The following is a 1,153,433-nucleotide window of genomic DNA, read 5'->3' on the forward strand; positions in this document are numbered from 1 at the left end:
TTGAATGGCTGCCTCATGTCTGATGGAAGTATATAGTGCTTGGACATCCCAGGTGGCAAGTCTATATGTGTCCTTCCAATCAATGAGTTGAAGTTTCTTAATTACATCGGTAGAGTCTTTACAAAAAGCTCGGATTGCCGACTTGTATGTTGACTTAGTATGTTGTCGATAAACTCGCTGATTTTCTCTGTGGCCCAACCCATACCGCTCACAATCGGTCTTCCTTCTGGTATCTTGTCAAATGTTTTGTGCACTTTGAGTAAAAAATAAATAGTCGGGACCACAGGGTGCGGGACAAATAAGTAGGCTTTTTCTTCAGCAGTTATTAGACCTTTCCTTTCTCAAGATTGTAACTGTTCAATTATCCGATTTTTAATTTCCATAACAGGGTTCGACCAAAGTTTTTCATAGCAAAGGGGGGTGGTTAAGTGGTTTGAGGCCATCTGTATGTAGTCTGTGCGGTCCATAATTATTATTTTACCCCCTTTGTCTGCTTCTTTAATAACTATGGACTGGTCCATTTGTAAGTTGTTCAAAGCTTTGATCTCCTGCCACTTCGGAACCATCTTTCTTTAATGCATACACGCTTTAAGCAATGTACATGCATGAGCATTATTCTGTATAACAGTAACCATAGGGCCGTACTTGCAACTGTTAACGTGAACAGCACGATGATTATTATTATTGACTCGATGGTGATTGCATTAACAGGACCCCTAAAAATATGAACCACTCTTTTACTCGCATTCACACTACGGCACTCTATGCATTTAATCACTCAAGCCCATCTACTGCAAGCAAATTTGAAGTGCCGCTCACTGCTGGGATACCAGCTTAGATTACTTCTAGCACAAGCGACTGAGCATTTCTCTTTAGAGTGCCCAGTTATGTAGAAATGTGTGATATCTTTGTATCACGATATTTAGGAGTTTACGTACATGGAATTTAAATTATGATTTCTAATGCAGGGCTTTTGTGACACCATTGTCTACAGGGGGATTAGCCCATGACTGTTTTTGCTACAACCAATTGACAAATTTGATTTGGAATATAGGTAAGGCCCACCCTGGTGGGAACATTTTTTTTTTTACCCAGGTCAAATGATATGTTGGTTATATGCTTCTCATTCATAATCCCTTATTTTTTGAATACCTATTAATGTGGTTTCTTTGTTCTCTTTTTACTTACCTTCAACCTCCTCCCTTTTCCCCCTCCTAACTTTCTGTGATATCCTTACACCGTGTTTATTTTACCTCACGTGTATATAATTATGTCTTCTATTTTTATTTGTCCTATTTTAACATTATCATTTGTCAAAACATGTCTATTTTGTGCACTTATCCACATGAATGATATATCTACTTCTTATTGTTAACGTAGTTACGCTACTAGCCCTGATTTGAAAAAGACACTTGTGTGTCGAAACACGTGTTATCCACAAAGGGCAATACAATAAAGATACTTACCTCACTAACAGTATTCAAGTGTGGCGCAGTCTTCTAAAGTGTGGAGCAATATTGTAACATATTTTTTCAGGGTTGTTTCTCCTAAGGCAATTCTAATGGATCAAGGATCCAATCTTATGAGCAAACCCATGGGTGAAGTCACGGAATTGCTCCGTATCGCCACCTTAAGAGCCTCAGTTTACCATCCCCAAACAGACGCTAGGTAGAAAGATTCAATAAAACCCTTAAAATGATCCTAAGAAAGTTGGTAGATAAGGATGTGAAGGACTGGGACAGCATGATCCCCTGGGCCCTAGTTGCAGTAAGGAAAACCCCTGACGTGTCCACTGGATTCTCTTCTTTTGAACTACTTTATGATAGAGAACCTTGAGATGTCTTGGACATGCTCCAGGAGACCTGGGAAGAAATAGAAGAGGCCCCCATTCCCCCTTCACAAACAGCCACCAGATTGCGAGAGCATATGAAACTTGTTTGAAATCTGTTCTATACTCCTATGGAAAAAACACAGACACAACAAAAGTCCACCTATGACAAAAAGGTAAACTTAAGATACTTTTCAATAGGACAAAAGGTACTAGTCCTCTTACCTGCCTCAGAAAACAAGCTTGTCTCAAAGTGGTATGGGCAATATGAAATATTAGAACAAACAGGAACCTGCACCTATAAGGTAGCCCAACCTGACAGGAAACAAAAGACCCATCTCTACTATATAAATCTCTTAAAAGAGTGGAAAAAAAATCCTTCCGCCGCCAATGCAACAACATTATCTTGTTTCTTACCCGAAGAAATAGATATCTTCAAATTAATTCCCCAAGAGCTGTCTAGTCAATAACAAGATTGAAAAAATGTAGTTACAACATTCTCCGATGTATTCTGTGAGAAATCAGGAAGTGTGCAAGGCACTTACCACACTATTAGAACTCCCAAGGGAAAAGTGGTCCATCTAAAACAATATAGCCTCCAGGAAGCGGTTCAGCAAGTGAACAAAATGCTAAGGGTGAATATCATCAAGCCCTCCCGAAGCCCATGGTCCTCCCCTATAGTATTGCTCACAAAACCTGACCATTCCTGGAGGTTTTGCATAGACTTCCACCAAGTCAAAGCCATCTCCGACTTCGATGCCTATCCCATGCCGCGCATCGATAATTTGATTGATAAACCTGGAAATGACACCTTCCTTTCCACCCTAGACTTAACCAAGGGGTACGGGCAGGTACCAGTGCATGGACCTGATAAGGAAAAGACAGCTTTCTCGATGCCCATGGGACTATTCCAGTTCAAAGTCCTCCCTTGTGGCTTACATGGGGCCTCGCCACTTTCCACCAATTTAGGAACAAAATATTACAGCCCTACTCTGATTTCTGTGGGGCTTATATCGACGATATAGTCATTTATAGTAAAACCTGGGAAGACTATCTTTTCATTTCATAACTGTTATGTGATCCCTCAGAGAAGCCAGCCTAACTGCCAATCCATCCAAATGCAAGCTGGCTCAATCAGCTGGAAAATACCTTGGTTTCTTTGTAGGGAATGGTAGTCACACGAAAAAGTCGAAGCTGTCCTCGATACCCCCCGCCTAAAACTAAGAGAGATCTCAGAGCATTCGTAGGATTAATCAGTTATTATTGTAGGTTTATCCCTAACTTGTAGGACAGGACAGCTAGGCTGACAGACAAATTAAAGAAGGCCGAATACTAGAAAATACATTGCACTGACGAGGATGATGTATGTTACAACAATCTAAAACAGCCCCTGTGCCAGAACCCAATCCTAAAGGTAGTAGATTTATCGCAGTAATTTGTGCTGCAAACAGATGCCTCCCTTACATGGAGAGGAGCAGTCTTGTCACAAATGTTCGATGGATTAGCACACCCTATCTTATTCACTAGTCGCAAACTCTTCCCACGTGAAATAAAGTACTCTGTGCTGGTATTAGAGGCCCTTGCCATCAAGTGGGCCATCACCCACATTAGATACTAGCTCCTAGGAAGGAAGTTCACACTCGTCACAGATCATTCTCCATTAGTATGGGTTAGCCAGTGAAAGGATTTTAACCTTCGAGTCATGCAGTGGTTCTTAGACCTGCAAACCTACTGTTTCACTGTGGAGCACCGAAAAGGCAAGAAAACATAGATTTCCTTTCTCGGTTTTCTTGTGAGATAGATGCGGCTACATCGCATAGGGGAAGGGTAAACTGACAGCTTGCTACGAGAGAAAACGGACTAACACCTGAGCCGTATACCTGACATATCCCAATACAATGGTCAGGCAGGATCATGCAATGCCAGACGATCATGCACACCTGAGTTCCATTACACTTCCCCACATGGATAAAAGGTGGAGCACAAAAGCACACTCTGAGCAAGGCAAGACAGACGAGTAACCAGCAGTACCAAGATAGTAGTTTAACACAAGGAGAAAGATGGCAAAGCAGAAGGGGATCGCAAGATGGGAAGTGCCCTTGACCCTTCCTGGGCCCTCCCCGCGTCGATAATCAAGGCAGGGAGAAGGGTCTGCCACCGTGGTACTGTCCTTGGCTCCTACAACAGAGCAGTACCAGTGACATCAACACACCCCGTGAGTTGTGGAGACTTATACCAGAATGGTCTTTGCTGAAGCCAAGTTTGCAAGAAGCAACATTGTATGGTGAGGGCTGAACCGGACAGAGTGTTGAAACGCATGTGATAACCAACGCGAGTGAAATTCAACAACTGATGAGTGACTGAACTTTGAAACTGAGATACAATACCACTGTGTTCGTGCTGGTAGAGAGATTACCAGACCCCCCTTTGTTTTGCATAAATTAACTTTGGGTCTCACCCTAAGTTACCAGGGCGATCCAGACGTGGACCCATTGCTCACTGTTCGTAGAGAGGCACAGCTTCACCTCACTGATGATGCCCAGCAAGGCTGAAACACATGCATGGGGTTGCTTTTGGTGCTCTTGTTCAGAGGACAATTGCCTAGCATTTCGGTGCTGGACTGCCCCTGGGCAGGACAAAGACTGATATGCAGGGAACTTCTTCTCTGTGAAAGGGACAGTGAGCTAAAGACTTGGTAGAGTCTCTCCCAGGGGTTATTCACCCAAGAACAGGTCATTGGGCTGTGTTCATGCTGGTAGAGAGATTCCCAGATCCCCTTCTGTTTTGCATAAATTAACTTTGGGTCTCACCCTAAGTTACCAGGGCGATCCAGACGTGGACCCCTTGCTCACTGTTTTTAGAGAGACGCAGCTTCACCTAACTGGTGATGCCCAACAAGGCTGAAACACGTGTATGGTGTTGCCGTTGTTACTCTTGTTCAGAGGAGAATTGCCTAGCATGTTGGTGCTGGACTGCCCCTGGGCAGGACAAAGACTGATATGCGTGGAAATTTCTTCTCTGTGAAAGGGACAATGAGCTAAAGACTTGGTAGAGTCTCTCTGAGGGGTTATTCACCCAATAACAGGTCATTGGGCTGTGTTTGTGCTGCTAGAGAGATTCCCAGACCCCCCTTTGTTTTGTTTAAGATACAATACCTTTGACAGAGTGGTCCAGCACCTCATGCATGCTCATTCGAAGGTCTCTGTAAGGTATCCAACTAAGAGTGGAGAAAGGTGAAAGAGTGGCAAAGAACTGTGCATCGAAGTGGTCAAGCAAAATCCCATGCACAATCAAAAGTATTCAATGTTGACATTGCCTAACGAATTGATGACAAGTGAATTAAGTTGGTCCGAGCCCGAACGAGGGAGATCAATTGAACAAATGGATGACGGTCGAATTAAGTTGGTTTGAGCCCGAACAAGAGAGATCAATTGAAAGCTTCTGGGATAAAATATGGTTTGTGTTAAAGAGATTTAAATTGGTCCAAGCCCGGCAGAGGGAGACTGATTAAACATTGTGTAAAACTGGATCTGCGCCTGGCTGAAGGGGATCCGAAGTGAATAGAGAATCACCTGAGAAATTTGACACATGAAAATTCTATGAAGTTTGTCTTAAAGGGGATCTGAGCCCGGCTGAGGGGATTCAAGGTGAATAGTGAGTCACCTGAAAAGTTGAATACGTGTGAACTTCAGAGAGGGAAAATAACGTATTGTTTATTTGTCACATCAGGCCCTCTGAAAGAAGAGACTTTGAAAGGCAAAGAGACTTGGGCACATAAGGCCCTGATGCTAAGGTTTGAACTGCACCCTCGTGCCAGATAAGCTAGAGACTGTACTAATCTTGAGTGTACCGCCTTATCCCGCGCTGAAATGGTGTCGAAAGTGACCAAAGCCCTGAACATCTGGATATATGATTTCTTGAACACTTTTCTTTAACATAACATTGTTTCCCACACTATTTGTATTCAATGATAAGGATTGGCAATAGGTTTATTAGTATAGGCCTTTTTATTTTGACAGGACATCACTAGAACAGCGTTATTATTTGATGGTCGTAGCTTGCTCCGATCTTTAGATTTAGGATTAGATAGGCATTTTTCAAACCCTTTTTTGAAGTTTAATGAACACCCTTGAACTATGGTCACTTGTGTCTGTATTACTGTTGATACCATGCCTTGCTTACAGTGGTTAGAGTGAGGGAGAGGGTAGGAGAGACTGACAGCCCACAGACTAGGCATTCGAAGGAAGAGTAGGATTGAGTGGGAATGATGGTGGCAGGAACCCACCCAGGAAAAATCAGAGCCACTCCGCCACCAGACCGGGAGGGCCTGGGATTGGACAGGATATTCTAGCCCTCGGGGAGAAGAGTGTCAAAAGCAGTGACAGAGCTGGCCTTGAACCATGTCTCAGTGAGTGCAAGAACTGCAAGGTCTTGGAAGAGGCGACAGATGTCAGAGGAGTGTTTGACAGCGGAGTGAGAATTGAGGGTAGCTATGTGAACGAGGGCACAGGGGCATGGGAAAAGGGGGCGATGGGAGAAGGTGGGATAGCAGAAGAGGGGGAGGGGAGTTGAAAAGAGATGGAAAATGTCAAGAAGGAGGAGGTTAGGCTGGGAGCCCTGGGCCATGATAGTGTCATTTCGATAGACATCGAAGATGCCCCTCTTAGATGTAAAGTGAGCCAAGAGCACTTCCCATCTGGTACCACCATTAATGGGAAAGGAAGAAAAAAGGGAGAAGACAGAAATCATGTGGGGAATCCATAAGTCAGATGGAGGAACAGCAAAGAGAATGTCAGTGATAGTCTGTCTGGAGGAAGCATTTAAGTAGGTGTCGGCAATGGGCAGACCAGGGTTGGAGATCAGAAGTGCAATCTTATATTTCTTCCTTCCATACTTTAAAGGAGAGGGAGGATATGTGATGGAGAAGCAGTTACAATAAATGGGAGAGACTGAGAGCATCATGGCAGCAAAGAGGGGAGGGCGAGGGAAGGAGAAACACAGTGCATGATAGAATTCACCAGGTGACTAAGCTGGAATGAGGTGTAAAACAAGCAGTAGTGAAGTTAAAGGCTGACTAGATTAGAGAGTCATAAATACATGTAAAGCGCACCTAGATTTGAGAGTCAATAATGCATGTGAAAATACACCTAGATTCGAGAGTCAAAAATATGTGTAAACACACATAGATTCGAGAATCAAAATACATGTAGGCACACCTAGATTCAAGAGTCAAAAATACGTGTGAGGCACACCTAGATTCGAGAGTCAAAAATACATGTGAAAATACAACTAGACTCAAGAGTCAAAATACATGTAAGTCACACCTAGATTTGAGAGTCAAAAATACATGTGAAAATACACCTACATTCGAGAGATAAAAAATACATGTAAGGCACACCTAGTTTCGAGAGTCAAAAATACATGTGAATATATGTGATTTGACTGTGACAGAATTGTTTGGAGCGGAATTTACCATTGTCAATTTTACTGCGAATACAATTTTCCCATGTCCAAATCCGGCAAAACTTTGACCCCTCCAAAACATACCTGCACTCTCCCCACCACTTACCCTTTTGCTTCTCTGCTTGCCTCTGACCCTGTGGCGTCAGTTCTGTCCCTCTTACGCAGGTCAGATCTGACCAGCAGGGTACACTTTTCTTTTCTTTATTTTTTCTCCATCCCCCGCCTCCGCACTCAGGAAGTGGGGGACACCCCTGTTACCCCCCAGGCAATAACTACCGGACATGGGGAGTGGGGGCCCCCCCCGCAACCTCTGCTCCCCATGTTCGGTATTGATTGCCAAATTTGTTCGAATTAAATCGATCCAATGGTACTGGCCGAATTCGGACAATTTACCATGTGATCAATTTAATTCACACGAATTGGGCAATACTGAATATACAGCTAGATTTGAGTGAACAGTGTAAGTAAAGCCCTCCAAGAGTCAAGAGTAGAAGTGGAGAAAAACTCAAATGAGAAAAGAAAATGAAATAGTACAGTACAGTCATGAGTGAGGCCATCATCCTCAAGTGGAGCCAGTAACAGATTAGTGTTGCCAGTGAGTAATGAACTTGGGCATCTGGTGTGGACGCAGCTTACGCTCAACATGCCACAGAGAGCTGTACGCAGGCTTGTTGGATCCCAGGAAAGTAGTGGAGGTGGAGGCCCAGAGGGATGGAGCAGAAATCTGGTGCAGGGAAAAGTAGAGTCCAAGAGAGCTGAGTAAACAGCTGTAAATAAGTAGCTCAGGAAGCACAGAAGGTGGGGTGGTGAGCACTCCATGGAGAAACAGTATAAGTGCAGACAAAAGGCTCATGCGTAGGAAGTAAACGTCACTTTAAGGGGTGGCTCATGTGGGAAATGGCGAGTAGAGGACTTACCAGCTGAGAGGCGCTGGGAATTCCTGCGAGGTAGCAATGATGAGGACCCCTCTGGGGCCTGCCAGGCACAAACAGGGCCAGACAAGGAGAGAACCTTGCCCTTAGAAAAGGCCATTTGAGGAGGCCGGTGCTCACCTGCCGGTTCTGGCAGCTGGTGGACAAAAAAGGATGCAGCCAGCCAATCAGGCGGGTGGTGTAGGGGAAGATCTTCTGATGCACCAATCAGGACAAGCACTGTTATTTTATAGTTTTACAGTATCAAAGTACAGTACAGCCTCTGTATATCTAGGTTTATTAAATTGCTGATCCAGGTAAATAATATAAATGCAGAAAACATGTAATTGATTTAGTATAATAAAGTAGTTATAGCAAAGACATTAACCCAACCTTGGCTCACCCGAAACATAAACACTGATACACAGGAACAACAATTTAATCAACCAAACACCAAGAAACCCTTCAAAAATACATTCCCAACATTGTATTATTTGTTTAGACTAAACAATTATTAGTGATAGAATAAGTCAGGACAACAGCCCAAGATGAGAGAAACAGAACATTATAGCGTACATCCAAAAGAACACAATTTAGATTCAGTATGCAGTAATAAAGATTACAGGTAAATCATGCAAAATTACTTTCACGTCACTATTCCTCGTCCCAGTACGAGGAATTTCAAAGCAAGTGGAATGTATGTCTATTACTAAAAAAAACTGCTCACATTTTCTTGCTGGTTTTTCTTCTCACATTGTTTACTACAGAATGTGGTGATGACCTCCTGTTTCCTGGCCAAACCTCTCCTGACCTCAACCCCACCAATATTGTCTGACCCCAACCTACCATCTACATTTGGTGGTAAAATTCATGGGGGAAAATGAGCAACATAAATGTGAGCAGTTTTTGGACGAGCAATAGACCCACTATCGTGATGAATGGGCCTAAGAAAAAGACCCAGACATGTAAGAACACTGTGAGCATACCCCATCACTGATTTCTTTTTCTCTTTTTTACTGCAGATTCTAAGGCAGCTCAATGTATGCTTGCCATTGATATAGTCATTTTACATGCACCTGACCCCTCAGGTTTAGGTGATAATACCTGGTATAGGTATTAGAGCCTATCCAATTTGTCACCCTACAAATGTCCTGGATTGAAAAGCCATCTGCTTCCACCCAGGATGGAGACATCACCCTAGTTGATATCTTCTGTACAAACAGATATAGAGGAGTGCCTGAGGAATCATATGTGGTTGTTTTCTGTATCCATCTGCTTATAGTGAGGACTAATGCCTTTTGCCTGAATGTGGGCCGGCACAAGTTAGAGCGAAAGAGCAATTTCCTGTGACCGATGGAACTTTTACCTGCTTTTTATTTTAGCAAAAGCTAGGTCACATCTGAGAAACAAGGTTCCATATTTAATTATTAGAAAAATAAATGTACCTGGAAGAGTGAAAGCACTCTCCTGAACACTCACACCAGAGAAAAATACAACATGCTGGGGAAAAAAGGCCCAAGTCGATCTTTGGACAATTTGGACAATTTGCTTTTGAGTAGCCTGTTGATCCTCTCCACAACACTGTCGGTCGGTGGGTGGTAAATTGAACACATCCAGTGCCTAACAGTGCATTGAAAAATGGGTGCCATTGTCGGATCTTAAAACCTCACACACACCCCATCCAGTGAAAACCTTGCATACCAAGAATCTAGCAGCACATTTGGCACACGGATGTGCGCAAGGCCCTGCTTCCACCCACATTGAGAAAGGGCAAACCACTATTATGAGGTACCTGGAGCCATTGCAACACTTACCCATGTCAGCATAGTCTATGTGTAATTCATGAAAAGGCGGAGTAGGGTGGGGCAATGTGTCCCGTACCATCTGTATTGTCATCCTTGTACTGAAACCTTGACATGTGGTGCAATGTACGACCATTTGTGTGATGTTCTCCTGAATATTTGGTATGAACCAGTCCTCCTATAGACCTGCTGCGATGCGCTGCTTCGAACTGTGGAATGGGTAATGTAACTGTTCAAATGTTACTGCTAGCTGCTCCTGGGGCATTACCGTCTCCCTGGAGCTCACTTGTCTGCACAATAGATCTGTTGGGGATTGCTTGCATCCCCATCATAGCCACAATTATTTCTCGATTTCTAGTGCCCTTCCTTGCAACTCAACTATCTGGAAGATTGGCAATGCCGTGTAAGGTACTGGATGTTAGCTCGCTGGTAGGTTTGTCAAGATGTACTCAGCAGGCATTTTATTTGGCAGATATGACGCCATTTTGGCCTCCACAGCGGTGGCTGCATTCCCCATTGCTATTTCATCTGTCCCATCACTGTTGTCGGTGCACTTGACGACTGCCACAACAGATGGCTGCGATAATGCTTTTATCAGTGTTTCAAGCTGTGCTGCATGCTTCCCTGGAGACCCATCCACCCTCTGAAACCCTCTCCTCTTCTAGCAGGATACACGGGCATGTACAGTTGTTGTGACATATGCTGAGTCTGAATATATTGTGACATGGCACCCTTGGGGATGTCATCCTCCTCCCCCTAGTACATGGCACCCTTGAGACACTCTCAGTGCTTCGATGAGTGCTATGACTTCTGCTGCCTGTGCAGAATAATGCATGGGCAATCTTTTCATAACCACCGTCTTGTAATCCCTTCTTCAAGTTGTACCACCCTGCCCCTGTATGTCTCTGTCCACTCTATTGGTCATTTGTGGATGACCCATCAATGAACAGTACCTCACCCTCCGTCAATGCACACTCTTTTGCTTTGGGGATGTCATCCTCCTCCCCCTAGTATGTGGTGCAGTTGGACACCGCTAGATCTTCAGCAGTGGGCATATCTGTAAGGAAGGTGGCAGGATTCACTGTTTTGCACCTAACCACATGAATGTGGGGTTTTGAAATCATAATCTCATACGCAGAAGATCTCTGTGTAGCCAGAGTGGATTTCTACCTCTCTAGGATGGCAAATAGAGAGTGTTCCACATACATTGTAACCGAGCACCGCATTACAATAGTAGAAATGCAGCAGCTGCTAATGCTTGTTTGCACACAAACTGTCCTTGCATCACTAAATCCAGTGTGCCGATGTAATAAGCCAATGGTTTATGGCCAATAGTGCTCTTCTGTGTCAACACAGCAGTCATGAGCTGGCCATCTGAATGTGAGAACAAGTACAATTCCTATTTGTAGTCTGGGGTGGCCAGTACGGGTTCTTTCAGATCCTCAAACGGTTTGATCATATCTGCAGTCCACTCTAGCTTATGTGCTTCCTTAAGGGCCTGCAGAAATGGTCTTGTGTATGCCGCGTTATCTAAGATCCATGCCCTACAGTAGTTGCGCAGAACCCAAAACCTCTGCATTTCTATAAGTAAGGCATGTCTGGAGGTGGCGCGTACTGACGCTGCATACTGACGCTGCCCAATCCGGTAGTATTCCTTTACGATTCATTGATATGAACTGTCCCAGATAGAGCACCTCCTTTTGGCAGTATTGAAACTTAGCCTTGTTGACCATGCACCCCTCATGGGCTAGCAATTGTTGGAGTACAATGGAATCCCTTCGGCTCTGCTGCTCACTGTCACTACACACTAGCAGATCATCCAGAGACTGGATAATCGTGCTAGGTACCGGAATGTTCCCTAAATCAGCGTGCAGTATCCTGTTAAAGATGCAGAGGCTCACACAGTACCCCTTAGGTAACCTAGTGTGTTTGAAAGGCATTTGGCCCTGTGTAAATGCTGTGAGGTACCGTCAGGTACCTCAAGATGAAGTAGAATCAAGAAGAATGCATTATTCAAGTCCACCACAGTGAAGTATGTGGGTTCTTTGGGGATACTGCATAGAATTGTTGCAGGATTAAGAATAACCGGAAATTCTTTGTATACCACATCATGGAGGGGGCGTGAATCCTGAATCATTCTCCAATTGCCCCCTGTTGATTTATTGACAGGGTATATATCCATGTGGCACAGAGACGTGGATGGCACAATGATGCCCTGATCAGTAGGGCCTGTGTTGTATGTATGATACCCTTCTCTACCTCCCTTGACAACCGATATTGTTTTACCCTGGGTAGCACTGCACCTGACTTCAGTTTACGCACAATGTTCATGTCTTTCAGTAGTCCCACATCGTGTGAATTTGTAGTCCACAAATGTGTAGGCACATGTTGTAAGTCTTTATCAAGAAATAGAGGTGGAGTTAGTACTGCCATCAGGGGGCACTGCACCCTTCGGTACTGTACCATTTTGTTGCAGGGGATACAAATCTCTAATATTATCTCCCCATTTTTGGCATTGTTCTCAAACGGCTTGTCATCAGTCACTTCCTTTAATTGTACTGTTGGATCTATACAGAGCACTGTGCGCCACTCACACCCGCTCTTGTCTATTCCTAGCACGACAACTCTCTTGTCAGAGACCAACAATCCCTGCAAATCCAGCGACAATATTGTTCCCACCATCACCTCAGATGACACAACTGGACGTAAGATGAAAACTGCGGGCACTCATCTACATTGATTAGCAATCTGAGGCACCACCTCCACGTGCACAGTAATACCATAAATGAACATGTCCGGGTCCATGGGGGTCCCGTGTACCACCACCTCTCTTGTCATTGTGTGTATTATCAGCATTGCACTTATTGCGCACACACTATACCACGATCTGTGAATTATATTGTCATGTTTAATTTGATGAGCAGGTCCCTGGCCAGAAAATTAGAGGAACTTTCAGAATATAGTAAGGGAGCTCACACCACCTTCCCTCCCACTTTTACGTCCAGCTCCTCAGTGTATGAAACCGTGGAAGTAGCCCCAGAGAATCCCTGCATGTCGAGATAGTTGCCTGACAATGTTAAATTCCCCTCCATGATACATGATTTTGTTGCACCTGAGTCCACCATAAATATGAACTGCTTGTTTCCTATACCCAAGGGTTCCTCTTCAGGGTCGATGGTCATTGACAAGACCGGACACGCAAGTTCTCTCTGTGAGCTGTCCTATTCGGGATATGTGTCCGTTCCAGGGTACCGAAAAGGGGATACCCCCATCACTGTTGTTCCTCCAAAGGGGGCGGTGGTCTGGCTCAATACCCTACTGACCGGGGTAACACCGCCCTGCTGTTGCTGTGGCCGGTGCCACACTTGCATGTCAGATGCTTGAGGCTGCTGGTTATATGTTTAGTGTTGCCCCTGTAGATACTCTTGATTCTGATACCCTTGGCTCTGTTGCAGATACGCTAGCCCTTGGGGCCCTTGGCCCTGCTGCTGTGGCCTGTAATTATACCCCGTTGCAGACCTGCTCCTGCATTCCCTTGCAAAATGCCCCCACCTCAAACAATTCCAACATTGTGATGGTCCAAACACACCCCCTCTGGGTCCAAATCCCCCCCCTCTTGCTCATTGGAAGCCCCCTCTTCCTCACTGCCGTCCTCCTTGCCACTGTGGGCTAGGATACTGTTGCCCCGCACCACTGTCCTTGTCCTCCTTCAGCCCAGAGTGCAGCAATGGTGGCACTCAAGGCTTGTTGGGTGCTCTCTCCCCTCCACCTGTACTGGCGTTGACACAGGTCTCTGGATAACACCTTTTGCCATTTTCTTTCCTACCTGTTTTGCTTCCTCTGTTTCACACCTTTGGGATTTTTCCCTGTCCTGCTCCTTGATTCTTTTGACATGGTGTACTATTATACCCTGTATCTCTGGCCACCCCTTTGCTTCGATACCCACAATCTTATCTAACATCTTCTGCACTTCCTTTGGCAAGCCCCTCTTTAAAATAAAATAGAAAAAAGGTATTGAACGATCCCACAGTCCCCTGTTTCAGTTCTCCACATCTCTTATAATTTAAGAATGAATTTAGCTGGGTCCTCATCATCGCCCACTGTGCACTGCATCAGGGACTGTAAATCGGGGTAACTGGGAAAACCCTTTGTAGCGCATCCCACACCAGTGCTCTAATTCCATTGAATGAAGCTCCAACCTGTGCATCGTCCCCCAGGGTTATTCCCAGATACCCAGAATTCACCCAAACATCCCCGGCCTGATCCCCAATTTTAGCTCTTGATATCACCCATGGCCAGGGGCACCTCTGCTGTTTGCTTTTCAAACTCATTTATCCACTTATTTGCCCCTGCTATGAGCTTTGGGAGAGCCTTAATCAAGTTGTTTTTATCCATCTGTGGCCAGGGCACATACTGTGCCGTCCCTGCTCCCTTATGTATGAGGGACATCTGCATCTTCACCCCACTTCCCACACCCCTCTTCATAATTCTCCTTTTCCTTGCTAACATCATCCGGCCGACCCTATTCCTCAGCCTGCCCCTTCCTTCTTCACCATATCACTCATCAAATGTGCCATTGTCCTCCTCCCTCTCATCGTTTCCCAACACCATATTCTCCTGTCCCAAGAGTATCCACTCACCTTTTCTTCCCTCCTTCTCAACACATACTTTTCCTATTCCTTCATTATCCATCCTGAGAAAGAAGTCTCCTGATTTCCATTCTTCTGAACCTTTTTCCAACACCCGTACATCTCTCACTTCTTTAGAAGATCCCTGCACCTTGTTCAGTTCTGCTGACACCTGTGTGTGCCGATACTTTGGTCTACATATGGGGGAGCGGTAGCCTGTGGTGTTACTGATGCTGAACAGGTCCCTATCATGGTGGGCACATAGGTTGGATTTGTGAATCCTTCTTCTGTCAAGGAATATAATCCACTGCACTCCGCTGGCACCACACCCTCTCCTTCTCTCCTCCTGCACTTTCCATCTTTCTGTATCTGTGCTCCCGCTCCGTCCCTTTGGTTCCAAGGTCTAAAATGTATTTTCTCTTCTGCAGCTGTTTCCCCTTATACTTAGCTACTGAAAATATGGACATATGTTCCAAGATGCTCTTATTGTGGGAACCCTGCTCTGGCCACAGGCATGGCATCGCCCCTCCTCCCGTCTCCGCCATCTACGGCTTATGGTATTTTTCCACCCTGTCACGATAAAGTGGCAGGGCCTTTTACATATACTCTATTGGTGTTTCTCCCCTATGCTGGTGATGTCTATGTCTTACTGACCCCGCAAAGCCCTGCTAATGCTCCGCACACGCTGCCGCTGCTTATAAAAAGGAAAATCAACCCCCACCCGTTTCTTTCCCCCTCCCCCATGCACACACACTTCTTCACACAACCATCCAATGACACACCACACGGCAACATACTGGGCCTGTTATTCATCTAGTAAAAAACAAATACAGTAAAACTAAAATAACAAGCTAAAATAACAACCACTACTCATTTCAGGTCTACTACCTATACAAGACCACTACTTTTATTTCCATGGTTTTCCTTTAAATTAAATATTTCATTGTGGTACCACCTTCCCTCACCTTCCGAGGAGGGGCTCCCTGCCTTACCTTTGGCTTGTCCTTGCCTTACCTTATAATGCCTTACCGAAATAATCTCTTTACAATACAAACACTAATAAGAAATAACACAAACCACACCCATATCACATCAACAACCTTGCTTTCCACGTGTTTACACCTCTCACACTTCCCCATACATCTGTCCCCTACTTGTTATCGCTAAGAGTCTAATCACATGTGTGTGCTCACCCAAACTCCTCTGCCACGGGGTTCCAACACCGGCCTGCACTCTCCTCGGAGCGACGTCTCACTTCAAAGAGTAAAGAGGATTTCTGTTAAAATGGCTCCTGCTAAACCACTCGAAACACATGTCTTTTCCGAAACGGTCACTGTAGTGGGTACGGCTCCTTCTGCAGAAGCGGCCTGAAAGCCTACGCAAACACGGGGGGGCGCTGGGATCACGTGGGGGCCACTAATTGAAGGCACACCCCTAAACGCTCACACCAGAGAAAAATACAACCTGCTAGGGGAAAAAGGCCAAAGTCGATCTTGTAAGGATAACAAGTTTTAGTCTCACAAAAAAATTAGAGCAACAACAAAGAACTCTGCTGCCAAGAACGTTCTACCGAAAAAGGGTACAAGCAGAGGTTTAAGAGGAGACACATCTTCATCATGACGCAATACTATACAGTGAAAACACGTGCAGCTGGTTGGTGTGCACCTATACAGGATCCACCTACTCCATAAGGGATGCCAGGTCATTGGTTCTAGCTCAGTCTGTCCTTCTTCCATCACGTAGGTGCTGCGGAGATCATCTTCTTCTCACTGACAAAGGTCAAAGAACAAATTAACTACACTCCTAACACAATGCTACTTCATCATTATACTGTGCACCTGGCAGGCTTTAAGACCGGCACATAGGAGGTTCTGGGGCACTCTGACCTCCACACACACATTTCACTCACTCCCCTTCGCGCCAACCGGCTCCAAGGTCTCCACCCTTGTATTGAACTATAATTTATCCCTCTCATCATCTCGCTATACAAATCATATGATTGTATCTCACATACAGGCAATGTCCATTCTCTTTGAACCTTCAAGACTTGTTACATTAGCGGGGATGGTCGAGGTTCACCTGGTGCCACAGAATTCAAAGATCTTGGGGCTTAGTCAGTTATATGGGCCATAACTCATGGTCGCCTGGTGGTGTGACGGGTCATGCTTTAGCCAGTCTGAGATAATATGCACACCAGGCGCCGGTCTATGATTGCAGCCTTGTAGGGCACATTCTTTTCGGGTAGAAAAACATCTTTGCAACACTGTTGGAACAATGAATGAGCTTTATGGTGGTTGGGGTGTGGGTTGTACTCATGGGAGCTTGGGCATGGCTGGAAGTTTCCCTCGTCTCTCAATTAGGGCCTAGAGCATGAAATGCTGCATTTGGCACGCAGGTCTCGTCTCCTAACTACGGTTACCACCACTGACGCAAAATGGCAGTCTTGGCTTGCTGCCTGTGCTACACTTTGTGGGTTGATTATATTGGGGTGGGGTCCTACCACCGTCCCCCCTATGCCCTGGCCTATCATAGTGCTTTGAATGCCGCTTGCCTTACTCTGGAGCGCTTAGGGGGTGTGTCGGGGTCGCCCCCTTCCCAAGAAGAGCCTCAGTCTCCCCCAACCTATGGGCCAAAGTGATTGCTGCCATGGGATCTCCCAGTGGTTCAGTGACGGTGAAGTCTGTAAGGCTCTCAGAATTAGAGGGAGATCCTTTATTACACAGGTCTTGAATATGACATAGGTCGTGATATGGAAAAACTTTTTAACAGACGAGATACCAGCTTATCACTCTTCATGTACAGGCCGCAATGTTCCCTAAACGATTGTTGGCTATTGCGCTCTGGGCCCCAATCAAAACCCTCTTTGAGAAATTACAAGATTGATGGAATTGGACACTGCAGGGGTTGCACTGAGTACATCTCACACCGTGCACCAAATGTATTCCAGTGTCTGTAATTAAGCTTCAAAGTAGCAGGCCTCCTGGCATTTGAACTTCCAGGACGGGTGTCTGCAACTTGTGCCTCTACTTGTGCCTCTCCAGATGTTTTGAACCTGAGCTCCCATGATCACTCACTAGGAACAATTCTGTCTGGGGCTGATGGGGCTTGTCCAAAACATCTGACGAGTCAAAGGTTGAAAAGCCCTGTTCTAGGATGAGTTTAGGGGTATGGCTGTGTCTCTGCGGCCCTAGGTTTCAATTTCCAAGCCTTCCCATTTAAAAAAGCTTGAGACCTGCATCCACAGAGTCTTGCAGAATGGACATGGAGCATATTGAATCCGGAACAATGGAGCCGCTGCTAAATCCATAAGAAGAGGAAACCATGATCTTCTGGCGACAATGGAACTAGCATGATACTCTTGGCAGAGGAGTCCCTGATTTTGACTAGCAATTTGAAGATGAATGGAAAAGTAAGCCCTGAGGAGAAAGGGCTGGGAGCTGCTGTTTAGCTGTGGCGAGTGGTGGATTCACTATTGTGTTCTCTGAAGCTACTGGAGGTGCGTGTGCCTTTAAGGAAAGATTGCTGGTCAGCTGGTCATCTGGTCATCTCACTATATAAGGCCGCCTCATCTGCCCTTGCGGCGTAAGCCCTGAGGAGAAAGGGCTGGGAGCTGCTGTTTAGCTGTGGCGAGTGGTGGATTCACTATTGTGTTCTCTGAAGCTACTGGAGGTGCGTGTGCCTTTAAGGAAAGACTGCTGGTCAGCTGGTCATCTGACTATATAAGGCCGCCTCATCTGCCCTTGCGGCGTAAGCCCTGAGGAGAAAGGGCTGGGAGCTGCTGTTAAGCTGTTTGGCGAGTGGTGGATTCACTATTGTGTTCTCTGAAGCTACTGGAGGTGCGTGTGCCTTTAAGGAAAGACTGCTGGTCAGCTGGTCATCTGGTCATCTGACTATATAAGGCCGCCTCATCTGCTAAATTCCCTAGCTAATTACGACCTGGACTTGCCGCTATTAGCGGAACCGGTAAGTACGGTGCCACTAATAGCGACAAGTCCGTGGGAGCGCGCGCCCCAGACTGGAAATAGCGGCATGGCACTAATTGCACGGCATCACAAGCCATGCTGACATGGCAATAACGGCATGGTAAAGACCCAAAAACCCCTTACCGGCATGGCGCTAATACCGGCATCGCGAACCACCCGTTAAGAGACCTGAGCAGTGTTCACACCTGCCACAGGTGGACACATCCAGCACAGGTGGAGGCAATGGAGACTTGCAGCACAAAAGAGCACACCACACCCCTTCCCACACACCTTCCCACACCAAAATGGTTCCAATACTGGCAGCATTACATGGGCTGGAGGACACGATTGCAGTGCGGCAGCACCAACAACAGGCAGCACAGAGGAGACGCAGGAGGAGGAGGAGGAGGATGAGGAGAAGGAGGAGGAGGATGAGGGCAAGACAGGCACAGCAAGCACCACCAGGGCACCCAGAAATACCACAGAGCCAGCCACCAATACCCAGGATCCAAGCCAGTCCATTTAACCAAACACCTGAGCACATACATACCCCGTACCATCTGCACCGGGATACCATCACCAACAACGTTGATAAGATACATGATGACAGCATGAGCCTCAAAGACATCAGAACTGCAATACCCCATATACTGAAGGTGGGGACTGTGCACCACTTCCTGGCCACAGGCTCCTAGCAGCATACTGTGTGGCAGATGCATGGAATCTCACAACCAGTATTCCCATGCACGCCGAACCAGGAACACAATGCCCTCCTGAAGCTTGCACATGAACACATATTCCTGCCTTGGACTGTCCAGGAGATCGCAAACACCAAAGTTGCCTTCTATTCACTTGCAACCATCCCAAGTAGCATCGGGGCCATCGACTGTACCCATGTGGAATTGGTGGTCCCACATCACAATGAAGTAGTCCAATGAAACAGAAAACAATTCCAATCCATCTTTGTCTGAATGGCATATGGCGCAAACAAGATAATCACACATTGTTGCTCCAGACATCCCGGCTCAACCCATGATTCAATGGTCCTGTAGAACTCAACCATACCACGCAACATGGAGCGACAAGCCGGCCAACGATCGTGGCAACTTGGTGATTAGCAGGGCATGTACATTGCGGTGTGATTGGGGGGGGAGAGAAACATACACCAACTGGAAGTTGACTGTCGTGCGTGGGACAAATGGTCATACAGATGTAAGCCAAAGTCCATCGGGGAACGCCACAATGTACTTGAGAAGACCCCACATGAAATGCAACACCACATAATACACAAATCAGAAACATGCCGTCAAGACGGTCATACAGAATTTGACCAGCACAACATCAATACAGCAATGTGCCCTAGAATGCATGCAAAGGGATCACCCCTAGCCATAGCATCTGACCACAAACCCATAGCACCACTGAAGTGATGCTTCACAGCATAGCAACATGGATGTTGGAATGGCAGTACACTGGCATTGCGGTACTAAATTTGCCTGGGCCCAAGGACACCTGAGACCTGGCCTCACCCAGGACATATCTATTACTGTTGGAGGCATGATTCGGGCATGTCGACTTGCATGGTCGAGCTCAGCTTTGCACATTGCAGTCACGCAGATCGTCTGCATGCATGCTGTCAGTTGTGATTTCCAATCACAATGCAAACACGATTTGTGTGTCATGTACATGCCGCACCAGAGGTGGCCGGTAACAGGTACCCATTCTTCGCCCCATACAGGCAAAGCCGGCTATACCCTGAAGAGGTGGCTCCTAACCCCTGTATGGAACCCACAGAACCAGCAGGAAGAGGACAACAATATTGCACATACCTGTACCCGCGTCGTGATGGAGCAGACATTTGGCCTTTCAAACACACAGCTCTGGTGCCTAAGCGTGCCGGGTGAGGCTCTCCTGTACAGCCATGACAAAGTGGCGAAGGTAACCATGGCATGTGTGACGCAGCACAAAATGTGCATCAGAAGGAATGTGCCTATGCCACCTGACATGCAACCACCAGATGATGATGATGCGGATGTTGATGAGGATGGTTGAAATGGCTCGCCAGGACATGCAAGAGGCGATGACCAAGAGGGACACGAGGTGTGTCAGCATCTGATGTATCAGATTCCATGAGATACAAGGGAAAACTATTATGGATGGAGATGGGTATTGTTGCCCTGATGCATGTGGTGAGTCCCACGAAGAACCATCTCCCCAATACAGTACACATACACAATGATGAAGACCAAGCCTGTGTTACAAATTCTCAACAGTGTATTGTGAACAAAATTCAATCAAAAAGTGCATGGCCCAACTGTGCAAACGACCTTCCCCCCTCCCCCCACAACACTCCCAAGAACACCCTTAACCCCCTCCCCCCACAACACTCCCAAGAACACCCTTACCCCCTCCCCCAACAACACTCCCAAGAACACCCTTACCCCCTCCCCCCACAACACTCCCAAGAACACCCTTACCCCCCATCCCCCACAACACTCCCAAGAACACTCTTACCCCCTCCCCCCACAACATTCCCATGTGAGCATCATAGTGTGAACGTGTCCTTCTCCACATGTGCAACCTAGTCCTTGCTGGCCCTAATTCTCAATGCCTCCTCCGCCATTGGGTGGTTTGAATGTGGTGCGCCTCAGGTCTCGCAGAGAGCGGCACAGGGGGCTTGTTTGCCGGGAACTCCCAGAGGAGGAGGTGCCTGGTTGATCCGGTGTTGTGGGTGGGCATTGGCACTCAATCGCGTCCGCTATACGGATCACGGCCTGCCTGAGTTGGGCCATTTCATTGGAAATCCTGTTCGTGCAGGCCTCCATGCCCTCCCTTGTCTGCCTTGCATACATACAGAGGTCCTCCGTCAGACGGGCTGCCTCGGCCACATGCTGCCCTACCAGCCCAGTGATCTCTGCCTGCCTCTGGCTGATGGATGCAAGGTCATGTTGCGTGCTACGAGCAGGAGGGATGACTGCTGCGCCTTGGTCCATGCCTCTGGCATCAGGTGAGGACACCTGGGGGCTCCATGCCCCTTCCACGGTGTGGGTGGCTGATCCTCCATGGCTACCTGACCCTGATTACAACCTTGAGCTTGCCTCAATGGAGCATGTTGGGCTGGGGGTCTGGCTTCGCTCCACAATGTCAAGTGCTTCCTCCTCGTCCGAAAGTGGAGCAGTGGCTGCTGCCTCACCAGTTGAACTGGTGGCAGCAGAGTGCGTGGCCTCTGTGCTGATTTCACATGCAATGGGACACACTGCCGTGGGTGCAACAATGGCAGCAGCCATGGCCTCAGGCTGCGTGGAACTTGTGCTCCTGCTACCTTTGTCCCTCTGCTGCTGGACACTCCTCCCGGTTACCCTTGAGGTGGTGGCGGTGTCCCCTGTCGCATCTCTCCTGGCTTTTTTGTAGATGGGGGAGCAGGTGTCGCAGTGCGTGGGTCCTCAGTTTCTGTCTGTGATCCTATAGGGGTGAGAAATGGGGAATATCATTATTTATGGCTCTACCTGCCTTATGCTGAATGTTTACGTCATGCCGCTCTATGCATTGGGGCCTCTTTATTGTGGATTCTGGTAATGGGGATGTCGGGTGGGTCATGCATGAATGGGTCTGTGTTGCACGTGTATGTGGTGATGCATGCATGTATGTTTGTGGCTGGATCCATGGCCTGAATATCGGCACATATTTGGGGGGCCCCTCACACTTCACTGTGCATTTTTTGATGTATACACTCACCTCCATCGGATGAAGTGGCCACACCATGCTCCATTTCTCCAACACCCTCTATCGATTCCACTCCAATTGTGGATGCACAGGTCTCCTCCCACTCACAGAGTTTCAGAGATGAATCGCCGCCACCTCCTGTGCCTATTGCCAGCTTGCGGTTCACTGACAGTATATTTCTGACAAGGAGCCGGAGGTCGTCCCACCTCTTACGGCAGTTCTTGACTGTGCGGGTGGTGGTGCCCACCGCACTGACTTTGTGGGCAACCTGTGCCCAGATGCCCTTCTTCTTGAGGATTGTCGCCCGCCGCATGTCATTGCTGAAGACTACATTTGCATTTGCCGATAGTGTCTCTGTGAGCATGATCATATCCTCATCGCTGAATTTTTCCTTACGTTGGCGATCAGCAGCTTTTTTTAAGGCCTTGGGCATCTTTGGGCTATCCTGGATGGATTTGTGTCCGTGTTTCCTTGAAAGGAGTCCTGGATGCAGAGGATGGCAATGGATTGTGTTTTTAAAGATGGCTGCTGTGCTCTTTACCGTTCCTGTGCGATGACGCTATTTCCGGTTCCGCTTTTTAACGGTGACCGCTAATAGCGGTGACCACTAATGTCGGTGACCGCTAATAGCGGTGACCGCAACTTGCATGCAGCGTGAAGGCGGAGGTGCTATTAGCACTTTAGTCGAAGCCGGTAAAGGAATTTTTTTGGGGACTTTTACGGCATGTCGGTAGGGCCATTACCGGCATGGCGCTATGCTCGTGTCTGCGTACTCGTAATAGTACGCAATTAGGCGAGGGCGGAGACGCAAATACCACCATGCCGGTAAATGGCGTCCCTTACCGCACAACGTGTAATGAGGCCCAATATGTGGAGTCAAATCGTAGGACATTAGCCTTTCAGTTGATCTGCTGGTTGTGGCGACGCAGCCAAGGAATTCCCAGTATGACAGGGAAATCCGCTGCTCTAATAACATCAAAAACAAGGGTCTCCATATGTTCCCTCATAGACACCTGCACCGGCCGGGTTTCCATCACTACTGGTCCAGAAGACAGAGGTGTGCCGTCTACTGCTTCAACTGGTATGGGTCTCTTATTTTCTTGTAGAGGGATGCGGTTCTCTTCAGCCCAAGAGACATCAATACAATTCCCGGCTGCCCCACAGTCCAACATGGCTAAAACTTCCAGGGAAGAACTGGAGAAAGTAATCTGGAAAACCACAAGCCGGCTGTCCTCTTCCTCCTCTATTCATTGGGTGTTGTTGCAGCGATTTGGACGGACGTCCCCGTTAGCTCCCCTGGTAGGAACAGGGTGGTTCGTTTCCCTGGTGTCTAAGAGGTACTTCTGGACAGTTGCATAATACATGCTTAGATGATCCGCAGGACATGCAGAGACCCTTCTCACGGTACCTCTTTCGTTCTTCATGGGTCAGTGGTCCTCTGGAGTGCCAATCTGCATAAGTTCATCCGTGGAACCTCAATCCTTAGGTACTGAAGGTAGGGTAGGCAATTGAGGGTAACTGTGACCTCTTCTCCTTTCTTGACGCCTTTCAGTCAGACGGAATTCTATTTGTAGTGCTAGTGTAACTAGCTCTTGGAACGTTGCAGTTCTAGCAATGCGGGCAAGCTCATCTTTTATTTCTTCATACAGCCCTTGTCTGAATAAAGTCTGTTGAGCTGAATCAGGCCAACCCGCATTGACTGACAGCCTCTGGAACTGTGATAAATAGGACTGTACATCTTGGGATCCTTGTCTGACCTCCAACATAGCCTGATGCATATTAAACCTCTGGTCGGTCAAACCTGGCTTTAAAGTGATGGATGAACTGTGCAAAGTCGTTGAGTAAAGGGTCTGCATTTGTGACCAAGGGTGTAGCCCATGCTAAGGCATTTCCAACCAGGTTGGAGATTAGAAAGCCCACCTTGGATCGGTCAGTCTCATAGGCTCAGGGTCAAAAGGTATAGTATACGGAACAGGCATCCAGAAACTCCTTCAACTGTTTAGGGTTCCCATCATACGTCCCAAATGGAAGAGGCAGTGGAGGGAGGTCACCTCTATTGTCGTCTCAAGCTGCCACTTGTTGACTTAGAGATATGTTTTCAGAGTGAAGAGTCTGTACCTCTACCCCCAGCCCTTGGATGGCATTGACTAGTTCCTGGTACTGCTCCAAGGAAGCCATTGGTCTGGGTTGGCGTTGTAAACTGTCAGAATCAGATAATCCCTCCTGTGCCTCCTCCTTACCTAAGTCTTCCACAGAGCTGTCCTGGGCTTCTGATTCTTTTTTACGTGCTTTCCTGGGTTCATTTGGCTTCTTCTCCTTCTTTTGATGAAGGTAGGGGTAAGCTCCCTCCGAGGCCAACGTTGCCTGTGACCTCACCCAAGCCCATGGGAACTCTGAGGAGCAAGCCCCCAATTTCAGGGAAAAAGCCTCCTGTGGCACAAAAAAACATGGGTCTTGAAAAGTTCCGGAATATGTAGAAAAGTCTTTAGTTGAGTGATTTAGTCTGATAATGACTGCTTCTCCTTTCCTGATGAGAGAATTCGCGGGAGGAACAGAGGCTCCTTCAATCTTAATGGACAGGTAGCACAAAGAAGGAGCAAAGAATGTGATTCCTTCCAAAGTAGGTGATTGATAGGGTATGTAGAAAGCTGTTGACTGCTGCCAGGAATAACCCCTTGCATGGGATGAACAAGGAAGGAGGGAGTCTCCTGGGTAAATGATAGAACAGAGAAAAAAGGGGGCAAAGCTGGACAGGCAGAGGAAGAAAAGGAATACAGGTAAGGAGAATTGGCTGAAGGAAGCCAAACGGTAGAGAAAAGTGCAACGCCAGCGGATGTGTTAGAGACGGGATAGAAAACGGCAAGTTCGCCATCACAAGCTACAACAGAGTGAAAAACAGAACAGATTGTGGCCGTGAATACATACCAAAGAATCCCAAGAGCGGGAAAGAGACAGACTTCCGGATAGTTAGAAACGTAAGGAAAGTTCTGGTTGAATACTCACATGTTGGAATTAAGAGCCGCTCAGAAGGGTAAACAAAAAGCTGCTGCGGAGCCGCGGATAAGAAAGTCTGGAAATGAAAGTAAAACAAGGCAGATAGAAAGGACAGACAAAGGATAGCCTCCAGCAGAGAACCGGAGCTAACAGTGTATCTGTATAGATACGGTGCCCATGTTGGAAGAAGGCTAGACCGCACTGGGTAGTTGAAACAGAAGTAATGTTACTGAAGCTTCCACTCCTGCCAGCACTCCCATTGCCGGCGCATGACACCATGAAATCCTGGGACTCCAGTACCCTATTTCTGTCTAGATATGTAGATGTATTAACAGTGGTCTCACATGAAGTCTTTCCCATAATACCAAAGAGACTCAAGACTCCATGTTGTAAAACATGTGCGGTATACTGGCAGTTATCGTCTGTGTGTTCAGCCACCTGATTGAATGAGCGCCCTTGCCCTGGTGCTAATTGTGATTAATTGTGTATGCTTGTATTTCTAGCAGTGTAATTGACCTAGGCTAGGTATTATTCATTTTATCTAGTTGTATCTGTATCCTGATATTTGGTGGTCTTGGGTTCTAAAGTACTAACCACTTTTTCTCTATCTAGGTTGTAGAGGAGCAGATAAACATGTCATCCCTAACTCCTGCCCCCTCACCTCCATCATATTGGAACAGCAGGACAAGAGCCCTATCTGGGACACCAGGTATTGTCCCAATACCGCATGGAGTGTATGAAAGACGATATGGATTTAGACAACCATATTGAATGCACTGAAAGGGTGGAAGGATGTCTGCATGCACCATTGGACATTGAAGAACTATAAGTGATATCGGACGAGAGCAGAGTGACGTCATGAAGGAAAGACATGAAGATGCACTGAAACGATACGCAAATACTTCAAGGATGAAGATGTAACTGAAGTTACAAGGGAAACATGTAATCAAATACGAAGAAATCATACGCACCAAAGAAATAAGTGAGAAGAGATGAAGTGAATGTACATACTGTAAGGGAGGCATGATATCACAAGTATGACACTGACATAAAAGGTACAATTTGTAAAACGTTTATTGAAGTTTCAATGGGGTTGGAGAAACTCCTACTTTGCCCTATAGCTAAGATAGGAGTAGTCTCCACCATCAAATAATAAATAAAACAGTCCTAGAGGTGTCCGTCAAATCAAAATGGCCTATAGTAACAAAAACGAAATGCCTGCACTATATCTTGTTCAAAAAGTGTGAATAGGAGACTATGTATGCAAAGAAAAGTCAAGGTTCAAATTTAAAGAATACATGCGGTTCAGGCAGCTCTCCTCCCAACGTTGAACAGCACAGAGTAAGGTGGTCACTGTTGGCAAGATAAGGCTCTTTACACAATTGGCAGTTCAAAACGTGGATCGAGGCACGCCAGGCCTTTCACGTTAAACTCTTAAACTTTCCAATTTCCAAAACACAGTTCACCAAAACGTTCACGTCAGTCTCCCTCTGTCGGGCTCAGACCTCTTAAAGCAAAAGTTCACATCGGTTTCCCTCAATCGGACTCAGACCTATCACAGCAAATGTTCACGATGGTCCCCCTCAGTCGGGCTCAGACCTTCCACAGCAAAACAAAACACTTGCTGGAGTTCCTTTCCCCAAGCTTAATTGACTTCCTTTAGGGGTTCCCTTACCCTAACTTATTACACCTTTGGTCTTCCTCAGTAGGGCTCAGACCTTTTCATGGTGTTGAAGATTTTCGACTGCGCGTGGCTTTTTTTTCTACAGACAGCGACAGGACCACTTCAACTTTCCAGCTTTCAACTCACACTCCTATATTATTTGCCCCAATGCTTCCAGGTCTGGGTAGTTTGCTGCATTATGCACCAAAGTTCAACGTTCACCTTTTTACTTTCCCCTTTTCTCAGGGTTAATTTCAATCAACTCACTTTTACAGTTCATTTAAAAGTGACAATTGCTACAAACATTTCACCTTTTACGGAGACTTTCGAATGGGCTACTTCCTTTCGTAAGACCTCTCTGTTACTCAGCTATCGTTACTTCAAGATTCATTTGCAGTTCTGCCTTTCTTCGCGTATCATCTACATGCATGCAACTTTCAATTGTGCAATTTAATGTTGCCACTACAATCTTTCTTTAGCACACACCAGTCTCTCATGTCGCTTGCCAGCTCACCGGCTGTGTGCGTTTCTTTGTTGTCTTTATTGTCTTCCAGTTTACCAGTCAAGGTTAGTACCACAGGCTTGGCCTTGCATCCCAAACTCTGCCGGTCACTGGATTGTTGCTGGCATCCTTGAAATACAATGCAGCCTTCTTGTTTGGGATTTAGCCTTCTCCACGTGTCTTTTGCGGTCTTTTGGAGGCAACGACCTCCTGCAGAGAGCTCCTGGTGTTCTCCACCTGTGGCTCTCCTCCCTTGGTCCGTTGCTCTGCTCCAGTAGGTTCGCCTTTGCCCCGGAAGTTCTGCTCTTACTCGTGTTCCACCGTGCTCAGTTTTTCTCACCAAAATTGTGTTTGGTCCTAAAGTCCCAGAATGCACCCTGAATTTTCCTCCCACTTCGCTAGCTCCCCTGTTAGCACTGTGGCGGTTTTGGGAGCAGCAAGAGCACGAGGGGATGTTTTGTTGAGGTCCTACCACCTGCCCCTCAAAGGACTGGGTTCCCCTGCTTTACCCAGGGGAGGAGCTCTGTTTTTGGCATGGCCAGGAAACACCCAGCTGCCCCTGGTTTAGGCTCCCTGGAGTTGGCACTCCCTTCGCCACACTGCAGCCTCCCCCATACTCACATGCCCAGCTATTAGGCAGTCTTTGGTCCTGCAGGCCTTCCAGGGCCTCTCCAGCTTGAAGTTTCCTCCTGGCCTCTGTTCTCCATCCAGCATCCCCAGCTCGCTCAAAGTGTGCTTGTGTGTTCTACTTTTTATAGTTACTGGGAGTCTTAATAGGTTTCAGGTGGGAATGGTTGTAACGGGAGGCCTGACCATGCCTGGCCTCATTATTGGAACAAAATGGTGACTGCCCATAGTAAGCCCTGGTGCATTGGTTTCTATGGGTAAAATCTTTGCAGCTCTCTTTTCCCTCTTCTTTGTCCCAGTAGTTTTGTGAAAGAACAGTGGGGAGGGATTATGGGTGTTGTAGTGTTCTCTGGTGGTTGCAGAAAAATGAGGTTAAATGTTGTCAGGACGGGGAAGGTAGCTGTATGGTTGCAATCGCAGTAACCTATTACACGTTAGGGAGGGAAGTCTGATGGATAATAACTTTTAGGGAAGTATCGTGTCTCGCCCTGAGGCATTTCTCCCTCCATTCTGTGAAACAATGGGAGGATACCCTCAGGATTCTCACAATACGCAGAAACGCAAGGTAGCTGTGATATATAGAAGCTTGCTGCAGAAGAAAATTTAGCGTGACTGAAGCGGTCATGAGAAAAAGACGGACGGCAGACTCATGTGGAAACCAATCAAGATACCTCAGAGATAGACCAGGGCTGCAGATTCAAGAGATGCTGGGAAACTATCTTTGAGTGAGGAATAACGAGGAGTCTATTGGCCTGTGATCAAGGATGCCACATCAAGGAATAATTGCAAAGCACAAAGGGAGTCAAGAAGATACGCCATGTAAGTAAGACTCTCTTAGATTAATCAAAGAAGAAAACATCTGCAAGTACCAAGCACTGGACAGTCAAGGATGCAGAAAGTTTCAGTGAGGTAGAGCAACCAAGTCTCCAGAGGCCAAGAGGAGTAATGACACGCAGTTTAATTGAATTAATTGGTATTAATAAAAGGTCGAAATGGACAAAATGGTGGTCTCCTCACACGTGATTCAGAAATCGAAAATAAGGGCTATATTAAGCTCTAGATGAAGATAACGGTGTACCTACACTCCCTTGAAAGTCCCAGAATAGAGAACAGACTGCATTTTCAACTACAGAGGAGAAGCCTTGGCTTGGGGCCTGACTGAAGAGAGAAGATGGACTAATTGGGCAAGCGGGTAATGTGACGTTGCTCTCTGCACCTGAGTTTCGTTTTGCTTACGTGCTGCTAACGAGCCGAAAGTCCAAGGTTGGGAGAGAATGCCAAGCAATCATAGGGTCTATGTAGAAACATGCTATACAGTGTTGCACAGGCCAATCCGCTGTTGTTATTCTGCAGTAATCTATATTATACGTATTTAGAGGTGGTTCAAGGTGTGCCTACCAGATAAGGGGCCTCCAGCAAAATTACTAATACTTATATGATATAAAGGAATATATGTCCCCTTAACCAATCCCTCCGCAGGTTTTTAAGTGTGCCACGTAGGATGGCATCATAGCCGACATACATTGAGGTATAAAACCTTTGTGTAATCAAAATTGAAGTGTGAGTATGTGGACTGCATTTAATTGTTCGCCAGATTGCCCTACTGTATTTGAGTTGATAATAAAGTAGTACTTTGTCATATTCTTTGAGGTTATTTAGGTTTGAGATCATTAGTGGTAATTTCATCAAGCACATGAGATGCTGATATTATGTACTAAGGGTTTAGAAATCACCATGAGTGTGTTTTGTGTGTTATTTGTTGGTATTTTGGGTCACGATTGTAATTGCATTACTGTATATTTTTATTGTTTAAGCCCCCCTTTTTCTTCCCACCTTGACCTCACCCTTTTCATCATTGATATGCAAGTTCTTACATTCCGAGGTTCAGGTGTGTGATGCATTTTTTGATTGGTAAATAGAAAGCCTAGAAAAATAAAGGCATCAACCTGAGATACCTTTATGTTAGAAATGGTCCACGAATATCTCTTGATCTTCCTTTTATTGGTGAATATGATGGTCTTAGATTTTGGTGGATTTAAAATGAGACCATTGTTTTTTAAGAAGGTTGAGACACCATTCAGAACTCGCTGCAGGCCTGCGGGCGTAACGTCTAGTAAAATTACATCATCTGCATAGCAAATGCAGATTGGAAAATTGCACATGCAAGACAATACCTGACAGGATAGTGAACCAAGCTTAGGTAAAAGAACTTAAACACCAGAGAAAGGGGTCTGGGATCCGCATAAAAGTCAAGAGAAGACCAGGGGAATAGAGAAGTACCATTTGGCAAAAGTTGAAAGAAGACCAGAGGAGGAAAGATATATCCTTGCGACTTCTGAAAGAGAGACTGAGAAAGGCTTGGGGAAGGGAGACATTTCTCCCATCTTTGTGGAACTGTAACAAGTTGCCTGAGAAGGCCTGGGGAGGGTAGACTGCCCCTCCCCATTTGTGTGAATCTATACCGAAAAGCCTAGTGATGGGTAGATGAAGAAGGATATTTCCTATCATTCATAAACTGCCTAAAACCATCCAGAAGGAAGGAACCACCCTTCTGGAGTCAGGGTGGAACCTGTTATATTGTTTTTCTTTTAAAGTGTATGGAACGGAAATAGGTTTTGGACACAGGACAGTGGATTATTTGTTTTTGACAGACGTTCTGGCACCATCCTTAGTTTTGTTTGAGGCAGGGAAACCCCTCTTAGTTATAGGGACAGCTAGGGTTCTTCCTTATTTTCTGTTAAATACAAGTTTATGTCAACAAGCATGCCACCTTTCTACCTTGTGTCTACATCTGCACCCTTAGACCCCTCCAACATCAAAGCACTTTGCGTTTGGACAAAACAATTACGGCTGGATGTTTGTGTCCAACTTTCCTGAGATCATTAGACTCCTTACTGACTTGACCAAGGGTTAATCAACTAGAAATAAGGGGATGAGGACTGCCCTGCCAATGGAAGGCCTCTCTCTAAAGATCTGACACTGCCAACTAGCATTTGAGACACTGATACAAACCCTCACAGAATACCCTGTCCTTATCTAGACCCACCCTCAACTGCCATACATCCTGCGTGTAGATACTAGTCTGGATGTGTTGGGAGCTCTGCTCTACCAGGAACATGACAGTGAAGTAAGACCTATTGCCTTTGATAGTTGAGAATGGACTGCATAAGAACTGTCTTGTACACAAGTAGGAGATTTGGGGGATGAAGTGGGATGCACCCACAAATTGATTGAAGTCTCTTATGGTTCTCCATTCAATGTACACCCAAACAATAATCTACTAACCCTTTCTCTTCATTCACCCAAACTAGATGCCTCTGAACGCCTACAGCTTGTTGCCTGATCAGTCTCTGCTTTCCAATTGCAGTATGTGCAATACTGGATTAACATTGCTGCCAAAACACTGTCCTGAAGGCCTGTGCAACCATTACTGAGGACAAGACTTAGTGGACAGAAGTGCCTGCATGAAAGTCATATGCATGTTAGCACTAAGAGGAAGACAAAATGGCTGAAGTTAGTACACCACACAAGACCATTTTACATTACAATATATCCACAGTCCAAAGGGTGTTAGATCAAGTGAGAACAATAAACTGCCTGGGACGAACCTCAAAAGCTGTGTACCACCTTGTCACCAGTCTTTATTATTAAGAGCCAATGTGAATAGTGATGCCTGGTTTCTGCTGAAGGTGTGGAAGACTGGTGATGAAAGGTTGAATTTTACAAGCACCATCCGGAAAGTTCATGACACCTAGATTTATTCTGTATTAATTTCCATTGCCTGGAAATGGACAGTTACAGTATCCAAAAAATCCTGATATTCAAAGTTATTCCCCACAAAGTTCCCAAAAAATGCCACAGTTTCCCGGCTGTTATGCGAGAAGTACTTCTTCCATTATAGGTGGCTGTCTCACATCCTTTCTGACCAAAGCACAGATTTTGACTTGAAGCTTATCAAACACAGGTAAGTACTAGTGGGGATCAAGAAGACCAGAACAACCACATATAATCATAAGGATACACTCAAGTTTAAATATTTAAATGAACTCTATTAGATAAGCGTGTTGAACTGAGAATAGAAGAGAAGATTGATGGAGCCAGCATGTTGCCATAATAATTCAGGCCATGAAATCGACCCAACATGATGCCACTGGGCACATACCATACCATTATATGTTTAGAAGAGATTCCAGACAACTGTATACCTGGATCTCATGGTACCTCTGGACGGGGAAGGTACAGAACATTGAACACCCGCTGCACAATTTGCTGGATTGGGGAAGAAAGGAGATCCGAAACTTACCCAAACCTGCATCATGGGCTATGGGGTAGATGTTCCAAAAACCTCTTACATACCAAATGAAGCTGATACTCAAAGACAGCTTCCAACTAAAAGACAGCAGTATCAACAAAACACTGTTGCTTAGGAACACCCGGATGAGCAACCTAAACACAGTATACAGAAAAAACATAAAAAAAGAAAAACATGTACATTGAAAACATGATGAATTGAAAATATGAGGAAAAAGACATCACAGCATAAAATCATTCCAAATCCATTCAGTAATATATTAAATGAAAACTATATTCATGCTGTAGTTTACCTAGAGATTAATTAGCCCTCATCGAAAACTATAGGGTTACTGTAGTTTGGCTGAAGAATAGTGAGTCCAAACTTTGTAGTAATGAGTCCAAACTGTATTAGGTTGATGGAGAAATGTAGGCTGTAGACCTGTTCAGCAACTACTTTTCAGCATTGCAACAACCAATGATCTGCCTCCCTCAGGAGCGTAACACATTTCCAATATTTTTTCATGTTATGATTCCCTCCCTCAACTGGATTGGCCTCTATGTGCTATCTACAGATGTGTATTCTGTATTTGCATCTATGTTTATTGATTTATGAAGCACTTTCACCATATCACTTAAAAGTAAACAGCTACAAAGTTATCCAAACTGGCAATAAGAAGATTAATTACTAATGCAGCCAAAGCAGGTAAGCATTAAGAGTGGAGCAGAATGTGGACAGAGTAGACAAAGGTCTACTAGGAAGAGGTAAAGATTTCAAATGTTTAGGTGGAAGTAATGAGAAAAAAAGAAAACGAGATTGTGCACTGGGATGCGTGGGAACCTACAAAAGAAAAAGTGTTTGAGAGCTGTGACGAATCGCAGGGATTTGTCCCTTCTCTCCAAGGGGAAATCCCCCTGTGAGGCTAGAGAGGTGACCCTTCTCTGCACAACCCTCAATAGGGGGGTTGAGGCAAGGGGGCCTCACCAGGAGAGACTCCCCCTTTGGGGACAAGGACACCCCTTCCTATAAGGACCTCCCGAGGCTAACTGCCATAGCCGCATGCATGGGACTGCCCGTAAAAGTAAATAAAGTGTCATCTTTGTCTTTGTCTTTGGCTGATGGAAATGCTCAAAAAGATCCAACTATGCAAGAAAAGGAAGCTGCCTGTTTAACAAGAGACAGATATTTAACTGTAACAAGTATGAGAGGAAGAGGAGAGCTTTATTCGCAGGGCAAGCCCCCTGACATCATTATGTCTTGTGCAAGTGGGGCAAAAGCAAGTTGATGCAAAGAATGCCAGTATGAGACGCCAGAGGCCTGGCATATGCAGATGTGAGGAGAGCATTGTGAGGAAAGAAAGAGGAACAAACTGTGTGGTGGTGGCGTGTCATCGGAGTAGCATGGTGGGTAGGATGCCAAAAGAACGGCACTGAGATCACCGGTATGGAGGAACCGGATGAGAACCCGAAAAGCGAGAGGAGTGAGAAAGCAAATATTGAACGAGTGCTGAGCCCCGCGCCATTGCTAGCAGAGAGACAGAGGTACCGGGGAAACCGGGAGAAGCTGGAGGCCACCGGGAAGAAAGTCGTCTCAGTCCTAAGGACGAGAAAATAGAACTAAAATAGAACTAAAATTGTGTAATTGGAGTTGTGAAAGAATAACGAATAACCCAGGCAAGGAAGGGGATTATTGTGGAAAAGTTATTTTATATGCTCATTAGTTCTTACAATGTAACCTAGAAAAGCTACGTGTGGTTTAAAAGTTTAACTTTCGCACAGAAGCACGTATATGTCAGCACATGCTATTTTTCGAACAAGCTGCTGTCATGAACTTGTAATATGTCTGCTGACATCCAAATGCACATTACCATATATAATGTCTTGACACATACAATAATTGTGCAGATTTAGCATGATGATGTGACCATGCGATGTCTGCTTTGCGCGCGTAATGTCTGGAATTTAGGTATATATACATGACCATTTTGCATTGTCATTTGTGAGAGACTGCGATGGCTTTCTGCTATCGTGGCTTTTCTTTCCCACTTAAGTAGAATAAATGTGTTTTTGCTGTAAATCTCTGTGTTGTAATCTCAAATATCTGTTGTGTCTTATTATTTCCAGACGGGGTGAACCCAAACTGCAGCATTTGTAATATTGTTTACAAATTTGGCGACTCTTGGTGTTGGGACTACTTTGTCACAGATGGTTCCAGATGGTCTTTGAACCACGGTTGAAAAGGAGCGGCCGACGGCTGACGTTCGTGGAGGCCACTACAAAAATAGGAGTTCGGGTAAGAAGCCCAGGGTTTTTCAGCAGCCACAAAACCTTAGACCACATCCGCCATACTTCTCAACGCGTTGACTCGCTGTGACCGAAGATTCCCCATCTAAGATCAGCACAACGTTCGATGACTGAGAGGCTCCAAAACAGATAGACTGCGCCTGTGCTGATGAGAGACGTCTGAAAAATCCAGTGAGACTGTTTCTGATTATTGATTAATTGGTTAATTGATTAACTGGTTGAAAATGCATTTATTATTATAAGACAATGGGAAAGGTATTGCTTTTAAGTATGTCCTAAGCAGTTATAATCTTGTGATCACAAGGTAACACAAGGCTAGACAAGCCAAGACAGGTAATTGAGAGTAATTATGGGAAGTGCATGTACCAAGGTGAACTGTTGTAATTTTAAATGTTGTTTGAGAAAGCATTTGAATACCTTAGAACATCATGTGCCTACACCCCAGAAGTTACCCTAGGTTGGGAATTAATGATTAAGAAGGGACTATGTGTAGTCCTGTTTTTGTGTGAATGGCATAAGTATACATCCAGAGCCAGTGACCCTACCCTTTGCTTTCCTATTCATGGTACTTGCGATTTAGACAAAATAGCGTATCTTAGAGAAACGTTGTCAGCCAAAGGAGACAAAGAGGTAAGGCAACTGCAATGGGAACCTATAAAATATGGGAAGATGATGTCAGACAGAAATCAATGAGAGAAGCACGGCTGAAGAATAAAAAGCAGCAGTCAGAAAAAGATTAAGCTAGAGCCTATGAGCTCCAGAAACTGAGAGAAGATGGGAAAAGGATAATAGAGAGTGTGTGATACAAACAGTAGGGGCATATGTATCTAAATCATGTAAAGAGGCTACAGCACCCATGATACACACTGATGAAGAAACTGACCCCTTATTAGAATGCCTTCTCTCCACTAAGAGACACCCCCGCCTCCTTACCATCGCCCAGAAGTGTGTTATAGGTCAATGGAGCTCCCTCCTCCACCAGGTACTCCTACATATCAGACTAGGAGTGCATAACTGCACCCCAAAGGGATGAAGCTAAGTGCTTAGCAAATGCTTGGATAGCTAAAGGGCAAGAAGTGATTAAAATAGCCATGAATACTGCGCCTCAAGTAGCACAGCCTGTGGCAAATGAAATTGTAAAACACTTATGTAGCAAAGTGTGGTTAGCCTATAAAGAGTTTAATGGTAAACTAGAAGTGAGAGAGGAAGAATATGATCTTCCATACCACTACAATGAAATGGATAAGGATAGTCAAGAAGGGACTATTTCTATAGATGACTGTTCATATATCATAATGACACTACTAAGGTGGCTTGTTAAAATTCCCTTATCCACTCCAGCATCACACCAAAACCCTATGAGAGAAGGGCCATGCTTTGATAGTAGCAACCCCACACATTATGTACATGTACCTTGGAACCGTATGGAACAATTATCCTTTACCAAGGACTTTCCAGATATTAGGCAGAATCCAGAGCAATGGTATAGCCAAACTAACCGTGTGCTAAAGACTGGACCTCTAACACTGAGTGATATTGACCAGCTATTTTCATGTATATTACCTCCAGACATTTGGAGACAGTGCAGGAAACAGTATAGGGAAGAACCACCCATTAAATGGACTGCCTTAGAAAATGAGACAGTGACCAAATTCAGAAATGAGCAGGGTTGTTTAGACAAAACTATTCTTGCCTTGCCCGAGCACATAATGAGAAGAATAAAACAGATAGTACCCAGAAAGCAGATGAACTGGGATAAGCTAACTACCTGAACGCAGGATGAAAGAGATTCAGTTGAGAAATATTTCGCCAGGAAAGAGCAGGCTTTTAGCTCTTTTAGTGGAATGGACCTAAGTACTACAGAAGGGCAAAAAGCTTTCTGTTCACATTTTGTAGAAGGATTGCTTCCTTACCTTAAACATGACATTCAAACATATGAGTCCACATGGCCAATCCAAAATGCTGCTCAGATGTTAACTATGGCCAGGTATTAAGTGGATAGATACAGTAAGGAATGACTGAGAAGGAAAAAAAGCTAAATAGTTTTAAAACTAGAGCTTTGATGCAACAAGCATTTACAGAGAGAGGACGTGGAACAAGTATGCAGAGGGGAAGATGTATGTTTAGAGGAAGAGGACGAGGAGTAAGTGCACCACCTTTCAATGGAAGGAGTGGTTTAGATGAAGTATGCCATTATTGCAAAGGTCAGGACCATTGGATCCGTGACTGCCCATTGAGGCCTAGAGGAAGAGGACGGTGTTATGTAGTTTCACCAATAACGATGTGACACTACTGATGATTTTCATAGGTTTATTGTAAGGAAGTCTGTCACAGCATATCTTAGTCAAACTGCATCTTCATCTTGTGTGGTTCTCAATATAGATTCTAGAACCACACAAGATGAACACTCTAATAGAATATGGAACATGCTTAGTGTCACTTCTACATTATAACATCTCCTCCTCCACATTGTTTCTGAAGATTATAACTATGAACTATATACACTATAACTATGTACACGTTTACACTCAACACATGGCTTCCAACTTTACACTCAGATTGTTTACATGTAAAGGATACACATGATGTTCCTGTGGTGATTCTCAGATGGCATATGTGGATAATGTACCATTATTGTACATTTAGCGAACTCAATAATAATAAAAATCCTTCTTGAAATTGTGTACAATTCTTCTAGGTCTCATAGAGTTTGTAATGTTACTCTGATGAATGGTCTTCCTCGCTTGGTCAACTTCACTTGTATTTGCCGAACACACAGCTTTATCACTAGGCATCATGTATCCATCCTTCCATATTCCTTGCGGGGAGTGTCTATTGTCACTGTTCTCAGGTCGGCCTTTTATCTTGGTTAATATGACATTGTCACATGACCACCTGTTGCCATCCTCTAGAGTCACTGACTTCTTTGAGCATTTGACCACTCTCTGTGGGGAACAATACTTGGATTCTCCTTTGCGGACCTTCTTGGGTTCCCTTACTCTGACCCAATCCCCACTCTCAATTTCGCTCTCCTTTAAATGTTTGTGATTGTCATAATATATTTTGTATTCTTTTTGTTTCTCCTTTATTTTCTTAACAATCTCCTCCATATCAATGTTTTTACTTCTCTTAGGAGTTATCCATGCAGGTGTCAGTCTGTTTGTGGCTATTCTTCCTCTCATCAGTGTAAAAGGTTCTATTTCTGTCACTGAATGTGGAGTGACCTTGTATGTATTCAATGCCTCTTTAAGCGTTTCTTTCCATGGGAGATTATTTGCAATGGCCAATTGTATTGAATCTTTTATAAAGCGATTCATTCTTTCTACTAATCCATTTCCTATGGGGTGATATAAGGCTGACGTGCTGTGCTTGATTGCTCTCTTTTCTAGGAACTCTTTTATTTCTTGTGACATAAATTGGGCACCATTATCTGATATTAATTCTTGTGGTTCACCCTATCTGCTGAACATTTATTCTAGAAATGCTTTTACTTTCCTGGCTGAAACAGACTCTTCAATGATCCCACACTCCACCCACTTGGATGTATAATCAACTAGTACAATAAAATACATCTTTTGTGGTTCTAGTATCTCATACGGGCCTGCTATATCAATAGCCAATTTTGTCCAAACTGCATCGGGCACTGGTACCGGTTGTGATGGTGTTGTCCTGGTAATCTTTCCTTTATCACTCACTGCACACGCAGAACAATCTTTGACCATGGCTTCCAAATCTCCCCACATGTTGGGCCACCAGTATGCCTCTCTCACTCTTCTCTTCATTGGACTTATCCCTACATGTCCTTCATGTGCAATCTCCATTATTCTCTCCCTCAAGGCTACAGGCGGAATAATGCGATCTCCCGTGTAGATGCATGTCTCATCACATGAAATTTCGTCTTTAATCTTCTCCCAGGTTCCTGTGTTTCTATTGACTTCTTTCCAGTCACTCACCACTGCTCCCCTCAACTGTCCTTGTTCTGAATCTTTTTTCATAGCTTCAATCCATTCTTCTCTACTGAAACTAGAATGTACTTGTGCAATGACACTCTCAGTGCTTTGTTCCTCCATTGTCTCATCATCTCCACTGGGACCTTCTCCTTCACAAATACAAGGAAAGTGGGAAAAACAATCTGCCACTTCATTTGTTCTCCCTGGAATGTACTTTATGATCACGTTGTACTGCATAATGATCAGAATCCACCTTCTAATAAGTGGGGATGTCAAATGTGGGTTCTTTGGATTCATGACATTTATTAGTGGTTTGTGATCTGTTTTGAGTTCAATGGGAATTCCCCAAATAAGTCCTTTGAAATGTTCAAGAATCCATTTCACGGCTAGGGCCTCTTTTTCAATAGTAGAATAGTTCCTTTCCGCTCCTTTCAAGGTTCTAGAAGCAAAAGCTATCGGAACCACTGATCCATTTTGCACTTGTTCTAAAACACCTCCTAATCCCATGTTACTTGCATCCACGGATATCATGGTCTTGGCACTACAATCAAACATCTTTAGAACAGGTGCTTTATTAATTAGTATTTTGATTGTCTCCAGTTCTTTTTTGCACTCATCGGACCATTCAAATTTGGTACCTTTATTCATCAAATTCCTCATTTGACTTGTCCTTTCGGCAAATTGATCCACAAATTTCGAATAATATTCTGGCAGGCCTAATAAGCTCTGAAGTTGATCTTTGTTCACAGGATCTGGTAATTTGAGAATGGTGTTCACCAAAGTTTCCTTAGGTTTTATTCCTTCCGCATTTATGCAGTGTCCAAGGTATGTCACCTCCTTTTTATTTATTTTACATTTTTCAATCTTAAGGGTAAGACCCTTTTGCTGTATGACCTGCAACACTCCTAATAGTTTGGCATCGTGATCCTCTTCAGTCATGGCAGACACCAATATGTCGTCCTGAAAATAATACACACCTCGTAGACCTTTAAATAGATATTGCATTAGTCTCTGGAATACAGCAGCTGCCGACGCTAAACCAAACGGCATCCTTTTATATCTAAATGCACCCAGGGGTGTTATGAACAATGTGAGGTGCCTAGACTCTTGTTCCAGGACCACCTGATGGTATGCAGAGGATAAGTCCAACGTAGTAAAAAATTTTGCAGGCTCCATGGTAGTGAGCATTTCTCCTATATTAGGTAGGGGATGACGATCTACACATATGCTGTTATTGAGGTCCCTCAAATCAACGCACATCCTGATTGACCCCTCCGGTTTCCTTACAATCACTATAGGAGAAAGCCACTCAGAACTCTCAATTGGTTCAATGATGTCCTGTGAACATAATTTCTCTAATTCCTTTTGTAGTGCTTCTCGGGTGCCAATGGGAATATTCCTTACTTTGTGAACCATTGGTTTTGTTCCTCTCTTGAGAATTATGCAATGTTTAAAACCTTTGAGAACTCCAATATTATCATTAAATACTTTCGGAAAACTCTTGGCCAAATTCACAGCATTTTCACAGCTCTTGTCTGTCACACACAAAATAGGTATGTCCTCACTTGGGTGTATTTTGATTTTCAACGATGCCTGTTCCCACCAACCTACGATTGAAAAACCGTCTTGGGCTACATATAATCTGCAATATGTCTTTCTCCCTTCAAAGTCCAAATGTACCCAATTATAGCCTACAATGCTGACAGGTGTCTTACCATAGCCACTCGCTCTAACTTTGGTCATATGTAAATCTTCCATATTTTTCTTCAACACATTGAGATACGTCTCCATGTCCACCATAGTATAGGGAGACCCTGTATCAACCATAACCTGTAAGGTGATGCCATTTATAGCCATCGGTACCCAGGGGCCAACAGATCTTCCCATTGACGTGAGTGCCAATATCTGTACCTCTTCCTCAAATCCACTTGTGATGGCCACTACATCATCCGAACCACTTTCTTCCTCTAGTGCTCTCACGCTATTCGAAGCACTTCTTCCATATTGAGTGTTATTTCTTGTTGTGTTATAATGTGAATTGAATCTGCCCCTTCCTCTGGACGTGCAGCAAACTTTGCCAAAGTGTCCTATTTGTCCACATTTATAACACTCACCCCTGTTAGCCGGGCAATCCTTCTCCGGATTGGCATGCTTAAACCATCCAAATCTGCCGCAATTGTTTTGTGACCTATACATTGTTTCCCTGTTTTGTCTGGAGTTCATGCCAAAATCTGACTTTACTATTCTCTTCACAATTGCTACTAAGGCGTCTTCATCTCTGTTGGATCCCTCCATATCTTGGACTGACTTGACGTCAGCATACTCTGGCTTATTCTGAACTTCCTTCATGCACCTTTCACCAAGTTCAATTGAACTGGCTATATCTAGTGCTTGCTCTAGTGTCGGATTCTTTGCTTCCCATAGTCTCTGCTGAATCCTGGGATCAACTACATGCAGGACAATCTGGTCCCTCAAATATTCTTCCGCAACTCCTGTAAATTCGCATGTAGATATTAGACCCCTCAATGCTGCAACATATGTATCCACCAATTCATTCTTGCTTTGCTTTCTGGAAAAGAATCTGTACCTCTCAAGTACAATGTTCGTTTTGTTCCCAAAATGTATGTTCAACTTAGATAAGGCTGCTTCATATTTCCTAGTACTGCAAGCGTAATCACTTGTCCCTTCCTCCGCATCATTAGGATTTGGCAAAGTTCTGAATATCCTCATAGCTTCTGCCCCCACACATTTGAGTAAAGTAGCCTCCTTTAAATCATCATTAAATTTAGCTCCTCCAATAGCCCTTAGATAGACTTGAAAGTTATCCAGCCACTGTTCCCATTTGCATACAGGACTCCCTGGCTGAGCCAGAAACTTCACAGGGGCTACAACGTTCTGCATGGCCATAGTAGCCTTTTTGTTGCTGTGACGGGATGTGTGTCTATTGATGTAGTAATCAGTCTTTATTAATTGACATGCATGTATGACTTCAGTTGTTCGTTCACTCTAACCAATGCATAACTCCTGCCAACGTCTTTTTTTTTTTTATAGTCCCAACACGCCCCTCACGTGTTCACAGTGCAGCATGTCAATTTCCGTCGTGACCGCTAGCTTTTTGTAGTGTTTTCAGTGCCTGTACTGCCGGATGTGCCGATTTGTAACGCGACACTCATATAGCGTGCCGTTGCTATGGCACCACAGTCACACAAAATGGCGGCATACAGTGCACGTACCTAGGTCCTTTCTTCTGCCAGAAGCAGCCTGTGTACGCGATGACGTGCTGATTCACCGCACGTCCCCTGCGGCTCACGTAGCTGATGACGCGTCAATTTGTTGCGCGTGCAGCTCCTGCAGGCATCAGCTCGCGCACCTTTTCAAACAACGCCGATCTCCTCACAGTGACAGCTCGCGCACAGCTTAAACTATGCCGTTTCTCTCCCTGCACCTTCCGGTGAGCTTTACTCATTCAACACAGTTTTCAATAAAGTCTGACCTCTTTCTCCACGAAGTGCCGTCCGCATGGGCTCAGCTGTCTCGACTGGTACTGTACTCTTGAACTTCACCTTATCTTCTCCAGTGGCATACGTTGCAGCTCACATTAACGCCCACCAACCACATCCAGGGACTTCCTTAGGTAGAAGCTCCTCGTCGCCAATTGTTATGTAGTTTCACCAATAACGATGTGACACTACTGATGATTTTCATAGGTTTATTGTAAGGAAGTCCCTCACAGCATATCTTAGTCAAACTGCATCTTCTTCTTGTGTGGTTCTCAATATAGATTCTAGAACCACACAAGATGAACACTCTAATAGAATATAGAACATGCTTAGTGTCACTTCTACATTATAACAGAAGGTCAGTACAGCGAGTTTTTGTCAGAGGACAGATGAGACAAAGTAATGATGAAGAAGTTAAAACTATCTAAGGGAAGCAGAATTATTTTGACCCCAGACAAGGCCAACAATATTCAGCAAGGGGTTACTATGAGGATGATACATATTCAGATGATTTAGTAGAATAGGGATGCCTAGGAGAGGATAAAGGGAGAGTGGAGATTCCAGTAGACCTCGAAGGACCATATGTCGAGTTATCACTTAAAGATGCAAAACTAGGAAAAATTAAGTTCTTACTTGATACTGGGGCTACCCATCCATCTATCTCCTATAAATAGGTACCTACTGTGCCCTTCTCTGGGAAGGTAAACACATCAGTAAGTTTTCCTAATACGCCTGTTCATAGCCCTATTTCAGAGCCTATCCAATTTTCTATAGGACCTATTTCATGTCTTGCTCCTGTGGTGCTTACTGAAAAATGTGCTTAGAATTTATTGGGAATGGATTTGCTTAAGAAAGTGCATGCTACTATTTATTGTACACCTGATGGTGCCTACCTCACTTGCATGTCTGATTACTTACAAAAAGGCTGAGCATACGCTGCTACTAACACGGGTGTACTTTCAAATGAATTACTAACTGTTGATGAAACAGTGTGGGCCAAAGGTAAAATTATGTAGGGTGTCTCCAGGTAGGACCTGTTCGTATTACATTAAGTACTGAATACTCCAGTACAAAATGACACACTAAGCACTAGAAGGAATCCGCCCAGTAATACAGGATTTCTTAACTAAGGGCATTATCAAACAGGTAGCAGGCAGCTCCTGTAAAAGTCCTATGCTTTCTATCCGGAAGAAGGTTAGAGAGAATGCACCACCTGAATGGAGACTACTAATTGATCTGCATGCTATTAACAAGATAGTGCTGCCCCAATTTTCAGTAGTGCCAGATATAGTTTCTCCTTTCACCATGCTCCCACCTACTGCGCAGTATTTTACTGTTATTGACCGTAAGAACGTGCTTTTTAGTGTTTCAATCCATGAGGATAGTCAGTATCTGTTTGCTTTTAACATGGAAGGACGATCCTATTCTGTAGAGCTCCACAAGGTTACACAGCGAGCCTGAGTATTTACAGTCAAGCTTTAAAAGCACACCTAGATTGCTTTTCACCTCCTAGTGGTACAGCCCTTTTACAATATGTAGATAATTTACTAATGGCTTCTGACACCAAAGAGCAATGCATAAACTGTACAGTCCAACTATTGAATTTCTTAGCACCCTTGGGTCACAAGACTTCACAGAATAAGATACAGTCTTGCCAACAGCAAGTTACCTATTTAGGCCATCTCCTTTCAAAGGGAGAAAGGAGATTACATCCACAGAGAATACAAGCTGTACTTAGTACAGTAGCTCCAACCACTTAGCAAGAAGTGAGAGGTTTCCTGGGTATGACGTCTTTTGCCGGCAAGGGATCCCCAATCCTCCTCTCTTAGCAAAACCTTTACTTAAACATGCCACTAAAGAGACACCAACCCCTATTCCATGGTTACCAGAACATCAAGCAAGCTTTGATATGCTGACACAAGCTTTGTGTAATTCGCCTGATTTAGGCACCCACAATTAAGTGTTTTTCCTTGTTTGTGCATGAACAATCGGGATGTGCTTTATCTTTGTTAACACAAGTGCAAGGAGATAAAACCGGCCCTTGTGCCTATTTTTCCTCCACCTTATATACAGTGGCTAAAGGGTTACCTCGATGTCTAAGGGCAATTGCAGCAGCTGCAAACAATCTGAAAGTATAGTGCAAGGACATCCACTGTTTGTGATAGTACCGCATGCTATTGATATTCTGATGAATAAGACCCAAACACAGCATATGACAAATGCCAGATTGATTAGATATGAATTAATTTTACTTGCACCACACATAACAATAAAAGATGTCATTCACTGAACCCCGCCATGGTGCTACCCCTCCCTTTCGATTACCTCACTGTATTGCATGACTGTATCCTAAAAACAGATGAGGAAACAAAGGGACCGATAGAATTGACTGATATACCTTTCATTGATCCTGATGGCACTTTGTATGTGGATGGATCATGTTTTAAACAGCCATGCAGCAGCTCCACAGCTGCATATGCTATGACCACATTGAAAACTGTTGTTGAAAGTTGCAAAATGCCACAACACTCTGCCCAGACCTCAGAGATCATTGCATTAACTTGAGCATTTGAGCTCAGCCTTGATTTGAGAGTGAATATTAATACTGATAGCCAGTACGCATTTGGTGTGGCGCCCAAGTTTGGAAAACTATGGGCTGAGAGAGGTTTCCTTACTTCTCAAGGTACTAAAATCCAGCATGGAATGCTTATCACAAGGTTATTGATTTTGCTAGTAGCGCCTAGACAGCTATCTATCATAAAATGTAGCGCCCACAAGAAATTGACAAATGAAGTGTGAATAGGTAATGCTTTTGCTGATAAAACAGCTAAATTAACTGCCCAAGCTCCTGCCACTTTAACCTATGTATCAGTAAGTCCTCCAGTGACTACTGAATTTTATAATACTCTCAAATGCGTCAGACAGATACAAGCAGATGCATCCAAAGAGGAAATTGAGAAATGGAATAGCAGTGCTACCCTTGATGATGGTTGTTATGTATACAAGTCTGATGAAAGGTTATGGATGTTACCTAACAAGTATGTGCCTATGATGGTCACAATGGCACATGGACCCTCCCATATAGGTGCAGATGCAATTGTAGCCTTATTGGGTGAAGCATGGTATAATATAAACATTTGAAAGACAGCTACAGCTACATGTCAAAATTGTATTACTTGCTTTACACACAACATAGAAAAGGGTGCACCTACCATAGAGGTCATTTCAGACCACCAGAACTACCTTTCAAATTCCTTCAAATGGATTACATAGAAATGCCACAATGTCAGAGATTCAGATATGTTTTAGTTGTAGTATGTATGTTTAGCAAATGGACAGAAGCATTCCCTATGGTGGATAATACAGCTTTGAGTACTGCCAAGACTTTGGTGAAAGAATATTTTCCAAGCTACAGACAGCCCCATACAATATGGAGTGACAATGGTGTTCACTTTGTTAATAAAACAATGGAACTAGTATGTCATGCATTTGGAATATGCCAAAGATTCCATTCAATTTATTATGCACAAACAGCAGTGCTTGTGGAACATTTCAATTCTACCCTCAAGGGCAAATTTGCAAAGATCTGTGCTAGTAGCCCTCTCAACTGGGTAGATGCTTTGCCCCTAGCCCTAATGTCCGTATGTACTGTCCTGCACTCAGGAGTAGGTGTATCACCTTATGAGATAGTAATGGGACGACCTGCAAAGATATGGGGAATCCCTAGTCCAAGAAAACTGTCTAATGTCTATTATCCTTTGTTAAGAGATTACTGTTTGGAGCTTACTAAGGGGTTGTCTATTATCCATAAACAGGTCAAAGCCTCTTTGCCTAAACCTCTGGAAGGACTAGGCCATTCTATCCAGCCTGGCGACTGGTTCATCACCAGGAATTTCCAGCGTTCATCCAGCCTACAGCCAAGGTGGAAAGGCCCTGTGAAAGTTCTATTGGCCACCCAGACTGCTGTAACATGTGACGGACATCGTAACTGGATACATGTGAGCCACGTGAAGCAAGCTGCTCTATTTCTGGCGGGGAATACATCTACAGAGTTACCATGGGAAGAATCGGTGCCGAAAGGGACTGATAACTCGCAAAGACTATCTCTGTGCAATGTTTCACCAGGTATCGTGCCTCCCAAAGACATCACAGGAGTGACAGAGGGTCTGCGGTATAACCTCAGGCCACGAAAGCTGAAGTGACTGTGCTGATTGACATTGCTTCTTTTCCTGATTGACATTGCTTCCTTCTCTACAACGGATTGTCCACGGCGATGAATACCGGCATCTTTAAAGAAATGTCTTTGGGTTGAGGCATATGAACACTCCTGATACTCCCATAACCCTTGATTCACCTAATTCTGTTAGAACATTCTGTTAGAACATTTCCTGTAAGGAACTCTCTCATAATGCCAAACAGTATCTATGACTCACTTGCTACTGAAACCAGACCCTGATATCGCTCCAAACCCAAACTCCTGTTGCTTCTCCTACTCCTGAGTGCATTCCTATTGGGTTTATTTTATTTCCTAGAAAGATTGCTCAAACCTTCATATTCTGCCAATCCTATACCTGCTCCATCATCTGAAGAGTTATCGTATAAGGAATAAATGAGAATTATTATATTTCCTTGCTTCATCACACTCATAATATTGTGTCTAATTCTGATTGTTGTCCAATACTTTGGGTCTTGCAAATGTGTTCTTCTTTAATGTAAGAGAAATATGCTTCACGTCCATGGCTTATCCATCTGCCTAACTTTGTGCTTTGCAGCTATTCCTTGAAATAGCATCCTTGATCCCAGGTCAACATAAACTCCCCTTCGTTTTGCACACAAGGTTAATTCTCCAACGTCTCCTGACTCTGCAGCCCTAATCTGTTTCTGAGGTATCTGAATTGAATCTTTGCAAGAGCTGGCATCCATTTTCCTATCATGGCCATCCTTCCCATGTTATATTTTCATATCTAGCAAGCTTCTATGTGTCTCATCTACCTTGCGTTCCTGAGTATTTACACTTATTGATCAACAAGTTAGTTTATTCTTCCTTGTATATATGATTATTTTATCGTTTCGCACAGGTTTCTCTTATCACTTCATTTACATTGTTACTCTTCAGTATTATCATATTGTTTAAGTATGTCCTCGTATAGCTTCTTTATGACATCATTCTGCCCACGTCAGATTTCACTCAGCACTACATGATATCAAGTGGTGCGTGCGGACATCCCTCCGTACAACATCCTTCTACTCCTTAGGTGTGTAAGGAAGGCATGGTATCAAACAGTGAAGACAGACACAAGAGACCATAGTTCAAGGGTGTTTATTGAACTTCAAATGTGTTGGTTGAACACCTATCTAAACCTAAAGCTAAGGATGGGAGCATGCTACGACCATCAAATAATAATAACACAGTCCTAGTCAACTCTCTGTCAAATAAAAGGGCCTATACTAATAAACCTATCACCAATACTTACTTCTAAATTCAAAGGAATGTGGGACAATGATGTATGCAAAAGAAAAGTGTTCAAGAAATAATATGTCATGACGGTTGTGCAGTTGGCTTTTGTAAGAAAGGCATGGTATCAAAGCAAGACAGACACAAGTGATCACAGTTCAAGGGTGTTCATTAAACTGTAAAAATGGATGAGATAAATGCCTAATCTAAACCTAAATCTAGAATGGGAGCAAGCTACGACCATCACATAATAATAATACAGTCCTGGTAGAGTCTTATAAAATAAAAAGTGCCTATACTTTGAAAAACCTATTGCCAAACCTTACTGCTATGCTACAAAATAGTGTGGGATAATGTTCACAAAGAAAGAAAGACATGTTCTCAAAATGATAAGTCAGGATGTTTTGGCCGGGGTTTCCCTTCCCCAGGTTTGAAGCATGGGACAAGGCGGGAATCTTGAGTACAGCATGCTTCTGGGCTTCTCCGGCCCGAGTTTACAGTTCCTTTTTACAATATCAGGACCTTCTGTGCCGAAGTCTCTTTTATCCAAAGGCCCTCATTACGACCCAGGCGGTAAGCGGAAAACGATGCCGGTAAATGAATACCGGCATCGTTTTCTGCTAGGTCCGATTATGACCCGCGAAAGTGCAATTAGCGACATCGTAGTTTACGGTGCCGCTAACAGCAGCAAGGTCGCGCGCGCGCGACCCACCATGCCGTAAATACCGGCATTTTGCAAAGCTACACAGATCACAAACCAAGCGGACATGCCCCTAACGCCATCGCCAAGGCCGTTAAGTACCTTACCGCCATGGCGCTAATTCCGCCATCGCGACCCAACCGTAAATGGCCATGTGCAGTGTTCCCAGCTGCCACAGGTGCACAGAATCAGCACAGGTGGAGGCAATACAGACTCTCCCAGTGCAAAAAGAGCACACCCCACCCCTACCAGCCCCAGTCACACTCCACAATGATACCAATAGGACTAGCAATGTTGGGGCTGGAGGACCTAATAGCAATGCGAGTGCTACAACTGCAACAACAACAACAACAACAACAACAGGCTGCACGGAGGAGACGCAGGAGGAGAAGGAGGGCAAGGCAGGGCCAGCAAGCCCCACCAGCACAGCCAGTGGCACCACGCAGGCAGCCCCCAATCCCACGCATCAGAGCCAGTCCATTCAACCTCACCGCAGAGCAGATCCACACCCTGTACCGACTGGACCGGGACACCATCACCAACATTGTGCACATGATACACAACAACATTGTCAGCATGATAGAAACACCCACCAGCATCCCGCCCCTACTGAAGGTCGTGTCCATGCTCCGCTTCCTGGCCACAGGCACCTACCAGCACACAGTGGGCTACTTGCATGGCATATCCCAACCATTATTCTCACGTACACTGATCCAAGTGCTCGATGCCCTCCTCAAGCACACAGACGACCACATCTCATTGCCACGGTCTGCCCAGGAGATTGCCAACACCAAAGTGGGTTTCCATGCACTAGCCGGCATATTTTATTTATTTATTTACATTTATAAAGCGCTCACACAGCCCGCAGGCATCGAGGCGCTGTTACAGCAATTGTTTGTTTTTCTTAGTTGCGTAATTGTGTTTTTTTTTGTTTTTGTTTTAGTTACGTATTTATAACGCGCTTAAACACCCAGAGGTTTCTAAGCGCGGACCCGGGGATCGAACCTGTTGCTGCTTTGTGTCGTCTTGCTTCCAAGACGCGCACGCTGCCGCTGAGCTATCCTCCCGGGACCACCAATTCAACATGGGTGCAGTCGATGGCACCAATGCACTGTGGTTGCATTGGTGCCATCGACTGCACCCATGTTGAATTGGTGGTCCCACATGCCATGGAGGTACCATACCGCAACCGTAAACTATTTCACTCAATCAACGTGCAAATGGTCTGCGACTCCAACAGGATCTTCACACATTGTTGTGCCCGATTCCCCGGATCAACCCATGATTCAATGGTCCTTCGGAACTCCACAATACCACGCTACATGGAGCGACATGCAGGCCCAAGATCCTGCCTACTCGGTGAGTCTAATGTCATGAGAATGGAAATGCAAAGTGTGTATGTGATCGACGTACCAATGCATATTTCACCTGGCAGAAGGGGGGGGAATGATGCATACGTCACATGGCTGCGACTAGCAGTAGCCAGATCATACCCTGAGGCAGCACTCACGTCATCTGACAACTGTATACATGATGCCTGATCTAATCAGCCCTAACATGTGAATGAAAGTGTACCCCAACCATGACACAACCATCTGCAAGTGCATTGTACGAAATGTGACCACATTGACTCCAAAGGAACGCACCTACATGCAAGTCACCAAACACCATCAACTGAAAGGCCTGTCCCCCATAACTGCGCACAAAGGAGGCACATGTTGGACAGGAACATCAATGCACCACTACACAGACAGCAAGACCCACAAACTCCCCCCATTGACACCAGTATTGTTCCCTGGGGTCATAATGAGCCAGACAGCAATGTTGCAATCATGTGAGCTTTGACCTCACAGGACACGTGCCAGGTCACATAAAGTAACGGCCTGAACGGACACAGTGGATGGGCACTCACAAGGCAATTGTCACCCCTGCATTTTGTCTTGGCATGCAAAACAGTACATGAGAGCCATGCACATATACCGGTTGCATAGTGTGAATCCATTAGCACAACTAAATTTGGTGCAAAGTAACAGTTGAATGCAAGGCATGGTGGCGCGTCATGTTCAGAAAGCAATCTCATTCCTGACACATACATTGTTGCCCATTTACAGGTGATGCAGGCTATCCCCTGAAGAGGTGGCTCCTTACACCAGTCCGGCAGTCCGGAACCTACAGAACCAGCATGAGGAGGACTTCAACCGTGCCCATGCACGTACCCGTGTGGTGATAGAGCAGGCCTTTGGCCTACTGAAGGCACGTTTCCGCTGCCTCAGCAGGTCTGGCGGGGCACTCCTGTACCGCCATGAGAAGGTTGCGAAGATCGTCATGGCATGTGTCATGCTACACAATATGTGCGTCAGACGTAACGTGCCTCTGCCCCCTGACGCAGAACTGCAACCACCTGATGATGAGGATGATGAGGGTGGGGATGGGGCAGCACCTCAAGGAGGCAGCGATGCACAGGAGGGGCGTGAAATGCATCAGAATCTCATTGACCAATACTTCTAGCACACACAGCGTGTGCGTGTAACATGTGGACGGCACTTGGGGCACTGTGTGTGTCTGGTATATGCACACTGTAGACTGTACAACAATAAAGCACACATACACAACGAGCAATGTCCACACATTTAGTTTGTGATAAATGAAAAAGTGTATTGTGCTTCTGAAAAGTTATGACACACCCAATCCCCCCTCCCCCCTGAACACCCCAACACACCCAATCCCCCCTCCCCCCTGTACACCCCAACACACCCAATCCCCCCTCCCCCCTGAACACCCCAACACACCCTATCCCCCCTCCCCCCTGAACACCCCAACACACCCAATCCCCCCTCCCCCCTGAACACCCCAACACACCCAATCCCCCCTTCCCTCCCCCCAGAAATCCCTGCAAAGGAGTGCCAGTGCCCGTGGTGAAGTGGGTAATGTTTCAGTGGTCCACTGGGCGGCCACTATTGCCAGCCCCCTGTCCCGGAACCTGGGGCCCCCCTGCCTGTACTCCTCCGGGTCCTGGATGACCTGCAGACGGGGCTGGATGGGGCCAAACTTGCAGCTGAGGAGGTACCGGCCTGCTCGGTACGCCGTGTGTCCATGATTGTCCGTATCAGTTCACTAATCATATTCCGCACTGCGGCTAGTTCTGTGCATATGTTCGTGCTTGCTGATTGGATGGCTGCCTTGATGCTGTCAGCACACCTCTCCATGCCTGAACTGGCACCTCCACAATCAGCAATATGCTGCGTTAGGATTGACGCCAGTTGTTCTTGCCTCGCTGATATTTGGTCCAGCACCTGGCTGAAATCAGGCACAATGGAGGTTGCAATTGCAGGCCCAATAGGACTACTCCCCTCTTCCCCTACTCCCACTGGGCTTGGAGTGGCTGGCCATGAACCTCCAGGGGATTGCCCCTGTGTGTCCTGTCCATGCAGGCTACATGGAGACAGGTGTGGGGAGGTAAGTTGGGTGTTGGGGGGACCTTCCATGTCATCATCCCCATTTGCCACATCGCTGTCAGAACAGGCTGCGATGGCTGCAGTCTCCCCGACTGTACTGCTCCCCGCAGACACGATCCCCTCAGTGGGCAGCAGTGGTTGTGGGTCTGCCATGGGTGCCATCATGTCCCTTTCCTCGGGGGGAATTGCTGCCCTGGGCTGTTCGGCAACAGGAATTTTGGCCTGCTGTGGGTTGGCCATGGGTCCAGCAGAGGTGGATGGTTGGTGGCCTCTTCCCTCTGTCCTGGTCTTCTTGGCTGGGGTGGTGCCACTCTCGTCCCTGCCGGTGTCCGAGTGTGAGCCTGTGGTGGAGCAGAGGAGGGAAAGTGTTATTGATGGTTCAGCGGACATTGAGCAGGCATTGTGATGAGTGCCATGGTTTAGATGGATAGATGGTGGACTTCGTAGGCCGTGACATACAGGTTGTCTCCCTTTTGGGTGGGTTGAGCATGCAGGAATGTCTTCTGCTGATGTGTTGCGTTTGCCATATGGGGCGACATTGTGATTCCCATGTAAGTGTGATTCAGGTGTTTTGCAAGGCTGAATTGGGGGCACCTACCTGTGTCTCCTGATGTCGGGGCTCCTCTCTCCATTCCGCCAACGCCCTCAATGCACTCTATGCCGATCAATGAGACACATGTCTCCTCCCATGGCTGCATCTTCAGTGGGGAGTCTGCTCCACCACCAGTTGCCAGTCCCAGGTTGCGGTTTGCTTACAGTATGCCCCTTACTCGGAGCCGGAGGTCATCCCACCTTTTGCGGCACTGTCTGGCGGTGCGTGGGGTGGTACCTACGGCACTGACGCATTGTGCCACGAGTTCCCATACTGCTTTTTTCCGGGCTATGGCTGGTCTCATCATCGCTGATGAGAAGACGATGTCTGCCTTCTCCTGCAGCGTGTCTGCCAGCATAGTTAGTTCTTTGCGACTGAAGCTGTCCTGCCGCTGCCTGTCGCAGGCTTTTTTAACAACTTTTGGCATGGTTAGGTGAGGTAATGGGTGGGTAATGGGATTCACATGGTTTCAGGGTCGAATGTAGTGTGGTTGGGTAGGATGGCAATGGATTGTGTTTTTGAAGATGGCCGCTGTGCTCTTTCCCTTTCCGCCGCGATGACGCTACTTCCGGTTCCGCTTATTTGCGGTGCCCGCTAATTACGGTGCCCGCTAATTACGGGGCCCGCTGATTACGGGGCCCGCTGATTACGGGGCCCGCTGATTACGGTCAGCGCAATGATGGGTGGTGGTGGGTCACCCAGCGCGGCGTTCAATGCCGGTAAGGGCTGTTTACGCCACGGCGTAGTTTACATTACCGCCATGGCGTAATGCTCGTGCGCGATGGGTCGGAATATGGCGCTCTTTACGCCATCGGTCCATGGCGTAAACGATGATTACGCCATGGCGGTAATGTAGCATACTTACCACCAGGGTCGTAATGAGGGCCAAAGTCTCTTTCTTCAGAGGGCCTGATGTATCACAAACATCAAACAAAAGTTCCTTCTATTAATCTTCACCTTCGGCAATTAGCTTCACCTGAGGATCCCCTTCAGCCGGGCTCCAATCCCCTTTACAACGTCAGCCTCCCTCAATCGGGCTCAGACCAACAACTCACTGTGGACATCCCTTGGGTTCACGTTTGCACTCACAATTCAGTTCACTTAGCTTTTCAATTCACAGTATCATCATCTTGTAATATTCAAGAATCTTAATGTCTTTTTAAACAATTCTCTGTGTTACCTTCTCCACTTTACTTAGGTCCCCCTTGTTCGGGCTCAGACCTTTCTTCACCGGACTCACAAAGCATTTTCTAATTCACCCAGAGTCTTCTGAAGGGCCTTTACGTCTCGCTGGGTCACTCTGTGATTCTTTGGCAAGTGCATGTTTCGCTACCACAATTATCATGGCGTTCCCCTCAGTAACACAGTTCATTTAATTCTCACAACGTGTCAAAGACCCTCGACCGTACAAGGGGTTTAGTTTCACCCTTGTATGACCATTTTGACTTCTCACACCGGCCTTCCCTGGGGACTTAGATTTTGTAGTTTTCCTTACATCAGCATATCCTCCTTGTTCAGGAGCGAGGTATTTGTTAGAGTCTTTCGAATGAGTACCCACACAGCGCCAGACCACTGTAACCTTAATACCTCGGTTGTTCACAAAAGACCTTTGTCTATTATCTTCTTTTCTTTTACAGAAATGTTGCCACTGCAACTTTGAGTTTAACACAATCCAGGCTGCTATCAATTTCCGATTCACTGGCTGTGCTGAACTCGTTGGCTTTTCTTCCGCTGGAGTCAAAGACGGTACCACAGCAGCAAGCTCCTTTCCCTGCCCTGGCTATCAGTGTGGGTGGGCCCTGTGTACTATTGACACCTGTCACACCAATCGCGAGCCAGCTGCAATTCCCGGTCTTACAGTTGTTTTATCGAAGGCTCTGGGTTGAAAAGGGCAGGGGCAAATCCCTCTTTGTCATCCTTTTGGTTTCCACCGCCTTTCTCCTTCATTTCAACTGCCATCCCAGAATAGCTGCTTCCTCTTGTATTGAGCCTTGCTCGTGCTCTGCCTTTTATCCCTGTGGGGAAGGGAAAGGGCCACCAGGAGTATGCAGTTATCAGCAATTGCCTGACTCTGCCTGACCCTTGTGTTGGGACATATCAGGTAAACGGCTCTGGTGTTAGTCCGTTGTCTTCCGAGGTGTGAGAAAGTGTTCATGTATGAAAGGGGGGAGGGTAGAGTTTTTAAATATCCTATGGGGTAGGATGGGGAAAAGGTGTCATAAGAAAGGGGGTACGGTGTCTCACCTGTCGGCGTAACACTTCCACTCCCCGAAGATCCCCCATTCAGGTGATCCTCCCGCACTGGTCCACCCCCAGGACATTGGGCCTTCTGCCAAAGCTTCTTTTCAATTACTGCAGAGGGTCAGTCGTAACAAACAAAGTCTCAAAATTCCATTCCTATCAGGATTTTTACATGCATAAGTTCTCGCTTTCAATGTTCATCATGGATCACCCTCAGTCTGATATCCCTTTTTATCACAATATTCACACTTGGGGCCTCATTACGACCCGGGCGGTAACGGATTACCGGTACCAGTAAGGGTACTGGTACGGTAATCCCTTACAGCCCAATTACGAGGTCCCTTTGCGGGTCCCTACCATAACGGCTGGTTTCACCAGCCATTCAGGAAGGGACCCGCAAAGGGACCTTGGAGGTAATTACGGTACCACAATTTGCGGTACTGTAATTACCGCCTTCCCCATTCCCATTGAGCCCTATGGGGCAAAAATGGGAATGTGGAAGGGCCAATGGTGAATGGGGAATTACCGCCCCGCCAACCTTGGAATGGGGCGGTAATTCCACCATTCACCATGGCGGATTTCGGCGTCAACCATGGCGCTAATGGCTCCATGGTTAACGCCTAGGTCTTAATGACCCCCTTGGTCTCCCTTATTTGGGCGCGGACCATAGATCTCCCTCATTCGGGCTCAGATCCCCTTGATATGGATCTCTCTCATTCGGGCTCGGATCCTCGTGTTATGGATCTCTCTTGTTCCGGCTCAGATCCTCTTGATATCAAAATCAAAGACTTTCAAATGTGCAATGGGTTTTACGTAAACAGTTACAGGACCAATTCAGTTAACTTCACACAATTATTATCTTCAATCTTCTAATTTTGTTTCTCTTTGCAGGATACCTTACAGAGATTTTGTAATGAGCACATCCATGGTGCTGGACCACTCTGTCAATGGTATCGTATCTTTCCTTCTCAAGTTCAAACATTCATCAGCAGTTTAGCCTTACTCTTGTCTTTCATCACACGCGTTTAACAATGTTTGTTCCAACGCTCGTTATACAATGTTGCTGCTTGCAACCTTGAGTTCAACAGAGACTGGTCTTGCATCATACTGTCGTCTCTTTCAGACCCATATCTTTGTCACCCCACCCCTTAGGCGACCTGCATTATTTATATGTTCATCCACACTCCAGGTCATGTGACAGCAGTCTCCTGATGGTGGACAAAATATCCAACGTCCTACATATATTTTATAATCCATGGGATAGTAGAAGTTCATTCCTGGGGGTGCAAGGGTACTTTTCTTTATATTCTCATGTGTACTTTCCTCATTTTGCATTTGCTCACCCGTTCCAGCGTCTAAAGCAGTCATGATTTTCATCCCAATAGCTTTCTTGGCTGTCTTCTGGGACTGTCCCAAGATGATCCTTTTAAGACAGAATCCCAGCAATACCAACACATTTATTGCTCTGAGTATTTTGAATGCATTGGCCAGGCATGTTTGAATCCATGACAATAGGAATGGGAACCAGTCATCTCCTGCTGTCTCATCAGCTTCATCTTCCATCTTTGTAGGCAGAGTTGTCAGCATAGTTATTGCTTCTGTCAGGGTTCCATTTTCTCCATCATGGGATAGTGTTAATGTACAGCAAGAAAGCCCAGCCTTGGTGCACATGCCTCCTTCCATTACTGTAATTAAGTCCAGGACATACCTGTTCTGGAGAGTCATCAACCTGATGGCTCTCGATTCTTCTCTGATTGCATTGAATCATTTGTTGCATTAATTGTCTGCAGCAGCTCTCATCTTGTGATTTACACCCACTTGGCATTCAATCCAGTTTGGAGTCCTGGCATAAATATAAAAATTATTATCATTGCTGTCTTGCTGAACAGTTTGTGTTCCTCTGGAATGTCTTCATACGCCTTTATTAATTTTGATGAAAAGTAGTTCTTCCTTTTCTGCCGGCGAAGAATAAGCGATCCCTTCCTTCTCTGGTGTTCATTCATCTTTTGAAATTCTCTGATATTGAGATCATTTTGCGACATCATTAATGCTGGTACATGTATTAATACATTGGAACATATTCCTCCCCAATTTCTAGGCAACTGCATGTAATCTCTTGAGCCACAGGCCCAATATCGGTACATCAGTACAGCAGTTCCTCCATTCATCCCTGAGATCTCAAGTGTCTGTCTACATCTTTTGTTCTCTCCGACTAGAACCGAGCCTCCATTCCTGAAGCATGTTGTTGCATTCTTCAATGGTATTATAGATACTGGTCCTGCTTCACTGTCAACCCATGTTAGTAACTTGGAATACTTGGCCCATGCTTATAGGCATCTGTCATGCACTATGGCTACTGGTTCTTTCTTCAATAAATGTGTAGGGCAACACACCCATATACCAATAGCCAAAGTCTCTTTGAGCATCCTGGCTCTCCTGAGCTTTCAGTCATGTCTGAGCAATCCATCCTCTTCATTTTGACAATTTATATATGTTCTCCAATCTGGGATGGATACATACATTTTTTGCTAATCCACTCCATCCTACCTTCTATCCACTTTGTCTTTACATAGGTATCTTCATCTGTAAATATTCCTCTTGATTGCCATCGTAAAGTTGGCCATTTTACTCTGGTTGTACATGTTACTAGATGACTGAGACATATTGCATTATGTGCAGGCATCTGTTTGGCAATACATGTCCTGGCTGCATTCATGGCATATGGTATTAAGGAACAGACATAGCAGCTTCCATCTAATGTTCTCTCTCCCACCTGCTCCAAATGCTCTTTAAATGAGCCAAATTATAAGATATGTGTTTACATCTTCATGCTCTCCCCCAATATCCAGTTTAAATCTAAAAAGATGCCTTGTAAGATTATAAAGAGGGGAATAGTAACTGTTTCACTTTTTCCCCCATGTCTGTATCATTTCTTATAACATGTCTAGATGACATAAAGATCAGGAAGAAAATACAAATCATAACACAGAATGATATCACAATTATTACTCAATGAAAGCTCATTGACCTTCTTGATGGCAATGAGCCTCTTACATTCTGAAACCGTCCCATTTTTACTTAGAGCTTTACTATATTAATCTGTAAGCCTCTATGGATCACACCTTTATATCAAGAACTGCAAGATGATTGCTATGATCATTCTGAAAATAATATAATTGTTGATAGGATTACCAAAAGAAAATCACTATATTTACATATCTTCTTACTAAAGCAGGATAAGGCAGTAATATGTATGTAAAAACAGCGTACTAGAATGTGTGTATTGTTATTATAATGGTTAACATAACAATGAAATGTGCTTCTCTTCTTTCAGCTCCGCTAATTCAATGCATTGTTCCTTTAGTTCTAAAAAAGTTCCAGGATAACTGCAAGTCTCTTTATTCCTTGTCAAATGTTAAAAGATATTGGCCTTTAGTGCTACTGTGTTCTCCATTTTCCTTGTATTTACTCTTGGCTATAGAACGAGTCTGCATGCTCAGAACTTCTTCTCTTGCTTCACTGTCAGTAGTTGCATGATGAGTTCTGGGTTTCTCCTTTATAAGGTTTGATGTCATGCAAATGAAACCAAGCTCTTCTTCCTTTTAACTTGGCAGCATTAGGGGTAACTTTTTCCATCTCATATGGACCTTCAAAGTGGGGCGTACAATCATTTGTACCAACACCTGATCCCCTGGGCATAGGCTGGGTTGCTTTAACAAATCTTCTGCTTCAATAGGTTGATCATCTTTGTTGCTTCTCTTTGACCCCTCCTGTCGGTTTTTGACCTGTTGAGACATGAAAGAAACACTTTCAGTCATTGTTGTTAGGTAATCATGCATCTCGTCACCTAATGTCTTTGCTACACTGTGGGCATTAGCTTTTAGCCTAGTTGGAGGAGCAAGCAGGGGTTCTCATGTGCCGTCCAGTCACCAATTCATGCAGAGTTAGATGGTGATCTGTGCCAGGCTGGTTTCATAGGGCATATAAGGCAAGGGGTAGACAATATGGCCATCCCTTCTTTAAAATAAGTCATCTGTACTTTTGCAAACTGTTCCTACAGTAATCCATTTAATTGTTCACAGAAGCAATTTTCCTGTGAGTGAAATGCGGAGGAAAACGTATGCTTAATGACTAATAGAATAAAAATAGTTTGAACAGCTCATTTACAAAATACGGTCCATTGTCAGACCGCAAAACCTTCCACACACCCCATCTTGGGAACACTTCATGCACAAGGAACTTGGCAACGGACTTTGCAACAGGGTGTATGCATGGACCTGCTTCGATCCATCTATAAAAAGTACATACCACCAAGCATATACATGTAGCAATTGCATGACTGCAGCATCTCCACATAATCTATATGTAGATGCTGAAATGGGTTGTTGGGTCAAGGAACTGCTCCCCTCACTGTTTGCCAAGTATGCATTGCAGTACATTTCTGGCACATGATGCAATTTACAATAAACTGTGCCACATGTTCTAATAGATCTGGTGAGAACCATCCTTCTACTATTGTAGCAGCTAGACTCTCTCGAGTCAAATACGCGGGATAGTGGAGCTCCAACGCTACTCTCAATAATGCTAGAGGTATAACTGGCTTTCCAGTGCTATCCTGTTTCCAAATTGCCTCAGTGGGGGATAAAGATCACCCCTGCTGTTTCCATAAATCCTTCTCCTCTTGTGGTGCTTGACCTTGTAGCTCAATTAACTGTGCAATAGACATCTAATTGACGCATTCTATTTAATTTGGCATCTAGGTCTGCTGCTTCATTTCTGCTAGCAATTACGTCTTCTCTTTTAGTATGCGCTGTGCATTTTATGACTGATAGAGTCAATGGGAGTGCTAGTACTTCAATAGGTTTATCCAATAGGGCTGCATGTTGCACTGGGGGTCTGCATGGAGGAAGCCCCCCTTGTTCAGCGTGACAAACTTGCATGTGCGGTTGAGATCACATAGGCAGAATCAGATTACGCTGTCACTTCCTCATCTTCGATTCTTCGAAGCGCGGCGAAGAGCGCCACTAATTCTGCAGCCTTTTTTGAGCAATGCGTAGGCAATCTCGCTCTTGTTACTACTTCAAAATCACCCTCTCAGTTCAGCTTTACTACCACTGATCCAGTATGCCTTTCGCCAGTCCATTGGTCAATTTATGGAGATCCATCAATAAAAACAACTTTTCCCCTCCCGAGGGCATTTTATCTAAAATCCGCTATAATAGGCCAATGGTTTGTGTCCATATCTTAATGTCATTTTCTGTGTAAGGACTGCTGTCAAGACTTCTCCATTTGAATGGGGAAATAAGTAAAATTCTTCATGATAATACGGAATTCCCAACACAGGGCTGTACTGATCGCCTTTTTTAATTCTTCAAATCCTTCAGTCCTTTTATCTGTCCATATTATTTTGCTCTTGCCCACTGGTGTTTCATTAAGCCCTTTCAAAAGTGGTCAAATATATGTACTGTAATCGGAAACCCAGGCACTGCAATAGTTAGAGAGGCCTGAAAATACTTGCATTTCCCTCACTGTTTTAGGTTCTGAGGTCTGCTCTCTCAGGTGTCACTTTACTCCCCTCATAAGAAATCAACTGTCCTATATTCAAGACCTCTTCCTGATAGTATTGTAGCTTCTCTTTGTCCAGTTTATATCCTTTTTCTGAAAGTATAGTCAAGAGTTTAACTGAATCTTCTCTACATCTTTCTTCTGTCTCTTTACATAACAAAATGTCATCCAAATATTGGACGATTGCACTTTCGAACTGAACATTACCTAGGCACATCTGAAGCACTCTATATAAGATCGAAGGGGACTCACTGTATCCCTGGGTCAAACAAGTATTTTTCAGGTGAATATTTGTATTTGAAAAGGAAGTCAGATCTGTGATGCCTTCATGAAGGGGAATTGAAAAGAACGTGTTATTTAAATCTATGACTGTGAAATACTTGGCCTTAGATGGGATGTTGCACAATATTGTCGCAGGATTTGGAACTAAAGGAAACTGTATATATCTCCTCGACCCCCGTTGATTTTCTCACTCGGTACACAGCCGCGTTACATGGAGAATCGGGTGATACTAATATTCCTTGCTTCATTAGAGCAGAGATGGTCTCAAATATACCTTAATTTGCCTCTCTGGACATGGGCATTGCTTTGCATGTGGAAAAAGGGCTCCTGCTTTAAGTTTGATCTTAACTGCTCCTACTCCTTAGACACAGTTCATATGGACTTGGGCTCAATAAAATGTTTGGCACTTTCTCTAAATGTTCCTGAAAAAATAATAGTTTCTTTTTTACCAACGCCATTCTCGGCAGTATTTCTCTATTCTCTACTTTAATCCAATAAGTGAGACTTATTTTATTTATTTATTTAATATGCATACAGCCATAAGGCTTTGTATATACACCATAAAAACAGAAACTTTATACAATACAATAAAACTTGACATGCATCACCAATTAAAAACACAATATAATCACCTAACGCCAGAATAAGAACAATAATTCATAATATATCAATGATCTCTACACACTTCCAGTAAATTTTTTACCATAAAATACATAACATTTAGATCGTTTCCATCCATAAATGTTTGCAAACGCGTTGATATGTCAGTGTAGTCCATTTGATTGTTATATAATTTCATACATTTAGATCTGATAAATTTGAGACTCCAATTTTACCATGATATGTTCGAGAGATTCAATTACGATCACACTGCATAATCTACAGTTACGTTCAGAGCGGGGAATGCCTATTTTATCGCCTTTAATGTAGAGTACTTCACAATGATTACATTTTAATAATAGGTATTGTTTTATGATCCCGCTCTCACGAAAAGCATCCATATAGCGTGGATTACAACTGTAGTGATTTCTGTAATGAATAATCATGCCACTGTTGACCTTAATTGATAGTTGGACTATATGATTATTGCAAATGAAACTGCTTATCTTCTGCTTTAGCCAACGTTTAATCCTATGACCATTGATTGATACAGAGGAAAGGTCACATCCAGTCAGCCATTTTTTCAAAAGAGTTAATATTTTACCCAGGGTACCCATCCGATTACAATTATCAAGACACAGAAAAGCCTTTACGTAATCAACCATTGATGTACCATTACTTAGTGATTGTAGATTTACAAAGCACATAAATGTTCTTGATATAAATGTTGATGCAATCCCAATCAAGTTTAGTTCAAGATATAGGTATTCAATGGGTAATGCTGGCGGCATATGGAACAATTTACGCAGCAGTTTCGTCTCGAATTTGATAAGGTTCGATATATAAACGCATTACCCCAGATCTCAATCCCATAGGTCAGCACAGGAACAATTTTCGCAGCATATAAAAGCATGATTCTCTTAACAGAATATCCACCATTCCTTCCAATAAAGGCACTAATAGTGCCTACCACTTCAAACATTTAATTTTAGTTTCTTCCCAGTGTAATTTCAAATTAAGCGCATCATCCACACAAAGGCCTAAATATTTATACGATTTGACACATTTAAACCTAGTACCATAAAGGAGCCAACTTCATTTCATTGTCAGTTTTGGTGTACCTGCGAACACCATAACTTTACTTTTAGCAAAATTCCTCTTTAAACCATTTTTATTCTCAAAAACACTAAGACCATTGATCAGTGAGACGTTGGGAGCCAACTTTAACAGAGCAGATATCTGTGTTGTCGAATGACTATTGCAAATCAGCTAGATATAAATTAAATGCGGTAGCAGCTATTATACAGCCCTGCTTTACCTCCCTGCCAGTGGAAATAGATACTGACAATTGGCCCACTCCATGAAGGCGCACTCTAACACTGATATCAGAGTATAAAAGCATAACCATCCTAAGCAGCCCTGGAGGAACATTCCAGGCCACAAGTTTCCACCATAAGTTATTCCATAGGACAGTGTCAAAAGCAGCACTGAAATCTATATATGCAAAGTATACTACAGTCTGGCTTCGCAGCCAGGCATATTCCACTGAGGACACCAACATGAGAATATTGTGCGATGTCGAAGATTTATCCATAAGTTCAGTTCAGCATGTAACACCCTTGCAAAGGTTTTTGATGAAATGTCCAGCATTGCAAGTATGTGATAATTTCTCAGATCATCGAACTGACTTTTCCTATATATGGGTCGGATGTGACTCTGATGCCATGTAACAGGTAGTATGCCAGACCTTCTGATCTCAGAAAATAATAAGTATAAAGCGCCAGCCAACAAAACAGGGGACATATTTAGCAGGCCATTACATATACCATCAGGTCCTGCCGCACGTGACCTATTTAGCTGCTCGATTATCAAAGTAATGTCAGATATGGTTGCTTTGCTGATCCAGGACGCACAGGCGATGGGCATTGCTTCATCAGGTGGACCAGAGGAGCACAAGGTGGAGTTAATATGGGTAACCCACACTGCCTCCGGAACACAGTTTATAGGCAGGTCGCATTTAGACGCAGCATTTATTTCTCTCCAGATCTTTGTAGTATTATCTGATGTTGCTAAATGAGCAATACGTAACCAATGTTCTTTTTCGCTTTTTGATTTATGGTCTTTAAGCCATTGGTGATAATTCTTTTTAACAGCTTTAATTTGAATATTAGTTTCAACAGCACTATAGAGACTCAAGGAGCATTAATCCTTGGATCATAGTTATTTTGGTTAGTATACTTTTTAGTGGAATACTCGTATGGGCTTTTGTTACATCTTTACTTATTAATCATATTCTTTAGACAGCCAATTAAGGATGAAAAAGCTGCACCTATGCCTAAAGGTGAAGTGGACGCACCAGCTTGATAAGAACAGGTATGAGTTGTTCAGAAGCTAATTTACCCTTAGCCAAGTTGTGAGGGTGCCATTGAATGCAGTTACCCCCACTATTCACAAATATATTGCCATTCAGGTCATATGACTTTGGAGTTTTCGATGTATTAAGAGGCTTAAAAAGAACACATACAGGTAGATGATCGCCTTCTTCACGTGGCGTTATTGCTATGTCCTCTACCAATACAACGGCAAGTTGGTTCACAAAAACATAATGACGAGTCAAAGCGCTCTTGCCACCGACCAGAGTAAATGCCCTCTGTGCATCACCTGCACTGTGACCATTTAGGCAGAGGAAGCCGCAGGCGTCAAGGACAGATATCCAAGCACTATGTTGTCTGTGAGAACCATTCCGTCTAGTGGCGGCTGATATGGATGACATGATGAGATGTGTTTTAATGCTACAACATTAATTTTAGTTGCGATACAGTTAGGTTTGTCGTAAACATTAACAATTATGACAGTTCGACCAACATTAGTAATCTTAGAAGCTAGAACCATAGAGGACGAGCCTGCCACCTCCTGAAGCGGCCAAGGGTGCCTAACCATGATCAGCAGCCCACCCTTTGGATGTCTGAGGCAACCTTTAGTGGCTACTTTTGGAACTGTCATACGACCATCCATGAGCAGTCTGTCAACGAGCCATGTTTGCTGCAAAACTAATGGCGAAAATATATCCATTATTGACCATAATCCATCTTCCTCAAACAAATGAGAATAATCATGCGTGTTCCATGAACATAAGATGTCAATGCCATCGACTCATCGAGGAGAAGTGAGATTTAAAAACTGAAGGCAGCCATTGCCAGTAGCCATCTTTCGGGCTCAGGCACCCAGAATCCATAGGTCCATCAGATCTTACAGGTCTACTACTGCTGGGGAGGCTACCTCACCGATAGGCCATGATGTTCGAGATGAAACTGGAAGAACTATCGCCAGACGATGGGGCAACACTGCAACCATCATTCACAATCAGAGTCACTACTCTATTTGACTGAGAGATGACTTGTTTGCTTTTTTCATTAATAGTGACTGCTTTGTACGGACTAAATTTTGAAGGGATCATATTCACAACACTGCAATTATAACCAAGATGATATAACCTCATCTCATATTTGAGAATATAATCAGGAGTTGCTTCAGAGTTAAACAATATATTTGAAATACTCATTGAAATATGGTCAATCTGGTCAACTATTTAATGTCGTCTGAGCAGATTACTCTTAAAGCAGCAACTGAATGAAAGATGCTGAGAACTGCAGCTCTATTTAAGGAGGAAGGTAATCCTCTGTAGATATAGGCTTTAAGTTGCATGGCTTTCATGGTAACTCCAGAGGTCAGGGTGGGCGGTCAACACTCAACAAGTGCAAAGCTAAAGGAGCCCAAAGGTCAGTTGGCTTTGTTTGGCGAAGCTGGTTCTTCACCATACTAGAATTAGTGGTGGACACAGTATTTCTTATCTGGGATGCCACAGCTGAAGCTATACCAGTGGATGCAGCCGTATCTGCAATCACACCCGCCGGTAATGAATACCCGACTTGGGCCACATTCATGGCCGACATAGCCGCAGGAACAGATACAACAGGCCCAGTACTCCCTGAAGGGGCATGTGATCGTGCAGCCATCAGCATCAGAGGGAAGAATAATGTTCTGGGTGCATTTTCTGCGGCAACACTGCAAGCGTTTTGTGTGTTTTTGCACGTTTAGCATACATACATGCTGTGAGGTGACTTTGCCTTTCCTTTTAGCAGTGCCTCTTTTAAAAGGTAAATACACTTTTGGCGCAGCTGTACTGATAGTAGCAGGAGCTGCAACATTGGTATTGGTATTCGGGGCATTAGAGGTGAAATTTGTACTGATCACACTTCCTGATAGTTCAGTGTTTGAGCCTTGATAGCGTATGGTTTTTCGTCCATGATTACCCTGTGTGTATTAATTTGCTTAGACAATTGATCTTCCAAATTCAGTTCGACCAGTATTGATGTTGACGAGTACAGTTCCATTTTTGGTATGATAAATCCATAGGACAGTTCGATTCTTCAAATTTCCACCACAATTTAGTCCTGTTTACACTTTCAAAAGCCTGTTTTAAGTCGATGAATGCCAGAAAAAATGTTGTTCTCTTTTTCAATACCTGCAACTTTAGTAGATTTAGGAGGAAAAGGTTAAAGCAGGTTCCTACCCCCTTAATCAGCCCTGCCTGTCTGGGGTCCAGCATTACAACACCACTCGCCCACACATTCAGTCGACGAAGATTCATAGTGGCAAATAGCTTCCCCAAAATATCCAAGAGGGCGGCTGGTCGTAGTTTAACAAATCTTCTTGATTGCCCTTCTTGAATATTGTTATTGTTATGGCCGATTTCCACAAGATCGGAATCTCTCCAATGCTCAGGATGTGATTGAACAATATGAGAATCAACTCTGCCCATAATTCTGGGGATTCCCTGAGCATTATGTTGGTCAATCTGTGTGGCCTGGCCGCCCGTGACTGATTTGAATTCCTGATTTGGGTCTCAATTTCATCTTTATCGACATCAATATATAATTTATTCTTTTTTACCTGATCTTTCTTCAAATTTGAACCTTGAGGAATAGAAAAAAGGGTTGTGAAATGTTTAACCCAATTTTTTACCATTTATATTGATATGATATGGCATTTATAACGCACCTATACACAAGTGTTTCAAGGTTCAACATGGCAAGGGAGGGGGAACAGAAGGAAGACAGAGAACGATCCTACTAGGCCAGGTGTCATTCAGATCGCGCAAGTGCATGGGAAGGGGGAAGTGGGAAAGTAGGAAAGTGCAGGGGGGAAAGGGGAGACAGTGCAGTACATGGGATAATAGAATAATAAACAATAAGTAAAGGTACGGCCAGAAAGTGGCAAGTGCAAGGGTAAGTGCAGACATCAGGTGTCAAGTGCTGGTAGTGGGACTTAGGGATACAGAAACAGTCCCCAAGGCTATGCAGGTGTGCGACTGGTGGGGAAGTGTACCTGGGCCCGAGATCAGAAGGTGGCCAGGTAACCAGTGCAGTTTCAGTTTCAGCCAGGAAGTCAGCAGGGGAGAGGAGGAGAAAAAGCAGAATCAAAGGGAAAGGTTTTGAGGTGCTTCCGGAACCGGAGATGATTCTCCTCAAGTTTCAGGGACAGCGCTGCTTGGGGCGCGACGTTATTATTAATCAGTTCCCAAAAAGAATGAGGATTTCTTTTACACACTACCTCCAGCAAAGGCTAAGCCTACTGTTGCACTGTTAAACAATCTCAACCTATTTTCGTATTTTTGATTCCTTTTTTTAACCAAAGATTCATATATATTACTAAGTGAGTGCCACAGCACCTTAAGATGTTTACATAGGAGCTTCCTGCTCTCAACTAGTTCCTGATTATAAATGTGTTTGTGGTGTAACTCCGGTCTATTAAGGAATTTAGGTATTTGTTCGAATTCTATTAAGAATGGACCATAATCCAGCACTACAGGATCACGATTTATGTGATCCTTCAGCTTGGTGGTAATATGCATCACATTATGGGGCTTAATGTATAGCCTGGTCCTTCCCTGTGTAAGGTTGATATTTCCAAAGTAGGTTTGCCATAGTCAACGCACAAACCATGTTAACTACAATGAACACAGACAGGATTATGGGATGAATTGATGAGAGTACTATGTACCTGTCAACAACAGACAGGTAGTAGGTTTAGAGCCTCAGCAATAGGCCATAAAATATACAGACAGGAACTGACTTCTTTAGCTCAGCCAGTCTTGTGGGGCCCGCCCTTCAAGGCGGGGCCCCGGGACAAGTGCCCCTTTTGCCCTCCCATAAAGACATCTTTGAGGTAGTGTCGATTTCATCTTTACAGACATTACATCCAAAGCCACTGATATTTGCCCAACCGAAGGACTTTTTCAACACTAACAAACAAGTACAGGTCAAGTCAACATAACCCAAAATTCTGGGTGTCGGGTGTGGGCGAGGGGGTTGGTGACATTAGGGTGTTGGAGACAGGCTAAAGCCTAATTTGCCTAATTGGCCACTGCTTCGGTGTCATCCAGCAGGCTTTAGGTCTTGTGACACTCTCCTCATACTTTTCATAATTATTTGCCATTCATCATCTGATAGTTTACTCTGCAGGCCCATGTGCAATTTGCCTTTTACTTCACCATTCTCTGCATGTGCTCTTCCATCTAAGCAGGGTTAGAAATTGCTAGGAGCTGTTTAGTTCCTTGTTATAGACAAGTGAAGCCTGTTTGGGTTGAAACCAACAGCTACTAGGAGCTACTTTTGACTCCCGAAGCAAGTGGTAGCATACACATACAGCTTTGTGATATTAACTGCAGATTTGGGAATGCGTTTAAAGGAGAATAAATGATACATCTAAGGGACATTTAAAGCATATTGTATAATATATGATAGACAACAAGGTAGATTTGGCATCTTGCCCACATGTTAGACTTGCTGGGCGCTATGGACTGGCTCCTTGTCCGCCAGAGGTATCTCCTGCATAATCTGTGATTCCAGCAACCCAGGAGATGCTTTTTGCTCCTGGTCAACAGATCCATGTATAAGGACTCTAATGCATCCGCTTATTTGTCATATGCCATTCTCTGCATGCATTCTTCCATGTAAGTACTTATATGCATCCTCTTATTCGGCATACGCCATTCTCTGCATGAATTCTGCCTATAAGGACTCGGATGCGTCATCTAATTCTGCATATGTTATTCTCTGCATGCATTCTTTCATGTAAGGACAGATGCACCCTCCTCCTCTGAATATGCCATTCTCTGCATGGACTCTTCCGTGTAAGGACTCGGATACATCAGCTTTTTTTGCCTGCATCATTCTCTGCAAGCATTCTTCACTGCAACGACTCAGATGCATCAGCTATTTCAGCATAGGCTATTCTTTGCACATATTCTTCCTGGAAAGGCTCAGATGAATCAACGTATTCCGCATATGCCATTCTCTGCATGAATTTTTCCATGTAGAGAATCAGATGTACCATCTTAGTTTGCGTACACCATTCTCTGCATGCATTGTTCCATGTAAGGACTCGGATGCATCATCTAATTCTGCATACACCATTATTTGCATGCATTCTTCCATGTAATGAAACAAATACAGGAGTAGGAAAAAATAATGGACGCCTGATTACTGTCTATGGCCCTTCAGGCAATTCTATAATATGGAAAAGGGGATTGGGCCAACTAGACCAAAGATGACAGCTAACTATTGTTTAAATCATAGTAGCTTTCTATTTATTGTACAAATACACACCAAGTTATACAAAAAGATATACAATATTTGTGTTCATGTAAAATTTAACTCCATATACCAAACACAAGACATCCCTCCATACACAACTCATTCACAACTTTTTCATGCATTCGTCATATTCACAAAAGATAGAAACACAGAGGTGATGTCTTGTTTATATCACAGTGGCAGGTCAAACAATTGTCAATTACACACTCAATTATTTTACAATGTGCCCCTCTGCCTGTATTCAGGGGGTTGGAAAACTGTTGTCAACATGTTTCAGTTGAGTTCTCATGGCGAGGGTAAACGATCCCCTCGTATAATGACTTTAATTCAACCTCTTCAGGACAGGAGAGCAACCGCCAATTCCACGTTGCCTCTTTGTAGAAAACAAGAATGGGGGTGTGTGGCAAGGGAGCCTTGAATCTAGAAAATAGTAAAAAATAATAAATAAAATTGTCATCTCTGTTTATTAACGGACCCTTTACTGAGTAAGACTTACAGCTGTCTGATTCAACTGTATAACACCTGCTCACCTCCTCTGAATCTTTCAGGGGCTGGAGAGCCGGAAAAGTGGAATGGATCCCCTCGTGAATGCTCCCAATAATGGCGCTTCACGTCATGTTCAGTGTCCTGTAATATGAAAGGACATGCATACTCAAACATCTAACAAGTGGAGTATACCAAACTATAGTAGTTTTGATTAGTGGGTTGGTACTCACTCTTGTTTTAGGTATCTCGAGGCCCAGTGTGGTGCCAAAACAGGGCTGTCAATTCGAGCAATAGCGTGGATGAGACGCCTGTAGAGGGGGAAACAAATCAAGCGGAACACACATCAGCCTATGTGGTTCCATCTACATGCACGGGTGACTGCCAGCATTCACACGACACATTATGAATAGAAAATGTTTTACTCACGGCGGCCGCTTGCTAGATATAAGTTGCAGTCCGCGGGAAGCTGGGTGCCAGTGATTTATTTCTCTCGGGCCGTGGGATACAGTGCCCTCATCAGAGCCCTAGGGCTGCCAAAGTAAACACAATGTGGAGCGTTAAGTATCCGCTCTAGCGAAGCTAAACGCCTCGGTGCCAGTCCCTGTAACTACACTGATTTACTTACCTTGTTATTGAAGGAATGATTCATGTAATGATTCCCGATGCGAGCAAGTCACTGGTGTCTGCTCCGTCGGATTCCGTTTACCAGCGTTGCCTGGAAAACGTTCAGTCATGTACTGTAGCAGTGTCACGTAGCCACATGGAATAGTGGGCTTAGGAGTCTGCGTAATGCAGGACTCAGTTTGTTAATGGGTTTACAAGTCCCCAAAGTGGCTACACGGTAGTGTATCTATCATCCAGTAAACGTGGGTCATTATTGCTAAATTGTTTTCAAGAATGAGGCTATACAGGTAAGAATATACTTGCCTCATGTTTGTGAGATGCGCCTGGGATTATGGGAAATGTAGTGTCCCTGATTTTAGAGTGGACAAGAAACTCCACCTCCCCTGTGCAGACCCGGTAACTTACTTACCCCTTAAAAGTATATCGAGTGCTGTATACTATCACTGATATAGTGCCGGGGGGGACCTCCGTCCAAAGGGAGGGGAACTCACATCTGATGTGTATAATGGGTAGTGTTCTTTAGTGGAACCGGTTTAATTGCTGGACATAGTGGGGTTTACTTGCTGTTAAATGCATTCCATTCTACCAAAATGTTTAACCAATGCTGTACCCTGTCTAAGGAGTAAATCCATTTCTGTTCGAGATAATGTAGGGCACTTGCCATATCTCCACCGGTTGTCTTTGTGCTTAGGGTTTGTAATACAAACCATTTCCTCTCTGTGTCTTTATGGTTGTACCAATTAAAATGGTCAACCAAGGGTTTGTCAGGAGTATGGTTCCTGATACATGAGCGATGTTCTACGATTCGCACCTTGACCTCTCTGGTGGTTTTCCCTCGTAGAGTAGGTGACATGGGCATGATATGACATAAATGGCATTTTTGGTGCAACAATTGGTATGGCTTTTCATCAACCATGTCTTAGCCCCATACTGGAAGCTATGTTTGGTCTCAGTTAGGGGGCAGACACTGCAGTTGCCACATTTATGGTGTCCAATGATTGGGGGAAGTCCCCATTGATTCATGATGGTAGTCTCTTTAGGTTTCTCACGGTAGGTGTGGACCAGCTTTTGTTGGAGGTTGCAGTTACATTTGAATGCAAACATTGGTTTGTACCAGGATTTTTGACTAGATCACAGTTTTGGTTAATGATTTTTCTGATTGAGTTACTGATGGGGTTAAATGTTGTAACACAAACCAATCTCTCATTGGATTTTTTGTCCTTATCTTGTAAGGTGAGTTCTCTATTAGTGTTAGCGACTCTCTTTAGATTGTTTCTAACCAAGCGTTTTGGGTACCCCCGAGAGTCCAGCCTCTCTTTGAGTTGTGTAGCATGTGTGTTGTAATCCTCCCTGTCGGTGCAATTTCGTCGAATCCTCAGAAATTGGCCGTAAGGTAAGTTAAATTTAAGGCTCTCTGGATGGAAACTAGAGTAGTGAAGTAGGGTGTTCTTATCTGTGGTTTTTCTGTAGAGTGCGGTGGCTAAATGGTTTCCTTGTTTTCTAATCATCAGATCCAGAAAGCTTACCTGGTCTCTGCTCCACTCGTTGGTAAATTTAATATTGAGATCAAACGTGTTTAGCCACTTGTGGAAGGTAAGTAAGGATGTGTTGTCACCCTGCCAAATGATGAACACGTCGTCAATGTAGCAATGCCACATCTTCAGCTGTCCATGTGTCTGATCTTTCAGGATTTCGGCAATATACCTTGATTAGAACTTGGCCATGTACAGATTGGCTACATGTGGGGCAAAAGTAGCCCCCATGCTCACCCCTTTCTGTTGTTTGTAGATCTGATTTTTAAAAAGGAAGACGTTTTCTGTCATAGCAAGTCTAGATAAATCTTGTTGGTGGTTTGTGTGGTCTATTGCGTGTGTCTAATACTTTGGCTAATGCTTCCAGACATGCCATTTGGGGGATCGACGTATATAACGCCTCCACATCCATGGTCACTGTTAAGACGGATTTCTGAACTCTGTCCTGGTGGCGCAGAAGTTCAGAAGGCCGACCTAATTACTTGGAACAGGGTAACCTCTGGACGAGCCAGACCAATCAAGGTAGCGATCGCGGCGGTCAAGACTAGGTCTCAAGAGGGGTGAGGGTGACTGAAAGCCCGCAATGAGCACACAAAGCAAGAGCGCTTACAAACTACTCCAAACAGTTGTTATATCAAAAATATATACACATTTATTTTAAGGCCTTTAAAATAATGACCGTAGCGAGAAAATCACAATATCACAATATTAAGCCAACACATACCATATCAACACAATATATATACAAATACGACATTTGCAAGCGTTATATGCACGAAATGTGTAGTCCACCTGAAAGGGAAAGAAAACAGGCAGTGCGATAATGCTTTAGACTCAGTTCGCCTTCAGAGGCACCTAACTAGATGGAAGTCCGAGCCCTGCGAAGAATGGAGCCTTGTGCTCAAAGTACCTGCACACGCTGGTGCCAACGGGCAAAAGGAGAAGCTCTTCGGAGGAAGTCAGGCAGTTCGGGTTAGTGCACAACAGAAGAAGAACAGGTTCCGCGACTCAAGCGCAGCCTCCACAGTGAGCAGAAGCAGAGCGCGAGTACGCATAAAAGGGTGCTGTTTTTACACAGCGGGGAAAAGCAATGGGCTACTGCAGGAGGGCGACCAGATCCTAGCTATACTACTCACCGGTCCCCGATGCAAGCAGACTCAGGCTTCTCCACGTTAGTTTCAGCAGCTGGCAGGTTCAGAAGAGCAGGGAACGCCTCGTCGTCGTGTTGAGTAAAAAGACGTCCCAATCGAAGAAACCTGCACAGTTTTGTCACCACAGCAGGGCAACGGAGCGGCCGTGTGTATCTGAGCCAAATGTACACTACTCACTTCAGACTTGGGAACGCCAAGTGTACGAAGCCTGTGAGAGTGACAAGGACTCAAAATACTACACAACCTGGCGGCGGTTACAGAGCAGGACTCCCGTGTAAGCTGGTCAGTCAACTGGATGGCCCAGAGACGCTTCCGAAGGCTTACTGGCAGGAGATGATGAAGTCGCCGAGAATAGCTGTTCCTGCTATTCCAAAGGTCGAAGCACCAGTACAGGCCTTCTGGTTCGATCAAAGGAGGAAGGGGTTTCACAGGACGACAGCAGTGCAAAGGAGGAGTCCTTCAGCGGGTCACCAGCGATTCCTCGGTCCAGCCTCTTGGTTGCAGGATACTTGGCTCCTGTATTCCTTCGTTCGTGAGAACTCAGGGGATCGAAATGGTAGTGGTGTTTCCAGCCCCCTCTTATCCACGGTTCCCTTCGCGCCAAAACGGAGGGGACCCAATGGGAGATCCGCTCATCAACACTCACACCATACGTGGACCAATCACGGACCACGGTGGTCCCAGGCATTTACACCACCCTAGACTCTCTGGCACCCAGGATGTGTATTGGGACCAGACATCCCAGCCCACACCCTGGAGGCACACAAAAGACGTGTAGAAGCCCGCAAAAGCATCCGTGTTTCGCGGGAAAGTACATGCCCAAATAAGGAAGGCCCCGGGTCGGCTCGACCTGGGGAAGGTGAAGGGAGCAAGACGGTCAGCGGACAGGACAAAGGAGCCTCGTGGTCTGGCCATTTTGGGAGCCAGGCCACCATTTTGGGTTAAGCGCAGAAAACGCGCTTAGAACGCCAAAAGGAGCTCAAAATACACAAAACGATCGCTGCCACCATTCCAGTCCCTGAATGACCTGTACCGATCAAATACAATCCTAAACAAGTATCTAGGGCCTGTAGAAGGCTAGAGACCCAAGAGAGCTGTAACTTAGCTTACAGTGCCCTCTTGTGTCATGTTGCACTAAAGCCGCAACATGATAAAAGAAACTACGGGAAACAGCGTTCCCCGGTACTGACTGTCTTAAGGGCATGTCAGTTTCCCCATAAGAAAGGAGCGAAAGCCCAGAGGAGTGCGGCTGAAGGCTGCACTTCTCTGGCAAAGACAAGAACAAGGTGAAAAACAACAGCAAAAAGTTTAGGGGTTGCCACATGGAAGGAAAATTACCTATAATTACGAAATCTTTCCTAACAGTCACTTAAAGATCTCCTGTTTCTATCGTGACGCCTTGGAGGATTTTAATCATATCTGTGGTGTCTTTGATATAAGAAGGCATAGCCAGGACAAAAGGTTTGATAAAAAACTCACTATAGATGGATAAAGGTTCCAATATGGAGTCTATTGCTGACACAATTGTTCTGCCCGGTGGGTTAACAAGGCTCTTGTGTACCTTTGGTAGTATATAAAAGGCTGCTATTTTAGGATGTTTTTGTTAAGAAATGTCACCTCATCAGGGCAGATCCATTCTTCTTGTAGGGCATATGCTTTAAGGCTTTTGATCTCGTCCTGTAGTCTTACAGTGGGATCTTGATCCAATTTTCTATATGATCTAGTGTCATTTAGCAGCCTAATACATTCTTTGTCATAATTTACAGTATCCATCAGGACTATCCCGCCGCCCTTGTCAACTGATCTTATAGTTAAGTTCTCCTGATTGCTTACATTTTTGGGACTATCTCTTTCGTTTTTGGTCAAGCTGTCCGTTCAGGCTGGTCAGGACTTGCTTAGTCACCCGGTTCTCAAAGGTGATGATTTCTGGTGGGCAAGTATGTGGTGGCGGAATGAAATTAGATTTCATTTTTAGACCTGTAATTTTGATGTCTGCCGGGTCCAGCACTTTCTCACCCATATGGTTTTGATTAGGTATATACACTTCAAAGACGTGTTTAAGCCTGATGTTTCAATAAAATCTCTGTAATTCCAGCTCTACTTTGAATGGGTCTGCCTTCGTGACGGTTACATACGAAAGGCCCTTGGCCAAAAGGCTTTTTTCTGTAGAGCTTAGAATGTGGGAGGATAGATTAAAAATAGGAAGGGTGTCTTGATTTATTGGTTCAAATACCACTGCCTGGTTCGGACCCCCTGTTGTTGCGGTGCTCGTTGCCGTGACCGTCCTCTGGGGCCTCCTCTGAAAAAAAAACCTTGTTGGGGGTATGTACCCCGCCCTCTCTGTGATGTCCCTGATGGACCAGCTAAGGATGAAACAGATACATCCACTTATTCTGTATACACCATTCTCTGCATGCATTCCTCCATGGATGGACTCAGATGCATCATCTTGTTCTGAATATGCCTTTCTCTGCATTCACTCTTCCATGTAAGGACTCAGGTGCATCATCTATTTCAGCATATATTCTAACTGGTTAGCACTCAGATGCATCATTCTATTCTGCATGTACATTCTCTGCATGCATTCTTCCATGTAAGGACACAGATGCATCATCCTATTCTGCATAACCCATTCTCCTCATACATTCTTCCATGTAAGGACTCAGATGCATCATCTTATTCTGCATAGACCATTCTTTGCATGCATTCTTCCATGTAATAAAACAGATGAATCCACGTATTCTGTATACACCATTCTCTGCATGGATTCTTCCATATAAGCACTCAGATGCATCATCTTATTCTGCATATGGCATTCTCTGTGTGCACTCTTACATGTCAGGACTCAGATGCATCATCTTATTCGGCATACACCATTCTCAGCATGCATTCTTCCATATAAGGACTCAGATGCATCATCTTATTCTGCATATGACATTCTCTGCATGCACACTTCTATGTAAGGACTCTGATGCATCAGCTATTTCAGCATATGCTATTCCCTGCATATATTTTTCCTGGTATGGGCACCGATGCAACATCTTATTCTGCATACACCATTCTCTGCATGCCTTCTACAATATAAGGACTCAGACGCAACATCTTATTCTGCATACGCCATTCTATGCGTGCCTTCTTCAATATAAGGACTCAAATGCATAATCTTGTTTTGAATATGCCTTTCTTTACATTCACTCTTCCATGTAAGGACACATATGCATCAGCTATTTCAGCATCTGCTATTCTATGCATATATTCTTCCTGGTAAGGACTCAGATGCATCATCTTATTCTGCATGTACATTCTCTGCATTCATTCTTCCATGTAAGGACACAGATGCATCATCTTATTATGCATAAACCATTCTTTGCATTCATTCTTACATGTAATGAAACAGATGCATCCAGGTATTCTGTATACGCCATTCTCTGCAAGCATTCTTCCATATAAGGACTCAGATGTATCATCCTATTCTGCATATGACATTCTCTGTATGCATTCTTCCATGTATGGACTCAGATGCATCATCTTATTCTGCATGTACATTCTCTGCATTCATTCTTCCATGTAAGGACACAGATGCATCATCTTATTATGCATAAACCATTCTTTGCATTCATTCTTACATGTAATGAAACAGATGCATCCAGGTATTCTGTATACGCCATTCTCTGCAAGCATTCTTCCATATAAGGACTCAGATGCATCATCTTATTCTGCATATGACATTCTCTGTATGCATTCTTCCATGTATGGACTCATATGCATCATCTTGTTCTGAATATGCCTTTCTCTGCATTCACTCTTCCATGTAAGAACTCAGATGCATCATCTTATTCTGCATACTCCATTCTTTGCATTCATTCTTCCATGTGATGAAACAGATGCATCCAGGTATTCTGTATACGCCATTCTCTGCAAACATTCTTCCATATAAGGACTCAGATGTATCATCCTATTCTGCATATGACATTCTCTGTATGCATTCTTCCATGTATGGACTCAGATGCATCATCTTGTTCTGAATATGCCTTTCTCTGCATTCACTCTTCCATGTAAGGACTCAGATGCATCAGCTATTTCAGCATATGCTATCCTCTGCATATATTTTTCCTGGTATGGGCACCGATGCAACATCTTATTCTGCATACAGCATTCTCTGCATGCCTTCTTCAATATAAGCACTCAGATGCATCATCTTATTCTGAATATGGCATTCTCTGTGTGCACTCTTACATGTCAGGACTCAGATGCATCATCTTATTTGGCATACACCATTATCTGCATGCATTCTTCCATATAAGGACTCAGATGCATCATCTTATTCTGCATATGACATTCTCTGCATGCACCCTTCCATGTAAGGACTCAGATGCATCAGCTATTTCAGCATATGCTATTCTCTGCATATATTCTTCCTGTTATGAGCACAGATGCAACATCTTATTCTGCATACACCATTCTCTGCATGCCTTCTTCAATATAAGGACTCAGATGTATCATAGTATTCTGCATATGACATTCTCTGTATGCATTCTTCCATGCATGGACTCAGATGCATCATCTTGTTCTGAATATGCTATCCTCAGCATATATTGTTCGTGGTAAGGACTCAGGTGCATCATCCTATTCTGCATAGGCCATTCTTTTCATGGATTATTTCATGTAATAAAACAGATGAATCCACATATTCTGTATACACCATTCTCTGCATGTATTCTTCCATATAAGCACTCAGATGCATCATCTTATTCTGCATATGGCATTCTCTGTGTGCACTCTTACATGTCACGACTCAGATGCATCATCTTATTCGGCATACACCATTCTCTGCATGCATTCTTCCATATAAGGACTCAGATGCATCATCTTAGTCTGCATATGACATTCTCTGCATGCACCCTTCCATGTAAGGACTCAGATGCATCAGCTATTTCAGCATATGCTATTCTCTGCATATATTCTTCCTGGTATGGGCACCGATGCAACATCTAATTCTGCATACGGCATTCTCTGCATGCCTTCTTCAATAAAGGACTCAGATGCATCATCTTATTCTGCATATGGCATTCTCTGTATGCAGTCATCCATGTAAGGACTCAATGCATCAGCTATTTCAGCATATGCTAGTCTCTGTATATATTCTTCCTAGTAAGGACACAGATGCATCATCTTGTACTGAATATGCCTTTCTCTGCATTCATTCTTCCATTTAAGGATTCAGATGCATCAGCTATTTCAGCATATGCTATTCTCAGCATATATTCTTCCTGGTAAGTACTCAGATGCATCATCTTATTCTGCATCGACCATTCTTTGCATGCATTCTTCCATGTAATGAAACATGCATCCACGTATTCTTTATACGCCATTCTCTGCAAGCATTTTTCCATATAAGGACTCAGATGGCTCATCCTATTCTGCATATGGGGCATTCTCTGTATGCAGTCATCCATGTAAGGAATCAATGCATCAGCTATTTCAGCATACACTATTCTCTGCATGTATTCTTCCTACTAAGGACTCAGATGCATCATCTTATTCTGCATATGGCATTCTCTGTATGCACCCTTCCATGTAAGGACTCAGATGCATCAGCTATTTCAGCATATGCTATTCTCTGCATATATTCTTCCTAGTATGGGCACCGATGCAACATCTTATTCTGCATACGCCATTCTATGATTGCCTTCTTCAATATAAGGACTCAGATGCATAATCCTGTTTTGAATATGCCTTTCTTTACATTCACTCTTCCATGTAAGGACTCAGATGCATCATCTTATTCTGCGTACACCATTCTTTGCATTCATTCTTCCATGTAACGAAACAGATGCATCCACGTATTCTGTATACGTCGTTCTCTGCAAGCATTCTTCCATAAAAGGACTCAGATGCATCATCTTATTCTGCATATGGCATTCTCTGTATGCAGTCATCCATGTAAGGACTCAATGCATCAGCTATTTCAGCATATGCTATTCTCTGCATATATTCTTCCTGGTATGGGAAAGATGCAACATCTTATTCTGCAAACACCATTCTCTACATGCCTTCTTCCATATAAGGACTCAGATGCATCATCTTATTCTGCATATGACATTCTCTGCATGCATTCTTCCATTTTTGGACTCAGATGCATCATCTTGTTCTGCATCCACCATTCGTTGCATGCATTCTTCCATGTAATGAAACAGATGCATTCACGCATTCTGTAGACACCATTCTCTGCATGCATTCTTCCATATAAGCACTCAGATGCATCATCTTATTCTGCATATGGTATTCTCTGTATGCACTCTTACATGTTAGGACTCAGATGCATAATCTTATTCTGCATAAACCACTCTCCTCATGCATTCTTCCATGTAAGGACTCAGATGCATCATCTTATTCTGAATACACCGTTCTTTGCATGCATTCTTCCATGTAAGGACTCAGATGCATCAGCTATTTCAGCATATGCTATTCTCTGCATATATTCGTCCTGGTATGGGCACACATACAACATCTTATTCTGCATACGCCATTATCTGCATGCCTTCTTCCATATAAGAACTCAGATGCATCATCTTATTCTGCATGTACATTCTCTGCACACACTCTTCCATGTACGGACACAGATGCATCATCTCATTCTGCATAAACCACTCTCCTCATACATTCTCCCATGTAAGGACTCAGATGCATCATCTTATTCTGCATACAGCATTCTTTGCCTGCATTCTTCCATGTAATGAAACAGATGCATCCTCGTATTCTGTATACACCATTCTCTGCAAGCATTTTTCCATAGAAGGACTCAGATGCATCGTCTTATTCTGCATATGGCATTCTCTGTATGCAGTCATCCATGTAAGGAATCAATGCATCAGCTATTTCAGCATATGCTGTTCTCTGCATATATTCTTCCTACTAAGGACTCAGATGCATCATCTTATTCTGCATATGGCATTCTCTGTATGCACACTTCCATGTAAGGACTCAGATGCATCAGCTATTTCAGCATATGCTATTCTCAGCATATATTCCTCCTGGTTAAGTACTCAGATGCATCATCTTATTCTGCATCGACCATTCTTTGCATGCATTCTTCAATGTAATGAAACATGCATCCACGTATTCTGTATTCGCCATTATCTGCAAGCATTTTTCCATATAAGGACTCAGGTGGCTCATTTTATTCTGCATATGGCATTCTCCGTATGCAGTCATCCATGTAAGGAATCAATGCATCAGCTATTTCAGCATATGCTATTCTCTGCATATATTCTTCCTGGTATGGGCACTGATGCAACATCTCATTCTGCATACGCCATTCTCTGCATGCCTTCTTCAATATAAGGACTCAGACATAACATCTTATTCTGCAAACGCCATTCTATGAATGCCTTCTTCAATATAAGGACTCAGATGCATAATCCTGTTTTGAATATGCCTTTCTTTACATTCACTCTTCCATGTAAGGACTCAGATGAATCAGCTATTTCAGCATCTGCTATTCTTTGCATATATTCTTCCTGGTAAGGACTCAGAGGCATCATCTTATTCTGCATGTACATTCTCTGCATGCATTCTTCCATGTAAGGACTCAGATGCATCATCTTATTCTGCATACACCATTCTTTGCATTCATTCTTCCATGTAACGAAACAGATGCATCCACGTATTCTGTATACGCCGTTCTCTGCAAGCATTCTTCCATAAAAGGACTCAGATGCATCATCTTATTCTGCATATGGCATTCTCTGTATGCAGTCATCCATGTAAGGACTCAATGCATCAGCTATTTCAGCATATGCTATTCTCTGCATATATTCTTCCTGGTATGGGAAAGATGCAACATCTTATTCTGCAAACACCATTCTCTGCATGCCTTCTTCCATATAAGGACTCAGATGCATCATCTTATTCTGCATATGACATTTTCTGCATGCATTCTTCCATGTATGGACTCAGATGCATCATCTTGTTCTGCATCCACCATTCGTTGCATGCATTCTTCCATGTAATGAAACAGATGCATTCACGCATTCTGTATACACCATTCTCTGCATGCATTCTTCCATATAAGCACTCAGATGCATGATCTTATTCTGCATATGGCATTCTCTGTATGCACTCTTACATGTTAGGATTCAGATGCATCATCTTATTTGGCATACACCATTCTCTGCGTGCATTTTTCCATATAAGGACTCAGATGCATCAGCTACTTCAGCATATGCTATTCTCTGCATATATTCTTCCTGTTATGGGCACAGGTGCAACATTTTATTCTGCATACACCATTCTCTGCATGCCTTCTTCCATATAAGGACTCAGATGCATCATCCTATTCTGCATATGACATTCCCTGCATGCATTCTTCCATGTATGGACTCAGATGCATAATCCTATTCTGTATAAACCACTCTCCTCATACATTCTTCCATGTACGGACTCAGATGAATCATCTTATTCTGCATACACCATTCTTTGCATGCACCCTTCCATGTAAGGACTCAGATGCATCAGCTATTTCAGCATATGCTATTCTCTGCATATATTCTTCCTGGTATGGGCACACATGCAACATCTTATTCTGCATACGCCATTATCTGCATGCCTTCTTCCATATAAGAACTCAGATGCATCATCTTATTCTGCATGTACATTCTCTGCACACACTCTTCCATGTACGGACACAGATGCATCATCTTATTCTGCATAAACCACTCTCCTCATACATTCTCCCATGTAAGGACTCAGATGCATCATCTTATTCTGCATACATCATTCTTTGCCTGCATTCTTCCATGTAATGAAACAGATGCATCCTCGTATTCTGTATACACCATTCTCTGCAAGCATTCTTCCACATAAGGACTCAAATGCATCATCTTATTCTGCATCTCGCATTCTCTGTATGCACTCTTCCACTTAAGGACTCAATGCATCAGCTATTTCAGCATACGCTATTCTCTGCATGTATTCTTCTAGTAATGACACAGATGCATCATCTTGTTCTGAATATGCCTTTCTCTGCATTCACTCTTCCATGTAAGGACTCAGATGCATCGGCTATTTCAGCATAGGCTATTCTCAGCATATATTCTTCCTGGTAAGGACTCAGATGCATCATCTTATTCTGCATGTACATTCTCTGCATGCATTCTTCCATGAAATAAAAGAGATGCATCCACGTATTCTGTATACACCATTCTCTGCATGCATTCTTCCATATAAGCACTCAGATGCATCATTTTATTTGGCATATGACATTCTCTGTATGCACCCTTCTATGTAAGGACTCCGATGCATCAGCTATTTCAGCATATGCTATTCCCTGCATATATTTTTCCTGGTATGGGCACCGATGCAACATCTTATTCTGCATGTACATTCTGTGCATGCATTCTTCCATGTAAGGACACAGATGAATCATCTTATTATGCATAAACCATTCTCCTCATACATTCTTCCATATAAGGACTCAGATGCATCATCGTATTCTGCATACACCATTCTTTGCCTTCATTCTTCCATGTAATGAAACAGATGCATCCACGTATTCTGTATACGCCGTTCTCTGCAAGCATTCGTCCATAAAAGGACTCAGATGCATCATCTTATTCTGCATATGGCATTCTCTGTATGCAGTCATCCATGTAAGGACTCAATGCATCCGCTATTTCAGCATATGCTATTCTCTGCATATATTCTTCCTGGTATGGGGAAAGATGCAACATCTTTTTCTGCAAACACCATTCTCTGCATGCCTTCTTCCATATAAGGACTCAGATGCATCATCTTATTCTGCATATGACATTCTGTGCATGCATTCTTCCATGTATGGACTCAGATGCATCATCTTGTTCTGCATCCACCATTCGTTGCATGCATTCTTCCATGTAATGAAACAGATGCATTCACGCATTCTGTAGACACCATTCTCTGCATGCATTCTTCCTTTTAAGCACTCAGATGCATCTTCCTTTTCTGCATATGGCATTCTCTGTATGCACTCTTACATGTTAGGACTCAGATGCATAATGTTATTCTGCATAAACCACTCTCCTCATACAATTTTCCATGTAAGGACTCAGATGCATCATCTTATTCTGAATACACCGTTCTTTGCATGCATTCTTCCATGTAATAAAACAGATGCATCCACGTATTCTGTATACACCATTCTCTGCATGCATTCTTCCATATAAGCACTCAGATGCATCATTTTATTCTGCATATGGCATTCTCTGTATGCACTCTTACATGTAAGGATTACGATGCATCAGCTATTTCACCATATGCTATTCTCTACATATATTCTTCCTGGTATGGGCACAGATGCAACATCTTATTCTGCATACGCCATTCTCAGCATGCATTCTTCCATATAAGCACTCAGATGCATCATTTTATTCTGCATATGGCATTCTCTGTATGCACCCTTCTATGTAAGGACTCCGATGCATCAGCTATTTCAGCATATGCTATTCTCTACATATATTCTTCCTGGTAAGGACTCAGATGCATCATCTTATTCGGAATATGACATTCTCTGTATGCACCCTTCTATGTAAGGACTCCGATGCATCAGCTATTTCAGCATATGCTATTCTCTACATATATTCTTCCTGGTAAGGACTCAGATGCATCATCTTATTCTGAATACACCGTTCTTGGCATGCATTCTTCCATGTAATAAAACAGATGCATCCACGTATTCTGTATACACCATTCTCTGCAAGCATTCTTCCATAAAAGGACTCAGATGAATCATCTTGTTCTGCATCCACCATTCGTTGCATGCATTCTTCCATGTAATGAAACAGATGCATTCACGCATTCTGTAGACACCATTCTCTGCATGCATTCTTCCATATAAGCACTCAGATGCATCATCTTATTCTGCATATGGCATTCTCTGTATGCACTCTTACATGTTAGGATTCAGATGCATCATCTTATTCGGCATACACCATTCTCTGCGTGCATTTTTCCATATAACGACTCAGATGCATCAGCTACTTCAGCATATGCTATTCTCTGCATATATTCTTCCTGTTATGGGCACAGATGCAACATCTTATTCTGCATACGCCATTCTCAGCATGCATTCTTTCATATAAGCACTCAGATGCATCATTTTATTCTGCATATGGCATTCTCTGTATGCACTCTTACATGTTAGGACTCAGATGCATCATCTTATTCGGCATATGACATTCTCTGTATGCACCCTTCTATGTAAGGACTACGATGCATCAGCTATTTCAGCATATGCTATTCTCTACATATATTCTTCCTGGTATGGGCACAGATGCAACATCTTATTCTGCATACGTCATTCTCAGCATGCATTCTTCCATATAAGCACTCAGATGCATCATTTTATTCTGCATATGACATTCTCTGTATGCACTCTTACATGTTACGACTCAGATGCATCATCTTATTCGGCATATGACATTCTCTGTATGCACCCTTCTATGTAAGGACTCCGATGCATCAGCTATTTCAGCATATGCTATTCTCTACATATATTCTTCCTGGTAAGGACTCAGATGCATCATCTTATTCTGAATACACCGTTCTTGACATGCATTCTTCCATGTAATAAAACAGATGCATCCACGTATTCTGTATACACTATTCTCTGCATGCATTCTTCCATATAAGCACTCAGATGCATCATCTTATTCTGCATATGGCATTCTCTGCATGCATTCTTCCATGAAATAAAAGAGATGCATCCACGTATTCTGTATACACCATTCTCTGCATGCATTCTTCCATATAAGCACTCAGATGCATCATTTTATTCGGCATATGACATTCTCTGTATGAACCCTTCTATGTAAGGACTCCGATGCATCAGCTATTTCAGCATATGCTATTCTCTACATATATTCTTCCTGGTAAGGACTCAGATGCATCATCTTATTCTGCATGTACATTCTCTGCATGCATTCTTCCATGTAAGGACACAGATGACTCATCCTATTATGCATAAACCATTCTCCTCATACATTCTTCCATGTAAGGACTCAGATGCATCATCGTATTCTGCATACACCATTCTTTGCCTTCATTCTTCCATGTAATGAAACAGATGCATCCACGTATTCTGTATATGCCGTTCTCTGCAAGCATTCGTCCATAAAAGGGCTCAGATGCATCATCTTATTCTGCATATGGCATTCTCTGTATGCAGTCATCCATGTAAGGACTCAATGCATCCGCTATTTCATCATATGCTATTCTCTGCATATGTTCTTCCTGGTATGGGGAAAGATGCAACATCTTATTCTGCAAACACCATTCTCTGCATGCCTTCTTCCATATAAGGACTCATTGCATCATCTTATTCTGCATATGAATTTCTCTGCATGCATTCTTCCATGTATGGACTCAGATGCATCATCTTGTTCTGCATCCACCATTCTTTGCATGCATTCTTCCATGTAATGAAACAGATGCATTCACGCATTCTGTAGACACCATACTCTGCATGCATTCTTCCATTTAAGCACTCAGATGCATCTTCCTTTTCTGCATATGGCATTCTCTGTATGCACTCTTACATGTTGGGACTCAGATGCATAATCTTATTCTGCATAAACCACTCTCCTCATACATTCTTGCATGTAAGGACTCAGATGCATCATCTTATTCTGAATACACCGTTCTTTGCATGTATTCTTCCATGTAATAAAACAGATGCATCCACGTATTCTGTATACACCATTCTCTGCATGCATTCTTCCATATAAGCACTCAGATGCATCATCTTATTCTGCATATGGCATTCTCTGTATGCACTCTTACATGTTAGGATTCAGATGCATCATCTTATTCGGCATACACCATTCTCTGCGTGCATTTTTCCATATAAGGACTCAGATGCATCAGCTACTTCAGCATATGCTATTCTCTGCATATATTCTTCCTGTTATGGGCACAGATGCAACATCTTATTCTGCATACGCCATTCTCAGCATGCATTCTTCCATATAAGCACTCAGATGCATCATTTTATTCTGCATATGGCATTCTCTGTATGCACTCTTACATGTTAGGACTCAGATGCATCATCTTATTCGGCATATGACATTCTCTGTATGCACCCTTCTATGTAAGGACTCCGATGCATCAGCTATTTCAGCATATGCTATTCTCTACATATATTCTTCCTGGTAAGGACTCAGATGCATCATTTTATTCTGAATACACCGTTCTTGGCATGCATTCTTCCATGTAATAAAACAGATGCATCCACGTATTCTGTATACACCATTCTCTGCATGCATTCTTCCATATAAGCACTCAGATGCATCATCTTATTCTGCATATGGCATTCTCTGTATGCACTCTTACATGTTAGGATTCAGATGCATCCACGTATTCTGTATACACCATTCTCTGCATGCATTCTTCCATATAAGCACTCAGATGGATCATTTTATTCGGCATATGACATTCTCTGTATGCACCCTTCTATGTAAGGACTCCGATGCATCAGCTATTTCAGCATATGCTATTCTCTACATATATTCTTCCTGGTAAGGACTCAAATGAATCATCTTATTCTGCATGTACATTCTCTGCATGCATTCTTCCATGTAAGGACACAGATGAATCATCTTATTACGCATAAACCACTCTCCTCATACATTTTTCCATGTAAGGACTCAGATGCATCATCGTATTCTGCATACACCATTCTTTGCCTTCATTCTTCCATATAATGAAACAGATGCATCCACGTATTCTGTATACGCCGTTCTCTGCAAGCATTCGTCCATAAAAGGACTCAGATGCATCATCTTATTCTGCATATGGCATTCTCTGTATGCAGTCATCCATTTAAGGACTCAATGCATCCGCTATTTCAGCATATGCTATTCTCTGCATATATTCTTCCTGGTATGGGGAAAGATGAAACATCTTATTCTGCAAACACCATTCTCTGCATGCCTTCTTCCATATAAGGACTCAGATGCATCATCTTATTCTGCATATGACATTCTCTGCATGCATTCTTCCATGTATGGACTCAGATGCATCATCTTGTTCTGCATCCACCATTCGTTGCATGCATTCTTCCATGTAATAAAACAGATGCATCCACATATTCTGTATACACCATTCTCTGCATGCATTCTTCCATATAAGCACTCAGATGCATCATTTAATTCTGCATATGGCATTCTCTGTATGCACCCTTCTATGTAAGGATTACGATGCATCAGCTATTTCAGCATATGCTATTCTCTACATATATTCTTCCTGGTATGGGCACAGATGCAACATCTCATTCTGCATACGCCATTCTCGGCATGCATTCTTCCATATAAGCACTGAGATGCATCATTTTATTCTGCATATGGCATTCTCTGTATGCACTCTTACATGTTAGGACTCAGATGCATCATCTTGTTCGGCATATGACATTCTCTGTATGCACCCTTCTATGTAAGGATTCCGATGCATCAGCTATTTCAGCATATGCTATTCTCTACATATATTCTTCCTGGTAAGGACTCAGATGCATCATCTTATTCTGAATACACCGTTCTTGGCATGCATTCTTCCATGTAATAAAACAGATGCATCCACGTATTCTGTATACGCCATTCTCTGCATGCATTCTTCCATATAAGCACTCAGATGCATCATCTTATTCTGCATATGGCATTCTCTGTATGCAGTCATCCATGTAAGGACTCAATGCATCCGCTATTTCAGCATATGCTATTCTCTGCATATATTCTTCCTGGTATGGGGAAAGATGCAACATCTTATTCTGCAAACACCATTTTCTGCATGCCTTCTTCCATATAAGGACTCAGATGCATCATCTTATTCTGCATATGACATTCTCTGCATGCATTCTTCCATGTATGGACTCAGATGCATCATCTTGTTCTGCATCCACCATTCATTGCATGCATTCTTCCATGTAATGAAACAGATGCATTCACGCATTCTGTAGACACCATTTTCTGCATGCATTCTTCCATATAAGCACTCAGATGCATCTTCTTTTTCTGCATATGGCATTCTCTGTATGCACTCTTACATGTTAGGACTCAGATGCATAATGTTACTCTGCATAAACCACTCTCCTCATACATTCTTCCATGTAAGGACTCAGATGCATCATCTTTTTCTGAATACACCGTTCTTTGCATGCATTCTTCCATGTAATAAAACAGATGCATCCACATATTCTGTATACACCATTCTCTGCATGCATTCTTCCATATAAGCACTCAGATGCATCATCTTATTCTGCATATGGCATTCTCTGTATGCACTCTTACATGTTAGGATTCAGATGCATCATCTTATTCGGCATATACCATTCTCTGCGTGCATTTTTCCATATAAGGACTCAGATGCATCAGCTACTTCAGCATATGCTATTCTCTGCATATATTCTTCCTGTTATGGGCACAGATGCAACATCTTATTCTGCATACACCATTCTCAGCATGCATTCTTCCATATAAGCACTCAGATGCATCATTTTATTCTGCATATGGCATTCTCTGTATGCACTCTTACATGTTACGTCTCAGATGCATCATCTTATTCGGCATATGACATTCTCTGTATGCACCCTTCTATGTAAGGACTCCGATGCATCAGCTATTTCAGCATATGCTATTCTCTACATATATTCTTCCTGGTAAGGACTCAGATTCATCATCTTATTCTGCATATGGCATTCTCTGTATGCACTCTTACATGTTAGGATTCAGATGCATCATCTTATTCGGCATACATCATTCTCTGCGTGCATTTTTCCATATAAGGACTCAGATGCATCAGCTACTTCAGCATATTCTGTTCTCTGCATATATTCTTCCTGTTATGGGCACAGGTGCAACATTTTATTCTGCATAAACCATTCTCTGCATGCCTACTTCCATGTAAGGACTCAGATGCATCATCCTATTCTGCATATGACATTCCCTGCATGCATTCTTCCATGTATGGACTCAGATGCATAATCCTATTCTGTATAAACCACTCTCCTCATACACTCTTCCATGTACGAACTCCGATGAATCATCTTATTCTGCATACACCATTCTTTGCATGCACCCTTCCATGTAAGGACTCAGATGCATCAGCTATTTCAGCATATGCTATTCTCTGCATATATTCTTCCTGGTATGGGCACACATACAACATCTTATTCTGCATACGCCATTATCTGCATGCCTTCTTCCATATAAGAACTCAGATGCATCATCTTATTCTGCATGTACATTCTCTGCACACACTCTTCCATGTACGGACACAGATGCATCATCTTATTCTGCATAAGCCACTCTACTCATACATTCTCCCATGTAAGGACTCAGATGCATCATCTTATTCTGCATACAGCATTCTTTGCCTGCATTCTTCCATGTAATGAAACAGATGCATCCTCGTATTCTGTATACACCATTCTCTGCAAGTATTCTTCCACATAAGGACGCAAATGCATCATCTTATTCTGCATCTTGCATTCTCTGTATGCACTCTTCCACGTAAGGACTCAATGCATCAGCTATTTCAGCATACGCTATTCTCTGCATGTATTGTTCCTAGTAAGGACACAGATGCATCATCTTGTTCTGAATGTGCCTTTCTCTGCATACACTCTTCCATGTAAGGACTCAGATGCATCAGCTATTTCAGCATAGGCTATTCTCAGCATATATTCTTCCTGGTAAGGACTCAGATGCATCATCTTATTCTGCATGTACATTCTCTGCATGCATTCTTCCATGAAATAAAAGAGATGCATCCACGTATTCTGTATACACCATTCTCTGCATGCATTCTTCCATATAAGCACTCAGATGCATCATTTTATTCGGCATATGCCATTCTCTGTATGCACCCTTCTAAGTAAGGACTCCGATGCATCAGCTATTTCAGCATATGCTATTCTCTACATATATTCTTCCTGGTAAGGTCTCAGATGCATCATCTTATTCTGCATGTACATTCTCTGCATGCATTCTTCCATGTAAGGACACAGATGAATCATCCTATTATGCATAAACCATTCTCCTCATACATTCTTCCATGTAAGGACTCAGATGCATCCACGTATTCTGTATACACCGTTCTCTGCAAGCATTCGTCCATAAAAGGACTCAGATGCATCATCTTATTCTGCATATGGCATTCTCTGTATGCAGCCATCCATGTAAGGACTCAATGCATCCGCTATTTCAGCATATGCTATTCTCTGCATATATTCTTCCTGGTATGGGGAAAGATGCAACATCTTATTCTGCAAACACCATTCTCCTCATGCCTTCTTCCATATAAGGACTCAGATGCATCATCTTATTCTGCATATGACATTTTCTGCATGCATTCTTCCATGTATGGACTCAGATGCATCATCTTGTTCTGCATCCACCATTCGTTGCATGCATTCATCCATGTAATGAAACAGATGCATTCACGCATTCTGTAGACACCATTCTCTGCATGCATTCTTCCATATAAGCACTCAGATGCATCTTCTTTTTCTGCATATGGCATTCTCTGTATGCACTCTTACATGTTAGGACTCAGATGCATAATCTTTTTCTGCATAAACCACCCTCCTCACACATTCTTCTATGTAAGGACTCAGATGCATCATCTTATTCTGAATACACCGTTCTTTGCATGCATTCTTCTATGTAATAAAACAGATGCATCCACGTATTCTGTATACACCATTCCTGCATGCATTCTTCCATATAAGCACTCAGATGCATCATCTTATTCTGCATATGGCATTCTCTGTATGCACTCTTACATGTTAGGATTCAGATGCATCATCTTATTTGGCATACACCATTCTCTGCGTGCATTTTTCCATATAAGGACTCAGATGCATCAGCTACTTCAGCATATGCTATTCTCTGCATATATTCTTCCTGTTATGGGCACAGGTGCAACTTTTTATTCTGCATACACCATTCTCTACATGCCTTCTTCCATATAAGGACTCAGATGCATCATTCTATTCTGCATATGACATTCTCTGCATGCATTCTTCCATATATGGACTCAGGTGCATAATCCTATTTTGTATTAACCATTCTCCTCATACATTCTTCCATGTAAGACTCAGATGAATCATCTTATTCTGCATACACCATCCTTTACATGCACCCTTCCATGTAAGGACTCAGATGCATCAGCTATTTCAGCATATGCTATTCTCTGCATATATTCTTCCTGGTATGGGCACACATGCAACATCTTATTCTGCATACGCCATTATCTGCATGCCTTCTTCCATATAAGAACTCAGAGGCATCATCTTATTCTGCATATGGCATTCCCTGTATGCACTCTTACATGTTAGGACACAGATGCATAATCTTATTCTGCATAAAGCACTCTCCTCATACATTCTTCCATGCAAGGACTCAGATGCATCACCTTATTCTGAATACACTGTTCTTTGCATGCATTCTTCCATGTAATAAAACAGATGCATCCACGTATTCTGTATACACCATTCTCTGCATGCATTCTTCCATATAAGCACTCAGATGCATCATTTTATTCTGCATATGGCATTCTCTGTATGCACTCTTACTTGTTACGACTCAGTTGCATCATCTTATTCGGCATATGACATTCTCTATATGCACCCTTCTATGTAAGGACTCCGATGCATCAGCTATTTCAGCATATGCTATTCTCTGCATATATTCTTCCTGGTATGAGCACAGATGCAACATCTTATTCTGCATACGCCATTCTCAGAATGCCTTCTTCCATGTAATAAAACAGATGCATCCACGTATTCTGTATACACCATTCTCTGCATGCATTCTTCCATATAAGAACTCAGATGCATCATTTTATTCTGCATATGGCATTCTCTGTATGCACTCTTACATGTTACGACTCAGTTGCATCATCTTATTCGGCATATGACATTCTCTGTATGCACCCTTCTATGTAAGGACTCCAATGCATCAGCTATTTCAGCATATGCTATTCTCTACATATATTCTTCCTGGTAAGGACTCAGATGCATCATCTTATTCTGAATACACCGTTCTTTGCATGCATTCTTCCATGTAATAAAACAGATGCATCCACGTATTCTGTATACACCATTCTCTGCATGCATTCTTCCATATAAGCACTCAGATGCATCATCTCATTCTGCATATGGCATTCTCTGTATGCACTCTTACATGTTAGGATTCAGATGCATCATCTTATTCGGCATACACCATTCTCTGCGTGCATTTTTCCATATAAGGACTCAGATGCATCATCTTATTCTGCATATGACATTCTCTGTATGCACCCTTCCATGTAAGGACTCAGATGCATCAGCTACTTCAGCATATGGTACTCTCTGCATATATTCTTCCTGTTATGGGCACAGGTGCAACTTTTTATTCTGCATACACCATTCTCTGCATGCCTTCTTCCATATAAGGACTCATATGCATCATTCTATTCTGCATATGACATTCTCTGCATGCATTCTTCCATGTATGGACTCAGATGCATAATCCTATTTTGTATTAACCACTCTCCTCATACATTCTTCCATGTAAGGACTCAGATGCATCATCTTATTCTGAATACACCGTTCTTTGCATGCATTCTTCCATGTAATAAAACAGATGCATCCACGTATTCTGTATACACCATTCTCTGCATGCATTCTTCCATATAAGCACTCAGATGCATCATTTTATTATGCATATGGCATTCTCTGTATGCACTCTTACATGTTAGGACTCAGATGCATCATCTTATTCGGCATATGACATTCTCTGTATGCACCCTTCTATGTAAGGACTACGATGCATCAGCTATTTCAGCATATGCTATTCTCTACATATATTCTTCCTGGTATGGGCACACATGCAACATCTTATTCTGCATACGCCATTCTCAGCATGCATTCTTCCATATAAGCACTCAGATGCATCATTTTATTCTTCATATGGCATTCTCTGTATGCACTCTTACATGTTACGTCTCAGATGCATCATCTTATTCGGCATATGACATTCTCTGTATGCACCCTTCTATGTAAGGACTCCGATGCATCAGCTATTTCAGCATATGCTATTCTCTACATATATTCTTCCTGGTAAGGACTCAGATTCATCATCTTATTCTGCATATGGCATTCTCTGTATGCACTCTTACATGTTAGGATTCAGATGCATCATCTTATTCGGCATACATCATTCTCTGCGTGCATTTTTCCATATAAGGACTCAGATGCATAATCCTATTCTGTATAAACCACTCTCCCCATACATTCTTCCATGTAAGGACTCAGATGAATCATCTTATTCTGCATACACCATCCTTTGCATGCACCCTTCCATGTAAGGACTCAGATGCATCAGCTATTTCAGCATATGCTATTCTCTGCATATATTCTTCCTGGTATGGGCACACATGCAACATCTTATTCTGCATACGCCATTATCTGCATGCCTTCTTCCATATAAGAACTCAGATGCATCATCTTATTCTGCATGTACATTCTCTGCATGCACTCTTCCATGTAAGGACACAGATGAATCATCTTATTATGCATAAACCATTCTCCTCATACATTCTTCCATATAAGGACTCAGATGCATCATCGTATTCTGCATACACCATTCTTTGCCTTCATTCTTCCATGTAATGAAACAGATGCATCCACGTATTCTGTATACGCCGTTCTCTGCAAGCATTCGTCCATAAAAGGACTCAGATGCATCATCTTATTCTGCATATGGCATTCTCTGTATGCAGTCATCCATGTAAGGACTCAATGCATCCGCTATTTCAGCATATGCTATTCTCTGCATATATTCTTCCTGGTATGGGGAAAGATGCAACATCTTTTTCTGCAAACACCATTCTCTGCATGCCTTCTTCCATATAAGGACTCAGATGCATCATCTTATTCTGCATATGACATTCTGTGCATGCATTCTTCCATGTATGGACTCAGATGCATCATCTTGTTCTGCATCCACCATTCGTTGCATGCATTCTTCCATGTAATGAAACAGATGCATTCACGCATTCTGTAGACACCATTCTCTGCATGCATTCTTCCTTTTAAGCACTCAGATGCATCTTCCTTTTCTGCATATGGCATTCTCTGTATGCACTCTTACATGTTAGGACTCAGATGCATAATGTTATTCTGCATAAACCACTCTCCTCATACAATTTTCCATGTAAGGACTCAGATGCATCATCTTATTCTGAATACACCGTTCTTTGCATGCATTCTTCCATGTAATAAAACAGATGCATCCACGTATTCTGTATACACCATTCTCTGCATGCATTCTTCCATATAAGCACTCAGATGCATCATTTTATTCTGCATATGGCATTCTCTGTATGCACTCTTACATGTAAGGATTACGATGCATCAGCTATTTCACCATATGCTATTCTCTACATATATTCTTCCTGGTATGGGCACAGATGCAACATCTTATTCTGCATACGCCATTCTCAGCATGCATTCTTCCATATAAGCACTCAGATGCATCATTTTATTCTGCATATGGCATTCTCTGTATGCACCCTTCTATGTAAGGACTCCGATGCATCAGCTATTTCAGCATATGCTATTCTCTACATATATTCTTCCTGGTAAGGACTCAGATGCATCATCTTATTCGGAATATGACATTCTCTGTATGCACCCTTCTATGTAAGGACTCCGATGCATCAGCTATTTCAGCATATGCTATTCTCTACATATATTCTTCCTGGTAAGGACTCAGATGCATCATCTTATTCTGAATACACCGTTCTTGGCATGCATTCTTCCATGTAATAAAACAGATGCATCCACGTATTCTGTATACACCATTCTCTGCAAGCATTCTTCCATAAAAGGACTCAGATGAATCATCTTGTTCTGCATCCACCATTCGTTGCATGCATTCTTCCATGTAATGAAACAGATGCATTCACGCATTCTGTAGACACCATTCTCTGCATGCATTCTTCCATATAAGCACTCAGATGCATCATCTTATTCTGCATATGGCATTCTCTGTATGCACTCTTACATGTTAGGATTCAGATGCATCATCTTATTCGGCATACACCATTCTCTGCGTGCATTTTTCCATATAACGACTCAGATGCATCAGCTACTTCAGCATATGCTATTCTCTGCATATATTCTTCCTGTTATGGGCACAGATGCAACATCTTATTCTGCATACGCCATTCTCAGCATGCATTCTTTCATATAAGCACTCAGATGCATCATTTTATTCTGCATATGGCATTCTCTGTATGCACTCTTACATGTTAGGACTCAGATGCATCATCTTATTCGGCATATGACATTCTCTGTATGCACCCTTCTATGTAAGGACTACGATGCATCAGCTATTTCAGCATATGCTATTCTCTACATATATTCTTCCTGGTATGGGCACAGATGCAACATCTTATTCTGCATACGCCATTCTCAGCATGCATTCTTCCATATAAGCACTCAGATGCATCATTTTATTCTGCATATGACATTCTCTGTATGCACTCTTACATGTTACGACTCAGATGCATCATCTTATTCGGCATATGACATTCTCTGTATGCACCCTTCTATGTAAGGACTCCGATGCATCAGCTATTTCAGCATATGCTATTCTCTACATATATTCTTCCTGGTAAGGACTCAGATGCATCATCTTATTCTGAATACACCGTTCTTGACATGCATTCTTCCATGTAATAAAACAGATGCATCCACGTATTCTGTATACACTATTCTCTGCATGCATTCTTCCATATAAGCACTCAGATGCATCATCTTATTCTGCATATGGCATTCTCTGCATGCATTCTTCCATGAAATAAAAGAGATGCATCCACGTATTCTGTATACACCATTCTCTGCATGCATTCTTCCATATAAGCACTCAGATGCATCATTTTATTCGGCATATGACATTCTCTGTATGAACCCTTCTATGTAAGGACTCCGATGCATCAGCTATTTCAGCATATGCTATTCTCTACATATATTCTTCCTGGTAAGGACTCAGATGCATCATCTTATTCTGCATGTACATTCTCTGCATGCATTCTTCCATGTAAGGACACAGATGACTCATCCTATTATGCATAAACCATTCTCCTCATACATTCTTCCATGTAAGGACTCAGATGCATCATCGTATTCTGCATACACCATTCTTTGCCTTCATTCTTCCATGTAATGAAACAGATGCATCCACGTATTCTGTATATGCCGTTCTCTGCAAGCATTCGTCCATAAAAGGGCTCAGATGCATCATCTTATTCTGCATATGGCATTCTCTGTATGCAGTCATCCATGTAAGGACTCAATGCATCCGCTATTTCATCATATGCTATTCTCTGCATATGTTCTTCCTGGTATGGGGAAAGATGCAACATCTTATTCTGCAAACACCATTCTCTGCATGCCTTCTTCCATATAAGGACTCATTGCATCATCTTATTCTGCATATGACATTCTCTGCATGCATTCTTCCATGTATGGACTCAGATGCATCATCTTGTTCTGCATCCACCATTCTTTGCATGCATTCTTCCATGTAATGAAACAGATGCATTCACGCATTCTGTAGACACCATACTCTGCATGCATTCTTCCATTTAAGCACTCAGATGCATCTTCCTTTTCTGCATATGGCATTCTCTGTATGCACTCTTACATGTTGGGACTCAGATGCATAATCTTATTCTGCATAAACCACTCTCCTCATACATTCTTGCATGTAAGGACTCAGATGCATCATCTTATTCTGAATACACCGTTCTTTGCATGTATTCTTCCATGTAATAAAACAGATGCATCCACGTATTCTGTATACACCATTCTCTGCATGCATTCTTCCATATAAGCACTCAGATGCATCATCTTATTCTGCATATGGCATTCTCTGTATGCACTCTTACATGTTAGGATTCAGATGCATCATCTTATTCGGCATACACCATTCTCTGCGTGCATTTTTCCATATAAGGACTCAGATGCATCAGCTACTTCAGCATATGCTATTCTCTGCATATATTCTTCCTGTTATGGGCACAGATGCAACATCTTATTCTGCATACGCCATTCTCAGCATGCATTCTTCCATATAAGCACTCAGATGCATCATTTTATTCTGCATATGGCATTCTCTGTATGCACTCTTACATGTTAGGACTCAGATGCATCATCTTATTCGGCATATGACATTCTCTGTATGCACCCTTCTATGTAAGGACTCCGATGCATCAGCTATTTCAGCATATGCTATTCTCTACATATATTCTTCCTGGTAAGGACTCAGATGCATCATTTTATTCTGAATACACCGTTCTTGGCATGCATTCTTCCATGTAATAAAACAGATGCATCCACGTATTCTGTATACACCATTCTCTGCATGCATTCTTCCATATAAGCACTCAGATGCATCATCTTATTCTGCATATGGCATTCTCTGTATGCACTCTTACATGTTAGGATTCAGATGCATCCACGTATTCTGTATACACCATTCTCTGCATGCATTCTTCCATATAAGCACTCAGATGGATCATTTTATTCGGCATATGACATTCTCTGTATGCACCCTTCTATGTAAGGACTCCGATGCATCAGCTATTTCAGCATATGCTATTCTCTACATATATTCTTCCTGGTAAGGACTCAAATGAATCATCTTATTCTGCATGTACATTCTCTGCATGCATTCTTCCATGTAAGGACACAGATGAATCATCTTATTACGCATAAACCACTCTCCTCATACATTTTTCCATGTAAGGACTCAGATGCATCATCGTATTCTGCATACACCATTCTTTGCCTTCATTCTTCCATATAATGAAACAGATGCATCCACGTATTCTGTATACGCCGTTCTCTGCAAGCATTCGTCCATAAAAGGACTCAGATGCATCATCTTATTCTGCATATGGCATTCTCTGTATGCAGTCATCCATTTAAGGACTCAATGCATCCGCTATTTCAGCATATGCTATTCTCTGCATATATTCTTCCTGGTATGGGGAAAGATGAAACATCTTATTCTGCAAACACCATTCTCTGCATGCCTTCTTCCATATAAGGACTCAGATGCATCATCTTATTCTGCATATGACATTCTCTGCATGCATTCTTCCATGTATGGACTCAGATGCATCATCTTGTTCTGCATCCACCATTCGTTGCATGCATTCTTCCATGTAATAAAACAGATGCATCCACATATTCTGTATACACCATTCTCTGCATGCATTCTTCCATATAAGCACTCAGATGCATCATTTAATTCTGCATATGGCATTCTCTGTATGCACCCTTCTATGTAAGGATTACGATGCATCAGCTATTTCAGCATATGCTATTCTCTACATATATTCTTCCTGGTATGGGCACAGATGCAACATCTCATTCTGCATACGCCATTCTCGGCATGCATTCTTCCATATAAGCACTGAGATGCATCATTTTATTCTGCATATGGCATTCTCTGTATGCACTCTTACATGTTAGGACTCAGATGCATCATCTTGTTCGGCATATGACATTCTCTGTATGCACCCTTCTATGTAAGGATTCCGATGCATCAGCTATTTCAGCATATGCTATTCTCTACATATATTCTTCCTGGTAAGGACTCAGATGCATCATCTTATTCTGAATACACCGTTCTTGGCATGCATTCTTCCATGTAATAAAACAGATGCATCCACGTATTCTGTATACGCCATTCTCTGCATGCATTCTTCCATATAAGCACTCAGATGCATCATCTTATTCTGCATATGGCATTCTCTGTATGCAGTCATCCATGTAAGGACTCAATGCATCCGCTATTTCAGCATATGCTATTCTCTGCATATATTCTTCCTGGTATGGGGAAAGATGCAACATCTTATTCTGCAAACACCATTTTCTGCATGCCTTCTTCCATATAAGGACTCAGATGCATCATCTTATTCTGCATATGACATTCTCTGCATGCATTCTTCCATGTATGGACTCAGATGCATCATCTTGTTCTGCATCCACCATTCATTGCATGCATTCTTCCATGTAATGAAACAGATGCATTCACGCATTCTGTAGACACCATTCTCTGCATGCATTCTTCCATATAAGCACTCAGATGCATCTTCTTTTTCTGCATATGGCATTCTCTGTATGCACTCTTACATGTTAGGACTCAGATGCATAATGTTACTCTGCATAAACCACTCTCCTCATACATTCTTCCATGTAAGGACTCAGATGCATCATCTTATTCTGAATACACCGTTCTTTGCATGCATTCTTCCATGTAATAAAACAGATGCATCCACATATTCTGTATACACCATTCTCTGCATGCATTCTTCCATATAAGCACTCAGATGCATCATCTTATTCTGCATATGGCATTCTCTGTATGCACTCTTACATGTTAGGATTCAGATGCATCATCTTATTCGGCATATACCATTCTCTGCGTGCATTTTTCCATATAAGGACTCAGATGCATCAGCTACTTCAGCATATGCTATTCTCTGCATATATTCTTCCTGTTATGGGCACAGATGCAACATCTTATTCTGCATACACCATTCTCAGCATGCATTCTTCCATATAAGCACTCAGATGCATCATTTTATTCTGCATATGGCATTCTCTGTATGCACTCTTACATGTTACGTCTCAGATGCATCATCTTATTCGGCATATGACATTCTCTGTATGCACCCTTCTATGTAAGGACTCCGATGCATCAGCTATTTCAGCATATGCTATTCTCTACATATATTCTTCCTGGTAAGGACTCAGATTCATCATCTTATTCTGCATATGGCATTCTCTGTATGCACTCTTACATGTTAGGATTCAGATGCATCATCTTATTCGGCATACATCATTCTCTGCGTGCATTTTTCCATATAAGGACTCAGATGCATCAGCTACTTCAGCATATTCTGTTCTCTGCATATATTCTTCCTGTTATGGGCACAGGTGCAACATTTTATTCTGCATAAACCATTCTCTGCATGCCTACTTCCATGTAAGGACTCAGATGCATCATCCTATTCTGCATATGACATTCCCTGCATGCATTCTTCCATGTATGGACTCAGATGCATAATCCTATTCTGTATAAACCACTCTCCTCATACACTCTTCCATGTACGGACTCCGATGAATCATCTTATTCTGCATACACCATTCTTTGCATGCACCCTTCCATGTAAGGACTCAGATGCATCAGCTATTTCAGCATATGCTATTCTCTGCATATATTCTTCCTGGTATGGGCACACATACAACATCTTATTCTGCATACGCCATTATCTGCATGCCTTCTTCCATATAAGAACTCAGATGCATCATCTTATTCTGCATGTACATTCTCTGCACACACTCTTCCATGTACGGACACAGATGCATCATCTTATTCTGCATAAGCCACTCTACTCATACATTCTCCCATGTAAGGACTCAGATGCATCATCTTATTCTGCATACAGCATTCTTTGCCTGCATTCTTCCATGTAATGAAACAGATGCATCCTCGTATTCTGTATACACCATTCTCTGCAAGTATTCTTCCACATAAGGACGCAAATGCATCATCTTATTCTGCATCTTGCATTCTCTGTATGCACTCTTCCACGTAAGGACTCAATGCATCAGCTATTTCAGCATACGCTATTCTCTGCATGTATTGTTCCTAGTAAGGACACAGATGCATCATCTTGTTCTGAATGTGCCTTTCTCTGCATACACTCTTCCATGTAAGGACTCAGATGCATCAGCTATTTCAGCATAGGCTATTCTCAGCATATATTCTTCCTGGTAAGGACTCAGATGCATCATCTTATTCTGCATGTACATTCTCTGCATGCATTCTTCCATGAAATAAAAGAGATGCATCCACGTATTCTGTATACACCATTCTCTGCATGCATTCTTCCATATAAGCACTCAGATGCATCATTTTATTCGGCATATGCCATTCTCTGTATGCACCCTTCTAAGTAAGGACTCCGATGCATCAGCTATTTCAGCATATGCTATTCTCTACATATATTCTTCCTGGTAAGGTCTCAGATGCATCATCTTATTCTGCATGTACATTCTCTGCATGCATTCTTCCATGTAAGGACACAGATGAATCATCCTATTATGCATAAACCATTCTCCTCATACATTCTTCCATGTAAGGACTCAGATGCATCCACGTATTCTGTATACACCGTTCTCTGCAAGCATTCGTCCATAAAAGGACTCAGATGCATCATCTTATTCTGCATATGGCATTCTCTGTATGCAGCCATCCATGTAAGGACTCAATGCATCCGCTATTTCAGCATATGCTATTCTCTGCATATATTCTTCCTGGTATGGGGAAAGATGCAACATCTTATTCTGCAAACACCATTCTCCTCATGCCTTCTTCCATATAAGGACTCAGATGCATCATCTTATTCTGCATATGACATTTTCTGCATGCATTCTTCCATGTATGGACTCAGATGCATCATCTTGTTCTGCATCCACCATTCGTTGCATGCATTCATCCATGTAATGAAACAGATGCATTCACGCATTCTGTAGACACCATTCTCTGCATGCATTCTTCCATATAAGCACTCAGATGCATCTTCTTTTTCTGCATATGGCATTCTCTGTATGCACTCTTACATGTTAGGACTCAGATGCATAATCTTTTTCTGCATAAACCACCCTCCTCACACATTCTTCTATGTAAGGACTCAGATGCATCATCTTATTCTGAATACACCGTTCTTTGCATGCATTCTTCTATGTAATAAAACAGATGCATCCACGTATTCTGTATACACCATTCCTGCATGCATTCTTCCATATAAGCACTCAGATGCATCATCTTATTCTGCATATGGCATTCTCTGTATGCACTCTTACATGTTAGGATTCAGATGCATCATCTTATTTGGCATACACCATTCTCTGCGTGCATTTTTCCATATAAGGACTCAGATGCATCAGCTACTTCAGCATATGCTATTCTCTGCATATATTCTTCCTGTTATGGGCACAGGTGCAACTTTTTATTCTGCATACACCATTCTCTACATGCCTTCTTCCATATAAGGACTCAGATGCATCATTCTATTCTGCATATGACATTCTCTGCATGCATTCTTCCATATATGGACTCAGGTGCATAATCCTATTTTGTATTAACCATTCTCCTCATACATTCTTCCATGTAAGACTCAGATGAATCATCTTATTCTGCATACACCATCCTTTACATGCACCCTTCCATGTAAGGACTCAGATGCATCAGCTATTTCAGCATATGCTATTCTCTGCATATATTCTTCCTGGTATGGGCACACATGCAACATCTTATTCTGCATACGCCATTATCTGCATGCCTTCTTCCATATAAGAACTCAGAGGCATCATCTTATTCTGCATATGGCATTCCCTGTATGCACTCTTACATGTTAGGACACAGATGCATAATCTTATTCTGCATAAAGCACTCTCCTCATACATTCTTCCATGCAAGGACTCAGATGCATCACCTTATTCTGAATACACTGTTCTTTGCATGCATTCTTCCATGTAATAAAACAGATGCATCCACGTATTCTGTATACACCATTCTCTGCATGCATTCTTCCATATAAGCACTCAGATGCATCATTTTATTCTGCATATGGCATTCTCTGTATGCACTCTTACTTGTTACGACTCAGTTGCATCATCTTATTCGGCATATGACATTCTCTATATGCACCCTTCTATGTAAGGACTCCGATGCATCAGCTATTTCAGCATATGCTATTCTCTGCATATATTCTTCCTGGTATGAGCACAGATGCAACATCTTATTCTGCATACGCCATTCTCAGAATGCCTTCTTCCATGTAATAAAACAGATGCATCCACGTATTCTGTATACACCATTCTCTGCATGCATTCTTCCATATAAGCACTCAGATGCATCATCTCATTCTGCATATGGCATTCTCTGTATGCACTCTTACATGTTAGGATTCAGATGCATCATCTTATTCGGCATACACCATTCTCTGCGTGCATTTTTCCATATAAGGACTCAGATGCATCATCTTATTCTGCATATTACATTCTCTGTATGCACCCTTCCATGTAAGGACTCAGATGCATCAGCTACTTCAGCATATGGTACTCTCTGCATATATTCTTCCTGTTATGGGCACAGGTGCAACTTTTTATTCTGCATACACCATTCTCTGCATGCCTTCTTCCATATAAGGACTCATATGCATCATTCTATTCTGCATATGACATTCTCTGCATGCATTCTTCCATGTATGGACTCAGATGCATAATCCTATTTTGTATTAACCACTCTCCTCATACATTCTTCCATGTAAGGACTCAGATGCATCATCTTATTCTGAATACACCGTTCTTTGCATGCATTCTTCCATGTAATAAAACAGATGCATCCACGTATTCTGTATACACCATTCTCTGCATGCATTCTTCCATATAAGCACTCAGATGCATCATTTTATTATGCATATGGCATTCTCTGTATGCACTCTTACATGTTAGGACTCAGATGCATCATCTTATTCGGCATATGACATTCTCTGTATGCACCCTTCTATGTAAGGACTACGATGCATCAGCTATTTCAGCATATGCTATTCTCTACATATATTCTTCCTGGTATGGGCACACATGCAACATCTTATTCTGCATACGCCATTCTCAGCATGCATTCTTCCATATAAGCACTCAGATGCATCATTTTATTCTTCATATGGCATTCTCTGTATGCACTCTTACATGTTACGTCTCAGATGCATCATCTTATTCGGCATATGACATTCTCTGTATGCACCCTTCTATGTAAGGACTCCGATGCATCAGCTATTTCAGCATATGCTATTCTCTACATATATTCTTCCTGGTAAGGACTCAGATTCATCATCTTATTCTGCATATGGCATTCTCTGTATGCACTCTTACATGTTAGGATTCAGATGCATCATCTTATTCGGCATACATCATTCTCTGCGTGCATTTTTCCATATAAGGACTCAGATGCATAATCCTATTCTGTATAAACCACTCTCCCCATACATTCTTCCATGTAAGGACTCAGATGAATCATCTTATTCTGCATACACCATCCTTTGCATGCACCCTTCCATGTAAGGACTCAGATGCATCAGCTATTTCAGCATATGCTATTCTCTGCATATATTCTTCCTGGTATGGGCACACATGCAACATCTTATTCTGCATACGCCATTATCTGCATGCCTTCTTCCATATAAGAACTCAGATGCATCATCTTATTCTGCATGTACATTCTCTGCATGCACTCTTCCATGTAAGGACACAGATGCATCATCTTATTCTGCATACACCATTCTTTGCCTGCATTCTTCCATGTAATGAAACAGATGCATCCACATATTCTGTATACACCATTCTCTGCAAGCATTCTTCCACATAAGGACTCAAATGCATCATCTTATTCTGCATCTCCCATTCTCTGTATGCACTCTTCCCTGTAAGGACTCAATGCATCAGCTATTTCAGCATCGGCTATTCTCAGCATATATTCTTCATAGTAAGCACACAGATGCATCATCTTGTTCTGAATATGCCTTTCTCTGTATTCACTCTTCCATGTAAGGACTCAGATGCATCAGCTATTTCAGCATCGGCTATTCTCAGCATATATTCTTCCTGGTAAGGACTCAGATGCATCATCTTATTCTGCATGTACATTCTCTGCATGCATTCTTCCATATAAGCACTCAGATGCATCATTTTATTCTGCATATTGCATTCTCTGTATGCACTCTTACATGTTAGAACTCAGATGCATCATCTTATTCGGCATATGACATTCTCTGTATGCACCCTTCTATGTAAGGACTCCGATGCATCAGCTATTTCAGCATATGCTATTCTCTACATATATTCTTCCTGGTAAGGACTCAGATGCATCATCTTATTCTGCATGTACATTCTCTGCATGCATTCTTCCATTTAAGGACACAGATGAATCATCTTATTATGCATAAACCATTCTCCTCATACATTCTTCCATGTAAGGACTCAGATGCATCATCTTATTCTGCATACACCATTCTTTGCATTCATTCTTCCATGTAATGAAACAGATGCATCCACGTATTCTGTATACTCCGTTCTCTGCAAGCATTCTTCCATAAAAGTACTCAGATGCATCATCTTATTCTACATATGGCATTCTCTGTATGCAGTCATCCATGTAAGGACTCAATGCATCCGCTATTTCAGCATATGCTATTCTCTGCATATATTCTTCCTGGTATGGGGAAAGATGAAACATCTAATTCTGCAAACACCATTCTCTGCATGCCTTCTTCCATATAAGGACTCAGATGCATCATCTTATTCTGCATATGACATTCTCTGCATGCATTCTTCCATGTATGGACTCAGATGCATCATCTTGTTCTGCATCCACCATTCGTTGCATGCATTCTTCCATGTATTGAAACAGATGCATTCACGCATTCTGTACACACCATTCTCTGCATGCATTCTTCCATATAAGCACTCAGATGCATCATATTTTTCTGCATATGGCATTCTCTGTATGCACTCTTACATGTTAGGACTCAGATGCATAATCTTATTCTGCATAAACCACTCTCCTCATACATTCTTCCATGTAAGGACTCAGATGCGTCATCTTATTCTGAATACACCGTTCTTTGCATGCATTCTTCCATGTAATAAAACAGATGCATCCACGTATTCTGTATACACCATTCTCTGCATGCATTCTTCCATATAAGCAATCCGATGCATCATCTTATTCTGCATATGGCATTCTCTGTATGCACTCTTACATGTTAGGATTCAGATGCATCAGCTACTTCAGCATATGCTATTCTCTGCATACATTCTTCCTGTTATGGGCACAGGTGCAACATTTTATTCTGCATACACCATTCTCTGCATGCCTTTTCCATATAAGGACTCAGATGCATCATTCTATTCTGCATATGGCATTCTCTGCATGCATTCTTCATTGTATGGACTCAGATGCATAATCCTATTCTGTATAAACCACTCCCCTTATACATTCTTCCATGTAAGGACTCAGATGAATCATCTTACTCTGCATACACCATTCTTTGCATGCACCCTTCCATGTAACGACTCAGATGCATCAGCTATTTCAGCATATGCTATTCTCTGCATATATTCTTCATGGTATGGGCACACATGCAACATCTTATTCTGCATACGCCATTATCTGCATGCCTTCTTCCATGTAATGAATCAGATGCATCCACGTATTCTGTATACACCATTCTCTGCAAGCATTCTTCCACATAAGGACTCAGATGCATCATCTTATTCTGCATCTCACATTCTCTGTATGCACTCTTCCCTGTAAGGACTCAATGCATCAGCTATATCAGCATACACTATTCTCTGCATGTATTCTTCCTAGTAAGGACACAGATGCATCATCTTGTTCTGAATATACCTTTCTCTTCATTCACTCTTCCATGTAAGGACTCAGATGCATCAGCTATTTCAGCATAAGCTATTCTCAGCATATATTCTTCCTGGTAAGGACTCAGATGCATCATCTTATTCGGCATATGACATACTCTGTATGCACCCTTCTATGTAAGGACTCTGATGCATCAGCTATTTCAACATATGCTATTCTCTATATAAGTTCTTCCTGGTATGGGCACACATGCAACATCTTATTCTGCATACGCCATTATCTGCATGCCTTCTTCCATATAAGAACTCAGATGCATCATCTTATTCTGCATGTACATTCTCTGCATACACTCTTCCATGTAAGGACACAGATGCATCATCTTATTCTGCATAAACCACTCTCCTCATACATTCTCCCATGTACGGACTCAGTGTAACGCTCACCTGATTCCCGCAGAGGCGCCGGTCTTGACTGGGTGAATGCCGTATCTTCAAAGGTGATGTGTAACACACGGTTGGCTCTTTGGGCTGGACCTCTGTGCACTGTATGTCTGACTCGAAGAGTAAGATGTCTGCAGATAGAAAATATGGGATTAATGAACTGGGGTTATTGGGTGCCTCTCTCCTCTTCCCTTTCTCTTCTCCTGTAGAACCCCAAAGGTTAACACCCTCACCTTAGGTAAGTGAACGCCGAGCTCTCCATCTGCCTCGGGGCAGGGTGCCGTAACCAGTTTCTTCATTGGATAAGGGTGCAGGACTCTTGACCTCAGAGGACTGCTGTCCGTCGGTAACTGCACGAACGGTAAGTTCTGGGCACTTCAAATGTCTTAAAAGTCTTTTGTAATGATATCTCTTGTTTGCAGGGTTCCGGCGATGGCGGATGGCGGGCTGATGAGAGTTGAGGATCGAACCTGCGTGAGGAATAGAAGCGCCTGGAAGCACGTAAGTAAGCGCTTGTAGCCTGCTTCACGATGCGCACTAACTGTCCCTTTTATCTTGCAGGTACAAGTTCGGAGCTTTAGAGAAGCTGAAGGGTGCTGGATTACCCACTGGATTCGGCGTGGGAAGGAGTAATGGCACGTGAGTAATAAAGTTGCCCAATGTCTTTAAACGCACCTTCTTTTGTCTTTCAGATGCGGGATGCAGCGCCGAAGGCCTCCGGAGCGTGCGAAGAGCTGGTAAGCTTTTGTCTTTCAGATGCCGGAATGCAGTGCGAAGACCTCCGGAGCATGCGAAGAGTAGGTAAGCCTTTGTCTTTCAGATGCCGGAATGCAGCGCGAGGCGTTGGTGACAGCCGATGGACCAGGTAAGAGATGCGCTGCCACTGAAGACCGTAGTGCTAACCTGTTCTTTCTTTGTCTTTACAGGTGCTGCTGAAGACTGGATTCCAGGATGGTAAGCCTTTGTTCCCTTAGGCCCAGGATCAGAAGCAGAAGACACAATGAGCGTTCTGCTGCAGAGAATGCAGAATAACGCAAAGCAAGATTCATCCATCGGGTGTGGTTTAAATAGCCTCCTGTAGTGCTTAGGTGTCTCCTTCCACAGCCACGCCTAAGAAAAGAGTTCCTGCTTTCCAGAAGAGTTCCAGTGTTCTGAACCTAGGGAGTGGCTCCTGCCCCACCCAACAGGAAAAGTAGTCCCAAACAGAAGAGGATCAGGGGTTCAACTGGCAGGTAAGTAAGCAGCATGGTCTGCTGCTGGTAAATCCACCCAAGCATTATGAGCCCAGCGCTTCCAGCGCTGGGACTGGGCATCTTTATGAGCCTGGTGCCACTGGCGCCAGGACAGGGTCCAAAAGGTCCCAATTGGGACTGGCTGGCACTCGGAACCGGGGTTATGGGTCTGCTTCCAAGGGAGTCGGGCAAGTCCTGATCTTTTGGAAGCAGAGATCATGACAGCACCCCCCCTCAAGGCCCCTTCCAAACCGGGCTTCTCCGGGGGTTTGGGCTTGTTAGGAAATGTTCGATGAAATCTTTTGATTAGACGAGGCGCGTGGACATATTCTGCTGGTTCCCAGGATCTTTCTTGGGGACCGTAGCCTTTCCAGTCAATCAGGTAAAATAGTTTAGATTTGGAGATCTTGGAATCCAGGATGCTTTTGACTTCAAACTCGAGTTCTCCATCAACTAGAATAGGTTTTGGAGATGTAGTTAGTCGGGTTTTAGGTTGCACGGGTTTTAATAGAGAGACGTGGAAGACCGGATGTATCTTCATGTGAGGGGGCAAGTCCAACTTGACCGCTACTGGATTTACTATGGTAGTGATGGAATAGGGACCAAGGTATCTTGGGTTGAATGTGCGTGGTCCTTTTAGAGGTAGATGTTTGGTGGATAACCAGACTTGATCTCCTACTTGATATTGGGGGGCTTCCTTCCGATGTTGGTCTGCTCCTTTCTTGTATTGTTCTTTAGCCCTTTGAAGATGAGAAACGGCTTCCTTAAAGGCTTGGGTGATTGTAGAATGCAGGTGGTCTACTGCTGGTGTTCCAAGATCTTGGAGTGGATCCAACTCCGAGGTTCGAGGGTGACTACCGTATAAAAGAAAAAACGGGGTCTTCCCAGTTCCCGAGTGGACAGAGTTATTGTAGGCATATTCGGCTATCCAAAGGATATCTTACCAAGTTTTTTCAGTTTGTTGTAGCATGCAGCGCAAATACTGTTCCAGAGTTTGATTGGTCCTCTCGGTTTGTCCGTCGGTTTGAGGGTGGTGGCTGGTCGAAAGTCTCACATCAATTTGAGCTGACCGACAGCAACTTCGCCAAAAATGAGAAATAAATTGACTACCTCGATCCGAAATTAGAACTGAAGGAAAACCGTGCAGTCGGACGATGTTTTCGAGAAATTCTCGGGCCAGAGGAGTTGCTGCTGTTGGTAAGCCTTTGAGTGGAATGAAATGCGCCATCTTGGAGAATAGGTCCACGATTACTAGGATCGTATTGTATCCGGAGCATGGAGGTAGATCGGTGATGAAGTCCATAGAAAGCGTATGCCAAAGCGAGGCGGGATGTCAATAGGGCATAAGAGGCCGGCTGGTTTTTCCTTTTGACTCTTGTTTTGGGCGCATACTCCACAGGACATTATAAAGTCTCTGATATCTTTTTTCCAAGACGGCCACCAGAAGTAGCGCTTGATCTTTTCCGAGGTCTTGGTCATACCGGGATGTCCTTCCATTAAAGAATCGTGATAACAAGAGATTACCTTTTTCTGTAAATCTGTGCTGGGCAGGTATAACCGTTCTTGGAAATATAATAGGTTGTCCTTCACCGTAAAGTCCTTTCCCTGCAGATGCCAATTCTGTATGTCTGCTGGAGTTACCAGTAGCTTAGCTTTATCCTTAACTTCCTCTATGGATTGTGTGGCGATTACACCTAGAATTCTTTGTTCGGGAATGATAGGTACAGGTTTAGGATTGATCAAATGTTCTTCCACTCCCATCCGAGAAAGGGCATCAGCTTTACCGTTTTTTGTACCAAGTCGATAGGTAATTATGAAGTCAAACTCGGCAAAGAATAGTGCCCAACGGAGTTGCCTAGAGGATTGAGCTTTTGCGGTTTTCAAATATTGCAGGTTTCGGTGATCTGTAATCACATTAACGGTGTGTCGGGCCCCCAGAAGATAATGCCGCCAAGCCTTAAAGGCGGACTTGATAGCTAGAAGTTCCTTATCAGTAATAGTGTAATTGATTTCAGGAGGCGAGAATTTGCGGGACCAAAATGCCACGGGATGCAACTGATTGGTTACTGGGTCCTTTTGTGATAGAACTGCCCCCATGGCAAGGCTCGAAGCATCAGTTTCAACGATGTAGGGGAGTTCTGGGCGAGGATGTTTTAAGATCGGTGCAGAGATAAATCTAGTCTTCAAATTCTGGAAAGCTTGTTCCGCCTCGGTAGACCATTCAAAACGTTTGTCTTTCTTTAACAAGGCGGTGATGGGCTGGACTATTCGAGAGAATTCGGGGATAAACCTGCGGTAAAAGTTAGCGAAGCCTAACATGCTTTGAACACCTTTTACGGAGGATGGCGATGGCCATTTGAGAATTGCATCGACCTTCTTTGAATCCATACGCACTCCGCTAGGTGATAATATGAATCCCAAGAATTCAACTTCAGTCACGTTGAAAACACATTTTTCCAACTTAGCGAAAAGTTTGTGTTGACGCAATCTCTCGAGGACCATTTTCACGTGTTTCCGATGTTCAGTTTCCGATGAAGAATAAACGAGGATGTCGTCAATGTAAACAACAACACACACATCTATGAGCTCTCTGAGGACATCGTTCATAAAATATTGAAAGGCGGCCGGGGCATTGCAAAGTCCGAAGGGCATGACCTGATATTCAAATAGCCCATACTTGGTGCGGAAGGCCGTCTTCCATTCATCGCCCTCTTTTACTCGTACCAAGTGGTAGGCTCCTCTAAGATCCAGCTTTGTATATATGCATGCTTTTCTGACTTGGTCCAGGAGTTCAGGGATCAAAGGTAACGGATATCTATTCTTAACGGTGATCTGGTTCACGGCGTGATAATCTATACAAGTTCTAAGGTCCCCTTCTTTTTTTGGAACGAAGAACAAAGCTGTGGAAGCAGTGGACTTGGAAGGACGAATAAACCCATTCGCTAGGTATTGATCCAGGTATTGTCGGAGGTGAAGATTCTCAGGCTCGGTGAGGGCATAAATTCTACTACAAGGAGGAGTAGATCCAGGTATCAGGTCTATCTGGCAGTCATAAGACCTATGAGGAGGTAGAGAGTTAGCCTGATCCTTCCAGAAAACATCTTGGAATTCTAGGTATTCAGGAGGTAACTGAGGAGCCTCCGAGGAAATTGCTGCCAGTGCCACACCAGGTCGAGGGTGACAAGTGGAGACACATTCTGGAAACTGAACTGTTCTTGCTCGCCAATCGATCTGAGGATTGTGCTTCTCTAACCAAGGAATTCCTAGAATAATCTGGAACTGGGGGGCCTTGATCACATCGAACACAATCTTCTCATGGTGTCCATCTTGACTTACTAGCGTCACTTCTTGGGTGGTATGCGTTACTGGTCCGGAGGCTATCTCCGTACCATCCACCGTAGTAATGACGTCCTTTACAGCCTTTGGACAAAGAGTCAGATTCATCCTCAAAACCATTTCATGATCCACATAATTGCCGATGGCACCGCTGTCGACGTAAGCTTCAATCGCATGTAATCGATCCGGATGTTCAGGGCTAATGAGGTATCACGAAATGCGAGGTCACGTAACTGGTTTTAACGCTCGGCAAGAGGACCTCTATTCTTGTCGGGCGAGGTCGTTTCCCTGCTCAGAGTTTGTGACCCTGGTAACTGCAGCTCCTACTGCCTTCTTGGCTGGTTTCACCAGACAGTCTCAAAGAAAGTGCCCCGAGTTTCCGCAATAGAGGCATAATTGCAGCTGTTTTCTCCTTTCCCGCTCCTTTTGTGTTAGTGGTCCTTTCAGGCCCCCTATTTGCATGGGTTCCCCGGAGTCTACTCCTTTGGTAGGAGTTGGTGGTTTGGAAAATACTCGAGCATCAAACTTGGAACAATCGGCCTTTCTGTTCTGCAGTCTGTGGTCAATTTGAACGACTAAGTCAATATAGTCCGAACAGTCTTGCGGGGGATTCACTACTTGGGCTAGCACATCTTTGAGCTCTCCACGTAGACCTCTATAAAACAGCGTAATCCTTTTGTCCTCAGGCCATCGAGTTTCCACTATCAGTCTGTTGAAAGACGCAATATAAGCCAAAAGGTCTTGATTACCCTGTTGCAATGAAAGGAGCTCATTGTCCAAGGCCTGCCCCTGTGAATGTCTTGCAAACAGTTTTTCCATACTGAGCTGAAAAGCTCGAAAATCATGGAGAACCGGATCATCTTGATTAACTAGAGGGATCGACCAGTCTGCCGCATTGCCACTAAGGTACGAAAGCACGAAAGCTACCTTAGCTTTATCAGTTGGAAAGGCTGCTGGCCGGCATAAGAAGTGCAACCGGCACTGATTAATAAATACTGCAAACCTCTTTGGGTCACCAGAAAATCGTTCGGGCGGAGCCAGAGGTACATTCCCAGGTAGGTTGATCTGCACTGGGTTCGTAGAGGATGTTGAAGGAAGATTTGCTCCTGATGCGGGTAACGGAGTTTGTCCGGCTTGTGACTGTAGCAATTGTCTAGCGAGATCGTCTGTTCGCTCCTTGGAAATAATCAGTTCCCTTCTTAGAGCATTCATTTCTTGACGGGCTGCATGCACTTCTGCTCTTAGTTCCCCAAGTAACTGGGCCAGCTGGTCGGTATCCGAGGTTTCCATAGCGCCTGGGTGGGAGTTTTGCGATAGGCTTTGCGTTCTGTAACGCTCACCTGATTCCCGCAGAGGCGCCGGTCTTGACTGGGTGAATGCCGTATCTTCAAAGGTGATGTGTAACACACGGTTGGCTCTTTGGGCTGGACCTCTGTGCACTGTATGTCTGACTCGAAGAGTAAGATGTCTGCAGATAGAAAATATGGGATTAATGAACTGGGGTTATTGGGTGCCTCTCTCCTCTTCCCTTTCTCTTCTCCTGTAGAACCCCAAAGGTTAACACCCTCACCTTAGGTAAGTGAACGCCGAGCTCTCCATCTGCCTCGGGGCAGGGTGCCGTAACCAGTTTCTTCACTGGATAAGGGTGCAGGCCTCTTGACCTCAGAGGACTGCTGTCTGTCGTTAACTGCACGAACGGTAAGTTCTGGGCACTTCAAATGTCTTAAAAGTCTTTTGTAATGATATCTCTTGTTTTGCAGGGTTCGGGCGATGGCGGATGGCGGGCTGATGAGAGTTGAGGATCGAACCCGCGTGAGGAATAGAAGCGCCTGGAAGCACGTAAGTAAGCGCTTGTAGCCTGCTTCACGATGCGCACTAACTGTCCCTTTTATCTTGCAGGTACAAGTTCGGAGCTTTAGAGAAGTTGAAGGGTGCTGGAATACCCACTGGATTCAGCGTGGGAAGGAGTAATGGCACGTGAGTAATAAAGTTGCCCAATGTCTTTAAACGCACCTTCTTTTGTCTTTCAGATGCGGGATGCAGCGCCGAAGGCCTCCGGATCGTGCGAAGAGCTGGTAAGCTTTTGTCTTTCAGATGCCGGAATGCAGTGCGAAGACCTCCGGAGCATGCGAAGAGTAGGTAAGCCTTTGTCTTTCAGATGCCGGAATGCAGCGCGAGGCGTTGGTGACAGCCGATGGACCAGGTAAGAGATTCGCTGCCACTGAAGACCGTAGTGCTAACCTGTTCTTTCTTTGTCTTTACAGGTGCTGCTGAAGACTGGATTCCAGGATGGTAAGCCTTTGTTCCCTTAGGCCCAGGATCAGAAGCAGAAGACACGATGAGTGTTCTGCTGCAGAGAATGCAGAATAACGCTAAGCAAGATTCATCCATCGGGTGTGGTTTAAATAGCCTCCTGTAGTGCTTAGGTGTCTCCTTCCACAGCCACGCCTAAGAAAAGAGTTCCTGCTTTCCAGAAGAGTTCCAGTGTTCTGAACCTAGGGAGTGGCTCCTGCCCCACCCAACAGGAAAAGTAGTCCCAAACAGAAGAGGATCAGGGGTTCAACTGGCAGGTAAGTAAGCAGCATGGTCTGCTGCAGGTAAATCCACCCAAGCATTATGAGCCCGGCGCTTCCAGCGCTGGGACTGGGCATCTTTATGAGCCTGGTGCCACTGGCGCCAGGACAGGGTCCAAAAGGTCCCAATTGGGACTGGCTGGCACTCGGAACCGGGGTTATGGGTCTGCTTCCAAGGGAGTCGGGCAAGTCCTGATCTTTTGGAAGCAGAGATCATGACACTCAGATGCATCATCTTATTCTGCATACACCATTCTTTGCCTGCATTCTTCCATGTAATGAATCAGATGCATCCACGTATTCTGTATACACCATTCTCTGCAAGCATTCTTCCACATAAGGACTCAGATGCATCATCTTATTCTGCATCCCGCATTCTCTATATGCACTCTTCCCTGTAAGGACTCAATGCATCAGCTATTTCAGCATACACTATTCTCTGCATGTATTCTTCCTAGTAAGTACACAGATGCATCATCTTGTTCTGAATATGCCTTTCTCTGCATTCACTCATCCATGTAAGGACTCAGATGCATCAGCTATTTCAGCATAGGCTATTCTCAGCATATATTCTTCCTGGTAAGGACTCAGATGCATCAACTTATTCTGCATGTACATTCTCTGCATGCATTCTTCCATGAAATAAAAGAGATGCATTCACGTATTCTGTATACACCATTCTCTGCATGCACTCTTACATGTTAGGACTCAGATGCATCATCTTATTCGGCATATGACATTCTCTGTATGCACCCTTCTATGTAAGGACTCCGATGCATCAGCTATTTCAGCATATGCTATTCTCTACATATATTCTTCCTGGTATGGGCACAGATGCAACATCTTATTCTGCATACGCCATTCTCAGAATGCCTTCTTCCATATGAGGACTCAGATGCATCATCTTATTCTGCATATGACATTCTCTGCATGCATTGTTCCATGTATGAACTCAGATGCATCAGCTATTTCAGCATATGCTATTCTCTGCATATATTCTTCTTGGTAAGGACTCAGATGCATCATCTTATTCTGCATGTACATTCTCTGCATGCATTCTTCCATGTAAGGACACAGATGCATCCTCTTATTCTGCAAACACCATTCTTTTCATGCATTCTTCCATGTAATGAAACAGATGCATCCACGTATTCTGTATACACCATTCTCTGCAAGCATTCTTCCATATAAGGACTCAGATGGCTCATCTTATTCTGCATATGGCATTCTCTGTATGCACTTTTCCATGTAAGGACTCACTGCATCAGCTATTTCAGCATATGCTATTCTCTGCACATATTGTTCCTAGTAAGGATACATATGCATCATCTTATTCTGCATACGCCATTCTCATACATTCTTCCATGTAAGGAATCAGATGCATCATCTTATTCTGAATACACCGTTCTTTGCATGCATTCTTCCATGTAATAAAACAGATGTATCCACGTATTCTGTATACACCATTCTCTGCATGCATTCTTCCATATAAGGACTCAGATGCATCATCTTATTCTGCATATGACATTCTCTGTATGCACCGTTCCATGTAAGGACTCAGATGCATCAGCTACTTCAGCATATGCTATTCTCTGCATATATTCTTCCTGTTATGGGCACAGGTGCAACATTTTATTCTGCATACACCATTCTCTGCATGCCTTCTTCCATATAAGGACTCAGATGCATCATTCTATTCTGCATATGACATTCCCTGCATGCATTCTTCCATGTATGGACTCAGATCCATAATCCTATTCTGTATAAACCACTCTCCTCATACATTATTCCATGTAAGGACTCCGAGGAATCATCCTATTCTGCATACACCATTCTTTGCATGCACCCTTCCATGCAAGGACTCAGATGCATCAGCTATTTCAGCATATGCTATTCTCTGCATATATTCTTCCTGGTATGGGCACACATGCAACATCTTATTCTGCATACGCCATTATCTGCATGCCTTCTTCCATATAAGGACTCAGATGCATCATCTTATTCTGCATGTACATTCTCTGCATGCACTCTTCCATGTAAGGACACAGATGCATCATCTTATTTTGCATACACCATTCTTTGCCTGCATTCTTCCATGTAATGAAACCGATGCATCCACGTATTCTTTATACACCATTCTCTACAAGCATTCTTCCACATAAGGACTCAGATGCATCATCTTATTCTGCATCTCGCATTTTCATGCACTCTTCCCTGTAAGGACTCAATGCATCAGCTATTTCAGCATACACTATTCTCTGCATGTATTCTTCCTAGTAAGGACACAGATGCATCATCTTGTTCTGAATATGCCTTTCTCTGCATTCACTCTTCCATGTAAGGACTCAGATGCATCAGCTATTTCAACATAGGCTATTCTCAGCATATATTCTTCCTGGTAAGGACTCGGATGCATCATCTTATTCTGCATGTACATTCTCTGCATGCATTCTTCCGTGAAATAAAAGAGATGCATCCACATATTCTGTATACACCATTCTCTGCATGCATTCTTCCATGTAAGCACTCAGATGCATCATCTTATTCTGCATGTACATTCTCTGCATGCACTCTTCCATGTAAGGACACAGATGCATCATCTTATTCTGCATAAACCACTCTCCTCATACATTCTTCCATGTAAGGACTCAGATGCATCATCTTATTCTGCATACACCATTCTTTGCATGCATTCTTGCATGTAATGAAACAGATGCATCCACTTATTCTGTATACACCATTATCTGCAATCATTCTTCCATATAAGGACTCAGATGCATCATCTTATTCTGCATATGGCATTCTCTGTATGCACTCTTCCATATAAGGACTCAATGCATCAGCTATTTCAGCATATGCTATTCTCTGCATATATTCTTCCTAGTAAGGACACAGATGCATCCTCTTATTCTGAATACACAATTCTCTTCACACATTGTTCCATGTGAGTACTCAGATGCAGAATATTCCGTATGCATTCTTCCATGTAAGGACTCAAGTGAATCATCTTATTCTGTACACGCACACTTTCTTCTGCATACGCCGTTCTCTGCATGCATTGTTCCATGTAAGGACACAGGTGCATCATCTTATTCTGCATAAGCCATTCTCCTTATATATTCTTCCATGCAAGGACTCAGATGCATCCTCTTATTCTGCATGCACTATTCTTTGCATGCATTCTTCCATGTAAAGACTCAGATGTATTAATTTATTCTGCATATGACATGCTCTGCATGCAGATGCATCATCTTATTCTGCATGTACATTCTCTGCATGCATTCTTCCATGTAAGGACACAGATGCATCCTCTTATTCTGCAAACACCATTCTTTTCATGCATTCTTCCATGTAATGAAACAGATGCATCCACATATTCTGTATACACCATTCTCTGCAAGCATTCTTCTATATAAGGACTCAGATGGCTCATCTTATTCTGCATATGGCATTCTCTGTATGCACTCTTCCATGTAAGGACTCACTGCATCAGCTATTTCAGCATATGCTAGTCTCTGCATATATTCTTCCTAGTAAGGACACAGATGCATCATCTTGTTCTGAATATGCCTTTCTCCTCATACATTCTTCCATGTAAGGACTCAGGTGCATACTCTTGTTCTGCATAGACCATTCTTTTCATGCATTCTTCCGTGTAATAAAACCGATGCATCCACGTATTCTGTATACACCATTCTCTGCATGCATTCTTCCATATAAGCACTCAGATTCATCATCTTATTCTGCATATGACATTCTCTGTGTGCACCCTTCCATGTAAGGACTCAGATGCATCATCTTATTCTGCATATGACGACATCCTCTGCATGCATTCTTCCGTGTAAGGACTAAGATGCATAATCTTGTTTTGAATATGCCTTTCTCTACATTTACTCTTCCATGTAAAGACACAGATGCATCATCTTATTCTGCATAAACCACTCTCCTCATACATTCTTCCATGTAAGGACTCAGATGCATCATCTTATTCTGCATACACCATTATCTGCAATCATTCTTCCATATAAGGACTCAGATGCATCATCTTATTCTGCATATGGCATTCTCTGTATGCACTCTTCTATATAAGGACTCAATGCATCAGCTATTTCAGCATATGCTATTCTCTGCATATATTCTTCCTGGTAAGGACACAGATGCATCATCTTATTCTGGATACACAATTCTCTTCACACATTCTTCCATGTGAGTACTCAGATGCAGAATATTCCGTATGCATTCTTCCATGTAAGGACTCAAGTGAATCATCTTATTCTGTACACACACACTTTCTTCTGCAACTGCCGTTCTCCGCATGCATTCTTCCATGTAAGGACACAGGTGCATTTTATTCTGTGTTCACATTCTCTGCATGTGTTCTCCCATGTAAGGACTCAGCTGCATCCTCTTATTCTGCATACCCGATTCTCTGCATGCATTCTACCCTGTAATATGGACTCATATGCATCAGCTTACAATGCAAAAGCCATTCTCGGCTCGTGCTGACTCGATCATTTCCACGAATGGGGCTCTACCGCAGACCTTCTGAAACATAAAAGGTCCCCGTAGCTCACTCCATTCAGCGGCTCTCTTTCCAGTGCATTCTCCGTCTCTGCCTCTCAGACTCCCACCTGCTGCAGGGTTTCACAGTGGTGATACCGCCGTAGGTTCAGAGGTTTGAAACCCCCCTCCTCCACATGACTCTGCATTTGTGGTAGAAACAGCGGAAGACGCGTGTTCTGTCCCCACGTAGTGTTTTGGCAGCTGCTAACCTCTTCCAAGAGTGACCAAGGAGGAGCATGGGCGGCCGAGGTCAGGGCCGTCCCACCGGCCCGCGTTCTGAGGGTATGGGGGAGGGCAGTCACCAGCTGAAGAGTATGAACTAATGCTTATTGCTTTGAACGGGGGTTGCTCGTATACATCCAGTCACAGGGCTCCCCCGGTTTAGCGAGGCTGTGCTTTCAGCTACCACAGCCCTGTGACTATCTTCTAGAGACAAATGTCCACTCCGCCCACCTCCCCAGCAGCCCATCAGACCCCGTGGGGCCTCATATTAAGAATATTCATTTTGTTTTGCACATTGTACATATGCTGCCATTGTTCTTATTGTACACCATCACTGTTTTTAACTACATATGTTTCTCTATATTATTGATGTCTTCTTAAAATGTATCTGTTAATGGATAGACTTCCAAAACAGTTTGTGATGCTGATGACCTTCCTTCCCAGCCATTTCTTTCTTTATTGACAATCTTCCTCACCTATTCCTCCCTGCATCTCTCCTCTCTGCCTTTCCCTCCTTCTCTTATTTTCTCCACTTTATTTCTCACTGTATCATTCTTTTTTTGCCCCTCATTTTTTTACTTTCTTGTTTTCTTTTCTTTCTTCTTCAGTTGGGCTCTTTTCGTGTTCTCTCTTCATCGCGCTACTCCTTTTTCTCTCTCTGTTCCTCTAGTTTGGATGCCACCATCTAACATTCTGGCTGCATGAGCAGATCATTATGACGATTGAATGGTCTGTGATGCTTTGGTCTGTGCTGATGAGACCACGAGGAACAAGCATTCGTCAAAATAGAGCTGTTAAATTCTGGGGGTGCTTGAATTAATTTAAATTTGATTTCATAACTCTAATGCTCCCCCACAGTTGTGTCACTGTAGGCAAATGTCTCACTGTACCTGGCAAAGAGGTCATTCCTTCCTTCTTACTAGATCAGACCAACCCCAAAGCATTTCCATTGATATGATATGATATGACTGGTTGTTTATAACGCGCTTGATGCCTAGAGGTTTTTAAGCGCAGACCCGGGGAGCAAACCTGTGTTGCTCCGTGTCATCTTGCTTCCAAGGCGAGCATGTTGCCGCTGAGCTATCCTCCTGCGACCACTTGGGCACCCCAGCCTCAACCTGCCCAAAAGGTTTGCAACCTTGGAGTGCTCTTTGACCCAGCCCCCAGCCCTTCTCTTTACTCCACACGTGATTATGGAAGCCCGGTCTGCTTCAGTGCCACCCGCCCCCCACATCAAGCTTCAACCAAAATCCATTAACAAACTTCAAAGCGCAAATATGTATGCATTGCTTGGATCGTCCACGGACTGCGACCCTTCGACTACACCTCCCTGGACTAAAAGCCCTCGCATTGGCTCCCTGTCGGAGCCACACCTCTATTCAGAGCTCTCTGCTAATTCCAGAAGACACTTACTATGAGAGGATGCCTAGACTTCTCCACGGTCATCATCTGACCATAAATGACGAAATCCCTAAAATCAGCAGAACGGAATGAAGTGGGAGAATGGAACAAAAGGCTCCCACCAATCCCCTCACACCCCTGGCCTAGAGGATCGCGGCCCAGACACCCGCCACGAGAGGAGTTTTCCCATCCACCAGATGACCATATACCCTGGTACAGGAACATACGGATGTGCCCACCAGCCTGCCCACCAGCCTGCCCTGCCCATGCCGACACCTGCGGCATGGATGAACTCGACTGAACCATTCAACAGTAAATGAACACATCGTTAGAGATGCCATGACGACCTAGCCAACGGTCAGCACACCCGTGCAAATATGCACACTGGACACTCCCACACCAATCCACACGAAGAACATATTCAGTGCTATGACGTAGGTGATGGACACACCCACCGAGGCGCATCTTTATTATTTTTCACATAGGTTTTTCAAAATGCAGAAACGCAAGACGCACAATGAACTCATCTAAAATGCTTGCTCACGCTTCTTCTAAACCCATGCATTGCAATGAGAAATATAACAAAGACATGATACTGGGGATAAAGCAATATGATACCATAACCTAAAGCGCCGTGCATCAAACGTCTCTACCTATGCACCAGGCCCAAGTAGGCCGCAAGCAAGAGCTTCCATGAACATTGAATGAGCAAGAGTACAGTTGCTGACCCTGCAGAATGAGCCTGGCGAGAGAAGACAGTCAAGGGCACAATGTTGCAAACTCGAATGCCGCAAGCCGACGCCAAGGTCACAACTGCAAATTAAGCCAGGCACAGAGTGGAAAATGCAATATTAAATGTGCAGAATTCTGCCTCAACCACGGTCTCACCTCACGTGACCAAGCCGAACCTGACAGGGTGCCAGGCCCAGGAGGAGGGAGGCGCCTGGATCCCACGTTTTAAGACACAGGCAGATACAATTAAGCGACTCAATGGACATCTGCGGCAGTGGGAGTAGTCTGCCTTCCAGAATATGAATAAATCCTCACATTGGCTACACATACCCGTAGTGATACATTGTTGCAAATGACAGGTGCACCGCGAGCTGGGAACAGCGATGGTCCCAGACTGGGGGGGCTCGCGAGTGGACCAATCAGAACATGGGGCTCTTATCACTGACGCCATTAACATTAGCCAATCCTCAGGGGTCTTCATGTAACAATTTTCATGTATCAAATTGAAGGGACAACCCAAGTATACCACCTGACTGACCCTCAACCACTAACAACATTCTCTATACGTATGCTATACTAACCCTTCCACTCGAGGAACCAATCCAGAGTGGCGATAGGTTTTTTGCTAACTTTCCCAGGTGACGCAAGTAGCGCGTCATACTAAGGTAAAAAGGGCCTGCGAGCCCCACGATGGAGAAGAGAGTGTCAGGACGGACGCGCACGATCCTTGACCCATCCCTGCCGTTTTGTTTAATAAACAGCAGAATCACCTTGCTTCTTGCGTGTGCCTCATACTCATTTTTTTGGGATATACGGGAGGAGTTGGGGCCTCCCGGCCCGGAGGTCCGCGGACGGCCCAGCCGACCCCGGGAGAATTTCCCCCCCCGACAAGTTGGACGCACTGCTGAGATCTGTTTAAGATCTGCTTTTATTTTATTTTTCCGAGTACTCCAGTTGCGAGGAGGCCCGGCGGCGCGGCCCCCTCTGCCGCTGCCCCCTTTTGAGGACTACAGGACCATCGCGGAACTGCGAGAAGACCGGACAGCGCAATATGGATATTGGCCTTCGGGAGCCGATTGAGAAGTATCCCGCCCGCGGTTGGCGAGTGTCCAGACGTGGTTGAGACGAGGGGAGGTGGCGAGCCGCTTGGACGGGTGCCCCCAGTCGAGCGACCCCGCATCAAGAGAACTTGGTGTGTGTGCCACGCACAACAAGCAATGTGAAATTGTGAGGGAGAGGGGAGGAATTGAATACGGGAGGCGGGAGGTGTTACACAGGTGCGCGGCGAAGGTTTGATAAATTAGTGTTGACGGTGAAGTGAATGATAGCTGGACAAGTGCGAGAGCAGTCCGCTACGTTACGAAAGAAGAGGGGGCGGGGCACGAAAACATCACGTGCGGCTGCTCGTAGACACTGATTGGCCTAGGTCGCGACCACGTGTAAAGGTGTGTGTGTGTGTGCGGTTTCCTACGATTTGGTGATTATTGATCAATGAGTAGATGAGGATCCCTATTGATCGAGCAGGAAACTCGATAGATAGATGACGTTTCCCTGTTGGCGGTAGCTAGCTGGTTGCCTAATACGGAAGATAATTGGCTGGTTAAGCCCTCCTGTCGAGGGGCGTATCACACGCGAGGCGCCGCAGCGTGCGCAGTTCGATTATATTGTTGATTACCTTGTTCCAGGCGTGACAGGAAGACAGTTGTGGGGTTAACGGGGGTAGATTGCAAGCGTATTTTGAACTTTTAAAAACATGTGAAGAACTTACCAGTAGTTTTGAAGAGATCGGTGACGTCACCAGTAGGGCTTTCATAGGATATCTCGAACACAAGGCATTTTTCTTTCGGAGAGTGGTGGGGAAGAGAATTATGGTAAGGGAGTGGAGACGGAGATAAACGGTAACGAGTTGATCGGGGGGAAGGTGAAAAGGGGGACGTGGCTGCGCACGGGGAACGCCGGCCACGGCAAGTGAAGAAAGAGGAGGAGGGGTAAGAGAAAGTGGGACGGCTGTATAAGAACGTCACACGGGGCACGCAGCCACAGGGGGCTACGTGCGCCTCGGTCGCAGGGGGCCGTAAAGGTGTTCGGTAAAGGAAGAAAAGAAAGAAAAGAATATACAAATGCAAATGCTATATTTTACTATTTTTCCTTAGCGGACAATCGCAAGTCCCCAAAATTACGGGGCCAGGTAAAGATCTAAGACTGTATAGTGTACACTGTTAGCAAGATAACCGCTACCAAATAGGGGAAGGATAACAAGTGAAGCGCTACTATGTCATACGTGACAGGATCGGGAGGGTGGGGGAACACCCTCACTACCCCGCTACAGCACATATGCAAAACACTGTCACCTCATAGGGAGAAACTGATCAAGTATAGCATAGAATGGACATAGGGGACGGACAACAAAATGACGACACCATGGCCGCCTAATGGCAGTTTCGATCCATATACCCAACATTCACTATTAACCCATCTGCATAACACATACAAGGGGAAGAAGTTGATACACCACGTGGAGGTGTTTAACTTATGGAGGATGTTCCAAGGGTCCCGACCAGGACCAAACGGAATGTTCATTATGGGGGAAAAAACGGAAGAGGAGAAGATTAAGGAGGAAGGAGAGAATGGGAAAAAAAGAGAGTGAAGGCACACAGAACACGGGGAATGGACAAGAGGGAGGAGAGAACAACATAAACGAAAAGGAAATAAAAAAGGAACAGAGCGACGATATACCCCTAGCGAAGGTAGTGAAAAAGGAGGAAGAGGGGTTATATCCTTTAACAGAGCTACGAGACATGGTTCAATTAAGGGCAGCTGAGGGGTACTCGAACCCGGCATACAGCCCGCCACCATATACAGCCACAGGTAGCCACACGGGAAGGGAGCAGACTAGTACGACGGGATCAGCTTGTACGAAAATGCCCGCAGGGGAAGGGGGGATTGGCGAAGAGCAGATCGTAGGAATAGGACAGGATGAGTGGGTAGCTGCGCAGGTATTATTAAAATTACGAGGTTCATTAACAGAAGAAGAGGAGGAGGTAGTAAGGAAAATGGACGAGGATAACACCAGGAAGAGTGAAAGGCAAGGGGAAGAGGAGAAAAGAAAGGGGGAAGAGCTGTTACGACAAAATGAAGAGATTTGGGAGGAACAATTAGCAGAATTAAGGGATGAGCAGAATGCACTGATCAAGCAGCTCGAGAGAGAGGGAAGAGAGAGAGCACGGGAAAGGAAAGAAAGCAAGAATGAGTTGGAAAAAATGAGGGAACGAACTGAGGAGCAAAAGAGGGAAGCAGAAAGGGTGAAGGCAGTAGCAGAAAGGGTATCCAGAGCAGCACTGCGTGACAAGAAAAGAGAGGAAGAAGAGAAAGAAAAGGAAATGGAAATATGGAAGAGGAGATTACTATCAGAAACGACAAGGAAATACGAAGAAGGGAGGATGATAGAGGGTATATTAGAGCGGGAAAGAGCGAGATGGGAAAGGAAGAAAGAAGAAGAAAGGATAATGGAAAAGATGAATAGTGAAGTAATGGAGGAATTGAAAAAGAAAAGAGGAAATTGGTAGAGAAATAGCGGAGAAAAATGAAGGGGAAAGAGAAGATAGGAGAGGGGAGAGTGAAGTGAGGAGGTATGTATACAGAGACACAGAAGTAGCAACAACATCAGCACAAAGGGGAGCAATTGGCAAAGAAGACAAGGGAGGAACGGATCTAATAGATTTAAAAACAGTAACGATTAGGGGGAAAAAGACAGATTGGGGGTTGCCATTAATGGAGGACTTTTGCAGTGAGGAAGGAGAAGGAATGGAGAAGGAAGGAAGAAACAGTGAAAGGGAAAGCTTAGATAAATTATACATCACCCGGACAATTAGAGAATCACCATGGATCTGCAGGAGAAAGGAAGAACTGGAGGGAAGTGAGGAGGAAGAGCAAGAAATGGTGAAAAGGCAGACACGTGCAGCTACACCCTCACCATCCCGTCCAACTTGCTCCACTACCTCACACTCATTACGTGCAACATGCCCACCTAAACTCGCACCCTTCCCCCACAAACTGACACCCTATGCAGGCAGGCTTAGAGACCTCCCTGGACGCAGACAGGGAGAACGAATACACACGCCCACATTAAATAAAGGAAATGATAAAAGAAGGGGAAGAGATGGAGGAGAAACAGTTACGAGCAGGGGAAATATGGACCCCATTGACGATGTAGAAGACAGGGAAGAAGAGGAGGGATGTACGGATTCGATTCTGTGGAACCCAGGGGGCAAACCAGGACACAACTTAATGCCACTTCTGCAGAGGGGAGGGGTTAGACCACAATACATCCCCTGGAAGCATGCAGACAAGGAAAATATAAAGTGCAGGCTCCCATCATTAAGTGGAGGTGCGGGAAAGTGGATATATGAAATGAAAAAACACACCGCAGGACAGAAACTGGCAGTGGGGGATGTAAAGGGCCTTTTAATATCAATATTGGGGGATGCAGCAGATGACATCTGGAAGAGAGCAGACTTCCCCGGGGTAACAATAACAAACACATCACACGATGGGGCACCATTCGCAAACTGCAGACATGCATTATGGCAAGCGCTGAGGGTACAGTACCCAGACACATCAGACATAGGAGCAATAACCTCGCGCAAGATGCGTGAGAACGAAGATCCTGTTGATTATATCCAGGAAATTCAAGAGAAGGGGCGTATGGAAACTAGAGAACAATGGGCCAAAACACCTGCAATATTCTATCATATACTAGTACAAGGGCTCCCAGAAGCGGTTCAGAAACAACTGAAGAAAGTAGTGGGGATGGAAGCAAAAGCATGGCCAGAAATACAACTGACGATAGTGCATCATTGTAGGACATGGCAAGAAAAGATGAAACAAAAGGAAGAGGATAGAAAAACGGAAGAGGCTAAATTGGTACAGAAAAAACTTACTAAATACACGATGGAAGGTGCACTAATAACTACACCTGCAACAATGACTCAAAACCCCACACAAGTAGTGGCTGCACAAGATCCCTCCCAAATAAAATCATCACAGATTGTAACACAACAGCTGCCGCCACTCCAACCATACACGACTAACATGGGAGGAGGATACTCAACGCCAGGAGCTGGATATTATAATTACAACAGGGGAAGGGGAGGAATGATGAGGGGGAGGGGATACGGATATAACACACAACAGCAAGGGGGAGGATTTAGAAATTTCTACCCCACCGGGCAACCAGTATACCAGGACAACTCAGGAAGCTTTCCATGGCAGAACAGGGAACCACCGGTGTGTTGGATTTGTGTATTAGTAGGGCACATGTCACGCACGTGCATAGTGAGACCAGGCACACCATCATGGGGAGAACAGGGACAACAAGGGCTTACACAGGAACAGCAGGGCATCCAGCAACAGCAGGCATTGCAACAGGGCAATGGGCAGCAACAACTAGTAACACAACAACAGCCACAGACATATTCACTGCCACAACAACAGGTAGCGATAACACAACAACCCCAAGTACAGCAAGTACAGCAACCTGCCCAAATTCAAGACCATAACATAACCTCTACCAATACACAACTACAGCAAACACAACTGGGAAGGGTGACGGTCCTGGGACACAACCCTTACACAGGAAGTGGTCAATCATTATACCCACAATAGGACAGCCCACAGACGACCTTGGTGTGTCCCATCCTGTCGGTAACACCTAATAGTGCGGAGGAACCACGCATAGAGGTAACGATAGGTGACAAAAAATTATCATTCCTTGTTGACACCGGGGCGACCCGGTCTTGCATAAGGGAAGGTAAATTTAAGATGTCAGGTGAAGCCATGAACACCCAAGGATTCTCTGGGGCTAGGGGGTTGGTTCCCTTTACTGATAACATTCCCTTATCAATAGGGGACTATGACATGTCAGTCCCGCTTTTATATTCTAGGGCCTCACCAGTAAACATACTGGGGAGAGACATAATGAGCAGGTTGAATATGACGATCTCCTTTACGGAGGACGGCATAATTTGCTCCACTCCAGGAATAAACATGCTCACTGCACGACAAATTATGCAAGCATACTGTGGACAGACAGTGATTAGGGCTGAGCCAGTAGATGGTGAACTGTTGCAGTACGGGACAGACATGGCATTTGCATGGATGCCAGGGATAGAAGGAAAGATCTGGAGGAGGCCAGCAGCCTATTTGTTTAGACCAGAAACACCAGCCAATGAACCAGAAGGAAAGGTGATTTCAGTGAACATAGAGAGCATTATAGCAACTGCTGATTACATTGCAGTACATGCCCAAGACAGAGAAGGAAGAGCATGGAGGGCAGTGTTAGCCCTAGCAGAGGGATGTAGGCTCACCCAGGTGTCAGACGAGGAGCTCTTCTCAGAAGAAAAGGAAGAAGGTGAAATGGTATTTATGATGAGTGTAGAAATATGGCTAAGATTGACATACAAACAAGTGGCACAGAAAATCGCAATGGCTCTTGAAGCACCCCCATCCACCCCAGTTCCCTTCTTTGAGGAGGATATGGCAAAGGTACCAACATCATTATGGACTACTAGTCCCTATGACGTGGGATGCATAAAAGTATAGGGGGAGTAATAATAAAATTGAAAAAAGGTACAATACTCCCCAGAGTGAAGCAGTACCCACTATCAAAAGAGGCAGATGAGGGCATATATGAAACAATACCGTCCTTATAAATAATGGCATATTGGTACCATCAGAATCACCATGTAACAAAGCTGTATACCCAGTGCGCAAAGCTAAAGGGGGGTCTTGGCGCTTCATCCAGGACCTCAGGCCCTTGAACAACATAGTGGAAGCAGAATACCCCATAGCAGCAAACCCGGCCACAATATTGTGTGGCATTCCAGCAGAGGCATCACGATTTACAGTGATAGACCTCAAAAATGCCTTTTTCTCAATACCCCTGGACCCAGACTCACAAGATCTGATGAGCTTCACGTACAGAAACACAAAATGGAAACACACCAGATTGCCACAAGGGTACTGCGAGTCACCCTCAATTTTCAACAGAGTAATACAGATGGACTTGGGTAACATTGAAGTGGAAAGCACAGTGTTGCAGTATGTTGATGACATAATAATTTGCAGCACAAGCGAAAAAAGATGCAGAGAGGACTCATTGAAGATGCTGACAATATTGGCTGAAAAGGGTTACAAGGTAGACAAGGAAAAGTTACAGTACTGTCAGGAACAGGTACTTTACATTGGTCAGCTCATATCACAATACGGAAGAAAGATTGCACCACAAAGAGCACAGGCCATTTAAAAAACGCTGCTGCCCCAAACAGTGAGGGAACTGCAGCAGTCTCTGGGACTGTGCAACTACTGTAGAGCCTGGGTATTTGATTACATCTCATACATAGGACCCCTACTTGAGGCATTAAAAGAAGCTAACAAAGGGGAGAAAAAATTGGGGTGGACAATGGAAATGAAAGAAGCCTTTGATGAACTGAAAGATGCAATGTCAACTGCTCCGGTACTGGCCACCCCAGATTATGAACGACAATTCTTTATATTTTCACATTGCGACTCAGCAGTAATGAAAGCAGTGTTGGCTCAAAAAACAAGCATGGGTTACAAACCAGTAGCGTTTTACAGTGGCCACTTGGATCCTGTGATGTTAGGACATTTCCCATGCTAACAAGGTCTCGCCACAGCTGCCTTTGCGGTAGAGAAAGCATCATCAATAACAATGGGGTGCCCAACCACACTGTTTGTGGAACATGCACTATTTGCAATATTGAACAAGCGTAAGTCCACACTAACCACGCAGAGGGCGTCGGGTTATGTGATCATCTTATCTAGACCAGAATTATCAATTGTTAGATGCAGCACAGTTAATCCTGCAAGGTTTATAGCAGAAGTAATTGAGGAAGGAGACTATGCACATGATTGTACACAGACTACCGAAATGTACTCATGTACTAGAAAAGTTGAAGAGGACGCACTAGATGGAGGAGAGCTCTTGTTCATTGATGGGTCATCAACAATAGACCAAAGTGATGGGATAAGGAGAACTGGGGCAGCAGTGGTAAAAATGACAGAGGAACCGGTGTGTGTGGCGGTGAAATGCGTACAATTACCACAGCATTACTCCGCTCAAGCAGCTGAATTGGTTCCACTGATCTTGGCATTGAAGGAAAGTTTTGACAAAAGTGTGACTATATATTCTGACAGCGCATATGTCACGTCTACTGTCCACTCAGGATTGTCCAAATGGAGGAGAAGAGGGTTTAGGAGAGCAGACGGCACCCCAGTGCAACATGCTCTCTTATTAGCTGAACTAATTGAAGTAATAAATGACCCCCAAGAATTAGCTTTGGTCAAATGTACCGCACACACTAATGAAGAAGATCATATCTCAAAAGGAAATGCAGCAGCAGACGCACATGCGAAGTATGCTGCATATTTTGGTGAGATATGGAACCCCCCAGAGTTAGAGAGAGGGAGAGGGAGGGGGATAGCTAAGGAGATGTTGATAAGAGAGGGGTACACCCATCTCCCAGCCACACAGATAATGGAGCTACAAGCGGCTGCACCAATGGCAGAAAAAGAAATATGGGTAAAAAGAGGATGTACAATGTCACCAACTGGCGCACTATGACGCCAGGGTAACACTGGAAAGATGACAATGCCATTGGCACTATTGAACACCGCCCTGAGCCAACTCCACCACCCAGCCCACACAGGCAAGGAAGTTATTGCAGCACGAATTAGGGAAGATTGGTTCTGTCCCGAGTTAAATTCCCATGTGACAAATTTTATCAGCAATTGTCTCACATGTCAACAGTTCACGGCCGGTCACACGCTGAAAGTGATAAAAGGTACTATACCCCGGCCAGAGGGACCCTTCCTACACATCCATATTGATTATGTTGATATGATCAACATATGTCAAGGAAATAGGTATATGATTGTAGTAGTATGCCCATTCTCCAGGTGGATTGAGGCAGGACCCTGCTCACACCCAGATGCATTCAGAGCAGCTAAATTTCTAGTGAGGGAGGTTTTCCCCAGCTGGGGAGTGTGCGAGGTACTGCGGTCGGATAATGGTCCGCATTTCGCTAATGAAATGTTCCAGCACATCACATCCTTACTGAACATCAAGCATAAATTTGCATGTGCATATCACCCGCAGGCCAACGGTATATGCGAACGCCTGAATGGCCTACTGAAGGAGGCAATTGCAAAGATACAGCAAACTACAAAGAAGAGTTGGTTGCATTGCCTTCCGCTAGCTCTATTTGAGCTGAGGAATAGACCAGGCTCCGACCACCACCTCACTCCTCACGAGGTGGTGACCCAACGTCAAATGCGCCTTCCTCTAACGCCAACATCAAGAGCATTAACAGATTATGAAAACACTGCAACTGTTCTTGGTGATGAAATGTACCAATATGTGTCTTCTTTGATTACTAGTGTAGTGTTTGTGTCTCAACAGCTCGAGCGCACGCGGGGAGGGTCTAAGAGTGATCGACAAGAAGACGCGGATAAGGAATTGGAAAAGGAAAAACTGTGCAAAATTGCTAAAGGTGATCACGTGCTACTCCGCAATTTTAACAGAAAGTGGAACAGCCCACGCTTCACTGGCCCCCACCTGGTAGAGGAGGTATCTACGAGAGCAGTAAAGTTGCAGGACAAACGTGCTTGGAATCACCTACACGACGTAAAGATCTGCAAACTCCAGACCCGCCCTAGCGTCACCGACAGGGCCATTGGAAGAACAGCAACAGCGTCACCCACGGAGGAAGAGACTCCTACCACAGCTGACGACCTAAGTGTCTCCATACCCTACCACTCCCCAGATTCCCCAGAGACAACTACTGACATAGAAAGGGGTAATTCCCATACCGCCTACCCCATGGTCACACGATCAAAGAGTAAACAGACTTCCGCCAGTTGAGCCCGAAACCCTCTGCCCTTCAACCCCCTACCCACTGCAGTAATCACCCAACTGAAGGATATTGTTTTGCACATATACACATGTAAACACTTGAATGTTCTCTTTTTTCTTTCTCGCACATGCAGGTACCGCGTATTATTGTATTGCTAAAGAAAACAGATAACTAACAAAGTCATTGCCCAGGAGTAGATGCTACCCCCAGACGATAACTACCCTGAAGAGATATCACACCAATTTGTCTATCACATAAAAAGGCCAAAGTACCTGAAAAGAAGGAGGGTGCGTGTCTACTACACAGCATTTCTCTTGGCCATAGAACAATCAATGCCCCATCTTCACCAACACTTGCCTGCCCTAAGAGATAGATCGCTTAGATTGGCGTGGGAACAGCTCTTCGCCTGGGCACTGAACGACTACTTGATAGGGAGAGCTTGAAAACAACAACTAACACTAATAACAAGCATATTGAGAATTTTCAGGCGGGCAACTTTAACGTCGCAAGAATAAGCTGCCGGACTGCAGCAAGGTAAGAGCAAAATGCCGTTGAGACTAGCCTCTGTAATAAAGATGATAGGGATTTTGATGATCACCGGGTTTTTGGCTGCCTCTGTATGGCAGAAAAGTTATGCTATCAATATTTTGGCTGCACCCAAACCTAATATACCCCCACCCACGGCTGCAACAGGTGTTACGTCAGGTAGTACTAGCAAAATTCCACACAAGGGAAATAGAGTTAAACACAGCACATACTCAGACAATAAAGGTATTGACAACTACATACAAGATTCAGCACACGTCTCGAACAACATGTGGTACCAACACATGACCCAAATAGGTAAGCAGACAACAGAAGACAGCTGCTACGTCTGCTCATTGATCCCATACGCCATGAGCGCTTCTCGAACTTTCGTTGCCACGGAAATAGATGAAAAGACAGCACGATGTATAGTGTACTTGGCACTGTTCCAAACAAGAGGGAGATTTCAAGGGACGGTGGTGCACCTGGTATGGAAAACGCGAGACACATATCCATACGAAAACAACTTCCTCAAGACTTATTTGAGTTACCACAAGACGAGTTTGCATGCTGAAGCATTCAGATACATGACAAGTGGCCCTGAAAAAGGAGAAACAAAGAAAGTAACACTACAATACCTACCATGTGATTGGTACGCCACTGAAGTTCCTGGTAAACATGGATGTTGGGAAATACCACTGATAACAATAACAGGGAAGGTGTACCTGGACAACAAATGGGACACAGGAGTGGTTGCCAGCAACATGGTAACGAGAGTAAATATTACAACTATTGCTGAACACAATGACAGATGTTGGATGACTTGGGACAAGTACGTACCCATGCTAACATGGATAGAGAAGGATGAAGACCCAATAACAATACTGCCGTTGTCTGCACCTAAAGTATGCTACCAACATAGAGGAGAAGTGGACGTGGGATACAACACCAACTGTGCAAGCGCGATGGAGTTACCTGAGGGGGGAGCAGGAACAGCAGTATTAATGGACCATTACTGGGCCTGCGGAGACAAGGCATACCACACACTGCCCCCTCTGTGGAATGGTGTTTGCACAATGATACACGTTAATGTACCATCACTAGTGGTGCCCCAGAAACATGTGAACGTGGCGAACTTCCCTAAAATGGATGAAGGAAACAAGAGGAAGAAGATTTGTACAACCTCAGAAGGGGCCAGAGAACCAAAACAACAGCAACAACACTGTCCTGAATAGAAAGAAAAGACAAGGAGAACCTCTGACAGGAAACTACCTATGGGGAAGGTCGGAAACAGCACTCACTTCAATCCCACCAGAACACAGACTATTCAGCAGAGCAGCAATGTTCTTCTCCTCAATAATACATCCGGGACTACAAGCTTACGCAAACGCAAAATGGCTCCAGATAACTCGATGGGAACTAATGATGACAATTAATTCTACAGTAAATGGATTCAACGCAATAAAAGAGGAACTGCGAGCAGTGAGGATGGTAGCACTACAGAACAGATATGTACTGGACCTCCTCACAGCAATGGAAGGAGGAGTTTGCGCAAAGATAGGACAATCATGCTGCACATTCATTCCTGCTAACGATGCTGACAATGGTACACTGACAGAAGCAGTATCACAACTGGCCCAGATGCACTCCAAAATGATGGATGAAAGTAAAGGAGTGAAGAAGGATGACAGCTGGTTTTCACTATTATGGTCATGGATGCCATCTTGGCTGTCGGATGGACTGAAGATTATAGTTGGATGCATAATACTGGCTGGAGCTGCACTGATCATAATTAGATTTTGAAGGCCCGGAAGGCACGCACCACAGATGAAATGATCGAAATGGTTGGTATGCACCCCTTGATGCCGGCAGATGATGGCCAGCACACAGGCACAATAATAAAAGAGAGAGAAAAACTGCACAAACAGATCATCACCAACCACCTGGACCCACCATCTGTGAAGCTCGAAAACCCAAGAAACCCAAGGAGCTACATAGGGAAATGGGTATACTGCACACCTGGAGGAACCGGTGTATATATGTATTGGTCATTTGAAGACCATGTCAACCACTATGGACATTTGGGAGGAGTAACTAAAATATGGAGAGTGAGAGGAGATAAGGAAAAGGATATGTTTGTGGTCGACAAGTCGACCAGAGGGGGGACTGAAGTGGGAGAATGGAACAAAAGGCTCCCACCAATCCCCTCACACCCCTGGCCTAGAGGATCGCGGCCCAGACACCCGCCACGAGAGGAGTTTGCCCATCTACCAGATGACCAGATACCCTGGTACAGGAACATACGGATGTGCCCACCAGCCTGCCCACCAGCCTGCCCTGCCCATGCCGACACCTGCGGCATGGATGAACTCGACTGAACCATTCAACAGTAAATGAACACATCGTTAGAGATCCCATGACGACCTAGCCAACGGTCAGCACACCCATGCAAACATGCACACTGGACACTCCCACACCAATCCACACGAAGAACATATTCAGTGCTATGACGTAGGTGACGGACACACCCACCGACGCGCATCTTTATTATTTTTCACATAGGTTTTTCAAAATGCAGAAACGCAAGACGCACAATGAACTCATCTAAAATGCTTGCTCACGCTTCTTCTAAACCCATGCATTGCAATGAGAAATATAAAGAAGACATGATACTGGGGATAAAGCAATATGATACCATAACCTAAAGCGCCGTGCATCAAACGTCTCTACCTATGCACCAGGCCCAAGTAGGCCGCAAGCAAGAGCTTCCATGAACATTGAATGAACAAGAGTACAGTTGCTGACCCTGCAGAATGAGCCCGGCGAGAGCAGACAGTCAAGGGCACAATGTTGAAAACTCGCATGCCGCAAGCCGACGCCACGGTCACACCTGCAAATTAAGCCAGGCACACAGTGGAAAATGCAATATTAAATGTGCAGAATTCTGCCTCAACCACGGTCTCACCTAACGTGACCAAGCCGAACTTGACAGGGTGCCAGGCCCAGGAGGAGGGAGGCGCCTGGAACCCACGTTTTAAGACACAGGCAGATACAATTAAGCGACTCAATGGACATCTGCGGCAGTGGGAGTAGTCTGCCTTCCAGCATATGAATAAATCATCACATTGTCTACACATACCCATAGTGATACATTGTTGCAAATGACAGGTGCACCGCGAGCTGGGAACAGCGATGGTCCCAGACTGGGGGGCTCGCAAGTGGACCAATCAGAACATGGGGCTCTTATCACTGATGCCATTAACATTAGCCAATCCTCAGGGGTCTTCATGTAACAATTTTCATGTATCAAATTGAAGGGACAACCCAAGTATACCACCTGACTGACCCTCAACCACTAACAACATTCTCTATACGTATGCTATACTAACCCTACCACTCGAGGAACCAATCCAGAGTGGCGATAGGTTTTTTGCTAACTTTCCCAGGTGACGCAAGTAGCGCGTCATACTAAGGTAAAAAGGGCCTGCGAGCCCCACGATGGAGAAGAGAGTGTCAGGACGGACACGTACGATCCTTGACCCATCCCTGCCGTTTTGTTTAATAAACAGCAGAATCACCTTGCTTCTTGCGTGTGCCTCATACTCATTTTTTGGGATATACGGGAGGAGTTGGGGCCTCCCTGCCCGGAGGTCCGCGGACGGCCCAGCTGACCCCGGGAGAATTTCCCCCCTGACAGGAACCTACCAACCAGAGGCGTAGAGAGGGTAGGGCCTGAGGGGCAAGGCCCACCCGAAATCTGTAAATGCCCACTCAGCAGTGCTGTCTGGGCATTTACAGATGTTAATGTCACTGCGATGGGCCCATCTACATTAGCTTCAGGCCCACTTGTTAGACAATCCTGGCTACGCATCTGCTTACCAACAGGGCTAGTCTTGCCTGTTTGTCTCCATCCTGATAGTGCCCTTAATCTTCTTACATAAGGCGGGGATACATCCCCTGCACTTCACGATCGTGCTTGTGGTTGCCCAGTGTATGGTGTCGATTCTGGTGTTCTTTTTTTTGGGTGCTCTAGATCTGACAATTTTACTCCTTTCTCTACACTCGATTCTTTTGAAAATCTGCATGCGCTCTCCCTTCTCTCTCTCTTGTTTTCTTCCCTTTCTTCGTCTGACATAATTGTGCCCCAGCTTGCATGACTATTATCTTTCCCCGCATCATCAAGATCTAATCTGCTTAATGACAGCGTTCTGTGCTCATTTGTTATGGCGTCATCTGAGCTACCTCCCGTTTCCCGCAAAAGAGATACTTCTATATTCTCTTGGGTTTTATACCCTTATTTATCCTTAATTTGCCTCTCTTCTTCCTTTTCTTTCGTTTCCAGCTCTTCTCTTTTTCCTCTTTCTCAAACCCCACCAATGTCCTAATAGTCCAGCGTAAGTAATATCTGTCCTCCCATCCATTAATTCTGTACTAATGTTATTCCCTAAGCTTTGTCTTTTATTTATTTTGGTTTCTTTGCCTCTTCCTCTATCTCCATCTGTCTATCTTGCCTATCCTTCCTTTCATCACACTGTTTGTTTTCATTGTGTATCAATATATATTTGTGTACTCTGCTTTTGCTCTCTTCCGCACTGTCCTCACTGTTATACGTGGGGGGCTCATATGTCGGATTAACATACCCTGCCACTGCTTTCAATTCCTTTAAGGGATAAAATCTCTTTTCCTCTGTATCTATGCTCTTATTTTCAGGAGGGCAAAGGGGAGCCAAAGGCAAAGGGTTACATCCTCACCTTTATGCTGATTAAGCATCCACTCCTTCTCAGCTGGATCTTCTTTCTCACTAGCCAACCCTTTCTTTGACTTCTTTCCCTCATATGTAGCGTGCAAATATGTCATGATAAGTCGCTATACGGTTTTTGAAAATGAACCCTCTTGAGGCCACGGCATGAGTATCTTATTGGTCGTGCCTCGGACCCACTCAGAATGATACTTCCTTATCTTGGCTGTATATTTTGGAAATGTTCTGCATAAGTGTAGGAGAGGAGTGTACCCCATGATGACATGTCGATCTCGACTGTCTATACTTACCCGACTTTATATTTTTCTTTATCTCATCAAATATACTGCACAGATCAATTTGAGGAGGCACCATCAATCGCCGCTTGATATCCGAAAATCAAAATATTTTAGCCACTTTTAAAATCTATGCAACAACGTTTAGTTTAGTTTCTTTATTTGTAGAGCGCACCAAGCTTGCACGGTACAACAAAATTACATTATAATACATAAGGTAAGTTGCATAAATACATTGACTATTGACGATATATATTACATATATACAAAGCATGTGATAAAGTTGCTAGGGCAAATGTAGCAGTAATACGAAGAACAAAAGAGTGCAGGATAATCTACAAGCAAAGCCACAGAATCAGCAAAAGGTCAAAGTGCAGGACATTAGTATAGTGGTTAGCCTTACTAGTGATACCCTAGGCAGGCGGCGTGCAGGCGGCGTGGTTATACGATGGGGTTGAGGTCTTACTCAAGTAGCCATGCCTTAACGTTTTTCCTGAAGAGGAGATAGGAAGGTTCAGCTCTAATAGAGATAGGGAGGACATTCCAATTTGTTGCTGCCAGGACCGGCAGCTGATTCCACCTGCTCTTTGTTGTTTGAAATGTGGAATTTTGACGAAGTGGGACTGGGCTGTTCTAGTTGGACGTGTTGAGGGGGTGGCGGATGATGCTGTTAGAACGGATATAATATTGGTTCGTCCTTATTGTATATATTGACCTATGCCCAGTCGCTTTACGAGGAAATCCGTATTACAAGGTCGTGACCTCAACTGAATCAAGCCTCCATTTTAGGTTAAAGCCGCCATTTTAGTTTATTGTATAAAGTCAGCCTGTAGTCTAAAATGGCCGTCTCGTGTGCTCTTGTTCTTGCCTTAACCTCTTCAATCTCTGTAGGAGAGTTAATGGGCCTCATTACAACCCAGGCGTTAAGGGTTTAACGGCGCCGTCGGCGCTGTTAATCCTTAACGCCTGATTACCATTTTAACGCCTGATTTTAGCAGGCGTTAAAATGAAAGGCGCTAACCGGCCTTGGTGCTAATTACGGCACCGTAATTTACAGTGCCGTAATTAGCGCCTTCCCCACTCCAATTATGCCCAAATGGGGCAAAAATGGGAATGGGGAAGGGTAAATGGGGAATGGGGATTTACCGCCCCACTCACCTTGGTGGTAAAGTAGGGAACTTACCGCCTGGGTTGTAATGAGGCCCAATGTCCAACCTGCCTTCAGGCTATATGTTAGGGTCATGTAGACCTTGTCCTTTGTTGACCTCGGGATAAGGGGATTACTTGAATCAGCATTGTTAACCTACAAGTATACAAGAACAATAACGCTATCCAAATATGACATGCAAAACATTTGTTTGATCTGTATTAAAGCAATGTGTAAAGAGTGTAACGTTAAACTAGAGAATAATAATGTTTGTTAGTGAAATATTAAAAAGTAAACCGCATGCACGAGATATGTAAATTAGGAACAAACCTGGCACGACCCTAGACCAGTACATGATTAACTTGCAGGAGGCTTGACATCATTATAATAAACTGTATAAATATGCTGATGTCCAGCTAGCAAATCCTGCTCACTGCTCACATTGAACCCTGCTGGTGGTCTCTGTGATGTATTGACGGCCAAATAGCTATTTGTGTACTTTGTTGTATAACTGTTCAGTTTTGTAATAAAGATTCTGGGAATCTTTACAAGCCTTTGTCAGTGTATTTTCCTTTGCATGGTGTAAAAGCCTTAATATTGTATTTTTCTGATTCCACAGATGGCGCCCGAATAGGGACCCTCAAGATCGACTTCGTCTCGTTGAAGGTTGGCTCGCTATCGGACCGGGATCGGACGGTGCCAACAGAAACGGCCACTCTGGACGAGAAGCGAATTCCTCGACAAAACTGCACGATCCGATCCCTGAACGGTGAGCTGTAGCCCGAGACAACGTCTTGACGAGGGTCCATGTATCGAGATGGGTAAATTTGCCGAAAATCACCAGACAAGTGGGTCCTTAGCATTGTCCTTAGTAACCCAATCGGGCCTCCCAGTCCTTTGGTCAGGTGAATCGTGACCCGATTCTTAATTTAACCCTGACAATTTGAATTTGGCGCATTGTACTCGCGAGCACAATTACTTGACCAGGTAACACCAGAACATTGATATGCCTGGGAAATTGTCTGCCTGCTTTAGGGCATTATTCCGCAGCGACAGACAATCTTTGGAAGATAGCCGTCCCGCACCACAGGAGGGGTCGCTGGCATGTACTATGTACTGTAAGAAAGGCTTTGGTAGTATAGCATTTAATGACATTTGGCACAGACAGACCAGACATAATTCTAATCTTCGGTGGCCAACCAATGGTAGTTTTGAAATCCCTCATATAGAATATCTAGAATCTGTACTAGTAAAGAAAAAGGCTAGACCTGCAGCATTTGACGCATTGCATAGTTGGAAAACAGAAGCTTTGCAGCAACAAAAGAGTAGAGAGAAACATATGCGTAGACATATGACAAGTGTCGAAAAGGCACGGTTATCTGATCAAAATAAACAATTGGAGTCAGTTAGGAACACGGACAGGGCGTTTTAATTAAGCATTCAGAAAATTTACCCTTCAAAAGATTTTCATACGTCAGATGAATTGATTAATAAACGTTTGCATGAACGAAGGCCTGATGCCTCTGCGCCACCCCCGCACGTCCCTCCTCCTGGTGCTTTGCCCCTTCCCGTGTTTATTCCCCCTCCTATAGTTCCTCCGGTCCCCCCTGTTGTTTTCCCTGTTGATCTTCCAGCCGTCACTCCTTTGCCTGCCCCCTTGCCTCCACCTGTTGATATTCAGAATGTGCCTACTCTTCCTCTTCCAAGTGATTCTGCATCGCTTGTAGTAGACCAGGGAGTGAGACCAAGGGTTGTGACTCGTAATACTCTGGCCCCAGAAAAAAAGAATGAATTGATCGCTTGGGCTAAACATTGTATGGAGAAGGGTGAACAAGCTGATGTTTTTTCAACACTCTAAAATTTAAAAGGTATTCCTGAGAAAAATGTTTTTATTGAAGGATTAGGGACTCATATAATGTGGAATAGATTAAACAATGTAGATTTCCCACAAGGGTTATGGGATTTGAACGCCTTAGCGTTGTCCAGAGATACTGCGGAGAAGGTATATGAGCATGTTGAGAGGGTTTTTGAGTATAGGAAGGAGTTGGAAGGGTTACAGAATGAGGAAGCAGATGGTGGTAGTTTAGGTATTTTGTACTGACAGAAACGGTTTTCTCCTCGCCGTGAATTAAAAGGTGAGGAAGCGCAAATTTGTACAAAGGACGCAATAAGATGGATTTCGGATATGTCGATAACTCCAGATGAAGTATATGACACATATAGTCAGTATACGTTAGAAATGCAAAAGAAAGTGATACAGGTTATGGTAGAATACCTGCAGAATGAGTGTGCAAAAAGAACGATTTGTTGACCCGCAGAATTGTTGAGTTTTTATAAGACAGCCTTTTCGATTGATCCTTCTTCAACTGCCTTAGCACTTGATTTGGCTCTGTTGCTTAGTAAGCGTTCGGAGGTGCCTACTTCTCAGTTGCCTATGAGAGAGGTCCCTCCGACATTTGTCCCAAAAGTTGAGATTGCGGCCTATGCTGCGCGAGGAATACTCGCGGGGGAAATTCCTGCACATTACGTATCACAGTTTGTTCACATCCCGTTTTCAAGACAGGAAGTGGACACCATAAAGCAATCTATTCCCGATGTAAGAAAGAATCTGACCGGGTCCTATAAAGAAATAGAGTCGGTCTTACAGTCGTCGGTATTCACCTTAAGTGATATTGATTTATTATTTCCCGTACTCCTGCCAGTTGATTTATGGAAACAGATTAGGACTGTGGATGATGTACCTGGGTTAGGAGATACATGGGATAACATGGCTAGGCTCGACAGAGAAAGACCAGCTGGCGAGCGACCGCCTCAAGTGATATTAACTTTGCCTGATAGGATTATTGTAAAATTGAAAACCATAGTTCCTGAAAAAGAATCATTTGGGAGAAGCTTACTGCCTGTGTCCAAGGAAAGTCTGAGGGTGCTACCAATTTCTTCAATTGGTTCAAACAGGTATTTTCGGATTTCAGTGGACAAGATTTAGGCACAGAGTCAGGGAAAAGGCTGTTTGTCGACAAATTTGTATGTGGATTGTTGCCCGACATCCAGTTACAGATTATGTCTTCCGAAAGCGCTTGGCAGGCAAAGTCTCAATCAGAAGTACTGCACATGGGTCAGTAATATGAAAATCGCGTGAATAATGAAAAGGAAAAACTTGAGAAAAAAAAGGGTGACCTGAAAACAAAGGTCCTATTACAACAGATTGTTAGAAACCCTAGAGGGGGTAATCAATTTAGAGGTCAGTACTTTCCACAGGGAAGTACACCCCTGGCTCTGGTTACCATTAACCAGTGTGCCTATTGTCGATAGGAAGGCCACTGGCGCGCTCAATGTTCGACCTTGCAGCAGAGGTCATTTGGGAACATGGGTAGACGATCCAGAGGTCGCCCAGGTGCAGGGGGCCCTGGCAGAGGTCAGTTTGCACCAGAATCACAGCAACCTCCTTCACAAGATAAGTAAGTTTCGAATGTGGATAATAGAAACATTTTTGTTCACCCTTCTGCCGCGTACCTCTCTGAAGAGCTTCCTCTTGATAATATTCTGTTTCGCTAGGATTGCCCGAAGCAGGATTTGGAACCGACGCCTATTCCCGTTCATCAGAAAGGCCCCTACGTTGAGATGGCAGTGGGAAATAGGAAGCATCTATTTTTAGTAGATACGGGAGCACAGAAATGTTACATTGACCATTCACGGGTTCCAAATATTTCCCTGTCAGGGAAGTCCAACGTTTCCGTAGGGTTTTCAGGCAGACCTGTAGTTTGTCCGGTCTCTTTGCCGGTACCGATAACACTGGGTCCCTTCACGGAACAGTGTCCATTTCTACTTACCACAAACTGTGGGGAGAACTTGCTCTGGTTAAAGTTGTTGAAGGTATTGCATGCAGTAATACATTGTTCTCCGGACGGAGTTCGGTTAACAATTTCACCTCAGCAATCACTCGCCTCTCAGTTTTTGACTCGACCTTTACCGCCAGAATTCAGTAATGTTCCAGAAAGCTTATGGGCAATTGATGATAATGATGTGGGCATTCTTCAAATTGAACCAGTTAAAATTATTCTGAAACATGGAGTAAAATTGCCTTGCATCCCGCAATATAAGATCTCAGTTGAAGGCGAGCAGGCTTTGAAATGTATAGTTTCTGATTGTGAACATTGTGGAGTAATTGAGGAAATTACGGGTAGCCTATGTAACTGCCCCATTTTGCCAGTACACAAAAAAGGTGATAATGCGATTCCCTTTCGGTTTATAATTGATTTACGCGCTATTAACAAAATTGTGGCCCCTCAATTTCCTATTGTACCTGATGTTACAACGATACTAACCATGATTCCGGCTTCTGCCACTCATTTTAGCGTTACCTCGTTCACATTCACTCGTGCACCACAAGGGTATACTGAGAGTCCAAGTATTTATAGTAGGGCATTAAAAGAGCAGCTCTATACTCTCGAGTTGCCTACTACTTGCACGTTACTACAGTAGGTAGATGATCTCCTCTTGGCTGCTGATTCTGAGAGTGCCTGCAAAAAAGTATCGTGTTGTTGCTTTGTCATCTAGCGAAACATGGCCACAAAGCTTCACTCAATTCCAATATTGTTGTCAGGAGGTCGCCTATTTAGGCTATCTCCTGACAAAGGAGGGAAGATGGTTGACACCTGAACGAATAAAGACTATTTCTGGCATGTCTGTCCCAAATACGCAGAAGGAAGTTAGAACCCTGATAGGTATGGCTTCTTACTGTAGATTGTGGATCCCTAACTTTTCGTTAACGATTAAACCAATGCTGGCTTTGACAAAGAAGGGCATTTCTTTGCCATTGCCATGGACTTTGGAACACCAGACAGCATTTGATTTGCTCAAATCAACGCTGTGTTCAGCGCCGGTTTTAGGAACTCCGAATCATGACAAGGCCTTTGTGTTGTATGTGCATGAACGTGATGGATGTGCTTTGGCTGTGTTAACGCAGGAACATGGAGGGAAGAATAGGCCATGCGGCTATTTCTCATCCGCCCTTGATCCTGTTGCATGCGCTTTGCCGAGATGTTTGAGAGCTGTTGCTGCTGCTGCTGCGTCTGTAAAACAGAGTGAGGGAATGGTCCTGGGTCATGCGTTAACCCTAATGGTACCTCACTCTGTAGATATTTTATTGAATAGAACTCAAACGCAACACTTCACTTCCGCACGATTGACAAGATATGAACTAATCTTGTTTGCTCCCCACATTCAAATTCAGAGGTGTTGTGTATTAATTCCGGCTGAACTTTTACCTGTCCCGCAAGATACTGTTGATGGTGACGAAACGTCACACGATTGCCTTTATGTGACAGAACAAGAGACTAAAGGCAGAATCGATCTGAAAGACACGCCTTTGAATAGCCCACAAGGAGAGCTATTTTGTGATGGCTCTTGTTTTAAACTTCCGAACGGTACATCCACGGCTGCTTATGCCGTCACTACTTTAAGCACGATTGTGGAAACCAAAAGAATTATGCATAATTCCGCGCAGGCCGCAGAAATTATAGCGTTAACTCGAGCTCGTTAACTTTCTGAAGGGCTTACAGTAAATATATATACCGATAGTCAGTATGCTTTTGGGGTGGTTCACAACTTCGGTAGACTTTGGAAAGAACGGGGGTTCTTGACCTCGCATGGCACAAAAATCCAGCTTGGCACTAGTGCGATTACTTTCGGCACTCGCACTCCCTGTTCAGCTAGCTATCATAAAATGTGCAGCACATCAAAAGGTTACAGATGATGTAGGAAAAGGGAATGCTTTCGCTGATCAGATAGCTAAATAAACTGCCACTGATTTTAGTTCAGAAATGTATGCTGTAAGAGAAACTGTAAATATTTGCACTTTGGGTGAAAGTATCTATTCTGTAAAAGACATTCAAGCAGATGCTACCATAGAGGAAACTAAGAGATGGATCGAGGGTGCAGGGAGACTGGATGATGATGGGTGTTGGGTGGACAATGTTGAAGGAAAATGGTTACTCCCTGACGCCTACATTACAATGATGGTTATTATGGCTCATGGTCCGACACATGTTTGTGCGCGTAAATTGACTAAAATGCTACACATTGTATGGGCCAATGGTAAGATTTTCAAAACTGTGGAGCGCTTTGCCCAAGGGTGCATGGTCTGCTTGCAGCACAATGTAGGAAAAGGTACCTCGACTCCTAGAGGAAGTTTTGCTCCACCTTCTGTTCCGTTTGAGGTTCTTCACTTTGATTTTATTGAAATGGAACGTTGCAAGAATCTTAAATATGTGTTGGTTGTCATTTGTGCCTTTAGTAAGTGGGTTGAGGCCTTCCCGGTTAGAGATGCAACGGCCATAACCACGGCAAAAACTCTGTTGAAAGAGTTTTTTCCTAGGTTCGGGCTGCCGAGAGTCATCTGGTCGGATAATGGGCCACACTTTATCGATGATATAATCCTACAAATATGCAAAGGATTACAGATTGATAAACGGTTCCATTCGGCCAGACATGCCCAAAGTGCCGGATTAGTGGAAAGGCATAACGCCATTATAAAGAACAAGCTCGCTAAGACGTGTGCTGGCACCAAGTTAAAATGGCCGGACGCCTTACCGATCGTGTTGCTGTCGATGAGAACAACCCCTCAAACAAAGACTGGGCTCTCTCCCTTTGAGGTGGTAATGGGGAGACCTGATAATATTTGGGGTTTGCCAAAAAGTAGTTTGTTGCGGGACATAGAAAATGTGCTTCTTTCAGATTACTGTAACCAGTTGACTAAAAATCTGTTTTTAATTTATCACCATGTGCAAGAGGCATTACCTGTACGGTACGAGGGTCCTGGTCACAGTCTACGACCGGGTGACTGGATCCTCACAAAGGTTTTTGAGAGGTTGTCTTGCCTTGCACCTCAGTGGAGGGGTCCCTACCAAGTCCTGCTAGTCACTCAGACTGCTGTGCGGGTAGCGGGTCGTAAGAATTGGATCCATGCGACGCACACCAAACGGATCCCGCAGCCCGTGCCATACGATACAGAAGACACAGAATCCCTTCCCACTGCTGTAACTAACGTGCCTGAAACAGCAGAAACCGACAAGAGAGTATTGGAGACCGTTCCAGAATTCGCAAGGCCAGACAAAATGGCCATCTTGTCTCCGCACTCTCCAACAGTGGAACTTCCGGATCAATCCTTTTCTGATCCCATTTCCGTTCACTCGCCACCTCCAGGAGGAAGTGACGACACTTTGTTCTCGCCAGAAACTATGAAATATAATTTACGTCCAAGGAAATAGACGTACAGCACGGTCTGACTGTGCGATTGAGAAAATCATTTCAGGGCTTGTCTTTTGGCCTGACTGTACGGAAGGATTCTGTTGGCTAAGGGTTGTGGGAAAGACATTAAGAAGACGCGCGACTGGAGTCGCCAGCAAACAAACAATTGGTGTTTTTCGATTGAAGACTACAATGCCTGCACCCGCTACCACTCGTACCGAACTTTTAGATAAATATGTGACTAGCAGAGACAATGATCAAGCATGTAAGGGGACCCCCAAAGTGTATTGTTGCCTTTTTGTAATAATAACTGGATTTTTAGTAACTGTTGGTTTTGGGTTATGGTATCTGGAGGAAGCATATCCATTAGAGGATTTTTTACCTATTGAAAATGTATCTGTTATCCCCACTCCTTCCGTGCAATTGCAAACTTTATCGCCTAGAGATTCTTCGCATAGACGGAACTATCAGAATAATACCCTTTTGTTAATTATGAATGCCACTCATGCAATTTTAAATAGAACCAATTGCTGGATCTGTTCACATCTACCGCAACATGGGGATAAGGGACTAGGTTGGTATATCCATCCCCTACCTTTGACAACTGCCTGTTACGCTTCTCTTAGAGCACTATTCTTCGGACGATGGAATGACAGCATCTCAGGGAACTTTGATGGTACAAATTTGAATAGTTTTGAAAAACATGTTTTGATGCCCCTGGGATGCTCGCTTTTTGCAAATAGAAGTAAGCCAAACATTGTTTCTGTTAGGCCCTCTGATAGATTGTCTCGTCCTTTTCAGTCTTTAATCTCTTTCAAAATGGCTCCTATAGGCAATAAGGATGCCACACCTCCATCTTATTCTGTTAATCATAGCCCCGATTCAGTATCCTTCTGCATACAGAGGAATGGAACACGGTCAATGGGTAATTTTAGGAAGTGCGCCAACGTTGCGAATTTGACTAGTGAGAACAGACCTCTGTACGTAGGCGAACCTGTCTATTTTGTTTGCAGTAATGTGGCATTTCCATGGTTGCCCAGGGATTGGCAAGGAACCTGTTATTTAGGGATTCTATTAGCTGGGGTATTTATTGCCAGTACTGCAGAAATTTCGAAAACTCGTCCACAACGAGGTGTAAAAGGGGATACTCCAGCGCAAACTCTAGGGGACATTATGAAATCCTTTGTGCCATTTTTTGGGCAAATTACGAATTCAGAAGATATCAGGGGACTAGCGAGAGTATTATAGAGAACCATCAACCGGACCACTGACATACTCTATAATATGATGTTAGAACAGAAAGCGATAAGATTAGTGGCTCTTCAGAACCGGATGGCATTAGATGTCATTCTGGCTGAGCGTGGAAGAGTATGTAAATTAGTGGGGTCCGTTTGCTGCGTTTACGTACCAGACTCCTTTCCAACGATCTTTAGGGCTATCCAAAATCTACATGTTCTTAGTTCAGAAGTGCATGTTCCTGAGGGAAACTGGGAATTTAGTGCATGGTTTTGGGACCTCCTACGATCGTGGGGATGGAAGTTGTTTTCGGCCCTGCTGATTATCTTGGGAAGTTTTCTTTTGTTGTTGTATACAGTGTCTCCCTGGTGTATGTTCAGTATTAGGAGGGTGTTGTGCGCAAGCAACAAGTGTATTAGGGCATAAAATATACGCCCCAGATAAGGTTTCCAAAGAGTATGTGTTGAAAGAAACTCTAGTGTCTGATCTAATGGCAATTGATATGTCCGATTCGGGATGTATAGACATTGAAATGTGGAGTTAATCGCAAAACGATTGTAGGTAGTTTAGCGCTTGGCATAGGCCAAAAGGAGGGTTTGTTAGAACTGATATAATATTGTTTCGTCCTCATTGTAAATGTTGGCCTATGCCCAGTCGCTTTGCGAGGAAATCCGTATTACAAGGTCGTGACCTCAAGTGAATCAAGCCTCCATTTTAGGTTAAAGCCGCCATTTTAGTTTATTGTATAAAGTCACCCTGTAGTCTAAAATGGCTGTCTCGGGTGCTCTTGTTCTTGCCTTAACCTCTTCAACCTCTGTAGGAGAGTTAATGTCCAACCTGCCTTCAGGCTATATCTTAGGGTCATGTAGACCTTGTCCTTTGTTGACCTCGGGATCAGGAGATTACTTGAATGAGCATTGTTAACCTACAAGTATACAAGAACAATAACGCTATCCAAATATGACATACAAAACATTTGTTTGATCTGTATTAAAGCAATGTGTAAAGAGTGTAACGTTAAACTAGAGCAGGGGTCTCCAACCTTTACCTTAGGTAGAGCTACTTGTAGTGGAGGCCAACAGTGGAGAGCTACTACTGGGCGATATCGGGGTGGGGATATTTATAAACCTCCGAATTTTTACCAATATTTTTTTGGCTCGATTATTTCCCCTCTATAAACAGATGGAATAACATATGCCCTCACGAATATATTAAGAACTTCAAAAACCTCTTTGTTGCATTAATATTTATTAGTAGCTGTCTCAAAAAGACAGATATTTGTTGGGCTACCACACAAATATCCTGTCATTTTTTTGCCCCTTCCATTGCGTTTTATGCAGGCTTTCTACATGCTAGGCTCACTATTGGTTTCCAAATGTGCATTTCACACTTCCATAAAAAAACAAAAGTAATTTCCAAATTGAAAAATGCTGCTTGCATTCTTTCATTTCTTTGAAATGTTTTTTTTTTGTCAGACACCAGACATACTCCATTATTTGCTGGTAAGATAGCTCAGCGGGTTGAGTGTTCACTGCTGCTATCTGAGTGTGATCTGTAGGTCGCAGGTTTGAATCCTGGCAAGGCCAACTCAGCCTTTCATCCTTCTGAGGTCGATAAATGAATACCAATTTCAGTTGGGTCATATTGCATGTAAATATGTGCTCTGTACGCTTTGGATTAAGGCGCTATATAAATAACACATCATTATCATTATTTGTGTGCCCCTCTGTGTTTTATTTATAAAGATGTTATATGCTTGTCAAACTGGTTAATCACAAATAAATGCTTCTGTTATGCTGACAGCAGTTTTTAGGAAATTAAACTGTGGGTTCATGGGTGCCAACTTTTGATTTTCTCTACAGGGGCCGAAATATCCCCAGCTCAGCCCTGAATATAAGCAAGCAACCAGCCCAACCCATACCCTGGCCAAACACATTTTATAGCACTTTTTTTATAAGGCATTGCAAAAAGTCATGATTAACAACCTGCAGTTTTGAATATATAACATCTCAGCATCGGTCTGTCAACCTGCTGAGCTACCCTGGTAGGCTTCTACTGTACAGTGTGTCTATGGATCGCTTAATGTACTAAAAGTGGGTGTACCTGTGTCATGGAAGTGATTTAAAGTGGAAATGTACAGTATGGAATTTGGAAAGAAGCCACATGAAAGAAATTGCACCATTTTTTAAATATTATTTTGAACATTTCCAGGCGAGCAGCAGTGCTACTGTGATATTTTCATTGCGTGGTCACAATGATCCTGCCCCAGCCCCTCCAACATCTCTGGAAAACAAGAGCAGCATGTCGTGGGGGTGCACAAGGCCAACTGTGGTACTACAGGCGTCCTGCAGAAGCAGAACGTGATACTGACATCTGTCAGCGGATTTAAAAGCAGCGCCAAGTGGCACAGCAGCCAAGCTCTCCGCCTGCAATTGGGACGTCCAGGGTTCGGATCCTGAACACGGAAAATGCACCGTTAAATAATATAACTTAGGAAAATGTTAATCTTTCGGTATTTTCAGCGCGGGCAACTGAAAAGGCTCAGGCGAGCTACTAGTCGCCCGCGATCGACTGTTTGGCGACCTCTGAACTGGAGAAAAATAATGTTTGTTAGTGAATGTATTAAAAAGTAAACCGCATGCACGAGATATGTAAATTAGGAACGAACCTGGTGCGACCTTAGCCCAGTACATGATTAACTTGCAGGAGGCTGGACATCATTATAATAAACTGTATAAATATGCTGATGTCCAGCTAGCAAATCCTGCTCACTGCTCATATTGAACCCTGCTGGTGGTCTCTGTGATGTATTGACGGCCAAATAGCTATACGTGTACTTTGTTTTATAACTGTTCAGTTTTGTAATGAAGATTCTGGGAATCTTTACAAGCCCGTCTCGGTGTATTTTCCTTTGCATGGTGTAAAAGCCTTAATATTGTATTTTTCTGATTCCACAATGCTATCAGCGAAGTATTTGGGAGCCTGGTTAGATAGGCACTTGTGGGTGTTAGACAGTGATTTAAATGCAATTCTATGCTTGATGTTTGGCCAATTTAGGGTCTGTCTGGTTCCAGAGATGTGTTCTTTCCTTGAGATATTCAGAGCTGCCCTGATGGCGTTATCTTGGATGATTTGCATCTTATTAATATTCCGTTGTGTAGTTCCTAAGTAAAGGGCATTACAGTAGTGGATAGTGATGGTGCGTGAAGGCGAGGTGGATAATTTCACAGATAATAATTCTGCTGTGCCATGGTTTGATTATTAAAGTTTCTTAGGCCAATGGAGGTTTTATGGATGACTGTGACGCCCCACCTTTAGAAAGGTTGGCGTCACAGTGAAGTCGGATAATGGAATTGTTGTCAGGGATAGCAAGGGCAAGAGCTGGACCTGATACAGCATGGAGACAGGTTTTTGTGATGGCTATAAAGTCGAGGTCATGTGATGATATATAATCTGCAATGTCTAACGCGTGGGCAGGAAATGATCTAGTACTGATCAAAGCCCCTTTAATTTGGGATTGGACATTATCCTGTTTGCTCTTGGTTTGATGGTGGCTGTGCTTGGAAGCATAGGTAGTAGTGGCTTGTGTAACTGAAGAATTAGTTATTAAAGTGGTTCCTTTAGAGGTGGCGGCAGAGTGCAGCAGAGGGAATCTGCAGCCTAGTCTAAGATTCCTCAGATTGGTTGGGCAAGGCGTAGTGAACGATGGTGATTGTGAAGTTAGGTGGCATGGCAAGATCTGTGTACTATAGCTAGAATTGTCTAAGTGAGGTGGTGTTGTGTTACAATCAGGGAGTACTATGGGCATCTGTGGCACTTTGAGGACAAGGTGCTTACCCCGGGGTAGAGAACTTAATGTCATGGACGATTGTGGGAAGGTGTTTTCGGTGAGTAAGAACGGTGGCAGGAACTTTGAAGGTGGTATGGAGTCTGATGGCGGAAGACTACGTGCCATAGACATATGAGTGTATGACATTCTAGAGTTGGTGTATAGGTACATGATAGGTGTCAGACGAGGCACAGAGGCTATGGTGAAAACTAATGTAGCCAGGTACAATCTGATGATACAATTCGAAATACAAACTGTAGCTAAGTGTGAGCAACACAGGTCTATGCTCTAACAGACAAATGATTGATATGGAGCAGTTCAGATCAGTTCAATACTAAAAATAGTAATTGGTACATAACACAATTATATACTACTGTAGATGTTCTAATGTTTCAGACAGCTGGTTGATATAAGGAAGTTCAGGGGTTCTACACAATCCACATATGGCTAATCAGGTATGGCCACCCTATTGAGGGCGAGGATACTGGCGTGGGTTAGTATACAATTGTTTACAAGTTGTTGGCAGAGGTCATCAAGCGGGCTGACCTACTAGAGTAGTATTACAAAAACGTTATTTTTGTTCCTTTGTTTACACTTTCGATCAATGTTTAGTATTTTGCTGTTTTATCAATGATATTTTAAGAATCTCTTCTTTATTTATTTATTAGTTTCCTTTGATTGTTACCCTCTTAATTCATGTTAATCTTTTGATTAAAAAATCTAATAATCACTTACATTTTTTACTATGTTTTTATATAAATTAATCCAAACACAACAAAGGTTTCATACTGACATATTATAACCCCATACATGTGTGCACTTGAATACATTTTCCCTGCGTATGCCTTCCTTTACTACCTTTAGTAAATGTGTCTCATCTCATTATTTAATCCATCTTGGAGTTTGATACACACTCTTCTTTTTGGCCTTGCCTCAGGAATCCTTACCACCTCTATTTGTAGGTTGTTTTTTGCATACCCTTCTGCCCTTCTTAGAACCAGGAATTGAGGTATCTACTTCTCTTCTTTATAATCCCAAACAATCCAGTTACTTTTTAACTTTTTATTTACAACAAAATCCCTCCTCCTATTTTTGTCACCTTTAATGTTTTACTTACATCAGCTCGAGTCCCTCAGCATCGACTCTTCCTCAACCGACTAGTTCGTCTTCAGTCCGCGGGGCTCCTGTGGGGACCTTCAGCAATTTTGTCAAGGAAGGACCTGTCAAATGTATCTTATTACACATGTTTTGTTACTCGCCGTTCTCTGTAGGAAGCTCTGCGGTCTTCTGGCTAATGGCGGAAGCAGCCAAAAGTCTGAAGGTCTGCATCTACGCCTAGGTCGATTAGACCTGAAGCATCTGCACCGCTACCAAAATGTGCTTTAGCACCTTGAAGTATCTCTCGTGCTAGATAGAATTACCAATAAAGATCTCAGACCAAATAACCAGCAGAGGGCCTCATCACGACTTGGGCGGTAACGGTAACGCTATTAGCGCGGGCGGTATTAGCCCTACCGCCGAACTCCCCGATGCTAATAACGCCGGATCACGAGTTTGGCAGTAATGTAAGTCCCCATTCCCTACTGAGCCCATTCGGGAATGCCTCATTCCCCACTGGGCTCAATGAGGAATCTTCGCGCTAATACTGCCGGCGGATTTCCCGCCGGCGGTAATAGCGTGAATTTTCAGCGGATTTCCCCCCAGCTCAGAGCTGGGGCGAAATCCGCCGAAGCCCTGATTTGGCGGACCCTTAAATCCGGAGGGAATAGCGCTACTGCCGGATTTAAGGGTTACCGCCGGAGTCGTGATGAGGCCCAGAATCAGAAAATATGGCAAAATACTACTTTATTCCCAGTTCAATAAAGCAGGGTAAACTGTCGAACAATGGACTGATGCTCGCACATGCACAGACAAACTTGATTATACCGAGGTTATATACCCCAATATGATTAATCTTTGATGTCATTCTACGTGGCAAAGTGCAAAACCTTATGAAGTGAAGGATTGGTTAAGGGAACATATGTACCTAAGGTATACATAGGGATTAGTACTTCATGGCTGCCCGTTATCTGTAGGGCATGCCTTGAACTACCTTTAAATACGTATGATACTGATTATAGCAGAGAAAATAGCAGCAGATTGGTCTATGCAACATTATATAGCACTTTGCCCCATAGACCCTCTGATTGGTTGGCATGCTCACCCACCTTGGACTTTTGGTTCGTTAGCAGTACGTAAGCAAAACAAAACCCAGGTGCTGGAGTCACGTCAGATTAACTCCTCACTTTCCCAATTAATCCATCATCTCTCATCAGTCCAACAATACGCCAAAGTGTTACGCTCACCTGGTATCCACGGGGATGCCACCCAGCCCTGGTTGGATGATTTTCACTCTCGAACCCTCTCCCGGTCCCTTGGTAATGCCTCTGGTTAAAGATGGGTCTGCAATATAGGAGATCTGGATTCAATACCAGATTGTCTTTACGTTTTCCCACCTTCCTTGGCCTCAGCTCCTTCCTCCCCCTTGGGCCTTCTCCTCACCTTAATATTGTAAAGGGTGGATTCTCTGTCCTGCTCCTCACGGCAGGGGCACGTAGATGTGGGGGCGAGCAGCGACCAAGTTACTTCACTGGTGCAAGCCACATTATCGGAATCCAGGCCTGCTGTGACTCCGTTGGTTTGCTGCTTTACAGTCTTTATATGCAGTTCTTATGTTCCGTTTAGTTCGAATAATAATGTCTTGCTTCTTTTGTTTTAGGTATGGAAAGGTATTTTGGTGTTGTCATGCAGTTTGAAGATGAGCATGGGCCGGTAGGCGAAAGCGCGGTGTGCAAGATGCTGTCCGTTGAGTAATGCGCGATGCGTGGCGTGGTTTCGCCTTTTATATTGCTAATCTGTGTCTTCTCTCTCCTTGCAGGTTGCAATGTTCCTCGCCGAGCGCCGTAATGTTCCAGCAATGATACGGACCAGGAGATGACTACCCAGGTAAGAATTGTGTGGCTTTCTTCATTCGGGAGGAAACGTGAGTAAACCCTTACTAATGCTGTTTTTCTTTCTCCTCTTTCCAGGTTATGGTATTCCAGGATGCATGCAGTGCCGGATGATGGAGTTCGTACCTTCGGGTGAGTGGAACTGAAGTCAGTGATGGATTGAAGACAGGATACTGCTCCAGATAAGTTTCATAGTTTTCTTTCTCTCTCTGCAGGTCCTTGGTTTCAGGTAAGCTGGCATCAAAGAACTGGACACGGTGAGCGTTACACTGCCCACAGCAGAATAACCCAAAGCATGTTCTGCTGTTTGGGTGTAGTGTAAATAGTCTCAGGTAAAGTAGTCCAGGTAAAATAGTCCCAGGCCTGCCACACCCAAAGTAGTCCAGGTAAAGTAGTCCCGGGCCTGCCACACTCAAAAGACTAGACTGCATAGCTCAGTTACTTGTAACTGAGCTATGTGTGTGCCTTCATGTTGGCTGAAACCCCCCCCCCAAGTTAAATAGTCCCAAGTAAATAGTCCCATTCTAATGTTGGTCTTCATGATGGTTATGAGCCTGGCGCCAATGGTGCCAGAACTGACTCCAACAGAGTCTTGGATGAGGTTTTAAGGCCTTTGCCCTGGCCCCAACTGGATGGCTGACTTGCCAGTGAGGGCCAGGGGCAAGGGAAATGACACAAAGTTTCTCGTCGGTGGTTGAACTTGTAGCCTGCTCTCTGTTCTGAGACATTTTAGGGAATGTAAGCACATTACTATCTTCATCCGAAGCTTAATGAACAGCCCTTGTTTTCGATTTCTGAATCACGTGTAAGGAGACCGCAAATTTGTCAATTTTGACCTTTCATTTACTGCAGTTTGATTTACTACTGGGTGTTTTTGCTCTTCTTGTTCTCTAGAGACTTGCTCACCCCATCTTGTATAGACCTTATCCACTGTTAATTGTCCAATACTTGCAAATGTTTTCTTCTTCTTTAATCTAAGAGAAATATATCTTACGTACAAGGCTTATCCGTCTGCCTCCCTTTGTGCCTTCCAATTATTCCTTAAAATAGCACCCTTGATCCCAGGCCAACACAGATTTCTCTTTATTCTGCACACAAATCTATTGCTCCAACGTCTCCTGAATCTGCATCCCTGGTCTGTCTCTGAGGTAGCTGGATTGAGTCTTAACACGAACCGACATCCATCTTCCTATCATGGCCGTCCTAGCCACATTATATTTTCCTCTATAGCAAGCTTCTAAATGTCTCATCTACCTTGCGTTACTGTGCATTTACATGTATTGGCCAGCAAGTTACTTTATCTTCTTTGTATATATGATTACTTTATCATTTCATACATGTTTCTCTTGTCACTGAAGTTACATCGTCATTCTTAATTATTTGCATATTGTTTCTGTATGTCCTCGTATATCTTCTTCATAACATCACTCTGCCCTCGTTAGATTTCTCTCAGCACTCCATGATGTCCAATGATGCATGCTGACATCCTTCCACTCTTTCAGTACGAGGGTACATTCGGTATCGTTGCCTTAGTGCATATCGTCTCTCATACACTCAATGCAGTATTGAGACAACACATGGGGTCCCACATAGAGCTCTTCTCCTGCTGTTCCAATATGGCGGGAGTCAGTCTGGATGTGCTGTGCAGTAACTGCTGAGTGGAAAGCCGCTCGCCCCTTTTTTTCACACACACATGACCACAGCCGTCTAAGCACACAGCGTTGTGTGGTCACAGACCGGCAACTTGTGACTGCCCCACGATGGGTTGCAGCCATAACATCCCATGCCAAGGGCATAAACATAGACATGAATATCAACTTCAAACAGCATAAACCCACATAAAGTATCATAAACCAGCCCTTGAGTTCATTGGCCCCCCCTAGACCTGGCCACTCGCGCTCATGCCCTGGATGGCGCGGGCCCTCTGGACCTTCTTCTTTCATCCCTTCCATTCAGCCGCTCCTGAGCCTCTTGCCTGGGACCCCAGCTCCTGCATTGTGCCACCTGGTGGTGTCCTCAGCTCCTGCCGAGGGTCACTTGCTGGTATCCCCGGTTCCTGCACTGACAGGAAGAGCACCTCCTCTGTGTCGTAGTCCCAATCCAGCGAGGCTATCGTTTCCTCCTTGTCTCCGCACTCCCCAGCATCCTCCTCCTGCCTGTTGGCCTCTTCTACCAGGAGTGCCATGGCTGCCTCGGTCCTCCAGTCTTTTCTCCATGGTTGCGGTTGACACCAAGGAGGATCAGCAGCATTTTGAATAGTGTCCTACCTTGTGGCGCTGACCACACTGCTGCCCGACCGCTGGGCATGTCCCTGCATGTGGCAGCCCTCTTCCACAGAACTTGCACAGTCTTGGTACCTCCTCCTTCTTCCTTCTTGGTGTGTGACCCCCCTGCCCCCACCCAGGCCACTGACATGATTTTCTTATTCTAAGCCCTGATGGCATGCACCTCCTCTAACTGCACCCCTTTCATTGCTACCTCCATTTGGGTTGACTGAGATTCAGCCAGTTCGTGGGCCCTCGCTTGCTCGAGGATGCGCATCAGAGGAATCCCGGGTTATTTTAGGATCTGGGTTTGCAATTTGTTTTAGCAGCACTTTTGAATGGTTTTGCTCCTCAGCAATCCCTCCTCATTCACAAACGCACACATTGCTGCCAACTGTTGCAGCCGGGTATAAAATGCGTGGATAGGTTCAGTGTGCCCTTGTGCAGCCTGCTGGAGTTGAAACCTTTATTTATTTATTTATTTATTTATTGTATTTGTAATGCTCATCGACAAAGCCTATAGGCATAAGAGCGCAGGGACAGACAGATAAGACAAAACAAATCAGGAAGAAAGGCAGGGCAAGTGTGGGAAAATAATTTAGCAGAAAAGGAGTGTCTAAAGTGCCTGCTTGAATTTCACATAGCTGCTACAAGCCCTCAGGCCAGGCAGAAGATCATTCCATGGCTTGGGGGCTGTGTGGGCGAAGGAGTTCTGTGCAACCATGGCCAGACTTGCCTTGGGGATGAGCAGAAAATTAGAGTTGTTTGATCTCAGGACTCTTCTCTCTGGCAACCGGACCACTTTCTGAGCAAGATATCTAGGGGCATTTCTGTGGAGGCATTGGTGTGTAATACAGAGTGTCCGAAAGATCACTCTCTTTTCCACTGAAAGCCAGTGGAGACCTTGTCTGGCAGTGGAGACGTGGTCCCTTCGTTTGAGACCCTCCACCACTCTCACTGCATTAGTTTGAATGACCTGGTGTCTTGCCAGTTCCCCTTTTCTAATGCCCTGAAGATGGCTGGAGCAGTAGTGAATGCGGGCCCCAATAATTGCTCTTGCAATTGCTGCAGAGTTGGATCTGCTAAGGAAAGGCCTCATCTGGGCCAACAATTTCAGCCTGTACTGGATACCAGGCCACTGATATGCACTTTCATGGAAAGCTCCTGATCCAATACCACCCCCAGGGTCTTCACTTTATGAACTGTCTTCATTTCACAGCCTGCGATATCAAAGGCTTGATATTCATCCCCAAGTTTCCTTGTCTGGACAGCAGTGCCAGCAATCATCAGCTCAGTCTTCTTGCCGTTTAACGGTAACCCATTATCCTTCATCCAAGATTCAATGAGACGAACACATGGTTAACAGAGATGGTATCTTTGGTCTAGTGTCCAGTAAGGCAGATCAGACACTGAGTATTGTCAGCATAGTTGGCATACAGGGTGCCCTACCTATCAGGCATGTTAAAGAGGGGAGTGGTAAAGATGTTAAGCAAAGGGGGGGAGAAACATGCTCCCTGTGGCACCCTGCATGTCACCCAATAACTCTCGCCCATGGCCTCGTTACAGAAAACTTTGGCCATACGGCCTGAGAGGAATGATTTTACCAATGTTTCTGCATTAGGGGAAAAAACGCAGTGCCACTGAGTCTCTGAATCAGTATGTCATGGTCTACTACATCAAAAGCAGAGGACAAATCTAGTAGCATGGGCATAACTGTAATGCGTTCCTCAAGGTGCTACAAGATGTTAGATTTATGATCCAATAGGGCGGACTCAGTGCCATGCGATTTACGGAAACCTGACTGTTTATGACCAAGAAGATTGTGCGTTTCCAGAAAGCCCCGAATCTGAATATAAGCCACCCTATCCAGAATTTTGAGTAGAAAAAGGATTTTTATAATGGGGCGATAGCTCTCCGGCAGAGCTGGGTCAATGGATGACTTCTTCCGAAGGGGGGAGACCAATGCCTGTTTAATAGACCCCGGTACTTTGTATTCTTGAAAGGAGCAGTTGACAAACTTGGTTATTATAGGCAATAACTGAGCTGCACATGCTTTAACCGTTACTGCTGGGCAGATATCTCCCTTGCATGTAGTAGGCTTGAGACTCGTCAGAGCAGCCGCCATATCCATTTCTGTTACCTCCTTAAATCAGAAAGGAGCAGCAATATAGTCAATGTTGACCATGGGGTTGAAGTAGTCAGACAGGGCTCTCCCTGCAGCTAGATGGTGGCAAGGAAGAGGGTGGGATACGTGGGAGCGGCTGGCGGGCACTGACCCAGGCTTGGGTCCTCCTTTATTTCTGAGCTGCCGCTGATGGTATGGACTTGGGTTTCCCTTCTGCCCACACAAGCACTCTCACCCAGGTAGCCGCAGCCAGGACCGTGTTCTTGGGCGTCTCCTCCCTTGTGTCAGGCAGGTTGGTGGTTATTGGTGCTGGGCCCTTGTTTTGGGTGTGGGCCTTTTCCTCCCTGGGGCTGTGGAGTGAGCTGACACACAGGGCACCCCTCTCACTGACTCCCATGGCTCTTCTCCCTGGAGCCTCCCTTCCCTGCTGCACGAGCACTCTCACTGAGAGCTGCGGCTGGGGATGTTGGCTCTCTTGGGGTCCCTGTTGGCCATGCCTCGATGTTTTGTAGGTGTGGGGCTGCCTCTCCCTGAAACGGCACGAGCATCCTCTCACCGAGAGCCGCAGCCTGGACTGGCAGGACTGCTGGAGCCCCCACCCCCGCTGGTTGCACCTTGACAGGAGCAGTGCCCAACTCACGGCACGCTCCGGGGCCTCCTTCTACTGTCCTCCTCTGGGGGTGTTGGGCATTGTTGCTGCTGCTTCTCTAAATGGGCCAGCCCAGGCAAGTTTTTCTGTTTTGTTTTCTTTACCCTGTGCTCCACTGCTACGTTTTTTGCAGAGGCGGGAGTGCAGGGGGCAGACCTCCTACTCTGCCTGCGCTCGCACTCAACTGCCCGGGGGATCCTCCAGGTAGGACCACACACGACAGACCGCAGTCACTGATTGGCAGCTCACGGGCTTTCTATTTTGTTTTTGTATGAACCAACGCCGCCCCCGGGGAGACACGGGACCTCTGCATTTGCAGAAACATTTAGTACCTCCTGCTTGTGATCATGGTCAGGCAGTGCTGGAATGGAAAACATTTATTGGGGGAACCGTCACTTCTTAGGGGGGTGGGGCTTTGGGAAGGAGGGGGCCAGGTTGCGCAACACATTATCTCTACATAGAACCCAATCCTGGCAATTTGCATACAAGCAGAGAGCATTATGGGAACAACAATGTCCACAATTTGAAATGTCAAACATGCCTTATAGTGTTTCATTAAGAAAACCTTTGAAGCGAATAATGGACTTTTGTTTTGATTGCAGGACATATATACCAGTTTGAACAGCTACAAAGCTGCTCAATGTGATACTTTGGTAGTTTCTGTATGCAGGCTGCAGTGCTGCGTGTTCTGAACCTCCTTGAAAAATGGGTTGTGCACCAGGGAACAGACTGCTTTCAGAAGATTACGAGTACGGAGGTTGGCTGCCTCCATACTGGGTTCCTGCAATGGGGAGTTACTGGGGTACTCCGACATAGGAAGACCCGGTAAGTCCTCCTTGCAGGAACCCATCCCCATTCCCATTGAGCCCCCATAGGGCTCAATGGGAATGGGGAGGGAGGTAACAACGGGCACATTACGAGTGTCCTGTTGTTGCCTCCCTCTTCCCCTCGCGGGACCCGGAAAAGGCATCTGGTTTTACCAGACGTCTGATCCGGGTCCCGCGATGGGAAGCTCATAATCGGCGCCCCCTTCATTACGGGAGCGCCAGCCTTATAATGAGGCCCAGAGTCTTCTGAAAGTGGTCTGCTGAAAGAGGTGCAGGATCTGCAAGAGTGGTCTGTGAGGACGGGAGGGGGCTCTGGGTCTTGCCCGGTCCATTTCCTGCACTGTGATCAGGGATGTTACTGGAACCTTCCTGCTCCAGGTTCTGGGATTTTGAAAAGCGTGCACCCTTAGAACCAATCACATTGAATGTACTAAGGATTTACTTGAGTTCAAGAAAAACTCCACCTTAAGGATTTGCAATAACCAATAAAGTCAAATAGGATGCCTGCAATTGATACCATTATATCCTGAGACACAGCAGGCTGAATCTACTGAAATATAGGTCTATACATTGGGAAGTGGGAAGCGATCCCTTGTTTGCAATGGCATTCTCGTCACTCCAGCACCGCTGGTCCCCTGGACTTCCCAACAGGACTGGAATTGCCTGCCGAATTAGTGGGGTTTTGGTGATCCTTGTTAATCATGTGACTTCACTTGCATACTCCTTTGGTTTCAGCCTCCAAACAGAGGGGTTCCTTTAAATATTGGGTTGTTTTGCTGCCACAAATCTTGTTTCCTTTATTAATTACATTTTGTGTATTGTACCTTTGATAGCTAATGCCCCCGTTTTGACCTTGCTTGGTGGTTTTTTCATAGGCCTTTGACCCACTGAACGCTGGTGCTTTGATTATGGACTTGTTTGGAAGTTGCCATAGCTGATTTTGAGTGTTGCTGCACTTGATATGGAATTGGTTTAGTACTGACCCCAATGGGAGTTGTTGCTGTCGAAAAGGTCCCCTTTAGTTATTTTGATCTGGCTCTCCTTTCTAGTTGATATAGGTACTTATAGAGTGTTTTATGTGTATCTGACCCCCTTTGGGAGTGGGCGCGTAGGGCTGGCTCTCTTTGATAGTTGACTTTGGGAATACTTCATGTTGGAAGCAGCAAGTTGATACTTGTCACTGACTCCTGTGAGAAAGTGCTTTGGTTCTGGGCTCTTTTGACACTGGTGCTTTACATATGAATCCTTTGGAAGCAGGTGCTTTTACCAGGATTGTATTGGAAGCGGGCGACCTCATTGGGAATGGGTGATTTTGGTCTGACACAGTTTGAAAGTTGGTACTTTGCTTTCCCCACATACCACAGCCCTTTGGATAGCTTCCGATGCATGGTTTTTGCTTCCACCTCCACTAGGGGTGATGCTGTAGGCCTGGCTCCAATTTGTACTTTCAATGTGCACCCTCTGTCTGTGCCTTGGGACTCTTGCCTACTTACAGAGGTTACTTTGCTGGGAAAAAGGGGAGTATTTGGTGCTTTGGATGTAAAACACTTTAAGAATCCGTCCTTTGCATTGGTTTTCTCTGGAGGTTGCTGCTTTGAATGTGCTCTATTTTTGTACACTGTCATGTGGATGGAGACTTGACAAGGAGTGCCTGTTATCCCTTTTTGCGAATTAATGCTTTTGATGAGTTTCTCTTTGAGGATCTGTCAAACATGACCATTTGAAATGAAGTCTGTTGTTTGACCACAATTTGAGGGTCAACACTGTACATAGGATACTCTTTTAGAATCAGTGCTTTGCAGCAGGCTCATTTCTGGGTATCGTAGCTCTGGATCTGACCATCTGTGGACATGTTGGTTTGTAAGTAGAATTTTTGAATGTGCCCTGCTTGTGAGGATCAACACTTCAGGCCATTATTACCTCTTTTTTAAATCCCAGTGCTTTGGACATGTTTCCTATTGAGAATTTTAGGAGGTTTACAGAAATAGAGAGAAGAGCTTGGTGGAGACTGTGCTTAGTTAGACACATTTTACTTGCCCGGTAATCAGTCTTTCTGATAATTTTATCTTCTTAGAATACATGCTATGCATAGTCCGCCATCTAGTGGTTACTCTGGTGTATTACAGTTTTATTTTCCCAAAGTAAAACTAGATGTCAACAGGGTGTTCGCATGTTTCTATGCTTTTACTATGCCCTACACAATGCCCCTCGGTGCCCATGCCCAATTTGTTTTCCATGCATATGTTTATCCGAGATCAGGTACAACCGTTGGAGCTTAATCTTTTATGATATCCTATTTCATGTAATTATGCTTATGCCAGTGCCTTCTTTAACTTTTTGTCCCAAATCAGGGAGGTTAGGTGGGCACACGTGACTCTACACAGATATAAGTCGCAGAAAGACTATTACTGGGAAAATAACATTTATCTTTTGGGACTTGGTGAATCTGTTTAAAGTCACATGCTATACGTCAATTAGTGAATGGCGTGACACCTCAGTGGTGGGTGTGTAGATGGCACTCCAGAAAACAAATTGTACTGTACCACCTGGCCCGTTTGCAAATCTTCTCTGGTTTGCATATTTATACAGTAATGTTTTGCGAAAGTATGAACAGACCTCCACATATCTGCTTTGCAAGTTGTGTCGAGTGGAACATTGTTTATGAATGCAAGAGTAGCCCCATTTCCTTATGTTAAGTGTACTCGTGGTTTAGAAAGCAGTTGTTTCAGCATTAGTGTGTAGCGCGCCTGTGTGCAATGCACAATTCATCTAGCCATGATAGATTTAGTTATGGGATAGCATTCTTATCCTTGGGCAATAGATATTCTCGTTTTCCATAATTATTTAGCACAGCACGTGTTGCCAAGTCCACTGTAGAGAAGGAGCCAAGTACCTCCACCGAAAGCTCAGCTCCCTTCTTGCCTATATGGTGGGAGCCAGCATGTGAGACACGTGCAGTACCAGTGAAAATACCTGTACCAAAAAGAATCATGGAAATAAGGTACCCATTGAGGAAACCATATATGCACTCACGACAATATGATGGCCATCTGAGTTAAATCCCGGAGGAAGTATGAAAATTAGCAGGAAAGAAGATTGGTGATGTCATGCAAAGCAGAGCTGACACATCAATAAAAGAGGCAAGAGGCTGAATAACATAGGAGGTGTTAAAGGCGAGCAACATTTCGGGCTCGAGATGAAGATGCTCAAGCTACAGAAACGATTAAGAAAATACAAGGTCATTTTACAATTGTAAAGATGCAGTAATGCAAGCAGACAAAGTATTAAGGCTGGCTGCGTAGTAAATACATTTAGGCGATGTGCCAATGTATATGGATAGGAATGCATAGAATATGGATGTTCCACAATGCACTTTAGCAGAGTCTGGACCCGTGAACAGAAAGGATTTTTCAGTGTGGTGCAGTTGGAAAACGACTTAATGACGGAGGTAAATAAATGAAATGCTTGGCTGGCCCAGCACCAAGAAGTCAAGGCCACTGTGAGCCTGAATGTTCATGCAGAAGCTACAAAACGTGTGAAAAGAACAAACTCCTGTCTGAGGTGAGGTGCAAGAACATTAAAGATGTCAGAGGTTCATCATTTAATAGTATTTTAAATACAGAAAAGCTCTGAAACATGGTCTTCAGTCACATGGTCGGATGAAAATAGATACTGAGTTGAGCTAAGTCGAAACCAAGAGACAAAGTATGCCTATACTCCCTTTTATGCTCAGGCACAGAGAGCATTTCCAAGGCCAATGTTCAAAGGCTAATTGACTGGCGGACGGCAAGAGTGATGATAGATGACAGGCTAATTAGGTGGCAAGCTATGGTCATGACCAGCCCACCAGCACCTGGGTGCCGGCCTGCATGCTGCTAGCGTGTGTGGAATATTACAGAGGGGTACAAGGGTGCCAACCAATTATAGATGGCCACGTAATAGAGAGCCCTATAGTTTATATAACCAATAGGACGTCGTGCATTTGATGACATTCATAGTGACTTGCACTAGAGGAGGGCTTAGTTGCCCATGTGATGTTAGAGACCCAATCACTTTCCCTGACAAGTATGGAACGTACACCTAGAGGTTCCCTCTAAGCCTATCACTCTCCCAAGTAGGTTTTAGTAGTTTGCCACGTAGATTGACGTCAGTGATGACGAGTTTTTACTATAAAAGCTGTATTTTTTATGAAACTCGCTGAGTGAGAACATTGAACGTATGTTCGTTATAATCCCTGTTTTTGAAAATTGCAAATAAAACAGACTTACTTTGTTCACGTGGTAGCAGAGAGATGATGGTTAAAGACTCATCGACCAATTAGGCTTTTAAGGGTCTTGAAATATAAAATGTCCTCTGTCATTTAGTTGGAAGAACATGAAGCTCCCCTTAGGTAGCGGCCAGTAGTAAAAACGTGCAAGTCACTAAAGAGATGGGTGGGACGGGTCCCTCTTTCACAGAATCTCCTCCACGGATCTACAGGCAGCTGAGCAGACCAAAGGCTGAATTGGCTGGTTAAGGAGAAGACAATCTTGAGGACTAGAAGCTGAAAACACGAATGATGAGTATATAGAGAGGGGGCAAATGATGAATAAATACTGAGTGGGGAAAGTGATAACGGGGAAAGAGTAACGAAGGGTTGGTTGGGGTATTTTGGTTTAAGGATGAAGAACATCATAGTTTAAGGTATGCGGACGAGGAGTGACCCATATGGTAAGCCCAGTAGCCTACGTCAAGGACATTTAGAAAGAGTTGCTTTAAAGTCCAAGTGGACATACCTAGGCTACGAACGATCAAGGATCGATAAAGAGAACAACTCATACTCCGATCGGAGTCATTATTAGGGGCGAGAGTAGTCACAAGGTGCGTTGACGGAAGTATATGTGGGCCGTCCAGTCTGTCAATTTGTTTGTCTGTCTGCATATTTTATGTGTTGTATGTGGTAAAGAAATTATGAAATATTGAAGAACGAAAAGTAATAGGTGGTAAAAGGCTGAAATCTGATTATTTATTTAGTAGACTGATGGTGTTCATTGAATAGGTAGATCGAAGTAAAGTGAAACATAGAGGTTTGGAGCTGCAACGATTGGTGCACGCTCATATTGTATTATTTTTCTGAAAAGTATTTATCTGTGTAAAATAACAGTAAGTATTGACAGTCGATTGTGACTAGTCATAATGGAGGATGTTACTCTGCTTATACACTTGTGCAAACAGCTGCCAAACCATGCACCTAAGATTAAACAGTACAGTGCAGAATGGGTTAACGGCACAGCAGATAAAATGTTCATGCCATGGCCACAAGGGGGCTCACTGTCCAAAGCAGGTTTGCAACATATGGCGACATACTTGCAAGCAGCATACATGGGGAAAAAAGTTAGAAAAGTGGTTAGCTAGCTTGGAGCTTTGGAAGATGTACCCGCAGGAAAGGGAAGACCCGCCTCCTGACAACTGGATGCTTAACCAGTGTAAAGAGGGGGTGTTGAGCCTTTTGCTCCCCCTACCGCACCTGAACTGAATGGCGATAGTACGAAAGATGAAGGATTATATCCTTTAAGAGAATGTAGGGCAGCAACAGGGTACAGTAATCCGAAAAATGAGCCGCCTGGATGTAGCGACGAGAATCCAGAAAAGACTCCAAAAAGTGATGTGATCTCTAAAGTCCCATGGGACAAAGAGAGAAGTGAACGAGCAGGTAAGTCTCTAGACATAGAAAGAGAAATAAAGAGATGGAAAGGAGAGAAAGACAAAGCTGGCGAGTTAGCGCTCATACAGAACAAATGGATGGGCAGTCAGATATTGCTCAGACTTGATGGAAAGAGTATTGAGGAAGTAAGGCAAAGGGAAGATCAGGACGAACAAGATAAAAAAGACAGGGAACGAGAGGAACGATTAAAAGAAGACATGCCTAAAAGAAAGAATAGACAAAGAAGGGAACAACTGTATCAAGATGAACAGTTGAGAAAACAGGAGAGAGCAGAGGAGCAGAGAAAGTATGACAATGGACAGAAAGCAATTGAAGAACAAGAAAGGTTAGAAAAGAGAAGAGAAAAAGAAGAACAGAAATGAAGAGATAAATGAATGCAAAGACGCAGAGATGAAGAAGTGCGTAGAGAGAAGAGAGGTGAAAAGACAGGAAGAGGAGAGGGTTAGGGAGGAAGCAAAGCAATGAAGAGAGTTTGACGAGCAACTGGGACCAAAAAGAAAGCAAAGGGCACACGACATTGATTGCATGGAGAAAGAGTTAATGGAACCTAATTCAGTAGTGGCATGGGAGGACATAGAGGAGTTCTTCCTGACTCAAGAACCAATGCCAGGATCCTCTAGAATAGACTTGGGAGATAATTTTGATATAGGAGCTATTGGAAACAGAATCAAGAAGGCTTATCAAGAGATGAGGACAAAAAGTGAAGTCGAGAAATCAAGGCCCTCGAGCAAAGAGCTTTGTCTTTGGACAAACTAGCGTTAAACAGAGACAATAAAGAGAGAAGTCACACTAGTTGGGGACAAGATATGTCAGACGAAGACAGATACACTTTCTGTAGGGAGGAGTGCGCTAGTGCATTTGGTCCCGAGGGGTGTTCTCCAACAGATAAGGAAGTAAGATGGTCTGATCTGGACCTATCTAAATCTCTGATGCCAGAGCCCCTGGCACGGCCAGATCGACCTAAAAGGTGACCTCTTAGTGAGAGGGGGGACTCACCACCCTACGTGAGCAGGCTAAGGTCATTACCAGGAAGAAGACAGTGTGGAACCATTGACCCTGCTATGGACAGGCAGACAAAGGGAGACAAGTGTGAGTGTTAGAAAAAGGAGGGGCCAGACCACAGTTTATACCAAGGCCCCAGATGGATAAGGATAATTTAAGGTGTAAACTCCCGAGTCTGACGTCGGGTGCTGGTAAATGGATCGATGAATTAGAGAAAATGACAGGAGGAAATATGCTATCCATAGGGGACAATAAGTGTCTTCTAGCAGCTATCCTTGGGGAGAGGGCTGATGACATTTGGTTGAGAGCAGGATACGCGAGTGTCACTGCACAGAACACAGTGCACGATGGAGCGCCGTTTAATAACTGTAGAGTGGCAGTCTGGAAAGCGCTTCGAGTACAATGTCCTGATACGTGAGACATGGGCACTATAATGGCACGTAAGATGCAAGACGGGGAGGGTCTGCTTATTTACATTCAGAATTTTCAAGAGCAGTGGTCTTTGGAAACGCATGAGCCGCGAGGAAAATGTATACCTGTATTTTATCATGTATTATGTCAGGCACTACCAGGAAAGGTACAGAGACAGCTCAAGAAGATGGTGGGCATGGAGGTGAAAACATGGCCAGAAATACAACTGACCATTGCGCATCATTGCCGATTGTTGTAGGAGAAAAACCAAAAGAGAGACGGTGTTAGGAAGCTCGAGGAAGCTAAGCTAGTACAGAAGAAGCTATCAAAGTATGCTATAGAAGGGATGATGTTAACTAGTGGAGAAAGGCCAGGATCACAGCAAGCAGCAGGCATGCCACAGACGAATAACCAATGGCAGTTTGATCAAGGAGGGAACAGATTCATACCAAGAGGTAGGGGAAGCTTGCACGGAAGAGGAGGCTTTCAGAATAATCAAGGACATTTTCAGAGTAACCAAGGTGGGTTTCAGACTATGCAGAATGATAATCAAAGCATGCAAGGAGGACAAATCAGAAGACTTCTTCCTGTATGTTGGACATGTGGAATGACAGGGCACATAGCGCGAACATGTGGGCCAAGGGTATGTACTGAATGGGCAGTTCCCAAGAGGGTGGACCGCTTATCCGCCTGCATATAAATCAAAAAGTAAGGACGGGTTTGCCCAAGAACAGGCAGTGTATCAAGCACAGGCACTGAGAATGTAACAGGCTTTGCAGCCACACCAAGCACCATTGAATCCACCACAAGGGCAGTCACAGCACACACCCATGGACAAACAGCAGAGCACAAACACAGGACAATTATTGACTCTTAGGATAGGGGGTGTCACTGTGAAGGGTGGGAATCCATTCACAGGCACAGGAATAAGTATATACCCACAATATGACAGCTCAATGGGTGACTTTAAAAAAAAATGATTTCAAGTTTGCACAGTTCCATCATCTTATCTTCCATCATACATTGTCCGTATTGTCATTATTCAACATCATGCATTTTGGGTACACTTTTCATACATAATTACAGTATTTCCGAGTCCTCTTCCTGTATGCTTTTATCAGAGAGGTATTGCCTGTATCTGCCCCATATATATCTATGGCGACTGAGGAGGTAATAGACCAGTATACGCTTCTTCACAATGATTCGCCAATGTCATGCCTCTTTCCCAGTCGTTCTTCGTAGGTGGTTCTTTACATTTTCACTGCATCAATATCACTTGTTTGGCCAGCAGTAGACTCAGGTTAAGCAGTTTATGCCATGCAGTGTTCATTTTATCTACAGTACCCAGCAGACATACAGTTGGACATGGTATCTAATATGGCGCATACCTCTGTCCAGTATAAAGATAGACAAGTGCATGCCCACAACATTTGGACTATGTCTACGTCCTCGCTTCCACATCTGGGGCACTTTCCGTCAACCATAGGATATATACTTTTAAGCCTAGATGGAGTATAATGGGTTCTATGCATTATCTTGTAGTGAATAAGCCGGTATCGCGAGTTACATGATATGCTTCTCATCAACCCACACCAATGCGTCCATTGTTTATCTGTAAAATCATGGCCTAAGTCCCGTTTCCATTTCCCTCTGGCCTCCTGAGTTGGTGGTGCCTGAGTTGCCGATACAATCTTGTAGAGAGCAGAAGCAGATGTTTTGGTTACCCCAGCTCACTGGGTGATTTGATGTGTTCAGTATTATCTGTGACTCCCAATCCTCAAGAGGAACCGAGGGTTGACGTCACTATAGGAGACATCTCGAGAGGGAAAATGTGTCATTATCAGGTAATGCAATGAATACTCAAGGGTTCTTGGGAGCTACACGTAGAGTTCTGTTTACTGAGAAATTGACAGTCTCCATAAGAGAATGTGATAGGTCTGTCCCATTGTTGTATTCAAGGCAGACACCAGTTAATATACTGGGCCAAGCTTTAATGACAAAACTAAACATGACGATTTCTTTCACTGATGAAGGCATAGTATGTTCAATGGCAGGAATACATTATTTAAACGTGGGCGAATTTATTATGGCATTTACATGACAAATAGCCATACGAGGAGCACCGTTAGAGCCAGAAGTGTTTCACTATGGGGTATGCATTTTGTTAACATGGCTTCCTGGTATAGTGCGAAAGACTATGAGAATACCTGAGGAATTTCTCTTTAGGCCAGAGATTCCCATGGACGAAGAGGGGGGACAGTGTTTCCCTTAGACTTAAAAGCAGCTGTAGTGCGAGTAGAATTGGCAATGCTCATAGGATTTAACGATGAAGGCAGATCATGGAGCACAGTGATTGTTATTGCAGAGGGTTACAGATTGACTGACGTTACTGATGAGGACATATTTAGAGATGACCCATCTGATGACGAAGTAGTATTTAAGATGAGCATTACATATTGGGTTAAGGCAGAAAGACACGAGGTTCCACAGAAAATGATGGTAGTATGACAGCGTCCTGCATTTTTTGATGAAGATGTGGTGAAAGTGCCAGTTTCATTATGGACTACGGGCCCCTAAGATGTAGGCCTGTTAAAGGGGTTTGGAGAATTTAAGATCAAACTGAAGCCAGGAGCAATTTTACCTTGAACAAGGCAGTATCCCAAGTGTATAGAGGCAGTTGAGGGTATTTTTAAGACAATATCCGCCATGATGGATCAGGGCATTTTAATGACGTCAGAGTCACCATGCAATACCGCAGTGTCCCCGATCAAAAAATCTAAGGGGGGGGTCATGGTGTTTAATTCAAGATATGAGGCCGATTAACCAGATTGTAGAGGGCAAGTTTCTTCTAGTTCCTAACACAATGACGATCTTATGCAGTATCCCTGTTGAGGTACGATATTTCACTGTGATTGATTTGAAAAATGCATGTTTTTCAATCCCGTTGCATAAAGATTCTCAGGATCTGACATAATTTACGTTTTGTCAGACTAAGTTGAAAAGCACAAGATTGCCCCAAGGGTATTGTGAGTCTCCATAGATTTTGAATAGATACCTGCAGATGGGCTTAAGCAATGTTGATTTGCCAAGTGTGGTGCTGCAATACGTAGACGATATTTTGGTCTGCAGCACATCAGAAGAAAAGTGCAGACGTGACTCAGTTCAGCTAATGATCATCCTAGTAGAGAAGGGATATAAAGTAGACAAAGAGAAATTGCAGTTTTGTCAAGAAGAAGTGTTGTACATAGGTCAGTTAATCTTGCATGAAGGAAAGAGAGTTACACCTGAAAGGGCTGAGGAAATTTTGAAAACCTCAAAACCGCACACGATCAAGCAAATGCACAATTTTTGGGATTGTGCAATTATGTCAGAGCATGGGTATTTGATTATAGTTCATACACAAGACCCTTGTTGCATGCCCTGAAAAAGGCACAGGTGAATCAGGAACAGATTGTATGGACTGAGGAAATGGAGGAAGGGTTTGATGTGTTAAAAAAGGCAATTTGCACAGCTCCAGTTTTGGGATTCACAATTATTCTGAGGAATTCTTTTTATTTTCGCACACGAATGGAACAGTCATGACAGCAGTGCTCACGCAGAGAACTACTTTGGGGTACAGGCCTCTAGCATATTACAGTGGGATTTTGGACCCAGTAATGAAGGGTCACTTCCCTTGCGAACAATCATTGGCAGCCACCGCGTTCACTATTGAGAAGTCTGCAAGCATAGTAATGTGGTGTTCCATGATGTTATTTGTTGAACATGCTTTTTTTGCTGTTTTGTAGAAACCTAAAGGCACACTGACATCTCAAAGAGCTTCTGCTTTTGAAGTGGTTATATCAAATCCAGTGATTAAAATAGTCAGATGTAAGACGGTGAACCCTGCCACATTTGTAGCAGAACCACTGGCAGAGGACGAGCAAATCCACGACTGCTCGAATTATGAGGAATTTTACGATGAGATCCCAAGGGTGAAGGAAAATGCTCTAGCAGCTGGGGAGATTCCCTTTATTGATGGTTCTTCGAAGATCGATCAAACTGATGGACAAAGGTATTAAGGTGCTGCTGTGGTAAAACACAGGGCTAACAGGGAATTTGAAGTAATGACAAGTGTACGACTACCGTCTCACTTTTCAGCACAGGCTGCAGAATAAGTGCCGCTGATTGTGGCACTCAACAAACATGCACACCAGGAAGCAATGGTGTACAGTGACTTGGCCTAAATGACGTCAACAGTACATGCAGGGCTAGCATGCTGGAAAAGGAGGGGTTACCTCCGAGCGCATGGCACTCCAGTGCAGCACACTGCCTTACTGGACAGACTTATTAAATCACTACAACTGGCAGTAGCCATTGCAGTAGTTAAATGCGCAGTGCACACTAAGAGAGCAGACTTTATTTCACACGGAAACCATGCCGCAGACAAAGATGCAAAAAGAGATGCATATTCACCTGATATAATGAGCTTTGATACGTCTGATGTGAAAGAGAGAATGGTGGTGATGATGATTGTGAATGAAAGATTTAATCATTTGTTGAAAATACAATTGATGGAAGTTCAAGAGGAAGCCCCACAGGATGAGAAAGGTCTGTGGAGACAGAGGGGGTGGTCTTTATCCCCTTCTGAGGCACTGTGGTAACAGGACAGCACTGGTAAACCAATGATGCCTGTAGCCTTATTAAGGGTGGCGTTGGAACAGCTACACTACCCTGCGCATGCCACTAGGGAGAGCCTTGCAGCAACCATTGCGGAGGACTGGTTTGTACCGAACCTGTTAGAGCACGTTGCTTTTTATGTAGAAATACCATCGTATGTCAAAGATTTACTGCTGGGCACATGCTGCAAACAGTCAGAGGAGTTATTCCTTGACCAAATAGTCCTTTTCAGCATTTACATATCGACTATGTTGATATGCTGCAGGTCTGTAATGGATATAGGTATTGGATAAAGGTGGTGTGTCCCTTCTCTAGGTGGATCGAGGCGGGTCTATGCACACACCCTGACGCCACTTGCGCTGCAAAGTTCTTAGTCTGAGAAGTATTTCCTAGATGGGGAATATGTGCAGTGTTGAGATCACATGTAGCCCCCATTTTGTGAATGAGGTTTTTGAACAAATACGTTTATTATTGAGTATTAAGCATACGTTTTCTTCTGCTTATCACCTGCAAGTGAATGGAATATGTGAGAGACTCAACAGTCTTCTCAAAGAGAGGATAGCCAAATTAAAGCTAAAGGTGAAAAAGGGATGGCTGCATTGCATGCCCCTTGCATTATATGCATTGAGGAATCAACCTGGCTCTGACCCTCACCTCACATCCCATGAACTAGTCACTTGGAGGCGAATGAGAACGCCTCTAACTCCTTCATCGAAGACTAGAAGTGATGCCCAGACAACAGCAGAATTGTTAGGAAATTAGCTACATGCTTACTTAACATGTACGACCACAAGTATCTCTGTCATTTCAGACAAAGTCAAAAGGACGGGGTGTCGGCATTAGAACACAGATGAAGACCATACAGCAACCGGACCTGAAGAACTACGTCTTCCAAGACTTTTCCCAGGCGATAAAATCTTAATCAGAAATTTCACACGAAAGTGGCACGACCCCATATTTAACGACCCTTTCGTAATGGAGGATGTTACCCCATCGGCAGTGAAGGTCCTAGGGAGCCACAGGAGTTTGCTAACATTGGACTATGAGGCATTGAGATCCTGAAGAAGAAAAATGCCAAATCTCAAGTTCCTTTTCGATGACTGGAAGAGGGAGCAGTTTCCTGACTCCTTTCTTACCGAGTTCCTCTTTGGAGGTACCCATGGTGGTGTCTGATCGCAACACTTATCGGATCATTCTTGCTGTTTTCCTCATCATTCTTTGTGCATATCCTGTGCTGGTTGGGAGAACTTGGGACATTTATTTGTTCTTGCAAGATCCTAAAAATGGTCCCATCGTGAGGAAGCTGCTCGCAGCCATCATTGAGCAGGTCCTTCAGCTACCTGATTATTGTACGGAAAGTACAGATGGTCCTATATGATGAGGACGCTCACAAACTGCTTGGAATTATCCTTTATTTTCTGCTTCAAGAGCATCCTTATCTTGTTGGACGACAGACCAATACACGTGTATTTCTGAGAGATCCCAGGAATCGACCTGCAATAAATTGGCTGATACATGAGATAATCAAGCAGATTTGTCTACTACCTGAGCACCTGATTGATAAACTTGCCTGATTAAAGTAATTTTTTCCTTACTGAAAAGTAATCACAGGCAAGATGGAAAATATTGATAGCAATAATAATGTGGCAAACAGTGACGTGCGAGAAGCCATTGTTGCTCGTGCTGGATGTATTGTTATGTAATATATACTTGTATTACATTTATCATCATTCTTCTGTTTCTCACGATACTCACTGTTTATTATGTTGGTCCAAAGAAAGCAGTGGTTCCTGTGTATCTTCCTTTGCAGCAGAAAGGTACAAATATAGCAATCATACGAAAGCCAAGGCCCTATGTGATTGTCCCTACACCAGTATCACATGTAAAGACACCAATTTCACTGAAGAATGTCCCTATGATTCCCCCAGCAAGAAGGAACTATGCTGATATACTTCATGAGATGATCATAAGAGCTCATGGCGCAAGAAAGAGACCTAAGGGAAGTGCAAGGGAGGATGATTATGAATTAAACTATTACCTGGACAGTACAGCACATTTGGGGAATAGCATGTGGTAGTGGCACATTAAAGAAGTGGGAAAGAGAACCTAAAAGGAGGAATGCTATGTGTGTGCACTCCTGCCTTACACTATGGGAAAGTCTCAAATATGTATAGTCATTGAAATAGATGTTCAGACAGCATATTGCCTATCTCACGTAGCACTCTGCCAGGCAAGAGGTCGGTTCATGGGCTGAACAGCATCTTTGGTACGGGCAACAGGATGGTCAGCTACAGACGAAGATGATTATGTTCTGGACTCAAAGACAAGGGCAAGGACATTCACCAGAAATCATGTGATAAAATATGACCAGCCTGGAGTGAAAGGATACAGAATCAGATGGGAAGTAAACAGAAGACTTGAAAGTCCAGGAAAAACTGCATAAGAAATTCAAAGATGGAAGGAAGAGGCCAGATGCAGATCTGGGGATCAGTACTTTCTCCAGATGGCTGGGAGGAAGGCGTGGTTATCTGCAGAGCGTGGGTAGTAATTGGTTCCCACAAACCTACCATTGACATTGTGGAAAAAGGATGCAAACCTTTATGGCCAAGACTTGTGAAACAACTGACATGGGTTGAAGACAAAGGAGGGCCTTTACAGATAGTGCCTCTGGACAATGCAAAGCTATGTTTCAGAAATAATGGTACGACAAAAGTTGGAGAAAATCTAAATTGTGGTCGAGTCTTTGATGTACCAGGAATGAACTTTGGAACAGCAGTGATAATGGGCCACTACTGGGCATGTGGATCCAGAGATTATATGAAGCTGCCCAAAGATTGGGGACGGCGTTCTATAGTGATGGTCCATTTTCCAGTGTTGGTGATTCCTAAAAGTGACTTGAACATTGGCGAATTTCCAAAGGCAGATGCTCACCTGAAAAAGAAGAGATCTGCTGAGCTACTGAATCGAGTGAAGAGGGAGAACTATTTCTCAGCCAAGTCAATAGAAGCTTTTGATTCCATCGCCTATGAACACAGACTGTTCAATCAGACTCATCGATATTCACAATAATCTTAATGCGCAGGATCCAGACAGCAGCAAATAGCAAATGGTTACAGATAACCAGATGGGAGCTTTTGCAGACGATTAACACTACCATAGAGGGATTTAATGCTATCAAGGAAGGGCTGAGGGCCATACGACTGATGATTCTTCAGAATAGATATGTCCTGGATATGATCACAGCTATGGATGGAGGTGTTTGTGCCAAAATCGGAGTATCATGTTGCACATTTATACCTTCTCATGACGACGAGAATGGACAGAGGCCATAAAGTTGCTGATGAAATTACACACCAAGATGGAAGATGAAGTAGAAGACATTGCTGATGACAGTTAGTTTGGATCAATCTTTTCATGGGTTCAACATTGAATGCCAAACTTCTTCAAGTTTTTGGGAGCCCTGTTGGTGATGATCATGCTTGTATTTTGTGTGATCAGGATAATAATCGCACACACAGAAGACTGCAAAGAAGGCAGTAGGAATGGAGATTGTGATTGATGTTGAATCAGGATGCAAAGCTAAAGAGCTGACAGATGAAGAGATCAGAGACTACGTGAAGGTCAGCATCCATGTACATGAAGGAGCGAAGTTCCTGTACCCAAAGAACCAAAAGAAGTATGTGGGGAAGTGGATTTACTGCAGTGCCAATGGACAATTCATGCTTGTGAGCATGTGAAATCAGCAGGATGCATGAAAGGAGTCATAAAGATATGGGTCCCGAAGAAGCATTTCTTCAGATGAGGATGTCTAGATGTGAAGATTGATGAGAGAGTGGTCATTGAATCACCCAGAGGGGGGAGTGTAGAGAAGGAGCCAAATACCCCCACCGAAAGCTCTGCTCCTTTTTTGCCTATATGTTGGGAGCCAGAGTGAGGCAAGTGCAGTACCAGTGAAAATACCTGTACCGAAAAGAATCATAGAAGTAAGGTACCCATTGAGGAAACTATATATGCACTCACAACAATATAATGGCCATCTGGATGAAATCCTGGGGGAAGTGTGAAAATGAGCAGGAAAGAAGACTGGTGACGTCGTGCAAAGCAGAGCTGACGCATCCAGAAAAGAGGCAAGAGGCTGAAGAACATAGACAGTCTATAGGATCTAAGGAGGAGGTGTTAAAGATGAGCAACATTTTGGGCTCAAGATGAAGATGCTCATGCTACAGAAACGATGCAGAAAATACAGTCATTTTACAAATGTACAGATGCAGTAATACAAGCATACAAAGTATTCATAAGGTTGGCTACGTAGTAATAGATTGCGGCCATGTGCCAACATATATTCCCGTGAACAGAAAGGGTTTTTCAGTGTGGCGCTGCTGGAAAATGACTTAATGACGGAGGTAAATAAATGAAATGCTTGGCTGGCCCAGTACCAAGAAGTCAAGGCCACCGTGAGCCTGAATGTTCATGCAGAAGCTACAAAACGTGTGAAAAGAACAAACTCCTGTCTGAGGTGAGGTGCAAGAACATTAAAGACGTCAGAGGTTTATCATTTAATAGTATTTTAAATACAGAAAAGCTCTGAAACATGGTCCCCAGTCACATTGTCAGAATGAAAATAGATACTGAGTTGAGCTACATCTAAACCAAGAGACACAGTATGCCTATACTCCCTTTTATTCTCAGGCACAAAGAACATTTCCAAGGCAAATGTTCAAAGGCTAATTGACTGGCAGACAGCAAGAGTGATGATAGATGACAGGTTGATTAGGTGGGAAGCTATGGTCATGACCAGACCACCAGCACCTGGGTGTCAGCCTGGATGCGGCTAGCGTGTGTGGAATATTACAGAGGGGCACGAGGGTGCTTAGTTGTCCACCTGATGGTAGAGACCCAATCACTTTGCCGGATAAGTATTGAACGTATACCTAGATGTTCCCTCTAAGCCTATCACTTTCCCAAGTAGGTTTTTGTAGTTTGCCACATAGATTGATGTCAGCGATGATGAGATTTTACTATATAAGCTTTATTTTTTATGAAACTTGCTGAGTGAGAAGATGGAGCGTATGTTCGTTGATGCTCGTTATACTCCCCATTATAGACAATTGCAAATAAAACAGACTTACTTTGCCAAATTCCTGAGTCAGTCTGATTATTGATGTTTGAGTATATTCTGCATCCCCATCTATCTCAAAGTGTTGCTACCTCATCTTCAAGGGCCTTTTCTTGGGTACACAGGCCCACCATGACTGCCCTTGGTACATAGAGTATATAGAAAGTTGAACTGACATTATTTCTTCATGCATGAGAAATCTTTTATTCTTCCTCCTTCTGAAGTGGCATGGGAGGCTATCGCATGGGCAAAGCTATTGTTTTGGTGCAGACCTGACATTCATGGGGGCACCTCCAGAATTACCTCTTCCTCTTCTGTGCTACTTGTAAAGGCCTTGTTGAAAATGTCCTGTGCATAATGTGACAATGCCAGTAAGGGACCCATTTTATCCTAGAGTGTTAGGCCTACCAGGGTGGAAGCCAGAACCATTCCTAACCCAGAGGGGGAAGGTGCAAGCAGGGTCTATCCCAGTTCTTGTCCCCCTTCTGAATGCATGTTTGGGCAGTACAGCTGTGAATCACTTCATACCCCTGCATAAAGATGCTGGCGAGTTTCTTCCTTTTTATTGCAGACCATAACATCCATCAACAGCCTGGGCAGACTGCCTGAAACATGGCAGCCCAGCAGAGCCTTCAGACAGAAAGTTCTAGTCACCAGCTCATTTAAGAAATTTTAGAAGGAACCGGTATGTGGAGCAGCGGATACCATATGAAACACAAAAAACACTGCATGTTGCCATCTGACACCAGCAAATGCCCCAAAACAGCAGCAGAGCCTACTAACATTGAATGTTTCAAACCTGCAGCCCGGCCTAACTTGGACTTAGCCATGGCGTGGCTCACTAGTACGATCAGCAACATTTTCCAATGCCGGCCACCAGTAGCCCGGCACTGCGGACATGCATGGCTAAAAGGGGTAGGGCTTAACCCCCTTTTCATGTATTCTGCCATCTGCAACACCACCCATGCGAAAGACAGCAAGATTGGCCCAGGGAAGGAGATTAATGGGAGATGGAGGGGAGAACAAAGCTGGGTACAGGAAAGAGGAACATATGGGTTGTTTGGGTGAAGACAAAGGAGGATGTGGCAGGCCAAGAGATCAGAAGGAGGAAGAATGGTTGATAGGAGTGTGGAGGTGATTTTCAGAGAAGGCGAGGTATTGGTTGCTGAGAGAAAGTGGTACTGTGTTGTGTGTATGTGTGTAAGGGGGATGAGTGAGAGAGTTACAGAAAGAGTAGAGGGTAAGTGAAAGGTGACAGAGACTGAAAGCAGGGTGACTGGGTAGAAGGTGGGGTGGAGTAGTAGTGGAGTGGCTAGGGGAGAGTAGCAGTGGAGAGGGGAGAGTAGTAGAGGACCCTTATCTATGTCTCCAAATAGGTCACTAGTGTGGAGGAGCATGTGGAAGCTATCCTGCCAGTTTTCGCCCCCTCGCCACCGTCATATTGGAACAGTCCGAGAAAAGCCATAGATACCTATACCGCATTGTGTATGAGACGTTATGCACTCAGTCAGCCATACAGAATGTACCCTTGCATTGAATGTGTGGAAGGATGTCGCATGGAAGGATGCTACATGAAAGGAGGTCGCTTGCCAAGATGTCAGAATGCACCTGTGGACATCATGGACGTTTGTTAAAGTGAAATCTGACGAGGCTAAAGTGATGTTATGAAGAAGATATATGAACCTATGTTGAAACGATATGAAAATACTAAGTAACGATTTAACTGAAGCACTAAGATTAACATGTATCTAAAGCTAAATTAATAATGGATCTAAAGAAGATAAAGTAACTTACTGACCAATAACTGTAAATACGCAGTAATGCAAGGTAGAAAGACAATGTATAAAATCTTGCTATAGAGGAATACATAGCATGGCAAGGAGGGCCATATTAGGAAAACAGACGCTGGCTCACGTTGAATTTAACCAAGCTACCTCAGAGAGAGACCGAGGCTGTAAGAATCAGGAGATGCATTAAAACGGCTCTGTGTGCAGAGCCGCCGATGAGTTAAGGATGGCCCAGAGTTCACACTGCTATTTTCAAAGTATAAGCCCAGAGCAGAAAGGGAGAACATGGACATGCTCTGAATTTGGGACATTATTCATAGATGGAAGAAGACAAAAACATCTGTGAGAGCCAAACTGTTGGTGAATTTAAAGCATACAAATTCCATGTGAGATAGAGTGAGCACGTCTCTAGAGGCCAAGAGAAACAACAGCACCCTGCATAATTAAATCAAATAGCAGTAAATGGAAGGATGACAATAGCTCAAGGTTGGGAAAGTATGCCAACCAATCAGTGGGGTTCAGGGACAACCTAACATACAATGTTGCATAAGCCAATCCACTGTTGTTTTCTAATCAGTTCTATACATATTCAGAGGTACTTCAAGATGTGCCCTACAGATAGGGGTAGCCAATGATGCACTAATCCTTATATGTCCTAAAAAAATAGATATGTTCCCTTCACCAATCCTTCCCCTTCAAGGTGCTAGAGCACACTAGTGCAACCTATATGGAGACATCCTATAAAACCATGCAGCAGACCAAATTATAAACCACATGACAACACAGATGTACACACACACTGTCCCACAAGCAAATTAATACTTTGATGAGCATAAAAGATTAGGCAGACAGAGAAAACTTTCACAGAACGAGTAGACACACTGCTTTCCATGCCCATTAAGCAAACTCTCTGCATGCCTGTTTCAGTGCTTTCCAGTGCAGTTCTGGCAAGATGAGAAGTTCCTTTCTGTGGCTGCTGCTTTAACGGTGAAGTATTTTTAAACATTCATGTATTCTTTTAATTGCATTTGTTCTTTTATGTATGCTGATTTGTGAATACACGGTCACAAAGAGCCATTTTACATTTTAGCTAAGTATGTTATGTGAATTATTGCCTTTCAGCGTGAAACGTTTATCTTTTCATTGTGCATTCCGGCTGTGAAAAAAGATTACCGTATACTAATGAGAAGCAAAACAGTGGGTCTTGATCGTAGCAGGGTCCTCAAATGCAAGGAGCATTATGGCGTTGGCATCATGTAGGGCTTCCAAATGAAAAGTAACTCATCTCCTTCCTCTTGCATCTACATTCTAAACCACACAGTTGCCCTGTTGACCAGTGTGAGGTGGGTGGAATGGTCATCAGTCGGAGAGTTTGAGACTGGGGAGTCTGTAGGATACTCCTCAGGATCTACTACTTCTTGCCCCCTCTCTTTTGCACACTTCTTTAGAGGGTAATCATAACTCTACTCTGTGCATTTTGAGGGGAGGTTTGGATAGGCCTTACGTGAATGGATTTGTTTCTTTTTTGAATTTTTCACGCTCTTTCATGGGGATGTTTCCCTCTGAGATGGCCTGCTCATCTGCCTGTGTATGCCATGGTGGCAAATGGGTTGTAGGGGTAAAGCTTTCTCTGTCTTATTCCTCTTCCTCCTCAAACGCCTCTTCTGGGTATTGGCTGATTCCTCATCAGGCCTATTTGAGACCACTTGAGTGGTTTTGTCTGGTTTTAATATGCATTTGAAAACATGCACAAAAGAAGTTATTTTTTGTTTCGTTGGGATCAATGTGTCTTGGGCCTCAAATCAGAGTGTACTGATTCTTTTAGGTGCAGTGTCCAGTGCCACGTTTGTGCTTCTCCTTATATGCATGGCCAGTGCTTTGAATGGAAAAAAATGAGAGTTGTTACCGTCTGTAATCCCTCCATTAAACCAACAGCTGACGACTGTAATAGAGTGCGGAAGGCTTTTGCTGAGAAGCTCCTGAAGGCTCAAAATAAAATCAAACAGGAGACACAAACACTCCCACTGTTAGATCTCCCACCTAAACCTAATCCGTCTAAAACAGCCACCTGTACTAACTTGTTAGCCGGTTTCCATTTTAAAGAATCCACTCTAACTGAAATGTTGGGTTTACTTAAAAATATGCACCCGACAAACTGCCCGGGGGAAATGTTCCCTTGCAAATACATACTGGAGCATCGGGATTTGTTTGCACCCTTTCTTTGTCGGTTTGTCAACTCCTCTTTTCATACCTGCATTATTCCTCACTCCATTAAAAATGTGACGGTCACCCCCCTGCTAAAAAAGCCAGGCCCGGACACGCTGGATGCAGCAAATTTAAGACCCATCAGCAATATCCTATTTTTCCTCAAACTTATTGACAAGGCAGCTACAGTACAATCGCAATCTTATGTACTGGACACCGGTGAACTGCACGTGAAACAATCTGGCTTCAGGAGTTTTCATGGCACCGAGACTGCATTGTAAGATCTGCAAATGTATATGCTTTCTAAATTGGGGCTGTTATATCTATCAGCAGCCTTTGACTTGCTGGACCATAAAATCCTGCTTGACCGGATGTCCACTGTCGGCGGACTCTCCAAAAATGCCGTCATCTGGCTCAGATCCTTCTTGGAGGGCCGCCAGTCACGTGTCTATTGGGGCGATTGTACCTCCGAGTCACAGACCACGACATGTGGAGTCCCGCAGGGGGCATGTCTTTCCCCCTTGCTGTTCAACATTTACATCTTTCCTTTGTGTGTTGAACTAGAATCCTTGGGGATTTTCTTTTGTAACTACGCTGATGATTTCCAGTTGGTATTGAACATTACTGGCAATCACAACGTAGACCAACAACCATAGCAGCAGCCTACCATGCTATAAAGCAACAGATGTCCCTGAATTGGCTTTGTTTAAATACTGCTAAAACTGAATTAATGCTCTTCAGCCCCCAACATGCCCAATCTAAACTAGGCCATAGATATGCCTATTTTACCATCGAGGGTATTCAAATTAAAATTGTGCAGAAAGTCAAGACTTTAGGTACATACATGGAGGAAAGTATGGACTGCGAGGCACAAGTCATAGCAATTTCCACCAACACTAACTATCACCTCAGGTACCTAGACAAGTGGCCCCATTAATCTCGGTGGAAAACTGCATAAAGCTTGTAAGGGCAGGGATTTTGCCACACGTGGACTATTGTAATGCCTTATTGGGAGGTGCCAATAAGGCCGACATCCAACAGTTACAGAAGATACAAAATGCTGCTGTACGGATCATCTTTCAGATGAAACATTCAGAACCCACTAGTGCTGCCAGGAAAAAACTCTACTGGCTCCCGGTGGCAGCTCGCATCCCATTTAAACTGCTCACGACTTGTTACAAATGTATCTTTGGAAACGCCTCCCTATACTTGAAGGAGAAGATCAGCATTTACCAACCTCAGAGATTCTTAAGATCCACTGAAGGCTCCCTGCTGGTTCTGCCGCAGATAAAACCATCTTGTGGTTTAGGTCGTGCCTTCCATTTTCAGGGTGCTCGAGCATGGAATGCTCTCCCATCTCAGCTACGAAAGACCGAGGACCATCTCGCCTTTCGTAAACAGCTGAAGACAGCTGTTCTATTAGAATGATTCGCTCAGCTTCCTGCCCTATACCTGTCTCTCGGCGCCTGGATGCCTGCGGGCTCTGGCGCGCTACAAATCTTATTAACATAACATAACATAACATTTTTGCCCGCTTTCATTGCCTAATAAGAAATTCGGAAGGAAACTGGAGCTGCGTGCGAGTTTTCAGTCAAAAACATTCCATCCCAAATCCAATTACTTAAACATTTACATATTAGAATAGGCACTGCTAATAACAAAAAAAATATCTTAAAAAAGGAATTTCCCAGGCTTTCCAAATGCATCCCTGCTCCATCAAAGAACACCCATGGTAACAGGTGAAGCCAACTTAGCGAAACAGTGTTCCGCGCCTGGTGTGCTGAGAGCACAATAGCTGCATGTTTGTCTCTCCTTTTGTTCTGCAGGGAGAGCTCGGAAGGAGACATTATGGGCACTACAGATGGTGGAGAGAGGTGGAAGGAAAGGGCGCTGATTTACCCAGCAAAGGCTGCAGAGGCCTAGTCCTTTAAGTTGCGATAAAGTGAAATGAAAAGCTTTCATTTTCACCTCGCAACATAGTTGAGTACCGGTACTCTCTTTCAGGCGTTGAGAAGTGCAGGAACTCAAATCCTCAAAAATAAGAAGTGCAGTTACTGAGCGCCAGGTAGGACCGGCCCATTTAAAGCACTGTGCGCGGCATTCCAAAATGACCTCAAACATTTTGGCGCTGTGTTTTTTTCTTCCGGCCCTGAAGCCTTTGTTGCCATGTTTTGCAGAGGCATGTGTGTTGGGTCCACGTTTGGGAGATTTCATTGTTTTGGGAGTACCGCTGGCTTGTGTGTGCTGCAACGCAGGGGCAATGCCCCATTTCTTATGGACCTTAGAATCATGTTAACTTTCAGAGTTGGTCCTGTGGCAACCTTTTTTCGGTGTGCGATTTTTTTTAGGTGTACTAGCCCCCACTCCTTAGGCAACTGCCCAGTCCATTGCCTGCCATGGTGTGGCTCCTGAGATGCCTTTGTGGGTGATTTGTAGAGATGGGGAGTGAGTTGGCTGGCTTGAAACCTGTGTGCTTCCCTTTGGTGTCTGAGTCTGGGGTGACTGTCTTTTTGGGGTCCGATGCATCCCTCTCCCCCTGTGACTCAACCAAGTAAGCCCGAGGTGGGGCCGCCTTGGCGAGTCTGCTTTGGTCACTTGCACAGCATTTGCTGGCCAGCACGGCCTTGTATGACAATGTATCTTTACTTCCATTCCAAAGCAGACCGAACAAGCTGCCTCCTTATGGTCCTGCGGAAGGAAGTGGTTACACACACTATGTCCCCAACCAAGGGAATTTGGAGTTACACTCAATAGGGAGTGTTCTCCTTTAAGATCGGTGCAATGGGGCTATATCGAACAAGAAGTTGCAATTATATGTAAAGCCTCAGTTGTTCTTGTGTATGACCTGTCCCTAAAATGCCTTTCCCATGTTTCAGGAATAGCTGGGCATCAAGTAAGTCATTGGTTCAGCGCCGGCTTCAAATCTAATGCCTCAGTTTTGGATCTTTGTGTGCGTTTGTCTTCCAAATACGTTTTCCCTCACTAACTCAAGTGACCTTCCAATGGTGGAAATAAAATATGAGAGCGAAGGTACTGAGGGATATTGTGTGGCCCGGCACCGCTAGTATAGGCATAGTGTGACTGGAACGGCCTTGTCAATGCTTACTAGTTTGGCGAAAACAACTTTTAATGCATTGGATCAACGACTAGACGGCAGGATATGCAACTCTAAACCAATTCACAAACCCAAAATGGGCTTGTGCATGTTGATGCTGGTGAGAGACCCGAGAGAAAAACAGACCTTTGTTGCAACCATTAACCCTGGGCAACAATATTCTACCAAGCTTCAATCACCCCAAATCCCCAAAACTAAGCAGTGATTTGCCTGAATACATTGGACGGGGGGTGCATTGGGAAAGAGGATGGGTAGCCATCACTGCAGGGTCTTAACACCTGTATGTGGGGGCCCAGAAAGCCCACTAATACTAGATAGGGCCTCATTACAACTCTGGCGGTAGCTGTGCCGACAGAACCGGCACGGCTGCCGCTGGAGTTGCATTTTTACCGGCACCCGTGAATGGGCAAGAACCGGGTCATGCCGAGTTCGGCGGACCCGGTAATTGCACATTTGCGGGTGCCGGCAATAAGGAACACCCCATCCCCATTCGGCCCCATAGGAATGGGACGTCGGATGCACCGGCACCATTCAGAATGTGCTCGTGGGTGCCTCTCTACACGCCAGGTCTGACCTGGTGGGCTGACAGGCACCTGCGAGCACAGCTCTTAGTATGGCAGTACCGTAGTTCCCGGACCGCCATGCTTGTAATGAGGCCCTATAGTATTTTTCCTATTTCTGGATTTCCAGGTGCTTTTCTTTGAGTCAGATGGTAGAATCCAAGTGGGCAAAGGAGTTTCATTATGCTCTTCTTTGCTTACTTCGAGGTAGCAAGGGTTGAGCAGTCATTGCCAAGCACTTCTGAGGGAAGAGGAGTGAGCAAGAATAACCTACATTTACCCATCCCGTTCTTTCTATGTACCCCATGCAGTAAATATCAAATGCAATCCCAACTCAAACTTTAGAAGGTATTTTATCAAAGTGGAATTTAAAATACTACGTTGTTGACATCACCAGCAGACACGTAATGAAGTCCATCATGTTTAGTAGCAAATAAGTAAATTCAAAGGGAAAAAAAAGCTCATCGTTTTAAGGACTTTTAGAATCTTAATTGGCAATGTTCGTGGCGACCATCGATTTAAAGCTCATTGGGGCTTGTTGAAGTCGGTGTTCTCAATCAGTTCCCTTAGGGAACAAGCAGGCTTATTTCTACTTATCCAGGGAACTGGTTTCCTTTAGAATAAACAGTTTAAGACACACCAAGTTCTGATTGTTCAAGTAGGATGTGGTCCTATGGTTCACATGTAGAACTGGAGGAGGGTGACGTGTGCTCTGGACTGCTTGGGTTCCTTTGGAAGAACTGTCACATGCTTGGCTGCTGAGCACGTCAGAAGATACTCGGGGTTTCTCCAGGAAGGGAAGACTGTCATGCACGATGGTGCTTTCTGGTCAGAGAGGTTTGGTTGTTGCTGAAAGGAGCGATTGGATATTCTGTCTCAGTAAAGACCAGGAGCATTGTCCATAGTAACCCAATGAAGCAGCGCCATCAGGACAGCTGAGGATCGAGCTTCACAAAGAAGGAGCAGTACGGGAGTGCTGGCTGACAACGGGGTAGAGACTAAAGCATTTCAATAGGAAGCACAGCTCTGGTGGTCTAAGGTTGCAGGGGAGTTCAAGCAACACTACTCAGATACGAAAACACTGCTGTGTGTGCACTTTTCTTTTTAACTTACCGTAGTAAGTTCAGTCATCAACTTTAGTAGCTGCAGACCTCAAACTCTTGTTATCTACTGGGTCTCAGTTCCGCTGCTCAGGCCTCTACTTTATTAGGGTACAGGTATGCTTAATTGGGATTGGGGTTTGCAACATGACTGATAATGCCAAGTCCTGGGAAGTGACACTAATAATGGTCTGCGTCTGGTTCGAAGGAAGTCTGGTTCTGTATTCCCCGGGGTCAGAGGTTTGCCACCAGGATGGATCTTGGAATGTTGTAGGTTCCAGCAGGGCCGAATCTCATCTGGTCTTCCAGTCACCATCTTCTTCCTTGTTCAGGGACTCACCCAAAAGGATCTACAAAAGAAGCAGCCCCTCCCCACGTCTGGGCAATCAGGCCTGCAGTGCTGAACATAGGCCACAAGCAGAGGGAGCATCCATTCAAACATTTTGACAATCATCCACTCAGTGGGGCCACCACATGGAATGAACTCAGGCCGGAATCCAGGCACCTTTCACAAACTAGGCTTTTCTGGATGTGTTTGTATACATTTTTGTTTATTGAGTGCTTTTGTCAAAGCGCTTTAACAAAATGCTTACAGCAGTACAATAAAAATTACAATGATGAACAGATCAAAAATCTGCAACTAAAGAGAAAGAAGAAGATGGGCTTTCGAAATATGATAAGAAGAGGAAGCACAAATAGTTAATGGAAGAGTGTTCCAATGTATAGGTGCAATGATGGAGAAAGACCACAATCGAGAAGAAGCACAAGGTGGCTGAGGAGCCGAAAGAAGGAAAAGAGATTGAGAGTAAAGGGAATGAAAAGGGACATAGAAGGAGACTGGAGCACAAAGATAAGGAGCGAGGCCATAGAGGATTTTGTAGGCAAAGCAAATGAAAAAGATAAAGATCAAAAGAGAGAAGAGAGGCAGCACAAAGTGTGTGAGTAACAGAAACATGAAAGGGCAGCTGAAAAAGAAGACCACTGGCAGAATTAAATACAAAACAGTAAAGGGGTAAGATGAGACTTGGAAAGACCTAACAATAGAACCGAATGATAGTTCAGACAAGAAAAAACAAGCAAGTAAACCAGAAGTTTAATGGCCTGAAATGGGAGAAAAGGATGATCATGATGGAGATTATAAAGATGGAAATGAGCAGAACGGGCAGTGTTGGAAATATGCAGTGTAAAGGAAAGAGAGGGGTCAAAGACAACTCCGGGATTACAGGAAGTGGAAGAAACAGGAAGGAAGGATGGAGGGAGGGAAAAGGAGACCAGATGGGGAGGGGCAGGAGAAGGAGAAGAAGAAGGTAAGAAAAGAAGCTCTGTTTTAGACGGATTGAGGTGAAGAAAATGAGAAGCTATCTAGGATTTGACAGCTTACAGACAAGCAGAAACAGTATTGTGAAGAAAAGAGAAGCATGTAGAAAAAGAAAAGAAGATGTGTGAATCAGCAGCAGAGAAGTGACAGGAAAGATTAAATAAGATGATCAAAGCAGAAAACGGAATAGCATTAAAAGAGAAGAGAAGAGAGAACAGAACCTGGTGGTACATCATAAAGAAGAGGAGAAGATGAGGAATGCTGGCCAGCCCAGGAAACAGAGTTAGAGCAGTCAGTAAACTAAGAGTTAAACCATCTGAGCACAGAACCTGCTAGGCCAAGAGTAGAAAGAGAAGAGTGTAGAATAGTGTGATCAACCCGATCAAAGGCAGCAGAGAGGTCAAGAAGAATAAGAATGGAAGATTGTTTACTGTGCCTAGCAGAAGGTAGAGCATTAGAAACATGTAAAAGAGAATTAGAAACATGTAACAGAGCAGATTCTGTAGAGTGAGCGCGACGAAATGCAGACTGCAGAGGAGGAAGAAGAGATTGAAGAAGAAAAGATGAGACTTGTGTATATACAACTCTCTAAAGAAGTAGCAAAGATATAGGTGGAACATTAGACGGAAGGGAAACATCCAACAAAGGTTTCTTGAGAATAGGAATAATAACTGCATGTTTAAAGGAAGAGGGAAAAGAAGCAGAAACAAGCAAACAATTCATTAGAGAAGTAAGGTACAGCATCAAAAGAGGAGAGACAGAAGAGATTAAAGAGGAAGGAATCGGGTCAGCTGGGGATGCTGTGAGAGAGAGAGAGAGAAGGGGAAGAAAAGGATGAATGAAGAGTAGCCACTTTAGAAGTGAAAAAGTCAGCAAAATCAGTAGCAGAGAGAGGAGAAGAAAGAAGGGTCTGTATGTCAAGAACAGGACTAAACTATTGAAAATGAAATTGAGGATGGTGAGAGAGAACAAGTAAGAGAAGAGAAATACTGCTTCTCAGCAGATAAAAGAGCATAAGAAGAATGAAGGAAAGATAAAGTAACTAAATCTTCAGGCGCTGGACTTCTTCCAATGGCGCTCAGCCTTACGTAAAGAGGAATGGTGGGACAAAGAGCAAGAGACAGCCATAGTTGAGAAGGTTTTTTAGAGGGGCAGAATTGAAGGCTGGGGTGAAAATCATCAAGTATAGAAAACAAAGCTGAATCAAGATAAGTAGGAGCAGAAACAGAAACAGAAGAACATTGACTACTAAGAGAGGCAATTGTAGGAAACACAGAAAAAGATGTAGCTCCTTTGGCATAGGATCTCTGAAGCCAGCAGAGCTAGGCCCGTATATGGCTACATCCGTTTTACATCATCTCTTCCACAGGGACACTGTCCTGCTGCAGGACTCTTCACTTGAATTAATATGAGGCTTCCCAGAAGGCTCAGAGCTGGTGCAACATAAGTGCTCATCTAGTATTTGGCAGGCCTGCCACCAACCAGTGGAGCCACTAGACCTGGGTATGTTGGTTCGATAGAGACAAAAAATTAACGTGATGTACCTTTTATTTATTTTTTTCACATTTTTAAAGCGCTCACACAGCCCGCAGGCATCGAGGCGCCGTTACAGAAATAGTTTGTTATAGTTGCATAATTGTTTGTCTTAGTTGCGTATTTATAACACGCTTGCATACCCAGAGGTTTCTAAGCGCGGACCCAGGGATCGAACCTGTGTTGCTTCGTGTTGTCTTGCTTCCAAGGCAAGCACGTTGCCATTGAGCTATCCACCTTGGCTCTTAGAAACATATGGTCCCTCAAAAGGCACATACAGAATGTAAGTTCCTCATGAGTCCTTAGTTTGGGAAAATACCCTTGCACCATGCCTCAGTAATGGACTAGAACTTTCCATATCACAAGTAAGTGTGTGCCCAATAAAAACTCCAGGTCCACAGTAGGAACAAAAGAAAATACCATTTTAGAAATGGCCGCCAGAAGTAGTATTTTTCTATTTCTTCTACAGCCCACTGCACACTAGAAACAGAAAATACCTTTGCTACTGCAGGCCCAAGTCCAGTAGAACTGTAGAAATATTATTCATTAAAATGAGTGGGCGAAACCCACCAGCCCTATACATCAATTAAATACAATCTATAGTAAGAGACCAACCAGTATTAGAAACCGAAAAATACAATTCTAGAGTGGGTGCCAAACTACTGCACAAAACCAAAGCAGGCATGGCTTCCCTGTCACATCATCCCTCCTTGTGCTCCTTGATCTCTCAACTGCATTCAACACGATCGACCACTGTATCCTATCCTTTTCTCCCTCCTTGCTGACAGGATGGGATTCTCTGGCACTGTCCCAAATCGGTTTACCTCCTACTTCTCAGGCAGACACCAGGCTATTCAAATTAACTTGTTGCATTTGAATGGACACCAGGTCTTCTGCAGAGTCACCCAAGGCTCCATACTCTCACCAATCCTTTTTAACCTTTACATGGAGTCTTTGGGCACTCTCCTCAAAGATCCCAATATAGCCATCCACCAATTCGCGGATGATACTCAGTTGTAGATGAGTGTATATAACGCACATGATATCATTTTCCTCTGTGATTACCTAGCCATAATCCAGTCCTTTATGTCGACTGCTTACCTCAAATGAAACCCATCCAAGACTGAATTTGTCCTCATTGGTCCACCCACTAAAAAACAACTTGGCCAACAATGGCTTGATGGTATGCGCCTAGGAGGATTTTATCCACAACTCTCAAACTCCGCAAAATCTGTAGGCTTCACCATTGACAGCAGCCTGTCCTTCCAAACACATAGCCAAGAAGGCCTAAATGGCCTTGCTCAGAATCTCTACCCATTGAAAAATCAAACCCTTCATCCCGCCACAGGACTTCTGGATCGTAATGCAGGCCCTTGTGGTCTCACATCGATTGAGGGAAATGCTCTCCTGAAAGGGCTCACAACTGTTCACTTGGCTCCCCTAAAAGCAGTCCACCACGCTGCAGCTTGTCTTATTACAGGACCACAGGAATGTGACCGAATTACCCCCATCCTACGCAAACTGCATTGGCTTTCACTCCAAGCCAGGATAGACTGCATGTATCATCTACAAAGCAGTCACGAGTAGCCCACATATCTGGTGGCACATGTTCCTCGCTTAGCAATTCGACCAACCGGCGTGAATCACAACTTGCCGCAAAGAGAGGACCTGCAAACAATTCTTCTCTTTTCATGCACCAACCTTCTGGAACTCGATCCCAGTGTCAGCTCGGAATGCCTGCACAATTCTCCAATTTTGCAAATCTCTCAAAATATAGCTCTTTCAACAACACCTGACCAAGGACTAATTACAATGAATGCAAATACCGATGCACAGTCCTCACAGTTCTGCGCTGCTGTTAAAAGATTGCAGCCCAAATGATGGCTACCCACACTCTGTACAGCTAGGCTCGCACTTTAAACAATAAAAGTAAAATTAAAATAAATCATAAACACCTTAATACTGTCCACTCGAAGCAGCTACATATGGTAGTGAGACAAAAGGGGGGAGACATATTGACTGGCATAACTTGGTGAGGAGCATAAGATGGAGGGAACATGGGGGCGAAAAAGGATAGTAAAAAAACACATCATGGAATCTGAGGTACATTGAAGCATCTGCAGGGAGAAGAAGCGAAACACGTGGGGAACAGGCAATAAAAGTTATAGAGGCAGGCAGGGTGCAGTCCAGAGGCAGTCCAAGGCAATGACACATAAGCACATAGTTGGATTGCGGGTAAGAGATTAACATTGGCATCCATGATGCTGTGTGTGCTCCTATGATTTTAGAATCTTCAATGGGTTGTGGGATTTGTGTTCCACAAGTGACTTGCCTATATCTGTAGAATGCCTGAATTTTATGGTAATTACGCAAGTGACAATATGCCCACTGTGATTTCTAAACACAGTGCCTGAAGACTAATGCTTATTGGCACGTGGGTGTTTCGGTGAAGGTACTGGTTTACCTGGGATGGAACGCCTCCCTTGAGAAGGGGTAGGGCAGTGCATGTGTAGTTATGGGAGCAGTGCCATGATAAAATGGGTGACAGATGCCCACAGAGTGTGCAGCTGACAGTGGATTTTGTGGTAATGGCTTTCTTTTGCTGAACATTTTTATTAATGTGTTCACATTAATTGTAAACATGCATATGTATAGGATTTGCCAACCCCTCCCACTCAACAGATAACATGATAGGCAGATCAAATGCTTCTATTATTGCTTGCAGAAATCAGGATTATAGTGCCTTTATTTAAGGTAAAAAGTGCACATGGCACTGCGCATATTTGGGTTGCAATGACCCAGGAAGTGAAGGGTGCTTTAAATATCACACACATACCATAAGTGTATAAAGATATATTATGAATAAGGGATACAAAGTGAGAGATGTTTACATAAATAACTCTCTGAAGAATGAATACAGTGTCAGACAAAGATGTATTTCAAAATGGATAACTCAAGTACAAAATGGTGCCCAGTTCTAAGCCAGGTGTGAAGAAGCTATGACTCATGCCAAGAGTTTTCTGACATGCAACAGAGGCTGATACATTAGAGATAGTATTTGGCAGCATCTCCCAATGAGATAATTGGGTTTGTTAAAAATGGAACTTGGCAGGAAAAGCAGACATGATTAATGATGAAGTTAGATAAAGCAAGGGAAACTGGATACATGTATCTATGTTCGTAATGAGAAGGGCTCAATGTGCTTCATGCAGACCATTTTGAGAGACCAGCTGTATTATTTGGCACCATATAAGAGTTGATCTATTTCTCCACACTATAAGGCACTAACTTACTTGACAGGAACTCGAAAATCAGATAAAGAGTAGACATTGATGTGATGGAAGTGTTTTTGGCAGAAGTTGAGAACTGTCATAAATGTGCCCAGCCAGGTCTAAAATAAGCTTATCAGTTTTGTGCGTCTGAGAAAATTGTGAATGCCAGATATGCTAATGTAGGCTTGGTGCACACCAGATTAGCCATCCAATGATGCTGAATGGATGTTTTTTCACTGGCTAAGAGGACCCATCAGAAGCATACTCTGACCAAGGTAGTCATTTGCATCAGGATGTTGCATCATCTAAATTACCTATATAAGCAGATCGAAGGCAAAATGTTTTTGAGTGTTTCCCAGAGCGTGTCTTGTAACTACAACTAATAAAGACTGCTGAGAAACTCCCAGGTGCCCAATTTTCTCTTGTCTCTCTCTTTCTCTGAGGAATGTTCATGAATGCCTGGTGTTTGATGGAGGATGGGGACCGGGCCGTCAGTTCACATCAATGAGTAATGTCAGTGCAACTAGTAAAGTATGCCAGAATGTCAGACACCTCCTAGTGACATCTATATACTCTGAAGTTTAAAAAAATAAGCTACATTTACAAACATTTGTTTGTGAGTCTCTAATAGCACAGTATCTTGCAATGCAGAACCTGTGTGTCCTCTGCAGATACTGGTAAAGGGATGATGTTGTTTAAGGACATCATAAAGACTGGAGGGACCTGGGAACATTGGCAAAGCATACTTAAGAGATACCTTTTATTGTCAGGGACAGTTAAGGGTCTTTATTGGCTGCAACTGCCAGACAAAAGCATCCTTTTGCAATATTGATCTTCTCTTAGTGTCAAATCATAAATATGAGTGCTTAGAGAGGTACAGCTTCCCCTCAATACTGATACCTCACAAGGCCGAAACACGTGTCTGGAGTAGTTGTTGGTACTCTTGTTCAGAGGAGAATTGCCTAGCATTTCAGCGCGGGGCTGTCCTTGTTGTGGGCCCACAGTGATATGCCATTGGATATTTCTCCTCCTGTAAGGCACAGCGGACTACAATGTGTGTGGGCACTTTCCCATGGAACAGTTATGCGATGTATGTCCTCATAACAGGGTCTCTCCCATTTTTGGCTAATTTTGATACCGTTGAGGGTTTCACCCTAAGTTCAGAAGGGCGATCCAGATGTGTTCCCCTTGCTCTCTGTGCCTAAAGAGGCACATATTCAGCCCACCGCTGACACACAACAGGGCAAGTATCTGGGCATTGCTGGTGGTACTTTTGTTCAAGGGAGGATTGCCTAGCATTTTTGTGCTGGATTGTCCTTGTGGGTGAGATCAGACTGATGTGCAAATGGATAGTTCTCACTTGTTAAGATACAGTGAACTAAAGTGTGAATGTAGACATTCCTGAGTGCACACCTTGCCACAGAGAATGCTATTTATGCTGTGTTCATTGTCAAAAGGGGGGCTCCCACATTTTTGTTCAATACATGATTTGTGGTTATATGTATGTGGGTTAAGGACAACATACATAATTGCCTGCTTTGTGTATTTGCTGGAAGGGCCCAAACAAATGATCTGAGCTTCAGCAAATGTTTAGCGCCCCAGATGGTTATACATTCCCAATGAGGGATGCTGCTTTTCTTGTACGGCGGCTCATTCACGTTTGTCTGTGTCCCGGCCTTGGTGGAACATTAGGGTTTTGGATCTGTCTCGCATTGGGAGCTTGTCCTTTGGATCTGATCCATTGATGGTAGTTGTTTTTGATCCTCTATTTTGGTGAACAGTGGTTTGGATCATATCCTCTTTGTGATGTGGTGCTTTGGATCTGCAATGGCAGTTGATATTTTGCATCTGGCCTTCTTTGGGAGTTGCTTTTTGCACACGGTTCATTAGGGAATTGCCTGCCCTTGTGGAATTTTAGATTGTACCCTTTTTCGGAGTTCTTCATTTGCATCTGGCTCTCTCTGGTAGTTGGCTCTGGATGGCTGCTGATGTTTTACATACTAGAGTTATGTTTCAGAGTTGGTTTCCCTGGGTGGTGGGTAATGGATCTATCTCCCGCCATATTTGGTACTGGGGCTGCAAGCCCGTCCCTGTTGGGTATCAGAGTTTTTGATGAGTCTTCAATGGAAGTCGGCCCCTTGGATCAGTCTTAATACGCAGCCGGTGCGTAGGCCCAAACACCATTAAATACATTTTCTATAAGAAATAAACAACTCAACAGTAAAATCAACTGCATTTATTATGTTAACTTAATACAATTTATCTCTTGTGGCTATTTTTACATATTAATACTCACATTATTTTCCCACAAACATCCGTACCACTGTAAATAATTTGAACGTTGACCTTATTTGCACTGATACCACATTCTGTGTCCAGGATCCAACTCTTTGGCCTAACCTTTTTCACTTCCAGCCTCTCTCTCCCCCGTCCAAAGCTATATATACACACAAAATTAAACAAAAATATTCTACATTTACAAACATTAGTCTGTGAGTATCTAATGGCAAGTGTCTTCTGGTTTGTGCTCTGTTCATTAAATACATTGTTTCTGTGGTTTACTTTTCTGTGGAGGTGCCACATTCAGAGGCAAAGATGCAATGCTCTTTTGCATGACGACTCAACAAGTGGCTCTGTAAAGGCATCATGCATCTCTGGAATGTTAGCCGCCCGTCAGACCTATGAGGGTTCCTCCATTAGATGATATCTAACCCGAATGGAGCAAGAGATTGATTGCACAACACGAACACTCTCCATAAGTCCCACGTGCTCTCCTGCTGGGTTTGGACCTTTTGGAGCTACGGGTGTAGATCTAAGAAGGACCAGTCTTTGCATTTGTAATCCTTGAGATGTTTTTAAGAATGTTATATTTAGTACATATTGCCAATCATCAAAGAAGAGCACCAGCATGGACCTCAGGTTTGACCTCAGTGTGTGTGAAAACGCACTAATGAGAGCCAAGACAATATTGGGGTACAAACTGTGAGGACATGTTATAGTAGCATAGAAAATATAGCTGTCTTACCAGTGTGCCCAACATTGATGAGGCTCCACATGGGGTACTTTATTACCTCACTGAAGGGATAAGGATAGTGATGAGGGTGACTATTAAGGCAATAGTGTCGTTTTGGCGCTGCTTGAACCAGCGACTATGCAGTTAGCACACAACACTTGCCACTACGTTGAGCGAGGAACAGAGCGACACAATGCAAATGCCTTCTTTGTATATAACTCTGTGTAGAGGGAAAGCCAGACAACATGCCTTCGTGAACTCCACCTCAACGCGATCCCCCGGTCCAGCAGGAGAATGACCTGCTCTGGACACTAACCCTGAATGCACCTGAAAAGGACGAAGTTAACCAAAGTGCTCTGAACATATATATATAAAAATATATCAAATGTACCTGAAGGTCATACAAGTAACCCACGTCATGATGAACAGGGATACACAGAAAGCAGGGCAACTTCAAATGGATTGAAAGTCCAAGATTTTCCCCCAAATGGACAATTGTTACACTGGGGGACGCACGCTCGGTTGAAAATAAATGGTGCAGATTAGGTACCCACATTTCTTTACCATCGTCTCACGGACATATATTGGTCAAACAAGGGCTCTCTGGTAAAATTGTGCCAAGGATTCCATTAAGCAGATGGCAGACAGCTTTCTTTAAAACAAGACACTGTTTCTTTTAGGATCATTTGACATTGTGGCAGTTTTTATAAAATGATCATTAAATCAGGCTACAATCTCCCAATGCCCACCTCCCCCGCCCTCTGAAAATATCACGTGGCTCACAGCACCTCTTCGCTCCACCACCCAGTCCATTCCCAGTGATGTCCATCAGTGGTCCCCTTCCCAGTTCTCCTGCATTGGCCATGGCTCTATTCTCCATTGATCTTCTCACTTTTGCCTGGATCTCCTGTCCGTTTTAAACAGTTTCCTTTTGTGTTTGTCTTGTCCTCTTGTTTGCTTCTTAGCTATATGGCCTCCTCTGTTGCTTTTATTTCTCACACTCCTGCCATTTCTGGACTTTTTGTCTGCCTCAAGTGCTCCGATGCCCCACTCTCTTGCTGTTAATTACCACATTCCCCCCCCCCCCTTTGTGGACCTTATCCCTGGTTCCCACCTCTGTGTGCCATATCCTACCCTCTTTTCAGTGGAGTAACTTTGATGAAAATGTTGGGGGGGGATGGAAGACATCTGAAAGAAAGGTGCCCCAGCCAAATGAATGGGGACAAATTGGTGTGCCATGAAAGTTGGGGGGGAAAAAAACACCCCCGTCCCCACCTAAAATTACGCCCATGCCTCTTTTAGTATCCTGGCTTCGGTTTTCCCTCTTGTGGTGCTACTGGTGCAGGAATATTTGCCACACTGAAGGTGACATTTTCCCATTCAGCTTACAGTCACAGCTTGGTAAAAAGAAAATTCCCGTTTGTTGGGGTGGTGCCCCCTGCTGACTGGTAAAAACACTATTGCCTGCGTTGAACAACGGGTTGGTTCTCCAGACATTTCTTGACCATATTTCTCCATATATTTCACTTTCTTCCACTCCTTTCTGGGGCAGGGATTATTGGCCATCCTCTTTCGGCCCATTTCCTGTTCCTGCAAAAGTAGTAAAAACCCTTGGGGTCAAGATTTCATCTACACTTTCTTTGGATTCCCAGGTTGGCGCTAATTGCTGGTTTTCTTAGACTGAAGCAATTGAAGAAAGTTCTTCTTTTTATTCCCGACTCCTTCATGCTCTGGTTATTGCTGCTTTGTTTAACGGTACACTGGATTATTGTAATGCCATCTTCTTAGCTGAGCTGCACTACCTCTTGAATCGACTATAGGTTCTACCGCATGCGGCCGTTCGTCTAGCCACATTTCTCATAGATTCCCTGTCCTTGCAGCCCATTCCCAACTCCATTGGCTGCCTGTTGCAGCGCGCATTAAATTCAAATCCCTATACATTGGCCATTGCATGGTACGGGCTGCCTATCTATTGTGCTCTACCTCCCTAGGCGTTTTTATGTTCAGCCACTTCTGCTTTGCTGGCGGTGCCTCGATATCGCTATGAGTGATTGGGTGCCGTGCTTTCGCCATCGCCCACCTCAAACTTTGGAATCAGCTTCCATGCTGGTTTAGGACTTTTGCTGATTTCACGCTTTTTAAAACTCATCTGAAAACGCATGTTTTCCTAGTCTCTTTTACGACCGTGTAGGATGTTCTGTGCTGGATCTAGCGCCTTGATGCCCTTGGGTAAAAGCTACACTATATGAGTAATGGATGGATATATTTGTCTTGTTCATGGACCCCAAGTCATTTTTTCCCTACGCTGATCTTCCTTCTTAGCCGCCTTTGTTTTATTGCCCCTTTGCTTTTTTTGTCTGGCCTTCCTTCTGGCGTTTGTTTCTAACCCTTCTCCTGTCATTATTGCATATAGCCCAGTTGGTCCTGTCTGTGCTTCTCTCCGATTAAATATTACCCACACTGTCCAGCCAGTTTCCTATTCTTACACAATAATCCGATTGGCAATTTACATATCACACACCTCATATTAAATTCTTTTTAGGTGCTTAAATAACCGTTTCTTTATTATTACCCAACTCATTCACTCTCGTATTCTCAACCTCAGAAGTATGAATGGATCATTTGAATCGGCGGTAGTTACACACAAGTTAGTGCAACACATACTCAACCCATTGAACTATCTTTACAACATAACTTACTTGGTTCTCCTGACAACTGTTCAGGTGGATAGGTCACAAGAAAAGCACTGGTCTCCAACATGAGAGTGGCCTGTGCTTCACAAGTTCGTATCCCACCGCAGGGCCGTCTTAACCTTTCATTCTTCCAAGGTCGATAAATCAAGTATCATATAAAAATTGGGCATCGATAACTCCTTTTATTACAACACTTATGAGTGAGCGGAAGCCGGAATTAAGTGCTATATAAGAACACGAATTATTATTACATCCTGGTTCTCCTTTCTGTTTCTCAGGGGTGTTGCTAGGTCTGGAAAAGATCTGGGGCTATGCAAATGTTGGTAGTGTCGGGACTCGGGGCTCGCTAGCCTTTTTGATGTATCTCCTGAGCACCTATCCGGAGCTACAACCAAAACACCCGGGGCTATAACCCCCTCTCTTCCCCAGCAACACCTCTGCTCTTTCTTACGCTGCTTTTGGTCTGATTTCAGGATATCTTGACTGTTCTTTGCTCTAACCCCTCCCTTCCACTGTAACTAATAATTCAAATGGTTCTCCATTTTGTTTTCCTCCGGCTGTTGATGTTCTTTTGGCTTCTTCTGTCAGTTTCCTGTTCTTCTCTGGAGGGCACTAGAGCATTTTGCCTGCACCCAGCCTATACAACTTTGTGCGTTGATCCTGATCTGGGATCCTCCGCCTTTCCCTCGTTTCCATGGCTTCATGTCGTGGTTATTTCGCTGGTTTTAACCCCTCTAAACTGAATCCAATCCAGTCTATAGAATCCTGTTTTTTGTTAGGGTATTAACACGCATGCTTGATCTCGGATGCTATATTTGTGAGGTTGTGTGTCAACGATTCTTGGATTTTCATTGCATTGGTCATCGTTTCAGGTGAGATCTTGCGGGAATATCAGGGAGATTAATAATTTCCCCATTAATAGGCAGTGGGACTCTTTTACCAAGGAAATAGTGAGAAAACACAAGGAATAAGGAAAGAAGCACTAGTTGCTGTGATAATATTCTGATCCAATGTATTGGCATCAGAAGCATGAAGGGCTGAGTTGGCTGTGCCAGGAGGCAAGCCTGTGACAACGGGATGTTCAGAAATCTCTGAAGCCAGTGCCACACTCACTGAGCTATTTTATCACAGCATATGTGACAGAAAAGAGTATTTGCCCACAGAGCTGGTGGGTTGTGAACATATGGCTTATCCCACTTGCCCAAAAACATTTCTAATCAATAACGTGGAGTCTTTAGGTGTCACATGGGAGCACTGATTCCCTAAATGGGGAACACGTTTGAATTTGACTCTCTAACCTGCCTTAAGGTTCCAGGTAGACTGAGGACTCTGTTACGAGCAACAAAGAGAATGCAGTTGTTCTGTGTTGATACTAACCCTGTGGTCAAAACCAAAGTCCATTGAATGCGCTTACCAAGTCTCCGCACTTTGACTTGCATTATTAAAAATAAGTTGTGCTACAGCCCTAAATTACGGTCTGATAAAATATATTGTTCCCCTCAGGTTGGGGTGCTGCCTTCCTGTGACATCACCCAGGAATGGCACGCCTGCTCCGTGTCTGTATGGCACCCAGAGAGACCCAAAGCCAGAGCTGAACAATAAAGGCCTGCTGGCAAAACAGGAGTCAAATAAATTCTAACATGACAATCGGGTTGTAAAATTTCAATATCTCTCTGGAACGTGGAGATAGAAATGGAAAAAGCTGGCCACCACCGACTACTTGATGTCAAATATTTGGACTTCCAACAACACCACACAGCGGCTCTCCCAACAGTATGTTCTACTCATGCACAAGTTGGGAGTGTAGTCTGGGGGGTCCCTGCAGCATCCTTGCTTTTCCAGTTAGCGTGGCAGTCCTGCATGTGTCCCACATGTTGCCTCAATCTTTGGTAGCTTTGTGGAGAACGAGTCTCTGTGTGGGACTGGGCGCCAGACCGTCCTCAACAAGACCTTATGAAAACACTCTGTATCCGTCTGTCTCAATTTCACTGTTTTGAGTTCTGGTCAGAGGAGTGTTTTGCTTCCCCTAGGGTGACTGTCCCCTACAAACTACACATGTAAACTTTATTATTAAATAGCTGTTAGTGTTTTACAGGGCGAACACTCGAGTGGTATCTGTTTCCTCTGGGCAGTCAGGTTTTGGGATTTGCTTGTGTTCTATGTTGTGCCATCACAAGGTGTTTACCCTTATGGAAATATGACTGAGAAGGTCCCATGGGCAAAAAAAATCTCAGTGGCCTGTCACCAGATGACTGCACTACGAGGACCCCGGTCTGCTCGCGATGTCTCATGCGTCCTTCGGTTCCTCGCTTTCCGCTTCTCCTCCAGGTGCTTCCACTTGTGAGCTTTGGCCCGGACGCTGAGGGGTGGCAGGGCTGGTGGGGGCAAAGGCTTCTTTTTGGGTGGGTGGTTCTTACGACTCCACAGCTGTTCGCACACTTGGTCCACAGTGTTGAGGGTTGGATGGTCAACCAGCTGGAGGAAATCTTGGTACCACACCTTGCGAGCACTGGGGGAAGAATGCGCCACAGTTGGACCCTCTTCTTGGGAGAGGGAGTCAGCCTGCTGGGCCCCAATCACCTCCAGAGTAATGCGCATAAGGCTTTGAGTAAAGCCATGCTCAGTAGTGTGGCACTGGTAGATGCCCCCATCTTTGCGCAGGATGCTGCGGAGAAGGATTCCCCGGTCAGTCTTCACAACTCGGTCATCAAGATGAATCTAAGAAACAAACAAGAATGACTGGTTAATTAGTTGCCCAACATCTTGGGTGTATGGGATCGTTATCATCCCAGCAATTCCTGCACTCTGTATGGATCTTACATGTAGCAGATGGAAAAAGACATCTCAAAATATGGGAACAAATTGTGTGTTCTTAGTGGATAAATCATTACGTTCAGCTGAATTCCTCTAAAGATCGACGACATATCGACAAATATTCTGCAATTTTTTTTATTTTAATACATTTTGACATTATTTTTAAATGTAAACCTATTGAATTTGAGATAGTCCATCCTTTCATCTAACCAAAATCCGATATGTCCTTCTACTCATTCACCTTCATATAGACTTATTCAAACACAATACGTACCCAGTCTATCCATGCATCCGTTATACACACATCTGTGACAAGGTCAGCAAGCTGATCCTGTCAAGGGGCCTGGGGACTACCGGGGTTTTAGCCAGAGCCAGTCCTGCCATAAAAGCGGGGTGAGGGAATTGGGAGGGCCCAGTCTCTCCCCCCTCTCCTCTTATGTACCTGTTTCATGTGAGAAGTACCACTTTTAATCATCCCATGCCTGCTGTACAACATGCTGCCCAGTATTCTCTCTGTTTTCTTTCAGACCGTTCTGTGGTGAGCCAGATGCTATCTGACCCACGAGAGCAAGAGAGTCAGAGAGAGAAAGAGATAGAGAGAGATAAAGAGAGAGCGAGAGAGAGAGAGAGAGACATTCCAAGGACTCCAGTTACTGGCAATCCCAGTGACAAACGAGAAACTGTGTAACCTATGAGAAAGAGACACCAAAGAACCAACGCTATGAAGCACACAGATTACCTTGCACCTGCAATGACTCGCTGCGGCGAACCAGGGACGCTGAGACCAGTGGTTCCACATAGAAATACGGGGATGGTGCTAAATGGACCTTTTATGCATGTTTCCCTGTTCAGCCCAGCTCCCAGGGGGAAAGTCATTTAGAGAGTGGCCCACTGGAGCAGATGAGCACTTCAGTCAATGGAAGGGGGAGGAGTGGACTACAATCTAGACCGGGCATTATAAAAAGAGGAAGGTGAAAGGGCTGGGTGTGGGTTGTTTGTGTGGTGTCAAGGGGCGAGAAGTCAGAACCAAGCGGTAGAAGGATGGAGGAGTGGAGCATAAGGAGACTTGCAGAGAGAGTTGTGAAGGTGAGGTATTGTTTGGTGAGAGAAAGTTGTACTTGTTGTGTATTGTAGGTAAGGTGAGGTTAGTGAGTGTGACTGTGTGAGTTTAGGCGAGTAAGCGAGACTGAGTTGGAAAGGGGGCTGGGAGAGTGAACAGAGTCTAAGAGAGAGAAGGATGGAGTGTAGAGTAGTGGTAGTGGAGAATAGTGGAGTGGAGAGAAGCTAATAGTCGAGTGGAGTAAGGAGTAGGCGTGAGATGGAATAACATCAGAGGGACAGATGAGATAGAGGGAGAGAAAACAGAGATTGGGGAGGTGAAGGGGAGAGCATAAGGAAGCAACAGGTAGAAGGATCATCAGGGTGAGGAATAAGAGAGCATGAGAGGGTTAAGAGTGAGTGAAACATGGGAAGTTGGAGTGGACCATTTACTGTTTTGAAAACCACCATACCTTTTTGCGGGGCACCAGGCTAGGATTCACCTAAAAGACGCTGGAGGGAGTAAGTTAGATAAAGCTGTTGCCTTTAGGCCCTCAACTCCAGCCAGTAAAACTTTAGAAAGCAGAGGTTACCGATCTCTAGTGACCATCTTGGGGATTAGGGATGTCTGGGCTAGAGTGCAGAAGGTTCACTGAGTGATGTGAGAGATGGATGGCACTTAGTTGGACTCACAGGAAAATTATAATAAAAACCCTTCAACTGCCCTGGAGAGTTGGTGTGTTCTTGAAGTCATAGGTGGCACATTCCATTACTTCATTCATGCCCACACACTGGCTCAACTACTAGTCCATGCGCAATCTATTGTCCCATACATGTTTCCTGGCTATTTACCTGCATTTGGCAGCTTCTTCCAGCGCCCAACCACCCACATGCCCATTATTTCATCTTCACAAGTACAACCAGTCCCCAGTCACACCCAGCGCGCCACACATACAACAGATGTACACTGATAAGGAGATGTTCTTTCTCATACTTGCATGTGTTTAGGAAAAGATGTTTATATTATGCACACTGTGTTTTGTATACACAGTGTGTGATTTGCCAGCAGTGTTTGTGGTGAGAACACATGTCTTTGCAATACTCATTGTATTTGGTAGGAGTGATATGCACTGCCCTTGGCAGGGGATTCTCCGCCATAGCACAGTATTTTGTAAGAGCTTGTGATGCCCATGGTCTTTGGTAGGCTGTTCTTTGTGACAGCCATTGTGTTTGGTAGGAATTCATGTGTGACATCCACTGCTGTGCTTGGTAGCAGCTTGTTAGGCGTTTCTTTATAGCACCAGTTGTGCTTGGCAGGAGTATCTTAATAACACTCACTATATTTGGTAGGATTTTCTTTGATACCCACTGCGTTTGGTAGGTTATGTTTGGGATACTGACTGTCTTTGGTAGCTGTTATTTTAAGGTACTCGTTGTGCTTCATATGAGTTCCCTACTGCGTTTGGTAGAAATGACTTGTGAGATCCACTGTGTTTGTGTGACACATCTATTCGTGTGAAGACACAAATACACAGGTCAGTTTTTCCTTCTTTGCACAGTTAACATGTATTGGGATTGCTGCCACACAGCACACTGATTTTGAGCAGACTTTGGCAAACCTATCTGATCAGCTAGTACAGGTGCCCATCTTCACATTTTTAGAAAGGGGCATGCTGCAAAACCAGAAGCGCTTACCTCTTTCCTAACGCTGTCTCGTGACTTCTGGTAGGTCCACATCACCTGGGCTTGCAGGGACTTTGGCAGACACTCCAGAAAGGCACTGCTCCCTTCCACGCCGTACAGCTTCTTTTCCTGCGCACTGATGCGGTGGTGATCTGCGAGGAAGGAGAACGCTTGTGGGTCAGTGCAGACAGTAGGATTAACTAATAGAAGCCACTGAGGAGCTGCAGACACAAAAAAGGGACTAAGAATGAAGGTTGAGTTCCTTCATAAGGTCACAGAGCACTGAGGTGACTTGCAGTATAGTTTTTTATCAACATTCGAGGGTAAGGCTTTCCTTATAATACATGGTAACAAGAAACATCCTTAAATACCTAGTCTGTTACTCTAATGCAAGAGATCTTCACAACAGACCTATATGCAGCTTATACTTTGCTGCATACCAATATTTTAAGCAGAGCAAAGTACCTGTTTACAGCAGAGAGTAGATAGAGTCCTCATATAGGTACACACCTCCAGCATTGCATTACATAAACATTCTCCTATTAAAACCTCACATATGTCCCTATCAAGTAAGAACAATGCATTTTCAGAGGCAATTAGTTCAGAACATAGGGATTCGAAATGCTACTCGGCCCTTTAGTTATCTCTTCAAGGGATGACATTCACACTATGTTCATGCACTCTGATATCCCTGAACAGCTGTAATAGTTCATTACATGTGCTTAGTATGTAATTTTATTTGTGTAGGTCAATAGTGAGGCCACATGTAGACTGGAATGAGGAAACTCATGAAATGCTTTTATACAGATATTGCAGACATTCATAAACTTTATGGGAAATACTGACTGGACTTTTGGTTTAGATAGGATGTTAGTACCCACGAGGGAAGTCAATATTCCTAGCAAACAGGCGCAGAATGTGTTTTATAATCTCATGCTTTGAATAGTATGCCATAGAGGTTCGCCTGGAGCGCTGCAAGTGTCTTTTAGGTATTGATGGAGCAGTCCCCATCAGGATCAATAATTTTACTTCCTGTTATGTATTTCTTCTATACTGTATTCACCTATTCATCTACACAGAGTTTGAATGGGTCGCATATGACTATTATAATTGTTATAATGGATTAATTATAAAGTGCTAATACCGAATAGGTTTCTAAGCGCGGCCCGGGTTTCAAACCTGTGTTGCTCTGCGTCGTCTTGCTTCCAAGACGAGCGTTGCCTCTGAGCTACAGGCTCGTTTTTCTCAGTTTTTGCAGCTGACTAAAACAGGTATACGTGCAAAAATACTGTTACAAGTAACCTTTTCCTTTTCATTTTTGTGTAGGTTTTTTAGAGTCACATGTTTAGATTAGTAAATATTATTTCCTCCTGGTGGAGGGTGTATTTATATTTGCCCTGGTGCCGGAGGACGAGGATTTGGTGGTTGCAACTTGGCATAAGAGCTCCTGGAGGTGCAGGCAGCTGGGGCCCGCTTTGGAAGAGCCGAGCCGCATTCCTGTGCGGAGTATCAGAGGCAGCGGCTGTCGAGGCCGACACGCTGCTGAGGCTGTGCCCGCCCCCGGCCTGGGAAGCGGCCCTCGTTAACGAGAATCGGAGTGAGCCGGGAGGAGGCCCCCAACTGTGGTGTGAAGTGGGCTGGGCAGCAGGCCGATGTTGCGGAGGGAGGAAGAGGAGGAGGACTTCGGTGGCCCCGGTGGAGTCAGATGAGTGCCCGGCAATGGAGAGGTCGGCCATAAGCACAGTGAAGCCAGAGGGCCCAGAGTGTCTGGGGAAGACTCTGCAGGGCCTGTGGCTGGAGCCTCCAGCCCGGAGGAATCGAACCCCTTTGTGAATAGGTGAGGCTGGCAGGAGCCCGGTGACCCCAACCTGACCTGCAGAGAGGAGTCCTAAGCCTGGGAAGCATGGTGCTGGAGCTGCATCCTGTGTCACAACATGACCCAGGGGAGGACTTGTAGGGTTGAGCAGTACAAAGTACTAGAAGGGCAGGCTGCCCGGGCCATAGCTTTGCAAGGCACAGGGAGAGAGCAGCCAGGAGAGTGTGCTGCAAAATTGAGATTGTGGTGGTGGCTATTTGGGAGTATGTGAGGACTTGTAACCCTCAGAATGGAAGCACTGCTGACCACCACGGAACAAGGAAAGGGTGAACAGAGGGCCTCGTTTGTCCATGAGCCACAGAAAGTTCTGGAGGGAGAGGTGGAGCGCAGTGCCATGGGCAGCCCCATTGGATTAGAGGTAACACAATACCCCTCCAGGCAGAGACGAGCGGGAGTGACTTGGATGGTGGCTGACGTCCCAAGGCAGACGGTGGTTTAGCAAGCCCTTGGGGAGAGTCAGCCCAATGGTGGGGAGGACTCAGCAGGGTGGCACCCCCTGTGGCAATAGAAGAAGCTGAGGTTGGAGGAGGACACAAATAAGTCTGAGGGTGGTGCAGTACACCAAATCGAAGGAGGGGGCGCAGGTGAATGAGTTGGAGAGACACTCTCAAGCAATATCACGTCTTCGAAAAAGATGGCAACTGCTTGCGTGGGAGGGATTGGAATGATAAAGAGTGACATTCAGACCAAGGAGATACAGGGAATGAGGATGGAGATAGGCAGTGCTTAAAGTGGGCCGGGGCCTGCCGGGGCTGGGCCCCGGCAGTCTCCAAAAAGTGGGACTAACCCGGGGCCCTGCCGGGGCCCCCGTCCTACCGCAACATTGGCGGGATGCATTATCCAGTCGCGGCTGCAGCCGCGACGGGAAATGCTCTTGCCATGAAGTCAGGCGAGCTGACAGAAGTGGCAGCCAGGCACAGCGACGCTGTGACTGGCTGCCACTTCCGTCAGTCATAGTAACTGCCTTTGTTGACCCATCGCGCGAGAGGTCACCAGAGGCAGTTACTGTCCCTTTGTTTCCCCAGGTCGCCGAGTCGTCTTTAACCCTCGGCGAACCTGGGGATTCCTCGACATATTTCGAGGTTTATAAAAGATGGCTTGAAAAGTACACATTTCAAGCCATCTTTTATAAAGCTTTGCCGACGGACAATTTTGTCCGTAGTCAAAGCTTAATAAAAGATGGCTTGAAATGTGTACTTTCAGGGCCATCTTTTATAAACCCGAAATGTTTAAAAAAGATGGCCTGAAAACTAGGCAAACCGTAGGGTATGCACACAAATATATATAAATGTTATACATTTGTGGGCGTATCTTACTATGGTTTGTGTACTTTGCAAGCCATCTTTTATAAACGTAGAACTATGTTACATATTTCTATGTTTAGAAAAGATGGCTTGCACAGTACACAAACCATAGTAAGGTACGCACACAAATATATAACATTTATATATATTTGTGTGTATACCCTACGATTTGCGTACTTTAGGCCACGCCCCTCCCACAAGCCACGCCCCCAAACGAGGGCCCCCCCTCGATTTCTTACCCCATTTAAAGCCCTGGACATAGGGGCTAAGGTGGCAGACTTCGCAGTGAAGATGAGCACCTTGGAGGAGAGGGTGGAAGGGGTGGAAGCCAACCAGGCCTCAACGGGGATCCTCGAGGTGCAGACTGAGGCGTGTTCATACGCAGCACTCAACCTGGAGGCTGGATTGGGGAAACCATCTAAAGGTTCTGGGGGACAGGTTTGAGAAAAGTTACTGAAGAGCTATGGCTGGGATAAAGGTGGCCACACTGAATGTGAAGGAGCTCAACTCGCAGAATAAGAGATTGCTCACCAGCAATAGGTTTCACAAACAACATTTAGTGCTCCTCTTTTTGCAAGAGGTTCACTACAAGCAGGGGGCCGAATAAGGAAAAAAGGGGAGAGACATTGGCAAGACTTACTGGTCATCCCACAAGGATCGTAAAAAAGAGGGGGTGGACATTATTGTTGGAAAGGCATTCGAGATGACAGGGTTCCAGAACAAGAGGGGACATGGGGAGCGGTTTCTTGGGATCAAAAGCTGCTTTGAGGGCACGCGGGTCACACTGGCCACGTTATATGAGCACAATAAGGGACAGGTGAAATGTTTGGCCACATTTTCAGGATGTAGGAGGGCTGGGCGGAAGGGACCACGATCCTGGTGTGTGACTTAAATCTAGTGGTCGACTTGGAATTAGTTTGGTGGTCAGCAAAGGGAGGGGCAATGAGGGCACTGGCGAAGGAGAACACAGATTTTCGCAATCTCCTACAAGATTATGACTGGGCGGATGTTTGGCGCAGTCAGTTCTCGTGCCGGGGGCTATACATTTTTCTCTCCCCCTGCACCGGTCATATACCAGAATAGACCTGCTTCTGGTCCAACAGGAGTGGTCGGGAGAGGTGAGACACCCCAAGGTTGAGGCGATAAACTGGTCGGACCATGAAGTAGTGGTGGCAGAGTGCCGGGTGGCAAGCTCGGGGCAGCGGCAGGTGTAACGATACACTGACAAGAGGTCAGGTGATCCTGGAATTTTTGGAGAAAGAGCTAGGGGAGTACTTTGAGGCCAACAATACCAGCAAGGTGCGCATGGCTATGGCGTCGGAGGCAGCCAAGGCCACATTCAGGAGACTGCTCATTGTGGAAGGGGCTCGGAGGAAAAGGGAGAAGGGTTTAGTAGAGGCCAGATTCTGTGATGAGGTGAAGGCATTAAGGGCCCAGCTGGGGCAGGACGGTGGGGATAGGGAGGGCCGTCTGCAGGAGATGAGGGTTAAAAGGCAGGAGTTCCAGTCAGTGTCTGTAGGCAATGTGGTAAAGAGAATGCAGCAAAAGTATGACTAGAGGGGGGATGTGGCTGAAGTATTCCTGGCAAGCAGGGTGAAATGGTGTAGGGCAGAGAGGAGGATGGAGAGGGTGCGAGGGGCCAATGGGGAAATGGTGGAAAGGGGCAAAGACATCCAAGCTTAGTTCACTGCTTTCTATGAGCAGCTCTATACCAGGCCAGAGGAGCCAACGGGTGAGCAGATGCGTGCATACCTCAGCGGTTTGCCTCTGGCTAAACTGACTGCGGAGGAGGGGGAGGCGCTTGAGGCAGAGGTAACAAGGGAAGAGGCGCTATCAGCAATTTGGAAGATAAAAGCGGGAAAGACCCCTGGTGACGACAGTTTCACCACAGACCTTTATGAACAGTAGCAACTGTCGTTAGCGCCGCCCATGGCCAAACTATTTAACTCCATTGTGGGGGAGGGATCCATACCGCCGATGTTTCTGCAGGCTTTAATAGCGGTAATTCCAAAACCAGGTAAGGATTGTGCTAACTGTGCCTCGTATAGGCCCAGTTCCCTGTTAAATGTAGATGCAAAATTATACGCTAGGGTACTGGCATCGCTCCTGGAGTCCTGTCTCGCCCGGTTGATTCATGGAGATCAGATAGGTTGTATCATGCAAAGACAGGGGGCTGACAATATGCGGAAGATTCTCCACATCATGAACACACCGGCGGGGCATGAGACAGGGGTGCCCACTTTTCCTGTTGCTCTATGCTTTGGTTATGGAGCCTTGGTGGACCGTGGGGGTTAGGGTATAGGAGGGTATAAGAGGGGTCCCGATAGGGGGAATAATGTGCAGGGTTAGCCTCTCCGCAGATGATGCCCTGCTATACCTCACTAGGCCGGCGCAATCAGTATCTTATCTTCTGAACAATCTGGAGCGATACAGGGTGTTTTCCGGCTTCAAGGTTAATTTGGAGAAGTCGGTAGCATATGCGGTGGGGGAAATGTCAGAGCCAGATAAGGCGTACATTAAGGGGTTGCCGTTCAGAGCAGGAGAATTCTTTTCGATACTTGGGGATACAGGTGCCTCGCAATTATGGGGACCTCTTTGTGAAGAACTACCTGCCGCTATTGTCAGAGGTGCGGGGGAACCTGGAGAGGTGGGCGAGGTTGCGGCTCTCATAGATGGCCTGCCTAAATTGCATCAAATGGTAGTGCTTCCTAAATGATTGTTCTTGTTCCAAAGGCTCCCTCTGGTCCCGAGAATGTTCCTGGAGGAAGTCAAGGCGGTACTGTAGAAGATTCTCTGGGCGGGGGCCAAGCATAGGATGGCCTACAAGGTCTTAATCCTACCCAAGGTGGATGGGGGAGTGAGGCTTTCTGATCTTTGGACATACTATAGAGCAGCCCAGTTTAGGGTTGTGGTAGATAATCTTGACCCACTCACTGAAAAGCAGTGGGTGTCTGTGGACATTGTCGTCCTGGCCCCTGTTTCACTGGGAGAATGGCTGTGGGTTCCTAAGGCACGCATGCAAAGGGGGTGCTAGAAAACCAAATCCTGATGGTCCTGTGTTCTCTCTGGAAGGAATGGGGGGGGGGGAAAGCAGGTGGCTCACTACGTGGCCATCGCCCCTAAGCTGCATTTGGGCTCCACCTTTGCGGGTCGGGGTTGAGCAACCCTTGGCTTTTCAATTGTGGTACAAAAGGGGGTTAAGCAGGGTGAGGAAGATGTGGGAAGGGGGGCTTTCATGCCACTTGTGAGATTAGAGGAATGCTTGCAGGTGGGGAGGCTATCAGTGTTCCACTACCTACAGTTAAAGGGAGCTTTACTGGATGACCGGAGGGGTGAGAACCTACAAAGAGTTCTGACAGATTTTCAGCATATCCTGATTGCAAGGACGGGTTCACGGGGGCTCATTGACAGGTTGTACAAAGCTATGGTATTGGCGGAGCCAAGAGATCCACTCCCAGCCAGGATCAAGTGGGGGCAAGACCTTGGGAAGGACATCGAGGATGCCCAGTATGCACTGATGTGCAGGAGAGTATTGCGCTCAAATGTGTCTGCAATACAGCCACCAGGCTCTGAAATTGGTGCATAGGTGGCACTATCCGGCCACGGTATTAGCCAAAATGTGCAGGGGTACGACCCCCAATGTTGGAAGTGTCATCGGGAGCAGGGGGACTACTGTCATATGTGATTGGGTTGCCCTATGGTGTGAACTAACTGGAAGGAGGTCTTAGAATGGATCAAGGGGGTTGATGGGATCGATAGAAGGCTATCACGTGGTTCCTCCTTTTTGGAGTGGGGTTAGAGGAGGAGGGGAATGAGATGGAGGAGGGGCACATTGTATAAGTTATGTTAGTGGCTGCTAGGTGTTGTCTGGCCCAGAAGTGGATGAACTCACACCTCCCAAAAGATAAAGAGTGGGTGGCGAAGGTCAGGGCTATCTATGACACAAAGCTCCTAACGCAACTTCTAGATGAATCCCGGTCAAACATCAAAGGCCTGTGGTTCCTCTTTTTCGAGAAGTATAACCGATGATCAGCACTGAAAATGGAGGGGGGAGGCGATGGGCCTATGGGGGCGCGTTGTGAGGGGTTCTTGAGGGGGTGCCTCGCAATGGTCAATATCATCCAGAGATGGAGCAACAGTGGGGTTTAGCTGTGTAACCAGCCTTGAAATTGTGAGGGAGGGGGTTACTAATTCTCCAAGACATGTTACTACCAAAGTAAGCTAAGGAATGCTGCATGGCCTGAAGGAGGCAGGCAGGAGAGGGCACTTTGGGGGGAGGAGGGTGGTGTTTGGGGGAGAGCGGAGGGGAGATGTCCTGTATTATTGAAAATGCTAATAAAGTTCCATTTTGAGAAAAATCGACTTCATTGCCTCACACTATATAACTAAAAGCTAAGCTAAAAAAAAATCTCCTTTAAGAAGAATGGCTCCCTTCTTCTTCTTGGGTAAGGTTCAAAAGAGTGTTCTCTCAAACCTAAATTACCAGGGGGAATGACTCCCTTGCACTGGCTTGCAGGTTTCACCCACCCAGAATGTTATCTCCGGGAGAATGGCTTTCTTCTCCTGGTGTGGCTCCTTCTACTCTTCAATAAAACCAAGGTGAATGACCACCTTCCCCTAGTATGATTTGGTACACTTCCCAACAATGCCAGGGGGAATGACTCCCTTCCCCTGGCTTCTTTATCTCTACTCTCAGTCAGGACCAGAATATCACTATTGACATCTTACGATTCAAGCTCATTTGTCTCTGTTATGTTTTCTTGTTGCTTATGCGCCGTTTGAAAGCGTCTTTTAAAGGGAATGCATGAACCTCCCCACATTCCCATGCGCCTGTGGCCAGCATCAGCATGATTCACAAGAGAGCGCTGCCCAGGTGAGCTGGGAAATCTTTTCACTTGAGACCCTGGAAGGGAGGACATTATATGATGTGACTGATTTTGGGAGAAAATGACTGGCTGGAATCTTCATAGATGAGTGTTGACAGCTGCTGCTGCTGCCGTGGAGGTCATAAATCCCACTTCTGGATATCCAGAGCCCTTATTCTGCACTATTCAGATGTGCACGCCCTCAGGCAAGGTGCTGAAGTCCATGTTTTGCTTCTGCCAGGGCTTGGTGCTTCTCAGACTGATCTAAGCGGGGCATGATGGCAGGCTTTCCCCTCAGCTTGACACAAGTCGCAACATCTGTAGAGTGTCAACCATTTCCAACATTCCCAGAACCCACACTTTTTTCTTGAGGTGGGTCTTTGTTTGGACAGTCCATCTGTGTACTGCACGAGCCTCCCTAGTGACCAATAGCTTCTGTTGCGTGGCGCACTGGTCGAGCAGAGTGGCCAAGGCAGTGTCAATGCACTGTTTGTGCTGGTCCATTAAATCTTTCTAGCATCCTTCCTGCAGGACCACCTTGAGAATAATCCACCAGACATCCTTTCTCATTACTTCTAGTATCTCCTTCATTGATGTGGCCTTTGGAATAGACTGTTGGGCAACATAGCATGCATGCTCTTCCACTTCCCGGTATTACCTTCCTTTTCGATAAAGGTGGACATTGTAATCGCGGTCTCCCACCCCATTCCAAATTCTAGTGGCGACTGGTGGTTTTCAAGACCTGGAAGTCATTTTTCAATTTGCACTGGGGGCGTGGTGCACTACCTTCCATTATCGGGAAAAGTGTTTTCTGGCCAGTGACCGCCGTAGAAGGTTCGCTATACAAATATACATTAACGTGATGGCAGCCTCACAGCACGGTGATAGCCTCTGTCTCAATCTATGAATAGCGCTGTTCAGTAGCTGTGAAAGCCCTGCAGGCATAGGCTTCTGGCTGGCACTAAAGCATCAGGTCCCGTTTGCTGGAGCTGAAGAGCCCCAAGGCAAGATGGGCAGGCATCCACCTGCAACTCGGGGTCAAAGTACACCATGGTGGTGTCTGCAATGAGGGCATCCTTCGTGGGCTGGAAATCAGCCCCATGCATGTTCGTCCATAAGAATGGTACAGATGATTTCCTGAGTTGATGCAGTGCATTTATAAATGTGTCCAGGTTTATCGGGGAAACAGCCACAGTAATTGACTATGCATTTTAGATACATTATTTATTTCTAACGTGCCATAGCCCGAAGACAATAGTGCGCGGAGGGGCGCAGTAGCTGCCTAGATGCTGTGTACTTTCACCAGGTCAGCGGACGCCACCCACAGTGAGAATGTACATATAATTAGGGTTTCCTGTTTTAGGGGTTTATTTTTTTTTACTTCCAGGTTTTTTTTCCCAGAGTTTAAAAAAAAAATGAAAGAATCTATGTTTATCAGTGTTTTCCCATTTGCCCCTTTCAAAAAATCACGGACAACTGTTTTTCCAGGTGTAAACACAAAAATGTTATTTTATTGCTTCATTGCGTGCATATGTAGGGTAATCTCTCAATGCGAGATGTTCTAAACAATTTCATGTTAATCCAGTAATCTGTTGCATTCCTACAAGTCAAAATTATTGTAATAAATCATGCAATACTTCAAGGACTCTTTGCCCATCCGTGCCCTTTCTTTTCTTCCCATAAAGACTTTTATTTGGGAAAAATACCTTTCCACATTAGCACTGGACACGGGCTTCGGCGCAGGAGACAATTGGGCGCACCCAGTTCGGCGCTGCGACGTTTGGACGCAGGGATCTTTTGGCACGGGATAGTCTCATTACTGTTTTTTTGCAGAGGTTTCTCCAGAGGTGTCATTACTGGTTTTTGCCCGAGGAGAGAGGTGGCATTATTTATCTTTTATTCTTTTTTTCAAAGTCTCATTTGGGAAGGTTCAGTCTTTCTTATTGTGAAATGCTCTAATGCTCTTTTTTTTTAATTAGACTGTTGTATCATGGTGGTTAAATATGTAATTTTGCTGCTTCATGCACAAGGGCACTTTGTTCTTGTGGTTAAGTTCCAAGCCTCACAATCTTGCAGGCCATTGTTCGTGGCTGAGCTCAAGCTTTTTATTTTATTGTATTTGCAGATTATCCCATGGCCTGCAAGACTGTGGGGTAGAGATAGAGATACGACACTCATATAAGAATGCGAGTGCCTGGAGGGTGTAAGCCCTGGGATGGGGAAAGAGGTGGTAGTGGGCAGGTGGTGGGAGGAGAGAGGTGGTAGTGGGCAGGGGGTTAGAGATGGTAGTGGGCAGGTGGTGGGAGGAGAGAGGTAGTAGTGGGCAGAGGGTTGAGGAGAGGATGGCATTTTGCAGGGGGTGGAGGAGAGAGGTGGTAGCTTGCAGGGGGTGAAGGAGAGAAGTGGTAGCTGGGAGGGGAGGGAGGAGAGGTGGTAGCTGGCAGGGGATGGAGCAGAGAAGTGGTAGCTGGGGGATGGATCAGAGAAGTGGTAGCTGGGAGGGGGTTAGAGGTGGTAGTGGGCAGGTGGTGGTAGGAGCGAGGTGGTAGTGGGCAAGGGGTGGAGGAGAGAGGTGGCATCTTGCAGGGGGTGGAGGAGAGAAGTGGTAGCTGGGAGGGGGTTAGAGGTGGTAGTGGGCAGGGGGTGGAGGAGAGAAGTGGTAGCAGGCAGGGGGTGGAGGAGAGAGTTGGCATCTTGCAGGGGGTGGAGGAGAGAGGTGGTAGCTGGCAGGGGGTTAGAGGTGGTAGTGGGCAGGGGGTGGAGGAGAGAAGTGGTAGCAGGCAGGGGGTGGAGGAGAGAGGTGTCATCTTGCAGGGGCTGGGAGGAGAGAGGTGGTAGCTGGGAGGGGTGGGAGGAGAGGTGGAGCAGAGAAGTGGTAACTGGCGAGAGCTTCGACCGCTTTGGCACGGTGGCCAGTTTGGTGCACCCATTTTCTCCTATTTATTTTTTTCGGTGCACCCATTTTCTCTTATTTCATTTTTTTATCAGACTGTTGCATCAAGACAGTTAAATGTGTAATTTTGCTGCCCCAGGCACAAGGGCACTTTGGTCTTGTGGTTAGGTTCCAAGCCTCACAATCTTGCAGGCCATGGTTCGTGGCTGAGATAAATCTTTCTTTATTTTCTATGTAAAATAAAAATAATGGGATATTTTGAAACTAAAATAAAATAAAAAGCTTTAGCTCAGCCACAAACCATGGCCTGTAAGATTGTGAGGCTTGGAACTTAACCACAAGAACAAAGTGCCCTTGTGCCTGAGCCAGCAAAATTACATATTTAACCATCATGATACAACAGCCTGGTTAAAAAAAATATATATAGGACAGAAATATAAGCAGAAAGAGTGGTACACCCTCTTTTGGCGTTGCTATTTACATCAACCGAAAGCCACAATTCTTCTTAAATGCAACACAATAACATTTCCTGCCACCGTGCTGCATTTGAAAACAATTATTCTATGGAATATGGCGTGAGGGAATTTAGACGTGGCTGCAATGTCAGCCACGTCCAAACGTCCCTCGCGCCAAATCGGCGGTGCCAGAAAGGCTCCCACGCCAAAATGGGCCCGCGGCGAAACGGCAGCGCCAAAAGGGGGTGTACCACTCTGGTGCCCCCTTGCAGGGCACACCAGAGGCAATAACAGTCCTGTCCCCATCCTGCTCCTCTGCCACAGCCTTGTTTATTTATTTATTTAGACAATGTTTTTCGGGTACGTGGACCCGATTTATGTATTTATTTCTGCGATGTTGGTCGGGACCAACATTGCAGAAATAAATAAATTAATCGGATCCACGGACCTGACAAACATTGTCCAAATAAATAAATAAACAGGGCTGTGGCTGCGGCCTGTCACTGCCTCTGGTGCCCCCTTACATGGGGCCCCAGAGGCTGTAACAGGCCTGCCCACGTCCTGCTCCTCTGCCATGGCCTTGTTTATTTATTTACTGGGACAATGTTTTTCGGGTCCGTGGACCCGATTAATTTATTTATTTCCGCGATGTTGGTCGGGACCAACATTGCAGAAATAAATTAATTAATCGGATCCACGGACCCGACAAATATTGTCCAAATAAATAAATAAACAAGGCCGTGGTTGAGGCATGTAACTGCCTCTGGCCATGGCATGCCACTAACACACCTGCAGAGAGGCAAAGCTGCCTACAATGCACGCCCACTCCCCACACCCCATTGCACCTCCTCTCCCATTACAACGCTGGCACAAAACCATTCAGTGACTAATGGCCCATCATTAGCAGTTTCCTGCCAGCATTGTGATGGGAGGGGCTGGTATTAGCTGCAGGTGGAACTGAAGTGCCCTTATTGTTGTGCTTATGAAGAAATAAGCGCAACAATAAGGGACTAATTGACAGAGGGAAAAAAAAACTTTTTGCAAAAATGCACTCAATTCACCATTCGGACACAAGGTAGCAATGGTGCATAATCACTTAAGGCATTAAATACACCTGTTTCATAGAGCTGCTAGGGTAGCTCACTGGCAATGCTTGTGTCTTGAATACAAGACATCACAGCTTCAAATCCTGCTCCGGGGTTTATCAGAGTCCCCCGAGTAATCAATAGTCCCCCGAGTAATCAATAAATATTAACGGGGTCTAGATATTGGGGAAAATCGGTAATCACCAGGCTCCCTACATATAATTTGAGTTTTGGCTGCATGAACACATATTTCTTGCAGTAGAGGGTACAATTATTGATCTTTAAGCCATTGGAGGACAGCCTGCAGATGGTGATTCTGTTCTTCCTCATTCATGGTGTGAACAAAAATGTCATCGCTCACGCTCAGCACACCATTACCCTGGTGCTTGTATCTATGAAGCCCCCCAAAATGCTTTAATTTAGCTCAGGTCCGGTTGAAGCGGAGGCCAGTGATGGGCAAATTTCAGGTGGAGCTTGGTGGATGCCCAAGCTTCTTGCAGGTCATCATTGATGACATCAATAGTGGGCCCATGGTCTTCTTACCTTTTAAAGGTCGTATTGGGAAGCTGCATCTCGATGCATATTAACACTGTGTGGCTGCTTTCATTAGTGTGCTAGCATGACTAATGTGACCCATGGCATGGTTCCTCCCGCATGCTTTATGATGTCTGCATCATTCAGTTCCTTGACCTCCGCCTCCACTTTGGTGCAAAGATGGAACACAACGCAATAGTGTTTTAGCGCCGCTGACTGACCTTATTGTCAATGCACAATCACACCTTGGTTCCCTTTAAACATCCCACATCTGGAAACAGAGTCAAATTGAGCCTTAATGTAGTCAAGGCCATCCACATACACATTGTAAGCAAAGTGTATCAGCTTAAGGGTCTCACCTGCAGCACAACTGGGCAGTGTGTCCATGTCAGAAGGAGCAACACAAATAGTGAAATGTATTGCCTTGTTCCTGTGGCAAACCCTGTCTGGATACCACCTGCCAGAGCAAACAACACAGCACCCCATATGCGTAGATGTGAACCCTAGTTTGTGCATGGGTGGGTGAGGGCAGAAAGGATGGTATTACACCATGCTCACTGCATTGAGTGAGGATTTTTGAGAGGAATGGGGGCACCCAGACCATGAATGTTCACTGTGCATCATAGGTGCCTACCATTTCCATGGGATTTAATGCCAAGATTAAACAATCCCATATGGTTGTATTCACAGCTCGATGCGTCCTCAGTGGCAAGTTCCACATGAGACGTGTGCCTCCCGCAGTGCACTGTATCTTCTGTGGACACGCTTTCTTGGGCACTCGCACATTTTCGGAAAGTCATTTTAATCCCGATAATAATCAGACTGGGCTGGTGGCAGTCTGATTTTGGGCAGCAGGTTTGTCATAGCGATAACCTTTGACCACTGCTGCCAAGAGCTAACCCGATGCGGTCAGCACTGGGTTTAGTTTGTTTGTGTGACCTGCCGAGCTTCAGAATGCGCACCAGTGAGAGCTGCGTCGCTCTCTAAATTAATATTGAGTCTGCTGATGGTCATCCAGCTCATCGACAGGTGAAGCTGAAGTCATTTTCTGATCAACATTACATCCTGACAGTGTAAGGGTACAGAAGGAGGAGACTGACACACAGGCGGCATGATTCATGGACTTTTATTATACTCGAAAATAAAGAGAAAACCTAGTTTTCCCTCACTCAGAGAGGGGTTGCCCTGCTTCAACTTTAAAAAGGTAGTGGATCTTCTTGGTCGAGAAGAAGGACTCCTTTCTTCTGGACAGTGGTCCACGGTTCCAACTGTTCTGGGGTATTCATTACCCGGAGGAGTGACTCTCTTGCCCAGATCTCAATTCCTTTTCAAAGCACAACACAAAGTTCCCAGTTGCAGTGCTAAAAAGCAGCAAAGTTCTCAATTCAAGTTCACAATGAAAAGTTCTAGCTCAAAACATTCCTTATTGCCCATAGTTTCCTTCACTTCCGGGTTTCTGGAGAATGCCCCCCTTCTCCGGGGGTCTCATTCTCAGAGCTTTCGCAATACCGGGGAATGGCTTCCTTCCACCTGGGAATAATACACAAAATGCAATGTTGAAAACAGTTCTGCTTGTCAAATAAAGGGAATGGCGTCCTTTCCCAGGTTGCAAAAACAAAGAGGTAAAGTTCCACACAACCAGGGGGAATGACCCCCTTTCCCTGGTCTTGATTACAAGGAGAATGACTCCTTTCTCCTGGTATCTTGACAGTCCAGCACAACCAGGGGGAATGACTCATTCTCCAGGTTACTGTAACCAGGGGAATGCACTCCCTTCTCCTGGTCTCTCTCTCACTTTGATGATTTTAAACGCACAGTTTTTAACTTCTCTTCTTTGATTGGGCTCACTTGGTATCTTCTCTTTACCAAGCACTGCGACACCAAGCACTGCGACAAGGAAGATGATTTATGTGATAGGCCGATTTTGGGTCCCTGACCCTGGCTTCTCTCGTTGTTTGGTTTGGTCCACTTGGTTCACTCCTCTGCCAAGTGGGACCATTAGGAAGACACCTCACTTCCTGGTTTGGGTCTCAGACCCCTGCTTCTCTCACTCCCTGATCTAGTACTGTTGGCTCACTCTCCCGCCAACTACTGATGCAAGGGAGAGGTCTTGTTTCTCGGTGGGGGTTTGAGAACCTCCCTTTTATGTTCAGCCCCCTTGGCTGGCTCTCCCACCGAGTACTGATCCGAGGGGGATGCCTTGCATCTCGCTGTAGGTTCCAGACCCCTCTCTGCTGGCCAGTGGTTGTGGTGACTTCACTGGGCTGTGGAAGCGCTCCTCTGCTGCAGAGCCTGCTTGGCGCAAGCCCTGTGTGCCTACCGGGCCTCCGGATTGCCCATGTGCCTGTTACTGAAGTCTGGTATCTCTCTGGTCCATCCTAGGATCTGGCATCCTCATGACAGCACCAGCGTTCTTTCTCGTTGGCTGCTTGGGTCTGCGGTTCGCTTCTCTGCTTCCAGCTTCCTCTCATTGTGCCACCACATGATTCCTCAGGACTGGTGGGGAGGTTACCTCTTGTGTGACCTCCTTGGGACCTCCACATCTCCTTGCCTCTGTCCACTCTCCACCTGATTCTTCTTTCCTGCACACGGTTTGAAACTCCAAGGATTGTAGCGGGCTGGGAGAAGACGCCAAGTCCTTCTTCCATTTCCATTTTACTTTGTAGGGTCCACCCTGGCGCAATGTCCACACCAGCAGTGAGAGCTGTCAAGTCAATCCTTACTCCTCCTAGGAGTCACCTCCTACCAGTACTAGGGTCAGGCAAATTCCTTAAGGATCTTCTTTACCCCAGTACCTTCAAATTCACAGATATTACAAAAGTCCATGGACCAATCCTAACCATGTAAGTCTGTGTTAACAGAGGGGTCTAATGACTGAGGGAGTGTTTATGGTGTAGGGTATGGGTGGAGGGTCCACAGAGGGGAGGTCTCCTCCCATGAGATCCTCCTGCTGAGTACCACACCCAGGGGAACTATCGGGTAACGGCCTCACCACCCTGGACTCATGGAAAGAGGCTTCCCCTTGGGGAGAAATGACGACATCTTGGGATTTGTCACAACAGACACCACAAATTGGTAGCCATATCGGGGCAGATTCTCAAAAAATGGCTTTCAAAGCTGCACAAAGCTCACTCCTGTGCCGATTATCTTCCACATCTACATGCAAACACAGTGGGACAGGGGGAACTCCTCTCCAACATTGACATCAAGATACCCGAATACACAGATGATACACAGCTTTACCTAAAGACTGATCACTTAATGACATTCATTCACTCAAACACTGTGTCCCCCCTCATCCCAGCCTGAATAACAAGTGCCCACGTTAACAACAAACTCATCCTCCTAGTTAATTACACCAAGCATGCTGAAGCTCTGTGGATTCAGGACTCAACTCTCACCCACTGCTGAATCTCTTGGCTTGACTTCCCATTCCAAACACACATCACCAAAAAGACCCTAGCAGCATAGTGCCAACCTGTCCTCCATCCTACTCTTGAGGAAGGACCTGAAGACCCCACTCTTCAAAGAACATTTCACCAATCGCTGATTGCTCCACTCAACACTACTTCTCTCCCTCTGGAGCTAACCCCCGTCCTAGATCCACCTACCCAACCTCCTCTGATATATAATCTGCCTATTTTATTCTACTGTGTTTAAAGCAGACTCATTTTGAGATCAGCGCTCAAATGCAGGGCTTTCTATCAGAGCCAGCTGAGCGACACAATGTTTAACCTATGTGTGTGTACCCTTTCTCAAAGTGGTGGTCTTGGTGCTGGTCTTTTGGATCTTGGCTGCAGGGCGTTTGGTGACTTGTGTTTTAGTGCTAATGAGCTGTGCCTCGTGCATGGACTGTCCTTATTGTTTACATGTTGCTCTGGCCTTTGTTATTCGTGCAAGGACTGGTTTTTTGATGGGTCTCAGTACCATCTTTTTGGGTATATCAGAAGCCTTCCCCCTTCCGGGTGTAGTTCCTCTCTTGAACTCTTTGGCCCCTTCGTCGTTTTGCACATACTGAGCAGGAGGCTCCGAAGCCAACATGTCAGGGTGCTTTATGCAGATGGGGGGAAAGGGGAGTCTGGTTTGGGGTTACCTTTGTTTTTGGAGCTAGTACTGAAATTGACCAGTGCATCTTATGACTGAACATCTGCTATTTCTACTTCACGGATCTAGCATTTTCAGCCTCCACTGCGTACCCTGCCCAGTGCACCTGCTTGCAAATCTGAAGAGTATCTGGCTTAATTATCTTGTTTATCCCTATCCCCACACTAGGTATAGGTCAAAACAAAATAATGTCTTAAGCACAGGTTTCTATAATTGGGCGTCCTAACACCCAAAGCCCTTCGAACCTCGATGGAGAAATTGTGAAGTTCCCTTAGGTGGACACAGTGTGTAACCACAGCATTTCATGGATGGTAACACAAATGACTGCTTGTGACACCATAAAGCACCAAAACGTGGACCTCCCAGAGGGGAAGCCTGCCCCTTGCCTGCTGGTCACTCACCTCCAGAGCACAGGGTGTTTGGGTCTCCGTTCCTCACGTCCTGTCGCCGAAACCTCCTGCCAAAACAAACAAGCAATGCCTTTCAGTCTCATTCGCGCATTTTTCTGGTGCAATCAAGGAATTAGCATACTTTCAGGATGTCTGGCATGTGAAATGCGTGTTTGCCAGTCTAAGCTATAATACCAGACGGCTATCATTTAGGCAGCAAATATAATGTAACAGAACCCAGGCATCCCACAATTTAGTGATTAAAAGCCTAAAAAAACACCAACTGCAAAATGTCAAAGTTGGTAAATGCAACTTTTGGGAAAGTTGTACTTTAAAAAGGCATTCATTTCCAGCCACCCACATCATCCTTTGCATTGCATTTCATTAGGCAAATGGTGGCACCTGTGAGTAGACTGCAACACCACCACAGACCACTTTTAGTGTCAAAACAATGATTTGCAGAATTCTCAAAGGCCAGGGGCCCACGGGAATGGGATCCTATGTCTTCGGAGCAAAAGGGAAAGTTTTAAGGTAAAAAGGACTGAATGTAAGAGTTGCTAGTAAGATCACATAGAAATTAGGATTTTGGAGCGGCAGACTCCCTTTACCTTCAGTGGGGCCACTAAGACGAGACAAGTAGGAGACTGTGACCTAAGATGTGGAACTTACACTGAAGAGAGCACTCCCTCCTCCCCCTGGATTGGGCAGGCATTTTATCTGAAGCTTGCCTGGAACAAGTGGAGAAAGACAGGTTGGTCTTTCCTCTCGCTCATCTTAGCATTCTCTTGGAGTGGCCTTTTTTGGCTTGGGAGCATGATACTGGCTTCTTTGTAGTCCTGTATAGATTCTCCCTGCTAGTGTAGGAACCCACTACACATTGGTCTGGATTGTGCATGGTGCAAAGTATCCTATCTGGCAGCACCAACTCGGGAGCTGCCCATTTTCATCGTGGGAAATTGACACAGGCACCTTACACACATGCCTGCCGGAGGCACAGGAAGGAAGCTGGTGCAGCCGGTAAGGAGCGGGATGGGGTTGGAGGGCGGAAGGCTTTCTTATTGGGGAGAGCATGGGACAGGGAGGAGGGGGACAGGTTGAGTGGAGGTTTGGATGGGGACGAAGCAGGGCCTATGGGGAGGTTAGAAGTTGTGAGAGTGCCCTGCAGAACAGATGGGAGTGGGCAAGGGCTCCAAGGGTGTCTTCCGCACAAGATAAGAGTTAGGGGGATAAAGCAGTAGACGAACGAAAACATTTCCCGCAGGAAGTTGTAATGCAACCAGTCACGTTCTCGGAATACTAGAGACACGTTATGGAGGAGGCGTAGCTGCCGTGGCCTTAGCCTTCAGAAGTAGCTGTTTTCTAACCACTGCCATGCAGGATGAACTGCACAGAAATCATAATTTTATAATGAAAAATTAAATTTTATCTTTGCGGCCAGATTTTCTAGAACATTATAAACGCAACAAACGGGAATGTAAAATAAATGCAAACGAATAATGTGAAATGTTGAACTAATATTTATTAGAACATAACCGAGGAGAAATCAGCCAATAATGACTAGCACAATATGGCCGCTCTGCCTAACCATAATATATGGCACTAAGAAAGTCACATGACTGGTTGCAGTACAACTTCCTGTTTGAATGCTAAATGACTGCAGAGCTTTTAACTGCACACAGAACAGTGGCTATGGAGCCCTGCTACAAGTTTGTAAATCCATTCTGACTTGTATTATTTTAAATGTTGTTTAATACTGAATAACAGTTACATTTTAGCACTATTGTGTGGGGCTGAGTGCTTGTGTTTAAAGCTGTATGGTGTTAGAGTTTCTAACACAAGGCAGTTTTTCACAACATTACAGCAGTGTGTATATATAGACTAATTTGGATGCCAGGGTGCCTAACGCATTGGAGAAAGGCTTGCTGGCGTGTGGTGGCTTAGAGGTCACAGGAGATAGGAGAGCTGGGTGGGTACAGATTCTTGACAGTATGAGAAGTCAAGAAATTACTTTTTTCTTTAAATTAAAGTGTGCCTTAGTTAATATCAACTTGTCACACTATGCATGCATATATATTAAAAAACAACATTACATTACATTAAAACAACAGTAAAATACATAGAGAGATACCATTCTAAAATACACAAATTCAATAATAAGACCAAGTTATCAAAACAATACAGGCAGGCCACTTCCGACTGTCGTCTTGGGACTCTTTCTTCAGTAGTTCAATGCTTTAACAATGTAATCCTTTATCACCAATATGCTCAAAGATATTTATGACACTACTCTTAATATACACTACTCTTAATATGAAGCCATAGATGAGATAAGGCTAACATTAGTGCAAGGCATGAACAATCTAAACACTTTGATCAAAAGGCATCCTCAGCCAAGCGATCATAGCCCTCCACAATTCTTACAAGGAACATTTCCTGCACATAGGCATATTTTAACACAGTGCTCTAGCTTGCCTGTTTGTCTAATGGACTTTTCTCAAGAGAACTGTTAGGAAGCGTCAAGTACATCAAAGGGTTCCTGCGTGATGGGTGAGGGAGGAGTCAAAAGTGGCCCATGGTTTTCATACACTTACACTGGGTAAACAGCATGTGCCAACATGCTGCTAAGGCACTGTACGTCTTGCCACTAGTGATTCAAACTGGTTGCAAGAAGTGAAATGTGCCGATCATGACGGTAGACCCATAAGCGGTTTCCAAGCGGTGCCCTCAACTTGCTAAAGCCATTTTCTTACTGCATGATGGCCAAGACAGTTAGCTCAGTAACTCTTAAAATATACCAACAGGAAATGCACTTTTCCTAATCCAAGGGCTACATTTACAAGGCACAGGCCTTACTACTCCTGGTGCTACAGCACCCCTGGTCCAAGTATCCCTCTGTAGCCACACAAACAGGAAGGCAGATGGCCAGCATTGGAGACATTTTTGGTGCTCCCCCCTTCAACAGCTACAGTAATGTATCCTCGAAACTTAACCTTTTCTCTTTGCCCTTGGTGGGTTTGAGAAGCTTCTCAAGAAGTGCGTCCTACTTTTCACTTTTAAATATTAGGGTTTTACCACCGGCCAAACCCGCTGAGCAGGAAGATACATGCGTATAATCCAGCCCAGTCTGCACATTCCCGGTTGACGCCCCTTCATGATTACCACAAAGCTTCCTTGGTATTTTGCGAGGTCGGCTGAATGGTGACACAACCTTCGCCCAACCAGTGCAACCATCCCTGTAAGGCATCAAGCTGGACCCTATAGTAGACAGACAGACAGCCAGGGTCAAGGTCCGACCTCATACGGTGGTGTTACTATTCCCACCCATCTGACCTGTAGGGGGGCTTTCTGTATCCACTCCTTGTCATGGACAAAGCCACAGCGTAGCTTCCTGTCACTCTAGCAGGAGCAAGATTCATGGAGAGTAACTAGAGTCACAGCGTAGCTTCCTGTCCCCCGAGCAGGAGCGAGACTTATGGAGAGTAACTAGAGTCACAGCGTAGCTTCCTGTCCCCCGAGCAGGAGTGAGACCCATGGAGAGGCATGGTGAGGTATCTAGAGCTACGGCACCGATCCCTGTGCCCAGAGCATGAGCGACACCAATGGAGGGTCATGTGACGGATCTATCAGTTAGGAATTTGGCATTTAGGACTCGAGAACTGTCCACTGCACAGATCTGAATGGCCGTGCTTCTAGAGGCGTCACCTCATAGTAATAGCTATATGATAAGCATGGCCACATGCATGTTGTGGTCTTTCCCCTCTTGCAGGTCTGCCCACTGACAAGATATTATAGTAATAGGAATATATATAATCTATCCGCAAAGCAACCTAACCAGTTGTCGGTACCAACCCGGAACTTGACTTTCCACGCACCCTAAATGCACGTTTGATGAAATCCCAACATAACAAAACAATTTGCTCTTTCCTTCCGGCACAATACATGTTTAAAATGTAACCATCAGTGCCATAAAGTGGCCTTTGGATCACATAAATCAAGTGCCACACAAATAACACACCAAGCAGCTTAACATATTAGGGTGGCAAAATATGGGCCATTTTCTAGTGGCGGTCTGGTGGTAGAGTGGCTTGCTGATATTCGGGCATGTAGGAGGGTAGCCTTCTGGCAAGGAAGTGGTCCCTAGGTCAGCAGGCAGTGGATGCATGCGGAGGGTTAACTTAAAAAGGGGAAGGGTCTGTTTATATGAAGTTCATCTGCTCCATATTCCTAGAACACGATATATGGGATTGCCTGCTTTATAGACACACATACTCCAACAAATATGTTATGTTAACCAAATGTGTACCGCACATGTTCACACAAGGTAATCTTGGCGCTAGGACCCATACAGCCAGGCTAAGGCCCAGCTACAACTTAAAACAAGGTCTTCCGAGAGTGTCTGAATTCAAGGTGATTCGCAGTACGCCTCAGGGCGTGTGGTAGGTCATTCAACAATTTACCAGCAGAAATTGAGACAGCGTCCCCCTACCCTAGTTAGGTGGAATTTAGGGATGACAACTAGGCAGGTGTTACCAGAGCAAAGAGGCCGCCTGGGAATATAGAGGAGAAATGTGTCTTGAAGATAATCGTCTCTCTGGCGATAATACGCTCGGTGGACAAGGCAAAGAGATTTAAATGCAATCTTCTTAGCCCCGCGAGCCAGTGGAGTGAAGAGAGCACAGGAGTGATGTGAGAACTGTAGGGGGTATTGGTAGCCACCCGGGCAGCAAGATTTTGCAAAAGCTTTAACCGGTGTATAAGGCCAATAGGCTGAGCAAAACACAGTGCATCGAAATAGTCAATACGATTTATGACTAACGAGGCAACTACCAGAGGTCGTAGATGAGTAGGCAAGAATTGCAATACCTTTTTATCATAAACAAGTTCTCTATCTTAAAGATAGATTTAATAGAGAGCTTGAAATGTCTATCCACTTGTTTTGGAGTCGCTGTATGTGGGGTGTAAATATTTCTCTAATTCTTGCATTGAATTTGCTGTTGCAAAATATTATGGAAGAATTGGAGGATAAAAACAAGGAATGTAATATGTAATGCTTCTATAATGGAATACGTTAACTGTAATATTATGGCTAAGGACGGAACATCTTTAAATTAGAAGATAGGCTGGATGTGATTTCTTTTTGCTGCGATTTGTAATTTGATGAAATTTTTTTTTTATCTGTATGGCATTTTAATATTGTAGGGCTTTGAAATAGAGTATTTGTGTTTATATAAATGAATTGTTGTTTTTGTATATGTTAAATGTTGTATAAGGTTTTCTGTAAACTATTAATACAACAATAAAAAACATTTTTTTTTTTAAATACCTTGCGAAGCACTTTAAGAAGAAAGTGGCCCATTTTGCAGACCGCACTCGCCTGAGAAGCCATTGAGAGTGACGAGGAGCGATGAACACCCACATTCTTAACCACATTCACTGGCATATGGAGCTCACCCTGTGCAAAAGGCCAAAAAGAAGGAGTCCATACGGCAGGATTCGGGGGAGAAACAACCACCAGAATCTCCGTCTTGTCCCCATTAAACTTGAGCCAGTGGCTGTTCATCTACCATCTCATGGCCACCAAGCATTCACACAAGCGCAACAACACCTCAGCTTGGTTCAGATCTAAGCGAACCAGAATCTGGGTTTCGTCGACATAGGAATAACACTGGAAGCCACGGAAGTGGATGAGACAGACCAGAGGCTGCGCATGGATGTTAAATAGCATAGGGGACAAGGCAGAGCCTTGGGGAACACCACAGGAAAACACATGGGAGGGAGAAGAGAAAGGGGAAAGAGATAGTGATTGCCCCCATGTCAGTCAGGAAAGATGTAAACCAAGCCAGAACGGGCCCAGAGAGACCCGCTGAGGCCAGGCGGGACAGCAGGATGGAGTCGTCGACAGTGTTGAATGACGCCGAAAGATCGAACAATATCAAGGTTCCCACTTGACCCTGATAAGCCAGCCTGGCCAGATCATCAACTACGGACACCAGGACTCTCTGTGCCACGACCTCAGCCAAAAACCCTGACTGAAAGGGGTCAGAAAAGCAGTCCATGTGCATCATCCACCACCCTGGTGTTTTGTGTGGCAGCAAAAAGGGTGTGGGAGTATGCCTGTTCTCTTCTGATGTATTCTAGGGCTGTGTGTCTTTTTTAGACCTTTATGTAGGTTTCGTTTTCTCCAGTGCTGTAAACATGGAGATGAAATTACTAGATTGAACCATGTGTGTGCACCTCCACTGTTGCAGCTCGGGACATAAACTGTCTGAACAATGCCTTTGTCTCGTGACGGTTTGACCTGCGCATGAATCTTCATTGGCGCCAAAGAAGAAAATGCATATGTGGGCCTCGGGGAGCTGAAGGCAGCATCATAACATTGGAGCCACTCAAGGCACCTTCTCATCGGTGTTTAGCCCTCCCCCACAATCCCTTCCTGTTACTGGAACGTGGTCTGAGATGAAGCTGACAATGCAGGTGATCAGTTTCTACCCCCATGTCTGCTCTGCACAACTTACCTCGTTGCCAGTTCCAGCTGCACAACTGCGACGCTGTGCTAGTATTTTAGGGCAGGATTTTTATTTAAGATAAAGAACATGATGGTCGTCTACTTAAGCCGGTTGAGTTCATATAGAAAGTAGCAAGATAGATTACGAATATGTGGATTGCGATGCCTTAAAATATAGAATGGTTTCTGAAATGGGTCAAAGGATGCTGGGGTCCAGGCTATGGAATTCAGCCTTTGAGCAGGAGCCAGTCTGGTTAAAAGAGCATCTAGATTCTAGTGATGCAGATTGTCATAGAGGCAGACAAGCACTGAAATCTGTGAATTTCTGCAAAGCCAGTAGCATAACTCTAGTTTTTGGACTTTGATTTCGTCAATCTCTACCTGAGGGCTGAAGCTAGCTTCTTGAATGGCAATAACACATTTTCAAAGATCCCTGTCTCTACTGGGGTGCCATGGTATGTGTACTTATGTACTCGAAGGCCCTCATTCCGAGGTTGGTGCTAGTCATGGCGCTATTAGCTCCATTACTAGCACCAATACCGGTACCGCCAATGATTTAGTGGCATGGGGACTTACCGGTCCAGTCCGACCTTGGCGGGACCGGTAAGTCCCCATTTGTAAAGCCATTGCCCATTCCCATTTGAGCCCCCATAGGGCTCAATGGGAAGGGGGAAGGGGTCAATAACGGTACCGCAAATTGCGGTACTGTTATTGACCCCGGTAACCCTTTGCGGGTCCCGTCCTTAAAGGGAAGGATCCGTAAAGGGACCTCAGAATAGAGCGCAAAGGGATTACCGGCACCGGTGTCATTACCAGTGCCCGGTATCCCTTTGCGCCCGGGTCGTAATGAGCCCCTCAGTAATTGTAATTGGTAATTTCTAACATGCTTAATACCTAGAGGTTTCTAAGCGCGGACCCGGGAATCGAACCTGTGTTGCTCCATGTCGTCTTGTTTCCAAGATGTTGCCCCTGAGCTCTCCCCCCGAGACAAATAAACCCATCACTAGATTATAATAGTCTGCTACTGCATATTTTGAAAAGTCCATTTAATAACGTTTGGAAGTAGAGGGCTATGTTTTGGGAAGTTAGTCTTCTTGGCAGAGAAGGCAGGAGACCTTAAAAAAAAACAAACATTGATGAGGTCTCCGTCTGCGGTAACAACATATCTGGCCTTGCTTAGCTGAAGCACATTTAATGGATAAGTATTGGAGTGTCAACTCTCCTAAATAACACAGACCATTGCAGACCCTCAAGCTGCCAGCGTGCCTCCTGCTTTAGATTACAAGGCGCTCCAAAACGTGTTGCTACTACTCAATGGCCCCAAATCAAAACATTTCTTCTGCACCTTTCTTCTCCCACGAATACAAGCACTACGATACCCGATGATGGATTAATGCTCCACTGATCCTCCCTCGGTCTTCATCTGGAGTCCTGAGCTATAAGAAGCCAGTCCATCTTTGTTTTAGTATTTGCATGTCTTTTCCCAACTTTCCACCTCTTTCCACCTCTTGCTGTGTGCTCACTTCAACATCCCAGGATTTTCCATCTTTACGCAGCCCGCAGAGTCTCTTGAGAACAATCACAATTCTACCATGACATGTTCATAAAGCACTTCATAATGGAATCCGGTCATTTTTTCGAATGCAATTATGGCTAACAAATTTAGACGATGTTTTATTATGTTTTTTGGGGTTTCGAAAGTTAAAAAAAAAAAGACATTCGAAATATTTTTTGGGGCGAAATATTTTCAACATAATGCATTCGAAAAAATGCCATTCGAAAAAGTTACTATAAACCCTTCATAATGGAGTCCTTCTCGTTCTAAGAGTTGCAATAACAGGTGTTATTTTTGGTCCTTTGTGGTACGCAGGAAGTTCCTTCGATGTGTGTAGCCCTTCATCATCTTATATGGTTGTCTAAATAAGCTTCTAGTTTACAACAGCTTTACACAACCAAGATCTGCCGCATCATTTTGAAGGGTGTGCTGAAGAAAAATGTTTTGGCTTTGTGGCCAGGAATTCCGCTACGTCTGTTCCGACTGCCCCTTTTCTGGTTCATCTCCCAGGAAGTCCGTTTTCAAAGGTCTGCCCACATAATAACCTCCTCCCTGGGCTGCACAGGCCTTCAAGGCAGTAGTACCAATCCTATGTCTGGACTCAATTCACCTTCTCCACTCTGTCCTAAAGTAACTTGTTCTCCTTGAGAAGTTCGGTTGCCTCTGCTTTCTTCGTGAACCCATTAAAGCAGGCTCCGGGGAGATCTATGTTCCCAGCTTGGGCTCTGGCAATTGTCAGAGCTTCGCAGAATTCATTCTCTGTCCAATCAATTGGCAGATAGCAGGGAATGGCATTATTCGGTCTCCTGCTTGGCTGTCAACTGATAGTTGGCAGTGCCTGGTCGTCAGAAACTGGTCGACAGACAAGACTGGTTGATGGATAAATCAGGTAATAAATGTCCCCCTAATTGACCAATATATGGTGGGGAAAGAGGGAAGTCTAACATAGAGGTAAGGTGGGGCAGGGAGCGGGCTGCGAGGGGTTGGTGGAATACTGAGGTCATGGATGAGAGGAGATCAGGGTGAGGGGAAGGGGAGTAGCGGGGTGCGCTGAGAGGGGACTCAGAGGGCATGCCCCTGACAAGAAGAGAGAACATAAGATGGGGCAGTGGTTGTGGGGAGTTGGGGGTGGTGAATACGTGGGTTTAGGGAGAAGGGGAATATAGGTTAAGGGAACGCGGTTTGAGAATGGAATAAGTAGTGGAGGGCATTATTTAAGTAATAGCATTGGACGGCCATCAGGGGTCAAATATTTTGCACTGTCACGTTTGGAAGGTCTCACACCTTGTGTGGGAGAACAGCTGTGATCCAGCAATATACCAGACGACCAAAAAGGATTTATAATTATCCTTAGAACCAGATAACAGTTGACCTGTGGCGGGGTGATCTCATCAAAGGTAATTAACCTTCTCCATGGCACTACCGTTGGTAGCACAGGGACGTCATTTGGGGGTCGCCAGGGGTCGCAACTGCGACCTCTGTGGTGTCCCTTGCGACCTCTACTAAAAAAAAAAAAAAAGATTTTTTTTTTTTTTTTTAAAGTTATGCAAGCTCCTGGGCTGTGGCTCTTTACTTCTGGGGTGGTTGGCTTTCTTGTTCAGGCCCCTTAAAAAAAAGACTTGAGGCACTTGTTCTTATTTTTCTTCTAACACTTTCAGCACTGACCCTAAATAAGAAAGAATAGGAATACCAAATAATGTGTCTTTCTGGAATTCTATACAGTAATTGCTGGCCTCATTAAATGTTTATTTCAGGCACACTTCAGGGGGTGAGTCACTGATTTAGTCTGTTCTTAAACGCCTCACTAAGCCTAAGCCGTTCATCCTTCTGAGGTCGATAAATGAGTACCAACACAGGTTGGGTGATATTGGGTGTATATTTTTTCTATATAAAGCGCTTAATGATGTGTTATTATATAGCACTTACGCTTATCATTTGGTCATGGACGTCTGCTTGCATACACAGTCATTTGGTAATACGGGCCAATAAACACTGAACTTAATGATACATATGGCGATCCATTCTTGTCTGAATGTACATCATATAGTGATATCATAACTATATTTTTCATAGTGTACAATGCTATGTGATGCCATTTCCTGTTTCGTCAACGGGTGAAATGTCGTGTTCCATCGCTACCCGCTATATCACTTTGGGGCGGGGTCTAATGACATCACTTCCTGTGATGTCATCAGAGGGTCAAGGGTCGGGTGATGTCACTTCCGCTACCCCTGGCATTTTGGTGAAATGACGTCCCTGTGGTAGCACTCCCCGTTTCATTGCACTCTACAACTTTCACAGGCTTGTGTTGAACGGATCTGCATGATTTTTCCATCGCGGAAAAGTCAGCGACGGAAAAGTTTGCATGAGAAATGTACGCACCACAAAAGGCTCGCACATTTTTCATGCGAACACGCATTCAAAACCCCTACATACCTACACCCACACCCACAACATGCCCACAACACTCCCCCACCCTCAACACACCCACACCCCCAACATAAACAAACCCTACTTACCTTTTTTACACGCTGAGTCCCTGTGACGCCAGTTCCCTTTCACTTCCGTAATCGCAAACCGGCGCAGGGGGGTCTCACGCAACCCCCGCTCACTATACCAGACAGTATAGTGAGCGGGGTGTTGTGGGGGACACACACACAACCAGAGTCTTTTAAAAAAATATATACTTACCTACAATGCTACCACCAAACGTTCGAACATTTGGTGTCAAACCTTTGGTGGTAGCATTTTTCGGACTTTTTGTGCGGTCGGATCTTTTTTTTCGGTCCGATCATACAATTCCGTGTTGAAATGTGTATGAGAGTTTTAAATCCCGCAACTCAGACTCCAATTCTTAGACACAGATTTCCCGACAGGCATGAGACCAGCACTTCAATACATGACTTCCTCGGACACAAACCTTTTGGTGTTTGGTAAGTACCGGGTGCAGGTGGTGCCATCCCAGGCACAGTATGGGTCTCGGGCCAGACAGCACTCCGCACAGGCCTTGCCGTAGATATTGCACCGGTGCAGAGGCACCTGCGAAATGGATGTTTTGGACCCAACATAGAGCTGTTGCTGTGGAGACAAAGAAAAGGACCGAATTAGCATGAGCAGCCATACACATTACATCAACTTGTACACACATTCCTTCTGATGCCCGGGTGTACATTTAGAGCCCTCCTGAGCATTCTGCTTGGTGTTGAGGATGCATTGAAACAAGCATACGGTGCTACTGAGGCAACTGGTAAGCAACGCGGACACATCCCAGTAAAGTAGGTGCTTTAAACTACTGACCCTGGAAAGGATGATGGTTGTGCTTGACCATTTATTTATTTATTTGTACACCATGTTGGGTGTCTGTGCTAGGTCTGCTTCTGGTTCTGTAAATCGTGTATGAAAAGGCAGGAAATACCACCCCACCCCCCCCCAAACCCCCAACCCTTCTTGAATATGCTGTCTAGGCTATGGACTCTCATCTGCTCATTAGTAATGCAGGACATTTCCACACATGCAGAGAAGGCTAGATGTCTAATGGCGGGTATGTGTAGCTCATTCAGTGCTCATTTATTCTTTACATTCCAACACTTGTAGTCACACAGTTGAAATATGAAAAACAAACACAGAAGGATATACTGCAAATAGGCATGTTCAAAGCCATTAAGATTGGGTTGTTTGAGTATTTTTTTTGTGAAACCTGCTTGTCACAATGGGACAAACCCATTTTTGCTCTTACATTTATACAGCCAGACCCATTGCCTTTGCCAATGCTTGTTTTGGGGTGGAGTAGAATTAGCTTAGCAAAGAAGGGGATGGATACAGCGGAAAGCAAGATGCAATGGGTCAATGAGAGGCACTTTCTGCATCAGAGCATGCATGCTTGGCACCAGGATCCATCTGACAAAACTCCTAACAGCTCAGGACTGGGCGAACTACATATCACTGCCATGGGATATCACAGATATGGGACACGTCTTGCCAAAAAGAGGAGGTATCTCCCATAAAAAGCACTGTGATACAGGTGAGTATGATCACCTCTCCACCCGCCCCCCCACCCACTGCCCATCACACCTATCACCCATTTACCTACAAATACAGATATCTTGGTGAAAGAAAATAGAGACCAACCAGCTATGTCTGCGAAGAGTACTGATAAAAAGAACATACGACTGCTAAGTGGGTTGACCAATAGGATGTCACCATTCCAGGCGGCCCAATAAAATGTCAGTGCTAAGACTTGTTACTAAGATGCATTTTAGCAAACGAGTATACAATAGGGGCCTGCAATCTGTGCCCTTTCAAGTTTTTATATCTATGGCTCCCATGATACTCCACCATTGGCTCTGCTGGCTAGAACTGATGGGAGTTGTAATACAAAAAACATCTGGGAAGCAAAGGTTGCAGACTACTGGTTTAGTCGATAAGGTTATAGAGTTCAGGGCCTGAAAAACAAGTGCTTTGGGTGCAGCTATCCACTGACAGCCTGGCTGGACTTGGCCAGGTCACTTTACTTTTCTGTTCCTTAGATGTAATCATTTGACATTGGTGTGGACGTATACAATGAGCCAGATGGTTGTAAGCATGCTTCACATAGATATGGAAGCCGTCCTTTCAAATTGTCAAAGCAGGCCCCCTTGTGGAGACTTCCCCTCCCTGGACCAATGAGAAAGCTACTTACGCGCTTGGAGGACAGCTGCATATTGGTGATGGGTGACGAGTCCTGAAGAAAGCAGGAGAGACAATGTCAAGTTGTTGGAGAGCAGCTATTTCATGTCAAGTGCTTGCTGGACACCTTCATGCAGGACACACGCTACACAGTTTACCCAAAGCCTAACATTAGATACACAGAAAAAGCAACACACGGAAAAGCTCTCTTTCAACCAAAGCTCAACAGGGCATAAGCTATCTATGACACAGTCGGTGGACGACATGTGATTCTACAAAGAAATCCATTGGCCCATGCCAAAATGGAGGCTCACACATGGACATATCCTGGAGCAGGCTAGTTGCTATGCGTTAGCTCGGGCATGTGTCTCTGCTGAAAGACTGGATCATAACTGGTCTCTAATGCAAATATAAACCATTGGGGACTGGAAAACCCAGACATTACAGGACAGTGTGAGACCTTTCATTTACAGGCACAGTAACTGTTTAGACAACCAACCATGCTGGTAGAGCCCAGAGGCCATTGCCATGCAGCGGGTATTGTTTGAGTTCTGTGGACTCGTTTTGTTTGCCTAGGTCCAGACCTGGGCGAGCAGATTCCCACCACCACAAACAGAGCCATCTCAAAAATGAAGCAATATTCAGCCCCACTGGGCAGATTCGGGTAATCCATCATGATCTCAGTGGTCAGCAGAGTAATGAGCCTTGGCCCATTGAGTGCTTGTCTTTTGTGACCTGCCCAGATTGGACACTTGGAACCCAATGGTATATCACTTTAGGCAGCAAACTGCAGTTCCCTGCCCTCCTCTGTGGATGCTTTACTTTTTCTTATATAAGGAGACCTTATCTACATTCCCTTTTCTGGTCCCCTCTTAAACTTTCTCTGAATCCTTTTCTCTCTGCCTTATTTTCTGCATGTTTAATTGCCTCAATGTTTCTGTCCACCCTAAAATATTCACCAAAGAGACAAACAGACACACACGCACACACACATCACAGGTCTTCAATGTAAAGTATACATTCCCAGCTCAAAACAGATTTGTGGATTACAGAAGGTTATTAGTGACCCACGCCACATTGGTTACGGATAGGAGGGAATGTGTAAATTATCACACAATCAGAATCGTTGTAGGTTACTTTTACTTATTGATGATTAATACACCAATTTATACTGGACTCCTCGAGCGTCGAAGTGCTCGATCGCAGATGGAACCCATGTTCCACAGAATTGCTCTGGTTTCCATGTCCGTGTGCTATCCTCCCTTCTAGGGAGGATAGCAGCCATCTTGGAAATGTTGAGCGCCTGACTAGGTTTGACCCTCAAAGGTGGTGCATAGGCTTCCCAGGAAAGTCGCTGTAGACAAGTTTGCCCCAACCTCAGTGTTGTAATGAAACAAGAGCAATATGCTTCACAAGCTTAGAGAGAAGTTGTAATCTCACCAGACTGGCTGTGTCCCACCTAACCCTGGACTAGACTCACAATTAAGGCCTACTTCAAATTCACGCGCGACGGGACAACCCAAAGCGTGTCGTATCATCAGCCACACAGTGCTTGCGTCAACTCACCCTTAAGACCTGCAGTTCCTCCAGCAGAACCTCCTCCATGTTCTGCCAGCTTTCTTTGGGCACTGAGATCACCTTAAGCACGGTCCCAATGTCTGTGGGAAATACAACATAGAATAATGAGTCTCCAGTGATGTTTATGAGGCTAGTCATTTAATAATGAGTAGATGTAAATGTCTTTAAGGACTGAGACGCTTGATTGTTCTTTTATATAGTAATACTCTCATATATGCGGGGATGTGGCAAGTGCTGCGTGGAATAAGAGAACCCATACTGTGATGCACGAGGGCAGTGAATTGGGACGTGTGATAAAGGCCTCTGGCTAACTAGGTGCATCCTACCAGTCTTGTGAGTGTTTTTATTGTTTTGTAGAGTGCCAATGGAGGAAGTCGTTTTTAAGAGGTGAATACAGACTGCCTATGTCAGCTTAACCCTTTAATATGGAAAAACATTTCTTGCCTGTGCTTGAGAAACAAGTTGACTGCTCTTGCTCTTAATGTCTCTCGGATGCAAGTCCAAAGACAGAACATCCAATCGGGTTGTGCTTATCAAACCAGATCTTAGCAGTCAGGTAACTCTAATGATGATCCCCATGTCCACAAAGTATGATCTTACATTGAATCCTGGTTGGCAAAGCAGACCTCTTAGAGCCCTTCCAGGGGGGCTGCCTTGCTTAATTCTCCGACAGCCAAAGGGAAGAGCGAAGGAGGATTCATGTGGGCCTGAAAGTGCTCAGTAGATTTGTTTGACTATGGTCCCATGTCGTGTTCCCCTGTAACCATGGACCACGAAAACAGTTGTTGTCTCATTACATCTGTATCACTCCTCGAGAGCTGTATATATGCATCATGTACCCAAGTGAATATTCTGTAACACAGCCATGATACCTGAGGGCAGTTGTGCGCTTTATAAATGGAAATAAATAAATACAAGCTTGCAGGTTGGGGACATTTTTGTCAGTAACCACATGAAGCAGAGGAGGAATGAAAGCAAAATGCGCTGGAATTGAAATGGGCATCAAGTACATCATCCTGCCTGTGCCTCGTACCTGATGTTGCGTCGCGCTGTTTCAGTATGAGTCCGGCTGATGATGCCAGTACCGGGCAGGAATTGATGATGGTGCTGGTGAATGTTAGGAATGACCCTCGGGATCCCCGTATGATAAAACAGAGAGTAGTCAAAGACCCACTCCCCGCACCACGTTATGGCGTTCCCTGATTTCTGTGATGTGGGGACAGTTCAAGCACTAACAGGGATGCCAAATGTTACTGGTTTCTCTCGTGCGTAGAGTATTGCTGATAGGCCAGACTGGGTGGAGCAGGATCCAGGGTAAGGAGGTCGACTCCAGGGCAGTAGAACAGGAGACCCCAAGGCAGGTGAGGAGACCCTAAAGGCAGCAGGAAGCAGGCAGAGAAGGGCAGGAAACAAGAGTAGCCTGCCAGGAGGCAGAGACCCAGGAGGGAGGACAGTAACTACAGAGGGGCCAGAGGGCGGAAGATCAGAGGGGAAAAGGCAGGCAACACCTCAGGAGGCAGGGACTGGGCAAAGCCAGTGACCACAGAGGGCATTGAACCCTGGGGGAGCGTTAAGATGCCCCGACTGCTTCCAGCTGGCATGTTAAATAACCTGCTGCCTCTGCAGCCTCTGGCACGTCTTCAAGGCAACAGGGTTCACGGCCAACACTGTGCATGTGCAGATATGAGATGCTGGTCCCCCGTGCCTGTGCCATGCCTCTGACATGGAAGGGGCCATGGGGATCACCAGTGCCGCCGGATCCCGCTGTTTGTTTATGCCGGGGCCTGCCGCTAGAGCCCCAGGCTCTATTGGCGAACCGCCGCGACAGCCCCCAGCGCGGGTACCCTCCCAACAAGGTTAGTGCCAGAGCGCACGCACGTCAGCACACATGACATTGGACCATGGAATGTGTTGCCCACAATAGGGGTCTTCTATTCATGCTTGATGTGATGGATAATGCCAGGATTTGGGACTTGGGAGCTGACTAGCGTGTGGTAGGATGGATCGTCATGATGGTGCAAAATACTACGTTATCCGACTGACCGACCCAGGGAAATTATGATATTACTCCACACAGTGTCAACTGATGCAGTTTTTCCCCATCTTAATTTTTTTTTCGGAGACATCTGTATCCCCTTTCAGCTGGTCGATTGCAGCACACATTCCCTGGTTATCATCAATACAGGAAGAGATGCCAAGCTAGTGGATCCTAACATATCTGTTAATGGTTTGAGATGGACTTAAAATATTACATTGAAGCATGGGATGCCCCAAAGCACTCTTCATTAGATTGTGAGAACAAGAGTACAATTTTGAATGGTGGTATAGCTTGTTACTCCTTTGGAAGACAGGCCAGTGGTTAGCTGAATGTATTAATGACCTTACCAAGGGTGAAAGTATTCATACATGGTATCTTCAGCATGGAGTGGCCAGAGGCTATTCTGCAGGTACAAGGTGGATGCCTACCCTGATCAAGAAATTAACCAGGTTGGTGGACACAGAGGCAAGTTCTCCTGTGCTATTTCTAGTTGCCCAGATGGGGCACAACATCTGTCCAAGGTTGATGGGGATCCTTCTTTCTGCAATCTTCGCACTTGTCTGTGGAAACATTGCTGGGTCATAAGGGATTAGGGAATTTCAACATTATTCCCAAAGTCTGTTTCTGGGAGTACAGAGGTAAGTCATCGAAGTGGGAGAATGAGTGAGGCACTGTTCAAGTGTGCCAGGATATTGATGCTGGGTGTTACTGAGCTGCCAATGAAATCTATGTTTTAGAGAATGAACCAGACCCAGTTTGTCCAATTATATGAAGAACAAACTAGGCCCCATTGGATGAGAATGCCGCTTTGGGATGGAGTGAGGAATCATTCAAGTGTATAGGATCACAGATATGCGGCAAGAGTGAGATTTCAGTGAAGTGCAGGAGATCCATATTGGGAACAAAAGATCCTTATATTGAAATGGAGGATATCAGTGATGACGATACGAGTGAGACACCACTCTAATGCACGAGGCAGTGATGTGTAAACAATCAAAACACTGCTAGATAGTGTATTTGGAAATGTATATGTTCGTGGTTCCAGTTGATGTTCGGGTATACATTGTATGAAGCTGCCTGCAATAAACAAGCACAGCAACACATCCTACAATGAGATTACTTGAAAATAATTAGCAAACGGTGCATGCGAGTTGGTGAGTGTTGTGGATTGCTTAGAAGGAGTGTCTGAAATGGTAAAATTGGGCTGATCTGTTGTAATGGCGTATCAATGCCCTTTTTATCAATATCATATCCCCATGAATTACTTTTTAGGCTAGTTAAATAACATGCAAGTCTGACTGATTTTATAAATGGGTCAATCCGGTAGACATTAGTTATAGAGCAATGGTCATTCTGTGGCTTGTATCTGTTTGGAGTCACATGTGCTGCATAAGCTGCCATATAACGGTTAGTCCAATGTCCTACTCATAATGCTCCACACGTTGATGAGTCCAACTCTATTGTTTTCGTGCTAGGTCTTTTGTCTCCTTTCTTAAAGCTCCCACTTCACATGTTCAAAATTCACTGGTATTTTATCCCCCGACTTCATACATACACACGAGCGCACACAGGGGATAACAGGCACGGCCAGGAGAGAGAAGTTGCAGTGTTATTTCACGTGTGTCTGTCTGTATGTGTGGCAAAGGAGGGTGACTGTTAAAGGGTGAGGGGACGTTTGTTGGGCTGGAAAGGGGGGTGGCAATGATGAAAGGGGGGGCTTTGAAACCCCCCATTTTCATAGAAATTCCGCTAGTGCAGGAGAGCATGGGGGTGGGATCGCCCTCCCAGGAGATGGGGGTGAGTTAAGAGAGTGATATTTCAGCATTTGAGGCCATACAAAATGGCCTTGAAAATGCAGAAATATCACATAGAACCAGGCACGATTGGGCCAGGCACACAATGAATGTTGAGAGCACCGATGTGAACTATGAAAGAACTGGTGATATGGGGACTTTTGGAATGTGTAATGTGAGGAATGATTGGACCAGCCACATGGTAAATGATGAGATTAGTGATGTGGAGTATGGTTAGATCGTTGAGGAGGGAAACAATAGGACCGGTGGTGTGGGGAATTAGGATTCAATAAGGTAAGGAATGATGAGCCCAGCAATGTGTAGGGGATCAGACTTGTGATGCGAGGAATATTGGGACCAGCCATATGAGATATGTGATGGAACCATTAATATCAGTAATGTAGAGATCAGTAATGTGGGGAATGATGTAGCTGCTGATATGGGCAATTATGCAATGTATCGTGAGGAAGTGTAAATGTCAGGACTGATGTAGGGGAATGATTAGACCAGTCATATAGTAAATGATGAGACACGAAGTGTGGAGAATGTGTAGACCATTGATGAGGACAATGACAGGACTAGTGCTGTGGGGAGTTAGGGGATAAACAAAGATGACAAAAGATGAGACCAGTGATGTGGGGAATGATGAAATCAGTAATGAGGGGAATGTTGAAACTAATAATGCATGAAATGAGACCATTTATTCTTTATTTATTGGTCACTTGTTAGGCGCTTATACAAATAGCAAAACTGTTTCAAGGCGCCCACAGTGCTAACAGGGAGGGGACAGGGGAAGGTAGAATTAATTACAGCAAGGATAAATAATTGAATTAATACAAACAAATAATGAGAGTAAAGGTAAGGGAGACAAACCTGCTATGCCTTGTGAGTATTCAGAACGGGCAAGTTCCGAGGGGGAGAGGGGGAGGGATATGTGCTTTGATGATCATGGATAAGTGCTCAGGGTAAGTGCTAAGAGGAAAGTGCAACCACCCGTGGTTAGGGTGAGCCCAAGTAAGTTCAGTAGAAACACAGCGGCTGAGAGATGTGGGCGGTCAAGGCCCAGAGGAAACATAAGGGCCCTGCACATAAGTCACGCTGCTGTATAATTAGCTGGGAAGAGAGGAGGAAAAGGAAGAGGTAAAGAGAAAGGTCTTGAGGCTTTTCCAGAATTTCAGGAGGTCATGCTCAAGACTCAGAGGGGGAAGGAGGCTGTTCCACATGAGGGAGCCAGCAGAGGAAAGTGATCGCCCACCAGCTCTCTGTTTAGCAAAGTGCTTAACACGCAGGGAGTTGGTGCCAGAGGAACGGGGGAGTCTAGAAGGGGAGTATTTGGTCAGAAAGCATTGAAGATAGAGTGGTCCCTGGCCCCAGTTAGCCTTGTGGATGATACAGAGGGATATGAATTTAATCCGTACTAAGCACCGGGAGCCAGCAGAGGCTTTGTAGGGCAGGAGAGATGCGGTCCCTGGGCTTGAGGTCAAGGATACGTCTTGCTGCCCTATTCTGGGTTAGCTGAAGGGGTCGCAAGGTGGAGGAAGGAAGATTAAGGAGGGGGTTATTGCAGTAGTCTAGTTTGGAGAGAACTAGAGCACGGGTAACATTGAGCCTCAGGGGGAAGGTGAGGAAGGGTAAAGTCCCTTTAAGAAGGAAGAGCTGAAAGTGGGACTTCTTGACAATGTCCTGAATATGAGGGATGAAGGAAAGGGAGGAGTCGAAGATGACTCTGAGATTCCTAGCTTCAGTGGAGGGTGGAGGGGGAGGGCCCATGGAAGAAGGCCAGAGTTCAGGGAAGCAGTATGGAGCAGAGGACCCAATAGCAAATCTCTGTTTTGCTGGTATTGAGGCAGAGGTCATCAGCAGTGCAGCAGGCCTGGATAGCAGAGAGACAGTCAGGGATGAAGGAGGGTGCAGAGGCATCAGTGGGACGTTTGAAGATAAGTTGTGTATCATCAGCGTAGCACTGGAAGTTGGGGGAGAAGGAGGATACGAGTCGTGCCAACAGAGAAAGGTATATGTTAAAGAGCCAGGGCAAAAGAATGGTGTCCTGGGGTATGCCACAGGTGGTGGCGTAAGGAGAGGAGAAGGGCCCAGAATGGTTTTGGAGGAACAGTCAGTTAGGAAGGAGGTAAACCAGTCCAGTGCCCGCTCCGAGATGCCAAGCATGTCATGGAGTGTTTTTCAGAGGATGGAATGGTTCACTGTGCCAAATGCAGAAGAGATATCCAGAAGGATGAAGACAGCAGGTGAGTTGCAGTCCAGAGACGCAAGCAGTTCTTCACAGGTGTTCAGAAGAGCAGTTTCCGTGCCTCTGGATGCTCGGAATCCAGACTGGTGGTCATAAAGGCCGCCTACACGCTTGGTATGGGAGTTGAGTTGTGGGAGGGCCAGCTTCTCAAGCAGTTTTCCCAGGAAGGGGGTGATTGAGTTGGGGTGCTAGTTGGCTGGGCAGGAAGGGCCTGCAGAGGTTTTTTTTAAGGAGGGGGCACACAAGGGAGTGCTTGAGGGAAGATGGAAAAGAACCAGTAGCAAAGGAGTGGTTGCAGATATCAGCCAGAGCAGGGTCGAGAGAGGCAATATTTTCCTTGATGGTTCTGGAGGAGCAAGGGGCTACCTGTTTGGACAAGACCTTCATGTAGTTGACATCTCAGGTGAGGCAGGGGTGAGGGAGGGGAAGGAGCAGGGTGAATGGTAGGCGAGGGCAGTAGGGGGAGGGTTGGGCTGGTCATGTGTGTGACAAGGCTGTTCAATATGTCATGGGTTTTGGAAGTGAAGTGGGAGGCGAGTGCATTGCAGAGGGCCTGGGAAGGAGTAGCGGCAGAGGATGCTGTGGATGGGTTGGGAAGTTCCTTACAGATTTTGAAGAGTTCAGCCATGTTTGTTGGATGCATTGGACCCTCGTGCCTGAATGTGGGATTTTTTTTGGCATGGATATAGAGTCTGTAATGTCTCTGGATTAGGCAGCAGGCCAGTTTGTCAGAGGGTGACCCGGAAGTGAGCAACTTCCTTTCAGAAGTCCTGCACTTATATTTTTGGTCTGCAAGATTGGAGTCGTACCAAGTGTTACGCTTGGAGGCAGGTTTCAGGCGGATCCTCATGACTGGGGCAAGGATGCCAAGGGCGTTGGTGATGGACAGCTAGAGGTTGCGGAGGACAGAATCCGCGGAAACGTCTGTGTTGGATGGGCAAGGGGAAATGAAGGTGGAAGAGAAGGCGGCAGCTGACACTCATTTCATTGGACCGATGTTCATCGGACGGATGTTCATGACCATGTTTGCAGGGAAAGGTTAGACTAGCAATACCAAGAATGATGTGTCGTATGTGATGAATGAGACCAGAAATGTGAAGAAAGATGAGAGCAAAGTGAAGAATCATGAGACTTCTTTCAAGATTGTAGTGAGACCAGGGATAAGGGGAATAATCAGACTTGCTCACAGAAGTACAGAATGATGAAATCAATGACATGCGGAATCGTGAGAATCACAATTTTGTGAATGAGACCAGTGATGTGGGAAATAATGAGAGAAATCATTTTGGGAAAGGATGAGAGAATGGTAGGAGGAATGAAACCTGAAATGGGAGGGAATGATTGACACTCCACTGATGTGCCTGTGCCCAGCACCCATCTTACCTGTGCCTATGAAGAGGACATCATACTGCCCATCTGCGGCGGTCACCCTATCCACGACGATCTGCGTGAACGTGTAGTTGACATTGGTCTTCAGGAAGATAGGCCGGTGGTTAGAGGATGTCACAGGGTTGTACATGAGTGGGTGGTTGCGAGCAAACTGGATGACCTCATCCGGGAAGCTCTTGGTGGATTCAAAGCTGCCAAAGGTTTTACTGGGGCACTGTGCAGAAGACAGAGCATTGCAGGTTATGAACGTTATGAAAGGGACATCCAAATATCAAACAAGCAACACTTTTGAGAACTCTGACTGCATTTCCACAAAGACAAAGAAATCATACAAATCAAGAGAAAACAAAGAGATGGCAAGATATCTCCCCTATAAAACCTGTGAGGTAGAAGAAACTGATTTAAAGGACGGGTTATATGACTCTGCTAGCTCATACTTCTAACACCTGAGCCTGAAAATGTGACATGTAGCTGAACCGTCCAGCCTCCTAGCAAGCAGCGCATGTTTATCTGAGGGGTAGTATAGAGGAGCAGGTGGACACATTATCCTTAACTTCCACCCCCTCACCTGCGTCATACTGGAACAGCAGGAGAAGGGCTCTATATGGGACTCCATGTGTTATGCCTATACCGCATCGAGTGTACGAGAGATGATATGCACTCAGACAACTGTATCGAATGTATCCTCGCACTGAAAGAGTGACATCATGTAGTGCTGAGTGAAATCTGACGTGGGCAGAGTGATGTCATGGGGAAGCTATACGAGGACATAATGAAACGTTATGAAAATACTGAAGAGTAAGGATGTAACTGAAGTGATGAGAGAAACATGTACTAAACGATAACGTAATCATATATACAAATAAGAATGAAGTAGCTAATTGACAAATAAGTGTAAAAACACAGCAACACAAGGTAGATGAGACATATTGAAGCTTGCTATACAGGAAAATATAACATAGCAAGGATGGCCATGGTAGGAAAATAGACTCCTGTTTGTGCAAAGATTCATTTCAGCTACCTCAGAAACAGATCAGACCTGCAGAGTCAGGAGACGTTGGAGAATTAGCTTTGTGTGCAAAATGAAGAGGAGTCTTTGTTGGCCGGGGATCAAGGATGCTATTCAAGGAATAGCTGAAAAGCCCAAAGTGAGGCAAATGGATAAGCCATGGACATAAGACATATTTCTCTTAGATGGAAGAAGAAGAAATCTGCAAGAGATGAAGTATTGGAGAATTAAGAATAAATAAGGCTCCTACAAGATGGAGTGAGCAAGTCTCTACAGGCCAAGAGGAGCAATGACACCCAGCATAATTAAATCAAATAGCAGTAAATAGGAGGTCGAAATGGACAAATTTGCGGTCTCCTCATATGTGACCCACAAGGGCTATTCATTAAGCTGTGGATGAAGATGGTGATGGGCTTACACTCCCTTGAATATCCCAGAATAGAGAGCAGGTTACAAGGTTAGCTACAAACGGCAAACCTTGGCTAATGGCTGGACTGATGAGAGATGATAGACTAATTATGAAAGTGGGGAGTAATCTGAAGCGAGTCAAGCACCTGGGTTTCGGTTTGCTTACGTGCTGCTAGCTGAGTCAAAAGTCCAAGGTTAGGTGGGAATGCCAACCAATCAGTGGGTCAATAGGGCAACCTGCGATACAATGTTGCATAGACCAATCCGCTGCCATTTTGTCCGTGATATTCAGTATTATACGTATTTAGAGGTAGTTCAAAGTGTGTCTCACAGATAAGAGACAGCCAATGAAGTACTAACCCATATGTATTCTAAAAGTCGACATGTGTCCCTAACCAATCCCTCACGTCAATAGGTTTTTACAGTTTTCTAAGTAGCATGATGTCATAGATGATGCATATTGGGGTAGAAAACCTCTTTGTAATCAAGTGTGTGTGTGAGTGTGCATGCATCATTCCGATGTCTGCTAGTTGACCATGCTTTATTATATTGAGACTAAAGTAGTACTTTGCCATATTCTTTGAGTCTGTCTGGTTATTTGGTCTGAGATCTTTATTGGTAATGCCATTTAGCACAAGAGGTGGCTTCAAGGTGCTAGAGCATCTCCGGGATGGCTCGTTTATCTGGCCGTGTACAATCTGCCTACCTGAAGGATAGTTCTGCTGTCTGAAACTGAGTCTATATTAGTTATCTGTAAACCTGAGGGGCTACAGGAAAAGCTTGTGGGGAACATTTAAAAACACATCTGTGGGCATTTGTGGTGTCTGCTTCTGCCACCTTTCTTTTCACAAATTGCAGTAAAATAAAAACAGTTATCAAACCAAGCAGCACTTACCATCCCTGGGCGGGGGTACGGTACTCTGCCAGGGTAGGATACCCATTGGTAGTTAGGACCCTCTTTGTGTGCAAAGGGGCCCAAGAAGGCTCTTCTGATGTCATTCATGGTGTAGAGGCAGACAGCTGAGCCCTTCAAGACTGAGCTGTAAGAGGAGCATAGAAACAGGCTTAGAAGGAACTCGAATCCCACATATAAAGCAGACAAGGCATGCAGCAAACCAGCGCTTGAGGAGACTCGGGCAGAATGCAGAAGGCATGAACATCAATAGACCTCTCAGCATTCTATTTAGTGACACACTCTATGATGATCAAGCTTCCTGAAGCATGAGTAAAATGCAGAAAGTGTCTAAATGAAAAAGGTACTGATGCCACATATCATGCAGCACTGTAGCAAGATGCCACCGTAGGTGGCTGGGGTGGCGGGGAGGGGGTGCACATAATACTATGTGAAGTGGAAGACTTTTGCAGGTGGTCTCTGCATGTTCCAGCATACCACATGAGGTGACCGGAGCCAGGCCTCACATCATGACACGGAAGGATTGCGTGCAGTAGAGGGTGGATCTGATTGTGCATGATATCCATAGTAGATTCCTGCATGCTACACATCACAATGCGGGTGGTTCCTTTATTATCACAGGATATCTCAAAATGACACAGGAGGCCGAATCACTACACATTATGGAACGCCTGGTTGCTGTAATGTTACGGTATGCTACATGCCATGCCATGTGAGGTTTCTGCACATCACTGAAAGTCTATGAATCTTTCCGTAGCAGGTGTCTTGGTGATACCGGATCCGCTGAATGACAGTGCAGGCGAGCCCCTCATGCTACACATCATGCCCAGGGACGCCTGGATCATATAGGTCGTCTCAGGATGATACATTCCTGTCATCCTATCATGTTGCAGGAGCACTGCACAGTGCAGAATGTCCCAGAATGATGTGGGATGTTATTGCATGGCACATATAACACCACATGAGGTCAAAAATATGACTGAACACCGTATGTGACAGGAAGTCTCAAAGAAAAGCTGAAGGCGGCGGCTAATGGATACATATTTAGCTATGGAAGATCTGAATAATATAGGACTTTTCTGAATGCTATGGAAGACTACAGAGTGCTATGGGGATCTAAACATAGTGCGGCAAAACTAAGTGTGCTGCGGCTGTTAGTGTACATTAGATGGCATGTACTAGGAACTATGGTACACATCATACTATGCAAAGTCTGAGAATTGTCCTGTAGGTCTTAGAATGCTATAAAAGGTTAATACGGTTTAAAGGTCATACCGTACAAGGTCTGAGGCTGTTGTTACACATTAATGGATAGTGCTATCTATTTTAGCGGGAATAGTGGATGTGAACTACAGCAAGGTATCACTCCAAAGTGCACATGCAACCACAGTAATACTTTGCAAATAGGAGGTTTGCTCAGACGGATACATCCCCCATGGGGACCAGGTGACAATGTCAGTTTACAGGTGAGGAAAGGGTATGGTTCCTTTTATGGAGTTTCTAAAAGTTACAGGAAATGTGTCCATTGGGTTTAATAGGACAAAGACACTAGTTATTTTGGGGTTGTGTTAAATATGCAAGGAGGTGGCAACCAATAGGGTCGGGAGTATGAAGGACCCAATCAGAAGAATTTCAGTCCCTATTTCCAGTGCCAGAAGTTCACAGAAGGCCACTGGTGTAGCAGGCGCCACAATGCGGTTGGCCCCGCTACACCATGTCCTGGGGAGGAGGCCCAAAAGGTTCATAAAGGAATCCATCCTTTGTGAAAGAAAGGATTTCTTTCTGAAGTCAAATCATTTCTTTGTGAAGTTGGAGTGCATGCATTTTTCTTGTGAGGCTGGACATTTCTTGGTGAAGTCTGAGCGTGTGCACTCCGACTTCACAAACAAATTAAACTAGTCAAAAAGAAAAGTTCCAGTTGTGGCTCCCAGCGCTCCGGTTCCTCTGCACGTGAAAGGAACCACAAAGCTCTCCCTGCTTCCTGGTTCTTGTCTGCATGGTGGAGGCTGGAGAGCAGGAACCGCCTGCCGCACCAGTGTGGAGGCCTTCCTCTGGGAAGACCATCTCCGGTCCTGAGCAGGTAAGAAAAAGAATTGTAAGTGGTGTGCGCGTGCATGCTTGCTAAATGCTTGATGTATGCATGTGTGTTTGTATGCAAGTATGCATGCGAGGATGTGTTATGTATTATGTAATGTGGGAGTGAGTTAATGATGTATGGTGTATGGGTGACTGAGTGTGCATGTGAATGAGCGAGTGAATGGTGTGTGAACGGATGTGGGCATGTGTTTGTGCCAGGCCAGCGGCGAGGAGCTGATTTTGGTGGACAAGGAGTAAGGGGCAAGCGCTACAAGATTTTTTAATTGGCATCCATCCATGATAAAGCAAGCATGTTATGTGCTATGTGGCTAGACTGTTAGTTTGGTAATGCTAGTCTAGCCATTTGCTACTGAGGCATGACATCTTTTAATGGGGGTTTATAATAAAGTAAGCTTTATAAGCGATATTCTATTACTAGTCTGGCATTTTGGTGCAGCCAGCTTGGAAATGTTTTCTTATTGTGGCTTGGCTTTTTTAATGGCAAAGCCAAGAGGAGTATGTCCTTGCGTGGGGATACTGCCATATACTGGCAGAGCCAGACTGGAAATGTTTTCATATAGTATTATTACAGGCATTATGCCAAAAGAAAACAGAAGTATATTCTTATAGGGGAATACTGGTATATAATGGTGCCACCAATATGGACATGTATGGCCACAGCCAGCGTGAAAATGTTGTTATAGTGGCATATAATGTGGGTAAAGGCATCAAGAAAATGCATTGGCAAATGCTCAGGTGTACTGTTGGCGAGTTGCATTTATTGTATTTTTGGATTGGAGTTACCCTACAAAACCAATTAAAACAGTCTAGCCTTTTACACAATGTTTAACAGAAAGTGTGCAGTATAATGCACAATTGTAACCCATTATTCAACATATGTTTTGCGGGGATTAGGGGATGAGGTGAGAAAGAAAGGGAGTGGGTGGGTAAGCCCCTCAAACTCTTTGGTTGGTTCGGGCTTCCTCGCAATGCTGGTCACTCTGGCATATTTGTGGAAAATGTTTACACCCCTCCAATTAAATAATTCACCAGCCACCACTGGATGAGTGGTTGGTGGGTGAATGGGTATGAATGTGTGCATGCATGGCTCAGGCCAAGGCAAGGGGCATTGGAGCTGGAAGCTTTCTTACAGGCTTACTGCTATTCTGGGCAAAGCCAACACGATGAATGTTAATACTTGTAGGAGGGTTTGGGGTGGGGTTTTTCATAGCTCAATGGGTCAGGCAGATCAGACATGTTCTTTCTGTGACAAGGCATTTCTTACTTACATAAGAGGCTAGGCCAATATAATGTGTGTTCTTACATTGGAAGGGTGGGGACACTTATGCAGTCAGCAAGTAAATGTTTTCTTACTGTGGCATTGCATGTTTTGCTGCTGTTAGGGTAAAGTAAACATGATGAGTGTTCTTACATGTTGGGTGGGGGCATTTGTGCAGCCAAACAAGGAAATGGCTCCTTACTGCAGCATTGCATGCCTTACTGCCACTGAGGATAAACTCAACATGAAGAGTATTCTTACATGGCGGTGCAGAAGTTGGGCAAGCATTTGTGAAGCAGCAATAACATATTTTCTTCCTGTGGCAGGATATTTGTACTGGCATTAAGGGCAAATCCAACAAGAGAATGTTTGTACATGGGGATACTGGCATATACTGACAGAGTCAGCAGGAACATATTTCCTTATGGTATCACTGTGTGTAATTGTATTGTACATGCACTGAGTTCGCTAGTACATTTGGGTGTCAGACACAGCCCCCTTGTTTCCACAATACAAGACATAAATTAGTTTTCAAAAATTGATTAGCAGAGATTGCGAATTAAAGTTTTCTTGATCAGCAAACACACCCATTTTATTAGCAATGTTGTACTAATATGTTTAATTTCACCAGACGTTATTTGTAACCAAGACATAAAATGAGCAACAATACAGCAGTTTTGTGTGCCATTGAAGTAAGACATTAGTGAGAGGAGTCAGGCTGTGCAGTAAAAATTCCACTAGACCTGCAGGTTGAGTAACTCAGTTTACCAACTCAACCAAAGAGAAATACACTCGACCCATGGTAACGGATGACAACACATTTCAATGCGCTTTATGTTAAATGGTGCATGGTACCACAAACCCACTTTTTTGACACACTGCTGCCACCCAGAGGCCAGTCATGCAAAGTGAAACTTTTTTTGACATTTTCTGCAAATTAAATGTTAAATAAAGTTTCAAACATACCCTGCAAATGGTACACACCCTTCATAAAACTGACTCGACTATGTGAATGGCCAAAAAGACTTTGTGAGCCCTGCATGATTGTCTGTAAAATGTAAAAGGTTAGCTGCACGAAGGGGCACACATGGATATGATAAAAAGGCTCTGAAAACAGTCTGGCCAGCTCTTTCCCCGTGCTAATATATAATGCAATCTTAATCATATTAAAGCGAGGTATGGAGGCTAACTCCAGTGTATGGTAGTGCAGTAGATCTGTAGATGTACAGTCTGGATTGAAGCATTGATCACTACTTTGTTTAGAGAGCTGCTTAGCTTTGTGTATTCATTATGTAAGAGGAAAGAAAGATACTGAACAGAGTGGATGGCATAGCAGGCAGAGAACTGGGAAAACTAGGTGGAATGTTGTAGTTTGAGGCCATCCCACTTTCACGATAGCTGGTATAAAGTAAGAGGGTGATAAGATAGAATGTCAAGGAGTATGTGATCAGCTCATGGGTTGAGCCCCAGTGCAATATGTACGCAACCAGCAGGTTACAGGGTTAGGTTTGCCATGTAATCATGTACATTTTAAAAAGTGTTCACTCGTCAATATGATGCATCTTCCCCAACAAAATGAGATATAGCTGACACTAGGAGATTTAGATACTTTAGCCTAAATCTTATTGTAAAGCATGGAGACAATACTGTGCTTTACAGTAGCAATACTATAATTAGGCATTATGTACCAACTTACATGTTCAGAATAGAATTGCATAGCTTTCTTTAAAAATAAATAAAGTTAACACATACTGGTCTTTGCCAGACAGGATATACTTCACTTTAAAAAAGAAAAGTATCACCCTGATTACTTAAACACGTTTTGCCTAGCACTCCCATATATGGCTTTGGCACTTAAGAGTGAAGAAGAGGATTACTGCTGCACTCTCTCTCCCTTAGGCCCTTTGGACTTGCTGTGATCAGAGAAAAGGAGGGTGGAGAGAGCCATGAAGTCAAGAGAGGAATGCTGGGCAAGCTGTGCTTTCATTGAACAGGGTAAATTAAATAGCTAGCTTTACTACGCAAGTGCCAATTTAATGAGCAAACCAACAGAATTGCATATCAAATTGCTATCAGACACTGCTTTTTTATGTCTTGCACTAGGTGAAAGATTTAAAGTTTGATTAAAACACATGCTTGCACCTAGTGCAGAGTGCGGCATGCACCTGCAACAGCATGGTCATCATGTCCACTGTGCATGCATTGTGGTTCAGGTATGCACAGACTGAGATGCGACCCACTCTTTTGTTGCCGAGCTTGGGGAGGAGGGCCTGAGCATGGCTCGCAGGAGGGCACCCACATTTTGTGTTAGCCACTGGAGAATGGTGACTGATTTATGGTTGCAGACAGAAAATGCTCCATACCTGGAGCCAGGAGACCGTGTAGACCCTGTATAACAGGAACAGGGTGCTAGTTACGGCAGAAATTGCCCAGAAAGCGTAGGTGCAGTGAAAAGTGTCATGTTTGTGATGAGGTATGTCAAGCCATCTCGTTTCATAGTTGACTATGAGTAAAGACCCATAAATTGGCAGAACCATAACAACAGTACCAAAACAAAGAACAACCCTCTGTGGTTGACCAACGGGTCATAGGTGAGCACAACAGTAATGACTGCTTCAAGAAGGACCCAGCAAGTAGGTGAGAGACCACTCTGGGAACACAGGTCAGTCAGGCAGCAGTTCTTTCAAGCAGAACAGTTTTAGGGTGTGATATAAAGCATCCCAAAACAAACTGAGCAAAGACATAGCAGAGAGACAGCAAACTACTAAGGGTTTGAGCAAGGTAGCAGAGGAGCTCCGACCTTAGGCCCAATGCATTCCAAGGTGACAGTAAGTAAGTCTTCAGGACAGCATTAGAGGCTACAGGCTTAGAATTTCAGAATGGAAAAGAGCAGGAAAGCAGACTAGTGGCCAGCAAGGGTCTCTTCTGGCACAGAGAAACAGAGAGGCATCCACAAAAGGACAGGGCCCAGCCAGGACAGCAGGGTTCAGGATCCTCAGGAGCAGCACACCTCTCTAGCAGTCTTCCAAGTAGGTCCTAAAATGGATCCCTACAAGGGCACATGTCTCCCTATATATGCAAACTCACACAGTGGAAGGGGTGACCCTTTGCAACAGTCCACAACCAAGCAGCATTGAAACCTTTGGTAGCCATCCTATCGGGGCTCGCCAGCAAAACCGTCATGCAGCCAGGCGCATCGACACAGATGCTGCCAGGCAAATTACCCAACATGTCAGAGGTAGAAGAAGTGACATTACACTCATGATGACATCACCGGAAGCATCACAACATAACCTTTGAACCTGTTGATATCACATGAAGTGAGGTCATATAACCTTTGACATTAATGTAATCATGGGAATCAACATCACACATGAAAAAAACCTACAGTAAGTCTAACAATAAGATTATAACAGAGTACTAAAGAAAACAAAATGCTATCTTAGCTGCCAAGCATGCAATAACTTCAGTACTACCTCAATATGCCATGGGTGCAGTCATGAGGCGCCAGGGGCACAACCACACAGAGCCATCATAGGTCTTCATATTCCAGTGTAGCCTTTAAGGCTGGTTACTGACATTGCAGGCAAGTTAGAGAATCACAAGCAAGGAGCATCTATAATATGTTAAGTGCAGCCCCACCTACCCAAGTAGTGCCACCTTATACCGGGTAAAGCCTCTTATGCCATGTATAGTCATCATATGCAAGGCACAGCCTCACAAACCCAAGATCACTTATAGTGCGCCCAGTGCAGCGTCAATCGCCCAAATACTGCCATCTCATGTCAGGTAAAGCCTGATATGCCAGGAACAGTCATGATCTGCAAGTTGCTTTGCCCAGGTTTTGCAGTAGGATTCTATGATTTCACCTCTGTTTTCTTTCATGAGCAGAACCAGATGTTTGTTTTAAATTAAGCCGATTTGCAAAGCACCAATTTACTTTCTGAATCAATCTGAAAACACAAAATAAGTCTTCAATGAAACAGGTACATTAAGTCGAGTAGGATTTATTCTCTTGTTTTCTGAACAGCATTTGCTAAAGTTATTTTTCCATTTCGTAGTACTGGTAATAGATCTTAATGTTGTCTAACTTAATTGTACTCAGTTTCTCATTGGAAGGAAGAAGGACCTGAATGACCGTGACTGTGAAAGGCAGCAAGGGGAACAGTTGCTAGCCGCAGACATGTAACTGACTGAGCTATCCATCCCTTGCTACAAACTGTCCTAAAATGCACAAAAGTAAACACAAAGTCTCACTTAACCAAAGGTGCAAATATCCCACACGCTGAAAGTATAAAAAGATAGCTCTCTATGCAATAGCAGTCCTGACGATGCAGAGCAAGTGCTGCTGTGGACAATAATGTTTTTTCTGCCAATGAATGACGGCTGCACTCTATGGCCGCTCCCAGAAACACAAGCCATTTCGAAAAGATGATTGGTAGGGTGGTACGTGGTGGGAGCAGTAAATACATTTTTGACATCTGACTGCAAAGACCGCTGTGCTAGGGGTCTCAGAGGGCGTGCCAGGGGTACCGAAGGGAGTGCCAGGGGTAGTAACAGCAGCCCCTGGGTATCCCTAAATGACGCCCCTGCCCAGATGGCTATGGAGGCGTTTGAGAAACCCTCATCTAGCTGAAACCCAGCTGGCAGTCACACAAAGGGTGCATGGGCTGGCTCTGCCCAGAGTCTTTGTAGGCAGAACACGCATTTGGGGCATTCTTTTTGATCCAGAAAATGGACCACAAAATTAAATGACTAGGATGTAGGGCTTTGAAAATGTAGTGGTATCCATTTTGCACATTTTGAGGGGAAACGGTCTACCAACACAGTAAACAAGCTACAGCATATTGTGGCCAGAAGCAGAATGTGTAGCTGCCAGCAGCATACTCTGCAACACACCTTAGGCATGAGAAAGCTCACTCAGGGTCAAACTGAGGTGTTCAGTAAGCTCCCCTGTCCAAATGGCAATATGCGCTACTAAGGGCAGCACACCCGGAGTTACATGTGCAGTGGGGCTTTAATAGAAGTCCAGGTGACTGAAAAAATAAGTTTAAAAACCAAGAAAGTTAGCACAAAAGTTTTAGGGGGACACAGTGTTAGATAAAGGAACCCGAGCAATTGATTTCTGTCCTAACATTTCTAAATTCTACATATGATTCTGTACACGGTCTAAGAATGTTACACGTTTCTGAATGTTACAGGGGGTTACCATGATATGATAGGTTATTTATAACACGCTTAATACCCAAATACCCAGAGGTTTTTAAGCGCGGACCCAGGGATTGAACCTGTGTTGCACCATGTCGTCTTGCTTTCAAGGCGAAGCACGTTGCCGCTGAGCTATCCTCCCGAGACTATGTGCCACACAACATTTCTAGAGTAGATCCGAGAATGGCACAAGATTTCTTGGCATGCTAAATGGAATTACTGCATGCTACATATGACCTACATAGCATCTCTTCTAGCCACATACAACATCCACCAATATGCCGACATCACACAGCTATACCTCAAGATCGATTCCATCCATGGACGTCATTCCACCAAAATGCCAGGGGTAGTGGAAGTGACATCACACGACCCTTGACTCCTGATGACATCACAGGAAGTGATGTCATTTGACCCCACCCCAAAGTGAAATCGCGGGAAGCGATGGAACACGACCCTTCACCAGTTGACAAAACAGGAAGTGGCATCACATAGCATTGTACACTACGAAAAATATGGTTACGATATCACTAATGTGATGTACATTTCATACAAGAATGGATCGCCATATGTATCGTTAAGATCAGTGTGTAAAGGCCCATATTACCAAATGAATGTGAATGCAAGCAGATGTCCATGACCAAATGATAATGATGTGTTATTATATAGCACTTACGCTTAAGCGCTTTATATAGAAAAGATATACACCCAATATCACCCAACCTGTGTTGGTACTCATTTATCGACCTCAGAAGGATGAAAGGCTGAGTTGAGGTGTTAAAGAACAGACTAAATCAGTGAAGTGTGCCTGAAATAAACCTTTAATGAGTCTAGCAATTATTGTATAGAATTCCAGAAAGACATATTATTTGGTATTCCTATTCTTTCTTATTTGGGGTCAGTGCTGAATGTGTCATAGACTTGTGGCACTCCTGTTCTTATTTTTCTTCTTTTTTTTTTAAGGGGTCTGACCAAGAAAGCCAGCCACTCCAGAAGTAAAAGGCCACATGGTGCTGGCTCTTTACTCCTGGAGTGGCTGGCTTTTTTGTACTACAAAGCTTGCATTCCCAAAATAAAAATAAAAAAAGCGTTTCATTTCTTTTTGTTTTTAGAGGTCACAAGTGAGACCACAGAGGTCGCAAGGGAGACCTCAGAGGTCGCAGTTGCAACCTCTGTTGACCCCTAAATGACTTCCATGATTCCATCAAGGACATCCACAGGCTCATAACCTGCATCTCACTAATCCAGTCTTGGATGTCCAGTGCATACTTGAAGCTCAACCCCTCCAAGACTGAATTCCTACTCCTCACTAACAACACTGCACACCAAGACATACAGACCTGGCTATCAACCATGAGCCCTGAGGGCTTCACACCCAAGGTGACCTCCTGTGTTAAGCCCCTTGAGCTCCACATCGACAAACACCGCTCTTTCAATACCCACACAGCCAAGAAAATCAGACAGCTTGGTATCACCTCTCCCTCCTGCGGAAAAGTCAAGCCATTCCTACCTCCAGACAGCTTTAGATCCACTGTTCAAGCACTGGTCCTACCCCAACTGGATGGGAGGAAGGCCCTCCTCGAAGGCCTCCCGTCGTCCTCCCTTGTGCTCCTGAGACGTGTACTACACACAGCTGCACCCGGCCTCAATGGTCACCACAGATTCAACACATCACACTGGCCCTCATCGACCTTCACTGGCTCCCACTGCACACACACATCACCTTCAAGTATTGCTACAACATCTACAAGTCAGTCTCCCTCAAGTGACCCAGCTACCTCATGGAGAAACTCAGCATCTCCGATGGACAGAGCACCACCAGAAGCCAGGACACATGCAGACTTGAAATCTGCTGCTGCAAAAAGGAAAGGACCAGAAAACAAGCCTTTTCTGCCTACACCCCAAGACTATGGCACCTCCTCCCAGTCAGCAGCAGATTTGACCCCGCACTCCTACAATTCAGAAAATAACTCAAGACTCAGCTCTTCAAGGAGTCTGTCCTCCTCCATACCAAAGCCATCATGACGCCCCCGCGCCAACTCACTCGCTCGACACATCCACCCCTCTCTTCCCCACCACCGTGTACATCTGTACACCCTCCTCTGTGCTACCCTGCATCTTACCCCATCTGTATATTTCTTCTGCTCATACCTCTGTAAAGTGCTGTTTTATGCATCTGTACTATTGTATACTTCTGTAAAGCACTCCGCATTGTATCTGTATTGGTGTATACCTCTGTAAAGCGCTCCGTTGTTTCTCGAAGCTAAGTCTGCGCTCAATAAATACAATAATAATAAGAATGCCACACGAGGTGTAAGAATATAGCAGAAGTATTGGAGGGGCTATAAAAAAGGCACAGCATTCAATGCAGGGTGCCGGTGCCAGTGGTTCAGGTGGGGATACAATCCTGCATCATCCAGTGGAATCTCCACTCACAGATCAGTCTCAAACTGAACTCTCCTTTCTGGGGACCCAGTAATTATAGGCGGAAAGAAAGGTCATCGGCTTGACTAGAAGGGGAGCGCCTGATGGGCATCTGTGCTACAGCTGTCAGGCAGGGAAACTGCAGTCCCCGGACAAATCTGACTACTTCTCCTGTGGGCTCTACATAGTTCATACTCTGAGTTTGTAACAAATGACGTTATAAGTATGTTCAATGTTATACCTTTCATTTAGGGCGTTTAATGACACATTGAAGTAAGCGCTGCCTCAAACTTTTGTAAATATTAACTATCCCACTAAATGGTACATGTATTAGATACACAACTCCTTGCAAAGTATTGTGTACTGGCAAGCAAAGAAAGGTTAAAAATTGATGGGGAAGGTATCTTCACATCATTACCACATCAGAGTAGTATCGCGGTCTGAAAACCTTTGTCCAAAGAGAGGGATAAAAACCGTTTGAGTGGAAAGCAAGATTGTGACAGTGCAGTGTGGGATCAAAGGAATCGACTTAGACTTAACTTGCGGTCTCGCTTCACTGTTGAGCATATCCCCTCCCCCAGGATGCTGTGCCCATCCTTTATGTCCACTAGGGATTGCACTCCCATACGGAAGGAGAAGCAGTATGCAGAGGAGTGGGATCCCCGGGAGGTGGTGACGAAGGCCTTTATTTCAGAGTTGTGGTCCGGGATCCATTACGCTTATCCAGGATTCCCAGGCTGCTACTAAACGTTAAACGTCCCAGGGGAAAGGTGGTTCTGGTGGCCCTGCTCTGACAACCCCAGGGGTGGTATCCAATCCTCTGAGAGATGACCTATGCAACTTTGAAGTCAGAGGTTGGATCCGCAGTCTGTGGTGGTTTGCGAGGCCGTGGTCCTCATGGCCTGCAGGTTTTGAGGGACAAATGTTTACCCTGAGGAAATTTGCAAGCAGATGCCTGTTTTAGCAAATGGTCCTGGGCTCCAAGTATTGTCTGCTCCTATTCTGCTGCTTAGAAGGGCTGGATTAGCTGGTGTCTGTAAAGAGGTAGGATCCCATTCAGGCAGATGTAGTCCGTGCGGTTAGTGTTTTGGCAGACTTGGCTCCTCGGACATCGCACTGCACAGTTAACATTTCCACATCAGGCATCTTGACACACCATAACTTGGAGGCAGGACTACCAGTAGATGAGCATCCCTTGGTTTCCTTCTCCGCCTCATCATAGACATCTTTTCATATGGAATGTTGATGTGGTTCAATCGCTAGTTCAGGAGTAGCCTTCTAACACCATGCCGACATTGAAAGCATTGTCGGCCAAGTTGGTGACTCGTGTATGCGGTTGCATTCTGAAGGGCCTCGCACGTATATGCTTTAAATCTTAGAGTTCGAGTATTTACTCCCTTAGTTTTTTTCTAAACATAATAAAAAGGCTTTTCAGGTAATGGCATAAAATCTATGTGTTATCAGTTGTCTGTGGCAATATGAGTTGGTAATGGCTGAACACACAGGGGTGATGTGTTCATTTCTTTCCATAAAACCTTTAAACCTATGCCCCCATGGCCCTTCTTTAGCTAGATGAGTTAACTGGGTCATTAAAGAAGCAGGAGGTGATATGCCCATTTTGGCCTCTCCATGTAAAGTTTTATGGTCTTCAGTCAGACTGGTGGATCTTCTCTGATCTGCAGACTGGTCCAATGCGTCTGTATTGTATACGTTTTATTAGAAACCTATCATGCATCCTTCATCTGTGGGGGCAGGTGCATAATGGGAGCCTCTGTGCCCTGCCATAGAATGCCAGTTAGACCTGGTACATTTAAGACAAACAGGCGAGATTCCATTAATCATATGGAGGCAAGCATTCTCCGGCACTGTTGTTTTGAGTATTTCTGGATGAAGAAGGACATACTTTTTTGTGGGGGCTCCTGCCTATGCGGTCAGTTCTTAAATAAGCAGTGGCTTTCATTCCATTTCCAGGAGGGATGCTAGTGGGGAGCAGTGAGGGTTGCAGAACGAAAGGGGACTTGTTCCAAAAGATGGATGCTGCACTCGACACTACTGACCTGATTGGTGGACTATCGGGGAATTGGCTGGGAAATACAGGGGGTTGTGGGGGCTGTAGTTTGTGGTATCTTTGTTGTTTTCTGCTATAAAATAAACGAAAAACGTAAAGTGCATAATACTTACTGTCTGTCGCAAAATGACTAGGACTAAACAGCGTTCTATGAAGCGTGTACTGCAGACCTGACCCCTATTGGCCCTTCCCTATAGTGTCACTGAAAGCTGTTTGAGGTATTGGTACTATCCAAAGTGGCAGAGAAGAGGTGAGAAGCATTATATGGTGAAATACTGAATCAAATCACATCTGTCTGCTTCCAGGTGGACCTAACTGCTTGGTGTCTATATGCTCCCATAGCGGCAGGCACAGGAACATGCACACAGGGGTAAAGTGGCTCGCCCAGAATCCCACAAGTGAGTAACTGCTGCAATGGAATGAAGTGCATTCGTATCCCATCGGTTCCATGTCATTTCAACCAATTAAATTACTTTGTTGAAATGTACTTCGTGTGTGTTTTTTCGACATTTTACTTCGAAACTTTTTTGGGAGCGGCGGGAAGTGGTGGGGTGGTCTTCCCAAACCCTCCCTTCCTCTTCACTACTACCCCCGCCCTACCCTCTTTTACCTGCTACCCCACACAAATGCAGATACATATTCGAAGTATTTCGAAGAAACACCCACAAAGTAACATTACAGCGAAGTAATTTACTTGGTTGAAGCCACGGGATACCTGCTCATCAACTGAAGCTCCCCTAGGCCCCTGTGATATGAGAAGTCAGAGGCTGCCCTCTAATGTGTGGCCCTGTGGAGGTAAACGCATGTGCTTGGATATCATGCAAAGCTTTTCAAAGATGGAGTACTGGAGTAGATGATGAGTGCAATGCAAAGGCATGGAAATGAAGTAGGCCACATACTGCAGTGTGCCTTGGCACCATAACAGGTTGCAGAACAGTAGGAGGTACCCTTGTGTTATAGAGGCTGACAGAATGATACAAAAGGTGTTGGCACTTTGGAGGATCAAGGAAAAGTAGCAGAGGTCACTGAGTGGGAATGGGAGCCTTGCTATTGTGCCCCTGAATACTTCAGAAAGTGTTGGCACAACAGAGTGCAAACGAATGTTGTCATTGTCGCCGCTACAGGAGACCTCTGCACCAAAGCAGGACGCAGAAGGTTGTCGGAGGTCACAGAATGCCACCAGAAGCTCTGCTCCTGTAGAAGTGAGATGTTGATGTTAAATGTGCAGCACATCTGGCTTTGGCAAACTGATGCTGCACCATGATATTTTCATCAGCAAGATTTTTTAAGACACTTTCTATTTATTTGATTAATTACCATATATCATGTCTCACCCAAGCTATTTAGGTCTTTCCTATGTATGGACATGGGATCTACATTAAAACATTAAAAAAAAGCACTGCGAATCACTAAACCTCGCTTTTTTTCACAGATTTTGACACAGGTCATTGTAAATAAATGTGGAGTAGTCCCCCTGCAGCCTCCCCCACATACCCCGACCGTAATTAGTACCCCAACCCCCATCTATATTTTCGATGAGCTGTGTTGAAATCTGTTATAAAAAAAAAACAATGTTTTGTGATTCGCAGCAATGGTATTCAATGTTTTTGCTATGATATGAGTTCTTGCAGCAACAAATAAGCATTGCTGTCTCTCACATTGTATCTGGCACTTCTCAGGAAACCCTGACATTTCCACAGAAATAGAGGTTATGGTCACACCACTCGGTCTAGCAATGTCTAGTGTCATTTTGGTTTATAGTACTAGGCTAAAATAATGAAGCTGATCTGTGCTGCATGAACATTTCCTAAACCTACAAGGAACTTACAAAATGTTACAGAACAGACACTACTCCCCTTTATACAATCGATCATTAACGACCCTATCGCTAGGAATGACCCGTCCTCTTTAGTTGATCTTTATAATGACATTCTACGTGACGCCATTAACACAATGGCCCCATTAACAATGCAGAAGACCAAACCTTACGCTCACTTAAATACCTGGTTCACCCCGCAACTCAGAATGCTGCGAAAAAATAACATATTAGTAGAAACTCTCTGGAAGCAACAACCTATACTTAACAAAGACAACTTCTTAACAGCATCTTCAATTTATAAAAGTTCCATCCTCAACAGTTAAAGTGATATATACAATGACAGAATCATTAAAGCCAAGTCAAATACTAAAGAGGTATTCAGTATCCTAAGAGAGCTAGAATCACCTATACCCCCACCTGAGGCAGACACCAAAGACTCAACCTGGTGTACCAATATCCAGAAAGCCTTACAAGATAAGATTGAGCACCTTCAAACTAAAATAGAAGCAAGTAAACAGAGTATTACGACCAACTTATCTCAAATCTGGCATCCACCGGCACCCTCTCCCAACCCCCATAATATCTTCAAATTCTCTCCTCTCTCTACCAATGACATTGAGGACATAATAATCAGATTAAAACCTTCAAGATGCCAGGGGGACACCTGCCCTGCAACCATTTTTAAAGAGCTACCTAGGGAGATTGCTCCTTTTATAACCTCAATTATCAATGCCTCATTCGAAACGAGCACTGTTCCTACTAAATTGAAAGACGCCTGGGTCCTCCCCCTCCTAAACAAACCACCCCTTGACCCAAACATCCCCACAAACTATAGACCAATCACCACAGTCCAGTTTCTCTTGAAAATCATCGACAGGGCTGCATACTTGCAGATTCAGGCACACTTGGAAAACAACAACCTTTTAGGACTACGACAATCTGGCTTCAGACTGAGACATGGGACAGAAACTGCTATGATAGACCTTAAAACACAAATGGACAACATTAAAGACAAAGGTAACCTAGCCCTCCTTCTGTTACTCAATCTTTCAGCTCCCTTTGACTTAGTTGATCACAAAGTCTTATGCAACCACCTCACGACTGCAGCACACTTCTCTGACCAAGCTATCGCTTGGATCCAGTCATTCGTGGATAACAGAACCACAAGAGTGTTCTCACCTACAGCAGTGGCAGAACCTCCACCAGTCACATGTAGTGTCCCCCAAGGCTCTTGCGTCTCCCCTACGCTCTACAACATTTTCACTAAGCCTCTCTTTGACTATCTAGACCATTTGGGTGCCTCCTATACCAACTACGTGGATAACACCCGAATACTCATTCTTATTACTGGCGACTATAACACAGACTCTAAACTCCTGAACGACATTTACCTGATCATACAAGCCTGCATGGCAAAACATGGACTGTGCCTCAACGACAATAAGACAGAGTTCCTTCTTATATGATCTCAAACTAAACTCAATAGGTTGGACAAACGATTTGACTTCTTCAACATTGATGGCAATAATGTAAGAGTGTCTAAAGAGGTAAAAACCCTAGGCATGTACATCGACTCTTCCTTAACACGGACAAGACAAGTTAACGCGACAGCCTCATCTACAGCTTACAACTGTAAATTAATGCATGTAGGACCTTCCTATCCACATCCAATTGCATTACTATCGCTAAGGCTCTTGTCCTATCCAAATTAGATTATTGTAATGTCCTCTACAAAGGTAGTAACCATCGTAACCTAGACAAAATGCAAACATTACAAAACAATGCACTCAGATCGGTGCTTAATGTTCCGAGATACCACCACATCTCAGAGCTGAGACGTAGTGCACATTGTCTTACAATTAACGAAATAATTGTTCAAAATACTCTTGTTTATGCATAAATGTCTTGCCAACCAGGCACCCGAATACTTGAGCGACAAAATCGTACGAAGCCTCTCTGACCGTACTACTAGATCAGCCCAACAACACTGCCTTATAATACCAAGATTTAAGCTTCAGAAAGCCGGGAGCAACAGCTTCCCGGTTTTTGCAGCTAAAAAATTGAATTCACTGCCCACACCTTTAAGAATAGAACCATCCTACACCAACTTCAGAAGACATTTTAAAACTTGGCTCAACTCCCAAGACCTGTAAGCCGAGGCTCCGCCTATTACAGTATCTGCCCCGCCTTGTATTTGTCCTGATGTAACTTATGTATCCTCCTTGTATTCCTCTGTAATGTATTTTGCACCATATGTAACCTTATTAAACTACTATTTCTGATAATCTTAATCATATGTAATCTGTAAGCCTGTATTGAATTTTGTACCATATGCAGCTACTGTAACGTAACTTCTTTATGTAATTTTTTATTGTATGTAATATGTAACTTATGTAACTAAAACCAAAGCGCACAGATACCTAAGGTTTGGGTGTGCTATATAAATGCAATAAATAGAAATACAATTAGCTTATAAATGCATATCTCAGCTGATGCTAATGTCTCGCTGAGATACGTTCTTCTTCTTACAATATACCACAACATGTTTTCCAAGAACCGTGCCCAATTAGTATTTCTTACAGGACATTGGATATTTCATGTATGACAGGAGATGGCAAGGCAAAAAGACCCCAGACACACTGGGTGGCCTGATTGATCAGTTTCCAGAAGTACATATGTTCCTGGCTGCAACTTTGTCTCTGAGCGGGCACCATCCATACCCATGAGTCTTTATTACATGTCGTCTCTCACCTGGATGTTGAGAAAACTGCATAGACAAGCGGATTACGTCGGTCTCTGGTCTGCAGAAGAAAAACGTCACCTGAAAACACAAAGCCATAAAATGGGAGAGAGTTGTGACAACAAAATCAGTGAGGCAGGAGAGCGAAACACAGCAAAAACACAGTTTAGCACGGAGCACAGCCAGGGCTGTCAGAAGATGTGGTGAGGCCCGGGGCAAAACATTTGGTGAGGCCCCCTTACAATTTTTTGCACTCGGCCAGCGGCGGCACATCCGCAAACAGGAGACTTGAGAAATCTACCCTTGAGTTTGTGTGCAGGATCCCAAACATGGTTTATTACTACAACTCCATATCAACTACAGCAAAGTTAGATTTCTCTACTGAAGAAAGGTTCATGCCAGGCTAACTTTTTTATCATATGAATAAATATATATAAGATGGCATGAGCTCTCCACTGCGCCACCTCCAATTCTCTGAGGATTAGTCACTTTTCCAAGCAAAGAGTTGGGGGCAGATCTCTTTCCTCCGCTGGGGCCTTCCTCTGGAAACAGCCTCCCTGCCTCGCTGAAACTTGAGGAGATCTCCGGTTCCGGAAGCACCTCAAGACCTGTCTCTTTGCTTCTGCCTTCTCTCTTCCTCTCCCTTGCTGATCACCTGCCTGATCCATGCACTGGTCACCTGGTCAAGCTCTGAATTCGGGCCCAGGTCCCTTCCTGTCTTGTTGCAATCCCGCACTGCCTCTTGGCTCCCCTGCACTTGTGGTCTGTATCTGTAACCCTACAGTCCCCGCTCTTGCTCTTATTCTCCACCCGTTGGCTGCACATATGAGTACCCACACTTGCCATCCATTGGCTGCACTCTTGTTTCTCCTTTGTTACTGCACTTCTGCATCCTACCCCACCCTCGGCACTTCTCCCCTCCCCCCTCCCCTGCTCTTGCACAATCTGAATGGCACAAGGCCTAGTAAGATCTGTGTTTTGTCATACTCTTTTGTTTCTCCCTCCTTCCCTTGTCATGCCAAGAAACACTTGTGTACAGACACGTTATAAATGCCATATCATATCATTAAGGAGCACCCTGCCCCCGTGTGCGCATTAAAACACACATCATAAACAGTGACAAATGATGTACAGTGGAGGCTGGTACATTTCTGAACTTAAGAGGCTTAAATGCTTGTGGCAATTAGGCAGGATCAACAGAGCACAGTGAGGGAGCCCAAACCAAACAAGGGTTGCTTGAGGGGGGTTCTCACTCCCAAGAAAATGTTTGAAACATTGGGTTAAAAGTATGCATTTTACAGCACTTTCTTTGCAAAATTGGGTAGAAATCTATACAGTTTGCAATTGGTTTTGTATGGAAGCACATGGAAATTTCCAATAGTTGCAAATCACAAATTGTGCATAGGAACATTTTCCAGTACATTTCATGCCGCCTTTCCACGCGCGATATGCAAGTATAAAAATATATTCATGCTGGTTGTTCTAATTATGTCGATGCAGGCTGCATCAATATATGCCATTATTACCATGTACGGACTCCCAGCCAATAAAAATGCCATGCCACAGAAAGTATATCCAGGCTGACTGTGTACCTTAAGTGTTATTACTGGCTAGACTGGCCTACATTCAAAGTGGGCCAATTTAGCCAAGTAGTATGTTTGCTTTAACCTTGATGCTTAGCCCTGTGCATCAAGGGTAAATCAAAAAGAGCACTGGCAATGCTAACAGTTTGGGCATTCGTGTAGGCATGGGAAAGGCACGTCTGTATTGGTATTAGCTGGCCATTGTTAGTGCCAGTACAAAATGGTTTAAATACCTGAGCAGCTAACAGCAGTGCCTGGTAAATGCCTAATACTTATCCACAAGCCAAAATGGTTGGCTTTGCCAATGCTTATTTTTAAAAGAACTTCAGTGAAAGACACGCAGGGTGTTTTTAAATTGAGTGGCCAAAGGCAGACCTGATTAAGACATTTTTATTACACCAGTTATGTGTTTACAACTCCAATGATGTCATGAATTCTCAGAAGACTCCTTTGAGGAAACACTTGCAGGCACAATGAGGGCAACTTTTGATGGCAAGGCATGTTTAAAGCTAGCTCAAAGAGTTCCAGTGAGGAGGTGTTTTGGGTGGGGAGGGCAGGAACTGGGTAAGAATTGCCATAGGGATTAGCATGGCCATGAGAAGTCATTTCACTGTTAGCACCTGCATTCATATCCATACATTTTTAGGTAATTGAAATCGTGATGTGGGGTTAGCACTTGCATGCTAGGGGAGTGATTAGAAGGGAAGTGGTGACATGAGATATCTCATTCTAACAGCAGTCCTTAAGTGTGACGTTTCAGAAATGAAGGCAAGAGGTAGCTGCTTGTAACATTGAAGCTTCACCAGAATAGTCTCATTCGAAATGTGGAAAGATGTTAGGTGCCCCCACACAAGGAAGTTTGCGCCTTCCTCACAGCCTTTGACATTAGCGCCTCTCCCAACATTTGAAGTGTTAGTCCCCTTTCCCCCCTGACATTTTAGCCTAGGTGCACCTCTGATGCCATGAACCCACCCCTTAATGAAGTTAAGGGCGGCTACATTTAGGGGTGGTGCTCTCCTATCAGTCAGCGTGGTCATGCTGAGCAACGTGAGCACACTGACTGACAAGAGAGAACTCCTCTCCCATCAGTCACTGACTGACAAGAGAGAGCTCCTCTCCCATCAGTCAGCGTGATCACGCTGACAACGTGAACACATTGACTGACAAGAGAGAACTCCTCTCCCATCAGTCAGCGTGGTCACGCTGAGCAACGTGAACACATTGACTGACAGGAGAGGATTCCTCTCTCGTCAGTCAGAGTGGTCATGCTGAGCAACGTGAACACACTGACTGACAAGAGAGAACTCCTCTCCCATCAGTCAGCGTGGTCACGCTGAGCAACGTGAACACACTGACTGACAAGAGAGAACTCCTCTCCTGTCAGTCAGCATGGTCCTGCTGAGCAACGTGAACACACTGACTGACAAGAGAGAACTCCTCTCCCATCAGTCAACATGGTCACGCTGAGCAACGTGAACACACTGACAAGAGAGAACTCCTCTCCCATCAGTCAGCGTGATCATGCTGACAACATGAACACACGGACAGACGAGGAGTCCTCTCCTGTCTGTCAGCGTGGTCGTGCTGAGCAATGTGAACACACTGACTGACAAGAGAGAACTCCTCTCCCTGTCAAACTAGAAATTATATCGTGCCTCCTATTGCTATGAATATATGTATATTGGCCTACGCCAAGCTGCTAACAAACTGCTTATAAACTACATGTGAATAAACTCGCATTGCAAGGTCCTGACCTTAGAAACCATGTAAACTGTCATTTTGGGTCAAACCGCCATTTTAGGTTTTCTTGCTCTATAAAGTCACCATGTGAGCTAAAATGGTAGCCTATGTTATTCAGAACAGAACTCGATTGTCATGACCTCTGTACAGCTAATGTATAACTTGCCTGCAGGCCACTTGTTAGGGTCATGAGCTGAGACCTTGTCCTTCTGCTGACCTGTGTGCAATGGATTACCTGTATCACCGAAAATGATCTATAATTGAATGAGAACACCTGCTTAACTATGTTGTATAAATTAAGTCCCGCATTGTAATGTTAGGCCTAGAGCATACACTAACATACGTATAGATGAGCAGATGAACTAAATTTGACCTGGCAAGGGACCCTAGAGCAGTAACTTATTTATGGAATGGTTAACCCAAAGGAGGGCTGAACAGCAGGCTTAAAATGTATAAAAGCCTGACTGTTTCAATGAATATTTGCACTCACTGAGCACACCGAACCACGCCGGAGTTCGCTGTGTTGTACTGAGGGTCGATAGCTATCTGAATTTTGTTCTGTTCTTTTGTAACTGGATTCAGTATAAAATAAAGTACTTTGTATGTTCCTTTGTAACCTGTGTTTGGTGTGTTTCCTTTTTGGTTACCCTGCCTCATATTATTTCCTTGTTTTCACAGTTGGCGCCCGGAATAGGGACCCTCAAGATTGATGCCGGATTATTGAAGGTTGACGCACGCTATCGGACCGGGATCGGACGGTGTGACATAACGGGCCCGACTGAACGAGACGCGACACCTCAACAGCGCTGCACGATCCGTTCCCTGGACGATAGCCGTGTGGTCTGAGACGGCATCTTGACGAGGGTCAATTTTTTGAGGCGGGCAGATTTGCCGAAATCCCCATACACAAGGTAAAATTCGTTAGGTAAGTCCTTTGTAAACCGATCGGTCCTCCTTAGGTTTGGTCAGGTGAGTCGTTACCCGACTCTTAATTCAACCCTGACAATTTGAATTTGGCGCATTGTATCTGCAGACACAATTATTGACTAGGTAACACCGAGTATTTGAGAAATGCCTGGGAAATTGTCTAGCTGGTTTAGGGCATTATTCTGCAGCGATAGACAATCTTTGGAATTTAGCCGTCCGGCACCACAGGAGGGGTCGCCGGCATGTACTATGTACTGTAAGCATGGCATTGGAAGTGTAGTATTTAATAAAATTTGGCACAGACAAACCAGACATGCCTCCGAACTTCAGTGGGCAGTCAATGGTAGTTTTGAGATCCCTCGTATTGAAATTTTAATGTCAGTCTTGTTAAAAAAGAAGGCTAGAGCTGCAGCATTTGATGTTTTGCAAAATTGGAAAAGAGAAGCGTTGCAGCAGCTTAAAAGTAGTGAAAAACATGTGCGCCATCATAAAACAAATGCTGAAAAGGCGTTGTTATATGATCAGGACAAACAGTCTGAGTCGGTTAGGAATATGGACAGGGCTTTCTCACTCGGTATGCAGAAAATCTATCCTTCTAAAGATCTTCATGTTTCTGATGAGTTTATCGACAAATTGTTAAATGAACGAAGGCCTGGTGCCTCTGTACCACCTCCGTATGTTCCTCTTCCTCCTGCTGTACCTCTTCCTGCTGTTATTCCTGCTCTTCCTATTCCTCCGGTTGTTGTTCCTCCACCTGCTCCTCTGCCTCTTCCCATTGCACCAGTAATAGTACCTCCATTGAATTTGCCTGCACCCTCACTCCCAAGTAGTTCTGTACCGCTTGTAGTTGATCAGGGTGCGGGGTCGAGGATTGTTACTCGTAATACTGTTCCTACAGAAAAGAAACAGGATTTGTTTGCATGGGCTAAGCATTGTATGGAGAGAGATGAGCGAGCTAATGTTCTTGCCACACTTTCTAATATGGATAATTTTCCTGAGAAAAATGTTTTCATTGAAGGTTTAGGGATTCATTTATGTGTAATGTGGGGTAAATTAAATAATGCAGACCTCCCACAAGGGTTGAGGGACCTGAATACTTTAGCGTTTTCAAGAGACACTGGGAGAAGGTACATGAGCATGTTGAGAGGATATTTGAGTATAGAAAGGAGTTGGAAAGGTTACGGAATGAGGATGACGAAGAAGAAAGTATGTATGTACAGAAACAATTTCTTCCGTGTCGTAAATCGACATCTGAGGCGCGAATTTGTACAAAAGATGCGATTAGATGGATTTCAGACATATCGATAACTCCAGTTGAGGTATATGACACATACAGTCAATATACGCTAGAAATGCAGAGGAAACTGATACAGGTAATGGTAGAGTACCTGCAGGATGAATGTTTAAAGAGAAAGGTTAGTTGTCCCACAGAGTTGAGCATTTATAAGAGAGCTTTTTCACTTGACACTTCAACTGCTTTAGCGCTCGACTTAGCTCTGTTGCTTAGTAAGCGTTCGGAGTTGCCTACATCTCAGTTGCCTATGAGAGAGGTTCCTCCGACATTTGTCCCAAAGGTTGAGATTCCTGCTAATGCTGCAGCAGGTACACCTGCTGTGGACATTCCTGCACATTATGTATCGCAGTTTGTTCACGTCCCGTTTTCACGACAGGAAGTGAATACTATTAGACAAACTATTCCTGACATTAGGAAAAATCCGACAGGGTTCTATAAAGAGATAGAGTCTGTTTTGCAGTCCTCAGTGTTTACCCTAGGTGACATTGATTTGCTATTCCCTGTACTCCTGCCTGTAGATTTGTGGAAACAAGTTAGAACTATAGACGATGTACCAGGGTTGGGAGATACATGGGCTAACATAGTTAGGCTTGATGGGGAAAGGCCAGCTGGTGAGAGACCACCTCAGGTGACACTAACTTTGCCTGACAGAATCATTGCAAAACTGAAAACTATAATCCCCGAAAAGAGAATTATTTGGGACAAGCTTACGGCCTGTGTCCAAGGAAAATCTGAGGGTGCTACTGGGTTCTTTAATCGGTTCGAACAGGTATTCTCGGATTTCAGTGGACAAGACTTAGGCACAGAGTCTGGGAAAAGATTATTTGTGGACAAATTTGCACGTGGATTGCTGCCTGACATCCAGTCACAAATTATGTCTTCTGAGAGCGCTTGGCAGGCGAAATCCCAATCAGAAGTACTGCACATGGCTCAGTACTACGAGAACCGTGTCAATAATGAAAAAGATAGAGTCGAGAAGAGAAAAGGTGATTTGAAGACTAAAGTATTGTTACAGCAAATTGTTAGAGGCCCCAGAGGGGGTAGTTCGCAGATTATAGGTCAGTATGTTCCACAAGGGAATGTGCCCTTGGGTCCTGTGAATATTAACCAGTGTGCCTATTGTTGCCAGGAGGGTCATTGGCGTGCACAATGCCCCGTCCTTCGACAGAGGTCGAATAACACATTTGGAAATATGGGTAGACGATCCAGAGGTCACCCGGGTGTAGGGGGCCCTGGTAGAGGCCAGTTTTCGCAGGATCCCCAACAACCTTTTTCACAGGATAATCAGACTTCGAGTGTGGATACTAGAAACATATTTGATCATCCTTCTGCTGCATATCTATCTGAAGAGCTTCCTTTTGATGATATTTTGTTTCGTTAGGTTTGCCCGAAGCAGTGTTTGGAGCCTACACCTATTCCCGTTAATCAGAAAGGTCCCTACGTTGAAATGGTAGTGGGAAATAGGAAATTTCAATTTTTGATAGTCACTGGAGCACAGAAGTGCTCCATTGATCATTCTCGGGTTCCAAACATTCCACTGTCAGGGCAAACCAATGTTTCTGTAGGGTTTTCTGGCACACCAGTTGTTTGTCCGGTTTCTTCACCGGTACCTATTTCTTTGGGTCCCTTTACGGACCACTGTCCATTTCTCTTGACTTCGAATTGTGGAGAGAATTTGCTGGGGTTGAATCTGTTGAAGGAATTAAATGCGGTAATTCATTGTTCTTCTGATGGAGTGCGTATAACGATTTCACCACAGCAATGTTCTGTTTCGCAATTCTTGACTAGACCTTTGCCGCCAGAATTCAGTAATGTACCAGAGTGTTTGTGGGCAGTTGATGACAATGATGTTGGTGTTTTGCAGATTGAGCCTGTTAAAATAGTTTTGAAACATGGAATTAAGCTGCCCCGTATTCCACAGTATAAGATCTCAGTTGAAGGCGAGCAAGCTTTGAAGAGCATTGTTTCCGATTTTGTGCATCGTGGGGTGATTGAGGAGATTGCAGGAAGTTTGTGCAATAGTCTGATTTTACCCGTGTACAAAAAAGGTGATAATGCAATTCCATTTTGTTTTATAGTTGATTTACGTGCCATTAATAAAGTCGTCGCTCCGCAATTTCCAATTGTGCCTGATGTGACGACAATATTAACCATGATTCCAGCTACGGCTACTCACTTCAGTGTTGTGGACCTAAAGAATGCCTATACATGAGGATAGTAGATACTTGTTCGCGTTCACCTTAGGGGGACGCTCATTCACATTTACTCGTGCACCTCAATGTTATACTGAGAGTCCTAGTATTTATAGTAGGGCTTTGAAAGAGCAGCTTGATACCCTTGGATTGCCCCCTACTTGTACGTTGCTTCAATATGTTGATGATTTGCTTTTAGCCGCTGACTCTGAGAGCTCTTGTAAAGAGGGCACTGTGTTGTTGCTCATCCATCTAGCTAAGCATGGTCACAAAGCTTCGATTAAAAAGTTTCAATATTGTTGCCAGGAGGTCGCCTATTTAGGCTATCTCCTGTCAAAGGAGGGAAGAAGATTGACACCTGAAAGAATAAAACACATTTCTGGCATGTCTGTCCCAAATACACAAAAGGAAGTTAGAGCCTTGATAGGTATGGCTTCTTACTGTAGGTTATGGATCCCAAACTTCTCACTAGTGATAAAACCAATGTTGGCCTTGACGAAGAAGGGTATTTCTTCGCCATTGCCATGGAATACGGAGCATCAACATTCATTCGAGTTGCTGAAGACTGCATTATGTTCGGCGCCAGTTTTGGGCACACCGAACTATGAGAAGGCCTTTGTGTTGTTTGTGCATGAATGTGATGGATGTGCTTTGGCTGTATTAACGCAGGAACATGGAGGGAAGAATAGGCCATGCGGTGCCAAGATGTTTGTGCGCTGTTGCTGCTGCTGCTGCTGCGTCTGTAAAACAGAGTGAGGGAATGGTCCTAGGCCATGATTTAACCCTGATGGTGCCTCACTCTGTAGATATTCTATTGAACAAAACCCAAACGCAACACCTCACTTCCGCACGACTGACAAGATATGAATTAATCTTGTTTGCTCTCCACATTCAAATTAGGAGGTGCTGCATTCTTAATCCGGCTGAACTCCTACCTTTCCCGCAAAATACTGTTTGCAGTGACGAAGAGTCACATGACTGCCTGTATACTACTGAACAAGATACAAAAGGCAGAGTTGATTTGAGGGACACTCCTTTGGATAACCCACAAGGGGAGCGGTTTTGTGATGGCTCCTGCTTCAAACTACTGGATGGTACATCCACAGCTACTTATGCAGTCACTACATTGAGTACGGTTGTGGAGACCAAGAGAATTACGCATAACTCTGCGCAGGCCGCAGAGATTATAGCATTGACTCGAGCTTGTGAGCTTTCCGAAGGGCTAACAGTAAACATATATACTGATAGCCAGTATGCCTTTGGGGTGGCTCACAACTTTGGGAGACTTTGGTCAGAGAGGGTTTTTAACTTCGCATGGCACCAAGATCCAACATGGCTCCCTGATAGTACAATTGCTTTCAGCGCTTGCGCTCCCTAGTCAGTTAGCAATCATTAAGTGCGCAGCACATCGCAAGATTATAGATGATGTAGGGAAAGGGAATGCTTTCGCTGATCAAATAGCTAGACAAACTGCCTCTGATCTCTTCACGGAGATGTATGTTTCAAGGGAGACTGTAGATGCCTATGCAATGGATGAGGGTGTTGGGTCTGTACGGGATATCCAAGCCAATGCCACATTAGAAGAATCCAAGAGGTGGGCTAAGGGCTTGGGGAAACTCGATGATGATGGGTGTTGGGTGGATATGGTTGAAGGGAAATGGTTGCTTCCTAATGCCTATATAGTAATGATGGTTACCATGGCACACGGTCCCACACATGTGTGCACTCAACAGATCACGAGAATGTTAGAGAAAGTCTGGGTAAATGATAAGATTTCAAAAATTGCCCAGCATTATGTCCAAAATTGCATGATTTGCCTACAACACAATGTGGGAAAGGGGACAGCAACTCCAAGGAGGTAGCTTTGGGCCTCCTTCTGTCCCGTTTGAAGTGATTCACTTTGACTTTATTGAAATGGAGCGATGTAACAATCTAAAATATGTGCTTGTGGTCATTTGCGCCTTTAGTAAGTGGGTCGAGGCTTTCCCTGTTAAAGACGCTACAGCCATGACCACTGCAAAGACCATGTTAAAGGAATTCTTCCCACGGTTCGGTTTGCCGAGAGTTATCTGGTCGGATAATGGTCCGCATTTTATCGCTGCTGTAATTCTACAGATATGTACGGCATTGCAAATTGACAAACGATTGCATTCGGCCAGACATGCTCAGAGCGCCGGATTAGTGGAAAGACACAATGGTATCATAAAAAACAAGCTTGCTAAGACGTGTGCCGGCACCAAACTAAAATGCCCAGACGCCTTACCGATCGTGTTACTTTCAATGCGGACAACCCCTCAAACTAAGACTGGGCTCTCTCCCTTTGAGATGGTAATGGGGAGACCTGCTAATATTTGGGGTTTGCCTAAAAGCTGCGCATTGCGCGATGTAGAAAATGTACTTCTCTCCGACTATTGTAACCAATTGACTAAAAACCTGTTTTCAATTTATCACCAGGTGCGAGAGGCATTGCCGGTGAGGTACGAGGGCCCCGGTCACAGTCTACGACCAGGGGATTGGATCCTCGTTAAATCCTTCGATAGAGCGTCTTGCCTCGCACCACGTTGGAGGGGCCCCTACCAGGTGCTCCTGGTCACTCAGACTGCGGTGCGGGTAGGAGGACATCGCCACTGGATCCACGGCAGCCACACCAAACGGATCCCACACCCAGTGCCATACGATACAGAAGACGCAGAACCCCTTTCCGACATTGAAACCAACATACCCGAAACAGAAGACGGTGGAGAGAGAGTATCGGAGGCCGTTCCGGAAGTTGTAAGGCCCGACAAAATGGCCATCTTGCCTCCTTGCTCTCCCACTGCATCGTTTGTGGATCATCCATCTTCTGATCCAACTTCCGTTCACTCGCCACCTCCTGTGGGAAGTGACGACATCCTGTCTGCTGATTCTTTTGCACCGGAAACTATGAAGTATAATCTCCGCCCAAGGAGATAGGTTTGCAATACGGCTCTTGGTGTACAATTGAAAGAATTTGAGGGCTTGCCTTTTTTGGCCCAATTGCATAAAGGGTTCTGCTGGCTAAGGGTTGTGGGAAAAGACATTAAGAAGACGCGCGACCGGAGTCGCCAGCAAACGAACAATTGGTGTTTCTCGATTGAAGACGACAATGCCCGCATCCGCTACCGTTCGTACTGAACTTTTGGACAAAAATGTGACTAGGAGAGACAATGAGCAGATATGTATGGGGGCCCCGAAAACGTTGTGTTGCCTACTGGTGATAATCACGGGACTTTTAGTAACTGTTGGTTGTGGGTTTTGGTATTTGGAGAGAATGTACCCTTTGAATGATTTCCTACCTGTTGAAAATATAACTGTTGTTCCCACTCCTTCTGTGCAACTACATACCTTGTCACCTAGAGATCTTTTGCATAGACGGAATTATCAAAATAACACTCTACTTCTAATTATGAATGCTACCCATGCAATCTTTAACAGAACCAATTGTTGGATCTGCTCGCATTTACCGCAACATGGGGATAAGGGGCTAGGTTGGTATATTCACCCTTTACCTTTGACAACTGCTTGTTATGCTTCACTTAGAGCACTGTCCTTTGGCCGATGGAACGATAGCATCTCGGGGAACTTTGATGGCACTAATTTGAATAGTTTTGAGAAACGTGTTCTGACTCCCCTGGGATGCTCGCTTTTCGCAAATAGGAGTAAGCTCAATATTGCTTCTATTAGGCCTTCTGATAGACTGTCTCATCCTTTCCAATCTTTGATTTCCTTTAAAATGGCTCCGATAGGCAATAAGGATGCCGCGCCTCCTTCTTATATTGTTAACCATAGCCCTGATTCAGTTTCTTTCTGCATACAGAGGAATGGCACCCGGTCAATGGGAGATTTTAAAGGTTGTGCCAACGTTGCAAATTTGACTGGGGAAGACAGACCTTTGTATGTAGGCGAACCTATCTATTTTGTTTGCGTTAATGTAGCATTTCCATGGTTGCCCAGGGATTGGCAGGGAACTTGTTATCTAGGAATCCTGTTACCTGGGGTGTTTATAGCAAGTACTGTAGAGGTTTCGAAGGCTCGTCCACGGCGGGACGAGAATGGCGACACTCCAGCACAGGTTTTAGGAGATGTAGCGAAATCATTCCTTCCATTCTTTGGGCAGATAGCGAATCCGTGGATATCAGGAAACTAGCGAGAGTACTGGAGAGAACCATCAACCGGACCACAGATATAATATGACTTTAGAGCAGAAAGCGATCAGATTGGTAGCGCTTCAGAACCGGATGGCATTAGATGTCATTCTGGCTGAACGTGGTGGAGTATGTAAACTAGTGGGGTCCGCTTGCTGTGTTTTCGTACCGGATTCCTCCCCAACTATTTTTAAGGCAATACAGAATCTGCACATTCTTAGTTCAGAAGTGCATGTTCCCGAGGGAAATTGGGATCTTAGCGCTTGGTTCTGGGACTTCTTGCGGTTGGAAAGTGCTTTCAGTCTTGCTGATTATTTTGGGAATTCTGCTATTTCTTTGTTGTTGTATCCAATGTCTACCAAGTATATGTTCAATGCTAAGGGGATGTTGCGCTCAGGCGATAGGTACAATAGGACATAAAGTGTATGCCCCGGATAAAACCTCTAAGGAGTATGTACTGAAAGAGATCTTAGTAAAAGATCTAATGGCGATAGATATTTCTGACAGCTATTCAGGGTGTATGGACGATGACACATGGAGTTATTTACAGGGAGATCAGAAGTAGTTTAGCACTTGGCATAGGCCAAAAGGAGGGTTTGTCAAACTAGAAATTATATCGTGCCTCCTATTGCTATGAATATATGTATATTGGCCTACGCCAAGCTCCTAACAAGCTGCTTATAAACTACATGTGAATAAACTCGCATTGCAAGGTCCTGACCTTAGAAACCATGTAAACTGTCATTTTGGGTCACACCGCCATTTTAGGTTTTCTTGCTCTATAAAGTCACCATGTGAGCTAAAATGGTAGCCTATGTTATTCAGAACAGAACTCGATTGTCATGACCTCTGTACAGCTAATGTATAACTTGCCTGCAGGCCACTTGCTAGGGTCATGAGCTGAGACCTTGTCCTTCTGCTGACCTGTGGGCAATGGATTACCTGTATCACCGAAACTGATCTATAATTGAATGAGAACACCTGCTTAACTATATTGTATAAATTAAGTCCCGCATTGTAATGTTAGGCCGAGAGCATACACTAATATACATATAGATGAGCAGATGAACTAGATTTGACCTGGCAAGGGACCCTAGAGCAGTAACTTATTTATGGAATGTTTAACCCAAAGGAGGGCTGAACAGCAGGCTTGAAATGTATAAAAGCCTGACTGTTTCAATGAATATTTGCACTCACTGAGCACACCGAACCACGCCGGAGTTCGCTGTGTTGTACTGAGGGTCGATAGCTATCTGAATTTTGTTCTGTTCTTTTGTAACTGGATTCAGTATAAAATAAAGTACTTTGTATGTTCCTTTGTAACCTGTGTTTGGTGTGTTTCCTTTTTGGTTACCCTGCCTCATATTATTTCCTTGTTTTCACATCCCATCAGTCAGTGTGGTCACGCTGAGCAACGTGAACACACTGACTGACAGGAGAGGAGTCCCCTCTTGTTATTCAGCATGTCCACGTTTTCAGCTGAATGACGGGAGGCAGCAGAGCCCACTTCTGAGCCCTGCTGTCTCCCATTATTTTGCTGTTTGTTGCGGAGCCAAACGGCTTCACAAGAAACAGCAAAATCATTTCAGGGGCAGAGAGGAGACAGCACAGTCCCCCGTGTGAATAAAGGACACGGGAGACTGTGCTGCCTTCCACTTAGGAGAGGGGGCCGCGAGGCCCCCAGCAAGTGCGAGGCCCAGGGCAGTTTGCCCCCCCTGCACCCTCCTTGTGACGGCCATGCTGCACGGCATCAACAGTGTGGCGTTCACTGAGCCATGAACAACGCAGATTGTAGCGAGTGGTGCTGCTTACACTGAACACTGATCAGCAAGCCTTGTACTGCACACTGAACACGAAAGCGCTGTACTGGGAAAAGGACAGCATGCCGTGCACTGAGAGCAGAAGAAAACAGCAATGCAGTGGACACTAAACAGCATGTATTTATTTGTATTTATTTATAACGTGCCAAAAGCCCTCAGGCATCAGGGCACACACAGACAGGTGAGACAGAAACATTAAAAACGAGACAAAGGGGAGAGGAAGTCTATTCTGTGGGTGACGGAAAGCAGGGATTAGTTGAACAATGCCTGCAGCATGATGTATGATGAACATTGCATCCTTCCACTGAGCACTTGTCAGCAGCTGTGTACCAAGAACCATCAACACAGCTTTATAATGAATTGAACACTGATCAAATCAGTTGTGTACAGGGGAGGAATTGGGCCGAGCTGTGCGCCTGCAAAAACTGTCTTGCCGAAGCGCTGTTCCGTGTATACAAGAGTCTCCCAAACAGTGCACGTCTTCACAGACTGCATTTGAAAGTTCTCCTTTGCTCAACAGCCCAAACAGTACCATACCAAGTGTGCATTGCACGCTCAGAAGGAATGCACTTTTGAATTACTGGCACACACGTTTGATAAATTGGTAGTCATTCTTATGTTCCCAAAATGCACTTTGTTTTTATGCAAAGAAGCCAGCATCCTATATCCAGTGCATGAACATAATTCGACACTTAGCTCCGGCCCTCAGTCACACCCACACCACTGACAATCCAGCGGCAGTCCTGTCTACACCACTGACAATCCATTCCCCCCCACCATGCGTCAAGAGCAAGGGGGGAGGATTCCCCATTTCCCCAGCACATTTTGTCAAGTTCTGGGCCGGTTGTGTAGTCCATTTTGAGCAGGAACACTTTAAACTGAATAAAACTGTGTGCACTGATCCCTTGGTTTACCTGAACTGCACAGAAGTCTACTGGCAGTCGAGCAATTGTACTTTTATGGGAACCGCCCGAGCAACAGAAACCTTAACAGAGCACTGAGAAACCTCATTAAAACCAAACATTATCCCTTTCAGAGCCCTCAAGTATTATGTATATTTCCTATGCTCCATAGGAAAGCATTGAAGTGCCATCAGTCAACAGAACAGCTTTGAATGGTGTAACGGTTTCCAGTCAATTGGTCGAAAACATTTGGTCGACAGGACAATTGGTCGACACCATTTGGTCGAATGCCAAATGGTCGAATTTTTTTTAAATTTTTTTTTACCCCTTTTTTGGTTTTTTTTGGGGGGGTCCCCCCCCCCCAACCCCCTTTTTTTCTTTTTTTTTTTTTCCCCCACACGAAAACCCACAAAACACACATAAAAAAAAAAATAAATAAAAAAAAAAAAAAAATCGACCATTTGGCATTCGACCAAATGGTGTCGACCAAATTGAGGTCGACCAGTTTGTTGTCGACCAATTGACCGGACACCTTCTATTGCATAGAACATGCCAGAGCCTTCTCATTGATAGCAACCAACAGTTTTAAAATAAGCCCCATCACATTTTCTCCAAACTGAACACGGACAGACATGGAAGTCCAGCAACACTCCTTCAGGCTGAGCACCCTTTCCTCTCTTCACTGTCCTCCCCAACCAATGTCTGTCTGCCCGTCTCTCTCGTTACAGGAAGGGATCCACACAGGGAGTTGGATGGCTGCAGAATTGTGGGAGATGACTGACCTTGGTGGGATTCCTGATGCTTGACCGCACGCCTCCTTACTCCACTGGAACTGAGGCAATTGCCTTTTTCTAGATCAGACATTCTCTTTGTTTTGCTCCCTGTCCCATTCCAATACCAAGGTTGCGGCATTGGGAATTTGCCCCCACACACATTGATGGGGGATGCTTTCCTCTAGAGCAGTGTTACTAACGAAGGACTATGTGAAGCTCTCAGCAATAGGGCTTCAACAGGAGCACAGCTGTGGATGCTGTAACAAATGAATCAGGAAAGCTTCAGGCGTTCCCTTCCTAACCTCTAGCCCCTTCCTACTGTAACACCCCCCATTCCCGCATTCTCCATGTTCCATGTCCCCACCCTCAATCCTGTTTGGAAGAAATGAACCCATGTTTTTGTCAAGGCCCCTCCCAAGCAGGTAAGTGTATTCTCCATTGTGGGACATGCCTGCTCTCTAGCTTGTAGTTTTTCTGCTCAGGCATGCCTTCAGGTGCTCCTCCAAATATCAGCCTGCTTGGCTAAGGGGAAACGTCCAAACTGACCAAGCTTAAAAGCCTGAAGTGATTTGGCCGTTTGAAAATTCCGAGCAGCCAAAAAGTTCGACCAAACCATGCATTTGGTGCTGGGGGATGCGGGGGTGTCCCACGCACCCTTGCTCGCTATATTGTGAGCGGAGGTTTTGGGAGTGTCCCCCGCAGTCATTCCAAAAAGCCCCTCCCAAAAAAAGAAAGGGCTGCGGGGGGTGTCCCCTGCACCCTTGCTCACTACATTGTGGGTGGAGGTTGCAGGGATGTCCCCCGCAGCCATTCCAAAAAGCAAAAATAAAAAAAGAAAAGAAAAAAGGAAAGGACCCTGCGGTGCCGGTTCCCAATGACGGAAGTGAAAGGGAACAGGCGTTGCGGGGACACTGCGAGTCGGCGGCCGCAAGGTAAGTAGGGGTATGGGGGCGTGGGTGTGGGGCGGGGGCCAAGACTGAAGGTTATTTCTGAAAAATAATCTTCAGTCTTTTCTCCCTCAAATATTTGGATCTCAGGCTTTCAACCCCGATCCAGGCTAAGGATTGTCTGATGGCCCGGTCAGAGGCAGCTGTTTGCATTATATGTGTGGTTGGCAGCTTTGTGAGCTACTTGCATGGGAGCTTTGCCCTCAGCGGTCTGTATCATTACATGCCTACCTACCTACCTACCTGTAGAGAGGAGTTGTTGCGTGCAGTGTGCCAGACTACATTCTCTTTCTTCTTTGGGAAGAAAATAATCGCTCGGTATTAGGTAACCCACCTTTTGTTATAGTTCTGTACTACACATGTTGGTAGTGTGACTGAGCAGCCAGGCCTATCTCAACAGGGGTAAATGTGAGCTGTAGAGCTGTACAGATGAAATCAGTCAATACAAGTAATCAAGTAACACACGCAAAGTTTCAGTTATAAATAATTATTTATGTATACATACGCTTTGGTTAGGCATTCTTTAAAAAGGCAAATGTTTGTAACAGTCAAGCTAAACTTTGGAATCACTTTTCATCAGTCAAGAAAGTTGGTGAATACTCTTGGGATATGCTTATACATTTCTCTTATACCTTGAAGTGACTTTAATAACAAGGATAGTATTGCTTTCATATACAACAGCAATATAATTTTAGACTCCGAGTTTCAGAAAGGAACGGTTAAGGAGAAATAGAAAGGTTACAACATACTTTCTTATAAAGTGAAGACAGTTTGAATCCTCCAATGAAATCTAGGTAAGCTTTTCCCAGTAGTAAAAGTGCTCAAGAAATTACAACCTATGGAGGGACAAGCAATGCCAAAGTTAATGGATTCAGAAGAGTGCCTTTAGGGAGCCAGGACAGCCAAAGTCCTTTGGATAAAGTCTAAAGTTCTGATGCACTTCTTGGATAAAAGTCTTTCACACAGTTAGATAGTTTAGAGAAATAACTGTAGGAACACAAGCTGTTAAGCCTCTGCGAGGGGAGTTGGAATCAACTCACAAAGTTAAGCAAGTGCAATTCTCAAGTGAGAAAGCACGATTTAAGGCAAGAAGGTAAGTACCCCCAAGCCCAAAAAGTACCTCTCGTTAGAAGAAAGTGGTCCAGCTGGATTCTGTCTTGCTACAGCCAAGCAGACCCTGGTTCCTGAGCCTCAGTCGTGGGGACAAGAGGGAGGACATCTGGAGGGCTCCTGCGGCAGTACTCAGAAAGGCTTTGGCAGCTATGGGTTTTCTTCGATTCAGCAGCACTTCGTGGTTTCAGTGCCTCGCAAACAGCACTGATGCAAAAAGAATATCTTGGTTTGGACTTTCCTTGCTCCCTCAGTCCTGGACTCTGTTGAGGGGACTCTGGATCAGGATTTCCTGCTCCTGGAATGTCCGTAGTAGGCTCCTGGAGCTTTTGGCCGGATTCGTTCCACGGCAGATGTTGCACTCGGTTATGGACACTCGATCGCTGGCATTAGACTTCTGCAGCAATAGAAAGGCAAAGCAAGTCAGGGATTGTGCCAAAGTGGAGTTCGTCTCATGGTTAGTTGGTCCCACTAACTCAAGGGGAGTTGTTCCGTCCGGAGCTTCTCTGTCGATTGAAAAAGGAGGTCAGCACATCAGCAGGGCTTCATTGGGCACTTTGAAGTCCTGAAGGTTGCAGCTGGCTTCTCTTCACAGTTTCTTCTTCGGATGTTTCTTCCAGTGGTTGACTCTGCCTCTAGTCCCAAAATCCTTGCCTTTTAAGCAAGTTTCCCATTCATTCACAGCCTAGGCTGTCAATCATACAGCAGGATGGCTGTCCTTTCAGGACATTCAGCCGGCCAATCAGGACTGGCTTCATGCAGGCACACCTAGAGACAAAGGACAGGGATGTTTTGGGATCCTCCCTCACTTCCTGCCCTTCCAGACACACTGGAGCCAGGGGCGGGCTTCAGGGCTCAATCCTGCCAAAGGCAAAAACACACAAAGGGCTCAAATCTATCTCAACACACAGAGTAAAAGGCAAGAAAGACCTCACAAACAGAAAATGGTGAAAAAAGAAGACAGGGGACATTTTGACAAAATGAACACCCATGGGTGTTGTACTGCAGCTGAGGGTTCAGCCTATGGTAGAAAAGAACACTGGTAGTGAAAAGTAAACCACTGCCACCAGCCATTTAAAGTAGTGAGGGTAACAAAAAATGTTACATGAGAAAGTAGGATAAGGGGCTACTTGGTATCCCCCAGCACTCCATATAAGATGGTGTGTGCTGGACTTTAAGTAAGATCAATTTCACTTTACTATTCTTGGGAACAGTAGTTCACCCAAGAAAAGGTATTTAAACCTTAAGAGAAACCCAAAGGATTCCCCAGTGACACCCCACTGGCAGTGCTTTGTGTCATTAGACAAAAAGCAGATGCCTATGGAGTTTGTCAGACTCCAAAAACAGTGAAAACATAAAACCATAAGCAGGGAAAAACACATGAGAGTAAGAAAAAGGTCCGACTCACTCAGGAGTTAAAATTAAAAAAAGTCCTAAGTCCAGCAAAAGCGTGCAGTCCTATGTCCAGCAAAAGAGTGTAGTCTCCACCTCTCTCCTTCCCTCCCAGGCACTCTGCACTGCCTTGGCCTCCCATTTTACATCTAAAACTCAGGACATCCTGTCCTCACTCTCACCACCCATCTCCACTCCTGCTCTATTGCCTCCTTTTGCTCCCCTCCCTCAACCCCCCGCACTCCCCTCCCACCTGCCGATAGCACCCGATCAGGTCCCCAGAGTTGTGTGCTCTATGAAGGTCTCTTCCAAACAGGTGATCCCCCTGCTCTTCTAGAACCATTAAGGACAACATCTCTCTCGCCCCGGCTCTTGCCGACTTCTGTAACCATTCCTTCACCACTGGCTCTGTCCATCTATCCCTTGTGCCCCCCCCTCTTACAAAAGCCATTTGCTAACCCCTCCTGCCCGGCTATCACCCTATGTCCACCACCAGCTTCCTTGGTAAACTCTTGGAGAAGTTGGCCCTCCCCAAATGACCCTTCATACTGAACTTGTTGGTTGCCTACATGACCATCAATCTGGATTTGGGTATTCAGAAGCACGGAAACTGCTCTCCTGAACACCCGTGAAAACATGCTCACAAATCATGACTAACTCTCCTGCTGTTCTCATTCTCCTTGATCTCTCCTCTGCCTTTGACACGGTCAACCATTCTATCCTCATAACAGGGCTCCGTGATACTCTTGGCATCACGGACCAGGCACTGGCTGACCTTTTTCCTCACTAACTGCCCTACCCAGCTGCAACTAGGCCCTTTCTCCTACACCACCTCACTATCTACCTGCAGCATCCCCCAGAGATCAATCCTATCGCCGTGGCTCTTCAATATATACCTTGCCTCTCTGGCTCACCTGATCTCCTCCTTCTCTCTCTCCCCATTTCCAGTGTTATAATGATGACACACAGCTCTCCTTCAAACTTCCCTCTACTACCTCCTGTTCCTCCTCTCTCATCCCTGATTTCCTGATCGCCATCCAGGCATGGTGTGCAGCTAACGAACACTGTCTTAATGCCAGTTAAGACTGAGATCCTTCTTATTGGGACACCTATGTCCTCTTTCCCTCCTGCCCTCTGGCCGCCCTCCTTGGACCCTCTACTCTTGGGGTCATCTTCTACACCTCTCTCTCCTTCACCCCTAACATCTTGGACCTTGCCAATAAGGCCCACTTCCAGTTTCACCTCCTTAGAGGCATTCTCCCTTTCCTCACCTTTCACCAGAAGCTCAATCTCCCCAGAGCTCTGGTCCTCTCTAGGCTGGACTATTGCAACAGCCTCTTCCTCAACCTCCCCATTTCCATTCTAAACCCCCTTTAGCTAATCCAGAATGGGGCTTCAAGACTTATCCTTGGCCTGAAGCCCAGGGCTGTATGTCTCCAGCCCTAAAATCTCCCCACTGGATCCCGGTAGCGCGAGGATCAAAATCAAGACCCTCTGCATCATCCACAAGGCCTTCTGGGGCCTGGGTCCACACAATCTTCAACTTTCTCTCCCTTAATACGCCCCTGCTAGAGGCCTCCACTCCTCTAACTCCAACTCTCTGCTTGTCAAACGCTTTTCCAAGCAGAGAGTGGGGGTGGAGGGGCAGGTCTCTCTCCTCGCCTGGTGCCTCTCTTTGGAACAGCCTCCCTGCCCCTCTCTGACTTGAGCTGGACCTCCTTACGTTCCAGAAACTCCTAAAAACTCTGCTTTTCACTCCCTCTTTCACTCTCCCCCTTCCCTGTTAATCACTGCAAAGCAGCTGAAACTGGCGGCCTGGTCCTTCATGAATCTCACAGGTCACCAGGCCCTCTATCCAGTCGACACAAGCACCTCCCCCTCAGCACTGCTGTGTGGGCCCCCTGCCTGGTGGCTGTGCATCCGACCCTTGGGATTCCTCAGCCATAGCACTTACCCAGTGGCCTCCTCCCTTGGCACCCCTTGCACTTCCCTCCTGTCCCCCCACCAGCACTTGCCCATACCTTTGTCCTCCCCTCCCTTTCCTATCTCCTGCACTTTTCTTCACTGCACTTGCACGTCCAAATGTCACAAGGCCTGGTAGGATCACAATTGTATATTTACTGTTTTTGCCATTGTTAATTACTCCCCTTGTCCCCCCACCCCCACCACCCACTTTGCCTTTTGGAGCCTGGAAAAACCATTTTGTTGTATAGGTGCCTAACACATGCTCAATAAATAAATAAATAAGCAAATAAATAAATGAAGCCAGTACTGCTATGGTGACACATGGCACACTCCGCTGATCTTCTGGGGTAATACTTATGGAGCCACAGCGGGGTGGTGCACATTTGGTGTAGGAACTTGTATGTACCTGTTTATGGAAATCCTTTGAGTTTGAATGCATGCCACTTTCCCTTGTTGATCTGTAATCACAACTTCTGGAGCCCCGTCCCACTTCTCCCTGGCTAGGTCTCCCCTGTCATCCTTCATTGTTTTTATCATTCTGTATACCGAGGAAACCAGTTTCGTAAATCTGGGAGGTTCAACCACAAAATGTGCTATAGTGGCTAGCCTGCGCCCCATTTAAACTGATAGGTTTGAAAGGCACTGATGCAGTCCTTGCGGGGGGAGATATCAAATACAATAAAAACCTTCCAAAAGGCTGCTCTGGTCAGGGACACATTACAACAGGGGAACGCTTCATGCAATCCCACCACCCATAGGAAGTCCCTCAGCACCAGCTGCACAACTTACGTAGTTCATCAAAGTGGGTCTCCCCGCCCCCATCACTTGCAGGCACGGAGCACACCAGTCGAGCCTTGAGAAACGTTGTCCACTTGTTGACCAGGCTTCGCTGCCCACCTAGATCATTCTGCAGAGGGAAGGGACAGAGTGAAAGCACAATCTGTTTTACGTGTCTCCTGCCCACCAGAAAACAGTCCGCTAATAATGACATCCGCCTAAGAACACTTACAATAGGTGCCCAAGCCCACCCTGGTGACAGGATTGGTGCATGTGCGTAAAGTGCAAAGTACTTCTCAGAAATATGTGCACTAGAATGGTGGGTGTGTATTGGTACTGCAACCGCGTGTGTGAGGGGAAATCTGGAGGTCAGGCATAAAGTGCTTTGCAGAACTATGTTTGGGGCCCAATGTTTTACTAGCACTAGGTGCCACACTTAGACCCAAGGTACCTTGCCTGATCCATTATTCTGAGACTTTCAAATACAAAGGATCCCTGGCAGGACTGTATACCAGGTAAATACACAGCAGGTGGTGGGGCAGGTCTGGATTGAGGTGCTATTGTGAAGGCCTGATAATGGAATAGCGAGGCTGTACACTGGTATGCAAGACACATGTGCTCTGCAATAAAACCTCCCATAAAGAGGACTGCCAGGTACACTGCTGTCAAAGCTGTTGGTGATGGAGTTCATTACATTGAAGAGAGGGTGAGTGCAAGCCAGTCATACTGGATAGCTAGTAGTGTTCAATGTCAGGAAGATTTGTGGGTATGGCCATATCTGGTAGTGCTGAAGGACCTGATTGAGCAACACTATCAGATGTGGTTAGATGCTCAGTAATCGCCGCATTGTAGAGGAGCAAGTGGACGCATTCTCCCCAGTCAGCTCCCCCTCACCCCTACCCTATTGGAGCGATAAACAAGGAGCCACAATTGGGAACCCATGCACAAGTTTATGCAACATATGCATACCACGTCGACTATTTGAAAAACGATATGCACTCAGGCAGCCATTCAGAAGATAACCTCACGTTGAAACAAAGGAGGAAGCCTATCAAGAAGGATGTCCCTTGCCAAGTTGCCGGAAAGCAGCCATGAATAAAATGGTGCATAACATGATGTATGTTAAATGAAGTTTAATAACAACAAAAGAATGTCCGAAAGAAGACAAATGAACCTATGTTGAAACGATATGGATATACTTAAGAATGACAATGTAATTGGAATACTAAGAAAATACATGTACTCCATGATACAGTATGTACGAATACAAAGAAGAAGGAAATGTTCACTGGTCAACAACTGTAAAAACGATGAAAAGCAAGGTAGAAGGAATACACAAAAGCTTGCTTGTGAGAGGTATATATTCAACGTTTAGGACTACCACCAGAACAAGATGGACGACAGCTTATGGCAACCAACCCAACTACCTCAAAACACGAGCCCAGGATCTTCACATGGAAAAACAATGAAGAAGCTGTTTTACCCTTGCAGAATAAAGGAGTACATTGGCTTTGAACCAAGGATGCTATTTTGAGAGATGTAGGAAAAGCACAAAGGGAGTCTATGAGCAGACCATGCGCAAGGACATATTTCACAAAGATAAGGAGGAACAAGAACATTCACTGAGGCCAAATATAGGAAAATTAAAGAGGCATGAAGCTAATATGGGATAGAGAGAGCAAGTCTCAAAAGGCCAAGAGGAGCAACTGCAACGTGCATAATTGAATCAAATGAAGTTAAATGCACTGTTGAAATGAACAAATGCATGGTCTTTCAACACGTGATGAAGAGGTTGGAAACAAGGGCTATTCAATAGGACTGGAGCTAAGATAACAGTATATACCTAAACTCCCTTGAAAGTCCGGAGACAGTGCAGACTGTCAAGGTTATTCTTCAAACAGAAGACACTGGCATGAGGCCTATCGTTGAGAGAGGGTGGCCTAATTGGGGAAACAAGGCAAGAGCTGACATATCTCCAAGCACATGGGTTTCGTTTCTATGTACATGCTGCTAACTAGCCGAATGTCCAAGGTTGGAGTAGGGTTGCCAACCAATTAGAATAGCCTTCCATGCACTTTTACATATAATGTTGCAAAATATTATTCTGTTTGCACATTTTCTGCTATGATGAGGGCCTTGCATTGCACCACATGTTTAGAAGTAGCTCAGGGTGTGTTTTACAGAAAAGAGACTGCCAATTGAGACTAGCATGCATATATTCTAGAAATGATTCCTTAATCGAATCCCACCCCTCAATAGGATTTTGAGGTTTGCCACGTAAGATGATGTCATATATGGTGCATCTAGCATTTTATAAACTAAAAACAAATGATAAAACAGTGGGATCTTGCATGAGTCGAATTTATGTGTGTTTACTCGCCCTGATTTACTTCTTGACATTAAAGCAGTATTTTACCATCTCCTTTGAGTCCGTCTGGTTATTGGGTCCGATGATTTGGCTTGTAATTCCATCTAGCAAAACAGATGCTTAAAAGTGCTACACTCGAGTATGCATGTGTTGAGAGTCAGCATTGGTGTGCTTTTGCAGAGATGTAGAGGGCTCCAGATGGGACACACAACACCCGACCTACCAACCACAGGGTGACCTCAAGTAAATGGTGGGGCTGCAGAAAATGAGCCGACGGCAAAACGGGAGTGCATGGGAGTCACAGAAATCATCCCAAACCCAACTATAAGCAAAACTCGCCAGCTCATAGAGAAGGTCACATGGACAACAAGCAGCCTCAAAATATGGCTGCTACCCTGCACATGGAGATTAAAAAGGGACAAGGCTAAAACCATTCTAAAAGCCTTTCAGGGGGAATTTCCAACCCACAAAGGGATAACATTGCCAGAGATTGGCCAAGGGGAGCATGCAACCAGGGGAACCACTGGGAGCTGGGGGAGCGTAGGTAGGGAGAAGGTTGTGCTGTAAAAGCCCCGCCCGCCCAGTGGAGGTTGAAATGCTTTCGGGAGAGATCAGGTAGAGCAGTGGGGGAATCAATAGACCAGGCCAAGAATGGATGGTGAAGTGGAGGGCTGAGGAGACTGTGGCCGTGTTTTGTGAGTGCAGGTAAAGTATTATGTGTGTGAGAGAGCGCTGCCAGTTTTGTGCAGTGCAGTGAGGAGGCTGTGTGAAAGGAAAGTGCAGATAGGAGGAAAGAACACATAGGGAGATTTAATGAAGAGTGAGACTTATAGAGTTTATGGTAGGAGGCTGTGAAGTGAGTGCAAGGTGGCGTTATGGAGGAGTGGTGAGGGCGGAGTGAAGTCGGAGGGTAGGTGTAGTTGAAAGAGTTAGGCAGACAGAGAACGATGAGATGGACACAGAAGCGTCGATAGGGGATTCAGAGGGGAGAGGAAAAAGAAAGTGATGAGCGTGGAGACTGAGGAGAATGCGATTGGGAGAGGAGCAAAGGCAGATAGAGAAGAGGCGAGGAGAGGAAAAAGAGACATGGGAAGAGTAGGAAGATCTCAGTGGGCGGAGTGAGGAGCTAGAGACTGAGACGGAAATACAGAGCAAGGCAGACAGAGAGAGGGAGAGAGACTGAGACTGGGGTAAGACTAGGGAGAGACTCCAGTGAAACCAGTCTACTGACAAGAGGAGAGGAGCATTTAGAATATTCCCGGATATCGCCATGGCCTTTAGGTTTCTCCATTAAGACTAGAAAGATTTAGATAGGGTGACCCTGCATTAGAGTATTAGAATACATTGGGAATATTCTGGTGGTTAAGGACATCTGGGCTATGGTGGGAGCCCAAGGGCAGATTGAGTAAGCCCTAGGGACCCCCTTACTTTCAACCATCCCAGGCTTTTTTTTAAACGATTTGTTTAAAATAATGACGTGCGTTAAATCTATTATCTTTGTCTGTGGATTTCTGATGCCATCTGTGACAGTGCACATTTGCAGAGCCATGTAGGGGCTGTGGAAAGGTGCATGGGTAAAGTACATTATTAGAGGGTGTGCGGCAGGAAGCATCACAGCTGGTAGTGTTGAAGAGCATGGCTGAGGTACACAGGAACACACGCGGGACCGCCCACCAGGGCCAAGGTATAGCAGCTTACCCTGCAGATCTGCCCGATGCGGGAGTAGGAGGGCTTGCCCATGCCCTGCCCTTCCACCGCTGTCTCCCGGAAGAAAAAGTATATTTTGTCATCGTCCGGGTTCTCGCTCTCAGGGATCCAGAACACATTCACGAACCTTGGCTCTTTGGAAAAGAAAACGAAAATAAAGGGACTTAGTGCAAGACCTTTGCAAATATCGGATATTTGCTTTGCCTACAAATGCTCCAATGCCATATTACATTTTGCAGAGAAATGATTCACAAACATGGGCTATTGCAACATAAAAAGTCAGCAGAATGCGTGTGTGTGGTGAAATGCAAATGTCAATATTCCTGTGCAATACCTGTGCACCTTCTTTGCACAACAATGTTGCAGAGTAAGTGTTCCCAATAAGCTGTGCTTGCAGTTTTTTCCCTGTGTAATTGTTGCACATCTTGGGCTTCTTCTCAGTTAATCAGCATGATGAAGTTGCAATGAAATTCTTATCAAAATCTGTTTTTAGACATTTGTAAATGTTGGATCTAGATTTGGCTGCTTGCGCTTTACAAAAATATGGAATACATTATAAAATACCCACAATAACTTACCAGGATAACACGAATAGCATAGCAAGAGAAAGAAGAATGTGAGGTTTGTGAAATGATCCTTTTTGATACTCCCATTGCGTTTAAACCTTCATACAATGAGGTTGAGAAAGGGAGCTCCTTTCACTCCCTGCCTCCCCACCCCATCCGCCTTTCTTGCTCTGCTGACTCTCCAGGGGACACCCCAAAGCCCCTCCCCCTGCGGACTCTCCATGGGACAACCACCCTTGGAGCCCAGCCTCTCTCCTTCTCCCTCCACTCCCTAAATCCCCACTAACTTACTGCTGAGCTTCCATCTTTAGACCAGCCGGTCCGGTCCGCTTTTTCTGCCTGGCATCCCGCAATGGATGTTTTGCACTTGCTACGTGTGTAACATCCATGGCAAAATTCAAGTGGCACACCACAAAAAACAAATGTCCATACTAATAATCTTTGACAACTATTTTGTTTAGAATCCCCTGTATAGTGTTATTTGTCTCATCAGCAATAACACCAACATCTTTGAGCCAAATTTCCTCCATATTTTATAGAAGAATCCATTTTCAAAATAGGGCAACGCCAATCAAACAACTGAATTCATGTGGTGGCAGAAACCTATCCACAGCAGTCACACACTTAAATGAATGTGATGGCATACGTATATGCACAGCAGTCGCACACTTTAATGAATGTGATGGCATACGTATATGCACAGCAGTCGCACTTGTCTCCAAAGGCGATAAAAGTACCCAGCAGGGGGGCCATTTGATTACATGCAATGGCCAGGATTCTGCACAGCTCTGCTCAGGGGATTATCTTTCTGCATCTCTCCACCCAGAATACGCACGATAGGGTGATGAAACAGTAGGGGTGTAACATAGGTGGCCGAATACCGAATAGTTGGCCTAATTATTTGGCCGAGCCAAGCAGTCAGCCGAATAGTAGTTTACTTCTAGAAATGAGTCAATATATGTATGGAAATCTTCCTTTTGAAATACAAACACAGGAAACTTGCATTAATTGGTCCTGCAAAATAAAACAGATGGAAGGAACTCAATATAGCTGTGCTGGAAGGAACTCGATACAACTGTACTGTATATAAAGAAAAAGAATTTAGAGTGCCACCAATCAATGAGCTGTGCAGCAGTGATTTTCAACATACATAAATAGCATTGCACAAGTGTGTAGGAAGATGCACACTGCAGCTAGAAGCAACAAACAACACGCTTGGGCAATGCCAACAGTTTTGTCTCATGTGTAGGCATTGGAAAAGCACTTGCAAGGCACTGCCATAGTGGTATTAATTGGCTATTAATGGTTGCAGGTGCAAAATGGTGCCGGTAGCTAGGCTTATAATAGAAGTGCATAACAAGCCAAAACTGTTGTCTTTGCCAATACTTATTTTTAACAGGATCTCATGCTCTCTGGGCACACACTTACCCACAAGACCACATGGACATGTCTTCAAAGCACATGCCTTGTATTGGTATTTTGTTTTCCATAGAATATTTCAATTTAGATGTTTGCGATTAAAAGATGCACACCTTTTATTCTTTGCAAAACAACATTACAGGAAAATCTCCTCTATCCGGTTCTTTTTCAGGTATTGATGGTTCATTTTTTGAAAGACAATGTTCATTTGTATTGCACATTTTCTTCTATTAGGACAGGGCACTTGAGCTAAAGTTGCATATTTCAAAGTAAGCTGTGTTCAGTCCCTGTGTGTATGTTAATGAGCCCCCCACACTTTTTTGGACTTGAACCCTATTGATAACATTTGAAGACCTTCAGAATTGCTTACTATACCTTCTCGATAAATGTGCTTTGCTTCGATTGCACCATAAGGCAATCCTGCAGCAATGTCACTTTGCCCTGTCTGACCCAGAGCCAATCCTCACCTGTACATGCTTGGAAACTGCAGGAAACCGCACACCATAGCTAATGCCCATATCTTTTTACTTGCATGTTGGGCGGGTGGTACAGGAGCAAAGTACTGTGACGAGAAATAGCAGGACAAGGAGCAATGAAGATTACACACAAGTAAACTGAGAATTAAGTCCATGTTCATCTTCCTAGTCCAACTGTTTACCAATACAAAACTCCTATCCTCATGGAAGGTCCCCCAAGGCCCAGCCACGAAGCTCCGGACTTTCAGTTCCACTCCAAGCCCGGCACGGAAAGGACAGTAGCTGCAAGAGATAGCCAAGCTGCCTTCCTGGGACCCTGCCAAAGGCTGGAACAATTTGGCCTACAACATGTTCAGACACTAGGGTGTTATACATCCAGTGGGTGGGGTGGGATATGAAAATAAGAGAATGGAATTAAAAGAAGGGCTCCCAACAATTGAGCTGGGTACCAAGTACTGGGACGAGGAAGAGGGAGGTGGAGGCAGTGTAGCTCACTGTGCGTTTTAAAAATAAAGCATTGTTTGGAGATTAATTTCTTTGACAGTCAAACTAATGATCTAAATTAAAGTTACATTGCTAGTTTGGACTATATGGCCAAATATATACACCATAAAAATGAAATCAATCATGACACTGCTGCAAAAACATCAGTCAACTTTAGTTAGCAAAACACAAATGCCATTTTTATGGCCCGAATGCTATATATTGTGTTTTCAAACTATAGGTGCAAAAAGACCAGTCACAAGAAAATATGTGTACTATCTACAGCTTTGAAGATATGTGCTCAAGTGCTGGAGTTGCAGATTGGTCTCAAATTCTGGCTTATCCATTGAAGAAAATGTGTGCTCCTGGGCAAATCAATTTATCCCACTGAGGCTTACCTGCCAAAATTAGACGTGCCTGCAAATAATTGTGCTCACTCTGTCGACTACTCCAAAATAAGCCTCCCTCCTGATATTGCCAAACACGTAATATTAACAGCTCAAATTAATACACTGAAACAGTTAATTAGATTCCCATGGATATTAAATATTTTTTCAGACGTGGACCCCTTGCACAGCTCCACCTCACTGATGAGGCCCAACAAGGCTGAAACACGTGTTTGGGGTTGCTGGTACTCTTGTTCAAAGGAGGTTTGCCTGGCATTTCTGTGCTGGACTGCCCTTGTGGGCAGGACAAAGACTGATATGCAAATGGTTGTTCCTCCTTTGTGAAAAGTACAGTGAGCTAAAAGCGATGGCTGTGGATTCTCACAGTGGGTAAAACCACAGAACAGGTCATCATGCCATGTTCTTTCGAGAGTGGGGCGCCTGCTACCTTTTTTTCCATGGATATTAAAGACTCATTTTGTGACATAATTTCCTGTGATGCAAATAAGGTGGGCGCACACGTCTTTTGCCACACAGGGCCCTGCAAAACCTAGGGCCGGGCTGGCCCGGTTTACACGATGTTAATAATAATATTTCTTGGTAACCGAGTCTCCTGGTTGCCAACCTAGAACGGTTGTTTGACAGAAGTTCCACAAGATGGTAGCAGAAACCAAACAAGAAACTACTGCCTAATTAGCTAACGTATGTACAGGCCAACCGAATTAAAATCCTGAATGGTTGGTGACAAGAAACACGAGTCTGGGAGCGGTTACATCTTCCCTGGCGTGGTTACATCTTCCCTGGCGCGGTTACATCTTCCCTGGCTTGCTTGTGCTTGGCTATCAGGCACACTTTTCTTAGATGTGTATGCCTGCTAGGAGGGTAACATGTCCGTCTGGACTGGTCTATTACGTGCTGTCGATATTCTTTCGCAACAACCCTCTGAGTGAGAAGAGGGACAAGTGGAGAAAAAGCTCCCCAACCCAGTCTATAAAAACATATTTCTTTGCATATATTTAATTTTGTTTTGTAGCTTCATAATGTACCATATTGCAGAAATCTGCTTCCAAGTGGCACGAGAGAGGGGGGAACAGATGGGTGAGGACCAGGAAGAGGGAGCCTTGTAGGGTGGGCAGGCGGAAGTGTTTTAACCTTTGAAAATACAAATTGTACATCATTAGTTAGGAGGAGTTGGATTAAATGGCAAAAGCCCGTATTCTTCGTTCATTTTAAGACGTGATAAGATCAGTGCCTTGGATGGCACTGATGACTGTGGCGTGACAACAGTCAGCGATGCAGCCGGTTGCCGTTCAAGGACTCGACTGTCTCAAAAAATGTCCTTAAAAGATGGACACTTGTTGTAGCTTGTGTGGCACTCCTCGCTTCTTCATAGGGCTTGTGTCGTCCTTTCAAGGAGGACGGCCCAAAGCCTAGGAGAGTGTTTGCAGGAAACTGCCTTGTCCTTAGTTCTGATACTCTCCGGGACTTCCCACCTCAGAAGCTTGCTGTCAGAACCTCACAGCGCATGCTGTGTGCTGGCTTGGTACCGGTTCTGGAGCTGCTGGATGGGTTCTCTGAGTCCGGTATCTCCCTCTGTTCCCTGGGAGATGTTTAAAGGAGGGATCTTGCTTCCCTCTTGGAACTCCTGGCCTTCCTCCACTGGCAGAAGATGTAGACGGTTCCTTCAGCCCGGGTCCAAATGAGTCCTTCTTACTCCTTTCAAAGTCATCGGATGATCTGCTAAGTGGGGGGGGGGGTCAGTCGTCTTTTAAAGCCAAATGGTCCCCAGTAATTGTTGCAGGCTAAGCCTGCCCTTAATGACCCAGCCCTGGGTCCCCACCAACAATCTTCTGTTATGCATGAGGTCAGGACCAGAGTGCTCTGTAACAGGAAAAGTAAGGGGTGACAACATATACCTACGTCCCACCCATCTTCCTTGTGTGTTGTAGATCAAAGTGTCTCTCAGGTTAACTGAGCCCTCTGTGACTCTTTATTAAAGTGCAGGTCTCCCTTGAAGTCTGTGATGAGAGCAGACTTCCTCTCTCCCTCAAATCACATACTTCTCCCTCTGAAAGGGGTCCGGTCTGCAGGGGTTTGCCTATGGTAAATAGTGGACCCAGACGTGCCTTTCATACAGAGGGGTGGGAACTAGCTTCAAGTTGACACATTGCATGTTAGCCCCACCTTCCTGTCATCTGTTCGGCGACCAAGCCCCTTCACAAGGCTTGCCTCAATTATCTATCATTAGTATGCAATGCCACCAGCCAAACAAAACAATAGGAAAGCAGATCCATGGAGCCTTTGATATTTTAACTAGGCTGTCTATGGCCGGAGGAAGTTCTGCCTTCCCCCTTCTTGAGATGCTTTGATGTACCCATGGCTGGCACATTCCAGCTGAACATGACAGAGGAAGACGGCGCCTGTAGGCTCTGTCCTCTCGTAGTACAAGTGACTATGCGTTTCGTTCAGTGAGCAGAGAAAATGCAAGCAGAATGGCCTCACACATTTTCAGAGGTTGATCTCCCATCATTCATTTTCATTATCAAAAAATTAAAAAAGCCCAGGTGAGCGCACACCCCCCCTGCGGATGGTCGAATTCCTCACAAAAGATGCCTCAAAACTCTCAACATTCTGAAAAATAACGCCATATGTATCATAAAAGGGATCTCTCAGAGAGACCACATCTCCTCTAGTAGGCAAGCTATGCACTGGCTCCCAGCCTACATTCAATTTAAAACTTCCATGCGGGTTCACAAGTGCCTTTATGTTAAAGCTCCAAACTACTTGAAAACCAGACTGGCCATCTACAAACCCAAGAGAACCTGACACTCAGGTAAATTGGCTCTTATTTGCTGTCCCAGATTTAGGTGGGCTTATGAATTAGGCAGGTCCTTTCCAGTCATGGTGGTTCATACATGGTACTCCCTACTATTGGAGCTATGACAGGAAGCTAACCTAGCCTTCTTCCGTAGATCCCAGAAAACCCTTTTGTTCAGCTAAGATGTCTTAAAATAGGATTCCTGTAGTTCTCCCTTCTGTCCAGTCTTTTGTGTCCGTTCTTATGTGTTCTTTTGTGCCCTGATGCCTGAGTTTTTGATGCAATATAAATAAGTAAAAAATACAAATAAATAACATCACACCAAGAGAAATGGTTGTGACCGGAAGAGGAAAGTGGCCTAGCATAAACCAAGATGGTGGAACTCTTCTCTTTCTGGCTACTCTAACTCTTCCCTTTACCCAAATTTGCAAATATGTCAGTGTTCTCTTTGAAGCACTGGTTTTCATGAGATTACCTTGGGGAGTTTTCTGTACACTGGGAGGAAGGTGTTGGCCTTCCTCTGGGGGATGAAAGAGGCAGCATCCTGACCATTGTTACACATGGCAGTTGTGGACACAATCACCAGACACCAATAAGCATAATTCCTGTCATAGCTGGGCCCTGCCGTGTGATATCAAATTGCTGTGGATGTAGAATTGTGTGCTCTTAGTACTCACCAGGGCCCAACCAGGAATGGCATACATTAAAAGATGCATGTGTCACCAGGATGACTAAAGCATACAATTAATATGTCTGGGAAAAGAGGTGCAGGAGATTAAAAAATCCACCTCAGCCTGTGGGAACTTTGTGTTCTAACAGTTGTCAAGAATGCTCGAATTACCTTTGAACTTGCCATATGTAACTGCAGGGTTGGTGCCGAAGGAGCCAGATGGCTGTATTGACAAAGGCACATGAAGGCACTATCATTCTAGCATTGAGCTTTAATAAAACAGAGGGGTCTGATTAGCAGACTCCCCTTTCAGAAACAGAATTGCATGTATCATTGTATATAACAAAAGGAAAATGACAGGCTTTCAACCCTCGTAGATGGCAATCCATCACCTACAGACGCAAGTTATTATGAATATGAGCTGTTAGCAGTGGAAGGCAGTTGCGTTTCTTGGTAGATTGGACTATCAGGTGGCTGTTACACTTCACCTGCAAGCTGACACGATTGCATTAGGGTGCCGCTAGGAAAGAGATGATGCGAGTAGAAACACACAGCTTGTGGGGTTTTCAAAATGTACTCATCCATTGACAGCCTACCGTCATGCGAACCTCTATGGCTATTCCCACCCACTACTATTCCCACCCACTACCTGCCACTTCTTGTCGAAAGCACATCCCCCTAGGATGTATTTGAGCTAGCTCTATTAAGTAGTAACATCAAGCTTTGGCATGCTAGTGATTTTTCTAAGCAGTCTGCTGAGAGTTGATGGCTTAGTTGCAGTTGGTGTAGTAAAAATGTCATAATGAAGTTTGCCTTCAGGCACTGGATTTATATATGTTACTTGCGTTGAAGGCAGGTTAAAATCAAGCATTGACAGAGTTAACACGTTTGCCTTGGGCCTAGGTATTAGATGCATTTGCCAGACATTGCTATCGAGTGCTGAGGTTATCACACCATTTTCCAGCTGTTCCCATCTTAAAGACGTGTACAATTGCAGCAGTGCCTAGCACATGCCTATGCTGTGCCTACACAAAAGCCAATCTGTTGGCTTTGCCACAATGGTGTAAGAGCGCTTCCAGATTGCATAACATCCAGAACTGTTGTTTTAGTAGAATTCCACAAGGTGGCAGGAGAACGCCAGGAACAGACTAGGCGGCACTCGGTTCGGCGTATCAGCCGCATTCCACTGATAAGGACGCCCCTGCGTTCTCTGGCGCAGTGGGCCTAGCATTCCCCTGATAACATAATCTCGCTGCAGCCTTTAGGGGTCCGCTCCGTGTATTAAGTGGCAGCTTCTGAAAGAACGAGCACGCGCCAGTCGTGCTGCTGCTGTCGCCGCCAGTGTCTCTGCACGGTGGAGTGGGAACCTTGCACCGTTTCCGTGCACGTTCTGGACACTTGCGCTCGAGGCCTCACTTGACTGTTACCGTTTATGAAACCGTGCAATGTTGCTAACGGTTCCTAAGAATGCTGACGGTGCTGCACATGTTCTGTGTGCGGGAATCTTGCAAGGCTGTTACCACAGCCACCCCTGCGCAATAGAGGTACCAGTGCCGCAGGCATTAGACCCGGAGACACCGAATACAATAGAGTGTTTGAAGGTCTTGGCATTAGGTGTGCGGTGCAGATATTAGCCGCAGTTGCTGGTGCTGCAGAAGGATATTGGTGGTATTCCCTCGATATTGGTGGCAGACCCAGGCACTGCAGGTAATGCCGTTAGAGCCTGGCAATATGGATAGACATTGGAGGCACTCCTGCAGGTATTGGCGGTAGGTGCTAGTATTGCTAAGGGGCACCGGTGGTACTCCTGCAGGTACTGATGGTAGATGCTAGTACTGCAGATGGGGATCGGCGGTACTCCTGCAGATATTGGTGGTAGATGCTAGCATTGCAGATGTGGATTGGTGGTACTCCTGCAGATATTGGTGGTAGATGGTAGTACTGCAGATGGGAGTTTGGTGGCACTCCTGCAGATATTGATGATAGATGCTAGTATTGCAGATGGGGATTGGTGGTACTCTTGCAGATAATGGTGGTAGATGTCAGTACTTCGGATGACCATTGGTGGTACTCCTGCAGGTATTGGTGGTAAATGCCATTACTGCATACAGGCATTGGTGGTGCACCTGCAGATAATAGTGATAGACCCAGGCAAAGCAGACCTTGGTAATATGCCTGCAGGCAATGCTGTTCAGAGCCTGGTCCTGTGGACAGACATTAGTGGCACTCCTGTATATATTGACAGTAGAACCTAATATTTCGTGCAGACGTTAATGGTGCTCCTGCATGTATTCATGTTAGACTCTTGCACTGCAAACATTGGTGGTACTCCTGCAGACATGTGTTGTAGTGCCTGGTACTATAGACATTGGTGGCACTTGTGGATATTGGAGGTAGAGCTTGGTACTTTAGGGGAATATTGAAAGTACTCCTGCAGATATTGGCAGTAGAGCATGATGTTGGGAAAAGAGATTGGTGTTACTCCTGCAGACGTTGTTGTTCGACCTTGGTACTGCAGAAACACATTGGTGGTGCCCTAGTAGGTAGTGTTGGTAGGGCCTAGCACTGTGGAAAGACAGTGGCACTCCTGACAATATTAGTATTACAACCTGGCACTGCAGACATTGGTGGTACTCCTGCAGATATTGGTGTTAGGCCCTGGCACTGCAGACATTGGTGTTACTCCTGCAGATATTGGTGTTAGGCCCTGGCACTGCAGACATTGGTGTTACTCCTGCAGATATTGGTGGTAGTCCCTGGCACAGCAGACATTGGTGTTACTCCTGCAGATATTGGTGTTAGGCCCTGGCACTGCAGACATTGGTGTTACTCCTGCAGATATTGGTGTTAGGCCCTGGCACTGCAGACATTGGTGGTACTCCTGCAGATATTGGTGTTAGGCCCTGGCACTGCAGACATTGGTGTTACTCCTGCAGATATTGGTGGTAGTCCCTGGCACAGCAGACATTGGTGTTACTCCTGCAGATATTGGTGTTAGGCCCTGGCACTGCAGACATTGGTGTTACTCCTGCAGATATTGGTGTTAGGCCCTGGCACTGCAGACATTGGTGTTACTCCTGCAGATATTGGTGTTAGGCCCTGGCACTGCAGACATTGGTGGTACTCCTGTAGATATTGGTGGTAGACCCTCGCACAGCAGACATTGGTGTTACTCCTGCAGCTATTGGTGGTAGACCCTGGCACCGCAGACATTGGTGGTACTTCTGCAGATATTGGTGTTAGGCCCTGGCACTGCAGACATTGGTGTTACTCCTGCAGATATCGGTGTTAGGCCCTGGCACTGCAGACATTGGTGGTACTCCTGCAGATATTGGTGGAAGACTCTGGCATAGCAGACATTGGTGGTACTCCTGCAGATATCGGTGTTAGGCCCTGGCACTGCAGACATTGGTGGTACTCCTGCAGATATTGGTGGTAGACCCTGGCTCTTCAGACACAAGGAGAATAATAAAAAATGTCCAAGCAATAGATTCGAGCAGTGCTGGAAGTATAAGAAGAAAAGCAAAGAGACAAGACACATGTGACACAGATTATGAGCAGATAAGGAGAAGGAGGAAAGCAACGAGCAAGGGGAGGCAAAGATGTTGTAAGGGAAATGGAAAAAAAGAAGAGCACTTTGTTTTTTTTCCGTTGGATTGAGGCAGAGGAAATGGGAATTCATCCAGGATTGGATAGCAGAAAGACTGTTTTGGAGACAACAGAATAAATAGTATCAGAAGAAGAAAAGAGACGGTCGGCAATCCGTCTACATAGAAGTGACAAGGAAGATTAAATGAATTAATAAGAGCAGAAAGGGGGGTGGTATACAGAGCATAAAAAAGAAGAGGACCTAGAACAGAACCTTGGGGACGCTGAATTTGAAATGCAGTGAAGGCGAGATGTGGCTCGAGCAAGACCAGAATACGTTCTTTCTAAGAGAAAAGAACGAAACACCTGGAGAACAGAATCGAACATTCTAAGAAAAGTAAGTGTGGAAAGGAAAGTAGGGTGTTGGACAGTATCAACAACTGCAGATAGATCAAAGAGAACACGAATCGAAGAAGGTTTCGCATGACGAGCAGAGAGGAGTGAGTTAGAGGCGTGGAGAAGAGCAACAATGACCAGAAATGTAATGTCAATGTCTTGTAATGTAAACTATGCAATGTGCCCAGATACCCTTGGGTTAGGTGCGCTATACAAAGTAATAAATACAATAAAATAATAAACTTCTTTGGAATGAGAGGGACCTAGATCAGACTGGCAAGAGGAAGGAGGGAATGATGGTTCATAAAAGAGCAAACATGCATGTACACAACACACTCCAGCAATGTAGAAAGGAAAGGAAGAAGTGTGATCGGGTTGAAATTCACAGGTAGTGTTGGAGGCCAGGGGGTAGAGTAAGGAAAATAACTCTGCATACTTAAATGAAGAAGGGATGGAAGAGGTGGCGAGGGAGAGTTTGTGAAAATAAGTAAGATAGCGAAAGAGTTAAGGATAAATGCAAGGAATCAACAACAAAGGAATAGGATCAAGGGGAGAGGCCTTTGGGTGAGCATGTGCTAGGAAAGATGCAGTATCCGAGGCAGGAAGAAGAGACAAGTTGGCAATAAGGGAGGAATAAGGGGATGGATAGGAGTTGACATGGGTTGAAGAAGGATTAAGGGAAGAACGCAAACAAGAATCGTTAGAGAGGAAGTAATTAGCCAAGTCAGAAGAAGAAGATAGAGAGGGACTGGGGGACAAGAAGAAATAATTCTATTCAGGAACTGGAATAGTGACGTGGATGGGAGCAAAATGAGAGAGTGAGGGCAAAGAAATAGTATTTTTTTGGCCAAAAATAAGGACGAGACCTAGGACAGTGAGGAGTGGGAAATGAGATTAGCAGCAAAGTGAGTTTTTTTCCCAAGGTCTTCCTGTAGTATCCAGCGATAAGGTCTCCAGGAGGGCGACATTTCCCAAATTTGCACTCCCACGAAAATCAAACACTCTCTCCAAATATTCTAGGATTGGAGTTAGAATAGAAAATGTTACCCATCCTACAATATTTAGTGGAAGGCTTTTAGGGGTGCAGCGAAAAATGTCACCTACCTGGCGACTTTCTCCCAGGGGACATTTTTACATGGAACCCTTTCTGTTTGATGGAGGGTGGGCAGGCGGACAAAAAATGAACGACCTAAGAAGGGTTGGGGAGTATTACAAGAAGGGGAGAAAGGATGGGATGTAATAAGTGAGTCAAGAGTGTAAAGAAGAGCTCAGTTAACTTGTTCAAATAATAGCCGGCCCGATAGCACAGTGAGTTGAGCGCTCGTTTTGACATGTGTGCAGAGCTTGCCAGCGCAGTTTAAAATCCCGGCAGGGCCAAACTCAGTCTTTCATCCTTCAGAGGTCGATAAATGAGCACTGCACACCATAGGTAATAATAAGCAGTGCTCAGATACCCGAGGGTTCGTAGCGCTATATAAATGCTAAATTATTATTATTATTATTATTATTATTATTATAAAAAGTTGAAATCCTCAAGATAGGGGAGAGAGTGGAGATGAGAGGCGGGAAAAGAAGAAGAATCAAAGGAGTGGAAGTCAGGATGAGAGAAAATAGGACAAAGATGTGACAGAAGCAGAAGCAGGAGATGGAAAGGAGAAAATGTTCAGAGGAATACAATGGGGAGGCACAGACAGTGTTAGAGGAGATAGAAGGGGGGATAACATCAAGAGATGAACCTGAGACATGTGAGGGAGGAGAAGGGATCTGGATAAGATGCTGTGAATGTAGAAGATGGAGAAAAGGAGAGGTAGAATGAATAGTGTTCAAATTAGTTTGAAAACAAGGAGACATTATAAGGGGCAATTGGCTCATAAATGTAATGCTTTAAAATGTTGGCCATATTAAAAAAGATATATTTGTGGAATATTTTTATCCATGCCAGTGCGCACCCCACTACACCCCTTTGCCAATGGGAGAAAGGAAGCTGCCAAAAATTGAGGTGCTAAAGCCTGTGCGCGCCAAATCTGCAAAACTGTGCATGGTTCACAAATCATAAAAGGCTGCACACCCTGCCACACAAAGTCAACTTTGGTGTAAAAACAGGACTCACTGAATGTCAATGAGTGCCGTCACCTGTCACATGAAGCAAGGCCACAGAAGTGGGCTAAAATCCAAAAATGTGCTTAAAATCCAGTTTTCTCCATCCATTGCAACCTTCAAAGTGCCGTTTCGGCACTAGTTTCAGTCATTTTCCCAGTGAGCTATTGAAAGGAAAAGTGGGCTGAAATCACAGATTTTCCAGGTGGCTCAGAGAAAGCTGGGCCTCATTGACTGACAGCTGCATAAGAAAATTAGATGTCAAACCCAGTTTAAAGCGTTTCTTTATCATGAAGAAATTGCAAAATTTGCCTATTTAAAGCATGTTTGTGAAGGGCTTAATTCTTTGAAATGGTCAAATCCCTTGTAAACTGTGCTTATTTTTATATGTGTAAAATGAAAAAGACTTTAATTTAAAGCAGCCCAGCATTGGAGTTAAGTAAATACTTAATTCTGACATGACAATGCTAGCCTGGGAAAGATTGACACTTCAAAATTGACACTCCCTTGCTACTGGAAGCCTTAATCGTTCCTGCATATTGACAACAAGTAGCACAATGGACTCAGACTTTCATCTGTGGCTGAGCCAAGAACAATGACAAGCTGCCTACTGATCTCTACAGGGGGGCTACCCTCACCAGGAAGAGGACACACCTCCCTGATCAAAGGACTATGACAGCTGTTGCCTGTGAAGGGGAGTTACAAAGGAAAAATAAACTGCTGCTGGAAATGTTTATGTTTAAATCTTTATTTGTGATTAAATTTGAAACTCTTTAACTGCAACCTGAAGGAGGACCAATCTAAAAATTGGTAGATGTTAACCTAATTTTAGGCTTTTGCTTTGAAGACATTAATGGACGCTGTACCACCTAAGGATCCAAAGTTACAGAAAAAACATAATTGTAGCAAAACTATTAATGTTGCCAGTCTAAGATTGTATATACATGATCCAGTGATAATCCCCCAGATATGTACTGAATTCGAATTTAGTAGTCTAAACGGTTATGGTTAAAATTGATAAAATTCGATAGAATGACAAAGACAGCTCTCACATAGATGAGGATTTAATGTGAACATAACACATCAAATATACAACGTATGTGTCCGATTTTATTAGGGGACATAGTTTTAGAAATTTACATTTGTGCAAAAGTTAGGTTTTGGTTTAAATCAATGTGGGAGTTCCTAAATTCCATCATAAAGATGACCTCTCTGTTAGGACTGCCAACCAGTACAAGGCAAGTGCCTGTGGCAACTCACAGCCGTGGGGGTGTCTTTTGAAATTCTGCCCACACCATAAACTTTGTGATGTCACTTGGTAAGATAAATATAGGAACTTCACCACGCATAGCACTCTGCTTCCTGAACACACTGCTTCCTGAACACATCCAGATTTCCGTGCAGCACCTTGTTCCAGAACTCTTCACCTTGCAGCTGACTCCAGACGTCCTTGCAGAATCCAGACTTTAGCATTGTTGAACTCTTTCTAGCTAGATCCAAATTCAAACATCCCAAACTGGGGAGGATTTAATTCTGATTCAGTTTGGCTTGCTACCATTAAGGCTTGCCCGCTGAAACTTGCATCCTGCTATCTACCGTGTCCAGTGACCAGAAGGGCCCATCCAAATCCAGTCTGAGGTGCAGTCCAAAATTGACCAGAACTGCACTGCTGATCCAATCCCGACCAGAGGTGCCCTGCTGCCGGTAAACCACACCCGATCCAATGACCAGAACCCTGACGGTCCAATTTTAATCAAAAGGGACTGTAAGTATTAATAGGAAGACCAGTGACCCATAATATATTTGCATTGTCTTATCCCAATCTCAGCCCATCCAATGTTTAACTTCAGAACCTTAGTATTGTCAGAACCATTCGTGTGCTGATTTTCTCTCATCTGTGTTACAAAACCATAAGTCATTAGTGATTTTGAGTAACTAAAGTAAATCCCAGAAAGAAATAGAGTATCCACCACATGAAAGGTTACGCTGGCCACGTAACTGTGGAGATTCCCGGCTGGCATTCTCTTTTTCATAGTCGTTAATATAGTGTAATCAAACCAATCTGTCATTTTTAAAACCGAATTTCTGTTTTCATTTTCGCGCCTATTTTTCAAAAACGCCTCTCACTATAACTTCTTCAATTTTTTAGATAGAAAAGAAATTTCAACTCTCACTGATACCCAAGACCCTTATCTACATCCACAAACCACAGAACAGTGTATTTGACCCGTTTTCATCAAAAATCACATAGTGAAATTTTGACACGAATTTGCAGTTTTCAAAAGTTTACACGTGTCTTTTTCCCATTCAAAGTGTTACTTCAATCCCATCCTGATCTAAAGGGTGTACTGTTGTTTGTATTGTAGCTCCTGTGTGTTAGGACCTGTGTAGTGTTGCTTTCCTAAGAATTTTTCTCCATTCACCATTTTTGCATCATTTTGCATTATTTTACAAAGCCACTTTCACCTGTCATTTTAAAAGTATAAATTTCCAAAAACGTTTTTCTCTTGTTTGGGGAGGGAAGATTACATTTAAACTCTAGACATTGTCTTTCCTTCCTGAATACCTGCTGATTACTGACATCTGCGTAGGATTGCTCATTTGTACCTTAAAGTACTTTGCAGGGGGAAATATTAACCTAAATGCTATCTGTTCACAAACCAAAATTGTTCTTTTTCCTGTGTTTTACATTCTGCATTATCATAAGTGAATTTGATTGCTTTACTTATTTTGAATTGTATTGTCACCGCTTGGTGATTGCTGCCCCATATATATATATATGTATTAAAATGTATGTGTGATTTGAATATTAAGTAAGTAAGTAAATATTTACCTTTAAAACTAGCCTGATTCCTGGTTCAGTGTGATCTGGCGGGTATTATGAGACATGTGTGATATGAGTGGTGTATCATTCAGAATATTGAACTAATAGACACAAATAAATAAATATTTCATTGCGCACAACATGCCAGGCGAGACCTGGGTGTGTGCCCGATTGAAATCCTTAACAGATTGGCATTGTTTAAAAAAAAAGTTAGCCATTTTGTAAGCTGACTCAGTTTCATGTGTGAAAGTTAATGCTGTGCTCTCGTGGCAGCAATACAGCAAACGCCCCCTAACTGGGAGCTTTTGCTTATTGCTGCTAGAGAGAACAGTATTTTCAACATGAAAATGTAAACATGCTTGGCCTTGTGAAACGATTTAGCATATTTTTACAGTCTGCGTTTCTGTGGGGTTTTTTTTGCACCTTGCCTAGACCAGCAAATGGAACTATTTGCACAGGTCGTGTGTGGAATCTCACGTATAACTGCGATTTTTCACGCAGATTTCTTTTCTTCAGACGCCATGTCCCCCCCCCAACATTTTCAGCAAAGTTACTCCACTGCTTCTCACCCTCCCCCTGCACTGCTCAGCATCGGACTCAAAAGGGAAAACACTTTCTGAAAGCATGCCTGGAATTAGTTGCCTGTGACTTTCCTTCCAGAGGAGCGGAGGAGGCAGAGCAGGAGCTGGGAAGAATGGAGGAATGGAGGCACTGCCGCTTGTGGTGGGGGCCAGAAGTCCAGGTCGGCCTCAGAGACCCCCCTTCAAGTCCTAGAACATCCACCATACCGGAGCCTCTGCTGAAGAAGACCTTCTCCAGGCTGCAGGGCACGGACTGTCTGAAGCGCAAGAAATCAGATGGAAAAGAGCAGGGTAAGCCACCAATAAGTACTGAGGAGTATGGGAATGCGCCTAGAAACCCAGAAGGGGTTGGGTAGGGCTGCGCAAGGCCACCAGCAGTGCAGTAAGCTACATGGAAACTTTTGTGGAATGGGGGTAAGCTTTTTTGAGGATATCAGCAATGGGGTATGCCTAATACTGTACCAAGTGCACTTGGAGGTGGGGTATTCCAGGTTATGATATGGTGATGTGAGGATCGCAAGTGTAGCTAAGGCATTATGTGGACACCAGCAGTAAGTAAGGAGTTGCTTGAAGGATGTAGGCAGCTGGTGATATTGCTCTGATCACATTACAAACGTGTTGAGTTTTTCTGCAGTGGGTAAAGTGCTGAAGGGACACAAATAATTAGAAAGGTGCTGTGTGGACATCAGCTGTTGGTAAAACGCTGTGAAGATTTCTGCGGGAGAGTGAAGCACTCCGGAAACCTCTAGGTAGCAGAGTAAGGAGCTGCAAGAATATCCAGAGGGAGGATGTACGTGGGTTCCAGTGTAGTTACTAGCAGTGAGTAGGAGGGTGTACGTGGGTTCCAGTGGAGTTACTTGCAGTGAGTTAGGAGAGTGTTTGTGGAGCCTTTTCCACAAGTGCCAATTCATCTCATACAGTGTTGCTGTTTAATTACTTGGGGATGCGGGTGTGAGTGGGAGAGACAGGAGTGTCGAGTTCTTCAAAGTTGGTCTAGCACTGCTGTTGTGCTATTATGACCCTCTCTGCTTGCCCCTACCAAGTGAGAATCTGCAAGCACAGTAACTCTGCGAGGCCCTACCTTACACCTGTGTGCCCGCACATAGAGCGGGGAGAGGTGAGGTATCCTGTGGAGTGGGAACCCCATGCTATCTTCAGACCGAAGCTTGGAATAGACTCTGCAGCGAAGAGAGCTGGCACTAACATTCCGCAAACTGCGTGAAAAAATGCAGTTACATATGAGATTCCACACATGACCCTGTGCAAATATTTCCATTTGTCAGTCTAGGCAAGGTGGAAAAAAACCCACAGAAACGCAGACTGTAAAAATATGCTAAATCGTTTCACAAGGCCAAGCATGTTCACGCTTTCATGTTGAAATATAATTTGCTATTCAGCAGCAATAAGCAAAAGCTCCAGAAGGGGTCTTTTGCTTGATTGCTGCCGCTAGAGCACAGCATTAAGTTTCACACACAGTACTGAGTCAGCTTACAAAATGGCTCCCACCAAGTGCTTGAAAATCGAGGCTTTGAAAGTAATTTAAAGAAATCTTTTCCATATGAACTTTTTTTTAAAACAATGCCAATATATCTTTTTTATTATGGCCAACATTTTTAAAGCATAACATTTTTGAGGTTAGAAGAAATTAGAAGAGAGTCAAAAATCTACACAAAAAGTAAGAAGAGGTATAAATGACAAGAAATGTAAGAGGTCGAGGTTTAGAGAAAGAGGAAACGTGATTCTTAAAAGGAGAGTACTGCAGGAGATTATGAGGAGATGGAGAAAGAGACCAGCCAGAATGATAGACAATACCTACTTCCCCACCTTTACTTATAAGACGGGAATGTGAGAGAAGTGAGTAAAAGAGGAAGCCAGAGAGTAGGAAATAGCAGCATTAGAAGAAATAATCCTGGTCTCAGTAAAACACAGGAAAAGCATTTAAGCGGAAAAAAGAAGTCTAGGGTTGAATTAGATTTATTACAGATAGAGTGAGAATTCCATAGCCCAATAGAGATGAAGGATGAGGGTGAAGAGGAGAGGGAGAGGTAGCGAAGATGGCGGGTCTCCTGCAAATATTGGTGGTAGGGCCTGATAGAGAAGAGAGATATTGGTGGTACTCTTTCAGATTTTGGTGTTTGAGCCTGGTACTGCAGTGCAACATTGATGGTGCTCGTGCAGATATTGGTATTGACATGGATATTGGGAGGGGGGCTTTGGTGGTAATCCTGTAGACATTGGTGTTCGACCCTGGTACTTTAAACATTAGTGGTACTCCTCCAGATATTGGTGGCGTGGTACTGTGGACAGGTGTTGGTACTCCTGCAGATATTCCTATTGACACTGGCCATGCAGACATTAGTGGTACTCCTACAGATACTAGAGGTAGATCTTGATACTGGGGGCGACATTGGAGGTACTCCTACAGATATTGGTGGTCGTTCCTGACACTGAAGGCATCAGTGGTGCCCCTGCAGATATTGGTGGTTGCACCCGATACTGGGGAGATACATTGGAGGTACTCCTGTAGATATTGGCGGTCACTCCTCCTGGCACTGCAGACATCGCAGGTAGACCCAGGGACTGTACAGAGACATGTGTGGCAATAGGGAGACATTGGCAGTAGACCTTGGTACACATCAGGCCCTGCTACTATGTCGTGAGACTGTGGACAGTGGTGAGAGACACTGATACTACACAGATCGCTGATGGTTTCACACTCATTTTGGTGGAGGTAGGATGTGCTACCGTAAGGAGCAGCAGAGGCTCTGGGGGCGAGGTGTGGACCCTTGCCCCAAGGATTTGCATAGTGTTGCAATCAACCCAGCTACATCCAGTAAGTGCTGTGGAAGGCATCTAGTAGAATGCCTTTTATTATCCCTCGAATCCACTGATGCTGCAATGGGATTTGGCTGGAGCCTTCCTGGCACTACAATCTGTAGGAAATAGCGTCCCTTAGACAGGCTGCAGAACGGTACCTGAAGTGAGCAAGCCCCAGCGTGCCCAGTAATGTCTTCCACTTGGCAACAGGTGGCCTCTGAGAGTTAATGGGGAACACCAGGAATTCGCTTTCTTTTTCAAAGGTTATCTTTATAGCTTCATGATTGTGACTCACCCACTTTCTTTGTCAAACTGTATTTTCTTCTGCCAAATTCTGTCATCAGAAATATAATTCATGCCACTGGGAAGGATCCCATTAATGTCTGATCTAGAGACCCTGTAGTCTGATCTAGAGACCCTGTAGTCTGATCTAGAGACCCTGTAGTCTGATCTAGAGACCCTGTAGTCTGATCTAGAGACCCTTCATGTAGACAGGCTGCTCACCTGTGTACAGAGACAATTCACATAAGCTCAAGAATTTATGAGGGTAAGGTAAGAGAATGCTGAGGCGGGGTCCACTGTGGGAGCCCTGGAATTTAGTGCGAGTGCATTGGGGTGCATTGCGTTACCATTGGGAGTAGAGGCTAGTGGAATGGGAGTGCAGTGGTGTGCATAGTCTCTTCTTAAAGATCAGCATTACCCATGTCCTACATTAGCTTTAACCCAATCTCGTTGGCCAAGCGGGCACACCTGCACAGAGCAGCATCCAAGAGACAACAGCGGCAACCGTGTGATGGAATCCGGCATCCAAGATAGAGCACAGCTCACTTTAGTGGGAGTTGTAAGAAGGTCTGTTGACCTCTGTTTTACCGGTTCCTGAAGAACACCCAGTTACAGGGTTGGCTAAAGCCTGATGAGTTTCCTGGGTGTTTGCCAGAAACCTGATGCATCCAAGGGTGAAGCAACACTGGGTTGACTTTACCACATCTGCATGGCTATGGGTCTTGAAAATTAAGCATGGCATGAAAAGATCGCCCAGAGTCTAGGTAATGCCCTTGTGGACTGGTATTACTATTGGGGGCACCATTTCCTTCAATGTGGATTTTTGGGAATTCCTTGAATACCAAGAAAGACGGGCCCAAAATTTAAGAAACACTATACACCACGAACGCTAACCTGTGACCACCACACTTTGCCCATCACTAGATTCATCTAACCCCAGTGATCCCCAACAATTGTAAAGGAAAAGGCTATAGTGTCTCATCCTGTAGGGAAGGTCTCAGCGCAACTGCTCAGAGCCAGCAGGAGCTGAACAGGTGAAAGTTCCACAAACGGTAGTGAGAGTAGTGTCAAGTTCAGCAACTGGAAACTGCGTCTCAAAACTCCCTCTCCCCAGATCCATGCACACATGGCATTGGACACACCACATTGGTACCAGTCACTGTGCAGAGATCAACAGTCGCATCTAACAATATGATAAAAGGCCAGATGGTTGTTTGTCCTTGTATGTTTGTCCATTGCATTAGCTTCACCTGTTGTCACCGCTAGAGGGTGCTGCTGCCTTAGGATATATAGAGACAATGCCAATTTGCATAGCTTCACCTGTTGTCACAGCTAGAGGAAGCTGTTGGCTTTGGATATTTAGTGGTCCTAATGTGTCAATGAAAACCTCCACTTTGGCCAGTGTACCCGGGCCTGTACACTAGCCTGAATATAAAAGAAACTTGGGGAGAAAAGCTTGGTAATATTTGGGATTCTGGCTGGCAGAAAACTGAACTGAGGGTTGGGAGTAGTGGGTCCACCAGTGAGGCAGACAGAATAACCTGGTCTGCGTTCAGCACATGGCCTCATGTTTTGAAACTGCATGCCCTGCACCTGGTCCTTTTGCACTGGCTCTAAGAGTAACATTTAAAGTCTATGTGAGAGACATTTCAATTTCATACCTGTGAATCCTCTGCAAACAAATGCTGCAAAGGAAGGAATGCAGTTGTGGGCCCTCACCGCCATCGCCCCGCCCTGGCTTCATCCTGGAGACACCTGCAGCGATGGTGGCTGCTAGGACATGCCTTCTTAGCCAGGTTGGGAGTAAATGTTTCCATGCTAAGTAAGACATCAGTCTTGCAGTGCTGGACCGCCCGCGGCTTTTCCTTGTACTGTGTGGGAGACGGTTAGAGGCGGCGCACAGATAGACTTGAGGAGGGAGAGAATATTGCACACAGCTGCAACACAGTTGTTTTGTGTTAAAATAGCCAGTATGATGCAATTCAGGATTGAGGTTTGCCAGCAGTCCAGACAGAAGTCTCATCCTCGCGTTGTGGACACCATGGTCTCCCTGAATGCTCCCACACTTGCCCGTGCTGTGTATTTGCAATAGCGCTGCAGGAGGGTAAGCGCTCATAAAAGCCCACCCTGCTCTCCATCCTGAAAGTGCAGTAGGATGTGGGCTCCTTCGGATGCGCTCTGCTCCAGTGGTCGAAGTGTGCGAAAAGAAGTAGTGGAACTATGCTCCCTACTGGCCTGCCCCGCTCCCCACAGACCCATCGCCGAGCCCCCTCCAATGCACAATAAAATCCCCAAAACACATGTGCCTGCTCTTTAAGGAAACGTCCTGTGCAGTGCAGTGAAAGTGCAAGTTCCAAACTCTTCCTACACTTATTTTCAAAAGAAACCGTTCATGAATGGTTTCTTTTTAAAATAAAAGTATAGGAATGGTAAAACTTAATTAAAAGAAGTAGAGGAGCACCACTCCCGACCGCTCCAGTTCACTTCGACCACTGCTCTGCTCCCTCTGGGAGGTCCCATAGTATGGACGCTCTTTCGGACCTGTTTGGAAGGTGCAGTGCTTTGGAACTGCACCGCTGTCGTGCTATTAAAGTGTAGCAAGTAGGCTGTGGGCCCTTTGTATGCACTCCTGTAATGCTGTTTGGTAGGTGGGGTATGCTGTGCGTCCTTTGGTGTGCATTCCTTCTGTCTTATCTTTGAGCTGCAGTAGGCCAGGGGGTCCCAGGAGGCGCTCCTTTGGCCTGTTGTGGGAGTACAGAGACATGCTGGGTTGTGGGGGTACAGGAACATGCTGGCTCCTTCTGACGCCCTTCTTATCTATGTTCCCCAGGAGCAGTAGATGAGCTCCTTTGGCCGCACTCCTCCCGTCGTGTTTTTGAGGTGGAGTAGGATGCAGGTTCTTTTTGGGGACGCTCCTATCATCCTTTGGAGCTGCAGCAGGATGCAGACTCTTTTGGATGCACTCCAGTTGTGTTTTTGAGGTGTACTAGGAAGTGGATCCTTTAGGGTGCACTGCTTCCATAGTGATTTGGAGGTGCTGCGAGAGGGAGACTCCTTCAGACATACTAATCAGCCCTGTCTTGGACGGTCATTGGCCTACGGGTCCTTTGTTTTTCACACCTTCCATCCTCTTGTGGAAGTGCAGTAGCTGTGGTTCCTTTGGTTGCCACCCCTTCCACCCTCTTGTAGATGTGCAGTAGGCTGTGGATCCTATGGGTGTCACCCCTTCCATCCTCTGTGGAAGTGCTGTGGGTCCTTTGGGTTTCCTCCTTCCATGATCTTCTTTTGGAAGTGCAGTGGGCTGTGGGTTTTCTGGTTTTCACTCATGCCATCACCTTATTTTGGAAGTACAGTAGGCTGTGGGTGCTTTGGTTTTCACTCCTCCATCCTCTTGTGCAAGTGCAGTAGGCTGCAAGTCCTTTGGTTTTCCTCCTTCCATCATCTTGTGGTAGTACATTGGGCTGTGGTTCCTTTGGCTTTCCTGCTTCCATCCACTTGTGGAAGTGCATTGTGCTGTGGGTCCTTTGGTTTTCCTCCTTTCATCCTCTTGTGGAAGTGCATTGGGCTGTGGGTCCTTTGGTTTTCCTCCTTTCATCCACTTGTGGAAGTGCATTGTGCTGTGGGTCCTTTGGCTTTCCTGCTTCCATCCACTTGTGGAAGTGCATTGGGCTGTGGGTCCTTTGGTTTTCCTCCTTCCATCCTCTTGTGGAAGTGCATTGGGCTGTGGGTCATTTGGTTTGCAGCCTTCCATCCTCTTGTGGAAGTGCATTGGGCTGCGGGTCCTTTGGTTTTCCACCTTCCATCCTCTTGTGGCCGTGCATTGGGCTGTGGGTCCTTTGGTTTTCCTCCTTCCATCCTCTTGTGGAAGTGCATTGGGCTGTGGGTCATTTGGTTTGCAGCCTTCCATCCTCTTGTGGAAGTGCATTGGGCTGCGGGTCCTTTGGCTTTCCTGCTTCCATCCACTTGTGGAAATGCATTGTGCTGTGGGTCCTTTGGTTTTCCTCCTTTCATCCTCTTGTGGAAGTGCATTGGGCTGTGGGTCCTTTGGTTTTCCTCCTTTCATCGTCTTGTGGAAGTGCATTGGACTGTGGGTCCTTTGGTTTTCATGCTTACATCAACTTGTGGAAGTGCTGTAGGCAGTGGATCCGTTGGTTTTCCTGCTTCCACCCTCTTGTAGAAGTGCATTGGGCTGTGGGTCCTTTGGCTTTCCTGCTTCCATCCTCTTGTGGAAGTGCATTGGGCTGTGGGTCCTTTGGTTTTCCTCCTTCCATCCTCTTGTGGAAGTGCAGTAGGCTGTGGATCCTTTGGTTTTCCTGCTTCCACCCTCTTGTGGAAGTGCACTGGGCTGTGGGTCCTTTGGTTTTCCTGCTTCCATCCTCTTGTGGAGGTACAGTAGGCTGTGGGTGCTTTGGTCTTCCCCCTTCGATCCTCTTGTGGAAGTGCATTGGGCTGTGGGTCCTTTGGTTTTACCGCTTCCACGCTCTTGTGGTAGTGCATTAGGCTGCGGGTCCTTTGGTTGCGCTGCTTCCATCCTCTTGTGGAGGTGCAGTAGGCTGTGCGTGCTTTGGTCTTCCCCCTTCCATGCTCTTGTGGAAGTGCATTGGGCTGTGGGTCCTTTGGTTTTACTGCTTCCACGCTCTTGTGGAAGTGCATTACGCTGCGGGTCCTTTGGTTTTCCTGCTTCCAGCCTCTTGTGTAAGTGCATTAGGCTGTGGGTCCATTGGCTTTCCTGCTTCCATCCACTTGTGGAAGTGCATTCTGCTGTGGGTCCTTTGGTGTTCCTCCTTCCATCCTCTTGTGGAAGTGCATTGGGCTGTGGGTCTTTGTTTTCCTCCTTTCATCCTCTTTTGGAAGTGCATTAGGCTGCGGGTCCTTTGGCTGTCCTGCTTCCATCCTCTTGTGGAGGTGCAGTAGGCTGTGGGTGCTTTGGTCTTCCCCCTTCGATCCTCTTGTGGAAGTGCATTGGGCTGTTGGTCCTTTGGTTTTACTGCTTCCACGCTCTTGTGGAAGTGCATTAGGCTGCGGGTCCTTTGGTTGCGCTGCTTCCATCCTCTTGTGGAGGTGCAGTAGGCTGTGCGTGCTTTGGTCTTCCCCCTTCCATCCTCTTGTGGAAGTGCATTGTGCTGTGGGTCCTTTGGTCTTCCCCTTCCATCCTCTTGTGGAAGTGCATTGTGCTGTGGGTCCTTTGGTCTTCCCCTTCCATCCTCTTGTGGAAGTGCATTGTGCTGTGGGTCCTTTGGTCTTCCCCTTCCATCCTCTTGTGGAAGTGCATTGTGCTGTGGGTCCTTTGGTCTTCCCCCTTCCATCCTCTTGTGGAAGTGCATTGTGCTGTGGGTCCTTTGGTCTTCCCCTTCCATCCTCTTGTGGAAGTACATTGGGCTGTGGGTCCTTTGGTTCTCATCCTTCCATCTTCTTCTGTAAGTGCATTAGGCTGTGGACCCTTTGGTTTTCCTTCTCCCATCCTCTTGTGTAAGTGCATTAGGCAGCGGGTCCTTTGGTTTTCATCCTTCCATCTCCTTCTGTAAGTGCATTAGGCTGGGGTGCTTTGGACGCTCTCCTTTGTTCTGTGCTGCAGGTGCAGTCGGATGCGGTCTACTTTTAACCTACTTTTCCCTCCCCTTGGAAGCGCTGCAGTGGAATGTACTCTCCACGAGTGGTCACCATTCTCTAAATCAGTTTTTTTCTGGTGGTTTATTAGGACATGAATTCATCTGGCTTTAGTTCTTCCTTCCTTTTTAGGAGCTGCTGTAATGTGCCCTTATTTTTGTGCCCTTTTCTTGGAATTGCAGTGTTGTGTATATGCCTTGAAGGCATAGTGGGGCATGGCATTCTTTGGCCCGCCTCTATGTTCTGCATTCTTGCCCAAGCACTGCACTGTGGGTGTATGTGTGTATGTGAGTGTTTATAGGTAATTGTGCAGATGTGGTGTAGACCCTTGGATTACGCTGTCAATGATTCATTGTGGATAAATGTAGGCCTCTAACTGTAATGATTCCTGGGTTCGAGAAAGCCTAGATTTTGGGTGCAGTAAAAAATAGTAAGCTGTGCCCTAGCTTTTGGAGAAAACCTGGTACAAAATCCAAAATATTTAAATAGTTAATCATCCAGCACCCCAAGAATCCTATGTGTGTGAGCAGTGTGTCACTCAAGTTCGTGGGGGTGACTACAGTGCGGGCGGTAACTTATGGAGCTAGAGAACGGGTAAGCTCCAAATGGGGCTAGGCCTCCTCCAGTGCAGCAGAGATTACAGCATAGCTCCCTCCTGCAAGCTTGAGGTAGGTAGTAGGCCTAGGACACTGGCTAGCTAATGCAGGTCATGACCCAAGACACTCTTCTCTTTCATGGACTCCTGCCCGTCCTAGTTTCTTCTCACACAGGAGGGACCCCTCATGGGCGTGAGTAACCTTCCTCTTGGCCCAATTACTGCCAAGCTCCCAGGGCATGGCATCGGACACGGGCAGCATCTCGCTCCTAATGAAGCCGCAAAACTTGTGTCATTGTCTTTTGTCCCAGTGGACAGGAAAGTTTGCAGTGTGCGTGGAAGACGCGGACCCTGTGCCCATTCATTTTTGCACCAGAACGGATGTTCCCTTACCGTTCAACCACCGCGAATCATGCTGTTCGGTCCGGATGGAAGGGCGCCGGCCAAGACTGCGGAAGATGGTGAAGTCTCGTCCCATCAGATCCGTGGCTACCCCAGAGTACAACTCCTCGCCTGCTGGACGAAAGTAAGAGTGAACGGGAGAGAGTTTAGTGAAGGAAAGAAACCGCCTGCACCATTGGTAGATCCCACTCCACCAAATGATGGTCCTGGCCTTACCTACGAGGACCGATGCCGCTGTATGCTTGGGATCATATGGACTCTTGCCTTTCCCGTCCTCCATTTTGCTGAGGTCCAGCCTGAAGACGGGCTCCTGAGAAAGGGCATACGGACAAAAGGGCAGCTGTGAGATGTACAGTGTGCCACTACAACAGGGCATCAGCCACAGGGGCGAAGGAAGCCAGTGTGGCCTGAGAAGCACCCTGAGTGCATGCAATGTGGTGTTTAGAAATTCAGGTCGATGTAACACAAGAAAAAGGGAGCAGTATGCATGCCTTTTACATACATTTCATTGCATATTACATGCCATGATATGACATACTGGCCGGTCAAAAACTAGGGTTCTCAACATAACTACTCACAGCTTTTTGACACATTTACCCATGTAGCTAATTGCATAAGAAGGTTGATCGCATAAGAAGGTTGATTTGCGCAATACACAAGAAATCTGATTACTTAGAAAGGAAGAAAGTGTATGCGATTACTTTTAGTTACTTTTTATATTTTACATTGTATTTTTTATTTCTAAATATAAAGGTTGCGCCAACAAGAATGGGACATAACAGCAAACGTTTGCTCCAAAATTCCAAGAAACCATCCATTCGGTTTGCAAAAATATTCAAAAGATATTCAATGACTTTGGTCATTCATTAGGTATGGCCAGCATGGCGATGTAGTCATATTCCTTTTGAGACGTGACTCTAAGAAGGTGGGCAATGGCCTAGATCAGGACATGCTAACCTGTGATCTGACCCAGAGGGCCAGGTCGGGTTGGCAGGCATTAGAGGGTGCATGCAGAGGCACGCCCATCAGTAAATCTTCGCCTTGTGCCCTCGCAGGTTTGTTTATGTATTTGGGTGTGTTGTACAGTGCTTCTTGTCACCTTGTGAAGGCTTGTCTGACATCTAGATGGGCTCATTCTGGAAGCTCGGCCTCATGTTGATTAGACAGTGTGGCAGCCTGATCAGCCAATTAGAGGTTAAGGTATTGGGATCAGTGGAGAGTTCTCCAATTGTTGGGGCTCAGCCTTTCACCAGAGGGTCAGGTGAACCCGGGCTGGTGCGCTTTGCTATGAAAGCTATGGTTCCATCTCCAGTGGGGACGTTTAGACACTGCATGGCTGATAGTTCGAGTAGAAGGGGGGGATGTGAGACCCATCTCGGTACCACGCCACGCGTTGCCATAATCCTCACGCTAGTCCCAGTGGTCGAAGTGTACGAAAAGTAGTGGAGCTATATTCCCTGCCGGTCTGCCCCACTCTCCACAAACCCCATCGCTGTGCCCCCTCCCACACACAGCCCAAACCCCCAAACAAACACAACTCTTATTTAAAGGGAATGTTCAGTGCAGTGCACCGAAGTGCAAGCTTCAACTGAAAAATAAAAGCTATAGGAGCACCGCTCCCGACCACTTCGACCTCTGGCTAGTCCAGGTGCAGGACAGGGGCCATGATAGGTTCCGGCAATGCACCCGAGAGAATAGAGAAACACTTGTGTACGAGCGCGATAGAAATAAAATATCAATATCGATATCAATAATATAAAAAATACAGCCATGATGAGAAAGGTTGCTTGGGTGGAGCGAGCACACAATAGTCAACAAGTTGCAGACGGGATCTGTGTCACTAATGAGTCACTAATGAGGCAGGTGGCCTAGAGCAGGCTATGTGGAGGTTTTTGACACCCACAAGGAGCCGCAGGGACAAAGCGTTGCACCGCGCGGGGTCCCTTTTGGATGAGGATGGTCTCTTCAGAGAGTTATGTGTAAAGCCCAGCCTTTTCCACTGGGCTGAGGTTACCCTTTCCTGTGAAGGGGTGGGGGAGGGGGAATGGCGGGGAAGTAGCGTTCCTTAGGGCTGCATATTATGATGAACATTTTTATGCAAAGTTGTTGGTTAAACAGACATTGTTGGGGAGGGGGCAATTGTCACTACGTGAACACCTACAACTTTTCACATGCAGATGGTGAGGGCAACTCCTCTAGTCCTCAACATCTGAAGGGAGCTTAACAATTGGTTTGACATGGAGTGTGAACACCCACTCCTACTGCCCTCCTCACTTCATTGCAATACTGGCTCATGCGCCTTTTTCTCTCATGCCAAATCACCACCACTGATATTCCTAATGCATGCTCGTGATCCCACAGTGACTGCAGATACACTCGTCACTCGTAGATTTTTCATGCGACTAGACCAGGTCATGCGCAAGAGATAGCCAGGGCACCTTTCAACAGAACAGCAGCGACATATACTCCTTATTTGCTGCCTGCGATTGGCTGGGGCGTTCCTCTTTGGATCATTGCCACGCCACTGATCACACGGGGGTCTACACACCAAATAAGGTTCCAAGCCCTCTGCATGTATTCAGTCATCGGTATATACTCAAGCGCACATGGATGTATAGCACATCTTTGGAAGTAGATCCTTAGAGTTGCTGTGACTCGCCTGTGATCCTCTCTTCTACCAGCCATGAGAGCCTCTAACACCTGCCAGCATTTAGGAAAATGCTGAAAACCTACCTCTTCCACAAACCTGTCAGCCAACACCTCTCTAGACCAATTCAAACAAATCTCCCTGAGTCTACAACACCAAAATAGCACCCACACTGCCAGGGCCGGTATTATACCAAAATGTTGAATACCATCCCTGCTAGGCTGAATCAATTGGATTTATTTAATCGAATGTGTACACTTGTTCTCGCAAATATAGATGGGTTGTGGGGTAGGTGTATTAATTAGGAATGGGTTTGGGGCAGCGGCGGTGGGTCTCGAAATCGAAAGAAAAGAAAACACAATGTTTTGGGCATTCGCAGTGATTTTTGCACAGTAATCACGTAGATCCCTGGTGCCAACCTGCAACACTTAAAGCAAGGTGCTCAACATTCTGGCCACTGTTATTACTGGTGCAAAGTTCATGCTGTTTCTGAAAGTGTTGATGGGATCGCATGCTGTGTGTTATGTCAATAGCCTTTTATTCTGCGCCAAAACACCACCGTAGTAGTTTTATAGCACCAAAGACTGGTGTACTGTGCCCGGGCCGCATTGCTGCAACACCACCATTTGGAACGAATACTTTGCAAAAAATAAAGAACTATGCATATTTCCCCGTGGACCAGCCAGGAATACTCCATATAATGGACTCTGGAATGAGTCAGGCACTATAAATACCAGCCTTGCCACCTACCTCTGACCTCTGCCCCACCTCCACGAAGGCACATGTGGGGTGGAAGGCACCTGTTCCACAGGCGTACAGGTGGGTTCGGTTGTAGGAGTGCAGAATTTTCACAAAGTTCATGCAGTCACTCTGAAAGAAAAAGACAATGGAGAGCTCAACACAGCCGCTTCAAAGCTAACATGGCCGACAGCACGTGGCGGTTGGCAAGCAGGAATGCGAGTGGGCCTTGTGGGTAGGAGACTGGGTAAGAAACGGAGTCAACAAGCTGGTGATTTCATGAGTTGGCTGTGAGTAGGGGGATGCGTGCATAGATCAGTGAGTAGCTCACGAGTGAGCAAAAAGGCCAGCGAATGAGCCAAAGAGAGGGAAAGTGGATTGGGCAGCAATTAAGTAGGAGAATGAGTGCTATGTGTGATTGTGATTAGAGAACACATGAATTACTGATGGTCAATCAGATTATATTTGCCTGTCGGATGCACCAGCATCATTCTGAACGGTGCCGGTGCATCCGACCTCCCCATTCCAATTGAGCCAGATGAGGCTCAAATGGGAATGGGGAGTAAATGTTTCTGGCCCCTGGCAATGGGGAAATACAGGGTCCACCAGGGTTGTAATGGGTATGTATTTCCCCATTGTCAGGGGCCAGAAGAATTTGCAAGTTTGGCGGCAGCCTGACGGTTTTACCAGCAAGGCTACCGCTAAACATGTAATGAGGCCCATGGACTGAAATTTATTGGCATTACAAACCACCATGCTTTGGAGGTCTGCTCGAGCACATCTCAAGTGCAGCGCGCAGACCCGCACTCCTTTTTGTGACATCTCTCTGAAACTCCCGGTACGTAAATATGCCCTTGCCCTTCAGCCATTTTAAAATTAACAATCATAATTTCTGCAATCCAGATCTGTGATCCGCTTTGTCGGCATCACAATGCACCACTACGGTTCTCCCCTGCGCCACCTCCATGTGAACACACTGTTTGTTTGGTCTGTACCCACTTTTTCCCAAAGCACTTCATCCTTTCCTTTTTTCTTTCATCCCCAGACTGCAGTCGGGCGTAATGTTTTCTCCCCTTGTGCCCTATCCCTGTAACTAAGCGTCCTACAAGTAACAGCGCCTCAATGCCCAAGGGCTGCTGTGCGTTATACAAATTAAATAAATAAATAAGCAACTTCCAGCCAAGCTACAGTGCTTTCATAAAACTCCTGCAGGAATTTTGTACAGTATAAAATATTTGTAATATAACATAACATAACATAACATGCTGTCTCCACCATTGCGGGTCATTGTTTATACTATATTTCACACTACCCTTTTGTACGGATTGTGCTCCATTTAATGGCAGGTGTATTTTGTGATGGATGGCTTGTTTGCAGCTGTTGGGCCACACCTTTAGTTACCAGCCACACCTCTCAAGGGATATTACTGCTGCTCAACAGTCCTTGTTTTGTGACTCTTTAGCCCCCTCTGCCCTCACACCGCTCCATTTTTCACTCCACTAGAAGCCCTGCAGTACATTTTCAGATACTGTAGTGCTGATGTAAGCTCTAGAGCACAGGTGTTACTCCCTGAGGCTGAGGATGGGCTCGGGCGTCAGAGATGAATCGATGCTTGCAGAATGGGATGACGAGTGCCCACCCTTTGAACATGAGGTGCGGGTTCAACACTCAGCACTAGCTCTCTGCAGCTAGAGATGACCTGGCGCAGGTTCTCGGACCTCCCTCATGTACCGGGCTGAGGTCAGGAGTGGTTTTGCATTTCCCACTGCCCTCTCACACGTATATTCTCCTCTTCTCGTCGTTCTCCATTTCTCCTCTCCTGCGTGCTCTGCACTTCAGACCCCCCTGTGCAGGCCCTAGTCCTCAGCCCTGGACGTTGCCTGCTCAGAGCTATCTCATGAACTTGGCCATCCTGATAGTTCCCAAGTGCAGTGCCCTCCTGGCCCCTCCCCTCTACATTTCTCCTTTTCTCTGAATCATTTGCCTAGTTACACTACATTCTGTGAACCCACTCCCTGATATGCTGGTTGGGTTGGACTGATCTCTGCTACTCTTTGTCATTGTCATTGTATGTTACAGCGCTTTGATACCCACGGGCTTTAGTGCTATGTAAATAAATCAAATAAAACATATTCACCTCCCAATCTGTCCTTAGTGCATTGCTCTCCCCTTCAACTACACATTTCTCGACCTCCATTACCGTGCACTGCTCCGCCATATCTTGTACAGTCCCCTCTTGCTCTGACACCAGAACAATACCCGCCTGATACCCTTGTACATGACTTGTTTCTCTGCCCTGCTCTGAGCCATATCCTGTACTGTGCCCTCTTGATATGTCCCAGTAGATCCCACTCCCAATCACACTTCCCCTGTACATTTCTCTGTCCAGGCAGTCGGCCCGCTATTAACGATCTCCTGCACAGGTGTCTGGACCCTCTGGCACATGCCTGTGTTTTCCTCCTGTACATCTCGCCTATTCTAGATTAACTGTTTTCCCCTGAAATTAGAGGGAGGGTATGTTCGCTGGCTGTCCTACGCTTACGCCAGAGTACTATTCGATCACTCTTTTGTGGGTTTGCGTAGGGCCGTCAGCAAGCTTCACAAATATGCTGCAGCAAACAAATTGGTTATTAATACCTGCCTGACCCTGTCCACGAGAGGTGCCTGACTCGCCCATGCCGGGCGCATCGCGGCACGATATCGAGGCTGAACCTCGATTTGAAACGAAAGAACCGCCGGCAGGCGGAATCGCCGGCGGCCAGTCCTAAGGCCATACAAAGGCCTGTTCTGCGCCCAGGTCCCCCACTTCTTTCCATCCACCCAGAGGGGTGAGGGCAGGAGCCCCCCCAGCCCCCCAGCCCAGCAGAGGACCCACAACAATACCCAGGCACGGAGCGCGCTAACTGAGCAGGGCCTGCCTGACCCTGTCCACGAGAGGTGCCTGACTCGCCCATGCCGGGCGCATCGCGGCACGATATCGAGGCTGAACCTCGATTTGAAACGAAAGAACCGCCGGCAGGCGGAATCGCCGGCGGCCAGTCCTAAGGCCATACAAAGGCCTGTTCTGCGCCAGTTACGCGCATGAGAGCGCGGAGTGGCCTTCAACACGGAGCAACTTGCAACCTACCCACTACCAGAACCCTCCCGCATAAAGAGAACGCATTGTAAGTACTTGCAAGTACCGGGACATGACTGTACGCATGGAGTCTTAGCCACCCCCACTCGGTTGGGTCTATGGTCTCTAGTACTACTCACATACCCTATGGTCGTATTTAAACCACGCTACTGTGTTATGCCCTATGGTCGCATTTAGACCACGCTACTGTGTTGTGCCCCATGGTCGCATTTAGTCCACGCTACTGTGTGGTGCCCTATGGTCGCATCTAGACCACGCTATTGTGTTATGCCCTATGGTCGCATTTAGACCTCGCTATTGTGTTGTGCCATATGGTCGTATTTAGACCACGCTATTGTGTTGTGCCCCATGGTCGCATTTAGTCCACGCTACTGTGTTGTGCCCCATGGTCGCATTTAGTCCACGCTACTGTGTGGTGCCCTATGGTCGCATCTAGACCACGCTATTGTGTTATGCCCTATGGTCGCATTTAGACCTCGCTACTGTGTTGTGCCTTATGGTCGCATTTAGACCACACTACTGTGTTGTGCCCTATGATCGCACAGTGACCACGCTATTGTGCTGTGCCCTATGGTCGTATTTTAACCATACTATTGTGTTGTGCCCTATGGTCGCATTTAGACCACGCTATTGTGTTGTGCCCTATGGTCATACTTAGACCTCGCTACTGTGTTGTGCCTTATGGTCGTATTTAGACCACACTACTGTGTTGTGCCCTATGATCGCACAGTGACCACGCTATTGTGCTGTGCCCTATGGTCGTATTTTAACCATACTATTGTGTTGTGCCTTATGGCCGCACCGATGTCCCTCATCTGCCTATCCTCTGCATGGCGCACTGCCCCTAGCACACACTTTATGCTACCTTGCCTTACCGTGATCATGTTCCCCTTCTGTGTCATGCAAAGCAATATACTCTGCAATGGTAACAGCTACTTAACCCATAAATATGGACTAGCTAGACCCGCCTGCCCAAGACACTACCCTATCGTCTGCCCCACACCATTCCTGCCCACTACTCCAGCCTTCCTCCCGGTCCCACAATCTGCCTATCCTACCCATGACCATGTACAATTTTACGATGCCCTAAACAACAAGAGTGCAGATAGATCCAAGCAGAACCCAACAGACACTAGAGCACCCTGCCCCACCCATCATCACAGCCCCTCCACGATGACTGACCTTACTGTCTCTCAAACAACCACCCTTATCCCTACCGATCGCAACAATAGACTTGGTGCCAGAATCCACCACAAAACGAGCAAACGCCCACCTAAACCACCCAACAAAACCAACAAGTACACTATAACCCCCATCATCTCGACCCTCCATACACTAAAAGGAGCTCTTCTAAATGTTAGATCCCTGGTCGCCCATTCTACAGAAGTCGCCGACATCATTCTAACTAACAACCTAGACTTCCTTGCTATGACAGAAACTTGGCTACATGAGGCTGCGGGACCATCCCTTACCCTAGCCATCCCTGACAACTATACTATCCTCAGAGTAGACAGACCTAACGCTCGAGGAGGTGGTGTAGCCCTCATCTTCAAATCCTCACTCGATATCAGACTAGGCTCCTCTCCTCCACTCAAATCATGCGAACACCTCACAGTTAAACTACAAACCTCCCCAAAGAGTACGATCACTATGCACATAATCTACAGACCCCCGGGCCCACCGGGCTCTTTTGAGGAAGACATTACCTCCCTAGTAGCCGAAAGTTCCAAACCTTCAGCTCAAATAATTATACTGGGAGACTTCAATCTTGGGTTTAATGACCCTCACGACTCCCCCGCCACTGCCCTGGCCACGGCATTAGAGGAGCATGGCCTCCTTCAACTCTGCTCTAAACCCACCCATTCGAAAGGGAGAATCCTTGACTGGGTTACCGCCCTCAATTGCAACATTACCCTAAAGGACCCTGTACAACTCATCTGGACGGATCACCACTTCCTCCCCCTTGACATTAATATAAACAACCCAGTGCACAAAAAGCCTATTATTGCTCCGGCCTGCCAAACTAGGAAAAAGAGCAACATTACAGCTGAAGCCTTAATGCCTCTGGTGACCCCCATTCTGAACGCCCTACCAAATACAACTGACTTAAACTCGATGGTCAACACCTATAATGACTCCATGGCTAAAGCAATCGACACCATTGCCCCACTAAAAATGCGTAAAGGGAAACCTAAAGCGCACCTGAATACATGGTACACCCCAGAGCTCAAACTACTCCGACTACAAAAAAGCAAACTGGAATCACTTTGGAAATCGGTGCCTTCAGCAGACAATAGAACCAACCTCACCAACTTCTCCACCCACTACAAAAATGAGATCACGCGTGCCAAGAAAGAATCTCTTAATTCCAGGATCTCACAGGCAGGCTCCAGCACAAAAGAGCTCTTTAACATCTTAAAGGAATTAGAAAACCCCACTCCTCCTGAACATACCTGCACAAAGGATAAACCTTGGTGCACAGGGATCCAGAACGCCCTTGCCAACAAAATCTCAGGGCTCCAAACTAAAATTGAAAACAAACGGCTACAGCTCACTCACGACCCCTCCTCCAGACCCACCCATCCCCCACTCACCGCCTCTAGCTCAGGCTTCACCTTCAAAAAGGTGACCACACTTGAAGTACAAAAAATTATAGCATCCTTGAAACCCTCGAACTGCAAGGGGGATAGCTGCCCCGCACAGATAATCAAGGATGCTGCCAGGGATCTCTCCCCCTTCATCACCAAATTAATAAACTTGTCTTTTTCTAACAATATGGTCCCAAGTAATCTGAAACAATCCTGGGTCCTACCCTTGCTAAAAAAACAGACCCTCGACCCAGACATACCCACAAATTATAGACCCATTACCACTGTCCCATTCTTACTAAAGATCCTTGACAGAGTGGCCTACTTACAAATTCAGGATTACCTTGAAACTAACCGATTACTAGGTACTCGCCAATCTGGCTTTCGTCCCCAACATGGGACGGAAACGGCCCTTGTTGATCTCAAGAGCCAGATAGACGAAATCAAAGATAAAGGGAGAGCTGCTATCCTGCTTCTCCTCGACCTTTCCGCTGCCTTTGACCTGGTTGACCACAAAATCATGTGCAACCACCTATCATCGGCAGCACACTTCTCCCACTCGGCGGTCACATGGATCCAATCCTTCCTGGACAATAGGACCATGCGAGTCTTCTCACCCATTGCAGCAGCCGACCCTATTCCCATTACCTGCGGTGTCCCACAAGGATCGTGTGTTTCACCCACCTTGTATAATATATTCACAAAGCCCCTATTCGATAAACTGGACCATCTGGGTGTCACCTACACTAACTACGCAGATGACACCCAGATACTCCTCACTTTATCAGGCAACCACAACACGGATGCCAACAGGATCGGTGAAGTCTTCTCCATCGTTCAGGCATGGATGGCCACACATGGCCTCTGCCTGAACGATGACAAGACCGAACTGCTCCTTGTCGGCTCACCCAACACTATCCGGAATCTCAGCCCGAGCTACTCTAGCTTCATCATTGACGGCAACACCATTCCCACTGCCAAAAGTGTAAAAACTCTTGGCTTCTATCTCGACACTAACACCAACCTCGCCAAACAAATTAATATGACCGCCTCAGCCACTGCTTACACTGGGAAACTAATCAGAGCCTGCAGACCTTTGATATCCCCCAACAATTGCCTTACTCTAGCCAGAGCACTTATACAATCCAAACTGGATTATTGCAACAGCCTGTATGTAGGTGCCAATAAAATGGTTGTTAACAAACTACAAGTTCTACAAAATAATGCACTCCGCGCCGCCCTTAATATTCCCAGAAGAGAACACATCTCAGCCACAAGAATCACATGCAAATGGCTCTCCATCCAACAAAAAATAGACCTAAAAACTATCTGCCTCACCTACAAAGCTCTTAACCACCTGGCCCCACCTTATTTAACCGATAAATTCATCTTAAGACAGAATATTAGAACCACCAGATCCTCTAACACATTACAACTGACAGTGCCCAAATACTCCCTCAAAAGAGCCGGCGGATCCAGTTTCCCAGTTCTAGCTTCACAATTATGGAACACTATCCCATTGGACATCAAATCCACCTCTACATTTCAACCTTTCAGAACTAAGATCATCACCTGGTTACTTAACAATTAACTAGCACCGTATGTATATATGTCACTCAGTCTACTATAACTGCTGTCATAACCGATGTTGTAACTATACTTACTCTGCACAATTGTACAAATGTTCCTACCTATGCCTGTAACTTGATGCTCAAGCGCCCATATACCTCTGGGTCAGGCGCGCTATACAAATAAATAAACAAACAAACAAACAAACAATACCGACAAAACCAAGATAATGTGCTATGGCAGCGGTTGCAAGAGTGCATCCCCGACTCTCACAGAGGGCATGATTGAAAAGGTAGTCTCCTACAGATACTCGGGCCTGGAATTTGGTAGGGGCAAATATTTGGAGTTAAAGGCAGAGAGGAGTAGGAACGCTACTGTAGAGACTGCACTTACTAAAACAAATGGAAATTATGCAGGGGGATACAGTAATGCAGGTATTGTATTGCTTTATAAGCAGAGTTTTTGTCGGGCCATGCTAGATGGACTGGAAGCTCTTAACATGAAGAATTTTGGTTGGGTAAAATCAATCGAGGGCAGGTTTTGGAGATCATTATTATACTTGCCGAGGTGCGCGCCGATTGAATTGGTAAGATTGGAATTTGGGCTGCCTTGGCTCTCCTCCCAAGCCCTAAGGAAAAGAGGTATGTTACCTATTAAGGCTTGGGAAGACCCCAGGTGCACACTGTTGAGTCTAATGAGCAATGCCACGAGGAAGAACATGAATGGTAACGGCCTGCATGCATGGGCAAAACTATCTACAGACTTATTTGAAATCCTGATTGGTCCTTGGATTTTTATTAGTTAAAGGAGGAATTTATGAATAAGAGGACTACATGGGACTGCGTCTCTAGCGTCACACGAATGGAGTCACTCAGGCCATATCCAGAACACAGCTCCTTGCGATGATCCAAATTCCTCGCTGCTCAGCAGTACTAACTGTAATGTCCTGCAGTATCTGTTGGCAGGGTCGATCTGCCACTGAGGCTGGAGCAACTCCCAACGCTGCCCACATTGGGCCCGAGATTGGGCACGACTCGGGAACTCCGCACTTGCCGACTCTGCCTAGATCTTACCATGATGGAGAGTGCAAAGCACGTACTAACAACGTGCGTAAAACCTAAAACATGTGCACCTAAAAATGGAGGTGTTTATACGCCTGGTTATCATCCTATGGCGCTTAAGGAGGGCGCATTTTGGAAATATCGTCTTAATTCATGTAATGCAAGCCTAATGATTGCGCGATAAAACGCATGGAAGATGGCGTCGATTCATTTTGATGAGGTACAAAATGTAATGAAGGATTCGAAACGATCTGTCTTAACTTTTGAAGTTTGTGTATTTTAGTCATATGGAATATGAATTTTATCTATAGTTGGATGAATGCAGATTTTTAATAATCTTATGGAATATGTGAAATACTTCTTTCAACTAAACTTCATTATATTAAATTAATAAAACTTCTCGCCTATTTTAGGTTCACTCCTGCACATGCCCTGCTCAGTCGCTCTGGGCCCCCGCCTGCCTTAGCTGCAGGCTCGGATGCCCGGGCACGTGGGGGGGAGCCGGGGTCCAATCACTCGGCTTTCTCTCCCACCGCGAGTCTGTCCTTGCTGGGCTGGCCGCGTGGGCGCTTGGGGGAGGTCCGGGAGAGACGGCAGTGACGGCGGCGCAACACGTGAGGGCAGAACTCCTCCCACTCGAGGGAGTTACATTGGGAATTACCGGTTACAGGATCTGGCGATTTCATAAACCGCCCCGCATCTCGCCTCTGCGTCATACCAGTCTCCACACTGCGTATGTCATTAGCAGTGGTCTCGTTGCCTTCGCTTTCTTTCTTCTATTTGTGTACCACGAACCTAGCTAGGAAACAGCAGGGCGAGCGCTGGGCACGTCATTTGGGGTTACCATTAGTGGGTGGAATGGGAGGTTATAGGCAGAGGCTAAGTCCTAAAAAGAAAGCGGGGGGGACTCCACGTACGGAATGGGGTGCGACGTCATCGGAAATTAGCATATCAAGGTGAAATATGCAAATTTCATTTATTTGGCTTTGCATAACCATCAATACAAATTACAGAGTCCGAATGGCATTTGCCTTTCACAAAATCAAGACGCACAAAAAACCAAGAGAAGATGTGATATGATAGTTTATATAGCGCCTATACTTTCTTCTAACAGTGTTTTAGAAACAATGAAAGGTGTGCATGTTTTAAACTCCAGGAATCAATACCAATGCTTTTCCTGGAACATGCAACTTTAGTTGTCTGCTATTTCTCATTAGGAAACATGGTGCAGTGGTGAAGTGCCCGGCCTGAGAACCTGGCGTCTCCCGAGGTCGGCATCAATTCAGAAGAGACAATAGCCCTGATTCATGGAATTATTTGCGTGTAAAACGGGCATTTGCCTGCCATTCTGCTGCAAACCCCTGTTTGACGAATGGGGATTTGCGGGCAGAATAGCACCCAAATCCCCGTTTTACACGTAAAAGATTCCATGAATCAGGGCCAATGTCTTATTTTACACGTGGCCTCAGTGTTACACCTCGCAATTGTCTGCCTTGTAGAGGACCTTGTCCCACCGAAGACCACGAGTTCTGTGGCTGGTGGTTTGAGGCTCGTGTTCGGGCAGTAGTTGCCTCACATATGTGATGCAGGCAGTTTTGTAGCAGATCCTGGCTGGGATGGGAAGCCAGTGCAATTCTCGTAGGATGCGGGAGATGTGGTCAAATATGCTAGTTTCCATTATGAGGCATGCAGTGGTGTATTGAACGGGGTTGTGGGGGAAGCGGTGCAACCCCCTTTTCTTATTCCCCGTTCCTTTCATTCACCTCCCTCCGGTCCTTTTCCTTTGGACGACAGAGGCAGCAAGGCCTAGCAGAAAGATACGATACATGCTTCTTTTTTAAAGGTATTCGGCCGCATTGCAAAAATTAATAAAATAATGATATCATACCTTTGGCTGGTAGTATTATTACCCTCATCATAACTTGAGCGTGGAGGTATGGTTGGGCCATGTCCCCAACGCCTCGGCAGTGACCCGGGAGGAATAAGGTGACCTGACGAGACCTTCAGTCCCGTTCCCCCACACGGTGCATCCTATCATGCTGGCACCCTTCGGTGAGTGCCCGGCCTGACAACGTCAACATTCCACACTGAGCCTTGGCCCACAGCTAGGAAGAAAATCTCTGCACAAGTGTTCCCAATCGTTTGAGCCCGGTATGAAATTCTACGTAGGGCTTACCCCTGAGCAAACATTTATACCCCTCCCAACTACAAACTTAAGGGGAGGGAGAGCGGCCAATTACCGAAAGCAACAGGGCTATCTTTGCAGGTTCTGGTTCCTCGGGCACATAGGATAAAAGATGAGGTGCATGAACTTGCACCACCTCTTGTAGGCCCCGGCTCTCCTCGCCCGAGTCCCTGATCCTTGGACTTCCGGAGTTGAGCGGCTGCGCACCATAGCGGCATCAGCACGCCACTCAGCACCAGAATGTCCCCACCAACGATGCCCCGGCATGTTGCCAGGACTGAAGATGGGCAATGCATGCGTCAAGGCCAAGGAGAGAGAGACCTGACCCATGTTTCTTTTTGGAAGGCATTCGGCTGTACTTTTGCGTAAATTGCAACAAGGAATAATACATTTGGGGGTGGCAGTTACCGAAATGAAAGTGCTGCCTTAGCAGGTACTGGGTTCTCAGGCACATAGGGCAAAAGACAGAGCCAGGGACGTCATTTGGGGGTCACCAGGGGTCGCACCTTCTACCCCTATGGTCTCCATTGCTAACCCTAAAAGAAATAATTCTATACAGTTATTATTATTCTTTTCTTAAATTAGACTGAGGCTTCTGGGCTGTGGCCAGCAGCCTGTGGTCCTTTGCTTCTGGATTGTCTGGTTTTCTGATAGCTATAGCCGTTACAATAGCTCAGTGGGTTGAGCGCTCACTGCTGCAATGTGTGTGTGATCTTCAGGTTGCAGGTCCGACTCCCGCAAGGTCAACTCAGCCTTTCATCCTGCTTAGGTTGATAAATGTGTACCAGCAGAGATTGATTAATATTGTATGTATATTTGTTCTATATGAAGCGCTTAAGAGTAAGTGCTATATAATAACACATCATTATCGTTTGGCCTTGGACGACTGCTTGCATTCACAGCAATTTGGTAATTTGGGCCTATACGCACTGATATTAATGATACATATGGTGATCAATTCTTATATAAATGTATATCACTTTACAATGATATTGTAGCCATATTTTTCGTAGTGTACTTAGAAACAATGCTGTGTGATGCCACTTCCTGTTTTGTCAAGGGGTGAAAGGTCGTGTTCCATCGCTTCCCATGATGTCACTTTTGGGGTGGGGTCAAATGACATCACTTCGTGTGATGTCATCAGAGGTTAAGGGTTGTGCAATGTCGCTTCTGCCACGCCTGAAATTTTGGTGAAATGACGTCCCTTCAGGGAGCGTGTACTTGCACCCCTTCTTATAGGCTGTCGCCCTCCTCCTGCACCGTAGTATCGTCATTGCACCACTCGGCACCGGAACGTCTCCCTGCCCTCTCCCATTGCCCAGCACCACACTTCCCAACTATGCCGCCTCAGTATTCTGCCAGGGATCCCCAAGATTCTCTTTTTTCGAGTAAGCCTTCTTAGTGCATAGGAGTGATGATCTCCAATCCATCCTTCATTCTTTAGCCCCTTACCTTCCTGCTGCCGTTACCCGTTTATCCCTGGTTTCTTGGTGTCATACCTTCTTTGCTTTAGTTAATAGTTATGTTATGGAAATGTGTAAGGCGCGAACATACACCATCAAGGGCATCAAGGCGCTATGGAAGATTGTGAGATGAAGATGTAAGGAGAAGCAAAGAAGGGAGACAGATTATGCAGCAAACAAAAAGGTTTCCAGTGTAAGTCTGAAGGTAAGCTGATCTTGAACTGAACGCAAGGAGAGAGGAAGAGAATTCCACAGACGAGCTGCGCAAACCAAAAAAAGAGCAGACATATTTGCCATATTGATTTGGTTATTTGACATATTAAGTATTTTCTTTTTGTGAATTCTCCATATTAAGCATTTTCTTTTGGTTGTTAACCATATTAAGCACTTCCTCTTTGCTAGCTCGCCCTATTAAGCATTTCATTTTGGTTATTGGCCATATTAAGCGTTTACTTTTTGTTAATTTGCAATATTATGCATTTCCTTTTGGTTATTCACCAAGTGAAGCGTTTCCTCTTTGCTAATTCACCATATGAAGCATTTCCTTTTGGTTATTCGCCAAGTGAAGCGTTTCCTCTTTGCTAATTCACCATATGAAGCATTTCCTTTTGGTTATTCGCCAAGTGAAGCGTTTCCTCTTTGCTAATTTGCCCTATTAAGCATTTCCTATTGGTTATTCACCATTTGAAGCGTTTGCTCTTTGCTAATTCACTATATTAAGCATTTCCTTTTGGTTATTCGCCCTGTGAAGCGTTTCCTCTTTGCTAATTCACCATATTAAGCATTTCCTATTGGTTATTCACCATTTGAAGCGTTTCCTCTTTGCTAATTCACCATATGAAGCATTTCCTTTTGGTTATTTGCCATATTAAGAGTTTCCTTTTCGTAAATTTGACATATTAAATGTTGCCCTTGGTTTATTCCCATATGGTTTCCTTTTTGCTAATTCCCCATGTTAAGCGTTTCCTTTTTGTCACTATTTATTTCGTTCTGTTTTTTTCGGTGTGTGCTTCCATCCTCGTTATGTTCTTTCTTTATAATGTTTTATATAAAGCTACCGTCGTTTCTATGCTTGCTAACTCCGCTCTTCTTACATACTCATGTATTTCTTCATGGCTTTTTCTCTTTTGCCCTTTTTAGTTTGACCCATTATGTGTGCATTTGCGCCACGTAAAAGCCCAAATAACTGCGTTAGAGCACAGCTAGAGACAGCGCTTGCCAATGGGCCGGCTCTTGCCGGGTCCCAGATTTCGCCCTCCTAGACCTAAAAAACCAAATGACCAAAATAATGGACAAGGGAAAACCTGCCCTCCCGCTTCTCCCAGATCTCTCCACTGCGTTTGATCTGGTTGACCACGACATCCTAACCTCGCATCTTTCCAACGCAGCCCATTTCTCCAATAAAGCCACATCATGGATTACCTCCTTCTTAGAAGGAAGGGTTATGAAAGTCTTCTCCTATCAGGCCAATGCATCTCCCTCCACCATCCACTGTGGTGTGCCACAGAGCTCTTGCTCTGCGCCTACCCTCTACAATTTATTCACTAGACCCCTCTTTGACATGCTAAATTTGCTTGGCATATCCTACACGAACTATGACGACGACACGCAAGTCCTATTCCCTCTCACTGACTCTTACGACCAAGACGCAGCTGCCCTCCTTCAAATCTATACCACCATCCAGACTTGGATGGCTGCCAATGGCCTTTGCTTAAACGAGGGACAAAACTGAGATCATTCTCCTTGGTCCCAAGGAAATATTGCCCAAACTCAACTCGAAATTCAACCACTTCCCCATTGATAATACAATCATACCTGTCTCAACCTCAGTAAAGACTCTTGGAGTCCACATAGACTCAACCATTTCAATGGCATGCCAGGTTAGCGCCATTTCCTCTGCTTCTGCACACACCACCAAACTAATAAATGCCATAAAACCCTTTCTCACCACCCAAAACAGACTCTCCATCGCCCGCGCCACAATAGGAGCTAAACTTGACCATCGCAATACCCTCTTGGCAGGTACCTCTGCAAAAAACCCCAAGCGACTCTAAATAATCAGCGGTCGAAGTGTATGAAAAGAAGTAGTGGAACTATGTTCCCTACTGGTCTGCACCCCACCCCACAATCCCCATTGCCACACCCACTATAATGCACAATACAAACCTCAAATCGCATGTGCCTGCTGTTTAAGGGACTGTCCAGTGTAGTGCACTGAAAGTGCAAGTTTCAACTTCTTCCTACACTTTTATTTTAAAACTAAACCGTTCCGGAACGGTTTCTTTTAAAAGTGAAAGTATAGGAACTGTAAAACTTAATTAAAAGAAGTAGAAGAGCATCGCTTCCGCTCCAACCAACTTCGACCACTGCAAATAGTTCAAAACAGCACGCTCTGCGTAGCTCTCTCCATCCCCAAAAGAGACCACATCTCCCAGATCAGGCGAGACGCCCACTGGCTCCCAGTAAAGGAAAGGATCAACTTCAAGATCCTCACCCTAAGACACAAATGCATCAACCTCTCTGCCCCTTCCTACCTATCAGAAACCATACTTAGGAACAGGGGCGTTGCTAGGGGGGGGGCTAAGGGGGCTATAGCCCCTGATCTTTTGGCTCTAGCCCCGGATAGAATCTCAGGAGTTACAGCCAAAAGATTAGCTAGCCCCCAGTCCCAACAGTTCCGACATCAGTGTAGCCCCGGGTCTTTTCCAGACCTAGCAACTCCCCTGCTTAGGAACACCTCAACACCCCCCAAAAGAAGTCACCATGCCAACCAACTCCAAGTTCCTCTGTCAAAAGAGCAAATGCCGAAGGCATTGGCTTTCCACATATTGTTCTCAAACGATGGAACGCCCTTGCCAAGGCTCTTAGAGCTGAACCCCCCTTATCCACCTTTCGCAAATCCCTCAAGACCACCCTGTTCAACTAGCCCTCGCTCCCACTGCTGCATATTGTCTCCATGTAGTATGCCCTCCCTGCATCCACCTACCCGTAATGTTTCCAAGGACGATCATGTTACCACCCTCCCATGTAAACTTTACTGTGTAACCTTTGCTTGCTATGTAACTACGAAGCTCTACTATGTCTGCAAATCAATGCCTGCCATGTAACCTTGAAGATCTCTTATCCTATGTACCCAGCATGACTTACTGTCACAGAGCCACGATGCCTAAGGGCTGCTGAGCGCTTTAAAAATGTGAATAAATAAAAAATAAGTAAAATAAATCCGGCATCAGATATCTGGCCGGATCTCGGGACCTGCCCTGCCTCATCCCCGTCCAGGCGGATCAGTGATCAAGTCTGTTCCGTGCGAGCCCACGCAGAGCAGATTACATTACTGAGCCCCCAGCTTCACAGAGGGAACACACGCGAAGCAGGGGGGGGGGGGCTTGGTGAAATATGCCAGCAAGGATTCTGGTATTCGTAGTCTCTCAGTCAAAATGGGGGGAATGTCACAATTGTACACGTTTTGCCTACCATATTTCTCATTAGGTTTATAAAAGATGGCTTGAAAAGTACACAAACCATGGTAAAATACACACACACACACACACAAATATATGCATCCTTAAATATATTTGTGTGCCTATCTTACAATGGTTTGTGTACTTTTAAAGGCCATCTTTCATAAATCAGAGCATTGTTGGAAGCCAAACAGGCGGGTGAGGTGGGGAGATGAGTCCTGAATATTTGCCCACGATGTCATGTCACAAGAGAATTTACAATCCTGGAGACTGGAGCTGTTATTTTCCGTGATTGTGGCCCTGTGCAGCATTTCAAGGCACAAGGAAAGGGTACATCTGGGTGGACAGTGTCACTTTTTTGCAGTGGGCAGACACAGCATCCATTGGGTGTTTTTGGGGCCGACAATCTTGCTTAAGTGTTTGGCTACCAGGAGTTCACCCAGGTTGCACATTCTCAGTGTTGACGCTTACCCACAAGACCACGCTTACCCACAAGACCACACAAATTGGCATGAAAGCATGTGTGTCATATTTGGATATTTTGTTTTCTAGGGAAAAGTGCAGTATAGATTGCTGGATTTAAAAGGTGAGCACCTTTTTATATTTTGACAGCGTACTTATTGGAAGTAAGCAGCATGAAAGAAATTGCACCATTTTAAAACTTATTTTGAACATTTCCTTTGAGCAGAGTTCAACTGCCACCTCCGCCCCTTCTGAACTCTGCCTCCTTGGAACCCCTCCCTGCCTCCTCCAAACTCTGCGCCCAACCCAGCCCTTGTGGGATCCCCCCTTTACATTTTTCCACCCCTGGCTAGAGGGAAATAGCATATAAGGGAGGACGTCAATCTTGTAGGTGTTTGGTTATTTACCCAACCCTTGACTGTCCATGGCCATGATAATCCCTATGGCAAGTCCCACCCACTTCCTACCTCTCCCCACTCAAAACACATACAACTGGGATCTCTTTAGTCTAACTTTATCAAGCCTTAACATCAAACTCTATGCTTGAAGTGCCTGCTAGTGTTTTTTCGAGGCAGTCTTCTCCGAGTTAATGACTTAATTGGAGCTGTAAATGTTCTATGGGTGTGGTACACATGTCTCACCCAGGTCTGCTTTCAGCAAATCTATGTATAACTACTATGCATGTCCTTCACTTAAGTCATGTTATACATAGGCCAAAACGGTTGGATTTGCCAATGCGTGTTCCTTTTTACTTCCACTGGTATTGAAGTAATGCCCCGCCTGTTACTCGCTTCGCACCCACACTTACACAGCAGCAGAAGCGCGCACGGCATCTTGGGAATCGGCTGGGCTTCCAGACACCTCCTGCAAGCCAGCCCAGCAGAATCACTGCCAGACCGTCTCGTCCCACTCGCGGCAGCCCTCCCCATCCCCCGTCCCTCCGGCAGCCCGATATCTGACATTTCTGGAATACCTCGCCTTAAAGAAGCCTTCCTGCGCCAGCTGTATGTAATTAATGGCCAGTAAATATTACCCCAGGGCTGTCAACGGCAAGTGACAGCAACACACCAGCGGACAGGAATGCGCTGCTACGTCCTTAACTGCCCCCCACGCGCGCGACCTTTTGCTGAAACAAAGCTTTCACTTGATCCTCTAAATGACACGTTTTATTACCCGCAGCATCCGACATCCGCGCCAGGCTCATCCCATTCAGATAACGAGAACCATGTTACATTTATATGGAATTCCAGGCCCCATGGCACTTTGCAGATATGCCACACGCTATAACTCTCTATGCTCTCGCCTCACAGCGCTACAGACAGGCTCCTCGTTTTACAGCATCCTCGATACTCAGAGCGTGTTACAGAAAAATTACACATTAAATTATGCAGCACCGTCCACCCTCAGACCTCGTCTCATACCCCCCAAGCACTATAAACAGGTTGGTCAGACAGCAACCTCACTCCTCAGAGCGTGTTACAGATGGCGCCTACCCTCTGGCCTCACAGGGCTATAGCCAGGTTCCACACCATAGAACACCCTCAATCCTCAGAGCGCGTTGCAGACAGACTGGTCTAAGTCTCACAGCGCCATAGACAGGTCAACATCATACAGGACCCGCAAACATCATAGCACTTTGCAGACAATCCCGTCTCTTCTCAGCCCTCACAGCACAGTAGAGAGGTTCCACATTGTGACAATCACCTTTCAGGGCACCAGTGGTCCAGGGATGAATATCGGTTTATAAACCACCAACCAACCTCACACCTCTAGAACACCAGAAGGGATCCGAACAGATTGGAAACACAAGCAAATTATAAACCTCCTTGTCCAATTTTGGTAACGTGGACGGAACGGCAGACTTATCTCTGCAAGGTCGTGGATCATTGGTTAGTTGCAACACAGAAAAGATACAATTATTACCCAATGATAAAAAGGGACTGTCCAGTCAAGGATGTATACAAATAACTACTTTATTATTATCCAACAGACAGTTCTAGCAACACTACAAAATACAACCCACCCTGTAAAGGAATGCAGAGGACAGACAGTTTCATGGAAGGAAAAGGGAGGCACTCTGGCTACTGACAGGAGGGTAGTCAGTAAAGTAATGAACCGCAATACTCCAAGAATACTTGGTTTCAACACAAGGGGAGCAAGCAGTGGTCGAAGTGTACAAAAAGAAGTAGTGGAACTATGTTCCCTGCCTGGCCTGCACCCACTCCGCACAAACACCATCATCACAACCCTTCGCACACACAATACACCACCCCCCCAAACACATACACCTGGTGTTTAAGGGAACGTTCAGTTTAGTGCACTGAAAGTGCAAGTTTCAACTACTTCCTACACTTTTATTTTAAAATGAAACAATTCCGGAACAATTTCTTTTTAAAATAAAAGTATAGGAACAGTAAAACATAATTTTAAAAAGTAGAGGAGCACCGCTCCCAAACACTCCCGCTCACTTCGACCACTGCGAACAAGGTATCATAAAATGTCACTAGGGGCCTTCGGAGAGACAATGTGCCTTGTGCTTGTAGAAGTTCTTGGTGCTCAAAAGTGTAGAGTCAGTTCCAGGGCACTTTGCAGCTTCTGCATCAGAGTTTAAGACGCTGCCTTACATGGCAGCTTGGGGTCAGGTATCGCTGTCCCAGTGCTAGTTGGCCGGTCTGAAGCACTGGTCCAGGCGTCTTGGTTGACATTAGCGACTGCAGCATGACAACAGTCAGCAGTGCAGTCGGTTGCAGCTTGAGGGACTCGACTGGCTCAAAAATGTTCTTTGACATGCTGTTTGATGCTTGTCAATGCACTCCTCCTAGCTTCTTCACTGGGCTTGTGTCGTCCTTTGAGGCTGACAGCCCAAAGCTGAGGAGAGTGTTGCAGGCATTGGCCTTGTCGTAGGTTTGGTTAAGAGACTCTCTGGTACATCCCACCTAGAAAGCTTGCTTGCATAGCCTAGCAGGGCATGCTGTGTGCTGGCTGGGTACGGGTTCTGGCCCTGCTGGAAGGGTTCTCTGGGTTCAGTATCTCCCTTTGTTCCCTGGGAGATGTTTAGGGGAGGGATCTTGCTTCCCTATTTGGAAATCCGGGCCTTCCTTCACTAGCAGAAGCTGCAAGGCAGACTATACCTTCAGCCAGGGTCAAAATTAGTTATTCTTGTTACTTCTTGCAAAGTCTTCAGATGATCTGCCAAAAGAGGGGATTGGCCCCCTTTTAAAGCCAAATGGGCCATAGTGGTTGGTCTAGGCTACGCCTACCTTAATGAACCAATCCTGGGTCCCCACCAGCAATCTCCTGTATGCATGAGGTCATAAACAGAGTGCTTTGCAACAGAAAAGGTAAAGGGTGAAAACATGTAATACCAACTCCCACCCATCTTCCTGTCTGTTGTGGATCAAAGGGTTGCTCTGGTTGATTGAGCACTCTATGGTTCCTGAATAAAGCGGCAGGTCTCCCTCAAAACTATGGGGAGACCAGACATTTGGTCGGGGTTCCACCTGCGGGGATGACTACTGTAAATACATAATTTCAGACATGACAGGTCACAGCCCTTGATACTGAGAGGCAGTAGTTGAGTTCAGGTTGACACAGTGCTTATCAAAGGTTGTTGGAGTTTTTCTGTCTTTTGTTAACCTCTGCAGCCAGGCCCCATGTGGGCCTGTTTGAAGTTTACTCTATTAGTATGATAATTATGTTAATTGTTGCCACCATCTGCAGTGCTTACACAAAAGGACATGGAGGACCCATGGAGCCTTTGATAGTTAATTAGGGTGGCCATGGCAGGAGGAAGGTTTTGGATCCCCCCCTTTCTGAGATGCATCGTGTACTCCACCTCTCAGATCCCAACTAAATGTGACAATTGTAGCCTGTAGCCTGTGTTTACCCAGAGTGCACAGGTTTATGTGTATGTTGTGCGGTGAGTATAGGAAAATGTGTGCAGATTAGCCCCACACATTTTTCAACGGTTGATCTACCATCATTCAATTTCATATACACGTTCAAAAAAGCCCAGGTGAGTGCACACCTACTGTGCAGATGGTCCAATTCCTCATACGCATCATACAGCACCTTCAATCCTCAGAGTGCTTTGCAGACAGGCCTGTCTATTCTCAGGTCTCACGGCACTATAGACCGAATCCACATATGAAATTATACGATATGGCATTTATAACGCGCTTCTACACAAGTGTTTCTAGGCGCGACAAGACAAGGAGGGGGGAACACAGAGGGAGGACAAAACAACAATCTTACTAGGCCTTGTGTCTTTTATATCACGCAAGTGCAGGGAAGACGAAGGGGAGAAGCACCAAGCGGGGAGGGAGTAGAAGTGCAGGAAACTCAAGTGGAGCCAACAGGTGGCTAAGTGCAGGTAACTCAATAAGGGCAGCCAACGGGTGGCTAATAAGTGCAGAGAGGTGGGACTGTAGGGTTGCAGATACAGGCCACTAGTGCTGGGGGAGCCAGGAGGCAGTGCAAAGGGCAACTGGATATCAGGGGCCTAGGCCCAAATTCAGAGGGTAGCCAGGTTACCAGTGAGTGGGCAGTCGGGGCCTGAGCAGAGGAGAGGAAGAGAGAAAGCGGAAGCAAAAGGTAAGGTCTGGAGTTGCTTCTGGAAACAGAGTTGGTTCTGCTCAAGTTTGAGAGGCAGGGAGGCTGTTCCAGAAGGAGGGCCCTCAATCCTCAGAGCGCATTGCAGATGGACTTGTCTATTTTCAGTTCTCACAGCACCATAGACAGGTCAGCGTGATTCAGGACCCCCCAATGGATGGGACCCGCACTGCATGCAGACCCATCCATTCTCAGGCTTCACAGCACCACAGTCAGTTCCATATCATACAGCACCCTCAATACTCGGAGAGCTTTGCAGCCAGGCCCATCTATTCTCAGATCTCACAGGACCATAGATTGGTCAACATCATACAGTACCCTCAATCCTCACAGCACTTTGAAGACAGACCCGTCTATTTACAGTTCTCACTGCACAATATACAAGTTCCAAATCAAACAGCACCCTCAATCCTCAGCAAGCATTGCAGACAGACCCGTCTATTCTCAGGTCTCACAGCATCATAGACAGGTCCACATTTTACAGCACCTTCAATCCTCAGAGTGCATTACAGATTACACTGTCTATCCTTAGGCCTTGCAGCGCTATAGACTAGTTCCATATCATACAGCACCCTAAATTCTCAGAGCGTGTTATAGTTTGGACATTCTAACCTTCGGCCTCACAGCACTGTAGACAGGTTCCATATCATACAGCACCCCCAATCCTCATAGCGTATTGGGGGGGACCGAGCCCTCAATTTTCTGGCCTCACAGCTCCATTGACAGGGCCACATCATAAAGCAACCTCAATCCTTAGAGAGCATTGGAGACAGGTCAGTCAGTGCTCAGGCCTCATAGCACCATAGACAGGTCCAGATCTTACAGCACCCTCAATCCTCAGAGTGCTTTGCAGACAGACCCGTCCATTCCCAGGGCTCACAGCACCACAGACAGGTCCAAATCATAAGGCACACTCAATCCTCAGAGCACATTAGGACAGATCCATCATTTTCAGGCCTCACAGCACCATAGACAGGTTCCACATTATTTAGCACCCTCAATCCTCGGAGTGCATTGCAGACAGAGCCATCGATTCCCAGGTCTCACAATACCATAGACCGGTCCACACCATACAGCACCCTCAATTCTCATAGCATGTTCAGACAGACCAGTCTCTCCCCATGCCTCACAGCACCATATGCCGGTCCACATCATACAGCACCCTCAATCCTCAGAGCGCATTACAGACAGACCCACCCATTCTCAGGTCTCGCAGCACAATAGGCTGGTCCACATCATTCAGTACCCTTAATCCTCAGAGCGCATTGCAGACAGACCCACCCATTCTCAGGTCTCGCAGCACAATAGGCTGGTCCACATCATACAGCACCCTTAATCCTCAGAGCGCATTGCAGACAGACCCACCCATTCTCAGGTCTTGCAGCACCATTGGCCAGTCCACATCATACAGGACCCTCAATCCTCAGTATTCCCCAGTAAGGATCAGCATTCTGAAGTCTGCAGAAGATGGGTTCATACAAATTGTACCCGCTTTCTTTCTACAAATGCTAAAAAGCAGGTGCAGTCCGTAGGATTATATAATAAAGATGGCCGCCAGGTTTTTCGTCGTGGCCTCATTTACTGGTCACCGCTGTGCGAGAGCCACCCAGTTCGACCTGGTGAAGTGCCCGTGGGGACAGGCGCTGGAACCTGGGGTCTACACATGCTGTATTTCCAGCAACAAGGTCAGGTTTTTTTGTCCAATTGTGTTAATCTTTATTACAATTCAATGTCCGTTCCATTAGCAGCTTTGGCAAAAACGAACGGCTGCACAGAGCAGTAACCAATCAAAGGGCCCCACACAACCTTACTGGGCCGTCCCTCTGGGAAATAGGCCAGTCCGGACCTGCCTCAGTGCTTACACCTCACTGCTCTTTATTGTACACACTACACAACACGCCAAATGGTCAGCCACCCTTCACAGCCGCCGCAGACCCCCAGCCCTCCGCTTACTAGCCAACGAGCATTCATCACGCCCCACCCCCCTTCACACCGCCCCACCCGCAGACAGCGAATCTCATGTGTTTCCTTAATATGCCCGCGACCCCATCCCCTGCTCCCATCTGGACTCGCCATCAGCACAGCACCCCGCAGGGCCATGAAACTCGACTCTTAGTGTTTGGCTTGGTGAAAAGTGAAATCCAACCTTAGCACGGTGGCAGTCAGGGGCACCGAGAGCCAGCGTGGGCCCCGGGGCTAACAACCTCACAGCACTTGACACCCTTCTCCCCAAAAGGACCAAGGACGTATGAGGGAAGCTGCTGGCATGCGTCACTGGCATTGCCCGCTGCTCACCCACGAAGGACTCGGGGCAGAGCGGCTATTGGGCGCTACACTGGCCCTATACTCGGTGTCCAAGATTCACCCACATGCATGGACCTTGGGTTGGGGACACACACAACTAAAGAAGATTTATTTAGTTCACCTGGGGGAGAGGGTGGAGGAGTTGTGGTGGAGGGGGGGATCTTTATTATGCTCACGTAGACAAGGCCGATCATTTAACCATTAGAAATTATTGTATACAGTTAACCAGAGAGCTGAAATACACAATTCAATGAACTGCCCATTCCATTGACCCAGAAGCCAATGTGATGTGTCTTGAAAAATAATTCAGCTTTACTTTTGTACCTTTCAGCCATAAACAAAATAAACTGTGTGATAAATGTCCCTGCTTATAGCCATTGCTTGCCAGGGGCTTGCAGCTTGTTGTGTAAAATGCAATACGAGATATGAAGCGCTACAAAAAAGTAATGTTTTTGCATGCCTAACAGGCAGATATTCTGCAAATAAACTAAGCAGTTTGAAAAAGAAAAGGAATTTGCTTTGTGATTCTATGTGCCTTGAAAGGTTAGATTGCTAAAAGAAAGGGTCTTTGAGGCACAATGCACCTATTGCAGTACAACTCACTTGAACATTCATACTTACCATGAGAAATTGTCACAGGCAAAGATGTAAATATCACTATATCAAAGCGAGTACCTACATATTTACAACACAGTACATTGTTATATTACTCAACTAAATGCTAATCAATGTATTGACTGCATAAGATGAAAAAGATGGCCCTGACAGAATTCGAACATATGTATATTTTCTCTTCTGCCAGAGAACAGTAAAATCTAAGCAAAGTAACTGTGGAATATGAACATTCTAAAGCCTCTTATAGCTCGCGATGTAGGAAAACACTAACCACATGTAAACACACTCCTCTTCCTGAAAACATATGCAGTGTTCTCCTCAAAGCGTGTTTTCCAAGTCCCGGCTTTTGCAGTGCATGTTATCTTGCATTCTTTATATATTATAAATGCTGGACTCCACAAGCCATAATGCAATATAATGTGAGCACAAAAGCCAGGATTTGTTTATTATTTCAAGCCCGACATTGCTCAGCTTGAGATCTCAGCAAGCAACTGTATAGTTCTACTACTTTAAAATTTCAAAAACTCGAAGATCCTGTGTGATAGTTACGGTTATATGCGATCTTACCGACCACAATTACAGAGTGGTAAATTTCATCACAGACAAAACAGCGAAAACACCAGAAAAACACACAAAAACACCGGGAAACACGGAATTCATGTTTGTTTTTTTAATCTGGGAGGGTCCAAAAGCCCCCTTTTTTGCACCCTTTTGAAGCCACCCCAACCCCATCCCAACCCATTTTAACACCTTACCCCACTACCCTTTATATATTTATTTAATATTTTTGGTGTTTTTCGGTGCTATTGTCCACTCCGTTATGTACCACTTTGCAATAAAAGTAGTTACCTGCTTATTGACCTTGTTTGACACATGCACGTACTGTGTTACTCTCTATAATGTGCAAACTATTCATATTAAAAGCCCTTTCAACACATAGCCATTGAAAGCCCCTGCACCAGTCAGAGGAGGCAATGTTCACAGTTATTATTACTGAGCATTACTTATTTTTTATCAGCAGGGTCTTTCTGCAGAGGCCTTCATTGCTTTCCTTTACATCCGAGAGTTCCATGTCTGAAAGATCTCTTAATTTGGCTGTGCAGCTCCTTTGCACCCTTCTACATTACAGAACGGTCAGGTAACGACATCCTGCAGTCAGAAGGAGATGAGAACATAGTGTGCTGTCTAATGGAGAAATGCAGCCTGTGGACAGAGCCCTGGTGCTGACGGGGCTCTCTGGGTTTATTCATTTCCTGTTCTACCTGCTGTTGCCTGTGTGATTGTGCTTGACCCTCTAAGTATGCTAGTTTGTATACACAACGTGAAGACTATTCCCTTAACGTATGAACAGCAGCTGCTCCATTCACACTCATCCCCTCCATTGGGTGTAATGGGGCAGGTTGGACCCTGGGTAAATGACTCCCTGCCCGGGTGGGCCCTTCTCCTCAGGTCACAGCTGGTTTATGCCCAAGAGAGGGCACAGGTGCCCTCTCCACGCCACTGCACGTAATAGCCATGACCATGGAACCCCAGCCAGGAAACGGGTTGATTCTCAACGGGATCATGCATGACTATTTGAAGGAGAATGGATTTCATGGAGGGGTTAATTCGCGTGTAGTGTGGGGGATAATTATCAGCAGTGTGAGGAGTGGATGTGGTCACATTTACCTCAAGGGTTGAGTAGGAGCTCTGAGAAAGTTTGGGAGAGGATGATGAGCACTGCAAGGGTTGAATGTGGCAATGTGCAGTGGAGGTGAATTGGAAACAGTGAGGTGTGCCTTTGTCTACATGAAGTCATGTGCTAGTTGCTTTCTAGCTAGATGTGTGCTATATAAATCCCATAGAGAATAGCTACATAAATAGTGTGAGGGTTGATTGTGCAGAGGAGAAGCGCTGGGATCCGTGCAAGTGTAGTGTGGGAGTTGACTATACAGAGTGTGAGGGTTGGACGAGGCTGTGCAGCCATGAGGGTATGAGGCTTGGTCATGAGCAGTTTGAGGATTTGCATGGGGTCATAACAGTTTGACTGTGTATTATATGTAGTGCAAGAGTGTGGAGGTTGTGACATGAAATGAGTATGTGGAGGCAGGGCCGATTATGTATAGCAAGATTGTTTTTTTATGTTTGGACATAATTCGTTTTGATGTATTTATATGAGGTGAGAGAGCCTTCACAAAAAGGTCTGTACACAAGCACAACTGACTGGGCAATGCAACCGTGGCTGCCTTACATTAGTAATACAACTAGAGTGTTTATTATCCCCCAGTGACTTATTTCCTTTAAGCTATATTTGGTAAAGATCAATGAACTGTATTGAACTGACATCACTAAATATCCCCTCTTGCCAGAAAGAAACTCAGCTGAGACCTCTGCTTGCTGTCCCGGCTAGCAGCCTGTTCATAATGCCTCTCTTCAACTAGCAATGTAGGCTCCATTTCTGAGGAAAAGGATCTGTGCTCATGGGCTTGGGAGCAGTCCCATTTAATGTCAGAAGGCTGCATACCATGCTTCAATTTAACAAACGTTCCTGCCTGAGAGGGGAATGTGCTGCTGACCACTCCTTGTTTACGTGTGCCCCACTTCAAAATCGACCAGGTCGCCATTAGCCCCCGCCACGCCAGCTCGGGGGAGTCTTTCAAGGGCTCCCCCAAGCTGGCATTGCGGGAGAAGGCGTAGCAGGTGGGCGCATTCAATGTCAATCGGGTGCTCAGCACCCGATTGTCACCAAATGCACCCCTCCGCCGCAGGTGCTTTCACCAACAAAATGCACCATTCACCCCCACCACGCCAGCTTCGGGGGAGGGGGGGGAACTTTCAAGGGCTCCCCCGAGCTGGCGTAGTGGCGGCAAGCGCCTCATTGTTTGTCAATGCGCCCGCGACAATTCATATAATTACCTTCTCACCTGTGCGAGGAGGTTTATATAAAAAAAAAAAAAGTTAAACTCCGTGGCCATGGGCGCGAGGGGAAGGAGAGGCGCAAAATCGCCCAGGGCGCTGGTGCTCCTAAGGCCGGCCCTGAGTGAAGTAACTCATCAAACTTGCCGACCATGGCCAAAACAGTGACCCACTTTGACCCAATACAATGGCCCACACCATCATTTTGTGTTTTTGATTCGGCCATGGGCCTATTGCCGAACCTGGAGATAAATCAGGCTGTTCCCAAGGGTCTACCCTTTCATTCCTGAGTGGAGACCAGCAGTGGAGTAACTTTGCTGAAAATGACATCTGAAGAAAAGGTTCCCCAGCCAAATGAATGGGGACACAATGGTCTGACATGAAAGTTGGGGGGGGGACAAACACCCGTCTGCCCCTAAAATTAAGCCCATGGAGACCAGGCCGCCTAAGCTTCCCAATTTATGCGGTCCTGCATCAACAGCAGAGAATCAACAGGGAATCCCAGTGACCTTGCACATGGGGTCAGAGCAGGGGAAGCCATTCCAAAGCCATGCCATGGAGGCAGCGCTGAATTCCCTCACCACCTCTGCCGCTGCTTAATTGCAACGACTCTTTTTCCAAGTTTCTGTAACAACGAGGAGCGTCCTAGCCAGTGAACACTGTTAGCTAAAGACTTTCTAAGATATAACTGTGTCACATCAGTAGAAGGTGGATACAGACACCGCTGCTGATAGCTGACCCCTCTCGCGGCTCCAAAATACAAGACAGACCATTTGGCCAGTTGGGCTCTCCACAGGGGATGGGGATGCCAGTCTTGGAGAATTGTAAGTGCCATGTTTCCATTGGTGCAAGAATCTGCGACTGCTTGCTGTTGGGAAGCTCGTCCATTCTCTAGCGCTCCCTCAAGCTGGCAGAACCAACCCTTCAAAGCAAGAACTGTTGCCCTTTCTGCGCCATTGCGACCCGTAGCGGTCATGTGAGTCAAGGCAAATGAAGCTGCCAGATGTGAGCAGACCCACGTGCACCTGGAGTTTGGGAGCTCTTGGCCAAGCAATTGTGAGCACTCTTTCAACTGCAGAAAGCAGAGCTGCCTTCTCCCCTGCAGGCACCTGCTTGAGTGCCATTGTATTTCTCCCTCTTTGTTATTGTGAGGAAGTCCTGCACGGAGTCTTGTGTGGGGATCGACTGCCCTACGAGAGCCCTGTTGTATGCGTGGCCCGCACTCGGTTCTGGAACCTCGGGTGCCGTTTGCTTTACATTACAGCTCTGGCAGCAGCCCCAGATCGTCCGAGTTGAAGCCCAAAGAGCTGGCTCATTGAACTGGACAGCTGGCTGCATTAACAGGGCACACAACTTTCCTGCATTCACCCCTCGAAACACCCTTTGGAGCCATACAAGGAGGCCAGAGATCCTGCATCTGTACTGAATGTCTCCTGATCCCTCTCCCTGTCCCTGGGGCCTCTACTGGCCAAAGCCATCTGGTGGATGTCGGTGTGACCACCCCATCGATGACCCTGGGAACCAGGGCCCCTCCTCTCGGGGCAAATTTCCTACCAGTTCACACCCAACTGTACACTCCACCACCAACCACGGTGACCCTCCAAGGGTGGGCAGGGCAAATCCTCTGGCGTGTGAGGTGAGGCCTTATATCTACCCATTCCCACCACCCACACGCTGATGCCTGCCAAACATCATCCCCTCCATCAATTCCCTCCCCTGCCCACACAGCGCCACCCCCTACTGGTGGCAGGGAGGGGACAGGGGGAGCTGCAGCCCAGTTCCTTGGCTGCAGACCGGCCCCGCACCCCCAATCTGGCCGCCCAGGCAAATTCACCAGGCATGCAGACATTAGAAGCATCTGACACTTAATGCAATATTTGGTTATTTTATCAGAATTATTGAATGGATTACAGGGCCTCATCACAAAGTGGGCGCTAATCCCGGCGGTATCACTGCCGTGGTTATTAGCCCTACCGCCAAACCCCCCGGCACTACTAGCACCGGATCACGGGCTTGGTGGAATGGTAAGTCCCCATTCCCATTGGGCCCATTTGGGAATTTCCCATTCCCCATTGGCCCAATGGGGAATGTTCGGCGGTATTACCGCTGGTCGGTAATAGTGTCGAAAATCAGCAAAATCGCAGAGGATTTGCCCCAGCTAAGAGCTGTGGGTAAACCCGCCAAACCTGTGATTTGGTGGACCCTCAAATGCAGCAGTAATAGCGTTAAGCCACATTTAAGGGTTACCGCCAAACTCGTGATGAGTCAGTATGTCCGCATTCTCCTTATTGAATTTGTGTGATGCTCATGCACAATTGATGATTAATGGAGAAATAATGGCACTACCGCTAAATACCGTTTTGTAAATCAACGCAGGTGGGCGTCCATTAAAACCAAACAATTTGTGCTGGAAAATCTTGTGTGAAGCTTAGTAATCCATTTCAGCAAGACGCCAAATACTTCTTAATGTCTTTTGTTGAAAACAATGTTAAATTCAGTTGAAATTGGTACCATACCATTTTTATGTTCTCCTGCAATGCGCACTTTGTCAAGACAAATTCTGAAGTAACTATACATAGAAATAAAATGTGAACGTGTTGCACACAAGAAATAATCGACCAAAACGGTGGGAAAATGAATGATCTTTTCATGAAAAAGGACTGGACATAATGACCTCCACTCTGTTGGGAGCCCCAAATAGTCCTATTTGTTCACACGATTACTGTTAACCAGCACTGTAGCAATCCAATAAAACTAACAAATAAAATCTTTTCTGAAAATGCCAACATTATGAAGGTAGATCTTGGTTTCCCCTGATTTTAGTGATAAGAAGCCAATTAACATTCACTGTTAACAGGCCCTTGGCAGAGCAGCAAGGGTGAGGCACATGCTGGCAGTCACTTCAAATGAATTTCGCATCTTTTGTTGCAGTTGATTACTAAGCACCACACAAGACTTCCAGGCATCAACGTGGGGCGAGCACAACTCTGACTTGCATTATTATGTTTTTGGAGTTTTTCTAAAGAGCACAACCTTGCACAGGTGTTATGTTAGAGGCACACAGGATCAGACTGACCTGTAGGTAACCATGGAAATGTGCCAAATACAGGTCCGACGTGCTAGTGTGTGCCCATTATTATGGCCCTGCAAGGCCAGTTTTATGGGTTACTTTACTGTGCTCGATTCAACTATGGGAGATCCCAGGGTATTTGGTGATGTGAATGACCGATATGTCACAGAATTATTAGCAAATGTATCTCTATCCGGTGACAGCACAGATCCCAACAACACCATGAACCACACACATTTGGATGAATTAACCCAAAAGAAAAGATTGATAAGAACTGAGCTTTATGGCTCAATCTTACTAGAATATTTAAGAAATGGCAGACTGCCGCAAGACTGGATTGTACATAACAAGCCTAGACTATCCCTGGATTATAAAGAATTTAGAATTCAATGGAGTTATATAGCAAACAAATGCGGATGAGACTGGGTGATCCTTATTATAGACACAGCAAAAGGGATGTCAGACAAAATAGTGATTGAATAAGCCATACTAGAAGATGAAATAAAGAAACTGGTCCCCCCTACACGTGTTTAAAGAAATGCCTTAACGAGATTAAGATAGAAATGACAGAGTTCAACGAGTTTACAACAAAGGAAAGTATCAGAAGAATGTAAAAAGATCTAAGCAATTTCAGCCATGAAAAGGCATTCCCCTACTCCAAAGATTATAAATACCAGAAAGGTGAAAACTTTAAACAATTACAGACAAAGAAACGTAACATTTGGTACTAGGTCCTTTAGCTCTACCGAAGAGAGTTCAGAGGAAGAGAATAGATATCAAGAGTAAGATAACAGATAGAGGTAAGAACTACAGAGGGACGTATAACAACCAAAGACCAAGGGGTCGCAGAGGAAGAAGAGGACAAGAAGGAAGATCTTTTTTAGACTAGGACCACAGAGTATGGGAGATGGAACCAAGGATGACGAGTCACCAAACCTTATAGTCAATCTATCAACCTGTAACCTGACTCCTATAGAATCCACGATACTGAACAAAGGATTAGGTTTCATAACTACAAATGAACATGACAGTTTTAAATTCAGAATATAATTTAAACAATTTATGTGCAAAATACACCTCCAACAATTCTTCCAAAATGAAACATACGAGACCACATCCAATGAGTCCGTTTTAAAGAACCCTTTAGACTTTACGCCCCCCTCATATAGCCACAGTGCTGAAGCTATATTGTCCGAGTCCTTGCAGACTTGGAAAAAATGGAAAAGACAAATAAAAACAATTTTAAAATATCCCAAAAAAAGAAAGAAGCAATTGACAGTCTGGCCAACAATGAACAAATCTTAATACGGAGAGCCGATAAAGGTCGAGGGATAGTCCTTGTTGGACAGAGAAGACTACATTAAGGAATGAAAAAGGCAACTTTATGATGAAACCTGCTATTTGAATCTAGGTACAGATTCCACGAAATGACTCCAAGGGACAATCAAAACCAAAGTAGTGAAAGCTTTGCAAAGGGGATCGCTATGCAAACAAGAGGCCAGGTTCCTTATCAACAAGACACCCATAGTACCATTATTCTATACACTCACCAAAATACACAAGAATGTAGCCAACCCCTCCCAAGAAGTCCTATAGGTTTAGGCATCAATTCAGTCCTGAAACCTCTGTTCAAGTTTGCAGATGTGTATGTAAGACCTCTATTGACGCAAATTAAGTCTTATTTGCAAGATACCACAGCTGCCATCAAGCTAGTGGAAGGAACGGCATTTGACTCCACTAAAGACACATTGGTTAGACTAGATATCGTATCACTGTATACAATGATCCCCCAAGCAAACGTGCTACATAGCGCAAGTTTAAAGGCAGGCCCAACCAATTGCCCTAACAACATAGACAGTGAGCGCTGCGGTTTTGCAGCTGCGTAGTGCACAAGGACATACACAGTCTAGTAAGAAGTGTGGGATAAATTGGGCATCCTGGCAGCCGAGCTGAGCCCTTCATTTAGTTATGTGTAATTATATTTATTTATAAGCTACAAGAACGTTGAGAGGGCAAGTACGATTGTACAAATACACAAATGTAATAACCACCTCAATCCAGTTTTATCACTTTAATATAAAAAGATACAGGTTAATATATAAACTGTGCCATGGGACACATGCTGGGTGTAGGCCGAAATACCCCAATTTCTTGCTCTCCACACTCACGCGACAGCAATGTACACCATTGCAAGATGGCGACTGCCAAAAGGATGTTTTTATTCTAGCTACTGTCTCGTCCCATGTGACCTAGTTGCCCCTAGTTACCTCAATAAACTATCAAGAGCATTTGTGCGGCCGCAACCCAGATACAGAATTTAAAGTAATGTGGCAAGAGATGACAGAGCACTGCTAACAGCCAGTACGTGTATATGCTAGCTTATCGATTCCTGGCTACAGTTAGTGATGAGAAATAAAAGCTATAGCTTACAAATAGCAATGTATATTATTTGCAGAACGCTTCAGAAGCGAAATCTGCGACTGACTGAGGCACAGAAGGCCAGATAAGACACAGTCAAGCACCATATAAGGATGACGATTTACAAACGTTTCAAAGTAAGTGTTCAACTTAAGAATATCAGAATCCACTACTCGCGCTGTTGAGAAATGGTACAACCTAGCAGGTTCCTAAATTACATTAGCCTCACTAAAAGCCATTTTTTACTGACTACAGAATATAAGCAGTGAAATTTGAAGCCTTACAAGCCCTTTGCACATTATGGACTAAAGTACCTGTAATACAGGTAAGTGTGCTGTATAATTAGGATACTGACACAGAGGCGAGTGGTAACTGTTGAATAACTGAATCGCCTTAATATACCCTAGTCATTATGTGCATAAGAGATAGATAGCCAGACAACAACTAGAGGTACAGACATTTTTTTCGAAGGATAAAAGCCCCTGAAGATGTTCCACATATTGAGTCTGATAACAGAGGAATGAAACATGTTGGGAAAACAATGGGATAATAGATCTCTATCAGGATGTTTAGGTTTGCCGCAATTTTTGCACAGTTTAGGTGATTAATACAGTTGGAAGTACTCAGCAGAGTGACACTGGCACATTACACTTTTACATTAGTTTTATTATATATGTGTTTTACATGTATTGATGTATTTAATTCTGTCATGTATACTTGTAAATAGACTCATGTCTAACTGAAGGGTGATAAGGATTAGTTGATTATTACATTTTCAAAAGTAAAAGTAAATTTCAAAAGTAATTTAAAACGTGCAGGTCACTAGCAGCCCAACTTTACTGTGCATCTAATAGTTTCCAAAATGCACAATTTGCAACAAATTTTATTAGGGCCCCACTTTCCCCCCCTTGTGTACTATGGTCTGTTTCAAAAGGAACACGTTGCCATTTACAACTGTGGAGAACTTTTGTATTGATTCCCGAGCCAATTTTCTGACCGGCCCTGAATACACGGACATCATGTCATTTTGTATTTGTGGGGAGATTTTATAAAGCACTGACAATCGATCTAGGGCATCTAGGCACAGAAGTATGTATGGGCTGAAGAAGGGAGTAAGAAATGTAAAACTGATTGACCCGACGACGGCTCCCCAGGAAGACTGACATCCCAAACAAAACAAAAAGCAAAAACTGAGCTGAAAGTTGGGTTACATTGGTTTATTACAGAAGTTCTGGTGCTTTCAGGTTATTTATATTACAACAAATATAAAACTATTGGATTTAGGAACAAGTCAGGTAATATTTTGCAGGGCCAAGGCAGGCAAATTTGAGGTAATCAGGTAATGACTATGTGGCAGTGGGTCAAAAGTACTAGTCATAAGGTAAACGCATTGGAAGAAAGTCAAGTACAGGCGTCCTTGCGGGATGGAAGGTTAGTTGGTTAATGTATGTGGGCATATTCGAGTTAGATCTTCCAATCGGGATGACAGATCTTTCACATTCCTTTTGAACCTCTTGGGGGTAGATTTTGTTTTCAGTGTAGTGGGGGTTTTGTTCCAGAATTTTAGACCTAATTATTGTGCGAAATCTCCCTTCATCTTTCGTCTTTTTAACCTTGTTGCTGGGCTTGAGATCCAAAAAACAGATGATATTCTCTGTTTCTCAGGCGTTAAGGCATAGATTCATCTATGGTCCAATCCTTGATTCCCTGTATTCAATTTGTTTGTAGCGAGGAACTCCAACAAGACTCTGTACAGGAGGCGTGGATCCTAAAGATGGAAGGGTACTGATATACAATCAGTACAAATGGGCACATACAAAAGGTTACCATTTGTTTATGCAGGTGGCAGGGCAGAGTACGACAATGCCGGGCTTTGGTGATGCTACCATAGGACTCCTATTTTTCCTTCACTGGGAAAGAATATGCCTTTTGAGGGCGGTTTTGAAACCTGATACTGTGGGGATGGACTTGATGACAGTCGGGAGGGAGTTCAAAAGGTTGAGAGCTCAAAAGATCGAGAGCACTGAAAGTGAAGGAGAGATGTTAGGTGGTAGCGCATGGAGAACAGGATTATGGGAGATTAGGGAGGACTTCATCAGATCACAGAGTCTGAGGGGGTGTGCAGCGGGAAATTGAGTTATGTAAATGGGTGGGTGGGGAAAGACCATGTATTGATATAAAGAGACTGAATTAAAAAAAGAATGAACTGTGCATGGACAGCCACCTTACACGGATGTGTGGTGCAGAGGTTGGTGAGAATTGAGGGTGACTACGCACGGTGTCGGTGTAAAGTTAAGGCTTCTCATCAAGTGGGGTGGAGGAGTAGAGACGTAGTTCCATGTGGGGGCTGGAGTAGAATCCCAGCTCGCTGAGGACAAGGGTGGAGATGAGTGCTGGCAAGAGAACCGTGAGCTGTTCATGGGTGCTCTGGAGGTTTAAGTTGGCAGCGGGTGCCAAGGAGGGAATGGACTGTTGCACAGGACCCCATGTTGTGAGATTTGAGGGGGATGGGGTGAGGGAACCCAAGGTAAAGGATAGAGGGGAGGATATTTAAGGTATTAGAAGCTGAGAGGAACAAAAAATAATTAGCGGTGAACAATCTATGATCTAATGATAGTCATATTACATTTGTTACAAAGACCAGTGGCAAGGAGTTAACCATAAAACAGGGGATAATAATTCAGCAAAGACACCTAGACATTTTGCCAACTATACTAATAAAAACGTGCTTTATGTGCCCATACTCTTTACACATATTTTTAGATCATCTCCGTCTTCCAGAACTGAGGGTGATCAGCACACCTAGGCTCTGTTGGGTTGCTAAGCAGATCTTTTTTGCCTGACTAAAAATCTACAGTATACAACTCTGGGTTGGTACTTGTAATTCATTCCTCTATGGACCAACTCAGTAGATCTTCAACATTTAAAGAAATCACTTCATTGATTCTAACATGTGTATGTTTTCTAGATCCACTATAGAAATGGGACATAGCACTACAACAAAGTGCTAAGCCCTGAAGAAGGCCAGGCCACGCAAAGATTTTGGCCACTGCGGCCGAAACATAAATTGGTAGTAATCCCAAGGCAATAAGAGTCCAAAACAGACATTGGATCATTGTGCTACATGCCAACCTCTGTATATGTATTGAAATGTTATAAATGTCTTTTCACCTACACATGGGCTTGAATACTAAAAGCACCCTTGTTAATTTTGGATTAGTGGCTGTGTATTCTGTTTGTTGCAAAATTGTGAACATGCATGTCTGTGTTTTAAGTATTATGTCTCATGAGGGATCTTGGATAGGCAACATACACGTTTAGTGGTTTTTACGTTTTTTTTTTAATTGTTTTGTTTTTAGAAGATATGAATGCGTGAATGAAAATGTGCTTCTCTTGAAATAATGGGTTGAATAATGTGCAAAAGCAATAACTGTGGGACAAACATTTTGTTGTATGCATTGTTTTTGAACCCCTGGTTCCAGAGTTTATAAACCACTGGGGGGCCCTCTATTGTTTGTATAATTTTGAAATCAGGATCAGGTGGCCTCTTGAGGTCAACTTCTCTGATCAGTGAATCCTGTGCTGGTGGAAGTCCCAGCCTGAAACGGCCAGAACCCCAAAGAAGCAGGTGGTCTTTGTGCACCAGCACGAACACTAACCCAGGCACAAAGGTTTATAGGAGTTGTGTGTCTGACCAACCACACCTGCCTTCAGAGGTACCAGCCTATCCAGTACCCTTTCAATGGGCTGTGTGCCTGTAGTCACATCAGGGGTAGAAGCAGGGCCGGCCTAAAGGGCAGCAGCTCCCTGGGCGAATTGCCCCCACCCTCCGGCACCCCTGGTTAACTGAAGTGGGCATGCCAGGAGCCACTTTTTTTTTTAAACCTCCTCGCTCTGTGAGGAGGTAATAGTGTGAATAGGGCGCGTTAACACCCCATTGCCATTGAATGAGCCCGCTGCCGCGGGTTCATTCAATGACAATGAGGCGCCTGCCACGCCTTCTGCCACTACACTGCTAGGGGAGCCCTTGAAAGACTCCCCCGAGCTGGCGTGGTGGGGACTAATGGCGCATTTTGCTGTTAAATGCACCCCCGGTGACGGGTGCTCTTAACAGTAAAAGGCTGCCTGCTGCGCCTTCTTCCACAACGCCAGCTCGGGGAGCCCTTGAAAGACTCCCCCCAACCTGGCGTGGTGGGGGAATATGGTGCCCTGGGGGCGTGGCGCCCCGGGCGGTCGCCCAGCTCACCCCCCCTAAGGCCGGCTCTAGGCAGAAGGAGGTTTCTTCACTCTGAGAATGGAGGGGCGGGGTGGGGTGAGGGCTAACCACAGACCACAAGAACCTTAAAAGACGTGCCATCGAGAGGCAGGGCGCGGGGAACTGCTACGCATCCAGGTCATCCTGGAATGGGGTCCGGAAGGGAGTGGCTATTCTAATTCTTTGCTGAGATGATCCGTGCGTGGCTGGGATTAAGCGAACCTTGCCGCTTGTCTGCACCACACTCCCTGTGGTCCTCTGCTGTCTCTGGGCTGCCTCCTGCTGTCAGCAGGCTCCCGTTTCGCTCCGGGTCCTGGAGAGCGATAAGCACTTATTTCCCTGTTTGTTTTGCTGACCTTTTGACCTGGCTGGTCAGAAGTGGGGGGGCGTGACTTCACGGTGAAAGAGCAGTCCTCGGAACGGGAAGAGGTCATTACGGTCACTGGTCACCCCCGTTGGGTTGGCAATCACCGTAGCCAGGGTGAAGCAGTGGCACAGAATGCCCCCCTGGAGCCTGCATCAATCAAGGGGCTTTCGAGTCTTGGAAGCCATTCCTTCTAACCCCTTGCAGCTTCATGGCTGACGGACTCGTCTCAAATGATACCTCAATTGTGTAGAACGTGGCCTTCCTCTGATGATAAGTCGGATAGCCGTAGCAAAGACCGAAAATAATAAAGCGAATGGTAGATATCTTCGAATTTCGGCTGTACAGCCAAACATTTCAAAACATCTACCATTCAGTGTCATTACAGTGACCAAGGGGGAACGGGGATGCGGGGGTGCCCCCTGCACCTTTAATCACTGCAATCACATTGGAGGTTGCAGGGGTGTAGACTGCAACCCAAATAATACGTTTTTAAAAAAAGAATGGAAGGGAACCGGCATCGCAGAAGGATGGCGGAGGCGGCAGCACACTGCAAAGTGTGCCACCCGAAGGTAAGTAATGCGATGGTGGAGGCGGGTTGTCACAAATGGCCATGGGAGAGAATACCCGGAAGTGATTTTCGTTCAAAGAAATTTTTTTTCTCCTTCGGATATTTCGATTTCGATCAATTTATGGACATCCGATAAGTCATATTGGTTGTATATGGACTGGGTAGGCAGGGGTTTCCAGAAAACGTTCATGGTTGCGTGTATGCCTTTGATGTGGAAGCACGTTAGCACCGAAAAGAGTTCAACACCCTGCAAGGTCGACTCGTGCCTTCATCCTACCAAAGGGCAATGCCCAAACTAAAAACCTAAAATGCTAGTGTGGGCCAGTTTTTTGTTGGTCAAAGTGTGCCACATTTTTGGTCCATGTGGGCCAGTTTGATAAATTACTTCACCATGCACCTAGTAGTTTTGACCACTGTTACAGAATAAATAATCTTTAAAATGCGCAATTTGCATCACGTTCATCAAAAACCTCCCCCTTGGGTACTACTCAGTCTGTCACAAAAGAAATGAATTGCCATTTGCAACTCAGGGCCACTTTTTCATTGATGCCCGAGACAAGGTTATGCTCCAGTCCGATCCTGACACAAGTTGCAAATTACGTACCACAGCTGTGCTTAATAATGCTGGTAATTATAACACCTGTTCCCAAGTGCTCTGAAACTGGGGGCTCTCGTGCGTGGCGCTAGACACGACAATCAAATATGGCCACAAAGTTGAACACCACAAGTGGGTAATAATGGGGACAGCAAATATTAGTCCTGAGAAACTGGAAAGATTCCAGTATGCAGCGCTTTATAAAATCACCAATTATTATTATTATAGAAGTTTAAGATTGAATGCTGACTAATACTTCAGAATGCGAACACAAAAAAACAAAGAAACTAGGGCTTGTCTTTAAATGTTGTCGCAAAAGACAGCCCACAAAATAGGGATAGGCACCCCCCCTTTCCCGGTATACCTGGATGATAAATGCTATGGGTATATATTTAGCACGCCCCCCTCCCCCGCCCCGCCCCTCTTTGCCTAGGCACGGCCGTTTTCCTGCAAATCTACTGCCAGCGTGTGCACTTGCTCAAAAAGGTGTGTTCCTGGTGGTCACATCCCTTTATTGCAATGTGCATTACATCTAGCTACAAATTAAACAAGTGAGGATTCCCGCCCGAGCAGTTTCTCTCTCGAACTGCCTTGCCCGGGTGCAGTGTGCATCCGAGCCTGAGTGAATGGGGGGGGAAGGGGGAGCTCGCTCTCACAGCTTGGCCATTAGTAAGCCGATCCCGTGCAAAGGTCGTGCGCGGGCTGCTACCCAAACACTGCCCTGGCAGCCCGGAATCTCGCCGTCTTGACTTTTCTCTCAGACTAGGGCCTATAGCCAAACGGCCCGGATTCCTCTCAGGTCATTACTCACGTCAAGGGAACGCGGGCTAATCACGCAACACTGCCGGGGCCAGAGGTCAGCGCTGCTGACAGACAGCCTGCCCGCCTCCCTGCTTCCGCCGCGGGGCGGGGCGGGGCAGGTGAAGCGGCGCATCCAGCCGCCATGATGCATTCTCCGGTCCAGCCCAACAAAGAGCTCCGGGGCCCAGCGTCGGGGCCCAGCCCCCGCCACTTGCCCCCTCTCACAGCTGGGCTCTTCACAATGGCCTCACCCTCACCTTGGATGTCCTCCTGTCCCCATATATATCCGGGAGGGGGAGGGACTGCAATCGGCCAAGTGGATCCGTTTCCACGTTTGGCTTAGAGTATATATTCGGCCAAAGGTCAACTAAAATGCATATATATGGGTTCAGCTTTATAGAGTGAGTATGTGCCTTAATTGCCACCAACTGATCAATCCGAAGCCAAATAGTTGAAGTTCCTCAACACCAATTAAGGCACGTGCACCACTTTACTCCAGAAACCTCCAGGTCACAAAAGGAAGCAAGACCATCGCTTAATGGCGATTTACTGTCTGGAGCGAATGGTTAAATTAGGTAAACTGGGATTTTGAACTTTATAAGACTGAAAGGAACACCAGGAGATAGGTGTATAAAAGTGCATTTCATTATTTTCATGCATGGATTGGAGTTTAGGGTAAGAAAGATACACCTATTCGACTGGAGGAATTCTACCAGTTATTAAATACTTGGCAGAGTACTAAAAGGCAGGCGCGTAAAACTCTTCCCCGAGCCTGCTCTAAACCAGGGTAGATCCACGTTCAACTAACGAGAATAAAAATGAGGCTGAAAACACAATTATTTTTAATAGAATTTCGAAGCATGTATTTACTTTTTTAGCACATGTTTTCCGAAATGTAATGCAGAGGGAGACCTCGCAGCGCCCCCCTCCCCCACACACCCCCTTCATTCATTCCCTAACCAACCGGCCATCTATTTGTTAAAATTAAAGTCAATAAAAAAAATCGGTGTTTTCGGCCTCGTTATTTTTGCATTCGTCTTTTTCAGGCGATACCTTGCTGCCCAGATTTCAGGCCAATGGCAGTGAAATGGCATTTAATAAGATTGCGTAGTATTCAGCATCGGGACACAAGGACACGACTCAGGAACCCGGCAGGAGACAGTAAGTACAAAAGAAGGTAAGTACTTTATTCTTCAGATACAGTTGAAGGTCAAGATAGGAACACAGGGAGAAGGCATCTTTCGAGCTCACAGTGCCATGCTGAAGTCCCCAGCAACGGTCACAGAGAGAGCCTCCATCTCACACATTCTACATTCCATTAATCATCCTCAGAGCAGCACCTACCTCACATGCATGCAGGAAACCCAGTGCTTTACGTGGGCTGGGGCCAGCCAGGGCCCCGGTCTCACCACGTCATGGAAGGACACATTATCCCGCCGCAGCTGTAGCTGCGACGGGAGATGCGCCCGCCATGCTAAAGACAGGTAGCTGTGTGACTGACAGAAGTGTCAGCCAGCCACAGCATCGCTGAAACTGAAAATTGCAGTTTCAGTAAAGCTGTGGCTGGCTGGCACTTCTGTCAGTCACTGTAACTTCCTCTTGGGAACCCTTCGCGTGAGGGGTCACAAGAGGAAGTTATGGTCCCTTTGTTTCCCCTCCCCAGGTCACGGACCCCCTACGAACCCGTGGGCTCCGTCATCAAATCTCCAGATTAGATCACGGAGCCCCCGGATTCGCTCAAGGTTCAAAGATGCATGGGGCTCGGTGATCTATCTGCTCTGCAGCACAGATTACTGAGGCATCTTTGTCCATTGGCAACGCTTTATAAAAGATGGCTTGAATTGTGTACTTTTCAAGCCATCTTTTATAAACATAGAACTATGTAAGCATGAGCTGGGCTCATGGGGGATTCCCGGTTCCTGTAATTATTAGTACTGTTGTTGAGACTTACCTCGCTGTTTGCGGGTGAGTGCAAGTAATATTGATTTTGCTGGATTTTTCTTTTATGTGCTTAGTCGAAGACCACTCTAAGCAAATGCCTCCTTTACAAGTGGTAAGGGCCCGTGAAGGGTTCTGGGGCCTCTGTTTAGTACTTGGTAACGTCCTGCCCAAATGAGCACTTTCAACTGTTTTGAGTAAAGCAAAGAGGGTTTGTTCAGGGTGCTATACAATTCCCCCAGAACGCCATTGTGTCTCTGGCCCTTTGTGGCGGCCCACAGACACCATGGACCGACCTGGTTGGTGGTGGTCGAGCGAATCTGCCAGGCTACCGGATCATGTGTCCTGCCCATTCATGTCAGAATTATCTTTCATTTTTCTCAAAGTGGGAGAAAAACATTCAGAAAATGGGATAGCCCGAGATTCACTGCGTGAAAGACAAAAGCGCCACTGTGCCCAATGCGCTTGTCTTACAACATCTCTGACAACGCACTTTACTCACACTTCAAATGGGACTTGACGTTTCTGCAGCAGTGGGGGGAGATCTGCTAGTGCAGCTGTGAAAACCCAGAGAGAGTGTCATGGGGGTGAAAATGAGGGGGCCTTTGAGACCAGGAGCAAAGAAAGTCTGAGGAAACGACGAGTTAAATGGTTAAACCAACTCTATCGCGAGTCCATCAACACGTGACATTAAAGGCTCCCAAACTGCGTTTCTGTCCCCCTCTCACGTACTGCCAGAGGGCCAGAACAGCCGGAGCCCTTGGGGGATTTAAAAGGCAGAGGGCATGGGGGGGGGTCACATTGTGAGGTTGGGGAGAAAGCCTCCATCAGCAATAAGGGGGGCGGGGGAGGATTCCCGTTGGTTGCTCAGGGCAATGAGAGGTCTTGACTGCAGTAATTTGTGTGCAGAGGGTTTAACGCAAACATATTGGAGCACTTCACACCTTGTCACAGAGGGCGCCACCTGCTCCCACTTGAGATGCAGCAATAAAAAGAGAGCAGCGCCTGTCAAACACGTGGAAGGGATCGGCCTGTTTACTTCAGCAGAGCAGCGCGGAAATACCAATAGTGACCTGCAACCACGCGCTGCTGCCACCGCTCTTACACCACACACGGCCATGTGCTTTTTTTTCATCTACAAGCCTTTTCCCCCAAGTTGAGTGTGGTTCGGTCCTGTGAGCACTGGCCCACTTGCTGTCATTTCAAAATCATAGCCTCTGAATGTAATTAAGGAGGATGGCATCTTGCCAGGAAGCTCAGTCAATGGGTAGCAATGCTTGCGCTCTTAAAAACTATTTTGATCGAATCAGAAGCATTGCTACCCTTCACGTGTCACGTGTCACGAATAGGCACCCTCTCACCGCTCGCAACCAGGGAGTACAGTTATTCGCTAGTGCTTCCCTGGATTCGTAATCAATTAACACCAATTTGTGGACCCTGTGCAGATATACGGTCCCCTCGATGGTCTGGGGTACTATTTGCCTTCCAAGGTTAGCATGACGGTTGCGGTAGCCCATTCTGCTCTCTGCCTTGTCTGGCACAGCTTCTAGCCTTTGTTCCTTGTTCACCTGTGCGAGGGTTACGCAAAAGGCCCTTTTTATGAATCAAGCAGTGAAACAATGGTTGGTTTTTAGGAGGACCCGAGAGCTGGACGGAGCAGGCCACTGCAAGGAGGTTAGCGGCATTTGGAGGCGGCGAACAGGGCTGTAGCACAGGGAGCAGTAACAGAGACCCCATGGCATGGCTGTTAGGACCGTTTTGGTGGGCCCCTGGTGTGGAGATGGTGCCAACTGCAGGAGGCAAGTACAGCAAAAAGAGAAGAGCACAACAAACTCTCGTGGGTTAGAGGAAAGGACCCACAAGCATGAAGAAGCGTGGCGGTCATCTTGGTTGCTACGGCAACCAATAAACAATATCATCGAGGCCTGCTACAGCCCGCATCAGCTAATCATCATTATCCTGAGCAGCATCTTCCTCGTACAAGTAGCGGTTGCTGCAGCAACACATTATACAGTGTCATTGTGGCCTGCATAAGGAGATATTCTTTATTGTGAGCAGAATCCTTGTTTATGATCTGGAAAATGTATTGTTGAGATATCACAAGAGGAACTTTGACTGTGGAGCACTGGTAGTTGGTGCACTTCCAAGATTTTCATTCTATGAAAGAGTGCAAGGTTCTGGATCCTGGACTCTAGCAGTGGTGAGAGGATGTCGGTGACGGTACATCCTCTAGAAATCTCCCTGCCCTACCCGGGGACACCGACTACGCCCAGGAGTGACTGGAAGCAATGGTGGAACAACTATTTGGGTGCAGTTGAGTACAAAGGGATGACCAAGAAAAGAAGAACATTTTGCTATAGCACTCTCTTGGGCAAGGGGTCAGAAAAAATACAAAGAGTTACCCCCAATAACTGACGCTCAAGGAGGAGGTGACTTGTATGAGTACCAGAAGGCTCTTCTTCAATTGGACACTTATAAGGCACCCAAGATGAATATAGCAGTAAATCGTTAACATGTCTATACTTGAAAGCAAGAAGACAACGAGTCAGTGGAGAAGTATGTCAGTGCCTTAAGGACGTTGGGAAGCACGTGTGAATTCACAGCCAGGATGGGGACAGATGAACCTATAAAAGATCAAATTATTATACACACAAACAACCCAGTTGTACAAGAGAGGTTGTGGATGTGTGGGAAGCCAACCCTCGAGGAAGCAACAGCTATTGCAAAAAAGGTAGAGCACACACAGTTCTGCTCCTGGACCATAAAGGAGAAAAAAAAGGTGATGTGGCAGAGACATGCCAAAGTGACTCAAGTAAACAGCAGGGTCAAGTAAACTTGTTTACAAAAAGATACAAGAAAAGCAGGGCAAAGAAAGAGGAACCAAAGAAGGATGCTGAGAGAAGAGGGGAAAAGAAAAAAAACAGTGGCGTTCTGGGAAAGTGAGAAAGGGAAATACTACAGATGTGGTCAAGTGGGTCACTTTGCCAGTTCCAAATGATGTCCTGCTATCAATCAAAAGTGTTCAAATTGTGGCCTAAAAGGTCATTTTGCAGTCACGTGCCGTAGGAAGAAGAAGGTGTCATGCATTCAGGAAGGTGAAGAGGACGAGAGCTCAGATGACAAGGACCGGGTAGTTGTTGTGCAGGAGGCCAAGGAAGATTATTCTCGTATGAAGTGTCCTAGCTGCAAAATTAGGATTGATGGTTTCCAGGTACAGGTAATGGTGGGCAGTTGCTCACTGTATTCGATTTTGACTGAGGACAGATGTGTAGAGAAGGAGCCAAGTACCCCCCTCCCCCCAAGCATCTCGCCCATATTGCCTATATTTTGGGAGCCAGAGTGTGAAACACGTGCAGTACCAGTGAAAATACCGATACCAAGAAGAATCCTGGAGTCAAGGTTCCCGTTGAGAAAACCAGACTTGCATACAAAACAGTTTGATGGCCATTTGAATGAAATCCCAGAGGAAGCATGAAAAAGGAGCAAACAAACAGATTGGTGATGATGTCACACAAAGTAATACTGATGCACTTAGAAGAGATGCAGGGACAAGAGAATGTAGACATTCTATTAGGCATCAAGAAAGTGATATAAATGCCATATCATATCATATCAAAGATAAGTAACATCTCCGGCTCGAGGTGAAGAGGATTATGCTACAGAAACAATGAAGATATCAAGTTATCTTACACGTTTACAGATGCAAAGAAACGCAACCAGACAAGGTATTCTTGGGGCTAGCTAAGTAGTGAATAGACTGCAGCAATCGCCAATGTGTATATGTATATATATATATATATACATATATATATATATATATATATATATATATATATATATATACGAGCAAGTAAGGTATGGATGATTCTACTACGTATTATAGCAGAGCCGGACCAAGAAAGGAAAGCCTTTTCCAGCGTGTCACAGTTGAGAAAAGCAATTGAATTACAGAAGTGAATCTCAGAAGGGGGAGGCTGGACCAGCCCCAAGAAGCCAAGGTTATGTTAGGCTGGGAGGATCTGACAGTAGTTGCAATTGTGTGTTCAGAAGACGTGCACAAAAACAAGGAAGACATCAGAGGTTAATCAAATAATAGTATTTTAAATGCACAAAAGCTCAAATTTGTGGTCTTCAGTCACGTGGAGGGATGAAGCTGGACAAACATGATGAACCACACCTACGCAGGGAGACAGAGCGTGCCTCCACTCCCTCATATTGTCCAGAGCAAGGAACATTTCCAAGGCCAAGTTCAAAGCCTTAATTGACGTGCAGACCACTGAGGTTGATGATAGATGATATGCTAAATGGTGGGAAGCAATGGTTATGACCAACCCACCAGCACCTGGAAGTCCAGCCTACGTGCTGCTAATGTGGGTGGAAAAGTACTGACAGATGAAAGGGCGCCAGCCAATTATAGGGGGCTGCGTAGTTAAGGGCCCTATAGTTTGTGAAACCAATGGGACGTCGTGTATTTAGTGACGTTCATAGTGACCTGTTTGAGGGGAGGGCTTAGTTGCCCCACTTGATATTAGAGACCCTGTCACTTTCTTAGACTAGTTTGGAATGCATACCTAGTTGTTCCCTCTAAGCCTATCACATTTGCCACTGGTTTTTTTTAGTTTGCCACGTAGAATGACGTTATCAAATATGTAGGTTATCAGAAGTGACGCGTTTTTGCTATAAAGATGATGTTTTTTATTAATTTAGTTGAGATCATGCTGTGAGACATCCGTTGATGTCCGTTGTACTCCCTGTTTTAGATAATTGACATTAAAACAGTCAACTTTGCCAACTCCCTCAGTCGTTTTGATCATTGATGTTGGAGTATCTTCTGAATCCCCATTCATCTCAAAGTATTGCTACCTCGTCTTAAAAGGCTGGGTCGGCTGTCCCGGTTCAGATGGAAGAATCCACAAAAGGCAGTGCTGAAGAGTTCACTCAGATGCTCCAACATCAAGGACCCCAGAGGATATGAAGGGTTTAGGATTGCCATGAGGGGGATGTTTAAGGCTGAGGTGGAATATAAAGGAAGGTATGCAGTGATCAACGTATATGTGGCAAAGAAAGGTGTGAACATATTAGGGTGGCGAGATAAGGCAGTCTTGGGGATTAGACTTGATCCCAGGAGTGTTGAACCAGTGTTGTTTGTACACAACACCACCAAGGAAGAACAGTTTCTAGAAGTATCTAACAATAAGGTAGGGTGTTTGTGTGGATTTGCTCACAGAATTGTCTTGAAATCGGGAACTAAGACTGTGTCACAAGCTCAGACACATTCCAATATCGATCATGGGAGAGGCAGACAATGAACTGGAGAAACTTCTTCAACGGGGCATGATCAAGAGTGTCGAGGCTGCAGAGTGGGTCACTCCCATTGTGGTGGCGTGCAAGAAGAATGAAAAAATAAGAATGTGTGAAGACCTCAGGAATGTTGATAGGAACATTTTGGTTGATAAATGTTCGCTGCCTATGATTACAGAGATGCTGAACAGTGTCAGAGATGCTGTGATGTTTATGAGTCTTGAATTATCAGCAGCATATCACCAGACACCACTTACAGAGGATTGCCAGACTGACAACGTTCATCACGCCTTTCGTTCTCAATAAGTCAATAAAGGGCAGTAATGAAAATCTACTGTATTTGGCACTTATTTTTCTCATTTGAGCAGCCACCTGAGTCGCCTTATTTAATAATCTATTTATAAAGCAGCCTTTATTCCCTAATGTGCCTAAATCAAAACCCAAGATGATGATGTAGGCGGTACGACATCCTTTCATCGATGCCGATTTTTACGATGGGTGTTTTTCAGTGGAATTTTGACCATTTTTTTTGGGGGGGTGGGAAACGGCATATAAAGTGTTGGGGGGATCAGGAATAAAAAACAAAATAGGTAAATGACGGGAAGCTTGGGGGGAACCTACACAAATAAAATAAAATGCTAAAAGTATTTTCAGCAAAATTTCCGCTGAAAAACACCCGTCGTAAAAACGGGTGTCGATGAAATGACATAGAACCATCTAGGCAACTGGAGTCAATACAATCTTCCCATTCTTTGAAAATCGGATGATATTGGTTTTATTTTCATTAAACACCAACTCCTTCATCCTAGCAAAGATATCATAGAGTTCAAGAGACATTGGAGGCCGACTTGCATTTGGTCCATAATTAATTGTAAGATAGAAATCTCTACTGGTCCACAAGCGTGCCTCACCTGGTGTATGGGAGACCCTGCTGAAAGATACTCTCCAGGACTGCCTTGGGAGTAGATCACACAGAGACTCGCTGCAAAACATTCCTAAATCAGAAGCAGTAGTGCCATCCATGGATGTTGTATGAAGTGCCCTGACTAAACAGACAGACACTGCATTGGGTGACTAGCCAGAGAGAGGAGAGGAAGTTACACACTCTTGGTTTCTGGTCTGAGGGCTGGTAGAAGTTAAATTATCTCCTTTTTCTCCCAATTGCCTCACGCCATTCTGCAAGGCTCGCCAACTTGGGGTCCTTTTCACAGCAAGCCCCACCGCAATGGGTGGCCATGTTGCAGTAGCAGGGCCAGGCCAGCTGAGAAGGTGACGGCCCTGTCCCCCTGATGCTGCCCCCACTTCCCGTGCAGCCTGGTGATGTCACAGACAGGGACAGCGCTAAGGGGACAGGTTTGGCAGTCTTTTTTGGGTGGGGGGGAGGCAGGGGGAAAGGCGGCATAAAAAGGTTAATTGGGGAAAGAACAAGGTTACCCCCCCTTCCATTGTTTCACTGCAGTGGACCATAACCTGGTGGATCTATGCCATTCTTGTTACTGCTGCAGGACGAGTTTTATCTAATCATCTGCCTTGGTATCTAGGGTAGGGGGAAGGAGCAGCGAGTTGGGAGTGCACTTTTTTGTTTTTATTTTGACAGATATTTGCCCCTATGAATGGTCCTGGTGTCCGGGGTCAGTAGGGGAGGTTAGCAAACTGAAACCCACCGGGTAGGGGTCTCAGGGGTGGGGGAAACTGGATCAGAAGGCAGGCGGTACAGGTCAAGGGTTTCCAACCCCGATGTATCGCTCCCGGAAAGCGTGGGAGGTTGTGAGAGTTGGGGCCCCTGCCCTACTCTGCACAAAGATGAAGAATTGATATATATATTTGTAGATCTCAAAGGCTCACTGGAAAATGTGCATGTTTATTGCTTGTTTTTTTCTGTTGCATTTTGAGATAATAAATCTGGTCTAAAGTTTGTCCAGACTATTGTGTTCTGTGACCTCTTGGTGGCCTCTGGCCCCAGTGCTGTCATCAACAGTGATCCTACACTACACCTCATCATCAATGGCACTGGGATTGGGGCAAGTAGCAACCTGTTAAACATCAAGATAATCTACAGGAAACTCACTCTCCTCTTTGCCAAATCTCCAGCCTACACCCTGCTTCTCAGTGAACCTACCTACTCTTGCAGCCTACTCCGGGTCCTTCCCTTTTAGTCTTTTAACTTCCTCAATAACATTTCCAACACTGCCACACACACCCAGGGTGGGACTCTGTGCAAAACCCTTCCCTCTTCAAGTCCCCGCTCCTTATCTTAAAATCTGACCATGGAGCAGCCTCACCACTACTTGGCTACTTCTCCCTCTACTCTCCCTCATCTCTCTGAACTGTTACCCACAGCACTCAATAGCCATGCACCCCACTGCACGGCCTCCAACCTTTGCTATTTTTCTTTACTAGCCCCTCAACACTGAAATGCTCCCCACTGCATCACTTTTCAATCAGTGGTAGTATTTAAGGCCAGGCTCAAGCTCCACGTGCTAGTCAGTGTAGGATCATCTTCCACTCCCACCCCATGATCGTACCCTAGAACTTGGTGGCCACCCAAACATGATGAACAACACCTTTTAATCTGTAAACATGTATATATGTATCCCTCCATTTGCTGGTGTTAGTCCCAAATGTACAGTATCACTATGTATGTACCTCTGCTATCTCATGTCCACTTTATTTTAAAGTCTCCCTGTACTAGCCATGCTCCACTGAGCATGCCACTATCTACATATTCAACTATCACTATATGCAAAGGCACCCTGAATGAGGACTACCTCTGCTGTTTGTACAACCTCTGCTCAGTACGTCTGTTTAAAGAGGCTTGCCTTTCCACCAAGTAAATGCAATTACTTGGGGTAATTTCAATAACTTTGATTATTGTAATGTGGTTGTGGGAGGCATGCCAGCATTCACAGTAAACTGTTCATGCCTCGACAACACTCAAAAAATGCATTTAAAATGTAAGAATTTGAAACACATGATTCTGGAACTATATTTGGATAAGAGGTGAGCCGCTTAGCCAAAGAGGCTTGTGGAAGGTGACAAATGTCACTCTGTTTGGTTTAAAGTTACAGAGGTTCATTCTGATTTGGGCAAAATACATCTGACTTGAAGGGGTTTGTTAAGGTGGTCTCAAAATCCCAAATAGACCCAGAGGCAATAGAGTCAGCCCAAACCAAACTCAGTGATGGAGTAGACACAGTGCATGGCAAAACCCAGCTTTATTATCATCAAAACAAAGCCCGGACAGCATATGTGTGTCAAGTGGTTGGTTGGCCTACTAATTAATGGGTGGCAAAACAATAGGAATTTTGATAGGTTGACTCTCTACTAACCAACCTTGGACACTTGCAGATTGTCAAGATATGAGCTAGACATATAGTAGGGGGAGAGAGGCCCATTGACTGTTCTTTCTTCAATTAAAAGCTTACCATCTCTCATTCTCAGGCCATGAGACCAATCCCTTTGTACTTGACCTTGTGTTGCACCTCACGTCTATGTATGCACTTTAGGTGGTACTGCAGGTGTCCCATCTATGTCCGCTTCTAATGAATAGACAGTGTTCTCCAACTATGGGTCATGTGCTAAAAGACTTGTATGAAATTGAATTACCTCCTATTTATTGAGGTTTTAGCTAATATTAATGTGTGTATTGTTTTTTCTGTTGCCTCCAGGGACGTTTGAGTTATTCTTTGTGGCGTCTTTTGGCTTACTGTTTTACAGTGCCTGGCTAACAAAGACTGCTTGTGCTCTTATGAAACCTTAATTAATCTGGGAGTATACTGCTTGCATCTTGGGAACGGTTATCTCTAGCCTTCGTTCTGCTGTTCCAATTCTCCCTTATTTTACTGTAACCTTGGCACTAGTTGCTAGCTACAGTCTGAGCTCTGCACGGATATGTATTTCTAAGGATTCAGCTTTTTTTGAGTTTTTCCCTGAGGTTATGAGGCCTTTGATCCTTCAAAACCATGCTGTGACTTCCATTTTTAAGAAGATCGCCAAACAATTACACTCTTGTTTCTGAGTTAGCAAGCTATATTTGTGTGTAGTTCATGTTGCATTCACCTTATACATTGGTTGTGTTAGTGTTCTTCATGACTAAATGCATATATACATGTTCTTCATGTGGAGTGCATGATTGCTCCATGTCTAATGCATGTGCTCTTACTGTTACAACATTAGTTTGCGTTTGCTATCTCCAGCTCACATTATCCCCAATCTTGCTGTACCTACAGGGGATAAGGACAGAACAGTTGCCTCAGTGAGTAACATCTCTCACCCTTGCGGTATTGATCCGGAGGAGGGGCAGAAGTGATGATGACGTATTCATCTGCCTCCTAACAGATTCACTGTGATGTACAAAACTACACCCTCGATGGGTGTTGGGAGACTGGTTTGAAATCCATGAGAAAAACTGGTCAGCTACATGAAATCTGGAGACTGCACAGCTTCTACATTATAGTCTTGCAATAGTGTGCTATGTTGGTATACAAAGTTTCAATCCAACAGGTGCCTATTGCTTTAAAGTCCCTTCCTCAGTGCAGAACTCCTGGAGGATATGATTTGTCACCATAGTGAAAGGTAATACAGATCCTTCTGTCTCCAGTCTTACGGCTTGGTTTTCCCTTAGTTTCCTAGTGTTGAAACTTTGTATACCAAAATAGCACACCACATCTTGCACTTGAGGCTTAGACGGTCCACTGTCCCCATTTCATATATCTAATCCCCCCTGAGGTGGGGATCTGGGCCCGGGAAAGCTCATACCGCCCCAACAAAACATTTAACCACAGCATGGAGATGCCAGATCTCTGACATTTAGAGTAACCAACACTGGTCAGGGTATGTCTGTGGCATTCCTGGGCAGGGAAGGAGTAAAGATAAAGTGATTGCGAGAAGGACAATGCCTTAAAATGTAAACATTAACAACTGTTGACAATAATAATGTGTGTATGTATGGGATTTATAAAGTGCAAACCTAGATGGGAAGCAAAGTAGCATTGTACAAAGAGGGCGCATCCAGAGGGTTATAATTAAGGGTACAAGATGGTTGCAGAGGAGCTGGTATGGATGGGGGTGCAGCATGTCGCAAGAGGGTGAGAATTACGGTTGAGTTGAACAAAAAATGATTGGTGAGATGTTCTTTAAAGAGTAGGGTCTTCAGGTGATCCTTAATGGACTGGGGCAGTTTTATCTAAGTTAGTACCTACTTCCAGAAATGGCGCGTAGTAGGAACAGGCCTTTTTTCTATTTCTTTCTCCCTTCTGTATGTCTGTTTTCAGCCTGGCAATGTTGTGGCGTCTTGTGGTCCATTGATCTGTGGAGCTGGTTAGATTCTTGCCAATGTAGAGCAGTGTTTGGTTTTGACTCCTTTATATGTAATACATGCTGTTCTGAACAGGAGGCTTGCTTGAAAGGGTAGCCAGTGCAGCTCCTTGAGAACAGAGATCATGTGGTCTACTTTTTTAGGTCTTGTGATGAGGTGTCCTGCAGCCTGCTGGATGGCTTTCAGAGTGGCCAAAGGGACATCCAGGATTCTGCCGAGTAGAGTGCTGCTATTGTCCAGGAGAGAGATTACCAGGACTTGGGCAACTGTTCCAAAACTCAAGGAAGAGATGAAAGGCTTGACTTTGCAGAGGAGTGCAAGCTGGTACTGGTACTATACTGCTTGGTCTTTTTGGCGATGTGTGTTTTGAATAAAAGGTCAACATCAATGGTAAAGCCGATAAGATTTTGCACTGGGGAGAGTTGCAGCATGAAGCCATCGAGCCATATGTCAATCAGCCAAATCTGAATTGGGGCAAGCTTAGTGGGAGTTCCTAGGAAAATGTATCTTGGTTTTTTGTGTGGTTGAGATGATGGCAGACAGTGCCTGAGACAATATATGTAACTGATGTAATTGTTCTTAAGATAAATGTGTGTGTGATCTGCATTTTTTGGTACATCTTGGTTTTGGTGAGGAGTTTCCCCAGAGGTAACCATGTAGAGGCTGAAGATGACAGGGGACAGAATGCAACTTCCTGGAACTCTACAGGTTATTGGGTGACGCTGGGATCCTTTGAGGTCCATCTGGACGAAATGGTCTCTGTTGGAGAGGTAGGAGGTGGTTCCACTGCAATACTGTTCTACTGAAGCCCAATGCACGCTGTAAGGGTTTTGTGGAGGGCTTCATGGTCAATGGTATCAAAGGTAGCAGAGAGGTTGTGTAGGGTAAGAGCAATACTAATGTGTGTTCCTATATAGCATTTTATGCCCGAATCCTCCCACATTTCAATGATGTAATGATAGGTATTCTCACTACCCCATTTTATGGTACACAATTTATTAACCTTGAAAGGATGGAAGGCTAAGTCAGCCCTGCTGAATGGTTCAAATTTGTGACGTGGAGGCTGCCCTCATGTCAGAGACCAGTGCTTTACTCGTGAGCCATCCACCTGGAACAAGATCAGGAAACAGATGCAGCATAGCAATATTTGAGGCTTAGCTGCAAGTAGATCATTCCGGTCAACGGCTGAGCAGGGAAGGGGCCTAGTTATCCTATTGGATATCTGTAACCCTAGCTCTGGCTTGGAAGATTTTGCTAAATCCTGGATGCCCAGAACATCTCAAAGATAGAGGAACTTGTTTGTGGTTAAATGGGCACTGAGAAAGATTGTACATCCTCTGGGTACTCGGGGTGTGCTAACGGGGCATTAAGGAAAGTTTTGTAGGTTCTGTGATTTTCTGATAAGTCAATAAAAGGCCGTATAATGGTGAAAGACAATATTCTATTTCCATACTCATGAACCAATCATTTGTGTCTAAACAAGCGTATTAAGCTGTCTGGTAACAGATGATAAAATATTAAATGCAGTTATCACAAACTGTGCTCAAGTGTATGGGATTAGATAAAAGACATTTATTGCATTAAATACTTCTTCATCTTGTTCAAATAAGAATCACCCAGTACTATTTTGAGGAGGAGAATGATATCCATATGTGCCATTTCCACACAGGAGAAAACAAGAAAGAGGTTGGAGGTGGAGCATTGACCCCTTTGAACGAGAAAGCACACAAATATAGGAATTAGCTAAGCAGTCTCTTGGTGTTTCATTTGACAGCAAAACCGGGGAAAGATAACACACATACTGTGACTGACATCATAGAATTGCAGGGAATTGTCGATGTGGAACAGTAAAGCCCCCGAGAAACGCCCCTGCCCAGAATGCCGTATTCTAGAGCAGGCCTACCTGGGTGACTCTGTGGACACACATGAGAGTGGATTTTGATTTGTAAATTCTCACCGGGTTCCACTACACTGTGCCTCTTTTACCTGCATCGCCTCTTTCCCTCCCAGTTTTCTTTTGGGGTTCTGCTGATGTTGCGCCCTTCTTAATTGTATGAGTAACTTTCCAGATAAGACTGTCACCAGTCTGAGGAAAGATGGATCATGAATCCCAAAGGACGCATCATGCAACATAGTTACCCAAAGTCTTCCAAGCAACTCATACGTGAAGGAAAAGCAAATCATTAACAAAATACTCATTTTCTGCCACACTTGAGATGTCTGTGGATTCCTGAGCAGATGTAAGTGTTGAACGTATTCCAAGCTTTAAGAGTGGCCATTTCCATGAGTTCCAGAGAAAGCAAGGTGATGTTATTTTAATCAATGTGTTATGCTTTCTTTATACATTCAAGATTTTAAGGAATGCTGATAGCATTTGGTGAAGAGCTGTGCCATCTGCCCACCCAGAGGTGCTGCACCAGGGTCATGAAACATCTTGCATGTTAAGGCCAATCTGCACCATTACATTGGTCCGAATCCCCAGCAAGCGCCCTGTGATACCCAGATGCCTCTTTCTATGCATATACCATGTCAATAATTGAAAGATGGTAGCAGGACATGGGCACACTCTTGACATCACAACAGAACAAATGAGAGTATCACCCCACCCTAAAGCGAAGCCCAGGCCCCCAGGGAAGGAGAACCCCACGATCTTGCATCCCTAAGCACCTGCACTTTTTATTCAGTCAAGGACACGCCATAAAGATTCTAAGAGTTCATGGTCGGATCCAAGAGACCAGAGATTCTATCAAAAACGTTCAGATATTCTGCCATGGCCACCAAAGAATTCTGCATTGCCATTCAGATTTTAAACTAGGACCTCTCAAATTCAGCCAGCATCCCTCCGAAATTCGATCAGAACCTCTAAACATTCACAAGCTTTAAGATATTCTGTTAAGTTAGGATTAGGGAATAACTCAAGCATCTGCCATGACCTCACAGGGATTCTTCGATGATCTCCTTAAAATTGTGACATCAACTCTCAATAATTCTACAAAATCTCTCAACATTTTGCTATGGGATTTGAGATATTCTTCCATGACCTCTCAGTCAGATGGATTCTGCTTGTTCTATTAGAGATTATGCTGTAACCTTCCAGACACCCACAATCGGAGTATTAGTCCATTCAATTATCTTAGTATCTATTTCCCTCTATTTGTCTAGTCACTATTCTATCCCTCCAACCAATGCGGACTGGCTCTGGGTATTTATTAGCCCTAGGGTATGCTGGTGGGCTGCCTATCTAGGGTGAAGGATAGGGAAGAGAAAACTAACCCTGTCTCAATATAGACAAATTATTTTACCCAGTATGGGTTAAACATTCAGCACACAGAGGCCAAAGGGGTGAGCATGGAGGGGAGTTGTTTCTCAATTTGGTAATACTCTCTTCTCATCTGCTCATTAGCCATTAAAAACAAAGCAATTAGAACGGGCACCCAGTTCGTGAATGAGCATCCCATACAATGTTTGACTGGTTTCAGTGGCCTTTGGATTTCTTTTACCACTTTCTTCAGGACCCCAAGTCACTTATCTTTTATTCAATAAGGCCAATGGTCAAAAGGTCTAGGACATGAGGCCTCAAATCTTGTAATTCAAATTCTTTTGATTCCCCTCATTAAATTGGGAAAGAACTCCCCTCCCTGCTCACTCATTCGTCCTCTGTGTACTGAATTTTGAACCCATGTTATTTAGACAGGGTTCGTTTCCTCGTCTCCATCGTTCACCTTACATAGGTGGCCCACCAGCACACCCCGGGGCTAATAAATACCCAGGGCCATTTAGCATTGGTTGGAGGGATAGAATAGGCACTAGAAAAATAGGGAAAAAAGAAACTAAGATGATTGAATTCAGGGACCGATACTCCGATTGTGTGTGATGATTAGGGCAATGCATGCGGTATAACTGGCCTTTGTTCATTTTGTGACCTTCCAGACACCACCATGAACTCAGAGATCCGACAACATTCAATTACAGATTCTGCCATGAACACTCACAGTATACCATGAGCTCTCAGAGAGTATGGCATGATCTCTAAATGATTCTACCATAACCTCTCTCAGAGATTTTGCAAGGTCATTTCACAGATTCTACCATGACCTCCAGGTGATTTTCCCATCACCTCCTAGAGATTCTGCCCTCACCCCCTAGAGAGTCTGTCCTCACCCCCAGAGACACTGACCTCATCCCCAGAGATTTTGACCTCACCTTCCAGAGATTCTGACCTCACCCTCCAGAGAGTCTTCCCTCACCTTCCAGAAATTCTTCCCTCACCTTCCAGAGATTCTTCCCACACCCTCCAGAGATTCTTCCCACACCCTCCAGAGATTCTTCCCTCACCTTCCAGAGATTCTTCCCACACCCTCCAGAGATTCTGCCCTCAACCCCTATAGATTCTGCCTGCCAGCATTCTGTATAACCTCTCAACATTCTGATACAAGATTTAAGTCATGTTACCGTTACCTCTTAAACAGATGGATTCTGCTAGCCCTCCAAGTGATTCTACCATGAGCCCCCTTCAGAGATTTTGCAAGGTCCTCAACAGATGCGGCCATGAGCATTCAAACGTCCGCCACAACTTCTCGGACATTGTGTACAGTGTCTTCTCAAATATCCTGTGGCATTGTGGCATGACCTTTCCAGAGATGACAAAACAAGCTCTCAGAGTCTCTGCAAGGCCTGCCATGGATGCTAATATGACATCTCAGAGATATACCATGACCTCTTAGAGAGATTGCTTAGGCCAGACCTTTCAGAGATTATGGCATGACCTTTCCAGAGATGACAAAACAAGCTCTCGGAGTCTCTGAGAGTCTGCCATTGAGGCTAATATGACATCTCAGAGACTGTACCATAAACTCCCAGACATTCCCTTCGTGACCTTTCAGAGACTATGTTGGGGTCTCCCAGAGCCACTGCTGTGGTGTCAGAGATTCTTGCAGGACTAAAGGGATCCTGGAGCAATGATGGACCTCTATTAATCCTGCATAACTACACAGGAGCTCCCAGGGATGCGACCATAGGCGCTAGAGAGTGCCCGCCACCAACTCTCAGGGGTTATATCATGGCTTCATAAATGTGTTCAGGGCTTGGCTCCCTCATAGCAGACGGGGCCGTTGCGATGTCTAGCTGCACCCCAAGGAGGAATATTGGTGGGAATGTTTGCGGGCACCAGTGAGATGAGTGGGAACGAGTACCCATCCGTGAACACCGGCTTTACCAAAGTACAAAGATGTTGACATTTCAATCCCCACTCCACGGCAACCAGACAGCTCTGCCCCCTCCCGAGCTGAATCGGCGCAATTTTGGGATCTCACGCACATTGATGTCCTTCCCGGCCCAGTTGCATTCTTCTCTCCACTCCACCGGAGCCGGCCAGTGAACCTGCACAGAGACAAAGAGACAGAGAGAGCTGGTGAGGGCGGGCCGGCATAGCTACAGAGGCCAGCATTTCCACGCAGCGATGTGCTGCCATTGTTAGCAATGTTAAAGGCCCATAAAGCAAACACAGAGCACCACATGGCGCTCCTTCAATGCACCTCAATCAGGATCTCATGCAACCCGGGATAGTCTATCACTGCTCTGTGGATGCACCTCACTCCTGCCCTTCAGCCCCCATTATTCTCCTTGACTACTCCCTCCTCTAAAACACAACACTCGCAATGCACCTTACCCAGACAGAGGCCCCCATTTTAGTCCATTCATCTTCCAAATACAGCGGGTGGGGGCGGTGCACGTATGTATGCCACATCAGGCAAAATGCCATTGTGTGGGACACCTCCCTCAAAAAAAAGGGCCAGGTTTCAAGGCCGAAATGGCATCTCCCAGTCGCTCTCCAAAATTGCCTTATTATTGCCCAGCCCTGCAAACCAACCGCGACAAGCGACACCCTTCTTAATCCAGGACTGCTCCCCACATTCAAACCCACAACCCTGCCACTGCATCTTTATTCTGACCAGAATCACCACTTCTAACCCATGACTCTCATACAGGGCCGGACTGAGGCATAACATTGTCTCAGGCACCAATTAAAAAGTGTCCCCCAGTTGCAAATGGCAATTCATTCCTTTTGTGACAGACTGTTTGAGTACTACCCCAGGGGGCAGGTTTCTGATCAATTATGATGAAAAATGTGCATTTTAAACAATATTTATTCAGTAACAATTGTCAAAACTACTAGCCACACCACAGAGTAACCCCTCAAACTGACCCACATGGGCAAAAAAAGTGGCCCACTTTGGCTCAAAAAACTGCCCACACCAGCATTTTGTGTTTTTGGTTCAGGCAGAGGCCTGTTGGCTTATATGCCAGTCCGAGCCTGCTGTCATACACATGCATACAGAGCTCGGCCAATGCATCTTAATCCTCACACCGCTCTGAAAATGCCCCTTAGTCAATACTGACCAGGGGCGCCCATTCTATTCCACGACTAAAGTAACACAAACAGTACTGCCAATGCACCTCGATCTTGCAACAGCCCTAATGCCTCAATGCCACGAGGCATTCACACTCACACAGATCTACCAATGCACCTCAACCCTGACCAACAGCAGCCCTAATGCCTCACTGCCCCGAGGCGTACACACTCTCACAGATCTACCAATGCACCTCAATCCTGGCCAGCAGCAGCCCCAATGCCTAACTGCCCCGAGGCATACACACTCTCACAGATCTACCAATGCACCTCAATCCTGGCCAGCAGCAGCCCCAATGCCTCACTGCCCCGAGGCATACACACTCTCACAGATCTACCAATGCACCTCAATCCTGGCCAGCAGCAGCCCCAATGCCTCACTGCCCCGAGGCATACCCACTCACACAGATCTACCAATGCACCTCAAGCCTGACCAGCAGCAGCCCTAATGCCTCACTGCCCGAGGCATAAACACTCACACAGATCTACCAATGCACCCCAATACTGACTAGCAGCGCCCCAATGCCTCACTGCCCCGAGGCATACACACTCACACAGATCTACCAATGCACCCCAATACTGACCAGCAGCATCCTTAATGCCTCACTGCCCCGAGGCATACACACTCACACAGATCTGCCAATGCACCCCAATATTGACCAGCAGCAGCCCCAATGCCTCACTGCCCCGAGGCATACACACTCACACAGATATACCAATGCACCTCAATCCTGACCAGCAGCAGCCCCAATGCCTCACTGCCCCGAGGCATACACACTCTCACAGATCTACCAATGCACCCCAATACTGACCAGCAGCATCCTTAATGCCTCACTGCCCCGAGGCATACACACTCACACAGATCTGCCAATGCACCCCAATATTGACCAGCAGCAGCCCTAATGCCTCACTGCCCCGAGGCATACACACTCACACAGATATACCAATGCACCTCAATCCTGACCAGCAGCAGCCCTAATGCCTCACTGCCCCGAGGCATACACACTCTCACAGATCTACCAATGCACCTCAATCCTGGCCAGCAGCATCCTTAATGCCTCACTGCCCCGAGGCATACACACTCACACAGATCTGCCAATGCACCCCAATATTGACCAGCAGCAGCCCTAATGCCTCACTGCCCCGAGGCATACACACTCACACAGATATACCAATGCACCTCAATCCTGACCAGCAGCAGCCCTAATGCCTCACTGCCCCGAGGCATACACACTCTCACAGATCTACCAATGCACCTCAATCCTGGCCAGCAGCATCCTTAATGCCTCACTGCCCCGAGGCATACACACTCACACAGATCTGCCAATGCACCCCAATATTGACCAGCAGCAGCCCTAATGCCTCACTTCCCCGAGGCATACACACTCACACAGATATACCAATGCACCTCAATCCTGACCAGCAGCAGCCCTAATGCCTCACTGCCCCGAGGCATACACACTCTCACAGATCTACCAATGCACCTCAATCCTGGCCAGCAGCAGCCCCAATGCCTCACTGCCCCGAGGCATACACACTCTCACAGATCTACCAATGCACCCCAATACTGACCAGCAGCATCCTTAATGCCTCACTGCCCGAGGCATACACACTCACACAGATCTGCCAATGCACCCCAATATTGACCAGCAGCAGCCCTAATGCCTCACTGCCCCGAGGCATACACACTCACACAGATATACCAATGCACCTCAATCCTGACCAGCAGCATCCTTAATGCCTCACTGCCCCGAGGCATACACACTCACACAGATCTGCCAATGCACCCCAATATTGACCAGCAGCAGCCCTAATGCCTCACTGCCCCGAGGCATACACACTCACACAGATATACCAATGCACCTCAATCCTGACCAGCAGCAGCCCTAATGCCTCACTGCCCCGAGGCATACACATTCTCACAGATCTACCAATGCACCTCAATCCTGGCCAGCAGCATCCTTAATGCCTCACTGCCCCGAGGCATACACACTCACACAGATCTGCCAATGCACCCCAATATTGACCAGCAGCAGCCCTAATGCCTCACTGCCCCGAGGCATACACACTCACACAGATATACCAATGCACCTCAATCCTGACCAGCAGCAGCCCTAATGCCTCACTGCCCCGAGGCATACACACTCTCACAGATCTACCAATGCACCTCAATCCTGGCCAGCAGCAGCCCCAATGCCTCACTGCCCCGAGGCATACACACTCTCACAGATCTACCAATGCACCCCAATACTGACCAGCAGCATCTTTAATGCCTCACTGCCCCGAGGCATACACACTCACACAGATCTGCCAATGCACCCCAATATTGACCAGCAGCAGCCCTAATGCCTCACTGCCCCGAGGCATACACACTCACACAGATATACCAATGCACCTCAATCCTGACCAGCAGCAGCCCTAATGCCTCACTGCCCCGAGGCATACACACTCTCACAGATCTACCAATGCACCTCAATCCTGGCCAGCAGCATCCTTAATGCCTCACTGCCCCGAGGCATACACACTCACACAGATCTGCCAATGCACCCCAATATTGACCAGCAGCAGCCCTAATGCCTCACTGCCCCGAGGCATACACACTCACACAGATATACCAATGCACCTCAATCCTGACCAGCAGCAGCCCTAATGCCTCACTGCCCCGAGGCATACACACTCTCACAGATCTACCAATGCACCTCAATCCTGGCCAGCAGCATCCTTAATGCCTCACTGCCCCGAGGCATACACACTCACACAGATCTGCCAATGCACCCCAATATTGACCAGCAGCAGCCCTAATGCCGCACTGCCCCGAGGCATACACACTCACACAGATATACCAATGCACCTCAATCCTGACCAGCAGCAGCCCTAATGCCTCACTGCCCCGAGGCATACACACTCTCACAGATCTACCAATGCACCTCAATCCTGGCCAGCAGCAGCCCCAATGCCTCACTGCCCCGAGGCATACACACTCTCACAGATCTACCAATGCACCCCAATACTGACCAGCAGCATCCTTAATGCCTCACTGCCCCGAGGCATACACACTCACACAGATCTGCCAATGCACCCCAATATTGACCAGCAGCAGCCCTAATGCCTCACTGCCCCGAGGCATACACACTCACACAGATATACCAATGCACCTCAATCCTGACCAGCAGCAGCCCTAATGCCTCACTGCCCCGAGGCATACACACTCTCACAGATCTACCAATGCACCTCAATCCTGGCCAGCAGCATCCTTAATGCCTCACTGCCCCGAGGCATACACACTCACACAGATCTGCCAATGCACCCCAATATTGACCAGCAGCAGCCCTAATGCCTCACTGCCCCGAGGCATACACACTCACACAGATATACCAATGCACCTCAATCCTGACCAGCAGCAGCCCTAATGCCTCACTGCCCCGAGGCATACACACTCTCACAGATCTACCAATGCACCTCAATCCTGGCCAGCAGCATCCTTAATGCCTCACTGCCCCGAGGCATACACACTCACACAGATCTGCCAATGCACCCCAATATTGACCAGCAGCAGCCCTAATGCCTCACTGCCCCGAGGCATACACACTCACACAGATTTACCAATGCACCTCAATCCTGACCAGCAGCAGCCCTAATGCCTCACTGCCCCGAGGCATACACACTCTCACAGATCTACCAATGCACCTCAATCCTGGCCAGCAGCAGCCCCAATGCCTCACTGCCCCGAGGCATACACACTCTCACAGATCTACCAATGCACCTCAATCCTGGCCAGCAGCATCCTTAATGCCTCACTGCCCCGAGGCATGCACACTCACACAGATCTACCAATGCAACACCAGACATATATGCACACCGCTCAACCAAAGCACACTCATCCTGTTCGGCAGCACTCCTTTCACTTCATGACACCCGCCACCTCCTCCCCCAAATGCACAGCACTGACAATGCATCTCTGTCGAAGCACCTTAATCCAAACTAGCAGTACCATGCATCCATGCACACATATCTAGCAATGCCCCCTAATACTCAGTAGCAAACCTCATGTTTCTTAACTAATACCTCAGGGGTATGCAACCTTTGGACCTGCAGATGTTTTGGACTATGAGTCCCATCAGCCGAGCCAGTTCAGTCAAAGGTAAGGCATCATGGGAGTCAAAATCCAAAACATCTGGAGGGCTGCAGGTTGCAGATCCCCCACTGCTCTGCCAGTGCAATCCAAGTTGAGTGTATAGGCGCATTATAAAATCCCAATAAATAAAATAAAAGAAATAAGTCCGAGCAGCACCCCATTCATTACAAATCCGCCTCCCAAACACATATTTATTTGGCAAGGCACCCCTTAACCTGCAATGCAGCACCCTTTTTGTTCCATGGCTGGGCTCCACCACAGAGCTCTTCCTGTGCAGCTAATTCTGCCTTATAGGTGGTCTGGACCTGGGACCCCACACAGCTCTTGTGTAACTCGCATGCCAGAAAGGCCACATAGCCATGATTGCCCAATAGTCCAACTCCATGAGTCTGAAGACAGACACCTGCCCCCTATAAGACAACAGCATCTCCGCAATGAAGCACCCGCCCCCCTGGCTCGGACTAATGCCAGGCCAGGGCCAGATGCCACTTTCCCTGTCTCCCGGGTGGCTGTATGTTTAATTAAGTATAATTTCCTGGTCGGCCATGGACTGGGGAGGGGGTCTTAGGTACCGGAGAGCCTGAATAGGGAGGTCTGGAATACTTTGCGTGCCATACTATGGACAGAACAAAGGTCTCAGCAACCTCTCACCCCCCATCCCTCTGTCTCCCATGGAGACAGATGCCACAGGCCTTTGTTACATGGCTGTTGGAATGTGTCCATTGTGCAAAGCACTGGGAAAGAGCAGAGCGCATGTCTCCCCCTCACCGCCGCCCCCCATCCTCTCCGCTCACTTATAGGTTCTGCTTCGAAGGCATCAGCATCCTGTCCTTCGTGAGGTGAAATCTGCTGTCCTGGCTGTGGATATCATGCGCCATTTTTCAACTCAAGAAGATAGTGAGCCCAAAAACAGGGAAATCATTGCACGCTTAAAGCTAGTGCCATGGCACCGAGAGGTCCCAGAAAAAGGTCATAGCACAGCTATTCCCGAGACTAGACTTCGAGCGTTTCCTCGCAAATATCTCTACATAAAAGGATAACAATTCCCAGGTATAGAGCTAGCCCTGTCAATCTTGCGAATCGAAACCAGAACCTGAGAACTGCTAAATAAAATGATGGCACAGCAAATCCTAAGGCTAGGGGCAAGGCGCAGAGTTACCAGTTATCACTACAGCACCAGAGCAGGAGTTGGGCTGGATTTCCCTGGATCGGGAATCCGGTAAAAATTGTCGCTCCTGATAACAGATCAAGGGAAACTAAAATCCCATGCCCGAGACGCTACACAACACTGACAGTGCATCCTCAACGATCAGCTATTCCCAGCAGTTGGAGACTCATTTAAGAGCTCAGAAGGGCCTTGAGCTGGTTTGACTTTTCCCCCTTTGTATTTAAGCACATCAAAGTGTGATTAATGCTAGATGGCTGCAGACACAGCAGTGAGTGGGTAATGGGGAATGGCTGTGGTGTGTGGCAGCTCCCCTAGGAGGTGCAAAGGTTGGGTTAGTACAAAGTGAAAGGGCGAATAAAGCAGAGCGCTTTGTAAAACAATGATTACCATCAGGTGATCATGTCAAGCATTTTCTTTCACTGTATGTCTTTCAGTCTTAATCATACTTTTTTTGCTGAACATGTTACTAGAAAGATGTATATATAGCCAGTAAATGTGAATTGTCATATATAAAACATAGTGGTATTGTAGCTGTTTTGTGTGTACAATCGTTTAATAGCCTGTCACTTGCTTGCCATAAATCCACCACTATCCATTGCCAGTTACTCCTTCCACTACCCCTTCCCTGCATCCCCACTGGGGGTGGTTGCCAGAGTACATTCTATCTCGATCCATCACTAGGTAGGTACCAAAGCTATTCCTAAGGCTACAGGTTAGAAACGGAGAGTTCCCAGTTATCAGCATAGCAGGACAAATCCTAAGGCTGGCGAGCAGACAGAGAGGGGCTGATTCCTGGAATTTGTAATTTGTGCGCCGAAAAACGGGGATTTGTGTGCCATTCTGCCCGCAAATCCCTGTTTAACAAATGTGGATTTGCGGGCAGAATGGCGCACAAATCCCCGTTTTTCGGCGCACAACTTCCATGAATCAGCCCCAGAGAGTTCCCAGGTAACCTACAGGTGAGTGGCGCATTGTAATTGAATAAATAAATAAACAACATAATGTAGGAAATCCTGAGACTAGAGGCCAAACACAGAGTTCATTCATATGGACGTTGCACAGCAAACCAGGAGACCAGTGCCAGGCACACAGTGGTATGGCAGAGAAAAGAATAGGTTAGGAAAGAGATATTCCAGCTATGATAACAACACATTCTGAGACTAGAAGACAGCAAGAGATGACAGAGATACTGACAGCAGAGCAAGTTCCGAGACAAGGGGTTGAACACAAGGTTTCCAGGTGTGGTAACTTGGCAGCAGACCTTGAGACTTTTGGCCAGGAACCACACTTTTCCTGTTATGGGAATAACGCAGAAAATCCAGAAACAAGTGGTCCAACAATGAGGGCTTCCAGGCGCTGAAAAATGGGCGATGGAGTCAAGCCACTAGTAATTCCCAAGCATCAGTTTAGCATCCCAACACAGTGGGCCAAACATGAGCATTTCCATTCACTTGAATGGTACAGCAAATACCCAAGCACTACTCAGACCCTGGGTTTTGCCAGTAATGGCCGAATGGTCTGGGTAGAGGTAATCAGAGGAGGAAACGGGGGTACTTTACCTTCTGGTCCTGCTTGCTGATATTCTCCAGGCTCAGAGAAGCCAGGTAGTTCTTTCCACCCACAAACAGGCGTCCACGCTCCTCGTCCAGCAGCAGGGCATCATAACAGCAGGATCGCTCCATTTCATATGTCCTCAGTCCTGGGAAGGACTGCAAGTCTGCAGAGGGATACAAGAGGGACATTACTGCAAGTCTGCATAGGGACACAAGAGGGACATTACTGCAAGTCTGCTGAGGGACACAAGAGGGACATTACTGCAAGTCTGCATAGGGACACAAGAGAGACATTACTGCAAGTCTGCCGAGGGACACAAGAGGGACATTACTGCAAGTCTGCATAGGGACACAAGAGAGACATTACTGAAAGTCTGCATAGGGACACAAGAGAGACATTACTGCAGGTCTGCATAGGGACACAAGAGGGACATTACTGAGAGTCTGCATAGGGACACAAGAGGGACATTACTGCAAGTCTGCCGAGGGACACAAGAGGGACATTACTGCAAGTCTGCATTCCCCAAAGGATGCACATCATTGACATTCTGCACAGACTAGAGGAGTATATCTCTGTAATGCTGCACAGATCATGAGGGGACAACACTAAATGTGCATGGGAGTAAAGAGGGTGCCACATACCCCATTGTAATGCACAAGGATGACAAACACAATGTCAAGGTAAACATGTTTTATTTAACACAAAACTCTTCTTATGTGTCAAACTAAAAAAAAGGGCCAGGACAGTCTCTGCTCAATAATTCCAACTTTTCGATGGTTTCTTTATAAAGTGGGGTTTCAGGGTACCACACCTCCCATCCTAGAGGTACCACCCTCATGCCTAGAAACACTTGTGTGCAGACGCGTTATAACTGTCATATCATATCCTTCACAGACTGTAAGATACTCTCTTTGGATTTCCCTGGCTTGTATTTTGTGGATGGTGAGAAACAACCAATTCTGCTCTGCCTTGTATCGCCTGTAAATGCGTCTGTATCTCTACCATTGTCTGTGATGCAGCTGGGGCTTCTCCTCAGTAATAAGACAAAGCCAACTGGGGTTGCCTTCTCCAGTTTCCACTGGAGAGTTTAAGAGGGCCATATCACCTGCCTCTCTTAAGGTGTTGAAGTCTGCCCTCCCTACACGCTTTCGTCTCCTCAGGTCCTGCACCTTCTTGGTGCCACTACTCATTCCTGCTCCCACCTTGGGTTCAACCCTTTCGGATTAGAACTCCGCCCCTACCCCTGCCTTAAGCCGATCATGCCATTTTGTGCCTTCATGATCTTGCTAGCTGCCAGCTCGTTAGCCTCCTTCACTTCCCCCAACATTCCTCATTCCAACCTCCTCCTGCCGATCTCCATCACCCACCTCTTGATGACTTCCACCAACCACATATTGATGATTTCCAACCTCCACCACCTGATGATTCCCCTGTCTACCTTCTGCTAATTTCCACCCTCCTCCTGCTCTCTTTCCATGCCTCCTCCTGCTGACGTTTCTACCCCTAGAGGCTACTTACTCCACCTCTGTCTTCCTTGTCGCTCCAAACTAATTCCACTGCCTCCCTCAAAACCCACCAACTCCCTGCAACATCCTCACACACCCTCTTTCTCCAAACACCCACACCACTGTGCTTTCAGACAGGATTTGTATACTCTGCACACGGCAACCCGTTTTGGTAATTTGGTTTTGGCGTTTGCACATGTGTGAAACAATGATTGTGTCCAAGGATCGGTTGGACTTGATTTCGGCATTCAAATCATGTATTTGTGATGGTGCGTTTGATTCACTGATGGGCAGGTGGGACATGGATATGATATTTATAACGCGCCTATACACAAGTGTTTCAAGGTGCGACGAGGCAAGGGAGGGAAACAGAGGGTAGACAGAGATAACCGTTACAAATGCCATATCATATCATATCATATCCTACTAGGCCAGGTGACATTGATATCGTCTGCCATCTTGGATTCCATAATCATGTCTGTCAGAGAATGAGCACCGGTACCTGCTAATCGCAGCAGAGCCACGTCAACAATGGGACTATGGGGGAGTACTGGAAGTTCTTTGCGGTTCTCATCATACCATCATCCCTCTCAAATGCAGATAAAAGGGAAGTGGTCACTGTCTCCAGCATGTGATGGTCACCATGTGGCCTTACAGTAACAACATCAAACTTAATTATTATGTGAAATACATTAAAGAAAAACATAGGTTACCTAGATTTTTTCTTTATACGTGCAAAACAGTACATTGAAAACAGGTTTTTTTTCTAAACCTAGAGAGGCAAATTCAGTACTTCAAGTGAAGCGTAGACACAACATGAGCACCATAAATAACATATGCTGTGAAGAGCTCTTACGAGCCAGACATAATTGTAGCAAGAACAGTATCTTCAAAGAAAAAGTTCATGTGATGAAACACAAATTCTTATCTAGAAGGTATAAATCCTCAATGATTAAAAGAGCAATTGAGATGGCAAAGGAAAAGGTAGGTCGACATAACTGGAACCAAAAAAGAAGAATAGTTTAACAGAATCCCAAAATTGAGTGAGTTTTATAATAGGATTTTCCAAGAACAACAGAGAGATTCCGAAAGTACTGAAGGAAAACCTGAAATTTACTTCTACTGGAAAAAGACATCAAATATTTTTTTGACGAAGAACCTAAAGCCATACATAGAAAGGGAAACACTTAACAATCAATATAAAGTCCAAGTCATTTAACACCTACAAAGATTCACTGAGGAGAATGGTTGAAAGCTAAAACAAGTGGCTTCTATAAGTGTGGACAATGTGGAGCCTTTACACTTTTCAGTTGATCAAATCACAAGTTTCATTAACTGTCATAAAACATTTGTAATATAACGTATGTAACAGGCGATATGTTTGTTGCATGTCTGTAAATTAAGTGATCATAAGATTGCTTGAATATTTTTAACCACATGGACATTTTCATAATGTCGAGCATGGTTGCCAATTAAGTGCTGCCCATTTCCAGACTGATAAAAACAAACCGAGATACAATTCGGGGTGCCCAGTATATGCCTCAAAATTGTTCCATACAATCGGCCAAGCCACTTATTATCCGGCCAATCCCCTGCTTCCAGGCCACATAGCACTATGCTTATAAATGGTGATTAGCCCCCTTTTACTGTATCTATGTAATGTCTGAATAAACTGCATGATGCAGCCCCGTTTTCTTAGAGCGTTCAACTCAATAGAATCCATTAGTTCTCTGTCAGTGTTATGACAAGGAATTAAGGAGTCCAGATATACATAAGTTGGTGCCAGCTTGATTTCAAAGTTGTTTACCTTGAGAACTGTAATGGGAGAACACTTTTTAGGGCCAAAATACATCATGCATGTTTTGTTGGGATTAATCATCAATTTTATCTCCTCCGAATACTTCATTGAAACGGAGAAGGGCCTTTTTTATCCCAATCTGAGTATGATCCATTAGGATCAGATCGTTTGCATAGGATCACATTGAAGGATGTTCATTGCCCCCTTTAGGAGAAACATGCTACAGTCTCTTGGGGCTTCCATAAGATCCACCATATAAAGGTTAAAGAATAGGAGAGGCCAACACACACACCCCTGATTTAACCCCCGTTCGTATTTATCCATCTAGTGAATTGTCCCAGATCATTCAAGCGAACCTGCAGTGTCAGGATGGAGTTGGCACAGCATATTAAGGGACCCACTGTTAATACCCTAGTTCTGGAGCTTACGCCATAGTTTGGAGCGGTTCACTGAGCCACATGCTGGACTGTAAGCAATGTATAAGCCATAAAGCAGCGGCCCCTTAGCCACCTTAGCCCATCGATGAGTAAAATGAGCATGTTGTGTGCAATCAATCTGTTGAGGGAAAGAAGAAGATGTCATCTGTAGCTAATGCCCCTCCCCAGCCCAATACCACCCAGGTGAGAAACATTATTCACTGAGGCAACCATACTGCCCATATCCCAAGCAGGTGCAGCAAATGATGAACACAATGTGAGCTAAAGATGTCGAGAATGACCAGACAAACGATAGAACCATACACACGCATCTACTAGACATGAAGCACATGTGCACTCAACACGAAGAAAACGCACTAGGTCAAATATGCATTTATACATGAAGAATATTAACATTTGCAACCATAAAGGCATGAAGAACATAACACTAGCAATAAATAAGCTCAATGCAACATGAACGACACGGGAGTATAGCTCACTAACATAGAAATGCCTCAGTACTGAGCAGCCATATTTTTCTAAAATGAATGCTGCCTCTCGCTTCTAAAGTGAAAGAAAGGCCTCAAGGTTTCACACCAATTCAAAATGCTAAATAACGAAACGAAGATCTGTGCAGAGCTCAGACAGCTTGAAGCCATAGCCAAGGTTACAAAGAACTTAGGGTGGGTCTGAACGCTGCAGAGAAGGCACCAGAAAAGGATTCCCAGGATGCAAGAAGTATACTCCCGAATTAATTAAAGATTGGAAAAATACAGCCAGCAATTGTGAGACAGATGTAGGGTAATTATAAGTTAAAAGGTTCTATGAAGAGTAAGCTCAAGCAAGTCCCTAGTGGTAGAGAAAACAATACCATTTCAATTAATAGTAGATAAAATACTCAGAAATGCAAGGTGAAATCATTCAAAACGCGGTCCCCTAACACGTGACCCATAATTCAGGAACACTTGGCCACATTATAAGTTTGCCGGTCCGGTAACTATGGTACCGGTAAGCTTGCCGGTACTGTAGTTATCGGACTGGCAAACTACGAGTTCTGCTTGTGGGTGCCTTTACACCCGCCAGGTCGGACCTGGCGGGCGTACTGGAACCCGCAAGCAGAGCATGTCAGATGCACTGTCACCATTCTGAAAGGTGCCAGAGCATCCAACCTCCCTATTCACATTGAGCCCTATGGGGCTTAAATGGGAATGGGGAGTAAAAGTTTCTGGCCCCTGGCAATGGGGAAAAAACAGGGTCCACCAGGGTTGTAATGGCCTTGTATTTCCCCATTGCCAGGGGCCGGAAACATTTGCAAGTTTGGCGGCAGCCTGCCGGTTTCACCGGCAAGAATACCGCCAAACTTGTAATGAGGCCCACTATATATGCATTAATAATTGTAGCAAAAACCCGACTGGCGACATCTAACATGGCCAGGAGCCAGTTATTTGATGGTGTGTCTTTCAAGCCAGTTTTGAAAACCGGGATCAATAAGGAATTTTTCAATGAGCAGGGGATTCTATTACAAGTCACAATATGGCAAAAATATTTATACAAGATGTGGGCCCAGGTACCAGAGGCATCCTTAACACTCATATTGGTAAGACCACCAGACCCAGGGGGCCCTCAACTTTTAAAGAGCTTTTATCAGCTGTTCCACATCTTCAACTTCATACATAGCGATATCACAATTCCCTAACTGGGTCCTGAAAGAAGAATCAATAGGTGTATGGTGAATGTCAATGACGTGTTGTGACAAATCAACTTCCGGGGCACCAGTGGTCCAGGGGTGAATATCGGTTTCTAAACCATCAATCAATAACCAGAAGGTATCCAAACAGATTGTAATAACAAGCAAATTATAAACCTCCTTGTCCAAAAGGTTGTGGATCGTTGGTTAGTTGCAACACAGCAAAACTACAATTATTACCCAATGATAAAAGGAGTGTACAGTGAAGGTTGTATTAAAAATATCTACTTTATAAATTACAACAGTCTAACAACACTATGAATTATAACCCACCCTGTCTTGGAATATAGAGGACAGACCGTTCCAAAGAAGGAAAAGGGATGCACTCTGGATACTGACAGGAGGCTAGTCGGTATGGTTAATAACCACAACAGTGTGCTACGGTTTCTAAGCTTTAGCACAAGGGGAAAAAAGGGTTGTAAAATGTCTCCAGAAGCCTTCAGGGAAGGGCTACAGGGACAACCCCATAATGTACTTTGTGCAGTAGGTGTTCTTGGTGCTTGACAGGGTCAGGTTGGCTCCAGGGTGCTTTGCAGGCTTCTGTGACAGAATTCGAGAGTCAGCTGCGGGTATATCAGACGGCAAAACGGTTTAGCGAGTGAAGCTGGACGAATGGCTGCAGGCTGGCCTACATGGTGGCTAGGGGCGAGGAATCATTGTCTCTGTGCTGATCAGCGGTCCCGAAGCACTGATCGTGGCATCTCGGATGACTTTAAGCAATTGAGGCTTGACAACAGTCAGCGTTGCAGTTGGTTGCGGATCGAGGCACTTGATTGGCTCGAAAATGTATTTTAAGGCGGACAGTGGTAGATGCTTGTCATGTCACTTCTCCCAGCTTCTTCAAAGGGCTTGTGTCGTCCTTTAAGGTGGATGGTTGAAAGCTAAGGAGTGTGTTGCAGGAAGCTACCTTTTCCTTGGTTGTAGGTTCAGAGACCTTCATGCACTTTCTATCCAGGAAGCTGCTGCAGAGCCTAGCAGGGCAGGCTGTGTGCTGGCTGGGTACCAGTTCTGGAATGGCTGGAGAGTTCTCTGAGTTCTGTTTCTCCCTCTGTTCCCTGGGGGAGGTTATGGGGATGGATCTTGCTTCCCTCTTGGATATTCTGGCCTTTCTTCCCTGGCTGAAGTTGTAAGACAGACAGTACCTTCAGCCAGGGTCCAAGGCTGAGTTATTCTTTCTTACTTCTTGTAAAGTCTTCAAATGATCTGCCAAAATAAGGGCTCAGCCCCCATTTGGAGCCAATTGGGCCACAGTGATGGATGTAGGCTAAGCCTACTTTAGTGAACCAATCCAGGGGTCCCTGCCAACAATCTTCTGTATGTGTGACATCATAATCAGAGTGCTTTGCAACAGGAAAGGTAAAGGGGTGAAAACAGGAACAAGGTGTGCCCCAGAACTAATATGGTGGTACACTTCTCTCAGCAGAAAGAGCTCCGACTCACTCCCTTCTGCTACTAAGTCTCACCCATCTTCCTGTCTGTTGTGTTCAAAGAGTCTCTCTGGTTAATGGTCCTTCCTGTATGGTCCCTTTTAAAGCAGCATGTCTTCTTTGAAGCTGCGGTGCAACCAGACTCTCTGGCTCCTGCAAACCACATTCTCGTACCTTATAAATGGGGTCCCCCCTAGCGGGGTGGCCTACTGTAAACAACAGACCCAGACATGACAGTTCACTGCCACTGATAGTGAGGCGTGGGAGCTGGCTTCAGGGTGACACAGTTGCATATGAAAGGTTGTTGGGTTTCCTGCCTCCTTTGTTATCCTCTGCAGACAGGCCCCATGTGGGCATTTTGAAGTACCCCCTGTTGGTATGATAATCACTGCCACCAGCTGTGGGGGCTAACGAAAGAGCAGGGCAGCTCCATGGAGCCTTTGTTAGTTAATCAGTCTAATCATGGCAAAGGGAAGGTTGGGCCTCCCCCTTACTAGAGATGACATTGTGCACTCCTCAGCTGTGACATTGTAACTAAATATGACAGGGAAGGACAGTGCTTCTAGGCGTTATCCAGCCCTGAGTACATGGGTCTATGCTTTTGTCATGGTGTGAGCATAGGAAAATGTGTGTGGATTGGCTGCACACATTTTTCTGAGGTTGATCTACCATCATTCCATTTAATTAAAATGTTTAAAAAAAGCTCAGGCGAGCGCATGCCCAACCTGCAGAGGGTTGAATTACTCTCGCATATGCTTCCCAAACATATTCGGACATGGTATTTATCAGTGTGGAACTAATCCTAGCCAAGTTTTCATCAGCCAGAACCCAGAATTTGTTTGAATCTTTGGTGGAAGTGATTCTAAACATAATGTGCCATTTTGTTATCCTCGCAGACAACCTATGTTCTTATATCCAATAATTATATGTTTTAAAAAAATTTAATATCCCTACATTTGTCTTCCATAGCAGCATATTTATTGTTAATTCAAAAGAATATAGAATGCCTAAGGTCACGCTTCATTTCAGCGATACAAGGAAGCTAGAGAGAGAATAGAGAGAGACACTTACACCCCAAGACTGCAGGGTGTGTGAAAGAGGTGGAAGAAGGTACAAGCAGATAGTGGAGCACTGAGAAGGCACAAGAGGAGTCAGGCAACATATATAGCAACAGAGGGAAAGCAAAAGCTTCCACTGAGGCAAGGAGGAGAGTCAGAGTGTGTAATATAGCCAGGAAAGTTAGGCAGGGAGATGGCTAAAACCCCCCTAAACATCCTGAAAAAACTCTGCACCGGACTTGCCTCTTGGTGAAGTTGTGGGCCATTTTGTTTGGTTAGTTTAATCGTGCCAAGAAGTGAATTCCAGAGGAGAGCTTGACTCTTGTGCAGAAGACCAGGACAACAGACTAAAAACGGAGTGATGCCACGGAATGACCTGGAGAGGCTTTTCGAGAGATATTTTCATTGGTCTTGCAAAGACCATCTTGAAACCGGGAACTGCCATTTTGATGCATCATTTAAGTTTGAACTTGGCCCAACTTTGTGTTGCATCCTTAATAAACACCTTTTGTTGAACCTGGAATTTTGTACAGACTCTATGTAGACTAAGTGAGCCCTTGACAGTCATCCTAGGCTATGCACTCAGTGTTGGTATCTTCATGAGTTCCATGTTCCCGATCACCAGTATGCAGAAGGCATGCACACTATCACAAACTCCATCCCTACCTTCCAGACCTTTTCTCCCCTGTACTAACTTTTAGTTTAACTCTGCTCCCCCCTTCACGCTTCACCCTTCCTCTCTTCTGATGCCCTTATCCATTTCTCCACAGAATAAGGTCTAGGTAGGGCCTAGAGGGGGCACAATACACCACTTTCCAGAAAAGCCTCCGTGCTCTCGGACAACTAAGGTGTTGACTGGTGCAGTATGAAAAATATGAACGCAAGATAAGAATATAGCACTTTAATATGATTTCTTCCCACCAATTTTTTTCAAGCGTGGCCGTGGGCGTGTTGCAGACGTGACCACCTCAATCCTGAAGGAAAGGAATGAAAAACCAATGGGGCTAAACCCTACTACTACCAATGCCTTCTTACACACTCGGTTCAAGTGGAACCAGGACAATGAGGAGATATCACTGGAAACTAGTAGCAGCAGAGACCGGAAATCTATCAACTGTACCCTGCAAAGCATTTATTTTGCAATTTGTATAGCACACCTAACCCAAAGGCATCTAGGCGCTGTGGGGCTCCGTGTAAGCGTATGCTCGGATCTTGCTGCTCGATTTGTTTTTGATTTGGGCAACTTGATGAGCAGGTAGGTGCCTTTACTACACAGGAACATTGCAAAATGGGATCTAATTGTGAGCTGAGAGTTTGCTTACGAGAAAGTTACTGTGCACGGCCACAAGAAATAAATCTCCTTTAAACAAAACGCGGCCACATTTTCTGCTGCAAACCTTGGAGAGTGCGCTTAAGAGAACTGTCAGTTTTGCTGCATATAATTTTTCGCCTGGTTTCAGGCTATACTTTGTTTACCCAACCGCCACCCACTAACGGCCTTTTTAACCAGGAAATTAGATAACCAGAATTGTGCCCCTGATAACGATAGGGTTACCAAATACCAACTTGCAAACGACGCTGTCCACTCCCCTGGTGCAGGCATTGCCTCCCTTTTAGGGTGTTTGTAAGTGCCAAAAACATACAAAAATAGGTGGCAGGGATTCGAAAAACTGCCCTGGGTCTAACTGCATAAGGCCTCCATCACTGGCGCGTGGGAGGTATTCTTAAACGTGCTGAATGAGCTCGTACCTCCCTGTCGCCAGAACGGGGAGTCTACAAACTGATGCTTTATACTCTGTTTTGTTTGCAGACTCGAAAAAACAGAAGGCAGGATAATTTTTCAGTTCTTTTTAGGCAAGTATTGACTAACGTTCTGTTTGTCCTGGGCCTCATTTACTGCCTGTAATTTCTTTAATGAACTCTCCGTTTGCAGGCTTGGAAAATTAGGCCTCCATCTCCCTAAAAAAAGAAATCAAGCACTGGGTGCAGCAGTTGACCCATGTAACCCGTCACTGCCTCGAAGGGGAAGTACTAGAGGGCACCAGCCTTGGAGCAAAACAAACGAAGGAATTAAAAGCAGCATCGAAAGCTACTTTTGTATTGACTGCTATTGAAACGCAAGTTAATTTGGGAAGGTCAGAGTCCACAAATGTGCCAGGGGCGTTCCTTTGCTCCCGTTTGAAGCAATTCTAACTCCTGCTCCTTAAAATGATACAAAACACTAAGGCCCCCGATTATCATCCTGGTGGTAAGTACCGAAAAGGTTGTTAAAAGGGTTAACAACCTTTTCGGTACTTAAGACCTAGGTTGTTAAAAGGGTTAACAACCTTTTCGGTACTTAAGACCTAATCTGAAGGTGGCGCCGAAGTCGGAAGGGATGCTCTGCTTTTGGAATACATGTGGTTGTTGCTAGGATCGGTTGAAAACCAAACTAGCAACCGCCACATTCGTAACCTGGCTTTTTTTTAAGGGTATTCTTGTGCCACTGCTCCAGTTTAATATGTGTGGTAAAATAGCACACATATACGGTACAATTTTGGTGCCGTTAGACTTGAGGAGTGGCACAAGAAGCCTTGTTTGGTGTATATGAAAGTGTTCATATCCACCCGTGTGGTTCATATACACCGGTGTGGTGTATATGAATACTTTCATATATACCAAAGCTAGCAGCTTCAACGTTGCATCCTGCAACGTTGAAGCTGCTTACTTTGGTGTATATGAAACCGTTCATATACACCGCACAGGTGTATACGAACACTTTCATTTACACCAAAGCAAGCAGCTTCAACGTTGTTGAGGTTATTTTCTTTGGTGTAAATGAATGAACACTTTCATTTACACGGGTGGATGTGAACACTTTCCTATACACCAAAGTAAGCAGCTTCAAAGTGGAAGCTGCTTACTTTGGTGTATAGGAAAGTGTTCATATACACCTGTGTTCTCGGTAGCATTTTTGTAAAATAACGATTGTCGATATTTTACAAAAATGCTGCCAAGATTGAATTGCGCCTGTTACAACTCAAACAGGCGCAATCCAGACGGTGCACTCTTGTGCACTACGAGGACGCCCAGGCCCACTTGGGAATACTGGTGGAGCCTGGGCTTCCTCATTTGGCGCAGTGAATCATGCTCTTTAGCACCTTCACTGCAGCAGGTTCTGAATCGGGCCCTGAGTGCCCGATTCTCAACCTGGTCTTAGTACCAAAAGGGTAGTTAAAAGGGTTAACAACCTTTTCGGTACTTAAGACCTATTCTGAAGGTGACGCATTCTTCCAAAGTCGGAAGGAATGCGCCACTTTCGAAATATATGTGGCAGTTGCTAGGATGGGTTGGAACCCAACCTAGCAACCGCCACATTCATTACCTGGTTTTTTAGAAGGGTATTCTTGTGGCACTCCTCCAGTTTTAAATGTGCGCTAAAATCACACACATATACGATACCATTTTGGTGGCGTTATACTGGAGGAGTGCCCCAAGAAGTCTTGTTTGGTGTATATGTAAGTGTTCCTATGCACCCGTGTGGTGTATATGAACACTTTCATATACATCAAAGCAAGCAGCTTCATTTGGTGTATAAGAAAGTGTTCATATAGAAGACATCGGTGTATAGGAATACTTTCATTTTCACCAAAGCAAGCAGCTTCAATGTTGTAGTCTGCAACGTTGAAGCAGCTTACTTTGGTGTAAATGAATGAACACTTTCATTTACACAGGTGTATATGATCACTTTCCTATACCCCGAGGTAAACAGCTTCAACGTTGCAGATGGGGAGCAGGTGCAAGTGGATCAAGGTCACCTGGCCTAAGCCCCGCCCACCTGGTGCCTTCCTGCCTGCTGCTCTTTTTCACCACTTAGCAAGCCCCGCCCACCTGGTGCCTTCCTGCTTGCCGCTCTTTTTCCCTACTTAAGGAGCCCTCCAGCCTCTTTTCCTTTGCAGATGGGGAGCAGGTGCAAGTGGATCTAGGTCACCTGGCCTAAACACCACCCACCTTCTTAGCCCTGCCTCTTCCTTCCTGCTCTGAACTATTAGATCAATGGCATCTCTCGCCCGGGCGTCCGAAGTGAAGGGCAGACGAAGAAAAAGGCAATTCCTGTTTGGACCAGGCAGGAGGACCCAGGCCCGACCCCCTGCTCAGACAGCAGGAAAGCATGAACCAACATGTGTTACTCCCTCTGTCCCCACAGGCCATCCCCACCCCTCTGGTACCCCCGTGATGTTCCCTTTTGCCCCCACCATTCTTGCACTCAGGTGTTGACTGTTTGCTTGATTCTTTTACTCTGCTTCCCGCTCAACCCCCTCAAGCCTACTTCTGCAGGAGTCTGTCCTGATAAATTCTGGTTTCACCATCACCGTCTTGTGGCCAATGCTGGATTTGACTTTTATGGACTTCATTCATTCAGGGTGCATCATCCTTTCTCAACTCTCATGCTGGACTTCCCTTGCATCTTGTACTCATGGTGGCCCTGAATCATGCTGTTCCCATTTTCATCTTGTATCCTGGCTTGCAACATTATGTGTTAATACTGACTTCTGCAATTGTATTCACTCTCCCCTCTTGCTTCTCCACTCTTTTGACTGCTAACTCTCTGTTCTCTCCTCCTTTCCCTTCTCTGTTTTCATATCTCATCCCCTTACTTTCTTCTATGCACTTACTCTATCAGAATTGTCCCTGGACCTAGTATGATAGCAACCTCGTCTGTCTCCTCTTCCCTCCCCTTACTGTTTTTTTCCTCCCCACCCCCCTCTAGCACTAACTGAAATGTCGTCAGGCCTAGTATGATAGTCACTTGTTTTGTTCCTCCCCTACCTTTCTGCACCCCTCTCCCTCACCTCTTGTTTTTCTCCGGCTTTACCAGAAATGTTGTCAGGCCTAGTACGGTAGTCGCCTATCTGTTTCCATTTCCTTCCCACTCTCCCCCTCCCTTCCTTATCTATGTCTTAGCTCTTGCACTATCTGAAATGTCAGCAGGCCGAGTACGATAGTTAATTTCACATCCTTACTGTTCATGGCCTCTAGGAATGTCGTTGTATTTTCCCTTGTTCCCCACCTTTCGCTTTGAAACACATTGGGCCTCATTACGAGTCCGGCGGTAACCGTGCCTGAAATTCTGGCAGGTTACCGCCGGACTCGTATTACCATTCCGCATCTGTGATTCCGTAATTACCGGGGCATTACGACCCCGGTGACCCAGGAATTCCGGAGGCGGAATTCGGTAAATCCCCATTCCCATTGAGTCCGATAGGATGGGAAAGTGGAAACACCGGGATCATCTCGTAATGGTGCCGGTGTTTCCACGTCCGCCTGCAGGCAGGTGGTGTTAAACCCGCCAGGTCAGACCTGGTGGGAATGACAACTCTGCCTGCAGGACTCGAGATCACCCAGTATGGAAACAACGGTGGCGGCGGGTTTACCGCCACCGTTATTTCCATACCGGGTGACTCGTAATGAGGTCTATTGTGTATAGGCGCTATATAAATAAACTATCATATCATATCATACTTTGGTGTATAGGAAAGTGTTCATAGACACCTGTGTTCTCTGCAGCATTTTTGTAAAAAAACATGAATATGTCATTATTTTACAAAAATGCTGCCGAGATTTCAGGATTTCACCCGTTATGACAAAAACAGGTGCAATCCTGAGGGGGCCATCAAAACTAGATGCTTCAATAAGCTGAGGGCCATCTTGCCTGACAGCTTCTGATTGTTGATCGCTTGAACCACTGACATACTGTCTTATTAGAACACTCTGTATTTTAACTGATCCCGCCAAGCAGTGAGGGCCACCACTTTTGGATGAAACCGCAGAAACATCACGTTCCTTGTTGACCCAATGGCAATCCATTCTTTGCCGGTCAAATGGCAGAGCGAGTAGAGTGCTCGCTTTGACATCTGTGCAGAGCCTGCTGATGCAGGTTTGAATCCCGGCAGGGCCACTCAGCCTTTCATCCTTCCGAGGGCAATAAATGAGTACCACACACCGTGGGTAATAATAAGCAGCGCTCAGATACCTGAGGGTTCGTATTGCTATATAAATAAAAAATTATTATTCTTCTTTCAACAATAATGTATAGATCACCTCTCCCCCAAGATAGCCCCAAAACTCACTTTGCTTGCTGCATTTGTGAATAAGCTCAATTCCTTGGTAATCGTTGGAGGGGCATGTCACACTCACACCCATTAAACCTCCTTTCCTTCTATTGACGAGCAGGTTCTAGGATGCTTGCCTTGCAAACCTAACACAGCTAATGCGATGGATCTGGAAAATAGGTGCCCCATCAGGAACATTCTTAAAGTAAAATTCAGCTGCCCAACCACAACCTAAATCTAATTTGAGATGACATTTTAAACTGTCAAAGGCACTTGCATAAAAGCCCTGAAAATCTAAACTGAGCTGGTTGTCTGCTGTGGCCTACCGCAGAGGCAAGCTTAATGGCCATGAGTCTTGTGGCAGGCCACGCAGCCTTCACTAGAGTCACAGGCACTCCCCATTCCTCCACCACTTTTACAGAATGTTGCAAGAAAACAGCACATTCACCTGAGAGAAGATGGCCCAGAAATGAGTTGTCCAAGAAATGCAAAATTTAATTCGAGACATTGACTTTCCTCCACACCCACGCTAGACCAGTACCAAACATCTCAAAGTATGCACAAGACAACAAACCATAGGAATTAACCAGCCATATTAGTGGTCCTCATATTGAAACCCATCATATGGAAAACCCATCATATGGAAACAGTCAAGATGTACTGGCAACTAGGGCTGGGCGAAACTATGAAATTCCGTTCCACCAGCCGTGGAAGCTAAATCTGTCAGATTTCGATCCGTTTTGCCGCAATCGGCCATTCCGGCACCCCTGCATATCAAAAAGAGTGGCTCAAAGTTTGTTATGCCATCTTGCAAACCGAAACCACCCGTGCAACGTTTATCTTGTCGCGGCGCAAACCTAGCCTGAATCAACAAGAGCAGCAAGAAGTTTCTCATGCTGCTGTGCGAACCTAGCACGAATTGAAAAAAAGCTGTGCAAAGTTTTGTGCCCGAGTGAATCTAGTACAACTCAAAAACAAATCAACAAGGTTTCTTGTGCCGATGCGTGAATCTGGTCTGAATCGAACAAAAAAGCTGTGTAAAGTTTCTCGTGCCGCAGCGTGAATCTAGCATGAATCAAAAAGAACAGCACAAAGTATCTTGCACCGCTGTGCGAGCCTTTCAACACAAATCGAACAAAAAGCTGCGCTATGTTTAGTGTCTCATACCGTTTCTCATACCACTGAGCGAGCCTGGCACGGTTTGAAAAAAACATGTAAAATTTCTCATGCGGCAACGCTAAACTAGTACGGATCTTAAATAAGCCTGCGCAAAGTTTCTCATGCTGCTGCACGAGACTACCACAGATCGAATAAAGACCCACAGAGTTTGCTGCACAAAACTAGTACGGATCAAAAATAGACCTGCATGAAGTTTCTCGTGTCACTGTGCAAACCTATCATGAATCAAAAAACTGCATACATTTTCTCATGGCACAGTGCAAAACTAGCATGGTTCAGAAAAACCTGCCCATCTTGCTCAAGTGGCTGCCCTGGCCAAACAGGTTAAACAGCAGAGCTCTGATTAATTAGGTAATTATTACTATCACCGCCTACTGATATATGCCGTGAAAAAGACGCCTGTTCAGTCAAAACACACGTCAGCACAAGTGGCTAATAAAATCACCTAGAATTTAACCCTCCGCTCTAATTTTAGATATGAGCCCAGATTCAGCAAAGTGTCAGAGCATGGCTTGAGTTCAGTTCCCAAGTCCAACCTAATTGAACTCCACTTAAGACGACAGTGCCCCATCTTTTCTGTGCAACTACGTGCCTGCTGCTGGAAGCAATAGTAAACCCTGTGGAAAAGCGCAGTGATCTACAATTTCCAGCGCCCCCCCAAGTCTCCCAAAACTAGCATTGTTCAGAAAAACCTGCACAAAGTTTATTGTGTCTCTGCACGAAACTAACACGGATAAAAAAAACACCTGTGCAAAGTTTCTCGTGACGCTTTGCAAACCTATCATGAATCGAAAAACCGCATACATTTTCTCATGGCACGGTATGAAACTAGCATGGTTCAAAAAAACCTGCATGAAGTTTCTTGTGTCGCTGTATGAAACTAACTCAAATAGAAAAAAAGACCGGTGGGAATTTTCTCGTCACGCTACACAAAACTAACATGGGAACGAAACACCAAGTTCTGAGCGAAACCGCACATAACTGGGTGACATTTCAGTGCGGATTCTGCACTTTTCACTTCATGGGCAAACATTTTGCTCACCCGTCTACTGGCAACAGCCTGAAAACTGACACTTTTAGATTCAGCCGTCCAACAAAAAATAAAAAGAGCCCTAATGTTAGCCAACTGGGCGGCTATACTATATTAAAAAGACTAAGAGCTTCATTTTGACGTTAGTAGTAATAGTAAAGACAGGCAGCATTTGCAAATAATGCTTGTTTCCCTTGCTAAGCACATAACGAGACAAACAGTATTCAAAGAAATACTGCATGTAGTAAATGACATTTGGACCTCCAACCAAGAGGTGGTGGTAAACATTGTATAAATATCTAGTGCATTGGTTCAACTTAATGGAAAATAATCTGTAGGGGCATCCAGTCCGCTCACCCTTTGCCGTGTATTATAGACAACTGCCAATACGGGCCCAAGTGTGCATTATTATTCCATGTTGTAGAGTAGTGGGATAATCCGCTACTATACGGAAACAATGTCCATACAAAAAAGTGGAAAGTGGATAGATCTATATAATATACCTATGTATTATATATACATAAAATGCAAGTATGCGGTCTGAGAATTCACATCTGTTACCACTATTTTTGCGGTATTCTCTCAATGATTTGAAGACCCAATATTACAGTATGCAGTAGCTTTAATTACTGCACGCAGTAATAGCAGATCAAAATGCACCAAACTTATAATGAGGACCCAAGTACACGAACATGTCTATACTTCCTAACAAATAGACATGATAATCGTGGGCAAGGCAGGGATGCTGGACAAGTAATCCTTATGGCTCACCTACAGCACTGCTAGCTTTTTCTATTTTAATGCTATATTTCTCACATGTCCTTGTGGAAAGACTATATTCACAGAAATGTTGACCAGAGACTCAGGGTTGCGCTCTGCGGGTTGCAATGTGTACTGCTGCAAATTCGCTACAAGAAACCCCAAAGAAAGCACCCGAGTAAGGGGTGGGAGAATCCTGCAGCTTTAAAAGGGAATTGACCCCCTAGTTTGAGGTGCTTGAGTGCTGGTACCCCAACACTAAGTGTGTGAGTGGTGTAGTTGTCACCTATGGGGTGGTGCCATGGCTTAGGCATGGCCTGCAGGATAGTGGGCATGGAGTTTTGTCTCTCCTATGGGCAGGCAGGCAGGCACTGTGTGTGGGCACACTAGTTGGGTGGCACAATTAATGCAGGTGCCGGGTGGATCGTTATGTGAGGATTGGAAAAACCAGATGCACCAAGCCTCTTCCATAAAAGGAGACTTGCATCGTCAATTATCACAGTAAAATGGTTCCTCGTCACTTACAAACCCTTGTTGAGCACTCCTTAGCAAGAACTCCTGGATTCATTGTGGTGGGGGGGGGGTCTTTTTACTCCCCTAGGTTAGACTTCTGAGGGTGTGTAGGCTGGCAGGAATCAGAGCTGCTGGTGTGGTTAACGTGCCATACCTGTATGCAAGCTGCACCCCTTAAAATGCTCGACAAAGAACTGACTGGCACACGCCCTAGTGACGACAGCATTTAAGGACTCAGAAGTAGGCTTCTACGTGGGATTCCCACCGTCATAGGCTGCTCTCAAAGGTTGCCCTGATGTCTGGCGCGTGTGGGTTATACACACAGGTCTTGTAACCAATCGTTATATTACTTTAGCTGACAGCGAGTGTCAAATTCGCAGGTTTGCGTTGTACATGCCGACTTTAGAAGGTGTGCTCCTGCTGTGTGTACAAAAAGGCACAGCAGCTGGACACATTCAAATCTTTCGCAACACAAAATAGGCGAAGGCATCAGTTGCCCCATAAAGATCCAAACTATAAAATCAGAATAAAAAGTTATTCCCGTGGAAAATGAAAAATATCGGTATTGATTCAGGGCCTAATCCGTCACGACCACACTCTGTAAAAATGGAAAAACGGAAATATTCTGACCTGCCCTGTACTCAGTTAAAAGCTCCACATAGATCAAATGCCCTCTGCTAAAAGCACGATGATGCTTGAGTCAGTACCCCACGAGCAGTGTAGACGCTGCCCGGGCCAAAACCGCCTGTCAGGAGTTATAAATACTTGCAGACAGTAAACACTGCAAGTCATAAAACATGTCTCAATCCCCTTGCCTGCAGAGAATGCCTCAAATTATGAAATCAGCACATGATAGATTCGATTAAATAACCCACGCGTTTACGCCATCATGGGTGTGGCTCATGATCACTACTCTCTCACAAACAAACCTTCCGCTGCTCCCAATACTGCCATCCCATCAGACTAGCCAAACTCATCTTGGTCCCCATTGGTCCATAAAATAGTCAATAGATTCCGTAGTCAAGATGACATACCTGACAATCAAAGGACAGTCCCACTTTAGGTGGTGCTACTCTAGCAATGCTGCCTCCTCACCAGCCACCAACCCTGCCCAAGAAAAATGTGTGAACATTGAGTCTCTTCAGGGGTGGACTGGTAACCAAAAGTAGCCCTGGAAATAATTTTCAAAGTGGCCCCATATTACACATTTTGAGCAAGCTCATACCCGTTTCCCATTAGAACATTTGGAAATAAAATAAGTAACCACACAAAAGAGGCCATGATGCAGAGGCCAATAGGGACATCTCCAGACTTCACTGTAGGCCAGCCAATCCCTGCGCACAGACCAGGTATTGCAGTGGCAGCAGCTGTGCAAGCTTCCCTCATACACAGAATTGCTATTGCACTGCAGGGGCAACAGCTGTGCAAGCTTCCTTCATGCACAAACCAGGTAACACAGGGGCAGCAGCAGTGTAAGAATCCTTCACACACAGAATAGCTATTGCACTGCAGGGGCAACAGCTGTGCAAGCTTCCTTTCTACACCAGAGAGGACCAGCACAAGACATGGAGCCGCCATGGAAATGGCGGCCACATTTCGATTTTGCTATGGGGCAGAAATCCCCTGCTGAAATGTTAGAAAGCAACCAAACGAAAGAAGGCAACCTGACTCCTCTATGGCGGTTTCCGAGTGGTTCTCTCAATCAACATATTTTTGAAATAATGGTTCAAAATGGTGCACCTTGTTGCACATTTCCCGTAAGAAATTGCATCAAAACCTTTAAGGATTTACATGCAGCTGTGAACACTTACAATATTCCAGTTGCATCAAAAACCAAGTGGGGCAGTGAAGTTACTGAGATGAGTACAGAAAAAGAAAGGTCATGCAGGTGTGGTCTACCATTACAGATGTATTTAGAAAACGATTGTGGGAACACTAACGCAAGAGGAAACTCGGGCCGTGTTTTGCTTTCAGTGGATTTTCCCAGCAAAAATATAGCATGCTGTAAATCTGCCGGATTATGAGATTACCACTAGTTGGTAGTAATGGGTGTGGACTTCCTGAAATACTGCATGCAGCATTTATGGAAATATTCATGCATTATTATTGCATTTCTTAAAATCAATTTCCCCCTCATGTAAGCAGTTGCAGTTCACACTGCATGTGTATGAATCCGTTTTGTGCATCTCATGACAAAGGTGGTGAGAGGGGCCATGAGAGGCGCCCACTTTCTTACCACACCTGGATATCCCCAAGTGGTTTTTGTATTCGGGGAGGTCAAAATTGGAGGCGTTTTCAGTATTAAAAATGCAAAATCAAGTGACATTTACCGCATGCGGTATACCTTACATCTCATAATCAGGTAGAGTGGTAAAACAGGTGGTATTCGGATGTACCACCAGTTTACCATTACAGCCTGACTCTAAACGAGCCCCTTCCCATTTATTTGTAAGTATAAAAACATTTTGAATACATGTGCCATTAACCGGTGTAATATACAATTTATTTCACTTTTTGTAATGGAAACATGACTCACAAGTTGTGTTGTCATAGCTGAGGGGCAAAGAGACAATTTTGCTAATATTGTGCACAACTGAATACTAATATTATCATTGTATATATGCAGAAACACTGCAGACTATCAACACATGGATGGACACAACTTTCATTATGCAGGCCATCCAGTGAATGACAATGTTGTGTTCAAATTAAAAAAAATCATAATTTTTCATTTTGAAATGAGCTGAAAAATGTGTGAAATGATACTAAATGGCATAACCAATTGTTATTTCACCAACCCGCCGCGCCATTTGATTATTCTGACAGTCAGTTTCTGCTATTTGATGCCAAGGGCGCCATCATTGCCGAGACCCACACATAAAGGAATGCAACTTATCCGCGAGAGTGCACTCCCATTCAGGATGCACAGCTAGAACACCAGCAAGAGAACTATGTTTCATCATCAGGTGCATATTTCAAGTTTCATTTATCATGACGGCTGCTAAATGTACCGAAATGCGCCGCAATAGATCCGCATTCTTGCAAGAGAATTTTGAAATTAAGGACACCCACTACATCCTAAAGGGCAGGTCCTTAACTCTGGGGAGTAGATGGGTGTGGTCTTCTTAACAATACGTGTGCTCACAAGGATACCCTTCCAGCTCTGCTGTATTGGTGTGTGAGGCAGTGCAGAGCAGTCCGTCTCTGAGAGATCACTGAGTTTGGGCCCTGGCTCACTTGGATAAAACCCTGTAGTTGATGCCAGTGTGCTCAGCACTTTACAGCTACGACAGAGCTCCGTGGAAGCCAGTGTGCTCAGAACCATCATCCCCCTGCCAAGTCCTGGCTGTCACTGCGCTCGGGACCCCATCTCTTACGTGCCATCGACTTCCGGTAGGATAGGGCCTAGAAAAGCCTTCTCCCTTCTCGACTCAGACTGTTTCTGTTGCCGCGGCTGCAGAACCCACTCCCTCTGTACCCAGTGCCACCCATAGGTGTCAGTGTGCCCTGCTATAGAACCAACGCAGGGTGCAAGCTAACATGCCCCTAACATGCTTTGATTATGCACTGGCAGCCAGATGCGCATGTATTCATCATTTGATGTACTGTGTATCCTTCCCCCAAGAAAAGAGGCCCTATGAGCCCAAGGCCTACTGGGGGAACTCCCGGTCTCCCGGTGGGACAGTCCAGGCCTGAGTCTCTTCCCCATGGTTCACGTTAGGAAAGATTTCTCTTCGTGCCTCTTCCCCCATTGACCTTAATATGGCCAGCAGCGTATCTGTTATTGGCTCAGAACGATGGCTAAGGTTTGGTATGAATGTGCTACATTCAATGGCAGAAGTGTACCGAAAAAAGCTGTGCAACTGTGGTCGCTGCAGGGGCGAGGGTAGGCGGAAACGTAGTGCAACATGTGACAAGGTGTTGCGGCCGGGGCATTGCAGTGGTCTAAATGACTCATAACTAAGGATCCTGTTACACCTTTACACTTGCACAAGGAAATGAAAGGACACATGCTCTGTTTAGAATGGTGAATATGGTCGTAAAAAGTAGAGGAATGGTAAACAGAACAAAATAAAAGTAGTGGAACATCACTCCCGACCGTTCCCGCTCACTTCGATCACTGGCTACCTTTACCTTCAATATCCTTCTGAACTCATTATGTTTTGGGCGCACTAGATATTCCTTGAGGCTTGTTCACAGTGCAGGGAGAAATCTCCCATTTCTTTTTCACCTCTGATTTTGCATTGCAGAACAGGCCGACTTCAATGTAGGGAACCTTTGCTTTCTAACCTTCTTCCTGCACTCTCAAGTCATAAATTGCCTCACATGTGTATGCAAATTGGCAGGACTTTCTGGCCCTGCTTTATACGCCTGTGCTGCTTGGAAATGTGGACAGGTACTGCCTGGTCCCAAATCGCGTTCCATCCAGTCTGTGCTTGGTTGCTGTGGAGATTGCGTAGTAGTTGACTTTGAATGATTGGACAGACTTGACCTATTTGAATGTTGCAGCTCCCCATCACTGGAGGACTGTGGGACCCCAGCTTGATCTATTGAAAGGACTGCGGGAGCAGCTGTATTCTAACTTCACTATCTTCTTTAAGCAAGTTTGGCTTTCTGTTGCTGTAATGAAGGGTTGGCAAGTCTCCTCTTGGTGGTCTTGGGCTTCGGTTGACAATAGTCATAACTGAAAAGACCCCGAATTCAAGACAATGGGCCTCATTACGAGCTTGGCGGTAGCCGTGCCTATTTTACAGGCACGGCTCCCGTCAAACTCGCTACTGGCACTGCCACCCACGAATGGGCAATTACCAGCCCATTGCGAGTTGAATGGGCCGGTAATTGCCCATTCGCGGGTGGCGATATTGCCGGGCTCCCCATCCCCATTCTGCCCTATAGGACAGAATGGGGCTGGGGAGCATGGATGCACCGGCACTGTTGATAACGGTGCCGGTGCAATTACGAGTTATGCTTGCGGGTGCCGCACAGCCCGCCAGGTTAGACCTGGTGGGCATCTGGCACACGCGAACAGATCTCGTAATTCGACGGTATGGTGAGAACCAGCACCGTTCACACCGTACCACCAACATTATAATGAGGCCCAATGTCTACTTTGGGTTTTCAGGCTGACTAGCGTGGCCTGACCTGCCAGTCTTGGCCTAGCCCAGCCCAGCTTGTAAGCAGCCAGGTCTGTGTAGGACTTGTCACATCACTTCTCTCTGGCATCTTCCTTATGGCACACAAGCGCTGCTTGTTGTATCACCTGGGTAAAGAGCCACCTTACAACGGGTATAGCGTACAACCATGATGAGAATGGTGGTGTTGTAGAGACCGTGAAATGATTGAATTTTGCTGGGTTTCACATGTGTGCAATGTCAGAGTTTGTACTAGCTGGGGCACCTGCTACATATCCCCATAAATCTGGTTGTTGATCCAGCTGTACCACAAGCAAATAATGCCTGCCTAAAAGTAGCCCCAAACACACATTTCTAACCATCCTAATATTTTGCCATGTTGCAGGTGGGGGAGGACCACGGGGACCGTAAAATCCCCTTCCGTGGGATTATGGAGCTGGAATTGTGGAAAGGGGAGTGCGCGGTACGCCCCCATGGGGAATAATGCACAAGGTGCCATAGGGGGGTCTTGGCGGGCGAGAGGTGTGGGGGTTCAGTCAGGGGGTAAGTTGGGTGATGAAGGTTCTGCCTTCTGGAATTCCCCCCCCCACAAAGTGAAGGGCATGATGGGGAGGGGATGGGGCTTCACCACCATGCGCTGCCCTGAAAAGGGGTGGGGTCCTCCTAGACCACCTGTCAGTGTTAGGAGATTTATTGTGTGGTGTTGGTTTTTAAGTTGCATTTTTTTTATTATGATGTGTGATGTAATAATAAAAATGTGTCCGGTGTGGCATCCAAAAAAGGTGGTGTAAAGTGCATTTCTCATGCCCCGGCAAGTTGCCCCTGCAGAGCCTGTGGTGTTTATAAAAAGCTTTTTTTTTAACTTACCTTCAAAGCATGGCCCAATGTCGTGCAGTGCTGTTGGACAGGAAGTCCGTTTTCACTGTTGATGATGGACGTGTATGTGCAGTCTATAGAACCCAGTAAACATCCAGATTGTCCCACATAGTCAATTTCCAAATTTGGCGTTCCCAGTTTTTGTAATACAAGAGTATTCCAAGTTACACATACCAGGAAATTCCTAGTCTGACAATCATAGTATACTCCCAGTTTGACTAACGCAGTATATAGTCCCAGTTTACACAAATACACTCTGTTGAGAATTTCAATACATCCCCGGTGTGATCAGCTGAGTGCATTTGCAGTTTTCACAATCTCAGAATAATTCCAGTTTGACAAGTTCAATATACTTCACTGAAAAGTCCAAATCCGAGCCACATATGATGGGGAGCAACATGCCGATAGAGAAACCCTGCTTGTGCAGCCCAAAAGCAAAAGGCTCAGCTCGTTTGACAATGACCCATAGAACGCAATGTCAACCCGGGAAAAGAAAATACATAAAATGGCAACAGATTCACTGCTGTGCCTAAAAAGGCAGTGTGTAGTGCCTAGCATGAAACATAATTACTGCCGGACGCCAAAGGGCAGTACACAATGCGCCAATCGGAGAGTTCTGCAGAATGGTGCGGAGGTCCTGCTCTGTTGTTGGTCTCATTTGCATGTGGAGGTGTGCCCCATGCAACAGGGTCAGCCCCGCACTGCCAGAACTGCAATACTTTTGGGGATTACAGTGGCAGCGGTGGGAGGAGAAGCTCTGCCACATTTTAAGCATGCCACTAGGTCTCACTTTTGGGGCAAATGTTACCAGTACTTCTTCTGTGTGTGAGGGGGCGACAGGAGTCGGGCAGTGTCCTTCCAGTGCCTCCACTCCTGTTGTATGCAATTTTCCCTCCATGAGCCAGTACCCCACGAGCAGTGTGGAAGCTGCCGACCATAAGCGACACTGCCCGGGCCATGTGTCAACCCCCAAACTTTTTGCTGCTGTTAAGACACCATTGACTGACTTTGCCAGAGAAGCACAGCATTCAGCTGCACTCCTCTGGGCCTTCGCTCACTTTTTATGGGGAAACTGACATGCCCTTAAGACAGTCAGTACTGGGAGACTTTGTTTCCCTTAGTCCTGTTCTCAATTAGCAACATGTAACAAGTGTGCAATGTATCTTACCATACAGCACACTTGGGTCTATAGTAATTTCCAAAGGCCCTAGATACTCTCGCTGGACTTTTTATGAACTGTGCAGATGTGTCATAGACAGGACTGGTGGCAGCTATCGTTTCACATTATTTTTAACCCTTTCCTGCCATGTTAACAGCGTTAACCGTGTTTGGCACAAATAGGTGGCCTGGCTCCAAAATGGCCAGGCCTCGAGGTTCGTTGTGCTGTCCTTTGGCCATCTTGCCCCTTCACCTTCCCCAGGTCGAGTCCACCTGGGTCAGTCCTTATTTGGTCATGCACTTTCCCATGAATCCCCATGCTTTCGCGGGCTTCTGCATGCCTTATGTGTGTGCCTCCAGGATGTGGGCTGGGATGTCTGGTCGCAATACACATCCTGGGTGCCAGAGTCTGGAGAGTCCTGAATGCCTGAGACCACCGTGGTTTGTGATTGGTTCATGTATGAGTGTGTGTTTGTGAGCAGATCTCCCAATGGGTCCTCTCCGTTTTGGCGCGAAGGGAACTTTGGATAAGAGGAGGCTGGAAACACCACTACCATGTTGATCTCCTGAGTTCTCACTGAACAAAGGATAGGATTCAAGTATCCTGCAACTACAAAGCTGAGTCAAGGAAGCACTGGAACGTTTTGCACCCTGAGCCCACTGTCGTCTTGTGGGACCCCTCTACATCTGGTTGTCCTAGAAGGGCTGCAAAGATGCTTCGACCCATTGGAATAGTGAGACCAATTATTCTCGGCACCTTCACCAAACCCTGCAAGTAAGCTATCTCAGAAGTGTCCCTGGGCCAACCAGTGGGCTGACCAGCTTACGCAGGACCTTTGGTCTGTCTCTGCCATTGTTTTGAAGAGGCCCTCGCAACTTGGTATACTGCTAGCTCTATGTCCACAGCACCCTCACACCGAATTTTGAACACTTGGCATTCCCATTTCAAAAGTGCGACAAGTGCGCCCGGACCGGAGTAAACGTGGTTACCGTGTTGCCCTGCTGCGGCAACGTCCTTTGCAAGTCCACTGCATTTGTGACCCTCTTGCCCCTGAAGCCTGCTACAGTGAAACTGGGGAAATTCATCCACCCAGAGTGGAGAAATCGCCACTATCCCGTTTGGGAATCCTCGCTGGAAGTCAGGAACTAAAAGGTGCCGAGACGTCCTTTTTGCTGCATTCAAACCTGCAACCGAATTGGACTAACCTGCCGAATGATGGGGCTACTTGCCTCAGGGACCGGTGAGTAATCAATACCCCAACCAGTGGCCCCTAGCGCCAGAGCCCATCTTTATGCATGAATGGCCCCTGGGGGCCCCTCTCCTGTCCACTGCTATTGCGAAATAGCAACTCCATCCTGAACCCTCGAACTGCCTCTGCCGTCAAGTGGAGGTCCTTCTTAAATAGTGAGAACTTATTCTTCATCGCCTTATCCACATTCCTGAGCTACTAGAGACCCCTGAAGAGGATCTGTTCTGCCCATTGGAATAACCGCGTGCATTGGCATAGATGTATTATTGAGCACAAGGCTCCCCTCATCTTAGGGCTTGGACTGCCTCTTAGTTAGGTGAATAACTGATGTTGAATTGGGCCTAGAGATTAACTGCACTGCCTGTTTCCTTCCCCCTCTAGGTTGTTAACATATTTAGTGCAGTCATCCCTTCAGACCCCCCTGGTCTTATATATATATTGTATTGAGTGTGATGTATTGCTTTACTTAGTCTTACTGTGATTCTTTGCTAAGGTCTATGTTACAAAGGCCTTGTAATAAATGTGTCTATATTTTTAATTTAACACCTGTCTAGAGTAATTTGTAAGTGTCCCTGCTCTATGTGCTCATTGAGGTCCTTCAGTCACCCTCACCCCTCCTGAGACTTAGTCTTGACCGCCTGCCATAGCTACCCTGATTGGTCTGGCTTGTCCGGGGTTTACCCTGTTCCAAGAAACTAGGTTGGCCTTCTGAACCTCTGCCCCTCCTGGACAGAGTGAGTTCAGAAATCCTTCTTAACAAATTGGTGTACAACGATGGGATAGGACTGAAGGTATCCAGTGTTGCAAACTAGTGAAGGCATTTCAAGTTATTCCTACCAGGACACATAGTGAATTGTTATAGTATAACTGAAAAAGGCCATAGTCCTATCAAACAGCATGGAAACAAGTACCTTGTTAACTTTAAATGCTTCTGAATCTGAAACACTGAGAAAGATGTGTGCTGAGAGAGGGGTCTCTGTTCAAGGCACAAACATGGAAATGATCCAAAGAATCATGTACTGGCAAGAAGCTCAGTTTAGTGCCATAGCTCCTGTGGACAGTACAGAAGGAGGTGGGGCTGCTCCCACTGGAAAAACTGACAGTTCTGTCGCTGCACTTGTTCATGGGACCCATGAGGATTTGGAGCATGTAATGTCTAGTGTTTCCTCTGCCAGTACTGAAGGGGAGGCCATGCTTGAATTCAAGAAGCAAGACCTGCTGTTTAGGCAGAAGGAGCTTGAATTTAACATGACCAAACTGAAAATAGACCAGACAGAAAGACAGGGATCACCAGTTGGAACTGGCCAAGCTTCAGGTTGCCACTGGATCCAAGGGTCCTGGACATGGGTCTGGGGCCTCCTCTCATCCAAGGTTTCCTAAGGATCTGCTCGGTGTGTATGAGGAAAAGAATGACATTATGGACTGGCTGAATACATGTGAGTATGCATGTGAAGTTCAACAAGTTGACAATGCAGATAAAATTGCCTGGTTACTTAGCAGACTGCCCCATTCTGGATGCAGTGCCATTATGGAAATGTCAAAAGCTGAGAGAGCAGATTTTGCAATGTTGAAGCAAACTCTCATCTTAAAGTTTGGAAAGACTCCTGCCCAATACTTAAAAAGATTCAGAGAGTACACAAGAAAGAAGGTGGTACTTGGGTAACTTATGTAACTTATGTGACTGAATCCTTAAAGAACGACTGGCTGGGTTGAAGGTTATAAGGTCTCTACGTTTGAAGGTATGATATGTCTTGTCATGCTTGAACACATTTTTGCATCTTCTTCCCTTGAGCTTAAGCAGCATTTGGCAGATTCAAAGGAGTTAGATCCTAAGAAACTTGCCATAGCAGCAGACTTGTGGGTGTCACATAGAATGTCACACAAGGAAAAGACTCCTCCTGGTAAGCAGGAGGAGGGGATAAAGTCCAAAGATAAGGAGGATGGAGAAACTGATAAAACTTCCTCCCATAAGGGCCACAAAAGAAGAAATAAGGGTAAAACACAAGAGAACTCACAGGGTAGTGGAGGTCAGCCTACAAAACAGAACTCTGGTTATAGTAAGCCTCCCTATGTAAACAGACCCAGTGGATCTTGTTTTGCTTGTGGAGCCACTGACCATGTGAAGGAGGATCCCAGATGTAAGGTCAAAACCTTGGGGGTCCACTCTGCTAATCTGGCCTGCTCCTTCTATGAGGAAGAAGAGATTACAGGAGCATCCTTCTCCTCAGACTCCTCCCCCAGTGGGATAGAAGCTGAGGTAGTTTTAGTTTCCCTGGGTTCATGGGAGCCTAAAGTCTCAGAGGCTTATGCTAGGATTCCAGACAATACCAATCACTACTTTAAGGACAGTGTGCTGATCAATGGAGTAGATACTCCAGCTCTTAGGGATAGTGGGTGCAGTCAAACTGTAGTGGATTCTACCTGGTAGACCCGGAAGAAGTTGCCAGAGCTCCTCTGGCCCCCACTAAGTTGGCTGATGGTCCACCTCTCATGTTCCCAGCAATACATGTTACTCTTACTATCAATGGTACAGCAGTCAGAATTCCAGTGAGCATACAGAGGAATGTCCCAGGAAAGGTCTTGCTGGGAAATGATCTCAGAGCTTTAGGGCTTGTGGGAGATACAGCTGAAAGACCCTGCGCAAGGTCTCAAACAAGGGCAGCACTAGCCCAGACCAATGCCATGCCCCAGCCAAAGGGGAAACCCAAGGCTAAAGGAGTCAGAAAATCTAAAAGAGGGAAAGAAAACATTCCCCCTAACTCACCTACCACTGAGGTGGTCATTCACCAAGACCTGACGAGGAGGTGATGATACCTGAAATAATTGACCCACATGACTATCCTGAACTAAATGATTGATTAGTAGATGGTGGTCCTGCTAGGGAAGAATTTAGTAAGGGCCAACGTGAGTGCCCATCTCTGGAAGGCCTAAGGAGACAGGCCTGCTCCCAGATTCAGGGTGAACCTCCTGGGAAGCACAGGATTTATTGGGAAGGTGGGCTCCTGTATAGTGAACCTACAGAGTCTACAGAAGGAGACCATAGGAGGTTGGTGTTTCCTCTTGCTGTAAGACCCTTCCTCCTGCAGCTGGCGCATTAAGGGCTGCTTGCTGGTCACCTTGGGATCAAGAGGACCAAGCAAAAGTTATCCATGCACTTCTGCTGGCCCAAGATGGGGGTGCAAGTAGAAAGTCACTGCAGGAGTTGTGCCTCCTCCCAGTTATCTGGTAAGAGTGGCTCAACAATCCCAGCTCCATTGGTACCACTGCCAGTTGTGGGGGTACCATTTGAGAGAGTAGGGATCGACATTGTTGGTCACTTTAACCCCCAAACATCCTCAGGCAATGGGTTTATCCTGGTGCTGGCCGACCATGCCACCAGGTATCCTGAGGCCATCCCATTGAAAACTGTGACTGCCAAGTCAGGTGCAAAAAGGTTTACTTGGCATATTTACTAAGGTTGGCTTCCCTAAAGAAGTTGTGTCTGATAGAGGCAGCAACTTTATGTCCAAGTATATGCAGGCCATGTGGAAGGAATGTGGGGTCACCTAAAAGTTTTCCTCTGCATATCACCCACAGACCAATGGCCTGGTTGAATGGTTTAACAGGACCTTGAAGAGCATGATTGGGGTTCTGGAAGGACCCCAAAGAGGAAAATGGGATCTTCTGTTACCATGCTTACTGTTTGCCTATAGAGAGGCACCACAAGAGGGTGCTGGCTTCAGCCCCTTTGAACTTCTGTTTGGTCACCCTGTAAGGGGACCCTTAGACATAGTCAAGGAGGGATGGAGATGCCCACTCCCCCCACAACTACCAACGTAGTGGACTATGTGCTAGGGCTCAGAAAAAGGATGGTACTCCTGATGGGTCTGGCTTGTGAAAAGTTGAAGGCAGGGCAAGCTCTTGTGAAACATTGGTATGACCAGAAGGCTTCCCTCGTCAATTTCACACCTGGTAAGCAAGTCCTGATCATGAATCCTATAAGGCCTAGAGCTTTACAGGACAAGTGGTCAGGCCCTTACACAGTGGTGGAGTCACTGGGTGAGGTCAACTATTTAGTGGACCTTGGAAGGGCTGTCAGGCACCAAAAGTGTTCCATGTAAATAGGCTGAAGGCTTTCATCCCAAGAGTTGAAATCGCAGCACTGCTGTTGGCTTCAGATGTTGAAAAAGAAGAGTCTGAACCTCTTCCTGACCTATTCCAAAGCAGTCCTTCAGACAGCTCCACTGAGGGTGTCCAAGTGGCCCCTCACCTGACTTCTGATCAACAGGCTGAGGTGAAAACTTTGCTTAGGCAGTTTTCCCCCTTGTTTTCCCAGTCCCCTGGTTTGACACCTTGGTGCAAACATAACAGACACAGGAGACAGTGTACCTACCAAAAGTAGGGGATACAGAATGTCAGACAAAAGTAAGGTCTTACATTAAGACAGAGGTCAACAAAATGTTGGATCTTGGGGTGATTGAACCCTCCAGTAGTCCTTGGTCCAGCCCTGTGGTGTTTTTTCCAAAAGCAGGTACTTCTGAACTGAGGTTCTGTGTGGATTACAGGGCTCTGAATGCTGTCATCAAGACAGATGCACACCCCTTGCCTTGAACAGATGAGCTGGTGGATACTTTGGGTGCCTCCAAGTACCTCAGTGGTTGTATACGAATTGTTCGAACTACAATTGTTCGAATTACAATTGACCTTTGCACAATTGACCGAATTGTGAAGGTCAATTGTTACATATATGCGGGGGGGAAACCCCCCGCAACCCCCATTATATATATAAATATATATAACCAAACCAATATATATATATATATATATATATATATGGTCAATTGTGCAAAGGTCAATTCGGACCCTCGACTTTCGGTCAATTATGTAATTCGAACAATTGTGTTCGATCAATTTGGGTAATACCTCAGTACGTTTGACCTCACTGCAGGCTATTGACAAATAGCCCTTGCAGAACATAACATGCCAAGGAGAAGACAGCTTTCTCAACACCAGAGGGTCTTTACCAGTTCAGGGTAATGCCTTTTGGGTTGAAGAATGCCCCTGCCACTCTCCAGAGGCTTGTGAATCATGTGTTGAATGGGTTGGATGAATTCTGTCTTGTATATCTGGATGATATAGCAGTTGTTAGTGCCACCTGGGAAGACCATGTGAAACACCTTGGGATTGTGTTACAGGCTCTTCAGAAGGCCCACTTGACCATGAAGGCCAGTAAGTGCCAGATTGGGCAAGGATCAGTGGTCTACCTTGGACATGAAGTAGGTGGAGGGAGGATACAGCCTCTACCCAGTAAAGTACAAGCAGTACATGACTGGCCTACCCCCACTATACAGACCCAAGTGAGAGCCTTTTTTGGGACTCACTGGGTACTACAGAAATTTCATGGCACACTATGGAACCATAGCTGCCCCTCTGACTGCTCTCACTATTCCAAAGAAACCCAAGAAGGTAACTTGGTCTGAAGAGTGTGAGAAGGCCTTCAATGGTTAAAAAGACTCCTTGTGCCAGGCCCCTGTTCTCAGGGCTCCTGATTACCAAAGACCTTTTATTGTGCAGACAGATGCCTCTGACACTGGGATAGGAGCTGTATTATCACAAGTAGATGAGAACCGTAAGGAATACCCTATTGTCTGCATTAGTCACCAGCTTAAGGACAGAGAGCTCAGATGGTCCACAGTAGAGAAAGAATATTTCTCTGTTGTGTCGGCCCTAAGGAAGCTGAGGACCTACCTTTATGGGACCCACTTCACTGTGCAAACTGACCATAAGCCCGTAAAGTGGCTAATAAACATGAAAGGAGAGAATCCAAAGTTGCTTAGGTGGTCCATAAGTCTGCAAGGCTTTGACTTCACTATTGAGCATAGGCCAGGTGTCCAACATAGCAATGCTGATGGGTTGTCCAGAATGTTTAACTAACCTGAACAAGAGGCTTCTCCAGGGGTGGATAAGTTCTCCCTGTCCTTAGTCGGGGAGGGGCGAGTGTTAGGAAAGATTTCACAGTTGTATGTAATTTTCCCTCCATGTGTCAACCCCCAAACTGTTTGCTGCTGTTTAGACACCACTGACTGACTTTGCCAGAGAAGCACAGCCTTCAGCTGTACTCCTATGGGGTTTCGCTCTTTCTTTATGGGGAAACTGACATGCCCTTAAGGCAGTCAGTACTGGGAGACTTTGTTTCGCTTAGTCCTATTCTCATGTTGCAACTTTTGTGCAACATGTAACAAGTGTGCAATGTATCTTACCATACAGCATACTCGTGTCTATAGTCATTTCCAAATGCCCTAGATACTTTCGCTGGATTTTTTATGAACTGTGCAGATGTGTTATGGAAAGGACTGGTGGCAGCTATCGTTTCACATTATTTTTACCCTTTCCTGCCATGTTAACCGCGCTAACCGCGTTTTGCACGAATAGTTGGCCTGGCTCAAAATGGCCATGCCACAAGGGTCTTTGTCCTGTCCTTTGGCCCTCTTGCCCTCACCTTCCCCAGGTCGAGTCGACCCAGGTCAGTACTTATTTGGTCATGCATTTTCCCGTGAATCCCAATGCTTTTGTGGGCTTTGGCATGCCTTGTGTGTGTGCCTCCAGGATGTGGGCAGGGGTGTCTGGTCCCAATACACATCCTGGGTGCCAGAGAGTCTGGAGTGTCCTGAATGCCTGAGACCACCGTGGTCTGTGATTGGTCGATGTATGGAGTGAGTGTTTGTGAGCAGATCTCACATTGGGTCCGCTCTGTTTTACCGCGAAGGGAACTTTGTATAAGAGAAGGCTGGAAACACCACTACCATGTCGATCTCCTGAGTTCTCACTGAACAAAGGGTAGGATCCAAGTATCCTGCAACTACGAAGCTGAGTCGAGGAACCGCTGGTGACCCGCTGGAAGGCTTGGCACCCTGAGCCCACTGTCATCCCGTGGGACCCTCTGCATCTGGTCGCCCTAGAAGGACTGCGAAGACGCTTCGATCCATTGGAATAGTGGGACCAACTATTCTCGGCACCTTCACCAAAACCTGCAAGTAAGCTTTCTTGGAAGTGTCCCTGGGCCAACCAGTGTGATGACCAGCTTATGCAGGACCTTTGCTCTGTCTCCACCGTCGTTTTGAGGAGGCCCTCGAAACTTGGCATACTGCTAGCTCTTGGCCACAGCACCCTCACTCCGAATTTCATACACTTGGCATTCCCAGGTCAGAAGTGAGACGAGTGCGCCCGGACTGGAGTAAACACGGTTACCATGTTGCCCTGCTGCAGCAACGTCCTTTGCAAGTCTGCTGCATTTGTGACCCTCTTGCCCCTGAAGCCTTCTGCAGTAAAACTGGGGTGATTCATCCACCCGGAGTGGAGAAATCACCACTATCCCGTTTAGGAATCCTTGCTGGAACTCAGGAACTAAAAGGTGCCCAGACGTCCTTTTTGCCACCTTCAAACCTCCAACCGAATTGGACTAACCTGCCGAAGTTTAGGTCTCCTTGCCTCAGGGACCGGTGAGTAATCAATACCCCAACCAGTGGCCCCTGGTGCCAGAGCCCATCTTTACGCACAAGTGGCCCCTGGGGGCCCCTCTCCTGTCCACTTCTATTGCGAAATAGCGACTCCATCCCGAACTCTCGAACTGCCTCTGCCTTCAAGTGGAGGTCCTTCTTGAATAGTGGGAACTTATTCTTCATCGCCTTATCCACCTTCCCGAGCTGCTAGAGATCCCTGAAGAGACCCTGTTTTGCCCATTGGAACAACCGCGTGCATTGGCACTGCATGTACTATTGAGCACAAGGCTTCTCTCTTCTTAGGGCTTGGACTGCCTCTTAGTTAGGTGAATAACTGATGTTGAATTGGGCCTAAAGATTAACTGCACTGCCTGTTTCCTTCCCCTCTAGGTTGTTAAAATATTTTGTGCAGTCATCCCTTTTGACCCCCCCGGTCTTGTATATATATTGTATTGAGTGTGATGTATTGGTTTACTTAGTGTTACTGTGATTCTTTGCTATGGTCTATGTTACAAAGGCCTTATAATAAATGTGTCTATATTTTTAATATAACACCTATCTGGAGTAATTTGTAAGTGTCCTTGCTCTGTGTGCTCATTGAGGTCCTTCAGTCACCCTCACCCCTCCTGAGACTTAGTCTTGACCGCCTGCCATAGCTACCCTGATTGGTCTGGCTTGTCCAGAGGTTACCCTGTCCCAAGAAACTAGGTTGGCCTTCTGAACCTCTGCCCCTCCTGGACAGAGTTCAGAAATCCTTCTTAACAGTTGGAGACAAGGCAACACTCTGGGTTGAACCTGGGATCCATTTGCTCACAGCCTATTTCTGCCGCCAGTGCATCATGGAAGCACTGGGGAAACATGAAGCTGCCGAGCAGGCAACACAGGCCAGTTGGTCTACTTGCCTCCTCAAGTAGGCAGCTATGGGTTACTTTTCAAAGTAGGTTTATAGCACAGCGCTCTGTCTACAAACTATCTATAGAGCTGACTGACCAAGACTGAAAGCATTTTTCCTTTTCTGAATTTCCTTACTTTAGTGCCTAAAACTATGTGTACCTATGCTAGGTGCACCTACATGTACCTTTTTATAACCAGTGCTAAGGGCTGCAAGTGGGCTGGGTCTAGCCAGGATAGGGCCGAAGCATTCTCCAAAAGATCCTCCCACGCTGGGGCTCTCTCGGTCCCCCCACTGATAACTACCTGGAGCGATCTCGCCAATGCCCGCCCTTAGGAGTCTAAGCACAACCATGCAATTTACAGTATACTATTTACAAGCATTGAAAGGAACACAGGAGTGTAATACATTTGAGAGCGCAAAAAAGTTATTTACAGCAGTGAATGAGCGCCTTACAAGCAGCGAAAGAAACACATTCAGGGCCTTTACAAGCATGAAAGAGCTAACCAGTGATCATTTACAAGCAGTGAAAGGAAGGTGTTTAGGGAAACTGGAAGTGAACTTTGCTCATGCTGGTCAACCAAAGCCTCCCATAAGAATGCTGACACTAACCAAATGAACTTATATGGCTCATGATTTTCAAACATTTTACTGTAAGGGTGAGTGATGTGGAAAATGAAATCAGCACCAAACCAAGAGTGCTATACTCTAAGGTTTCCATGCTTGAACTGCTTTCATACCCATATTTGTCAAATATAAAAAATATGTGCTCATTCTTATGTTCCCAGAATGCTCTTTGATTTTAATGCTAAATAGAATGGAGCCCACTTTGGTGATTTTCATTCCTTTCCCCTTTCTCGGAAGAGATGCATTTACAGAATTAGGGCATTTAAATCACATAATGATTTGTTTCTATACAGAGAGTGATTTATTTACAAACGGTGGCAAGGACAGCAATTTATTTTCAAGATGCAGACTGGATGAAAACAAGACCACCTGCAACCATACCGATTGTCCAAAATACAAAATCTATGGTTTGGGGCTTAATCCACCTGTCTCCCTCTTTAGGTCACGCCCAGAAAACTTGATGCCACACCCACAACTTGGACCACATCCTCTTGGTAGGACCCTCCATCAATTTCTCATCACACTTAAAACACTGCCAGTGTGTATATGCCTTTCAAAAAAGGCAGAGTGCCTATGCACTCAGACCTGTACAGTGCAGTGATGCCAGGTCTGTTCTGCCTCCTTCTCCATCCCATGGTCAGGCCCTATGTTATGTTATGTTATGTTATTTAAATATGCAAGCGATGACTCTTAACGTTTCTGTGATGAGAACTGCAAAAGGGGCATTTTTATTCTGAAAGCAGGCACAAAGCACCAGTTTGTCACCCAAATCGATGCCTTCTTCCTTGACGATTAACATATATTGTACAAAGAATTTTTAAAATACCTCCTTCATTTTCTTTTTTTTCCACATTTGACACACCAAAGAGTGTTTACTTATTGTTTTGCAGAATGTTACATTTTCCGCACATCATATATGAAGCATGCCAGGCAATGCAAAGCAACCAGGTCACCTTTTCACACATTCTCTTATGCGAGTCTAAGGGCCTCATTACGATTTTGGCGGTAGCCATGCCGCTACTGGTGGCATGGCTGCTGGCAAAATCGGGTCCGGGTTCCCAGAATGGGGAATTACCAGGCCATTCCGAGCTTGGAGGGCCCAGTAATTCCTCCCTCAGGGAACCCGGGCCTGGACCTTTCCCATTCCCATTCGAGCCCCCATAGGGCTGAATGGGAATGGGGGAGGGAGCAAACAACGGGGCGATTACAAGCGGCCCCGTTGTTTGCTCTCTCTTCCCCTCGCGTGACCTGGTAAGCACGCCTGGTTTGACCAGGCGTTACTTACCGGGTCAGGCGAGGGGAGCTTGTAATGAGGTGGAACGGGTTTAACGGGTCCCGTTAACCCGTTCCGCCTCACTTGTAATGAGGCCCAAAGTCTTGAAAGTACAGTCACAAAACAACAGATCATTTCTTATCCTTCTGCTGAATTACATACTGGTATGTGTAGTCTTCTTAATTTCCATCAGGGGTGTTGCTAGGTCTGGAAAAGATCAGGGGCTAAGCTAATGTCGGGACTGGCGGGATTCAGGGCTAGCTATAGCCTTTTGGTTGTAGTCCCTGAGCTTATATCTGGGGCTACAACCAAAAGACCCGGGGCTATAGGCCCCTCCCGCCCCCCAGCAACGCCTCTGAGTTCCATTAAAGGTGGGGAAATGACGCTTCAATCATACTTAACATTTCTGTAAGGATTTACGCGTTTAGGCAAGTACTGTATTAAACTGTGTCTACTTTTTAATGTTGTTGAAAGAAAACGCGGGGGTGAGGAAAGGGAAAGGAGGAAAGGGAAAGCGAGTCCTGTTGATTTGCAGGATGAGGGAGGAGAGACTGTGGGCCTCGAGACTGGAGAGAGGATTTCTTCAGTTCCTGACCCTATGCTGATTTTGTTAATGTGAAGACCTGAGAAATTGCCTACTATCACTGCCCTGCTTCCTATCACTCACTGCCCCTAGACCTAACAGGTAACAAGCTCTGCTTGAATCAGGCTATGAGGCAAGCCCTGCACTAGAAACACATTGGGCCTCATTCCGAGTACGGCGCTAACCAATGGCGCTATTAACGCCTTGGTTGACGCCGTACCCGGACCGGCAGCGCCTTGGTGGATGGCGGAATTACCGCCTCATTCCAAGGTTGGCGGGGCGGTAATTCCCCATTCACCAAGGCTCTTCCCCATTCCCAAATGAGCCCCCATAGGGCTCAATGGGAATGGGGAAGATCCAAATAACGGTGACCGTTCATTACGGTCACCGTTATTGGCTTGGAGGCCCCTTTGTGCCCTCGACTTTAACACCTGCTCGAAGCAGGCGTTAAGGGCGAGGGCGCAAAGGGAACTCGGTGTATGGCGGTAAGGGATCACCGCCACCGGTCTCGTTACCGGTGGCCGCTATCCCTTACCGCCATACTCGGAATGAGGCCCATTGACCTGCCTGCCTTATCCCTGTCCCGATGTGGAACCTGCGGTGACAGCAGGAGACATGGGTGTGTAGCTCACCTTCTGTTTTGAACAGTTATAATAAGCATTAGTTGGAGATATATTTCTTTGGACAGGAAAAATAATCCTCATCTGTAGCTTCGCAATTAAAAGCCTATAGGAAATGTGATCCAAATATAAACACTATCAAATAAAAGAAATCATAAAATTGCAGCAAAACGAACACCCTCAACAAAAGATAATGACATGTTTGCAATGCAGTCCAGTGTCAGATGTCTTTAAGCCCAAGTTGCAAAAAGGCCAGTCACAAACAACATGTTTACCAACTGCAGCTAGAAAGATATGTGTGGAAGTACCTGAGCTGCAGTCTGGTCTCAAATCCTGTCTTCCCCACTTACCCAAAATGTGTGATCTTGGCAAATCGTTTTATCTCGCGGAGGCTTACATGCCATTATTAGAAGTCCGTAGAACTGATTCAGCTGACACTGTCCACTCCTCTGAAAAGGCCTCACTCGTGATGTTGGCATATATGTATAGCAGCCACCGTTCGGGTCTTGGCTGCTTTCTGGCAACTTCTTTTAATGTAACGCTCTATGATCCTCTGGAGTATTAAATACTCATTCTGTGATGCCATTTTGTGATGTTAATAATGTCGTGACATATTCAGGTTCGGGGAGCCCACGCCTCTTTGGCAAAACGGTGACACGCAAGTCCTGGGGCCAGCCCTGAACCTGCCCCACTTGAGGAGCCATCTTTAAATACTAATAACCCCCCCCCCTCCTGCAGCGCTTTTAAGCATCCACCGTCCCCCCATTACTTTTCGCCTATTTCTTTGCCCTCTTTTACCCTCTCTCTCGCATGACACGCCCCTTGTGTAAATGTTTCTCTCATGTTCTCGCTCGTTCTCCTTTTCTCTTCATCCTCTGGTCCTCAACCTCGTCATCTTTCCAATTCGCCAATCCTCCTCGCCATTCTGGTTTCCTCTTAGGCCCCCTACATCTGACCGCCCCACCTCCTTTAATAACTGCTGTCCTTTTGGCCTCTTTAGTCCATGCAGCACCCCCCCCCCCCACCTCCCTGAATTCCCCGCAGCCCATCTACCCGCCCCCCTGTCAGGGACACACAGCCCCCACTTCTTTCAGCCACACAATACAGCCAATGACAACACTGGATCATTAATCTCGTGGCAGTACAGCAGGGGGCGGAGGCCCCATAAAGGAGCCCATTATACGGCCAATTATAAGGCCCACGGCCTAATGAACTGGCAATTGGGGAGGCAATGGGTCAGGAAATGAAGGAGGCATTGTCAGACATCCACATGGGACCTCCAGGCCCCGCCCCCGGCCTGAAGCACCAGTGAGCAGCACTAAGGCAAGCAATGTGCAGCACGGGGATGTACAGTGAAGAAGCAGCATGAAAGACATTGCACCATTAAAGAAAATATTATTTTGAACATTTCCTTTGAGCGGTCGGTCCACCTGCCAGCTCTGCCTCCTCGGAAACCCTTCCCACTCGGAACTCCGATCTCTCCTCCAAACTCCGCCCCCACCCCGGCCCTTGTGGGATCCCTCTTTACATTTCTTCCATTTCCACCACCGGCAGCATCTCTGAACCACAATGAACACTGGGCAGCGCCATGAAGCAGGGCCCACGGTATGCACCACCAGCGGGAACAATGTGCAGCAGCGCCACCACATGACAGCGCAACACCTTGAACACTGTGCGCCAACACAGTGAGCAGCGTGCTGCACCAACGTGAAAATATGCCCCACCAGAGCTCGGCGAAACACTGCAGTGAACAGTTTGCACCGTGACTGTGCAGCGCCTAAGTGAGCAATGTGGCCCCGCCACACTTCTCAACTCTGCTGTGAAGTGCAGCACCACACCACAGTAGTGGACAGTAAACGGCACCAAAGTGAAAATATGCTGCACCAGAACTCTGCAAAGCACTGTTGTTAACAGTTTGCAACGCCACAACGCAGCACCAAAGTGAGCAGTGTGCGCCCCCCCACCTTTCTCAACATTGCAGTGAAGTATGCAGTACCAGAGCAGTGAGCAGTGCGATGCACCATTGGTCACTCCAGAGCAGCAATGTGAACGCGAGTGATCACCAGAATGAGCACTGTGCATCACTACACCGAACATGTGTAGCCCCAGCGCCCACTGTGCAATAGACCCGAGGCATCTTCGTGAACATTGTCCATCCACAACAGTGTGTCCTAGTGCAGTGCAAAGCACCTCCGTGTGCATCACGTCTGTGCACACTGCTCTCTCTGATGTACTGTGCTTACTGGTCTCCTGGCTGCACTGTGCTCACTGTTCTCTGCTACACCCTGCTCACTGCCCTTCCTGATGCACCGTGCTCACTGCTCTCCTGGCTGCACGGGGGTCGCTGCCCTTCCTGATGCACTGTGCTCACTGCTCTCTCTGATGCGCTGTGCTCACTGTTTTCCTGGCTGCACGGGGGTCGCTGCCCTTCCTGATGCACTGTGCTCACTGCTCTCTCTGATGCGCTGTGCTCACTGATTTCCTGGCTGCACGGGGGTCACTGCCCTTCCTGATGCACTGTGCTCACTGCTCTCTCTGATGCGCTGTGCTCACTGCTTTCCTGGCTGCACTGGGGTCACTGCCCTTCCTGATGCTCCGTGCTCACTGCTCTCCTGACTGCACTGGCCTCACTGCTCTCTCTGATGCGCTGTGCTCAATGGTCTCCTGGCTGCACTGGCCTCACCGCTCCCTGATGCGCTGTGCTCACTGCTTTCCTGGCTGCACGTGTTCGCTGCCCTTCCTGATGCACTGCGCTCACTGTTCTCTCTGATGCGCTGTGCTCACTGCTTTCCTGGCTGCACGTGTTCGCTGCCCTTCCTGATGCACTGCGCTCACTGCTCTCCCTAATGCACTGTGCTCACTGCTGCTCTGTCAGCTGCTCATTGCAGTACACTGTTCTGCTCACTCTGGCGCTGTACTTTGCTTACTGTGGTACTGCATTTCTGAGGTGCTGCGCACTATGCAGGTGCGCATTGCTTATTGTAGCACTGTGCAAAGCTTACTGTGGCCCCGCATGCCCGTAAGCCTTTTGCTGCTGACTCTAAAGCGTTGCACTACTTTCTGTAAATCTGCACCAGGTTTGCAGTAGTGCTGTACATTTCACACTGCTCACTATATTCACACTGAACTGCTGCACACTTAATGCTACCGTCGACTAGACGGTAGTGTGAACCTTAACTGTGCAGCGCTGCATACCAAGACATCCACGGAGCAATGAGGCCATAGAAATGGCACATGAGCACTTCACAAATGACATGTAACCCAACATAGCATTGTTCACTGCTGTGCATATCTCAGCGTGATCAATGCTGGAGATGGAAAAATGTACTGGGGGAACCCCTCATCCTTGGCTGGGAGGGGCTGTGGGGAAGAGAGGGACGGGCCGTAGGGAAGAGGGGTGGGGGGCAAGGCCTCAGGCTAGTTCACGCAATACAGGGGGAGGGGAGGAGGTTGGTATTCTGTTTTGGGGGTGTTGAGTTTGAGGAAATGGCTGGTCAGCCATGTGGTGATGGTGGAGAGACAGCTTTTGAGGGTGAGGGGGGATGAGATTTGTAAGTAAATTTGTTTGTCTTCTTTGTATTGGCGGAAAATGATTTTTTTTTTGCTCAGAACCCGTCTAAGTGTTTCTACATATAGGTTGAAGAGGAGAGGGGACAGGGAGAATGATTGGGGAACCTGTTCATGACTGAGGTGGGAGTAGCTCGATAGAGGGGCATTAAGACAAAGTGAGTCCTGTCAGAAAGGAGGTGATTTAGTCGAGAACAGTCTCATTCTGTGTGTTAGGATGTTTAGTAGAATGGTATGGTAAAAGGAGGATAGCACAGGGGCAACGTGCTGGTCTTGAAGCAAGACCATGCAAAGCAATCCGCGTTTAGAAATCAAACTCAGGTTTTAAGTGCATTATAAAAAAAATAAAGGTGCCTAAGGCTGCAGAGAGGTCGGGGAGTAGGAGTAGGACTCTGCACTTTTGCTGTGATGTTGTGGAGGTCAATAAAAACGTGCAGTGTAGCGGTCTCGGTGCTGTAGCCAAGTTATAAACAAGATTTGAAGAGGTTGAAGAAGTCATTTGTGGTGTGTAGTTGGAGTTCGCTGATGAAAAAGCCTTTAATGATTGCGCTGAGGTATAGAAAAATAGTAAGGGGATGGTACTTTTCAGGGAGTGTGGGTTCAAGGGGTGGTTTCACGAGGAGGGGTGCGTTTTGTCCTATTTTGAACGTAGAGGAGAATGTCCCATGTGTGAGAAAGGAGTTGATGATGTGGAGGCAAGGAGGTGATGCTGTTGGATGTGGCATTGGGTGGGCAGGCATTGTGTAGGAAGCCTGCTGGCTTTACTTTTGCTCTGAGTGTGTTGAGGTGTCATGGTAGATGGGGTGGAAGGTTTCCCATGTGAGGGTCGGTTTTGGAGTAGAGGGTGGGAGTAGGACGGCAGAGCAGAGGGCTTGACTGATATGTATTTTGGAGTTGAAGTAGTCTACGAAGGAGTTGCATACTGAGGTGGGTGTGGGCGTGAAAGGGGTTCAGAGAATGACTTGATGATGCTGAATTATTTCTTCATGCAATTGGAAATTATTTGGAGTTCTTGGAGGTAGTGGCTGCTTTGCTGTAATTTATGGCCAACTTGTATTTGTTGCAGCAGTGTTTAACAGGTGTTCTGGTGACATAGGTCCTTTTGCTAGGCTCTTTCAAGGTGCCTGACTCCTTATTTGATGGAGAGGATTGAATGATTGAACCGTTGCTTGTGGTGGTGTGGTTGTGGGGTTTTTGTGTTTTAAAGGGTATTATTTTGTTGACTGCTTGGCTGATGATGGATGTTGTTGAAATTGTTGAGGACTATGGAGGGCTGTGCATGATGGGATGACAAGGGTGTCACAAGTGGCGTTCAGGCACTCTCTGCAATGTGTTTGATTTGCCTGGAAGGTCGGGTGACGCTGTGTGGTAGCTGTGTGTGTGAGCATGAATGGGATTGCAAAGTGGTCAGACCACGACACCTTTTTGGTTGAGGTCATAGGGGGTGATTGTAGTGAGGACACTGTTCATTCTCAGGTTTATGTCTTGATGAGAACTACCTGGGTCAAAATCACCAATGTAGATTTTGGTGCAGTGGAAGCTGTCATCAGTAGTGAATTCAGAGCAGTCAAGTGTGGAAGTTGTGGTTGTGTGCGGGGGGGGGGCAGTAAATGAGGTGGCTGAATGTGGGTTTGGTATGATGGAGGGACGCAGTTGAGGGAGAGGGCTTCAAAGGATACGTTTGGTGGGGGGGCTGCTAAGTGGGAGAGAGTCTTAGTAAATGACTGCAATGCCGCCACCTGTTTTGTGTGTGCGACCCCTGTTCTGGATAGAATAGTGTGGGGGAAGCATGTCAGGGTACAAGTGTGTGGGGTATGTCGACGTTAGAAGAGTATGTCTGGAGAGTGTGTGCTAATGAGGCCATTGATTTCATGTGTGTGTGTGCAAGTGCAGAATGGCAGTTGAGCAGAATGCAGTTTTTTTTTTAATGTAGTGTTTCAGTGGTGTGCTGGGCTGAAGTGTCATTTGAATGTTGTATGTTGGTGAGTGCTTTTTCTGAGGCATGTTTTGTGGAACCAAGTTGCAAACAGGTAAACAGGGGAGAACAGAATTAGCTCTTACCATTAGTTGAGGCCCAAAGGCAAGTGCTCAAATTCCCAAAGTAGTTCCACAGGAAACGGATATAAATGGTGAATAAGAAGGCGGACCTCTTTTCCGTCTCTCTGAAGCAGCAGCAGAAGCAGCATGATCTAGGCATGCATGTACAGAGCTGTAGGGAGGGTTGTGAAGGAAGCATGTCTGCCCTGTAGTTGCTGGCATCCCCTCTAATCCTTGTTTTCTTAGACTGCAATAAAATCACTCCTTTCCGGTATCCCAGAACCTGGGCCACCTGTAAGGAAGCCTTTCTTGCAGCCACCACAGCTCAAAGATCCCAACATATGGCAATTGCTCATCTGCTCACATTGCCTTAGACCCAATGCTTTGGAATCACTCTACTGTGAATGTTCTGGAATCCCCCACCTCCATCCATTCATTCTTATATGGTTCATAAGTGTGCACTCGCCATCCTTTCACTGGACTTTGGTTCAAAAGTTATGTTTTTAGCTGGCACAGTTTAAACATTCCCAGCAGGGACGACTTTATCACATGTCCTTGATGGTGACTTTCAGTGTGCAGCATGCAGTGTGTGAGTAATTTCAGCATCCACACGGTGGGTGTGTGCTCGCCTGGGCTTTTTTGAAATTTTAAATGAAATTGAATGATGGTAGACCAACCTCTGGAAAATGTGTGGGGCTAATCAGCATGCATTTTCCTATGCTCACCGCACGACATACACATAGACCCTTGTACTCTGGGTGGACACAGCCTACAGGTGTCACCCCCCCTCCCCCCGTTCATATCTAGTTGGGATCTGACCCTGTCCGTTTGTTTACCCTCTGCAAATGGTGGCAGCAATTAATTAACACACTAATAGAGTATAGTTCAAACAGGCCCACGTGTGGCCTGGCTGCAGAGTTTAACAAAAGAGAGGAAACCCCCAACAACCTTTGATATGCACTGTGTCAACCTGTAGCCAGCTCCCGCCTCTCAGTATCAAAAGGCAGTGACCTGCCATGTCTGGGACTATGTATTTACAGTAGTCATCCCCGCTGGGGGGCCCCATTCAGAAGGCACGAGTATGTGGATTGATGGAGACATAAAGTCTGATCTCACCACAGATTCAAGGGAGACTTGCATCCACAACAGATAGGAAGGTGGGTGGGACTTAGTATTACATGTTTTCACCCCTTTATCTTTTTATTGCAAAGCACTCTGATTATGACCTCATGCATAAAGGAGATTGTTGGTCGAGACCCAGGATTGGTTTATTAAGGTAGGCTTAGCCTACACCAATCACCGTGGCCCATTTGGCTTTAAAAGAGGGTTAAGCCCCTCTTTTGAGCAGATCTGAAGATATTGCAAGGAGTAACAAGAATAACTCATTTGGAACCTGGCTGAAGGTACAGTCTGCCTTACAGCTTCCACCAGTGAAGGAAGGCCAGTATTTCCAAAGAGGGAAGCAATATCCCTCCCCTAAACATCTCCCAGGGAACAGAGGGAGATACTGATTCCAGAGAACACTCCGGCAAATCCAAAACCGGTACCCAGCCAGCACACAGTGTGCCCTGCTAGGCTCTGCAAGCAAGCTTCCCAGGTGGGAAGTGCCAGAGAGTCTCTGAACCAAACCAAGGACAATGCTGTTGCCTGGAAATCTCTCCTCAGCTCTGGATCGTCCACCTTAAAGGACAACACTAGGTCAGTGAAGAAGCTAAGAGGAGTGCATCGAAAAGCATTAACCAGCATCCATTTTAAAGGAATTTTTTTTATCCAGTCGACCCCTTCGAGCTGCAACCGATTGCACCGCTGACTGTTGTTATCCTGAAGTCGCTCACACCGGCCGAGACGCCTTGACCAGTGCTTCAGACCCACTGACCCGCACTGAGACAATGATTCCTGACCCCGAGCTGCTGTGTAGGCCAGCCTGCAGCGTCTGTCCAGCCTTGCTCTCCAAATTGCCTGCTGCCTGATACCCACAGCTGTCTCCCGTCTTGAACTCTGTCGCAGGAGCTGCACAGCACCCTAAAACCGACTCTATACTGTTAAGCACCAAGAACTACTACAAGCACAAGGTACATTGTGGTTCTGTCCCCCCTGATCCTTCTCCGAAGGCCCCTAGTGACATTTTATGACCCATTGCTTCGTTTGTGTTGAAACCAAGTATCCTTGAAGTATTGCGATTAATTAGTATACCAGTTACCCTCCTGCCAGTATCCAGAGTGCATCCCTTTCTTTGGTGAAACTGTCTGTCCTCTGTGTTCCTTTACAGGGTGGGCTGTATTTTGTAGTGTGCTAGAACTGTCTGTTGTGACAATAATAAAGTAAATATTTGTATACAACCTTGACTGGACAATCCCTTCTATCATTGGGTAATAATTGTATTTTCGCTGTGTTACAACTAACCAGCAATCCACAATCTTGAGAGATGAGCCTGTTGGTCTGTCTACGTTACCAAAATCAGACAAGGAGATTTATAATTTGCTTGTGTTTCCAAACTGTTCGGATCCTTTCTGGTGTAATAGAAGTGTGGGGTTGATTAATAGTTTAGAAACCGATATTCATCCCTGGACCACTGGTTCCCGGAAGTTGATTCATCACACAGTGCCCTCTCAACCCCATCTCCTTTGCTTCACTAAGACTCGCTCACACTCGCTTACCCTACCCCTCTACGGTACAGTCTCTCGCTCTCTGGGTCCAACTCACTTCCACACACGCTGTAGAGGAGGAGCCAAGTACCCCCATCTCAACCACTTCACCTATATCGCCTGTGTTGCCTAAAGATTTTGTGCCGAAATATGAGACATACACAGAGCAGTTGAATCGACAATGAGCAGAGCATGGGCTCTGTACAGTACCAGTGAGATTACCAATACCAAAGAGAATCTGGTAGACGAGGTTCCCATTGAGAAAGCCATATCTGCAAATAAAGAAGGAGGCAATCATTTAAAGGAGACGTCTGAAGAAACAAAGCAGATAAACGGCAAGTGTGAATGGTGACGTCACACAGAGTCGAGCTGACGTTTATAGAAGAGATTGAGGGACCAGAGAATGCATATATTCTAAAAGGCATCAAGAAAGTATTGAGGATAAGTGACATCTTGGGATCAAGGTGAAGAAGCTTATGACACAGAAACGATGAACATATCAAATTAGCTTAAACGGTTGCAGAAGCAAGAAACTCAAGTAGTAAAGTAATCATGAAGATGGCCTTATGCTTTATAATGAGTAGATTGCGGCATGCGCCAATATATACATATATGTAGACGATTTAGTAAAGGATGGATGTTTCCACTACGCATTATAGCAGTGCTGAACAGTAACGAGAAGGCCTCATTTAAAGTGTGTCGCAGTTAAAAAGCAATTGAATTAACGGAATGAATCTTGGCAGAGTGGATAAGCCAAGAAGCCAAGGTCTTATCAAACTGGAGTAAATTGCCATTGGACACAAATTATGTGAAAGAACAGCATTCTTGTTCTGAAGGCATGGACAAAAATAAAAGAAGTCAGAGGTCTAACAAGAATTAATATTTTAAATGCACCAGAAGCTCAATTCCATGGTGTCTAGTCACGTGGAAGGATGAAGTTGGACGAACGAGGTGGTCAAACCTACGCACAAGGGCAGACTGTACTTTCACTCCCTAAATTTCTCAGAGTTAAGAACACTCTCAAGGACGAGCTTCAAAGCCCTAATTGACACTGGATCATTGAGGTGAGGACTGATTGATATGCTAATTGGTGGGAAGCTTGTGCCAAGATGAGCTCACCAGCACCTGGTTGTTCAGCCTGCCCACTGTTAGACGTAGGTAGAGAAGCATTGACGAAGGTTAGAAAGCAACCAATTGTAGGGGACCGTGTAACTAGGGGTCCTATAGTTTTGTAGCCAATGGGACGTCATACATTTAGTGACGTTCATATTGCTCATTTTAAGGGAAGGGCTTAGTTGCTCCACCTGATGTTAAGTATCCTATCACTTTCATTCACTGACGTATGTTAATATATAATGTATACTTAGACACTCACTGAGAGCCTATCATTACGTGGCATAGTTTTTTGTAGTTTGCCACATAGGATGACGTTTGTAGTACGCAAGTTAGACGTCATTGATGATGCTTTTTCTGTATAAAAACCCAGTTTTTCATAAAATACTTTGAGTGAGAGGATTGAACGAGTGCGTTGATGGTCGTTGTACTCCCTGTTTTAGACAATTGAAAATAAAATAGTCTACTTTTGCCAAATTAGCTGAGTCGTTTCGCTTATTGATATATGAATAAAATCTGCATCCCCATTCATCTCCAGTGTATTGCTACTCTCCTGGGCTGGGATTATCCAGTTCAACGCAATCACGCATAGATCTCCATCACCGCATGTCGCCAGTTGCCTCCTCTCTGCCCCAAGCTTTTCTCAAAGATGCCAAAAGGGTGCATGTCATCGGGACCACTGGCTTTTTAACCAATAGGCCGCTGTCCTAGGCTCAGCATTTTCTATTCACAGCTCTTAGAGACTAACCTTCGAGCACAGAAGAGCTCTGCTATGGCTTTCTGTTTGTTTTCCATGTCAGGATATTTGTGAAACAGGGGCAACGTTTTACGATACTTAATTAAATATGTCAGGTTGCTTTAATATGTGATTTTTTTCATGTTTGAAGTGATTTCTATAAAACTGGGCGATATTTCATACTTGCATTTTTTACACTTTTTACAAGCCTGTCACTTGCCTTACATGACTGCACCACTCCAAGCCCAGCCCCTTTGCCCTGCCTCTATCACCCTGGACACCCACTGCCCGCACAGGAGATGGTTTTCTATTGCAAGCACTAACAGTTGTACTTTCGCTTTTCTCGGTACACCCAATGACTTTCACCTTCACGTCCTTCTCCCCCACCCCCCTCCGCCACCTCGTTCTTCAACTTCTGCAACGTGAGCACCTGCGTGGGTCGTTCCGGTGCCAGGCATGTGCACTGAAGGACTTGACCGTCAGAGTTCAGGGCTTGCGTCACATCACATGCCGCAGCCCAGCTACCACACGCCAATGCCGGCCACCGCCACCCCCTCCCCCGGAACCTATCCGAGGGCCGACACTTGACTTTTTTAATTAGCTTTTAGCCTCCAGACTGAAAAGAGAGACGGGAGCTAGAGGTTAACGGAATGCAATTAATACCAAAACTTCTCAATGGAGCAGGGACGCTGTGACTGTGTGTACACGTCTGGGGCTGCACATTAGAGAGGTGGGTGGTGGAGGTGATTTCTGGGTGCAGCAAGCACTGTTGTGAGTAACCGACCCATGGCCGAACTTTGAGTGCGACCAAAGCTTTAACAGGCTTTGTATGTACAGGATCTATAAAGCACACACCTACCAGGAAAGTAACCAAGCAAGGTACATTGTACATACAGTGGCCTGTCCAGACTCTTGACTGGGGTGGCCCCAGTGGGGCGCTGACTTATGCAGGGGTGGCATCAAGTACGAGCACGCAGAGCGCACCCACACACACCCACACATGTCTGAATAGCATCAATGTACTATTTGTCTCCACTACCCACATCTACTTTAATTACTAACATTAGTGTCTTCAGTGCTTTAAATGGAAACTCAGAAGTGCATGTACTCACTATAGCCTTATACTATGCCTTGTAAATAAAAGAAGTGCAGGTACTCCGGACCGGCAAGTACCAGCCAATTTAAAGCACTGAGTGTCTTACATTCCTGTGTTTAAAGTTTAATGATCATAGTTTAGGATAATGGGGTGGCCGATTAGATTCCAGGGGTAGCACGTGCCACACCAGCCCACTCCCTGGACATGCCACTGTGCACTTAGGAGACACACCTAGGTGATTACAAGGAAGATTGCAGGGATAACGAGCAGACAAGCTGGAGTGGGAGCACAAGATGGGGGAGCAGCTGCAGCGGGGATAAAGTTGTTATTTCAAGTGTAGCGTCTTCAGGTCCTTCTTCTTTAGTCAAGGTTCTTTAATGCACTGGTCAGCAATTCAAAGACAGAAGCAAGTCAAAGTTTACCTGCACGAGAGGTTCTGGGAGGTGGTGGGCATGTAGAATGAACAGTCTCTATGACTTATATGGGTAAAGATTTGAAGTACTCCAGGTATTTGCACAAGTAGGACTGATTGTGTTCACTTAACTACTGTGCATCAAACTTAAAAGAAAATAACTTCAATGGGTCAAAAATATTCTCTATGCTATTATCACTCCCAGAGAGGTGGGTAAATCTCGGCGGATGGACTCACCCACCCAACAAAATAGAAAGTTCTATCACTGTTCCATGCAGGCAATGGTGGGGTAATTGACCACGGTAGTGGATGCCAGGGGTCAGCTGACCTACGTAACGAGAGCTTCCGCAAGATCGTTTGAGTGCCAAAAACAACAAGGCCTGGGATTCTGGTGAAGAGTGGAAGGCCCCTGAAAAGGCGAAACCAGGATACAGAGCATCCAAGGTCATGCCGAAAAGAGGTTTGCAAGTAAGACTACTATGTTTGTGACCAGGAAGCTCGCCATAGCAGCCACTTGCATGCAAGGTCTATGGTATAAGCAATCTCAAATACAATCCCTTTCTCTATTCATTAAGGTGGGTAAGCGAAATCTCAGATTTCTTCCATCTGATAATTCACAGGTAGGTAGTTTCATTTGCAGTGGTTTGTGGAAGTAGCAAAGCTCTCCCATAGCCCAAAATCAGGATTTTAAGGGTACGTCGGAGCAGCATAGATGCAGACAGGTGAGGAGAGCCTTACAGACATGGTGCCTATTCCTCGTCGACGCCGCTGAACTCTAGCTAGCAGTTCACAACAGGTACTGCGGGTACTACTGTCCTGCTTCCCCAGACGTTTCGGCTTCTTAAGGTGGAAGCCTTCCTCTGGACATACAATAGCTGAACCCTTCAGTCCTGGACCTCCCAGCTCCTATGGGAAGAAGGTGGAAACGGGTAGAGGCAACAATGACATTGCTCACAACCAAGTGAACCACGCAGCATTTGAGAGTGTTTATTGGACAGGGGCACTTGAATGTCTCTGTTGCCCCGGTCAGCACTGTATTTCTTCCTTTATCCTTTTCCACGTTCTTCCCATCGAAGCTGGGAGGTCCAGGAGCGATGTCGGCCAAGAATAGGCACCATTTTTTATTAGGACTACACAGTCGTATATAAGAGGGCATAACAGCTACTCAGGGCCCTCAGTTTACTAACCCAAACAAACCAAATGTGTTGCTTCTTGCACTGAGATTTGTTGAACACCACTGCACACAATATTGCCATTTGCACAAATGAGACTGAGAACAGCTCCCATGTTTGATTAGGACTACATGGGTAGACCTTAGAGGGCAATACAGCCATTCATGGCTCACACTCCAACTGCTAGCATTTGAATGTGTTTTCTCTTGCACGGATATCTGCTGATTGCTACTGTTGGTTTCACTCAATATTGTTATTTGTACAAAAGGCTCTAATTGTACTTTGGTCTGTACATGATGTGATGTCAGAAATGAGAAATTGATTGTACAAGATGGGTCAAGTGCTTATCAAGTGACTAAAGGCCTGATATGCTATTGGATATGCTATTGCTTTTTTTGCACAGCCTGACACATGTTGCGTAGTTTGCACAGAGTGTTTTGCTTTTTTGCAGAGATCTGTTTACAGGTATCTGCATTTGCTTTGTATTTATATTTGTATATGTTCTTTGTTAAGTTAAATGTATGTATTTACCTATGAGATTTACCACGTCGTGCACTGCAGGGAAATGAACAGGGATGTCTATAAGAACATTCTGCACATTTTTGTTTTACGGTTTTGAAAATAGCACACAAAAATTGAGGTATTAAAGATTGTATGGGTGATTAATACACCTCCTCATAGACTTTGGCTTCTTCCATTATTTTTGAAAGACCCCTTGAAATAAGCAGGTGTTTAGTGATTAAGGATAACACACACATATAAACTGCCTATGAATTACCTTGTTAGGCCAGCTTTGTGTTATACTAGTTTTTGGCTCCAGGACCTAACAATAGGGGCATCCCTCCTGTTAAGTACCACGACAATGGAAGCAGCAGCTGTGCAGCTTCCATGTCTGACAGAACAAAGCTGATAGATTGCCTAGCACGCGGAGCAGCACAGACTAGCATTCAGGCAAACGAGGAAATAGTTCACACGAGAGAGCTTTCCAGGGGAATCGCTCGCCTAGCACGCAGAGCAGCACAGACTAGCATTCAGGCAAACGAGGAAATAGTTCACACGAGAGAGCTTTCCAGGGGAATCGCTCGCCTAGCACGCGGAGCAGCACAGACTAGCATTCAGGCAAACGAGGAAATAGTTCACACGAGAGAGCTTTCCAGGGGAATCGCTCGCCTTGCACACGGAGCAGCACAGACTGCATTCAGCCAAACGAGTAAAGAGTTCACACAAGAGAGCTTTCCAGGGGAATCGCTCGCCTTGCACACGGAGCAGCACAGACTGCATTCAGCCAAACGAGGAAAGAGTTCATGCAAGAGAGCTTTCCAGGGGAATCGCTCGCTTAGCACGTGGAGCAGCACAGACTTCATCCAGCCAAATGAGGAAAGAGTTCACTCAAGAGAGCTTTCCAGGGGAATCGCTCGCCTTGCACACGTAGCAGCACAAACTGCATTCAGCCAAACGAGGAAAGAGTTCATGCAAGAGAGCTTTCCAGGGGAATCGCTCGCTTAGCACGTGGAGCAGCACAGACTGCGGTCAGCCAAACGAGGAAAGAGTTCATGCAATAGAGCTTTCCAGGGGAATCGCTCGTCTAGCACACGCAGCTGCACAGATTGCAGTAAATGAGGAAAGAGTTCACACAAGAGAGCTTTCCAGGGGAATCACTCGCGTAGCACATGGAGCAGCACAGACTGCCGTCAGCCAAATGGGGAAAGAGTGCATGCAATAGAGCTTTCCAGGGGAATCGCTCGCCTAGCACACGGAGTAGCAAAGACTGCAGTCAGCCAAATGAGGAAAGAGTTCATGCAAGAGAGCTTTCCTGGGGAATCACTCGCGTAGCAAATGGAGCAGCACAGACTGCCGTCAGCCAAATGGGGAAATAGTGCATGCAATAGAGCTTTCCAGGGGAATCGCTCGCCTAGCACAAGGAGCAGCACAGACTGCCGTCAGCCAAATGAGGAAAGAGTGCATGCAATAGAGCTTTCCAGGGGAATCGCTTGCCTAGCACACGGAGCAGCACAGACTGCAGTCAGCCAAATGAGGAAAGAGTGCATGCAATAGAGCTTTCCAGGGGAATCGCTCGCCTAGCACACGGAGCAGCACAGACTGCAGTCAGCCAAATGAGGAAAGAGTTCATGCAAGAGAGCTTTCCAGGGGAATCACTCGCTTAGCACGTGGAGCAGCACAGACTGCAGTCAGCCAAATGAGGAAAGAGTGCATGCAATAGAGCTTTCCTGGGGAATCACTCGCCTAGCACACGGAGCAGCACAGACTGCAGTCAGCCAAATGAGGAAAGAGTTCATGCAAGAGAGCTTTCCAGGGGAATCGCTCGCCTAGCACACGGAGCAGCACAGATTGCAGTAAATGAGGAAAGAGTTCATGCAAGAGAGCTTTCCAGGGGAATCGCTCGGTTAGCACGTGGAGCAGCACAGACTGCAGTCAGCCAAACGAGGAAAGAGTTCATGCAATAGAGCTTTCCAGGGGAATCGCTCGTCTAGCACACGCAGCTGCACAGATTGCAGTAAATGAGGAAAGAGTTCACACAAGAGAGCTTTCCAGGGGAATCAATCGCGTAGCACATGGAGCAGCACAGACTGCCGTCAGCCAAATGGGGAAAGAGTGCATGCAATAGAGCTTTCCAGGGGAATCGCTCGCCTAGCACACGGAGCAGCACAGACTGCAGTCAGCCAAATGAGGAAAGAGTTCATGCAATAGAGCTTTCCAGGGGAATCGCAGCACAGACTGCCGTCAGCCAAATGGGGAAAGAGTTCATGTAAGAGAGCTTTCCTGGGGAATCGCCTCATTTCAGAGTGGTGGTACTGGCAAACCATAGAACGCATCTGAACAATTTCTAAAAGTAACTCTTGTGACTACACGATATTTGAGGAAACATATATATTTTTTTAATTGTGTTTATAGTTATATAAGTGTACACATATATCAATTCAGAAAAAATAAAATACATCATATGATACAATTCAGTCCATGATACATTTAAACAAAAATCATTAACAGTAAAACTAATCATTATCAACCTATAGAAGCTTACTTTACCCATAGAAAAGAAAAACAATTATGAAACTAAAATCAATTAGTTTGGCCCCGTTTGGCCAACATAGCAGCAGCCACTTGACAAACTTGTACAAACAAGATTAACATAACATACCCCTACTACAACCTTATACACTTCTCAACCAAAAGTGTTCATTTCTTATTACATGCGATCCACATGTTTGCTATAATACAAGAGATAGAAGGTATGCATGGCCGGGCAGAATGTGGTCACATGTCTGATTGTTTTGATTTGTTGTGCATCAAGACATAGCTTGCATGAAGGTTCCTTTTTGGAATGCATAGCCAAGCTCCCCTATTATTCCGTACCTCCAGCCTGTACATCTAAGTAACCTGAGTAATCTTCTCATGGCTGGAGATGGAACAAGCCGTATATAGTGCTGAGGTTTCTTGAAAGTAAAGAACATTTGTGCAAAAGTAGAAAGAAACCTCATTCTGACTATTTTTTCATGGCTATTAACCCAATCCATTTTTATGCACAATCTCTAAGTAGTTTCAACAGGGCACCCATACCATAGTCTGAATTAGGTTTCCAACCAATCTAAAGAAAAAACTCATCATTTATTCTTGCAAAGGATTGCAATATCACAATTTTATGAGAAAAGCAGTCTTCACAATTCCCAGTAAGATGCCTTCCTTAGAAAATACATTGGGGCTCATTACAAGTGTGCCGGTCCGGAATCAACAGTGCCGGCAAGCTTACCGGCACCGTTGTTGCCGGAATGGCATACTACAGGTCTGCCTGCCAGAGCCGCCATGCCTGACAGGTCTGACCCGGTGCCGGTGCTTTCGTTGTCCCCACTCCCATAGAGTCCGACATGGGGACTTACAATTTACCGGCGCCTGACTTTCCTGGCCGCCGGGGTTGTAATTCCCCAGTGGCACCGGCAAGTCAGGCGCCGGCACAGTGATAAGGAGCCCCATTATCTCAATATAGAGATTGCCTCGATTAATCTTGATCAAGGTAGGCAACCCAGTTCCAGTTTCACAGCCTCAATCGGTGTTGAATTCGACAAGCCCAAAACAATTGGAAAAGATACACATTGAAAAATACAGATCACAGGGGTAAAAAAGAAATTTGAAAAAATACAGATGGAAATGTCTGAAAACAAATACTATTTAACCGGAAGCCTTATTTATAAGAAAGTATGCATGTCAGGAAGCTGGAGAAAGAGCGACTCCTCCTACCTTGGAATGAGAGCTTCAGACGCGGAATGTTGGTACTTGGACCCGCGTAGCCTAATCCCACTAGGCCGAGTGCGAACAGGAGATTCCATAGGCAGGCCATTGCCAACCACCGCCTCACCCGCTAGTACCCCGAAAGTGGCTGGCTCGCTTATCCCCCTTGCGTCTCTCCGTCTGCGATTCTCTGGAATAAAGAAGATTTGTATTTTGTTGGCCTGGGTTTGTACAAAACCACAAAACAATGCTGAAACTATTTAAACCGAACAGTTAGATAATTCAATTTCACTGAGAAAATGACGTCAATGACCCTTGTTCTTTGTCCCCCATTAAAAAGAAACAATCAAGATGATTATAGTACTGCACACTATCACAGCGCTAGCATAGGACCACCCTCTTCTGTATCTTCTCAATTGGAACCGATGGGTAGATGAAATCACGAGGCCCCAAATACTGCAGAGGAAGGGGACAAAACGAATACAAATATAATTGTAAATTATCCCCACAAATTGCTTATTTATATAGTCAACATAGTTATCAAGGTGCTACATGCATAGCCTAGACACCAGGGGCCTCATCACAAGTTGGGCGGCATCCTGGCGGTATTCCCGCTGGGATAGCGCCCGCGCTAATAGCGCTACCGCCACCTGGTTTGGGGGAACGGTCCTTCCCATTCCCCATTGGGCCCATTCGTGAATTCCTCATTACCCTTTGGACACAATGGGGAATATTCAGCGCGATTACATCGGTGGTATGACCGTGCGGTAATAGCGCCGAAAATCGGCGGCATTCCCACCAGCTCAGAGCTGGGGGTAAATACTGGCAAACCCGTGATTTGGCGGACCCTTAAATGCGGCGGTAATAGCGTTACAGCCGCATTTAAGAGTTATTGCCCAACTCGTGATGACCACGCACATATTAAACACATTAAACTTTCAAGCAAAATCCCAGATGTGCTATGCATGCCTTCACCGGCTTCAGACCTTTTTACTGTTATCAGTGGAGAAGAGTGATATGTGTACTAATACATATCACACAAAACAGAACATTTCAGTGACAGCCATTTTGTGTCCTCTCCAGATGTCGATTCTCCTAGGATTGCGGGTAAAGGAAATGTCAAGCGAACCCAAGGAGTGGATAAAATGACAGGAGCGTTGGGAGGGGACTGGGTATTGCTCCATAATCCCCAGGAAGCTTAGAGGGGGCGGTCTACAAGATGTCATCCCACAGCATGCACAACTCCATCTAATGGCTAACAAGGGGCTTGCGAGAACACCTACTATTTGCTAGCGAGGCTCATCCCTCAGGGAATCTTAATAAATAGGTTATTAGCAGGTTATTCTAAGAAATATGACACATGGCTTCACGGGTCTGCTCAGGAAACGCACATTTGCAAATCCAAATGGCGTGTGTTACAGCTCCTCAGACATAGGGAGCACGGTCGTGCAAGACATTGTCACCTAGGCATGGGCAGAGCTTGGCATTAGCATACTTGATCCAAACACATCTGACCTTTTCAATTTGACCGAATTTATTTGATTGTTTTTAAAAAGGTTAGCATGACGAGTCGGAACTGGCATATTTTAAATTGAATAGTAATGAAATCCTACTAAGAATGTGATGGCTTAATCTTTCCTATTGCTCTGCATTTGTAGGTGGTATCTAGGCTGTTTCATGCTTGAACCAGCTTCAGGGAAAGTCAAACAATCGGATGCAGGTGTTTTGAGGTTCCGGGAACTTTCAAACCTTTCAGCGCGTTATGGCTGAAAGACTTGAAGGGTTCGAAGCAAGCAAGGACCCTGCAAGACCTGGTTTTCATTCCATTTCAGACTTGTGTACCTGTTTGATCTCAAAATAGAAACCATATGTACAGCGAGATCAGGCCCTATTGCACTGGACAAACAATACAACTATGTTCTCTTTGCAGTGCAAGCACCCCCATGATAGAATCAGTAGCACAACTTGTTTTCACCTTTTTCCAGAGCCTGTCCATGGAAGAAATATAAAAGGATTTTTTTCTACTTCTAGCTGTGACATTTTTCTTTTTCATGCAATGGTGCCCAACTAGTGCTTGAAGTAGTATTGTTATTTTTCTGACATGAGCACGCGCACCACCCAGCAGGGCAAAAAAGTAAGGATGGAGAAGCAAAGGGTGGTTAGAATGGAATTTTGTGATGGTTTTTTTCGATCTACGAGTTAACCACCAATGGTCGTGGACTACTAGAATGTTAAAGGTGTGAGCTGTGAATATGCAAAGGTTTGTTTGCGGGTGGCGGGGGGGGGGGGGCTTCTAGCAACTCTAACCATATTAACATCCTTTCAGGGGTTCAAAATGGGTCTCTCCAAACCCCTCCCACTCACTACACAATTCATCACCATTTAACTCACTTTTATATTTGGAGACAGAGTTTGTTCCATGAGTGAGCTAGGGAACACTTGTGCCTGCCGAATGCACTATATAAATGGTCAATATTGTTTTGTATGGAGCAACACCGTAGCCTGTTAAACCACGCATGAGTGAGTCTTCTTCAATTCTAGGTGACCCCAATTTTGGCAGTTGAAGCAAAAAGGACAGACTGATGTAAAGTGATTTGCCTAGGGTCACATACTTTGGTCAAGTGAGAAGGCCAGAATTTGAGCCCATGACTTGTAGTCTGATCTTTTACAATTGAAGTAGTAGCCTAACCTCATCCCATCCCATCTATACAATGTTGCATTATTATCTTTAAAACACAACAACCTTGTGTTCAGTAAAGCAACATTAAAAGTCTTAAACCACATACTAAATCGACCTAACAATATATAAGAATTCTTAATAGAAATGTGTTAGACAATCGAATTATACATTTCACTTAGAAGGGGCAAACAGACACAATAGAGTGTGTGCGTCTTCTAAATATTTGCAAGGCAATCCAGTGAAGAATGTGATCTAAAACAGAAAGCATGTCATCCATCTTGGTGTTCTTTGGAAGGAATACAAGTTGTTCTCTGGACTGATAGGAGCCTGGACAGATCACAGAATGACCAGCCCTGTGGTCCAGGCCCAGAGTTTCAAACACAGCCAAATGTACTTAAGAGTGCCACCTCTTGACATCAACTATGTAATAAAGTCCACCACATGCCCAGTTAATGTAAAATCAAATCAAGGGACCCCTGGGAGCAGTTTATATGACTCATGGTGCTAGCACAAGGTTTCATAATTCAAGGAAATTAAACTCATTGAAATTGTCACTAGAGATGCATTTAAAAAACGATTGTTGATACAACTCAACCATATGACTTTATATTCTAATGGGCCCATGTGATTGGCACAACTCATTACCCAGAGGCCTTAAACAGATCGCCCTTTGTTATAGTAAACTGAATGGGCCTCATTACAAGTTTGGAGGCAGCCATGCCCTTCAGAAGGGCATGGCTGCCTCTAAACTCGGGTCCGGGTCCGTGGTCCCTGAATGGGGAAATACTGGGCCATTCCGACTTTGGAGGGCCCGGTATTTCCCCATTCAGGGAACTTGGACCTGGACCATCCCCATTCCCATTTGAGCCCCCATAGGGCTCAATGGGAATGGGGAGCATGTTAACAACGGGCCCGTTAAAGACATGCCCATTGTTAACATGCTAGTCCCCCTCGCGGGACCCGCAAAGGATGTCTGGTCTGACCAGACGGCCAGAGCGGGTCCCGCAATGGGACCTTTTAATAGGGCGGTATGGGTTTAACGGCGCCAGCAGCTCTACCGGCGCCGTTAAACCCATACCGCCAGGGTCGTAATGAGGCCCAATGTGTTTATTTGATGAAAGATAAACAAGTCTCTTCCTCCATAGATGCCCAAACTAACCTCCTGGGACTTGGAACCACACCCATTAGAAATGCTCATCCTAGGTCGAACAGGTGTGTAGCTTGTCTAGCTGAATAATCAACAGAAATCCAACACTGGCAAAACCAGACCAGACTACAAATCTTGCCATGTACATTTAAACAGTAATCTATTCCCTGTATGAAAGCTAACCTGCAACTATAACTTTTAATACATTTACAATAGACTTATTCTTTCATTTATAAATGTACCCAGTGCTTAATTTGTTGGGGTGTTTGCCAGGGCTCAGCCCCAGCACTTATTTTTGAGCCCTGGCACTTATTGTCTCAGACTCAGTTTGATTATGGTATGATGTTTTGGCAACTTTATTGTTTCAACTGTCAATTGCCATAGGCAAACATCAAGAAACTACAGTGTGCAACTGCTATCGTCTCTGAATCCTGGGCCAGCTCATTGCTATTCAGGTGGGCAGAGCAGTGGTAGTTATCCGTTTTCAGAACAATGAGTTGGAAGGTGGCAGTCAATCCTCTGTGGGGTTCCATGTCTTAAAATCGCGGCAAAAATGGGCGTGCATACAAAATATCACAGAGAAAATGTGTGGTTTTGATGCCACAATCATGTAAAGGATGCCGGGGACACCCCCACAAACGCTGGACCCATTATACCATTTAAGGGAAGCGGGGGAACACCCTCGCAACCCCTGCTCTCCTTAAATGGTATAATGGGGTACACCTTTACCGGGTGAAACCACTGATTTTTGCCACGATTTTTTTTACTGGCGACATTTTTGCTACAATTTTATTACCTGATACCCTCTGTGGTTGTGGACAGGACAGTGACCATGCCAGCAGCACCAACACAGGGCAAAGGACAGGAAAAAGGTCAATGGCCAAGAGCAATGCCTGTCATGAGTGTCTCCGAACGGAGAAGCATCTAGCTGCAGGGAAGTTTATTAGTTCAGTTATTTTTCCTGAATTTACTCATCAATTTTCTTTAGGAGGAAAGCACATTTTCTCTTTTTTTGTGGCTAGATGGTTAACATGTTCCACTTGCCACTTATAGAATCAGAGCCATATGTTAACAAAGATGTGTTTTAAAAATCACTTAAATATTTCCCTTATTTCAAGACACAACTAGCATGCTGAGTTATTTTGTGTTAGGTTGATTGATATCTGTAAAGCGCACATAGGCCTTGGTTAGGGTATCCATTACCCCCAATGAGCCGGAGAGAGTTACAGCTTTAACCCCAAATATCCTGACATTGTGGGGAGCAGCCCATGGATGGTGGCAACTGTGGACTCGGAGCAGCCGCTCCGATGTGTAAAAGGCATGATCGAAAATATTCTGGCTTTGCACTTATTTTTTGGCAAGTTCAGCACTGAGTGCACCCCAACGCTTTTCTGGCAGCTACTCTTGAAAAGAGAGTCCACTTGATTTTGATGCTGTTGGAAAAAAGAATACTTGGTATTTTGTTCATGAAATTATAACTGCATACATTGGCTGGTGTTATTTTCAAACGGGAAATATAATGATATTACTGGGTTCTCTTCATAATCTTGACATTTTCCAAAAACCATACACTGGTGCCAGTCCTTCGGCTGTCAGTGCATTGTTGCAATGCAGCAGGTCACCATTCCAGTACCTCTCCCGTTAGATACAGCCAGTCTCCATTTCTGATGTATTCTCCCCCACAACTCTGGATGCAAACAATAACATGCAAGATCATGCAGTCTGCACACTGTACATTTTTCTGGGGGTTGTAAATGAAACACTTTCTCACTCAGTATATGAACAGTGTCCTGACATTTATTATTTTCTGCTAAATACCATGAACTATATTACTGCCTCCAGCTAACTATCCTAATCGATGTATTTATTAGCCAATACCCAGCTAAGTATTGTGATCGATTCCTCAACCTTTACACCCACCTATGCCAATCTAAGTATTCTAAAGTAAGTATAAATGTATCTTTCTGCGCCAGTTTACTCACCTGATCTATTTACTTCTCTGTAAATCGCTCTATGTGTAGTTGGCTTTTCTTTCTAATCACTGCCTGAGTATTGCCAGCTGCTCTTCCGATGTATCCTTCTCTCGGCTCTCAATCTCTTTATCAGTTGGGGCATCAGCTCATTTATCGACAAGTTTTAATCAGGCGTTCATATATAGCGAGTTGGAAAATTGTAAAAATATCCATTGTTTTAGCACTATCTGGCAACTCAATTTGTAGTCTGACCTGCATAAATTACAAATATGAATGTTATTTATGATTTTGATCAGATTCTTGTAGTACAGTGTGTGTTTGAGGAATTCGACCATCCGCAAGGTGGATGTGCGCTCACCTGGGCTTTTTTGAAATGTTTAATTAAATGGACTGATGCTAGACCAACCTCAGGAAAGTGTGTGGGGCTAATCCACACACATTTCCCTGTGATCACACCACGACAAACACAGACCTTTGTACTCTGGGTGGACACAGCCTACAGGCACAGTCGGCCCTGTCATATTTAGTTGGGATATGACAGCCCAGAGTACATTATATCATCTCCAGAAAGGGGGATGACCAATCTTACCCCTGCTTTGGCCAGCCTGATAAACTAACAAAGACTCCATGGATTCGCCCTGCTATTTTGTTCAGCCCTAAAGTTGTTGGCATCGATTAACATACTAACAGAGTGTACTTCGCACAGGCCCACATGGGAATACAAACTACAAGCTTAGAGATAGAGGTAAATCCAACCCTTACAGGCAAAAAACTGCTGGTATTACCTGCATGGTATTACCATCGCCAGTAATACCGTCAAAATCCTCCCATGGAGTCCTATGGGACTCCATGGAATGGGGATTTACCACTGGCGCAGCATGTCAGGTGCCAGTCACATTATTACCGGTTGCCGGTATCCTGATGGTAATACCGCTAGGATACCGGCAAACTTGTAATGACCCCCAATATCTTAAATCTAGCAGCAGACAGTATAAGTGGTGGCCTTTGCTGGTGAGGACATTGGATTGTGTAGCATTAGTGATGTGTTGAGTGTTAGGTGTTAGGTTTTCAATGTATTGGGTGGTGTCATTAATCACTACTCCACCTGCCACTTTAGTGAAAATGTGTTTTTTCAGGAAGCAGAACAGAAGATTACAGATGGCCTCATTACAGGTTTGGTGGTATTCCAGTGGAAAATCTGCTGGAAAACCACCAAACGGATTTACCGTTTCTGCCACTTCATCTGGCAGAATTACCGCCAGAGCACAAGTGGTGGTATGACAGCGTTAATCCCCATTTATTGAGTCCGTAGGACTCCATGGGGATTTTAGCAGAATTACCCCCGATTTTGCTGATGTTTGTCGGTAAGGATTCAGAATTATATCCATCATTTTACTGGAGGTATTTCCTCCACCCGACAGCCAAAACCATAGTTGAGCTGTGCGGGATGCAGCGGTAACTCTGTTACTTGCGCATTACCACCATCTTGACTGCACCGCCCAACTCATAGTGAGGCTCTTTGTAGAGTGCACTGACCGCTGGTACCACTTTTTTAAAAAAAAGAATTGCACCCCAATAGATGCATATTTTACCACTGGAAGCAGGAGCGATATTCGTCTACCGTAATCGCATTATCCTGAACTCAGTTGCCTGGATAAATAATCGTTACCTGCGCCTTGGCAGCCTTTTGGAGATAAGTAATTGGTTGAAATCCAGCTTTGGATCCTAATCAGGCAGGTGGATACAGGGGCCAAATTAAATGGAGCGCATTCATCTTCATGAAGATTTGGGAGCCGTCCACATTACAGTATGGCGGATATCCAAAGCTGCAAATCACCCTGAGCAAAGGGATGAGTTATGGACTTAATGCGATGGAATGAGGCGAGCACTGAGCTGCACCAAGGCATCTGATAACACTTTTTCCAGCTTTCACCACGTTCGTCTATCAGTCAAAAAAGTGCAAAGCAAGTTCTGAAAAAGTGACCACCTCCTTCTGTCCACTAAGAAAAATATGGTGCCTCCACATCCCTATGTTGAAGGCCACAGAAGAGGGGGGAGAGCCAGCAGCATTGAGCGTGGCTGGGCATTCATATTGGACAGGGAGTCATCCTTCGTTGAAGGAGAAGCCTTTGATTCCCAGCCGACTAATAGCAAGCGCCTGGGCAGAACTATGAAAGAACCCCGAAGTGCAGAAGCAGGCAAGAACTTCTCCCTGTAAATGAGTCCTATGACACTTTCTTCAGCAACATGGAAGCAATAGCAACTATCAATGCCTGTGGCATTGTTTTTCCCTTTAAATGCATCATTGTTGGACTAAACGAACTGTCAGTCTACCTGGGGACCTATCAATGCAATCTGTCCATCCATCTAAACAGCCATCAATCTCTTCTGTTTAACTATCAACCCGAACATGCATTGAACTGCCTAGCCATCACTCTACTGGGCCAACCCTATATCTGCAATCTACCCATCCTACTCTCCATCCATCTCTGTGCCTATCTGCCCGAGGCCTGGCTGGGTGGTGTGGGGGGGGGTTTAAGGGGTCTATAGCCCAGGGGCTTTTGGTGGTAGCCCCGGATAGAAGCTCAGGGGCTACGACCAAAAGGTTAGCTAGCCCAGAGCCCCACCAGTCCTGAAATTAGCCTAGCCCCGGATCTTTTTCAGACCTAGCAACACCCCCGTCACCATCAACATCGTCTTCTGTTGCCGAAGATGCGAGGATGCGTTCCATGGTCTCAGGGGGAATCGGTGCTTCTGGATCACTTTCGAGGAGGTATGGCAGAAATAAAAGAAGCAGCCAATCAGGGAAGCCTCTATCTATGGAAATACCTTCAGCTAGCTCCAGAGGCATTGTTAAGGGAATTCTGGGGCGCTATAGCCCCGGGTCTTTTGGTTGTAGCCCCGGATAGAAACTCAGGGGATACAACCCAAAAGCTAGCGATCCCTCAGTCCCAACAGGCCCAACATTAGCGTAGCCCCGGATCTTTTCCAGACCTAGCAACACACCTGGCTAGCTAGCGGTCTATGACATGTTCACAAGGCTCTAGGTGATTTCACTGAAGCAATTATATAGGTTTCAGGGTTACATGTTATAGAGCCAATGTCATCTCAAAATGAGGTCAACATGAAAAGGCAAAAAAGATAAAGCTTCGCCTTAATGACAGAAGCACACCAAAAACATCTAAACACAGGCTTGGACTAGGTATGTCCTTTCAGAAAACATAGAAACATGCATGCCCTGCTGCTTTCCAAATATCAAGGGAAGCCCTGTGTGCTTTCGGTCACACGCTGACCAGATGTACCCCTTCAAACTTGTAACGTCATCGTGCCCCCATTCCTGTTCTTGGCGTGGAAGGAAGCCTGCGCCCTCACCCCTCTTCAGTTCCCCTTTTCCCCTTTGACTTTTCTACACAGCAACCTCCACCCGGCCGCCTGCATGTACCTCTCAGCGGCAAATCCTGTGCGCCTGACATGATAAGTGGGGTGCTAATGATGAGACAGACGGTATTTCCTGTTTTACCGCAGCATCCGATTATGGGTTCGGACACCCATGAACAAAAAATAGCCTGTTTGTGACTAAAGGCGCAACCTCCAATCAGGAAGGCAGTCATATTTTGCACTTTTACAGTTGTGGTAAAATTGCAATGCCACAGTCAAGTTCAGTGGGACTATGCATTTTACCGCCTGCGGTTACAGTAATGAAGTTTGGTGCTATGAACACTCTGCATACAGTGAAACTCGTAATGAGGCCCCTATGTCAGTGGCATTCAACCTTTCTTTATACCGAGTCCCCCCCATGAGTGAACATATTGCTTCCGAGCCCCTTTACAAAATATTTATTTATTTATTTATTACATTTGTATAGCCCACAAACAGCCTTTGGGAATCGTGGCGCTGTTACTTGAGGGGAACTTAGTTACAGGGAAGGTACAAGTGGGAAGCATGTACATGTTGTACATTTATACATATTTGATCATAGGTTATAAATACACTTTGCAGGTTAACAGGAGATGCAGTAAGCAATCACGTGAGGTGAGTGTGGTGTTAATCAGGCGAAGATGCCATGAGTGATTCTTCAGCTCGAAGAATTGGGGGTAGGGCATTCCAATGTAAGGATGCTAGGTAGGAGAAGCTAGCGCCGCCTGTTCTAGCGCTTTTTACCGTTAGCATGTTGGTGTATGGTGTTCTTGTTCGTCTTGTGGAGGTAGAGGGGGAGATCCTTTGTGATAGGTAGGCAGGTGCAGAGAGGTGGATGCCCTTATGGGTAAGTGTCAGGGCTTTGAATATAGCCCATTCTTTTATTGGGAGCCAGTGGGCTGATTTTCTGGCGACAGTGATGTGTTCTCTTTTGGAGATGCCTTGGGCTGCTCGAAGAGCACTGTTCTGGATGACTTGCAGTTTTCCCAGCTTTTTTGTGGATGTCCCCAAGAAGAGTACATTGCAGTAGTCCAGCCGTGAACCGGTGATAGCTCTGGCCATGTTGGTGCAATTCTCCTTAGAGAGCAATGGCCTAGCTGCGCTTATGAGTTGGCATGATACGCTGCTGAGGAGGCGATTGCATTAACTTGTCTCATCATGGATAGATTAGAGTCGAGATAGACTCCCAGAGTTTTTTTGATGGAGTCAATGGTGAAATGGCTAAACTGAGTATCCAGATTTTTAAGTGTGTCAGTGGATCCTACCAGAAGTAGCTCTGTCTTGTCTGAGTTGAGGCATAGTCCGTTGGCTGCCATCCATGTCTGGATGTTGTTATAGATGTTGTTGAGTGTCGTGGAGTCTGTGTCATAGTTGCCTGTGAGAGTGAGGAGGATCTGGGTATCGTCCGCGTAGTTGGTGTAGGAGGTACCCACGGTGTCAAGGATGAGGAAGAGGGGGCGTGTAAAGGTGTTGAGTGTGGGAGAGAGGCAGGAGCCTTGAGTCACCCCACATAGCATGATAGTGGGTGAGGCGGAGGCTAAGTCAGAGAATACTTGCATGGTCCTACCTTGCAAGAAGGAGATGATTCAAGCAGTGGCATCGGGTGAGAATGTGGCCGTGGAGGTGAGGTGATGGCATAGGACATTATGGTCAACGAGGTCAAATGCCGCAGAGAGGTCAAGTAGCAGGAATAAGGCTGGTTTACCTAGGTCTCTGGCACTGTCCATCTGGTTTTTGAGGTCCAGTAGGGTGGTTTCTGTCCTGTGCCTCGGGCGGAACGTGGATTGGCGCAGCACTAGGAGATTGTTCTCTTGAATTAATTATTGCACCTTCGGGTAAGCTGCGTTCTACAATATTTTGAGTAAGAATGGGACTGTAGTTGTTAGGAGATGTAGGGTCGAAAGTGGATTTTTTTTAAGAGGGGGCGGACCCAGACTTCCTTGAGGCAGGAGGGGACTTTCCGTGTGGTAAAGGAGGTGTTGGCGAAGGCTGTCAGGAATGGAGCGAGAGTATCGGCACAGTCCTTTATAATTGCGGCAGGGCATGAGCCACCTTTACAGTTGGATGGCTTTATGGTTTTCATAAGGTTGATCATATCTTATTCCTGTATGGCCTTGAATGAAAATAGAGGGGAGGTGTCAGGAGAGGTTATGGGGGCAGGAATGGGGGTATTGCTAAGCGAGTGTTGGGTGGTTTGGATTTTAGTTTGGAGCAAATTCAGCTTGTTGCGCATGGCTGTTTGGATTTCGTCACACCATGCCTTGTCTTTAGTGAAGTTCTGGGGGTTGAGGGTCTCTAGTTCTCTGAAGATAGAGAAGATTTCTTTCGTATTGGACTTGGCATCAGAGATTCTGGATTCGAAGGAGTTGGCTATGGCACGAGTGATTGCTTTTCTGTACTCTTTTGAATGGGAGTTAACCTCTTAAATGCCACCGACGAGCCGGCTTGTCGGTGGCACTTAAGGGGTTAATGACGGGGGAAATGTTGGGCGGGTTTTGCGGTGGGTACCGCGATTTAAAAAAAAACCCGTGGCACTGGGGGGGGACAACAACAATGGCACTTAAAGGGTTAAAGTCATGTTTGTCTACGTCAGAGTGGGAGGTTTGCTAGCATGCTAGAGCGGCCTGTTTTTTCGTGCCGAGTTCGAGGAGGTCTAAGGTGTACCAGGCATTAGAGTGGCTGGTGGGTTTGGTTTTGCAGGCTTGAACAGTGCAATGGAGTTGACTGCTGATTTGATTGCAATGTCATAGGATAGGGTGAGGGCCTCTGGGTCAGTGGAGAAAATGGGGTCTAAAAGCTGGACCCTGGAGGAACGGTAGTATCCTTTATTTAGTAAGTTGGTGGGAACTTCTTGCGAGAGCTGGGGCTGGTGGGGGATGAGCAGTAGTTCTGGTGGTGGGAATGCTAAACATGATAATATGGTGGTCAGACCAGGGGGTGGGGGCATTGTCAGTGATGAGGAGAGAACAGTTGAGTTGGGCAATCCAGTCCAATGTTCTGCCTAAAGTATGGGTGGGGTCTGTGATATCTTTGCTGAATCCTAGGGTCTCGAGGGCTGAGATGAGCGATTTAGCCACTGGGTCTTTGGTGTCATTAAGGACTAGGTTGAGGTCGCCAAGTAGGATAACTTTGGAGGGTTTCTTTAAATTTTCTGCAAGGAGGTGAGTGAGGGAGGCCTGGAAATCACCTATGGGACCTGGTGGGCGCTAGACAAGGTGAATGGCGATAGTACAGTGATGTGAGAGGTTGAGTTTCAATTGGAGGTAGTCACTGTTGTTCATGTTTTTCTCGATCTTCCTAATGCAGTGAGAGGCTTTAGCTATCAGAGCTACGCTGCCACCTTTGGAGGCGGTCTTGTCTGGTGACGGAGCAGCCTGGTGGGAGTGCAAGGGATAATGCAGGGCCTGAGGCTTCATGCGGCCACATTTTGGTAACCATGAGGAGGTCCAGGTTGTGGGTGGTGATGAGGTTGTGGATGTCCAATGCGTGTGCGTTGATGGAGCGCAGGTGGTTAGGGAGGGATGTCTGCGACGGGCGTGGTGGCATGGGTGCTGGAAGCATCAATGGCTTTGGGTGCGGCCTTTACAGTCGCGTGAGAATCCTTGGCTGCATTATTTGTATCAATGCTGGTGGGGTTGGTGGTGAGTGGGAGAGGTAGTGCAGTATTTGCAATGGTAGCAGTTGGGGTCGCAGTTTCACAGGTCAGAGACACAGGTACAGTGGCGTTCATTTCAATACCATGCAAAATGGGGGTAGATAAATGTGGCAGCCTGTTTGTGATACAGGTAGTGGGGGATGGTCTTTATTGCCTCATTTGCGGAGGTAGGGGAGTCAGTAGATCTTGCAGGGAAAATGGTTTGCATCGTGTTTTTATTATACATAGTCATCGTCTCTGGATGCGGGTAGTGGCGGCGGGCTGTGGTATTGGGATTGTCTGTGTGGTGCCGGCGTGGGTGATGGAGAGCTGGCGGCGTGAGCTGGCTCCTGGGACCCAGCTTGTAGGCGCGCATACCGGGTGATCGTAGCAGCTTCTATTTTCTCTTAAAAGCAGCTAGCATAATGTTTTTCTTTTTAAAGTGTGTCACCCCAAATTCTTGGGTGAACATTAGGAAACATTGGTACAGTCTGCGTGGGCGCACCTTGCTGCCCCGGCCTCGCTCCAGACGGTGGCCCCCGCTGTGATATGATATTCCCCGCGCTTCTGGACCTCTCTCGCCTCGTACTGTTGGCTTTGGCTTGAGACTGATTCATGGAAACGTTCTCGCGGGTCCTCAAGAGCAACCACAGCAGGCGCTTCACAGGCGGCGCGCTCCACACGTGAGAGGAGCACGCGCCGCCGGGTGCGCTCTCCGTGCGGCTATGCGCGCTCTGTGAAGTGGCTTGGTTTTTTACTTTTTTTTTTAGGATGCCCACAAACGTTTCCATCAATCAGCCTCTGCCAAAGAAAGCCGCGGGGCCTGTGATTATCTGAACACACACATTATATTCGGGCTGTGACAGCAAAGATCAAAGCAGCGCTGGCTGCTGTGGGGTGCCTGCAGAGCGTGATTGCAGAGGGCGTCTCGGAGGGGCCTGGGCGTCAGTTGGGAGCGAATAGGGGTAGGAATCACTAACCAATTGCAGTGAACTCTGGGGATTTTTTTTTAAGTGGTGGGGCGTGTACAGTTTCCGCGAATGGACGCGCGAGCATGACAGATGGATGAATGGATGAATCAGGCGAGCCGAGGCACAGCCAGAGTGAGAGAATGCAATGAGGAGCGAGGCCGGGAGAGAGAGAAAGGACCAGAGTGAACACGTCTTTAAAGAAGTAGGAATAGGTTAAATAATGCGGAAATCTCAAAATAAAAAGAGGGCTACATAGAGGGTGCTTGCACAATGAGCAACCTGAAGACAAGTCTTCTTTTCAGTGACCATTTTTTCAAGTAATTGCTTGGAATGATGCCTTTAACAGCACACATTCCAGAAAATAATTAATAAACAACTACAGACCTGGTAAACTGTTTTGTAGGCAGTGGTCGAGGTGTATGAAAAGAAGTAGTCGAACTATGTTCCCTGCTGGCCTGCACCCACTCCCCACAAACCCCATCACCTCGTCCCCTCCCACACACAATACAAACTCCCAAAGACATGCACCTGCTGTTTAAGGAAACGTCCAGTGCGCTGCACTGAAAGTGCAAGTCGCAACTTCTTCCTACACTTTTACTTTAAAACGAAACCATTCTGGAACGGTTTCTTTTTACAATAAAAGTATAGGAGCTGTAAGACGTAATTTTAAAAAGTAGAGGAGCACCGCTCCCCCTCACTTCGACCACTGTCTGTAGGGGAATACATGAAATAGTTCCAGGTCACCAACAGTACACATGAGCATTTTGTAACACGTTTTCGTGTGGTCTATAACAAACACTACTGACGCCCAGTTCCATTGTATGCCAGCATTGCCATTGTAAAACACACTATCGTGCTACTTGCTCCCAGCGAATACCACGAGGCCTGTCTCAATCATCTATGGCAGCTCTGTTCCCATTTCATGCTGGTTGCGCTCCAATAAAATTATAGGAGGCCCGTCTCAAGAACACATTCCAGCATTGCCACTAGAAAACACAAGTGTCTCATGAAACCTGTCTGAAGAATAGGTGCCAGAATCTCCCCCACTACTTTCATGTTGGTGTGAGCAAAGAATAACACGAGGTCCGTGATAACAATATATGGCAGCGCTGGTTCCTGTGCCATTCAGGCCCACTCCCCCTCAAAACTTTGGGAAGGCTGTGTCAAAAATATATGCCTGCACTGCCTCCATTCATGCTGTTTTTTTCCATAACATTATTAGGCCAATGTCAACAATGTCCTTCAGTACTGGACCCACTGTCGTACTGTTGGCTCCTGCCTCTTCACACACACATGAGCCACACAGCGCGCCACACACACACACGGGCACACACGCACGCACACACGCACGCACGCACGCACACACACACTCATCCAGTCATATAAATGTCCATGCATGCACTCACAGAAATACACTTTGTCCACTTACCTCGTTTCTGCCCAGTTCAAGGGCTTCACTCCTCTGCAGCTCAAGATTTGCGACCTGGTGCAAAAACACAGAAACAAGGCGGAGGGTGAGGGGGGGTCTAATTAATAACTTCCCTCCCTGAGGCCCATCTCCCCACAGCCCATAGGATGCCAAAAAAGCTGTCCAAAAAGACACCCTATGGGTGGGGCCTCACCAGGGTGCAGAGGCCCTACAGGCTCCAAATGAGACTATGCCTCACACGAGGGCCTGCAGGTCCTGTGCCCCATCTGGCACTTAGTGGCCTTGACATGCAGAGGGGGTCAAAGGGTGTGTCATGAGGCTTCAGCTACCTCCATGATTTTATGGAAATGGGTGCACTGGAGGGGAAAGCTCAGTGAAAAAGCCTGATGTCTCTGGTTGGGAGAGGGGAGGTGAAATTAACAATGGACGGCAAAACGCTGGGAACATTCACAATTCTGGTTCCATTGATTTCCAAGATGTGTAATTCGCAGCTTCAAAACCAAATTTCTGATGCTCGGAATTCAGAAATCCCAATTATGTTTCTTTTTAACTGGCACTACTACCTGGCTGGTGAGGAATTGCAAAACCCAAGGGAGAAGGGGACCAAAGAGGGACCCACCAATATCTTCTGGATTTCCAGCTAAATGCTTCCAAAAACAGCAATTGTGACAGGCTAGAATGAAAAGTATGACCTAACAACAGGTTATGACACGCTGCACAGTTTGTTTTGCAGTGAAAGTTGAGAAATATGAAAGCAGAAGCAAGTGAGTTCAGCTTTATAAATCAGTGTGAAAAAGTCAACCAACATGCAAAGAGTAGAGCATGGTGACAGCACCGAACATGAGAAGGAAGCCTAGCAAGGAGGCATCTCCAAATACCTCAAAGAGCAGAGCCAGGCGACTTCACTTCACATAACTAGGAGTAGAGCAAGGAGACTTCACCTAGCACGAGGTAGGGCACAGAACAAGGCACCATCAACGATCAGGACCTGATGGAGTTGAGCAAGGAGACTTTACCCAGGGTGACAACAGTAAGAGCAAGGAGTCTTCATCCATCATGACAGAGTGAGCAGTGGGACATCTCCCAACGTGACAAGTCGCAGTACAATGAGACTTCATTTCACTAAAAAGATTTTAGCCAAAGATTGTGACGATTCAACTTCCGGGGCACCAGTGTTCCAGGGATGAATATAGGTTTCGAAACCATCAATCAGCCCCACACTTCTAGTACACCAGAAGGGATCTGAACAGATTGCAAACACAAGCAGATTATAAACCTCCTTGTCCGATTTTGGTAACGTGGACAGAACGGCAGGCCTATCTCTGCAAGGTCATGGACCGTTGGTTGGTTGTAACACAGCGAAAATACAATTATTACCCAATGATAAAAGGGACTGTCCAGTCAAGGATGTATACACATATCTACTTTATCATTATCACCACAGACAGTTCTATCACACTACAAAATACAACCCACCCTGTAAAGGAATGCAGAGGACAGACAATTTCAAAGAAGGAAAGGGGATGCACTCTGGATACTGACAGGATTGCGGTAGTTGAAAAAGTAATCACAATAGTTCAAGGATACTTGGTTTCAACACAAAGGGAGCACTGCATTGTAAAATGTCACTAAACGCCTTCAGCGTGTTGCAGGCAGCTGCCTTGTCCTTGGTTTTGCTCACAGACTCTCTGGCACTTCCCACCTAGGAAGTTTGCTGCAGAGCCTAGCAGGGCAATCTGTGTGCTGGCTGGGTACCGGTTCTTGAGCTGCTGAAGGGTCCTCTGGATTCGGTATCTTCTTCTGTTCCCTGGCAGATGTTTAGAGGAGGGATATTGCCTCCCTCTTGGAGGTCCTGACCTTCCTTCACTGGCAGGAGATGTAAGGCGGACAGTAATTTCAGTCAGGGCCCAATGCAGAGTTCTTCTTGCTACTCCTTACAAAGTCTTCAGATGATCTGCCCAAAAGATGGTGTCAGCTCTCTTTTAAAGCCAAATGGGCCACAGTGATTGGTGTAGGCTAAGCCTAGTTTAATGAACCAATCCTGGTTCACCACCAACAATCTCCTGTATGCACGAGGTCATATCCAGAGTTATGAGTTTCCCTCATAAAATGAGGGAAAATGCCAAAGAAGATAACTTGGACCCCTGACTGTCAAATCTCCTTTCGGGATTTGAAGGATGGATTGTGCAGGGTCCCAGTTCTGAAAGTGCCAGACTATGGTCAGGAGTTCATTATCCAGACAGACGCCTACGATTTTGGGATAGTAGCAGTGTTATCACAGGTGTACCCTCAAGAGCTAGAGCAATCTGTTGTCTACATACGCAGGTGATTATAAAAAGGTAAAGGAACTGGGCTGTCATTGAAAAAGAGGATTACGCAGTTGAGTGGGCCATAAAGAAGCTGAAACCCTACATCTTTGGGTCGCACTTTACAATCCAGATAGAAAACCAGAAACTTTGATGGTTAATGGCCATGCAAGGGGAGATCCCTAAGCTTTTGTGTTGGGCCATATCCCTACAGGGATTAGATATGGACATCCATCACAAGCCAGACTCCCAGCATGAAAATGCAGATGGCCACAGCCAGTGCTTTTGCCTTGATAATGAAGCAGACCCTCAGTAGGGTGGTGGTTCACATGTTGAGGCTGGGGGGCATGTGAGAAATTCAACCATCCACACCGTCGGTGTGTGCATGCCCAGATTTATTTTGAAATGTTAAATGAAATTGAATGATGGGAGATCATCTTCTGGAAAATGTGTGGGGATAATCTGCACACATTTTCCTATGCTCACCGCACGACATACACATAAACCTGTGCACTCTGGGTGGACACAGCCTGCAGGCACAGTCAGCTCTGTCATATTTAGTTGTGATATGACAGGAGGAGTACACAATGCAACTCCAAAAGTCAGAGGACAAACCTTCGCCCTGCCATGGTCAGCCTGATTAAATAACAAAGGCTCCATGGATCTGCCCTGTCCTCTTGTTGGTCCCTGCAACTTGTGGCAGCGATTTGCATACTAATCAGAGAGTCATTCTGAAAGGCCCACAGGGGGCCTGGCTGCAGAGGTTAACAAAGGAGTCAGGAAATACCAACAACCTTTCATTTGCACTGTCCCAATCTGAAGCCATCTCCTGCCCTCTCTATCGATTGGCAGTGAACTGGCATATCTGGGACTGCGTGTTTACAGTAGTTCTCTCCTCAGGGGGACCCCATTCATAAAAGGTACGAGAATGTGGTTTGCCGGAGCCAGAAAGTCTGGTCTTGCTGCAGCTTCAAGGGAGACCTGCCGCTTTAATCAGGAACCACAGAGAGCTCCATTAACTAGAGAGCCCCTTTCATCCACAACAGACAGATTGATGGATGGGACTTAGTATAACATATTTTCAACCCTTTACATTTTCTGTTGCAAAGCATTCTGGTTATGACCTCACACATACAGGAGATTGTTGGTGGGGACCAATCATTTGTTAATTAAGGTAGGCTACACCAATCCCTGTTGTCCATTTGGAAGCAGAAGGAAGAACTCATCATTGGGCCTTGGCTGAAGGTACAATCTGCCTTACATTTTCTGCCAGTGAAGGAAGGCCAGGACCTCCAGAACTGGAACCCAGCCAGCACACAGAGTGCCCTGCTAGGTGCTGCAGCAAGCTTCCTAGGTGGCAACTGCCAGAGAGTCTCTGAACCCAAAACCAAGGACACGGTAGCTGCCTGCAACACACTTCTTAGCTTTGGGCTGTCCGCATTAAAGGATGACAGGAGCCCAGGCGAAGAAACAAGGAGAAGTGCATCAACGAGCATCTACCGACATCTGCCTTAAAGGACATTTTTGAGTCAGTCGAGTCCCTCGAGCTGCAACTGACTGCAATGCTGACTGCTGTTATGCCGCGGTCACTTAAAGCCATTCGAGACATCGCGACCAGTGCTTTAGAACCGCCGACCAGCACAGAGAAAATGATTCCTGACCCTGAGCTGCAGTGTAGGCCAGCCTGCAGCTGTCCGTCCAGCTTCGCTCGCCGAACTGTTTGCCACCTAATACCCGCAGCTATCTCGTGTCTTGAACTCTGTCGCAGAAGCGGCAAAGTGCCCTGAAATGGACTCTACCCCGTTGAGTACCAAGACCACCTACAGCATAAGGTACATTGTGGTTCTGTCCCCCGTGGTCCTTCTCCGAAGCCCGCTAGAGATATTTTAAGACCCATTTCTCCCTTTGTGCTGAAGCCAAGTAAATTGAACTGTTGCAATTATTTACTAAACTGACTACCCTCCTGTCAGTATCGAGAGTACATCCCTGTTCCTTCTTTGAAACTGCCTGTCCTCTGCATTCCTTCACAGGGTGGGTTGTATTTTGTAGTGTGCTACAACTGTCTGTTGTGATAATTATTAAGTAGATATTTGTATACAACCTTGACTGGGAAGTCCCTTTTATCATCGGGTAGTTGGATTTTTGCTTTGTTGCAATTAAGCAACGATCCACGACCTTTTTGAAGATAAGCCTGCCGTTCTGTCCACGTTACCAAAATCAGACAAGGAGGTTTATAATTAGCTTGTGTTTGTAATCTGTTCGGATCCCTTCTGGTGTACTGGAGGTGTGTAGCTGATGATGGTTTAGAAACAGATATTCACCCCTGAACCACTGGTGCCCCGGAAGTTGATTCATCACACACCCTCCCTTTCCCCAAAACCAGGACAGGGTTTTTAACTCTCGGGACCGGCATACAGAGGGCTCAATTCTGGGACAATACCGGAAAAACGGGGCATCTGGTCACCCTAATGAATGGCAATTTACCACATGGACACAATACAATTTTGCACTTGTCAAGAGTGAATTACTCTTCAATGGTCAGTGGTGAGTTCACATATTGTGGCCTGGTTCAATAATGGGTGGAAATGATATAGTGTAGTACACGCTGGTTGGGTATCCTCGTCCAGCAGGCGTATCCCTATGAAGCTGCATAGCCTGGACCCTCCTCCAGGCCAGCCTGTGCTCTGTCCATGTCTGTGCATACGGAGGGCGCCCAGTACCACTCTGTACAGTGGGTCTTATCATGGAATGGCCTCTTCGGCCCTGATGTTGGCTGCGGTGCCTATCCCAACACCCTGCTTCCACTTCTCTCAGATTCCTTCAACCTCACTTTCTTATTTTCCATTCAGACCTTGGGGCCAGGAGGTTGGCTCATGTCCCGTACTGCGGGGAAGACTTTTGCAGTGTTTCCGTTTTTTATTACTTGACGGTTCTTTGGCTCCCCTGCTGTTCCCGGCTACCGCCCCATCTCTCGACTTTCTTAATTTCTTTCTGACAGGGAAAGTGCTCTTCGGCTCCAAGTTTACTCCCTCCGAGAGTTTTCTTCAAGCAGCAAGGTCCGTGTGTTGTGTGCGACTGAATAGCACTCTGTTTTGTCTTACTCTGTGTGCCTGCAGTGTATGAGGGAGATCTTCAATTGTACTCCCTAGAATTGGTTTGGCTCTCAAATAGTCAAGTTTTCTCATTAAACTCCCTGTGCACTGCAGTTGCCCAACTGTATCACTTTAATGCTCCCGCTCTTTAGAGCAAGGGTCTGCAACCTGCGGCTCCCGAGATGTTTTGGACTACGACTCCCATGATCCATCACCATTTACCTGGCTATAACTGATTGGAGGTGTAGCACAAAACATCTTTAGAGAAGAACTTTGCAGACCCCATACTTTAGAGCGATTATCATTACTATACCTGCAGGAGAACCAAATCTTCACCACGGTTATAGAGGAGGGGGGGCAGTGGGTGCCAGCTTGGGGTTAAATTCAGGGCACAAGTCGAGGGACCATGCGGGTGGACAGCATCCTCAAACTTTTTTGAGAGGGTGGACGCTGTCCCCGCTGTGTGTTCATGGAATTAAAACAAAATAATAATGCAATGCATCAATATGAATGGTGCGCGGTACCATGGCCGCGACTCGAACACCTGTCGTGCGCCTATATGACCAGCCTTCACCATAAGACCACAGGAATCACCTATCGCAGAGCAGGGAAATGTTTCAGATTGACATCTTGCTATTCAGGACGTTTTGTTAGTGTTTCTTAGATCTAAAAGATGCGTACATTTAATAATATGATAATAAATCACGAGCAATACAATCAGTGGTGGAAATGGAAAAAAAATGGTGGGGGATCCCACAAGGGCCGGGGTGGGGGCGTTGTTTGGTGCCCAAGGAGGCGGGGTTTAGGGGGGCGGAGCTGGCAGTTTACCTCCATCCAAGGAAAGGACCAAAATAATAGTTTAAAACGGCTCTATTTCTTTCATGCTGCTTCTTTTCCAAACTATATATCAATTCCACTGTAAACCACTTCCATGGAACCGGTGACGAATTACTTCATTCTGCGGATAATAGTTGGGTGGCTGCATCATGTGTGATAGTTTCAATGTTAATAGGGGTATTTATTTATTCATGCAATGTTTGTTGGATACCTGTATATTTATTTATGCAATGTTTGTATACATAAATAAATAATCCGGGTGCATGTATCCGACAAACATTACATAAATAAATAAACCGGGTCATGGCTGAGGACTGGGTTGTGGCTGAGGACTGTAACTTCCTCTCCGTGGGGTCACCAGAGGAAGTAACAGTTTGCTGGCGGGCGCTTTCTTTTTTTTTTCCCCCACGCAGACTCTGGCCGGATCCTGAGATCCGGCTACACATCTGGTGCCGGCCTGATCACCTGCGCTGAATACAATAGGAAAATATATTCTATTGCCAAATGTTTATCCGTCCTTATAAAATTGTGAAAGACAAGTTGAATGAAGTTTGCATATTTAGCTTATGAAAATGTTTATTTCCTATGACGCCACTTCCAACAGGGTAGTTCAAAGCCCCCCCACCACTTTTTTTTAAGGGCTCGAGCCCTCGAAAATGCCGAACCAACACCACATTTTAAACCCTGGTTTGCTTGCTTGGCCAAACTGGATGATCCTGGTCAAAGTCAAGTTTCTGCCAGTGGCTCAGCGCCTGTATCGTCCAAAAAAATCGATAAAATAGTTTGCTTTAGTGGAAGAAGGAAGTCTTTGCGCCGCTAGACGTTGTGCACATTCTCAAACAATCTCTGGTACGAGTTGCAGCAATGCGTGTGCATGTTTTAGTGGAAATGCGCCTGCATGGGCACTCTTCAGCCATCAGAGGCTGCGTGTACATAGAGGTGGGTGAGCCTGGCGAGACCCTGGCCGGCCTGGGCTCAAACGGGGGCTCCAGCCTGACCCTAGTTTCGGCCCAGTATCCACACGATCGGCGATAAAAAAATTAAAAAGCAGCTCAGCCTATCCCGAGTGCTGCAGGTCTGCCGACACCACCCTCCGATCCAGGACTTCCTGTCCGGCCCCCAGACAACACGATTGGCTGGGGGCAGAACAGGGAGTCACTCGGTGCAGGAGTAGGGCATGCAGCAGGCCAGCAGCTACGCATTAAAGTAGGCCCCACTCCCCACCCTATCGTCCTTTTTTGGGCATTTATTTCCATGTTGCCATCACTGCGCAGGCAAAATGGAAAGAAATGCCCAAATATGAAAAATAAAATCTGGCCTGATGCTGGCTCAGGTGCCGAGAGGTAGGGACGTCATTTCACCAAAATGCCTGGAGTTGCGGGAGTGACATCACATGACCCTTGACCACTGATGACATCACAGGAAGTGATGTAATTTGACCCCACCCCAAAGTGACATCACGGGAAGCGATGGAACACGACAGTTGACCCCTTGACAAAACAGGAAGTGGCATCATATAGCATTGTTTCTATGTACACTATGAAAAATATGGTTACAATATCACTGTAAGGTTATATACATTTCATACAAGAATGGATCACCATATGTACCGGCCGAAAAAAAACATGCTATAACTGCAACTTGCAAAAAGCAGAATACATTGGGCCTCATTACAACCGTGGTGTGCACGGCATGAACAGTGCCGGTAAGGCACCAGCACCGTTCATACTGGGCCACCACAGTACGAGTTTGCTCGCGGGGGCCGCTCTGCACATCTGGTCAGACCAGGGGTGCAGAGCGGCACCCGCGAGCAGAACAGGATGGTATCAGCGGTACCGTTATGAACGGTACCTCTGCTACCATCCTCCCCATTCCCATTGTGCCCTATGGGGGCTCGAATGGGGACATACCGGCTCCGGGTCCCGCAAACCTCCAAGGTAGGAATGGCCCGGTAAATCCCCTTTTGCGGGACCCGGAGCAGGCCCGAGTTTGGAGGTAGCCATGCCCTTACTAAGGGCATGGCTACCTCCAAACTCGAAATGAGGCCCATTGTCCTGAATGGATGCTTATTCTACTCTAAATGCTTTTTGGGGGATTCTGTCTTCATTGTGAATTTGAGGTGTTGAGGAACAGACTAAATCAGTGACCCATCCCCTGAAGAGTGCCTGAAATAAACCTTCAATGAGTCTAGTAATTATTGAATAGAATTCCAGAAAGACAGATTATTTTTTATTCCTATTCTTTCTTATTTAGACTCACTGCTCAAATAGCCACATGGCATTGGCCACAGCCCAGGAGCTTCAATATTTATTTGTAGGGGTAGCAAGGGAGACCACAGGGGTAGCAAGAGAGACCTCAGGGTTCGCAAGTGCGACCCCTGGTGACCCCTAAATGATGTCCCTGCTCAGAGGGCACTGGGAAACGTAATTGTTTTTCATCTTTGGGCATTTCTTAGCATTTTGACCGACAGAAAATAAATGTGGCCCTGGTCTTATTGGCACCCGAGCAGCCATCAGGGCCAAATGTGATTTTTTTTCGCTCATATTTGGGAATTTATTTTTCAGTTTGCCTGCTCTGTTCGGGTAAAATGGAAAGAAAAGCCCAGCAATGAAAAAAAAAATCTGACCGTGATGGCAGCTCGGGTGCAAACAAGGCACCAGAGCCGCTTTTATTTATTTGTATTTGTCTAGAGGTGAGAGGGATTTCATGGGCTCGGCCTGTGGTGGGCTCCTAGAGCCAGCCTCACCCCGAAGCTCGGCCCTGCACGGCCTTACCCATGCCATCCCTGGCTCCCCCACCTCTACGTGTACAGCAAATGCTTTCATTCTGCAGGTGAGAGTTACACTGGACAAAGCATTCAGGGCTGAAGCTTGAAAGGTACTGCTGCGCAGGCGCACGAGCTTCATTCAGGCATTGTTTACAGACTTGTCAGTCATTTGCAAAGAGAGGCGCTGTGGGCGCTGTCTGCAGGGGCGTTGAGAGGGGGGGGGGGGCTAAGCGGGCTATAGCCCCTGGTCTTTTGGTTGTAGCCCTGGATAGAATCTCAGGAGCTACAACCAAAAGGCGAGCTAGCCCCCAGTCCCGACAGTTCAGACAGCGTAGCCAGGGGTCTTTTCCAGACCTAGCAAAACCCCTGGCTGTCAGAGAGATGCTGAATGATATTAAACATTTTGGGATGGACACCCACAGCGGATGGCAATACTAGGCCACAAAGACTATCTGCTTATGAGCGTAGCTTAAGAAGCGTAGCTAAGGGCTAGCAAACCCACCTAGTATGCCGCCCATGTCGCCAATGCTCTTAACTGATGAACAGGGAAGCAGAGAGATGTTTGAGAGTGGGGCAGCTAAGGGCAGGTGGAAGAGCGTGGAGTGGGACTGTGCGCTCTCCTAGAAGACCATCAAGGATTCTGGAAAATTGGGCCTCATAACTCCGGCAGTAGCCGTGCCGGTAAAACCCGCAGGCTGCTACCAGAGTTGCAATATGTACCAGCGCCTGGCTTGCCGGAATAAACGAGGGATTACGACCCCGGATTTCCAGGCAGTCAGGCACCGGTAAATGTTCCCATTCCATGGGACTCAATGGGAATGGGGATGAGGGTGGCACGTAACTACCGGTGCTACCGTGTAAATCTACGAGCGGGTGCAGTCCCGCCCGCCAGGTCAGACCTGGAGGGCGGGACGGCAGCCGCTCGCAGACTCGGAGTGTGCCAGTCCGGTAACAACAGTGTCGGTAGGCTTACCGGCACCGTTGTTACCGGACTGGCACACTCGTAATGAGGCTCACCTGGAAGTTGGTTTTCATTTTCAAAAAATGTCATTTATTGTCCCAAAATGCTATTTTTCCAACAAGTTGTTGCCAACTATTAGCTTGTTCTTGATTTATTCATAAAATCTGATGATGCATTCTTGCAGAATGCACACGGTGGAAGAGAGTGCACATATGCACAATGTCCTCATTACAAGTTTGCCGGTCCGGAATTAACGGTGCCGGTAGAACAGCACCAGCACCTGTTTGATGGACCGGCAAACTATGAGTTCTGCGGGTGGGTGCGTCCCGCCCGCCAGGTCTGACCTGGCGGGCCGAACAGCACCTGCCCGCAGAGATGCACGGAAACACTGGCACCATTGCGACATGGTGCCAGTGTTTCTGGGGTCCGCATTACCATGTAGTCCTATGGGACTCCACAGGAATGGGGATTTACAGAATTGCGGGGGCCGGATTTACCGGACCACCGGGGCTGTAATGCCCCGGTAATTTGGGCAAGTCCGGTGCCAGTAATTCACTACGGGTCTGGCAGCAGCCTGCTGGTTTTACCAGCACGGCTACCACCAGACTCGCAATGAGCCCCAATACATTCTAAAAATGCTACATAAACAGCAATGTTTTAATCCCCTTTTTGTTATAGAATTCATTTAATCTCCACTCATGTAAAGTGTACTTTTTTAAAGTACCTTTCCCCCAGACCCCAATGTCCTGCCCCTCAAATGAGGTCTCTCGGCAGTGGTGGATAACCGTAAAAAGCCACACATCTTGGGGGTTTAAATACAGCAATTAGAATATAAGCGCTGGGCAGATCACTCACCGCAGCATCACACATTATCACTTTCCCATGGCAGGGGTTTGTCTGACTTCTGATACTTTAAGCTACAACAATTACAGCACAACGTCAACGGGCGGCGTGTCTGACTGGGCCAAGGGGAAGCAAAGGGCTATGAATACCTAATGGCTGGCACCACAGACCTCACCGATCCCTCCACGAAGCGGGGGGCGGAGGGGCCATCTCTGCCCAGAATGGGAAGGGGGGGGTTCCTTTACGACAGCCCGCGGCTGTGCAGAGTTTATTGAGAAAAAGGACCCCTATCCCCAAACTTCTCTGCGAGCCCGCTCATTCACTGTTTGCGAGATAGTACATGGACAACGGTGCCTATTTGGAAACGCATCGTATTTTCTATATGCATTTCTAGCTATGTGTGTGTACTCCCAGCCACTCAGGGCCGGCCTTAGGGGCAGCAGGGTCCCCTGGTGAATTGGCGACTCTTCTCCACGCGCGCCCCTGGTAAACAGGGGGCGGGGTGAAAGGGGGGCGGAGCCAGGATGTGCCACTTTTTTTTTACTCAGGAGAATGTTGGGAATAGGGCGCATCAGCACCCTATTGTTATTTTATGGTCTCCTCCGTAGCGGGCGCATTTAATAACAAAGGGGCTCCCCTGAGCTGGTTTGGTCAGGGGCTGATGGCGCCCTTTTGCTATTAGAAGCGCTCGCGGCGGAGGGGCACATTTAATAACAATAGGGTGCTGACAACAGTATCCCATTGTTATTAAATGCGCCCACAGCAGCGGGTGCATTTAATAGCAAAAGGCAGCCTGCTTTGTCTTCTCCCACAACGTCAGCTCGGGGGGAGCCCTTGAAAGACTCCCCCGAGCTGGTGTGGTGGGGGCTAATGGCGACCTGGTGGGATGTGGTGCCCCGGGAGGTCGCCCGCCCTCCCCCCACCCCTAAGGTTGGCTTTGCAGCCACTCAATGCGTAATGCTCAGAGGCTTCACAGTTTTCTGAAAACTCCCAGCAGGAGACAGTTATTCATTTCTGCCGATCCAGGAGAAAACAGATCCCCTTAAAGCCCCTGTTAACACGTTTCCTACTTGTTACATTATGTTAAGGCCCCGGAATGCCACCTGAATACCTGATAATTGGTCCTGTGTCAAGTCAAGCGTGACATCTCCGGATATTCATGAACCTTTGTTCAACATTAGTTTGCTTGCTGGGAGAACAACGCACTCAGTGCCGCGCTCGAGCTACACAGGCATGACCACGTCTCCGACACAAGACGAGCATTACACTGGCTACCAATCCAAGACCGCATCCAATTGAAAGTCCTCTCAATCACTCACCGCTGCCTTGCAAACAAAGGCCCTGCCTACCATGTCCCAAGACTCAACAAACACGTTGTCGCCATGCCTTTGCGCCCCAAACACAGCCACTGCCTCTCCCTCCCTCCCTCCCTCCCTCCCTCCCTCCCTCCCTCCCTCCCTCCCTCCCTCCCTCCCTCCCTCCCTCCCTCCCTCCCTCCCTTCCTTCCTTCCTTCCTTCCTTCCTTCCTTCCTTCCTTCCTTCCTTCCTTCCTTCCTTCCTTCCTTCCTTCCTTCCTTCCTTCCTTCCTTCCTTCCTTCCTTCCTTCCTTCCTTCCTTCCTTCCTTCCTTCCTTCCTTCCTTCCTTCCTTCCTTCCTTCCTTCCTTCCTTCCTTCCTTCCTTCCTTCCTTCCTTCCTTCCTTCCTTCCTTCCTTCCTTCCTTCCCTCCCTCCCTCCTGTCTCCCTCCCCCCCCTCTCTCCCTTCCCCCCTCTTCAGTTCGCTGAGAAGGATCCTGCATAGTTGAGAGGTCCACCTGAAGGAGATTTTAGGAGGATTTGGTCAGGATTGCGGAGTATTAACACGCACACTACCTAAAGTGCCTTCAAGTGACGTTTGCATGGGCTAAGAACCTTCCATAATTGGTACAGCGCTGCCGGATGAACATTCCGCCCGGATCAGGGAACGTGCGAGGGGCCCGCGGGGCAGTTCAAGGTTTTTAGCATTGTCAACAGAGGACAAAGGGCCCTCTTGTCTGGTACCCCACTCTCCCAGCTATGCAGTGCAGTCCTTGCATCCACGCAGTGTGCCACCAGCCTCAGAGTCATTTATTTCAACCCAAATAACGTTTCTTTCCAAATGACTTTCCGTCTTCAGTTTCACTGGAGTGGAGGGAAGCATCAGTGCTTCAGACTCGGCCTTCTGTCGTGTTATTATCAATTAATCTACCAGGATGCGTGGCCTTGCAGCTCAGGCTTGTCATTGGTCAGAGGGGAACTGCCAAAAGCATGAGCTATCTTCCCAGACTGTCGCCTGCAGCGTCCGGAATTCTTGGAATGCTAGTTCTGCTCCCAGGTGGTAAGGTTCTGCATGTTCAAAAAGGCTTTGCATTTGGGTATATAACATGATCACACACCAGATAGGACTGGCCTATAGAGCAACAGGGCAATGCCCGAAATTACATCCCACGATTGTAGTGTGCGCCAGTGTTTTTGGCCAGAATGGGCCACTTTCATAAGTAGCTGCAATAATTTTAATCAATGTTGCTAAGCAAATATTCTTCAAATGTACTATGATACATATATTTGATAAACCATTCTCCCTTGAGTAGTATTCAGTCTGTTCTGAAAATTAATTCATTTCAAATTGTGGGCCACTTTTTCATTGGTGCCCAGTCAGATTTTATGCCCCAGTCCGAGTCTGTCGCACACTCATTTTCCTAGCATCCAACAACGGTGCACACTCCTTCCATCCAGCTTTGGTGAACATGCAGTGACATTTCTTACCACCTCGCAGGTGGCTCTCCTGATGTTACCCAGTGTTGAGCTTCTCCACCCTTCGCTGCGCCTAGATTTGAGCCCAACAAAGTATTTACTCATGTGTTTGGTAAAAGCACCCGACAGGTCGCCTTTGGTCATTTTACAGGGCTAGTGGGGTTTTCTTGGTAGAGGGGTCCCTTTGCTGTGCGACACTACCATTAGGTTGTACGGTTGTTGGCACTGCCTCATTTGTTTGCCGAGGGACACTGTCTGCTCCAAGAGTGAGGTGGGAATTGACTCCATTGCTAAGTGGAGTCGTCGAGGATGGGGTGTGTGGGTGTGGTAGTAGCTGGTTGACTAGCACAGGATCCTTTGAAGAGGAGTTTGTAGGGATTTCTTTAAAGAGAGGAAGATGGAATGAGGTCTACATGGGATCGCCAATGAATTCGAGAGGCAAGGCCGGGTGTTTCTTGCTCTGCATTTCCGTGCGGCTGTTCAGCAGAACCATGGGCACACCTCAAAACTGGGTTGCAGCACCTCACGACGGTATAGTCCTGAGGTCCCTATCAAAGCTCATCTCCCTGGCATGTCCTTCCACTAAACCTTCGTCTCCTAAGCCCTCTCTATCCAAAATACACGGGCCTCTTGTCTCGTCCAGCCTCTCGTCATCTTCGTAGTTTGATATGTCAGACTCCCCTGAAACACTGCAAAATATGAACCAGCACCTTTCTCCCTCCACCCCTACTCTGTAAATATTTATCCATATTTAAGAGTAGTTTGCAGACGATTCCTCCTCCCAGGATTTGGTTTCAACAGCACGTCATCAGCATCCTGTGTTCCGAGAGTGTCTATAATGGGGGATGGTCCAGCGCTGGCCAGTGCCTGGCCGCCACTCTAGCCCGACACTGCTACAGAAAAAAAGGAGTGTGGTATTTGGTGTGATACTATGGTGTTCAGTGATGGAAGATGACGTAGGAGGTTGTGGGGTTAAATTATGTGATACGTGATTGGCCGGGCTCAGGTGTGCAACTTGGCAAACATTTCAGGGGGGCAAACCCTTCAAATGTTGTGAGAGGGGCTAATTTTAGAGACTGTGGGGAAGGGGCGATCTTACTTGTCTAGGTGCATCTAACTTCCTTACACATTCTAATGAGACGATTTTAGTGCCTCTTAAATGTTACAAGCTGTTAACTATGTGTCTGAAACAAACACTTAAGGACTGCTGTGAGAATGATCTGCCTCCTATCCCCAATGCCCTTCTAATCATAATCACTCCCCTGGCATGCAAGCACTATCACCCCATCACGATTTCAATTGCTTAAAAATGTATGCGTACGAATGCAGGTGTTAACAATGAAACACTTCACATTAGTAATTGCCAGGCGGCCTTTGTTAACAGTGCAGACTCTGCCACTGTTTATTGTCTGTGTCCAGCCATGTCCTGCCAGTGCTTTGTAGTTCAGCCAGGTCAAGTAAACATAACCCAAAGTTTCATGGCGCAGGGGGGGTGTTTGGTAGTTGGGGGTGAGCTAGAGCCTGGTCTTCTCAATGGCTGTTGCCCCACTGGATGGGCTCAGCGTACAGGTTGCTTAAGGTCAATAACAAAAAAAGCTCACATTCTGAACAGGGAAGTCATTTCACCAAAGTGCCAGGGGTAGCAGATGTGACATCACACGGCCCTTGACATGTGATGACATCACAGGAAGTGATGCCATTTGACCCACACCAAAGTGATATTACGGGAAATGATGCAACACAACAACCTTTCATCCCTTGACAAAACACAAAGTGGCATCACAAAGCATTGTAGAGAAGGAGCCAAGTACCCCCACCCAAAGCTCTGCTCCCCAGAGTGTGAGACACATGCAGTGCCAGTGAAAATGCCTGTACCGCAAAGCATCATGGAAGTAAGGTACCAAGGAGGAAACCATATATGCATTCACGAAAATATGATGGCCATTTGAACGAAATTCAGGAGGAAGTGTGAAAATGAACAAGAAGACTGGTTACGTCATGTAAAGCAGAGCTGACACGTCTAGAAAGAGGCATGAGGCTGAAGAATGTAAACATTCTAATGAGACCTGAAGAGGAGGTGGTACAGACGAGCAACGTTTCAGGCTCGAGATGAAGATGCTCATGCTACAGAAATAATGAAGAAAATATTAAGTCATTTTACAATTGTACAGACGCAGTAACGTAAGCAAACAAAGTATTCTTAAGACTAGCTAGGTAGTGACTAGATTGCGGCGATGCACCAATGTATGCTCGTAGGAATGAATGGAATATGGATGTTCCACAACGCACTTTAGCAGAGTCTGGACCCTGAGAATAGAAAGGCTTTTTCAGCTTGGCGCAGTTGGAAAACAACCTAATGGCGGAGGTGAATTCAAGAAAGGCTTGGCTGGCCTAGCACGAGAAGTCAAGGCCACCGTGGGCCTGGATGTTCATGCAGTAGCTACACAACGCTTGAAAAGAACAAACCCCTGTCTGAGGTGAGGTGGAAGAACACTGAAGACGTCAGGGGTTCAGCATTTAATAGTATTTAATACAGAAAAAAGCTCTGAAACATGGTCTCTAGTCACATGGTCAGACAGAAATAGACAGTGGGCGAGCTACTCTGCAACTGGGAGACAAACTATGCCTATACTTCATTTTATTCTCAGGCACAAAGAACATTTGCAAGGCCATGTTCAAAGGCTAATTGACTGGCAGACGGCAAGAGTGATGACAGATGACAGGCTAATTAGGTGGGAAGCTATGGTCAAGACAAGCCCACAAGCACTTGGGTATCAGCCTGCATGCTGCTAGCGTGTGTGGAATATTACAGAGGGGTGGAAGGGTGGCAACCAATTATAGAGGGCCACGCAACAGAGAGCCCTATAGTTTGCGTAACCAATAGGATATTGTGTATTTGATGACGTTCATAGTGACCTGCACTAGAGGAGGGCAAGTTGCCCACCTGATGTTAGAGACCCAATCACTTTCCCTGACAAGTATGGAATGTATACCTAGATGTTCACTCTAAGCCTATCACTTTCCCCAGTAGTTTCTTGAAGTTTGCCACGTAGATTGACGTCAATGATGACGTGTTTTTACTATATAAGCTGTGTTTTTTATGAAACTCGCTGAGTGAGAAGATCGAGCGCACATCCGTTGATGTTCGTTGTACTCCCTGTTTTAGACAATTGCAAAGAAAATACACTTACTTTGCCAGCTTCCTGAGTCAGTCTGATTATTGATGCTTGAGTATTTTCTGCATCCCCATCTATCTCAAAGTATTGCTACCTCGTCTTAAAAGACCTAGGGCCACATTACGAGTTTGGCGGTAGCCATGCCCTTAATAAGGGCACGGCTACCAGCAAACTCGCTACCGGCACCCACGAATGGGCCATTACTGGCCCATTGCAAGTTTAATGGGCCGGTAATTGCCCATTCGCGGGTGCCGCTATGGCCGGGCTCCCGATCCCCATTCTGTCTCATTGGGCAGACTGGGGGTTGGGAGCATGGTTGCACTGGCACCGTTTATAACGGTGCCAGTGCAATCACGAGTTCTGTTCGCCTGTGCCGCACTGCACGCCTGGCCTGACCAGGCATGCAGAGTGGCACCTGCAAGCAGAACTCGTATTGTGGTGGTTTGGTAATAACGGCGCCGGTAGCACTACCAGCGCCATTGTTGCCTTACCGCCACATTCGTAATGAGGCCCCTTGTGTTGGGTACACAGGTTCAACATTGTTCCTAAATAAAATACAAAAAGAATGGTTACGATATTACTGAAATATACATACAGTATCACCCAACCTGTGTTGGTACTCATTAATCAACCTCAGAAGGATGAAAGGCTGAGTTGATTTTGCCGGGATTCAAAACTGCAACCTGCAGATCACACATACATTGCAGCTGCAAGCGCTCAACCCACTAAGCTATCTTACCGGCTATAGCGATCTTACTGGCTGTAGTAAAATGAGAAATCTGAATGTTCTCAAAGTCAGAAAGCAAATTACACTCTGTAATGGATACCATTAAACTGGTAATGAGATTTAACAGCAGGCCAGTTCGTCTGCAGGTCTGGTGCAAAGTTGGCCACATGTCAAGCCGGTGTGGATCTACTTTTTAGGCTTCCAAGGTTAGCAAAATACATACCATTGGAAGGGTTCATAACTGTATATTAAAGAATTTAGAGTAGCGCAGGGAAAGCAGCGCACTCACACGCACCCCGTACTCTGGGCACTCGTTACCTCATAAATGCAACCAAACATCCTGAACAGCATGCTAGGGAGATAAGAAAGATAGACACATTACAACAAAGCATTCATTGTGGCACAATGAAATCAAGGGCCACTTTTTGTGCTATGGTCAAAAGTTTCTACACTGTACACAAGATTTAGGTACAAGGATTTTGTCAAGTGACCGATGACACCGAGATGGAATGTCTTGTGGTGATCGTAACAGAGACAACGGCAGAAAAAAACATGCTATAACTGTAACTTGCGAAAAGCAAAATACATAGTCTGAAATGGATGCGTATTCTAAATGTTTTTTAGAAGTTTTTGTCTGCATTGTGAATTTGGGTGACAAACTAAATCCGTGACTCAACCCCTGAAGTGTGCCTAAAATAAACCTTTAATGAGTCTAGCAATTATTGTATAGAATTCCAGAAAGACACATTATTTGTTATTCCTATTCCTATTCTTTCTTATTTAGGGTCACTACTCAAAGTGTTCCACTTGTGGAACCCCCTGTTGTTTTTAAGAGGCCTGAGCAAGAAAGCCAGCCACTCCAGAAAAAAAGAGCCACATGGCACTGGTCACAGCCCAGGAGCTTCCATGAAGAAAAAAAAACATTGTTTTTTTATTTTGTTTAGCGGTTGCAAGGGAGACCTGAGGGGTCGTAGCGACGACCCCTGGTGAGCCCAAATGACGTGCCTAATTCTGAAATGCCGGATTCCTTTACTTACCTCGGTTGCCCCATATTTACCTTCTGGGCTGCCTGGGTGAAAGGCAGATCGTTGTGAATGTGGCGAGCGCTCCCGGAGGTCTGTTTGGCACTCAATCTTGCAGGCACGTGCCAAGACAGTCTTCCCCAATGGAACATGCTCAGGGCTCTCCAGCAGGGAACCTAAGCCCACAATTACTCACACGAATGCACATTACAGCGTAATGGGCTTCCGTGCATCCTTGCGAGAGGGAAAGCACGGAGAGCTCATTACTTCAGAAAGGTTCTCGATTTGTTCTCCAACCACTGGCACCCGAACGAGGTCACCTGTTGAATACGACTCCAAAATGTCAACAGTGAGTGGAGCAACCTTGGAGGTGTGAGGTTGGGAGACCTTCCCAGTTCTGTCCTAATGTACAATGTGCTTTCCTGGTCGTTTTCCAGAATGGTCTCGTAGACACCAGGGCCAGATTATTAAAGATTTGCACTGGTGCAAAAAAGTGAGCAAATGCTTTGATAATGCAAAAGGAAGCAAACAGGTTTTGTCACAATCCATGTAATCTCAAATTGTTTGCACGCGGGCCAAAATGAACCAGGGTGTTTGCACTATATTTCCTTCATACAACTAAAGATGTATACTACATTCTTTTCATCTTACGCAGCAAACATAGCAAATAAAACAGTCTGCTCCAATTTCCCCTAGTGACACTTTTTTAGATAATACTGATTGGGGCTAAACCTGTTTGCTCTGTTCTCTGTTATCAGAGCAGAAAAATTGATGCAAAATTCATTTGCTCCACTTTTTTGCACTGGTGCAAATCTTTGATAATAATCTGGTCTCAGAAGAACATTCCCTCTTATTGACAGCAGCAACTGTTTTGCGCATGTGAGTGTGTGTGCCAAGAACAGAAAGACCTACAGCTGACATTGGCTGACAAAACCTAATTGTGATGAAATTGACTTGCACGTTTTCCGATTGTGCAACTTCGAGGACATTCAGTACATTGGGCCTCATTACAACGAGGGTGGCCACAGAATGAACAGTGCTGGTAAGGGACCGGCACCGTTCATTCCGGGCCGCCACATTACGAAGTCTGTAGCGGGTCCCGCTCTTCACGCCTGGTCAGACCAGGTGTGAAGAGCGGGACCCGCTAGCAGACCAGGATGCTAACAACGGGCACGTCATTAACGGGCCCGTTGTTAGCATCCTCCCCATTCCCATTGAGCCCTATGGGGGCTCAAATGGGAATGGGGATGTACCATGTCCGGGTCCCGAGAATGGGAATTACCGGGCCTGCCAAAGTCTGCATGGCCCGGTAATTCCCTATTTTTGGGACCCGGTACCTGGTTTGGTGGTAGCCATGCCGCTAAAAACGGCATGGTTACCTCCAAACTCATAATGAGGCCCATTGTCTTTATATCAGAGAAATAGAAAGAAAGGACATCTATGGAAAAATACCAATGTAAACATGATTAATATTATTCCCAAAATATTAAGATATAAAACCCAACTGGACTTTGCAACACATCCCGATTGCCTTTGTACTCAGAAGCCTGGTATGGTCAGCAAAAGAAAAGGGCATTCCATCGTCTCATGTAAATCACTGATAGTGTGGTTGACATAGTTTTATCACTGTTGGAAAAATGATCCACTGTCGATTCAATGTGTGATCTTTGCTGGGTGACTCATGGCAGACTGCCTGGCCTGGTTATGATATGTTATGTTATGATGATTTATACCACGCACCACTACCACCTAGGGGCAGTCTTGCCAGTGACCACACAAAACTGGTCAGAGGAAGTTGGGTGTCATGACTCCAGGTGAGGCAATCATAGACCCATGTCTTTAAGGATGCCTAGGTCTCTCCTCTTGCCCCGTGAAGTGGCTTGTCACACGAGGCAAGCAACTTTGGTGAGGCAAGGACCGCAGCAATGTCTCTTGCCCAGTGTGAGAAGTCAAGGGAATGGGCGTGGAGAAGGAAGAACATGGCCAAAGCACTGTGGATGCGTTTTTAGCTCAATAAAAGTAGCAATGGGATCCCACGCAGGCAACATGGTCAAATGTGGCCTCCTGACCAAGGCAATAGGAACACTTTGCAGATGTATATTGCCATCACACTGTATAATAAGACAAAGTCCCTAGAATACATTTATTTTATTTATTTATACACAGGGAGGAACAATGCTCCTTTGATCACAGAAGAAAGTACAATAGGTAAGAAGTCAGATTTGAGCTTCTTACAAGGGGGGTGAGTTCGAGTGGCATTCTCACCAGGCTGTGGACAGGAGTAAATGGAACAGTCACCTGGGAATATACATGGTTGGATTTACATAGATTAAGGAAAATCAACATTAGACATTTTTAAGTGAAGGTAGGTGGTACGGCCAGCTGTGTTAGGGGCGTATAACAAATGTAATAAAATAAAATAAATAAAAAATGTGACCATGATGGATGAAGTGCTAGAGTGGAGACAGAGAAAGCGAGGGACGGAGTCAGGTTAGAGGTGAGTGAAAAATGTTAGCTCGAATGCAGATGAGAGGTAGGTTGAGAGGGTAACTCACAGGCAAGGAGAGGGGCTTTTTAAACAAAATAAATTAACTTCTTTGCTTAGAAAGTATGGCCTGTCTACTCTAATAATATGCCCATCTACCTATATTTACTATAACGAAGTGCCCACTAACTCTAACCAGTGTGCCTGTTTTCTGCAGCAGTATGACTACCTACTGCAACAATGTGCCTGCCTGTTACATTAATATGCCTGGGTTCTGTAACGAACAACATGGCTACTCTCTGTAGCAATATGACCTTCCGAGACAACAAGCCTGCATACTATAACGATACGGCAGTCTTCTGTAACAATATTCCTACCTTCTGTAACAATGCACCCAACACTCTGACAATACGGTTACCCGCCATGTCCATAGAATTCCCCTGGGATAGAAGGGAAGGGGAAACACAGGTAGGGGGCTGTATTTACCCATGCTAGCCGCTACCATTTAGTGGATAATAGTGAAAGGCAGCACACAGTACGCTGACCATGCAGGCACAATAGAACACTAAATCAGGGAGGTTGCAAAATGGTCGGGTGCGCGTTTCAGCACGGCGGTCTAACAAGGTTCATCCAGGTTACATTAAAAAAAAAAGTTCTGTGTCAGATTCTCATCCTATTCTCCAATATCAGCAGACAAGAGCATTAAAACACTGGATGCACGAAGAAGCAGCTTCACGTTTCACAGAAGGGCAAGAACATGGGGATATGTATTCATTTCACATTGAAAGCATCTCTAGAAATGATGCTTCACATTTATTAACCTGTCATACACACGGAGCAACCCCACACAGCTGGATGAGTATATATATATATATATATACACACACCAGTACAGACCGTCCAAGACCACTATCGAGACCCTATATGGTCAGACTTATTTACAGACTGGTCCAGTGCATGAGAGACATGCAACACAGTTGTACATTTTTACAGAACGGTCAGTACATTGTATCAGATATGAATTGAATAAATAAATAAGTAAATTGGGCTTCATTTCTCTTGGAGCCAGGCTTGAGTGGAAATATCTGTTTCTAATGTGGAAATTCTTGGACCTAGTGAATAATTTTCAATATGGGGATATGGGCTATCTGATAGAAAAGGGCACTCATTTTAGCCTGAAACTGTTTCTAAATCTTTCTAAAGGAATATGAGAGAAACTAGGTTACACACTTGTAGGTATTCCTTTGAAATTAATGTTGACTAAAAAAGCCCCGCACGTTGCGGACTAGAGCAACACAAGCAACACAAACAATAGAGAAGCTTCGCAGTTATCCCTCTATGGAACAACACGGTCATGACCACAAAAAGCTTGGCACCCACCCGACTTATTTAAGTTTATTTCCAAATCAGAAAGTGCGAAATCTGTTTTTAATGTTCCGTTTTAACATTCTTTCAACGAGGGACGTTTTAGTTTGTAGGAGAATGTGCCAAAGGAACTTATAAAATGCAGATTGTGTAACGAATATAATAGTGTAGAAACTCTAACACATCTTGTGGTAGTTTGTCCGTTGCTACATTTTAAATGACTGCTGTATTTTAGACATTTTATTTATAATCAGGATTTTATACATTATGATAATGTATGGTCCTATTAATTGTCTGGTCACTCAAATATGGAATGTTCGCACTGTTAAACTTTCTAAATGCTATTAACTTGGGTGGGGACGGTCTTTGATTATTGTATATGTTGAGTTTATGTTAAGCAGACACATGTTTTATAATGGTACATTTCCCCTTTTCATCGCTTTAGGATCCTCCTCTGTTTCCCATACCGATGTGAAATCCTCTTTTTTTGGTTATCTTTTTAATGAAAAATGTTTTTTCTTTATCTACTCATTTTTAACTATGATGTAAAATTGTAATTGTTTGTTATGTGCCATATACAATTGGGCCTCATTACAAGTTTGGTGGTAGCCTTGCCGGTAAAACCGGCAGGCTGCTGCCGAACTTGCACATTTTTCCCGCCCCTGGCAATGGGGAAATACAGGGCCATTACAACCCTGGCAGACCCTGTATTTCCCCATTGCCAGGGGCCGAAAACTTTTACTCCCCATTCCCATTGAGCCGTAGTGGCAGTGTCGGCTCGCCGGTGCCGGTACGCCCGACAGGTCCGAACTGACGGGCGCAAATTCACCCGTGAGCAGAATTCGTAGTTTGCCAGTCCGGTAACTACGGTACCGGCAAGCTTACAGTACCGTAGTTACCGGACTGGCAAACTTGTAATGAGGCCAATGCTGGGACCTATATTCATTAATTAATTTGTTATAACGCGCTTAATACTGGAGACCAATCTCTAATCAAGGGACCAGAATTCAAACCTGTGTTGCTCTGCGTTGTCTTGTTTCCAAGACTAACGAGTTGCCCTTGAGCTATACTCCTGGCCTATATGGAGAGATTTACATGGAAATCATCCCCTGGAAATCTCTCCGGGAAGATTAGGCCAGCCCGAGTGCCCAGTCTGAGTGTTAACAGTGAGGCTAGCTTCCTATATTTCATTTAGCGTGGGCAATATTTCTCATACTACCATTGACTTTGTATCAATGGCGCAACATTATTCCAATTAGCCACATGGTCATGATACTGTGGTCAGCGATTCCAGTCATCCCTGGCCCTTCATCCATCCTGATGCTAAACAGAACTGCTGACTAATGGCCGTCTTTCCTGGTTTAGTTAACCTCACAGTGGTCGAAGTGTATGAAAAATGCCCTGTAACTATCGTCCCTGCTGGCCTGGCCCGCTCTCCACCAACCACATTGCGTCGTCCCTCCCACATGCAATCCAAACCCCCAAACACATGCGCCTGATGCTAAGGCAATGTTCAGTGCAGTGCACTGAAGTGCACGTTTCAACTTCTTCAAACACTTTTATTTTTAAACTAAGCTATTCCGGAACGGTTTCTTTTTCGAATAAAAGTATAGGAACGGTAAAACATAAATTTAAAAAAAAAGTAGAGGAGCACTGCTCCCAACCGCTCCCACCCACTTCGACCACTGGAACCCAATCATTACCCATTTGGGGGACACTCGAGAGCAAATGTAAAAGTGCACGCTTTTAAGACTTATCTGAACGTGATAGCGTGTGTAAGAGAAGACAGATGCACCCACTGAAAAGTGCCAAAGTCACCGGCACTGCAGGCCTCAAAGAGATACACAGAGACACAGAGACTTCTGGAGATACCTAGACAGAGAGTGGGAGAAGGCAGAGACATCAACAGAGAGTGGGAGAAGGCAGAGACATCAACAGAAAGAGAAACAGAGTCTTCTGGAGACACCTAGACAGAGCGTGGGAGGAGGCAGAGACATCAACATAAAGAGAAACAGACTTCTGGAGACACCTAGACAGAGAGTGGGAGAAGGCAGAGACATCAACAGAAAGAGAAACAGAGACTTCTGGAGACACTTAGACAGAGAGTGGGAGAAGGCAGAGACATGGAGCCAGGAGCCCTCCAGCCTCTTTTCCTTTGCAGATGGGGAGCAGGTGTAAGTGGATCTAGGTCACCTGGCCTAAGCCGCGCCCACCTGGTGCCTTCCTGCCTGCCGCTCTTTTTCACCACTAGCAAGCCCCGCCCACCTGGTGCCTTCCTGCTTCCCGCTCTGTTTCACCACTTAGCAAGCCCCTCCCACCTGGTACCTTCCTGCTTCCGGCTCAATTTCACCACTTAGCAAGCCCCGCCCACCTGGTGCCTTCCTGCTTCCCGCTCTTTTTCACCACTTAGCAAGCGACGGCCACCTGGTGCCTTTCTGCTTGCCCCTCTGTTTCCCTACTTAAGGAGCTCTCCAGCTTCTTTTCATTTGCAGATGGGGAGCAGGTGCAAGTGGATCTAGGTCACCTGGCCTAACCCCGCCCACCTGGTGCCTTCTGCCTGCCGCTCTTTTTCAGCACTTAGCAAGCCCCGCCCAACTGGTGCCTTACGCTTGTCGCTCTTTTTCACCACTTAGCAAGCCCCGCCCACCTGGTGCCTTCCTGCTTCCCGCTATTTTTCACCACTTAGCAAGCCACGCCCACCTAGTGCCTTCCTGCTTGCCGCTCTGTTTCCCTACTTAAGGAGCCCTCCAGCTTATTTTCCTTTGCAGATGGGGAGCAGGTGCATGTGGATCTAGGTCATCTGGCCTAAGCCCCGCCCACCTGGTACCTTCCTGTCTGCTGCTCTTTTTCACCACTTAGCAAGCCCCGCCCACCTGCCGCCTTCCTTCACCATCACTGTCTTTTGGCCAATGCTGGATTTGACTTTTATGGACTTCATTCATTCACGGTGCGTCACTCTTTCTCAACTCTCATGTTGGACTTCCTTTGCATCTTGTACTCATGGTGACCCTGAATCATGCTGTTGCCATCTTCATCTTGTATCCTGGCTTGCAACATTATTTGTTACTACTGACTTCTGCAATTGTATTCGCTCTCCACGCTTGCTTCTCCACTCTTGTTGACTGCTTAATCTCTTTTCTCTCCTCCTTTCCCTTCTCCCTTTTCCTATCTCCTCCCCTTACTTTCTTCTATGGACTTACTCTATCAGAATTGTCCCTGGACCTAATATGACAGCAACCTCGTCTGTTTCTTCCACCCTCCCATTACTGTTTTTTCCTCCCCACCACCCCTCCAGCACTATCTGAAATGTCGCCAGGCCTAGTATGATAGTCGCTTGTTTTGTTCCTCCCCTCCCTTTCTGCACCCCTCTCCCTCACCTTTTGTTTTTCTCCGGCTCTACCAGAAATGTCGTCAGGCCTAGTACGGTAGTCGCCTGTCTGTTTCCATTTCCTTCCCACTCTCCCCCTCCCTTCCTTATCTATGTCTTAGCTCTTGCACTATCTGAAATGTCGTCAGGCCGAGTACGATAGTTAATTTCACATCCTTACTGTTCATGGCCTGTAAGAATGTGATTGTATTTTCCCTTGTTCCCTCCCTTGCCTTGAAGCGCTTTGAAACACATTGTGTATAGGCGCTATATAAATAAACGATCATATCATATCATATCATGAACAGAACGAGAAAAAGAGTATATATAGGGTCATATGGTATGTGATGTTATCTTGCACTTGTATGGCGGCTACTGCCTTAGGTTAGGATGTCAAGGTGCTTTTTGTCTGCCAGAGAGGCAAAGGAGCAGTATGATGGAAAATTCAATAGTGGTCGGGAGGAGCAAAGTCCGGCAGATATTTGGGATGAGGGTGATGGATAGATAAGATGCTCAGCGAGGCACTGGAAGCAAAGGAGTACTATTAATATGTACTATTGGACCGAATTTATCATAGGGCACAACTGTATCTTTTGGGGTTCCATGCTGAAAGGAGAGGCAGCTGGAGGAAGGCGCTCACCTGGCCAGGAGCACGTCTGCACTTGTCTCATGGTGAGCCAGGGCACTGGCGTGATGGGGCTCCTGCAGCCCCTCTGTGCAGGGGGCCCCATGCTGCCCATTCCCAGGGGAGGGGCCCACTGGCAGTGCGGGGCCCCCTCAGCAGGTCTTTCCAGGGAGCCCCCACATTTTGTGTTGCCACTGAGCCAGGGTCTGTAGAAGCCATGCTCAAGAAGGCACAGATCCGAAAAGATAAGAGGCCAGTAGAGCGAGGATCGGAGCTTCAGGCAAAGCTCATTTGCAGCAATTGATGTACTCCTTTACTCCTCGAGGACCTTTCATTCAGCCCTGACCACACCCACGACTGGATGCTAATGCACCGTACAGGATCTGGAAGCACCAATTACCAGTTATTTTTTTAAAAGACGCAAATTACACACAATTACAGAGCTTCAGTAATTGCATACATTTTGCTGCACAGTTGCAGTGGTTTAAGGCAAGTACAGTTTGGGCAGATTGGTCGAACGTGGCGAAGTATCTTTGAGGGCGTAGGAGGGTTTAGTGTGGTGGGGGTTATGTGGTGAGAGCTAGGAGGTGGAGGTAGGAGGGGGCACCAAGTATGCCATAAGTATTTGAGAGTAGGGGTGGAGGGAAGTGCCATGTGCAGGCATGGATGCAAACCTTGACCCAAGGTTAGGTAGAGAGCTAGATATATATCCAGCAACAGAAGAGGGGGAGAGAAAGAGAGAGAGAGGCAGACACTGATAAACAGCACAATACAAGGCCACATCCAGCAGCAGAGATAAAGAGCAGAGTTATGCACAAAGGCAGATATATAGCTTCAAGCCAGACAGATAGAGCTTTGTTCACAGGGAGACACAGAATGCAATGCAAAATAAACTAGAATAGCAATAGAGACATAGATATGTGTGGAGATAGAGTCCGAGCTCAACGGGGACAGAGAAACAGAGACAGCTGTATCTGCTGCAGAACAATTAGAGACAGAGCTGTGTGTGGAGGTAGAGTCTGAGCTTAACGAGGCCAGAGAAACAGAGACAGCTGGATCTGCTGCAGAAGAGCTAGAGACAGAGCAATGTGTGGAGGTAGAGTCTGAGCTTCACGAGGCCAGAGAAACAGAGACAGATGAATCTGCTGCAGAAGAGCTAGAGACTGAGCTTTGTGTGGCCATAGAATCTGAGCTTAACAGGGCCAGAGAAAAAGAGACAGCTGGATCTGTTGCAGAAGAGCTAGAGACAGAGCAATGTGTGGAGGTAGAGTCTGAGCTAAACAGGGAAAGAGAAACAGAGACAGCTGGATCTGCTGCAGAAGAGCTAGAGACTGAGCTATGTGTGGAGGTAGAGTCTGAGCTGAACGGGGCCAGAGAAACAGAGACAGCTGGATCTGCTGCAGAAGAGCTAGAGACAGAGCAATGTGTGGAGGTAGAGTCTGAGCTAAACGGGTAAAGAGAAACAGAGACAGCTGGATCTGCTGCAGAAGAGCTAGAGACCGAGTTATGTGTGGAGGTAGAGTCTGAGCTGAACGGGGCCAGAGAAACAGACAGCTGGATCTGCTGCAGAAGAGCTAGAGACCGAGCTATGCGTGGAGGTAGAGTCTGAGCTGAACGGGGCCAGAGAAACAGAGACAGCTGGATCTGCTGCAGAAGAGCTAGAGACAGAGCAATGTGTGGAGGTAGAGTCTGAGCTAAACGGGGCCAGAGAAACAGACAGCTGGATCTGCTGCAGAAGAGCTAGAGACAGAGCAATGTGTGGAGGTAGAGTCTGAGCTAAACGGGTAAAGAGAAACAGAGACAGCTGGATCTGCTGCAGAAGAGCTAGAGACAGAGCAATGTGTGGAGGTAGAGTCTGAGCTAAACGGGTAAAGAGAAAAAGAGACAGCTGGATCTGCTGCAGAAGAGCTAGAGACTGAGCAATGTGTGGAGGTAGAGTCTGAGCTGAACGGGGCCAGAGAAAAACAGACAGCTGGATCTGTTGCAGAAGAGCTAGAGGCCAAGCTATGTGTGGAAGTAGAGTCTGAGCTAAACGGGGCCAGAGAAACAGGGACAGCTGGATCTGCTGCATAAGAGCTAGAGACAGAGCAATGTTTGGGAGTCTGAGCTAAACGGGTAAAGAGAAACAGAGACAGCTGGATCTGCTGCAGAAGAGCTAGAGACTGAGCAATGTGTGGAGGTAGAGTCTGAGCTTAACGCGTCAGACAAAGAGTGCCAGCTGGATCTGCTGCACAAAAGCTAGAGACAGACCTGAGTCCAGAGAAAGATGCTGAGCTTTACACCACAAAAGCTATAGAGGTAGAACACACCAGCGGATGGTGTTACGTGGCACCAAGGCAGGGGTAACAGGAGCACAATCCACACAACTGAGGCAGTGCATTGAGTGATACAAAACTTCACAAGAGAAAAGAGAAAGGCAGATATACCTAATATGTGGGCTCAAAAGGTATCCTTCCCCTCATCCATTGAGTGCCAGATAATATAATATAATATTATTGGGTAATTATAACACGCTTAATACACGCAGCCCAATCTCTCACTCACACATTCTCATTAATTTCTCAGGCAATCTATTTGGTTACTTGGGCCTTCACAATGGCGTAGGGCACGGGGCTCCGGTGCAGACCCCGTGTCTCTCTTTACTGATGTTGTCTGAACCTTGACTTTTCCCAGCAATGCAGCAGGGGCTCAGAAACAGCCATAAGGGTTAGCAACGCTGTTTAAAGACAGAATCACACAAACGTTCAGCAATAGAGAATGAGGCAGTGTTCCATTCACATGCCATAATACTACTTTGGGGACAAGGTGTGACGAATCGACTTCCGGGGCACCAGTGGTCCAGGGATGAATATCATTTCTAAACCATCAATCAGCCCCACACCTCTAGTACACCAGAAGGGATCCGAACAGAATGGAAATAAGCAAATCATAAACCTTCTTGTCCAATTTTGGAAACGTGGACGGAACAGCAGGCTCATCTCCGCACGGGTCGTAGATTATTGGTTCGTTGCAACGCAGCAAAAATACAATTGTAACCCAATGATAAAAAGGGACTCTACAGTCAAGGTTGAATAAAAAGTATCTATTTTATTGTTATCACAACAGACAGTTCTAGCACACTACATAATACAATCCACCCTGTAAAGGAATACAGAGGGACAGACAGTTTCAAGAAGGAAAGGGGGTGCACTCTGGATACTGACAGGAGGTTAGTCTGTAAAGTAATTAATCACAATAGTTCAAGGATACTTGGTTTCAGCACAAAGGGAGCAATGGGTCGTAAAATGTCACTAGGGGCCTTCAGGGAAGGAGCAGGGGGACAGAACCACAATGTACCTTGTTCTTGTAGCAGTTCTTGGTGGTCGACTGGGTCAAGTCGGTTTCTGGTCACCTATGCACCTTCTGCGTCAGAGTTCAAGACAGGAGACAGCTGCGGTTATAAGGCGGCAGGCAGTTCAGCAAGTGAGGCTGGACGGACGGCTGAAGGCTGGCCTACACGGCGGCTCAGAGTCGGGAATCGTCTGAGTGCTGGTTGGTGGGTCTGATGCACTGGTCGAGGCATCTCGGATGGCGCGAGTGACTGTAGCGTGACAACAGTCAGTGGTGCAGTCAGCTGCGGCTTGAGAGTCTCGACTGCCTGGAAAATGCCCTTAAAAGTGAACACTAGTTGATGCTTGTTGGTGCACTCCTCCTAGCTTCTTCACTGGGCTTCTGTCGTCCTTTAAGGCGGATGGCTCAAAGTTAAGGAGAGTGTTGCAGGCAACGGCCTTGTCCTTCGGTTCAGAGAGTCTCTGGCACTTCCCACCTAGGAAGCTGGCTTGCAGAGCCAGCAGGGCATGCTCTGTGCTGGCTGGGTACCAGTTCTGGAGCTACTGGAGGGTCTGCTGGTTTCAGTATCTCCCTCTATTCCCTGGGAGATGTTTAGGGGAGGGATATTGCTTCCCTCTGGGAAATCCTGGCTTTCCTTCACTGACGGAAGCTGTAAAGCAGACTGTACCTTCAGCCAGGTTCCAATGATGAGTTCTTCTTGTTACTCCTTGCAAAGACTTCAGATGATCTGCCAATCCTGTGTCCCCACCAACAATCTCCTGCATGCATGAGGTCATAACCAGAATGCTTTGCAACAGAAATGGAAAAGGGGGAAAAGCATGTAATACTTAGACCCACCCATCTTTCTGTCTGTTGTGGATCAAAGGGTCTCTCTAGTTAATGGAGCTCTCTGCGGTTCCTGATTAAAGCGGCAGGTCTCCCTTGAAGCTGCGGCGAGAACAGAATTTCTGTCTCCATTAATCCACATACTCGTACCTTCTGAAAGGGGTCCCCCTACAGGTGTTGCCTACTGTGCATACATAACCTCAGACATGACAGGTCACTGCCCTTGATACTGAGAGGCGGTAGCTGGCTTCAGGTTGACACAGTGCATATGAAAGGGGTGTTGGGGTTTCCTGTCTCCTTTGTTTTAGCCTCTGCAGCCAAGCCCCATGTGGTCCTGTTTGAAGTATACTATATTAGTATGTAACTTGCTGTCAACATCTGCAGAGGGTAACCACACTGGCAGGGCAGATACATGGAGCCTTTGATAGTTAATTAGGCTGGCCATGGCAGGAGGAAGTACCCCCATCCCCTTCTGAGATGCATTGTGTACTCCACCTGTCAGATCCCAACTAAATATGACAGGGAGGACTGCGCCTGTAGGCTGTATCCACCCAGAGTACACATGTCTATGTGTATGTTGTGTGCTGAGCATAGAAAAATGTGTTACGGATTAGCCCCACACATTTCCCAAAAAAATGTTACCTTTGAGAACCTATTTTTCCGTTAAGAGAAATTGGTCCACTGAAGAAGTTCTGTTACCTGTATAAGTAATGATAATGATGTGTTATTTATATAGCGCCTTTATCCAAAGCGCTTTACAGAGCACATATTTACATACAATACATGTGGAAGAATGAAATATGTTGGGTTATAAAAACTGTATTTGTCAGCAGTAGGTTCAACTTTGTTTTCATAGGAGCTGCATATTAGCATGCTTGAGAATTATTAGATCTTCTTAGCAAAGTACAATTTAAGACCATCACATACCATTTCCTCTAAATTGACGTGTGAGGCAGTACATTACTGCGTGTCTAGTTTCTCTGATGTATATTTTAGGTGTTTTTGTATGTTTACAATAATGTTGCGAATGCACAAATCACTCTAATTACTTGCACATGACACTTTTAGTGACATAATTAATACATTCCTACTGATTTTATGCTATGAATTTCAATAAGAATATTTTGATATAGTGTGTAGTGCGCTCTGGGTTAAGATCCATGGTATTTGCTGCTATGAAGTTAAGCCACGTGTGTCATTACTCTGGCATCTGTCTAACATCGATGAAGATAACATTTATTGAAAGAGTGCAGTGGTGTTGGGATCATTAGTGTGTATTATACAGAGGTTGATCTGCCATCAAACCATTTCATATAACATTTCTAAAAAGCCCAGGCGAGTGTACGCCCACCGTGCGGATGGTCGAATGCCTCACACAAGACTAAGTGCATACTCAGCAAGATGGGTAGAGAGTGAGTGAACGGGCTAGCAAACTAACATGAGTGAATTAATGGAAGGGCCTAGAATCACTTTCATGGCACACACCACTGGCAAACCCTAACTTGACGCTACAATATACAGAGCTTGACTCAAGGTGAGGTGGCAGACCACACGGGCCCATACATGTACAAAAGAAAGCTGGGTACAAACACTTGGCTTCGTATATGGCCCGATACAGAGAGAGGCTCATGGGGCTACATACAGAAAGGCTAGATACAGAGAGAGGCTCATGGGGTTACATACAGAAAGCCCACAAACAGAGATGTTCATATAAGGCTGGATACAGAGAGAGGCTTGTGGGGCTACATACAGAAAGCCCACATACAGAGAGGGGTTCATATAAGGCTAGATATAGAGAGAGGCTTATGGGGCTACATACAGAAAGCCCACAGAGAGATGTTCATATAAGGCTAGAAACAGAGAGAGGCGTGTGGGGCTACATACAGAAACCCCACATACAGAGAGGGGTTCATATAAGACTGGATACAGAGGGAGGCTCGTGGGGCTGCATACAGAAAGGCTAGATACAGAGAGGGGTTCACATAAGGCTAGATACAGAGAGAGGTTCATGGGGCTACATACAGAAAGCTCACAAACAGAGAGATGTTCATATAAGGCTAGATACAGAGAGATGCTTGTGGAGCTACATACAGAAAGCCCACATACAGAGAGGGGTTCATATAAGACTGGATACAGAGGGGGGCTCGTGGGCCTGCATACAGAAAGGCTAGATACAGAGAGGCTCATGGGGCTACATACAGAAAGCCCACATAGAGAGAGAAGTTCAGATAAGATTGGCTACAGAGAGAGGCTCATGGGGCCACATAGAGAAAGGATACATACAGAGAGAGGTTCATATACGGCTGGATACAGGGAGAGGCTCATGGGGCTACATAAACAAAGGCTACATAGAGAGTTTCATACAAGGCTAGATACAGAGAGAGGTTCATATAAGGCTGGATACGGAGAGAGGCTCATGGGGCTACATGCAGAAAGGCCACACTCTCCCTCGAGTACAGCACATTCCTGCAACCTATCACCAGCACTGGCACAGCGCTCCACACTCGAGTACAGCACATTCCTGCACCCTATCACCAGCACCGGCACAGCGCTCCACCCTCGAGTACAGCACATTCCTGTGCCCTATCACCAGCACAGCGCTCCACCCTCGAGTACAGCACATTCCTGCAACCTATCACCAGCACTGGCACAGCGCTCCACACTCGAGTACAGCACATTCCTGCACTCTATCACCAGCGCCGGCACAGCGCTCCACCCTCGAGTACAGCACATTCCTGTGCCCTATCACCAGCACAGCGCTCCACACTCGAGTACAGCACATTCCTGCGCCCTATCACCAGCACCGGCACAGCGCTCCACCCTCGAGTACAGCACATTCCTGTGCCCTATCACCAGCACAGCGCTCCACCCTCGAGTACAGCACATTCCTGCGCCCTATCACCAGCACCGGCACAGCGCTCCACCCTCGAGTACAGCACATTCCTGCGCCCTATCGCCAGCACCGGCACGGCGCTCCACCCTCGAGTACAGCACATTCCTGCGCCCTATCGCCAGCACCGGCACGGCGTTCTACCCTCGAGTACAGCACATTCCTGCGTCCTATCACCAGCGACCAGAATGCTTCACGTCAGACCCTTCTCATGTAGAGTGCAGCTGGTTCCGGCGGGCCTCATCCCCGTGGCGGCAGCGTTTATCCCGTGTCCGAAGACCCCTTAATGTACGCTGCTGCCCACCAAGCATGTCCCCCATGCAGGCTCTCGGGCACAACTTCAAACAGAACCGCCAGCATGATATTGGGCCAGTCGAGCTCAGCTACCCTAAAAGACATAAATACGCCTGCATTGCCCTAGATTTCAATGAACTCTCTTCCTGCTCAAAGCGATTGCACCCTACCCAGAGAAAGGGCACTAAGGGAATGGATGTGCACCGGTAAGGGAGGGGTTAATTCGGGAAGAGCGATAAAGTTTAGGCCTGAAGAAGGTATGTGGCACACAAGCTTGTGGGCATAGTGGTTATGCACTGAAAAAGTGTACTTTCTTCGAGCAAAGGGCTGAAGGGTTGTAGTGTTGGGTAAGAAAACCATGCAATGCAAAGTGTCCCGGGAGAGGGTAAGTGACATTGGCGCAAGGTGTCTGGTCTGACCAATCAGGTGGCCTAGCAATGATGTGCATTCTCTTGGCCACGTGTGCGGCTCCTCCTCCCCCTCCCCACACCCCCACTACTTTCTTTCGCCTTCTCTCACCTTCAGCCCTGCTCACAACTCCCCACCCTCTACCCCGTCCGCGCAGACCCCCAGCCACGAGCCCACTTACCTGGCTGCACTCTCTCCCTCCCGGTCTCCCTGGCGACGGGTCCTCTGTGTCTTGTCACGGCCCCACAGAAGCTGCAAAGTTACTTCGTCCCTTTACTAGTTTCTACGCCCGCCCTCTTGTTTTGTAGCTCTTTTTGACGACTTAATTGCCAAGGAAATGAGCCTAATGGGATTCCACGTGCACCCAGGACGAGCAATCTCGTCCTTTGCACTTTTAAGAGAAATGAAATGGGAACACGTGATAAGCACGCTGGAGGGAGCCCGGGTGCTAAACGCCACACGCCCCACGTTGCTGGGCGGTGACATCCAGCCGCCCTAGCCAAGACCCACACTTCGCTCAGGCCTGCTTTAGGCTCGGCTGACACCCTCCTGTAAGTTGCCGTACAGGAAAACTCCCCATCTCGATGACATTGTCACATTTAGCCCTTTGCTGATGCCATGTTATAAGTGCTGCACCGGTTAACCTGCCAGACCATAGTGTTGTTACTAATGTGCCTAACTACCGCTAAATACCACTACTTGTAGCACTATCTCCTACAACCCGGTCCAACATGCCGCACTGTCAAGTCTGCACGACCCATCTAAAGAACACGCTCTCATAGAATGTATTTTCCAGGCATTTATTCAGCCCTGCTGAAAATTATTCTCCACCTAATTTGTGCCTCCTGCCACCCAAGCAACACTAACTGGTCTGCCTCCACAGACACCCTACTGTACAACAACATGACTCACTCCCACTCTCCTACCTGTCTCTCCTACCCATCTAAGCCTTGCAGTCCCTTGGCCAGAAACCACAGACTTCGCGCCAGGCTGCACAAACTATATGAGCCCCGTGCCAGAGATCTCCCGTATAATAAACTTACCAACTGGACCCAACAGGCAGATACTCTCATCCCACAACCAGCAACCAGACCCATGCTCAACGCTAATAATACCATCAATAATCAAAACCTCCATAACATAGTCACACGTCCATCTCCTATCTCTAATACCGCCCCCCCACCAGAGGCACTTTAATAAATACACGCTCAGTGGTAGCCCATGCTACAGACATAGCTGACCTTATACTAGAAGGAAAACTAGACTTCTTGCCCATCACTGATTCTGGCTCCACTGAGCCGCTGGGCCAGCCCTTATGTTAGCCATCCCAGACGGTTACACCATCCTCAGAGTAGATAGAACAGAATCAAGAGGTGGAGGCCTCGCTGTTATTGCAAAATCTCACATCAACATGAGACTTTTTGATACAGACAGCACTACCTCCTGCGAATCATTAACAGCTAAATTACCCCTTGCCAACTCCCACACCCTCACCATTCACTTATTCTACAGACCTCCGGGTCAGCTAGGCTCCTTCGAGGAGGATCTCACAACCATCCTCACCAACAACCTTAAGAACACAACCCAGAGCCTTCTCCTGGTTGACTTCAATTTAGGTCTCAAAGACCCAAAAGACTCCCAGGCCACTCTCATTGACAACACCACAACTGAGCTAGGTTTCACCCAAAGAGTGACCCTCCCCACCCATAATAAAGGGAGAACCCTAGACTGGATTGCGGACTACAATTGTTTGGCCTCCATCACGGCCGTTGTGCCCCAACCTTGGACAGACAACCTACTCCTCTCATTTTCCCTCAAGGCCTCAATCTCTCAAACTAACAACACTCTAGCCCCAGCCACCCTCACAAGAAACAAGAAAAACATTACGGCTGAAAAACTCATCCCTTTTATCCTCCCTACTCTTAATTCACTTTCTGCCCCTTCCAACTCCCACTCCCTCGTTGATGGCTACAACATAATCATGAAATCAGCATTAGACTTCATTGCACCACTTAAACCTAGAAAAAGTAAGCCAAAAAAACACCTTAACGCATGGTTTTCCCCACATCTGAAATCTCTCAGACTCGAGAAGCAGAAAAAAGAACAGGCTTGGAGACAAACCCCTCAGACAACAACAAGGCAAGCCTTAATAAAATAACAGCACTCTACAAAAAAGAAATACTTACCACCAAACAAGACTCATACAACTTATCACAAGCTAGCTCTAGTGTAAAAGAATTGTTCACCATGCTGAAAGAGATAGAAACACATATCCCTATCACTGACACATGAGTGAAAGACAAACAATGGTGCACCAATGTCCAAAATGCCCTCTCTAATAAAGTCGTAGACTTACAAATCAAAATCAACAACAAAAAAGAAGCCCTTGTCCGTGCAGCTCTCACCCCCAATCCAACCACTCCCAACACCACCACTCTTCCCCCTCCCCACAGCTCTATAACTAAACCGCCCTCTCGCTTCAGCTTTTCTAAAGTCACCACGCTAGAAGTGGAAAAAATTATCCAAAGCCTCAAACCTTCCAATTGTCAGGGTGACCCTTGCCCTTCACAAATTATCAAAGATGCATCTAGGGAGCTCTCTCCCTTTATCACTAAGCTTATCAATGCCTCTTTGTCCTCAGGAACCGTACCCAGTAATCTCAAAGAATCGTGGGTCCTTCCCTTACTCAAAAAACCATCCCTACACCCCTCAATACCGACCAACTACAGACCCATCACCACTGTTCCCTTCCTCCTTAAAATCCTTGATAAGGCTGCATATCTGCAAATACAACAACACTTAGAAACAAACCACCTCCTGAGTATCTGCCAGTCGGGCTTCAGACCTAAACATGGGACAGAGACCGCACTCATTGACCTCAAAGCGCAGATTGACACCCTTAGAGACAATGAGAAAACTGCACTACTACTTCTACTCAACCTCTCTGCAGCATTTGACTTAGTAGATCACAAAATTCTCTGCAGTCACTTAGACTTGGCAGCCCACTTCTCGCAAGAGGCCATCGGCTGGATCGAGTCTTTCCTCAACAACAGGTCCATGCGCGTATTCTCCACCTCAGATTCCGCCAACCCCATCCCCAGCACATGCGGGTTTCCCCAGGGGTCACGCTTCTCCCCCACTCTACAACGTGTTCACGAAGCCCCTGTTTGATGATCTTGATGGCCTGGGTATCACCTGCACTAACTATGCCGATGATACACAGATCCTCATCCCGTTGATGGGAGATTATGACAAGGATTTGGCCTTGGTGAACAGGGTGTACCTCATCATCCAGGCATGGATGGCCTCCCACGGTCTGTGCCTGAATGATGACAAGATTGAGCTTATCATCCTTGGCACTACCCCCAACTTAAATAAACTAAACCACAACTACGCAAGCTTCAACATAGACGGCCACCCCATCCATGTAGCCAGAAGTGAAAACATTAGGGTTTGATCTAGACGCCATCCTATCATTCAGCAAACAAGTGAGCTCCATGGCCTCCGCTACAGCCTACACCTGCAAACTTATAAGAGCAGCCAAACCTTTCCTTTCAACCAAAAGCAGTACCCTAGCCAGAGCCCTTATTCTATCAAAACTGGATTATTGTAATGCCCTATATGTAGGAGCTAACAAATATGTTACCATCAAAATCCAAATCTGGCAGAGCAGCCCTTAGCATCTCCAAAAAAGAGCACATCTCCAATTTGAGAGAGCGCACAACTGGCTCACCACCACCAACAAAATCATGCTCAAGGTAGCCTCCTCAACGCATAAATGCCTGAACAATGCAGCACCCCGATACCTAGTAAACAGAATCAAACAACACATCCCCAACCGACCTACCAGGACCGCCAACACCAACCTCCTGTCTATTCCCAGTTTTAAACGCACCAAAACTGGTGGTAGTAGTTTCCAAGTCAAAGCAGCTCAACATTGGAACTCTCTTCCACCCACCCTAAGGACACCACAAACCTTCCCCCAGTTCAGGCGCAACTACATTCAGTGGATAAAAGAAAATGACCACTAACCCTTTCCTGGCCCAGCCTCTGTATATTCTGTAAATTGTTGATTCTGTATTTCATGTTTTTTTCTTACGTTTTTGCCATGCTTCACCACTTGTAACATTCTATGCCCACACCTGTAAATTACTGTACAGCACTGTAACCAAGCTGGGAATTACCTTTTCTGCTCTTGCACCCTGTTACCCTTAGGTCTGGCACGCTATACAAATGAATAAACAAACTAACAAACACACCCTTAGCTGTCAGCCCCCTAAAATAGGGGATATTGCTACAATGTATGCAAAGGAGGCGGGTGCACTGTTTCTCCCCCCGTGTCTGTGATGAATAAACAGTACAGCCAGTCTGACACTAGGGTTTCCTCGTTTCGTCCCTGGGATGAAACCGTGTTAAATACCAAGATGGGGCCACTGCGCTCAGAGGGGTGTGTTTGGAGCCACGCTTTGGGTTTGCTGGGCATGTGAGAGCAGAGCTTGTCTCGTGGCCTTCTAGGTTCGCACAGGGAACTCGGGACATCTGCCCTATTGAGAGGAGGTTGGTGAGGTGGGCCCACTTGTGTCTGTGGTAAACCACCAGGCAGGGCTGTTCCCTGGTCTGGAAAAGATCCGGGGCTCCGCTAATGTTGGGACTGTCAGGATTCGGGGCAAACTAGCCTTTTGGTTGTAGCCCCTGAGCTTCTATCTGGGGCTAGGCTAATGTCGGGACTCGGGACTAGTTAGCCTTTTGGTTGGGACTGTCAGGACTCAAGGCTAGCTAGCCTTTTCATTGTAGCCCCCGAGCTTCTATCCGGGGCTACAACCAAAAGACCCAGAGCTATAGCCCCACACACCCCGGTTCCCCCTAGCAACGCCTCTGCCACCAAGTGAGCTCAGAATGCGCTGGAGGGCAAGGTGGGAAGATGGCCTCACACTCCTAGAAATAAGACTGTCCCACATGAAACAGTAGGGATACAGGCATACAAGGACACACAGGATCATGAAACGGTCCAAGGGAGGACAGATGGCAGACAGAAACACAGGCATAGAGCGTGATGGCCCCACACAGACATAGATACAACGTGGTTGAGATTAAGACCAACCAGGGCTGGACTGGGGCATAACATTGTCTTAGGCACCAACGAAAAAAGCGGGCCACAGTTGCAAATGGCAATTCATTCCTCTAGGGACAGACAGTTTGAGTGATACCCCAGGGGGAGGATTTTGAAAAAATGTGAGGCATGTTATGCATTTTAAAGAATATTCCTTCAGTAACAAAGGTCAAAATGACTAGCCACATGGTGAAATAACATCAGACTGGCCACATCGGCCAAAGAAGTAGTCAACTCTGACCAGAAAAAACTGGTCCACACTAGGAATGTGTGTTTTTGGTTCGGTCATTGCTCTATTGCCCTATAGGCCAGTCCGACCATGCCCCCAGCCCAACTTATCATCCCACCAGACCACATTGGCAGCCACTGAGAGCCCCCTTGAACCAAACCATTGCCCTTCCCACAAACTACCCCAGCGCAAGAGCCCCACTGCCACTGTAAGTGCGCCCGTGCAGTAGGAGGGGGAGGATTAATAGCCCTCCTGCGCTGGCAGCTGTATTGATAGTAAATAGTTATTGCTTGGATCAGGTGACACGTGCAGATGGGACCCTGGGTAATGAAATACCGCATGGGTGCAGGAGTTCAGCATCCCTGGGTCACAGCGGGGACTGGAAACCCGAGGAGCCAGGGCCGCTTCCTGACCTCGGGCATTTGGGCTGCACTGAAGTGTCACTGCAGCAACCTTTTGGTTGATCCATGTTATATGTACAGCTGAGATGGTGACCGCTGAGGCTATATGGGAAGTTCAGCGGTATCTAGGGATTAAACCTAATACAAAAAGTTAAGAATGACATTTTAACAAATAAAAAATACCGATTTTATTTTTAAAAAGATATCACAAACAGCCTGTGTAGGTTCCTCTGCTGTCCATGTGTACAGAGGGAAGTCCCTGGCATATCATGGCCCTGCAGCACTGCACATCGTGTGCACTTTCCTCATCAGAAACAGGCGGTGTAGGTCCCTCTGCTGCCCATGCTCACTGAGGGAAGTCCCCAGGCATATCATGGCTCTGCAGCACTGCACCTCTGAGGAGTTTACTTTTTGTTACATGTTATCAGAGGATAAGTGACATAAGCTCGCCCATATCTATATCCAGATTCACTAAGGGGGCTTTTTGGGGGACTGGATTAGTCTAGCGCTGTCAGCCTGATTTGAGAAGCATGTGCCTTATCTTGATTGGTTGATCCTCTTTGAAATGTGGATTGTGGGCCTTGCCATCAGTACAGCTTGGCTTCCTCGGAAGCTCTATTTCTGCCCCAATGAGGATTAAGGTAATTCCTTTATCATTGTTTTGGTTTGAAGCTTGATGTGTGCACTGATGACTAAGGAGTGTGAAGCGCGATACGCCCTCCTGAAATAAAGGCAACAGAAATAGAGCACTGTTGAATAGCTCCCATTTAATTTGAATGGTATGTTTAAGCACAGAAAGGTGCTGGGGGACCTCCATGACAGTTTGGAGCGGAGGAGAAGCATGTTCACGAGTCTCTGCACCCACTGCAGCTTTCTATTCAGGAATTTGACAACGAACAGTCGCCCAAAGCAGCACCGCTTGGCATTGAGATCACTAGTCTTCTTGGACGCCTAGGTTTTGCTCCATGTAAAAGCTTTATGGAATGCATCAGCTAAAGGCTGCATCACTTTGAGCATGACTTGGTCGGGCAGCGGTGATCAGCAATCACAGATGCGTTTTACACTGGTTGGTGGTCATCAATGTGATGTCGTTGACATTCACAGTGACTGTTGTGCCTTATCACAAACAAATTGAGATTATTTCAGGGGCTGTATAGCCCAGGCTCTGCCTTTTAAATGGCCGCCATCAATGGTATGGCTCCTACTCTATTCTTGTGCAAAAAAACAGGTTATTGCATTTGATGGGCCACTCTCCTTTGCCCCTGACATCCAGGGCATCACCAAGCAGTCACGTTACTGAAACCCATCTTGCCATACATGAACCTGTACCGCAAGGTGGAAGTCACCAGGACTATGGTGGGCTGATGCCTAGATATGATATGATATGATATGGCATTTATAACGCACCTATACGCAAGTGTTTCAAGGCGCGACGAGGCAAGGGAGCGGGAACAAAGGGAAGACAGACAACGATCCTACTACGCCCGGTGGCATTCAGATCGCGCAAGTGCATGGTAAGGTGGAAAAGGAGAAGTGTGGGGGAAGGGAGAGGGGAAAGTGCAGTACACAGAATAGTAGAATAAATAAGATAAGATAAATAAACAGCCAGCTGGTGGCAAGTGCAAGGTAAGTGCAGACATAAGTGCTGGTCGGGGGACTGTAGGGATACAGAAAACAGTCCCCCGGTGCAAGGGTTGCCAGGGAGGCAGTGCAGGTGGGCAACTGGCGGGGCCTGGGCCCGTGATCAGAGGGTGGCCATGTAACCAGTGCAGTTTCTGTCAGGAGTTCAGCAGGGGAGAGGGGGAGAGAAAGCAGAAGCAAAGAGGAAGGTTTTGAGGTGCTTTCGGAACTGGAGATGGTTCTCCTCAAGATCACTGTAATAGTTTACACCTTCCCAGAGGCCTTGGTCAGCCGTCGGGTTCAGACTGGCCCATAAGTGATGCCGAAGTGCCAGCCCGTGATTCTATTTGGGTCATTTTTTTTTTTTTTACAGAATCAGCCAGTTTCCTTAGGCACTACCCTACTTTTAACCAATGTTACAACGAGAATGTTCTCAAATGCATTATTTGCAACAGCTTTGATCAAAAACACCTGCTTGGATACTACTCAGTCTGTTCTGGATAGTAGTGTACTGCACTGTGTGATTGTGAGGCACTGCCTGGAAGGATTTTATGACCCTGACAGCAGCTACAAACCAATGCAGATAACGCTGCTAGAGTGACTCCAGGCCGGAACCCAGAGCCCACGTCACCGGCTACCTGTGGACAAACCGATCTCCTTCAATCTCTGTGTACTTTCCATTGAGCACACTGACGAGTACCTTCCCACCCAAGATCAATATTCTTCCTCACCAGACCTGGGAACGCAGGCACAAACTGAACAACCATTTTCTCTTCCACAAACCACCTTTTTCAAGCTCTCTTTTATAATATAACATGCTTAATAGCAAAGAGGTTTCTAAGCACACAACTGGGTTTCGAACCTCTGTTGCTCTGCACTGTCTTGCTTCAAAGACGAGCACATTGCCACTGAGCTATACTACCCACGGCTATCCCTTTCAATCAGGAGCCTAGGGCGGGTGGTTTTTAATGGCTGTAAACGCCCCCTTGCCTATTGCCCATATACTGCATGTTTTTGATGGCCCTGTAGTTTGGCCCTGTCCGCCCTTACCGGAACTCTGTAGTTAATAACCTTTTCATTCTTGTACTACACTTTGATCCTCCCCCTCTCGCTCCCAGGCACCTACACTGTCCCTCAGTGTTCCAAGGCTTTGAGGGTTCTGAGCCCTCTTCCCCACCCTCCTTTTAAGCCGGAGCAGTAGGAGGTGAATGCGTTTGCGGCTCGTTCCTTACCAAAGAATACATACACAGATGATAAATAAATACATAACTGAGATGAAGTTCAAGCAGAAGTTTTTTTAACCAAACAAACTCATTGAGATGGTAACACGCAAACATACAGCCCTTTAATCATCTTCACATTGGTCCCGCCCCCCTGCCCCCTTTCAGTAAGCTGTTGTTGAGTAAGGGCGCTTCCGCGTGTTGAGTTTTCCTTACACATAGCCACATGCAATCCGCCGAAGTAGCAGAATAGTGAAGGGTGAGGGTACTTTGCTATGTCACCAGCAATGCAGCCCCCGCCTCTCTGCACTCAGCTTTCTTCCTTTTTATGAGGGGTGCAGAGGGTGTAAAATGTGGGTAAATATACACATTGCAACAAAATAAAGGATGTAGAACAAAATGAGCAACACACATATTTGAGTTGGGACTGCTGACAAGGTAAGCATGTACACGCTTCCCTAACATCCCCTTCCGTACACATCAAGTATACGACGCCTGACCTCCCACACATTCTATACATTGATCCTGACGTCAAGAGCTGAAAGACCGGTCAGACTGCCCTCCCTTCACGAGTCTGCACTATGTGGCACGAGCCCATGGGGCAGGATTCCCACCCAGTTATAACCAGTGGCACCAGCCCTCTCTATCTGAGAGGTGCCTCTGCTGTCGGGCGATTGGCAGAACTGGTGAGGGCTCTGCGGCATGGAAGTCTGCATCCGGCAGGCAAGAGGGCCTCCGCTCCGCCCAGTGAATCCAGTCTTATTCCTTGTGTTCTGATCTAGGACTGGAGGGCTCTGTGGGGCATAACCCCCTCTAGGCATTCACAGCTATCGTGAAGCACCCTCTCCCCAAGCCCTGCCAATACTCTCTAGGCATTCACAGCTATCGTGAAGCACCCTCTCGCCAAGCCCTGCCAATACTCTCTAGGCATTCACAGCTATCGTGAAGCACCCTCTCCCCAAGTCCTGCCAAGGGTCTCCATAACTGTCTACTCTTCTCATTACACCCACGCTATTGTCTCCTGTTACGGAATCGATTTGTTTTCACTGCTCCACTGCTTCCCAACTAGGTGTTTACTAGATACAGCTCAGCAATTAAACATACATACATACATACATAACTGGACCAATCTTTCATCTGCCCAAATAAATTGCAGGCAAAGCTATACACTGTAGGTTCATACCTTAGAAGCATAGGTATTTCAAGGGTTTCCTAAAGAAATATGAACATGCTGGTAATATCAAAAATGATAGCAGGGCATTTTCAAGGAAGCTTCTGTTTACATGCAATTTTAGTGTGAAGCAAAGACAACGAAGGAGACCATGCATAATTGTGACTTTCAGGGCGATGTTAGATAGTAAACCATATACCTTGATAAAAGGGAGCACGTTCACAATTTCACATGAAGCTTGAACATGCTTTGTACAACAATGTATACTACTATGTATAATTTGCAATGTACATAAAGGCAGAGGATGTACTTGTGGTGTACATTATCCCTCTGAAAGTTGATGAGTATGTGTAAAGGTGGCAGATTCAGTGTGCATTCTGCAAAAAAAGAAATGGTGCAGGTCGGTTCTATTTGCAAGATACAGAGTCAGCAATGTGTAGTGGGGATAGAAGATGTTCCCACTGAAGAATGGTCCATGTCAGTGATTTGCAACCCGTGAATCCCAAGATACATTGGGCGACGACGTCGCCCCCCTTACCATGGACTATAGTGCCCACACCAGATGGGATGTGCAGTCTCAAACATCTGAAGAGCCAAAGGTTGCTCACCTCTGATCTATGTGAAGATCAGACAACCATGTGGCTGGGGAACTGAAACCAAAATGGAGGTCATGACTGTAAATACAGAGGTTTTGTATAACAGGGATAACAAGGTTTCTTTTGGGGTGATTCCCAGGCTGCACACCCCAGGAGAAAAAACGTGCAGCTCTGGTCCACGGTTAGGCTTATTGGCTCTGTCACCAATTAGTAGCACTACTGTAAGTCCCAATAACTATTGTCCTGGCCAAAAAAACAGCATGTGCTGTGGACTGAACCCCAAATGGCTACATTGGAATATTATGTGGGGAGACTTCCTGCAGACATCTAAAGCACTGACGTTTCATTCCAGCAAGTGACATCTCCCAATTAGTGATAGTCTAAGCTCTAGAGTGTTAATGGAAACAAACAAGCAACCACTGCTTGTGGCAGAATGCCATCTGTGAGGGGGAAAAACTTGAGCTTTTATATTTTTTAAAATAAAATGATGCAGGTAGTCCTATTTCAGAAAGTGGGATCTGCTCATCAGCCCCCTTTCATAATGCATCATACTAAAAAGAACAATGTGCACATGTAACTCTGCTGACTGTCTACTGACACATCAGCTTCCTTGTGCATTGGCAACAAGGCAGTCAAGAGGTGGCATGTGGATTCCTGCCAACAGCTTATGGAACCAAAAGTCCAGCAGTCAGGATCTGCTTTTAACCAGGGCCATTTATGAGCCTAAATACAATACAATAATTTGGTGCTCCCAGAACATGGTGGCAGAGGAAAGTCTAAATATAAGCCATGTCTGGTGTTCACATGGTGGTCTCTGCGATTCCACAATTATATTGTCCTAAACCTACTGTTGTCATTTTATTGCCAGCTTAGATTCCAGTGGCCTTCCAGTCGGGCCCTCCTGTGCATTAACTGCCTTCGTTTTACCCAAAACAGGCCACCTGGGTTCAGCCCTAGCAAAAGCCTTTGTCTACAATTAAAAGGGTTTGCCACATTCTAGGAAGACAGAACTGCTTCCAGGGGGCAAGGAGAGGCCCAATACTTTAGAGGACAGACCCTGCCAGGACAAAAATAATCACACCCAGGTGGTAATTAACAGATAATCCGATGTAGGCAGACATGAGAAGAGGCAGAGTAGAGTAGCCGAGGAGAGGACTTTTTGGTAAGAGAGGTATTCTGCCTGTTTGGGATTTCCTAGGCTTCCCAAACTTCCTGTACCCCGCCATTATGCCCTACAGATAAATAACTCTGGGTACGATATCAGTGTCAGAAATCCATGCAGAAAATTCTGAACACTGCAGCCAGGATCGTACCCTTTCCAGAAGGCTAGAAGAGACCCAATGCGCCATAAAAGATTTCCTATTTAATGGGGTGAAACCACCCCGTCTGTTGACTCATCATTGTACTACTACAGACGAATTACACTTGGAAGTTTGTTGGAGATACAGCCTGCCCCAAAGCCCTGTTACTTAGAGGTTAAGACAAACCTCTCCCAAAAAAGCAAAAGCCTTTCCCCTCAACCATGCCCGGGGATTATTTGTGGTGATCTGCTGGCTGAACAAGGCTTACTACAAGCTGAGACCACTGGTATCCAGGAATCTGCTCAATGGAGGTGACATAACCCTGCAAGTGTTTTCTAAAAACTTTCCTGGATGGGAAGTACAGAACAAAGGACTTACTGTGTCCCTGTAGAGTCTGGATGGGGTCCCTCAGTAGCCATGAGTCAAGAAATAACTTTGAACTCTGTTTGCCAGACTTGATTTTAGCTGGCTCAACAGCTTTTAGACACTTTGAGCCATTGCAATCACCTTAGATGCCTTTGACAGGCATTGCTATTCGATCTGCTGTCAAACCACTGACTGAACCAATCGCTTAACTGCACTCCAGCCGTTTCAGCCAATCACCACTGAATAACTTCACCATGTCATTGGACCTCTTTAAGCCAACTCAACCATTTCGAGACACTGACTTGACCAATCACCTGCCTATTCTTTACCCAATTCAAACCATTCAATGAATCACATCTCTGGACCGTCTCAAGCCAACTCGACTGTCTTGATGGACTCAAATCGTCTCAAGGATGACTTGACCCAATTAACAGTACCTAGACATCTGTCTGGATGCTGCTGAGCCCCAGGAAGCAGCATTAAGGGTGACTATTAAGACCCCACTTTCTAGCGTTTTAAAAGAGATCTTCATTGAACTTTCATTATTGTTGTTGTTGTTAAGGTATTTATTGCGCGTGGACCCAGCCTCGGGAAGCAACGGAGCACTTTACAATCATGGGGGAAGAATAAGGTTATGGAGCATAGAAACATGTGAGTGGACATCTAACAACAGGGGAGGGTGGGCAATAGTCTGCAATTAATCTACAAGTAACCAGGGGAGGAAACACTGGGGATCGGATCATCCGATCGCAGGTAAGGTGGGGAGTGGACGGTGTATGGGCCATAGGTATAAGGGATGAACTTGATATGCTGTTGAAATAATTTCCCATGGACCTGTGTTTTCACACCAATACTTTCTTTACAAAGTCTGCATATTCGGTTTCTTCCTATACAGTGGTGGGTTATAGTGTTTTTGGATTGGTAGGTTTGTGTTTTTAGTTTGTTAAAGGTGTCCTATTTTTAAAGAACCTTGGTTGGACTTTTTTATTTTTGTTACCACAGTCCTACTTCTGCTCTAGCTCACATCCATCCTGAAGAGTGTAGCATGCCCCCGACCTATGCCGAGTCCCTATTTCACCTTCATAATTGATATCATTGCTGATTTAGTAGTATTGTGGGGCTGAGGAGGAGTTTTATTCACTACTTTTTCTTGCACTTCTGCAGAGCAGCAGTCATTGTGTCACACTGCTACCTTGATATTTCGGAAACCAGCCACACTGATCCCGACAGCAGGTCTTCCTTGTAATGGTTCTCATAGAAAACAAATCTGCACAATAAAATACAACCTCTCCAGCCAACCAGGGTGCCATGGTGCACTGTAACACAGCCACACGGAATATGACAGCAAGCCTTCCAGCCATGGGCTCTCCCAAAGAGATCTTCACCAGGGAATACAATCTCTCCAGTCAACCAGGGTGCCACAGTGCACTGTAACACAGCCACAGGGAATATGACAGCAAGCCTTCCACCCATGGGCTCTCCCAAAGAGATGTTCACCAGGGAATACAATCTCTCCAGTCAACCAGGGTGCCACAGTGCACTGTAACACAGCCACAGGGAATATGACAGCAAGCCTTCCACCCATGGGCTCTCCCAAAGAGATGTTCACCAGAGAATACAATCTCTCCAGTCAACCAGGGTGCCACAGTGCACTGTAATACAGCCGCAGGGATGATGACAGCAAGCCTTCCACCCATGGGCTCTCCCAAAGAGATCTTCACCAGGGAATACAACCTCTCCAGCCAACCAGGGTGCCATGGTGCACTGTAACACAGCCACACGGAATATGACAGCAAGCCTTCCACCCATGGGCTCTCCCAAAGAGATGTTCACCAGGGAATACAATCTCTCCAGTCAACCAGGGTGCCACAGTGCACTGTAACACAGCCACAGGGAATATGACAGCAAGCCTTCCACCCATGGGCTCTCCCAAAGAGATGTTCACCAGGGAATACAATCTCTCCAGTCAACCAGGGTGCCACAGTGCACTGTAATACAGCCGCAGGGATGATGACAGCAAGCCTTCCACCCATGGGCTCTCCCAAAGAGATCTTCACCAGGGAATACAACCTCTCCAGCCAACCAGGGTGCCATGGTGCACTGTAACACAGCCACACGGAATATGACAGCAAGCCTTCCACCCATGGGCTCTCCCAAAGAGATGTTCACCAGGGAATACAATCTCTCCAGTCAACCAGGATGCCACAGTGCACTGTAATACAGCCGCAGGGATGATGACAGCAAGCCTTCCACCCATGGGCTCTCCCAAAGAGATGTTCACCAGGGAATACAATCTCTCCAGTCAACCAGGATGCCACAGTGCACTGTAATACAGCCGCAGGGATGATGACAGCAAGCCTTCCACCCATGGGCTCTCCCAAAGAGATGTTCACCAGGGAATACAATCTCTCCAGTCAACCAGGATGCCACAGTGCACTGTAATACAGCCGCAGGGATGATGACAGCAAGCCTTCCACCCACGGGTTCTCCCAAGAGATCTTGACCAGAGAATACAATCTCTCCAACCAACCAGGTTTCCACAGTGCATTGTAACACAGCCGCAGGGATGATGACAGCAAGCCTTCCACCCATGGGTTCTCGCAAAGAGATCTTCACCGGAGAATACAATCTCTCCATCCAACAAGGATGCCACAGTGCACTGTCACACAGCCACAGGGATGATGACAGCCAGCCTTCCACCCACGGGTTCTCCCAAAGAGATCTTCACCACGGAATACAATCTCTCCAACCAACCAGGATGCCACAGTGCACTGTAACACAGCCACAGGGATGATGACAGCCAGCCTTCCACCCACGGGTTCTCCCAAAGAGATCTTCACCACGGAATACAATCTCTCCAGCCAACCAGGGTGCCACAATGCATTGAAACACCGCCACAGGGATGATCACAGCCAGCCTTCCACCCACGGGTTCTCCTAAAGAGATCTTCACCACGGAATACAATCTCTCCAGCCAACCAGGGTGCCACAATGCATTGAAACACCGCCACAGGGATGATCACAGCCAGCCTTCCACCCATGGGTTCTCCCAAAGAGATCTTCACCACGGAATACAATCTCTACAGCCAACCAGGGTGCCACAATGCACTGTAACACAGCCGCAGGGATGATGGCAGCAAGCCTTCCACTCACGGGTTCTCCCAAAGAGATCTTCACCAGAGAATACAATCTCTCCACCCAACCAGGGTGCCACAGTGCACCGTAACAGAGCCACGGGGATAATAACAGCAAGCCTGCCACCTACGGGTTCTCCCAAAGAGATCTTCACCAGAGAATACAATCTCTCCAGACAACAAGGATGCCACAGTGCATTGTAACACAACCACAGGGGTGATGCCAGCAAGCCTCCCACCCATTGGTTCTCCCAAAGAGATCTTCAGCAGGGAATACAATCCCTTCAGCCACCCAGCGTGCCCCTGATGCATCAGGACACAATGGCATGGATTCTGACAACAGGCCTACCATGCATTACTTCTTCTAACAACAAATGTAGAGCAGGGGATAGACTCCCTAAAACCCTAAAAGCCAACCTGGGTACCCCTGAAACCGAAGGGACTTGATCCCTTCACCTCACCCTACTTCTGCCCTGAATATAGTTTCTGGGAAGACATAGCTTGCTCCGCGTATACTAACCAGATATACGGTAGGCTTTTTAAGGTTTTGTTTCTTCATGAATTTTGAACTATACAGGGACTTTTGGATGTCCAGGATACAGGGTTAATACATGTAAGCCCAGTGGCTGCCACCATTACAGTTATGTGTTTTAAAGTTCCGATTTGAACTCAAATTGAATTCATGTTTAAATGAGAGAGTCTGAGCATTTGCACGGTTTATTCATTTTTGAACAAGCAAGTGCTTTCCAGAAGGGGCACCCTGAAGTCACGGGCTACCAACAGGAAAGACACTAGGGGTTCTTCTTGAGATGCATGATCGCTTTCTGCCAAATCATAGTCAGCTGGACAGCCAGACAGGCCCTTGCTCATTCATTTCGTGAGAGACCAGCAGTGTCTCCCAGTAGACTGCACCTCTATTGACCTATGTCACTATGAGAACATCCTACCTACAGCGCCACACGTTATTCTCATAGATCTTTCTAAGTATGGGATTTTATGCTATTGCCAGAACAGCCTATTTAGATGGAATTATTAGATTCTCTGAACACTCTCTCTATAGCAACTTCTATTATTCTCAGTACATCTCTCATTGTATGGGCGGCATGCGTTCCCATATGGGGGGGCGGGTGGTCCACACATCTATATGGATGTTATGGTTCTATGTTGTTACATTGCCCCTTTTTTTTTACGATGAGTTTTGTCGTACAGTGCTTTGTCGAAAAAAATAATCGAAATTTATTTTTGATTTTTGGGGGGTTTCCCCCCAAAACTCCCTCCCCTATTATTTACTACCTATTCCCCACCCTGCCAACCCTTATATCCTCTTACAGAGCACCCACCCCTATATTTTCTGATTACTTTTTTCGACAAAATAGTGTTGGAAAGCAACTCCAATAAAAAACTGCTGATGTAACAACGTCATACCAATGCTATACCAGTCTCCTAGGTAAAACGAGTAAACTTAAAGTTTAGGCGTGGCTAGCTCAGATTATGGAAGGAGGAGGGAGCATGTTATTACGTACCCAGAGCCAGGAGATGCTGTTAAACAGACATTGAAACACACATATACAAGATCATGTACTCAACGTACTTATTATTAAACACATTTTCTGGAGAGAGGAGGCATACGATGCAATATAAGGAGATATCCGTTGAATACGCGCAGAAGCCTCATACAATTTCTATTCCTGAGAAACTTACATGATAAAAAGAAAGAAGCAGAACAAGAGTCTACAACCTTTGGCATTCGGGATCTTTCGGACTACAGCCCCCACAAGCCCTAGCCAGTGGAGTGTGCATGGGGGTTTGTAGTTGTCAGGATGATGTGCAAAATGCATGATTTTAGTGATTAACCCCTTATCTGCCATGGGTGTTCCCCCCCCAGGCCCAAGGCATTGATTTCGGTATGTCGCCATTCAATGCCTTGTAACTTTTTTGTCACATAAGATACCTCGTCCTTGGCATTTAAAGGGTTAAGACATGCTGCATTGTAAATACAAAAGAAAGGAAATGCATCTGTGTGGCTCACTTAATTACTAGCTCACTGATGAGTAATGAGCTTCCAAGGATGCCTTTTCTAGAAACACATCCCAAAGCAGGGCACCGAGATACCGGAACCAGCACGTAGAGCGCCTCGCTGTGGGAAGGGTTCATTGCAGGCAAATAAGAACAAGCCTTTTTCAACGGATTGGAGGTGAACGATGTCACAAAGTAGCAGCATTTCCTGGCGCAGAGCGAGGAAGGACACAAGATGAAACATGTAGGAAGGAAAGGAAGTTCCTATCTTGAGTTACTGAGGCGCATTGCCTTGAACGGGGCAAGTGAACAGATAACGGATACGTGGAATTACTGGGATTCTATGCATGGGCGCGTGGGTGCGTGCACTCCAGCCATCGCTTGTGTGGTCGGGACACCCGTATAAACACATTTTCTGTACCTGGAACGTGTATGGTTCCAATGAACCTATACCATTTTAATGAATAAACTATACATAGAACATACTACCTACAGGAACGCATGTTGCATACCACACATGGCAACCTATTTCTTTTTATCAAAGAACAGCATCCTTCTCCTAGTAATGTTACATGTGCACACCGTCCTGCGTATGCAACCTTAGGTTACATCCGCATAAGCTCCTGCATTTTATCCTTATGCTGCTCTCAGATAACATGGGACCAGAGATATTACACTGCACATTTACCCTCTATGCACCATTATGCCCTCCCCATTACAGATCCTACCCACCCGTTGCTCCATTGTGCTCACACACACACCAACACCGGTCTACCCGTTGCATCAAGCATTACCATCTAATCCCAACGGAAATGAGTCATTTGACACAGAAGTACCATGAGCAAAGTTGCTGGTTTGGGGGGTCCATGCGTTTCGTTAACAAAATAATGCAGGCCAAAACATTATAACTGAACACAATGGGCTTTAGTGTAGACGCCTTCTTTGACTTGATTGGGGGGGGAGCTGCATCCAAAACCACTTTAAATTGTATTATCCTCTGCCACCTCCATCAAACTCTGCCCACCATATGCTTTTATTTTTAATTTCGATGTATTGTCGAAATGCATTCCTGGGCCTTCATGGGATTTTCCTCCAGGGTTCCCTTTTTCTGGCTTGTGATTATTAACCTGTTTCTTTGTGCTAGTCATAGCTGCCTGGCAACATTATATGCGAGTCAGACTATTTCCTAACACCCCCTAATTCTACAGAATCCCCCCAGGAAGCATCCGTAACCCGGCCCTCTGTGAGGGCAGCGAGGTCTCACACGAACACAGCCCTAATGCTGAAATAATTCAACTCTCATGCAGAGCGGGAGGTCTTACGCGGACTCACTGCCAATACAGTAAAAAAAAAAACAGTCATTCCTCAGTGACATCCATCACCTGTCCGGCTGTCAAGGCAGGCAGGTCGGTGTCACACGGACACTGTCCGATTAAAAACACTTTAATGCTGAGACTGTCTCAATACAAAGCCTTAACCCCTCTGGCACAGCAGGCAGGTCTCACGATGGCACAGTTCTCATTAAACAGCACCCATTGATCACTTGCGCTCTCGTCCCAGTTACCCCCGCCCCTGTACTATTAATCATCTTTATTGCTGTCGGAGCAGAGCTCTCACACTGACACTCCCCAAACACTCAGATAATCCCTCTGTAACCGACTAGCCCACCCTCTGCGAGAGCAGACAGATCTCACGCGGACACTGGCTGCAAAGAAGTCATCCATCCCACTGTAACATGTGTGTCCTGTCAGAGCCGACACTCGCAGTGACACTCTCCGAGTAGCCCCTGCGTGACATCGATCATCCCGGCCACTGTGAGAGCAGACGGATGTCACACGGCCACTGTCCTAACAAAACGGGCCTCCATATATGTCAGCTGTTGACACAGCACACACCAAGCTACCAAGCAACGGAGGAAGGACAAGGGAGAGCGGAGCGAGTGGGGAGGGTGGGAGCTGGAAGGCACGCTATTCGGGGGCCAATAGGTGGTAAAATGGTCCTTGAAAAGCAGGGTCGTCCCTTTCTTTCTGAAATGCAAGAGAGTGGCTCAGTGTGAGTTGGATGCTGTTCTGGAGTCACTGGCTCGGTATGGCAGTGTGGGGAATAATTGCCAGTAACGGAATTAACGCCACTTTTCCTGCACCACCATATTACGAGTATGGCCCTGTAGTGGGGAATTTACCTCCAGCGTAATGCTGGATGAAAATCCTCCTGCTTTCTGCCAAAAACTGGCAAAATCGGCAGATTACCGCAGTGGTAATTCTGCCAAAATATACCTCATAGCATCCAGTGGACTCTATAAAAATAGGGATTAACTCTGCCATCACCACTTGTAATCCAGCTGTAATTCTGCTGGACCAAGTGGTGGTAACAGTCATTTCGTTGGGTGGTATTCAGGCAGATTTACCACCGGTATAACACCCCACTTATAATGAGGCCCAGTGTGTGGAGCAGGAAGCGGCCTGCTCTATAGTTCTTCTTTGTCTCTTGGAGTCTAGTCTTCAGATGTAGTGGCGTCTGGTACACCGGGGTCCGGGGCCATCAGAGATGGTGATTTTTTTCAGCCAGGCAGCGTGCTACTTTGCCACTGCGTTGCATGCGCTGCGTGCCATTTTAAGGTGGTGTGGGCCTGGGTGAGCAACCAGTGTAGTTCTCTGAGGGGACGGGGTGGTGTTGCGTGATGAGGCATGCCCGACAGCTTTTTTATGTGTCAGGGCGGGGGGGGGGGGGGGAGGGGGTCAGGATATCTCTTTTTAACATGCAGCATATAACCAGAGGTCAAATAAGAGATCACAAATGGACACTTTTCTAACTCCAAAACCTCACAGCCCCGATTAACATTCACCCATCAGCAGAGGCTTTGTCTCCGCTATGACACTGGTGCTATGTCTTTGGGGGCCCCATCCCCGCTTCTTGTAATACAGTTGTACAGTGGTGCAGAGAAGTTGTGGCTTGATGGCAAGGCTCACCCTTGCCCCAGGGCCAAACCCGCAATTTTGGCCACAGCGCAGCTGTGTTGCAAGTTGTTTCTAGCAGCAGATGAGCGGTAATATTGACTTACTTGTTGCACAAAAACATTTGTGTGGCATTTCAAATGTTATACACACATGCAACTTGATCACTGTATCCCTTCTGGGGTGTGCCATAGCCTTGACAGTACTGCAACTCGTTAGGCAGGATCTAGTGTTGTCCCATGCCAGATGTGAAACACAAATGCAGTCTTGGCTTTACGACTCACAAGAGATTGCATTTAGGCAGTGATCGAAGTGAGCGGGAACGGTTGGGAGCAGTGTTCCACTACTGTTATTTGTTCCGTTTACCATTCCCCTAATTCTTTACGACCATATTCACCATTCTATATAGGTGGTTTGTCCTTTCATGTCCCTGTGCAAGTGTAAAGTTGTAATAGGAGCCTTAGTTACTAGTCACTTAGACTACTGCAATGCCTCGGCTACAAGACCTTGTCACATGTTGCACTGCCCTCTTCCTTGCCGAGACCACAGTTCCACTACTTTTTTCGGTACACTTCTACCACTGCATTTAGGTACTTGTAGTCCTGTCTTTGTAAGGTGTAAAACAGTGCAAAATGACAGATGGGAGAAACGCAGAGACTTAAAGAACATGTTTTGAGGGCTCTGAGCACATTTTTATGAAACGTAAGTGTCAATGAAGTGTTTGGGTGATACAAGTGGGCAGTGAGTTGCCTGTATTGCTAGCTTTAGAATGGAAACCATGCAGTAATAATAATAATAATAATTTAGCATTTACATAGCGCTACGAACCCTCGGGTATCTGAGCGCTGCTTATTATTACCCACGGTGTGTGGTGCTCATTTATCGATCTCGGGAGGATGAAAGGCTGAGTTTGGCCCTGCCGGGATTCGAAACCTGCGTCAGCAGGCTCTGCGCGAATGTCAAAGCGAGCGCTCGACTCGCTGTGCTATCGGACCGGCTATCAGTAGGCCTCTGTGCATAAAGAGAAGGGACACCTTGGGGCTCATGTTGCTCGTTACATTCACACTGTAACGTAAGCGGCTCCCCGCCGCCACATTTCCGCATTTGCACTGTAGGGTGCAAACGTAAAGGGCAAAAGGTGGCGCGGAAGTGTGTACGCTGCCTTTTGCCCTTCACATTTGAACTGCCCGGTGCAAAGTGAGAAAATGCTTTCTGGCATGCCACGAAGCGTTTAGTTTTGTTTGCAAGCGCCACTTGCCAAACTCGCATGGCAGGCAGCACTCACAATTGACATGAACCCCCCCCCCCCACATGCTCGCATGCCGGGGAGGGTTTAATTGTAATTATGCACGCTCCCTGCCAACGGAGCATGGCAGGGAGCGTGTATAATGGATCCCTATGGGGTCTGCCTGCTTTATGAGGTGCTGGATATCCAGCATCTGTGCCTGCATGAAAATCCATGACGGCGCAGATGCCGGAGCGGAAACTCAAGTTCCATTCCGCCCCTCTTCTCCGCCATACAAATGCTTGAAAATGGGGCGTGACGTAAATGAAAGGCATTGAAGGCTTTGATGCCTTTCATTCACGGTATGCCCCCCAAGAACATGAGCTCCCTTCTGGTTAAACTCTGGCTACCCAGTGCAGATGTGACAAAACACCCAACAGGCTGATCGCAGCCAGACAAGGCCTCGATCTGTCTGCGGTGGTTGGACTCTGCCACACTCGATGATCTCCATGGGAACCGATCCACGGTGAAAGCGATGGGCCTATGGCACCACTTGGAGAAGTTGTGTTAGCACTCTCACGCGCGCGTGACCTTTACCGTTCCCATAACTTCGCCTCGTAGCAACGTAAATACCCACATCCCATGCTTCCAATCCCACGACTTGTAAAAGTGACTCTGCAAGAACGGGTGAGATCTCCTGGATAAGAGCGTGCATTTGCTCGTGACCTTTAGGCTCTGGGCTGAGCGGTGCACTGCACAGAGAATGGAATGTGAAGTGGGGCACGTGATCGCTCCTCCCGCGCGCCCACGTGTGGCTTGGCTTTCAGAACTCCTGTCTGTTACCGTGATCATTTATTTTTATATAATGTATAAACTTCGCATCGCATGGGTGTTATGTGGGAATGACATAGAAGCGTGATTCTTGGCACTTTGTTTTTATTGTTGGCTAAAGCACCACCCCCCCCCCCCCATAAAAAGAAACTAGCATTTTGAGTACAGCTGGGGAGAAATGACATGAGGAAGTACACAAAGCGTGCAGGGGTTGTTTGGTTATTAACAAACCCATTCCCTGCCCATAGCCATACTAATCCTTGTGGCCATTCCCAGCCCCTCCCCGCCCAGAGCGCATCCTCCTGGGATCTCTGAGCTGACTTTATCAAGCCTTACCATCAAACGTTGTTTGTCGTCTGCCATTGCTTTTTCAAAGCAGTCTTCTGAGAGTTAATAACTTACTTAGAGCTTTAAGCACGTTACTTGTGTAATAAAAATGTCTTAACCAGGTCTGCTTTCAGCCACTCGATATGTAAGCACTAGGTGTGTCCTTCACTGAAGTCCCTTTAAAATAAGCACTGGCAAAGCCAACAGTTTTAGCTTGTGTGCAAGTATTAGGCATTTGCCAGGCACTGCTATTACACGCCCAAATAACGTGCACCATTTTGCAGCTGCTACCATTGACTGCCAGTTAATACCACTACAGCAGTGCCTGGCAAATGTATTTCCCATGCTTAAACAAACTGTTGGCGTTGCAGATACTTGTTTTACCCTCCTTTTAACATAGGGAAATGAGGAGCAGCCCGAGTAAGAATTCTCAACGGAAATGTAGGCAGAACACGTCAACCAAGTCAGTTAACTTACCTTCCTTTGCTGCGTCATCTCCCGATGTCCCTGCACATCTACGCGGTCATAAACCTTTGAAACCCTCTACCCCCACTGCAGGTATGCCTTGCTAGCCCTTTATCCTTCCTTGCCCACGTCCCAATTCAGACTAACCCATCACTGAGGAGTCCTCTCTAGCTTCCTAGTAAGGCTCGTACTGTATAAAACACAAACATGAAGCCCTTTGGCCAAAGGCATTGCTAGGGGGCGGCTGAAGGGGCTATGGCCCCAGATCAGGGGCGTTGCTAGGGGGGGCTAAGGGGGCTATAGCCCCTGATCTTTTGGTTGTAGCCCCGGATAGAATCTCAGGAGCTACAGCCAAAAGACTAGCTAGCCCCCTGTCCCAACAGTTCCGACATCAGCTTACCCCCGGGTCTTTTCCAGACCTAGCAACTCCCCTGCCCCAGATCTTTCGGTTGTGGCCCGGGATGAAAGCTCAGGGGCTACAACTAAATGGCTAGCTAGCCCTGAGTCCCGGCGGTCCGATATTTAGTGTTAGCCCCAGATCTTTTCCAGACCTATCAACGCCCCTGCCTTTGGCCATGACTAGGACCAGAAGCTGCTGGTGCAGAGCACACACCGACTGCTCCTCGCTGGCAGGTTATCACTCTGCTACAGTGGACCAGCTAGGGCACGCCTCCAGGCACCGTAGGACACTTGTGTGTGATGAGACGGCAACCACCTCTTCTAAAGAGGAGCGATTTGGATGGCTCAGTAATGGATCGTGTAAATATGAGCGATTAAGGGTGGATCAGTAAGAAACTATCTAAAGATGATCATCTAAATAAGATGATCTATTTTATTATTAAAACAACCTCTTTTACATTCTTTTTAATATTTATTATATACATATTAAGATAAACTCTATATTATCTAAATTAATCTAAATCTTAGAATTTTCAATGAGGGATTGTGTAAAGGTAAGCAATCACGATGGGCCAATATGGAATCATCTAAAAATAAGTGATTAGAATGGAACAATAATGGATCATCCAAAGATAAGTGATTATGATGGTTCAATAATGGATCATCTAAAGATGAGCAATTAGGATAGGTCCATGAGGGAATCTAAAGGTAAGCAATTAGGCTGGGCCAGTATTGAATCATTTAAAAAAGAAGCGATTGGGATGCACCAATATTGCCTCATCTAAATACAAGTGATTGGGATGCACCAATAAAGGATTACCGGAAGATAAGCATTTAGGGTGAATCAATAATAACCCAAGAAATCTCCAAATGCACTACAGATGATTGACGCAGACCTGATCTCCCGCACGTGTAGAGTGGAGCCAGCCGCCTGAGCCGAGGTCTAGCAGGATTGTATTGGGCTGGTGCAAAGGCATTTTTCTAGATGACAGATCAGCTCTTTCCTAAAGACTGCAGCCCACCAGCCATTGCAGCCACATACTTGTCACCTAAATGATAAGTGACATCCATCCAGCCAGAGGTCAAATACAAGGTGTCCGTCATCCCTCTGCCCCTTATAGCACAAAAGTGAATAGAAATGGATTGAAATGATGGACCCGAACCTCATACACTGTTTGTTCAGTGTGAGTCATTTTCGGAAAGTCACCAAAGCCTGAGCAAGCACCAGGGGTTAGCCCCAACCTCTCACCTAGGTTTTAGGGAATTATTCGCACCTGTAGCCCCATTCTTCATTTGGGTGCAGACTTGAATTTAAAAAGCCCAGGAGCAGACGCAAAAACTAAAATGAACAAAAATACTGTGTGCGCTGCAAGCCTGTCTCCTTTTTGGAGAACATGAGAAGAGGTTAACCTGATGCTTTTTAACAGCAGGGACAATAAATCATCCTCTGCCACACTTTACACTTGCCGAGATATCCTCATGAGTTGGATAACAAAGTGGGGGTCCAGCCAGCCTACGAGCATCAAGGGACTGAACCCCTGGATTGAGGGGCCAACGAAGACTCCTGCCACTCATAGAAGTTTACCAGCATGAAGAGCTCGGGCAGGGCCTCGTCGGCAATCACTCCTTCCTTAGAAATCAGCCAACTCAACAGCCTTGGCCAAAAGAACCAACCCAATGCACTACGCAAAGTCCACCTTTCCCCCAACCTCCCTTCTGTGAACAGCCAGTCTGAGATGGCGATCTGGAAAGAACAGAACAATGACTTGGTGCTATTTTCTCCTGTGAGCCAAGGACCATGGCTGCAGTGGCAGCCTTTGCTTAGGATTTGAACAGTCCACTCGCCTATGGCAAACGTGGAATTGAGGAAGTTCTGCCCTATGCAGGCACCAGAGAACTTGGGGTCCAGTGCCCACTTACAGGCCTTGAAAAATACAGCAATACTTCCACCGTGGCTCCGTTCTTCCTCTAGGTTCTTCCGAGTCCCAAAATGGAGGCACCGCGCATTCATTATTTTTTGAGTCATCCAAAAGGCCTTTTACAGAGGAGGAACCACCATTCACACAACTGTCGCTAGTGGAACTCACAGGCAGGGCAGCATTCCCACTAACATTCCAGTCATGACCTCGCTCATTCTGACATCATTCACACACAGCATCCAGCCATACACTCAAAGGATAGGCAAGCAGATACAACACACCTCCCTCCTTTCCCAAGCACCATCCACACATAACAGACCCCCTCACTCACCGTGCATTCCTGACCTAAGGCCGATCTGCCTGAGGGAGTCCTCACCAGCGCACTCAGCAACTGCCTGCACCAAGATGACTGATACCCCAGGATTTGGTCAAAGCCCGAACGCAAGAGTCGCCCCCAGGAAAGACACCAGCCAGCCGAGTAACAACGGCCTGAGCCCACACTCACTCGCCAACAGGTGCCACGCCCAGTGAGCACCAGTGAGTACTCTTCTCACTCCAGTTCTACTACCTGGACAGGTGTTATTAGACCAATGTTTAACCCTGCCAGGCTGTCTTTGCGGTTGGGTCTGGGTAACCAGGCTGTACCCATGGAGATGTAACGATTAGTATCTCAGCTTGACTGTTCTGATTTGTTTTGCTGCTGTAATATGTTCATTCCCCATGCCTTCATTGAAGGACCTCCCATTTCCCACTCGAGTTGCACTTATTTGTGATTCTGATCGTGTGTCCTATGCTATGAAGGTGAGTGCGTTGCGTGTACCTATGCTCAGAGATGTCACACTGCATCTCATACCCTTGTTCTCATCAATATACCTCCGGGTATGAGTCTGATCACGTTGCCACGGTGAACTCTAAGATTGGCCAAGCGAAAACTGTTCACCTATTCATTTGTGGACTGGGATCCCGGACTGGTGGGAGTTAAGCCACCCACTGGCAAGCCGACCCGCACCCCAACAGTACCTACCCGTGTACTTTGGAAAAGAAGATGGAGCCCTGTTCACCTGACCGCTGGATTACTGAATAGTTCAATGTGTAGCTAATGACGCAATCAAATGGATTCAGAACCAATTTGTTGGTGCTATATTTTCTGGCTTCTTGTAATAAATATAGCAGGTGAACAGGGCTCAATCGCCTTTTCAAAGCGTCCCATTGGAGGAAGAAGGGCCCTTCCTTTTGGAACCCCATCACCAGCAGCAGGGTCATTGTATGAATTAAAAACAAAGAGGTGGTTTAGAATGAATCCTAACCTCTGGCATTGCTCTGGGCAACACTGCAGACCATTGTTCTTCGCCTGCCAAGCCATTACAGAAAGGAAAAGACCATATGCAAATCAGCCTTGGTCCCACCCAAAAAGGGGCAGTCCAGCCCGAACTGCTAGGTCACATCCCTTCTGCCCAAGACCACAAGCATCCCCAGACATGTTTCAGCCTTGTTGGGCCTCATCAGTGAGGAGTAGCTTGGGTCTCTATGAAGGTACATGATCAAGCGCAGTGATCAACACATTCTAGTGCCCCCCAACTACTTCATACAGTACCCACACAGAAGGTACTGACGGTAGGTACCACAACCAAATGATATCATTTTCTGAGGCAGGAGACATGTTTTATAGGAAACCTGCTCCCCTCCTTGACCGAACCTTGACCAAAATTATTTCGTGCACATACAACCGCCCTTAAGGGCCGTCTGGCTCGAAGAAAAACAAAATAATTTACCAGACGTAGGTGAAGCAGCGCTGAATTACATTTTTAGGAAGTGTAAGGCATTGAAGTCTAGTAACTTCACCTCCCTGTGGATCCATCGTCCTAGCATCCAAAAAGCTGGCGCTTAGAACCACTCTTTATAATAATACAAAAGCTGCCTCTGGCTGAAAGTTATTCAGGTCACAGAACAAAGCTAAAATGGCCACCTGCCACTGACACAATTAATGTGCATTCAAGTGCAGTGATAACAAACGGACCAAGGCTGGGATGGCAACCCGCCGGTGACGTGCAGGTTCCAGACACATTTCCGCAGAAGCCACATTAACCTACCTGAACTCCTTTATTAGTTCACTAATTGTTGGAGAACGCCCAGCGGCCATCCAGAGATATTGCTTAGGAATGGGGCGCTGGACAGTATGCAGTCACAGTGGCGCCCGCAAAGGAGGGGCAGAGTTCCAGCTCGACCCTCCGTCACTAATTGGCCTTTGTGTGTTGGCGTGCATTGACATGGCCAATAGCGCCCGAGGAGGGGCCTGGGCGCCACTGTGACTAAATTACTCACCCCACAGACATTTAACTCTTCAATTCGGGCATAAGGCTTTATAAATATGTTTCCAGCAGGACTTATTGTTATGCTATAAAGCCGTTATGCCACATCAAGCACCACCGTAGTGGTCTTAGTATGCCGGTTCCTTGCCCAAAATATGTCATATTGTAGGAGATGTGAAATGACATTTAGTAAGCGACAAGTTCTCGTGGCCGCATGACTTTGATCTGAATGCAACTTTGATCTAAATGGATCGGTTTTAAAAGTGTCAACCTAACAACACCCTCCCATGGGGTGAGGAACTGTACGAGAACCTGCCCCCAGGGTCTGTCCATGCCTGGGTCATTGTCGAAAATCCAGCCAGTCTAAGACGGAGAAGTGATACAAATTGTAAAAATGATTTCTTGTGACTCATCAACAGTACTTATCTCAGTAGTTAGACACACAAACACACACACAGAAGCAGGCACTGGTGTGCTTACTCGCCAGTGCTGTGAAGTTGCTCGGCATCCCCTTGTGAAGGGATGCCATCTGCCAGGGTCCAAAAGCCATAGCTTTTTTGATTTGTAATGTTAAAATTCTTCAGGTAATTCTGTCCCTGAAAGGGAGTTCTGCTAATCAGACCCCTTTCATAATGCTTCATGCCACTATTATAGTGCGCACATTTTCCCTGCTGTGTGCCAGCTCTGCTGTAGCACAGAGCAGGTTAAAAGGTCACCTGTGCATGCCTGACAGCAGCTGTAACACCATTTCCTTGCGGACAGAGGTTTCATTTGAACTCTCTGCACCCTGATCTAAATTATGTTGATTGTAAAATCTAGACAGTCTGATGGTATGAACATCTGTATGTGTAAGCTAAGATTGGTTGTTTCATGGTGAACGCTAGAATCACACAGCCACAATAATTTAGTAACGCAATTGCCAGCAAAGTGAGCAGGGTACAAACATTGCAGAATTAATGAATATTGTTGCCTGGGTGGACTGTCTGCACAGCTGATTTGTGGTGCAATAGCCAGGATGCTGGCTCTTATTCGCCTGCAGGAAGGGTAACATCTTCCCCCAGGGCATAGGCACTTACCCCAGGAGATCTCCTGGGAATGGTGCTTTAAAAAGGCAGCATCGACATAAAGCCAACCTCTCACCAGGGTGCCGACAACTGATGTTTCTTGGAAGTCAGCAGGCATGGGCAAGAGGCAGAATTAGAGTAGCCAGAAAGGGAAGGTAGGCCTGGACATGTGTCTCACCATCTTGGTTTATGGTAGGGCTCTCGTCCCTTGTCATGCAGCCTCAATTTCCTGCCGTCAGGTTACTTTGGGTGTGATGTCAGAAGGTAAAGGTTACAACAACAGAGATTAGTGCCCCTCATTCCTTGAATGATCTTTGGACCACCAAGTGAAGAATTAGGGTACACGTTTGGAACTCCATTGGAGTGCAGCCCATTCCAAAGTTGTCTTCCATAGAGTTGAAGATAAAAGCCACCCAAGGTAGGGGGAAGCTCAGTCCCCTAAACATCCCTACAGACCAAAGGGGGTGATTGCTGTATGTGACAAAAAGACTTCCCGGGCACCAGTGGTCCATGGATGAATATCAGTTTCTAAATTATCAGTCAGCCCCACACCTCTATTACACCAGAAGGGATCCAAACAGATTGGAAACACAAGTCAATTATAAACCACTTTGTCCAATTTGGACGGAATGGCAGGCATATCTCCAGAAGGTTGCAGAGCGTTGGTTAGTTGCAGTACACAGCGAAAATACAATTATTACCCAATGATAAAAGGGACTGTCCAAGCAAGTTTATCTACAAATATCTACTTTATTATATCACAAAGGCAGTTCTTGCACACTACGAAATACAACCCACCCTGTGTTAGAATGCAGTGGACAGACAGTTTCAAAGAAGAAAAAGGGATGCACTCTGGATACTGACAGGAGGGTAGTCGGTAAACTAATTAATCGTAATAGTTTAAGGATACTTGGTTTCAACACAAAGGGAGCAATGGGTCATAAAATATGACTAGGGGCCTTAGGAGAAGGACCAGTGGGACAGAACCACAATGTACCTTGTGCTTGTACAAGTTCTTGATGCTCGACAGTGTAGAGTCGGTTTCAGGGCGCTTTGCAGCTTCTGCGACAGAGTTCAAGATGGGAGACAGCTGCGAGTAACAGGAGATAGGCAGTTTGGTGAGTGAGGCTGTACGAACGGCTGCAGGCTGGCCTACACAGGGGCTCAGAGTCAGGAATCATTGTCTCAGTGCTGGTCGGCTGTTCTGAAGCACTGGTCTAGGCATCTCGGGTGGCTTTAGCGACTGTGACGTAAGAGCAGTCAGCAGTGCAGTGGGTTGCATCTCGAGGGGCTCGACTGGCTTCAAAATGTCCTTTAAGGCGAACATCTGTAGATGTTTGTCGATGCACTCCTCCTAGCTTCTTCAGTTAGCTTTTGTTGTCCTTTAAGGCGGACGGCCCAAAGCTGAGGAGAGTGTTGCAGGCAACTGTCTTGTCCTTGGTTTGGTTCAGAGACTCTCTGGCACTTCCCACCTAGGATGCTTGCTGAAGCGCCTAGCTGGGTATGCTGTGTGCTGGCTGGTTACCGGTACTAGAGCTGCTTGGTGGGCCCACTGCATTCAGTATCTCCCTCTGTTCCCTGGGAGATGTTTAGGGAAGGAATCTTGCTTCCCTCTTGGATGTCCTGGCCTTCCTTGACTGGTGAAAGATGTAAGGCAGTCTGTTCAGCCAGGGTCCAATGCTGAGTTCTTCTTTCCTGCGCCCGGTGAAGTCCTCAGATGATCTGCTGAAAATGGGGTTGAGCCCTTGTTTAAAGCCAAATGGTCCACAGTGATTGGTATAGGCTAAGCCCACCCCGATGAACCACTCCTCTGTCCCACCAACAATCTGCAGTGTGCATGAGGTCATAACCAGAGTGCTTGGCAACAGAAAAGGTAAAGGGGTAAGAACATGCAATACTAAGTCCCACCCATCTTCCTGTCTATTGTGGATCAAAGGGTTTCTCTAGTAAATGGAGCTCTCTGTGGTGCCTGATTAAAGCAGCGGGTCTCCCTTGAAGCTGTGGTGAGAACAGACTTTCTGGATTCTGCAAACCACATTCTCGTACCTTTTGAATGGGGTCCACCTGCGGGGATGTCTACTGTAAACGGCTTTCCCAGGGCCTCATTACACGGAAGGCGGTAAGGGTTAACGGTCACCGGTAATGGTACCGGTGACCGTTAACCCTTACCGCCTTACTACAAGGTCCCTTTGTGGGTAGGTACTTTAGCGCCTGCTGTTTAGCAGGCATTAAAAACCAACCCGCAAAGGGACCAGGGTGCTAATTACGGTACCGCAATTTGCGGCACCGCAATAAGCGCCTTCCCCATTCCCATAGAGCCCTATGGGGAAAAAATGGGAATGGGGAAGGGCAATGGGGGAAGGTGGAATTACCGGCCCGCCAACCTTGGAATAGGGCGGTAATTCCCCTTTCCACCAAGGCGGTGCCGGTATTTTAATAGCACCTTGGTCCTCCGCCTACCGTGTAATGAGGCCCCCAGACATGACAGTTCACTGCCCTTGATACTGAAATGCGGGAGCTAACTTCAGGTTGACACAGTGCATATCCCGGCAGGATAGCTCAGTGGCAACGTGCTTGCCTTGGAAGCAAGACGACATGAAGCAACACAGGTTTTATCCCCGGGTCCATGCTTAGAAACCTCTGGGTATTTAAGCACGTTATAAATATGCAACTAAGAAAAAAAATATACAATTTCGCAACTAAAAATCAAACAATTCCTGTAACAGCGCCTCGATGCCTGCGGGCTGTGTGAGCGCTTTAAAAATGCAAATAAATAAATAAACAATAAAAGATATATCAAAGGTTGTTCGGGTTTCCTGTGTCCTTTAACATTTGCAGCCAGGCCTCATGTGGGCCTGTTTGAAGTATACTCTATTAGTGTGATAATTATGTTAATCAATGCCCCTTTCTGCAGGACTCATCAAAAGGGCAGGGCGGATCCATGGAGCCATTGATAATTAGGATGGCCATGGGAGGAGGAAGGTTTTGCCCATTGTGTACACTCGTCTGTCATATCCAACTAAATATGAAAAGGCAGACAGTGCCTGTAGGCTGTGTCCACCCAGAGTATACGGGTCTATGTTTATGTGGTGCAGTCAGCATAGAATAATGTGTGCGGATTGGCTCCACACATTTTCCAGAGGTTGATCTACCATCATGTAATTCCAGGCGTGCGCGCACCCACCCTGCGGATGGTCGAATTCCTCACACCGTTGTACCAAAGTCTCACTGCTAACTGCACTGAAACCAGCACCCTGTTCACTGTAGGTGAAGGATTCCCCTGTAGGTGCCAGCCAAGCTCCTGGATTGGGAGTGCAGAACAGAAGGACTTGCCTTGACCCTGAAGAACCTGAAATGGGCCTTCTCGCAACCAGCAAGTCAAGTAACAACTCTGCGCCCTGATTCCCATATTTAACCACTTGCGAGCTACACCAACCCACCCCTTGCCTGTCTGTCAAAAGCTTTTTTGTGAGGCTGCTTTTTGGATCGCACTTGTTGGCGGGGAGGAATGATAGCTCGGGGGCAACGCGTTTCTCTTGGAAGCAAGACAAGGCAGAGCAACACAGGTTCGAATCCCGATCCTGCACTTAGAAACCACTTGTTGGTATTAAGCTTGTTATAAGAGAACAATTATAATTATGATATAATTATAATCGGGTGTAAAAGCTTACCAAACAGATGCGGAATCACCACCCCATACTCTGAATGTCCACCTCACGAACTCCTAGAGGCATGGTTGGAAGCTGTCAAGCCCTGAAAGACGAGATAAAGGCAATGTGAAGGGAATCATTGTGACTTTTAATCCCCCCTTTTTCCTTCTAGAACATTCTTGAATTTACTTGGCGCCGATTAATTTCCTGAACAGCCATGCTCATCTACTCAGTGCACCATTGCACAACAGTCTGTATTCTTTGTGTTTATTTTGTATGAACGGGTTTTTCTGGTGTTTTCCAATTAGTTGATTGCATTTTATTGCTTAATTAAAGGTCTATTATTTAAAGAACACTGATGGGACATTCTTTTATTTTGGAGTCTTTGTCCTTTTGGAGGTTTGGGGTTCTACTGTTATCAGTTCACTTAATTCCAGAAGATATAGCTTAAGCTTAGCCTCAACACCAAAAGTGGTGAAAGAGGTATACATTTCGGGCTTTTGGGATCTCTGCTGGATTAGTAGTAGTGTGGTGCTAGGTAGACCTTCTAGCCACTACTTGTCCCTGTACTCCTGTGGAGAAGTAGTAAATTCGTCACACGCCTTGCCTCAGTTCCACTCATAGCAGAAGGTCAGCACTCACATTGAAAAGGCACTGACAGAAAGAAGCATGCCTACGATTGTTAGTCATCTTCGAGGTGTGCCTTCCAATGGCAGAAAATGTGTTTAAGGTTGGCTGTTTGTAATATAACTCTGCTCTTAACCTTTGCTCTAACAGTCTAAGGAAATGTGCACCTAGACCCTGGAGCTCAAACTCTCGATAAGGGCTTCGCGAGGGAGGATGTGCCATGTGACTGATCAAATGGAGGCATCATAGTGTGCACCATATACCCGCCCATCGCCCATTATGGACAAGCCAAAGCCGTCCCAGGAAAATGAAACTTGGTCTTCCCTTTGACAGTTTAAGTTCACCAGCGCGTATGCCGAGTGGGCCATGCAATACCGGGGTCATTTTGGAAGAAGAGAGAAAGAAGGGGATGGAACGGAAGCCTGGAGGATTTTTTTCAGATGGGGAGGTGAAGATTTGTTCAAACTGGACACATCAAATTGGTATGTCCAATTTGGACAAATAATCACTGTGGTGTGGAATTGTTTTACAGGGCAACAAAGGGGAAGGAAGCATATTCAGAGTTCTGACTTTTACTGGCCCACAGTGGTGTGTCCAGTATGGAGAGGTTGCTTTACTGTGGCATGGCATTTTTTACTAGGAATCAAAGGTAAAGGCAGCATAAGGAGAGTTACCGATCTATGTGATTTTTCCAAATGAAATAACAGAGAATGAATTAATAACAAAACTTTTACAACAAAAAAATATTGAAATTAACAAAAAATGTATTTGTGCGTGGGGGTGTGGGACTTCCCCTCGCCCAGCCCCCCCATTTTTCTATGCTTTTAAACCCACCCCAAGCACCTCTCCAGCCATTTAAACGCCTTACCACACACCACATATATTTGTTTTAATGCAATATGTTTTCGTTCTTAAAGATTTGTTATTAAATACATTCTCTGTTTTCCCTTCGTTAAAATCACTGATACCAGAGTATCTATGTGGTTGTGAGACAGTACGATGTAGGAACTCTCCTTGTGCTGCCTTCACCATTGGGAAATCCAGTCTGGACATATTTCTTTACTGTGGGAGGGCATTTTGTTACTGGGCATCAAGGGTGAAGACAGCATAATGATTGTCCGTACGTGTTAGTGAGGCACATTGGTGCACCCAGTCTGGGCATATTTCTGTACTGTTGTATTTCATTTTTTAGTATCCAGTAATATAGGGCCTCATTACGAGTGCGGCGGTAAGGGATTAACGGCACCGGTAAAGATGCCGGTGCCGTTAACCCCTTACCGCAGCATTCCAAGGTCCTTTAGTGGGTCCAGGCCGGCTGGTTTTACCAGTCGCCCTTAGCGGGAGCTGCTAATGGACCAGGGAGCTAATAACGGGCCCGCTATTTGCTGGCCCGTTATTAGCTCCTTCCCCATTCCCATTGAGCCCTATGGGGGCTCGAATGGGAATGGGGAATGGTTTTCGGAATAGGGACTTACCGGGTCCTCCAAGGTTGGAATGACCCGGTAAGTCCCCATACCGAGAACCCGGACACAAACACAAGTTTGGAGGCAGCCATGCCGCTAATAGCGCCATGGCTGCCTCTAAACTCGTAATGAGGCCCATAGTCGCTGGAAATTACATGGAGGGTGACTCAATATTTTTTTATTAAAGCACTATCCAATACTTTACCCAAATATTCTAGGAGTGGAGTTTGTTTCTGTTATTGCACCAGTCCTAAAATATTTTGGGGAGGGGTGTCAGTGCCTTTCAAAAAAAAAATGTAGTCAGCCTTTATGTTATTTCCAGTGATTATATCACATAAAACCACTTTTTTACTGGGCATCAGAGGTGAAGTCATCACAATTACTGGGCGGGACTGGTGTGTCTAGTCTAGACAGATCTTCACAGTGGCATGACAATATTTACTGGGCATCAAGGGTGAAGACAGCATGAGTGTTCCTACATGGTACTGACCCGCATTGGAGGGTCCAATCTGGACATATTTTTCACAGTGTCATTTATTTTTGTACTGGTAAAATCAACAGGGGTGGGATCTTACATGGTAATACTGGTACATATTGGTGCAGTCTCCGTGGACATATATAGGCACAGAATATATGTACATGTTTTTATACCAGCAACACAACGAGAGGTTGAGAAAGTGGGAAACCCACTTCTAACTGACCCTCATTAAGGTACATCACCTTCAGAACAATACAGTAGGGTTAGATGGGCACCGGTTTCAATTAATACTAGACAGATGCCACAGACAAACCAACGTGCCACGAAGAACAGTTGCCTACATTACATTAAATGATATGGCAGGGCAACATTCTCAAAAACAAACAATTTGAATGTGCAACATAGCACCATATAGTAGTCAACAATTGTAAGAAATGTATAAAACATGATGTATAAAACAATGATTGAGGTAGATTACTACAAAACAGGAAGAGTATGGGGTTTCTGCTCTACAACAATAAATCAGTGCAATGATATAAACGTGTTTGTATAGCAGCATATATTGTGTGCAAAGCAAAGGCATCGTGAAAATGAGCTGGGAAATGCTTGTTGGTGACTTGCATCTATTGGATTTGTTCATGTGCTAGCTTACAAAGCCCATTGCAAACTGGCTTTTTACTAGGTTTTTCACAGGAAGTGTGCTGAAAAAGCATGATTTCAATCCAATATTTTATTTTTCTCTCAGAACCCTTTTACTTGGTTTGGGCTTCCTCGCTATGCTTGGTCACACCCACATATTTGTGGTAAACATTTTTATGCCCCTCCAATTAAAGTCTCCAGCCACCATTGTTGGTGCATGTGGCTCTGTGTGCCACCCTGTTAGACGTGAAAGGTTTAGGAAACCAATGCCAAACCTCTGGGTCCATCCAGCCTTAGCTGTGCCTCGCAACTGCACTTGTGACGGTGAAAGATCCATTGAGCCAAGAGGTTTCCAGCATCGCAGGGTGTGATTGGTCCTCTGTCGGCCTACCCGATCCACGTATCCACAATCACACATAAGGCAAAACTGGATGCACCTCTGAGGAAAATAACTATGTTTCCCTCAGGTCTAGAGGACCACACCTTCCTTTATTCATATCCTTAATCTGCCTACGGTAGTACAGAACATTATTTTCACAAGAGCTGGCAGCATTCACGAGAGGTATCCCAATTCTTAATGCAAAGGTTTTAGGAGAGGGGGGGCATAAGTTTCTTCTTACTACTGCATGGGGCCGTCAATTGCCGACAACATCTGGCCACTTTCTCAAGCGCATTTCTCAGTAGATGCTTATATCCTTCTGTTCCTCGACAAATAGTGGGGAACAATTCTCCAAGGTAGGGAACTTTGTTAATGTGTGCTACCCTCTTTGGAGTGCGGGTGCTGGCAATGCCTTGCCAGAGGGTGCCCAGTCTACCTTCATCATCACACACTCTTCTTGATTGTAACTAAGATAATTTCATGCAACTAAGACAACTTCATGCAACAGTGCCTCGATGCCACCGTGCTGTTAGTGCGCTTTATAAAACCAAATAAATAAATAAATAAATAAATAAATAAATAAAGGTCCACACTTCCACATTTCTCTTTGCCAGTGGGCGAAGTAGGCGGGTGCAGTTGGGAGTGCAGCTCCTCTATTTTTGTGTGTGTGTAAGTTTTACTGTTCCTATACTTTTCTTTATTTCAAAAGAAACCGTTCCGGAATAGGTTCGTTTTAAAATAAAAGTGTAGGAAGAAGTTGAAAATTGCACTTTGGCGCGCTGTACTGAACATTCCCTTAAACAGCAGATGTGTTTGTTTGGGGGTTTGGATTGCACGTGGGAGAGGGTGTGGTGATGGGGTTCATGGGGGAAGGAGGGCAGGCCAGCAGGGAAATAGTGTACCCTTCGACCACTGCGTTTTAGGACACTTTCTATTTACAACCATCTTGTTTTCAATGCCCTAATTCTTAGGATTCCTGGGTTGCAAAACAAGTATTCCAGCAATTATCTCAGACACATCCACCTCCAATCAATTGCCACGGACCTCTAGGCCCATCCAGCCTTAGAGATGCCTTGCATCTCACCTCTTACCGGGGCAATGATCTGCCACCCCCTGCCAAGACGCAGAGCCCATTAATTTGTACAGGTGAATGGCAGGGTGGCTCTGCGCCAACCGCTGAACCATTAATTCATTAGGTGCACCTCCGTGCCAAGGCCCTGAGCACATGAATCGTATAAGTGAAGGAATATGTACCCCTGTGCCAAGCCACTGAGCCCATCAATCCCTATAAGGGAAGGTTCCGTGCCTGTGTGCCAAGCACCTGGACCCATCAATCCCTACACACTAAGAACTCTGTGTCTCCGAGGCAAGCACCGAAGACGAGGAGTTGATATAGGTGAATAGACATGTACCCCCCTCCTCCAGCACCTCCCTCTCGCCGCGCCAAGCTTCTGGGTCCATTCAGTCACGTGGAAGTCCTGGGTGTAAGACTGAGGGCAGGAGCTGGTTCCAGCATCATTCGCGCAGCACCTGCCCGCCGGCACTCTCCTGGCCCCGAGCCAGAACACTGTTCAGAGGAAATATATCCTCCCAAATACGTCTGCCACGTAACCAGACAGGACGAAATCCCATCCCTGAACCGTGCCAATAAACGCAAACCTGCCCGCCCACTCCCACAGTGCACCGCTAGAGGGGAGAGCAGGGGCAAGACACAGGCGCACTGCAAAACTGTAGGCAAGAAGCAAAACAGAGGTAAGGAGTGGCGGTTCTGGGGGGGTGGGGCGATTGATATAAAAATTGACTTATATGGGCGAGGCCGGATAGAGGAATGTAGAGAAAGGGAGAGGGACACTTGCAAACAGAAGAGGGTGAGAGAAACAACATAAAATGCAATTCCAGGGAGGACCTCTCCTTAGAGTGAGGCATCCAAAGGTAACCGCTGGCGGCCCGCTGGGCTCCCCTACCCTCCTGCTAGAGCCCCAGTGCAGAAGGTTCACATCCCTCATAAAAGAAACTTCAGACAAGAGGTCAAAGCAAGTAAGCAGCGAATAAGGAGCCTTCGGCTTTGGCTCGGCTGGAGTGTGGGTTATTCTGGGCTGCGCGAAGGGCGCGGCCTAGTAAAGCTCGCAGATGAACACCAGGGGAGTCAACGCGCGCTTCCCTGGTTGGACATGAAGGAATCCCACTGTCTGCTCTTTCCCCTTCGCTGTTCGCTACTACTCTGAGGTAACCCATATTAGACCATATGTATGTGTTGATAGTGTTATCGTGCATGATCACTTCAAATATATTATTCTTGAGATCATGTCCACGAAATAAGTTTGGGCCAAAGCGTGTTTTGTGCCAAAGGGTATTTACTTAAGCCCCACCCCCCTTTTCAGTTCTCCGAGATCCAAACCGTCGGACGTCAGTTAATGGCGGATTTTAACATGCGTTTGGTAGGTTAATGAACTCAGGGGCTGCCAGGTGAGAGCAGTTCGTATTTTGGATACAGGGCGCGCTTGGTGCACGGCTACGCATAGTTAGGGACACCTGGCTTCCTGGCGGATTCGAGAGTGACGTTAAGCTACGAAGGAGCACGCGCAGGCCAGGCGGGGCTCCTTTCTTTCGGTGTCTTGCTGTATGACACGTTTGCATGCATAGTTGCTTCCGGGCGATGGAGAAGTGCACCTGCAAACTTTGTGGGTGACATGTTCCACAACTAAGTGCTTCTTCAGGACTCCTCGGAGTCCAGGTAAACACACAGTGCTGGCTTGCTTCATTTAAACCTGTGCGCTTAATATACATGTATTAACCTGAAACCCAACAAGGCATTGATTTCAATAGCCTCGCCATGAACAGCTAAATGTGATACTAGAAACAATGCAGTTTGGATTACAGAATACAGCACACTTTAAACACATTGTTCCACAAAAAGCATAACAAAATACTTTGAAGCACATGACTTCAGTGAAGAGCACACATGGCTTCAGAGCACTGCACTATTAAAACAATTACTATTACACAACTGAACAGCGCACACTTCTTGACAACCAGAGACCAATGAACAATACCAGAGAACTAGATAGCACTGTTACATAATGAGAGCTTAAGGCACAAGCCAAATGGAGAACAACCACCCTACAAGAGAAACAACAACCAGGCAAACTAACAGACAAGGCCCTTAATGGCCAAACCGAGACCAACATACACTGTCTAAAACCAACACCCAAAAGATCCCACCAGTCAACCAAAGATAAAAAGGGCACAATTATATACTTACACAACATGAAAACCACACACTAACGAACAGAAGCAGAGACTGCCAGATTCCACCAAAAACCAACAACCACTACACAGATCAAGGACCATACTGGGCACATGCTGACTTGTATTATATAAAAGAAAAACTAAGCTCAATGAACACTACCACACACCCGAGACATTTTGTCATTACCAGGCACACACAGACCAAATATGCCAACCTGAGGCTAATGGACACTGATGGCACACTAGAGACAATTGGTCATGACCAGACCACTAGTGACCAATCACACTATTAGAGAAACAGAGACAAACCATGCTGCCTAATGATCAGAGGCAGAAGCAAAACAAAACGGTGACGGGTGAAAGGTTTTGAAGAAATCACAACCACAGGCATAGCTCTGGGCAACCATCCAGACCATAATTCTTCAGCCAGCCAAGCCAATAACAAAAAGGGGAAGACGATATCAGGACAGCTGAAACTGCTAGGTCTCATCCCTTCTGCACCAGACCAGAAGCAAACCCAGAAATGTTTCATCCTCACTGGGCATCAGTAATGAGGTATATAGCTTGGGTCTCTAGGCCGAGCAAACTCAGGACCGAAATACAAGCATACCGGTGCCACTCAGGGTGACATCAGCAAAACAAAAGGTTGATGGATGGAGATGCACTACCACAGAACTAAACCTTTATTCCAATCAAACAGTTTCGAGGGCATTCATTTTACCCAAGTAAGTTTACCTTCTTCTCCATGGGGATCATAGAAAGCCTCATATTCATGCAAAGGGTCTGCCTGGTGCTCCCAGAGAAGAGCCAGCCCTAATGGGTGCTCACGGAGAACCTCTGCTCACGTGTGATGTTTCAATGAGCACCACAGACACCACAGTTTGGCAACCCCACTCCTGGGCGGACACTTGCAAATCTGCTGATGCCAAGCATGGAAGAGCATTTTCTGCAACAAGATAGTGGGTTTTCACCAGGATAGGGGATTAACATTTCAGACGCTGTATGGAAAATGTTGAGATATTGCCCTCTACTCTCGCAATAAGAAAAGATGGTTGTTTGCCAGTTGTAGGACAGTTTCTATTGGTCACTTTATGGAGGATTGACTCACCTCCACCAATCAAGAGTCAGGGTTTCCCACAGAACATTCAAAGCCCTGAGGACAGAAGGGCTGGGGCGACGCTGTTTAGCTGTGGTGGCGTCTCTCTTTGCATTACAAGTGTTCCTGTGAAGGACGTCTTCAGATACGATAATTCCATGAGTGGGAGAATCATTTCTACTTGTTTCGATTGTTTCCTGCAATACGGGTGAAGCCGCAGTGAAATAAGGTGTAAAGGACGCCTACCGCTTTAACCAGACTCGGACACCTGACGAAGCTGTGCATAAAACCACACCCCCGACGCCCTTGCGGCTTAAGCCCTGAGGACAGAAGGGCTGGGGCAATGCTGTTTAGCTGTTTGGCGGCTTTGGCGCGTGTGCCGGAACCTGTACAACAAAAGGAAATTCTGCACACTGAAGGCAGACGGCTGAGATCCAGAGACCAAAAAGATCAAGGACTCCAAGTCAAGTAATCAAGTAAGAGGGTCCATGAACAGTGAAGGGGGGATTGCATTGAAAGCAAGGTAATTTCGTTAAATAAGCATTTCCCCTGCTTCAGGAACATCTCCCCTAAGCCTCATCCAAGCCAGTGGAAGAGACGTTTGGAGTTACAATACTCACCGAAACACATTTTTCTAAATACAGTTACTTTGCGGGCTAGTCTCGTCTCCGAAAATGGAACTCCCGAAATTCTTTCGGCAGCCTCCCCAAGTGTGCGAACTGACCGCCTTCTCCCGGAACTCCTGTGTTACTAACCTCCATGCCCAAAAGAGCGTTTTTTGTGTCCCAATGTCGACGCACACGTTCGCAAAATCCACTCCAAAATCAGATTTAAAAGAGCACTTGTCTGACGCCATTATCCACACGGAAAACCGCAAATGGGACAGTTGGCTCGGTAACGCCGATCCATTTACAATGTTCCTGCATGGCGAAAATCAAACGACTCCAACGGTATTAAAAGAGATCGGAACCACGGAGTGTAAACGACCCTATTGTGCAGACCCGATTCCTACTTTAAAAATTCTTACATGGCATATGGTGACAAAACTTATACAGGAGTGTCCTGGTAGCAAGAATGTTGCTAGCTCCCAGTCTCCAATGCTGCCATTCAAATCAACTAGCCTAAACCAACTGGAAGGGGCAAACCCAGTACTGGGAACGGACTCAGAGACTGCAGGCAAAGGTATCGCCCACCTGCTGTTGAGTCCGGTCCACCCTAGGCCCCTGTCGGAGCACACTGCATTGTCACCTGAAGCAAAGTCTTCCCACGCGTCCTGCTTTGGTGCTCGTGAGCTGTGTCCCTTGACAGAAACCGGGACCGTCCTAAAACACCTGAACGTCGCAACTCACTCATGGTGGCTGACCTGCTAATAAAAAACCTAAAAGAAATAAACGCTTCTATTTTCAACAATGTGAAACTCAAACCTACGGCGCACGAACAAGAAACAAAAGAAATTGCAAGCTCTGAACGAAGGACCAATTCAGCTTGCTTGCTCAACAACCACAACGTTTATCTGAGCCAGAGTCAATCAAATATTCCCCCCAAAAGAAGGAAACTTGACCCTCGCGCGATGCCCTTCATATCATGCTCCCAGAAAAGACTATCTTCCCACAAGAATAATGTAACAACTCCAGTCCAAAAACCTAAAGGCAAAATTACCCCAATTCGCAAGCAGAGCATAACATCTTCTGACGAATCTTCTAGAGAAGGGCCGACAGACTCTTCCTTCATGGAACGTGATTTCCCAAAAATCCGTCCGCCAGTACCCAGACCACAAAACAGATCTCAACTTGGGGACGACTGAGAGTCTTGTACAAACCTGGTGGAAAAAGTAATAAACTGCAGCCAAACCTGATGTCTGCATTGACGATCACAGTGGCTCCTTTATTAAAGCTTTATGAGCACCTGAAGGAAGCCTGTCATGACCAAAATAGCCTTCTTGGGGCAATTAACTCAAAAATCAATGAAATGGAAGGCGTACTTCACGATTTGAAACAACAGGACTCCAACCACCTCAAGAAAAACGAAATGCTAAAACTTCTACTGAGAGACCAACTGAAGAACAACTCTGAGGATAAATGGCTACTGGCAGGGGTCGCCAGAGAAGCCCTCGTAATCTTACAAAAACAACAAAAAATGAGCGATGACAATCTAAGTGAAAAAAACAGCGAAACACAGCGGATCGACTATAAGGTACCGCCCAGAATAGATGGTGCTCCGCATGTCACTGAGACCCAGACCATAGACATTAGACTCCAAAATGACCCGACTTGGATTCTAGCCAGCCTGAAAATGCCTCTGATGTACACTCTTCAAAACCTCAAAATGAGGCGTCCCAGCAAATTGATGTAATAATTTGCCTGTACGTAGACGCCCCAACAGTTGATGCGCCGCTCGGCATTCCTGTTGCTCTGTCCCCAAGAGCAAACACTGAGGGCTCTTCAATTCCCCTCACAGCTGCTCCAATTGCTAGTGATTACAAGGCTGTGCCGAAGGAAACAACTTTTCCCATCTTTGAAAAGCAAAAATCCAGAGACGCTGTTAAAAAAGGGACACTCCTTAAAGCACCAACTCAAACACGAAAAACAAAAAACGTAAAAAACGGCAAAAACATTCGGGCCAAAAATTCTAACAAATTTTTACAAAACATTAAAGCTCTAAACTTAACAATTTTGACCGAACAAAAGAAAGAGTCTATAATTACCCTCCCGGAAACAGCTGGTAAAATCCAAAAGGTTGGTGAGAAAGTTCCACTAAACGTCTCAAACAACCCATATGAATCAGAAAGCCAAAAAACAGAAGACGAGCGAATGATCGAATTACTTGCAAACTTGTCTACATATGAGGTTGAATCGGAGAGTGAACCTATGAATAACGAAATCAGCGACGATGACATCAGTCAAATTCCAGATGAGAAATCTGCCCAGCCCCCTGACCAATCTTCAAAGTAGAAGTATGTCCCGAGTGGCGCTGCAAAACGAATATGTACCTTTTCAAGTCCACCACCCGAAAAGAAAAAAAACGACCACGCGAATCATGGAAGTCCACATGGATTCATGACAATTGCAGAAAAAAGAGCAAGGGCGATCAAGAAAACGGACGTCACAGCGGTGTCCACAAAACTCTTAAACGAACGTGACAGCGATGGAAAACACAAGGCTCCAATTGAACTAGGAAAAAAACGCACTGTGTGCCATCTTGAAACCGCTAACCAACTTGTTACTCCTCAAATTAATTGCCCTCAAGATTGGAGAAACGATATGCGGCCTCAAGCCAGCAGAGCGCCGGCAAATAAGAGCAAGAGCCTCAGTACATCACCCGAAAACCGTCATCTAATCGAGAGACTATTCAGATCAGGAGACCCTCTTATTCTGAACAGACGTAACATGCTCCAACTGCTTGGCCATATACCAAAGTTACGTGCTGTCCCAACAGATGACATAAACAATGTTGAATTTGTTGATGAGTTTGTAATGGACAGAGTCCTACTGCACATACCGTCGAGAATCATCTTTAACCTAATCCTTAATTGTGACTCAGAGCTAAACTCCCTAGGCTTTGACATCAACGAAGTCTGTGTTGCAACAACGTCATTACAAGTAAGAACTTTAAAAAGTGATCGACCAAATGGAAACTGAAGTGCAAAAAGGAACCCGGCCTGGGAGACCAAGACTGCAAACCCTTTGCGGGGTCTCGTTGGATCTTCTCAGGACAACGAAAAGGGTGTGTTGGCAAAACCTCACTATCTGATCCCATCCTTTGGCGAAGTCCTATGAAACTAATTAAAATCACGATGAAGAACGACCGGAACGAAGCAAATGGTATTGACAAAGACTCCAGAGTCGATAATGCTGGGAGAAGTTGGAGTTGGCTGCCAGGGTCCCTGAACAACAGCGAGGTACTATAATGCCAACCGGAAAAGACCACTCAATTAATACAGATGGGATCCTGGAACACGAGAGGTTTCAACCACCTATTTGGAAAAATGTCCAACGATCTCGAGAAGTTAGATTTAATTTGTCTTCAAGAAACCTGGATCCTGGATGCCCACTGTGCTGAAGGCTTTGAAATTCTTCTGAACCCAGCAATTAAGCAACGGATGGGCAAATCGATGGCTGGGCTACTAATAATGGCAAAAAAATCCAAAAACCTGACAATAACAACATTCGCTAATCCTTCACCATATTTGCAAACTGCGACCATTGTACAAAACTACAGTACACCCAATGAATCAACGATCCTACACATCATCAACATATACTGGCAGCATGCTGCCACAGATGAATTACAGTTTCTCGATCTAATCTGTGACGCAATTGACAGCATAACGAAGTCCTGTGCAGCTCCCAATATAATCAATCATATGTGGAGACCTAAACATGGAATGCTTAAAATTGAAATCTGATATCATACCAAAATCCAAATCAAACAGAAAAACTAAAGAGTCTCACCAAATCAAAACTGCATGGGAAGACGAGATGGAGGACCGCAAATTTACCCTACTAAATGGAAATACCCAAGGAGACATGCCTCCTGCAGCAACTTGGACTCAAGGCCCGAAAGCCTTGATCCTGGACTATTTTTATGCCTCAAGTGCCATTGTGGGAAAAATATCCCAACTAGTAGTGATCCCCTCGGAACAGAGTGACCACAACTTAGTGACCATCCAAATTTCCGACTTGGGATGCGCAGAAAGAAAATCTTGGGACGAAAAGATAAGTGTGGTGCCGGGTCGAAACAGAGGGCATATCAACAGAGAAAACATCATCGACATTGCATCAGCACTTAAGAACAACAACGTTAGTACATTAGTACATCATGGGACCAAATTGACTATCCAAGACTATTGGAGAAATACACTGAACATGACCTCGGCCCTCAAAAGAAAGGGTTTCGTCATCAGCACACCTACAACCCTGAAATAGTAACAAGAAAAAGGGTGCTGAGAAAAACTTTAAGAGACACTAGGAGGCCTTTCGTACAAGATCGCCTACTAGAAACAAAAAAAGCCAAATCATCATACAAAGCATGGCTACGGGGTCATAAAAATCGAATCCTACAAAACGACGCAGAGGTGATGTTAAAGAGTGTGACACAAAAACACTCAAAATCTATTTGGTCTCTAATAAACAGCACATAAGCTAGTCAAAGAGCATTGCAGGTCTCCCTGTTCACAGAAGCTCAGTGGATCACACACTACACGGAGCTATTTATGAACCAACGGAAGGCCTGCAAACTGAGCATTGAACATCTCGCTCCCTGGGACTTCGAGATCGCCAAAGAAGACATTCTGAAAAACATCAAAAGGCTAACTCTGTCTAGAGCCCTGGGTCCTGACGGGCTGACCAACTGGATGCTCAAGCAAAACCCAGAACAATGGACCGATTTTTGCTACAACCTCTTTTGTAACATCATAAAAGAAGGAAGACTTCCAGTAACGTGGAAAAGTGCACTGATCGTGCCAATTTTTCAAAAAGGCTTGCGTTCTGATCCCAAAATCTTCAGACATATAGCCTTACTCGATGTGATCGGGAAAATCTTTGCTACCCAAGTTCTGAACCATCTAATGGCTTGGATCAAGGACGTAGAGGCCATAGACATTCGCCAAACTGGCTTTTCAAGGGGCGTAGGTTGTTCACTCAATCTTTTCATCCTAAACATACTCAAAATGGAGGCGATAAAGAAAAAAAACAAAGATATACCTAGCCTTTGTAGACTTGACTCACGCCTTTCACAGCGTCGATCGAAATTTGCTCTGGACAAAGCTGACACACCACAAATGTCCACCGAGTCTAATGAAAGCTGTACAAGAACTGTATTCTGAAACGACAGAGAAAATTGGATTAGATCAGAAGGGCTCACTGTCCTCAGCTATAAAGACTTCAAGAGGCGTGAAACAGGGTTGCCCACTGGGAGCAACCCTATTCAACTTTTTCATACACGACGCCCCGAAGGATTTAGGCAAAGATAGATCCTTTCCACCCAAGATAAATGGACTACACATAGGACACATCCTATATGCTGATGACATAGTTCTCATCGACGCAACACCGGTTGGCCTCCAAAGAAAACTGAGGGCGTTGGAACATTACACTGTGAAAAACGGTCTCGAGATCAATGCCTCAAAAACCGAGATTCTCGTTCTCCAAAGTCTAACCGGTTCAACTTCTTTAAGAAGAAAGAAATTTAAATGGGATGTTGGTGGTAAATTGATCAATTGGGTAAGCCAGGTACCTTAATTGGGTGCCGTGATCAGTTCCAACATAAATGATGAGCCTATGGTCCAAAGGATCAAAACAAAATGTAAACTTCTGTCAGTCCAAGGTACCATGATAAACAAGAAATATGGAAAATGTTCGATAAAACCTGCACTTGAATACTATAAAGCCAAGGTGATACTGTCTATAACCTTTGGAGCAGAAGCAATGCTGGGATGCGCCCACGAGACTTGGTTGTAGCGTGAGAACAATTATTGGAATGGAATTCTGCACCTTCCGAAAGGGTCTCCCACCACCTGTACTCGCTACGAACTAGGGCTGACATCCATCAATGCCATAGTAAGTAACAGGGAACACTTTGTCTCTATATAGAAAGATCATTGGCACTGAAGACATCCCCCAATTTAAAATCTTGGAAAAAAAAGGAAGGAAACTCACCCTTGGATAGAGTCCAGGACGAATGGGAGAGCAGATGTTCAACTCTTTTAGGCCAACTGAATTTAGACAAAGAAACTTTAGTACAAAACCCTAATAAAGTCAAAAAGAAATTGTGGGACGCCGATTGGTGTGAAACTTGTGACATCCAAACTACCCACCGTTGTATGAACCTTGCAGCCCCTGAAGCCAGAGCCCGCGGATCGATCCCGAAATACTTGGAATTATTCCCTTGTGCAACGAAACGAAGAATTTACATGAAATTCCGTTTAAACCTTTTTTTAACTAAGGAAGTTTTGAATTTATGCCTCCATCCTCCGAAGCTGGTTGATTTTGCACCCGCGAAAACGAGACATTGAAACATCTGACTCACTTTTGCCCCAAACTAGTTGAAACAAGAACGACCACGATGGGGAAACTATTGGAGGCCAGTCCGTGCCTAAGCGCGGATGATTGGTGGAAGAGGATGTCAGACGGAGCGGATAGGAAGCTAGTCTATGCTCTGGTTTTCTTTTTGGAAGCATTAGAAAAGAGATTACTGAGTAACGAGGGAGATTAAAGTATTTGATACTTCTACCCAAAATGCCTTGATGGACAAACATTGAACAGTGTTAAAGTTCCCTGTGTTGTTACGAGCTTGATGGAAGGAAAACCGACATCTTTTGCCTTCTTCTGTCTTCTCTTTTCTGTGGCTTCCTAGACTCCTGTAAATCTGCCTTTTATCCTTTTGTATCTTTTTTTTAAAAGTTTGTAAACAGACTAATAAAAAAAAGCTTACTTCTGACCCATCTTGAGGAATGACGACCCGAGACATAGAAGATTGTGCATTTCTAAGGGCTGATAAATATACAAACTGGGGGAAGACTGTTATAAATGAAAATCCTTGTGACATCATGTAAGTAGTATTGACGTTCCTTTTATTAAGTCACATGAAGATCAGTTGAGGAAGAAGAAGAGACCCCAGGGAGACCTGAGGTTGACCCACTGGCTCCCACCACCCAGGCTCACATCTCTGTACCTCCCTGGGATGGAACCCACTTCAAGGACAAACATTCCGCTCACTCACACAACATTCTCACGATGACGGCATGCACTGCATGCATCTAGGAGATCACTGTATATCAAAGGCCTAAATTATGGGCTGGAGAAAAGGAAGCTCGCACATCTGCAAAAACTAGCAGTCTACTGAGAAACGGTCAGTAGAGAAAGGACAATGTTTCTGTTTAAAGCACTATATTGCCTCTGTCAAATATATACACATTCAAAATGCTCGTTTAATCACAGTTTCAGACATCTTTGCTTGCAGAAGTTAACATTCTAACTGGAAGCTAGGCTGCCTGCTACGGGCTACCTTCTCTTGGGCAACTGGCTTTTCAGCCTGGGATTCAGTCTACCTCAAGCCCGGGAAGGGAGGAGCCTTACCCAGTCAAGGAAGTGGGTGCACTGCCCAGCATTATGCAAGGAGCACTACATGGCCTGCCATGTGCTTCCCTCTGCCCACCCAAGGAGTATCAAGGGTGCTGGGGGCTCTGAGTTCTATCACATTGCATTGGGGTCAACAGACATAAGCTCTTTTGCAACAATGCATGGAACCAGCGACTGCTTGGGAGAACCGGGCTCCATCAAGGAGGCAAGGTGCTGTAAACAGCCTGCAGACCACACGATCGGCAGCATGCTACCTAGGGCACCCCTCAGCCCCCAGCGTCTTGCCCTAGCAGACAGACTTGCACACACCCAGGGACGTGTTTTTTCTTTTTTTTTAGATCTGTTTTGTATTGATCTTCTATTAAGATAGTATTAAGTGGTCAAGGGATCCTTTACACTTTTCATGGCTCTCTTTTTTTCAGAATCGTATTGTTTTAATGTATTTGTGATTTGGTTCGAAAAACACGAACCTTTCATAATACAAAAAATACAGAACAATCAAGACAATCACAGTTCAACATATTAAATACAGAATGTATGAAAAAAAAAAATTGGCCGTAACCTAAAAGCACACAGTGCATTATTTCATTCAAAAAGAGACACCATCTTGTTATCCAAGATTTCACCTCATTAAAGTGCTTATATTAGACCCATAACACCAGCGTTGTACCTTTCCTGTAGCCTTGTACTTAAAATGTCATCTTTGTAAAATTTAGAGGGGAAGACCGTGTTCAAAAATCTAATGATGTCCAATGACAGCAAGATCCGAGACCCCCTGCGTAGTGTAACCACTATTCTGAAGGAGAAATTACTATGTGCCCTTTGAGCACTCATAGTCTAGACCACTATTCTGAAGGAGAAATGACTATGTGACCTTTGAGCACCTGTAGCGTAGACCACTATTCTGAAGGAGAAATGACTATGTGCCCTTGGGGCACCCGTAGTCTAGACCACTATTCGGAAGGAGAAATGACTATGTGCCCTTTGGGCACCTGTAGTGTAGACCACTATTCTGAAGGAGAAATGACTATGTGCCCTTTGGGCACCTGTAGTGTAGACCACTATTCTGAAGGAGAAATGACTATGTGCACTTGGGGCCCCCGTAGTGGAGACCACTATTCTGAAGGAGAAATGATTATGTGCCCTTGGGGCCCCCGTAGTGTAGACCACTATTCTGAAGGAGAAATGATTATGTGCCCTTGGGGCCCCCGTAGTGTAGACCACTATTCTGAAGAAGAAATGACTATGTGCCCTTTGGGAACCTGTAGTGTAAACCACTATTCTGAAGGAGAAATGACTATGTGCACTTGGGGCCCCCGTAGTGTAGATGACTATTCTGAAGGAGAAATAGGAGAAATGATTATGTGCCCTTGGGGCACCCGTAGTCTAGACCACTATTCTGAAGGAGAAATGACTATGTGCCCTCGGGGCACCCTGCTAGCCGTGGCATTCCACCACTATGTGCTTCAGGGTTTCGACCATATTCAAGTCTCCACAGAAACAACGCGTTCTCAAAGTCCTATCAATCTTTTAAATGCGCGTCCTGCACCTCATAGGTGGGAAACACATTAAAACGTAACCTGAGGAACTGATATCACCAGACAGCATTAGGACAATGTTTTAAGATACTCTGGTACAGTCTAAGCACTTTCTCCTCCCTACTAATATCGGAAAAGAGCTTACAGTTTTTACATTCTGGGGCTGTTGTTATTCAATCTTCGAGCCATGGCTTTTGTTTCCCTGCCCAGGGTCTTGTTTTAAGCATCTCAATAGATGTTTCAGTGGCTCTCAAGATGTTCACACAAAGTTCGGTCCCAGGAGTCAGAACCTCATCCTTATTAATGCAAATTAATTTGTTTAACGTTGCTCGGAAGGAGCCCTCCTCTGCCAGTAGGCATTTTCTAGACAAACAAAGGGACTTCCAATTAACCATGGCTGACAAGGATAGTAACCCCAATTCATATTGAATAATGGAGACCGGAACCCCCCTCTGAATGCGGAGGGCTCTTCTCCAAAAAAGACCCTCTAGAGTCCTCCAAAGAAATGTTGCACTTATTAGCAACATCGTTTCAGCCCTATACCCCATCATCGGGACCGCCTTCAATTTGTACAATTTCAATACCGGTGTGAAAGGGAACCGCCCAAAATGTTCTATTGATCAAGGTAGTCTGAGATTCTAAACTTTAATATCGTTGCTTTAAAGTAGCAGCATATTCATCATATTCAGGTTGCCTATGCCACCTTCCATTGTCGATCCCAAATATACAAACGACTGCAGTGTATCAAGTTTAGTTACATTTACATGCCACTTAAAGAAATATCAGTAGACTTCTTGCGAGCTCTCGTAACTAGGATTTTTGTCTTAGCAGCATTAACAGTTAAATCAATTTTTATTTGTTATTTTACATAACTTTGTAACTCATTCAACTGACGTTTTAACCCAATTGGAGTCTAGTCCAAAACCACCAGATCATCTGCGTAAACAAGCCAACCAATAGGTATAGTGTCCAGATGAGGGAGGGGGGAACGATCTTGCCCTGGTCAAAGACTCTCCTATATCCGAAAGACATGCATTAAAAAGAGTAGGGGCCAGAATACCTTATTTCAACCCCTGCTCAGTAGGGACTTGTTCCAATAAACACCTTCCATGTTTAGTCTGACTTGTAACGAAGTGATCGTAGGAAGAGATTTGATAATGTCTACCAAATAAAGTCGTTGAATCATAATTCTTGAACTCTTAACTGTATTGCACTGTAATTGGACGACGATTGCATTGCCCTTCACCTCTAACGAAGTTAAAGTCTAGAATTTGGCCTGTATTACTTAAAAGTAAGCAAAGCAGAATGGGATTTTGGTCTGCTTCTGTGGACAGCTGTGGGACGACAAATGAAGTGCATCTTATGTGTGATTTGCTCACCCCAACAGGCACCTCCAGACAATCAGAGTCCGCTGTCCTCTATTAAACACCCAGAAACTGACCAAGAATAGCAACAAAAAAACCAAGACATGTCTGCATATTTCTAGCAAACTACAGACAAATAGACACTCCCAGATATTCAAACAAATACCAGTGGACACTATTAGACATCCAAAGAAGAACGCACTACTCGACAGTCATGATAACGATGTGTTATTTATAATGCGCTTTCACCAAACAGCTTTACAAAGAACATATTTACATGCATTTAATAGCCCCAGTCAAAGGAAACAACAAGACAAACAGAAATACCCAGACGGTACCAGCAACCCATAACCAATAAACACTTTTAGACATTGAGAGAACTGACAGTTCTAGTCAACTAGATACCAATGACCACAACAAGGAACCTCTGCGTACTACACTAACTGACAACCCTAGAGAATGCATTGGAAACTAACAGAGACGTGGTGATCAGCCCTCGCCTTCAAACAAGAAGAAACGAGCAGACACTGTCAGACACCCGAAGGCTAGTGAACAATACCACCAGACCATGAACCGATACCAGAAACCAGCCAAACACATATCAACAGACCCTCCCAGACATTCAATCACCAATGATCAATCCCGACAACCGGAGACCAATACCGTTACTAGGCAACCCCAGGCCAAGGGATAACACGAGAGATTCCGAGTCAGCTGAACACCAGCAGACAAAGGAGACACAAATCGGATACAATGAGAGGAGGGCACAGCGCCTGAAATACAGATCAACACACACCACAAGACAACCTGCAGCCAGTGGACACTTTCAGAGACTCGGAGATTAACAGAAACCCAGACAAACCAACACCCCTCGGACTTTAAGACTGCCTGGGAGTATTTCTATGCGTTTATCTGTGCATCTCCAAGTGGTGCCAACGTTTGAATGACTTGATTGTACTGAGAGTGGGAGACGGAGAGAAGAAAGATAGAAAGAGCACTTGCAGACGGGCTTCATGTGTGCAAGGAAGTAAGGATGGGGTAAGAGAGTAGTCACAGGTCATCAGGGGCCCCGTGCATACAGGGAGGGCTCCTGGTGCCTGGCGGGCCACAGTACCGACCGGGAGTCACCATTCTCCGAAAACAGGACACGGATCCGGGTCTTTTCATCCTGTCTTGTAATTAGGGTTTTGCAATTAGAGGGTGGGGCTGGGAAGCACCACTGCCGGCTCCTGCAAGAACCTCTCGGTTAGGATGCCATGTGGCCTCTGAGAGAACAGGATCTGCACAGCAGGGGCCGCGCGGCTGGCAAGGAGGCAGGCGCTCGCTAAACAGTAATGTCAGGGCTGTCATTGGGCCTGATCTTCCAGGAACTGGGAACCGGCAAAACATGGTGTCAGGGATTCGAACCTGAGAGGGGAGACACTTCGGGAAAGACGGCGACAGTCTGCAGTCACAGGACGTGCAGTGCAACACAGGATAAAGACACTGTCACAGTGGCCCAAGGCCACTCACCCGAAAGACCCACTGCAGCAGGGGAACCAATCACTGTAACGTGGGATGCAGTCATTGCAGCAGGGGTGGGTGGTGGTCACTGTAACAGGACGTGCAAGAGAATGTGACCATATGTCACTATGACAAACGGAGAGCTACTCTAGCAAGAGGTACAAATTACTATCACAAGAGGTGCAACCGTGCAAATGACTATCACACGTGGCGCAGCCACTCTATCAAGGGGTAAACATGACTATTACAAGGGGCACAGCCATTCTAGCAGAGCGGCCGGTGACTATCACACGGGCAGGCAGTCTAGCAAGAAGTACAAAGGATTATCACACGAGCCACAGCCAGTGTAGCAAGAGGTACAAATTACTATCACAAGAGGTGCAAATGACCATCACACGTGGCTCAGCCATTCTATCAAGGGGTACAAATGTCTATTACAAGGGACACATTCACTCTAGGAAAAGGTGCAAATGACTATCGCACGACCACAGCCACTCCAGCAGAGTGGATACGGGAGCAAGTTACAGATGGTGGGGGGGCACTAAGACAGTCCACCAGCAGTCTAGCAAGAAGTCCAAAGCACTATCACACGAGCCACTGCCAGTCTAGCAAGCGGTACAAATGACTATCACAAGAGGTGCAAATGGCTATCCCACGTGGCACAGCCAGTCTAGCAGCAGGGCAGGTGACTATCACACGGGCCACAGCGAGTCTAGTAGAGGGGCGAGTGACTACACGGGTCACAGGCAGTCTAGCAAGAGGTTCACATGACTATCACACGTGGCACAGCCAGTCTAGCAGAGTGGATACGGGAGCAAGTTACAGATGGTGGGGGGAGCACTAAGACAGTCCACCAGGTAGTAGAGAGTCCCCGGGCATAGTGGGGAAGGCGGCAAGAGCGTATGCGTTCATGGTCACTCGGATGCTGAAACATCTCATAGAGTTGGCCGCCGCCGTGCTGGCAGGTGACAGCAAGGGGCGCAGTGACAGGTCCCCAGAAGTTTCGCCCTCTGTTGTATTAGTGAGGGCTGGTCGACGCCCATTCTAAGTCCAAGCTCTGCTTCAGGGCACACCTCTTTAAATGCCCCCTTTTGTAGAGCCAACGTTTCTGTGCGTGCCTATAAACTATGCAGAGATAGCTGAAGACAGGCACAGAGGAAGGAAAGAGCGGCAGGGAAGAGCGGCAGGGAAGGAAGAAAGGAGACACGGACAAGGGAGGGGTGCACGAGAAAGGGAAGAAATGAAAGTGCAAGTGGCGGAAGGGAGGAGACAGAAGAAGGCGAAACGCGAAATACAGACGCGGGCGAATGTGACGGGGAAGGTCAGAAAGTGGGAGCGAGACAGTCACAGAGTGAAGGGACACACACACACAGAGGGTAGGCGACAAGTGCGCGACTCACCGCACGAGAGAGAGTGTAGACAGCGAGCGTGCAAGGGAGGCCGAAATAACTGGAAACGCGGATCCCACCGAGAGAAAAGAGACCAGGCAAGGGCGCAGTGCTAAAGGGAGGCGAGAATAAATAGGACGGAGTGAGACCGGCGTAGAGAGAAAGTGCGGAGGGGGACCTAACGAAGCCCCGTGGCGAGAGAGTAACAGGAGAGAATAGGCGGTTTACGCCGGTGGGGGCGATGGGAGAAAGACACGCGAAGGGGGGACAGAGACGTGGCGAACTAGGAGGCAGGGAGAGCGCCACGGGAGTGAGTGCGAGTCTTGGAGAGAAGGTGGGCTGGGGAAAAGAAAGGACGCAGATCAGAAGAGGAGTACAACACATCGCGAAGAGACTGAAACAGAGACTGAAACAAGTGCACAGAGTGAGTGGACTACAGGTGGAGACTCGTTGGCGCTGGAAGGATAGCCCGCACCGGCCGGTGGCTATAGAGAGCGGGTGGAAGTGAGAGACACCGACACCCCCACATATGATACGATAGTTTATTTATATAGCGCCTGTACACAATGTGCTTCAAAGCGCTTCAAAGGACATAACCTGTCCACACGCTCAAGGGGCCCTCACCTGTGTTCGCCGCTTCTGTCTCCAGCGGAGGGGGTGCCCCCGCAGCTCGCCCTCTCTTCTTCGGGTGTCTCCAGTGTCCGCGCACTAGTGTCCTCTAACGCCCGGTCTCGGCTCCCACTCCGCACACGGCCACAGAAAAAGTGCTCCAGGAGCGAAGCGGCTCCGAGTTTCAGCGCCACAGGGGATGGGCTCCGGGTCCGCACTTACAGCCGACCTGCTACTGCGCCCGGACCATCCTTGGCCCGGAGTAGGGCTGTGTCCCCTGCGGGCCCCGCAGGCCGCTGCACCTGTGCCGTCCCCGCCCAGCCGGACCCTCCTCCAGGGGCACACGATGTAGTCAGAGAAAAGGCAACCCGAGCTTGGGAGCCCGGCTCCAGCCAGTAGAAGAGACCTTCACTCGCGGACCCACCCCGGAGTCCGCATTATCCGCACAGTCCGGGGGCGCGCGAAAACACGCATAACAACCCAAAACACCGACACCCTCTGCTCTGCTCCTGCTGGCGGGCACCCTGGTCCTGGATGAGGCTGCAGCCGGTGGACAGAGACGAATGAGAATACCCACGGGAGGGGACCCGAGGGGCGGGGTTCGACGTGGAAGGGGCGGAGAAACTGGGGAAGGCCACACCTCCAACCCACCTCTCAACTGAGAGCAAGTAGCACGACAGTAAATTAAAAAGAAACAGCGCGCTAAGTGAGCAGTGGGACCAGCTGCCCAAAGGGAGCTCCCCCGGAGTGCAGGGGGAAGACACCCGAAGGGCCGCAGCATAAAGAGGCACTTTCAGTCAGTGAAACTCAGAGGAGTGGGAAGGAAGGGGGAGGAGAATTCGGAAAATGCGCTCCCCGGGCGCGTTCCTTTCTCCCGCGGTTGAATAGGTACCCTGCCAGCACAAGCTGCTACTCCCCTTGCCTTCCCTCCTCATCCCACCCCGTCCCCATTTCCTTTCCACACGTTCTCAATGGTGGCCTCTGCGCTTTCTGACAGCCAGATAGCCAGCCAGGTCTAGAAATAGAAAAGAAACAATCTGGGCCTGGGAGGCGGAGGCAACATGGACTGAGTCATGGATGACAAGTGATAGTCTAGTAAAACATTTAAAAACGCAGCACTAAAATAAAGTAACGCAGTACACTCCCTTGAATACAGATGATTTGAAACCTGCACAATCAAATAACAAACACATCTGACAATATATACAACGTCATGATAATTAATTGGACAAAGGAATCTGTTTGAAGCTTTAGTTTTTCCATTCTGAAAGGAAGACACAGTTACTAGTATAGAAAGTAATGCGACCCTAAACAAATGTTATATGTGGTGGCAACTGCACTAGCAAGACTGAAAGAAACACATCGAAAGAGAATGCATGGTATGATCACCTGCTTGTAGGACTTGTTCACACAACATGGAGATGTTTGCACCCTTCCAATTTCTAATTAGCCAGTATTCACACATGTTAGGGAGAATTCTCTTCTAAGGCTAATTTCCCTTACATATAGAGTCCCCCAGCAGCTTTGCTGGATTTGAAGGGTTTATTTTTTCACCTGCTAAGAGTGAGACTCTTTTTCCCACTCTTAGACATATTGCTGATGTGTGTTTTAGGCTATTTTTGTGCATATGGTCTATGGGTTTTTTTCTCACCCTCATATGTATCATCTTTTTATATGTGTGTTACACAGCACCCTCAGTGCAGTAACACAGGGGTGTCATAGTGACTCCCATACATAGATTCCATACCCTGGGACTGACTACTGTCTCCCAGGGCATGTAAAGTCCCCATTGACTTTACTAGTCAATAATTATGAACAAAACCAGTACAACCCATCTTACTATGGAAGTACTGGAAAGGGTTAATAGTTTTTCCCTGGTGTTCATTTTCGAGAGGGTACCGTCCAGTCCCTCTCTCCAAAGTTTGTGGCTGGTGGCAGTGGTTACTGCCATAAATATTCGACCGCAAATGTTCCCTATGGGATTTTCCCATTGTTTCGAGACTACCACTTTTACTGACAGCCTCTAACATACTGCCGGTTTATTTTAATATTAACTTTACTCTGGTAGGGTTTTATTGCCAGATCTTTGATAATATTTCTTTCTCGTGTCTTTCTCTGAAATCCTAACCCAGGTCAGTGATCCTTTGTTTGTCCTTTTGGCGGGCTTCTGCACAGAAGCCCTCCTTCGGCGCCACTGAGTCTAGGGTAGACAGGATGTGTGGGAGGGGGAATAGGCACCCTGGACAGGGTTACGCAGGCAACCCAAGTCACACTCTGCCCTGATAGGCTGGGTTGGTTATCCCGCCAGGATAGCTACCCCACTGTGTGAGTGACAGCTAGGCTGTATGAATGGGTGTTTTTCTGCATAAAAGCAGGGCTCTGAGGACTGGAGGACAAGATGTCGCCACTGGAACTAAGAAACCCGAAGAGTAGAGAAGCTGAAGACATCTGCAACGAATGAACCACTGGTAAAGCCCTGCTGCAGATCCTCACCACTTTTCTCCAATGACTCGAGAAGATCTTCACCTGCAAGAGTCTTCTTCCCTTGAGCTGGTGGGGCCAACCAGTTCGCCAATCGCCTTCCAGGACCTGCCTTGGTCGAATCGCCAGTGCCCAGCACTAGGAGGCCGGAAAGCCAGGCACCCGTCCACCACGACCGCGATTTAAAGGAGCGTGCCTTTTATTTTTGTTTTGGCAGCACCGCGGCTGGCTTCATCCCTGGGCAGTGCAGTAACTCAGACCTTCCTCCACGACAAGAGCCTCTCTTCCTCTGCTGATCTCTCGAACTGCAGGAACTGCCAGGAACTACCGCCACAGCAGGAGCCTCTTCCACTTTCCAGGTACATTGTTCCGCCAGGCTGCCCGTTTATCTGGGTACTGCTAAAGGTGCTTTAAATCCTTTGCTTATCTTCTGGGTTGGCCGCCCCTATCATCTAACATTATCTTGTTACCTTCTGCAACCGCCTTTTCAAATCGTTAAACAAAGACTTGACTGCAGCTACTAGAAGAGTTTGATCCTGCTATTGACTCTGGCTAAATCTGTTACAACTGCCTTCTCTAGATTGCTTTTCATCAAGAAATGTGTTGGTGCACCTAAACTCATATAACCACCCTTTCCTTCCCCTTTTAATATTGTGAAGTGCAATTTTTCTCGGTTTTCACCTAAGTATTGTCTATGCTAAAGTACTGCCTTGCCTAACTTGTTCACAATCCAATTGGGAAGTGTTACTGGTGTGTTTAGGAGTTTAACCCTGTATGACTTGTCCTTCCCCTCCCTCTGAAGAAATTGTTAGAGTGCCATTTCTGCTTGATTTACACTGTGCCGTTTTGCTCAGTTTTCACTCTTACTCAAACTTGTCTACAATTTAAATAGGGAGTTGTGCATACTTTTCTTGACTGTTTTAACTTGCTTTAAGGATAGTGATTTGTGTGTGAACTTAAGAGTGTGTAAAATAAATATATATATATTCTTTTTGATACAAAGCTTTGGTTAGTGTTTCCTTGTTCCATAAGTACTGTAGTCCTATTGTGTAAACCCTGAATACTGCTCATCTCCCTCTTGAGATAAGTCTGACTGCTTAGCCACAGCTACCAACTAAATCTTTGTAGTACAGACTGATACCAAAAAGGATTTGTTGCAAATACTTGTAGTCTTAATCTTTTGCAGTGCTCTCTAAGGGAACTGCATAGGATTCTGCCTAACAACACCTGTTAATGGAAAATTGCCACTCTCGATCAAACACTCACTGCTGTGCCTGCAGCCATCTCACTTCAATCTGCTCACATGATGAACAAAGAGTATGGATGGGCAAAATTAAAGAGTAGGGATGGGCAAAATTGGTAAATTCAGTTTTTGCTGGAAGCAGAAGCCAAATCATTCGGATTTCATTGCGCTTCACCCCAATCTGCCATTCCGTTACACTAGTGTATCGAAAAGAGTAGTGCAAAGTTTCTCATGCCGCTGTGCAAACCGAAAAGAGCCACGCAAAGTTTCTCATGCCGTCGCGTGAACGCAGCACAAATTGAAAAGAGCCACCCAAAGTTTCACATGCCGCTGCGCGAAACTACCATGAATAAAAACGAGAGGAACACAATTTCTCGTGCGGCTATGTGAACCCAGCGCAAATCGAAAGGCATGGTGCAAAGTTTCTCATGCTGCTCCGCAAAACTTGTACGAATCAAAACATAAACTGTGCAAAGTTTCCCATGCTGCTGCACGCACTTTGCGTGGATCACAAAACCTGTGAGATGTTTCTTGTGCCGAATTACAAAACTAGTATGTTAAAAAAAATCTCACGCAAAGTTTCTCTTGTCGCTGCGCGAAACTAGCATGAATCGAAACTCTGTGCAAAGTTTCTCGTGGCACTGCATAAAACTAACATGGTTCTGAAAAACCTGCACAAAGTTTCTCGTGTTTTTGCATGAAACTAGCATGGATCAGAAAAAAGACCCCTGCAAAATTTATCATTTTGCTCCACAAAACAACTTGGAAACAAAACACAATGCACAGCATGAAAGCGCACAATACCAGGTGCGCAGCAGAATCGCAATGCTGATTTCGCAGAATGGCCGGAAGCAGAATCCAGCACAAATTCTGCACTTTTCGCTTCATGGGCGGAAATTACGCCCACCCCTAACAAAGACGACCCATAACAGAGCTTTTCTGCACTTGGAACTATGTCTCTGGCTACTGGTAACATATGATCAATACTGGATGCTGGTGCAGTGTGTGGCGGTCTGGCATGGGATTTTTTGTTTGTCAGGATTCAGATCAAAGGAGGACATACTGGTTGGTTTCTGAATCCGTGCAATGTGGCCCAATTGCAGCACTGCTCTCCCTACTTCTCATCATAGCCTTCTCACTCTCAGTGCCTTGCAATGACCTGCACAGAGGTCAGGCTCTATACTAGCACCCAACAGACATAACATTTCATTGCTTGCATCCTTCTCTCTGCTTCTCCTTCTCTCTCTCCTTTCTCCCCTCTTCTCCTGTCAGTGTTTTCTTCACTCTCAGTGCTTTGAAATGGCCTCACAGTAGGATAAGCAATGCAGAAGCAAAGCCTATATCACAGTGTGCGTTGCTCACATCTGTATCTCGTTCTTATTTACTCTCCACTCATTGTTCCTTGTGGTGTTCACAGCCCTTGCACCACTGCCTCTCCCTCCGTTTTTGTGCACCCTCTCCTCCGCACGTGGTTCTTATGACATATATGAACTTCCCATCTATTATTCTTGGTATTGTACAAAATTACCTACTCCCAAAAGTACGACCCCCAAAAGTTCGACCCCCAATTTTCTGCATATATATATGTTAGGGGGGGGTGGTAAAGTGAATAAAAAATGTATAGGGGTAAGGTGGGGGGCTATGGGGTTCTCCCCCCACATATATATTTGCAGAAAATTGAACAAAACAATACCAAAAAACAGACTTTTGTGAGTCGAACTTTTCGGTTCAGTAAAATCATATAGATCCTTATTCTTGCTCGGCTGTCCCCTCTCCCACCACCATGCCACCCATGTCTCTTATTCCTCAGTATGAGACGCTTTTAGCCACTGCACTTGTGAATTCAAGACTGGACTACTGCAACAGTCTGCTGTCTGGTACCTCGCAAGCCAATATACACTCGCTGCAGGTTCCACAAAATGTTGCGGTTCCCGCCATCTTTGCCTTGTCAAGGCAGAATCACATCTCCGCGGCAGGAAGGGAGCTTCACTGGCTTCCTATAGGGCAGCGCATTACTCACAAAATTCTAAGTTTGTCCTATAAACCTGGAATGACATAAGCCTGAAATATCTCAAAGACCGGATCAAGGTAAACAAACCAGCACGCCAGTCGCGCTGTCATGACAATCAGAAATTGGTCCATCCGAGATACACGCTTTTTAGGTTTGGTGGCACAACTCTCGATATACAGGCCCCATTGGCAGTGAATGCTCTTCCGGGATTGATTAGATCCGCATTCACACTTGCTATCTTTAAAAAATTGGTGAAACATCACCTCCTCTACCCTAAACCCAGCTGAACAGCTAGCCCATATTCCGCTCTACCTCCCCGGCAATTACTCTGATAGGTTTGTTTTCTTGTCCTTCATGTTTCTTGTGCACTCTGAAGCCCATGGGCATGTTGCGCTTAATAAAACAGAATAATAATATTAATAATATTAATATTCATTCCTAACGCACATTTTCCTTTTTATTTTTACATGCCCACAAGCCCCTTCTCCCCTCCCCACACTTATCTAGCCCCATGCTACATTTCCTTGCGGCCAGGCTGTGAACACCACCCTTTCACTGCTATCTTTCCTTCTCTCAAGCCTTAATGCCCACCAATGTCTCTTTTCCACCCCTCCAGACACCTGTCTTCCCCTTTCCCTCTCATCTCTAGGGTCACTCTTGGTCCCACCTCCCTTTTTGCCTCCTTACCGTCGCCTCCCTTCACTCGTTGGTAACATTATTTCATACCCCTGTCTCATCCCTCCTCCTTCTTCTTTCTCTCCCTTTCTTTTCCATCAGTCTTTCTCTTCGACTCCACTCCTTTTTCCCACCTCTTTTCTGTTATCAGATTCGTATTTTTCCATCACCTCCTCTTCCACGCATTGCAACACACCACCCAATCATACTCACTCTCATTTTGCCCTTTGCCACCCAGCATTGCCCTTTGCCTTCCCTTATGTTGCTGACTCTTTTCTTTCATTGTTCATGTCTTTTCACATTTCTTTCATTGTCCTGGCCCCTTGTTACTAATACATCTTTCGATCGTGTTTATTAACAGAGAGCATGTGAAAAAGGGTTTTGACTCACCGATGCCCTGCATTCCCAGATATCCTCACCCCCGCCCAGGGTTAGGCTGGCCGGTTCCATGTCATTTCATTGCACAATGTTTTTTCGCGGGGTTTTTTACCGCGATTTTTTTAACGAAAAAAAACGATAGCATTTTTGTAAAAATTATTTTTGGGGGTGTTACCCTCTAAACCCCCATTTTCTAAAAAAGTCAATAGTTTTGTTCCCAATAAAAAATTCACAGTAAAAAACCCCACGAAAAAACATCCCGCGATGAAAGGACATCGTACCGGCTGGCCTATAGGGGACTCTGGAGATTTCCTGTTGCACTTCTTTAGCTTGGGTGCCCTGGGCTTCTGTTCCATATCCATTTGAAGTACAAACATTGTTATAAAGCTTACAGTATGCGCTAGTTATGCCACTTTTAAAAAGGTCTCAACTTGATCCTTCCATAGTCGGTAACTACCGGCCAATATCTTTTTTGCCGTCTTAATGAAACTCATGGAGACCATGATCACCCCGTTCTCCTGTTTCTTGGAAAGCAATCATTGCTTTTATCCCTACCAGTCGGGTTTTAGGACATGATGGGTACAGAGTCTTACAGGATCTCCCTTCTGGATGATTTAGCCATGCTTCAGGACCGTGGAGGGGTCAGAGTGTTGATTCTTCTTGACCTCTCTGCGGCCTTTGATACAGTTGATGATGGCATTCTCCTTGGCCACCTGGAACAGGTGGGGATCTCCGGTGTCCCACTGGCATGGTTTGCCTCTTTCTTTGCCAAACGTACACAAACAGTTTCTTTTCAGGTCTGTTGTTCTGCTTCCTCTACTGTTCCTCGTGGTGTTCTCCAAGGGTCGTCGTTGTCACCGCTTTTGATTAATCTCTATGTGCGACCGTTGGTGGACAGCATCTTAGAGTTTGGAGTACACTTCTATACTTAAGCTGATGACACCCAACTTGTGTTTCGTCTTGAATCACCCACACTAGAGCCCCCCCATTAACTGAAAGACTGCTTGTCAGCCGTAGGGAGCTGGATGGCATCTATTTGGTTGAAGCTTAACTGGGAAAAACAGAACTCCTTGTGTTTGGTTCCCAGATGGTGAAAACTACTTGGAGCTCCGAGTTCTGGACATAATCTCTAGGTCCATGTCCCATCTCCAGTGCCTCTGTAAAAAGTCTGGGTGTTCGGCTCCTCACCACTGGTTCTCGAGAAGTTCAGATATCAGTAGTCTACAACACTGGTTTTGTTAAATTAAAGGTGATGCGAAAGATGCTCCCTTCTCTACCTTCCGACTATCGTACAAAGGTGGTCACCTCAGCGATCATGGGATCACTGGACTACTGTAAAGGAGTCTACCTGGGACAGCCACTGTATCAGTTGCAGCGGCTGCAAGGGCTCCATAATTCTGCAGCGAGGATGGAGTTAGATGCACCTAGACTCACACCTTTGTGGGATGTTTTTACCCATACATCCGAGCCCTACCTCAAAAACTGTGCAGTACTGGCATTGAAAACATCATGACGGCCAGAGCTTCCCAGAAAATGCACAGGGAAATGCATGAAGAATAGGCTGCCACTCATTTTTGCCGATGTTATGGGCACAGAAGGGCACTGCCTAAAACCACCATTAGACTACCCACACAGTAGCCTGAAACCATTGGGAATGGCAATGCTGATTGCCAAAAGCAACCTAGAATTGTGGGGAACTCATTTTCTTAAATCCCAAAAATGGGTGCAGTACCAGTACTCACCACTATCAGAAAGCCGGCGTTTTAAAACAACACCAGATTTTTTTTATATGTGTAAAACTGAATAGATGAACCCAAAGCATGCCAAAGAAAGACTTACTGAGAGGTGGATCCAATGTAAAGTTATATTCTGAAGTGACTTGAAGGTTTATAACAAGACTGGCTGAGCTGTGGATTTCAGCAGTTTAAGTAAATTTGGACTGAAAGACACTAAAAATCTAAATGTTTAAAAGAAATGAGTGACCTACTTTTGAGTGTCACATAGGTTGCAATTGTTTAAATGTCATAGTTTTAAACTTAGAATCAGCATTCTAGCTGCATATGTAAAAATGGTTCATGTTATTTGAATGCAGAAAACTGGGTAACTAAAAGTGACATTAGCTGGGGCCTGACTTAAGGAACTGAATTCTGCCCACCAGCTACCCCCGACAGGAGTTGAGACTTGCACAACTGCTGTGTTCCCAGGCCTAGCTGCCTTTTTGCTGCTCCCACCAAAAGGGATCTGACACTTCTCTGATTGGATTATCAAGGGACTGCTAGAGACTAAACATAGGACCCAGGCAGAGGGTTTATGGAAGTGGCCATAAATGGCTTCCTCTTGAACAATGGGCCTTCCAGGGCCCAGGCAGATGGTTTATTGCAGGGGTAATAAAAATGGCTTCCTCTTGGCAGAAACTGGGAGGGGGAGAAACTGGAGACAGAGGCTGAGCTTGAAGAAAGTGGAAAGACTGGTTTCTGTACCATGTGACCTGAAAAGACACACCCCTGTAGCCAGAATATGATTTTAGAAAAAGATGAATAACTCAAAGTACGGACTTGTCATAATTATTTAAATGATACCATAATTCTTGTGATTTTTCTGCCCACATTTTAAGAGGTTTTTAGAACCGGTGGCATGATCTGGGGGCAAGCTAGCAGTTAAGAGGGTATTACTTAAAATGTATGCATGTTAAAAATCTGACACTTCATCAAGTAATGTCCATACTCCTTGCGCACATGTGTATAAATTTGAGTAAGAATCTGATATTGGTAACCTGACCAAAAAGTGAAATATGTTGCCATTTCTCAATGCAAGCTCCCAGGAAGAGCAGATTTGGACAGGGTATACCTCCTGTGATATGTGATGGGTGCATGTCATTTTAAACAAATGTGTACCTGTGCAAATATGTCTTTTGGGTCAAAATATAGATTGTGTGTAATTTGACAGGGGTGGGTTCTCTGTACCATAAACAGACCTCATCATGATGACACTTCATTTAATTCCCCCAATCAAGGGGAAGAGGATGAAGTGGCCAATGACAAGTGGAGAGGGGTAGAGCCTAGTGATGCTGCACACACACCCATTTTCAAAACACATAAAAGCAGACAGTCAGGACAGATAGGGACATTCTATTCCATTTGCTGCGGGACGCTCTGCCAGGAAAATCCATACTTTACCTCCATCAACCTCCAGAGAGCCAACATAGAGACTTCAATCTATCCACCTTCAGAGACCAAGACTTTACTTCAGAATTTGTAGCAGAGAGGTCAACTACAAGCTAAATCCCTCTTTAGCAGGCCTCGAATCATTGCCATTATCACAGCCAGGCGAGCTGTTTGAATTCTTTGCAAGAACTCTTGCCATTTGCCAGAGAGCAGTGTTGTATCCAGAGAGAGACCAGCTGAACCGGAGACCGCTGTATCCGGACCCACAGACCTGATCAGAACCAGAGACCCAGACCAGACCGCTGTTCACAGAACTAGAGAGCTGACCCAGACCGCTGTGCGCAGAGACCGTCCGTGGCGAGTGAAGAAAACCTGACCAGATCCGTGGCGAGGCCCATTTATTTCAAAAATATATTGTGAGTACCTAGCAGACTGTGCAGAACCAATCTCTTAGTTAAAATAATATAATTCAATCTATTTTAATCTAAGTAGAACTGTCATTTGTAAAGTTGTCACCTGTCATTTTCTAGTTGCTAGCTGTCACTTGTCGTTTTGAACTTTAAAATTTCAAATCCGAAAAACAACCTTCACAAAATCGCTCATATCTCCGTGACCGTTTGTCTTAGAGACTTGCAGTAACTTTCATCTGAAAGCTGGGAATCTTGGCTTTTCTACGGACCTAGAACCGCATTCCTGCCCCCGATACTTTTGCCGCAATCACGAAAAACGCACTCGCGAATTTACCGCGATTTGCAAATTTCTCCACGTGTGAAAACAGCAGTTTCCTTGCTAAAAATTCGTTTGCCTCTTAAGAACCATCCCTGAATCATTACTAGGGTGAGTCTGGACTAATATTAACTTGATACCACTCACCCTGAACCTCTAGAGGGAATTAAAAGCATTTTAGCATATTTTTCACTTCATTGCCAGCACATGTAAAAGCATTTTGGGCCTGTGTTCCAACTTCTGTGGTATAAGCTTGCTGGGGTGAACTGAATTACATTTGATTGCATTTCTGAGAACTGTGTGCTTCCCTTCCATTTCCTTGCATTGCATAAAAGGGGGGAGGGGATTGCCAGAGAAAAGTGATTACATTGTTTTGTTGAAATCATATTGAGTATTTTCTGTATTGCATTTCATTCAACATTACATCCATCTGAACTTATATAAAGCATTCTCTACCACCTTATTCTTCTGTTCCTATTCACAAGTGTGCTAGTGCCAGAATATCCATTATTGATTACTACTCAGATTCAGTGTGATATTCAATTATTAATTTATTATAAAGCGTGATATATATATATATTGTTTAAATTATCAAATAAACCTTTAAACTTGCAAAACAGAACTACTTCTTGGCTCAGTGGGGTCAGGGGGATTCCAAGAGAGGGGTGTTATATAGGGGTAGTCATCCAGAACGCATGAACTGGACATAAAGATATATCAATAAGGGTTTCCATTCAGTATCCTAGACTAGGCATTGACTTAGCTGTGGTGTTGAATTGAATCCTCTTACAAATTGGGGGCTCGTGCCGGACGTTTGGATTAGATCCATCACTTGTGCAGATTAATACAGCGTGCCAGCTGACCAGATACACATATCCGGTCGGATCACCACGCTGTGTTACGCTGTAAAGCACTCCTCAAAGGAACGCTCTAAGGAAAAGGTCTGTTTTGCAAAAATAAAATACAAACTTCTGTAAGTCAGGAAGGAACTCAAATCTCTAGAATGACGACCTTAGTAAACATGAAAATAGCCAGAGAGCACTTCTTACATAAGCTATTTGTGAGAGGTGAGTGGACTCATCAGGACCAGACGGTCTGGTTGCAAGCAATCGCACCCCAGATCACGGAAACAGGGTCAGATATATGGAGAGATCAGGGTCCCTTACATGTGGCCCTGAGTGAACTATACATGGCTCCTAAAGCTAAGGATGAACAAGACAAGATGGTTAGGATAGCGGCATACCTGTACCTATATATGGGAGACATGCAGGATAAATGTAATGAAAGCCAAGATCTGGCGAATAAGCGACAGATGGCGTTAGAGAAGGTCCAATCTGACCTGGTCTCTTCTGAGCAGAGGCTGCAGGGGAGCCAGGAGTCAGAAAATGAGAGTAGACAGCACATCATTAAAATAAAGAGGGATATGGACATCCTGCAACAGGAAAAGGCTGACCAGGATACCAGATTTCTGGCCTTGCAGAGGGAGTACCAAGAAGGTTTGGACTCCCTACTGCAGAGCCAGAAAAAGCTGGAGCAACAGTTAGATTTCAATAGGGCATGTGCTGAGCAGGTAGTCACCCTGCAAAGCCACCTAGATAGGGAGAAGGCAGAGAGCAATAAACTGATTTTGAAAGACCTGGATACCTAGGCAGAATTTGACCAGGAGCGCCAGAAAGCTGGTGCCTTCCAAAGGCAAAGGGATGACCTGGCGGCACAGATGCAGGCTCTTAGTCAGGAAAGGGATACCTTAGGCCAGGAAGTCTGCCACTTAAAAAGGAAAATGGAAGAAAATCACCTGGCCCTCCAGGGACTGGGTGACCTCCAAAAAGAACACCAGAACTTGTTAGAGCACACCAGGAAGGTGGAGGATGCTCTGGCAAGAAAGGAGCAGGCCAATAGGGACACAGCTCAGGAGGTAACCCTCCTGCAGCAAAGACTGGCCCAGTGCTCCAGGACCAATCAGGAAACGCAGAGAGAGAATGAGGCTCTCTGCCAGCACAATGATAGGCTCCAACAACAGGTAGTGATGCAGGAGAGACTGATAGAGTCTAGTAAGGCCTTAACTGAGGAACTGAAGGCGCAGGCTCTTGCATTGCAACAGGGAGCAGGGGCGGATTGAGATGAGGTTCGCTGGGAAAGAGAAACTCCTGAGCATAACCCCAGGAGCCCTAGTACCAGAGGCCTTTATTTCTCTCAGTCCCTGTACTCTGCCACCCCCATGTCCCCTGGCGAACATGAGCACAGGGCCACAGGGATGGCAGATTACTATCCAGCCAGAAGCATGGGGCTCATAGGCCAGTACCACCCAGGAATGGAGGGGCGGGCATCCGGGTATGGGCACCCAAGCACAGTGCAATTTGATGGGGAACCCCAGGAGAGTAGGCCCATTAAGGGCATCCTGAAAACCTCTGCCCAGTTAGGTCAGTGGGGGGGTTACCCATCAAATCCTGGCAGCAAGGAGGGATCTGAAGACTCCTCTGAGCGGTACAGGACACAGGAGACCAGGTCCCCACATTCTGCCAGCCATTCCCAGGCTCGCAGAATCCGGGAAAACCTGGAAGAACAGACAGGAACCTCTGGGAGCAGTGCCTCTGAGTCAGAAGATGAATGGACCAGGGTTACCCGAACCAAAAAGGCAAAAAGGGCCGTGCTTAAGGACCCCTTAAAGCAGATTAAGGCAATCAGGAGTGTCATCACGCCTTATCATAAGAACGCCAAGTACTCTGTTTGGGAACACTTGAAGCTCTATGAGCAAATGATGGAGACTTTTCATTTGAAGGACAGCCAAAGCTGTATCCAATATGTAAAGTGGACATTCTCCCCAGAGTACTCCAGTTTCTTTGCAGGGCTGGAGGACCAAAATCATTCCAGGTGGTCCACCTATAGGGCGGCCATATTAAAACATTTTTCTGTTCACAGAAATCCCCAAGAGGCTCGCAAGGCAGCCTACAATTTGCAGTGTGAGGAGGATCAGGCCCCACAAGAGTTTGTGCAAGAACTGAAACGTGCCTTTGCGCAGACCACCAGAAGGGTGCGCACGGATAGCAGAGAATTTATTAATACGTTTTTCCATGCCTTGCCCAAATACATAATGACCCAGCTCGTGAGAGATTTTCATGAGAAAAGATCTTTAGAATGGGTCATTGAACAAGCCACCCGCATCTACGAGGTGCAGAAACCGGTGGAAAACAAAAACCAGCCCAAAAACCCCAAAACTAACAGCACCCCTGCTGCTGCCAAGGTGGCAGAGGTAAAGGATGCCCCCGTTTTGGATTTGGAGATGGGGGGGCCTAAAAACCTACCTGCACCTAATAATGCTAGGCCCAGAAGGTCCTCGGGCCAGTCACAAACAGGGAGTCAAGGAGGTAGTCCCACAAATGGGGTCCCTCGCTCTCCTGACTATGTAAGTCCCCGTTACAAGGGAAATCGACCCATCCTGGGTTATGTGTGGACTCCTCCAGCCCAAGGGGGGGGATCCAGCCAAGCACCTAACCCAGGGAACTTCCCTCCCAACTTCCCACAGGAGGGCAGAAATTCTCCAAATCCTGGGCAGAACTTCTTCCCCAGGTATCCACACAACTTCCAGCCCCAAAATCCTCCACCCTTTTTTCCCCAATTCCCTGAGCCCAGACAACCGAATCCAGGAGAGGGGAGGCCAAGGGTGGAGGGGTATCCAAATCTTCCCAACCAGGGGTACTACCAAAGAAGGGATAGCTACCCTTCCCGGGATCAGCCCAGGGGAGAAAACAGGGCCCCGTATCAGCCTGAGCGGGTTTCCCAGTTAGAGCGCCAGGTTCAAAACATGGCGCGGGATCTGGGTCACATACTGAGGGCTCAGCAGAACCCTCAGATCGGCATGCCGGCGCAGAAAGCACCCAACTCTGGACCTGGTGCTCCAGAACAATGACGGGGGCAGCACCCCGATAACTCACCGGTTCCCAGGGAGGAGGCACAAAGGGAAGGGGGGTGTAAAGCCTTGGAGGAAGCTTCCTTCCTCACTTGTAAACAGCCCCTGGAAACCCAGGAACCGGAAACAAAATCTCTTGCCCCTGAAAGCCTGCCTCCTAAGGAGCAGAGGGGGGGTAGGAGAAACAAAAGACCCAAACAGACTCAGTTTGAGGAGGAGGTACAGATCTTCCAATTTGAGGGAGAGGGAGCCTCAGAGGATCCTGGGAAAAGGATCTTCTCCTTCAGAGATGGGGGAACTCCTCCCAAGGAAAAATGGGCCCCAAGTGATTCCAATCCAGACTGGGGAGATATGGAGACTGAGCTACCGCCGCCCATCATCTCATCCCAGAACCCACAATACCAAAATCCCCTGGTTCAAACCCATCCTGATGACTGCCTCCAAAAAGGGGGGGGGCGGCCCAGAACCGGAGCCAGGGGAACCCACAATGGCTCTGATCTCCAGTTGCCAACTTTTTCTTTCAGATTCCCAAGGCTCTCCACAGAAGGCTGCCCAAATCTCTTCGCTAGCGATGTCCAAAACTAGAAAGTTAGCCCACCAGTTGTCCAAAAATGTGCATTATCTGTGCCCCCTTGAGGAGGAGGGAAGATACTATGCCCCGGTACAAGTACAGGGGCAGGGTACGATTTCAGCAGTGGTGGACACGGGATCTCAAGCTACCCTTCTGTCCAGAAGGGCCTTTGATGAACTGAATGCAGGAAGGGGAGGGAATTACCAAATTCCTCTCACCTCACTTCCTGGACAACTCCAGAACTTTGACGGGAAGGAAATTCCCATTGAGGGGACTGCAGACTTGGACATTAAAATTGGGCGACACAAGTTGAAACACCCGGTCATAGTTGTGACTCCAGAGGGCACCCCTTGTTTACTGGGGAATGACCTCCTGAGGAGGTTGTCACCCTTAATCGATTGCGTAAACAAGGTCCTCTGGACCCAGACCAGCCGACCAATAAAATTAAAACAGAGTGTCAACCATGTTAGTTTAAACGGCACCTGCCACATGGTTGAACAAAAATCTGACCAAGTAGAATTCCACTTCCAGAATAGCCAAATTCCAGACGTGACAGTAATAGCAGTAGGACAACAGACTGGTGATGGGGGGTCCTCTCTATTTCTGAAAATCAACCTTCCTTCCAGTTTAAGGTGGTATTCCACACTGGAAGGAAACACCCTGAAATTATTTACCAATCCACAATCAGAAACTCCCACTCCTATAGTCCAGAAAGATGTGAAATCAGCTCAGAGCCTGGCTGATATTCAGCAAATTGGAGAGCAGTTGTTCATCCCTGTTCAGTTAAATGATGGGAAGGACTCTGTTCTCGCTCGAGTGTGCGTGAACAATGGTAAGAGCTTCATCAGCGAAGCCATGTTTCACCAACTCCCAAAAGATCCAGCCATTCCCACATTCAAACTGATAGACAAATGGGAAATGGACCTGGAAGCGCCTAATTCCAAACATCTCCTGCCAAGCAGGTGTATGCTCAAAATCTCCATTGGCAACTGAATCCTTCCCTCATGAGCCGGAGCTCATCTCACGAGGCCCCGACACTGCAGGAGCAGCGGGCCTGCCCAGGAAGCCATCCCAGATCAGCTGGGGAAATATGGTAAGCGCAGACCGATTGCGCTATTTTCTATGCCACCTAAATTCGATTTTCCCTATTCGCTGCACGAATGCATAGAAGCATTCGTAGATGCCCTATTAAGAACCTAAGCAGCTCTGCACCCGCCCTGCTTCGTTAGAGCACGTTTTGCCCTGATTCCAGTACTGTGGTACACGAGGTACCCCCTTCTAAGATGGCCGCCGCATTCTAGGCTACCTCCGATCGGTGCCTGACCAGGCACACAGCAGCAGTCTTGGCCCTCCCTGATTGGCCACCGCAACTACAACCCCTGCCATTGGTCGCCGGCAGGTGAAGCCGGCCCTCTCCAGTCAATGCCCTCGAGGACAAGGCTCGTGCCTGTTCTCAGCCTGTTCACTGCCGACTCTGCCGTCTGCCAGACCCCCTGGACCTCTACATTCACCTGCCTAGGTAACTTTGCGCCTGCAACAACTACGCTCCGCCGTACCTATAACCCATCTGCCCCGTACATATCTTATGGGAACGCTATCCCCTCTGACATTTGTTGTGCTTCAGCATCCTGCCCTACCCCAAAGTCACACTACTTCTCAACATATTAGAAGCCTCTATACACGAACTTGGTCCAGGTGCCCTGTTGCACCCTCTCTCAGTACATGTGTGCCCCTTTGGGATCTCTCACTTAGGCGATGTTATGTACTACAGTCAATGGTGTGATCAGTGTATGTGAGGTGAATTGTGCCTTATGGACGCCCCCAGACCACATCTGCATTGTGTAGTGCCTTATGGTCGCCCCCAGACCACGTTTGCATTGTGTTGTGCCCTATGGTCGCCCCCAGACCACTTCTGCATTGTGTAGTGCCTTATGGTCGCCCCCAGACCACATCTGCATTGTGTAGTGCCTTATGGTCGCCCCCAGACCACATCTGCATTGTGTAGTGCCTTATGGTCGCCCCCAGACCACATTTGATTTTGTGTTGTGCCCTATGGTCGCCCCCAGACCACTTTTGCATTGTGTAGTGCCTTATGGTCGCCCCCAGACCACATTTGATTTTGTGTAGTGCCTTATGGTCGTCCCCAGACCACCTTTGCATTGTGTTGTGCCCTATGGTCGCCCCAGACCACTCCGGCATTGTGTAGTGCCTTATGGTCGCCCCCAGACCACATTTAATTTTGTGTAGTGCCCTATGGTCGCCGCCGGACCTCTTTTGATTTTGTGTTGTGCCTCAGGGCTGTTTCCTGTCCACAATCAAATTGTACCGCGCCTACCCTATGTCACCAATGCCCCCCAGTCGCCAATCCTCTGCACGCCACCCCAGCCCTAGCATGTTACTTTGCTTTACCGTGATCATGCTCCCCTTTTGTGTCTTGCAAAGCAACATACCTTGCACTGGCAATAGTTACATAGCATTCAATAATGGTCTAGTCAGACCGGCCTGCCCAAGACACCACCCCATTACCTGCCCCACACCATTTCTGCCTACCACACCGGCCTTCCTCCCGGTATCTCAATACGCCAACCCTACCCGCAGCTATGCTCACACTTCTCATGTCCCAGCTATTATGCACTCAGCCGTCTCCAAGCGGAACACCACCAACAGGAGAGCACCTTGCCCCACCCTCGACTATATCACCCCCATAACCGCTAACCCAACCGTCTCTCGAACCACTACCCTCACCCTTACCGAACGGAACATTAGACTTGGTACCAGAACCCACCACAGATCTAGCAAATGCCCAGCTAAACCACCCAATAAGTCCAACAATCATTCTGTAATACCCATGAATTCTACCTCTCCTATTCCTAAAGGAGCTCTTCTAAATGTTAGATCATTAGTCGCCCACTCCATAGAAGTCGCAGACGTTATTCTAACTAACAACCTGGACTTCCTTGCTGTAACCGAAACCTGGTTGCATGATGCTGCAGGACCATCTCTCACCCTAGCCATACCGGACAATTACACCATCCTCAGAGCAGATAGACCTAACGCGCGAGGAGGTGGGGTAGCCATTATCTTTAAGTCCTCGCTTGATATTAGACTAGCCCCCTCTCCTCCACTTAAATCTTGTGAGCATCTCACAATCAAATTACAAACTTCCCCCAAAAGCACTATTACGTTGCATTTAATCTACAGACCCCCCGGGCCCACCTGGCTCATTTGAGGAAGACATCACCTCTCTAGTTGCTGAAAGCTCCAAACCATCAGCACAAATGATTATACTTGGAGACTTCAATCTTGGGTTCAATGACTCTCTCGACACCCCTGCCATTGCCCTGGCCACGGCATTAGGGGAGCATGGCCTAAAACAATTCTGCTCCAAACCCACCCACTCGAAGGGTAGAATCCTTGACTGGGTAACAGCCCTCAACTGTAACATTACCGTGAAAGAGCCCACACAGCTCATTTGGACAGATCACTACCTTCTCCCATTTGACATTAACACCAGCAATCTAGTGTACAAAAAACCCATTATTGCACCCGCCTGCTTAACTAGGAAAAAGAGTAACATCACTGCGGAAGCATTAATACCTCTGGTGATCCCGACTCTAAACGCACTGCCAGCTACAACTGACCTGAACCAATTGGTCAAAGTCTATAACGACTCCATGGCCAAAGCCATTGACATCATTGCCCCACTGAAAATGTGAAAAGGCAAACCTAAAGCGCACCTGAATACATGGTACACCCCGGAGCTCAAAACTCTGCGTCAACAAAAAAGTAAACTCGAAGCACTATGGAAATCAGTGCCTTCAGTAAACAACAAAACTAACCTCACTAATATCTCCACTCTCTACAAAAATGAGATTACACGCACTAAGAAAGATTCTCTCAACACTAGGATCTCCCAGGCAAGCTCCAGCACTAAGGAGCTCTTTAACATCCTAAAGGAATTAGAAAACCCTACCCCTCCCACTGACTCCTGCACCAAGGATAAACCTTGGTGCACAGGGATCCAGAATGCTCTTGCTAACAAAATCGCAGGGCTCCAAACCAAAATTGACAACAAACGACAACAACTCACTCTTGGTCCCACTTCCAGTTCCACCCCTCTTTCTCCAACTGCCACTAGCTCATGCTTTACCTTCAAAAAGGTATCCATACCGGAGGTACAAAAAATTATTGCATCTCTGAAACCCTCGAACTGTAAGGGGGACAGTTGCCCCTCACAGATCATAAAGGATGCAGCCAGTGATCTCTCCCCCTTAATTACTAAATTAATAAACCTGTCTTTCTCCAACAATTTGGTCCCCAGTAACCTGAAACAATCCTGGGTCCTACCTCTACTAAAAAAAACCACTCTCGACCCGGACATACCCACGAACTATAGACCCATTACCACCGTCCCATTCTTACTAAAAATTCTTGACAGAGTGGCCTATCTACAAATCCAGGATTACCTTGAGACTAACCATTTACTAGGAACTCGCCAATCTGGCTTTCGACCACAACATGGGACAGAAACGGCCCTTGTTGACCTCAAATGCCAGATAGACGAACTAAAAGACAAAGGTAAGGCTGCCATTCTCCTTCTACTCGACCTCTCCGCTGCCTTTGACCTGGTTGACCACAAAATCCTGTGCAACCACCTGTCATCAGCAGCACACTTCTCCCACTCTGCGGTCACATGGATTCAATCCTTCCTGGACAACAGGACCATGCGGGTCTTCTCACCCCTGGCAGCGGCGGACCCCACTCCCATTACCTGCGGTGTCCCACAAGGTTCCTGTGTCTCACCTACTTTGTAGAATATATTTACAAAGCCCCTATTCGACAAGCTGGACAATCTGGGTGTCACCTACACGAACTACGCAGATGACACCCAGATACTCCTCACCCTATCTGGTAATTACAACGCGGACACCAAATGGATCAATGAAGTCTTCTCCATCATTCAGGCATGGATGGCCACACATGGCCTCTGCCTGAATGATGATAAGACCGAACTGCTCCTGGTCGGCTCACCCAAGACTATCCAAAAACTCTGCCCCAGCTACACCTGCTTTACCATTGATGGTAACACCTTACCCATTGCCAAGAGTGTAAAAACCCTTGGTTTCTATTTAGACACGAATACCAACCTAGCCAAACAAATTAATATGACTGCCTCATCCACCGCCTACACTGGTAAACTAATCAGGGCCTGCAGACCATTGATCTCCCCTAACAACTGCCTCACTTTAGCCAGGGCACTCATTCAATCCAAATTGGACTATTGTAACAGCCTCTATGTAGGCGCCAACAAAACAGTAACCAACAAACTGCAAGTCTTACAGAATAACGCACTCCGTGCCGCCCTAAATATTCCTAGAAGAGAACATATTTCCGCTACAAGAATCGCCTGTAATTGGCTCTCCATCCAACAAAAACTCGACCTAAAAACCTTATGCCTCACATACAAAGCTCTTAACCATCTAGCCCCACCCTATCTCACTAACAAATTTACATTAAGACAGAACACCAGAACCACTAGATCCTCTAACACACTACAACTGACGGTGCCCAAATACTCCCTCAAAAGAGGTGGCGGATCCAGCTTCCCAACTCTGGCCTCACAACTTTGGAACACAGTTCCTCTGGATATCAAATCCACACCCACCTTCCAACCCTTCAGAAATAAGGTCATCACTTGGTTACTCAACAAATAACCAACCATGTATGTATGCATACCTAATGTACAAATGTTTCCTTATTATGCTTTGCCCATTTTCAACTATGCACTATCTGCCTTCTGTTTACTCTGCTTCATTAATACTGTACTATTGTTCCCTACTGTTGCCTGTAACTTGATGTTCTAAGCGCACATATACCCCTGGGTCAAGAGCGTTATATAAATAAATAAACAAAACAAACAAACAAAACAAGAGCATAGTCCATAATTGTTGGGTCGTGCGAGACGTCACTGCCGCTTTTTACTTAGGCAGTGACATTCTCAATCGCTTTGCCATTAGTTTGGACCTAATAAACTTCAAAGCTTGGTCCCGATTAGCGGATAATCCCATGGGCTTTGATGATCCAGAAAAAGCATTTAGGTCAGCTCAATTGCTACCTTATGCAGTTGAAATTCAGATCAAAGAGGAAGTCACCATCCCAGAAAGGACCCGACAATTCTCCCTGGAAGTGAAAGTTAAAAGAGGACAACATTTGAAAAACCCTGATGCTTACATACATCTAAATGCTTCTCTCCAACAGCAAGGGTTGGGGGTAAACCCAACTCCATTAGTCAACATAGAACATGACACCATTCCAATAGAGATGGATAACAGCGACTTAAAGAGTATTACTCTAGCCGCAGGCACCATTATTGGAATGGCGGTTGATGACCGACATTTTTCCATAGATTTAGGTAATGAACTGTTAGGGCCAATCCCCAAGGACTGCTTTGACAGTGACAGTGATGACAATACAACACCAGACAGGATTTTTACCCGGCATGGGGGGAACTTCCTGGTGTACACTTCTTGCCCTTATGGTAAGGAAGATGTGACTTGTGACTTCAGGAGGGATGAGGTGATTTTCCAGGTCCATGAGGGCTACCTTTCCCACCTGAAGCCTCCAGTCCAAATCAGCACTCTGACCAGGGACTTCTCTACCCAGCTGGAGGAGGCCGCTGAAATAGCCAAACCAGAAGTCTTTCCAGGCTTCAGGCAGATGGTGGAAGAGAGAGTCAACCTAGCTGATGCCTGTGTGACTCTGGAACAAGAGCAAAAGTTGAAACAAGTTTTCTTGGATTTCCAAGATCTTTTTGCGGTAGACTCATATGACTGTGGTCGCACAGACATCCACAAAACAACAATCCCCACGGACCCTGGCATGACTCCTGTGTTTGTGAAGCAATATCGCTTGCCTCTCGCATCAATGGAGTCCCTTACTGAAATAATTAAGAACCTTGAGTCCCGGGGAATAATCCGTCCAGTCCACAGCACCTTCAATAATCCGGTGCTGGGAATATTGAAGCCAAACGGCCAGTGGAGACTCTGTGCCGACCTCAGGGAGCTCAACAAACGGGTCCATACTTCCCGATGGCCTCTGCCCTACATTGACCAAGGGCTGGCCCAGATCCAGGGGTCACAGGTATTCACTGCAATAGACCTGACCAATGGATACTGGACCGTGCCGGTCAGTAGGGAGGACCAATACAAGCTGGCTTTTACCTTTGGGGGCCAGCAGTATACATGGACCCGGACTCCCTTCGGATACCTTAACTCCGGTAATGAGTTCAATATTTTCCTACATAAGGCCATGCCCGACCTGGGTGCGAGGGGTAACCTGGCTTATGTAGATGATGTCCTCATCAAAAGTTCATCTGTGGAGGAACACATAGCGGAGATCCGTTATGTTCTGACGCAGTTGAGGGCCGCCGGAGCAAAACTTTCCTTTCAGAAAGCACAGTGGTGTAGAACCCGTGTTAATTTCTTGGGGCATGAGATTACTCCTCAGGGTCTCTGTCCCCAGGAAAAGAAAGTGGAAGCACTTCAGAAACTGAAAGACCCCACAACTCTGCGGGAACTAAGGAGCCTCCTTGGACTGACTAATTACAGCAGAAAGTTCATTGAGGGCTACGCAGAGATCACCAGACCCCTGATTCATCTCCTGAAGGGGGGGGTCAAGTGGGAATGGGGTCCAGAACAATCCGAGGCGGTAAAACAACTCAAAAGAAGCCTCTCACAAGTGCCTTGCCTAGCTTACCCTGTCAGAAACAAGGAGTTCTTCCTGGAGACGGGGTTCTCTAATACGTGCTTGACAGCAGTATTATACCAAAAGCATGACAAGGTCAATAAAGTAATCTCCTATGCGAGCAAAACTTTATCCTCTGTGGAGGAAAAATTCAACGATTGTGAGAAGGCACTCCTGGCAACGGTGTGGGCATTGAAGAATTACCGCCCGGTTATCCAGGGGGAACACATCATAGTGGAGACTCCACACCAGCCTCTGCAATATCTCCAAAGTGATAGAATCGGGGCCGGAAATGTGAGTAATTCCCGAATTACTTCCTGGATTCTGTCAATGCAAGGCTTTCCTGTGGAGGTCAGATATGGCCAAAACAAGAAGAGTCCCCTCGCGCAAGGTCTGGCTGACTTGCATGATTGTGCCAGAGAAAACTGTCTCGAGGACGAAAGTCTAAAAATAAAGGACAACATGGAGGCATACCTTAATTCCCCCCACAAAGTCTTTGAAGAAGACAAGTGTGAGGGAATGCCCACTGTCTATGTGGATGGATGCTCTTACCATGTTGACAACAACGGGAGAAAGAACTGGTGGCCGGCGTAGGGAATGCATGGGTGAATGAGTTCCCAGAACCCTCCGCTGGATACAAAATTGGTCCCCGAAGTAGTCAGGTGGCAGAATTGATGGCTGTGCATCGGGCCATCCTCACTGCTGTCCAGCATCAACTCCGTGAACTGGTCATAATCACAGATTCGGATTATGTACGGAACAGGTTCGTGGAGCACCTGGTTAATTGGAAAACCAGAGGCATGTTATGTGCTAACAACAAACCCTTGAAACATGGGAAGTTGATCCAAAACATTGATGATCTGGTCACCTCGAATGAGATGACCATCTATTGGAAAAAGATCAAGGGTCATTCCAAAGTAGAGGGACCAGACAAAACTGGAAATGACTTAGCTGATCAGCTGGCCAAAACCGGGGCCATCCAAGGGGATCTAATTGAGATTGAGTCCCTGTTAGGGGAAATCCAGGTCACTGCTATCACTAGGTCCCAGACAAATGCTCACAACGACCTTTCAATTGCACAATGGAGTAAGGAGACCCCTGATGCTGATTTGATTACCGCTCAGAAGGGGGATCCAATAATTGGTAAATTTTACCAGCACCTTGAGGACCCTGAGAACTTTCCCCTGACGGATACCGATTACACTGGGAAAGAGGACCTAAGAGTGTTGATGAAATGTCCAAAAATGTTCCGGATCCAAGACGGGTTGCTGGTAAGGAAATCCAAAGCTGGCCACGATCAGTGGGTGGTTCCTACCTCATTCCGAAGCCTGATGTTAAGTCACGCCCATGATGCGGCCACCGCCGGTCATAGGGGGTTTCACACAACACTGGAAATCTTAAGTGAGGTTGCATACTGGCCACACATGGGGCAGGACCTCGACCAATACTTGAAGGGGTGTCTTGTGTGTGCACAATTTCAGCCATCATCCCTCACGCACCGTGTGCCTCTCCAAAAGAGGGGGATGACACTGCCATGGTCAGATTTACAAATCGACTTTGTAGGCCCCGTGATTCGCTCTGCTAGGGGGAATAAGTACATGTTGACTGTGACATGCTTGTTTACCAAGTGGGTGGAATGTCTCCCAGCCCCAAATTGCAAGGCAGAAACTGCAGCTGCCCTGATGATTAACCACATCTTTTCCCGTTTTGGTCTACCTCAAAGGATTGAGTCAGACAGGGGTAGCCACTTCACTAGTGAAGTAATGACAGAGATGTGGGAGATACTGGGGGTCAAAAGGAAGTTGCATATTGCTTACCGGCCAGCTTCTTCTGGGGTAGTAGAGAGATATAACCGAACCATTGTGAGCATATTAAAGAAGTTTGTGGCAGATTCTGGGCCAAGCTGGGATATCCGATTACCTCTGGTCCTAATGGCCATCAGATCTACCCCTTCATCTGCAACCAAAATGTCACCATTTGAGTTGATGACTGGACGCAAGATGGTGCTTCCTCAGCATTTGCTCTACAGGACCCAAGAGCAGACACTGATAAATGCCTCCACAACTCATGAGTATGTGGACAATTTAAGGAAACACCTTCAACATGCTTTTGCCTATGCTCAGCGGAATCTAGAAAGATCAGCTGAGAGTATGAAGACCCACTATGACCTGAAAACTTCCAGGAAGGAATATCAGGTGGGGGACCAAAATCTCCCCTGTGGCCTACAAGATCCGCATCCCCAAAGGCGGTTTGGCAGAGGGGGAAGACAAGTGGGTCCACATAAACCAGTTGAAGTGTTGCCATCCCAGGCACACTCTGCAACAACTGGAGGAATCCTCTGGAATCCTAGAGGGTACTGTCTCAGATTAATTCAGTTCTAACTTAAAATATCCTACATATCGCCTATAAAATTCTGAGTTTCTCAATGTGGGTGTTTTCGGTTTTGAATGCAAAAAGAAATGTGCATGTTCATACGTTTTGACTCTAAATTTATATGCCACCCCACTATATCAATGGTGGGGGAAAAATGTCTATGAATAGGTATTGCCGCTCTTCCTTTGTCGTCCTAGGAGAAAGAAAACCTGGAGACGGGTCAAGGAGGACGATCCGGAGACCGGGAGCAGAGACGCAAGGGGCCCAGTGTACCACCCAATACTCCCATCATGACCGGCGAGGAGAACCGATCGATCCGACCGGATGGAGGAGAAGATGCTGAACTGTGCCATCTATTGGAAGAAGATGAGGAAACATCCCAGGTCTTGCGAGTCCCATCAGTGAAACAGAATGGCCATCGCAAGAGGGGGGCTTGTGGGATGTTTTTACCCATACATCCGAGCCGTACCTCAAAAACTGTGCAGTACTGGCATTGAAAACATCATGACGGCCAGAGCTTCCCAGAAAATGCACAGGGAAATGCATGAAGAATAGGCTGCCACTCATTTTTGCCGATGTTATGGGCACAGAAGGGCACTGCCTAAAACCACCATTGGACTACCCACACAGTAGCCTGAAACCATTGGGAATGGCAATGCTGATTGCCAAAAGCAACCTAGAATTGTGGGGAACTCATTTTCTTAAATCCCAAAAATGGGTGCAGTACCAGTACTCACCACTATCAGAAAGCCGGCGTTTTAAAACAACACAAGATTTTTTTTATATGTGTAAAACTGAATAGATGAACCCAAAGCATGCCAAAGAAAGACTTACTGAAAGGTGGATCCAATGTAAAGTTATATTCTGAAGTGACTTGAAGGTTTATAACAAGACTGGCTGAGCTGTGGATTTCAGCAGTTTAAGTAAATTTGGACTGAAAGACACTAAAAATCTAAATGTTTAAAAGAAATGAGTGACCTACTTTTGAGTGTCACATAGGTTGCAATTGTTTAAATGTCATAGTTTTAAACTTAGAATCAGCATTCTAGCTGCATATGTAAAAATGGTTCATGTTATTTGAATGCAGAAAACTGGGTAACTAAAAGTGACATTAGCTGGGGCCTGACTTAAGGAACTGAATTCTGCCCACCAGCTACCCCCGACAGGAGTTGAGACTTGCACAACTGCTGTGTTCCCAGGCCTAGCTGTCTTTTTGCTGCTCCCACCAAAAGGGATCTGACACTTCTCTGATTGGCTACTGGTAACATATGATCAATACTGGATGCTGGTGCAGTGTGTGGCGGTCTGGCATGGGATTTTTTGTTTCTCAGGATTCAGATCAAAGGAGGACATACTGGTTGGTTTCTGAATCCGTGCAATGTGGCCCAATTGCAGCACTGCTATGCAAGTAGCAACATAAGATACAATGATGCTGTTCACTGATGTTGTCTCCTGCAGACTTACCTTCTCTCCCTACTTCTCATCATAGCCTTCTCACTCTCAGTGCCTTGCAATGACCTGCACAGAGGTCAGGCGCTATACTAGCACCCAACAGACATAACATTTCATTGCTTGCATCCTTCTCTCTGCTTCTCCTTCTCTCTCTCCTTTCTCCCCTCTTCTCCTGTCAGTGTTTTCTTCACTCTCAGTGCTTTGAATTGGCCTCACAGTAGGATAAGCAATGCAGAAGCAAAGCCTATATCACAGTGTGCGTTGCTCACATCCGTATCTCGTTCTTATTTACTCTCCACTCATTGTTCCTTGTGGTGTTCACAGCCCTTGACCACTGCCTCTCCCTCCGTTTTTGTGCACCCTCTCCTCCGCACGTGGTTCTTATGACATATATGAACTTCCGATCTATTATTCTTGGTATTGTACAAAATTACCTACTCCCAAAAGTACGACCCCCAAAAGTTTGACCCCCAATTTTCTGCATATATATATGTTAGGGGGGGTAAAGTGAATAAAAATGTATAGGGGTAAGGTGGGGGGCTATGGGGTTCTCCCCCCACATATATATTTGCAGAAAATTGAACAAAACAATACCAAAAAACAGACTTTTGTGAGTCGAACTTTTCGGTTCAGTAAAATCATATAGATCCTTATTCTTGCTCGGATGTCCCCTCTCCCACCACCATGCCACCCATGTCTCTTATTCCTCAGTATGAGACGCTTTTAGCCACTGAACTTGTGAATTGAAGACTGGACTACTGCAACAGTCTGCTGTCTGGTACCTCGCAAGCCAATATACCCTCGCTGCAGGTTCCACAAAATGTTGCGGTTCCCGCCATCTTTGCCTTGTCAAGGCAGAATCACATCTCCGTGGCAGGAAGGGAGCTTCACTGGCTTCCTATAGGGCAGCGCATTACTCACAAAATTCTAAGTTTGGCCTATAAACCTGGAATGACATAAGCCTGAAATATCTCAAAGACCGGATCAAGGTAAACAAACCAGCACGCCAGTCGCTCTGTCATGACAATCAGAAATTGGTCCATCCGAGATACACGCTTTTTAGGTTTGGTGGCACAACTCTCGATATACAGGCCCCATTGGCAGTGAATGCTCTTCCGGGATTGATTAGATCCGCATTCACACTTGCTATCTTTAAAAAATTGGTGAAACATCACCTCCTCTACCCTACACCCAGCTGAACAGCTAGCCCATATTCCGCTCTACTTCCCCGGCAATAACTCTGATAGGTTTGTTTTCTTGTCCTTCATGTTTCTTGTGCACTCTGAAGCCCATGGGCATGTTGCGCTTAATAAAACAGAATAATAATATTAATAATATTAATATTCATTCCTAACGCACATTTTCCTTTTTATTTTTATATGCCCACAAGCCCCTTCTCCCCTCCCCACACTTCTCTAGCCCCATGCTACATTTTCTTGCGGCCAGGCTGTGAACACCACCCTTTCACTGCTATCTTTCCTTCTCTCAAGCCTTAATGCCCACCAATGTCTCTTTTCCACCCCTCCAGACACCTGTCTTCCCCTTTCCCTCTCATCTCTAGGGTCACTCTTGGTCCCACCTCCCTTTTTGCCTCCTTACCGTCGCCTCCCTTCACTCGTTGGTAACATTATTTCATACCCCTGTCTCATCCCTCCTCCTTCTTCTTTCTCTCCCTTTCTTTTCCATCAGTCTTTCTCTTCGACTCCACTCCTTTTTCCCACCTCTTTTCTGTTATCAGATTCGTATTTTTCCATCACCTCCTCTTCCACGCATTGCAACACACCACCCAATCATACTCACTCTCATTTTGCCCTTTGCCACCCAGCATTGCCCTTTGCCTTCCCTTATGTTGCTGACTCTTTTCTTTCATTGTTCATGTCTTTTCACATTTCTTTCATTGTCCTGGCCCCTTGTTACTAATACATCTTTCGATCGTGTTTATTAACAGAGAGCATGTGAAAAAGGGTTTTGACTCACCGATGCCCTGCATTCCCAGATATCCTCACCCCCGCCCAGGGTTAGGCTGGCCGGTTCCATGTCATTTCATTGCACAATGTTTTTTCGCTGGATTTTTTACCGCGATTTTTTTAACGAAAAAAAATGATAGAATTTTTGTAAAAATTATTTTTGGGGGTGTTACCCTCTAAACCCCCATTTTCTAAAAAAGTCAATAGTTTTGTTCCCAATAAAAAATTCACAGTAAAAAACCCCACGAAAAAACATCCCGCGATGAAAGGACGTCATACCGGCTGGCCTATAGGGAACTCTGGAGATTTCCTGTTGCACTTCTTTAGCTTGGGTGCCCTGGGCTTCTGTTCCATATCCATTTGAAGTACAAACCTTGTTATAAAGCTTACAGTATGCGCTGGTTATGCCACTTTTAAAAAGGTCTCAACTTGATCCTTCTATAGTCGGTAACTACCGGCCAATATCTTTTTTGCCGTCTTAATGAAACTCATGGAGACCATGATCACCCCGTTCTCCTGTTTCTTGGAAAGCAATCATTGCTTTTATCCCTACCATTCGGGTTTTAGGACATGATGGGTACAGAGTCTTACAGGATCTCCCTTCTGGATGATTTAGCCATGCTTCAGGACCGTGGAGGGGTCAGAGTGTTGATTCTTCTTGACCTCTCTGCGGCCTTTGATACAGTTGATGATGGCATTCTACTTGGCCGCCTGGAACAGGTGGGGATCTCGGGTGTCCCACTGGCATGGTTTGCCTCTTTCTTTGCCAAACGTACACAAACAGTTTCTTTTCAAGTCTGTTGTTCTGCTTCCTCTACTGTTCCTCGTGGTGTTCTCCAAGGGTTGTCGTTGTCACCGCTTTTGATTAATCTCTATGTGCGACCGTTGGTGGACAGCATCTTAGAGTTTGGAGTACACTTCTATACTTAAGCTGATGACACCCAACTTGTGTTTCGTCTTGAATCACCCACACTAGAGCCCCCCCATTAACTGAAAGACTGCTTGTCAGCCGTAGGGAGCTGGATGGCATCTATTTGGTTGAAGCTTAACTGGGAAAAACAGAACTCCTTGTGTTTGGTTCCCAGATGGTGAAAACTACTTGGAGCTCCGAGTTCTGGACATAATCTCTAGGTCCATGTCCCATCTCCAGTGCCTCTGTAAAAAGTCTGGGTGTTCGGCTCCTCACCACTGGTTCTCGAGAAGTTCAGATATCAGTAGTCTACAACACTGGTTTTGTTAAATTAAAGGTGATGCGAAAGATGCTCCCTTCTCTACCTTCCGACTATCGTACAAGGTGGTCACCTCAGCGATCATGGGATCACTGGACTACTGTAAAGGAGTCTACCTGGGACAGCCACTGTATCAGTTGCAGCGGCTGCAAGGGCTCCATAATTCTGCAGCGAGGTTGGAGTTAGATGCACCTAGACTCACACCTTCCACGAGCCTGTTGCAGCGACTTCACTGGCTGCTTGTGAAAGACAGAGTTGAGTTTAAGACCATGGCCCTCATTACGACCCTGGCGGAAAGTGACTGACCGGACCGCCACAGCGTAAATAGCGTTTCCGCCATTGCACGAAGGAGCAAAGTGCGGCCCATTCCGACCCATCGGGCACGAGCACCACGGCATGGCGGAAGTGCAAAGTCCGCGATGGCGGAAATGACCCCAAAACGGCCCACACCGCCGCCGTACGGCGCCCTAGGTGCAATACCGCCACCCATCTTAGCAGACACCGCAGTGAGCGCCAACCGGAAAGTACGGTGACCGTAAATATACGGAAACGGAAGTAAAAACATGGGCCCGGAACGGGAAACATCCCGCCGTACACCTATAAAACCACAAAATCCACACAACCACTAAAAACACTACCCTGAGACACACCCCAACCCGTCATCTACCCTAGCGAAACCAAGAAAAATGGGAAAAGTAGCGAAGAAAGCGTGCGACCGCAAGCGGCAGGTCCACTTCTCCCGTGAGGAACTCACCGTGCTAACAGAGACCCTCCAGGAGAATGCTGCCGTCGTCTTCTCCACGCAAATGACCAGGACGGCACTTGCGAACAAGAAGGCCATATGGGCCCTGGTGGCACAGCGTGTAAGTGCGGTGGGGACCGCACCCCGCAACCCACAGCAATGCAGAAAGCGATGGGACGACCTGCGGATACGCGTCCGTAGCATACTTTCTGCCAACCGCAACATTGCCACAGCCACCGGGGGAGGTCCTGAATCACCCATCAAGTTGACCCCCTGGGAAGAAATCTGTGCCTCCACCATTGGAATGGAGAGCATAGAGGGAGTCGGAGGGATGGAGAAAGGAGTGCAGACATCCGAAGAATCAGGTAGGTGGCCCAAATAAAACAATGCTAAATCCACAATTTCCAATCATGTGAAGTACCATGTGTCCCCATAGTGCAACAGAAACACATGTCCAGGAGAACGTCCACACACATTGGCCTGATAGCGCACTTTAAAACTCACAATAAATACATAAATAATTAAAAACCCCTAAAACACCCACTACACGTGCAGCAGGCACACCCTAACTGCAGGCTGCCAAACAACTGCACCCTCACTCCACACACAAATGAAAGCACCTCCAAGGCCCCGACCCAAATCACCCTCAGGTACCACCCCAATGCATGTGATACAATGCCATTCCAATTCCCACAGACCCATTAATAACCCTCGCCCTCCTTTACTCCACCACAGGGTCCGATCCAAACGACGAGCATCAGGACACCCCTACCAGCACACCTGCAAAGAGGGCCAAGACCAACGGCCAAAGACCCTCCACCTCAGCTGCACGGATCAAGACACGGCAGCAGCACAAATCAGGTGGCAGCACAGAGGAGGGAACATCAACAGGCACCCCAGAAGCCAGCATGCCCACAACACCACCACCACAGGTCCCCCCAATGGATGCCACAGAAGGCACTGCCTCTGGTGGCAGCAGCACCATAGGTGACACCCCATTGATGGCAGCATGCTCCGACACAGAAAACGGGGATGTCGAAGTCAGATCCATCCATGACCTGTCCCAATCCCCCTGTCTGTCCCATCCCGTACACCATGAGGATACCACGCAGGGGCACCCACAAGACGACGTCTGGCCATCCCCCACAAGCCCTGTGGCAAGGCAACATGAGGTCACCAGCCCCTCTGTGACACCACCGCAAATGGCCCAGCAGAGGCAACAGTCCCTCGACCAGTTAATCGTGCAACAGCAGCAACTGGCCACGCTCCTCAAGGACCATGCCGATGAATGTGGGGGCACTAAGGCAGACATAGAAACATCAACTGAGACACTTAGGGCAGAAATGGAGAGAAGTACAGAGACACTAAGGGCACAAATGGAGAGTAGCACCGAGAGCCTGAGAGTACAAATGGAGAGTAGCACCGAGAGCCTGAGAGTACAAATGGAGAGTAGCACCGAGAGCCTGAGAGTCCAAATGGAGAGAAGCACCGAGAGCCTGAGGGGGGAACTGCATGCGACGTCCAAAGACGTATGTGCCGAACTTGCCGCAGTGCGCCGTGTGCTCACTGAGCTCTCACAAACCCTTAGGGACATGCATGGACGTGAGCAGGCAGAGACATCATCCGTTGCAAGTTCCGTCCAGGGCAGCCCCCAACGTAGATCTGGGAGGAACCTGCGCTCCACAGGCAGGGGTGCCCCTGATACCCGCAGAGGGGGCTTGCAATAGCGACTGCCCACTGACGATGAGCATCTTTGGACACTGGTGTTCGGGGGGGAGGTAGGAGGGTGGAGGGGGTGTTTTGGGCTCACTTGGGTGGCGGGTCGATAGGGTGTTCAACATGATATCACATATGCCATAAACAATGCACGATCAACCAATGAGATGTGTGGACAATGATCTTTGTGTACTAGGCCATCATAGGCGTACAGTCCATATTGTGCATGTACCAGACACACACAGTGCCACGAGTACCGTGTCCATGTATCAGCCACCAGGCGTGAATGCTAGAAGCATGCATCAATGAGATGCTGACGAATGTCACGGCCCTCCGGTGCCTCGCAGACTCCTTGAGGTGCTGCCACATCCCCACCCTCATCATGACCATCTTCAGGTGCTTGCAGTTCTGCGTCAGGGGGCATGGGCACATTTCTACGTACGCACATGTTGTGGAGCATGACACATGCCATCACCATCTTTGCAACCTTCTCATGGCGGTACAGGAGTGCCCCGCCAGACCTGCTGAGGCAGCGGAAACGAGTCTTCAGTAGGCCGAATGCCTGTTCAATGACTACACGGGTACGTGAGTGGGCATGGTTGTAGTCCTCCTCATGCTGGTCCCGTGGGTTCCGGACTGGTGTGAGGAGCCATCTCTTCAGTGGATATCCAGCATCACCTGTATGTGGACGATAAACGTATGATGTGGAATGCCATTGCTACGTACGCACACCCCCCCCGACCCCCCTTCCTGCCAGGTCATTGCCGAATCACATACCCCACATCATCATGCATGAAATGAGACTCACCGAGTAGCCAGGATCTGTTCCCTGCGTGTCGCTCCATGTAGCGTGGTATTGTAGAGTTCCTCAAGACCATAGAATCATGGGTTGATCCAGGGAATCGGGCACAACAATGTGTAATGATCCTGTTGGAGTCACACACCATTTGTACATTCAGGGAATGGAATTGTTTTCGGTTGCGGTACTGGGCCTCCATGGCATGTGGGACGACCAATTCCACATGGGTGCAGTCGATGGCACCAATGCAACCCGGTATGCCGGCAAGTGCATGGAATCCCACTTTTGTGTTGGTAATTTCCTGCTCCGAGCGTGGTAGAGAGATGTAGTCGTCTGCGTGCTGCAGGAGGGCATCGAGCACTTGCAATAGTGTCCGTGAGAACAGTGGCTGAGAAATGCCATGCAACTGTCCGACTGTGTGCTGGTAGGTGCCTGTGGCCAGGAAGTGGAGTACAGACCACCTTCAGTAGGGGTGGGATGGCGGTTGGGCTATCTATCATGCTGACAAGGTCAGCCTGTGTCATGTCCACAATGGCGGCTATGGTGTCCCGGTCCAAACGGTAGAGGGTGTGGATCTGCTCAGCAGTGAGGTTGAACGGATGTGCTCGGAGGCGTGGGATTGCGGGCTGCCTGCGTGGTGGTAGTGGCTGTGCTGGCGGCCCTTGCTGGCCCTGCCTTGCCCTCCTCCTCCTCCTGCGTCTCCTCCGTGCGGCCGGTTGTAGTTGGTGTTCGTCTTCTTCTTGGAGTTGGAGTACTTGCAGTGCTATCAGGTCCCCCAGGGCCAACATCGCGAGTCCTGCCGGTAGCATTTCGGAGTGGGTGTGGGAGGAGACTGGGTGTGCAATTTATGTGTTTTCAGGCTGTATGGCCTCCACCTGTGGTGATTCATTCCACCTGTGCAAGCTGCTCTCCCCTTTGGCCGAGCACGTCCCGCACACAACGCTGCAATTCGAGTAATGGCATCTTGCTATTGCAATCATGTATTTGTATCCGATGGCCGTGTAACATTGGTTGATATGTACATTCGGCTATGGTCCCATTGTTTCACATACAATCTTTGCAGTCGCGAACAGACTTGTGAAGGGTCAGTGGAACGTAGTACTCGAGTAACGGTGGGCCCTCATGCATCACTGTACCGAGTTGCACCGACGGGCGGGGCGTCCCATTTGTGGGTGAAGGCAGTTGCCATTTTCACACACAGCCGCACTAGATGGATTAATTTGTGATTTCAAACGGCCACAGATGCCTTTTCGACGTGATGTTGCAAATGAGGAATTCGAAGGGCGGCGCTTTCGGTTTTCAGCTAGCGGCGAGGAGATGCCCACAGGTCTGACTGCAAATATAACGTTCTATTGTTCAATGTCCTTGAGACAGGGGCCATGGCAAGGATGCAATGATTGATATGAATAGTTTGGGATGCGCAATTGCGACGTGGGCGATGAGGCCGGACGTTCCCAAATACATGTTACTTCACAACACTGGAATTCCGGGCTGGGGCACTGTGGATTTTGCAGCCTGCATAACGCACAGACTCAATGGATATTTCTAATGTTATGTGAGTAAATATTCAGGCGTTTTTATACCGGGATGAGGGAATGATGAATGGATGCATGGGCAGATGATTTGATACAGAGTTTGCCATGTACAGGGCTTCTTGGAATCTGTCCGCCTCCCCTGCGCTATGTGATGCAGGGCTGCCATAGTGGGACCATCGTCTATCTGGCCTTGTTGAGCCCTCCCTGTCTCGACGCGCCTTCAGACACTTGTGTCCATGTACGTTAACATTCCCATCTGATGGATTCTGTTTTCACAGACGCATGCACAGGTACACTCGTTTGTGATGGTGTTTGCACCTCGGTATAGATGGTTATGAGTCGCAAGTGGTTTTGGGGTGGTGATGATCCTTTGGAGTGGGCTAGCATGCATATGGCTGTGGATTTAGTGTGATCATTGAAGTGAGTTGTTCGAATGTAGTTCTGATGGCCATTCTGTTCTTTTTCTTTTCTTTTGGTTGACAGGTATCTCCTCCCCTTTTGCCACTGCCATCTGTATGCCACTCCTGCAGATGGCTTTTACTCCCGACACCTGCTGCTTCGTGTTAATCAGTGGAGCAGCATTACGATCTTATGGGACGATCGCCAATGGGCCACATGCCCTTACGCAGTACTAGTGGCTCGGAGCAACATTTCGGCCTTTCAGCTGGACTAGTGCCTCCCCATTGGGACGGCCCTGCGGTTCTGTGCGCTTCCATGTTGCCTTTTCGTACGTGAATGTGGCTCTGTGTACCATGATGGAACAGGGCGTCACACAAGTAGTAGCTGGTCATTTCTTGCGGATGCAGCCCACAATGGTGAAATGTGTTTTGGAGTTCATGGCCTAATGGCTGTATGGGCTTGGTGATTTTGTTGTGCATTAAATTTCTATTCTGATATGGGCCATGTAGCGTTCTTCTTTGCAAGTGATGTGACATATTCCTATTTGGGGAGCGATGTATTGTGAGGAGATCTGCATTGGGTTCCAGCTTCGGAGTTTAGTTGCGTGGTACTGTGCTGGGCGCGTTTGCCTACGAAGCCCAGTGAGGTCAGGGATGGGGGCTGCCAATATGACTGTTTGAATGTTGTCATGCTCAGGGGCGGGGGATTGGGTTTTGTGTAACAGATGCCGGTCAGCCAGGTGGACTGGTGGAATGATGTGATTTTCGGAATATTGCTGGTCACAGGTGCCTGTGTTTGCGTGCGTTTCTTGGTGGGGGACTGTGGTCATGTCCATTGGGATGGCTTCTGTATTCGTGCCATCTGTGCCCTGCAGCTCCCATTGGCCCCTCTTGTGATTCTTTTGTTCGTTGGCATGCATGGGTGACTTGTACATTTCACTGGTTGCATTGTGACTTCATTGCACCTACGGGGAGTTGTACTTTGTGGGCAGGGAGCGGTGTACAGGCACTCAGTGGGGCCGTTTACGGTTGATTCGCGATGCCGTACTTCTCGCCATGGCGGAATGGTACTTTCCGCCATGCTTGATGGCGTTAGGTACATGTCCGCTAGGGTCGGAATTTGCGTACCGTTGCGCCATGGTGGTATTTACGGTTTGGCATGGCGCGCGCGCGTACTTGGTGCAGTTAGCGTTGGCGTTCACTACGGTGTCGCTAATGGCATCGTACTTTGCGGTGACGGGTCATAGTCGCACCGAGCGCTATTCGATGGCAGTATTGCATTTCCGCCATCGTTTTTCGATTTCCGCCAGGGTCGTAATGAGGGCCCATATGTATTACCCACCGGGCTCTCACAATACTGGATCAACCTACTTGAAGAATAAACTGGAGCACTACCTGCCCGCTGGGTGTTTCTGCTCATCCCACAAACTGCTATTAAAAATTATTCTGTGTTACCAGAGAGCTTGGTGGGTGGCTGCTCTTTTTTGGTTCTTGCCCCCACCTTGTGGAACAAATTACCAGCTCTGCTACATGATATTGGAGATTATCTCACGTTTCACAAAACATTGAAGACTTATCTTTGTAACACTCCTCTTGATGCTGTAGCATCCCGGGATTGTCTATCCTTCTCAGCGCCTAGATGCCTTTATGCCTTAGTCCGCGCTCTGTAATTGCAGTAAATGTCATTAAAGTATGTTATTCCTCACTCTTAAGAATAGTTTTTTTCATGTTTAATGTCCCCATTTTGAAACCCTACTTCGAGCGGTTGGGTTTGCTTGCTACATTGGCTTGCAGAGTGTAGTATGGGGCCACTTTGAAAAACATTTCCAGGGCCACTTTTGGTTCCTATTTCCAACGGCCGTAGAGTCTCACTTTCAGCTCCTCAAATACCAGCAGGTTGCAGTGGCACAGCTGGCAAGCTATTTTCATCTTAAATGGGTTGTTGCTAAGAAACACTACATCTTTCTTGTACATTTCGGGGGAGATTCATGGAATTATTTGCTTGGAAAATCGGGAATTTTTGCACCATTCTGCCTGCAAAACCCTGTTAGTCGATTCATGGAATCAACTGCGTAGCACTTTTCCGTAATTTATGGGGACTTCGAGAAGGCTTGGCACGTCACTGCGAGCAGTCGAGTGCCTTGCACGAGACCCACGCAGAGCATGGGCGGGTCCTGCTTAGAAGGCGGAGTTGTGGGGCAGAACTTGGAAAATGAGGAAAAACAAGGGAAAACGTGGGCATTACAAGGATGGGCCCCAGCCAGTCCATAGCATGCCCACAAATACGCACGACAAAGCGGATTCATGGATGTGACCATGCAACCCCTGGCCTACGAAATGCCCACGCAAATCCCTCCATCTCTCCGCCACAAAAAGGCTGGCATATGTACACTTGCTCATGTGAATCCCAGCGCAGAGGTTTGTTTGCATGTTGGATTTAGGGGTGCGTGTACGCAGCCGGGGATCGATTGTACTTAGGGGTGCACGTATGCAGTGTAGTGTGGTGCAGGCACGGTTTACAGGGGTTCGCACGCAGATTTACCGAGTTTTACCTGAGTTACGATACATCGTATGCATGTTGTCGGGGTTCAGGTAACCGTTACGGGGGACCCCACTCAGGGTACCCCAGATGCAGGTATTCCACACACCGTTTGAAGGGTGCATCTATTCGGACCCAGGGGTGCATGCAAAGGTGGCTGTTCTGGCTGTTTTTGCATTGCCTTGGGGGAGTGCCGGGTGTGTTCCAGGCGCCACTAGCCTATGTGGTTACTTTGTGCAGCGAACTCCATGAATACGCGGGGCAGGCATTTTTTATTCTGCACGCAGGCTCACGCTGTGTCGTTCTCGGCACCTGGCCTTTGAGTGAAAAATGCACACTTTTCCATGAATCGGGCCCAGAGTATCTCAGTAGCAGTGTTTGGTGGCACATCACTCTGTCGCGCACTCCACACACTCGATTAATGACTATAAACATTGCACATGTGCGCATGCATCAAACAAACACTTGTGGGACTGTGCATGAAACACCATCACAGGTGCTTGCTGATAATGCGCTTTTGGCTTACTGCACAAAAAACCCAGACTCATTTAAAAGTGGAAAAGGTCGCTTTAATGTGACAGGCCAAAGCTTACAATCATAACGCATAACTGGCTCCATGGCCTAACAAACTAACTGGCTATTTAAACAATCAATTAAAATAACTTAAACATTTCCCATTTTCCCCCAACAATTAAATAATTAAATAACCCATTTCCTCCCTAATGATCCCTTGGATCCTACCGAATCCTTGCCCCTTTTCCAGGCGTCCCGCTTTTTCCCCAGGGGCCATGCCCCTCCAGGCTCAATACCTGATCCACCGGGGTGACCTGCTTGTGCAAGCAGCGCCACCCCCTCCTTTCCCGTGTCATTCCCCCATTGTGCTTCCCCCCCCCACATCAAAAGGGGCCATGCCCCCGGCACCCCGTACCTTTTTGACCCCTTGAACTCCCCTCTACACCAAACTCCTCTTACCTGAGACCTGCAGCCAGCCTGACCTGCCACATCAGCAACAATATTACATATAACTTTCCCGATGCCCTGTCCTGTCACACCAAGCCACCAACCCTACCCTCTTAGCCGACCCCCAAACCATAAACCCCCCCCTCTTCCTCATCATCCCCTGCCGCAAGACCCCCCCATTAAAATAAATTACTTAAACAAAATGAAGGGGAGGGAGGGCGGGACAATCGACAAGTCCTAACCGTCGCCTGTCTCCCGAACCTTCCCTGAGCCCTTAAGTACCCCGGGAAACAGGCGCTCTACCCCCCGTGGCCACTCGCTGGCCGAGTGCAGCGCCAAAATACTCCCCGGGGGGAAACGCTTCGCGTTCCCCCCGGGGCCCCCCTTTTGGCTTACTGCACAAAAAACCCAGACTCATTTAAAAGTGGAAAAGGTCGCTTTAATGTGACAGGCCAAAGCTTACAATCATAACGCATAACTGGCTCCATGGCCTAACAAACTAACTGGCTATTTAAACAATCAATTAAAATAACTTAAACATTTCCCATTTTCCCCCAACAATTAAATAATTAAATAACCCATTTCCTCCCTAATGATCCCTTGGATCCTACCGAATCCTTGCCCCTTTTCCAGGCGTCCCGCTTTTTCCCCAGGGGCCATGCCCCTCCAGGCTCAATACCTGATCCACCGGGGTGACCTGCTTGTGCAAGCAGCGCCACCCCCTCCTTTCCCGTGTCATTCCCCCATTGTGCTTCCCCCCCCCACATCAAAAGGGGCCATGCCCCCGGCACCAGAAAAACCCTCCCCCGAGGAGTTCTTTCTGCCCCACCCCCCCCCCCAAACTTTTCTACCTCAAACTTTTTACCCAGTCTCCCAGCCCAGAAACAAGAAGAGCCACCTGTATCCCTCACCAGGTCATTCTCCCCAGCGTGCATAATCACCACCTCTGGAACCCCAAGCGTTCCCTCATCCCTGCCAATATAGGAAGCAGCTGATCCCCCGCAGGCCCCCCAACCCGTGCCGTCTCACCACCACTTCCTTGTAACTGCACCCCTGTTACCTTCCCAAACCCCTTTTTTTTTTTTTTTTTTTTTTTTTCTTTTCCACTTCCTCCCCAGCCCCCTTAACAATTGAATGGCCAACAAATCAAAACTTGCGCCAACTCCCCTTCCTTTCGCGCAGCATCTGAAAAGAAAATACAAAATCACTGACAAGTCAAAATTATTTCAACCACAGTTGGCCCACCAAATCCTAACCACCTTCCCAACAACCCCATTATCAAACTCCCTGCCGTACCCCTTATATTTCCCAGACCTCCAACGTCCCCATCTTTTCACCTTGTCTTCTGGAAAACCCAGCCCGGTACCCGCAGATGCTGCGCCCCTCCTAAAGTAATGAGTCCCGAAATCCTCTTCCTTTTCTCCCACTGCCACCAACTCCTCCGCGATACCCCTAGCACCTTGAACCGGGCATAAGACCTCGCTCCCACGACCCATCCGAAACCACGAGCCCCTTCCCTTCTTATCCGTCTTAGACCTTTTAATCTTGATGTCTAAACCTTCTTCTGTAATTTGAACATCTTCCCACTACAGTCCCACTACCCCCCCTTTTCCCCCCGACCAACTCAAAAAAAATGACCCCCCTGCACCCCTTGTCCCCCCTGCACCGGGGGCCCACGCGCACCCCCGTCCATGCAGGCCCTTTAGTTTATTACTCCTCTCGCCCTTGCACCAGGGGCCAAACCTGCACCCCCGTCCATGCAGTCCCTTCCATATAACTCTTCAAGCTCCTCGCATCCATTACCACCTTTTTCCCTCCTGCACCAGGGGCCCTAATGCACCCCCCGTCCATGCAGGCCCCTTTTCTTCCTTACTCCTCTCCACCGCTGCACCAGGGGCCAAACCTGCGCCTCCGTCCATGCAGCTCCTTCCATATCACCATCTTCAAGCTACTTTCGTCCATTACCACCTGTTTCCCACCTGCACCAGGGGGCCTAGTGCACCCCCGTCCATGCAGGCCCCCCTTTCTTTTTTTTTTTTTTTTTTTTTTTAAATTCCTCTCCACCTCTGCACCAGGGGCCAAACCTGCGCCCCCGTCCATGCAGACCATTACACATAAATTCCCCCTCCGTCACCTCACTTCTAAGCTCCACTTTTTTTTTTTTTTTTTCTTTTAATTTAGCTGCACCAGGGGCCCTAGTGCACCCCCGTCCATGCAGACCCATCTCCTCACTTCCCCCCTGCTGCACCAGAGGCGCTCCCGCACCTCCGTCCATGCAGCCTGAAGCCTACTCACCTTGTCGTGCGGCAAGCGTGAGGGCTTCACCACCTTCGACCCTGCCCTCCAAACGACAACTACCTCTCCCTTAACAATTTCCACCGTTACCTCCCCCCTGGGTCCTCCCCTACCTACGCATCTTCCTCCTCCTTTCTCCTGCCCCCTTTAATTTGCTCCCAACACCTTTCATCACACCTTGTGCCCCCCCCCTCCTTTACGATAAACTGAGCCCGACCTACCAGCACACCCCAATTTACCTGGCATGCGGTCCTTCCCCCCCACTTCCTTGCCCCGCTCCTCGCCCTGACCCACTGTCCCCTGCCTGAAAACACTCTGTAACCGGATGCCGACCCGCACACCTGCTGCACTCGTGTTTAAATTTGCACATCCACCTCGTGCAGCCTTCTTTATTGAACGCCCAACATGCAGTTGAGGGCTGCCCTCCGCCTCCTACCTCCACCCCCTCCTGGGCGGGGCGACCAAGCAAGGGCCGGTAAGGCACAGGCAGCCCACTCGCCGTGTGCAATGTCGGGGCTGGCCTCGTTGGGGCCATCCATTGCAACCAAAGATCCATATCTATCTCCCCCCAGACCGCCTGACTGTCCTCCGCCATTCTCGCTCTAAATTCCTCATCATACCTTACCCAGGCAAAGCCCCCAAAGCTCGTGAAAGCCTTCCTTATTACGTCCATGTATTTCAACAGAGCCACGCACCGCTCCGGGAATTTCTCGCAATACACGCTGGCATAAATGATAAAGGCCGACGTCCAATTCTCAATGGTCACCGGGACCCTCGGGCGTGAAGCCAACTCTCTCTCTTCCTCCTTAGACCCCTCTTTCGCTCTCACCTCCCTATGCAGCAACTTGAAGACATCCACAAACTCACCTCCCTGTATTTTCTCCCTGGTTGCTGCCATCAAATGTGCCCCCAATGGCTTTGTTATCCCCATGTATGGCAATTTCTTCTCTTTCCCCTTCACCTCCACCTCTTTATCTTTCCCCGCCTGCACCTCGAGCCCCACTGGCTCCACCACCTTGTCCGTTTGGACCTCCACTGAGCAAATGTTCCTTCCCACCCCTTCAGCTCCAAAAGCCTGCACCCCCACTTCCTTCATCACATTTAGTGGACCACCCCGATCATCCCCCGACCCCTTATTTGTGACCCCTCTCTGCCATGCAGATGACCATTCCCTTTCCCTCTCACCTCTTTCCCCGCCTGCCATCTGCGGCCTGGCCTCCACACCGCTGCTCCTCCTCTCCATTCTCAGAGGGCTCCTGCTTCGGGGACAAAACATGTCAGTACAATTGCCCAGCCAATAGTTTCCTCGACCCGTTTCGCCCCTACCCCCTTGTACTTCCCTTTCCTTGTCCCACCTTGAACTTCCTCTCTCCCCCGCCCATTCCCTTTCCGCCCTGTAATCCTCAAATTCCCATTGCCCCCCGTATTCCTCCCAACCAACTTGATCATCCCTTAAATACCATTGAGGATGCGGGCTCCTGCCCGAAATGATTTGCTGGTCTTCTTCCGAGCCCGGGGCGTCCGCCCCGCCACTCCTCTGACGTCTTCCTGGCGGGGCTGTGGGAACCTCTGCCTGGTCCTCTTCTCTTGGGCGAGGCGTTCCGACCTCCACCCTGACATCCTCGTTGCTAGGGGCCGTGCTGTGCCCTTTAGGCTCTCCTTGCGATGACTGAGGAGGGGCCGTACAAAAACCCTCAACCTCCATCTGCACAGCGGGGGCTGCGCAGCGCCCTCCGCCCCCACTCCTCCTACCCGGGGGGGCCGTTCCGCGCCCCACCCTACCCTCCTCAAGTGACGGGGACCTCTCCCTCCTTTTCCCACCCGCACTCTTCTGCAGGTATTTTCCCCCTCTTCCCCTCTGTCCTGCCACGCCCACCTGTCCTCCGCCCCTGCCCCCACTGTTGTTCCCTCGGTCTGTACCCTCCCGAGAACTCCCCTCTACCCTGGGGCTATCATACCCATCCTCCCTTTCTAGCTGACCCCCAGCACTATTTAAACCCCCTTCTGCCCTCTTGTCTATCTCCCTCCTCATCTTCCTGCCCCTAGATTCCCAAATCTCCCCTTTTCCTGCCGTAGGGGTGCAAGCTACCACCGCCGCCAATGCACCGTCTGCCGCCGCTCTGCACTGCGGCCGGCCCCCACCGCTCCCTTCTTCTCCCGTAACTTCCCCCACTGCACTTCCCAATTGGGCTTTAGTTGCCCTGCTAATGATTTCCAGGGCCTTCTTCAAGGCCCCTGCATCCACCAACCCCTTCTTGCTCGCCCCCCGGCCTGTCATTGTGCACACTAAAATGTATGTGCCAAGCCAATACAGCCCTCAAAAATCGCCCTAAATAATCTATGCCCCCGAGCCGAGACCTACCCGTGGACTAGCCCTCACCACCTTGTAACTTCAGAAACTCAAAAGGAGCAAAGCGCCCCCAAAATTAACCCCAAACCACCCACGCACCTAGTGTGAAAACTTTGAAAATAGCCTCCCTATTAGAGACAATTAATAACAGGCCTCCAATTTAAACTCACCTGCCTTAACTGTATATTATTTATTTTTTTTTTTTTTTAAATTCTTGCTTCCCTACTGACAAATTGAAATTAATAAATTAACCACAAAAATTTTTTTTTTTTTTTTTTTTATATATTCCCCTCGCCCCCCTAACCCTACACACCCCGCCCTCCCTTTCCCCAAAGCGGAAGCCCTAACACTCACTAAATAAACCCACGTTAGCACTTGCTAACTGAAGAGCACTGCCACCTATCTGCGTCGGGCCCACACCGCACTCTCCTAACTGGACGCGGCTCCTTTAACTCCGCCGCCCAGCCCCTTGCCAGCGCGAGCGTTGTTTACAAACGCCCACGCACACGGAGCCAAACTCTCGGAGCGAAGCGGGCGGAGAAAAGGAAATTCCCCGCTTACCCGCTCCCGCGGATCAGCTGTGGCTCCGCTCCTACTTCGGCCCAACCGTCAACCCAAAATGCGAGGCGGCCGGCGCGGAGCCTCCCCAGCCTTTCCCTCACTCGCGCACCGCCCACCTACGTACCCCCGAAACTAGCTACACCGGTAAGTCGAGAGGGGTGTCTTATCTACGGCACCCCTCCTACCCTGTTACCCAGACTATAATTCCCTTTATTTATTTTTTTTTTTTATTTTTTTTTTTTTTATTTCAAATTACCCACCCTCCTTAACGCTTCCTCAATCCCCCACCTCACCTGCACTAACCACACAGCTAGGCCCAAAGACACGGGGAAGGCTCGGGAGCAGGCAACGGGACCTGTGCAATCGACAAGTCCTAACCGTCGCCTGTCTCCCGAACCTTCCCTGAGCCCTTAAGTACCCCGGGAAACAGGCGCTCTACCCCCCGTGGCCACTCGCTGGCCGAGTGCAGCGCCAAAATACTCCCCGGGGGGAAACGCTTCGCGTTCCCCCCGGGGCCCCCCTTCTAGTTGATTGACTTCACGGGACCAAACACGGGGAGACAAATCTCAAACTCGGAGAGTCGTTTGCCTCTCAGGCATGACTGTTAATAAATTAAGCTTGATGGTCTGGTGCAGCCCATTAGGCGCTGGCCGTTTCGGTGCCGCCTTTGGGCAGCTCACATTCAGGCACGCCCTGTTCGATGTGGCCAATAGGACACAGGGAGCTGTTCACACTGGGATAGCTCTGCTAACATTAATATCCCAGCACAGAGACTTATCCGCGCCAGGATATTACTGTTTGGCTGACACGGCGTGCTTGATTTGGAGCTGTGCTGAAGGCGCCGCGCTGAAACGGCCGGCTCCTAATCGACTGTGCCAAAACCAGTGATCGAAGCGGGTGGGAGTGGTTGGGATCGGTGCTGCTCTAGTTTTTTAAATTGCGTTTTACTGTTCTTATACTTTCATTTAAAAAAAAAAAAAAACATTCGAGAATGGTTTCGTTTTAAATTAAAAGTGTAGGTAGAAATTGAAACGTGCACTTCCACTGCACTGTACTTAACGTTCCCTTAAACAGCAGGAGCATGTGTTTGGGGGTTTGTACTGTGCGTGGGAGGGGACGTGGCGATGGGGATTGTGGGGAGCAGGGGAAGGCCAGTAGGGAACATAGTTTCACTACTTCTTTTTGTACACTTCGAACAATGGCCAAACCACGGTGTACCGGTTAATAAAGGAATACGCCCTGTTCCGAGAGTCCTAGAGTTCTCTAAAATGGCCACTATGCAACTTGCTGCTGCTACTGAAATCCCTGCAAAGAGTGGATTTCGGTGGAGTTTTTTTGTGTGAGGCCATTTCAGAGAAATACTTCTTAATTGGGTGTTAGTTGTGATTTCTGCCTCTGGACCACTCCACAATCGATGATCCAGAGGTGAAAGACGCCCTGAATAGGGAGGGCATTCGGGCCTTTCAACGTCTTCAGTTGAAATGGGCCCACGCTTCAGGGGAGCCCAAGCAGATTCCCCCATGTTGTGAATCAGCACTCCTTTGAAACAGCAACATACTCCTTTCATTCAGGACTTTAAATGTGCACTTTGAGGCGTGCACATTACAGGCTACATTTGCTGTACCCCTTCAGGCCGTCACCTCATTCAGACAACTGAGTGTCAGTCAATACTGTTATTGCCCCGTTGCCTTTTTAATCCAGTTTCGTATACATTAGCTCCCTGATGACGAAGACTGATTAATAGTTTTTCAGTGGACATTTGGGCCCTCATTCCGACTCAGGCGTTAAGGGGTTTACGGCGCCGTAAACGGCGCCGACCCTTAACGCCCGATTACAAGGTTCCCTTTGCGGGATGGCTTTTAACAGCTGCTTTTTGCAGCCGTTAAAAGCCATGCCGCAAAGGGACCTTGGCGATAATTACGGCACCGTAATTTACGGTGCCGTAATTATCGCCTTTCCCCATTCCCATTATGCCCTATGGGGCAAAAATGGGAATGGGGAAGGGGCCATTGGTGAAATGGGAATTACCGCCCCACTCACCTTGGAATGGGGCGGTAATTCCGCCATCCACCATGGCGGAATTGCAACCTTAGCGGCATGGACCATGGTGCTAATAGCACCATGGTCCTCCGTCAAGGTTGTAATGAGGGCCTTGGTGTTTGAGTGCACTCCTGGATGACAGTCCAGTGATATTTTGCGGCTGTTAACCCCCTGACTGTATTTCTTTGTATCCATTATAAGGAGACTGTTTTTCCTGCTCTAGGCAAGTGGTCCCACAAATATCATATTGAAATAGGCCCACACGAAATGAGACACATCTTCAGCCAGCCCTGCACCCAAACAGTATGGAATACAACACAGGAGCCCTGACCAAAATTTTAAGTTGTACAAGGAGTTTGAAGTACTATTGGTCGACAATGGGCACAAGCCTGAGCAGTCATCCTGTGGGGTACATTTACCAGCCCAGTAGAGCTCCGCTACATCACCAAACATGTTCCAGCAGTTACAAGCAGAATGGCTGCGCTGGCTCTGCTGAGCGCTATTCCCTTGCATTAAAACTGCATTTGTGCCAAGCACATATGGGGCAAGATGGAACATGGAACACCCCGAGAATGGCTACCAGTGTTTTCTTCATGTGCACCAAAGAGAAGAATTCAAAGGCAGCGCTGCTATGCTGCCAGCTCAAAACTTCCCACTGAAAAAGAAAATGTTCTGCATTTAAAATGACTACGCAGTGCTGCTCTTTTCATCCTTTCAACATTACCCAGTTTGGTTCCAGTAAGATACATCCATGTTCATCCATATTCAGGGTGTACACCAGCAAATTGGGGCATTCCTCACTGAATGGCATGTTGTGTCAGGCAAAATCTGTGAAATAGCAGAGAACTGCCAAACATTTTACTTTTTGCAACAAAATAACACAGGCAAACTCTTCACAAGAAGCCCTCTATCTAGTTGCTTATGTCAGTTTCATAGGACCCTTGTGTTGAACAGATTTCTGTGTATTAGAAATTGACGAGGACCATGGAAATGCTCAGAATATAGATTTGAGAAAACCCCTGCATCTGAAATTGACATCCCAGAAGAATTAACCCACATGTAAAAGGGTGCTTTTGACAAACAAAAAAATGCCTTTTACAAAGTGAAATGTTAAACTAAAACCCTGCGTTTGCATAGAAATGTGATGGGGGCTTGCTGTAAACCTATACATGATATTTATTTCTAAAAAGACTTGCTTTCTGGTTAAGGAAAGAAAAATAAATAAATAAATAAATAAAAGTACTTTGAGGCCAGCAGAACAGGTTTGGCAGGCCCTGGCTTCAAGGGGCCCTGCCTTTCCTGGGAATAGAATCATCTTCCTCCAAGTGGACAAGCCCCCTGGAAACTATGAATGGGCCAAGGGGGAGAATCTAGCACCCTCGCCAGCGGCCCTGCTCCAGCATGAGACAATGGACTGTCAGGGCACATAAGTGTGAATTCCTGGTGACGCATCCCCTCAACTCAAACTGTAGGACTTCAAAGTTGAATCCATGGCAACACTGGGCTAAACTACCAGGGCCTGACATTTGGCTGTGGCTTGGAAAAGAATGTCCATATTTGCAAAACACAGACAGCCCAGTTGATTTCAGAGACTATTCAGTTTATGTCATTTATTTCAGTAATCAAAAGATATATTAAGGTGAAATTATGACCATTTAAATGCCATGTTTGCCCCATTAAAATAAGATGTTGTAGATTTTTCTAGCATGTTGGGAATGATTTGCAGGAAAATGCGAATTCTGGGGAAAACATACATGGTACAACTTTGAAAATGAATGAGAACATGAGCAGTGATAACATGTATAATTATTGGAAATTGTAAAATTTTAGGTGAAATATTTTCCATGGAAATGGCAAAAGATTGCCAGAATGACTAAACAGCATGGCACCGTCTTGTGATTTGGATCAGCATGTGTCTTGTAAGATATGTAGTCTGCCCGTATAAGTTTCCTGATGATAACATTTGTAAATATGAGTGTTTTGTTCCATAACTGATTTGGGCAAAAGTACATTGTAAAAAACACCCACCATAAAATTGAGTCACCTCCTTCAGTCCAATTTGCTTCCAGGGAGGAGGTGACATCCACAGCTGACCTATCCGATTTTAAGAGGTGTGTCTAGCTTGAGTCAGCCCCATAGTAAAATCCTCTGATGTCATGCTTCTTATATAAAGGGGAGGCATAAGGAGCTCTACACCCTTCAGACTTGTCCAACTCCAGGGCATCCAGAGATCCAGCCATTCTATATTCACCCTGCAAGATTACAGATTCCACTGTCAGGCCAGAGCTAGCTGACCCTATCCAGGCAGAACCACTGATCTAGCAAACCCCCACAAAAAATCCCTAGAATTCAAGGAGAGCCCAGCTCATGCACCTCGTTATCCAGTGACCAGACTAGGAGCAGCTGTCCCCTGCTAGAAGAGCCTGCCGCTGTGTGCAGTGACCATATCTTGCCTCGCTGTCCAGAAACCCGGTCCGCTGTCCAAGTTACCCCATTCAAGTGCCTGTTGTGAGTATTTCCCTTCCCCGGTAACCACAAACTGCATCCCTTGCTTTGTTACCTTGTATTAGGTCAAATCCCATGGAGAACCTATAACTGCCCTAGCAAAAACCCTTAAAACTGTCAGAATACTCTGTGCACCTTGCTTTTAGGAACATCTGTAGTGATCTCCAAGTGTTAGTGCCATTAGTTCCAACTCATTTCAGTCCTTGTGTAAGTCCTTAGTACTATTTGGAGTACATTAATTAATTCCCCCATAAAGAGGCACACGGCGTGAGGGAGTTAAAACTGCAGCTTAACCCTTTTCCCGGGCGGCGTTCCTCTTTTCTAGCCACTAAAATATAGTCTCAGTAAAACCTGTCATTTCCTTTTCAAACCGAGTTGTCCCATGAAATTATTCCCGTTTAAAAACCGAGTTTCCCTTCCCGTTAAGAATCTCATACTGTCATCCCTCCAGAGTTACCCTTTCATTTCCATATTATACCTGTGATGTGCCTTTATCCCGTTAGCATCAAAACCACATTCCGATTTTGTCTGTTTAACCCATTACTCTGATACTGCTATACTAATTTCTACCTCCTTCATACAGCCGCACATGTAAAACAAGAATTTACTAAATCTGAGTGCTATTTTGCATAATTTCAAAAGGTTTCAATCCGATTTTGACTCCCATTCAGAGGGGGAAGGTCGGATTTGCATTCTGTTTGTTGCCTGTTATACCTGACTCCTTGCTACTTCTTTCTACCCACACAAAATTTGGTTAACAGGGGTTTGAGGGAGCATTGCAGGGGGACATAGTAACTGTAGTGCAATCAGAAAATACCTTCCAAAAAAATAAGCTTGCCTGTATTTACTTGTGCATTATATATCTTATGTAACAAGGTCAAACTAAGTGTATTCTATAAAATTACAGTGTAATTATCACCAAAGTGGTGATTTCTGCCCTACAGTAAATTTGTGTGATTTTCATTGGAATTTAAAAATAAATAAATATTGTATTATTCCACACCTGCCTGGTTCATGGTCCATTGTGACCCAGGGTGTTTGTAAAGTTGGGTGTGAGACGGGTTGTGTGCCTTCTCAAACTGGATTTTTAATAAATAAAATAAAAGTGTTTTAATTGTGCGCTGCATCCCCGGCCAGTAGAAAGAGTCCTGGTCTGGAGTGTACCGTACCTTTGAAATCCTTATCAGATTGGGGGCTTGTGCCGGGATTTGAGACAGTGTTTCCAACTGTGACAGCTTAACACAGCAGGCTAACCGTAAAGGCAGTGATACTTTTTGGGGTTAGAAAACTGTGTTACACTGCAAAGGTGCCTTCCTAAAACTTAGACTCTAAGTATCGGGCTTGTGTAGAAAAATAAAGTAAAATCAACCCTGAACTAGACAAAAAGCAACAGAATACAGGTTTACTCTTATATAAATACATTAATAAAGAAAGAACACTCTCCATAATGACCACAGTAGAGATAAACATGGCTAGGCAGCACCTTCTGCACACATTATTTGTCAGAGGGGAATGGCCACAGCAAGATGAGGAGGTATGGCTAAGTAAAATGATGCAACAGGTCACCGCCATGAACATGGATGTGTGGCAAGACGGTGGCCTATTACATCAAGCCTTGAGCGAGTTGTATATGACTCTGAAAATTAAAGAGTAGCAGATTAAAATGGTCAGAATCACAGCTTACATATATCTCCATGTGGGAGTTATGGAGGCGAAATATGAAGAAAATAGAACCCTTGCACAAAACCAGTCTGAGATCTTAACCCAAATCCTGTCAACAATGCCTGACGCTGTGGGCGTATCAACAGGGTTTTCCGTTATGTTGTCCACCCCACTCGAACCTTGAGAGTCTTCAAGTTCCCCTTCGTCCTCACCTGATGATGATGAGAAGTCCAACTTCTTTCCGCGGGATCGACGAGTAAAAGTCCTCCTCTTCTTGTGTAGATAGGGTCGGCCTCGGGAGGAAGCCACTGTGACCCTTTGGGAACGAATCAGCGGTGACTCCCCCCCACGACAGACAAGCAAGGCAAGGGGAAAAGCCTTACGGCACAAAAACCCCTTCGGAGTGTAGTTATCCGATGCAGCGGAACGAGAGGATAATCCAAGACCAGCTGGATATGGGATACCGGCAAATCCGGCAGGTAAGGGCTCCGCGAGGTGAGTAGAGAGAACGGAACTGAATGGAATACAAAGGGGGGAGGGAGCCAGAGAGAGAGAGAACTCAAAAGAGGCAAGGCAGGAGAAGCGAAGGGAGGCGAGCAATCCAAGCCCCCAAGTGAAATAACGGGGCGCAGGCAAGAGAGGGAAGAGAAGACAACTAAATGAGAGAGGTAAGCAGGGGAAAATAGGACAGGAGCGGAACACCGCCAAGCGAGAGAACTGAGCAGCGCTAGCAACGTAGAGGAATCAGAAGTTGCAACGCGCCGAGCCGCCTAGCGTAAACAGGGAAATACACTCGGCGGCGGCCATGATGGAAAGGACTAGACCGCTAACAGCGCTTGGGAGCACAACGTGGCGGCACAGTCGGACGGCCGCCATGTTTCCACCTCTTCCATAAACACCAGGAACCTGCGGTTGTGACAGTCTGCCCCCCTCGAAGTCGGGTTCCCCCCGGCTTGCTGGGATGTAATCTGTGAAACTGACGTAGCAAACGGGAAGCATGCACATGGGTCCGAGGTTCCCAGGTATCCTCAGATGAAGGATAGCCTTTCCAATGAATAAGATATTCAAGGCGACCTCTGTGGTAACGAGAATCCCGGATGTGGGAGACCTCATATTCCTCAGAGGTGGGAGCAGGCAAAGTGTGGAGTTTGGGGGTATTCTGTTTTCTGTTCCCTGATACGAAGGGACGTAATTGAGAGGTATGAAAGGTCGGATGAATGCGACTAAGATTCCTAGGCAGTCTGAGGCGATAAGCTACTGGATTGATTCTGGATAGGACTTCGAAGGGACCAATGAATCGGGGAGATAGCTTAGAAGGATGTACCCAGCGGGGCAAAAACTTGGTGGATAGCATGACCTTGGAACCTCTGTTCCAATATGGTACAGGTCTCCAGTGTTTATCAGCTTGTAGTTTGTTACGGGTGTTGGCCTTTAGAAGACTTTGGTTGGCGGTGTTATGGGCTTCCTTTAATTTAGACAGAGAGGTTTCTAAGGATGGTATGGGAGTCTCAGTCCAGAAGGTGGGTACTATAGATTTAGGATGGTACCCATATGTACAAAAGAAAGGGCTGATCCCAAGTGCACTGTGTACAGAATTGTTATAAGCGAACTCAGCTGTTGGTAAGAGGGAAACCCAGTTATCCTGTTGTTGGTTAATGAAACACCTCAAATACTGTTCGAGGGTCCCGTTTAGCCTTTCCGTCTGCCCGTTAGTCTGTGGGTGGAACCCAGAAGACAGAGCCCTTTCGATACCCAGCAGTTTGCACAAGGCAGTCCAGAATTTTGAGGTGTATTGGCTCCCACGGTCAGGCACAATCTTTTTGGTGAGATCATGCAACCTGAAGATATCTTTCATGAAGACTTCCGCCATAAAGGAGGCCGAAGGTATCCTGGGTAAGGGGGAAAAATGAGCCAACTTCGAGAAGGAGTACACAGTTACCATGATACAGGTACAGCCCTGGGAAACCGGTAGATCTACAATGAAATCTGTAGAAATGTGCTTCCAGGGGCCTGAGGGAATCGAGTCTTGTTGAAGCAGGCCAAGAGGACTTCGAGTGGAATGTTTATTTTGCATACAGGTCAGCCAGGTCTGGATTTATGCCTGAGTATCGGCTCGCATACCGGGCCAGTAAAAGGATCTCTGCAGTAATTCCAAAGTCCCTCGTAAGCCTCTATGCCCAGCCACCTTCGAGTCGTGACACCACTGGAGAGCTTGTATTCTGAGGTCCTGTGAAGGAAGGATGAGCCTCCCTCGATCCAACGGAGTCCTCCCCACTTGCAAGAGCGTTTCTTCTGGGGAAAGAGATCTTTCCCCCCACTTCTTCCAAGAAAGACGATACAGCGGAAATGATCTTGAAATGAGGAAACATGAGCTCTTTCTCGTATCCCGGAGAGGTCTCATCTCTGCGAGATAAGGCGTCAGCAACCTGGTTTTGGGTACCAGGTATGTATGTGATGAGAAAATGGAACTGTGCAAAGAAATGCGCCCATCGGGCTTGTCTGGTGTTATAACATTCTTGTTGATGTAGGATCTGTAGGTTCTTGTGATCAGTACGTATCAGGAATGGGTGTAAGCTTCCTTGGAGAAGATGCCTCCATTCTAGACAAGCCAGTTTCATAGCTAAGAGGTCCTTTTCTATGACGGAGTAGTTCAGCTGACTAGGGTTCAGAGTCTTGGAGAAATAGGCGATGGGATGTTCTTGGTCCTGATTTGATTGTAGGAGAACGGCGCCAACCGCACCCGCGGAGGCGTCGGTCTCAAGAATAAAGGGTAGCAGTTGGTCCGGCTGTCTCAGAATAGGGGCAGAACAGAACCTTCTTTTCAGGCAGATGAAACTCTCCTCGGCTTCCCTGTACCAGCGAAAAGGCATGGAGGCTTTCTTTAGTAAGGAGGTGATAGGCAGAGTGAGTCTGGAAAATTCGGGAATAAACTTCCGGTAAAAGTTGGCCAGTCCCAAAAATCTTTGAATCTCCTTGACCGACGAAGGGGAGGTCCAGCCTAGAATAGCTTCGACCTTCTTGGGATCCATGGTGATCCCCTCGCTGGACAAAATAAACCCCAGATAGGAGACAGAGGATTTGGCGAAAGCACACTTTTCCGGCTTGACCAATAAATGGTGTCGCTGCAGCCTGTGTAATACTTCCTTCACATGACGAGTATGCTCTTCGGGCTGACGGGAGTAAACCAAAATATCGTCTAAGTAGACAACAGTGTTTTGGCCCAAGAGATCAGAAAATATACGGTCCATAAACCTTTGAAAGATTGAGGGAGCATTGACCAGTCCGAAGGGCATAACCTGATATTCGAACAGCCCATAGGGAGTGCGGAAAGCAGTCTTTCATTCGTCACCGGTCCTGATGCGGAGCAAATGGTAAGCATTACGCAGGTCAAGTTTGGAAAAAACTACTGAGCCTTGGACGGTCTCCAGGATCTCTGAGATGATGGGCATAGGGTACCGGTCCTTGATGGTAAATTGGTTAATGCCTCGGTAATCGATACAAGGTCTTAGGTCCTTGGAGTCCCTCTTGGGAATGAAGAATAGAGATGCTCCTGCTGGTGATCTGGAAGGTCGGATAAGTCCGTTGGCTAAGTTGTCATCTAAGTAGCATCTAAGGACTTCCTTTTCCGACAAGGAAAGGGGATACATCCTACAAAACGGAACCTTGGCCTGAGGGACTAAGTCTATCCTACAGTCCTCAGGTCGATGAGGAGGAAGTTCCATGGGTTGTTGGTCTTGGAACACTGTGGCGTACTCCTGAAGACAGCTTGGGATACAATGGATCGTGCCCCTCTCAGGGGCACACCCCGTCTTGACGCTTTTGAACAAGGGTCCTGGAAGACACTTCTCCTGGCAGTAAGCAGAATGAAAACTTAGAACATTTGCCGACCAATCTATGGTAGGGTTGTGTCGTCGGAGCCAACCAATCCCCAAAATGACTGGGAAATGAGCTGCACGAATGATATCGAAGCTCAGTACTTCAGAATGTTGTTGAATGGATACTCGTACCTCCTCTGTGGTGTGGGTAATGAGGCCGGAGCACAGAGGGGTACCATCTACTCCCTCTACCTTCTGGTCTTCCTTCTTGGCTATTCTGCGAAGGCCTACCTTGTCGGCCCATAGGGTGTCCAGGAAGTTCCCGGCTGCTCCACAATCCAGCAGAGCCAGGGTCTCCATTTCCTTTCCTCTGAACTGAAGCTGGACGGATACCACCATGAGACGTTGGTCTTCCGAGGGTTGGGCAGAAGTAACTGAAAGAGTGACGTAGGAACTGGGAAAAGCCCCTCGGTAGTCCGTCCTGCCAACTACTGAGGGCGTTCATTTCCCGAACGTCTGGGGGGTACATCTGGGCAGTCTCTCAAGAGGTGTGTGGAGGAGCCACAGTATAGACAAAGGCTGCCCTCCCTTCTCCTCTTCTTCTCTTCCGCTGTCAAGGGCGCTCTGGTTGCTCCTATTTGCATAGGTTCTTCCCGGGTGGATGGACGAGCGGCAGGTGAGGAGGTCGATGGGTGAGTCTCGGGGTAAGAGCTGGAGTTACGGGTCTTTCTCTTTTCATTCCTCCGTTCAGTCAACCGAAAATCTATCCGTAAAACAGCCTTTATGAGATCTGAGAAAGAATCGGGGCGAGGGATCCTAGCGAGCTCGTCCTTCAGCTCTTCGCGCAAACCCCTCCTGAAGATGGTGTATTGAGCCTCTTCTTGCCAGCCAGCTTCTGCAGCCAGTCTTTTGAAGGAGGATATGTAAGTAGGTCAGAACCACCCTGACGAACATCCAACAGGTCTTCACTAGCCAGGTGAGCGCTTTCAGTGCGAAGAAATGTCTGCTTGAGAAGATCCTTGAATGCTACAAAGTTCTGTAACACTGGGTCGGACTGGGACACCAATGGGGTAGCCCATGCTAGGGCATTACCAGTCAGGTGTGTGATCATAAACCCCACTTTAGCATGATCGGAGGAAAAGGTGTTCTGTCTGAAAGCGAAATGGATATTACAAGCTTCCAAGAATTCTTTGACTTTTTTCTCTGATCCGTCGAATTTTCCTGAAACCAGAGGCAAAGGAGGTAAATCTGTGACTTGCTGTTCTCTGGTGGTAACTCTCTGTTGGAGAGCGGTATTTGCCGTCTTAAGGGCTTGAACTTCCAGGTTTAAGTTTTGTACCGCCGCGACCAATTCTTGAAGTTGCTGGGGAGTTGCCATGTCAGTATTTTGGTGTTGCAAGCTGTCAACAATGCCTGACGCTGTGGGCGTATCAACAGGGTTTTCTGTTATGTTGTCCACCCCACTCGAACCCTGAGCGTCTTCAAGTTCCCCTTCCTCCTCACCTGATGATGATGAGAAGTCCAACTTCTTTCCGCGGGATCGACGAGTAAAAGTCCTCCTCTTCTTGTGTAGATAGGGTCGGCCTCGGGAGGAAGCCACCGCGACCCTTTGGGAACGAATCAGCGGTAACTCCCCCCCGCGACAGACAAGCGAGGCAAGGGGAAAAGCCTTACGGCACAAAAACCCCTTTGGAGTGTAGATATCCGATGCAGCGGAACGAGAGGATAATCCAAGACCAGCTGGATATGGGATACCTGGCAAATCCGGCAGGTAAGGGCTCTGCGAGGTGAGTAGAGAGAACGGAACTGAATGGAATACAAAGGGGGGGAGCCAGAGAGAGAGAGAACTCAAAAGAGGCAAGGCAGGAGAAGCGAAGGGAGGCGAGCAATCCAAGCCCCCAAGTGAAATAACGGGGCGCAGGCAAGAGAGGGAAGAGAAGACAACTGAATGAGAGAGGTAAGCAGGGGAAAATAGGACAGGAGCGGAACACCGCCAAGCGAGAGAACTGAGGAGCGCTAGCAACGTAGAGGAATCAGAAGTTGCAACGCGCCGAGCCGCCGAGCGTAAACAGGGAAATACACTCGGCGGCGGCCATGATGGAAAGGACCAGACCGCTAACAGCGCTTGGGAGCACAACGTGGCGGCACAGTCGGACGGCCGCCATGTTTCCACCTCTTCCATAAACGCCAGGAACCTGCAGTTGTGACAAATCCAGAATGAATTAAAACTAGTAGGAGATAAATTGCAAAAGAGCCAAGATTCTGAGGTAGGATTGGATAATTAAATTAAACAGCTAAAAGAGGACTTGGCTCTACAACAACATAATAATTCTAACCAAGATGCCCAATTAGATGCATTAAAAGTGGAGTGTCAGGAAATGGTTGACTCAACAGAAGCTGAATCAACAAATACAATATAACAGAGCCTGTTCAGAGCAGATAACCACTTTATTAAAACAGGTGGACAAAGTGGAAGAGAATAATAAATTAATCAGTAAAGAACTCTGCCTCCAGGCAGAATTTAACCAAGTACGCCAGACAGTACGTACAATCAAACAATAGCGGGATGACCTGGCTGGATAGAGGGTCACCCTGTATCAAGAAAAATATGCCCAACGTCAGGAAGTGACGTAACTGGAGGGACTGCTCAAAGGAAGTGGTAGGACTTAAGAGCTGAAGGGATTTGAAACAAAGAGGTGGCGTCCTGCCACATATATTTCTAACAATTGTTCTTTAAATTTCTATTTGCTGCAAAGATTTTCACATTTCGCACGCTAAGTATCAGAGGAGCTGTGTACTCATAGTTGTTTAAGTGCAGGGATACAAAAAAGAATGTTACAGGTGACTATTGGCTTATTTATTCAGCTAATGTCACAAAAGATCTGGGTTTAATTTCCCATAGTGTTTAAATAGTTTTTTTGAACAACACTTGCCTAACAGTTGGCAAACATGTATAAAAGAGAACAAATAAAGAGCAGACTGAAGCCACAATTCAAATTTCTCAAAACATGATCATAAATTTGCTGAAGCATGTACATAAAAGCAGAATAACTTTGCAGCAATTATGTACAGAGAAACACATAAAGCATGAAATTGTAGTTAGTGAGCCGGAGTTTCGTCTTCACAGAAAAGGCATCCTGGTGGTTGTTTCAAATGATGTACTGGATATCTTTTTAAGGGGAGATAACCAAGTCTTTGGGCTACGTCTAGATATTTATCAGATGGTGCGAGGGGACGTGTGTGATTGGCCCTGATGGAAAGATGGTCCCATGACGTTTCGGTGTGGAACGCCTTCTTCACAGGTTTTGACCCAGTCTCCCTAAATGGGGGAATCAAGTGAGGACGTAATTAGTGTAGATGAAACACTGCGGTGTTGTGGCAAAAAACCGAGATACTAGCATGTGTTAAAACCAAATTAAAAAAACTCCTGGGGTTGAAGAGTGTGTAAAACAAACTCTAGCTTGTGGACTTGTGCTGTCTAGTAACTGACCTGTGGAAGTTTACTTAAAGAAGTGGGTGATGAAGGTCGACTTCCGATGTTATAGTGATGAATGGCGCCTTGCAGCAACGGTCTGGAGAGCAAGGCTGTGCTCAGAGCATGTGTCTAGGAGATGCAAGAAAAGAAAAGAGACAGGGGAACACATGATTGTTCGGGACTAATGGAGTGCTGTAGGTGCAGAGGATTGCACGAAGGGGTATGTGATCTGGGGCGGCAAGCCTAGAATTGCCAAAAACAAAATTACCTGATCTTCTGTATAGATGTAGAGCAGCTAATCAGGTGCTCTTGGGGGTGCTGCGAGCCTGCAGCACGAAGCTCGTGAAGAAATGGAGCTCCGGGTATATGCACCGGTGGCAGCAGCCGACTAGGTGGTGCAGCCACAGAAGTGTGGATGCAGGGTAAGCCACTGTGTACAGGGACAGAAAATGAGAGAGAGTCTACTGTAATACATGTATATCCGTGTAGAACGAATTTCTCACGAGGACTGGGGGGTAGAGCAGCGGGAGATGGGAGGAGCCGGCCGGCCCTTACGGTACCTGTAATGTAGTAGGAGACCAGAGAAGTGCGAATCAGCTCCGGAGGAACGCGAGGAGGCGGCGTCAGCTGCCCGTATCGGCCGATGGAGTTCTGCTGTAGCCAGCGTATAAGGCTGGAAAAAGCTGTGTGCCGGGTCTCCAGGCGCATGCACGGGTGGGAGAAAGTAGACCCGCGAGTTGTATTGCATGCGCGCGCGGCAGGTGGGAGCCTCGTGCGCATGCTTCAAGATATGCCGCTTGGTCGCTAGGTTGCGTTGCTGCGCATGCACCGATGGGTAGTGTGAATACTAGTGCACATGCTAATAGATATGCCGCTATAGTCGTGGCCAGGGAGGTGGGCAATGATGCGGCAGTTACGCTCAATGGAGTGAATGAGAGCGTGGAAGGTTAAAGGAGAATGACATCTATCATGGCCAAGATGTAAAGAAGGCATTCAAGTGTAAATGTGTTCAACAATGAAATCAAGTACATGTACAGTACATAGATTTGTACGCTGGTCAACATAGGAAAAAAAGTGGATTTTGCAGCGGCAACACATTTTGTCTTCTTGCAAAGTCAAGGGAACATTGCGAACATTTAAGAGTATACACCAGGCAAGATCTACTTTTGGTGTCACATAGTCAATGGGTTAGCAATCAAATGGCATACTCAAATATAGCGATGACAACTTTGAGCAGAAAACTATTTTAAAATTCGAAACAATAGCACAAAGGGTGCTTACATGGTACTCACAAGATTCATGTGTGGAGTTTAGGCCTAGTGTCGAGGGGGTTGTCATCACATTATAGGGATACTAGGGGGTAATACCAGGTGGACCCAGTAGAGAAGCAGGCAGATCAGTATCCATACCCAACGGAATGTAAAGGATGGGATGGAAAAAATGCTCAGCTGAAGGTGGTCGGCACCGCCTCATTCAGACCACTGGTGGTGGATTTTGATTTAAAAATCCACCACGCTTCCTTGTGGTTAAGGGCGTTGGTGGTGTTGGTGTTATTAAGGATGGTGTCAACCACCCACCATTTCATGTCATCCACTCCATGTTGGAGTTCTAAGTAGTGTGAGACCAGGGGCGCTGTATGGACCCTACACCGGATGCGGGACCTATGTTCCCCTATCCATTTGTTCACTTGTCGTTTCGTCTGGCCCACGTATCTCATCCCACATGGACACTCGATTACATAGATGACGTTAGAGGTTTTGCAGTTTGAAAAATGTTTTAACTTCCAGTCCTGCTCCCCAATCTTGAAGGATGTGTTTTTTTTTGTTAGTTTGCATACGTTGCATGTACCGCATGGGTGATGTCCCACAATTTCGCGTAGACTCCAAAGCTCTGATCTTTGTGACTTCTTATTGAGTCTGGAATGGGTAAGTATATCTTTCAGGTTTTTTCAGTGCCATTCGTGGCAAAAGTTAATCAGGTAGGCTAATCTGTATCATGGGCCAAAATGTCTTAATGGTGGCTTTGAGACAAGTGGTGTCGGGACAGAAGGTGGTTACATAGGTTATCTGTTGTTCTGTGTCCGGATTTCGTGTTCTTGGAGAGAGAAGGGTTTCTCAAGGAATATATTGGACTTTTTTCCTTGTGTTGTTAACCAGTTTTCTCGGGTATCCTCTGTTCCGTAGTTTCATCTGCAGTGTAGACGCATTGGCTTTGTATTGTTCTAGCGCCGTACAGTTGCGCCTTAGTCTTAGGAACTGTCCAAAAGGTAAGTTGTTTCTTAGATTATTGGGATGGAAGCTCCTATAGTGAAACAAGGTGTTGCGGTCAGTTTCCTTTCTAAACAGGGAACAGATGAGTTTGTCCTCCTTGATTGAAATGGTTAGGTCTAAGGAGTTAATGCCTTGGTTACTCTTCTCTAGAGTGAATTGAAACTCACTGGTTTGTCCATTTATCCATTCCAAAAAGTTGTCCAGAGCTGTTTCATTGTCCCGCCAGATGAAGATAATGTCATCAATATAACGGAACCACCGTGAGATTGTTTCCCGGAACGGATTGTTGGTGTTGAGGATGAGCTGTTGTTCGTATTCTGACATAAATATAACTGCCAGGCTCGGTGCAAAGGCTGCACCCATTGCGGTACCGCTCACCTGAAGGTAAAATGTTTCATCAAACGTGAAAAAGTTATTCCGAAGGGCCAATTCGAGTAGTTCTACTATGAAATTGGTTGGCACTCGAGTTTGTTTCATATTATGCGTCAGATGTTGCTGTATACATTCAATAGCAGAGTCCTATGGGATACTTGTGTATAGGCTGGCGATATCCATTGTTACTAGTAGTTCTTCCGTTGGAAAAAAGGGCTGATTTTCGAACAGGGAGATTGTTGCCATCGTGTCCCGCAGGTACGTGGGTGTCTCCTGGCTCAAAGGTTTCAAGAAGTGGTCCACGAACTTACAAATTGGTTCGAGGATAGACCCGCATCCAGATACAATGGGCCTCCCTGGTGGTTGGTGTTGATTCTTGTGAATTTTGGGTAGTGCGTAGAAGGCGGGTATTCTGCCTTCTAATGTGGTGAGGAATATCTCCTCTTTTCCGCTGATCCCTCCATGCTCAGAGGCAAAGTTCAGTGTTTCTTGAATACTGGACTTGATTTCCATTGAGGGATCTTTTTTCAATTTCCTGTAGTTAGTTGGAACATCCAGAAGGCATTTAACCATACTTTTGTATTGGTCTATATTTTGGATGACTATGCCTCCTCCTTTGTCCGCTGTTTTTATGACGATCTGTTTATTCGTGGAAAGGTCTTTCAATGCTTTATGCTCATCTGCTGATAAGTTTCTCCTTTTTTGTTCTTGTTTATCCTGAAGTTTGGTCATTTCGTTCTTGATACATTTCTCAAAGGTTATGATTGAGGGTGATACTTCATTCTCTCTTGGGTTAAAGCTGGAGGGTACCTGAAGTCCTCTCGTTCCATTGGATCCTTGTCCTTAAAGTAGAATTTGCGCCGCACTGTTCTAAAGAACGTGGACAGTTCTTGATCGAGGTTGAACCAATTGGTCTTGTTTGAAGGTACAAAAGAGAGACCTTTGGCTAAAACTGCAGTCTCAGTTTTTGTAAGCTCTAATCCTGATAAATTATAGATTGGGATACTCTCTAGTATCTCCACTGATTGCGCCGTTTCCGCATCGGTGGGCCCCACTGCTGGTAATTGTATGGGTAGAAAGGCATAGTCATCGGTGCTAGCGGGCCCCAATAGCGTCCTCTGGGACCCACCCGGCCTAAAAAAGGGACCTGGGGGAGTGGTGGTGATATGGGTTCGCCTCCAAGTTGCTGTCTTCCTGGATTTTGAGATGACCCATCCGAGGATCCTGAGCTAGAGGTGTCGGAGAATGTGACCCGTTTTCTTCTTCCTCTGTTGCGGCCTGTTTGGCTGGTCGCTTTTTCTCTGTCTTTCTTATCCTTATAGTCTGGTGCTAGATATGGATACACATTTTCAATATTGAAGTTTTGGATGTCTTTGGCCAGTTTCTTATGCTTTTTTTCCAAAGTTGCAGCCATGAATTGATCAAAACCTGAATTGATCTCCTTCAATTTTTCTCGGGCATTTTGTAGATCTTCATTGGTGAGGAGTTTTTCTTCCTCAGCTGCCAGTTCAATTTTAATTCTTGCGTGGATTCTTTGTGCTGTGCTGATAGTTAGCACCATTAGATCTCTAGAGCATTTAGTAGATATTTTACTAAAATCTGTCATGTATTCTTTATCTTCAAGAAATAATGCCGGTTCATTGCGGACTATGAGTCCAAGTGAGACCATGTGTACCCTTAGATACTCTCAAAAAAATGCCCATGGACCTCTGTCCGGAAGCATTTCTTCTTGAGTTTGAGTAAGTCATCGCCAGACGCTGTGGCGGCAATATGCTGTTGGGCCCCATCGAGATTGAACAGGGTGGGGCCCTGAATAATGTCTGCGGTTTCTTCCTCAGAGAAACTGAGAATGTGTTCCATGTTGAATGGAGTGCAAGTGAAAAGGAAGGTCAGGAACTAGGTGGGGCACAAGCTGGGGGCAGGAAGTTTCCTAGAGGGGAGTCAGACTAATGGCTCAAAAGGACTGTTCAGGGTGTCCCTATTATAGCAGATGCTATATCTAAAGTTACGTAACTGGAGGGACTGCTCAAAGGAAGTGGTAGGACTTAAGAGGTGTAGGGATTTGACGTCAGGAAGTGAGCAACCTAAAAAACAGATCTACAGAAAAGAGTTAGACCTCCAGAAACTAAATGAACTACAAGTAGGGTATGGAAAGTTATTGGGGCACACCAGATGAGTGGAAGGTGCTCTAGAAGAGAACACCCAAGTTACAAATGTGCAAAATCTGGAGATTAATCTCCTGCAACAACAATTGTCTCAGTATTCCTAGACCATACAGGCAGCACAAAAAGACAATGAGACCCTCTGTAAGGAGAACAGTGGCTCTAGATTCAGGTAGCAGCTCAAGAAAAGGTCATAGAAGTAACCCAATCCCTGATAGCAGAGCAAAAGGCTAGGCCTTTGCCTGCAATCAGCAAATAGAGGCTGAAACGGAGAAACTGGATCTGTTAGAGAAAGAGTATGCTAGGCTGAATCCAGACTTGAGGGACCCCTCAAGTAGAGAGGGACAGGGAAACCCCTGATCACAGTGTGATGCCCTCTGTACTAAGGGCCTCAAACCCATTTACCAATTTGTATGCACAAGGCACATCTCACTTCATGTCCACCGGTTCAAAAGAACTGGGAGTCATGAAGCAGCCAGACTTAAATAGGCCTAGCATGATTGAGCAGGTAGGCCACCGCCCATCAGAGATTGATGGGCGGGCATCCCTGCACAGATTCCGAAATGTTATGGCTGAAATATCTGACCAGGAAGACTCCTATGAGGAGAAACCTAGGGAGCTAAACCTACAGGAGCATCACTTACAAAGGAACCATTTGGTTCACTTTGCAGAAAAATAGCATGAAATGAGGCCCAAAAGAGCATTCTAAAAACCTCCATCCAAACAAGGCAGTGGGGGGGATTCTCCACCAACCCTGGAAGCAGAGAGTAGTCAGAAGGCCACTCTCCTGTTCAAAACAGGGAGTCCAAGGGGAGTGATCCAGAAAGCCCAAGGTACAACAGGGGAGAATAAACTAGGCCCCACCATTCTGAGAGCAAATAACAAGCTCAAAGCATCAGGGAGCGCCTATAAGATAAAGAGTGGACCTCAAACAGTAGCAGCCATGAGTCTGAGGGCAAGTGGACTCAGGTTATGCAGCAAAAGAAGTCCCATAAACAAAAGAGAGCTCTGGTGAAAGACCCCATTAGATAGATTAAGGCTATTAGGAATATTATAACCCTGTATCACAAAAATGCTAAATATTCTGTCTGGGAGCATCTGGAACTATAAGAACAAATGATGGACTCTTTTCACATCAAAAATAGCCATAACTGCATAGATTATGCCAAATGGATGTTTTCTCCGGAGTACTCCAGCATCTTTTCGGGGCTGGAAGACCAGAACCATTCAAGGTGGTCCACCTATGAGACGGCCATCTTGAAGCACTTTTCCGCACACAGAAACCCCCAGGAGGTTCGCAAAGTGGCCTACAATCTGCAATGCGGAGAGGATCATACCCCAAGAGAATTTGTGCAGGAGCTAAAACGCGCCTTTGCACAAACCACCAGGCGAGTGTGAATGAATAGTAGAGAATTCATAACCACCTATTTTCATGCGCGCCCAAAATATATAATGACCCAGTTGGCAAGCACTTTTCATGACCACAGGACCCTGGGCTGGGTAATAGAGCAGGCACCCGGATCTATGAGGTCCAAAACCTACAGAAAACAAAAACCAGACAAAAAACCCAAACCAACCTGTAGAGGAGGTCCCAGACATAACCTGCACCCCTGCCCCTCCTTTTGAGGTACCAGGAAGGTACTCGCCAAGGTACATGACGTATGAGGAGCAAATTAACCAACAGAGAGCCGCACTGGGACTCTGCCCAGTGTACATTAGAAGATCTGTACCTGTTGAAGCGCCCATAACTAGACAACCCTGGGCAGCACAGTACCCTGTCAGACAGTCATACCAGCCGCTGATTCGAAATGGGGAGCACCTACATACAGTCCACGAAGAAACCTCAAGAGCCTTAATGGAGGGCCAGTGGAAATGACACAAGGGCCTGAACAGGCACGTGAGTGAACAAAAACGGCTATCGAAGATGACACGCTAGAGCAAGCAGTTATGAAAATAGATGTAATGGACACAGGAAAAGGACGATGTTAAAACATAAGGAAACGTGTTACAAGACAAGATGGAAGTAACCAACAATTTAACGCGTGTAAATAGGCTTAGAATGCAAGAAGCTAAGAAAACGGTACTGCTTGCTATGCTTAATAGAACATTAGAAGCGGCAAGAGCCAACTATATATCTACCTCAAGAAGCACATTATACAAGTACGACTCCATTTTGTAAAGCAGAAATGTGCCCAGGCTGCCAGAGGCCTAACAGGCCAAGTTTCATAACCCAGCCAGAACAAAGAGGAGGAGCAGAATCGAAACTCAACGGAGAGCGGCTCATGCCTGGGAAATCGAGGTCATCCAGAGAAAGGGAGGAAAGCATCAACTCGCAAGAATCAAACTTTAGAGCATACCAGCCGCCCGTGAAGGTCAAGATAAGAGAGGCCCAGGCAGGTGGCAGGGCCGAAGCAGAATTAAATACAATAAAAGCTGGAAACTGAAGCATATTCATGGTGAACCAACACGTGATCAGCCAGGCGCGAAGAGGTACCATCACCTGATGTCATCCAGAACCCGAGGATGCCATAACATTTCCCGATTAGAGTCTACAGTTCCGAGGCCATAACCAGCCAACTAATTGACATATAGCCCTAAGAGACTGATTTATGGAAGAGAGGCAGGGTGAAACTTGGGACATCAGGCACCTGGGTGTCCATTCTGCATGCTGCTAATTAAAATGGGGATTTATGTCTAGGGGTGTAACCTGCCCAATCACAAGGGACCAAGTTATCTGGGTCCTATAGATCGTAGAACCAATAGGACGTCGTACTTATAGTGACGTCAATCACGTGTGATGTAGAGGGAGGGGCGTAGACGCCCACCCGATAAAGGTTCTCCAATCCACATGCTCTATTACCATATACAGATATAGAACCTATACTTAAGTTACCTTTCCTAACCAATGATATTGGATGACAAGTTTCATAGAGTTAGACGTCAATGATGACGAGAATCTGCTGTAAAGGTTACTGTTTGCATGAAGAAGTTGGAAGTTGGAGCGAGACAGGTGATCGCAACGATGCCGATTCCCATTTGTTTCCCTGTTTGATGTACATGTCATTAAACGGAATTCCCTTTGCCAAACTACTGTGTCCCCGTTATTGAGTCGTGTTGGAGTAAGTGAATCCTGCACCCCCAGTCCTCACATGGTACAGCTATCTTGTCTTACAGGTACTAGAGGGTGCACACTGATCTATGGGCCCGTCAGTGAAACCCCGCTCCTCAGTACAAACCAACACCCCCTCTGCTGCTAAGGTGCCCCCATTGTAGACCTAGAAATGGGGGGGCCTAAAAACAAACCTTCCCAAAACCAGCCAAATTAGAGGCAAAGAAGGCCATCTGATCAACCAGCAGCAGGTGGTAGTCAGATAGGCAATCCCACCAATGTGACCCCTAACTCTGCTGATTACATCAGTCCCAGATATAAGGGCAACAAACCTATCTTGGGGTATGTATGGACTCCCCCAGCCCAAGGTGGATCCAACCAGGTAAGTACTGCCCCAGAAAACTTCCCTCCTAACTTCCCTCAGGAGGGCAGTAATCCCCCAAATCTTGGGTTAAGTTTCTTTCCCCAGTATCTTCCAAACCCCAACCTGCAGGATAACCCTCCTTTCTTTCCCCACTTTCAGAAGTCCAGACCACCACACCCGGGAGAGGGGAGGCCAAAGGATTGAGGGTTACCAAGGGAATCCCCAATACCCAGGGTACTCCGGGAAAAGGGATAGTTACCCTTCCCGAGAACCATCTAGGTTTGAGCAAAGACCCGCGTACCAGCAGGAGCGGGTGTCCCAACTGGAGCGCCAGTTCCAAAACCTCACACAGGATCTGAGTCACATGTTGAGGGCTCAGCAGAACCCTCAGATGAACATGGTGGCTCAGGACTACTCAAACCAAGGGTCTGGCACCCCAGAACAATGACGGGGAGAGAACCCCGACAACTCACCGGTTCCTGAGGAGGAGGCACGGGAGGAAGGGGGGTGTAAAGCCCTAGAGGAAGCTTCCTTCTCCACCCGTGAAAAGCCCCTGGACACCCCGGAACTGGAACTAAAATCTCTTGCCCCTGGAAATCTGCAACCCAGGGAACAGAGGGTGGGTAGGAGAAACAAAGAAATCAAAAAGACCCATTTTGTGGAGGAAGCCAGTGTCCTCCAGTTTGAAGGGAAAGAATCCTTGGAGGATTCTGTAAAGAAAATCTTCTCCTTCAGGGACATGGGGAATTCCTCCCAAAGAAAAATGGGTCCAAAGAGATCTGAATGAAGACTAGACGGGTGTGGGAAATGATTCAGAATCGCGCATCCCTGAACCCCAGAATTGTCATCCTGAGAACAAAATATTAATGGATGGATCCTCCCCACAAACTGGTTCTAGTGACTGTCACCAAATAAAGGGCGACAGCAGAGAGCTAAGGGAAAAAGGGGATTCCAAAATCCCACATATTTCAGGATGCCAAATTTTTGTTACAGATTCCAAGACTCCGGCACAGAAAATTGCCCAAAATCCAACAGTGTCGGAGTCCAAAATAAAGACATTGACCGCACAGCGTGCCCAAAATGCCCATTACCTTTGTCCCTTGGAGGAGAAAGAAGGTAGATTCTATGCTTCCGTCCGAGTGCAAGGGCAATGTGCATTTTCAGCACTGGATCCCAAGCCACTCTTCTGTCCAAAAGGGCATTTGAGCAGCTAAATTCAGGAAGGGGGGAGAGACACCAGATCCCTCTCACCCCTCTTCCTGGATAACTCCAGAACTTTGACAGGAATGAAATTCCTGTTGAGGGGACTGCGGATCTGGAAATTAAAATTGGGCGACATAAGGTGAAACACCAGGTCATCATCGTGACTCCAGAGGGAACCCCCTGTCTATTAGGCAATGACATCCTTTGCAGGTTGTCTCCCCTAATAGACTGTGTGAACAAGGTCCTCTGGACCCAGACTAACCGGGTTAAAATTAAAACAAAGTGTCAACCATGTTAGTTTAAATGGCACATGCCACATGGTTGAACAAAAATCTGATCATATTGAGTTTCATTTACAAAATAATGAAACGCCTGACATTACAGTAATTGCTGTAGGACAACAAACTGGTGATGGGAACCCCTCTGGATTCCTGAAAATCAACCTTCCTTCCAGTTTCAAGTGGCATTCCACACTGGAAGGAAATACTTTAAAACGTTATACCAATTCCCAATCTGAAAATCCAAATTCTATAGTCAAAAGTGATGAGAAACCAGCTCAAAGTTTAGCTGACATTCAGAAAATTAGAGAACAGCTGTTCCTCCCTATTCAGTTAAATGAGCGGAAGGAGTCTGTTCTCGCCCGAGTCTGCCTGAACAATGGAAAGAGCTTCATCAGCGAAGCCATGTTCAGAAAACTCCCAAAAGATCCAACCATTCCCACATTTAAATTGATTGATAAGTGGGAAATGGGCCTGGAAACTCCCAATTCCAAACATCTCCTGCCTAGCAGGTGTATGCTCAAGATTTCTATAGATGACAAAAGCACAGAGCATAATTGTTGGGTCGTGCGAGATGTCCAGGCTGCATTCTATTTAGGCAGTGACATTCTCAATCGGTTTGCAATTAATTTGGACTGTATAAATTACAAGGCCTGGTCCCAACTAGGGGGCAATCCCATGGGCTTTGATGATTCTGGAAAAGCATTTCGGTCAGTCCAATTGCTGTCGTATGCGGTTGAAGTTAAAATTGGAAAGGAGGTCACCATCCCAGGACGGACCCAACAATTCCCACTGGACTTAAAAATTAACAAAGGACAGAAACTGCAAAATCTTGATGCCTATGTACATCTCAATGCCTATCTCCAACAGCAGGGGTTGGGGTTAAACCCAACACCATTAGTCAATGCAGAATACAACACCATTCCAATATTGGTGGGTAACAGCGACCCTAGGAGTATCACTCTGGGCAAGCACCATTATTGGATTGGCGGTTGATGACCAGCATTTTTCCATGGATCTAGGAAATGAATTTGTAGGACCAAACCCCAATGACTACCTCTCCTACCTGAAACCCTCTGTCCAGGTCAACACTTTAACCAGAGACCTCTCCACCAGCTGGAGGAGGCCGTTGAGATCGCGAAACACAAAGTCTTTCCAGGCTTCAGGCAAATGGTTGAAGAGCGGGTCAACCTCGCTGATGCCTGTGAGACTGAGGAACAAAAGCAAAAGTTGAAACAGGTGTTCTTAGATTTCCAAGATATCTTTGCTCTGGACTCTTACGACTGTGGTCGCACCGAGATACATACTACCACAATTCCCAAAGACCATTGGATGACTCCTGTGTTTTTGAAGCAATATCGCTTGCGTCTCGCATCTATGGAGTCCCTGACGGGAATAATCAAAAAATCTAGAGTCCCGTGGGATAATTCGTCAGGTCCACAGCACCTTAAATAATCCGGTGCTGGGGAATTTAAAACCAAATGGCCAATGGAGACTTTGCGCAGACCTTAGGGAGCTGAACAAATGGCTCCACATGTCCCAATGGCGTCTTCCCTACATTGACCAAGGGCTGTCCCAGAACCAGGGGTCAAAGGTATACACCGCTATTGACCTGACAAATGGATACTGGACCGTGCCCATCAGTAGGGAGAACAAAGACAAGCTGGTGTCGGGGTGATTATCCTGGGGCCGGCAGAGCCGTCCGCTGAACTCCTCCCATGTCCCCCAAAAGGAGTATGAGACACACACAAGGAGCAAAGTGGTTCTGCTGTTTATTATAACAACGGCAGGGATGGGTCTCAGACCGTACGCCTCCGTCGAGACTTACCCTTAGTGGGGCTCGCAGGCCCTTTTTACAGCAGTATGGCGTGCTATCTGCGTCACCTGGGAAAGTTAGCAAAAACCTATCGCCACTCTGGATTGGTTCCCCGAGTGGTAGGGTTAGTATAGGGTGCGTGTGGAGAAGGATATTAGTGGTTAAGGATGAGTCAGGTGGTACACCTGGGCTGTCCCTAATATTTGTTACTTCAGAATTGCTACAGGGGACCCCTGGTGATTGCCTAATACTAATGGCGTCAGTGATGATTCCCCCGGTGTTCTGATTGGTTCTCCCGAGAGCCCCCAAGCCTGTGACCATCGTCCTTCCCAGCTCGCGGTGTACCTGTCATTAGCAACACTGTGCAACTATGTGTTTGTGCAGGCAACGGACAGGTTTGCTCATATGCTTGTGAGCGGGTCGTTCCCATCGCCGTAGGTGTCCATCTTGCCGCTTTGTTGCAATCTGTGTCCCAGACGTGGGACCCAGGCGACTTTCTGTCTCGTGGGCCTGGTACTTTGTCAGATCGGTTTGGTCACGTGTGGAGAGACCGTAGCTGGAGCAGAATTCTGAGCATTAGATTTGTATTTCGCTTCTGTGGGCTTGGCTTTTTTCAGGTATAACCTTGGCGCTGGGCTGGTAGCATGCGAATTGCAACACAGTGGCCTTGGCTGTGAGCTCTCGCTGGGGCTCGTTCTGCGTGATCAGCACTTGTACTCTTGCTCTGAGAGGATTTTCATGGCGAGGCTCTTGCTTGAGGCCTACTCAGGCCTAGTTCATGAGTGGCGGCACATACTCCATTGTATGGAGGTTGTGGGTTGACAGGGCGACACAAGCAGTGTTAGGTATACATGATGGTGTCGTCATAGGGCCAGTGGCGAGAGAAGCATCAGCAAGCGTATACACGAGCTCTTCAGGCGTCTTGCGTTTCTGCATTACTATTAAAAAGGCCTATGTGAAACATAACAACGGTGCACGTCAGTGGGTATGTCAGTCACCTACGTCATAGCACTGTGTATGTTCTTCGTGTAGGTTGGTGTGTGAATGACCAGTGTTCATGGTAGCACATGTGTTCTTTGGCAGTTTGGCTATGTCGTTATGGCATCTCTAACAATGTGGATACTTGGGGCTGTCGTTTTAGTCAAGCTCATCCATGCCGCAGGTGTCGGCTTGAGTCGGACAGGTTGGTGGGCATACCGTTATGTTCCTGAACCAGGGTATTTTGTCATCTGGTAGATAGACAAACTCGTCCCGTGGGGGGTGTCTGGGTCGTGATCCTCTAGGCCATGGTCTTGATGAGATTGGGGGAGCTTGTTTTCCCATTCTACCACTTCACTGGCCTTTACCTTCAGTGGACAGCAGTACACGTGGACTCAGACTCCCTTTGGATATATAAACTCCGGCAACAAATTCAACATCTTCCTACACAAGGTCATACCCGACTAGGGTGAAAAGGGGTAACCTGGCCTATGTGGATGATGTCTTGATTAAAAGCCAACTGTGGAGGAACACATAGCGGAAATCCGTTATGTTCTCACCCAGTTGAGGGTTGCCGGAGCAAAACTGTCCTTCCCGAAGGCACAGGGTGCAGGACCTGTGTCAACTTCTTGGGACATGAAATAACCAATGAGGGTCTCTGGCCCCAGGAGAAGAAAGTGGAAGCACTACTAAAACTAAATGACACCACATCTCTGTGTGAGCTAAGAAGCCTCCTTGGACGGACTAATTACAGTAGGAAGTTCATTGAAGATTACGCAGAGGTCACAAGACCCCTGGTCCATCTGTTGAAGGGGGGGTCAAGTGGGAGTGGGGTCCAGAACAAGCCGAGGCAGTAAAGCAACTCAAAAGAAGTCTCTCACAAGCGCCTTGTCTAGCTTACCCTGTCAAAAACAAGGAGTTCTTCTTGGAGACGGGGTTCTCAAATACATGCATGACAGCAGTATTATACCAAAAGTATGATAAGGTCAATAAAGTCATCTCCTACGCAAGCAAGACTTTATCCTCTGTAGAGGAAATATTCAATGATTGTGAGAAGGCACACCTGGCAACGGCGTGGGCATTGAAAAATTACCACCCCTTCGTCCAGTGGGAGCACATCATAGTGGAGACTCCACACCAGCCTTTGCAATACCTCCAAAGCAACAGAATCCGGGCAGGAAATGTGAGTAATTCCAGAATTACTTCCTGGATTCTTTCCATGCAAGGCTTTCCTGTGGAGGTCAGATATGGCCAAATCAAGAAGAGTCCCCTCGCGCAAGGTCTGGCTGACTTGCATGATTGTGCCAGAGAAAACTGCCTCGAGAACGAACGTCTCGAAACCGAGGACAACATGGAGGTGTACCTGAATTCCCGGCACAAAGTCTATGAAGAAGACAAGTATGAGAAAATGCCCACAGTTTATGTGGACGGGTGCTCCTACCATGTTGGCAACAACGGGGACAAGGAACGGGTGGCCGGCGTTGGGAATGCCTGGGTTAATGATGCCCCGGAACCCTCCGCTGGTTACAACATCGGTCCTCGCAGTAGTCAGGTGGCGGAGTTGATGGCAGTTCATCAGGCCATCCTCACTGCTGTCCAACACCAACTCCACAAACTAGTCATAATCACATATTCAGAATATGTCCGGAACGGGTTTGTGGAGCACCTGGTCAATTGGAAAACCAGAGGCATGCTGTGTGCTAATGACAAACCACTTAAACATCACAAGCTAATATAAAATATTGATGATCTGGTCACCTCTAATGGGATGGGCATCTATTGGAAAAAGATTAAAGGTGATTCCAGAACAGAGGGGCCAGACAAAACTGGAAACGACCTGGCTGATCAGCTGGCCAAAACCAGAGACATCCAGGGGGATCTCCATGAGATCAAGTCCCTGTTGGGGGTAATCCAGGTCACTACTGTCACTAGGTCCCAGACAAATGCTCAAAATGAACTCTCAACTTCCCAGTGGAGTAAGGAAACCCCAGATGCTGATTTAATTACGGCACAAAAAGGGGACCCGAATATTGGAAAGTTTTATCAACACATTGAGGACCCTGAGAACTTTCCTCTGACGGACACCGATTACATTGGGAAAGAGGACCTCAGGGTGTTGATTAAGTGTCCTAAAATGTTCCGAATCCAAGATGGTTTGTTAGCAAAGAGACCTATCTCTGGATGCGACCAGTGGGTGGTTCCTACCTCATTCCGAAGCCTGATGCTAAATCACGCCCATGACGTGGCCACAGTCGCTCATCGGGGGTTTCATATTACTCTAGAAAACTTTTGGGAGGTTGCATACTGGCCACACATGGGGCAGGACCTCGATCAATATTTGAAGGGATGTCTTGTGTGTGCACAATTTCCGCCAAGTTCATTCACACACCGAGCGCCCCTCCAGAAGAGGGGATGACACTGCCTTGGTCAGATTTACAAGTATATTTAATCGGGCCAGTGATTCGCTCCTCTAGGAGGATGCTTGTTTACCAAATGGGTGGAATGTCTCCCGGCCCCAAATTGCAAGGCAGAAACAGCAGCTGCCCTGATGATCAACCACATCTTCTTGCATTTTGGCCTATCCCAAAGGATTGAGTCAGACCGAGGAAGTCACTTCACCAGCGAAGTGATGACAAAGATGTGGGAGATACTTGGGGTAAAATGGAAACTTCATATTGCATACTGCTGTCCTCTAGTGGGGGAGTTGAGAGGTACAATAAAACCATTGTGAGCATTCTAAAAAAGCTTGTGGCAGATTCTGGGCCAAGCTGGGACATCAGATTACCGGTTGTCCTGATAGACATCAGATCTACACCATCTTCTGCGACCAAAATGTTTCCATTTGAGCTAATGACTGGATGAAAAATGGTGCTACCTCAGTATATGCTCTATAGAACATAAGAGTAGACACTGATAAACGCCTGTACAACTCATGAATATGTTGAGAATCTAAGGACACACCTTCAGCATGCTTTTGCATACGCTCAGTGGAATCTGGAAAAATCAGCAGAGGGGATGAAAACTCAATATGATTTAAAAACAACTAAAAAGGAATACCAAGTAGGAGACCGGGTCTACTTGTACAATTTTCAAAGGAACCAGACTAAGGAACAGAAATGTCTCGATTCCTGGCGCGGTCCTTTTGAAATTGTGGATAAAATTTCACCTGTCGCCTACATAATCCGCATCCCCAGGACAGCTGTCAGAAGAGAAATGGGTCCACATTAATCAGTTAAAAAAGTTGTCACCCCAGACACAATTTGTAGCTGATTAAGGAGCCCAAGGAAAGTCAAATAGAGGAGACCCCTAGAGAATAAGAAGCAAGAAAAAGCAGAAGGGAATAGGTAGGTTCATAGGTATATCTAGCTAACAGGGAGTACATTTCTTCAGTGTTATTGAAAAGAAATATGTAATGCAAGTGTGGTGTAAAATATGTCCTGTCTTTGCATTGTTAAGTGCTTTGTTTGCTGATATTGTTCAAGTACCCTAACAAATGCACTATATTGTTGCCCCACTGATGTCAACCTTCTGGGAAAACTGTCAGTGCAAAATTCTAAAACATGTTTTTATATATCTCCTATTAGACCGATTAGGACCTCCCCGGGTACCCGGAAAGGGAAAAAAGGAAAGGGAGTGTCGCTCCACACTCTCCAACAAAAGACAAAGGGAGTGTTGCTCCACACTCGCCAACTAAAGACGAAGGGAGGATTGTGGCGTACCGCTCCCTGATGGAAGAAGAACCCCACCTGATGAACCCCACTTTGCCCTCCTCTCCCTCAAAAAGGGGTCTCAGGAAAGAAGGGGGGGATCTGTGGGGTACATCTACCAGCCGAGGAGAGCTCTCCTACATCACCAAACTGCATTCCAAAAGTTACAAGCAGAATGGCTGCGCAGGCCCTGCTGAGCACTATTTCCTTGCATTAAAACTGAGTTTTGCAGTTATAAAAATAATGGCTGCGTTGTCTTTGCCAAACACATATGGGGCAAGATGGAACATGGAACACCCCGAGAATGGCTGCCAGTGTTTTCTTCATGTGCACCAAAGAGAAGAATTCAAATGCTGCGCTGCTAAGCTGCCAGCTCAAAACCTCCCACTGAAAAATATAATGTTCTGCATTTAAAATGACTGCACACTGATGCCCTTTCAATCTTTTACACATTACCCAGTTTGGTTCCAGTAAGACGCATCCATGTTCATCCATATTCAGGGTGTACACTAGCAAAATCTGTGAAATAGCAGAGAACTTCACTCCAAGCCGTACAGCAAACGCTTTATTTTTTGCAACAAAATAACACAGGCAAGCTCTTCACAAGAAGCCCTCTCTCTTTGCTTATGTCAATTTCATAGGACCCTTGCGTTGAACAGATTTCTGTGTATTAGAAAGTGAGTAGGGCCATGGAAATGCTCAGAATATAGATGCGAGAAAAACCTGCATGTGAAAGTGACATCCCAGAAGAATTAACCCACGTATAAAATGGTGCTTTTGACAAACAAGGCTTTTACGAAGTGAAATGTTAAACTAAGGCCCTGTGTTTGCATAGAAATGTGATGGGGGCTTGCTTTAAACATATACATGATATTTATTTCTAAAAGACTTGTTTTCTGGTTAAGGAAAGACAAATAAATAAATAAATAAAAGTACTTTGAGGCCAGCAGAACAGGTTTGGCAGGGCCTGGCTTCAAAGGGCCCTGCCTTTCCTGGGAACAGAATCATCTTCCCCCAAGTGGACCAGCCCCCTGGAAACTATGAATGGGCCAAGGGGGAGAATCTAGCACCCCTGACAGATGAAGCAGCACTGCTCCAGCATGAGACAATGGACTGCCAGGGCACATAGGTGTGAATTCCTGTGGACACCTCCCCTCAACTCAAACTGTAGGACTCAAAGGCGAATCCATGGCAATACTGGACTAAACTGACCAGGGCTTGACATTTGGCTGTGGTCTGAAAAGGAATGCCCATATTTGGAAAACAAAGCCAGCCCAGTTGATTTCAGTGACTATTCAGTTTATGTCATTTATTTCAGTAATCAAAAGACATATTAAGGTGAAACTAGGACCATTTAAATGTCATTTTTGCACCATTAAAATAAGATGTTGTAGGGTTTTCTAGCATGCTGGGAATGCAAACGCCAGGGAAATGTGAATTCTGGGGAAAACATACATGGTACAACTTTGAAAATTAATGAGAACATGAGCATTAATAACATGTATACATATAGAAAATGGTAGAAATTTAGGTGAAATATTTTCCATGGAACTGGTGAAAGAGTTCTAGAATGACTAAACAGCATGGCACCGTCTTGGGATTTGGATCAGCATGTGTCTTGTAAGATATGTAGTCTGCCCATATAAGTTTCCTGATTATGACATTTGTAAATATGAGTGTTTTGTTCCATAACTGATTTGGGCAAAAGTAACATTTGGAGAACAAAGCACATTGTAAAAAACACCCACCATAAAACTGAGTCACCCCCTTCATCTGCATACAGGGAGGAGGTGACATCCACAGCTGACCTATCCGATTTTAAGAGTTGTGTCTAGCTTGAGTCAGCCCCATAGTAAAATCCTCTGATGTCTTGCTCCTTATATAAAGGGGAGGCATAAGGAGCTCTAGACTGTCTTCTGACTTTCCAACTCCAGCGCATCCAGAGATCCAGACATTCCATATTCACCCTGCAAGATTGCAGATTCCACTGCCAGGCCAGAGCTAGCTGACACTATCCAGGCAGAACCACTGATCTAGAAAACCCCCCACAAAAATCCCAATAATTCAAGGAGAGCCCAGCTCATGCACCTCGCTATCCAGTGACCAGACAAGGCCCAGCTGTCCCCTTCTAGGAAGGCCCGCCGCTGTGTGTAGTGACCATATCTTGAATTGCTGTCCAGAAACCCGGTCAGCTGTCCAAGCTACCTCATTCAAGTGCCTGTTGTGAGTATTTCCCTTCCCCAGTAACCAAAAACTGCATCCCTTGCTTTGTTACCTTGTATTAGGTCCAATCCCATAGAGATCCTATAACTGCCATAGCAAAAATCCTTAAAACTGTCAGAATCCTCTGTGTACCTTGTTTTTAGGAAAATCTGTAGTGATCTCCAAGTGTTAGCGCCATTCGTTCCAACTAATTTCAGTCCTTGTGTAAGTACTTAGTACTATTTTGAATACATTAATTAATTCCCCCATAAGGAGGCACACGGCGTGAGGGGGTTAAAACTGCAGCTTAGCCCTTTTCACGGGCGGTGTTCCTCTTTTCTAGCCACTAAAATATAGTCTCAATAAAGCTTGTCATTTCCTTTTCAAACCGAGTTGTCACGTGAAATTATTCCCATTTAAAAACAGAGTTTCCTTTCCCGCTAAGAATCTCATGCGGTCATCCCTCCAGAGTTACCCTTTCATTTCCATATTATACCTGTGATGTGCCTTTGTCCCTTAGCATCAAAACCGTATTTCGATTTTGTCTGTTTAACCCATTTTTCAAGCTGTTTTGTCATTTTAAACCCGTGAAAATAAGCAAATGCAATTTCTCCACGTGTGATTTGGCTGCACTGTGTTTTTCCTTCCCAAGTTGATTTTCCTAACTGTATGCCCGTTGTTAGTACATTGCCTTGTAGTTTGCTAGTGTTCTTACATCTCTGATACTGCTATTCTCATTTCTACATCATTCATTCACCCGCACATGTAAAATAAGTATATGATAATTCTGAGTGCTATTTTGCACAATTTCAAACGTTTCAATCCGATGTTGCCTCCCATTCAGAGGGGGAATGTCGGATTTTCATTCTGTTTGTTTATTTATTTAGCATTTTTAAAGCACTCATGTGCATCGAGGTGCTGTTACAGGAATTGTTTGTTTTTTAATTGCGTAATTGTTTTTGTCTTAGTTGCGTATTTATGATGCACTTAAACACCCAGAGGTTTCTGAGCGCGGACCCAGGGAGTGAACCTGTGTTGCTTTGTGTTGTCTTGCTTCCAAGGCACGCACGTTGCCGCTGAGCTATCCTCCCGGTACGCCTAGTAAACCTGACTCTTTGCTACTCCTTTCTACCCACACAAAATTCGGTCAACAGGGGTTTGAGGGAGCATTGCAGGGGGAAATAGTAACTGTGGTGCCATCAGAAAATATCTTCCCAAAATAATTATCTTGCCTTTATTCACTTGTGCATTATATATCTTGTGTAACAAGGTCAAACTAAGTGTATACTATCAGATTACAGTGGAATTATCACCAAACTGGTGATTGCTGCCCTATATCAAATTTGCGTGATTTTCATTGGAATTAAAAAATTAATATTGTATTATTACACACCGGCCTGGTTCATGGTCCATTGTGAACCAGAGTGTTTGTAAAGGTGGGTGTGAGACGGGTTGGGTGCCTTCTCAAACTGAATTTGTAATAAATAAAATAAAAGTGTTTTAATTGTGCGCTGCATCCCCGTCCAGTAGAAAGAGTCCTGGTCTGGAGTGTACCATGCCTTTGAAATTCTTAACAAGCCTAAACTCTAAGGATTGCATGCCACCAGATAATATACAATGTTACTTTGAAGGGATACGCCAACATTAAATGAATGTCTTATGCATGGCAAAAGAGGCAGGAGGGTTGCTCTTTTGAGTCAAGAAGCGTAGCGGGAATGCAGCCTTACAGACTGAGCTAGATCACAGACTCCCAAAAGGTAATCAAAGGTTTGACTGCTCATGTTGGGCTAGGACAGAGGTCTGCAACCTTTGGCTCTCCAGATGTTTTGGGACTACAGCTGTCAGGAATGGCACTCTGTCAAGAGTGGCACAGGGTACCCAAGTAGGGTTTGGGTGGCTGTGCTGAGGTAAGGTAGCAGATAAGCACGAACAGCAGGAAGTTCAATAGGAAAGAAGAGTAGGAAACAGTAGCTGTGAGCCAAAAGGGGCAAAAGATACAAAGGTACAAACAAACTGGATTCCCTCTTGGGGTGTATGCTGAAATGGGAAAGAGTGTTCCACGGACCTTAGGAAACTCCAGCCTCCTGCACAGATTGCTATAACAGAGGACCACACTGAATGCTCATGGCTGGGAACAACAGCAGTGGGTGTCTGTAACACTGAAAACGCGACTAACGAAGGGGCAGAGGTTGCCTGCCGGAAACCAACAGGCAAGCTCTGTACAAAGGGATTACATAAAACACATGAGAAGACAAGAACAGAAATATCCAGTGAAAAGGAAATCAATGAGCAATCGAGCAATCTAGCAGAAGGAAATGAAGGAAAGGCAGTTAGACTGAAATAGATAACCTAAGGTGGAGTACAGAGGACTCAAGGAAGAGAACAAGGAGCAGCAGTCAGGAAAACAGAAGGCTGCAAAGTAGGAAGCAGGTCTGCAGTCAAGAGTGGCACTATGTGCAGGCAAACTGTATTGGACTGCGGAGGGCTGTAGTAGGCTGAAAGGCAGGGAGTCCACAAGAACAGGACAGAGAGAGATTAGTAGTAGGCGACAGACAGAGAGCCCAAAAGAATAGGGCCGCTAGGTAGGGAGCCCAGAGGAGCAGGGCTTTAGGCAGCAAAGAGGTGCAGGCTGCAAGGTAGGGAGCCCAGGGAACAAGGGCTTGGAGACAGCAGAAGGTTGCAAGCTGCACGGTAGGGAGCCCAGAGGACAAGGGCTGTAGGCAGCTGGAGTGAGGCAGGCTGCAGGGCAGGGAGCCCAGAGGACAAGGACGGTAGGCAGCCGGAGTGAGGCAGGCTGCAGGGCAGGGAGCCCAGAGGACAAGGATTGTAGGCAGCCGGAGTGAGGCAGGCTGCAAGGCGGGCAGCAGAGGACTAGGACTGCAGGCAGCCGGAGTGAAGCAGGCTGCAGAGCAGGGAGCCCAGAGGACAAGGACGGTAGGCAGCCGGAGTGAGGCAGGCTGCAGGGCAGGGAGCCCAGAGGACAAGGACTGTAGGCAGCCGGAGTGAGGCAGGCTGCAGGGCAAGGAGCCCAGAGGACAAGGACGGTAGGCAGCCGGAGTGAGGCAGGCTGCAGGGCAAGGAGTGAGCCCAGAGGAGCAGGGCCGCTGACTGTAGAGGGCTGCAGAGGACTGTAATAGGCTGCAAGGCAGGAAGCCCAGAGGACAAGGGCTGTAGGTAGAAGGCAGCGGAGCGTGATCGGCTGCAAGGCAGTTAGCCCAGAAAGGGCACTTGATCAAAACAGGATAATGCCGGAACAGCATACAAAGTAGCGGGTCAAGGCAATCAGGAGCGGGGAGATCTCAAGAGGCAAGACACTGTGCTCCTGCAGGCAGCTGCTTATATACAGCCCTGCCCTGTTCTGAGGTAGGCTAATTGACAGCACCTGGGGCAGCACACCTGATGACAATCTGCCTCCTCCCTCTCTGGTCCTGAGCAGGTGGAAGCAGCACTGGCCACTAGGGCTTCTGGGGATTGTGGTCCCAATAACGATGAATGAGAATAGCCAGGAATTGAGGACTGTAGCCAGGTGCATTATGGTAAATGTAGTTAATTGAATAAAATAAGAACGAACCAAAGTTAAGCAAATGGAAATAAAAGACCAAGGCATGAAAAGGAGTTGTTCAAGGAGTATTAGGAGGATACATGAGTACCAAGTAGTCCATGATGGTTGCCAATGCGTGTGCCAGCGGCGCGGGCATGACAGTATGCCCCTCTCCATGCCCCTCTCCAGGCCCCCTGAAGACTGACCAACAAGAAGAGCACGTCCAAGGCCTGTCACACCGCGAGAGAGTCTTATATCGAAAAGGCACATCACGAAGCACCAAAAACTGTTTAATGCTGCAAGGTGAGAGTCTTGAAAGGAGGGGACATTACCAATGTTTCGAACCTTTGAGGTAGAATTCAGAAAAGACAACCTCTTAGGAACCCAAAATCCAACAGTGCGTTCATGAACTGAGGAACTGTGGAAATGTGCTGCAGGCTCCATGGCATATATTGCTTTGAAAGAAGTGGTCTTCCTTAGCACTGGCAATGATACAGTGCTGAAAGGTGGGACCAGAGATTCAGCTGAATTGGTTGCTCTAGGACGGCCGTCCAAATTGTCAGAAGCAGCAATGGCAACATGAAGATTTGCGACAGAGACTTCAGGAGTAACAAAAGTTGCAGGAACACCATGAGTTGCAGGAAGATCAGAAATGGCAGTAGGAAGTTCAGATGCTGTAACAGCTTGAAGTATAGGTGTCACAGGAGCACCAGCCGACACGGATGCAACTGAGACTGATGGCGTCGTGATTGGTAGTTTAGGTGCTGCAGAGGCACCAACAGGATCTACCGGAGCTGTAGCCTTAATAGGAGAACTTTTAACTGGCTTTGCAACAGGTACTGTCTTTGCAGGCAGAGAGGAAGGGGGTGCTTTGACTGCAGTAGGAGTGATCTGAGATGAGGCATCAGTAGCAGATTCAGGAGTACTAGCAGGGGGAGCAGCAGAGATTGGGCTAGCAGATCTTGTAACAAGTAGCATGGTGGATGTAGGACCAGGAAAGCGTAAGCCTTCCGAAGGCTGGCCTGCAAAGTCTTGTGTGCCCAAGTTGATACATGGATCTGGGGTATTGACAGTAGGCAAAGTTGGATTCCAGACAGGTACTGGGTATGTTTCAGGATCTGACTCATGGTCAGGAGTGCCAATGTTCATAGAAGCAGAGTACATCTCAGATCTGGTCACTTCAGTAGAGGCTGTAAGTGGGAGTAAAGGACTGACATCAAGGGCAAGAATGGAACAATCCTTTGACTCAGCGGAATGTCCAGTCAGATGATTACACTTGATCTTTGGTGTAATGGCCGTGTGAGCGATCTGGCCCACTGGAGGAGTCCATTCTTCACTATCTGAACAACAGCCAGTGTTACTGTGGCTAGTAAGTGAATGAGCGGTGTCAAGCTTTAACTGGTATGTATATGCCAAGTTCAGGTCTTCCAACTGCTCTGTATAAGTCTGTATCCTCTTCTGTGTTACCAGTACATGCCTTAATCTGTTAAACTCTAAAGACAGAATGTCGGGTGTTGGACATAGTGTCAGATGGTCTGGTAGATTGTGTCCTTTAGCTAGATTCTTATAATACAGATAGACAAATTCATCATAGAGGTTTTCGGTTTGTCTTTTAAGGCTTAAAAGTTGTTCTTGTAACAGGTATGTTCCATTAGCCTGTTCTACAGATTCAGAATCTGGTGTAGCAGAAAATTCGGGTGTTGCAATAGGCAGACTGACCTTAGAGTTATCATGGTTAGTAGTTACTGGGGAAGCATTAAGACAACCGATGGTCAGTATTGGTCTTTTGTACCCAGAGCCTGCTGCACTAACCTCAGGATACTGAATGCCTTGTCCGGTTCAATGAGTGTTTACAGCAGTCAGGGGAGGTTGTGTAGCTTGCCAAGCTGATCTTGAGCATATCACTTTGGCAACAGCGTACTCTGGTTGAGAGTCTGCCACAATGAGTGCAATATCCTTGGCTGTAGCAGTGTTATGACATTGGTCCTGAGACAGGGTAGCCTGGGATAAAGGAATACAAGGTTCGTGTACCGGCTGAATGTCAAATGTAGTGTCAGAAGAAATGCCAGAAACCGCATGAGTGTTTTCCACTGGTTGGGCTAACAAAATCTGCAGGAATTCATTTTCTTGCTGTAGCTCTTCTATAGATAGAGACTGCAGATCATAGTTGCAAATGTCATAGTAGTTACACATGGAAGGGTCAGCGAGCCAGTGAGTGTAGTACTGTGCTTGTAAACCTTTGTTTACTAGGGCGAGTCTGTCTTTTAAACTATGGTTTTTGTTTGCAGTCCTTAAGAAAACTTTAGATTTTTGCAGAGGTTTCTTGAACCGAAAAGAAAGCATCTTTGGTCTGTGTGTGCCCTTCCTGCCTATGGAACAAGAATCTTTTTGGTCTTGCATTCTGTCAGGAATGGCACTCTGTCAAGAGTGGCACAGGGTACCCAAGTAGGGTTTGGGTGGCTGTGCTGAGGTAAGGTAGCAGATAAGCACACACAGCAGGAAGTTCAACAGGAAAGAAGAGTAGGAAACAGTAGCTGTGAGCCAAAAGGGGCAAAAGATACAAAGGTACAAACAAACTGGATTCCCTCTTGGGGTGTATGCTGAAATGGGAAATATTGTTCCACGAACCTTAGGAAACTCCAGCCTTCTGCACAGATTGCTATAACAGAGGCCCACGCTGAATGCTCATGGCTGGGAACAACAGGAGTGGGTGTCTGTAACACTGAAAACGTGACTAAGGAAGGGGCAGAGGTTGCCTGCCGGAAACCAACAGCCAAGCTCTGTACAAAGGGATTACGTAAGACACATGAGAAGACAAGAACAGAAATATCCTGCGAAAAGGAAATCAATGAGCAATCTAGCAGAAGGAAATGAAAGAAAGGCAGTTAGACTGAAATAGATAACCTAAGGTGGAGTACAGAGGACTCAAGGAAGAGAACAAGTAGCAGCAGTCAGAAAAACAGAAGGCTGCAAAGTAGGAAGCAGGTTTGCAGTCAAGAGTGGCACTATGTGCAGGCAAACTGTATTGGACTGCGGAGGACTGTAGTAGGCTGAAAGGCAGGGAGTCCAGAAGAACAGGACAGAGAGAGATTAGAAGTAGGCGACAGACAGAGAGCCCAAAAGAATAGGGCCGCTAGGTAGGGAGCCCAGAGGAGCAGGGCTGTAGGCAGCGAAGAGGTGCAGGCTGCAAGGTAGGGAGCAAGGGCTTGGAGACAGCAGAAGGTTGCAAGCTGCACGGTAGGGAGCCCAGAGGACAAGGGCTGTAGGCAGCTGGAGTGAGGCAGGCTGCAGGGCAGGGAGCCCAGAGGACAAGGACGGTAGGCAGCCGGAGTCAGGCAGGCTGCAGGGTAGGAAGCCCAGAGGACAAGGATTGTAGGCAGCCGGAGTGAGGCAGGCTGCAAGGCAGGCAGCAGAGGACTAGGACTGTAGGCAGCCGGAGTGAAGCAGGCTGCAGAGCAGGGAGCCCAGAGGACAAGGACGGTAGGCAGCCGGAGTGAGGCAGGCTGCAGGGCAGGGAACCCAGAGGACAAGGACTGTAGGCAGCCGGGGTGAGACAGGCTGCAGGGCAAGGAGCCCAGAGGACAAGGACGGTAGGCAGCCGGAGTGAGGCAGGCTGCAGGGCAAGGAGTGAGCCCAGAGGAGCAGGGCCGCTGACTGTAGAGGGCTGCAGAGGACTGTAATAGGCTGCAAGGCAGGAAGCCCAGAGGACAAGGGCTGTAGGTAGAAGGCAGCGGAGCGTGATCGGCTGCAAGGCAGGGAGCCCAGAAAGGGCACTGGATCAAAACAGGATAATGCAGCAACAGGAACTGCATACAAAATAGCGGGTCAAGGCAAACAGGAGCAGGGAGATCTAAAGATGCAAGACACTGTGCTCCTGCAGGCAGCTGCTTATATACAGCCCTGCCCTGTTCTGAGGCAGGCTAATTGACAGCACCTGGGGCAGCACACCTGACGACAATCTGCCTCCTCCCTCTCTGGTCCTGAGCAGGTGGAAGCAGCACTGGCCGCTAGGGCTTCTGGGGATTGTGGTCCTAATAACGATGAATGAGAATAGCCAGGAATTGAGGACTGTAGCCAGGTGCATTATGGTAAATGTAGTTAATTGAATAAAATAAGAAAGAACCAAAGTTGAGCATAAATAAAAGACCAAGGCATGAAAAGGAGTTGTTCAAGGAGTATTAGGAGGATAAATGAGTACCAAGTAGTCCATGATGGTTGCCAATGTGTGTGCCAGCGGCGCGGGCATGACAACAGCTCCCATCAGCCCTATCCAGCTTAGTCAACGGTGAGGGATCATGGGAGTCCTGGGCTAGGAGGACACAAATGTAGACTTGTCCAGTTTCTGCTAACTTGCAGCATGGCAGCGTTTGGGGACCAGGAGCTGGGACAGATCATTTAAGGTTACAATGCCAGGGAACATGCTTCCTGTGGAGCAGGAGAGGTCAGTCAGTCTCCGAAGTGTTATCTATGAGCCGTTCTCATGACAACACGTGTAGGTTCTTGGAACTGTTCCCAATTAAAAAGGTTATTGGCAACGCATATATAAGACAGTTGTGCTACTCAGGATAACGTCTCTAGTCCTAGCTCAGACTCAGGGCTTTCATTTTAACAGTGGAAAGCATCACCTCCAGTTTCAGCTCGATTCTGGCTGCAAAGCCATGGGTGTGGTGTGTGCTCACCGGTTGTTGGTATTCACCTGAGTGCAGCTAGGTGCTTCTGTGGTACACTAGCACAGGAACTGGAACATTAAAATAGGTCAGAGAAAGAAAGACTCTGTCAAGTTTGTTAGAGCTGGTGATTATTTACCGAATGGAACAAATTATCTCAGAATTGCAAGGTCTTGTTCGAGTTTAGCAGGACTGAAGCAAACAAATATGTTTTGCTCTCTGGACTCATTAGTAGCCAACTATACATTTATGAATGTAAATTACACACTAACCTAAACACATAGCTGGAGGCTGATAGCGCAATTAATACTAACCACTGACAATTGCTCTATGCAATCATCTAGACCACCGTTTTTCAGCCGGCCATGCCATTACAAAAGGGTGAACCCTTAGGCCCTTTTACTCAAGGTAACTTGTCGTACTATGGATGGGACCGAGAATAACTTATCAAACTACGCAAAAAGACTGACTCAAGAATCTGGCAAATAACACTGTTTTATTAACAATTATCTAAAACAGGGAGTACAACAGACATTAACAGACGTTGCAAAGCAAGATCTCAACAACTTTTACAAAAAATCACATCTTTATAGCAAAAATTCATCATTATGACATCATACTATGTGGCAAATTAAGAAGCCCTACATGTGATTGTGGTTGGCTCAAAGGGGAATATCTAAGTATACTTCTATAGGGGCTGGGACTGTGATTGGGTCTCTATAGTCAGGTGGGCCACTCATGCCCTTGATTCGTGCAAGTCATCTTCAACAATATTTAGAAACACATCACCTCATTGGCTCTTAAACTATAAGGCTCTTCATTAAACGGCCCTCTATAATTGGTTAGCACGCTTGTACCCTTCTGGAACATTTGAGATTCTAGTAGCATGTAAACTGGTACCCCAGGTGCTGCTGGGTGGACTCAACCTTATTTTCCCACCCAATTAGCCTGCCATCCCTCATCACTCATGCCATCTGCCATTCACATTGTCTTTGACCTTGGCCTTGCAGCAGCTCCTCAGCTCTGGGAATATATGGAAGTGTAAGCACTTGCTATCTCCAGTCCGGTGCACCATGCTCTTCATCTATTTTCATCCTCAAGTCACGTGATCAGAGACCGTGAATTTGCTCGTATTATAGCATTTATTCGTCTTTAATAAAAAAACTTGGCATCCATGGTGTGCCCTCCTTGCAACTTTAATAAGGGATGCCTTGGCTTCTCACGTCTACTGTTCTTTGCACTCTAATAAACAATTAACGGCTGCTTCCAGTCTTTGACATCAAGCCAGACAACCTTTCTGATTTTGCTTTGAATTTAAGCCTATTCTTTGCTGCGACACATGTAGCTTCAAATCCCTCTTCCTTCATGGAGACTTGCTTACTAAAACATATCATTGAATGTCCAGAACTCTATATACATATATGTTGGCAGCACCACCTGCAGTCTATATACTATGTATAGCCAGCCTTATGAATACTTTGACTACTTGCGTTACAGCGTCTGTACAGTTATTGAACGGCTTGCATTTTCTTCAGTGTTCTTCAAACTCATGCAATCTTCGTTCTGCACATGAAAGTCTTCTTCATTCTTTACTTCACCATCAGATTCTATATTACCTCTGCATTCTCTTCTTTGGTCATCCGTCTCAGTGTGTCACACTAATTCTTCATGATGTCACCAGCTTCTCCTTTTCACATCTTCACACTTCTTCTGGTGCTTTTCTCAGGAGATCATCAGCCTTTCGCGGGTACTTCTCATAGGGTATTCTCAATGCATAACTTGTCTCAAAGAGTCTTTGAGATACAGTTATCATTACTGGCGTTGCATGTGTCAGATTTTATGGTTTACAACATATAGGCAGAATAAGGGCCTAACTTCCTGTAGAGGCATTCAACTGCTCCTCTACAAGTGGAAAGACCAAAGCAAACCAGGCATATTTCGGCCTCACTGGGTGTCTTCAGTGTGTTGTGTAACTTGGATCTCTAGACGCAGCAACCTCTGTTCCCACGCTTGGGCATATTTGTCTGACTCAGGTGACAAATGCAAAATTGATGGTTGATGGCTGGAAGATTATACATAATCTTATCCACTGGAAATTGCTCTGTCCAACCCCCCACATCACTGTTTTTCAGATGGCCATGCCATTACAGAATGGGGAAAAACCATATGCAAATCAGGCTTCGTCCAACACCAAAAGGCATAGTTCAGCCATCACCTTTTTGGTTACAGTTTGTCTCCCTATGTGAGAGAGGGCATGCCCAGATGTGCGTCCCTTTCGTACTGCACCATAGGCAACCAAGCTGCACCTCACTGATGAAGCCTAACTAGATCGAAACATATCTGGGTTTGTTTGTGTCTCCATGCCTAATGAATGTTACCTAGCAGTTTGAGCTAGGCTTCTTCCGCTGGTGACAGTGCCAGACTGATCTTCATACGACTGGTCCTCTTCTGCAATTTGACAGATGGGCTAAAAGCAATAGTGTGGAAGGTATCCCAGAGCACTACCAGTGGTTAAGATTCAATCAAAACCTACCCATCACTTAGTTGGGTTATAGTTTGTCACTAACCTAAAAGTGACAGTGCACTGGACTCAGCTATGGCAAGACAAGCACCAAGACAAATGAAGATAGACTTGCTATATCTTGAGCACACTGTGTTCTTAAGGGGATGGATGCTGCAGACACACACATGTATTATCAGGCTACAGCATCAGCTTCAGTCTCATTTGGTTCATGTCAGATGCTTTCAAAACTTAAAAAACACATACCTTTGCTGGCCTATATTACTGTAATTCCCATGGTATTTATCAATCCACACTGCCCTATTTTTTGCACTGCTTTGCCAGAAATGTTACTGACTCACCAAACCTGCATGCTGTCACTCCCTGTACCAGGTTTTGTAGGATGATTAAAATGGGTGACATCTAGTTTGAGGGAATTTTCTACCTACACCAAATCAGACTGAAACAATTTGTATCTATTTAACAGTTCTTTTCATGAGCCTGGGACTGCAGGCTGGCCTTCAGGGTCAGGAATCGTTGTCTTAGTGGTGATCAGCAGTTCTGAAGTGCTAGTCGAGATGTCAGGTTCATTTAGCGATTGCGGCTTGATGGTGTTTGCACGAGACTTGGCAGTGGTCAGTGTTGCAGGTGGTTGTGGATCGAGGACTCGACTGGCTCGAAAATGTCCTTTAAGGCGGACAGCAGCAGGTGCTTGTAGTTGCACTTCTCCCAACCTCTTTAATTGGCTTGAGACGTCCTTCAAGGCAGACTGCCCAGAGCTAGGACGTGTGTTGCAGGCAGCTGCCTTGCCCTTGGTTTCATGTTCAGAGACCTTCTGGCACTCTTTGTCCAGTGAACGTGCTGCAGAGCCGAGCAGGGCTCGCTGTGTGCTTGCTGGGTACTTGTTATGAAGCGGCTGGAGGGTCTTCTGAGTAGTTCTTTTCCCCCTCTGTTCCCTGGGGAAGTTAAGGGGAGGGATCTTGCTTCCCTCTTTGGGTGCTCATGACCTTCCTTCACCGGCAGAAGCTGTAAGGCAGACTGTTCCTTCAGCCAGGATCCAAGGGTGAGTTCTCCTTCATTCTTCAATTGAAGTCTTCAGATGATCTGCCTAAGGAGGGGCTCCAGCCCTCTTTTAAAGCCAAGTGGGCCACAGGGATTCTTGTAGGCTGAGCCTACCTCAGTGAGCCAAACCTGGGGTGCCTACCAACAATTTTCTGTATGTGTGAGGTCATAACCAGAGTGTTTTGCAACAGAAAAAGGTATGGGGGCCTACAGGAAAAAAGGTCTGAACCAATATGGCAGAACCCATCTCTCAAAAGAAAGAGCCCTGGGCTCACTCCCCTGTGATACTAGGTCTCGCCCACCTTCTTGTCTGCTGTGATCAAAGAGTCTCTCTGGTTAATAGTTCTCCTTGTACGGTTCCTTTTTAACGCAGCAGATCTTCCTTGAAGACGCTAAGAGACCAGACTCTCTGGCTTCTGAAAACCACATTCTTGTATCTTATGAATGGGATCCCCCTAGCGGGGTGGTCTACGGCAATGTAGACTCAGAAATGTCAGTTCACTGGCATTGATACTGAGGGGAGGGAGCTGGCTTCAGGTTGGCACATTTAAATATGAAAGGTTTGTTGTGTTTTCTGTCTCCTTTGTTATCCTCCACAGGCAGGTCCGATGGGGGCATGTTTGAAGTACCCTCTATTGCTATGTTAATCACTGCCTCCAGCTGCAGGGCCTAAAACAAGAGCATGGTGGTTCCATGGAGCCTTTGTCAGTTAATCAGACTGTCCATGGTAGGGGGAAGACCCCCCTCCTTGGGATGACATCATGCTCTGCTCTACTGTAATATGTTGACGGGGCGGACTGTGCCTGTAAACTGTGTCTATGCCAGGGCACACAGGTATATGTGTCTGTTGTGGTGTGAGCATAGGAAAATGTCTGTGGATTAGCCCAACACATTTTCCTGACACATATCTACCATCATCCTTTTACTTAACATTTTTTAAAAAGCCCAGGTGAGCCAACGCCCACCATGCGGATGGTCAAACCCTTCATATGCCCCCCAGGCTTAACATGTGAACTCCCACCCTAGTGAGGGTCTGGTTCATCATCTAGACGAATGTACCAGTTTAGGCCATCTGCATTCCCATGCTGGGAGCCTGGCTTGTGCTGAATGTCAATATCGAGGCCTTGTAGAGATAGGGCACAGCACAAAAGCTTAGGGTTCTCCCCTTGCATGGCCATTAACCATCTAAGAGGCTGGCGGTCTGTTTGGACTGTGAAGTGAGACCCAAATATGTAGGGTTTCAGTTTCTTCATGGACCAAACGGCCACGTAAGATTCTTTTTCTATGATGACCCAGTTATGTTCCCTTTTTGTTAATCACCTGTTAATGTAGGTGACAGGTTGCTCCACCCCTTGAGACTTCAGCTGTGCTAAAACTACTCCAGTCCCAAAATTGCAGTCATCTGTCTGGATGATTAATTCCTGACCACAGTCTGGCACTTTCAGAACTGGGGATCTGCAGAATTCATCTTTCAAATCCTGAAAGGAGGTTTGGCAGGCAGGTGTTCAAGTTACCTTTCTTGGCATCTTTTTTGAAGTTACATCATTCAGGGGCATGGTAATCGTCCCATACCCCTTGATGAATGACCATTAGTACCGGTGAGGCCTAGGAAGGCTCTCATCTGTGTCTGTGTGGTGGGGATGTCCCAATTCTTCACAGCCTGTTCTTTGGCTTCAAGAGGTTGTTTCTTACCTCCACTGACCAGATGGCCTAGGTAAGTCACTGTAATCTCTGCTATCTGAAACTTTGTGGCCTTGATAGTCACACCAGCATTCTGCAGAGCCTGAAGCACTTGTTTCAGGTGGGATATGTGGTCCTCCCAGGTGTGGCTGAACACAGAAATGCCATCTAAATAGGCAACACTGAAGTTTTCAAGGCCAGATAAAACATGGTTGACCATCCTCTGAAAAGTGGCAGGGGCATTCTTTAATCCAAAGGGCATAACAGTGAACTGAAACTGATAATGTCCTTATGGGCTTGAAAATGCTTACCTCTCTCTTGCTCTGTTTTTGAAGCCGACCTACCAGTACCCTTCCGTGAGGTCAAAGGTACTCATGTACTTGGAAGCGCCGAGCTGGTCAATGTGCTCATCTTCCTGAGGAATGGGGTGAGCATCTGTCTTCATGACAGAATTGAGCCCACTGTAGTCCACACAAAAGTGGACTTCAGTCTTCCCACCACTGGTCTTTGTGAGAAACCAAAAGGTGTCTAACTATCTAGACCCCGGGGATCTCTTGCTCAGGTGGACAGGACACAGCCATCGCCTTTGCATCCAGACCCTAGGTGTGGAGAAGTGCAGAAGGATCACCTGAGTGAGGGGTCCTTTGGGAGCAGAGGTGAGGCATGTGATACCCTAAACTACTAAAAGACCAGCCTTTTCCAGGAACAGCGTCAGTCTCCCATATAGAAAGAGGGCCCATGACTAATCCTGAGACCTCACCAAACAGCCCCATATTTTAGTGTTCTACTACCTGCCTGTAGGACATAGAATCAATCTATTTAGAGAATTGTCTATTCTGTGAGGATTTGGGCCATGATATGGAGATCTGACCCCAGAACATCGAGGAAGAACTAATGAGGGCCCAGGAAGGAGAGAGAGTTACTCTAGCATAATGGACACCTCCTTATGAGTTTCCCTCTCCAGAGACGCCCATACCGATTCCCTGGAAATAGATAAACCTATGGGTAAGCCCGAATCACAGCTGGAAGAGGATCCATATATTGCTGATTTCCCAGAAGATTGCGAAGATCATGTCAAAGGGATAATCAAAGGGAAAAACCCTTCCAAAACCCAAACGAACCTACCCACTTGGGGCTGCATTCTGGATTGCTTGGGCCAGAACTCTGGTTGTTCCCCCAGAGTATGTCCAGGTGAAACACCCTGGTCCAGCCAGCATAGTGAAGGGTATGTGAGAAACCAAAGGGTGTCTCACTATCTAGACCATGGGCATCTCTTGCTCAGGTGTCCAGGGCAAGGCCATCGCCTTTGGATCCAGACCCTGGGGGTGGACAAGTGTGGGATGATCACCTGAGTGAGGGGCCCTCTGGGAGTGGGGGTGAGACATCCAATAGCAAGAAGCGGTATCCCCCTATTCACAACACACAGGAATTGCACAATTGTCATTATTCAATGGGCAACTTAAAATGGGAAAAATGGGTGGCAGTTAAAAATATGCTCCCTTTTATCTTGAGTGATTCAGAGCCAGTAACAAGACTCTGCTCAGTGATATAACCAAGGAATTACTTCAATAACATTATTTTCCTAGGCATGTGCACAGCGAGATACTATTTGGCTATCAGTCTGTACTTGGCCATTGCGCAGAAAGGGAGTAATGGATCTCCCAAGACACACACCATTTGAGTCTATCTGATCAAATACAAACTTTCCAGAAGGACTTACACTTGTTAAGTGACTTCAATTCAGCAATCCCACTAAGTCGGTGCCTCGTCTGGGATGCCCAAGGGAAGCCCTTATTTATATATTTTTATGACAAGTTATACTCTGGATGATAAACCCTTATATAACGCCCCTCTCTTTGAATCCCCTTGACCTCACTGAGCCAAGAAGTAGGTTTGTTTTGCAATTTAAAAGTTTTATTGAGAAAGTAAACAATATATATATATCACACTTTTATAATAAATTAATATTTGATATCACACTTACGCATATGAAAGTGATCAACAATGGATGATGTTACACTAGCACACTGATTTAATTACTTAAGAGTTACTATAGTCCAGTACAGAAACAAACTGATAGGGTTTCACAAGAGATAATATGTTCACTTTTCCCCTTGTGGCAATTCACTCCCCCCCCCTATGCAATATAAGGAGATGGAAGGAGGGCACACAATTTTCAGGAATACAAACAAAATGCAATACAAAGTTCCAGTTCCCCCCAGCGAGCTTAGAGGAAAACAGGTATGATCTTAAAACACAGGCAAAATACTTTAAGTGTGATTTGAAAAGAGTGGAAAAATATGCAAAAATTATTTTAATTCCCTGTAGGAGGTTCAGGATAGGTGATAGCTATGTAAGATTAGTTCAAGTCACACTGGCAATGCTCAATGAGGGATTAGCAGGTTGAAAACGAATTTTTGCAGTTCAAGCAAAAGCAGCTATTTTGACAGGAGCTAATTGGACCAAATCGCAAATCGCGGCACTTTTTCCAAGTGCGTCGACCGCGATTACGGAAAAACTATAAGGCCGTCAAGGTCTGATCAGGTTTGGACTGGACTCCTGGCGGGTGGTTCTGAAGTCACAGCTCTCTGGGTCAGCTCTGCTCTGCACTTCAGAGCGGTCTGGTCTCTGGTTCTGGCAAACGTTCTTGGCACTGCTGAAAAAGTTCTGAAGTCTGGATTCTAAGTTCTGGAGATGGTCCTTCTGGATATTGTCTGGTCCGGCAAAATGCGTCGCAAGAAAGTGGAAAGTGAATGTCTTGCCTGTCCAAAGCAGTCTCTTTTTAAGTGTTTTGAAAATGGGTGTGTGCGTGGGCATAACTAAGCCTGCCCCTCACAACTTATCATTGGCCAAGCTCTCCTCTCTTCCTTGATTGGGGGAAGGAATGGAGTGTCATCAGGCATTAATTTTATGGCATACAGAAAGAACACTCCCCTTTTCAATTTGCCCCCAAATCTATTTTTGATCCAAATACATATTTATCTATGTACCATTTTTCTAATATTATATGGCCAGTGAACATATTTTCTGTAGCACCAAACCATCCGATCCCTGTCTTTGTAAGAGGTTGTGTCCACTTATGACCGAATTCTGCCCTTTTCATCAAGAACACAACCTCTAATCTTTTCCAGAATTTACACAAACATGGACAAGGAATATGGGCATCAGATGATAAAGTGTCAGATTTTTAACATACAGACATTTGGAGTAATATCTTATTTTCTGCTACTACCCCCCAGAACATACCTTAGAGTCCTAACACCTCTTAAAATGTGCACAGAAAAATCACAAGAATAATGATATTAATTATATAATTTTGACAAGTCCGTACTATGAATTATCCATCTTTTTAAAATTATGCTCTGGCCCAGAGGGGTGTGGTTTCCCAAAGCAAATGGTGGAATTTCTGGTTTGTCCACTTCCTCCAACTCAAGTTGCTCACAGAGGCACTGCTCCTCCCAGTTTCTCTCAAGAGCAAGCCATTTACGACCCCCCCCCTAATTTAACATTTTCCTGAGCCTAGGAAGGCTCATTGTTCTGTTTCCCTGCTCCCAGGTGCTCCTCCCCTGATTCAATCAGAGAGGTGTAATCTCCTTTTGGTGGGAACAGCAGAAGGCAGCCAGGCCTGGAATGCAGTTGCGGGGCAAGTTTCAACTCCTGTCGGGGGTAGTTGCCAGGCAGAATTCAATCTCTTCAAGCCAGGCTTCAGCTAAATGTCACTTTTGTTCTAAGTTTTTCTTCATTCAAATCAAACTTACAATTTCTACACATGCAGCTAGAACGCTGATTCTAAGTTCAAAACTATGACATTCAAACAGTTGCAACCTATGTGACACTCAAAGTAGGTCACTCATTTATTTTAAACATTTCGATTTTAGTGGCTTTAAATCCAATTTCAGTTAAGCTGCTGACATCCACAGCTCAGCCAGTTTTGTTATAAACATTGTTTTGGGCTCTTCATCTTTCCAGATTTTGTATGCACACAAGACTACATTCTGCCAAATGTCTGCTGGTGTTCAGTGAGATTTTGAATGTCTTGCAATGTTTAAAATATGCATTTTTAGCTTGCATTTCAGAGAAACAAAGGTGATTTCAAGGCGCTTTTTGATCTAACCGGCACTGCTGTTTTTCCTTTGGCACGACGTTTCACTCATGGCGCTTCTGGCCCCTCATGCTCGCACTGGTGGGTTGTAGGTCAGGCGACCATTTTGGTGTGTGCAAAACTGCGCGGTTTTCCTGGATTCTGGTGCAAATGTGGGCTGTTCAGCCATCTTGGATTTTCTAAGCCCACAGCACCAAATGTTGCAGCATAATAGTTCAAACGTGGGTCAAGACACCCAACACACTCCTGAAATATTTAATGATTCCCCAGGATGTGCAGTCAATTAATATACCCACCCCCCCTAGTACTTTCATAAATGGGAAAGGCTGGGATTTAATCTATTCCCATTTAGAATATACCCTCACCCAAAATTCTATTTCCCCATGGCGTTATACTCCTTTAGGCATGTCTTTCCTTTTCCTGTCTCAAAGACCGTGGGTAACCGCTCAAGGATTGCTTCAGTTTTCCCCTTCTAGCAAAATGTGGGCTTCAGGATAGGTCAGTTTCTGTCCACTACCTGGTTTCTCCCCTTCTGTATTGGCCCAGTCTGCTTCCTTTACCACCGAGAAAGGCCTGGGGTTGAACTCCATATAAGCCTCTCTCACAGACATCCAGTCAGTCTGTCCTTAAATCTATGGATTTGAACTTTTGTGGAGAAACCACTCCCCTTAGAGGTGTGCATCATTTCTCTAGTTTTAATTGGTCGCTCTATGTGATTGGGCAGTGTTCCAAAAGTGATGTCACACTAAACCACCCTCTTGTACTCATTGGGCATATTAATGAAGAGGGCATTCCAATGTGAGTAACTTCTAAAACCAGTTCCCCTCTCATTTGATGTGATGTCATCATTTAGATTTCTACATTAAACAATTGTGATTTTCGAAAACATCATGTTCCATACATGTGATCAAGATACTAATTAGTTTGCCAGATTGTACATACTCCGGAGAATCAAATACACATTATTAATCTTGGCACAACATCTGATGTGCGTGAGACAGATTTTTGCTTTTCCTTCTCTGACACTTTCATTCAACAATCCTATTCCCATCTCAGAATAACAGCCTAGCCAGCATGGACGCTAGGATATATGAATCACTGATGTGCAAGATTTCCATGCAAAAATACCTACATTTGTCTAATTTGCATAATTAAGTATAAAACATATTGTTTTACATTCAGCTGATAATGTTTTTCACCCTGTACAATACAAAAAGGTAATTTGCCATGGCATTCATATCAGAAGATATTCTAGAAAATGTGATCCCATGTTAACATATAAAGATGAATTTCTAGTCTTTAACAAAATATTACATAAGAGTTCCCTTTCTTGGGCCGGCAAAGGCCATTTGGTGTTGGTCCTTCTGAAGCTCAGAGGTGGCCCATTTATGAACTCACATGAGGCCTAGTTATCCCAACAAAGGTTCTTTGAGGTTCAGTTACTCCAAGCCATTTGTTGACCCAGCTCCCTGCCCATTGAGTGATTACAGCAACTGGCTGTCAAAGATGTCAGACTTCGGGTTTCTGCAGGTGTGAATGGTATACCCCACTAGAAGACTTGTTTGATGAAAGTTGCTGATTACTTGGGGGAAGTCTACTGTGCGCCTGTTTTTCAAAATGTATTCCTTGTATTTTTAAAGAATTGCTGGTAGGCCCAATGACAAATGAAGTTTGTTAATGAGTAGCATTTGTTTTCCTCCCAATGCCTTTTCCCAGATCAAATGGAGAATTTGGCCCTTGGTGACTCCAGGCACTGTCACAAAGTTTATAACCTAGCCTTGCTGGCCGGAGTTTACACTTCCTTTGAGAGAACATCGACCTGCACTGTTACTTTGGCCATATTGCAATGTTATTGTCCAGCCCAAAGTTGCGATTTCATTCACAAATTACTTTTCTTTTGCATGTTGCAAAACAGGGCCAACTTCAGAACTTTCTGCCATTCGCCTCATGTTTACACTTCATGTCTCTGTATGTTTCTTTATACAAAGCGGATTCTCAGTCCTGTAAAGAAGAAAACATACATAGTGCAGGTCCCAATTTGTTTTCTTACTTTTCTATACTGTGCTGTGCTTTTTCATCCCAGATTTGACCTTTCTCCCTTTAATAAAGGTTGCTCGATACTGCCATATAACTGGAAGGACTTATTTTCTTGGCCTTGGATTACTGTGAACAAATACACTCGTGTTGCAAATGGGCTTCTGAAATTACATTTCCTTGCATGGATTTCTTTCAAATGCTGTGCGCAGCATGCAGTTCATATATTTATTTTTAAATGTCAATTTTTCATTTGCATCCTTTGCTTTTGTAAATATTTCCCTACAATACTTTTATTTGGCAATAAAATCCTTTTGGGGTAAAGAAGAATCATACGATTTAATGGAACAAATGATTTGGGGTAGCTATATGTTATGTTCCACCTAAGGATCCTACATCTTGCCAGTAGGACTGATAACTGGTCATATTCTACAAATTCACCAGGCTTTGTGCAGGGATGTAGACTGAAGTTTGCAAATTGACCTTTTTACTGGATTAAAACGGGTGCTGGTGGGCTCAGGCCTCAGATCTATGAAAGCAGCTCTCCAACTATGCAATTCTGCACAATTATTGTAATCCAATTTTCTGATGCACATTTTTCATTCAGAGTATAGCATGGTGCCCTACTTCTATGAACCACACAATCCCTTGAAATGATTATAATGAAATCAGCGTATTAGATTGTAAAACAGAATGTTTAAATTATTGCTGCTTTTCTCTCTGGCGTTAAGTTGCACTCCCCATTAGAGGTGAGAGAGCCAGAACATTCATGGAAAGAGTTGATCCAGAGTCAAACTAGGTAGTCTGCCTTAGATCTAAGTGCCAAACAAGAACCAAGCCATCAAATGGCCCCCGACACATGCGTCCTGTCCCCCTGCTTCCCCAGAACAAAAAAGACAGATGTGATTTCCATCTCCCCAACCCCACAATACCATTCTCACAACACAAAACTCATACCTGGTGTACTGCTTCTCTACCCTCAAAAACAAAACTCATACTTAACATCAACATCCTGCCTCCCCACCACCTCTACACAAAACCCAAATCTTGTGCCCCAGTCCCGCACTCCCACAGAAGAAAATCCATACCTGGTCTCTTGCATCCCCATCAACACAACACAAAACATATACCTGGTGTCGTCTCTCCCCACACCCACAAGGCAAAACTTAGACATGACATCCTGCTTTTCCATGTTGCCAACCCACTGTGCCAGGGCACTAGAATGTGTATTGAACATTGAAATAGTAACCTCTGTAGCTTGTAATCAAGAATTGTAATAGACGATTTAAAGCCAAAACAAGCAACAATAGACATTAAGCCCAATTCATCTAAAATTAACATACTTGTATGTGTGTAGACGGCGAAGAGGGCAAGTGCAGTAGCTTAATGCTCTGCCTTCAAGAGGATTTTTGTGCCATGTGAAATGAGCTCTCACAGTATTTACCAAATGTGCTTTCTACTTGCATTCAAGTGTGCTTTATAATGGCTTTCATATATTTGCATGGCTTGTTTCTTTAGGCCAGGCATCTGCTATACCTTTGGTGGAACAGTTGCTCAGTTTGTGCCAAACTGAAACAAAAGTTATGATGGCGTGGTCAGTTCCCATTTCGTAAACCTTTTTGGCAGTGAGCAGGTAGGGCTCAGGCCAGGTTTTAGTATTGCACTTAATTAAAAAACTCTAGTCAAGCTTGAATCAGCTTTTTTGCCAGATCCAGCCCAGCCCTTTCCTGGTTCACAAAATGTCTACTACTAGGCAGGAGTATAGGGATGAGTAGTGGCTAAACCGCCTAGTCAACACAATGCTATCAAACCAGCAGTGATCACAATCATAAAGGTAAAACTGACACAGCCCGATACGTATACCTAGAGGAATGCGGCTCACTTTGAATATTAAAAAAGTATGGCCTTGATCTTCAGTATTAACCCCAGGAAGAAGCAGAAGCCCCTATCTCTCTTCGTAGAGGTGGGTGCAATTGAGCAGGTTCAGTACTATGATTATTTAGGTTTGAGAATCATGGCATCATGCAGTTAAAAATGCAGGTTCAGAAGGCTAATCTCACTTTGGTCAGATACAGCGGGGTCCTCACTAGATTCACCAATGAACATGGGAATGGGTCAGTGCAGGTCTTGTTGGAGGCCTACAGAGCACAAGCACGCCAGGCAGCATTGTACGAGGCGGAACTTTGGGAACAAGTGGAGACTGAGTCCCTTGCAGTGGCTGAGGCAAGCTTTCTGAAAAATATCCTTGGGTTGCCCACTGCCGCCCCGAATATCCCAGTGGTTCTGGAAACTGGATTACAGAGGCTTGAGACAATCTATAAATTGTAACCGGCTCTTTACTGGGCTCGCCGTTGGTCCAATCCTCACCTTTGCAAATACAAAGAGGCAGTTACAGATGTTCTGTCTCAGCAGGGGAGCGGCTCTTTAAAGTGGGCCGCTCATGTGAAATGTTATCTGGGTTTGCTGGGTTTGGAGGATTATTAGTCAAATCCCTCAGTGATCACATCAGTTTCAAAGGAAGTTATCAAGAGCACAGCAGGGGCAAAGGCTCAGCAGGACATTTTGGGAAAATCCAAGGCCTCAGAGCAGCTGGCCCGATATCTTCTAATAATGACACGGATGGGCTGCGAAGAATACCTGGACCCTGTCTCACCTAGGTGGGAAAGGGCTCTATATTTAAAGTTCTGCATTGGAATTTTGCCGACTGCTGTATTTCAGCATAGATGGAACAATGCCGTCTCCACATCATGTATTCTTTGCAGTGAGCTTGAGGAGACGGTGCAACACCATGTATTACTTTGTCCGGCCACCAAGCCCTTGAGCAAGCGCTATCTGAAGCCGCTGTTACTTAGTCAGTCCTGCAGGTCCTTAGCTGTTGCTATGGCAATATGTCTGGACACTGCTGATGCAGAGACTGTTCCCGCCACCACAAGTTACTTGAGTTGGGCAAGAAAAATGTATATGAGAAAGGATGAGTTGCTGAATAATGCTACGGGATAAAGATACCTATCTATAGGAGCTGTCATTTCTTGTAAAATGTCGACTTTGTTTTAATTTGTTCTCTTTGGCAAAGCCACGATTTGTAATTTTAGTGGTAGTGACCTATGAGCTAAGTGATTGTGATATTGTAACTGATGTGGGTTTGTTTGTTATTTGTGAACTGCTTTTATGACTATTTTGTCGAATCAAAGCAAAAAAGTAAACTAAAGTATAACTCCTTCATCTCTTTTGGTAAAGTGGGTCGAGGGCAGGCTATACTGCTCAGGAGGGCTATCCGCTGATAACAGTAGCAACCTAAACAGTGTTAGAACAAGGGTTCCTTAACAAAATAATATCCAATTAGGTTTTATACAAATATTGTTCCTTTAAATAATACTCAAAGCCTATCCCTGTAAAGTAATGACAGAGAAGGCTGAACTTAGTGTGAAAGCACACTCTGGGTTGATGAGCAGGGGTGTACAAGGAAGGATTTCTGCAATTTCAAATGTTCAAGGATATGTATTTGCAGAGAAAGTTAGAGAAGAGGGGCTTAAATGTCACTATGATGCCAAAATGGGGATGAGGGGGGCTCTGAACTCAACAAGTCCAAACACATCAACTCTCTGGCTTCATCCACTGCTTACACAGGCAAGCTCATCTCCCTGAGCAGACAATTCCTATCCCCCCACCTGCCTCACACTCGCAAGAGTTCTTATCCTGATCAAACTCGAATACTGTTATATCCTCCTCACAGGCACTTCCTGCTCAAATCTCTCTAAGTTACAACTCCTCCAGAAACAAAGCCCACTGTGCCACCTTGGGCCTGCGCCAATTCCATCACATCATGACTTCTAGGTGCAAAAAACCCACCCGCTTCTTATCAAAGCTTGCATCAAGCTGAAAACACTGACTCTGGCACATCGATGCATCTACAACCCGGCCCCCCACCTACCGTAACAAAAGTCTCTCGCTGAAACACCAGGCCCACACTCCCCGCTCCTCACACTAGCCAGGCCGAGATTCAGAAAGGCCAGAGTAGAGGCGTTAGCTTTGCGGTCACAGCCCCCACACTCTGGAACTCACTTCCTCCTCGAATCAGCAATGAAACTTCCTACACCATCTTCAAGAAACTACTCAAAACATGGCTCTTCGCCAAATATGAATAATGACTCTAACCTAGTTACAATGACTTTTACCGGTTGCAACACCCTTGCCGATGTATCTTCTATTTTGCTTTACTTTACTGTCTCTTGAATAAACGCTGTGATGGCCATGGGTCGGGACGTTACCAAAATGTAATAAATAAATAAATAAATAAATAAATAAATAAGTAAATAAATCCTGAACCCATGGTTGGAATGAAAAGACAATCCTCTCCCCGTTGCCTACACATACACATCTGGAAATAATAGGCATGTTAACGTGTTAATTAATATATAATATATTGTTGGTGAGCTCCGAACAAGCAATTGACATCATTTGAAAAAGAGAATGACTTTTCCAGTGGATTACTTTCTTCTGCCAAATTGGCCGGAGCCATTGTGCCATGGTCCTCCCAATTACGCCATCCTTTTAGTTTGTATATTGGCAGTATATGTTTCCTATTGTCTTGCCAGTTTCCGAGGGCCCCATTAAATCAGGTATGGCCATGCCAGTTTACCAGGGCTATTCCAATTTTGCTACAGTGCCACGCCCGTCACACACACACAAACACACCACCCCGCCCCAGCGATCGCCTGACCCATGCTTTCCCAATCACTGGCATTACATGCACAACCAGGAACGAGCAGTCGTGCAGCTTAGTGACTCCCCTACTATGCAGAGCTGGGAGACGTATCCCTGAGTATCCACCCGTCTGATCGTGAGGTCAGAGCCCTGACCCTCCGCCACCATCTGGTGACAGGCAGAGAACAGGAGCTCCTTCCCTGGCCCTGGGCAGAGTATTAGATGACCAGGGTGGGGAATCGGATCCCGCCATAATTGTTTTACAAGCCTTGGTGTCCCTGACACCTGGGCGTTCACCTCTGGCCTCTGAACCCATACGTAGCACCACACGTGCTATCAGAGAGCCCTGGAGTCTAACTTTTGTCATGATCTGTATGCAGATGAATTGCAAATTCAAAGATGGAAACTATTTTATAAGAAACCTCTCTCCCCTTCCCTCCTCACATCCACGCGCCTCCTCTCCTTCCTTAAATACACCCACCCCCCAGACTCCCTCCTCCCACTGGGCTTTGTTGTAATGCCATTAACAACTTTACAAATGCAGATTATATTAAATAAAGAAACAAAAGGATATGGACTTATTCTGTGCCTCGCGGGCGGGATTGGGGGTGGGGTGGTCCCCAAATGATTTCAAATGTGGGCCAGAGCCCTTCAGGCCCCCTGTGTTTTCAGCCCTTGTCTGCGCGATCTTCATAAGCCTTAGACTCCAGAGCAGTCACAGAAGAATGGTATGTCTGAACAGGAGTATATAAGCACAGCACACACACAATCTGTGCACTCAGTCATGGGTTTATAGCTTCATGTGTAGAGCCTGTTATTGCATGCCAAAGGCCAATGAGGAAATTACAGCCACTGCATTCTATAAAAGCTATATAATAATTCCCCGAAGCATATCATACATGGCAGTTCTTCAGAGCATACTACACTTTACTGTAAATGCAAGATTCATGGCTTAACATACTTCGGCAACGTGGCACATATTTTGACAGTACTTGCTCCTAGAAACGCTGAACATGGGGTGAGCCTTTCTGCTTTCAATCGTGTGTCTGTGCCACTGTGTAGTGCAAATGTTTAGCCCTAACCCACAAAAAGAACAGGAGGAACGGGGGTTCGCCCAGAAATGTTAAAGAAAAAAAAGTGGCATCCCTTTATGTGGCCACATCTTGACAGCAGGTTCACCCTTCTGGCGGGGGCTTGCCCCTTGTTAACTTGACCCTCTAACGTTAAAAATAGTGCTCCGGGTATGGCTTTGGTTTTCACCCCAGGCCCGTAGCATATTCTATTTCTGTGTGTATGCCAGCTAGCCACGGAAGCATAGCTCAGGGGCAACGCGCTCGTCTCAGAAGCAAGAACAAAGAAAGCAATACAGGTTCGGTCCCCGGTCCACGCTTAGAAACCTTTGTGTTTTAAGCATTATAAATAACCACGTATAATTATACAAGGAAGAGCGAGCAGTGTTGTGCTAGGGTCCTACTGTGAGATGTCTCCCACTTCCCGCCCAGTAGTTATTACAGCGCTAAGAAACATGCGGTTTCTGGCCTGAAACGCTACATAAACAGTGGATGTTTTGCAAGCACTATATTCGATCATTTTCATCATCATGAAAAATAAGCGCACGTTTGTGGTATGGACAGCGACTGCCATTGAACCTACTTTAGAAGGCTTGATTTAGACGTCACTGTCTTTTTGTAGCATACATGCCTTCAGTTTTGAAAAAAAAACACACCCAGATACATCAAGAGTCACGCAGCCAGGCCTTCTTCGGGTTCAGCCTGCATTACTTAATGTTGCATAGCACCCCTCCTGGGAGCATGGTAGCTCCCAAGATGTTAATAATCTCCAAAAAACAAAGTGACTCCACTTTGTTAGGAAAGCCGCTTCTCAGTTAGCCCCAATGAATGGTTGCTGTTTCTTAGTTCAATGCTAATGGTATCAGAAATGCTAATTCAATGAGTTTAGACAGAAAATGTTTAATGCACATTTCTGAAATGTTAAATGATGAGAATCTTCTTTATAGATAACACATAGAGCATCCATCAAAAATTGCCCATAATACTCAGGTGTCAGTGCCAATGCATTTCGGTAAAAACCTTCATCAGGGCAGTATTACAGCACAACATGATATTTCATGTGTTAATTGAGTCAAAATACGCCTGGATAGCCTCGTCATGTACGAGCAAAATGTGAAGATCTGTAATAGATCGTAGTTTTAGGGTCAAAGGAAATCACCCTCACCGAGTATAATTAACATTTAGATTCAAAGTTGCTGGGAAGTTTCAGAACTTTCTAACGCCAAGATGTTGTAATGGGTCACGACCAACTTAATAAAAGAGACGGGCCGTTTCCGGCTTGTCAGTAGATGCCATACTGACTCCTGTATCTACATGCACCATTCTGGTGCAGCGCAGCTTGCCGTGGGCCCACCACGTGGCCCGGCCTGAAGACGGTGCCCCTGCTGAGCAACGCCGTCTACACTGAAGGATACTGCCGAGTGAGCACGGCGATTGTGTTGCGCCGGCCTGGGTGCCCCCAGGACCGGGGTGATGGACCTGCGGCTCCGGTGCCCCGGAGCCCAGGAGGCCACAGGGTGCTCCCTGCGGTCCGCAAAGAGCAGCATGGCTCGTCCGGTGATCCGGACATGAGAGGGTGCCCCCTCTGGTTCTCACCCCTGCATGAGTGCAGATCCGGTGGGGGCCTGGTGATTCAAACCCCCCAACAATGGCGACAAGGATCACCCGGGCCTGCGGTTTCGGGCGGGCGCCTGGAGGACAATCTCAGCGTGGAGCTTGTGGGTGGCCCAGGGCCCCGTATCCTGTTGGTGCGGGCTGCCTGGTGCCCGCATAGTGCGCAGCGTTGGCTGCGAAGGAGCGAGTGGTGGAGTCAGCTGCGGATGGGGGCCGCCAACTAGCTGTGCGGCCCGAACTACAGGCGGTGTCGGCCGCAGTACTAAGGCAGTGCTGGGGCCACCAAACAGCTGAGGCAGCCCCAGGAAGGTGGATCTGCGCCCCTCCCCCAGTGGAGAAAGAACAGGCTTGCGGCTACCCTGCATTGAGGAGGCGCTGCCCCTTCCCCTACCCACGAAAAGGAAGAGTGTCGATATGCGCCGCGAGACAAAGAATAGGGCGGGCCCAACTCCAACTGGGCCCGCAAGGACAAAATGAAGGTGAGCTGCCCGCCCCTTGCCCCGCGGAAGAAGGAAAAGGTTGGCCGCTGCCCTGCAATGAGGAGGCGCTTGCCCCTCCCCCCCCCACTGGAGCCGCAACAAGAGGCACAGCGACTCCAAACCCGCAACATGAAGAACGCGGGTCGGACTCCGCGATGTGGAGGGGAGGTGCGGCCCCCCAAGAAGGGATGAAGCGGCTAGAGCCGCAACAAAGAGGTGCACTGCCTGCCCCTCCCCCACCCATAAGCCGCGCTGTGCGGGAGTCCCGGCTGCTGTGCTGGCCTGGAGGTGTGGCTGGTGCCGGCACCGCAGATGTGGGGACTGCTGCAAGCAAGGGGGGGACGCCAAACAGCTGATGCGGTCCCCATGGGAGGCGGGCCCAACAATGAGGGCCCGCACAAAAAAAAAGAAAACGGGACACATGCCTGCGGCAGCCCATCCAAGACCAGGCCCACCGCGGCAGCTGAGATAACAAGAAAAAAAATGCAGGCCAAAACGGGAGGCCTGTGCATCCCAGGAACAAACGAGGTGGGCGTGGCTGAAACAACCCGGGGCGCAGCAGTGAGAAAGACAACACTGTGGTACAGCAGGTGCCCAGCCCACACTATCTGGCACCTGCTCCTTCTATCATCAGGAGGGAGCGAAATCAACATCAAGCACAGCGAGGAGACTTCCAAATGAACATGTGGGCAAGCAAGCCGGGGGCACCCTGAAGAGGAATGGCTGATTGCCCTGTGGCTCCCTAGCAGCAAGGAGGTCAAGGGCCTTGCACCAGCAAGTGGCCCCAGGCACAACCCGTGCCCAGTGGTGATGAATTTGGTGTTTCCACAGGGGGGGTTGCAGCTCTCACAAGTGCGTGTGTGCCCTCCTAGGCCTGTTGCCCACACCTCCTGCCACCAGTGTCTCTTTGCCTACTCTGCCCCAGGTGGTGTAGGAAATGTGATATGAGACCTGTTTTTGAGCACTCTGCCACGTGTGGCGCCACCCCCCCGATGTAAGTGAACCCGGCTGATGTGGTCCTGGCCCCCCTCCCTAGGTGCCCTCTTGGACTCTGACACCTGTCCATGAGGGAGAGGAAGTGGAACAAAAGGGGCCTGCTGCCAAGGTGCCAGTAGCCCATCACAGGCGCCCCAAACTAAGGAGTGGTGTTGCATAGCACCCCTCCTGGGAGCATGGTAGCTCTCAGGATGGTGTAATGGGTCACGTGGCAGTAGCCACGTGACCAACTTAATAAAAGAGATGGGCCGTTTCCGGCTCGTCAGTCAATGCCATGCTGACTCCTGTGTCTACATGCACCATGCTGGTGCAGCGCAGCGTGCCGTGGGCCCACCACGTGGCCCGGCCTGAAGACGGTGCCCCTGCTAGGCAACACAGTCTACACTGAAGGATACTGTCGTGTGAGCATGGCGATTGTGTTGCCCCGGCCTGGGTACCCCAAGGACCGGGGCTGATGGACCTGCGGCGCCGGTGCCCCGGAGCCCAGGAGGCCGCAACCGCAAAGAGCAGCATGGCTCATCTGGTGATCTGGACATGAGAGGGTGCCCCCTCTGGTTCTCACCCCTGCATGAGTGCAGATCCGGTGGGGGCCTGGTGATCCAACCCCCCCCAACACTTAATACATTGGATATGTTTACTCGTATGGACGAGTAGGGAAAACATACTAAGGCAGTACAGAAGGAGCTTACAGAGCAGGCATAATAGCCAGACTGGATCTCGAGGCTCTGGAACTGCCTTACCCAGGTAAGGGAGGATAGCTCAGAGGCAGCAGCGCACACCTCTAGGAAGCAAGACGACGGCAGTAACCTAGGTTCGATCCCGGTCCGGGCTTAGAAACTTCTGGGTATTAAGAGCGTTATAAATAACCAAATACATTACGCAGCCAACTAGTAAAATACCAACTCCAGAGAAGTTGGTGTCAATACTCTAAATTCCCTGGCTGAGTGACACTCCCACCAACTTTCCTCAATACACCACCCCCTACTTGGAGTCCTCAATACATGATCAATTGTAATGCTTCTAAAAGTTTCTAGGGTCCAGCTGGGCTGGTTAAAGGAAATCCTGTTTCTAAAACTGCTAAGACGTTCCGGAGAGCGCCAGGGTAGTAGAGTTTGACCTTCTGCCCCCCCCCCCCCGCACTCTCCCTCCTCCTCGTCTTCTCTATTCTGCTGTAGCATTCTATTTTTCTGATCTCCCTCCCTCTGTTCCTCTCACGCGCTCTACTTTCCTTCTAATCTCCAGGGGTGGACTGGGAACCAAAAGAGGCAGAGGAAATCATTTTCAAAGTGGACCCATATTACACATTTTCAGCAAGCCCAGCCCTTTTCCTATGGGGAAATGTATAAATACCAAAGAGAAGAGGCCCATGACGCAGAAGCCGACAGGGACATCTCCAGAGTTCCCTAGAGGCCAGTCCACCCCTGGTAGTCTCTCTCTCTCCCACCTACCCCCTCATCTCTTTATCATGCTCCTATACTATTCTTTCCATCGCAATCATCGTCTTCTGCGGTCTGGTCTCTACTGTCTCTTATTTATTTATTTATTTATTTAGACGTTTGTAGAGCGCACGTAAGCCGGAGGCATCTAGGCGCTGTTCTTGACAGTGGAAAGCATACAAGTTACACAGGTTGCACGGAAGTTATAGTTAGTAGGATAGAAGTTACAGGTTACACAGAAGTACATGACATACTGTATATGGGTTACAAGCTGTGCAAATGCCGAAGAAGGGACTCTGTACTCCCCTCCCTATTAGCTCAGTCAATGTCTTCTATCGCTGCCCACCAGACCCGACCTTCCTCCAACAGCACGCTCTATAATCATCTTCTGCCCCCTTCTTCTCCTCTACCCCACTTTCCACATCCTCTATCTGACCCGCAACGCCCCCCAATCCCCATCTGCCTGCGCTCGGCCCATCTTCTCTACCTCTCTCGCGCCCCTTCTCCCCCCTTCCTCTCTTAGCTGTCCCCCAGATGCCTGGCTATCACACAGCTCGGTGCAAATAACATTCTTTTGATGCTGGCTCGCAGTTTTCCTACATCGGATGCCAAAAACAACAAGTGCCGTCCAGGTTACAGCCAGAGCCGGCTGCCTACCGTTCATCCCCTGCGCGCCCTGCCCGGGCCAGCACCCGGATCCGGCAGCTGCCCCCGCGCGACATCTAAGCGAGGAAGTATCGGCCGCCGCAGCCCCCCTATTCACCCCACAGACAGCTGTACTCCTGGTTAGCGCGCAGCTGCACCAGCAGAGAGGCGACAACCCCAGAAGGGCTGCAATCAGAAAGTGAGGCTACGCGCGGCAGCCTGCAGGAGAAAGTGTTAACTAAGAAGAGAGAAGATACGGCCGACAGCCACCTGACCTGCCAGTATGCTGCAAATCTCGAGACAGCGCCATCAAACGCCGAGCTCGGATGTGCCTCTTCCGCTCCCGCCCACCACAGCCCCGTCCATAACCGCGCGGCTCGGGTTACACCCAGGCTCGGGGCTAACTAGTCTAACAGCAAAGTAGATACACACACCCTGCAGCGTCTGGGTTGGACAGCAGAGCTGCCGCTCCATAGGGCAAGCTGTCTGAACCGTGGCTCAACTGGAATCCCTCTAAAAGAGCGCGGTTGCTGAGTTCTTCACTCTTGGGTCCTGGCTTTCTTCTTTGCCCTTCTCTCGGAACCCCCAAATCCCCCACCCTCGTGTACACCGCTCACTCGTTGGGTCTTCCAATTCCTCCCCTCATTTCAAAATGGAACCCATTGTCTGTTTTCGGTTATCCTTATTATCGCGATTAAAACCGTTATTACACTTCATTTATCTGATTCGCAGGGAAGGGTTGGTGGATGGGTTCAAGGCTGATGAGGGGCAAGTAGCAGAGGGTGTTAGACGGTACAGCATGACGCATTTCAATTAATCCGATTCCGCAGGAATTAAAGGTTTCACCCTCAGGCAGCATAAGTACATCTCATGCTTACAGATAGTATAGGTTCGGGCCTTCTCCACGCGAGCAATCCCGAATTTCACACAGATACTGCAGCCTAAGCCCACAGTGCTAGCTCTCATTGTGGTGATACGTTGCATTCTCAGAATACAGAGAGCAGAGCTGTCCGTTATCATTTACCCATTTTACAGGTTACAATGGGAGTGGGCGGGGAGGAGGGTTGAGGGTAGATTTTCGATGTTTTGGACAGCAACTCTCATGCGCCTTAGACAGCATACTCAATGGTGAAGGATCATGGGAGCTGTAGGCCAAAACATCTGGAGGGCCGCAGCCTGTGGCGTAGCACAAAATTGCCCCCCCTCCTCCCTATAACGATTTATTAACCAGTAATAAATCCAGTGGTCCATGGGCAGGGGTGTTGCTAGGTCTGGAAAAGACCTGGGGCTACGCTAATGTCGGAACTGTTGGGACTAGGGGCTAGCTAGCCTTTTGGCTGTAGCTCCTGAGATTCTATCTGGGGCTACAACCAAAAGACCAGGGGCTATAGCCCCTTTAGACCCCCCTAGCAACGCCTCTGTCCATGGGCGAATATCTGTTTCCCTAACCACCATTCAGCCCCACACCTGTACTCAGGGGCGTTGCTAGGGGGGGGGCTAAGGGGGCTATGGCCCCTGATCTTTTGGTTGTAGCCCCGGATAGAATCTCAGGAGCTACAGCCAAAAGACTAGCTAGCCCCCAGTCCCAACAGTTCCGACAGCAGCTTAGCCCCGGGTCTTTTCCAGACCTAGCAACTCCCCTGCGTACTAAACCAGAAGGGATAAAACCAGATTGGAAACACAAGCAAATTATAAACTTCCTTGTCCAAGGCCTATCTCCGCAAGGTCGTGGATAGTTGGTTAGTTGCAACACGGCGAAAATACAATAATTACCCAATGATGAAAGGAACTGTCCAGTCAAGGTTGTATACAACTATCTACTTTATTATTATCACAACAGACAATTCTAGCAACACTACAAAATACAACCCACCCTGTAAAGGAATGCAGAGGACAATTTCAAAGAAGGAAAAGGGATGCACTGTGGATATTGACAGGAGAGTAGTCGGTATGGTAAATAATCACAACAGTTCAAGGATACTTGGCTTCAACAAAAAGGGAGCAATGGGTCTTAAAATGTCTCTAGGGGCCTTCTGGGAAGGACCAGGGGGACAGAACCAGAATGCACCTTGTGCTGTAGGTGTTCTTGGGACTTGACAGGGTCGAGTCGGCTCCAGGGTGCTTTGCAGGCTTCTGTCACAGAATTCAAGACAGGAGTCAGCTGTGGCTATCAGGTAGCAAGATGGTCCGTTGCGTGAAGCTGAATGAACAGCTGCAGGCTGGCCTATATGGCGGCTTGGGGGTCAGGAATGTCTCCATGCTGGTCGGTGGTTCTGAAGCCCTGGTCAAGACGTGTCAGATGTCATTAAGCGACTGAGGCTTGACAATGGTCAGCGCTGCAGTCGGTTGCAGCTCAAGGAACTCGACTGGCTCGAGAATGTCCTTTAAGGCAGACGTCGGTAGATGCTCGCTGAGGCACTTCTTCCAGCTTCTTCAATGGGCTTGTGTCGTCCTCTAAGATGGAGTGTTTGGCAGGCAGTTGTGTTGTCCTTGGTTGTAGCTTCAGGGACCTTCTGACACTTACCATCAAGGAAGCTTGCTGTAGAAGCCTAGCAGTGCACGCTGTGTGCTGGCTGGGTACTGGTTCTGGAGCGGGCAAAGGGTCCTCTGGATTCAGTATCTTCCTCTCTTCCCTTGGAGATGCTCAGGGGAGGGATCTTGCTTCCCTCGTTGTAAATCCTGTTCTTCCGTCACTGGCAGAAGATGTAAGGCAGACTGTACCTTCAGCCAGGGTCCAATGATAAGTTCTTCTTGCAAAGTCTTCAACAGATCTGCCAAAAGAGGAGCTCAGCCCTCTTTTAAAGCCAAATGAACCATAGTGATTGGTGTAGGCTAAGCCTACCTTAATGAACCAATCCTTACCAATAAACTCCTATATGCATGAGGTCATAACTGGAGTGCTTTGCAATAGGAAAGCTAAAGGGGTGAAAACATGTGCTACTAAGTCCCACACATCTTCCTGTCTGTTGTGGATCAAAGAGTCTCTCTGGTTCATGGATCTCTCTGTGCTACCTGATTAAAATGGCAGGTCTCCCTTGAAGCTGCAGTGAGACCAGACTCTCTGGCTCCTGCCAACCACAGTTTCATACCTTTTGAATGGGGTCCCCCTGCGAAGGTGAACTACTGTGAACACACAGTCCCAGATATGACAGCTCACTGTCATAGATACTGAGGGTGGGAGCTGGCTTCAGGTTGACACTGTCACATATGAAAGGTTGTTGGGGTTTCCTGTCACCTTTATTAACCTCTGTAGCCAGGCTCCATTTGGGCATGTTTGAATTACCCTCTAATTGGCATACAAATCGCTGCCACCAGCTGCAGGGCCCAAAAGAGCAGGGGGGATCCATGGAGCCTATGTTAGTTAAGCAGGCTGGGTATGGTAGGGGGAAGATTTGGTCCACCCCCTAATGGAGATCCATCGTGTACCCCTGACTGTCATATCCCAACTAAATATGACAGGGGGCACTGCGCCTGCAAGATGTGTCCACCCTGGGTACAAAGGACTATGCGTTTATCTTGTTGTGAGCATAGGAAAATGTGTTTGGATTAGCCCCACATATTTTCTTGAGGTTGGTCTGACATCATTCCATTTAATTAAACATTTCAAAAAGCCCAGGCGAGCACACACCCACCATGCGGATAGTCGAATTCCTCAACCCCACAAGCTTCTTAAAGCACGGGGCACATCACATACCGGGGTGTCCTGGACCACCACATGTACGCAATGTCCATGATGATTATGCCGCTGCAGAGGCATGCACTGCTTCAGGTGAAAGATGTAAGAATGTGTTTTCACCAAAGCTTAAATGTTTCCACTAGCATAGAAAGAAGGTGGGCAGTGCCTAGTCCCCAAATATACCAGACGCCAGGGATGGCTGGTGAGTTGTTTTTTGTAGGGTGTAATTATTTGCAACAAGTGAGAGAGAGCGAGTGTAACTAGGGAGCCAGAACCAATGAAAACAAGTTCAGAGGGAGCCCCCACTCGAAATATTTTTTTTGGAATAATGGGTTAAATTGGTGCATTATACAGCACACTTTCTGTGAACAATTGGGTAAAAGGCAGAACGTTTGCAAGTGGTTTTGTGGAGTAACTCATGAAAAAATTAAATATGTTCTAGTCCGAATACATTTTCATGTCTTTCCCCGCAGTATTTGCCAGTATGAAAAACATTTTCATACTGGCTGTGCCCATACATTTTCATGCTCGCTCCACCAATATAGGCCCGTATTCCCAACACATGTTCACTGTGCACATAATGCCAGTAATGATACTACAAACAAAATGTCAAAGCTGGCTCTTGTACTAGCCAGTACCCCTATTTAATAATGTGCTCCTGTTGTATTGAGCATTATTAGTGCCATGCCACAACAAAACATGTCCAAACTAGTTCCTAAGTAGGCCAGTCTAGACAGGTAAGAACACTTATCACACTTGTTTTTTATTATAGATGCTCAGTAAAAAAAAAAGTGACGCTACAATAAGAGATAGCTAGGCTGGCTGCACCAAAATGCCAGTGTAGCAATGTAATAGCACTTGTCATGCTGGCTTTATCAAAGAAACCCAGTAATACATGTCATGCTACAGTAGGAAATGGCTAGACTGGCTTACCAAAAAGCCAGTCTAGCCATATAATAACACTTATCATGCTTGCTTTATCATAGTTGCCTGGGAAAAAATGTCATGCCACAGCAAGGATTGGCTAGACTGGCTTCACCAAAATGCCAGTCTAGCAGTGTAATAACACACATCATCAAGTTGGCTTTGCCCCAAAATGCCCATAAAGCATGGTGGGTTTGCGCTCGCCTGATCTTTTTTGATTTTTTTAAATTAAAATGAATGACGGTAGACCAACCTCAGGAAAATGTATAGACCTGTGTATTACGGGCTGGACAACATCTACAGGCAGCATCTGCCCCCATCATATTTAGTTGGAATGGGACAGCCAAGGGGTGCATAAAGTCATTTCCAGGAAGGGGGAGGACCAACCTTTGCCCTGCCATGGTCAAGAAAAATGAAAGCACAACAAGATTGATTACCCCTCTCTTTATCCCTGTTGTTCAATAGGGCGGTGCACTACTTCCACTATTATTTAGTTGGAGCAGTACACAGAATCTCCACAAGGACTTTTGAAAAAAAAGAATCAATTTTATTAATACATACAAAATCAGATAAAAACAGTTAATCAAAGTCACAGTAAAACAATGAACCAATAATGCACAGGTGGGGTTAGTATGTGACTAGAGTCCACATCTTGTAAGTCAAATCAGTTTGTTTCAAAAGACATGCATATTGGACAATGGTGGGAACAACATGAAAAACACTTTTTGTCGTCCGTTCTTCCGGAGTATCAGTAACCAATCACAAGCAACACAACCAGATAAGAGTCACAAGTTATTTGATGGAAGACCTAAAATGTGGTTTTCCAAAAAAGATGAAGCTAGATATTAGTGCTTCATAAATAGTCAACATGTGTTTCGGCCTTTATATTCCATGCAGCACTGTCCTTAGTGCCATTTTTTAAATGTATTTATGGCCTTCTTCAGGACGTTAAATTGCTTTTTCCAGGAATTTAATCACAAACCCATTCGATATTATGGTCATTTCAACACTACAAAAAATGTCAAAATATTTTTGTAAAAAACAGTTAAAAACCTTTAGGAGATAATGTTTGGGCTTGTATGTGCTATGCCAATTGAGTGCACTAACCTGCAGAACAATCAACCTTATTTGGGACTTGAGATTTTTTGAACCGACACAATTTCTGATGTCTGGTCTTCACAGGGGCCTTATGGCTACCTATAATGTAAAAATAAATTCAATATTTTTAGCTTTCTACGTAATTATATTATCTGTTATAGACAGACATAGTCTCCAGGTACGTTTGATGCATTTGTTTACAGTTACTAACCTGAAGCTTTTGGGGACAGATGTGACGCTGTATTTTCTTTATTCGTCATTCATTGATCAAGGAGACATTCTTTATTGCATCTGAAATTTTTTTTTATTATAGTCTTAGTAATTTTAGTTGATTCTTTGCAACTTTGTATCCCTGACTAGGCACAGGTTTAGCTACTGTCATCTTCCTGTAATAATTCACGCTATTTCTTCCACTCAATCTTTTATCCTCTGCCTAGACCATCAGAGATTCACTTAACATTTCATCAAAAAGTGACATTCTTTTATTGAGTCATAAAGGCACTGACAAGCTATGCCAAAACTCACCTCCTTTCCCCAGACGTGGCTTGTTTATGAAGAGGTGCTTCGTCCGATGTATTAGTCAGGACCGTTCTGCACATAAACCGAGATATATCTCACTGGATATAGTGTTGACATTGGTGGCAAAACTCATTTTTATCAGTGCCTTTATGATTCAATAACAGAATGTTAGGCCCTGCAGCTGGTGGCAACGAATGACACACCAACAGAGGGTACTTCAAACAGGCCCGCAGGAGGCCTGGCTGCAGAGGATAACAAAGGAGACAGGAAACCCAACAACCTTTCATATGCAACTGTGCCACCCTGAAGCCAGCTCCCGCCTCACAGTATCAAGGGCAGTGACCTATCATGTCTGGGACCGTTGTTTCCAGGAGGCCACCCAGCTATGGAGACCCCATTCATAAAGTACGAGAACGTGGTTTGCAGGAGCCAGAGAGTCTGGTCTCGCTGCAGCTTCAGGGGAAACTTGTCGCTTTAATCAGGAACCGCAGAGAGGACCATTAACCAAAGAGACTCTTTAATCAACAACAGACAGGAAGATGGATTGGACCAATTGCGCAAGGGAGTGTGGCCAGAGCTCTTTCTGTTGAGAGAAGGGTTCCACCATTTTAACTCTGGGCAAACCTTGTTCCTGTTTTCACTACTTTACCTTTCCTGTTGTAAAGCACTCTGGTTATGACCTCACGCAGGGTAGTATGTGATTCGGTACTTCTCTATTTATGTTGTCGGGGGACCAGTACAATTGCGGGAAGAATGCAGAACATGTACAACAACAAGATGGACTGGTTACCCCTCCCTGTGTCCACTTCAACACCACCAGTTATATGTCTTGAATTTATAGTTTTTCACTGTATAATAACAGGCACATTCATTCTTAAAGAGAATGTGTTCGATATTTCAAACAGACAAATAAAAACACATTCTTTTGGTTATCAAATGTTAACCAAGGATATAGATTACATTTTTAGTTATCCAAAAAAGAGATTTTTTTGTGGGGTTAGTATGTGACTTGTTTTTTGTATAGCATAGTTGGTAACTTATTGAATTTGTCATACAAAACATAAACAGGTAACAAAACCTTCTTCAAAGACACTTTTTTTCAGAGCATATTGACATGGATAACTTAGACAAGTGTCCCAACATAAACCTAATATCAGACATCTCCATATTGGCTTAGGTCATCTTGCACGAATTAGCAAAAAGGTGTGACTCTCTTTGGATTTGAGACTGATGATGTCTCCTATGCCAGATGAAAGAGAGGAAGTGATTTTACATAGAACTACGGTTTCACATTGAAGAGAACCTTCCCCTGTTTTGGTCAGGCAGAGAGTTGATGTTCAAGACTCCCTATGCACTTTTCCTCAGTGGTTAACAGCGCATTTGACGTGTTCACCTATTGTGTTTATATAGCCTACTTCGGTCCACTTTGAAGATGGTATGGAAAACTTTCACAGTTTTTCAAATATGAAACTGATGGATCAGGTGGTGGACACCTTCTCCTTCCCGGTTCTCTCACGTATCCTAAATTCAATGGATAAAGGATATGAATCCCTTAAATTTGAGATACGGGAGGTTCGGTCCACCTAGAAAGAACTATTTGCAAAAACGTCCCATTTGGAGGGTTTTATTGCAGCTTCTAACAAGCTGGTAAATGATGAAGGCGGTCATAGATTTATGCCTCTGGACTTAGGCCTGCTCCTACTTCTCATCTTGCTTTTTTGGCTACCTCTTCAGTTGTGTCATCTGGTGAATTAGACACATCTGGATAAGTTTATGATCATTATTCTCCAGAGCCGTATAGAGATGAGCCTCTGGCAAGAAGTATCAAGCAAAAAGGAGAGATTCCTTCAATTGTTTTAAAAAGAAAGGAATGATGTTGCCAGGGCTGGCCCTTTGAAAAAATTAGGCTCTGTTAGAGAAAAACGAAGCTTAAAAAGTAAAAAATGTATAAGAATCCACCTAAGCAGCAAAATAAAGGCTCGAGATCGTTTTTACGAAACTTGAATGGTCGAATAAGACAGTGTGACTCGGGTAAGATCTCTATTGTGTCACCTGTTGTAATTGTAAAAGTTTGTACTTCTAATAAGTCTGAGGTGGGGGACACATTTGGTGTGGATGTGTTTCTTATTGTTCAAGCAAAAACCACAAGGCAGTTGAAAGTTAAATGTAAAAAGAAACTTGTTTCCCCAGTAGTAGGTGAAAGCTCTATTATACACTTTTTAATACCAACCCAAATAGATGAGGCTCCATTGGATTTGAGTACATTGACAAGTCATTCTATTATGGGATCTCCTCATGTAGAGGGAAATGCTTGTTTGAAGGACGCTCCTAGAGAATCAAAGGAAATTAAAGTATTAGTTTATAATAAGGAACCTCCAACTGATTCTGGAATGAAGGTGAGATCGGCATTGGTTATATATAGATCTAACATCCAGGGTCCTCCCTCTCTTGGTGCGGCAAATCCTACACATGTTATTTCTACAGATTTTGGTGTGTTCTCGTCCTGATACAGTTGTGTCATGTATAAGGAAGACAGTCCATTAAACAGGCAGTACGTTTTGTCTTTCTTATTTGAAATTCTGACCCTTAGACTTATTACATCTGAAGACATTTCCCAAGTGGAATTCGTTATCAAGGATGGAATTTTATTTATTTATTTATTTATTTACATAGCACTGGACCCAGCAGGCTTCAGAGCGCTACAACATTATAAGTACTTACAAACATTAAATAAACATAACACAAAATGGCCATAATGAAGGGTATTCTTTTTTTAAAAAATTGTTTTTATTTATTCACTTTAAGTGAAACAGTGAACAGCAACAATTAATAAACCTAACATTGTATAAACCATTTGTAAAACATACTAAATACAGCAAGAACAATTAAAATACAATGTATTAACTATTTACATGAGAAGAAAAAAAAATACAATGGAACTAGTACAGATTCAAAACAATTTACCAAGTTTTTGCTTAAGTGTTCCATTTTCCGTGCCTACGGTAAATAATCTTTCCCATGCTAGCAAGACAATACATTTCTTGTATCCAATCTTTAGATTGTGGTGCGATTTGAGACTTCCAGACCCGTAAGATCATTTTCTTGCATATTGTTGCTCCTCTGAATTGTTTTTTTTGTGAAGAAGAAAGGACCTCTAGCAACTCTTCACTTCCTAAAACCATAGTTTTTAAATCCAGAGTGACATCCAAGTCTAAGACTCTCAAACACATTTTACAGACATTGTGCCAAAAGCCTCGAACCCGAACACAGTCCCAAAGCATATGCTCAAGACTGCCTGCATCAGACATCCAGCCCCAGCAAACATCAGAATCAAGCATGCCTCCTTTCATTAATCTTTCTGGACTCCAATACACTCTGTTGAGAATCTTAATTTGTCTAGATCGTTCGCTCAGGCTGAGTGAACATAATTTTACATTTCCACACATGTCACACCGCATCTCAGACGTAATCTCCTCCCCCAGCCTTCTACTCCACTCGTCTCTTGGTTCTATATTTTCTTTGTAGTTTGTTACAATTTGCTTGTAAATTGTTCTTGCGACTGAACCCTTACCTGGTTCTCTTTTTCTAGTGAAAAGATCAAGGTCAACATCACCATTCCCCACCACCTCTTTTATACACCTTTTCAGTTTTCTGTAGTCTGCATCCGAGTAGTTAAACATAGAATATTTTGCACATAGCTCTTCCCCATGCATCCATTTTCCATCCTTCCAGATGTCCCTAATCCAATTTACCCCGCCAATAAACCACTCTGGCCAAAACAAAGTCTTTCCATTACTTGTGCTTGCATGGTTCAGCCAGATCGAAGCATTCGGAGATTTTAGATCAAACAGAACCCAAGATGTCATACAAATCTTTCCATGTATCCCTCAAAAATGCAGTCATGGGTGCTTTCTTAATTTTCTTGTTCGTAGTCGTGAGAACCGCCCTAGGGACAAGTGGTCCTGAAAGGCTTGCCTCTGCAATAACCCAGTTGTTTGGTTGATTTCTCAAAAACGGTACAATAAATTGACAGGATAATGCCAAATGATATGCTCTGAAGTTAGGTACACCAAGACCTCCTTTATCAGCTGGAAGCGGAAGCTTCCATAATTTAAGTCTAGGGGGTTTATGATCACAAATAAAAGATTGTATTAAGCCATCAATCAGGGGAGTTGCTAGGTCTGGAAAAGACCCGGGGCTAAGCTGATGTCGGAACTGTTGGGACTGGGGGCTAGCTAGTCTTTTGGCTGTAGCTCCTGAGATTCTATCCGGGACTACAACCAAAAGATCAGGGGCTGTAGCCCCCTTACCCCCCCCTAGCAACGCCCCTGCCATCAATTGTTATCCAATATGATCACTTTATTTTCATTGGAAGCATGCTCAATATGTAATTGATTTTTGGAGCAGCAGTCATCTTCAGGGCGTTTACTTTACCCCAGAGTGATAGATGTAACAAAGACCACCTCTCTAGGCACTGCTTGAGATCTCGACACACATCACCCATATTCTCTTCTACCATATTTCCAATCAAAGGTGTCAACCATATGCCCAAATATTTCATTTTTTTCACACCATTGGAAGCCCCAACCAGTTACAAAGGACTTATTGCAAAGACTTGTTAAAAGGCATCACTTCTGATTTAGACCAGTTGATTTTGTATCCAGCTACCACATGGAATCTTTCTAGTGTATCCATCAGCACAAGTAGCGACCTTTCCAGATCTCTTAGCACCAGCAGTAGGTCGTCTGCATAGAACCATATTTTTTGTTCAACTCCCTGAAAACGTATTACTCGCAAGCCCTGATCACACCTCAAAACAATTGCCAGTGACTCAATGGCTAAAACAAATAGCAATGGTGATAGAGGACAGCCCTGCTTCATACCTCTCAGTAATTCAAAAGAGTCAGACCTTAGCCCATTTGTCTTGACATCTGCTGTAGGGTGAGCATATAACAGGGCGACCCAAGAAATGAAGTTATCTCCTAGAATTATGGCACGTAAGACCGAAAACAAGTGCTGCCAGTTCACTCGGTCAAACGCCTTTTCCGCGTTGAGAGAGAACACTGCTATGTCCTCCACCGAATACCCAGCCTGTGATATTGTTAGTAACAGATTTCGTATATTGCTGGAAGTTCTAGATCCTTAACAAACCCAGCTTGATCTTCATGGACCAGTGTTTTTAACAAGTGCTCAAATCTTAGGGTCAGTATTTTAGCAAAAATGTTGTTGTCAGAATTAATTAAGCTTATTGGTCGATAATTTGAGGGTAGATTAAAATCCTTTCCCTTTTTTTAAAAAACGGAAATTGTAGCATGATTGGTAGATGCTGGTAACAGACCCTCCCTTCTAGATTCCATTAACATATCCCGTAACAGGTCTAACGCTGATTCCGGCAGAATCTTGTAAAATTCAATAGGTAAGCCATCCGGTCCTGGAGACTTTCCGGTGTTCAATTTGTTAATTGCCGACCTGATCTCATCAATAGTCACGTCACTGTCAAGTAAAAGTTTATCAGTACCATTGATCGTAGGTATTTCGAGACCACAGAGGAAAGTTTCTCCATGGCCCTTAATACCAGATTCATTCCAATATAAAGCTGTGTAGTAATCCTTGAAAACACTATTGATTTCATTAGGGTTAAAAATAATCAGACCGTCCTTTAAGATTGAGGTGTTCATTTTCCAAGTAAAAGATCTATGATTAGCAAAGTCTAATTTCAAAAACAATGATACAGGGGCATGATCTGTGACCACAGTGTTACCAGTCCTACCAGATTTAAAATTCTCAGTCATATTGCCACCTGTAATGATCATATCAATCCGAGAGTATGCAGAGTGTGAGCCAGAATAGAATGTAAATTCTCACAGATTTGGATGTTCTAGTCTCCAACAATCTGTTAAATCATAGTCCTTGACAATTGATTGGAATGAAAAATAATGGCCATCCTTTCTCTGAACTACCTTAGCCCCACTACAGTCAATGGTTGGATCAATCACTAAATAATAATCACCGCCCAGAATAATGTTTGGGCAGTTCAAGTCTTGTAACATCTGAGATACCTTTCTGAAAAAGGAACCATCATCTATTCATGGGGCATAAATATTACAGAAGATTGCCTTGACACCCTGGATTTCAACAAGCACTGTAATTATTCTACCATCCTTGTCAGAGAGCTCTCTCAATACTTTTACCAGAGCATTTTTCAGAATCAAAATCGCAACCCCTCTGGATTTACTGGAAAAGCATGACACAGAAATGTTGCCAAACCATTTTGTTTTCAAATTAGTTAACTCCTCTTTTAGTAAATGTGTTTCTTGTAAGAAGTAAATGTCCCTCCGCATGTCATCCATACAATTGAAAACTTTCTGTCTTTTAACTGTGTTGTTAATACCATTCACATTCCAGGTGGAGATAGACAGATAAAGTCCCCTGTCTAAAGACATTTTAAAAACCAGTAAAAAGTATGAACAAATAAGCACTAGTTCCAAAAGCCAACAAAAAAATTAAAACCCCCTTCCTCTCCTCCTGGTGAGAAAGTTAAGATCCAACACTAAATAGAACTCTAAAACCCACTACTCCCGAACCCCCTCCCAATTAGATCTAAGAACTGAAAATGATCCTCTACCAAACAACGTCAGAGTCACCTAATGAATGCAGGTATTGACACCTTTAGCCTTAGATTTTCATATTTTAACTGCAATTAAATATTTTACAAATAGGCCAGCCTTACATCCCTGTTGCTTAATAGATGCTTCTACGAAAAATGTATAGCTAGCGACAACTATAATTCGATGTTCTGTACTATTCATATTATCTAGAAACTGTTCGCTTAAATATCTAATTATTATTATTATTTTTTTTTATTATTGTGTTTATCCATCTTTCTGGATTTTAACAAATGCTTGATTTTGCTTTGATTAGACGGTGACTTTGGCAGACGCCCCTTGTAAGCACTGCGCTAAGGCGACTTGTAAGATTTTTGCCGCTGCAATAGACCAGTTTGTCTTCTGGCCCCTGATTAGACGAGCCCACCATATTTCCTCTTCACTCACAACGTGGGTTTCCAGGAGAGGGAGTAGATATCTAATTAGCAAGGTTGAATGCAAGTAATACTTATTATGTAAACAAAATAGCCATTTCAAAGTTAAATATTTCCCTACCGTGAAGAGTTAAAAAAGCAACACATTCATTTGATAATAGAGATGCTCTCATGCCATATGCTGTTTGTAAAGTGCTATATATCAAGTTGTTTAACGTCCCCAAAGTGAGAAATATAATCAATTAAATACATTGAAGTGCCCCGAGATTCGAATTAGTCTCATAATAAATGAATCTTATGGTAGACATTAAAGACTTGACTTAAGTAATATTCATTTAAATTTGACAATAGCATCTCATTCATTCACATGTCCCAGTTGAATGTAACCTTATCAAGACACTACATAGTAATCTTATTTTACCTAGAGAGCCAAGCTCATTTGCAGTAGTAAAAATAAGTATCTATTAAATCCACAGTACATATTCATAAGTAACTGATTACTGAATATAGGTATTTTTAAGCAATGTGCAATCTATCAATCATATTGCGTCAAAAATAGATTATGAAGTAGTTATTTAAAATGCTGTTATACATTCAACCACATTTGTATACGTTTTGCAGTTAAAACCAACAGCATTAGTATCTGTATATACACATTTCAACATTTCTTGCTACACATATATTATTCAGCAGTTGTGTATACATTCCTGTGCGTAGCAGTGTTAAAATCACTCCTGCGGCCAAACGTTATTGCATCCGATGATTTACCACACATGAAATTACTGCTGCGATCCTAACAAAATTTTCATAAGAAATTTGTGCTTGGGAGGGAAAATGAGACAAAGTCTCCAGGACCCCGCTAAGCTCCAGTGCCCTCTAACCAAATTTGACAGGGTTGTGTAAACAAGAATGGTGACAGTTATGCACCTACAGATCTGGTAAGTCCAAGAAATCAATATTACTCAGAAACATATAAGTAAGTGTAGCCATTCTGTAGCACATGTTCCCCGTGTTCCAGTCCAAAAAGTGACTTGGGCAAGCGAAGCACATCGCTCGCAACCTTGTACTGCAGGTAATACCGCGAGTAAGAGCTTTCTAATGATCCAACATTGCAATCGTTTTATTGTGTATACAATCGTATCACGCCGTAATTGGCCCCTTTCTGTTAAAGTAAGTGTCATCAGCTTTGGGCACAGAGATCCACACCCATTGAATTCCCAACCTCCAGTTTTCTTCCTTCCTCTGAATTAGAAAAATCTTGCGATTCTGAACGGAACCATCAGGATTTTCTTTCGTTGAGATCCTTGATGCGGAGACGGCCATATCAAGACGCAATACCTCCTGGACCACACAGGAGATTGAACGCTGCAAGCAAGAACTGAAACCACGTACACAGAACCGCTGGCTTGTGCATGCTGACTGCTGAAACTGTGTTGTGACGTTGCCCTCGTCAATCCAGTCAGCTGATTACAACGACGCAAAGCCCTTTCTTCAAAAATGCAATGGATATTCTTTACCCAATGCGATGCTCGAGGCAATGCCTTTTTCAAGTTAAAAAGCATTTAATTGAACAAAGGGGTGCGCACCATTTTGGTGACAATTAAATACAGAATAATTAACAAAAATAATAGTGAAAAAGACATAAAAGTATAAAAATGACAGTTCAATCAGTAAGTGGAATATCACAAAGATTTACGAGCCATACTCCAGCCTCTTTTGGATCTGAAGTAACCTTTTCTCCATCAGGCAGTATCAGAGTCATTGCATTAAATCTGTTTAAAAAAACTTTTACCTGAAGTGTTTTAGCCAAGTCTTTCACACCTTGAAAAGACTTTCTGACTGCCATGAACTCATTATAATAGTCTGGATATGCAAATATTGGCTTTCCATTAAATTTGACAGCACCTTTGGCCCTTGCAGCATTTAATAAGGATTCCTTCTTCCTAAAGAGGACAAAAGTCACAAGGAAATGGCTGGGTCTAAAACCAGGAGTCTTGCCAATCTGATATACATGATCAATGTCAGCTTCACAATGTTCAACACCATAGCAATCCCTAAAAATGCGTAGTATCAATGGTAAAAGATTTTCATCCTTTGGAACAGGATTTTCTTCAATCCCAATCAATCTGATGTGTTTACTTCTCAGCTTCAAATCCATCATAATATCCTTCTCTTTTCCACGTTGGAGGTCAGTTTTTAGGATAGTGCAGGCTCTGAAATGTACAGACATTTCAGAGCTCATATTGACAGATTTCTTCTCCAGCTCTGCCACTCTGATATCCAAATGTGAAACCTTAGTGTTCATTTCAGCCATGGTGACTTAACCTCATTCATATCCAGAGCCACTTGCCTCAGTAGCTTGTAGATGTCTTGGGAGCTAGGATTTTCTTCATCCATCTCAATTGAGGAAAAACATCTTTGGTTCCAGAAACTTCTCAAGACCTTCCTCTTTGCCTCTGCCTTTGTCCCCCTTCTCCCCTGTTGATCTGTTTCTTCTCATGGCATTGTGCACCTGGCCACCCTCTGTTCTTTCGGGCCCAGGCATCTGCTCACCCTGCCACCCTCCTGCACTGCCTCCAGGCCACCATCTGCACTAGGGTTCTGTATCTGTACCCATACAGTCCCCCTCCCACGTTTCATCTGCACTTATCAGATATACCTTTCTGACTAACTTTCACCTGCCACTTGCGGGCTGCACTACAATGGTTTAAAGCCCTTATTTATTATTTATTCTATTTAATATTTATTTGTTTTTCTCTCCTCTGCTTTGCACTTTTCCCCCATTTTCCTTTCCCATGCACTTGCGCTTTCTTAAATGTCACTGGGCCTAGTAAGATCGCTGTTTTTTCTCTCCCTTGTTCCCCTCCCTTTTTGCCTGGTCGCGCTCTGAAACACTTGTGTACGAGCGTGATATAAATAAAATATCATTTCATTTCAATTAGCTGCTTCTGCTTCTTGGATGTTGGGTTTTCTGGTTCCAAAATGTATTTCTTTGAGTTCATGATTAGGAGTGGGTAGCAACATTACCAGGAAAACATTGGCAAAAGAAAGAGGGATGTGAACTTTAAAAATAGCTTTCAAGAATTGCCAAATTTCCTGCCACATCTTAAAAACAGAAGGACAGTCATAAAACAAGTGCTTATAAGTGCCAAGGTTATCTCCAGATGACCAACACTTCCCATCTGATTCCCTTTTAGATTTTGTCAAGTGTTGAGGGGTAATAAAGGCTCTGTGCATGAAAAAGAGAAGATTTTGTGTAACACTGGTGGAGGTGGAGACGCACCTGATCCATGTCCATATATGAACCCATGTATTGGCATCAAAGACTTGATTACAATCTGTCTCCCATTGGGATTGAACCAGCCACCTGATAGTAGGAGAGTCAACAGTAGCAAGCAATTCATAATATTTGGCAGCTCTGACATCTGAGACTGTAGTCAATAGTTGTAACCTGGAGCATTCAGGTGTGAGAAAGTTGGTTGAGTGTGTTTGTAGGCTGTTAAGACAAGAATTGACTAACTTGTTGCAAAAGGTGAAGTTTAATACTGGTGAGGGGATGGAATGTCTGAGGACTTGAAATGATGTAATAATGTGTTTTTGTACAATTTGATAAAATAATCTGATGCCCTTGATGAGCCAGGGCCTACGATATAACGCTCTGTCTTTTGTAGTGATGGACCCGTTGTGCCACAAATATGGTGATAGTTCAAGAGAGGGATTTGATTGATGGGAAAAGGAAGATTCTTAGGACAGATCTTGAGGCTTTGATATGGTCAGAATATGTAGCGGAAGAGTGGCCAAAAATATAGAACATGTCAACGATTTCACCAGGGGAAGCTAATTGCTCCTCAAGTCTGCACCAGGAAGGGATTTCGCCAGCATCAGGCGGAACAAATCAACAATAGGTTTGACTAAGACGGAAAGCTTTGTGTTACTGACACCTCCATTTTCAAAAGGAGTTTTAAGTTTGTTAATAGCAATTCTCTTGCATTCACCCTTTCACAACAGGAGATTAAGCAAGATTGAGTTGATTGAGTTGATTGACAAAAAAATGTAATTGGGAGTGGTACTAGAAGCATTTGTAGGTGATATATGATAATGGGAGATAATATCATAAACCAAAGACATCCAGTTCATGCTTCAGGCAGAATGGATTGAGAGGTAATAACTCTGATTTATCTCTATTCAGCTTAGACCCGGATACTGAAGAAAATTCTTGTAACTTGGCCAACAAATGGGGCAAGTATTGTTTAGGGTTTTTCAAAAGAATGAGAATATCATCAGCATAGGCCGCTATCTTGGTTTCATAGAAGCCTTGAAAGATACAGGGGCTATGATTATCAGCTCTAATATGTTCCAAAGGGGGTCCAAGGGATAACACATACAAAATGGGAGGTAAGGGGCACCCCTGCCTAGTGCCTCTTCATAATGGGAAAAAAGAAGAGGAACAACCTTTAATGAACATGGAGGATTTTGGATCAGAATATAGAGGTTTGACTAAAGATATAAATCCCTTCCCAAACCCATGCCAATGCAGGGCCTGGAACACACATTCCCAATTGTCCCAATCAAAGGCTTTTTCTGTGTCCAGAGCAATAACGGCATAACCCAATTTGTCATTTTTGTCCTTAGAGATAATGTGCATGGCATCAAAAAGAAGCCTTGGATTGGCCGAGATGTTCCTGCCTTTGACATAGCCCACTTGGTTGGGTTTGATCAAACTGGGAAGGCAAGATTCAATTCTGTTGTCAATTAGTCTTGCAAAAATCTAACTTTCTAAGTTGATAAGGGAAATAGGTCTAAACTTTTTAGGAAGATCAGGATCTTTCTCTGCCTTTGGGAATAGGATGAGGAGGAGTGCCACAGAGAAAGTTCCAGATGAAGAACCCTTGGAGATAAAGGAGGAGAATAGGGTTTTAAGTCTAGGGGTTAAGGAGCCAGAACATTGGTTAATAAACTCTGTGGAAAAACCATCAGGGCCAGGAGCTTTGCCCCCTTCACAAACCCTTGATGGCTTGGTTTATGTCCCACATAGGTAGGTCTCTTTCCAGAAAGCTAAGATCTAATGAGGGATAAGAACTTCTACTAAGTTTTAAGATTAGCCTCTGGGACTGATTTTTCCAGGGAAAAAAAATCAGAAAAGACATTCTTGAAGACTTCAATAATACTGGTAGGATCTGCAATGATAGAGCTGGAAGAGTTTTTAATTTGGGAGATAAGTGTTTTTTCTTTTCTGGCTGTGAGATAAGAAGCAAGAGCCCTACCAGCTTTGTTGGAGGTTTGGTATAATTTGGATTTATATTTTAAGATAGCTAATGAGGCTTGTTCAGTGAGTTTTTTATTAATTTAAAATCATAGGGACAGGACAGTGCTAAGGTCTGCACTTGATGAGGGACAATAATATTGCTTCACAGTCTTGCTGAGTTGAAGATATAAGGCATCATGGTCTTTCTTACATCGCTTCCTTTTCATACTAGAATAGGCAATTATGTGACCTCTGAAGGCAGCTTTAAAAGCATCCCAATTAGTGCATACCGAGGTGTCTCCATCTAAGTTTTCAGCAAAGAACTGTTGTTGGAAGGACATAAATGACTCAATAAATTGTTGGTCCTGAAGTAGAATATTACTGAATTTCCATCTGGAAGATGGTTTCTTGATATCGGAGAGATCAAAGGAAGTAATAACAGGTGCATGGTCTGAAATAACAATATAGTGGTTATGAGGGAATCTATAATAGTATTGGTGAGGGTGTTGATAGTGAAAATGTAGTCATGGCGTGAGAGAGTGTCATGGGGATAAGAATTAAATGTGTACTCCAAGTCAACTGGGTGGGCACGTCTCCAGGTGTCAATGAGGACCGTTTCTGTTAAGCAGCATGGAAACGTTTTATAGGACTTGGAACTTTCAAACAAATATTTGGATTTTCTGTTTAAAAAAGGGTCCAGGACATCGATCATATTGTGCATTAAATATGATCAGTGAGATTTGATTAGAGAATAGTCTCGTTGATCGAATCCCAAAAATCAGGATTGGGTAGAATGGTACTATAAATACTCATAACAGTTACAATATCTGATCCAATAAGAAATTTGACCCAAACCAATCTCCCATTGGTATCTGCATCTTGACATAAAACTTTTATACGATAACCTCTTGCTGATTATTATGGCCACTCCATTGTTTTCCCCAGCAGCTGGACTAGCAATAACATCCTTAATCCAGAAGGATTTGAGTGTTATAGCTTCCATAAAAAAGAGATGGGTTTCTTGTATGCAAGCAATAGATGGGTTTAGCTTTTTGAGATGGGATATAATTTTATACCTCTTAATTGGGTTATTGCAGCCCTTAATGTTCCAAGTTACACATTTAAAAACCATTGTACCTGAGAAGCATGGTTAGTACTGTATCATACAAATACCTCGGGAAGGGAAGTTTACATAATGCTGTAAACCAAATCAGCATAAACAACAACATGAGCATAGATATATCCAACTGAGATAACCACCCAAAATCCAAAGGCAAAACACAAAGGGGTAAAACAAAAGGAAGCAGGGGAAGGAAGGGGAAACCTGACCAGGTGGAATAAGCCAAATATATGAGGCATGACACTGAACAGTATAAAGAGTAAAGCCACAGAGTATAGGAAGAACAAAAGCATCAAGTTACAAGAAGGAGAAATGAGGGAAAACGATGCAGATGACACCAGCAGGGCCAAAAAAAAAAAATCTACGAACAAGACGGATACACCAGCAGTACCCAGCACACCATAAGTGAGGGCAAAAATGTATTACAGCAACACCCAATGATACACAGAGTCAAGAGCTGGAGAAGGAGGAATTGGTAGGGAGCGAAATATCCATACCGTCAGTCATGAGGGACCAAATGCAAGCCGGATCATCAAATATGGATGTATGACCTTCATATGTCACCTTAAAAGAGCACAGATGATATAGTCCGTATCTGACATTAAAGTTGTTTCAACACTGTATGATAAGAGTGGAACTTCTTTTTGCGTTGGGCAGCCAATGGTGTTGGTTCTCCATCCATCAGCCTCCGAAAGCATCAGGCTAAAGAAAAGAACTCAACAATGTCAATGTCGCTGCCAACATTCATGTCAAACACAGCACAATTAGTAGAAACAATTCTGTCTGAAGCCCCCGCTCTGTTATCCATGGGGTATCACATGTTTGAATCCCTCCTTGATAAGAAACTAGTGCAAGGTAGACATCTCAGATCGTGGTCAGCGGAGAAAGCACCTAAATCGCTCGATCCTCTCATAATAAATGGAAACATGGGGCTGATAGGCACTGGACAGTGGCAATTCCATTGGTCAAGGACAGTGGAAGAAGAGAAGTCAATGAGTAGGCATCCATACTGAATGTTTTACATGAGGGCGCATCTATAGTCCTACACGCTAAATGAGGCAACTTGTTATCTCTAGCTTCATGGAATACGTGTGGTTACTCTAGTTTATTGCACCAAAATTATAGTTGTGTATCTATGGAATGGATGGTTTTAAAATTTGCACTGAAGTAGAAAGTCGAGGCGAAAGGGGCAGACCATATGGTGGACATTTATGTGTGATAAAATGGATCTATGTGATTACTGCGCTGATTGTACTGTGACAGATGAAAATGACGTTTTTTTAAATGTTGCACCCCTTTATCACTGCATATATATGCAGTGGGGAGTCCCCCCGCACCCTCCGCACCCTCTACTTCCTCCCACATTCATTATTTACTGTACCCACCGCCCACATATATATGGGGTGAAATAGGGATGTCAGCAATCGACATTTTTGCTGTTGCACAGTAATTTGGGTATCACAACGGAGAAATTAAACACTAATAGAAAGGATGTTTTATTGGTAAAGCTACACTGGTGGGATGAGATCACTAATCATTTTCAAATTTGTTTAATGTGTATTTTAATCCAAAGTCTGTTCGTTTGGACTCCTTTTTAAATATTGTATCCAAACTGTTAATGTATGAAATTCCTGATGATGGTGCATCTTTTGTGATTCTAGATTATTTTACATTGAATGCTTGGATACGTTATATTATACTTCGGGGCATGTACGGCAAGCCTCGGACATTGCTAGAGAACAGGGCAACACAATTAGGAGGGCACTGGAGGCATGGGATCTGTTTCTGTTGAATGGTAATATAATTGGTGATCCCTCACTGAATTATACCTGGCACAACTCTACGTCTAAATCTGGATTATATTTTCATCTCAAGAGATATGATTAAACTGTGTTCTAGGCTAGACATTTTTGAATATTTGGAGAGACACCACAAACTGTTAGCCCTGACCATAGCCCTGTCTACTGCACTGGTATGTGGCCCTAAGGTACCATTGAAGGTGGAAATTAGACCACGGGATGCCGCTGTAATTTGGCAACCGTCAGCTGCTAAACAGTTTAATTTACTTCTGCAAAGGTGTTATGGTATGGGAAATTCTGAATTAACTATAAATCAAGATTTTGTTGAAACATTACAATTTAGACTGAGAGGTCTAACAACTGGTAAAACACTAGATGCGTCAACTAGCAACAGGTCTCATGTCTTTGATGATCTAGTACTTCTAAAAACAAAAGGTAAGTCCAAAAACACATCAGAAAGTTAAGCAAAACAGGTTCATCCTCAAATGTTGTGATTGCTAAATTGAAACAAGCATATGTTAATTGGCTGAGAACACATAGGTATATGATTGCCTTTAGATATTCTGAGAAGGTGCCTCAATGCCTGGAGCATAGAGACACTAGTTCTTTTTGGTTGCTTATAAAATCTCCAGCAACCCAAGACTACCTCCAGGCACAACCAGTCTCAGCTGAACAATGGGAAGAACATTTTGCTATCATACTCTAGCGCTATAAGTAAAACTCCAATTTCTAGTTTAAATGTATCTTGGTTTTACTGTATAGTCCTGGATGAAGAATCCATTGTAGCATGATATTGAAATCCATGACCAGATGGTCTATCTAATGCTACATTGAAATCCAATCCGCCTTTATTGGGCAAATGTGCTACTGGATTTATACAGAAATATTCTATTGATACAGATTTGTCCATCTTCTTGGAGAAGCACAGTGATCATTTTAATCTACAAATGTGGGGATAGCTTCCATCCTTCTAATTATCGACCAATATCCTTGTTGGATTCATCTAACTAGATTTTTGCAAGTTTACTTCTGAATGAACTGCAGAACTGGGCCGCTAACGTGGGTTGTTTAGATATTTATCAGTCTAGCTTCAAAAAGGGTGTAGGGACATCCCTTAATGGTTTAATTTTTACATTGACCAATGAACCCAAGCTGACTAAAAAACCTATATACTTGGCATTTCTGGATATTTCGCAGGTATTTGACTGAGTTATTAGATCTAGATTATGGGGGGAACATGCTAGTTTTGGGATGCCCTCCTGCTCTTGTAAGTATTTTAGAAGCTCTCCACACAGATGCAAGAGAGATGGTGAGATTAGATCAGTGTGGCACCTTTACAAGATGGATTGATTCTTTCCGCGGCTTGCGCCAGGGATGCGTTCTAGCCATATTCCTTTTTAACTTCTACATTAGTGACTTGAATGGGGCTTTGGAGAACGTTTTGGTGAATCCTGCTAAACTGGGGGCTTTATGTCTGTATTACCTGATGTATGCAGATGATATTGCTGTATGTGACCAGGGTTGCAGAGATTGCTGGCTGCTTTAAATTAATATCTGACTGATTTGGGTCTGAGGTTGAACTCCACCAAATCTAAAGTCTTAGTTATTAACCCATGAAGGAAAAGTTTGAATTGAAATAGTAGCAAGTGGTTCTTATATAATAATAAACTGGAGACACTAAACAATTACAGATGTAAAAATAAATGTGTTTAAATTGCGGTCTACGGTCTATTCTAATAATGTGAAATAAGTTCTTTATAATGCTGCTTTTTAGCTTCTGCAGGGAAATTACGTCAGTTTGATAAGAAGTATGATGGTTTTTCACATATTCCAGTGTTAGAAATAGTCCCAAAACGGTTTCATTGGTCCAAAATTGAAGCTATTTTATGGAGAGAAACTCTTGGTTTCCCTCAGGTTCTTCCGGTAGCAGCTTTTGTCACGAGCTGGGTCTCGTTTCTCTTCAGGCGCGGATCAACTGGAGGTCAATGCAACTCTATGGAAGGTTCTTTTTCCTCCTCCAGGTAGTTTGTTCAGTAAACGTTGTGAGGCTGATTTCGTGTAGGGTTTGTTTTAGGTGCGAGAAATAGCATTTCTAAAAATGAAAGACTTTGTCGCCACTGTAATCTTGCTGTAGAAACCCTAGAGCAACTTTTTATTGATTGTATTACCCTTTCTGATGTTCGTTTTAAGTTTTTGGGAAATTTTGTTTGGCATGCAGAGGAAAAAGAAACAGAGGATTTTTGGTGACGTATTTTAAACGCAAGTGAAATGTCTATGTATTGCTGCTATAGATTTTTTAAGAATCATTTTAACAGTGTAATGTTTGGAATTTTGAGAATACCTACAATGGCATTGTTTTTTATTTTTTGTGTGAAAACATAATAAACTGTAACACACAACAAATAAATAAATATGCAGTGCTTAATATTATATCAAGCAGTCTGTTTACAAAAATAACTGGTCTGCCTTTTGGTCATGAGTCTGAATGCAAAGGATATATATCATGTTTGCCTTCCATAAACTTCACACAGGCTCGGGAGCGGTTATGATGACCTTTCCTTATATTGAGTGTTATGCTATTTGATATTTGTATAGTGCCCACTGCCATTGGTATGGCTTCGAAGGACAGTGGGGTGAAAGGCCGTTTGGAAGATCGCACTGTGTGAAAGCATGGAAGTAAAAAGAGCATACATTGCACCGGAATAGTAAATAGAATTAGGTGACTATTCAACTACTAGCAGAGATGACTAATTTAAAACATAAAAAACCATGTAGAGCATTGTGTTCAGGCGAAGAGGCGGCTGCTATATCAGTGACTATGTGACAGCTGGAACTAATCTTTCGTGTGACACAACTGTGTTCTATGGGTTGCAGTGCAAGAGCGGGAATGGGTATTACAAATAGTCTATCAACCGTAGGGCAACTGTATACATTTGAGGGCACTGATATAGCTTATATACAGAAGACATGTACACTGATTAATATATAGTCTAGGCAATGCAACCCTGCACACCCACTACTGGCCTATTGCATACAGGTCCCATTTCACTAACAGTAACTGCCCCTGTGTCTCAATTTCTCTCACTTTATTTCTCTTTGTCTCTCTCTCTCTCTCTCTTTCTCTCTCTCTCTCTCTCTCTCCTATTCTCTCTCATCGATCCATTGAATCCCTTGTGCAGTAAAACAAGCATCTGTGAGTTGCCTGATAAGGGAAGAGGGGCAGACAGTCTACAAACTCCAGTCAGTTACCATAAACATCATCTAAGGGCAAGCTTCGAAAATGAGGTGAGCAGGGTGCTATTTAGCTCCTGCTTGTAGCATAAGAGAGCCTGGTTAGCCTGACAACAACAGCTACTAAGAGCTATTTTTGGCTCCCAGGATATATGATTCTGAACAAACATGACTATGTGAGTTTAAAATTTGAGACTATCTATACAGAAACATTAGGACACATCTATACAACATTTAAAGCACAAGGGGGTCTTAAACAATGGACAAAATGATATGTTTGCAATTTATATAGAAAGTTATATTTGTGGAACGCAATGTTCTAGCTCCTCGTTTCAAAGTGGTAGCTCCTGATCGCTGGTTAACGCTGGGTACCCAGGAGCTGCTTTTAGGACCTGCCTAACCAATCTTAATTTCGATCCATGAAGGTTAATGGGAGGCAATAACCTTTGGGTCAGAGAAAGGTCTACTTGGAATTTGGAGCCGCAGTCACCCATTTTACCTTGCTTAGCATGTTGGTTGGCAGGATGAGAGATGCCTCAAGCTCACTCTCCCATGCTCACGTGCTGTGCTGAGTGGCCTTTTGGGAATTCTGCCCGTCAGGGGAGGACCCATTATGGGCAGGGCAAGAAAGCATTTGTGAAGGGTTCGCTGGCTAGACTCCATGCTCATTTCACTCTGAGATGTATCTTGCTGTCTTCCTCAAGCCCCAAACTCTTCTCACACAGTCCACAGTGAAAATCCCCCCTACACTGCCACCAATAGACACACACTCACCAGGTTTTGACGTGGCCCGAAGGCCTTCTGTAACAGTGTAGCTGCAACCCTGCAAGGTATTCTACATGATGAAACACTGAGCAGAAAAGATGGAGGGTCGGGTGTGCATTCCTCAAAAATGTGCACCCTTGTGTAAAATAGGGGATAGAGGGGAGAGGCAGCTGCAGAATGGTGAAGAACAGTGTGCCGCCAGTGACAGGCAGGGGCTATGGGGCTAGGAGATATGATGGACGTTGCAATAATTCTCCAATTTCGAGTTTGCAGTCTCTCTGGCTCCTTTCTAGCTAAGGGTCTCAGGAGGTTTCCCTTACATGTGCCACAGTTAAAATGATGGGAGCATGGCAAATACAACCATGCTTTATTCGTCCAGATGGTAAGGGATGTCTTCAAATGGTAGGGATGGCTGTCATGGATTAGCATATGCACAAGGTGTGAGCTGTTCGACACAGGGGGTCTCCTGGAGACAGGGAAGGTTCCACGGTGGCCACTAGAGGACTTACATATCAGGGTAATATGCAATAAATGCAGGCATGAATGGTAACACGTTCCTCAGTCGGTGGTGAGCCATCATAGTTCTTACAAGGCTTTACAATGCCATAAACATGGAGTCCTCTTCCTTGGAATGCCCTGTGGGGATATCTCTTTGTTCGCTACAATTTGTGGGCTTCTGGACTCTCTGTGCAAATGCACAGATCTCACCCACGCTGCATTCTGAGGTGAGCGTGCTGGAGTTGGGATGCATGTTAGACTGCTACATATCATCCAGTAACACAGAAACAAACATCACTACATTTCAAAGTCATTATAATTGCTTATGATCTTTGTCTTGTAAAAGCTGGACCTGGTGCATGGGATCGTTCAGGCTGAGGTCATAGTTTCACGCTCATCTGATGAGGCAAGCCACATTTCTAAAGTGTTTACTTGGAAAAATGTGCCTTCTTTTTCGATGGCTTCAGCCGTGCATCCTCGTTGCGCATTTTGCTTGTGACCAGGACGGGCTGTTGGAAGTGGGCACAAGGGATATTTGGATGTGGTCCTGCACTAACTGGATGTTTTAGTTTGTAACTTAGTACCTTCCTGGTTTCCCAAAGGAAAATGGCTATCCTTTCTGCATTCTCCTGTCCTCTGTTTGCCAAGTTCTCCCCTGCCAGGATGACCATATTTGGAAGCAGTGTCCTTGTCTTTATCCACACTCAATGTCCAATCTGTTGTGCCACATGCTTGGTGGAATTCTGGCAGTCAAATCAGATTTTCGTTTTTGTGCTGTGCCTTTCTGGAGCTCTTGAAATGCACGAGCCGAGGGGAAAAACAGTGGCAGTATTTTACCACATTTTATGTCGGGGATTGCCTGGGCAGGTACACAGGCAACTTAAGAAGCAAGTGGGAATGGAAGCAAAGCCGTGACCTGAGATACAGTTGACTGTAGTGCATCACTGTCCGCTGTTACAGGAGAAGAATAGGAAGAAAGATGGTGCTAGAAAAATTGAGTAAGCCAAGGTAGTTCAGAAACACATTGTCAAAATATGCCATAGAAGTGGTGGTATTGACAAAGCGGAGAAGGACTGGCAATACAGCAAGCAGTGGGTACATCACAAGTGAATAATCAGCGCCAGAAGGGCCAAGGAGGGAATTAATTTTTGCGTTTTTCACAATATGCAGAATGAGAGTCAGAATATGCAAGGGGGACTAGTCAGATGGGGCCCTCCTGTGTATTGGACATATGGGATGACAGGGCACATTGCGCGCACATGCGGGAGCCAAGGATATATACAAAATAAACAATTTTCAAGAGGGGGGCAGCTTATCCTGCAGCATATAGCTCACAAGCTAGGGAAGGGTTCACCCAGGATCAGACATCATATCAGACGTAAGCGCTGAGAGTGCAATAGGTACATCAGCTAGAGCAAGTGCAAATGAATTTACTATAGGGGCAGTTGTAATGAGCCCCATTCAGATTTAGCATTATGCAAACACAGGACAGGTATTGACACCTAGAATAGGAGGTGCCACTGTGGTAGGAGGAAATCCTTTCACAGGAACAGCGGTATGCATGCCCCCCCAATAGGACAGCTCACAGGACGAATTGATGTGTCCAGTATTATCAGTGACACAGACCCCCAAGAGGAGCCAAGGGTTAACGTGACGGTAGGAGACAAAACCTTTGTTTTATTAGTAGACACTGGGACTGCACGTCCATATACGGGAGGAAAAGTATCTAATGGTGAGAATTGCCATAAATGATTAAGGGTTCTTTGGAGCCACAAGTTGAGTTCCTTTTTACTGATGAAATACCAGTCTCTATAGGAGAGTGTGACATGAATGATCTTTTGTTATGTTTGCGACAGGCACCAGTCAATATTTTTAGAAGGGATTTAATGACAAAACTTAACATGATGACTTTATTTATTGACCAAGGGATAGTGTGTTCCGCTCTTGGAATACACTATTTAGACACAGCAAATTGATACTGGCACTCACAGGGCAAGTGGCTCTCCGAGATGTTCCAGTTGAGGTGGAAGTTTTTCTATTTATGGGGTGAACAGTCTATTAACATGGCTATCTGGCCTAGTGGAGAAGGTGGTGAGAATACCTGATGAATTGGTGTTCAAAATCACAGATACTTATAGACAAAGAGGGGGGACAATCCCTGATGAATTAGATGCAGCCATAGTACGAGGGGAAAAGGCAATGCTCGAAGGAATGGATGATGAGGGTGGGCCATGGAGGACAGTGATAGTTCTCAAAGAAGGGTCTAGGCTGACTGACATTGCTGATAACGACATGTTTAAAGAAGACTTAATAGATGATGGAGTAGGAGTTTTTTAGGAGCATCACATATTGGATAAAAATAGAGAAAAGGGGAAATCCCGCAGAGAATGATAAAAATGCGGCATATTTTCAGGAAGACTTGGAGAGAGTGCCAAGTGGCCTGTGGACCACAGGCCCTCCGGAAATGGGTCTATTGAAAGGAATAGGGGAACAAAATAAAAAGGTACACATACGTAAGGGATTATAAATATGTAAATAATTAGAGGTTTGTGTTACAGTTAGATCAATTAATGTAAGGTAATCATAAATAGACAAGGATAAAAGTGTAGAAGTAAGATGTTCAAAACTAAAAGATTGGCAACGATTTACGGGGTGAAATAAATAAATAAATAAATAAATAATGGATATTAAATCAGCAAAAAGCACACGTTGATAGAAGGTGCGAATAATGGAACAAAGAGTAATATTGTGAGACAAGGGTGATGAAGCAAGTTGTGGATAAGAAATCCAGATTTGCAACCGATAAGCACAATGGATGGTGCTGGGTACAGTTGAGTAATGTAGTGTATTTTGATGAAAATAAAATATGATAATGAAAGGCCAAAGGGTTATGGATGGGCAAGATTGATCTAGCAATATGAGAGAATTTTTAATAGAACTACACCAAAGAACATATGTGAGTAAGCAATAAAAACATTGTTTGTATGCATGTGATGATGTCGATTTTTGTTTTATAGATGGAAATTATTTTAATTTTTTTGCACGGGTGGAATGTTTATATGGCCTTAGTAGAGCAAAGCAATATAATGGAAAAGACATTATATTACGAAAAGGTAAGTATCAATTGACACAGTAATTGTGTGTGAACAAACCTTAATGGTAATTATTAGGAGTAAGTGGACCCAGGTGAGTACAGAAAAAAGGCAGTAAGGGATAGTCTTTTAAATAGATAGCATTTTTCCCAAGAAAGGTGCAACCAGGTGTGAGCATAGAATAGCATATATATGCAAGTATGGCCATATCTAACGATGAGAATGAAGAAGACCTTTGGATAGAAGGTTGAGAAACCTTTTTGTAATTCTGGTGACAGATAAATGTCAAAAAGGTGCATTTGGCAAATGCATAATGTTTTGAGGATAGGCAAAACAACATATGCCTATATGTTACACTTGCATGCATTTATTAGGAACAGTGCTGGGTTCCCAATAACATGGGAAGGCAAGATTAGTGTAGGGTGGGCGATGAAAAAATGTTAATTATGTTTCAACAGGATAAACACAGCAAAGAAAGAAGAAGTCCGCGGTCCCACACCATCAGGAAGACTTCAATAGTACATAGCAAAAGAGACTAAAGAAAAACAGGCTGATTGTTACACTAATGACAGGTTGATTGAATGTGCACCAACACGTTTTTGGGGACAGAAAAGTAGGCCTACATTTCAGTGAGCTGAGAGTGTCAAGAAATGACCTCAGTAAACATTTCCTGATCAAAAGGAAAGAGCAAAGGTCCACCTTGAGGAAATAACTGATCACTTTGCCAACGTAAATAAATGACTTTGCCTCTATTTCAGTTTTCTACAGGGAGCAGGAACCAATACCAGCATCTTCTTCTTCAGCTACGGATGCACCAAGAAGGAAGAAGGGGACCGATTGAGGAAAACACATCCTTTTTTGACAAAATTTTGGAATTTGTTATGTTGTCTGTTTTATCATTTATTATTTATCATAAAGAAGGTATAAATCTGTGGGGAGAAGCGTGACAACCACAGAGAAAATGTTTCCTTTGCTATTAACATTGTTGGAAAGAAGGCCCATGAAAAATAGGGCAATGCCCGGAAAAAGGCAAAGATCATATGCTTCATGTCATAGCCACCTTCAGGTATCAGCCAGTATGTATTCAGTATAAAGTGACACCAAGATGTGCAAAAAGGGAGAAAGGAGCAGCCATATTATTGTATTAGAAAAAGAGAAAATGCAGCAGAGATTGTTTAGGAGTCAGGAGTGTTTAAAAGAAATACATAGGTATTTGAATGTTTGGGTTTGAGGAGGTAGTACTGATGATAAAGATACACTTATTTTCATATTTTTCAAAAAACTCATTCAGTTTTATATTACAGATGGACGAGAAATACCTACACACCAGGTGATTGACGGCAACCGATCCTGCGAGCCGGGAGAAAAGCCCATTGTGAAAAGGGTTTCTAGGGATCCAGCCAGATGCCCAGTTGCAAACACTTTTTGAAAATGTGTCCCTATGAGACACCCCCATCCTTGCGCTCCCCAGAAACAATAAAATGCCCCCCCCACTGACAATCTTATTCGAATCAGAAGATTGAGAGTTCGAGTACTCTATGGTTGCAAAGAACAATGAAATCAAAAGGACTGGCCTATGAAAAGGGGGCATCCAACTCGCTGCAAAGCAGCTCAAACGACAAATAAAACAAATGGACTAATCAAAGAATATCTGTGGACGTGGAATAAGCTAAAACAAGATTAATCGGGTGGAAGATGTGTCGATGAAAGACAAAGAAAAAGAAGACAAACATTAAAATGTGCATGGGGAGAGAGCGAAAAACAAGGAAGTGTCGTGGGGTGGGAGAAAGGAAAAAGAGTAAAGAAACTAAATGTTGCATGCGGACGGAACAGGAGAAAATGGGATGGTAGGTTCCCTCAAGGAATGATTTCTCTCGATTCTCGTGTTGGCCAGAATTCGCCTGTTGTGTATGTTATGTTTATATTTAATTGGGTAATGGGGATGGGATCCAGACAAGAACAAACAAAGTCATTCTTTGAGGATCCGTGCATAAAGATTCAGAGGGCAAAACGTTGCAATGGTCTTTTGGCAAAAGGAGATACATATATATTTTAGATTAAGAGAGTACAAAATGATTGAAGACACTGTTGATTCCGTAGAAATGTCTTTATGATAGCTCCCATGTTGAGATAAATCACCACACTGACGGGAGTGACTGGAACAGGGATGTATAGGTACACTTTATATGGGGGAGGGTGAACATTGGGTGAAGTGGTTGTGTATTGAACCGAGGTCTACTACTGACCAGAGGGGGGTGTATAGGGGTACCCAACCCCCCCCTCAAATTGAGTACAGATAACATGATAGGCTGATCAATGGTTTCAGTATTTCATGAATCAGGATTATAGTGCTTTTTGAAGGTACAAAAATTGCATGTGGGCGAACCAATTGTTTTTTGGGTCAGAATGAATCAGGAAGTGAAGGGTGCCTCGGGTATTACACACACATTATGAATATGTAAAAATATATTCTGTAAACTGGATAGAAAATGAGTTATGCTTAAAGTAAATATTAACTCACCATTTGGTATCAAGGCTGAACATACTGAGATATTTTCTAAAATGGATGACAAATACAAAATGGCAACGTAAGGGCAGGCGTCAAAAGGTCTGAATCATGCTTACACAGTAGAAGGTCTTTGGCAGCATCTCGCTGTGAAATAATTGAGTCTGGAGATTACATTTGAAACTTGACTGGGGAAAAGCAGACATGATTGATGGTAAATCAGATAAAGGCAAGTAAGTTACCAATTAGTATAGATCAGCTGCTAACTTTGCAGCAAACAAAATGAGCTCATGGGGTTTAACACGGTATGAGTTGCCAATTAACTATGGCAGGGCCTCGAGAAGCAGATAAGAACTGTTTTTTGGCAGGAGTTAAAGGATGTGTAATTGTGTCTGGCTGGGTCTAATGTAAGCTTATCAGTCTATGTCGATGAAAAGTATGTGTCAGTCAGCCAGAGCTTGCCAAAAGTGATTAATGTGGGCTTTGTGAGTGACATATGAGCCACCCAATCAAAGATAAGGAGGGCTTTATTCTGGCTAAAAGGACCAATTAGATATGTATCCTGAAATTGCATGAAATTATTGCATCATTGAAAAAGCCTATAAAAGGCAGAATGCTGCTCTGTGTGCTTCCAGTTTGTCTTTTGAACTTGTATTAAAGATGACTGTGAAAACTTCACCTGGGCGTCTGTTCCTCCTTTATTCCAATCTCAGTGTCAGGGTCCACAGATGCCAGAGGGCTTTCTGGGATGCAGAAGGACATTCTTTACAATGGACCTGGTCCAGTCCCTTCCATTGATAGACTTTGGGTCTCTGCTGCATGTGTCTGTCAATGTTGCTACACCACACTCGTCCTGAATAACAGATTTGGAGCTCCCCATTGTAGTGCTAGATGAGACATACAATTGGCTTGGTTGTTCTTTCATCCTAATACATATTATATGATCACAGTGCATTCCTTCAGCTCGCCCACTACCCCGGCCCTTAGCCAGGTGTGAAGGGCTTGTTTCTGCATGGGCTCAGCTTATATCTGAGTGACTTGTTATCTGTAAGCAAGTGGAAATAATTTCCCCAAATGTACATTCTGGAGTAGTCAGAGGCCCAGCTACATGCCTGCATTTCTTTTTTGATCATCGAGTGGTTGCGCTTGGAGCCTGGCAGGTTCTGGAATGATAAGGATACCATGTGCTCGACATTGTGGTTCTTCTGTGTAAGAGTGGCACCATACGCACTAATATCGGGTTTGATAAATTGGGCTAGTGTGGTGTTGAAGCATTTGAGTTATGGCACATTCAGAATTTGGTCTATGACTTCATTGAAAGCTATGTTCTGGTGGGTTGACCATTCATACATGGCCGATTTCTTGAGGTGTGACCTTACTGATTCAGTTGCTTCAGAGAAAACAGGAACAAATGTATCATTGTACTCGGCTAGACTGAGAAAGGATTTGAGCTCTTTGTTAATTGGAGCTGATGTATCTATTATTGCATTAATTTAGTATTTAATTTAATCTTTTTAGTAGTGATGTCATCAGCAGACATGGTGGAGCACAAGTATTCGACAGATTTTCCTTGGAAGACGCATTTTTCTTTCTGCAGGCAAATCCTTGCTCCATGGGGATTGTGGATGGCGTTCTTGTGCATGCTCTTATGGATGACGTTCTTGCGCATGCTCTTGTGGGTCAGCTCGTTTTGCCTGTAGATCAGTATTTATTTCTGAAAGTAGGCCACGTTACTGGTGTCCCACAAGAGGAAGTCTATCATTCTCTGAAAGACAGAGGCAGCCGAGGAGATTGAAAAGGGTAGTCGTGTGCACCTGAATGTGCCAGATGAAGTAATGAAGACAGTCGGGAATTTGGAGTCACTTTGGAGTCTGATTTAGTGGTAGGCATTGCTTGTGTGCAGATTGGAAAAAACGTACCATCACAAAGCATGAAGTTGAGTGTGGATATGTTGCGGTGGGGGTAACTATCGGTCACAATGTCCCTGTTGATACTTATCAGGTGGACACACAATTGAAGCTTCCTGGTAGACAGTTTTTTTGATGCGTATAACAGAGCTCATCCACGCAGGAGCCGCCACTAGACCAATGCTGCCATTAGTTTGAAGCTTGTCTAACAGCTCTTTCAATGCTTGGTGTACTGTGCAGAGAACTGGATGTACCTTCTGTTTGATTGATAATGCCCCCGGACAAAGGGGGACCTATTGTATGTACTTCCTCATGCAACCAAGCTATTAATAGGTCTTTGTGGTGGTCCACTATGGCACTGTACATTCCTGCACCGGCACACAGTACTTGTTCATTACCTCAGGGGTCAAGAATTATGTTGAGTTTTTCTTGATTGTGCCATCCTGGTGCAGCCCTCTGTGTTCGGTAAAATACATGTTGGTTTTGTCAGTGCGGCCATTGAGTTCGATATGGCATTTCTCGTGACCCAGTAGTTAAACCAGAGTGCCTCCATGTGCTGTCGGGTGGAATGTCAAGGTATTAACTCGGATTGGTCCTAGCCAATCATGGCTTTGTGCACGGATACTTGAATGACTGTAAGGTGGGAACCGAAACTCGCCGTCAGCTTCACCTCATTTCTATCTACCTTCACTTGACAGTGTGGTTTAGACTGTCTGACTTGAGTTGAGTCTATGGCGAGTATGGTAAGACTCACTCAGCAACACCATTGTTCCCTGGAGTCGATGTTCGATGTTGTGGCTATGGAATACAGTTTTATGGAATACAGTTCCTCTTGCGGAATACTGCTGCAAAGTGACCTCAAATCATGTTTACACACTCCCTGGAGTGAGCAGAGCATGTGTGATTGCAGGCTAAGTGTGTTCACTGTCACAACAGTGGCACTTACTTTTTTTCTGGTTGCCTGATATCCCTTCTGTGTATGGTGCGGCAGTTAAGCCTGATTATACCAGCATTGCATTTAAAAGTGATGGTGTGTACTTCTGCCAGGTGAGGGCTGGCACAACATCCTTTCTCATTGATTTGCTTTCTTCTACAGCTCTGGCTATTTGCAACACTTTGTTGAGGGAAACGTCTTTTTTCATGCATGAATTTCTCTTGGACTCTGTGATGGTTGGTATGTACAACTAGAATGTCTCCAATCACAGCCTCCAACTGATCTTTGAAGTCTCAGAGGTTTGTCAGCTCTCTTACCTTGACAATCTAAACATCCACTGGTTAGCTGGGAGTGTGCACCCTGGTGTACAACTTTTTTTTGTAAAGGACTGTTCTCAAGGCGGTGTGACAGCCTGTGCAGGGCTTCTGGGTACACTATGTTGTCGTCCTCTGCACCAAGGCGTGGGTTCCACTGTGAGACCTGCAAATACACAGTGCCCTTCCACCCCCCAGGAATTCAGAAGCATGGTTCTCTTCTGCTGAGCCAAATAGCCAGTGCTCTCATGGCCTCAAGATATGTTTCGAGAACAAGCTTCCACTGGTTTGGGGGCACTGGGCTGATACTGGTACTGACTTATTAAAATAGAATTCAGGTAGTTTGTTTAGTAACCGTTTTGGTATAATGTTGATGGTATCACTTAGCAGTGTAATTCATAAGATTGCTGAAAACTTGAATCACAGTTGTTTTGTAGACTATTAATGGTCCACGATATGGAAAAGTGATGAACCAAGTTTCAATAAGGATGAGACGTTGCTAACAGTGTTTAAGAGGATTTCGTTTTGGATTGGAACTCTTAAGGGCTTTTTGTATGATTAATGAAGAACCTTATCTTAGTATTTCATATATAAAATGTGGCATTGCACATAATATGATCCTGAAGAAGACTTTGCAAAGAAATTGTGGCAAACCATAAGTCAAAACATGTAGACCTTTTTGGAAATTGTATACATTCAGAATTAGTTAATGGAATAAGTCTGATGAAGATTAAAGAATCCTAACTCAGATATACTTACGAAATATTAAAAAATATGAGTGTCAAAACTATTTTTCATAGAAAAAGTGGAGGATTATTAAATAGATTTGAGAATTTGATACAAAAGTGCTTGGTTATGGATGTTTGGGTCGTTCATAGTCTTTTATGCAATTGATATTATTTAATAATTTACTTAGTATTGGTAGCACATTAAATTAAGTATTTTTTTTAAAAAAATGTGTATTTTATTTTTTTATGTGTTCATTTGGTGTATTTATTTTTGGGCATATATTGGTATGAATGTCCCATTGTGGTCAATAGAACATAATACATTCCCTAAAGAGGAAAGAAAATGTTGAGCAACCATGTTTGTAAAAATATTGATGTACTTAACATGGCTCTTGACAAAGGAGGAGTATGTCCCACAACATATCAAAGGGCCTTCCATCCCTTGCACATTCAGAAGCATTGTCCTCTTTCGCTCAAATTAATAACCATTGCTCCTATGGCCTCAAGATATATTTCAAATAGCAGCCTCTGCTGGATCCCAGACACTGGGGCTGATACTGGTACGGATACGAAAGGTGGGTTATCATCTTGCATGGTTATGGTGTGGTTGCACCAGGCCTGTCTGAAGATGAGTCATAGCTCTTGGGGGCCCATTTCAATATGATGGTTTGGGGTCCCTTGCTCAGAGTGGAAAACAGTTTAAGGCACCTGCATGGAGACAAATAAATACAGCCGGAGGTTAATAGCTGCAGATTAACACTAAGCAGCAATCCAGCAGGTAGCTGAAACACTAAATGGCCACTGAATAACATCCTTCTTTGTCAGCGAGGGGCTTTTGTGGAAAAAAATCATTGTTAAAAGGCGACACAGTGTTAACACCTCTGTATACCCCAAGGGAAGTGATCGCCTGAAGGCCTTCAGCAAACAGTTTGTAATGCTAGCACTGCAAAGCCCACATTTAAAGTCCCAGAACGAAAGTGATATAGAAAGGAATACATTGCCATAGGATTGCTGACTACAAACATGGGGGCAGTTGCTGGAGGGTCCTTTGAACTGTCTTGTGGGTTCAGTGCCACCTCGTCGCCAATGTGGTGTTTCTAGGGGCCGCCTAGCATGAAGCGACGTGGGGAAAGCACAATGTTCTGATAGTTATTTACAATACTGTGTGCAAGGCTTATCTAGTGCACTCAATGGAGCATGTGGTTGACGATGGTGCAGGAGAGCGTCACCATGAATCCTTGTCAGAAAGGACGCACGTGCAGCGTGTTGTGGGCTGCCTCCGGTCCCCGTGGCATCCCACCGATACAGTCGGGATTACCCGACAAGGAAAAGTACGCCGGTGGGCAGCCGGCGAATCTGCGGTAGGGGTACACCCTACGGCGCCCGGTGTCACCGGGTGCAGGCTTCACGATGTGGGGGTGTCACCCCCAGTCTCCTGCAGCCGCGGCTCCGAGGGCACTCAGGCTGTGCCGCACATTAGGCCACGACCACGTGGCAGTCCTACAACCCACAAAGGCACAGACACGAGTTGCCACTTCCTGGGGCTCTGCTGCTCTCCCTCGCAGCGCCAGCAGGGCCCCTTTTATTAAGTGAGCGTCATGACACAGTCATGACGTTCACGTCCGCACAAAAAACTAGACCCCCACACAACATCCCTCCTTTATTATAACCAAACAAAATCATAGACCTCCCCCAAACATCAAACACTTTACTGAGTTTCACTTGGTGTTTTCTAGTCCACGCACCAACTGTGCCCCTCCATCATCACAGCAAACATTGGGTCCATTCCAGTCTGCACACCGCCTAAGAGCTACTAACAACTCAAACCTTTTTAATACTGCAAACAACACTGCAAACAAAACAGGTGTGTTCCAGTCCGCACACCACGGGGCCCGATGACAGTCTCCTCCGACTCAGAAGATTCCGGGATCAAACTGGCCACCAGCGCCTCTGCATGACAAGAATAATATATTCTCTTCATATTCCTCCTCCCCCATATCATACAGCACTTCTCTAGTTCCTTCCACCACCAGAACCGCCGCAACCTTGGGGGTCCTTCTCCCCTTTTCCACGTTCCCCCCTGGCGTCCCCACCATGTTGGCTGGGGCTCGGGCTAGACACACCCCTGCAAAGTGGTCTCCTTTCCCGCACCTTCCACAGATCTGTCCTATCGCCGGGCAATCCTGCGGGAGTGGAAGATCCTACCCACACTGCTGGCATATTGTGGCACTGGGGTCTCTCCTCGGCCAATCTCCCCTCCTCATCATTCTTCCTCCTGGCCACCTGCCGACAGTGGCCACCTCCTCCGCCTTCACTCGTTGCATGGGGACCTCCACCTTGAGGTGGTGTCTAGAGGAGTCCATGACCGAGGCGCGCACCTCCGCCAGTTCCTGGGCCCGGCCAAGCTCTAGTATTCGATCGAGGGTCAGCGCTGGGCCCCTCAGAACCTGCTTGCGCAGTTTGGTGAAGCTGCAGCTGTAGATGATCTGCGCCCCGGATCTCGTCCTCCTCGAAATTCCCCAGGGCACAGGACAGTGCAATTCCGCGCAGCTTCCCGTAGAATGCATCGAGGCTTTCCCCTTCCTCCTGCCTCGCACACCTCATCCTGAACCGTTCATAGTCCCTGTTGACCATGGGTCTGAAATACTCATTCAGGGCTGCGATGGCTGCGTCGTATGACTGATCTCGGTGCCTTAATGTCTTAAACAGCCTCTGAACGGCCAGTCCGACAGAGTATAGGAGTGTTGGGCGCTTGGCTGCATCTTTGATCTCCATTGCAGCGAAGTACAACTCCAGGTTCTCCACCCAGGCCACCCACCGGGCCCCCAGACTTGCCGGCGCACCCAGGACATCGAAATAGGGTATTGGTGCCAACTGACCCCGACATACTCCTTCCTCGTCAGACATGCTGAATGCTGGTGAGTATGCCGGGTGCAGTCACCAGTGTTGATGGGTGCCTGCCGTGGCTGGTGACAACAGGGTATCCCCACCACAATGTTCACCACTTTGGATACTCACGTTCTTCCTGCCCAGGGGCGCACGAGCACTCCAGGTGGAGCCACAACCCCCAGGGCCTGGGCAGGTACAGGACTCCATGGAATTGGATGGCACCCCTCTTCTTTATCTGGGCTTTCAATGTCCAGGCCAAACCCTTTTTCTTTTGGAAGATCAACTGTTATTATTTTCCCTTCGCCCCGGGTGTTGATGGGCCCTTCTTTCACTGCGGGCCAAAACAGAGGGAGAGCTCTGCCCTCCTTTTCCAGATGCCGAGTGCAGAGAGGCTGTCCACGGGCCAGCTCTTCCCCATATATTTCTCCTTTGGTGCTTCGTTTTTTCACCCAGATGCGGCCCGAGGCTGGATGGGGTTGCTCACCCTACCCGCTCCGAGCGGGATGTCCTCCTTGATCCCCGCGGCAAACCCGGCCGACTCGGCTCCGCCCCTTTTCCTTTGTCCTCGGGGCCAGATCGGGGCCACGCCCGCTTCCTTTGTTGGGCCTCCTGGGTCCGCTCTCGGCCCAAATTCTGGGGAGGGGGCCGGAATGACTGCAGAGCAGCTCCCCTCTGTGAGGATCACCGTTGGCCACTATGGGCCGGCGCGCTCTGCGGCCCTCACCGACTCCTTCGTACGTTGGGGCCGCTACTCCGCTCGGGTCATGCCCCTTTTTAGAATGCGGCCTCTCCGTCCCCCAACCTCTCATGCGCCTTCGTGCAGGGCACCGTCGGGGACGGACGCTGGTGGTGCCCGATAACCCAGGGGCGCGTGGGCACCTGTTTCACCCACTGCTCCTCCGACGTGTGGCTGATTCTGCGACACGGGCTCCTGCAGGGCCACCCTCGGCAGGATACGCTGTCTTTTCCACATGCGGCCGCGTGCGCGGGTCCTTTCTTCCGCCCGCCACGAACACCCACTGGCAGGCGCGACTTTGTCGCCAGTGTTGTGGGCTGCCTCCGGTCCCCGGGGGAGCCCACCGATACAGTCGGGATCACCCGACAAGGAAAACTACGCGGGTGGGCAGCCGGCGAATCTGCAGTAGGGGTGCACCCTACGGTGCCTGGTGTCACCGGGTGCAGGCTTCACGATGTGGGGGTGTCTCCCCCAGTCTCCTGCAGCCACGGCTCCGAGGGCACTCGGGCCGCGCCACACACTAGGCCACGACCACGTGGCAGTCCCACAAAGGCACAGACACGAGTTGCCACTTCCTGGGGCTCTGCTGCTCTCCCTCGCAGCGCCAGCAGGGCCCCTTTTATTAAGTGAGCGTCATGACGCTCACGTCCGCACAAAAAACTAGACCCCCACACAACACAGCGTGCGGGCCTCTAAGTGCATGCGCACGGCATTGCAGACACTTTTCCTCCAATGCTCCCATGGCTCGCGGCACACGAGTAGGATTGTATAATAATATACAAAATAACATAGGCCACATGCAGCTTACAGTCAGATCGCACATAGCATATAACTAAACATGTACAATGTGCTCCTCTATCATATTCGCCTTGCTTCCCTGTGGTTGCCTCCACAACCTTCCACTCGAGATGCCATGCGCATGCGTCAGCGCGGTCTCCTGTCACCCGTGCTGAGATGCGGGAGACGCCACGCTGCCTCCCAAGGTCGCCTCTGACGCTTTCCGGCGCCACCCGTAGACACTCTTATCTTGATAGAGTTGTTGTTGCTTTACTCACACATTTGTCCTCTGTGCCACAGAGATGAATTTCACCAGCTCGTGCGTTGCAAGGCGATTTCCCTGATTGCCCAATGCTCAGGCTGGTACATAAGGGTCTATAGGCCCAGGGCAATATCACTAAAGCGAAGGTGAAACTGGAGAACATCGTGAACGCCTTGTGCGCCCAAGCATTAGAGTGACCAGACATCACGGTTTTGCCAGGCCTGACCCGGGCTTTGGGGGCTCTGTCCCCCTTTGTCATTGGAAAAATGCAATGGTCCTGGTTTTTGGTAGTAGGCCATCATAGCTGGCAGGCAGGAATGCACAATCTCACACAGAAGAAATGCTGCATTTTAATTGTATATTTGTTTATTGCACCAGTAACAGCCAAACCTCCTTCTCCTCCAAGCGTTACTGCAGTGTATTGCCTTGATAGCCACTACCAAGAGTTAGTCCTATTTTTGTGTTAGTTGCCCTGTTCCGTTTTTTTACTTTTTAAATCTGGTCACCTTACCAAGCATAGACATATGTAGACTGGATGTCCAATGTGGCTCTGATCTGAGGTTCCCATGTAAACAATGATCTACTACTTCAAGCAGACACAATGGGCCCAGGGATTTAAGAGGGCTGGGATAGCGGGGTCTGAGACCCTTTAGGCTCTGAAAAATCTGTCTGAGGCGGGGCCCTGCTAACCCCAGCTCACCAGGCTGCTACATGGTAATGCTTTCTTTCTAAAGCCTAAAGATCTTGTCTGTAAGCGAGAGCTTCAGGCTTTAGAAGAAAAAGCCTCACCTTTCATTTGTATTGCCGACTCCCCTGCCAGCCACCACTTTCATCAGAGATGCAGGGTTGATGATCCCTGCATCTCTAATAAAAGGGGTGACTGGCAGAGGCTCGGCGACTCAGTGAAAAGGTGAGTATTTATTTTGATTGTGTCGCAAACCCCCTGCCAGACACCCCTTTAATTAAAGAAGCAGTAATCAACACCCTGCACCCCAAGTCCCCCATCTCTAGTGAAAAGGGTGCCTGGCAGGGGTGTGCGTCGCAACTAAAAAGCCAAGGAAACAATTACCTGACCTGAATGCTGGCAGTTAGGCCACAGCCCCGTCCCTTTTGCAAAATCGAGCCGGGCCTCTTACAGGGGCGTGGCGGCCTAACAGGCAGCATTCAGAATGAAAGATTTGCCTCTTAATTGAGGTACCGACCCCCCCTGCCAGGTCACGCCCCCTAAGAAACCTGGCTCAAGTCTGCAGGCCACTTAAGGCACTGACTGGTCCTTATTATAAGTTTGCTGGTCTGGAATTAAAGCGGCGTTAATAACGTTTACTGCCACTATTCTGGACCGGAAAACTATAAGTTTGTCAGTGTGGTGGCCTGATTTACCTCCAGCTAAAAGCTAGAGGCATATCAGGCACTCCACTGGCAAAAAAACAGCAGGTATTGCCGGCACCAATATTATCAGTGCCAGTAATACAGGCATTCCCCCCATGGAGAATCATAAATTATAAACCATTGTTGGCACCTGTAATCTGCCGGTTATACGGCAGATCAGGCGCCGGTAACGGTAATACCGGTTACTGGTATCATGGCAGTATTGCCACCAGGGTACCAGCAAACATGTAATGAGGCCCACTGTACCATAAGTTTGTTGGCATACTGGTGGTAAATCCGCCTGGATACCATCAAATGGTAATACTGTTACCGGTGCCTGATCTGCCGGTATATTACAGGTGCCAGCAACGGTATGGTATTTCCCATTCATGACTCCATAGGGGAATGCCTGTAATACCTGCTGTTTTTTGCTGGTGGGTGCACTGGAGGTAAATCAGGCAACTTGTTGTTTTCCGGTCCGCAAAAGTGTGGGTATACGTTGTTACCGGCACTTATGTTCCAGACCAGCAAACTGGTAATGACCCCCACTGCCTGAGAGTATAAATCAGCTAGCTCGGTAGGCTAATGTTTCTGCTGCAGAAACATGCGTGCATTGTTCAGTTTGCAGGACCAAATGCTGCCAAGTGACTACTTTCCTCCATTAAAAGCCAATAAAATAAATAAAATATGTACCATCGAGTTGCCTAGCAACGGTAATACGCAGTACCATTAACAGCTTCAAGTGAAATATTGGAGCAGCATTCACCATTGATGGAAAGGAAGCCATATCCGTGTGCCTAATTATGATAGATGCTCAGTTCTTCGCAGGAATGAAACGTTCCTTTAAAAAAATATTTTTAGGCAAAATGGGAATTATTTAAATATTGATTGTTCACCTCGCCCTCCTGCTAAGTGTTTTTGGCAGATCTCTAAGCGTGTGACTTTTTTTGGTGGAGGCCGCCTGCATGTGAGTTAACGTGGGGCACACATGATTGTGAATAAAGAACCCACTTCTTCCGGGGGGCGGGCACTAAACAACCAGCATCCGTGTGGCGCACTTGTTCAGTCAGGGATTAAGTTTTGAGACGAGGTGGTCGCAGATGGAGAACCAGGCGGCTAGAGCGCAACCATGTTAGTTAGTGGTGTGGTCATCTGGAGCACGGGGAGAGATGTCCTATCTCTTGCCAAGTGGTAGCAAAATGGAGCAGGTGTGGAAGCTGTCCGCTGCGCTCCCATACTTGCCAATATGACCCATTCCAAGCTGTAGGTACGTATCCAGTCCTGTTTTTTTTCTTTGCATTCTGGGATTTGTAGTTACTTTTCACATTATAAAACTCGAACTACAAGTTAATGTTAATGTTAAAGGATATTTGTACCACGCACTATCACCATCAGAGTGGTCCCCTGGCACTCTAGAGGATCTGCAAAGGGGAAGGGGGTGGGGTGAGTTAGTGGGATCAAGCGACAAAAAGTGCAAAAGAGCAGTGATGTGCTGTTGGCAGTTTCAGTTCGGTTAGCACCGTTCACTGAGCTTGAGTGTGTTTTTTTAGTCGTCGTGTTCTGTTGTGATTTGTTTTGCTGTTGCAGTGTGGTAAAGTTTGTGCAGGTTGCTATGCTTAAGGGTTGTGCTTGTGTTTGGTTTAGAGTTTACGAGGTGTATGTAGAAGGGAGAAATTGTTAGTGTGTTGGTTAATGGCCTTGCTATCTAGATGTGGTGTGTGCTAATTTCAGTTTATTTCTAGATGTGACGAGTGAATATCTCCACATGTCTATCTGGATACAGCATTGGATACATTCACAATCTTGTCGAGATGTGATGCAAGCATAAATTCACAATTCCATCTAAATGGGGCACTGGGTGACATTCACAATCCAGTTTAGTTGTGACACAGGTTGATATTCACCACTATATCTAAGTGTGGCCTTGGCTAACACTCACAATCCTGTCCGGTGGTTACTCGACCCATCACTCACAATCCTGTCCAGATGTGACGCTAGCCAACATCCACAATTCTTATCCGGATGATGCCCTGGCCAACATCCTCAATCCTGTCAAGAAGTGACAGAGGCCAATATTTAAAATTATATCTAAATGTGGCACGGGCTAACATCCACAACGCGGTCCAGTTGTGATGCCAGCCAACACTCACAACTCTATCTAAATGTGGCGACGGCCAACAATCGAAATCCTGTCCAGATGCGACGCAAGCCAATATTCACAATTCTATCCAGGAGTGGTTCTGGGTATCATTCATAATCTTGTCTAGAAGTAACGCAAGCCAATAATCACGACTCTATCCAATGTGGCACCGGCTAACACTCACAATCCTGTCTAAGTGCAATGTAAGCCAACATTCAAAACTCTATCTAAACGGGACCCTGGCTAAAATTCACAACCTTGTCTAGAATGTGACGCAAGCTGTTATTCATAATTCTAACTAAATGTGGTATTGGCGTCCTGATAGGGTTGGCGCTCGTGGTCAGTTCCAGCTAGCATTGCTTCTCTAGTTCTTGTGGGAGATTACCCATTATTGGTTCTAGGTGTTGTCTGTGCCGTCATCAGTGCTAGAAGTGGGCTGGAGCGGTGCTCCTCTACTTTTTTTTTACTTCTTTTAATTAAGTTTCCTATACTTTTATTTAAAAAAGTTCCGGAATGGTTTCGTTTTAAAATAAAAGTGTAGGAAGAAGTTGAAATTGGCACTTTCAGTGCACTGCACTGAACATTCCCTTAAACATAAGGTGCATGTGTTTTGGGGTTTGTTTTGTGCGTGGGAGGGTGCGTGGCAATGGGGTTTGTGGGGAGCGGTGCAGGCCAGTAGGGAACATAATTCCATTACTTCTTTCCGTACACTTCGACCACTGGCCGTCATGGGTTTTGTCAGCCTGTTCTTTTGCATTTCCTGTTTGATTGTTTCAGTTGTTTCCGTCTGGTACCGGGGTGTTGAAGAGCCAGGCTTTTAGTAGTTATCTAAACTTTAGGTGGTCTTTGGTGTTTCTTAATCTTTTTGGGAGGTTGTTCCAGGTTTTTGGTGGCAGGTGGGAGATAGAGGCGCCTCCTATCGTTTTCTTGTCGTATGGCTTTGGTTCCAAGCGGATGTCATTGCTTGATCTGAGGAGTCTCGTTGGCTTGTTGATTGTTAGTTTCTTTTGTAGGAATTCTGCTCCCTGTCTACTGATTGCCCTGTGTGTTATGCACACTGTTTTGAATGTGATACGTGTTTTGATTGGAAGCCAATGTAGCATTTCTACCACTGGTGTGATGTGATCTCTTCTAGATAGTTTGAGGTGGAGTCTAGCTGCTGCATTTTGGAAGTGTTGTAATTTCTTCAGGAGGTGTTCTGGCATCCCAAGTTAGAGGCTGTTTGCGTAGTCGAATCTTGACATGATGATGGTGATGATTGTCAGTGTTTTGTGGCTGAAAGGCAGTAAAGGTAGGATTCTCTTTGTTGAGTGAAGGAGGAAGAAGTATTTCTTAATTATCACGTTTACTTACGGTTCTAAGGTTAGTGCGTTGTCCATTAGGACTCCCAGGTTTTTGACTACCTTTGATGGGCGCAGTTCCAAGTTCTATCGGCCATGGTATGTAGGTGTTGTCCTCTTGGTTTTTGGATATAATCATTATTTCTGTCTTTCCTGGGTTGATTTCTAAGTTGTTGGTGTTCCTCCAGTCATAGATTTCTTCTAGACATTCTCATAGAGTTGATTGATCTGCTAGTGTATCCTGGATTTTGTAGATGATTTGAGTGTCCTATGCGTAGTTGTAGCAGTCTGTGTAGTTATAGCAGGTAAGATTGTATTTTTTGAAAACCTGGATTAGCAGAGTTTGTTAGATGTTGAAGTACATTGGTGATACGGAGGAGCCTTGTGGTACTCCACAGTCGTTAACTCGTGGAGTAGATTTGTAGGGTTGTATCCATACAGTTTCTATTCTGTTTGATAGGAATGATTTAGTCCAGAATAGTGCCATGTCCATTATACCTATATCTTCTAATCTCTTTGTCAGGGTGTCATGGTTTACTGTGTCAAATGCTGCCAAGAGGTTGTGCAGAATTAGGGCTGAGGTTGTGTTGGAGTCAGCTTTTGTTTTTAGGTCGTCCCAGATGGATAGGAATGCCAATTCTGTTCCTCTTGCGAGGTCTGAAGCCGACATGTGCTTGGTCTAGCAAGTGGTGTTTTTCTACAGGTTCTTGGGTTAGTCTGTATCCATAGGTTTCTAGGAGTTTTGCTGGGTAGGGAATGTTTGAAATTGGTCTGTAGTTGGAGAGATCTTCCACATCGCCACTTGTGTTCTTAAGAAGTGGTTTAATATATGCTGATTTGAAGGATTGTGGTACGGTCGCTGAGGAGAGTGACAAATTCAAGAGTTTTCTGTAATATTCAGATGGCGTTCCTTGTGTGAGGACTGATTTGTAGCTCACAGTACAAAAAAGAAACCAAGGGCAATTTAACGACATGAGGGTCCGGCCTTACGCACACTCTGGACAATCAAAAGACTTCAGAACCTGTATATCTGTTCCTAACCTTCCCCTCTTCTAAGGACCACTTAGCCCATGTACCAAATAGGTACTGAGTGCGCACAAATGCCTTTCAATAAAGAGAAGTCAATACATACAATTTTATTAAATCAATCAATTTTGTCATAAAAACAAAAATTGTATAAAAAAACACAATATCCAATCACATAATCAAAAAAAAACATTCAAAGTGTCTCACATCCATAAAAACAGTTTAGTACATCATAAAACCATCATAATCCCAAGAGTAAAAAAAATTTCTAAAAAATCTGAACAATACCTCACAGTACCCTACCGCCTACTGTCGGTAAGGTTGTACTTAAAGTGCAAAAATTATTTATAAAAAGTGCATATCAGAAAAACTGCAAAACAAGCGTTGGAATAATCCCAAAGGGCTTCTAAATTGCAAATAATCCTTTGATCTACTGAATAAACCTCTGTAAACAAATCCTCTTTTAGCAAAAGGCAAAAACACTATTAATAGTCTCTAATTCACAGCACTATTGGATATGATGATATGATATGTTATGTTATGTTGTATTACTTTGCATTTATATAGCGCCTTATGTACCATTGGTATGATCTCAAGGCACTGGTAGGTTGAACGTCCTCGGGAACCGTAGTTCAAGTCAGTAGTGAGAGAGAGAGAGAGTCATAAGGTGCACGTGCGCACCGGATATGTGTGCAGCAGGTGTGGTATTCGTATGATAGCTGCTTCTTAGCGGTAGGTGTGGTGGATGGGAGATCATGAGTATGTGTACATTCTGGCAGGGTGTTATCCAGACTGATTCTGGCTGCGTTATGCCTGAGGAGAACGCACTAGGCTGGCCGGTGTGTAGGCAGCTGTGATTAATTAGGATGATGGGGAGTATAAGGCAGGTGTTGGTATGAGAACAGCTATACGGAATGTGTCATAGTGTCGCTGTGTTCTAATTGAGTGTTGGTGTATAGAAGAGAGCAAGCGTGGAGATGTGATATGGTGGTTTACATTAGGTGCTTGTGATTTAGCGCACTCCAACCGGTCCATGTATTCCAACCGCACATCCGCTCCACACACTTTCTACATCCGTCCCACACTCTACATCCGCCCCAAACACGACATCTGCCCCAAACTCTACATCCGCCCCACAACTCTACATACACTCTACATCCGCCCCACACTCTACATCCGCCCACACTCTACATCCGCCCCACACTCTACATCCGCCCCACACTCTACATCCGCCCCACACTCTACATCCGCCCCACACTCTACATCCGCCCCACACTCTACATCCACCCCACACTCTACATCCACCCCACACTCTACATCCACCCCACACTCTACCTCCGCCCCACACTCTACCTCCGCCCCACACTCTACCTCCGCCCCACACTCCCAGAGGTTTCTAAGCGTGGACCTGGGATCGAACCTGTGGTGCTCCGTGTCATCTTGCTTCCATGGCAAGCACGTTACCCCGGAGCTATCCTCCCGAGACTTTATTATCACTTTATAGTGCTTGACAACCCAACATGTTTTGTTTTTCACCTGCTGGTGATACATTGTCCGAGAACTTCTTCAGGGGACCAACGTTCCGACAGAAATATACGCAATCAAACATGACTTCCCCTTATTTTTCTAGGGTACACAAGACATTACAAAGTCCTTATTCTGGAGGAAGGAAAAAGAAGAAAGGTAGCAATTTAGAATGGATGCTAAATTTCAAGCTGCTCAAGCCTCAAAGGCACTTATATTTGCCTTTTACTAGCTTACCGTGCATCAAGTCTCCAAGTCTCTTTGGCACGGAACTATTTGAACAATTAATTTGTAGCTGTCTCAGCTGTCTGGAGGGCAGGGATCCATGGGTGAGCCTTCTTTCTTGTTATGTTTACCAGAATGTCTCTACTGATATTTGCAGGAAGTTTTGGAATTTGTGTTCTGGCTCCTCGTTGGATCGGGATGGTTGTGTGTTAGGATTGGTCGGTCGGTTTTGTATGATTTGTTGGATGTTATTTATTTTGTTTTTGAAAGAGTCTGCTAGGTTGTTGCATAGTTTTTGTGAAGGTATTGGAGTGTTGTCGCAACCTGGTGGGTTTCTCATTTTGTTGATGGTGGTGAACATTTCTTTTTGTGTGTTGGTGGCTTTGGTGATTCTGTCATCATATAGCCTTTTATTTGCCTTTTGAATTTCCTTCTTGTACGGTTGTATTTGTCTCTGGAACTGAGTTTTCTTATCTTGGTCATATTCTTTCCTCCATTCTAGTTACAGCTTCTTGTTGTTCTTTTTTATGGTGCTTAGTAGGGGGGTGCACTATTTTGCCATTGCTCTTTTTCTTGAAGGGATAAATGTTTTTTTTGGGCAGATGTTTTCGATTGTATCAGCAATCCATTTATGAAGTAGACCCATTTTCTGATCTAGGTCTTCTCCAGTTCAGTTGTGGATGGTTTTGTCAGCTCCAGTTGTTCTATTAGGTTGCTTGCTTTGATGGTTTTCCAGTTTCTTTTTGTGGTGGTTGGGAGTTTGAGGTGCTGGTTGGCAACTTTAGTCGGTAGCATGATCACAAATGGAATGATGAGATGGTCACTCCAAAGTATTTGTAACGGTGGAGCAGTGGTGGTAGGTTTATTCTTGGTGAAGATTGCGTCAAGTGTGTTCCCTGTCGAGTGTGTGGCTCCTTTAACCAGGTGTTGTAGGTTCATGGTTGTTAGTTGCCTGATTAGTGAGTTTTGTGAGTTGGCATGTTTTACTTCGAACCATATGTTGAAGTCCCCCAGGATTATCAGATGTTCATGTTGGGTGGCTATGTTGATGAGGGCTTCTATGAAGTTGTTGACGAAATTTGCATTGTATGTCGGCGGTCTGTAAACCAGTATGAATTTAATGTTTGTTCTTGGGTTTCCTGATAGGTGAATGACCATGGATTCGCAGGTCCCAGAATGCACCGAAAAAAAACAGGACTGGATAAGCACTTACAGATTGGAGTGGGTCATGTTGGCAAGTGTGCGCTCCCGTGAACCGAAATAAATACATAAATAAATAATCAAATTAAAAGAAGACTATTCAAGGGAGCATCTCGTTCTGCTGTAAGTGGCGGCACACTACCTATGCAATGGAGAGGAGAAGGGAGAAAACTCAATTTGACACATTTTTCGTCAGGGGGTGAAAAGAACAGTTGCTGCCTGGGAACACTGGGTGAACAGAGTGGCCGGAAAGCACGTGTGGAGTGCCAGTCAATGAAAGAAATATGGTTGCTGTGCTCTGCTTGCTGAGGGGTAGAGGTCAGCAGTGAGTGCCCATATTCTGCACAGTAACAGCATTACAGCACGCTACTGTGTCAGTGGCTCTACATGAAGAGAGTGCTCGAGCACCACGGACGAAGGACATGTCTCAACAGAAGGTGAGTGGGCCGAATGAGGCAATGAAAAGGATGTGCCATCATCCATGGATTGATGGCAGCAAGGGCGGCAATCCAGTATGGTATTACAGGAATTGCCACTAGCTTTTCACAGAACTGAGTCCCTGAATTTGACATAGTGGGATTCCCAGCAACGCTAGAACCAAGGTGGGCTTTCTGGTGTGAGTAGTTAGACATATTCTTTGTGGCTGTCAACATATGTGACGATGATACCAAAAGCTCCATGTTACTTTTCTACGCGGGCAGTGAGACTCATCAACTGTTCAAGACACTCCCTCAAGGGAATGGATTGTTTATGGATATGAAGCCAAATTACTTTACCCAAAGGTCAAAGTGGACTATGAAACATTCCAACAGGAGCCCCGCAGAGTCACTGGATGCCTTTTATACCAGGTTGTGGCATTCAGCCTCCAAATGCGTGTCCCAAGATGCAGAAAGGGAGATTAGAGAAAAAATTATCCAAAAGAGGTGGTTCGAGATTTTGAGTGTCCTGCGGAGTAGGATGGTGAAAAGGTGTTGTACAGGATTATGACCTCGTGCTAGGGATTTGGGTAAGTTTGGATGGTGAGATTGGTAGGGGTTGTGGAATGAACAAAGTTAACTGAAATTTCTATCGTGACATGAACAGGGGGTTAGGGAAGTGGGAGTGTGTTATTAATGTGGTATACTGGTGTTTCAGGAGAGAACAATCAGAGGGAAGTAAAAAAGAATGACCAGGAGTGTTTGGGGAGGTAACAGAAAAGCAAGGATTCTGGGAGCTGTGGTTTTTCTTTGTAACGGGGTGGTTGGATTTTATTAAAGGAGCTTCTTTGGTTGGAAGGGAGGTGGATGTAGAATAACCAAAAAAAGCTTCAGGGACTTTGTCCCTGGTAGAATACTATGTCTCTCCTGGGGTAGTCCTCCAAGCTCGTCCACTCCCAGGGTTGGGATATGAGAGCACCAGCCCTCCCCTCACCATCTGAATAAGAGTTTCCCAAGGTCTACTTGGGAGAATACCCTCAGGATTCTCACACAGTCTAATAACATGTACCATGCCTACTTTATTGTAGAAGTCCTGTAGAAATGCCATGCCATATTAGGAAATTACTATACTGGCTGAACCCAAATGCAAGTTTAGACAGGTAATTACACTTATCATGCATACTTTATCATAGATGTCCTGTACAAAATGTCATGGCACATAAAGAAATGATTAGACCTGCTGTACCAAAATGTGAGACTAGAGACTAATAACAGATATTATGCCTGCTTTATCATGGTGCCCATTACATGATAGTGTGCCCCCACTTGCCCCACTCTCCTGACACGTCCCCAATCCATCCATCCCTCCTCCTCCAGCCCCAAACGCAGTCCCTTGGCCCAGTATTACCTCTACTTCCCTCTTACTCATCCCATTACTTATGTGTGAGGCAAGGTGCTTTGGTGGCAACTACTGGGACGAGGAAGAGTACGACTAGGAGGGATGAAGATTACTGGAAAGTAATTTAGGTATTGAACATAAGCACACTATTCACATGCTCATTTACACTGCACCCATTCACCATTCACTCACATTTCCAGCCACCCATACATCATGCACTCACTCACACACGTTACATAATATTCATACACAAACACACCATTTCATGCACACACACAAATGTACACACAAAAAAAATGTCTTGCCTTTTCCAAATTCATTGCTACTTTGATGAGGATCTCCTCTGCAGGCAGGCTTATCTCCCATGCTCCATGCACGCAAGGAATCAGCTCTAGTTCGTGTCAGGAGACAGATCCTTCTATGTCCTGTGGGGGGCGTCAGTAGAGGGTGATATTTGAAGTCATTCTAACTTCAAAAAGAAATTTAAACCGTAACAGAAATAATGTCTTTTTGTAGTCAGACTGACTTCAAAAAGAAATGAATGTAACGAGGGCTCTCGTCTGAGAGCCCTCTTTACTTTCGACTTCTCTCTGCCTCTGTAGACCCCACGGGTCACAGAGGCAGAGCCGGGGGTTGCACAGGAGTTGCCAGGGGTCGCAATTGCTACCCCTGGTGACCTCCAATTGACATGCCTGCTCATACGTTTACAGGTGTTTCTCGGGCCGAGGCACTACTGAAGCGGAAGTCCATTCAACAATTCCAGAGGAGCAGGTGCTGTGGATGTTCCGGTTGTCAGAAAAATTACATGTAGTCCAGGCGAAGGAACATGGTGCCATCCCAGATCCAAGGGGGAGTTGCTGCATTGTTGCAGAATGGGAAGGTCACACAAAAGTTAAACCTCCCTCACGAAGTGGCCCCTTGGACGATTACTAATTAAAAGGATCCATGATCATGGACTCGAGGATAGATGAAGAGGTTACTCATAACTCCAGGTGGTTCAAAAAGATGACTCCCAGTGCACCACAGGAGGTGTGACAATGAAGAAGAGCAGAGTGCCCCAGCTAGTGTTGGAAGAGAGGACCACTGACCAGAGGCACTAAGTGAGGACAATGCGGGACGAGAGGACCTGGAGGTGAGACCAGAGGAAGGTGACAGGTGTTAGATGAGGCGGTATCCCAGATGGAAGATCGAAGGTTGCCGGCAAGGCTGGATGACGTTTTAGTGGAGAATGACTGGGAAGAGCTTCAGGACACTGAAACAAAGGTCATGAGCCGCACCAGTTTGTTTTTTAATTGTTGTGTGAAAGTTGTTTATTGCATGATTTGTAAGGGATGTGTTAGCGTCCGCCCGTACATGAGGTAACGCAGGGCGGATGTGATTGTGAATGAAGAACCAGCCTCATCTGGGGGTGGGCACTAAACAATCAGCAACCGTGTGTCACACTTAACCTGCCCGGGATATCCTCGAGCCATAACAATTTCTGAAGGCAGTAGTTTCCTTTTGAAGTCACTGATTTCACACTGTGCGTTCCCTTAAATCTTAAGGCATTATAAAACCAACAAAAAATCAAATAAAATTGAGTTACAGTGACTGGGGCCATTTCTGGGGTTGAATTTACAGTGAATAGGCTTTGAGTCTTTGAATCACGAGGTCTCTCACTTTGGGACTTCATCTGTGCCAGCATACGGCTTTTCCCTCATGTGCAGCACATCAAGCCAGGGCTCCAAAGTTTCAGTCCAGGCAAGGTACATAAATTTCTCCCCGTGCCCTGAACTTTCCCAAGGTTATGCGCTAAAAGTCAATGGGGGTCATTACGAGTATGGCAGTAGGGGCTTAACGGCACAGTTAAGGATGGCGGTGCCGTTAAGCCCCTACCACCATATTCCGAGGTCCCTTAGTGGGTCCCCGCAGGAACGGCTGGTCTGACCAGCCGTTCTTTGCGGGACCCGTTAAGGGACCTTGGAGCTAATAACGGGCCTGCAACTTGCAGGCCCGTTATTAGCACCTTCCCCATTCCTATTGAGCCCTATGGGGGCTCAAATGGGAATGGGGAATGGTTTACTGAATGGGGATTTACCGGGACCGCATAGGTCGGAATGTCCCGGTAAGTCCCCATTCAGTGACACCGGACTCGGACCCGGGTCCTAATGGCGCTAATAGCACCATAGCTGCCTCCAAACTCGTAATGACCCCCATTGTTTAGAGGCTAAATTGAGCAAGGAGAAAATCAGGGACAGAGATCCACTACTTTTATTTTTTATTGCTAACAGTTCCACTACTTTTCACAAACATTTTCATAGATCCTGGCTGCTCTTTCTGGTGTTAAAGCATACCTTTTCATCATACCAGTGGCGGCTGGTAAATGTTTTAATTGGAGTGGTGTAAATGTTTGTCCCAAATTGGCGAGAGTGACCGAACATAGTGATTCAGCCCGAATCATCCAAGAGGGGAGGGGAAGTTCATGCGTGGGTCTTCCCCCCAAGAATTTATTTTGAATGATGGGTTACAATACTGCATTATACAGCACAGTATGTGTGAAAAATTGGGTAACAAATGAAACAGGTTGCAATCAGGTTTGATGAGTAACTCATGAAAAAATACAACAGACGTGAGTTACCTAGAGTATACAGGAGCATTTCCCAATGCATTTTTGGGATGCCTTTCCCCACAATATATGCTAGTATTCCCATATAAGAACATACTCATGTTTGCTTTGCACATAATGCCCGTAATGATAATATAAGAAAACATTTTTAATCTGACTCCGGCAATATATGCCACAACCCCCACATAAGAACATACTCCTCCTGGCTTTGCCATTAAAAATGCCATGCCGCAATAAGAAAACATGGACACACTGGCTACACCAATGTAGGACAATCTAGACATGTAATAACACTTAATATGCTTGCTTTATCATAGCTGCTCAGTGTGAAAGGTCATGCCACAGTAAGAAATGGCTAGACTGGGCTGCACCAAAATGCTAGTCTAGCCATGTAATAATACTTATCATGTTTGCTTTATGATATGTGTGTTCATGCAAGGCGCTGGTGGGTCCAAGGGACAGGCATGACATTTTTTACTGGGCATCTATCAAATGCTCAGTAAAAAATGGCTTTTCTGTCCAATGGGCCCCACAGCGCCTTGCATGTATTGTATTCTATTGTAGCAGCCATTTATATAGTGCATTTTTCCATTTGTATGGCCTCAACATGCTTTATGGTAGGAACGCCCTCAGGGACAGAAGTGCAGGTATGGGAAAAGTTCTAGGTGGAGGATTAATATGTGTGGGTTCATTTGACCAAGGTTAGGACTTAGGGGGCTGGCTAGGCTCCAGTAAGAAACCCAAGAGGTCTGGCATTTGTGGGTGCTGAGGGGGGTCATGAAAGATCACTAGTGTAAATGACTAGAAATGTACCCAGCTAGACCGAAAATGTGTCATAGGTAGTTGCTGTATTCTAATGGCAGAGGTGGTGAGGCAAGTCTGGAGTTTAAGTGCGAAAAAAGGTTATGTGACCAGCTAAACCTAATTTGTCATAGTCATACTTGCATTCTAGAAGTGGTGCGTTTATACATACCTTGAGCTCAGATGGAGCTTATCTTTGATGTTGCTGTGTCCGATCTTCTGTGGGTAAGCAAAGCCAGCTACCTCTGTAGATTATTCTGGGCATTATGGACAGGCTATCCACGGGTCAAACCGGGTGCAAGCGACTGGTTGTCCTAGCACACTTGTAGGTGGGATAGACAGGCTACCAGAAACTAGGATAATGGGTTTCTCTAAGTGCAAAAGACTGGTTACCTTTAGAGTCTTACTTCATGTTTTCCAGGTCCTCCATATGTTAACCAAAGGCGTATACTAAGTGTGATTTCAAGGATACCTGTTTATAACTACTGTGTGTTACAAAGGCTTACCTAAGTAGTTATAAGTCCCATGGAAGGTTACCAGTCTATGTCTCAGAACGTCAGAGTCAGCTAAACATTATACAGCATAAATTCTCTGAAGCCGATGTTTGATCATGTGCAAAGCATGGACTCGGGTTGAGTTAGCAGGGCGGGCCACGGCGATAATGGCTGGCAGTCACCAGAGGGTTTGTGTATGAGAGGTTTTCAGTGATTGATATGTGTAGGGCGGACCGCTGTGACAACAGCCGGCATCTGCTTGGTGGTGTTATGGAGACAGTGAGGCTGGTACTTGTGAAAAAAGGTTATGGTGATTGCAATTTTGAGTTGGGTTGGGGAAGAGGATTTCAGGTGATAGTATGGAATAGCCACGTTTTGAGGGCCCTTCTGAAAGTATGGTGGTTATCAATGCGGCAGATGTGGAGAGGAAGGGAGTTCCAGATGGCAGGAGCTTGAACACATAATCACATTCATACCAATTCACCCACGATTCACTCACCCATACCTTCTCATATTCACTCACATGTGCAGGACACCCAGAACAGGCACACTGCATTCTTCACATGCACACCCAGGACATTCAGACACACAAACACACACACACTGCATTCTCATACACATGACGCACACACACACACCCATATATACGTACACATAATTCACATGCACGCATGCATTGCATACATTACATACAGACACACAAATCAAACATGCACACAGAATACACACATCAAGACATACACACCTTAAAATGCCTTTCTTAGCTGTTTCCCACCAGACTCAATGCTCGTTTTTATTCCAGGGTTCTGCCCTCCGTGCTCCATTCAGACAGGAACCAGGAAAAAGGGAGCGCTTCCTGGTTCCTGTCTGACATGTGTAGGGGAGACAGAGGCGGAGCGCCCCATCCCACGCTACCAGCTAGCTGCCACTGCAGTCAGCACCAGCGCAGCCCTAGCCCTGACTGCTTTCTGGCTGATGTGTGGGTGTGGCCTTCTCTGCTTATCGAGGCACGCTGTGGGCAGCATGCCATTCATCACATTGACGTTGCCACCCACCATCAACATTTTTCCAGAGCATGTACAGGAACAGAGGGGGAGATTTAACCAGAAGATGCTGCTACAACTACTTTAAAAAGTCAGCACACCCAGCGGCCCATTCTGAATACAGGAATTGGAAAATCTCAGAGATCCCATTATCAGTAGTTTTCTTTATACTTGAACTGTTAGTGGGATACATTTGGAACGGATGCTCAGAAGTCTAACATGTCATATCAGGGTTGACAAAGATAAATGCACATGCCCACTTCCTTCAAACTTTTTCTACAGTTTCTAGAATTTGCTGGAGGAAACCTCACCGAAGAGCTCGTAGCAGTTATTTTTTCTGTTTGTTTTTTTGTTTATTTATAAGGCGCACCTCACGCGGGAGCACAATAAGAATATGCAGTTACTTAGTTACAATATAACATGATTTCAATATAACATGATTAAAGGATATAAAACAATCTAAGGTGTAATACAATATAATACAAAGTAGAAGAAAATAAAAGGACATACAGAGGATTACAGGTTATGATGGAGTATATGGTACAATACAGTATAATACAGGAGTGTGTAAGGATACAATTTGGACAATTAGAAAACAGACAGTGAGTATGCAGGGTAGTATACTGAGATACAGGAATGATGCTAGCCACGTTGTCTGAGTCCTAGTTAGATACATATATCAGTGTGGGTGGTCTTTGGAGGTGAGCCAGAGTTTGGTGTCTTTCATGAATTTGTAGAAGGATTGGTCGGCTCTCAAGGCGTTGGGTAGCGAATACCAAAGTTGGGCTGCAAAGACAGGGACGCTACTGCCTCCTGCTCTTTTCAATTTGAACCTGGGTACTCTTAGGTAGTTGGAATTGGCAATTCTTGTAGGTCGTGAGGACATATTCTTAGTGACTTTTTTGGCAAGGGATTGGGGGCTGCGTTGTTGAGACATTTGTAGGTCAGGGAAGCTGTTTTGAGGTGAATTCTGTCCACAGTGGGTAACCAGTTATTATCTCGTCTAATCTTTGAGATAAGTTGCCTTCTGGAGATGCCTACAGCTGTTCTAAGGGAATGCATTATTCTGGATAATCTGAAGTTTATTGGTGATGTATTTGCTTGCACCTAAGTAAAGTGCGTTACAGTAATTGATTTTAGACAAGATGAGTGCTCTGGCCAATGTGATGCAGCTTTCTGACAAGAGAAAGGGTTTGCAGGCGTGGATCATCTTGCAGGTGTAAGCGGATGCTGAGGCCGCTGCACTCACTTGTTTACGCAAGATCAGGGAGGTATCTAAGTAAAAACCTAGGGTTTTTATTTCTTTAGCCACCTTGATGTCATTGCCATCTATATTGAATGAGAGATATTGGTTACCTAGTCTCTTCTGATTGGAGGCAGTATCTAAGAATAGCAGCTCGGTCTTCTCATCATTCAGACACAGACCATGTGTGGCCATTCAGGCCTGAATGATGAGATACATTTTGTTAACACAGGCTAGGTCTTTCTCATAATCGCCTGTCAGAGGTATGAGGATCTGGGTGTCATCTGCATAGTTAGTGTCGGTGACACCCAGATGGTCTAAGTAATCAAAAAATGGTTTGATGAACACGTTATACGTGATGAGCGATACACATGAACCGTGCGGGACTCCGCAGGTTATGGCGATAGGATCAGCTGCAGACGATGGTGAGAAGACTCTCATTGATCTATTGTTTAAGAAGGATTGGATCCACGCCGTTGCTTCTGCTGAGAAATGGGCTGTTGATGATAGATGTTTACACAGCACCTTGTGGTCGACCAGGTCAAAAGTGGCTGACAGATACAGCAGAAGCAAGAGGGCTGATTTACCTTTGTCTTTCAGGTCATCAATCTGGGTCTTCAGTTCAGTCAAGGCTGTTTTGGTTCCATGTTGGGGTCTGAAGCCCGATAGATGGAGGCCAAGTAGTTTATTGGTTTCAAGGTATGATTGTATCTGGGAATAGGCGGCTTTATCGAGGGTCTTTAACAGGAAGGGAACAGTAGTGATGGGTCTATAGTTGGTAGGAAAACTCGGGTCTAGCGAGGGTTTCTTTAGAAGAGGGAGTACCCATGAATGTTTTAGATTGGCAGGGACAGCGCAAATACGGAAGGAGGAATTGATAAGAGTGGCTACAAAGGGGCAAGTTCACTGGCTGCTTCTTTAATAGTTTATGCAGGGCAGGAGTCTCCTTGACAGTTGGACAGTTTGAGTGACAATATAATATTTTTCACTTCCCGGATGGACACTTGAGTAAATTTAAATCGATGAGGGGGTTTTAGAGGGTCAGAAGAAGATTTTGCTGTGTTAGGTTGAGTAGGGAGGTTGCTTTTTCTGGCGGCTATCTTGTTTTGGAGTAGGGCAATCTTGTGAGCTAGGGCATCTTGGATTTTGGTACACCAAGTTTTGTCCTTAATGCAGTTGTCTGTAGGAGGGGTAGGAGATTCCAATTCTCTCAGTATGGTAAAGAGTTCTCTAGTATTTGAGCTAGCTTTGTCAATCCTATCATTATAGGTGTCTCATTTGAAAGAGAACATTTCTGTTTTGTAAATAGCCGTGGTTTTAAGTAGGTTATCTCTGTTGGCGGGGCTAGGGTTCTTTTTCGATGTTGTTTCACATTTCCTTTTTTCATTTTGAAGGGCTTTACGTTTGGGTGTAAGCCAGGTGTTCAGATGAGCTTCAGGTTTGTTTTTCCGCATTTTCAGAGGTGCGATTCTGTCTAGGGCAAGTGTTACAGTGTTATTTTAAAGTTCCACTAATTCTGCCGGATCGGAGGAAGCCGGATGGGAATTAAGATTGTCCACTGTAATGTTCCTTTTGTTTCTAGTTGGGATGGGTGGAGCAATAAGGTTAAGTTTATTTGGAAGTTCACAGTCCTGGATAGTGAAGCTAAGTAGGGAGTGGTCGTCCAAGGATAATGTTCGATGGATGTTATTTTAGTTTCACAATTAAGGTCGGCAACCCAGTCTATGGTTCTACCTTTCTCATGCGTAGGGTGGAACACTCTTTGTGTGAGGCCTAGTTCAGCCATGGAATTTATTAAGGTAGTAGAAGTTTGGTCATTTGGGTCATTTAGACCTAGGTTGAAGTCACCTAATATTAGGATTTTAGAGGAGGGCTTGGTATTGGAGGTGAGAAGGGTGGTGATATCTTCCTCAAATGAGCCTGTGCGTCCGGGGGGTCTGTAAATCAAATGCAATGTTAGGGTACTTGCGTTTGAGAGAGGGAGTTTAGCTGACAACAATTCACATGATTTGTTAGGGGACTGTGGGAATATTCTAAGACCCACGGAGGACTTGGTGATAAAGGCAATTCCGCCGCCTCTAGAACCATTCCCTGTCGGATCTAAGGACAGTGTAGTTGTCTGGGTTGGCGAGAAGGAGTGCAGGGCCTGCAGCCGCGTGGAGCCAGGTCTCCGTTATTGCAAGGAAGTCTAGTTTTTTATCAATAATTAGGTCAGCAAATTCTACAGCATGTGCCACCAGGGATCTGGCATTGATCAGTGCACCACTGATGGAAATAGGCTTGTTACTTGGGTCAGTGCTCTCAGGTGAGGATTTTGTCTGCTTGGCTTTAGTATGGGTTAAGTGAGTTTTGGGTACGGTTCTTTTTGGTCCCTGGGATTGGTTCTCGGTGACAGGTGAGCCAAGTGGTACGGTGGATGATTTGCCTAGTCGGGCGCTAAGTCTAGCGTTTCTGCTAGTAGTAGGGCATGGGTAATTTTTCAAAGGACTGGGCAGGATAGTCTGTGATACTTGGGTATGGATAGGGCTCCTAATGGGCATGTCTCCTAGTAGGTAGTTAGGGGTGGTAGGGTCTAGTCGAGGTGGGGTATCCCTGTGGGTCATAAGTTTCAGCGGTGGCAGGAAAGATGTGGGCTTGATCTGTTCCGGGAAGATCAAGGGTGGTAGAAACATGGTAGGCTTAATCCAGTTTACTGCGTTGATAGGAGTCGGCATTGTGGCTAGGCTTCTTTGTGATCGGGTTTTGCTTAAAGAACAAATCTAGGATGATCGTTTGATTTTACTTTGTACCACTAACCCCTTGGCTGCCTCCCCACCCTTCCCCCCAAACCCTTAACCCATGTGTTGATCCATGCTCCCACCCCTGCCCCCACCATTCCACTATGTGTTACATTTGTCCCTGAGGCTTCTTTTGACTTTTTTAACAGATTTTTATATTGGAATCTTGACGCTAGAATGCTTTAATAAAGTGAAATACATAAGAATCATGGATTTCCATTAACAGAACTGGTTCAAATGAAGCCCTTTCAAATGCAGATTTTACATTGAATCATAGGAGGTCTGTATGTGCGTAAAATGCTAACGTCAAGGCAGCTTAAATCAAAGAATATTTTTACTTCTTTTTTTTTCATTGTTCATTAATTATATTTGAACACCTTTCTAAATAGATTTTGCTCCTTTTCATGACAGGTACGAAAGCTCTATTGCGTCATTTAGGCCACTACTTTAGTTACACTGGCCATAAGTCCTATAAAGGTTTCTTAGCTAATTGCGATTCTTGACCGCTACCCGCGGCCCATCACGGCGGAGACCCTGTGAAACCAGCCCTACTGTGACAAGTCCACACAGACCATGAATAAATCCAACGTACGACAGCCCACTCAACCCGAGAGGATGGAGTAATGAGGCTTAAGCCACGTCAGACAATTCTTAGACCCCAACCATCAATGATTATTTTGTGACACATTATGATCCCCCCCTTGATTTCTCATCTTATGTATAGAACTGTCCAAAGCACCTTCTTAGCTTGTTCTGTGCTGCGCCCCATTTGCTCCCTTCTACCCTGTCATCCCACATCTTTGATGTGTGAGGGGTCCCTTGCGTCCTAATGTGTAATCCGTCTATGAGAAGGCCTTTTGTTTTGTTTGTTTTTTAGCAGAAAACGACGTTAATTAACCACAGTGATGGACCCGGCTGCTATCGTTAGATACTGGGAAGTGGAAATATGCTCCCATCCTAAATTACTAGAATACTAGCTCTTCATACACCCTGGCTCCGTCCAGCCATGGCGGATTAAGAGCAGAAACTGGTGTTAAACGGGAAGTGGCCAGGAATCTCTGGGAAACTGTGTGATTGTGCTGCTGAGCAACACCTGCAATAACCACTCTCACTAGATGAGTGACTCTTCCCCAGCCCTGGTCAACATTCGGTGCCACAAGCATGCCAAGTGGTCTCCCGCTGTCCCCATTGGTCAGTCCGCCTCTTGGTGATCCCATGCCATAGGTCGTTTTCTGCAGTGAATATTTAGAGCAACCACAGGGATATTTGGTGAGGAACCTTTGGAAGGCAAGAGCAGGTGACTCCCCTGTGTTCTTTTCAGTGTGTACCTTTTCAATAATAATTCAGTACATTCGCTTCCGGGATCATCAAAGGATCATTCAGATGTTGCTCTGCTGAGGCTTTTGAAGGACAATGCAGGAAGTCTTCTGCTTAGAATATGGAAGTAGTGCAGGAGATGTGTACTGACTGTATAGTTGCACCTCAGAAGACTGTTCATCACGGCTCATAGCTGCATAAGTGTCTGAATGCATAGCCCTGTACTACTTAGCATGGACTTTCTGATAGAGTCCATTGTTTCATTCACTAAATAGGGAGAAGTTCACTACAGTTTTAATCCATTTACATACTCAGGTGATTTCTAACGTACATTTTCCAGATGTGATTTTCACTGTCTCGTCGCCTCCTTATCTCAAATATGCATTTCCAGAAACAAGACCCTGTACCTAAATCAGCACCTTGGGGCTCATATTCGGGTTCCCCGTAATATGGCGGTGGTGAGCCGTTATGTTTACATTGTCGCCTGAGCGGGGCCCGCCACCACATTTTGGTTGTTTGTGCAGCAGGGTGTAAATGTAAAGGGCTGCCTGACAGCGTTTACTTTTAATTGTGAGTGCTGCTTGCAATTACAATTAAACGCCCCTTCAACATGCTCGCATGTCGGAGAGCGTTTAATTTAATTTTGTGAACACTGCTCACCACGCTGGCATGGTAAGCAGTGTCCACGAAAAAGAAAGCATGTCGGGGAGTTTTTACTAGTAATTGTGATCGCTGAAGGTTTACAATGGATCCTTATGGTTCCACCAGCTTTATGCTGGTGCATAAAGCTGGAAAACCGCATACGGATCTTTAGCATTTGTGCCGGCATGAAAATGCATGCTGGTGCAAATGCTGGAGCTTTTATTTGGCAGAGAGGAAGGGAGGTGGTGGAAACGCACATTGTGTTCTGCCCCTCCTATTCGCAATACATCCGCAATACAAATGATTGAAATTGAGCCATGGCCTCAATGGAAGGCGTAAAAGCCTTACGCAAGTCTTTTACGTCTTCCATTGACCTTACCACTCATATGAACATGAGCTACCTTGTTTTTACATCCACAAAAACCCAGTGCTGGAAATGGAAATGGTTTACTGTGGGATCCCACCAGCGACAGGGGTGTGAGAATGGTTCTCACACCCATAAACATTTGCATCTCAGAAGATTAATTGTGAACACCTAGCAAATAGCCCAAAGAGGAACGTGTCTTATAATTTTGTCTTCCGGTTTTATGTATTTATTTTTGCACCATTTCTGGCTGCATTTGTCCATATTTATTTTTGGGTAATTTTATCTGTATTTATCCACATTTATTTTTGCTATTTAAAAAAAAATAAGTTGTAGTTTTACACATTTATTTACATGAAAAAAAAAACAGTTTAGTCGAAGACTCTATAACTGCCGACATTTAAACAACTTAAAAAGTAACTATATTTTTTTTCCAAACACTCTATTATGTTACTTTGTATAGTCATTGACCAGCAATGTACGATTGACATCTTAAAGGCCCAACCAATAGACATGCATTTCCATTTGTATCAATTATTTGCCAATAAATACTAAAAGGAGCAAAAGTGTATTTATGTGTAAGAATCAGTTAACACGGAAAGCAGGGAGCCTTACTTAAAATGTCGCTGTCAAAGAATAAAAGGAGCACACCTTTTAAACCTAAAAGACTGTATTTAAATTTTCCTGCAGAATAGAGTCCGAACACGCCATCTTACAGGCAACCTGATCAGACGTTCAAGTGGTCTTGTGGGTCCTATCTATGTGGGTTCGAATCCTCAGCATAATTTAAAGCAATCCAAATATACTAAACCAATTGAAGGGTGTAAAGGGATTTTTCCGTAGAAGTTTTTTGCTGGATCCCAGATCCGGAAAATCCCACCCCAACGCCAGCTCTGCAAACACCATGACATCTGACTGTGATATCCTACCTTTAAACCAGATGTGACCTGCCTTGATCTGTTCACACCTTGAACTACACTGAGCACCAGTACATGTGCGGAAGGCGCTCCAGAATGTGTTAGGTTTGTGCGTAGCACTTTTGGGGATTTCCTTACTTGTGAATCCCCTTCTTGTGATTTAATTCCCTGTGACATCATTATGGTGAAAGTCTGCAAGCACAGAAACCCGACCCCAACGCCAGCGGATATTTCCTAGTTGTTGCCTATTCACACAGCGGAGTTTCCAAAGTGTGGAGTACTGGAGAGGAAAACGGTTGGATCATGAGGTACCTGCCAACCCCTTTCTCTCAAGAAACGGGGAGTGAAGAAAGCAGAAAGGAGAAATGGGTTTGCATGTGGTGAGTGACAGTTTTGAATGGACTTATGAAAGTGTCACAGAATTCCGATTTTTCTCTTAGGTTTCATGTGTGGAAAGATGCTGTGTTTTTCTTTCACCTGAAAGACTTACAAACAGGTCAATAACACACTTGTGTTCCACCCTTAAGCCTTGCCTCAGGAGCTTTGTGCCCCATAACGTTCAATATCATTTGTGCTAATTCAGTGACTCAATGCGCCATGGCTTTAACTGGGCCGGGGCCTTCTGGGGCAGACCCAATAAAGCATTAACACATGACCTGGCAAGCCATGTTGGGCCAATGTCCAGGGGCAGAATCCCCACTTCCCTCTACTCTCCCCCATGCTACTTGCTCTGCTTGGCAGGTCTTAGCTGTTAACGGAGGCCTCGAACAAAAGTTGCCAATTGGACACACTAATACCTCATTGTCTCTAGTTGCCGGAGGGTGCTCTTTCCTCCTAGCAATAACACCCTTGTGTGTTATAAACTGTACAAAGCATGTCCAAAGAGCACTGAACAAAAAGTAGCAGAAATAATATTTCCCCATAATGTAAAGTTGTGCACATCAAAACAGATGTTTAAATCCTAAAAAGAAGAGTTTTCAAAAACGTCTGGAATGTCCAGGTTTTCATTTACGTTGGAGAATGTAGATAGAACGGTTTCTGATCCCCCGGGGAATTGCCCTCCATGTGGAAATCGTATTTCCTGATGATAATTGATTGAGTTTTGGACTTCTTGAATTTAGGGGCCTTGAACACAGCTGGTCTTTGATTCCGAGGCAGCCTCCAGGTCTCCACAAGATTTTCAGGGCATCAGACGGATAAAGCCACACTAAAGACCGGAATGTGCTATTACAAGACAGGCCCCTCTGAATGCAATGCAGGCCGGTAGAGGCAGCAAGGCCCACAGCATCAGACAGTGGCAACATGGTCACATCTCCTGGCACCCGGCAACAGTCTGGCCACTGCCTGAAGACTGGCCCTCAGGGAGAAAGAGTGGTTTGGGGAAGTGTAGCCAAAAAACCTTTTCCATAGTCAATCTTAGACAGGACAAGAGCTTGGACCACTGCTCGAAAATCACCTGCGGGGAACAACGATTTTACTTAATATAAAGAAAACAGTTTTGACATTAGGCTTGGCTGGTGGAATGGCTCATTTCTCTCTGGTGCCCAGAGACCCCAGTACGAGCGGCAGGATCTCAGTTGTCCTAGAGTGCAGAAAAGGTTTTGGGGTTAATCACAAAGTGATTTCAGGATTGACCTTAGCAGCCTAGTCAGAGTCCCTTCAACAGCTGCTTCAGCAGGACATGGCATCTGTCATCCATGGCTGATCTCACAGCGGGTGCTGGGTCAGCTTAATTGGGACAATTGTCATGATAGGTGGTCATTTTGGAATGGGTTTGATATTTAAACTTGAATTTTCCAAAAGGCAGACGTTCGCAAATGTTTTTGTATGGCAACATTGTCTCGGGAGGATAGCTCGGGCCAACTTGCTCGCCTTGGAAACAAGACGACACGGAGCAACGCAGGTTCGGTCCCCAGGTCCGCGCTTAGAAGCCTCTTGGTACTAAGCACGTTATAAATAACATATCATATCATAACATGCACTATATGATAGCTCCAGCTAGTAGGTTTACATCATGCATGGACTCGGAGATGTACACCTCAAGAGGAATCACCCTGACAGACATCATGCGACATACCGCAGATCTAGCACTTGTATCAAACTGCCCAAACTGATTTCATGTCATCCCTTTGACATTCCCAGTCTGCAAGGCCTCTCTCTAGCAAGGTATTCACTGTTATTCATAGGTCCTGCCTCCACAAGTAATTAATTGCCCGCAATCCGGACCAAGGACTTAATTTAGCCTCTTTGAGGCTATGACAAACGAGCGCACAGGACTCCATTTACTCCACAGACACATTGACGGCACTGGTCCGCCACCAGGTTGCATCAGGATGACGACCATACACTGAGCACAATGTGATACATTAATAAGTGTTTATGTGTCCCACACTGACTTGGAATTACAAGGCTTTCCAATCGGTCCAACAGATCCCGATATTAGTGGCTAACACTATAATTCCATTTGCGTGACTGACATTGACACAGTGAAAGGCACACTGAGAAATGGCCGCCGGCATATCTACAACCTCCATATACTCATCCTCCAGACGCATGCAAAATGGGGAGGACTCCATAAGTTCCCATAGTTACAGACGTGTCTTTTTCGCAAGGCGCCACACAATCCTCCAGGTAAAATAGCTCAGACTAAGTAACCATGTCAGCAGAGCATGAGTTCTAAATTACAGGCCCCCAAATATGACATCACTCTTTTTGTCTCCTCTCTCTTTTCTCTCCCCCCTCTTTGTTATTAGATAGAGGAACAAGTGCCCCAGCCTCACAGGCAGAAGCATCCCCCCAGGTGGGTGACTTTTTAATAATAATCATGACATCCTTCACAGTTGGATGTAACAAAGCATTATTTGAATTCCACAGCCTAAACTTTGGAGACTACGTACACCACAGAGTGCAGCACCATATGTTCAGTGGCGTAACACAAGATGTGGGGGCCCCCCTGCGAGCCATGCTGAGGGGGCCCCCCAACTCAGCAACAAATCAAGGGTCGCGCCACACTCTGGGCCAGCCTAGATCATCACACTTGCACAATACGCACTAACGTGCTGCTGAACGGATATGCCGCACACTACACTAGGAGAAAGATATACATATATGTTTTAATATAACATACAGCATACTGTCTGAGAAAAATTGGCTAAAAAGCCAGAGTGTTTGCAATTGATTTGTAGGGTAACACCAATCCAATAGATGCAAGTCACCAACAGAGCACAGGAACATTACAGCTTTGCTATTAAAAATGCCATGCCACAATGAAAACATGTCCAACTGGCTGCACGAGGTAGACCAGTGTCGACATGTAATAACAATAAGGTAAAGCTTGCCAGGCCACATTTAGACATATCTAGACTGGTTGCACCAAAATGGCAGTCAAAGCAATAACACTCATCAAGAATAGAACACCCATTCAAGCCTGTGTCTCTGTGGCCTTTAACAACACGGCCAAACTCTTTAAAATCTGAAAAGAACTGGTCAATCCTGTTGAGGTCTTTACATCTCCTGTTCCCTCCCAGGCCCTCTGTATGGCTCTGTCATCTCACTTCTATGCTAAAACTCAGGACATCCTGTCCTCCATCTCCTCTTCCTCTCCCTCTTCCTCTCTCGGCCCCCCTTTGGCCATCTCTACCTCTCTTCCTCCTTTCTCCTCTTTCTCTCTGACAATACCTGACGAGGTTTCTAGACAAGTTCGATCTATGAAAGTGTCATCCAAACAGGTGCTCTCCTGCTCCACCAGAACCATCAAGAACCATATTGACACCCTCGCTCCAGCCTTGACCGATTTCTGTAATCACTCTTTCCCCTCTCCCGTTAAGCACTCCCTTATGCACCCACTCCTCAAGAAGCTTTCTGCCGATCCTGCCTGCCTGGCAAACTATCGCCCAATCTCCATCACCCCTTTCCTGGGCAAACTGTTGAAAAAGCTGGCCATCTCCCAGCTTACTCTCCACACGGAATCTGTTGGTTGTCTCCATGACCATCAGTCTGGCTTCAGTGCCAGAGACACGGAAACTGCTGTCGTGAACACCTGTGAAGTTCTGCTCTCTAACTTTGATTCCAGCATTCCTTCTGTCCTCATCCTCCTTGATCTTTCCTGTGCTTTCGACACAGTCAACCATGCCATCCTGATCAATCGACTCCATGAGAACCTGGGCATCACGGATCAGGCCCTTGAGTGGCTGACCTCCTTCCTCTTGGACTGCCACTCCCAGGTCCAACATGGTCCCTTTCTCCCCGCTCCATCCTCTAACTGTGGTTTTTCAACCTCTATGTGGCCCCTTTGACCTACCTGATCTCTACATTCTCCTCTAACTTTCAGTGTTATGCGGATGACACTCCGCTTTCCTTCAGGCTCCCCTCATACTCCTCTCATCTCTCGCTCATTCGCGACTGTCTATCCGTGATTCAGGATTGGTGTGCCTCCAACGATCCCTGCCTTAATGTCAGCAAGATGGAGATCCTTCTCATTTGGACTCCTGCCCCTGCTTTCCCTCTCTAACTCTGGCCGCCCGCATTAGGCCCTCTTCCTTCGCCTTCCTGTGAGGCAAACAACACTGGTGACATCTTTGACTCCACTCTCTTTCTCTCCTCACATCTCAGATGTTGCCAAGAAGTCCCACTACCAGCTGCTTCTCCTCAAAGGGACTCTTCCCTTTCTCACTTCCCCCAGAAGCTCACTGTCTGCAAAGCCCTGGTTCTCTCTAGGCTGGACTACTGCAATAGCCTCTTTCTCAATCTGCCTTTCTCTACTATCCAGCCCCTGCAACTAATCCAGAAAAGGGTTGCAAGACTTATCCCTGGCCTCAAGCACAGGGATCATATCTCTCCAGCCCTGAAATCTCTCCACTGGCTCCCAGTTGCTGCAAGTATCAAGTTCAAGACCCTTTCCATTGTCCACAAGGCTTTCTGGGCCCGGGGCCCGCACTACATCCAACGCTCTCTTCCAAAATATCTTCCTTCTCAAGCCCTTCGCTCAGCTACCTACAACTCTCTAAGGGTTAGACGCTTCTCCAGGAAGAGAGTGGGGGGTAGATCTCTCTCCTCTACAGGTGCCTCCCTCTGTAATAGCCTCCCTGCCGCTCTCAAGCTTTAGCAGACCACCTGAAGCTCTGGAAGCAGCTCAAAACGTTCCTATTCTCCTCTGCTTTCTCTCTCTCCCTCCCCTGCTGGCCTACCTGACCTACCTGTCTGCTGTACCGACTGGTTGCTTGTCTACCCTCAGAGTCTCACTGAGTCGAGACTCTTTCATGATCAGTCACCCTTGCACTGCCTCTGGTCCTACCATGCACTTAGGGGCTGTAACTGTAGCCCTACAGTCCCTTGTTCTCCTTGCACTACCCAGAGCTGTGCTGCCCTGACAGCACTTCCTCAGAGCATTGCTGCCCTGTTTTTCCCCTCCCCTCTCCCTTGCACTTCCGCCGTACCTTTCCCCTTGCGCTTCTCGTTATCGCACTTGCACGATCTGAATGACACAAGGCCTAGTAAGATCGTTTGTCTTGTCCTCCCTCTATCTTCCATCCCTTGTCTTGTCGCGCCTAGAAACACTTTTGTGCAGGTGCGTTATAAATGACATATCATATCATTTGATCACAGATGCCCAGAAAAATATACAATGCTGCAGTAAGAAACGGCTGACTGGCAGCACCCAAATGGCAGTCTAGCCAGGTAATTCACTTAGCAGGACTGCTTTATCATAAATGCCCCATTAAAAAAAGTCATACCAAACTGAAGAATGACTAGACTGGCTGCACCAAACTGCCTCTCTAGCCACTAATACCACATATCATGCTTGCTTAGCCTGGACATGGACAGCCATTATAATTTGTCGTATAATCGTGCCCCCCCCCACACATCCCCTCTCCCTCCCACCCCAACCTCCAAAATCAGATCCTTGGCCCAGAATTACCTCCACGTCCCTCTTCCTTGCCCCAGAGTTTACGGTGGAGGCTCCTTGCCTCATAGGTAAGAACTGGGATGAGGAAGAGTGGGACTAGGAGTAATAAGGATTACAGGTAGCTAAATCAAGCATTACTTCCATGTACCTCTACCTCATCCCAGTACTTGTGTATGAGGTAGAGTGCCTTATACACAAGTACTGTCTCATACACACTGGGTAGAGGAAGAATAGGGCTAGGAGTAATGAAGATTACCAATAAGTAATCCAGGCATTAAACACAAGTATTGGTGCAACACCATTGAGTTGACTGGGATTCAACACTCAGCCACCCACCCCCCCTGAAATGTTGGGCTATGTTGACCAGACCTGGCTGACCTTCAGAGCAGTTGCCAGACAGAAAAGGACACAAATGTTAAACGGCACCTGGGTTTCTCTGTTAACAAGAACCCACCAATTACTAACATAAAGCAATTCACTGTTAGTACCTGCATTAAAATGCCACATTTTTTAGGCAATTGAAATCGTGATGTGGGTTTAATACTTGCATGCCAGGTGAGTGATTGGAAGGGTAGAGAGGGAACAGGAGACCACTCATTCTCACAGCAGTCCATAAGTGGGTGCTTTAAACCTTAAAGGAGAGAGTTAACTGCTTGTATCATTGAAGCTACACTAGAATAGTCTCATAAAAATGCATAAAGAAATTAGATGACCCAAACAAATAAGTTTGCCCCTCCCCCACCGCCCATGAAGTTGGCACCCCTCCCAACATTTGAAGGGTTAGCCCCCGAAATGTAAGTTTTGTTGCGCCCCTGAATGCAAGCACACACACCATTCACCATATACACACACGTACACCCAGCCATCTATACATTTAAGTGTGTATTCTTTCACCATACTGGCACACCCAGGCAGCCATCCATACATTTAAGTGTGCATCCTTTCACCATACAGGCACACCCAGGCAGCCACCCATAAAATTACGTGTGCACCCTTTCACCATACAGGCACACACACCCAGGCACCCACCCATACATTTAAGTGTGTACCCTTTCACCATACACTCACACAGGCAGCCACCTATACATTTAAGTGTGCACCCTTTGACCATAAAGGCACACCGAGGCCGCCACCCGTATATTAAAGTGTGCACCCTTTCACCATACACTCGCACAGGCAGCCACCTATACATTTAAGTGTGAACCCTTTCAACATACACTCACACACGCACACATCATGGGGTTGAGGGGAGCCCTAACACTTAAAAAAGAAATTGGGCCTCATTACAACTATGCCGGACTGTAAACAACGGTGCTGGTAAGCTCACCGGCACTGTTGTTTCCGGGCGGCATACTACAGCTCTGCGGGCGGTTGCCGTCCTGCCCGGCAGGTCAGACCTGCGGGCAGAATGGCACCCACCCGCATACTTTTCACTGAAGCACCGGCACCATTATTAATGGTGCCGGTGCTTCTATGGTCCCCATTCCCATAGAGTCCGATATGACTTTATGGAAATGGGGACTTACCATTTGCCGGCGCCTGACTTCCCAGACCGCCAGGGTTGTAATCCCCCGGTTTTACCGGGAAGTCGGGCGCCGTTAAATCATTACAGGTCTGGCGGCAACCTGCTAGTAGCAATGGCATGGTTGCCGCCAAACCCGTAATGAGGCCCATTGTTTCTTTTTGAAGTCACTCTGACTTCATAAAGAAATTATTTCTGTTACAGAAATTATTTCTTTATAGATGCAGAGGGAATTCAAAAAGAAAAAATATATATATTTTACGCCAGTGCATATGTTGCTTGTGCCCTCGCCTTATCCTTAGTGGAAAAGTTGGTCTCACATAAGGTCATGGAATTATTGGGCCATAGACAGACAAGACAAGGAGGCTATTAAAACTGGGCCTAAGTATATGCAACCGGCGAGCAGAAACCCATTAATTAAGCAATGTGGTGTTCCCACACGTGGGGTACCGTAATCCAGGTCCAGAAGAAGGCATATACAACTTAAAAACTTGCCGAAATGTCTGAAGAATGGACTCGGCCAAAAATACTGAGTTCACTTCCCTACTTACAACTAACGCCTAGCGACGTCGACTGAGGACTGGTTAAGTGACCGCTTTATTAATTAATGATCATGAACAGGACACTTTGCACCTTCTTAATAATATAAAAATTCTTAGGACGAAGAAGAAGTCCCTAGACATCTAGACCCACTAAAGCACACGGGTCAAACTTACAGCATTGTGCAAACATATTGTGCCATTAAACAATCCAGTTCTACACTGGCGCTGAGTCCTGGAGTTTTTTCATCTTTTCTGTTTATTTGTGTGGACGGTATGGGCTTAGTATCCGTCCAAATCCAGTGACCTGCGACTATTCGGATGACAACAATATCCTAACTAATGCTTTTTCAATAAACAATTTACATAAGGGATTGGAAGGAGCAACTTCAAACTAAATAAGCCCCATTTTTCTTGCAAACTTACACCTAGTCTGTACAGGCAGCACTAGAAATCAATAGCTTGCTTACATGCGAACGGTTGAAGTTTGTTCATGTTTTGGATAGTCTGTATATATACATTTTATATGGATCTAGGATGAAATAGGCATATCCTTTCGAGCAGAATTTCTTTGATTGTATTTGTCTACTGCTCACACACAGTTGATTATGTACCACTGGGAGATGTATTGACCCATCTTGCTATACTATGCGGCATCACTCTGCTGTCTATGGTGCACAACAGCACAATGGCGACAAAGCTCTTGTGCACGCCAAAACCTCCAAAACTGCGTTTTCAACACACTAAAAGATGGCTGCACAACCTGCCACCCATGGTGCATGTGTGGTGGAATAGAACACACGCTGCAGCAAAAGTGCCACGACAAGCAAAAATAGAGTGCAGAGGGAGCAGCAGCACTTTGCAAGTGAAACTCCAAAATTTGCCTATAATGACATTTACTTTGCTGCTAAAAATCCAAAATGCCTGTACCTAACACTTCTCAACACTCAAAATCTGGCTTGGCGCTAACATTCATTTAACCTAAGGAAGCATTGTGAATGTACAAAGTCCTGAAAGGTTAAAAGCAAATATTTCCCAGCAACACTGGATTGCCTGTGAATGACAGTTCCTGTTAAAAATCTGTGTGCAGTACCCTGGGCTACCTGTGAATGACATTTTCTGTCAAAAATCTGAGTGCAACACACTGGGCTCTCCTGATTAGACTTTAAAGTTATCTAAACTAAAAGCCTGTCGGATTAGCAAATATAAAAGGATTTTTGATGAAAGAAACACAGATCTCAGTTATTTTTGATTCTACAGGTTTAAATCTAAGAATGTAATTTACCTATGTCATCTGGTGCAACAAGTTTGTTTTCTGCTGGATTTTAAGTCAAGAAACTAAGAATAAATTAGCCTGGCTGGGCTGCCAGCAGTTGAAAAACAGGTTTTTCCACCCAAGAGGAGGGCCTTCCCCTCAGCAGATACTCCCTGACATATGATAATTGCGTGGTAGGACAGACTTTTGTCTGCAGCCAGAGACTGAACAATTGCAGATTCTCCAGGCCAGGAAATGGACGTGTGAAGAGGTCGTAAACTTGGCTTGCAGAAGGTTCCCAAAGGTGGGGGCTACTCCTTGAGCTCGAAAGAGGGAGACAAAAGGCGGACCATTTGATGCTAAGAACATATAATGAACAATTTCTAGAGACTCATAACGTGTTATCAGAAATGGTAAGAAATAAAAAAAGGGCAGATTTGTTAGTCTAATTTCTGGTGCTACATTTAAAGATGTGATGGAGCGTGTAGCATATTCGGAACAGGAATGACAATAAATGTGGTTTTATGGGAACTGTATTCATGCTAGAATTGTTAAACTTTGCACACACATTCCTATGGTAAACACACATAATTGTGGAAATTTGGAGAACATTTGGAAAATGTTTTCATGGTGAAATGGACAAAATGCTGCAGAACGGTGAAACAAGATCTCACAGCTGCGGTATTTTGAGGAACAGATACTCCATAACATATGTAATCCCTGTATGTGATTTTTGTAGAGGTTACACATGTATAAATATGTATTTAGGAGAAAAATTTGATTTTGATACTAGTGGCTAGGGGAGGTTTCTAAGGATGGTAAAAAAACAAACCATGAATGTGACATCATCTGTCTTGGATCCAATCACTCGAATGCAAGGTGGAGATGAGGCTCTGATCCAATCCCGATCCACAGTAGCGATTTTAGTTAAGCCGGCCCATACACCCATTCTTGTGATGTCATTTGAAAGGATAAATAGAGACAGCTGACAACACATAGACTCTCACTCTTCTGATTCCAGCGAAGCACTCTGATCCAGCATTCAACATCCAGCATTTAACATCCTTCCAGATGCAGATGCCAAGGACCAGGCCAAGCAGTACCTGAACCATTTTCAGCAAGGCCTCAATCCTCAAACTAATTCTTACAACCCAGTGAAGCGCTGTGGTGTGAGAAAGCATCCTGAAACTAGCCTCCTGAAACTATTTGGCTTGCTACCACAAAGGCTTGCCTGAGGAACTCGCCATCCCGCTGATTTGAAATGCACAGAAACAAGAAGGGCAGATACTGTGTAGTTCCGGTGACCGGCCTAGCTGATCCAGTTTCATGCCTGATGTGCTGTCTTTCCTTGATAGACCCAATCCATTGACCAGAACTGTGACTGTCCAAAAATCTTAAATCCCAGTGGATTGTGAGTATTAATAGGACACTAGAGAACTATTGTATACCTTGCATTATCTTGTTCCTCTCTAATCTCTGAACTATCCTACTTTCATAACCAGTAACAGTGTCAACATCTTTAGTGCTATCTTATTCTGTCTAGTTGCTAAGCGTCATTTTCATAGTCATCTTTATTTGTGTAACTCTGATCCATAAATCCCACTTTGAGTCTTTGGACTGGTGCCGCAGGGGAAGATAAAGGATCTGTTACTGAAGCCATGAATCAGTCTCAGAGCTTACTTTGTCCCTACTTGGTTGCCTAGCCTCAACGCTCTAGTCTTCAGTAAAAGCATAAGCCATATTTTCTGATTCTAAACTGAAGTCCTCTTCCAAATACGTGTCTTTATTTTCGAAAAACACCTCTAACTAAACCCTCCATAACTCCCTCGGTTCTTGAGATAGAAGCAAAATTTCAACTCCTACTTGTACCCAACATCCTCAGCTAAATTCACAACTTGCAGTGTGAAACAGTGCCATTGGCCCGTTATATCAAAAATCGCATAAGTAAATGTTTGCCGCGAATTGCCATTTAGCCAACGTTTTATACGTGCAAATAGCTTTACATTATTTTCCACCTTGCTTTTGAGATTCCAATTGTTTTCTTTTGATTAAATCATTGCTTTTGTTTGCTAGCATCTATTCAAAGCGGCTCCCGTAGGAATTTATAAGAATTTAAGCATTTTTTAACATATTTTGTGTTTTTGCTCTGCCAATTTCAAAGCCAGTCTTACAGTTGAAATGTCAAATCCGTTTTCCTCTTGTGTGTAAGGGGGAAGGTGCGATTGATATTCTGTTTGGTCTGTATTATTCCTGAATACCTGCTCTCTCATCACATCTATTTAAATTGCCTAATGGTGGGTTGAGGGGTCTTGCAGGGGGAACCCCTTACCATAGTGCTTTCTGTTATAAACCAACCCAAAAGTATTCCTTTCTTTGCTGCATTCCTTTTGTGTTCATTACTTGATTCCTAGTGCATTAAAGATATTATCAATTGTTCCTGTCACCCATTGGTGATTGTTGTTACCTATTAAAAATGTATTGTGATTCTAAATTCTAAATAAATAAACAAATAATTACCTTTACAACTAGCCTGAATCCTGGTTCAGTGTAACCTGGGGTATTGTGAGAAGGGCGTGATATGAGTGGTATATCATTCAGAATATTGAACTTATAGATAAAAATAAATAAGTGTTTCATTTGCGCACTACATGCTGGGCGAGACTTGGGTGTTTGCCTGATTTAAACCACTTACAGCTTGGGGGCTCGTGACCGGGATCCTGAATTTGACATACCACTCATGACAGCCTAACACATCATACTAGCCGGCGGGGTACATAACATACACCTTCTTGGGTTGGCATACTGTGCTACACTGTACAAGCACCCCTCAAAAGAAATCCTCAAAAGAATTGGGCCTGTTTGCAAAAGTAAATTAACCCTGAGATAAGTCAGAAGGAAATTAATATTTCTGGAATGGCGACCCAAGTGGAAATTAATATTGCTAGGGAACACTAGCATTATTACTGACTATTTGTCAGGGGTGAGTGGCCAGAACAGGATGAACAGGTATGGTTACAGGAAATAAAACAACAAGTCACTGCAATCGACATTGATACCTGGCAGGACAAAGGTCCATTACATCAAGTGCTTAGTGAACTATACATGGCCCCAAAAATAAAAGAGGAGCAGTGTAAGATTGCTAAAATAGCGGCCTACCTATAACTCCACATAGGAATCATACAGGAACAACATGCAGACAATGTAGATTTAACAACGAGGCAAGGGGAGGCACTGCAGAAAATCCAGACCAATCTGGACTCTGAAGAGCAAAGGCTCCAATAAAGCAAAGAATCAGAAACACAGGCTAGGCAGTATATCACCAAATTCCAAGAAGATCTGTCTCTTGCAGCAAATGAATATACAACAAGATATCAAATTACAGGTACTGCAAGACGAGTATCAGGAAAGAGATGACTCTCTACAACAGAGTCAACAGAAACTGGAGAATCAATTGAATTATAATAGAGTCTGTGCAGAACAGATAGTCACCCTACAAAACCGCCTAGAATCCTTAAAAGGGGAAAATAATAAATTAATTATTAAAGACATCCACTCTCAAGAGGAGTTTGATGAGGAGCGCCAGAAATCTAGTGCATTTAAAAAACAGAGGGATGACCTGGCTGAGCAGAGGGACACTCTAACTCAGGTGAGGGATGCCTTAGGCCAAGAAGTCAGCCATTTAAAAACTATGTTAGAGGAAAGAAAGCTGGCCCTTAAGGAGCTTAGTGAAATCAAAACTGATTATGAAAAGCTACTAGAGCACACCAGGTGGGTGGAGGATGCTCTGGCAAAGAGCGATCAGACCAATAAGGACCAAACTCAGGAGGTGAGTCTCCTGCAGCATTGGCCCAGTATTTCCAATCTAGGCAGGAAGGACAAAGGGACACTGAGGCTCTCTGTGAAAAGAATGAAAGGCTCCACAAACAGATAGCTGTGCAGGAACAAATCATAGACAGACGCTGTAAGGCCTGAATAGAGGAGCAAAAGGGTCAGATTTTGGCATGTCATCAGGGAATAGGGGCTGAAAGAGATGAGGTAAAATGGGAAAGAGAAATCCCTGACCATAACCTCAGGACCCCTGTCATCAGGGACTTTAATCCCTTCAGTTCCATGGACTCTGCCACCCTCATGTCCACTGGCTCACATGGGCCAATGGCCACGGGGATGGTAGACTTCAGCACAATGGGAAATATGGGACTGACAGATCAGTGCCTCCCAGAAATGGATGGGCGGGCATCAGTGTACATATTCCCAAATGTGAGGGCTAACCTCTCTGATCAGGAAGACTCCAGCGAGGGGAGAATCAGAGAAATGAATCCTCAAAAATATCGCTTACCAAGGGATCAGTCTGTCAAATTTGGTGGGGAACTCCATGAAACTAGACCCACCAAGAGTATCCTAAAATCCTCTTCCCAGCTAGTAGGTCACCACTGAACGGTAAGGCCCTAATAAGCTCACCTGGCAAAGGCCTGGGGAGGCAGCCAGTGGGGGGTGATGGGGTGACACGGAAGGTGGCACTGAGAAAAGGGGTGGTCAGGCGGTACAGCGGTTCATGCATGGGTCCAGGGGAGAATGGTGTTAACAAGGAATAGTTAAGGAGGTTTTTAGTGGGCAGTGGCACACAAAGTAGGAGGGTGGGCTTTGGAGTAGGGACGAGTAGCCCAGGGTTGGTTAGCAGACAGGGGTGGGCCGGCCTATAGGGAACTCTGGAGATTTCCCCATAGGCCTCTGCACCTTGGCCCTCTTTTGTGTGGTAACCTGTTTTATTTCCAAATTTTACAATAGGAAAATGGTCAGGCTTGCTGAAAATGTGTAATATGGGGCTGCTTTGAACATTATTTGCAGGGCCTCTTTTGGTTCCCAGTCCACCCCTGTTAGCAGAGGTACTGAGCAACCCATATGGAAACGCAGACCAAGCATTACCTCCCTGCATGACATCCTTCGCAGGGGCAGCTCCTAGGGAGAAACCTCAACTGTGGATGCAGAAAGGGAAACATGGCAACATTAAGTAGAAGTATTCTTGCAGAAGTATATTTACAGTGAATTTGAGTACATTCCAATCATAAAGTGCCAACGACTGCTACCAATCTTGTACCACCTGTAACTAAGTTCCTGCAAGTAACAGCGCCACAATGCCCCTGGGCTGTCTGCGTGCTATATAAATATAAATAAATAAATAAATAAATAAATAAAATTCCCCGGGGCGTTGGGAATGGACCAAGTACATTTGCCAGAGAGTCGATTCGTGTTGGGGTAGACAACATAGGATCGGCATGTTCAGGGAATATTGATGGAAAGCCGGCGATGTTAAAGCATCCATATTTTGCATTTTGGAGTGGTCTCATAGCAAGCCATGTAAATGTTTAGAGCGCTTTGGAAAATGATGAGACATGATGAGACTCGAGAAATACGAAAGATTGAAGGCCTTGTCACATCACATGTTTGGTCAACGCTCGCAGAGGGGGAGGCCAGTTAAGAATGGGCGGATGAGTGTGGGCACGGCGGGATTTGGGCGTGACTGGGAGCGAGGGCCGGAATGATGGAGAGGGGACACCGGCTGGATCGGGATGGAGGGAATGGAGCAGGCATGCCCAATGGAATGGTGGAAGCCAGCACCGCAGGGGGCTCTGCGGTGGCAGAAGATAAGGGGTCTGGCTCGCAATGGTGAAGGGTGGGGTGCAGTGAAGCACGTGTGGCGTCTATAGGGGAAATGGCTAGCTGGAGGCAGGAATGCGAGGTAATTAAGAGGGGTTATAAAGCTGGGGGGATGAACCCAAAGTAAGCATTCACACAAGACTGGGTAGGGAAGGGATGGAAGGGGCTTTCGTTATGGCAAGGCGGTATGTATAGGTGGGAGGGCAGAGCCAGCCTCGAATTCAGGGATAGTGTGGGTGGGCCCTGAATGGAGTCAGCGGCAAGGAAACACGCTTCGCTTCCACTCCGAGTCTCAGCACTGCTGCCCTTCTGATTCGATGACAGGAAGGCTAACACTTACCCCTCTGCAACTGTACACCTGTGCTGGAGTCAACTGTCCTTCCCCTGTGACACCTTTACCGTGGGCGTCCTCTACCTTGAACCCCACCGATGGCCCTTCGTGCAATCACTGTGATGGCACTCGAAGGTCTACATCGAAACCGAAGTGCAGGCAGAGTGGAAGGGTATAAAATACTGTGAGTTGCCCAGGATCACACAATTTGGCGCAACGGGGAAGCTGGGGTTAGAAATCAACTTTACAGGTTCTGGACTCCACACCTGAACCTCACCTCGGTCCAAAACATTGGAAATTGTTTCTTCCCATTAACTTCCAGTTTCCAGATATAGTATGGCACTCGTCTTACCTATTTTTCTACAGACGCTGGGGTTACAGGCAGTGCAGTTGGGGATGCAGGGTCAGAGGGGTCCATCTCTGGGCAGTGCAGGGTGTTCGGGTCAGGTGGGTGTGCAGGGGGAGGGAACCATGGCTGGGCTTGCTGGCATAGGATTGATAATTTGCAAGGGGTCGAGTCGTGTTAGACCATGAACACGCAAGTCACATGCCAGTTATTAGGCGTCGAGCGGGCAGCCGATGGGATAACGGCACGGGGAACACACCCATAAGCATGCCGCAGCAATGTAATCTCGCAAAATTAGGATGTGTATATACCAGTATGCATTGGGTGGTCATTTAGTATGAGGGGGTATTCATAGTAAGTACCCGTGCACACCAGTATGCATAGGATGCCCATGCATCTTAATATGAATAGGGTGACTACTTTAAGTACTCGTATTACTGGGTACTGGTGTGTATGTAGTTCTTCACATACAGCACCAATATGCAACGCATGCATTCTGCAATTGTATTCGCTCTGCCCTCTTGCTTCTCCACTCTTTTTGTTTGCTTACTCTCTGTTCTCTCCTCCTCTCCCTTCTCCTATCTCCTCCCCTTACTTTGGTCTATGCACTTACTCTATCAGAATTTTCCCTGGACCTAGTATGATAGCAACCTCGTCTGTCTCCTCCCACCTCCCCTTACTGTACCCCCACCCCCTATCCAGCACTATCTGAAATGTTGTCAGGCCTAGTACGATAGTCGCTTGTTTTGTTCCTCCCCTCCCTTTGTGCACCCCTCTCCCTCATCTTTTGTTTTTCTCCGGCTCTACCAGAAATGTCGTCAGGCCTAGTACGGTAGTCGCCTGTCTGTTTCCATTTCCTTCCCACTCTCCCCCTCCCTTCCTTATCTATGTTTTAGCTCTTGCATTATCTAAAATGTCATCAGGCCGAGTACGATAGTTAATTTCACATCCTTACTGTTCATGGCCTTTAAGAATGTCATTGTATTTTTCCTTGTTCCCTTCCCTTGCCTTGAAGCGCTTTGAAACACATTGTGTATAGGTGCTATATACATAAACTATCATATCATATCATATCATGCATACAGCTCTGCTTGCTTTTTTTTCTTCTTTTTTAAAGAGTGTTATAAAATGGGCTGGTGGAACTACAGCTCCACTCCTAGTGCAGTCATTAACCAGGCAGTTTACGAGGTCCCCCGCCTACCAGTGTTTATATTAACAGGTGGCATTGCCCTAGGCCCCCTGCACTACCCCTCTAAACTGGTGATGTTATCATGGGTTTGAATCACATCCTCCTTTCAAACTTTACACTCTCCTCTTTGCACCCTGGTGCCTGTAAATGCATAATGCAAAGAACAAAAGTAAACGCCAAAACTATTGGCATTGCCAATGCTTGTTTCAACCTGTTGGAGTTTTTTTGTTCATTTGTTAAATCTGTTTCCTTTTTCCTTTTTCCATTTCGGAATTACTCCTCAACTTTATTTCGAATCCTGGGTCCATGCAGCTCAGGACATCTGAGAGGAAGTCTAGTCAGGTAGTGAGGATAATTCTGTGAATTTTTGGCCACCTGACAAGACTTTACCTGCAGATCCAACCAGAGGCCGGAGACAAAGCCCAAACAAATGTGTCACAGAAATTGACCAGCCTGCGAATAAACACATCTATAACAATCTCACACAGTCAAGATGGAATAGGCCTACTGCTGTTATTATTTGAAAGAAGTAGGTAATGGCAAGTCTGCCGTTCTTCTGCAGGCAGGGGGGCGATGCTCCAGGGCAGTTGTGCGTACAGCTGGGTGCCATCAGCATTCTGGAGCACTGCATGCCCACCTAAGGGCTGAGATCTTCGGAATCGTACAGAAATGTCGCCCTCATTTGTGCACCTCTTTAGTCACTGCCAGTGCTTTAAGTGGGGTAAGAAATTGAGGGGGGGCCCTCGTTTGGAGGCGTGGCCTCCATTGTGGGCGTGGCCTAAAAGTGCACAAATCATAGTAAGGTGCGCAAACAAATATATAAATGTATTTGAGCATTTATATATTTGTTTGCGTACTACTATGGTTTGTGTATTTTTCAAGCCTTCTTTTATATTCATAGCAATGTTACATATTTCTATGTTTATAAAAGGTGGCTTGAAAGTGCACACACCATAGTAAGTTACGCACACTTGTGTGCTTACCTTACTATGGTTTGTGTACTATTCAAGCTGCCTTTTATAAACATAGACATTTGTAACATATGTCTATGTTTATAAAAGACGTCTTGAAACGTAGGCATCTTTTATAAAGCGTTGAGGACGGACAAAACCCAAGGTGGCTTTGTCCGTCGACAAAGCTTTATAAAAGTTGCTTTGAATTGTGTACGATTCAAGCCATCTGTTATAAACATAGAAATATTTCTACGTGTATAAAAGATGGCTTAAACGTACACAGTTGAAGGCATCTTTTTTAAAGCCTTGCCAAAGCAGAAAGGCGCCTCGGGCTCAGTGATCTCTGCTTAGAGCAGAGATCACAGAGCCTGAGGTGTCTTTCACCCTCTGCGAACCCGCGGGCTCCGTGATCTAATCTACATATTAGATCACGGAGCCCGCGGGTTCGCTGAGGGTCAGTGACCTGACGAGGGGAACTAAGGGACTGTAGCTTCCTCTGATGGCCCCTCAGATGAGGGGTCATCAGAGAAAGTTACAGAGACTGATGGAAGTGCCAGCCAGTCACAGCGACGCTGTGCCTGGCTGGCACTTCTGTCAGCTTGCCTGACGTTTAACTGGCGGGCGCATCTCTCGTTGCGGCTGCGGCCGCGGCGGGATAATGCGTCCTGCCATGGCGTGGTGGGGGTGGGGGGCCCCGGCAGGGCCCCGGCTCAGCCTCACTTTTTGGAGACTGCCGGGGCCCCGGCAGGCCCCGGCCCACTTAAAGCACTGGTCACTGCAACTTTGGGGGCGCACAAAATACCAACTCCCTTTACTTCACCCAAGCAGAGCACGGGTTGCGGGGGTGTCCCCCGCTCTCTTTGGGTGCAGTAACGCCGCAAAGGTAAGTGAGGTGTGGGGGCTTGGTTAAGGCAATGCGGGCCGGGGGACACCTATAAAGTGATCTATTTGATCTCTGCGGCACGCCATAATTGGCGTCAACATGTTCGTCGGCGCAGTTACGGGCGGCGCAGTGATCACATAGATTCAGATCTTCCAGGGGCACCATACAAACACTACGGAACTTAGTGCACACCGGAGGGAAGCGGCAAGCACTGGGCCCCCCACATTCTTATACCTTGTGAACAGTAGTCCAAGAAGGAGCCACGGGTTCGCATACAGGTTTTTAAGCTGTCACTCGACCTTACAGTCCCCCATGTCAGAGGCCACTGAGAGCTGTAGCAACACCAAACACGCACCCACAGTATCCAGGACGAGATCATCCAGCACCTGCCGACCACTCCCGCTTCCTTGCTGCAATCATACAGAAAGTCACCTTGCTAAGGAACCAAGAGGTTGGGAAATCTATCCGAGGGCTCGGAATTAAAGCAATATTTACATCCCAAAATTAAACCAAGTGACCTCAGGCTGTGCGTGATACAGCTGGGCGACACCATGATTCAGGCAATCTGGCCCCAACTGGCGGAAACATTCGTGAGTGAGCGGAGATTTGAGGCGGGGGGTATGGCTTCCTTGCCCTTTGCTGACGTGATTTAAAAGCAAACGCGAGGCCTCGTGTGCCAACAAAAACATGAGTCCGTTTACTTCATGAGTCGGGTGACACCCGTGCCCACACGTCATCGCGCAGAGGTGGAGGCCTTGCCATCAGGTGCCAACTGCGTCACCACTGCTCAGGCTCTGAGTCACGGTTCCCCCTATGCAGCGAGTGGTGAAGCGCCTGCTGTGCCATATTTCCTGCCCGCATGCCCAAGGTGGAAACCTTCACCCCTCTCTCCATGCAACCAAGGATTTACGTATAGGCATACAGACCTGTGGAGAGATGTTTTAAGAGTGACATCACAACATTAAACAAATTACATAAGCAATGCGTGATTGCTTAACTTCATCTGTGTTTATGTCTTTACAATCCCCAGTGGAAAGGGTGGCTAAAGTTATCCCAGAGAATTCTCTACAGTATTCTCTTGGACTGGCGGGGGTGGGCGATGAGCAATCTGAGCATATTGGTCCTGGCCTGTGACAAAAGCTGGTCCGATAGCACAGCGAGTAGAGCGCTCACTTTGACATCTGTGCAGAGCCTGCTGACGCAGGTTCGAATCCCAGCAGGGCCAAGCTCAGCCTTTCATTCTTCCGAGATCGATAAATGAGCGCCACACACGTGGGTAATAATAAGCAGCGTTCAGTTACCTGAGGGTCGTATCGCTAAATTATAAATGTAAGTATTATAATTATAAAAAGTTAAGGAAAATATCACACGTGCGCTCAATCAGTGCAAACATTTTGCAGATTTGTGCTTATGGGTGGAATCCGTGGACAGGTGTGTACATGTCCATTCTGACAAGGTAGACCAGTTCTGCCAAACTGATCAGAATCCTGACAGTGTAGATCAGCTTTTTGAAACTGTCCAGAATGAAACAACTAGTCTGATGCCTGTAAGCAAGGAATTTCCTGAACATGAGACTGAGTTGGCATGTTCTGCTACTGATCCAGCATTGTTTTCGGAATCAGTAGAGCTGCTATGTGATATTATACCCTCATCCCAAAAATCTTGTTTGAGTTGTGGCAACTACACCATCACTGAAAGGTGGTAGGGGTAAGGATGGTTCAGGCACCTGTGAGAGACGGGCCTCAACGACCGGTGGGGGGTGTCTATACTTCCGCTCCCTATATGGTGGAGGAGAGGCACAGGAGACCCCAGCCAAGATTCTCTATTCGGTAGCAATGGTCGAGCAATCAAGGCCTAGCTTCTCAGGAGGTGATGCAGGCTGGTTCTTAAGTACAGTGTATCCCCAAGCCCCCACAAAGGAATATCCACACTCTGTATCGGTTAGAACACAGTCTTTATATAATCAATAGTTAAGGTTATGTACATTTATCATAGTAACTCACTTTGTACTCCGGCAAAATCTACAATGGCAAATATTTACAATCCTAAAGTGGTACCACCCTAGATCTCATTGAAGTGCATGAACAATACTGTACAATGGCACACAGACCAATAGAGGGAAACCAGCAATAGAGAGAGGAGAGAAAATAAGATGGTTGAGCAATAGGCAGAATACTGACCCCTACCACTAGGCACAGTTCTGTGTGGAGATCCCCCCACCTGGGCAACCTGTAAAGAAAGATATAACACAAGCCCAGTCCATATATTGCTCTGCAAGTCTTATTCTCTCCTATAATGTTTTTACCCCCCCAATGTACCTGGTGGAGTCGAGTTCCTCGAAAAGGCGTCGACAAACGTCGAGGGACTCGCTGTTCGGCGACGGGGAATCGACGGCCCTTCTTGAATGCCTTCCCTTTCAAGCGGGAGGCACGGGGCGTCGAACGTCCGTCAACAAACGAGGTAGAACGATGTCGAAGAGGCGGCAGCTTCGTCCGAGCGGTGCTCGTCGGCGTCGGGGCGTCGGCGTCCTGCAAGGCGGAGGTGTGCGGGGCACCTCGATGACAATAGTTCTGGACCGCAAAGATTGTAGAGACGGGAGCCCAGCAAGGGCGTCGAGTCGTCCGAGGCTTTGAGGTCGTCGGGTGGCGGGAAACCCACCGGCAGGTTTCTCCTCGGCGCGTTGGTCGTCCTCGACTTTCTCCGGCAGGATAAGCGGTCGACGATGCGGTCGAGAGAGTCCTTCGATTGAATGTTCTTAGGCAAAGGAGCGGACGGCTCCAGTCGTCGGCGGCACGGCGTCAAGTGGTTCCCACGGCTGGGCAACACAACTTCGACGGGCCTCCAGCGGTTACACAAACCTGCGAACCCTGGTCGACGGCAATGGACTTCGACGGCGTCGATGTCCGGGTGCTTCACTTCGATCTCCTCGGCGGTCCCGTCTCGGGTCGACAGCCTTTCGAGGGTCTGTCTTCCAGGGCGCTTCGGCGAAGATGGAGCGGTGCTCGATGGTCCCTCGGAGCACGGGAAGAGGGCGCCTTACCAGGTCCTCTCTCGGGTCAGCCCTCGACGAATTCGTCAGCCTTCGGATCGGTCGAAGCAAATGCCACAGCAAGTCTTCTTCTTCCAGCTGGACGTCGAGGGTCAGCAGTTCCAGTTACTCTTGAGTGGAGACTCAGCTTCTGAACGCTTCTGAACAATTCTGAGCCATTTCCAGTGGTGAGAGGTCCCCAGATATACTATTCTGTCTCTCATCCACACTGCTGGCACACACACAGCAGCCAATCACACAGAAGGGCATTCATGCAGTCAGTCAGCCAATCAGGCACACAGTGCATTCAGGCCACACTCCTCCCTTTCAGACACTCACAACAAGGAATGTGGATTGGGGCAAGTACCCAGCCATTCAACACTACACACTGCATTCAGGCCAGTTTCGGGCAGGGCTGTCTCAGTCTTTGTCTCACATGCCAGAAACCAGACAACCACAACAAGGAGTGTATATTGGTCACCCACTCCATTCACCCAGGTCCCACCCACAGGAGGTACCCACAACATACAGTCAATGGGAAGGCTCCAGTCAGTCTAGCTGGGCCTTCACAACAACACCATATATGGACCTTCCACCCAACAGCCAGTCAGGGGGAAGGGACAGAGTCAGGGCTTCCCAGGACTTTGGGAAAAACAAGACAACAGGCAATAGAAAGCAAGAGGCCACAGGGGCCATCTTGTTTTCTATCAGGAATCAACTGATCCCAATGGCAGGGCCTGGGTATCCCAAAATGGAGGACACCCAGAGCACCTGTCAAGTTCAGCATGGAGCTGCCACCAGCCCATACCCTGCTCTGTGGGCCACCCACAGGTGCCCAAAAAACATACACTAGGGGCGCAGGGTTGTACCCCTACCCATGGGTGCCATAAGGGTATCCCATGGGTCTGTTCACCAAACCAAAAGAGAGAGCTGCACTGCCAGGAGTCCCACATGGACTCCGGGGCAGAAAACATAACAGAACACACGGTAAAAACAGTAATAGGACAAGGATTCAGAGGCCCTGTCCCTCAGATGCATTTCCAGCATCACAGCACCATGAGCAATTCTTGTCAGATGGATGCTGGGGTGAACATCGTTCAGCTTCTGGAAGAGAAATCTGTCAATATGTTATTCCTGACCCCCAAACATTGACACCAATACTGCCTGTTGCTACTGGAGAGCAGGTCCAAGCATCTTCATGTCCTGTCCGTCCCGTTAACCCTAAAATGAAATCTTGTATTACTAGGAGCCGGCGTGTCGGCAAAACTCACATGCCTGCAATTGTGGATAAGACCCTAGGAGGATTTGTTACGGACAAAAGAAACTTCATAATTTCTGTTGTAGAGAAGCCGGCAAGGAGCGAACCTAAGGAGGCCCTCATAAATAAAGTATTGGCCTGGTTATGCCAGAAGACAGGACCTAGGGTTATAAAAACCTCCGATCATAAGGTTCTTCGGAGGATTATAATAGATAAGTGATGCTCTCAGAATAATAGGGACGGTGTTCTTGTAGGTCGTGGTGGCAGTAATCTTCAGCATCTGCAAAGAGCTTTCCAATGGTTCGTCTAATTTGAAAATGGTAGTTGATTTTTTGTATGACCTATAGTTCAATATGGAATGCTCGCTCTTGATGTTCTTATTTATGCTTTTGACATCAATTTTCCTCGGTTTAGTCTTATTTGTTTGTTGTTGGCTGCCTTTTGCTTTTGTTTTGATGTATTTTATTACATGTTTTGTTATCCTCTATTTATTCGTGTTTGTTTTGTTTGCTTAGAGCTCTGATGCCCACGGGCTAGTTCAGCGCCATATAAATAAATAAATAAATAAATAAATAAATAAATAAATACACATCATGTCCACTTAGCATATACTTTCCAGTTTCTGTTATGCCCCATCAGCACCTCAAGGCGGGTTTGTATTATGCTCAGTTAAACCATAATTGTGCAGCCTTCACTGCTCTCTTTCAGTAGGTTTTGCCTTTTGCTGCCAGTGGCCGAAAGAAGGGATATGCGCCCCAGCAAGGGCTGTGCCTGGACAGCAGGCAACGATGCAATCTGTCGATGATCCCAGGGCAAAGGCACTGCCATCTGCCTCCAGGTAGTGTCTGCAATTGACTAGCCTCATTGCCATGTTATGGTCCTGCTTAGCCGTGCCCATCTGGCATTACTTGTCCATGCTCTGGCTCTTCCCAGGCTTTCTTATTTCAACAGTGTTTTCAGTGGGGTCCCCAATAAGCCGTTGGATAAATTGCAGCTGGTTCAAAGCCCCAACATTAGAATCATCTGGGACCTTTGGAGGTGTGATCGTCTGCCACCTTGGAGATCCAAACCTATTAGTTTAACTGTCCATCAAGAGATCGAACATAAAGCGGGCACTCTTGTGTGGCAGGCTCTTATGTATCCGGTACTCTCCCATCTATGAGCTGCAGCAGTACCCTTTTACCCCACCTGGTCCCTTTGCTCGGAATCCACCAAAATGTTAGTGTTATGTCCTATCAGCACCTCATGGTGGGTTTGTATTATGTTCAGTTAAACCATAATTGTGCAGCCTTCACTGCTCTCTTCCAGTATGTTTTGCCTTGGCAGAAAGAAGGGAGGTGCGCCCCACCAAGGGCTGTGCATCGTGCTCCATTCACACATGGAGGATATTTGCAGTTTGAATGACCAGGAACAGCTGCTAAAGTTAATGGAGGCTGCTATAGCTCCCACCATTCCACCGGCCCGTTTTCACCATTGAAATGGCCTGCAGAGACCTAAGATGGCTGACGAAGCCGTCCACAACCCAAGACACGCATCTAAGTTCTTTACTGCCCGTCTCTCCCTACAAGAAGAAAGTCTGCCCTGCACACAAGAACACTGCTGGCTAGACCACCACGGCCCCCAGCACCATGCAGGTTGAACCGGAGAAGTTGTCCCCTGATAAGACGACGGTCATACCGTAGCCGGAGCCAATACCATCCAGCAGGCCCCTCCTGTTGGAGGAAGCACCAGAAGCATCACGACCCATTTTCACCATTGAAATGGCCTGCACAGCCCTGAGTCGGCCAACGAAGCCAATCACAACCCAAGGCCAGCATCTAAAGCCTTAATTGCCTGTCTCTTGCTACAAGAAGGAAGGCTACCCTGCCCTCAAGAACAATGCTGCCTAGACCACCATGGCTCCCAGCACAATGCATGTTGAACCCGGGCAGTTGTCCCTTTATAAGATGAGCGTCTCCCCGAGGCCGGAGCCAACACCAGCCAGCAGGCCCCTCCTGTTGGAGGAAGCAGCAGAAGCATCACTGCCCATTTTCACCATTGAAATGGCCTGCGTAGCCCTGAGCCGGCCAACGAAGCCAACCGCAACCCAAGGCCAGCATCTAAAGCCTCAATTGCCTGTCTCTTGCTACAAGAAGGAAGACTGCCCTGCCCTCAAAGACACCGCTGGCCAAACCACCATGGTGCCCAGCACCTTGCATGCTGAACTGGAGCAGTTGCCCTCTGATAAGACGACCGCAGTACTGAAGCAGGATCCAACACCATCCAGCAGGCCCCTCCTGTTACCTACGCCACTTGAAGGCAAGAAGAGCCTTACCCTCCTTCCTCCTCCCTCCCTTACTTGAACGACTTCCACAGACACCTCCACCTAACCAAACTCTGCCACATGCAGTCTCACTCTACATACCCCAATCTCCCAATCCCCCTGGGAACCGCCAGATCGAGGTCAGAGGATATTCTCATGCAAGTGCGCCACCCATCCTTCAAGGCAGCCTGACCGTCATGCCCAATACTGTTTTGCAACATCCCACAGTCGCCACCTACCTAGCAGAGTTACGACCTATATCCTTCCTCCCACACCTGCTTCTGCAGCCCCAAACTCCCCTGAGCTCCGCCTCACTGTTCCTGAAAACACACGCTCAGAATGCCTTGGCCTGCAACATCATCCTCCCACAGCCAGCACCTACCTACCAGAGTTACACCCAACACCCTTCCTCCTGCACCTTCATCTGCAGCCCCAAACTCCCCTGAGCACCTCACAGTGCCTGAAAACGCTCGCTATGGATGCCCTGCAACAATATCCCTCCACAACCAACACTTATCTAGCGAAGGTATGCACAACACCCTTCCTCCCGCACCTGCTTCCTAAGCCCCTCACAGAACCTCAACTTCCTTACCTGACAACACAACCACTGCTCTTTGGCAACACTCACTTCAATCATTTGGAGCATTGCCCATATGGCACTTAACAGCCACCCCCTGATGTCCTCCCTGCCTCTCCGAGCCACACTCTTCACCACACAAGTTTTCCACGTATCTTTGTACTCCCCCCTCACCTATGCATTTCCTTCCTGGTGGCCAGGTGGTTGGGCCCCAGGAGTACCGACACTCATCCCCATGACAGACTACCTAACCACCATGCTCCTGTGAAAGCACTACAGGATGACAAACACACCATTGCAACCACTTGCTCCCGCGCCCCAGTGAACTGCTGGCCTGTGCATCAGGGAATGAATTCCAAAGCTCCCACCCCTTTGCTGAGAGAACCTGCCACTGATCTCACTATCAACACATGCCTCAACAAAACACAGAGACCCACATTCACCACGTCACGCACAGGCAAAAACAGACTTGTTCATCTCTCAAGTCGGACTTCTACCCCTGTCACCACTAACTTAGCCTACCCATGGGACCATTGGGCCCGCAACTCCTTCCTCTGTTATCACACCACAACTCAATGCCACCTTCCCGATTTCACACCATCATATATCACGCAAAATGCCACCAACCTCAATCCATCCACTGCCTATCCACCTTCCTTGACACTCTCTTGCATCCTGACCAACGCTAGGTCCACTGTCACCCACGCTGTAGACATCCATGACCTCACCACATCCAACAACACTGACAACATCGCCAAACCTGGCTCACTCCTACATCCGGCCCAGCTCTATCCATCGCAGTACCATCCGGATATACTATTATCCGAGAAGAAAGACCCACAGGCAAAGGAGGAGTCGCCTTCATTCATAAAACCGCTCTGGCCCTATGACATATAACCCCCTTTCTATACCAAACTGCAAAATCATCTCAGCCAAACTAGCCTGTTCACCTAATTCCACCATCACACTTCACCTCGTCTACCGGGCACCAGGCCCTCTAGCCTCATTTGAAGAAGACATTACCCAGCTGCTCTCAACGAACTTAAAAACATCCACCCAGCTAACCATCCTAGGTGATCTCAGTCTAGGTTACAATGACCCCATGGACTCAGAAGCGGCAACCCTTACCAAACGCATGACTACCTTTGGATGCACCCAACTTGTTCAAGACCCTTCCACATTCATGGCTTGATTGGATTCTCGACCATAATTGTAACATCTCTATCCTCTCTAACACACCTTGCCCCTGGACTGACCACCATTGCATTAGCTTCTCTAACCCTATTCCTCCGAGCTGCCCAGAAAGGCCCAGGCCGTTACCCCCTACCATACCTTGCAGCTTCCACAATCTGACAAAAGAGCACATACTCCCATTGCTTACCCCCACAAACCCACAAACCAAGACACCAAGGCACTTGTTGCTCACTACAAAACTATGCTTACCAAAGCTGTCGAGACCCTCACCCCACTCAAGCCACAGAAATCTAAGAACTCTAAGCATAGGAACTCCTGGTTCACAGCCAAACAAGAATCTCTGTTTGCAAAACAACGGGCAGCCGAAGACAGCTGCAAGAAACTCCCCACAAGCCAAAACAAAGCACGATTCACAGAGGCAGCAGAGGTTTACAAAAGAAAAATCTACAAATCTAAAGCAACTACCTACAGCACAAGAATTACTGACACCGCTTCAAACACCCAAGAATTGTTCTCCATCCTAAGAGAATTAGAATTCCCCATCACTCCTCTCTCTAGCGTCACTAAAGACACCACTTGGTGCAACAAAATTCAAGACACCCCAAAAAATAAAGTCACACAACTTCAGGTTAAAATTAAAGCTAAGCTCGTCAACTACTCCGCAAATGGGTCAGGTCATCCCCAGAACAATCCAACCCCCCATCGCCCAAGCATTCAAATTCAAAGCGATTTCAGAGCCTGGTTTAGCTACCATTTCTGAAGGCCCCAAGCCATCCCACACTGCATGAGTGACAATTGCCCTGCCACTTTGGTAAAGGAACGCACAGACCCTCTGTTCCCCCTTATCCCTGCCATTGTAAATTCTCCATTCAATCCTGCACCATCCCGACCTGCCTTAAAGAGTCATGGATCACCCCCATCCTCAAGAAACCTTCCTTAGACCCCACTATCCAAACCAATTTTAGACCCATCACCACAGCACATTTCCTTCTGAAAATTATTGATAAAGTGGATTATACCCAAATCCAAGCCTTCTTGGAAACCTACCATATCCTCAGCCTTTGCCAGCTCGGCTTCCGCCCCGCCATGGGACTGAAACAGCACTCCCTGATTTGAAGAATCAGCTTGTCGAGGCCAATGATGCAGGAAAACTTTCTCTCCTTCACCTCCTGGACCTATCACCGGCCTTCAACTTAGTCAACCACCAAACCCTCTGTAGCCACCTCACTAAGGTTGCAGGCTCATCCCCAGAAGCAACCAACTGGGTTGCTTCCTTCCTGGCCAACAGATCTTCTGGAGTCTTCCCCGCCGAAGCGTCAGCCTTACCTACTCCTATATCCTGCAGTATGCCCAAAGGTTCATGTTTCGTGCCCACTTTGTACAACAGTTACACCAAACCATTATTGGACCACCTTGACGCTCTTGGTATCACCTTCACTAACTATGCCGGCGATACCCAGATCTTCATTCCCCTTTTGGGTGATTATAACCAGGAATCTGAGAGCGTAAACAAAATCTACGAAACAATTCAACATTGGATGGCTCAACATAGACGATGTTTGAACGACGAAAAGATGGAGCGCCTCATAGTTGGGACACAACTCAGTATTCAGGTTCTTCACCATTGATGGCCATAAAATGTCAGTCTTACCATCTGTAAAGACCACGAGGTCTACCTTGATGCCTCCCTAAGCATGTCAGCCAAATCAGCCACATCACCTCTCCTGAAGCTTACGCTACTGAATTGATACAAGCAAGCAAACCATTCCTATCATCTGAGAACTGCCTCACCATCGCACAAGCCATTGTAGTTTCAAAGGTGGACTATTGTAATGCCTTGCTTTGAGGCTCATCTGATAAAAACATACAAAATCTGCAGGTCATACAAAACAACGCCCTCGAAGCATCACTGGACATAAGCAAATTTGACCACATCTCTGAAGCTCAGAGATCTGTACACTGGTTCCCCGTCACGATAGGATTATATTCAAAATCCTCTCAACTATGCATAAATGTCTATCCAACAATGCCCCATTTTACCAACCCAGAAATGTACTGCTCGTGCATCATCCAGACCTCTAAGATCCAACGAAAGCCGCTGTCTGGTCAACCCTAGATTAATACGCAAAAGAGCCAGTGGCTCCAGCATCCCTACCATGGCAGCCAACCTGTGAAACAATTAACCCCTGCACATACGCTCTGAGCCATCCTATCTCACTTTACGGAAACACATAAAGACCCATCTCTTCAATTAATCTTATGAAAATGTACCTAATATGTCTGTAACCAGCGCCTAGATGCCCCGGGGGCATTGTGCACTCATACAAATGAAAAATAAATAAATAGGAACATTTGGAAGAAAATGCCATGAAACTACTAGAGGGACTGTATGACAATCTCTGACTTCTCCAATACGTCTTCTATCCCCTCAGTCACTGTTTGTATCTCAAGCAAAGCATCATTTACATGATCAAGGTTAAGAGGGCCTTTTTCTCTATCCGGTCCTATCCGGGCCCCTGAATATTGTATGTATTGCTACTTGTGTTCTGTTTTTATTGTTTGTTATCTGCAACATGCCTTGAAGCTGCTTGTTGGTTATTGTGCACGTAATACATTTTAAGAAACATTAAATGAAATAGTAGGCAGGCCTGGGGGAGCCCACTGACAGCCATTCCCTCTGAGAAGTTCCTTTCAGATTATGTACACATTGCCTGTTGCAGTACCTTTGTAAGGATTCCATTAGCCGTGGACGTGGTGCCGGGGGACTGACTAGATTTGCTGTGGTCTTTATTTCATTGAAATGACTACACAGGGCTCTTTTTTACATTGGCACAATGTTTGGATTCACAAGAGTGGAAGCACCTGCACAAAGACTGCACAAGGCCCTACAATGCTGAAAACTGTCTGGCGTTCCCTGTGTTTCTGTGCAGAGAAGACGTGGCCTCACACTTTGGGATGGACTGTTCCCATTGGCAGTGGTGGACTGGGAACCAAAAGAGGCCCTGGAAATAATTTTCAAAGTGGCCCCATATTACACATTTTCAGCAAGCCCAATCCTTTTCCTATGGGAAAATGCGGTAATACCACACAAAAGAGGCCCACTGTGCAGAGGCCTACCAGGACATCTCTGGAGTTCCCTATAGGCCAGTCCACACCTGCCCATTGGTGTGGCACTGTCAGACCGATTCGATTATGGCTGGCCTTCTGGTGCTGACGAGGTAATAAAACGGTGGTGTGGAAGGTTTCCCAGAGCACTGCCATTGGTTATGATTAATTCCAAAACGTCCACCCATCATATTTGTTTGTTTACATAAGTGCTGCATCCGCACTGTGCTAATCGGGGCACTATATAGCCAGTGATGGGAACATAGGATTTGGGGTAATGGCGCATGAACCAAAGGGTTTTGAGTTCATTCCTGAATGTTAGTATGGAGGCTACGAGTCCCAAATATGATGGTGGAGCATTACTAAGTGTGGGAGCATAGAGGGAAAGGGACTGTGTCTTGGACGGTTCTTTGCATGTATTCTGAGATTCTAGGAGTATTACAATGGACTGGTGAGTTATGAGGGTGTGTCCAGTGATGTGCAGCTACTCATTAAGAATGGCATCTTTACTGTTATATAGGACTGAACACCATGATGCACAGATACTTGAATCGCATGCAATCCTGGAAGGGGAGCACGCGCTTGATATGATTGAAATTCTGGCAACAACACGTTAGGCATAATGTGGCATGCAAGCCAGATTTGAGGAGGGTGAGGTGCGGGTCACATAGGCTTGCAAGGAGGGCAATGCCACCATCAATGTGGAGCAGGGGAAGGTCTAGAAGCATGGACTGAAATTTTCCTGTGGAAGGAAAGGTTTGATACTTTGCAAGACTGGTGTTTGCCTCCATTGGTCAGGATTGCTTTGGTTTAGTTGGATTTATTTTAAGGCATGCTGCAGACATTGTGGTTGGGATGGTGTCCAGACATGATGGGAGGTGTTCACTGTCACTGGTCAATAACATTTTGCGGGAGAGCTGCGGGAGAGCTGCGTAATGATGTAGAGCGATTACTTCTTTGGATGTGGATGTCTCAAAGGCTTCCTATAAGGGTTGAACATCAATCGGGACAGGTTGTGGACAGGTCCATAGTGAGAGAGAATAAGTAGGCCAGCAAAGCAGAGTGTCAGGCATACACTGTACAGAAATAGAGCGTGGATAGTACTGCCTTGTGATGGACTCTGTTGAAGGCCATTGAGATATCCATCCTTCTCTCGAATGCAACTACCTGCATTATACATGTGTCAGTACTGCAGCATAGCCGACAGCTGTATTTCGTAGCACTGGTGAGGCTGTTTTGGAGGATGTGACCTCGTAATTGGATTGCTTTGGGTGGATCTTGGCAAGGAAAGGGATTGATAGGGCACTAAAGGTCAAGGTCATCATGGTAGAGCGGTACTCTCTTGATGATTAAAGATATGATTTATCCAATGTTAAGCAGGAATGGGAAGTAGGGGAGCTAAGTTAATGACTGTGTGAAAGGGAAAGAGAAACACATTTGTGTGAGAGGGAAAGAGAATGGAATGGCTGCTACAGGCTTGGAGGGTTCATTGACAGATGAGGGTAAGATATTGTTCTTATAGGGTTTTGCTTTGAGGAGGGGTATACAAGGAACATGGAGCATCTATTGTGAGTGTTCAGAATGTGTGCCATTAGGGTATACTTCAGAGGGATATACCAGATGTCTGCGTTTCCTTTTGTGATTTCAATGGAAATCTTGGATCTAAGTGCTGCCTTTGACCTTGTTGATCACACCTTGTTACAACAAGTCCTGGAGAAAACAGCGGAATGTTCCAAGGCAGCCTTGGCATGGTTAGCATCCTTCATTACAGACCATGTAAGCAGAATACACTGGGAAGAGAAGTTCTCATCATCCACCCCTATAAGTGCAGGTGTACCACAGGGCGCTAGTATCTCCCCTCTGCTCTTCAACCTTTTCATGAAATATCTATGTAAACTCTTAGAATCCATCGGCGTTCATTTTACTAATTACGCCGATGATACACAGTGTTTGAGCTTGAGGGAGAATACCAACTAGATAAGGAAAAGATTGTAACCATCTACAATCTGATAGACAAATGGATGGAAGATAATTGGATGTGCTTGAACAGTAAAAAAAACTGAGCTTATGATTTCCAGCTCTGGTCAAGCAAGGGCTAAGCTCGGCAAAGAATATGAAGAGTTTACCATTAAAGGCTCTTGCATTGAGGTGGTCCCCCATGTCAAAACACTTGGGATGATGCGATCAGAATCCCAGGCAAACTACATTCATAAAAACAATGCATACTATATTAGGCTATTGAGAGCTATACGCCGTTTTCTGACAGAAAATAATGCAGCCACAATAGCCAGGGCCATTATACTGGCACGTTTGGACTATGGTAATTCATTGCTGTTAGGAGACTCCAAAAAATGCATCAGTAAATGCCAGATAATGGAGAACAATGCAGTCCGAGTCGTAAAAGGGATCAATGGAAGAAGTCATGTGAAGGAGGCTAGAAGATCCCTCCACTGGCTTAGAGTTGAGGAGAGAATCCTCTTTAAGTCCATGACTCTAGTGCACAGATGCCTGTACAGAGTGGCATCCTCCTACCTTAGAACCAAATTCACACAATACATCCCTAATAGGGCTCTAAGATCTCAAACATCTGGCAAGCTACAGATACCCCAGGCATCCCGAACTACGGGTGCCGGGAAATCTTTCCCAGTCCGAGCAGCTCAGCAGTGGAACAATCTTCCTGGTATTTTGAGAGCAGAGCCTAACCTGATAGTCTTTAGGAAAAACCTGAAGACTCATCTCTTCAAATAATGTGTCACCCCAGCTTCCACATAGCGTTCTGCCTAACTCTAATTAGTCTCTCTGCGCCCTGATGCCTGCGGGCTACCGACACATTATAAACAAATAAATAAATAAATAATAAATAAATAAATAAAACATTTAATGACATATGTTGGAAGATTTTTGGATGGAATGTGAAACGACAGGTGTTAGGAGTGGGTTGTAGCTTCGATCAACTTCTTAGCAGAGAGCTTTGCTGGTGCTTTTGTCCTCAGATAATTTTTTTTTTTTTAGTAGTCTGCTTTTTCAAATTGGGCAATCTGGAATATACTGGGGTTGACAAACTTTTCATACATCAGGATTGACAAATCTGCTGGTATTGCATTCACTACGAACAATCCGAGGTTGTCAAATGGCACTATACTAGTGTTTTAGGAACTAGGCTAAGATTGTCAAACTTGAAGTTTACTAGGATTGTGCAAATAAAGTACACTGGGGTGGGTAGCTAGAAAAGGTTCTGGGGTTTCCCACTCTCTTTGCACTTCATATGCAGAGAAAACCTCAGCAAATCATTAAAGGTACATTGGATGGAGCCGAGTAGGCAGAGCTGCAGAGTCAGCTTTGAACGAAGACTATCAACACAGCAGGCACTGATTTCTATTTAGGTATCTTGAAAACAAACTATTGTAGGTGGTTAACTATCAACAACAGGGTTATATTACATCAGTGTGAACATAGATTGTCCTCACACAAAGATGTCACATAAATATACTTTTCATGAAAATTTGGTTTTATTGACTATGTATTCACTGTTATTGCCCTTTGCGATAACACGTGTTTTGACACTAGCATGTGTCTTAAATCAGGGCCAATTTGTTACTGGACAAACATTTAAAGGTGTGATACACAAATCAATGGTTAATCATAGACCCATTTCATTTCAGAGGTACAAGCATGACAAAATTGGTCAGTTCCAAGCATAGCAATTGGTTACATTGGTTGGTGCTACATCAAAAGAAATGCCAGATAAAAACAGGAGGACTAAGGGGAGGGAGGTTGAAGGGTTGTGAAAATAAGGAAAAAGATAAACAAGCAAAAAGGTAAGTTTTCACATGTCCTGTACAAAGGTATTATAGTGAACATGATCTCTTAAAATAGACAAACACTTGTTTTAATTTTAGTCATATCTCCCAATGTATGTCAATATTGCCACGAGTCTTACTTGTCCTGGTAAATAGTGTATATTCTGTCCCCTCATAGGTTAGTTGCCAGTTTACAAAATAGTTTGAGAAATAATATGCTTGGTCGGTTCAGTATCTGTCGTCATCAAATAGAGTAAATCCCTTCTGTGAAGGAATGATTGCATTTAGGTCCTTGTTTCAAAACAGGTTGTGTCAGACACGAGCATATCACCCCAATAACATGATTATTGCCGCTGTATTGAAATGTATATTGCGTCCGCATGGAAAACTTTAACATTATTACTTTAAGATAGAGGATCCCCAGGTTGCAGCTTCGTATTTAATTAAGGGATTGACTCAGTCCTTTTTAGTTTATAAAGTAATGGCGCTACAAAAGAAATGCCAGCTCTTGCATTTTCGAATGAATTAAATCCATTACGGCTTTCCCCGTTTAGTACGAGATAATTGAATAATGAACATTATCGTGTCATTTGTCATAGGTAAGGGCTTACCGCAAAATATCGGGCTCCGTCTCTCCGTGTCAGCTTTCCAAAGTCGCTTAGTTCGTGCTGTGTATATCGTAACTCTGGTGACCGTTGTAGTCCTATTACAGTCTTCATGGCCCTGCATTGCTCTATTACCGAGAGCGCCATGTTTTGGGCTGACATTGCGAATGTGCAGGTAAATGGTATGTATTGCCGCCCAAAGTATGGTGTCGGTTGAAAGGCAAGACTGCAAGCCGATGTTGCGTGTTGGCACGTATCAGAGAAATACAAATTTCTATTGTTATATCTAACGTTACAAAAAATTCTAATAATGGGGGATTATTCTTTTGTTTTCTTTTATTCCTTTATAATGAAAATAATTGTTTACATTACACATCAATTGTGAATGTGGTAGCTCCTACATAAGTCATATCCATTTGATGTTACTGAATTATCCTGATGCAGATGCTGCATGCGTCTCATTGATGGCCATAATTTGCCTATCATTCTGGTTGTGTCATTGTATGTTGGATATCTCAATCACGTCCTGCGAAAGGTAGATTTGGGTGGTCTCAAGTTGCCTGTTAATCAGCTACTTGCATGTTACTGTTGCCCTTAAGTGTATCCATTGTTCATTGGGGGTGTTTGTGAGAGTGGTGAGACCCATTATATACATTTGTTATAGATTGTGCCTGAATATTACTACGGTAACATATATATCTCAAGCTTATTTTGAGTTCTATATGCATAGACCTTGTAATGTCACTGGAAAAAGAGGGAGTTAGACAATAGTTACAGGAAATGTGTCATTTCATTGTTTTTATTGAGTCCAAAGTCAATTGAGCGAAATTTGCCAATTAGTTGTGCCTCCGCCTGTCGGAGCAGCATTTCTTTATTGACCCCTCTTTTTCCCAATGTTATTTTCTTCAAGCCAATTAATTTGAGATTATGTTTTTCTTCGAATTGATGTTGTATTTGCCAATGTAGGGCAAGGGGCAAGGATACAACCTGGCTGCCAATACTTGAAAAATGTTCACAAATTCTTGTTCTCAAGTACCTTTTCGTGGTGCCAATATAAATGTGTTGGCATGTGCAGACAATTGCATATACGACATACTTGTCCTACAGTTAATGCTTGTAATTTTCAATGAGGTGCCACGTGCATCTGTAAATACTTGTGTGCTAGGATGTGCAAATTTGCATACTCCACACGTTCCACATTTCCTGAAGCCTATTGGCATTGTTGTTAACCATGTTTGTGTGTTATCTGTTCCTGATGATGGGAGCAAGGATGGACGCAGTGTCATTTTAAGAGTTTTGGCTTTCCTATAGATTATTTTCGGTCTATCATCTATGAAAGGTTCAAGATCTTGGTCCAATTTAAGCAGATGCCAATTTTTTGAAAGGGTTTTGTAAATTTCATAGTTATTATCACAAAATGTAGTCATGTAGCGTACCATTTCTGTGTCTTCTTTTGAATGTCCTCTCTTGGTGATCAATGTCTGTTCCCTTGGTATTTTCCAGGCTTTGTTGTATGCTTGTTGGATACATTTGGTGTTGTGTCCTCTTTGTCTGAATCTGTTTGTGAGCAAATGACATTCCTGTTGGAAAACTTTAGTATTGGCACAGTTTCTCCTCGCCCTTATAAATTCTCCGTTAGGGATGTTGTTTTTGCTGTGTTTTGATGACAACTGGATGCATGTAACGCGGAATTAGCTTCTGTGGGTTTCCAAAATGTTTTGGTCATCAAGTGATCTCCTTCAACATATATTGTGAGATCCAAAAAGTCAATTGAGGAGTCGTTGGCATTTCCTGTGAATTTGATGCCTTGATCGTTGGTGTTCATTTTGTCTTGGAGGGTCAGGAGGTCTTGTCAGTTCCGTCCCAAATAAACAACACATCGTCAATAAATCAGACCCATAGTACTACATGTTGCTGGTAAAGTTGATAATTGTAAATTCTTGTCTCTTCAAATATATCCATAAACAAGGTCGCTAGTGCTGGGGCACATTTCATCCCCTTAGCAACACCCCTTTTTTGTTGTTAATAATTATTGTCGAATAGTTATATTCAAACTTGCAGTTAGCATTTCTTTTATCATTGTTGAGTACTGGTAGTGTGAGACTGAATCATCCTTGAAAGTATTGTCCAGGGTTCGGATGGCTGCATCGTGTTTTATTGAGGTATAGAGTGCTTGAACGTCCCAGGTTACCAATTTGTAGTTGGATTTCCAGTGAATTTTTTCCAGAATCTGAATTACATTGGTGGAATCTCTGATAAATGCTTTACTTTTAGGCACCCTTGGGTGAAGGAAATTGTCAATGAATTTGCATATTCCCTCAGTTAGCCAACCTATCCCACTTACAATGGGTCTTCCTTCTGGAATCTTGTCGAGGGTTTATGCACTTTTGGCAAAAAATAGATGGGAAGTACTGTGGGATGTCGGACTGTTAATGTTCTCTCCTCTGCAGTTATTAGACCTTTACGTTCCCATTCATTAATTTGTTCTGATAGTTTGTTCTGAAATTCAAGAGTAGGGTTAGATAGGAGTTCTTGGTAACATAAAGGTGTTCTAAGATGATTCAGGGCAATCGCAATGTAATCCTCCCTGTTCATGATTATGATCTTGCCCCCTTTCTCCGCTTCTTTTATGACTGTCGTGTTGTCCAGTTTCAAAGTATCCAAAGCTTTGCGTTTCTCTTGTGTTAGGTTTCCCATTGGTTTGCTCCATCTTTTTTGTCTATTTTGGGATTTCTTCTGTCGTTTTTCAAAGATAGTGTTGATCTCAGTTTGTTCTACATTGTGGAAGACATCTATCAAATTCTCTTGAGCCAATTGTGGCATACATTTTGATCTTGGTTTCAATGTTTCTTTTGTGATAGCCAGTGGTTTCATTCGTAGCTCATCAAGTGTTTCATGGATCTCTAGGTCTTCATATTCCAATGATCTAAGGAGGTGGATATTTTCAATGTCTTGTATAGTAAGTTTGCTCGGTATGGGTTGTCTTTCAACTGGACGGAATTGTTTGGTTTGAGTCGCAACATTTTTTTTTAGTTTTAGCTTGCAGACAAATTTGAAAAGATCGATTTGCACTTGGATGTGATTATATTTGCATAATGGTGCAAATGAAAGACGCTGTTTAACAAATTAGTTTCCATTGGTGTCAAAGTTTTAGATGAGAGATTCATAACTAAGTCATTTACTTCTTGGTGCCTGCGGCTATTTGGGCGCTTGCCCGTGTCAGTCTTCTGTAGTCTTCCAGAGCCTCCGGATTTCCACAATCTATTACCTCCCCCCTCCTTCCTCTCCTCCTGCTGGAGCAGGCTGAGGATTTGGTTTGGTTGTCAACTGAAAATTGACCTTTTTGGTGTTGACGATTCTCGATCCCTTCTTATACCGAATTTGATTTAGGAATCCAGATCCTACCGTATTATTGTCTGGATTTTCTTGGCCGCCTTCTGATTCAACGTCTGAACTCACTGGGGTGGTATTTGGGGTGCTTTCCTTGGATGATGGTTTGGGCTTTGATGTAACACCAACCAATTTAACCAATTGATATTCTTGGAACTGACCAATTTTGTCATGCTTGCACCTCTGAAATGAAAGGGGTCTATGATTAACCATTGATTTAAGTATCACACCTTTTAATGTTTGTCCAGTAACAAATTGGCCCTGATTTGAAAAAGAAACATGCTAGTGTCCAAACACTTTGTTATTGCAAAGGGCAATGCCAGTGAATACATAGTCAATAAACGCACATTTTCATGACAAGTACATTTATGTGGCGCAGAAATCTTTGTGTGAGGACAATCTATGTTCACATTTTCAATGTAAGAGGTTGGGGCTTGACCTCTTTTTTCAGTCCTTACATATCTACGACACCAGAAGAATCCTAATTAGCAAGCTATTCATATTCAACAACCCCACCTTCAATGTAGTACTTATATTACATCAAGCGGTACTGAGTGACTCAGATAGATAACAGGTGCACAACTTGTTTTGTCTATAATGTACTGGTGGAGTTTATTTTATGTTATATTAATGGGTCTGGCATCACACTCTTTTGCTATTTGCATCGTGAATCCCCTTTGGTGACACTTACTCTTTTTCAATGTTATTTTGTGTATGGCTCCTTGTCTCCATCCCTACCTTCCCTCATCCTTGGTCTCTCCCAACCCTCGCAAAAAGTAAAAATCATGCCATGCATCCTGCACCCTCCACCTAACAACCTGATTGTTTCCCCCTACCTGAATGAAAAGTAGACTTGCCGCCCTCCCATCCTCACCCAACTCTCTCAGCGTTCTGTCCCCGGTAGCTCGTCTGGAGTCTGCGCTCAATAGCAGGTATTTGACAGAGAGGGCTACTATTTGAGTCTGCGGAGCTGCAGGTCTGTATCTGAAGGCCAGGGGGGGTCTTTTTCTGAGGGCCAGAGGACTGGTGCAGAGCTTGTCCTTTTGAGCTTGCCTGAGGTTTAAGCGGATAAGAAGGAGGGAGAGAAAATGCTGTTTGCACTGCTTTGACGTCACACCAGTAGATTAAAAATTCCATAACCCCCTGCCATGACTTTGCATTAGGAGGATACAGTATTTCCAAAAATAAATAGTTAATAGTGGCTTTCAGCAAAAACTCCCCCTGCCACCATGCCCTCCTGCATTATAAACTTCGCTGATTTTTCAAAATGGATACAAAAAGGAAGAAAAAAAAAGAGACACAATTTATCACCAGCAAATAAGGTACTAGGACAGACACAGTTACTATAACATAACTAGGAAATACATAATGATATAATAAAGTTAAAATGTACAATAAAATAAGAAACAACAGCAGTGTCATACAAGTGAGAGGCAGGTACCACAAATGTAATTACTTTAAATAACTGAAAGAATAACCAGACAATCCTCAGGGGAAATCCATTATATGTCAAATCTCATGCATATTCATACATGGCCCGTGTCTTACAGGACATGCTTATCCAGTTCTACGTTTATCTTTACATTCTGAGACTTGTAGTTTTGCTTTTACCATATGAATATAGGACTACGAGGCCCAGAATGGGAGGGCTTCACTGGACCAGTTGAGCATCTTACCTGGGACATATTGGCAGGCATATTCTGGATAGCCTGATAGGGTTTTATAATTAATTGAGGCAGGGTGCCCAGTCCTAAGTATAAAATGAGGCTGTGCCATTTGAGTAGCAGGACCCTCTTTTTGCCACTGCTTCTCAATCACTCGCTCACCCTCCCACAGATTCCTCCCGACTGGTGACAAGTAAAAGGGCAAATCCATTACACGCTCAGATAATCAACAGCTTGTAAACAGGAACCGCCGGCCCTGGATCTCATTACAGCGAATTAAGCCTCCGCCATATTGCACATATGGACGCCCCTGGTGAGCGCTTCCTCCCGGCTGGCTGCCATCGCCAGGAAGCAGCTCTTCCAAGCCTGGAATCCCACCCGGATGAGGAAGTAGATATCCGTGCTCACTACGGGCAGCCTTGTAATCCAATGGCGGCATGCAGCGTGGGGGCGTTGACTAGTTGGAGGCAAGCCAACAGTGTGCAGACGATACTTTGTGACAAGAGGGGGATGGGGGTGTGCCATAACAAGTGCAGGTGCGTGGAGATGATGAAAGGCAGCGGAGCGCAACGTGTGCAATTCAGCCCCCTTCCTCTGTGCAATTTTTGATGTTTGCACTACTACGAAGGGGAATGTATGAAAATCGAGGTGGAACATGCATTTAATATTCTTCGAAGTGCAAAGACGTTTCAATGCCTCCCGTCGTGTACGTACATGACGGGGGCATTGCACGTAGCTTCCCTTGGAACACGCCAGCTTTTGGCATTTGGTGAAAGCTGCCTGGTTACATAGAAAGCCTGTGCAATATTAGCGCAAGGATCAAAATGACATGCTGATATTAATGCATTACTTTTCGGCAGGTGGAGTGGCTGGGGTACCCAGAAGCACGTCGTTCATTCCATGACCCAGCTCTCCTACCAAAAATGGCAGAATCCCCCAGATTCATGGCCGAAGTGTACGAAAAGATGCAGTTGAACAATGTTCCTAACTGTTCTGCCGCCACGCTCTTCCTGCGCACAACACAAACCCCCAAACGCATGCGCCTGACCATTCAGTGCAGTGCAAGTTTTACTTTCTGGAATGTAGTCAATAGCAGAGGTTATTGACTGCATTCGGGAGATTCTGATTGGACGAGAGGAGGTCAATATTGTCTTCCATGTGTTAATGACACACATTTAACTAAATTTATATCTAGCCTTTGCACGAGGGGCATTTTTCTCCATGCTCGTTTAATGGATTGTCACGAAGCCCTGTAGGATCTGATTCACTCTTCCGCTTGGGTACCTGGTTTCTTCTTGGGTATTGATGTTTTAACTTCTTCTGCTGGTCTCTTGGACCTCCTGCTGAGGCGTTGCTCCTCTGTCAGGTTGATCATTAGATCTAGAGCCTCTGTGGATTTCTTTTGGCCTTTGTGCTTCTTCAGCTCTTTCTTCATGTTCGTTGACACACTCGGCATCTTATTGAGTTGTGAATGTGTCTTGTATGCCCTTGTGTGTGCATTCTTTTGTCCAGTTTGCAGGGCCAACTTCCTTGGTTACTCCCATTACTTGCTGTGAGCATGGAGCATTTATTTGCAACCACCATCCATGGATGTGGCTCACACGTTATGCTCAGCTTGTGATAAGCATATCTGTTCCTCAATAATACTTTGTCTCCCATCCACACCTTAACTCCCTAGTGTTCTGACTTGTATGTTCTCAGCTGTTTTCTTTTACTTGTTTGCACCATAACACATCCCCATCAACCATCAGGGCTTGTCCCGAGGGTAGTGCCGGATTAGTAGATCTCTCCTCTCGGCCTCCACCAGGAAGACGTTTGTAGATGTGAGTGTTGTTGTTCTATATGCCATAGGAAATCTGTTCATGTACTGTTCTAAATGCGTTATTAAATGTTCTACTAAAACATTCTGCATCACTGTTGGCTCTTGGCCACCATGGTGTGCTGTGGCCTGTTCTGAATAGAAATGACTTGAAATCGGAACTTTGAAAGGGGGTCGCATATTGAGCGACAATAATCACTCTGGTATTCCATATACAGCAAACATTCCTTCCAACTCCAGCCTGACCGCATCTGCCGGTGTTCATGGGATGAAGGTTTACATCCAGACAGATATCAAAAGAATTTGTTAGTGACCACCATGAAATGTTGGCTATTTAGCACTGTGCCGAAATCTATTCTGATTGCCTGGCATGGATTACCATTCTAGACAAAGATTGTATCTGAGGCTATTTGCTTTGTAGTCCTATATGCATCATTTTATTATGGTGTCAAGCCTTGTTTCCAGTTCTGAGAACCAGAAATGTTTTCTCAAGTGGTCCTTGGTCCTAGTGTCTCTTTGGTGTCTTGCATTGGCCAAGACAATCACTTGGTCAATGATGGCAGAAGGTATCAGAATTGTAGTAGGCCTTCACTGGCCATCGATGACCCTGCTTGTGCCTGCCATAGACCTTGCAAGTTCTCTCTCGCCTCTTCTGTGTAATGGCCTTGTTGGGCCAGGAAGTGTCCTTAACTAATTGCATTTTTTTCGTGGCCTGCTGAATTATGTTTCCCTTCATATTAACCCTGCAGTGCAGCCCAGGGGAGTAAATGGACATTCTCTTCTGGCGTTAGGCCTTTCATTTAGTTTAGTGCCTACATGCCTTCGGGTCATATTTAGCGCTCTATAAATATAATTATATTACATTACAATTGGCCTCTTACCAGGGGAACTGAAGGATGCCAAAGTAGGCAGTCCGCCCCATTGTTTTCCCCAAATGAAAACACAAAATGACCCAGTTTTATTGACGTTGTAGGAGCCATCTCTCAATTTTGGCTGGAGCATTTGGTGCTATGCTGCTCATGATAAGCAGGCGAGGCTCGGGGACAGTAACAACATGCACCTGATGACCATAAATGTATAGGTGGAAATGTTTTCAGCCTTACTTTATAGCCAGTCCTTCCCTCTCTATCTGGGAGTAGCACTGTTCCATGGTACTGGGGTCCTATGGGCATACGGGAATGGCAGCCTTCTGAGCTTGAGAAGGTTGCAACCATCACTACATGTGGCGCCCTCGCTGTGTCAAAAAACACCATCTTTGTGTCAACAGTCAGTGCTTGGTTTGTGGCCGTGAAAGCTTTCTGCTTCTACTCATCCTCATGCTTTCCTTCTGAGATGTCTTAGAGATTTGCATTATGTGTGTTAGGTCCAGAATGCAACAGCCACAAACATCCCTAGAAAGCTTCAAGCATCAGACAGATTGCAGGATGCAGCCACCTGTAGTGGGGGATGGTCTTGATGCACTTTTTAGGAGACAGGTGTAGGCGGGCACAGCAATACACCTTTTTGACATTTATCTTACTTCTAAATACTTAGCCCACTCTTACCTCTCTGCAGAAACCCCTGCTTACTTGAGCTGGTGATGACCTTGGGTTGCCTCTGTGGGAAGTGAATGTGGGATAAAAAAGCAAAGGTTAGGATTCAATTCCCCAATCCTCTAGGGAAGAAACACTGGGTTATGATAACTTTAAACACAAACAGAACGAGGAAAGGTAGACAACGAAATGCTGGTGTGTGGTTCTAATAGTTGGTATTTCGATATTTCCTTTCTCCCAGTACAGCAGCAGTTTTTAAACTTTTGTTATGAAAAAAAGGGGAATCACAAGACACTATATACACAATAACTATACCTAAGCAGCTGCATAGCGAATAAAGAAGAGTTCAAAACACTAAAATTAGTTCTTTAAAAATATAAAATGGAGTCCTTAAAATTTATGAAACAATTCCTTTATACAGTGCATTGTAACTATAGCACAGAAACCTCTCTTGGGGAGACCGTCCTGCCAGTGCAGTCTCAAGGTCCTTTCTTGACAGCAGGTCTTTCTTTCTTTTTCTCCTAGGTGTTTCTCTGGCAGGCAGGGGGATCCTTCATTTCCTTTCATTTCATTTCTGTTTCTTTGTTTCGTTGCCCAGCAGGGGTCCACCCAATTATTTCAAATCTGTAAATAACCCCGAGCATTCAATTTGTCTCTAGAGAAAATCACATTTTCCCAGTTTAGCATACACTCATGTTTTGAGGCCTACACGTTCTCCAGTCTTGGAAAGCAGCTGTTTACAGATGATGTATAGATAAGCACATCATCCTTCACATTGAGCCAACACACCTCTGATAGTGTCCTCAAAATCTTCAGCTTCAGATGATACCCAAAGGCAACTGAACAGGCTAATGTGAGAGGAGAATGTGGTGACGTAGCTCGACTCTTGATGTCATGGTACTTCGTGGTATCCAGCATTTAGAGCCACTTTTGAGAATGTGGTTGCCTCTTGTCTGCTACGATATCATCAATGTTGAGGTGGGGGAGTCTTTGCCGCATCATTGCTTCTTTGGGCAATCTCATGTTCTTGAATATGCACACAGCCTCAGGCTGCTTTGAACTGGCAGCCAGTACAATGAGGAATACCCTCAATGTCGGCCATGTCTCTTTCTCAATAATGCATTGAACCTCTGCTTTTGCCAATTCCTCTTCAAATTTTCTTCGATGATGCAAAGGCAATCTTCGTGATACAGTGCTAGTGAATGGAACATGGGGTCTGTATGCAAGCACAGTTGCTGTCCTGTTAAAGGTCCTATTCTGACAGCCAGGCCTTCATATGCTGCTAGGCACCTTTCGACATCTGCTTATTATGCACTGTATTTGAAGAGCACACGCTTTAGAACCCCAGCCATGTCCCAGCTGAGTACCGTGTCTCTACCTTCCAAGGTCAGAAAGAATGTTGCGCACAGACTGTCCCGCTCTTGTTGAACCTCTGCAACTAACGCAGCCCCCAAAAGCAAAGATACTGACCCACTGTACTTAAAGATTTTGATGTTTGGTTTTTGGAGAGGCAGGATAAAGGTGATGAGTTGGTACTTGTGGTGATCAGAACCAGAACATTCACAGAATGCATAGTCACTTTGCATCAAGTTATCACTTCTTTCTATTTTGATGGCAAAAACTGTAGATATTGGCGATTCAGATCTTGTCCACCACTAATTTTATGGTTTCCACTTTGGCATGCTTGGCCTTTGCTTCTGAGACTTTTTGTCCATTTGTGCAGGAAATGCAGCGGGACACACTTTGGCATAGTGGTTCCTCCACTGACATGGCCATCATGTTTGAACAAAGGCAGGACAATTTCCGGTGTGGACCCCTTTTGGGGTGGGACCAGGTCTGATTTGCATATGGTCTTTCCCCTTTTGTAATGGCGAAGAACGATGGTCTGGAGGGTTGCCAGAGCAATGCCAGAGGTTAGGATTAGTTCCAAACCTTCCAGCCAGCACCTCTTTTCTTTTGCGACAGCCATCAATGACATAATTATAGTGTTGAGGTCCCGGGTATGGACTGCACCCTCCAGCAATACGAATGGGCAGGAGATGTAGCCCTTGATTTGCTGTGGTCGCCCTTCGAGACTAAACCATCAAACGAACGTCCATCCAAGGAGACATAGTGGAGGCACCTGAAGAGGAGGATCCAAAAGACTCAACGGATATGGCTGATGTTCCACCCACAGCACTAGTGACACCGGCTAAATTTACAAAATTAAACAAAATGAAAATGTCGGACAAGATTCAGAAAAAACTAACCGCTTATTTTAAGAGAGTGCCTTGAAATACCCATGTAAACGGCCTCAAAAAATTAAGGAGAGAAAACGGATGCTGATATATTGGAGGGAACAGTAGAGGAAATAGGGGAAAGGGGCCTCGTCAAAGGGATTGTTGTCCCGAGCCCCGACTCAATACTGTCACAAATGAACCTGGTCGAAATTGCCCTACCTGCCAGACTGTGGGCTGGCCTACTTCCACCCCAAACTAGCACCCCAGATAAAATGCTGACAATAGGGATGCCAACATCTCAAGTATATATACTTGAAACATGATTGGTAACAGACATTCATCGAATTGAGAGAATGTTAAATGAAGTTGATTCGGGGAGGGCACATCCAGACCTCTGACAAGTTGTGAACATGGACCAGAAATGTGGTCTTGAAAAATCTGTGGACCCACTAGGTGATTTAGAAAAAACATTACTGGATGTAATATCGCCGGACCAGGCCAAAAACAGAAACGATGAGGACCAAACTTAACAACGATGAATCCTCCCTTTCATTGACTTCCAACTCTTCTGGGATGAAGGAAAATTTATCAAGATCCAGAAGAAGTGCGAGGGAAGGATTTACAAATCCACCAATCTATGAGAATTCTAACATCATGTCTGCCCTCACAATATCTCTTGCCCCATTTCAGAAACTGTATGAAGCAATAAACAACTCCATGATAAATCAGGCTACACTGATAGCGAATATTTGCGATATCAATTTTTTGCGTTTAAGGCTACATTTATACGCAACAAAGGAAATGCTGCATCTGAAACATCAGCCGGATGCAAGTGATAATCTGTGTTGTTTTTGTGCCATGGAAGTGGAATCCCTTAAACATCCAGGCGCAGTATGTGAATTTTTTAAATTTAAAATGTCTCACTTTCTAGGCAACTTCGCCCGTTAAATGGTGACATAGACATGTGGTGGTTAAGGATGTTATCGGGTAGGAGATATAAGCAAACAAGCCCAGTAGTTGATTATTTTAACAACATACTGGAGCCAGCAGACGGCCACTCTGATGAGAAAATCGCTGGAGACCGGATGGGGACTGTTGCTAGTAGCAATTGTTAAACTTCCTGTTTCTTTTGTTGCCTTTTTCTTTCTTTTGCTTTAATAGAGTGGCCATGAACAAAATGACATGAACGAAAATGAGATGAAATAACGATATGAGAATGATATGACAAAATGTAAAATTAAGTTTGAGATAAACGAATATATTTTTACAATAAAAAAAGAAAGAATAGCAAATCAAGCTGCTGTATTGACAAAAAAAATGCTAGAGGAGAGGTGGCACGGCCCAGGAAAGCTGGCCCTCTGAGTCAACTCAGAGAAAGTATACCAGCCCAAACGTGGCACCCAGTTCAGAGGTGCCCCAAGTCGATCACACAATGTCAGGCCAAAATCCTCTTCCATCGAGGGACAGGGGCTTAAAGCCCCCCTGTATACTGCCCGAAAATTCAAGATCTACCTATGAAATGAGTAGTAACAAACAGCTGGGGAGGTGCAACGAATTAGCCTTAGGTTGGGGGAGTGGAAACATTTTTCAATCCAACAAAAGAAAAATGCAAAGGAAGAAAGTGGTCCTAAGGAAACCAACAAAAATCTGAGGCAACTAAATATATTCAAATGATTCACAGAAATTCTTGAGAAATGTAACAGCTCCTCATTCTCCCACCATTTCACCCAGATCAATAGCGAAGAGGATTGGTAAGATCAGTCAAGTAGGGATTGAGGAAATCACTGAAACAAAGATAAATCTGAGTTTGGGGAAGGAGGGTGCGACCATGGATGATTTACTGAACATATTGGTTTATACCATGGATCTAGAGGAAGATCTGCAAGAAATACGAATGATCACTTCACTAAAATCACAGGCGTTCTTGACTCTGGCTCAGAAACGATGCAGAGCAGATGAAAAATGGAAACTCACCAGCAAAACACCTAAAATTCTGGACAGATCAATCAAACAAGGCCACCAATAAAATGTTCCATATTCCAGAAACCAGGTTGTTAAAAAACTTACCTCGAAAGTAAATTCCCAGGACCCATCTAAATCAATGGAGTTTCTGACCCTGGTACAGACACGTCTGAGAGCAGACGAATAATGGAGACTAACTAACACAACATTGCAAAATCCAGAGAGAGAGAGAGTAATAATATGCAAAGGGAAGACCGGACATCAAACACTAGAATACTACGGAACTCCATGATTTACAGCTCCCGATATCCTCACTACGATCCTGGGAACAGGCACCTTGCTCTTTTTTAAAAAACAAGGACGATCACAAGATCATTAACAGGACCAAAAAGGAATCGCCAAAAGGCGAGTGGGACAATTTCTTACTGTTGGAATCATTGATCAAATCCAAAGATAATTACATTTTGAACGGAGGAAACATCTTGAAGTTGTTTTATTGCATACCAAAATTGCCAGCTATTTGCTCGTCAGATATAAAAGTAGTGGAATTCGTAAACGACACAGTCTTGGATAGGGTGTATCTACACCTAGAATCGGGAATGGTGAAGCAGATGTTACTGGAGGCTGCTTCATTTCTCTTACTCAGCTTTGAAATAACACTAGTACATAATATACCAAGTACGCAAATTTGTCGAACTACAGAATGAACATCAGGAGAGCACAATTACACGGTGAAGGACCAAAGGACCCCCAACATTACTGCCAAGATATCTGACAACAACAACAATCAAACAAGGCTAGAGGCGTGTTCTTGTGTACAGGCGCGCTCTAAATGACTTATCACACCGTAACACTCAGTTCAAAAATAGTACAAATTATTTAACAAAGGAGGAATCAATGGTTTCCAACTTAAAAACCTGTATGGAAACACCATTAAAATTAACCATTGGAAACGCAAGCGAAAGAGACGAGAGCAGTCCAAATGGTTCAGCAGCCTAAAATAACAGCCATGGCCGAAAATACATGGTCCAGGATGGCGCAAGCCTGGACAAGTAACCAAAAACGTTAGCTAAAGTCACAGACTTTGCCAGGAAACATAATTCTGGCATCTTGGAACACAAGAGGCCATAGCCATTTGTTTAAAAGTGATGATTTTGCTTTTGAGAACTGCAGCCTTTTGTGTTTCCAGGAAACCTGGTTATGTTTAACTCTTTCTCTTGACGGATTAACAACAGTACTAAATTGCGGAATAAAGGGCCCTAGAGGGCGGCCATCTTCTGGGCTATTGTTCGCAATAAAAATAGGTAGTGAGTATATGTGATGACTTTGGAACACAGAAACCCCAACATGCAAGCATTGGAATAAAAATGGGACCCGAAAGTATTTCTGGGAGTAAGATCCACTCTACTGATTAACCTCTATTGGAACTCGGTCGCGATCAGTGCGGAGAAATTTATGGAATGCGTGAAGGACCTTATAGACTTAGCACACATCTGATTTGAGATCTGTACTATTATTTTGTGAGGAGATCTGAAACTATCTTGTAGTTCACCAAGACCCGATTCAAGGACTGGAATTTGGGGTTTACATTCTACGGCCGAAGAGAGGGGTCTGAGGTGGATGCAACTAATGGAGGAAAGGCACCTGCACTTATTGAATGGACGTATGTCAGGGGACCTCCCTAGTAAGCCAACCTGGCACAGAGGTCCACAATTAGCTACCTTGGATTATGTTTTTGTCACAGGCATCATTCTCCCATCAATAAGAAAACTCGAAATACTCGAAATTAATTCTAGTGACCACAACCTCTTGAGAGTAAACTTGAATGTTAGGAAAAGTGAAGAAAAGTTTACTTATCCAAACATGGTCAAAATAAGCCATTGAGACAACCGGTTACATATGGCAGAAGAAAAAACGGAATACCTAATCTGCAAATGCAATGATCAGATCGCCAAGCAGGAAGATCTAACTACTATAGAGACAATTATTCACCGGGACATGGAGGCAATGCTGAAGCTTATATGTAAGTCATGGACAAAAGAGATGTTCTCTTTATTAATGGTCGTTGAGGAAGAAACATGGATCAACCACTTTTCTAATCTCTTTTCCGTTAAGAGAGCCCCAAGGATAAAGCTCAAGCCCCATTTGTTGCAAGATCATGGAACATCTGGTTGGAAAGAGAAGACATTGTGGAGTGAATTGGTAGGGTGAGCTCTTCTAGAGCCCTGAGGCCTGACAGGCTTACAAATGCTGTATTGAAAAGAGACCCAGAGAAGTGGGCCGACTTCATGCTTTTACGCTTTACTCAGATCCCAAAGGGTAGAATGGTTCCCCACCCTGAAATCTGTCAATAATACTATATTCCCTATATTCAAGAAGGGCAATAGGGCTAATCCAAAGAACTACTGACCTATTTCCCTTCTTGATATGATCCAAAAGATCTTTGCTTCTATAGTATAGCAATCCCTGATTTGGTGGACCAGGGCCACCGGAAAAATGGGCATGTTACAGGCAGGATTTACAAAGGGGATGGGAACGAACGTCAAACAGGAGGAGAAGGATCTCCTCAACATTCTAAATTGCAGGGTACTGTCCAAAAAGACAAAAGTGTACCTGTGTTTTATAGATCTCGCACAGGATTTTGACAGTATTAACCAACACCTCTTGCGGACTAAATTGGAGAGCTGGGGGTGTCCAGGAGGCATTTTAATAATAATAATAATTTAATAATGATCTTAGAGGCCATAAAAGCATTATATTTCAACACTTCTCTAAGAGTCCGATTGAACTATTCAGGACCTCTTTCGGACAAGACACCACCTTATATGGGCCTGAAACAGGTGTGCCCCCTGGCTCCTGCACTATTTAACCTGTTCATATCTGACCTGGGGGACACACTTGAGAAAGCCAGATGCTTCCCTCCAATGATTGGCAGGAAGCTGTGAAATAGGCTTTTATACGCAGGCGACTTGGTCCTACTGGACCAAACACCTATTGATCTCGAACGACAAATGAACAAACTGATGGAATATGTTAAGGAGAACGGCCTGGAGATCAACGTCCCTAAATCCAAGGTATTGACTTTGGAACTGGCACAGGGAAGAAAGAGCAAATCCCACACATGGTATTTGGAAGGCAAGTCCTTGGAGCAAGTGTATGTGTTGCAGTACTTGGGGATGCTGGTCAACTGTAGTAGGGTGGATGCGCTGATGCACTGACGGAAAAAGCCTTAAAATCGAAGATAAAGAACTTAGCCCCACAGGGAAGTGGCTTCTCACTCTTACCGGAGATATAATTTTTCACACTAAAAGTGGTGGCAGCGTTGACATTTGGGGTTAAGACAGCCTTATTTCTTCCTGGCACGATTTGGTTGACCCTAGAAGGAGCCTTCTGGAGAACAGTTTTAGGCCTACCAAAATCCATTCCCATACAAGTGATTCGAATAGAACTGGGTCTGGTGTCTCTATAAGGAATGGTTTGTTAGAAAACTCTTTCGCTCTACCGTAAGTGTATGGAAGACACGCAAGGCCTCCTATATCACTTGTTAAAAATAGTTTCAATCTCAAATAGAGATGACATCTTGGTGGAGTGGAATGAGGCTTGTAACCACCTGTTGACGGAGCTAGACACCATGATAGATGAACTCAAAAGTCTTCCTGCTAAAGTAAAGGCAATAGTCTGGAGAAATGACTGGATACAAACACAGAGCGAAGGAAAGAGCTATGAACTGTTTTATCACTGGAAAGATGAGATAAGGGCATATGGGTCGGTGCCGACATATCTGTCAAAAGTTCCCAAATGCTACTACTTGGATGAATTTCTTAGGGTGAGACTGAATTGGTTTGCAACAAGGGAGATACTTGCCTCACGCCTGAGACTGGAGGGACTGTCCACTGACTGCTGACACTGTAAAGGGCCAAAGGATCCTGAAACATTTACACACCTACTATTCAGAACTGTGCATATGGGGACATTATTCTCACATAATATACTTTATCGCTAGAAGAAAGTTTGGCTGTTTTACTAGGTGGTGATAATGTCCACCTGGTTTTAGTCACAATACACTTTCTGAGGATATTTTAAGAGAATCAATAAGAAATAAGGGTTTTTAATGAAGTTTCTTAATATGAAATGTTATGTTAACAGTCGCTTTTATATAGCTTAAGGTTTGTGATAAACCAATGCAATAAATAAATAAAATAATGGTATGCATCAAGACATTTTTGTTGAGCACGGCATAGCTGGAACCTCCATTAATCTGCATTGATGAGAAGAAAGGAAGTATGCTACCAGAGACTGTTTGGTGGCATCGTAGGAGCTATCACCTGCTTAGAGAGCTTTAAATAGCTCGTGAACAGCATCGCAAGACATGAAGCGCATCATCAACTTCTTTGCCACATCATCTGCTTTCCTGGTTGAAGCAAAGTATATTTCCAGCTATTTGATTGTGACAAAATGTTTCCTGCTTTGCTGGAATACAGGGATGAGTATTGGTTTCTAAGTACTTACTCACCCCCACTTTACTACTAGACCACCTGGGATCTCAGTCATAAAGGTGAAACAGGAACAACAAGAATGGTACACCTCCTTTGCCTCATATGGTAACCTAACCGAGGGCAGGCTTTACTCTTCAGGGGAGGGCGTGACGAGCTTCCAAAAGAAGCAACCAAAACAGCAATAGTACTGTGGTACGGAAATAAAGGCAATGTCCAGTCAAGGTTCTATAAAAATAGGCAGCACACTAGTAAAAACACCACCAACCCACCTCTGTAAAGGAAGACACAGAATATGTAGACTTTGGAATGAAGGGGCGAACTCTGGGTCTGAAGCAGTTATGGAAAGGCAATAGTCTATGGAGCAATAGTCCATGCAGCATTGTTCAAGTTCAAAGTATTATGTCCTTTAAAACGGTAAAGAGTGGGGTCTCAAATGTCGTTGGTACCCTTAAAACTAGGCCAGGGTCACAGACCACTACAGATACCTTTCAGTCTTGTTCTTTGGGTCCAAAAATGTTGGTGCAGGAGTCTGGGACAGGGACGTAATTTCACCAAAATGCAAGGGGTAGCGAAGAGACATCACACGACCCATGACCTCTGATAACATCACAGGAAGTGATGTCATTTTACCACACCCAAAGTGACATCACGGGAAGCGTGAACGCAACCTTTCCTTGAGAAAACAGAAGTGGCATCACATAACATTGTTCCTAAGTACACTACAAAACATATGGTTGCGATATCACTATAATGTGATATACATATCATACAAGAATGGATCACCATACGTATCATTAATATCAGTGTATATAGGCCCATATTACCAAATTACTGTGAATGCAAGCAGACGGCCAAGGCCAAATGATAATGATGTGTTATTATAAAGCACTTAAGCTTAAGCACTTTATATCGAACAAATATACATACAATATCACCCAACCTGTGTTGGTAATCATTTAGCGACCTCAGAAGAATGAAAGACTGAGTTCAGATGTTTAAGAACAGACTAAATCAGTGAATCACCCACTGAAGTGTTCCTGAACCAAACCTTTAATGAGTCTAGCAATTATTGTATAGAATTCCAGAAAGACACAGTATGTGTTATTCCTATTCTTTCTTATTTAGGGTCACTGCTTAAAGAGTTACACTTTTGGAACACCATGTTTTTTAAGAGGCCTGAGCAAGAAAGCCAGTCACTTCAGAAACAAAGAGCCACATGGCACTCACCACAGCCCAGGAGCTTACATAAAAAAAAAGAAACATTTCATTTCCATTTTTTTAGGGTAGCAAGGGAGACCACAGGGGTTGCAGTTGCGACCCCTGGCAACCACCAAGTAATGTCCCTTGTCTGGGAGCTTTCTGACGTGACGATTCGGTTTCAGGTTCTTGAGCAGGTCGACTGGGTCCCACATGCGGTGCAGTTCAACAAATGACTTTCGCACTTGGCACGAAGAAACCTCGGACAGGCTTGAGGTGGAAAGCAGAGTCCAGGGCTGTTCCTTTGTTTCTGAGTTACTCTGAGACCCAGTCCACAGTCAGAAAGGATAAGGGGAGTCCTTGTTCTGGCTTTCTCAGCCAGGAATGTTGCCAGAGAGAAAATGCCACACCCAGTGAGCAGGATTTTGGATCCTGCATTCAGGCAGCAGGTAGGCTTTGTCCACACAGAAGTTCACCCCAAATGTTCCTCCGAGATGGGTGAGTGGAGGGTCATTCTCTTTCCGTGAGTCTCTATCTTCTCCTATATAGCAGAGCACTTTGGGAATACTATACACTGATAGAGGTCCTGGCGAAATCCTTCTTCTTCTGAAGTTGAAAGGTGATTCCATAAAAGGGCAGTCTCACACCCTTATATAGTCAATCTTTCAAAGCAGACTGGTCCCCCTGCAATGGTCCAATCCTCGCAGCTGTAATTGGTGTCTTTTGCCTGGTGATGTCAGTCCCAAGTGCTTTGTCAGCATGAAAGGGGGTGAGGGCACAGGAAGTGTGAGTGACCTAAGAGATTCCCATTGGTGGGACACTTCTCTGGACTGTGACTCCTTTCTAGGATATTCTAATTCCCCCTCTCCTATCTGCCCTATATCAAGGACTCTAGTATTTTGCATATCCATATTCTGCGTGTAATATATGTGTGGATTCTGATATTCCATGCGAATTCTATATGTGCTTATTGAAGGTTTTATTCTTTGCGTATTGCCCGTGCCCAATTATGATTCATGTGTGTTGCATAAACACATTGCACTTAAGTACGTACTTCATGTTTAGTGCATATTGTATCCAGTTATAAGATACATGTGAATTAGAAATTCGTATTGTGCTTACTTTTATTCTGCACTTATTATGTATGTCTCCCGCGTATGTTTTTGCATTTGCAAATTCCATCATGTGTGTTGATGGATAGGCATAATCTACAGAGAGGATGTTTCCACTTTCGACCAAATGCGCAGGACCGAATTGATTAATTTCTGGGATTTTAACTATGGGACTTTAACTATGAACAAGTGTATACCTCAAGCTAATCTGCTTTTTACCTTTCTTTTTAGCATGCACCAGTTTCTGATATGGGCATGTGTGTCGAGGCAATTTAAACAGAAGTTTTCATAGTATGTGGCCCAAAGCAGAGTTATTTTGAAGTCTTTGGAAACCCCAAATGCAGAACTGTGATCACCCATATTCCAAGTGTTTTCTGTGCCTGGATATTGTGTATGTGCTGTGATGGTGTCACTGTTAAGGTATTAAGGTGGGAGATTTGGGAGTTCTGAGGGGCTGTGTAATCTCACTCCTATGGGATATGACCCCTGGAGGTGGTATACACAGAATCCTGCAGGTCCCACCCAGTCTCCCATTGCCACCCAGGCAGCATGCTTCACAACCACTCCATCAGCACTGGATACCTGTTTTGAGTCCCTTTATGATGTGCTATGTAGGAGGTACAGAACGACCCCCACCCCCATTCCATATGGGAATGTCGAGGGGAAGTAATTCCGGTGTAGAAGGACCGTTGCAAGAGAGCGAGAGTTTGCTACTTACCTCTGGCTCACTCAACGAATACCGTGCCATGCACTCCCACCCTAAAGGAGGCCCGTGGTGGAGTGTGAATCAGAGCACAGGAGGAATCAAGTGTTTGCAGAGAAACAAGCAAACTGTATGCAGGTAGCTAGATGAAACAGCAGTCGAAATAATACCGCCATCCGCGGGACAGGGACCTGCAACTCGGATCCGCTAGGCCCCCATGTTGGTCTTGCTGGGTTTTTAGATGGCGGGCAGTGATTTTGAGCGCTGAGTCCAGGGAGACTTAAGTCAAACAAACAACACGTGGTATCAATGAGAGGGAAAACAAAACCAAATGAGAGGGAGGCCAGCTGATGCAACGACAATCGGATACTTGTAGTGGAAAGAGGAGGAGAGAGCAGCAGGTGGCTAAGCCAAATGAGGGAGGCCTAAGGATCCTAATGGGAGGTATACCAGGAAGTGGAACTACTGAGTAGAAGCAGCTTGATAAGCCTGCTGGGAACTGTAGTTCAGATCCTGATGGGAGATCTAATTCCTCCAGGTTGAAACTGGTGACAAGCCTAACGCAGCATCAAGTGACCCTTGGCTGGTAGCAGTGGTCAAAGTGTACAGAAATAAGTAGTGGAACTATATTCCCTGCTAGCTAGCCATACAAGAATGGATCACCATATGTATAATTAATATCAGTGCATATAGTGCTCATATTACCAAATCACTGTGAATGCAAGCAGATATCCAAGGCCAAATTATAATGATGTGCTATTATATAGCACTTACGCTTAAGTGCTTCATATAGAACAAATATACATACAATATAACTCAACCTGTGTTGGTACTCATTTATCAATCTCAGCAGGATGAAAGGCTGAGTTGACCTTGCTGGGAGTCAAACCTGCAACCTGCAGATCACACACACATTTCAGCAGCCAGCGCTCAACCCACTGAGCTATCTTACCGGCTATAGCTATCTGAAAACCAGCCACCCCAGAAACAAAGTGCCACATGCTGCTGGCCACAGCCCATGAGCCTCAATTTAAAGACAAAACACTTTTTTTTTGTTAGGGGTAACGAGAGAGACCACAGTTGCGACCCCTGGTGACTCCTAAATGACACCCATGAGGTAATGTTGCTTGAACACAGATTTGTGCAGAAGGTGCATCAACTGACTGGGGGCCCTTACAAATTACATTCATAATATTTATTGTGCTTCATTAATTACTTGATTATCAGTGAAAAGATAAGGTTAGTAGTAACACAAATGTAATTCTGGAGGGGAGAGTGTAGTAAAATCAAAATGTTATAGATGCAAGGCTTTGAATGAAACATTACCACTACCGCTGCTCTGCGCAACATTCCATGCCATTATTCTGTAGTATGTGCATTAAAGAATGGGACACGCTATTAGCAAATGATGCTTGGTGCTGCCAAAAAAAGGTGCAGTTCAATCTCAATTGCTAGGCCATGTTCCCTCTGCACTGGAACACAAGCAACCACACGCATTTTTAGGCCTTGTGGTCTAGCAATTTAGGAAGGCATTCTCACATTAATGACAGGGCCAAGGCTTCTTTGCAAACAATGGTATGGAAGGCTGGCTACAGCAAAGCCAGTGGTTATAATTGGGATGGAACCGACCTTGCTGAGCTCTAAATTGGGATTCTTTGGTTTCTGTTGTTTTGGCAGGGTCACAGGTTGTGGTTTGAGGTGTAGCCCACACCTCTTTTGTTTGATAGAGAGACTAGGATAACCTGGATACCTTGCCTTGATGAATAGATGAAAGAATTTTGTATTTTCCACACAGGTTTGTGTTTTTGTTGTGAGCGCTGCTAGGCGGCAGGCTTGTTTATTTACTTAAAAATTCACCCAAACAGTGTGAGGGTGGGGATCTTGATGTCCCATGTGGTCAGCCTAGTGGTTATAATTGATTCATTGGCTTTTGACTATTAGGTATAACCAGAACTCATGCAGTGGGAAACATAGGATGGAGATAAAATGTGAAGAGAAACACACATCCTATTGGTGTGTTTGGTCATGTAACCACCCAATGACTAGCCATGGCTGTGTTAATGCCTATTGCATTGCCATTAACTACCTGCCCCTCACCATCAAAACGTAACCTTTCTGGAACTCTTTGAGCAAGCTTTATCACAAATTAGTACCCGGCACGTGCTGTCCACAGGAAATACTACACGTGGATTGGCTCTTTTCCGAGCCATACCACACGGTAGTCCCGTGGACATACGAGTGTGCCTGCCTTTGTTCCCGGCGCGGGGCGTGACAGCCCCTTAGCCAATGAGGAGGCTCGAAATGAGGCAATCCCCGCTCCGAGCCTCCCCAAGGCTGGATGCTGCCTTCGTACCTCACCGGGGACTTGGGTACGTTTTTTTCCCCTCAAACCCCCTCCCCTGCAAACTAGGCCCTCCTTTGCCTCCCAAGCCCTCTTACCTTCTGTTTTCTTTTTCTCGGGAGCAAACGCGCTGGGAACATTTCTGTTCCCAGCGCATCTGCTCCCAATGGCCGCCATGGAAAGGGAAAATGGATTAAGTTTTCCCTTTCCCAGTGGCCATTTTATTTCACATTTATTTTTTATTTATTTTTTCTGTTTCGAAACGCAGTAGCGTTTCGGAACAGAAAAAAATCCCATTAGTACCCCGGCCTAACAGGCCAGGGTACTAATGGCTATAAGACCCTCTAGGGGGCCGGGGGCATTACGTGGGGCGGTATTGGCCCACCGCCTCGGGTCTTATTGCCACAGTAACAGCAAGCATGTTGCTGTATAGTGCCTGCCAGTGTTATATCTAAGCATTCTTTTGAGTGTTTAATTATTTTATTGCCTCTGTAAATGGGCTCCTGGTGTAGTAAAAACCTCTTAATTACTGTATTCAGCGAGTTGATTTTATAAGCAATATCTTTGGCAATACCTCTGTTCATTTCACTGAAGTCCTGTCGTAAACACGCAATCATAAAGTCAACAGTGTTGGCTTCGGTAGAGGTATTAGACAGACATTTGCCAGGCAATGCCATTGTATGCCCAGGTACTCACACTGTTTTCCAGCTGTTCCCATCTTATGGCCAGGTGGTACCCTTATGGCAGTGCCTGGCAAATGCCTATCCATGCCTAATCAAAAGCCCAAGCTGTTGGCTTTGCCAATGCATGTTGGTTTAGGTTTCCTCCTTAAGTGAACCTGTATATGCCCAGATGTGGGCACCTAATGTATACATCTAGGGAATCAAGCTGCACCTCACTGAGTTGGTGCAACAAGGCCCTACCTGAAAATGAGAAGGCTAGGAGGACATGTATGAACCAGTTTCAGATCTTCTCATGCATACTTACCAGTGGGGCTCCGACCTAAATAGAATGTATCTTTGTGTGGAAGCCTAGTCCACTCTGCCAGAACATTTCATGATTCTATTATTCTAGTACTGACTTCATAACCCCATACTGTTTGAGTAACTTAACAGAGCTTGCATGCAAACAGAATACATCATGGACCCAATGAATAGAAAATTGCACATTGATCCCGCAAAGTCCCCATGCCGAGAACGATATTGCATGTTCCTACGGCCAAAGTTTTCTATGCACGCTCCACGTATTCATGGAATTTAGACCGCAATGTAACCCTATGCGCAAGTTGCGTCTGAACGCCAACAAAATGCCCCCACGCAAAGCACATCCAGCCACATATACCTACCTTTGCGCACTCCTCGGCCGCGAAGTCATGCACCCCGGTAATACTGCGTGGGTTCCCCCGCAACCAAGCCGGCGCCCTAGTCCCCCGTAAATGTTACCAGCACCCCAACAACATGTGTACCATTTTTGGGTAATTCTCCATTCAAACTGCGTGGGAACCCCTGTAAACCATGGCTGCACCCTGCTACTCTGCATACGTGCACCCCTAACTGCGAACGGCACCCCAACTGCATGCACGCACCACTAAATTCACAATCAGGCCTTACCTTTGCGCAGTGATTCATATGCGATTGGGGTCTTGTGCATGCCTTCACGTGACTGTGTCAACAGGAGCTTTGCATGTTGATTTTGTAGATGTGATGTTGCGCAGTCAAATCCATGAATGCGCTTGGTTTCGAGCAATGCTGGGCGTGTGATTTCCTTGCGTGGCCCGTCCCTAGACACGCCCACCTTATTCCTCGTTCTTCCTCATTCTGCGTGGAGAATGGGAAATATGCATGTTCCACCCCATATTTAAAATTCTGCGCAGGTCCGACCCACACTCTGGGTGGAATCTCGCACACAACGCTTGACTGCTCGCCGCAGAGTCCAGCCGGACAAGCGCAAAGTCCCTGCAAAGTCTGGAAAAGTCCTGCAATGTCAATTCCATGAATCGACAAAAGGTTTTTTGCACACAGAATGGCCAGCAAAGTCACTATTTTCCCCGCAAAGAATTCCATGAATCCGGCCCCATGTGTATCTGGGGTTTTGTTTGCAAAGCATGATCTATAATGTAAATCCTGGGTGCTCTGTGTTTAGGCATGAACACCCGCAAAATAACACGAAAGAAGAGTGTTTCCTATAATGTTGCGGACAAAGTATAAATGGTGTACATCTTTTAAAACAAAAAAACAAGATTTAAATATTTCCTTAATCAGAGGTGGATTCAACATATGGACAAGGGGCAAATGCCCATGCCCCCCTGCTCTGTGTCTCTCTCCTCAAATACAAAGAGCCAGGCCCTTTCAGTGAGGTCTTATCTTTTTAACGTGTCTAAGACACAAATTATTTACAACAGGATTTGATTAGAGATGAGAAAAGGTAACAGTCAGTGACCATTGCTGTGGCACTTTTTTCTTAGTTATACAGGGGTTTAATAAGCTATTTAAGTGTGATTGTTGGGTGATTAGAAATTAAGGGGATACAGAACAGGTCGTGTGAAACAATGACCTTGTCATGCATTTTATTTCATATTGTGTTTGTATGAGATGTTTTGTAAATTCTCATGAATTTCTATGCTGGAGCTTCTAGGCTTCCATTCAGGATAAAATAAACCTACAATCATAGGAGGTCGAGCAGAGTGGAAGAAGTGGCACTAAATGCATTTTATCGCCACTTTTTATAAGCTGCACGATTTTGTATGATTTGGCGGGCGAAGCTGGAGAGCAGATCAGCTGTAACAAGGTCCCCCTGCCTAATCCGACTGGATTTCCACAGCACATATTTTTACATTGGCGGGAAACCAATGGATTCCTGTGGGATCCACCTGACATTTAAACCTGATGCCAAAGACATACATTGTGGACGGCTTCCACAATTATTAATTGTGGAAGTGATTTACACTTTTCCAGACACGTAGTGGAAAAGTGAAGAGCAAAGGTGATATTCGCTTGTGTTTTACCCTTTACTTTTCCAGTACTTGGTGGAAACAATTAAAATAAATGAAGTGGGCGCAGCTTGAAGGCCCAGTTGTATGGAATTTGGCTAGATAAGGTTTTAGTGATCGCAGTGAAACAGATTTTGAAGGTGTGGAAATCCAGGAAAAAACCAATAGTAGAAGAATGGATTAATGATGCGATTGTATTTTCTGATTTTGAATAGGTTATGTTTCGGAAGCAGGGTAGGGAGGAGAAATATTGGTCCTTATGGAAGCCTTTCTTTGATTTATATGGTAGTGGAATCCATAATGTTGGTCATGATGAATAAGTTGTTTAATAGGTTTGTTGTTGTGAACAGTAGGGTTTTTTATTTTTTTATGTATCTATTTATTCATTTATTTATTTATTTTTGTTTGTTGATGTATAGTTATGTCTTGTCCTTTCGTCTATGTGTGGAAGAATCTAGATTAATATTATTCAAATTATTTCTGGAGGTGGGATTGATGTATAATTTTGTGATATTACAGCTGATAGATGGACCCCCTTGTTAATTTGCATATTTAAGTAACTTTGGGTCTCACCCTCAGTTACTAGGGGAATCCAGACGTGGACCCCTTGCTCACTATTCTTAGAGAGGCACAGATCCACCCTACTGATGAGGTCCAACCAGACTGTCTGGGTTTCTGTTGGTACTCTTGTTCAGAGGAGAATTGCCTAGCATTTCGGTGCTGGTCTGCCCCAGGGCAGGACAAAGACTGATATGTTTGGGATATTTCTTCTCTGTGAAAGATAGTGAGCTAAAGACTCTGGGTAAGTCTCTCATAACCAGGATTAATGTCTGGCAGAGGGACTCCCAGGACCCCCTTGTTAATTTGCATTTGTTAAAATCAATAAATAAGATATTAAAAAATAAAAAAATAAAAATGAATAGCCCATTTGCAAAACAGTGCAAACAGGAATGATCCCCTCTGTGCAAGTTAGGATTCAAAACAAAATCCCCCCCTTACTCATGTCATCAACACGTTTCTACCATGATGAATACATTGTTGGGTTGGTTTATCATGTGACTTGTGCATTTTTAAAGTAATCTGTATGAAATTTAGTTATTTTAGGTATTCAAAACCAAACTTCAACACATATTTGTACTAACTTGAGCCTGGACGATGCATAGTCATGTATTCAAATTTCAGCCTATGCTCAAATTGTCGCTTTGCCACTTAACCAAACTGGGTGTTAGTGGTCAAATCACTTAATTTCACTATGCCTTACCTGCTAAAATAAGGTGCCCCTAAAAGTGATTCAGTTTGCTTTATACGCTATTCCAAAAAGCCTCACTCATGGGTTGATAGATGGGCAGCAAAGGCGTTAGAGCCCACCAAGAAATAAAAAAGAAAACACACACACACACACACACGCGCACACGCACACGCACACGCACACGCACACGCACACGCACACGCACACGCACACGCACACACACACACACACCTTTTATTGAAAATATCAGTCCACATTTATTGTTAATGTTAATATTAATGTTAACAGATCTTGTACCGCGCACTGTTGCCACTTGTGCGGTCTCTTGGCGCTTTGGGGTATTTGCATTGGAAGAAGGGTTAGGGGGGGTTTGTTAGTGGGATTGAGAGGGAGAAGCCCAAGAAAGCTTTGATGTGCTGTTGGCAGCTTCATTTCACTGAGTGTTGGTGCTTTTTCGGTTGGTAGCCGTTATGTGGTGTTGAGGTATGATTGAGTATGGTTTTGTTTCTTTTGGGTGTTGTAATGTGTGTGTGGTTTGTGATGCGATAGAGGTGTGGTTGTGTTTAGTTCAGAGTGTGAGTGTGAGCGTGCAGAATGGTGAGTTTTTAGTACGGTTATTTAGTAGTAAACACATTTCCTAACCCCAACAATCCATCTAGGTGTAACACATTTCCTACCCCAACAATCCATTGAACAAAATTGTGTCATTCAATAGAAAATCAAAGTAAACACATCAAACACAGAGTCATCATGGACAATTGCATATTATAACCAGTATGTAACTAGTATGTAACAGACAATGATGTACAGGGGCATGGCAGGGGAGCAAGGCACTCTCCTCCCTGTCACGCCTCAACTTGAGCGATGCCAGAAAGCCGGAAACCCCTGGACCATCACTGCCTGCCTCCTGATGCAGCTCTTCCAGCCCTAGCACTCTCTCCTTCATGCTACCACTCCCTCGCACCCTCAACCCAATTAAGATGTGCTGCAAAAATGCAACCAAAAATAAAACTTTATGTTTAAAATGTAATTTTGTAAGAAGCAAAATCTCCTATTCCTGGCTTTAGTATTTTGGTGGAGGGGGGCGTCTATCTTTCACCACAAGATGGAGGGACAACAAGCACCTCCTCTGGGGCCTGCTGGGAGTAGCAACAGTGTTCAGGAAGGCATGGCTGGGCGAACACCATCTGAGATGGTACAAAGACTGGGGACCTCACTGCTCAGCTGTCTCAGAGGAGGAGGGAGGTATCACCCTAGGTTCTCTCCAGCCAGGCCAACAAAGGCATGCTGGGCCATCGTGGGAGTGGAGGTAAAAGGGAATGGTGGTTAGGGGAGCTGGAGGAAGGTCACTGGGGGTGGAAAGTGAAGGAGGATCGGATATAATAGAAAGGGGAGAGCTGATCGGAAGGGACGATAGGAAGATTGATGTTGCAACACCCTTTTACATGCTTCCCTTTTGCTCTGTGGTGTTTTTTTATAGAGGGGTGCAAATGTACTTTTTCCGATCTGTGAAGACTTTTTTGCTGGATCACGGATCTAGGAAATCTGGATCAACCCCAGTACTATTTTTAGGGTATTCCTAGACCCACACCCAGTGAAATTTGGGCACCCCTGATCACAAACCTGGCCCACCCAGATCAAAATTCCCAGAGGCGGGCTTGGTGGTGCCTTTTTCAGTTAGTTGGCCCAAGTTTGTCCCAACCCACAATCAATGTGCTTCTGTGAACTGGATCAGCTTCTATGTCTGTCTCTCAGTGATTCTGCTCGGCTTCGTGAGAAATAATAAAAACACTCTGACTCATAGCGCTATCGCTTCAGAGTAATCATTAAGCTATCCGTAGAGATAGGCAAGATGTGGAAAACATCAGCAGAGGTGTGTAATGAAAAACAAGTTAATGAAGTTATATCCAGTGAAATAGTGTGCATGCAGTGAAGAAGAACAGACCGAGCCATGCTGCTGGTAAAAGTGCCAACAAATAGTCTTAAAAAAAGATCAATGTCCGGGTAACAGAATAGAAAACAACGCAGAACAATGTCCGAACACGCCCTGGCTCAAAGGGATGATGCATTACAGTTAATGGCATGTAAGCAAATGTTTAACCCAACTTGACCCCATACATGCCTTTCCATACAGCAGTGCAGTTATCTTGCAGCCTTTTAGCATGCGCCATAAATCAGCCTGTCTACCCATTCGCCTAACCATAACATTACTGAACAAGTATAACAGCCATTCCCCTTTTCACAATCTGTGGACACTCCCCCAGGGGCCCACATCCTGGTATCCAATCAGAAGACGCACAGCAGCCTTCTCGTTTCTTGCGGGTAGACCCACCATCTTTTAAAAGGCACGGGCTTTAGGCAAAAAGGGACACATTTTAGAGAACTACTTCAAATGCCACGGGACTGTGTGAGCCGCGATACAAGAAATGCAAGGGCAGTGCTGGCACAATGTTGACTTCAGCTTAAATATGAGGGTACGCGAAGAACATACCCATGTATGTTCTAATCCCCTCTGGGCTAAGAGCTATAATTCTCAAAGCCACCCACTCCATGACATGATCCTTTGAGTTGTTGAATGCGGAATTCCCAAGCCCTCCTAATTGAGGGGGGCACTCGTAGCTCTTTGGTGTCATCTCCCGTCTGGTCCATTGATTGGTTCCTTGACCTTGGTGGGCGGAAGGGCGATGCACTTCGGGAGCAAGAGGTATTCCCGGCTCCTAGCCAGGCAAAAAAATGCCCCCTCCCTCTCCTGTTTTTTTTTTTAGCTTTTAAAGAAGCTAAATGGCAGATTGGATAGAGGAAGGAACTGCGTTGTGGAGACTGTCTGTGTGTGGTGACGTTGCAAAGTGTTGTGAGAGGGGAGAGTTTCAGAGTTCAATTTCTTAAATTGGTTTCGGATATATTTGGGGGTTGTCAATAATGAGGAGTGAGTAGAAAGGACTGTTTGACGAATAAAGAGATGGATAGTTAGGTTAGGCCTGACGGCGAAACAAGACGATGAGGTGAGGCAGTCAGACTGTGCAGTGAGTAGCCAACATCCGAGCATTGTGATGCTTAGGGGTGAGGGATGGAGATAGGAAAATGTATGTATTCGTAAGATTTAGGGCATGTACGTACCTGTGGGATTTTAAAAAGCACAAACCTAGATGGGCTCGAAACTGAGTGCTATGCATAGGGTATGTGCCCACGGCGACGCAAGTAGCAAGCAGGTTAGCAGAGTAGCTGGATTGGGTAGTGGGAGTAGGGGAGGGCTGAGTCCCAAAGACACGGAAAGAATTGGGTTGAGAGGAGCGATTGGCGACATGATTGTGATGAGTCAGATCTTCAGGCCCTGCCTGAAGTGTAGGATGGAGGGGGCATTCTTATCTGCATTGGTAACTTGTTCCTGAGACAAGGTGCAGGAAAAGATCAGATTCATGTTTTTGTCCAAGCCCGGGGGAGGTGTGGGGGGAGAGGGGGTGTTAATGGCTTCTCGTAATGTGTTGGCCTCCACTGATGGTGCATTTCACAGTGAAGAACACAGGTGTTTTGGATGTGACAGCTTTGTGGGTGATGCAGGCTGTCCTGAACTTCATGCGTGCTTGAAGCGGTAGCCAGTGCAGCTCCTTGAGGATTAGGGTGATGTGCTCACACTTTTGTAGTCCTGAGAAGAGGGGTGCTGCAGCATGTTGGAAGTCTTTCAGAGGAGCAAAGCAGCATGTGGGATTCCTGCTGGTAGGGGGTTTGTCATCATTCAAGTAGTCGATGACCAGGGCCTGGACAACTTTTCTGAAACTCGGGACTGGGATGTCATGATGCCTGCCCCCGGAAGACCAGACCAGGCCCAGCAGCCCCGGAAGCAGGCATCATGCCACTTGGAGCATGCCCAAAAGCCCCAGTTAGGGGCTGTTTGGGTACAGTCCTGGCGCCTATGGCGCCAGGCTCATAAAGATAAAGTCAGTCCTGGCGCCATGGGCGCCAGGCTCATTATTGATAACTTACCTGAAGCAGACCATGCTGCATACTCACCTGAGGCAGACCATGCTGCATGAAGACTCAAGCCAAATGAGGCTTAGGAGGGACTTTTTTACTGAAGGGACTATTTTGTTACTTGGGTGGGGCTGTGGAAGAATACTTACCTGGATCTTCTTCCAAGGCTATTTAAACCACGCCCGGACAGCCACACGTGCTTCGCGTTATTCTGCTTGCTGCAGCGTAACGCTCACTGTGTTTTCAGCAGCTCCAGTCTTCAGCCACGCCCGCTTCAGTCCTGGGACTCCTGGAAGAAGACAAGAAGGATAAAGGTTAGAACAGGAGTTTTAACTTTAATCCTTACCTGAATCCTGATTACATTTCACCACGGAACTGAAAGACAGAAGTCTTTGAAGCATCGCTTCGCATTCCTACGGCGCCGCGCTGAACTCACCTGCTTGGCGGTACTTCAGCATTCCATCACGCTCTCTCCATCTCGCGGCCGCCCTCCCACACCCGAGGAGACAAAGACAGCAAGGTGAGCAAGGGGACTCTCTAAGGCTATACAAGCTACCCCCAAGGACTTACCTGATTTACCACGGGAGGTACTCACCTCATCTCGGGTCGGCACAGTCAACTCTGCTTCATCGCCGTACCCCGGCCCCTAAGGGGAAAACCACAATAGACTTACCTGAATCTTACCGAGTGCCATTTGGAAATCTTCGAGTGGATTAATCGGCAACCTGCAAGGAATCGGACAGAGTGAAGAGCAGACATTTGAACTCTTATGAACAATTGGACTTTAGAGTCAATACTGGAACTCACCAATTCCTCTACGCCAGTGAAGTAACTGGTCATCAACGCGCCCCTGCGGTCGACGCAGGATGGAGAGCTCATCCTTCCAAACCATCAGGTGAGACTAAGGAGGGGACATCAAGAGTGATCTGTGGGAAGACAACGGGAGTGGGGAAGGTGGGTTGACACTCAAATCCACGGGTGGTTAATTCCTCTTCTCCTTTGCAGAAGAATATTCTTGCAAGCCAGACAAACTAGGCTGAGTGGGCCAGTCCAGTCAGTCATCTCGGCGCTACACGTCATGCTGGTGGAAATAACAGCGGCCCAGTTACGGTCGACGCCCCCGTGGGAACCAGGTGAGCGTAACAGAACGCGAAGCCTACCCACAAATACCCACCTGGGCGTCATGGAGACCTTGGAAACTGATCAGTTGGCCCAATTATTAGGGGAATTAAGGGCCGAAGTGCATTCCGCCCGCCAAGAAACCAATGCCCTCAGGAGGGAACTGATAGTGTCAAAAGAACGAACTGATGAGTTGGCCAGACAACTATTGCAGAGCCAGGCTGGACAAACACCTCTACCAGGACTTGGGGCAAGTCCAGCTCCTGTACCATCGAGTAACCCGGTGCAGATAAATTTACCTGGAGCCGTTCCTTTGGCTCCGCCTGAACGCTTTGCCGGAGACCCAAAAGGGTTTGCAACATTCATGAATCAATGCCGCTTGCACTTTTTATGTAGACCTGGAGCTTTCCCAAACGATCAGGCCAAGGTAGCCTTTGTACTGTCATATCTCAGCGGCAGTGCGGCGGATTGGTCCATTCCACTAGTTAACCAGGATGACCCGATTCTTCGAGATTTCCAGGGTTTTTGAACAAGCATGGAAAGGCTATTCGCCCGACACTCCCGAGGACAGGCTTTGGACAACAAACTTTTATCCCTACGTCAAGGTAACTAGGATCTTTCATCTTACATTGCAATTTTCAATAGATTAGTAGTGGAAACCGAATGGCCTGAAGCCAAGCGAATCACATTATTCCATCGAGGACTTCGAGGAGAACTCAAAGATGTTTTGGCCCAAATCGTGAACCCGCCTCAAGACTGTGCTGAATATATAGATCTAGTGGTCCAGCTGGATCACAGACTTCAAACCAGGAAGGCTGACCGAACCAAGTTTGAGAACAGGGTGTTGGTTAAAACCCACGTAAGCTCCAAGGGAGTAGATGTCTCAGAACCTATGCAAATCGGGGGGGTTAAAGGACCCTTAACCCAAAAGGAGAGAGATAGAAGACGGCAACTGCAATTATGTTTATATTGCGGAACTACTGGTCATTTTCTTCGGAACTGCCCTGTAAAACCACCCAAGAAAGTTATAGGAGCAGCAGACGAAAACCATGTGAAATCTGACTCGGGAAACGACCACGCCCGGCAAGTGTAGAGTTCCGCTTGCCGAGCTTAAAGAAGGATACTCTGACCTCGCATTTCACCATACCCATGGTCCTTGTAGATCCAGAGCAGCCATCACGCATGCACACGGTAAAGGCGTACGTAGACAGTCGAGCCATAGGAAATTACTTGGACTGGGAATTGGCTACCAGGATGAATCTATCTCTCACCCGCAAGACCACGGCCGATGTTGTCACCACTGTAGATGGAACGGAAATTGCCTCTGGACCCGTAACTCATTCCACTGCAGAGATGACATTGCTGAGTCAAGATGGGCATCGAGAGGCTATGATGTTTGACTTAATCAAGGCCCCACAGTTTCAGCTGATACTGGGGATACCTTGGTTGGAAAAACATAATCCCTGTATTGATTGGCGAGAGAAGAGACTAACCTTCCCAGAATGTGCTCACACCTGCTACCCAAGGAAAACTCAAAACTCAGTCCTGGCCCCAGTAATTCCAGTAGCCATACAATTACCTGTTGAATACCAAGACTTTCAGGATGTCTTCCAAAAGGAACAGGCAAACACCTTACCACCTCACAGATCGTATGATTGTCAAATAGATCTTGTACCTGGAGCACAACCACCAGCAGAATCTATGCCCTTACGGAACCCGAAAATCTTCATTTGCGCCAGTACCTAGACCAGTACCTTGCTAATGGCTTCATTCGCCCGTCCAAATCCCCTGCATCTTCAGCTTTGTTCTTCGTACCGAAAAAGGAAGGCGACCTTAGAACATGTATAGACTACCGCGCACTGAATCAGATAACCATCAAGAATCGATACCCACTGCCTTTGATCCCAGAACTACTAGACCAGGTGAAGGACGCTTGTATATACACGAAACTAGACCTTTGGGGGGCATATCATCTGGTACGTGTCAAAGAGGGTGACGAATGGAAGACTGCCTTTCGCACCAAGTACGGACTATTTGAGTACCAGGTGATGCCCTTCGGACTATGCAATGCACCAGCAGCCTTCCAGTTCTTCATGAACGATGTCCTCTGAGAGCTTATCGACGTTTGTGTGGTCGTTTACATCGACGACATCTTAGTATACTCTTTATCAGAATCTGAGCATGTAAAACACGTCCGAGCAGTCCTAGAGAAATTACTCCAGCATAAATTATATGCTAAACTGGAAAAATGCATCTTCCACACTACGGAAGTGGAATTCCTTGGATTTATTCTGACCCCGAGAGGAATCCAGATGGATACACGAAAAGTGGATGCCATTCTTAATTGGCCTTCGCCAAGTTCAATCAAAGGAGTTCAAAGCATGCTTGGCTTTGCAAATTTCTACCGCAGGTTTATCCCGGACTTCTTGCACATTGTACATCCCATTACAACGCTATTGCGAAAAAACAAACGCTTTGTGTGGACAGAGGAAGCCGAGAACGCCTTCCAAGAGTTAAAAGCTAAATTCACATCTGCTCCCATATTAAGACACCCGCGCCCCGAGCTTCCCTACATAGTGGAAACAGATGCATCCAGTTCAGCCATGGGAGCAGTCCTTTCCCAAAAGGATCACGAAACTAACCAGCTTCACCCAGTGGCGTTTTGGTCAAGAAAATGTTCAGCCCCCGAATTAAACTATGCCATAACCGACAAGGAGCTGCTGGCCATCAAGTCCGCCTTCAAGGCTTGGCGGCACTATCTACTGGGTGCCAGACATACCATCACGGTCATCACCGATCACCGCAACTTACAATACCTAAAGACAGCCAAAGCCCAATCTTTGCGCCAACTCCGTTGGGCATTGTTCTTCGCTGAGTTTGATTTTGTAATAACCTATCGACCAGGTTGTAAGAATGGTAAAGCAGACGCCTTGTCCCGGATTGGAATGGGGGAAGCAGAAATAACTTTAGAACCCGTACCCATAATTCCGGAACAGAGAATCCTTGGCCTGACATCCATACTGACACTGGAGGACATGCAAAACAAGATCCACCAACTCTTTGATTCCGTTGCCCTACAGGACTGGGCAAAGAAAGGTCCAGAGTACTCTGTCATTGATGATTTACCTTATTACCAAGGCCGGCTATTCTTACCGCAAAAGGAACTACAGGAACTTGTTATTTCCCATTACCATGACACCTTAATAGAAGGGCATCCGGGTATTGCAAAAACCGGAGTTAAAATTAGGAAGCAATTTTGGTGGCCCACCTGGCGAAAGGATGTCAAGTCATTTGTCATGTCTTGTGGCATTTGCGCACAAAATAAAGGGCAAAAGAAAAAACCTGCTGGATTATTGCAACCATTAGACATATCACCTACCCCTTGGCATACCGTGTCATTAGACTTCATCACGGATTTACCCCCGTACCAAGGTTACAATACCATTCTAGTTATTGTAGATCTTTTTTCTAAAATGGCCCACTTCATTCCTTTAAAAGGGATACCTTCAGCTTCAATCCTGGCCAAGGAATTCCTTGAAAATGTTGTCCGCCTGCATGGCTTTCCTTCAGTGTTAATTTCAGATCGGGGCAGTCAATTCATTTCACATTTTTGGAGGAAATGCTGCCAACTGGCACAAATTGATGTTAGGCTTTCGACCAGTCACCACCCTCAGACCGACGGTCAAATGGAGAGGACCAACCAGACTCTTGAACAGTACCTCCGTTGTATGCTACATCAGTCTGAGGGGAATTGGAAAGACATCCTGTGGATCGCAGAGTATGCGTACAATAAGTCCATACACTCAGGAACTGGACAAAGTCCTTTTTTTACCAATTATGGGCACCATCCTCGAACCTCGGATTTGGACTCACCCCAGCATTTAGAGATGCCCACAGTGGACCATCTCCACGCTGTTATTACACAAGCCTTTAAAGAAGCAACCATCCATTTGCAAAAGGCTAAGGAAAAATACAAAAAGGATGCGGATCAGCACAGAAGTGAAGCTCCTCAATACCAAATAGGGGACCAAGTATGGTTAGCCACTAAGCACTTACCACTCAAGGGGACTCAGACCTTTAACCCCAGGTATTTGGGACCTTTTTCTGTCAAGGCAATTATTAACCCAGTGGCCGTCAAGTTGGACCTACCTGCTCATATGCAAATCCATCCCGTCTTCCACGTGTCTCTTTTGAAGCCAGTGCAACCAGGAACTAGGCTAACCACTCCACCTGAACCTATCCTCATAGACGGGGAGCCCGAGTTCGAAGTCAAGAATATTTTGGACTCAAAAAGAGTGAGATCAAAACTCTTTTACCTAATTGACTGGAAAGGTTATGGTCCGCAGGAAAGGTCTTGGGAACCTAGTGACCACGTGCATGCACCTCGTTTAGTGAAGAGGTTCCATCGGGAATTTCCAGACAAACCACGGCCAAGGGGGAGAACGACTTTAGGAGGGGCCTTGAGGGGGAGTGCTGTCATGATGCCTGCCTCCGGAAGACCAGACCAGGCCCAGCAGCCCCGGAAGCAGGCATCATGCCACTTGGAGCATGCCCAAAAGCCCCAGTTAGGGGCTGTTTGGGTACAGTCCTGGCGCCTATGGCGCCAGGCTCATAAAGATAAAGTCAGTCCTGGCGCCATGGGCGCCAGGCTCATTATTGATAACTTACCTGAAGCAGACCATGCTGCATACTCACCTGAGGCAGACCATGCTGCATGAAGACTCAAGCCAAATGAGGCTTAGGAGGGACTATTTTACTGAAGGGACTATTTTGTTACTTGGGTGGGGCTGTGGAAGAATACTTACCTGGATCTTCTTCCAAGGCTATTTAAACCACGCCCGGACAGCCACACGTGCTTCGCGTTATTCTGCTTGCTGCAGCGTAACGCTCACCGTGTTTTCAGCAGCTCCAGTCTTCAGCCACGCCCGCTTCAGTCCTGGGACTCCTGGAAGAAGACAAGAAGGATAAAGGTTAGAACAGGAGTTTTAACTTTAATCCTTACCTGAATCCTGATCCATTTCGCCACAGAACTGAAAGACAGAAGTCTTTGAAGCATTGCTTCGCATTCCTACGGCGCCGCGCTGAACTCACCTGCTTGGCGGTACTTCAGCATTCCATCACGCTCTCTCCATCTCGCGGCCGCCCTCCGACACCTAAGAAGACAAAGACAGCAAGGTGAACAAGTGGACTCTCTAAGGCTATACAAGCTACCCCCAAGGACTTACCTGATTTACCACGGGAGGTACTCACCTCATCTCGGGTCGGCACAGTCAACTCTGCTTCATCGCCGTACCCCGGCCCCTAAGGGGAAAACCACAATAGACTTAACTGAATCTTACCGAGTGCCATTTGGAAATCTTCGAGTGGATTAATCGGCAACCTGCAAGGAATCGGACAGAGTGAAGAGCAGACATTTGAACTCTTATGAACAATTGGACTTTAGAGTCAATACTGGAACTCACCAATTCCTCTACGCCAGTGAAGTAACTGGTCATCAACGCGCCCCTGCGGTCGACGCAGGATGGAGAGCTCATCCTTCCAAACCATCAGGTGAGACTAAGGAGGGGACATCAAGAGTGATCTGTGGGAAGACAACGGGAGTGGGGAAGGTGGGTTGACACTCAAATCCACGGGTGGTTAATTCCTCTTCTCCTTTGCAGAAGAATATTCTTGCAAGCCAGACAAACTAGGCTGAGCGGGCCAGTCCAGTCAGTCATCTCGGCGCTACACGTCACGCTGGTGGAAATAACAGCGGCCCAGTTCCGGTCGACGCCCCCGTGGGAACCAGGTGAGCGTAACATGGGATGAAAGACTTGACTTGGCAGACAAGAGCATGCCGTACAATGTTGCGTGGGTCTTCTTGGCGATGTGTGTTTTGAATGAGAAATCAGTCTATTGTAAAGCCAAGAGATTTACCACTGGGTGAATCGGTGAATCGGTGGAGCTTCTTGTCAGTTAGCTAGTTCTGGACTTTGGTATGTTTGGTGGAGTTTCCTAGGAGAATAAATGTGTTCTTTGTCATGTTAAGCTTCAGTTAGGCGCTTGACGTTCAAGCTTGGATGAGGGATAGAAAGTTCTTTAGTCTATGGGTGTCATCAATGCAGTTGATCTGTAGGTAAAGCGGTGTATTATCTTCATATGAGTGTATCTTGCAGTCAGCGAATAGTTACCCCAGTTGTTTTATGTAGAGATTGTAGATGGCAGGGGTAGAAAGGAGCATAGTGAAACCCGGCCACTTACTGGGCAGAACTGTGATCTGCTTGCCCCGCCTGGATGAATTGGCCTCTGTTAGAAAGGCAGCAGACAAACAACTGCAGGACTATTCCATTGAAGCCCATGTACGCAGCGATTGAGTTTCACTATGAAACAGCATACCAGAAGTGAGTCTTTTCTCACTGTCACTCCCGATGAGTCATACGCTCTACGGTATGACCCGAGATGAGTGGTAAGATACAAGGGGTTACAACTCTGCATGCCTACATTTCCTACTAATTGTAAACCACTGTATCATTGGCTTGAACCCTTTCCAGCATTCGCGAATCACTGCATAGTTGACAGCTGCCCTGAGGCGGCAATAAATATTCCCGTGCACTTTGCATCCAGAGGCTGATGTACACAGCGTTGCAGGGAGTCGCTCTCCCCAGGCACTGCCAACAGCCACACACACACGTCTTTGCTGAACCCGAGATTGTTTTGACTTGCGAACCCTGTTACTTCAAGGGACAGGTGTTCACAATGCAGGCACAATACTTATGCACGAGCAGAAACACAGGTCTGCTGCCCATTGTCGCCTTAAACCCCTATCATTGTTGCTACTATCTCTTGCACACAAATGCTCATGAGCCACGTGCGCCTCATTGCGAAGAAACCGTTTGCCCTGAGTGGAATTTGCACACCCCCACAGAGCAAAGGACTCACTTAGTCTCTGAAATGCACCACAACTGTTTTCAGGTTGGGTTTTGAAAAGACCAAAAGCAACACACAGAGAAGTTGTACACTTATATGAGATCCTTGTGAGTACACAGAAAATATACTGTTATGTTATGTTAGGTAAATTTATAGCGCACACGTTCACCCAGAGGCATCTTGGCGGCGCGAAGAGGAACACAACAGGACCGCATCCATCAACAGTATACATATATACCCTATACATATAAAAGGCATTGGGCCTCATTACGAGGAAGGCGGTAGAGGGATAATGATGCCGGTAGAGCTGCCGGCCCCGTTATCCCTCTTCCGCCTCATTACGAGGTCTGCTCGCGGGTCCCGCTAAGGACGTCTGGTAAAACCATGCGTCCTTAGCGGGACCCGCTAGCAGACCAGGATGCTAACAACGGGCACGTCATTAACGGGCCCTTTGTTAGCATGCTCCCCATTGCCATTGAGCCCTATCGGGGCTCAAATGGGAATGGGGATGTACCGGGTCCGGGTTCCAGGAAAGGGAATTACTGGGCCCTCCAAGGTCGGAATGGCCCGGTATTTCCCCATTCCAGGAACCCGGACCCGGTACCCGGTATGGGGGTAGCCATGCCGCTAAAGGCGGCATGGCTACCTCCATACTCGTAATGAGGCCCATTCTTCAAATCAAGATGCATGCCAGTGGTTACATAGACAGTTGGGATATCCTTAATGTAAAATTCAAAACAAGAACATGTCAAAATAATGTGCAATTAACTTTAAAATAGGCTGAAGTGTTCGCACGTCCAAGGACACAGAATTTAGAGAACGCATCTTCTGAATCTTAGTGGCCAGTGACACCTGGCATCTCCATCAGGATTTCCAGGGGTTTCATGTGTGCATCATAGCAGGTTGAATGGGGCCCTGAAGAAGGCAAGAGGTTCATTTTGCGGGGTCTGACTTGTTTCTACCCATTATAAGCAGCCAGTGCCTCTTATTCTGACGCGATGCAGACGAGTTTGAAACCTCAGCATGTCAGCTCACGTATGACTTGCAGACTACCCCGATAGTGGCAATATAAATGCTGCATCTAGGGGAGATGCAAAAAACAGAAGAGTTTGTTCCCAAAAGGTATTACTTCTAGCTACTCAGGCAAATCTCTATATTCGAGCCGAAGGCTTTACAATCATGAATTAAAACAATTTTGCTAGGAAAAAATAATATGTCAATCTCCATATAGCTTAAATCAAAAAACAACAGTGAAATAATATATTTTTTAAAGTTTAATTTATACATTTACAAAATATTTTTCTTTAGAACAAGTGTTGCCTATACAAAGAATTTCAAAACAACACTTATATAAAGAATGCTAAAATGTATAGGAATTGTATATGCAACATACAGCACTTATAGCCACATAACAGAATACATAAATGGCAGATGGACATCTACATGTAGCTATCGAATGTCAGAACCTACCCACCAAATTCCAAACCACCTCCAGACGTCTAGACAAGCCCTTCCTGCAAACTGGGGGGCATGGAACACCTAATCTATATCTATCTAAGAAGAGGCAGGAAGAAGGGGGCATGCACATCATAAGGTCTATGTTATAAGAATAATAGCAAGGTGAGGAGGTCCAAAAAACTTTACAAGGCCCCCACTGCATAGTGCTTGCGCAAACCATTTTGTTAGTATTAAGTAGAGATGGGTTAGAGTTCAAACCATTCTGTTTTGAATTTTGTATGGGAGGAAGTTAATTTCCGAGACATTTTCCTGATTTTGTTCAGTAAGTTGTTAAGCTTCAAGAATTTTCTTTGGTGGAATGTTGTTTATGAGTACTAGGAGGTTGGAGGTTCCTTAATGTTGATAGAAATATGCCCTCCGGCAGTTAGTAGCATTATGGATGTGTTGGTCAAGGTAATTTGTCATGGCATAAAGCAGTTTTGTACTTTATTTTGCTACTGAAGCTGCAAAAGCAGTTAGAGAGAGCCACTGGATCCCTATCCATGTACGATTCTCTTTAAGGTTCTTCTTGCTTTGGTTTAATCACTATTTGAATCACGCATTGCTGGGTTTGGGGGATAGTTTTTGAGAGAACGATGGCCTTGTTGTTTGTTTTCGCTATTAGGTGATAATCTATAAACTACCATTATAAGAACCAGATGAGAAGGAGGCGATAAAGTCGTTTCTCTGGCATGATATGGTATGGAGCTTTGGGGCTTTGACAAGCTGGAGCCCATCCAAGTGGCTGAGAACGATTTTTCAAAGAGTATTTTGGGGCTGCCAGGGTCTACCCCCAAATTTGCAGCTCACAATGAGCATGGCTGCCGGTTTTTGGGTGATCTGGCCGCATCCTTACAGCTAGCCATTGGCTCAGAATTTGGGAGAATACTAAAGCCTTTTTGACCCACGAATTAGGGACCTACCTGGTGTCTAAAGACTCCCATTTGAAAATCCCATGGCTCAGATATGTACAAATGCGGTTGACCAAAGCGGGGGTGGATCACTGTTTCCATAGGCCATCTCTGCTGTCTTTGATGGCTTCAAAGTGTGCGAGATAAAAAATGATCCAGTCTCTCTTGGCCAGAAGAGAGTCTCTGGAGCTCATGCAGCCAGCTAACAGGGAACATCTGATTATTACATCCCCCGGCCTTCAAAAATATCTGAGCCAGGCTAATCCCTCATCCCAGCACTTTCCGGTTTCAAGGGCCCGGTTTAACTGCATACATTTGAGAGCCGTGATGTCGGTTTGGTCTGAAAGGGAGTGTGGATCAGTCGTGTCCCTCTTGTTGGGCTTATTTTTTTGGTTTGTCCTATTTTTTCAGTGATTAGGTAACACACATTGAAACCCGTTTTGCAGTGCCATGGCTTTCGATGTTATGAGCCTGCATTGTATGATCTGTTACGGGAAGACTCGGTTCAGGTGGGTGGCCCGTTGTGACTTCCTAAAGCATGCCTTGTCATTAAGTTAACTTATATTAAACTCTGACTGTTCATGATTTTATAGCTTTGTTCAGAAGCCTTTATGATGATTTTAGTTGCTCAATGTTTTTATGGATATTATGATGTAATTTGTTGTGTTTTAATGGTATGCTATGTTTTACCAAAGTAAACTTTATTTGAGTTGAGAAGGAGATGGCAGGCAAGAAGAAAAATACTGCATGCAGATGTTGTTTGGCCATGTACACAGCCAGTGCACACCCATGTGCATGCCAAAGACAATGTCGTTTTCAGCCCACTTGCAGCCCATCCCTGCCCAGACCACCCCAGAAGGGTCTCCTTTCACAGACAACTATGTGCTGTTATAGGGCTGCCATTGTTATTTTTTTGGATGTGATCTTTTTAGTAAGCAATTTTTTAAATCATAACAGAAGGACAATGGGGGCCAGGAGGACAGCTCAGGGGCAACCTGGTTGTCTTGGAAGTAAGACAACGCAGAGCAGCACAGGTGCAAATCCCAGTCTCGCGCTTAGAGACTGGTCTACGGTATTAAGCGTGCAATAAAAGGTTAATTAATTAATTACATGTTTTCCACTGAGACAAAAATAGTGATCATTCATTCATTCATTCATTCATTCATTCATTCATTCATTCATTCATTCATTCATTCATTCATTCATTCATTCATGTCCTTATCAGAGTCAAATAACTTAATAACAGCAACAAAAAATCCCCACTCTCCCACCCATGTTCCCTCTTCCTCTATACATATTTCAGCATGATGGAAGGTTTCAGTACATAAAATTAGTTGAAACATGTCAATCCATGGGTCTAGGTTAACATATAACAGCCCCTCACAGCTTTGTATAAAGGTCTACTCTTCAATCTCCCATGTCCTCAAGTTGACATGCCCACTTGGGACCCATCAAAACTCTGCCTACCACACAGTCATTGTATGAACATAATTCTCAATCAATTTAACACAGGTAATGACTTATCATTTGACAAATATACATCCTAATCGCAAAATATAATACTTCATGCTTTAGAAGGCCCAGCGTTCACATGTGCATAGGACATGTAAACTGTTTTGTTTCTTCATGTGATCCAAAATCAATCCACATCTGGAAAATTGACACCAGCCTCTCCGACAAGTAAATGCCTGACTGGCTTATAATCACCTTAAACTAAACCCAGGAAAAACCACAATCATAGTTGTTGTTCTGCACCTGGCACCCCAAGCAGCAATACCATGGCCTACAGAAATGGGCAGATGCATTATGCAGATACATTATGGACAGTGAACTTATTTTGGAACCACAAATCAATGCATTGATAAAGAAATGTTTCTACAACCTATGCCCGATTAGGAGGCCCATGCCCGCCCTGACCATCCCACACAGGACACTTGCCATTACATATGTGCTTCTGTCCATAACCAACTAAGCCACCATTATATAACTGGCCATGCTATACTACTTTAATGAGAAACTCAGGATACATCTAGAGCACATCAGCAAGATGGCGTCTTTGACTCAACAGGAGAGAACACGTTACTCCAGCTCTAAGATCACTTGACTGGCTACCAGTGAAGAGAAGGATTGACTTCATAGCACTCTCCGTCACTCTTCAGGGCCATAGAGCTGAATTGTCACGAGAAAAAGACTGGGATCTAGCAATGATCTCCTTCTGGCAATTAAATGAAAAGTCAAATGTGGTGAAAATCTGGAACTCCCTCCTAAGGAAAATCTGCATAATCGAGAATCTCTTGGCTTTCAGGAAAATCTTCAAAACCTGGCTCCTTACCACATGGAGCAGGAGCCAGCCATAAAGTCACCCTGGCCATCGGCCACCAACCCACCTACTGTACCATTAATTTATTCCGCCACTAACACCTCATTCCCATATGTTCAAACACACTTAAAGCATATCGACTGTGCCACCTGCATACAGCACTCCAAAGATCCTTTCATCACACTGCAAGCAACACAACACTAGAACCTGCAACAATGTACATACATCAGTCCATCCGGCCAATGCACCCAGGCCTCAAGCGAGCATGAGGTTAGCTTATGGACACTAAAAAACTAGGAAGCATAGATCAGGGTTCTTCCGTTCTGCACCCAACACCACAACAAAGCTACCTTGCATTGTGTTGCTCCCCCTAAACTAGCTCCCTTCTCTTCAGTTCTGCAAGAGCGCCTGGAGACCATGAACAGAGCAGCGGTATAAGGTATAAATCACAGTCACATAACATACTTTGTGAAAAAATCAACTTGCTTTTCCCTGCTCTCTTTGCTTTTCCACAACCTTGACACTGTTCCTCAGCAGCATCTTCTCTTAATAATATCAGCCACCAGAATGGCCTCACTCCTCACCACAGTCCTTATGGGTTTACGCACACCTGCTCTTTGGACGGAACACTGTTGCAGCTTTTATGTTTTTTAACCACATTCCCCGGATTCCGCTGTAAGGCCTTCACTCTATTTTTATTTTTTACATTTATAAAGCGCTCACACAGCCCGCAGGCATCGAGGCGCTGTTACAGGAATTGTTTGTTTTTCTTAGTTCCGTAATTTTTTTTTTGTTTTAGTTACGTATTTATAACGCGCTTAAACACCCAGAGGTTTCTAGGCGCGGACCCGGGGATCGAACCTGTTGTTCATTTTGCTTCCAAGACGCGCAAGCTGCCGCTGAGCTATCCTTCCTCTGCACTTCCTGTATGTGTTCTCTGCCTCATTGACCTGTTGTTGAGTGCGTCATTGGGCAGTTGCCGGCGATGCTGATGGAAGACATGGGCTACCATGGTGCTTACAGCGGACCATCTGTGGCCATGAGACTCCTCTGTGTCATATGTCCACCAGGGTTCCCATTGCTCATTCTGTTTGGGGAGGGTTTTGTTCCCATTTGCGGTAGAAAACCTTGTATGGTTCTCGGAAACTTAGCAAGTTTTGCCTCGTCTGTATTTTGTTTCCTCCTATCAAGGCCAGTCAGGTTGCACGTGGGTAGACTGCCTCATAGGCCCTGTGCTTGTCATTTTTTGCAGTGTCTCCCCTCGTGTGTGTCCAAGTTCTGCAATGTATGTAGGTTCTGATGGTTTCCTTTGATGGCTGGTGAGCGTGCACGTCCAGTTCAGTTTCCTTCTGACACCTCCTGATACGTGAAAGACAGAGTTCATGCGGATGCACTACAGTTTCAGGGGTGTGTCCTGTTATGTCTAAAATGACAGATATAAAATTACTGAATGCGTGATTTGCCTGAATTTCGAAACGTTCGACCAGATGACGCATTCGGTGTTAAGGGCTGTCCCCTGCACCTTTGCTCACTATATTGTGAGCGGGGGTTGCAGGATTGTCCCCCGCAGCCCAAACCCGGAGAAAAAATTAAATTAAATAAAAGGAAAGGGCCCTGCAGCACCGTTTCCCGATCACGGAAGGTAAGTAGGGGGTGGTGCTGGGGCTCTGGGTGGGGCGGGGGCCAGGTTAGAAATGTTCAGGGGAGAAAAGACCAAACGTTATTTCGGAAAAATAATCTTCAGTCTTTTCTATCTCAAACATTTGGATCTCGGGCTTTCAACCCTGATCCGGCGTGTCCACCTGAAGGACAACAAGGACATTCTGAGTACTGTACTCAGGTTGGTAGGGTTTAGCCCCAAATGCAGAGGGATTCATTAACTGCCTTGAGGATGGATCCGCTTGGTTGGGGCACACACCTGGAGGCGTCGGTGTCCATGGCACATCCAGTTCGGGCCTCTTCCCACCAAATGGCTGATGCCCACTGATTGACTTGCAGATCAACTGTAAGCATATATGTGACATATGCACATATGCATGTTCATTTAGAATCATGCCAGAAGCTATTTTTCTTTATTTACCTTTCCTGCCTATTGACTAGCTGTGTCATTTGGAATGATTAAAGACAGCATGGCTTGTTATGACTAGCTTTTTGGCAATATTTCACTTTTATTAGTAAATTTGTGTCAGATGTCTGTGTTTTCATTTTACATGATCCGATCTATGGGGGCCATGATGTACCGTTGCCATGCACTCATTTACCTTTGTACCTAATCATCTTGGTGTGGGCTTGGAGCGAAATAGCCTTCCTGGTGTATGAGGTCATTTTTGGAGAACATGGTGCACTTTCAGTGTTTGAGCTTTGAAGGGGCTTGGCAGGGAGGTCTGGGGGACAACTCTTATCAACTGTGTGATCTGGCCATGCAGGGTACCCTTGCGATTCTCTACATTATCTGACTTGGGGGCTCCATCACCTGGCCTGGACTCTTCAGACTCCTATGATTGCAGGGTTTCTCCTCCATTCTGCTTCTCAGAGGGGTTCGGGGTAAGGCTATCTTGGACATTGTTCTTCTCTTTTGGGGTACCAGGCGATCTCCACCTCCACTGTCTATCTTGTCCTTCTGATATGATCTTGTTTGAGTTTAACATGTTTTCTTACATTCAATGGAAAGGACTCATTGGCAAGCGGTGCTCTACCATTTGCCAACAGGGTTTGAGCTACTTCACTGTCGATCTACATTGCTTTCTCTGCATTACATGTGTGCCGAACATTCAGTCATGCCTGTGTTGTTCAGTGCTCCATTCTCTTCAGAATTGGCTGTACCAATTTCCCAATTTGCAAATTCTTGATTTGACCATCTCCATGATATGACTTTGAAACTTGGAAGCTGCCTTATGATCAAGTGGCTAGGGGGCATGATAAGTAGTTTTAGATTTTACAGTCCCTGGGGGACTGTTGACGGGATGTCAAGAGAGCATTGGAACCCCACTCCCCTCTAATCATGAGCCTACTGCATGTACTTCAGTGAGCAATTCATGCATAACATTTGGAAACCTGCGTACAATTGGCATACAGAGAATGTTGTGAGAGTTCTACATGGTTTGATCGCTGATCTTCCCTCCCTGGGTTGGGTATGCCATCATTTGCTTTTTTTCCCCGTTCTTACTGTGGCAGCAGTGATGGTTGTTCCAACTGTTTCTAGAGTTTTCACCACACTGAGGCATATGCTAGGCTATGGTGGGTTTCCCCTCTGCCCCATGCTACTATCCTTCAGAGGTGAACTGCTGCTATGAGTTTCCTATTGGGGAAACTCTTTTCCTGCTACGGCCAATAGTGCCTACTCTATGATGTTCATGATCTACTGGACTAGAAAGAGCCTTACAGATATTTCTGGATGGAAGCTTTCTTATCCACATTGAGGCATGTGGATCAACACAACTATGGAGGAGACATATACTCCAGCATCTGCACGTATCAGACCCTATAGGACTTCCCAAGGCATGTGTAAGCGAAGGGCGGTCATGGGCAAGGTATATGATCTGATTGGTTATTTATAACATGCTTAATACCCAGAGGTTTCTAAGAGTGGATCCGGGGATCGAACCTGTGTTGGTCCATGTCGTCTCGCTTCCAAGGCGAGCATGTTGCCGATGGGCTATCCTCCCGAGAACCCGGCATCCCGTTTTGATGCCGCTCGCACATACCACACCATAGAAGTCGTCCTGAGTGTTCCCATTCCTGCTCTGAAATCTCTTCACTGTTTCCCCATGGCTGCAAGGATCAACTTCAAGACTCTGCATTGTCCACAAGGCTTTTTGGGGCCTGGGACTGCTCTACCTCCAACATTGTCTTCCAAAACATCTTTCTTCTCGAGCTCTCCGCACATCCACTTCCAACCCCCTGAGGGTCAGACGCTTCTCCAAGCACAGAGTTGAGGGCAGATCTATCCCCTTGGCTGGGGCCTCCCTCTGGAACAGCCTCCCTGCCTCTCTCAAACTTGAGCAGAACCAACTCCGGTTCCGGAAGCAACTCAAGACCTTCCTTTTCGCTTCCGCTTTCTCTCTTCCTCTCCCCTTCTGATGCACCTGACTGCTCTGCACACTGGCCACCCTCTGAACTTGGGCCCAGGCTCCTGCATGTTCAGTTGCCCTCGCACTGCCTCCGGGCTCCCCAGCACTTCAGGGTCTGTATCTGCAACCCTAGAGTCCCTTCTCTCTGCACTTATGAGCCACCCGCTGGCTGCACTTGTGAGTTCACTGCACTTCCCGCTTCCATTCCCCCTGGCACTTCTCCCCTTCCCTCTTCCCTGCACTTGCGCGTTCTGAATGACACCAGGCCTAGTAAGATCGTTATTTTGTCCTCCTTGTTTACCCCTCATTGACTTGTCGCGCCTAGAAACACTTGTGTACATGCGTGTTATAAATGCCACATCATATCATTCCTGTTGGGTGATTGGGGTTTCTGTACCGATTTAACATCTTCCTGTCTATGATTCTTCTAGAGGCCCGCCAGGGGCACTGCTGGGTAGATCTTGGGGATCTGGGTGAGGAGTGCGGTGAGGAGAGAAGATGGGGGGTAATGTTTAAATATATTCGGAATTACTCCTTAAACCTCACAACGCAACATAGTCCTTTTCGCCTCACAGACTGGTCGAATGGCCCTGCTCAAGCTGAAACATACAGGAAGTGTTGAAGAAAAGGGAGGGCCTTAAACGGGAGACAGGGAGCGAGACTAAACACATGTAATGCTGTAACAACGTTGTTTCCAAAGGGCAGGCCCTTCAAGAAGTCCGGGCTGTGGTGAGTCATGAGGATTAAGGAGCACTGTTGATGATCATACATACTGAAACATTCTATTCAAGAGTTATTCTACTCCCTTTGGTTCCCTTCACTCTCCTCAGAGGTTCTGCTGCCCGTGCTCACCCTATCTACGCCTCTCTCTGCCCTGTAGTTCCTGATCTACATGCATGTTCTCTATCCTATCTGGTTTCCTGGGCTTCCCACTCGTCAGTAGGTCCAGCTGTTTTGCCTTTTCCCATATATGCTCCTCCATGAGATCAGCAGCTCTTGCTGCACCTACTCACCCCAAAGCTGCACCACCAGTGCCTTAAGTGGCGTGGCAAAACGAGCCGGGGTTCATCAGGGTGGCATGGCCTAACGACGGGGGGCCGCCTGGGCTCGTTAGGCCACGTCACCTGGACGAGCGCCGGATTAACGGCCTGCAGGCACGCCCGCCAGGCAGTCCTTTGTAGAAATCAGCATCCTCTCCCCCACAGGGGGGAGTGAACAGCCACACCACAGCAGCAGATGTGTCTGAACAGACTATATTCCTCCACTACCATCTCTCTCATCACCTTGCAGCCTTCAGGCCACTCACTGTGCCTGTATAGAACATTCTATCTCTCCCTGCTGGCAAGGTCCTACTGGACATGCCATATTGACCTCATGCAAACTTGGTACATAGGCTACAACGAGATAAGATACAGTGTTCTTATCTATGTATGTGCCTTCCATGGATTGAAATGGAGCCGGGGCCTCTATTAAACACAAACCTTTGTGATCAGCATTTTCCTTCTCCGACTGCAGGATGTCATCTGTTCATTAAGCTGCACATTTACATTAAGAGCTCTTTCACATAATCAGCCCTCTGCATGCTGGTACATGTAGTACTGTCGTTGCGATATGCACAGGGATGCAAAATGGCACAAATTATAAATGCCAGGACCTCTAGAACATGATTTGAGACCTCTGTTTCAGCTTATTTTTAAGGAACCAGAGGTGCATGGAGTGGTGATTTTAGGTGATACAAGTGGTTAGTGTTCTTCTGCATTACTAGCTTTAGCAGGCTTTATACTCAGCAGTTACTTTGCATACATTCTACTGTTCTCTGGCAGAAGAGAACACATTCGTATGTTTGAATTTTGTCAGGAATATCGCTTTCATCGTTTCGTTTGCAGTCAGTAAACTGAGTACAATTTGCTTGGGTAATATTAATGTGTATTATTTAAATTGTCAATCTACTGGTACTCACTTTGGTACAGTGACATGCATTTATTTAACTGTAACAATTTCTCCTTGTAAGTGTTACAGTGATTTGCACCGGGTCCATTGGATCTCAAAACACTCCACACTCTCCTGTTGGCTATCTAATAGTTCAAGGCAACACATTGAATCACAAATTAAACCCTTTTCTTTTTCAAACTACCTAGTTAACGTACATGTCTGCTTGTTAGAAGACACAGCTTGTTTTTTTGTAGCACTTCGAATCTTTTGTCACTTTACTCACAAATTGCTTACTGATGCCAAACAATGACTACAGATGCCCTTATCACAGAGCGTCTTTTGTCATTTGTCTTGAAAGCATAATAGTAAAACTCATATTTTTGGCGCTCGCGTACATTTACATTATGAGTCAATGGATTATGCGAGTTCATTACATTGTCTGTTTTAGCTATTTATTTAAAAACCTACAATAGGCTACACTCGTTCAAAGATTTGCCTGATCTACACGGGCAGGCCAAAGAAAATTCCCCTCGAAATAAAGGTATTCTCTTAGTTGCCTGGACCCCTGCCATACACCCACTGCCCGATGCACACGCTGTTACGCAATGTCCACACCTATTTCTCCCTTCAGAATTTCCTCTCTCCCCGTTCTTCTATTTGCCCCCTCCCTCTCCTCCTGAGATTGGCAGAACGCAACCATTAGCCAAGCGAAACTTCATTTAACAGTGCGGGCAGAGGGCGCTCACCAGCAGAAAACAGCCTGGAGGCAAAACAAACTTGTATCACTACGTACACAAGAGAAAGTATGTGCAACTGGGAGCAGGGTTTCCCGAAATGGTCGAGGAATGTCTGTAATCTTACCTGATCAAGGAGCCCATAGGGGCGGCGAGGGAAGCGGGGGCTGCTTCTGCCGTGGAGAGCGCCAAATGGGCGGTCAGGTGTGGAGGCAGGCATGGAGAGCTGGATCAACCGCCCGCGGCCCCGTGTATGGGAGCCTGGAACATACCTGAGGGTGCCTGGGGGGGAAGTTAACTCGGTGCAGGTACAGCTAATGGTGGCAGGCAGGTGAGGATGCGTCCCCGGGGCGGGGGCCAGCCGGGACAGGTAAAGGTACACACAGGAGCGGCCACGCGGTGCGCATGACATTATACAGTCACTGCACCCAGCGCACGTGTCCGGTGCCCTCTGACTCATACTCCTTCCTTCCGGTGGCCTCTATTTCATTTTCAATCTTCCCACTATGTCCTGATACTTCCTTTTACTTTTTTCTTTCTTAATTTTGGTAATTATTTTTTATAATGTTAACAATAGCTCACTATAGAAACATTTCTTTCTTTCTTTCTTTCTTTCTTTCTTTCTTTCTTTCTTTCTTTCTTTCTTTCTTTCTTTCTTTCTTTCTTTCTTTCTTTCTTTCTTTCTTTCTTTCTTTCTTTCTTTCTTTCTTCTTTCAGAATTTCTCTGTCGAGCTCAATAAAATGTGCCTTTCCTTTCTTCTGTTCTTTCTTTTCAAGTCACCATTCTTTTCGGATTGTTTTATTTTTCTGCATACTTTTATTTTTAGACTTTCTTAATGTATATCGTTCCCTTTATATGTTTCTCCTATTTCATTTCCTTAAACGTTTTTTTAATTATTATTTTTATGGTTGCTATTCAACATTGACACAACGTTAAAATTCGAATACAGCAATAACAAAACTAATATACCACATTTACAACCTTACAATTTAAAACTAGACATTTTACACAATTCTTCAACACATCAGTTTTCATTTTAGACCGGCCTGATTCAAAAATCTAACAGTGACCAAAACCAATAAGACATACTCTCCATTAAAAATTAGCGCCCAGACTCTGGGCTCTGAAATTTCTCTATGATAGTTAAAATGCTTCCTCGGGAGCAAATTACTAATTCAGTTCCAAGCATGACGTGCTTAAATGTGTCAAAGTTTCAGTTTCTTGACCACAAAATTGACAAACTTTAGCAAATTCCCCCTGATTTAGAGGCCGATTCATGGAATTAATGTGCGCTGAAAATTCCCGCAGCGAAACCCGAGCACAGCGATTCATGGAAGTCCGTGTGCATGTAAATCCATGGATGTGTGTATAAAATCTTGCGTGGCGCACGCTGGCGCACACGTCTTCAAAAAGCGTGCGCTACGCACACAGCGAAAGCGCACATAGCGAAGTGCACACAACAAAAGTAGGCGTAACACGGGCGTAACACGCGGAATGGGGAACAACGTGTTCAAATGTGGACGTCACGGGGGAAGTACAGGAGGCAAATGCACGAAATGCCCACACGTGCGCCTACAACACGTATTCATGGAAGCGAACGGGGCTAACGCGTGCGCCAAAAAAGACGCGCTAATCTGGAAACACGTACACCAGCAGAAAGCAGGCGTACGTGGACCCGCGCAGCATAAAAGTGCGCGCAAACAACAAACAAGCTCAGACGTCAAGATGAATATACCGTTCCTCGCAGCAGTGGTCATGGGATACTGCAGGAGGAGGAGGAGGATAGGCAGGCCCAGAATTTTTACACCCAGAACCAGCCTTTTTGGGATGCCCGATGACCAGGTGAATGGGAGGTACAGGTTTCCACTTCACATAATACTGGACCTGGTGAGTGAGTGGGAGGATGACCTCACATCACCCACCCTGTGCTCCCAAGCACTGAGCCCCTTGGAAAAGGTGCTCAATGTACTGCACTTCTTGGCCACTGCTTCATTTCAGCGGACTACTATCACAGGCCACACAGTCACACTGCCTGCACCAGGTGTTGGCCATCATGACTGCACGCCCATCAGTCCGCAGGCACATATACTTGCCCAGAACACTGCAGAAAGGCAGGCTGTCGTCCAGGAATTTTACGGGGTGGCACACTTCCCCAAAGTGCTAGGTGCCATTGACTGCACCCATGTGGCTCTACGTCCTCCCAGGGCAACTGAGCACATCTACAGAAACCTCAAGCACTGGCATTCCATCAACGTGCAGGCAGTATGTGATGCGAAGGGAATCATCACCTCAGTATGTGCTAACTATCCAGGGTCTACCCATGACAGTTTCATTTACAAAATGTCAACCCTAAACCAGGACCTAGAAGCTGGGCGGCATGGCGATACATGGCTGCTTGGTGAGTATAAATGCCCCTGCACATGCATGCATGTCAGATACTGAGTAATGTCACAACCGCACTAATGATACCCATCATCACCTCCCCAGGGGACAGTGCCTACCCACTGAGCACCCACATGATGACACCAATTCGGAACCCCACCACACCACCCGAGGTAAGATACAACACATCCCATATTGCAACCCGGGGCATAGTGGAGCGCACATTCAGAGTGCTCAAGTCACGCTTTCGCTCCCTTGACCGCTCTGGTGGGCAGCTGCTATATGCGCCCCCAGTAGTGTGCAGGATCATAGTGGCTGCATGTGTCCCGCACAACGTTGCAACACGGCGGGGCCTGCCTGTGGACATGGTGGTGCCCCCACATTCCCAACCACAAGCACGGCCGCTGCGCATGGGAGGGGAAATGGCACATGGTGAGGCAGCCCGTACGCAGCTGGTGGCTAATTACTTCACCTAAAATCACACCCCTGTGAAGTGCACACAGCCCTGGAACATACCAGCTGACAATCAATGATGATGACATAAAGGACAGTCAACTGTCACAACCATACCAGCCTGAGATTGGTCACCTGGAATTGTTACATTGTGTGCATCCCTACCTGCTGAAAGACAACCAATGCTGTGTCACAAAAAAACACACATTTATGCTGCATGAATGACTACCCCCTTGCAAAATACAACATGAAAATAGCACCATGTCACCCAACCCCTCCCCAGGTCCGCCACCCAACACACCATGCCATGTCATACAATGTGAAAGCAAACAAAGCAATGCACACGACCTGACACAAGTGTCACAAAGTGCACTGTCCCAAATGGAAACTGCCCACAGACAATATGCTCCCAGTAGTCAATAACAAACAGCACACATGAACAAATACTTACCACCAACACACTACAGCAACACACCATGAAACATTGCAAAAACATGACAGTACTAAGTCAAAGTAGTGGTAGTCTTACACCCTGAATAAGCCAGCACATCGACCCCTTCCAACTGTAGAGTGTTGCTGCCACGCAAATGTGTCAGTGTATTGCATACAACATGAACTCCATCTGCAAAGGAGACGGCCTTGTGAAGACATGAGGAAGGAACCTGCAAATTAGGAGGAAGACATGGATGCACAAGCACATATCAATACACCATGCAGTGTACAATACAACAACAATACCCACTAGGGATGTACACACAGTATTGACTACAGACTGCCCACACAGCTCATGGGAGCCCAATGTCACTGTGTAAATCACTGTCACTTGGTCACACCCTTTGCAAGCCCATGGAAACAGGAGGCAGGAGGGGTGTGTGTGTCACGAACCCAAGCATCTAACCCAAACTCAGGACAAGCCTGCATGTGCCCAGCTGGAATACAGTGGATGCCCACGGGAGCCACACAAGGCAACACACTGTAAAAAAAAAAAAAAAAAAAATGGCCATGTAGGGGCTGGGGGGAGGGGGGGAAGGCCACCCAGGAGGTTCGAGGACAGGGTGCACACCAACAACCACGTGCGTGGATGTTGCGAGAAAAAAAAATACCTCCAGGGGCTCATGGCCTGCACGGCTATGCCATTGTGGGAGAACTGCTGTTGCTCTCTTCACCCTCTGCTGCTGCATCAGAGGTGGTGGCACTATGGGAGGCAGCCCACGCAAAGCCCTGGTATGGTCCTCCATGGCAGCAAGCATGTGGGTCTGATTCTGGAGGATTAAAGTGCGGAGATCCCCATTCAGCATGTCACGGGTTGCCTGCACTTCTGCACGCATGGCCTCATGTGATGCCCGGATCTCCTCACGTGTTGCCTGCAGCTCAGCTGAGAGCGAACATGTGAGCTGCTCCAGCTGCTGTTCTGCCCTAACATTTCGGGAAGCCTCAAGTTCAAGCAGACTCTGCCCGAGGTTATGAAGTTCCACCCTCAGGGCTTCCCTGTGGCCCTGTGACTCTATTGACGCAGGTCGGTCCCTGTTGGAAGCCAACATGTCTTCCCTGTGTGATTGGCAAATGGAGTCTGTTGCCTGCTGTTGTTGCTCAATCTGCCTTTCAGGGGGGATAATGGAAGTGGCCACCCTCTCCATTGCCCGAGCCATCATTTCTATGGATGCTGCCTGTTGGGTTGCCATACTGTACATGGAGTTTTCCCATACAGTATTGCCTGGTGGCACATGGCCACCGCGTCGGCGGGCACCACACCTGTTTGGGGCAAAGCGATCTGCACCTTGCTGTGCTGGCACTGCCTGAGGCTGCAGGACTACATTCCCCCTCTAATCTGCTGGCCCAGGAACAGGATCAGATGCTTTGGAGTGTAACCCTGCATACGTAACCCCCAAAGGCGGACCTACCAACACTGACATCCCCATAGAGGGTTCTACCCCTGGTCCAGGTGGGTTGGACAGAACAGAATCCCTGCCAGAAGTACTGAGCTGCAACAGCACATAAGTTTCATCATCCGACAGAGCACCTGAATAGAGGTCTGGGGCGCTGCACCCAGAAGCACCCCTCAACAGTATGGTCTGCAGTACCAAAGTGTTTTCATCCACCACCACACCACGCCCCCCACTGGTGCCTGGTCGTGGCTGAGAATCCTTCTGGGTCTGCACCATCTCCTGAACCTCACCAGCATCAAGTGCGTTGTCACCTGCAAAAACATGAAACGCAAGAAATGGAAACAGGCATGAGCACCATAGCACACACATAGGCCTGATAAAACAGAAATCCTGTACATGGTTAACACATGTCCCACATGACCATAACCCTGGCATGCATGCACTGTCAATGATTCTGAAGGGGAGTCAAAAAGGCAGACAATGAGGACACCAAGATGGAAAAGCAACACATCCGCAGCATGTCGTGTAGCACTGGCATCACTCATCAGCCTGTGAGTGGCATGTCCAATACACATACATGACACATGCCAACACACAGATGTCATGTAGCATAGCCATGGTAAATTAGACAACTACAGCGATATGTCAGTGAATGAGTACTTTCTCACATCCATGTCACATGGACATGATGAGAATATTAAAGCAGAATAGTGTTGCAAAATATGCATGTGCCGCACACTGCAACACATCCAGTGTACAATTAGACAGTGATTGTAGGCAGATGTACACATCAATGGTTGGTCACTTCAACTTGACAGGAAACATGCAAACAGGCCCTAAAAATAAATAAATTTCCGCAGGCCAATACTCCCTCGCCCTGAATGGTTTAAACATTCACATAACCAGGTAACTAAAGTGCCACAATGTGGGGTGTTAAACAATGACAGAAGCATGTCACATATGTGGCATTAGGGATTAAAAAAGCATATGAAAAATGGGATAATCTAAACAATCAGCCTGAATGAACACAGAAAAAATCAGAATAATGTTGTTGCAAGATGATAGTTCAAGTGCAACAGCAGTAATGTGGGGCTAATTGGCTACTGTGGGCAGAAGGGATACTGTCATACCCAAATCAAAGGCACATGAATGTATTGGAGAAAGCACATGGGTGACCCATAACACTCAGGAGTACACACCCTCACCTGGCACTCAATCAGAACCCGTCACCCAAACAACATACACATGGATTACACACACATGCATGGGCACTCACCGGACAATGCCTCGTATTCAGGTAGCTCTCCGACGCCTTGGATCTGTTCCTCTGCGACGAAGGTCCCAGCAACAGACTCATGTTCAGTGAGTTTGTTGTCCTCTGGTGGAGACCCACCGCCAGTCACCAGAGTAGCGGCATGATTTGAGACCAGCTTGCACTTTGCTCTGCGTTTCAGGTCATTCCACCGCTTGTAGCAATCATCAGCTGTGCGCCTCACAAATCCAAGGGCACTTATGCGGTCCGCGATGGTCTGCCAGTGTGCCCTACGTTGACCAGGTGTGGTCTTTCACCCTGCAGTCACCACCATTTTGCGGCTATCTGCCGACACATAGGTCACAAGTGCATCAAGTTCGGGGTCATTAAAGCTAGGCTTCCTTGACGTGCCGGACAGTGTAGCCGTGTCTGGGGTCTCAGCCTGTAGTGCCAGAGCACCCTTCTTCCTCTTTTTCAAAGGTGGAGCAGAGCCTGAGTGGCTTGCGCCGCTCTGGTCAGTAGGGGCAGAAGCGCAGGTGGACTGGGTACTGGGAGTGTGCGAAGGCACAATGACCATAGGTCTTGTTGCAGGCATTGGCTGAAGTGTGATGTTGGCAGGGGCAACGTTGGTTTGATGGAGCAGGACCGACACTGTCCCAGCTGGGAGACTCCGAGCTCGGGTGGATAGAGCTGCAGCTGCCCCTACAGCCTCCCCACCCTGCCTACCTGGGGCAGCAGATGACATTGCTGCCCCAGATCCACGTGGCCTGGTGACACCAACTTGCACCGGCACACATGGCTTAGACTTGCTGACCTGGAAGACAGCCTGGGAGCCATCCTGTGCCGGGTCAGGTGCCACAATGGGCTGGTCCAACAAGGGCTGAGCTGGGATGGTGTCAGCCACATTTCGATCAACCATGGGGTGGGCATGGGTGTCCCTGATTGGTCCTCCACACATGGGGGTCTAGCGGCACCCTGCAAATCCTGGCCACGTCCCCTACCATGCCCACCACACCCACCTTTTGGAGGTCAGCCACCTTTGCCTCCCTTACCGCTTGGTCGCCTCCCAACCATGGCACTGATGTTGTGCGTATGGGAGTTGCAGTAAATGATTGTCCTGGGCAATTGGGGGTGAAAGGGGTAGGGTACTAGATGGAATTCATACCCTAGTGCTCTAGCAAGTCTGTCTGTGACCCCTGGGGGAAGATGACGGGTCATGCAACGCACAGGCACCCCGAAAACAAACCGTAACGTGCACGCAACCCTTCGTAGACCACGTGCGTGGAAAAATGACCCTGCACTATGCTGTGGCACCCAGAAACACACAAATAAGCATACGCGTGTTACACGCAGCCTACAATGACCTCTGAAGGGGTACGCGACACACAGGGCAAGCACAGTTGGTAAATGCGTGCGTGACTCACCGTCTGCCTGGAAAAAGAACGTGAAAAAAACGCGCGTGTGCGTGTTGGCAACACCCCCGCCAAAAGAAGATTTGTACGCTGTCTGAGGAGACAGGACAAAAGAAGAAGTGAATGCTGTTTGAGGAAACAGGCCCAAAAAAATAAATGAACGCTGTCAGAGGTAACAGGTAGTACGAACTTGAAACGCTGTGAAGTAATCGCGTGTGAACCGACAAGTACAGAATTCACCCACTCGCTCTCCACGAAAAGCATGTACAAGGAAATGGGGTCCTAACATACCTTTTAAAGCAGCCCACACGCACAGCGTCACTTACCCGTGTACGCGCTAAGGCCGTTTCCTCCAATTACACAAGCTGACACTTGGACATGCAGTTTTTGGACGTGTACGATGAACATGCACCCGTGTTGATGGAAACGCCCACGTGCGTCACGTCACTTACGTGCGTAGGCCCTTTCCTCGGATTACACGCATTCACAAGCGGACGTGCAATTTTTCACGCGCGCTGATCCACTATGCCCACATCACGAGGGAAACGCCCGCGAGAGTCACGTCACAGAAGCACTTACGTGCGAAGGGCCTTTGGTCCAATGAAACCGTGTACGTGTTCTGACGAAGGGCCTTTCCTCGAACTACACGCAGACGTGCAAGATTTTCACATGCCAAATCACTCTGTATCAAGCTAGCCACGCAACAACACACGGAAGACCACGCTCCTGCCCAGAAGGCCGAATTACTGCCCCCCCAGAGCCCCGAGCACGCTCCCACCTGCCATCTGCTGCTGCCTGCCGCCCACATGCCCTGCTATCTGCTGCCTGCACATCATCCATCTGCAGGGTGCAGTTGTTGTGACCACCCCTGGTGGAACTGAACACTCCCGACTGGGATACCATCGCTCCACAGCCCAGCCCCAGGACCCAGTTGCCCACCCACACCTGCCTTTGGGGTTGCCATGTCGGGCACACCACCATCTGGCACCACTGGCAACCCCCAGCCAGAGAGGCAGAGGGCCACCAGCTTCAGTGCCAGGGAAGTTGGTGTCCTGGTGGAGCAAGTCCTGGGGCAGTATGATGCCCTCTTTGGAAGTTCTCGCGCCGACTATGAAGGACGGACCAGGATCTGGATGGACATCATGACTGCCATCAACCAGGAGGGGGTGGCAGTCCGTGACTTCAAACATGTCAAGAAGCGCTGGGAGGAATTCAGGTCCAGGATCCTCGAAAAGGCCCGGTGCCTCTTGAAGGCAGCGGATGCCAAGGGGCGCCTGGGCCTGTCCGACCACCAAATGAGGGTCCTGGAACGCATATGCCCAGCGCTCCACGTCCAGGTCCTTGAGAGGCAGACCCGTCTGGAGTCGAGCGGTAAGTGTACATGCATACTGATTGGACGCTGCGCGTGTCGTGGTGTGCCAGTAGTCTGCAGGTTGCACATGTGTTTTTGTAGGGCCATGTATGGATGCGTAGGTACAGGGGCGTGAGGCTGACACATGCGAGTCCTGTCATGTGAGACACATGGATGGTGTATGTGTGGGTAAGCATGCGGGCCAAATGCAGATGTGGGAGCACACATGTTTGAATTACTGTGTATGTACGTTGGCATGGTTGTGGTGTCACACATGGATGTTTGTTCCAGCAGCATGTATCTGCATTGTGTACATGTGCATGTGTTTGTATTTGACAAGTGTGCAACTGTGATGCAACATGGCAGCATGTGGCACTGACATGTAGAAGGCTGAATGCCAGATGTGACATGGATGGCGATCACATCACTCTGACAGTTGGTGGAAATGCACACATGCATTTAAGTGTGTTGGTGTGTGTGCATGTGTTGTGTACTCCCCATGTTTCATGCGACATCAGGCTCACCTTCGGATGCTGATGTTGTTGTATGTGTATGGATGGTGCTGCCTGGTGCAATATTGCTGTGGAATAGCTCATGTGTGTGAGTAGAAATGACATGTGTGTCAGGGAGTGTGATGCCATGTCTGAAGTTTGACACTGCCACTCATGTACAACTGTCATGTGTGTATCAGTCCATTGTACAGTGCCCTGGTGCCTGTGTTCTATCTCTCCCTGTCTGCAGCGTCAACAGATGAAGAGGGCAGAGAGGGTGCTGTGGAGCAAAGCGGCAGGGATCGCACCACCAGCCGGAGACGCAAGGCCCAGTTCCCCTCCCAGATTGTCATCTCTTTGGGGAGGGAGGAGTCTGGCGCCGCGTCCGAGGCCGGAGCTGCCGAGGGTAGGTCCAAACGGCGAAGGTTGGAGATGGACCCCTCGGCAGCAGAAGGGGCAGCTGAGACCCCAGAGGGTCCGACGGAGGAAGATGGCATGGAGTCATCCAGGTTGGTGGGGGGTTTGGAGGAGGAGGAGGCCGTGGAAGGGACACACACGGGGTCTGGAGGTGGGGATTCCACTGGCGCCAGTGGTGCAGTGCATGGGCATGGACAGGAGGCAGCACAGGCTGCCGCGGAGGTGCCTGAATGTAATCCTGTCCCTGATCCTGTGACTGCATCATCCGGCACCAGCAGGGATGCCTACGTCCAGACCCGTTTTCAGGGAGGGGATGGGTGCACAACAACTGGCCTTCCTCTCCCTGCGGTCGTGGCTATCCGGGACCATGTTGAGCCTGTCCTGGCTGGGATAGCGTTGCGTCAACGGGGCATGCGAGTTTACCTGCTGTGTTTTCGTGAAGACACTGCACGTCATCTCGGATGCCTCTTTGACCGCGTTGACCTACTGGGATGGGTCACCAGTGCTGGATTCCTCCGTGTGCTGGACCTTCTTGCGACCCCTTCCTCACCTGAACCCCCTACATGCCAGTCGTCCTCCATGCCATCTTCCCACCCATTTATCACCTGGGTACCCTGTGGAGCTGCCTCTGACCCAGCGGCCAGGCTGGTGGAGGAGACATCCTTGCCACAGTCGGGAGTCGGACGTCCAGCAGGGGTGGCCACCACGACAACTGCACCCCAGCCGGAGGAGGATGTGCAGGCAGCAAGAGCCAGGGCGCAGGCACAGGCACAGCAGCAGCAGCAACATGGTGGGAGCAATGATGGCTCGGGGCCTTCAACATCGGGGGGGCAGGCATCGGCCAGAGGGCAGGAGGACCCAGGATTGGAAGTGTCTTCCGTGTGGCAGCGGTTGCCATAGATGCGGAGCGGCAGCGGGCGGAAGAGGCACGACTCACAATGGTCAGGGCGGAGAACTCCATGCGGAGGGCACTGAGGCGGGCCGAGTGCCTTGAGGCAATTCGCAGGGAGTTGGAGGCCAACATGTCATCGTCCCTGTGAACCCTCTGGGCCATGGAAGAGGACTGCCTCCAGGGCATTGAGTGGGAGTTCGATGATGCCCTGGCCCGGGACATCCAAAAGTGAGCCGTTGGACTAGCCCGCTGCCATTGTAAATAGTTAGTTAGTTAGTGTTAGGCTTCATTTTGGTTTTCATTTTATTTTGGGGCGCTTGGACAATACCCCACATTTTTGTATATAGTTCTTCATTAGTTAGTGTATTTTTGTAGATTTCATTTGGACAGTTGGGCTCATGGACCCAGGATTTCATCCTTGTAAATAGTTGGAGTGTGGATTTGTCGGCATTTTCTTTTTTGATTTTTCCATGGAGCAATGGATTTTACTTTTTCATTTCTGTTTGGATTTGCTTTGTTGGAAGGAGACTTTGGATACATTTTTGATTTCATATATTTTGGATTATGAATTCCTTTTTTTATCATTATGTGACATTCTGCATTGTTTTCCTTATGTCCATTGTTTGGTATTTGATTTTCTTTCACCACATTTTTTGTTCAATACATTTGTTCCCGTACTTCAATGTGTGGTATTCTCTCATTGGTTTCATGCATGTCACGATGTGGGTTTTCACATTCACTGGCACCCATTGTGTGTGTGTGATGGACATGTGTTGATGTACATACATGCCATTTGGGTTGTTTCATGTAATGGGCATTTCAATGAGGGCCATGATTGTGGGTCATGTTGACATGTTGGGGGGAAATGAGTGGGGGCCTGCTGGCAGGTGCCCCTCACTACTGGGGGGTGGGGGTGCTGGGGGACATGAGTGGGGGCCTGCTGGCAGGTGCCCCTCACTGCTGGGGGGTGGGGGTGCTGGGGGACATGAGTGGGGGCCTGTTGGCAGGTGCCCCTCACTGATGGGGGATGGGGGTGCTGGGGTACATGAGTGGGACATGAGTGGGGGCCTGTTGGCAGGGGCCCCTCACTGATGGGGGGTGGGGGTGCTGGGGGACATGAGTGGGGGCCTGCTGGCAGGTGCCCCTCACTGCTGGGGGGAGGAGGAGGTACTGGGGGACATGAGTGGGACATGAGTGGGGGCCTGCTGGCAGGTGCCCCTCACTGCTGGGGGTGCTGGGGAACATGAGTGGGGGCCTGCTGGCAGGTGCCCCTCACTGCTGGGGGGTGGGGGTGCTGGGGGACATGAGTGGGGTCCTGCTGGCAGGTGCCCCTCACTGATGGGGGGGTGGGGGTGCTGGGGGACATGAGTGGGACATGAGTGGGGGCCTGCTGGCAGGTGCCCCTCACTGCTGGCGGGTGGGGGTACTGGGGGACATGAGTGGGGGCCTGCTGGCAGGTGCCTCTCACTGATGGGGGGTGGGGGTGCTGGGGGACATGAGTGGGGCATGAGTGGGGGACTGCTGGCAGGTGCCCCTCACTGCTGGGGGTTGGGGGTGCTGGGGGACATGAGTGGGACATGAGTGGGGGCCTGCTGGCAGGTGCCCCTCACTGCTGGGGGGTGGGGGTGCTGGGGGACATGAGTGGGGGCCTGCTGGCAGTTGCCCCTCACTGATGGGGGTTGGGAGTGCTGGGGGACATGAGTGGGACATGAGTGGGGGCCTGCTGGCAGGTGCCCCTCACTGCTGGGGGTGGGGCTGCTGGGGGACATGAGTGGGGGCCTGCTGGCAGGTGCCCCTCACTGCTGGGGGGTGGGGGTGTTGGGGGACATGAGTGGGGCATGAGTGGGGGCCTGCTGGCAGGTGCCCCTCACTGCTGGGGGTTGGGGGTGCTGGGGGACATGAGTGGGACATGAGTGGGGGCCTGCTGGCAGGTGCCCCTCACTGCTGGGGGGTGGGGGTGCTGGGGGAAATGAGTGGGGGCCTGCTGGCAGGTGCCCCTCACTGCTGGGGCGTGGGGGTGCTGGGGGACATGAGTTGGTGATCACTAGTGCAACGTGACATGTGGCCTGGACGGGGGGCATGGCCATGGTGGACGGGCTGCCTGTGGGACATGTCCAGGGGTGCAGGGTAGTCCCCTGTGGTGTGGGCTGCCTGCAGGGGCCGTGGAGGGGATAGAGGGGACACATGGGAGGACCCACACTGCCAATTCACATGTAGGACTCCCCGCGCACCTCACTGGATACACGTAACCTGTTCTGACAGCAAATTTGCGTGTGAAAGTTCCCGCGCACCCCAGTAACACACGTACCCCGCTCGCACAGGGACAATCGCGTGTGAAAGTTCCTGCGCACCCCAGTAACACACGTACCCCGCTCACACAAGGCCAATCGCGTGTGAAAGTTCCCGCGCACCCACGTAACACACGTACCCTGCTCACCCAGGGCCAATCGCGTGTGAAAGTTCCCGCACACCCCAGTAACACACGTACCCCGCTCACACAGGGCCAATCGCGTGTGAAAGTTCCCGCGCACCCCAGTAACACACGTACCCCGCTCGCACAGGGCCAATCGCTTGTTCCCGCAAACCCCAGTAACACACGTCCCCCATCGCACAGGGCCAATCGCGTGTGAAAGTTCCCGCGCACCCCAGTAACACACGTACCCTGCTCGCACAGGGCCAATCGCGTGTGATAGTTCCCGCGCACCCCAGTAACACACGTACCCCGCTCGCACAGGGCCAATCGCGTGTGTAAGTTCCCACGCACCCCAGTAACACACGTACCCCGCTTGCACAGGGCCAATCGCGTGTGAAAGTACCCGCGCACCCCAGTAATACACGTACCCCGCTCGCAGAGGGAAAATCGCGTGTGAAAGTTCCCGCACCCTAGTAACACATGTGCCCCACTTGCACAGGGCCAATCGCGTGTGAAAGTTCCCACGCACCCCAGTAACACACGTACCCCGCTCCCAGAGGGCCAATCGCATGTGAAAGTACCCGCGCACCCCAGTAACACACGTACCCCGCTTGCACAGGGCGTGTGAAAGTTCCTGTGCACCCCAGTAACACACGTACCCCGCTCGCACAGGGCCAATCGCGTGTGAAAGCTCCTGTGCACCCCAGTAACACACGTACCCCGCTTGCACAGGGCCAATCGCGTCGGAAAGTTCCCGCACACCCCAGTAACACAAGTACCCCACCCGCACAGGGCCAATCGCGTGTGAAAGTTCCCGCGCACCCCAGTAACACACGTATCCCGCTCGCACAGGGCCAATCACGTGTGAAAGTTCCCAAGCACCCCAGTAGCACACGTACCCCGCTCGCACAAGGCCAATCACGTCGGAAAGTTCCCGCACACCCCAGTAACACAAGTACCCTGCTCGCACAGGGCCAATCACGTGTGAAAGTTCCCGCGCACCCCAGTAACACACGTATCCCGCTCGCACAGGGCCAATCACGTGTGAAAGTTCCCAAGCACCCCAGTAGCACACGTACCCCGCTCGCACAAGGCCAATCACGTGTGAAAGTTTCTGCGCACCCCAGTAACACACGTACCCGCTCGCACAGGGCCAATCGCATGTGAAAGTTCCCGCGCACCCCAGTAACACACGTACCCTACTCGCCCAGGGCCAATCGCGTGTGAAAGTTCCCACACACCCCAGTAACACACGTACCCCACTCGCACAGGGCCAATCGCGTGTGAAAGTTCCCGCGCACCCCAGTAACAAACGTACCCTGCTCGCACAGGGCAAATCATGTGTGATAGTTCCCGCGCACCCCTTTAACACACGTACCCCGCTCGCACAGGGCCAATCGCGTGTATAAGTTCCCACATACCCCAGTAACACAAGTACCCCGCTCGCACAGGGCCAATCGCGTGTGAAAGTTCCTGCGCACCCCAGTAACACACGTACCCCGCTTGCACAGGGCCAATCACGTGTGAAAGTTCCTGCGCACCCCAGTAACACATGTACCCTGCTCGCACAGGGCCAATCGCGTGTGAAAGTTCCTGTGTACCCCAGTAACACGAGTACCCCGCTCGCACAGGGACAATATCACGTGTGAAAGTACCTGCGCACCCCATTAATACACATACCCCGCTCGCACAGGGACAATTGCATGTGAAAGTTCCCGCACCCCAGTAACACATGTACCCCACTCGCACAGGGCCAATCGCGTGTGAAAGTTCCCGCGCACCCCAGTAACACACGTACCCCGCTCGCACAGGGCCAATCGTGTGTGAATGTTCCTGTGCACCCCAGTAACACACGTACCCCGCTCACACAGGGCCAATCGCGTGTGAAAGTTCCCGCGCACCCCAGTAACACACGTACCCCGCTCGCACAGGGCCAATCACGTGTGAAAGTTCCCGCGCACCCCAGTAACACACATATCCCACTCGCACAGGGCCAATCGCGTGTGAAAGTTCCCGCGCACCCCAGTAACACACGTACCCCGCTCGCACATGGCCAATCGCGTGTGAAAGTTCCCATGCACCCCAGTAACAACCATACGCTGCTCGCCCAGGGCCAATCGCGTGTGAAAGTTCCCGCGCACCCCAGTAACACACGTACCCCGGTCACACAGGGCCAATCGCGTGTGAAAGTTCCCGCGCACCCCAGTAACACATGTACCACGTTCGCACAGGGCCAATCGCCTGTGAAAGTTCCCGCCCACCCAGTAACACACGTACCCCAGTCGCACAGGGCCAATCGCGTGTGAAAGTTCCCGCGCACCCCAGTAACACACGTACCCCGCTCGCACAGGGCCAATCGCGTGTGAAAGTTCCCGCGCACCCCAGTAACACACGTACCACGTTCGCACAGGGCCAATCGCCTGTGAAAGTTCCCGCCCACCCAGTAACACACGTACCCCAGTCGCACAGGGCCAATCGCGTGTGAAAGTTCCCGCGCACCCCAGTAACACATGTAGTCCGCTCGCACAGGGCCAATCGCGTGTGAAAGTTCCTGCACACCCCAGTAACACACGTACCCCGCTCGCACAGGGCCAATCGCGTGTGAAAGTTCCCACGCACCCCAGTAACACACATACGCTGCTCGCCCAGGGCCAATCGCGTGTGAAAGTTCCCGCGCACCCCAGTAACACACGTACCCCGGTCACACAGGGCCAATCGCGTGTGAAAGTTCCCGCGCACCCCAGTAACACACGTACCACGTTCGCACAGGGCCAATCGCCTGTGAAAGTTCCCGCCCACCCAGTAACACACGTACGCCAGTCGCACAGGGCCGATCGCGTGTGAAAGTTCCTGTGCACCCCAGTAACACACGTACCCCGCTCACACAGGGCCAATCGCGTGTGAATGTTCCCGCGCACCCCAGTAACACACGTACCCCGCTCGCACAGGGCCAATCGCGTGTGAAAGTTCCCGCGCACCCCAGTAACACACATATCCCACTCGCACAGGGCCAATCGCGTGTGAAAGTTCCCACGCACCCCAGTAACACACATACGCTGCTCGCCCAGAGCCAATCGCGTGTGAAAGTTCCCGTGAACCCCAGTAACACACGTACCCCGGTCACACAGGGCCAATCGCGTGTGAAAGTTCCCGCGCACCCCAGTAACACACGTACCACGTTCGCACAGGGCCAATCGCCTGTGAAAGTTCCCGCGCACCCCAGTAACACACGTACCCCGCTCGCACATGGCCAATCGCGTGTGAAAGTTCCCATGCACCCCAGTAACACACATACGCTGCTCGCCCAGGGCCAATCGCGTGTGAAAGTTCCCGCGCACCCCAGTAACACACGTACCCCGGTCACACAGGGCCAATCGCGTGTGAAAGTTCCCGCGCACCCCAGTAACACACGTACCACGTTCGCACAGGGCCAATCGCCTGTGAAAGTTCCCGCCCACCCAGTAACACACGTACCCCAGTCGCACAGGGCCAATCGCGTGTGAAAGTTCCCGCGCACCCCAGTAACACACGTACCCCGCTCGCACAGGGCCAATCGCGTGTGAAAGTTCCCGCGCACCCCAGTAACACACGTACCACGTTCGCACAGGGCCAATCGCCTGTGAAAGTTCCCGCCCACCCAGTAACACACGTACCCCAGTCGCACAGGGCCAATCGCGTGTGAAAGTTCCCGCGCACCCCAGTAACACATGTAGCCCGCTCGCACAGGGCCAATCGCGTGTGAAAGTTCCTGCACACCCCAGTAACACACGTACCCCGCTCGCACAGGGCCAATCGCGTGTGAAAGTTCCCACGCACCCCAGTAACACACATACGCTGCTCGCCCAGGGCCAATCGCGTGTGAAAGTTCCCGCGCACCCCAGTAACACACGTACCCCGGTCACACAGGGCCAATCGCGTGTGAAAGTTCCCGCGCACCCCAGTAACACACGTACCACGTTCGCACAGGGCCAATCGCCTGTGAAAGTTCCCGCCCACCCAGTAACACACGTACCCCAGTCGCACAGGGCCAATCGCGTGTGAAAGTTCCTGTGCACCCCAGTAACACACGTACCCCGCTCACACAGGGCCAATCGCGTGTGAATGTTCCCGCGCACCCCAGTAACACACGTACCCCGCTCGCACAGGGCCAATCGCGTGTGAAAGTTCCCGCGCACCCCAGTAACACACATATCCCACTCGCACAGGGCCAATCGCGTGTGAAAGTTCCCACGCACCCCAGTAACACACATACGCTGCTCGCCCAGAGCCAATCGCGTGTGAAAGTTCCCGTGAACCCCAGTAACACACGTACCCCGGTCACACAGGGCCAATCGCGTGTGAAAGTTCCCGCGCACCCCAGTAACACACGTACCACGTTCGCACAGGGCCAATCGCCTGTGAAAGTTCCCACCCACCCAGTAACACACGTACCCCAGTCGCACAGGGCCAATCGCGTGTGAAAGTTCCCGCGCACCCCAGTAACACACGTACCCCGCTCGCACAGGGCCAATCGCGTGTGAAAGTTCCCGCGCACCCCAGTAACACACGTACCACGTTCGCACAGGGCCAATCGCCTGTGAAAGTTCCCGCCCACCCAGTAACACACGTACCCCAGTCGCACAGGGCCAATCGCGTGTGAAAGTTCCCACGCACCCCAGTAACACACGTATCCTGCTCGCACAGGGCCAATCGTGTTTGAAAGTTCCCGCGCACCCCAGTAACACACATACCCCGCTCGCACAGGGCCAATCGTGTGTGATAGTTCCCGCGCACACCAGAAACACACGTACCCCGCTCGCACAGGGCCAATCACGTGTGTAAGTTCCCACGCACCCCAGTAACACACGTATCCCGCTCGCACAGGGTAAATCGCGTGTGAAAGTTCCAGCACACCCCAGTAACACACGTACCCCGCTCGCACAGGGCCAATCGCGTGTGAAAGTTCCTGCGCACCCCAGTAACACACGTACCCCGCTCGCACAGGGCCAATCGTGTGTGAATGTTCCCGTGCACCCCAGTAACACACGTACCCCGCTTGCACAGGGCCAATCACGTGTGAAAGTTCCCGTGCACCCCAGTAACACACGTACCCCGCTCGCACAGGGCCAATCGCGTCTGATAGTTCCCACGCACCCCAGTAACACACGTACCCCGCTCGCACATGGCCAATCGCCTGTGTAAGTTCCCACGCACCCCAGTAACACACGTACCCCGCTTGCACAGGGCCAATCGCATGTGAAAGTACCCGCGCACCCCTGTAATACACGTACCCCGCTCGCACAGGGACAATCACGTGTGAAAGTTCCCACACCCCAGTAACACATGTACCCCACTCGCACAGGACCAATCGCGTGTGAAAGTTCCCGTGCACCCCAGTAACACACGTACCCTGCTCGCACAGGGCCAATCGCGTGTGAAAGTTCCCGTGCACCCCAGTAACACACGTACCCCGCTTGCACAGGGCGTGTGAAAGTTCCCGTGCACCCCAGTAATACACGAATCCCGCTCGCACAGGGCCAATCGCGTGGGAAAGTTCCCGCACACCCCAGTAACACAAGTACCCCGCCCGCACAGGGACAATCGCGTGTGAAAGTACCTGCGCACCCCAGTAATACACGTACCCCATTCGCACAGGGCCAATCGCGTGTGAAAGTTCCTGCACACCCCAGTAACGCACGTACCCCGCTCGCACACGGCCAATCGCGTGTGAAAGTTCCCACGCACCACAGTAACACACATACCCCGCTTGCAGAGGGCCAATCGCGTGTGAAAGTTCCCGCGCACTCCAGTAACACACGTACCCCGCTCGCACAGGGCCAATCGCGTGTGAAAGTTACCGCGCACCCAGTAACACACATACCCCACTCGCACAGGGCCAATCGCGTGTGAAAGTTCCCGCACACCCCAGTAACACACGTATCCCGCTCGCACAGGGCCAATCGCGTGTGAAAGTTCCCGCACACCCCAGTAACACACATACCCCACTCGCACAGGGCCAATCGCGTGTGAAAGTTCCTGCGCACCCCAGTAACACACGTACCCCGCTCGCACAGGGCCAATCATGTGTGATAGTTCCCGGGCACCCGTTTAACACACGTACCCCACTCGCATAGGGCCAATCACGTGTGTAAGTTCCCACACACCCCAGTAACACACGTACCCAGATCGCACAGGGCCAATCGCGTGTGAAAGTTCCTGCGCACCCTAGTAACCCACGTACCCCGCTTGTACAGGGCCAATCGCGTGTGAAAGTTCCCGTGCACCCCAGTAACACACGTACCCTGCTCGCACAGGGCCAATCGCGTGTGAAAGTTCCCGTGCACCCCAGTAACACAAGTACCCCGCTCGCACAGGGACAATCACGTGTGAAAGTACCCGCGCACCCCAGTAATACACGTACCCCGGTCACACAGGGACAATCGCGTGTGAAAGTTCCCGCACCCAAGTAACACATGTACCCCGCTCGCACAGGGCCAATCACGTGTGAAAGTTCCTGCGCACCCCAGTAACACAAGTACCCCGCTCGCACAGGGCCAATCGCGTGTGAAAGTTCCCACGCACCCCAGTAACACACGTACCCCGCTTGCACAGGGCCAATCACGGGTGAAAGATCCCGCGCACCCCAGTAACACACGTACCCCGCTCGCACAGGGCCAATCGCGTGTGAAAGTTCCTGTGCACCCCAGTAACACACGTACCCCGCTCGCACAGGGCCAATCGCGTGTGAAAGTTCCCGCGCACCCCAGTAACACACGACCCCACTCGCACAGGGCCAATCGCGTGTGAAAGTTCCCGCGCACCCCAGTAACACACGTATCCCGCTCGCACAGGGCCAATCGCGTGTGAAAGTTCCCGCGCACCCCAGTAACACACGTACCCCACTCGCACAGGGCCAATCGCGTGTGAAAGTTCCTGCGCACCCCAGTAACACACGTACCCCGCTCGCACAGGGCCAATCGCGTGTGAAAGTTCCCGCGCACCCCAGTAACACACGTACGCTGCTCGCCCAGGGCCAATCGCGTGTGAAAGTTCCCGCGCACCCCAGTAACACACGTACCCTGCTCACACAGGGCCAATCGCGTGTGAAAGTTCCCACGCACCCCAGTAACACACGTACCACGTTCGCACAGGGCCAATCGCATGTGAAAGTTCCCTCGCACCCCAGTAACACACGTACCACGTTCGCACAGGGCCAATCGCATGTGAAAGTTCCCTCGCACCCCAGTAACACACGTACCCCGCTCGCACAAGGCCAATCGTGTGTGATAGTTCTCGCGCACCCCAGTAACACACGTACCCCGCTCGCACAGGGCCAATCGCGTGTGAAAGTTCCCACTCACCCCAGTAACACACGTACCCCGCTGGCACAGGGCCAATTGCGTGTGAAAGTTCCAGAGCACCTCAGTAACACACGTACCCCGCTCACACAGGGCCAATCGCGTGTGAAAGTTCCCGCGCACCCCAGTAACACACGTACCCTGCTCGCACAGGGCCAATCGTGTGTGAAAGTTCCCACGCACCCCAGTAACACACATACCCCACTTGCACAGGTCCAATCGCGTGTGATAGTTCTCGCGCACCCTAGTAACACACGTACCCCGCTCGCACAGGGCCAATCGCGTGTGTAAGTTCTCACGCACCCCAGTAACACACGTACCCCGCTCGCACAGGGTAAATCACGTGTGAAAGTTCCAGCGCACCCCAGTAACACACGTACCCCGCTCGCACAGGGCCAATCGCGTGTGAAAGTTCCACTGCACCCCAGTAACACACGTAACCTGCTCGCACAGGGCCAATCATGTGTGAAAGTTCCCGCGCACCCCAGTAACGCACGTACCCCGCTCGCACAGGGCCAATCGCGTGTGAAAGTTCCCGCGCACCCCAGTAACGCACATACCCCACTCGCACAGGGCCAATCGCGTGTGAAAGTTCCCGCGCACCCCAGTAACGTTCGTACCCCACTTGCACAGAGCCAATCGCGTGTGAAAGTTCCAACGCACCCCAGTAACACACGTACCCTGCTCACACAGGGCCTATCGCGCGTGAAACTCCCCGCGCCGGGGTGTACATGTATTCGGAGGGGTGCGCGGGGAGTTTTACTGGCGTTTTCGTGGTTCGGGGCCTGTGTGCCATGTACGGGATTTGTGCGCTGTGCATGGCGCACGGGGAGGGGTTGGGGCATAACTGGCGATGCTGCAGGGTTGCTGCGCCACTCTGCGCTACGGCTGGTTTTGGAGGCTAAAATCCATGAATACGCTGTGCGCGGAAATGGATTGTAGCGCCCGCGGCTGGCGCAGAAAGTCGCACGCGCACACTGTGAGCTAGCCGCGTGTGCCACTTGTGCACTGGATTCTTTGAATACCCTCTTAATCTTGAGGTCATAATTTATCGAGTATTTGGCAGCAACAAAGTCCTATATAATTAGTAATGAAACTCACCTATGCATTTTTCGGCAAAAAACAATGTGTAGATTGGTAATATCCTAGTTCCCATCCATCTTCATGAATGCACTATTGTCTTCCTTACAGTGCATTCACAATCAGCTACAGACATGCCAGTGTAAAAAAATAAAAAAAAAAATGAGTCGCACATGAATCAAGGAAGAAAATAAAGGCTTGGATATGATTTTTATAAGGGCATTTCTGACGTTGAATAAGAGTCACAGCAGTCACACATGCTGTGACTTTCTTCTGAGCCTTTTTTGAGTTATTGATGCTAACATTTATACATTTATAATTGTAATCTGTGACGTATATAGAGCTTTCACCAAAGCACTTTACAGAGAGCATTTTCTTTACAATTATTACTCAACCAAAATTAGCACATTTTTGACGGCCTCAGAAGGATGAAAGGCTGCGTTGACCGTGCCAGTAATTGTAACCTGCAGATCAAATATAGATCTCAACTTTAAGTGCTTAACCCTCTGAGCTATATCACCGACTATATCTCTTTATATATACTTACCAACAGCTTTTGGTAATGCCTTGACCCTGGAGGTTATGTTTATTATTAATATAACACCTACTACTACAGTGCTTAGAATATAGAGCAGTGTATCATGGCACAATTCTTACAAATGTGACAATATTCATCTATTTTGTATGTAAGAAAAGGACCAGAGAGGAGAGAGTGGTGGGTAGATATAACAAATGTTTCTTCTTTACTGCACAATTGATCAAACAACATACTGTATTGCAAGTGGATAGCTCAGCAAGTTAAACGCCCAACACAGATATGTGCAAGCATGGACGCCCCATGTTCAAAAGTGATAGGGCTGATTCAGCCCTTCATCCTTCTAAGGTTAAATTGAGTACCATTACATTTGGAAGGAATAATACCTATTGTTATAGAACGTAGAAGCAGGCAGATCCGGGTGTAAAGCACCGTACATGCAAACTGTATAGCTCAAAATGGCATACAAGCTCATAATGATAGGGTACAGACACATAATACAATCAAGTTAGATCTAGATAAAGATTCTGAGGCATCTAAACTGCCTGCCCTATACAGACAAACCTACTCTCCATCTGTTTTTTTGCAAAAAATCACATTAGACAAAGCCAACACTAATGTGAAATTAGGGTTGTCAGATGACCCCATGGCATAGGGGCCACCCTACTCCACTCCTGCACCTTGCTATTACCTTAATTTTACATCAGTCCATCCTATTTTAATCATTTGAAGTGACCCAACCCTAGAAATCCTATCAGGCAATACATTGAGAAGTGAAGGCCAGTACTGGAACATGGCAGCCCTCCTGGCAAGGAGTCATAATGCTATACTGCAGAACATATCACCTGCAATGTGCACACATTTTAGCCGGCTAGAATATGCAAGAAGGGAACTCCCCCCAATGTGATGCTTCTCACAGTCCCTGCCCGGTGCACTGGCCCAGTACGGACTTCCTGCCACTCAACATAGGAGCAGATGGGGCAAGGGATTATGAATGTGGGGCAGCGCACATTTGGCCTGTCCCTACAGATACCACTGCCCCCTTGTGCTGCCCATGTTAGGATTTTAAGACACAGCGTGCTTAACTTCGAGATCTAGTCAATAGCGTTGGTTTCAGGACTTCAATCAAGATGGGGGAGTGAACAACATAGCCGGAATCTAGGTTACACTGAGGTATTGTTGAAAGAGCCAGGTCTTCAGTTGTTTCCTAAATGGAAGGATACTTTAGCAATCCAGATTGCCACCTGGATGGCGCTCCAGAGGACTAGAGTGTAGCATGACAAAGACAGCTCCCTAGTTTCCTCCTTGAGGGCTAGCCTAGTTTCCAACCTGGTGATGGTTTTACTGTGAGATAACAGTGTGCTGCCCAATGTTTTTAGTTCGGCCGCTCGAGAGGCACATTCAAATTCTAACGAAGAATTGACATGTAGCACATCATTTAGAGTTACCCTTCCTCTAACTAATAATGACTATGGTGATGTCAGGGAGCTGGACACATCTCAGGGCATTGAAGGTACTCAATAACCCAGGAAAGCCAATCTGCCTGGGTCTTCAGGTCAGAGCCTCAGCAACCCGGAGGTGTTCCAAAATGGGAGTCAAAGAGTCATCCTCCTAGTCCATGTCCAGTTTTTGGGTGGGGTAAGTCATACCCAGAAAAAGTCAGGACCTCACTGGCCCATTCAATTCTCAGAACACTGCATAAGCAGAGATCCAACTCACCCATGCAAAGGGTAAATAGACCAGACAGGACTTCCACAGAGCCTTAATTTTGGAGTGGAGAAGGAAGCACTGCAGGAGTCTGGAGTGACGTGGTGATTATCACCATGATATGACAGATGTGACCCCCAGGAAGATGTGTTGGAGGATGGAGCAAGAAAGACTGAGGTTGCTAAAAGAGAGCACCACAGAAGCTGAAGGTCTGCAAGGACCACAGTTGAATTCCGCCTGGCAGGCTGAAATACCACCCCATTCAAAAATGTCTACCCGAGCTTCTGTATATCCAGAATAGCACTAATCAGCTGCAGATGACATCAATATAGAGAGGAGATTGTTACACCAACCAGGAGGTGAAAGAACAGAGAAACACAGCAGACCAATTTGGGGCAATAAGAGAGAGGCAGTACAGCAGGGATCGAAACTGTGGGGAGCTATTTAGCTCCTATTGTAGCGTAAGAGAGCCTGGTTAGCTTGTTACTAGCAGCTATGGGGCTACTTTTGGCTCCCCGTGCCAACTGGTACCTTACAAACATGTATATCCTAGATTAACTTTGAGTATTTGATAATGTTAATGAAGAACAATTAGGACATATTTAAACATAATGGATTATACATAATGGGCAAAGGTTTAACTCCCCAATGGAAGTAAAATTTGTGGTGCATTGTATACTCACTCCGGGTTCACCAGCAGTAGCTCCTGCCTCCTGCCTAGTGGGTGCTGCCCGACACACAGGTGCTTTATTTAGCTCCTCCTCATTGAATCTTATCTGTAACAGGCAAGTGGCCTATACATGTCCCAGTAAGCAAGTTCATTTTAAGGCCTTAGCTGGAGCTGATTAAAAGAGCATGTTCTGGTGGACAGAGTACAAAGAATCAGACCAGATGAGCTCTGGGGTGGATACCTAGGGCAACTATGTTAGCTGACTTCAGTGCTTAATTTGTGGGGTGTTTGCCAGGGCTCATCCCTGGCAATTATTTCTGAGCCCCGGCACTTATTGTCTCAGACTCAGTTTGATTATGATGTGGTGTTTTGGCAACTTTATTATTTTAACTGTCAGTCACATAATAAACACATATAAAATCAGAGCAAATGTAAAGGCTAATTGTGTTAAAAGACACACTTAAACATATCAAGACATGAAGGGTATGCCATTTTATGTGTATGTTGATTGGCATTGGTATATCACACTTCTGCCATAGTCAGTACATCCGTCTCCCACAAAAAGCTGGTGGGAGTTGCAGCTTTAACCCCATATATGTTGACAGCATGGGGAGCAGGAAGGTGTGGTGGCCACAGTGGGTGGGGAGCTGCCGATCCTGACATGTATTGGGCGTGATAGAAAATATTTGCTCCAGCACTTAATTGTTTAAAAAAGAAGCACTGCCTGACCTTCTTGAATGAGCTGAGGGCATTGAGAAACATATCAAGGTTGGAGAAATTTAAAGAGCCAGAGATCCTGAAAATGCTACAAAGTGAGCTGGACATTACATTCCTAATGAAGTGTGTTGGGCACTATACCCCTTCAAAAGTGAACCATCCACTACATTCTTAAATAAAGTATCTGGTAACCATCATTTTAAAGACGTGTGTTGGTCACTATATCCCTACAGAAATGAGCTGGACTATATATCCCTACAAAGTGAGCTGAGCACTAAACTCCTAAAAATGAGCTCGGAACTTATCCCTGATATTATGGCTATTGGACAAAGAAATGATACGGCCACTCTACCCCTGCGACTGGAAAGATGTGATCCGGGTACAACACCAATTAAATGATTGCCTATAGCTAGTTCTGCACTATATCCTTGCATTTGAATTTTGAGAGTCAAGATGCGTGTTGGGCACCATACCCATTAGACTGCCTTTGGGATTCAAACAGTGTGCTTTGAGCTATAACCCAGAGACTGTGGAAAGAAGTCAGATGACCGCTATATACATGAGATCATGATAAAAAGTGTGCTGGGTGCTATTTTCCTGATAAAGTAGCAAGACGTATGCTGAGTGCTGTACACCTGAGATCACAGCAAGGAGCATGCTGAGTGCTATATATCCCTTGTGTGCACTATAGTTTATCCCCACCTATCACTGTTTGCTTATATTGTTCTAGGTTAGGAATATTCTGTTCATTTATAAATATTTGCCAGTACTCATAGGTGTTTATCCCATTCGCATTCTGACAACTGTAATAAACACCTTTGAACCACAGTTTTCATGCAATGCACTGTGTGATTTGTAGGGAAATCTAGTTCAAATAAAAGATGCTGCACAGCACACCATGTTAAAAACAAACATGTAAACTGCGGCCCGAGTACAGCATTTGAAAAACACACATACAAGAAAGTGTGCAATATTGTAAACTTTCCACAAATCAAAGAATAGTGACAAGGACCAAGATAAACCTTTCGAAATACATGAAAGTATTCTGCAACATTTTTTTAAATGGAGAACTTCTTAATCTGACGAAAAAAGCACAGCATTTTAAAATGATGGGGAACTTGAATTATCATTATCTGATGCTGTTTGTTCTATATTCTTTTACAGAAATGAAGAGTTAGGATTAGGAAAGCGCACTGGAAACTACAATGAGAACAGGCATCTGAAGTCATAAATACGTTCAGCCCTGAATTAATAGTAAAGATACTAGGTGTTCTGCAGCTGGCCAGAAACTATTTTTCCCGCCAGAAGGCATTGAGTCAGCAGTTTAGTACTTTTTCCGAAGCGTGGGTAAATCCCGGGAACCGGGGCCCCTAAGAGGACAGGCTCAGGTTCTAGGGGGAGAGCCATCTGGGTGATTTGTTCGATAGTGGCTAAACATAGTTTCCAAAACTGTTGAATCTTCAGGCATGCCCACCACATGTGGAATACGGAGCCCGGCTGGCCGCACCCTCTCCAGCAGGCATGGTCGAGGGAATGGTTCATGTGGTGGAGCCTGAGAGGGGAGTAGTACCACCGTAGCAACATTTTATACGCGCATTCTCTGTTAGTGACACAGGCGGTTGACATGTGTGTTCGAGACCAAATGTCCACCCAGGTCTGGTCCTCAACCGGGTGTCCCAAATCAGCCTCCCACTGAGCCATACAGCAGGTTTTTGAAGGCAGGAAATCCCCCAGGAATCGCCTGTATAGGGTGGAAATCTATCCTGTAGCTTGGAGGACTTTGAGAGTTAATTCAAGGGCAGTGAGAGGGCACGTAGCTGCTTGAAGAGTTTGGGGGTGGGAACACCAGTGGCGTAGCTGAATGTTTGTGAATCTGTCTCTTTCTTGGAGTCGAAACCTTTCCTTACATTGTTCAAAGGTGCAGTGTCGGTCTCCCTCGTATAGCTGATCCAAAGTTTCGAGGCCTCCCGCTATCCAGTAATGAAAGTTCTGGGGGTTTGCCCCGGGCGAGAAGGTCGGGTTGTGAAAGATCGGAGATAGGGGGCTCAGTCCTCTCAGGATTCCCTTATGTTTCAGCGCCCAGTCCCAGGAGTTCATAGTGTGTTTAGTCGCCAACAGGAGTCCCTGCCACCGTTCTCTGAGAGAGGGCGGGATGTGTGGGAGAAACCGCAGGGGGAGAGGGAGCCGCGATTGTTCTAGTTCCACCCATCTGGGGCCGTCGGTGGATATTTGCCACGCACGGATGTGCGCCAGTTGCGCTGCCACCCTGTATGCTTGCAGGTCGGGGACCCCCAGTCCACCTAACCTTGCGTCACCTAGCATTGACTTCTAAGGGATCCTGGCCTTCTTACCCCTCCAGATAAACTGAAGCATTCTCCTCTGCAGGTCGCCAAGGGCGGGTGCTGGGATTGCCACTGAAAGGGACGAGCAGGCGTAAAGGAACCTTGGGAGCAAGTTCATCTTGCAGGCTGTTATTCGTCCCATCAGTGAGATTTCTTGAGTTGCCCAGCATTTCAAATTCACCCTCTAATTCCTTGAAGAGCCGGGGGAAGTTGACCTGATATGTGTCCTTCGGGTTTGCGAGAACCTGGACCCCTATATAGGGGATGGCCTTCTTCCTCCATGCGATTGGACACATCGGGATCAGTGCTTCTCGTTCCTCTGTGGAGAGACCTACGCCTTGGGCCACCGATTTGCTGAAGTTGATGGAGAAGCCAGTGACCTCCCCATAGCTGGCTATTTCAGACAGGGCGTGCTGTAATGAAGAGCGGGCCTCCGAGATCGTGAGCAACACGTCATCTGCGTACAGGGCGATTTTTTGCTGGGATGAGCCAACCTGGGGGCCCTTGATGCCACGATTCATTCTGATCTTTTGAGTGAAAGGTTCAATAATAAGTGCAAATAGCAGTGGTGATAGCGGGCAGCCCTGCCTGGTTCCGCAGATCAGGGAGATCAGGGCGGAAAGTGAGCCATTGATCCTGAGGATGGTCTTTGGAGATGTCTAGTTAGCCAGGACCATTGCCTGAAACGCCGGGCCAAATCCAAAGGCCTCCAGGGTTAGGCTCATAAAGGACCAGTCCACCTTGTCAAACGCCTTCGTGGCCTCTAGGGTCATCAAGACCAGCCCTTGGAAACCTCGAGAGGCAAGGTCGACGAGGATCAGGGCTCTGCGGACGTTATCACCTGATGCTCTGTTCAGAATAAAGCCTGTCTGGTCCGGGTGGATTATTTTGGGTAGGATGCGTGCCAGGCGGATTGCGAGAATCTTGGACTATAGGTTGGCGTTGATGTTGAGTAGGGCTATTGGCCTGTAGGAAGCCGGGTCTCTCGGGTCCTTCCCTGGTTTGGGTAGAAGGATGGTGGTGGATTCCTGCATGGAGGGGGTTACCGACCCTGTTTCCCGGAAGGAGTTAAAGAGCGCAACCAGGGGGGGTACCAGCTGAGGTTTGAACATTTTATAGAACCTAGAGGAAAATCCATACGGGCCCGGGATTTGAGGGACTTGATGGCTTCCTCGACCTCCTCACCTGTGATTGGAGCCTTCAGGCTCTCCCTAGTTGCGTAATGTAGGCGGGGGAAGGGCTGCTTCCCGCAGGTATTCTTTTTGTTTACTCTGGTCCCGCGGGGGCACCATCATGACCTGGGCCAAGTGGTCTGTCGCCAGCTGTTGTTTCTGTTGTTTTTTCTGTTCCGCGTATTGGATCACCCCCTGTGGATCTCAAAGGCCAATGATGGTGTTACTACGTCTCGCTTTAGCCAGTTTAGCTATGAGCAGCTTGTTCGCCTTGTTGTTCTTCACATAATAGAACTGTTTGGCTTTAACCATGAGCTGTGCGGTGTGTTCGGCATAGTGCGCCTCTAGCTTTTTCCTGGCGGTATGGATCGTTCGCGGAGTCTTGCGAGACCAGCCTTTTCTCTTGTGAGTGTCCTCTGCTGCTTTGAGTTCTTCCTCAAGGGCCTGGCGAGCCTGTCGTCTGCTACGGTGGAATGCCACCACCTGTGCGATTAACTCTCCCCTGATCACCGCTTTCAGGGCATCCCAAGTGTTTGCAGGGGAGGTGTCTTCAACTGGATTTTCTCTGAGAAAGTTTTTAATCGCTATCGCAATCTTGTCCCTTAGCGGCATGTTGTTAAGAATAGGGTCGTATAGTGTCCATCTGGGCGGAGAGTTAGGCTTAGGCACCTGTGCTCGGATCTCTATGATTACTGGGGAGTGGTCAGACAGGATCCACAGCCCAATAGATACCTCGTTGTTGTAGGTAAGCAGCTGGGGGTATGTCAGGAGGAGGTCGATCGTTGTGAAGGTTCGGTGGACGTAGGAGTAGAAGGAGTAGTCCTTCTTGGAAGGGTGGAGCACCCGCCATGAGTCCACCACTTCCAAAGATCTGAACAGGCGTAGGAGGCTGAGCGCCTGAGTGAAGTCTCAGGGGGTGGGGGGTGAGATTTAGCTGATGTGGGGTCTGGAACTCCATTGAAATCTCCCCCAATTATGACTTGGCCTTCCATGAAGAGAGAGAGGGAGGAACCCAGTGCATCGTAGAACGCTGCTTTCCCCGAGTTGGGGGCATATACGGAGGCAAAGGTGTATGAGTCTCCCAGCAATAGGCATCTGACTGTCACAAATCAGCCTTCCGGGCATATTTTTGTTTCCACAACCTGGAGGCTTAGGCCTTTCTTGAAGAGAATCGCCGTGCCTCCTTTTTTAGAGCCCCCTGAGGCAAAAAGCTGATTAGGGTAAGATCTAGAGCGCAGACGCCCAAAGTACACCGGTATTAGGTGGGTCTCCTGAATCAGAGCCACTGCTGCCTCCTCGTCCTGAAGCTTTTGTAGAATCTATTATCGCTTAGCAGGGGAGTTCAGTCCATTGACGTTGAGGGTGAGGAATTTCAGGGTTTGATGCTCTTGAGCCGGGTCTGTCTCCGCTACCACGTCTGGGGAGGAGAGGTCGGCGGGGATGAGCTCACCCCCATCTTGAGGATAAGCTATGAATGCATCACCCTGCTCTTGGGGTTTTAACACGCGCCCCCAACAGGGGGTCGTAACTTTAACGGGTAGGGGTGCCGACATTGTAGGTTTGGCCATTCCCCTGGCAAACAGGGCCAAGCGTATAGGTAAAAGTTATGTGAGATTCCAAGTACTCGTAGGTGGAATGTGCCTTGGAAATGGGCATGGGCCATGGGTGGGGCCCACAGCATTGGTCGAATTTGTTCGTAAGCTGGGTCTAGGTTGGTAAAGTTCCTCTGGGATAGTGCCCGGAAGTTGGTCAGAGCGTAAATCAGGGCTCCGCTGGTTACGGTCCTGCCCCCAGCTACCGTCTCCTTCTGCTCCGTGGCACCTTCAACCAGGAGGCTCGCCTAGACTTCAGGAGTGAACCAGTTCCCGGGTCCATAGTGTCTTCCGATCTTGGCGATGTGGCCTCTTCGAGCGAGGAAGGGTGCAAGATTTTATTGGCATCCTCAAGGTGGCTAATTCTGAATAGAGTGTCATTGTATGAGAACTGTAGGGCAGTTGGAAATAGCCATTGGTAGCAAATTTGATGCTCCTTAAGAAGGAGAGTCAGAGGTCGGAGATATTTCCTCTTCTGGAAGGTGAGAAGGGAGAGGTCCTGGTAGATCTGGATGGGTGAACCCTGGAAGGAGAGCTTGTGTTGCGACCGGCTGATTGCTGAAATTCCCTCCTTTGTGGTGAAAAAATGCACTCTGGTTATGACATCAGGAGGGAGGTCTGAGTCCACTCCTCGATGTGGGTGCAACCTGTGGGTGCGATCCAGAAGGAGTTGGGGTTTGTCCAGTTGCGGGAGCATGGATGGAAAAAAGGCCCCCATATATTCCGCCATGTTCTTGTCCTGAACGGAGGATGGAATCCCTCGAATTTGGAGATTGTTACGCCAAGCCCTATTTTCAAGATCTTCTTGTTTAAACTCGAGGATTTCACATTTGTCTTGCAAGGTCCTGATTGAGCGTTGGACTTCCCCTAGAGTGGTTGTATGGTCCTGGGAGCGGTCGTCAATCTCCCCCAGCCTTTGTTCCATCTCAGTCACTCTTTGATCAGTGTGCTCTAGCTTGGTGGTATGCTCCGTCTTGCAGGATCTAAATTCAGACTTAATGTCGGCCATAAAACCCTGTATGTCCTCTTTGGTGGCAAGGGCTTCTCTATCCTCATGGGTTTTCTGTGGAGTAAGCTTGCGGGGGTCGAGTTTGTTTCCTTTGTCATCCTGCACAAGGTATATGGAGAAAACACTTGTCAGGGGATACCTGCAGTTCCTGTGGATGGGTGTTCCTACCATATTAGAAAAGATGGGAAGAAAGAATTGGTTGCTGGCATTGGGCACACTTAGGTTTCCTGAACCCTCTGCTGGTTATAAAATAGGTCACCAAAGAAGTCAGAAGGCAGAGCTGATGGCGATTTAGCAAGCCATCCTTACTGCGGTAAACCATAAACTCACATAACTGGTGATTATTACTGATTCTGATTGTGTGCGAAATGGGTTTGTGGAGAACCTGATTAATTGAAAAAACAGAGGCATGCTTTGTGCAAATGATAAACCATTAAAATATGGTAGATTATTCCAGACCATTGATGATCAAGTGATATCTAATGAATTGACCATCTATCGGAAAATGATCAAAGGTAATTCCAAGAAAGGGGGTCCTGAGGAAGCTTTGGCCAGGATAGGATCTCTACAAGGGGACTTTATAGATATGGACCACCTCCTGGAAGAAATCCAGGTCATGGCAGGGACCAGATCACAAACTTGCACTGACAGTGAATCTATGGCTACTCAGTGGAGTAGATATGCTTCTGATGCCGACTTGATCACTGCTTAAAAAGGAGGACCCCATTATTGGGAAATCTATAAATACTTAGAAGATCCAGTCAAATTATCCAATGGCAGAATCAGACTATCAAGGAAAGGAAGATCTTCTCATTCTGATACAAATTTTAGGATATGTTCAAGATTTAAGAAGGGCTGTTGGCGAGGAAACCCCAATATATGTATGTATGCAGTACCTGCCTCATTCCGAAGTCTGATGCCTAACCATGCTCATGACGCAGCTACTGCTGGCCATAGGGATTTTTAAAAAAACTGTGAAATACTGCGAGAAGTTCCATACTGGCTACACATGGGCCAGGATCTGAACTCATATTAAAGGGATGTCTAATGTGTGAACACTTCCAACCGAGTTCTACCACACAGAGAGCACCTTTACAGAAAACAGGAATGCCGTTATCATGGTGTAACTTGGACTTCATTGGACCAGTAACCTGTTCCACCAGAGGAAACAAATACATGTTGACAGTGACCTGCCTCATCACAAAGTGGATTGAGTACCTTCCTGCCCCCAATTGTAAGGCAGAGGCAACCACCACTTTGATGACCAACCACATCTTTGCATCAAGCAGGGCAGTGGAGAGATACAAGAAAACAATTTTGTGTATCTTGAAGAGGTTTGTAGTTGATTCTCGACCAAGTAGCGACATCCGATTGCCGCTTGTCCTGATGGCGATTCGACCTACATCTTGATACCAAGAGCCCTGCAGACAAGACACTGGAATGCCTGTTAAAAACTTTGGATAAAAGGCAGATGGAAGCAGAAAAGTTCAAAATATGCAGATCAGATCCTGAAAGAGTGAAAGGATATGAAAGATACTAGGCTCATCCCAACAGAACAGAATCCTTCCTCATCATTCTTCATATAGACATTTTCTGCAGGAAAAGCCCTGAATGCATTCTTCATGAATTTTGAGAGAGTGGAAAAGACAGCAAAAAGTCCCAGGAGCACAAACATGTGGCTCCCCTCTTAAGTGGAGAATTACATCATTCGTACCAGTTACTTAACCTTAGAGATACACCCTTCCTTGAAGACGTTAAAGCTGAAATCTAGGAGGAAATTGGCAACAATGATGAATATCTCTGACAAAGGTTTTGTAAGCTAAGACTCTGAAATAAGGCATGTTCCACGAGATTGATTACAGGGTCACAGACGTGATACAGAAATTGTTGGGCAAGCTCTGTCTGGAAGAAGTGAGAGCGAATCTAGCCTTAGAGGAATTTGTAGAGTCCTAGACCACCCTACACTAGAGGGGAGTTAAATAAACCTACAGGACACCGAGGAGGTACCATAAAAATATTAAAATGGTGCATGAACATCAACAAGCGCCTGCTCTGTAAACAAAAACTGGGGCTTGAACCAAAAAATTCCAAAGATATTGAGACATAAATTTGATCTCCACTCTTACCCAGGGACATCCACCTGAGTGGATCGACCAGGAAGTGAGAAGTCTAGCCATGCCAAACAACCATCACCCCATGTTTTCAGGCTTATCTTGCCTTCTGTCAAGACACACTACTCCAGGCCAGGGATGCATGGTAGAGTACTCTGACGCCCGTTGTCCCTGTTGCGCAAATGGCAATTACCCTGGCGCCTTCATCAATTGCAGGTTGCAGACACATTGGTTGTACGGCTTCTCTCTCACGTCGGGTAACGCTTTCATCCCCTTGGTTACCATGAAGCGAGGATACACTGCTGTATAATGGACGCACTTCCGGTTTTCCTCAAACACAATCCACTTCCAGGGAGCGTTGCTTCAGATTGAAGTTGCAGCGCTACCGTTGCAGCTGGCTGTTTCCTCGTTTCCTCATTGAAGTTCTGCAGTACTGGCAAAGTTTCCATCCTTGCCACCCTCGTTTCGCTACCCTTCGGATTCCAATTCCTCCACTCTGCGGAACCTCCCTTGTTGACTTTCTGAGCCCGCATCTCCTTCGGGAGTGCTCCTAGCCACCTCCAGCATACGCAGGGGGATATTTTCAGCTCACGGAGCCCATGTTTACCGTGAGCACTCCGAATCCTTGTTTCCATCTGGCCACTGCTGAGCACGGCAGATGGCACACAGAAGCTGTGCTACTTCGCAAGTGTTCCAAACTATTCATTTCATCTGGTCGTCACTGAGCATTTCAGGCCGCTCATGGAACCCACTCACTACCGCGTTCCTGCTACTCTTTACTGGCACGATTAGGTACATTATAAACCACTAAACCGGTTCTTTGGTCATCCTTCCTGTATCCACCACAGAAGAAGCTACTCTTCAGCCATTCTGAACTCCTCTTTGACATATTCCGTACACTGACCCTATAGCGCTATGCAGCTTGTTATTGGACTTTCCTTGGATTTGGTGACTTCCTTGTTCCTTGCACTCCCTTATGCCAGACACATCAACAGACTCTTTCTACAAGTACCTTCGCACTATAGACACTTTGCTGGTATTGGTACCAACTATAGAGCCACTAGAGCGTCCTCGTTCCGACCGGGTAGGTCCTTACTAACCTTCATATTTCTTGTTTTTTCCTCCACGTCTTTGGATGTTAACTGATGTGGTTTCTATGACTCCCTTGGATTTTGGTTACAAAACTAAACACTAATAGAGCACTCCTTGGTTATCCTGACTTCAGCCACTTCAGGTTAGTCTGGTTGTTGATAAAGTTGTGGTATTTTCCTTGTCCATCTAATGAAATACTAATTACTGTCTTGTTCTTCTTTTCAGCCTGGTGCACACCGGGTGTTGAATTGCTCTTTTACTCTAAAGGCAACTTTGTCTGTACTCTTTAACAGTCAGAGGAGCAATTAGGGAAAAAGGTCGCCCTATGATCAGGAGACCCCACATGCGGGGTTCAAGACACAGTATCTCTCATACGAGTACTGTCCAAGTCACGTGACTATCTCAACTGTCCTCTAGCTCTCAACACCTTCTGAAAGTGTTTTACCTGTGGGAAATTAGGGTATCTGCCAATATACTCTCTGGATACCCTTAGAGGGTAACCTATGGAGCTTGGAGTAATATTGCCCCTTGGTGCAAACCCACCAGCATACTTGGAAGATCGTGGGGAGGAGGAGGAGGAGTAAGAGGAAGGCCAAAGGAGATGATGTATGCACCACAGGAGCCATGTATAGCAGTTTGCCCCGTATTATTGGCTAATCACGATAACAAGTAATTACTTAACCCAGCCAACAGATAGATTGCTGTCAGGTTAAATGTAATTACCAGAGACACATTGCTTTCACAGGACAGAGTAGAGTGTGTGCATCCATAGGGGGCAATTCTTAGGAGGGTTTTTCGAAGACTTTAGCTGAGGTAGGACTTGGGAAAGCAAACCTGGGGTAACAAGGTTGTTTCAACCAGAGGAAAACTTAACCACTCTTAAGGTAGCAATGCTGAGCAGTAAGGCTGAATTTAGGAGGGAGGGGATACTGTTGCATTGTACAGTTAACACACAACAGATTTGATGAGTAAAATTAAACATATAGGTAAATGCATACGTTTATAAATCTATTGAACTATTTCACACTTTGCCAAAGCTAAGTAAACATATATATATATATATATCGATATATATATCGATATACATATATACATAACTGCATTGTTAGGCAAACCTCATCACGAGTTGGGCGGTAACTTAACGCCCATTTTCTGCCACAATTAGCGCAGCGCTATTAGCGTGCGCTAATTGCACTGAAAATGCCCCATTGGCTCCTTTACCGCCCAACACTTGATCTGGCGCTAATAGTGCCAGACCGGGTGGCGGTAACGCTATTAGCCTGTGCAGTATCCCGGCAGTAATACCGCTGGGATACCGCCAAACTCGTGATGAGGCCCATTGACTGTAAATTACTAAAGTAGGGAAAAAGCTGCTAGCACATCGGAAAACATAGACCTTACACTGATAAGGCAGCACAGAACACCATGAAGCTAGTCTTCAGAAGTCCCTATCTAGTGAGAGTAACAGAATCTCCGGAGTTCCAGAAAGTTCTGTTAGAGTCACAGGTGAGTAATATGAGGGGAGGGTACTCACAATATGAAATTCAGGAAAAGGCAGCAGCAGGTTCAGAGTCAAAGTAGAAGGTAGAAAAGTCACTTATGGGATTTAAGTCAAGTTGTAGGTATTTTGGAGAACAGCTTCCACCCTTAAGGGCCAAGATGACTTAACCTAGATGTACTGACCAGCCTGGCACAACCTGGGCCAGCCCTGGGTTGTGCTTAGGTAAGCAGTATTTTGGTCCCCATTCAAACCCAATTTGGATATCAGCAGTTCAAGAGATGTGAGTTATCTCGGTGCCCGCAGTTCCCATGAAGGTACGACCACGTCCATTCAATCAAAAACTGCAGTGGAAGACTTGCCTCACCATCATTATTGTCATGCACGGTCGTATATGTTCACTGGTGTTTGTCCTAGAACAAAAAATATCCAGGAGAGTATTAAGGTTCAGAAAGGTCATTCACCTTCAAAGTCAATGAAAAATCCCAAAAGTCCAGCAATAGAGCTGGGGGGTGAGGGGCAATGCATTAAGTGGAAGATTTGCAAAATGAAACAACTCAATAACAGCAAGAAATCTATCAAAGGCCCACATAACAATCCAACTAGAATGTGAATTCATACCCATCAAATCGACAATGATGATGCCTGGTTTTCTTGAACCGGTTATCATCGGGGTGGATTTTATTTGTTTCGAAAAATTGCTAGAGAAAACAAAACCAAGATGGAATAACCTTACATGGCTCCCACCAGGAAAAATAGTTTTCCTCACTGAGGGAGTATTTTAATAAGTGGTTGCAGGACAGGCAGAAAACGGGTCTACCCAGTTAATTATTCTGGTCATCGGAAGGTTTGCTTTGCCAGAAAGAGGAAGAAGTCCCACAACCTAGCCAAACCAGGAAAGGGAAATTAGCAGGTATGACCATGGTGTATCTTGCTAAACCTCCTTTAGTGAAACCCAACCCCAAGGTGTGTGAGCAGGAAGGAGAGGTGCCTGACCCATCCCATAGCACAGAGCAGACTCTGAGTCCCAGGAAAGCCACCCTACCAGGCCTTCTGGCCAGAGGCCCAAGCTACTGGCAGGTGGTACAGCGTGGTAGTCGCAAAGTTTGACTCCTAATACCTCGCCCATCATTTGGTTACATCAGACAGCCCTTGTGGACAGTGCTACCAAAGTGACTCATACCCCAACTCACTCGGTCCCAAACCCAGATGTACATGAGGTCCCAGACAGCGACCCCCTGTCATGAAAGTGGTTAGAAAGAACATGGGTTGATATGAAGCATGGTCACATTGGAGGAGTACCACAAGCTTTCCCATCTACACCAGCTAGAGCTATACAAGACTGCCATTTCCAGTATGCTAGGAGGGACCTTTGTAGATGTGCCACTCCCAGAACTCAGATCTCATTGGACTACACCAGCAGAGACTCAACCCGCTCATTGTGCAGGGTGCCGCAAGGCATATGGGACCTTGGGGGGCTTAACCTGTGGTGTGGGTGGAGGATTGATACCTGATTCTGGAGATGGCTGTCATATTTCACTGCAAGAGCCTCCATGTGGGATGGGACAGGCTGGTATAATTTGCTGGAGAGACTGATGTTGCTTAAGGAGAGAGACCCTGGTGGTGCCACTTAAACTGCTCTGTGGTACGCATCCCAGTCCCCAAAAATGAGAAAAAGGTTTGCCTCCTTGAAATCATATGAAACGGGTTGGTTTTTGCATAATGCAGGTTGGTACTAAGGAGGGCTTTGAAGTAACAAAGTCAAGTTATCGTAAACGCCATAGCTGTGCATCACGGGCACCCCAGGTCATTCCTCAAGTCTGTTTCTTTGATGTCTTAGCTTTTATTATTGGGCTGGGACAGAGCAGATACCTGTGAATTGGAGAATGCTAATGGCCCCTTTCCTTGACAAGTCACAACTCACTGGAAAATGGGCCATAAGCATCCCCAAACCCATCATTCTGCCTATTATCCACGGAAAATGGCTGCACCACATAAGCTAAGAAACAGTGTACACTTGCACATTTCTATTCAGAAGGTGCATGTGACAAACAATTCTGTGATGTGAAGACAAGTAGGGAAATACACAGAGATGTCTGGTTGTCTTGTGCAGGTAAGACATTTTCAAGCATCAGGGTGCTGTACATGTTTGCGGACTCCTTGATTTGGAGAGTAAGGGGTGTTTCAAATGAATGTTGAAAACAAGGAAAAGGGGTGTTCTAAAAAAATGGAGACAAGCATGGGTACAACTTTAAACTGAGTGCCACCACCGGGAGGGAGGTCCACAGGAGCTGTGAGGATGCAGGGAACCACTGACAAGCTCAGGTTGGAAGGTGGGACATCTGCCTGATTCAAAGATCCAATTCAAATTTGCTCTTCATTTTAACTTCCATCATCCTGGCAAATGACTATACTACAACAATACTACATCAATAGCCATTCACTAAGGATTTTACTGAAAGCTTAGCTCAGTATATAGTCAGGCAATGAGTACCCCTTCAGCAGCTTGTCTGGGACACTTCAGCGCATAAAGTGCAAACGTACATTGAAGTGTCATGCAAACACAAGTGCATATAAATCTAAGTGCATATGTACGTGGAGATAAAGCACAAACCATTACAGTACATCATGAGATCAAGTTGTCTACAGTGATTACGATTCATTGGCGCATCCCAAAATCATAGACAAAGTGATGATTAATTAAAACATATAGTGCCGTTAAGATACCCTGCTATAACAGTACAGCAACCTAGCCTGTTCAACAATTCAACAAATTGCCATTCATTGCATCAATCTATGTTTAATATCATAGGAGCAAAAAATGAGCAGAAGCAACAGTCCATAATTGCACATTAGTTTATATATAGCTCTGACCACTAATTTTACTAAGATCAAGTAATAACAACTGCCCTTAAGGTATCAGTGGGCTAAGTCACTGGAGATGATGGGAATATGATGGGAATATTTCATATTTTCCTCTTGTTTGAAAAAAGATTCATAGTTGTACTCCTAGTTGTACTTACCTTTGGTGAAAAAACGTCAAAGCATCCTTTACCGCCTTCAACTCCTGCTGGTAGTGTCGGGGATCTTGTCTGGGGAAATATAGTAAATGCAGAAATATTGTGGTTTGAAAAGGTGAACAAGATGGCTGCCTCTTGAAGCTAGTTGCCTCCCTCTGCCTTTATTCACATTTGACTTTGATAATGATGTTTCAACCTACCCTTTGATTCTACTGTCATTGCTGGATGTTCATTGATGCCTCAGTGAGCGCAGAGATGATGTGATAGTGGTATATAGATAGCTGGTCTATATAATGATACCATTCCAGCACAATGCAGCAGCTGCACTCGTCCCACAATGGAGATTCTGCATCAGATTCCGGCAAGTGCCGCTCACGTGAGTGTTGCTCCATGATGTAGTCTTCTTTTGGACGCTGGCTTAGGTTTTGAGCTGTGTTGCTTATGGAGGTGGGATCAGGGAAAAATGTTGGCTCGGAAGGAGGTGACTCTTATGTTGCCTATGCCAAAACATATTTGGCCTATGCGCCCACATATATCAGCATGAAAATATATGTGGCATGATAATATTTAGGCATTGGAATTCAGCTATGCAATATGGAGCACATTATTAGTGATAGTCGATAGCTTTTAATTAAAAGTAAAAAAGTTGACAAGGACGCTTATACAAAGCCATAAATCACTGATATAATAAAAACAACATAATGACCCATTGCTTTACTATAGACTGTGAGCTGTCATTCAAAACACACATTTCCAGGAAGTAACAAGCTGCATGGTGCACAAAGTAAAGCCGTCAGTGCAAATTTCAAAACGGTCGTCCAAGCCGGTATCATCTTCCACCATAATTTCTCCCTCCGTAATACCTTCCCACTCGAGCTCTTCGCTCCTCCACCTCCAACTCCCTCAGGGTCAGTCACTTCTTCAAGCAACGAGTTGGGGGGCAGATCTCTTTCCTCGGCTGGGGCCTCCCTCTGGAACAGCCTCCCTGCCGCTCTAAAACTTGAGGTGAACCATCTACGGTTCCGGAAGCACCTCAAGACCTTTTCTTCTTGGCTTCTGCCTTCTCACGTCCTCTCTCTTCCTGACCTGACTGCTTCAGTACCCTGCACCTGGTTACCCTCTGACTCCGGGCCCAGGTCCCTGTAGACCCATCCACTCACCCACAATGCCTCCTGGCAACCCTTGCACTTGGGTCTGTATCTGTAAACTTACAGTCCCCTTACCTGCACTTATCAGACACCCCTTGTCTGCACGTTAAACCCTACACTTGCCACTCTGCTGGCTGCACTACCAGTTGTTGATTTTATCCCTTGTTTAGCACTTTCCACTTCTCCCCTCCCCCTGCACTTTCCCACTTCCATCTCCCCAGCACTTGCGCGATCTCAATGTCACTGGGCCTAGTAAGTTTGTTGTTTTGTCCTCTCTTGTTCCCCTCCCTTGCCTTGCCGCGTTCTGAATCACTTGTTTATGAGCATGATACAAATAAAATATCATATCATATCGCCTGGACTGATCTAACATTCTTCTCGAAGGTGTCACAGTTGGCATCTTGCCCCATCTGAAAGACACCCAATACACTTCAGCATGCCACACTACAGAATAGAAAAATTCGGCGACATAACTTACAGCCTCGGCCTGCTTCATGTTCAATAATGCCTGCATCGCCTACAAAGCAATCACAACCAAGCAGCACTCTACCTGACTCATGATCACACAATCTATAGATGCCAAGACCCCACCAGTGGCTATGGCATCTCCACACTGGATACAAGAATACTGCAAGAGGGAAATCAATAGGAAAGAAGACTTTTCCTCCTATGCGCCCTCTCTTTGGAACAAGTTAGCAAGGCAGATCAGACTCCCCTCTATCCTACATGTCAGGGAAGACCATTAGGACAAATCCCCCACTTCTCTTCGTAAAAGGAATAACACTCAAGGTGGTGACCATACATCCACCTGGCTCTGTAATTGGAAGGTGCACATCATTTGGGGAAGATAATGTCCAAAAGGTGGAACAATTTCTAGAAACATACATTATCTGTGACGCCCCAAATGAAAATACAAATTCAGAGTTGCACAGTAAAGTAATTTGCTTAGATGCACCACCGACTGTACAATACCATATAAAAGAAGCATCAGTTCTATAAATTGTCATTTTGGAATCTCAAGGAACAAAAATAATGAAACAACAATACATCGTCACCTGTCAGCAACCAGTCACAAGTCAAATTAAAAACACTGAACCAATCATATGAATGGAAAATAGCCCTCAGTCACTCTACACCAATCACGAGTCCCACTCCTTGTAGGTTGGTAGAATGCAGTTTGTAGCTGATGAATTAATGACAGCGTGTCAATATATCACTTCAGATCACCGCACATGATGGGTTGCGATGACGCTCGGCACTGGATGCTAAATGGAACTGTGTTAGGTGGAAATGGCCACCATCGGGTGGTGACGTTTGCTGCGCTTCCCAACCCTGGCCATTGATGAAAGAATCCATGCCTAAGCACTACCTCCCCTGAGTTTCCAAACCCCAACCCGCTAACTCCTGAGGTCACATACCAAATACAGAAAAGGGAATTTTTCCAAAACATATTAAGTCTGAATTAAAATCTATAAATAAGTCATTGGATGTACAGACATAAAATAAACCATAATGCATATTCTAGCATTTTAAATACATATAAACCACGTATATAAACATAAAACTAAAATGCACACAGCTCAGAAAACATTTAAGATGTGTAATGTAAAGTTAAGAGTGAATTAAACACAATATTGGCTAATTATAAGTTCATATAGTGTTGTATAGGGGAGTACATTGTATTATGCATATGGCCCATGATCAATTAGTACATTTATTTGTCCTCTTCTGATAGCTCAATTTGGGTTCCAATGATACCCCTGCATATGGCATGTTTGGGCATACACATAGGAGTTGCTGAGTGAGGAGAGTGTATGGATGATAATGTAGTGGCTCCGTTCTGGGCTGGGGGAGACCACACTTACCTCAGGCTTTCCAGAGTGGTCCCAGAGATCAGGTCTCCATTCCTACCTGTCCATCAACCTTGAGAGCTCCACAGCCCTTGCATTCTCCGCCTGCAGGCTCCTCGTTTAATTGAGGGGCTGTGACATGAGATTGCACAGGTGCAGTACCTCAGCCTGGACTGTATCTGACTTCATTCTTACTTTGTCCCCTCCACAGGTAGGGGTAGATTTTAATGCCCCCTCCTTAGCAACTATTATTCTGCAGCTTGGAAGCCCCTAAAAAATCATGAGCAAGCGGGTCTTTCAAAACCAGTGCATGGACTGAGTCTGAATTCATTCTTTATTTGTCTTCTCCACAGGCAGGGGTACATTTTAACCCTCATCCCCTCCTTGGAAGCTATATTTTACAGCTTGGAAGCTCACTTCATGACCCTCTCTGAAGTACTTTTTTTGCATGCTGTGATCCTGCTGCTGCTCCGGCGACACTGAAATGAGGACTGCCTTCTTATTGCCATATCAGTTTTCTGTGGAACTACTTCCGGGTTACTGTGTGAATATTAGCACTTTCAATATGGTGCCCATTCGTCCAGAGCTAAGGGCAGTCAGAGCTGCGGGTTGATGCTAATATCTTTAGCTTTTCATTCCTTGCCTCTGTTAGCTCCCCTTAACGGTGGACAGAGCTAAGGGTTGGGTCTAATGTCTTGCTCTGTTTCATTCTTTTACCCGTTAGCCTCTGTTTGTCAGTGGATAGCACAAACATGTCACAAAGAAAGGTCACAAAAATATGAAAACTAAACTGCTGCACAACATTCCACTAAAACAACTAACGACATACAGATGCATTCTCCTCAACTGCCACTCTGTTCCTGGACACACACAGGAAATCAATAAATTAATTAGCACACATTTTATAGGCATTCCCTTTTTTACTGAGACTTGGCTTAAACCCTACACACACGGTGGTGGAATTGCCATAATTTACAGAGACTCACACTCGGCAGACAGACACACCCCATACACTTTCTTAGAAGCTCTCTCTCACTTGCTGCCCTCCATCACACACACACACACCCGAAATGTATCCGCCATTTACTGCCCACAACTCACAATCCCAACATCCAGACTGACTGAACTGACTTCACTACTAACAACCAGAGTTCACCATGCACCAATATTTACCATGGCAATTTTAACCCTGGTAATAAACCTCTAGACAACAACCCAATACTCAAGAGTATCCTCACTCAATTCATCCCCTATGAGCTCACCCAACTCATCACCTACCTACACAGATAGCTGACAACACCCTTGACTTTCTGATTACTGGCAGAAAGCACACCTCTGTGGAAAATTGAATCTTGTAGTCTGACCACTTTGCGACACCCTGTGTGCTACATACATTCTCTCCATCTGCCAAGCATACCCCATGCACCCTAGCCAGACAAATCAACACAGTACATGCGCATCCTTGGAACCAGTCAAGCCACCCACTCCACCCCAACTCACTTGGCTCCATTCCCCTCACACAATTACAACACCATTATCACCTAAGCACTTGAATAAATAGCCCACCTCAAATAACAAAACACCCTGCAACCACCAATATAAACCATGGTTCAACAATTCCCTCCACTCCATCAAGCAGGAAGCCAGATGCCCAAAAGAAGCCTGGCAAGGGAACCTATGCGTTGCCCATCAAACACTGATACAACAAATACAAAACAGCCATGTGCATTGCCAAAGCCAGGCACTACCTCCAAGAACTCCAATACACCACCAATCAAACACAAAAACCTTTCAACATTGAGTCAGTCTAAAAACTATCATCCACAACACCCACATCCCCATCCACCCACAACCCATCAACTTCAGAATACATCTCGCTCATAGACTAATTCAACTCTAAAATACACAAAATCAGACAGGCCCTGGCCCCTGCTTCCCCACTCACACCCACCACTCACAAATATTACAACCCATGAGACACTATCAACCCCATTGACAGTGACAGCCTTGTCAGCCTTACAGTCAAAACAAAACCTTCACACTTCCTATATGATGCATGCCCACCTCAAGTCGCATCCAGTTGCATCATCACTCTGGCTCTGCACCAGTGGTAGAAGTGTGCCACAAAAAGTAGACGCAAGGTGCAATACATGTTTGAAGCCCTGGCCTCTTTGATCTTGATTAATTAATAAAACGATGCCGGTAATTCCACCCTGAAAGAGAAATCTGCTGATCAGATTCCCCTTTCATAAATTCCATGCCTGAAGCATAGTGTATATCTGTGTCCTGCTACATCAGTATCCTGATTTGCAGCACATGCCCTACCAATGGCACAGAGCAGGCTTAGAGGCCACATGTCTCCACCTGGCAGCTCCAGTGAGAGACAAGACCCTGCAGCGCGTAGGCTGCATTTCAGAAAGGCACCCCTCTTCCAAAACCCTATAATTATGAGTCTGTGGCAGAATAATCTTTCAATATAAGCCATACCTGAGTTATAGCATGGTGGCTAGTGTTCTCATAACTATTACAGCTACAGCAATTTAAAATCACACGTGTCAGCTCTCTGAGCCCATGCTTGGATATTGTAGGATTATGTGTATTCTCACCAGGCAGGCTGAACCTTGTCACCCCTGGTAAGACTTGGGGGATTGCCCCTCTTTGTACCTTTATACGGGTACATAACACCCATCCCCAGATGACAGCCACTCCACCGGAAGCTGGCTTGAGAACAGGAACCAAAGAGAACACCAGTTCACAAAAGGATTGGCCTGGATCCAGGGTGTTGCATTTAAAAGAGTCTTCGATCCTTATGAGAAGGGAAGGGGCAAGCTTAGAGTGGGCAGGAGGGCTCTGTACAGAAGAGGAAGACTTCCACAATCTTATTTATCTCTGCCTCTCTCTCTCTCATTTTCTGTCCCCTCCAGTTCTTCTAGCAAAAAGCACTTGGGTGTGATGTTAGAAGGGAAAAATCCACTTCTTTCAAGGATCAGGGATTGGGCCACTAAGGCAGGCTAGCTTTAGTCCAATCAACTGCAGACATTTGTCTTTAAAAAAGGGTCTCACTCCACTTCTTTGGATCATCCTTGAATCATATTTTGGACTCCAACCTTTCAAGAAGGTTTCATTAGACCACTGTTGGGAGAGTTGATCTTTCCAAAGCCCTCGGTTGGTGAGATGAAAAGTGGGTGTCCAAGGCAGGAGGAATCTCTGTCCCCTAACCATCCCTAGTTACCAGTGGGAGAGAACAGCTACTGGACAGCAGGACCCAGGACATTACCCTATTGAAGGACCCCTGTAATTGTGTGCCAGCCTCCCCCATGTTTGGTAGCACAAGAAAAGGACTAATCTTGCCCCTGAGCCCCTGGATTAAGACTCATCGCACTCGGAGAGCTAAGACCACAGGAGGGATCCTAGTGATTTTGCCATTGAACTCCTTGGAGCCATGTTTGCAAGAACTGTTCAACACATTCCACCCACTAGGAACCTCAGGTGCTGCCTTTTGCACTATCCCGATGTTCAAATCGCTCAAGCAGTGCTAAGAAGTCTGGTTCAGCACAGTAGAACTTCTAAGAACTGCAAAAAGGTACTATTGACTATCAACTGCCCCCCTCGGTTCAATTCTGGGCCGTAGACGCTGGGTAAGTCACTAATTCTCTTTTACACCCAATAAACATATCCTTTTTAAAGAACATTGTGGTTTTTACTTGCCTTACAACCCTGATTCATTACTCAGAGTCCTGCCGTGTGCTATGCTTGCTTATTCTCTGTTTTTCCCTCAGAGGTGGATTTTCTATTAAGGTATTTTGCAGATGGTGTATTTTATTAAAGTATGTCTATTTCTATAGAACCTTGGTTGGACACTCTCTTTATTTTGTACTGTTATGCTTTAGATATGTTGCAGAGATCTGTGAGAAACCTGAAGGTGTGTCACTTGCTGGATCTGTCATCCAGGTGGCCAGGACACGGCCATGGCTATTGGATACAGTTCTTGGGGATGGACCAGTGTGGGAGGATCACCTGAATGGGGGGTCCTCATGGAGTGGAAGTGGGATGCTGACGGGTATGTAACACCTTTACCCCACCCTACCCCATAGGATAATCAGAAACTCTACCTCCCCTCTTTCCCCACACAAACACTTTTTAACCTTGTGAAAGACAACAGGCTGAAACCAGGGCTGTTTACCTGACATGTCCCAACATGAGGGCCAGGCATAATCAGGCAATTGACAATAACTACACAAACCTGACAGCCCTTTCCCTGCCCCACAGAGATAAAAGGTGGAGCACAAGAGCACACAGAGAGCAAGGCCAACCGTACGAGGAAGCAGTAATTCCAGGACGGCAGTTCAAACGGAGGAGAAAGGCAGCGAGACATGAAAGGACATCAAGGAGTGAATTGGCCTTGCCCTTTTTAACCCAGACCCACAAAGCCTCTGAAAAAAGAAACATAAGACCAGGGATCGCAGCTGGCGAATGGTGTGGTGGATGTCAGCGGTATGTGGAACTCTCCAGCACAGCGGTACGTGGAACTCTCCAGCACTGATAGCCAAGGCGGGGGGACAAGGTTGCCAGTGTGGTACCATCCTTGACACCAGCATCAAAAGAAACGAAAACAAATACGACACACCCATTGAGTCGGAAGAACCTGATCAGAACCGGACTGTGTGTAAACCCAAGGTTGCAGTGGCAACATTTAAGAAGATTAAAAGACACAGGTCTTTTTGTGTATATACTTGGCATCAGAGTTAGAGTGGTCCAGTGCCACGTGGGCGCTCATTCGAAGGACTCTTTCTTATGCACTGCTCCTGAAGAAGTAGAATGTGTAAAATTGGGCAATCGAAGGGGTCCTGCAGCGGGTAATTTTAAATCCTGTGCACAGTTGAAAGTCTTCAGTTGCCATAGAAACTACAAGTACTAAGAGGCCTGAGGGGAGACTGGCGTGAGATGTCAAAGTGGTCATATGAGGGTCAAGCCCAACCCTCTTGTACAGTCGAAAGTCTTTGGCGCGTAATGAAGGCAAATGTGAACCCGACTGAGGGATGCCTGTGAATTAGGGAAAACAGTAACCAATCTGAAAACACAGTGAGAAAGGAATTATGAGGAAACCCTTACTGGGGGCTTAAGGGAACGCCTGACTGTGGGCAAAGAGCCAAACTTAGGTAAGAAAAGAACCTAAGGGGTCTCGAATGACTTTCTGTTGAATGATGCTAAGATCGCAAGGTCAACACGACGGAGGGATGCCAGAAAAAGCTAAGGGGAGTGAATCCCGTATTGTGGTAAAGTAAAGGGAACTGTGTAATTTGGCAAGCGTAAACCCAACTGAGGGATGCCTACGAAGTGGGGTGAAAATTAACGCACCCGTGAAACATTGTGTTGACAACGGTGAACCCGGCTGAGGGATGTCCACCGTGAGAGGTTGTTTAAAAGGACATTAAGACTTGTGAAGACAAACAGTGAAGTTCTACTGGGTGAAAGGCTGTAGTGAACCCGACAGAGGAAGGCTAACACAGTGAGAGGATCGGGGCCCAGTTGAGGAGGGTCCAGGGTTGAACAGTCTTCACCCTACAGAAGAAACCCGAAATGCACTTTTGTTTTGGAAAATTTCTTATATATCTATATCAAGCCCTCTGGGGCAAGAGACTTTTTAGGAAAGAGACTTGGCCACCGAAGGTCCGGATATAGCTACAAGAAACGGTAGCCTCGTACTGGAGGAGCCCAGGAGTGTGCTGTGCTCAAGAGTCCCTCCTTGTCCCATGCTAAAAACCATGGGGAAGGGAGACTCCGGCCATAACATCCTGACTTATCATTTTGTGAACACTTCTTTTTTGTGAATATTATCCCACGCTATTTTGTAGCATAGCGATAAGGATTGGCAATATGTATTTTGTTTTTAGTATAGGCCCTTTTATTTCAACAAGACGCCACTAAAACTCCCTTATTATTATTTGATGGTTGTAGCTTGCTCCCATTTTAGATTTAGGTTTAGCTTAGGCGTTTTTCTCACCCCTTTATATAGTTTAATAAACAACCTTTAACTGTGATCGCTTGTGTCTGTCTTTACTGTTGCCAGTATGAGTTCCTTAGAGATCACACTCGTAGAATGGATTGTAAATAAGCATTGGCCAAAATAACAGCTTTGCTATTTGGGTTGTTACTGAATCACATTTGCACCTCTCTTAAGAGCATAACCCTCTCACGGCCCACATTACCACAAAAGGCAAAGGAGGTAATTCTCTTAACTGTGCCCGTTTTATCTTTATGATTGTGTTGGCTCTTGAGTTGTAGAAGGGTGGGTTCTTTAGCCTCTATTCATTCTTGTACTCCTGCAGGGCAGAATCCAGTTTGTCACACAAGGTTAACAGTCAAGTGGGTTTACCAGGTAAAAGAAGGTGGTCCTCTGTTTTGTTTTGCGTTAATTTCTTTTAGTTGGTCACTCAGTTAAAACATTTATATACGGCCTCGTGAAATCAATCACCTCTATTAGCTGATTTTAATTCTGCTAGAACCCATGCTTAACACCTTTCTGAACAGCAGCTGCTTCCACAGGGTCCTGTCACTAGAAAAATGTGTGCTGTCATCAATAGAATTTGCTAATTTATTACAAAGCGTTGATCCCAAAACTGAAAATCCTTTATCCTGTCTACTCTGAAAGAGTCAGAGAGATGAATAGTATGTGGTCCTGAAGTACCCCACAGGACTGTTTCACAGTAGCCCAATCGGCGAGTCACTAAGTCTCCTACTTACCTGCACACTTGTCCAGCAGCATGAAGCGGCAAATCCCATATTTCTACCTAATGCTACAACAAAATCCTGTGGAAATGACCTGGAACTTTTTCAACTGTAACATCTAAGGGCCTGAAACACAGAGCATTTTCCTATGGGATTGCGCCATTTTAAAACACTCCTGTGAATCAGGCCCTAAGCTTTGTGAATGTGCAGTGAAGCAGATTTCAGTGTAGCTGTAACTGCTGTAAGGTTCTAAAATGAAGAGTTATGTTTTAAAATCAAAAGGAGCTATTCCAGAATAGTGACAATGGCTGTAAAAAGTATTGGAACTGTTAACAGTACAAAGTGGTACTCAGCTCCCAATAACTCCAGCTCACTTCAATCACTGCTCTGCACTGGCTCAACATCATCAACTCCTGTCTCACACACAGTAGTATCCCATTTGCACTCAGAATTGGACAAACCTTCCACGTCCTCAAGAACCATCCTTCAACCCAACACTCTACAAAAACTACTGCCCCATCACTAGCCTTCCATACCTCACCAGAATTTTATCATGGGCCAACTCCAATAACACATCACTACAAACTATCTCATCCCTGACCAATCTGGCTGTAGACCTGGCTACAGCACAGAGACCACTACACTGGACATCCTTGTTGACCCCCACAATATCACTGACATGCTTGTACTCCTCGACCTCTCTGCAGCCTTCGACACCATCGACCACACCATTCTCTTCAACATCCTATCTCACAGGATGAAACTCTTAGGCACCACTCTCAACTGGTTCACTTCCTTCCTCACTGACAGGACACACTTTGTCTCCATGTTCCCTTATTCAACTTACCCTGCCCTAGCCAAGTACAGAGTCCTTTAAGGATCCTCCCTGTTTCCACTCCTCTTCCTTTTAAATGTAGAACCCTCGGAAAGACCCTTAGTAAATGCAACATTCATTTCCACCAACATGCAGACGATACAGAAATACACTTTTAAATCTCAACCCCCTCACAACATCACACTCTCAAAAGCTTTCTTTCCACCATCACCTCCTAGATGGCCACCCAAACCCTACTAAAACTGAATACCTCCTCACCTTCCCCCCAAGACGCAAACCCGACATCGCCGTTTGCATCAAAGAATTCACGATGCTCAACCCACACATTTCCCTCCCCACACATGTCAAATGCTAAAGTTTCACCATCGACCTCGAACTTTCCTTGATACACGAGTTTTCTGTCATCACTAAAACAAGCGACCTACAACTACGCCTCATCAGCGAGATAAGACACATCCTTCCTCCTGATGACTTCCACACTGCAGTCCATGCACGTTTTCTGTCTGAGCTGGACTACAGGAACACTTTCCTCACTGGATTCCCAAACAACACCTGTGGCCCCTGCAAGCTACACAAGACACAGCAGAGGTAATCATCCCCCACCTACCCAAACACTCATGCATCACCCCAGCTCTCGGCCAGCTCCACTGCTTAGCAGTACCCAAGAGAACTGCCTTCAAAGGACTCATTGTTCTGAATCATCTCATAACTCCATATTAAGTCCATGACAAACTGAAACCCATCACACACAAACAACAGATAGGTTAGCCAGCATCTCCTACATACTCTACAAACTAACACACACATACTTAAAGAAGCATTTACCCAGTGGGCATCCAGAACATGGAACACCCTACGACTTCACATCCACACTGGACTCTCCATCACCACTGTTGGGACAAACTCCCAGGTGGGTTCAAGGGCTACTAGGAGTTCGTGGACTCATGGAAGGCCCAACACCTTCCCTCCAAAAGGAACGCAGACCCAGCGAGACAGCAAGTTCAACTGTGGTTTATTACAGACAAAACCAACAGGAATCAGTATGAGGATCGAAGAAATACGAGAACCACTCAACTCTCCTGGCTTGCAGGCCAGTTTTGTGAATACGTTGCATCACACTGACATCACAACCTGGGCCCATCTCCAGAAAACATATCACCAACTGGAATTGGGTTTTGAGTGATAGTCCCCCTATAACAGACCCTATACATGTTAATCTACTGGCTCTCGTATGTCAGGTGGTTTGCCTGGTCCTTCCCCAAATTACTACTTCTAAACAATGTTGCAGTGTGAGGGTTTTACCATTGGTTCTTGCCCGTTGCTACCCACCACTATGATACTTAACTATGGTTGGCTAGAGCTGATGTCCCCAGGTCTGGGACCCAAAATGATTCCCAGCTCTTGGTGTACCTTCTTAAGGTAAAAAGAACAACTATGTTTCTGCATTGTAACGTGTGTGTACCACCAGTCTATGAGAGTGCCCGTTCACATCGTGCAACACTTGTCTCTTGTTGTAACATCTTTGTTGCAACCTCCTGTCTGGCAGCATGAGACTGACTCGTTTCCATTTTCTGGTTTCGATTCATCATCTGAGTTGGCCCAGTCACGTGCTTAGAGATCACGATTTGGACTTCTGCGGCTCTGAATTATTCTGAATTATGAGAAATTATTTGTGTTTTCTGCAGCTGGTGTTACTGTCGTTCAAGGAATGGATTGTCGTTTTTATCTGGTGGCCTTGGCATCAGGCCCCGTCCCACACGTTTGCTTCTCTGTGCTGCCTGAATTCAGCTCAGCTCTTTGCTGAGGTCTTGTGGCCTATTGCAATTTTCCTAAGCCATAGCATGGCTTCTACATGTTCGTGCTATTCTATATTTCCCATAGGTTAGTTGTACATGGCTCTGTCAGGTCCCATAGGTGCTCCTGCAGCTCCATAAGGTTATTTGCATTTGATGCGCACCCCACCCTCTCGCTCCCCCCTCTTACCCGATTTGTGCGAGCGGCAGAAGTGAGCGGCTTTCCCCGCTGCTGGCGCTGACTGCTCGCGGCTGCCGATGGCCAGAGGCGTGGCCGAGGGGGCCACGCGTGCATGTGAGGTGCCGGCGGTATTGAGAGAGAAGCTGGCTAGGTCCCCGGAGGCTGGAGGAGCGAGCCGGCTGGGCTTGCCCTCGCAGGACAGATGTCTGGAGGCTGTGGGGGAGGCTGAAGAGGTCTTTTGTCTGCCCAGTGAAGAGGCATTTTTCAACTTCACACAAACGACGCTGAAAGACAGAGATAAGGACAAAAAATCGTTACACTATCGAGACAGCGCGGATTCCCCACTATATGTAGATGCCGTGGGAGGGTTGCCGATCCCACAAAAAAACCATTAGCTAAACCAAGCTTCCAACAGACTCCAAGAAAGTGAAAAATAGTAGCTGCAAAGCTACACAATTCAAAAGACATACTAAAAAATAAACAGAGCCCTCTAAAGTGTGGGGCAGTGAAAGGCTCTAACAATGGAATCAAATTACCCTTGATGCAAAAGACTACTTCACAAGACAAACTGATGACATTTAAAATGTGTGTTACAGGGCATGCACGTCACAGAAACAATTTCCTGGCCAAAAGCACAAACCAAGAGCTAATTCCCTAACAGAAGCAAAATCAATTAGATGGCACTTTAAAAAGAAAGAGCAATGTCCTTTACTGAATATTAATTCTGACTCAAAAAGGTAATCTACTAAAATGACACCTGGGGCACAGCGAGTTAAGCAAGAAGTGTCTGATCAAGAATTACTTTTAGCCTCAGGGAGATGTGATCTGACAGATTGCTCTCATGACCAGATGCGGCCAAGGAATGGCAAAGAGCAAAATACATCCAAGAGGATTAATACTTCACACAGTCCAGTAACCGACGAAAAGGAGCAAGTGAGGCCTAGAAGTAGAAACGACGAGTCACATAAAACAAGTGCACAAGAAGAGAGCCAAAATCAGTCCCGAGCATATTAAATCCAGAGGAGGATGCCCCGGTTGACTTTAACTATCCAGCAAAAACATCCACCCCTCATCCTATGAGAGTTAAACAAACAATTGGGGAAGTGGACATAAACAAATCTACTTTTCAAATGGCTCCAGAAAAGAAATCTAAGCCATCAAAGAATAACGCTATACCCTCCTCAGAAAACCAGACTTGTAGGGACGTTCATTTAAGAAGAAATAATTCTGCCTCCAGAAATCGTTCATAGGAAAGGGCAGAAAGATCTCAAGCAACGGATTTAAGTGCAGGCTCGCTAACCACAGAGAGCGAGGTGGAGGAAGAAGAGTCTCCACAAAAAAAAGGATCCTATAAAAAAGAACTTTGGTGGAAATAGCCATGATGCTGCTGCATCGGAAATCCTTCGGGCAAATGCTGAGGCATGTGCCAATATGCAAGCTGCAGTCGGCTCCATGCTGACTATAACTTTGGCACCGTTCCTCAAGTTATACGACGCCCTCCATGAAAATTACAAAGACCAGTCCACCTTACTGGCCCTAATTCAATCTAAACTAATATATGTAGAAGCCTACATTGATGCCACCAACGAAAGGAGGGCCCGAGAGAAAGAATCAGAAAATGTTATTTTCAAGACTCTTTGAATTAATGGAGGACGCTCGAGAAGCTAAAAGAGCCTTCCTACATTGTTTAAGTGATACTATAGCCCTCTTAAAATCTGAACCCAAAAAACAAAGTGGCTTGAATGTAGAAAAAAGCACATTGATGGAAAATAATTTGCAATGTCATGATAAACCATGAGAATCTGCAAAAGAAAAAGTGGAAGTAAGCAAACGAACAAAGAAAATAGGGACTGTCGCCAAAACAGGGCCGCAGACCATTGCTAGACAAGAAAGAGAAGAGATTGCTTCCCCATCGGTCCTGAACAAAGAAAAGGATCACATGTGGTGACGATAAATAGTGCTACAGGGCACGTTGAAGAAACAATCACCCCTAAGCAAAATAAAGAATTGTTCCCTTTATTTAACACAGAGAACACAGCTGAACCAAACGAGAAAGAGCTGGGAGCTAGAGAAAAACAACCCTTGGAGAAGCAAAACAAAAAGTACAAAACTTCAAGTGAGATTCAAAATAAGAAGACAAAAAATCTGCCCGTCCCAAAACACACCTCAAGCGAGGGAACATGCAATTTTATTCGCAACCTAAAACCGTTCGAAAATCCGTCAAATAGTGCTGGGCAGAACCTCCATGTGGACAAACACCAGGGAGAAAAACTAAAAAGACAACATGTAAAAGACCGAGAATACATCACAGCAATGGACACGGGAGACGTCGAAGGGAGAGACTCAATTGACTGTGAAGATCAAGAAGCATTATTGCTCCTATCAGTCTATGACAATGACAGCTCGATAGAGATGGACAGTCAAGAGGACAAAGAGGGGACTCAGAGTGACGAAGGTAAAAACGAAGACTCTGAATGTATAGTCGTAACCTCCCCGCAATTTGCCACACTACAAGAAAAAAGAGACCAGCTGGAAGCAAAAAACATAATAGAAATCAAACAACGAAAATTACTCAAAGCAATGCTACATCATCCAAAACAAGATCGTGAAAAAACAAGAGTACATCCATCTGCGAGCGCCTGGCCAAAAGGGGCACAAAATCAAAGAGAACTAAATCAAGCTGACATTGACCCTCTTGATCGAGAAAAAAGCAACGAGAAACATAACGTATATAAGCTATTAGTAGAGAGCGTACGGAAAGCCAGGGATGGATTGATCCTCAACAGATCAATCCTTATGAAACTATTACACAATGTCCTACAATTACGTGTCATTGAACCAAAGGACATCAAAATTGTGGCCTTTCCTAAGGAAGAAGAAACTGATCGTATTTGTATCCACTTGATCTCTAAAGCAGTCATGAATCTAATCTGGTCGACCGCCGACGATCTTAGAGTTTTGGGATTCGATCTCAAGTTGTATGAAACACTATCCCTAGAACAAGAAACAAAACAGACTAAGACAAATAGAGGGCCTATGAAAAATAGATTGCCAAGCGAAGAACAATCTACAGACGACATAAATTCCAAACCAATAAGGTTCTCTCCAACAGTCCTGCGAGAACCAAATGCGATTTGCATAAGGATAAAAGGATGTTCCGAAAATAAGGCTGAGGTACAGAAGACTAGCGAGGCGCCCAATGGTGACACAAATTGATACAGAAAAACCATGGGGTTGGCTAGCGGAGACCTTAGCTCCAAAAAGAAAACACTAGACCGAATGCCCTGACTCCCCGAAAAAGCTGCGGATCGCCTCATGGAATACACAAGGATTTTGTCATTTGTTCGAACACATAAATGATGAGCTGTTTATGGCAGATATTATCTGCATACAGGAATGTTGGCTGCAAGAGTCCCCAAATATGAACGGGCCACGTGTCTCTTGAATAAGGCTTATAAAGTCAAGAAAGGAAGACCATCTGCAGGCCTTTTAACCATCATAAAATACAACCTTGGACCCCGTCGCCGCTTATCCAAATAATAATAATCTAAGAAGAAAAAATGTGGATAACAGAAAGAGAAAAAAAAAACAAATAACATTCAACCTCTATTGGAATATTAAGGCTAAAGATGGTGACGCTTTCCTGGACACTGCCACTAAATTTATCGACGAGTTAAGAGCAGAATATCAAACCTCTTCGATAGTTACATGCAGTGACTTAAATATAGATTGTAATGAAAAGAAGAAACTCGATGGCTACACAGGCCAAAAACAACAGATTCTCGGTCTCAAATGCAAAATTGGCTACTGGAGATGATAATCCAAGATTTCCTACAGGTAAATGGAAATGTGAAAGGAGACCTGCAAGGTGGCCCAACTTGGACATCGTACAATTTAAGTGCAACCCTGGATTACTTCTTTGTTGACCTTGAAACCTTTAAAACAATATCTTTTATAAAGATGATACCGACAACAAAAGTGATCACAGAATGCTTATTCTTACTTGGTCTGCTCCAATCAAGCAACGTGATGGTAGCATTGAAAATAAAAAAAATGTGGGCACCCAAGGTTATTGTGAATAATGTTCTAAATAGATTGAGACAGTCACCAAAAATGATACCAACTCTCAAAAAAATAATAGAGATCTGGCAGTCATTGACAGGTACAGGTGTAGAATATGAGGATTGCCTAACTGCCTGTAGGGAAATAAAGGGCATAAATACAAAGTCCAAAATAGAAATAGTCAGGCTGCACAAATTCAATCCTGAGCTAGCAGAAAGAAAATGCCAACTAGCAACAGAGTTGAGGGCATTAAATAAACAGAAGGACCAGTGTGTGACAAATAAAAGGAAAGCCCTACAAAAATCTTATCGGAATTGGGCCAAATCACATAGAGCCCAACTGTTTTAAAAAGATTCTGCCAAATTTATATGGGTGCTATTAAACCAGAAGATGGATCTTCACAGAGTGGAGCAGATTAACCCCATTCACGAGGTCAAATGGGTACAACATTTTCAAGAAATATATAGCCGGCTGACCAACGACGCTGAGCAAACACAAGGAAACCCCACAGGGGAAGTATGGAACATAGTATTTAAGAAGTCCGAAATCTTGTCGCTACTCAACAAAGCCAGCACATCTTGGACCGCTGGGCCCGACAGCCTGACCAATGCAATATTAAAAGAAGCCCCAGAAGTGTGGGCTGATATCTGCTATGTGCTATTCTCAAGAATTGTCAACAACAGACAAATACCAGAAACATGGACAAAAGCAATAACTATTCCCATATATAAAAAAGGGGACAGAGCCAGGCCAGAGAACTATCGGCCAATATCACTACTAGATGTGATAGGTAAAATCTTTGCTGGCATCATCTTGAAAAGGTTGAAAGAGTGGATAAAAGCATCTGGAAACTACGATCATAGGCAAGCTGGATTTGTTGAAAAAGTAGATTGTGGCCTAAATCTACTGATACTCAATCTATTGAAAGCGAAAACCATTTGCAAAAATCAGAAGCTGTATCTCACCTGTATAGACATGGCTGCCGCTTTTGATAGAGTAGCTCGACAAATCTTGTGGGCCAAGATGGAGCAAAAGGGATGCCAGGTAGACCTGGTGGCAGCAATCAAATCGCTCCACACTGGCACATCCATTCAAGTGCGGCTAGACCAAAAGGGCAACCTAACTCAGGCAATACCAACGAAAAGGGGCCTAAAACAAGGGTGCCCTTTGGCATCAGCACTTTACAACTTCTACATCCTGGACATAAAAGACCGGCTTGAACCTCCAAGAGCGTGTTCGCCAAAACTAGGCAAAACTGCAATAGGCCACCTACTCTATGCAGATGACCTAATTATTCTGGATAAGACATCTATTGGTCTGCAGAGAAAGATAAAAGCTCTTGATATATATGTCAAAGAAAACAAACAAAAAATGAATCCAGAAAAATCGGAGATTCTAATAACCAAGAAAACGAGAGCAACAGCACAAAAATCTTTTAAATGGTGCATAGACAACAAGCCCATACCAATAAGGAAGAGAACAAAATATCTGGGTACGATAATAAGTGCTGATTGGAGTGATCAGCCATGGATTGTGCACCTACATCGCAAAACGGACCAATTAACAGCACAAGCACTAATGTTAAAAAGAAGATTTTGCAAATTCTCGATCCAACCAATAGTGGATTTCTACAATGCAAAGGTGATCCCAATCATAACTTATGCAGGTGACACAGCGTTGAGAATACCGGGGGAAAGCAAAGACCTCTGGCCCAAACCTTTCTTACTGAAGGATCTCGTAAGGTGGCCAACACCGGTAATCCACTGTTTTCAAGTTGTGGCTATTTTCGGACAGATATTCTACAAAGATAAGATAGTTTACTGCACGGGATCAGGCTCTGAATCATCTGGGTCTCCTTACATAGTTGATTGGAGAATGCTTCAGGGTAATAACCGGGATGCAACATCAGGACAATTCCCTAAACAATCCTCTCTACATTCACGTAGACCTGCATGTCCGGAAAGAAAAATAAAAGACACTGTTTCATTCATCAATGTCTACAAGTGTTTCTGTTGCAGCTGCTGCTTGGGAATGTCGAACCATAGGGTGTCCTGCTCTCCCTAACTCTGTAATGTCCGCTCGTACTTGTAGCTCATCAAGGTCTTGAACATTGGTCCTGTCAGTCACTTCAATTCTGTTACCATGTGAGGCCACTGCTTTATAGGGCTTGATGTCCTGGATGTGATTCAAAACAGTTTTTTCCAGCGAGCCTCACTGCTCTGTCCACGATAGCCTCAACTACATGAGGGCCAGAAAACCTGGGCGCATTGCAGCGCCGAATAACATTTTTGGGAAGGACAATATCCCCCACCTTTACTGAATGTTTTTGTTTATTGTTTGGTTCTGTGTCATCACAGTCTGTCTCTCCATTGTCTTCAGGCCTGCCCTGGATTGGCTGTATCTGGTCAGAGATAAAAAAAAATGCTAGAAACCAGAGAAGTAATACATTCAAATATTTCCTGTCCTAACACATCTGCACTGTTCTCACAATCCTTCAATGCTCTTGTGGGAGGAGCCTGGGGAAGATGCATGCACCGTCCTGTCACCACCTCATGGGGTGTTAAATGGTGTTCAGACCTTGGCTTATTGCGCAGTTTGAATAGTGCCAGAGGCAAACAGTGAAGCCAGTTTTTCTTGGTGCGCTGATGAGTTTTGGCTATGCACTCCTTTAGGAGTCCATTCAGGTGTTCACACATCCCATTTGCTTGTGGGTGGTACGCACAGGCGAATTTGTGTTTGATGCCTAGCAGAGTTGTGATATGCTGAAACAGTTCATTGGAGAAGTGAGGGCCATTGTCAGACCGCAGGACCTCAACCCCGCCCCACATTGGGAATACTTCCCAGACCAGGAATTTAGCTGCCCTGGGTGCGTCAGCGTGGGTATATGGCCCAGCCTCCATCCATCTGGAAAAAGGGGCAAAAAATCAATATCATGTAGCGGTATCCTTGACAAACTTGGATCATGTCCACGTAACAAATGCAGAAATAGGCCTACAGGTCTTGGTGTGGCTCCTCTCACAACTCTCAAGGTATGTCCTGTGGTAAACTGCTGACAGGTCAAGCAATTACTAATGAAATCAGCTCCATGTTCACTCAGATTTGGGCAAAACCATGTTTCTCCAATGCATGTAGCAATGACCTCCTTCCCTGTGTGTATTGGATAATGCAATTCTGCTAAGGCTGTTTTCAACAATGCCAGTGGCATGACCACTTTCCCTGTGTTGTTCTGTCGCTATAGGGCATCTGTCGGGGACATGGAACATCCCCTCTTTATCCATAGCTCATTTTCCTGCTGTGTTGCAGCTCCCTGCAATTCCATAATCTGTGCCTCAGGTAGTGCATTGTACCCGTCCTTCATCACCATGTTCCTAGCTCCCCCCTCAGCCTTTGGTCTCTCTTACAGTTCCCACAATTTGCCAAAATATTCTGCACATTTTGCTTTATAGTCTGCTGCTTTGTTCCCTCTCGAAATGGGGTCTTCACCTTTTGTGTGGGCCTGGCACTTCCCTAGTGCTAACTCTTTTGGATATGCAATCACCTCAATCAATTTGCCTAGTAATAGCGCATACTGCACTGGGGTCCCATCTGCTCTCCTGAACCCTCTCCTTAGCCATCACACCAGTCCTGAATGTACTGTTGATGTGACGTAAGCCGAATCGGAGTAAGTTGTCACATGTTTTTCCATGCTGTGTTCTAGTGCTAATATGAGCGTCACTAATGCTGCTGCTTGTGCTGAATAATGGGATGGTAGCCATGCACTCACAACTACCTCCCTTGTCCCGTCCTCTTTCAGTCTTACCACTGCAGTCCCAGTCCTTCTGATCGCATCAGTCTGGTTAATTGTCGATGAACCATCAATGTACAATACGTCTCCCCCTCAAGTGCATCTTCCTCCATCTTGAGTATTTCACTGAACATCTCTATGTTCTTGGTGCAGTCATGTGTGTAGTCCCCTGCCTGGAGAACATCTGCCAAGAATAGTGCTGGGTTTACAATCTTCCATCTTACTATCTTCAGTCCTGCATTTGATAATATCACTTCATTCCCTGATGCTCTTTCTGTAGGCAGTGTGCTCTTTGGCTTATGCAGTATCGCAAAGGGGGCGTCCTGCACATAAAGAGTGGTGGTGCACCCCATTGTCCCTGTTGATGATCTTTGCACTGCGAAGACTGCTGCAGTCAATGATTGTTTGCATAGGTAATGTACTCTCATTACTGGATCAAGTTGTCCACTGCAGTAAGCAACTGGCTTATGGCCCATGCTTGTCTTCTGAGTCAGTACCACTTGTATCACTACGTAATGTGTGAAAACAAGACAAAATCCTTTTTGCAGTCTGGGGTCCTTAACACTTGAGCTGTACTTACGGCTTCCTTCAGTTCCTCAAAAGCCTCAGTCATGTCTGTGGTCAATGTCAGTGTCTTTGTTCCCTTCTGTGCCTCCTTCAGGGCACTCAATAGTGGCCTTGTGTATGTGCTGTAGTCAAAGACCTATGCTCTGCAGTAGTTACACAACCCCAGGAACTGCTGTATTTCTCTCACTGTCGTGTACTTGGGACAATGTGTGTGCCATAATTAGATATCATTTGTCCAATATAGAGCACCTATTTCTGGCAGTATTGTAGTTTGGCCTTGTCCACCTGTTATCCCTTGTCAGCTAACACTGTCAGCATGTGTATGGAGTGCTCTCTCCACTGATATTCTGTCTCGCTGCAAATCAAAATGTCATCTATATATTGTAGAACTGTGCTCTCTGTCTCTCAGATCTATCTGGATCACCCTGTTAGATATGGATGCAGTACCCCCGTGGCAAACAAGTATGGCTGGTTTTGGTAACTGGTTTGCCTCTCTGAAACTTGAGGAGAACAATCTCTGGTCCCAGAAGCACCTCAAGACCTGCCTCTTTGCTTCTGCTTTCTCTCCTCCTCTCCACCGCTGCTCGCCTGGCTGAAACTGAAACTGCACTGGTTACCTGGCTACCCTCTGATCCCGGGCCCAGGTCCCCTCCCTGCCAGTTGCACATCTGCACTGCCCTCCTGGCAACCCTTGCACTCGGATGCCGTTTCTGTATCCCTACAGCCCTCTACTAGCACTTGACACCTGATGTCTGCACTTACCCGCACACTTGCCATCAGCTGGCTGCACTTTTCATTTATTGTTTTTTATTTATTTTACTTTTATCCTTTGTACTGCACTGCCCCTTCCCTATCCCCTGCACTTCCCCCCCTCCTCCTCCCTTGCACTTGCACAATCTCAATGTCACCTGGCCTATTAAGATCATTGTGTCTGTCTTCCCTCTGCTTCCCCCTCCCTTGCCTCGTCGCACCTTGAAACACTTGTGTATAGGCGCGTTATAAATGCCATATCATATCATATCATAAAGCTGGTGAGGTCTTGTGAGTCTGCGTGTAGTGGCATGGAGAAGAATGCGTTCTTGAAGTCAATGACAGTGAAACAGGTGGCTTTCGCTGGAATGACAGTCAAAATTGTCGCCGGATTTGCGGATACTGGTTACTCTGCCTCTTCAATATCGTTAAGAGGTCTTAAATCCTGAATAAAATACCATGACCCCCATTGGCTTTGCACACTGGGTACACTGCCGTGTTGCATGGAGATTCTGATGGTATTAGAATGCCTGATTGTGTTGATTGTCCCATAAATGCCCTCATCTGCCTCCTTGGTTAGGGGATACTGTTTTACTCTTGGTAGAATTGCTCCTGGTATCAGTTTGATCTTCACTCCCCCTATGCTCTTTATGCACCCACTTCATAAGGACTTGTGGTCCATAAACTGTCCGGTACCCTGGCCATGTGTTCTTCCCAAAATGGGGGTGGCGCTTCCAGCGTCATTTGCTTTCTTTGTGGTACCTCTCTGTAATTGATCTGTAATCAAAATGTTACACTCATTTCAACCATCATCTCCAATTCCACTCTCTCTTCTCCAAATAATTCATCATCTGTCACTGTTGATAGCCTGCACCCTTCTGTAACTGCAAGGATTGTTCCTGATGCCCTCTCAGTGTCATCCGTTGCATGCACTGCAATTCAATCATCTATTGTCAAAACTGCCTCTATCTCTATGGACACTGTTGTTCCCTCTGGTTCGTCCAGTCGTGTCTCTGGCCTGAACAGGTATTCGTTTGGTACTCGCCACACCTTCCCTGCAATGCCTGGCATCCATGCAATGGTGATGTCAGTCCATATTGAAACATATCTGGGTCCACAGGCACCTCCCCCCCTCTGTACTGTGCGTACACAATATGCCTGAACAATCTGTTTTACATTCAACATGTGAATGCCTGGTGTTGAGCACATTATGCCCTTGTATGTGAATGAGATATTCATGCTTTGTCTGCTCATGATGTCACATCCCAGAATGTTTACAGGTGCCTTTCGAAAGTAAAGTAAAGGTATTATAAGTCGTGATCTCCTATAGATAGTGAGATGTAATCAGTAAAAGGAACCACTTCTTGAGCCCCAGAGTGTTCATGGCATCGCTTGACAACACAAATGTCCCGTCCCTAAGGCATGACCTAGTTACCCCAGTGTCAACAAGAAAGGAAAACGTTTTGTCACCTATCGCCATCCCTATGTGAGGTTCCTCCGCAGGGTTGGATGTGATCGACAGGATGGGACACATCAAGTTCGTCTGTGGGCTGTCCTATTGGGGGTACATAGATAATCAGTTTCCTGTGAAGGGGTTGTTCCCCACCATGGTGACCCCTCCCAGTCTTTGATCTGGTACTGTCGCCACTGTGTCCATGTGCTCTGATAAGTCGTCATCCTGTATTTGTGCGAGCTGTTGTGTGTTCCACTGATCTGTGGTGATTGTAAATACTGGGGTAATGGTGCTGCCGTTTGTGGTGCCTCTGTCTGTATCTGTTGCTGTGCTGGTGCGTGTGCTTGGGTTTGTGGCATTTGCTGATATGAGCCCTGCATCTTCCCTTGTGGCTGTTGTTCCTGTGCATAATAATATTCCTGACCCCGCTGAAAGGGCTGCTGGCCTTGCCCTCCCCAATTCTGTTGTGCCCCCGACATGCCTGTGAAATGTGTCCTAGCTGCCTGCAGGTCCAGCACTGTGGTGGCTCCCTCTCTTGTCCTGGGAAACCCCCCTGAAAGTCCCCTACATTCAGTTGCATGTAGAATGCCCCTGTGTTATGATGTGTCTGCGGCCAGAAGCCACACCCCATTTGGAATCCTCCCCTTCCTCAAATTCCCTGCTGTGGGCTGCCTCACCCCTTGTACCCACCTCCCATGGGCAGTGCAAACTGCTGTGGTTGTTGATACTGCGGCTGGGTTGCTGGTGCTTGTGGGGTGGGGCTGGTTATGACTGCCCTTCAATTGCATACTTTGATAGCTTCCGCTACACTAGTTTGGTCTCATCGGCTTTCCTCTTCTCAGCTTTTTGCGTAACCTTCCCCTGCCATAACCTACAATGGTGCACTCTTGTGAGCTATATTTCTGGCCATCAGTTCGCTTCCATCCCCACTAATATTTTCAAACTATTTTGTACTGGGTGTGGTAATCCTTGCACTAAAATATGATAAAATATTGCTATTGTTTTGTCCCAAGGCTCTCGAGTTTTGAGGCGCCAAAGCTCTTGAATCTCCTGAATGTACTGAACAGGGTCTTCGTCTTCCCTCATTTTGTGTGACATAATTTCCCCTATGTCTGACGTGTCTGGGTATTGAGTTTGTAATGCTTTCCATACTGCCGCCCTGCAATTTGGAAATGGTGACCCGTCATGTGCCGTGTTCTGTGTCGTCACCCCTGGGAACCCTGCACTCTTCCATATGTCATCAGCTGCATCTCCTAGCATTGGTACTAATAGTCCCTTTACATCACCCGCTGCTAACCTGTGACCCACTATCAGTTTCTCAATCAAAATAAATCCATTTCCCCACTCCTGCACTCAATGATGGTAACCTACACTTCACATTTTCCTTGTCCGTGTGCTTCCATGGCACATACTGAGGTCTCGTCCTCCCTCTCTCTAATAAGGGCATCTGTGAATATGCCGCCCTCTCCTCCGGTGTCCATCGATACAGTCTTACTTGTCAAGGCCCTCTCTCATTCTCAATGTCTGCACATATCTCATCTGCTTCCAATGCGGGTACTCTTTTGCTGTCCTCATAAGCTCTAGACAATCGTCCCTTTGAACATGCCAGTGCTGTCTCCTCAAACCTGCATCCTGGGAGATCCCTTAGTCTATTAAGATATGTGTTATGTGTGTTGCACCTTTCGTTTGCCTGCTGCGCTTGCTCTTCTGCATCGGCCCCTCCTTCCCCCTATCTGTGGGACCTACACTCCCATGATGCCCACTGGTCTGTCCCAATGGATTGTGACTGGTGCTGTTCCTCCCTCTCGCCCCCATTGCATTTGTCGTCATTGTCAGATCCTGTTTCCATGTTGCTACACAAGCCATCTACAAAACGCAATCTCCTCGATGTCAAGTCTGTGTTAGGTTTCATGCTAAGATCGATGTCAATCAATCAAATTTACTGCCTCCTGCCCAAGATCCTAAGCCTGCTCCACTACCTCCTGCCGCGCTCCTGCTTCATGAATTTGTGCTACCTGGCTCTACTCGCCTCTCCTCATTGCATTTATTTCTTTCCTGATCTGCTGCTGCCTGTTTTTTCACTGCTCTAATTGCTTGTTTGTATTCCTCCTTATGTGGTTGTTCCCTCGCTAGTTTATCCAACTGCAACTTCCTCTATTCCCTCTCTGCCAACTTATGTTTTTCTTGCTCTGCTATCTCTCTACTCCTCTCTGCCTTCTCCAGTTCTTCTCCTGTTTCTTCCTCATCTCCCTTTCCACTCTCTTCCTTTCCTTCAGATCCCTTTCGATTCTTTCCTTCCGTTCCTTTTCCAAATGCTCCCTTTCTTCTTCCCTTCTTCGCTCCCTATCTTCCCTCTTGAGTTTCTCCTCCCTTCTTCTCTCTATATCCTCACTTTCTAACCTCACCTCCCTGTCCTTCTCCCTTCTATCCTCCTCCTCCATCAGCTCTGCCCAGTCTGATGTATCGCAGTCCCTTTTCAGGCTTTCTATAGCCTCGGTTGCTCCATCTGCCTCCCCAGTTGTCTTTCCTTGGAGTTTTAAGAGTAGCTGTGTTGCTATCCACTCGCTCATGCTTATACCCTGGAACTCTCCTTTAGCACGCCGCGTGACTCGCTGCTTGCCCCTGCATCACTAATTGGCTGTCCTGTGCCCTTTGGCTTGTCCTCCTTAGTAGTGTATGGTGGTGGTTTGTATATCAGATTTCAATATCCCTCTGCGGCCCTTAACTCCCTCATTGGGTACATACCCTGTTCATCGCTTGTCATCAGATACTACGCTTGGCGGGGTGGAGGGAGGTGCAGAGGGGTGAGTCCCCTCTCCCTTTACCTCATGTCGGTTCAATATCCCCTGACGCCTCACTGCTTCCCCCTCCTGGAACATGCGCCACAACTCAAATATGGCTATGCGTTTGGTCAGTAGGCACCCTGTATGTGTGTCAATAGCGATTGCTGCAGGTCTTTGGAGAAACTCCCACATGGTGGCCATGGTTTGGTTAGTTTACCTTCTGTACCTTTGGACCATTTCATGCTATATTTACAGATCATTTCCTTATAAGGTTGAAGTGTCTTATACAAATGCTGCAGGGGAGTAACCCCTCCAATAACACCTTGGTACACATCGATACCTTTTACCTGACCTCAAGTCGAGGCTTTTGATACTCTGCTGTTCAGAGATAAAAGTCACAATGCAATGATAGTACATTCCAATTTCTACTAACCTCTCTGGCTCTGCACTGTAGGTAATTGAATATTGCACGCACACAATAATAGCCTGTTACTCCCATTCCCCCACAAACCCCCCACAGCTGTATTCCTGCTCTCCAGGCAGAGTATACCAATATTCTCTTGTGATCGAGCTGCACCCGTTGTGTCGCCTAACGTGTAAAACGCCTCTCTCCAGGAGACTTTACCAGTCCCACAGCCTCTCAGGTTCTGCGGGGAAGGAGTCAGCTTAGCACAGGGCTGGCGCAGCAAACCATTGTCTCACTACCAACTTGTACTTGTTGGGACAAACTCCCAGGTAGGTTTGAGGGCTACTAGGAGTTTACAGACTCACAGAAGGTCCAACACCTTCCCCCAAAAGGAACGCAGACCCAGCCAAACAGCAAGTTCAAACTGCAGTTTATTGCAGACAAAACGATCAGGGATCAGTACAAGGATCGAAGAAATCCAGGAACCACCCAACTCTCCTGGCTCGCAGGCCAGTTTCGTTATTACATTGCATCACACTGACGTCACAACCTGGGCCAATCTCCAGAAAACCTATCACCAACTGGAATTGGGTGTTGAGTGATAGTCCCCCTATAGCAGACCCTATACATGTTAGTCTACTGGCTCTCGTATGTCAGGTGGTTGGCCTGGTACTTCCCCAAATTACTACTTGTAAACAATGTTGCATTGTTACGTTCTTGCCCGTTTGTTCTTGCCCGTTGCTACCCACCACTAGGATACTAAACTGTGGTTGCTAGAGCTGACATTCCCAGGCCTGGGACTCAAAATGATTGCCAGTTCTCGGTGTACCTTCTCATGGTAAAATGAATAACTATGTGTCTGCATTGTAACGTGTGCGTACCACCATAGTCTATGAGAGTACACGTTCACATCGTGTAACACTTGTCTCTCATTGTAACATCATTATTGCTAGCTTCTGTCTACCGGCGTGGGACCGACTCTTTCCCAGCTTCTGGTTTTGATTCATCATCTGAGTCGGCTGAGTCACGAGCATAGAGACCACGATTAGGGCTTCGGCAGCTCTGAATTATGAGTAATTATGAGGAATTATTTGTGTTTTCTGCAGCTGGTGTTACTGTCATTTAGGGCCTGGAATGTCATTTGTATCTGGCGGCCTTGGCAGCAGGCCCTGTCTCACACGATTGCTTCTCTGTGCAGCCTGGATTCAGCTCAGCTCTTTTTTTTTATTTTTTTTTATTTTTATTGTTGCATGAATAGTTTACATAAAACCTTATACAACATAAAGTACATTCCAAACAAATAGCAAAATATATTTCATTTTACGAAAAACCAGAACATTTTTAACACATTTATCAGTTTTTTTAAAATCATTCCCAGCCGTAAAATCAATATTCCATATGTTTATATACAAATTACATTTCATATATCATTTCATGTACCATTGGATCTATCTAGTCTCTACTCGTTGAATTCATTATTTTTAACTTCCAGTTCCTCCTGAATATTAAGAAGGAGTGAATTCAATGCGAGGATTAGGGAGATATTTGCACCCCACATGCAGCGACTCCAGAACAGATTCTTCGACATTTCCCAGTCCCCCTCAAATCTATCTGCCAGGTAAAGAGATCTTTTATTCCCAAAATGGGTGCATGTCAGAAGAAGGTGCCTGAGAGTTTCTGTCATGTCGGTCGCTCCACAAAATCGACATGCGAGATTTTTAAAATTATCCTTCAATCCTTTTTCTCTATGGTTCCAATGGTAGATTCTTTCTAGAGTGGGTATCTGATTTAGTCTGAAACGCATAAATGTATTTCTCGCCTTCTGGCAAGGAAATCTTTGAATATATAGAGGAATTGATTCCCTTGCATGAAAGAATTTAGCGTACTCTTTGTAGGTAACATGGGATTCAATATCATTTACTGTGTCTACCCAGTCTGACCTAAATAAAGATTTTTTGACTAGTCCCGGTCGTTGAATCAGATCGTCTAAGCAGAGTCCCAGCGATTCCAACAACAAGAGCATTCTATCGCTGAAACTCTTAATGGATGGTACCGTCCCTGTTTTGACAACCCTATTCAACAACTCATATAAAGTATTTATCGGAGGATCATATATTTTTCTAAAAGAGGAGAGTTGCCTCCACAAGTATCTGGCTTTAAGAGATATGAGACATAACTCGTGCCGAATAATGGAATTGGGGATAGCCCTAGAAAGGCCCATAGCTTCCTTCCACAATTTCCCCTGGATCACATTAAGATGAGAACTCAAGTCTTTTGTACAAATATCCAAACCGTATAAAAGAACCGGTTCACATTTCGCAAGGTAAAATCGTCTAATAGGCAGAAGCGAAAATTTACAGACCTTTCCCCTCAGAAACTTCATCTGATTCTTTAGTTTAGCTGTTTTATTCCCAAGATTCAGTTTCCACATCTTTAAGCTAGATTGGTTGGAAAAATTATAACCTAGATAGGTTATGGCCTGAACCTGATCCACCGAGTTATCTCCCATCTTCCAGATACAAGGTTTGGCAACTCTTTTCCTAGAAATTACAATCGTTTGGGATTTCGAAGCGTTGGGGGAGAGATTATTCGCCAGAGCATATTGATAAAAAATATCCATCTTTCTGCGAAGGCCCCTCGGGGTACGATCAAAGAGGATAAAGTCATCTGCGAAGGCCATCCACTCGATCGCCAAGCTACCCAACCTGACCGGAGTAATAGAAGGGCCCTGCCACAGGTCCTCCACATCGCTGACGTACAGGTTAAAGAGCGTGGGTGCAAGGGAGCAGCCCTGTTTGACCCCAACCTCAGTAGCAACTGCCTCGGAAAGGGAGCCTTCTTGAGATAAGCGTACCCTAACGGTGGTATTCCTGTGTAAGAGGGCCAAGTTTTGGACAATCTTGCGTGGGACGTTCATAGCTAGCATTTTTGTCCACAATCTAGCTCTAATGACCCCATCAAAGGCATTAGAGAGGTCCAGGGAAGCCATGTATACATCTCCCATTTTAGTTTGGTGGACTGTATCCCTTAAATGAGCCAAAATCATCCCATTTAGGTCGGTTCCCAAGCCCTCTCTGAAGCCCACCTGGAATTTACTATAGCAGGCCTTCCCTCTAATAACCTTATTAAGGTCCCTCAAGAGCAAAATGCCAAAGACTTTGCTCGCTGCATCTAACAGTGCAATAGGCCTATAGTTCTGTGGATTTAGGACATCCCCTTTTTTGTAGATGTGAATTATAATGCTCTGCGACCAGGTTTTAGGGATAGTGTGATATGTAAATACATCATCAAATATGGGTTTGAGTAACTTAGCCCACATTTCTGGGGCCGCCTTTATAACAAAGGGGGGAATACCATCAGGGCCCGGTGCTCTAGAAGGTTTGAGCTTGTTAATGGCCCATTTGATATCTTCTATATCCCACAAACACTCACTTACAACCGGAGGGCCCAAGTTCACATCCTGTTCCCTAGCGAGATTAGCGGGTAGAGCGAACTTTGCTTTATAAAAGAGAGTCCACACATCCGCTTAAATGGGGCAATCTAATATGTCTTTAGAGGGCGTTAATATGGAGTTGATGGTAGACCAAAATTTAACCTCTCTGCCATTACATAGATTATACATCATCAGTTGATGTGTTTCTTGATAGTGATCCATTCTAAGAGACTTGATAAAGTTTTTATAGTTCTGAATTATTTTTTTCTTTTTCAGCCTAAATTCCTCGAGAGGAATAGATCCTTTTTTCAAGGCTTTAATTTCCCTATATTTAGTATGCTTGGCTGTTTGAATTCTGGGATCAGCCACCCGCACCCTCAGTGTCGGCACCTCCAGATCTCTGGCCCTACTAATTTTATAAACACATGACAAAATAATGTTATAGTAGGAACCTCCCAGCTCAATGTCATCCTTCCTAATACTTTGAAGCTGCACCTGTGACAAATTTTCCAACACCATGGTATTAAATTTCTTAATTATTTTCTTATTCTAAATAACTCTTCTCCCATTGTTTCCCACCTCTAAACCTTGCAACATGGGATTGACAGAAATACTCCTGACGGGGATCAAGAGAGAAAAACATAAGGGAACGTGGTCGCTTAATTCGACCTCCATATGTGATAGTTTTCCACAGGCTTGCTTCCAGCCATTAGATACATAGAAGAAATCAATTCTAGAGCTCTTACTTCCTCTTTTCCAAGTATGTTTAGGAAGATTCCAATCTAAGGCGTAGTCTAATAGACCCAAATCCCAGTTATCTAAGTAGTTGTCCCACCTTATACCTCTTTTTGTCGTCGTACTAAGAAGTCTAGGTAATACCCCTCTTTCATTAAGCACCGAACCATCGGCACAAGCTGAGTTGAAATCTCCTCCCAAAATAATGCGATTTCCTAACCCTTTCTCAAACCAATTTCCCAAGATTATATCTAGAGAGTCCTCCACTTCCTCAATGTCTACTTTTAGCGGATTCCAGTAGAGGTTCAAAAGAAGAATCGGCTCTAGATTATTCTCCCTAGATAGCATAAGAGCCAGGAGCCAGTTACTCCTAAATATCACCTCACCTGCTAACCCCAAATTGCGATCGATTGCAATAACCAGGCCTCCGCTGGGTCTGCCCAGCTGACCCCTGGTAGCTACTGAAGAAAAAGTGTAGAAACCTTGTATGTGCATGTCTGAAAGCATCATAGTTTCCTGTAAGAAATAGATACGGGGGCGTACATAATTTTCCCTTTTATTCAAAAACGTGTTGAGATTGATTCCCCCACAAGAGTTCCAAGAGATCACCTCAATCTCTATATAGTTAGGAACACCTCTTGTCTTGTCTAAATGTTTAAAGGGTTTTGAGTGCCGGTTGTAACCATGACCAATCCTGATTATTATTCAGGAGGCTTGAAATCAATGCCAACCCTGGGCCCAAGTTTTCAAATTTATTATTATCAAGTTGAATAATTTGTTTGATTTGACTGTTATTCGGTTCCTGATATTCAAGAAAATTATTGGCCTCTTTCTTATCTGCTAATGAGAGTAGATCATAGCCCAAAGAATTAAGATTTTTTTCTTGGGCACGCACCATATCTGCCACCATTTCTGAATGAAAGCAGCTTACCATTCTGTGGTTGTTGCAGTTGGGAAGAGATATGGCATCTATATCATCTGTAGTTATAGCTCGTAACACAGGGATCTTTTTAAACAGATTTAAAAGATGAGTTCTGTTCAAGTTAACATGTGAGTCTGTTATATTATTGTTAATCCAACCCACTATTTTCCCTGTACAGAGCTTAGTAGGGGCCTGAATCACAGTGGATTGTTTCTTTGTATGATCTACTCTAAAAGGGCTCATAGCTTCCTCTTCCGGATCTTGTGTTTTAGGGGGTTGTATATTTTGAGGATTTCTTTCCATAATATTAGCGGTAGAACTACTAGCCCCCCCACACGATTCGGTCAACCCCTCAACGGGATTGGCATTAATATTTACAGCCGGCTGAGTTTCTTGGGAGACCGTGGGGAATTTGACCTGTTGTGTGCCTAAAGATGTTCTGGCGTGTTTAGTGCTAATTATTGTGACAAAAGCTGTCATCTTTGTTTGTTTGGTTTGAATAAGTTCCAATCCGCTTTTCGGCAAGTTATTCTTTTCCTTATTAGCATCTATAGTAGTTTCCCCACAAGCCACCAGGCCTTTATTTTTCTTACCCTGGACTGAATTATCTTCCTTATGGGCATTCTTGGGATCCCCCCTCACTTCCGTCTCTTCCGGACACACGATGTTTCTAATTCCTTTAAGGTTTGCATTTCTACCTTTAATTTTTGTATTGGGCATGTTTTTACTTTTTTTAAGTGTCCTCCCTTGCTTTTTAGATTTATTACGCTTACCCACTGGGGATTGGGGCACCTCATTTATATTGTAGTCAGAAATATTCACAGGCACTTTTCCGTCCTTATTACTCTTTGCCTCCAATTCCATCTCTTGAGTTGGTGATTTATTATCTCTATATTTGGTCTTGTGTTTGCTTTTTAGCCCTTTAATTGGTGTAGTGTATTGAGGGGATCTTGTATCTTCACTGCTGATGTTCAATAGTTCTATGTCATTGAGGGATACTCTCGTATGCATCTGTGTACTATGCTTATCCAACTCCTGATCTTCGGAGCCTCCTTCAGTTGCCATCATTATGACATCTATGAGTGTTGAAGGACTATCGGGAGAAACCATTTTCTTTCCGTAATTATTATTATTGTCCTCGTTATCTTTTTGGCCCTGGGAATCGCGTTCTCCTAACTCTCTCTTAGACGAAGTGGGGCGGTCTCCTGAAAGCATAACTTCCAACAGAGTGGTAATTTTTGCATCCATGGTAGTTAATCTTATGTCCTGTTCCTTTCTAAATTTGTCACATCGACTCTGTTCTTTAATGATGTGCTCCTTCATGGTCTTGCCCTCTACTATTCCCTCCAAAAATACCAGACGAGACACCAGCTGATTGAAAGCCGCCTGTTGCCCTATCATAGAGCCCGCCATGGTCTCTTGAGACTCCCCCAGTGTTTTCAAGGCCAGATTGAGACTAATATGTAGGTTCGATAGGAGTGGTAACAAATAATCTCCATTCACCTTCCTACTTAAACCAGGTGTTTCTTGTTTGTTTTCCTCTACTACCTGGATTTCTCGTAGAAATTGCTGGGAATCCGTAGCTTTGTCTTCCATTTGCACTATATTTTCCTCCCCTTTATCTGTTTGGGTAGAGGCTGTTTTGTTGTGTATAGACGAATTGACCATTTCTAGGGGCAATTTAACCAAAGATTGTTGCGTACCCACTAGTTGATTCCCAGTTATGTAGTTGTTTTCATCACCTGGATTAGAATAAGAAGGTGCTCCCTCCGATAGGCTCCTTGTCCCCTTTCCATTATGCACAGATCTACCTGCTGGAATCTCTAAATCCACAATTTCTTTAAGCAAGACACCCGTAGCATCTGCCATAGGAAAGAAAGAGTCATCTAAGTCGCTTTCCCCAATAGGTTGATTCGGATTATACTTAGGCCGACTAGAGGTCCCTTTAGGATGCCCCCCCACCTCATTTAGTTTAAGGGTTTCTATCCTTGGAGAATTTATGGGAGACTGCACATTATCGTTATTCTCCTTTCCGAAAATGAATGTAGCTGGCGAAATATGTGAAAATTGCATGAATCCGGATGGGTTTATACCCTTCCAGGGTAACGATTCTGAACTTTGTCCAGATTGTGATTTAGTATTCAGAATCTTCCTCTGAAGGGGGGTAGAAGCGTGATAGCGGACTACCTTTTTAATACCAATAAAACTTTGTTGGAGGCATTCTTCATCTGTGAGTTCCTGTCTGGATTCTGGTTTGTCCCTATGGACCCCATATAATTCAGAATCTACTGATTCCATAACCCCATTACCAGGGGCTACGTTATCGGACACTACGAGGTCGGTAGTAGAGGAGCTCCTTTGACCCCCTTCAATACTTAAAATAGACTTTTCTTTAGTCTTATCCACAATTAAAATAGGACTAGGCATATTTCCAATGAGATTTGTGTGCACAGATGTGTCGCTAAGCCTCCCTAAGCCAGGTTGAACCTCCATTGTAGGTGCTTGGTTCTCAACAGTTTCAAACCCACTTCTAAGTGCGGGCATGTTGAAGGTAGATACACAGGTATTAGGTTACTTACAGAGGGGAGCACAGGTCGCAGCCTCTAGGTATATAAAAAGATCCCTCCGAAAAGGCTCTGAGTAAAAGCAATAAAAACCGTAGCTGGGAACAAAAGATATGCGATTAAAAAAGCATATAATGTTTATCAAGTATTTTTAAAATCAATATCACAATCATATGAAAGCATCACCTTGGGAACGCCCGATGGCTTGAGGAGCAGCCAGAGTCCGTCTCTCCTCCCCAGTGTCCAGCTAAGAGCAGCAGTTGACCCCTATAGATAATACTTTACAAATGGACCCAGCCGGGCTTCCTGCGCCTCCCAGAGCCAAACAGCAGCAAAACAGTACAGCTAAAGACAGACTGCAACGCCCTTTACTCCGCGGACGGGCTTAACGCCGCAAGGGTGGTTTGGGCTGGTCTATCAGGCTGCACAAAGTCACGTGATTGCCCACGTGATCGCCGGTTGGCTCCGCCTCCTCCAGGAAGCGAGCGTGCCTCAGCAAGAGCCCTCCGTGGCTCGCAGTGCCAAGGATACAGTTTTCCCAGAGAACGTTCGTGCAGGTGTAGTAGCTCTCTCCTCTCACAGCAAAATGCACCACAAGGGCGGTTTGGGCTGGTCTATCAGGCTGCACAAAGTCACGTGATTGCCCACGTGATCGCCGGTTGGCTCCGCCTCCTCCAGGAAGCGAGCGTGCCTCAGCAAGAGCCCTCCGTGGCTCGCAGTGCCAAGGATACAGTTTTCCCAGAGAACGTTCGTGCAGGTGTAGTAGCTCTCTCCTCTCACAGCAAAATGCACCACAAGGGCGGTTTGGGCTGGTCTATCAGGCTGCACAAAGTCACGTGATTGCCCACGTGATCGCCGGTTGGCTCCGCCTCCTCCAGGAAGCGAGCGTGCCTCAGCAAGAGCCCTCCGTGGCTCGCAGTGCCAAGGATACAGTTTTCCCAGAGAACGTTCGTGCAGGTGTAGTAGCTCTCTCCTCTCACAGCAAAATGCACCACAAGGGCGGTTTGGGCTGGTCTATCAGGCTGCACAAAGTCACGTGATTGCCCACGTGATCGCCGGTTGGCTCCGCCTCCTCCAGGAAGCGAGCGTGCCTCAGCAAGAGCCCTCCGTGGCTCGCAGTGCCAAGGATACAGTTTTCCCAGAGAACGTTCGTGCAGGTGTAGTAGCTCTCTCCTCTCACAGCAAAATGCACCACAAGGGCGGTTTGGGCTGGTCTATCAGGCTGCACAAAGTCACGTGATTGCCCACGTGATCGCCGGTTGGCTCCGCCTCCTCCAGGAAGCGAGCGTGCCTCAGCAAGAGCCCTCCGTGGCTCGCAGTGCCAAGGATACAGTTTTCCCAGAGAACGTTCGTGCAGGTGTAGTAGCTCTCTCCTCTCACAGCAAAATTCAGCTCAGCTCTTTGTTGAGGTCTTGTGGCCCATTGTAATTTTCCTAAGCCACAGCATGGCTTGGCTGTTCTATATTTCCCATAGGTTAGTTGTACATGGCTATGTCAGGTCCCATAGGGCTCCTGCAGCTCCATAAGATTATTTGCATACAAGCATCTGCAAGCCTTTACTCAGGATCCTTTGCTTTTTTGCAGTTTCGGCGTTGCTGCAGTTAAGCTAATAATAAAATAATAAAAGCCAAGACAGTGTGTATATGTATCTGTCTAACTCATAGAACTGTTTTGCATTTATTCTTCATGTATTCGGGTGTGTGTTTGTGTCCCGATGTGCGGATAGCACGTGTGCTTCCTGTCTAACGCTGCTATGTCATGGTATCTTTAACAACGTCAGTTACATGGCTTCTTGGCGCTTTCATCTATATCGTCAATTGAGGTCTCCTTATTCGCAGGCTGAGGTTCTTCGTCCACTCTGGGCATGGGTTGTAACGCTCCTAATCTGTAGGGCTGGCTGAGTGGGTACCTCTCGACATACTGGTCAATCATTGGAGCACTGGTCAATCATTGGAGCACTGGGAATCGGTCCAAAATAGTATGGGCGATCACAATATCATCTATTCTTTCTCCGCATTGTATACTTCATAGGAGGGGATGGAGGGGGTGATTTTGCCCATCCCTCTTCACCACTTTTCGAAAATTCCTCAAAAGATACCTTTTTCCCTGACCCTAAGCCAGTCTCTTCGTCTGCCATTCCATCACCTGTTTATCCGAGCCTTCTCATCCTATCCTGACAATATTTCACCTCCTACCGCATAAACTTTTGAACTTTGTAAGGAAGTCGGAGGCTCTCTGGGTAGGACTCGTGCTGAACAAACATTCTAATAATATAAAATAATTACTTTCATTTTCTGCAATTACCTGTACCTTTTCGGGAAGTCTTTCATCTCACAGAAGGAACACTAAGCTCCCTGTAAATGTGTCCCTACTCAGCAGTTATTAACCATGTTAATCTCTTCATCAGCCACGCTGCAAAAGTCCACTTTCTATCTTCAGACTGGTGGTGAGCAACGAGCATTCTGTCATAAGGTTTCTGTGCTCTGGTTATGGATTAACAGATGCACAGTTCCACCTACTGTCCTGCTCACGGAGGTGACGAGTAGGCAGGCAGTTTCAATTTGGGACTGGCACAGTGGGTGTAAACAATAAATACAAACTTTTTCCTGATCTACAGCCTCACAGAACTCAATGGTAAACCAGCCAAGGTTCCTCTGAAGCCTGCTTTCAGTGTTTTGCTTTCACAGGCTTCAGCTGCCCAAGTGGTTGTTTCAACAGTTCGAGACTCAGAATATTATTCCAGGAGGGCTGCTTCTTAGCAGTGAGGATGTTCATAGCACATTTCATTAGCTTCTGTAGTGAGAGGTAACAAGGACTAGGAGGACTGTGAAGCATTAGTATTTTCATTTTTTTATTTTATTGAGCATTTGTTAGGCGCTTATACATCAGAATTGTGCTTCAAAGCACCACAAAGTAGAGCTGCTCTGCTTTACAGTGAAGAGTTGGATGAGTGTATTGTAAAGTACCCTGCCCATTCTTTCCACTATTATCTGTTTAAGTGTTTGCTAATACCTAGTTTTTCAGTTTACACCATTTTTAGGCCGTGCACAACAGGTCACACCGCGGATTGCAGTGCGAAGGTTTGAAATCCTGTGAGTGTGACCATTTGTGCGTGGCCTTCTACCCTTTCTTTGTCGGTGGTCTGCTCCCTGAATCCCCAGCCGCTATGTGGCGCCCTCTGCCTCCCTCTACCCGCCCCTCCCCCACTTACCTGTAGCGAGCTGCTGTCCCGGGGTCCCGGCTCCTGTTCACTGAGCGGCGCTGGAAGCCCGGGGCACAGCACGGCACGCTTTTGTGCGCAACCTTTTGTGCCCCAAGCTTCTGCTGCCACCCTCCACAGACTGCAGCGAAGAAAATGTGTGGTTAAGCATGCTACCCATAATCAGGGGTGTTGCTAGGTCTGGAAAAGACCCGGGGCTATGCTGAAGTTGGAACTGTTGGGACTGGGGGCTAGCTAGTTTTTTGGCTGTAGCTCCTGAGATTCTATCCGGGGCTACAACCAAAAAACCAGGGGCTATAGCCCCTTGATCCCCCCCCCTAGCAACGCCTCTGCCCGTAATACTTAGCACTCTGATTTTTATGATGAGTGGAGTCTCCAGACACTCCATCACCTCATCTACCAATACCCAGATACCTTCTCCACGCAGTGCACAATGTATCTATTTGAGAGATTGATAGAGAGGGAAAAAGAGAGAGAGAGAGAACGAGGCAGTGAGGGAAAGAGAGAGAATGAGAGAGAGACATACAGAGAGGTAGAGAGAAAGATAGAGATAGTGAATGAGAGTGACTGAAAGGTTGCAGAGTGTGAAAGGAAAAAGTCAGCTGTATGCAAATGCCAGTGGTCGGAGTGTGCAGAGAAGACCAGGCTGTTTTGCTTTGTTAGGTCTTTTTATGCTTTGCTACAACTTCTAATATTGTGTTATGCCTTGTCATGCCCTTGTGATACCATGCTAAGCCATGTCATGCCTTGCCATATGTGGCTATTGCTTTTGTGTGTCGTAATGACATTTTGCCCTTCTAAGGTTTTGCGCCCTGGTGTCCCACACAGATTTCACGCAATGGTGCCCAAAGAAAGTAGTACCCTATCATATTTTTCTCTCCGATGCCTTATGTCATTTCACAAAAAGGGGCTCCTAGATAAATGCACCTTGACACCATACCAGGTACCCAGCCCCTCCAAGCTTCGATAGGAGATCTCCCCACAACCACCTTACCTGAAGGGCACCACTTCCTAGACCTTGGCATGGCCATGCTGGAAGGATGCTCCAAGTTGCCTACCAAGCCCTCTGCTAACCTCCCCGCAGTATCCTTCTCAATCAAATTGATTGCCCAAACCAAACCATTGCTTGCTACATACAGATTCTCTAGAAAAAGAGCAGGCAGAGCTAGCTTTATTGTTAGAGCTCCCACCACTCTTTCGAACGCCCTTCTGCCATGCATCCAGGAAGAGCGCTCATACCAAATCTTCTGCAAAAAAACGAAAATGCTACTATTTAACAAATATGCCTAAAAGCTTTTCCTACCATTTTAGGACTGCATGAACTTGAACTTTACCAATCTGTCTGAACCCGTAAGCCCTTTAATCGAGGTAATGCTTTATTGGATGGAAGGGGATGCAGAATTTACTCTTATACCAATAATAAGACAGACTCAAGAAGTAGGCAAAATGTAGCTGTTACATTAGAAATTGTCTAAAACGGGGAGTACAACGGATGTCTCAAAGCATATCTCTCAAAGTTTTACATGAAAAAATACACATTTATAGTAAAAACCTGTCCTCGTTGACGTCATACTACGTGGCAAGCTAAGAAAACCTACCTGGGGTTGTGGTTGGTCTAACATGGAACATCTCAGTATACTTCCTATGGGAGATAGGATTATGATTGGGTCTTTAAAGTCAGGTGGACAACTATGCCCACCCCGAGTGCAAGTCATCTTCATTATCATCAAATACACAACTTTTCATTGGCTCTCAAACTATAGGGCTTTTTGATATGTGGGCCTCTATAATTGGCTGGCACGCTTGTACCCTTCTGGAATATTCTGCTTGCTAGCAGCACGCAAGCTGGTACCACAGGTGATTGTGGGTGGACTTGACCATGCCTCCCCACCCAATTAGCCCATCATCCATCATCACTCCTGCTGTCTACCATTCGAATTGTCTTTGAACTCGGCCTTGCAAAGTATCACTGCGCTTGAGAATAGAAGTGAGTGCGAGCATGTTCTTATCTTCAGTCTCGATGTAGCTTGCCCAAAGTCTATTTCCATCTACCCCTTGTGACAGGACACTTTGTTTTAGCTCCTTATTCGCAATTTAATACTATTAAATGAATAAAACTTGGCACTCATAGTGTTTTTCCACTGAACCTCAACAGGAGCGAGCCTCACTTCTCACGTTCATTGTATCTTCTCGAATGATAACCAGTTTTTTAGCTGCCTCAACCCTTGACACTGGACAGACAAGCACTCTCTCTTCTTCCTCCATCTTCGGCTGCTTTTCTCTGCTGTGCCACACTTTCAGCCCTTTTGCTACCGAGATCCTGGTTTGCTAAAATGTGACGTGGAACATCCAGATTCTATACATATATATATATATATATATATATATATATATATATATATATATATATATATATATGTATATATACATATATATATGTATATATACATATATATATATATTGGCGGAACCGCCTGCATTCTATTCACTACGTATAGCCAGCCTTCATGGTTACTTAGTCTACTTGCGTTACAGCATCTGTACAGTTATGAAGCGAATTATCTTTTCTTCAGTGCTCTTTGCACATGCAATCTTCATTCCGCACATGAAATGTTACTCGACTCTTTATTTTGTCATCAGATTCTATAAGGTCCATTCACCTTCTCTCTTGGCATCTGTTCTTGGTGCGTCGTCTTTGCTTCATGTGACTTCACCAATCTCCTCTTTCATTCATCTTTACACTTCTTCTGGTACTTCTCCTAAAAGGCCGGCTTCGCTCTGAGGATACATGAAGAACAGTTTTCTCAATGAATACCTTGTCTCTAAGGCTTTTCGTGTTATAGGCATCATTACTGGTTTCAGGGGTGGACCCCCAGGTCCGACCGAGCCGCTTGGAGGCCCGCTGGAGTGAGTCCGTGAAAGGCCTAACTCCTACCCTTAGTCCTAATCAAGAACTCCAGGTCCACACAATAGGCAAGGATTACTGCGATGTATTATACGAAACAAGCCACAGGGATCACATACATGGACGGGCATCCACACACTCTCACCGGACATTGGCTCGCAGGCCAGTTTTGAACCAAAGTGATGTCATGATTGGCGTCATCGATGTGAGCTGTCTCAAAAACCTATCCGAACTTAGGATAGGCTGTTGAGCAGTAGGTCCCCTATACAGACATATGGGAAAATTCAGTTATTGGCCTGAACAATGTCAGGTGGTACGCTTAGCCATTCCCCTAAAATTGTTACTACAGAATGGTTACAGTGACTAGACCTTATGATTCGTTGGCGACCCTCACCATCCACCCGAAAGTTTTTCACCCTGATTGAATAATCCCTGAGCCCCTCAGCCTAGGACTAACTCTGTTCTCAGGCCATGAACACCTGTGAAGAATACTTTGTATACTAGTGTATCAGTATGGTGCAACTATGTGTCAGCATCATATGGTGTGTAGCCCATAGCCTTTCTGAGTGCCCTCTGGTTCCCAATGCAGCGTTTCGCTGTGGCTGTAACTATTTTGTTACAGTTATTGTCTGGACGGTGGAACAGGTGGCTCTTCTCAGGCCGCACTCTTGGCAGCTCCTCACCATGGTCTTATCACGTGCCTGGAGACTGTAGTTGTGAGCCTAGGATGGTCAATTTATACTGTATTTTGCCAAAGAGCTCGCTGCTCCTGCGGCCGGTGTTACTATAGTTCAGGAGCAGGAATGACACTTGCAGCATTACAACCTTGGCAGTGGCTTCGCTGCTGTGACCGCTGTCTTGCTGTGCACAATTCTGAGGCTTTGGGTTCCATCTCCTGGGCCGATCGTGGCCTACTCGAGTTAGTGAGCCATAGTCTGGCTTTGGTCATATATGCGTTCTAATCCATCTATAAATTAGTGTATTATGGCTGTCAGGTCCCTCGAGTGCTCCTGCCATGCCATGTGTTATTTGCATAGGAGCATCAGCAAGCTTGTGCACAAACTCTTCTTGCTTCTTGCGTTACTGTGGTGCTGTAGCAGGCCTAATGACAAAATAATAAACATGCAGACAGATGTATATATCTATATGTAGATGGCTGTGTATGCGTGTCAAAGATGTGTGGGTGGCACGTATGCTTCATGTCTAATGTAGCTAAGTCGTCATGAGATCTCTGATGATGAGTGACATGGCTTCTCAGTATTTAGTTAATTAAGTCCATGTAGTCATCTCCAGCTGTGTCATGAGTCTCTTCATTCACTCCGGGTAAGATCTGCACCCTTCCGGTGTTGTAGGGTCTGCTAAAAGATAAATAGTTTTCCATTGCGGGAGCAGAAGGAATGGGTGTAAATTCGTAAGATCGGCAGCCATACTGCCTCAGTTGTTTGTTCTTGTTGAAAGGCCTTCTGGGACTGGGGGCACATTCTGCTCCCCCTCTTCAGTCCCCCCTCTGGTCGACTTGTCAACCACATTACCATTATGTTCTTCCTCGTCTCCCTGTGCCATACCTTTGTTATTCCAGCCAGATGTCCATAGTAGTTGACGTGATCTTCAAATGACCAGGACATGTAGCCATATCCCCCCTCAGGCTTACAGTATACCCATGTTCCAACATATTTCTTCGGATTTCGGGGGTTTTCCACCTTCATATCTGATGTTGCTATCTGCTTCCTCAGCCTCTCTTTTTCCCTGAAGATGTTGTCCATTTGTTCTCCATCTCTTAATTCCATCAGTAGTTGTATCCCAATGACCTCTGCTGCCGTGCTCTTGCACTTTGCAGTGCAGATCTTTATCCCGAACAGTGATGCCACTCCTAGTATCAACGCTCCAGCTAGTACCTTCATACTATCTGCCAACCAGCAGGGCATCCAGGACCAGAGATATGCAACCCAGCTCTTGTCTTTCCCTATTCCTTGTGCTTCTGTTTCCAACTTGGCACGCAAGTGGGCCAATTGAGCCACTGCATCTGATAGTGTTCCATTATTTTCATAGTTGGCAGGAATGAACGTGCAACATGACTTCCTATTTTTGCGCAGACTCCTCCTTCCATAGCTGTAAGGAGGTCCAAGACATATCTGTTCTGTAATGCCACTAACCTTATTGCTTGGTGCTCTTCTTTTATTGCATTGAACCCCTTCACTGTCGAGTTGATGGTGACCATTAGTTCCCACCTGGTGATCTGCAACCATTTTGCATTGGCGTATGCCTGTACCTCGGGAACGACTGCTGCAAAGAACATCTGTGCCCTGCTGAATATATGAGAGGCTGGTACTTCGTCCAATGCTTCTTCAGACCGTGCCCACGGGTAGTTTCCTTCACTTTTCACCCTTTTGAGCTGTTTGGCACTGTCATTGTATTTTGAGCTGTAGGAGTCCGGTGCTATCAATCCCTTTTTCCTCGTATGCATTGTTGCATACCTTATTGCATTGTTGGGAACTCTCCTAGTTGCAGATCTTTCCGTGGCTCTACTAGGGAGGGCATGTTGACGTGTGCCAGTGAGCATATCCCTCCCCAGTTTAGAGGTAGCGTGTCATATGCCTTTGTCCCTCAGGCCCAATAATGGTCCATTAAGACAATCGTCCATATTCCCATTTCTGGTATTGTCTGTATTGATTTACATCCTACGTTTTCTCCTATTTCATCTTCACCGATATCCTGAAAGTAGAAAGCTGGCGTTGTTAACGGAATTATTAATATGGGTCCTGCGTCGTTTCCATCCACGTCAACAATTTGGCACTCCTGTCCCATTCTTTGAGGCATTTGTCATTTTCCTCCTGCACCTTGTTCACTGCTGCCTTTGCGAATGTTACTGCTTTGGTTCCTACCACTCCATCCACCCATCCTTCAGTTGTATATGCTTCTCCATAGATCAATATTTGTGGTCTTTCCCAACACCATGGTTCTCCTCCTAACACTCTTGGTCTCCATTTGCATGGTAAATAATTCAGAGTTGTTGTTTTTGTCTCTCTTTCTCTGGTCATTCTGTAATGTATTGCAGGCTTTCAGCTAACTGCCAGTAATTATTCATCATGGGCAGTGTCTTCATATAGTTGCCTTCATACGGGAAGGTTGATTTGGCATTCATCTTAGCCGTTTTCCTTTGAAATCTTCCCCTAGTTTGGAACATGGCTAGGTACATAAGGCATTGTGCTACTGCCACAGGTATTTCTGTTGCTATGAAGGTTGTAGAGGAACTCATGGCATAGGGAATTCACGAGCAGACATAACAACTCTCTTCAGTTGTGTCGTTCCCAGTTTTTGATATGTGTTTATACCAGATGTTATTAGTTATGTGTGCAGTGTCTGTAAGGTATGTCTCTACCCCTTTCATGTCAGTAGGAACACTGCACTTACCTCTCCTTACATTTCCAGCAGTATTGCCTGTACCACCTGACACTGTGGGCTGTGCAGCTTGGGGAATTAGTAGAGGGTACAGCAGAAACATGTAAAGCGGAAAAGAGCTGCCAAAGGGCAGTTGCCAATAATCCAGTACACAATAATAACGACACAATAATGAATACTGTTTTTATTACTGTCATTCTTGGTTCTTATAATTACACAGTAGCTGTATCAGATGAGATGAGATGATAAAGTTGCCCGCCTGAGAATTGCATAAAATGCGTTATTGTTAGTACTTATAAGTAGAATTCAAGCTTCACGTACTAAGTACTCATTAAGAGCCCATGCAAACATCTCTTCCCATATTTTCCATACTGAACGGTGCCGGAGTATGGGCAAAACGGGGTATGTCCCTTGTTCAAGTTGTGGGTATGTTTGTGCTAGATATTCAAGAAATGCGTAGTAATATATACATGGTGGCTGGGGTCTGAAATGTGTGGGTCTTCTTATAGCATGGACACATTGATGGGAGAGTTTTTCAGGGTGCTCAGTAGAAGGCAACATCTGAGTTATTTCTTTTCCCTACATTTAACACTACTTATATATTAACAACCAACAGTCACAGAACCCTGCATGTGCGAGAAAAGAGAATGTTAAGACAGTGTTACTCGTATCTGGTGTGTCTGCTAACTGTGCATGCGGTATGATAAGTTAAAACACAATGCTAATCTATTATTCCATGTGACACAAGCAATTGGAGATACTGTAAACGGATGGTGTGGGGATGGAAGAAGGGACAAAAGTGATCCAGGTACTTATAGAGCATCATAAGATCAGGGCAATATTTATGACGGGTCAATTTGCACCAGAACAGCAGTGGGAGGCTCAGTTACTTGGGAGCATCTGAGCATAGCATGCCCAGTTGGATGGGCGTCATCAGAGTGTTGGGGTTTTGGGTTTTCTGGTGCAGTGTTATTTTCGTCAGCCTCTGTAGTTGCACCTTGGGGTGATGTCAATGGTCTATACATTTTTACATCATGGGCGTGGCTCCATGTTGCTTTTCCTTGGAGCTTCACTGCCCGGTCTGTGACGGCTTCTACAGTCTGGGGGCTGGTGAACCGGGGTTCATTTAACCGACATTTTTCAGCAGGACCCTGTCCCCTACTTGTTTTGGCATTTCTCCCTGTGTAACTGTGTTGCAGGAGCTGTCTCATGTGTCGTCCTCTTGTTTAGTCTTTGCTTGCTGCATGTGATGATAAATAAAGGAGATGCCAGAAACAAGGCAAGTCAATAGTCATGCATCTCATGTCCCAAGATTTCTCCGTTTTTGTTACAATCCTTATGGGATCTTGCAGGGGGTGCTAATGAGTGGTGCATTCTGCATCCTGTCACCACCTTGTGAGGTGTTAAATGGTGTCCAGACCCTAGTTTCTTTTGCAATTCAAACAAGGCAGGGGGTAAACAATGCAGCTAATTTCTTTTTGTGCTCTGTTGCATCTTTGCTATGCATTCTTTCAAGAGGCCGTTTAGGCGTTCACACACACCATTCGCTTGAGGATGATACACGCAAGCAAATTTGTGTTTTTATCCCTAGCAGGGTGTTAATATACTGGAACAGCTCATTGGCGAAGTGTGGTCCATTATCAGACTGCAGTACCTTACACACGCCCCACCTGGGAAATACTTATCTCACTAGGAATTTTGCTGCTCGGAGGGCATCCGCATCGGAGCATCGCCCTGCTTCTATCCACTGGGAAAAGGGACAGACCACCACAATCATGTAACGTGCCCTTGACAAACCTTGATCACATCCACGTAATCAACGTGGAGATGTACGAACAGTACGAACAGTACTGAAGGACTGGGTATGGTTCCTGCTATTACTCTTAGGGTGTGACCTGCAGTAAATTGTTGGCACGTCAGGCAGTTACCAATGAAGTTTGCTACAAGACAGCCATAGGGCATCGGTAGGGGCCATTGAACATCCCCTCTTTACCCACAATTCCTTCTCGTCTCTAGGTGCTGCTGCCTGCAGCTCCATTATTTGTGTTTCTGGTAGGTGGGTGTATCCATCCTTTAACAACATCTGTCTCACCCCTCCCCTTCGTATGAGGCATGTTTTGCTTGATAATCTGCTGCTTCATTTCCCCTTGACACTGGGTCTTCACCATTGGTATGTGCCTGGCATTTTACCAATGCTACTTCCTCTGGATATGTGATGAATTTATTAATTCTCCTAGAAGTAGAGCGTGCTATAAGGCGGTTCCGTCTGCTCTTTGGAATCCCCTTGTGAGCCACCGTGCAAGGCCAGAATGTACTGTGGAAGTAACAAAAGCACTATCCAAATATATTGTTACCTTTTTTCCCACGCTGTTCTGTAGTGCTAATATTAGCGCCACTAATTCTGCTGCTTGCACTGAATAATGGGATGGTAAGCGGGCACTATACACTACCTCACTTTTCCAGTCTTCTCTGAGCTTTACCACTGCTGCTCCAGTTTTCCTTCCTCGCTCCATCTGTCTGATCGATTGTGAAGGACCCATCGATGTAGAGCACCTCTCCCCCATCAAGTGCATCCTCCTCTACCTTGCGCGTTTTAGTAAAGAACTCAATATTTTGCGTGCAGTCGTGAGACCATTCACCTGGCTTCTGGATCTCTTCTATGAATTGTGCAGGATTAACATTGTTGCATCTCACTACTTTTAATTCTGGTCTGGATAATAGTATTTCATGCCCTGTTTCTCTTTGGGTTGTTAAGGTACTTTTTGGTTTATGCAGTATTCCAAAGAGAGCATGCTCCACGTAAAGTGTGGTTGTGCACCTCATAGTGATAGATGAAGCTGCAGTGGCTAAATGTTTTCACATGGGAAATGTTTTTTTATTACTGGGTCTAATTGCACACTGTAATAGGCAATTGGCTTGTGGCCTAAGCTTGTTTTTTGGGTGAGCACTGCCTTCATCACTACACTGTCGGCATGGGAGAACAGGAAAAATGATTTTTTATAATCTGGTGTCGCTAACACTAGTGCTATGCATATGGCCTCCTTTAGTTCGTTGAAAGCTTCATCCATTTCTCTCGTCCAACCGAGTGGTTTTGCTTCTCTGTGTTTCTTTAAGGGCTGTTAAGAGTGGGCATGTGCAGGAGCTGTAGTCAAAATCCCATGCTCGACAATAGTTACATAATCCAAGGAATTTCTGCACTTCTCATATTGTTTTAGGCTGGGAGTGTTTTTGATTGTCTGTGCTCTCTTTGGTGCAATATGCCTCCCATCTTTAGATATTATCTATCCAATGTACAGGACTTCCTGATGATAGTACTGAAGTTTTGCTTTGTCTACCTTGTAGCCTTTGTTTGCTAGTACCATGAGTACATGTACTGAGTCCTCCCTATACTCTCTTTCTGTTTCACTGCAGATCAGGATGTCATCTATATATTGTAGGACAGTACTGGCTGTTTGGATATTTGCTATATCCATCTGTATGACTCTGTTGAAAATTGAGGGTGATTCAAAGTAGCCTTGTGGTATCCAGGTGTGTTTCCACTTCCGGTTACGGTACATGAACTAGTCAGATCTTGGGAATCTGGGTGCAACGGTATTGAAAAGAATGCATTTTTGAGATCGATTACAGTGAACCAGGCGGCTTCTGCTGGTATCCCACACAGGATTGTGGAAGGGTTTGCTGCCACAGGATACTCTGCCTCTACAATCTCATTAAGTGGGTGGAGATCTTGAATAAAACGCCATGACCCCCGTCTGCCTGCACACGGGGTACATTACAGTGTTGCACAGAGAGTCTGATGGTACTAATATGCCTCTTTCAATGAGTGCATTGATTGTTTCATAGATGCCCTCCTCTGCTTCCTTTGTTAGCAGGTATTGTTTAGCTCTATGTAGGATTGCGCCGGGTTTCAGATTGATTTTTACTCCACCTATGCTTCGTATGTAGCCCCTGTCATAGTGACTTGTGGTCCACAAGTCGTTAGGTTCCTTTTGATAGGTCCTTTTTCATAAATGGGGGCGGTGCCTCCAGCGCCATCGCCATTCTCTGGACTACTTCCTGGTAGATGAAGCATAGCCAGAACCTGATACTCATTTCTAGTTATGTTTCTGTCTCACTTATGTCTTCTGTGAATAGTTCTTCATCTGTCACCTGAGTTAATCTGCATCCTTCTGCCGCTGCAATTATTGCTCTCCATGCTCTCCCTTGGTCATCTACTGCATGCACTTCAATCCAATCCTGTCACACTACAATGACTTTAATATCTACAGCTAATGCCGCTCCTTCCTCTTCGTCTGCTGGTGTTTCTGGTCTGAAAAGGTGCTCACCTGGCCTCCTCCATACCTTCCCTGCAATTCCTGGCAGCCATGCAAGGTCCATATCTGTGCCGTATTGAAACAACTCTGGGTCAGCTGGTTCTCCTCTCTGTACCCTTTTGCTGCAGTATTCCTGAACAAGTTGACTCACTGTGAGCATGTGTATCCCTGGTGTTGAAAATGTTTTGCCCTTGTACATGAATGAAATGGTCATATTCAATCTTCTCATTTTATCTCGACTTACTATTTAAATAGTTGCGTGTTTAGAGCAAGGGTAATGACAGATCATGTTTCCCGATAGATAAGGAGATGTTATTAGTAAATCGAACCACCTCTCGAGCCCCAGAGTGTCCTTGTGTGTTCATGGCATCGCCTGGCATCTCAAAAGTCCCTTCCCGTATGCATGATCTGGTTGCCCCAGTGTCAACAAGGAAGGAAAAGGTATTTTTACCTATTGTCACCCTTATACGAGGTTCCTCTGCAGGATTAGGTGTGACTGACAGGATGGGACACAACAAGTTCATATGTGGCCTGTCCTATTGGGGGAATAAGGATAGTCCTTCTCCTGTGTAGGTTGGTCCCTATTATAGTAACCCCTCCGATCTTTTGAATGGGTACTGCTGTTGTCATGTCCATGGGTTCTGGGGAATGGGCATGTGCTTGTACTAGCTGTTGTGTCAGTGCTGTTCCTTGGGGCACCATCATCTGGGATGGTGCTGTTGTTGGGGCCGCGTTGTGGTGTTGAGTCTGTGTTTGTTGCTGTATGTTCTGTGACTGTCCTTGTTGGAGCGTCTGTAGTATGTAGTAATTGCCCTGTCCCTCCAGGTACACCGGCTCCCACCATCCCACCACCATTGTAAGACTCTCCTGTTCTTACAAACTTGTGAGATGTGTCCTAGTTGGCCACACGTCCAGCACTATGGGGGCTCCTTCTTCTGCCCTGGTAAACCCCCTCTCCTCCACCTTGTCCATTTTGTATTGGCTGTGTATAGCCCCAGAACCCGCCTACATATTGGTGTGATAGGGGACCGAACCCTCATCCTCTCTGAGGGCCTCCCTTCACCTGAATCCTTGTGGTTATCTTCTTCTACCCATGTATCCTCATGGGCGGTGCATACATAGGTGCTGTGTTGTGTAACTGTTGTTATTGATGCTGAGGTTGCGAAGTCGCCGTTTGCGTGTGTGGGCCAGGGCTAGTTATTAGTGCTCCTTCCAATGTATACTTGGACAATTTCTTTTGTACCAATTTTGCCTCATCTGCCTTTCTCTCTTCTGCCTTTTGCTTCTGTTTTTGTGGCCATAATCTGCAATAGTGTACTATAGTGAGTTGTATTTCTGGCCAGGCCTTTGCTTCCATCCTTACTAATTTTCATAGGTTTTTCTGCACTGGCCCTGGTAACCCTTGCACCAAAATGTGATAAAATATAGCTATCGTTTTGTCCCCTGGCTCTCAAGTTTTGAGACGCCAGAGCTGCTTAATCTCCTGAATGTACTCAACGGCATCTTCATCGTCACGCATTTTGTGTGACGTTATTCCCCCTGTATCTGATGTGTCTCGAAATTGTGTCTGCAATGCCTGCAATAGTGCTGCCCTGCAGTTTGCGAAGGGTGCCCCATAATGTGCTGTACTGTGGATAGGCACCCCAGGGAACCCTGCCCTCTTCCAAATATCATGAGCAGCATCACCCAGTATAGAGACCAATAATCCCTTGACATACCCTACTGCTAGTCGAGTCCCACCTTTAACATTTCCATCTGATATATCCATTTTCCCGACCCTCTACTCAAGGAGGGCAACCTGCATTTTATATTTTCCTTGTCTGTGTTTCCAGGGCACATACTGCAGCCGCTTTCCTCCCCTCTCCAGTAGTGGCATGAGTGAGTATGCAGCCCTCTCTTCCAGTGTTCGCCTATACTGCCTTATTTGAATGGGTCCCCTCTCGTCCCCTTTCATCCTATACCCCTGTCATTATATCTATGGGTTCTATTGTACTTACCTGCCGTGAGCGGTGCTGCTCCTCCACCTCTGGAACATGAGTGTCCCTGTGACTGTACTATTGCTGCCCCATCCCTCTTATGCCCAGGACGAACTCTAAGCCTCTAGCTGTACGGTGTTTATGAGGTCCCTTCCCCTGTCATGTCTTGTGCTGATCGATCATGTGACTTGCTCCTTTGTCCGTATGTCTTGCACTCCCAGGAGGTTCCCCCATTTGTCCGCGTGAGGTACAGTTTGCTGTGCCCTTCCATTTCTTCGTCACTGTGATCATCGTCGGTACTATATTCGTCGTCCATGTGGCTACAAAAGCTATTGGAGAAATTTTGTGTTACTGGGGCCAGGCCATGTGGTACATTGAGGTCGATCTCAGTTAATTTCCATATATCTTCCTCCTCCCTGACCCCTATACGCGATGCACCATATCCGCTATGTTCCCACTTGCACTCACCTTTGTTTTCCCTTTCCTTTTGTGGTTCTCCTCCCCCTCTCCTTCCCTTGCTAACTCCATCTTAACCTGATCACTTACCTTTCCCATTGTCCGTGCTTCGTCATCCTTCCTACCCTGCTCTCTCGCCCACTGTTCTAATCTCAATTGCTTCAATCGCTTCTCCTCGTACTTATGTGATTCCTGCAATAATACTATATTCCTCCATAATGCCATCTCTATCTCCTTTTCCTCCTCCAATATCCTTTCTAGTTCTTCTCTTTTGCTGGCTACTGCTTCTCGTCGTTCCGTTTCTGTACCTTCTCTCCCATGTCCACTATCTCGTCCCCCTTGTAACAGTGTCACATGATCTCTCTGGCCCTGTCCTTCTGACTGATATTCCTTTGCCATACCCTACTGCGCTCCCATGGGTGCGCCGTCTTGGGGTTGGCCCTCTGTGTGCTCCACTCTCCCTGTTGCCCCTCCAGTACACCCATGTCCTACCTTCAAGCTCTCTACTGCTTGCATTGCACCTTCCTCCTCTCCTGTTTTTGCCCCTTTTAGTTTCAATAATGTTTGTGCAGCTATCCATTTGTTGGATGTTATTCCTGTGAACTCATTTTTTGTGCACCGCAACCCATCCTCATTATAGTCTGTGTTATGAAAAGTTTGTTCTGTGTCTTTTAGTAGTTCGGTTTTAGTATATGGGGGCGGTTTGTATGTAGGGTTTGAGTAGCTTTCTGCTGCTTTTAATTCTCTTAATGGATATAGGCCCTGTACTCCTCCGCATTGTTGGATATTACACTCGACGGTGCGGGAGGTGGAATGGATGGATCCAACCCCCCCCCCCTCGTTTGCTTCCCATAAACTCATCATCCATGGCCTATCCTCTTGAAACATAGGCCGCAACTCAAATATTTGCATACACTTGGCTAACTTTTTCCCCTTGTATGTGCTTTGTAAATGTGTCATGAGCGATTGCAGCATGTCCTTGGAAAAACTGCTGTTAGGCGCCTATGGCCTCGCTATTTTCCCTTCTGTACCCTTAGACCATTGGATGCTATACTTGACGATCCTGTCCTTATATGGGGGAAGAGTTTTGCACAAATGTTGGATTGGAGTAACTGCCCCACTATACATGGTCCCCGTGCCACCATATGAATACATTGCAAACATTTACCTGACCTGTAAGCGAGGTTTTCAATATCAGCTGGCAAGGGAAGGAAAAGGTTATGATACAGTGTTTATCACTTGTTTTCACTATGATCCTCTGTCACTCAATACCTTACACAGAGGGCTTCACGCCTAGCCCTGCCCTTAACAAACTTGTCGCTGTCCAGTGCACCACGTCAATCCTGCGCAGGCGCCTTCCGCGCACTGCAGCTCGCTCTCCTGCTTGCCGTTCTCAATTTTAAGACCTATGCTTCTCTTTTCTCCACCCAGTTTCCTATACAACAACCTAAGGGTGATGTCACCAAACTAACATTCAAACAAATGAAAATACAATTGTACGCGCACGATATTGCCCATTCTCCCCTATTCCCGCAATACACCCCAAACCCACAATAACCCCACAGCTGTCTTGCTACCGCCCTAGGGGAGACTTATTCTCCTTTTATCTCTTGTGTTTGCTGCAACCCATGCGTCGCCTGACGGTTGAAATACCTCGTTCCAGGAAGACTTAACCGGACAAAACACCTTCCGTAGCTAAGATAGTTCCAGCTAACCGTCACAGGGATTCATCATCTATGCTCTGAACTAAAACATTCAAAACATTCAAAACATAAGAATACCTCACTCATACAAGTTTCACATTCCGAGCCCACTAAGTTCTCAAGCCTTGCTCCCCACTGGAGACTCTCACTGCGATACTCGAACAACCGTACAAGTGAACTTCTACCTCCGCTCCAGTCCCTACCATCAAGCACATGTAGAAAAACAATTCTGACACCAATATTCATCTTAAAACTTACCTCCACCTCCCGCACATACAAAAGTCCCACCCACTCATACGTTGCCTGTTATCTGGACCACACTTACGTTCTTCTGGGTCCGTGGAACATGTTCGGCCGCTGGCCCCCTTTAACAGCTCATCTCACCTTCTGAGCTGCGTGGACTGCTCTCCGCCTGAGGGCGGGATAGATCAAAGTGGCTCCCGACGGCATATCTCCTGTTGCGCTGTCCGGTTATCTCGCAATTCCTGCTAGGGTTCTGCAGCCTTCTGGGTCCGACAGCTAAGGAGACAGCATCGGGCCAGGCAGGCGCCACACCCAGATCTCGTCTTTTCACATATAGGCAATACGGGGGTGGGATTTCCGGTAGAGGCATTTGGCTCCTCCTCTATACTCCCCCCTCTGGTTGATTCATCGACCACTCTCCACCTGTTTCCACATTTAGACATCCTCTCTTGAAAAAGTGCTTCTTTGGAGTCCATATCTTCACTACTCCTTTCAGAGATCCTGATGATTGTACATGGTTATCAATACTCCAAGTCATGTGGCTACATTGTCCATTCGGGCTGCAATAGATCCATCGTCCCACATACTTCTTGTGGTTCCTTGAATACAGGAACTTTGTTCCCTCAGGTGCTAGAATGCTTGCTTCTATATATTTTCTGATTCCTTCATCTGTCAGCTCTTTGGGTCCAAACCCAGATTCAACATCGAACATGATCTTCATTCCTACTGCTTTCTTTGCTGTCTTCTTGCACTTTGTGACTATTATTCTGATCACACAGAATCCAAACATGATCATCACCAGTAGTTCTACGAGAAACTTGAAGATATTTGCCATCCATTGTGGAACCCATGAGAAGATCGATGCAAACCAGTTGTCATCTGGAACATCTTCCACTTCATATTGCATCTTGGTGTGCAAGTTTGTTAGCAGTGCTATGGCCTCTGTCAAGGTCCCATTCTCATCGTGAGAAGGTATGAATGTGCAACATGATTCTCCGATTTTGGCTAAAATACCTCCTTCCATTGCTGTAATCATGTCCAGGACATATCTGTTCTGCAGCGTCATCAGTCTTATGGCTCTCAATTCTTCCTTGATAGCGTTGAATCCCTTTATGGTAGTGTTGATCATTTATAGGAGCTCCCAACAAGTAATTTGCAAACACTTTGCATTTGCCATTGTCTGGATCCCTGGCATAAAGATGGTCGTGAATACTCCAGCAGTTTGACGGAACAACCTGTGTTCATACGGAATAGTATCGAAGGCTTCTGTGGACTTAGCTGAAAAGTAATTCTACAATTTTGTTCGATTGAGAAATCCAACTGATCTTCTCTACCTCATGTGAGCATCTGCTTTTGGAAACTCTCCAATTTTCAGATCACTCTTCAGAATCACTAACGCTGGAACATGAATAAATACTATGGAGCATGTTCCTCCACAATCCTCGGGCAACTTTATATAGGCTCTAGATCCACAGGCCCAGTATTGATCCATTAGGACGGCTGTCCATGCTTTCATTTTAGAGACATCAACTGTAGTCTTGCACTCTACATTAGCCCCCATGTACCTTTTCCCTTTTCTCTGGAAGCACAATGTCGCAAGTATCAATAGGATCACAGTCACTGGGCCTGATTCATCTTCTCAGCAATTTAGCATGTTTGGCCCATGACATTAAACACTCATTCACCTTTCTGTACCTCTCGCACGTATTCTGACTTCAATAGATGAGATGGACGGGACATCAGTCAGTCCCTCTTCCCATCCTTTCTTTGTATTCACTCGTCCGTAGACTAACATCTACGTTCTTTCTCAGCATCCAGGTGCCCAAGGCCTTTCTTCCTTGTCAGGACAGTCCATTCTCTTCATTTCCTCTACGGCCACGTCATCTTGTCCTGACCGTGAAAACGTAAGCATCTTGTTTTTCCATGCAGGCTCTTTTTTCCATTTGTGTAGTATTGATATAATCATCGTGGAATGGAAACAACCTCCATCTCAAAGTGGCACAATTACCTTGAAACTGGCTTCTTGTCATGCACGCTGCAAGGTGAACGAGACATCTGGCATCATACCCGGGATTTTTTTAGCAATGAAAATTCAGGCTGCAGTCATGGCATAAGGTATGAGCTCACAAGTGTAGCAACTCTGTTTAGATGTTCTCTATCCCACCTTTTTCATGTGCTGATATCACATGCTGTGACCTAGGTGTGCTGTACTAACTAAGTATGTTTTTATCCCATTATCATCTTCCACTGTGCTTCTGTAACGCTCACCTGGCTCCCACGGAGGCGCTGGTCTGGGTTGCTGTGGCCTCTTCAAGCGTGATGCGCAGAATTCGGACCACCGATTGAACAGGACCCCCAAATCTTGCTTGTCTGGCCCGTAGGAATATCCTTCTGCAGATGAGAAAGGGGATTAACTGTCTGCTGAATAGTGTGGTTGCTCCTCCCTTTCCCCCTTCGTTCTTCTCTGACTTCCTCCAAAACCACCGGTTTAAGCTCACCTTATGGTTTGGAAGGATGAACTCTCCATCCTGCTTCTGGTGCAGGGGCACGCGTTTGTCCAGTTACTTCACTGGTTTTCAGAATGGCGCTGGCAAATCCACTTGACTTTTCTGAGCGATACGCCGTAAGTATGAAGATGCAAAAGTTCAAGTGTGAGCCTCCTTTTATGTTGTGTTTTTCCTAACCTGTGATCTGTCCTTTATTTCAGGTGCAGAACGAAGGCGATGCGTTAAGGGGTTAAATTGCCGGTGGTAAAATCAGGTGAGTTAGTGCTGAGGGCGACCCCTCTAAATGTCTTTATAATTCCCCAGTAATGTCTTTTGTCCTTTCCCCATAGGGGCCGGGGTGCGGTACCTGCCAAAGATGCGCGCCGACCCGAGATGTGGATTGGTTCACCAAGAAAAGCCGGTAAGTAATATGGCTGAAAATTCGGCTTTCCTCTTGTGTTCCCTTGCTCACCTTTTGTCTCTTCTTCTCTCGCCTAGGTGCAGGGATGTGGCGACCGGTGCTGAGAGCCGCGATGGAGCCGGGCGGCGTCTCGGGAACAGGTGAGTGAAGCGCGGCGCTGCAGCGAGCAACGCGGTGCTTTTAAATGGAAGTCTTCCTTCAGGAATGCTGGCGTGAAGATCCCAGATGCAGGTAAGAAGGTTGAATAAGTTCTTGGTTTTCACCTTTCTCTTCTCTTCTTTCCTTACAGGTGTTCCAGGTTCGAGGCGGGCGTGGCTGGAGTCCAGGTGCAGGAGCAGACACGGTGAGCGTTCAGCTGCTGGGATGCAGAACAACGCAAAGCACGTGTGGCTGTCCGGGCGTGGCTTAAATAGTCTTGGAAGAAGTTCCAGGTGAGTATTCTTCCACAGCCCCACCCAAGTAACAAAATAGTTCCTTCAGAAACTCCTAAACCTCATTTGGCTTGGTTCTTCATGCAGCATGGTCTGCATCAGGTGAGTATGCAGCATGGTCTGCTTCAGGTAAGTGCACCAAACACTTCCCCTTATGAGCCTGGTGCCTATGGCGCCAGGACTGATGTCCAACATGTGCCTGGCGCCAACGGCGCCAGGACAGAGTCCAAAGAGCCCCTATAAAGGGCCACTGGGCTTTTACCCGGGGGCGTGATGCCTGCTCCCGGGGGTGCTGGGCCTGTCCTGGTGCTCCGGGGGTAGGCATCATGACAGCTTCTCCTGTGTCTCCATCTTGCAAAATGAGTGCTAGCTTTATATTCCAGAAGCATATCAGTAATGGTCCTCCCTACAGGGGAGATCATCGGTACATTCGCTTTAGCAATAGGCAACCTTACATGAGCTACTCGTGTGGTGAAAATTACAAATGGTCTTGGTCTTTCAGTAATGGACAACTCTGCATGAACCACTGGAGTGGGAAGAATCAAAGGGATTTCTACCTTGCTTGGACCAATGAAATAAACAGCATGGACCAAAAGAATTAGGAAAACAACAACAAATGCTGAGCATGCATATATTGTGCACCAATACCCTATTACTAATGTATCCCCCCTGTCATTTTCTCTAGCTCCTAGATCCATTTTCCTGCATCCACCATTAAACTGGGAAGTTTAGACCTTAAGTTAACCATAACCATTTGTGGCCATAGAATATACTGCGGTCTGGCCCCTCCTTTCTCTAATAAAGGGAACTGTGTGACCCCAAATCCACAATCGGCTCCTATCATCTGCCTGTCCATAGTGAGGACAATCGTTCCTGAGCGCCTTCTACCTGGCAAGGACCTCAGCCTGCTTACATATGGTCGTGACTCTCCCCTCTCACTATGCAATCGTCCTTTAGGGTGCTCTGGATATGCTATGGGATCTGGCGTCTATCTTTAGGCTGCTCTAGATCAAACCATCTCACCTCCTTGTCTGTATGCAGACATCCCTCAGGGCCGCATGCACCTCCTCCCTCTTCCCCATGGAAGGTTTCTCTCCCTTAGTCTGACATATCTAGCCCCCAGCTAGTATGGCTTTCATCCCCTTCACCCTTATCCAAAGTCAGCCTGTCTAGGGACAAGGCTCTATGCTCGAGAATGAATGGGTCTTTTCTTCGCTTTGTGATTGGAATACCAGGAACTGATCTCCCTTCCCCCAGCTTCCTGATTTGCTACCTTCTCTCAAGTCTTGATAGGCTTTATCGATCCTATCTCCAATGCTCCCTATGTCAAAATTCTCTTCTAGGGCTACCCTAGATGGCCCCGACAGGAGGAACTCCTCTATATTGCCCCATGATATCACTGGACTTGGTTCCATTAACTCTTTCTGAATGCAATTAATATCGCTCTCCCTCTGTCTCCTTTTTCGCTACATTTCTTCATCTAACACTCTTTGCTTTCTCGCTTCCCATCTAACTTTTTCCTCTTCTTGTCTTTTCTCTTCCCTTCTTTTGTTCGCTCTATGCTCTTCTTCCTCCCTTCATCTTTGCATCCTTTTATCCCTTAATGCTGTGCTTCCTCCTCTTCTGTCTTGCTTTCTTGCCTATCTCGTTCTTCAATTACTCTCTGCCTGTTGTCATATTTCCTTTGCTCCTATGCATTTTCTTATTTTTTCTGCTGTTATTCCTGATACATCTGTTCTCATCTCTGTCTACTCTTTCTCTTGTTTTCATCCTCTTTCAGTCTCTTTTCTCGTTGCCTGTCTTTTTTTATCCTGTTCGTCTTGATCTTCCCTTTGCCTGACTTCCTAAACACTTTTCCCATCCAGCTTGAGCAATATTTGTCCACCCATCCATTGGCTCTGTATGAGGGTTACCTTGTCAACTTTATCTTTTTTTTCCTTTCCATCTCTTAATCTCTTGTTCTAAGTCTGCGGTTGCATTCGATCGTTAACTTTTCTCCTCCTTATTTTGTAAGATCTTAAAGATCTCCTCCTCTCTTCTAGTCTCTTTTGGACTATCTTCACTGCTATAAGCAGGAGGTTCATATATCGGCTTACTATACACTGTCACTGCTTTTAGTTCATTTAATGGATATAATCCTATGTTTTCTGTATTACCGCCATTTACTTCCAGTGAAGTAAGGGGAGCAGAAGGCTTGACACCTTCCTCCTCAAGCTGGCTAAGCATCCATTCCTAAGGTGGCGGGTCCTCCCGCTCCACCTGGTTTATCTTCCAGAGCTCTAAAATATCTAACCTTTTCTCCAATGTCTTCCCTGTGTATGCAGCGTGCAAGTATGTGGTCATGTGTTGCAATACTGCCTTCGACCGCAATCCCCCTTGTGGCCATGACATGAACATTTTATCTGCTGTGCCCTTTACCCATTCCGCACTATACTGTTTGAGTTTAGGCATGTGTTTGGCAGTGTTTTACACAGGTGCATCAGTGGAGTAATATCTCCCATTGTGACAAGTCTCAATTGACTGTCAATACTCACCATTGTTTACACAGATACGTTTCAGAAAAACAACAAATATGAGCGCGCTCCAACATTCACTGCTCAAAGCCTCGCTGACAATGACCTAAAATAGGCAATAACTTTGTATCTCTACTTCAATTTTACACAGCTTATTCTTGACGCTCTTCAACACCTTTTCCTTTCAATACACAACAGACAGACAGACAGACTAGTCGACTCTTTTCACATATATATATATATATATATATATATATATATATACCATGGTACTCCTTTTCAGCTAGCCCCTAAAATACTCAAATTGGTAGTTTGATTCATTCCCTATCATAAGCCTGTTTATGTGCCTCCTATTCATACCCCGATTGGGTTTTGAAATGGCTCCTTCTAAACCTGCCTTGAGGTAGGAAACCAGGCTCTTAAAGCGCTCTTCATTTTACTTTAAACGTTCTTTGTTGTACTTTAAACGCTCTTCGTTATACTATAAACAACCCCCCATTACTTATCTACTTTATCACAATCCCATCCCCTTACTTTGCGATTCCACTCAGTCTACTCACCATTCGCTCTTCAGCTCAAGGCCTTCAGTATCATCGCCCCTCCTCCAATCGACCACTGTCACCTTCTGTCTGCTCACACCTGTGGAAACTAGGAAGAATTTCGTCAAACAGGGACCCGTCTCACCTATATCGATTTTTCTTGCAGGAATTTTATATCAGCCTATCTCCACAGGAAACCTCGCGATCTTCCGGCTAGATGGCTGAGGGTATCTGATCGTCCAAAATACTGGAAATGTTCTAGTCAATGGCTTTTCTAAACCATTCTATCTATGCTACCACATGAACCTGTAGGCCCTGTAAGCGAGGTAAAGCTTCATTGGATGGATGGGGATGCAGAATTTACTCTTACACCAATAATAAGACCGACTCAGAAAGTTGGCAAAACTTAGCTGTTTTATTAGTAATTGTCTAAAACAGGGAGTACAACGGACATCAACGGACGTCTCAAAGCGTATCTCTCAAAGTTTTACATGAAAAAATACACATTTATAGTAAAAACTCATCATCATTGACGTCATACTACGTGGCAAACTAAGAAAACCTATCTGGGGTTGTGGTTGGTCTAATGGGGAACATCTAGGTATACTTTCTATGGGGGATAGGATTATGATTGGGTCTCCTGTTAAGATGGATTTCTGAAATCTGTCCTGGAGGGGCAGAGGTTCAGAAGGCCAGCCTAGTTTCTTGGAACAGGGTAACCTCTGGACAAGCCAGACCAATCAGGGTAGCGATGGCGGCGGTCAAGACTAGGTCTCAAGAGGGGTGAGGGTGACTGAAAGCCCGCAATGAGCACCCAAAGCAAGGACGCTTACAAATCACTCCAAGCAGGTGTTGTATTAAAAATATAGACACATTTATTACAAGGCCTCTGTAACTTTGACCACAGTAAAGAACCACGGTAAAACTCAAGTAAACCAACACATCACAATCAAATACAATATATATACAATTACCGAAGGGTCTAAAGGGTTAGAAGCACGAAATATGCAGACCACCTAGATAGGGAGGAAAACAGGCAGTGCAAGTAATCGTTAGACCCAGTTCGCCTTCAGAGGCCACCTAACTAGAAGGAAGTCCGAGCCCTACGAAGAGTGGAGCCTTGTGCTCAAAAGTACCTGCACACGCTGGTGTCAACGGGCCAAGGGGAGTCTCTTCAAGGAAATCAGGCAGTTCAGAGCGGTGAACAAACGAGGACGAACAGATCTCCGCTACTCAAGCGCGGCCTCCACTTGCGGGCAGAAGCAGAGCGCGAGTGCGAAAAAGGCGTGCTGTTTAACACAGTGAGGAAAAGCTACAGGCTACTGCAGGAGGGCGACCGGTTCCTAGCGTTGCTACTCACTGGTCCCCGATGCAGGCAGACCCAGGCTTCTCCGCGTCAGTTTCAGGGCTGGCAGGTTCAGATACGAGCCGGGGACGTCTCAGCGTCATGTAGATTCCGCGGCAGCAGAAGTTAGAGTTGAGGATGTCCCAAACGCAGTGAACCCGCACAGATTGTTACCACAGCAGGTCAACGCAGCGGCCGTGTGTATTTCAGCCCAATGCACACTTCTCACTTCAGACCTGGGAATGCCAAGTGTACGAATTGTGTGAGAGTGCCAAGGACACAGAATACAGCAGCAACCTGATGGTGGTGACAGAGCAAGGCTCCTGGGTAGGCTTGTCAGTCCACTGGATGGCCCAGGGACGCTTCCGAAGGCTTACGTGCAGGAGATGATGAAGATGCCGAGAATAGTTGTTCCCTCTATTCCAAAGGGTCGAAGTACCAGTACAGGCCTTCTCGTTCGATCAGAGGTAGAATGGTCTCACAGGGCGACAGCAGTGCAGAGGAGCAGTCCTTCAGCGGGTCACCAGCGATTCCTCAGTTCAGCCTCTTAGTTGCAGGTTACTTGGCTCCTGTATCCGTTGTTCGTGAGAACTCGGGAGATCGACCTGGTAGTGGTGTTTCCAGCCTCCTCTTATCCAGAGTTCCCTTCGCGCCAAAACGGAGAGGACCCAATGGGAGATCTGCTCACAAAACACTCACATCATACGTGGACCTATCACGGACCACGGTGGTCCCAGGCATTCAAGACACACTAGACTCTCTGGCACCCAGGATGTGTATTGGGACCAGATATCCCAGCCCACATCCTGGAGACACACACAAGGCATGCAGAAGCCTGCGAAAGCATCTGTGTTTCACGGGAAAGTACATGCCCAAATAAGGATGGCCCCGGGTCGACTCGAAGATGGTCAGCGGATAGGACAAAGAACCTTGTGGCATGGCCATTTTGGAAGCCAGGCCACCCATTTTGGCCAAAAGCAAGAAGCGCGGTTAACAGGGCAAAAGGGAGTTCAAAACACAAAGAAACGATCGCTGCCACCAGTCCCGTCCGTGACATACTTGCACAGTTTGTTATAAATCCATAGAGAGTTTCTTGGGCCTGTAGAATGACTAGGGACCCAAGAGCGTGGTAATGTAAGTTACGGTGCACTCTTGTGCCATGTTGCGCGAAAGCTGCAACATGAGAAAAGAACTACGGAAAACAACGTTTCCCGGTACTGGCTGTCTTAAGGGCATGTCAGTTTCCCCATAAGAATGGAGCGAAAGCCCAGAGGAGTGCGGCAGAAGGCTGCGCTTCTCTGGCAAAGTCTAAATCAGGGTTTAAAACAACAGCAAAAAGTTTGGGGGTTGCCACATGGAAGGAAAATTACCTACAATATGAAATATTCCCTAATATCTCCATAGTCAGATGGATAACTATGCCCACCCCTAGTGCAACTCATCTTCATTGTCATCAAATATTCAACATTTCATTGGCTCTCAAATTATAGGGCTCTTTGCTACGTGGCCCTCTATAATTGGTTGGCACACTTGTACCCTTCTGGAATATTCCACTCGCTAACAGAATGCAAGCTGGTACCTCAGGTGATTGTGGGTGGACTTGACCATGCCTCCCCACCCAATTAGCCCATCATCCATCATCACTCCTGCTGTCTGATATTCAAATGGTCTTTGAACTCAGCCTTGCAAAGTATCACTGCACCTGGGAATGGAAGGGAGTGCGAGCACGTTCTTATCTTCAGTCTCAGTGTAGCTTGCCCAAAGTCTATTTCCATCTACCCCATGTGACAGGAGAACGTGTTTTAGCTCCTTCTTTGCATTTAATACTATTAAATAAAAAAAACTTGGCACTCGTTGTGTTTTTCCATTGCACCGCAACAGGAGCTTGCCTTGCTTCTCACGTTCATGGTATCTTCTCAAATAGATAGCCAGTTTCTTGGTTGCCTCAACCTTTGACACTGGGCCTCGATTCTTCCTCCATCTTCGGGTGCTTTTTCTGCTGCGCCACACTTTCAGCCCTTTTGCTACTGAGGTCCTGGTTTGCTAAAATGCGACGTGGGGCATGCAGATTCTATAAACATATGTATATTGGTGGTACTGCCTGCAGTCTATTCACTACATATAGCCAGCCTTTATGGTTACTTAGTCTACTTGTGTTACGGCATCTGTATAGTTATGAAGCGACTTATATTTTCTTGAATGCTCTTCGCACATGCAATCTTCATTCCGCACATAAAAAGTTACTTGACTCTTTATTTCGTCATCAGATTCTATAAGGTCCATTCACCTTCTCTCTTGGCATCTCTTCTTGGCGCGTCGTCTTTGCTTCATGTGACTTCACCAATCTCCTCTTTCATTCATCTTTACCCTTCTCTGGGACTTCTCCTAATTGGCCGTCAGCTATCCGAGGATACATGAAGAATGGTTTTCTCAATGGATACCTTGTCTCAAAGGTTTTTCGTGTTATAGGCTTCATTACTGTTGTTTTGCTTGTCACAATTTCCGGTTCCCAACATATAGGCAAGACGGGGGTGAGATTTCCGGTACAGGCATTTGGCTCCTCCTATACATTTCTGTCCCAGTATCTCATGACTGTATTCCTGTACTGTAATCATACTTAGCGCTGTGATACGTCCGGGTCTGGGCGCTATCACATATGTAATAAATAAATAAATGAATAAACTCAAGGGCATTTGGTTGGGGAGGGGCTTTGCCCTTGACAGAAATGGGCAGCAAATGGTACATGTTACCAGTCAAATCTCACAAAAATTGGACAAGAGACCATAGCATTTACAATCAGATCTGCAAGGGGCACACATAATACTCAGTGGTCTAGGTACCCACCAGTAAACCAAATTATTTTGAAATTCATTTTCATGCTGTTTGAGCCAAAGAAAACCATGAGGCAGGTCTCAATAATTTATACAATTATTGGCAATGTAAAACCATTTATAGTTCTCCTTGTGCCCAAATAAAATAAATGTTATCTGTTTCAACGATGTATGCCAGCACTGCCCCACCACCCACCATTCAGGTTTCCTTTTTTTTGTTAGACAATTTTATGTTTTTATTTAAACTTCCACTTGTGAGTAGGCCAAAGTAGACCAAAACTGCACTGATGCCATCTAAAAATAACTGCAGAATTCATAACACCTAGTAGTTGTAAATTATGGATGCTTTTGAGCTTGCCAGGATTGTCTTCCTTGGATAGTTTAGATAGGGGTAGGTTCTACCATAACCTTGTAAAATCAGGGAATATTTCCACGAAGAAAATGTTGATTAAAAAATACAAAAAATTCCAGTAATTGGGACTGAGTTTATTTTCTCTTGACTGCAGCCATACGTTTTCTAGTTTTGCTGCTTTAATATCTGTTAAACACACATTATTGCAGCTGTTTTTATCCCTTGCCAGCACTGCACCATGAAGCTTTCTTTGCCCAGGTGCACCAGCACACAGTCACATACAAGTGTACACACATTGATTCATGTGCACACATACACGCATTAATTCAAACTCTAACACACACACACACACTTAAGTTTTTATACATACTTTGTTCTTCCATGGTGGTTCCATTCACATCCTTTCAAATGTGGTCTGCAACACTCTCCACTTGGACCCCAGCCATGGTCTGATGTCTGATTCGTCTATACAGCGTGGCACCCCTGTTTATTTTCACTTCCCACTGAATAGGAGGCACTTCGCTGGTGCAGCAAGGAGGTGAATACATGAATGGGCCCTTTTAAAATGGTAACACATCTTACATGGATGGGGATGCAGAATTGCTCTTACACCAAATAATAAAACTGAATCAGGAAGTTTGGCAACATTTCTCCTCCGACTGTTTTATTTTCAACTGTCTAAAACAGGGAGTTACAACTGTCATCAACAGGCATTCAATCGTGCTCGCAATCATTTTACATAAACAACACACTAAACATTAGTTATAAGTGATGTCATACTATGTGGCAAACTAAGAAAACCTATGTGGGATTGTGATAGGTTCAAGGGGAACATCCAAGTATACTTTCTTTAAGGGATTGGGTTGTGATTGCATGGTACACCATTGACCCTCAAATTATAAGGCCCTTCATTATATGGCCTTCAATAATTGGTTGGCACACTTGTGCCATTCTGGAACATTTGACTCACTAGCAGCACATAAAATGGTACCCCAGGTGCTGGTGGGCGAACTTGACCATGTCTCCCCACGCAATTAGCCCTACATCTCTCATCGCTCATGCCTTCTCCCATTCAGATTGTCTTTGAACTTGGCTTTGCAAAGTATCACTGCTCCTGAGAATAAAAGGGAGTATAGGCACATCCTTTTTGTAGCTCAGGTCTGTACATCCACTCCTATTGTCATCCTCGACTCACGTGACAGGAGATCGTATTTCGGCCTGTTTGCAGCATTTCATTGTCTTGAATTAATAAACTTGGCACTCATGGTATTCTTTCCTCGCACCTTAACAAGGGCTGATTCCGATTCTCATGTCCACTGTTCTTCAAGGATAGTTATACGGTACTTGGTTGCTCCATCCTTTGACACCAGGCCATACATCCAGGCCTTTACTCGATCGTCAGCTGTTTTAAAACTGCAACACACAACCCTCTGATCCTTCTTTCTTCACGTGTCTAAGCTTACTAAATATGTGACAATGATGTCCAGAATTCTATAAAATGGCAGCACCGCCTTCAGTCTATTCACTACATATAGCCAGCCTTTACGATTACTTAATCTACTTGCATTACAGCATCTGTACAGTTACAAAATGGCTTGTATTTTCTGCAGTGTTCTTCACACGTGCAATCTTCATTCCGCATATGAAAGTCTTCTCGATACTTTACTTCGTCATCAGATTCTATAATGTTTATGCATCTTCTTCATCGACCATTCTTCTCAGTGCGTCATGCTTATTACATGTGACGTCACCAGTCTCTTTTCTTCTTGTCTTCATATTCCTTCAGGCATCTGCTCCAAGAGATTGTTATCTCTGCAAGGATACATTACATAGGGTCTTCTCAATGGATACATTGTCTCAAAGGCTTTTCGAGGTATAGGCACCATCACTGGCATTGCGCATGTTACAATTTCCTGCTTCTAACATATAGGCAGAATGGGAGCGGAACTTCCTGCAGAGGCATTCACCTGCTCCTCTACAGAAGTGTCCTTATCTAAAAAGAAATGTACTCAACAAAATCATGCACAAGACACTGCCACCACGTCTGTGCACTCTGCCACTTAGCGCACCCTAGGTAAGTGATTAGCTCACTTGGAGAGGCGACTGACCCTGAGGGAGTTGGAGGCGGATGAGCGAAGAGCTTGAGAAGGAAGATATTTAGGTAGAGAGAGTTGGAGGTATTGAGGCCTCAGGCCCCAGAAGGCCTTGTGGACAATGCAGAGGGTTTTGAACTTAATCCTTGCAGCCACTGGGAGCCAGTGCAGAGATTTCAGTCCTGGAGAGATACAATCCCTGGGCTTGAGGCCAAGGACAAGTCTTGCAGTCCTGTTCTGGATGAGTTGCAGAGGGCGGAGAGTGTAATACAACATGTAATTAGTGATGTCATCAGTGATGTGATCTGTGATGTCATCATTGTGGTCATAGGCTGCACAACAGGGGGCGCAAAGTTAAGGTGGCTTTAGCTGAATTTCAGGGTTTTTTTTGTATTACGTTCTCCCTTTAACATCCCTGCAACTTAAGTTTTTTCCTTGAATTTCAAAGGTTGTGTTACAAAGCATTGATCACCTTACCGCCCCTGCAACTAACGTTTTTTTCCTTGAATTTCAAAGGTTTTGTTATTCCATAGATTTTAGAATGTTTTCAGACCACTAGCATGGTCTTTGGCCATGTTCAGTGGGCATGGCCTTTGGCCGTGTGCACTGTCAATTTTAAAATGCTACCAGACCACTAGCCATGGCCTTCGGATTGTAGACTTTGAGAACTCACAATGGTTTTAGGCAATGCGCAGTGAGATTAAATGATTTGCCACGGGCACACACTTTGGTTAAGCATCGTTCTCCAAGCGGTACATCCCTTTTCGGCACCACGATTTTGCCGCGGGCAGATTTGGCACAGCATTCCACCACAGCGCCCATTTAAGCATGCTCTTTTCAGCACGAAAGCTTCATGGGGCATACATTTCATACTTAGCCTATAATTTAATATGTTCAATGATAAAAGACTAGGTATGAAACTTGTGAAAATTCAAACAATAACATCATTGTAGCATAATGGTTAAGTGCTGCGTCTCAAACTCCTTAAAGGGGAAGTTCACTCAAAAATGTTACTGTCCCGATCGTTCGGGCATGTATTTTTAAGCATACTGCAATCGATCTTAAACATTTTTCCTATGCATCTTACCTTAGCTTTCCTCACTTTTACACATGCGAAAACAATGGCTTGGGCGTAGCCATCTTGTGCTAATCGTATCCGTTGATGCATTGCCCTTAGTTCAAGTGCCTTTGCGGCAAGAATACAGATCGCCCGCCCCTCAAACTCACATCACTAGTCCAAACGATATGCTCCACCTATTTTCATGACGTTCATGGCCAGTGTAGCAAACGTGTCCCGTCATCACTCACACCATAATGTTACTTAACACAGAAGCAGAAGGCAAAAACACACATCCTCTCACAGCGCGTAACTTTTCTTTCTTGTCCCAAATAAGAGAGCAAAACATTTATTTTTAAGAAAACATCAATAGTCTGCAATGTAACAAGTGCTTTTATTTTGCAAAAAATGCTCACAATAGAAGATTAAGTCCACGAAATGACTGATATGTTTTTGTAACACAAGTTATAGCTAGCGAACCTCGCATGCTTCGAATGTTCTTTATAACTTCCTTGTGATACGCCGACTGCGGTCAGCGATCGATCAATCAATCACTGTACTCCAATTCTTGTCTGTCCTTATGCTACACCAGCAAAACTTTCCAATAACGCACATGGTGTTCCGTTCGTGAGAAGATATGGATTCTTTGCACTTGCAAGTGCAACGCTTTCGCTTCAGCACATTTTCAAATCATAAACGCGGACAGGTTACTCCTTATTGCTGGTCCCTGTCATTCGTCCCACATAACGGTAATCAAATAAGCACTGTTCATTATTAGCCGCCAATGTTGATTGAAGAATCCATCCGACGGTAGCTGGAAACTATGGCATGTGCAAAACCGTAAAATATACTTGTGTAGATAACAGAATAAAAGAATATATTTTAGTACCTGTTCTGTAATAGAATATAACAAGTTACCATATAATTCAGAACTGGGTGAAACCTAATCATAAACACAAACCACACAGAATGAACAGACATGACAACATGAGGAAGTAGTTGACACCACGACGTGCATGAAAGTTTAGTGCTGTGAAGTAGGTATAGCTCCCAATGGGATGGAGAACCAGATGTACACACTTCAGATAGCGGGCCCTACCAGAAAATAAGGACATTTATTTATGTATTTATTTATTTATATTTATATAGCACGCAAACAGCCCAGGGGCATTGAGGCGCTGTTGCTTGCAAGAGCTCAGTTACAAAGGTACAGGAATGGTCGCAGCCATTGACACGTTGTGAATACTACAAAACATAATACTGTTGTTACAGATGTTGCACTTGGTCATTACATTACAGCTTCTGCAGTGGGTCATATGTTAAGTATTTCTGCTGATGCGAAGGACCTTATGTGAAGAGGATTGTTTTCATAGCTTTGCGGAAGGCGATGAGGGAGGCCTTACCTCGGATTGTGGGAGGTAGGGCATTCCAGTGAGTGGGTGCGAGATATGGGAAGCTGGATCCGCCTGCTCTGGCTCTTTTTGCTAGTGGCACAGAGAGCATGTTGGTATACAGTGATCTGGTTGGCCTTGTAGAAGAGACGGGGTGGATCCTTTGTGAGAGGTAGGCAGGAGCAGTGAGGTGGATGCACTTGTGGGTCAGTGTAAGAGCTTTGAAGACAATCCTTTGCTTTATTGAGAGCCAGTGGGCTAGTTTTCTGTCCTCTGAGATGTGTTCTCTTTTAGCAATGCCTTGGGCTGCCTGGAGAGCACTATTCTGTATGACCTGTAGCCTTTCTAGGTTTTTTTGGAGGTTCCTAGAAAGAGTAATTGCAATAGTCTAACCTGGAGCCAGTGATTGCTCTGGCTATGTTTGTGCAGTTCTTTCTTTTTTGAGAGAAAGGGTCTGACTGCGTTGATTAGTTTCGTATGATATGCAGCTGCGGAGGCTATTGCGTTGACTTGTTGATCCATGGATAGGCTGGAATCCAGGTAGACTCCAAGAGTTTTGACTGATTCTGAGACAGGTATCTTTATGGTTTCGATGGTGAAGTGACTGAATTGGGAGTCTAGATTTTTTAGCGTGTCGAGGGAACCTACCAGGAGGAGTTCAGTCTTGTCGGGGTTGAGGCATAGTCCATTGTCTGCCATCCAGGCTTGGATGGTGTTGTAGAGGTTGTTGCAGGCCAAGGAGTCAGTGTTATAGTTGCCGGTGAGTGTGAGGAGGATCTGGGTGTCGTCGGCATAGTTGGTGTAGGAAATGCCCATAGCATCAAGGATGAGAAAGAGGGGTCGTGTGAAGATGTTGTAGAGGGTGGGGGAGAGGCAGGAGCCTACGAGTACACAACAGAGTATGATGGTTGGTGAGGCGGAGGCTAAGTCAGAGAATACTTGCATGGTTCATAGTAACATTTTCAGTTGAACCACAGAACAAAGGTATTTCAATGGAAGTGGTAAGATTAGTGGTCAAAAAGAGAACCAAGTGCCCACACTTGATAGAGTTTTATCAAACAGGAGCTTCTCAAGAGCTTTGTGTGGAGGTGAAGATGGAATCAACCACTTCTTCTTGCGTTCCTGCTCTTGCGACAAAGGTCCATGTGCACATTGGTGGAAATGTTGGTTTTCTGTCCAAGAGTGAACGTTGGAACAGTGGTGCATTCGTGACCGCCATTTTTCTAGTAGAATTTCCACAGACCCACCACAAGTTTTGGAGCTCCACCAAAGATGGTTGCTGAAAGACTGGAACCACTATAAAATATTTTCAGAACCTTTTTTGGCAATGTGCCATACATCAAATTGATGGTGAATATTTGGAAACTGCTCTCTCATGGTCTTGGCTATTGAAACATATCTGTCCGTGGCTACGAGGTCAATTTGCATTCCCCTCAATTTGAGATCTTCCAGGGATTTGATGAAACCATGTTTCTCCATTGCCATTGAGGATTTACATTCGGACACCTGCATGACCACCGAACTCACAATTTTAGTGCCCATGTCCTGAAAATGGTATGTGCAGTACTTTGCTGAAAATCCAGGACTGTCACACTGTCCATCGCCAGCTCGCCTGAACCGTTTGTCAGAAAATGTCCTTTCAATTGACATTTGTTCAATTTTCCATGCTTCACTAATAGCAGGGAATAAATGTTCACGGTGATATTTGTAGTACTGCGTTTTAGAAAGGAACTGGAGTCCCACAAATTGACAGAAACTGGAGAACTTATTAAAAGTAGACCCAATGAAAAGTAAAGCTGCTGCACACAGTAGATTTCCAGCTGCCACTTTCCCCAGCATCGGTTGAGCGGACCATGAAAATTCTGCATGGAGCAGATCACAGGTGGCTTGTATTTTCAAGTTAGTGCCTTGTGATACACGAGTCACATTCAACAATGGCTTCCCGCATACTTCCCGCCTTACTGGATGGACACATTTCAGCATCAGTATATTCTCCATCAGGCAGCTGACGAATACAATGTATTTGGGCTCCTGTATTAGACTATCGTCCTGCATGAATGTGGTTTGTGACTCATCTTTGGTGGACATATCGGCCAAACAGGACGCACTGTAGTCGAGATCTTTGGCAAGTTCATCGGTCAATTGTGTTGAGGCTTCAGTCTCCATTATTTCAGCTTGTCTTATTTGAACACAAATCGGAGAAAACATCAATATCGATTGTTTGTTGGGTGGCCCTTTTTTTGCTGGTGTCGATTGTGTCAAGTGGTCTGCGAGTAATACAAAAGCATCATCATTATATTCAGTTTTAGTATTCATCTTGTGGAGATCTGGCATTGTAGCAATGGTCCAAAAACACTTTACTGGCTTTGCCCGTCACATTCAATCCATTTTCTGGCCATTGGGCATAAGCATCCCAAGTCTGCTATTGATTTGAACACGCTGCGCCTCGAATAATAGTTGCTCCATGGTGAAATCAGTTTGGCAAGCAGCATCTCTGTTTTTAGTAACTGACTGTGTCATCAAGTTTGTTTACTTCTGGGCCTCTAGGAGATGGGTTGTGAAAACATGTTCAATGTAAAACCAACATACAGTATATAGCACTTTAGATTTTTTTAAAAGCATGTTATGAAGACACCAGCCCAAAACACCTTTTGTAATCGCAATTGTTTGCTAGTTACACTTGCTTTCTTGATTTTCTTTGAAACCGTGTTCTACTGTAACGACTGCACCAGCAAGTTGGTCTGCCACCTCGGATCCACGTACGTCCTCTTCTATTTCCCGATATTGTATACATCCCTAGAATAGAATATTGATTTTATAAAAGTAAATCGTATTTGAAATCATATTATTTCCTAGCACACATGGCTTACATAGATACCCTCGTACACTGTGTACGTCATTTAGTCAAAATGTACATTTTGGCCCTCATTACGACCCTGGCGCTAAGTGAAAAATGATGGCGGTAATTGATTACCGCCATCGTTTTCCGCTAGGTCCGATTATGACCCGTGACCGTTAACTACGATGCCATTAGCGGCATCGTAGTTAACGCTGCCGCTAACTGCTCCAAGGACACGCGCACGCGACCTCCCACACCGTAATTACCGGCATAGCGGAAAGGTACGCGAATGCCGACCCAAGCGGACATGCACCTAACGCCATCACCCAGCCCGTTAAGTACCTTACCGCCATGGTGCTAATTACGCCATCGCGAACCAACCGTAAATGGCCATGTAAAGTGAATCCAGCTGCCACAGGTGCACAGAAACAGCACAGGTGGAGGCAATACAGACTCAGGAAGTACAAAAAGAGCACACCCCACCCCTTCCCACACCCAGTCACACTCCACAATGATACCAATAGGACTAGCAATGTTGGGGCTGGAGGACCTGATAGCAATGCAAGTGCTACAACTACAACAACAACAACAACAACAACAACAACAGGCAGCACAGAGGAGACGCAGGAGGAGAAGGAGGGCAAGGCAGGGCCAGAAAGCCCCACAAGCACAGCCAGTGCCACCACGCAGGCAGCCCCCAATCCCACGCATCAGAGCCAGTCCATTCAACCTCACTGCTGAGCAGATCCACACCCTGTACCGTTTGGACCGGGACACCATCACCGTCATTGTAGACATGACACACAACGACATCGTCAGCATGATAGAAACACCAACCGCCATCCCACCCCTGCTGAAGGTAGTGTCTGTACTCCACTTCCTGGCCACAGGCACCTACCAGCACACAGTGGGGCACTTGCATGGCATTTCACAACCATTATTCTCACGTACACTTATCCAAGTGCTCGATGCCCTCCTCAAGCACACAGACGACCACATCTCATTACCACGGACTGCCCAGGAGATTGCAAACACCAAAGTGGGTTTCCATGCACTAGCCGGCATACCTGGTTGCATTGGTGCCGTCGACTGCACCCATGTGGAATTGGTGGTTCCACATGCCATGGAGGTACCGTACCGCAACGGGAAACAATTCCACTCAATCAACGTGCAAATGGTCTGTGACTCCAACAGGATCATCACACATTGTTGTGCCCGATTCCCCGGAGCAACCCATGATTCAATGGTCCTGAGGAACTCCACAATACCACGCTACATGGAGCGACATGCAGGCCCAAGATCCTGGCTACTCGGTGAGTCTAATGTCATGACCATGGAAATGTGAAGTGGGTAGGTGAACGACGTACCAATGCATACTCCACCTGGCTGAAAGGGGGGGGGGATGATGCATACTCCACTGGGCTGAAAGGGGGGGGATGATGCATACTCCACCGGTCTGAAAGGGGGGGGGAATGATGCATACTCCACCTGGCTGAAAGGGGGGGGGAATGATGCATACTCCACCGGGCTGAAAGGGGGGGGAATGATGCATACTCCACCGGGCTGAAAGGGGGGGGGATGATGCATACTCCACCTGGCTGTGAGTAGCAGAGACAACGGAGCCAGATCATACCCTAAAGCAGGGGTGCACAACTGATTTTGACAGAGGGCCGAAAGTACCTTACATGAGGGCTATAGTGGGCCGAAAAGTAAAAGTGGGCGGGGCGGTAGGCGGGACATGTCAGGAGGCTTTTTCAACCCCCAATTTGTATTAAACACATGGAAAAAGATATGTTTTTGAGGGGAAACGATTTTTATTGCATTTCAAACTTACATTTTGTACTACACATTTTCCATTGCTATCATTTATTTCTAACTGTGCCTGTTTTAGCTTTATTATTGAGTTCACTCTTGGAGTGCAACACTATGCCCCATGGCTCCCACCCCCAACCAAACACTATGCCCCATGGCCCCCTCACCCCCAACCAAACACTATGCCCCATGGCTCCCATCCCCAACCAAACACTATGCCCCATGGCCCCCTCACCCCCAACCAAACACTATGCCCCATGGCCCCCTCACCCCCAACCAAACACTATGCCCCATGGCTCCCATCCCCAACCAAACACTATGCCCCATGGCCCCCACACCCCCAACCAAACACTATGCCCCATGTCCCCCTCACCCCCAACCAAACACTATGCCCATGGCTCCCATCCCCAACCAAACACTATGCCCCATGGCCCCGTCACCCCCAACCAAACACTATGCCCCATGGCTCCCATCCCCAACCAAACACTATGCCCCATGGCCCCCTCACCCCCAACCAAACACTATGCCCCATGGCTCCCATCCCCAACCAAACACTATGCCCCATGGCCCCCTCACCCCCAACCAAACACTATGCCCCATGGCCCCCTCACCCCCAACCAAACACTATGCCCCATGGCTCCCATTCCCAACCAAACACTATGCCCCATGGCCCCCTCACCCCCAACCAAACACTATGCCCCATGGCTCCCATCCCCAACCAAACACTATGCCCCATGGCCCCCTCACCCCCAACCAAACACTATGCCCCATGGCCCCCTCACCCCCAACCAAACACTATGCCCCATGGCTCCCATCCCCAACCAAACACTATGCCCCATGGCCCCCTCACCCCCAACCAAACACTATGCCCCATGGCCCCCTCACCCCCAACCAAACACTATGCCCCATGGCTCCCATCCCCAACCAAACACTATGCCCCATGGCCCCCTCACCCCCAACCAAACACTATGCCCCATGGCCCCCTCACCCCCAACCAAACACTATGCCCCATGGCTCCCACCCCCAAACAAACACTATGCCCCGTGGCCACCTAACCCCCAACCAAACACTATGCCCCATCACTCCCACCCCCAACCAAACACTATGCCCCAAACACACTCAAGCATGCACCCATACAGACCCGAACCCCCCACCCCCAACTCAGCACACACACACAAACATGCACCCATACAGACCCGAACCCCCCACCCCCCAACTCAGCACACACACAAACATGCACCCATACAGACCCGAACTCCAAACCCACCCCAACTCCAAACCCCCACCCCCAACTCAGCACACACACACTCAAGCATGCACCCATACAGACCCGAACCCCCCAAATCAGCACACACACAAACATGCACCCATACAGACCCGAACCCCCACCCCCAACTCAGCACACACACAAACATGCACCCATACAGACCCGAACCCCCCACCCCCCCAACTCCAAACCCCCACCCCGAACTCAGCACACACACTCAAGCATGCACCCATACAGACCCGACCCCCCACCCCCCCAACTCAGCACACACACACAAACATGCACCCATACAGACCCGAACCCCCCACCCCCCCAAATCAGCACACACACAAACATGCACCCATACAGACCCGAACCCCCCACTCCCCCAACTCAGCACACACACTCTCAAACATGCACCCATACAGACCCGAACCCCCCACCCCTCCAAATCAGCACACACACAAACATGCACCCATACAGACCCGAAACCCCCACCCCCCCAACTCAGCACACACACAAACATGCACCCATACAGACCCGAACCCCCCACACCCCCAACTCAGCACACAAAAAACATTCAAATCAAAACATTCATACACATCCGACACACATCCGACACCCCCCCACCCCCGCATCTCAACATACACACAAAATACATTCAAATACAAACATTCACACCCCCCCACATCTCAACATACGCACAAAATACATTCAAATACAAACATTCACACCCCCCACATCTCAACATACACACAAAATACATTCAAATACAAACATTCATACACATCCGACACACCCCCCCACCCCCGCATCTCAACATACACACAAAATACATTCAAACACAAACATTCATACACATCCGACACCCCCCCCACCCCTGCATCTCAACATACACTCAAAATACATTCAAACACAAACATTCATACACACCGCCTTCCCCCCATACACACACAAACATAAAGCAAAACAAACCCGACACACAAACACAAACAGACCACTTACCGGAGACGTGCTGGAAGGCAGGCAGGCAGGTAAGCTGGAAGTCGCTGGAATCGCACTACGGCTGCCGTGGTCCAAGGCTGAAATGCCTTCCGGCATCAAGCCTTATGGACCACGCCAGCCGTAGTGCTGGCCCTCCATTGGTGCAGCACACACGCATTACGTGGCTCGTAGGAGCGACGTGATGCGTGTGTGTGCTGAGCCAATGAGGGCCAGTGTTTTCACCGGCCCGGAAGTCAACAAAGACTTTCCTAATGGAGGGCGGCCGCGCGGGCCGCCCTCCATTAGGAAAGTCTTTGTGCCTCGCGGGCCGGTCAAAAGGGCATGGCGGGCCGCAACTGGCCCGCGGGCCGTATGTTGTGCACCCATGCCCTAAAGCTACCCAAACTTCACCCAACACCAGTAAACCCAATACATGATGTATGCAGCCCCACCATGTGAATGAGGTCGTGTCCCAACCATGACACAACCATCTGCAAGTGCATTGTACCAATTCAGACCACATTGACTACAACGAAATGCACCTACATGCACGTCACCAAACACCATCAACCGAAAGGCCTGTCCCCCATAACTGCGCACGAAGAAGGCACATGACGGACAGAAACATCAACACACCATTACACAGACAGCAGGGCCCCCAAAATGTCCCTATCAACATCAGTATTGCTCACTGGGGTCATGATGAGGCCGACAGCAATGTTGCAATGATGTGAGCATTGACATCACAGGACACGTGCCAGGCCACCAAAACAAACGGCATGAACGAACACAGTGGATGGGCACTCACAAGGCACTCGACCCCTCTGCATACATTGGTTGATGGCATGCAAAACAAGCCATGAGAGCCATGAGCATATACCGGTCGCATAGTGTGAATCAATTAGTGCATTTAGAAGTGGTCCAAAGTAACAGTTGGATGCAAGCCATGGTGGCATATCATGTTCTGAATTAGACGTCATGACTGACACATACATTCTCGCCCACATACAGGTGATGCAGGCTATCCCCTGAAGAGGTGGCTCCTTACACCAGTCCGGAACCCACAGAACCAGCACGAGGAGGTCTTCAACCGTGCACATACACGTACCCGTGTGGTCATTGAGCAGGCATTCGGCCTCTTGAAGGCACGGTTTCGCTGCCTCAATAGGTCTGGCGTGGCACTCCTGTACCACCATGAGAAGTTGGCAAAGATGGTCATGGCATGTGTCATGCTACACAATATGTGCGTCAGACGAAATGTGCCCCTGCCCCCTGACGCAGAACTGCAACCACCTGACGATAAGGATGAGGAGGGTGCAGATGGGACCGCACCTCATGGAGGAGGCGATGCACAGGAGGGGCGTGAAATGCGTCAAAATATCATCGACCAATGCTTCTAGCACACACGGCTGGTGTGTATCACATGGAGACGGCACTTGGGGCACTGTGTGTCTCTGGGTCATGCACACTGTGGACTGTACACCAATAAAGCACACATACGCAATGAAAATGTCCACACATTTGATTTGGGAAAAAGAAAAATGTGTATTTCAATTGTAAATTCTTGTGACACACCCCCTCCCCCCTCCCCCCTGAACACCCCAACACACCCCCTCCCCCATCTCCCCTCCCCTCTGAACACCCCAAAACACCCCCTCCCCCTGAACACCCCAACACACCCCCTCCCCCCTGAACAACACACACCCTGTGAGTGGCTAAAGATGCCTGTAACAGTGGGCACACGCTATTGCAAGCCCCCTCTCCCGGCCCCCGGGGCACCCCTGCCTGTGGAGCGCAGGTTCCGTCCTGATCGTCGGACGGGGCTGCTTTGGGCAGAACTGGCAGTGGAGGATGTCCCTGGCTGCTCACGTGCATACATGTCCTGAAGGGTGTGGGACAGCTCCGAGAGCACATGGCGCACGGCGGCAAGTTCCCCACAAATGTCCCTTGAGGTGGACTGCATTGCAGCCCTCAGGGTCTCCGTGCTCCGCTCAATTTCGGACCTTAGGGTCTTCGTAGATTGTTCTATGGCTGCCCTAGCCCCCCCACATTCCGCAGCATGCTCATTGAGGAGCGTGGACAGCTGTTGCTGACGTGCAATGACATCCTCAAGGGACTGTTGCCTCTGCTGGGCCATGTCCATTCCAGGTGGTGTCACGGAGGGGCTGCTCACCTCCTGTGGACTTTCAGCGGGGCATGGGGTGGATGGCCAGTCCTCTTCCACTGGGTGCCCCTGTGTGGGATCCTCATGGGGGCTGGTATGGGACAAACAGGGGGAATGAGGCAGGTCAGTGGGGCGTCCAACATCGGGCTCCTCTGTATCGGAGTCAGAGCATGCTGCAATGGCAGCTGTTTCCCCTATGGTGCTGCTGCCTGCAGAAGTGGTGCCTTCGGTGGTGGACAATGTGGGGACGTGTGGTGCTGCTGCTGCTGGCCTGCTGCCTGCTGGGGTGCCTGTCGGTGGCCCATCCTGTGTGCTGGCACAGGATTTTGCCTGCTGCGGGGTCTGGCTCACTGCAGCTGAGGAGGAGGGTCTGTGCACGGTGGTCTTGGCCCTCTTGGCTTTTATTGTGGCAGGGGTGTCCTCATCCTCGGGGTTGGATTCTGAGCCTGTGGTGGAGCAAAGGAGGGAGAGCGTTATTGATGGGTCTGCGGACATTGGAATGGCAATGATTGACATGATTTTGGTCACTAGATGAGGCACATTTGAGGCAGGGGCATGCAGGTTGCCTCCTTTTTGTGTGGAATAAGGATGGAGGTATGTGGGTGCCTGCAGTTAGGGTGTGCATGCTACATGTATACAGGGTGGAGGTCGCATGTGGCTGTGGGCAGTGTCCAGCTGATGTGTTGCATTTACACTCTAGGGCAACATTGTGCTACACATGAATGGACTTCAGTGACTATAGCATGTCTTGATTTGAGGCACCTACCTTCATCGCCTGATGTCGGCGCTCCTCTTTCCATCCCTCCTACACCTTCGATGCCTTCCATGCCTATTGTGCTGGCACATATTTCCTCCCATGGTTGGAGTTTGATTGGGGAGTCAGATCCTCCCCCAGTAGCCAGGCCCAGGTTGCGATTAGCGGGGATGATGCTTCTGACGCGGAGCCTCAGGTCATCCCACTGCTTCCTGCACTGCTGTGGGTTGCGGGGTACGGTCCCCACCACACTGACACGCTCTGCCACCAGGGACCATATGGCCTTCTTTTTGGCTATTGCCGGCCTGGTCATTTGCGTAGAAAATACTACGGCAGCATTGTCCTGAAGAGTCTCAGCGAGCATGGTCAGTTCCTCCCGAGAAAATCTGTCCTGGCACTGCCGATCGCATGCCTTCTTCACAACTTTGGGCATTTTTATGTAGGTAATTGGGTGGGTGATGGGTTGGGACAGGTCTCAGGGTTGGATCTGGTATGGTTGGGGAGGATGGCAATGGATTGTGTTTTTCAAGATTGCCGCCGTGCTGTTTCCCGTTCCGCCGCGATGACGCTACTTCCGGTTCTGCTTATTTACGGTGACCGCTAATTACGGTCACCGCTAACTACGGTGTCCGCTCACTACGGTCGCCGCTAAGATGGGTGGCGGTAGTGCACCTTGCGCGGCGTACGATGCCGGTAGGGGCCGTTTCCGCCATGGCGTAATTTACATTACCGCCATGGCGTAATGTTCGTGCGCGATGGGTCGGAATGTGACGCTCTTTCCGCCATCGATCCACGGCGTAAACGTTCATTACGCCATGGCGGTAATATCAGATACTTACCGCCTGGGTCGTAACGACCTCCTTTGAATTGCACCTGATTGATGGCTGGTGTACTCGATCAGAGATCACTATGTGAAACCCACTGATTGTAATGTTGCACTCAAGCATTTTGCAAAAGATGCTTGTTTATAATAATGTCACTGTCTAGTAGTATCAGATGCACAATATAATTTCATTCAAGGGAACTGTCAGTACGCATACCTCAGGCTCTGGATCAGCTTGAAAGGATGATGTACTTGTAGTCGAACTACCAGCATCACCCTATAACACAGTACTTGTTTTAGTATGGATAAAAAAAGTGAAAATGAACACACACAATGGGATACAGACAATGGTACATAGCAATAAAAACTCATAAATGAAACATTATGTAAACAAATGACAGGATACGTAAACTTTATCATATTATCTCTAATTTCATGCATAATACATTTCCGGAACTGAATAGCTAAATAAAACTACCTGATACACGCTCGAAGTTGTTGTCGACTCAGGGAAAGACATGGATGCAGAATCTTGCTCGTTTTTATTCAGTGCATTGTCATGGAGTTGTAAAGGGAAAATTAGATTTGAATTAGAAATGCTAACCTAAAATATTGACATGTAAAGCAAACGATTATGAAAAGATTATGCTTATTTCCAAGGGCACTATAGCATAGTTTTCTGTGCCCATAAATAGTTTTCTATGATGCTCCTAAAACCATGGACAGATGTGTAGCAAAATGGGGTTTAGTTATAAAGCAATACAATATTGTAAATATGAAAAGTATTATAAGGGACAGTTACACCTAAAACATCAATCCGTCCATGTAGTTACCTGTTCAGTACCCCAAAGCCTACAGCGTGTGCATGAATAGAGTTGGAATTGCATTTGGAAGAAATTTACGAGACAATGCTTCTTTGTGTACTGCGATTGGTCGTACATATTCGTGGTAAAGTGCAGGCTGCAGATGCGGAATGGATCACTCCTCAAGACATCCTGGGCTCTACTTTCAAGCTCGTCCGGCGCAAATCCAAAATATCTGACCCATTCTCTTATTATATATATATATTCCTCTGGAATATATGCATTATTGTGCCTTTAGGTTTGTTATGAGTCTTAGAACAGCAACCGTAAACCATATATGCAGGCATTGTTGGAAATTCTGTAAAAATAAAAAAGGTCCACATGGTTAAAAAATTATTTTGAATAAAAACGTGAGAAAGATGGAATTATATCATACATTTTTCTATGCAATCTATGTTTTGGTCACTGAAGCAAAACCTGTGCAGCGTATTCTAGGATAACTTTCATACACAATTGATTGATGTGACGCAAATCATAACATTTTACTCGTCCCTTGAATGTACTATCATGCATCAAAAGGAAACATGCTTATTGACACAGTCTGCAGAGGATGCAAATCGATCCCAATTAACACTGCTGACAATTGCTTTATATCGAGAACAGAACAAATTAAACTCAAGTCAATGGTAATGGCAATGAGATGAATGAACATTACACTACTGGGTACGTTCGTTCGAAATTTAAAGATCAAGAAGATATTATTAGGTGACCTGCCCTTACCTTGACCAACAAACAGTTAGATACAGCAAGCAGGGTAGTTAGTAGCAGGAGAACAGGGAGATGTTCACAGGTAACATGATAACGAGCTGACTTTCAGTGGTCACAGAAATTCTTACGTAGCATGTTCACGAGTTGACTTGCAGTTCTCACAGATGTTCTCATGATAAACATCAAGGGGTTTACAAAGAATTAGAAAAGTGGGTGTGTATGTGAATGAGTGACGTGTGTATGGCGTGGTCTTATGCGGATAGCAGGGGCGCGGCCTGCTTCATGGGAGCCTGCCTGGAGACACTGGGTCTGGGGAGGCCATGTGAACAATGGACCTTGCGCGTAAGGTACCTTTGAAGTGTACATGGCGTTTGGTACCTTGGCCGTTCCCACCCCTGCCAGCCCCCTTTGGCAGCGCACATCCACAGGTGCGAACTGCTGTTGATTCTGGTGGGGGGATGGATGGGCTTGAGGCATGCAGACAAGGCCTGGAACACCGCTGAAAGGAGAGACACACTTATGTGGATTGCAGGGGCGCGGCCTGCTTCAGGGGAGCCTGCCTTGAGACATTGGGTCTGAGGAGGGCATGTGAACAATGGCACATGCGCGTAAGACACCTTTGAAGTGTACATGGTGTTTGGCACCTTGGCCGTTCCCACTCCTGCCAGCCCCCTTTGGCAGGGCACATCCACTGGTGTGAACTGCCGTTGATTATTGAGGGGTGATGGATGGCCATGAGGCATGCAGACAAGGCTCAGAACAGCGCTGCAGGGAGAGACACACTTATGTGGATTATAGGGCCATGGCCTGCTTCAGGAGAGCCTACATGGAGACACAGGATCTGGCTAGGGTATGTGTACAATGGCCCTTGCGGCTAAGATACCTTTGAAGTGTACATGGTGTTTGGCACCTTGGCCGTTCCCACCCCTGCCAGACTCCCTTGGGAGGGCACGGCCACACATGCTAAAAGTTATTGATTCTGAAGAGGTGGATGGAGGGGCATGAGGCATGCAGGAAAGGGCCAGAACACTGCTGAATGGAGACACACTTATGTGGTTTGCAGGGGCATGGTCTACTTAAGGGGATCCTGACTGGAGACACTGGGTCTGGGGAGGCCATGTGAACAATGGCCCCTGCGCATAAGATACCTTTGAAGTGTACATGGTATTTGGCACCTTGGCCGTTCCCACCCTGCCAGCCCCCTTGGGAGTGCACGGACACAGGTGTGAACTGCCATTGATCGGGTAGGGGGGACAAAAGGCCAAGAGGCATGCAGGAAAGGGCTGGAACACTTCTGAATGGAGACACACTTATGTGGATTGCAGGGGCGCAGCCTGCTTCAGGGAAGCCTTCCTGGAGACACTGGGTCTGAGGAGGGCATGTGAACAATGGCCCATGTGCGTAAGATAACTTTGAAGTGTACATGGTGTGTGGCATCTTGGCCGTTCCCACCCTGCCAGCCACCTTGGGAGGGCACGGCCACAGGTGCTAACAGTCATTGATTCTGGAGAGGGGATGGAGGCGCATGAGGCATGCAGAAAAGGTCCGGAGACACACTTCATTCACTGAAAAATTGAAACAACCATTCATAAAAGTTCAGTTGTATTTTATTTTGTTGCTGATTTTGATGGCACAAACGTACTACACATTATAAACTTCGGGTTGCAGCACAGTGTGGGAAAATCCCCTGTACTGACCACTGTCACTGGGGAATGTGTCTCTAATGGCACCAACAATACAGGCTGGTATTACTCATCGAACGCGGTGTCTAAGCCTCCCATGAAGCCACCATGTAAACGAACGATAGACCACCAGCCTGCACCACCTGTGGAAGAGAAGGATACAAACTGTTTTTAAATGAACAAGATAAGTGTATTAAACCTTAGTTGAAAATGCAAACTTGTATCCAATGGCATTGTTGCCAGTACAACTGTTACTTCACGCATCAATCCACTTGGGCTTTAAAGTGTAGACACATTACAATATTGAACGACTATGCATTCCATTACATTTGGGACACAAAGAAATATTGATTCATGGATGTACATGAAATTAACATAAGAAGACCACTATGATTTCCCCAAATTGTGAGTGATGTTTAGAATTGCAAGACTACATTCATTTGGCAGTGATAGATCAAAGTTACGACAATATAGGAGACAACCATGAAATGGTAGTGGCCTAAGTGACATCACACTAGAGTACACTTACTCGTTACTTGGATTGAGAGGGCGAACTGTTGTGCGAAGTTCGTGCATAAGCACCATCATATTCCTCAATACGGACCGTGTGAGGCAGGCTGCCCTGAAGGCATGCAGCTTGGTAGCGCATTGCGGCCGTGTCTCACCTTCCGATATGTAGGACAAGCATCCAGAGTTTTCTCAGTAGCAGCAGTTCTCCTCCTCAGTTGGCATTAGCGTGTACTGATTGCAGGTACACCAGGTGGAAACGTCGTCCATGCGACTAGCCTCAGTCTCTTGATCTGTTGATTCATCCTCCCAACTGTTGTCCGAAGCCCCATCTTTTCCACATCTTTCTCTTTTGAGTAATTCTGCCTCGGAATACTCTGGCTCGTACTGGTAGCGCTGTAATGTTGCCATTATGGGACAAAATAAAAATAGATAGTAATGATAGTACTAGTATCTGTTCTCACGTAACAAGAGCAAAGAAAGTAGCTGACCACAGCACAGAAACGAGGCACATAATACTAAAAAAATCTGATGTTGTCTGATGAGAAGCAGTCTGTTTATACTTATTGTGGAAAGACGCGTCCTGCCTTCCATGAGACACGTCATTAGCTGAAGCGCAGAGAATGTTGACATGACGTGCATTGGCGTTGTGAAATGGGCGGTACTCATCAAGTGATCCCAGGGGCGGGGATTATGATTTAGTGCCGCCAGGGCAGGGCAGTTCACCTTAGGGCGATGCGGCAACGGATATGATTAGCACAAGATGGCCGTCCCCTGCTGCCTGATTTCGCATGTGTAAAAATGAGGAAAACTAGGGTAAGGTGCATAGGAAATGTTTGTACGATCGATCAAGGTATGCTTAAAAACACATGCCCGAACCCTCGGAACAATAATTTTTTTGAGTGCGATATTCCTTTAACCCCATTCTCAAAAAAGTTTCCACAATCTTCTGAACAAAGAGATTCCTCTCCTTCTGGAATTGGCTCCATGTTTGTTTCAAATATCAAATATAACAATAAATATACCCCAAAAACAGCACTGTCTCCCAAGGGTGCACATCACCCATCTATACATTTATTGGCATATATAAACATCACTAAAAAATACATTCTCTCAAAGGCTCTATACAATTCAACAGCGTCTGAGGTACTTGAAATCCTATTGGCAGACACCCACCACACACACAATGAACAACCAATCACAAAGCAAACATAAACATTCCACCTTCTCTCCTCATTAATCTTCCTCCATTCCAAATGCTAACTCCGAACTGACAAGTATTTCTCCTACCACTAGAACAATGGTACAATACATGGAATGGATGGAGGAGAATTACCCTACAGAAGAAGAGATTAGAAAAGAAGAGGCTCAAAACAATGCTCCAGAAAAAGGAACACCACAATCAGTATTTTGCAAGTACATTGTATATATTCATGTAAAATGTGACTAACAATTACATTTAAATTAACAAATATCAGCCACCAAGCACATATAATGTATCTACCTATTATAACTATCAAATGTGAATACAACCAACCCACATATTTTGAAAGTGTATTATATCTTCAATTGTTTAAAACAAAATTAAAATATTTTCAAACAGATGAAGAAGCGATTCAAGTGTCTAGAAGATTCACAAAGGAAGCACCACAACAAGTACCCACCGATCTGATGATGGATTCTTTGATAGCATTAAAAGAAATAATGATTAATATACAAAAAGACACACAAGCAATGAAAAAGGACCCTAAACATTTAAAACGAATCGTAAAAATTCAGAAAATATGGCTATAGTACAAGATATATCATGTATTATAACTAAAATTGAAAGAAAACCCACAACCACATCCCCTCCATAATAAACTTATTTTCAGCAAACTGTGTTTGAAGATTTATTTACCCCTTCCAAGTATGTACACCTATACTTGTACATTGTATATGTACACCTGCGTTATTATTGATTAAGAAGTATTTAAAATATTACACTGTTTGCAAACACAACACTCAATACATATTTAAAAAATGTTCCAAACTTAATTAAAAAAAATTAAAATAAATTTAGCCGCGGCCACCAAAATATCCAATTATGCACCATCATCGAAATCGCGCATGGGACACCCCCGCCCCCACTCGTTGTTGCGGTTACCTGCATCTCCAAATGCTGATGGATCATTGGGCTGGATTCTAGCCATGGCTATACATCTATGTATAAAGAAAAAAATATGATATCCTCCTATCAGAATCAGTTCAATGACACACACACTTTAACAAACGCAATTTAATGTACACATTTTTATGACCCTCATATTTTACATTTAATGCATCAAATGCACTATATAACAGATAGAACATTAGTGCATAGTACACTGTTGTTCCCTTTGCCCATACTAACCATTGGGAGAAAAAAAATAACCTAGATTCAAAAAACCCATACAACAATATAACACATTATAAGAAAACACCACTACAAAAAACAAACAGGGATATATAAACTGGGTGAAAGTAAACAATGAACATTATAATGGTAGCAGGCAGAACAAACTATGAGAAGGTTAAGAAAACTTGGAGAACAAGCGAAAACAGGGTCGGATACATAAAGTTGGAGAACAAGTCATCAAACAAATATAGTTTATCACACAACTTTTTTTTTTTTACTTTTTCATTTTTTGCAGCATTGTCTTTTTCATGTTGTCATTTTCATTGTTTTATATTTTGCTCCATACTAAGACATTCCAACATGTCTGAACATGAGAGCACAAGTATTGACAACATCATCATTTGGACCAACAATCCACATGAATTAAAGAAACAGCAGACAGTTGGCACTTCTTCAAAGTGAAGGAACACTGTGCAATAAAAGAGGCAGAAGAAGTACTCTTCACCTTCTACCATAAAACTGTAGACCGTGGACCTTCTAATGTTCCTTTGAAAAGTCTAGGAGCATCAATATAATTAATCCATCATAAAAGAAAAATGCATGGGTCTCATTCCTTACATAGACGGAGATCAGCACCACCTCCAGCACTTGCATCCACTAATGCAACAACGTCAACAGCGGTATCAAATGCACAGACTCCTCTTTCACTGACTCCCGACCTTTCCATGATGCAAATCATGTTTAAACGATGTAGAATCATTAGAAAGGCTAGAAAGATCACTAAGAAAGCTTTCCATACATCTGCTGCTTCCATCTCCAGCAGTACCACTTTCTTTTGAATATAGTTTGACCTTTCACAGGAGGTTACTGTACAACATCTAGTGAAAATCCACTGGGATGATGATAACAATGCAGCTACAAGAAAATACTAAAAGAAGCACATTATAGAAATTAACTTGCACAACACCACCAATTGAATTACCTCACATAACACTCACAACACCTACAGGTAATGCATAGCTCCAAATACATTAGAAGTACAAGAGGTACAATCAAGGAAACCTTCAGCCTTAATAACAAAAAAAATACATGTCCACATTTTTCAAACTTAAAAACTACATGCCTGCTGGTAGCCGCAGCTATTCGCAAAAACTTTCAATTCAAAATTGCATTTCCACTGCAATAAACTTCAAAAACTGTCCCCAACATGCCTATCACCCTCACTACACGCTGCATAGTCCTCCGCCACTTCCCTAGTTCTCTTATTATCCTACAAAATACTAAATTCATATGAGATGCCACCCCACCTAAAATTCCGGGTAGTTGTGGCTACCACATGTCCACAAACGCACGACGTGTCACTTGCTCTAACATAGCCACGGCTACCATAGGGGAGGTGTAGCACCATTAACCAATTAGAAAGTACAACACCCACACATCATACATACCCTGCTCATACAAACTTTCCTGGCTGGAAACATTGAAATACTACAGATATCATGGCTGGTTTGAAAATTGTGTGCCTGATTGGAGACAGTTGGCTGTTTTGGTTGCTGGCTTTTTGTGAGAAACTAATTATTAACCTGGACCTAGGTTTGAGAGATGTTACAATTAAATGGTTTGGATTACAGGGAATGTGTTGGTTCCAGGTTTTTCAAGTCTGAGAAGTACAGGGCACCCAGACGTCATACTAATTCATTGTGGAGGTAATGATTTGGGGAATGCACGAGGGGTAACCCTTACTTTAATGATGAAACAAGACATGGGAAAACTAATGGAACTATTTCCTCACAGCATCTTTATCTTTTCCAATCTCACTCACAGGCAAAAATGGAGTTGGACCACCAGATTTAATGGCAAAATTGAAAAATCCCGGAGAAATGTTAATAAAGCAGTTTTAGAATTCCTGACAGACCACAAACCATTATGGATTGCGAACAACAGCATACAGTTCTACATGGCCAATTTCTATAGACATGACGGAGTACACCTAACGGATGAAGGATGTGCAGTTTTCCTTGTTAACATCAAAACAGTACTCCTGATGTGCTAAAGTTCTACATTCAGTGTACCCTAAAACAGTCCTTTTAAGGACTGCCCATCATACATAAATACACAAATACAAAAAATAATAACCCAAAGAAATGTTTTATTATACCTGTGACTATAGTTGGCTTTTACCCTAGCCACGGATACAAAAGGTCAGTTAGAGGGGGGACTGACTTCAAGTTTCATAGTATAATCCAAATTAAATGATAAATACAGAACAACACTACTGATGTACTTATGTCAATTAACTGCAAAATAACAATCATGAAAACAATACATAACAGTAAACTAGATAGGCAAACATTGCCCACTCACACAACATAATATCACAACTGAAAATACACAACCTAAAATACATTGTATGGCACATCTAAAACTAGACTACAATGGGCCTCATTATAAGTTTGACGGTAAGCTTGCCGGTACCGTTGTTACCGGACTGGCAAACTACGAGGTCTACTCGCGGGTGCCTTTTCACCCACCAGGTCTGACCTGGCGGGCGGACCGGCACCCGCAAGCAGACCTCAAAGGAGGCATGCATCCAACCTCCCCATTCCCATTGTCCAAATGGTCTGAAATGGGAATGGGGAGTAATTTTTTCCGGCGCCAGGGAATGGGCAATTACCGGGTCGGCCGGGGCTGTAATGCCCCAGTAATTGGCCAATTCCGGCACTGGAAAGAAAATGACTCCGGCGGCAGCCGTGCCGGTTTTAACGGCGCGGCTACCGCCGGACTCATAATGAGGCCCAATGTCTCCTTTTTACATTAATTTTGTTAAACTATTTTCTTCTATCTTTCTCCAAAGTCCCACATACTCAAATGTCTGAAAACACACATCGAAGGTAAAAAAAGACTCTCTAATGCCTACCACATCACTGACCATGGCCTTTGGCCATGGCCAGTGATTTTTCACCCCCAACGTCACCATACATAAACTACTTTAAAAAAAATATAAAACACTGACACCCCAAACTATATAGCCGCGAATACCATACTACACATACCCTCAGCTATCTGTAGTATTTTGTAGGCACGAATATAGGCAAAATGGACAGAAAAAAATGCTTTCCACCCTGCACCTCACCATGTGTGCCCCTCATCTGTGGCAGCTCCCCCCACTCCCCAGATGGCCTCCTCACCTCCCCTGCCCTCTCCCTTTCACCCCACAGCACATGCTGATTTTGTGACGCAGTTTGCTTTCAGATGTCAGCTACTCGCTGGTATAGCCGAGGCTACAGAAAGCTTTGTGTTGTAAACTCGGTCCCTGGACCCCCTCCAACTCCCAAATTTCCCTCGGTGCTTTCTAGCCATCTCCTCACCTCTATCCTGATGGCATTCATATTTTTCTTTACCCGCAAATAGCTTTTTACTGCGTTTCATTTTCCCACAACCTCGGCTACAGCCGCGATTATCTCTTGCATCGAGAGAAAAACAAGATGGCGGTCATTTCATTTCTGAAAATCATGATCCTGCAATGCACCATGGGAGAAGGGGCACCCCTTCTCTGTCAAATTCTAAAATAACCACAGCAAGGAGTAACCCTAAACCAGGTAGGGATCGCGAGTCAACGCATCATACCCAAGTTGTTTTGGGTCTCGTCCAGATCCGTCCAGCAGTTTGGGCTGTTCACTTTGGCAAAAACTTACCTTTTTGTCTATGGGAAAATGAATGGGAAGTAGGCTGCAATTTTGGAGAAAAAAAATCTTTTCAATGCTTAATAACTTTTAGATTTTTTTAACAAATCTTTACAAAACTTTGCAGTCTGGGGAGGGGGCTGCAGTCTTTTAATCACTTTCGAAATTTCAGCCAAACTCGTCACTCAAATCAAATGTTATTAACAATAGAATGTTATGGGGTCGCTGCCCTATAATATTTATTCTCTACAGAAGGCTCTGATGTCTTTGTTGAGTTTTTTTGCCTTTTTAGATGAGTTACATTTTTGAAATTCCTCAAGTTCAATACTTTATTGATGGCATGTAGCTTTGTGGTCACTTCAGTGATCAAATGTTTATTAGGATTTCTTTTTTTGGCATTATCTAGTTCTCCCGAGACTTTGGAGACCAAACTTATGACCCTATTGATAATATGGAGGATCACATCTCTGCTGCATTTGGTGGACATTTGGCTGAACCAGAGTTTGTATTCAGGGTTTTCCAGGAAGAGGACTACAGAAAATTGGAATTGGAATCAAAGTGGAATGATGTTGGCTTGGCAAAATTCTATTAAAAGATTCCCAAATAGCTCAGTGTGCAACGTTTTCTTTTTGAGGCATAAGGCGTTTATTACCTCCTCAAACTCAGGAAATCTTGGGCTGTGCTGGAGAGATTTCTGAAATATTGACTTAGAAATGGGGACAACTAATGATCTGTAGGTGTTGATCTGTAGGTGTTGTTCTTTGGTGAAACTAGGCATATCATGAACGGTACCCTAAAATCACAATGAATGAACGACAATGAATGAAAAACAGGTGACCCGTGTGTGGGAACATCAAATTGAAGCCTGAACCGGCAGTGAAACTGGGCAAAATAATGATCAAGGGAAGATGAAATTCTCGAGCAAGGGAAGAGGGGCAAGAGTTTACTACAGGATACAAGGCACATCCCACATTCTACTTTCTACCATAAAAAACACAACACCCACTCCTTCAAGATATTTCTGTTTTTTGCCCTGGTTGTGCTGCTGTCAGCAACTGTTGGGGGGTCCCTAACAAATATGCACATGATGATGCAATTCTCACCCAGAGAGACACAGAGACTCAGAGTGAGGTGGATAGAGAGAAACCAGGAGGGAGACTCAGAGGGTGAAAGAGATTATAGAAAGAGAGCAAAAGAGGGTCTCCTGTTGTTTCAATGAAGTCAATTACTTTGTGGTAATTTACTTTATTGCAGAAACTTTAAATTACTTCAACATGTGTACATGTTTGTAAGGGTCAAGGGGTAGAACAAGGGTTTGGGGGCTTGGGGTAGAGGTGGTAGTGACGGGGAAGGAGGGCATAGGATGTGTATTTGCGAAAGGAGCTGGATTAAGTTCACATGCGTGTACATTCCGACAAATTCAACGAAAATTAATCCAGATCATAACCCTCTCTCATTTTAAAGCACCCAGACTTCCTCCCAGCTTTTCCATCTGAAGAACCTGGCTTTTCATGTCCTGGAGAGCAAGTACTAGGGTGTGTGTTCCCTCGTTCCCCGTGCATGCTCACAACACACCCATGCTTACATAGACACGATGACTTTGTGGAAGGCTTACAACCCTTGAGCCAATGAGGGACATCATCATTTCACATGAATATGTACCAGGGTATATAGCACTGCATCGCACAACCAGTAAAGAAAGCCTAAGGTATATTTTCTTTATACAGTTCGGTATGTATTTCTATACTTTCATTTCACACTCCCAAGTAAAGCACCATTCTCGCGCTCACCTAAAATAAAGTCTAGAGTAACATGACGCAGAAAAAAACTTAGCAAAAACTTTTTTGACATCAAGGTGCTAGGCTTTGTCAATTTTACCACATTAGTTTTACCACTTTATTCCCTTACTTTCTGTTGCCAACAACATTCGCTTTTATACACAGTCTATTCTAGAACATGCCACACTTGGCTCAGGTTTGGCAGTCGCTGAATTAACATTCTGGTGTTTGGCCTGTGGTACAATGTATAGAAATGCCCGGCATTTAAGTTACAAACTTCCAGGATTTCCAGAGCATACTCCAAAGCCCCCTCTGTATCCAACACTAACATTGTGCAATTTAAATGTGCCTCGGAAACAGAACACAATTACCACAACACTTAGGGTCATCTCTCCTTCCCCTATCTTTGGCTGAACTATAATCCACTTAAGAGGACAGGTATGCATCCTTGCTACTTTCAAAACATTCTTCCCAACTGAATCCCTCCCTGCCTCACTCTGTAGCTCTATTTTCCTTGTTTCCCATTCCCTTATCTTCCCCTTGCTTATTTTTCTTCCTTCTGGATGCCACTGGCGGAGGAATAGCACCACACTCCATGGACAAGCCTATTATGACAGAATGCTATCTATGAGGATGTGCAATCCTGTTTTTTTATTTTTGCTTTGTGGAATGGTGCTGGTTTTATCTCTCAGACAGTGAGCACTGCTGACAGATATCACTTTCAAAATAATCCATTCTGAAAAGTACAGTGCACACATATACTTTGCTAGGCCCTTTATACTGACACACCAGAGGGCGTAAAATGCTTTATCAACATGGCAGCTACAGCGTATTATCTGTTTTCCTGAAACAGGAATCAGATTAATTCCAATAGCCATCAGCTGACTTTAACTGTGGGCACCCATGATTTAAACTGTCTTTAACTTCATATGCTCATGACCTGGTGGCAGAACTTTGGTTAAAATTAAAGATTATACTATATCTAGCTTGATATAATGGCACATGAGGAGATACAGTTACAACTGTAAAACGCAATCCAATGTCATTTTAATAGCGTTTGGGCATCCTAACTAAAGGTACAGATGTAAAAATTGGTGCAGTTTACAAATGATAACACTGCCAATTTAGTGACAACTCAACAACACATATTTTTTCATATTATTTTTTTCTACAGAATGATATATATATATTGATTAAGACAGAAGAACAGACGGGCTTTCCACCTCACAGACCTAATCAAGGTATTTATTTATTGTGGTTATTCTGTTAACATGTGTTGACGATCTACATAAGCATAGCATTGCTTACTAATTTTTTGCTTTATTTCTCTCTTTCCTTTTCCGGTTAACGGACCTTGGAGATAATAACGGGCCTGCAATTAGCGTGCCCGTTATTAGCACCTTCCCATTGAGCCCTATGGGGGCTCAAATGGGAATGGGAAATGGCTTTTGGAATGGGGACTTACCGGGTCCGCCTAGGTCGGAATGTCCCGGTAAGTCCCCATTCCACCAGACCGGACCCGGACCCGGTTTTGGAGGCAGCCATGGCACTAATAGCGCCATGGCTGCCTCCAAACTCAGAATGAGGCCCATTGCCTGATTGATAGCTTAACTCTTTCAATGCTTCTTAGTCTGCTTACTCATCATTAACCCAAAAGGCAACACCCAATAATGTTCTTGTTGAATATGGAACTGCCTTGAAAAAGCCCAGACAACGAAATTGATGGCCATGCAGTTGGCATAATTCTTTGGCATTGTTCTTTTTTGTATCGTTTTTTTGATTTCACAATTGATATGTAGGTTTTTTTGGCCTCACAGCTACTAGCCCACTGACATAAATGTATGTTGTGATTTATGGTTTCTAACAACGTAACTTTGAAGAATTGTTATTTTTTGGAGAAGCGCTACATCGAGGGATACTTTTTGAATTTAGTTTTGGTTTAGGTTATAGGTTGTGGACTGATTCCCCAGTGTAGCAGTTCTCAATCACCCTAAATACTTAGGTTGCACAGTCTTAAATGCCCCCACAAACAGTTTCTGTGCAGTCATTTTAATACCGACTGGTTTCATGTGACCCATATGTCCCTTGCAGCAGCAAATCCATGTGTGTATTGTGTCTGCTCTTGGGTGGTCCAACAGATAGTGGACCAGCCAAGGAAACCCTGTGTTCTCTGCTGGGAAGGCTTAACACCTCTGGGATTAGAGTAGAATTTGGAGGCTTCAAAGGCTTCAAAGGGATCCCTGCAATAGAATGGGGCGATAATTACAGGAGTCAGACAGAAGAGAGGGATGCAGTAAGTATAGTATCGCTAGGGAGAGGTAATGTACACAGACGAAGGGTCCATATATTTTGAATATGTCCAGGCCACACTTCCTTCCTGCGACATCCCCTAACTTCCTGCAAAGAGGGCACTCTTGGAGCTCCCATCACAAGAAACAACGCTTGTTATTCCAACAAAGACTGAACCCTTCCAGAAGGCTTTGAACTGACTAATCAGCTGTGACAAAATGATTTTTATATAAGGGGGTAGACCCCCTTCATATAAACATCCATGGATCATCTTCATGGAACCAGGTTCCTGAAGCTTCTTACAAGAATTCACTAAACCCTTGTTTGGGTAAAGACTCCCCATAGTCCCCAGCCATTAGTGTGAACAAAAGGACTTCCAAGAGGGGATCAGACCTTCTCCCTGACTGCTTATGATGAACATTTGAAGTGAAATGGTGTTGAAAAGACCCAACTGCTGCTGGACTCGTAACACCCAGGATTCTGAATGCTGAAGCACCTACCCTGAAAGTGATCCTGGCAACCTTCCTAGTTGGCAAGGGTAGAAGAAGGGCTTACCTTAGCTCGGTACACAGTGGAAGGTCTCCAAGCAACCCAAGGACCAAAAGAATCTGTTGTTGGCTATCTCCGATTCGACTAAGTAGACAAAAAAGGGGTGGGGGCAGCTTTTCAGTTGTTTGTGAGGGTTGTGTCCAAGCTATATTTTTCAACACGAAATGAAGGTGGGGCAGCACACCATAACAATTTATTGGTGCATTTGAGCATATATAATTCTCAAGGGTGAATGAGAATATTCGGGTGATGGGAGAAAAAAATGGTCAGAACCTAACTTGTGTCCTGGGAGCAAGAACATCCATTTTATGTAGATGATTTCTTTGGATTTGGCAAGTCTTGACATCAATCAAAGAAAACAATTAGAAGACAGAAAAGGAGAGCATAGAGAAGGTTCTATCTATCCCTGCCTGTTTGAAACCCTGTTTCTAATTGGCGCTGGTGTGCCGCCTATCTAATAGTGGATGGAACAAGAGAGTAAGCACAACAATTATAGATTATTTGGTTATCAACTATTTTTGTTATTGCAACTTGACTCTAGATTCTCATTCACTAACCCAGATTCACTATAATTGGTGTCACTTGATCCACAAACGAAGCCTTTCACTGTAGGATAGTGGGGGTACACTGAAGAGCAGGAGGTTGGGGCTTGCATAGGCCTTAGTTCTGCCACCTCTGTAAACAAATGTACCACTTTACTCCAGAAGGCACTACTCAAAAGTCCTCCCTCTTCTACTGAATGTTCCACTACATTCAAGACAGCTATGAGTGGGAGGTGGGCACCTGACAAGTTAGAATCTTATGCACCTGGATTAATATAGTGCCATCCTAGCTGACACAGAACTAAGCACTGCACAAGAGAAGGGAACATGCACTCTGAAAACAGAGCTAGTGGAGTGGAGTCTAAGGATCGAGTCTTGTAGTGTGAATGGGGAAGGAAGGCTGGCCAGCATTTGGTGAGTGTTATGTACAAAGGGAGGCTTTCACATAACCAGTAGTTTAAAGGTAAAGAACCTTTTATTTGCAAGTTGATGACATAAGACGACCCCCAGCAGGAGGAGTACAATCTTCCCACTAAGGCCCTGCTTCTTCACTGGCTCTCCTTGGAACCCTGCTACATAAGATGCAGTTCTATGTTCTATAGTATCTAAGTGACAATAGACATAGTGAAGGAAATATTATACACTCATGGTTTAACAGGTAAACATTGGAAACACTGCACATCCTAACAGTGAGGTGTTTTTTTTTTCATTTCAATTACTGCCTGAAGTGAAGGAGTGAGGGGATTTGCCCAATGGAGTGTTATGATAGTTTCTCCATTATTAACAGCATGACGTACCACGTCATGCTGCATGTGTTGTATAACGTTCTGAAATAACTGGAGCGTGTTCGTGTATGGTTCCAGAATGTTACGGGGCCATACACGAAGACGCTCCAGGTCTGATGGTTGGCCTTCCAGGGGGCTCCTCCCAATAAACTAATGTAGTCAGTATATATTACGCTCCAGTGTGTTAATTACAATACACAACAAATGGCGACGAGGAGCTGGGAGGGAGCCCCCAGATGCGACAAAGGAATGAATGGGAGACTTGTTACACACAAGTTAGGAAATTGACGACTGAACCTGCGCAAACCCATTTTGACTCGACGATAAAAGAAGGCAAGTGCATGCGAGTGTAGTATTACGGAACAAAGTGAATGGGTGTTTAAAGTAAAACCAGGCGAATTAACGCACCGCATGCATCTTGTAAATCTGTGCTCGAGCCGCAGTCAACTGAAACGGACATTAGAGGAAAGCACCCATATGCGTGTTTTACGTGCCGACGCACGTCTTTAAGGATGGTTGTCATGGCAACATAACAAGTGATAGACAAGCGCAACTGCATACAATACGCTACGTATTAATAACGCAGCTAGCGAACCACGCTACAAATTAAAGACTGTACAGCCGCTCTTGATAAGATTGGGCATGCGCGCTGCAGTAAATTTAATGATATATAGGCAAAGTTGATTGGAAAAAAAAAAAAAAAAAAAAAAAAAAAAAAAAAAAAAAAAAAAAAAAATTTTCTCCATAAAAAAAAAAAAAAAAAAAAAGTGGTACCCAGTCGCATACAAGGAAAATTAGGCCGCCATGCAAAACAATATCGTTCCTCCAATGAAATTTCTGGCACTGCCAGGGAATCCTGTGTGTCCATGGGAGCAATGGCAAGACAATTTTCAGGTATACCTGAGAGCAGTAGGAGGATCCAAGTTTAATGATGATCTAAAGGAGGCAACATTGCTCAACTGTATAGGTACTGAGGCACTAAGAATTTTCAGGAATTTGCCAGATTTGGACCACACGGATGTAGTTGTGGGTGGTGAATCGTCAGCTGGAGCAAGGAAATACGATGTAGCAATTACTAAACTGACCAAACATTTCGGGAACAAAACAAATGTTGTGTTGGAACGATACAGATTTTTCACGAGAAAACAAAATAAGGGTGAGAGCATAGATGCCTACATAGCTGCGTTAAGAGGTTTGATGGCCACATGCGCATTCACGGGAGTGGCAGATGAATATTTGCGAGACCAGCTGGTATTACATGTGGCGGATACACGCATACAGCAACGTCTGTGGCAAGCTAAGAATCCTACATTGGACCAGGCAATTGAAATAGCCAGGTCAATTGAGCTTGGCGAAAAATGCTTGAAGGAGGTTCAAGGCAAAATAGAGACTGCTGAGATAAAGTTGGTCAGTGGAGTCACAGATGGACAGTATGGAAATGAAGAAGAGTTGGTTGCTATGGTCAAAAGAATAGTCAAGGCAGATGCTGATGCTGGACAAAGACAAGAAAGAGATGGCTTATACAGGATGTCTAACAATTGCTTCAAATGTGGTCGTTGGAAACACATCAATGTGGAAAGAGAATGTCCTGCCATATCGGCTGAATGCTACAGATGTGGAATGGTAGGTCATTTTGGGAAGTTGTGTCGGAATAGCAGAGGCAGAGGCAGATTCAATAACCGACATACAAGGTATAATGGTCGTTACAATAGGGGAAGAGGCATCACTACGACAAGTATAAAAGCCTTGGAAGAAATAGGTGGTCCAAGTAGTTTGTTGGCGATATCAAACAGATTTGAAGAAGAGGTACAGATACTAGCTTTCAAATCTACCGAGAGTGGTGCTGGAGCATGGGTGTCAATGGAATTGGATGGAGTAGCGTTAAGAGTCATGGTGGACACAGGCTCACCCTATACTATGGTGGATGCAGAGACGTATATCAAGGTACTTAAAAAAAGGATGGAAGATTTACAACCGACAAAACTAAAGGCTACGGGATATGGCAAGACTCCAATCAATGTAATTGGTTATGTGTGGGTACATCTGAATTTTGAAGGAAGGAAAACGTATTGTAAATTATTCGTAGCTGAAGATGGATTTGCTATAGTTGGATGGTGGGAACAAGCTGCACTCAAGATTCGCATACATCCAGGAGAGAATGTACCAATTCTGTGTATTACCGAAAGTAGTTGCAGCACTTCAGAGAATTTGGCCAAGAGCTTCCCCAAAGTGTTTAATGATAACATAGGAACCCTTAAAGGCTTCAAACACAAGATTATACTTAAAAGGGGAGCAAATCCTATAGTACACAAAGTAAGAAACATACCCATTGGCACCAGGGAGGCATTGAAGAGTGAATTGGAGAAATTGATTGTACAAGACATAATTGAACCTATAGAAAGTTCAGAGTGGTTATCCCCCATCGTTATTGTTAAAAAACCCAATGGATCGATCAGGATGTGTGTTGACTTAAGGGACCTAAATGCCAACATTTGGGTGGATCGTCATCCTCTACCGAATATAGGAGAAATGTTGACCACGATGAAACCAGCAAAGTGGTTCACAACACTTGACTTGTCGTCAGCATATCATCAAGTGATGTTGGATGAAGAGTCCAGGCATTTGACATCATTCATTACCCCTCTAGGAGCATTTCGATATAAGAGAATGCCATTCGGACTGGCTTCTGCAGCTGCAGTATTTCAACGTTTAATGCATCACCTGTTCGATGGTCTTCAAGGAGTTCATTATTTCCAGGACGATATATTGATATCAGCAATGTCCGAGGAAGAACATGATGCTAAGTTAATGGGGGTATTACAAGTTATACAGCAGAAAGGCATGACACTAAAAATCGATAAATGCAAAATAAAACAGAATGAAGTAACATATTTGGGTCATTGCATAAATAATGAAGGAATAAGGCCCAAAGAATCGCTGGTTGACACCATTCTTAAGATTCCAGATCCACTCAACAAAGATCAATTACGCAGTTTTTTGGGATTAACAGAGTATTATTCGAAATTTGTAGACCATTATACTGACAGAACAGAACAAATGAGAAAACTAATGTGCAAGGGTACAAGATTTGTTTGGTCTGAAGAATGCAAAAATGAATTTGAAAAAATAAAATCTATGATCAATAAGGCACCGGCACTTAAAATGTTTGATTCAAAAGCAAAAACCAGAATATCAGTGGATGCCAGCAACATGGGATTAGGTGGTGTATTAGAGCAAGTTCAAGATGGTGAAGTAGTTCCCATTGCCTTTGCATCCAGGACATTGAGAGGAGCTGAAAGTAATTACTCCACTATTGAGAAGGAGGCCTTGGGAATTAAATGGATCCTTGAGCATTTTAAAAGTCTAGTATGGGGCATACCGATTGAAATCAGAACTGACCACAAACCATTGATACATGTTTTCAATTCAAAAAATCCACATATGACCTCACCGCGCATAAGAAGGTGGATCTTGATTGTTATGCAGTATAATGTCAGTATAAAATATACCCCAGGAAAATCTAATGTTGTGGCAGATTGCTTTTCTCGATTGCCTTGCAAGTCAGAGGTGATGGAAGATGAAGAAAACAGCAAATTAACAGATGATCAGAACATGGAGTGCATCATTGCACATATACATCCGAGTTTTTCAAAGGAAGAATGGATTGAGGCGAGAGAGCAAGATTATGAACAGAAACAAGTAAGGAAAGCCATTGAAGATGGGTGGACAGTGGTTGAAAAAAACATTAAATCCTGGGAAAGATATAAAGATGAATTGACGTGCGATACCACATGCGTTTATAGAGGAGATCGTATAATTCCCCCTGTAAAGATGAGAGAGAGAATTATGAGAATAGCGCATGAAGGACATATAGGAAGAAATTTGACCAAAAGGAGGGTGAGAGAAGCCTACTGGTGGCCTAACATGTGGGGTGAACTGGAAGCCCTTGTTAAAGATTGCACAGCTTGTGCAGTGAGCGATAAAAGCAAGACGACACGCGCCACACCATTACAACCAGTGGAAATTCCAAATACTGTATGGTCAAAACTGGCCATTGATATAGCAGGACCATATGAAACTTTAGGGCCACAGAAAATTTATTTAATTGTGTTGGTTGACTATACGTCCAAATGGGTGGAGTGTGGCATAGTAGAAGAGTCCATTTCAGCAATGAAAGTGATGAAGTTTTTAGAGGAGATCTTTAACAGAGAAGGAGAACCTCAAGAAATTATATCAGACAATGGTGCCCAATTCATGTCAAGTGAAATTCAAAAGTTTTTCAAGGAAAGAGCAATCAAACATTCCACCACAGCCTTATATCATCCAATGGCAAACGGATTGGTAGAAAGGATGAATCGCTTTATAAAAGGTATTATTCAGTTAGCCATTGTCAACAATATACCTTGGAGAGAAACATTGAAGGAAGCACTAAATACGTACAAAGTTACACCCCATTCAGTAACAGAGGAAGAACCTTTCACATTAATGAGAGGGAGGATAGCCACGAACAGACTTAGACCTGCATGGATAACAAGAAGAAGAAACAAAGAAATTAACTTGGAGGAGATAGTCAACAAAGTAAGAAGGAAACAAGAAGTATACAAAAACTATTATGACACACAGAAACATGTCAAAGAATGCAGTTATAAGAAAGGAGATTGGGTGAAAGTGAGAGAACCCAGGCGAGTGATGAAGGGAGAATCAAAATTTCGTTCTCCACAAGAAATAAAGGAATGTTCTGGAAAATCGGTTATTTTCGAAGATGGGAAAAAGTGGTCATGTGATGACATTATCCTGGCCAAAGAGGAGGAAACTGAAAGGAACAGGAGAGAATCGATGACAAAAAGAGAAATATTCAAAGATAAGACTGATGGACTAATACACATGAACAAGTCGCATGTTACAGAGAATAAACAGGTAGAAAGTGCAGGAGATAACCTATCATCTGCGAGGATCAAGAAAAGTGTATGGAATCGAAATCAAGACTATGTGTATTATTAGAGATCTTTTAAAATTGAGACTACATATGAACAGACAACAAAGAAATCTCATGATAAAGTGTATCCTTTCTGGTTGTTTTTCAATATATTTGTAGTTATACGCAGCACTTATGCATAACATGTAGATAACTGTTAGGCAGCCTTTGGCTATTAATGTTGGTTAAATTATTGTAGAGGGGAAGATGTTATGATAGTTTCTCCATTATTAACAGCATGACGTACCACGTCATGCTGCATGTGTTGTATAACGTTCTGAAATAACTGGAGCGTGTTCGTGTATGGTTCCAGAATGTTACGGGGCCATACACGAAGACGCTCCAGGTCTGATGGTTGGCCTTCCAGGGGGCTCCTCCCAATAAACTAATGTAGTCAGTATATATTACGCTCCAGTGTGTTAATTACAATACACAACATGGAGTTGGTAGGTGGTTCAATATTTCAAATGAGTAGCCTGACAAATCCTATTTCCTAGCTTTCTTTCCTGCAGTTGTTGGTGTTGTCCTGGTAATATCATGCCTTTGTACGATGCTTTGGCCTCCTGAGATCTTGAGTTTCTTTTCCAAGTAGAATAGAGAGCTGGCTACCATTGCCTTGTCCGTGATGCCAACTGTTTTGAAGATGATGGATGTTTGCCCTGGTGGCCAGTGCACTACTCCGAGGTTGAATCTTTTTGTACTTCTAATGAGGTAATATATGTCACAGTGGATGACTTTCAGGCTGTCCAAGGTAGATGTCAGAATGCCCATGAGTAGGGTGTTGTCACAATCCAGATGAGAGGTAACCAGGCCTTGGAAGGTGGTTCTGAAATCAGAGGTGGGATGGATTTCATAGAGGAAGGTTGCTTTGTTTTTGGGAGGATGGTAGATCAGGTTACTCTGGATGCTTATTTAGTGGCAGGTTCGGAGTTGCATGAAGGTGGGTTGAGAGGATTATTGTATGGTGCTTGCCTATGGTAAATTGTCTATGCCTGTGAGCCTTCCTTCAGTGTTTCCTCATGCTCTTCGTTCTGTATCCTTTAACCTGGGAGAAAGAGTATGTCAAGACTGTGTGTGGTGGTTGAGGACAGCCATGTCTCTGTGAGAGTGTGAAGGTTGTGTGTGGTGATGTGGTTGATGAGGAGTACATCATTGGGGGAATGCAGAGTATGCTTAAAAGAGAATGAGGTTGCTTGATTGCTTAGTATGTTATTGGTGAATGCAATATGGATGAAGCTGAATGGGTGTGGCAGTATGTATGCTGAATGTGTGTGGTGGGTGTCTGTAAGCTGGGGAGACGATGTTAATGAAGAGAGATTTGTGCATATAGATTCACATTGTGCTTTCTTACATGGGTTTGATGGAATAGGGGTTCTCGTAAAGAACATCTGTTGCCCTTGTCGTCCATGCCCTTAGTCAATGATGCCTGGGTAAATAACAACTAGGCATCCTATGATAAGGGTGCATTGAATCAGGGACTCAGCCAATCAGGGCACTACACCTTCTTCCTCTGCTCAGTTGAAGATAGGGTCACAGGGATGCCCCCCTCATCCTCATGAACATGACAGCCCGAAGAGTTAAGAAAGCACAAAGCCACTCATTATTTGGACAACCTCCAGGAGCACCAGTGACTGACACGTATGCAGCAAGATATTCTCTCAGACAGCCATTCCAACCGTATCCAGTAAATGTCTTTATGGATACAGGTGCCTCAACAGTGGTAAACCCAAATGCCACGAAGAATGACGTTGACTGAAAATGTCGAGAAACCACAGTGCTGACATCACTAGTGATACCATGACGAAGCTGCGTTAGTCATGAAGTACACTCACAAACATGCACAGTTTTACACAAACACACACTTGTATTCACGAAGAACATGATTACAAAGTTCTGTAGATAGAGCACATATACATATTCATACTGTCAAAGCTTTTATTATTTTCTCATTAGCCAATTGCAGAAACACTGAACGCAAGGCAACAACGAGATGCAGCGCAAGCTTGCAGATGCTTATGGCAACTAAAACTTAGGAACTACAGGAGTACATAAGGGGCATGGTAGGGCTGAGTACGACTAACCTATAGGTAATATAGCACAATATAAGTGTATAAATATCAGACTATAATTTTAATGAAAATCACATAAGTCCTCAAGCCACACGGTAAGAAACGAATGGGAGCAGAACCAGGCTGTTCAGAGCGGGAAGGCCAGAGCTCACAGCCAAGGTCAGAGATAAACAGCACATTCCAAACTTAAGACGACAAGAAGCCACCTGCAGAAAAAAAGAATAAATCCTCATAATTGCAGAAGAGAAGAGCTTGATTTTGTGGTCTTCAACCACTTGATGCAGCCGAGCTAGACAATGGATATTCACCCATGGTGGGAAGATGAACAGTTCTCAGCCACCCAGATGACCAGCGACACACAGACAAGTTAATGTTGCAACGAGAAGCGCACTCTCATAGGCAAAAGTGGTATTACTAACAGATACAATGGAAATATATAGTCATTTCACATCACCTTGGAGAGGTGCAGAGAGGGCTGAGAACCAAATTGGGCCTTGGGCCTGAGGACACCGGTTCCAGCCAATCAAGGGACAGAAATCCAGGGCTGGATGGCAGTGGGCAAGGGCCAATGGTAATCCTGTGACCCTGAAACAATGCAATGTCACGGTAGCATAGCTCAGCGGCAACATGCTCGCCTTGGAAGCAAGACGACAGGGAGCACCACAGGTTTGATCCCCAGGTCTGTGCTTAGACACCTCAGGGTATGGAGCACGTTATAAATACCCTATCATAATAGATAGTTTCATGGGGAAGGGGCAGACTAGCCACCTGACATGGAAGGTCCAATAGAGTAAGATATATATAGGCGATCCATATGATATGATATAACATGTATAGAGTGCCTATACACAAGTGTTTCAACGTGTACATACTGCCTACCACTCCGAGCACCGAATTAACAAGGTGCAGGCGATAGGTTTTTGCGGGAGGGCCAAATGCTGATGCTATTCCGCATCAAACCCGGGTGGCATGTTTGTTGGAATTGTGACTCTGGAGTTCTTTTAAATGTCCTGTATGATCACTCTCGGTTTTTGTAATAAACAACAATTCTAACTTGCCCTTGGCTGAGTCCTCCATTTATTCAGGGGGCAGAGTTGTTGGGCCCTGGGCAGCTGAATGGGTGAGCTCGTAGTAACCTTCAAATAGTCTGGCGTACTGTGAACACTCCAACAGAGCGGAATATGGTCAGTAGTTCCTTCCTTTTGGGTCCTCAGCAAGTGGTAAGAGAGGGAACTGGCCATGTGATCAGTAGGCTAAGCTAACTGATTGAGGGTGAACAGGTTAAGTGGATGGTATTTTCAACCATGTGACTGATGAGAACAGTTTTCGTCACATGATTAGGACCTAAGCCAATCATAGTACTGCATCTTCATGCCTTCCTCATTGCTATCAGCTAGGAGGCAGTCGGATGTGTTAGTTGCGAGGTCCTCAGTGAATGGTGGGAGTGGACCTGGTCCTATGAACAGGAGTCTCGATCAAATGAAATAGTATCTTCATTTGTGGTGGAAGAAAGCAACGTCACACTAAGAGGGTGATTAATTGAATGACCTCTCAGAGATTCAACAATCATCAAACAAAAGGTACAGACACAGCAACATCTCATCTTCCCTGAATGTCCACCAATCAGGCAATAAGGAATATTGTGAGTGATACCTTGGTTCCCTCAAGCACCTCGCCTGACACATCACATTATGCAACACTTTACAGATTGGGGGAATAATCATGCAGGAAAAAGGGTGGGCTAATAGATCTTTCATGATGACAAAACAGATCACTGAACAGTTGAAAAAGGCTGACCCACCTTGTGTGGAAATGTGGCAGGTTGAGTTGACCAGATCGGCCTCCTATGGAAATCTAATAAATAAAGCCCAATAGCTGAAGGAGATTTTGTCACCACACACGGTATGTTCATACGCCTGAAAAAGGTTGTTGAGGAAAAGAGTGGACAATGACTTGCAAGGGCCCTAGGGGCTGGTCGGAATATCTGTGAAAAAGACTCCATTTGATTGTAAAGTAGAACAGACCAGCATTGTGAGACACAGGTGTGATGCATCTCTATACAGGAGATATATTGTTAATGCCAGCTTGCAGGGCAATGACCTGGTCTTACCTTGAATGTATTGTCTTGCGTACACCTTCCTCATGCTGTATACCTTGAGTGTAGGCCTCATATGCACGAACATTAATACACAATACCAAAACTATAATAATGATATTCAGTTTGTTGCATCCACACCCACTAGATTACGTGTTCATTGGTTTTCTCTTTTTCTTCTTCCTTCAGTTATGCTCTTATTTGATTTTTCTTCGGGTGCATTATAAAATGGTGACTAATGTTTCACGGTGACATGCACGAATAATTGACAGTTGATGACACTAAATAACATTCTACTGCATAAAATGATAAATGTTTTGCATACTTTTCAACAAGTCTACAACCATCAATATGTTTGATCTAACACAAAATAAACCAGTGACAGAGGAGTGATGTCTCTAAAATCTCTCGTGCGGCTTGGAAATACAGGTAGGTCCCACATATTGCTAAAATGTAATTGTTGGAGAAAATCGTAAAACCTTTGTGAAAGCAACAGAGACGCATTCCTATCCCTGGCGTCATCACTGCACACAATCCGAAATGTACTATGCCCTATACACATTAGTGGTAATAACACAGACCTAATTTTATCGTTTTTCACCCCCCCTAAAATGCATGGACCCCATCATGTTCAACTGAACAGACCATTCAGCCATCCCATTCTCCTCACCAAACTGGCTGAAAGCCCACAAGGTTCAGGATTAATGGCCCATAGCGACACGTCATTCCTTCAGAAATGCTCCAGTAGAGGCACTGGATTAACATTTCTCCATCGTCCCCACCTTTGCAGATGTCACCTTGATGTTAGAAACCTTTAGCTAAACCTCAAACACCAGACCAGAAATATTGTCCCAAGCTTCCCGTTTATCAGAAAAGTCATCAATGAGGTAGTTGGAAAGCAACTACTTGCAAAAAATCAAGCAACCTGGCCTGCTCCGGGCTTACCAAACAGTATCCACCCTAAATGCAGCACTAAAACAGCCACCATCCAGGTGGTCGATGACGCCCTTCAAATAGAGGGGACTCATACCTGCTAGTCCTCTTGGACTTCTCAGCTGCGTTCGACATGGTCGACGATAGCACACTACTCACACTCCTTGCACACAGGATGGACTTCTCTGGCATGGCGATGAAATGTTTCTGATGTTTCCTATCTGGCAGACAACAGGCTGTTTAGATGGGCTCCCTCTAGTCCAGTCGCCCATGGAGTCCCACAGGGTTCCATTCTCTCCCAGACATCTTAAACCTATATATGGAATCGCTGATCTCACAAATAAATGACCTCAAGATCCTAATACACCAAGAATCAGATTATACACAATTATACCTAGAGGGGAAGGGCCCACAGGATATCACTCTCCTTTTCTTATGGTTTGAAACTATTCAAACATGGATGGCAAGTTCCCACCATGGCCACCCCTACAGGTCGAAACCCACTCAAAGATAGCTGGATTAAATGCACATGGAAGGGTTCAACCCTGAGCTCACTCACTCAGCAAAAAGCCTTTTTCAACAACACATTGCGGAAATGGTTCAAACAGCCTGGTGTAAGAACGATTTACTCAGTAAGTGCAGGCCCTGCCACCTGCTGCAGGACATCCCAGGAGTATAGCTCAGGGCTGATGCGTTTGTCTGGGAAGAAAGACAATGCATAGCAACACAGGTTCGAATCCCAGGCTTGTGCTTAGAACCCGTGCCCGGTATTTAGTGCGTTATAAAAGAACAATTATCATTATAATCCTACTGGTGGTGCAAGCTCTATTGATATCAGTGGAGGTAACAGCCACCTCATCAAGCTCCCGACGGTGTATCTTTCCCTCCTCAAAGTAGCCTACAATGTCACGGCTCGTCTGATCAGCAGCTCTATGCCCCAAGCTTGCACAAAATAAACCGGCTTTCCATCCGTCTCGCCCAGGATGTGGTTCAAAATCGTGTGCCTCACTCACAAAACAACTACCACAGGTATGCCGGCCTGCCTGATGGTCAAACTAAAATCCTCGGGTGGCAGGCACATGGTCATCATGCTGCAAATCCATCTCCAGACTGGAAACTAGACCGGCTCGTAAGGAGAAAACTGGGAAACAGTCCCTTTCATGCTACCGTTGAGTCTTCTGGAACTCCATCCTGGTGGCAATCCAGTCGCTTTCATTTTAGGAAAGAACTGAAGACCTAGCTCTTCCAAAAACACCTTGGTGTAATCTAAATTCTGGTTATATTGTGCATTTGCACATCCTTATATTGTTCTGCGATAATTATTACTAATGTGTACTTGATAACTTGTTCAATTCTTGAATTCTTGCTTCCAATGTTTTGCTCTATGACTTGTACAGAACTCTACTGCTCCCAAGCTAATTTGACACTATAAAAATATACAATAAATAACAAATGCCTGTAAATTACAAGAACCTCCTTTGAACAACAAACACATCAAAGCACAATAGTAAATGCCTCCCCTTGGATCGGTCTTTGACACATGAAACTTAGACCTCTGTTGTGGATCCGGATTGAGGCCCAAGGACTCCAATCCCTGTGTGGGTCCAATCACTAGACGGATGCATTGAATGCACTGAGAGCCAGGATTGAAGTGTTCAGACACAGATGTGTTTAGCACTGAAATGGTATCTTGGTAGTGGTGTTTTGCTGTGCTGTGTTAGAGCCTTGAGAGACTGCCGCAGGTCTGGAATGAGGTGTGCTGGCTGGCCTTCATGCTCATTTCCTGATAGGTGTTAAGGGCGTGGCGAGACTTAGATATGAGGTGTGTATTGATTGCATTTGGTCCTGTGCAATCATTCTTGGCATGACATTCCAACATACGGGGAGTGCCGTGTTATGTCATCGGCATTCTGTTGACTTGTCGCCCAGGTGGATAGGACTTTGAACTGGCAAGGAGACATTCAAAGGCGGCGCAGAGACCCCGGTTTAAATACATCTGGGAGAGGTTTCAGAAACACATCAAGATAGCAAAAGTAAGAGTCTCTAGTTTCGCTTTGACCAAAACACTTGGCAACAATAACAGGGAGAGGTGGCAACTGACTCGCCCTTGCCAAAGGTTAGTTCGGTATATAGTATATCTATATTTTGATCAGTATGTAGATTCTCTATATCTGTTCTCCCAAAAATCATATATGAAATATCTAAAGTCACCCCTTATATGCTGTTATTGATGGAAACTAACAGAGTGCCCGATTCATATTTTTGAGATTAGGTAAGTACCTGTGAATAACAAGTCTTCCAGATGCTCCAGGCATCTCCAGATCTGCTCTAGTTTTAAGCTTTTTTGTATTTGGTTTAAGGGTTTTGATGAAAACCGTGAGGCTCAAAAGTGTCAAAAGCCCCCTGCTGCTGTGATCTCCACCTGAGCACACACAATCTAGTGAATTTCAGAAACATTTAGTCCACACGCTACATTTATCTTGCAGCATGCCTTACAAAAAAGTGTAATCAAAAACTCTATACTGATACGGTTCTTCTTCATTTGCGACTCGAAAGGTAGAAAGGCCTTATAAAGGTAGAAAGTAGGACTTATATTGCAACGCAATGCAGCACTGTCTCCTTTGCCCTATTATGTTTTAAACTCAATTTTACCAAAACTTCTTTTATATATACAGTACACAGATTTATTTTGTGTACATTCGGTAAAGAAATATATATATTTGCTTATTTTTGTCATCTCATTGTTTCAGAACTCAACATGTAGGTTCCCCTGCCTATTTCCATCCTACTGCCCTTCCTGGCATAAATGGGGCTGTTGGGGCTGTCCATTCTTGAAGGTACTAGAGTGATGACTGTGAGGGTTTTCAGTGGGAGTGAAACGTATGGCATGTTTGCTGCAGTTTCTCACCAGTCCTTTGTACTTGTGGTTCCAAGGTGAGATATTTGTCTATAAGAGTTCGAAGGTTTTTCTCTGGCTGCAGACATTTTCCCATCTCTTTCAGAAAAAGGATTGCCGTAGGGTACATTGTCTTGGTTGCAGAGATCATCATGTCTGTTTCGTTTGGGATGAGCTTTCATCTGTTATTGATTATCGAGGAGTCTATTAGAGATAAGCTTCGGCCACTGTAATTGGGGACTTGTTGGGTTTAGGTTTCATTTGTAGACAATGTGGGTGTAATCTGCATATTTGAAGCAGGGAGGTCCTTGTTGCTAATGATGTCCATGTGTTGGTCAATGTATTTTGAGGAGGGAAGAGATGCTGGATTCCTGTGGAAGAATGCAGGTGCTGTTCAGGGGGTTTGATCTGAAAGGTATCATGTGGCTATCGTTTGTCTTGTTGGAGAGAAATTACATCACCCATTAAGGGGCTGTTAACTTCAGTCCTACGTCAATCAGTCTTTCTATGAGTATTTCATGAGTATTGTATCGAAAGCTGCTAGCAAGTCAAGGAGGATGAGGCTACTTGAAATGTTGGCATTATGTTGTCATTTAGATTGTCCCAGAGACAAGAGGTTTGGTTCAGTTCCTCTCATTGTCCGGAATCCTAACTGGGCCAGATGCTGAATGTTATTGACCTTCACTAGGTCCAGTAGAATTTTATAGATTTATTTTTCCATGAGCTTTAAGGGCTCTGGACATGAGAGGCTGGGTGTTAGCGAGCAAGGTCAGTGGGATTAGCAGGCAAAAGACTTGTTACATCAGCAGATACTGGCCCTTTGCAGAAGGCTTGGCTTGAAATTGACCAAGCCACTGTGGCAAAATGACTATAAAAGGGGGAGCGATCTGCCCACTGTAAGGAATTCGAAAATCTGCACCGTGGGTGTGCGCTCACCTGGGCTTTTTAGAAATTTTATATGAAATTGAATGATGGTAGATCAACCTCTTGAAAATGTGTGGGGCTAGGACATTTTCGATCCAGTCGAGCCCATCGAGCTGCAATCGAGTGCACTGCTGACTGTTGCTACACCGCAGGGCTTTAGAACTGCCAACCACCACTGAGACAACAATTTCTGACCCTGAGCCACTGTGTAGGCCAGCTTTCAGCCATCCGCCCAGCCTCAATCGATGAACTGCCGGACACCTGATACCCGCAGCTGTCTCCCGTCTAGAACTCTGTTGCAGAAGCTGCAAAGTGCTGTAAAGCCGACTCCACCCTGTCCAGCAACAAAAACATCTACAGCACAAGGTACATTGTTGTTCTGTCTCCCTGGTCCTTCTCCGAAGGCCCCTAGTGACATTTATGATGCATTGCTCCCTTCGTGTTGAAACCAAGTATCATTCAACTATTGTGATGAATCATTATACCGACTACCCTCCTATCAGTATCCAGAGTGCATCCCTTTTCCTTCTTTGAAACTGTCTATCCTCTGCATTCCTGAACAGTTTGGGTTGTATTTTGTAGTGTGCTACAACCGTCTGTTGTGATAATAATAAAGTAGATATTTTTATACAACCTTGACTGGACAGACTCTTTTATCATTGGGTAATAATTCTATTTTTGCTGTGTTGCAACTAACCAATGATCCACAACCTTTCGGACATAAGCCTGCCATTCCGTCCACGTTACCAAAATTGGAGACAGAGGTTTAACATTGACTTAGAAACCGATTTTCATCCCTGGACCATTGGCGCCCCGGAAGTTGATTCATCACACTAACTCCTGGATCAGATTATGTTTCTTAAAAGGGTATTGATTGGAGTCTTCATTATCACCAGTGTCCTTATCACCGGTCCTGGGAGATAGAACCACTATGGTTTGATAATGTTGGGTACTTTTTGCAAGTTGAAGTCAATGTCAAAATGGTGGAGTTGGTAAAATGGGGCAAATTTCGCGATCGTCAACAAACGGCAATTGATTTTAAACTTGAAGGATGCTTTGTAACAGGTGATGCGTAGATCCTCATGGTTCCATGGCTCAATGGTGTCTCGATGCCGTGAGCCAATTCAACTGGGCCCAAGAACACGGTGTAGTTCAACAGCAGGAATTGGAATGTAGGTACTGGAAACAGGCAGGTGGGTGTGGAGGCAAGGCTCGAAGTGCATTGAAGCAGTTTGAAAAGTGCTTTAAAGCAGACATCGGTAGATGTTTGTGGATGCACTCCTCCTAGCTTCTTCACTGGGCTTGTTTATCCTTTAAGGTGGACTGCCCAAAGCTAAGGAGAGTGTTGCAGTCAGCTGCCTTGTCCTTGGTTTGGTTCAGAGACTCTCTGACACTTTCCACCTAAGAAGCTTGGTGCAGAGCCTAGCAGGGCACGCTCTGTGCTGGCTGGGTACCGGTTTTGGAACTGAGGGTCCCCTGGATTCAGAATCTCTCTCTTTCCCATGGAGATGTTTAGGGGAGGGATATTGCTTCTTTCTCTTGGAGGTCCTGGCCTTCCTTCACTGGCAGAAGATGTGAGGCAGACTGTATCTTCAGCCAGGGTCCAATGCTGGGTTCTTCTTGTTGCTCCTTGCAAAGTCTTCAGATGATCTCCCCAAAAGAGGGGCTCAAGCCTCTTTGAAAGCCAAATGGACCACCGGGATTGGTGTAGGCTAAGCCTACCTTAATAAACCAATCCTGGGTACCCACCAACAATCTCCTGTATGCGCGAGATTATAGGCAGTGTGCATTTCAACAGAAAAGGTAAAGGGGTGAGAACATGTAATACTAAGTCCCACCCATCTTCCTGTCTTTTGTGGATCAAAGGGTCTGTCTGGTTAAAGGAGCTCTCTCTGGTTCCTGATTAAAGTGGCAGGTCTCCCTTGAAACTGCGGCGCAACCAGACTTTCTGGTGCCGTGAATCGACATACTCGTACTTTCTTAATGGGGTCCCCCTGCGGGATGACTACTGTAATACACGCAGTCCCAGACATTGCATTTCTCTGTCAAAGTAATACTGAGGGCGGGAGCTGGCTTCAGGTTGACGCAGTGCATCTGAAAGGTTGTTGGGGTTTCCTGTCTCATTTGTTAGCCTCTTCAGCCAGACACCACATGGGCCTGTTTAAAGTAAATTCTATTATTATGTTAATTGCTGCCATCATCTACAGGGCTAAACAAAAGGACACAGTTGATCCATGGAGCCTTTGTTTGTTAATTAAGCTGCCATGGCAGGAGGAAGGTTTTGCCCTCCCCCTTCTGAAATGACATGGTGTGCTCTTGGCTGTCATATCCCAACTAAATGTGACAGGGTGTACTGTACCTGTAGGCTGTGTCCACCCGGAGTACACAGGTCTATGTGTCTGTCGTGCTGTGAGCATAGGAAAATGTGTGTGGATTAGCCCAATGCATTTTCCAGAGGTTGATCTACTATCATTCAATTTCATTTAAAATTTCAAAAAAGCCCAGGAGTGTGCACACCCACCGTATGGATGGTTGAATTCCTCACACATGACTACAAAGACAATTGCCTAAATACTCCTGTCTTCATACCTGCAGTGCCCTATTCATACCAAGGTCTGCATATCCGGTGTCTTTCTTTACAGGGGTGGATTGTTAGTGTTTGTAATAATGTGTTTGCATTTCTTGTTTAATTAAAGACTCCTATTATTTTGTAGAAACTTGATTGGACATTTATTTAATTTTGGTTCCACAGTACTATTGTTGTCTGGCTGTTTCCTTGCTGTCGAACACCCCTCTTGAAGAGCACAGCCTGCCCTCAGCCCATGATACCTTAAAGAGGTGAAGGCGGTATACCTGTCATGTTGTTCTAGTTTCACCTTTATGATTGAGATCCACTGATGGTTTGGTCATAGTTTGGACTTAGTAGGAGTATAGAAACTGCTGCTCATCCCTGTATTCCTGCAGAGCAGTAGTCATTTAATCAGAATGAGGAAACAGTTGGTCTGATGGTTGCATTGAATCTACTATTAGAATGGTCTTCTTGATGACTGCACTGTGAGTTTGGTATACAGGGTTTTGCTGGGTCCGGTGCTTTATGGTAGCTGTTGTGTGTTTGACTTACGAATTGCAGTGGTCTTCCTTCTTGTGTACTCATCTCGATGCATGAGTGAAGGCTTTTGTGCAGTGTTGGTGTGGACCCTGAAAGGCTGATTGGGCTCATCTTGGGTTTGTGGTTATACTACTGGCCGGGCTATTCTGTAGTGGATGGGCTAATTGTGGTAGTTTGGAGGTACACTCTGTTTAGGTGCATGTGTAGCATGTTTGCTGTGGATGGGGCAAATTGCAGATGGATGGGGATACCGTGTTATGTCCTGGGGATTGTGGGGTTGTACTGGGCTCCAGAGGTTAATATGAGCTGGACCTGTGATAAGATTCCTGGTTTGATGTCTGTCACTTTCTTTTCTAGTTTGGTCTGTTATCTGTGGTATGTTGTTTAAGTGTGATTCTGTTCTTATCTGATTGATGCTGGTAGATGGTAGGGTACTGTGAGCGTTGTGTGGTGGGTGATATAAGAAGACACACTTGTAGATTGATCTGCTGATCTGTCATATATGTTACGGTGTGTGTTGCCTGATTCCTATTTGGGGTGGTTTGATTTTGTGCTCTCTGGCAGTGGAATGTCCCAAGCGCCTCTGATTCAGCTCTCTTTGCAGTTCATTCTTATTGTGGTGTGGGTGTTTTTCGGGTGGATGAGTAAGTTCCTTAGTACCCAGTGGGTGTGGAACATCTGTAGTTTTGTTATAAGGAGTCCCTGTGTGGTTGTAATATGGTGGCTTGATGTTGTGGATGAGGGAATTGTGCACATTGATAGTTCTTGGGACCAGAGTGGTCCTTCAGATTGGCAAATATTGCAGAACTGGGCCAGGCCTTGGTGAAAAAATGTGGGTTCAACGTGCCCGGGGATGGTGTGGTTGGGTGATGGAATCTATGAGAAGCACTACAGACAGGAAACAAAACAATACATTGGTGAGAAAACTATGATGTGGAGCAGACACTCTGTCACGACTGTTCTTCAACTGAGCACAGATGGGAGACAAGCCTTGCAGCGACTTGGACTTCCCACTACTGGTAAGTAGAGAGTGCACAAGACAACAGAACTTACATGTAATGGAAATCCCATGTGTTCATGCGACCTACCGTGTCTCTGTGTGCAGGAAGAGCTGGATGGACACACTAGGCTATACATCAGTCGAATTGGTTTACCAGGCTTGTCTGTATATGACTGCAGAGCAGAGTAGACAAAGCACGGCGAGAGGGTATAGGGACAAAGAAGCTGACTGAAGAGTGTGACTGGCCGAGCAGTGGCTTCAGAGCAGGATTGCTATGAATAGCTATGAAGTAAGTCCAACTAAAAGCAATCAGGAAAACTTGATAACGCAAATCATCAGCACATCAGCAGTGCAGCACTCAATGAGGTGACATAATAAGTCAACTGTGAAGGTCTAATGCATAATAAGGCAGCAACAAGGACAGCAATCAAAGACAGAATGATTATGTGTACATGACGGGGCAGAAATTAGCAGCAGCACTCAAGGGGAACATTTCATAAAGTAACGATCAAGGAGCTTTAATAAGACAGCAAACAGAAGCAATTATCAGCATTCAGGGAGCACATTTCATAAGGCAGCAATCAAGGAGCACACATCGCAAGGAGATATTCACAAGGCAGTCAAGAAGGAGTACATTTAAAAAGGCAGCCATGAAGGAACACATATCATATGGCAGAAGTCATAAAAGGGGGAATCAAGGCATATATTCCATAGGGCAGCAGACAAGCAACACATTCCACCATCCAGTAATCCTAGGTAGCAATGAAGGAGCACATGTCATAGAGTAGCAACCAATGGGCAGATTTCACAAGACACCAATCAATGAGCAGAGAATAGGACAGCAGCCAGGGGAAGACGGCAGTCTTAAGGCAACGTTGGGGGAGCACATGTCATGAAGCAGCAATCAAGGAGCCCATTTCACAAGGAGGCAATCATAACACAAAGATGAGGAGGCAATTTCATAACACAGCGGCCATATCGTAGCGAGTGGCGTAACACAAACGTTGGGTGCCCCCCCTGCGAGCCATGCTGAGGGGCCCCCTCCCAACTCAGCAACAAAGCATGGGTCGCGCCACACTCTGGCCCGGCCTAGACTACTACGCTTGTGCAAAATGCACAAACGTGCTGCTGCAGGGGTACGCCGCACACTGCACTAGGAGAAAGATATAAATATGTGTTTTAATGCATAATACATCACACTTTCTGAGAACAATTGACTAAAAGGCCAGAGCGTTTGCAATTGTTTTGTAGGGTAATCCCAATCTAAAAATCCAATACATGCATCTCACCAACAGTACACAGGATCATTAATGCTTCAATTAAGATAATGCTTTGCTATAAAAATGCCATGCCACAATGAAAACATGTCCAACTGTCTGCACAATGTAGACCAGTCTAGACACATGATAATATATTACAGTAAAGCATGTCATGTCACATTTAGACATACCTAGTCTGGTTGCACCAAAATGCCAGTCGAAGCAATAACACTTGTCATGGTTATTTTATCACAGATGCCCAGAAAAATATGCAATGCTGCAGTAAGGAACGCTAGACTGGCAGCATCCAAATGCCAGTCTAGCCAGGTAATTAAGTAGCAGGACTGCTTTATTAGAGATGGCCAGTTTAAAACAAGTCAAGCCAAACTAAGAAATTACTAGACTGGCTGCACCAAGATGCCTCTCTAGCCAGTAATACTACATAGCAAACCTGCTTAGCCTGGAGATTTATCGCACAATCCCCATCCCACCCCACCCCCCGTCTACACATCTCCTCGCCCTTCCACCACCTACCCCAACCCCCAAAATCAGCTTCTTGGCCCCGAATTACTTCCATGTCCCTTTTCCTTGTCCCAGTGCTTATGAATGAAGCTCCTTGACTCATAGGTAAGTACTGGAATAAGGAAGAGTGGGACTAAGAGTAATGAAGATTACAAGTAACTAAGCCAGCCCGCCGGCCGTAAAGTTAGCACCTCTCCCAACATTTGAAGGGTTAGCAGGCCCCCTCCCCCCCAAATGTAGGGTGTGTTGCGCCCCTGAACACAAGCACATACACCATTCAACATACACACACACACACACACAGACACGCACACCCAGCCACCATACATTTAAGTGTCTACCCTTTCACCATAAAGGCACACATAGGCAGCAACCCATACATTTAAGTGTGCACCCTTTCCCCATCCAGGCACACACACCCAGGAAGCCAGTCATACATTTAAGTGTGCACACTTTCACCATACACTCACACAGGCAGCCACCCATACATTTAAGTGTGCACCCTTTCCCCATACACTCACACAGACAGCCACCTATATATTTAAGTGTGCACCCTTTCACCATACACACACATAGGCAGCCACCTATACTTTTAATTGTGCACCCTTCACCATACACTTGACACGCACACCCAGCCACCCATACATTTAATTATGCACCCTTTCACCATACACGTACACAGGCAGCCTCCTATACATTTAAGCGTGCACCCTTTCATCATACACTCACACACGCACACGTCATGGGGTTGAGGGGAGCCCTATTACTTGAACCATAATGGAAATAATTTTTTATGAAGGCAGTCACTTCAAAAAGAAACTTTCTTTTTAAGGTCATAGAGCTCCCCACCCCATGACATGGAGGCTTCCAGCCGCGAGGCTTCCATGTCATGGGGTGGGGTGAGCCCTCAGACTTCAAAAAGTAATAGTTTATTTTTGTAGTCACTCTGCCTTCATAAAGAAATGATTTCTGTTATTCTATGTTGACTCGACCGGGCTGATCTACAGAGCCGTTGCCATTGCCGTACAGAACAGGATACAGATGTTAAAAGGCACTTGGGTTTTGTTGTTAACAAAGGCCCAGCAATTACTAACGAAAAGCATTTCACTGTTAGTACCTGCATTAAAATGCATAATTCTTTAGGCAATTGAAATGTTGATGTGGGTTTAGTACTTGCATGCCAGGGAAGTGATTGGAAGGGTAGAGAAGGGGCAGGAGACCACTTATTCACAGAGCAGTCATAAGTGGGTGTTTTCACACTTAGAGGAGAGAGTTAACTGCTTGTAACATTGAAGCTGCACTAGAATAGTCTCATTAGAATGTATAAAGGAGTTAGATACTCCACATAAATAAGTTTGCTTTTACCCCACCGCCTGTGAAGTTAGTACCTCTCCCAACATTTGAAGGGTTAGCATACCCGCCTCAAATTTATGTTTCGTTGAGTCCCTGAACACAAGCACACACAAACCATTCAACATATATACACACACACGCACACCCAGCCACCCACACATTTAACAGTGTACCCTTTCACCATACAGGCAAACCCAGGCAGCCACCCATACATTTAAGTGGGCACCCTTGCACCATACAGGTGCACACACTGAGGCAGCCACCTATACATTTAAGTGTGCATCCTTTCACCATACAGGTGCACACACTGAGGCAGCCACTTATACATTTAAGTGTGCATCCTTTCATCATCCAGGCACACCCAGACAGCCACCCACACATTTAAGTGTGCACCCTTTCACCATACACTCGGCATGCACACACAGCCACTCATACATTTAATTGTGCACCCTTTTAAGATACACTTACACAGGCAGCCACCTATACATTTAAGTGTTCACCCTTTCACCATACACTCAATCATGCACATGTCATGGTGTTGAGGGGTGTCCTGTTACTTCAAAAAGAAATGTTTTCTTTTTGAAGTCACTCCCACTTCATAAAGAAATTATTTTCATTAAGGACCGAACCATAATGAAAAGAATTTGTTTATAAAGGCAGAGTGACTTCAAAAAGAAACTATTTCTTTTTGAAGTCATAGGGCTCCCTCACCCATGACATGGAGGCCTCCAGCCTAGAGGCTTCCATGTCATGGGGTCGGGGGAGCCCTCAGACTTCATAAAGACATTATTTCTGTTACGCTGTACGCTGTAACAGAAATCATTTCTTTATGAAGGCAGAGTGACAAAAAAAATGTTTAAAACATGTTTTTTTTTTGTCCAAGGGGGCCCCCTTCCCAGGACATGTGGTGGCGGTGCCCCTCACAGCGCGGGGGTGCGGGCCCCCGTTACGCCAATGAGTGTAGCCATCATGGAGCAAGTTTCATTGAGCAGCAATCAGTAAGGGAATTTTACAGGGCAGCAACCCTAAAGCAGAAATGAAGGGGCACATTTCATGATACAGCAGTCAAAGATGACTTTGCTTAACTTAGGGTTGTGCAGTGGGGTTATCCTAATACTAATGTGTGTGCTTATACCGCACCTCATGCTAGAATCCTCCTGTTTCCAAGGACTGTAATAACAGGTGTTATTATTGTCCCCTAATACGACACTGGACTTTTCAACCTCGGAAGGATGAACGGTTAAGTGGGTTAAGTGGGTTTAAATTTGCAGAGTGCAGGCTGCTGTCCTGTCATGTAAAAGCACCATCCACCCGGGTGTGCAGTCTGGCGATGCGGCTGGATGGAGAATGTCCACGGATGGCTAGTGGGGGATTTCTCGGTAGCTGCCCAGGCAAGGGTGCTGTGTGGGGACTTGATTTGTAGGCTAAGGCTGACCATCAATAGGGCGAGCAGAGCACGGGGAAAGCTGGGCGAGTGGCGTGGTAGTCAGTGCAAGGAACGGGTGGGCAAATAATCGCAGCAAATTTCCAATTGAGAAAGTTTCAAAAGAAAATGCCCGGCTGACTGGAAAGGCCCTGTTCGCCTCACGTGTGGCCCGCCTGCGTTTAAGTTATGATATGGATGATAAAGTGATTGAAATAACTATGCCATCTCTACTAAACTTTTGTGATCTATGTTTCCATGTGCTTGCTTGTTTTAGAACACCTGCTTTTTGGTGAAGTTTGAATTATAGGACTGATAAGGAAACACTCTGGAGTTTCACTCTCTGAGACAAAGTACACTTGCCCAACCACGTTGAGCACACCCATCACTCCCCACTCAGACACGTCAATCGCTAATGGTTTCAAGGATGGAAAGACTGCTGCTCTATTAATAATATTAATGAAATAAGAGGCCTGGAATGCCTGTTTGTACTATGTATTACTAAAGGGGTGTACTGCTCTTGTTGTGACAATCCCCCATCAGTTGGAAACACGTCTCTGATTGCTGGGCACCTCTGAGACATCCCCGCCCTACTACACAATTCACTTGCGAGCAGCTGCTCCAAAGATTCTATTTTTATACATCTTTTTATTTGTTTTCAAATCATGAATAAACCAAGACATTCAATAACTTTAAAAGAACAATAATCTCAGTTCACAACTCAATCCCACCACAAGCAGTTATGCCTTTCCCATAGATGGTGCAATCGAGGCAATATCCTTTAGCAGAGCAAAGATCAATTCGGAGCCACAGATGTAATCGACCCTTAGGTGATGCCAAAAGATTGTGTCCTCAGCCGGCCAGGCAGGAAAGAGCCCTATTTCAAACAACATATAGTTTGTAAACGGGAACCATATGTTCCCAAATTTCTTGTGGGTCTCCTCTTGGTAGAAGTCAATTTCTCCATGGCTAATATTTCACACATCTTTTGTAACCATTGATTGACAGTGGGAGCCACCACATTGCCCCAATTAGATGTTAGCTAACAGTTTGGCATGTAGAATCAGGCTGAACACCAAATCCCCAACTCCAGGGTTGTCCACACACCGACTCGTAGACCGAGACTCCAACTGGATCATACATTGTGTCCCATGGGACCTGCCTAGTTATGTTTGCCTCGATCCATGAGTTTATTTAGTTCCAAAAAGTACAAAGTCCCTTCCATTCCGAAAGAAAACGCCTTAACGATCCCAAAATGCCACACCCCCTCCAACACCAATCTCTCTTTACCAGAGAGATCTTGAGCAGGGTCTCGGGTAGGTAGTACCGTCGGTACACTATCATTCACTGTGTCGCCACATCTAGTGTGCATAAGGAGATGTATTCATTATCAAATGTATCTTGTTCCCCCTAACTACTGGAATCTCCATCATCAGGCCACTAGGCCAAACCTCTTTTTGCCTCATCTCATCACTCCTACCGACAGCAAAATGCTATGGATCCTGGAAAAGCGCTTTCTAGATTCAGCCGCTCATTGGAAGTATTTTTCCAAACCTGTACATTTCTTAGTGACGTTTTTTTTTTTACTGCACAGTGGGATAAACAATGTCTCAACTGAAAGTAACAAAAGTGTTGTGATCCCCTGACACCAAAGTCTCTCTTAAATTGGTCATATTTCATGATATGCCCAATATCTACCACATCACTAAGGATAGCCTTGTGTGTTACCCTGTAGGTGCACATTCAAGTCTCAAGTTATTGCTCTAAGAATGAGGAACAATAGGCTCCAAGGCCCTGAAGATGGATTTTTGAAGAATCTGAAACGCGTTGGCAATTACTATCAATAGTGGAGCCTATTAGGATAATTATAATTGTTCTTACTGTGGAAAGTTTGATGTTTTTATACAATGTTTTGTGAATCTTACAACACAATTTATTGCTGTACGGCCTAAGCATATCCAGGCATATATTATGTTCTTACCATTGATTTTGAAGAATCACGTTTGCTTTCATGAAGTTAATTATTAAGATCACACTTTGAAAAACTAAATTAAGTCTGATGGCTTTATTTTGATTGCGAGAAGTTTTCATTAAGGAGAATTTTCATTTGTAGAAACAAGATGTAAACTTCAGTTTTTGCGGAACATTGAGTACCTTTTGAACTGACAATGTTACAAACGTATTAGTGAGATGCAATATTTTGGACCTGCACCTTGTACGCTTAGAGAACAATTTGGGATTTCATGTCCCTTGGGAGTGTATATAAGGGTTACCTGTTGGCATCAAGGCGTCTTGTTCGGGGCTGGGAAAGATGTCATAAATGGGTTCCTAGTCACTACATCCCAAAATTTCAATGTTACCACTGACACCATAGTCATATATACATTTTAGGTCCATCGGTCCTTTCGAAGCCAGGGTTTAGATAAGATATATTTTGCAGCCACTGACGATTCCTTGGAGGCTCATAGGTTATCAGTATACAGCTGCAGCCAATCCAACACCATCCTTATCTTGGAGCTGATATATTACTTAGAAAAATCCAGACCTCCTTTGCCACCCCGTGATTTAGGTGCAAAGGGATATTTCTATGTATTCTAGGCACTTCATATGTAATTCATCATCTCTGCCTGTAGATGCCTAAGAAAAAGGCTGGAATTTGGTAGCGGTAAAGTCTGAAACAGATATGATAACCTTGGAGGGATATTCATGTTAATTTCCAAAATCCTCCCAGCTACGAGAGGCACAAATACAGCTAGTTGCGTAGATCTTTATTTATTTCCTCAATCATGTCAGGGTAATTCATGTTATGTAGATTAGGTGCAAGCTTGACACCAAAATACTTTATTGATTTATTTTCTCACTTTAAGGAAATTGATACCTCCAAAGTCTTTCATTCTGGAAGTGTTATGGGTGTACCCAAATGTTCTGTGTTTTCAATATTAATTTTAAAGTCAGACACCCTGCCATAGTACTCTATTTCCATCATTACTTGCTTCAAAGACCTGTCAGGTTGTGCCAAAGTAAGAAGGACATTGCCAGCAAACAGGTTCATTTTATGTAAAATTTCCCCCACTGCTAATCCCATAATTTCTTCGTTTACTCTAATTCTTTCCTCACACCAGAGCAAAAATGATGAGGGCAAAGTCGACAGCCCTGGAGAGTTCCTTTTTCGAGTTGAGAGGATTCTATAAAGGAGCCATTAATGTTCACCCTGGGAGTGTGGTAGTTGGCCAATATCGGGGTTAGTATCTTAAGACCCAGTCCGAACCTCCTCACTGCTGACTCCAAAAAAGACCATTCTACCATATGAGGCACCTTTTCTGCATCTAGCTTGAGGCGGATGGATAGGAACCATTTTATTATTTTCTTTTCCGTATTGTCAATCCAAAAGAGGGCCCATTGGATATTAACCCCATATCAATGGGGACATCAAGGACTCAAGTCTTGTTGCCAGAATTTTAGAATCCAGGTTCAGTAATGCAATAGGACTGAAGGAGGCACAAAGGCGAGGGTCCTTATCACTTTTATCCTTTTTTTGTTATCAATGTAATCGTGGCTTCCATCATTGACTGAGATAAAATAGGCCTGTCACTAACACAACTGAAAAAGCGATTTTTAGGGCGCTGGCAATATATGAACACATGTTTTATAGAAGGAAGCCGTCAGCCCGTTTGCGCTGATGCTTTTGGAAATTGGTAGTTTAGCAATTGCATCAAGTATCTCTTTGACTCTGTGGTGGAGGCCAGCCATTCTCTCTGGCTAGCAGGGGGATAGGGAAGCTGTACAGAATCGAAATACTCCCTGTGTGCCTTTACAAAGAAGGTTTCCTTTTTCTGGTGCTCGTCATAGCTTTCCACCCCTTTCTCGTTAATGATAGTCTGAATCAATGTCGTATTTTACTTTTCCTTCTTGAGTTTAGCCAGCTTTCTCCTGTACTTGTTACCCATCTCAAAGAATCATTTCTTGGATCTCAAAATATCGATCTAGGCTTTGTTTGTTCTCAGGTTGTTTTACTGTCTCTTTATCCCTTTACTGAAATAAAACTCTATACAAGGATCTATGTAGGTTTGTCCTACATTGGGTCTCCACCGAGGATAGATACTGTGACAGATCCTCTTCTGTCCTTATACTGATTTCTTTCAAGGAAGACAACAGTGAAATTTTCTTCCCCCTCACTATTGGAGACTTTTTTTGCATACTCTTTAAAAGAAGGCAGTCCATTATTGCCTCTTCAACTTCAGTCCATATCATGGGGTCTCTCAAAATTGCCTCACCTAGTCTCCACACTTCATCGCACACCATCATATCCTCCAGGGACAAAATTGTTCTTGCTTGATTATGGTCTTCTAACCAGCATGCGAGCAGGTCAATGCTATGAGGATTACAAACCAACAGATGTGCTCTATCTTAGGAAACATGTCGTGGACTTGGGAGAAGGGAGTATAGTGCCTGTTTTGCAGGTGTCTAATCCTCCATGTTTTATTTACACCACTAATCTCTACTAGAAGCTTGAGTGTGGTTGAGGCACATTCCACTGTTGAGTAGGCTGATCAGTGAGATCTATTCCTAGCCCCATCCACGACTACATTGATGTATCCTGCCACCATAGATTGCCTTTTCTCTCTGAAGGTATAAAAAAGTAGAGCATAGACTTTTCCTGAGCTTGATTGGGTACATAGACTGTGGAAAAAGAGTAACACTTCCCCTCAATCCTACCTGCAGCAAGACAGCCACTCCATCCCCCTTATTCATGTGAAAGGAGTGGAATAGTTGTAGAACGTCTCTATTTTTGGGCCTCTTCTGATCTTGTATCCTCAGATGGGTTGTCTCATAAGGCCACCATATCTAGTCCACCTTTCCTAAGTTTCCTAAAAATCTGAATACATTTGTTGGGTGTGTTGAGACCTCCCACATTGCAGGATCAAAGACTCCAGTTATTAGCCCACTAGCCACTATCCTCTGAACCCTGTACAATTTTCTTGCTGTTCAGACAATGGCTCTCAATACATTTTGACACAACCCAAAATAAACCATGAATAGCAACAACAGTCAGACATATATCCTTCATTTCATTCCACTCCAAAGATTCCCCCTTAATATAGCATCCTGCAATGCTATTTTCAACATAGGTGCAGAACAATAACTGCTACCACCAAGAAAAATCCTTCAGTAAGCTAAACAAGCAGATACAGTATAATCAAACCATAATATGACCCCAAATGACCCAAGATCCTACTTCGACCCTACCCCTCTACTCCCGAGTCTCCCTCACCACATAAAATGCTCCCTTTCCTCTATCAATCCCAGTTAAACCCATAGCTCCCATACTTGTTGGTGAGAATATATTGATCATTTCATAAAAAGGTCCCCATCCAGGACTTCGACGATCTTTGCTGGACATGTCTTTTATAGAAACATATATGGCAAAGGAGACAAATCATGGTCAGAGAACAAATGGAAGCCAAAAGGCCCCTCAATCCTCTCTCCTCCCAACTCAACGTAGCCATCTAATGGTCCTCCTATTTGCTCCACATGAAATAATCTGCAATAAATTAGATCTCTACTCAACTCTCAGTTAGGCTAACCTCTTAGTCTCCTGACAGTGGATGATTCCTCTTTGAACTTTTCATTTGCCACAATGCGTCCTGAGGTGCCCTGGGTGGTGCGAAGTCTGAATTGCTGTTAGCATTGTAAGAGTCCTTCTCAATTTTTGTCAAGCCCAATATCTTAGCCCCATCTCCTGGTGTGCGCAATTTTTTAATTCCCTCATTCCAGCAAAATTGGAGGCTAAATGGATATTTGTATTGAACTTTACACTTGATCAACTCCTCCATCACTGGTTTTATTGCCCTCCTTCTTTTGAGAGTGACCTGGGATAGGTCCTGGAAAATGTTAACCATGCTATCAAGATAGTTGACACTCCGGGATTTACTGGTTTGCATCAGTATTGCTTTTTTTACTGTGTAACCGTGTAACTTTACAAGTATGTCCTGAGGTCATCGCGGCATCTCGCTGAAATGGGCCCGTTCTGTGAGCTCTGTCATGTTTGATCTCTGTATCTTCCAGGGATTTCAGAACCTTGTGTAACTATGAAATTTCTTTCAAGACCCGCAGTCTCATGTTCTCCTAGCATGCTCGGTTTTCAAGATCTTTCTATTTGGTAAGTGGGGATGAGTTTGATTCCCGCATATCCCTCAACTCTTGCGACAGTCTGAGCATCTTCTCCTCCAACATGACATAGACATTTCAACATAGTCCACTGTCTCGCCTATTTCAACAATCTCTTTCTTATTTTCAGCAATTGCATTTGTGCGATAGGTTCTCAGCATTAATTACTGGGTGTCTAGCCCTTCTTTCAAGTGATGTGTGAGCCCACTCTTACCCATTAATACCCATGGGATGTCCAACTGTTTGTTCTGAACTCACCCTCTGAGTCGCCTCCGGAATCTTGTGTGACAAGCCTGGTTTCCCTGATGCACTGGCCTCACATCCGCGAATGAGTATGTTAATGAAGGCTGTGGAAGATGCCGCCCCATCCCGACCACAAATAGCTCTCTCCTGAGCCACCCTGCAGGACCTGCTGTCCTTCCTCCAGCCATGGTCTTCTTCAATGTATCTAGCTCTGCACTTGGCTAACCTCTGAACGCAGGGCTCTGTCAGGTACCAACACGTCCGCCATTTCTGGGGGAGGGGGATGAGCGCTGCCAAAGTCAGGACGGTGCCACTCCTCTGCAGTTTCCTTCTGCTCACTTCGCACTGGTGTCAACAGTCATTGGGGTACGCCCTTTGCAATATAATGGGATTTAGTGGGGGCCAATCCAAACAAATGGGCACTGGGGACAAGAACTCTCACACTATGGCACTGCTGTCATAGCCATCTTGGACACTCCCTCTCAATGATTCTTTTTTGACTATTATCACCTAGAAGGGGGCATATGGAGGTCTGCCAGCTAATCAGGAACCTCTGAATGTGTGCTTTACCTTATGGTATAGCCCATTCTCTGAGCTCCCTGATGGGCAGGACGCTGCAATCTCAACTCCCGGCAGGCTCGGACTGGCTTATAGGGCAATAGGCCCATGGCCGAACCAAAAACGCAAAATGCTTGTGTGGGCCAGATTTATGGGTCAAACTGGGGCACTTTTTTGGCCAATGTGGGACAGTTTGATGAGTTACTTCACTATGCGGCTAATAGTTTTGACAAGTGTTGCTGAATAAATATTCTTTAAAATGTGTACAATTTGCATCACACATTATCGAAAACCTCCACCTTTGGTACTATTCAAACAGCGTCACAAAAGGAATGAATTCCCATTTGCAACTGTGGGCAGGCTCGGACTGTCTTATAGGGAATAGGCTCATGGGCAAACCAAAAACACAAAATGCTTGTGTTGGCCAGTTTTTTGGGGCAAAGTGTGGCACTTTTTGGCCAATGTGGACCAGCTTGATGAGTTACTTCACTATGCGGCTAATAGTTTTTACCAGTCTTGCTGAATACATATTCTTTGAAATGTACACTTTGCAACACATTTAATCAAAATTCAAATAGCGTCACAAACTGAATGAATTCCCATTTGCAACTGTGGGCCACTTTCTAATTTGTGCCCGAGACAATTTTATGCCTCAGTCCGACCCTGTCTCCCGGCTGGCTTCCTGGCCTCTTGCCATATCCTGCACCACTTAACTTTGACCCTACCCCTCTACTGTAGCCACACCAAACTTACCTGTTTGTAGTGCGCAACTCCACGCAGCGTGCGCAGGCGCACAAGCCACTCTTTTTGGCCCGATGTAGGCAACCATCCACTCCAATGACCGCATGGAAATGAAGGGGCGACTAGAAATTGTTCTCTTCTGTTTTTTCTCATGGCAGCTATTTTGTATTGTAGTTTTTTAAAACGTGTGAAAAGACCGTTGCACCATTTTACTACTTCAAAGAAAGCTATTGCACCTCAGGACAGCATGCCGACGTGCTAACCCCCTTGGTGGCAGGCATTACTGCAGAGTGATATTAGCAGGTGTGGTGTGTGACCCTCCAAAGTGTTTTTCCCCTTTAAGGGAATGTATCCCTCCCCTTTATATGAGTGTGTCATGGCCCAGGCTACTAAAAGGAGGCTCTGCAGATACGTAGACATAGACAGAATGGCCACAGACTCCCAAGAGGAACGACTGAGTCTGTGTCTCATTTATGTAGGCCTGTAGGCCTACCAGTGTAGGCCGAGGCCTGCATGCCCTGATGCTGTGGGACCCTTGTGACAGTACGGTGGCAGAGGTCCACACGAATAGGGGCATGGCTGGATGTGCTCCCAACCCCACTGGTGCTGCTGGAGTCCTCCGCCCCCCCACCCGTCCGCGGCCATCTGAGGGGGGTGCTTGTGCGGCTGGGGTGGGAGTTTGCCCACAGCCCCTCTGCGGCATCTGCTGTGAAGTGAGGGTGTTTGGTAAATGCTCAGGTGCAGAGCGAGAAGAAGTGGAGTGCCAGCCCCCACCCCACCGGAGGCAGCAGTGCACCGCAAGAAATATGGAGGGGAGTACCCGCCCCCCTTCCCGCTGCAAGGAAGGAGCAGCTGCAACAAAGATAAGGGGAGAACAGGACCCTGCTGGCGGACCCTCCCTGGCCATGGCCCTCTGAAAAGAGGGTGCTCATGCGGCTGGTGGAGGGGCAGCCCGCAGCCCCGTGCGGGACTCACGGACCGGGTGTCAACCGAAGAAATACATCTCCTGCGGGAGATGGAGGTAGTGTGTATGTGCACCGCCCCGCCAAGCACCGAGGGAGGTGGGTGCCCTCCCTGCCAGCTGAAGGGGAAGGCAGAAGCCTGCCGGGTAAAAGGGAGAGGACTCAGGGTGCAGCGTTGCTTCAGCCCGGAGCTGGGAAGAAGAAATCCCCCTGCACACAAGATGAGCCCGGGCCACCCAGCGGTGAAGATGCCAGAAGCTGCTTGAGCTGGGCTAAGGAAGGAGAGGCCCCTCACGTCCCTCTCAAGACGCCGAGCCTCATGATCCCGGGCCAATGTGGCGGTAAGGTAACATGCTCTGTGTTCGGAGCTTCAAGGTGAAACGAAGTGCTGCGCATTGGCGCAATTGAATCAAATCTGTATGGGTACCCCCACTGACAACCGGGCCACCCGGCGGTACAACAGAAGCGCTCCTGTGTCAGAGCCCTTGATAGCTGAGGCCCGCTGCACAGACTGTGATCCAGGGCCGATAGGCGCTGCTGCGTTTGTGCTGCCGACATTGGAGTGAATAGTGAGAAAGGAGGTGCTCCGTGTCTGAGCAGGCAGAATATAATAATACATGGGGTGCCTGCCTTGTGTGGCAACATGGGGCAGTGCGTTCCTGCACAGTGCAGCACCAGCACACCTCCTGCAGTGTCCCTGGTGGCCGTAGGCATTGTGTGTGCTGGCTCTTCATAAACAAGTTAGGAATACGATGGACAGCACATTGAAAATCTGTCCTGTCCTGAAGTGAACCTCATCCCTGCACTCTCCGGGAATCATGCATCAGATGCCAGAAGGTATCACAATTGGGAAAGAAAAAGGCGTTTGAAAAATGCCAAAAGGTACTGCCAATACTTTACCAGCAGCTGCATGGTCCCACACAGTCTGCGTCCAACACAGCGAAAGCACCAGCAGACTTCCAGACATGCAAGCAAAGGAATGCAGAAAGACATAGAGGAAGTCTTAGGATCCCAGCACTGCCACTAAAGGGATGACCGCATCCCAAAGCCCTACACTGAGGCCTCCTTTTGTGAAGTCCAGAGATTGGCCAGCCTCATTCCAAATGGCCTTCCTCATTAAGCACGCGCATGACTCCCTGGATGGAAGGGTTGAAGATGGCACCTCTAAGGTGTAGTCAGTAGCAGTGTCAGCTACAGGAGGTGAGGCGGGGTGTTGGTTCAAGTTCTGACAGCAGATCCTCTATGCACTGCACCAGTGGGAGTAATGCTAGAGGTAGCAGGAGACAATCTCTCTGAGAGCTGCATGGGAGGAAACAAGTCTCAGAGGCCAGTAGCAAGAGTTAGAAGCTCTCCATGTGCAGCACGAGTAGCACCAAAACCTCAACAAGAAAGAGCGTGTGCCCTGCCACAGGAGCCTCAAAGAAGGAAGAAGGTTAGAACAGCGCTGAGAACAGCCTGCTGTTTTCTACTCATCATGAGAGTTTATGTAATGACACAAGGAAGGCAGCAAGATAAGCCCTATACTGCCAAGGAAGGGCAAGCAGGACAGACAAGGGGAAATGGCAAGTGCCAGATCAACCTAATCCTTGCATCTTTCCACATGCGCGCGAGCATACAATTCGGCAAAGTGGTACTTGCCACCCTGTCTCCGCAATTGTGGGCGGTAATTAGTCCCGGCAAACCAAGCAGCAACTCCTAAGTGGAAACCAACACTGAAATAAGGTGCATACCCTGCCATGCCATTGCACAGACCAGTGGCCCTGAAGTGAAGGAGTGTTGCTGTTTGGATAGTGCAAAGTTAGGTGATCCACGTCAGAGCAGGAAGAGATGCGAAGACTGGCCCAGTGCAGAATAAAGATTCTGAGGTGCCGTGCAGTGACCTGTGGTGCTCCTGTAATCTGAGCTTCGGGGACAATAAGGCATGGAGATCGAAATCACATGTTCATGCCTTAACAAGCTCCTGAATTTTAGTCCTCACATTGTGTGTGTGCACAATCAATTGGAAGTGATGCCTGGCACCCCACCTCCACAAGCATGAGCACTAACAGCAGGTGTCCCAGAGGGGCGAGAGATTGAAACAGCAAGTGGCTCTGACATCTGGCCATGAGTGTTGCCCGACCTGGCGCACCATCTAGGCCCAGGCCAATGTCTCCCTGGGTGCAATTCCTGCCAGCCTCGAGCTTGGACGTCACTAGCTGGACTGTCCGGCCTGCAAGAAGGACTGGTCATAACTGCCGCTCCATCAATAGCAGTGGCTCCTGCCTGGTGGAGGAAAAAGAGCTGGCCCAGCCACACCGTCACCTGAGTCTGGTGAACCCACACCCGCCACCAGGTAGAAGTGCAGTGGGCAAGTGAGAGTTGCAACTCTGCAAGAGTGCTTGTGCACCCTCCTGTGCCACTTCAGTAGTGACGCTCCTGCCTGCGAGAGTATGACAAAGGAAAAGGGGGGGTGAGTAACGTGCTATCACCCCATGCCCTGTCAACATCATGTGGCACAGCTTAGATGCACTGCTATCGGCGTCTTGCTGTGTGCCATAACATCAAGGGACTAAGCCGATGTGGCCCCTGGTACCGCCAGGTGCGGCTTTACCGGTTTGTGAACTGTAACACCAACAGACCTGGACCTGTTGAAACAGCTATCCTGAACGGACACTGGTGGAAAGTGAACTGGTCGCCGGCACTCCTGCACTTGCTTAACGAGGACTCCCTAAACACATGTTTTGATGCTGTGAGCCTGCATAGTAGCTACATGCTTAAAGTGGTTTCGGTAAAGAACCGCTAGGTGAAGCGGTGATACTGCTGTTTGTAGGTGTGGGCTATATGGTGCCAGCAGCTATCAATGGCACCATTCAGGGGTTGTAGTTTCCACTCCCCAGGTTAATAAAGGGTTTTGCAAAATGTGGTCCAACTGCCAACATTTCACCAGTGGTACGCCAACCGCGATTGTCACCCGCGAGTTATGTGTAGAGTGTGTTAGTATGTGTAGTATGTCCATGACCATGTGAACTCCATGTGTGTAGCCATGGCATATCCTATTTGTTGTTGATCCTGTGATTTGTAAATAGCACAAGTAATGGCGTTCTGTAATGGGGGGAGGGCATCATCTAGGTTTAGTAACATTTGTTTGTTTGTTATGAAAAAGGAGGAGTGTGGTGTGTGACCCTCCCAAGTGTGTTGGCCCTTTAAGGGAATGTATCCCTCCCCTGTGTATTTCCCTTTTAACATGGGCCATGAGTGTGCCATGGCCCAGGCTAATAAAAGGAGGCCTCTCAGATACGTAGACAGAACATCTGCAGACTCCCAAGAGGAACAACTGAGTCTGTGTCTCATTTATGTAGGCCTGGAGGCCTACCAGTGGAGGTACAGGCCTGCATGTCCTGATGCTGTGGGACCCTTGTGCCAGTACGGTGGCAGAGGTCCACACGGTCAGGGGCATAGCTGACTGTGCCCCCAACACCACTGGTGCTGGAGTCCTATAGCACCATGGAGCCTGCCGGATTCCCAGGGAAGTCCCCAACCCCCACAGTCACTGGGCCTGTTGAGTGCTGGTGTCCATAGCACTCCGGGGGCCCACTGAATGCCCATAGTGGGCCCCCCACAACAGCAGGGGCATGGGGTAAGGTATTCTATTCACTTGGGTCCTCGTGTTGGCGTAGGCCATCAATGGCGGTAATGCCCCCACCTCATGGGTTATTTCTTAAAGGAAAATTGTCAATAAAACAATCATTGGCCTTTTTCTAGCCTTGCCTCTTGTCCAGTCTCTTGCTCTAATCACCCTCCTAAATCATGGCCAGAGTCTACTAGCTCTTTAACAGTCCAATTGCCATACATAGGGACACAGAAAGAAACAGTGTGTTAATGAGGGGAAGTGAAGTTATTAAAAAGAGTGGTGATTGTTATTAAGAAAAGGCGAGAGCTACGAATCAGGGATTGAGGGGGTTAAAAGAGGCAGAGGAAGTAATGTAAAATTGGCGAAGGGGCTGTGGTTATAGAGCAGGGCTGTAGAGTTATGAACAAAGGGAGATCGCAATATTCCTTTCTATGTAGTTCCATATGTATTTGGTGCACATGTGTGTACACCTATTGTTTATATGTTATCATGCATATTGTTCTCTCAATCAATCCCCAATTCCTATTTTGCTGGATGTAGGATGTTTGCATGTGTTCTGAGACTATTAGTACTTTAAAATATCACGTCTTGGCCAGTAGCAGCATCATTTTGATGCTGACAAATCATCCATTGGAAAGGGCCAGTCTGCGACAGCTTACACAGCCCTGGCTCTCTCCGAAAGATAACCATCATTCACCACACAGTGAATGTGCTGTGGTCACTGCCGTGCATGCATCTGCACACATCAGCGATTGGGAAAGTTGATGGGCAAGTAATAACATGGCGACCGCAATTAACAACGTGCAGAATCAGTGATGAGGGTGAAGATGCACCGGATTCTATGTCAAGACAGGATGCTTGCATGACACCACAGCAGCAAAGAAAAAACGTGACAAACAAATAACTTTGTTCAACTAAAAACTGAAACAGAACAATAGTAGTCCAAGGGAATAATCCCAATCCAACATGGAGGCCAGGTCATGCCCTGTATGTAACCAATAGGCAGAGGCCCACCCCCATATAAGTCCATTCCTCAAATCCTAACTCCTCTTTCTTTGCTGCTGACGCCACAAACTAAGTCACTCCTTCCTAGTTGTGTACTTTGTTGCAGTCAGTAGTTTTTATCAGTGCTTTTAGATACTTTGTATCATGTTATTCACCTTGAAAAGATTTAATTATGCTGGGCGAGTGGCGCGGTGACTTTGGGTTTGTCCTTCAGTTTAGAGGTTACTAAATATCGTGTTGTATTGTTAAAATATCCCTCTTTGTGTGCGACCGCCGCATTATTTTACTTCAGTAAACAGCGGTCGCACACGGTGTGAGCTCTGCCTCCGGGTGGGTTTAACTTTGTTCTCCTTTCAGAGCCGATGCGTGTGGGCCTGGTTGGTGTGCGTTAGGGGGACGGGTTGTCCCTCGCCTCTGGAAACTTTCCCGATGTCGGCTGCCCGCCCACACGGCACACGTGGGATCTCATTTTGCAAACGCCTGCTCGGCTTCAGGCGTTGCCTGTCCTTGACTTTGCAAAGCGTTTTCCGTTGCTCACTGCTCTTAATCAGCTGTATTAATTTTGCCTGCTCAGCGTTTTTCTCCTGAGACTTTTTTGCTTGCTCGCTGCTGTTAAGCAGCTGTATTAATTTCGCCTGCTTGCCGTTTTCTTCCTTGTCAGCAAATGCTGCGTTTGAGCAGTTGTTATCTGCATTATCAACCCGTGCCTGCTGGACTGGGCTTCACAATGTTTTCTGTCACAGGTGTTTTGTTTTTCAATTAGAATTTCATTGCGTCATTTATTATTTCATTTCCATATTTTACTGGTTTTGTCATGGCTAATAAAGGGTCCCTCTTCAGCAGATTCCAGTACCCAAGTGAGACCTTCCAAAAAAAAGTGAGAGTTTGGGGCATGAGGCTGTTAGCAGGGCTTCAGGGGAGGCATCCCTTCCTTCCCAGCCTTCTGTGGCCCAAGTGATTAAAACGTCCCTAGACTCTGCTCTTCAGGACCTTAATTCTATGCTGGCCTCGGCCTTTGATAGGCTTATAAATAAAATCTGTGATTATCACCCTTCTTCTGAGGAGAGTTCTGAGAGGCCAGTACATGTTCCCCATAAGTGTGCCAAGAAGTCTAAGCATTTACAAGGACAACACAGTCCGTCTAGCCCCCCGAGTTAGGTTTCCCTGCCCGGGGAGGTGTAAAAAGCATATATTGGGGGTTTCTCTACAGTCCCAGTCAGTCCCGCCTGGCCAGATAACTCACAACTTCCCACACGTGCCCCTACAGCCACCATATCGTCTGAGGACAGTTCAGAGGATTCGGACTCTCCTCCAAAAAGGCAAAAGAAAAAGGAAGACCCTGTAGTTCTATCTCAGGGCCCATTATTGGATTTTGGGGGGGTTCCGTTCTTTGACCCGTCCCTTCTTCAGCATCCAAGGTCAACAGAATGGCACCCCTCGGACACTGTGTCCGCCTTCTTGAACCATTGGTTTGGGCGCTCTTTACCAAAGAAGACAGGAACAAGTTATGTTCCGAGTGTCCCATGCCAGGAAGCATGGGACATGGGGAAGCAGGGCCTAAGGCCCAGACTTATTTGTTTGGTGATCAATTCATGAAGGATCTGTCAGCCTATGTGCACACTTTCACTGCCTTGGATAAGGATCAGGTCAACATAAAGAAGGATTTTGCCCCAGCATTTTTTTAAAGGGCCGAAGAGGTAGAGCCCGCTCCTCTGGTCGTTTCCCCCAGGATTCTACCCGTCCCCGACAGTATGCATCTAGAGGTGCACACAATTCCTCATTTGCTCGGGGAGCACAGGCTGAGTTTTACCCCCAGAGGGGGTTACACTGGAGAGGACGTACCGGCAGAGGTGCTGGTAGAACAAGGACAGCTCCAGGTAATATTTCAACATTGAGATAGAGAAAAGGTACTGACAGATTTCGCTAATCAAGGTGCCCTAGTAATTCATCTGTTACATAAAAAACTATGTTATTGTGTATCAAAAAACAACTTAAAATCAACAATTACATTTCTCACACATTTATGTTCATAAATTGGTGCAGTGCAATCAGTTGGATTGGTGAAATAGCAATTATGCAAACACTTGCTTGTCATTTATCAAGAACAAAGTATGCGTGCCAAGCACAATCTCTATGCACACATTAATCAGGATGTTATTATATACTCTCGTACTATTCACTTCTATGTACTAATCCATAGGGCATACTCTCAACATCTTTCTGTTCTATGATAATCAATATTGAACATTCTACAGCAGAAGTCTAGTTTGTTTCCTATTAAAGGTGCCCGGCTGCTGTGTCTGTTAAAAAGCATATTCTTGGCTGGCTCTTGTGAGGGCATACAACTGAGTATTCGTTGAAATAGGACTGCTTTGTGTCCTTTGTTGCCTGTTGTGTGGATGTCTCCGTCAAGAGTCAGATTGCATTGCTTTATGCTCTTTTCCGGTTTGCTCTGGTTATCGTGATGTGGTGGACATCATTCTGTAGCTGTGATCCCTTATTTTAGTTATCAGAGCTTAGGCAGTTCTGTGGTCTCGGTTTGTCTATTATTGTAGGCACAGCGCACAGAAAGGCTGCAACACTGGTCTTGGTGACCCCCTTTAGGCCCTTTCAGGTGTGGTTTCCAGCCCGGTTGGATATGGCAGTGGATATTCCTTGTCTTCTTCCCCTACACCCTCAGCTCCTAATGGACCTGTCAGGTCTCCCGCACAAGCTGGTCCTTCGGAGGCATCTCTCCCATATGGTTTCGGAGATTTCAGCTCTTCCTGGTGCTTCCAGGGACTTTTGCAGGACTCTATCTGTGTCATCAAGGATTCCCGAGCAGCTTCTACCAAATCAGGATACTCTTCAGCATGGAGCCACTGGGTTAGCTGGTGTGTGGCTCAACATCTCAATCTCGTTTCTGCTCCTCCAGTAGAAGTGATTAATTTCCTAGTGACATTACTTAAGGAAGGCAAGGCATACAAAACTATCAATGGGTACAGGTCAGCCATTTCAGCTGGGCATGGTTGGTAAAAGAGGAACCCGTCGGTAGGCACTTCTTAGTGCGCAAGGCCCTCAAGTCTATTCGCATCAAGGTTCCTCCTAAGGTTAAGTATTCTGTTTTATGGGATGTTAATACGGTGCTGGATTTGTTTCATTCCTGGCCTCATAATGATGAATTGACTTTACAGCAACTTTTCTCCAAGTTAGCCATGTTGTTATGCCTTATTTCCATTAAGAGAGTTTCGGATATTAGAGCATTGGATGTTGATAACAAAGTGTTCAGCCTGCAAGGGTTACTTTCTTTATTTTAAGGCAAACAAAATGTTTGATTTTCTCTATTTCTTATCCTGCTTTCCCAGAAGATCCAAAGCTCTGTGTGGTTCAATGTTTAAAATGTTTTGCGTTAAAGACAGAAGGGCTTCGGCCTCCTAATGCCTCTCAGCGGCTTATTTCCTATACAAAACCTCACAAACCAGTGTCCCCAGCCACGTTATCCCGGTGGATTAGGTGGACTTTGAAAGAAGCAGGGGTTGACACTTCCTCTTTTTTTGTCCCCATTCCTTTGGGGGGGGGGGTCTATGGCCTCTACATCCGCCTTCCTGGGAGGGGGGGGGTAGCTTAGAGCCAATATTGAAAGTAGCTGATTGGTCCAGAGAGTCCACCTTCAAAATGTTTTACTACAAACGTATTGATCATGCTGCAATTAAGTGATGCAAGGGCTTTAAACTTGCATAATATGAAGGCTCCTGTCTTGACATAGAATGGTTAATCCTCCTCACTAACGTGAGAGGGGGGTTTTAGATTCTATTAAAGAGAAGGAGGTGAGTATTATACCACCCACCCACCCTTTTGATTTGTTTTACATAAAGCTTCCTGGTGAGGTGCTCCAGTCAGGAAGAGGCCTTTGTTGTCCTGCAATGCCGCGAGGTACGAGATCCTTTGAATTGGTCATGGATCATGTCTATGCACTACAGTGTTTGTTGGCATCCGGTCACTGGAGTAACAGGGGCCCTCGCAGTCCCTGCAATGCAGGGGGCCCCGCTAGCACATGCCCTGGAGGGGGCCCCACTTGGAGAGAAAAAATGAAAAGTTTTTTTTTCAAATAATTTGTTTTAATGTTTCTTTTTGAATTCACTCTGTATTCATAAAGAAATTTCTTTATGAAGGCTGAGTGACTACAAAAAGAAACTTTCGCTTTGAAGTCTGAGGGCTTCCCCACCCAATGACATGGAAGGCCCCAGGCTGGAGGCCTCCACGTCATGGGGTGGGGGAGACCTATGATTTCAAAAAGAAATAGTTTATTTTTGAAGTCACTCTGCCTTCATAAAGCAATGATTTCTGTTATGGTCCTGTCCTTAACGGAAATAATTTCTTTATGAAGTTACAGTGACTTCAAAAAGAAAACATTTCTTTTTGAAGTAATAGGGCTCCCCTCAACCCCATGACATGGGCGTGTGTGAGTGCATGGTGAAGGGTGTACACTTAAATGTGTAGGCGGCTGCCTCTGTGAGTGTATGGTGAAAGGGTGCACACAAATGTATGGGTGGCTGGGTGTGCGTGTATGGTGAAAGGGTGCACACTTAAGGGTGGCTGCCTATGTTAGTGTATGGTGAAAGGGTGCACACTATGGATGGGTGCCTGGGTGTGTGTGACTATGGTGAAAGGGTGTAGACTTAAATGTATGGGTGGCTGCTTGGGTGTGCCTGCATGGTGAAAGAGTGCACACTTAAATGTATAGATGGCTGGGTGTGTGTGTGTGTATATGGTAAATGGTGTGTGTGCTTGTGTGCAGGGGAGTGGTAAACTTATTTGTCTGGGGGCATTTAACTTCTTTACACATTTTAAAGAGACTATTCTAGTGCAGCTTCAATGTTACAAGCAGTTAACTCTCTCATTTACGGCTGAACGCACCCGCTTATGGACTGCTGTGACAATGAGCGGTCCTGTTCTGTCCGGCAACTGTTCTGAAGGTCAGTCAGGTTGAGTCAACATAGCCCAAAATTTTAGGGGGTGAGTGCTGAAGGCCAGTCAACTCAATGGTGTTACGCCACTACTTGTGTTTAATGCCTTGATTACTTATTGATAATCGTCATTACTCCTAGCCCTATTCTTCCTCATCCCTGTACTTGTGTATGAGGCACTCCACCTCCTACACACACACTGGAATGAGGTAGAGGTACATGGAAGTAATGCCTGACTTAGTTACCTGTAATCTTCATTACTCCTAATCCCACTCTTGCTCATCCCAAAACTTACCTATGAGGCAAGGAGCCTCATAGGTAAGCTCTGGGACAAGGAAGAGGGACGTGACGGTAATTCTGGGCCAAGGAGCTGATTTTGGAGGTTGGGGTAGGGGTGGGAGGGAAAGGGGATTTGTGGGGGGCGGGATTGTGCGATAAATCATAACGGTTGTCCATGTCCAAGCTAAGCAGGAATTATAAGTGCTATTAGTGGCTAGAGAGTCATTTCGGTGCAGCCAGTCTAGTTATTCCTCAGTTTGGTATGATTTTTATTTTAACTGAGCATTTCTGATAAAACAGTCCTGCTACGTGTAATTACCTGGCTAGACTGGCATTTGGGTGCTGCTAGTCTAGCCGTTTCTTACTGCAGCATTGTATATTTTTTTGGGCATCTGTGATAAAATGATATATGATATGATATAAGTTATTTATAACACGCCCATACACAAGTGGTTCTAGGCGCAACAAGACAAGGGAGGGAAGATAGAGGGAGGACAAGATAAACAATCTTACTAGGCCTTGGGCCTCATTACCCGGTAGGCGGTGAGCCATGGCGCTAATAGCGCCATGGCTCATGCCGGTAAAATACTGGCACCGCCTTGGCGGAAAGGGGATTTACTGCCCCATTCCAAGGTTGGAGGGGCAGTAAATCCCCCTTCCGCCATTGCCCTTCCCCATTCCCATTTCTGCCCCATAGGGCTCTATGGGAATGGGGAAGGCGCTAATTACGGCACCGCAATTTTGCGGTGCCGTAATTAGCTCCGAGGTCCCTTAGCGGGTTGGATTTTAACGCCTGCAAAAAGCAGGCGTTAAATCCCCCAACCCGCAAAGGGACCTCGTAGTAAGGCGGTAGGGATTTACCGGTACCGGTATTTTACCGGTACCGGTAAATCCCTACCACCATCCGTGTAATGAGGCCCCTTGTGTCATTCAGATTGTGCAAATGCGAGAACGAGAAATGCAAGGGGAAACGGAGGGGGGAGTGCAAGGAAGAGGGGAGGGGAAAACAGGGCAGTAATGATCTGAGAAAGTGCAGCCAGGGCAGCACAGCTCTGGGTAGTGCAAGGAGAACAAGGGACTGTTGGGTTACAGTTACAGCCCATAAGTACGTGGTAGGTCAGGAGACAGTGCAAGGGTGACTGATCAATAAAGAGCCTGGACTCAGTGAATCTCTGAGAGTAGCCAAGCAAACAGTCGGTACATCAGACAGGTAGGTCAGGTAGGTCAGCATGGGAGGTAGAGAGAGAATGCAGAGGATAAGAGGAACATTTTGAGCGGCTCCTGGAACTTCAGGTGGTCTGCTCAAGTTTGAGAGGGGCAAGGAGGCCATTCCAGAGGGAGGCACATGCAGATGAAAGAGTTCGACCCCCCACTCTCTGCCTGGAGAAGCATCTAACCCTTAGAGAGTTGGAGGAAGCTGGGGGAAGGGCCCAGGAAGGAAGGTATTTTGGAAGAGAGCGTTGGATGTAGTGTGAGCCCCGACCCCAGAAAGCCTTGTGGACAATGCAAAGGGTCTTGACTTGATCCTTGCAGCCACAGGGAGCCAATGGAGAGATTTCTGGGCTGGAGAGATACGATCCCTGGACTTGAGGCAAAGGATAAGTCTTGCAGTCCTGTTCTGGATTAGTTGCAGAGGGCGGCGAGTAAAGAAAGGCAGGTGAGAAAGAAGCTGTTGCAATAGTCCAGCCTAGGGAGAAACGGGGCTATGGAGACAGTGAGCTTCTGGGGGAAAGTGAGAAAGGGAAGAGTCCCTTTGAGGAGCAGCAGCTGGTAGTGGGATTTCTTGGCGATGTCCGGGATGTGAGGAGAGAAAGAGAGAGTGGAGTCAAAGATGACACCAAGTTTTTTTGACTCGTGGAAGGCGAAGGAAGAGGGTCCAAGGTGGGTGGCCAGAGTGAGAGAGGAAAAGCTGGGGAAGGGGTGCCAATGAGAAGGATCTCCGTCTTAATGGCATTAAGGCAGAGATTGTTGGAGACGCACCAATTCTGAATCGTGGATAGACAGGAATGAGAGAGAGAGGAGAGTAGCGTGAAGGAAAGCTGAGTGCTGCATAACACAAAGTTAGAGGAGAAGGTGGGCCAAAGGGGCCCACTAGAGGTTGAAAAACCAGCGTGAGAGGATAGAGCTCTGGGGAACGCCACAGGTAGAGAGAGAGGTGGCGGAGAGAAAGGGACCAAGTTGGACCTGGGAGAGGCAGTCCAAGAGGAAGGAGGTCAGCCACTCCAGGGCTTGATCTGTGATGCCCAGGTTCTCACAAAGTCAATTGATCAGGATGAGATGGTTGACTGTGCCAAAAGTAGAGGAAAGATAAAGGAGGATTAGGACAGAAGGAATTCTGGAATCAAGGTTAGAGAGCAGATCTTCATGGGTGTTCAGGAGAGCAGTTTCAATGCCTCTGGCAGCTCTGAAGCCAGACTGGTCGTCATGGAGACAACCAACAGATTCAGTGGGGAGCGTAAGGTGTGAGATGGCCAGCTTTTCCAACAGTTTGTCCAGGAAAGGAGTGATGGACATTGGGCGATAGTTTGCCGGGCAGATAGGATCGGCAGGCGGCTTCTGAGGATGAGGAGTGGGTGCACAAGGGAGTGCTTAAGGGGAGAAGGGAACATTCCAGTGGTGAAAGAGTGATTACAGAAATCAGCCAAGGCTGGAGCAAGGGTGTCAATACGGTCTTTGATGGTTCTGGAAGAGCAGCGGAGCACCTGTTTGGATGACACTTTCATAGATCGAACTTGTCTAGCAACCTTGTCAGGTGTTGTCAGAGAGAAAGAGGAGAAAGGAAGAGGAGAGGTAGAGATGGCCAAAGTGGGCCCGAGTGAGGGAGAGGAAGAGGAGATAGAAGACAGGATGTCCTGAGTTTTAATGGAGAAGGAAGAGACCGGAGCCATACAGAGGCCCTGGGAGGAAACAGGAGAGATAAAAACTGCAACAGGATTGACCAGTTCCTTGCAGATTTCAGAGTTTGGACGTGTTATTAGAGGCCTCAGAGACGCGGGCTTAAATGTGTGCTCTCTTCTTGATGAGTGTTATTGCTTCGACTGTCAGGCCACAATGTGTGGCAGGCGAGCAATGAAAACCTTACCCCACATGGAAGCATACTGGGATGCTGGCCCTGCAGGCACAGGGTGGTGCAATGCCAAGGGCCAATGATGCAGTTCTTGAGGCAATGAAAGTGAGACAGGGCAAAACTAGTGGCTAGGAAAGTGACATGTGGGCAATTCAGGGCGTAGTGGGCAGTAATGGGGCAATATGTGACATGGCAATAGGGACGTTATGTGGGCAATGAAAGAGACCTGCAATCTGGAATCTCACGTATTAGAATATTTCATGTGTTTTACTACACATCTACACATCTACTTGTAAATCCTACTTGTAAATCCCAGGCCTGTTCAAATCAAATTTCACCCAAAAATGTGATGTCAAACGCTGCATTTTGTGCCATTTTTAAACAATGTTTCTTGAAGGTGAAGCTAGCTCCTCTGTACTCCCCACCCTATGCTAGGATTGAAATTTCTAATACGGACTTGATCCGCTCTGTACCAGAATTACCTTCTTCCCCGGCATCCGCTCAAAATAAGGGTCAGAAAATGTTTAAAGAACCTGCATCGGTGAATGCCTTCTGCAAGTTGGGATCCTCACAGAACCTGAGTCTTAGAAAGTGTCAAATGCCTAAAATAGCGGATACTTGTACACATGACTTTGTTATGGACCAAAGAAACGTTGTCATCACCAACATTCACAGGGTGGAAGGGCCGGAATCCAGAGAAGCTTTACGATTTAAGCTCCTAGCGTGGCTAAGACAAAGGACAGGTCCAATTATCAGACCTAAAGGTTCTTCGGAGGGTTGACCTTAAAGAATGGTGCTCGCATTACAATAACGACTGTGTTGTATTGGGCTCTGGGTCGAGTACATTACCAATGTTCCTTAGGCTGTGTAAATATCTCCCCAAAGGGTCGTCTAGGTGCAATCTAATTATCTGATGTATATCTATGTTATGGGAATCACTCATTTATGTAGCTTTCTTAATGTTCTTTTATTAAGTCCTTGATGCTTACCATCCTTTGAGATGTTGGTTTACTTTCCCGTAGGTTGTTCTTTAGACTTTGTTGTTTGTTTTTTGTTACTCTGTACAATCTGTCTGTATTGATGGTGTTCTGTTTTTTGTTACGCCCGTCAGCCTTCGGGTACCTTGGTGCGCATTATAAATTATTAAACATAAACATAAACATCATCTGATCTAATTATATGTGTAGAGCTATGGGGCTGAGCAGCAGCTGCAGCATGTAATATAGCTGGGTTGTAAGTGTCCAGGATGTCCTCAGGGGATTCCTTTGGTGGGGGCGGCCCTTAGATGACAGGGTATAGGTGATTATTTGCACTTTTATGGTTGGGGACCTGCAGGTTGCAGTACTTAGATTTCAGTGTCTTCTGCTTGTCCATTCCACCTTCCCTCTGAGTCCTTGTTGTTCTCCCTTCCTTCTATAATTTATTCCTGGAGTTGTGTTCTGGGGATTCCTGGTTGCCTGATGTTCCCTGGAGTTCAGCGCCCTTATTTGCAACATGGGAATTCTTGTTGCCTGATGCACCTTGGAGTCCGGTTACCATTTAATATAACTTTTAAAGATCCTCTTTGCCTGATCATCGCTATCCAGGAATTATTCCAACACTTCCTGATTATGTTTTTTTTCATCCTGGACAGGGGGTTTTCCTGATATTTGGCTGTGCATTCGCTGGTCAGAGTCAGAAATCCAGTACCATCACCTGGGTCAAGGTGGCTGCCCAGGGGATAGGATGCCACACTCAACCCAATAAATCACCTTCATCCAACAAGGTAAGGTGTGATACCAGCAACCTTTCAAGATCATTAAAGTCATCAATCTCGTTGCATTCAAGCTGGCGTTACCTGTGAGTTGGAACAGAATCCATCCCGTATTTCATGCATCACTGCTGAAGCATTAGGTAGAGGCTCCAGAACTCAGGACAACAGCTACTCCATCATCACCTGTGCAGCTTGATGATGCCCTGGAATATGAAATCGACATCTGTGAGTCACGATACCACCAGGGTAGGTTACAGTACCTGATTAGTTGGAAGGGGTACCCAGCTAGTGAAAGGACCTGGGAACCTGCCTTGAATGTGTATGCCCTTCATCTTCTTCAGAGATGTTATTGTTCTTTTCCATGGAAAGCTTGTGGAACATGGCTTGGACGGGGGCATGATGTCATGACTCGCCGCTACGAGTCTCACCGCCACAGGCTGGAGCTGCGTCCGAGTCTCTTTGGAGATGCTGGTGCTGGAACCGCGCCTGCCCATTCCATCATGGCGAGTCTTCCGTGCTACGAACGCACGCTGGCCCTCTGATGTCACTTACCCGGAAGACTGAAGCTGGATTAAACACTATTAATGTTTCCCCGTCCTCGCGTTGCAATATTGATCCATTGCGGAGTGCTCGTTTATTACACTGGTAAGCCTCTCCCTCTGCTTCCTTCTGTTCATCCATTCCCTCTTCCTTTTGAGTCTTTGCTGTTCTCCCTTCCTTCTATTATTTATTGCTGGAGTTCTGTACTGGGGATGCATAGTTGCCTGGTGTTCCTTGGAGTTCAGCTCCCTTATTTTCAACCTTGGGAGATCTTGTTTGCCTGATAAGCCTGAAGTCCTGTTACCATTTAAGTCAACCTTCAAAGTTCCTGTTTGCCTGATCAGCGCTATCCAAGGATTAATCCAACACTTCTTGATTGCTTTTTTTTACCCTTGAGAGGGGTTTTTCCTGCTATTTGGCTCAGAATTCTCTGTACCATCACATGGGTTACAGTGGCTGCTTGGGGATAGTACGCAACACTCAAACCAAGAAATCACCTTCAGCCAACAAGATATGGTGTGATCTTAATAGCTCCAAGGATGGAGGAGTTGGTTTGGCTCATACCTGACCACTTTGCATCGCCTTTGCAGCGCCTTTTCAGAGGTTCGGGTGGAGACACACAAACTCTGCTCCTCCTCACTATGATAGTGTTTGGTAGTTTATACATGTTACAATGCAAACACATAGTTGTTCTTATTACCTTGGGAAGGTACACTCGGAGCTGAGAACCGACTTGGGTCCCAGGCCTGGGGGTGCCGGCTCTATCCAATCACAGTTCAGGACCCTAGGGGTGGGTAGCAATGGGTAAGGATCAATGACATGACCCTCACACTGCAACATTTTACAATATTAGGTAATTAGGGACAAGCCAGGCGGCCATCTGACAAGGGAGAGCCAATCAGCTCACCCCTATAGGGACCTCCATAGGTGGACTACTACTTAACGCCCAATCACATGGTGTTATAGGTTTCCTGGACAAGGGCCCAAGTGCCATGAGTTCTGAGTTCGCGAACTCCTAGCGACCCTCGACCTGCCTCGGAGTTCATCCTTAACACTGGTCTATACTACTCTACTCTGACTGGCACAGCAGCCTTATGTCACCTTAAGCCAGTAGGGTGCATGGATGTGCTGCTTCAGAATTACTTTAACTGCAGTGGCCAAACGCTTTACACTTTTGCTGATCAGATCAACACCCCTTCATAGGCAGGGTACCCTAGGAAAAACAGGCACTTTCCAGATTTCGATGTTCTTTTACCAGAGACAAATATTACCCCAACTTGTTTCAGGCAACAATACACAAAACATGGCAAATAGCAATGCAATTAACTGCTCTCACCAACCCATGACTTTCAGTCGCCTCCTCTTCCGTGTCTGCTCCGTCTACTCCCCCGAATCCCCGGTCTTGCCTGCCAGCTTCCCCCACCAACATAATCATCTTACCTGGGCAAACAGGGATCACTGGAAGTCGCATCTGGTGACCCCCTCGAGCAGCAGGAAACCGCCATCAACTGCACCAAACTTGCCGTGGAAAAAAAACACATACTCTTCCAGTGGATTGGTGGGCATCTTTTAATGGCAGTCAGCAAAGCCAGCATACGTAGGACAACAGCAACCCAATTAAAGAACGAGACTTGGCACAGCAACCTCCCAACCTCTCAATGCACAGGGCTTTTATACAGAAGAGCACCCATGCATTTCAATGTAAACGGAGGTTTCAGACATAGCATGATATCGTCAAGCAACAATGTTTCCGGTGAATGTTCACTGTCTCAGCATACAAGTCTTAGGCAGAGGCTGTGTTCTCACGCTCAGGAAGGCATAATCAGGATGGGATATATTTGGTGATACATCTCTATTCTTGCAGTGCAAGTTACTTCTACACACAGTTCGGTGCATACTAGCCCGCTTACTATTTGACAACTTCCGTCTGCTAAAGCCTACTTGCCTAGGAAAGCGGCACTCTAAAACACGCATATATTTGTCAAAAGGGAAACATGTCTGAGGTGGGAGGGGTGAAAGCAAGCACTGCTAAGCACTATGCCGTGATGCCTTCGAGGTTAATGTATGCGCATTAGAACACAGCAAAGGCAATAAGGCACGGTTAAATATGGCAGTTAGCATTGGCTGATCATTATAAGGCAGCAACTTTTTTAAGGAGTTCGTAACAAATTTCAAAACCTGGGTTTTCACCTACAATTTGTACAATGTTTTCCCTACACAATATAAAATACTTTAAAATACATGGTGTAAGGAAAAACATCTAAGGAAGGGGCCTCAAAAATGTAAATATGTTCAGTTACCTATTAAGTTTAAATGTATATGTATGATAAAGTTTTATATAATGAATGTGAACTGCATGCTTTGTAACATTCACAGCAAAATCAAGTATGTGCTTAATGGGAAAAATAGTATTCTATAAATTACTTTTTTTTTTCTCAAATCTGACCCCACATGTTCAGAAAACTGTGGGTAGGAAAGAGTATGTTTAAAGCGAACAGATATGTTAAATCTCAACTGATGTAGAATACTCTGCATAGCATATAGGTCAACATGGAATCGAGATGTCCTTTGTCAAAGGCAAAACTGATGCCCTCATTAATAGATTTGGCTCATGTCCATTCTTAAAAATTAAACAGATTTGCTTGAACACATGCAGACGTTCTTAAATTGTGTACTGTTTGCTTGACAGGTACATTTTAAGATTAATGACTTGTGGCAAACCTGGTCAAACAGAATCTATTATCTTCAGTTAACCACAGATCTCCAAGCCCCAAAGCACAATGCAGATTCAACGCAAGCTCTAATGGAACACCTGTATCTGTGTATCCCAAGCTACACGAGAGACAAAATGAGAGAATGAGGTGAGAGAAAGAAAACTGAATCTTAGCTCATTGCGTCTCCAATAAGGTTTAAAGTCAATTTAAAGATGCTTAAAATGTAGACCCACCTAAAATGCTGTATCTCGGACTCCCAATGTCTTGTTAGAAAAACAAATACGTGTGCTTTATTGTAACCTTTTGCTGCACCAATACATTGGATGACATTTCACATCAAGTGAGGTTTTGCAACAGAAATATTAGAATGATAACTGAAAAGGATGGGGCGAATTGGGATGTATTGTAAGCAGTGAGGGGCCCATAAAAATGTGATTTTATAAACTATAAGATACACAGTTCATATACTTATAAAATTGTGGAATTATTTTGCCTAAAGTCTGTAATTCAGTGTCGTCAGATGCTAGGTCTATAGCTTGGTGGGAAATGAAACCAACAATTAAAACAGACACTCCAGCCTCCATATGTGAAACAGCCAAAAACAAAGAGTCCGTCCAACAAGACAGAAGCAGTTTGGAGTCCAACTGGATGTATTTAGGGGGGAAATATCTTTTAAAGGCCTTACCCAAGTTGGACTGAATGCTGAGGCAATTTCCCAAAGCAGGATCCGAATGTCTGAAAGGAATTTTGGAGCAACTGCAAAGAGTGGAGGGAGAGTTTACCTGAAAATGAGTAGTTATTGCAAGGTGTATGTGCTTTGTGATTTATAATTAAAATTGAAACGATATGTAGCATCATCCTATTAGCACTTTCACATGCAATATAGGGATCTTTGAACACGTTCAAAATCTCAAAATAATCATGGAATAATAATTACTATAATTGGTGTCTGCCATAATCAATAACTTAACTGAAATATATTCCTTAATGAACACATTGAACTAGGGTTTTGTTAGGCTGGACCTGTTTCCTTGAGAATAGTAAGTGAGGCCCCACTGTCCCAGTGCTCCATAAGAAACAGAGATGTTCTGAAGCCGACATTATTTTGTTTTAAGCATCATTTTGAATACGGCTTCACCTTTTGATTTCGGGGAGGATGTGGGTTTCAAGTACGCATTATGTAGTTTATTTTTGTATGAAACCTTCAATGTCAAGTTGTACGCCTTCAAATAAAGAAAGGTCAACAGTTTAACTGGTTTGGATTGAGGTGTGGGTGCAGTCATATTGTAATTGAAGTGGGAAATCACTTGCCACATTATTTGGTTACAATTTCATTTTTTTAAAAAATGGTATTAGAAACCAGGTGTTTCTTATCTCAAGGTGTGAGGGTGGGATGGTGACACGCTACATTATTAAACTGAGGGTTGCACGAGACCGGAAAAAAGAAATTCTAAATATATATGTTGATTGTTCTGGTCCTCTTCGGTGGTGGGTTGTATAACTTTCTTGAATAGGTATCACCCAATTGATATGAACATAATCTGACATATTAATACATAACTTGTACAGTTTTGAGCTAATTTACAGAAAAGTTAAAAACATCCCTGCATAGTGGCCTAAATACAGACAGATACACACACACCTGAGTCTACGATAGCATTATGTGTCAGGTGATTTGAGTAACTCCTCTTCTTTTGCATTTGTGTATGTTATAGTGTAGTCTGCAATCACTCTTTTGCTGAAAACTAGAACAATTTGAAAGTGAGAGGAAAAGTTAAACACAGTTGCAGATATTTCTCCTGCTTTCCAAAAATTCAATGTTTTTCACAGCTATCAAGGAACTAGTGTTGGGACAGTTGGATCATCATTTTACCTTATTGCTTATTACTTCATCCTGCCAAATGTATTTTAATATAGTTAAAGCTGGAGCAAAAATTGCATGCAACAAGGACTCTCATACTCTCATTATAATAATGGCAGGCTGTGTGCCATTGTGTTTGACTTCTAGAATAGACCAGAATTACCTAAAGGGTGAAGCATGGCCTCCACCCCCTGTAATGAAAGGGTAGCCATAGGGTTCAGGTTGTTATGGAAAGAGGCAGATGATTATTTGGGGCATGACCTTAGTGGAAAAAGCTCCTTTATCATTGATTTGTTTATCCAAATGCTCTCACCTGAAACAGCAGAGAGATCCCTGTAAATCCCTGCACACATCCCAATGGCCTCTTCCCTGGTTTTATAGTAAATCACAGTGGAATTATTTCCACGGTTGACAAGTCTGTATATAGGACCTTCAATATAACCTATGACTCCCCTTCCTTTGTCACCTATGGCAGGGTGATCACACGCCCCACTTTTCATGCACCCCTGTTCCAGCAAGCTTCTGCAAAACAGTACATTGTCCCACTTTAAAGGAATGCCTGCCAAGCCAGATCATTATCACCGCACTTTTCATAAAGGTATGAGCAGGTCAAGTTACAGCTGCAGAGAAAGCCTGGCTATGCACGAGGGAGAGGGCGTGTAAACATAAACATCTCTTATTGGTGCCAGAAAGTTAAGTGGCCCAAAAAAATCTTCAAAAGAAACATTAGAACAGAGATAAAAGACCTTGCGAGGGAAGTTATGGGGTGAAATTGAACGTTAGAGTGTGGGATGACCAAGAGAGGTAGGAATAAAAGCTGAATTAACTGAAGGATGGGATAGGCAGATGTTGCACACCTATTGTCAGTGTGCCTATCAGAATTCATCATTGTTAGCAGTGGTCGAAGTGAGCTTCACTACTACTTATACCATTCCAGAATGGTTGTTTTTGAAGTCAAAACATGCCGCTTCATTTTAACGCCCCACGGCAGTTACAGTTGAACTGAAATCTGTTTCACCATAAATTCACAAAGCCCGAATGACATCTCAGCCTGGATGAACTCTATGTGGTTTCACCTTTACTATCGGAAGCTGGAGGAGATTCTGCTATCCCTTAGAAATGACCTCTCACAACACCAAATCTCCTCCCAATTTTTGGAAAACTTAAGTTATCATCTCAGGTTAAATGCTTAGATGTTACAGTTGATGACGGTCCAGGCCATTGCCACAAGATTTTGACATTTGGTGGCTACATGGGATTTGCCCTTTCATGCTTGGGCAAGTGTGCAGTTACAGTAGAAGCCTTAGTGGCTGGTCACTTGGACTACTGTAATACACTCCTGCAGGACGCGTCAGGACCTCAGACTATTCATGTCTCTTATCAGAGCAGACGAGATAAAAGATTTGCAGTCTTTGGTTTCAGGCTTTGTAATAAATTAGCAAATTCTATTCATGGCAGTGCACATTTTTCTAGTGGCAGGAACCTGTTGAAGTAGCTGCTTTTCTGGTAGGTGTTAAGGGGTACAGCATAGTTAAGATCGGCAGAGGGGATTGATTTCACAAGGCCATCATTTCCAAATGACTGCCCAACTGAGAGAAATTCATGAAAAATACAGAGGACCTCCTTCTGTTACCTGTTCAGTCAACTTGGCTGTCAACCTGCCCCATCCACAACCACTTGAAACATGTGTTGCACCTTGCTCCCTCCCAACCTGTCCCCCGCCGGAGTCACAGTTCCACTACTTTTTCTGGTACACTTCAACCACTGCTTATGGGGTCTCACACTTTTATGTCTTTCTAGGCCTATCATATCTGCTTTTCAAGATGATTCTAGTTTTGAAAAATATGCCTAGGACGACATGAAGGACACCAGGGCCGGCCTTAGCTCTCGCAGTGCCCGGGACAATACAAAATTAGGTGCCCCACACCCTGCCCTCAAGGTGAAGGGAGGGGGGGGCGAAGACATTAAATTCAGGGTTGCACTGCCACACCAGAATGGCGTTCTACTGAAATGAAAAGCGTCCCGCTCCAATGCTGGAGCGGCGTGTCTATCGCTTAAACAGAGCGCTGCTGCCACACCAGTACACATGCGGGTGTAGCAGTAGCGCTCCATAGAAAAGGAAAGCGCCCCGCTCCCATGCTGAAGCGTCCAGCTCCAACACGAGAGAAGGGGTCAGGCGCTTTACATTTCAATAGGGCGCCTTCACCACACCAGCTCGGGGAGCCCTACTGAGCTAGCGTGGCAGCAGCGCTAATGTGGCGCCCTGGCCGACTGCATGAGGCGCCCATGCCTAAAGCGGGCTCTGCAGGACACTATGCAACACAGGGCTAAGTGGCATGCAGTTCAGCAGACATGGCACTTGCCAAGGCACTGGGACCATGTGTATAAGCACAATACATAGTGCCCTGCACTGATGTTAATCAGATACAACTGTAGCCGGGAGCTGCGGTGGCTCTGTCGAGGATGAAGTGTAGGGCAGTACTGAGCACACATTTTAAGTGAAACTCCATTCGGAATCCACTGCAGTAATCACAGCGAGGGCCCTTCGTGCGAGACGTCTCTTGTTTCTGAGTATTATTAACCACAGTAGGAAGTTTAAACACGTTCCCGCACCCACAAGGGAGTACCTCGAGGGATTCTAGTCCTCCTCTTCGTGTTTTCCTTCCTCTGCTGCTTCTGTTTTCATTCCTGACTCTCCCCTCCCCCACCCTCGCGCACTCCCTGGCGGCGTCCACGTGCGCGGGTTGGGTGGTTGCCAGAAGTGGGCGTGTCCTCGGCTCAGAAGTGGGAAACCTGGCCAGGAAAATGTCTATGTGTCCAGTATGTGCTGAAGCCAGGGCTCAGATCCGTAATGCGGCAGATCTCCAGGTGCAGCTTGCAGGGCGGAGAGGGGCTGTCAGGCTCTGAGCTGTTTTGCGGAGCTGCTCAGCAGGCTGCTGTCACTGGTAGCTGCCCCAGGATAGTGCATTCCGAAGTCGGATCAAATATTGGTGTCACGTACTGTGCTAATCTGCGCGCGCTCCCGGGCCTGTCATCCCTTGAATACTTCTAGCTAGCACGATCTGAGGAGATTCTGGTATGAGTGATATGCGTACCGTTCAACATAGTGAGAGATTTAACTCCAGCATGAGAGTTATATTTTTTCCTATTGATTTGCATTGAATTACATTTGTGGCAGCGGAAAGTTGTAAAATATCACAATTTTCACATGGAAATGAATGATTCTTCCAGAGAAATCTGGAGAGTTGGTTGTTCTGGAGATAAGTCTCTCTTATGATAGTGAGGAAAACTCGGCCAGTACCTCAATCGTTAAACACAGTGAGCCTCATTACACATTTTGCAGTATTTCAGTGGTAAATCTGCTGAAAAAAAGCCAAACGGAAATTACCATTACCACTACTTGGTCACACAGATTTACTGCGGGATTACAAGTTGTGGGGTGGTATGCAATGTAAATCCCTCTTTTGTAGGACTCCACAGGGATTTCTGGAGAATTACCATTTTTTGATGGTAGCGTGGAGGATTTACCTTACCACCAAAGTTGTAGTAAAGCATTTGGGTCATGGTGGTAATGCTGCATTACCAGCGGTTTCTTCCCGCATTGCCATACTCGTAATGAGGTCCAGTGTCTTGTAATTCGAATCTATGTGAAGCCCTGCCATTGGCTATGCCGCAGACACGCTCTCAAGGGTCTTACAGCTCCAGATCACCCTTCAAATGCTTCTACCCCAGTGACATTACAGACACCACTGCAGTGCAGCCCGCCACCACTATAAAAAGTCCTTCATATTAGACCAATAGCAATAGGCAGTGGAAATGTCACTCACCACATGCTGCCAGAAGATATCCTAAATTCATGTCACACCATTGCCTGACCGCTGTACGCAGCATGCGTGGCTGTTGCATGGCACCTCGAAAGATTGTGTATAGGCGCATTATGAATACCAAATAAAAATACAATTGGCTGAAATCCGCACAAGACACCATAATGCTATTTGTTATATCCTCTAGTCTAGGGTTTCAGCCCAGCTTAGTCAGCTCTGCACTTCACTTGTTGCTGTTCCTCAGCTAAACCAGTCTTGCAATCCTGGCTACACAAGTATGAGAGTTAATCCTGGCCATGCACCTCTTATGGTCCTTATACACCTAGTTTAACTTCCATAGACTAGAGGTAGCACAGCAAACATCAGCACTCTCCCAGACAAAGCCTACAGCACTGCATGACTTTGAATCTTTGAAATGTAGGTTAATCTCCGGTCTCAGAGGCAGAAGTCATTTTCTCTGTATCGCTGAGAGCACCCTCAAAAGCAGCAGAACATTATTAAAATGAAACAGTCTGTTCCTTGTGCAGTTTTGTAATCCTGCTATGGATGTTTCAGGGGAGCAGATGCGGAGGAGCCAGATAATGTATGGGTAGAGCCAGGGGTGTTGCTAGGTCTGGAAAAGTTCTGGGGCTAAGCTAATGGCGGGACTGTCAGGACTCGGGGCTAGCTAGCCTTTTGGTTGTAGCCCCTGAGATTCTATCCGGGGCTACAACCAAAAGACCCGGGGCTATAGCCTCCTAAGCCAGCAACACCTAAGGGTAGAGTGAGCCAGAGGGTTTAGCTGAGCTCTAAGGCTTGGCTCTAAGAGTGAAATAGAGGCTGAGCGGGAAAACGACCCATCACCCATTGCATCCTGCCCACCTCCCAACAGCACAAATCCCCAGACCTGTAGTGCCACTGCTCCAAAACCGTTACCCAGTATTTTGCCTCTAGTCCTCATAACACCAAACCAAGACCTGATGTCCTGCATCCCTACCCGCCCACAACACAAGCTAATACCTGACATACTCCATCTCCACCAGCCACAACCCAAAACCAAGACCTGACGTCCTGCATCCCTACCCGCCCACAACACAAGCTAATACCTGACATACTGCATCTCCACCAGCCACAACCCAAAACCAAGACCTGACGTCCTGCATCCCTACCTGCCCACAACACAAGCTAATACCTGACATACTGCATTTCCACCGACCACAACACCAAACCAAGACCTGACGTCCTGCATCCCTACCCGCCCACAACACAAGCTAATACCTGACATACTGCATCTCCACCGACCACAACCCAAAACCAAGACCTGACGTCCTGCATCCCTACCCGCCCACAACACAAGCTAATACCTGACACACTGCATCTCCACCGGCCACAACGCAAAACCAAGACCTGACGTCCTGCATCCCTACCCGCCCACAACACAAGCTAATACCTGACATACTGCATCTCCACCGGCCACAACGCAAAACCAAGACCTGACGTCCTGCATCCCTACCCGCCCACAACACAAGCTAATATCTGACATACTGCATCTCCACCGGCCACAACGCAAAACCAAGACCTGACGTCCTGCATCCCTACCCGCCCACAACACAAGCTAATACCTGACATACTGCACCTCCACCGGCCACACCCCAAAACCAAGACCTAACGTCCTGCATCCCTACCCGTCCACAACACAAGCTAATACCTGACATACTGCACCTCCACCGGCCACAACACCAAACCAAAACCTGACGTCCTGCATCCCTACCCGCCCACAACACAAGCTAATACCTGACATACTGCATCTCCACCGGCCACAACCCAAAACCAAGACCTGACGTCCTGCATCCCTACCTGCCCACAACACAAGCTAATACCTGACATACTGCATCTCCACCGGCCACAACCCAAAACCAAGACCTGACGTCCTGCATCCCTACCCGCCCACAACACAAGCTAATACCTGACATACTGCATCTCCACCGGCCACAACCCAAAACCAAGACCTGAAGTCCTGCATCCCTACCCGCCCACAACACAAGCTAATACCTGACATACTGCATCTCCAGCAGCCACAACCCAAAACCAAGACCTGACGTCCTGCATCCCTACCCGCCCACAACACAAGCTAATACCTGACATACTGCATCTCCACCAGCCACAACCCAAAACCAAGACCTGACGTCCTGCATCCATACCCGCCCACAACACAAGCTAATACCTGACATACTGCATCTCCACCAGCCACAACGCAAAACCAAGACCTGACGTCCTGCATCCCGACCCGCCCAAAACACAAGCTAATACCTGACATACTGCATCTCCACCAGCCACAACCCAAAACCAAGACCTGACGTCCTGCATCCCTACCCGCCCACAACACAGCTAATACCTGACATACTGCATCTCCACCAGCCACAACGCAAAACCAATACCTGGTGTCCTGCCACTCCGGGATGCAAAGGTCAGGGAAGAGACAGCTCCAGAGGCAGTGCTGGGTAATGGGCTGGATTTCCCTGAATTCGGAATCTGGCAAAAGCCCATGAGATCACAACCAACACTGAGGCATCAGTGATCAGCTCTTCCCTATGATTGTAGGCTAACTTGTAAGCACATAAAAGCTCTGCTCTGGTGTGCGTTTCTTTGCTTTAAGTTTAAGCACTTTAAAGTGTCACCGTGAGGTGCAGACATTTCGTCAGTGGGTAAACTGGCACTGACTATTGTCTGCATCATGTTCTATAAGGAATGTTCGTGCTTTCTATAAAGCACCCTTGACCAAGCTCCTTTTCCTTCCAAATCTCCCCCATCGAATCCTGCCCACAGAGCCTTTTATTTTTACATTCACTGGTTCAGTTATTCTTCCCCTCTGTCTCCAAATAGGTGTTCTGCCCTCAAACCGCCCCCCCCCGTTTTTCTCTGGCATGTCACCTCAAAGCTATCTCTCTAAATGTGGGCTCAACCCCATTCCACTGGTCTTTTTTCTTAACCCCTACACCACTCTCTACCACTGTCCATGTCCCAAAGCCTCCCAAAACTCACACTCCTGCTCGGAACAGCACCCCAACGTCCTTAACTTCTTCCTCCTCCTCAGCCTGCCGTCACATCACTGGATCGCCCTGCTCCCCCAACCCACCCAGAACTCATCCACCTCTCGGGCCACCAAAACAAAACAAGGCCTGCGCATTGTTGTGCTGGACCTCAGTTCAGCACGACTTTCAATCCCCCGGGTTGGACCCTCCTAGATTCGTTGAGAAGGAAATCAGTCCAGGAGGGTAAAGCACCCTTAAGCAGTGCAAAATAGGGTGATTGTAAATTAAAAGAATGGCTTACACCAGCTGTCTACTGGCAGGTGATTATATCTGACTTTTCTCTTACTGTGTTTCTATACGTCTTGATAGAACAGTAGCAAAACCCCGAGAAGTTTATTAATTTATTTATTTATTTGGGCTCATATTACTTTAGATGCTAGTATATGTTAGGCTTGCATTCAGGATAGGGAAAATAAAACTGCAACCATACTCTTTCTGCTCAGCATGTTACTATAACAATGTATATATATATATATTGTCGTATCAGTTTATTATGTGATTTGAACACGTTTAAAGTCATTTCTGTAAAGCAGAGTGTTATTTTGTCCTTGTATTTTTTGCCCTTATTACAAGCTTAATTCATACCTGCCAGGACTCCACCCCCAACTCTGTCACTATTGCTCATGCAGCTTCCCCCAGCTACATTACATTCACATGCTTGGTAGGTTGCTGTAGTATATTTTTTCCATTTCACAAGCTACCCCCTTGGAAGAAGCCGAACTAGCATCACAGATCCTGATGGCGACCAGGATGAATTGAATGTTGGGCTACACCGGGTCTACTATCTGGAAGCCATATCTAGGTGTTCAGGATCCAAGCCTTTCCCTCCGAGTGTTGATAATTCACGAGAGCTTCCGGTAAAGACCATTTGGACGTTTTTAAGTTCGCACAATATATGGATACATCCCCCAAAATATGAGCTAGGAAATCAAAGCCATCAGTGTATTGCCATAAGCTATTGACTCACAAAATATTATGCTTTGTAGTGATTATGACTTCCAAAAACATGCAATGACTTCCACATTTTTAAAGCTGGAATTTGTTGACTTCCTCTTCCAAAAAGTTAACATGCACATATGTCATTTACATTGTAATGAAATGTATATTTTGCAATATTTTATTTTTCAAGCAGTGACATAATGATTTTCCATCAACAGCCCTGACGACACACATTTTCTGCCACTAAGTCTGTTACTTGCCATGAACCCTCCAGGTGAGGTACGTTCAAAGGTTTCCAGGTCTGCCCAAATAGGCTAGTCTACTACCTGCCAAAAGATGCGGGGCTAGCAGTGTCCCATCACGCAGTGCCTTAAGTGGCAAGTGAAAACGAGCTGGGGCTCATCAAGAGGGCGTTTCCTAACGGTAGGGGTTGCCTGCCGGCTCGTTAGGCCATGCCCCCTTGATGAGCCCTGACTTAATAGGTTACAGGCACCCCACCGCCCCCAGGTAGCCCTTTGTAGAGATCAGCACCCTCTCCTCCCTGGGCGAGAAGGTGCTGATCTCTGCATCTATTAACCAAAGTAATGCCTGGAGGGCATGGAGGGCAACAGCAGCCACATATTTTCAGCCTTAACGGTGGCACTGCCCCTTGCCAGGCATCCCTTTAGCTAAGAGATGCAGCGATCACCTTCAGGTTGTAACCGCCGGCCATATGGGCCCTGTTAGCTAGGGGGTTATACATATATGAAAAGTGCATAAATAAATAGATAAATAAAGACAAGACACATTAGGAGTTTGTTTAAAGCATTTGTTAAATGTGTATGTGTTTTACATAGACTGACTTACCTGACTGTACCATGTTCCCCACGATGGGGTAAACATGGAACCTTGAGTCTGAAGGTCAATGGCAGATCTCCCCTGCCAACCAACAGAGACATGGACTGAACAGAAAATAAGACGTTGGAAAGTGACAGTTGAAAGGAGAGGGTTGAAGGAAGGATATAGAAAGAGAAAGCAGGAAGAGAAAGTACAGGAAAGGGAACAAAAGAAGAGTTGCGGCCCGGTTAAGACAAACTCCCGCGCCCAGGGCCGCATGTGTGGAGTGGATCCTCGAGCAAGAGCGTGATCTGTGAGGCATTTACCCACCCAGTGGCCAACCAGGGCAGACCAGAAGATGGGGAAAGTCCCGGTCTGTGGGCGAGGTGCGGCCCGGGTGCAGATAACGCTCTGGCCTGAGGCTGCGTGTTTCACTCTTAGAGCCAAGCCTGCTGGCTACAGGCCGACCCGGGTGCCCGTCCGGGCGGCACAGAGGTAGGAAAAGTCCCGGGCCACGTGCGTGGTGCAGCCCAGGTGAAGAGTATGGGCGTGTGGCAGCAGGATCCCTGACAGCAACGGCGGAGAGCCAGAGCGACCACCAGCACCGCCGGGGGGCCTACAAGCAATCGCTCTCCCCGGGGCCAGATGGGGAGAGCGGACAAAAAGGACTTACCCGGAGCCCCAGCCGCAACGTCCTATGCAGCCGTGGCTCAGCGTTATGTGCGCTGGCCAAGCGATGACCCTACCCAGGTGGGCGGCCTGGGCAAAGTCCAACGAGGACTTTCCCCGCCTGGAAAACACTGCCACAGAGGAAATGTAACTCTGCACATACTAGCAGGGAGAATTTGGGCTCATAATCCCAAACAAACATTTAGGCCCCGCCCTATCAAAATTAAAACACTGCCATGGAGGAAAAAGGACATGTTAACTACTGCGCTGCCAGCCCCAATAAGTATTTAGGGCTGGCAGAGCCCCAACTAAATAACACCATCATGCAGAAAAGCAAAAGCCTGGGTTTCTGAAGCCCTGCAGCAATAGCACCACCACAGAGGAATCAAGGGTTTCCAGACCCCCATTTAAAACTTCCCATGAGGACTGGGGCTCCCAAAGCCCTAACAATAAACCGGTTTGCCATATGCACAGACAATATTCCCGTGATGCCACTGGCACCAGAGCGGGACAGACAGGATCCAGGACTGACCTGATGACAGGGCAAAAGGTACTGTGTGTTCGGTGACATGTTATGCGACCATGGTGACTAGGAAAAGGGAAAAGATTTGGGTTAGAGCATACTGCAGCTGCTAAGGGGTTTGAGAGGGTGGAAAGCAGGCAATGGGTTGTGATGAAGTGGGAGGTTGAGGAGGAAAGTATGATGCCTATACGAGGCATGTATAGAATCTTGCTTTAAGTTAATTTATTAATGGGTTTATGCAATGAGTAGCTATTCCCCTGATCAATGCATTATTAAACACTGAATGGGAAATGGAATTGTAGCGTGGGACTGGTTTGAAGAAAGAGGATGTGTTTGCTTGTTAAAAAAAGTTAACAAGGTTTTATATAAAAACCCACAAGGGTAACAAAACTCCCCCTCTGGTGTACTATGCTTTATTAACATCGGGAACTCAGCATAGTGGCCCTTTCCTGCATTAATATCTTTCATTTGCAGGTTGCTACGCGCGCCCCTCCAGTGCAGGTGGACTGGGATGGTGGGCTGGCATCCCTGGAAGATGTCCATGGTCTGGGGAAGGGAAGAGTGCGCCCTTGCCCGGAGCGGGGCGGTTGACCAGGTGACATCTATAGATATGTTCCTGGCCCGGAGTATTTATAATACTACGCTTCCCGGGCCAGAGAGAAAGAAAACAGGGGCTGCAAGGTGATCACTGCATCTCTTAGCTAAAGGGATGCCTGGTGAGGGACAGCAGCACCAGGTGATTGCTGCATTTCTTAGCTAAAGGGATCCCTGAAAAGGTGAGAACGATGGAAGCGGAGGCCTTTTTCCCTAAAATCTGAAGCTCCCGTGAGTGAGCGGGAGCTTCAGTCTTTAGAAAAAAGGCCTTGGCTTCCTGCTGCTTCACTTTTTTTTTCCACAAAAGTGATGCCGGCCCACAGGCGTCTTTAGGTTAAAGCGATGAAACGCAGGTGCTGGTGCCACTATTATGGAGAAAAGACCTTTTTTTTCTAAAGACTGAAGCTCTCGCACATGTGCTTTAGAAAAAACATTGTTGACTAGAGGCCGGAGCTGCCAAGCGATATTAGGGAGCCCTGGCAGGGCCCGGTCTCAGAAGCATATTTCCTAGTCTGCCGGTGCTCTGCCACAGCTATCCCTGGTAGCCCCGGCCCACTTAAAGCCCTGCCCTCACTCCTTTGGGCCCAAGGGTGGAGCATGGAGGGAAGGAGATCCACCAGTTGGGCCTCACCCCATATCCTGATATACCCTCCCGCACCGACATGCACAGGGTTAGGGTCATTGGGTGGAGTGGAAGTGCTGTCTTGGCACGGCCTTCCACAGGCATAGCAACGCATCCTTAGTGACTTCCATGTTACGCTATATGCATTGATGTACGTGACGTCCTAAATTCACAAGCAGGAACTGTAAGTGGGCTGGCAGCAGAGCAAAGTTAGCATGCGGAGAGGGCGCACCAAGTAAGAAGACAAGGTGCCAGCCCAAGAGAGGGTGGGATAGTGCCAAACGAGCTGATACAGGAGCCCTGGACTGCAGGGAGTGGGCGCCATAATTACATGAATGTGGCATGATGGCAAAGAATGTAGCACAGCCAACATGAAACTGTGTTCTTACACTTGCAACACAGTAATTTTTTTGGCAATGCCAGCATGGAAATGTTTTACAGTGGCACTACTGGCATATATTTTGGCGCTGCCGACATGAAAGTTTGTATATGTCGATAACATATAATTGGCAATATTAGTTTATATTGTTGGCAATTGCAGATCAAATACTGGCTTATGCTGTGCAGATAAGTATCATGAAAATGTGTTGTAAAATGCTCATCTGTTTAGTTGGTAACCTGGAATTTAATGGATTTTCCTCTTTATTATTCTACAAAACAAATGTAAATTGTATGGTTTTGCCACCAAGTTTACTTTAAAATGATGCTATAAAAATGTACCACTTCAACTCATTATTTAAAAAGTTTCAGGGTAGAATTCTACTAGCCTAGCTGGTTTGTTTTCAGCTCCACTCAGTCACACGATCTAATTTGGGGAAAATATTATCACGCCTCCACTGGAGAAAAATCACAAGGCGCCACTGTCTTTTAATAATTTAGAATAGAGGTGGCCCCCTCATGAGCCCCCAGCATCGTTGGAATCGAAAGCTACCTCCGCAACTGCCTGGGCCTTAGAAACCTAATGGCAAGTGGCAAGTGCTGACTAGCAACCCTCCAGCAAAACACCCCATTCAACGATCACAGCAACTATAAGTCTGAGTGATATTGGCACGAGAAAAAGAGTTTCAAGGGCAATGGGGGGGAGGGGGGTGCAGGGTAAGGTGGCGCGAGGCGAGGAATCTCTGTTTCTTTCTGCACATTTCCTGTTCCCTTCCTGTGGAACCAACCATTAATGGCTCCCCTCCGTGGAGTGGACAGTTTACAACCCTTCTTATGGGGCTGATATAGTATATATCCCCTGAATTCTTCCAGGGGGGCAGTTAATAGCTCCCAAGCTCTGTCTCGGAACGCTTCGTCTGCTCGGGCCGCCACCTGCTTTCAGCATCAGCCTGGGCTCTTGAAAGAAAGGGGCAGTGTTCTCGGGCCCCGAGCGGTGTCGGAGAAGGCCTCACCCTTGGCATCGCCTCGCACTGTTTACTCCCTTCGAGTTCCACCATTACTTTACAGGCCACTTTCTTTTTTTTTTTACATCGTGCAATATTTCTGCTTAATTTGTTTTACAGCTCAGTACAGATTCCGGCCTTTAAGTGCCCCTCTCTATGGAGACGGCATCGCTTTATTTTTCCTTTTTAACGACCCATTCCTCTCCCGTATCTTTGCAATGATACTACTCTTCCGCCTTACAGTAGAAGGCACATTGTTGTTGGTAATTTCGGGTTCCATTTAGACGGGGAATGTAAAAGTAGGATGGCCAGTAGTAGGGTGACCAAATGTCCCGGTTTTGTCGACTCGGGAGAGTCCTGGTATTTAGTGCTGTGTCCCCCTTTCTCAAGATTATGCTCCCATTGGAAACTGCAGCGTCCCGGTTTTTTGTAGTAGGTCTTCATAGCTGGCAGGCAGGAATGCACAATCTCGCACAGAACAAATGCTGCATCTTACAATTTAAGATAGTGTTAGTTTGTGATACAGTCATTATAATATGTGTTTATTTGAACAGTAACACTCAAACCCCCTTCTCCTCCAAATGCTAGTTAAGTATAGTGCTTTGACAGTCACTTTCAAGAGTTAGTCCTACGTTTATGTCAATTGTCCCGTCCCGTATTTTACTTTTTAAATCTGGTCACCCTACTAGTAGTCTCTGGAGGCAGCTGGCCAGTTAGCCGTGCCGTGAGATAGTACACTATGGGGCTAGATGGCGCATGGACTGGCGAGACATGTCAAGGAGTTGCGAAAAAGCTGCTAGCCCAAGAAAGTAACTGGAGATTTAGGAGCCCAAAAGCAAAATGGGATCCAGTAGGTTAGAAAAGTGAGGCCAGTAAGTCAAGGGCACCAGGAGGAATTAGATAACTGCCAGTGGAGCCAAGTGGGAACAACCGAGTGCCATTAAATTGATTGTAATAAACAGCAATTACTTCAGCACATAGATGTGACCCTAGTTTTCTTGAGGCCTGAGAGCTACATGTGTGGGATAACAGGAGCCCTGTTACGAGATTAGCTCTCCTAAGATTATTTGGCATGCATGTTCTTAGTCGCCAACCCAGTATGAAATTCCCTCACAGTGCCTCAGTTAGTCGTCTATGCGCTATACTGCCTCCACCTGTCCTCTTGGGTGGTTAGGGACCCCCCCTAAGAAGATGCCCATGGGGCTGGCATCAGGGACGTCATTTCACCGAAATGCCAGGGTTAGTGGAACTGACATCATATGTCCCTTGGCATCTGATGACATTGCAGAACTCATGTCATTTGACCGCACCCCCATGTGACATCACAGGAAGTAATGGCACACAACCTTTCACTCCTAGACAAAACAGGCAGTGGCATCGCATAGCATCGTTCCTCAGTACACTAAGAACAACATGGTTACAATATCACATTATTATGATATACATTTCATACAAGAATGGATCACCATATGTAGCGTTAATATCAGTGTGTATGACTTGATGAACGACAACAACCTAAAAATCAACCTGGGAAAGACAGAAATCATGATTATATCCAAAAAGCAAGAGAATAATACCTACATACCGTGGCCGATGGAATTGGGAAACATGCCCACACTGTCAAATGTAGTCAAAAACCTGGGAGTCCTAATGGACAAAGTACTAACTTTAGAACCACCTGTAAACACAATCATTAAGAAATGCTTCTTCCTCCTTGACTCAACAAAAAGAATCCTTCCGTTCCTATCCTCCACCCACAAAATACTGACAATCGTCATCCTCATCATGTCAAGAATCAGCTACTCGAGCAGCCTCTACCTCGGAATGCCGGAACACCTGCTGAAGAAACTACAACGCATCCAAAACACAGCGGTGAGACTCCTCCTCAAACTATCGAAAAGAGATCACATCACACCAGCACTAAAAATGCTGCATTGGCTCCCAATCAAACAACGTATCACGTTCAAAACAATGTGTATAACACACAGGGGAATCAGCGGCCAGGGAGCAGAATTGCTACAAAAAAAATAACGGATCACACCTAGAGCAGACAGAGAGGGGGAACACCCACGATAACAAGAGAGACTATGCTAGGGGGAAAGGACCACGAGCAACATCCAAATCAGGACAGAACAATAGCTAACAAGCCTGACACAAACTACAGGCACAACCATCAACTCTTACCCACTACCAAGCATCCCCCTGACAGACATGATTACAAAAACCTTATGTTAACCCAACCCCAACACGATTGTGCATCCACACTATCCAATTACTTCCTCACTCTCACAAGACATCCACCCTCAAACCAACCCTCCATATAAGCCAACCCGCCAACCAAATGAGACCACTATCAACACACTAATAAACGCACACCCAAGATAGTAAGTAGGAGACAGAAAACCCTAGACCGACAAACACGATACCCTAGCACTACTCCTGGAGACCTACCGACATAGTAAAGATTAACCCAACGCACATAACATAACCATCGAAGACATGGGTGTGGTGACCCACGTACATCAATCCAGACACCCTGGTAAGGACTGAACTATATTGCATCACACCCAGACAGAGCTATGGACAGGGGCATAGTTCACCACTCGATAGATCGACAGAGACCAGTTGCATCAGACACAGAATAGGATGTATGATCTGGCCTGAGCAAGAACAAAGATAGAATTTTACAGATTAAGTAACACAATGTATGGACAGAGAGATGACATATAGCCCTGTCTTGCTGAAACTAGTTCACTATAAGGAAGACATTTTAAATATAGAAAGACCCGCAATGTGATTGCTTGTTTCTCTCCAGACAACAATGCCAATAACCAACCCCACTAAAACCTCACCCCTCCTCACACATTTCTCATTTGCTAACTAAACACAACCACACCTCTTAAACCACAGCAACCCGCATGTACTTCACCACACTGCAACAAAAAACACACCACATTGAGCCTTACACAACAGCACACAATGGTCCTACTAACGCACCCTAACCTACCCCCATTTCTTTCAGATACGCCAGATTGCCAGAGGACCACTACGATGGTGATATTGCGCGGTATAAATATCCTTTAACATTAACATATAAGCCTTTATTACCAAATGACTGTGAATGTAAGTATTTGCACATACCTTGGCTTGCCTGCAGCTACAGTCTTCTCGACACAGCAATGCAAGCTGGTCCTGCTTGGTGCTGGTGTGCTGCGGCCATCCAGCTCCCAGTCCGGTGCCACAGGATGCAGAAATATGGCATGGAAGAAAATGGCAACGTGTGGTCTGGGTGCACAATTACCATTAAAGTAATGCAACGTGCACCTATTTATTTTTATTTTATAGGTTATTTATAATGCACCTATACACACGTGTTTCAAGGTGCAGCAAGACAAGGGGGGTCAGATAGGAAAAACAGTAACAATCCTACTAGGCATTGTGACATTGAGATTGTACAAGTGCAGTAACGAGAAGTGCAGGGGAGGGGGTGTGGGGAAGTGCTCGACAGGGCAAAAGGGCCCGTGAGAAGGTGAGAGCCAGGGAGGCTCGTCGGACAGAGCCAGGGGAAGTAGAGACTGCAGGGGAAGGAAAGATCCATGAGCTAAGTGCGAGGAAGGGGCTGGAGGAGTTACATGGGTGCAGACCCAGCCAGGCTAGTAAGGGGAGGGGCCCGGAAGGGAAGTGCAAGGGGGTCAGGGGAGACCAAGTGCAGGGGTAGATTGGACTAGGGGACCTGGTGCCCTGTGAGGGTCTGAAGGAGCCAGGCAGCCAGTCAAGGGCAGACAGGGACATTAGCAGGGGAGGGGAAGTGGGAAGGAAGAAGAAAAGAGGAAGGTCTTGAGAAGCTTCTGGAATTTAAAGTGATCCAGATCAAGTCTGAGAGGGGCAGCAACGTCATTTAAGAGAGAGGCACCTGTGGAGGAGAGAGATCTACCCCCAACTCTCTGCTTGGAAAAGCATTTGATCTGCAGAGAGTTAGAGCTAGACAACCGCAGGGCTCTAGCAGGGAGGTATTTAGGGAGAGGGAGTTGGATGTAGTGTGGTCCCAGGCCCTGGAAAGCCTTGTGGATGATGCAAAGGGTCTTGACCTTCATCCTTGCAGCAACTGGGAGCCAGTGGAGAGATTTTAGGGCTGGAGAGATGCGTTCTCTGGGCTTGAGGCCAAGGATAAGTCTCGCAGTCCTGTTCTGGATTAGTTGAAGGGGGCGAAGCGAGGAGTTAGGCAGATTGAGGAAGAGATTGTTGCAGTAGTCCAGCCTGGAGAGAACCAGAGCTCTGGATACATTGGGCCTCATTAAAAGGTTGGCGCTCTGGTAATAACATTACCGGTAAGGCAATACCGGCATCCATTACCGGGGTGTTGTATTAGGACCCTAGATGCCAGTACTACCGGCATCGACAAGGACCTGCTGTGGCCATGCACCACCATACGGCGTGCGCAAGAGCTCGTGTGCACCATGCCAGTAACATCGGCATGCCACAAGGAAGAGGATATTACGAGTCACATGAACATGCACATACCGGCATCCAGATGCCGGTAAGAAGGGCCACCATGATGCCGGCAAAACCGGCATCGCGGATCACCCGTACACAGCAATCATCTGTGTTACCAAATGCCACAGGTGCACACATTCAGCAAAGGTGGAGGCAATGGAGTCAGGCCCAGCACAAAAGGAGCAAACCCCCACACCACACCCCTTCCCACACCAAAAATGATCCCACTTGCTGTTGCGATTTTGGGGCTGGAGGACATGCCCACACTGCTACTCCATGAGCAGCAACTACAACAGGCACTACAGTGGAGAGGCAGGAGGAGAAGGATGGTGAGACAGGCCCAGCAAGTCCCACCAGTGCAGGCAGTGGTTCCACGGAGGCAGCCACCAATCCCTCGCATCAGGCAAGTCCATTCAACCTAACCCCTGTGCAGATCCACACCCTGTACTGCCTGGACCGGGACACCATCACCTCTATTGTGTACATGATTCACAACGACATAGTCAGCCTGATTGAAATCGGCACCTTCATCCCCCCTGCAACTGAAGTTAGTATCTGTGCTCTACTTCCTGGCCACAGGCACCTACCAGCACACAGTTGTGCAACTGCATGGCATATCACACTTGTTTTTCACACATGCTGAAACAAGTGCGGTATGCCCTCCTGTAGCACCGAAGGGACTACATATGCCTACCACGGACTGTCCAGGATATGAAGGACACACAAATTGGTTTCCTTGCACTGGCAGCCATGCCTAATTGCATCTGTGCCCTCGACTGCACCTATGTGGAATTGGTGGTCCCTCATGCCATGGAGGTGGTGTACCGCAATCTTAAGCTATACCACTCCATCAATGTGCAGATGGTATTTGACTCCAGCAAGATGATCACACATTGCTGTGCCCGATACCCCGGATCAACTCACGATTCAATGGTGCTGCGGAACTGCTCGCTACCACGCTACATGGAGCGACATGCTGTACGACGTGTCTGGCTGCTGGGTAAGTCGGCTGACAGACCCATGATAGTGAATTGGGGGGGGGGGTGGAGATGCATATAACACCTGGGTGAGTCTGGGGGGGGAGATGCATATACTACCTGGGTGAGCCTGGGGGGAGAGATGCATATACCACCTGGGTTAGTCAGGGGGGAGAGATGCATATACCACCTGGGTGAGTCGGGGGGGAGAGATTCATTTACCACCTGGGTGAGTATGGGGGGGAGATGCATATACCACCTAGGTGAGCCTTGGGGAGGGGAGAGATGCATAAACCACCTGGGTGAGTCTGGGGTGGTGACTGTACACTGTCCATACTGCAAAACACTGTGCCCCTAAACATCCCAACCTGAACATGACAGTGAAAATATCATCCAACTTGCTCTGGCGGCACACCAATGCCAAAATGTCAGACTAGCAAGCAGCCCACAACCCTCATCATGTCCACTGCACATCATCAGACCGTACCCTCAGCAACACAAATCAGCAACATGCAGTTAGTAAGCATGATATACATGACCGCATCAAAGCACCACACAGGTCATGCATCCATGAGTGTGCATGAATAAATTCCACCCAGGCCCTCCACCACAGTAGCGCTGCATGCCACCATGGCCAAATGAACAGATGAATGACAACGCAATGATGAACTTGTGGCAAGACTGCTAGTAGACCTACATACCAAGTAGTCAACAACACCTATATGAGTGTGATTTGAGTGGAAGGCATCCACAGTACATGAGTACCACCATGCAAGTGGACACCCTGCATGGCCCATACCACCCAACACATTGTGGCATATTCACATATGTCCAGATGTCCCGGGACTTGTGCATGGCGACACCAAATAGCTGCAAGCATGAGAGTGCAAAGTACATGAGACGTGGTGGACATCAGCCCAAAGCACCAAACAAGCGCCAACATGATTTTTTTCACATCACCTGGCACACATCCCTCACAGGTGCCTACATCATGGTCCCTCTCACTCCATATGGTTGAGTGGTGAGTCCGATGTGAAGGCTCCTCAGTCCTGTATGTCACACATGCCCACCACCATGTCCTGGCCAAGTTGTCAACAGGCCAGTCCGTTGCACATATGTGTAGCCAATGGCTGCCATCGGAGATATCCTGCGTACCAACATGAACAATGAACAGGCTAAGTACAGGTGTCATAGAAGAAATACCCTCACTCATACCTTATTGTGCTCCCATGCAGGTGAGGCTGGCTATCCCCTGAAGCCGTGGCTCCTCACCCCTGTCAGGAATCCACAGAACAGGCACTAAGAGGACTACAATCGGGCTCATACCCGTACCCGTGTTGTGATTGAGCAGACCTTTGGCCTATGGAAGGCACGGTTCCGCTGCCTCAGCAGGTCTGGTGGCGCACTCTACGGGCCTGAGAAGGTGGGAAAGATCATCATGGTCTGTGCCATGCTGCACAACATGTGCATCCGGCGGAACGTACCTCTGCCACCTGACATTGACCAGCAAGCACTGGGTGAGGATGAGGATAAGGAGGGAGAAGATGTAGCACACACCAGATGGACGTGCTGTACACCAATCAGTGATAGCTGATTATTACTGAGACACTGGGATGCAGAGGGTGCAATGAATGCTGTACTTTGGGCACTGGGATAGTGTGCATATGGACACAGGGTGTGGGGGTAGATGGGCACTGTGCACTGTCATGCATTGAATAAACACACGCCAAAGAACCAATGTCCACTCATGATATTTTTTTGCAGACAACCAGTGTATTATACAGTATCTCAATGTTAACAGACCCTCCAAATCCCACATGCCTCCCTCCCCCCAAAACCCCCACATGCCCCCTCCCCCATCACCACCAACACCCCCACACATGATGTGCAATAAATGTCACAGTGGTGGTGCTTTGAGTGGCAGTTGGGGCATCCCAATGCCCTTCGATGTTGATGGCCTGCTGCCATCATCCCTGGCCCTGGACTTTTTCACAGCTATCCTGGCCTGTGCGGCTGCATCCTGTCCATCACTGTCAGCATCCGTGCCTGTGGGGGACCGAGAGAGGCAGGGCATTAGTGATGGTAGTATGTGCATCATGCCTACATAGGTGTCAGTGCAGTTATTCCCATGTGATTTATTGCATTCTTGTAGTTGTGGTGGACAGGGTGCCTGCAATATGGGGGGGGGGGTTATGTTGGCATATGGCAGGTTCTCACATGTTTGCGGTGGTGTCTGCTGTGGGGCCTACCGTTGGGTTGTGGTTTGCGTGCTGTGTCACACATGCTCTGTTTGTAGGGTGTGTATTGGGTATGGAATTGGCATGCAGCATGTATGTTAATGTGGCAGTGGTGGGACCAGCATCTGGACAGGGATATGTCAATGTGTGTATGATGGGCCATGCATTGCCTTACATTACTATCACATTAGTTGGCCAACATCATGCTTTGGTTATCTATGGTTTGTGTGGACACTCACCTTCATCTGCCGATGACTGTACTCCTAACTCCGAATCTCCAATTCCCTCAATTTCATCTATGTTGATGGTTGTGCTACATGTCTCTTCCCACCTGGAAAGATTGATGGGAGAGTGTGCCCCGCCACCTGTTGCCTGCCCCTGGCTGTGGTTGGCTGACAATATGTTCTTTACGTGGAGGCTTAGGTCATCCCACCGCTTTTTGCAATCTTTGAGCATGCGGGCAGTGGTGCCGACCGCACTGACCTTCCTGGCCACTTCCTCCCATATGTCCTTCTTACAAAGTTGTGCAGGATGCCTCAGGTCTGCGGCAAACACTTCATCGGCGTGCCCCACCAATGTGTCCGCCAACATATTGAGCTCTTCATCAGAGAATCGAGCCTTGCGCTGCTGGGGGGCGCCTTTCTTGGTAACATTTGACATCTTTAGCAAGTTGTATGTGCTGTCTTGACAGTACATGTCCTGTGTATCGAGGATTGCAATGGATTGTGTTTTTAAAGATGCCCGCCGGTGCATTTCCCATTCCGGCGCGATGATGTTACTTCCGGGTCCGGTATGCCAGTGCCGTTATTTAGGGGTGGGAGGAGGTGGAGGTGGTATCAGCGCATTACATGATGCCGCTATTGGGGGTTTGAGGGTCGTAACCGGCATGGCGGTATGGCCGTTACCGGCATGGTGGTACGCGTGTGCACGCACTCTCGTAATCGGCCACTATTTGTCGCATCAATGCCACCCGGACACTTTCTTACCACCATGCCGGTAATGACTGATTTTTAACGCGATTCTCGTAAGGAGGCCCATTGAGTTTCTTGGGGAAGTTGAGGAAAGGGAGAATGCCTCTGAGGAAGTGCAGCTGAAAATGGGCCTTCTTGGCAAGGACCGCGATGTGAGGAGAAAAGGAGTGAGAGGAGACACCAAGTTTTTTTGCCTTACAAGAGAGTGAGGGGAGGGGGCCAATAGAGGGGGGCCAGAGTGTGGGAGGGAAGGAGAGATCAGGGATACCATTGAGAAGGATCTCAGTCTTACTGACATAAAAACAGAGATTGTTAGCAGTGCACCATGCCTGAATAGCAGACAGGCAGTCAGGAATGAGAGAGGAAGAGGAGGGAAGCTTAAAGCAGAGCTGCATGTCATCCACATAACACTGGAAGATCAAATGGGCTAGAGGAGCAAGCTAGATATTGAAAATCCAGGGCTAGAGCCAAAGCAGCATGAAAAAAAGAAGCAGAGCTGCATGCAGCAAGCTTCAAAACTGACAGCAAGTCTTGACTATCTGTAATTCCCTGGCATTTGGTAGGGAATTTTGAAAAAACAATTCAGTCAAGAAAATATTAAGGTCAAGTTTGTAGAGGCAATATAATCAATCAAATTTAAAATCAAAATTTCATACAGACACTGAAAGGGAATACATACATGGTTCATCATCAGGCAGACCAAAGAGGCTGACCCCGCGGCATTGTACTTCTTTCTATATGCCGCTGACCTTATATGTTATTAACCATACATATCTTAGCTATATGTTCAGTGGCATATATTGTTTTGTAGACTTTGCCAGGATTCAAACCAACCACTGGCAGAACACACATAGACCCCAGTAGTGAGCACTTAACCCACTGAGCTATTTTACCAGCTATTTATCCTTCAATGTGCACACCACAGCATTTGGTAATGTGTTGGTTATGGGGGTTACATTTCTTATTAACATAACACATATTATTACAGTGCTTAGAAGCAGAAGAGATATGTCATGCCACACAAGTATACCTGATAATTGTAGTGCTAATGTTTTTTTTAAAAAAAAAGGACTTGTGAGGTTGGTGCGTGGATATCCTCATAAATGTTTCTTTTCAACTGCACAATTGATTCTACAGCATATTGTGTCTCAACTAGATAGCTCAGAGAGTTTAAATCATGTGGGGTCTTTCTATTCCTGCTGCAAAATGTGCTGTCAAATGTGTTGTTTCTTCCTGGGGATGGGTACAGTTCCCTTGCATCACTCAGTGGGGGAATCTCTGCCTCGTAGCAAAAATCAAAAGCTGACACCCACTAATATATGCATAGTAAGTGAACATATCTTAAAATGAAATATAGAAATTTGCTATTCGTATTCATATTTGAAATTATACTTTGAGGACCAGTGGGGTATAAGACTGTAAAGAGAATTAAATGATGAGGTAACGGAAACTGTACGTAGGATATTCCCCAAACCGAAACTTAGATCTTAATTTTTAGTTGCTTTAGAAGCGACTTAGACCAAAGACAAAAACACTGTTATACTGCTTAAAGATACATCCAGTAAGTGATCACAAATGTATGTATGTGAAGGAGCTTGCGTAATACAAGCAGTATGTAACCGTATGGGATGAGAAACCCATGACAATTATTGCTGAATCGGAACTTCTTCACGTCTCCATCCAGAGGTCTCTTCAGCCATTCCCTGGAACCCACGCAGCTACAGAAGAATGCCCAAGAGATCGAGTCTGCACCACCGGGTCAGTAACTGCATCACAGGGCCTGTTGTCATTCATTTGAAGCCTAAAGTGTCAGAACATGTCTGGGCTGTTATCAGTTAACCCCACAAGTAGGTTACTGCTGAAGCTAGCCAACTGCACTGGGTTCTGCAGTAACGTACTGAGCAATACCCCTTGGATACACTGTGGGCCTACATCATCTGGGATGTCCTTTGCTCCTTACTGCTGATGCTCAACTATAACAAGCACAGAACCCTTCCCCTGAAGAGCAGCAGTACATTTGGGGGACCTACAACCAGGTGTTCGTGCCCACAACTCTTAATGAGGACAAGCTTTAAAAAAGCTCAGCATGTCCTCTTTCAAACCAGTTCCAGCATGAACCAAGAGCATGTCACTCACTGCACACAGTAAGACATCAGGTTGTACAGAGCAGCCGGGCACACTATTCAACTTAGCCAGTCTTTCTCTGTTCTGTGTGCACCAAGCTACATGTCAGCTCATGACCCATCTGCCACAAATGTGCGTTACCAGAGCGCAGTTGCGATCCAGGTGCCTCACCAACAATTAGCAAAGGAAACACGCTGCTGTCCTAAAGGTCTGGGCGCAGGACTTCATGAGTTGCTAGGTGACCAGTCCTAGCGGCAGTTAACCCGCAAATACAACATATCAAATGGCAAGCACTCCCATAAACACACAATTGAACCACATCATATACAAATCTTGGGACATAGACTGCACTAACAGTGTCCACTACCACTAAGGGGTTTGAAAAGGAAGTAAAAGAAAAAAAAATAAGGTACAAACTATTTCTAAGGAAACCGGTGTCAAAGAAATCCATTCCAGGTGCTTCACCACCATAGAAACCTACCAGGCAGCACCTTGAACCACCCCAATATTCTTACCATACCCAGGCAGCCGAATGAAACAGTGGACCCAATGGAAGAAGTTAAACACTTTCATTTAAGCAAACAAAGGCACCGGATTTACCACTAGAAATCAAGATGGCCACCAGTTAGGCTGCATTGGGGTAGGACATCCAGCCCTGGGTTAGTATCTGTGTCTTGTCACCTTTTCATGCCCCATATTCTTCAACCGTTGAGTCCATCCATTGCACTTTGCTCTTTCCTTTAACTAGTTGAGCTTGAGTTTTTCAGATTTGTTGACACTTTTGATGTGGATGTTGATATCCCAGCTTGCTTCGTCTGGCACTGTAAATATGAACCCTGTTCATGTTTCCTGTCCCCTCCTATGGTCAGCTGATGTGTGTGGAGTTAAGTACAGATGCTTTTGTTCATACTGCGCCTGGTGAGAGGGTCCTCAGTTCTGCCAGGTTGTGGGCCAAAGGAACAGACGATAATGGTTCCCATGCATGAGACGCATTTTTCTTAGATTAAGCAAAGAACCAAATAATACTGGAAGGTTCGATCCCCATTAACTAAGGCTTAATATTGGGAAGAAAGTAGCTTGAACAAGTCTCTAGTGGTCAGGAAGGGTAAAGACACTTGCATTGATAAGGGATAAAATTCTAGTAAATGCTGAGCAGAATAATCCAAAATGTGGTTTCCTCACACGTGACCATCGATTCATCTGGGGTAAGGTCGGTAAGGTTGCCTTAGTGAGTAACGCCTTTCGCATCTACGATATGGCAGCAAGGAGGAATCAGTCACCATATATGATGCACACCTCCCATTTCTATTGTATCGAGACAAGGGCGGGGTTGCCGTAATGAATGACACATTCATTTACTTCTGAACATTCCCCTTCTGGTCGAGTCCCCTACCATATTCCTCAGAGGACACTCCCCCTGTAGTGTCACTTGGGGATCCTTATCTTAGTCGCCCCCTTCAGGTCACCAGAATTCTTTATATCCTTGTCAACGCTCCAGGTCATATAGCAGCACTCCCCGTCTGGTTTGCAAAACATCCAACTTCCTACGTAATTACAAGAATCTCAGGGATAATAACATTTCGTGCCTGGAGGGACAATATGACTTTGTTTTAGGGTCAACAGAAGTAGATTATCAGTTTGTGTGTGCTTGTCCATCTTAGTGCCCGTATCTATTACTATTTTCATTCCTACTGTCTTTGTGGTGGCCTTCTCACATTGAAAATGGCTATTCTTAGGATGCAGAATCTGCACAACACTGACACTAATACAGCTATTAGTATTTCAAATGCGTTAGCTATCCAGGAGGGGATCCAGGAGAATAGATATGAGGTCTAGTCGTCATCATTCTCCACTTCATTCACTTCCTCTACCATTTTTGTGTGGAGATCTGTTAGTAGCTATATAGCTTCTGTGAGAGTCCCATTTTCTTCATCATGGCCAGGCCCGTACATACAACAAGATGGACCAATTGTTGTGTACATGCCACCCTCCATGGCTATAATGAGGTCAAGGACATACCTATTTTGAAGAGTCATGGGCCTCACTGCTCTCAGCTCTTCCTCGATGGCAATGAGGCCCTTCATTGTCGAGTTAATTGTTTGTAACAAATCCCAACAGGTTATATGTAACCGTTTAGCATTTAATGTATGTTTATATTCCAGGAAAGACAGCAGCAAAGAACATTTCTGTCCAACTGAACATTCTATGCTCCTTTGGTATTTCATCAAGTGCTGCTTCCATTTTATCTGACATATAATTTCTGCTCCTTTTTACCAGTTCGCGTTTCAGAGACCGCTTCTTTCTCTGTTGTACATCCATCTTGGGAAACCGACTAATTTGCATCTCCTTCTGGGGTACTACCAGGGCTGGTGCATTTACTAAAACCAGGAAACATACTTCTCTATAATTTGGAGGCAATTACTTACAGGCTTTTGAACCACAGGCCCAGTAGTGGCCCATGAGTTCTGCACTGCCAACTGCCATACCAGATACTTTCGATATTCATTTACATCCTACATTTATTCCAACCTTGACCGGGCCATCATTCTGAAAACATAATGAGCGATTTTTGAGGGGTATTATGGGTGCAGGGTCTGTTTCATTCTTCACCCATGTGAGCAACTTAGAGTATTCTCCCAATCCTCGAGGAACTCATCATTTTCCATCTGCACCACCTCTACTGGTACTGTCATAAGCACTTGTTCTTTGCAACCCATAATTCCTTCAACCCATCCTTCTGATGTAAATAAATATCCGTATATTAGGAGTTGGGGTTTTCCCCTATCTCTGTCCTCCCATTAGGTGGGCATTGCAATTCCTTTTGATCTAATATCCTAGCTTCTCCTCTATTCAGGCCATCCAATATGTATTGTATCATTTTATCTTTGCTCCAATAGTCACCTATCATTGCTTTCGTTTTTATGTAGCTATCCTCATAAGGAAACATCTTTTTAGACATCCATTGCAAAGTAGCCCATTTCCCTTGAAATTTGCTCATAGTGGTGCAGAGCGCCAAATGCATTAGGCACTGTGCTCTGGCTGTGGGTAGTTCAGTGGCTACAAAGGTACTGAAAGCACTCGTGGTATCAGGAATGAGAGTGCACACATAGCAGCTCTCCCCCAATGTCTCCCTCCCCACTGTTTCATTTGCTGATAACACATATCATTGGTCACGTGGGGCTAATCAGCCATGTAGGAGTTTATGGCCCTCATTACGAGTAAAATGATTGGGGAAAAATGCTGGTAAAACAGCCGGTACAACCGGATCCGGCATTTTGCTAGGACCGGCTTACTCTGAGACTATGAGCTACCAGCAGGTCTGGCCTCCTGGTAGTTCAGGCCCCTAACCGCAGACTTTTCACGGAAGCATTAGTAATGGTGCTGATGCTTCAGTGATCCCTTTCCCATGGAGTTCTATGGGAATGGAACTTACTGCCCCAACAGGTAATATCCCAGAATCACCGGGATATCGGGCGGCTGAAACGGTAAGGCGAATTTGCTGGTGAGCTGCCGGTCGGACCAAAATTATTGTCAACATTTCTCTTGAGTCTTTTTGTGTGTTTGGTAGTAATAGCAAAGGACTGGGTCATTGCATGATTCAACAGGGGCATAGGGGTTTTATTAGCATATGCTGGTTCGGGTACATGATAGAGGATCACCTTTTTGTAGCACCAGGAGGGAAAAGAGGTAGAGACAGCAGAAGGTTAAAAGGTTACTACAATCATTATTGCCGATGAATCCATGTGCTGTAAAGGTGAACACACATTGTGTGATCCATGTGCAAGGAGTTCCATTCTCTTTTTTTGGTTCATACTATCACGTCAATGTCCAAACAATGAATTCTTACAAGAAAAATTGTATCACTACAGCCATAAAAATCCTCTTGAATTTTAACCTAGTCTTGGTATTTGCTAATAAAGTGAGAAGAGATACTCTACTGGTCCTGAATGCACTGTAAATATCCACTCCAAAGGCCCGAATAGCATTTAGTACTATCTTGGGAGGTAACATTTAATAGTTTTTTTCTTTACCATATTTTCTTCTTGCAGGTAAAAATTTCTTAGAGAGGAGAGTTTGTTGGAGCTGACTCTTTGTGTAAGAAAGGACATTGTGTTTTGTTAACTCTCTGTGGGTTGTTGTCTGCTCCTTGTAATGGACCATGTCTGGGTATTTGTTACTTCTTCTTCGTCAGCTTCAACTTCAGTATCTGGGTCTGGAGGCAGGGGGGGTCTCAACTTTGCAGGGTTTCACGTCGCTGAGGTGGAGCCATGCTCTTCTGCATGGAACTTTGACAGCAGTGGGAGTAACGTCTTCGACCACAAAGGGACCTTTAAACCTGGGCTTCTAACAGAACTGGGTAAAGATCTTTATGAACACAGAGTCTCTAGGGTAGAGGGCAGGGGCTGAAACAGAGTCTGTGTGTCTAACTGTTGATCAGCTTCATCACTCTTCTTCGATCTCCCCTGCTGGGCTCAAAGCTGCTGAGACATAAAAGAGACACTAGCTATCATTGCCGCCAAGTACTCATGCATCTAAGCTCCAAGAATGACAGCAGCACTATGGGCATCAGTCAGCGCTTTAGTGGAAGGAGCAAGAGGTATATGCATACAGTGTCCCGTCACCAACTCATGAGGAGTCAGGTGGAGGTCTGAGCTGGGCTGATTGTGCAATGCAAACAGGGCTAAGGGTAGGCAATGGAGCCATCTTTTCTCGAGGGTCATTTTTAATTTGGCTATTCTCTCTTTTAGCAGGCCATTGAAGTGTTCAGAAATTCCATTTGCTTGTGGGTGGTAAGTGGAGGAGAATTTATGCTTAATCTTCAGCAGGATCGTGATGTGCTCAAACAATTTGCTCACAAAATGTGATCCATTGTCAGGTTTGAGCACTAGGACCCCAGCCGGCCCATAGAGCTGCAGGTATCCCAATAGCACTTTAAGATGAGCAGCAGCACCCGTGAGATGAATGGGGATGCAGATTAATACTCTCGCATCAAATCAATAATGACAACTCGATAGTTAGGCAAAGGGAGTCCGTTTAATGACAAGTACAAAAAAGGAGGAAATCATGAATATCAGCAATCGTTCGATCTTCCTTCTCTCTTCAACTCCAAGTAATTTCATAAAAAGCACATCATTTATACTAAAAACTCATCATCACTGACGTGTAATGCTTAAAACTTTGGCATGCAATTCTATTGGTTCTAGGAAGGTAACTTTAATATAGGTGCTATATCTGTATACGTTAAGGGAGAGTGGGGATTGGATAAACACTGCCAGGTGGGGCATCTCAGCCCTTCCTTCAAAATGGCTACTGTAAACGTCACTAAAAGTACAACGTCTCATTGGTTCTACTAACTATAGGACCCTAGATCACTTGGTCCACTATGATTGGGTTGGCATCAACCCCACTCATACTTTTCCGCTTGCTTAGCAACGTGCAGAATAGCCGGCCAGGTGCAGGAAGTTTGACTGCATCCCAGTTTCCCTCCAAATATTGCTACAATCAATCATCAGCTCAGTGGTCATGTATCAATTCTTTCTTTGTGGTTGGCCTCAAGACTGCTTCTTGGTCTGGAAAAGTTCAGACATCTGTGCGTGGCACAAGTCGATGAGTAGGTGTGAAAGTTTCATCCCTTCTCGCTCGTCTGGTCATGTATTTCCGACACAGTGAAATTGTCTTATTCTTCATGCAATTTGTGTATTTGATTGAATTTTGCCAGCCATCTGCCTTCGGTGGCTTATCTTGAGCTTTCTGAGCAGGATACTCTGTTCTTCTTTTCATAAATTATATCCACTGTTGCTCTATTTCAGCCAATACGACATTGGCTTCTTGGCACAATTTGCCTTCGTCTGAGTTTCTCTCTGTCTTTAATTCTTGATTTTGTTCGCTGCAAAGCTCTCCTCTTGAGACCTTTAGTAACCTTTAGTCGATTCTGCTTTTGTGCATAGTGGAAGTATACTTAGATAAAGTGCTCCCTTTGAAGTAGTTATGTATAGGTGGCGCTTGCCGCAATCTATCTTACTACTAAGCATAAGCAAGCCTCACGATTTCTGTGCTTCTTGCGGTTCCTTGCATATGTACAACTGTTTCGTCTCTTTTCATCATTCTCAGGTCGTTATATCTTCTATATATGAGTCAGTCCAGGTTCTTGTGACGTCACCATTCGTCTTCCTTTAGTATCTTTTTAGCTTCTTCAGGGATTGCATTCTGACAGTCTTCATTCTGTCTCATTTGTCAATATGGTTTTCCCAATGGGTACCTTGCTGTCCAGGTTTTCTTAGACCGATGGTTTTGGTCCTCTGATCCTGCAATTCAATTGACACTTTGATCTGACTGTTCTGTTTCCACCCCCCACTCCCCCAAAGTACAGCTGGGTAACTTGTGTACCTAACCGTACGAGTGGTCTTACAAATTGGGCTATTCTGTGTTACAGAACAACTGAATAATTTGCTGATAGAACCAAAAAAAACCTGTTTGGTTCTTTCTTTTCGTTGTGCACAAATATGTTTGTTTTGCACCACTAATTGATACTAACCCGATCACTGTGTGATTTCTGAACAAGTGATAGTATCCATTGTTTAATTGTTTTTCCTACCATTGGATTTATGTTTCTTTTTCTGTTTAGTAATTAGCCAGCTATGGCTTAATATTTCTTGGTTAATATAAAAAATCAATAAATTGAATTTAAGTACAATTAAGAACGATGGATTTGTGCCTTCTTCTTTCACGCTTGATGACCTAATAATACATGTAAAGGATATTTGGCTTACTTATTTGAAGCACTACCCTAAAAAAAAGGTTTTTACAATAGAACTATTTAGACACCCCAGCATTAGGATAGTGTCTGCAAGTGAATCTGTGGATGGAGCCTTTTCTGTTCCCCAGGTTTTCTTAGGTGTCAGTACTTCGGCAGGTGATGTTCTTCTGAAAGGTACTGGACAGAGCCCAACTGCGGCTCTCTGCTGGTTTATTTGCTCATTATATGTCACATAATTCGGCGTGAATGTTCCTGGTACTTCAAAATGGGCAGTTGGAGTGCGAATGGTGCTTGGTACCTCCTCTACAGGTTGAAGAACTTTGCACACCACCCATAGTGGGAAAACCTCTTGTATGAGGAATTTTGAAGCACAAGTGGCATAATGGTACGTGCACTGACCGGCTTTGATCCATCAGGAGAAAAGGCATACGACTACCCACATGTATCCGTAGCTGTTACAGCTTTGGAGTATGTATATATAATTGATGTGTACATTTTGGATGGGTCAAATAGGATGGGGTATTGCTCTTCTCACTACTTGCAGTATGTCCCCTGCCATATATATTTGCCATATAACACAATTAACAACAAATGTAGCAATATGGTATGCAAGGTTGGGGGTAAACCAATCTTCGACAATCTGGGCTGCAAGACTCTCTCATGCTGTGTGAGCAGGATAACGAAACTGCTACAATGCTACCTTGAGTAACACAAGGGGCATAACCTGTTTGACGGTGCTGTCCTAATACCACAGTGCATTTGTGGGGGATACTAGGCACCCCTCCTTTTCCCAAGCACCTGCAATTCTGATGGTGCACAGCCCTGTAATTTAATTATCTTTGTTATGGGCAAGAAGTTAAAGCCTTCCTTCATTACCATGCTGCGTGTGTACTTATTAGGCAGTGTGTCAAATTCAGAGATTTCGGGAAAGTATGCTGCTTTCCTGGCATCTGTGTCAGCAGCTTCATTGCCACAGGAGATTACATTTCATACATTGCATCGGCAATGGCCGATGGGAGTGGTAGTGCGTCTATGAGCCTGTCCAATAATGGCACGTGCTGCCCTGGCATGCTGTCAGCATGTAGGAAGTTCCTCCTTTTCTACTGTGATAGTCATGCATTTACTGTTGATGTCACAGAGGCGGAGTCGGAATACACTGTTATCTCCTCCTCTTCATGCATTTCTAGAGCTCAAATAAGTGCTACTAATTCTGCTGCCTGAGCTGAAAAATGTGAGGGCAATCTCTGTCATGCGCCTACCTGAGTGGCGCTTGTGGAATCAATGGAGAATATGGCACCATTGACTGTGCACACCACGTTCGCGAGCCGCTCTGTGTAGCGGTCTAGTTGTTTCCATCATGGCCGCCACCAGGCTGCCTTTAGCCAGTCGGCTACCCAGCAGTCAGCGCGTTGCACCCCCTGGATTCCTCTGCTTTGGGTGAGACGCTAAGTTTCTACCTCCCGGTTCTTACATTGAGCCCCTCGCGCTCTGTTGCATTCTTTCACTCTCTCGGGCTCCCCCCCTCTTTGCCGTTTCCACACAGCACCGCCTTAGAGTCTCCCTTTGCTTCCCGTTCGTTCCTGCTTGCTTTCTTTGTTTTCCTCTTCCCTTCTGCACTGTTCTGCCGTGTACTTCCCTTGCTTCCCCCTTGCTTTGCCTGGCACACCTGGACTCTCTCCTTTCTGCGCTCCTGTTTACAGGACGGCTCTTTATTCCTGTCTCTTCTTTCTGTGGCATTCTCCCGGCTCGTTCAGGAGCCCTGCTTGCTCACCATCGACCTTCCTGGATCTCTGTTTCACTATTTTGATTCATTTTGGACCCTTGCTAATTGGAGATACAACATTGCCACAAACAACTTGGGAGTTTGTCCCAATTCTCCCATGTGCGGATTCAGCAACTTCTGGACACTCACAACACCTACCTTCAGGATTCGCGTGGAGAAGAGGTTTTGTCTGCCGGCTTGGCTTTTTCCTCTTTGCGGCTTCCTCAGGGAAGGGCCCACTAGCCCGCCCTTTATCTCAAGATGGGCACAGTGGCTTCCCTCCAAGGGAGAACATATCTCTTCCAGAAAAATGAGAGCACCTTTCCAGAGGAAGAGACAAGAACCCACTGACCAGCTCCAGTGAGACAGGTCAGGACGAGGGGGAGTTGACGGAATTAAGTGATGACCCTTGTGAGCCTGCTAATCCTGACAATCTCACACTCGCCACTACTACAAAGTTGCCATTCAGATTTAATTCTACGGTGTCTCTCCCCTGAATTTTGATCAATCGATGAGGAACTGCCAATGAAGAGTATTTCTCCCCCCTCCAAGGGCATTTTCTCTGACATGGAGTATATTGTCATGATACTCTGTGTATTTGGTGCAGTCGAGTACCTAGTCTCCTTCCTCCACTAGCTCTGCTATGAACGTTGCTGGGTTCACTACTCTGTATCTGATTATTTTTATTTTGCTGCAGTTCTACATGATCACTTTGTAACCTGATGCTCACTGCATGGTCAGGGTGCTTTTTGGGTTTCTTAAGAACAGCGAACAGAGCATGCTCCACGTATAGTGTTACCCCATAGCCCATCATGATATTGACTTCTCAATTGCAAAGGCTGCTGCAGCCAACAATTGTTCACAGCGATAGTGGCCTCTCATTACTAGATCTAAAATCTCACTGTAATATGCCAAAGGTTTGTGTCTCCATGTAGTCTTTTGTCTGAGTACTGCTGTCATTACCACCCCCATTTGAATGTGAGAACAGGTACACTTCTGCACTGTAAGCAGGGATCCCTAGAATGGATATGTGCATATTGCCCTTTTTAGCTCATCGTGTGCTTCCTTCATTTCACCAGTACAGGCTACTATACTGTCCTCTTTCTGAGCCTCTATAAGTCCCTTTAAAAGGGGTCTGACATATGTGCTGTAATCAAAGACCCATGCCCTGCAGTAGTTGCAAATACCTCAATACAGTTGTATTTTCCTTACTGTCTTTGGCTGCAGTGTTTTCATGATTGCTTTTGCTCTTTCAGGGGACACCTTCCTACCCTCTTCGGATATCAACTGGCTGATGTACAAAATCTCCTCCTGACAATAATGTAATTTTGCCATGCCTACTTTGTACCCCCCCTGTCTGCCAAGACTGTTATCAGCCATATGGAGTCTTTCCCGCACTGTTCTGCTGTCTCACTGCACACCAAAACGTCATCCACGCATTGAATTACTATACTGTCAAGGTGCACATTTCCTAAGTCCACCTGGAGAACACTGTTAAATATTGAAGGGGACTCACAGTACCCATGAGGTAACCTTGTATGTTTCCACTTTTTATTTCTATATGAAAACAAGGTCAAGTCTTTTGACTCTTCATGAAGGGCGGATTGAAAAGAATGCATATTTGTAATTGATCACTCTGAAAAGTTTAGCTTGGGGTGGGATGTTGCACATTATCGTAGCTGGGTTTGGACCATTGGAAACTCTGCCTTAACAATATTATTTAGGGTGTGTGAATCCTGAATAAATCTCCATGAACCCCCTGTCATTTTTTTCACTGGGTACACAGCCGTGTTACACAGGCACTCTGATGGCACTAAGATCCCCTGTTGCACTAACACGGAACCCGTCTCAAAAATACCCTCATCTGCATCTCTGGACATGAGATATTGCTTCACTCTTGGCAACATCTCTCCTGGTTCCAGTTTGATCGTAACTGTCCCTACTCCCTTCAATAAGCCAATGTCAAAGGGGCTGCTGGTCCACAGGGCACTTACCACCTGTGCCAAATAATCTTGGAGAAATGACAGTGTCCTTTTTATCAATGCCATTCTCTGTGGTACTTCCCTTTTCTCAATTTTCACTTAATAGGTAAGGCTTATGAAAAACACCCCATCATCTAATTCGTCATCTCAAAATAATTCCTCATCTGTCAAGTCAGTCTATGTCCCTCATCTAGGGTGATCACTGCCCCTCATGATTTTATTTATTTATTTACTTATATGCAATTTTAGTTTAACAGATAAACTTTTAGCATAAATCAAATAGCAACTGTGATTACCACTCCCTTGACCGTTCAGTACTTGAATAGATACATCCCCTCTCCATCAATGGATTCAGACAGTTCCTGAAAAATTTTACCACTGCTATTTTCAGTGATATCTTGTCTCCTCTTAGCAATGCTCTCCACCAAATGTCCGGTGACATTGATTTGTATCCCTCAAGAAAGAGTCCAAAAAAGAAGGTTCTTTCCTTGGTTAAACTGGTGCAATTTACATACAGGTGGAATACATCCTCCACCTACTCTTCCTTTAACAAAATCTGCAAGTCTAGTTTTTCCATCTGTCGCTGGCTCTAACTGAAAGCACCTCCCTTGTTTTGCAGAGGTTCAATCTTATCCTTAAGAAATGCGTTCGAATACCTGGGTCCGCGCCATTTCTCAGATAATCCGGTGTCTTTCCATGTCTTCGCTCCTGCTGTGCCAAGTTATGGTATAGCTTGTATTTACTTGTTTCTTCAATGGTAATGATCCAATCAAATATCCAAAGTGTTTTCTTTACTTTGTTTGGGTTGCAAAGTAATTCCTCAACAATTGAGCCCATCTCCAGGAGTGATTATTGGCAGTCACTAGCCCATTTTGCCAGAACGTTATTTCGATCTCCTTCTATTTCCCTTTTTATAAGTTCTAATAGTGGTGGCTGATTTTCATTCATGCATGTTCCCCAAAAAGTTAGAGATCTCCACTCTGCTGAGGCTTTCAAGGATGATAGGCCCAGTTCCTTTCTGATGATCTGAATCGGGACTGATTTCAGGAGACTGAGTTTTTTTTCCCAGAAAGGCCTTCCAACCTGGCCCAGTTCTTATGGGGCATCGCAAGTAGAGCATCGGCTCGATATGGCAAAGTCGGAACCACCTTGACTTTGTAGAACTGAATTAAGGTATAATTGAATACCGACAGAACTTTTGCTTTAGGATCAAGGCTTGATTAGCAAGAGCTGTGGTCTTCCCTCTCAAGGGAATGAAGTTTGCAGTCTCCACAGTGCTTTTAGAGATCTTAATTCCCAGGTTTTTGAAACTGTCAACCGAGGAAACTACTGCACATCCAAGTCTCCATTTAAATCTGCTTTTTCTTATTTTTGCCCCCCCTTTTCAGTGTCATAATCTTTGTTTTGTCTATATTGTTTTGCATGTTGTTTTCTTCAGCGTTCTCTGCCAGTCTGTTCAGCTGCCTCTGGAGACCTGTTGCTGTGTAGTCAAGGAGTACCAGATCACCCGCATACAGATGATGGTTGATTCTCACCCCACCTATCTTTGGGGGGAAGCATCTGACTTCTCACATGTATTTTCCTAGGTCTGCAATATATAGATTGAAGAGTGGCGGGTTAGGGGGCAGCCGTGTTTAAAGCCCCTGCCTGTAGGCATTTCTTTACTCAATGCCCCAGTTGCATTCAGACGGACTCTTATGGATGTATTTGTGTAACAAGTCTCTCAGTTGTTCTATGAGATCCACAGGACATTTCCAAAGGTCTAATTTTCACCAAAGACTTTGCCTACTTGTCAATGAAGGCCAAGTGGATCTTGGTCCTCATTTGCAAGGCTTTGGCTTTCAAGAATGCCAGAAGAAGAGCCGGTGGGGTTGTTCCTAGTCCCTTTACAAAACCTGATTGGAAGATGTCATTACGTTTTTCCTTTTGTGTCCAGTGGTTTAGTCGTTTCAATAGCAAGGAAGTATAACATTTTCCCATTACATCCATTAAGGCAATTGGGCGGTAATTTTGGAAATAATTTCTATTACCGCTTTTGAATATGGGAATAACATGGGCTGTCTTCCACAAAGGGGGGAATAGATTTGGTGGTCAGCACATTATACAGTATCAGAGTAAAAAAAGTCACCCATTCCACCAGATTTTCTATAAGGGTTGCTTTGGACAGCCCAGAACCCGCAAAGTAGAGGCATGATTTATCATGTCCACTAGGTTTTGTGGTCGTAACGGAGCATCCAGGCCATTGCTGATTTCACAGGTCTTTCTAATACAGAAGGAGTTTCCTTGAATAGGTCCTCAAAGAATGCAGTCCATTTTGCCTCTGTCACACCATTTATCTGTCAGTCCATTTGGGTTGGACCGGTGGACTTAAAGAGACCACAAATTTAGGCTGAGGATTTTCTCATTAGGGCCTGCATCATGTTTTCTGTATCTCGCTGGATTAAGGTGCTTTTGTGATTGATGATCCATGATATGTAGTTGTTTTTAACCCTTTTAAATCTCAGGTCCATCAGGTGTCTTTTTTAGATTACGTAGCTTTTTCCTTTTTTCCTGCCATTTTTCAAACAGTTGACAGTCATAGACATGCTGATGTACTGCCTCAGATGTAGGCCGGGCAGGTTTCCCACATGGGCGAAAAAGTGCAAGAGTTGTGGTGTAAATAATGGGCGATCCCAGACTGTGAATTTTATCCTCTTCAATTTTTGCTGAGTAGATTGCATTTGTTTGTTTCACTGCCTTTTTTGTCATCTTCAGACTACATCCATTATTTGCCAGCTCCAGCCCAATAGGCTGGCCATATAGTGGATTGTAAGTTTCTGCACGCCATGATAATTTTAGCCAGTTATGTTCGCTAGCTTTCGTCGGTATAGACTAAAAGGAACCTATATTCTTTATCATGTCTCTGGAGACAAAGATGTAATCTATCGCTGACGAATGTGTTCCTCTTTTCCAGGTCGAGTGGCAGCAATGATTCTTTTCATAAAACCGTTCAGTATTTGGAGGACCCGGCTTTCCATTAGGTCTAGCCACAGAAGGCCTTGCTGTATTTGCACATTTCCGCAGCCTGAGAGTTCTCTTACCATGGTGCCATCCGCCATCATACAGATCAGATTTAGATCCCCACATAGGATGACTGATTGTCCAGATTATATGCTTCATCAATTGAGTCAGCTATTATCTCGATCAGTTCCTTTGTGTTCACACCGAAGGGGTTCCAGTAGATGTTAATTAGAGTTAGGTGTTTCTTTCCTGTGTCGCTTTTATTTTCTATCATGTTTTTACGTAGCAAGGAAGTGTGTTGGATGTAGGGGCCTTTGCTTTTGTAACTAACTACTTCATAGTTACTTCCACTGATGATTAAGGTTAGAAGCCCTGCTTTAGGGCAGCCAGCCTTTCCCATGAATGCAAGATTCATGAGAGTCTCAAAGCCATCCAAACAGGGTTCAAGTCTCGGCTAGGTTTCTTGTAGGCAGATAAAAACAAATTCCGCCCATGGCAGCTCTCCTTCCACCAGCAGATGTTGAAATCCCATTGTGTTCCACGAGGTGAGATGAATGCAATCGGTTTTATGATTCTTAAGGCTCAGCTACTGGCTTGTTTTAGGCGCCAGTGCCGATGGTAGCCAGGACCAAGAATCGATCTCCTGAACGGCAGTTAAGGGTTTACATTTTAGTTCGATCTTCCGCTTCTGACACTTTCCCCCTTCATAATTTACTGGCAGTGTCAGATTTGGCTTTGCTTCGTATGCGTTGTTTCTTTTAGTCCTTGCTGACCCTCTGCTCTCTCTGAAGGTGCCAGCTCTCGATTCACACTAGTTCTTCTCATCGGGGTCCCACCTGACCCCACGATTTCCGTTTTAAAACTTTCATTTTGTTTGTGCCCTTTTTCGGATCTTTATTGCATCGCTCCATCCTTAAGGTCAGTCAGGTCAAACCCCAGCAAGAGGAAATTCACCATTTCAGATATGAGTAGGTTTTTCACCACAATTGATCTGAGTTGCAAATGTACAAGATCCATATGGTCTTCACTTCTAAATTCCATTATATCGAAGTCGTCACTGTTAAATTGGCGCAGTTGCGGTATACAGTGACAGAGTCTTAGCACGTTATATATCTATTTAGGATGAAGTCACCTTCTTTATCCACTACTCTTTTCAGCCTTCGGAATCTTGTAAGGTCTTTTTACGGTTTCTTTTTGTGTGGCATATTTGGTCCTCTCATTTTATCTGTCCTGTTTCTATACTGCTGGCTTGTTACTCTTACTTCTGATATACAGCCCTTTTCACTTGTGTAGTTTTTGGCACCAAGGTTTGTTTGATTGCTTAAATTTTTCTTAGATTCACAGTTAGTTTCACTTCTTATCGTAGGTCTGAGCTTCTTAGTTACAGAAGTGTATGTGATTCTTAAGGGAGAGCTATATCCATGGGATCTTGAAGATACCCTTGAAATTTCACTTTCTATTTCTAGACCTCTAGTTTTAACAATGATTAAATCCCTTTTTCCTGCCAATTTTACGAAGTGTCCAAGTCTGCATGAGTAACACCTATAGGAAGCTGTGGTATGTCTCAGTTTGGTGTATTAAATTGATGGTCAACATGTATTTCACGCAAGTCCTCCAGTTCCTCTGCCACTGAATAAGTGGATAGGTCCAACAGTCGACTGGGAGGCGACTGGGTCACTGCAGCTTCAGGGTTGCTTTCATTAGGATTCTCCTCCGTATGTGGCAGTTTGTTACTTTGTTTTTCATATTGGTTATCCCACAGTTATTTATTTCCTTTGGTGGGAAAGACAAAGGGCCTCATTACGAGGTTGGAGGTAACCATGGCGCTATTAGCGGCATGGCTGCCCCAAAACCTTACCGACTCCGCCCTGGTGAATGGAGCTATTACCGGTCATTTCTAAGATTGGCGGGACCGGTAATTCCCCATTCACCAGGGCCCTTCCCCATTCCCATTGAGCCGCCATAGGGCTCAATGGGAATGGGGAAGGCGCTAATAACGGTACCGCAAATTGCGGTACCGTTATTAGCTCCAGAGTCCCTTTGCGGGTCCCGTCCTTAATGCCTGGAAAAATCAGGCGTTAAGGGAGGACCCGCAAAGGCAACTCGTAGTAGGGCGGTAAGGGATTACTGGCACCGGTGCCGGTAATCCCTCACCGCCCACCTCGTAATGAGGCCCAAATTCTTTGTAAGATTCTCTGAGACATTTCCTCTCATCTTCTGTTTTAGACTTTGATGTATGTTTGGATTAATGTGATGGTCCGCATGTATTTCACACTGTCCTTCCAGTTCTTCAGATGTTGAATTAGTGGATAAGTCCAAGAGTGGGTTTGGAGGAGACTGGGTGCTTGCAGCTTCAGCGTTTCTTTCATTAGGGTCCTCCGTCATACGTGATGGTTTGTTAGTCTTTTTTTTCTTTTTGCTTACCCCACAAGTATTTTTTTCCTTTGGTGGGAGAGACAATCTCCTTATGAAGTTTCTTGAGTCATTCCCTCTCACCTTCTGTTTTAAACGTAGATGTGCGTTTAAATTAGGCACCATCGTTTTCCATTTCCTTTTTTTTTGTTGCAAATAGAGGGTAAGTATTTTCAGTGCTTGCTCTTTAATCTAGATCTAGTTCCAGGCCACTTTCCGATGCTACAGTAATTATACTTTGCTCTAGCTTTTCCTTTGTTGTTAGGTCTCCCATCACATCTGAGTCTCCTTGGATGTTTGTTATGTTAGGATATGTATGCATTTCTCATAAGGGCCTCCCACTGGGAGTTTCTAGAAAGGTTTGTCGTTCCGAATTAGTCCTCCTCACAGCACTATTTTCTGATGACCGATCATGTTGATATATCAGTCCATCACCTACTTTTCCTGCTTTATGAAGCCTGCAATAAAAAAAAATGTGTGTATCATCGCTAACAGTGTGGTTTGGTTTGCAAATGTTTCATAGATTGCTTCATAAAGTTTCATAAAAGGGGCCATTGTGATGGTAACCACTAACATTTGGCTAAAGGGGTCTTGTTTTGTGGTCCTTGAATGTTTGTCCCTTGATTTTCCTTGAGGGTTATTCCTAGCTTTGTTTGGATTTTCGCTTCAGTTTGGGTCTGGCAAAGGATGATTTAGGGTGTATTTCATTGTGCTGCTTGAGGTCACATCTCCTTTGCCCGGTGATGGGATTTGAGTCAGTTCTTCTGTCATACTTGTTTGGGATTTGCAGGGTTGGATGCTATCAGCACAATCGGGCTGTATGGGCTCAAATCTTGAGATATCAGCTGTTTCTCTGTTTCTTCAGCACGTCGTTATCTGTCCTATTTGCCATATCGATGATTATCCTCGGTTTTCTTGCTGCCTGTATTTAAGGTGTTAATCCTTTTATTCAGGTCTGCAATTTCTCGCCGTATAGCCGTTAGCACTTGGCTAGGGTTCTGTTGTTTAAGTGGGGCTTCGCTTAAAGTATTTTGATTTTCCCTCTTGTCCTGGGCCAGAACTTCATTTCCCATGGTAATGTCTTCCTCATCCAGCATCACCCCGATTGGTGCCTCCTGTTGTAGGGATTTTGAATTTGTTCTTTGTCATTTTTGCATAGGGGTCCTCCCCCCTATTAACTGATTTTGAGAGATCAGTATTCCGGGTATATTTGTTCGCACACCCACCCCTAGTGAGCCTTCTAGTAGTTCACAATCGGTTAATTACCGGGCTGATTCTCTCCTCATTTTAGCCACACTCTGAGCCGGGCCAATTCACCCCAAGTTAAAGGTTGAAGCTTCGATTCTAGAGGGGGCATCTGTTCTTTTAATTCCTGGGTTAATCTGGGGTGATCCTCTCCATTTTCATTTCAGTGTAGTGGGTTTCACCAAAATGTCTTTAGATTTTGGCGCTTGAGTTGTTTGCGATTTGAGTTGAGCGTTTTCCGGCTTGTGTCCCTTAAAAGAGGCCAGTTCCATCGGTTGGCACGGCAGAAACACTGCCTCACTTGGTTTATTTTGTATCCCTTCATATTGGTATATATTTTCAGCATTTGAATCTGTGAACCCACTACAAAGCCTTCGCCTCAGATGAATTGGTTTGTTTTGTTACTTAGGAGAGACTCTCTCCCGTGTCCAGCATGAGGGCTCCTGCACAAATCTGGTGACGTTTCCATCTGTGCAGCAGAAGCCGTCTCCGAATAAGGTGCAATAACTGCTGGAGAAGAATCGATGTTGGTTTGATTAGTTGTGCTGTTCAGGGTTCTCAGGTTGTACGCACTGCATAATAGTTTTCTATTAGGCGTTTCCGAATCCCTCTCCAAAACCCCCCTGAGAGGGGAGTACCGGAGGGTCTATTTAGTGTGTTTTGTGCTTTTTGTCCCTCGGTTTCTATATTTTTGTTTTTTCCAGAGGGAGCACCTTTTCCACATCCACCATGCCGGCAGCTTTTGATGAAGCCATATCGCAGCCCGTGTGGAGAGTGGAGCCATTCTGAGGGGCAGTGTCTAGCACAGTACTTTATACAGCCTCTTGTATGGGCACATGGCTTCGAGAGCAGAGCCAGACTGGGGGTGGAGGTCACAGGTACTGCTGATGGTGAGGGGGAGAGAGGAATGGAGGTGACGGAGGGGGAGGAGTAGGGCTGCGGGAGCAGTTCCACTGAAAGGGCTGTCGCATGCTTGCTCTTACCTGTCGTTAGAACCAGTGAGCTTTCCGACTGACCATTTTTCTTTTTGTTGTTCTCTGCATTTTCTGCATCATCATTAATATCTCTGGTACCGCGTCCCATTAAAAGAAGAGACCCTCGCATTTCGAAGGCTTTTCGTTCTCTCCGCCATGTCGCCCGTGTCCCACTTCGATGCTTTGTTTAGCATTGTTCCACAGGGTGTGCTGTTTGCAAGCCAGCCACAGTCCAGTCACTCTGTGTCAGTTGGTTGACCGGTGAGTTACTGGACTCAGCTCAGGACTCTGAGCAGGCACTCTGCACTCCCCTGCAGCAGTTATAGAGTTTCTTAAAGCGAAAGAGTGCTTTTTCAAAAGACAAGGATTTCCAAATTGAATTCTAGCAGCAAAGCAATACCACAAGAAGTCCTCCACAGAGCCTTTCAATGAATGACTGGACTCGGCTCAGGACTCCGCAAAGGTGCTTCGTGCTCCCCTGCAGCAGTTATAGAATTTCTTAAAGCAAAAGCATGGTTTTCCAAAAGACAAGGATTTCCAAGTTGAATTCTAGCAACAAAGCAATAGCATGCTTTTTCCTTGTCATCAGTCCTGTGAAGAATAATTCTCTCTTCCCTTACTATAACTGCTTCCAATTCTAGTTTGAACACATGTCCTTCCTCCGCATCCATGGAAGCCTCGGACCTGAAGAAGAACTCTGCAGGTATATGCAATTTCTGCCCTGTGTCCCCAGAAGCCGTGCTAGTAGGAGGTATTACCACACAGTGAAACTCTTCAGGATCCATGGGCACGACTGTCTGTGCTGTCTGACCGCAAAATGCCAATACAAATTTTCGTGCGTTTATGTAGTGAATCCCTGGAGTGAAGCACACTATCTCCTGAAGCAGTAAATGAGACGGTCATGTTGGGTTTACTCATCATGTCCCTTCCCATTATGTTGACTGGTGTCTGGCAGGAATATGATAGAGGTGTGTTGAGGTCATGTTCTTCGATATTAATGAGCAAATCGTCAGTTAATGGAACCAAATTTGTAGCCCCAGAAAAGCCTTGTACATTCATGGCAATGCCGGAAATTGGGGTTCTCCACTCCCTAACACAGGATCTGGTTGCCATGTATCTACAAGGAAGGAAAATGTCTTGTGACATATTGTCACACTGACTCGTGGTTCCTCTTCCGGGTCAGGTCTAATGAATAAGATTGAACACATCAAGTCAGTCTCTATGCTGTCCTAATGTGGGTATAGATTCATCCCTGTCCCAGTGAAATGGTTCCCTTCAAACTAAAGTCATCTTCCCTATTCTGGGTGTGGGTGTCTGTGCTCCTGTTACAGGTTGCCACATCATTCTGCTGTCTGGTGCTTGTGGTTGCATCTGTACTTCCTGTGTCTGTATTGGTGCCTGCTATGGCTGTATTGGTGGTTGTTGGGCTTACATTGGTGCTTGTTGTGCTGGTTGTATTTGCACGCGCATATGCCTAATACTGTGTGTGACCGTGGGCATAATAGTTACGTTGCTGTGTACCATATGGTGGAAGATAGGGTATCCCCCCTCTTGACAATTCTGTTGTGTCCCTCCCCTACTTCTACATATCTGATCGATATGTCCCATTTTCCACACGTCCAACATTGCTGGGTTGGTCCCATAGGTCTGTGCTGTCCCCCATTGGACCCTCCTCCTTGCAGGGCTTGAAACCCAACCCCTGTAGGTATGCCCCCTCTTCCCCATGGCCAGTAACTGTATTCTCCCCTTCCTGCAGCACGTCTCCCAGCCATTGGCGGAACGTGCTGTGTGTCTTCCATAACCACTCCCTCTCCACTTGACAACATGGCTCCTTCCATCTATAACTTCACCAGTTTTTCTGAACTAACTTTGCTTCTTCTAGATTTCTTTCGTCACATTTCTTTCTAGCATTCTCGTGCAACAACTGACAACGGTCAACTATAGTTAACTGAATCTCTGCCCATGGCTTTGCTTCCATTCCCACTAGTTTCTTGAACTGCCTCTGCACTGGCTCGATTATTCCGTGGCAGAATTTGTGATAAAAATAGCTATTGATTTGTCCCACAGTTCACGAGTCTCAAGGCGCCAATGCTCTTCAATCTCTTGAATGCATTCAACGGGGTCTTCGTCCTCCTGGAGTTTGCGTGTCATGATCATGCTCATGTCTGATATATCAGAAAACAAACTTATGAGGCAAAAAGGGACGTCTATAACAAAGGAATCTTGTCTGCAGAGAATAATTTGAAGAAATTATTTGAAATCTATAGAAGTCTTGAGAAACTGCAACCCCAGCAGTTCACGCCAACGAATGAGGACTGTAATATGGTGCAACAAGCCTTCACTAATAAAATTGCATCGGCCCGCTCCAAGATCTCTGACATCTGCATCTGACTACTCAAAGTACAGTCATGCAGAACTCTGCTTTCTCCTTCTAACATATATCCCCTTTTTAGTACACTTTGTGAATTCTTCCTTTAGTTGCGGAAATGTCCCTGACAGCTTCAAACATGTAGTGGTTACCCCTATTCCAAGAAAAACTGGTCTCATCCCAAATGATCCGAGAAATGTGCGTCCCATCACCAACACAGTTTTCCTAGTCAAAATCATTGACAAAATCACTATGTTACAACTCCAACAACATCTGGAAAATACAAACATCTTCCACCAGAGTCAATCTAGTTTCTGCATATTACATGGCACAGAGAGCGCACTATTAGATCTGCAGACACACAAACTCAATATCATGGATGAAAGCAAATCAGGGCTCCTAATACTTTTAAACTTGTTAGCCACATTTGATTTGTAAATCATAAACACCCACTAGACTGTTTATACACTTTTGGCAAATGCTCCTGAGAAGCAACAAATTGGAACTGTTATTTCCTAATCAATAGGAAATCACAAATGTGCTAGGGTGCTGCATCCTCAGTCTCTAAGCAAATACACAACAGTGTTCCACAGGGAGCTTGCTTGTCTCCAACATTGTTTAATCTGTATATTAAGCTCCTCTATGACCTCCCCTCCACCTTAGATATCCACTTTACCAACTACGCGGACGACACTCAGCTACTCATGGAGCTGCGTGGAAAGTAGGAGTCTGAATCAGCCGGGCTTCATTACATCTAAGGCCTTGTGAATTGATGGATGTCTCAAAACTGGATGTGCTTTAACCCACCCAAGACGGAACTAATGATTTTTGGGTCAACACAAGCCAGAACCAAACTGAGTCCAGAACATTCCTACATGAGAATTGAAAACAATCGCATCAAAATCAAGGAAAAAGTAAAAACAATTGGTGTACACCTGAATGCCTCAGTTAGCTCTGATGCACATGTTGATGCTATGGTTGGATGTGCACAGTATCATCTGAGAGTGTTGAGACATGCCGAACTGCTCTCAACTCCTAAAAATCAAACAACACTGATTAGGGCAATCATTATGCCCCGCCTAGACTACTGCAATTCTCTATTGGTTGGCACAAGTAATTGCAGCATAAGGAGATTACAAGTATTACAAAATGAAGCTGTGCACATCATTTATGACATTCCCAAGAGAGAGCATGTTTCACACGCCAGAAAGAAACTTCACTGGCTCTCTTTGTCAGCAAGAATACATTTCAAGGTGCTCACTTTGACCCACAGATCCATGGTGACATCCCAGCGTACCTAAAATAACAAATGGAACCATATGTGCCCCCTAGGCAAATTCGCTCATGCTCACACGTTCTGTTCACTGTTCCTAGGACCAAAAAAATCAGAGGCCTTGGCAGATCCTTCCCTGTCCTTTCTGACAAAGCTTGGAATATCCTGCCCCAGCACTGAGGCTGGAAACAAGATGTCTGGTGTTCTGGAAGTTCTTAAAAAACGCACCTTTTTGACAGATGTTGGACCTGATCAAGAGCTGACTGGCTACCATCCCTACTGGAATATATTTTTTTCCTGCAACACAAGTCCAATGTGTGTATGAAGCGCCCTGATGCCTGCAGGCTTTGGCACTTTATAAATATATAAATAAATAAAAAATACACAAATCGGGATACTGTACTCTGAGCGTCCTCCAGACAGCTGCCCTGCAGTCATTAAATGGTGTTTCGTCATGAGCTATATTCTGTGCAGCCACCCCAGGGTATCCTGCCTGTTTCCAAATGTCATCCGGTCTCTCCCCAATAATAGCAGCGAGCAAGCTCTTTATGTCGCCCACTGCTAACGTCACTCCCACTGTCATTCTCTCTAACTCATAAATCCATTTTCCTACCACTGATGTTAATGAGGGTAACTTACCTCTCAAATTATCTTGGCCCATTTGTAGCCATGGTATGTATTTCAGTTGCCCTCTGCCTTTTCTAGCGATGGGAATTGCGTTCTTTCTGCACTATGTTCAGGTTCCATTACACCCTTTGTTTTCGTGATGACACTAGTCACACTCCATCTCTTTCGTCCTGGTAACCTCTCAACTTCTGTGTACATGGGGTAAACCTCTTCTATGTTACACAATAGTCCCTTTGTGCATTTGAGGTGTGCCACAGGTTCAGGCTTTTTCCCTTTTATTTCTTCCCCCTCTGACCACTCTGTGTCCCTTTCTGGACTTGCTTTCATAGAGGGGCCTCGTGCATCTCTCTCCTCTTCCTCACTTTCACTTTCCTCCCTTTCCTCATCCAAACACATTGTGCAACAACAACTATCACTTTCTCCACTTTCTCTGTCCCCAAATTATAATAGTTCTGGAGGGTTTATTCCGTATATTCCCTCCATAGCTTTCTCCAGAAGGCTCGGCTCCCCTTCCTGAGGAGCTCCAACAACACTCCTTTTCACCTTGCAAATTATACCACTGTCCCTCCTGCTTTTGTCCAGGCTACTGATCCTCTTTCCTATCGCTCCTCCCTCATCCTCATCCGGACCAGTATGATTTTTCATTATCTCCTCCATTTCTCTGAAATGCTATTCCCAACTTATTTTTCTTTCCCGCTCCTCTTCCCTATTTTTCTCCCTTCCCCGATGTAGGTGCTCTGTAATGATCCTTTGAACTTCCTTTCGCTGCCTCGCTCGACTTTTCTCTATCTGTCTCTCCTTTTCTTCTTCTATTTCCCTCCTTCTCGTCTTGTGGTTCCTTCTGTCTTTCTCTTTTCTCCTTTCGCTTTCTCAGCCTTTTTCTGTCTTTTCCGTCTTTCTCCTTTTCTGCTTCTTCTAATTTCCTCCTCATCTTTTCCTGTTGTTTCTTTTCCTTCCCTCCTTTCCTTTTCTTTTACTTCCTCCATTATTTCTTGCCATTCTCTTTCTTCCTCCTTTAACTCCCTTCTCTGCCGATCCTCTACTTCCTCCTTTTCCTGTCGCTTTTTAGCTTCCCCTTCTGCGTCTTTAAAATCATACATACCTTTCAATTCAATTTAAGTCATATCTGTCCTACCACCCGCTCATTATGGGTTGTTACTGTCCCTTCCTGGTCACTCTGTCTCTCTTTCTGTCATTGGGTCCCTTCCTCCAGTTTGCAGCGCTCATTATGCTCGTTGCATATCGACACTGGCTTCCTTTTATCTAACTTGGCTCATTTTAATGCGTCTTAACTACTATAAGTGGGGGGCGCATATACAGGGTTAGTTTAGCCTACTGCGGCTTTTAATTCTCTCGATGGGTATAATCCCTGTCCTTCATCTGGTGTATTGGTGCTCCGGGAAGGAGGAGGACTGCAATACACAACACTCTCACAGCAGTTTTCCTGTTTTACCCTTACAAGGTATCCTTTCTCTTCTAAAATAACTGCCCCTCATGGCATGGCCCCTACTTCCATGCCCTTGACACAGGATAACTCTTTTACTCTTTGTTTTTGATTCCTTTTTTCTTTTCTTTTTCAATACTTAATACCCCTTCTCACAGTGTAAGGCACCACCTTCCGTAACCCTGGTTATGCAGGTAAACTCTCATAAATAAACTCTTTTTACTTTCCCCCCAAAACGTATGCAATCAAATCCCCAAATTAAACACCCAAATCCCTCGCACCTTTGTTTGTCCAATCGATGCTTTCATATAACCGTGGATCAGCTGAAGCCTTTTATATGCTCCTAACACAATCGTCCACTATGCCTTCTGGCCTGGGCTCCTGACGACCTTCACAGTTCACACGTGTTTTTTTGGTCCTCACGGCTCACTCTGCAGTCCTCAAGCCCGCAACGGGAAAAGGCGATATGAACCCTGGGTATTTCCACCCTGACATGTTGTGGGGGGTGGAAATACCCAGGGTTATGTAAGGTACTCATGATGGCAACAGTAAAGGCACAGATGATCACAGTTCAAGGGTGTTTAGTAAACTGTATATGCAGGATGGAAAACACCTAATCTAAGCCTAAATCTGAGATGGAAGCAAGCTACAACCATCAAATAATTATAAGGCAGTCCAAGTGCTGTCATGTCAAATAAAAGGGCCTAGACTAAGAAAAACCTATTGCCAATCCTTACGCTAAATACAAACAAAGAGTGTGGGATAGGATTCACAGGAAACAAAGAAGTGTTCACAAATTATATGTCCAGATGCGGTAGTCGGGTCTCCCTTCCCCACGGTTTGAGCACAGGACAAGGTAGGACTCTGGATCTCAGCACACGCTCGAGCTTTCCCAGCATGAGATAACAATTCCGCTTTCAGGTTATCAGGGCCTTCGGTTGTTAAGTCTCTTTTCCACAAAAAGTCTCTTGCCTCCGAGGACCTGATGCCGTCAACAAAATAATAAACAAAGGTTCCTTTCTGCTTATAAATTGGGTGATGCCTCTTCATCCTTGAATCCTCCTTAGCCGGGCTCCGATCCACAAGAAATGTTTAGTAGTATCAGGTACTTTGATATTCAAGCTTCTCGCTTATGAAGATCTGATGAGCTCCCAAATATTACACAAAAATATCAACAAAAAATCCAAAGTTCTTCTCTGATTGTCTCTGTTTGTGTTTGGATGATAGCTTTTCACCACTTGCTCCACGTCTTTTGGGGTCAGACCCTTCTCAATTGTTAGCCTCCGTCCTCCGGGTTCACTATGGCTATCAACACAACCTTCTTTGTGACATCTATTTGATTCACAAATCTTAATGTCTTTTTGAACAGTTCACTGTGGACATCCCTCTGCCAGATTCACTCTTGTCAATACACTATTCATTGGGTTCTTTAAACTTCGCCCCCTTTTATCAGCATCCCTTGGTCGGGTTCACTCTTGCCAACTTTATGATGCAGGATTCGCTTCCCTTAGCTTCACAATCATCTGTCACTCAAAGGCTTTCGACTGTACAGAGGATTTCACTAGATCCCTGTATGACCACTTGGACCCCCTTCTCGCCTTTCTCTCAAGGCCTTCTGGTTACGCTAGTTCAACAACAGGGTAATCGCCCAGAGTTTCCTGAATGAACACCCACATAGTGTTTGACGCTTTGCGTATCAACAGTTCTTTGTACTTTCTTTAATCAGCCACTTGCTACTTTCGTTCAACACAGTTTGGTTTCTTATCAGCTCTCCCCTCGACTCACCGGCTGTGATGAACTGCTTGCCTTTTTGTGTCTCTGGAGTCAAGCCCGGTACCATGGGGCCTAGCATCTCTCCCCATCTTGGTTGTCAGTGGAGAAGGACCCTATGTACCGCTGACATCTGCTGCAACACCCGCTGGCTGTTGTTCGCAGACTTCCATTTCTTCTGCAGAGGTTTCACGGGTCTGGCTCGCAAAGGGCAGGGTTGCTTCTCTCCTTGTCATCCTCTCAGTTTGTGCTGTCTTTCTCCTCCTCTTGAACTGCCATGCTGAGTTAGCGCTCTCGTCGTGCGGTCTGCCTTGCTCATATTGTGCTCTCATACTCCACCTTTTATCCCTGTGGGATAGGGAACGGGCTGTCAGGTGTGTTTGATTCTGGTCAATTGCCTGGCTTTGCCTGACCCTTGTGATGGGACATGTCAGGTAGATGGCTCGAGTGTTAGTCTGTCGTCTTTCGTGGTGTGCGAAAGTGTTCATGTTGGAAAAGGGGTGGTAGAGTGTTAGAGTATCCTACTAGGTAGGATGGGAAAAATGTGTTATAAGAAGGGACATACCGCGCCTCACCCGTTGGTGCCACACTTCCACTCGACAAGGACCCCTCATTCAGGTGTTCCTCCCTCACTGGTCCACCCCCAGGAACTGGATCCAATAGCGATGGCCATGTCCTGGCCACCTGGATGATAGATCACAGGGGACTAGTTAGGGAGACACCTTCAGGTTTCTCACCGTTAGCAGAAAGGACAGGCAGGGAAATCCCACACCGAATAACGCAAGAGTCCAACAAATTTGACAAAAACCTATTTTATTTACAATCCATATAAAACAATGACAGCTATGCACATCAAGCCAATCTCAGAGCTCTTGATCATTCTTAGGATTGACAACATTTTTAAAAAGAGAATCACGTCACAACTGACATGTTACCATCTTCATAATTACAAAACCTATGAGGTGGTGGGACTGGTTAAGGGAATTATCTAGGTATATTTACCATTGGGCTTAGTATTTTCATTGGCTATACTCTATCTGATGTCTCTGCATGAGACCACCTACTAAACTGATACAGATGAATACTTCATCATAATACAATATTATTGGCCAATGCAACAGTTATAGGACAGCATTGTTGGGTCGTAGGGATTGGTCAATGTTAGCTTTCCTAGTCTTGGCAATTTGGAAGGTTATTAGCACATGAGCATAAATAGGGGCTGGTGAGAATGGCACTAAGGTGATGCTTTTTTCAAGTTGGATACCATCTCTGATTCTTTAGGCCACGAGCCAGAACTGGGCATAGCTTTTTTATCTTTTGTCCTGAAAATTAGATGGTAGCGAAGGCCTCAGCCAGGATGTCCCTGAGGCTAACGAATAGTCGGTATTCTCCACCTGTAAGTCACGTGTGTGGAGAGCACATTTTGGATTATTCTGCTCAGCATTTACTAGGATTTTAGCACTTGTTAATGCAGGTGTATTTACACTTCCTGACTGCTAGAGACTTGTTCGAGATACTTTCTTCCCAATATTAAGCCTTAGTTAATGGGAATCTGACCTACCAGTATTATTTAATTCTTTGCTGAATCTAAGAAAATGGTGTCTCACGCCTGGAAACTGTTATCATCTGTTCCCTTGGGTGCCAATCCAAACCTTCCCTGGAGGGTAAGGTTGGCAAGCGCGTCTGAAAGGAGGTATGGCAAGCATTGTCTGAGGCCGAGTGGCCAATTAGGGATACCGCAAAGTAGTACTCTGTCAATGTAGCTCGTCTGAGGATGGTAAAAGATGGCTTGTTATGTCAAGGAGGAAAAAGAGGGTTGGCAGGACTTAATAGTATAGGGAGACCGGTGCACCAAAGAAGAAAATTGAACCCAGTAAGATTAAGAGTGATGGTAGTAAGTCAACTGCTCGAGGAGGACTCATAGAGCTAATGGAGGAACATGGATAGGGCCAAGTAGATACCAGTGAATACCATTAAATTGGGTGACCTAAACAGCAATTACTATAGCACAGAAACTGGGAAAGATCTCTCATGAAGACTATATGGGAACATGATATTATTATTAGTACTATAGGTTGTATACTAATTGACCTTTTCACAACTGACCTTGGGAGAATTGACCTAATTTAGAAGCCAATTAAGACACATATGGGGGGAACCCCCCCTAACCCCCCACCCAATCCAAAAACCCCTGCAACCCCCACCCAATCCCCTTATATTATTTATAATCCAATACCAACACAATACATATATGTTAATGTTAATGTTAATGTTAAAGGACATTTGTACCGCGCACTATCACCACCAGAGTGGTCCCCTGGCGCTCTGGTGCTCTGAAAGAGGAGGGGAGGTTGAGTTAGTGGGAGGAGGCAGGAAAAGTGCAAGAGAGCAGTGATGTGCTGTTGGCGGCCTCAGCCCGGTGGGTCCGTTGGCTGGGCCTGGGGTGTTTGCAGCCGGTAGTCGTTGTGTAATGTTGTGCAAGACTATGCATGTTTTTGTTTTGTTGTTGCAATGTAGTGAAGTTTATGCGGTTTGTTGTGCTGTAGATTTTGGTTGTGTTTGGTTTGGAATTTGAGAGGTGTATGCAGAAAGGGAAATTGTTAGTAGGGTTGGTTAGTTTGCATCTCTATGCTGAATTCAGGCGCTCGGCTTGCGCAGTCTCCCCTGGTGCAGCTCTGTCCTGATCTGGGTCCAACTGGCATACAAGGTTCCTTACTCCTCTGGCCCCACCTCTAACATGCTCTCTCATAGCTCCCCTTATATTCCCTTCATAGTCCTGTGGCCAGTGCACCTGCCAATGTCAACCTCTCAGGTAGAGTGGTGATTGCGAATATCTCGACAATTTCACACCGCTGTGGTACCTGGCGGTAACTAAGGGACGGGCGAAAGTGTTGGTGGGATTGTCTGGGGGAGTTGGCTCAGTCTTCGTGCGTGCCGCCTGTGTTCCAGTCTATCCGGTGTCACCCGTCCAGGTGCCGTGGGAGCTACCCTCTCGGGTCGGGGATGTCCGTGTTCTTTCCGGATTAGTCATCTTTTTTCCAGTTTCAGTTTCCAGATTTAGTCTGTGGTGTTGAAGATTGACAAGGGGGGGTCCTGGGAGTCTCTCTGCCAGACATTAGTCCTGGTTACGAGAGACTTACCCAGAGACTTTAGCTCACTATCTTTCGCAGAGAAGAAATAACCCAAACATATCAGTCTTTGTCCTGCCCTGGGGCAGTCCAGCACCGAAATGCTAGGCAATTCTCCTCTGAACAAGAGTACCAACAGCATCCCCAGACACGTGTTTCGGTCTGGTTGGACCTCATCAGTAGGGAGGAGCTGTGCCTTTCTCAGAATAGTGAGCAAGGGGTCCACGTCTGGATTCCCCTAGTAACTTAGGGTGAGACCCAAAGTTACTTAAATATGCAAATTGACAAGGGGGGGTCCTGGGAGTCTCTCTGCCAGACATTAGTCCTGATTACGAGAGACTTACCCAGAGTCTTTAGCTCACTATCTTTCACAGAGAAGAAATATCCCAAACATATCAGTCTTTGTCCTGCCCTGGGGCAGTCCAGCACCGAAATGCTAGGCAATTCTCCTCTGAACAAGAGTACCAACAGCATCCCCAGACACGTGTTTCGGTCTGGTTGGACCTCATCAGTAGGGATGAGCTGTGCCTCTCTAAGAATATTGAGCAAGGGGTCCACGTCTGGATTCCCCTAGTAAGTTAGGGTGAGACCCAAAGTTACTTAAATATGCAAATTGACAAGGGGAGGTCCTGGGAGTCTCTCTGCCAGACATTAGTCCTGGTTACGAGAGACTTACCCAGAGTCTTTAGCTCACTATCTTTCACAGAGAAGAAATATCCCAAACATATCAGTCTTTGTCCTGCCCTGGGGCAGTCCAGCACCGAAATGCTAGGCAATTCTCCTCTGAACAAGAGCACCAACAGCATCCCCAGACACGTGTTTCGGTCTGGTTGGACCTCATCAGTAGGGAGGCACTGTGCCTCTCTAAGAATAGTGAGCAATAGTGCCTCCAAGTTTTTTCTTAAGGTATGGTTTGAGTTCCAGGCAGAATTCATTGCTTGATCGGAGGGGTCTCATTGGTTTGTAGACTGTTATTTTCTTTTGTAGGAATTCTGCTCCTTGTCCGTTGCTCTGTGCGTTATGCACATTGTTTTGAAGGTGATGCAAAGTTTTACTGGGAGCCACTGTAGTGTTTTTAGGGCTGGAGTGATGTGGTCTCTTCTGGATAGTTTGAGGAGTAGAAGGAATGGAATGTTTAAAGGTAACACATAAATGGGTTTTAAAGGGTTGGGTTGAAAGGAAAAAAATTGACGATAGAGACACTTATTTTTCAAAGGAAACTCATTCAGTTTTATATTACAGGCGGGGAGAAAGAGAACCCTATATATACCCAGAAAATTGGCGGCACTCGAACCTATGAGCAGAGAGAAGGGTCAAGGGACCTAACCAGATGCCCATACACAAATGTGTCTGCTGTGCAGTTTTGACAGTGGACAAACCCCTGTGAAAACTCCCATATCGTTGAATGGACTAAGTGGCCTATGCAGTGAAAGTCCGAGAAACTTGCTGCAAAGCATGCCTAAAAAGAGGACAAATATGACCGGACAGACGATCTATGGAGTCCAAACCAAGATGATTCGGGTGGAAGAAATACACAATGAATAAAGAAGAGAGGGAAAATCAACGTGTAAAAATACAAATGGGGAACCAGGAAATGTTATGGGATGGGAGCGATGGAACAAATGTGGAGTATAAACCACATGTGAATAAAGTGTGACAAACGGGCTGTTGGGTTACCTCAAAGCGTGATCTTCTTTCAAATTCTCATAGTGGCTATAAAAGTATCTGAGGCATATAGTTGGTTTAAAGTTAACTGGGTAATAGTGGTGGGATTTAGATAAAAGTAAACAAAGGTATTCTTTAGGGACACATACATGTTTAGACTAGGAGAATATAATGTGTTAGTACTGACATTGTAGAAATGTTGTAAGATACCTCCCATATTAAAATAAATTATATCACAGAAGGTGATTATATTTTTATAATATAAAAAAGATAAAAAAACAAAACATAACATTTGTACGTTCAATTAAAAATTACAAATGCATATGTCATCCATCATAAAAGTAAGACAAATGACACCTAACAACAAAATACAGTGATTCCAATGCATTTGTGTTTGATATCTGAACACCATGATTACAAGCTATTTCCTTAAACTGTAAAAAGTATAAGACAGGGCACATAATTTCCCACCTGCAGCAGATCATGCCATTTTTCCCAATTTCAAAATTTCTAACAAAACATACTGATAGTTGTTTGGATCAATGCCACTGGAAGCCCATGATTTCGACTTAGTAGTTCTTGCACATGTATAGGGAAAATGCAAATTATATCTACTTCAGTTCTAGTTCATTGGTGTTCTCCAAGGCCAGAGCCATCAAGAAGTTTGCAGTTGCAATTCTAATGCTGATGGAAGGTGAGGCACGCCTCAAGTAGAGGAAGGCTGAATGGTGTTATTTTTTTCAAGACACAAGTAAATTGGGTGTTGCATGAATCGAGAGTCTATGGGTCACTTTGTAGGAAAGATGGGCATTTCAGGAAATCACTCCATCTCCCAATATTTTTTCTTTGTATGATACAAAGCAAAGCAAGGCTGTAGGCAGAGGGCTGGCTTTGAAGAGCATTGGGGACAGTACACCCGAATATCCCTCCTCCTTCCTTATTTTGTATACACCTTACATCTTCTGTATGGTTGTGTCTTCCTGGGGGTGGCAGGCACATAATCAGCAAAGTGTCGTTCTTGCAATCTGGCTACATCCTCTACTTCTGCAAAGTTGGGAGTTGATACATGCGTAACGTCAGCGAAGTTAAAACTGCTAATTCAAACTTCAAAAATGTCAGTTTGTTTTCTAGAGCGGCTGCAAGATATACAACATATGCATTGTATGTAGCTAGATGCATAAGGTAAACTGCCAACTTCTTGTGCCACCTGCAAGTTTTACGCTCTACATGGTATAACTCAAGTAATTGGTCTATTTTGTCTACTCCTCCCATGTACCTGTTGCAGTCCAGAATACACTTGGGTTTTAGCACTTGCTGAGCCTGCCCGCGTACAGTGACAAGGGAAGTACTTTCATCATGAATAGTACTCAGCATGTGCACATCCCTTCGGTGGCAGAATTTTAGTACCAACAGTTCATCATGCCGCAATGCCATACATGCTCCCTTGTCCAGCTTCTTACACACAAGTTGTCTGGGGAAGCCTTTGCGGTTACTGCGGATTCTACCGCATGCCAGTGTGCCCATGTTGTACAATTCCTTGAACAGTGGTATTCTGGTGTAGAAATTGTCCACATACAATTGGTGAACCTTGTGGAACACTGATGTGGTAAGATCCCACACAATCCTCTCACTGGTCCCTAAATGGGCTGGGCAGCCGGGAGGGTTTATGCTTGAGTCTTTTCCAGTGTAGACTTTCATGTTGTAGTGTTCCAGTGTAGTACTTTCACACAACATATAAACCTTGATTCCATATTGTGCTCTCTTGCTTGAAATAAACTGCTTGAGCAGTAGCTGGTTTTTGAACAATACCAAAGGTTTATCAATGAACAGGTTCTGGCTAGGAACATACACCTCAGAAAATCTCTGTGCAAAGTGCTTCAGTAATGGCTGAATTTTGAATAACCTATCACAATTTGGGTCAGTTCTTGGCAATGCTGCAGAGTTGTCATTGAAATGCAGCATACGTTCTTGTGCTAGGAAGCGATCTTTACTCATTGTTGCTGGAAAAAAAGGGCTTGCAAATACAGGTTCAGTAGACCAGTACAGAGAAATAGACGGCATCCTTGTTTGTCCCAAGAGCAGAGTGAGACCCCAAAATGTTCTCATCTCAACACTCGTAGTTGGAACCCAAAGATGTGCTCGGGAATGGGGTTTCAGATTGGCACCTCTTTCCCTCAAGAACTGTTCAGCATACAGATTGGTTTGCTCAACCATATATGAAATGAACCCATCATCCACAAAAAGGTTGAAAAAGTCAATAGGCTCAAAACCATCTGTATTTTCTGTGCATCCTGATACTCCAGTGAAAGGTGGCACAAAAGGCTGAGCCATTGCTGGAGGCACTCAGTCAGACTCATCAGCCATGTGATGAACTGGTATATTCCTTGCATGCCCCCTCAACCTTGCAGGTGAACTTTGTGTGGGAAGTGCCACACGAGGTGCATGTACCCCTCCGTTCCCTTCCTCAACAGATGAGGAGATTGAACTAGCCTCAACAGAAAACTCACTTCCCGAATCTACTTCATGCTCACCCTCAGAAGAAGATTCTGTTTCAGATTCTGCTTCTGGTTTTGTGCCTTGTTCCGTGTCAGACTGCATCAGTAAGTCGAGAGCCTCCTCACTAGACATCTGACGTGAAGCCATGACAAAATGTTTACTGCCCAAAGAACAGATACAGACTGAAACACCAAACCAATGAACTTTGCTTTTCAAAGTAAGGGAACATGTGTAGTAATTGGTCTTCAATGAAATAGACCAAGATCACACAATTATGCCAAATACTCCCAAATCTTCTTACAAAATCTATCAGCGCTTTAAAATATAATCTACTCTCAACACGCCAAATGAAGAGGAGTACTACTTGGCTGCCACTCACATGAAAAACAAAAACATGGCTCACTGCTTACTTACAAGTGGTTAGTCTGCAACAACAGACCTGCACATAAGACAGTAAAATAAAATAATAAACTAACTAAAACAATATAAAGGTCAATTGTGCAGAAGGTCAATTAGGACCACCATAATTAGGTCAATTGTGCAAATGGTCAATTGTAAAAGGTCAATTTGGGTAATACCGTATATATATCTAGGCTTCTGCTTCTCAGAATGCATCTCAATCATTGGCCCTCTTGGCTTGTCCAATGTTAGTAACTTTCACTGGCTCCCTCTGATTCTCTGTCTGCTGTGAAGAATAGGTGAGCTAATGGTCATGGAGCAGATCACTATTCACCCTTATGTCGCTTCACTCAATCCAGGACCATGGGCTGAGATCACAATCTGTGCCTGTGCACGACCGGCCTCATGACCAAGCTGAGCCATTGAAGTCTGTCTCATTCTTAAGATTGGGGATTTTATGGGTGGCCCTAACAAGTTTGTGGGTGGGGGAGAGATTAGGAGATCCCCATATACCTCCACCAGAGTTAGTTTCACTTACTTGGTGGCCTACTCTGGCCCAGAGGAACCTTCTGACCCCACTTTTCGGTATTACCAAGGTGACTCCATTGAATTGTCAATAACATTTCCGCTGCTCTTGGGCTACCAGATATTCAGTTGTAGGATCTTCTGTTTCTATCTTTCTCTGTCAGATTTACATACAGCCTTCATAAATGGAATGATGATCTAATATCAGGAACAACCAGTTCATGTATGCCGCTAAATCCAGCTGAGGCAAAGACTGTCAAGCCCTTGCTGTTTTAGTAAATATGCAGAAAAGCTAATACAACCCAAAACATAAAAGGAAATTCTAGGCAACCACAATAAAAAATACAGTGTCACAAAATGTAAAGCCAACAAATTGATAAAAACCCAACAGACATTTCTAACAAACACATTCTCCCTGAAATAAGTCTACTTCTGAGAATGCACTAAAGCACACCATTTTAATGATGCTTCTCATGACATTGTGGATCAGTTCTGAAAAAGTTAAAGGCTTTTTCCAGAGTGTCAAACAAGTTTGCACAACATTGCCAATGGAGTCTTTTCGGCATCTGGGTGTACTTGGGTTGACTCTTCCAAGGAACTAGGCAGCCAAGCACCAGCAGTGATGGGATATCAGTACCACACCGTGAATATAAATCAGGCATCCTGAAACTTCAGCAAGAGATCACTGTATGTGCGGGCATCTTACCTGCACAACGACCGACACTACCCCTAGCTGTTTTCCCGGATTATTTTCAGGGAGCTGGCAAGGCAGGTGATTGGATTACCCAATTCAGGGCAAGAGAGATGCTGCATGCCTGATCCCTCTCATTTTATGGGGTACCACCTGAAGGCACAGCCACTTCTTAGCTGAAGGTCCACTTGGATATTTCTGTAAAACATTAGAGAAAAACAGCTTATTAGCGACTCTCACTCCCTAAAAACTGTGAAATACTGACAACCAAAAAGGTATGGACCAAAATTATGCTCACAAAAGGAATAAAGGACACAGGGGAACTTTCCCGATTCTTCCACCCACACAACCCTCATACCCCCTAAATAACTGTGAGAAGAAACACACAATCCACCAGGAAAATACCAGAACAGCCAACCTGATTGGGAAACAAGCAAAACAAACAAGAACCCAAAGCCCTAAGCAACAAGCCCACACCAAAAAATGCATCGCACCAGGAAAGGCTGACACACAAGAAATTTCCAAAACAGAACAAACCAATTGGAACCAGGTCAACCATCTCAAAACACCACACCCGGGAGCCAACCAACACCAAGAAATAGCACACCTACACGCCCACCGGAAAAGAGTCCCTTACCTGGAACAAGACCAAAGTCACTCTACTTATTGAGCTACCTATCAGCCTACCACACTCTCCCACAACCAACCAACCATAAGAACCATCACCACATAAGGAGGATTGGTGGAAACACAACAGACAGACATGAAATCCATAGAAGTACAACTGAAGAAAATTACTTCAACACACCGTTGAGCACAAAAATTGGCATGACACAAAGAATCATCAATGTGAGCAGACAGACGTACTGGAAGAAATCATTAACCTGAAACAAACCTTCTTGATCTACTCAATGAAGAAAGAGAAACAACAATACCAAAGACACAACCTGATGGAAACAAATCAATATCAACGCCACCACCACCAAAGGACAAACAAACCGCCGTAAAAAAAATACACTGCAACCTTGTCAACGCCAGATCAATGTCAAAACAAACAACAGAAATATACGAACTGCTAAGGGATGGAGGGAAAGACATCCTATTCCTCACCAGAACCTATCTAACTCAAAACTTCAAGGAAACAGCACACAATTCCCTACCCAACAACTTCAAATTGAAACAAGCCAACTGAAAAAGAAAAAGAGGAGGAGGTCTCACCGTTGCATATAAGGACCAGCTAAAGATGACAAAAGCACCACCACTAAACATCCCAAACTGTGAATCACCTCCTCTGCGTTTGGTCTTAAATCACCAAACCAACCTATCCCTCCTACTTATCTGCAGGCCACCAACATACAACCCTACTTTCACAGACACCAAGATCACCGTTAAACATGATTGGCTGATCATACTGGGAGATTTTAATATCTGGTTCGAAAGAAGAAAACATTGATTCACCCATAGCTCTAACAAATGAGCTAACAACAATGTATCAACAATAATTGGTGAAGGGAGCAACACAGAGCAGGTCACATGCTAGATGCAATGTTCTGCAACAAAAACTGGTCACAACTGCACCTCCAATGAAAATCCTCTGGAGTGACCACTTCATAACACCCTTTTTGATCGACCCACCAACGCGAATGCTATCAAATCTCACACAAATCCTCCAATTCACAAAAGAAACATGAAATTCATTAACATTGGGACCTAAACACCAGACTGGAAGCCACAAATCCATCAATCCAGCATCGAAGAAAGAACTGCGACAATCCGAAAATGGGTCACGAAAACACTAGGTGACATTGCACCAGAAGAAACATAAGACTATACAAAGCTGAAATACTCAAAGCAAAATAGTCATACTTCAACCAACGGATCACAAACTCAAGCAACACCGGGAAAGGGATGTTCAACATCATCAAGGAGCTGAGAAACCCAACACCAGGCAAAAAAACATCACAAAACCTATGTGATGACGTTGCAGACCACTTCAAAACAAAATCACAAACATCCAGAAAGTCATTAAGGGCATGTCTAAAAACACCAACATCCCCCCTAACCAGCCAATGCTAGAACCATCTACAAAATTAAACAACTACCCACCAATTTTGATAGAACAATTCAACAGGCTAGTGAACAAAAGGAACAGAGCTGGGTCATCAACAGACCCCTGCCCACCAGACATATACAAGACTATTCCCACTGCAAAAACACCTGCAGAAAATGTCCACAACCTCTTCAACCACTCACTAGCAACAGGAACTGTGCCACAAGCCTTCAAATGGGCATACGTCAAGCCACTCCTTAAAGACCCACCGGGAAACACTGAATAACTTACCAGATACCGACCAATGTCAAACATCCCATACCTTGTGAAACTCCTAGAAAGCTATGTTTACGAACTTGTCATGGAACATGTAGAAAACACTTGGATACTAGACCAGACATAAGTCGGCTTCAGACCCATTTTATGAATGGAAACAGCATTAATATCGATATGGGATGATCTAAAATCCAACACAGACTCCAACATCAAATAGGCACTAATATTACTTGATCTATCAGCAGACTTCAACACAGTCCACCACGAAACACTCATCAAAAGACTCGAGGATATATGAAATGGCAACACAGCATTACTTGTTAAAATCCTTCATGACAGAAAGAACAGAAACAACTTGGTTAACCCGCTTCAACTCAACCCCCTGCACAACAACTTGCAGAGTCCAACAAGCCTCGTCCCTCTCAACACTACTATTCAACATATACATGACTCCTCTCATCAACCTATTCATAAGACATGGCCTCACCTGCTACTATTACGCAGACGACACACAAACATTCGACAAAATCAATGCTAGCGAAGAACAAATACCAACCTTTACCAACTGCCTCACATAAATAAACCATTGGGTGAGTACCAACAGCCTTAAACTCAACCCAGACAAAACAGAAATCATGATTGCGCCCAATGCTCTGCCGAACCATCGCCACAATTCCATGGCCTACTGAATTGGGAAAGCAACCACAACCATCTAAAATGGTCAAACATTTCATAATATGAATGTACAACAACTTAATACATGAACCGCAAGTCAATGCAGAAGTACGGAAATGCTTCTTCCACCTATGCACAATCTAACTGAAACTTCCCTTTGTCACCTTCATACACAGACCACTCGCCGTCTTTTCATTCGTCATGTCAAGAATAGACTATATCTAGCACTGATAACCCTACATTGGCTACTGGTCAAGAAACACATTTTCTTCAACATGCTCTGCAAAACACACAGAGCAATCCATGGCCATGGAGCAGAATTCATTCAGGATCAAAATGTCAGTCTACAAACCAAACCAAACTCTAAGGTCCAGCAACGACATTCGCCTCAAACCTAAACAATACTCAAAGCAGAAATATGGGGGGACAGTGTTCTCCTGCATTGCAACAAGACTTTGTAACTCACTCCCAAAGGAAATACAAACAGCAGAAGATCACGTACAGTTCAGAAAATTGTTGAAAACCTGGCTCCTTAACTCATAGAGCTAAATAGGAAACATTATCGAAGGCAAAATGCCAGCACATCACAATAAAAACACCAAAAACAACTGAAACCTGATTAACCGAAACAGTGCCACCCAAAGAAATAGAGCATTCTAACACAAACAAGAACACAAATAAGAATAATATTAACTTGACAGATCAACACAAAATCACACAAAAGGACTCGGACGACTCCCCACTAACCCTACTAAAAAGTCTCTGATAGTCTGCAGTCATCCTCAAACACATAACAAATCACAGTCATATCCCTGTCGCAGAGAAAAAAGCTAAAACACCACAAACTCCACACACTCCACAACACCCACTAAACCAATCACACACAAATAACCCCATACACACTCATGCACCAAACACCACTTAACGTATACCAACTAAAAACAAAACAGCACACAGTGACCGGTTTTACCGAACTGAAGCTACCAACATCACATCAAAGCTCTCTTGTGCTTTTCCATCTCAATCCCACTAATTACGCCTTCCCAACCCTCCTTCCCTTTCAGATACGCCTGGAGACCATGGAAGTAGCAGCGGTGCGTGGTATAAATCACAATAACATAACATAACATCTGCACATTTATGTTTGCCTCTATGCTACCAGCAGAGCTGTACCACAGGAAATCGCTCTACTATTTTTAGGGCCTGATTAGACGGTGAACTTTATGTTAAAATACATCTTTTAGTGTGCATGAATTACTAAGTGTAAATATTTATGCATTATAAAAAGGTATGCTTTAGAGTAAATTGTATTTTTTTCTAAAAATACCCACCTGGACAATGGCAATTACTTTTTTGCTCCCTAAAAAATAATTTTATTCCCAACTTCAGAAACATTAGGAATAGAATTCTGCCACTTCCAAATCGTATCTAGAACCCTGCTCATACGTGCCTCGCTAGCAAGAAATCACTTTGCAGACAAAAACAAACCCCATGATCACTCTCCCGCATCAACACATTACCTGTCAGAGGGCTCAGGGGAAGGAGCGCTGGGAAGGATTGGAAAGTGAAGTGCTGAGCAAAAGGGCAGAAAAATCACCTACTGAAGGAGAGAGAACAAGGAGGGCGATCTGACCATTCAAATAGAAGCAAGAAAAGAGGAGAAAAAGGGAGATCAAGCTTGTGAACAAGAGAGGATGGGTTCCATGTAGTAGACAACAATCTAGGACCCAAATGGTGATGTACACAGGTTGGACTTTAGACTATCCACAGAAATAAGGGAAGCTCAATGCCTCTGTGTAAATTACTCTTACAGATACTCACCCAGCAAGCGCATGGAAGAAAGGCAGCAAGAGTGGCTTCTGTGGCTGGACCTTAAGGCAGAAACAACGGATGTACTTACACGAGACATGCCTTTGTGGGCCCAGCAAGAACATATGGTGGATCCCCTCTGTGAAACAGAAATCAGGACACTGCTACATGATCTACAATATGGACTACATTTAAGACACGACAAAGGAGGGGGCAGAGATTGTCTCCTAAGGAGTAGAGGTACATTTATGTACAAAGGACTACACAGAGACACTGGTGAGGACACTACAGAACACTTACCAGGCACTTAGAGCCAAATTCAGGACAAGCGCTAAAAATGGCTTGCCACTCTTGAAACTAACTAACCTATAGGGCTCTGCTTGTCGTTTCCCTCCTGCTTGTACATTATGGCTTGTATTATTTCTTGCCCATGTAATTGCCAATGTTGTAAATATTATCTTTATGTTTTATATAAGCAACATGTAACCTGTAACTATATCTTGTACAAATTTAACTGGACTAATGCGTCCAGATACCTGAGGGGTTGGCACGCTATACAAATAAAGAATACAATACAATACAATACAAGAGAGAGTCAAGGCCAGCAACAGAAATAAGTATGTCTGATGATAGTTTCTTTTTGATCCAATTTGGTTTTCTCAACTTATTGAACAAAAATTGATTTGTATAGAAGGTGGGTGGAGTACCTAACCCTTGCATGTCCACACACCACTAGCACCAATATTGCCTAACACCATCTACATTTGAGAGTAAGGGACTAGAATTAGGTTTCTGTAGCAAGCAACGGTAAACTAGGATTAACATTCTGTAAAAGGTGGACTGAATATGGGGATATGGGGAAAGCTGTCAAACTGGACTGGAGACATGTAAGCTGTACAAAGCAAATGCATAGGTCTCTGAACTAGAACTGAGGGATAAAGATCAAACAGAAGCAAGAGAAACAGTGTCTGATCCTACGGGGTTAAGCTCGAGACTAAATAGACATGAAAAGTCAGTGGACAAGCTGAGCAGAGAACAATGAAGGAAACTACAGGGACTCAACACAAGGATCAAGGGTAGGAAGTGGGACGGAAACAGCACACATAGCAGCTGCTGGAAGCTGCAGGACCACGGAAAAAGGGAAAGGGGCCAGAAGACTGGCTGGAGGCAGAAGGAGAAGGATAGAACCTCCACATCAGGGCTGGGAAAATGGAAGCAAGACAGCACTGGTGCAAGGATCAGTGCAAGGCAAGGACCACGACAGAAGGGTTCAGCAAGCAGAGACTATTCCAAATGGGTTTAAGCCTCACAAGGTTCAGAACTCAATGAAAAATCAAGGAGCTTCAGCGTGTGACCGACTACAAAAAGTTCTAGCAGAGAGGAAAGCCAAGGTGGAGCCGTATGATTGGTCTGCACACAGAAAGTCACAGAAGTGGTTACTTCAAGTCTCCGCCATGGACATTGGGAGCAGAAACATTGCTGACAAACACAAGGAATTTTGTACAGAAATGAAAGCACAATAATTACCACAGCATTCTGAGTGGCAGATCCTACTGAGGTGCACTTTCCTTCTTTCATTCTTCAAGAAACCAGTGTGCATGCAAATTAAAGTCAGAGAGTGTTTCTGAATGTGGTTGTCTGGTTCCATGGATATCTTGGAGATGCATTTTTGAGAAGGATGGTCCATTTTTCTTGAAATACAGGTTTGAACAAGGAAAGATTGAATTGAGATTTAGGGTCATATCCTCTGATGGTTGCCAAACCCAGCTTATCTAGAAACACATCAACCAGATTCACGGATTAAGAGTTATGCCATTAACAATAGTCCACAGAAAAAGTCAACATTAAATGAGTTATTTATTGGGAAGCAATTGGGGAATACGTAATTAATCAAGTTAACCTATCAGGGGTACCCACTTCCTCTAGATACACGTTATGTAGAAATTATGGGGAGTGCTCATTTTAAAGTCATCTCTCTCCTCGTGGACAATGTGAGTCAGACAGGGAACGTAACGTCCCTCACCTTGCCATCCTTTTCCTTCCTGATGAACAGACATCTTGCTTACAAGAGAATTGATAATTGAATTTCTAGCAAAATAATGTTTTTAAGTTACACTGGCATGTAAATGACTTCCTACCCTGCACCTCTTTCGCTACACACATAATTGTGTTCTCTGGACTGCTGGGCTCGGATGACTGCATCGAACCAAGCGTCAGAGGACTGAGCTGCATCCCTCTCGCCCGCCGGCATCTGCCCTGCAGGATTATCTGAAATATTCAAACTCCTGACGCCCCGGACAGCCGCCGACCATGGTGAGTCTCTGTCATTTCTTCTGATCTCGAATACGAGGATAAGAATGCAAACATTGCCTCTTGAGCTGCTCTCTAGGCTCTTCACTCAAACCCTGCATGGTCAAACGGAGGCAGAGGCGGAGGAGGATTGACTGTCAGAGCCTACATCGGGGCTATCTCAGACCCCGTTTCCTGAGCCCTTCCTCTAACCTTGCTATTACTCCTGCCGTACACACTCGGTGTGAAGTAACTGAGTGATAATTTGTTACTGTCAGCATGAAAGCATAAAAATCAATTTAGAGGCTTGAGCCCTAGCATGCACCCTTCAACGTTGAACTTTGCTACGGCTGGTAAGGGGAGGGAATCCTTGGTGGATATTGACAAGGACAAGCTTTGAACCATCGCTTTCACGGACAGGAGTCTGTGAAAACGGGACCTGAAAACTTCCTGAACTCAAGTGAATTCCAGCTACTCTCAGTCACAGACTGTGACTCTCTTAAAATGCTGAATCAGGAAAAAAACTCCTTAAGAATAAGAACTAGGCAGCTAACAAAATTGTCCGCCAGGAATTTGGATGTCCACTCACCTATGGCTAGTTTGGAGGCAACTATTCTGACATCCATCCTGGGGATTGGACCCCCCTTTCTAACATATTGGCCGAGGAATACCATAGTGAGTATACTAAGTCCAGTGAATCCAGGATGGCTCACTCCTCTTGGAAACCATAAACTGCATGAAATGAATACTGAGGGAAAGAGCATGGAGAACCCAGAAAAATAAATTACTAAACAGATACTCCCAACCTTGAGAAGGGGTGGCGATTCCAGGGAGAATATGACAACTGGTGGTCCAAATACCCATACTGAGCCCTCAGAAGGTAAACTGGCAAAGGTGGTCTACCTCAAAGATGCTACTAAGGTGCTGAGAAAGTCCCTAGGGGAGCCTTCAAAGGAGCATCAGATCTAGCTAATGGAAAAAGCGCACGTAGCTGAGTCTGAACAAATGTGGTGGAAATGGGGGAAGAGTCTCAGTCAAGCTGTGGATATAATAGCGACTAACCAAATCTTGAGCGTGGGTAATGATTACAGCAAGTTGACCAAAATTGGTGAAACCCATGTACCCTCAGTTAATAGGATGAATAAAAAGGCAACAGAATGGGATACACTGATATCTGGAAGCCACTCTGATATCAATCTGGCTCCCCAAACAACGAGTATCTTTAAAAATTCGGAACTGGCTGCCCAACTTTCTCATGATCTCGCTGAACAAACAGCAAAAATCTCAACCCAATAAAAAAAAAAGTCTTGCAACTATCAAACACAGGCTCTCAACCCTAGAAGCTAATTTGTCGTTAGATGACTTGAATGTGACAAATTTACAGACCGGATTACAGGGTGACCCCCCAAGTAGATCAACTGATGTGGAAGATACTGAAGAGATATTTGGAGTTGACGATAATGTTCAGATGATGACTCTCCAAGCGTGGATGGCGCCTTTGCAGCCTCTGCAACCCCGTAGTAGGAGTACCTCTGAGACTGACTCTAATGACTCTTTGGGGACCGGTCAAGGTGACTTTGTGTGGGGCAATAATAGTGCTTGAGTGAAAAGTCAAACAATGATAATGGACCATAATGAGCTTCAGAGGGTGATTATGGCAGCCCTTTCTACCTCGCTGGTGCCGTTTACAAAACTCTATGAGTCCATTCATAACTCGATGCAGGATCAGGTGACACTGATCACGATGTTTCAATCAAAATTTAGCATCCTGGAAGGGTTAGCACCCAAAGTGGAAGAATGCCTTAACAAAGAGCCCGAAACCTCTGTACAGTGGCAGAATTGCCTCTGTGATATGGCGTGAAGGGAATTCATAGATAAATCCCTGCTAATGGAAGCTATCCTTGAGGACTGCAAATGGATGTGAGCAAGGTGGAAACAAGACCAGAGGGCATCTCCGCCAATAGTAGATTTAAGAAACCTCAATGAAGATCAAATAGTGATTGAGGCACCGGCCATTCAATTTCCAATCGCTCCTGATCAAGGCAAGGAGACAAATATGTTCTCTATCTTTAAAGAGAACTCAAATTTAGAAGTTCCTCAGAAAGATCGTAAGGAAGTGCAACGTCCAATGGAAAAAAAAGCCCTTACGCAGAAAAACAGATCACATGGATCAAGGGCTTTCTTACGCAACCTATGGACTTCCTCCCGCTCTCAATAAGGCAGTCCCCAAAAACATCCAGGAAAGAGTTGTCATTCTTTGACAAGACGAAGGCGAGCATTATGCTTAACTCTTTAATTTGCCACCAGCACAGCAATTCAACATTTTTAATAAGCTTTTTCAAAACAAATGTTTCTTTCTGCTTTCAGTAAAAGAAATCTTTAGTTTAAAAGTTTGTTTCTCTTTCCAGAGGCTTTATATCGATCTCCTACAAAACCCAGGAGCCTCCTTGTAAACAGTAGTCCTTCCTCCACCAATCCGGTGCCTGACTCCCCTATAAGTCTCCCCACACAAGGTTCCTTCTTCTTTCTTTTTTGCTGCCAACATACGAGATAAGTGTTTATTTTCTCTAATAAATGTGACTCTAAAGAGCTAATTTTGTTTCTGAATCTGATTAAAACGGCTATATTGAACGTTAGTGCGCAGCGTATATATATATATATATATATATATATATATATATATATATATTAAAAAAAGAATAACTATATCTAGTTTTTGAATATTATTATTTATATCATATTTCTTCCATGATTAGTGCTCTTGCGAGTGTATCTATAGAGCGACGCCATTGCGCCTGCTCCAAATCGTATTAAAGCGGCTCGGAAGAGCCGCGATACGAATAGAACTAACCTGACCTTCAGGAGACTGTGGAGGCGGAGCCGGAGCCGCAGGCGCTCTCGCCTGTGAGAGGCATCCGGCCCGCTCCACAGCGTGTCGCACGGCAGGCGTGCGCTAGGACCCTGGGGAAGCGGGAGGTCTCGAGCCTTCCCGTCTTCCCCAGAGCCCCTCCGGCATTCGTATTACAATCGCAAGTGAGAGGAGAAAAGCTGCGTGGAGTGCCCTCTGACTAAAAAAAAAAATTTTCAAAAAAAAATTACTTTCTGTCATGGAGCACGTGTGATTACAGCTGCAAGTAGCAGTAAAAAAAAAAGAAGGAAACTCTTACGTGACTCTAGAAGGCCTGCAGTCTTACAGCTGCCTCATTTTGTGAGCCTGATCTTCTCAGTCGACAAAGAGAACGTTAGCTCTGCTAACTAAAGGAAATTATGGCTCATTATTAAGGGGAACATTCTACAACTCCTGAGTATACCGAGGAAGAGTGGGAGGAGGAACCTTCTCTTCAAGAAACTGACCTGTCTCTCAGTTTTAAAAAATTATTGGGTGAATCCCTTTCACTAGCAGTTTCGGAAGGAGTACAACCTATTGCTCAGAGACTTGACATGCTTGAAGCATGGATATTACAAAAAGAGCAGGAATCCCCTAGGAAAAAGAGGGTGCTTAGCCCGGCGAAGGCCCGTCGACTGGACACCCTCATAGTCGGGTTGAGCAGGGGTGTAAGGCTCAGAAGAGCAAAGTCTCTTTGACCCCCCCGAGCAAAGAAAGGAGGGTTGACCAGGACCCCTACAAGACAGACGACCCCGTCGCAAGATTGAAAAAGGCCTTCCTGGAAAAGTGAGCAGAATGTCTGCCCAGACCCCCTGCCCCAGGGGTGAATAATTTAGGGGACATAGGCGAGGGCTACTCTCCCGACGATGAAGGAGGGGAAGAGGATGACCTTCCAGGGCACCCTGCAGCAGGAGAGGAGACTCTAGATCAAGAGGAGGACACGAACGATATGTTTGATCCGGAGGCCATTAGGCATCCAAAATCATCTGAGTGGATACCTTCCCCAAAAATGGCGCTCTACATGGCGCAACATATACTCAAACCACTTGAGAGAGAAGTAAGATCTCGCATGAGAGCGGAATGTCCCCGCCCAGACCTCCCTGACAAGTTATCGGAGACCTCCGATCTAGTCCAGAAGATGGTCACATTCATAACGAAAGTTTCTAAAGACATTAGAAAGGGCGTAGATAGAGCGTGGAGAGGGTGCCAAGACAAAGTACTGGATTTAGCGTGTCCACTTGCGAAAATTATGGATCTGGCTGAGAAAGCCAAGGACACTGGGACCCCCATAGATCCTCTGGTCCTAGCAAACTGGGCGCAAAGAGCCATGTGCTTCTTGGGTAATGCCAACTGCGCCCTCTCTTCTGAGAGGAGAAGAGGAGTGCTCCTAAAAATTGACCCAAAACTAAGCGACTTAGCGTCGTATGAAGCAGGGCAAGGAGCAAAAGGTCTGCTTTTCGGTGAAGCATTTGCGAAGGAAATGTCGCAATTCATGGGAACCTATTCAGCCCTCGAGAAAGCGCAGAGCTCCATTAAAAGAATCTTTCCCGGAAGAGTTTTTGCCGGGACCGGACGACAAAGGGGCCGAGCGTCCGGTCGATATTCCTATCATCGCAGGCCCCAAGGCCACAGAGCACAATATTGGGAGGGAAGACAACAAGATGCCTTCTTCTCCTCCAGGACGAGGTTTCCGAGAGGTCGCAGGCAAAGAGGATCCTACAGACATGCAGGCGCCACTGGTGGTGAGTACCTCGAGTGTGCAAGTGGGGGGCAAGACCCTACAATTTCTAGACACTTGGCGCGCACTATCCAGCGATGCTTGGGTTTTAGATGCCGTAGCAGGCTTGCACATAGACTTTTTAGGCGACCCCTTGCAATGCCAAGAGCCGCATGCGATACACCTATCAGTGCAGGAAGCAGCGCTTCTTCAGAGCGAGCTAGTGAAGCTTCTCCAGAAAGGTGCGATAGAACGTGAGACGCAGTCTTCCCCTGGGTTTATAAGCAATATCTTCCTCGTCCACAGAAAAGAAAAAATCTGTCCAGTTATCAATCTAAAAAACCTAAACAAATGGCTAAAGTACAATCACTTCAAGAGGGAGGTAATTCATCTTCTCAGAGACTTGTTGCGCGAAAGAGATTGGCTAGCACGTCTAGACCTGAAAGACACGTATTTTACAGTGCCTATAGCAGAAGCCCATCGCAGGTACCTACGCTTCTGCTGGAACAGGGAAGTGTGGCATTTCAAATGCCTTCCTTTCGGTCTCGCCTCAGCCCCATGGGCCTTCACCAAACGGATGAGACCAGTAGCTGCGGCCATAAGAGAAAGAGGTATTCGGATCATAATTTATCTAGACGATATTCTGATCCTAAACCAGAACAAATGCTCTCTAGTCAACGATGTGCGTTGGGTTTTCACCTTACTATCTTCGGTGGGATTCCTGGTGAACCTCGACAAGTCTCAATTACAGTCAGTTCAAAGAATAGAATTCCTGGGGTTTATCATAGACACAGAGAAAGCAACACTGGAACTCCCGAACCAATAAAGAAGGATATCAAGACAGTCCTAACGAAGAAGACCATCTCACTTCGATACCTAGCCAGAATAGTAGGGCTTCTGGCAGCTTCCTTTCAGGCCATCTTCCCGGGCCCCCTACATTACAGAGCCCTTCAGAGGCTCAAGACCAGACACTTGCAAGGAGGTCTGGGCTACCATCAGTTGATACCCTTAGACAGCGAAGCAATCTCAGAGCTTCACTGGTGGCTGCAAAACATGGAAGCCTGGAACAGTCGCGCCATCTTCGGCGACGGGCCAGAGCTCATAATAGAATCCGACCCAAGCAGAGCAGGGTGGGGAGCAAGATGTGGTCAGTTAGAGACCGGAGGAAAATGGTCAGAGGACGAATTACATCTGCACACAAACTGCCTCGAGCTACTAGCAGGCTCGTTCGCGGTTCAGTCCTTCACCAAGGACAGTCAATTGCTCCGTACTGTTGAAGATGGACAACGTCTCCGCAGTACGATACATAAACAAACTGGGTGGTACCAGATCGAGAATGCTGGCAGAACTAGCGAAAGACTTCTGGCACTATTGCCTTCAGCATCAGATAACAGTAGCGGCAGAATATCTTCCGGGAGCTCAGAACGATGTAGCAGACTGGAACTCTCGATACCTGACAGATTGCAGCGACTGGAAACCGCTTCCCCAAGTCTTTCAAGAATTAAACCAAGTGTGGGGTCCCCTACACACAGGTCTGTTTGCATCCAGACTGAATATGCAGGCAACCAATTACTTCAGTTGGAGGATGGACCCGGGTGCAGCGGGAACAGATGCGTTTCTACAGTCGTGGACAGGAGCAGTTCATTACGCGTTCCCGCCTTTCATAATGATCACAAGACTTCTAGCGAAGGTTCGCAGAGACCTAGCAGAGTTGGTACTAGTGGTCCCCCTTTGGAAATCTCAGCCCTGGTTTCCAGTAGTGATGGAACTTTCCTCGGATATTCTGAGGAAGATCCCGCATCGCCCGGACCGCCTCCTCAGCCCATCCAGCCAGTATCACCCTCTAGTGGAGGCGGGCTCCATGCATCTCATAGCATGCAGAATTTTAGGAAGAGATGGGAACTGCCAGGAATTTCACAGATCTCTGCAGACTGTATCAGAGATTCCTGGGCACCTTCCACCTTTAGGAGCTATAGTTCGGCATGGGATGCCTGGGCGCGATGGTGCACAGACCTGCAGTTGGATCCCGTTTCAGCACCTGTAGTACAGGTCCTTAACTTCCTAGCGTACACATTTCTCGAAGGCTGTGCTTACAGGACACTGGGAGTTTATAGATCCGCCCTATCCGCAGGGCACGACAGTGTGGAAGGAGCTCCAGTAGGAGAACACCCAGCAGTCCACAGGCTACTGAGAGGGATTAGATTAAAGAGGCCGCCGGAGCCCAAATACTCTACCTTGTGGGACGTCCGTGACGTCCTACAATTGTTTATGAGATGGCCAGAAAATAGTCAGCTATCCAGATCTCAGCTTTCGGGAAAACTGGCGATGTTACTCTGCTTGGCAGCATGTCGGAGAGTTTCAGATGTTAAAGCATTAGAGATAGACAGAAAGATCTTTTATCCTGAAGGAATCGCGTTTACTATTGTGCAGAGAACGAAATCCGATTCCAGAGTGATTTCCTATCCCTATTTTCCCGAAAACAAAAAGCTATGTGTAGCGCAGTGCATTAAAGACTGCGAGGTTGCTACAGCGCTGGTTAGGCTGCAAGGCGGCACTCAATTGCTAATTGCGCGTAGGAAGCCCCATCATGCTATAGCTACAGCCACAATTGCTAGATGGGTGAAAGAAGTGATGCAGTGGGCAGGCATTGATTTAACCCTTTTTGGTGCACATTCTGTTAGAGGCGCAATGGCTTCTAGAGCCTTTTCTGTAGGAGTGTCTTTACAAGACATCATGAAATCAGCTGATTGGTCCTCAGAATCTACTTTTAAGACTTTTTATTTTATGCCAGTATCAGAAATGGCTAGTAGGGTGGTACAGAGCTTTGAACAAGCAGAATGCTCACCTCCGTCTTGTCATAGAATGAAGATTGCCCATGCTAACTGCACTGGTCAGTCTTGATTCTATTAAAGACAAGGAGGCGAGCATTATATCCCACCCAAATGAATGCGAAAAAGATGAATTAAGATTGACATTGTAATGTATTTGAAACTGGTCAGATTGAGTCAGAACATCGCATTCCCTCCCTTACATTATTTTGTGTCCCTCGTATGAGATGAACAGTAACCCGCATGAAAGCATCGCTGGCTAAGGCAAAAGAGATCCCAGTTGTCGCGTTGGACCTTATGGATAGCAAGCCAGGACTGCAGCTGCCTCGAGGAGGAATTTAAAGTTGGAAAGTTATTCAGACTTGAGAGTTTCTGCAGACAAAGAAAGAGGAAGGAACCTTGTGCGGGGAGTCCTTATAGAGGAGTCAGGCACCAGATTGGTGGAGGAAGGACTACTGTTTACAAGGAGGCTCTTGTGTTGTGTAGGAGATTGATATAGAGCCTCTGGAAAGAGAAACAAACATTTAAACTAAAGATTTCTTTTACTGAAAGCAGAAAGAAACATTTGTTTTGAAAAAGTTTTTAAAAATGTTGAATTGCTGTGTTGGTGGCAAATTAAAAAGTTAAGCATAATGCTCGCCTCCTTGTCTTTAATAGAATCAAGACTGACCAGTGCAGTTAGCATGGGCAATCTTCATTGTCTGTCGCTACATCAAGAAAAGTGAATCATCCGACTGAAGTCATAACATCAAGGCCGGACAAATACAAGGAGGAGATCGAGTCAATAGATGATGCTTGTCTAAGTGACTGCCTGGAAGTCATAAATCAAGAAGAAGATGACACTGACTGGAACAACTTGTCTCGCTCGGAGTGGGCAGAAATTGAAAGAATGGCAGATCAGGTTGCCCCAGACCCCCTTACGAGGTCGAGGAACATAATAAGAGCCAATGTCAAGAAACCACAGACAAAACTAACGGAAGAGGGCTTCTTGACTATGGAACATAAAATACGCCTACTGGAAATACTCCGAACTGCTATGCATGTAATGAATACCCAGTCAAGACCTAAAAAGAACCCAGCAGTAGTTCAACCTTCTGTGAAGCCAAACTGTAAAATTCAGCTAGAAAGAATTGTGAATGGATTGAAAGCCCCCATCCTAAATCACAGTAAAGTGATGAAACTTTTTCAATATATTCCGGCGCTCCACCACATATCCACTGACGATATTAAAGTGATGGAATTTGTGGTGGAAAAAAAGATGGATTGGGTAATTCTCCACCTAATATTTTGGGAGGTTAAGGTATCTTTACTTTCGCAAAGTGATAAACTTCTGCCCATAGATTATGACCTAAGAGATTTCCAGGAAAATTGGAATGACCAGCATCGTGGAGATGATGATGTGAAACCGAGCAGATGTATATCTATGGGAAAAAACAGAAGTAAAGGAAAGGAGTGGAGAGGATTGGTCCAGCCAAAGAGCCTCCAGTCGGAATCTTGATCATCTTTCTCGGACCTGCAAGGAGAAATTGGAGTCAAGTCTTACATGAGATATGAAAAGTATGCCCTTTGGCCAAAACGATCTGACTAAACTAAAATGTATAGTTGACAATAGCAATCCACCACATAAATCTGGCTCTAATGTTAATACTGGGAATAAAAATGGAGTAGATCCAAATGGGATTGGCTAGCTGGAGCAATGGACAACAACAACAAAAAATAAACTGTCCGAAGTGAAGTGGGCCCTGTCCTTTTAATTGAATACAGGAACATGAGAGGATTTAAACCATTATTCACAGAGAATTTCAAGGATTTGGGCAACTATGACATTCTGTGTCTACAGGAGACATGGCTTAGAACCATCCCTTCCTGTGATGTATATCAACCCCATCTCAATCCAGCTGGCAAGAGGGTTATGGGGAGACCCCACTCTGGCCTCCTGACTTTGATAAAAGTAGATGCGGGCTTTACACTGGTCAGCCATGAATCCCCCAGCCCATATGTCTAGGTGGTAAAACGTCTTAGAACTTTGCCGGAAAAGCAGGATTTCTGTTTCCTAATTAATGTTTATTGGATGGTGAATGTTTGTAAGAAAATGTATTTCATCAAAACAATAATGAAAGTGATGGATGAAGTTATGCGTGAATGGGAGTCCCCAAATGTAATTATTTGTGGGGATCTAAATGTTCGGCTGCTTAATGAGGGGGGATGGCCGCGGAAGGAGAGTGAGCTGGAGGGAAGAGCACTACAGTGGTTCCAAGAGGTTGAACTTGAGACTTAATTATGTTGAATGCTCAAGTAGAGGGAGATATAACGGGTGCATTCATATGAGGCAGAGGTCAGAATAGATAATGCTTGGACTACTGCTTTATGTCCAGCAACCCTGTTGAAAGAGTGACTAAATTTTAAATAGTTAAGCAGTCCCTTAGCGACCATGTCTGGGAGGCTAGAAGAGAGGAATGTAATGGGCCCGTTGGAGGTAATCTGGGCAAACAATCACCTAAGGATGGATAAGAAGGAGATCAGTGCCATATTTGGGCACTACGAGGTTGCAATTGAAAGGGACAATTCGAGTGTTGAATATATGTGGATCCTAAAAGAATACAAAGTGCCATCTAGAGTAAACAAAAATCTAGGGATTTCCTCAAACACACCTATGATCCCATGGTAGTGGTGGCTAGGAAAGAAATGCAACCGGACCTTAAAAAAATTAAGACCCACAAGGACCCAGAGGCCCAGGAAAAGATGCGTCTTTGCAAACAAACATTCAAAAATTGGTTTATTGCTACAATACTTCAACGATTCCAAACAGATGCAGAGTAAATGTTGAAAGCAGTATACAACAGAAATACAAGGAATCTTTGGGAGCTGTTGAAGAACGGCAGTAATTTCAGAACCTGCCACGTGTTGGGTCAAGTGAGTGAGTCCAGTAGGATTGCTGTTTATTCTCGCCTTTTTGCTGACCCGGGAGGGACGAACTTGAGGGTCTGATTCACAAACTTAGTTCCTCCAGAGCCGAGGGCCCAGAGAATCCCATCGCTTGGGGTAGGTTGGCAACATTAGTGTTTAGGCAGATCCTACGCACGAAACAACTGCCAAAGACTTGGCGGGAGGCCATCATAGTCCCGATCTACAAGAAGGGTGATTGCAGCGATCCACGGAACTATCACCCGATTGCCCTTCTCGATTCACTGGGGAAACTCTTTGCCTCAGTTCTGTTGAATGACCTCACCCTCTGGACAACCAATGCTGGGAGACTTGACCCTCGACAGACGGAATTTGTAAAGGGAGTGTGGACCTGGAACAGGCCTTCGATTGCGTTAATAGAGAGAAATTGTGGACGAAATAAAAAAAAACTGGAAGTATCTAGCAGATTTGTTGGAGGCTATTAGAGCCCTCTACTCCGACACATCAGTACATATCCGATTATCAGCCACGGGGGCGCTCTCCGAAAAATCAATACCTATTGTGGACTGAAACAGGGCTGTGCTTTAGCTCCCCTGTTGGTCAGCTTGTATGTTTCAGACCTGGGAGAGTTGCAGAAAACGGTCAAGGCATTTCCACCGAAGGTTAACGGAACAGAAATTCCCTGGATCCTCTACGCTGCCGACTTAGTGCTTATGGATCTAAACCCTGTTGGTCTGTAGAGACGAATTGAGAGGTTCACAGACTATCTAGGGGTTAATGACATGAACATTAATGTAAACATTTCTAAGATTCTTAGCATGTCGTCGGCGCGTGGGAAGTTGAGGAAGGTTCCTACATGGAAGGTTGGGATCGAGATTCTTGAAGTGGTTGATACAATGGTCTACTTGGGGGTAACTATTAATAAAAACATAGATGAGAGAGCTCACTATCTCTCGCTTCGACTAAAGGTGAAGCGCCTTGCTACCCAGGGTAACAAATACTGTAAATTCTCCCTTTCATCCCTGCTAAAGTTCTATCAGCAAAAAGTTGTGCCCATAAAAACATACAGATCTGAAGGTATGTCGAGGTGTAGGAGGTCACCAGGGGACTCCCCCCTCCTACCCGCACCCTCCCTCCTTCCCCATCCTCCCACTCTCCTGTCCTCAAATCAGACATTGAAACCCCCATCACCTACCTCCTATCTCCTGCCCTCCCCTCCTTTTAAGTAAATTGTTCTACATACTGTATCACTGGTTTGTTTCTTTCATTATTGTACCTTGTTATTACACTGTAAAGCGCTTTGGCTTAAAGCTCTATATAAACTCAATAAACATAAACATAAAGTTTGGGCTTTTCTGGAGGGCTTGTTTTGGCCTAAGATCCTTAAACTGCCTGGCTCCTTGGCGATAGCCACTATTAGGCATGAATTTGACTGCAATCTCTAGAGTCGATAGTACTTTGGAAATCTATCACACTATTTAGGAAATGTTGGTTGTCTGAAGCAGTGACTCCATTTAACATATTTAGGTTGATTGAAAGAACAGTGGACAAGGCCCTTTCTCTATGGTAGCTAAAGATTGAAGCAATTCTGGGAGACATGGAGGTGGAGATGGATGATATCGTCTCAAATCCTTTGAAAATCAAAAATAATGTCCAAGACATGGACTGGGTAGAAACCGTAAGAAAGAAGAACTTAGACATCTTGAGACATAGTTTGGGGAGAGAATGTAAGAGTTTCAACCACCCCCCCCCCCCACACATACCTTCTGAAATGTCCATCTCCCCACTATCGGGATCTGCTGCTTAGATGCAGACTTAACATTCTAGCAACAAGAGAGGTAGAATTGGCAAGAAAGAAGATCTCACAAGAAGACTCACAATGTAGATATTGCGGGTCGTCGGGGGGGGGGGGGGTTGAAACTCTGTGCTATCTTGTCACCTCCTATGGTGCCTTAGCAGAGCTGCGATTGAAATTTGTGAAAGCGCAATTCATTCATCTTCTGTCAGCGACGGATAGACAGTGGTGGGAGTGGATATTATTGGGAGAAAGAATGAGTCTAATCTTAGCGGCGATGAAATTTGTCGAATGTGTGATGAAACATGTTGATTTGTTAAATGAGTAGATGTGTTGGCGAATGTTGGGCTGATACTGTAAATGATCCTATAAATAACTACATATTGGACACGTTGTGATTGCCTATGCATCTGTTTTATGCGATGAAATGATTATTAACTAGGACTGTATTTTTTAAAGTGTGAAGATAGAAACTGGTGATGAAAGCCTGTAGTTTTCTTTTGTATTATGATGACGAAAGATACATGTAAATGATTATTTGACTTTTTTGTGTTCAAGTAAGTAAAACCAATAAACATTTAAATAAAAAATAAAAAATAAAAGGCACACTGACGTGGAGGACTGAAATGTCAAGTAGTAAAATAAGAGACCTATAACACATCTACTCAAGTTCAAACAAATTGTAAGATGTTTTTACTTTGTCAGGCTTTTTTTTCACAGACATGTCTGCCGAAACCTTTCGGCTGAAAAACTCATAAAAATAATGAGGGCTGTGTTAGTAAGGGGATATCAATGGTAGACGGTGGTTGTGGGGAATAGGGACTATATAATAGGTAACATGGGCTTGGGGGGACCCCCCAAATATATATAAAAAATGTGATTTTTTTTTGGGCAAACATTTTCAGCAACAAACTCAGCTAAGAAAACCCTGGCCATCTAAGAACATAGATCCGATACCATATCTTGCAAATATCCGAAGTATGAGAAGGTAGAGAGTAACCAGGGGCAGGCACAAGACAGGGCCCTCGATTGATTCTTATAACCCTTTTTGTGTAAACTAAGTTATACTTTATTAGTGTAATTGGAAGCCAAACTGCTTCTTCAAAGCAAGAAGGTGGCAGGATGGATATGTGATGGGGTACGGAAGTTAGGGTAGGAGCATAAGGGGTAGCAGAATATAGATCTTTTCGAGAATTTCTTTAGTAGAGTTATGATCAACAAGATCCTAAATCAAGGCTAAAATGTGGAATTACCAGGGTTAGGAAGAGAAAATAGGGCTTCTATCCCCTGATAAATGCAGGGAGCCCATTCCACAGTACTGGAACCAGAGCAGTCAAGGTAAGTCCACCCACGCTAGAATTGAGGAATCTGGGAACAGTGAGGAGCATACATTTGATTTTAGTTGCCCGGTGGATTTTCAGGGGATGTCTTCAGGGCTGGGCTCAAGAAATGGGTGGATTTACTGGGTAGACTAGCATGTTGCTAGAGTTGACCGCTTGGTTGAATTGCTTCTGAATAGCATTTTGTGATTAAAAGGGATGACTGGGTTACAGCCACACTGACTAGTGTCAGTGCAGTGCTTAAGGGGTCTGGCCAACTAAGGATGAGTTGTATTGCTTAGGAAGGCCCTCGTACGAAAATCTCAATTTCACATTTAGGTCAATTCTGTTTTGTTTAATCTAGCCAGTAGAGGTGGGAGAGGCCCTCTGAGTGAGTGACATAAGCAGTCTCGCAGTCATCTCACAATGTAATGGATGATGCGGCTGAAGAGCTGATCGCTGTTTTCCAAATGAGTGGGTGCTGTGTTGAATGAAGGGCGATCAGGGAATGCTGCATCATCAGCTGATAGATGAGCTGGGGAGGGGTCCACCTAGCTTTATCTGCCAGCCCCAGTGTTTTATGTGAGAGAAATAGTGCATGCAGAGGCCCTGGCACTATGCAGAGTCTGCCTGCTGAGCCCAGTGTTCTGGCGATGGGTGGGCCTGGAATGGAGGGTAGATGCTCTATAAGCAAATGTGCCCCCAGAGCATGGTGTCCAGAGGCTGGGGGAAGTGTCTCCAGACATGCATGGAGGATCCAAATTACACACAAGAGTCAGCTGCTAAGGGAGTTTGTTGGAAATAATAGAATAGAGCAACTCCTCTCCCCAGTTTCCGCAGCAACCCCGAAAACTGTCTCAACCCAGTGGATCTTCTGCCCATGGCTTTGGAGTTAGGGGAGGAGTGAATGAATGATGTAAGCCGGGAGGTTTGGGGGGGGGTGGGGAGAGGCAACGGTCTCTGAACTGAACCAGCTATATAAACATTGATCTGCCAGGTAAATGAGGGACCTAACACCCAAGTTTTAGCCCAATCTGCCAAAGTCCTCAACACAAATACAAAACCTCGGTATGGGAAGGCGTGGTGGGGAGACAGGGTGTATATATCCTTGGGGCTGGAGAGACAGCTCTGCACAGTAGTCCTGGGAGGGGACCCCTGTGTCACTTATGTATACACACTTATCTGCAGCGAGTCCTGCACCAGCGGCTGATGCTGCATGTTCTGCCCCTAGTATCACTGGAGGGGTGGAATCCCCGGGCATAGTAGCCCCCCCCTTGCACTTGCCAGGGATATTGTGAAGATTTGCCTTTGACTGCCAATAGAGATCTCTCGTAACAACTAGGGACTGACCACTTTACTTTTGATCTGCTGCAGAAATTAGGGCATTGCTTGGTAAAGTGGCCAACCAGAACACTCCCCAGTCTGTGTCAAAGCTTGGATGGCCCAGAATATAGCAGGAATGTGGAGATGCAGAATGTATGTCATCAAGCGTACCTAGGAGTACGACACAGTCCCGGTGCCTGAACCTTCTGGTTGATTGCTGAGGCGGCCTTGGGTGCTAGCTGTCGCCCCACGTGATGCTGTGTCTGGAGGTGTGCTGGGAAGGGTCCTCAGGCAAACCACACTACGCACTAGTGAAGAGGCAGGGTCTTGCAAAATGGCACTAGCACACAGAGCTGCCCCTCTAAGGGCCCTTTACATAGAAAGATCCTTGCGGCCTAGTAGTCCCCATTCAGAGAACCTCCAGTTACAGCTTGGATCTGAAACAATAGAGAGAGGCCGGCCCCTGTAACTGGGGAGCAGGGAAGAACTGTTAACATAGAGATACAGGCAATGGGGGACTCAGGCACACTGTCTAAGCAGACCCAAGAAAGGACTCTGTGATATTGGAGAAATTCCTCAGTCACAGGAACAAGGAATAGTGAGCAGATCGATGGAGCCCCAAGATGGCGGCAGCGCCCTTTATCTGCTTGCTTCCTGATCACACACCAAGAGGTGATGAATCAGGGAATGTGGCAGACACGGGGACATTTAATGAACCAATCATGTCACATAGAAAACAGTGAGACACACCCTAACCATGTTAGCTTGGAGATGTCTGGGGAGGCCTTGGGAGGCAAGATTGCGCCTCTCGGAATGCATCAGGGTAATGTGAAAGACTTCGACCTGGTCCTAAAGCAGTGCTACAACCTGGGTAGCCTCCATTTTAGTGAACCTTTTGACTTCTTGGATCTCACAAATTTGTCTTGCAGTTTAAAAAAAAATGTGAGTGCAATCCCTGTTGATACCACGTTCACCACAACAAGGAGCTCGAAATGTAGATTTAAACTGAATATATAAAGTCGATTTTTCACATTGTCCTGGATAAACATCCGTGTCCCTGTTACATGAATTATTGTTAATTGCATTTTTGAAAACTAGCTTTTATGTGTGTTGCATGTGTTTCCCCGAGTCAGGAGAGCAATCTTCATTGCATGCACGGCTGATTCTTATGCTTGGATTAATGTGCAGTTTCCCCTCTACTAGACAGACTCACCACAGATAAAGCAATGTTTAGGAGCACCCATGCACCCAAGGGGAATCATAGCAGAGATTACAACTCGCAGACAAGCATTTGGCAAAGCAGCAGAGGCTGGCACCTTTCCAAGCCGATGCGCCCTGCTGGGTTTAGAGTTTGCTCAAGGCTTATCACTCAGTTGGTGAAAGATGTCCAGACAGGTGACGCCGGGTGAGTGCTTACATGGTTCTGATTGATCGTTGTGCATGTAAAGATTCGTTGTAAATGCTCCTGTCACCTCCGGCATACTCTCATCAAGTTTGGAAAATGTAGAATTTATTCCAGTTGAAGAAAAGGTCCACAAAGATGGTTCTAAGAACTGTCGCCTGATTCCGCTATTAGCTTTTCCTGTACAAATATGTGGGTAAATTAATTCTACAGAGGATGCGTTGGTGGATGGATGATGCAAGTGTTCTTTTCAATGCACAGAATTGTTTCTGTAAGTACATTAGGTTAGAGTCTGTGATGTCACCTGATAAATGTAAATACGCCCATCACAACATATTGGTCACCTTTACACCTTTACATGATCTTGTTGAGGTTTAGTTTCAATTTGGCAAGAACGTATGTAGGATCCCTGGGTGAAAACGGAATTACAGCCATTCATAAAGCCTTTCTTCCAATTTATCCACAACTTGTTTACACCCAAGTCTGCTCTAGCATTGCCAGAGAAATGACAGAGATTTCGGCTGGAGGAAGAAAGAGGAGTGCCGGTCAAAAGTGGGTCCTGGCTCCTTCCTTATTCAGCCCGTTCATAAACAATCTAGCTAGTTACTTTGCAGTGCCCGATTCTTTCTCCATTCACTATTATGCAAAGCTAAAATCCTGCAAAGAGATCCTGGCCTTAAACCGGGACAGGCTGTGCAGAGTGTGTCAGCTACTGTACTGTGAAGCCATAGACCCAAAATTGAAAATATGTTTTGGGCAAACAGAGAAGGCCAAAGGTTATGCCCTTAGTCACTCATGATAAACTGGGTTTATGATTGGCTGCTTCCTTATTTTGTGTTGGTCTGGGAGCAATGTGTTACTCATTCCATTGGAGTACAGTGGTTCTGTTTTGGTAACAATAGAGTATATTGTTGCAGCAGCCCTGCTTCTTAGTGGTTTCTTTGTAGGATTGCATAAGTTCATTGGCCCTTTAAGGCAATGTCTAGATGAATTGGCTATTAAGGGTGGGTTGTTGATGGGCAACGGCCGATTCCTTGGGGTCTTGAGCCATACTGCCCATACGAAGGATAGATAGCTTGATTGTGCCACGCAAGGTTTTTGATCACTATTGATATCCTACAAATGGACATTGGCATGAGGCACTGACTAACAGGGCTGGAGTGAGAGTATGGCTTTCAGTGAGGGATAGAACGTGCCTAAATTTACTCTCACACCTTTTGGCCTACAAGATGACCCAGCCATATTGCACAGAATAATAACTAAGAGTCTACAGGAGGCGGAGGATGGTTCACCTCACTGACCTATCAGACCACATGCACTCCTGGGGTTACATTATCACCACATAGGGTATGTACTAAATTACATACAGGGGACAGTGAAGGCACTGAAGTGCTACATTATTTTGTGAGACAGGAACGACCAGGGTCATGGTGCATGCAGTTAAAAGAGAGATCTTGAGACAAGTTCATGTGAAGTTGAAAGTTAGTGTGGTATAGCCAAGCCCGAGACACTTAATCTGGTTATCCCTGGGTGCTTATGGAAAGATGGTATAGGAAGATTTGTCCCAGTGCAGTTCCTCGCTTTGAATCTATGAAAAAGGACAGAACTAGGAAAGTTTCATGGACATACCAATGCAAAGTTGATTAAATGAAAGGATCCATGTCAGAGCTTATCTTGTCAAGCCCTGCTGATCCCAACATTTTAAAATTATTACGTGGTATATGGGGCTCTTCAGTCAATGGTAGGGAGTGATGGAAAACATTTCTGAATCATTTTCCTTTCCTGAATGTTTGAACAGCAGGATAAATAGTAGGCATTAGACCACTAAACCACTTTAACAACTGATCACTGCAGAAAGTGGATCCAATTATTTTGTAAGGACAATTCAGTGTGACTTGTAAAGGTGAGATATGCTGAGAGCATTTTAGTGCAAGTGATCAATCATGCCTCTGTATTTTGGAACAGATGTAGAAAGCTGACAAAGTAACATGTGAGACCCAAGTTTTGAGAATTCCTGAAAGTTCCTGTAGTCGAAGCAAGAGTGAATCGCAGTGGCTACTGAATTATGGAAATCAGCTAGGAGGAAGGGGGAGTATGCTTCAAGATGTTTACACAATGAAAGAAGCAGAAAGTAACAGTTTCAGCCTGTGAAGCTATTGTGTAATGTCGACTGAGATTACTGGAGTGAGTTAGGAACTCACACTGGGGAGGGGGCAGCAGCTGGAATTCCTTAGTACAGAATTGCCGGCAATGAGGAGAACCCCCGTCTTCTCTGTGTCAACCTTAAGCCCCTGGTTTCCATCTAGCACATAAGGACACCTATACATTCCCTAACGAGGGAGGAGTTATTACTCAGGCCATTTTCTCGCCAGTGCAGACTCTCATTGCCAGTGGCTGAAGCTAGATGATGATTCTAGGTCAAGACCAGAGGCGAGCATTATGCTTAAACTTCCTTTAATATTGCAACTCACAGCATTTAACATTTTCATATTTTGAACTCAACAATTAGTTTTGCTTTGTTTCTCTAATCAAACGAAAGGTGAAGTGTTCTTTCAAAAACTACAAGTCCCCATAACCCTCTAGCTGGGTGTAGTCCTGAGGCTCTGCCTGTTCACCTATCAGTGTCCAGGACCCCTCTATAACCTGCTTCCTGCCTGGGTCCCTTCATCTTTCTATTTGCTGCTCTCACAGATAAGTACATGAGATATTCCTCCGTGTATAATTACGCTTTTACAGCATTAATCTTAAAGTGCTACCTCATAAATACTGTGATGTATGGCCTACACATTGTATTTTTGAGCTAGCTTTCATGCCTGGTCTAACTCGCTAGGTGTCTTCAGAAGCCAGTGGCTCCCGAGCCACTGCACACGCGCGCGTATTTCAATACAGCTGCACAGCATGTAGGATTGTTTCAGAGAGTAGGGACTGGAAGCCGTGAGCGAAAGCACTCACACTTGGCAACTGGTCCCGCCCTCTTACACTTAACGAATTGTTCACTCGATATGGGGACCCAGGAGTACAGCTCCTCAGTCAGCGTGCCAGTCCAAGGCTGTCTATTCCCGACACAAGGAAGAAAGCAGGCAACAGGGGCTTGCAGCAGGCAAATGAAAAAAAGAAACTGAAGACGGATGGGCAAATTTGCCCCCTCATCCCCCTCCTATAAGGTACATGATGCGGAAGAAGGCCAGGAGATATCGTGAACGCCCATACTATTTCAGACCAATTCCTAGTGCTCCAATAATCGATAAGTATGTCGAGAGGTACCCACTCAGCCAACCCTAGTGTGATACAAATCTTCCCTAGAGTGGATGAGGAGCCTCAGGCTGCAACTAAAGAGAGCTCACTTGACAGTATTGATGAAAGCGCTGAGAAGCCAAAGCCACTGACGTCGTTAGAGACACCATGGCGTTGCAGCGTTAGACAGGAAGCACACGTGCCATCCGCACATCGGGACACAAACACACACTCGAGTACACGAAGAACATGAGCGTACAATTCTATAGTTAACTGACAGATGCATATACATACTGTCATTGCTTTTATTATTTTGTCATTAGCTTAATGCAGGAATGCAGAAACCGCAAGAAGCAAGAGATCCTGAACAAAGCTTGCAGATGCTTATGTGCAATTAACCTAATGGAGCTGCACGAGCACCTATGGGACCTGACAGAGTCAAGTGTGACTAACATATGGAGAATATAGAATAGCATGGACACTGTAGGAATCGCATAATGGTTTAGGAAAATTACAGAAGGCTACAAGCCTCTCAGCAAGAGTTGAGCTGAGGTGAATTCAGGCTGGACAAGAGCAAACGTGTGAGACAGGACCCGCTGCCAAGGCCACCAGATACGAACGACATTCCATTCCCTGAACGACAGTAACACCAGCTGCAATAAATGCGAATAATTCCTCATAATTCAGAGCTGCAGAAGCTCCAAATCATGGTCTTCGAACACGTGACTGGCCGACTCAAACAATGAATAGAAACCAGAGCTGGGAAAGAGAGTCGATCTCACGCCGCCAGGCAGAAGCTTGCAACAAAGATGTTACAAGTGTTGCATGAGATGAACAAGCACTCTCAAAGTCTAAGGTAGTGCACACAAGTTACAATGCAGAAACATAGTCGTTCTTATTACCTTGAGAAGGTACACCAAGAGCTGAGAACCATTGCGGATCCCAGGCCTGGGGAGGTCAGCTCTAGCCAATCACAGTTCAGAATCCTAGGAGGGGTAGCAACAGGCAAGAGCCAATGGTAAGACTCTCACACTGCAACATTGTTTAGAGATAGTAATTTGGGGATGGACCAGGCCAGCCACCTGACATGCGAGAGCCAGTAGAATAACTCATATAAGGGATTGTGTAGGTTATTAGGCACCTGACGGCCAATCCAGTAGGCTGATAGATTTTCTGGAGAGGGGCCCAGGTTGTGACGTTACTATGATGCCACTACAGGACAAAACTGGCCTGCAAGCTAAGCCCCGTTGAGATGTCTGTGGATTTCTTCTCGCCTTGTACTGATCCCTGTTGGTTTTGGTTGTAATAAATTGCAGTTTGGACTTGCTGTCTGGCTGGGTCTATGTTCCTTTTTGGGGGAAGGTGCTGGGCCGTCCAAGAGTTTGCAAACTCCTAGTAGCCATCTAACCTACCTGGGAGCTTGTCCCCAACAAAGAAAAAAAAAGAAACAAGTTATACAGTCGAAAAGTGCACTCACTGATGGTCCAATAACAGCTTGCAACAGTTCAAGCATACTAGGAACCAATTACTGTCAATCAGTGCACAATGGCTTCAAGAAGCACCTTGCAAGAATAGAGTGAGGAAGAGTGGGTAGAGGAGCCCACAGTGGAAGCCAAAGATCTCTCCCTTAGCTTCTATAGAGTCCTGGGAGACTCCCCATCGGTAGCTTTGTCACAGGGAGTGCAGCCCCTCACAGAGTGCCTGAAAGTTCTAGAAGCTATTCTGGCCATGCAAGGGACAGGCCAAGGGGCTCTCAGGAAAAGACGGGGTAATAGCCCAGGTGAGGAACCATCAGCCAGACACCCCAGCACTGGGGGTGATCATGAGGGGAGTAAAAAAGCTCTGAAGAGGCCGTCCTCTTAGACCCCGCCAACCCGAGCCTAAAAGATGGGGATAACACAGTGCCCCAAGAGGTGGTTGACCCTGTTACCAGGCTCAAGAAAGCATTTTTGTTGAAGTCGACAGTGCCACTCCTATGACCCCCTTAACCCAGGGGTGATTTACACAAGGGAAGATGATGGCAGATACTCGCCTGATGACGAGGGTGAGGAAGAGTACGAGGAAGTCCTCACAGAACACCTCAGCAAAGAACCGTCACTGGATGACCCAGTGCCAGAGGATGATAACACGGGAAATATGTTCGACCCTGATGCCATTCGACATTCCAAGTCACCCAGAGTGGCTCTTTATATAGCCCAGCCTATCAGAAAACCATTGGATAGTGACGTTTCCTTCCAAATGAGAGCCGAGTGCCCAAGGCCTGAACTCCCCGGGAAAGTAAGAGACACCCCAAATCGCGATCCCAAAATGGTGACTTTCATCACATAAACATCCAGAGATATTCATAAGGGTGTGGATCGCGCATGGAAAGTATGCCAAGATAAACTGCTGGACCTGGCAGGCCCCTTAGTGAAGATAATAGACCTAACCAAAAGGGCTAAGGACACAGGATCACCAGTGGATGCACAAGTGCTCGGTAGCTGGGCACAACATGTGGTTTGTCTAATGGGCCACGCCAACTGTGCCCTTTCATCTGCAGGGAGAAGAGGAGTGCTACTTAAAATAGACTGTAAGCTTAGTGATCTAGCTTCTTACGAAGCAGGAAAAGGAGCCAAGGGAATGCTTTTCAGAGAGGCCTTCGCTAAAGAAATGTACCAATTTGTCGGCACTTATATAGCACTAGAGAAGCACAGACTTCGATAAGGACATTTTTTCCAGAACGTGTTTTTGCAGGGACCTGTCAACATTGGGACTGATCGCTCGTTCGCTTCAATATGCAAAGAAGGCCCCAAGGTCTGCGAGCCCAATACTGAGAAAGTGGACAACAAGATGCATTCTTCCTGACTAGATCACGGTTCCCAAGAGGGTGCAGAGGAAGAGGCGAATACAGACTGCAGAGCGCCACAGGTGGTGAGTGTACGGAGCGCAAACATCCCAGGCGTAGGGGGGAGGACTCTATTGTTTTTGCACGAATGGCAAGAGCTGTTGAGCGATGCCTGGGTACTGCAAACAGTAGCAGGTCTGCATCTAGAGTTCACAGGCGAACCTACTAAGTGGGTTCAAGGGTGTGGAGTTTTGAGCCGTCCAACAGGAGACCTAAGATTGGCTATTCAGCAAGTGGCCGAGACCCTAACGGGATGACTGCAGAATTCCTAACCAGCATTAGAGTGACTATTATTTATCAGCCTTGACAAAGACTACGGTCGAAACGCACATCAGCTTTTTGTTTTACCTCACATTGCAATCCTTGCAATACATTGATACATGCTCAAAATTTCATTAAAAAACTTACATGAAAATGAAACAGGTGTGATGAGTCCATGATTACAATGAACTGGGGAAATCCAGGACTAGGAACAATTTCCTAGAGTTTGGGCTACAACTGCCAGCGCCCACAATTAAACTAGGTCTGTCACCTCACCTAAGAACCTACCAAGTGATCAGAGCCCCAGCCAGCGCATATGCAGCAGGGGGAATTAGCACTGCTTCAGGAAGAATTGCACAAGCTGGCAAGCAAGAACGCAATAGAATGCGATATGCAGGGGGCCCAGGATTTCTCTGCAATGTATTTCTAGTTCAAAGGAACGAGAAGATAAAGCCAGTGATCAATCCAAAGAGTCTAAACGAATGGTTTAACGTACAGACATTTCAAGATGGAGGGCATTCACCTCCTCTGAGATCTCCTTCAGACAAAGGACTGGTTAGCGCACCTAGACCTCAGAGACGCCTATCTGACTATTCCTATAGTGATTGAACAGCAGAGGTACCTCCGATTTCGGTGGAGCAGGGAGATTTGGCGGTTTAGATGCCTCCCATTTGGGCTGGCCTCGTCCCCCTGGGCCTTCACCATCATGAGGCCAGTAGCGGCAGCCATAAGAGAGAGAGGAATCAGGATTATCATCTACCTGGACGATATTCTCTTTCTGGCTCAGAGCAAGGTTGCACTCCAGGAGCAGGTAATCTGGATCTGTGCCCTAGTGTCTTCCCTCTGTTTCCTAATAAACACAGAAAAATCGGAATTACAGCTCAGCCAGAGAACAGAAATTTGGGGATTCATAATAGACACAAAGGAAGCCACACTCGAGCTTCTGGCCCACAACATCAAGGCCATCAAGAAAGAGCTCAGGACAGTGATAGGGAAGAAGAATATTTTGCTTTGCAATCTAGCCAGGATAGTGGGTCTCCTAGCAGCATCGATCCGAGCGATTTTTCCCAGGCCCTTGCACAGGGCCCTTCAGAGACTCAAGTTCAGAAACCTCCAAGGGAGCATGGGGTACCATCAGATAGTTACCCTAGACCAAGAAGCGTTGACAGACCTTCAGTGGTGGCTTCAAAACATGAAGGCGTGGAATAGGCGAGTGATTTTCAGCGATACTCCAGAGCTGCTGATAAGAGTCAGACGCAAGCAGAGCCGGCTGGGGAGATAGGTGCAGAGAAATAGAGACAGGAAGAAAGTGGTCCATAGAGAAACTACAATTACACATAAATTGTCTAGAACTCTTAGCAGGTTCCTTTGCAGTGTACACTTTTACCAAAGGCAAGGCCAATTGTTGTATCCTACTAAAGATGGACAACATCTTAGCATTATGGTACATAAACCGACTAGGAGGGATGAAGTTGAAGATGCTAGCTGAGCTTGTGAAGGACTTCTGGCATCATTGCCTTGGACAACAGATAGGAGTGACAGCAGATTACATACCAGGGGAACAGAACATAGTGCATATTGGAATTCACGATATCTCATAGATTCCAGCGATTGGAAGCTACACCCGAGAATATTTGCTCAGTTACAGAGAATTTGGGGTCTGTTAGACATCAATCTCTCCGTGTCCAGATTGAACACTCAGACTAGTTGGCAGATAGACCCGGATGCAGTGGGTATCGACGCATTTCTGCACCATTGGACTGGAGCAGTCCATTGCACCTTCCCACCGTTCATCATGCTGACAAGACTGTTAGCAAAAGTCCGGAGTGACGTAGCAGAGTTAGTGATAGTAGTCCTGCTGTGGAAGTCCCAGGTCTGGTTTCCAGTAGCGATGGAACTTTCTTCGCATTTTCCGAGGATGATCCCTCACAGATGGAACCAACTGCTCTGCCCGAACAGTCAGACACATCCTCTGATGGGAGCCTACAACTGATAGCGTGCAGGGTTTCAGGAAAAGATCGGTTTCACTACGGGTGTGCCTACAGAACACTCAGAGTTTACAGGTCGGCAATATCGGCAGGGCATGACAGAGTGGAGGGAAAGCCCATCGAGGTACATACTGCAGTAGTACACCTCCTAAAGTGAGTTAGATTACATAAATCTCCTGAATCTAAATAGTCAGTACTTTGGGACGTGAAGGATGTTTTTCATCTGTTCCTGAACTTTCCCGACAACCAAAGGCTTTCTTTGCCCCGGCTGTCTGGGAAACTACGCAATGTTACTCTGCCTAGTGACTTGTAGGAGAGTATCGGACGTTAAAGCTCTAGAAGTAGATAGAAAAGTGTTCTACCTTGAAGGTGTAGCTTTCAGTATCACTAAGCGGACGAAGTGTGATTCTAGAGTAGTATCTTACCCCTATTTCCCAGATAACATAAAGTTATGTGTAGAGCAATGTATCAAAGATTACGAAGCAGCTACAGCAGACATTAGGCCCTGCAGAGTATCCCAGCTGCTCATGGCATGTAGAAAGCCATACCATGCAGTAGCCACAGCCACAATAGCCAGATGGATCAGAGAAGTTATGCATTGGGCAGGTATAGACGTAAATGTGTTTTACGTGCATTCTGCAAGAGGAGCAATGGCATCTAGAGCGTTTTCAGCTGGGGTGTCACTGAAGGACATTATGAAGTTAGCTGACTGGTCTTCAGAATCTACGTTCAAAATGATTTATTTTAAACCTGTGTCACAAATGGCTAATGTTGTGTTAGATAGCTTTGAACAAGCATAATGCTCGCCTCCGGTCTTGACATAGAATCAGATTGGCCATGCTTACAGTGCAAGGTAGGCTTGATTCTATTAAAGACACAGAAGCAATCATTATATCCCGTCCAGAATACGTGGGATGAATTTATGATTGAATTACATGCTTCTGCTTTGTAGTGAGGACAATAATATTCCCACCCTCACAGTGTCATTCTCATTGCTTCATAGGGGACGAGCAGACGACGACATGAGAAATAAGGAGAGAAGGGCCTTGACAGGCTATGTTACTTCAGGACCAGCTTACAGTGCTGGAGGTTTCTTTACAGGACCGTTGCGCTGCCAAGAAAGGAAAATGGAGTTTGCGTTATGGAGAAGTTTGAAGTTTAATAGTTGTTACACTACGGAATTTGGTCAGGGGGTTCAATGCCAAAAGGAAGAGGAAGGGACCCAGACTGCAAGCAGGATATAGAAGGGTCCCGGACACATGGTAGAGGCTTATGGGGACTTGTAGTTTTTGAAAGAACTCTTAACCTTTTGTTTGATTTGATTGGAGAAACAAAAGAAAACCAAATGTTGAGTTAAAAATTTGAAAATGGGAAATGCTGTGAGTTGCAGTATTAAAGAAAGTGTAAGCATAATACTTTTCTCTGTGTCTTTAATAGAATCAATACTACCTTGCGCTGTAAGCATGGGCAATCTTCATTTTTAAAGGGGACAGTGCCGCCTCTAGGACTTTTAGCAAGTCCCACTAAACTTTTAGCAAGTGCCACTTACCCAACAAATTTACTTTCTGATCCAGCCTCTGTAGACACAAATTGTACCATTAAAATCTGACATTTTAGCCTAACAACAACATATTATGACACTCTATAAAACGAGGGATGCATCCTAACAAATAATTACCAACTACATTCAAGATAATTATGCCATCTTTGTAAATAATAAAAACAGCATCTCTGTCAACTGATCTAAAACATATCCAAAATGGCGCATTACATGCACATGATGTCACCGCGCATTCTTACGCGATGGTGTCACTGCGCACTATAAAAAATGGCCACATAACTACCATACTAGCAGACAGCCCAAGCATGGGACCAAACAAGCGTTTCAGGTAAATCTCAATCTTTAGATATATTTTAGGATGCTGAATAGCATGTGTTTACCTTTCCCACTTCCTCCAAAAACCTTATGAGGAAATCAATAGTTAAACGTGTAAACTTAACAAATCAAACCTTGCTGCACAGGCTATAGTCTGGAAGTCCAACAACTGCTTATATCTATAATACGAACAGTCGACTGAGACATATGATATGAAACAAATGGAAATCTAACCGGAAAAACTCAGCAACAGTATTTATTTTGTACACACCAAGCAAACATATGTAGTAAGTAACCATTTCGATTTTGCAATTAAAATATTATTTCTAAGCCTTAAACCAATGCAGTAGAAATGTGTGACAATTGCATTCCCGTTTTTCTTTTCTATCCCAAAAGGCACTATTCTATCATTGCACCTCCTGATGAACGGCCATATAACAAGGTGTGGAAACACGTGTTGAGGAGCAAATCACTAGAAGGAAAATAAAGGGGAGCTACTATACCCCACAATATATCAAACAATTAGGAAAGCCAATCAAAATCTGGAAGGATCCTAATCAATACAAACCATACAAGCCACTAAAGTACAGATCATGACAGTATAATTTCTGCATCCAAAAAACAAGTGGAAGACTGTAAACAAAGGACCTAAAAACCTAATGAATTAAATAAAGTATATGGTCCACAAGAAGCCAAAAAATAAGGAAGTACTTGAATGACTATATATTCAAATATCTACCCAACAATGGATCCACAAACGATATGAACTTAATAAAGACAAGGACCAATAAAACTTTGAAGGTAAAAGCAAAATTACAAGGAAATACCCATTTGAATAAAACTACAATCGAACAAGGCTTTGATTGAATGATTACCAATTCAACTTTCTACCTTACATTGGATCCACTAACTTTATGAAATTAATAAAGGAAATAATTCTTTCAATTAGTAATGGTATATCAATAAAGCTAAATGATTGAATATCTCAATTTGTGAATACTGTCATCATTAATACCTATTACCTAAATCCACACAATTGAATCTAGTGAAAGCGCAACTGTATTCTCATTTTTGCTTTTTCAGTTATTAACCCCTGGCTAGCTTCAGGGCATAAGAATCAGAGTTAGCAGCTCACTAAAGAAATAAACCATCTCTCTAATTCAAACTCCTTTTTGAAAACAGCAAGGTGAAGCGCCAAGTGCTGAGACAAAGCTGTAGTTAAGCTATTATTCTACAAAATATATTCACTCACTATAAACACCAATTCTAAAACCATTGCCACACCCTGTGGCAAAAATTTGAACAATATACAAAACGATGCAACATAGTTGTTGAAAACCCTCCTATAGGTACTGCAAATGTATCACTAGTCGCAGTCCTTAGAGACCAACATGTTTCTGTTCTCTCTAAAATATACAGATATTCACATTCTAACATACAATTTGTTAGTTGGATAAACACTATGCGCAATGTGGGAGACACCTAGAAGCGTCCAAACGCTGTTCCAGGTCAGGCATGAAATAATTCAATCATATTTTTATATAGCGCTGAACTTCGGATCTTCCAGTTTCTAGTCCCTGATGAAATGAAGCAATATTGCCCACAGCTCCGAGCACAATGACCTTTAAGAAGCTGCAAGCCTGACTTATGGCCTCTAGCAAAGCACGGGTGATTCAGAAGGACTACATTCTCATAAGAAGCCATGTCGCTCTGCAGCCGAGAGCAATATCACTATGACATCTAGCCACGTGGTGGGGTGTCAGTGAGTGACCTGTAATGGCCAATGAACAGAGGGTGCTCGGCAGCCTAAGGGCCTAAGTCCCTTATTTATGTTTGTGCCGCAGGACTGGCGCGACGCAAGGTGCGAGGAGAGAGGGAACGCACAGGGGTGTCTGGCGGTCAGAGTGAGGTGAGCACTGAGTACAGGAAGGAGAAGGAAGGCGGAAGGAGCTACATTAGAGCAGGGACGGGACAGGGACAGTGTAGGGGCAGACAAAGTTGGCTCCCAGTGTGATACATGGAATCCTGAGAGCAATCAGGATCCATGGCTACACAGTTGAATATTGAACCCGTGACAGCTGTTTCAACACATATCCCTGAAGCTTGCACTAACCTCACTGAATTACATTGCTTTGATAAGGCTTGGATACAGATGGATCACTGCAGTCTACCTGTCCATGATAACCATATTGTGCAACCTGAGGGTGCGGTCCATTACCTGATTGATGGATGTAAGAACAGCTACCACCACAATTCATGCATCTGCTGTTGAATCTGGCATGGGTGCATAGAACATGGAGTTAAACGGGCCAACCACCCCTGATGTTCTTGAGCAACGGGGCAGAAATGTCACTTTGCCCTTGTGTCGTTCCTCAGAGTATGGACAGTGAAACCCACACAGGCACCACACTTAAGAGAAACGAGCCCTTCTGCAGAAGTGCGTGAGACTTTTTTCACAGTTGCTGCTTCTGCGAACCCCATCTGGATGGCCCTGCAAGTGTTAAAAAGTGTCCCTGCCACTCAGGCCTTATTTCGACAAATGTGCTTAAAAAGAAGCACAAATAAAAGACGCACTAAGAGTGGCCAGAGGGCCACCATGGGACGGGTCATGATGCTGAGGTGTCTGGAGCCAAGACCAAGGATGCAGGTAAGAAAAACATTTGTATGTCTACGTACATGCATGTGTGGGTTTGTGTGTCAGTAAATGCATGTGTGAATGAGAGAGTGTATGTTATTTGGGTGCTCATTTGAATGAGTGTATGCTGTTTGGATGTGCGTTTGAATGAGAGAGTGTATCTTGTATGGGTGTACATATGACTGAGAGAGTGCATGTGTATTATAAATGTATGTGCTGGGCGGGGAGCAGGCCTCTGATTGGAGGGTGGCCTACATTGATTCAGCGTGTAGACGTAAATAAGGTTACCCCCTACCTCCATTGGTGACTAGGGGTAAATTACATATACATACAACTATGAGTTACACCATGGGGAAGAAAAACTAAATTCAAACTTGTTAGTGAATTAAAGTGTGCAGTTACGGCTATCTACAACACATATCCCGTCGAGCATTCATGGCAAACATTATATATAAAGAATGCTTAGCGAAGTTTCTTGATTTGGATTTTACATTATGGGATTTAATCACACAAATAACCTAATATGAAAGAAACAATTTGTATGTCTATAGTACAGATAAAAGAAAGATCAAAGTACATCAATAGATCAACCATCTACAGTTATTGGTCTATATGGCATACTTAGGGACACAACCTAAGAAGAAAATTACATAAATATTGTCTAGAGAGGAAGAAAAGATATTCGTGAATTATAGTGCAAAGATAAAGAACACAGCAAGGAGAAAGAGTCTAAAACAGTTGTGCAAATTACACAAAATTGTACATTTGTCTGGAGAGATCTCTGTATACAGAAATATTTATTCCATAGAGAGAACCACTCGCTTGGTGTTTTGTGTTTTGTGAGTCTCTCACAACTTAGAGTTTCCAAGATTCCCAATATTTGACTTCCCTTGGTCTGTCGAACGGGAAATTACATAGTGCCTCCTATTTGATGAATATATGTGTATTGACCTACGCCAAGCTGATTATAAGCCACTTGCGAAGAAATCCACGGTACAAGGTCTTGACCTTAGAGTTAATATAAACCGCCATTTTAGGTCTATGCGCCATTTTAGGTTCTTTCCATAAAAGTCACCCTGTGAGCTAAAATAGTGGACGGTGTCATTCCAAATGTAACATGGCCGTTTTGACCTCTGTGTACAAACTAATGTGTAACTTGCCTGCAGGCCACATGCTAGGGTCATGAACTGAGACCTTGTCCTTCGTTGACCTGTGTGTAGAGGATTACTTGTGCCAATGAAGTTAATCCGCGAGCATATGTTAAGAACAATGTATCCAAATACTGAACTGAGAACACTTGTTTAAACTAAATTGCATAGATGTTTGTGAAGGTTTAACAAGAAATCCTAAAATATACTGTTTCCTTTGAGGCTTGTTGGCAAATGTATTAAAGGCAAACCCTAAGTGTACAGATGTGTGAACTCGGCACGAACCCTAGATCCGTAATGTATTAACCAATATTAACTTACAGAAGGGTTGAACATCGTGTTTTCAAAGGTATATAAAGTGCGACTATTTTAATGTACAGTCCCACTCACTGAGCACACCGAACCCCGCTGGAGTTTGCTGTGTTGTACTGAGGGCCGATAGCTATCTGTTGCTTTGTCCTTTGAAACTGTGCAGCATAAAATAAAGATCTTTGTATGTTCCTTTGTAACCTGTGTTCGGTGTATTTCCTTTTGGGATCAGGTGAGTCGTGACCCGATTCTTAAGTGATCCTGATAATTTGGATTGATCAGGTGAGTCGTGACCCGATTCTTAAGTGATCCTGATAATTTGTTTTGGCGCATTGTATCTGCAAATACAATTATTAACCAGGTAACACCAATAATTTGATATGCCTGGGAAATTGTCTACCTGCTTCAGGGCGTTTTTCCGCAGTGATAGGCAATCTTTGGAATTTAGTCGTCCGGCACCACAGGAGGGGTCGCAGGCTTGTACTATGTACTGTAAGCATAGCATTGGTAGTATAGTGTTTAATGATATTTGGCACAGACAAACCAGACATGCTTCCGAACTTCAGTGGCCGATCAATGGTAGTTTTGAACTCCCTCGCATTGAGTATTTAGAATCAATTTTATTAAAGAAAAAGGCTAGACCTGCAGCATTTGATGTTTTACAGAATTGGAAGAAAGAATCTTTAGCACAGCTCAAGAGTAGAGAAAAACATGCGCGTCGTCATAAAACGAACGCCGAAAAAGCGTTGTTATATGACCAAGATAAACAGTCTGAGTCGGCTAGGGATATGGATAGGGCTTTCTCACTTGGCATTCAGAAAATCTATCCTTCTAAAGACCTTCATGTTTCTGATGAATTTATTGATAAATTGTTAAATGAACGAAGGCCTGGTGCCACTGCGCCACCTCCGTATGTTCCTCTTTCTGCTGTTTTGCCTCTTCCTGCTGTTGTTCCTGTCGTTCCTGCTCCTCCTAATGTTCCTGTCCTTCCAGTTGTTGTTCCTCCACCTGCTCCTCCGCCTCTTCCTATTGCGCCAGTGACAGTACCTTCATTGAACTTGCCTGCTCCCCCTCTTCCAAGTGGTCCTGCACCGCTTGTAGTCGATCAGGGAGCAGGATTGAGGGTTGTCACTCGTAATACTGTACCTCCAGAGACGAAGCCGAATTGGGCTAAGCATTGTATGGAGAGAGATGATCAAGCTAATGTTTTTGCCACACTTTCTAATATTCCGGAGAAAAATGTTTTTATTGAAGGTTTAGGGATTCATTTCTGTGTAATCTTAGGCAAATTAAATAATGCAGATCTCAAGGGTTGAGAGATCTGAACACTTTAGCGTTTTCAAGAGACACTGTGGAGAAAGTACATGAGCATGTCGAGAGGATATTTGAGTATAGAAAGGAGTTGGAAAGGTTACAGAATGAGGATGACGACGAGGATAGTATGTATGTACAGAAACGGTTCCTTCCTTGTCGTAAATCGATATCTGAGGAAGTACGAGTTTGTATGAAAGACGCGATTAGTTGGATCTCAGGTATGTCGATAACTCCAGTTGAGGTATATGACACATATAGTCAGTATACACCAGAAGTGCAGAGGAAAGTGATACAGGTAATGGTAGAGTACCTGCAGGATGAATGTGTAAAGAGAATGATTTGTTGTCCCACAGAGTTATTGAGTATTTATAAGAGAGCTTTTTCATTTGACACTTCTTCAGCTGCTTTAGCACTCGACTTGGCTCTGTTGCTTAGTAAGCATTCAGAGTTGCCTACTTCCCAGTTGCCTATGAGAGAGGTTCCTCCGACATTTGTCCCGAAGGTTGAGGTTGCGGCAAATGCTGCAGCGAGTACGGTTGCTGTGATCATTCCTGCACATTATTTATCGCAGTTTGTTCACGTCCCGTTCTCAAGACAGGAAGTGAATCCCATTAGACAATCTATTCCTGACTTTAGGCAAAATTCAACAGGATTCTATAAAAAATAGAGTCTGTCTTGCAATCCTCGGTATTCACCTTGGGTGATATTGATCTGTTATTTCCTGTACTCCTGCCCGTAGATTTGTGGAAACAGGTTAGGACTATAGATGACGTACCAGGGTTGGGAGATACATGGGCTAACATAATTAGACACAATGGAGAAGGGCCAGCTGGTGAGAGACCGCCTTAGGTGATACTAACTTTACCTGATAGAATCATTGTGAAATTGAAAACTATGATTCCCGAAAAGAGAATTATTTGGGACAAGCTTACTGCCTGTGTCCAAGGGAAGTCTGAGGGTGCTACCGAGTTCTTCAATCGGTTCGAACAGGTATTCTTGGATTTCAGTGGGCAAGACTTAGGCACAGAATCTGGGAAAAGATTATGTGTGGACAAATTTGTGCATGGATTGCTGCCTGACATCCAGTCACAAATTATGTCTTCTGAGAGCCCTTGGCAGGTGAAGTCTCAATCAGAAGCATTGCACATGGCTCAGTACTATGAGAATCGCGTCAATAATGAAAAGGAAAGAGTCGAGAAGAGAAAAGGTGATTTAAAGACTAAAGTATTATTACAGCAAATTGTTAGAGGCCCTAGAGGGGGTGGTTCACAGATTAGAGGTCAGTATGTTCCACAAGGAAGTGTGCCCTTGGGTCCTGTGAACATTAACCAGTGTGCCTATTGTCGGCAAGAGGGTCATTGGCTTGCACAATGCCCGATCCTACAACAAAGGTCAAATAACACATTTGGAAATATGGGTAGACGAACCAGAGGTCGCCTGGTTGCAGGGGGCCCTGGTAGAGATCAGTTTACACAGGATCCACAGCAAGCTTTTTCGCAGGATAATCAGACTCTGAGTGCGGATACTAGAAACATATTTGATCATCCTTCTGCTGCATATCTCTCTGAAGAACTTCCTTTTGACGATATTCTGTTTCGTTAGGATAGCCCGAAGCAGGGTTTGGAACCAACGCCTATTCCCGTTAATCAGAAAGGTCCCTACGTTGAAATGATAGTGGGAAATAGGAAACATCTATTCTTGATAGATACTGGGGCACAGAAGTGTTCCATTGATCATTCTCGGGTTCCAAACATTCCACTGTCAGGGCAAACCAATGTTTCTGTAGGGTTTTCTGGCACACCAGTTGTTTGCCCAGTTTCTTCGACGGTACCTATTTCTTTGGGTCCCTTTACGGACCACTGTCCATTCCTTTTGACTTCAAATTGTGGAGAGAATTTGCTGGGGTTGAATCTGTTGAAGGAATTAAATGCGGTGATTCATTGTTCTTCTGACGGAGTGCGTTTGACGATTTCACCATAGCAACTTTCTGTCTCTCAATTTTTGACTAGACCTTTGCCGCCAGCATTCAGTGATGTACCAGTGTGTTTATGGGCAATTGACGACAATGAGGTTGGCGTTTTACAGATTGAGCCTGTTAAAATATTCTTGAAACATGGAATAAAGCTGCCACGTATTCCGCAATATAAGATTTCAGTTGAGGGCGAGCATGCTTTGAAGTGCATTGTTTCCGATTTTGTGCATCGAGGGGTGATTGAGGAAATTGCAGGTAGTTTGTGCAATAGTCCAATTTTTCCCGTGTACAAAAAAGGCGAAAAAAGGCGATAATGCAATTCCATTTCGTTTCATAATTGATTTGTGTGTCATTAATAAGGTTGTCGCTCCGCAATTTCCAATTGTGCCTGATGTGACGACAATATTAACCATGATCCCGGCTTCAGCTACTTACTTTAGTGTTGTGGATCTGAAGAATGCTTTCTTTAGTATTCCTATACACAAGGACAGTAGATACTTGTTTGCGTTCACCTTAGGGGGACGCTCGTTTACCTTGACCCGTGCACCGCAAGGTTACACGGAAAGTCCTAGCATCTATAGTAGGGCTTTGAAAGAACAGCTTCATACTCTTGTGTTGCCCTCTACTTGTACATTGCTTTAGTATGTTGATGACTTGCTTTTAGCTGCAGACTCTGAGAGCGCTTGTTAAGAGGGCACTGTGTTATTACTTATACATCTGGCTAAACATGGATACAAAGCTTCGCTAAAAAAGTTTCAATATTGTTGTCAAAGGAGGGAAGACGATTGACACCTGAACGAATAAAACACATTTCTGGCATGTCTGTCCCAAATACGCAGAAGGAAGTTAGAGCCTTGATAGGTATGGCTTCTTACTGTAGGTTGTGGATCCCAAACTTCTCACTAGTCATTAAGCCGATGCTGGCTTTGACGAAGAAGGGCATTTCTCCGCCATTGCCGCGGAACATGGAACACCAGCAATCATTTGATCTGCTCAAGACTGCATTGTGCTCGGCACCAGTTTTGGGCACACCAAACTATGAAAAGGCCTTTGTGTTGTTTGTGCATGAATGTGATGGATGTGCTTTGGCTGTATTAACGCAGGAACATGGAGGAAAGAATAGGCCATGCGGTTACTTTTCATCCGCCCTTGATCCTGTAGCATGCGCTTTGCCAAGATGCTTGCGAGCTGTCGCTGCTGCTGCTGCGTTTGTAAAACAGAGTGAGGGAATGGTCCTAGGCCATGATCTAACCCTGATGGTGCCTCACTCTGTAGATGTTCTACTGAACAGAACTCAAACGCAACACCTAACTTCTGCACGGTTGACGAGATATGAATTGATCTTGTTCGCTCCCCGCATACAAATTAAGAGGTGTTGTGTTCTTAATCCGGCTGAACTCTTACCTTTCCTGCTAGGTCCTGCTTGCGGTGACGAAGAGTCACATGACTCTCTGTATACTACCGAACAAGAGACAAAGGGTAGAATTGATCTAAAAGACACTCCTTTGAACAATCCACAAGGGGAGCTGTTTTGTGATGGCTCCTGCTTCAAATTCCCAGATGGTACATCCACAGCTGCTTATGCAATCACTACATTGAGCACGGTCGTGGAAACCAAGAGAATCACCCATAACTCTGCGCAGGCCGCAGAGATTATAGCATTGACCCAGGCTTGTAAACTTTCCAAAGGGCTTACAGTAAACATATATACTCATAGTCAGTATGCCTTTGGGGTGGTTCACAACTTTGGTAGACTTTGGTCAGAAAGAGGGTTCTTAACTTCACACGGTACAAAGATTCAGCATGGCTCCCTAATAGTACAATAGCTCTCAGCGCTTGCACTCCCTACTCAGTTAGCTGTCGTGAAATGTGCAGCACATCGAAAGATTATAGATGATATAGGAAAAGGGAATGCTTTCGCTAATCAGATAGCTAAGCAGACTGCCACCAATTTCTCTGCAGAAATGCATGTTTCAAGGGAGACTGTAAATGCCTATGCAATGGATGAGGGCGTTGACGCCGTAAGGGATATCCAAGCCGATGACACATTAGAAGAGTCCAAGAAGTGGGCTGAAGGCTTGGGGAAACTTGATGATGATGGGTATTGGGTGGACATAGTCGAAGGATAATGGCTACTTCCTGACGCATACGTGATGATGATGGTCGTCATGGCTCATGGCCCTACACATGTATGTGCCCAGAAGCTTACAAAAATGTCGGAGAAAGTTTGGGCGAATGACAAAATCTCTAAAATAGCTCAGCGCTATGTTCAAAACTGCATGATCTGTTTACAGCACAATGTGGGAAAGGAAACATCAACTCCGAGGGGAAGTTTTGGACCACCTTCTGTCCCCTTTGAGGTTATACACTTTGATTTTATTGAAATGGAACGGGGTAATAACTTGAAATATGTGTTAGTTGTCATCTGTGCTTTCAGCAAATGGGTCGAGGCTTTCCCTGTTAAGGACGCTACAGCCATGACTACTGCAAAAACTATGTTAAAGGAATATTTTCCTAGGTTTGGGCTACCAAGAGTCATCTGGTCGGATAACGGTCCACATTTTGTCGGCTCTGTAATTCTGCAGATATGTGCGGCATTACAAATCGACAAACGGTTCCATTCGGCCAGACACGCTCAGAGTGCCGGATTAGTAGAAAGACACAACAGCATCATCAAGAACAAGCTCGCTAAGACGTGTGCCGGCATCAAACTAAAATGGCCGGACGCCTTACCGATCGTGTTACTAGCTATGCATACAACCCCTCAAACTAAGACTGGGCTCTCTCCATTTGAGGTGGTAATGGGGAGACCTGCCAGTATCTGGAACCTTCCAAAATGTTGGTCTTTAAGGAATGTTGAAAATGTGCTTCTTTCAGATTACTGTAGCCAGTTGACTAAAAACCTGTATTTGATTTATCACCAGGTGCGAGAGGCCTTATCAATACTGTACGAGGGCCCAGGTCATAGTTTCCGGCCTGGGGACTGGGTATTAATGAAGGCATTTAAACAATCTTCTTGCTTGCATCTCGGTGGCGGGGCCCGTTCCAGGTCCTGCTGGTCACACAGACTGCAGCGCGTGTCGGAGGCCGAAAACATTGGATCCACACGCCGCATGTCAAGAGACTTCCACACCCGGTGCCACACGATACAGAAGAAACAGAACCCCTCACCAATACTGCAACCAATGATCCCGAAGCAGTAATCAGCAATGAGAGTGCATCAGAGTCTTTCTATGAGCCCGTGAGGCCTCGGGAATCCATTTTGCCTCCACACTCTCCGAGGTTTTGTTTCCGGAAACTGTCGTTCCGGATCTTGCATCTTCACTTGCTCTTGATACGTCGCTTCCAACGGGAAGTGACGACGCATTGTTCTCGGATCAATCAGTAACGGGGACAACAAGGTACAGTTTGCGTCCAAGAAAATAAACTTACGGCACTGTTCGGCTGTGCATTCGAAGAAGAAAGGAAAATCATCGAGGCCTTGCCTTTTTGCCTAAGTAATTGTTCGAAAAAGGGGATTCTGTTGGCTAGGGTTGTGAAAGGACTAAGAAGTTGCTCGGCCTGGAGGTCACCAGCAAAAAAAACATTGGGGTTTCCGTTTGAAAACTGCCATTCCTGCAACCGCTACCGCACGTACAGGACTGATAAATGGACATGTCACCAGCAGTGAGAATGGACAGATTGTTTGGGCCCCGAAAACATACTGCTGTCTTTATATAATGTCAATTGGTTTTATAATAGTAACTGTGCTAAGTCTCTGGTACCTGGAAGAAGTGCATCCATTCGAGACCTTGTTACCGACTGAAAATGTACCCACTGTTTCTACTCCCTTCGTGCATTTGCATACTCTGTCTCCTAGAGACTCCCAGCATAGACAAAGATATTACAACAATACCTTGTTACTTATCATGAATGCTACACATGCCATTTTTAATAGGTCCAACTGTTGGGTCTGCTCGCATTTACCGCAACATGGGGATAAGGTGCTAGGTTGGTATATTCATCCTTTACCTTTGACAACTGCTTGTTATGTTTCTCTTAGAGCACTGTTCTTTGGCCGTTGCAACGATAGTGTCATGATGCCTGCTCCCGAGGAGCCAGGTCAGGCCCAGCGTCCCCGGAAGCAGACTTCATACTCACCAAGCAGGACCCAGCAAACCCCTATAGGGGCTTTTTGGACCTTGTCCTGGTGCCTTTGGCGCCAGGCTCATAAAAGTCATCTGTCCTGGCGCCATAGGCGCCAGGCTCATCATGGCAGAACATATGGTAATGCTTGGGTGAACTCACCTAAGGCAGACCATGCTGCATACTCACCCGAGGCAGACCATGCTGACTGAAGCTCCAAGCCAACTAAGGCTGGGGAGGAACTATTTTCTTTCAGGAACTCTTTTCTTACTCGGGTGGTGCCAGTGGAAAAACACTCACCTGAAGCTCTTCCAAGGCTATTTAAATCACGCCCGGATGGCCACACGTGCTTCGCGTTATTCTGCATCTGCAGCAGGACGCTCACCGAGTTGGCTCCTGCATCCTGGCTCCTGCCACGCCCGCCAGCACCTGGAACACCTACAAGGAGAGAAAGGCAAGCATTAGGACATTACCTACCTTCACTCCGTCGATCCTGCAAAAGAAAGTCAAGGGTTAGAAATGCATCTCATCGCTCGCTGCAGCGCCGCTTCCACTTACCTTCACGTGGCGCTGTCTAGCTCTTCAGCGGTCATAGGCGACATCGGCCGCAACCCTGCACCTACGGAAAAGAAAGACAATAGTTAGTAGCTCTCCGCTTCTCACGCTGCCACGCCGCTTCCACTTACCTTCACGTTGCACCGGCAACCTTTTCAGCGCCCATAGGCGACATCGGTCGCATTCAAGACCTACAGAGAAAAAGGACAAAACAAGGTGAGCAACGAACTAATTGCAAAAGGACAGATTACTCACCTTAAGTCTTACCTGAATTTTGTTGGGACCTCAGTTCCCTTTTCGGGTCGGAGCAGCTTTTCTGGCTTTTCCGTACCCCGGCACCTATGGGGAAATAAGACACACTCATTAATGTGTCGGAGCAAACCACTACGGCACACCTTCATTAAAAGTACTCACCTGAGCTTACCTCGGCGAATCCATTCCTCCACACGGATTCCTCACCTAGTCCCTGAAAATTAAACAAAGGCCAAGGGACAAATAAGACTTGATCTTTTGAACTATATACTTACGGCAGCATTTTGGTAAAGGCAAGCAGACATCGAACCCTCGCCAAATCCGAGATCCAGTGAAGTAACTGGAAATCTACGCGCCCCTGCGTCAGAAGCAGGATGGAGAGCTCGTCCATACAGAAATTAAGGTGAGAGTCTGCGGAAGGCACAGCTAGGGTTCGAGGAGGGTGAGAAGGGGAAAAAGGGGGGAATCTCACACACAATCTAGCAGACAGTTAACTCCCTTTTCCCATCTACAGAAGGATTATTCTACGGGCCAGACAGACAAGGTTTGGGGGTCCAGTCCAGTCCATCTTCCAAGCACTACGCTTTACCGTGGAAGAAGTTGTAGCAGTCCAGAACGGGTCGGCGCCTCCGTGGGAATCAGGTGAGTGTTACAGATAGCATCTCGGGGAACTTTGATGGTACTAATTTGAATAATTTTGAGAAACGTGTTATTACGCCCTTGGGATGCTCGCTTTTGCAAATAGGAGCAAGCTCAATGTTGCTTCTATTAGGCCCTCTGATAGACTGTCTCGTCCCTTTCAATGTTTGATTTCCTTCAAGATGGCTCCGATAGGCAATAAGGATGCCATGCCTCCATTTTACACTGTTAACCATAGCCCCTATTCAGTTTCTTTCTGCATACAGAGGAATGGTACTCAGTTAATGGGAAATTTTAAATGTTGTGCCAACGTTGCGAATTTGACTGGGGAAGACAGACCTTTGTATGTAGGCGAACCTGTCTACTTTGTTTGCGGTAATATAGCATTTCCATGGTTACCCAGGGATTGGCAGGGAACTTGTTATTTAGGCATCTTGTAACCCGGGGTATTCATAGCCAGTACTGTAGAGGTTTCAAAGGCTCGTACACGGCGGGACGAGAATGGTGACACTCCAGCACAGGTCCTCGGAGACGTAGCGAAAATCATTTGTGCCATTTTGGGGACAGATAGCGAATTCCGAAGACATCAGGAGACTAGGGAGAAAACCATCCACCAGGCCACAGACATACTCTATAATATGACATTAGAACAGAAAGCAATAAGATTAGTAGCACTTCAGAACCGGATGGCATTAGATGTCATTCTGGCTGAACGTGGTGGAGTGTGTAAATTAGTTGGGTCCGCTTGCTGTGTTTTCGTGCCAGATTCCTCCCCAACTATCTTTAAGGCAATACAAAATCTGCACGTCCTTAGTGCAGAAGTGCATGTTCCAGGGGGAAACTGGGATCTTAGCGCATGGTTCTGGGACTTCTTGCGATCTTGGGGTTGGAAGGTGCTTTCGGTCTTACTGATCATTTTGGGAATTCTGTTGTTTCTTTGCTGTTGTATCCAGTGTTTACCTAGTATATGTTCGCTGCTAGGGGGATGTTGCGCACAGACGATAGGTACAATAGGACATAAGGTACATGCCCTAGATAAGAGCTCCAAAGAATATGTGTTAAAAGAAATCCTGATGGACGATCTAATGGCAATAGATATTTCCGACAGGGTGCATGGACGATGAGACATGGAGTTGTTCGCAAAAGGATCAGAAGCAGTTTTTAGCACTTGGCATAGGCTAAAAGGAGGGTTTGTTGAACGGGAAATTATATTGTGCCTCCTATTTGATGAATATATGTGTATTGGCCTACGTCAAGCTGCTTATAAGCCACTTGCGAAGAAATCTGCGTTACAAGGTCTTGACCTTAGAGTTAATGTAAACCGCCATTTTAGGTCTATCCACCATTTTAAGTTCTCTCCGTAAAAGTCACCCTGTGAGCTAAAATGGTGGGCGGTGTCATTCCAAATGTAACATGGCCGTCTTGACCTCTGTGTACAAACTAATGTGTAACTTGCCTGCAGGCCACATGCTAGGGTCATGAACTGAGACCTTGTCCTTCGTTGACCTGTGTGTAGAGGATTACTTGAGCAAATGAAATTAATCGGCGAGCATATGTTAAGAACAATGTATCCAAATACTGAACTGAGAACACTTGTTTAAACTACATTGCATAGATGTTTGTGAAGGTTTAACAAGGAATCCTAAAATATACTGTTTCCTTTGAGGCTTGTTGGCGAATATATTAGAGGCAAACCCTAAGATGTGTGAACTCGGCACGAACCCTAGATCCTTAATGTACTAACTAATATTAACTTACAGAAGGGCTGAACATCGTGTTTTCAAAGGTATATAAAGTGCGACTATTCTAATGTACAGTCCCACTCACTGAGCACACCGAACCACGCTGGAGTTCGCTGTGTTGGACTGAGGGCCGATAGCTATCTGTTGCTTTGTCCTTTGAAACTGTTCAGTATAAAATAAAGATCTTTGTATGTTCCTTTGTAACCCGTGTTCGGTGTATTTCCTTTTGGGGTAGTCAGCCTCGATATTTTTTCTTTGTTTTCACAGTTCCTTCCTTCTGAAGTGATGGTTTCTAAATCCTGAGGTCTGTATCCTTTAGACCTAGGTTGGGGTCTGCCAACGTGTTAGTGAAAAATTTAGATAGTATTCAGCAAGAATTTCATAGTGGTTTATTTCGATCCCTGTTGGGGCATGTTTTGGCAAAGAATCTTTTAGGTCATCTCACCTTCTTCAGGGCATCTGCATGGACCATGTAAAGTAAACCGTAAGTGTGTTTTAGTCACATGCAAGGAATGCTCAAAATATAGTTTATAATAGGGTCTTGTTAGCTTAAAATGAACACTTGCCCTAAGGTGTAGGAAAGTGATGACCTCCAACTTTCGGCACCCCTGCCCGCAGGGCGGGCATGGTTGGACGGTCAGACAACACTCAAAGAGCAGGTAATTAGATCCGGGTGTAATCCGGATAGTAGCGAGGAAAGTGTACTCATCCTCCTGCAAAGAAATGTGGGCCAATTAGGAGGGTTTTGGGGCCTCAGATTGGAAAGGTCTAAACAGACGAAAGCATGGGTCCCTGGTGTGGCAGGGGGTGGGCCATCTGGTGGCTGGGGCATGCATCCAGTGGTGATGGTCAGTATATCCTCTTGTCCATGTGGTTTCTACTATCTTGAATGTTTTGATTTTTTTGGTAAATTGACGGGCCACACAGTCGCCACATGGGTGGTGGCCCGTCACCACTCAGAGGTTCCGTAGCCTGCCCAAACACACTGGAGTCTAGGCGGGGACACCCAAGGGTTCCTGTCAAAGGCAAAACATACACACAGATTTTATCCTAAGTATAAAACATATAAACAAGTTGTTGGAAATGGATTCCAGGGATGTAGTGGCAACTTATTTGAACAAGTGTTTAAGTTTAAGTAGAAAAAAACCCCTACGTAGTGCGCGGGCACGCAATATGTAAGAGTAACACGCACTACGTGTTACAACTTGTTTATATGTTTTATACTTAGGAGGGATTCATCCCTGTGAACTTCAGCACCTTTATGCATTATGCAGTGACTTATGAGCTATCTATATAGGTAAGAAAAAGCGCCTGCACTGTCACTAAATAGCTGCCATGTGCATGTTTATCTACTCTTTCCCAACCTGTTCACTCCTCTCACATTTAGAGGTAGACCTATGTCCCCTTCGGGCACTATCTGATCTTAAACTCCCTCTTTTTTCGCTTTGAACTTTTTGCATAATGTACCATAAGACTCATCGCTTACCCTTATTTTCCTTCTGTTAATTTCTTCTTTTATTCGTTTTACAAATGGTGCAATAGGTGATTATACTCCTGTAAAGGCAGTGGGTCTCTTCAATAAATTCAGCAATGTTTTACACTATTGCAATTTAGATATTTCTGTATGTAGTATTTTTCAGCCAGATGACTATACGTACATATGTATATATTTTTTCTTTTTAGAGTGTTTTCAAATTCCCTTATGGCATTTTCTTTTCATTTTCTTTTCATTTAATAAGCCTGGATTCGATAAAGGCAGCTCTGCCGAAACACGTGTCATCCACAAAGGCTCTAACATCACAAAAATAAAAGGAATGTATTAATCATCACTACTTGCCATTCCATTATTTTTCGGCGCACTATCAAGGGATAGCTCAACACAACCATTATATATTGTCACAAACGGAGTGGAGGGACTCTAAGTCTCCGTAGTAGCTAAACCTGGTGCGATGCAAGATCTTTAACATCACCTCAACTTTCATGGACAAACCCTTTTAATTTAACGGGGCGCGTAGGTACTGCAGCAGGTGTCATCACAAACAGTCCCTCACCAAGAATGCTCTCCTTCAACTTGACTGCATGTCTGCTACTCAGGCATGGTACACTGCTAATGATCTCTGCCTTTATGCCAGTAAGACAGAGATCCTTCTCATTGGCACCCCAGCTCCCTCCTTCCCTCCCACACTCTAGCTGCATTCCGTGTGCCTCCCCCCTCCTGTGAGGCAAAAAACAATGGTGCCATCTTCGACTCCTCTTTCTCCTTCTCTCCTCACATCACAGACCTTGCCAAGAAGGCCCACTTTCAGCTGCACCTCCTCAGAGGCATTGTCACATTCTCACTTTGCTTACCTTCCCCAGAAACGGAATGTCTCCAGAGCTCTGGTCCTCTCCAGGCTGGACTACTGCAACCGTCTCTTCCTTAATCTGCTAAAATCCTCCCTTTGCCCCCTAATGTCCCCATCTGACGCTTAACTGGCTCCTTGGTTCCTTCAGATTCTTACAGGGCACCAGGCCCGCCTCGAGCAGTCTACCCCTGCACTTGATCTTTCATGGCCCCCCTCATCCTGCAGTTGCCCTAATGGGCCCCCTTCCCCTGCAGTAGACTGGCTGGGCCTGCACCCCTTAAGCCCTTCCAGCCCCTAACCTCGTACTTAGCATGTGGACCTTCCTTCCCCTGCACTCTCTGCATTCTCCTGGCTCTGTCCACCTGGCCTCCCCTGGCACTCGCTTATCTCACCAGCCCTTCTGCCCTTACCTGCACTGCCCCTCCCCCTCTCCTGCACACTTCTTTTTACTGAACGTGCATGATCCGAATGTCACAAGGCCTAGTAGAACTGTTTTTTTTTGTCATCTATGTATGCCCCTCTCTTGACTTATTGCGCCTTGAAACAAACACATTGGCTCTCATTACAAGTTTGCTGGTCCGGTAGTAACAGCACTGGTAAGCTACCAGTGCTGTTACTGCCGGACCAGCAAACTACGAGTTCTGCTCGCGTGTGCCTTTCCGCCCGCCAGGTCTGACCTGACGGGCGTACCGGCACCAGCGAGCAGAGCATGTCGGATGCACCGGCACCATTGACGAATTATTACTGCCACTCGGCAATGGGGATGTACCGGGTCCACCGGGGCTGGAATGCCCCGGTACATCCCCATTGCCGGGCGCCGGTAAAAAAACGACTCCAGCGGTAATTACCGGCACGGCTACCACCAATGTCGTAATGAGGCCCATTGTTTATAGGTGCATCAAGGATACCCAATAAATAAAATAAAATAAATTACAAAATAAATAAAAAATCATGTCTGGTTCTGTTAATATTTATATTATATGCCACTTGCCAGAGCCTGACCTCCACCGCAGAGGTGGTTAAAATGCCCACCTGCATCAGTGGCAGGTTTTGAAACCACTCCCCTGAGCACCTGACAGGTTCACTATTGGACAGCAATAGTGTCACGGGCCTACACCCATAAGATCTTGGAACCAATTCTTATTACCATGGGGTAAATGATTAACATTAGATTTCATCAATAACTTTCCTGAACAGTTTTAGTTTTTACTAAAACTAGCATATACACTTGCAATATGGTGCCGTTTTGAACTCATAAATAGAAGCACACAAAGAATGTACTCACTCTTTTCTTCAGCTTTTATCTATGTTTTCTCTTGTAAAGATAATATGTTAGCATTACAAATAGTGTAATCAAACAAAATGCAGTCACTAAAATTATTGATAGATAGCTGAATACAGTCCTAACATCGTACTATTCTCCAATTTATTTATAGGAACCTAAAGCATATAACCAATCATAAATGTGCCTAACCACCTAATATATGGCACAGTAAAACTTAAAAATATGCTCACAGTAGTTGCACTGGCGAGCCAGTAGACAAGTGAGTTTAAACCAACCACTGTAAACCCATTAAATGGAACGGGCTAAAAACCACTAGCTTCCAAAGCCAGTTAGCTAAAAACAATCTAAAGCCAACAATAAAAAAATAGATGCTAAACAGTTGAAAACCCCCTGCTGGACTCCACCCTGCAAACCACTAGTGCATATGTGGGTCCAATTATCCTGGCCACGGAACTGCATGTCGGAGCTGAGGTTTTTACATGTGTTCTGCAAGGTTTGCTGCAAACCAAATTTTGGATCTCCCTTCACTTGAGGAAATAGTTAGAAGCTGATCTACAAATCTTTACATGCTAGCCAAGTCAATGGAAAGAAAATGATGTTCTTTGTTTAAAAGTCTCCAAAAGGAGAAAAAGGCATTCATCACCCCCAAAATATAGAAGGCAGCATGAAACTAGAAATTGAAAAAATGTCAAAATGCAAAATGTTGACCCAGAAAGCACCACCCCACATATGATCTGCTCAGCAGGAAACATCAGGAACCCTTGCATGCTCCTCTTTTTTGGGGCTTTGCTTTATAAGCAGAAGTCAGGCTCATCTAAACCACACATGTCCTAACAACCAATATTGAGCTGGGGGTGTCAGTGTCTTAATCGTAATCTCAGTTATCGATCATTTTAAATAACTGGACATTCTCTTTACCATGGACTTTGCATTAATATTAGAAATTTAAAGTGAACATCTCGGCCTCCTTCAAAAAGCTGTAATCTGGAAGACCTCTTAAAACTGTCCAACCCACTGCAAAGTTCAGACCACCCACAAGCAAATGCTGAAGTAGCTTGGAAGTCATTTTCTCAAAGACTTTCCACTGATTTAAAACAGTGAACATGTTTAATTATGGTGATGTCAGGACTCTAATCTACATTCCCTCCCATGATAATCCTCTCAACCCGCTAAAAACCAATTGGCTGTCTGCTTAATAGGATTAACCTTGTGAATGAGTCTATTTTCTTTATAAGTAGTTGGCTTTTCACAATGGCAGAAACTCACAATGAAGCTTATAATTAATCTTTTCTGAAAGAGAAATTCAACTTTAAATAGTCTTCTGTTCAATGTTCAAGGGCATGAAATCAGTATCTCATGAAATATTAACAATATCCAAACTAAAGGTCATCATTGTGCAGCAGAATTCTTCCTATCGGCAAATACTCCATTTTACATAAACGTGATTTGTTTTGCTTTGTCAATGTAGCAGCTAACATTTAAAATGGAGCATATATTCAAAATGACTTGCCAGTATGCTAATGTACTAGTGGCAATTAAAATGGAACACCTTTTCAAATGAATATATAATCTAACAAGATGTACTAAATATATAGTGCCTGATTACGAGCCAAAAGAACATGTACTCAGTGGTGGCTTGAGCAGCATTTATGTGAATTTTTGAAACAACTTAAAGTGCTCTGAGAATCCAACCGTAGGCTGAACAAAGGTGCTGGTTTTCAGACTATGGACCTGATTACGACTTTGCCGACAAAACACCCAGAAAAAGAAAATACAGCAAATTCTATTACAGGATGCATTAAGTGTAGGTAAAAATGATGCCTTTATTGACACACCTTCCTCTCCTCTAACCACCTCCTTATTGTCTGCGAGAGAACATTTCTGGCTCGAGGACACCCCTGACTGCTCACCTAATGAATTGATTGACACATGGAGTGACTTACTCTTGGAAATTTTATGCAAACACCTTTCCCACCATCAGGCGCACTGCCTGGAGGCTATACTACAACAACACCTGGAAATCGTCACAATCGCCTCACTTACTGACATCTGGTCAAACCATGTGGTTCTCCATTAGCCGACAAACATTACCTGGAAATGTTAAGATCCAAAAAGAATGCTTCTTTTTCAGATCCATCAAAACCTCCTAGCTAGGCAATGTAAGGATTCCCCAAATGGATTCTTATCGCAACTCAATCTGGTCTCTGACACAGCCCCTTCAAAAAGCCTATCCCACACAGTGAATTCATGTGCAAGCCTAGAAAGAGGGGCGTAAACCTGCCACCACAAAAAAAATCCTTGTTCTCAGAAAGACTTAACAATCAGAAAAATAGATGTACTTATTTATTTATTTATTTATTTATTTATTTAATTATTTATTTATGTATTAGAGTTTTATATGGCACCTATTGCAGCAAGCTCCTTCAAATCGCACACAAGGAAAGTAGGGGGGAAGAAAGTTGTGAGGGAAAGTGCAGCAAACTTTCACAGTAGAGCCCTTGTTCACTATACATTTCAGAACACTAATCAAACAAATATATAAAAATGGGGATGCCTTTGCCAAAATGTACCTCAATACACTGCCATGGACTTGATTGTGTGCATAGTTCTTTTCTGGATATTCTGAGATGTGAGCCTACATTTATCTTTGAATCGAATGTCCAGGAAGACTTTCTTGAACACGAAGCACTTAAGATGGCTCCTGAATTTGTCATGATTGATGGCTTTCAGTTCCTAAGTCCTAATGCAAGCGTTGCAATGTCACTGGTCCCCATGTGTTTTTCCCAGGGACAGACACACGGGGATGATAGGAAAAGCAACATTGTTTGGGGGTGGCTGTGCTGGCGCTGTACTGCCCCTCGTTTTTTTGTCTCCCACACATGGGGCTAAAACGGTGACTTCGCCTATTGCTTGTACTTGTCAAGAATTTTAAAGCAAAGGATGATGATCTAAAATAAACTGATGACAGAAAACCTCCATAAAGAGCAAAAGAGGCATTGCCCAAAAGAGTTTACTTTGTGTTGGATTGCACATTGGAGTTGGCTGAATAGGTGTTTAAACAGGATGCCTTTGTAAAATGTAAATAAATATGCCCACGCCTAACAGCATTGTAAATAATGTGAAAGTGACTTTGGGATTGCAATCATTTCTGAGGCCTCATTTCACCTCTAATGACAATGGGGTATATTACATATTTTCTTTGTGCCACTGGTTGATAGTTCAGACGAACAAGGCTGAAAACCAAACAAGAATTATGCCCCATCTGAAAGAGAGGCCCAAAATCTCTGAGTGCATTTATTTCCAAGGAATACTACGGGCCATAGCATGTGGAATGAAATCATATGCGTATTAAGTTTTAAGGCACCTGGAATATGTTATTCACATAAGAACTTAGTGTGGGACCCCAAAACACTAATTCTCACAACAATGAAGCTTGAAGAGAACTGGATTTCTAAAGATGTTCTTATACTTCGGACACCATGTGTCAAGAAAATGTGTTTCCAGTTTAAATGTGATTTGTATGCAATGAGTATCTTTACTATAGGCTTCAGTATGAGTTGGGTAGTGTGGCTAAAATTGGTGGCAATGCGGCAGTAACAGAGTTACCACTGCATTACCTTTGCATGACCACACCGCCCAATTATGGTTTTGGCAATTGGATGGAGAAAACCTCCAGCAAAATGCAGGAGGTAATTACGCCACCTTACTGCCAAAATGCAGCCTTTTCGTGGAATTACTGCCAGCAGAATTACTGGCAGTGGTAATACCGCTGAAATTTCAATGAAGTCCTATGGACTCCATAAATGGGGACTAACACCACCATATCGTCACTTGTAATCCAGCGGTTATGCCGCCAGACCAAGTGGCAGTAACAGTAATACAGTTTGGTGGTTTTCTGGCAGTAAGTCTGCTGCAATACCACCACACTTGTAATAAAGCCCTGTGTGTTTTTGATTACTAAATAAGGTAAATGCAAGGCATATTGCAGCCTTATGTAAAGTATCACTGTACATAATTTCCTGGGACTAGATGTCCACATGGTTCTTTTTAGCCAAAATAAGGTGAGATGTAAAGTAATACAGGAAACAGCATTTAAAACCTTTTATCCTACTATACATAGGTTGCACTCAGGATCATTGTATTTGAAATTCGAATGACCCGCGTGAGTCTTGTGATTGAAGAGGACTTCAAAACAATGAAAATGGGGAATGTGAAACTCTTTGCAGAGTAAACTTTCCATGCCTAACCTGTCTCAGGAATTCACAATAACAAAACATAAAGAGAACACACAAAGGTCTTTGCTCGAGTACAACCTGGTTCTGAAGGCCAGCATGGGAAAAATAACAGATGGCTGGTCTTGGGCTCTCAGCTATAAAGGGTTTATCATAATTCATCAAACTCCAGGCCTCCCATTAAAAAACTACATTAGGCCCGGTCAAGGGAAAGTTATTGAATTATATACACAGCAAGAAGAGATTCTGCCTTGATACACATTGATAGCATGCAAAAGGATTATGTGGTGGACCATCACCAGTTCCACCTGCAGGAAAAAGCCAGCAACTACACACTATCAACATGAATAGAAATGAACATGAGGAAAATCTTAAATATTTAGTGGGTAATTCATAGAAATTCGCGCACAAGTGGCGCACGCGGCTGGCACACAGTGTGCGCGTGCGAATCTCTGCGCCAGCCGTGTGCGCTAAAATCCATTTCCACGCACAGCGTATTCATGGATTCTAGCTACCAAAACCAGCCGTGGCGCACAGTGGCGCACCGACCCTGCAGCAGCGCCAGTTACGCCCCCAAGAACGTCCCTCACGCAGGGAAAAGCCATCAAAATCCCCAATCCAGTGCAAAGGGCTGCGCTAACCTTGTACCAGCACGGCAAGTGGGGAACGTGTATTACTGGGGTTCGCGGGAAGTTTCACACGCGATAGGCCCTGTGTGAGTGGGGTACGTGTATTACTGGGGTTCGCGGGAGGTTTCACACGCGATTGGAGCAGGGTACGTGTATTTCGGGGGTGCGTGGGAAGTTTCACACGTGATTGGCCCTGTGCGAGTGGGGTACATGTATTACTGGGGTTCGCGGGAAGTTTCACACGCGATTAGAGCAGGGTACGTGTATTTCGGGGGTGCGCGGGAAGTTTCACACGCGATTGGCCCTGTGCGGGTGGGGTACATGTATTACTAGGGTTCGTGGGAAGTTTCACACGCGATTGGAGCCGGGTACGTGTATTTCGGGGGTGCGCGGGAATTTCACACGCGATTGGAGCAGGGTACGTGTATTTCGGGGGTGTGCGGGAAGTTTCACACACGATTGGCCCTGTGCGAGTGGGGTATGTGTATTACTGGGGTTCGCGAGAAGTTTCACACACGATTGGAGCAGGGTACGTGTATTTCAGGGGTGCACGGGAAGTTACACACGCGATTGGCCCTGTGCGAGTGGGGTACATGTATAACTGGGGTTCGCGGGAAGTCTCACATGCGATTGGAGCCGGGTACGTGTATTCCTGGGGTGCGTGGGAAGTTTCACACGCGATTGGCCCTGTGCGAGTGGGGTACGTGTATAACTGGGGTTCGCGGGAAGTCTCACACACGATTGGAGCCGGGTACGTGTATTCCTGGGGTGCGCGGGAAGTTTCACGCGATTTTGCTGTCAGAGCGGGGTATGTGAATTTCGGGGGTGCGCGGGGAGTCCTACACGTGAATTGGCAGTGTGGGTCCTCCAAGGTGTTCCCTCTACACCCTCCACAGCCCCTGCAGGCAGCCCACCCCACAGGGGACTACCCTGCACCCCTGGTCATGTCCCGCAGGCAGCCCATCCACCATGGGCATGCCCCCCAGCCAAGCCACATGTCACCTTGCACTACTGATCACCAACTCATGTCCCCTTGCACCCCCACCCCCCAGCACTGAGGTGCACCTGCCAGCAGGCCCCCACTCATGTCCCACTCATGTCCCCCTGGATCCCCACCCCACAGCATTGAGGGGCACTTGCCAGCAGGCCCCCACTCATGTCCCCCTGCACCCCCACTCCCCAGCACTGAGGGGCACATGCCAGCAGGCCCCTACTCATGTCCGACTCATGTCTCCCTACACCCCCACCCCCCAGCACTGGGGGGCACCTACCAGCAGGCCCCCACTCATGTCCCACTCATGTCCCCCTGCACCCCCACCACCTAACACTGAGGGGCACCTGCCAGCAGGATCCACTCATGTCCCCTTGCACTCCCACCCCCCAGCACTGAGGGGCACCTGCCAGCAGGCCCCCACTCATGTCCCCCTGCACCCCCACCCCCCAGCAGTGAAATGCCGATCTCATGACACAAACCAAAAGTCAACTATGTACATCAACACATGTCCGTCACACACATACACTGGTTGGCATTGCTTATGTAAACCCACATTTTCACATGCATAAACCCAATGAGCGAATCCCACACATGGAACTAAAAAATGAAAATGTATGATGTACATAAAATCAAAAATGAAATGAAAGCATACCAAAATATGAAACATGAAATGAAAAGCATGTGAAAAAGATGATTGAATGAAAATGATAACCAATCCAAAAAAATCAGAAAGAAAAACAGTCCAAAGTCACCCTCCAACAACGCAAATCCAAAGGAAATGTTAAAAAAAATCTCCATTGCTTCATGTTCATAATAAAAAAAAAGAGAAATCAATCCATAGTCCAACTATTTACAATCCATTGTCCGGAAAAAATAAATCCATTGCTCCATGTCCATAATGCAAAAAAAAAAAAAAAATGAATACATGATGAAACTATATACAATCCATTGTCCAAGGATGTAAAGGGTCCATGATCCCAACCAAACAAATGAAACCTATCTAACAAACTGCCTACAAATATAACTATATACAAATTTGTGTGGCATTGTCCATTGACCACAAATAAAAGAAAACCTAACTCTAAAAACTATTTACAAGGGCAGCGGGCTAGTTCGACGGCTCACTTTTGGATGTCCCGGGCCAAGGCATCATCGAACTCCTGCTCAATGTCCTGGAGGAGGTCCTCTTCCATGGCCCCGAGGGTTCGCAGGGACGAAAACATTTTCTCCTCCAACTCCCTGCGAATTGCCTCGAGGCACTCGGCCCGCCTCAGTGCCCTCCGCATGGAGTTCTCCGCCCTGACCATCGTGAGCCGTGCCTCTTCTGCCCGCTGCCGCTACGCATCAATAGCATGGCCTAACTGCTGCCACACGGAAGACACTTCCAGTCCTTGGTCCTCCTGCCCTCTGGCCGATGCCTGCCCCTCCGATGTTGAAGGCCCCGAGCCATGATGGCTCCCACCTTGTTGCTGCTGCTGCTGTGCCTCTTCCTGTGTCCTGGCTCTTGCTGCCTGCACATCCTCCTCCGGCTGGGGTGCAGTTGTTGAGGTGGCCACCCCTGCTGGACGTCCGACTCCTGACTGTGGCAGGGATGTGTCCTCCACCAGCCTGGCCGCAGGGTCAGAGGCAGCTCCACAGGGTACCCAGGTGATACATGGGTGGGAAGATGGCATGGAGGATGACTGGCGCGCAGGGGGTTCAGGTGAGGAGGGGATGATGCAGTGACAGGATCAGGGACAGGATTGCACACAGGCTGTGCTGCCTCCTGTCCCTGGTCCTGCACTGCACCACTAGCACCAGTGGAATCCCCACCTCCAGACCCCGTGTGTGTCCCTTCCACGGCCTCCTCCTCCACCAAACCCCCCACCAACCTGGATGACTCCATGCCATCTTCCTCTGTCGGACCCTGTGGGGTCTCAGCTGCCCCTTCTAGTGCCGAGGCGTCCACCTCCAACCTCTGCCTCTTGGACCTACCCTCGGCAGCTGCGGCCTGGGACGCGGCACCAGACTCCTCACTCCCCGATGAGATGACAATCTGGGAGGGGAGCCGGGCCTTGCATCTCCGGCTGGCGGGACGATCCCTGCCGCTGTGCTCCACAGCACTCTCTCCGCCCTCTTCTTCAGTTGATGCTGCAGACAGGGAGAAATGAAACACAGGCATCAGGGCACTGTACAATGGACTGATACACACATGACAGTTGCACATGAGTGGCAATGTTTAACTTCAGACACAGCATCACACTCCATGAGACACATGTCATTTTAATTCACACACATGAACATTTCAACAGCAATATTGCACCAGGCAGCACCATCCATACACATACAACAGCATGAACAGCCAAAGGTGAGCCTGAGATCACATGAAACACAAGGAGTGCACTAGACATGTACACACGCCACCACACTTACACGCATGTCTACATCTCCTCCAACTGTTGCAGTGATGAGATCGCCATACATGTCACATCTGCCATTCATCCTTCTACATATCAGTGTCACGTGCATCCATGTTGCATCACAGTTGCACACTTGTCAGATACACATACATGCACATGTACACAGTGCAGATACATGCATTATGAACCACCATCCATGCCACAACCATGCCAATGTACATACACAGAAATTCAAACATGTGTGCTCCCACACCTGCATTTGCCCAGCATGCTTACCAACACATACACCATCAATGTGTCTCACAACTGAGAGGACTCACATGTGGCAGCCTCACGCTCATACACATGTTCATACACATCCCTACATGGCCCTACATAAACACATGTGCAACCTGCACACTACTGGCACACCACAACACGCACAGCGTAGTATCAACATGCATGTACACTTACCGCTCGACTCCAGACGGGTCTGCCTCTCAAGGAACTGGGTGTAGAGCGCTGGGCATATGCATTCCAGGACCCTCATTTGATGGTTCGACAGCTGGCCCATGCACCCCTTGGCATCCGCTGCCTTAGAGAGGCACCGGGCCTTGTTGAGGGTCCTGGACCTGAAGTCCTCCCAGCGCTTCTTGACATGATGTAAGTCGCAGACTGCCACCCCCTCCGTGTGGATGGCAGTCACAATGTCCATCCAGATCCTGGTCCGTCTTCATTGTTGGCGTGCAGACTTCCAAAGAGGGCATCATACTGCCCCAGGACTTGCTCCACCAGGACACCAACTTCGGTGGCAGTGAAGCTGGTGGCCCTCTGCCTCTCTGGCTGGGGGTTGCCAATGCTGGACATAGCAACCCCAGAGGCAGGAGTGGGTGGGCAACTGGGTCCTGGGGCTGGGCTGTGGAGCGATGGAAACCCAGTCGGGAGTCTTCGGTTCCAGCAGGGGTGGTCACAGCAACTACACCCCTGGCTGACGTGCAGGCAGCAAATGGCAGGGCACGTGGGCAGCAGGCAGTCAGGCAGCAGCAGATGGCAGGTGGGAGCGTGCTCGGGGCTCTGGAGGCAGTAATTCGGCCTTCTGGGCAGGAGCGTGGTCTTCCGTGTGTTTTCGCGAGGCCAGCTTGATACGGAGTGATTTGGCACGTGAAAGAATTGCACGTCAGCGTGTAATTCGAGGAAAGGGCCTTAGCGCATAAGCGTGTCAGCACACGCATGCGATTTCATTGGACCAAAGGCCCTTAGCGCGTAAGCGCATAAGTTACATTACGCGCACAGGCGTTTCCCTCATAGCACGTGATGACAGAGCACACATGGAAAAACTGCACGTCTGAGTGTCATCGCGTGTAATTGGAGGAAAGCACCCGCGTACACACGTATCTGACATGTACGTGTGGGCCGGTTTAAAAGCTATGTGTAGGACGCCATTTCCTTTACTTCTTGTCGGTTCATACGCGATTACTTCACAGCGTTTCTAGTTCGTACTCCCTGTTACCTCTGACAGATCTTTTCTGTATTTTTGTTGGGCCTGTTTCCTCAAACAGAGTTCACTTCTCCTTTTGTCCTGTCTCCTCAGACAGCGTACAATTCTTCTTTTGGCGGGGGTGTTGCCAACGCGCACACGTGCATATTTTTCACGTTCTTTTTCCAGGCAGACGGTGAGTCCCGCACGTACTTAGCAACTGTGCTTGCCCCATGTGTTGCGTTCCCCTTCAGAGGTCATTGTAGGCTGCGTGTATTACGTGTACGCTTAGTTTTGTGTTTCTGCGTGCCACAGCGTAGTGCGGGTTCATTTTTTCATGCACGTGGTCTATAAGGGGTTGCATGCACGTTCATTTTTGATTTTGGGCTGCCTGTGCGTTGCGTGACCCGTCATCTTCCCCCAGGGGTCACAGACAGCCTTGTTAGAGCACTAGGGTACGAATTCCATCTAGTATCCTACCCCTTTGTCCCCCAATTGCCCAGGACAATAGTTTACTGCAACTCCCATACACACAACAACATCAGTGCCATGGTTGGGAGGCGACCAAGCGGTAAGGGAGGCAAAGGTTGCCGACCTTCAAAAGGTGGGCGTGGTGGGCGCGGTAGGGGATGTGGCCGGGATTTGCAGGGTGCCCCTATACCCCCATGTTTGGAGGAACAATCTGGGACACCCATGCCCCCCCCCATGGTTGAGGGAAACGTGGCTGACACCATCCCAGCTCAGCCCCTGTTGGACCAGCCCATTGTGGTACCTGACCTGGCACAGGATGACTCCCTGGCTGACTTCCAGGTCAGCAAGTCTAGGCCACGTGTGGCAGTGCAAGTTGTTGTCACCATCCCACGTGGATCTGGGGAAGCTATGTCATCTGCTGCCCCAAGTATGCATGGTGGGGAGGCTGCAGGGGCAGCTGCAGCTTCATCCGCCCCAGCTCTGACTCTCCCAGCCAGGACAGTGTCAGTCCAGGTCCATCAAATTGACATTCCCCCTGCCAACATTACCCGGCAACCAATGCCTGCCTCAAGACCTATGGTCATTGTGCATTCCCACACTCCTACTACCCAGTCCACTGGTGATTCTGCCCCTACTGACCAGAGCGGCGTAAGCCACTATGGCTCTACCCCACCTTTAAAGAAGAGGAAGAAGGGTGCTCTGGCACGACAGGCTGAGACCCCAGACACGGCTACACCCTCCGGTACCTCAAGGAAGCCTAGCTTTAATGATCCGGAACTTGATGCACTTGTGGCCTATGTATTAGCACATAGCCGTGAAATGGTGGTGACTGCAGGGTGCAAGACCACACCTGGTCAACGTAGGGCACACTGGCAGACCATTGCGGACCACATAAGTGCCCTTGGATTTGTGAGGCGCACAGCTGATGATTGCTACAAGCGGCGGAATGACCTGAAACGCAGAGCAAAGAACAAGCTGGCCTCAAATCATGCCGCTACTCTGGCGACTGGCGGTGGGTCTCGACAAGAGGACAACAAACTCACTGAACATGAGTCTGTTGCTGGGGCCTTCGTCACAGAGGAACAGATCTAAGGTGTGGGAGAATTACCTGATTATGATGCATTGTCCAGTGAGTGCCCATTCATGTGTGTGTAATGCATCTGTATGTTGTTTGGGTGACGGGTTCTGATTGAGTGCCAGGTGAGGGTGTGTGTGCCTGAGTGGTATGGGTCACCCATGTGCTTCGTCCAAAACATTCAGCGGCCTTAGATTTGGGTGTGACAGTATCCCTTCTGCCCACAGTAGTAATTAAGTGCAACATTACGGCAGTTGCCCTTGAAGTGGCATCTTGCAACAACATTGTTTGTATTTTTCAGTGTTCGGTCAGGCTGATTGTTTCAATTCTCCCACTTTTGCTACGCATTCCTCAGCCCTATTGTCACATTTGTGACATGCTTCTGTCATTGATGAACCCCACATTGGCCCACATGTGTTACCTTGTTAGGTGAATGATTTGACCATTCAGGCTGATTGAGTATTGGCCTGATCACATACATTTTTGGGGCCTGTTTGTATGTGGAACATGATAGTTGTTTCCTGTCATGTTGAAGTGCACAACCATTGATGTGTACATCGGCCTGCAATCACTGTATTTTTGTACACTGGATGTGTTGCAGTGTGTGGCACATGCCTATTTTGTCACACTATGTAGCATTTTTCATCTCATCATGTCCATCTCACATGGATGGCTGACAGTATTCATTCACTGACATATGGATGTACTTGTGGATTGTACCATGGCTATGGTACATGCCATCTGTATGTGTATTGGACATGCCACTCACAGGCCAATGTGTGATGGCAGTTCTACCCAGCATGCAGCAAATGTGTTGCTCTTCCATCTTGGTGTCATCAGTGACTGCCTTTTGCCTCCCCTTCCAACTCAGTGACAGTGCATGCATGGGAGGGTTATAGTCATGTGGGACATTTGTAAATCATGTACTGGTTCTGTAACTTGTCAGGCCTATTTGTGTGCTATGGTGCTAATGCCTGTTTCCATTTTTTGTCTTTCATGTTTTTGCAGGGGATGACGCACTTGATGCTGTTGAGGTTGAGGAGATGGTGCAGACCCAGGAGGGATCTTAGGCACGACCGGGCACCAGTGGGGGACGAGGTGTGGTGGTGGGTGAGAACCCAATCTTGCTGCAGACCATTCTGTCCAGGGTTGTCTCTGGGTGCACCTCCCCAGACCTCTATTCAGGTGCTGATTCGGATGATGAGACCTATGTGCCGTTGCAGGTAAGTGTTTCTGGCAGGATTCTGTTCTGTCCAACCCACCTGCACCAGGGGTAGAACCCTCTATGGAGATGTCAGTGTTGGTAAGGCCACCTTTGGTGGTTACAGATGCAGGGTCACACTCCACAACATCTGATCCTGTTCCTGGGCCAGCAGATCAGAGGGGGAATGCAGTCCTGCAGCCTCAGGCCGTGCCGGCACAGCAAGGCGCAGATCGCCTTGCCCCAAACAGGTGTGGTGCCCGCCGACACGGTGGCCGTACCCCACCAGGCAATACCGCATGGGAACAATCCATGTACGGTATGGCAACCCAACAGGCAGCATCAGTTGAGATGATGGCTCAAGCAATGAAGAGGGTGGCCACTTCCATTGTCCCCCCTGGAAGGCAGATGGAGCAACTAGAGCATCAGGCAACAGACTCCATTTGTCAATCACACAGGGAGGACATGTTGGCGTCCAACAGGGACAGACGGGCGGCACTGTAGACTCTACGCTAATCGATATCAATAGAGTCCCAGGGCCACAGGGAAGCCCTGAGGGTAGAACTCCATCACCTCAGGGAGACTCTTGTTGACCTTGAGGCTTCCACTAACTTGAGGACAGAACAGCAGCTGGAGCGGCTCACATGTTCGCTCTCAGCTGAGATGCAGGCAACTCGGGAGGAGATCCGGGCATCACGTCAGGTGGTGCATGGGGATCTCTGCACTATAATCCTCCAGAACGAGACCTTTCACACCCGCATGCTTGCTGCCATGGAGGACCATACCAGGGCTTTGTGTGGGCTGCCTCCCATAGCAGCACCACCTCCTGTGGCAGCAGCAGAGGGTGATGAGAGCGACAGCAGCAGTTCTCCCACATTGGCATAGCCGTGCAGGCCATGAGCCCATGGAGGTGTTTTTTTTCCCAACATCCACATAGGTGGCTGTTGGTGCGCACTCTGTCCTCGGACCTCCTGGGTGGCCTCCCCCCCCGGCCCCACATGGCCATTTTTGATTTTTGATTTTTTTTTACAGTGTGTTGCCTTGTGTGGCTCCCGTGGGCATCCAATGTATTCCGGCTGGGCACATGTAGGCTTGTCCTGAGTTTGGGTTAGATGCTTGGGTTCGTGAGACACACACCCCTCCTGCTTCCTGTTTCCATGGGCTTGCAAAGGGTGTGCCCAAGTGACAGTGACTTACACAGTGACGTTGGACTCCCATGAGCTGTGTGGGCAGTCTGTAGTCAATACTATGTATACATTCCTAGTGCATATTGTTGTTGTATTGTACACTGCATGGTGTATTCATATGTGCTTGTGCATCCATGTTTTCCTCGTAATTTGCAGGTTCATTCCTCATGTCTTCACAAGGCTGTCTACTTTGGAGATGGAGTTCATGTTGTAAGCAGTGCACTTACACATTTGCGTGGCAGCAGCACTGTACAGTTGGAAGTGGTCGATGTGCTGGCATAATCAGGTTGTAAGACTACCACTACTTTAACTTAGTATTGTCATGTTTATGCTATGTTTGAGGTTGTGTAGCTGCATTGTATTGTTGGTAAGTATTTGGTCATGTGTGTTGTTAGTTCTACATTACTGGGAGCATATTGTGTGTGGCCAGTTTCCCTTAGGGACACTGTACTTTGTGACCCTTGTGTCATGTTTTGGGGATTGCTTTGTTTGCTCTCACATAGCATGACATGCCATGGTGTGTTGGGTGGCGGTGCTAAGGGGGGGGTTGGGTGACATGGCACTGTTGTCATGTTGTATTTTTCAAGGGGGTAATGATTTTAGCAGCATAGAAGTTTGTCTTTTGATGACATAGCATAGGTGGTGTTTGTGTAGGTAGGGATGTACACAATGTAACACTTCCAGGTGACCAATCTCAGGCTGGTATGGTTGTGACAGTTGACTGTCCCTTATGTCATCATCTTTGATTGTCAGATGGTATGTGCCAGGGCTGTATGCACTCCACAGGGGTGTGATTTTAGGTGAAGTAATTAACCACCAGCTGCGTACGGGCTGCCTCACCCCGTGCCCTTTCCCCTCCCATGCGCAGCGGGCGTGCATGTGGTTGGAGATGTGGGGGCACCACCATGTCCACGGGCAGGCCCCGGCGTGTTGAAAAGTTGTGCAGGACACATGCTGCCACTATGATCCTGTACACTACTGGGGGAGCGTATAACAGCTGCCCGCCAGAACAGTCAAGGGAGCGAAAGCGTGACTTGACCACTCCGAATGTGCGCTCCACTATGCCCCGGGTTGCAATGTGGGCTGTTTTGTATCTTACCTCGGGTGGCGTGGTGGGGTTCCGAATTGGTGTCATCATGTGGGTGCTCAGAGGGTAGGCACTGTCCCCTGGGGAGGTGGTGACGGGTATCAGTGGGGTTGTGACATTACTCAGTATCTGACATGCATGTGCTGTGGCATTTATACTCACCGAGCAGCCATGTATCGCCATGCCGCCAAGCTTCTAGGTCCCGGTTTAGGGTTGACATTCTGTAAATAAAACTGTCATGGGTGGACCCTGGATAGTTGGCATATACTGAGGTGATGATTTCCTTGGCATCACATACTACCTGGACGTTGATGGAATGCCAGTGCTTGCGGTTTCTATAGATGTGCTCTGATGCCCTGGGGGGACGTAGAGCCACATGGGTGCTATCAATGGCACATAGGACTTCGGGGAATTGTGCCACCCCGTAGAAACCCTGGACAGCAGCCTGCCTTTCTGCAGGTGTTCTGGGCAGGTATATGTGCCTGCGGACTGATGGGCGTGCAGTCATGATGACCAAGACCTGGTGTAGGCAGCGTGACTGCGAGGCCTGTGACACCCCCCAAATGATCCAGTGGCCAAGAAGTGCAGTACATTGAGGACCTTCTCCAGGGGGCTGAGTGCTCAGGAGCACAGGGTGGGTGATATGAGGTCATCTTCCCACTCACTCACCAGGTCGAGTATTATGTGAGGTGGAAACCTGTACCTCCCATACACCTGGTCATCCGGCATCCCAAAAAGGCTGGTTCCGGGTGTGAAAATTCTGGGCCTGACTATCCTCCTCCTCCTCCTGCGGTATCCCTCGACCACTGCTACTAGGAACGGTATATTCATCCTGGCGTCTGAGCTTGTTTGTTGTTTGCGCGCACTTTTATGCTGCGCGGGTCCACGTACGCCTGCTTCCTGATGGCGTACGTGTTTCCGGATTAATGCGTCTTTTTTGGCGCACGCATTAGCTCTGTTCGAATCCATCAATACGTGTTTTGAAAGTGCGTGTGGGCGTTCCGCGCATTTGCCTCCTGTACTTCCCCCTTGACGCCCACATTTTCACGCGTTGTTCCCCATTCTGTGTGTCATGCCCTCTGTTCCTCCTACTTTTGTTGTGTGTGCCGTGCTATGTGCGATTTTGCTGTGCGTGTAGCGCACGCTGTTTGGAGACGTGTGCGCCAGCGTGCGCCACGCAGAATTTTGGCGCACATCCTGGGATTTACACATGCACGGACTTCCATGAATCGCTGTGCGCGGGTTTCGCTGCGATTTTCGCACTGGCACTGCGATTCGCACGCTTTCGCACGCTTGCGCTGAAAGTTTCAGCGCACATTAATTCCATGAATCAGCCTGTAAATGTTTAAAATAATCACTGTGCCACAATGCAAGCTTGTATCGACACAAAATGTATTATATTTTGTAGCTAGTACAGTACTAGAGTAGCTAGTATCTACCAAGTGATGTATTTGATACAGAGCAATCCTTCAAGGGTCTAATAGTGGGCACCGAAGTACATAATTTGAAATATTAGTTGTATTAATCTTGCATGTTCAAATTTCACAGCTAGGTCCAAACAACGAAATAGCATTTTACTTTTTCGATTGATTTACCCCTCCATTTGTGTGTCATGGGTCGAAGAAAACCACACCTAGTTACTAGGTAGTGGAGGAGTCAGAAATATATATGATTGCATGCACACAGGACATACAGGATAATTATTATGGAATAAGGGGAGATGAACATTAAGGATGTTGGGAAAGAACTGGAGATGGGAGAGCAGAGCAAATGCTATTTGAAGGATTGCCCCAAGACCGATTGGACAGGAGACCAGCCTACAGAGAGAAGGACGCCAGTCTGTGCTTGGAAATTGGTATCCAGATAGCCACCTGAAATGATGGTTTGCTGATGTAAAGATCCCACATTTATTGAGTCCACAGCTGATTCTCCAAAATGAGAAGCCACATTTCAAAAGATAAATTAAAACCCAGAAAATCCCAAACTATCCATACAAAATGACCACGGTAAATCTGGGAAAATAAAGGGCAGGGAAAATCCAGGAGAATGCAATCTGAGAACAGGTATTTAAATGCACATTGGCTGCAAAGTGAGATGGTATTTCTTTAAAACCCAATGTACTTTTCATTGAGAAATGAAATTTAAAACAGAATGCATTTTGGTGCCCCTTTAATGCAGCATTGTGCATGGAAAATAATGTACTATTTATAATAAAAGGTAGGGCTGAAGCTCGTGTAGAGTCTCTGTGGACTATAGTGTCAGTCAGGACACACTATCTTTCATGGACATGCACAAGCTTTCAGTAATGGGCAATGAATTAGCAAGCACTGACCTGTTCCAGATGCACCAACAGAAGCTATGAAGAAATCCCCCTGAGCAACCCTACCCACTTGCCCTGCAGTCAGGTGCCTGTGGAATAGGATTCCCAGGGAAACTCCTTGGATAAAAAAACCCTGGTGGCGGGAGTCTTCCTTATGGTTGTGTATGATGGTGAGTAAAGCCCAATTTCCTCGCTGCCCAGATAATTGTGTACAGATTCTCTCTGTAAGAAAAGGAGACAGTGAAGGTGAGTAAAGAAACAGAATTATGTCACGGACAGATCAGAGGAAATGATAAGTACCGGCTTGGATTCTGAACTGAAACAGTGCACGTCCCTTTCGACATCATCTTGGAGGTAGCGCGGCTAACAGAATGAATCCTTCTCCATCTCCTCCATATAGCCCAGCGCTGAATCAGAGGTGTGACACTATCCTCTGAGAGATATCATGCAGCTGGGGGAGGCTTAGTCATAGATTTGAGTATTGCACAACGAAAATGAGTATAGGGAATTAGTTCTATGCAATAAGTATTGTGTTACACTCCTGAGGTCCCTTATCTTTGAATGCACAAACCAATTCATGTACACACCACACACACACACACACACACACACACACACACATAGACTGAAAGTAACACACTCATATTCGGAGAAGACTGCACATAAATGTATTCAGAACAGGGTAAACAAATCATTGAGATTCAAACTTGCAAGAGCCAAGTTTAGTTGACCATTGTTTACATTAAACAACCTGCACATAGCCAATACATTCACTACCTCACACCTGTACAGGGGACTCAGTTGATTGTAAATGTTCTCTAAATGGTAATTGTACAATAAACTTTCGCTGCTACCTTAATACTGGAGAAAATGAAAGGATTTAAACACATTTGCATGTTGCATTGATTGTTATAATGAAGGTAACTAGAATTTAGATTGAAGCAAATGTAGAGTAGATATGTAAAAGCACCTAGTATCTTTTAGAATAAATAATGTACGAATGTATAGATGCGCAATATTAGGATGAACACTTGTATCGACTGATAACATATAGGCAGGTAAAAACGTTTTTGTTGACAATTTTATTTTTGGCATTTGTGTGTTTATAGGGATTTACATCGTAAATGTGGAGATCAGCTTTGATTAGATTGAGTTAATTCTTTTGACTACACACCGTTTATCTTGTTGCGTATAATTGTGGGGTGGGATTACATAAATGGGGATGTGAGATCGGTATGTTAGGCCAGCGTGATCTTAGAATTGGAATGTATTAAAATACAAATATCACTACATACTGAAGGGTACAGTGGGAAGCAGGAAATGCTTGCTGGGACTCCAGGGGCTGCAGCCCTGTGGCGAGATTGAGCACCGATCCTTCAGAGTTCGAGACCGGTTAAAGCATAGGCAGGTTGAGGGAACCCCTCATCAAAGTTGTTGAAACAACACTATATCAGTCTGGGAAATGCATCACATGAGGGAGTAGATTAAGACCATCCCTTCAATAACATGAACCCAGCTCCGCAATCCCTGACTGAAAAATCGAACCCAGAAGATGTTTAATATTTCAAGAGCAAGCAGTTGCTTTCACATATGGTCTGCATGTAGCTGTGAGTCCAAATATGGTGAGGCAATTGAATCTTCACTTCACATCGGGTGAGCAAGCTCTGGCACAGACCACAAGCCAGAGAAAAACAGAAAACATAGGTCAGAAGAACCTCCTTCAGAGGAATCATTCAAAAGAGGGATCTATCATCAAGAGGACTATTTGAAAAACAGGCATATTAATCAGATCACTCATTGTTTCAATTACTCTATCATCACCTGACAGACACGCCTCTGGGTGTTAGGGCAGTGTCCCAGTGATAGACTAGTAGTAGTGTGAGCAGAGGAGGAATAGAAGAATCAGAAGAACACAGCTTGTGTTAGCCGAGCTAACAAGGCCAACTAGTACCAGGGAGGCAGAGAAGAAGGTTGTTGAACCAGAAAAAAACAGATGATCAGATAAACCAGGTTGAAAAGACAGGCTGGATTGAGGGTTGGGGGGCAGCGTAGAGGACTTCGCCTCAAAGACTGGCCTAGGCCAAACTTTAGAGAAATCGTGTAGAATTAAAAATAATGACCCTCAGGCATCCCCATGCCACACACACATGCACACCCCAGTATGAGCTTGTTTTGGGGACCACTTTAAGGACATACAGTAGGAGTTTATTTAGGGGTTGTTGGACGGAGGTGAATGCTCCCTTCTACCAATAACTATGGCTCTCCACCTGCACCTGCTGATTTAGAACTGGAGCTACCATTTCACTTGCCTATACCTCTGGCCTGCCTCCACCTGCATTTATGTCGCCAGAATGAATTGGTCAGCAGAAACTGCTGCCAAGTTTGTGAAAAGGAAAAGAGAGTTAGTGGCTGTCAGTATCTTTAATAACACAACAGCAAGCTCGCTGATGGTTGTAGCCACACTCGCACCCTCCTTCTTGGCACCAGTAAGAAATGGCCTTCACTCGTTGTGCATTCATGCCTGAATGGAGTAAATTCCCTTGGAATCTCAGATCAGTGACTAGGATAGGAGTGGAACTGGCTCAGCCAGTCTAAGCAGGGTAAAGCCTTCTCAAAGCACCATCTATCGGTGCAGATAATTCACCAGGTGAATGTTTTTCAGCCAGGATGATTACTGCTAAAGACCTGCTGTTAGTGATGGATATGAAAATTGGGCAGTGGCTCTGCCTGCTGGCCTAGCCACCAAGAGGTGGAGTGTGGACATTGCTGAAGCTCTGCTTCTGCCAGTTTTTCTTGAATAGGTGCTTTAGTGCACTGTGCAGCTGAGAGTTTTAACCACTTTTACTGGCCAAGTGGTCTTTCAAATGTCCTGTTTCCTACAAACTGCCTAACATGCCTGTCCTGATACAACTCAGTTTGTTGTGTAAATGCACTAATTGCGCCTTGTAAATGTGGGCCATGCCACTTCATTAACTCAATAAATAGGCACAGCATCGGCAGAATTAGTGTACACTGTATTCACACACAGAAACCAGCACATGCAGCAGAGGTTCAAACGTCCCTGAGCTACAGGAAGGGTGCAGTATGGCTAAGATGAGAGCAAGCGACCCTAACACAAAGGGAGAGCACAGGGAGCCAGCAGCATTGAAAGCTTCAACCACACTCTGGACAGGCACATCTCGGACAATAGCACTGCAAGCTGCTAACACGCAACAAACAGGTACATCATGGGTGCAGCAGTGCAAACATCCCTCACAGACACATAATAGTCACATGCTACGCAGCAGTGATACAAAATTCCCAAAGGTAGGCGTTTTTCTCACAAATACAGCACATACAGTTGGTACATTGGTGGGACCAACACAGGCTTCCTTCATCAATACAATGGATACATGTGCTGCATAGGCAGGGCCAGCACAAACGTCCCTCAAACCATACCACATGGAACAGGCTAGTGCAAGGTTCCTTCGCCTTAAACTCCATCAGGCATAGCACAGGTAAGGCCAGTGGAAGTTTCTGCTCAATTTGCCACCTCCTAAAACACCTGGAGACCATGTACATTCATAATTATGATATTTTTCTTATATATATTTTTTCTTGTGAAAACTTAGCTCGGGAAAGACGGAGTGATGTACAGATCATAATATTGGTAGTGTGAATTTAACAAGTCATCAAGCAAGCATTAGTAATAACTATCACAGCTAAATGTAAGGATGGGGGAGTTCCCAAACTCAAAAAGGTGGAATCTAGGTTGCACCAAGGTGTTATTAGAAGAGCTTCGGCTTCAGTTCTTTCTTAAACTGAAACAAACTTTGAGCAGGCCGGATTGCCACCGGGATGGAAGTCTGGAAGACTGGATAGTGGCGTCAGAATGATTGTTTTGTAGTTTTCTTCTTGCGAGCGAGTCTAGTTTCCAGTCTGGAGATGGTCTTACTGCAAGATCACTTCAATTCAGCAATCCCACTAAGTCAGTGCCTCGTCTGGGACGCCCAAGGGAAGCCCTTATTTATATATTTTTATGACAAGTTATAATCTGGATGATAAACCCTTATATAACGCTCCTCTCTTTGAATCCCCCTGACCTCACTGAGCCAAGAAGTAGGTTTGTTTTGCACTTTAAAAGGTTTATTGAGAAAGTAAACAGTGTATATATCACACTTTTATGAATACATTAATATTTGATAGCACACTTAGGCATATGACAGTGATCAACAATGGATGATGTTACACTAGCACACTGATTTAATTACTTAGGAGTTAGTATAGGGAGGATAAGGTAGCTGAGAATACTTTTATGATTTCAAGGAAATGCAATGATGAATAAAAATGCAGTACAGAAATAAACTGATAGGGTTTCACAAGAGATAATATGTTCACTTTTCCCCTTGTGGCAATTCACTCCCCCCTATGCAATATAAAGAGATGGAAGTAAAGCACACAGTTTTCAGGGATACAATCACAATACAATACGAATTTCAGTTCCCCCCTAGCAAGCTTAGAGAAACAAGGATGGTCGTAAACACAGGCAAACGTACTTTTAAATGTGGTATGAAAAGAAGGAAAAAATATGCTAAAAATGATTTTAATTCCCTGTAGGAGGTTCAGGGTAGGTGATAGCTATTTAAGATTAATTCAAGTCACACTGGCAATGATTCAGGAATGATTATCAGAGGGTAAACGGATTTCAGCAGTTGCGAGCAAAAGACGGCTATTTTTGACAGGAGCTAATTTTTCAATTTGCAGCAATTTAGTCATGTGCGTTGAGCGCGATTACAGAATAACTATAAGGCTTGTTGGAAAGCTTAGAATCTTAGCTTTAAAATGAAAGTTAAATCTCGTTCCTAGCACGTACGGATCAAAAGATACAGACGATTTTGTGGAGGTAGTTTCTCGAAATTAAAGTAAACTTCAGAATGACAAATTGACACTTTTACAGCTTTGAACTGACAGAATGAACACACGATTCCTATGATGCAGTTCTGGACAGGTTCAAATGGTTTGAATCAGATTATTTTAGACTAAGAGATGGGTTCTGCACAGGCCTCAGGATACTCACTCCTAATTTTGGAAGGAATGGGCCTCGTCACGGATCTGGTCAAAAGGTTGGACTGGACTTCTGGCAGCTTCTGGTACTGGTTCTGCTCACAGCGGTCTGGTCTGGGTATGCTAGCGGTTCTGCACAGCGGTCTGGTCTCTCTGGATACAGCACTGCTTTCTGGGTCTGCTACCGGTTCTGGCAAAAGTTCTTGGCAAAGAATCCAACAGCTCGCCCGGCTGTTGAATAGTTTGGTTAGGTTGCTGTACTCTGAGGCCTCTGAAAAGGATTCAGCTTGTGGACTAGGCCTCTCTGCTTTAAGTTCTGGCTTGGTTCTGGATCTATCTTGAGTTAAGTTCTGGATCTCTGGATATTGTCTGGATTTGAAGTAGTCCGGCAAAATGCTTCACAAGAAAATGGAAAGTGAGTGTCTTGCCTGTCCAAAGCAGTCTCTTTTTATGATTTTTGAAATTGGGTGTGTGGTGTGTGCGTGGGCATAACTAAGCCTGCCCCTCACAACTTATCATTGTCCAAGTCCTCCTCTCTCCCTTGATTGGGGGAAGGAATGGAGTGTCATCGTGATGAGGTATGTTCATGGGTCAGAGGATCCTCCCCTTTGGTTTCACTTAGAAAAATCAATTTTACCCAAAACACATATTTCCCAGATACAGAGTTTGTTGAAATTACATGTACACATCATATATTAATTAAGGTAGGTCTCTGATCCAACTCTGATGTTTCTAAGAGCTTGTTTTAAGACATGACAACATTTTGCGCTTTTTGGTTGGTTTTCCAATATTGGACTTTTACCCAAATTTACACAGAGGTACACCCCCCTTCTGGGCATATTACAATAATTTACTATGTCTCTAGCATAAACCCAGTGTCTGCAATATTAATAAATAGCGGGGTTTGGTCTCAGAAAATTGTACGGAATGGAGTTTGGTCTCATATCGTGAGGGCATTTTTCCATTTTAAGGATCCCCAAATTGTACATTTCTGTGAGCTTAATACAAGATTTTATAAGCAATTTAATCAAACATACATTTGCCCTTAATTGAATTCACATATGAGTCTGGGTCCGCCCCCAGAAGCTTGGCTTGACTCAGAGATCAAATGTTTCTCCTTCCTCCAGAGCACTGTTTACAGTCACAGCTCAAATCAGCATATTCTATTCAATGGAAAGAGTCTATTGTGTTGACTGAGGTCAGCAGACCAGGGGGCCACTCTGCATTTGGTTAGCAGAAACCTGTGATTTCCTGCCTTCTTGTGTGGAGTTCTGAGGTGTGAAGGCTTCCCAGCCTCTTGGACTGTTAATTGAATCAGACTGTCTTCTGGGAACAGCAGGTGTTAAGAATTTTCATTAACCAGAAGGCTTTGAAGTCCAGGCTGGCTCAGGCTCCTTTGCCAGCTACTGAAATACAGTTTAGACCGCTAGCGCTGGTTAGTGTCCAATGGCCGTACTGCACCTATTTTTGGAAGCTGTCTTGAATTAATACATTTCAAAAAGAAAGGATTTTACTTGATAGCATATGATCCTTGCTTGACATGCATTGATGTGGATCTGCTGTAGAGTAAAGTAGAACATTCAACCAGAGTTGGATTTTTGTTTGGTGGTTTCCTGCCCATGATCTTAGCAATTTTTTACATTAATAAAAACAGATTTTGAACAGAACCATCTTTCTTTGCACTGGTGGGTGGCAGGTCAGGCGACCATTTTGGTGTGCGCAAAACTGCGCGGTTCTCCTGGATTCTGGCGCAGATGTGGGCTTTTCCACCATCTTGGATTTTCTAAGCCCACAGCACCAAATTTGGTAGCATAATAGTTCAAACATGGGTCAAGACACCCAACAGCCTCCCAATGTTTGTAGTTTGTCCGTTAGGTAGGCTGGCAGAGGTTGCCTTGTATGTGAATGGCAAATGGCAGCAGTGTGCAGTATAAATCCCAGTAACTTAACATAACATTGCCAACTGCTGCAACACGTGCAGGGTCACTGCATGTTTCCCTAACAAACAAGTGTACATACAGCATGGACAGGGCTAGTGCAAGATTCCCCATCAAACAGGAACACTATGGGTATGATAAGAGTATCCTTATCTCACACATGGTTCAGCATGGGCAGTGAAACTCTCCTCACAATACAACACAGCTTGGGCATTGTCAATGCAAGCTTCCCTCACAAACAAGAACAGATTCAGAATGGAAAGGGCCAGAGCATTTTCCCTCACAAGTGTGTACAGGTATAATATGATATGATATGGTACAGCATGGATAAGGCTAATGCATGTTTCCCTAGCAAATGGGTACATGGACAGCAAGTGTAATGATACGTCAAGTGTCCCTCACAAATGAGTACATGTACATCATAGCCAGAGACAGTGCAAGCTTCAATCATAAACAGATATAGCATGTGCGGGGTCACTGCAAGATCCCCTGGCAAACAAGTACAGAACTCTGGGGTCAGTGCAAGCCCCTTGCAAACAGGTGTTATTTGAAGCATGCTATAACCAGTGGCAGTTTCCCTCATGGATGTGCACATCCCAATTGTCTTGGGTCTTGCATGGTGATAACATTTCCTGAGTAAAGCACACAACCCACACTTAGGCAAATGGGGATGCGCATGGGGTGAAAGCAGACCCAGGTGGGGTAGATGAATTAATTAGGACGGGAGGAATGATGAATGAAAAAGCACTTGAACATGTGTGTGTGAATGAATGATTATGAGATTGATGAAGAAGGACTTTGACGAAGAAGGAATGTGATGAAGAAGGACTATGATGAAGGTGAAGAACAGTGACAAAGTAGAAAGGCTATGATAAAGGACTGTGATGATAATGTGCATAGCCAAATCAACATTCTTTCAAATAATGTTCCAAAACAATCCTATCTTACATCCCAAACTTGGAAACTCGAGGCTGGTCTCCTGCACCGCACTGCATGCAGGCCTTCCCACCTATCCAATTAAAAGGCTGCAATTAGTTCAGAACATGGATGGCAGGCTCATTTTTGCCTTCAGGAAAGGCCAAGAAGCTAAAAAGCATACACTGGCCTCCAAGATCCTTTATTTATTTAATTGTTTTTTTATAACACACCTAGTACCATACCTGAGTTTGGCGTCTAGGCACGGATCTGGGATTCAATCCTCTGTTGCTCTGCGTGGTCTTGCTTCTGAGACCAGCGTGCATTGCCCCTGTGCTATCGTCCATTCAATCCTTGACTATATATGCCTAGAAGGCTCCTCACCACACCACCAACATGAACGAATCTCACAATACTTACAGCGAGAGCTAGGAACACTGCACAGGCCAGCTGCATCCTAAGCTCAAAAATGAGGGGCAAGACGTGAGGGGACAGATACATCACTGAAATAGCAGGTTCCCATCTTCATCTTGTATCCTGGCTTGCAACATTATGGGGGTCATTATGAGTTAGGCAGTAAGGGATTACCGGCACTGGTAAAGAGACCGGTGCCGGTAATCCCCTACCGCCAAATTCCGAGGTCCACACGTCCTTTACGGGTCCCGCTAAGGGACCAGGGCGCTAATAACAGGCTTTCCATTCACAAGCCCGTTATTAGCGCCCTCCCCATTCCCATTGAGCCCTATGGGGGCTCAAATGGGAATGGGGAATGGTTTGTTCAATGGGTCCGGTCCTCCATGGTCGGAATGCACCAATAAGTCTCCATTGAACAAGACCGGTGCCGGACCCGGTTTTGGAGGCAGCCATGGCGCAAATAGCGCCATGGCTACCTCCAATCTCGGAATGAGGCCTTATGTGTTACTACTGACATCTGCAATTGCATTCGCTCTCCCCTCTTGCTTCTCCACTCTTTTTGACTGCTTACTCTCTGTTCTCTCCTCCTCGCCCTTTCTCCCTTTCCATATCTCCTTCCCTTACTTCTTCTATGCACTTTACTCTATCAGACTTGTCCCTGGAGCTAGTATGATAGCAACCTTGTCTGTCTTCTCCCCTCTCCCCTTATTTGACCACCCCCAGCACTATCTGAAATGTCGTCAGGCCTAGTACGATAGTCGCTTGTTTTTTTTCCTCCCCTCCCTTTCTGCACCCCTCTCCCTTACCTTTTGTTTTCTCCGGCTCTACCAGAAATGTTGTCAGGCCTAGTACGGTAGTCGCCTGTCTGTTTCCATATCTTTCCCACTCTGCCCCTCCCTTCCTTATCTATGTCTTAGGTCTTGCACCATCTGAAATGTCGTCAGGCCGAGTACGATTGTTAATTTCACATCTTTACTGTTCATGGCCTGTAAGAATGTCATTGTATTTTCCCTTGTTCCCTCCCTTACCTTGAAGCACTTTGAAACACATTGTGTATGGGTGCTATATAAATAAACTATCATATAATAATCATATCATATCATCACTGGAATAATCCCTCAGCAAAAATGTGACTCACTCCCACCTCAACCAGATACTTTTCAGGGCAAAACTCAAGACCCGTCCGTTCCAACAAGATGGAAATGTTACAAAGAATGCTTCGCAAATATCTTAAAATGAAGGAAAAACGAGGGACGTCATTTGGGGGTTGCAGGAGGTAGCAGCAGTTACTACCCCGGTGACTCCTTTTCTTACCCGTTGGGACAGGGATCGCAGGGGCAGCACCATCATGGGTGGATTGGCCTATAGGGAACTCTGGAGATTTCCCCTCTGTATCCTAGGCCTCTTTCGTGTGGAAACCAATTTTATTTCAAAATGTTCCCGTAGAATAAGGGTTGGGCTTGCTGAGACTGTGTAACATGGGGCCACTTTGAAGTTACTTCCAGGGCCTCTTGTGGTTCCCAGTCCACCCCTGAGAACCATAAAATGAAAATGATGTCCTCTCTAATGAGAGGCGTGCTTACTTTCATCTTACACCACAGTTTATTGCTCTCTTAGTGCTCAGCTGCTTCCTAAAGGATGCAGAGGACTTTGGGGAAGGCAAACAGGTGGGAAGAGGCTTTCCTGTCTGCACTGTGTCATGGTGTCCGATAATAAGGTGCTGCACAGGCTCCGGATCCGGAAGGAGCAAATGGTTCTGCTCGAGTGAGATAAGGGCAGTGCCTTCGCTGACCCGGTAGCAGAGCCGGCGGGTGACAGCGACTCACAGTTCCCGATGGAGGGCCAGGTGAAGTCAGGGGTAACAGTGGGAAGTGATTAGTGATGGGAACTGGCAGGGACACTTGTTTCATAGAATTTTGTAAGGTTTTAATAAGCTACTTAAGTGAATTTGTTGGGTGATTCGGGAGTACGGGTGTACAGAGCACGCTGAAAACTGAAACAATGGGCCTCATTACAACCATGGCGGCCCGGGAACTACGGTACCGGTAAGCATGCTGGTACCGTAGTTGCTGGACCGACATACTACGTGCTCTGCTCGCAGGTGCCGTTTCACCCGGCAGGTTTTTCCTGGCGGGTGTAACGGCACCCGCGAGCAGAGCACGTCGGATGCACCGGCACAACTCTGAATGTGCCGGTGCAGCCGACGTCCCCATTCCCATTCAGCCCTATGGGGCAGAATGGGGATCGGGACGCCCTTGATTCTGGCACCCGAAAATGGGCAATTACTGGGTCCGCCGAGCTCAGCATGACCCGATTCTTGACCATTTGCAGGTGCCGGAAAAAATGCAACTCCGGAGACAGCCGTGCCCTTAGTAAGGGCACGGCTACTGCCACAGTTGTAATGAGACCCAATGTCTTTGTCACACATATTATTTCACTTTGTAGCTATAGTTTTTTTGTCGATTCTCATTGCTTTGAATGCTGATACCTGTAGGCTTCCAATCAAAACTAATGATAATAAAGCTACAATGATAGAGGGCCATTGTCCAAATCTCAAAGAACATTACAAATAGTAGTCAAAGGGCCTCATTACGACCCTGGCGGTACGGAGTGAACGGCACCGTAAAAGGTGCCGGCGCCGTTCACTCCGTACCGCCGCATTACGAGTTCCCCTCGCGGGACACAGTAAGCACGCCTGGGAAAACCAGGCGTGCTTACCGGGTCCCGCGAGGGGAAGAGGGAGCAAACAACGGGCCATCTCGTAATGGCCCGTTGTTTGCTCCCTCTCCCATTCCCATTCAGCCCTATGGGGGCTGAATGGGAATGGGGAAGGACCGGGTCCTTGGAGGGAGAAATTACCGGGCCTTCCGAACTCGGAATGGCCCGGTAAGTCCTCATTCCGAGGACCCAGACCCCGATGCGATTTCGGCGGCAGCCATGCCGCCAATAGCGGCATGGTTACCGCCGAACTCGTAATGAGGGCCAAAGTGTTTCCTGACACTTGCATGCCCCGTGGGGTTTTTGTATGTTTGGGCAGGATGAGTTGGAAAGCAGGGATCATTTAAAAAGTCTGCCTGCCAAATCTGCTTGGTTTTCCAGCAGCATTCACTTACATGCTAGCAGAAAAAAATCAATGCATTCCTATGGATACCCCTGACTTTTACAACTGATAAAAGCAGTAGGATTCTATTGGAATCCATTATAGATGCCTCCGACAACCATTGTTTGTGGAAGAAATTACATTTTTCCAAATACTTGATTTTGCCTATGCTTTACTCTTTACTGTTCCACAGAATGGTGGAAATGATTAAAATTGAGGGGTCCTTTGTATAAAAGCGCAAACGGAAGTTGTCACCTCTGTGCAATTTAGGATGCAAAACAAAATGACCCCCATACTCTTTATGATCAACATGTTTCTACAATGATTTATACATTGTCAGGTTGGTTTATCGTGTGACTTGTGCACTTTGAATGTCATCTGTATAAAAGAAAGTAGTATTTTGGGTCTGCAAACCCATGTATTAGCACATGTCTCTACCAATTTGGGATGGGAAGATTTGTGGCTGAGTACCTACGTTTCAGACTAGGCTCCAATTCTGGCTTCCCTACTTGACCAACGTCTGTGATCCTGGGCAAATGATTTAATTCCACTGTGCCTTATCTGCCAAAATGAGAGGGCCCTAGAAGGGAATCAGTTTGCAGTATAGGTTAGTCCAAAAAAGCCTCACTCTGAGTTACTAGACTAGTGTTGCTCCATATATAATAATAATGAACCCTCATATGTGTATATCAAATATGGTTACATTTCCATTGTTTTTCTTTCTCCCTGGCTCACGTCTGTATTCTAGCACTCCATCACAACCAGAATTACATTAAACGTGCTGACAAATTCTGAAAAGAATGGTATGCTGCAAAATGTCATTTTAGAAGCCACATAAGTCCAACTCCAGGTTGCTTTATTCTGGGGTGGGGGGAAGGGTTCTGTCTTTCACAAGGTGCTGGGCCCACAAGCCCCACTTCTGTGGCCTGGTGCAAACAGCTGCAGTGGTCCGGGAGCAAGCTTGGGGATGAGATGGAGTACGGGCTGCAGGCCTCATTGCTCATCCCTCGCAGGGGAGAGGAGACGGCATCCTCGATTCTCCCCAGCCAGACCAAGAAGAGATGTTTGGGGAGCAGTGGTAAGTGGGGAGTACAGGAGTACAGGGTAGGTGACTGGGGGTGTAAGGTGCTGTGGTAAAGGCAGTTATTCTTATAGGGAAGGAGAGAGAAGATGGAGGATCATGAGAGAAAGGAAGGTGAAATGAGGGGGAGGCCTATTGGAGGAGGAGAGGTAGCACGTGGAAGAGGAAGAGGAAACCAGAAGACTTTGGAACGGGTACAGGAGAGCCTGAGATTTTGGAAAGAATAAACATATGGAAGGGAAGAGCAGATTTCCCAAATTAACAAATAGAGTGACACAGGACAAATCACTTCACGTGAACAAAACGTGGTGCAGTGACCAGGCTGTTTCCAGCTAGAGATGAAATCACAACTCTGATATTTAAAAAGACAATTTGAAAAACCATGAAATATGTGTCCCTATAGTTCATTATTGTCGTACTTGTTACAGCCATTCTCTTCCCACCATTAGCTCCATCTCCATGCCCCGCCTACCTGTCAGTCTTGCGCACAGGGCCCATTGCCTTGAATCTGCCAGTGAAGGAGGGAGTTGTGCACAGAGAGCAAGGTAAGTGATGGAGCAGGCGTGCTAGGGAAGTGGCTGCATTATGCATATGTGAGAGTGCGTTTTGTTTACGATGGCAGCACCTGCAGTTGTGGGGAGTTCCTCGCATCTGGGGACTACTGCCTGTGCAGAAGGTATACACCGCCATTGGATGGTGTTACTGGGGCATTGAAAGCTGCACTTGGCATGTGTTATGCTATGGTATGCTAAAAAGCATATAAACTGTGCCTATTACCACTGAAGTGTACTTAAGTCACCGAAGGTCGTCCAAACAGGTTGCGGTAGAGGGATAACAGCAGTAAGAGAATGTGCCTTGAGTAAGGTGACTATAACATGCTTTGGAGGCTTTAACAGGCAGTGTACGTCATTAGGGAAACATCGAAGCTGAGCCCTGCATATCATGGCAGTATGTGCATGTCTCCCAGCAGCTCACATAGGGTGGCTATATCATGCATATGAAGCATTACTTGCTCATATACAGAATTTGAGGCATTTGAGATTACACATGGCATATGATGGTAACCCATGCACTTGGGAACCTGCACTTTACACATGATTTTTTATTACACACACTGCTCACAGCCATCGGTATGGTGACTTTATCAGGCATCAGAGCCATTTTGGGGAGGAAGAATATCTCAGGGGCATGGCGTTTGTCTTGGAAACAAGACAACGCGGCGCAACACAGGGTTGTCACACACTTCCTGGCATCAGATGGCATTTATGAGGAATTGGAGGCTGTACCTGGCATTTCATGGAAGTCCTTGATGTGTGAGCATTTCCTTTACATGTTATGACTATCCTTGGAATGTGCGACTATAACAGGCATATGGTGTTAGTATTGTCATATAGGAACCTGCGCTTCACATTTTGCGACAGCACCAAGGAACATGCAAATATGTGCAGCATGTAATAACCGTATCTCGCCTGTGAGGCTATAATGCGGCACAAGACGGGTAGCAACTGGCTGTGTGCAGCTGTACTGGCTGCTGGCTGCAATGCTGCCTCTGCTGTGTCCCGCGACAGTCATTCGAAGTCAGCGACCTAGTTAAGATATCATAGGAGACAAACACAGCTTTCTTGCTATGATATGATATGGCATTTATAACGCGCCTATACACAAGTGTTTCAAGGTGCAACGAGGCAAGGGGGGGGACAGAGGGAAGACCGAGACAAGGATCTTACTAGGCCAGGTGACACTGAGATCGCACAAGTGCAGGCAGGGGGGAAGGGGAAAAGTGGAAGGGGAAAGGGGCAGTGCAGTACATGGGATAAACAGTAAATAATAAAACATAATAAATAAGAACAATAAATAAGAAGTGCGGCCAGCTGGTGGTAAGTGCAAACATTCAAGTACTGGGGGGCTGTAGGGATACAGAACAGCCCAGAGTGCAGGGTTGTCAGGGCGGCACTGCAACTGTTCAGCTGGCGGGGAGTGGACCTGGGCTCGAGTACAGAGGGTAGCCAGGTGACCAGTGCAGTCTCAGCTTCAGCCAGGAGATCAGCAGGGGAGAGAAGGCGAGAAAGCAAAAGCAAAGAGGAAGGTCTTGAGGTGCTTCCGGAACTAGAGATGGTTCTCTTCAATTTTCAGAGAGGAAGGGAGGCTGTTCCAAAGGGAGCGGCCCCAGCTGAAGAAAAAGATCTACCACCAACTCGTTGCTTGGAGAAGCGACTGACCCTGAGGGAGTTGGAGGTGGATGAAGAGCTCGAGAAGGAAGATATTTAGGAAGAGAGAGTTCAAAGTATTGAGGCCCCAGGCCCCAGAAGGCCTTGTGGACAATGCAGAGGGGTTTGAACTTAATCCTTGCAACTGCTGGGAGCCAGTGCAGAGATTTCAGTCCTGGAGAGATACGATCCCTGGGCTTGAGGCCAAGGACAAGTCTTGCAGCCCTGTTTTGGATGAGTTGCAGAGGGCGAAGAGTAGAAGCAGGCAGATTTAGAAAGAGGCTGTTGCAGTAGTCCAGCCTAGAGAGAACCCGAGTTCTGGAGAAAGGAGAGGAAAGGAAGAATACCTCTAAGGAGGTGCAGCTGGTAGTGTGACTTCTTAGAGATGTCAGAGATGTGAGGAGAGGAGAGTGTGGATGACCCAGAGGTTTTTAGCCTCACAGGTGGGAGCGGGAAGAGATCCAAGAGAGGCCGGCCAGAGAGTGACAGGAAAGGAGGGAGCAGGTGTGCTGATGAGGAGATTCTCAGTCTTACTGGCATTAAGGCAGAGATCATTGGCTGCACACCACTCCTGGATAGCAGACAGTCAGAGATGAGAGAATGAGATGATGTGGCTGAAGGGAGCCTGAAAATGAGCTGAGTCATCCGCATAGCATTGAAGGTTTGGGCAGAGAGCGGCAATGCGGTGGGCAAGAATTGACAGGTATTGGTTGAACAGCCAGGGAGAGAGGTCAGACCCCTGGGAAACACCACAGGTAGAGATAGAGATAGAGGAGAAGAAGGATCCAAGTTGGACCTGGGAGGGTCGATCGGAGAGGAAAGAAGTCAGCCATGCCAAGGCCAGATCTGTGATACCGAGGTTATCACAGAGAACAGTTGAGCAGGATGGCATGATTGATCGTGTCAAAGGCAGAAGAGAGATCAAGTAAGATGAGGGCACAGGGTATGCTGGAATCAAGGTGGGAGAGCAGGTCTTCACGGATGTTCAGGAGAGCAGTTTGGTAGTTGTTTTTTGTTGTAATGTAAATCCAATGTTACTCTGTTACAGCACTTTTTGAGATTTCACTTTAGGCCAAAAAAGGTGTATTTTATTAGTAAACCAGTGGAGGATCAGTGAGTGACCTGGATCTCCAGAGTAAGGACACACTGTATTTGTCCACAACAGTCCAAGAGGGCACGTTGTGTATTGCATGTGCTCCCGTTATTCACACTTCATATTTGCAAATACTGCAATGCTTCCATTAGCACATTGCATAATCAATACCTCACTTTTTAGGGCCTAGATGCCTCTGTGCAAACATACGCTTTATAAATCAGCTAATATAATATGATAAATACTTATCACACTTAGATATAATGCTTTGCAATTCTCAACAATGGTCCACCTTGTACAAGTTGCAACCTTCCAATATCATATATGCTTTCGGTCGACAAGCATGAAGACTTTGATGCACAAGCCCCACACTAAGGTAGAGGTTGAATATGCATATTTGTTATTGCTACTTGATTTTTCAAAGAAACCACAATATTGCTACCACTGCCAGGTGGTCATGATGTGGTGCCGCGGTATGCCGGCACAACCCACTTTGGCTTGTGCAAGATTGCTCGCCTCTCAGTGACTACTCTAGAGAATGTCAGAGACCAAAGACCTGCTGGACAATTACCCGAGACGTCCAGGAGGACCAGAGGATGACCCAGTGATAGCTCCAAACCCAGCTATGACTTTGTGCTTCCACTGGCCCCCGCTGGCTCCCACTGGCCACGTCTGGGCCTGAGGTGCCTACTCATTTGCAACATCTGCAAAGTCTGGAGAAGGACCTCCCTGACTTAGGATGGCCAACTTTCCAACGTTAGATAGAGTTGTGACGATTAGCCATGCATCACATCTAGATAGAATTGTGATGATTTGCCTTGTGGGTCCCTGCAACTATCATACCCACTCAGACCTACTCCTCTTTCAAATGCAATGTCTGCAAGCTTGCTGTCTCTCCTGTACCCATGCTGACTTTGGCCATCAACAGGCCCCCTCACCAGGTCTCCCACTTCATCTCAGAGTGGGCTGACTCCACTTCTTCTCTCCTGGCCTCCACCTCCAAGCTTCTCCTCTGAGACGTCAATAGTCACCTTGACTTCCCTGATGCAGCCTCTGAACTCTTCCAAACCTCTGCTACTCTCTTTCCCTCTCCATTCTTCCCTCTTGTCCGACGCACTTAGACGGACGCACCTTGGATGCTTTCATCTCTGCAGACATCCCTGTCTCCAACCCTCTCATTGCTCCTCTCTCTGGTCTGATCATGCTCTCCTGTCCTCTCACCGGGACATCGTTGGTCCACTGGCTAAGCCCCACCCACACTGCCAGTCACCTTCATCGTCATTTTACCTGTGAAGCGAATGTCAGTTGCTGCTTTTGGCACCACCTTCATTCCCCCACGTTCTCCTGCCACTGACTCTCGCTCTGTCACATCCCTTGCTAACCTTTAAGTCTCCATCTTTAACACTGTGGACATCATTGCCCCTGTCATGAGGATCTGCATGAAACCTGCCTCCAAGTGCAACTCCTGGTTTGATTCTGACCTCGCCTCTCTGAAATGCAAGTGCAGAGCAGCTGAGCGGAAGTGGCAGGTTTTGAGCACATCCTCTGTCAAACTGGCCTGCCGCCTGCTCCAAAGGCAATACAGACTTTCCATCTGCTCAAAGAAGAGGGCCTTTATCCAAACCTGCATCTATGGGGTCACTAACAACACGGCAGAACTTTTCAAAATGTGCAAGGAACTCGACAATCCTACTGCTGTCCCCATTTCTCCTCTGCCTTCCCTGGTCTCTGCACTTCTCTGGCCCTTACTTCATTACTAAAACACAGGATATCATGTCCTCTCTCTCTTTTACACCACACCCCTCTTCCTCACCCGCTCTCAGCCTCCCCTGGGCCCCTCCTCCCTTACCCCTTATTCTCCTCTTTTTCTCCCATCCATATCACCTGATGAGGTTTCTAGACAAGTCTGCACTATGATAGTCTACTCCAAACAGGTGCTCCCCTGCTCCTCCAGAACTATCAAGGGCAACATTGTCTCCCTTGCTCCAGCCTTGGATAATTCTGCAATCACTCCTTTGCCATTGGATACTTCCCGTCACTCCTCAAGCACTCTCTTGTGCACCCTCTCCTCAAAAAGCCGTCTGCCGATCCCTCCTGTCCAGCTAACTACTGCCCTATCTCCATTACCCCCTTCCTGGGCAAACTCTTGGAGAAGTTGGCCATCTCCCAGTTTATCCACCACACAGCATCTGTTGGATATCTACAAGACCACCAGTCTGGCTTTAGAGCTGCCAGAGGCATGGAAAAGGCACCCAGAACACCTGTGAAGACTTGCCTTCTAATCCCAACTACAACTCTCCTTCTGTTCTCTTCCTTCTTGACCTTACCTCTGCCTTTGATATGGTCAATCATCCCACCCTTCTAAATAGGCTGCGTAATACCGTTGGCATCACGGACCTAGTTCTGGACTGACTGACCTTCCTTTCTGGACGACTGTCCCAGGTTCAACTGGGCCCTTTTTCTCTCCTCCATCTCACTCTTCACCTGTGGTGTCCCTCAGGGCTCTATTCTCTCGCCTTGGCTTTTCAACATCTACCTTGCTTCCCTAGCACAATTGATCTCTGCTTTCTCTCCCAACTTCCAGTGTTATGTGGACGACATGCAACTCTCCATCAAGCTTCCCTTCTCTGCCTCCTCCTCTTTTTCTCTCATTCTTGACTGTCTGTCTACTATTTAGGCATGGTGCTCTGCTAACAATCTCTGCCTTAATGCCAGTAAGACTGAGATCCTTCTCATTGGGACTCCAGCTCCTTCCTTCCCTCCTGTGCTCTGGCCACCCTCCGTGGTCCGTGGGCCCCCACCCTCACCCTCCTGTGAGGCAAACGACATTGGTGTCATCGATACTTCGTTCTCTCATTCTATCCTCACATCTCGGGCGGCCAAAGAAGGCCCACTTTCGACTGCACCTCCTCAGAGGCATTCTCCCTTTCCTCACCCTTCCCCCAGAAACTCAATGTCTCCAGAGCTTCGGTCCTCTCCAGGCTGGACTACTGCAACAGCCTCTTCCTCAACCTACCTAACTCCTTCCTTCGCCCCCTTCAGCTAATTCAGAATAGGACTGCAAGACTTATCCTTGGCCCCAAGCCCATAGACCAGATCTCTCCAGCCCTAAAACCTCTCCACTGGCTCACAACACTCTGCATCATCCACAAGCCATTCTGGGGCCTGGGACCCTCTAACATCCAACTCTCTCCCTGTAAATACTTCCCTGCTAGAGCCCTTCGGTCTTCTAGCTCCAACTCTCTGCACATCAGATGCTTCTCCAAGCAGAGAGTGGGGGGTAGATCTCTCTCCTCAGCAGGTGCCTCCCTATGGAGTGTCCTTGCTGCCCCTCTCAGATGTGAGCCAGATCTCCTTATGTTCTAGAAGCTTCTCAAGACCATCCTTTTCTCTTCCTCCTCCCCTCGCCCCTCCCCGGCTAACTTTCCCCTTCTTGGATGCCTGGTTCCTTCAGATTCTCACTGAGCACCAGGCCTTCCTGACCAGTCTATCCCTACACTTGGTCTCCTCTGGCCTCTGCCATCCACTACCAGCACTTGCCCTTCTGGGCTCCCACCTTCACTAGCCTGGCTGGGGCTGCACGCCATGAGCCCTCCCAGCGGTGTTCCCCACACTTAGCACGGGGACCTTCTGCCCCTGCACTCTATTCACACTGGGCTCTGTCCATTGGTCTCTCTGGCACTCGCTGAACCCTCTGGCACTCACCCCTTCTCCCCTGCACTTCTTTTACTGCACTTGCACAATCCAAATGTCACAAGGCCTAGTAGGAACATTTTTGTTTTGTCATCCCCGTTCCCCCCACCTTGTCTTGTTGCGCCTTGAAACACCTTGTGTACAGGCGCATTATAAAAACCCAACAAATAAAATAAAATATATCTAAATAGAATTGTGAAGCTTAGCTTGCGTTACATCTAGATAGAATAGCAGAGATTAGCTTGCGTTACATCTAGATAGAATAGCAGAGATTAGCTTGCGTCACATTGAGATAGTGATGCCACTTGCCAACCCTAGTAAAAAAAAAAAACTCTCTAGCCACACCTCTCAAATTCTGAACTAAACACAACCATACCTCTACAGCACAACAAACCAAAGGCACGTCACTACACCACAACAACAAAACAAGCCGCATATAGCCTCGCACAACAGCACTTGATGGCTACCAACCGAAATACACACCTAAGCTCAGCGAACGGTGTAAAGCAAACTGAAGCTGCCAACAGCACATCACAGCTCTCTTGCTCTTTTCTCCTGCTCAGTCCCACTAACTCACACCCCCATCACCCTCTTGCCTTACATATCCGCCAGAGTGCCAAGGGACCACACAGGTGGTGACAGTGTGCAGTATAAGAACCTTTAACATAACATAACATTTTAAAGCACACTTTGCACAAGCTCACAGCCACACATCAGAAAACTCACAGTGAGGGTACAGGCATGCTGCTTGCTGTGTGAAACATGTATGCACTTTAATGTTGTCCTGCTCTGTATTTTCATCTCATCCCATTGAATGTACTGGACAACATCTTCCGCCAAAAGAAGCTCCTGCAAAGCATTTGAGAAAGTGTGTCACGGAACACTAAATGTGTGAGACGTCGGAAACTATATGTATTTATGATCACAAAGGGGCACGTGAAAAGGGCATTAAGAAAAATATGTTGTTGTAAGCAACGTGTCTTATAACAGGTTATTTTCACAAAACAGATAAGTTTACACAACATATTTAAAACGAGTGGGACGTAATCATTGTTGCTTTTCAATGTTAAAGAGCTTTATTCAGGGTGGTGGTATAATATCCCGAGAATGGGTAATTTGTCCATTTAACAAAGATGTGAATTTAGTGGCTGTCAATAAGCGGCATCAACTCTCTCCGCAGCTGACTGTATTTATGGAAATTATTTCTTTATTTTGTGGGTCTTTAAACAACACTGAAAAACGACCCAATTGCTCTCACAGGCATCCTGGCCCGTGTCCTGCAGAATCTCTGTCGCCGCTGCCTGGGAGCACCACCGGGCGCACGTGCGAAAACACCAGAATCGCCAAAGCAATCATGTAAAAGTTGCGAGCGCCATTTGCCGTCTCAAAGAGTCGAGGCAGGCAATCCATTCGACCCTGGTTAAAATTACTCCCACGGTGGAGCGGGTATGAATAGTTTATTACAGGGCAGCCAGGCCTGATTCCAGCACCCCCGGAAACACGGTCTCATCTTTGTCCTAAGGTCTGTTATTTCCTCATAAACCTTTCTAAGCGAGGGCAACAGACCGCACAGGATGCTCATTTTACTCCAACTGCTCCACCGAATCGCTCAATTTAAAGAGCCAAATGCCTGCCCCGAAGCCATGAATCAGGGATTGACCTCTGACCGTAGCTGCTCTCACTTGTTTACCCTAACACTGTCACTCATCAATAGTAGCTTTTCTCTATTTTCGTTTACATCCTCTCGAACTGAACGATTGTATGAATAGTATTTGCCCTGGTTGCATTTCTCGATGGAATTGTTTTCACTGCCCTTCTTCCACTGTGAGCACTTCACTCTGGTCGTTTGATCTATGCCTTTTTGGCCATTTGGCCGATCCGTCCATCCCTCTGTAATAGCCCTCCTCCTGGCGTCTTCTGTTCCATTCGCTTTTAGTTTTACCTTTGTGGATTTCTAATGTCTATAGAGTTCTTTCTAACATCTCCCTTTTTATGTTCTCCTGGGTTCCACTCAGGTCTAACCTGCATACTCTACACTCTCTGGACTTTGCCCAACTTGCAGGCTTGCCCAATTATAGCATTGTTTCCCCTGCACGGTAGAAAAATAATAACTAACAAAAGGCACAATCTCTGGGCCAAAATGGCCACTCAGCTCAATTAACTCCAGGGTCGGGTTGGCACTAGTAGCCATCTTCTCCTTGGGATTAGAGGTTGGTAAGGTTATTTTAGCTTCCAGGCACTCTCTGGCTCGCTTTGTATTGAAACATCCTCCAGTAGCAATGATCACATTGTTTTCCATTGGAAGCTGGGTAGTCATACCCCGTGCAACCTGTTTGCACACATCACTTTCACTGTATGTGGTTTGTGGCTCAACTCTGTACCCAAAAAAATATTTGTTTATGCTTTTCTAACACTGATCCGGATGAGCAAGATATGATATGATATGATGATGATATGATAAGTCATTCGTAACGCGCCTGTACACAAGTGAGATAGTAGCGGCAGGATAGCTTTCTTTACCCCAAGGAGAGTGGAAAGAGTGAGGTCGGTGCTGCCAGGTGAAACGTGGATAGAGGATTCCATTGATAGATCCGCATTCCCTGGCGGGCGGTGAGTGAAGCAGGCTTTAAGTATGAAAGGTGAGTTTGCAATCGACAGAGTGACTGGTCTTTCAGTGTAAAGACCTACATATTTCTGGGATACCCTGCGTGGCAGAGCAACTGTCTAGGTCCCATAGAGCCACCTCTAAGAGAGGTAATGCTCTCATTACTTACCAGTAATCTTCATTACCCAGGAAGGTCCCCCGCAGGTTAATTTCTTCACTCACGACCACATCAGGGTAAAATGTGTGAGGGGGATCTGTCTTTCACAAAAAGATGTTGGGTCCACAAGCCCCACTTCTGAGGCCTGGTGCAAATAGCTGCTGTGTTGAGGGAGCAAGGTTGGGGATGAGATGGAGTAAGGGCTGCAGGTGTCATTGCTCAGCCCTCACAGAGTGGAGGAGACATCATCCTCGATTCTCCCCAGCCAGACCAAGAAGAGATGATTGGCGCACATTTACTGTGTGGGAGCAGTGGTTAATGGGAGCAGTGGCAATGGGGGAGTGCAAGGTAGGTGACTGGGGGGGGTGAAAGGTGCTGTGGTAAAGGCAGTTATTCTTATGGGGAAAGAGAGAGCAGATCAGATCGAAGATGAAGAAAGAAGAGAATGGTAGCACATGGAAGAGGAAGAGGAAAGCAGAAGACAGGTGAGGTGGACATAATTACTGTGATGAGGAAGAGTAGGATTAGGGGTAATTAAGATTACCGGTAGGTAATGAAAGCATTACCCATATCTCCCTCTTCCTTGTCCCAGTACTTACAATTCTGAAGCATACCAAAAACGGATCAATCCCTTCCAATAACGAACCACACACATACCATAATCCACTAAACATCCATTGATGTGTTTATTTGCAAACGGCCACACAAGAGCAATCATTCCTGCATGCTTCATGCCGGCGTCTACAAGCAGGACTGGGTATCGAACCCATGCTGCTCAACATTGTCTTGTTTCCAAGACAAGGGCTATTGCCCCTGAGCTATTCCCCCATCTAGATATTATCATGTCCCAGTAGATGAAGCCTGAAGTTCAACATGAATGTGGACAGAGACTACCATGTGGCTGCCCTACAAATGTCATGTATGGAAGCCACTCTTGCCTCTGGCCATGAGGCTGCCATCCCCGAGTGGACCGTTCCTTGAATCCCACCAGAGTGGCACCCCTGCCAAAGTAAAAGCGAAGGAGATGATTTCTTCTAATCACCGGCTTATAGATATGCTGGATGCTTTTTGGCCCCTACCAGCCAACCCATATGTAACATACAAACCTTGACGATTGTCGGAAGCGGCTGATGCAGCTTTGCAGTGCGGCTTGACAATACTTGATGATTCCTGTGAGGTCCTTTCCTCGAACTCGGCTCGAACTCGAACTCGGCTTGGCAGCTCTGTGTTCGTACTCGCTGTGCTGTGTTGTGCTGCGCTCGGGGTGCTCCCCCTCTGCGGCCCCTGAGCAGCGGTCCGGCCAGAGAGCCTGAGAGCCCCCCCCCTGAGAGTCCATCCTCTTTTTACTGTGCTGAGTAAAAATCCGTCTCTGAAGTCCTCCCACGGCTGCCTGGCTGGCTGTAGGAAGGCGCGTGGCAGCGTGCAAGCGAGGAGGAGGAGGTAGAGCCACAGGTGAGGTGAGGACGCCATACTTAGGGTATGATTGCCGTGTGTTTGTTGACTGGCCCTAATTTCAAACAGCACATACGGCACATACCTGGGGGTACTTTACTCAATAGAGTATAACGTGTGGAAAGTGTGGGAAGTGCTTAGAAGCTTAGAAGCTGCACGTGTGGAAGCAGTCTGCTCCACAGGCTGTGTTTTAATGTCTGAGAACGTAGTGAATTATTGATTCTAGGGTTGTCCATATTACTAAACAAACTACCCCTTAACTGAAAGGAGCTTTGGGGAGTGACGTCTAGTAGGCGAACTTAAGGAAGTGGTGACTGCGGGATTTAGTCCTTTGAGCCACTCTTTTGAGGCTTATAACTATCGCTGATACTTGCCATTGGAGAAGTATGTTGCCATCTATCTATTTATCACAAGTTTGGATTTTGGCATTTACTGGATAAATATTCGTAACAAATAAGGTTTGCATTTTATTAAATGGGTCTGACTTCTCTACATAAAGAAGCAGGACCTTTGTGACATCCAATCTCACCTGCTTCTGCCTGGGAGAGATGACTAGGCATCCCCTGGACCATCATCTCTTGTGGTATGTGGAAGGACAAGGTTACCTTGGGTCTGAAGTAGAGATCAATCTGCAAGATTACCAACTCCGGAGTAAATCGGAAAAAAATGTGAAACACGTAATAGGGCCCCCCAGTTTAATTGCTCTCCTGGAGGAGATGGTAGCCACCATAAAGCATCTTTAATTGTGATGAACTTGATCTCTGCCTCACAATTCAGGATAGAACCAGAGATGGGACCTGAGGCATTTCTACTGAGAACCTTTTCAGCATCCTGGCTATTAGGGACGCCTGTTGCAAGAGTCCAACCCAGGGTCTGTTGCAAAGGAAGAACCCCCATTCTACTACACCAGACCGAGAACACCCACCTGAGTTTATGAGATGCTTTCTGGGTTGACTGCTGCCTGCCCCCTGAATGGAGGATAACACCCCTCCTGAAACTCCTTGCCTGACTGGCCTATTCCCCCTTTCAACGACCATGCAGCCCAATGCTAGTTGCTGCTCAGCGTCCAAGGAGGATGAACCCTTACCCAAGGACGTCCACTGGAGGTAGTCAGGGGTCACAACTGTGACCCCATGCAACTCCTGCGTGACCCCTGGCTCTGCCTCTACGACCCTTGGGGTTTGCAGAGGCAGAGAGAAACCGTAAGTAAGGAGAGCTGAAGCACCCTGAATTAAAAGAGAAATTATTTCCATAATGAATAAAAAATCTTTTTAAAGCTTGAATGACTTCAAAAATAATCTTCTGCCCCCGCACTGCATAGGGCATGGCATGCTCTGTCTCCCCTGCGTATGGCAGGCCTTTCGTGCATGGAGCATGAGAGACAGAGAGACCAGCCTGCAGTCATAGAGGAGTTCCTCGGAGCAGCAATGGATTTTGAAAAAGGTAACACAGTGTTTTTGTGTGTAAAAATGTTTGCATGCTTGCTTGAAAGAGTTTGTGTTTCTATGTATATGTCATGATTCCTGCCCCTCATGTCCCCACCCCTCCAAGATGTCAGGCTGGAGCCAGGCCACAATCACCTACATGGCCCTCAAGGGCCTCTCTTTCTCTCCAAAGACCCACTTGGAGTCAGACTTGGCGCTTGTGGCACCAGACTCACTCACCCGCACAGGATAACATTGGGGATTGGACTTGTAGTGCATTGATGGGGACAAGATGGATGCCCCAACATATTTCGGTTCCCAGAACTGCATGTGCAGTCTAGTCTTTTGGGTGTGGTTCAGCCCAGAGACACCTGGGATATCCAGAGACTATTTAAGCCACACCCAGGCTGAGAAAAATGCATTGCGTTTTCTGCACCTGCAGCGTGACACTCACCGTGTTCGGATCGGTCTCCAGTAGGCCTGCATCCTTCTTCTGTGCTCAGCTCCTGCAAGAACAAGAACACTGTTAGGAACAGCCTTACCTTGTGGCGCTTCTGCCCATCATTCATCGCTCCTTCTGTTCTGCGGGCATCTTCGGCGGTGTCATTCCCATCCCGGCACGCCGCTTCCTAAGGAAAAGGGAAAAGAACAGAAAAAAGGCATTAGTAAGCATTCTGCAAATCTTCGCTTATTTTTAAATACTGTACGAGCTTCACAAACGCTTACCTGAATCCCAGCCGCTCTGGGGGAACTCTGTCTTCGGAACTACTCATCCATCTGCAAGAGGGAAAAGACACTCCAGGTTAGCGTGGAAACATCTAGAGGCGCCGCATACCGCGCTTACCCACCGCATTTGTTCTTCATAACCGGCATCCACGCTGAAAATGTTGTGGCACCTAAAAGACACAGAAAAAGATCTCAGTTCAATACAAATACGAAAGGGGTGCATCGCGCATTGCGCTCTAATTCACCTTCAGCGCTACTCATCTCAGCAGCACGCCGCCATCCCCGGACGCCGGCCATCATCTAAGGAAGGAAAGGAACGAAGTTAGAGAACTGTTCAAAAGACTCATTATACTTACCTGTCTGACTCTTGCCAGTGAAGTAACTAGGCAGCAACGAGCCTGCATCAATCAACGCGCCCCTGCGCTGAAAGCAGGATGGAGAGCACACTATCCAAGAAAACAAGGTGAGCTGTGGATCAAAGGGGAGGGTTGGACCCCGGGGAAGAAGGGGTTAAAGCACACCGAGACAATAGGGAGTTCAACTCTACCAATCCTGTGTTTCAGGCCCAGTCTCCAGTCGAATAGCCTCCAGGGAAGGGTTTGAGGTCGTAAGAGGTCAGAACAGGCTGAGATACAAGGTGAGCGTTACAGAACACAAAGCCTCACATCAAAATTCACCTGGGAGTCATCAAAACGTCAGAAACTGACCAGTTAGCCCACATGTTGGGGCAGCTACGTTCCGAAGTACATGCAGCGAGGCAGGAGACCAAGTCCCTGAGGAGAGAGCTGATAGTAGCCGAAGAACGGACTGATGATTTAAGCCGGCAACTTCTCCAATCACAAGCAGGGCATGCACCATTGCCGGGAAATGTGGCCTCGATGCCAGCGCCATCAGCCAATCCCGTTCAGATAACCCTTCCTGGGGCAGTTCCCTTGGCCCCACCCGAACGATTTATGGGGGATCCCAAGAGGTTTGCAACGTTCATGAACCAGTGCCGCCTGCACTTCCTTTGTAGGCCAGGCGCCTTTCTGAATTACCAATCACAGGTTGCTTTTGTGCTATCAGACATGAGTTGTAGCGCCGCAGACTGGTCTGTACCCTTTGTGGCCCAAGACGGTCCTTTGCTGCATGACTTCAGGGTCTTTCAGCAGGAGATGGAAAAGCTGTTCGCCCATCGTACTCATGGGCAGACATTAGACAACGAACTTCTGTCCCTACGCCAAGGGAATCAAGACCTATTAACATACATAGCCACGTTCAATAGACTCGTAGTTGAAGCAGAATGGCCACTGGAGAAGAGAACCATGTTATTTCATCAGGGGTTGCGGGGGGAGCTCAAGGATGTTCTCGCACAAGTAGTGAACCCCCCGAAAGACTGCTCAGAATTCATTGACCTTGTTGTTCAACTGGATCATAGGTTGCAGGACCGAAGAGCAGATCGAACCTGACCGGACCCTCGCCCTAAGTATGTGCGTTCAAAGGACAATACTGCCCGAACAACAGAAGTTTCAGGAGGTCCAATGCAAATCGGGGGGGTCAGATCCCCCTTGACTAAAGCGGAAAGGGATAAAAGGAGACAGCGGCAGTTATGTCTGTACTGTGGAAGGTCAGGTCATTTCCTTAAAGAGTGCCCTGTGAAGCCACCGAGGAGGACGGTAGGGGCCACAGACAAGAAAGATACCATCAAGGAATCGGAAAACTCCCCAGCCCGGCAAGTGTAGGGGTCCACTTGTCAAGCGAAGAAAGTGAACTACAGACCACCCATTTTGCACTATCTGTGGTCTTGATCAATCACCATCAACCATCTCGGATGCACGCAGTAAGAGCGTACATTGACAGTGGAGCCGTTGGGAATTACATCGAGCAGGATCTTGCGGCAAAGATGGGGCTTCCGTTACGCCCTAAATCAACCACCGACACTGTTACCACTGTCGACGGCATGGAAATAGCTTCTGGTCCAGTATCCCAATGCACTGCAGCTTTAACCCTTTTGTGCCAGGATGGACACCAAGAATCTATCGTTTTCAACCTCATTAAGGCACCACAGTTCCGGTTGATTTTGGGAATGCCATGGTTGGTAGCTCACAATCCTCAAATTGATTGGCGAGCAAAAGAATTGGCCTTTCCCGAGACTTGAGCCCACACATGTTATCGCCAAGAGAAACAACCAATAGACACCAGATCCTCCACGCTTGCGACTGTGGCAATCGGCACCCTACCAAGTGAATACCAGGACTTTCAAGATGTCTTTCAGAAAGAACAGGCTAATACCCTGCCACCGCCGTACCATACGATTATCAAATCGACCTGATTCCCGGTGCACAAATCCCTTGTGGGCGAATTTACGCACTCAGGGAACCAGAAAACCAGCACCTGAAGGCCTATCTTGACCAATACCTGGCCAACGGGTTCATCCGTCCCTCGAAGTCTCCAGCAGCCAGTCCTCTATTCTGCGTACCAAAAAAGGAGGGGGACTTGAGAATGTGCATCGACTATCGTGCACTGAACCTGATTATCGTAAAACATTGCTACCTCCTGCCACTGATCCCTGAATTGCTTGATCAAGTCAAAGATGCCCAAATCTAGCCAAAACTAGACCTGATGGGGGCATATCACCTTGTTCGCGTAAAACAGGGGGACGAATGGAAAACTGCTTTTCGCACCAAATACGGCTTGTACGAATATCAAGTAATGCCCTTTGGCCTTTGCAACATGCCTGCTGCATTTCAATACTTCATGAATGATGTCCTACTGGAATTGATTGATGTCTGTGCTCGAGTGTACATCGACGATATCCTAGTATATTCTGCATCAAAGCAGGACAACGTTAAACACGTCCGATCCGTATTGGAGAAACTCTGTCAAAACACCAGCTCTACACCAAGCTCGAAAAGTGCTCATTCCACGTCTCCGAGGTGGAATTCCTGGGCTTTATTGTCAGCCTGAATGGAATCCGAATGGATGTACACAAGGTAGATGCTATCCTGAACTGGCCATCCCCAAATTCATTCAAGGGGGTTCAAAGTATGCTGGGTTTTGCAATATTCTACTGCCGGTTCATCACAGTATTTTTGCAAATCGTGCATCCCATCACGTCATTACTAAGGAAAAGCAACAAAAAGTTCCAGTGGACAACAGAAGCCGAGGAGGCTTTCCAGGAACTCAAAGCAAGATTCACATCTGCCCCAATCTTACGCCACCCTCGCCCTGATCTCCCATACCTGGTGGAAACGGACACCTAAAGCATGGCTATGGGAGCCGTCCTCTCACAAAAGGACCCCGAAACGGGCCAGTTACACCCTGTTGTCTTCTGGTCGCGTAAATTCACACCCCCTGAACTCAATTACGCTATCACAGACAAATAACTCCTGGCCATTAAGTCAGCCTTTAAGGCATGGCGGCACTACCTACATAACTCAGAAAGAATTACATGAAGAAATCCAAAACCTGATGAGTCCAGAGCAATTACAAACGTGGAGTGCACAAGGAGAATATTAAATGATAAAAGATCAGCTGCCCTACTTCAGGAATCGTTTATTCTTACCAAACCAAGAACTACGAGAACAAGTCATGTCCGGTTATCATGATTCCTTGATCGAGGGCCACCCTGGAATCGCTAAAACCCTAGCCAGGGTAAAATGAAATTATTGGTGGCCCACGTGGCGTAAAGACGTTATCCAATTTATCCTATCTTGTGGAGTGTGTGCTCAAAACAAGTCATCCAAGCAGAAACCGGCTGGGCTTTTACAACCATTGGAAATCCCACCAGCACCCTGGCACACGTTGTCCCTCGATTTTATTACTGACTTACCACCCAGTCAAGGGTTTAACACTATTCTTGTGGTCGTGGACTTATTTTCAAAAATGGCACATTTCATTCCTCTTAAGAGGCTCCCAAATGCTTCCACTATGGCAAAGGTATTTCTTGAAGGCATCGTACGGCTCCATGGGTTTCCTTCAGTTTTGGTCTCAGACAGAGGTACTCATTTTGTATCTAACTTCTGGAGAAAATGCTGCTATATGGCCCAGATCATCATCCGGCTATCCACCAGTCACCATCCCCAAACGGATGGTCAAACTGAGAGGATAAATCAGACGCTCGAGCAGTGTCTGCGTTGCATGTTACACCAAGCTGAAGCAAGCTGGTTCAACCTATTATGGATAGCTGAATATGCTTATAATAATTCCCTACACACCAGCAATGGGCAGACACCCTTTTATACCATGTATGCCAGGCACCCACGTACTTCTGAGTTGGATGGTCCTACAACCCTGGAAATGGCAGCAGTCAAAACTTTGCACACAACCATTTCTCAAACCTTTAAAAGGGCAGCTGAACACCTATTTCAAGCTAAGAATCGCCAGAAGAAGTTTGCTGATCAACACCGAGCAAAGGCCCCCAACTACCAAGTGGGAGACAAAGTCTGGCTGACGTCTAAACACGTGTCCATTAAAGGAGCCCAAACCTTCCGTCCAAGATACCTGGGTCCATTCACCGTCACCTCTGTGATAAATCCTGTGGCGGTCAGACTAGCTTTGCCGTCAAACATGCAGATTCATCCTGTGTTCCACGTGTCTCTCCTTAAACTGTTCAACCTGGGACCCGGGTAGCAACGCCACTGCAGCCAGTAGTAGTCGCCGGGGAGCCACAATTCGAAGTCAAGGACATCCTAGATTCAAAGTACGTCACATCCAAATTATACTACTTAGTAGACTGGAAGGGGTATGGTCCACAAGACAAGACCTGGGAGCCTTGTGAGTACATCCATGCATCTCGCTTGCTTAGACGATTTCATCAAAACCATCCAACCAAACCAGGACCAGACAGAAGAGCCACATTGAGAGGGGCCTTGGGGGGGGAGTGCTGTCAGGATTCCTGCCCCACATGTCCCCAGCCCTCCAAGATGTCAGGCTGGAGCCAGGCCACAATCTCCTATATGGCCCTCAAGGGCCTCTCCATCCCTCCAAAGACCCACTTGGAGTCAGACTTGGCGCATGTGGCACCAGACTCACTCACTCTCATAGGATAACATTGGGGATTGGACTTGTAGTGCATTGATGGGGACAAGATGGATGCCCCCACATATTTCGGTTTCCAGAACTGCATGTGCAGTCTAGTCTATTGGGTGTGGTTCAGCCCAGAGACACCCAGGATATCCAGAAACTATTTACACCACATCCAGGCTGAGAAACATGATTTGCGTTTTCTGCACCTGCAGCGTGACACTCACCGTGTTCGGATTGGTCTCCAGTAGGCCTGCATCTTTCTTCTGTGCTCAGCTCCTGCAAGAACAAGAACACCGTTAGGAACAGCCTTACCTTGCGGCGCTTCTGCCCATCATTCATCGCTCCTTCTGTTCTGCGGGCATCTTTGGCGGTGTCATTCTCATCCCGCAACACCGCTTCCTAAGGAAAAGGGAAAAGAACTGAAAAAAGGCATTAGTAAGTATTCTGCAAATCTTTGCTTATTTTTAAATACTGTACGAGCTTCAAAAGCTTACCTGAATCCCAGCCGCTCTGGGGGAACTCTGTCTCCGGAACTTCTCATCCATCTGCAAGAGGGAAAAGACACTCTAGGTTAGCGTGGAAGCATCTAGAGGGGCTGCATACTGCGCTTACCCACTGCACTTGTTCTTCATAACCGGCATCCACGCTGAAAACGTCGCAGCACCTAAAAGACACAGAAAAAGAACTCAGTTCAATGCAAATACGAAAGGGGTGCATCGTGCATCGCATTCTCACTCACCCTCAGCGCTACTCATCTCAGCAGCACGCCGCCATCCCCAGACGCCGGCCATCATCTAAGGAAGGAAAGGAACGAAGTTAGAGAACTGTTCAAAAGACTCATTATACTTACCTGTCGGACTCTTGCCAGTGAAGTAACTAGACAGCAACGAGCCCGCATCAATCAACGCGCCCCTCCGCTGAAAGCAGGACGGAGAGCACACTATCCAAGAAAACAAGGTGAGCTGTGGATGAAAGGGAAGGGTTGGACCCCGGGGAAGAAGGGGTTCAAGCACACAGAAACAATAGGGAGTTAAACTCTACCAATCCTGTGTTTCAGGCCCAGTCTCCAGTCAAATAGCCTTCAGGGAAGGGTTTGAGGTTGTAAGAGGTCAGAACAGGCTGAGTGACGTCCCCGTGGATACCAGGTGAGCGTTACAGTATATTATGTAATGTGAGTGAGTGCATGATGTATGGGTGGCTGGGTGTGTGAGTGAATGGTGGATGAGTGCAGTGTAAATGAGTATGTGAATGATGTGCTTGTGTTCACTACCTAGATGAGTTATTCGTAATTTTCATTACTCCTAATCCTACTCTTCCTAGTACCAGTACTTGCCTATGAAGCCCCTTGCCCCATACGTAAGTATTTGGATGAGGAAGAGGGACATGGAGGACTCTGGGCCAAGGGGCTGATTTTGGGGTTGGAGGAGGAGTGTGGGAGGGAGAGGGGACGTTTCATAAAGGTGGAGCACTGGTAGGGTCTTCACCTTGTAGCAAACAAGCATTGGAACTTAATAATGTATCGTGATGCCATCAGATTTTTTAAAGAAAATGCAAACGCATTAGTAGCAGATCAGCATTCTTGAGGGACCGCTGTGATGGGGGCGTGTGGCTCACACAGCTGCAACACAAGATTTCATGATACAATACATAGAAGCTCATTACTTATTTTGTCCATCTTGTGATAACTACTAAGAGCGCTGTGGAATTTAATTTTGAAGTCATAGGGAATACAAGTGTTGTAAAACCATACGTAATGCGATCATGGAATGCTAGGAAATAACAAGTACTAGTTTCACCACATGGGTCTAGTGTAATGCGATGAATGCATTGAATAATTAAGATGATCGTGTGGGGTTGCTGTACATCTCTCACCGGATAGCAACAATATGAAGAAAACGAGCACTGCATATTCTATGCGTGTAATGGATAATATTGTTGAATGGCATGCTTTTCTTTGTAATGACTATAGGTACAGGATTATACCCAATTATTGGATTCTGCAAATATTTCTGAAGAGAGGTTTTCTCTATTTATACGTTAGGTTAGGCAAATGTCCAACCTTAAAATGTAATGTTGACATATATGGGAGGAATAATGATTTATGAGACATAACTGATTTCAGCAAAAGTGATATTTAATTCAACAATATGGATACAAGATACTTTCTAAAAATAAGATTAGATATGGTGGACATTTACCAATTAGTTGAAAGAACATAATATAGCATTAATAACAATTGACATACTTACTGGGTATGATATATGATTATACTGACAATAAAGCATACAGATCCTAACTCTGTTTTTTATTTATATTTTTTTGGCCTTTTCTCTTTGTAATGTTTGGCATCTCTTATTCCGATTGTCTCACATAACATATCCTACCCTTGTCCAACCCCTCAAATCTCTGTCGCTATTATGACATATAACAACTTACTTTTGTTGATTATATTGTTTGCGTATGTGTTTGAACCTACTGTACAATTTTTGTATATTTGAAAACTCTTTTGATATTTGGTTTATGATTATTCTAAATCTTTGTGTTTGATTTTTTGTTATAATTATTTTGTTGTGACTATTAAGTATATGTCCGGCTGTGAAGAAGTCCATGGGCCGAAACATGTGTTGCTAACGGACACTACTGATTATGCTAACGGACACTACTCATTACATATACATAAATTCATTCTCAACTGGCGTACACTGTGTGGTGGCATAAAATCTCACTTCTTACTGTAGCTTGACATTTTATATTGGGAAACTCTGATAATGCAATCATAAGTGTAATTACCTGCCTATACTGGCATTTGGGAGCAGCCAGTGCTTACTGTGGCATTGTATATTTTTCTGGGTAGCTATGATAAAGTAAGCATGATAGGTAATGTAGGTAACGTTTATTTATATAGCCTCTATACACAGGCAAGTGTTTCAAAGCACTCAAGGAGGGTGGGAACAAAGGGAAAAAAACAAGTCACCCAGAGCCCTTGAATTTCGGAGACGATAATGGTCTGCACAGGCAGAGTAAGTGAATATGATACATTTAACAGTTTAGATACAGCAAATAGGCCTGAGGGCGATTCTGTGGTTTTTTCAAGTGCACATTTAGGGGTGAAGACAAGGGAGAACAGACAAAACGATCTTCAGGCAGGACTGTATACAGATTGTGCAAGTGCAGGGAGGGAAAAGGAGGGGCAGGGGAACAAGTGCACCCAGTCGGTAGAGACTGGTGAAGTGCAGAGAGAGAGAGAGAATCTCTCAAGGAATTATTACAGGTTCAGTGAGGGGGTGGGGTGCATGTGATGCTGGAAATGCATCGGAGGGACAGGGCCTTTGTATCCTTGTCCTTTACTGCCTTTTAGCGTGTGTTCTGTCATGTTTTCCACGCAGGAATTAATGTGGGACTGACGGTGCAGCTTTCTTTTGGTTTTGGTGAACAGACCCCTGGGATACCCTTATGGCACCCATTGTTGGGGGTACAACCCTGTGCCCCTAGTGTATGTCTTTGGGCACCTGTGTGTGGCCCACAGAGCAGGGTATGGGCTGGTGCCAGCTCCATGCTGAATTTGACAGTTGCTCTGAATATCCTCCATTTTGCGATACCCAGGCCCTCCCATTGGAATCAATTGATTCCTGATAGGAAACAAGATGGCCCCTGTGGCCTCTTACTTTCTATTGCCTGTTACCTTGTTTTCCCAAAGTCCTGGGAAGCCCTGACTCTGTCCCTTCCCCCTGACTTGCTGTTGGGTGGAAGTTCCATATATGGTGTTGTTGTGAAGTCCAGGCCAGACTGGCTGGATCTTTCCCAGTGACTGTATGTTGTAGGTACACCATGTGGGTTGGACCTGGGTGAATGGAGTGTGTGATGAATACGCATTCTGTGTTGTGGATGTCTAGTATCTGGTGTTTGACACAATGACTGAGACAGCCCTGCCTGAAACTGGTATGAATGAGTGTGGAGTGTTGAATGGCTGGGTACTTGTCCCAATGCACATACATTGTTGTGAGTGTCTGGAGAGAAGTGAATGGCCTGAATGCACTATGCACCTGATTGGATGCCTGCCTTTATGAATGCACTTCTGACCGATTGGTTGCCTGAGTGTGACCCAGCAGAATGAATGGGAGATCAACTAATATATCTGGGGGCCTCTCACTGCTAGAATTCGTGTTCATAAACTGGAGTTGAAACTAAAGCTTAACCCTGAAGCCCTGCTGGAAGAGAAGTCTTGCTGCTGCTCTACTTCATCAATCTGAAAACTGCTGTGTCTCCAAGGACTGACCTAGAGAGGACCTGGTAAGGCGCCCTCTTCCCGAGCTACGAGGGACCATCGTGCAACAGCTGATCTTTTCCAAAGCTCCCTGGTAGACAGACCTACGACAGGCTGCCGACCGGAGACGGGGTCCGCCGTGGAATCCCAAAGAGAAGCGCCCAGACTGTTGTCCATCACCGTCGACGACCGCCGTCGCGGACCGAGCCGCAGCGCTCCCATTTGCCTAAGAACTTCATTTCATCCAAGGATGTTCTCATCTGCACCGTCGACCACTTTTTCCCGCCAGAGAAAGTTGAGGCCGCTGACGCGCCGAGGAAAATCCACCGGTGGGTTTCCTGCCACCCAATGACCACAGATACGCTGACGACTCAGTGCCCTTGCTGGGCCACAGTTCTTTAAACTCTTTGCGGTCCAGAACTATTGTCACCGAGGTGCCCCGCATGACTCTTCCTTGCAGGACGCCTACGCTCCGTCATCGACGAGCACCGCCAGGAACGAAGCTGCAACTTCACCGCCGTAGTTCACCCTTCCTCTCGCCGGATGTTCGACCCATGGATCCTGCCTTAAAGGGAGTGCACTCAATAAGGGCTGTCGATTTCTCGATGAGGAACTCGACAACACGAGGTACTTTGGGGTTGCTGAACTATTGGAAAGACTCTTGTAAACAATATATGGACTGGGCTTGTGGTATATCTTTATTCTACAGGTTGCCCAGGTGGGGGGATCTCCACACAGAACTGTCTCTAGTGGTATGGCCAGTATTCTGCCTATTGTTCTAACCAACTGCTTTCCTCTTATATATATTGTTGGTTACTTTTATTCCTTGATCTGTGTGACATTTGACCAGAGTATAGTTGATGCACTTTAATGGGATCTGATAATAATTGTGGTACCACTTTAGAACTGTATATACTTGCCATTGTAGATTTGCTCGACCACGTACCAATAATAGAGAATCTTGGCTGAGGTCCTCTGTGCCTCTCTACCATATAGAGAGCAGAAGTACAGACACCCCCCTCCAGTCTTTACAGTGCAGGGTCCCAATACAAGTGCAGAAGGACTGGCAGTGGGTGCCTGGGACCTGTGAGACTCTGAGGTACACCAGGTGGCCAGTTAGTAAGCTGTATGGAAAAGAGGGAGAGAAGGAAGAGCAGAGAGCTAGGTTAGCAGGGTAGGGTGAGAGAGAAGGAAGAGGAGTTGAGGAAGGTCTTGAGGAGTTTCTGGAACTTAAGAATATCAGGCTCAATGCAGATGGTGGCAGGGAGGCTGTTCCAAAGGGTACACCTGCTGAGGAAAGGGATTTCCCTCCAAATCACTGCTTGGAGAACCGGCTCACTCGCAGAAAGTTGGTGGTAGATGAGCGGAGGGCTCGAGAGGGACAGTATTTAGGAAGGCAACGTTGAAGGTAAGTAGGTCCAAGGCCCCAGAAAGCCTTGTGGGCAATGCAGAGTGTCTTGAATTGGATCCTTGCAGCCAAAGGGAGCAAATGAATGGATTTCAGTGCCACAAGATGCTGTCCCTGGGCTTGAGGCCAAGGATAAGTCTTGCGGTTATGTTCTGGATGAGTTGCAGAGGGCGAGGTGCTATGTCTTCATGGTCGTGAAGATTATGAGGACATCCATCCACAAGTACCACACAGCGAGATACCAAAACAACTCCCTGTGCGATCCTTGAGGCCACAGGTATTGAGTACTGGAGTATCAGGAACCAGGAACGCCGGAAAGCCCCAACCGCTGTAAGGCAAGCAAGGGGTTAAGTACAGTGGCAAAAACAGATGGTGACCAGAACGTAGCCTAGAACACTAAAAAGGGCTTACCAAGGTGGAAGGAAACCAGACGTCAACCAAACGGACGGACAGGGTAGAAGGTGTTCCAAGCACCTGCAGTGTGACTGGCAGCAGCAAGCGGTGAAGCACACTGGGCGGCACTCTGGATGGACACACACTGGGATACCTGTGTGAGCCACGATAACAAGCTCAAGCGTAGTAATAAGTTGGGATGATCCGTAAACAGTCCAAAAAGAGTTCCAAGGTCAGAAGCCAAACGAGCACAACAGAGTCCGAGGGATGATTCTAAGGAAGCCAGTAAGCAGTCCAGTATTCCGATAACCAACAAGAAGGCAGAACTTAATCCAAGGGCGTGACAAGAAGAAATCTGTGAAACAGTCCGTAATTCTGTACCGTGATCATGAAGAAATAGGAACGCTAAATAGTGGCGAATCAATTTAGCTGTGAAGCACTGTGCAGGCGTTCCCTCGCAGCATTTGAACGAATTGGACCAGTCAGGTGATAGTGTCACATGACGCGTGGCCCCAAGCGTTTCCTTACCATGTGATCCGTAGTAACAACAGTCGGCTGAGCCTTCCGTGTCACATGATTCCGAAGTGAGTTGGGCCGAAGGCTACGCCGAACAGCTGCGAGACGCCAAGGCAGTTGCCAATGGAGGAATGGACGCAGGGATCTCGGGCGCCCATATCCGCTAGGCTGCCGCCATGTGCGCTGCCTATGATCACCATGTTGCTGCCACCCTGAATGGATAAGTGGGGGTAGATGGGTGGAAGGCGAATCAGGATGATGAGAACCTGGAAGGGGATGACTAGGACCTGAAAGGGCATTGGCAGTGGAGTGGTGGGAGCCTACATGTGGGACATGTGGGACAGCCTGCATAACAGCAGGGCAGAAGCAAGAAGGTTGAGGAAGAGGATATTGCAGTAGTCCAGCCTAGAGAGAACCAGGGACCTGGAGACAGTGAGCCATTGGGGGAAAGTGAGAAAAGGTAGAGTGCCTCTGTGGAGGTCTAGTTGATAGTTAGACTTTTTTTTGAGATGTCAGAAATGCGAGAGGAAAAGGAGAGAGTGGAGCCGAAGATGACCCCAAGGTTTTTGGCCTCTCAGGTAGGGGTGGGCACAGGGTCAAGGGAGGCCAGCCAGAGATAGAGGGGGAAAGCGGGAGCAGGGCTCCCAATGCAAACAACGCGAGTTTTAATGACATTGAGACTAGGTCGTTTGCAGCACACCATGACTGAATAGCAGACAGTCAGGTATAAGTGAGGAGGAGGCGGCTGAGGGTAGCCTGAAGGATAGTTGCGTGTCATCCGCATAAAACTGGATATTGGAGGTGAAAGTGGCAATCACACATGCCAGGGTAGCCATGTAGACGTTGAAGAACAAGGGGGATAGTTTAGAACCTTGAGGAACATGGCAGGTCGAGAAGCTGGTAGTCGAGAGAAAGGTACCAAGTTTGACCTGGGATGGGCGGTCAGAGAGAAAAGAGGTTAACCAAGCCAAAGCCTGACCTGTGATTCCTAGGGTGTCATGAAGCCGTGAGATCAGGATGTTGTGGTTAACCGTGTCAAAGGCGGAGGAGAGATCAAGGAGAATGAGGACAGAGGGGGTGTTAGTGTTAAGATTTGAGAGCAGGTCTTCACAGGAAATTCAGAAGATCAATGTCCGTGCCGCTGGGATACTCTAAGCTAGACTGATGGTTGTTGAAACAAATGATTGATTCCGTGTGGAGGTTTACCTGAGAGATAGCCAGTTTCTCCTGGGGTTTGCCGAGCAAAGGAGTGATAGAGATCGGGTGGTAGTTTGATGGAATGGAAGTGTCAGCAGAGGGTTTCTTAAGCAGTGGGTGCATAAGGGAGGGCTTGAGAGCAGTTGGCAAAACTCCAGTGGAAAAGGAGAGGTTGCAATGGTCGGCCAAGGCTGGTGTGAGGGAGTCAATGTTGTCCTTGATGGTTTTGGCAGGGTAAGGGTCCACTTGCTTGGATGAGGCCTTTATAGACCAGACATGTCTGACAACCACATCAGGTGTGACGGGAGAGAGAGGAGAATAGAAGTGGAGGTGGGCCAAGGGAGGCACAGATGCTGGTGTGTGCTGTGGTGTGGGGGGAAGGGAGGAGAGGATGTCTTGGGTTTTTGTGGTGAAGTGTGCTGCCAGGGCCGAGCAGAGGTCCTGGGTGGAAGTGACAGAGGAGGAGGCTGCTTCAGTATTGGCCAGTTCCTTTCAGACTTTGAAAAGTTTGGCTGTGGTGTTTGATGCAGCGTAGATGCAGTCTTGAATAAAGACTCTTTTCTTGGAGCGGATGCAGAGTCGATATTGCCTTTGAAGGAGGCTGGAGGCCAGTTTGTCAGATAGTCCACCCGAGGAATTCCATTTCCGTTCAGCTGCCCTATACTTGCATTAAAGGGCAGCCAGGTCAGTATTGTACCAAGAGTTGCACTTTTTGGAAGGCTTCAGTCGGACCCTCATGACAGGGGCAAGAATATCAAGAGTGTTGGAGACAGAGATTAAGGATAGTGAGGCAAAGGCAGCCACTGTCACTTTGATTGTATGGTAAGTCTGGGCGGTCTGTGGGCCTAGGTGTTACGCCAATCCAGTGTGTCTATTCACTTACATCACCTATTTAAATGGTCTTGTTTTGTATTGTACTTATTCAAACTTCTTGCAATATGCTCCTTACCACTATCTAGAGCTGGCTCTCTAGTGTCAACTGTGGTGTCTGTGACTTTATATTCCCAAGCCTTGTGAGGCACCGGCACGTGGCTTGAGTATTCACTACTTCTACGCCTTTTTGGTATGATCTTCAAATCCACCAAATGACGTTTAAAGGCTGCTAAGTGATGAATGGTCATGATGGAATCCTCTTTGGGGTCACAGGCTTGTCAGAGTGCTGTGAGGTGTGGCTTGCTGTGAAGTCTTTGGTGAGCTGATGACCCAGGTGGTGTCCATATCATTGGTATTGCTTGTTGCATTATGTAATTATTATGTAACTATTTTGTGTTGCAGATGCAGATTTTAGTTTTGTATCACTACTCTCTCGTAATTCTTTGGCACTGCGCTCGACCCTCTTTTTAACACATTCCTTCGAGGGAAGGATGCTTGGGGCCACAGAGGGGATTGTTGACCTGTTGGCTAGCAGGCACCCACTGCTTGGGGGCGGGGGAGAGGGTCTTGCACTATTGATTGCAGGAGAACGTTAGGGGAACGGCGGCAGCAATCCAAGTTGCCCAAAGTCAGAATTGTTAAATTCTGATACGAATACGTATGCCTCGCCGTTGTCAAAGCAATATCACCACTACCAAAATGAAAGGAAAAGTCAGGGCTGGAAGAGCTACTCACACCTCAAATGGCCATCTTGAGACTTTTGCAAAGATTAAATGAAGCTCATAGGTTGATCCATGGAGGAGCTGAGTCAGGATGAGTACGGTCAATTTGAGCCTGTGCCGCATGTGAGTCATGCCACGGGTGAAGTGTCATTTCCTTATTTCTTGACGCAGACATTCTTTATAAAGCCAACATGTTCATTAACCAACAGTCACAGCAAACAAACAGTGGCGTGGGCAAGTGTTGACAGGACTCTAGGGTGAGTGTCGGCATCATCGCATCACAGTGTTCTCATACCTAATGACTGTAACTCTAGCTAAAGGTGAATCTATAGCACAGGTGAGTGAGTGACATGAATTATAAAACAAGCAAGAAAGTAATGCGTATTGTGCAAGGCACTTGCCGTGGTGGAAATGGAAGAAATGTGAAGGGGGATCTTACGAGGGCTGGGGTGGCGGCAGAGCTCCGAGGTGGTGGTGCCTGCAGTTGAACGCCGCTCAAAGGAAATTTTCAAAATGGTGCAACATCTGTCATGCTGCTTCTTTCCTAACTCCACACTGTGCATCAGTTCCAAGGCAAGGCTGCACCCAAAATACTGTTGGTAATGCATTGATTTTTATTACATTAAGGGATCAGTAAACGGCTCTACAGTAGAAGAATAGCAGTGTAGCTCAGCAGGTTGAGTGACCGTTGCTGAGAAGTTAAATATTAAAAACTGGTTACTAACTGTATTACTTTTTGCAATTCCTTATTAAAGTGCTATAAAATGTGTTTGGCCAGGGCATGGGTTGGGATTGTCTCTTTCACATATTCAAGGCTGGAGTATTTTTGCCCCTGGAGTGAAAATCAAAAGTTGGCACCCATGAACCCATAGTTTAATTTCCTAATAACTACTGTCAGCAGAACAGACTCATTTATTTGTGATTAAGCAGTTTGACAAGCTAATCATTTTAACCACTCTTTCAGCACTGCTCGCCTTTCATAAACACCAGACTTACACTTGACTCACCGCCACAGGTGACCTCATTTCCCAGCCCTGCTGGGCTTTCAGAGTAGAAAGACTGGCATGTGAATTCCCAGCCCTTCTGGCCCTCCACAGTCTTTACCAGTGGCAGTACTGCACCCCCTACGACCCTCCCCCCTCCAGCAACGAGGGAGCTGGTGCAGGGCCCAGAGCTATACTTAAGTTTGCATGCTAGTGACCTGGGCTGGAGGTAAAGCGCCCATTATTTGATATTGGTGAAGAGCAACGCATCCGGCCACACACAAAACAGGAACAGCAGGGGACTCGGTGTGTTTGTGTGTTTGTTCCTGTGAATTGAGTACCCTGCTGTTCTTGTCTTGTGTGTGGCCTGGTGCTGCGCTGCAAAACTTTTCTCCCTGTCCTTCAGTTCACTAATTGACAGTGAATTAGTGAACGGAGGGACATTCAGAAAAGTTTTTTCGGTGAGCCCTTGCACCCCCCCAGACCCTCGCACCCCCCTCCCCCCGAAGGACGGGAGCAAACCGAAAAATCTCTCACAGGGCTTTGGGTGGGTTGTTAGGGTGGCCAACTGTCCCGCATTTTGCGGGATTGTCCTGTAATTGGGGACTCTGTCCCACAGTTTGCAAAGTGGCTGTGCGGGACGCAGGTAGTACCGCCTTGCTTTGTTCCCTGGAGTGTGACTCTCAGGAGACAGCAAGTCGGTACAACCTGCGTCCAGCGCAGCCACTCTGCAAACTGAAGTGGCCGTCTACACACCACGGCGCTGCCACCTGCTGCTTTCTTTCTCTGGGCTGCTCCGCGGCACTGGCTTCTTTTGAGCTTGCAGGTCGAGCTGCTAAAACTCTGACACCTGTGTTCATTCCAATGATGATGCTTTGTTCCTGGGGTCGTGATGGTCATGTTTGCAGTTAATAAACGTGACCATCACCTCCCAAGGACAAACCATTTGCATTGCAATTAAGCCAGGTGTTAAGAGCCATTAACAAATTTAAATTACAAATGGGGCGGGCCAAGTGTGAATGATGCTGTGACGTCATCACCACCTTGTGGGCAAGTATCCCGCAAAAGGATATTAAAAAGTTGGCCACCCTGTAGGTTGTTGGCCAGGGCTGAGGCAGAGGCAAGCCGGATCCTGAGATCCGGCTACAGATCTGATGCCGGATCTCGGATCCCGCAAGAGCCGGCCCGTTGGCCAGCGCTGGGCACTTGATGAGCTGAATCGCTTTTAGGCATTCTGATAGCATTTGAATGTGGAGTTTGTGCCGGTGACTGTACCCAGTGCAACTAACTCAGGGTGGCAAAAAGTAGTTCACACTCAGTGTTTATTCAGTACTGGACTTCTCTGCAGAGACTCCTAACTGGCGGTGTAAGAAATAGTTTGAAAATGTGTGTCAATTGCAATGGTCTGTTCAATGTTGCCTCATTTTAGGGACATGAGGTCTATAGAAGATAATTGCAAGTAGACAGTCCAATAGAGAAAAGAAACATAAATAGGGACAGATCCACACAAAAGTGGCAAAAGTGAACCCATGTGTAAGGTAGGCCCGAGACTAGCCCCATTCACGGCTAAAATTGAAAAATCACAAATAAAGCAAATGTCACGTGTAGGTAACACCTAATTCCCCAAAAGACTTTCTATGCCTCACAATGGCGATCTGATATATGAGTACTCCGAGCAAATTATGTTCATATCAGAAAGGAAAATAAATAAAAAAAATTGAAAACGTTTATAATCTTTTTTAATGCCAAGATATTTTCCTACCTTTTTTACTCCACAAATTTGGTTTAGGTCAAAGTATCGAATCAAAAGGATCGAATGACAAAAGGGTCGAATCAAAAGGACCGAAAACAAAAGGTTTGACATATATATATATTTTTTTGAAATTTCAACCTTTTGTTTTCGATCCTATTGACTCTCACCTTTTGCATTCGATCCTTTTGTATTCGATCCTTTAAATGAACACCCACAAATTCCACCCATTTACTTACATTTTCATTTACTTTCACACCTCACATCTAACACCTACAATCAGAACATAAAAGGGTAGCAAGGTTTCTAAGATAACTTAGACTTTTTGTGATCACATGCAAAGTTATACTTTAGTGGGTGTGCACTTCGTCCCCACTATAACTCTCCAACATTGCCCTATGAACACCCCCTTTTGCTGGTTGACAGCAAGCTGCACAGGCCTAATTCATGCAAGAGATCGTAGTCTGCACCAATAAATATGCACATCTCATGGTTGTACATTCTTTTGTGAAGAGGCCATAACTCCTTTGGTGAATGGGTTGTACTTTACAAATGCGTATGCTGTCTTGGTGAGAACCTTTGTGACATCCGATTGGACTACTGGAACTCAATGTACGCTGCTTCCAACGAATCATCTATTAATACGCGGTAGATGTTGCAGAACTCCATGGCTATGACTATCACCAACACTCCCAGATCAGCTCATATCCCCCCTGTTCTCTGGAGATTACGTCGGCGACCAGTCAAGTACAGAGTTTCCTTTAAGCTACTTACACCGGTCCGTAAAGCTCTTTACGGCTTGTCTCCTCTTAACATCAAGCAACGTTTCATGTGGCTATCATCTTTAACAAGGTCTGAAACGATTGGCCTTAATGAACCATAAAACCTACGTGGAATTTGATGTGGGTCCAGCTATCATTCCACCCATTTAAATCTCATATTACTGTAAATTCCTTTTCACCAGAATAGATTGGTGTGGCTTGCATTCAAGCTAGTTTACAATGTAGGCATCGGCTTTATTTGGCCGAGTCCTCGCACTTGTAGCAACACTACATGACTTTGTTTTCTCTAAATGTATGTATACCACGGCTGATTTCCATATATATATTTTTTTATGTATGGTATCACTTACTAAGCCAGCGCGGTCGTAGCTCAGTCCCATTGCTAATACTGGAGCTGTTGCTTCAGATTATGCACCTGATACGCTCCAGCTATCACGTGCTACAACAGCGGCCACGTGGCGTATCACGTGGTCCAGCAACCACACCTCTTGCTCTCTTTTAGACTTCCGGGTTTCCCCGTGAGAACAGACGGTGTCGGCAGCTGGAGCGATTGCGAGCGGCTGGTCGTTTCTTTTCCTCCGGAGAACAGCTAAGAGCAGGTTCGCATAACCTGTTTCCACGTTTCCACCCGATCTCGCCTTTCGTTCTTTGGAATTGGAAAGCCATGCAGTCACGAGGTTGTTATAATCATCGTTTGTTTCGATGTTCCCATTTTTTTCTGCAGAGAACTACGTTTAATGCTATTGACATTAAGGCGCGTGACATTTTTCGATCTGAGGCACGGCCTGACGTTGTGGTCGGAGAATTGTTGCTTTATGCACGCCTCTGTTCCTTGAGGGTAGGAGGCTCTGAGCATGCGTATTACCTTTCAATAAGATTAAATCACACGCATGTTATATTACACGTGAGAGCATGACCACTAGGTTTCTCCATTTTTGTTGATCACACGTTGTTTTCTGTAGTGCATGGAGAACTTTATACGTCCTCTATAATTGGGGATAAGGTTGTGAACAATCACGTGGTGTTTCTAACAGGCATTGGCTCAGTTTTTAGTCACCACATGGAGTAGTAACTATGGAGTTGTAAGAATAGTATATTCGGCACAACCCCCAGTGTATTCAGATAGATCTTGAAAAGTAATGTTGTGCTCACATTAGCTCTGTTGTTTTTCTTCTCTTGGTCCAGAGATTGTGTTTAAACGTCTATTATGAAGGTGTTCCCCTTATCACCGAAATTGAGCAGTATTTGCATTTGCAGAACTGATATTGGTGAGTCTCGCATTGGTTAGGTACAGCCTTGTGAGCAGATTTGAGGTACATTGTTAGCCTAGATCTCTTTTCTCCCTCTCTTTTGTCTCTCCTCTTTCCATTTCCCCGACTCTTCTTCTTGTCCCCATCTCTGATTTAGCAGGTTGCATAGCTCCATTGTTGGAAGCAACCTTTACTTCAAGACACACTTCAGCTTCTGCAAAAGTTTTTTTCACATGTCTTGGATGTTGTTTTATGACTGTGTATAGTGGGAGTTGTTTTGGATCCCCTGATGAAGTTCTAAAATTTGTTTCCATTTGTATGATGAACGAAACATGTTGGGAATATAAGCACCTGAAATTGTAGGGTGCGTTTCATATTTGCCAATTGAGTTGCTACGGTCACCCCAGTAGCAGTTTTTATATAAAAAGAAGGGGTAGACAATCAACAAGCAAGTGATTTATTACACACCTCCTACAAACAAAGATTAGTGGTTGTTTGGGGGTGCTATTTACCAAAACGTTACTATACACCAGGGACAGACTAATTGTGTGTTGTACCGTGTAGATTTGTATAGGCAGGAGCCTTTTTGTTGAGTGTATAGGTGACAGTTAGGCTGGTTGGTGGTGTTGTTTTTTTATCAGTTTTTCATTACTTAGTTGGAACTGATTTAGAGTATATATTGTGGTTTTGTTTGATGTTTTAGTAAAAGTGCACTATTTTTTACACTTTTTTTATAATGTTTTGATTTCATTTTAATAACAATTGCATTTTGTATTTAAATAAATTAGTATTTTTGGTACATTGATTTTCTCCAAAAACCTCTGACTCGGTCCTTATTTGGTCCACGGACCGAGAGGGAGATGAGAGGTAGAGCTGCATGAAGAGAGAGACGGCTGGTTCCTTTTTGTTTAATATTGTCCACAAGGCGTTCATAGGAGTGTGGAAGAGGCGTCTTTAACTTACTCCGCTTGTCTCTCTTTGTTGTTATTTGTATCATCTTCTACGCCACAATGCTCTGCCTATAGCGGCCTGATGGAAATTCATGTCTCAAAGCGTTCTAGAGCATTCTTCAGTGTTGTGTTGACAGCTAATCTATGTAACTGTCTTCCGCTTGACCTTTGTAAATTGACAGTCCTACTATATTTTGAAAAACAATGAAAGCCGAATTGTTCTAACATAGAGACTGGCTGTTATATGATCTCTGATTGCTGTCTGGGTCGAGCACCGTGAAACCTATGCTTGTACTGCCTTTCAGGCCACAAAATAGAAATAGTACTTTTTCCATGAGTCTGTAAATTTACTCCTGGATGAAGATTTGTGAATCAGCCGTAAATGTATGTTGAAAAGAATATGTTGTGTGTATCTGCTCAATCCAAATCATTGTCCTACAATTTATTCCATACAATTTATAATGAATGGGGGGGCATTTTCGAACTCCTTGCAGAGTGAAAATGTGTATGACTGGCTCTGCACCTGCTTCAACACTTGCGCGTATTTTCTTTTTTCTTTTATTTTTTGGCAGGGGGAGCCTTGCCATGAAACCAAATCATCATTTCTGCTGCCCCCATATGCTCCGTCTGCAAAAAAAAACAAGTATCAACGCCAGCAGCACATTTTCATGCTCGCTTTATTGCATAAGATTACCAGGGCTGGTAGGTCTGGTGTTGGGTGTCTCTGGCAAGAAAAATCCCAATCCATTCTATTTCTGAACTCGGTTCCTGTGCCTTGTTTCTGGTCCATGTCTTGGTGAAACAAGGTGCATTATGGGAGCTGCTTTGCTGAAGATTACAAAAATGAACTCTAGCCAGAACCAGTACTAGGACGCATTTGTGTCACAGAGGGTGGTACCCACTTTAACATTCAAGTCCTGTGATGGTGTGTCAGGGACTTCCTCTGCCCCCCAACTTCCCCTTTCCACCTGTGCTAAAGGGCAGGCTCTGGTTTTTGCCCGGGTAAGTACCCTTCCCCCACTCTAGGGAAGTCCCTATTCTCCCATGACTGGGTCCAGTCCTGGACCCGGTCACAAGTTCTGCTTTGTTGAAGTACAAAATATTTATAACATAACATAATATATGACAACCACCTACCATAAATATATATTATACCTTGCAGACTTCCTGGCTCTGCAGTAGGGCTGACATAAGCTGGAAAACCCATTTCGAAGTTGTACTTTCACAATGAAAAGCCTGCGTATATTTGAACCCATGCATGAACCCCACCAGCCTGTATAGGAATGGTTCACAAGAGGTGATATTGTGTTAACCTATGTTATGAAAAGTCCTCCTATGAATCCATACAGGTATGACAGCTCCCTTAATAAGGCAGTATAACTATATATCTCTCCTCATAGGCCAGTCGAGGTACGGTATTCATAAGACATTGTGAACATAACACCTCCCCTTCTCCACATAAGATAGTCGTGACAACTCTCTCCACCGGGGAGTATAGGTATAACAGGTATAAATGAATGAGTATCCCCTCTCCCACAAACTGAATGTAGTGGAGGCAGACCCCCTCTACCTCAAACCGAATGTCAATAACCTATTAGGTTGATCAATGCGTTCAAATGTTGCAGAAATTAGAATTATAGTGCTTCGCAGAGAAGCGCTTTAAAAAGCGATTCATGTTTGAGGTCAGAATCTCTTGAATGATGGAAGGCTTGTTAAGTAGTACATGCTAAGTATATTTTACTAAATAACTAGACTTGAATCGGACCAGGTAACAAAATATGGCCGGAAATAGGGTGATCCACCATTTCGCACCAGGAAAATGAAGGAGTTCAAAATTGGGCCAAAAACATGGACATTTACCACTATGACAAACTGCAAAACCGCACATGTGGTATACTGCATCCAATGCCCGTGTGGCCTTCGGTATGTTGGTCAAACTTCACGACCGGTACATATTAGAATATCAGAACATCGATCTAGAATCAGGTGTAAAACACTTACCGCACCCCTAGTAAGTCACTACATTGAGCTACAGCACTCTGCTAATGACATATTATGGTGGATTCTGGATGTGGTCAAAAATACGCCCAACATAACCCACTGCCTCCTACAGAAGGAGGCTCGATGGATCCATCGTTTATCCACTCACATTAATGGACTTAATGAGGATTTCAGTCCAATTTAACATGTTTTGGCTTCCATCCCACACCTGGGTTTTGCCTTGCGGGCGGCTGCCTCCTTCCAGCAGCATGTGTTCTGCTCCCCAGTCGGACGCTTCTCCGCAGGCTTCTGTCTCCTTTCCGGCGCGGCAGCTTCTCTTAGTTGACGTTACAGAGGCCGCTGTTATGGCGCCCTTTTGTATCCACCCAAGTGAGAGACATGCAGGTGGGGCAGCTCTCAGCCTATCCACACATCTTATTTTCAGGCCCAATGAAATGGCGAGTTAGGCCTCCTGCCCTCTTTAGGCTATATGAACATTCGTGCTCGCTTTGCAGAGTGTTGCGAGAGGTTTTCAAGAAAGGCTGTTCCCCTCGTACATCTGCATTATACTTTGGTCAAGTCGTTATAGGTAAGACGCGATTTTCTCGTGGGTTCTTTCCTTAACACAGTTTAGTGTTTACTGCATATATCCGTCCATTCTTCTAACACGATTTCTCGTGGGTTCTTTCTTAAACACAGTTTAGTGTTTACAGTATATATCTGTCCATCCCTCTAACACTTTTTCATCATTTTCTATTTTTCAGAGGCTGTACACCTTTTATGCCAGTGATATGGGACCACACTAGCCTACCCGACGCATGTGCTCTCTGCACTATATACTCCGCAGACTGCACCTTTCAACTGTGCATGCTATCTAGTTACAGGATTTAATCCACATGTGAGTACATACCTCTATACTCCTCTCCCCATTTGGATAACTTCTATTTGTACTTTTCTTCACTTTTATTCTGATAAGTTCCCCCTTCCCTTTCAGTTGTTGTTTTTTCCAACCTGACCCGATGCAGTTACACCAAGGGCCCTGTTGGTTCCGCTCTTCAGGCATTACTGTTGTGGGCCCCTGAGCCCGTTTTCACGCCTATATTTCTAACTTTTCCACAGCCTACAAAATTGAGGTAATTGATTTCCTAATTTATTCTCTTTTAAACAACAAGGGCAACATTACTCAAATTTTGGAGTTCACTCCCATTATGCTTTTAAATTTAATTCCATTTTCTTTCATGTCTGCTTCCCCACAGGGTTAAACTGTTGTGAGGTTCTTTCGCCCTGAGGAAGGCAACTTTCAACTATGTAAAGAAACTATGGCCAGACAGGCGGCATTTCAGCCGAAACGTTGTTGTGATGATGTCAACCTTGATTTTTCTTGAAAAAATTTTTTTTGACACCTACACGTAGGCAGACCTGTCATTAGGAATATTGGAGTTAGAGTTTGAGAGGATACGGTTGTTCTGTGTAGAGAAGGAAGAACTTTTTACTTTAAGAACCGTCTATATATCTTCTCTCCACTAGTACTCCATTCTTTTTTTATTTCTTCTTTGTGACTTTACAACAAAGAAGAACCTATTTTAAAAAATATTTTTTTCTGTTTCTCATAAAAAGAATAATTGATTGTTTTCTGTTCTTTAAACAAAATTGTGGCAGACCTGTCATTAGGAATATTGGAGTTAGAGTTTGAGAGGATACGGTTGTTCTGTGTAGAGAAGGAAGAACTTTTTACTTTAAGAACCGTCTATATATCTTCTCTCCACTAGTACTCCATTCCTTTTTTATTTCTTCTTTGTGACTTTACAACAAAGAAGAACCTATTTTAAAAAATATTTTTTTCTGTTTCTCATAAAAAGAATAATTGATTGTTTTCTGTTCTTTAAACAAAATTGTGAATTACAACTGTGAGTGTTTTAACAATTTCTGTTATACTTCTTTGTTATTACAACCTTTATGTTCATCAGGATTTTCTCTGTCTAAATAATAAATATTTCAAATAACTTTCTAGAAATTTGCCCTTTTTGTTTTCAGAGAATTTCATAAAAATGCATGATACCAGAGTTTGGTACTTTTTTGAACAATTTAATCATGTTGATTTTGATACATAGCAGTAAGGGATCTACGGTGTTATTTTGGTCTTTTGTCCCCTCCTTTTCTGCTCATGGGGCAAATCCCCCCCCTCTTTCTTTGTTTCCACCATTTCGCATGGTCAGGCGATTCCTAAAATGGTGGATTGCTGTGTGTCATGATGACATCAGTGGAGATCATTTTTATAAAGAGTTCATGCAGGGGACAAAGGTGGGGTGAATGAATGAGTAGAACCAGTCTAGACCAGGTCTGAGTGGCAGATAGGTTGACGAATCACAAATAAGAATGCTGTATGATGTGCCTGCTGGAAGAAATAAAAACCTGATGACTTCTTGAAACGAGTCTGAGTGTCCTGCTTGCTCCAGAGTATCTTCTTAACCCCAGAAATGCCAAGGCCCAAAGAGTGGGGGTGGTTGGACCCTCATGAACACAAGTCTCCCCATAAGATAGTATAGATGTGACATTCAGCAGACAGTATAGGCATGACAGCAGAATGTATTGGTTGGGCAGAACCCAATAGCCATCCTTCCCTATACTCCTTCACCACACTGGAGAAGATCAGTAGCTTTGCCAATCGCATACTCTTTCCCCTTCCTCGTTCTGCTCCTGCCAGTCACTGACTTCAGCTAGGATGGGTATCCATGCATCATTGCTCCCTCTTTCAACTCCTCCTACTCGTCTATAAATCCATTCACACCTTGGCACCCCCCTATTAGTCTGCCTCAATCTCTCGACATCTT

At 45.8% G+C, this 1,153,433-nt stretch overlaps 1 protein-coding gene across 5 annotated transcripts; it reads right to left on the reverse strand.

Moving 5' to 3' along the window:
• Positions 1–192,326: 192,326 nt before the first annotated feature.
• Positions 192,327–792,508, reverse strand: SEMA3B (semaphorin 3B). Of its 5 annotated transcripts, XM_069644130.1 has the most exons (20): positions 538,374–539,226; positions 515,969–516,050; positions 449,552–449,605; positions 434,310–434,490; positions 379,870–380,027; positions 371,915–371,977; positions 315,631–315,750; positions 312,450–312,543; positions 312,225–312,347; positions 286,218–286,360; positions 282,164–282,281; positions 260,578–260,647; positions 242,935–243,079; positions 240,617–240,836; positions 233,143–233,234; positions 231,590–231,631; positions 229,832–229,989; positions 218,864–218,919; positions 201,359–201,498; positions 192,327–198,529 (listed from the first exon to the last, which is right to left on the reverse strand). In XM_069644130.1, exons 4-20 carry the CDS (start codon positions 434,407–434,409, stop codon positions 198,053–198,055), a joined length of 2,319 nt encoding a protein of 772 aa, XP_069500231.1. In that variant the 5' UTR covers positions 434,410–434,490; positions 449,552–449,605; positions 515,969–516,050; positions 538,374–539,226; the 3' UTR covers positions 192,327–198,052. The 5 variants fall into 5 exon arrangements, with proteins under 5 accessions (XP_069500231.1, XP_069500233.1, XP_069500229.1 ...); XM_069644132.1 differs by lacking the exon at positions 449,552–449,605 and having other exon boundaries at positions 312,225–312,344; XM_069644128.1 differs by lacking the exon at positions 449,552–449,605 and having other exon boundaries at positions 538,374–539,037.
• Positions 792,509–1,153,433: the final 360,925 nt, after the last annotated feature.

The sequence above is a fragment of the Ambystoma mexicanum genome, chromosome 2p, assembly GCF_040938575.1.
Source record: "Ambystoma mexicanum isolate Mex_15411 chromosome 2p, UKY_AmexF1_1, whole genome shotgun sequence".
NCBI lineage: Eukaryota > Metazoa > Chordata > Amphibia > Caudata > Ambystomatidae > Ambystoma > Ambystoma mexicanum.

What these genes read in the sequence shown, in the direction of transcription:
- SEMA3B (XM_069644131.1), bottom strand. Translation starts at nt 434,409, where the DNA reads ATGGCCTGCCTATGGAATCTCCTGTTCGCACTCGGCCTAGTGGGATTA. An exon ending in TCTGAAGCTCTCATTCCAAG is followed by an intron (nt 380,028 to 434,309) that starts GTAGGAGGAGTC and finishes ATCCCTCTGCAG; the next exon opens with ACTTGCAGTCCTTCCCAGGA. An exon ending in GGGCCGGGAAGGACATCAAT is followed by an intron (nt 315,751 to 371,914) that starts GTGCGTGAGATC and finishes TTTTTCTTTCAG; the next exon opens with AGTGACTGCATGAACTTTGT.